The 1,125,190-nt window shown below is 44.1% G+C and overlaps 6 protein-coding genes and 1 long non-coding RNA gene across 16 annotated transcripts; 3 read left to right on the top strand and 4 right to left on the bottom strand.

Moving 5' to 3' along the window:
• Nucleotides 1-12,339: 12,339 nt before the first annotated feature.
• GSR (glutathione-disulfide reductase) lies at nucleotides 12,340-79,414 on the bottom strand. Of its 2 annotated transcripts, none has more exons than XM_033915648.1 (13): nucleotides 79,056-79,414; nucleotides 75,883-75,909; nucleotides 67,855-67,943; nucleotides 63,016-63,085; nucleotides 56,798-56,945; nucleotides 49,836-49,890; nucleotides 42,788-42,887; nucleotides 36,574-36,660; nucleotides 34,606-34,764; nucleotides 32,627-32,738; nucleotides 16,244-16,375; nucleotides 13,902-14,035; nucleotides 12,340-12,663 (listed from the first exon to the last, which is right to left on the bottom strand). In XM_033915648.1, exons 1-13 carry the CDS (start codon nucleotides 79,260-79,262, stop codon nucleotides 12,514-12,516), a joined length of 1,470 nt encoding a protein of 489 aa, XP_033771539.1. In that variant the 5' UTR covers nucleotides 79,263-79,414; the 3' UTR covers nucleotides 12,340-12,513. The 2 variants fall into 2 exon arrangements, with proteins under 2 accessions (XP_033771539.1, XP_033771545.1); XM_033915654.1 differs by lacking the exon at nucleotides 79,056-79,414 and adding an exon at nucleotides 78,312-78,330.
• Nucleotides 79,415-79,602: 188 nt separating this feature from the next.
• Nucleotides 79,603-219,103, top strand: GTF2E2 (general transcription factor IIE subunit 2). Of its 2 annotated transcripts, none has more exons than XM_033915672.1 (8): nucleotides 79,603-79,823; nucleotides 87,976-88,139; nucleotides 141,101-141,192; nucleotides 145,862-145,969; nucleotides 162,676-162,858; nucleotides 167,660-167,753; nucleotides 188,988-189,103; nucleotides 218,570-219,103. In XM_033915672.1, the coding sequence occupies exons 2-8, from the start codon at nucleotides 87,980-87,982 to the stop codon at nucleotides 218,687-218,689; spliced, it is 873 nt and encodes a 290-aa protein (XP_033771563.1). In that variant the 5' UTR covers nucleotides 79,603-79,823; nucleotides 87,976-87,979; the 3' UTR covers nucleotides 218,690-219,103. The 2 variants fall into 2 exon arrangements, with proteins under 2 accessions (XP_033771563.1, XP_033771556.1); XM_033915665.1 differs by having other exon boundaries at nucleotides 79,605-79,792.
• Nucleotides 98,657-99,070, bottom strand: SMIM18 (small integral membrane protein 18). Its single transcript, XM_033915682.1, has one exon. It carries the CDS (start codon nucleotides 99,068-99,070, stop codon nucleotides 98,780-98,782), a length of 291 nt encoding a protein of 96 aa, XP_033771573.1. The 3' UTR covers nucleotides 98,657-98,779.
• A 25,822-nt stretch (nucleotides 219,104-244,925) lies between the features above and the next one.
• RBPMS (RNA binding protein, mRNA processing factor) lies at nucleotides 244,926-817,812 on the bottom strand. Of its 7 annotated transcripts, none has more exons than XR_004536566.1 (10): nucleotides 816,988-817,811; nucleotides 644,861-644,908; nucleotides 575,633-575,710; nucleotides 533,373-533,411; nucleotides 520,647-520,709; nucleotides 417,256-417,406; nucleotides 312,406-312,475; nucleotides 281,387-281,491; nucleotides 260,186-260,336; nucleotides 244,926-248,127 (listed from the first exon to the last, which is right to left on the bottom strand). XR_004536566.1 is itself a non-coding variant. In XM_033915611.1 (9 exons), exons 1-8 carry the CDS (start codon nucleotides 817,033-817,035, stop codon nucleotides 312,413-312,415), a joined length of 618 nt encoding a protein of 205 aa, XP_033771502.1. In that variant the 5' UTR covers nucleotides 817,036-817,450; the 3' UTR covers nucleotides 244,926-248,127; nucleotides 312,406-312,412. The 7 variants fall into 7 exon arrangements, 4 of the variants coding, with proteins under 4 accessions (XP_033771502.1, XP_033771510.1, XP_033771517.1 ...); XR_004536564.1 differs by lacking the exon at nucleotides 260,186-260,336 and adding an exon at nucleotides 337,137-337,264 and having other exon boundaries at nucleotides 248,107-248,127; nucleotides 816,988-817,449; XR_004536565.1 differs by lacking the exon at nucleotides 260,186-260,336 and having other exon boundaries at nucleotides 816,988-817,483.
• A 135,693-nt stretch (nucleotides 817,813-953,505) lies between these two features.
• On the bottom strand, nucleotides 953,506-1,091,267 carry DCTN6 (dynactin subunit 6). 2 transcript variants are annotated; one of them, XM_033915590.1, is made up of 7 exons: nucleotides 1,091,129-1,091,251; nucleotides 1,083,061-1,083,125; nucleotides 1,080,703-1,080,808; nucleotides 1,078,488-1,078,576; nucleotides 1,073,233-1,073,280; nucleotides 1,044,159-1,044,301; nucleotides 953,506-954,799 (listed from the first exon to the last, which is right to left on the bottom strand). In XM_033915590.1, the coding sequence occupies exons 1-7, from the start codon at nucleotides 1,091,158-1,091,160 to the stop codon at nucleotides 954,698-954,700; spliced, it is 585 nt and encodes a 194-aa protein (XP_033771481.1). In that variant the 5' UTR covers nucleotides 1,091,161-1,091,251; the 3' UTR covers nucleotides 953,506-954,697. The 2 variants fall into 2 exon arrangements, with proteins under 2 accessions (XP_033771481.1, XP_033771473.1); XM_033915582.1 differs by lacking the exon at nucleotides 953,506-954,799 and adding an exon at nucleotides 1,002,670-1,003,817 and having other exon boundaries at nucleotides 1,091,129-1,091,267.
• On the top strand, nucleotides 1,002,549-1,035,402 carry LOC117346195. Its single transcript, XR_004536563.1, has 2 exons — nucleotides 1,002,549-1,002,676; nucleotides 1,035,179-1,035,402. It is a non-coding gene; the product is annotated as an uncharacterized LOC117346195 (long non-coding RNA).
• Nucleotides 1,091,268-1,111,622: 20,355 nt separating the features above from the next.
• MBOAT4 (membrane bound O-acyltransferase domain containing 4) lies at nucleotides 1,111,623-1,124,191 on the top strand. Its single transcript, XM_033960737.1, has 3 exons — nucleotides 1,111,623-1,111,741; nucleotides 1,120,712-1,120,936; nucleotides 1,123,180-1,124,191. Exons 1-3 carry the CDS (start codon nucleotides 1,111,623-1,111,625, stop codon nucleotides 1,124,189-1,124,191), a joined length of 1,356 nt encoding a protein of 451 aa, XP_033816628.1.
• The last annotated feature ends 999 nt before the right edge of the window (nucleotides 1,124,192-1,125,190 follow it).

Genomic DNA, 1,125,190 nt, shown 5'->3' with positions numbered 1-1,125,190 from the left:
CAGGATGCTGCCATGTTATAACACTATATGGAATAAGGCAAAAAAGTGACCTTAGATGTAGAGGATGGAGGGAATAAGATGTGTGTCCTTAAATCAAGGGTGGGCAACTCCGGTCCTCGAGGGCCAGAATCTAGTCGGGTTTTCAGGATTTCCCCAATGAATATGCATTGAAGCAGTGTATGCAAATAGATCTCATGCATATTCATTGTGGAAATCCTGAAAACCCGACTGGATTCTGGCTCTCGAGGACTGAAGTTGCCCACCCCTGCCTTAAATAGTGAAACAGATTTTTCTGAAATCAAGCCTTGCACATAATGCAAGGTAAGATAAAAATAAATGCAGATAATGTGTCTTAGAATAAATGGAAGTTAATGAATAATCCCAATGAAAGGTAGAAATAAGCTATGAGAGCTATATTATCAACTTTGTATGTAGCATGGCGGGGTAAGGCATAAAGCAAAAACAATGAAAAATTCAATGAAACCACAATGAACAGGTACAATGAAGACAAAAAAAAAACTGCAGAGGAAAATGTACAAGTCACAGGAACTTTATTAAAAATCAATAAAATGTTATCCAAAGGATGGCTTTCATGTGCATGGGTCTGTGTTTAGGAGAAACACTCCTTCCTCAGGGGTCCTAGTTAGCCTATGCTTTGAACCATGTGGATTACAATGACGTTAAGTAAAAACCCTTAAACACTCCTGGATAGCTGATGCTCAGTGTGAACACAGGTTGCGAAAGTAAAAGGGGTAAGGCATAAATCAACCATTGTCTTTATAACGCTGTACAGAAGGAATGGGACAGTAGTACTGGCTGCTCTAGAACAGTCTTTGGGCCACACCCAGCCAGTCAGATTCAGGATATCCAAAATGAATATTCATGAGAGCTTTGCATATAATGGAGACAGCTCATGCAAATTTCTTTCATGCATATTCATTGTGGATATCTTAAAAACTGGACTGGCTTGAGAATCACTGCTCTAGACCAGGGATAGGCAATTCTGGTCCTCAAGAGCCACAGCCAGGTCAGGTTTTCAGGATATCCACAATGAATATATATGAGATGGATTTGCATGCACTGCCTCCTTGAGCTACAAGTCTATCTCATGCATATTCATTGTGGATATCTGAAAACCTGACTGGAAAGAAGATATTCCAGAACTGAGTTGAGAAACACGGCCTAGAGCATAAGAGCTGCCATACTGGGTTACATCATTGGTCTATCAAGTGCAGTATGTATCCTGTTTCCAACAATTTCCAATCCAGGTCTCAAGTATCTGACAAGATCTCAAAGAGTAAAACATATTTTATGCTGCTTATCCTAGGAATAAGCAGTGGATTGCCCTACATTTATTTTAATAATGATTTATGGACTTCTTTTTAGGAAGTTATTCAAATTTTTTTAAACTAGGCTAAGCTAATGCCTTTCACCATATTATCTAGCAACGCATTCCAGAGTTTAATTAAATGTTGAATGAAGAAATATTTTCTCCTGTTTTAGTGTTTTAAATTTACTACTTAGTAACTTCATTACATGCCCCCTAGTATTTTTAGAAACAGTAAACAAGCTGTCTCTTCTAGCAGCTTCCTTTCCTCATAATAGTTGCCTCATTCCGTTCATCATTTTCATTGCCCTTCTCTGTACCTTTTCTAATTCTGCTCTTAACTTTTTTTGAGATGTGGGGACCAGAATTGCACACAGTATTTAAGGTGCCACTTCACTCATCCAGGTTTAATAGTATTAGGGCTGACCCTCCTGTGTAAATCCATAGAGAGAGAATGACTGGTGAGGAGTGTGGTGTTCATCAAGATTGGCCAGGACTGTAATAATTAACTTCCTTGTGTTTCTTGAGCCAAAGGAAGACATAATTATGCCTGTACACAAGATCTGGGGTGCAGATGATAATCTGTATACCCTGTTAATAAGAAGATGTGTTCCTTGAGGAGTCTGGAAAATTCACAGATTAGAAACAAAATTATGCAAATTAGATGCACGCTGTTAATGTTGAGCATTGGTCACTAAAGGGGTCGGCATTTCCTTGAGCATATCCACAAGAGCTGTGTGGTAGAAACAACTTGAGTGCCTGTCCAGGGAATAGTGGCCCCACCCTAAAAAGACCTCTGCTGGTCCTGAGCCTGGGTCCCCCAGCTCCCCTCATATTACCTTTTCTGTAGTTGTGGCAGGAACGATGTCTACTCCCTGCTGTCTCAGAGCCCATCTCTTAAAAATGGTATCCTGCCCCTGCCTGGGGCATACTGGGATACATTGGGGGGTAGGGGCTAAACAAAATACTGAATATACATGAATAGATTTGCATACAATGTGAATGCATGCAAATATCTCACATATCCATTGTGAATATCCTGCCAATCTGACTGGCTGAATGCGTCTCAAGGCCTGGGGTTAATTTGAACCCTTACTCTAATAATTAAATCCAATTTTTGAAAGTTTTGCTGTTTTTGTTATTTTGCAATATGAAGCAGGATATAAAGTAAGTTACTCATGTATAGGGTTATCAGATTTTGTCTGTAAAAAAAAAAATGTGTCGCCCTGCCCCAAGCCCTGTCACCCACACAAACTTCATCTCTTCTTCCCTGAGCTCAGGGCTGAGTCTGGAGGGCCTCTAAGCATCCATGGATGTAACGTGATGACATCACATCACATATGTGGCCCAAGCTCGGGGCTTTCCAAAATCCAGACAAACTGCCAGGTTTTGGAAATCCACCTGGGTTCTTGAACATCTGGTAACCCTACTCATGTAACTCTTTATTGGTTGAGAAAGATTTGATTACTGATCCTTTTTCTCAGCCCTAATCAGGCAGAAACGGAATTATATTACACACCAATTTAAAGACCCTTGCTTTTAAAACTTAGATGGGGAGAGGGTAACGCTGATTTCTCTGAATCTGCCTATGTGGCTCAAGTTCTGGTTCCAGGTAAGGGTTTTAACTGAAAGAGGTTTGCTAGTTAGTGTGACAAAAAGAGCCTAGCTCCTTTGTTCCTGTCCAGGACATACATTGCTTGAATTGAGCCTAAAAACCAACTGCCTCATATTCAAAGTGATTGTGATGCAGAATCCTGTGTGACTGAGGATCCAGACTGGGAAAGTAAAGGCATGGAAACTGAATCCATATCATCCCACTTGTTCTCTGACTAAATCCCCATTTGTGCATGGCTTTGCTGAGGGGAAAGTGTACCTTTGGAGGGAAAGATCCCTGGTGCCAGCATCACCACAAAGTGCAAGGGTTCATGTGACTGCTGTTAAATGTGCTTTATACAGCATATTGATGAATTCTTGGGCAAGACAGTGCCCGCGATGCCCCAAGGTCTCCTCTGCTTGGTCCTTTGTCCCTTTCTGTTTTTTTGCGGCAGGTACACAGCTGCTCTTATCCAGGGACACACTTTGCTTTCCTAGCTCTAACCAGGACTTTGGGCCTGGAACACGAGCCATGTAGAAACCTACACCCCCAGGGGTACTAGAGTAGGGTTACCAGATTTTCCATTTGGAAAAGCTGGACCTCTAGACCTACCCACAAGCCCATCCATCTCCCCATGAAATGTCTCAGTCCCACCCTAGCCCCACCTCCACTGCCTGCTCTCGGGCAGGAGGGCATTGCGCAGATGCAACGCAATGATGTCACATGCATGGATGCCCGACAGCGATTTCTCAGCTTTTCAAAACCCGGACAAAGTGCCAGGTTTTGAAAAGCCATCCAGACCCCTGGACATGTCCTCCAATGTCTGGGGAAATCCGGACTTCTGGTAACCCATGGCTCCCATCCACCCCTTCATGTGGAACATGGATAGTCCTTGGCCTGCCATCTAGTGCACAGAATGTGGACTTGGGATAATGTATGTTATGTGAGGTCCTATGCACTGAAATCTGTTTACATTGTATGATATACCATCCTCCTAGTTTATCATCTGAGGGTTTAGTAATCAAGTGTATGTTTTGAAAAATTAAATATTAGTCCACTTAGGTCACAAAAAAAAAAAATTTTAAGAGAATATGAAGGTATATATTTTTACCTATTTTAAATAACAAAGTAATTTAAGAAATATCCTTCAGCCCTATGCACTGCAATTACTTCATTTTGGGCAGAATTTTGATTGAAAAGGATCTGTGTTGTTTTTAATCCAGCGCAAATCTGAAATATCCTAGACTGAGGAGTCCATCTTGCCTGATTTTAAGCTAAATTGAGATGTTTTGAGGCAGATAGAGGCTTTTATTTTCAAATCAGTAAATCCAAGATGGCCACCGTGGCAACGATTTTAGCACCAAATATGGCCCATAGAAGCTACACTAGGACTCGTAAAGAGCAGTTTTGAGATTTCAGGGGTAGGGTTCCCTATCTCTCTCTCATTCCAGGACCCAAAAAATCACTTTTAAAGACACCTTCCCTGATCTTCTTTAATAGTCTTTTATTATAAGAGAATCCAAATTCATAAATATAATAGCAACATTAACTTTAATTCATGTTATAGCATTTAAATATCATGAAATTCATAAAACATCAATCATAAACTATAAACATTAATAGATATACAAGTATCAGCAGGAAAAATATAATAAATTATTCAAAATATCCATGCCTAAAATGGTGAATCAATGAAGAATATGTCAAAAATAAGTAAACTTTGAAGTCCAAGTGTTACCATCCCAATTCGTGAACGATTAGTCCATAAAGTGCAAGTGCTTCATAAAATGTTTCAAAATAACCAGTTCAAGATCCACATGGGCAAATCCAACTCCAAAAACAAGCAGCAGCAATTCCAATATAGATACATCTCCCCTGTCAGCCTTATATGTACTGTGCCATGCTTGTGCTGAGAGCTGCCTAGGTTGAAACTTCATCCACGGAAATGGAAGAGCTTCTACCTCAAATAAACCTGGAACCCAGACCACTTGCATCTTTTAACTTCCTATCTGACTCAGTGAGCAGCCGGAGACCTCAACCCATGCCAGAACTTACATATGCAGTAGAGAGGAGGAAACATACTCAGCTCTGATCCTAGAAGAAACCACCATGGAGCCACTTAGCCTGTGATTAAGCACACTGCGGACAGAACCTAGGGCAAGCTTTGCCCCCAAGAGAACAGTTCCTGAGCTCCCAAACTTAATGCAGGCTGGCCAGGTGCATGCATTGCAAAGCAGTCTGTCTAGGGCAGGGGTAGGCAATTCCAGTCCGCAAGAGCCGGAGCCAGGTCAGGTTTCAAGGATATCCACAATGAATATGTATGAGATGGATTTGCATGCACTGCCTCCTTGTAATGCAAATCTATCTCATGCATATTTATTGTGGATATCCTGAAAACTTGACCTGGCTCCGGCTCTCGAGGGCTGGAATTACCTACCCCTGGCCTAGGGTTACCAGATTTTGTCCTCAAAGAGGATGTGTGGCCCTGCCCCATTCTGGCCATAGCCCTGCCCTGTTACTCCACCAGCCCTGGACCCACACAAACCCCCTCTCTTTGGGGCCACATCTGGAGGGCATCTGCGCATGTGACATGATGATGTTATATGCATGAGTGTGACATCATCATGTATCCATTCATGTACAGATGCCCTCTGAACATGGCCCCAAGCTCAATGGTTTTTGGACAGTCCTCTAAAAAGAGATAGAGAATGGGCATCTCTCCTGCCAGATTTTCAACTAAAAGGCAGGGGGGGTCCTTCAGGCAGGAGGGCATCCTTCCTACTGAGCTGGAAAAATGGTACAGGATAAGGGTCCCAGGCTGGTATTTTTTGTTGTTTTTTTTACTGGGCATCAGGGCCTTTAACTGCAGTGTCTGCTGTCATATAGCCTTACTTTCCTGTCAGTGCCTGAACCAATCAGCGCTCAGGTACTGACAGGAAAGTAAGGCCTTGTATAGGAGCAATTATTTTTGTTTTATGGAAAGTTTAGTTTATAATATTTGGCAAGGGAAACAGGAAAACAAAAAGCAATAGTTCTATGTTGTAATAATATTGTCTATGTAGAAAAAATTTTTTTAAAAAATTATAATTAAATAACTACACTACACGGTAAGCCTTTCTGGGTCTAATGCAGGGTTTAATTTATAACATTTTATTGAAGGAAATAATGTAATACAAATAGATTTCATTTCAAATAGATTCACACTTATAATATTTAAATACATATTTCTATCATTCCTTCAAAATATATTTCCATATAACCCAAATCAACCCTACTACCTCCCCTCCCTTTTCCTCCTCCTATTCACATATTGAATTAATAAAACTATAATATAAATGAAATTTATCATTCCTTCAATATACATTTCAATATGACCTATTTCATCCTACCCTTACACCCCCCCCCCCAATTTCCCCCTCTTTTGAATGGAAGATGACACATATTACCAGGTATTACAGTTATAAATGTTTCCAAAGCTTCAATGTAAAATATTAACAATCATAGTTCATGCTCTAGAGAGTCTAGAGGAAAGATTTTGAATATATGAATCCCAAATTTTAAAAAAAAAAAACCCAAAATGTGTACGTCTTGGAAACTTACAAACATCCCTAACTTCAAATAAAATTAAACAATGAAATTGATTCCAATGCAGGGTTTAATTTTAATTTTTTTTTTTTTTTTGGGGGGGGGGGGGGCATCTGGACTACAGTTGCACCAGTTGTTTTCAAACTCCAGAGCAGCCCCTCTTTTCCAAATAGCCAGCAAGGAAGAGTGGCTATGCCTAGAGCAGAGCAGCCACTCTGATCCCTAATCCAGCCTCTCTCCTGGTATTCATCCTCATCTCATTTACTCTCTCTCCCACAGTTCCACTTTCTTTTATCTACAAATTAAGCCCTGGAATAATGGACTAAAGTGAGCTGTGTGACTTTTGTCTGAATATTTTATTTGTAACAAGATGTGTAGTATTCCTGTTTCACCAGTGGTTGTGACATTAGCATGTCACCAGTGGGATTAGGTCACAGAGATTAACACCCCCATATTCAACAGCATTTTCTATCAGAGTCCTGAAGGAAATGTCCTCAACACATTGCATTGGATGCTGCAATCTGGATTTACTGAAAGGTGCCATCCTGTTAGTGCACACTAATACACATTACCGATTGGTGCTGTGGGAAAGTACTAAGCGGGTCTGTCATATACTTATTCTGTGTGATTGATATGATGCTTGTGACTTTTCCTGTCAAATTTGGAGTTCTATTTCTATGCAGTTTTTAATTTATCTCTCTGAACTGCTTAGATCAAGTTTTCAAATTTATTAGGTTTTTTTTTATATACCGCATATCAAGATTATCTAAGTGTTTTTTAAAATCAGGTACTCAAGCATTTTCCCTATTTGTCCTGGTGGGCTCACAATCTATCTAACATACCTGGGGCTATGGAGGATTAAGTGACTTGCCCAGGGTCACAGGGAGCAGCATGGGATTTGAACCCACAACCCCAGGGTGCTGAGGCTGTAGCTCCAACCACTGCACCACACACTCCTGGTACAGGCAGTATAGAAAGTACAATAAATAATATTACTTATTTCATGTCCCATCTTATGCAATGGGACTTATCCATACCGTGCATGTCTATGTTATATGTGATAATCAGAGGGAAACAAGATTCTATATATGTGATATGGAAACTGCATAGTTGTATGCAGTATAGAAATTTTTAAATAAATAAATAGTATTCTAACACTAAGTAAATCTGGTCAAGAACTGGTTGAGTGTTGGGACAAAAACCTCTTCAGTTTTTCAGGGTCTTCAAACTGGTATAATTTATCTTTATGAGTAACCCTCATTAGAGGATAGTAAAGCCCATATTTTGCCTCTATATCCTTTAATTGTTGCCTCATTTGTAGAAATTGTTTGTGAAGATGCACAGTCTCACTTGCAAAGGCTGGGACAAACATACTATTTGAGTCTTTGTAAGACAGATTTTTTTTCTCTTTTGCCACCCTCAAAATTTCTAAAACGTGCTGGAAACGTAGCAGGCGAAAAATGATTGGTCTAGGTCTCACTTGGCCATGAGGTCTCCTTCCTGGGATCTTATGTGCCCTCTCTATTTCCAGAGGCACTTTTAAGTTTAGGGGGAGTAATTTTGGACTCACTTCATCCAGGAAAGACAACATTATTTCTTCTCGCCCAGTTTTCATATTCTGTCATCTGTTTTCCCATTTCTTTGATGACCTTATGATTATTTTTACATTGCTGTTGCTCCTGTTCCACTTTCTCCACTTTGGATTCCATCTGATTCATTCTTGTACAGACCAATTCCATTTTATGACTCAGATTTGCCACTTCCTCCTTTACTGCTACCACATCTTCCTTTACCTCCACCATCTGCTCTGTGACACCCTTCAATGCTAACCTAATGGTTCTCAGCTCCTCTGGAAGTTCAATCATATCTAGAGTGTCCAAAGGCAGGGAAATCTTGCTAGGAGTGGGTGGATCCTCTTTGCCTTTCCCCTTAGTCTCCAAGTTCCAGAATCTATTTGCCTTGAAATGGGAACAAAATACTTTGCAGGCCCTCTTAAAAGCTAAATACAGATATGATGAGATCTCTCAAATGGCTAGGAAAGAGTTGTTCTCTTAGGCTCTGTATTATAGAAACTCAAATAAAACGGGAAGAGTATTAGCTAATTATCTTAAAGCTAAAAAAGTAAAGTAAAAATTGTGGCTATCACAGATGAGAATGGGGAAACTCATTCTCAAATTGGAAATATCTTAGAACAATTTTTGAATTATAAAGCTTTATATTCTTCTGAGCTTTATTCAAATAAAGAACTTGAGGGTTTAGAGTTCTTGAAGTTAATTAAGGGGCCTAAAATTGCCAAGCATATGAAAGGAACTCTTGATGCGCCTATATCAATGAAAGAACTCCAAATAGCGCTGAAGTCCCTTACAGTTAGATCCGCTCCAGGTGGTGATGGATTCACTGTAGAGTTTTACAAATCATTTCAAATTACCCTATTACCTCATCTATTAAATTTATATCAGGCTCAACTGAATAAAGCTTGTATTACAGGTACTATGGCAGAATCTTTAACTATAGTTTTGCCAAAGCCAAATAAAGATCATACGTTGGTTTCAAATTACATCAAACACCACCAGACTGGAAGATCCAGCTTTCTCTATATCCTTGAATGCAGAGAAGGCCTTTGATCGTGTGGAATGGACCTTCATGTATCAAGCAATAGATTGGTTTGTTATTAGTGCTGGATTTATACAAATGATTCAAACCTTATATAGTTCCCCTTATGCAAGATTTAACATTAATAATTTTTCTGAACGTTTTTGTCTTAGAAGGGGAGATAGACATTTGCTTCTTGACATTGTTTTGGAACCCTTGTTATTGGCTCTTCAGCAGGTAGAAGAGATACAGGGTATTCCTTATGCAGGTCAGAAATACAAGGTCTCTGCTTATGCAGATGACATATTGCTTCATTTGAGGAATCCTGAAACCACCTTTCCGCATTTTCTGAATCTGATTGATAGATTTGGAAAATTCTCTGGTTACAAAATAAACTGGAGCACATCAGAGATTCTTCCACTAAATGTATATTGTACAAAAGGATTATTTGATACATTCCCTTTTCTTTGGAAGGAAGAGGGTATAAAATATTTAGGTATTTGGATAAAAATACCCTGGAAGAAGCTATGAAAGTAAATGAAAAATCCTTATTGCTGAAGGTCACAGAAATGTTTGAGCATTGGAACCCATTACATCTGTCTTGGTGGGGGAGAGTCCAAACAGTTAAGATGATGATTCTGCCTGTGGTTTGTTACCAAATGGGTATGGTACCGTTATTTTCTCAGGGGTCCTTTTATAAAAAATTAAATAGTATTCTGACAAAATTTATTTGGCTGGGGAAAGCAGCAAGAATTGCCTTGGTATCTCTACAAAAACCAATTGTATAGGGTGGGGTACATTTTCCCAACTTTTATAGGTACCATAAAGCCTATATTATGTGTCAGGGTATGTACTGATCCTCCCTGAGCTCATGGAAAATCTCCCAGACTAGTTATGGTTGGAATGGCAACTCACGTCTCCACTGCGATAAGGTCACTTTCTAAGTATCAAGTTTCCTAGATTGTATAAGGACAATAGAATTTTATTAGACACGTGGCAAACTTTAAAATTTATCAATAATTTAACAACTACTCCTATCCATAAATCCACATGTCGGTCCCTCTGGCTGAACTCCAAGATTCAAATTGACAGGTTTAAGGTCATCTGGTAACACTGGATGAAGGCAGGTATATGTACTTTGGATGATGTTATATCAGATGGTAAGCTACTTGACTTTTCACGATTACAACATAAATTTGGTTTTAATAAATCACAAAATTATAGATGGTTGCAGTTGAAGCAGGCCATTCAGGAGGGGCTCCCTGAATGGAAAAATTTAACTAAACAGCATAGTTTGCCGGTCTTATGTTTTCAGGTGGACCTCCTGGGACACCAGGCCGCTCAGTGGTATAAATTAATATTTGGATTTTTGAATAAGAAACCAAAGACTGCTCTGCGTGACATCTAGAGCAGTGATTCCCAACCCTGTCCTGGAGGAACACCAGGCCAATCGGGTTTTCAGGCTAGCCCTAATGAATATGCATGAGAGAGATTTGCATATGATGGAAGTGATAGGCATGCAAATTTGCTTCATGCATATTCATTAGGGCTAGCCTGAAAACCCAATTGGCCTGGTGTTCCTCCAGGACAGGGTTGGGAACCACTGATCTAGAGCATTGAGATAAAGAATCAAATTACTGCATCTCAATGGCCATGAATTTGGGCTTGGAGGATGAGATGTATGGCGTCACCATTTATGAGACAAACTTGGTTATTTTGTTACATAGAGCTATTTGGACCCCAGTTCGTTTACAGAAATTAGATAGCTCTAAGTCTAATACATGCTGGCACTGTCAGCTTGAAGCTGGGATATTAGATCATTTACTATTCTATTGTCCATTGATACTTAGTTTTTGGAAATCCAATTGGCATCAAGTGAATAATCTACTGGAAAATCCGGTGGCATTATCATATGACACTGTGTTATTTGGTATGTCCATAAGAGCCAAGAGTCAAATCTCTTATAATAATAATAAACTTTTGCTCATCATATGGGGTTGCCATACAGCAAATTATGAAAAATTGGGATCGGCTGAATTATAATTTTTGGCGGAATTCGTTATGCCAAATCTTTAAAATGGAACAGGTCATAGCAATACAGCAGGGGCATTTTAAGAAATTTAGGGATGTTTGGGAGCCATTAACAAAATATTGTACAGAATGAATATTATTTTCTCCCTTTGTTCATACACATCCAGGGGGGGAGGGAATATTTTATGATTTATTATGCTTAAGTACAATTGTTGGGATATTTGATGTGAGTTAAACTTTGATGGTATATTAAGTGATGTTAAAGTATAAAATGATTGTATCTTATGTTACACTTGTTGAAAGTTTAAAAAATGAATAAAGATTAAATTAAAAAAAGAAAAAAGAAAGCACTGGTTGAGTGGAAGGCGACAGAGGGTAGTGTCAATGGAGATCTATCTGAAGAAACAAATGTTACCAGTGGTGTACCTCAAGGTTCAGTTCTTGGGCCTGGTTTTTTTTGTTTTTGTTAGAAATATTGCTGAAGGGCTGGTGGGTAAGATTTGACTTTGTGGATACCAAACTCTGCTAATAGACAGCCCGTGATGGTATAAATAACATGAGGAAGGAGCTAGCGAAACTTGAAGAATGGTCTGAAATTTGGCAGCTAAGATTTAATGCAAGGTCGTGCATCTGGGCTGCAAAAAACAGAGGGAACAGTATAGTTTAGGGGGTGAAGAACTTTTGTACATGAACGAAGAGCGGGACTTGGGTGTGATTGTATGCGATGATCTTAAGGTGACCAAACAGGTTGAAAAGGCGACAGCAAAAGCTAGAAGGATGCTAGGGAGCATAGGGAGAGGTATGGCCAATGGGAAAAGGGAGATATAATATAGATGTTTAAATACCTACATGACAAATGTACATGAGGCAAATCTCTTTCATTTGAAAGAAAACTGATAGGCTCAGGAATAATCTACAGAAAGGGTGGTAGATGCATGGAATAGTCTCCCAGTAGAGTTGATGGAGACAAAGACTATGTCTGAATTTGAGAAAGTATGGGACAGGCCTGTGGGATCACTTGGGGAGAGGCGGAGACAGTGGATGCTGCAGATGGGCAGAATGAATGGGCCATTTGGCCTTTATCTGCCATCATGTTTCTAGTCCTATAATGAATTTTAGCCAAAATCGTGAGAACTATGTAGCATCTATCAACCCACACTAGCTCCTTTTTTCACAAAATAAGATAGTTAATTCAAAGCTACTAACAACCTTTTGGTATATATTTTATTTGGAAAAGATTGACAGAAAAAATATGTCTATAAAGTTTATTGACATAAGATTTTAAACCAAGTCATTTCTTTTCTGAAGCTATATACAAAAAAGCAACAGAAAGTAGAATGCCCATAGGAAGAAAACCGTCTTCTTGTGCTCTCCACTACAATCTTCAACGGAGTGTGACCAGCTCTTCTGCGGATGTGGGATGAATGGCAACAGTGTTATCAAAGTCAGCCTTGGTGGCACCCATTTTCACTGCCACAGCAAAACCCTGCAGCATCTCATCGCAGCCCAGGCCTTGCATGTGCAGCCCTACCACCTTACAAAACACAGAAAAAATTAAAGTAATGCCCTGTAAAATTACAGTAATGCAATGGGAGAGAAAACTAGCAGACAGCACAGGATGACAGACTGTGATTTAATTTAATTCAACACATTTATACTCCATTCTACCGAGCAGTTCTGAGCAGATTACAAACCTAAAATACAGCATCTTAAAAACCAAGTTGACAACCTTGCAATTTAGAGCCTGCTTTCATGGATGAGCTTGATAAGATACCGGTCTCCATATACCAGACAGTTTTTATAGCAGTATGAACAGGAATTACTGGACAGACCAGATAAGCCAGCTGTTCATTTTCTACCATTATATACATTAGTTAATTTGAACACTATACACTGGAAAAAGTATTTCAAGTAACAGAGAAATATAAACATTTTGCGATTCATTGTACAGCAATTTATTTGACAGTATAAGATGAAACCTACACCCCTGCTCTATAAAATAGAAATCATTCAAAATTGAAACTATATCAAGTTTTATTCAGAACTTTCTATCCCACTCATCATGTAGATCAGGGGTGGGCAACTCCAGTCTAAGGGCCGGAATCCACTCTGGTTTTCAGGATTTCCCCAATGAATATGCATGAGATATATTTGCATGCACTGCTTTGAATGTAAATTCATTGGGGAAAATACTGAAAACCCAACTGGATTCTGGCCCTCGAGGACTGGAGTTGCGCACCCCTGATGTAGACACATCTGAGTGCCTTATAGTTCATAATAGGGTAAGAAGAGAAAAGAATTAATTCCAAGGTTGGTAAAGGAGAATGAACTACAATTTCACAAAAAAAAAAAAAAAAAAAAAAGGGGGGGAAGGAAACACATGAGGGTAACCATATGTAGTTCTGTCTCGCACTGAGCAAGTAACAATCAAATGTAGCTTCCTCCATTTAAAAAACCCACAAAACCAACAACAACAACAAAAAAAAAACCACACACCTAAACAGGGGAAATAAGTAAAAGGCTGATTTGTAAAAGGTTTATCTGGTTAGCAGGACCTGCTAAGCAGCACTAACCAGATTGTGTCACTGAATATTTCCTCTTATTACTGCAGCTTCATCAAATGACATGTCTTCCACTTGCCACCAGAAGTCACCCTGGTTGTGGGAGACCATGTTTCTCTTCTTGCCACTCTGCCATTAGCCCACAAAAGTCAACTCCACCCCACATCCAAATTTCTGTGCTAATGTTTTTATCCTGAATTTCCTCGCATACCTTTTCCTCTATACCAGCACAGACTAGTTTCATGACGCACTTAGATTTCCTCTTAGTCACTGCATGGTACATCGGTGTGAAAGAGGTTGTGTAGGTCTTCACGTTTCCTTTTCCAAGCTGCTGCACTGCCTCCTCTTTCAAAACAGAAACGAGGGAAAAAATATTAAAAAGAGTAAGTGAGAACCTCTCTGCACATATTTCATTGTAGCTCCCATTTCAATCCAGCAGACCCAAAGCACTGTGCACACCTGCTCATCCTCGAAGTATGTTCATTTCTTAGCTGTTATGTAGACTACGTAGCTGGAAGATATTGAAACTGACAACTAGCCATGTGTGAAAAATTCTCAAATAGAGCCCCACATTTTCACTGGAAAAGCCTAAAAAAAAAAATGCTTGAAGTGTTCATAAAATCACAGTAGGTCCAGAGGTTAACCCTTGAACTCAGTGCACAAACCTCCATGGTTAAATACATCTGTCTGATCTAGAATCATATTACAGTCAGATCTTGCCAAGGAGGCTCATGCATAAGGTATATTAGATAGATTGTGAGCCTGCCGGCACTGATAGGAAAAAATGCTTGAGTACCTGAATAAAGCCATGTAAACCGTTCTGAGCTCCCTTGGAAGAATGGTATAGAAAATTGAATAAATAAATAAATAAATAAAATGTCTGGACATCAAAACACTATTTCCTTCTCTGGGGATCTTTTTTTTTTTTTTGGGGGGGGCAAGCAGTTTCCTCCTGCTCCTTTGGGCAACAGTTTAGTCTGGCCTCTAGCAGGCTATAGTGTTTATTCATATGAGCCAGGCTCTGCTCCAGGAGTACTGCAGATGGCAAATGTGCCCTGTGCTCCTGTCATGCCCCTGCCCTGTCTACTTCAATGATATCAGCTTGGTAAGCCAATGGAGAGGGCACAAATTTTGGCACTCTGGCTTTCCTTGCACCCTGTGTGGGTGAACCAGCTGCACATAGCTAGCTATGGCCCTGCTCTGCCCCACCTAAACCTCCCATCTAGCCCAGCCATCACTACAATAAGCCTTGAGTCTGACTATCAGGTGGCACCAGGGGATACTCCCTTATTCCCCCTTCCAGGAGTAGTGAAGGTTGCGAGTTTGAATCCTAAGAACAGCTGGGCTACACTAGACAGATCTCCCTTATCACTGTGCCCTGCCACGATGAAAAATGGATACTAAGCACTTTCCTATCAAATAGAAAAAGAACATGACAGGCATGAGCATCACACGTTCAAGCTTACTTAGCACAGCAACAAACAAAATAATTGAAAATTCAGAATCTGAGACCCGACACTCAGCTGATGGCTGTAACTGCCAGTTACTGTAGTTGCTAAGTCTTAACAATCAAATTCAATAGACAGTATAACTACTCAAGACCCTTGAAAAAAGGCCAACATAAGATCAAAAAGATCCCAACGTGCTCATAAATAGAGACGAAGACTATATATCTCAAGTGCCCAAAGCCGGTGACCAGAGCTAATCGTAGTTAACAGGCTTAAAAAAGGGCTATCATTGATAAACTTCTGATTTTCTCAATGAGCAGTATATATATATAAAGCTATTGCTTAATATACCATAGTGTAAATTAACTTATGCTGTGTAATACTTAGCTCGGGTCAAGTATATCGCCCGGCTATCCTCCCGACGGAAGATCTCCGTTTCGCTTTCGTCAACGTGTTGAGAGCTTCTTCAGGACAGCACTTTGTTTAACAGTTATTACTTTCTAATAGCCGCCGCACTATTATCGCCGCGGTCTTGTGCATTAAAAGTCACCAATAACTCAACCGGCAACCTGACTAATTTTAACGGCGTTCTACACCGGAAATGATGTAGAATGCCGTTAAAATTAGTCGGGTTGCCGGTTATCGGTGACTTTTAATGCACAAGACCGCGGCGATAATAGTGCGGCGGCTATTAGAAAGTAATAACTGTTTAACAAAATGCTGTCCTGAAGAAGCTCTCTACACGTTGACGAGAGTGAAATGGAGATCTTCCGTTGGGAGGATAGCTGGGCAATATACTTGACCCGAACTAAGTATTACACAGCATAAGTTAATTTACACTTGTTGTTATATGGAAAATGAATAAAAAACTTAAAACAAAAAGTGTCAATTGGAGACGCAGGGGTCAAACCCTGGTTTCCCTCATTCACAAGGAGGACCCACTAGACTACTCCTTCATTGGTAGTGTGGTTTCAGGAGGGTTGTTTTCTTCCTGGCAGTCTTCTTAAAATAGAGATTCTCCATGCACAAATGGTCAGTAAGCAGGGTCAGGGGATGATGGTCCATACTTCTGGAATTTTCTCATGACAGAACATAATTGTGTTACCTTCTGTAAGTCCCACAGTCCCAATCGGCGGGTGACTGAACACAGCCGTGGGTATGTTGCTGTAGTCCAGTTTGGAATCTGCCTTGCTTTCAAATAGTCTGTGGGCCAACCGTCTACCTGCAGCTATTGCCACTGAAAAGGAAGGATGAGGAAAGTCAAGCTAAGCAACAAGTTAAGCTTTTCACAAGTATACTGCTTTCTCTCAAACATGAAGTGCTTTAGTTTCACTCAGTTACAGAATCAGAGGGCTCGGGAGACTTAAGGGAGAAGTTATCAACATGAGATACCATTAAGTTATTTTACCATAGAAGCCAACCGAAACTGAATCAGCAGCTGAAATTTGCTGATTATTGAGAGCAAAGGAGGTGCCATTTTCAGCAAAACCAGAGTAGGTCCTCCCAAGCTGCCAGTACTACCCACCCCAGATCTTCCACCCCAACACACACAGAGATCAAGTCCCAACAGGCCAGGCACCCACCTTGCCCCTGCCTGTGGGAAGAGAGCAGGTGCCACCGAGCTGGCCACAATGATCATCCAAAGTCCCTCCCCTGGTGGTCTAGTGTTCTCTTTCCCTCCCTTCCCACCTCCCACCAGCCCATGCAGTCTCTTTCTTTCCCAACTCTTCCACACACCCACCCCCCAGCCTATGCAGCATTTCTATTTCTCTTCAGAGGGAAGGCTTCCAGGTCAAGAATTGCTGCCTGTGGCTGCTGGGTGGGTAGGCCAGGCCTGCTCCATGGCTATGTCCCTGTCTGGTCTCTATAAGGCACCCTGACAAGACCCACACTTTAGGGAAGGGGGGGGGGGGAAATTTGGTTTTAAGCCAAAAAAGCACTAGCAAACTCAGATTTTGGGCTGGTTTCGGTGCCAAAGCTGAAACCAAAATTCAGTCGGCCTCTATTTCACCATGAGTTCATGCTATTTTATCATAGGGTTCCATTTTATGCAATGAGACCTTGTGCTAAAATAACCTGTCTTAACGGTAGCCCATACTGATAATTTCTCCCCTAATAAAGATGTTCCTCATGCAGTGTGTACAGCACAAAGAGTGTTGTTCCAACTTATGTGAAAATGAACAGCTGAATTCATGCTTCTCAGTGGCTGACATGGCAATGATAAGCAGCTTCCGAGTTGAAGAAAGCTCCAGAATGGAGTATGCCAGTAATCCAAACACACTTCAGCCAGCACAGATTAATACATTGACACAGGAAAGGTCAACAGTCACCTGAAATCCATCAAACTACCTGAATTGGAGGAACTAGACAGGGAAAATGCCAGCAGCACTTCTGAGTTCAAAATCTCATCAGTGCTCTGACCAGACAACCTGTCTAATGACACTTCAACAAGTAGTGCCAGTAAATTATATTTCAGATAATGTATTCTTAGTTTGCTCACCTTTTCATTTAATTTAATTTCAAAGGATTCATTAGTGGTCTGAGGTTCTAATAAATAAATAATGCAAATGTTCAGGTCCTGAAGGCTGCTGTTGTCAACCTCCTACCCTAGTTTCTGATTTTCTTTAATTTATGCATTCCATCCCCTTCTGAAGCAGCAGTTTCTTTTATAATGGGAATTAGCTCATGAATGTTGGTTCTATAGGGACTCATGGAGAGAGAAAAACAGGAAGGGTAAAGGGTCTTGCATTTCTGTGATACAACCACTACTTTCTCTGCCCTAGTGAGCTTACAATCTAAGTGATTTGTACCTGGGGCAATAGAGGATTAAGTGACTTACCCAATATTACAAGGAACTGTAGAGAGTTGCGCGGGAACAGAAATCCCACCCATCTCCGCCCGTCCCCGCCAGGATCCTCTCCGTCCCCACCCATCCCCGCAAGGAATTACCTACATCCCCGCCCGTCCCCATAAAAAGCAGCAATTACTTCTGATAGGATCATCAATTCCACAGTTTCTTTTGTATTTGCGCTGCTGTTTTCCTTGTGGAATCTCTTTGGTGGGACCTTTTTTTTGTTTTCTGTTATAAACCCCCTCTTTTACTAAGGCTGACGTGTCCATTATATGGACGAACCCTGCTTCCAAAGCCTTCCATCCCCGTGGGAGTCCCGTTGGGAGTCCGTTCCCCTGTGGGAGTCCTGTGGATTAGGGGGGATTCCCACGGGACACCCACGGGACCCGCGTGATTCCCGCGATCCCCGTTCCCGTGCAGACCTTTACTGTAGAGGAAATTAAAACCAGTTTCCCAAGTTGACATGCATGAAGAAAGTCGTGTTTGGAGAGCTCCGTTAAAAAGACCTTGAAAGATTAAATAAATTGTATGAAAACGGAAGATATTTTAAAATTTCACTGGTCCTATGAATAATAAAGAAGAAAAAAGGATGGCAACTGGTAAACAGAATAAAAATGACTTCGCTATATCAGGAAGTAGCAAAAGGGCAAAACCGGAGCAGGAGAGCGGTTTAAAACTGACAGACACAGAAGTTATGAAAGAGTTAAAAGAAATTAAAGAAATGCTTTCTATTATTACTAAAAAAGTTACCGATTTAACAGAAGAGGTTTCAAATATAAATAAGAAGATGGATGTGCTTGAATTGAAATCTAACAACTTAGAAGAAAGAATGCTGACAGTTGAAGAGGAAATCTGTTATAGCCAAGCAGACAGGAAAAAAATTGAAATACTCATTAAAGACCTGGAAGATTTTTCGAATCGTGAACGAAGAAGTAACATCCGTCTGATTGGCTTGCCGGAAGGAGCAGAAATAGGAAATCCTGTCACCTTCATTGAAAAATTACTTCCCAAGCTACTTCCGTTGCAAACGAAATTTCCCATAGAAATAGAAAGAGCACATAGAGTGCCGTTAAAAAGAGCAGTAAACCAGCAAGGACCAAGACCTTTTATTTTTAAACTATTGCGACACCAGCAGGCCATAGAAATATTACAACTGGCCAAGAAAAATAAAGGTTTGAAGTATCAGGATGCTTTTATACATCTAGTGCCGGATTTCGCAAAAAATACAGCTGTTAAAAGAAAGAAGTTATTGGATTTAAGACCAAAGCTGAGAGAATTAGGAGCGAAGTTTGGATTGGTATACCCTGCTACTATGAAAGTGACTATTGGAAACAAAACTTTATCTTTCAATGATCCAGAGAAATTAGAAAAATTTATTCAAAACCAGGAAGTACCAATGTCTTCTTAAATTGTTTATCATATTTTAGTTCCTATATATAGATAAATGAATATAATTAAATAACTAATTTGATAAAAGGTATTATAAATTGATTTGGAAAAACGATATAGAATGTAATATATTCAATTCAAATATTCTACACTAACGATATTCAAAAATGGAATTCAAATGAAATCAAAATTCCAAAAAAAAAAAAAAAAAAAAACTTTTATTAAGGAAATAAGTGAATGTTTTAAACATGAACCAAGTTTATTAAAGGAAGATATGAATGTATTAAGGGAAAATATAATATAATATTAAAGAATGAATTTATAAGGAAAGATGTTTAGGAACATTCAATATTAATTAATAAATTTCAGATAAATGATTTTCACTTTTAGAAAAATAGAAAATATTTGAAAGATTACTTTATAATTTTAATTAATTTAATACAATATAAAGTAAAAATCTTCCTCCATGGGGGGATCCGCAGTGGGGGTGCATCTCGAACATATATAATACTAGATACAGAGGAGAGAATAAAGACTCAGATTCCCAGATGTCAAAGCGAGGGAACTGCATGTGATGGACAGGGCAGACACCGGAACTATAAAGAAAGACTTTTGTATAACCGTTGAACTTATGGACAGATCTTGTTGTTGCATCGTATTGATCATATATAGAGAAGAACTACATACATTGGGAAAAGAAGAAAAGAAGAGGAAATGAAAATTCAAAACGGAATAGAAAACTACAATCAAGAATAAAGGTGGACTGAGATATACTTGAAGGAAATGAGTTTATATTGAAATTATTCTCTCTTCTGGATTCAACTAACATAAAAGTAAAAGAAATATATATGTGAAATCGGAATGTACTTTTACGGTGGGTTCCTCCATAGGAGGGGGATTCTTTGATCATAAAATACTTAACTATATATCATTGAATTCCCATATTATTTAAAATAAAACAAATAAGGGATTATTTATTGATATATATTTATTACAAAAATAACAATTTAGATAAATTAACAATATAATATGCTTTGAGTATTATATATATATATATATATATATATATATATATATATATATATATATATGTGTAACATGGCTAAATTATATTATATTTCATTTAAATAACAAATGTCTTAATTTATAGAATACAATAAGAACAGGTCTTATGGAGTGCTTTATTATCGACTTAAGATGCGTGCTACCAAGTATACACAATTTTTAATTAAAAGGGAGGGTGGGGTGGGGGATGGGAATAGGGAGAGGGGAAAATTAATAATTAAATCTAGAATATTTAGAGAAAAGTGCAGATATCTGATCAAAATTTTATTATTAAGAAGATATTTAATTTTACTCAAATTACTAAATGACAATTAAAATTTTTTCCATTAACGTCAATGGTCTGAATCACCCAGTAAAAAGAAAAAAAATGTTAGGTTTCCTTCACAAGCAAAATGCGGATATTTATTTCATGCAAGAGACACATCTTACAGGGAATGAATCTAATAAACTAATTGGGGGATGGGTATCTAAATGTTTTTTTGCTCCTGCCTTAGGGAAAAAGGCAGGAGTAGCCATACTTATTAATAAGAAATGTACTGCTGATTTTAAACTTATAAAAATTGATCCATTAGGAAGATGGGTACATATCAAAATGATAATGGGAAATACAACCCTGGACTTATTTAATTTATATGCTCCTAATTCAAATCAAATGGAGTTTTTTTAAAAAATTCAACAGATATTACTACCATTGGCTACTTCAAATTTGATAGTAGCTGGAGATTTCAATGCTGTTATGGATCCTATTTTGGATAAGAAACCTAGTAAAATTATAAAATCATTAGGGCTAGAAAATTTGATACAATCTTGTGATTTGGTAGATATATGGCGTATTCTTCATTTTAATGATCAGGAATATTCTTTTTGTTCTCAGGTCCATAAATCATTTTCAAGAATTGATTATATATTTGTTTCTAGTAATTTAGCACAAAAAGTTATGAAAGCAGTTATTGATCCTATTATAATTTCTGATCATGCTGGTGTGTGGATTGATCTAAAAAATGATATAAAAACAAATTTTACATCAATTTGGAAATTTGATAATGCCTTACTTGCTGATGAAAATTTTGTAACAGACCTAAAAGTAAAGATGAAAGAGTTTTTTCAAATTAATAGCACAGACAATATGAATATTGAAATTATATGGGATGCTTGTAAAGCGACAATGAGAGGTAACATTATATCATATTCGGCTTTTATGAAAAAACAGCTTAAAAAACAATTTATGGAATTAGAGGAAGAAATTAAATCATTAGAAAAAAAATTAATTATTAAATGGGAAAATGTAGTATTACAAAAACTATTAAAAGTAAAAACTAAATATAATGAACTCTCTTCACAATTTGTTAGAAAAGAAATGTTCTGTCAGCAATTTAGATATTATGGAAACTCAAATAAAGCTGGAAAAATGCTAGCAAATTTTCTTAAAGCAAAAAAAAGAAAAACTAAAATTATTGCAATAAAAGATACAAAAGGCAATACACACACCAGCACTAAAGATATTGTAAAACAATTTCTTGATTTTTATAGGAGTCTATATACTTCAGATTCCGGAACTTGGAGGCGAGGAGGATGGCAGTTTGAGTGCAGAGCTCCTCTCCCTGGACAATCTGCCTGCTTTTAAATATCAGCAGCAGTGGGAGATCAATTGCTTTTACACCCAGCAGCAACGGGACCAACCCACCAAAAACCCACAGTCCCGATCCTGCAAAAATATGAGCTCCACCCTCCCTGCAGTTCGCTAGGAAAATCAACTGCTTTTACACCTAAGCAGCAGCAGGACCAGCCACCACTACCAAGAGCCCTTTGCCCCGATCCAGCCAGGCATGTGAGCTCCTCCCTCTGCAGTCCATTGGAGAGATCAATCTACCTGCTTTTAAATATCAGCAACAGTGGGAAATCAACTGCTTTTACACCTCAGCAGCAGCGGAACTATCCGCAACTACCAAGAGCCCACAGACCCGATCCAACCAAGAGTGTGAGCTCCACCTCCCTCTGCAGTCCACTAGGAAGATCAACTGTTTTTTACACCTAAGCAGCAACAGGACCAGCCACCACTACCGAGAGCCCTTTGCCCTGATCCTGCCAAACATGTAAGCTCTTCCCCCAGCATTCCGTTGGAAAAATCAATCTGCTTGCTTTTAAATATCATCAGAAGTAAGAGATCAACTGCTTTTACACCTAAGCAGCACCAAGTCCAGCCGCCACTATCGAGAGCCTTTGTCCCAATCCTGCCAGGCGTGTGTGCTCTTCACCATACAATTCGTTGGAGAGATCAATCTGCCTGCTTTTAAATATCAGCAGCATTGGGAGATCAACTGCTTTTACACCTAAACAGCACCAAGACCAGCCGCCACTATCGAGAGCTCCTCCCCTTATATCCCGTTTAAGAGATCAATCTACCTGCTTTAAATATCAGCAGCAGTAGAAAAACAACTGCTTTTACATACAAGCAGCAGCGAGACCTACCGCAACCACCAAGAGCCCACAGACCCGATCCTGCCAGGATTGTGAACTCCTCCCCCTGCAGTCCATTGGAGAGATCAATCTGCCTGCTTTTAAATATCAGCAGCAGTGGAGATCAACTGCTTTTACACCTAAGCAGCAACGAGACCAGCCACAACCACCGAGAGAACACAGACCCGATCCTACCAAGAGTGTGAACTCTTCCCCCCCTGCAATCCGCTATGAAGATCGACTGTCGGCTCCGGGCGGCTTTCCCGCAGAGGAGAGAATCCTGCATTCATCGTGGGCCTCATCTGGGGCAGCCTCCTTGGAGCGGCTGGGGCACGGGCAGTGTGTCTGGGAGGGAATGCATGGATGGGAGAACATCGCAGGGGAGGAGACATAGACATCCTGGGACTGTCGGCCAAGTCTCTTCCCTGAAGAAGCCCTTTTTCTGGAAACTAAAATCTTGTTAAAATGTTTATTTTATTTTTATTTTTCCTCTAACTCTACTTTTCACTTCTCTATTACCCTCCAGGTACTTTAGTTAGATTGTGAGCCTTCGGGACAGTAAGGGAATTTTTCAAGTACCTTTCCTATTTCTAATCTTAATGTATATTTTCTGTAAACCGCTTAGAACCTAACGGATGTAGCGGTATATAAGAAATAAATTACATTACATTCTTATGAAAATAAAGAACAAGATGGCTTAGAGTTTTTAAATTCATTTATTGGACCAAATATTCCAGAACATATAAAAGGAAGTTTAGAAGAACATATATCATTAAAAGAAATAGAACTAGCATTGAAAGCTCTTAGAGTTGGATCCGCTCCAGGTGGAGATGGATATACTGTTGAATTTTATAAAACATTTCAAAATATTATATTGCCTTATTTATTAAATTTATATCAATATCAGATACACAATGAAAATATATCAGGTACTATGGCAGATTCTGTAATTATTGTCTTACCAAAACCAAACAGGGATCCTACATTGGTTTCAAACTACAGGCCCATATCATTGTTGAATGTAGATGAAATATTGCTTGCTAAAGTATTAGCATTAAGATTGGCAAAAGCTCTTCCTTTTATTATAGATGTACACCAAACAGGATTCGTTGCTAAAAGACATTCCTCACATAATACCAGACTAGCACTTCATTCTTTAAACTTAGCGAAAACTATGAATGAACCAGCTTTCTTAATATCGTTAGATGCAGAGAAAGCATTTGATAGAGTGGAGTGGAAATTTATGTATCAAGCTTTAAAATGGTTTGGAATAGGTCCCTTTTTTATTAAAATGATTCAAACATTGTATAGCTCTCCTGGAGCAAGATTAAATATAAATAATAACATTTCAGAAAGATTTAACTTGTTACGGGGGGTTAGACAAGGTTGTCCTTTATCTCCCTTACTTTTTGATATTGTACTTGAACCCTTATTAATTGCAATAAATCAAACTAAGGGAATAAAGGGGATCACATTTTCAAATTGGGAATATAAATTATCTGCATATGCAGATGATATTCTTTTATATTTGAGGAAACCGGAAGATACCATTCCATGTTTATTAAATTTATTAAATAAATTTGGTAAATTTTCTGGATACAAAATAAATTGGGAAAAATCTGAAGTTCTTCCAATTAATGTCCATTGTACCAAAGGATTATTTGATTCATATTCATTCCAATGGAAAGAGGAAGGAATAAAATATTTAGGAATTGTTATCAAAAATACAATTGATGATACAGTAACAGAAAATGAAAAAATTTTATTAAAAAAAATAACAGAAATGTGCGAGCAATGGAATCCTTTACATCTTTCATGGTGGGGAAGAGTTCAAACAATAAAAATGATGATCTTACCTGTGGTTTGTTATCAAATGAGTATGATTCCGATATTTTTTCAGGGGTCATTTTATAAAAAATTAAATAGAATACTTACAAAATTTGTTTGGTTTGGGAAAAGACCAAGAATCGCTTTAGCAACATTACAAAAAACGATTAGAGAGGGAGGGGTAAATTTTCCAAATTTTTATAGGTATCATCAAGCCTATATTTTAAGACAGGGTATGTATTGGATCCTCCCAGACCTCATGGAGAATGTACCAGACTGGTTATATTTAGAATGGCAACTCCTGTTTCCATTATATCCGGAACATCTTATAAGTATAACAATGCCCAAGAGATATAAAGATCACAGAATTTTATTAGATACATGGAAAACATTAAGATTTATTAGTAATATTACAACAGATCCAATAACTAAATCGTTAAATCAATCCATTTGGGTAAACTCCAGGATCAAAATTGGTGGATTCAAAATAATATGGAAGCAATGGATAATTGCAGGTATACGGTCTTTAAATGATGTTATAGTAAATGGATCCATGCTTAGTTTTTCACAATTGCAACAGAAATTTGGATTGAACATAACACAATATTTTAAATGGATGCAATTGAAGCAGGCCATCCAGGAAGGGTTCCCTGAATGGAAGAATCTTAATACTCAATATAGTTTGCAAATCCTTTGCTTTCAGGCAGATTTTTTGGGACACCAAGCCGCAAAATGGTATAAATTATTATATGGATTTTTAAATAAAAAAAAAAGAACAGGACTTAGGGACATTTGGAGTATTGAGATAGGACAGACAATTTCTGCAACTCAATGGCAAAAATTTTGGTCCTGGAGAATACATACTACAATGTCAGCATCTATGAGTCAAACATGGTTGTTTTTATTACATAGAGTTTTATGGACCCCTACTCGGTTACAAAAAATAGATAGTTCTAAATCTAATAGATGCTGGCATTGTAAGGTAGAAATTGGGACATTAGATCATTTAATCTATTTTTGTCCCTGTATAAATGCCTTTTGGAAAACAATTTGGCCCCAAATTAATATATTATTAGAAAATCATGTTGGACTTACATATGACACAATTTTATTTGGAACAGCAATGAGAACACAGAGTCCAATATCAGCAAACAATAATAAACTTTTATTGATATTAACAGGGGTCGCCATACAACAAATTACTCAAAACTGGAAAGATCATACAAAATTAAATTTCACTTTTTGGTGGAATTCTATTTGCCATATATATAAGATGGAAAAAGCAATAGCGTTACAACATGGTTATATTAAAAAATTTAATAAAATCTGGGGACCATTGGCTCTTTTTTCTAAAGATCAGATATCATAGCACAAGGATAGAACATATAATAGGGGTTAGGGTGGGTACAATATTATAAGAACAGATGATTTATAATTTATTGCAAAAGGGGTCTTTATATATGTTTGTATTAAAATATATATTGAGGTGGCCGTGCGGAGAACGGGAGAGACGTACTTTCCCTGAGCTCCGCGGTTCCTCTCCTATCTGGCCTCCCTGCGCTAAACTCTGCATCCATATTTTAGCCCGGATACACCCTCGGAGCTGCTGCCGGCGTATGGACAAGTTTGTCCAAAAAGGCAGCACGGAGATGGCCTCGAAATCGGGGAAGAAGGAGCGAGGCACGCTGAAAACTGGGCCCACGAGCGAGGGAAAGATGGCGGGTGTGGCTGACGCGGCGGATTCTGTGAGCGAGGAGACGCTCACGCGGCTAACAGAGGCGGTGGTGGCTGCGCTGGGCACCCGCCTCGACAAGGTACATGATACCCTGGCAACTCTCACCACGACTGTGGCAGAGTTTAATGGAAGGGTACAGGAAGTGGAGCATCGTGTTAGCACTGCAGAGGACACCCTGGCATCGGTCCAGGAGGAGCTTAAACGCATGCAAAATAAAATGGTCCATTGTGAGGAAAAGTTGGATGACCTGGAGAATCGCTCCAGGCGGAATAACCTCCGTTTGGTGGGCATCCCAGAATCGGTGATTGATGTGGACTTACTGGCTACCTTGGAAAAATGGCTGGCGGCAGAACTGCTCGTGGCACATGGTATGGGCCCTTTGCGTATTGAGCGCGCACATCGTCTTGGCAGGAAGCAGGATGGAATGACCAGGCCGCGGGTGGTGATCATCAGGATCCTTAATTTCGCTCTGAAAGACCTACTGCTGAAAAACTATAGACACAAACAGGATCTTAGGTTTCAAAACCAGCGAATCTTATTGTTCCAGGACTATTCGGCTCCAGTAGCTTCCTTACGTAGGAGTTTCTCCACTGTCTGCAAGCTTCTATCGGAAAAAAAGATGAGATTCACGCTTCAGTTTCCAGCTAAGCTTCGGGTGCTGCATAATGGCCAACCTTTCCTGTTTGATACCTGTGAGGCAGCACGGGCGCAAGTATATCTTTGGTTTCCTGATCTGGCACCCAGCACTTGAAGAATGCTGACATCTCTTGGAGGTTGCCCTTCTGCTTGTGAGAGGGTCTCTGTGGCGGGTGGACTATCTGCGTGGTGAGACGCCTCGGACTGTTATTTCTGGTTCTTCTTATTGTGCTGGAGTAGGTCCCTCTTTGGGGGGCCTCTTCAGCCATAAGTGTTTCTTGATATTTTGTTCCATATTCAGTGCTCCGTTTGCTCTCCTGATGGGGGGTGACGGACCTGCTGCAAGTGGTTTTGTTCTTTGATAATATTTCTGCTGGGGGATGTGATAGCGGGCCCATGTTTATGTTTATGTTTCTGTATCTGTTCCCGACTACGCATAATATCCCTAGCATTTTTTGCTTAGATTGCTGTTATTGTTGTATTTACTGCTATTGTGGTTATTTTTCGCTATTATCTTCTTCCTACTTCTTCTTTTAGGAACGGGTGTGGGCTTGCTATGTGGGAGGTTGGGGAGGGGGGGACTTGGGTCTTTTGGGTCCCTTTCCTGGAGAGGTGGTATTTGAAGTATGGGGGGGTCAGGGTAGGGGGGGGGGGGGGCGGGGGGGGCGGTGCGGGGAGGGGGAGGGGGGAGGGGGGATCTGTATGGTGGTGGAATGGAAGTGAGAATTAGAGGGTTGGCTGAGTGGTTGCTGGAGGGTGGGCTGGGACTCCAGGCAACGGTTTACTCTACTCTTGTTCAGAAGATCTACATGATCACTGTGTGGGATGCCACTTAAACGGGGTATGCGCTGTGTGACATGGAATGTGTCGGGCATTAACTCCCCTATTAAGAGGACTAAGATTTTACAACACCTAGCACGACATCAGGCGGACATTGTGGGGCTGCAGGAGACCAAACTTAATGAAAAGGAGCATGGTAAACTGAAACGGTCCTGGGTTGGCCAGTGTTTTTCTGCTTCTTCTCCTAAGGCGAAGGCCGGGGTGGCCTTGCTGCTTCATAAATCGGTCCCCTTTGTACATTCACGAGTCACGTCTGATCCGGAGGGTCATTATATAATTGTTCAGGGTATGTTGGCTCAAAGTCCAATTATTTTGATATCAGTGTATGCTCCCAATACTGCTCAAAGGGCTTTTTATAAGAAGCTTTTGGGGGTTATAATGTCCTTACCACAGACACTGGGGGCTCCTTTGATACTTCTGGGAGATTTCAATTCAATTCTGGATCCTGTCATGGATTCTACTAGGGGGGAACTATGTTCGTCGGGGAGATCAGATAATGGGCTCCAAGCGTGGATGAATGCTTTAGATCTGGTTGATGTCTGGAGAACTCTACATCCGGATGAAAAAGATTTCACGCATACTTCTAGAGCACATGATTCCTCATCTAGAATTGATTTTATTTTTCTCTCCCGTTTCTCTTTTTCGGAGGTTCACAACTCCGAGATCGGTGCACTGGTCATTTCTGATCACACTCCGGTATGGATGGATGTGAACCTGGCGGGGGGCACGCGGGGTGGGGGGGGACGGTGGCGGTTTCCGGTGTCCTTGTACTCGGACCCTGATTTTAAAGTATACCTTGAGAAGCAGTGGCAGGAGTACGTAGAGTTTAATGGTGGGCATGTAGAGGAAGGGTGTCTATTCTGGGAGACGGCAAAAGCGGTGCTCCGAGGGGCTGTATTGGCCTATTGTGCTCGCCGAAAAAAACTAATGGCAGCCAAGATTTTGGCCCTTGAGCGTAGGGTTCGGGAGAGTAGGCATATGGCCCTTGCTTCCCCCACGGGGTCCAATAAGCGGGACTTTCAGATGGCTCAGTCAGCGCTCCATGCCCTTTTACATGAACGAGCTCAAAAATCTCTTTTTTACTACAAGTATAGATTGCACCGTTTTGGCAACAAGCCGGGAAGAATGTTGGCTCAGTTGACAAGGGCGCGGAGGGGATCCTCCTCCATCACCTCCCTTAAAGATTCAGGGGGGCGACTGGTCACGGATCAATCTCATTTGGAAAAGCTCTTTGTCTCCTTTTACAGTTCTCTCTACTCGGCGGAGGTGGTGGATAGGGATGCCTCGATTCAGGACTACCTAGACTCTCTCCCCTTACCTCGACTTTCGGAGACGGACAGCGAGACCTTGGCCTCCCCTATCACCCGGGAGGAGGTTTTGGGGGTAATTAAAACTCTCCCTCTTTGTAAATCCCCGGGTCCGGACGGTTATAGCGGAGAGTTCTATCGTCTTTTGCAGGGTTATGTGGCTGAGCCGCTGAGAAGGTATTTTCAGCAGTCTGTGGAGGGCGGACATTTTCCTGCTGGATCCAATCGGGCTTTGATTACGGTTCTGCCCAAACCGGGTAAGGACCCTCTTCTGGTGGAGTCGTATCGCCCTATATCGCTCATCAATGTAGACTTGAAGATATTAGCACGGATTTTGGCCACCCGATTGGCACCGTTGGTTCCTTCTTTGGTAGGGATAGATCAAGCGGGCTTTGTGAAGGGGCGACAGGCGGGCCATAATGTTCGTAAGCTCTTAATTGCTTTGGCCCATTGCGATTCTAGGAAGAAGCCGGCCCTGGCTATTAGTTTTGACTCCGAAAAGGCCTTTGATCGGGTGGAGTGGGCTTTTCTTTTCCCGTTGTTACATAGATATGGGGTGGATGGGTTCTTTATGGGGGCTATTCGTGCCTTGTACTCCAGTCCCGAGGCGGCCGTGCTGGTTAATGGGCGGACTTCTCCGGTTTTTCCCTTACGGCGGGGCACCAGGCAGGGTTGCCCCTTGTCCCCTCTGCTTTATATTTTATTTCTGGAACCTCTACTGTTGGGTATTCGTACTCATCCTTTGCTTATGGGTGTGGAGGTCGGGGGTTCTTCCCTGCGATGCATGGCCTTCGCGGATGATATCATGGTTCTTCTTGCGGATCCGGTCTCGCATCTTTCTCTCTTGTTGGACTTGTTTAGTAAATTTGGGGAGCTCTCGGGCCTTAAACTTAATGTATCTAAATCTGAAGCATTGCCTATCCACCTACGTATTTCCCATCTTTGGTCGGACTTCCCCTTGAAAGAGGCCTCCTTACAGGTGAAATATTTGGGTGTCCTCATACCCTTTTCTTTATCGCGCCTTTATGAGATAAATGTCAGGCCTATGTTACGGCGGTCCATTGAGAGCCTCCGCCTGTGGGGTGACCTCCCTGTCTCGTTGGCTGGTCGAATCTTTTTATATAATATGATGGTGGTACCAAGGTGGCTTTATCTGTTGCAGACATTACCAATCTGGCTACGCAGGGCGGACCTGGAGGAATTATATAGGGCCCTGAGGCTGTTTTTGTGGCGAGGGCGACGGCCTCGACTACCCTTGCGTGTCTTGATGCTACCAGAGGCGCAGGGGGGGTTTGGTCTGCTAGACCTACGAGCATACAATATGGCGTGTGGTATGAGATTAATTAGAGATTGGTGTTTGGAGAGCTCCTCCTTTTTGACTTATTCAGTGGAAAGGGATTTTCTGTCTCCGGTTTCGGGATTGTTTCTGTTGCACGCCCCCTCGGCCCAGTTGGATCTTTCTCAGCGGGGACATGTTGTCTGGGCATATATGAGACTCATTTGGAAAGTGCTTTGTAAACATCTAGGGATTAATTATGGGGCTTCTCCTATGTTGCCCTTAATGGGGAATCTTCATTTTAGCCCGGGCAATGATAACCGAATCTTTCGGCTTTGGCATGCCCGGGGACTGCGCAGGGTGGGGGACGTTCTTGACGATCATGGGGCCCCTCTTTCCTCTACAGGATTGGCGTCGCTGTATGGGCTAGACCGAGTGGATGCCTTTAGCTATATGCAACTTCGCCATTATGTGCTTAGTCTTGGGGGAACTGTGCGGCGTGCCTCGGTGGCGAAGAGCCTGGGGCAAAGCCTGGCCTTGTGGGAGGATCCAGCTCCGCGCCTGCGATACTATGTCACTGAGCTGCAGATGCCACTGTCGACTGAGCGGGCTGATCTACTGGCTGGGGCATGGAGTGCTGACTTGGGGTGCGCTATTCCATCACTTTTACTTTCTCATTGTTTTACTCTCTTGCGCACTCTCTCCTGTAATATGCTCCACAGGGAACAGGAGTATAAATTTCTTCAGAGAACGTTTATCTCTCCTCAGAGGGCTTATCGTGCAGGCTTCGCGGAGAGTGCGCGCTGCCCCAAATGCCTTGCGAGCCCGGCTACTCTGGGACACATGTTCTGGTATTGCCCTCTAATACAGGTTTTTTGGAGGCGAGTGTGGACTTCCCTGTCCTCACTGTCTCTCCTCCTGCCCGCGTGTACCCCGGATATTGCTCTTTTCTATGCTGGAGAGGCTCTCTCTGGATGTACTGGTGGGCAGAAGCTGTTGGTGTTCAAGTCACTGCTCTTGGCCAAGAAGGCCATTTTGGTATTCTGGCGGGCCCCCCAGGCACCCTCTTTCTCTCAGTGGCAAATGTCTCTTTACGAGTTAGCGCTTGTGGAGCGTAGGATGGTGGGGACGCGTGATGAGAGCAGGTGGAACAAATTTCAGGAAGTATGGGAGGGCTATTGGTTGTCCCTTTCACATAAGGAGCGGAGTATGCTGTTGAATAGCTGATCATCTGGGCTGTGCTGACACGAAATGGGGGACCGTATACTGCTCTCCTTTCATGGGGGGTGCCTAGTCTCTTGCAGCAGAGTCTTTCCTATTATATCTTGCTTCTTTTCTTTTATCTTTGTCTCTCTCTTTTTCTCCTTATATTTTTTCTTATATCTCCTTGGGAAGGTTTACACACCATACGGATTGGGGTGGGGAAGTGGGAGCTGGGGGGGCTGGGTGCGGAAGAAGGGTTGGATGGGGGGTTTAGCATAGGGGGATGGTGGGGGTTATTGAAAAACACTGTATTGGGCATTGTAGACTTCAATTTCTCAGCATGTGTGTGTACCTAAGTTGTACTTGCTTTTTGGTATTACGGACTTGTACTTGTTATGTATTGTACTACTTTGATTGCCTTTGCCCAATAAAGAAACATTATATATAAAAAAAAAAAAATATATATATATATTGATGGATATTCAAGTGTATATTGAAAATTATATGTATTATATATTTATCACTTGATGTAAGAAATTTAAAATGAATAAAGAACTTAAAAAAAATAAAATAAATAACTTTCCCGCTACTGCTCTGGAAGTAACCTCGATTTATCACTTCAGCAAAAATAGGAAACAAAGCAAGTACGTGACTTTTTTTAAGAAGAATTGTTTTTTAATTAAACTACTGAAGTTGTGAATAATGAAACTGGAATGTTTTCTGCTAATAAAAATGAAATTTGACAAAAAAAAACCAGTTTCCCAAGTTCTCAGCCCACTGCACTAACCATTAGGCTAAAGAGATAAAGAGTTCCTCTTCTTGCTACTGGCATGATTTTCCTACTATCAATGCAGCCTTACACCCAATATGATGCTGAAAAATTCAATGAGAAAACAACTTACCTGGTGTAAGCAGCGCTTTCCCACATACGTCCCCAACAGCATAGATGCCCTTTCGACTGGTGTTCTGGAACTCATCAACTACAATATGGCCTCCCTCATCAAGTTGAAGCCCCTGGGAGGGAGAGAGAGCAGGACTATATGAGCACTCAGGTCTTCCTGCAGGCCCCACACTGCAGAGAACCACACTAGTATCACATGCAGGCTTTATAGGGCGATGGAAAACTACATCAAAAATTAGCATGTTGACTCAATTACTTGCAAGTGAAGTGAGATTAATTTCAGGTAGTACAGCCCAGTACTAGCTATTCTGATTTTGGACAGGTGATAATGGCTCCAGGCTGGCTGACCTTATAGACCAGGTAAGGCTAGGGACTAGGGCATCAGTGATAAAGGGCACTTGTCTACTTTCAAATTCCTAAAAGGATACCAGACTGGGATTTGGGCACTCTATCGCCAGCACTGTGAGGCAGTGCCTCACCTGGTCCAGGAGGAGAGATTGGAGAGAGAGAGGAGCACACTGGATCACAGGTGGAGAGGGGAAAGTTGAGGGAGAGATACCAGAATGTGAGGATGGGGGAGGGGGCGCCAATGCAAAAGTTGGCTCAAGGCTTCAGTCTCTTCAATCACCTGGCTACTGGCACAGCTGCACTGAGAAGAATGAAAGTATAGAGGAAGGAGAATTATCTAGAAAGAGTACAGTCAAACCTCGATTTGCGAGTGTTTTGCAAGACGAGCAAAACACTCCTGCAAACTTGACTTGCAAACCGAGCGTTGACTCGATATGCGAGCCCCCACCCCAAGAACCGGCTTTGCCCCCACCCCACCTTGCGCGGCCAGGACACTGGCACACAGCACCAACCCAAAGGATGTGCCGGTGCTGAAAGAGCCAGTCGCACCTGCACTGATCTCTGCTGGGCTGCTGCGGGGCCTTAGGCCTTTTGGCTCCCACTCTCTCCGATATTCTCATGAGATTCTTGATTTCTCTCTCGGAGAGAGTGGGAGCCAGAAGGCCTTGAGCATGCGCAGATGCTCAAGGCCCCGAAGCAGCCTAGCAGAGATCAGTGGCAGGCTCTTTCGGCACTGGCACGTCCTGTGGGTTGGTGCTGCATGCTGGTGTCCTGTCCGCTCGAGGTAAGGTTTTGGGCTGCAGGGGGGTAGGGTGGTGAAGCTGGTTCCTGGGGGTGGGGTGGAAGTGCGCCAGTCTTTTTGGGATGTGGTGGGGTGGAAGCGTGCCAGAGACTTTGGGGAGGGTCTTTTTGGGATGTGATGGGGTGGGGTAGATGCGCGCCAGTGGCCTGGGGGGGGGGTCTTTTTGGGATGTGGAACGAATCATCCGAGTTTCCCTTACTTTGTATGGGGAAACTCGCTTTGATATATGAGCACTTTGGTTTTCGAGCATGCTTCCGGAACAAATTATGCTTGCAAACCAAGGTTCCACTGTATTTTGTTTTCTGCCTTTATTGTATTTAGTGTGGTATGGTTTGGATGGATAGGCCATATGGTCTTTATCTGCCTTCAATTTCTATTTTTCTACCAATGCTACTGAACTGTAAAGCCATTACTGCATTGATATTTACTGCTACTACTAATCATTTCTATAGTGCTACTAGACATAAGCAGTGCTTTACATCAAAACACATCAGCACATAGTCTCAGCATGATGTTGAAACTTTAGATGTTCTAAATTAAAGTAGTAAACACAGTCATTTGAATCCGTATCTGTCTTCAATCATGACACTCTTATGGAACCTAGCACAGGCTAAGTAAAGTGCCTGATGATAAAGAGGGTCAGCATGGAGTCGGTTTCCTCCTTCACTGAAGGAAAAAAAGATTCCAAAGGAAATCTAGTTGTTTATGTTAGTATTTTAATTTTCATTCCCTTGTGCCCCCCCAACCTCCTCCTGAGTGATCAACCAAGGGAACTTTATCACATAAGGAGTTAGGTGACATGCACCTGCAAAGGGTGACTCGGGACTCACCAGCCTGTCCAAGTGCAGCCCCTCTGTGTTGGGATCTCGTCCGATTGCCCAGAGCAGACAGTCCACATCCTGGATGGTAGAGAAGGTAGGTTTCCTACCAGGGGGTGAGCAGATCACAGAGAGTTCTAGACCTCCAGCAGATTTAGTAACGGACCTCACCTGGCAAGAACTACAGACCTCAGGTTACAGCTCCTAACACAGTTATTTGCATGCCAAACAGCGGTTCTCATCTCAATCCCTGGGAAACAACCGGTCAATTAGGTTTTCAGGATGCCCACAATGAATATGCATGAGAGAGATCTGCATTAGAGAATGATATGGGGACAAATTTTCCCTGTCCCCGCAGGATCTCTCTATATTCCTGTCTCCACAAACTCTGTCCCTGCCCAATTTCTGCAAGCTGTGTCCTCATCTGCACAAGCTTTGAACGCTTTAAAATCATAAGTGTTCAAGGCTTGTGCAATTAAGGCAGAGTTTCTAGATATCTTGAAAACCAGACTGGCTTGGTGTGTCCTGAGAATTGGGTTGAGGGCACCTACTCGAAACAAAAGTCACAACACTGGAAGGGTAGAAATAACACCTATAGGACAGGGCAGCGTCTGTGGCACATATTACAAAAAAATTTCTACAGCAACTTTATGTACGCTTGCATGCAGAATGCACCTATTGAGCAAGTCAAAATATTTTCTATCTGAGGAAGAAGGGTTACCCTTTGAAAGCTAATCATAAACTACATTAAGTTAGTCCAATAAAAAAAGGTATTTTTTCCTTTTATTTCTACATATTACGTTGAAGAGTGAACTATCACGACAATTATACCATTATTACAAAATTAAAACTGTTACCCAAACTTACTTCTGTGTTTCTTATATACAGAGTAGTGAGCTACAACAGCAGTGAAAACCTAAGTACTGCATTTGTCCAGCTACTTTATTGGCTTTCTTTAATTTTCTTTTACTGCAGAGAGAGAATGGAAGCTGAAGCCCAGGCTGTGCTCTTTCTGGAACTGACGGAGGAGATCATTTTATGATATCAGAAAGCTGTCCAATGAAATCAGCACTAGATAGTAGACATATGGCCCTGATTCTATAACTAGGCACCTACATTTGCATGCCATTTGCAGACACAAAGACAAAGAATACTGTTATTTTAGTGGGGATGTGTACACTTACCTGCAAAAGTGTCAGCAGGGAGCCTAAGCACTAATCTGTAGTGGCCCATGTAAGTAACATGAAAGAGGGTCTACATGGATGGATCATGGGAGGAGGTGGCTACCACTTACACATATAGCTTGCTGTCAGTTATGCAAACCCAAACCACACTATAAGCAGGTACATTACTCAAAACATAGGGGTCGTTATTCAAAGCAAGGAAAGGCTAGTCTGGGGGCAGAGTCAGGTTGAAGCTGGTAGTAATGAATGCACTGGCAATATTAAGTATCCTAGACTGCATAATACAGTCCTAACTATGTCCAGTTAGCTATGAGGGTATGGCACTGAACTAGAGAATGACACAGAGACAAATTTTCCCCCGTCACCGTGGGAACTAATTTTCCCATCCCCCACAAGTTCTTTTCCTGTCCCTGACCCAGTTCTGCAAGCTCTGTCATCTGCACAAGCCTCAAGCACTTTAGAATCATAAGTGTTCGAGGCTTGTGCGGTTAAGGCAGAGCTTACAGGAATGGGATAGGGACAGCCCAAAAAAAAAAACAACTTGTGGGGTGACGGGGAAAATGAGTTCCTGCAGGGATTGGGACAAATTTGTCCCCGTGTCATTCTCTACACTGAACACCAGCAGCACCTAAATCGCTTCCAGGCACTGCCCAAAGATCTGGATATTCAGTGCCAGTGTCCAAACAGGGCTCAGCACTCAATATCAGATCTAATTTAGGCCAAGGCAGTCAAAGAAACATATTTGGTCCCACGAGTTTGATGCCCGAGAATGATATCTGCAGATGGTGAACAATACCTGTGAATACGTCCTTACATCAATGCCAGAATTCATAAGCTCCTCGGTGCAATTTGTGCTGATCATAGAGTCAAAAGTCCTCAGAACCTGCTCAGAAAATAGAAAAGTCAATCTTGACAAAGAGGGAGAGTGTGTGTACACAGAAAGCTTTACATTTGTATTCACGGATTTGTTATTCCTGTTCCACCTTCTATATCTTAGGTTAGTTGAAATTTCTAGACTGCTCATATGGTAGTACAGGTCATATGAATTAATTTAAAGAAGTTTTGACAACAATCTGTTGTCCTGACGCTCTAGGAAACAACTCAAGATGCGCAGAACCAGAAAGTCTCCCTAGAAAACGTTATAAACCTGCAGTATAGGACAACTTCTTTGTCATGTGCTCCCAGATACTCTCAATGTTAGGACTAAATTTCTTCCATGTTTTTATGGCTTTTTTGTTCCAAATGTATAAGTACTTACTCTGACTGCAGAAGAAAACCCCCCCAAAACCTGGCAAATCAATCCGAAAAACTGGCATTAAATCCGCTTGCCTAATCCTTCTACACCAACTCAGTAAACTTGTTAAACTTCCCTGTTTACTTTGTGCACAGTAGAAAAACGAGTAATGACCCCCCTTAACATTCTTTCTAATACACTGGGTACCCATGTGAGCTGAACCCCTTTGTACATTCAGCTCACAGTATCTGTCTGCATTGGGCCCTAAGTAACTAACCCCTCCCCCACCCCTTTTACTAAGTCGCAGTAGAGGTTCCTACTGCGGACTGGAGCGCTAAATGCTCCGACGCTGTCCTGATGCTCAAAGAATTCTTATGAGTGTCGGAGCAGCACTGGAGCATTTAGCATTCCTGGCAGGGTAGAAACCTCTACCGCGGTTTAGTAAAAGAAACACCTAGCACCAGAAATCCTGGCCTATCCATACCTATTCTTCAGGCCCCTAAACTTTAGGTATCCAGTAGTGGAGAATTTTGTTGTGGACAAACATGGGTACCTAACTCCTTCAGGGAGCTGCCTATGGGGTTCTTTTACTAAGGTGCAGTAACAGATTTAGAGCATGCAGATTTAGTGTTGTGCAGTTTATAGGTATATAATGGGCTGCTTGGCATTTAGCGTGTGCTAAATCTATTAGCACATCTTAGTAAAAGGACCCTTATATTTTGTGAGCATCAGCTCTACACTGCTATATACTTTCAGCATAAAAAAATGCACATCATCAGTTTTGATAAACCCAGTTTTCAACCTCATCTTTCCTAAGACCAGGCCTCAGATGCTCACACCATGTTTAATTTTATTTGGTGGTACAGAAGTACATTCTGTGGTAATTATGCATAAGTTTTCACATGAAAATCACTATTTTAGAGCTTGCAAATTTTGAAACAACTTGTCATTAAAAATAAATTGAGTTCTCTAACTTGTGTGTTTGTTTCAGTTTTCCGGGTCTTGTTGAGTTTGGGTACATACTACTACTACTATTAATGATTTCTATAGCGCTACCAGACAAACGCAGCGCTGTACAGTCACAAAGACGACAGTGACTGCTCCAAAGAGCTTACAATTTAAACAGACAAGACAGACAAACAGGATGCCATAGATACAGTTAAGGGAAACGGTTAATCTGTTGGCTGGGTTGGAGGGCAGTGGGGAGTAGGGTTATGGATTGAAGGCTAAATAATAATTTAATCTTTTCCCCTCCCCAGTGGCTTTTTTAGTGCTTCAATGCACAATTTCCAGGTTTCCCACTTCTAGGAGGGAGACTTCTGGGCCAGGCCTGGTTTTGAATTCATTTTCAAAGGTATTTTGGTACTTGTAGTCTTTCATGCTACCTCTTCAAATTAGAACAGACACTTCAGCCATCACAGAAACATCATGGTAGATAAAGGCCAAATGGTCCATCCAGTCTGCCATTCCACAGCATCCACTATCTCTTCCTCTCCCTAAGAGATCCCATGTGCCTGTCCCACACTTTCTTGAATTAAGACACAGTCTATCTCCACCACTTCTACCGGGAGACAATTCCATGTACCTACCAGCCTTTCTGTAAAAAAGTATTTCCTTAGATTACTCCTGAGCCTATCACCTCTTGACATCATCCCATGCTGTGCCTTTCTTCAGAGTATAAGTTGCAAGTGCTTGTGTGACTGAATTTCCTCTCTTTCCTTCCTTGCACTTTTCTCTTTTCCATTTCATTGGCACTACATGCCTACTTTTCCTCCCTCATTTCCTTTTATAATAATAATATAATAATAAACTTTATTCTTATATACCAACCTACCACAAAGTTCTAGGCGGTTTACAGTAAAGAGAACTAAACAATCAGTGAAAATACTTAATTTATAGAAATATGCAAAAGGAACTATATCAGATAACAAATTTATCAAACAAATAAGTTTTTGTTAATTTTCTGAAAGAATATTAGAACTGTGCCGATGGAATGATCCTGGTCAACCAGGAGTTCATTTTACCTGCCTGAAACGCAAGTGTCTTATCAAGAAACCTCTCATAACAACAGGATTTGGTTGTCGGGTAAGAAAACAGATCTTTACATCAAGTTTGTCGAGCCGATCTATACCTTTCTACTTGAGGGATAAGGTAAGCTGGAGCCAGACTGAACAGTATTTTGAAACAGATGCAAGCAAATTTTCTCTTCTACCCCATCTTTTGAAGACAATTTGGGGTTGGGGGCTGATTCTATAAAAGGGTTTCCCAAATGTAGGTGGCGGTAGGCGTCCCACCACCGACTGGCAGAAAATCAGGACGCAGGTTTAAAAAAAAACAAAACAAAATACCTCCCTGAGGCAGGACGGATCTAGGGAGACGGATAGGGATGCCTAAGCTTGCCAAAGGCTGGGCGTGGTTTTGCCCAGAAGTGGCAAGTTTAAGTGATCTACATTTCAAAAGTTAAAAGTAGATGTGACCGGCTGAGCTGATCACGGCAAGGGAATACCTGATCAGCTGAGCAGGCAGGTCTCCCGGAAGCCACGGCTTTGGAGAGTCCTGGTGATTCAGCTGATCGGGAGGAAAATACCCCTGCCACAATCAGCTGAGCCTGCTGCAGCAGAGATCTCCTCCACACCTCCCATCGTGCATCAGCAGGAGGGATGCACATTTCTTCCTGCCATCAATAAAGGCCTGCCGATACAAAAGATACCTAGACAGAACACTTGCTTTCCAAGCAGGCCAAATGAACAACTGGCTGAGAAACTTAATAGCACACTCTTCATCCTATCTAAGTTTTAGAAAACTAGTAAAAACAAACTTGTTCAACCGATTTGTAACCTAAATGCTCCCATTGCCCTATCGCTTTACTCCATCTGATTTTTACCACAATCTCTCATTCCCGCTCTGTTCTCTGCCTACATGTATTGATGACTATCCAGTGCGTCTATTCTCGCTGATTGTTTGCAGCATGTTCCAGCCCTCTTATCCCTGTATCCGCTTCATGTACTTTAAAACCTTACTTTGTACCTGTCTTCAATGATTGTCCAGCTCCTCTTATTGTAAACCGCCTCAAACTACTATGGCTTTGGCGATATATAAGAATAAAATTATTATTATTATTATCAATCCCCCCATCAAGCTTTGAGTGGCAGGAAGGCTACCCTTACCTCCTGCTGCCAACCCCCCCCTCCAAATGAAGAGTTGCAGAAGGGATGCCCACTCCCTCCTGCCGCCGCCCCTCCCCCAAAACCTGACATCCCTATACCTTTTTGGGGTAAGGGAGTGTGCTAAATGTGGTGTATTTAGATTTTAGCAAAGCCTTTGACAGTGTTCCACACAGACGTCTAATAAATAAATTGAGTGCTCTCGGGATGGGCCCCAAAGTGATGGGCTGGGTCAGAAACTGGTTGAGTGGAGATGATAGAGGGTAGTGATCAATAGAGATCGCTCTGAGGAAAAGGACATTACCAGTGGTGTGCCTCAAGGTTCTGTTCTTGGGCATGTTCTTTTTAACATTTTTGTAAGTGATATTACTGAAGCGCTGTCAGGTAAGATTTTCCTCTTTGCAGATGATACCAAAATTTGCAATAAAGCAGACATCCCGGATGGTGTGAACAACATAAAGACAGACCTAGCGAAGCTTGAAGAATGGTCTGAAATTTGGCAGCTAAAATTTAATGCTAAGAAATGCAAGGTCATGCATTTGGGCTGCAAAAACCTGAAGGAACAGTTAATTTTAGGGGGGCAAAGAACTTATGTGCATGACAGAAAAGCAGGACTTGGGTGTGATTGTATGTAATGATCTTAAGGTGGCCAAACAGGTTAAAAAGGTGACAGCGAAAGCTAGAAAAATGCTAGGTGCATAGGAAGAGGTATGGTCAGTAGAAAAAAGGAGGTATTGATGCCCCTGTATAAGACTCTGGTGAGACCTCATTTAGAATATTGCATAAAATTCTGGAGACTGCACCTTCAAAAAGATATAAAAAGGATGGAGTTGGTACAGAGGAAGGCTACCAAAATGGTGTGGAGGAAAGGCGGGAGAGGGGAGATATGATAGAGACATTTAAATATCTACATGGCTTAAATGCACATGAGTCGAGTCTCTCTCATTTGAAAGGAAACTATGGAATGAGAGGCATAGAATGAAGTTAAGAGGCGATAGGCTCATGAGTAATCTAAGGAAATACTTTTTTACAGAAAGGGTGGGTAGATGCGTGGAAGTGTCTCTCGGAAGAGGTGGTGGACACAGAGACTGTGTCTGAATTCTAGAAAGCGGGGGATAGGCACATGGGATCTCTTAGAGAGAGGAAGAGATAATGGTTACTGCGGATGGGCAGACTGGATGGGCCATTTGGCCTTTTATCTGCCATCATGTTTCTATGGTTCTTAATGACTCTTCATTTCATCAGATCCTGTTATAAGTCTATCCTTCCTTCTCGGCTCCCTTTTATCTACAATATCTGTTCTCTTATTTTAGCATAGTCTCCCATCCTCTAGTCTCTTCTGATTCTCACCTTTGCTCCTTTCTTCTCTTCTACCCCAGTTTCTTCCTCCCCTCTTTCTGCCTTAACATTGGGTTTTCTTTAGCTCCATCCTTGTGATGTTACTGCCAGAGATGCCATAGAGTGAAGATGTGGCAATGCGAGTTTGTGGAGCCCCAGAGAAAGAAACTGTAGAGTCGGACTAAGGTCCCAGCAGACAGACATGATGGCTCAGGGCTACGATAGAATAAACACAAATCTGTGACTAAAGGAGAGACAGTGATCCAGAGCTTATGTAGAGAGGAAACCACAGCTTACAGCTAAAGCGGTACTTAGCAGCTGCCTAGGGCAATGAGCATACATTCAGTTTATCACGAGTCTGTGATAAGGGACAAATTCTGTCAAAATTTACTGTACCTTCAAAGTAAAATAGAGGCCTTGGTTGTATTCATTCTTTAAAAATCTTGGTTTTATATAGAAAAGTGTTTGGCTGAGATTCAAGACCAGTGCAGCACTAGTTAGGATAGTGTAGGTATGTCGCTTTTAAAAAACCTTTACTGTAAACCACCTCAATGTGGCTAGTGCTCTAGAGGCAGTGAAGTAGATTATATTTATTGCTATTACTAAAAATATTAGTGCAATGTCAGCATAGGTTTCTGGGTAATTTTATAAAAGGCTAGGAAAATTATAAGAAGTTGTATAGGTGATAAAAATGAAAACTTGAAACTTATGCATTCAGTACACAAACTGCACAAAGTATATGTGAATTTTCTGTTCGAAAATCATCCAACATGAAGTACCAGCATATGTTTACACTGGCTATACAATATGCTCAGATTTCCTAGTTTATATGTATGCTGTATAATGTATGTGTTTAAATACTAAGTGCTATCTGCCTCTCCTTGGAGAACACCTCCATTCAGTATGCTCAAGATTACATCCATACAGGATGTAGGTATGCAAAATGACATGCACATTGAAAAGGCAATTTTATAGTATAAAGATCTATTTCTCCATGTTAAACAGTATACTATCTGCAGACATGGTAAATATCTTGACATCATTTGTGTGGTGATGCTTCCTCTTACGGAGCTGATTTCAGTACATAAGAAGGTGACCCTCTTTGGTCCACCTCAACAGGCTGGCCTAAGGTTTTGGATGCACATTTAGAGATTTTAAGCTAACTAAGTTTTACATTTTGTAGCAGCTGAATGGAAGAAAGTATAGCACACTGCAAAAATCTGGTCTCAAAGAAAATCTGTACCTCTCCTTCTGGATCATTTACACTGCCATACCTTGTCCTTTCGGATCAGAAGCAATGTCTTGGATCCCAGTGCTGCAAGGATGCCTGCTAGCTCCACAGCAATATATCCGGCACCCACAATGACACTGTGCCTGAAGGAAACAGAAGGCCACAGTGTCAGACAAAACTCACGCTGTGACTAAAACAAGGATCTAGACTGTCATGGAGGGGTATGCTTAATGCTTCTGTACTTGGCTAGGTTCTTAGGACTAGATTCACTAAGGACACCGATCGTGTCCCGACCACTTTGCAACCCAAATTTCCTCCGACCTGATTCACTAACCTCGTGGCCAATCATCCTCCGATCAGAGCATGCAAATGAGGGGAAATGGCATGCAAAGTAGGAAGGACGCAATTCACTAAAGAAGGCACACCGACTGGGCTGGCCAATCCAAAAACAAGCGACTGGTGAGGACCAATCGCTTGAGCAAAAACCCTGCACTCTGCCCCGATTCTGCTAATCAAAGCCTTAACCCCGCTGGTGAACTTCAGGTGACCAGCCGAGCTTTGACATACGAGACAGCCCTCGATCAATCCGGTGGCCATGACTCACCGCCCTGCTCCCTGCAGTGCAAGCCTATAGTTTTAACCCATGGTTTAAAGTGGGTTAAAGCCATGGGCTCGCAAAGTAAAGTTAAAAAGTAGTAAAGTTAAATAGTAATAAGTTTCCAGCTCTGCCGGACATGGAGGGCCAGCACATATGCAGGCCATCTACAGGCAAAGAAGATCATCTGCGCATGCGTCGGGATCACTGGAGAGCGATCCTTGCGGTCAGTTGGTGGCGTGATTCCAATCAACCTCATTTGCATGAGGGCACATCGTGAATCAGCCTCCCCCTGCCACAGCTCGAATTGCTCAAGTATCTGATCTGTGGCCTAGTGAATCTAACCCTTAGACTCCAGTCCATGCATTCTGTGTTTCACCCCAATCTCCAGAGCAGCTGGTGCTTTGGATTCCAGCTCTAGAAAACCTAATTGACGCCCAGCAAAATTTCCATACAACATCTGGCAGGAATGTGGAAATTTTTTGGTGGGTATGTAAATGCTAGCTCAGAAACCCCCACTTGTTAAGTCTAGCTCAACAGAAAGTGACAAAGGAAATAAAAGCAGAGGGTGTGACCCACAAATTAGATCAGTGCTTCTTAATCTTTTTGCGACTGTGGCCACAGGCTTATCTAAGGGGACACAAGGGGAATATTGTTCTCCCAAATGAATTTCAAATGAATGGCACCTATACAGATTGGCCTTTCAGCCTTGCACTGGAACCTACTTCACACACATGGATTATGAACAAGTCCAAATGAGCGTGATACAACAATTGTAATGCGCTGTGATGAAACCTCAGTCCCAAGTGTTTCTCCATAGAACCCATAGGGACACCTGAGGAAGACAGTATTGTCAAAACCCAGACCGTGTTGGGTCCACATCTCCCAGAGGATTGGGTCTTTATTGTTTTTATATGGATTACGAAGTTGTAATTTTAATAAAAGTCTTCATCTTGGACATCAATTCTCCACAGAGATTTTGGGTTCTTCTGGATTTTTTCTTCTGTGGAATTGTCAGGGTCAATTCTTTGTATCAACTCTCCCTCCATTCCATTTCAGTAAGGTAGAGAGTCCCACGCGTGAGAATATGTTGCCTGCTTGTTCTAGAATAAAGCAGTTACTTATCATAACAGGTGTTATCTGAGGACAGCAGGCAGATATTCCCACATCCCACCCACCTCCCTAGTTGGCTTCTTAGCTTGCTTACAGAATTGAGGTACTGCGAGCTGGCATCAGGTGGGAAGGCACTCATGCATGTGCGGTGCGGGCAGTTGCAAAGTTTCTAAAAACTTAGTGGCAATACACTTTTACCACTGTCCATACCAGGCTCTGTGGATGATGTCACTCATATGTGAGAATATCTACCTGCTGTCCCAGAATAACACTTGTTATGATAAGTAACTGTGCTTTCTAGTGCAATGTGCCTAGTGGTTCTGAACGCTAGGGTTTTACATCTGAACTCACAAATTGCTTCCAGAAAACTTGAATCATCCTTTCAACTCCACCTCCTTCCCAGAGAGCTGCTTCTGCCCCCTCAAGTTTGTTTTTGGCAAGCAAGTTGCTCACAAGTGTGGAAGGACCTAGTGAAGCTTGAAGAATGGTCTAAAAATTGGCAGCTAAGATTTAATGCTAAGAAATGCAAGGTCAGGCATTTGAGCTGCAAAAAACCAAGGGAACAGTACAGTTTAGGAGATGAAGAACTTTTGTGCATGAAAGAGGAGCGGGATTTTGGTGCGATAGTATGTGATGATCTTAAGATCCAAACAGGTTGAAAAGGCAATGGTGAAAGCTAGAAGAATGTTAGAGTGGATAGGGCGAGGTATGGCCAATGGGAAAAAAGAGGTATTGATGCTGCTTTAAAAAAGACTCTGCAATTCTGGAGGCCATACCTTTAAAATGATATAAACAGGATAGAGTTGGTTCAGCGGAAGACTTCTAAAATGGTCGCTGGTCTTCATCACAAGGCATATAGGGACAGACAATGATCTCAATACCTATACTTTGAAGAAAAGGCGGAAGAGGAAAGATTATGATAGACATTTAAATACCTACATGGCATAAATGTGCATGAGGTGAGTCTCTTTCATTGAAAAGGAAGCTCTGGAATGGGAGGGTATAAAATAAAGTTAAGAAGAAGTGATAGACTCAGGAGTAACCTAAGGAAATACTTTTATACAGAAAGGGTGGTAGATCTGTGGAATAGTCTCCTGATAGAGATGGAGACAAAGACTGTCTGAATTCAAGAAAGCGCAGGACAGGCACGTGGGATCACTTAGGGAGAGCAGGAGATAGTGGATGTTGTAAATGGACAGCTAGATGAGCCATTTGGTCTTTATTTGCCGTCATGTTTCTATGTTAACTTCGAGGTACTGGAGGAGAGCTTGCTTGACATCCAGCAAATGCAATGCCCTGTCCTTTTTCTTTGACTCTGTAGGATGGAAGGCAGGCAGAAAGACTTTCCGATTAACGTGGAAGGCTGAGACAACTCTTGGTAAGAAGGACAGAACCATGTATAAGGAGAGCTCTGCTTCCATAATTTTGAGGAACGGCTCTCTGCAGGAAAGAGTTTGCAACTCAGAGGCTCATCTTGCCAAATGTAATCGCCACCCAAGAACATTGCCTTAACCATAAGATCCAGAAGGGAGAACCACTGAGACCTTGCAATGCCCTGGATCGGTAGCATAGACTGTTGCTACTCCTTGGGTTTTGGCCAGGTACTAGTGATCTGGATTGGCCACCATGAGAACAGGCTACTGGGCTTGATGGATCATTGGTCTGAACCAGTAAGGCTATTATTATGTTCTCATATGCTGTTAAGATTCCAGGAAGGGAAAGGGGAATGCACCAGAAAGTGCAACTGAAGAGCCCCTTTAATGAACCAGGAGATCTGGGTGAGAAGTCGGGAAGCCTCTGACCCTTTGCACTTGGAAACAGGAAAGGCCTGCTATCTGCACTTTCAGTGAGCCGACCAACAGACCCTTCTGAAGTCCTTCCTGCAAATGTCTAAGACTAACTAAATTGGAGCTCAGAAGGGCTCTACATCCTCCACAGCACTCAAGCACTGAAAGGACTTCTAGGCCTTAGCTGCTATAGTTGATGGCTTCTTATCCCCGAGCCATCCAACTTCTGTTGTCTGGTAAGGCCTCAGAACGATGGTTAGCAACACTTGCCATTAGATCATCCAGACCCTCGTCAAATACCATTTGCCCCTGAAAGGGGAGGCTGCTCAGCATGACTTTAGAAGCTGAATCTTCTGCCCACTGTCTGATCCACAGCATCCGCTAGGTAGAGACAACATAGGCTGATACCTTGCTCATAACTCTGATGATATCACAGAGATTGTTTTTAAATGTTTATTTTATTATATGTGGTGTTTTATGAACTGCCTTGATTTTTAGTACTCCCTCCCATCCTGGTGGTGCTGAGGCATAAATCCTAGAGCTGTTGGATTCCTTAAGGATTGATTCTACAAGCAACAATTGATGTTGAAATTGTGGCTTGTCAAATCCAGGACAGGATATTATCCTGTAGAGGGAATCAATCTTTCGAGGAGCTATAGTGACAGAAAAGGAGTCTCCCAATTTTTGAAAAAGTGCCTGCTTGAGAAGACAATGTAAGGGCAACTTAAGCAGCTCCTTAGGAGGTTCATCAAAATCCAAGGAATCAAGAAGTTTGGCTCTGGGTCCAGTGTTAGCCTCTAACTTGACAAGGAGAGCCTTTCCCAACTATTTAATATATCTAGTAAATGAAAATCCTTCAGGTGGAGACCTCCTTTTAGGAGGAGGAGACGGATCTGAAGGAATTCCATATAACAACTCAGGAGCAGATAAGTAGGCTCATATTCAGAGTCAGTGTGGCCATGAGAGAGATGTCATAAGCCCCAGGCAAGAATTGCCTTGATGTCTTTGGTACTGATCCGAGGAGGATGAGGAAGAGGAACGATGCGAAGATCTTTTATATCTGGAAGTACAGGATCGGTGTCACCGGGAATGATGATACTTCGATGAAAAGCGTCAATGTTTCGATGAAGACCATTGATGCCTTAAGAAGGAGGATCGATGCCTCGATGGAGAACATCGACATCTACTGGAAGAGTGCCAACAGGAAGCAGAGCAGCGTTGGTGTAGACATAGAATCAGTACCATGCAGTCTCTAAATGCTATGCTTAGACTGGGCCGGTGCCAAGGGAATTGATGTAAGGTGTTGAGTGCAATTTGAAGATGTCACCGAGCTCCCTGTGGAAAAACTCGAGTTGTTCCTTGAAGATTTGCACTGGTCAATAGCCAGTACCATTGGTGCAGCAGAATGTCGAGGGATGGGTGACCTTGAAGAGGATTCATGCCCTAAAGGAGAGACAGCTTGCACTGAAGGAGAATATTGGCATCTATGTTTGGCCTACATCGAGGGGCTCGATACTGTAAAGACCTGTGACGCTTGCTGGGAAGAGGATGGCTTCTTAACAGGCTTCTCGGAAGCTGGCATAACATCCAATGTCGATGCTGGTGCTGCTGGTACCAAAGGCTCAGAATGAACCGCAGTGTCCATAACTGAGCCAAAGATCTCTTATTGGATGCGGTGAGCCTTCAACGAGCATTTCTGCAGTGTGGAACAACACGTTCAGGTGTCTAGGACCAAAATACTGCAAACACCAACTATGAGGGTCAGTGATAGAGAGGGCGCTGACACCAACAGCACTTCTTAAAACTGCTCGAAGGTTTCAACATGGATGGAAAAATCTTGGTGGCAAGATTAAGCTCAATGGTGAGAGAAAGGAAAAAACCCACCGAGGAAGAAAAAACAAAACGGAAAAAGAGAACAATTTTTTTTTGACTGAAGTACAAGAAAACAAAGATATAAAAGGAAAAAGTGACAAAAGCCAAGAAAAAGGCAACAATCACACTGGACAGAGTCAAGAATAAAGCACTTCTTTGCTCTGTGAAAAATGAAGAACTGACATAAAGCAAGCAGGTGTTGGGTGGGAAGTCAGGTAGTTGCAATGTTTCCCAAAACTTAATGTGGCAACACACTTTTACCATTGTCTGTACCGGGCCCCTTGGATGACGTCACCCACATATGAGAATATTACTTAAGGGCCACCGCATGAGCGGACTGCTGGGTGCGATGGACCACTGGTCTCATCCAGCAGCGCCAATTCTTATGTTTTTATGCTGCCTGCTTGTCCTAGGATAAATTAAATATTACCTAAATTCATTACGTATGAAGCCATTTTAAATGTACAGATGGAATTCCACTTCTTAAACGTTTAAAAAAAAGTTTGATAAAAATCCACAGAGCGCCCCAAAATTTCTGAACTTTTGTGAGGCCTTAAACTATAGCTTATTTAGTTTATCGTTAAATCCAGCACTGAACCACAGCAACTTAACTGGTTATGCCAATATTCAGTGCTAACCGGTTAAGTGCTTAGCAGCTACACACAAGCCTGCTATTTGTGCAGCCTATTTGAGCAGTCTGTGGGCTTTCAAAATGTCAGGTTGACCACATTTATACCAAAGTACAGCCGCTAAGTTATCGGCTGACCACATCTTCCCTATTCTACTTGCCCTCCATTAGCTGCTGTGTACAGTGTTGCATACGTCTAGTAATGCTATAGAAATGATTAGTAGTAGTGATAGAGTTCTGTATAGGATTTAAGATATTTTTTAGCTTTTGAGGCTCTATATCTTAATGGACTTTTCTATTTAAAGACTGGTACAGCAGCCTTATGCACTAGCAAGTAGACTTAGGCCCAAATTCTGTAACCAGCGCCTAAAGTTAGTAACCTATTTCGGAGGCGCCCAACTAGATAGGCGCTTATCTAAATTGAATAATAAGCCCAATTAAGCTTTTTTAATCAGCCCTGATTGAAACATAGATGCCTATTAAGAAAGAGTGATTCTGCAACAAGGCGCCTCTAAAAATTTAGGCGGCCTTCAAAAAAATAGGTGCCTATGCATGTTAGGTGTGGGTGTGGCTACATGCTAGGCACCTTGTTGCAGAATTGCTGCTCTTAAGTGTGCTTAAGCGCTCAACTGGGCGCCTAACTTTTAGTTGTGCCTAGAGCTGGCCTATTTCTTGGGTGCCTCTAAATAGGTTCCACTCAGGGCGATTCATTAAACAGCACCCGATTTTACTAGAATCGTGCTGAACAGTGCCTAATTAGGCGCTTCTTATAGAATTTGCCCTTTAGATCTTCATAGCAGCGGGCACGATTACAGTGTGTGATTAAGCAAGTTTTTGTTATTCAAAGTCCACATCTTTGAAATTCATTATCAGTGGAAGTGCAACAAAAGACAGTTAAGGCATGGTTATGTTAAACAGGTTATGAGAATAGATTGAATAGTTGTTGAGGGGAGGTTATGAGGTGATTGATGAAATTGTGTATTGCTTTTATTGTACTTCACTTCAAGCTGTGTTGGTGAGGTCAGCTTATCAAATACCGGAAATAAACAACAGATTGACGGGGGGGGGGGGGGAGAGTATTTTGATTTGTAATTACTTTGGCAATTCTTCAAGCTCAAAAAATCCATCACTGGAGATTCCCAAACTGGAACCTGTATTGAAAAAAGAAATAGCACAAAAGATGTTTAAAAATTTAAAATTTGTCATCATCTCTCATCTAACATTCCCCAATTAAAGGTCACATGATAGGAACAAACAAGTTTGCTCATTCACTTTTGTTTGGAGAACGCAGAGATGCTGGCTCTGCTTATTTGTTGGTAGTGTACACATTCTAAATAACGGACTACAGCAGCGGTCTCAAACACGCGGCCCGCATGTGGCTCTCCAGGTTTTATTTGCGGCCCGCGGTCTGGAGACATCATTCTCTTCCTTTTGGAGCAGCAGCCGGCTCGTTCGCTCAAAGCTGTGGGTTGGCGGCTCCTTGCGCTATCCACTCCTGCATCGGAAGCCTCTCTGATGTCACAACATCAGAGAGGCTTAAGACGCAGGTGCGGATCTCGCAAGGAGCCGCCACCCGCGGCTTTGAACGAACGAGCCGCCAGACATGCTGATGCTCCAGTGGCGTACCAAGGGGGGGGTGGTCCACTGTTCTCTTCCCTGCAGGGCCGACCAACTCTGGTGTTCCGACGTCAATTCTGACGTCGAGAGGACATTCTGGCTAGCCAATTGCTGCCTGGCTGCCCAGAACGTCCTTTCCGACGTTAGAATTGACATCGGGCAGCGAGAGTTGGTCGGCCCCGTGCAGAAGAGAAGCAGGGAGATGGCCTGTTCCCAATAACGGCAGCAGCAGCAGCCTATTCTGCGGCGGCAGTGGCATGGGGAAGGGCAGGAAGGAAGAAAGAAAGAAGGTGGGGTGGGGACAGGGAGCCAGAAAAAAAAGCAAAAAATGGGGCAAGGAGGATGGAAGAAAGAAGGAGGGGGGACAGGGAAACAGAAACAAAGCAAAAAATGGGGCACGGAATCAGAGAAAGACAGACAGAGAAAGAAAGAAAAAGTTGGGGGAGGGAATGAGGTCTGGAGGAGAGGAAGCATACAGGAGGCTTAAAGAAGGGAAGAAGTATTGGATGCACAGTCAGAAGAATAAAGTGTAACCAGAGACTGATGAAATTACCAAAGGTAGGAAAATGATTTTATTTTCAATTTAGTGATTGAAATGTGCCAGTTTTGAGAAAGAAAAGATATTAAACTTTAAATGTGAGTGCTGCAGAAAAAATAGAGTACTTGGAGGGCCGCAGAAAAAATAGTTAATGTCTTATTAAAGAAATGACAATTTTGCATGAGGTAAAACTCTTTATAGTTTATATATCTTTCCTTTTAACTGTTAAAGGAAAGTTTTATAAACTATAAAGAGTTTTACCTCATGCAAAATTGTCATTTCTTTAATAAGGCATTAACTATTTTTTCTGCGGCCCTCCAAATCCAAAATGTGGCCCCGCAAAGGGTTTGAGTTTGAGACCACTGGACTACAGTATTACAATTTTAGGAAATTATGAATCCCTGAAGCAGGCATTTGCCAAAACATAGCCCATGTTAGGTTCATGTGAAGTGTGTTCCATGCAAGCTATCTATTAAACTTTTTGCCAGCCTGAATATCTTGTCATCTCTGCTTAGTTTTGGCTGGGAACAAACATACACAGAAATATGAAAAGACTTTCAAAAATAAGCATCAATTGTTTTTCCAGTTTACCCCTTTTCATCTGTTTACAGGGCTATTATTACCAGACTTACTGTACCAGTAGCCTTCTCCCTCCCCTGTTACTTTGTGTCTGTTCTATGTATGTTTGAATTCTGCCACTATTTTTGGACCCTTTGCTGGACATCTATTCCAGGTGTTTAGATGAAGCAGATAAAGACCAAGTGATCCATTTAGTCCTGTCCACAAAAAGTAGTATGTTAATTACTTCTGAGTTTTCCCCAGTTGTTCCCAACACTTTTCTCTATTTCCCCCTTCTGTCCTGGACAACCCCATTCATGACTCTGCAATAGAGACTGACATGGGGTGCAGAATTTGTCCCTGTGCCTAAGGGAAACCATCCCCGTGTCATTCTTTAAGGAGAGAGGGAAGAATCAGAGTATGATTGGGAATAGCCACTAACCCTCAAAAGCCTTGCATTGAAGGACTGAGGTTGAGATACACTAAAGAATGATACGGGATGGTTTCTCATGGTTATCCACGGGGATGAGGACAAATTCTGTACGGCGGGAGCTCACGGCAGCCATTTCCTATTGGCTATCTACACGGGGCAGGAGCATAGGAAGATCGCTCCTGCCCCGAAAGCCCACTAGACCACCAGGTAAGGCCGGGATGCCGGGGGGAAGGCAAAAATATGGGGGGTTTTCCCCCCTCCCCCCAAAAAAATCGTGATTATGTGAAATCGTGAGTGCGGAAACCGCGAATGGGGAGGGGGAAGTGTAACAAGGTAAGTACAGTTCTAAACATGTTTTTGATAGCATTTTAAAACAACTATAAAACAACCTACTCACTTTAGAGTCTGCCAGTGAAGAGGTAGTGTGGGAGCTCTGCTCAGTCCCTCTTCCTGATCAGCGGAGGACTCGGCATTTAATTTAAATAGAGTCGGGGTTGCGTGACGCTCGGCTCAGAATCCTTATACTGAACAGCTGAACCCAACCCACTTTGGAGTCAGTAAGTGAGTTTTTCATTGACACCTTTACCTCTCCTGATTACCCTCTTACTGCTGGGCTGGGCGTGTGAGCTTGCTCTGCCCCCTAGTCCCTTGACGGGAGCTCTGAAATTGCTTCAACTGAACGCTGCAAGGAGCCATCTTGTAACTGCTACTGCCCTGCCTTACTTCCGTCGAGACTGCCTGCCTGCTCCACTGTGAGAAAGTGTGGCCGCTGACTGCCAGGATAAAATCCAAAGACTTCTGTGGTATTTATGCTGCTGATACGCTCTGGATAAGCTGTTAGCTGTGTGAAGAAGAAGAAATCTGAGAGGCAGTTTGTGCGTTACGATCTGGGGCTGTTGACTAGTCTGAAGTCTGAATTGACTGCTTTGTTGGAGGTTTTCATCTGTTCTGGCATCCAGCCACCATTCCCTGCTCATTGACCCGAGTTTTGATCTACCTCCTCCCCACAGCCAGCCGGAAGAGGAGACTCTTTGCCTCAAGCCGCTGCAAGGAAAGCAGTCACCGCTCCCCACCCCTTCTTCCCAGAGCTCACAGCTCATTTCTCTTCCGCCCTTAGGGGCTCCTATTGTAGCATGCAGTCAACTTCTTCTTCAACACACAACTAAGTCAATACACCGTGCCCCCTCATACTCATACTCCCCGTGATGGCATACCACATACCCATCATCACTGGCCAGGGTCGATATGGAGACCTAAGAAGCTGCTACCACGCAAAGCCCAAGAAAATCAATACCCACAACCTCATAAAGGTCAAAACTGACACATATGCCCCCATTGCACAAAATGTCGCAGCAGCCCTAGTGAATGCTAGATCTGTAAACGACAAAAACCTCGTTCTCACAGATGCCATTACAGAGTACAACTGGGACCTACTAGTGATGGAAACAAGGCTCAAAGACAATGATGGAGCCACCTTGGGTGCGTTATGCCCTCAAGGCTACCAAGCACTGGCATGCTTCCGTCCCAACAAGAGAGGGGGAGGGGTGGCAGCGATCGCCAAATCCAAGTTAAACCCACGCCAAATACACTCCATAACACTACCAGACCTAGAATGCCTCGTTTTCTCAATAGGCCACGACAAAAAAATTACAATCATACCAGTCTACAGAGCACCCTCTTCTCCTATGTCTACGCTCGATGAACTGCTAACCATTATAAGCAACCTATCCGTAATCCATAAACAAATCGTAGTCCTAGGCGATCTCAACTTCGCGGACTACCCAGAAGTCACGGGCGCCCCACGAGATTTCATCAAAACACTGTCAGATCTGGGACTCACTCAACAAGTCACCTCTCCAACTCATTCCTCTGGAAACACACTGGACCTAATCTTTCTCCCAGACGGCCCACAAATTGACCAGAAAACATCCTTGCCGACAAACATCGTGGTCCCCTGTACCGATCACCATATAATCACGATCAGCCTGCACACCAGAGTTAAAGAGGCAGCAGACCGAACAAATTCCCAGGAAACAATTACGTTTGACCCAAAATCAGTACACCCAACCACATTTTCCCACGGCATCTCCAAACTACAACTAGGCACTAACTCCCTAGAAGAGAAGGCACTGACCTGGCACTCAGGCATTAAAGCACTCTATGAGAACCTAGCAAAAGTCAAGGTGATTAAATCTAACTCACGACCATTCTCTTCACTCTGGTTTACAGAAGACCTGAGAGTACAAAAAAGAAGAGTTAGAAAAGCAGAAAATACTTGGCGCAAAACTCTCAGTGACCAGGACAAATCCTCCTGGAAAAACTTGCTGCAAAACTACAAACTAGCCACACATGAAGCAAAGAAAGCTCATTTCACTGCTCTACTATCAAAGTACCCAAGCAGATCGAGGGCCATCTTCTCATTAACGAAAAACCTATTCTCCTTATCCCAAGGTCCAATGCATTCCCTGCAAATGAACCTAGACTGCGAATCCCTCTCCACCTTCTTCCATGACAAAATATCAAAGATACGTGCAAATCTGGACTCTGAGGCCAAAGCACTCCCATACATCCCAGAGACTGCCAAAGATGACAATCCACCTAAGATGGAAACCTTGAACAGTTTCAAACCGATCTCCCACAATGACCTCAAAACAATAATCAACTCTGTACGGCCCGCAACCTCGATCCTGGACCCATGTCCCTCCACTACACTGCTGAACACAAATGAGGTATTCCTGGAATCCATCCTACCCCTAATAAATGAATCCCTTATGACAGGTGTAGTTCCACGGAGCTGGAAATCAGCCATAGTAAAACCACTCCTGAAAAAAACAACCATGGACCCAGACAACCCAAGCAGCTTCAGACCTGTCTCAAACCTCCCATTCATCTCAAAAATATTGGAAAAGACTGTACTCACGCAATTGCAAGACTTCATGGAGACAAACGCCACCCTCTCCAACTTCCAATCGGGCTTCAGGAAACACCACAGCACAGAAACTGTGCTTTTGGACATCCTAGATGACTGCTGGAAAATCCTAGATGATGGAAATGATGCATTGCTGGTACTATTAGACCTCAGTGCCGCCTTCGACACCATAGACCACTCTCTCCTCTTGTCCAGGCTAAAGTCCATTGGAATCCGTGACAATGCACTTCAATGGTTCTCTTCATTCCTTAACGACAGATCACAGAGAGTCCTACTAGGAAAATCCTTATCTGAACCCAAACCACTCCACTATGGAGTGCCTCAGGGAGCTTTACTTTCACCTCTCCTCTTCAACATCTATGTCAAACCAGTACTGGACATAGCGGATAAACACCGCATCAGAATCCACTCCTTCGCTGACGATCTACAACTCTATCTTCCCCTAGGCCGTCACCAAGACACACAAATCAAATATCTCCAGTCTTGCTTAACTGAAATAAAGTCTTGGATGACCGTAAACAAATTACAGTTAAATGAATCCAAGACAGAACTTCTCTGGATCCACAAAGATTTATGCGTATACCCCCGTCCGTCCTTTACCTGGGCCACAAACACCCTTACACCCAAAGACAACGTCCACAGCCTAGGAGTAACTCTTGACTCTAATTTATCAATGACAGATCACATATCCAAACTAGTATCATCCTCCTTCTACTACCTCCGCCAGCTAAAAACCATACGTGCCTACTTCTCAGAATCTGAATTTGCCCAACTACTCTACGCTTTTGTTCTATCCCGCGTAGACTATTGTAACGCTCTACTAGTGGGCCTGCCTACCAAAACTCTCTCCCGCCTCCAAAGGGTGCAAAACGCTGCAATCCGACTTCTGAAAAACCTAGGCATCCGTGACCATGTTACCCCTGCATTAGCTTCCATGCACTGGCTGCCCATTCAAAAACGCTGCACCTTCAAGGCCCTGCTCCTCGCTTTCAAAACCTTCCATGAAACGATTCTGTACTACATGAAAACTAAACTACAAATCTACTTCCCAAAACGACCACTGAGGTCCCAAGGAGAAAAACGACTGACCATACCTTCTGGCCGTTCCCTCAAAACTGAAACTGCCCGCAAACGCTCCTACTCACATTTCATAACCAAACTTTGGCACACAATCCCTCCATCTGTCAGATCACTAGATGGACTCTGGAACTTCAGGAAGGCCTTGAAAACCTTCCTCTTTACTAACCCAGCGCCTTAAAGTCATTCACCCTGAAATGCCACCCAGTCAACTCACCTTTGTCACTTAATTTCACCAGATGCTACTTAGTACATATGTTTTATTGTCATGTCTATATTGTAATTTATGTAAACTGTCATCTATATTGTAATTTATGTAAACTGTCATCTATATTGTAATTTATGTAAAATGTCATCTCTGCTCTGTCTGGATTCTTATGGATGTACTTTGTAACCCGTTCTGGGCTCTTTTGGGAGGACGGGCTAAAAATCGAATAAATAAATAAATAAATATATAGGCAATTGGAACATCAGCGATTTTTTTTGAGTAACATTCAAGCCATTGCACACTGTACTTTATGGAAGGCAGGGAACAATAAAGTGCAATGATGGTTCCAAACCTATCGTGGTCTGAATTGCATTAGCAATGACCTGGTGGTGGCACTGAGCACTTTTATGATTATTTATTTTTATTTATTTATATTGGTAAAGCAGTTATTTGGTCATGAATTGAATATTTAACATAAGAAAATTGTATTTTGAATGAAAGTGGCACTATTGTTAGTTGAAATATTGAAATTAGAGTGCCTGTAAGTATAAATAGTTGTTCCCATAGGAGGTTTGTTTAAAGTTATCCAATGCAATGGCCAGTGAGCCCAGTCATTAACATTGAACTGAATTAAGGGAGCTCTTCAAAGGGTTGTAAGTTACGGAGTGAGAAGGAATGGGAAAAAGCAAAGAACTTACCAGGGATTGTGCTGTCAGCAGGGATGCAAGGGCGCCCTCCTGTGGCAATTAGGATGTGTGGGGCTGTATATTTTTGGCCATTCACTTCCAAAGTAGGTTCAGGATCAGATGTAAATACTGCTTGGCCACGGATTAGTTCTATATGAGCCTAGAACAAAGATAGAGAGCAATCAGCCTCTGGTCCTCAAAGTTATTTTTCAGGATACCTGCAGAGCAAACTTATATAATTCATATGCATATAGGGGCTTTGCTTTATGTTTACTTTCTGTACTTTGGTTTTCCTGAGAGCCTGACCCATTTGTGTTCCTTAAGGATGGAATCTGAAACTCTAAATATAAAAACCTTAGGGTGGCGATCAGCAACACCAGCCATAAGGTCATACAGACCTTTCCCAAAGAGAAGCTGACCCTTGAAAGGAAATCTGCTTAAAGTAGCCTTGGAAGCAACGTCCCCAGCACAAGGACGGATCCAAAAAGGCCGGTACACAGACACTGCATAAGCGGTAAGAACTCGAATGAGATCAAAAAGGGTGTCCACTGCATAATCCACACCATCCAGCACTACCTTGGGACAGACATCTACTTCCAAAGAGAGAACCTTGCTTAATCTTGTGTGACAGGCATGCACCACAAAGGAGGCTGCCGCCGCCTTGATGCCTTAAGAAGCCACTTCAAAAAGATGTTAATTTTTTAAAAATTGAATATCCATTCTGCGATCCTGTGAGATCTTAAACACTATTCCTCCATCACTAGGGAGGTCCATGCGCTGGGTATCCTGCGCCACAACGGAATTCACCTTAGGTTGCTCAAAACTGCTGAAAAGAATGAACCAGCAGATAAAGCTTAGACATAGCTTGAGAGACAGAAAGAGCAGCCTGGGCATCCTATTGTAAACAGACCAAGAAGCTGTAGATGGGATAGAAAAAAAAAAAAAAAATAGGTGACAGCACATTAGAACAGTCCACGACTAGACACCGACACATAGAAAGAGGAGATTCCAATTTTTTGCTCTTTCAGACTTGAAGAACTTCATACTGCCTGTCTGATGGACATCGATTGTAACCTCCACCCCCCACAGATCCTCTCCACGCGATCAGGGGCAGAAACGCAGCCTGTGCCCTGAAATCCAGAGGAGTTTTACTCAGGATGAATACAGCCTGCCCTGAAATACCTGACAAGGTCAGCAGGCAAGCAAGCAAGCGAGCTTCTAGGGGAAGGGACCCAGAGTCCAGAAAGGGTGGTACAAAGCAGGCAGGCTCTACAGATCTACCAAAGTTTCTCAGTGAAGCAGCAGTCGAGCTCCACAGGACTGCATCCTTTCCTCCGACAGAGGACCACCTGAAAGGAGTTTCAAGGCTTTCAAGCCACTGATAAGATGAACTTTAAGTGAAAAAAAATAAAAAGATGCAGAGCAAATCCAAAAGACTTCTGCACAGATTGCTTTCAGAAATTGAAAACTACTCCAACTCTCTCTCTGAGGTGGAAGGAGCATGTGCTCAGAAAAGTGTTTGGATTTCTGCAACTCCCAGATTGCAGGAAGGGACCGAACACCTAGTGTACTGAATCCAGAAATTTTGGCCGCAATTCTCCTTGCGCACACCAGCTCAACTATAAGATGATAATAAAATAGTTGACTTCTTGGTTTTGGAAGATGAGCTTGGACTACATTCTCGAGATTTATTTAAATATCATCAACTCGGAGACTATATATGTCAGAAATCCAGTACAGAGCCAATCTGAAAAGGGCGCTGCGTCTAGGGACAGGTAAAGATGGCATATCCTGTCTTTATCAAGCTCTAATGGACCAACATTTCCCTATCTAATGTTATACAGCCAAATGGGAGAAAGAGCTACATTAAGCCCATGATCTCCCATATTTTGTAATCTATTGAAAGTTTCTATCTCAAGTAGAATTATGGAGAATGGATTTAAAATTCTCTACAGATGGTCTCAAACTTGTGGCCTGGGGGGCCACATGTGGCCCGCCAGGTACTATTTTGAGGCCCTCGGTATATTTATCATAATCGCAAAAGTAAAATAAAACAGTTTCTTGATCATAGCCAAAAGGAAAGAGTTTTACCTCATGCAAAATTGTCATTTCTTTAATAAGACATTAAGGCCCTGATTCTGAAAAATGCGTCTAAAGTTATGCGCCATTTAGGTGTCTACGTTAGGCATTCTTTGTAGAATTGCACTCAGTGACATTCATTTATTTATATTTTTATCCCATCCTCCCAGTAGCTCAGAACGGTCTACAAGTGAACATACACAATGGAGTGTAATTAGACATATAAGATATACAATAGGTTTAAATGTTTGGACAAACAAGACTGTGCAGTAGTTTAAATACAGGGAGTATACAGCAAATTAAGAGTAGGGTTTAAGTATAAGTAGTTTAGTTTAAATACAAGTTATTTGAGTTTAGATACAATTTATCAGAGTACAGACTAAGAGAGGACTATACTGGAATTTAGGGAGAAGATAGGCAGGAGAGAGAAGAGAGAGGTGGGGCTAAGGGGGGGGGGTGTAGACTGAGGGTGACCTTTAGTTGAAGAGGATGGTCTTTACCATTTTACAGAACGTCAATAATGAGTTCTGTAGTTTGAGTTGAGGGGGGGGAGTTGGTTCCACTATTTAGACCTGGATTTCATTTGCCTACAATATAGGCATGATATGGACGCCCTAGGTCACTCAGTGACGCCCAAATTGAGTCATTGCCCAAACCACACCCATTCCATGCCCATGCCTATTGAGTTAGGTGTGAGTTTTAAACATGGGTGTCCATGAAATTGTGGCTTTGGACGCCTAAGTACCAATTATCGCTTATTAAGACCCTTAATTGGCTCATTAACTATTTAGATTGGATGCCTAAAGCATGCCTAACTTTAGGCATGACTTAGGTGCCCTTTATAGAATTGGGCCCTAACTATTTTTTTCTGAGGCCCTCCAAGTACCTACAAATCCAAAATGTGGCCCTGCAAAGGGTTTGAGTTGAGACCACTGTACCATACCATTCTGAAACTTCAAAGGACGTATAAAAAACACTGTCTACTGACTGATAGCATCAGTGTGTGTGTGTGTGTGGGGGGGGGGGGGGTTGAGGCACTTTTTATCATATATGGTGGGAATGTTCTAAACTCAATCTTATTGGAAAATGGTGCTTGGAATAATGCAAAAATGTATAAAGGCTCGTCTTTTGCATGTCAAACCACCAAACTTTCCCCACTGACTTATAAATTAGCCAAACGCATATTGGTTGCTGCAAAACTTTTAGTAGCACATTATTGGAGAAAAAAAAAAAAAGTAGATATGACAACTCTGGAAATATGACATAAAGCAGACTTTATTTGCTTAATGTCCAAACTGACAGCATAAAAAATGGACAACTACAACAATTTAAAAAATTTGGGACTCGTATCTTCAATGGAGATAAATCAAGATTTAGATTATGTTGACTTTGATGAGGTCCAAAATAAATGTTTAAGCTGTATGTATAAATATGGGGAGATAATTATATATATGAAGACCCTGTTTTTCCACAGTGCTATAGAGAGGGTGGTGGATGGGGGAGGGAATACGGAAAGCGGTAAAGAGCCTCCCCTTCAACTAAAATGACATCTGCGCTCTACCCCTTAAACTTCCCCGTCCTTCTCCCCTCCCCCCTCCATTCTGAACCTGTACTTAAATTACTGTATAGTCCTCTCTTAACCTGTACTTAAATTGCTATATAATCCCCGTACTTGAACTAATGTATAATCTTTGTACTGTCCAAATATACACCACTGTGAATGTTTGCTTGTAGGCCGTTCTGAGCTACTGGGAGAACGGGATATAAATCGAAATAAATAAATAAATACTTGAGTTAGCATAGTCATGTGAAAAAATTAGGACACCCCATAAAATATTCAGTTCTTTCTTAAGAAATGTTAACATATCGATGTCAAATCTTTTTTTTATTTATCTCTGGAAAAGAAAGTAATGTAATTGCTCGTAAACAACAATGATTTTCCTTGATTTACAAAAGATATTCACAAAAATGTGTATTCTAACTGAGGAATAAATTAGGACACCCTAATAACTAGTGATACCCCCTTTTGGCTGAAATAACTGCAGTGAGACGCTTCTTGTAGCTATCTACCAGTCTCTGACATCGGTATGAGGAAAGTTTGGCCAACTCCTCAATGCAGAATTCTCTCAGCTGTGAGATGTTTGAGGGGTTTCTTGCATGTACAGCTCGTTTCAAATCACCCCACAGCATCTCAGGGTTTTGACTCAGCCACTCCAGGACTCTCCATTTCTTACCCATGATGACATTTTAGGGTTTTTGGAGACTTCTTTTAGCATCTTGTGGTCTGCTCTGGGGGTCAACTTCCTTGGACAGCCAGACCTGGGCATGTTGGCAGTTGTTTGGAAAGTCCTCCACTTGTACACTATTTTCTGGACTATGGAATGGCTAATGTCAAATTATTTTGAGGTCTTTTTAAATCCCTTACCAGACTTATAAGCTGTTACAATCTTCTTTCTGAAGGCCTCAGACAGCTCTTTTGATCTCACCATGGTGTATACTCTCACCACAGCTGTCATGAGCACACCAAACTAAATGTCTGAGGTTTAAGTAGAACAAACTCCAAAAACAGAATTGCCAAAGAACCTTACAAAGAGACCCACAAAAGAGCAAAAAGGTCAAAGGTTCCCAAGAGTGGTAGTGAAACAGTGTCCCCAGCAAAGGTTAAATCAATAACCAACACAATAATGTGTATAAGGTAAATAACTATCAGAATTTTACAAGACTTAGGTACTCTCAGTGCGAAGGGACAGCGACGGGAGCGTAGCTCCAACGCTTCACGCATCAAGGTGGCGCCGGGAAGGCGTACACCTACACACCATCATAGGGTAACAGGGTGTGTGTTTTTAAATCAAAAATGACACTATCACCAACAAAAGTAGTGCAAAATAAACACAGGGCACTATTACAGCAACCAATCAGGGAACCCCCCAGCCAACTCCCAAAAAATGAAAAAGCAAAACTTAGCTTCAAAAGATTTTCATCCAATGTCCAAGGGAAGTGAGACAGGGCAGATGGAACGCCAGAAGACCAGGTTCAACCAGCCTGGTTTCGGGAACAAGTCCCTTCCTCAGGAACCCATAACTGAATAAATCAATCAATGGCAGTCCTCCAGGAGAGCAGGGAAGAAAGGAGGAGGAGAAAGGAGGAACCACTCAACCAGTTCCTGACCCAGCCTGCCACTTTGGGACCAATCCCAAGGGCACTCGGTTTATCAGATGTCTGTGTGGAACACTGTCAAAGTCTTTGCTAAAATCTAAATACACCATATCTAGCGCACATCCTCTATCCAATTCTCTGGTCACCCAGTTAAAGAAATTGATCAGTCATGTTGTGTCCAGTCCTGTAATCCACAGGATTCCAGAAACTTGACCATTCTATGTTTTAAAATCGGCCCTTCCTTACCCCCTCCCCCCAAGGTATCTATTATCTCCTCTTTCCTTGACACTTTTCAGCTATATGTCCAGTATCTCCGCTTTTCACTTATTTACTTTCACTGCTGCATTGCCCTGAAGCTCTAAATCATCTATGCATTTTGGCCTTCTGTGCTCCATTACCCCTTTTCTTACTGGGGGGGAGGGAAGGGAACAGGCCTGAGCTTCACAGATATTCAAAGCCCAGCACAAGCTGGGCTGACTCATCAGGTGGACTCACCTTTGGTATGTAATGAATTAAAGAGTTTTTAAAAATTGCAAATTCCACATTTTGGCTTTTCTCATTATTACATGAATGGCTTAATGCAGTTTTTGTATATTGCTGCATCTGTATAAATCAGCAGAGTGGGCTATCTAGATCACTTCAGGGAAGACAAGACTGTCATGAGGGTGCAGGGTAGAGTGATTTCAGCTTTAAAGTAAGGAAAGTGTGCAAGAAATAAGCCTGAACAAATTGCCCCCAGTTTTACTGAAATCTTTCCTTCCTTACCATCTGTGCATGTAACATTTAACACACCATTTGCCTAGGCTTCCATAACCACTACTGACTATCTGGCCCCCAGCCTCCAACTTGTTGCCTTAGTGAAGAAGCCAAATATCTGGCTAGGCACAGAAGAAGCAGAACTGATGAAGGGGCTTGGTGGGTCAAAAATGGCTAGTGGGATGTGTGTTTGATATTAATTTAATCCTTATTCAAGTTGTGTTCAGACGCTCACAAACCTTGTCTAGGTTATTCTGATAGATATCATTAAGCCGGCTCACATAAGCATCTCGTTTTTCTTTAATAGTCCTGCAAAACAATACAAAAAACAATTATTAAATAAAGTTTTTATTCATTAGTAGGTTCTATTATTTTTTTATGTTGAAATCTTTTTAAATCGAGAAACGTTGTAAAAAACCCCAAAAAAACCCCACACATCAAGAAAGCAAACAAATACGTCTCCATTAAATTCACATACTAAACTGAATATATCTCTAAATAGAGATCTTTGATTCTTACAGCTCTCTGTGATAACAGCAAATATGATTAAGTCCATCTTTTCTTAGCCCTCCGACCCCTACCCCCACTCATGCAAACATCACAATAACTATACAAATCCTACATCCAAAATTTTTTTTAATTTTATTTTTGTGCTTAACTTCATATTATATTCACCAAATAAACAAACAATGTGAATGGAAGAAATACAGAATTAGCATTCCACAGAAATAAACTACAAGAAGGACATCAAAATTCAAATCTTTTGCCCACAAATTTAGTGGAGAAGTCAAAAGGAAAATAAGATAGGAAAGTGCTACAACTATGATATATACATCCATAATTTTAAGTTATTAAAAACTAGGCAACGAGCCTTAGAAGGAATAGCCTGAATATATGGCTCCCATTTAAACCAACAGCTTAAATGTCAAACAGGAATCATTAATGTATGTAATGCATTTTTCCATTGCCAGAAAGAAGGCTCTTGATCTTGTGCCCAAGTTCTGCAAAATACATTTCTTACCAGCTATACTTGCTTCTTGTGAGAGATCTACAGTGTTCCATTTTTCCAAATAAAATACCCACCATAGAGGGTATTAAAGATTTACCCAAAATGTTTCTCTAATAAAAAGAACAAATTATATCAATTGTTTTTTTATATTACAGCAGGACTAAAGAGCGTGTAATAATGTATTGTCTTGCAAGCCACATTTGAGAATGTACACAGCCAGCATAAAAAGCTTGTTTTTGCATAAAACAGGCTCTAGTTCAGCGTTTCTCAACTAGAGTTGCACGGGGAAAGAAATCCCACCCATCCCCGAACTCATGTTTTGATATTTTGTTTCTGACATTTTTTCCAGCGTTTCAGTTCCTTTAAAGATGGAGCATTGCCAAGTCTGGTCAGCCCTGTCTGTTCGCTTTATTTTTTGAGGATTTGAAGAATATTGAAGATCCCTGCTGAAATTTGAACTATTTTGATAGCCCCTGAGGCAGATAAACAAAATAAGGTTCGTCGGACTGTCATTTGAAAATTTAGCCGCAAAATAAGTATTTTATACAGGCACGTTTGGCGTTTGTCACTGTGGTATACAGCACAATTCATTTTGCACATCTTTCACACAATTGTTGGGCTCATTGTGAACAGATAAGAGGGAACACTGAGCTGTGGGACATTTATATACAACAAAGCTCATTTGAAGTACTATTTCATATTGAGAGAATTATCATGATGTAACTGATGGATCAGCAGTTCAGAATTTTCTTGAGTACAGATTATGTTAACAACTATTTATTTATTATTTATATACCACTTCTATTATAGCCTAAGTGGTTTACATTCAGCTACTTAAGCATTTTCCCCTATCTGTCCCAGTGGGCTCACACTTTATCTATTAATGTACCTGGGGCAATGGGGGATTAAGTGATTCTCAGAGTCAAAAGGAACAGCATGGGATTTGAAACCATAACCTCAGGGTGCTGAGGCTGTAGTTCTAACCACTGTGACACACCCACCCCTATATTGCCTGGGAGCTAAATTTCCTTTGATTACTCCCAAGCCTATCACCTCTTAACTTCATCCTATGTCCTCTCATTCTGGAGATTCCTTTCAAATGAAAGACTCACCACATGTATTTATGCCATATAGGCATTTAAACATCTCTATCATATTTCCACTCTCCCGCCTTTCCTCCAAAGTATACATATTGAGATATTTTAAGTCTGTTCCTATATATCTTATGATAAAGACCACTGACCATTTTAGTAGCCTTCGTCTAAACCAACTCCACCCTATTTATATCCTGTTTGGCCACCTTAAGATCATCACATGCTATCACACCCAAGTCCCATTCCTCTTTTGTACACAAAAGTTCTTCACCCCCTAAACTGTAACATCCCCTCGGGTTTTTTGTAGCCCAAATGCATAATCTTGCATTTCTTAGCATAAAATCTTAGCTGTCAAATTTCAGACCATTCTACATGGCTTGGCTGTCCTATGCAAGCTGGGAGAAGCAGATTCTTCCTTCCCATTGATCGCCTGTATAGCTCTCATGAAAAGGCACAACAGCGAAAGATGGGATGTAGGAACCTGCAGAGACTCTAAATTCAACTCCCGCAAAGAAACCACAATGATTTCTGACAAGTCAGCCAGTTTGAACAGTCTGCACACCATGGATCTTCTCCCTGGTCCAGGTCTGCCACAGACTCCTGACTGGCAGCCCCTAACTGAGACCAAGTATCCTCCAAGGAAGATGAATCTTTAGAGAACAAAGGAATTGAATCCGATCTTCACTCGTCCCAGCCTTTTACGACTGGACCTCCAGTTCTTGTAGCACTACAGGATGTGGTAGAACCACAAACTCAAGGGTCAGACCCTTCTGAGCTAGCACCAGTCTGGTTTCCAATGACACAGATGCCCCTTTATATTTTTTGTATACTGCATACATCAAGGTCACAAAATCAGGGTCAAAGACCTCTGTAGGTTTACCTCACGTCCAGGTTTGAGGCGTCCACACAGAAGTGCTTCGTGGATGATGCTGAATTGCTAAAAGAAGGCTCTAGAAGGGCTTTGTGCCCCATTTCTTGAGCTTTCTTCAACTCTGAGCCCATGGAGGGACCAGAGGGGGCCAAGCCCATAGCTTACGGTAAAAGGACGCTCCTCAGGCACTCTTCCATCACAAATCTGGCAAAATATGGGGTTTAAACTGCCTGAATCCATCCTAAATTATTTTAAGCAAAATCTAGGCGTTTTGAGGCAAATAGAGGCTTTTAAAATTAAATCGGAAAATTCAAGATGATCACTGAGACAGCATTTTGGTGCTGAAAAACGGCCCATAAGAAATAAAGTAAAAATCAAAAAATGTTCAAAGTAGGGTTTTAAAGGTAGGGGAACCTTGGGACAAACCCAAAAACCTCAAAATGGCCAAATTTTGACCCACTATGATGTCTTCCATAGGCAGTAACAGATGTGCTCAGAATTGAATCGGTTCAGCAGATGGCCACCAGGATGGTCTCGGGGCTAAAGGGTCTCCCGTACGAAGAACGACTGAACAAATTGCAGCTCTACACTCTCGAAGAGCGTAGGGAAAGGGGAGACATGATTGAGACATTTAAATACATCACAGGACGGATCGAGGTGGAAGATGATGTCTTTCTTCTCAAGGGACCCTCGATCACAAGAGGACATCCGCTCAAACTCAGGGGAGGGAAGTTTCGTGGAGACGCCAGGAAGTACTTCTTCACAGAGAGAGTGATTGAGCATTGGAACAAGCTTCCAGTGCAGGTGGTCGAGGCACGCAGCATCCCAGACTTCAAGAACAAATGGGATACCTATGTGGGATCCCTACGAGGGTCATGCCAAGGGATAGGGTCACTAGGGTATGGACTTGAATGAGCAGGTCAGTAGAGTGACAGTACAATTACAATTATACTTTAGGGGGTCAGAAGACTTAAGAGGGTGGGTAAATGGTGTGGGCAGACTTGATGGGCTGTAGCCCTTATCTGCCGTCATCTTTCTATGTTTCTATGACCTGTCATGTGCTGTGCCTGCATCAGCTCTGTCCAGCAGGAGTGAGTTCAGCGGCTTGTCTCTTCAGGCTACAGAATCTTCAGGCTCAGAGAACCTGAAAACTCATCCCACATGCTCCAACACAACTCTTTGAGGGATGGGGGCAGATACAGCTGACAACTACCAAGCCTCCCAGCCAGTTATGGGGCCACATCAACCTGTGCTCAACCACCTGAAGTCTGCAGGGGTGAGCAGTGCTCCCAAGGGACCTACTTCCGAGTTACAATGTGTTAGGGTACCTGCCTGGCTGGCCTGCCCTATCAGAAGGCTGGCACTCCCAGCTACAGACCACAATGTCTGAATCCTCTCCCAGGCAGAGCAGCCTATCACTGAGAACCTCTGCAGCACAGGGAAGCCTCGAAAAGATTGGACTAAAATCAAAACTAATAAATCTAACATAGAGCAGATGAAAGACACCTTAACTCACTTTCTAAAGGTAAAACTGAGGAGAAGGGAGCGCTGCCCAGAAAGACAAGGAATATTATTTATAAGAAAAAAAACCAAACGATATTTGGGACTGACTCCTGAGATGCTCCATTAATTTCCTCTACCTTCTCCTCTACTATCTGTCACTCAAACAGTTTCTTTCTTCTATACTTCCTGGATTTTTCTGTTTCAGTGGCTGCTAAACTGACAGGGCTGGAACTAGGAATGGGCAAGTGGGGCAGCTGTCCAGACTGCAAAGTCCCAAGTGTCAACAGGCAAAAGCTGAAGATACAGGGAGGTGGTTAAGGACAGGAAAGGACGGCACTCTCTCTCTCAATTCTGATAAACTAAATATGGAAAATAGATTTATTAGCATAAACAGAATCCAAAATTCAATAGTGCTAATTTACACTGCTGAGCATTACATTGCTGTTCAGTCTCCCACTAACCCCTGCTTTCCTCTCCCGCTTTCCTTCCTTAGTTGTAAATGTTGAAATCTCTACGTCTTACTATATATATTACAAACTGGTCTGATTCAAAAGAATCAGGCAAAGAGAGAAGCTCATTTCCTGTAGCATTTTGAACTTACTTCCAGTGGAATTTTACATCAGAGGTGGGAAATCCATAATCAGCGTGATCGTGAAGGTACTCAGCATGCACTGCTGTGTTCCACATTATCTGTTTGAAAGGAGTAATGAGCTGTGAATACATGTTGCATGAACTCATTTTGCATAATAACACTGTTGGCTTATCAGCATTTTCTGTCTCTGTTTCTGGCACAAAAATTTGCCAGAGGGCTATTTTCACTGAATGCATACACAAATTGATACTAAATATTATAATTTTGTGGTTTTTTTTAAATGTGTTTTGAATCCTCAGTGTGAGGCAATAAGCTTTAGGAAGCACAACCCAAAAAGGAGGTAAAGCTCCAATGTTTTATGGAGGCCCAAAGTAGACTAATGCGAGATTATTTCTCACTATTTAGGCTGTACACCCACATAGGATTTCACTTTTGTGCATGTGCAAAAATTACAAGTGTGAAATGAGTGAGTCAAAAATAAATCAACAAAAATAGACAACTGCATTCATAAGAGAAGCTCCCCAGAAACTTCAGCCAAAATTTTGGGAAACTTAAATAATTGTCAAGAAAGAGCTGGACCATAGATGTCGAGGAAGATATTACTGATAATTCCTGGTGCCTTCTTTGCCGTAATATGTTTAAATCGTCTAGATCAGCCTCGACATGTCAGTCTTTATTTTTCCTACTCCATGGTGACAAAATTACCAGATCCAATAATCAAAGTGCTATTTAACATCTGGCGCTCCTTAACTTCTAACAATGATTCTTCCATACATCTTTCCTCCCCAGTAGTGGATGATATAGCAAATTTTTTAACGACAAAAGTTGCTACTATAAGAAACTCTTTTCCATCATTGGTTTCTTACGACTCTCTGGTGTTCAGCGACACCACTTCTACCCCAGTAGACAGATCCTGGACTACCTTCGAGTATGTATCTGAGGCTCAGGTTTCAAAACTGTCACAAATTAATATCTTGCACATGCATCTTGGATCCATTTCCCTCATACCTATATGAGAAAATTCCCACTCAGGCTATCTCATCGCTCACCAGACTTATAAATTCTGCCTTACTGTCAGGTCTATTTTCTGAAGAGATGGGCCACATTGCTCTGACCCCACTACTGAAAAAAAAGTTGACCAAGACCCTTCCTCATTGTCTAGCTACCGATCCATAGCAAACATTTCCCTCCTGACCAAAATGTTAGTGTCTATCATATCTGCTCAACTTTCATCATATTTAGAGATATTTTCCATTGTTACCTTGCCAGTATGGTTTCAGACCTAACTTCAGTACCAAATCTCTATTGGTCTGACTAATCTCAAAGGTTCAGCAACTACAGTCTTGTAATAAGTTTGCTATTCTATTACAATTTGACCTATCTGCGGCCTTTGACGTCGTTCACCATGACATTCTGATTTACCAATTTTCTGAGATAGGTATTGATTCTACTGTCTTAGACTGGTTCTCAAAATTCTTACGATCTCGCTAATACACTGTTAATATGGATGGCACCAGGTCATCACCCTGGAAACCGTTATGTGGAGACCCGCAGGAATCACCTCTGTCCCCTATTTTTTTCAATATTTATATGTCCACCTTGAAGCTTTTCCATCTCTCCCCCTTTGAAACACTGTATACATATGCAGATGACATCTTTGTCCTTCTCAAGATAGATTCGAATCTTACCATTAACCTCACCAAGAATATTATAGAATGCAAAACGAAACTTCAATCTTGGGCCTTTACTGTACAAATGAAGCTATGAGTCCAAAACAAAACTACTTTGGCTTGGCCCAAAGCTAGATCAGCTACTTCCGTTCATCCCATTACTTTCTGGATCTTAACTGCAGATTGAATTCAAGCAAAATTTGGGAGTCATTATAGACACAACACTTTCATTTACTGATCATCTTAACTCTCTAGTAAAAAAAAAAAAAAAAAAAAAAAAGATTTTTTTAGCCTTCATTTGTTAAGGAAAGTGAGATCCTGTTTCCACCAACATATTGCTGTCATTGTTCAATCAATCATTCTTTCAAGGCTGGACTACTGTAACTCGGTCTATTTAAGTCTGACCAAGAAAAGTCTTCAAAGACTTAAGCAGATCCAGAATACCGATCTTTGCAAAGAGCAAAATTTGACTATGGTTCGCCGCTCTAGCTACAACTCCACTGGCTCCCAGTAATTTTCAGAGTCTACTTTAAATGTGCCTGCCTAACTTTCAAGATCCTGCATGGCATTCTTCCCCCTTTATCTTGGAATGCTGCAAGATCTGACTGACATCACCAGATCTATCCAAAAGCTCAAACTATCTTTCCCCTCACTAAAATTTGTAACAGAGTAGACACCAAAGAGGGAGTGGAAAATATGAAAAAGGATCTGCAAAAGTTAGAGGAATGGTTTAATGCCTGGCAACTAAAATTCAATGCAAAGAAATGCAGAGTAATGCATTTGGGGATTAATAATAGGAAGGAACCTTATATGCTGGGAGGAGAGAAGCTGATATGCACGGACAGGGAGAGGGACCTTGGGGTGATAGTGTCTGAAGATCTAAAGGCGAAAAAACAGTGTGACAAGGAAGTGGCTGCTGCCAGGAGGATGCTGGGCTGTATAAAGAGAGGCGTAGTCAGTAGAAGGTGTTGATGCCCCTGTACAGGTCATTGGTAAGGTCCCACTTGGAATATTGTGTTCAGTTTTGGAGACCGTATTTGGCGAAGGACGTAAGAAGATTTGAGGCGGTCCAGAGGAGGGCAACAAAAATGATAGGAGGCTTGCGCCAGAAGATGTATGAGGAGAGACTGAAAGCCCTGAATATGTATACCCTAGAGGAAAGGAGAGACAGGGGAGATATGATTCAGACGTTCAAATACTTGAAGGGTATTAACGTAGAACAAAACCTTTTCCAGAGAAAGGAAAATGATAAAACCAGAGGACATAATTTGAGGTTGAGGGGTGGTAGATTCAGGGGCAATGTTAGGAAATTCTACTTTACGGAGAGGGTAGTGAATGCATGGAATGCGCTCCCGAGAGAGGTGGTGGAGAGTAAAACTGTGACTGAGTTCAAAGAAGCGTGGGATGAACACAGAGGATTTAGAATCAGAAAATAATATTAAATATTGAACTAAGGCCAGTACTGGGCAGACTTGCACGGTCTGAGTCCGTATATGGCCATTTGGTGGAGGATGGGCTGGGGAGGGCTTCAATGGCTGGGAGGGTGTAGATGGGCTGGAGTAAGTCTTAACAGAGATTTCGGCAGTTGGAACCCAAGCACAGTACCGGATAAAGCTTTGGATTCTTGCCCAGAAATAGCTAAGAAGAAAAAATTTAAAAATTTAAATTGAATCAGGTTGGGCAGACTGGATGGACCATTCGGGTCTTTATCTGCCGTCATCTACTATGTTACTATGTATGTTACTATGTTAAAAGGCATTACCTACATTGGAAATTTAAGGGAATCTCTTCACTTCAAAACTACAGAGCTCTGGAATAATTTCCCTGCCCAGCTGCGCAACCTGGGTTCTTTCCAACTATTCCAAAGACACCTGAAAACTTGGCTATTTTCAAAAATGTAAATTTCCACTTCCCTCTACCACCAACTCCCACTGTACTTCCCTTTTAATTTTTGTAAACCGTGTCGAGCTCTATATTTATAGAAAAGATGCAGTATATAAGCTTAAGTTTAGTTTAGCTTATGGACGCCTATCAAATCTTTATATACTGTATAGATAAAACTTTATCCCAAAACTGCTGGTCCTGTTCTCTTTCATCAGTAATGTTTTGACACATGCTTTATGATTGTCCCTTCTCCTATAAATACTGGTTAGAGGTTTGGAGTACAAATAGTAAAATCTTTTCATATTTCTGTGCCTTTATCTTATAAATATATTATTTTGAAGAGTGTGTGTTTCTCTGAATTTCTTTGACAACTGTAAATTGCTTGATACCTTGTTGGCAATTGCTCTAAAAATTGTGTGTACCTCATGGAAAGAACTTAAACAACTATCCCATGAGAAATGGTGGAACTTACTTGGTATGACCTATAGATATGAAGCTTATATAGCAAAGAAATCAGACTCTATGCATGTCTTTTTCACGTAAGTGGTCTTCATTCAAATTGTTTCTTGCTTTGTCACAGACTGTGACCTAAAATTGTAGCTAGAAGCTAAGGTCTATGTATTTCTTTTGCTTATTGATGACTGCTTTGTATTTACCTCCCCTCCTTATGTTTTCTTTTTCTCTTCTTGAATTTTGTTAATGTTAGCTGCTGTTGCTTATTTCAAAAATGCAAATAAACTAAAACTTTTATTTTTTTTTTAAAGAAAGAGCACTGATCTTTTAGTAAAGAGGCGCATCCTCAATTCCACCAGGAAGACCAGAGTTTAAAGTTGCAATTAAAGCTCCTTTGGTAAGTGAAATGATTCTGGTTCAACCCAGCTTGGTTTCAGGGAAATAAACCCCTTCTTCAGGAAACTTGAAAGACAAGTTGTGTTTGCTGGTCTAGTCTTACACACATTTATGCCAACATGTAGCCTAAGCGCTATTCTGCAAATACCTGCTTAACTTACACAGAGCGCAGAGACTTAGCCATAGGTGGGCCTGGATCCATCCAGCAGTGGCGCACCCTTGCTGCAGGATCCCCCAAGACCCACCAGCCTAAAATTTTTGCGAAGGAACCCTGAACTCTGTCTAGTGCAGCTTGGCAGTCAGTGACCTTTTAGCTAGCCGCCTGACGCTAGCATCAGGTGTGAAAACTAAGCGTGCATTGAGTTGCTGCTCACTAAAATGAGTTCAGAACCTTCACAGAGGTCTTTTGCTGGGAGTATTTAGGGATCCCTACCAGCTCAGGTATTTAATATTTAGGTTGAGTTGGGCTGGGGGGGGGGCTACAGAAAGGACATAGTATCCATCCATTTTGGAAGTAGGCCCATCCACTACCGGTGGAGCGGCATTTTAGAAAGGATGTTCAAATGCACACTGATTTCCTGATCTTTTATGGTGAATTCCCAGAATCCTTAACAAACTTAGTAGAACTACCACCAAACAATAAATACAACCTGATAAGCAACCACCTAAGACTAAGGGCTCCTTTTACAAAGATGTGCTAGCGTTTTTAGTGCATGCTAGCCGAAAAATTACTGCCTGCTTAAAAGGAGGCGGTAGTGGCTAGCATGCGCTAAAAATGCTAGCGCATCTTTGTAAAAGGAGCCCTAAGATTCCCTAGCCCCAGAAATATCAAATACAACACAATACACTCAATAACCTTTCCATACCAAGCAGCAAAATGGTGGAACTCCCAAGTCAACTAAGAACTTCCCACTGCTACAAACACTTCCGAAAAGACCTGAAAATCTATTCTATTCTCAAAATACCCAAAGCAAACAAATTGACATCTTTAGTATAGGATGAAAATACATCCCAAGAAAAGAAACACCACACTAATTAACTCACAGTATAATCACCTGGACTCCCCACATGCAACCCCATTATATACAATGAATGTAATGTAATACTTATAACTCCTGGATATGAACAGAACGCCTCATGAGGGAATATTAGCGATACACAAATACTAATGTAATGTTTAATTTTTCCTGAAGCTATAACAGGTTATTTCTTGCCAATTTGGCTTTCGGGGGGGAGGGGGAGGGGGTGGGGGGAGGACATCAAGTACTGGGTGATTCAGGGGGTGACCTCTCCCAATCTCTGTAGTGCAGCACTACTAATAGGAACACTTGTCTGAAACCCAGATGTCCTAGGGAGCAGGTGTCAATCCTGATATTGATCTGTTAGGAGAAACATTTATATTCCCCTTCTGAAATGGGAAGGGTTCACTTTTTTGGCTGGCCCAATTCCTGCCGAAAACACACCCAAACTGCTTCCATTTGCCATCTGCACATTCTTTGGTTTTAGACATGTACCGTATTTTTCGCTTCATAAGACACACTTTTTCCACCCCCAAAAAGAGGGTGGAAATAAGGGTGCATCTTAAGGAGTGAATATAACCCCCCCCCCATATCTTTTTGTCCCATCCCAGCGGTCCAGCACGCTTTCCACGCTCCTGCCTCAGTTCCCCTGCACTCTTCCGACAGCAGCATAGCGGTGCATGAAGCAGGTGCGAACTCTTTGCATGCCTGCTTGATCCCGCACTGCACTCTGAATGGCTGCCTGTCAATTCTCATGGGGTGCAGCGCGGGACCAAGCAGGCATGCAAAAAATCACACACCTGCCTCTTTCACCGCTTTGCTGCTGCCAGAAGAGAGCAGGGGAACCAAGGCAGGTGTGCGGAAAGCGTGCTAGTTTACTGGGATGGGAAAAAAAAGGTACCCGGGGGAAGGGGGGGCTGCCTTTGGGGCTGGCTGGCTGCCACTACATGTGCCTACCATTAGACGTGCCCACGACTAGACATACCCTGTACTCTGTCCTGGCCTACCAGTAGACCACCAGAAGGGGACAGGGTACACCATTTGGTTCAGAAATTTTTTTTTCTTGGGTTTTCCTCCTCTATAGGTGGGTGTGTCTTATGGTCAGGTGCGTCTTATGGAGCAAAAAATATGTTATATCATGGCTTTATAAAAATCGGCAGACATTTATCTAAAACGTAAATGACGCTTCTAAAATAAGCGCCTACTTTTGAAGGTGGCTTGCAGAGGGAAGGAGCAAGGGCAAGATAGAAGTGGCGCAGTGGTTAGAAACTTACTCAAACCCACCTGCTCATCATCTTCCACTGACTTCCCTTCACAACATGCACATTTCTTCTGCCACCCCCCTAAAGAAAGTTACCAAAACATAAATGACTTAACACTCCATGTAGGGCAGAGTGTGGTGCAGTGGTTAAAGCTACAGCCTCAGCACCCTGGGGTTGTGGGTTCAAACCCACGCTGCTCCTTGTGACCCTGGGCAAGTCACTTAATCCCCCCACTGCCCCGGGTACATTAGCTAGATTGTGAGCCTGCTAGAACAGAAAAATGCTTGAGTACCTGAATAAATTAATGTAAACTGTTCTGAGCTCTCCTGGGAGAACGGTATAGAAATTGAATAAAATAAATAAAATACTGTAAGTTACTTGGGTACCTGCTACATTTATGCTAGTCGGTACAGCTCTAGAATGTGTATTTTACTATGCTACAGCTTATGAATGTTGAAAAATATTTGGCTAAACATGAATAATGGGCACTGAGCTCTAACATAATAAATAATAAAAAGAAGCAAAGTGAAATTAGAGATCAAGTGTTTATTTCAGTAGCATTTAGCACAATAGAGCCCCGGATTATTCGCATTTGAATTTAAATCGCTATTGGAGGCCAAATTGAACTGAATATGAATATTTTGTACAGCCCTAACTCACACATAAACCAGCTCTATGGCTGTTGCGAGTGCAACACCTAAACATTCAGCACATATATAACCCGTTATGCTAGTAGTCTATAAAGGAAAGCAACCTGTGTAACCTCCAGGTGCCCCATTACAGAATTGTCCCCCTACAGTAGGTTGTGAATTGGGGAAACCAAGGTTTAGATATTACTGAGAATTCCTGCATGTCACGTCACTCTCTTGTTGCCTCAGAAACAAACTTGGACTTTAAGTTCTTCTAGAGAAGCAAAATACATGGGCATATATTTCACTGAGGCCTCAGATTTAGAAAGGCACAAGTACTTAAATTTAAAATCCATTCACATACAAATTTACTTCTTTGAATACATAGCCAACAGGTACTGCAGCCATAAAAATGTGGTTTAACATGATTTTTCATCTGCATTCTTCACACATCATTTTTATAGTGAGTGCAAAACATTAGTTTTTGCCAGGTTTTCCAAAACCTTGGATTTTCCAAATATTCACAATAAATATGCATGAACTCTCAACATTCACTGGTATCTCAGTACTTTCCCATTTCTCTCATACATATTCACTATGGATACCTCCAAAGCCTGACTGGCTTTGGGGTCTCCAGGACAGGTTTGGAAAGTCATGCTACACTGCCTTCACTCCTAAATCTAAATGTTTTAGCACTCAAATGTACCAGATGAAATGGAATTACCTTTTTCGGTACACAGCCAACATTCACCTGAAAAAGATAACAGACAAAATTAAGGAAAAAATCTAATCTTCAATAAAGAAAGCACAATGAAGATGAAATATGTTAGCATGGGAAAATATTTATCATCTTCTTAGAATAAAATCATAAAAGATTCATCCAAGTGCCCTACATTGTAAGGAACAGTGCCTGCCTTATATCACAAGAACAGTGCAGAATAACAGTGCTCCAATGCTCAAAGCTAATGGAATTCAAATTAAGGTCTCCTATGAAACCACATTAGGCTTTTTTTTATTGCCACGGTATTAGCTCTGACGCTCCTAGGAATTCTATCAGCATCGGAGCCTTTACCCCCCACAGCCAGCAATAAAAAAGCCTAACATAGCTCCCTAAAAGGGGGCCAAAATGCACATTGTACATTGTGCTAGCTGACTGCAAAGTAAATGGAACAAATGCACATTTCTTTTGCATGCTAATACCAGTCCTAACCAAACATGGTGGTCCATTCGCATCATTTCTCTCTACTGCTAAGGTAGAAAGAATGCACGCATGATTACTGAGCATGAGGATGGGAACTTATTTGTCTGCATGCCCTTTCATGATTAAATGCTTATCTTGCTTTTTTTATTTATTATTAATGTCCAATTTTCCACAGGTTCTGGAGGTCATGACTTTAAGTAGCCTTATTATAGTAACATTGTTTATTTGGGCTTGGGCGCTTCTGCTTTGCAATCCTTGCAAGTTGTGCAGAATTCAGTCGTTCATTTGCTGTATGGTTTAAAGAAAATGGAGCATATTACATAAAGTTGAAATGGCTGCCTATTGCGTTTTGCATCCGTTTTAAATTACTGATGCTGGTACATTACTTCTACTATTTATCATTTCTATAATGCTCTATATTATTTTGAGATCTAATCTGAAGCATTATCAGCCAGGCCATGTGCCATGCTCAGGAACCGCTGAGGGCTTGATGATCTCTCCGTATCATAGTTAGAGATTAAATAAAACACGAGTTTGCTCTTTTTCAGTAGCTGGCTCTTATGAGTGGAACAAATTACCTGTGGATTTAAAGAACTTATCTATGTTCAAGAAGCAACTTTGGCAGTATTTACTGCATGACACTTTTGCTCAGATTTGATAGGAAACTGTGTTGAACTATCATTTAGGGGTCCTTTTACAAAGGCACGGTAGCGGTTTAACGTGCGGAATACTGCACGTTAAACCGCTTGCCACGCTAGTACCCAACGCCTCCATTGACGAGGCATTAGGATTTTAGGCTGCCGCGGGGGTTAGCGCGTGATGAAATGTCTGACGCACTAACTCCCGTAGCACGCCTTGATAAAAGGAGCCCTTAATGTATGTTTGAAATGCTTGGTTTTAGTGAGGTATATTTTTATTATGTATGTTTAATTGTTCTCCGCTATAGATAAGGGTAGGCGACAAATAATAAATAACTATTATTAATTTAAAACAATACAAGTGGCACGCATGAAGTTTACAAACTGTATGCTGACATGAATTGTGGCAAGGTTCACATGCACCAAGCAAAAGGATCTTAATATGCTTTTACTTTTGTTTCACTTTCACACACCTTGTTTTTAATTGTAAAAGTTCAGCAATGGTCTTCTCCTGAACCCTAACTCTGGCCCAGACCTAGTATTAATTTTCAGCACCAGAAGCCATCAAATCCTCGTGTGTATTGTAGCGCTGTTTTCTGAGCATTGGTAAGGAATACCAAAAGACCTCATTATCATCTGTTCAACTAAATTTAAATATGTGTGCTAATCTTTGGTATGCATGTTTTCTGTACTACATGGTTAGGTTTTGAGCATCTCCCCCTACCAGTGTGTTTAAACTGGTGCAGGCAGGATCTTGAACATCTTAGACTCACTCTCATGTTACTCACTTAAGTTTCACAACTACAAAAGAGATTTCACATCCATGCATGTCAAAAGTGAAGTTGCATAAACCTGTTTTGCAGTAAGCATTAGTGGCAGCAGCACAAACAGAATGCTTGCTTCTCTCTTTTACATATACAGTATAGCCCCGTCATCACATATTTCACTTGCAGAAAGGCAAAGAGGTAATCCGTTTATTTAAAAGTGAATATCAATCTTACTTCAGAGCTCAGTGAGTGTCACAGGAATAACTCTTCTTTATCCTTTAAGCTACCCCTCCACAAAAAAATAACTGCAATAATACCTTTAAAAGATAAATATGTAGAAAAGTCATCTATAACTGTAGGGCATCCGGACCCTTGTCCCCAACTTGGGTGCGCTCTGTCCTCTTTCATGATGTACCAAATGCTTCCCAGACTATTCCAATGTGATTCAGCCTGCCCCAATGTACAGCTATCATAGAACATGAAAGGAAACAGGAAAGCTGGTTCTTGGCCAGCAAATATTTAAGACTAAACATTAAGAATTACATACCATATGTAATTGGATGTTTTACTTCTCTAGTTTGGAGACAGGCGTCTCCCAACCAGTGCAGGGAATTTGCCTAAGTGCATATGTTATTCAGATCAAAGGGCAATCACTGCTGAGAGAATATGTACATTAAAAAAAATATAAAAGATAACTTTCCTTTCTACCATTGAAACCAACTTTTTATAATGGAAAATATCTTTCCCTGAACAAAAATCAAGGAGTTTGTTCAATATTGGGGATCCTATGCTTTCTACAGTATTCATAACCGGAGGTAAAGAGCAAACCCCTTTACTACGCCCACGAGTTACACTGAGCTTTGCACTAGAAAATGACACGGGGACAAATTTTCCCCGTTCCCGCGGGAACTCAATTTTCCCGTCCTGTCCCAGTGAGTTCTTTTCCTGTCCCTTCCCCATTCCTGCAAGCTCCGTCCTCATCTGCACAAGCCCCAAACACTTCAAAATCATAAGTGTTCGAGGCTTGTGCGGTTAAGGCAGAACTTGCAGGGACAGCGACAAAATTCACGGGGACGGGGAAATTGAGTTCCCACGGGGACGGAGGAAATTTTGTCCCCGTGTCATTCTCTACTTCGCACCTCCGATCACTTTGAAAAGTTGCCTCTCCCGCCGCCAGTGTTGTTACAATAAGCCGCCCCCCCCCCCCCCCCCGCAAATAAAGAGCTACGGCGTAGCGCAGCCTTAGGGAGCCCCTACCTGCCTCCCCCACCCCCGGACACCCTGTACTCACACAGGTGCCTCCCAGCCTGCCGCTCTCCACCACCGCCGCTCTAGCCCCGAGTTCGGCTGCCCTACGGGCGCTAGCCAGCCCACCCGAGCCACCGCCGATCACCAGGTAATCCAGGGCGCGGGAGCTCATGGCGCTAATGACGCTGCGAGACGGGCGGCGGCTCAGGTAAACTCTAGGCAGGAGCCGCAGCAGTGCCAGCGCTGGCATAACACGGAAGCCAGTCCTTGTCGCCCCGCCCTCCGCGGGAGAGGGGGAGGGGCGGGTGTCTGTAAGCGCGTGCTGCTTAGTCACGGTGAGCTGTGCACAGACAAGACCGGTATAAGCTAGGATCAGGGAAGGTGCCCTTTGTTATTTATGCAAATAAAGAGTCCAGGCTTTACTTTATTGACGCGTCGAAAAAGACTTGCTTCTTTCGCCAATGAATGTTTTAAGCCTCATTCTGATGTTCCAATGGCTTCTCGCAGTGTGTTTGCGGGCCTCGTTCTGGTGCTCCAATAGCCTCTTTCGGTGTGTTCAAGTCTCGTTTTGGCGATCCAATAGCCTTTCTTAATGAGTTGCAAGCCTCACTCTGGAGTCTTCACCTATTTCTTTCTGTGCTTTTTCAGAGCTTTTGTGGCGATTGATTTTTTGTTTTGAACGTGATGATTACTGCCGGCCACCTCAAAAACGAAGCTTGGAGGCTGGACAACAACGTGTTAGAATAACTGTCTTTTCTGCACAAAGAAAACCAGCTCCAGGTAGTTGCTGGTTCCTGACGTTTTAAGAGAAGTAAAGACTTGATATTCTTCTTGGTATACAGTATTGGTTTATGTACGAGTTAAATTGTTTTTAGATTAAAAAGAAAAGCAGGACGTTGGAAAGTGTAAGATCGGGCTTTTTGCGAAATTCACACTACAAGAGTTGAAAGATTAGGACGGTGGTGCTCAGACTTGTCGTTTTCTGCAGAAGCTCGCATTGGTCTGTTTTGCAATACGAAGAGAGATTTGGCTGGGGAATGCAAGCATTAGCTTTTCTTCGCGTTTTTTAGTAACTAGGAAGCGGTTTTTCTTTTTAACAATGTCGCATTTTCAGGAGAATTCAAATTCTACTGCCTATTATTCAAGGCATTAAACGGCTCCTCCCCCTCCTGCCTAAACAGCCGCCTAAACCAGATCTTCACCTCAAGACACAGAAGAACTCCGAACCCTTTTGCCTTCCCCCCACTCAAAGGCACACAGCGCAAGAAAATGTTTGACAACCTTCTAGCAACACAAGCAGCAAAACTCAACCATACCATCTCCAACCTGCTGACGACAACGGACGACTACAAAACCTTCCGAAAAGAAATCAAAACCCTACTCTTCAAAAAATTCATCCAAAAATCTTAACCCTCATCACCATACCTCCAGATAATTCCCCCCTTAAAAAAACCCCCAAAACACCTACCAAGTAAACAGATCCCTGAAATGTATAGTAATCTTACCTACTCTAACTGTAATCTATTTATTTAAATCACTAGTTCTGCATTTTCAATTTACCTCCAACTCGGAAGTTCCCCTCGGAATCTATCCAGCTATCTCTCCTCTGTTATAAAAAAAAAAAATGTATCTTCACTGGAAAATGTCCAGTCAAATCTTTTGTAATCCGCCTTGAACTGCAAGGTATAGGCGGAATAGAAATCTGTAATGTAATGTAAAGAGAATGTATCCATCCAACACTGGTTGGGTTTCTGCGACTCTGCCTTTTGTGCTGTGCTTTTCTTTTGGAAGGCGGGAAGCAGGTTTGTCACCAGACTAGGCAATAACCTAGGGCAGTAGGTTTTTTTTTTTTTCTATGTGTTAATTTTTAAAATAGTCTATTTATGTGGATAAATGAATTTTAGACATTGCTCTCATTATTTACATAAGAACATAAGCAGTGCCTCTGCCGGTCAGACCATAGGTCCATCCTGCCCAGCAGTCCGCTCCCGCGGCGGCCCAAACAGGTCACGACCTGTCTGAATCACTAGAAGGGGCTCCCTTGCCACCTTGGTATCTCGTTTAAGTCCTGCCTTCCTATCGAAGTCCTAGCCCTCCAGTCTTGCACATGCACGACCTGGTTGGTTTATACTCATTACCTGGTTAACATTCTATACTTGTGTTACATCCCAGCTCCTCCCTCAGTATCCCACGATCCCTTTATCCGTCAGGAATCTGTCCAATCCCTGTTTGAATCCTTGGACCGTACTCTGCTTGATCACTTCCTCTGGTAGTGCATTCCAAGTGTCCACGACCCTCTGGGTGAAAAAAAACTTCCTTGCATTTGTCCTGAACCTATCTCCCTTCAGTTTCTCAGAATGCCCCCTTGTATTTGCTGTCCCCTTTAGTCTGAAGAATCTGTCCCTATCCACCCTCTCTATGCCCCTCATGATCTTGAAGGTCTCTATCATATCTCCCCTGAGCCTCCTTTTCTCCAGAGAGAAGAGCCCCAGCCTTTCCAGCCTCTCGGCGTATGAGCAGTGTTCCAGCCCTCTTACCATTCTCGTTGCTCTCCTTTGGACTCTCTCAAGTACCGCCATGTCCTTCTTGAGGTGTGGCGACCAATACTGAACGCAGTATTCCAGATGCGGACGCACCATCGCTCGATACAATGGCATGATGACTTCCCGTGTTCTGGTTGTTATGCCCTTCTTTATGATGCCCAGCATCCTGTTGGCTTTTTTCGAGGCTGCTGCGCACTGTGCAGATGGCTTCAGTGATGCATCCACCAACACACCCAAGTCTCTCTCGAGTCTGCTGTCTCCCAACAATACCCCCCCCCAATTTGTAGCTAAACAACGGGTTCTTTTTCCCTATATGCATGACCTTGCATTTGTCCACGTTGAAGCGCATTTGCCATTTGTTTGCCCAATCTTCCAGCTTGTCCAGGTCCCTTTGTAGGTCCTCACACTCCTCCCTGGTCCTAACTCTGCCGCACAGTTTGGTATCGTCTGCGAATTTTATAACCTCACACTTTGCCTCCTTTTCCAGGTCATTTATGAATATGTTAAAAAGCAACGGCCCCAGCACCGATCCCTGTGGCACACCGCTCGTGACTCCCCGCCAGTCAGAAAATTGACCCTTTACTCCAACCCTCTGCAGTCTACCCGACAACCAGTGCTTGATCCATCTGTGCACTGGTTGTCGGGTATTTTGAAGGAGGGAAGTTAATTGAGGAGGGACATAAGGATGAAGGTTCATCTATGTCATCCAGTAAATGATCTTGCTCTGGCCCTGGCTTTGTATGTTCAGAGTGGCTCTGCTCTTTGTCCATTCTGACAAGGGCTATGGAGTAGTTGTGCTGGTCTAAGATTTTTTTCACTTTCCTAATACTTGTGAGACACACTTTCTAGTAATTAGAAAATCCCAATATAATTTTTCTTTTTCATTACCTTCTCACTGCGATAAGGGAAGGCTGTCCTTATCTGTGTGGTCTGCAGTGCTGATGCTCAGACTGCTACAGAAGTCACACAAAGTTCCTGCCTCGCTTGGAAAAGCCACTGAGACAGCAAAGGAATAGGACTCAACATTGGAAAACTCAACAGATGTGAACCCCCTCCCCACTTACACACACACTTGCCTTAATTGGTTCAACTGCAAACCTAAACTCGCTGCTGAAAGGCTTATTAAACAAAAAACAACAGTAACCCTAGAACCCATAGTGCAGTGGCTCCTAACATTCCCCCCAAAACTCCAAGTCATTTGTCTTAGTAATAGTAATTTGGCTAATCATATGGCTTTGGATCAGAAGTAAAAGTTGAGGCTCTCTTAGTTTTTCAGTTCTTAGTACAAATTGTTTCACTTGGAGAAGTGAAATATCTATTGAGATTACTTGTTTAAATCTACAAGAAATGCAGAGCTGAGGCAGTGGCCTTGTGCTAGGTGAATTGCTTAAAAAAAATCTGACATTTTCTGAAAGTGGCAGAGGAAAAAAAAAGACTTCCCACTATAATCCTGGGTGAAATAGAAGAAACAACAGCAACATGGTCTAATGCCTGGCACCTAAAATTCAATGCAAAGAAATGCAGAGTAATGCATTTGGGGATTAATAATCAGAAGGAACCGTATATGCTGGGAGGTGAGAAGCTGATATGAACGGACGGGGAGAGGGACCTTGGGATGATAGTTTCCGAAGGTCTAAAGGTGAAAAAACAGTGTGACAAAGCGGTGGCTGCTGCCAGAAGGATGCTGGGCTGTATAAAGAGAGGCATATCCAGTAGAAGGAAGAAGGTGTTGATGCCCCTGTACAGGTCATTGGTGAGGCCCCACTTGGAGTATTGTGTTCAGTTTTGGCGAAGGACGTAAGAAGACTTGAAGCGGTCCAGAGGAGGGCAACGAAAATGATAGGAGGATTGCGCCAGAAGACGTATGAGGAGAGACTGGAAGCCCTGAATATGTATAACTTAGAGGAAAGGAGGGACAGGGGAGATATGATTCAGATGTTCAAATACTTGAAGGGTATTGACGTAGAACAAAATCTTTTCCAGAGAAAGTAAAATGGTAAAACCAGAGGACATAATTTGAGGTTGAGTGGTGGTAGATTAAAGAGCAATGTTAGGAAATTCTACTTTACGGAGAGGGTGGTGGATGCCTGGAATGGGCTCCCGAGAGGTGGTGGAGAGGAAAACACAAGAACATAAGAATTGCTGCTGTTGGGTCAGACTATCGTGCCCAGCAGTCCGCTCACGCAGCGGCCCTTGGTCAAAGACCAGCGCCCTAACTGAGACTAGCCCTACCTGCGTAAGTTCTGGTTCAGCAGCAACTTACCTAACTTTGTCTTGAATCCCTGAAAGGTGTTTTCCCCTACGACAGAGTTCGGAAGAGCGTTCCAGTTTTCTACCACTCTGAGTGAAGAAGAACTTCCTTATATTCGTACGGAATCTATCCCCTTTCAATTTTTAGAGTGCGCCCTCTTGTTCTCCCTACCTTGGAGAGGGTGAACAACCTGTCCTTATCTACTAAGTCTATTCCCTTCAGTACCTTGAATGTTTCAATCATGTCCCCTCTCAATCTCCTCTGCTCGAGGGAGAAGAAGCCCAGTTTCTCTAATCTTTTGCTGTATGGCAACTCCTCCAGCCTCTTAACCATCTTAGTCGTTCTTCTCTGGACCCTTTCGAGTAGTACCATGTCCTTCTTCATGTACGGCGACTAGTGCTGGACGCAGTACTCCAGGTGAGGGTGCACCATGGCCCGGTACAGCAGCATGATAACCTTCTCCAATCTGTTCGTGATCCCCTTCTTTATCATTCCTAGCATTCTGTTCGCCCTTTTTGCCGCTGCCGCACATTGTGTGGACGGCTTCATGGACTTGTAGATCATAACTCCCAAGTCTCTTTCCTGGGAGGTCTCTCCAAGTACCGCCCTGGACATCCTGTAGTCGTGCATGAGATTTTTGTTACCTATATGTATCACTTTACACTTATCCACGTTGAACCTCACCTGCCATGTTCATACCCATTCCTCGAGCCTGATTGTCATGTTACAGATCTTCATAATCCCCCTGTGTCTTCACTACTCTGAATAACTTTGTATTGTCTGCAAATTTAATCACCTCACTCGTTGTACCAATGTTTAGATCATTTATAAAGATGTTGAAGAGCACGGTTCCAAGCACCAAGCCCTGCGGCACCCCACTGGTGACGCTCTTCCAGTCCGAGTATTGTCCATTTACCCCCACTCTCTGTTTCCTATGATCCAGCCAGTTTTTAATCCACGTGAGTATTTCACCCTCGATTCCATGACTTGTAATTTTCCGAAGTAGTCGTTCATGCGGAACCTTGTCAAACGCCTTCTGAAAATCCAGATATACAATGTCGAGCGGATCGCCCTTGTCTATCTGTCTGTATACTCCCTTAAAGAAGTGCAGCAAGTTTGTCAAACACAGTCTGCCTTTGCTAAAACTGTGCTGACTTGTCCTCATCAGCCCGTGTCCATCAAGGTGATCAATGATGCGGTCTTTTATCAGCGATTCTACCATTTTTCCCGGTACCGAGGTCTGTACTTTCCCGGATCTCCCCTCGAATCTTTCTTGAAGATCGGCGTAACATTTGCCACCTTCCAGTCTTCTGGAATCTTTCCCAATTTGATCGACAGATTGGCTATTAGTTGAAGCAGTTCAGCTATGGTCCTTTTCAGTTCCTTGATGACCCTCGGATGGTTACCATCCGGTCCCGGGGATTTATCACTCAAGCTATCAATCTGCCTACACACCTCCTCTAGACTGACCGTAAATCCTGTCAGCTTTCTGTCTTCATTTCCAGCATATAGCCTGATGGGTTCCAGTATACTGTGTACCAGTAAATACAGACGCCAAAAATGTGTTCAGTTTGTCGGTGATTGCTTTGTCCTCCTTTAGCGCTCCCTTTATTCCATGGTCATCCAACGGTCCCAACGGTCGTTTTCCCCTTAATATATAAAAAAAACGGCTTGAAGTTCTTCGCCTCCTTGGCTATTTTTTCCTCGTAGTCTCTTTTGGCCCCTTTTACCGCCTTATGGCACCTGCGTTGATGTTTGTGCTTGTTCCAGTTTTCGTCCAGTTTTGACCTTTTCCATTCCTTAAACAAAGTTTTCTTGTCTCTTATCGCTTCCTTCACCTCTACAGTGAGCCATGCCGGTTCTTTGTTCTTTTTCCTCTTTGATCCATTGTTGATATGAGGCATATATAGATTTTGCGCCTCGGTGACTGTGTCCTTAAAAAGGGACCAAGCTTGCTCTAGCGTTTTTACAGTGCTTCCTCTTCTTAATATTCTTCCCTACCATGAGTCTCATCTCTTCGTGCCGTGGCTGTCGTTTTGGACTGATGTTTCTCCCCTGCGTCCAGATCGAAGTGGATCATATTGTGATCGCTGTTTCCCAGCGTCCCTTCTACTTCTACATCTTGTGCCGGTCCTTGTAGGCCATTTAGAATTAAGTCCAGAATTGCATTTCCTCTAGTGTTTTCCTTGACAAGTTGTTCCAGGAAGCAATCGCATACAGCATCCAAGAACTTGGTCTCTCTAATGTAGCCGGAAGTGCCTAGGTTCCAGTCTATTCCTGGATAGTTGAAGTCACCCATGATAACTGCGTTGCCTCCCTTGCAGTTGCGTTTATTCTCATCCGTCATTTCTCCGTCAATTTCTTCGGACTGCCCTGGGGGTTGGTAGTAGATGCCGATCTTCGATTCCAGGCATGGGGGAGCATTGAGTTCAAAGAAGGGTGGGATGAACACAGAGGATCTAGAATCAGAAAATAATATTAAGTATAGAACTAAGGCCAGTACGGGAAAGTTTGTCAGTGTTTTTTTATATCTTGTTTGTTTCTTGTAGGTCAGTTGAATTTATATTTTGTTCTGGCAGTTTCTTTATCCTTTGTATTATTCCTAGCATTCTATTTGCTTTCTTAGCAGTCGCTGCGCATTGTGCCGATGGCTTCATTGCCATTCCACTATTACTCCCAAGTCCCTTTCTTGGAAACTCTCACTCAATAATAGCCCTCCCATTGTGTAGCTGTACCTCAGGTTTCTGTTTCCTACTTGTAAGACTTTGCATTTCTCTACATTGAACTTCATCTGCCATCTCGTTGCCCACTCCCCTAGGTTTGTTTAGGTCCCTTTGTAAATCTTCGCAGTCCTCTTTAGTCCTAGTCCCATTGAATAGCTTGGTGTCATCTGCGAATTTTATTACTTCGCTCTTCGTCCCTTTTTCTAGATCATTTATAAATACATTGAATAGCAGTGGTCCAAGCACCGACCCCTACGGAACACCACTCGTGACTTTCCTCCAGTCCGAGTAGTGGTCTTTCACTCCTACCCTCTGCTTTCTGCCCACCAACCAATTCCTGATCCATCTGTGTACGTCTCCTTTCACCCCATGGTTCTTTAGTTTCCGAAGTAGGCGTTCATGGGGTACCTTGTCAAAGGCTTTTTGGAAGTCTAAGTATACAATGTCTATGGAGTCCCCTTTGTCCATCCGTTTGTTAATTCCTTTGAAGAAGTGCAATAGGTTCGTCAGGCACGATCTTCCCTTGCAGAAGCCATGTTGGCTTGTTTTCATAAGTTTATGCCTCTCTAGATGCTCCTTGATGCTATCTTTTATCAGCGCTTCCGCCATTTTCCCCGGAACCGAGGTCAGACTTACTGGTTTGTAGTTCCCCGGGTCACCTCTCGATCCCTTTTTAAAGATGGGCGTAACATTGGCTGGAATCTTTCTTTAATATTTCTTTAATATTTATTAAATACAGTGTGTTCAGAAAGTCGCTGTGCACCTATAAAAGAAAAACATTTTCCTCAGTTGAAAGAACCATAGTAAGTAAAAACTGATTTAAGCAACTGAACACTTTTCCAGTATTGCACTTCAACCGCTGTTTGACAGTGACATGCCACATAACAGCATCACACTTCCATGGCAACTTCGATACTGATGAGCAAATCTATGTAACATATCTTAAGTGCACAGAAACCTTCTGAACACACTGTATTATGTATCATGAAGAACTATGTTTTAGCTTGATAAAGGAGCAGATTGATTAATGTAGGTTGAATATTTGGAGTGTTGCTAAAAAGAAGATTGCCTTTTTTTTGTGGGCCTGACTGTGTTTAAATATTTTGGCATACACCGTTACTACAGCAACATCAGAGATATTCAGGACTGCAACACCTCAAATTATATCTTTTATAAAATTTGGTTTAAATTTATTTGACTCATTTTCTTGGGACTTGCCCATAAGCAATCAGTATCCACAACTCTTCCCAAAAGGGGCTGTGATCATTGAGGATTAAACCAAGAGCTTTCCACTTGGTAGTGCTCTCCAAATATCTATCTTATCTATCTAGTATTAATAGCACATATTACTGAGACGCATTCATTCAGGATTTTTCCTTTTTTTTTTTTTTAAGTGACTTGCTTAAATTGATTTTCTGTTCCATTTTGTTTCTTGGCTTTTAACAGAATTATGGATCCAGCCTTGCTGAGAGACCGTGAGCTGTTTAAGAAACGAGCGCTCTCTACACCAGCTGTGGAAAGGCGCCCTGCTCTGACCTCTTCTGAGTCTTCTAAAAAGAAAAAAGCTAAATTTGAACAGGGTGGAACATCTGGCTTGAAGCAGCCTTCAGGTCAGTGATGCTGTGCAGACACAGGCAGCAAGTCAGAGGCAAAGTAAAAAAAATCCCCAAAGAAGAAAGCTGGTACTTGATCAGACCCAAAAAATGTAAATACAGATCAGTTTGTGATCAGACCTAAACCTTAAGCCCTGATGTAGGTAATAATACCTCAGGAAATCAAGGGGTAGAAAAATGAGCATGATTGTTTAGGACTTGTAATTTTTGCATTAATTAATTGAGCTGTAGAATTCCATTATGTGATAGCAGATCAGTAATTCTTCCCTCCTCCTTCCATGTGATTAACTGGATAAAAAGTGGGGTTTGAGATCACCATTGCTTATTGCAGATTTGTCCCATTTTTAAATTCTTTCTATTAACTTCTCTAAACTATAAAAGGTTAGTTTCTTTTCTTTCAGGCATGTTCACATCAGATGATACCAATTAGTACTGAGGGACCGTCCATTCATCTATATGCATAGTTTTGGGTTGTTGTTTTTTTTTTTTTTGTACTTGCACAGCCAGATCTGTAGGTAGGATGAAGAAAGAAATTGGAAGATAGAAGCCATGTTGAACCTTATGCGAGCCTGAAAGAATTTAGTGGTGAGGTAGGAGGTCTCGGGCTTCTGTCAGGTGATAAGGAGGAAAGGCTGCAGCCATTTTTTTCTCTCCCGATCCTTCCTACCTGTAAACAACATTATGAGACCATCCTTTCTTTTCTGGTTTCTGCCTGAAAAGTAAACACTACTGAGAGATCCCATGCCTCTTTTCATTGCCCATAAAAGATCAGTACTGGGAGAGGATATCCCTCCCTTGTTTTCTGTCCAAAGATGAACTTTTTGGAGGAACGGCAAGGGATGGGTGGTTTCCCTAGCTAATACTGCTCTTTTACAAGCTGCAGGGACAAATTCAGCATTCCCCAGTAAAGTTTTTTTTTGCCTTTTAGCAGCAGAGGCCTGAAGAGAAGGGGGATGGCCTGGAGAACATTTCCTTTAGGATTTATAGATGAAAAAAAGGAAAGTGGCAATATGAGCAGTGAATTAAGATTTTTATTTTTCTGAAATTGTAGGAGAGGTAAATAATGTCAAAAATAAAATCTATTCATGTGGCTTTCAAGTGAAGCAAGTATTTCTGGCTTGACTAGAGGTATACAAGGTAATGGGTAAGAGAGTAAAAAGAGAGAAAAAAGCCATATAATAATGGGGAAGAAAAGGATGTTGGTGTGGGGGGGGGGAGGGCAGAGAGGGATGACGAGTGCTGATTTTGAAGTAGAAAGGTAGCCCAAAGGTAGAATAGTGGGCTTAAACCAGGGAAGTCAGGGATCAAATCCTACTTGTCTTTGTGATCTTGAACAAGTCACTTTAACGCCTCCCCCCAATGTTTTCTTCTAGTCTGCATTGCCACAGCTTGTACTGTCCCTTTGCCTTATCCCTGCCTCTGCTAGAGATAAGAAGTTTAGTCAGAATGGGGCAGGATACAATAGAGGTATCATTTGTAATTTTGGAGGCAAAAGCAAGTTGAAGACTAAGGAGGTGGGGTAGAAGAGGGCATGTGCATATTCAGCATCATGTTCCATCATGTTGGGGAAAATAAGTCTGTTATTCTTTGAGCCAGGGGGTCCTCAAACTACATGAGACTGTAGGACAAGAGGTAAGAGGAGATACATTTTTTGGGAGAGGTACTCCTCCCCTCTGCTCTGCAAAATCCTCAGCTTTTTCAGTGATTATGAAAGGTCCAGTGTAGCCCTCGGTCCCAAAAGGTTTATTGCCTCAGATAGAGTCATTTAAATGGTTCATAGTCAGTCACACACGAGACACCAGCGCGCCAACAATCGAGCGCTGACAATTTGGCGCAAGAAAGAAGCGCGCCACGGAAAAACTTAGTTTTAAAGAGCTCCGAAGCGAGGTGTGAGTGGGGACCCCCCCACACACACTTTACTGTATAGTGTTCGCGCTGCTGTTGGGGGTGGGGGTTAGGGGGTTGGAACCCTCCATTATAGAGAAAATTGAACTTTTTCTGATTTTTTTTTTTCTGGAAAAGTTCCGTTTTCTCTATAATGTGGAAGGGGTTGCACCCCCCCCCCCCAACAGCAGCACGAACACTATGCAGTAAAGTGGGGGGTTCCCCCCACACACCCCGTCAGAGCTCTTTAAAACTAAGTTTTCCCGCGGCGCGCTTCTTTCTTGTGCCGAATTGTCAGCGCTCGATTGTCGGCGCTCTGGTGCGCAATTATCCCGTCACCGTTTAAATACCTACATAAATGTAAATATAAATGTGCACGAGTCGAGTCTCTTTCATTTGACAGGAAGCTCTGCAATGAGAGGGCATAGGATGAAGTTAAGAGGTGATAGGCTCCGGAGTAATCTGAGGAAATACTTTTTTACAGAAAGGGTGGTAGATGCATGGAATAGTCTCCCAAAAGAGGTGGTGGAAACAGAGACTGTGTCTGAATTCAAAATGGCCTGGGATAAGCCCGTGGGATCTCTCGGAGAGAGAAAGAGATAATGGTTACTGTGGCAGACTAGGGCCATTTGGCCTTTATCTGCCGTCATGTTTCTACGTTTAACCTAGATTGTAGTGGTGCCTCGCACAACGAACGCTGCACACAACGAACTTCATGTCTTGATTCACACAACGAACTTCGTTTCACACAACGAACTTCACACAACGAACTTCGTTTCACACAACGAACTTCGTTTCACACAACGAACTTCACACAACGAACTTCGTTTCACACAACGAACTTCGTTTCACACAACGAAGTCGCCCGAGCTGCCGATGTATTGCATCCTTCCGCGCAGACACTGCAGGCAGTCGTTAGTCACTGCGCTTAACTGCCCTCTCTCACTGTATACAGTCGTCCTTTTAAGATAAACTCAATATTTTTTATATATCATGGCTTCTAAAAAAAGCAGGAAGGTGATTTCTGTTGAAATGAAACGGGAAATAATTAGAAGGAGTGAATGTGGGGTAAAACAGTGTGACCTGAATGTAACTCACCCTGAGCTACTACTACCGTAATTCACCTCTACCACCCTGCACATGCTCACCTGTACATGCAAAGTCATTCATTTGCACACATTAATTGCTGCTCTGACACTTGAGCATCCTTCAGTTACTCACACAGCCTGCTCACACATTCTTTGCATATATTCATTAACATGCTCACTCTACCCACCCCCTCATTCCTATGAAAGGTGCCTTGAGTTCACAGAGCAAAGCTACTCGATTTGCAAGCTAGGTTTTCAGGATATGTATAATGAATTTGCATGAGAGAGGTTTGCATACCAAGGAGGCGGTGCATGCAGATCTCTCGTATGCATATTCATTGTGGATATCCTGAAAACCTGGCCTGCCTTTGGACCTCGAGGACCAGAATTGAGTAAGAGTATATGGGTTTTATTTGTTTTTTTAAAAATTCAGTTTCTAATTGGTTGTAATCCCCAAAAGATCACTCGTATCTTCTTTATTTGCTGATTAACTTGCTGTTTTGTGGAAAACAACTTGTCATTTTAATATCCACAACAAAAGCAACCCGATGGTGGAATAACTCACAAGTGAAATTATAACCCCCCCCCCCCCCCAATATAAAACATAGAAAGCATTAAACTCCGATTGGAACGTGATATAATGAATTTAAACAAATATTTATTGAGTGGTGTCTTCAGTGTGAAGTGTATAACCTGGAAGAGCCACATGTTAGTACTTATAAGCACCTTTGCTTAAAAACCATGAACCCAAGAAACCTTTTACAAAGGTGCGCTAAACATTTTAGTGCGTGCTAACCATATGCTTAACGCTAACTGTACAAGGTTGCAAAAGTAAGAAACTTCTCAATCACACTTTAGCATTCTAGGCAGCTTCTTAAGACAAAGAATTTTGATCATTGTTGCTTACAGCTCATTCTTATACACATTTTAGAACACAGTTGAAGACTTATCTTTTTTCTAAATACTTGGGTTAACTAATCTATTCTATTTTCTAGATTATGGTAGATTCTGTTCACTGTTAATAACTTTTTGTACACCGCGTTGAACTTACGGTTACGCGGTTAATAAGCACATTGTTATGTTATGTCAACCTAGATTCCTAGATGTAAGATGGCTTTCAGGAAGAGACTGACATCCATGCACTGTTTTCCAGAAACGGAGAAACATAACAGTAGATGCAGCCACCCAGTAAGCCCAACTACACTCCATTCCACTTCATCAGAATCATTGGTCCTTATTCCATGCTTTTTTGAATTCTGATTCTGTTTGTGTGTCCTCCACATCCACTGGGTGGTTGTTTCATGCATATAACATCTTTTCTGGAAATAAATATTTCCTTAGACTACCTCAGAGTCTACTCCCTTTATCCATAATGGTAACGGGACAAAAGTGTGCGAGACAAACGCGTGCCAACATTTGAGAGCGGACAATTGAGTGCAAGACTTCAGCGCCGGTCTAAAAGCTTATTTTAAAGGGCTCTGATGGGGAGTGGGGGGGGGGGGAACCCTCCTACTTTACTTAATACTGTTTGCACTGCCGTGTGGGGGGTGTGACCCTCAACATTATACAGAAAACTTAACTTTTTACCTATTTTTTCGTGGAAAAGTTAGGTTTTCTGTATAATGGGGGGGTTACAACCCCTAAAACCACCCCCAACAGCAGCGCCAAAAGTATTAAGTAAAGTGGGGGGGTTCCCCCCTCCCCACACCCATCAGAGCCTTTTAAAATAAGCTTTTAGAGCGACACGCTGAAGTCTTGCGCTCAATTGTCCGCTCTCGAATGTCGGCGCAGGTTTGTCTCTCACGCTTATGACTGTGAACCACCTATAACGCATCATTTCTAAGCCTCCTTTCCATTGAAAGAGGCCTACTCCAGTGACTGTACAGCTATTCAGCCCCACCGCGCAGCTGGTGGGTTCGGGACCATCACCTTCTCCCTCCTGCACCACTCTCCCACTTTCTGACGCTGCTGCTGCTTTCCTGCAGCAACAGTTGCAAAGGCAAACTGAAAAAGAGCAGTTGTGGTACCTTCCCATATAGATCCACGGCTGCCAACCCACCCCTCTGAAATCACTTCTTCCAGGGCAAAGCCAGCAGCGACAGATATGTATGGGAAGGTCTCGCAGCTGGTCTGTTTGTTGCTGCTTCAGGAAAGCAGAAGCAGTGGTGGGGATGCTACAGGGCAGACGCCGGTGGATATGGGTGGGGAAGGGAGAGAGGGGAGCAGACGTTGGTGGTTGTGTGGTGGGGGTGGAGAGAGGGAAGCAGATGACGGTGGATGTGGGGTAGGGGGAGAGAGGGGAGCAGATGCTGAATGGGAAAAAAGGGCATGTGCTGAATGAAAGGGGTATAGAAAGAGGAAGAAGGGGGTAAAGAAAGAGAGAAGATGAGGAACAGGATAGAGTTTTTAAGGTCCTGGGGGAATAAGAGGAAGTGAAATAGGAGAGCAGGAGTGAGGGAAAGATGTGGCAAGCTATAGGTAGACAGTGAAAAGAGGGGAATTGAGCATTGGACGGTAAAAGAATTTAATCTAGATAGAGGCAGAAAATAAAGAAAGCTGAAAGGAAAAGGAGGAGAGAGAAACGACAAATGAACAAGAAATCCTGTCAGGAAAGTTAAGAGGAAACGAGGAAAGCAGATACCAGAGACTGGGACCAACAAAATTGAAATAAAGTAATGATAGAAAAATAATTTTATTTTCCATCTAAGATAAAGTAGTGTAGTATCTGTGTTAATAAATGTTTAACACCTTATTTTTTATTTTTATTTATTATCTTTTTCTTGGACTAATTTTAATACCTTTTTGACAGACTGTTCTGACCTGAGGAAGGAGTTTGGCCTTTGGAAGCTAATTGAAAAGTGTATTTAGTCCAATGAAATGGTATCATATTTTCAACTGTTTATTTTTTTTGTATTTATTTAGTTTGTTGGTTTATTTAGGCCCTCTTTTACTAAGCCGCAGTAGAGGTTTCTAAATGCTGCAATGCTGCCTATCTGTGGTTTGCTGAAAGAGCTTGATGTGTATTACAGATTTATATGCAGATAATGTACAGCTTTTTTCCTTCATTAAGGGTAGTTTGCGTGATGCTTTATTTAGGGCAGAGTCCTGCCTTTAGAAAATTCAGGATTGGATGTCTTCAAATGATTTAGCAATAAATCTAGCTAAGAAAGAAATTTTTGTCTTTAGTAGGGCACCTTTGTCAGACTTACCATTATCTCTTGCAGTTGATCAGATCTCTGTTCCTCTTTAACTCAGATTTGTCTGGGTATCATTCGCAATTCTCTTTCTGTGAAACTATTCTTTAAGTATTTGGGGGATGGGGGAGTGGAGTTAACAAGTTGCGATATCAGGTGACCTTTTACTGCACCTTCATTTACCATGGAAGTTATTAGTCTGCGGTATCTCTATATTGCAGGTTGCTGACTCCATGTTAAAGGATTAACATTGCCTGCAAGCCATCTTGCACACAGCTTTATCCATCAGGTCACAGTACAGACAGGCTTGGCACAGACTTTAAACAGTTGGCGATTTAAGGCCTTTCCTCAAATCAGAATGCCCCTCCCCCTAAAAGTGACCCCCAAATCTTCCCCCTCCAACCCATCATGAGCCACATCCTCTAAGCCCTGAACCCACACTCCCTCTAGTATGAAAGCTTGATTATGGACCAGTAAGCTATTAGTACAAGGAATTTAAGATTATTGTACTTTGATTTGTTTGACCTCCTTGTTTAGGAAATATCTAGAGGTTTTGACGTCTTCTTAGGCAGATGTTATGTGATCTAGTATATGTAAAGAAGTAGCCTAATGGTTAGTACAGTGAGCTAAGAACCCGGGGAATTGAGTTCAATTCCCATTTTGTCTTAATGTGATTTAGGCCAAGTCACTTAACTCTCTATTGTCTCAGGTACAAATACTTTACTAAGCTGCGGTAAAAAGTGGCCTTAGAGCACCCATGTGTGAGGTTTTTTCTCTGTGCACCAAGGCCATGTTTACTATAGCAGTAAAATGGCTGATTTTCCAGTTTTTGTATTAATGGTGATGCGCTTATAAACCTGTTTTTTAGCTAGTAAAGGCCCTAACCAGTTAGCACACAGTAATGTAGCTGTGCTGAGTGGTGCAGGAATACCCACTCTTCAGGCATGCCTTCTCCAACAAAAATTTTAGAATATTTTTTAGCATGCCTAATTTGCAACTTGCTGCAGATAAATCGTTTTAAGCTGGGGTAAACACACGCTAGCACTTTAATGCAGCTTCGTAAAAGGGCCTTGTAGATTGAGTCCACTAGGGACAGAGAAAGTACCTGCATATAATAAATGTAAATCACCTTTGATTTGTACATCAGAAAGCCAGTATATCAAATCCATGACCCTTGTATTTAGGGCTCCTTTTACTAAGCTGCGTTAGGGCTTTAACGCGCAGAATAGCGTGCGCTAGACGCTAATGCCATCATTGAGCTGGCATTAGTTCTAGCCATGTAGTACGGTGTTAGCGCACGCTAATCTGCTTCGTGCGCTAAAAATGCTAGCCCACCTTAGTAAAAGGAGCCCTTAGTTAGCAGGATTAGAGTAGGTAAGGGTGAAGAAGAGAGCTTGGACCATATTGCTTCAGTAGATTAGCAATGATTGCATTTCTTGAGTCTTCCCAGGAAAATATTACAACTTGTGCTATCTTGCTAGTTGCATCACATGCTGAGATAGAGAAGACTATTTTGAAAATACGGTACTCAGTAATTGCTCAGTTACATGGGAAGGCATTTCTAGAGTTAAAGTCTAGTGTGTTAGCTCTTAGAACCTTGTTTTACCTTCAGTTTCCGCGTAAATGTCTGGTCACCTATGAAAGGAAGCTGTTTTTCTGCATCTTTTCAGTTAGAGAATTTTGTGTTAGTGTTTCCTGATTTCCTGTTGTTAGTAGAGCTATGTATAAATGAGTCGTAAGAATTTTTTATTTTTTAAAAACATCTTATTTTGAGGTAATGCTTTTTAAACTCGTTGAGGGGCAAAATAAAAAAAAATGTCTAAGTCCCCTTTTGGCCTAAGTCCTTAAACGTTCAACCCAGAAGCAGGGAAAGTGTCCATAACCAAAACATACGTCCATGTTTTGATTATGGCCTTCCTCTGCCTAAACGCCCAATCTCCACTACGTCTAAAAGTACCCCCACACGACGTCTACACTTTTCAGCAATAATGAAACAAAAACATGCTTAAGCCAAAAACGTCCAACAGAAGGGCTTTTAGGTGGAGGAGCCAGTCCTTCGCCTAAAAGCTGGATTCTGTAACCGGTGTCTGTCAAAAACAACACCGGTTACAGAATCCTCCCCCCCCCCCAACAACGATCCAGGCAGGAGGGTGCCCAAGCCCTCCTGCCATGTCAAACCACGACCCGCCCCCTCCCGACGATATCGGGGCAAGAGGGAGTCCAAGCTCTCTTGCCCCGTTGAAGCCGCGACCCCCCCGATAACATCGGGGCAAGAGGGAGTCCAAGCCCTCTTGCCCCGTTGAAGCCGCAAACCCCCCCCCCCCGATAACATCGGGGCAAGAGGGAGCCCAAGCCCTCTTGCCCCAGGCACCCGTGACCCGCCCCCTCCCGACGATATCGGGGCAAGAGGGAGCCCAAGCCCTCCTGGCCCAGGCGACCCCCCCTACCCCCACCACAGTACGGGCAGGAGGGATCCCAGGCCCTCCTGTCCTCGACGTCCGCCCTCCCCCCCCCCCCCCCCGGCCTAACTTAGCTTAGGCGGGCATCCCTAGGCTCCCGGAGGCATCTTCAATATAGGCAGCCTGCCTGGATAGCATTTTTTTTAGAAAATGTGCTTCCTGATTGACTGATTAGATAGCTGTAGGACGCCTACAGCTGCCTACAATTGGGATGCACTTTGCAGAATCGGGGCCTAAGTGTAGCATGTGATGCACATAAATATCCAAAAGGAGGTGAAAAGACCTCAAAGAACCCCCGGAGTCCAGTCAATAGAAAGTTACTGGTTTGGAGTACTATCACTGGTCAAAACCTCCTGTTTGGATGATAATTATTTTTTAGAAAATTTTTTTCAAATTTATATTAATTTTTGATTTAAAATAAATAACATTTTTTCAGTCATCTCCCTTACACAGTCTCCCACATACATCAGGCAGTGTACCCTAGTCATTCTATACGTCAGACAGGGTTTATAAATTTCCCTTAAAATGGCGGTCCTGATGACGTCTGCATTTATTTGTCAGTTGATTGGTCAGCCATGATGTTGGTGTCTTGTTTAAATACAGACGCCATTTTGTAAATATCGGGAGAGCAAGCCCAGGGCGACTGCGTCAACAAGTAAGTTGTGTTCGCTGTTTCTTTTCATTTTTTAACATTTGAAATGGTGAAATGTATCATCTTTGATATCCTTAGGATTTGCTACGATGCACTACATTATTTTTCTTTCATTTTGCATATGATCGTGCAACCTTTCATTATCTGGCATTGGTATTGACCATTTTGCAGCACTTTCCCTGAAGAAGCCTATTAGCATGAAACGGTTTTGGCCTCCGTTGGGTTTGAAAGATAAGTGCTTATTAATTTGCTTTTACAGCATATCACATCCAGCTTTGTTAATGGATCATTTTTGTTTGGTTGCCAGCTCTGTCTCTTTATCAAAGATGGGAGAAAATATGTTATTGAAAAATATTTAAAATATTTAAATCAAAAATTATAAATTAATATAAATTTGAAAAAATTTTTCTAAAAAATAATTATCATCCAAACAGGAGGTTTTGACCAGTGATAGTACTCCAAACTGGTGTCTTTCTATTGATTGGATTCTGGGGGGGTTCTTTGAGGTCTTTTCTCCTCCTTTTGGACATTTATGTGCATCGCATGCCACACTTAGGCCCTGTTTTACCAAGGTGCTGTACTCTATGGACGCGTTAGTCTTTAGCGCTCGCTAATCAGTTAGCACACCTTAGTAAAACAGGGGGTTAGTGTTCTATATCGTATAATTACATCAAAAATATTGAAATATTTGCCAGCACAAAAAACATTAAGCTGTGGTACTGTAAACATTACTGTAGCATTACTTCTGTTTAATAAATGTGTTCCTTCTGGTACAATGTAAATTCAGCAGGAAGCACATAGGAGCAAAAATTGTTTAAACTAGTGTGCCTCTTAAATTATGTTCTAATGTTCTTGATTCCTTGAGCTTCCCTTTTTTTAAAAAAAGAAAATGGGGCAGAATCCACATGGCTTAAACATTTGGGGAGATTTTAGCTTTCTAAAGAAACATGCTTGGACTGATCCATTTCAGTCTCCTGGTCCATGATAGAGTGAAACAAGTGGCTTTAGTCCTGCACATACCCATGCTAGCACATAGTCCTATGTGCTAGCATGGGTATGTGCAGGACTAAAGCCACTTTAGCTGAGTAAGGAAATAGGTCTATTTTGAGACTCGGTGCAGAGAACACCACATCCCCCTATCCATAAAGCGAATAGAACAAAATCAGTTAGAAAGGTAGCAAATAGTCACCATTGATATAACCCCTAGTGAAAAAAAGGGCAGTACAGTATAATCCTTTTTTTGCCATTTTAGTCAGATCATCGCAAGCAAATTAATAACTTTTAAATGCTTAGGGGTCCATGTGCAAAGCTCATGTCCTCTGTCTTTTGGGCAAACTTTCTTGCCAAGGGCAGCAATTTACTATACCACTTCTGTGCCTTTTCTTTCCTTCATGGTGGAAAGCAGGGCCCTGACAGGGTTGGGTTGGTTCTCCATGTCTTTGACGTACAGGTCTTTAATGCAGCAGCAGCAGTTGAATGCTTCATAGAGGAAGGCCAGGAGCATGAGCGATACCACAGCTGTAATGAAGAGAAGTAGGATGACAAAGCAGGCTGTGCTCCAACCATCATGAAAGGGGTAGATCTTTTGTGCCTCAAAGCTCAGGTGTTCATACAGGGCCAATGTCTCATTCTTCCAGGAAAAGGAGGCCATGTTGTCAAATGTTCTCGCTGTCAACAAAGAAACTACAAGGAAAAAGAAAAAAAAAAAAGGCCTGAGGGGACACAAAGTTGAAAAAACAACAGCACTTTAAAGAGCATAAATGATGGATCTGGTTAGCACATAAAGTGGGCAGTTATAATGAGAAGGTCAGCACTTCTCCAAATGTGTTACAGCCTTTGCAAGTAGCCAGAAGGTTCTTCCGAAATGGCAAGTAATCTTACTGGGCTGTAAGCAGAGTAGGAAAGAAGCTATAGCTGGGCATATCTGTGCTGCTTGAACTGTATTGACAGCTGGAATGGGTGCTAGTGTCTGGTGAATCGCTTATTTAAATTCATTATTCATTGGAGAACCAAGACCTGCCCTGTGCTCTTCCAGATTAGTCTCCTGTACCATGGAGCTCTGTTCTTAAACTGTACAAATGGAGGTATTAATTTTAAATTCTATGGAAAGCTAGAACAGATGTTGGATCACTTCTTCAGCTTGTGTATGGATGTGTTTCCCACACAAGGGGATTTTTGTTACAGGGCTGCTTGAGCAGGATATGGAAGTAGCAACCTTTGTTAATGGATAGTGATGTCCATTCTAATAGGATAAATGTTCAAACATAAAGGTTATTATAAACATATCCATGTCATTTTTCTCAAATGTCAGTAATATTGGAAAAAAACCCCAAAAAATGTTGCATGCAATAAATAAAAGTATAAGTTTGTACTACAATCACTTGTGATGTAAAACAGTGATTCTCAAATTTCCTTTTCTACAGAGGACTCTGCTTACTGACACTTACCTATACAACCAGGGAGGACTGGAACTTGTCTGTTGATTTCCACCATTTTCTTATGTACAAGATCAGCTGAGTGACCATTCTGTCTACTATCCCTTTACTTTTTCCCTCCCTTTGCTACCCTTCTTGATCCCATTCTGATATATGAGCATGGCCCCTGCAGCTGCTGCTGTTTTTTGGTGAAAGGTGATACTTTATCAAGAGCAGAAGCCTTTCCTGATCAATTTAGAAACCACTCATGTAACACTATGGATTATTGTCTGACTTAAAAGAACAATAAGAAGAAATTTGGTTATATTAAAATGCAGAATACCATAAACACTTTAGTACATTTGTCTTAAAGGTGGTTTCCATTCCCCCCCCCCCCCCAATGTATATACCAGGAACCAATTGGCTATATGAAAACATTCTTTCCAGTATTGGCAGCATGTAATCTAATTTCTACTATGAAAAATATTGCTGGAGAGGCAAAACTTAGAAGTTATATAAATATATTTATTCTATTTTATAGTCGACCCCTTTTTAATATAGTGGATGCTGCGGATGGGCAGATGTTTCTATCTCCTACTCTCCCTAAGAGATTCTACGTGCCTGCAATAAAATTAGTTAACATAAATAAAGATTTGGTTACGTTCCTGGAAGAAAAAGTTCATAAATAGTTACTAACAGGTAAACTTGGGAAAAGCCACAGCTTATTCTTGGAAGTAAGTAGCATGGAATCTATTTATTTTGGGATCCTACCAGGTACTTATAGCATAGATTAACCACTGTTAGAAACCGAATACTGGACTAGAAGGATCTTTGGTCTAACCCTATATGACAGTTCTTACAGTCTTACTTTTTGTCCCTAGATCTTTCAGAAGTGTATTTCCATATTCCTATTAAAAATGTCTGAAGGATAGTTATCCTGGAGAGCACTTTCAAATTTGGGTGCTGCAATTTGGATTGGCAACAATGCACAAAAGCATCTCTGGGATGATGGTACCTTTTTATTAAGAGAAAGCTTCATGATTCATCTATATCTGGACAATTGGCTGATAAGAACCAGGTCAAAGGCCATATCCAGGATAATTTGACTCCTAGAAGACTTTGGCTGTTGGCTCTGGTTTCTTTCTGAATAAAAGAATTTATGCAAAGAGTAATTTTGATTTTCACTCAGTCATTAGACCAGTGTTCTTCAACCTTTTTACACCTATGGACCGGCGGAAATAAAATAATTATTTAGTGGACCGGCAAACTACTAAGACTGAAATTTTTTTAAAAAAACCATCGCCACCCCGTCCTCACGAGCTCGGTCCCACAAACCATCTGATCCCATCTGCACAAGCCTCAAATAGTTATAATTTTATATTGAACATATTTTATTAAAGTATAAAAAGAAACAATATTCTATACAATTGTCATTTTATAAATACAAATAATACAGGGCAAAGATCAACAAAACCCCTGTCTCCCCTCCCCTTCACATATATCCCCTCTACTATCAAGAAAACTGAATAAGCCAAATTATTACAGAATGCTACACAAATATCAAGTAACAGAATACCACAGTCACACATGACAGGAATGGTGTTAGGGGAGTGGAACTAGGGCAACTGCCCCTGGTCAGAGAGAGCCCTAAGCCAGCTGGAAGCTAAAGAAGCACTGCCTGGGCTTTGCACTCCTCAATTATGTCTAGCAAGATACATATTTCAAATCTGATATATTTGAATCACAAGATAGAAATAAAATTATTTTTTTCTACCTTTTGTCGTCTGGTTTCTGCTTTCATTGCCTTTTCACTCTCTTCCAGCCAGTGTCTGCCCTAAGAACATAAGAATTGCCACTGCTGGGTCAGACCAGAGGTCCATCATGACCAGCAGTCCGCTCACGCGGCAGCCCTCTGGTCTAAGACCAGCACCCTAACAGAGACTAGCCCTACCAGCGCACGTTCTTGTTCAGCAGGAACTTGTCTAACTTTGTCTTGAATCCTTGGAGGGTGTTTTCCCCTATAACAGCCTCTGGAAGAGCGTTCCAGCTTTCTACCACAGAACTTCCTTACGTTTGTACGGAATCTATCCCCTTTCAACTTTAGAGAGTGCCCTCTCGTTCTCCCTGCCTTGCAGAGGGTGAACAACCTGTCCTTAGCTACTAAGTCTATTCCCTTCAGTACCTTGAATGTTTCTATCATGTCCCCTCTCAATCTCCTCTGCTCAAGGGAGAAGAGGCCCAGTTTCTCTAATCTTTCGCTGTACGGCAACTCCTCCAGCCCCTTAATCATTTTAGTCGCTCTTCTCTGGACCCTTTCGAGTAGTACTGTGTCCTTCTTCATGTACGGTGACCAGTGCTGGACGCAGTACTCCAGGTGAGGGCGTACCATGGCCCGGTAGAGCAGCATGATAACCTTCTCTGTCTCTTCAGTCCAGCATCTGCCCCTTCCATTCACTGTCTGTCTTTCCCTACCATATCTCCTTCTGCCCCCCCCCTCCCAATTTGGTCTGGCATCCATCATCTTCCTTCTGTTCCCCTCATGGTCTGGCATCTCTATCCTTCCCTCCCCCCTGTGGTTTTTAGCATATCTCTCTTCTCATTTCCTCCATTCAGATCTGATATCATTCTCTGCTCTCTCTTCCCTTTTCTTCTCTGGTCTTCCTTCTCTATTTTCTGCCTCCATCTAAATTAAATTCTTTCTTACTATTTAGTCCCGTTTCCCTCTTTTCACTGTGTCTACACACAGCTTGTCACCCCTTTCCCTCACCCCTCCATTATCTTACTATTTTCTTCCCCCTTTATTTATCTCCTCCTTCCATCCAGTATGTGTTCTTTCCCCACTTCCATTCAGCATCTGCTCTCCCCTCTCAACTGACATCCATCTGCCTTCTGCTCTCTCTCCCTTCTTCTCACTTCCATCATCTGTCCCCTTCTCTCTCTCTCATCTCCTCCATTCCATCATCTGCCCCTTCTCTCTCTCCCCCCCCAACTTCAATCATCTGCCCCCCTTCCCCTCACCTTTGTGGGTCACTTTCTTTCCCCTGAGGATGGCTCATGTCAGAGGGGAAGCTTTGGCCAAGCAGAACCGCTTGCAAGGAACAGTGGAACTTAATTGATTGATGTCGATGTTGGGGCCCGTTGCCGTTTGAAGGAAAAAAAAAAAAAAGGTGGAAAAAAGGGACCTGCAAAGGCGAGAGGAAGGGAAACCTCCAGGACAGCTGCTCTTTGCCCTCCTTCAACGGCCCAAGAGTCCAGACCAACAGCGGCAGCTCTGTGTACTTTTAACTTCGGCACAGAGCTGCCCCTAATCAATAGTTTAGCGCGGTTTCATGAGGCAGCCTCGGGGCCTTTGCTAGACCGGCCCGCTTCGATGATGCGATGTGGGCCGGCCTACCAAAGGCTCCGAGGCTGCCTCATGAAACCGCGCTAAACTACTGCTTAGAGGCAGCTCTCTGCCGAAGTTAAAAGCATACAGAGCTGCCGCTGCTGGTCTGGAGGTGCGGAGACGAGGCAGGAGGCAAACGTGGTGGAAGGCAGGAGTCCCGGCACAGCGACTGCAACAGGAAGTTGCAAGTCAGCTAACGCCGGCCTTTCGTTGCGGCGGGGACCGAATCCTTCGCGGACCAGCAAGATTTTGTTTGCGGACCGGCGGTTGAAGAACTGTGCATTAGACTATTTGGAAGCTTACTTTGAAACCAAGGCAAGCTAAGAAAATATATCCAAGTCACTGTCTTGGATTCAGAGGTTTCCATCTGCGAGTTTTTAGTATTATCAAAATCAACTGCTAGGTTGATGATGGTCTCCTTGGAATAGATACTGTGGGTGAGAGTTTACATGAGCCCCTTTAAGTACTCTTCAGTGATTTGGTGTCCTTCCTGATCATGCTTTCTGTGCTGCTTTCAGAAAAGGAGAGCCTGACTTGGAGTTCTACATCTCTAGTGTTTTGAAGCAATTGGATTTTTAGACTCCAATTGCATTGAGGTCATATTTGAATAGAGTCTAGTGGGCTAGGGAGCTCTTTGCCAAAGATACGGTGGTTAGAGAATGAAGCCTTGTAGTATGTAAACAGACTGGAAACCCAAACCATCAGTTTAACTTTATTAATTTCCAACCCCTTTTGAAAAGGCTGATGGTCTGGGGGTGCTCTAAGAACATCACGGCCAACTGCTCCAAGGCCCGTGTGGAGGATCCATCTCTAATTTGTTTTGAATTCTCATCCTTGAAAGGGCTGATTTGCAAAAGAGTAGAGACCTCTTCGATAGTGATTTGTACCTTTCTAGCAGCATGTAAGGCCTTGAATTCATTGGCCTATGATAGGATTTTTGTGTGTCTTTTGGAAGATTCTTACAGATATCTGCCTGTTTAGCCAAGTGAGCAGACATACCAACTATTGACAACTTATACAAAATGAACTGGATAAAGATTAGCTCTTAATTAACCAAAGGTTCAGGATGCAACAATTTCCAGTTGTGTTAATTTGGATTTGTATAACTAGATGGCATCACACCTGAACATAATTTATTTTTCCTCAGGGTGCTAGACAAATTTATCCTTCATTTGAGGGATCTGATTCCCCTCTGGGATTTTAGTCTGTTTTTCAGTGTCCTTTAAAAGCTATGGAGCTCATAATCAAAACTTAAATATGTCTAAAAACTTGCCCAAGTCGGCACTTGGACGATCTATAAAACAGGTCGTCCAAGTGCCAATAATCAAAGCGGCTTAGACATAGCCAGGGACTTTTTAGGCCTCTGAATCCCGCTGTGCACCCAAAGCTGAAAGGGGCGTTTTTGGAGGAGTGGTTAGGGTGGGATTAGGCCGACCTAGACTTGGTTGTTCTGCAGGGATAATCGAAGGTTTGACGAGGCTGCCTAGACAGAACTTATGTGTTGTGACTTAGATGTTGTAAAGACACGTATAAATGACCAAAAGGTGCCCAAAGTGATCAGATAACCAGTGCAGTGACAAAGTAAAGACCATCACTCCCTGTGTTCACTAACCCTCGTCATACCCCCACGACGTTCAGAATAACAACGTGCATATCTGTCTCCGGAACATCAGCGCCTGACATAGGAAAGCCTAGTAGAGCTTCAAAGAGGTGGCTTAAGTAGTTTTGGGGGGTGGGTTGCTGAACTATAAAGAGGAGGACCCAGATACTGACATATAGGTGGCACCTGGAGCCATAGGGCTATTTGGGTTGTAGACAGGTAGGTATAATGAGTTTTGGGGGGCTCACCTTTTTTGTGAGGTTCACAGCACTCCCCTGTAAGATGCCCCACTGCTCTGTTGCCATATCTGGGTGGCCAGTCCACCACAATGCTGACTCCTCCCACATCCAAAAGGTCTTGTTCTGGGCGTTTGGGACTTAAACAAATTTTTGGTCGAGAATGTAGTATAAAGATAGATGTTGTGGCGGTCTGGATAATCAATCGCGTGGATGTCCAGATAAGATGATTTTTGGGTAAAAAAAATATTTTGGACATACTTTTTGAGAATGGACATTTTGCCGCTGCCAACTTTGGGTGTATGTATGATTGTTTATGTATTGTTTATGATATCCTTTTTTTTTCCTTTGTCTTATTGGATATTGTAAGTATTCAAAATTATAATAAAAAAAAAGAAGAAGGGGCAGACTAAGAAATTATTTCCTATTGAAACAGCTAGAAAAACAGGTCCAAAAACAATAGATTACTGGAAAAAAAAACCAAACCCCGAAACAAACCAAAACATGGCAAAACACTGCTAGACCAGAAAACCAAAAAGAAACCCAGATTACCCCACCCTTAATCCCCGCTGCCACTTCTCCGCCTTTCCCGAGCCAGCTGAGTCCTCCCTCCACCAATCACTCGAGGTTCAATCGTAAGCAACAGACCAACGAGTCACCCTCTGGATGATTCTTCCTGTCGCTTCGCCATGCCTCCCTCTCTCTCCCTATTGTCCGGCCGCGGCAGAGAGGGAAGTTTTCTGAGTTTTTTTATAGTAATAATAGAATGCTGAGGTTGCTGCGGGTAGCTCCGGGTGCAAAATGAAGAAGTGACCGATGAAGTGCAGTAGCAGAGGAAGGGAGCCAGGCTGCAAGATGGAAGGAGTAGAGCTCTAACAGGGCCAGGGAAAGGAGTTTCTGTGCTGCCCAGTTCGGGGGAATCCATTACTGAGGGGATCCCAGGTTCTGATTCTCCGGAGCTACTTCCTGGCTCCCCTCTGTCCTGTTACACTAAGGTGAATCTGTGCCCGCAATGCAGCGCTCCACCTGTGTGTGACTTAACTTGGATCAGAGGCTAAGGTAAAACCGGAGATCCACTATCAGCTCCAGGCCCTCCCCCCTCGTCCTCCCGATTCAGTGACCAACCCTCCTCCTGCCTTCAGGTATCCTAAAGCAGGAGCGGCAGTGGACTGCCAGCAAAAGGCAGCACTGCCACTCCTGAATGCAGGAGGAGGATTGGTCACTGAATTGGGAGGCCGAATTTTTTTTTTCCTTAAAAACGAATCGATTCAAATCGATTCACTCAAAGTGAATTGGTGAATCGATTCGAATCACAAATCAGGCAGCACTAGCGGCCACACCATAAATCGATACAAAAGGCATTTCTAACATTTCCTTCTTTGTTTTCCATTCCTTTCCTGATAATTCCTAACATTTGCTTTCTTAGCCACCGCCGCACACTGAGCTAATGATTTCAACGTATCCTTAAGTATTCAATGAATGAAAAAATATTTCCTCCTACAAGGTCTTTCCCATGTATCGTCATCATCTCAACCATGCATTGAGACTTCTGAACTCTGCCTACCTCTTGGATCCTGTGCTTGTAACAGGGAGGAGTTCTGAAAATGCTACCCTGAAGGATCTGGATTTCAGCTTTCTACATAAGAGCCTAACCCCCCTTTTATCAATCTGCGCTGTGAGGCAGCATGAGCTAAATGCCGAGCTGCCCATGGTAAATTTGGCTTCCAGAACATCCCTCTCACATTTTCCTAGGTCATTGTTTATGTTTATTAAAAACTTGATATACCGCTAATATAGCCAAAAAAGGATCCAAGCCGGGTTTACAATATATATAATTCAAAACAATTATAAAAAGAACTCCATTCGAAATAGAAAAGGAAAGAAAAAAAGTATTTTTTTTTCTAAATAATGATAATAATAATAACTTTATTTTTCTATACCGCCATAATCTTGCGACTTCTATATATAAACTTCTATAACAGTCATTTATCAATAATAAATTGAATTAATTAATAGAAACTAAAAAGTTTATTAATACAAGACAGCTGGTTGCTCCCTAGCACTAACTAAAATCCTATCTAGGTGATGTGTGAAGTCCACCATCTTCGCACTAGGCAGGCACATGGCCAGGCAATCCTCACGTCCTCCAGCCAACCAACTATCTACATGCCTAATAATTTCTTCTTCTCTGAGGTTTCAGTAAAAATCAGCTAGTAGGAATGATTTTGTAAACAAGTATTCTGCAATCTAGCAACTAAGTACTGTATTTTTTGCTCCATTAGACGCACTTTTTTCCCCCCCAAAAAAGTGGGTGGAAATAAGGGTGAGTCTAATGGAGTGAATACGTAAAGCATCCCCCACCCTGTTAACTTATTATAATGTTGTCATCCTCCCTTTCTTGCCGGCCCTCTTCCTTCCCCCCCCCCACATGTACCTTTTTTTTTTTTAAAACTTCTGGCGCCTCACTCACTGAGAGCAGCGCACAAAGGTTGCTGGCTGCCTGGTCCATGCCACTTCTGTCGAGAATAGTAGACACAGCTGCCTCCTCTTCTGTTCTCTGGCGGCATAGTGGCGCACCAGGCGGGAAGCGGCGCGGGACCAGGCAGGCAACCTGGTGCGCCGCTATGCCACCAGAGAACAGAAGAGGAGGCAGCCGCATCTGCTGTTCTTGGCAGAGGAGGCAGCCGTATCTGCCGTTCTCAGCAGAAGCGGCGGGGACCAGGCAGCCAGCAACCCTTGTGCGCCGCTCTCAGCGAGTGAGGCGCCAGAAGTTTTTAAAAAAAGGTACACAGGGAGGGGGAGGAGGAAAAGGGCTGGCGCCTGCCTGCTGCTTGCCACCTGCCTGGGGAGTGAGGAAGGAGAGGCCGGGGCCGGCCTGCTACCTGCCTGGGAGGGAGAGGCTGGGGAGAGGCTAGGGCTTGCCTGCCTGCCTGGGGGGAGGAGAGGCCTGCCTTCCTACCTACCCACCCTGTCCCTACCTGCCTGCTTGTCTCGGCTTGCCCTGTCCCGACTTACCACTAGACCACAAGAGGAGGGACAAGGTACAGAGCCTGGCAGGGAGAGGGAACAGGGTGCAGAGTTTGGCAAGGAGTGTGGGTTTGAGTGCAGAGCATGGCAGGGAGAATTTGGTTCAGAATGATTTTTTTCTTGTTTTTCTCAAAATTTAGGGTGCATCTTATGGTCAGGTGCTTCTTATAGAGTGCAAAATACGGTAATTCCATAAAATGACTGTAATATAAAAAAAAAATGTAGATGATGCATCAGACTAATTTTTTCTGTACTTATATTTTATATATGGCGAGTGTTATTGTATTGGATGCTATCTTATACGCCAATTTAAGGTTCTAAATCAGTTACAAGTTAATAAAGGAGATGAAAATGATAATGCAATAATCCATAAATTGTGTCAATATAGAATGACGACGACCATAAAACCAATCTAGTCTACAGAGTGCCATTCACAGTATCAAACTTCAGGCATCAGCATCTAAAAAATGCCCAGGAGACTGATTTTCTGTAAATCATCCAAAATTTATCCAACTACTTGTAATACATTTCATAATGTATGTTGGACCTCAGAGGCAACACTCAGATGACATAAAAGCTATTTGCGAAGAATTTATGCCACAATTTTCATGTGCATATTTTTGAAAGTTCAAAATTTTATTTTTCAACTTTATATATAAATGTGTTACATTCTAATTAGGCTTTAATCATATTTTTAAATACTCCTCTTTACTGCTGGTTTTGACGACTCCTGACATGAAATTTTTTCCCTGCCAGGTGTATCAAGGAATAGCCCTTAAAAATGCACTTTGACTGGCAGTAAAGAGGAGTATTTAAAAATGTGATTAAAGCTCTCTCTCTCTCTCTTCTGCCATCATATACCTACTTCCTCCCTCTCTCCCCCTCCTCTCCAAGGCCTAGTGGTGAATTGGGGCAGGAATGATTTCCAGTCACTCCTGCCTATCCCATGTTCACAGTCAAAATGGCTGCCACAATCGCCCAGCAGTAATCTCACAAGACTGCCATGGGAAGCCACAGCAGCTATATTGATTGTGGACAGCGGATGGGCAAGAGCAACTGAAGATCACTCCTGTCCCAACTCATCTCTGTAAGATAGATCTGGGGCGGAGGAAGAAAAGCCACAAGAAAGAAGAAAAAGGTGCAGTTTCAGCTGAAAATGCACTGGCATTTTTGAACAAAACCAAAAGAGCCAAATGCAATTTTCAGGCCGATTACAGCACTGAAATTTGGTCAGCCTCTACCCAGAAGTTATGCCAGTTCTGGCACCCACATAGCTTAGCAAGCAAAGATTGGTCAGCACACCCAACTGCTAGCTTTTCCCTGACTCTGCCCACAGACTCCTCTGGCACCAACTAGGCAGTGCCATGGCAATCGGAGCCAATATTCAGTGGCACTGCCCAGTTAAGTGCTTTGAATATTGGCAGCTAGGATGCTGAGCATGATTTAAGTGGGCAGGAACCTCTCCTGCCAGCTTAAACCATCCTGAATATCGACTCTGCAAGATTCTGCAAGAAAAATAATACATGATCCTTATAATTGGTATGCCAATCAGTTTAATATATTTTTTTTTACAAATAACTGCCTTTATGGGTGAATCTCTTCATAAAGGTGGTTAATAAATCTCAATAAATAAATTCTCATCAGACTTGTAGTAATTGGCAGAGGTTCAAATAAACAGATGTTTGCTGAACGTTTCCTTCATTATCTTCTATAGTATCTTTCAAATTTGTCAATTTTAATCTCATCTGGGAAAATATCTTGTGGCAGTCCCAGAAGCCTAATAAAATTACATGTAGGTTTAAACTTTACAAAGAGCTTGATTTATGCCTTGTGATATTATTATGACAATTAATGCCAATATGACTCTTCCCCCCTCCTTTACAAAGCCGCACTAGTGTTTCTAGTGCTGGTCGCTGCGGTAACAGCTCTGACGCTCATAGAATTCTAATGAGCATCGGAACTGTTACCGCGGTGGCCGGTGCTAAAAACGCTAACGTGGCTTTGTAAAGGAGGAGGTTAATTTGCTGATTACAACCATATTTTTCTGTTGCATCCACTCAGGAGTCTGTACGTATGGTAATCAATCTGTTCCCTTGAACTGGACGTGCAGAAGTGTGAATACTTAACAGTTTTGAGCACTTCCCACATGGAGGTAGAGTCCAGTATCCCCCTTCAGTTTTTCTTTTGCAAGCGAACTGTGCAGAGAAGTTCTGATCTGCTCTTTTTAGTTTAGTTTTTTTCTTTTTTGCCTTAAGTTCATATTTTGTGAGGCTTTGGTGCCCTGAAACCCCATTTTTGGGTACCTTCTGCCTGGGAAAGGATGCAGGCTCTGCTGAGTTGGACTGTAGCTCTGCAGGGCAAGCCTTTGGATGCACCTGGGGAGCTAGCCTGCTGTGTGTCTTCAGGGCTTGGAGACCATTCCCCTGGGATCCAGTTTATCACCAGTGGCTTCAGCGCAGGCTATGGGCACCCTGTGTAAGAATCCTCGGGTATCAGGGCGCCAACAAGGTTCCGTGGGGGTGGATGTCTCGATCAGGGTCAGTCCAACTGGCAGTCCGAAGATTTCTTGGCTTGGAGTTGGATTTGAAAGCATTTTAGACAGAAAGACCTTTCCTTCTCTCTAGCTGCACGGAAATAGTTGACAGGCAGGCACCTCCACAGAACTGTGAGTACCGCCCCATTATTTCTTATAGGAACATTGGGGTGAGTCTGAAAATCTTTAGTTTGAGGGTTTCTGAGGTTTGGGTTTAAATTCTGCCCTATTATCAGGCCTATTCTCCACTGAAATGGGACACATCGCATTGACCCCTTTACTGAAAAAAGCTGACCTAGACCCCTCCATACCATCCAACTACCGTCCAATAGCAAATATCCCTCTCCTCACCAAACTGCTCGAGTCTATCATATCTACCCAGCTCTCTTCCTACTTAGAAAGATTCTCCATCCTCTTACCTTACCAATATGGCTTCAGACCCAACTTCTGCACTGAATCCCTATTGGCCTCTCTAATCTCTAAGGTTCAGCAACTGCATTCTCGTAACAAGTTTGCTGTCCTTCTACAATTCGACCTCTCCGCAGCTTTTGATGTTGTCCACCACGACATTCTAATTTTCCAACTCTCCGAGATAGGCATTAGCTCCATAGTTCTTGATTGTAATGTAATGTAATTTATTTCTTATATACCGCTACATCCGTTAGGTTCTAAGCGGTTTACAGAAAATATACATTAAGATTAGAAATAAGAAAGGTACTTGAAAAATTCCCTTACTGTCCCGAAGGCTCACAATCTAACTAAAGTACCTGGAGGGTAATAGAGAAGTGAAAAGTAGAGTTAGAGGAAAAATAAAATAAAAAATTCTGGAGAAATTTAAATGATAGAAATAGAACAAAACAAAGACAAAAGGCAAAACAATAGATAAGATTAAAGATAAATCATAAGCTGGAAAGAAAAATAAAATAAAACTTTGTCTTCAATCCACGGTTTCAGCGTCAGTGATGAAGTAGAGCAATTAAGTTTAGGAGGAGCGATTGACGTTTCCAGAAAGGGCTTCTTCAGGGAAGAGACTTGGCAGACAGTCCCAGGATGCCTATGTCTCCTCCCCTGCGATGTTCTCCCATCCACGCATTCCCTCCCAGACACACTGCCCGTGCCCCAGCCGCTCCAAGGAGGCTGCCCCAGATGAGGCCCACGGTGAATGCAGGATTCTCTCCTCTGCGGGAAAGCCGCCCGGAGCCGACAGTCGATCTTCTTAGCGGATTGCATGGGGGGAAGAGTTCACACTCTTGGTAGGATCGGGTCTGTGTGCTCTCGGTGGTTGTGGCTGGTCTCGTTGCTGCTTAGGTGTAAAAGCAGTTGATCTCCACTGCTGCTGATATTTAAAAGCAGGCAGATTGATCTCTCCAATGGACTGCAGGGGGAGGAGTTCACACTCCTGGCAGGATCGGGTCTGTGGGCTCTTGGTGGTTGAGGTAGGTCTCGCTGCTGCTTGTATGTAAAAGCAGTTGTTTTTCTACTGCTGCTGATATTTAAAGCAGGTAGATTGATCTCTTAAACGGGATATAGGGGGAGGAGCTCACATGCCTGGTTGGATCGGGGCAAGGGCTCCTATTATAGGCTGCTTAGGTGTAAAAGCAGTTGATCTCCTACTTCTGATAATATTTAAAAGCAAGCATATTGATTTTTCCAACGGAATGCTGGGAGAAGAGCTTACTTGTTTGGCTGGATCAGGGCAAAGGGCTCTCGGTAGTGGTGGCTGGTCCTGTTGCTGCTTAGGTGTAAAAAACAGTTGATCTTCCTAGTGGACTGCAGGGGGAGGTGGAGCTCACACTCTTGGCTGGATCGGGTCTGTGTGCTCTTGGTAGTTGCGGATAGTTCCGCTGCTGCTGAGGTGTAAAAGCAGTTGATTTCCCACTGTTGCTGATATTTAAAAGCAGGTAGATTGATCTCTCCAATGGACTGCAGAGGGAGGAGCTCACATGCCTGGCTGGATCGGTCCTGCTGCTGCTTAGGTGTACAAGCAGTTGATTTTCCTAGCGAACTGCAGGGAGGGTGGAGCTCATATTTTTGCAGGACCGGCACTATGGGTTTTTGGTGGGTTGGTCCCGTTGCTGCTTAGGTGTAAAAGCAATTGATCTCCCACTGCTGCTGATATTTAAAAGCAGGCAGATTGTCCAGGGAGAGGAGCTCTGCACTCAAACTGCCATCCTCCTCGCCTCCAAGTTCCGGAATCTATTGGTTCTCCAAATTCTTGCGCTTCCGCTCTTACATGGTTAACATGAGCGGCACCTCATCCTCCCCCTGGACCCCGACTTGTGGTGTCCCACAAGGCTCACCCCTCTCCCCAATCCTCTTTAATATTTACATGTCCTCCCTGAAACTACTCCAACTATCCCCCCTTGAAACTCTTTACACTTACGCTGATGACATCCTCGTCCTCCTTGAGACCGACTCGAACCTCACTAACCTCTCCACGAACATATCCTCGTGCATAAAGAACCTCCAATCCTGGGCATTCACAATGCATATGAAACTAAACGAGTCCAAAACAAAACTCCTTTGGCTCGGCCCAAAATTAGACCATCTACCTTCCTCCATCCCATTGTCCTCCGGCCCCCCATTACAGCTCGAGTTCTCAAGCAAAGTTCTGGGTGTCACCTTAGACTCTTCTCTATCCTTCAACGAACATCTCCAATCCCTGGTGAAGAAATGCTTCTTCAGCCTTCACATGCTAAGGAAAGTCAGACCCTATTTTCACCAAAAACACTTCGCAGTCCTAGTACAATCCATCATCCTCTCCAGATTGGATTATTGCAATTCTATCTACCTCAGCCTAACCAAGAAAAGCCTCCACAGACTTCAGCGGATTCAGAACGCCGCAGCTAAGCTTGTTTTCGCGAAAAGCAAATTTGATCACGTCTCACCACTCCTGTCTAAGCTCCATTGGCTCCCAGTAATCCCCAGGATCCACTTCAAATGTGCGTGTCTGGCCTACAAGATCCTACATGGCATCCTTCCTGCCGTTATCCCTCTATCCTGGAACTCCCCAACCCCTACTTCCTCCAGATCCTCCCAAATTTTTAAACTATCCTTCCCTTCCATAAAAGGTATTTCCCATGTAGGCAAACTTGGGTCATCCCTCCCCTTTAGAATCACTGAGATCTGGAATAACCTCACCTCCCCTCTCCGAACCTCAAGCTCCCTCCAACTCTTCTGCAAACACCTAAAAACCTGGCTATTCTCAAAACTGTAACACTTCCCCCCTCTTAGGCCTCTCACCTTCCCCCTTTACACCTAACTCTTTAATCTCTCCACTGTAGTTCCTCTCTCATCTTTCTTCCTGTAAACCGTGCCGAGCTCTGCATTCGTGGAGATGGTGCGGTATATAAACCCAAGGTTTAGTTTAGTTTAGATTTCCCACCCCCAAAACCCCTTCTTCACTGATTTTGAATTTTCAGTTAAGTCTCCATGGGCCATTTGTGGCATGATTTTTCTGTTGGCAGCCATCTTGATCTTTTTTTTTCAAAAACTTCTAGCTGCCTCAAAACCACTCGATTTTAAATTGGCTGGGATAGACTCCTCAGGGTGTGAGAACATAAGAATTGACGCTGCTGGGTCAGACCAGTGGTCCATTGTGCCCAACAGTCAGCTCCCGCATCAGCCCTTAGGTCAAAGACCAGTGCCCAAACTAAGTCTAGCCTTACCTGTGTGCGTTCTGGTTTAACTTGTCTAACTTTGTCTTGAATCCCTGGAGGGTGTTTTCCCCTATGACAGCCTCCGGAAGAGCGTTCCAGTTTTCCACCACTCTGGGTAAAGAAGAACTTCCTTACGTTTAACCTTGGAAAGAGTGAACAACCTGTCTTTATCTACAAAGTCTATTCCCTTCATTATCTTGAATGTTTCGATCATGTCCCCTCTCAGTCTCCTTTTTTCAAGGGAGAAGAGGCCCAGTTTCTCTAATCTCTCACTGTGCGGTAACTCCTCCAGCCTCTTAAACATTTTAGTCGCTCTTCTCTGGACCCTTTCGAATAGTACTGTGTCCTTCTTCATGTACAGCGACCAGTGCTGGACGCAATATTCCAGGTGGGGGCGTACCATGGCCCAGTACAGCGGCTTGTAAAATTTGTGCCGGTTGTTTAGAGGAGGAGCATCCATGTACCACATGCTGCAACTCACGTAAGGGAGGGTCGGGAGCTTTGTGCTTCACCCCATCCATGTCCTCCAGGGATGGTAAACCGCTGTGGGTCTGAGAAATGGATAAAAAAATCATGTCCAGAGCACCTATCTCATGATGACGTGAAGTGGAGGTGTATGGAATTCTGTGGAACTCACAACACCCAACTGGAGGTTCTGCAGGCTTCCTTTGCTTCCCCTGCACAAGGCTTCTCTCTAGAATTTCTAAATCTGATGCAGAGAGCCATTCTGACAAGACCAGTTCAGTTAACGCAGCCTGCGGGTACGTCGACCCAAGGAGCGTACTCTCCTCCAGTGTCAGCATTTGGAGCCAGACTGGCCGGATTGGAGGTTATGTTCCATACCATTTTTGTTTCAGGACTCAGATTTCATACTGGATGACTCTTTCTCCCTGTTTGGGTCTGGCTGTCAAGAGGTCTCCCTGGTCCTGACAAGGGGGATGACCCTCAGATCCACAGCCTCTTCAAGTCAGCCTCTGTCCACCACTTTATTGATGATGCTATAAAGAATTGAGGCTGGAGGCTCCAACCTCCACTTCCCAATGTATGGTCATTGGTGGCTCTAGTTTCTCAGACCTCCTTTTTTTTCCTGCACATCCAGATATTTTTGAACTGGTTATGGAACAGTGGGAGACACCAGAGGAGTCCCTGAGGGTTGCCATGTCCAGGCATTATCCCATGGCACCGGAGTTCCAGCAGCTGTTTGGTGGTGGCTCAAGTCACCAAACCTATGTCTCTCCCAAGTGAGGGTGTTATGAAAAATGTTCAGGACTGCAAGATGGATATGATTTTGAAAAAGTAGTCCGAAGCTCTTGCTCAGGGGATCAAGGCTGCTGCTGCTTAGTTTGCTGCTCAGGCCTGACACACCAGACTATGACAGCAGCCCTCTGCGGAGAGGATGCTTGTCCCCAGCTTGTGCTGGAGGGGTGGATTACTTGGCAGATGCCTTATATGACCTTATCAAGGTCACAAACAGGTGTCTGCTTATGCTGTCTTGGCTCCAAAATGCTCTGGATCAAGTAATAGGTGGGCGACTCAACCTCCAAGGCAATCTTGAGCAGGTTGCTTTTTAAGAGACAAATGCTTTTTGATAAGGGTCATGATGACTTTATAGCCAGTATTGCAGATCGCTTACCTAAGTCTTTGCTGGAAAGTAGGCCATACTGACCTCCAAGCAGGAGTAGGAACAATTTTCATCCCTCCCACCATCCTTGGCAATATAACCAGGGGGGCCTCTATCCAGAGGTCCTTCCAGGGCTATCTAGTGATTCAGCAGTTCCAGAGCCAGCAGTCCTCAGAGGCTTATGTCAACTCTCCCTCCCAAAAACCCCAGGGATGCCAGGTTGGCGGCCATGCATCTGCATATTAGAGGGCAGCTATTGCTGTTTCAGGGGGAGTGGGAAAAAATTTCCTTGGACCAATGGGTGTTGGATATCATCTGAGTAGGTCACAAGATCAAGTTCTGTCGCCCTCCTCTGGATCTCTTGGTAGTCTCTCCAGCCAGCTGGAAAAGCAGGCCAAAGTTAGGGCCATGCTTCAAAGACTTCTGAACATTTGGGCCATAGAATTGTCCCCGATGTCTGCTCCAGCTTATGCAGATACTCCAGATACTTCATGGTGCCCAAGAAAGGCAGAGAGAACTGGAGGCCCATCTTGGGATCTTAAGGCGATTAATGTCTTTCTGAAGATCCCCCATTTCCACTTGGAAATGGCCCAGTCGATCATCGCAGCTGTGGCTCCTGGAGAATTTCTAGCCTCCCTGGACTTCAGAGGCATATCTGCATATTTCCATCTTTCTGGGCCACAGGAACAATTTGAGGTTTCACATACGTTAGCAGCATTTTCAGTTTACAGCCTTTCAGTTTGGATTGGCGACAGACTCCCCCCCCCCCCCCCATTTTCACCAAGGTTATGGCCGTAGTTGCGGCTCATCCTTGAAAGATGGGGATCTAGGTACATCCCTACCTGGCTGATCAGAGCTTTGTCCAAGCAGGAATGCAAGATGGCAGTACAGCGAGTTTTGGAATTGCTCCAGCATTTAGGCTGGACTGTCAGCTTCAAGAAGAGCCATTTGGAACTGAACCAGTCTCTGGAGTATTTGGGAGTTCTTTACGACACGGCTCGGGGCCGCTTTTTTCCAGAACCACGCAAATGGAAGCTGCGACAACAGAGGATCACCTGGGAGGGGGGGAGGAGTGGTAATTAGAGGAATGCTAGACTGCAGGGATGGAGACGATAAAAAAAAGGAAAGATGCCAGACCTCTAGGGAAGGGGGGGACAGAGATGGAAGATGGATAGTGAGCATGGAGAAAGAAGAAAACGTTAAATGGGCAGGAGACCCTGGCAAGTGAGTTATCAGAAGTCAAACAGAAACCAGACAACAAAATGTAGAAAAAATAATTTTATTTTCTGTTTTGTGATTACAATATGTCAGATTTGAAATGTGTATCCTGCTGAGCTGGTGTTAGATAGCGAGCCTGAGCTAGAACCTAACAGAGAGAGAAAAAGTCTTTTTTGTTTGTTTACACCACAGTGCCAGCGTGGGTAGGAGAGGGCAAGGGGGGTGGGGTGGGTAAAGAGGTTATAAAATAAACTCGTTAGAACGTTTGAAAAAAACACCCAATTGGGCAGGAAAATCAAATAAAAAAATTTTTCCCTGGATTGGGCAGCACTAGAGCAGAACAGAATTGTGTAACGTGTGAAGAATCATTCCCCATTCCCCTTCTTCTTTGTATTCTGTTCTAGTGGAGCTCGATTGCTTTTGAATGTAGCTGAAAGGGAATACTGGGTTCCACCTCTGTGTGGGAGGTGCTCAAAACTATAAGTATTCACACTTTTGCAAGTCCAGTTCACAGGAACAGATTGATCACAATACATACAGATTCCTGAGAGGATTAACAGAAAGAATTAATTGCCAGAGAATGTGGTGAAATCAGTTAGCTTAGTGGGGTTTTTAAAAGGTTTGGATAATTTCCTAAAAGAGAAGTCCAAAGGCCATTATTAAGATGGCTTGGGGAAATCCACTGCTTGTTCCTAGAATAAGTTGCATAAAATCTGTTTTACTACTTGGGGACCTGGGTTGACCACAGTTGGAAATAGGATACTGGGTCTGATGGATCTTTGGTCTGTCCCAGTATGGCAATTCTTATGTTCTTAATCAAAAGTTTCTTTGAAACTGTTCAGTATCAGTTTGCCTTTCAAGATGGGCTCTGCTGGTTAAATATTTCTTACCATAGATGCAGAGAAATATGAGTATATTTGTGGCCTTAGCATGTGATTTGGTTGTAATTTATAATTCATTTTAATTTTAATGAAATAGGTAAAGAAATTGCCATCATGCTTTATTTATGAGCAGATATTAGTCCCATCCTTAATTTTACAACTCCCCTTCCACTGCACTTGATAAACTTGAAATGTTTCACTGGCAAATAATGCTTGGGTTCCACTGTTTTTTCTAAGACTTTTACGGTTTTCTGTTAACATTCTAGCAGAATCCAGTCCATGTTTTCATGCAGAATTCTTTGGGTGGCAGTTAGGAATTAAAGACTGCACTTAATTTCTCAATATCTTATGTCTATGTGATTAAATTTCTCAAATGACTGCATTTACAAGAAAAGAATACTAAAGATTTCATGACTGATGATAAACTGTTTGAAGGATTTACTAAGCCTCCAGAGAACACTGATCCTTGCACAGGAGTTTAAATTTTTCAAATGTCTCTTCATAATAGCCTGGAGGGATAGGGTCCCCCCCCCCCTTTAAATGCTGTAAGTTCATCTCAGGATGGACAAAACTTTACTCAGCGCTGGGTTCCTTTTTTGGTATATGACTATGAAACAGAAACCATCCATCTGTGGGACTTAGTGAAGCCTAATCATAATTTTTATATACGTGTGGTGTCGGTGTTACTGACTGAAAATACAGGCTTCCTAGTGATCCTTAGGTTCTATGTATTGATCAATGAGCCCTTTAACTAATTAGGAATTTGAGTAACCATGAGTAGTAGCTAAGCTGATGTTGAAAAGGCGCTCTCTTTGGGGTTCAAGTGTAGCGTACTGAAGCGCTTGATCTAGTGGTGTTACCTGGTTATGTTGTCCTTACACCCTTCAGTGGTGGTCAAGATGGCAATGTACAGAACTTTGGGAGGATTCTGTCCAGCACTGACATCACACCTAAGGTGAGGGGGGGGGGGCGGCGGCGGTATTATTCAGTGATCCCAGCTCCCAGTACTATCCTGACATATAACTGCGGAACAGTGAAGGATAGTGGGAAGGGGAAGGAGTCTGTGCTTTTTAAAGAGTGGAAAAGTAAACACTTAAGGACCCTTTTACTAAAGTGTGTGAAAATCTTGGCTTAACATCTTGTCTGGTTTTAAGAAAGGTTTGGACAATTTCCTGGAGGAAAAGTTCATAGTCTGAGAGAGACATGGGGGAAAGCCACTGCTTGTCATGGATCGGTAGCATGGAATGTTGCTACTATTTGGGTTTTGCCATGTACTAGGGACCTGGATTGGCCACCATGAGGATGGGCTCCTGGGCCGATAGATCATTGGTCCGACCCAGTAAGGCTAGTCTTATGTTCTTATATAACATGCTTAACACGGAGTTTCCAGTGTGTTAAGCCCAGATTTAATAAGTAGTATGGCCCAGATTCTGCAAAATGCCGTCCCGATTTTAGGCAGCTGTAAGCGTCCTACATCTGTCTAATCAACCAATCGGGATGCACGTTTAAAAAAAAAAAATGCTCCCCAGGCAGGCCGCCTATATTGAAGGTGCCTCTGGGAGCCCGCAAGACGCCTAAGCTCACCTAAGGGCCTTAGGTGAACCTAGGCGGCCCTAGGCGTCTCCCTAGTAGAGGAAGAGATGCTTAAAATGTAGGCCAGCAAAATGCTGGCCTACATTGTAAGTAGACAAAGCCGCTATACTTATCGCGGCAAGGGATCTCTCTACCGCAATAAGTATAGCGGCCGTAGCTGCCTGTCCGATCACCGGCAGGAGGGTGCCGAACCCCTCTTGCCGGAACGCCGGCCCCCAAACTCGCAATCGCCGGCAGGAGGGTGCCCAACCCCTCCTGCCGGAACGCCGCCCCCCCAAACTCACAATTGCCAGCAGGAGGGTGCCCAACCCCCTCCTGCCGGAAAGCCGGACCCCCTCCGGACCCCCCATGCTATCGACCTCTCCCCCATGACTCCCCTAACCTCCCCCCCAACTAACCTTTAAATGTTGGTCAGCTGGATGGATCTTGCTGCCGTCCAGCCAACAGGACAGCCTCGTCTAAATGAGACGGGCCCGCACCTTCCCGGCCCATACCCGCTAAGTCTAAGGCCTTAGGCATAGCGGGTCCGCCCATCCCCACTAACCCTAAGGTGTGATTGGCCCAGGCTCGTAGGGATGGGCCGGGAAGGGGCGGGCCCGTCTCATTTAGACGAGGCGGTCCTGTCGGCTGGACAGCAACAAGATCCATCCAGCCGACCAACATTTAAAGGTTAGTTGGGGGGGAGGTTAGTTGGGGGGAAGGTTAGGGGAGTCATGGGGGAGGAGGTCGTTAGCATGGGGGGTCCGGAGAGGGTCCGGCTTTCCAGCAGGAGGGGTTGGGCACCCTGCCGGCGATTGGGAGTTTCGGGGGACGGTGTTCCGGCAGGAAGGGTTCGGCACCCTCCTGCCGGCGATCGGACAGGCAGCCGCTATACTTATTCCTTGCCGCGATAAGTGTAGCGGCTGCGTCTACTCTAACCCGCGTCTGTAACATGGACGCCGGTTACAGAATCGGGGTTAGTGTAGGCCCAATTGTGTACAGGACACCTCTCCCGGGCGTCCTATACAGAATCAGGGCCTATGTGTGCATATGTTTTGGGGGGTGGGAGGTTTCCTCTTTCTCTCGCAAGATAAAGATAAAATAATTCATTTTGCAGGTCTAGCACTCATTTTGCCGTTAACACGAGACTTACAAAAAAATTTACATGGAAGCACTTGCCACTTCTTATTTAGAAGGCACTAAGTACTCATGTTGCCTAATGCAAGCTGGATAATATTTCTGAGCTCATTCCCCTCCCGTGATGCACTTCCTCCCCAAAATATTTTAAAAAATTAACATACGATTAGCATGTGTAAACTGTCAAAATATTATAAACGCTTGCAGTAAGCCTTTTTTTTCACAACCTAAATGCATTTTATAGTTCAACACCCTTTAGTAATAGAGCTCCTTATTTTGACTTGGATCCTATAATCCAGCTATATGATTTGCTCATGAGCTTAGCACAGGACAATATTGGCCTAATTTTACAATAGAACACCTATGTAAGCAGCCTAAAAAAGGCACCTATCGTAAGCCTGATTATAAAGAAAGGATGCCCACTCTCTCCTACCGGCACCAATCCCAGAACACATGGTCCCCCCTAAATACCTTTATAAGCAAGGCCAGCCGGAGTGAAACCTATCTCCTCCCTCCAGCCGGCAGTCCCGCCTCTTCAGAATGGCAGGCCTTTCCCTTCCCGGTGTATCCTGGGATGTACCTGGGAGGGGCATAAGGTCCTGTTTGGCCCAGGCACCTAAGGCCCCTCCCACTGGAAGGGCTTTAGGCACCTGGGCCAACCAGAGTCTTAGGCTCTTAGGCCTCCTTCCCAGTGCATTCTGTGATGCACTGGGAGTGGCCAAAGACTCCAGTTGGCCAGATACCTAAAGCTACTCTTGTGGGCATGACCTTAGAGATCTGACCAATTGGAGCCTTAGGCCACTCCCAGTGCATCCCAGAATGCACTGGAAAAGAGGCCTCAGACTCTGATAGGCCCAGGTTCCTAAAGTCTCTCCTGTGGCAGGGGCCTTATGCACCTGGGCCAATCAGGGCCTTAGGTCCCTCCCTGGTGCATCCCAGGATGCACCAGGAAGGGAAAGGCCCGCCGTTCTGAAGAGGCGGGTCTGCCAGCCGGAGGGAGTAAACCCTCCATCCAGCCTTTGCTTATAATGGTCCAGGTGGGCATGTGTTCAGGGAGGGGTGCCAGCAGGAGGGAGTGGGTATCCTTTCTCCTGAAGTTGGGGGGTGCAGGCAGGAGGGACTGGGCATCCTTCATGCTTGGAAATGTTGTGGGGTTGCCAGCAGGAGGGAGTGGGCATCCCTCCTGCCAGAGATGTTGAGGCGGGGGTGCCGGAAGGAGGAAGTGGACATCCCTTCTGCTGGAGATGTTGGGGGGTTGCCGGCAGGAGGGAGTGGGTATCTTTTCTCCTGATATTTGGGGGTGCCGGCAGGAGAGAGTTGGCATCCTTCATGCTTGGGATGTTGGGGGGGGTTGCCGGCTGGCAGGAGGGAGTGGGCATCCCTCCTGCCAGCCAATTTACCGGGTGGGGGGAGGTTGGGGGTTCCCTGCTGCTCATATAATCACGGGAGGGAGATTCCGTTGCCCTGATCAGCTCAGCATCAATGCAATTCTTTAAACGGTTCCTGTGTCATAGACGCCAGTTAGAGAATCGGGGTGGCTAGGCGAGTTTAGTTGTCTGTCCTAATGGATAAATGTGATTCTGTATAGGATACTCGTGTACGATTCTCAAAAGCCGCTTAGGCGGCTGCTGAGACTGGGTGTTCTATACAGAATCGGGCCCTATATGTGTACTTAAAGGCACTGTCCTGATCAGTTATTACGATGTATGATTGTGTTGAGGGAGGTTGCCTGCTATAATTAAAGCTAAATGCTCCATTTTACATATATAAGAAGTCCATATATATTGCTCAATGAAAATACAAAAAGAGAATTAAAGGATATCTTTAAGGATTATAAGAGAATTAAAAAAGAGTAAATTGGATTTGTGACAGTTGGGAGCTGTGCTGGTGCCATTTTGAAATTATAGGCGTGCTTACTATTGGATGATCCAGCCAATCCTGAGAATGAACCTAGGGGTTTTATGATAATCATATTAAAGTTATCTTTTATAAACTAAGCACCTAGAACAGGGGTGTCAAAGTCCCTCCTCGCGGGCCGGAATCCAGTCGGGTTTTCTGGATTTCCCCAATGAATATGCATTGAAAGCAGTGCATGCAAATAGATCTCATGCAGATTCATTGGGGAAATCCTGAAAACCCGACTGGATTCTGGCCCTCGAGGACCGACTTTGACACCTGTGACCTAGAACTACATATGTGCATGTACTCATATAGGCCTGTAAGTTCAATATTTATAAATATATGCTACCTTGTCACTGGATATTATGGGCTTTACTATGGAATAATTTTTTAAAGTCCTTTTCCTTATGTAAAAGAGCCTTTTTTTTTTTTTTTTTACACCTTTATTTAAAAAGTACTGTATGTGCATACTAAATCTGATCACCTGGTATTGCTTTTCTGGGTAGCCAGGATATCTTTATTATTGCATCCCCAGCTCTGACATGAGGGATGTGATCTGGTTCTGTGAATCAAATTTGCCTCTCCACTGGTCCATTAGGCCAACCTTAGATACATTTTAAACCAGAAAACCAAGCAGGGATAACCTGAAAGTCATAGCTGCCTCTTATGCTAAAATGAAATCTTGGGATTAATTGTGGCTTGTATAGATGCCGTCTTTTTTTTTTTTCTCTCTCTTTGTTTGCTGCATTTGTTTATATGTCCCACTGTATCCATATAAAAGTGTGCTTGATTTTTTTTTTGAGCATCTGCTTCCTGGCAATAATTATGTACATTACCCATCTGCATAAATTTAATTTTACTGATTTGTACAGTGAGGGAAGGAGGCAAGAGCTGAAGAAGAGAACATGGTACTGTAGGACATGTTTATTTCAAAAAGAGGTAGGCAAAGATATCCACACTCGTACACCACTGTTGACTTTGCACTATTGTAATGATGCCACAATTGTTTAACAATTTATAAAATTTGATAAATATTAATGTTACACCAAATGTTACTGGAACGTCGTGAAGTACTGGACTTGTCAACTAAAGCTGGACGTTTATACACTCAGTGCTGGTACCCTTTTAGCTTGACTTTTACACCTTATGTTCAAAACCAACTTTGGGGTACTTAATTGATTTTTCTTTTTTCCCCTTTTGCTTTATCTTTCTTGCTTTGTTACCGCTGCTGCCAGGGTGGGTGGGAGGGGGGTTGGTTGGTTGGGTGGGTGGGGATTGGCTTTGTGTGCTATTTGAAAATTGTGACATGTTTTGTTCATTGCTATGTTTATACTTTAATAAAAAAGGATTTAAACATAAAATTTGATAAAAACAATTTGATCAGTTTCTAAGAGAGGAGAAAGAGGACCTTGGTTCCCAGTCAGTTTTGCTAGCAAAACAAAGGCCTCCACTGAGTGAAGTTAGTTTTAATCTTCTAAGTATAGTCGTATGCGTCTGTATATGGCCTTTTGGTTGAGGATGGGCTGGGGAGGGCTTCAATGGCTGGGAGAGTGTAAATGGGCTGGAGTGAGCTTTGACGGAGACTTCAGCAGTTGGAACCTAAGCAAAATCATTGGTATGTCACTGCAAGGCATGTGCCACAGCAGATGACTTGGGGAAGTCAGGTAAGATTGATGAATAGGCCTTTCACTGATGATGATGTAATTGTATATTGTCCAGATAATATTCAGCCCAAGGCAGTCAGCAGTTTTAAAACTACTGACAGCCATAGACCGAATTAGATCCAGATATTTAATGCCAAGTGTTCTGGTCATCTGTAGCCCTAGAAGTTATGTGGATGCTGGCTGACATTCATGCTGGAATCCACATATCCTAACTGTCCCATATTTGTCCAACTTTTTGTGCGGGCCGGTGTAAATATGGTCAGTGCCCACTAGTGCTGCCTGATTCAGGAAAAAAAATTTTGATTCGATTCAGCCCATTGAATTGGTTTTTCGATTTGATTCGATTTTCCTGCCCAATTGGGTGTTTTTTTCAAACATCCTGGTGGGTTTATTTTATACCTTCTTCACCCCCTTTGGGTTCTCCTAACCATACTGGCGCTGTGGTGTAAACAAAATTTAAAAAAAAAGGACTTTTCCTCTCTCTGTTAAATCCTAGCTCACGTTTGCAGTCTTAACACCAGCTCTGGCAGGATACATTTCAAATCTGACATATTGTAATCACAAATCAGAAAATAAAATTATTTTTTCTACCTTTTGTTGCCTGGTCAATATTCAAGTTTCAGGTTTCAAATTTTATTGGGATTTGTTATCTATGCAATATCATATATTTCAATGCGTATAACAATTGTTTTTAAAATAACAATTAACAAATTGGGGAGGACAAAACAAGATAATCTTGTCGGTCCCAGGCTCTGGTTGTCTTTTGATAACTTGCTTGCCAGGGTCTCCTTCTTTCTTCTTTTTCTGTGCTAACCATCCATCTGCCATTTCTGTCCTCCTCTTCAGTTTCCCTTCCCTCCCCCGGAGGTTTGGCATCTTTCCTTTTTTTCGTCTCCATCCACAGATCCACCTTTTCTCAACTACCCTTTCATCGAGCATCTCTTCCTCCTTCCCCACCACCCCAGGGTCTACCATCTCTCCCTTTCCTTTCCCAACTACCCTCCTATCCAGTATCTCTATCCACCCCCCACACCATCTCTTGTGTCCAACTTCTCTCCCTTTCTGTTCCTTCCCTCCCTAAATCCCATTATCCATCATCTCCTCTATTTTTAGACCCATTATATCTTCCCCCCCAAAGTCCGGCATATGCATGTCTCTTTGAACCCCCCCTTCCTTCCCTCCCTCCCTCCCTCTGTGTACTTCTACACCAGGGCGCCCCTCCTCTGAAGGTCTGTCCCCCCCTGAAGGCCTGTGCCACCATCCCTGAAGGCGTGTCCCCCATTGAAGGCCTGTCTCCCTCCCTTGAAGGCCCGCATCCCACCCCTGAAGACCTGCTTGCCTGTCCCTCCTGAAGGCCTGTTCCCCCCCTGAAGGCCTGTCCCACCCCCCTTGAAGGCCTTTCTCCCCCCCTTTGAAGGGTTGCCTGCCTGCCCCCCTGAAGGCCTGTCTCCCCCCCTTGAAGGCCTGTCCCCCCTGAAGGCCTGCCTGCCTGACCCCCCTGAAGGCTTGCCCCACCCCCACCCCACCCCACCCCAAAGGACTGCTCACCCCTCCCCTTCCCCCCCTCCCGGAAGGCCTGCATGTTCCCCCTGGCCTCCCACTGGTATCTGGCTTCCCCCTGGCCTCCCCGCACTGTTTACCTTTGAAGACCAGCCTGAAAACAAGATTGCAGTTATAGCGTCTTTCCAAACTGCTTCGGAGCTGTTTCCTCCGCAGCGGTCCCGCCCCTCTTCTGACATCAGAGGAGGGGCGGGACCGCTGCGGAGGAAACAGCTCCGACGCAGTTTGGAAAGACACTATAACCGCAATCTTGTTTGCAGGCTGGTCTTCAAAGGTAAGCAGTGCGGGGAGACCAGGGGGGGAATCCGGACGTCAGGGAAGAGAAACCGGACACCAGGAGGGAGGAAGCCGGACAGCAGCACTTCCCAACTGACCCTCCCCCCCTCACCCTCTAAAGCAGGTGCGGCAGCAGCTGGCCAGCAAGAGCAGCACTGCCGCTCCTGCTTTAGAGGGGGGAGGGTCAGCCGAATCGGGAAGCCAAGTTTTTGGGGGTTTTGAATCGATTTGAATCGAGCAGCACTAGTGCCCACATATCTGCCAGCTCTGCTGCAACTCTGCCCGAGGACTACCTGGACAGTTCTGTGACAGCCAGAGGGAGATATTTAGCCTCACTACCTAAGTTCCATTGACTTGTGTTCAAGTCCTATCGACTTGATGAACATCATCAAGTTTTTGCTTAAGAATACAGAAGCAGATTGCCAGTCTTTCTTTGATGTTGTTGCATCAAATACGATCCTTTGCCTCCAGCACTGCCCATCTGCTGCTGCCCAAATGGGTGGTACATCGGTAGTGTGAAATTATTTTACATTTTATTACTTAAATTTTTAGCATTGTAAACCGACCAGATACACATTGATGGTCGGTATATCAAACTATAAATAAACTTGGAAACTTATCTGAAACTCGTCCGTCTTAGGAGGCCCTGCTGGTAGTGAACCGACGACATAGCTTTCAACTTCACAGACACGCACAAACCCCAGTGACACGATAATCCCACGCACCATGTCTGGAGACTGCCTAATTATCTCCCCCTTTTACAAAACCGTAGCGTGGTTTTTTAGCGCTGGCCGCGGCAGTAACAGCTCAGACGCTCATAGAATTTCTATGAGCGTCAGAGCTGTTTCTGTCGTGGCTGGTGCAAAAAAATTGCACTACATTTTGTAAAAGGGGGTATGTGCTGCTAAATACCCCCCTACTCAACTGTATATTGGGGTTTATACAGGCTAGTCTGCCTGCCCCTTTAAATTCTACACCTTTGTTTTTAGTATACACATTACTTTGAGATTTTCTGTTAGACAAATAAGGAATTAAAATTTAATAAATATTGGAAATTCTAAAGGTTGTTCTTAACAAGAAAGGGGTCCTTTTGCTAAGCTGCACTAATGAATTAGTGTGCATTAAATGCCATGCAACCTATAGGTATATAATGGGCTGCACCTTAGTAAAAGAACACCAAAGTGACTTAGGGTCTCATTTTCAAAGCACTTAACATAGTTTCATAGTAAATGATGGCAGATAAAGACCCGAATGGTCCATCTAGTCTACCCAACCATACATGCTCCATAAATTAATCATTTAAATGGCCCTTTTTTTAAAGGTATTTCTGGGCCAGAAACCCAGAGCCCTGCCCAGTAGTGTGCTTAGGTTCTATCTACTGGAGTCAAAGCTCAGTTCAGCCCATCTTAACCATCCCAGCCCTCGAAGCCCTCCCCAGCCCGTCCTCAACTGAATGTCCATATCCGGGATACAGAGCATGCAAGTCTGTCCAGTATTGACCTTAGTTTCTTCAATATATACCCATTATTTTCTGATTAGAGATCATCTGTGTTTATCCCACGCTTGTTTGAACTCTGTCACCGTTTTCCTCTCCAAGCATCAATCACCCTCTCCGTAAAGAAGAATTTCCTAATATTACTCTTGAGTCTACCACCCCTCAACCTCAAATTATGCTTGATCATCTTAGATTTGTTCTAAGGTTTGTTTGGGAGGGGGATTTGCCACCTGTGTTTTTATTTCCTATTTTAATTCAAAATGTTGCCTAGAGAACATGGGGATTGTATTCTTTAATCCCAAAATATATCTGATTAAGGTGGTAATATGATATAACAGCAGTGCCTACATTTTAATGATATTCTGCATGTCTTATATTGATCATACAAAAAAGCAGGGTTTAGGAAACTGGACTTCTCAGTTGCAATAAGGATGCAATGGATAGAACACAGCTGGAATTACAAAGCCATTTTGTAATTCATTAAACCTTTTCTGTTTGAGTTACACTTTCAACTGGTTAATTTAAACCTGAAAGTTAGATTTCTGGAAAAGAAAAGTTGATTCTTTTTGCCAGTATTTGCAAGGATTATTCATTTTGTTGTGGAAGAATTCTGCACTGACATCCTACCCCATATTGCAAATTATTTTTGTTATATGAGTAGCTTTTGAAACAAAGCACAGATTTTTTTACCATGCCCTCTACCTAATTTAATGCTCATTATGCGTTCCAGAGAATAGGCCTTCTTGCCGAGTTCCCGAAAGGACATATGATGATGATGCAGAAACTGTCAAGGGAGGTGGAGGCAACCAGGCTAGCAAAGTATGAAATTCATTTTTTGGCAGTTAAAATTGAGCTGGGAGACTTCGGGGTCACTGCAACATAGGAGTGCAGATGGTAGTAACACAGATCTTGCAATATGGGACAGCCATCTGTGCCAAGCAGAGTAACAGCCTGCTCGGTCTCCGTTTTATCGAACAACAGATATATACCATAGCTACTCACTGCAGCTGCCTATGAACACCATCTGTGCCTAACAGTGAATGGCAAAGTAGAATATAGAAATGAAAACAAATGTGCAATCGTACCTCTTGCCGAAAGGATGCTGAAGGAGCGCAGGTCTGCTAGTGTGTTACAGCCCAACCTCTTGCACTGGAGAGGTAAGGTGGAGCTGTTTTGCCATTGGTTAGAGAATCAAGCAGCTGGCCGTCTCTCCCCTATATCCTTCGGCATCTGTAGCCTCCACCCATGGGAGGAAATCATTCAGCAATATGCATGCTATTGTCTGCATTGTGAGGAGATGCAAAAGCTAACCTCCCCCACCTGCCAGTGTCGGTACAGTGAGCTTAGGTAATAGAGTGGTTATTGTAGAAGGCCCTTGCTTTTGAAGGGTATGTTACATAGAAAGCGTGAACAGAAGTGTTGCATTTCTAGCTAGCTTCAGATTACCTAGGTACCAGGAGTCCAGTGCAGTAATTGTTCGTTTGGGAAGAGAAAAGATGTATGATACTGGCCTGCTACAGAATATTGACATTTTTGGACCTTTTCTATTTTGCAGAGTTACTCTAGACTACGTATGGTCTTTCAGATTAACTTTCCCCACCTCACTCTCCTTTTATTCATTGGGTCTGTCCAGCCCAGCATTATTGTCACTGTAGTTATAACGTGATATGGCTGTTCTCATAAAATTACCCCCTAAGGGCCCCTTTTACAGAGCTGCAGTGGCGATTCCCGCGTGGCAGGTCCTATGGGCTGCGTTACATTTGCCGCACCGGGATTCACTATCAAGACTTTATAAAAGGGTCCCTAAGTCACTATTTATAAAGCATTTTCAATTTGTAAAGCATGTTTTGCTCATGAAAAATGGATATTACCAAGTTGTGCAGCTGAATATACACATGCAGATACTCTATACTGCCTGGCCTACTATACTGGTGCCTTCCTCCAGGATGCCTAAACACGCCTAGACCTGCATAAGGCACACATGTACTCTTATTCAGATCTGAGGCCAATTCTATAACTGGGTGCCTCCATTTGGGTGCATGAACACAGCACGCGAAGCATCTATGTGTATAAATTCTGTGTTTGAATACTAGCAGAAATGCACATATGTTTAGGCATGCCCATAAATGGCTGTGCCGAAATGCAGCACTTAACCTACATACCTTGCATACAACTTAAAGAATACTGTGTGAGAGATGCACCTATATCCCGCCCATGCTATGCTGACGTGCACACACCCACCCTTCCATTTTTGTGCTAGGGCAATTATGCATGTACAGTATGCTATAGTGCAAATGGTGTGCACTGAATTTCTATCACTCATGTATTCAGTACGGGCCTGATTGTATAAATGGTTGCCACCACTCGGAGTGGTTATCAATCAACCACTAGGCGCCATTTATAGAATCTTGCCTAGGTGTGCTTAGGTATCATTTGGTGTCCTGGAGGTAGGCACCGGTATATTAGGCCTGGTTTTACTGGGCCTAATTTACCAGTGCCTAACTTGGACATTTAGTGAAGCCTAAGTCAACCATGGCTATTCTCTGCCCCTATCCACACCTACTTATCAGTTAGGCATCAAGCATCAGAAAACACTTTGCAGAATTTCACACCTAACTTTGAATCTGAATTTTAAATTATTCCGTTAATTTCAATGGTGCGGTCAATTACCATGCCATTTAAGCTAATTGATTTCATTTAGGCTGGGCACGGATTTTAGTTAAGTGTCAGGCAACTTCAATTACGGTGCCCAGTGCCACCTAACTAGGGCACCATTTATAGAATCTGGCCCTCTATGTGTATATATGTGCCAGTATTCTATAACAGATGTGCACATATGGTGCCTAGCTATAGGCACCCTGTTACATAATGAGAGGGTCCGACATAAGCATTACTTGGAACAGAGCTGCAATGCACATGCATGCTTTTATAAATTACGCATTACGGCCTGGATTCTGTATAGGATGCCTGTCTCGGGCGTCCTATACAAAATCGGGCCTGCACCCACCCAAAGTTAATCCGATTCTGTAACCGACGTCCATGTTGCAGATGCCGGTTACAGAATTGGGTTTAATATGCCCAACCCCCTCCCCGGACCCCCCCACGCACCCCCCCCCGAAGATCGCCTGCAGTAGGATGCCCAACTCCTCCTGCTGGACTCCCCAATGCACCCCCCCCCTAAGATCGCCATCAGGAAGGTAATCAACCCTTCATGCCGACAGAACCTGCTCCCCCCAACGATCGCCAGCAGGAAGGTGCTCAGCCCTTCCTGTCGACAGAACCTGACCCCCCCCTGACGATTGCGTATCCCCCAACGGCCCTCCCGAAGATCGTGACAGGAGGGTACCCAAACCCTTCTACCGAGCCCCCCAACGGCCCTCCCAAAGATCGTAGCAGGAGGGTACCTAACCCCTCCTGCCGGACCCCCCCAACAAACCCCCCCACCCCGGAACCCCCCCTTGGGCTTACCTGCAAGTTGGACTGGATGGCTCCTCGCACGTCCGGCCAGCAGGCCCGCCTCCGTCCAAATTAGCGGGCCCGCCCCTCCCCTGCCCAACCCACAGGATCCTAGGGCCTGATTGGCAAAAACGTATAAGGCCCCTCCTGTCCGGAACCCATATTGCCTTTAAAAAAAAGTGTGTGCATATATGTATGTATGTATATATATGTGTGTATCTAATATAATAAAACTCTAAGCACACATGTGCACTCTTATCTGCGTGCTTCTGTTTTCCCTGAGCTGTAGGTTCCTGCAGGTAGGAGTGTGCATACGCGCTTGGCTGTGGCCGGTTGACAGAGGCAGCAAACATGCGCAACTCCCCCCTCCCGCCCTCACTCACCCACCGCCAGAGAAACATCGCTATGGCTGCCCACATTGGACCACGAGGAGGTCATTGGGAGTGCTGGCGGCGGTCACGTGCACAGAATTGGCGCTCCAGACCTCCATCCAGGAAAAACAGCACTACCAGTAGAAGTTTATTTTTAAGATTAAAGGTGCTGCGGCGGCTCCTCTCACGAGCCGCACCTGTGTCGGAGAAGGCTTCCGACGCAGGCACCTTTAAACTTAAAAATAAACTTTTACCGGTAGTACCATTTTTCCTGCTGTGCCCTCTCTTTCAGTGAATGAAGCATTGCGGCAACAAATAGTTTTGATGAAGCAGCCAATCAGTGTGTCTAATCTGGAGGAGGGAGATCTCCTTGACCACAGTGAGTGCGATAGTAGGCCAGACCGGAAAGGAAGGGGGGGTTGGGGAAAATGCTGCTGCACAGGGACCTGGAGGGGAAGGTAAATACTGCTGCTGCTGATGCTCAGAGAAGTGGACAGGGAGGGAAATACTGCTGCTATTGCTGCACAGGGAAGTGGGGTCGGGGGAGGGAAATGCTGCTGCACAGGGAAATGGAGGGGGAGGGAATGCTGCTGCGGCTGCTGCACAGGGTAATTGGGGGGAGGGAAATGCTGTTACTGCTGCACAGGGAAGTTGGGTGGGGGAGGGAAATGCTGCTGCACAGGGAAATGGAGGGGGACGGAATGCTGCTGCTAGACAGGAAAGTGGGGTGGGGGGAAATGCTGCTGCACAGGGAAATGGAGGAGGAGGGAATGTTACATAGGGAGCAGGGAGAGAGACAGATAGATAGAAAGAAAGACAGACAGACAGCGGGAGGGAGGGAGACATAAAAAAAAGAAGAAAGACACAGGGGCAGGAAGAGGGACAGAAAGATAGACAGAGAAAGGGGGCCAGGGAGAGAGAAATATAGCAGGAGGTAGAGAGAAAGAAAGAAAGAAAGACAGACAGACATCTATTCTAGCACCCGTTAATGTAACGGGCTTAAAGACTAGTACTGTATATAAATGTGCAGTGGACTATGCAATGTGATTGTCTAATTTTATGCATGGTTAAATTGCACTATTAAACTGAAAGTGGGAACATGCCTAGCACATGTGCACGAAGGTTTTGGGATAAGCGCAGCTCTTGTGTGCAAGCCCAGACAAAAATGGAAGTGTCACCACACAGCGGTTGCCTGTACTTCTGCACTTAAATACATGTGCTTTTGTTTTCAGTTTTGTTTGGACACACACATGTTCGTTCCCTGCGTTCATTCTCTTGTGACCCTGGGCAAGTCGCTCAATCCTCCAGTGCCCACCGCTTTGAAAGCCAAAGCCACAAAAAGGTGGTATACAAGCCCTCATTCCCTAAAACTTACAATTTGTGGCCATCTGTATTGTGCACGTTAACACCCGTGTGTGAGCATTTGACACACAATAACATGCATGCACACCTGAGCGGCAGATAATACATAGGTGCAGCTTATGCAGATGCACTTTTATACAAAGGCAGGAAATCCATGGCTTACGGTTCTATACAGCTTATTTGTACAAAAATACAGTATTTAGGCCACTAAGTAGTTTAAGATTGGAAGGGCGCTAAAATAGAGGGGGATTCCTACCCTACTTCTGACTGAGCAGAAGTAAACTATTAGATTAAAAAAATTAAAGAACATGAAGCTGAAAAACTCAAGGGGGGGGTGTAATTTTATAACAGAGTACCTATAAAAATGTCCCATATTGTATATTAGCCAGGACCTCTGTAGTCAAAACGTTAAAATGAGTATGACGCAGCTTATATGTATGAAAAATACAGTGTGTTGAGAAAAGCTTTATCCCAGTGGTCTCAGGGCTGCATATGTTTCCCCCCAAAGTCCTCCATTGCGACTCTTTAAACAGTTGGCTAAAATGCTCTTCAAATCCTGTTGCTACTATTTGTATTTTTACCAGGTACTTGTGACCTGGATTGGCCACTGTGGAAACAGGATACTGGTCTAGATGGACAATTGGTCTGACCCAGTGTGGCTATTCTTATGTTCTTTTTTTGCCCACAATATCTTGCATACAGTCTCTTAAATGTGTTACTCAGGAGTTTCATTTATGGAATTGGTCAACGTTGACATTCCAAAATAGTGTTTTAGAAATATATTCTTAAAGTTTTGAATCAATATTAGTAATAATTTTTAATGTTTAATACCCAGTCTGAACAAGCAGGTCAAGGCAGTTTACAAAATTAGTAGTATGTGTAAGCTTGAAATCTTTTGTTTTCACACTGCGGTCCTTTACGTGAAAAATGTTGGACAGCAATGCTTTATCCTGATGCAGTAAGCAAATAGCATGCAAATTATTGCAGCGTTGTTTAGAGAGTAATGCTAACTGCACACAAAAACAAAGGTGAGCATGGCTGATGAAAGAGGGGGCTGATAAAGATGCTGGAGCCTTGGGCTAAAGTCATCTCAAGCTGTTGGATCGGTCTGCATGTGCCAGCCAAGTGGTTGGGCATGTCTGCTAGCTGATGCTGCAGTACTTTTAGGAGCTGGCAGCTGAGTACAGCTGCTTGGCTCCTTGTGCCTCTCTACTTTCAGTTTAACTTGATGGCACTGCAGTAGTGCAGGCTTTTCACTCAGCTTTTTGAGCCCATGTCCTGCACACAGCTTCTACGGAACAATTTATTTCCGACTGGCATTTTTATCCACGTATCTTTACCATAGGACTTCATAGGGACTCCTGAAGAAGATATTCTGTCGATAAACGAACCGTATTGGGTCTAGGGTCCAAAGCTTTTCAGCGGACTGCGTCCTAGAGGTTTTTATGTGGTTTGCCAAGTTTAAATATAATTTTAATATTAATAAAGTCCATCTCAGGAACATCATTTCTCCACATTGTTTCTTCTTGGATTTGTCTATGGAGATCATTGGGTCAATTCTCTTGTTTTCCTCCAGCAGTGGACCATTTCCAACTTGGACGTGGAGGTGGGGTTGGGGACCTGCTGAAAGTGTATCAGCAGAAATGATGGCCATTTTGGATACCACAAGTTTTTCTCTGCTGCAGCTTCTTTGCAGCAGAAAACTTCTCGGGCCCCTTTGGAGGGAGCGAGGGGAATACTCTTGCATCCCCTTCAGGCCCATTGGTAAGGGGAAGGGTTGATTATGGTCCGCCATTTTTACTTCAGAGCTTGACCCAATGTTCATATGTGCCCTGCAGTCATAGGCTGGGTCCCCTTTAGGTGGAGAGCTCCTTTATGAGGGCCAAGTGCTGCAAGGGGGAGGAGAATACATGGTGTTCAAACTCTCAGTTGAGTTGGAGATCACTTTAGAGAAGATGGGGGATCTTTAAGACTCTAGATTCCTCTTGAGTCTGATGCAAAGGTAGATTCTCGAGGAGGAGGAGGAAATGTCACACTTTAAATGGCTCTTCAGACAGGAAGAACTTTCCCATCTGATTCCACCTCGGAAGCCGTTAGCCTCATGAAGATCTCAGCGGCTGATCCATTTGAAGGTGACCTTTTTCTGGAGAGGCTGATGGGATTCCTGAAACACGTTTTGCACCACAAGGTGCTTTCTCGCATGATGCTGGTGAAGTGAGAAACCCCGAATGAGGCTTGGGTTTTGGATAGAAACATAGAATATGACGGCAGAAAAGGGCCATCGGCCCAACAACACTCAAGAACCCTCCCCCTTAAGCACTTCTTCGAAGTGAACCCACATGTTTATCCCATCTTTTCTTAAAATCGAGCACGTTGTTGGCCTCAACTACCTGAAATGGAAGATCATTCCAATGATCAACCACCCTTTCAGTGAAGAAATACCTCCTAATATCACCATGAAAATCTCCCACCCTTGATTTTTAACGGATGCCCTCTTGTTACCGTAGGTCCTGTAAGGAAAAAGATGTCTTCTTCCACCTCAATAAGGCCAGTAACATATTTGAACGTCTCTATCATGTCTCCCCTCTCTCTGCGTTCCTCGAGAGAGTATAGCTGCAACTTACCTAGACGTTCTTCATAGGAGAGATCCTTGAGCCCTGAGACCATCCTAGTGGCCATTCACTGAACCAACTCTATTCTCAGCTTATCCTTTTGATAATGTGGCCTCCAAAATTGAACACAATATTCCAGATGAGGTCTCACCATGGACCTGTACAACGGCATCACAACTTCAGGCTTTCGGCTGACAAAACTTCTTCGGATGCAACCCAGCATTTGTCTAGCTTTGGATGAAGCTTTCTCCACCTGATTGGCAGTCTTCATATCTTCACTAATGATTACTCCTAGGTCCCGTTCTGCCACAGTTCTTGTTAAGGTCTCACCATTTAGGGTGTAAGTTTTTTGCATGGGTTTCCACTGCCAAGCTGCATAATCTTACACTTTTTGGCATTAAAACTCAGTTGCCAAATTGCAGACCATTGTTCCAGTAAAAGTAGATCCTGTGTCATAGCGTCGGGCACGGTGCCTTTACCCACTACGTTGCACAGTTTAGCGTCATCAGCAAATAATGATGTTTTACCTTGAAGTCTCTGAGTCAGGTCCCGTACAAAGATATTAAATAGGATTGGACCCAAGACCAAGTCCTATGGCACTCCACTGATCACTTCTGACGTTTCGGAGGGAGTACCATTTACCACCACCCTTTGTAGTCTGCCGCTGAGCCAGTCTTTAACCCATGCAGTCAATGTTTCTCCTAGACCCAACGAACTCTTCTTGTTCAATAACCTACGGTGTGGGATACTATTAAAAGCCTTACTGAAGTCCAAATACACGATATCCAGGGACTCTCCCTTATCTAGCTTTTTCGTTACCCAGTCAAAGAAGCTGATTAGATTGGATTGGCAGGACCTTCCCTTTGTAAATCCATGCTGGTGGGGATCCCTCAGCCTCTCGTCGTTCAGAATCACATCTAATTTGTGTTTAATCAACGTTTCCATAAGTTTACACACTATTGATGTGAGACTTACCGGTCTGTAATTTGCAGTCTCCGATCTGCATCCCTTTTTGTGGAGCAGAATGACGTCAGCTGTTTTCAAGTCCAATGGGACTTTTCCCGTGCTTAGGGAAAAATTGAAGAGCGCAGCTAACGGCTCCGCCAGGACATCTCTTAGTTCCCTGAGCTCTTTGGGGTGCAGTTTATCTGGTCCCATGGCTTTGTTCACATTGAGCCTTGATAGCTCTTGGTAGACGCTACTGGCGGTAAATTAAAAATTCCGGAATGGGTCTTCTGAGCTCTCCCTTGTCTGCAGCTGTGGACCAGATCCCAGCTCCTCACAGGTTAAAAACTGAGCAGAAGTATTCATTGAGTAGTTCGGCTTTATCGTCCGATTCTACATAGTTACCGTCAGGTTTCCTTAGGCGCACTATCCCGTCTGTGTTCCTTTTTCTATTACTAACATACCTGAAAAAGGATTTATCCCCTTTTTTTAATATTCTTAATTAAATTTTCTTCCATCTGGTGTTTGGCATTTCTGACTGCTGTTTTAACAGTTCTAGATTTCACCAGATAGGCTTCTTTAGCTTCCAGTCGTTGTGATTGTTTGTAGGATGCAAATGCTCTTTTCTTCTGTTTTACGAGATTCGAAATCTCTACGGAGAACCACTGGGGTTTATTATTTCTCCGTCGTTTACTCACGGTTTTTATATAGAGGTTGGTTACTTCCTGTTGGGTCGATTTTAGAGCTGACCACAGTACTTCCACACTATCTGTCGTGTCCTGGTTTTGCAGTGCCTCATAGTCAAAATCTCTCATGCTCTTGAAGTTAGTGCCCTTAAAGTTAAGAACCTTTGTTGACATGTTTGACCTGGTGAATCCCTTCCTGAGGTGAAACCATACCATGTTGTGGTCACTGGAAGCCAGCGCATCACCTACCGAAACCTCTGTGACACTATCTCCATTGGTGAGTATCAGGTCCAGAATCACCCAATCCTTGGTGGCTCCAATACCATCTGTTTGAGTTGTGCTCCCTGCTGTTGCTGGTCGTAGCAGAAAGTTTGTTCCACTCTGCATCAGGCATATTGAAGTCCCCTAACAGCACAATGTCTCCACGCAGTGATGGACTCAATGTCTTCGATTAATTCTTTGTCTATGTTGTCCTGTTGTCTTGGAGGTCTGTATACAACACCAAGGTACAAGTATTTGTCATTTCCCCTGTTAAGGTTCACCCAGAGGGATTCCCCGGTATACTTGACATCTGTAATCCTGGTAACTTTGATGTCCTCCTTGATGTATAGTGCTACCCCTCCTCCGGTTTTGCCTTCTCTGTCTCGACGGAGCAAGTTATACCCTGGTATAGCCATATCCCATCCATGGGAATCCGAGAACCAGGTTTCAGATATTGCCACCATATCTAGGTTGGCATTCCTCATTTCCGTCTCCAATTCCAGAATTTTATTGCCTAAACTGCGGGCATTAACATACATAGCCCTCCATACTCCATGTTTGCCCGGTCTGCATGGAGATTTTCCCGTTTGAGTTAGTTTGCCCCCTACAGTGCAGTCTGCAACGTGAGTACTTACCTCAGATTAAAAAATGGAGTGGTTATTTACCTCACCAGGAAGGTTACTTACCACAGCAGGATGAGAATGGGTACCCTCCCCCAACCCACCTAGTTTAAAGCCCTTTGGAGCAGGTGAGCCAGCCGTCGTCCAAAGACATTCTTCCCTCTTCTGGTTAGGGATCAGATGGGCTCCCTGTAGTCCTTGAAGTGCCTCTCCGTGGTCCAGGAATCCGAAGTTCATCTCTGCACCATCCACTCAGCCACTCGTTGGTCCTCTGGATACGATCTTCCCTAGCTCTTCCCACACCTCTCACTGGAAGGATGGAAGAGAAGACCACCTTCACTCCCATCTGCTTCAGCTTCTCACCCAGAACTCCAAAGTCTTCAGGTATCTTCTCCAGGGTGTTTCTGGTGGTGTCATTCGTCCCAAAGTGGATGAGAATTCAAGGTTTCAAGGTTTATTAAATATTTGATAAATCGCTATATCTTTATACAAAGCGATGTACATTAAAATACAATTAATTAAGATAAAAACATACAATAAATATATAAACATTAGATATTGGACAAGACAAACAACAGTTGGGAGGAAAGGAAGGTCAAAGTTACATATCTTATAATAAGAAAGACATTTAAGGGTAAAACATTAAGGAGGTAGTATCGGGTAGTGGTCTTGGGGCCTGATCAGTCTACCTAAGCAGGTGGTCACATCCTGGCTCCTGGCAGACAACAAACCTCTCTAGATCCGATCTACATATTGGTCCCTCGGTGCCCTCGAGGAAATAGATAGGACATACCTAGAGTAAACCTCGGTACTTTTGGGTATTTTATAACAATATCTTTTTGCAAGGATGCCATTAGAGTTGGCGCTCAGTGTGTCTTATTGGTGCACCTAACTTGATGTGCAAAGTTGAAGAATTGCCCTGTTTGCTCCTCATATACCATTCAAGAGTTTGAGGAGGGGGTGGAGGTAGAGAATGAGAGAAGTTTTTGATGTTAGGTGAAAGGAGGCAAGACTGGAGCCAAGGCCAAAAGTAACTCGATCTCCTGTTACCAGAATTTGAGAGTTGTGCTTTCCATGTGCCTTGTTATAGTTAGGTAGTTGAATTGGTTTGTCTGCTATAGGAACACAAACATTAGAAATAGAATTAGAAACATAAAATTAATAATAAGCATTCCTTGGAAGTCCGTAAGTTTATTTATCTGAAATGTCTAGCTTTGTGTAGGTAGCCAGATGCATTTAAGCCATGATATTATTTACACAGATATAGTAGACTAGTTACTGGTAAGCATTAATCCCTGTTTGGCATGCCTTGATCATGTCCAGTGTACAAAATTAGTTTTGCCTAATCTGTCATGAGGAGAGCTATAATTTTGGCATGGGGAAAATCTGATTTGGTTTTTAAAAGGATTGTAGGAGTCCTGAGATGACGTGCACAATTTTTGGCAATTAATGTGCCATGACTGCAAAGCTTTAAAAAAAACAACACCCAATTGGGCAGGAAAATCAAATTGAAAAATCGATTCGAATCGAATCAGAATTTTTTTCCTGAATTGGGCAGCACTACTAGAGAGTTCTAGAACTACGCTACTACTTTATGCTAGTAATGTCATCAGAGGAATTCAGTGTCCTCTGCCTACATCTGCTGTTTAGGAATGGACTGATCTAGCAGGAATCATGGAAAGGAAATTAGCAGGTAATAATTTTTTCTTCTTGCACTAAACTTGGTGTAAACGCACACATGCGCTCGCAGAGCACAGTGTGAAGGTCTCTATAAACTGTAGCCTACAGAGTGTTGATAATTATAGCTGGGACTTTGTTCAATAATAATTCAGATTTTTAAAAAAATTTTTTTAAAGGTTTTATGTTTGTTGGTTTAAAACATGCTATATTGCTCTACCTGACATACAGGTCAAAGCAGATACAATAAAAAATTTTGAGAAAAGAATGTCATTATATAGATAAGACAGAATTAGTCATACCTTATGTAAGAAGAAGATAGAGAAGAGAAAATTTTAATTTAATCAGAATTCACACCCAATCTCTGGACCTAGCAATCAGTCACCAAAAGCCTGTTGAAAAAAGTATGATTTAAATCTGTCTTAAATTTGACAAGCAACTGTTTGGACTGCAAACCCAGGGGTAATTCATTCCATAACTTCAGAGCTAGAAAAAAGAATGCAGAATGTCCATTTGATTCAAATGAAACACAAGAAGGTGCATGGAGAATTAAATAATTCTTCAAACTCTTGTGAAACACACTGGAATCTTCATAACTTCATGACTGTATACCAAAATGAGAGAGTATTGCATAAGAAATTAAGATCACTAAACTATTTAAAAGTATAAAAATCACTTAAGAGAGTGTATTGGACCGATGATAGCTCACTTTGTAGTTATTAGTCTTGAAAAGTAAGTCGGGCTTATAACTGTGAGCGCTTGAGACCCCTATTACCTCTTGATATTACCTAAGTTGGGTTGGTGTAAGGATGGAGAATTAAACCATGATCATTAAGGTATCATAAGGTTAGAGAGGAGATATATAGGAAACATGTCATCGTATATTATAGTTTCTTTGATGTCACATTGGTGCTATCATACTTATTGTCAAAAGATAGTAATAGCAGTCATGTTCTCTACATGGTGTCCGGAGAAAAAACAGGACCCCCATCATTTTTCCAAATAACCCCAAAACAAATGTAGTGGTGTTAATTTTGTTTTTAATACTGTTATTGACAGGTGTTACTTCAAGATGCTATAAAAACTGGATGATCCCTGTTTTCAAAATGACAAAATTACGATGGTGTTTAGTGAAGAAGATAAAGTTGCAATTAAATTTTTCTGACATACTAAGGCATACGGCGCAAAGTGTTTGCTAAGGGAGTTTCCTAAAAGGTTGGATTAATATATTTTCAGAGTTCATATTAAATGTTTAAACAGTTTCAAAATGTTTTGAAACTATGTAAGGGGGTCCCTTTTTTTTCTGGACACACTGACTAAATCGCCCAATCAATCATAATGTAAAGCAGAACTAGTAATACTTGTTTAAGCTATGAGAATGTTCAAAAAAATGTTTCCTCCTAGATAATTTTTTAAAAGTTTGCAGCAAAATTCTTCCCCTCCTCCATCACAACCCAACTAGAAAGCAGCATGTTATTGTTTGGTTGCTTTTTATGATTTGTTTCTATTCACAGATGGCAGCAATGGAATATTTAACTTGAAAGCTCTTTCAGGAAGCACTGGGTATAGGTTCGGAGTCCTTGCTAAAATAGTTAACTACATGAAGGTAACTTCTGATTCCTCCTTGGACACTGATTTTCATGTATTTTGGCAGTTTGTCAGTTGTGGAAGGTATTGTGGCTATTCCACCAATGGAGTTATCCCTTGTTGGGGTTGCATCTTAAACTGCATACCTTAAGTCCCTCAGACTTCTGGAATAAATTGCTTGTCGTAGGCCAGTGTATTGCAAACTGTGTGCTGTTTGGCAGGTTCAAGGTATGCCGTGAGACGCCAGTGAGGAGGAAAGGTGCCGGCACTGGCTGACTGCTCACAGAACATGCCTCTTGTGGTGAGACTTAAATAATGTCTACACACTACCAAAGTGCATCTAAAAAAAAAAAAAATTATATATATATATATATATGTATGTATGTATATATGTGTGTGTGTATGTATATATATATATATATATATATATATATATATATATATATATATATATATATATATATAATTTTTTTTTTTTTTTAGATGCACTTTGGTAGTGTGTAGACATTATTTAAGTCTCACCACAAGAGGCATGTTCTGTGAGCAGTCAGCCAGTGCCGGCACCTTCCACACAGCACACAGTTTGCAATACACTGGCCTACGACAAGCAATTTATTCCAGGAAGTCTAAGGGACTTAAGGTATGCAGGCTGGACTCCTCATTGATCCCATTGTTATATTCTATTCATTTCCAATCATGCAAATTCTTCTTTATTTAATGTATAATTTAACTTTTTAAACTTTGGTTTCCAAATAATTTCTAAGCGTAATTGTAATTCACAAAAAGTACTTAGCTTTGCAGCACCACCCCTCCGAAATATCAAAAAACTTTCATCGGGGACTAAACTAAACTAAACCTTAAGTTTGTATACCGCATCATCTCCACAGAAGTAGAGCTCGACACGGTTTACAGGAGTTGGTATAGAAAGGAACTACAATGAAAAGTAGAAGGACTTAGAGAGAGAAGTTTAGAGGGACTTCGTATATCGATGAGTGAGGGGTCATTGCATTTTAGAGAAAAGCCAAATTTTCAAATGTTTTCAGAAGAGTTGGAGGGAGGTCAGGCTTCGAAGCGGGGTAGTAAAGCTGTTTCCAGAGTTCGGTGATCCTGAAGAAGAGGGAAGTCCCTAATTTTCCTGCATGGGATATGCCTTTTAATGAGGGGAAGGATAGTTTGAATTTTTGAGTGGATCTGGTGGTGTTGGGATTAGAGGAGTTCCAGGATAATGGAAAAAGGGGAGGCACGTCCTGTAGGCAGTCAGCCGTCGCCTCGCCTCCTTTCTGTACTTCTCTTTCTCTAGCACCCCCCCCCCCCCCCACACACACACACACTGGCGGTAATAGGAGGCTCAGGGCTGCGGCTGGAGGGCATCCGCGCCCGTCGACATGATAATGTCACATATGCACATGATGTCATTGCGTCGATGTCTACACATTTCTGGATACCCTCCAGCCACAGCCCTGCGTTTAGTGTGCCGCAGCTTCAAAAGCTTTAAGGCACACTGTTGTAGGCGCTTTTTTTTTTTTTTTTAATAAATATCAATAGTTTCCATATAGATGAAATCAAAATGACACCTACTGTGATGTAATCTTCTTCCGCACGACAGTAATCCCAATTTGTTCTCTTGCTGTCTGGTTCTCAGGATTAGTGGGAAAACGATTTAAAAAACCCAAGAAATCCAGGGTTAGTTCTCTGGCTCATTGTCTGCGTTCAGAGCTCTCATTTGCCCTAACCATTGGACCTTTTGTAGGAGTACTATGGATCTGATATCATCAAACTCAGAGGAAGAGAGAAGCCCCTGCCAACATGCAAATTTCCTACATGTGAATAGTCATACTGAATCAGACTGATGGTCCATCTATTCCAGTATCCTATTTCCAACAGTGGCCAATCCAGGTCACAAGTATCTGACAGAATCCCAAATCCCGTCAATGGTACGGGTATTCTTAGCACGCACACACACCCCAACCCCATTAGATTGTTGTCTAGGAACAGAGAAATCCCTATTATACCTAAATCTAACTCGTGTTGAATTACCCGTAAAATGGTGTAAGGTAAATATATTTAAAAAGAATCTCTGTTAAGCTGTTCTGCTTCATCCTGTTGGCAAAGCATTCCCTCCACCTGCTCCACCCATCTGCAACTTCCTATGAGTGGGAGCAGTTCTCTTAGCAGGAGAAGGGGTATTCCCCTCTCCTCATTTCTTGATCTTCAAGAGCAAAAGGAGTGTTTGCTGATTCATGCCACCAGTAAAAAATGAACTTGCCTGAGGCAAGAATAGTTTTTAGTCCTTGTAAGGTATTCCTGTGGATATATCTTACTGTTCTAGACTGCAGCTGTACACAAATTTTACTATAAGGATTGATGTGCGGTTTCTTTCCACCCCGTCACCAGTTCAGAAGTTTTGAGAGGAAAGTTTGCGCTGTTCCCTTGAATGGAGTTGTCTACCTATCATTTTGGACACTTCCTGAAGTACCAGAGATATTTGGCAATGGTGCAGTTTGTTTGACTACTCCTTGGTGCATTATAGTATGAGCCTTATTTGATCTGTCCATTCTCCCTACAAAGTAACACAATAAATGAAGGCAGAAAAGGACCCTAACGGTCCATCCAGTCTGCCCAACAAGGTGATCAGAACTTCGTCCACCACTCCGTGTAGGCCCAGGTCATGCATGTTTAAACACTAGTTGTGTAGTCCCTACCATGCCAACCATGATGAGGATGAAACATGGTGTATTGCTGACGGTATTCCACTTACCAGTCAAAATGCCTTCCTCTTCCTTCCAAGCTGTATAGTTCTCCCACTCGCAGTAAGTGACAACAAAATGATCAACACACTGGAGTTGTCAAACTTTCACCTACAAGTTTCAAGTTTCTTTATTTTTGATATACCGTTTATCATACAGGTATCTAAACGGTTTAAATAATATATCGTAAAAGTTAAAAGGATAAAAACTATCTAATCCAAAAAAAAAAAAAGGGGGGAAACATTTACCCATGAACGTACATGATACATTAGGAGAGGATGGGAAGGAGAGTAATAAATACATTGAGATGAAAGTAAAAAAGGGAAATGGGAGAAGGAAGTACAATTAGACTGGGGAGGTCGCTTCTAAAAAAGCGTTTTGGTTGCCTCTAGTGAATCCATATTGCCTCAGGTCTTGTAATCCAGTGAATTCCAGAACCTTTACTATAGTCTGTTTTAAAAGTGTTTCCATTAATTTACTTAACACAGAAATCAGACTTAATGGTCTGTAGTTCCCTACTTCTTCCTTTACTTCCACTTTTGTGGAGAGTGACCACAACCACTCTTCTCCAGGCCTCCGATACCACTATTCACTCTAGAGAAGCATTGAAAAGGTCAGCCAGTGGAGCTGGCTAAGTTCCCACAGTACCCTCAGATGTACTCCATCCAGCTCCCTGCTCTAAGAAAGCTTGTGATGAGCTCTAAGGATCACTGGATGAAAAGAAGAGCTATAGCTCAACCGAGCTCTATAATTGTGCATCAGGAATAAAACTGTGTGGACTTTCCAATACCTGTGACCTGGTTCCTTACACCAGACCTTGTTGAGCAGTGTGTGACGATGAGAACTTTACCTCAGCTGCCTAAGGATCAGGAATTGAACCACACATTTGATGTACAATTCTGTAAACCGCAAGCACTCATATTTATGCGCCCATTATTCTTTTAATTGTTTAGAATCATGACACACACACATACGTATCTACACTCATAAATATATAATGGCCAACATTCTGCCTAAGTGCTATCCTGCAAATACATTCCTAACTTTTATAATGCATGTTTACAAAGGTGGGAGTGTATCCAGAGGTGGGACATAAGTGAAGCCATAATTTACATATGTCCCTGATGCACTGAGGCACTCACACTTTCACTTGCACAAGCTCTATGACTGGCATAACTGCAGACACAAAAACCAAAACAAAACCAACAATACTAGAGATGGAAGAAATGTATCAACTGGGACTTTATTGCAAAAAACAAACACCTGACTCAACACGGCCAGTGTTTCGCACCTAAGTGCCTTCCTCAGGAGTCACACTGTTGCTAAATTATGTTATTTTGATAGATGGCACTTCATATAATGGTGTGACAAATCTCAAACAATGTAATATCAGTCTCTAACAGCCAAAAGTACAAGTGCTCACAAATCTAGCGCCTGCTGTAAAAAAAAAGCAACTGTGAACACCTGCATGTTGGGTTCTGCTAGAATTCTAAATAATGGAACCTGGGCGCCTTTATAGAATAGGCTCCTTCTGCGCAGGCTCAGGGTACTTAAATGGAGATGTGGAATTATAAAATTATCCCCTTTGGGTGTTTGGTATTGGGAAGGATGTAGAAACAAAAACACTGTAGAGACAACGATGTCCAAGATGCAGGTCTTTATTGAAAATACAGTCAAATAATCCACATGACGAGATGTCAAGGACCCAAAAAATGGGGACTAAGGACCCACAGTCAAATAATCCACATGGGTCCTTGACATCTCGTCATGTGGATTATTTGACTGTATTTTCAATAAAGACCTGCATCTTGGACATCGTTGTCTCCACAGTGTTTTTGTTTCTGTCTTGGTTGATCTTTGGGTCTGTGGAGTATTAAGAATCAATTTTTGTTTGCTGGCAATGATCTGATAGTCTGTAATGACTGTTTCTTTTTTTTACAGACACGGCATCAGCGAGGCGACACCCACCCTTTGTCTCTAGATGAAATATTGGATGAAACGCAACACCTAGATATTGCGCTTAAACAGAAACAATGGCTTATGAGTGAGGTAAAGGATGCAAACTAGAATCCACCCCTACTGAGCTCCAATAATATTTATTTTAAAAATGTATACACCGCAAACAACCTACACGGTTTACATACAAAACATACATAAAAAATTTGACAATACAAACATAATTGTTATAAATCCTAATCCTGCATAACTTTAGAACAGGCCTGCACAACTTAGGCCCTCGCCAGGCCAGGTTTCCAGGATTTTCCAAATGAATATGCATGAGATCAATATGCATACAATGAAAGCAGTGCAGGCAAATAGATCTCATGCAAATTCACTGGGGAAATCCCAAAAACCCGACTGGATTCGGCCCTCGAGGACCGGAATTGTGCAGGCCTGCTTTAAAATAATATCAGCACGCACAAATCCAAATCCTTAATTTATCCTAATGCTTCGTATCCTAATCTCAGCCACATCCTATTACATAAATGGGTGTCAGGTCAAAAGCGCGCCGGGACAAAGGCGCGCCCAGACAATTGAGCGCAGCGCGCACCGCCACGCTGCTCTAAATTACTGTTTTTAGTGCTCCGACGGGGGGGCATGGGGGGGGAACCCCCCACTTTACTTAATAGACATCGCGCCGCGTTGTGGGGGGTGTGGGGGTTGTAACCCCTCACATTTTACTGAAAACTTCACCTTTTCCCTGTTTTTAGGGAAAAAGTTCAGTTTACAGTAAAATGTGGAGGGTTACAACCCCCCAAGCCCCCCATAACGCCGGCGCGATGTCTATTAAGTAAACCCCCCAACAAAAGCCCCTGTCGGAGCACCTAAAAACTGTAATTTAGAGCGGTGCGGCGGCGCGCGCGCTTTTGTCTTTCGCGCCGTTGTCTATGAACCACATAAATGCGTTCACAAACAAACATGCCTTCAGTAGTTTCTTAAAGCCTTGGATGCACAGAATCGCAGGGCTCCAGTCAGTGTAAAACTTTTTTTTTTTTTCTTTTTAATTCTTTATTCATTTTCAAAATTACATTAAGTGTATATGTATATTCAATCACATTAACAATAAATATATCACTTATATTCCATCATTTGTATATGAAATAAATTCTTATCCCTCCCCCTTCCCATCCCTCCCTACCATAAATTCCATAATCATATAAATACATATTAATAAAATATCCCCCCTCCCTACCCAATTGAACTGATACATTTAAGGGAAACTTTTATGTGATGTGTTACCCCAGAGAAAGCATATACAAAGAACAGAGCATAAATTTAGAGCAAAATGTTTACAGTACTGATGGTGTTAAAGTTATGAGGGTTAAAGGTCACAAAATGAAAAGCACCTATTAAGGGTTCAAAGATCAAAATCTCTCTAAATTATACATTAAAACAGTAGTGGTAGTTGAATTTGTTATGTCCAGCCTCATATTTGTGATGTGTTTCTGTTTAGTTGAGGATTACATCATATAGAGTTGAGCTGAGTATTTATGCTTAAGCTGGATCTCATATTTTGATTCCATGCTTAAGCTGTAATTCTACCATCATATTTTGATGCCTATCCTTTTCCCTCCCACATGCGAGCTATTGAAAGTTTTAGCCTCTTCAGCTTAGGGTTTCTACTCCTAGGTATTTAATAAATTAAAAATGTAAGTGCTGCTTTTTTCAGCTAATTAGGAATGTTATCCCAGGACAAGCAGGCATGATATTCTCACATGTGGGTGATGTCATCTACGGAGCCCCGATGCGGAACTTTTGCGCACAGCGACTTAAACGGTGAAAAAAAAACCAAGAAAATCGCGGTGCTAGAAGGCAGTTGGGGCAGAGCCTGAAAAAACACGACTTCTAGGCTCAGCGGAAAATTTTGAACTGGAGACCACGAGGGGATGCACCCCCTAGTGGAGCAGGAAGGCACGCATGCGTGGAGCAGCAGAGCAAACTTAAATCTTCAATCAAGTTTGCTTGAAAATGCTTCCGCATCGGGGCTCCGTAGATGACGTCACCCACATGTGAGAATATATGCCTGCTGTCCCTGGATAACACCTGCTACGGTAAGTAACTGTGCTTTTTTGCACCATAGTTACTATTGATGGGTACCCTTTCCAGTAGAATTCAACATGTATACATGTTTTAACTAAGGACCCCTTTTACAAAGCCACAGTAGCGATTCCTACATGGCAAATGCACCAAACACATAGAAATTGAATGGGCTTTGGTTCATTTGCCATGTGGTAATCGCATTGTAAAAGGGGTCCTAAGTCTTTATTACAGAGAAGGCACAAAAATTGAATGGAGGATATGAGATGAGCCAGGGAAGGGTGAAAGAATTCTAGGGGAGTTGGTATTTTCCAGTAAAAGTAAGTAGTAGCTGAGAAGGTAAGGAATAAAAGGTTAGCTTTCATAAGCTACAAAGGATCGCAGAAAGAGGAAGACAGGCAAATATCTGGAACAGTTAAGAGAGGCTGGTCGAGTAGTCGGGAAAGCAAAGATACAAATGGAAGAAAAAATAGCCAATATGGTAAAACGGGGAGATAAGACATTTTTTTTAGATATACAGTGGTACCTTGGTTTACGAGTGCACCGGTTTGCGAGTGTTTTGCAAGACGAGCAAAGCATTCGCAAAATCGGCTCCTCGGAAACCGAGCGCGCTTCGATTTGCGAGCGCCCCCCCTGCGAACTGGCACCCCCCCGCCGCGACCTGAGGTCCCCTCAACCCACTCGAACCCTCTTCTTACTTTGCTGTAGCCTCCACAGTGGCACCGGCACCAGCATGTCCTGTGCGTGGTGCCGGTGCCTGAAGATCTGCTTCCTGTGCTGGGCCTTGAGCATGTGCGCATGCTCAAGGCCTGAGAGTTCACGTCGAACGTGAACTCTCACGTCGAACGTGAACTCTCAAGGCCCAGCACAGGAAGCAGATCTTCAGGCACCGGCACCACGCACAGGACATGCTGGTGCCGGTGCCGCTGCAGAGGCTACAGCAAAGTAAGAAGAGGGTTCGGGTGAGTTGGGGGGACCTCATGTCATGGCAGAGGGGGTGCCCGATGGTGGTGGGGGGGGTGCGGATCGCGGGGGGGGGAGGGTGCCGGTTCGCGGGGGGGCCTTCGGGGGGAGCAATGATGGTTCTCGTGGGGGGGGAGCAGCGCTGCTGGCCTCGGGGGGGGGGTACCTATCAAAGCGAATTTCCATTATTTCCTATGGGGAAACTCGCTTTGATAAACGAGCATTTTGGATTACGAGCATGCTCCTGGAACGGATTATGCTCGTAATCCAAGGTACCACTGTGGATTACGAGCATAATCTGTTCCAAGAGCATGCTCGTAATCCAAAATGCTCGTTTATCAAAGCGAGTTTCCCCATAGGAAATAATGGAAAGTCGCTTTGATAGGTTACCCCCCCCCCCCGAGGCCAGCAGCGCTGCTCCCCATCCACGAGAACCGGCATTGCTTCCCCCGAAGGCCCTACCCGCGAACCGGCACCCTCCCCCCCGCGATCCGCCCCCCTCGCCGCCATCGGGCCCCCCCCCCCCCCCGCCACGACCTGAGGTCCCCCCAACCCACCCGAACCCTCTTCTTACTTTGCTGTAGCCTCCGCAGTGGCACCGGCACCAGCATGCCCTGTGCGTGGTGCCGGTGCCTGAAGATCTGCTTCCTGTGCTGGGCCTTGAGCATGCGCACATGCTCAAGGCCCAGCACAGGAAGCAGATCTTCAGGCACCGGCACCACGCACAGGACATGCTGGTGCCGGTGCCGCTGCGGAGGCTACAGCAAAGTAAGAAGAGGGTTCGGGTAGGTTGGGGGGACCTCAGGTCGCAGCGGGGGCGTGCCTGATGGCGGCGGAGGGGGGTGCCAGACCGCAGGGAGGGGGAGCGCTCGCAAATCGAAGCGTGCTCGGTTTCCGAGGCACCGATTTTGCGAATGTTTTGCTCGTCTTGCAAAACACTCGCAAACCGGTGCACTCATAAACTGAGGTACCACTGTGTGAGTGATAGGAAGAAGTGCAAAAATGGCACTGTGAGACTCAAAAGTGAAGGGAAGAAATATGTACGAGCTGATAAAGAAAAGGCTGAATTGCTTAACAGATATTTCTGTTCTGTGTTCATGACTGAAGATCCGTAAGCGGGACCGCAGAAGACAAATGTGAATAGTAACAGGGTTTCCGCTGAAAGAAAAAACTTAGGTAGAAATAAATATAATACATTATTCCAGGACAAGCAGGCAGCATATTCTCAACATATGGGTGACGTCACCGACGGAGCCCCCTAGCAGACGTTTTCTCAAGCAAACTTGCTTGAAGACCTTCAAGCTTGCGATTGGCCCGTGCATGCGCGCGAGCATCTCCCGTCCGACCTAGGGCATGCGTCTCTTCAGCGTGGCCTCAGTTCTGTTTTCCGCGGAGCCAGAAGCACTGCTCCCTTGCTTCATGCAATCTCGTTGTCCCTCTTGCACCGCGGCTTATTTGGTTACTTTTAGTTAAGTCACTGTGCCCGCGTCTTTATTTTTCTTTTTTTCCGTTTGTATATTTTTGACCGGGTTCACTGGTCTTGTTCTGGCCGCCTGGCCTCGCAGGGCAGCGGCCGTCCTTTTTCTTATGTCCCGGCCTCATTCCGGGTTTAAAAACTGTAATCAGTGCATCTGGGTTATCTTCATCACCGACCCTTATCGTTGTATGGAGTGCCTGAGTGCGGAGCACTGCGCTGAGTTGTGTCCACGTTGTGCGACTTTGCAACCATGGGCTCTTAGTCAGAGGGTGGCCAAGATTCTCCAACTATTTGGCCCCATGGATCCTGCAGGACAGGCCTCGAGCTCGGCCTCTGCACCCTCGTTGGGTGCCTCGGCCTCGAAGTCCCCCTCGGCCTCAAAGGCTTCGGCCTCGGCTCCTCCTGCTACTCCGGTCTCGGGTAAGTCTCCTCTTTCCTCCTCAGGTGTGCCGGCAAAGAAGCCTGCCTCAGAGTCTCATGTCAGTGCCGCCTCATCAGCGTCTTCGAGACATCATTCTAAGTGTGCCTCCTCACGTAGGGAATACTCTTCCCCAAAGGAGCGCCCCCAAAGGAGCGCACTGCTGCACCTACGATCCAACAGCCTTTGGTCTCGGTGCCTATGTTCGAGGACATGCTTAAGGCTATACTTACCACGCAGCTTTCCTTGGTGGTGAGCCAACTAGTCCCGACCTCGACGCCTCTGACCTTGGTCTCGACCCAGCCTCGGTCTGACCAGCCTGAGTGTCCTTCTCTCGTGTTTTAAGGCCGTGCCCGCAAGACTCGGGTTCCCTTGAGCGATTCTTCATCCCCCGAGTCACCTGTGATTTTTCGAGGATCCAGGACAGGGGCCCGCTACTATGTCGAGGCTTGCCCATCCTAAAAAGCTCCGGTCTTCTCGGTTTCCGACCACAAAGCCTTCCAGGCATACCCTTGTCCTTGAGTTGGACTCTAGTTTGCGTTCCCCATCGAGGCAGATGCCAGCCTCTAAGGGGTCTTCTTCGAAACCGGTGGAGGAATTTTCCTTTGCCCCGTCTTCTCTGAGGCTCAGACTCCGGGGTCCTCCCCAGTCCAACTTGCACAGGGTCGTTCCTCGACGCCCCCCAGATACTTTAGTCGAGCCTCTTCGATCTCCCATTCATGGGACTCCGAGGCCCCGGCTTACTATTCGAGGGAAATTTCTCCCTCTTTCTCGGCTGCCCCCAGATCTCACTCGAGGTCTCCTCAGGGGGATGAGTCTTCTTCTTAAAACTCCTCCTTTACTCGTTTCATCTCTGACATGAGTAGGGCCTTGAACCTGGACTTCCAGTCTGAGTCCCATTATACCCAGGAATTCCTAGGGGGAAATGGGTGTTGATCATCAGCCCCGTGAGGCGGTGCTCTTGCCATTGCACCAGGTTCTCCGGCAAACATTTCTACGGAATCTGGAGACCCCCTATGCGGTCACGGCCATTCCCTCTAAGTTGGAATCTCGTTACCGGACGATCCTGGTTAAGGGTTTGAGAGTGCTCAGCTTTCTTACCAATCCTTGGTGGTTGAGTCTTCCTTGAAGAAGTCCAATCCCTCGAAGGTTTACGCTGCCATCCCTCTGGGCAGGGAGGGCCATACGATGGACCAATTTGGTCGCCGTCTTTATCAAAACTCAATGATGGCGAACCTCAACTATAACTTATATCTTCACGTCCTACCTCAGGTTCTGTGTGGACGCCCTCCGCTCGTTCCGGGAGGAGGTGCCGGATTCTCGGCATCAGGATTTTTGTCTCCTCGAGGAGACCCTCTCCCAGCTCTGCCTCTATATGTTTCAGGCAGCCTATGACGCCTTCGAGTTGTCCTCGAGGGTCACAGCATTTGCAATCGCCATGCGTCGCCTCGCTTGGCTCAGGATTGTGGACATGGATCCAAATCTCCAGGATCATCTTGCCAATCTCCCTTGCGTGGGTAATGAGCAATTTGATGATTCCATAGAGGCAGCCACCAAATGCCTCTCGGAACACGAATGGTCCTTTGCTTCTCTGGTGAGACTTAAGTCGAAGACCCCTCCGGCTCAACAATACAAAATTCCTCTCTGGAGGTATCCGCAGAAATCTACTCCTGCATTCTCTCGGCCTCTTTCGAAGCAGCCGCAACAGCAGCAGCAGCGACAAGCTAAGGCTCAGCCGCTGGCTCCGGCGAAGCCTGGGCTGTCTTTTGACAATTCCAGTCTGAGCTTCAGGCTCCCTTCCTCCTGGAGCCTTCCCCCTCCCCTTCGGGGGTTGTCTCCATCATTTCTATACCCATTGAGAAAGTCTTACCACCGACAGTTGGGTACTTTCCATCGTCCGGGAGGGGTACTCCCTTCACTTCAGTCACGTGCCCCCGGACCTTCCTCCAAGAAAGTTTCCTTCTGCCCGGTCTCAGCTGCCTCTCCTTCTGCAGGAAGCTCAGGCCCTTCTTCGCCTTTGGGCAGTCGAGGAGATTCCTCCGGACCAGTGGAATACCGGATTTTAATCCCGGTACTTTCTGGTACCCAAGAAGATGGGGGATCTATGTCCGATCCTGGACCTCCGTGCTCTGAACAAGTTTTTGGTCAGGGAACGGTTCAGAATGCTCACCCTTTCTACCTTGTACCCCCTCTTGGACGAGGGGGACTGGCTGTGCTCACTGGACCTCAAGGAGGCATACACGCACATTCCTATACACCCGGCCTCTCGCCGGTATCTCCACCTCCAATATCGTGTTCTTCCCTTCGGCCTGGCGGCCTCTCCGAGGGTTTTCATGAAGTGACTAGTTGTGGTAACTGCGGCCCTGCGTCTCCACTGCCTGCAGGTATTTCCCTACCTCGATGACTGGTTGATCAATGCGTCCTCGCGCCACGAAGTTCTGCGAGTGACGAATCAGACCATCTTGCTCCTTCAGAGTCTCGGCTTTGAGGTGAACTTCCCCAAGTCCCATCTCTGACCGTCCCAGTCTCTGGAATTCATCGGAGCGGTCCTGGACACGGTTCGTCTCCGTTCCTTCTTGCCTCGGCCTCGTCAGGCGGCCCTTGTTCATTTATGCTAGAGGGTGGCCATCTGTCTTCGGCCCCGGCTCGGCTCCTGATGGTCCTCCTAGGGCACATGGCCTCCACGGTTCACGTGACTCCTTTTGCCAGACTTCACCTCCATATTCCTCAATGGACTCTAGCGTCCCAATGGAACCAGGATCGGGACCCTGTCTCTCGACTCATTGTCGTGACTCCTTTGTTGAAGCAGTCTGTCCGTTGGTGGATGCTCTCTTCCAATCTTTCCAGAGGTTTTCTGTTTCATGCTTCTCCTCCGCAGAAGATCCTGATGACGGACTCGTCGGCCTATGCTTGGGGGTCTTCGTACTCAGGGTCTTTGGTCCAGTGCCGACCTCCCGTGTCACATCAATCTGTTGGAGCTTCGAGCAATTTTCCTCGCCCTGAAAGCTTTTTGTCACCTGCTTCGCAACCGAGTGGTGCTGGTCTGCACAGACAACCAGATCGCCAAGTATTATATCAACAAACAGGGGGGCACGGGGTTCCTGTCCCTGTGCCAGGAGGCACTGCGGCTCTGGAATTGGGCCATCCGCCGCAACATATTTCTTCGAGCGGTCTACATTCAGGGCCAGCACAATTGTCTGGTGGACAAGTTAAGTCATCTTCTGCAGCCTCACAAGTGGTCCATCCATTCCTTGACACTGCGTCAGGTGTTTGCTCGTTGGGGGACTCCGGATGTTGATCTGTTCGCGTCCCCTCTCAATCACAAGATTCTGCTCCAGGGTTTACACCCCTCTCAAGCTCAAGGCGGATGCTTTTCTGCTGGATTGGACGAACCTGTTTCTGTATGCGTTCCCTCCATTCCCTCTGATTCTGAAGATTCTCGTCGGGCTCAAGTCCATGCGTGCTACCATGATTCTGATAGCTCCTTGGTGGTCCCGACAGCCGTGGTTCTCCCTTATAATAATAATAATAATAATTTTATTTCTTATATACCGCTTTACCCTAAGTTCGAAGCGGTTTACAGTGAAAGTCGTGTCTAGAGAGAGTAGGATACAGGATATACAAAGTGAGCAGGCATTGGGTGATTACAATAGGTAATAACAAGAAAGCAGTTACAGGGTGTTTACAATAAGATACAGGGTAATGGATGTTTACAATCAGGTACAAGATAATAACATGAGAACAGTTACAGGATGTTTACAAAGAGATACAGGATAAAACAAAGTGAGCGGGGTATTGGGTGTTACAAAAGGTACAAGATATTTACCAGAGAGCAGTTACGGGATGATTACGATAGGATACAGGGTGTTAAAGTAAGTTCTAGGCTGGTACAGTATGAACAGTCACTAGAGATCAATGCTGTTTACAACTGGATAAGTGTAAAGTGCGTAAGAGAGGTGTACAGCATTAAGCATTAGGGGAAGGGAGAGGAAGGAGGAGGACTTTCGAGGAGTGTTAGGTGAGGAATTGGGAAGCTAGGTAAGTTGGTAGCATCCCGAAGATTGCTTTGAAGCTGATGCAGGCGAATTTGAAGAGTATTCTGGATTCAACTGGTAACCAGTGGAGTATTTGGAGATATGGCGAGATATGTTCCTATTTCTTGAGTCCGAAGATGAGACGGACGGTAGTGTTTTGGATTAATCTTAGCTTGTGGAGGGACTTTTTGTATGCTCCCAGAAATATGATGTTGCAGTAGTCCAGCGTACTCAGGATGGAGGCTTGTACTAGTAGACGAAAGGATGATTCGTCGAAGAATTTTTTGATGGTGCGGAGTTTCCAGAAGGTAGAGATGCATTTTTTGAACATTAGATCCGTGTGTTTTTCTAGTGTTAGGTGTCTGTCAAGGGTAACCCCGAGTATTTTAATAGATTGATCAATTTCGTAATCTTTACCATTCACGTGAATCTTGTTGTCCTTTATCTGCTCGTTGGGAGAGGCTAGGAAAAATTTGGTTTTTTCTGTGTTCAGTTTAAGTTTGTAGGCCTTCATCCAGAGTTCTATTTGGTTTAGGATATTGGATAGGTGAATGTTGAAATTCGGCGAAATATCGGATAGTGGCAGTACGATGGTGATATCGTCAGCGTAAATGTGGAAAGTGAGATTTAAGCTCTGTAATAGGTGACCCAATGAGATGAGGTAGATATTGAAGAGGGTCGGTGAGAGCGGGGAGCCTTGGGGGAGTCCGCAGTTGTTGTTCCAGTTGAAGGAGAGATTATCATCTTAGAGTACTTGGTAGGACCTGAGTTCTAGAAATCCTCGGAACCAGGTAAGGGTGTTTCCAGAGATGCCAATTGACTCCAAACAGTTCAGCATGATTGAGTGGTCGACTAGGTCAAAGGCGCTGCTTAGATCCAGTTGGAGGATCAAAGCGTTGGAGCCTTGACTGAGAAGGGAGTGTAGGAAGTTTAGAAGGGAGGCCATTATAGTTTCTGTGCTGAAGCCGGGTCTGAAACCAGATTGGTTGGTGTGCAGTAAGTTGAATTTGTCTAAGTAGTTGTTTAGATCAGCATTTACCAGGCCTTCCATTATTTTGGCAGCCAGAGGGATGTTTGCGACGGGTCTGTAGTTGGAGATGTTGTTGGTTGCTTCTTTTTTGTTCTTTTTTATAGGGATAATAATAATTTGTCCTAGGTCTTCCGGGAATTTCCCAACGGATAATTGTAGATTGATCCAGATTAGCAGATTGGTTTTGAAGTAGATGGGGGCAGCTTTCATCACGTTAGGGGGGCAGGGGTCTAATTTGCAATAAGATTTTGTATATTTATTATAGAACTTGATGAACGTTAACCAGTCAGTTTCCTTGAAGTTGGACCAGCTCATGTCGGCTTTAGAAGAGGAGTCAGGATCCTGTAGGATGGTGTAGTTCCAGTGGGAGTCATGTGAGTTTTGGAGGGCAAGTCTTGATTTAGATATTTTTGAGTTGAAGAAATCGGCCAGGTCGTGTGCTGTGATCATGGAATCTTCTACTGGGTTTGTGTAGGGGTGGGTGTCGAACAGGTCGTTGACAAGTTTGAATAGTTTGCTACTGTTTAAGGAGGTATTGCCTATAATGTTGGCGTAGAAGGTTTTTTTCTTTTTTGAGATGGTGTTTTTGTAGATAGCTAGCATTTGGCGCCAGGTGTCTCTGGATTCTGGTGTTCCTAACTTTGTCCACTTCCTTTCTAGTCTTCTTAATTCTCTCTTTATCCCAAGGAGCTCTGAGTCAAACCATCCCGATTGGTTTCTAGGTCTGAACCTTCTTTTTTTCAGTGGGGCCATTTTGTTCAGGATTTGGGTGCTGGTGGAGATCCAGGAGTTCATGAAGAGGTTGGGATCCTCGTCATGGTTGTGGATAATGTCATAGTTAGACCAGAATTCTACGGGGTTGAGTTTGCCTCTGCTTGTTTTAAATAGAGTGGGTTTGTGTTTAGCGTTTCTCGTTGATGATGTCTGTTGCCATTCTAACTCGAAGTTGCATATTTTGTGGTCAGACCAAAGTGAGTCTGACCAGGTTTCTGATATTAGTCGGATCGTAGGGTTTGTTGAGTGCGAATTGTTCAGTGAAACAATGTCCAGTTGATGGCCTTTTGTGTGGGTTGATATTGGGGGGGGCGTGAGGGAAGCTTAGGGATGTTAGAAAGGACCAGCATTCGGTGGGTTCAGGTAGATCTGGATTCTCTAAATGTAGGTTAAGGTCGCCGCATAAGAGGTTGTAAGGGCCCGAAAGTGAATTGGATAGAAGGAATTCCTGAAATTCTTCTTTGGCTGCTGACCATTTTTTGGGTGGAATATATGTCAGAATGATAGTAAGGGAGTCGACTAGCAGTTCTGATTGAAGCTTTAGAGAGAAGATTTCCAAGGTGGGGGAGGATTTGGAGCTGAGTATGGAGCCGTTTAAGTTGTCTTTGAGGATTACGGCCAGACCCCCACCCCTGCCTCTTTCTCTTGCTAAGAAGAGAATTTTGAAGTTAGGGGGGAGGCATTCTTGGATGATAATGTCTTCATCTGAGAGTAGCCAAGTCTCTGTTAGTAAGACGAAATCAGGGTTGGTGTCGGTGAGCCAGTCGTGGATTAATTGGGATTTGTTCCTCATAGATCTTATGTTCAGGTAGGAATAGCTTAGGGGGGTGGAAGGGGAGGGATGGGTGGGAGTTATGTTTTTTAGTACTCTGGTTTTTTTGGTATAGGGTCTGGAAGGTCTGTGGAAAGTAGTTAGGATTGGGATCTCTTGGATGTCGAAGGGGGCCTTGATAAGGGTGGGGGGGTTTGGGCTTGAAGGTGCGAGTGGAGAATGGGGTGGGGGAGGGGGGAAGAAGGGTGGGGAGGTTGCCTTGCATCTAGAGCTAAGTAAGTGTAAGATAATGAGTAGTAACCATATGCTGTGAAGAGGGGGTAACATGTTAATGCACTGATTAAAAGAGTAGCGTAAAAGTGGTAGTACTGAGAGAGGTACTGAGTCAGGAAATTATTTGCTGTAGAGACAGGTAAACAGTAAGGAATACAATATGCAGTAACCGAGTATCAGTGAGAAGCTGTGATATGAAGATATTACCTGACTTGGAGGTCGACAGGCGTTCAGGTGGTCTGGTCTTTGGGGCGCAGGCGTGTCGCGCAGGCGCTCCACTGTCCTCCGGCTGGATCGGGGGGGGGGGGGGGCGGAGCATGGCTCCCACGCTGGTCCTGATCTGGCTGGCTAGATGGTGGAAGGTGCAGGCGCTGGGCCTTTTCTGTGTGTGTCTGTCCTCCGGCTGGATCGGGGGGGGGGCGGAGCAGGGCTCCCACGCTGGTCCCGATCTGGCTGGCTAGATGGTGGAAGGTGCAGGCGCTGGGCCTTTTCTGTGTGTGTCTGTCCTCCGGCTGGATCGGGGGGGGCGGTTGCAACTCCTCTTCTTCTGCCTGTTTTACCTTCTCTGCTTACGCAGAGTCGAGGTTCTCTACTTCATCCCAACCTACAGTTTCTGCACTTGACGGCTTGGTTCCTTGAGACTTAATGCTCTCGTTCCAGTTCTCCCAGCCTGTGCTAGACGTCCTGGAGGCAATTCGGAAGAAGTCCACTCGCCAATGTTACCATCAGAAGGGGACTCGCTTTTCTTCTGGTGTGCTACTCAGCAGCAGGAGCCGCTATCTGCCTCCTTATCTGCTGTCCTGGATTATCTATTACACTTGTTTGGCGCTGGACTCAAGTCCTCTTCGGTTCGAGTCCACCTTAGTGCCATTGCTGTTTTTCATCAGCCGATTGACGGGAAGCCTATCTCTGTTCATCCTGTAGTTTCCCACTTCATGAAAGGCCTTTTCCACGTTCATCCGCCCCTTAAACCTCCTCCTGTGGTTTGGGATCTTAACGTGGTCCTTGCTCGCTTGATGAAATCCCTGTTCGAGCCGCTAGCGCGGGCTCACTTGAAGTATCTTACATGGAAGGTCGTATTTCTGATTGCTCTCACTTCTGCCCGTAGGGTTAGTGAGCTTAAAGCCTTGGTAGCAGACCCACCTTTCACTGTCTTCCATCATGATAAGGTGGTTCTGTGTACCCATTCTAAGTTCTTGCCTAAGGTTGTCTCTTGAGTTTCACATCAACCAATCCATAGTTCTTCCTGTGTTTTTTCCGAAGCCCCATTCTCACCCTGGAGAAGTGGCTCTGCATTCTCTTGATTGTAAGCGTGTGCTGGCCTTCTACTTGAAGCGCACCGCTCCTCAACGTTCTGCTCCCCAACTGTTCCTCTCTTTCAATCCAAATCGCTTGGGTTGCTCTGTTTCTAAGCGGACCATTTCTAACTGGTTGGCCGCTTGTATCTCTTTCTGTTATGCTCAGGCTGGTCTCTCCCTGCCGGGTCGAGTCACGGGCCACAAGGTCAGAGCGATGGCAGCGTCTGTTGCTTTCCTCCGCTCAACTCCGCTTGAGGAAATCTGTAAGGCTGCCACTTGATCCTCAGTTCATACGTTTACCTCGCACTACTGTCTGGATACTTTCTCCAGGCGTGATGGCCATTTTGGCCAGTCCATTTTGCAAAATCTTTTCCCCTAACTTGCCAACTCTTCCTCCATCCCATTCTGGTTAGCTTGGAGGTCTCTCACATGTTGAGAATATGCTGCCTGCTTGTCCTGGGATAAAGCACAGTTACTTACCGTAACAGGTGTTTATCCAGGGACAGCAGGCAGATATTCTCGCAACCCACCCACCTCCCTGTGGTTGGCTTCTTTGCTAGCTATCTGAACTGAGGCCACGCTGAGGAGATGCATGCCCTAGGTCGGGCGGGAGGGGCATGTGCGGGCCAATCGCAAGCTTGAAGGTCTTCAAGCAAGTTTGCTTGCGAAAATGTCCGCTAGGGGGCTCCGTCGTTGACGTCACCCACATGTTGAGAATATCTGCCTGCTGTCCCTGGATAACACCTGTTACGGTAAGTAACTGTGCTTTTCTGATGTAGCAAAAGCTTTAGTATGTAAAGCATAATCTTCATTTAAGTTTTATGTCCTTATAAGTAAAATTGTTTTCCTAATGTACTGGAGTTATGTGCATTTAAGAACAATTGGATGCATTTCAAATGCAAATGTGGGAAAGAAATTGGACCTAATGGGAAAGGGAGCAATGATAGAAACATTTGGCTGTCTAGCAGGCTTTAAGAAAGCTGAGAAGGTAGCATGGAGTAGTGGGCTATTAATGAGGGAAACCAGCATTAATTCCCACTGCCGCTAGTAATGACTGCGGCCAAGTCACTTAACCCTCTATTGCCTCAATTACAAACATAGATTGTAAGTGCTTAGAAGATGAGGGAATATCTAGCATACCTGAATGTCACTGACTCGAGTACCTTGGGCTACTACTGAAAAGGCATGAAATAAATACACATCAATAAATTAATAATACTTTTATTTCCATAAGCCAAGATCAGGAATGAGGAATTGAGATATGAAGTAGATAATGACACGGGGGAAAAATCTGTCCCTGTCACCGCCCCGTTCCCGGCCCACCATCCTCTGCACCGCCCCGTCACCGCCGTTCCCTTCACTGCCCCGTCACCTTCACCGCCATCCCTTTCACCGCCCCGTCACCGCCACTGCCATCCCATTCACCGCCCCGTCACCATCCCCCTGCATCCATATAAGCCTTAGTACTGTAATATTTAGCTTATTCCTTTCTTATAAATCAAAGTTCCTGCTACTGAACTAGAGAAAGAGATGTTCAGCTGGCAGGCTTTGTTTATAAATTTTTATCAACACAACTAATATACTACTTTATCCTAAAGCAAAAAATAAATAAATAAATAGAATTTTTTTTTCTACCTTTGTTGTCTGGTTTCTGCTTTCCACATCTTCTCATTCAATTCCTTCCATCCACTGTGTGTCTTCTCTCTGCGTCTTCCATTTGCTGTTACTGTGCCTCTCCCTTCACCCCCCCCCAATTGGTCTAGCACCCATCTTCTTCCCTCCGCTCCCCCATAGTCTGGCATCTGTCTTCTTCCCACTCTGTCTTCCACATTTCCCTTCAGGGTCTGTTCCTTTCCACCCTCCTTCAATGTCTGTCCTATTCCTTTCCACCTTTCCTATTCCTTTCCACCACCACCCTTCCCTCCCTCCTTTACCATCTGTTCCTTTCTACCACCCTTCAGCTCCTCTCACGTGGCCTATCTATCTACCTTCCTCCCTCTTATTTTCATGGCACGTTACAATGTAATTTGTGCAAGCCACTGGAGCCTGCAAGCTCGGTCCCTGTCCCATCCCCACAAATCATCTCGCTTCTGTGCTCCTATTTTCCCCATTTCTAATATCTCCCCTATGTATCAACCATTGCCCCCCCCCCCCTGTGTCCATATACCATCCCCATGGTATGTCCCCTTTATGTCTCTGTCCCTATGCCCCATGCACATAATTTCCCCTCTTTCTGTTACCTTCCTCTGTCCAGATTTCCCCTATCTTCCTCTTCCAAACCAGTGTGTCTCTTCTTTTCAACCCCATCTAGCTTTTTTCCCTCTTTCTTCCCCCCCCCTGCTTCTAGCATCTGGCTCACCTGCCTGTCCTTCCCTTTCTTTCCTGCTGTGGGTTTTTCTTTCCGTCTTCATCCCCTTGGCCCAGAATCCTTTTCCCTTTCACTCCCTCCTTCCAGTTTGAGCCTGGTTGGGCAGAAGCAATGCACTGTTCCTTCATCTCCAAGGTAATATGCTATATTAATATGGTATTGCACCTGGTAAGTTTGCAACCACCACTTCCTCTTCCCTCAACATGCAATGGAGGTAGACAGCTCATAATAGTGAAAGCGGTTTCTAGAACTGCACATCTAGATAACCAAAGTTCCAAATAAGCAGGTAGGGTAGATGGTGTTATTTAGTACAAAACATTCATTCTTCTTACACCTTAAGTACCAACCACTACTCCAACAAATAATGAACAATGGCAACTAGTGCATTACAGGCGATTGATGTGGCACATGTTGTTCTCAGCGTTAACCAAAAAACGATGCTCTCTAGTAGAAATGCATGTAACATATCTTACAGATGGATCGCGCGGTCCCCGCAGCCCCCACCCGCCTGCCCAATCGATCCTAGTGTTTAGCCAGCTCTCTCCCTTCTCCTCACCTTAGTTTGTAGGTTTTCTTTTTCGGCGACCTGCACGCTTTCCCAAAGAGCCGCGCAGGCGCGGCTGCTCAGTGTTCAATCTTCTGCTCTGCTGCAACTTCCTGTTTCCGGTTGCGTCAGAGCAGAAGATCGAAACTGAGCAGCAGTGGGTGCGCGGCTCTTTGATAGCGTGCGGGTCGCCGAAAAAGAAAACCTACAAACTAAGGTGAGGAGAAGGGAGAGAGCAGGCTAAACACTAGGATCGATTGGGCAGGCGGGTGTGGGCTGCGGGGACCGCGCGATCCTTCATGCCTCACTGCGGGGACAAGACCATTCGCCGCTCCACGGGGCGGTGAATGGCCTTGTCCCCTTCCCCGCAGCGACTGCTATTTTTCGTTCCCCGTTTCGGCGGGTTACCTGCGGCTAAACGTGGTGGCCGCGGGTAAACCGCCACCGTGTCATTCTCTAATATGAAGCTAGATGTAGACACACTCAATAACAAAAAAAAGTAAATTACCAAGATGATGATGGATGTTTTAAGAACTTATTTTTTGTTAACTGAGGTATAACTAACCCAAATTGTATCTAATTTAAAGCATGTTTATGACAGGATGCATGGGTTTGCATGAGAGAGTGGTGACCAGAGGTTAAGTAGGGGGTCATTAGGTGAGGCAACTGGGCAGATTGGGTGGGCCAAGTACTCCTTACTTGCTGAGAATTATGTTACTCTGATTTTAGAGGAACTTTTCAAACTAAATGAATGTTTTTGTTTCAGGCATTAGTAAACAACCCCAAAATTGAGATCGTAGACGGGAAGTATGCCTTCAAACCCAAATACAATCTGAAAGATAAAAAAGCTTTGCTGAGACTCTTGGACAAGCATGACCAGCGAGGACTGGGGGGGATCCTTTTGGAAGACATTGAGGAAGGATTACCCAATGCACAGAAAGCCATCAAGGTATCATCCTGGGATCTGGTCAAAATGTTATCCTCTGATGTCTGCAATTTTTTTCACAGTCTTTGTCATCTGATCATGAGAAATTTTTATTGTAAACCACTTAGATTTACTTTGGTTTTATACTTGCAGTATATCAAATAAATTGAACTTGAAATTTGAACAGCTATTCTAAGAGAGACACAATGAATCATCAGGATGAGAAGGAGAACGTGTGTGTGTGTGTTTATGCTGACTATGGCAGAACAGCCAGCGTAAACAACTTCTATATAATATTTTGCCATTATCAGGATGTTGACAAGACACACTGGGTTACTTAAATGACATCTTCAAACCCTGCACTGCTTCTTGTGACCCTGGGCAAGTCACTTAATCTTCCGCTGTCCCAGGTACATTATATAGACTGTGAGCCCACCGAGACAGATAGGGAAAATTCTTGAGTTACCTGATTGTAAATCACTTAATACACCTTGTCCAACCGGTATTTCAAATCCCAATCTCCCCTTTTTCAAAATAAAAAGTAAGATCGTGTTCGAGAGAGAAGAACAATAATGAATACAATATAATGTTAACTAGTGGAGCAGTTGTTATACGCAGCAGGTTGGGTTGGACCGAGAAAGATTCTTAAAGGAAATGTGCAGAGACAAGTGTCTGATCCTGCGACTATTTTCTGTAACAGTGATGTGTCTAAGGGGACCCCTGCTGTCTGCAAACTTGCTCTGTAAGTCGGCCAGTGAAAGAGCTGCTGCTTTCTGATCTGGAAACATTAATATAGACTAAAGAGCTTGCAAGGAAGGACCAATTAAGCTGGGTATCGAGGGTTTGTGCTTCAGAGTTAATTTCTGAAGAAATGAACCGTTCCAGTGTGTAGTGAGGAGACATTTCTATCCTGTGGGGTAGGGGAAGAAGGATTAACAGGATTCCAACATGTGCCTTTTAAAGGCAAAATATTTGCAACCAGAAGGAAATTATCTTAATCTCTATAGATACAATGATATACTCGGCAGCTTGTTGCTGATTATAGAGCAGTTGGGTTCAAGAGGCCATACAAGAGAGCTGAAAAGATGTGAGCTCATGTAATTCTGGGAGATATAGTCCTTGAGAGTCTTAAACTGGTAGGCAGTATGGAATATGTAGTGAAGAAGCCGCAGATGCTTAGAGCACAGGTAAATGTAATTCTGTTACGTCCCTTCTGGATTTCATACGCTAGGTGTTCAATCCCAACCCGCAGTCTGGGTATTGCAGGAATTCACATCTTTTCAGAACACATGGTGTACTCCCCCTAATGGTAAAATCAGTTTTCAATTTCTGCAAGCAGTCTAGGCAGAAGTCTTTTGCTGTTGCTCTGCTTCTGTTTCTTATTTTTTTGATTAAAGTAAATTGAAACTTAATTTCTCAATGGCTTCAATGCCTTGAGACCCTCCCCGGTGGTCCGCTGCCAGAGAAAAGGACGCAGTCCTGTGGAGCCAGACTGCAACTTCACAGCAATGATAGAAACATTTGGCTGTCTAGTAGGCTTTAAGAAAGCTGAGAAGGTAGCATGGAGTAGTGGGCTATTAATGAGGGAAACCAGCATTAATTCTCACTGCCACTAGTAATGACTGTGGCCAAGTCATGTAACCCTCCATTGCCCAATTACAAACATAGATTGTAAGGGCTTAGAAGATGAGGGAATATCTAGCATACCTGAATGTCACTAACTCACCTTGGGCTGCTACTGAAAAGGCATGAAATAAATACACATCAATAAATTAATAATACTTTTATTTCCATAAGCCAAGATCAGGAATGAGGAATTGAGATATGAAGCTAGATGTAGACACACTCAATTTCAAGAAGAGCCAGCTCACACCATCTCAATTTGACACATTCGATGGTCATGGTTTTTTTCCTGAACCGTGCAAACAGAAGCTCCAGAAACAGATCTTGGACCTCTTGGCGCTTCCAAAACCCATAGTCTGGCATTTCCTTCAGGTATTGGGGCCCATGGTGGCCTCCCTGTAGGTTGTGCCCTGGTCCAGGGCCCATATGTGGCCTCTGCAAGAGTACCTCCTGTCTTGTTGATCCCCTCAGTGTCATTCTTTTCAGATGTCCCTTCCCTGAATGGAGCCAGCACGCAGCAGCCTGCACTAGTGGCTTCAAGCAGATGGTTGAGAGAGGAGCATGTCTCTGAGTAACAGGATGGATTACTCTCATCACCAATAATAGTCTTTCCAGCTGGGAGGCTTATTGCAGAGATCGCTCCATCCAGGGTCAGTGGTCTCTCCATCAAAAGGATTGGTCGATCAACCGTCTTGAGCTTCGAGCCGTAAGGTTGGCATTGCGAGCTCTCCAAAACACCCTGGAAGGAAAAAGTGGTAAGAGTGTTTTCTGACAATGCCACGGTGGTGGTGTACGTGAATAGACAGGGAGGCACAAGAAGTGCTTACTTGAGTCGGGGGGCTTGGATGCTATTCTGATGGATAGAACTGCACCTTCTGGCTCTCTCTGTGGCACATGTGGCCAGAGTAAAAAATATGCAAGCAGACTTTCTTAGTTGCCAAGTCCTGAACCTGGGAGAGTAGTCTCTCTCGCAGAAGGCGTTTCATCCCATTGTGCGGTTTTGGGGCTGACCTGTGATGAACTTGATGGTTTCTGCCATGAACTCGAAAATCAAGCACTTCTTCAGTTGATGAACAGCCAGGAAGCTCAGGGCTAGACGTATTGGTTCAGTCCTGGCCAATTCAGGATCTCCCTTACGTCTTCCCACCTTGGCTCATGGTGTGTCGAGTCATCTGCAGGATATTTATGACTGCTGTTATATAAATCATATAGGATTTATACAGTACATAAATTGTTTAAATAAATAAGTAGCTACTCATCCATGCCTGGTGATCTTGATGGCCCCAGACTGGCCTCACTGTCCATGGTATGCGGATCTTGTCCGACCTTCATTGAGACAGGAAACTCAAACTCACTCTTCATCGCAACCTCCTCACTTAGGGTCAGGTTCCCATGGAGAACTCCCAGCACTTTGGTCTCATGTCATGGCTGTTGAGCATTTTGCTGGCCTACATTTCAGGTGTCTATCACAGCCCTAGGGAGATGCCTAGGGCCGCCTAAGCTCGGGTAGCCCCACATGCCACTCTAGGCTCGCAAAAATGCCTACAATGTAGGCGACCTTCCTTGGGATGTTGGGTTTTTTTTTTTTTTAAAACGTGTGTCCCGATTTGCTGGTTAGACAGCGGTAGGATGCCTATATTCGGGATGACATTTATATAGCATTTGCCCCTTAATCTCTCCATTGCCCAGGTACCACAGGATTGTGAGCCTGCCAAGGGAAAATATTTAAGAGTACCTGATTACTGTTCAATGTATTTTAGCTGCATTGGGTGAATCTCTTCATGAAAAGGTTTAAATAAACATAGCAACCACTATAAGAATTCACATCAGCCATTTTTGAGTAGTGAGACTGAATGGGGCAGGAGCATAGGAGGATCACTCTTGCCCTGGCTCACCACTAGAACAGCAGGGCTTAAGTTAGGCCTGTGTAGAGGGTTGTGTTGGGTCTGAGAGAGAGAAGACTCAAATATAAACTGAGACACCCATTTTTGGGCCAATTTTGGGGTCATTTTTGGCCCCCAAATCTATGTTTATATTCGAGTATATACAGTAATCGGATAAATTAATATCAAGAGGCTAAGGTTGCAGTATGTAGAGGCAGACTAGCCTATAACTACAACCAGGAACTGAGAAACTTATTGGGGTGGGGAGGGGTGTCAGAACAGCTGTAACAAGAGATTTGCATTGTTTATTTGACATTTATGATTTCAATTAAGTTGTGCAAGGGGCTGTATGGAAGTTCTGAAATTTGCTAGTTAGGAGCCAATGGTGAAGCATTCACCTGAAGTAGTAAATAAAGCATGTAAATAATACACTAGTATCTTGCCTTATTTGTAGAACAAAACATATACTCCTATCCCAGAGAGCTAACCTAGAGGGATCTTCTTTGATTAACTAGATCTCTTTCTCTATCATTTATCTGTCTTGTGTGTCATTTTACACTGTTGTGTATGAATTATCAGTTTGAATATGTAGAAATAGGAGTCTGAAAATAACTTGTAGAAGATATCCTTTTTAAAATATCTGTGAGTAGCTTTCTAAAACTCTTCTCTCTCCAACTATTCCGTAAGCATCTGAAAACTTGGCTCTTCTCCAAAATGTAACTTCTCCCCCTCTCTGGTATTCTAAGCCCTAACCTCTCTTTATACTTATTTCTATAATTCAATTGGAGTTCCGTTCTATCCCAACCTCTGTAAACCGTGCCGAGCTCCACATTGTGGAGATGATGCGGTATATAAACCCAAGATTTAATAATAATAATAATAATAACTTTATTCTTGTATACCGCAATACCATGGAAGTTCAATGCGGTTAACAATAGAAGAGACTGTGCATTTACAGCGATGATACATATTACAGTGTTGTTACATTTACAGAGATGTTACATAAATAGCAGTAATAAAAAGGCATATACTAAAGAAGAGACTGTACGTATACAGCGATGTTACATGTTAAAGCGGTGGTACATTTACAGTGATGTTAAATGTGAGGCAATGAAAAGGCAGGGCAATTAGATTTAGTTTAGTTTAGTTTAGTTCATCAGGTCACTTGTTTGACCCTTATTTCTGCATACACAAGAGAACTCGCACAGCAGTCACAATTTTTTATTCACCTTGGAAAAACAGTTTATTGTATGACCTGAGTATCTTGTTGCATTAGGACACAAATCGTTATAACAGTTTGGATCTCTTTTGTAACTTAGGCGCTAGGGGACCAGATAGTATTTGTTACCCGTCCAGACAAGAAGAAAATTCTTTTCTACAATGACAAGAGCTGCCAGTTTACTGTGGATGAAGGTGAGTGCTCTTGATTCTCTTGATCTTGTCCCTTGGTCTTATTTTAATATGCAAACAAAATAAAATGACTCATCCATACACTTTTCTTTAAAATTTAGGAAGGAAACCCAACAAAATAGTTAATTTTTGTTTCGGTAATAGTTGCCGTTTCTGAATTTATATTTGTATCAAGATAATAAAAAGATTCTCACAGGTTGCAAAGGGAGAATGTTTGCTATTAATCATGGCTAACATTAGATATGGACCTTGTTCTCTCTTGTATTATGGGAGGCTTTTTGTATGGAACAAGGGCTTAAGAGTATGATGATTTTTTTTTCTTTGTCAGAGGTTGCTTCTCAATGAAAATTACTCTTTTTGGTGAACCATTGGTGGACTGTATATTTGAAACAACCAAGAGTTTGAGGGGTGCCCGTGGTAAAGTCAATGGGGAGAGTGTGGTGCAGTGGTTAAAACTGCAGCCTCAGCACCCTGGGGTGTAGGTTCAAACCCGTGCTGCTCCTGGGCAAATCACTTAATCCCCCCCATTGCCCCAGGTACATTAGATAGATTGTTAGCCCACTGGGACAAACAGGGAAAAATACTGGGGTACCTGAATAAATTCATGTAAACCGTTCTGAGCTCCCCTGGGAGAACGTTATAGAAAATTAAATGAATGGTTAATGGTGCTAACTTGTATCAAAAGGCACCTGAAAGATAATTTTGGTAAACATTTCTTAAGGTAGGGTGCAAAAACCACAACAAAGGAGACAAAGACCAAATGGACTTAAGTTGAATCAATTTATTAGATGATAAAGAAAGACTCAACGTGATTTTTGATTCGGCCAAGGGCCTGCATCAGAAGTCTATGGCATAGAATAAATTGATGATCTTCCAAAATGATCTGCTCACTGTTGTGAAATGGCAAGGGTCGTGCAATTTCCAAAGACAAATAAGGCTCTGTAGGGCTGTTTATGTTACAAAACATTACTAGGAATGGCACTTGAAACACTTTGTTTTACCAGACAAAGTTCCTTTTACACGGAGAACTTCTCTTTTCTTATTTCCGACTCTGAAAGGATGTCAGTTTAAAAGATTCCTAGATAAAATTTTAATCTTTTCAGGCTGGTATTTGGAATAAAACTTTAAGGGCTCCTTTTACAAAGGCACGCTAGCGGTTTTAGTGTGTGCGCTAGATGCTACCGCCTCCTTTTAAGCAGGCGGTAATTTTTCGGCTAGCGTTCTAATTTTGTGCATATGCGCTAAAAACGCTAGCGCACCTTAGTAAAAGGAGCCCTAAGTGTCTTATTTTTAAATTCCTCTTAATATTGTACTCTAAGAAGATCTATGAAGACTTATTTGACAAATTTGTTTAATTGTTCGTACATGCTGATGTATTTTTGCTGCTTTTTGTGCAGTTTTTCTTGATGTTAACCGCTCTGAACTGCAAAGTATTGTGGGATATAAATAATTTACTATCATTTTATTATTATTTGCTAATTTGGCCGAAACATGAATTGTGTTGAGAATGCTGTATCATCTAATAAATTGATGCAACTTAAGTCTATCTGATATTTGTCTCCTTTACTGTGATTTTTGCCAAATTAAAATAATATGCACACAGACGGAGACACACACAACACTGAAACAGACAGACACACATACACTCATTCTTCTCTCAACCAAGAAGAGACGTACATGGCTATGGTTCAATCAATGATAGAAAACAATGTCAAAATACTGAATTTTGTTCCTGCAAATTGATACTTAACGAAATAATATAACCATCTTCAGCTACAGTGCAAAATAACACTCAGAATTTAAGAAATTGGTGGGTTGGGCCTGAGAACTTTTCAGCACCTCCTCGTGTATTTGTTTGTGTATGTATGTATGTATGTATATATGTATATATATGAATCCAAAACTAAAGGCAATTTTTAAATTATGCGATAACCGTAACAGAGCTAGCAAAATGCAACATATGTACTTGTACATTTCCTGTTTGATAGTCCAAGTACAGTGCAGCATTCAGCCTTTAGTCGTGTGGCAGCCACAAAGTCAGAAACATGGATGCTCCATTGCAAGATTATACCATCGAAGAACAACGTGCAGTGGTGCCCTCCTCCAAGAAAATCATGTTAACCTTCTTTTGGGACATGAAGGAGCTTATTCTGGCACACAGGCAAACAGTGAAAATTACTGTACATTGCTGCAAAATTAACTTAAACCTGCAATTCACAGCAAAAGAGCGTTGTCCAAAAGTCTTGCTGCACCATGACAATGCACGTTTTCATAAAGCAGCAGCAACAGAAGAGACAATGCAACAGCTTGGGTTTGAACTAGAGGTCTACATGGGAACGGGGATCGCGGGAATCCCGTGGGGTTCACCTCTAGCTATAGGGGGCTCCCACGGGGACCCCCCAAGGCCCATGGGACTCCCATGGGAATGGAACTGGGGTTCCTGATGCCTACCTAATGCTCCATCGATCCACTTTAAATTTAATGAAGAAACCAGTCCGGGTGTGGCGCCACAGTGAGAACAGCCATGCTGTGCAGTGAGCTTAGCACGTACACACACGTCGCACACTGGGAAGAAATGCTGCTGATTGGTCAGGAGGCGTCACATGCAAGGCTAGAGCGGAAAGACAGCCTGTATTAATTCAGTGAGCCGCCTATTCCCCCCAAAGGCCCCGACTGAGAGAGAGAGAGACCCAAGGAGGAGACAAAGCCTTCAGAGGAGGAGGAGGACCCCTGAGCCAAGGCCAAAGGCCCTGATTGAAAGAACCGAGGAGGAGACGAAGCCTTTAGAGACCCGAGCCGAGGAGGACTTTCACCCGAGCCAATACCCCCCCCCCCCAATGGCCCTGACTAAGAGAGGAGGAGATTGGAGTAAACTTTACACCGCTTTGTGATAGATCAGGTATGAGAAATAAAAGTCCTGGCACTTCAGAACACAAGGCTAGAGTTTAGGCAACTCCTCAACTTTCCATTAAATTTTATCAAAGGCACCCAAACCTGTTGCAGTTGAAATATTGATACATGTGCTGGTAATGGTTAATCTTTGTCCCTCAGTGATTCTTTTCAGCAGAGAACTAAGTCTTAAGGAATTTTGGTTTTTTTAACCTTGCAATGTAAGTACTATCTGCACATCTTTCTCATCCTAAATGTATAGACTCTGAGGGGTCTTAATTGAAAGAAACGTCTAGTCCTTTTTCGCAAGTCGTCCAAAGTCAGACACAGCTTAGGACACATTTTTGAAAAATACACCCGAAAATCGTCTAACTATACAGTCTGATCGTCCAAGCTGCTAAATCGTCCATCTTTATTCCACATTTTCGTCCAAATATTCGTCCAAGTCAAAAACGCCTAGAATAAGCCCTGTTGGACGTAGGAGGGGTCAGAAAAGTGATGGACTGGACATCCAGACATGGCACCTGAATAGTGGGGTACCTTACAGGGCACTGCGGTGAATTTCACAAAAAGGGTGACCCATAAACATCTCACTACAGCTCCCTTACAGGTCATGGTGCGCCCCCCAAAACATACTATATCCACATGTCTACAACCCCAATAACCCTTATGGCTGCAGGAGCCACTTATATGGCAGTACAAAAGGGTTTTGGGGTTTTTTGGGAAGTGCACATGTTTCATCATGAATGCAGTGATTACAGTGGCTTATGGGACTGGGTCCTCCTCTCCATGGGTCCCTAACCCACCCCCAAGACGACTTAAGCCGCCTCTGTGCAGCTCTACTAGGCTTTCCTATGACAGGCTGCCAGGTGCTGATGTTCTGGAGGCAGTTATTTAAAGTTGTGATTACGATTTTTATGGGGGTGGGGGGGGGGGTCGGTGATCACTGGGGTAGTGTGTGGGGGTCTGTGCAGTGTGTTTGCATGCTTATCTGGTCACTTTATATAGGTTTCTGTGACTTAGACCATGTTCCGTCTAGGCTGTGTTGTAAAACGTTCAGTTATACATTCAGTATGACTAAGTCTAGCTAGAGCCATCAACTCATACTTTGGGATTCTGGAGACCATGGAAGAGTCATTTGAAGGGAGTCTGTCTGTGGGGTCCACCAAGACATTAGTGTATCCTGGAGAGGACGCATGTGAGCCTTCATCCAAGGGACCACATCTATAGTGGCTGTCATGGAGCCTAGTACTTGGAGATAGTGCCACGCAGATGGAACTGGCTTGGCCATCATGTTTGTTATCTGAGTGCAAAGCTTCTCTCTGTGTGGAAAATAAACCCGGCCTTCTGCTGTGTTGAATAATACTCTTAGGTATTGGGATGAAACCAGTTGGCTCGTTCAAAAATTCACTATTCAACCCAGGTTTTGCTAGGTACTTAGGACCTGGGTTGGCCACTGTTGGAAACAGGATATTGGGCTTGATGTTCTTATGTTCTTATGATAAACTGAGGCCTTCTAGTACAGAATTTTTGTATACAACCTTTCCTTTCAAAATTTTCATGCCAGAAAATCATACAGATAGAATGGGAAATAGGTAATACTTGTCTAAATCTAATTTTATTGATAAATTCTTTTAAGATTTGCTTCAAAAAGGAACTATTTTCTCCACTTGATGGCACTGTAAAACTGCTTTTGGAGTTTTGTAGGGTACCTTGCCACTGTCTTAATTTTGACTTCATCTCCTGAATACCTGGCCATTTTAGACACTGCTGCTAAGTTTCTGAGGTAGATGAAAAGAAAAATTCAAATGGTAAACCCTTCAAGTTTAAGTGAAGTAAAGTTGCAGTGCTGAGGCCCAACCACTAGCCCACTAAAAATAATTATATTATTCTAAGCTTTGTTTGAGTAGAGAAATTGTTAGAGGATTCAACTTTACACATTTAACATAACATGAGGGAGAGAGTGGCCTAGAAGTTAGAGCTGCTGCCTCAGCACCCTGAGGTTGTGAGTTCAATCCCAGCCTGCTCCTTGTGATTCTAGGCAAGTCATTTAACCCTTTAATTGGCAGATGGTGAAAACAGCTGCTTTACGTAACTTGTTGTTGAACCGGAGCAACAGTGCCAAGCAACAGGCATTTGGAGATGCAGATCTCCCGTAAGAACTATGGAAACACATGTTGCTTCTGAGCAACAATGCCACTTAAAGAGTTAATAACAAAAGTAACATTATTTATTTATTTAGCTAATAAATAGAAACAAGACAAGAGGATAACTTAATACATATTTTGATTATTTTATTTATTTAAAATATTTATAATCCGCTTACAAGCCTAAGCGACTCCCAGTAGAACATGCATAATATCAGTAAAGAAAACACATTAATCGAACTGAACTGAACAAAACAAAACTATCAAGTACTAAAATCAAAAGAATCAACTTTCTTAATTTACTTTTCCTCTCTTCAGGGTCCTAGTCCACCATCCCACGTCTAATGTAAATTGCTAATATCAATTAAAGGCCTGGACAAAGAAATGTGTCAAGCAAATTCCTAAACTGTAAAACATTTTTACAGTCATATTACTCCAGATGTCTTGTTCCATAAAATTGGGCCTGCAACTGAAAAGTAGGGGCTCCTTTTACGAAGGTACGCTAAGCGTTTTACCACAAGCAACGGATTAGCGCCCGATATTCCACGCATTAAGGCCCTAGCGCGGCTTTGTAAAAGGAGCCCTAGGATTTTCTAGTGCTGACATATTTCACTTCATTCCTTCTTTGTATATCTAATAACATATAATTTTCCGATCTTAACATTCTACTTAGTCTATACATTGTCAAGTACTTGATCAGATAGTCAGGTAAAATGGCATAAATTCCTTGTTAAATTATTTTCAAGATTTTGAATTGTACTCGATAACAAATTGGTAACCAGTGCAGTTTCTTTAAGATTGGAGTAAGATGGGATTTTCCCATTAGAACCCGAGCTGCTGAGTTCTGTACAATCTGCAGTGCTTTCATATGGACAGATGGAAGCCCCAGATAAATATTATTGCAATAATCAAGCTTTGAAAGCACCATCATCTGTAGTACTTGTCTAAAATCCCAACCAGTCAGGAAATTCTTCAATTGTAATAGCTTTCTCATTGCAAAGTACGCAAACTGTAATACTCTCACTACTTGTGATATTAATGATAATTTTGCATCAAGGATTACACCTTGATCTCTTCTCTAACCGTAATAAAGTGTTCGTTCATTCAGAAGTACTTCATGGGGCCATAAATGCTCATGTCGTTCTCTTACAATCATCATTTATGTTTTCTCAACATTCCAATTAAATCCATTAGCTTTGAAGATGGTACATTCTCCAGGTCAGAAATGAGCAAAAGACGACACATTATCAGAATATATAAGTAAACACAAAAGTGCTGTAGTGACAGTCTTAGAGAAAAAGATATGGGTTAGGGTGGAGGTGAAAAACAAACAGGGATAGATGGGGTGGTCAGAGAGTGACAAAGCGCCAGTTTGGTGGCCATACAGCACGAATATGATTAACTAGCTTTGTATCTCCTGTCTCGGTGCTTCATCAGAACTTAGCTGCACCACCATAATTTAGAGCAGTAAACCCACTAGAAGGCATAAAGAAGTGGCACAATTGAAATAAAGTGTTTATCTATGCCACACACCATGTATCAGATTAAAAGTGCACTAGGTTACAATAAGCTTCAGTTGCCTCATCGTTCCTTGGTCGTGGAATCTGCACTCAGGCCAAAAGTTCTAGAGACTATGCCTCAAGTCCCCTGGGCAGAGAAGCTAGAGTTCTGGATTTGTTTGCCTGGAAGATGTATCATATCTCCATGTTCATATTCCACATTCAGTCATACCAGCTCTACACAAGCATATATTTGCAAGCATAGAGTGCAGTATGCTGGATTTGGCAGATACTCTTCCACTGGAGCAGGCCAAATCTCTTTGCCAGTTAGCCAGAAAGCTGAAGGTATGCAAGAAAATTCTGGCTCAGGGCACTTATAACACTTTGATACATAGTTTCCAAGATCTCTGCACAGACTCTCATGGCTGTGTGTCTCTGACTTAGAACCCGCTGTTCAGCAAAGGTTGGCAAATGCTACTTGCCGATATGATAACCTTTTTGGAGAGAAGGTGGACAAGATCGTAGACCTTATCAAAACACATACTATTCCCTTGACATTTTCTCCCTGTGAGCACCTTCTGCACCCTCCTCTCCCAGGAGGATTTTAGGTAAGTTAAAGTGAGTTTTCTACTACTTCTAAAGGTGTAGGTATGCTCCTTCTCGCCCTGCCCAACAGAACCAACTCCAGAACACTTATTTTAATCAAGAATGTGTGCAAAAAGCCCAGCTGGCACAATCATTTCTTGCTGTGACATGTGCGGACGCATTAGTTGTCCTCACCACTTGAGTTTGCATCGGCTCAACAGATGTTGAGGTTACTGGGTCACATGGCTTCCACAGTGCATGTCACTCCCTTGGCACAGTTACACATGAGAACAGCCTAGTAATGATAGCTTCCCAATGACCTCAGACCTTTGGGAACCTAGTAGATGTCAACAGGATAACACTAGACCTAGTACAGTCCCTTCTCTGGTGGACAATTCGATCCATTCTGACCGTGGGGATCTCATTCCAAATTCCTCAGCATCATAAAGTATTGACGATGGATGCATCCAACCTGGGATGAGGAGCTCATTTAAATGGGATTAGCACTCATGATTCATGGTCAACAGTGGGAAAAGATTTTCATATCAACTTCCTGGAGTTCCGAGCAATCTGGAATGCTCTAAAGGCTTTCAGAGATTGGCTACCCTACAAAATTATACAATTTGGACAGACAACCAGATTACAATATACTGCACCAATAAGCAAAAGGGAATGGGCTTGTACTCACTGTGTTAGGAGACAATCAGAATGTGGATCTGGGCCAGAATGGTCCTGAGAGCCACATACCTAGCAGTCAACAGACTGAGCAGAGTAAGGCAACCAATGAGTGGTTTCTCAATACGGGCATTGCTTGGAAGATCTTATGAGAGTGGGACACCCTGTTTGTGGATCTCTTTGCTACTCCATTCAGTCACAAAGTTCCTTGGTACTGCTCCAGGCTCAGATCATACAACAAACTAGTGTTGGATGCCTTTCACCTGCACTGGAGAACAGGTCTTCTATATGCGTCTCGTCTATATATCTTATAGGGAAGACTTTGCTGAAACCCAAGCAAGACCACGGAACCATGAATTTCATTGCACCATATTGGCCCATAAGGGGAGAGAAGTATGGAGAGATATTGAGGGACTGCAGGGAGAGTGCTCTTTTGTAGGTCAGGAAGAGGAGTTTTGATCTGTATTTGGAAATGGATGTGGGAATCCAGTGAAGACTTGAAGAGAGGGGTAATGTGAGTATGGCGGTTCTCATGGAATATAAGTCGTGCAGCAGAATTTTGCATGGATTGAAGGGGGAGGGGAGCCCTAAGATTTCTTATGAACTTTTCTTGGTAGCAGGAACCCAAGAGCAGTGAGAGCAGCTAGAGGGGTGTTGACGTGTGTCAGATGTCATAGACCTGTTTTTGGGATCCAGCTAACAGGTTTTGGTGGTGTGAGCAGATTAATTTATTTCAGCATGGATCTTGAATGGGTATTGGGTGCACTAAGACAGCCCTCTTCCTATCTAACCCCCCCCCAACCTTGTCCTTCTTTTTTTAAAAAATTTGTGTTGCAGCGACAGGGCTTCTGAATTAAATATTAACTCATCTGATGTAATTCATTCAGGAATTAAAAAAGGAAAAAAAATGGAGTGTGATAGTTACCCTGTGTATTTATTTATGGACAGTGAGCTGAAATTGCTTGATAGCATATATATAACCTCATAGCCCTTGGAATGAAAGGAGGTATAATCGTACCAGTCTCTGCCGTGATAAGACATTGCAGGCTGCTTCTAAGAGCACTGCTGAATGCCATGGATGACAGCTACTCTGATGTAAAGGATACGCAAGTTCCCTCTGCTCTTTTATATCAGAAGGGAGACTGCCTTCTTGAATTTCTGATTGAATTGGGGGTGCTTGTTCAAAAAATGACCTCATTGCAGGTAGTCATTTAGTCCATATTGAAGGTGCTTAATGTTGTGTAGGTATAGATGTTTGCGTTGTTTGAAGACTTTATAATGTTTCATAAGCAATGTTAATTTCTGCTTGCATTGTGTCAGATGTACTGGCTAGGTGTGCTGTAGTAATATTTATCTAGCAGTGAGTTAATGTTGTACTATATCTTCGGATCAAATGACTTACCATGGTTTTTAAGATGTTCTAGTTCAAGGGTTCTTAACCAGTGGTGCAAGAAGAGGACAGACAGGATGCGCAGAATGGTCTTGAAATCTGAGGCAATTTAGGAAACTTTCTAAACCAAGTGAAGGCAGTTATTCAGGACAGTTGGTAGTACAATTGTGTACTACTGTAATTTTAACAACTTTAAAACTGTTAGCAGCTAACAGCGATATGTGTAGCTGTCAGTAGTCACTAGTGGATACAAGGTTTAAGAAGGGGGGGGGAACCATCATCATCAACTTTGATATAACACAGACTCAGCAGAGACATCTAAACAGTTTATAAAAAATTTAAGGTTAAAAGAAAGGGGAAAGGCATACCTATAGGGCACTGTTCTTCAACCGCCAGAAAATCTTGCCTGTCCGTGAAGGATTCGGGTCCCTGCCACAATGAAAGGTGCCGACATCAGCTGACTTGCAACTTCCTGTTGCAGTCACTGTGCCGGGACCCTTGCCTTCCACCGCGTATGCCTCCTGCCTTTGTCTCCGCATCCCTAGACCAGCAGCGGCAGCTCTGTGTGCTTTTAACTTCAGCACAGAGCTGCCCCTAAGCAGTATTTTAGCCGCAGTTTCATGAGGTAGCCTCGGGGCCTTTGCTAGGCCGGCCCGCTTCGATGATGCGATGTGGGCCAGCCTAGCAAAGGCCCCGAGGCTGCCTCATGAAACTGCGGCTAAACTACTGCTTAGGGGCAGCTCTGTGCCAAAGTTAAAAGCACACAGAGCTGCCACTAGCCTAAAGACTCTTGGGCCACTGAAGGAGGGCAAAGAGCAGCTGTCCTGGAGGTCTCCCTTTCCCTGCAGATCCCTTTTTTCTACCTTTTTTTTTTTTTTTTCTTCAAACGGTGACGGGCCCCAGCACCGACGTCAAGTAAGTTCCACTGTTCCTTATAAGCGGTTCTGCTGGGCCAAAGCTTCCCCTCTGACATGAGCCACCCTCAGGGGAAAGAAAGTAACCCGCAAAGGTGAGGGGAAGGGGGACAGATGTTGGAAGTGAGAAGAGGAGAGAGAGAGAAGGGGACAGATGATGAAAGTGAGAAGGGAGAGAGAGCAGTAGGCAGATGGATGTCAGTTGAGAGGGGAGAGCAGATGCTGAATGGAAGTGGGGAAAGAACACATACTGGATGGAAGGTGGAGATAAATAAAGGAGGAAGAAAATAGAGTTAGTAAGATAATGGATGGGTGAGGGAAAGGGGTGACAAGCTTTGGGTAGGCACAGTGAAAAGAGGGAAACAGGACTAAATAGTAAGAAAGAATTTAATTTAGATGGAGGCATAAAATAGAGAAGGAAGACCAGAGAAGAAAAGGAAAGGGAATAGAGAGGAGAGAACGATATCAGATCTGAGTAGAGGAAACGAGAAGAGAGAGATGCTAAAAACCACAGGGGGGAGGGAAGGAGAGAGACGCCAGACCATGAGGGGAACAGAAGGAAGATGATGAATTCCAGACCAAATTGGGGGGAGGGGCAGGAGGAGAGATGGCAGGGAAAGACAAACAGTGGATGGAAGGGGCAGATGCTGGACTGAAGAGACAGAGGGCAGATGCTGGACTGAAGAAGGTGAAGCTGGACTGGGGGAGAGGGCAGTGAAGAAGGAGAGAGAGACTGGATCGGGGGAATGGGGAACACTGGATTCAGGAAGGTAGAGACGCAGATTGCAGGGAAAGAGGAAGGAATAGAGAGGGAGACATGCAAGCCTTTAGTGTGGGATGTGGGCAGAAAAGAATAGAGAGGTGATGCTCAGAGAAGAGATGCTAGTTATGCAGGGAGGATAAGGAAAGAGACACAGAGGGAGAAGGCAAGATGGAGTGGGAATGGGGACACAGAAAGCACAGTTACTTACCGTAACAGGTGTTATCCAGGGACAGCAGGCAGATATTCTTAACACATGGGTGACGTCACCGACGGAGCCCTCGGTAGGGACCTTTTTAACTAGAAGTTTCTAGTTGGCCGCACCGCGCGTGCGCGAGTGCCTTCCCGCCCGACGGAGGAGTGCGTGGTCCCCAGTTAGGATAAGCCAGCTAAGAAGCCAACCCGGGGAGGTGGGTGGGACGTAAGAATATCTGCCTGCTGTCCCTGGATAACACCTGTTACGGTAAGTAACTGTGCTTTATCCCAGGACAAGCAGGCAGCATATTCTTAACACATGGGTGACCTCCAAGCTAACAAAGAGGGAGGTGGGATGGTTGGCCATTAGGAAAATAAATTTTGTAACACAGATTGGCCGAAGTGTCCATCCCGTCTGGAGAACGCATCCAGACAGTAGTGAGTAGTGAACGTGTGAACTGAGGACCAAGTGGCCGCCTTGCAGATTTCCTCGATGGGCGTGGAACGGAGGAAAGCTACAGAAGCAGCCATAGCTCGGACTCTGTGGGCCGTGACAGTTCCTTCCAGTGAGAGACCGGCCCGAGCATAACAGAAGGCAATACAGGCAGCAAGCCAATTTGAAAGTGTCCGTTTGGAGACAGGACGACCCAAACGGTTGGGATCGAAAGATAAAAATAGCTGAGGGGATGTTTGGTGAGCTCTGGTACGATCAAGATAGTAAGCAAGGGCACGCTTACAATCCAGTGTGTGCAACGCCTGTTCCCCAGGATGCGAGTGAGGCTTAGGGAAGAAGACGGGTAGCACAATGGACTGGTTAAGGTGAAAAGCCGAGACCACCTTGGGAAGGAATTTAAGGTGGGTACGCAGCACAACCTTGTCATGGTGAAAAACCGTGAAAGGCGGGTCGGCAACTAGTGCATGCAGTTCGCTAACCCTCCTGGCAGAGGTGATGGCAATTAGGAAAAGCACCTTCCAGGTAAGAAGTCTGAACGAAGTTGTGGCAAGAGGCTCAAACGGAGGTTTCATGAGAGCTGAGAGAACCACATTCAGGTCCCAGACGACAGGAGGAGGCTTGAGAGGCGGTTTGATATTGAAGAGCCCTCTCATAAATCTGGAAACCAGAGGATGAGCCGTGAGGGGTTTTCCGAGAATAGGCTCATGAAACGCAGTGATGGCACTGAGGTGGACTCTGATGGAGGTGGTTTTGAGGCCAGCATTGGACAGTGAGAGCAAATATTCGAAGACAGTTTCCACCGCTAAGGAGGTGGGTTCTTGATGATGCCGGAGACACCACGAGGAGAATCTGGTCCACTTCTGATGGTAACATTGGAGAGTGGCCGGTTTCCTGGAGGCGTCCAAAATGAGGCGGACCGGTTGAGATAGATTCTCCGGAGAGGTCAGCCCGAGAGAAACCAAGCTGTCAGGTGGAGTGAAGACAGATTGGGATGCAGTAGAGACTGATGCTGCTGTGTAAGCAGAGTAGGAAACACAGGAAGAGGGATGGGCTCCCTGGAGCTGAGTTGAAGCAGGAGGGAGAACCAGTGTTGACGAGGCCACCGAGGGGCGATAAGAATCATGGTGGCGTTGTCCTTGCGGAGTTTGGACAAAGTCCGCAACATCAGAGGAAGTGGAGGGAAGGCATAGAGGAACCGATCCCTCCAGTCGAGCAGGAATGCATCCGGAGCCAGACGGTGAGGAGAAAAGAGTCTGGAACAGAATTGGGGCAGCTGATGGTTGTGAGGTGCTGCAAAGAGGTCCACCTGCGGAGTGCCCCATCGGGCAAAGATGGAGAGCAGAGTCGGAGGGTCCAACGTCCACTCGTGAGGTTGAAGGATGCGGCTGAGATTGTCGGCCAGAGAGTTCTGTTCGCCCTGGATATAGACCGCCCTGAGAAAGAGATTGCGGTCCGTGGCCCAGGTCCAGATGCGCAGAGCCTCCAAACAAAGGGGGCGAGATCCGGTGCCGCCTTGCTTGTTTATGTAGTACATGGCGACTTGATTGTCTGTGCACAGGAGGAGGACTTGAGGGCAGAGAAGATGTTGGAAAGCCTTTAGGGCGTAGAACATGGCTCTGAGTTCCAGGAAATTTATGTGATGACGACGCTCCTGTGGGGTCCAAAGTCCCTGGGTGCGTAGATCTCCCAGGTGAGCTCCCCATGCGTAGGGGGACGCATCGGTGGTGATGATCATAGAGTGAGGGGGCAGATGAAAGAGTAGACCCCTGGAAAGATTTGAGGAGTTCAACCACCATTGGAGAGATTGCTGAAGAGATGATGTCACAGAGATGGGATGAGAAAGAAGATCTGTAGTCTGTGACCATTGGTTGGCGAGAGTCCACTGAGGCGTACGAAGGTGGAGACGTGCCAGAGGAAGGACATGCACCGTCGAGGCCATGTGACCCAGGAGGACCATCATCTGTCGGGCAGGAATGGAGGGATACATGAGTACCTGACGGCAGAGATGGAGCAGGGTCTGCTTGCGATCGGAGGGGAGAAAGGCCCTCATCAGCGTGGTGTCCAGAACTGCTCCGATGAATTGAAGTCGCTGGGTGGGAAGTAGATGCGACTTGGGGTAGTTGATCTCGAACCCCAGGAGGTGGAGGAGAGAGATGGTGTGATGAGTAGCCTGTAGCACAAGTGGAGACGTAGGTGCTTTCACCAACCAATCGTCCAAGTAGGGGAACACCTGGAGGTTGTGAGACCTGAGGAAGGCCGCCACCACTATCAGGCATTTGGTGAAGACTCTGGGGGAGGAGGCGAGGCCAAACGGTAGCACTTTGTACTGATAGTGGTGGTGTAGCACCTGGAACCGCAGGTAGCGGCGAGAGTTCTGATGGATGGAGATGTGAGTGTAGGCCTCTTTGAGGTCCAGGGAACATAGCCAGTCGTGTTGAGAGAGAAGAGGGTAAAGTGTGGCAAGGGAGAGCATCCTGAACTTTTCCTTGACCAGACACTTGTTGAGGTCCCTGAGATCGAGAATGGGACGGAGGTCTCCCGTCTTTTTGGGTACGAGGAAGTAGCGGGAGTAGAATCCCTGACCCCTTTGATCTGGAGGTACTTCTTCGATGGCATTGAGAAGGAGGAGGGATTGAACCTCCCTCAGGAGGAGGGGGGTTTGAGAGGAGTGTGAAGCAGACTCTACGGGAAGGTTGTCCGGTGGAAGAGTCTGGAAGTTGAGAGAGTAGCCGTGGCGGATGATGTTGAGGACCCACTGGTCTGACGTGATGACTTCCCAACGGCTTGAGAAAATGGTGAGACGACCCCCTATAGGCTGTGGAAGAGGCAGCGAGGGTGGATGACTGGCTATGCCCTGGAGAGAAGAGTCAAAAGGGCTGAGATTGTTTAGCAGGCTGAGAAGGCTTGGAGGGTTGAGTGGCCTGGGATCGAGCCTGGGCATGGTGCTGCTGTTGACGGGGTCGCCGAGATTGTTGAGGAGGCGGATTGAGTGGTCTGGCTGAGAACCTCCGCTGGTAAGATGATTGAGGCCGATAGGGTCGAGCAGGCGGAGCCTTCTTTTTCGGCTTGATCAGGGTGTCCCACCTGGTCTCATGGGCCGAGAGTTTCTGGGTGGTGGAATCCAGGGACTCTCCAAAGAGTTCATCCCCGAGACAGGGGGCGTTGGCCAAACGATCCTGGTGGTTGATGTCCAGGTCGGAGACTCTGAGCCAGGCTAATCGACGCATGGCTACGGCCATGGCAGAGGCCCGAGAGGTGAGCTCGAAGGAGTCGTATATTGAGCGGACCATATATTTTCGCATCTGTAGAAGACCAGAGATGTGTTGTTGGAATAGCGGGACCTTGCGCTCAGGAAGGTACTTCTGGAGGGCAGACAGTTGTTGGACCAAATGTTTCAGATAGAAAGAAAAATGGAAGGAATAGTTGTTTGCCCTGTTGGCAAGCATGGCATTCTGGTAAAGCCTCTTGCCAAACTTGTCCATGGTCTTACCTTCTCTGCCAGGAGGGGTAGAGGCATAGACACTGGAGCCCTGAGTCTTTTTTAAAGTGGATTCCACCAGAAGGGACTCATGGGGCAATTGAGATTTGTCGAATCCAGGAATAGGAATGACACGGTAAAGGTTGTCCAGTTTACGGGGGGCTCCCGGTACCGTGAGGGGATTTTCCAAGTTTTTGTAGAACGTTTCCCGTAGGATGTCATGCACGGGAAGCTTGAGGAACTCCTTAGGAGGTTGCTCAAAGTCTAAAGCCTCTAGAAAGGCTTGAGACTTTTTTGAGTCAGATTCTAGAGGAAGGGACAGGGCAGCAGACATTTCTCTCAAAAATTTAGAAAAGGAGGACTGCTCTGGTTTAGAGGTGGCATCGGGTGCCGATGGTTCCTCATCAGATGAGGAGGGATCCTCCTCGGTACCGAGAGGAGTTTCCTCCCATAAGTCAGGGTCCCTGACCTCTGGTGCATGTCGAGACACCGGGGTGGAGGGCGCGGTATGGCGAGTCTTGGACAAAGACTTTCCAGAGCGCACCGAAACGGTACCAGGGGAGGACGACCGGCGTCTATCTCGGTCCCGAGAAGAGTGCCGTACCGCCTGGTGCCGAGGAGGATCCACTGTGGCCTGAGAATGAACCACTGGATCGCCATGAAGTTGTTGGGCCGAGAGGATCGGCATGGAGGTGTTCACCGGTACCGAAGGGGTGGACACCGGGGGCTCGGTACGGGGCTCGGGCCGGTCTGGAACCGGAAGGAGCGGTGCCAGGATAGTGGGCAACAGTTGTTCAAGTTGTTTCTTCAACTGCTCCTGGAGTTGAGCCTTTAAGATGGCCGAGATACGGTCATCTAGGGGTGGCATCGGAACCGCTTTCTTTTTCTTCGGTTCCTTAGATGCCGCTCCACGCCCCGGCGATGAGGAGGCCGATGACGAGGCACTCACCGAGATCGGGGCGGAGCGTTTGCGGGACCGGTGCGATGCCGGTAAGGACGGTGTCGCCACCGTAGCTGGAGGGCGCTCGAGGGAAGAGGAAGGCTTCTTAGCCGGCTTACCTGGCGCCAGCGACGCCGATGTGGGGTCGGTCGGTGTCGAGGTCGACGGTGCCGATTTTTGAGGTACCGCCGTTGAAGGTGAGGAGTCCATCGCCGACTCGGTGCCGAAGAGAAGAGTTTGTTGAATTCTTCGGTTTTTAAGAGTTCTCTTTTTAAGAGTGGCACAGCGGGTGCAGGAGTCCGCCCGATGCTCCGGACCCAGACACTGCAAACACCAATTGTGTGGGTCAGTTATGGAGATCGGGCGTGCACACCGCTGGCACTTCTTAAAACCGACCTGCGGGGGCATGAAGGGGAAGATAGCCTCCGCAAAATCGAAGCCCGAGGCCTGTATACTGGCAACAGGCCCCGCCGGGGCAAAACGAAAGAAAAAAGGGAAAAAGCAAAGTTTTTTTTTTTTGCAAATCAAAGAAAAAATAAACCCGAAGGTAAAGAGAGAAAAAATAAGGAAAAAAGCGCGAGCGGGAAGGCAAAAAAGTGGTTTCAACGGCCGTTGAAAAAACACACGCGTCTTCTTCGCTCCGCGGAAACGAAGAAACTGGGGACCACGCACTCCTCCGTCGGGCGGGAAGGCACTCGCGCACGCGCGGTGCGGCCAACTAGAAACTTCTAGTTAAAAAGGTCCGTACCGAGGGCTCCGTCGGTGACGTCACCCATGTGTTAAGAATATGCTGCCTGCTTGTCCTGGGATAAAGGCAATACTGATCACAGGGGTACAAAGCGACAAGGGCATAGAGGGTAGATGCTGGACAGGATAGATAGGGATGCAGAGGGAAATGGAAGGTGGATATGGAGAAAGAACATAAGAATAGTCTTACTGGTCCATGGTCTTCATTGGTCCATCTAGTCCAGTAGCCCATCCTCATGGTGGCCAATCCAGGTCACTAGTACCTGTCAAAAACCCAGAAAGTAGCAACATTCCATATTACCAATCCAATGCAAGTAGTGGCTTCCCCCATGTCTGTCTCATTAATGGACTATGGATTTTTCCTCCAGGAAATTGTCCAAACCTTTCTTAAAACTAGCAATGTTAACTGCTTTTACTACTTTTGGCAACACGTTCCAGAGCTTAACTGTTCTCTGAGTGAAAAAATATTTCCTCCTATTAGTTTTAAAAGTATTTCCCTTTAACTTTGAGTGTCCCCTAGTCTTTGTAATTTTTGACAGAGTAAAAATTGATCCACTTGTACCCGTTCTACACCACTCAGAATTTTGTAGACTTCAATCATATCTCCCCTCAGCTGTCTGTTTTTCAAGCTGAAGGGCCCTAACCTTTTTAGTCTTTCCTCATACGAGAGAGATTCCATCCCCTTTATCATCTTGGTCACTCTTTTTTTAACCTGTTCTAGTTTCGCTATATCCGTTATTGAGATAAGGCGATCAGAATTGAATGCAATACTCTAGGTGAGGTCACACTGAAGCACGAAAGAGGAGCAGGAATTGTGTGTGATTGTGATAATCTTAAGGAGGCCAAACATGTTGAAAAAGTGATGGCATAAGCTACAAGGATGCATTGGTATGTAGGGGAAGGAATGGTCAGTAGGAAAAAGGAGGTAAAGACGTCCCTGTGTAAGACTCTGAGATCTTTTTTTTAAATATATGCAATTCTGGAGACCACACCTTCAAAAAGAAATAAACAGGATGGAGTTGGTCTAGAACAGTGGTCTCGAACTCAAACACTTTGCAGGGCCACATTTTGGATTTGTAGATATTTGGAGGGCCTCAGAAAAAATAGTTAATGTCTTATTAAAAAAATGACAATTTTGCATGAGGTAAAAAACTCTTTATAGTTTATAAATCTTTCTTTTTGGCTAAGTCTTAATAATAATATTGTCATTTATAGCTAAAGTGACATATGATCAAGAAACTGTTTTATTTTACTTTTGTGATTATGATAAACATACCGAGGGCCTCAAAATAGTACCTGGCGGGCCGCGAGTTTGAGACCACTGGTCTAGAGGTTGACTGTTGAAATGGTCAAAGTTCTTTGTCATAAAGTGTATGAGGACAGACTTAAAGATCTCAGTAAGTATACTTTGGAGGAAAGAGAGGAGATATGATGGAGACTTTTAAATATATATGTGGCATAAATGCACATGAGGCTAGTCATTCAAATGAAAGAAAGCTCTGGAATTAGGGGACATAGGATGAAGGTAAAATGGGATAAGACTGAGAAGTAGCATCAGAAAATACATTTTCATGAATAGGGTGGTGAATTTGTGAAATGGAGGTGGTGGAGACAAAAACTGTATCTGAATTCAAGAAAGCTTGGGACATGTACATTGAACATAAGAACATAAGCAGTGCCTCCGCCGGGTCAGACCACAGGTCCATCCTGCCCAGCAGTCCGCTCCCGCGGCGGCCCAAACAGGTCACGACCTGTCTGTATCATCAGAAGGGGCTCCCTTGCCACCTTGGTTTCTCATTTAAGTCCTGTCTTCCTATCGAAGTCCTAACCCTCCGGTCTTGCACCTGCACGACCTGGTTTGGTTTCTATACTCATTACCTGGTTAGCTTTCTATACTTGTGTTACATCCCAGCTCCTCCCTCAGTATCCCATGATCCCTTTATCCTTCAGGAACCTGTCAATCCCTTGTTTGAATCCCTGTACCGTACTCTGCCTGATCACTTCCTCCGGTAGCGCATTCCAAGTGTCCACGACCCTTTGGGTGAAAAAAAACTTCCTTGCATTTGTTTTGAACCTATCTCCCCTCAGTTTCTCAGAATGCCCCCTCGTATTTGCTGTCCCCTTCAGTCTGAAGAATCTGTCCCTATCCACCCTCTCTATGCCCCTCATGATCTTGAAGGTCTCTATCATATCTCCCCTGAGCCTCCTTTTTTCCAGAGAGAAGAGCCCCAGCCTATCCAACCTCTCGGCGTATGGGCAGTGTTCCAGCCCTTTTACCATTTTCGTTGCTCTCCTTTGGACTCTCTCAAGTACCGCCATGTCCTTCTTGAGGTGCGGCGACCAATACTGAACGCAGTATTCCAGATGTGGACGCACCATTGCTCGATACAATGGCATGATGACTTCCCGTGTTCTGGTTGTTATGCCCTTCTTTATGATGCCAAGCATCCTGTTGGCTTTTTTCGAGGCTGCTGCGCACTGTGCAGATGGCTTCAGTGATGCATCCACCAGCACACCCAAGTCTCTCTCAAGTCTGCTGTCTCCCAACAATACCCCCCCCAATTTGTAGTTGAACAACGGGTTCTTTTTCCCTATATGCATGACCTTGCATTTGTCCACGTTAAAGCGCATTTGCCATTTGTTTGCCCAGTCTTCTAGCTTGTCCAGGTCTCTTTGTAGGTCCTCACACTCCTCCCTGGTCCTAACTCTGCCGCACAGTTTGGTATCGTCTGCAAATTTTATAACCTCGCACTTTGCCTCCTTTTCCAGGTCATTGATAAATATGTTAAAGAGTAACGGCCCCAGCACCGACCCCTGTGGTACACCGCTTGTGACTCCCCGCCAGTCAGAATATTGACCCTTTACTCCGACCCTCTGCAGTCTGCCCGACAACCAGTGCTTGATCCATCTGTGCACATCCCCTCCCACCCCGTGGTTCCACAGCTTCTTAAGCAGCCTTTCATGTGGCACCTTGTCGAAAGCCTTTTGAAAATCGAGGTAAATGATGTCTATGGGTTCCCCATTGTCCACCCGACTGCTTATTCCCTCAAAGAAGTACAGAAGGTTCGTTAGGCACGACCTTCCCTTACAGAATCCGTGCTGGCTTGTTCTCAATAGGTCATTCTTCTCGATGTGCTCGCAAATGCCATCCTTGATCATAGCTTCCACCATCTTCCCTATAATTGAAGTCAGGCTCACCGGCCTGTAGTTCCCGGGGTCACCCCTCGATCCCTTCTTGAAGATAGGTGTGACATTCGCCAATTTCCAGTCCTCTGGTACCTCACCAGTTTTCAAGGATAGGTTGCAAACATGCTGGATTGTGCCCGCTATTTCTTGTCTTAGTTCCTTCAGAACCCTTGGGTGGATCCCGTCCGGGCCCGGTGATTTGCCGCATTTTAGCCTGTCTATCTGTTTGAGCCTCCTTACTTACCTCTATGTGATCCAATTTTTCAGCCTGTTTCCCACTCATGAGCTCCTCTGAGTCCGGTATATTAGATGTTGGATCTATAATGGAAAGGAAAAGATAGTAGGTAGCATTAGATAAGCCATATGGTCTTTATCTGCCTTCATCTTTTTCTGTTTCTGACTTTTCAAATGCTTTTTGATCTGGTAGATCACAACTTATACCACTCAAGATCTCCAAGAATAACTGATGGTGTATGAAGTTGTTTAAGGGCTTTTTATCTGGAAAGATTCAGGGGTCCTTTTACCAAAGTATGCTAAATGCTAAGAGCCCATTTTATACCTATGGGCTTTTTAGCATTTAGCGTGTGCTAATCTTTAGCATAAGGACCCTTAGTAAAAGGACCCTTTAGGGAGTGAGGATGTCAGATATTCTATCCAAACCATGAGATGTAGTATGTGGAGTCCCACAAAGCTACTTAATATCACTAATGGTATTTAACTTCCTGATGTCTTCTTTGGAGCTAAGTTAAATGGAATTGGTGTCAAATCATTCATATATACAGGTGATATCATTTTATTAATACCATTCTCTTGGGATAGAAAGATAATAATGCCAACAGTATAGAATAGTTTCAGTTTTGGTAAAAAATCAAAACCCCAAAACTGGGCAACTTCAGTGCAGGGCTTCCACATTCAAATTCCTTATCTGTAGAGGCCAGTCAGACTCAATATGTGCCATGGAAGCAAAGGTAGGAAGTAGTTAATTGGCTGAAGCTGATTGGTTCCCTGTTGGCAAGTGAGGTGCACTGGTTATGTGCTTTGGACTGCTAAGGGACCATGAAGCTCCACAGCAGTGCTGTCTAGAGAGGAAGGAGAGGGGATGGTAGGATTTAAGAGGAAAAAAAAATAGAGGGCATTTGTTCTGGCCCTGCTGGTCCCTTGTGGGGCATTATAATATGTATTATAAAAGCTGCTACTGTTATGTATAAAAGCCATAATTTAGTTTTTATATTATTTTGAAAAGATAGTTTGAAGTCATGTGGCAGTACAGTATTACTCAGTGTTTATTGTTCACTCGTATTTACATTTCACTGCAAAATGACAGTGCATACCATCTTTGTAGATAGTGATTTGAGGCATGTGTGTGTTTGCCCTGCAGAGTTCCAAAAGCTTTGGAGGAGCATTCCTGTGGATTCCATGGATGAAGAGAAAATTGAGGATTATTTGAAGAGGCAGGGTATCTCCTCCATGCAGGAATCAGGACCAAAGAAAATTGTAAGAACTTTATTTTTCATTTTAAAGTCAATGTTGCTTTCAAAGGTACATTTCTGATTTTTAAAAAATTCCTGAGCCACCTAGCCCTTCACACTTACTACTTCCTTCTGGGTTTGCATTAGGTGTGGTACATCTCTTGTGCTTCCTATTGACATTAGGAGGTTTTTTGACTAAAACTGAATGGGGGTGAGATTTGTGAAAAAATATAAATTGCATAATAGTGGTGACACAATGTAATCTAAAAATACAGTCTCAACTATCTGACATAATGGGACCGATCTGTTGTTGAATAAGTGAAAAGTTGGATAATATAGAAAACAATGGTAATTCCTTAAAAACGCACAGAAAACATACTTTTATGCATAAAGGCCAGGCAAAGGGTATATTAATGACAATAAGGGATGCATAGAGGAGTATCGGCAACAAAGCATGGTTCCTTTGCAGAGAATTATGATCTCAGATCAAAAAATGGTTCCCTTGCTGCAAAAGCAGAGACCAGGTCCAAAAATTGCTGTACATACTTGAAAACATAGAAACATGATAGCAGATAAAGAAAGGCCAAATGACCCATCCAGCCTGCCCATCCACCCACTATCGCTTCGTTTCTCTAAGAGATCCCATGTGCCTGTCCCACACATTTTTGAATTCAGACACAGTGTTTGTCTCCACCACCTCTACCGGGAAACTATTCCACGCATCTACCAGCTTTTCTTTAAAAATGTATTTTCTTAGATTACTACTGAGCCTGTCACCTCTTAACTTTATGCCCTCTTGCTCTGAAGTTTCCTTTCAATCGAAGGAGACTCACCTCATGCTTATGTATGCCACATAGTTATCACCATGTAACAATTTTTTTGTTTGTTTGTTTCTGGGTAAAAAAATTATCTCTCAATGGTCTATGCCACAAAAGTACAGAAAATGGGTATCGCTCCTCTCAAACTTTGCTTTTGTGAAGAGAACTTTGATATTTTGAAATTTACCAAACTGAAAGCATGGTAGCATATTGTCACACGGCAAACAATTCATGGGGCAACCTTGCCTCATACCCCTACCTAAAGCAAACACTCCTGATACACCCCATTAACTAAAACAGTTGACCAGGGGTACTCGTATAACACCTGAACCATATCCAGAAAGGGGCCTCCTCCCATCCCATAACATTCCAAGAGCTGAAACAAATATTCCCAATGCATACAATCAAATGTCTTACACATATTCAGACTCACCAAAAGCCCACTCTGATGTTTCGTGGCCACATGTCCCAAAACAGCCATCACCCTCCACACATTCCAAACTGCCTGAGGAGCCTGAACAAACCCCACTTGGTCAGGGTGAATGATCCCAGGTAACAAGAGGAGCCAAACACTGAGCCAAAATCTTAGCCAATAGTTTTACCTCAAAGTTGATCACTCATCTAGGCCAGTAAAATTCCATTAGCAAGGGGTCCTTACCAGGTTTTGGCAATACAATAATAGTAGAAAAATTAGCATGTAACGGAAAGGACCCCCACTGTAGAACCTGGGCAAAATAGACCTCTAATGGTAATCAGATATGATTTTGCAACAATTTATAAAAATTCAGCTGAGAGGCCACCAAGTGAAAGCCTCAGAAGCATAGAATGAGGTGAAAAAAAGGGGAAGAGTAACATCTGCCACCCGAGCTATTAAGAATAGTGGCCAGAAAGCGCCCAAATAAAATTATCAAAAGGTCAACACAGTTCAGGACAAAGGGTCGGTCAAGAGAGTCTGAATAAAGTCCAGGGCCCCAGAGACCTCATCAAAAAACTTAGTCTGGCCAGCATAATCAATATGCAGCTTGGCAAGATACAACAGCGCAAACTTGAGCCACTTCTCCACCAATAGTTTACATGCTGAAGCGAAAGTTTTTCGTTGGGCCTGGACCAAGACAGAGTAGTCCTGAAAACACAAGATCTTTCTATTATTGTAAGTGAGCGACATCCGCGAGCGCAAGGCAGACAATATAGTCTGTTTATGCTCAAAGTTTAAAATCTTGAAAATAACAGGTCGGGGCCGCTGTCTGGGGTCCTACATGTTTGGCACACTTTATATGGAAAGGCCTAGTTTGCTCAGTTAACTGTAATTCTTTTGGGATTCAACAAACCCTGCAGTTCACTATAAGCCAGGGACTCCGGTATTCCAGTCAAGCGTAAATTGTTCCTGTGCGAGCTATTTTCTACTTTCTTTTCCAAGGCTGAAATTCTTGGGTGCTGGCCTGGTCCTGTGCTTGATCTTTCAGATCACTCGTGGCTGTTGTTAATCCATACATTCAAGCTTCATAGAGTCCAAGTGATCATAGGCCTCCTCCACTAATCTAAGATATGTTGTAGAGCACTGTTCTTCAACCGCCGGTCCGCAGAAAATTTCTGCCGGTCCGTGCAGAGCTGACGAGATTGATTAACTTCAATTTCCTGCCGGTCCACGCAGGGCCGACAAGATCGACGAGATATTTCAACTGGTCTGTGCTGGGCCGGAGAGATCATGGGGAGCCTCCGACAGTAGCTTTCTCCCCTCTCTGCAGCTCTTCTTACTTACCAGCGCAGCAATTCACGAAGGCAGCCTTTGGGCTTTTGCTGAGTCGCAGCTGCCTCTGATGATGCAACTTCCTCTTTCCTCAGAAGCGGCGCGACCCAACAAAGGACCCGAGGCTGCCTTCCTGAATCGCTGTGCTGGCAAGTAAGGAGAGCTGCTGGGAGGGGAGAAAGCCACTGTTGGAGGCTGGGAAGCTGCTGGGCAAAGAAAAAAAAGGAACAGCTGCTACTGGACCTGGAGAGGGAGAAAGAGAGATGCTGCTGGGAGGGGAGGAGGGAAAGGAGTCTGGGAAGCTGCTGGGCAAGGGGAAAAATGGGACAGCTGCTATTAGACCTGGAGGGAAGGATAAGGAGAGATGCTGCTGGGAGGGGAGGAGGGTAAGGAGTCTGGGAAGCTGCTAGGCAAAGGGAAAAATGGGACAGCTGCTATTAGACCTGGAGGGAAGGATAAGGAGAGATGCTGCTGGGAGGGGAGGAGGGAAAGGAGTCTGGGAAGCTGCTGGGCAAGGGAAAAAAAGGGACAGCTGCTACTGGACCTGGAGGGAAGGAGAAGGAGAGATGCTGCTGGGAGGGGAGGAAAAGAAGAGAGTTACTGCTGGATAGGAGGAGGAAGGAAGGGAGAAGGAAATAGCTGGCAGGGAGATTAGAGGAGGGGAAGGGGAGAGACAGGCATGAGAAAGTAGATGGGAAGGGGTCAGCAGAGAAATAAGCAGAAAGGGATAACGATGCTAGATCTGGTGTAGGAGAGATAAAAAGCTTTGTGCTGTCTGCTGGGAGCTGTTCTTTTCAGCACCACAATCCACTCAGGGTGAGTGAACAACTCCCAGCAGCACTTGCAGTTCTATGCAGATTAGCTCTTCACTCAAGCTCAATCAGCTCCACTGCTTGGGTTTCCTCCACTGGCCAGTGACAGGTACTCCACCCTGTCATAAAATGGGAAAAAAATGGCAGACAGTAAAAGGGGGGACAAGACATTTTTTAGATATATTAGTGATAGGAAGAAGTGCAAAAGTTGTATTGTGAGACTCAAAAGGTGAAGGGGAGGAATATGTAGAAGCTGATAAAGATAAGGCTGAATTGCTTAACAAATATTTCTGTTCCATATTCACAGCTGAAGTGCCAGGAATGGAACTGCAGAAAACAAAAACAAATAGGGCTGGAGGTGTGATAGACCAGTGTTTTTCAACTCGGTCCTGGTGTACCCCCTTGCCAGGTTTTCATAATATCCACATTGAATTTGCATAAACTTGATTTGCATACACTGCCTCCATTATATGCAAATTTCTTTCATGCATATTCATTGTGGATATCTTAGAAGACACAACTTCCACACCAGCAAATAACTGTCTATCCTTCCTCAATGCCTTATCCTTCCAGATCCTAAACCCACAAACCACCCATGAAAAAGGTCATCAACTAGACATTGCAGCATTCATGACTCACCAACCATCCAACCCAGCAATCCAAACTCCCAACGGAACATGGTCCCCATCCCTATGGTCAGACCACTACACATACAACTTCAACATCAACTGGACCAAGACCAAACCCACACCTCAATCCAAAAAATCCACATACACCGCACGCAAACATATCGAGCCAACCATTTTTTGGTCAAAAATAGACGAAACTATCCAAAACTGCGACCCAAAAGACTTCATCTCTCACTGGAAGAATGTGACCACCAACATCCTTGATGAACTGGCCCCTCTACAAACCAAAACCAGAACCAGCAGGAAATCAGACCAGTGGTTTGATAATGAATTGCTCCAACTCAAAAGACAGTGTAGAAGATTAGAAAGAAAATGGAGAAAAACTAACCGAGATCAAACAAAAACCGACTGGAAAAAAATCAACAAACAATACAAAAATCTACTAAAGGACAAGAGGAAAACCCACTACACTAATCTCATAGGCACGGAAACCCAAGATTCCAAAAAACTATTCCAAATCTTGAAAGATCTAACAGACACCAAACCCTACACAACCACCAATAACACCCCCCCTCCCTCAGCCATCCTCTTAGCAGAACACTTCAAGAACAAAATTACCAACACCAGAGCCACTCTCAACCTTACCCCACCCCATCAAATACAATCACAATCCACCCTTCAGAAAAAGAGTCAACTGCAGCAGACAGAACATGGTCACAGTTCCCCAACACACAATGGTCCCAACTCAATAAATTCTACAAAAAATACAGCCATGCCTCCTGTGACCTCAACCACTGCCCCTCATATCTCCTTACTACCTCCAGTGTAAAATTCAGCACCATACTTCTACAATGGATTCAATCCACGCTCACAGAAGGCATTTTCCCTGATGACCTCAGCGAAATCATCATCACCCCAATTCAAAAAGACCCAAAAGTACCACAAAACCACCCATCTAACTTTAGACCTATTGCCTCCATTCCGCTATTTGTCAAAATTATAGAAGGCCTAGTAGCCAAACTCCTCAACAACTACCTAGATGACCATAACCTACTCCACCCCATGCAATCAGGCTTCAGAACCAACTTAGAAACATAGAAAGATGACGGCAGAAAAGGGCCATAGCCCATCAAGTCTGCCCACTCTATTGACCCACCCCATTAAGTCTGAATGCTAATGACCTAGTTCCTTAACTCGACCCTCGTAGGGATCCCACGTGGATGTCCCATTTATTCTTAAAGTCGAGCACGCTGGTGGCCTTGACCACCTGCACCGGAAGTCTGTTCCAGTGATCTACCACCCTTTCTGTGAAGAAATACTTCCTGGTGTCACCACTAAATTTCCCTCCTCTGAGTTTGAGCGGGTACCCCCTTGTGACCGAGGGTCCCTTGAGAAAGAATATATCGTTTTCCACCTCGACACGACCCGTGACGTACTTAAATGTCTCAATCATGTCACCCCTTTCCCTGCGCTCCTCTAGGGTATAGAGCTGCAGTTTGCCCAGTCTTTCTTCGTATGAGAGACCCTTGAGCCCCAAGACCATCCTAGTGGCCATCCTCTGGACCGACTCAGCTCGAAGCACATCTTTCCGGTAATGTGGCCTCCAGAATTAATTGCACACAGTATTCCAGATGGGGTCTCACCATGGTTCTATAGAGTGGCATTATGACTTCAGGTTTACGGCTGACGAAGCTTCTATTGATACATCCCATCATTTGCCTTGCCTTTGATGAGGCCTTCTCTACTTGTTTGGCAGCCTTCATGTCTGCACTGATGATTACCCCCAAGTCCCGTTCCTCTGAGGTCCTAGCTAGCGTTTCTCCATTCAAGGAGTATGTTCTGCATGGATTTCCTCTGCCGAGATGCATGACCTTACATTTTTTAGCGTTGAAGCCTAGCTGCCATGTCGATGACCAGTTTTCTAACGTGATCAGATCTTGTGTCATACTATCCTGTAGGTTGCTTTCACTTACTATGTTACACAGTTTGGCATCATCGGCAAACAGTGCTACTTTACCCTGAAGCCCCCGGGTCAAGTCCCCTATGAATATGTTGAAAAGGGATGGTCCCAGGACTGAGCCCTGCGGCACTCCACTAGTCACCTCCGATGTCTCATAGAGGGTGCCGTTGACCACCACCCTCTGAAGTCTTCCACTCAGCCAATCACTGACTCATGCAGTTAGTTTCTCACCCAAACCCATTGATTTCATCTTGTTTAATAGTCTACGGTGTGGGACACTGTCGAAAGCTTTACTGAAATCCAAGTACACTATGTCCAGAGACTCTCCCAAGTCTAGCTTTCCTGTCACCCAATCGAAGAAGCTTATAAGATTGGATTGGCATGACCTACCTCTGGTGAATCCATGTTGACAGGGATCCCTTAGATTCCCTTCATCCATTATCGTGTCTAATTTACCTTTAAGTAGAGTTTCCATGAGTTTGCACACTATTGATGTGAGACTCACCGGTCTGTAATTCGCAGCCTCTGCTCTGCAACCCTTTTTGTGCAGAGGAACGACGTTAGCTGTTTTCCAGTCCAGGGGGACTCTCCCCGTACTTAGGGAGAGATTGAAGAGCATGCCTAACGGTTCCGCCAGAACATCGCACAGCTCCCTGAGCACTCTTGGGTGCAAATTGTCCGGTCCCATGGCTTTGTTCATCTTGAGTCTTGAAAGTTCTCTGTAAACATCAGCTGATGTGAACTCAAAATTCAGAAATGGGTCTTCCTTGCTTTCCTTTGCTTCCAGCCGTGGCCCGTGCCCTGGCGCCTCGCAGGTAAAGACTGAACAGAAGTAATCGTTCAGTAGTTTGGCTTTTTCAGAATCTGTTTCCACATAATTCCCGTCTGGAGTTCTAAGGCGTACTATCCCGTCTGCGTTCTTTTTCCTGTCGCTAATGTACCTGAAGAAGGATTTGTCCCCTTTTTTAATGTTCTTCGCTAGAGTTTCTTCCATTCGAAGTTTGGCCTCCCTGACTGCTGTTTTGACTGCTGCAAACTTTGTCCTGTATTCAATGTTTGCTTCTTTTTCCCCCGTGCGTTTGTACAAGAGAAACGCTCTTTTCTTATCCTTGACGAGGTACGAGACCTCATCAGTGAACCATTGGGGTTTCTTTTTTCTTTCTTGTTTAGTTACTGATTTTATGTAGCGGATAGTTGCCTCATGAAGGGTCGATTTCAAGGTTGACCAAATAACCTCTACATTCTCCGTTACTTCTTGAACCTGAAGCGTCTGATGGACGAAGTCTCCCATGCGTGTGAAGTCAGTGCCCCGGAAATTGAGTACCCTTGTTTTTGTTTGTGATCTAGGGAAGCCTTTCCTAAGGTTGAACCATACCATGTTATGGTCACTGGTGGCTAGCGGTTCTCCCACCAAGATCTCTGAGACGCTTTCCCCGTTCGTAAGTACCAGGTCCAGGATGGCCTGGGACCTAGTGGGCTCTAATACCAATTGTTTGAGTCGTACTCCCTTCATGGACGTTAATATCCTCCTGCTATCATAAGTAGTCGCTGAGAGTGTGTTCCAATCTACATCAAAACAAAAAAGTGCACAAAATATCGTGTCTATGAACAAAACTTAACTTGAGTTAGCCACCATTTTCTTCGCATAAAGTTCCTCAGAATGCCACACGATTTTAGCTGTCCTCATAGGAACCTTTGTATTATGCAATTTTTCATTCAATATATTATTTTATAGTTTTCTTTTTAAGTTATAAAGTGCTTGTGCTTAATACTATAATAGTAGCAAATGTAGCTTTTACTTAACTTTTTCTTAATAAACTGGGTCTGGCTCAATCCCCACCGACGCGTTTCATTATTTCATCAGGGTCGGGGAAGGAGAACGCTGTGAAGAGTAAAACATTGTATTAGCTTAAAGTTTAAGAACCCAGCAAATTTAAAAATTTAAAAACGCCACAAAGCTTACCAGAACAGTATACTATCTTAGCTGAATGCTAAATCCATGGTTTGTGAGCCGGAAGTGAGAACACACCGGCAGAATGGGAGCTAATAATCAAAACTCCTGGGTCATGTGACTCAAAACTGGCCAATACACAACACCCCCACCGCTCTTTAACTTGTATACCACAGATGTCAAATGACAAAGTCATATGCTCGCTGTAAGCTAATCACTAGTTAGATTTAAGCCATGGGGATACATAGTGTTAAGCTTAAACATCCATCGCAATTCCTTAATGTTTAAATTGTGTTCATAATTTCCTCCCTCCCACCCAACATGAACCGTATCAATAATACGCCATTTTAAATCAGTGATTTTATGTTTCATTAAGGACCAATGACGGACCAAAGGAGCAGTCTCAACTCCAGTGTTGACACGTGACTTATGTTCATTAAGTCGAATGTGCATAGGCCGGCTGGTACGACCTATATAGATTTTTGGGCAAGGACAAACGATCATGTAAATCACATGATCAGTTTTACAGTTAGTTCTCGTTTTAGCTGTATAAACCTGGCCAGTATAGGGATGAGACCAAGTTTCCCCTAACAATGCATACTCGCACCATTGACATTGGTCACATCTATAGTGACCATTGATTGCAGAGGGTTCATTTCGTTTATGTTTGTAATGACCAATAAGTTCCCCCAAATTTTTTGCTCTTTTAAACGCAAAAGTGGGCGGGCCATATTCATTCCCCATGATCAGTCTAATGATGTGCCAATGTTTAAGAACAATGTTTACGAACAATGAGCCAGACCCAGTTTATTAAGAAAAAGTTAAGTAAAAGCTACATTTGCTACTATTATAGTATTAAGCACAAGCACTTTATAACTTAAAAAGAAAACTATAAAATAATATATTGAATGAAAAATCGCATAATACAAAGGTTCCTATGAGGACAGCTACCATACGTTAAAATCGTGTGCCAATCTACATCAGGCATGTTAAAGTCTCCCAACAGAACAACGTCTCCCCGTAAGGTGATATTCTCAATGTCTTCAGCACAGAGACACTACTAGGCTCCCTTATGGACACTGTCAGACAACACCTTAGTACAGGGAAAAAAATGCTTCTCATACAACTGGACCTAACTGCTGCATTCGATTTAGTAGATCACAACATCCTTCTACAGATCATAGATGCAATAGGCATCTCAGATAAAGTATACTCTTGGTTTGAAGGCTTCCTAAAATCTAGAATCTACAGTGTAAAATCAAACAAAGAAAAATCAGAACCTTGGTCAAACCCCTGCGGCGTACCACAAGGATCTCCACTATCCCCTACCCTCTTCAACCTTTACACTGTTTCTCTAGGAACACATCTGGACAATCTAGGCATAACCACATATAGTTATGCAGATGACATCACCATCCTCATCCCATATGATCATTCTAAACCTACCATGACAGACACACTTCACCGAACACTTGAAACAGTCACAACCTGGATGAAAGATCACAAACTTAAACTCAACCCAGACAAAACCAAATTCATCCTTCTCGAAAATGACAAGGTCCAAACCACAACCAACTTAGAACTCAACACAACCAACTATCCCATCCAAACCACCATAAAACTACTTGGCATGACCATAGACAGATGCTGCACCATGCAACCGCAAATAAACAAAACAATCCAGAAATCCTTCGCAATCATGAGAAATCTGAGACTAGTCCGGAAATTCTTTGAAAGAACACAATTCCAACTTATAGTACAATCCCTAATACTAGGTCTACTGGCTACTGCAACATCCTCTTCCTTCCCTGCCCTGTTACTATGATTAAACAACTTCAAACAATCCAAAACACAGCATTGAGATTCATCTACTCATTGAGAAAACATGACCAAATCACAGAAGCCTACATCAACTCACATTGGCTTCCAATCCAAGAAAGAATCCAATTTAAATTCTACTGCATGTTATCTAAAACCCTAAACGGAGACAGCCCATCTTACTTGAACAACCGCCTCATCCAAGCACCCACTACCAGACACAGAAAAACGCACTCCCCATTCATACCTCCCCCAATCAAGGAAGTAAAACGATCAAAACTACACGACGGCCTCCTAGCCACTCAAGCCGCAAGACTGGATAACCAGATTTCCAACCTTCTGACGTCCACCCCAGACTACAAGACATTCAGAAAAGAAATAAAAACTATACTTTTCAAGAAATTCCTGAAGCAGCCATAACATCACATACTCTTAATAACTCTAAAACTGACAATTGATCTCCCTTTACTTCACTAGTAATAACAATAGAGCTTCCATTGTGACCCCCTTCTTAATTCTTTTGCAAACCGATTTATCCTTAACAACCTGTGAAATGTTTAAAAGATCTACTACTTACCTCTCTAGCTAATCAATAGTTCTCCCATTGTAACAACGTTTTTATTAATCTTTTGTAATCCGCCTTGAACCGCAAGGTAATGGCGGAATAGAAATCCCTAATGTAATGTAATATCTTGAAAACCTGACTGGCAAGGGGATACTCCAGGACCCAAGTTGAGAAACACTGTGGTAGACCCTGTTCAATTTTCAGAGGATTGTGTTCATGAGGAGCTCGCTAAACTAAAGGTGGATAAAGCGATGAGGTTGGATGGTTACGTTCAAGGGAACTTACAGAAGTTCTGGTGTCTCCGCTGGCCTTAAGTGCCATTCACCCAAGCTGACCTTTTCAATGCTTCTCTAGAAATCTGTTGAGGATCTGAACGTTGTTTCAATATCTCTTCTATCACTTGTAAAGCCCCCTTCTGTGGGATCCTTGAATATAAGGAGGTTACATCTAATATCAATAACCATAGATCTTATTTATTAACTAATTTATTTATTCATTCGATTTTCTATACTGTTCACCTAGGGAAGCTCAGAATAGTTTACATGTATTCATTCAGGTACTTAAGCATTTTTCCCTGTCTGTCCTGGCGGACTGACAATTTTTCTACTGTACCCGGGGCAGGTCTGACAAAGATGGCAAAACAAAGTTTGCAAAGCATGGTAAAAATGATATGACAAAACATGGTATGGTGAGACATAGCATGGCACGCATAGTTCAGCAAAACATGGCACGGTAAATATAGTATTACAAATCATGGCTAACATATTATGACATGACTAGCAAAAACGGTTAGGCAAGCATGCATGACAAAATATAGTATGGAAGACATGAAACGGCAAACACTGTGTAGCAAACATGGTAGCATGAGAAAACGTAGCAGAGCCAACATAGTATGGTAAATATGGTGTATAGTAAAGTATAGTTGGACAAGAATGGCAAACACTCAGTCTTGTACTAGCTATTGATATCTTTAAAGTACAAGAAGATTTGCACTATAAGTGATTAGTCTGACAAGACCATAGGGAAAGTACACATTCTTATCAATGCAGTCAATCGGAGTACCAAACATGCAGATGTTGAACAAGTGGCTGGTCATGCTTTCCTCAATCCATCCAGACCAAGGTGGGTTTCAGATTTATTTAACCATCAGTCACCTGGTTACAATTGAAGTGGAGAACACATGAGAATGCCAACAAAAAATAGGACTAGAACTGATGACTGATACTGAGTTGGTGTTCCTGAAGAACTACATCAACATCATGAAGCTATTGTCCTCTATAACTGATATTCTGCAAGTTGAAAATGACTGCTATTTTAGATATGTAATCCCCACGATAATAGACATTTAGTCAGTAAAACTTACAGGAACTTGGATAAGACAATGCAGCCCCTTAAATCACTGCTGTGACAAAAAAGTAGCTTTAAGGTTTTGTCCAATATTTGAAGAAGATGACTACCATATTACAGTGATGCTTGTTCTGAAGCTCAAGTTGAAATATCTACCAGAACAAAAAATGGTATGAGAAGATGCAGCCGTTCATTCGTGTTCTGGCTGCAACAGAAACTGAAGTCAGAAATAGCGGCATAGTTCCATTTTCATTTGAACATAAGTCAGTCAGCCTCCGAGGAAAATATGGCTGCTGGAGGTGAAGATCTCTTTGATTTTCTGTCTACTCCAAAGAAAAACCTTCCAGCAGCTGAATCCGGAACAAAGAAAGAGGTTGAGTGTTACCTGGAATGTTAGACACCTTCATCAAATAGCTCGCTCGCATTTCTAAAAGTGACAAAAGCTTTTTATCATGTTCAGTGCTGCACTTCCCAGCAGTGCAGTAGTAGAACGATTACTTAGTTGCTCGGGACAAATTTTAGTGCCATATCAATACTCTCTTACCGACGATAACTTTGAGAAGCTAGTTTTGCTGCAGTATAAACTAAAGTGACATATTAAGAAGTCTGAGACTTTAAACATAAAGCAGATTAATCATAAAATATTTAGCATTAGAATTTCAATGGGCGTTACTGCATCAGTGCACGTTAAACACTAAAGACGCCCATAGGGATATAATGGGCATCTTTAGTGTTTATCGCATGCTAACACTGTTGCTCGTTGATGAATTCTCTCCTTAGTGATTTGCTGAGAATTTATCAACTTGGTTTTAAACATTAAACACATTTGTTCATAAGTACAATGGTTGTACAATGGTTTTTAAAGCAGATTAAAATACAACTGACTTAGTAGTGCAAAGTAGTGTAGAATGATGCACTTAGGGTGTAGATATCCAAAGGAGTTGTATATGATAAACGTGGGAGGCTGATATGCATGGATCAGAAGAGGGGCCATGGAGTGATTAGTATTTGTTTCACCACCTTGAGATCCTGAAAGTGACAAGGCAGTGACCAAAGCAAAGAAGATACTAGGCTGCATAGAGAGAGACAAACAGAAGACAGGATGTTGGTGAAGCTTCACTTGGGGTATTGTGTTCAGTTTTGGAGTCCATATCTAACTAAGGACATAAAGAAACTTAAAGTGGTTCAGAAGAAGGTGAAAAAATGGTATGGGGTTTGTGCCAAAACATTTTTGTGAAGAGACTTAAAGGTATGTCTATATATACCCTGGAAGAAGAGGACACTTTTTTATTGTATGTAATAATTTTTATTAGTTTTATATAAACAATTTATACAAAGTACAACATTTCTCTATCAAAATTCAACAAACAACACTTTCATACTATGTCAAATTTATGAAACATCTTTTATCCCAGGACAAGCAGGCATGATATTCTCACATGTGGGTGACGTCATCTACGGAGCCCTGATGCGGACAGCTTTTTCAAGCAAACTTGATTGAAGATTTAAAGTTTGCTCTGCTGCTCCACGCATGCGTGCCTTCCTGCTCCACTAGAGGGCGCATCTCCCCCTTGTGGTCTCCAGTTCAAATTTTTCCACTGAGCCTAGAAGTCATTTTTTTCCAGGCTCTGCCCCAACTGCCTTCTAGCACCGCAATTTTTTTGTTTGCCTTCGATTAAGTCGCTGTGCGCAAAATTTTTCTTTTTCTTTCCTGTTCCTGCTTCGTTTCGCGACCCGGAGGCTTCCGGGCCGCCGTGGCCGCGTGGCTATTCGAGCCGCGGCCAGTTTCTTTTTCTATGTCCCGGCCCCAGACCGGCTTTAAAAAGTGCACCCGGTGCGAGCGGCTTCTTTCCATCACAGACCCGCATCACCAGTGCATCCTCTGCCTGGGGGCCACCCATCCAACCGACTCCTGCCCCCAGTGCGCTACTTTTCAGAACCGGGCCCTCCGTCAAAGAAAAGCCCACATGGCGGACCTTTTCACCGCCGACCAACCCACTACCTCGGCCTCGAGGTCAGCCCCGGCCTTGACCTCGGCCCCAAATGCCTCGGCATCACCTCGAGACTCAACCCCGAAGCCCTCGGGACAGCAAAAAGCCTCGGCCCCGGGTAAGTCTCCTCTTCCTTCTTCAGGTTCCGCACCAGCGAAGAAGCCAGCCTCGGGGACACCGGCGACGCATGGTGGAAGCCCCATGCTTTCAGCCCCGGCGAAGCCTGCCAAGCCTTCGGGCCGTGCCTCCACCACACGGGAATACTCTGACACGAGGTCGCCCCCGGTGGAGTGCACCGAGGCATCGGACATGCCCTCGATGCTGTCCGTGCCCGTTTTCCAGGACCTGCTCCGGGCGATGATCTCGTCGGAGCTGTCCGCTGCACTGGCCCATCTACAACTGGCCCCGACCTCGACTTCGCGTGCGCCGGACCAGCCTGAGCCTCGAGTCGAGCCTCCTCGGGGCAAAGTGCGCCAGCTTCGCCGCATTCCATCCTCCTCGGATTCCTCGCCGAGGCGCCCGAGACGCTCTCCCTCCACGGACCACCATGGGGCAAAGCGTCGCGCTAAGACAACCGAAACCTCGAAACGCCGTACCTCTAAGAAGGCCCGGAGTTCCCCCACATTACGAGGCCGTTCACCGACGCCCCGTACAGGACCGCTGAAGGTGACTGAGTTATCACTCTCCAACCCTCACATCCTCCTAACTTCCCCTCGGACCGGGGCTCCGAGCCGAGGTCCCAGGCTTTCGCCGAGGGAGTCCGGGTCGAGGTCACCGATTCGACATCGATCAGTACCCCGTACCCCGGCATCGTCTCCGAGGGGCTCCTCGAGACGACGTAGGTCCTCGACCCCGGAACATTGCCACAGTGTTTCCCCGGTCTCGGAGCGCGGGTCAGAGCATGAACCTCGATACTCGAGGGAAGCCTCCCCGTCCTTCTCCGCCCGACGGAGGTCTCGTTCACCGTCCCCACACGGGGCCCCGGGAACTTCTCGCCCCTCCTTCACTCGCTTTGTCCAGGACATGGGCCACGCTCTGGACTTAGACCTCCAGTCCGATTCAAGATACTCTAAAGAGTACCTGGCAGAACTAGATTTACCGTCACCGCCCAGAGAGTCCCTCCGCTTACCTCCCAATCCGGTACTCCAACAGGCTTTCTTCAGGAATCTGGAGACCCCCTATATGGTAACAGCTGTCCCCTCCAAAATGGAGTCCAAATACCGTACAGTACCATACCCCGGATTTGAGCAACCACAGCTCTCCCACCAGTCGCTGTTGGTAGAATCTTACCTGAAAAAGGCTCACCCCTCCCGGGTCTCAGCGGCGGTCCCCCCGGGTCGAGAGGGTCGGACCCTTGACAAGTTCGGCAGAAGACTGTACCAGAACTCTATGATGGCCTCTAGGGTACAAAGTTACACTTTCACCTTCACGTCCTACTTGAAACACCTCATTGGACTGTGGGGAGCCTTTGCGACCGACCTGCCGGCCTCACGCCAAAGAGCCTTTAACCTGCTCCTGGAGGTTTTCTCCAACCTACGCCTCCATCTATTCCACGCGGCCTATGATGGCTTCGAACTTTCCTCCAGAGTGGCAGCCTTCGCTATCGCCATGCGCCGCCTAGCCTGGTTACGCCTCGTCGACATGGACCCCAACTTACAGGACCGGTTGGCTAACCTCCCCTGCGTGGGCAAAGAACTTTTTGATGACACTATCGAGGCAGCTACGAAACGCCTTTCAGAGCATGAACGCTCGTTTGCCTCCCTCGTTCGGCAAAAGCCTAAACCGCCTACGTCTAGGCCGTTCAGGGCCCCTCCACGACGTTACCCTCAAAAATCCACCCCTGCCTTCTCACGGCCTCCACCCCGACGCCCGCAAGCTCACCATCGGGCTCCGCCAAAGTCCCAGCCACCTGCGACCACCAAACCATCCCCGTCCTTTTGATGGGACAAACGGTTGGGGGCTGGCCCCCTCCGCCACAGCCCCAGGCCTCCTTCCCATCGGGGGACGCCTCAGAGCCTTCTACCCGCGCTGGGAACAAGTCACGTCAGACGCATGGGTCCTTGGCGTGATCTCATCAGGATACTCTCTCAACTTTCGGAGAAACCCTCCAGACAATCCTCCAAGGGTGTGCCCCCCAACCGAACTCAGTTACCCCTCCTTCTCTCAGAAGCTCGAGAACTGCTTCGCCTACGGGCAGTGGAGGTGGTTCCCCCCAACCAACGGGGGAAAGGATTCTACTCCCGTTACTTCCTGGTACCGAAGAAGACGGGAGACCTGCGCCCAATTCTAGACTTGAGGCGACTCAACAAATTTCTGGTGCGGGAAAAGTTCCGGATGCTTTCCCTATCGATTCTCTACCCCCTCATCGACGAGGGCGATTGGCTCTGCTCCCTCAACCTGAAGGAAGCCTACACATGTTCCAGTGCACCCCGCTCACCGCAAGTTCCTGCGCTTTCAGGTGGGGGACCTGCACCTACAATACCGAGTCCTCCCCTTTGGCCTGGCGTCGTCACCCCGAGTCTTCACGAAGTGCCTCGTGGTGGTCGCAGCTGCCTTACGCTCACAGGGCCTCCAGGTATTCCCCTACCTGGACGACTGGCTGATCAAAGCCCCGTCCAGGGAGGGGGTTATCTCAGCGACCCGACAGATTATTATCTACCTTCAAGGTCTGGGGTTCGAGGTAAACTTCCTAAAATCCCAGCTGCGCCCCTCTCAGTCCTTACAGTTCATCGGGGCCGTGCTGGATACAGTTCGACTCCGCTCCTTCCTTCCCCCTCCATGTCAAGAGGCGTTAGTAAGCTTGAGTCGAAGGATTTCGCTGCTGACCTCGGTATCAGCTCGGCAGATGATGACTCTTCTGGGCCACATGGCCTCTACCGTCCACGTCATACCCTTCGCCCGCCTCCACCTGAGGATTCCTCAATGGACCCTGGCCTCCCAATGGCGTCTGGACCGGGACCCAATCGACCGTCCCGTGACAGTGACTCCTTCATTGCAACGATCGCTTCTCTGGTGGGCCGATTCTTCAAATCTATCCAAAGGTTTACTTTTTTTCGCCCCTCCACACAGCAAGGTACTCACCACGGATTCGTCGGAGTACGCTTGGGGAGCTCACCTGGATGGCCTACGCACTCAGGGGATGTGGTCAACAGAGGACCGCCGCTGCCACATCAACGTGCTGGAGCTTCGGGCCATCTATCTCGCCGCTGTAGCCTTTCAACATCTGCTCAACGACCGGGTAGTTCTCGTCCGAACCGACAACCAGGTAGCAATGTACTACGTAAACAAGCAAGGAGGGATGGGGTCTCGGGCCCTCTGTCAGGAAGCCCGGCGCCTCTGGAAGTGGGCAATCTCCAACAACATCTTCCTTCGAGCGGTATACATACAAGGAGAGCGGAACTGTCTGGCAGACAGACTCAGCCGCCTCCTCCAGCCACACGAGTGGTCGCTGCACGCTCAAACCTTACGACAGGTGTTCGAGAAGTGGGGGACGCCTCAGATAGATCTGTTCGCCTCCCCCCTCAACCACAAACTCCCTCAATTCTGCTCCCGGATGTACTCCCCGGACCACCTCGAGGCCGACGCCTTCCTCCTAGATTGGGAGGGAAGGTTTCTATACGCGTTTCCGCCTTTTCCTCTGATTCTGCGGACGCTGGTCCACCTCAAACCAGTGCGAGCCACTATGATCTTGATTGCTCCTCGGTGGCCACGCCAGCCTTGGTTTTCCCTTCTACTTCAACTCAGTACCAGAGATCCACTGCCTCTGCTTCTGTTTCCCTCTCTGCTATCACAGAGCCAGGGTTCACTGATGCATCCAAATCTTCAGTCTCTTCATCTGAATGCTTGGTTTCTCTCCCCCTGACTTCTCTCCCCGTGTCGCAATCAGTCAAGGAAATACTGGAAGCCTCGAGGAAGGCCTCGACTAGAACCTGCTATTCCCAAAAGTGGACCAGATTCTCGTCCTGGTGCTCCTCGCATGACCAGGACCCGGTGTCGGTCTCGGTCCCCTTGGTCCTGAAGTATTTGCTCCATCTTTCTCACTCCAGCCTGAAGACCAACTCCATTCGGGTACATCTTAGTGCGATTGCGGCCTTCCATCAACCCCTGGAAGGAAAAGCCCTTTCACTCCATCCCTTAGTTTCTCGTTTCATGAAAGGCCTTTTGAATGTCCACCCTCCTCTCAAACCTCCCCCAGTGGTTTGGGACCTTAATGTGGTGTTGGCTCAACTCATGAAACCCCCATTTGAGCCGTTAGACAAATGCCATCTAAAATTCCTCACTTGGAAGGTGATCTTCCTGCTCGCACTCACTTCCGCTCGGCAGGTTAGTGAGCTGCAGGCTCTGGTGGCGGACCCACCTTTCATTGTATTCCATCACGACAAGGTGGTCCTCCGCACTAACCCTAAATTCCTGCCTAAAGTGGTGTCTGATTTCCACCTCAACCAGTCCATCGTCTTGCCAGTATTTTTCCCCAAGTCCCACTCTCACCCCAGAGAGACGGCGCTACACACGCTTGACTGTAAGGGAGCGTTGGCCTTTTACCTCCAACGCACTCAGTCTCATCGGACAGTCCCACAATTGTTTTTGTCCTTCAACCCTAATCGGCTGGGTCGCCCAGTTTCCAAGCGTACCTTGTCCAACTGGTTGGCTGCTTGTATTTTTGGTCTCGCGCTGCATGGTCGAGTAACGGGACATAAAGTCCGAGCGATGGCAGCCTCCGTAGCCTTCCTCTGGTCCACACCCATTGAGGAAATCTGCAAGGGTGCCACGTGGTCTTCGGTTCATACTTTCACCTCCCACTACTGCCTGGATACATTGTCCAGGAGCGATGGCCGTTTTGGCCAATGGGTATAACGTAATCTATTTGCTTAAATTGCCAACTTCCCTCCATCCCTTTTTAGTTAGCTTGGAGGTTACCCACATGTGAGAATATCATGCCTGCTTGTCCTGGGATAAAGCACAGTTACTTACCGTAACAGGTGTTATCCAGGGACAGCAGGCATATATTCTCACAACTCGCCCGCCTCCCCGAGGTTGGCTTCTTTGCTGGTTAAGTGAACTGGAGACCACGAGGGGGAGATGCGCCCTCTAGTGGAGCAGGAAGGCATGCATGCGTGGAGCAGCAGAGCAAACTTTAAATCTTCAATCAAGTTTGCTTGAAAAAGCTGTCCGCATCGGGGCTCCGTAGATGACGTCACCCACATGTGAGAATATATGCCTGCTGTTCCTGGATAACACCTGTTACGGTAAGTAACTGTGCTTAACACCTCCCCAGCCTGTCCTGGATGTGTATGAAGAAAATTAAGTGATATATTAAAACAAAATAATAATATCAATCCATCTTAAATTTTAATGATGCCTGATAAAGGAATCCAACGGGGTCCAGATCTCCTTAAATAATTGGGATTCACCTTTTTGCTCTGCCAATATTCTTTCATTTCTATAATATAGACACAGTGTCTCCAACCAGAATGAGAAGTTTAGACGATCCCAATTCTTCCAGTTTCTTGTAATTAATTGTAACTCAACTCTAGTCATTACAAGAAGGAGCCTATCCTTATGATCGTCAAGTGGACTCTTGGGCATCAATGAGGTACCAAATAAAACAGTTCCATATGATAATGGAATAGGAGCTCCAAGAATTGAAATAATTTTGCTCCATATAGATTTCCAAAAAGCCTGAATCAGTGGGCAATGAAATGATAAATGATCCAATGTACCTGGATTAAGTTGACAGTGCCAGTACTTATTGGAGCGTTTATTATCTAACATTTGTAGCCTCACCAGGGTCCAGAATATTCTGTAGAGCAAAAAATACAAAGTTTGCCTCATCGCAGCTGAGGCTGTACATTTCACTCTACAATTCCATATTCTGGACCACTGGGTCACAGAAATATTATTCTATATTTCCATGCTCCAAATATCACAGAGACTTGTTTTAGATTTTTTTAGGTATATATTCAGATATTAGTTTATACCACTTCGAAGCCTGATGTCCCTGAAAGTCCACCTGAAAACACAAGAAGGGAAGACTTTGTTGGCTTGTAAGAGTGCGCCACTAAGGAATCCCATTTTGAATAGCTTGATTCAATTGCAGCCATTTAAAACATTGAATATTAGATAAATCGAAGGTTTGTTGCATCTGAAGCAAGGAAGCCAATTTATCTTGAAAAATTACATCATCTAAGGTTTGAATTCCGGCCTGCAACCACTGTTTCCATAAAATTTTTGAATTCCCCACCATAATTTAGCCACAAAGATTGACATTTTGTTTTATTAGTGGGGACTGGCAATAAAGGATCTAGACATCTCAATGTTTTCCAAGTTGAATGAAAAATCTTGTTATTTTTATAAATTCTTGGAAGTCCAATGCTTAATAAATTGACACAGACACTTGAATGCAAACAAATCTTTCTCAGAGATGGAAAAGCAATAGAACTAGAGTTCATCAATTCAGATTGCATGGTGGTAAAGTTAGGAGTAGCATCAGGAAATACTTTAACATGGAGAAGGTGGTAGTTGCCTGGAATATCCTCCAGGTGGAAGTAGGATTAAAAAAAAAGAAAGTGATGGAATTCAAGGATGTATGGAATTTAAACACAAAATCCCTATATAGAAAAAGGATGGAATTGAAGCAAAATTTAAATGACTTTCACACATCAGAGCATAGACGTGTATAACCTGTACAGTGTGGGGCAGGTGTACAACTCTGGCTTTCTTGGAGGACAGACTAGATGTTGCTATTTATTGTGTACTGTATTACCCCTTACCACTTCCTCTTAGATGTCGCCTTCTGAATATTTCACCCTCAAATCCTACGTCAAACATCTGTGCTGTGATGTTAAACAGCGAAACTCTAGACCAGGGGTGCCCAACACGTCGATCGTGATCGACCAGTAGCTCAGGAAGACAACGCGAGTCGATCGCGGAGCCCATCCTGGGCTCCGTGATAGACTCGTGTTGCCATCCTGATCTACCGGGCCGATCAGCCTTCCTCTCCAGTGTTCTCTCTAGGGCCTTTTAGCTGGGCGGTCCGCCCAGCTGTCATCTGCTGCTGCCGCCGCTGCTGAACATTAAAAAAAAACAAAAAAAAAACGGCTTGCAGATTTCAGCCCGTAGCCAACTTATGCTCCATGGCTCTAATGTGTGCGTGCAGGCTTCCCTTCTCTTCCCTCCGAAACCGGAAGTTATGTCCGGGGGGGGGGGGGGAAGGGAAGCAGGCACGCACATGTTGAGAGCCCTGAAGCAAGCGTTCACTACGGGCTAAGGCGGGAGACAGGTTAATGAAGCATTTCCTCTTCTTGCTGCTGGGTCCTGCCTACTTTCTGTTTCCGCGAAGGCAGGACCCGGCAGCATTTCCCCCAACAGCTCGATCGCGATGCTGGTCGGCCGAAGCAGGGAGAGGTTGGGGCGGCGTCGGCTTTCGGGCTTGTTATTGGTGGCGGTTTGGGTCCTGGTCCCCGATGGCAGTGGCTTGGGGGAGGGCAGGGAGAAAGAAAGAAAAAGGGCAGGCAGGGAGACAGAAGGAAAGAAGAGAAACAAAAAAAAAAGAAAGGGAGACAGAGAGAAAGAAAGGGCAGGGAGAGAGGAAGGAAAAGTTGGGGGAGGGAACGAGGTCTAGAGGAGAGGAAGCATACAGGCTAAAAGAAGGGAAGAAAGATTGGATGCACAGTCAGAAGAAGAAAGTGCAACCAGAGATTTATGAAATCACCAGACAAGGTAGGAAAAATGATTTTATTTTAAATTTAGTGATCAAAATGTGTCTGAATTTATATCTGCTGTCTATATTTTACACTAAGGTCCCCTTTTACTAAATCGCAATAGAGTTTTTTAGCACAGGGAGCCTATGAGCGTCGAGAGCAGTACTGGGCATTCAGCGCAGCTCCCTGCGCTCTAAAAACTGCTATCGTGGTTTAGTAAAAAGGGAGGGGGGTATATTTGTCTATTTTTGTATGGTTGTTACTGAGGTGATAGTGCATAGAGTCATCTGCTTCGACCTCTTTGAAAAACCCTGGAATAGGAATAATAATTAACATTTTCTATGCGTACAGTGTGCGTTGTGTTTTTTTTTAATTTTATTGTTGGTAGATCATTTTGACTTGGTCATTTTAAAAGTAGCTCGTAAGCCCAAAAAGTGTGGGCACCCCTGCTCTAGACTTTAGAAAATCTAGGATAAAAACTTACAATCGAACCATTCTCTTCCACTCCTTAGGCCACATCTGGTCAAATTCTGGTGCTTCATGCATAGCTTTATTCTGTGCTTGCAAGCCCACCGCCTACACCAATGGTCTCAAAATTGCGGCCCGCCAGGTACTATTTTGAGGCCCCCGGTATGTTTATCATAATTGTAAAATAAAATAGTTTCTTGATCACATGTCTCCTTAGCTATAAATGACAATATTATTATTAAGATTTAGCCAAAAGGAAAGATTTATAAACTATAAATAGTTTTTTACTTCATGCTAAATTGTCAGTTCTTTAATAAGACATTAACTATTTTTTTCTGAGGCCCTTCAAGTACCTACAAATCCAAAATGTGGCCCTGCAAAGGGTTTGAGTTTGAGACCACTGGCCTACACCTACTGGAACTCATCTCTGTGAGCTCATATTTCTGTTTAATTTTTGCAGAGGAAAACAACTTTAAGCTCATCCTTCTCCAAAAGATATTTTACTAACCTGAAACCTCCCTATTCCTGAATATCAGTAAATATCCTGAGCTCCAGCTCAAAATATGTACTGTTAAATACAAATTTAAAAAATTCAGGTATCCTTGTCAAATAATTATACTGATTATTGCTTACATTTTGCTTTAGAGGCTATTGTGTGATGTCTGTGCAGTTTTTCTCATGAAGCCTTTGGCAGTTTGCATGGATATGAGCCTGAGATATTATACATAGCTATTCCTTAGACTCTTCTTTATGAGAAACAAACATGTAGTTCAAGTAAGACATTTGTTACATGAACCAAGTTTTGGTATTACAGGGTTAGCTCAAATTATTTCAAGAACATTAGACATCTGTGAGAGTACACAGCACAGCTAATTGTTTCACCATCAAATACTTGCTGTAACGCCAAGCTCTCCAAGTTTAACACAAAATTCAATCACACATCTCTGGCATACTCTCACAGACACATTTTCCTTATCTGCCATGACAAAACATACGAAGTTCTTCTTCTCACTGTGACCCAACAATGAAAACTATGGCTGTCCAACTGCAGGTTCAGAAATGCTGATGTATGAGCTTCACAGGAACCAGCACAGTGCTGCCACATCTACTTCTTGGAGAGAAAACCAGAGGCCATCTCATTACTTTTCAATCGGCCATTGTTTATATAGATATGTATATATATTTATGTATGTGTGTGTGGTGGGAGTGTGCGGTGCAGTGGTTAGAGCTACAGTCTCAGTACCCTGAGATTGTGGATTCAAATCCCTCACTGCTCCTTGTGACCATGGGCAGGTCACTCAATCTCCCCATTGCCCCAGGTACATTAGATAAGAATATAAGAACATAAGAAATGCCTCCGCTGGGTCAGACCTGAGGTCCATCGCGCCCAGCAGTCCGCTCACGCGGCGGCCCATCAGGTCCAGGACCTGTGCAGTAATCTTTTATCTATACCCCTCTATCCCCTTTTCCAGCAGGAAATTGTCCAATCCTTTCTTAAACCCCAGTACCGTTCGCTGCCCTATAACGTCCTCTGGAAGCGCATTCCAGGTGTCCACCACACGTTGGGTAAAGAAGAACTTCCTAGCATTCGTTTTGAATCTGTCCCCTTTCAACTTTTCCGAATGCCCTCTTGTTTTTTTATGTTCTGAAAGTTTGAAGAATCTGTCCCTCTCTACTCTCTCTATGCCCTTCATGATCTTGTAAGTCTCTATCATATCCCCTCTAAGTCTTCTCTTCTCCAGGGAAAAGAGACCCAGTTTCTCCAATCTCTCAGCGTATGAAAGGCTTTCCATCCCCTTAATCAGTCGTGTCGCTCTCCTCTGAACTCTCTCGAGTAACACCATATCCTTCTTAAGGTATGGTGACCAATACTGGACGCAGTACTCAAGATGCGGACGCACCATTGCCCGGTACAGCGGCAGGATAACTTCTTTCGTTCTTGTTGTAATACCCTTCTTGATTATCCCCAGCATTTTATTCGCTCTCTTGGCAGCCGCTGCGCACTGTGCCGTCGGCTTCATTGTCATGTCCACCATTACCCCCAAGTCCCTTTCTTGGGTACTCTCATTCAATAACATCCCTCCCATCGTATAGCTGTGCCTCGGGTTTCTGATTCCCACATGCAATACTTTACATTTCTCAACATTGAACTTCATCTGCCATCTCTCTGCCCATTCTCCCAATTTGTCCAAGTCCCTTTGCAATTTTTCACAGTCCTCCTTTGTCCGAGCTCCACTAAATAGTTTGGTGTCGTCCGCAAATTTTATTATCTCATTCTTTGTTCCTGTTTCTAGATCATTTATGAATATATTAAATAGCAGCGGCCCGAGCACTGAGCCCTGCGGAACACCACTCGTGACCTTCCTCCAGTCTGAGTAGTGTCCCTTCACCCCTACCCTCTGTTTCCTACCCGCTAACCAGTTTCTGATCCATCTATGCACGTCTCCGTCCACCCCATGGTTCTTCAGTTTCCGGAGTAGACGTTCATGAGGCACCTTGTCAAAGGCTTTCTGGAAATCTAGGTATATGATGTCTATGGGGTCTCCTTTGTCCATCTGTTTGTTAATTCCCTCGAAGAAGTGCAATAAGTTGGTCAGACACGATCTCCCCCTGCAGAAACCATGTTGGCTGGTTATCAGAAGTTCGTGTTTTTCAAAATGTTCATCAATTTTTTCTTTTATTAGTGCTTCCACCATTTTCCCCGGAACAGAGGTCAGACTCACCGGTCTGTAGTTTCCCGGGTCTCCTCTTGATCCCTTTTTAAAGATGGGCGTAACGTTGGCTATCTTCCAATCCTCCGGAATCACACCTGTTTTCAGAGATAGGTTGCAAATTTGCTGTAGTAGTTCCGCTATTTCCTCCTTTAGTTCCTTCAGCACCCTTGGATGGATTCCATCCGGACCCGGGGATTTGTCAGTTTTTAGTTTTTCTATCTGTCTGCGCACATCATCAAGGCTCACTTCTATGGATGTTAACTTTTGTGCTTGATTTCCATTGAAGAATTGCTCAGGTTCCGGTATGTTGGTTGTGTCTTCGTTTGTGAATACAGATGAAAAGAACATGTTAAGTCTTTCTGCGACCTCTTTCTCTTCCTTCACCGCTCCCTTCCTGTCTCCGTCATCCAGTGGTCCCACCTCCTCCCTAGCCGGCTGTTTCCCTTTAACATATCTAAAGAACGGTTTGAAATTTCGTGCTTCCCTGGCTAGTCTCTCTTCATACTCTCTTTTGGCTTTTCGAACCACACGGTGACATTTTTTTTGATACTTCCTGTGCTCTCTCCAGTTTACCTCAGTTTTGTTCCTTTTCCATTTTCTGAATGAATTTTTCTTATTGCTTATCGCTTCCTTCACTATTTTAGTTATCCACACCGGGTCTTTTATTCGACTCTTGTTGCACCCTTTTCTGAATCTGGGGATATATAGATTTTGCGCCTCGCTCACCGTGTCCTTGAAAAGATAGAGCTTGAGCCCACCGGGAAATATGATAAAGTACTTGAATGTAAAACCACTTAGGATATAAGTGGTATATAAATAAATTAAAATAAATTTTATATATATAAATATATATATATACTAGTGTTTAGCCCGTTACGTTAACGGGTGCTAGAATAGATGTGTAGATGTGTAAACTTAACAGGCCACAAAACCAACTGAAAACTTAGCGTGTGAGCTTTAATATCCTTTGTACGGTTGATTTGCAGGCTTTAAACAGTTTTCTGAATTTTAAATATTTTTTTCTTATTTTTTTGTTGGATGCTGCAGGCCTCAAAAATTGTTTGCTTTCCCCTTTATCCAGCAGACCCCTATACCACTCACACACCCCAATCACTGTGGAGTGCAGTACCTGACTGCTGGCACTGTGGAGGCTATTCAGGCACACTGAGTGCTGGCACGGTTTTGGTTTTGGTTTTTTTTTATTAAATGATTTTTATTGATTGATAATGCAGGCAAGAATACAGCAAGAAAATATAAGTCGTAATACAAGGAGATACGAAGACAGTGCAAACAGTACCAACAATCCAGCTTGGACTTGTTGTTATTTTTTAGGCACACTGAGTGCTGGCACTCCAACCAAGCACACCCCTTCACCCAAAACAAAGCAAGATTGCTCCTTGGCCCCCTCCCCAGCACATCCCCTTCACCCAAACTAATGCAAAATCGGTCACTGCTCCCCCAGGACACCCTCTTCCCCCAAACCAAAGCTGTCTGTCTTTCCTTCTTTCTTTCTGTCTCTTTCCCTTCCCGCTGTCTTTCTTTCTGTCTCTCTCCTTGGCCATGTCTGTCTTTCTTTCTTTCTGCCTCTCTCCTTGGCCGCTGTCTGTCTGTCATTCTTTCTGTCTCTCTCTCTCCTTGGCCGCTTTTTGTCTGTCTTTCTTTCTGTCTCTTTCTCCTTGGCTACTTTCTGTCTGTCTGTCTGTCGATAGGCATTTTTGAAAGAAATAAACTTCTAATCACAAGCCAACATGGCTTCTACAAGGGGAGATCGTGCCTAACGAACTTACTACACTTCTTCGAAGGAATTAACAAACGGATGGACAAAGGGGACCCCATAGACATCGTATATTTAGATTTCCAAAAAGCCTTTGACAAGGTACCCCATGAATGCCTACTTCGGAAACTGAAGGAGTGGAAGGAGACGTACATAGATGGACCAGGAACTGATTGGAGGGTAGGAGTGAAGGGCCACTACTCGGACTGGAGGAAGGTCACGAGTGGTGTTCCGCAGAGGTCGGTGCTCGGACCACTACTATTCAATATATTTATAAATGACATAAAACAGGGACAAAGTGCGAAATAATAAAATTTGCAGACGACACCAAACTATTTAGTGGTGCTCGGACTAAAGAGGACTGCGAAGAACTACAAAGGGACCTGAACAAGCTAGGGGAGTGGGCGACGAGATGGCAGATGAAGTTCAATATAGAGAAATGTAAAGTATTACGTGTAGGAAGCAAAAACCCAAGATACAGCTATACGATGAAAGGGATGTTATTGAGTGAGAGTACCCAGGAAAGGAACATGGGGGTAATAGTGGATAAGACAATGAAGCCGTCAGCACAGTGCGCAGCGGCCGCTAAGAGAGCGAATAGAATGCTAGATATAATCAAGAAAGGTATTGCAAGTAGAACGAAAGAAGTTATCCTGCCATTGTATCGGGCGATGGTGCGTCCGCATCTGGAGTACTGCGTCCAGTATTGGTTGCCGTACCTTAAGAAGGATATGGCGATACTCGAGAGGGTTCAGAGGAGAGCGACACGTTTGATAAAGGGTATGGAAAACCTTTCATACACTGAGAGACTGGAGAAACTGGGGCTCTTTTCCCTGGAGAAGAGGAGACTTAGAGGGGATATGATAGAGACTTACAAGATCATGAAGGGCATAGAGAAAGTAGAGAGGGACAAGTTCTTCAAACTTTCGAAAACTACAAGAACAAGAGGGCATTCGGAAAAGTTGAAAGGGGATAGATTCAAAACGAATGCTAGGAAGGTTTTCTTCACCCAACGGGTGGTGGAAACCTGGAATGCGCTTCTAGAGGGCGTGATAGGACTGAGTACGGTACTAGGGTTCAAGAAGGGATTGGACAATTTTCAGAAGGAAAAGGGGATAGAGGGGTACAGATAGAGGACTACTACACAGGTCCTGGACCTGATGGGGCGCTGCGCGAATGGACTGCTGGGCATGATGGACCTCTGGTCTGACCCAGCAAAGGCACTTCTTATGTTATGTTCTTATGTTCTCTCTTGCTCCTTGGCTGCTGTCTGTCTTTCTTTCTCTCCTTGGCTGCTGTCTGTCTTTGTTTCTTGTGCACTGAGACACTTCAGCTCCAGCCCCCTTCTCCCACCTTCCTTGTAAAAATGAAGCAGCTCTGGCAGGGTCCGACGCAGGCTTCTTGTATTGACAGGGAAACCGCCGCACCCTCCTTAGTCAGCTGGAGGAAACCGCCACAGGCTCCACCGCTACACATGTCGCAAACCTCTACTGCACATGTGTGGCATGGAAGCAGGGATCACGGAGTTTGAAGTGCGCATGCGCGCTAAGGATTTTATTATGATAGATATCAATAATAATAAAAGGCTAAATGCGCATGCGCTTTTCAAAGATCGTGATTCCTGGTGGCGTGAGGTGTGCTTCTGTGTCAGCCTCACGGCGCCTGCACTAGCTGGAAGCACGTGACTGTTATGAAGGTGCCAGCGACTCCTCCCTCCCGCTGCTGCTCCTTCAAAGCGGCCTGCTGAGGTTCGCCAGCAGCTGTAGCGAACCTCGCAGGCTGCTCTCCACCTTCCCGACATGGTGCTGAAGAAGGAGTCAGGATTGTCGCTGCCACCACACACGCACATCTTCCTGCAGCTCCGCCCACCGCCATGAAGCAGGAGAACCTGCTCAACGATCTGGGCCGAGAGGTGAACGATGCAACCCCAGCTCGAGGAATGGAGGGAGGGTAAGAATGGGAGCGGGGTGGAAACGGAAGGGGGCCATGGGGCAGGCAGGCATTGCACAACAGGGGACCAGGGGGAGAGGGAAAGGGGGCTGCTTTGGGGGGAGGGGGCAGACAGCAATCATCAGGAGGAAACAGAGGAGGGCCACGGAGCACGCAGGCATAGCAAAACAGGCACAGGACAGGCAGGCATTGTGGGACAGGGGACCAGGGGGAGAGGGGGCTGCTTTGGGGGGAGGGGGCAGACCAATCATCAGGGGGGAACAGAAGGGGGCCAGGGAGCATGCAGGCATGGCACAACAGGCACAGGGCAGGCAGCCATTGCACAACAGGGGACCAGGGAGAGAGGGAAAGGGGGCTGCTGTGGGGGGAGGGGTGTGCTGGAGGCAGGCATCAATCATCGAGGGGGAAAAGAATAGGGCCACAGAGCACGCAGGCATGGCACAACAGGGGGAGAGGGAAAGGGGTGTGCTGGGGGCAGAAAACAATCATGCTTTGCTCTGGGAGGGGGGGAGACAGAAGGGGGCCACGGAGAGACAGGCAGGCATGGCGCAATAGAGAAATACAGGTAGGCAGGGGGCCAGGGAGAGACACAGACAGAATAAATGACAGACAGACAGCGTCCAAGGAGAGACAGATAAAGAAAAAAACCCAGACAGACATCTGCTCTAGCGCCCGTTAATGTAACGGGCTTAAAAACTAGTTATATGTATAATATGCATATCTGATGAGTTTTTGTAGTTTCCAAGAACTAGAAGTGCAGACTCCTAGTTAGTATAACTAAATTGTACAAATCAGCTCTGGTTTTTCAATCAAGCATATGTAACCATAACCTCCTGAGAAGTCATAGTGGAAAATCCTGAGAATCAGACCTTTGTGGTATTCCGACTAGCGAATGACTTGGGGACAAATTTTTCCCCGTCCCCGCAGGAGCTCATTTTCCCATCCCATCGAGTTCATTTCCTGTCCTCATCTGCACAGACCTAAAACACTTTAAAATCATAAGTGTTCGAGGCTTGTGCGGTTAAGGCAGAGCTCACAGGAATGGGACAGTGACAAAACTCATAGGGACGGGATGAGGAAATTGAGTTCCTGCGAGGACAAGAACAAATTTGTCCCTGTGTCATTCTCTAATTCAGACTGGAGCTGGCCAATCTCATGTGGTATGCTAGACTAGTGTGATTTTGTGATTGCTGCACAAACAGAGATTTTAGTCACTGGTTTGAAGATTTCTTGTCCTCTTATTTCAGGTTCCTGTCCAGAAGAGGAAGAAACCTGCCTCCCAAAAGAAGCGTAAATTTAAGACACTCAATGATCACTTGGCAGGAGTATTGAAGGATTACTCGGATGTGACTCCTGGCAAACAATGAGCTTTTTCTTGACTAAGGAGAAGAAGCCTTGTTTTATGCAGGAGTCTTTCCATTGGCTTTCTCAGGACTTGGCTGCACAATGACAGTGGCGGGTTCGCTTTCTCTGCAGCTGTAAAGATACTTTTCTTTACAGAATGGGTGAAGATTACCTGACTAAAATATTTTTGTTTCATTTAATTGGTTGTTTTACTGTGATACTGTGAGCTATGTAAGCCATTTTTCTCTCTCTAAAGTTAAAAAAAAAAGTCACCCCAGGTCAGTGTGTTCCTTTTGATTTGTTAGCATTTGTAAGTGTGCGGTATTCTCTCTTGTTTCTTTAAAGCAAATTTGCAGAAAAATTTGAACACAATATTTCATTTGTACATTTCCCCAAAAGATGCAAATTTATAATAAAATCATTATTAAAAAATCTTTTATTCCCTTTTCTCTCACATTAATTCTACCGCACCCCATTAGGAGACCTGGGTAACTACCTGTTTCCCTGAAAATAAGCCCTAGCATGATTTTTGGAGTAGGTCTTAATATAAGCTCTACCCCAGAAATAAGCCCTAGTTAGATCGCCCGTGAAGCCCCTCCCAAATGTCCCCGACTCCATCCCTGGATTCACTGGCAGCAGCATCAGCAATGTTTTTCCCCCGCCGCACAGCTGAACCCCGCTGACCCTACCACTCAACCCCTGCGCAGTATCTTTCCATCTCTTCCTCCCATCCAAACCCTGCTAACCCTCCCACATACCTCCCTCTAAACAGCAGTGTCGGCAGCACTTTAGACAGGCTGCTTCATGGTCCTCTGCCGCATCAGTAATGTGACACAGGGAAGGCCCCGGCAGGAGAAGGCCGTGAAGTAGCCTGTTTAGAGTGTTGCTGCTATTTAGAGGGAGGTATGTCAGTCTAGCGGTTTGAGGCTTGGGTTGTTTCTGCTGCAGTGGGGGATGGGAGGGAGGGATAGAAAGATGCTGCAGAGGGAAGGCACAGGGAGATGGGTGAGAGGAGAGGAAAGGTGCTGCACATGTGGGGGAGAGAAAGGAAAGAGAAAGAATTGAGGTGGAGGAGAGGAAGAGAAAGATGATCATTGTACATGAAAAAAATAAGACCTACCCAAAAATAAGACCTAGTGCCTTTTTTGGACCCCAAATTAATATGAGACACTGTCTTATTTTTGGGGAAACTCGGTAGTTCCTTTTAATGTCTATGTTGGAGGAGAGCCTTTTTCAAGACTTGAACACTTTAGTGCTGTTCTGCTCTGCTTTCTAAAGATACCTACCTCACCAGCGGCAAACGTCACCTCAACATTCCAGAATTTCATTTGAAGTATTGGGTTATTTAAATGCTTCCGTAGTTTGTGTATGCCTGCCTTAGAGTGCACTTTATTAGATTGAAAGTGATTTTTGCCAGATTATTTGGACACATATCAAAATTCAGGTTTTTCTTTCTAGGTTAAATTTGGGACATCTTCCTAAAACTAGCCATCTAATTTGGAAATTGGTCATTAGGATAGTCATATCTTTGTTCTTTGTGTTTTTTTAAGTTGACTTTCTTTAGCAACTTTCCAGACCAGCATTCATTAATCTTACAAGCGGGTATATATCTCATCATGACCAGCAGGTGAAGACTGAGACAAAACTTTGGAACTGTACATATCATGTGACCCCTCCTAATTACCCCAGTCTTCTCTCAGTTTCCAGCAGGTTTGGTGAGCTGTACCCAGCTCCCTTGATAGGGCTGTTGGAATTTGTTTAGGAATTTTTGTCCCTTTTTGTTGCCAGACTGAGCTTGGATGGACCCTGTTTGGGGTCCATCCGACCTCGGGGGTGTCAAACCCGGTGAGTCTCTTCCCCCCTTTCTTCCACCTCCCCAACTTTTTTCTAGAGGTGCCTCAATAGTAAGCCTTACCCCCTGGTAGTAAGGTATATTGTTTAGAGAGCCAGTGGAGTCTGTTCTGTGGAAAAAAAAAATCCTGAGGTAGTGCCAGTCTGAAGGGTTGCTTTCCCTTTAAATTTGCTGTATTTTACTGTATTTTTCAACTAACCGGCACTTTTCTTCTAGCTAGGTCGCGTATGGAGCAATGAGCACTTTACAAGGAAAAAAGTGCTCATTGTGCTCCAGACGTGAGGCACTCGCGGCTGGCCTGTGCAAGCGGTGTGTAGGCTGGTGCGGTGGTGGAGCTCCGTCAGCAAAAGCTGCAGGCATCCTACAGGCTACAGGCTACCTTCCACTAATGCCTCACGAGTCAGCAGGGAGCAGTGGGGAAACCCGGTCTTCCCCCACCTCCCACGGAGGGATTTCCTCAGCCGCCAATGATCTGGAAACGGGGACGAAGTGTGAAGTTAACAAATTTGCGGATGACACTAAACTCTGTAGAAGGGTTAGAAATGCGGAAGAGTGTGAGGACCTACAAAGGGACCTAAACAAACTGGAGGAGTGGGCGAATAAATGGCAGATGGACTTCAATGTAGGGAAATGCAAGGTCATGCATATAGGGAGAAAGAACCCGATGTTCAGCTACCAAATGGGGGGATTAGTATTAGAGGGAAGTAACCTTGAAAGAGATTTGGGTGTACTGGTGGACACAACAATGAAGTCAACAGCACAATGCGCAGCAGCCGCGAAGAAGGCAAACAGAATGTTGGGTATTATTAAGAAGGGTATTACGACCAGAACGAGAGAAGTCATCCTGCCGTTGTATCGGGCAATGGTGCGCCCGCACCTGGAGTACTGTGTTCAGTATTGGTCACCGCACCTTAAGAAGGATATGGCAATACTTGAGAGGGTCCAGAGGAGAGCGACATGAATGATTAAGGGCATGGAAAACCTTTCATACACTGAAAGATTGGAGAGACTGGGGCTCTTCTCCCTGGAAAAGTGGAGACTCAGAGGAGACATGATAGAGACCTACAAGATCATGAAGGGCATAGAGAGAGTAGAGAGAGATAGATTCTTCAAACTTTCAAAACATAAAAGAACAAGAGGGCATTTGGAAAAGTTGGAAGGAGACAGATTCAGAACGAATGCTAGGAAGTTTTTCTTTAACCAGCGTGTGGTGGACACCTGGAATGCGCTTCCAGAGGACGTAATAGGACAGAGTACGGTACTGGAGTTCAAGAAAGGATTGGACAATTTCCTGCTGGAAAAAGGGATAGAAGGGTATAGATAGAGGGCTACTGCACAGGTCCTGGACCTGTTGGGCCGCCGCGTGAGCAGACTGCTGGGCACGATGGACCTCGGGTCTGACCCAGTGGAGGCATTGCTTATGTTCTTATGATTCCCTTACCGCTGGTTTGGCTAGGAACTCCCTCTCAGCTGTTTCTTTATCAACTGATGCCAGCTTGCCTGCTTTAGGGGCTGGGACAGTTCAGGCTTCCCAGCTGCTACAGGCCCTGGAGAGTTTATTTTTGGTGGGAACTTTGCCATTTTTGCACAATAAACCCTCCATTTGCTCTGCCACCTTAGGTGACCTTCCCTCTGTCTTGATAAAACAGGGGCAAGTTTCTGCTGGGACCTCTACTCGGGCAGGCGGTCCCCCAGGCGCAGCTGGGGGGTTTTTCCCCTGATTTTATTTTTTTATGCAGAGCTTATTTTCAGGTGGCCAGGGGTTTTGCAGTTGACCTGGGGGTTTCGGGAGAGGTTGTGCCTCCCGCACCCTCTGTGGCTTTGCCCCCTTCTGCTACTTTCACGTACCCTCTTCCTCCTCCCTCGTCCAAGTGCCCGCGGGTGGGTTGAGATGAAGACTTGTGGGCTGTGTGGACCCTTGGGACCTCCAGGATCCTCTTGAGGGGATGGCCACTGGTAGCGGGGCCTCGTTTTTTCCGATTACCGGCGAGGAGGCGTCCGCTGTGCGTGCGCCTTTTTCACAGAGACGAGCTCCTCGGTTTTAAGTTTTGAGGAGAAGCCACCTGAGACCCTGCAGGTGGGGGACCCCCTTCGGGGGATCCACCCAGCGTCCCACTCTTTTCCTATGCATCAGGATATTCGGGATATTGTTCTGGAGCAGTGGAATATGCCGGAGGAGCTGTTTCGGTTTTCACGCTTCATGGCTCGTTTGTATCCTATCCCAGAGGTGGATAGGGCTACCTTGAAGTTGCCAGTGGTAGATGCAGTAGTTTCAGCTATTTCAAAGCAGCATACTGTGCCCGTAGAGGGTGGTTATGCCTTAAGTGATTCTGAGGAGCGTAAATTGAAGGCTCTTCTTAAACAGAATTTTAATGTCTCTGCCTTGGGGGTCCAGGCGGCTATATGTGGGGTGCTCGCCCTGTGTTTTGGTGGGCTGAGCGTATTCTTGACTGTGAGTCTGATGATTGGTCCTTGGTGGATCAAGAGGTCACGAAAATTGAAATGGCGGCCTTGTTCCTCTCCGACACCCTCTATGACTTGGTGCGGTCCTCTGCCAAGTCTATGGCTTTTGGGGTGGCTGCACATCATACCTTGTGGCTGTGCGCTTGGTCGACGGATACAGTATCCAAGACTAAACTCACAAAATTTCCCTTTCAGGGGTCTTTTTATTTCAAAAGGATTTAGATAAATTGGTTCAGACTTTGACACTCTAAGGTGCCCTGCCTGCCTGAGGACCGTGCCTGCCAGGCGGTTAGAGGAGGCACTGCTAGGGGCGTCTGCGGGATTTCCACAGGTTTCGTCCTGAGCGTATGGCTGCTACTTTCCCATCTTCTGGATTTTCCCAGGGGTGTTTCTTTCAGCACATGCAGTCCTTTCGGGGGAGTTCGTCGGGGGGCTGGGAATCTACCCGCCGCTTTCCTTGCAGCCCATCCTGCCCAATGACTCCTTGCTGGTGCCCCCTCTGGTTCCGGTGGATGCCCTGCAGCGCGAATTTTCTCACAAATGGTCAGAGATCACATCCGATCAATGGGTCTTTGAGGTGATTCGGGACTGCAATGCTCTAGAGTTTGCCCATTCCTTGCCAGATCATTTTCTAGCTTCTTGTCATGCTGAGTGGAAGAAGCAGGCTTTTAGCCAGACCCTTCAAAGATTGCTAGATCTTAGAGCTGTGGTTCTAGTGTCCCCTCAGGAGTCTGGCACCGGCAGATACTCGTTTTACTTTGTGGTGCCCAAGAAAGAGGGGACTTTACGGCCCATCGTAGATTTGAAGGGGCTCAACAGGGCTCTCAGAGTTCTGTCTTTTCGCATGGAGACACTGCGATTGGTGATTCTGGCAGTTCAGCCGGGGGAGTATCTAACCGCTCTTGACCTGTCAGGCCTACTTGCATATTCCAATCTGGACCTCCCATCAACGCTTCCTTCATTTTGCGATCTTGGGCCAGCACTTTCAGTTCTGTGCACTTCCTTTTGGTCTGGCTACGGCTCCCCGGACGTTCACCAAGGTTATGGTGGCATTCTGGTGCATCCTTACCTGGACGACTGGTTGATTCAAGTGAAATCCTTCCAGGAGAGTACTAGGGTCACGGCTCGAGTGATGGAGTTCCTGCATTCGGTTGGCCCCCTCGCAGCGCCTGGAGTGTAGAAAGATTTACGGTCCACTAATCAGTTACATAAACAAATACGTGCCTGTTAGTTTCTAGGGAAGACCATAATATCTCATCCAGGTTCAGCTTTCTTTGCCTATTTACACGACACAAGACCAGGGCTAATGAGAAATACTTTTATTATGAAAATAGAAAAATATAATTCACAAGCCAGCAGCAATATCTAATTATTGTTCACAAAATATCTGATTACATATATGAAACTCAGTACATAATTATCACAACACACTTGCTAGATAAATACGTAACTAATTCTTACACACACTAAACAATTCCTTATAATAGCAATTCCTGATTAGCAGCAATCTATTACAGTTATCACCAAGAGTAGCTTTACAAGCCTTATTCTATATCACAATAGGATACTTTATCTAACCCCAGCTGATAAGATAATAAGTTCCTTATCTTACCATCCAATTAGGCCTTGGCACAAAATCAGGTGAAATGGAAGATGTCTCCTCAGCTTAGCAATTATAGAAATCCTTCTGTTACAGGAACAAGTATTTGTCAGCCACTGGTGCAGCTATAATTTAGGTTGGCAGCAAAGGTTTCCTTGATGTGATGGAATTCAGATCTGTTTAAGGTCCGATTCACTCTCTCAGACAGAGAGTCACACGAGGTAACTGTTTAGGTCTTAATTATTATAAAAGAGGTGCGTGGAGAATACCTGTGATGAGATGCGAGTTCACCCACAACTTAACACAGACTAAATTATAATTAGCACCTTTTCACTTGGATCTCGTCAGATGACTTCTCCGGACCAATCCAGAAACAGAACTTAGATGAATAGCCTTTCTGTATAAAGTCCCATACAGGCTGGGAGACACAGGCGCCTTCAATAGATAAGCACAGCATAGGAGTATGCCTTCCCCAAGATTCACATGGGAAGATCACATAGGCATAACTGGATGTTCTTGACTAGAATACAGTTCTGGTACATACCCAGAATGCATCAGGCAGAAACAGCAAAGATGTTTTCTTCTTTCTCTTCTTGCTAGGTTCATGCTGGAATGATTTCTTGCAAATAATGGTTCAGGCTTGATGATGTCAGAGAGGCCTAACTTTCAGCTGCAAATAAGGAAACACCCCTACAGGAGTATCTTAGGGTGGTGTTCAACACCTCCTTGGGGAAGGTCTTCCTCCTAGAGGCCCGGGTAAGCAAATTACACTCTCAAATTCACCTGCTTATGACATCCCGGTGTCCTCGGCTGCAGGATTTCCTCCAAGTCTTGTGGTCAATGGCAGCTTCCCTTGACATGGTGTGGTGGGCTCGGGCCCACGTGCGTCCTCTCCAGTATGCTCTGCTTCTGAGGTGGTCACCCCAGAGCCTCAGTCTAGATCACCCTGTTCCTCTGCGGGGCTTGGCTCGCTCCAGTTTTCATTGGTGGCTCCAGTCCTCCCATCTTGTTCAAGGGACGAGTCTGGATCATCCACAGTGGACAGTATTTCTCACGGATGCCAATCTCCTCGGTTGGGGAGCTCAGTGTCTAGGTCACTCAACTCAGGGCACCTAGTCCACGGAGGAGGCGTTCTGATTGATCAATGTTCTGGAGATCAGAGCCATCCTTCTGGTGCTGTTAGCCTTGCACACCTTGACGGGCAAATCAGTCTAAGTTCTGTCCGACAATGCCACGGCGGTGGCCTATGTAAATCAGGTGGCACAGGAGGTAGCTCTGCTCATGCTGTGGGCAGAGTCGCATCTTCAGGACATCGCGGACTCCCACATAGCCGGAGGGGAGAATGTTCAAGCGGATTTCCTCAGTCGTCACATGTTAGATTCCGGAGAGTAGTGTCTAAGCCACATGGTCTTTCAGTTGATAGTGCAGTCTTCTTGGGGTCAGCCCCTAATGGACCAGATGGTCACAGGGGTCAACGCCAAACTCCCTGCTTTTTCAGTCGTCGCAGAGACGGTCAGATCAAGGGTCTGAATGCTCTGGTTCATCCATGGCCAAAGGGACTGTTGTATGTGTTCCCTTCATGGCCATTAGTGGGCAGAGTTCTTCTCCACATTGTTCGTCATGCGGGCCTGGTGGCTCCGGATTGGCCCAGACGGCCGTGGTATGTGGATCTGGTGTGGCATCTGGTGTCGGATCCTCTTCCTCTGCCTCTTTCGCCCAATCTTCTGATTCAGAGCCTCATTCCCATGTTTGATCCGAGTCCCTTTTGTCTTACGGCTTGGCTCTTGAAAGGGAATGCATAAGTAAGAAGAGGTATTCAGATAAAGTGATCTCCACTCTCTTGGAGTCCCGCAGACTTTCCACTTCTCGGGCTTATGTGCGAGTTTGGTGTATATTTGAGGAGCGGTGTACGGCGCAAGGAGTGGTCGCTTTTCACGTTTCCCTGCCTAACATCTTAGAGTTTTTGCAGGATGGCCTAGACAGAGGCCTGGCTTGGTCTTCTCTCCAGGTTCAGCTTGCGACCTTTTCAGCCTTTCGTGGGTTATTACAGGGTCAACGTCTGACTGCCATTCCCGATGTCATTTGCTTTTTGCGGGCGGTCAAGTTGCTCAAGCCTCCCGCGCGACTGTCCGTTCCCTCTTGGGATTTGAATCTGGTCCTGTCTGGACTTGTGTGCCCCCCGATTGAGCCTTTGGGTGCCTGCTCGTTAAAGGACCTTACTCTTGAGGCGGTCTTCTTGGTGGCTATAACTTCTGCGCCAGTCCCTCTCTCCTCACAGCCCGGTGTGTCTTTCCCTCTGGCGCCGCCAAGCCGAGGAATCTGCCGGCCTCAGCGATTCGGGAGTGCTATACGTAGCTCCTCCTCTTGCTTTTCACCTGCTGCGGTCTGTCTCTAATGACGCGCAATTTCCTGTTTCCACCCAGGTGGACGGAAGGCGGGAGGGGGAGCCACAAACAACACTGCTGAATTGCTGTCAAAGCCGGCAGACTTTCCGGCATGATGGTGACGTCGGACCAGTGCGGGAGGGAGGACGTGTTTTGGAGCTGCAGGCTCTTTCTATGGTGAATTTAGGAAACACCTAAAGACATACCTGTTCTTGAAATACCTAGGTAGCGAATCTGCACAATCTCTCCTATCACAATCTTCCACCTCAATCCCCCCATCACAACTGTTCCCTTAAACTGCTAGCCACTATTCTTCAACTATGTAAGTTCTACCCTATTTGTAGCACCTTTCTAATCATTGTAAACTGCATAGAACTTCACGGTCCTGCGGTATATAAACTGTTGTTATTATTATTTCTTGTAGGCCTCCCTTTCTCGAGTTTTCTAAGGAGTGGGTAGTGTTGAAGCCTGTTCCTTCCTTTCTGCCAAAGGTAGTTTCTCCTTTTCATGTCAATCAGTCTGTGGTCCTCCAAGTCCTGGATAGTCGGGCAGGTTCTTCTGAGCAGAAACAGTTGCGCAAATTGGATGTTGGTTGGGTCCTTCGCGCCTACTTTCAGAGGACCCAGGAAATCAGATCATCTTTTTGTCTTTCTAGCGGGACCTTGTAGGGGGGATGGTGCTTCCAAGGCTACCACCAAAGTTTTGTCTCAGTCTCCACCTGCTGGTCATGATGAGATATATTCCCGCTTGTAAGATTAACCTATGCTGGTCTGGAGAGGCTAAAAGAAAGTAAATTAGTAGGTGAGAACCTAATTTCTCCTTTTTTCCTGGAAGCCACTAGCTGTTTTTCAATTTTAAAATCCATTAAGCATTTGAGATTCTCTAGCTCAGTGTTCTTCAATGCAAGGCCTGGGAGCCAAAGGCAGTCCCTGGAGACCTCTGGAGCAGCCCTCATCAGCTCTCTTCTCTACCCATAGAAAGGGAGAATTGGATGGGAAAAGAACCCACATGCTTCAAGAAAAAGCATTTCTTAATAAACAAAGAGAATGTATTTGAAAATGTCCACTTCTTTGAGGATACTCCTATGGAAACTTTTGAAGGTGGGCCGGTAGGGATGGATGCCATTGACACTTGCTGGTTAGTAGTGTCATGGCCACACATTGGAAGATATTTGGTGGCTCTCCTTCAACTTACTTAGATCCAAAGTGGCAACAACAAAAATTAGTGAACACCACTGCTCTAGCCCATCACTGAACAAAGGAAAGAATGAATAATCCCAAGGAGCTGCATGATTAACTTAAATAATGTCGGTAGAATAGAATGTGATTGCTGAGTTTGTATGCAATGGAAGCAGTGAATGCAGATAGATCTCATATGTACATATTCATTGTGGAAATCCTGAAAAACAGGCTGGGTTGAGGACCCCTGGATTAGAATAATTTAAGGGGTAACTCATGGTCAGATTTACATATAAGCTAGACAAGCTACAGCTTAGAGCCTCACTCTTCACCAAACAAAATTAAATGCATTTGTAAACCCAAAATGTATTTACAACTTAATTGAAGAAGGGGAACTCTTAAATATTACAGCTTAGGCGGCCAAAACACACACAAATCTGGCCATAGGGGCAGTACAGTATAGGAATTAAGTTATTCTATGCACAAACCAAAAACGAGGTCTAGGGTAACCATATCTGTCATTTCAAGATAGCCAATAGATAAAATGACACGAAAAGCCATAATGTTGCAGAGTTGCATGGGGAAAAGGAAAGGAGATGATACTGAATTTATGTAAGTCTTGAAATCTTATATGCATTACTGCTCACAGTTCTAGAGACTTTACCTTCAGAAGGATATGAACTGGATGGAGTCAGTTTAGAAGGAGGCCACTAAAGTTATAATGGTTTTCATAATAAAGCACTTTGGAGCAGACTTAAAGATCTACATACGTGTACTCTGGATGAGAGGTGAAAAAGGGCAGATAATAGAAACATCTATAATAATAAAATGCTAAGCGCGCATGCGCACTCTTACCGCATGCTTCCCTGATCCCTGATCTGTCGGGCTGTGGCGGTAGGAGTGCACATGCGCGCCAGACAAGTCTCCCTGCTCTCCACCTCTCGCGGCTGCAAAAACGGCCCCACACTCGTGGCTTCAGGCTCACTTAACTCCTTGCCACCCCCCTTTCCCTTCCCGCAATCCGACCGGCTCACTTACTCCCTTGCCGCTCCCCCCTTCTCTTCCCACGATCCGATCGGCTCACTTACTCCCTTGCCGCCCCCCCTTCCCTTCCCGCGATCCGACCGGCTCAATTAGTCCCTTCCTGCCCCCCCTTTCCCTTCCCGCGGTCCCGACTCCAAACCTGCCGACTCCAGCAGCCTGCAGCACTGTACACACGCTGCTTCGGGGCCTTCTACTGCCCTCATTTACTCTGGCACATCCCTCATGACATCATAAGAGACGCAGCAGAGCAAATCAGGGCAGTAGAAGGCCCTGAAGCAGCGTGTGTACAGTGCTGCAGACACTGCTGGAGTTGCAGGTTTGTCGGGACCGTGGGAATGGAAGGGGGGGCGGAAAGGGACTAAGGGAGCCGGCCAGACCGCGGGAAGGGAAAGTGGGGTAGGGGAAACACTGCTGCTGCACAGGGAAGTAGTGTGGGGGAAGGGAAATGGAGGGGGAGGGAATGCTGGTTAATAATAGGAGATTCAGAAGAAAAAAAAACCCAACACATACAGCAGCCAAAGAGACAAACACCAAAACAAACACAGATAAAGAGACCAAAAGTAAGAAATACAGACAGCAGCCAAAGAGATAGACAGAAGATGACAGTCAAAAAACCACACAGAAGAACAGGGGTCTAAAGAGACAGATTTAAAGGAAAAAAAAAAAAACTTTGGACAAGGAGAGAGAGACAAACAGAAAAGAAAGACACACACAGAAGAACAGGGGGCTATAGAGACAGATTAAAAGAGACAGACACCAAAACAAAGACAGACAGACATACAGCGGCCAAGGAGACAGACAGCAAAAAAAAGACAGACAGACAGACAGACATACAGCGGCCAAGGAGAAAGAAAGAAAGACAGACGCACAAATCTATTCTAGCACCCGTTAATATAACGGGCTTAAAGACTAGTTTATGTATAAATGCACAAGAAGCAGACATCTCATGTGAATGGTCTTGGGATTGATGGCAAAAGGGGGCAGAAGCAACCTAAGGAAATATTTCTTTACAGATAGGGTAGCGGATATACAGGACAGCCTCCTGGTGAAGGTGGTGGAGATGAGGACAGTGTCTGAATTAAAGAAAGCATGGGAAAAGAAGGGATTATTAAACTGACAGATGATATGGATTGGTACAGACAGGAGCTTTCCGAATTTATGTTATTAAATTATTCACATTAATTCTCTTAATATTATATAGACACCAGGGTTTTGGGCGACTGATAGTTTGTAATAAACACAGCTTAAAAAGAAAAAAAGAAGTTGAAAATAACTTTTTGTATCATGAATTATAGATTTTTAGACTAGCCCAAAGCGTGTTTTAAAATGATGTGAGTGGGTAATGTCTGCTAGGCACGCTTGTGCATTTGGCAGTATTGAACCCTGGTGAACTCGGACAAAACTTTTTACACAAGTTCCCACTTGCTGATTTAACACTCTGCATGTAACACTCTAGAAATGCTTTGTATAAGGGGTTCAGTCAGCCTGGTACCCTATAAGTGTCTGGAGAATAGCGAGCAGGTCTCACCTTCTAGTTCTAAGTTATTTTGACCTCTCTCATTTGGAGTAAGGCTCTTACCATTAGCAGTCTTATCTACCACCATGTTTTCTGCTTCTCTATCAGAAGACTGGCAACAGGATCATGAATATGGTGGAGGTACACAAGGGCAAGACCTTGCATTTTCTAAGGTAACATTGCCATATGCATACTGTATGTTCTCTGTTTAAAAAGATCATTAAAAGAGAGAAAAATAGAAATAAATCCAAACAGACCCAGTTGGTAGGTTGAAATCCTATTGGTTTCAGATGCAGTCCTGCAGTAAGAGGCATCTTCTGGTTCTGGGTGTTGGTGGTTGCATATTTCTTTCATGGCAGATGTAACTTAACTTTACTGCTTTTAGCTCAATGCTTAAAAACAATAGTGCTGTTGATTTAAATTAGTTATTAGGTCTTGATATACCAACTACATTACTTATTGAACAGATCACATGTTTAAGTCTTTCAAACTATACAACAAATATAAGAGATTCCCCTGATCCACCTTTTACAATTGATTTTAATACATATTTAAGAACTGAACTGAAGAAAATCTTAATCTGAAGTAGTCATTCCATTTGATAAATAGTATAGGAAATCATAAATTATACTCTTTCAAATTTTCTGTAGTAGGAATAAAGAAACATAAGAATTGCTGCTGCTGGGTCAGACCAGGTCCATCATGCCCAGCAGTCCGCTCACGCGGGGGCCCTCTGGTCAAAGACCAGCGCCCTAACTGAGACTAGCCCTACCATCACATGTTCTTGTTCAGCAGGAACTTGTCTAACTTTGTTTTGAATCCCTGGAGGGTGTTTTCTCCTATGACAGACTCCAGAAGAGCATTCCAGTTTTCTACCACTCTGGGTGAAGAAAAAGTTCCTTACATTTGTATGGAATCTATCCTCTTTCAGCTTTAGAGAGTGCCCTCTCGTTCTCTGCCCCCCACCACCCCAGCAGTGGGGTGGTGGGGGGCAGAGGGCAGGTGCCTACAGATCTCCCCTCCCTAACTACGCCACTGGGTCCACATACATCAAATGTAGTTCACACATTGACTGTTGCTTGGTGGTATCCTGTCACAGGAGCACACTTTTAGGAGTGAGGAGATTTGTAGTTTATGGATGGGGTGGGGGCCATGGCACAGGACAAACATGCATGAGGTGGCCTGTTCTGCCTTGTAAATTAGGGTCCCAAGTATCTGTTATTGAGTGTTGGGTCTATGCCCTCATGGCCTACTTGTCCTTGGATAACTTTTCGGGGATAACAGCTGTACCCATAGACGTAAAGCATTGCATATTATCCTTTGCGGATTATACTACTAAAGTCTGCTGGGAACTCTTATTCCTTCTGTTAGACATTTTTTTTTATGATACCACCTGAAAATGCACTTTTTCTGTTAGTGCACCTGAACATTGGAACTCATTACCAGCGCATTTAAGAGAAGAGGAAAATATCGACCAATTTAAAACAAACGTTAAAAATTTCATGTTTAGGGACGCTTACACTTTATGATCATTTTGCGAGGAAAAAGGAAATCACAGACCTCTATCAACTAAATGTCTCCTAAGGCAGTGAGTGGTTTCCAACCCTGTCCTGGAGGACCACCATGCCAGTCAGGTTTTCAGGATAGCCCTAATGAATATGCATGAGAGATCTGCATTTAATGGAGGTGCCAGGCATGCAAATCTGCTCCATGCATATTTTATTAGGGCTATCCTAAAAACCCAACTGGCCTGGTGGTCCTCCAGGACAGGGTTGGGAACCACTGTCCTAAGGAAGAGCATAGTTCCCCTAACCCAGGGGTAGGTAATTCCGGTACTCGAGAGCCGGAGCCAGGTCAGGTTTTCAGGATATCCACAATGAATATGTATGAGATGCAAGTCTATCTTATGCAGGGGCAAGTCTAGCTTATGCAGGGATCTCAAAGTCCCTCCTTGAGGGCCGCAATCCAGTCAAGTTTTCAGGATTTCCCCAATGAATATGCATTGAAAGCAGCGCATGCACATAGATCTCATGCATATTCATTAGGGAAATCCTGAAAACCCGACTGGATTACGGTCCTCTAGGAGGGACTTCGAGACCCCTGATCTTATGCATATTCATTGTGGATATCCTGAAAACCTGACCTGGCTCCGGCTCTTGAGGACTGGAATTGCCTACCACTGCTCTAACCTATCGTGCTACCTTCTGTCTTTCTTGCCTATAACTGAGTGTAGTGCTACCTCTCGTCCCTTCTGTCTCGATTTATCTTGTATCTACCCAAAGTACTATTGGTATGTTATTGACAGTTTTAAGGCGGTATATCAAATTTTAATAAATTTGGAAACTTGGATTGGCCCTGACAACTGTAGCCACAAGGGTGCAAGACTTACACCCTTAATGGTGAGATTCTAGCGAGGACTGTAGCAGAACGTGACTTAGGTGTGATCATCAGTGAGGACATGAAGACTCCCAAGCAAGTGGAGAAAGCTTCATCTAAGGCTAGACAAATCATAGGTTGTATACGTAGGAGTTTCGTCAGCCGTAAGCCCAAAGTCATGCCTTTAGATCCATGGTGAGACCCCATCTGGAATACTGTGTACAATTCTGGAGGCCGCATTACCACAAAGATGTGCTGAGACTTGAGTCGGTCCTGCGAATGGCCACCCGGATGGTCTCGGGACTCAAGGATCTCCCGTATGAGGAACGGCTGAATAAATTGCAGCTGTACTCACTTGAGGAACGCAGAGAAAAGGGAGACATGATCGATACGTTCAAATATCTCACGGGCCGTATTGAGGTGGAAGAGGATATCTTCTTTTTCAAAGGCCCCACGGCAACAAGAGGGCATCCGTGGAAAATCAGGGGCAGGAAACTACACGGTGACACCAGGAAATACTTCTTCACCAAAAGGGTGGTTGATCGCTGGAATAATCTTCCGCTACAGGTAATTGAGACCAGCAGCGTGCCTGATTTTAAGACAAAATGGGATCGTCAGTGGGATCTCTTCACAGGGACAGGTAGGGGAGGGTTATTGGGGTGGGCAGACTTGATGGGGCGTGGCCCTTATCTGCCATCTGTTTCTATGTTTTTATTTCTGCTGTGGCACTGGGAACTCAACATCACAGAGCATACGTGAAATGTGCAAAGGCTTACATCCCATGGGTTATTCATGAATATTTCTGTAAAAACTTTTTTTTATACTGTTTACAAAACGGTTTACATCAGTAAAAACATACATAAAACAAGAGACAAATTAAAATCTTAAAATCTGCATAGTTAAACAATTTCTTCTCTTCAAATAACAGCTAATACATCTCAAGAATACAGTAACAGACATAGTTTCTTCTCTTCAAATACTGGCTAATAATTAACAGAAACAACTGAGTTTTTAATTGTTTCTTAACCCTTTCAGGACCAAGGGACATATTTGTCCCATAACTTTAAAATCCTATAAATTTTGATTGGGATAGTCTACAGTTCTAAATTTGATATGTACGGATTCCATATGATACTACCTTTATGTAAACAAACTGGTTCCGACATTCATTCATTAGCGTCGTTGCTAGATTGACGAGAAGATTCACTTGCCACACTGTCCATAAGCCAGAAGTGTGATTTTTTTAAATAAAAATAATATTTCACAAAAAAAATCAATTTTTTGGCATCTGCAAGCCTTTTTTACCATAAAAATGTCGTCAAAACCACAAAAATTGGCCTACGATCCTTATGGTCCTGAAAGGGTTAAACTGAAACTAGTTTACACACAGGCGCAATTGGCCCACCAGAGCATTCCACATGTTAACACCAGCAATACAGAACGTCATCGCTCTAGTATCTGCATAATTTCCCTGCAGTACTAGATTTAATAGCCTTTGATTTCAGATCATAAGGTTCTATTAGGCTTATAGACTGCCACCACTTGCCAAAAATACCATGGTGTTTGATGGTAAACAATCTGATGGACCACAGAAACAACTTTATGTTGTACCCGAAATAGAACTGGTAACCAATGTAATTGCTTCAAAACTAGCGTAATATGTACCGTCCTATCAACGCCCAATACTAGCCTAGCTGCAGCATTAGGTACCAATTGTAATACAAGCACTTGACAACTGTGATTACCAATATTAATTATTTAGTTATGCACAATATCTTTTTTTGGAGAGGAGATGGATCACAGGAGTGGGAGGAAGGAAGGAAGGAAAAAGAGAGGCCAACCTAGGGAAAGGAAGCCTTTGCAGGGAAAAGAAGACAGATGTCAGGAGGTGACTGATCTAAGGCCCTGAGAGGAAGGCAGCTCACCCATGCCCATGTTGAAAGGCAACAGCAAAGGTGCCCAGCATGTGCACAAGAGTGCCCTTCATCCTCTTGCTGTGCTTTTCTGTAGCCCTTGGCCTCCAATCTGGAGCTTCATGCAGCTATTGCCTCATCTCCTGCAGCACCTAGGGTTGCTGATTGAGCTGTGGCCCCAGATGCCAGAAGAGATGGTATATTGGCCACATGAGGGACAGAAGACGGAGCCTGCTGGAGACCCAGGACCTTTTCACTTTCTGAGATAAGTGCCATCTTCTTATCATCATGCTCTTCCTGGGGTGGCACAGAGGAAAAGCCAGGGATGGAGGGATGGTTGGGAGGAAAGGGATAAAGAAACCACAGTAACAGCTGTTGATGTACATATGCTATTTGCTTCTACTTTCGCCTCCATTTCCGTTGTCACCTCTTTTCCATAGGGTCTGACAGCTTGCTAGTCAACTGTGGAAATGAACCAGAATGGCAGTTAGATCTATGAGCCTTGAAGGAAACGCAATCAGAATGGCATCATTGGCTCATCATTTTAGGGTTGTTTTGGTGGCAGCAGCAGCCTAGCAGAGGGCTGTGTACATTTCAAAGACAGAAATGCAGACACTAAAGCTAAGACATACCACAATGGTGCTACACAACCATACAAATACTGCAGTGAACAAAAACACCACCAGAATATGCAGATAAAACCCATATTTTCTTTAATGGGTGTTAAGTTCTGAGGTTTATTGCTGGTGCGGTCTGCAAACTTTATTTTCCTCAATAACTGTTGCACCAGATAAAAAAGTTCATGCAACTTCATTTTCTCTTGACTTAAGTATTGTAAAGAGAACAATTGGGTTATTTATACGTGAATGAAAGACAATTGAGAGAAAGTCCTTTCATCGCTTTCAGGCTATTAGTAAAAGCAGCGGAAATGAAAGAAAGAGAACCTATGAAGAAAACATGTCTCGTCACCGCAGGGCATACAGGCAGATGGTAGCATGAGGCAAAGGAGTGCCAAGTCTTCTTTAGATGAGAGGTTAAGGAATACTAAAAGATGACTGGACAAAAGAATGGCAACGGCATCTAACTCCTTCCAGCCCTGTGACTTTGCCTTCAAGTTGCAGCTGCTGCTGTTTCAATTCCTTATGTGCTGTTGCTTGGAGCTGAGTAGCTGCCAGCCAAGAGGAGCCAGGCTGAGACAGGTTCAACGTGGTTAATTATTACCTAATAGAGCATTCCTTTAAACCAGCTGAATTCACCTCTTGACATTACCTTCCATCTTATATGGGTCACTAGTGTGATACCATTTACATGGCTGTTGATATTCAAAAACACTGCCTCCCCCCCCCCCCCTTTTTTTTTTTTTTTCCAAAACTAGCACAGTTTTTAGTGTCGGCATGTATTGTAAAGGTTAAGACAGCATAACATGGTTGCTGCTTCGCTAGAGTACAACAATTAAAATCCCTTTCAATGGGAGAAAAAGAGCAGTAGAATTAGGAACTTCGGTATTAGGTAGGCTAACTGAGATTAACCCTACCTGAGTATGTTCCGGTTCAGCAGGAACTTCTCTAACTTTGTCTTGAATCCCTATCTATGAGTCTAGGCAGCTTGCATAAAAACATTAATAAAATCAACAAAATGCTTACCAAGTTTCAAGTTCAAGTTTTATTATAGATTTGATTGATCGCTTATTCAAAATTCTAAGCGATGTACACATCAAAAAAATTACAAATTCCCTTAAGCTGGGGCAGGTTAGAAGTAACATTACAGCTGCAAATGTTCCTGCTTACATATCACCGAGGTAGGTGCTTCTGGCAAGAGTGATATATATGCATGTTAGGGATTCCAGGCCAGGGAAGATGGCAGCATGGATCCAGGCATTGCCCCCAGGCCATCTGGGTTCAGCACCAAAAGTGGAGATCCAGGGGCTTTTTACCCTTTCTTATCAGGCAGCCAAAGCTGAGAATGCACCATCATTTGAAGTTGACTAATTATGATGGTTTCAGGAAAGCTGTGAAAACTCTTCTGCAGTGGCATACCTAGCATATGTGACACCCGGGGCCCGTCATTTTTTGACATCCCCCCCATCTGTACGAAAAACATGATTTTTAGTAACAAGCCACATGTCACACACGAGTACCTAGGAAAAGGCAGCATCTTACATACTGCAGTGAGCAGTACAACATCAATAATTGACATCATTTATTGACATTCCGTAAAATGGTAAAGACCCTCCTCTTCAACTAAAGGTCTCCCTCAGTCTACACCCCCCCTTAAACCCCACCTCTCTCTTCTCTCCCCTATTTAACTTCTCCTAAATTTCAATATAGTCCTCTCTTAGTCTGTACTCTGATAAATTGTCTGTACTCTGAAAAATTGTTTGTACCCTGATAAATACTGCACAATCTTGTATGTCCAAGCATCTAAACCTATTGTACATCTTATTTGCCTAATTACTTCTACTGTGTATGTTTACTTGTAGACCGTTCTGAGTTACTGGGAGAACGGGATATAAATCTAAATAAATAAAACTAAACAAGCCAGACTAGTACAGATCAATCCTGCAGTCAATCCTAACAAAAAACCATGTCTTTCGAACACACAGAACACAGAAAACACCTTCGCCTAGTATGGAATATGCCATCACAAACTAACCCCTCCCCCTTTTACAAAACTGTAGTGTGAATTTTAGCCATGGTAGTAACAGCTCTGATGCTCATAGAATTCTGAGCATCAGAGATGCTACCACCACGGCTGGTGCTAAAAAACGCTCCACAGTTTTGTAAAAGGGGGGATAAAATAAAAATACATAGACAAAGGTTAAATTGAACCAGTAAGAAGCTGGACTCTGCATACAGTGCACCACAGAAACAGTGACACATATCTCCTAAAGCAATAAATACAAAATTTTTTTCTACCTTTGTCTTCTGTGGTTTCTGCTTTCCTCATCTTCTTGTAACTCTCTTCCTTCCATCCACTGTCTGCCATCTCTCTTCCCCTATATGGCATCTTCTCTCCTTCTATGCCCCTTCCAGAAACTGTATGCCTCCCCCTTCCATCTCTCCTTTCACCCCCATTGGTCTGGCATCTCTCTCCTCTCCTTCCCTCTCCCACACCTCTCTTCTACGATCCCTTTCCCTTTTTTCCCTCATTTTCCTTTTCAATTTATTTTCTGCATGTCTAGATTACGTTCTTACTACCCTCTCATCAATGTTCTTTTTTACTGTCTACTTAAAGCTTGCCACCTCTTTCCCTCACCCCTCCAGTGTTTCCCTAACTCAATCCTTTTCTCCCCATCATGTGCCCTCCTTTTATTTACCCCCTCCTTCTATCATGTACCCTTTCTCCAACCCTTCCATCTAGTACCTTCTCCTCTCTCTGTCCACTTCCATCCAGCGTCTGCTCCCCTCTTTCTCTCCTCCCATTTCCTTCCTACATTTGCTCCCTTATCTCTCCCATCTGCACTTCCATCCAGCATAGGCTCCCCACTACCATCAAATGTCTGCCCTTTCTCTCGCCATCCACCCCTCTTCAATCAGCATCTGCCCCCTTTCTCTCCCTCCAATATCCTTCCCCCTTATGTCTCTCCCCTTTCTCTGTACAATTCTATCAGCACCACCCTTCCATACCACCCTGCCCCCTTTCTTTCCCTCCACCACTCTTCCATTCCAGCAATCCTGCTTCTTTCTCTCCCTTCATGCAGCAAGGTCCCACGATGATTGTAGCTGCCGGCTGCTAGTCCATCCTACTCCGACGCACTTGCTCTGGAGCGGACTCAGCAGCCGCATTCTGGAAGGTCCCGCGAAGACTCGTCTGCTGACTCTGCCACAACTCCCTGTGTCTGCCGGGTCCACCCCCTCCGACGTAACTTACTTCTTCTGGAGCAAAGTCCCGCAATGACTGCGTCTGCCGGGCCCACCCCCTCCGACGTAAGTTACTTCTTCCGGAGCAGAGCTGGCAGACGAGTCAGCGCGGGACCTTCCTGCACCTCAGCACGGCTGCCGACTCTGCTGCAGCGAAAGTAAGTCAGAGGTAACGTGACCATTTATTTTTTTCATCAAAAGGGGACATCTATTAACTGTGTATCCTTTTTTTCATTTCTTTCTTTCTGCACTCAAGGCCCAACAATTGTCCCTTTCTATTCCCTCCCTCCTTCCTTCCCATGTCCTTTGTGCCCCCGTCCTGTATCCATAGTGTCCCCAGTGCCTCCTTCCCATGTCCATGGTGCCCCCAGTGCCCCCATCCTGTGTCTTTAGTGCCCCCAGTGCCTCCGTCCCGTGTCCAAGATGCCCCCAGTGCCCCCGTCCTGTGTTCTTAGTGCCCCCAGTGCCTCTTTATGTCCCACCCCCACTACCTTCCAGATTTTGGCAACCCCAAAGCCAGCCTGCCTGTCTACCTATCTCCCTCCCTCCCTGCCACGCTAAAGCCAGCCAGCTTGCCTGCTTACATCCTGCCTTCCCTGCCGCAAAAAAAAGCGCCTCTCCCCTTCCTTTCCCCGGCCTGCGCCGCTACAATCCTACCTCCCCCCGCCGACAAGAAGTCTTTCCCGAGGATGTTCCGGACCAGCTAATCACTGCCTGGCTGGCCTGGAACATCCTCTCCGTCAGAATTGACGTCGGAAAGACTTCTTGTCGGCGGGGGGAGGTAGGATCGTAGCGGTGCGGCCGGTGGAAAGGAAGGGCAGGAAGACCCGGACCTGGCCAGCTGTGCACCCCCAAGCCATGCAGGTGGAGCTGATTGGAAGTCAATCACTGGGAACAAGTATGCAAAGCTAGGAAATGTGTAGAAGTGACAAAGTCTTAAGTTTAATCATGAACCATGTTGATTTTGGTTATCTGAAGACTAATATAGAAAAATAGATGATTATCTGCTATATTGTAGTTTGGTTAAGTATGTCCTCAAGACTGAGATGAGAACCCCTGTAGGAGAACAGTCAGGATTTCAGGATATCAGCATGCATGCAAGTTTATCTGATGTACTTCCATTGTGGATATCTTGAAAATCACACTGGCTTGGTGTGTCCACATGGACTGGGTTGAGAACTCCCTGTTCCAATATGGTAATATCGCATGCCTGTCACCTTCATTACAGTATATGCAAATCTCCCTCATGCATATTCATTAGGAATATCTTAAAAACCTGACTGGCTGGTGGTTCTCCAGGACATATTTGAGCACTTTTGCAATAGCCTGTCCCAGTGGTTCTCAATCCAGTCCTGACATACCCAGCCAGTCAGGTTTTCAGGATACCCACAATGAATATGCATGAGAGAAATTTGCATATAATGGAGGTAGTCCATGCAAATTATCTCCAATCAAGTATCAGAACTATCACTGACTTATTCAACACATTTCATTTTCTTCTGGGACCTCATTGATGACACCCGCACCGATATTTCAGTTTTATATCGGCTGCGATTTATTCATCCTATCTTTACCGGCTCCCACAAACTTAATAGTTTGATTCTCACTTCAATCTTCAACAGTATTCAGCATTACTTAGTTAAGCTTTATAGTATAAATCACTAATTATAGTTTTAATAATAAAAACCACTTATCTCATTCTCTTCCAAGTATGAATCAATATCAGGCAGGGACTCAACGACCAAAATGACTCGTGTTTCGCTATCGCTGCATTAAGGGCTAACCTTCTCCTTAACAGTGCCGTTGTCACCTTTCAACTCAATTCTTAGTTCACTCAAAACTGAAATATTGGTGCGGGTGTCATCGCTGAGGCCCCGGAAGAAAATTTAAATGCAAAAATCAAATGGGTTGAATAGGGAAGTGATAGTTCTGCTATTTTGATTGAAGCTTACACTGCCTCTAAAATTTAATATAAGTGAGTGGCCTGTGGTTAGGTTTTCTGCAAATTTATCTCCTATGGTTATCCTGAAAACCTGACTGGCTGGATGTGTCCCAAGGATTTGAATTGAGAACCCTTGGCTTATCCTGAAAACATAACAAGTGTTACAGCAAGAAAAATAACAGAAAACACAAACTACAAAATGAACTGTAACAACCAGTTTATTTAAAAAATATTACACTAGAAAAGTACCTTTAAACATCTTTTAAAAGCTTAAGACAGTAATAGAACCTTTCAAAAACAGTATATTGCTAACAATAAAAGGAACAGACAAACAATGTCCTTGAATGTGAGTCTGAGATTTGATTAAAAAGTATTCTCTTATATTCTTCAGTGAACATAAGCCAAGGTTAGCATTTTTTCCTATAAGTGTGAAGGTTTCTTAGTTCTGGGGCTACAGCTGTCCCTACAGCCTCAGCACTGAAGAATTAACAGTTTCACGTGCACAGAGCCCAGTTGATCTAAGGCAGGGGTGCCCAATGTCGGTCCTCAAGGGCCGCAGTCCAGTCAGGTTTTCAGGATTTCCCTAATGAATATGCATTGAAAGCAGTGCATGCACATAGATCTCATGCATATTCATTGGGGAAATCCTGAAAACCTGACTGGACTGCGGCCCTCGAGGACAGACATTGGACACCCCTGATCTAAGGTTTGCCCCATACTATACCTACATAGAAAAAGAGATTATGTTCTTGCCTTGATAATATCTTTTCCAGGAGATAGGTGAGACATTCTAGACTGCATATTTCACGTGGCCATTGGAAGATAACCCACTTGTCTGGAATGTCTCGCCTATTGCACTGGAATACAGTGGCGTAGCAAGATTGGGAGGCACCTGTGATAGTGGTGCCCCCTGCTCCTTTCCCCCTCCCCCCACCGTGTGCGCTCCCCTTCCTTTCCACTGGTGACACCTGTCTAGCTTCCCCAGAACAAGTGGCGTTTCTAACTTGATGCCCGCAACAGTGTCGGCTCTCCCTCCGACATCACTTCCTAGTTGCGGTAACCAGAAATAACGTCGGAGGGAAGTGCCGAGGCCGGCGTGAACAGCAGGCTGGAGCTGCTGCTCACGTTTTCAGAGAGCTAGAGGTACGGTGGGGGTCGAGGGGAATGAAGATGCACATGTGACAGAGGGAGGGTGGGAGGAGCTGGGGTGGGTGGGCGGAAAGGAGGAAAAGTGCCAGCGCCCTAGCCAAGATGGTGCCCGGTGTGATCCACCCTTCACCCCTTACTACGCCACTGCTGGAATATCCTTTTGACATCTTTGTTGTCATAAGATAGGCACTCGTTTGCTCATAACTCTGAACAAAGTGAAAACATAACCTTCCAAGTTACAAGTCCTATGTAAGCAACCAGGGTCCTGGACTCCCCCAGCCCTCCATAATGCCTCATTCCACTACAATTATCACCATTTGCATCTACTTTGCTGGGATGCACTAGTTTTCACCAAATTATTTTCACCTCTTAAAAAACAGAGGGATCAATTTTCAGCAGTAGGGAGGAGCATACATGTTAAAGATTCACTGTGGGGGTAATTTTATAACAAATTATTTGCATGTAAACAGTCTCTAATAAAATGATCCCACGGTTACATATTGTAATGTAAAGTGTATATGGTGTATGTGGGTGAAGGCATATTTGGGGATGTTCTCCTGCCCGAGGGCGATTTGTTGGAAGCTTTTCAAAACCAGGATAAAGTGCCGGGTTTTGAAAAGCCGCCCAGAACCCCCAGACACGTCCTCAAAGGGAGAACATGTCTGAGGAAATCTGGACATCTGGTAACCCTACTTTAGGCAAAGGCCCGAGCAGGCCTGGTGTGAATAATTGAACCCAGATTGCTGAAAAGTGGGGGATTAATTGTAGAGTTCTATAATTTCTGTGTGCGACTATGAATCCTACCCAGACTCTGCCCACACATCGCTTTTAGGCAAAACAGCTCGTAGTCAAGAATATTGGCTTTTACTCATGCACGTGCAAGCATACACCAAACAACCAAAAACAAACTCAGTATATAACTATTAATAATATTTCATATGCTGTGATTTAAATGTGCTCAAGAGATGTAATTGAAGAGACGGTTTCAAAGACAGTTTACCCTCGTTGGCTTGTCTCAACTATTTCTCAGTCATTGCGCCGGAAAAACAAGCCCGAATCAAGAGCTTGCTTATATTCACAAAAATTGAGACGGCGCACTTGTCTTCATCACGTTTGGGTCCTGATGCGTTTTGCCAAGACTGCTTCAGATGACCCCTACTGCCAAAATCTTCAACGTGCATGTGGACTCATTTGACTAGCTTCTGAGAATGCCTCGGGACCCAAACGTGATAACGATAAGTGCAAAGTCCCAATTTTTGTGAATATAAGCAAGCTCTTGATTTGGGCTTGTTTTACCGGCGCAATGATTGAGAAATAGTTCAGAGAAGCCAACGAGGGTAAATGTCCCTGAAGTGGTCTCTTCAATTCCATCTCTGAGCACATTCAAATCACAGCATATGAAATATTATGTGCCGAGTTTGGTTTTGGTTGTTTGTGCATGCATACACTCATTCTTGGTGCCTTCTTTATAGAATTATTCCCAGTGAACATAGAACTCGCTTTGATTTTGGTTCCTGAGTTCCTGGCCCCAGTCTCTGCTATCACAAACGCTCCATGGTGGGAATATCTAAAGCTTCTTCTGCAAGTTTTAGAGGAGAAAGTGGACATTGACACGAAAGCGTATTATTTTCCTACAAGTTGCTTTCCTGGTGCAGTCTGGTGGAGAGGAGGCATATTTCATAAACGAAACCTGTACACAGGTAGGTGTAATCTGATAAAAAGGCACAAATGGTTAGGCACCTAGAAAGTGCATTAATGAGCAAAATACTGGCATATATACACACATGGGTGCATGTGTGTAAATCAAAGCATGCTAGCTATGCACTATTCTAAAACTTTTTCGCTAGAGGAGGACACGGGGACGTCAAGTTCTTCTCCTGTCCCATCCCTGCAAGCTCTGTCCTCATTTGCACAAGCCTCAAACACTTTAAAATCATAAGTGTCCAAGGGTTGTGCAGCTAAGGCAGAACTTACAGAACTGGGGCAGTGGCAAAACTCGTGGGGACAGGATGGGGAAATTGAGTGGTAAAATTTGCAGTTCGTGTGGTGTGATGCGAGACCTTACTGTGCGGTAGCTGCAAATTTCCTGCTGCAAGCAGTGGAGTTGGAACCAGTATTTTTTTAAAATGCAGGTCTTACATTAAAGTGCCAGTTAGTGTGCGGTGCCTGGTTGTGGTTAATTCAGGAGCGTAGGCCCATATTCTATAAACGGCACCTTAACTTACTAGCGCCTAAGTTAAGAGGGAAACCCCTTTTAAGAGTTCTCCAGATAGATTCGCTAGGACATCAGGCCGCCAGGTGGTATAAATTAATATCAGAGTTCTTGAATAAAAAAAACCCAAAAAATGGTCTTCGTGACATTTGGAGCATTGAGATAAAGCAGTATATTTCTGCATCTCGATGGCCACGAATTTGGACTGGGAGATTGAAATGTTCAGCATCAGCATCTATGAGACAGACATGGTTTTTTCTATTACATAGATCTTTTTGGACCCCTGTTAGGTTGCATAAGTTGGATAGTTCCAAGTCTAATAGATGTTGGCACTGTCATTTAGACATTTGGACACTGGATCATCTGTTGTTCTATTGTCCATTGATACTTAGCTTCTGGAGGTCAATATGGAGTAAAATTAATAACATTTTGGAATCATCAATTCCTTTAACTTATGAGACAGTCATTTGTGGTACAATATTGCATGTTAAACCCCCTTTAGATCAATATAGAGGTCGTCTTTTCCTTATAATGACTGGGATAGCCATCCAGATGATCACCCAAAATTGGAAGAAATGCGATTGTTTAAATTTTTCATTCTGGTGGGCAAGTCTTTGCTCTAGTTATAGATTTGAAAGAATAAAAGCTGAAAATGTAGGACATGGTAATATATTTAAATTAATATGGGGCTCATTGGCATCTTATGTTACCTCATTGTAATTGTTTGTTGACTGTGAATCAGTTTGTTCTTTACTATGGTACATATCCAGGGCAGGGGGGGAGAGGGATTCTTTATGTCATAAATTGATTTTTGAATATTCATAATGGAGATGGGTGTGAAGATATCATTATTCAGAATAGATAGGATATTTATGATAATATATGTTTGTGTTATACAGAGTGATAATTGTTTGGATGGATGGATGGGGGGGGGAAGGATGATTATGAACATGAGAAAGATGAATGTGCTTTTATAGTATTACTATGAGTTGCATTGGTTGTATTGCACTGTTGTAGTTTTGAAAATAATAAAGAATTAATAAAAACCCCAACAACAAAACAAAACGGCACCAGAATTGTGCCTCTGGAGGTCCTCTAACATCACTCTAGGCGTGGCTAATGGCTGAAGTGGTGTTACAAGCCGGTAGGTGTCTCTGTAGGCTCAATTCCCGTCAAAGGTAGGCGCCGGAAATGTAGGCTTACATTTCTGGTGCCTACTTTTGCCGGAGGATTGACACACGATCGGTAGTCGCTCTTAAGGCAGCTGCTGACAATGGCGCAGTTTAGAGAATCCAGGCCTCAGTGCCTCCTATTTAGGAGACAGTAATTGGTCCTGCATTATAACTGTGTGTTAGCTAATTATGGTACAGTAAGTGCAGCGCGCTACCTGGCTAATGTTTCCAACCCTATTCTTCACCCATGGCATGCCCTCTAACATGTGAATAACACATGGGCATGTGGTAACTATGAAATATTGCAAAGTAGAGAATGACACGAGGACAGATTTTTCCCTGTCCCCGCAGAAACTCATTTTCCTGTCCCGGCCCCATTCCTTAATCATTCCCTGCTCTGCCTTAATCACACAAGCCTCGAACGTGTATGATTTTAAAGTGTTTGAGGTTTCTGCAGATAAGGACAGCGCTTGCAGGAATGGGGCAACTCATGGGGATGGGACGGGAAAAATTTGTCCCCTTGCATTCTCTACTTCAAAGCTCCTTAATGCATGGTTTACCACACCCAGCTGCTTTAAGAGCTTAATATGCTTAAATAAAAGTCCACTAAATGTGATGGCGTATAGTTTGAAAGTAGATGTACATGTGAGTGGAGTCTGGGCAAAGCATGGGCAGAAGCACAATTACACACATAAGTTATAGAATACTGTAATTAATGCACATTTCTTACCACAAAAACAAGGCCCAATCCTTTGCACCCATTCTATGGTTGGTTTAACCGCTGATGCCTAATATACATGCATGTATATTCCTGGATCCAAAAGTATTTTATAAAAGAAAATAGGCTCCTTCTTTCCTTTCTAGAACAGCTGCCCTTTTCTAGAATTTTCCTCCCCAGAGTATGTGCTACCTTACATGGAGGAGGAGTGAATTTGTATTTAGGCATTTGTCTGCTACAAGGGGCCACTGTGGATGCCTATGCTGATTTTATAAAACGGCGCCATTTTAGACTTTTCACATAGATGCCCTGCTATAAAACTACCCCCATTAAGCCACAGAAGAACACTGTTTAACCTGTTCCATAGTGTTGCCATTTGATATGAGGAGCTTTTTGGTTTCAGTTTTCACACACTATATAGCACTATAGTCTTGTCTATGGCACTGTTATATGTAAGAAAAAAAAATGGCTGCTATATTTTAACTACTCTGGCAAATGTAAAACAGAACAGAAAAAAAATCTATACTTTTCATTGTAATTTCCTCTCTTGATAATAATACCCTCAAATCCTATTAGGATACACTCTGTACAATAATAGCTTTTTATTCCCACAAAGTTAAAACAACCCTTTGAGGTAAGGAATGCCAAATGTTCTTTTCAGATTTACCTGTGATTTGGTGTTCCTACAGAAAATATAAATATTGCAAAAAGAAGACAATCACAGGACACCTTAAACATGAGGCTGAATCCAACAAGTGATTACATACAAGACAGACTCTAAATGAGAGAAAACCATGCTCAGCAAGTCATGCAAGTCAGACATTCACCAGACAATTAGTTACAAAATGTTCTTCCTGAATGTTTCTGAGCAGCTCTTGGCAATCCCCCAACTCCCCAACCTCTTGGAACAGACCCTCACAAAGGACGTGACCCAACCTGGCAGGCATCTACTTCATGATCTGTGTAATGTCATACAGACAAGATAAACCGATCTCTTTCATTCCATATGAGGTTCCAAGCATGGCTGGTGAGGTTCATGGAAATGACTGTGGTGCTGCTGAAGGGATTTTAGGAACCTTAAAAGGTAGAAAACAGAAATAAAACCAACCAAAGGAAGAAAAATAAGGCGATATCCTTTTTTGACCAATTTTCTTCTTCAGGTGACAATATTCAACTTGAAGAAGGTGGTTCTGGCTTTCAAGAGCTTGCCAAACAATGCACAATAATTAGTCCAATAAGAAAGTATCACCCTATTTTCCTTTCATTTGTTTCTTTCAGTGGATTAACATGGTCACCACACTATTTTATCAAAGAACCTTAGAATAAATATGTTCAGTAAAACAGGATTGCTAGGTACCACATGAATTGAAGAAATTCACATGGGTGGTTCTAGTTTTCACTTTGGCACTCACTAAATCCAGCCAGCATCATTTACTCTGCAGAGAGATGTGATCCAGTCCCCAGTCTGAAAACACTATATTTAGCAAGTTCTCCTCTGACTGGGAATTTATGGTTAAGATAAAAGCTGCTTTCTGATTGGCTCTCCCTGACATCATTTGGCACAACTTGGAATTAAAACATAAAAAATCTGCAGATGTAAACTGTTTTTCCTTTTGTTTGTTTGTTTTTATCAGACACATATAGCACACACAGATAATACAGGATGACAGAACAGTCCATAAACATATAACACCTCATTTGGTTTTGTTTCAACAACTTATCAAGACATGCCTTGAACATGCAGCTTAGGAGAAAAATATATATATATATAAGTTCTTAAAATACAAAACTTCAAAGTCAAGCACAAAAAAGTGTAATCCAACAGTGTAAGATTGTCAAACTTACGTTTGCTATAAAAATACTTGCTCTTTTTTTTAAATTGTTTTGTTTGAAAATACTTTTCAAACTGTACAGCAACGTACAGCAGACCATGCTTTCAAAAAGAAACACACTCTACTTTTTACAATTATACAGTGTTTTAAAAAAACAAACTAAATCTCTTGTTTTTGTTGGTTTCTTCTAGGAGAACAGATGTGTGATAGAGGCTCTGTCAAAGTCTTGAAGGAAGTCCGGGGTCCTAGCCTGCAAGGAAAAGCATACAGTTTACATTTGCAAATTATTTTCAATGCAAAAAAAATATGATCATGTATCACCCCTTCTCTTCAAAGCTCATTGGCTCCCTGTTGAGCACAGAATCAATTATAAAATTATTTTTATTTATTTTTTAAAATTTCTTTATTCATTTTAAATCCATAAGTAAGTGCAAAATAAAATACAATCATATAATTCTATAAAAGCACTTAAATACAATTACAATTATAATCTATGACAAAAAGATCATCACCCCCCCATAATTATATCTAAGAACTACACTCAATTTGAAATTTAAAACTACATTCCAACCTGCCCTCCCACCCTGGACATGTATGACCAAAGGGCATAATCAGCAATCACTCTGCAAAATTTTGTCAATGGCTCCCAAATCTTCAGAAAATTATTTTATTGACGTTTAAAACCCGTTGAAGTAACCAACCTGAATTTATTAATAATCTAATCATACCTTACTGCCCCTCTAAAGTTCTTCGCTCTATATCTCAAAATCTCCTAACAATTCCTTCCTTAACACATCTGCCCCTTCACTTTGGAATTCTACCCCTAACCATCTTTGTACAGAAGTTTCTCTTCCCCATTTAATAAAAAAAAATTTTTGAACTAAAAAAAAAAAAAAAAAATTACCTAAAAACTTTTCTATTTCAAGATGCTTTTGACACCTAACTGCCCTTATTAGGGCTAAAATTTTGAATTTTAATTATCATCATTTTTTAAAAAAAATCCCCTTCCTATCGTACCTACTTTTTATGTTAACTTTACTTGATTATTGTAGTTCCTCCTTCTTTCCTCTTGTGCCCGTTCGTTTTTATGTTATGTAATATTTGTCTCGTAACCTATCTCAAGTTTTACCTATGTAAGTCTGTGTCTTTGGATCTTCATTAGCACTTATTTGTACACCACTTAGAAGTTTGATTGAGCAGTATTTCTTAATAAACTTGAAAACTTGATACAAGTCATTAAGGACTAAATTCAGCAAATAGCGTTCAAACTTGGGCTCAGAACACCCCCCACCCAAAAAAACCCCAAACCAACCAGCACATCGAGTGCTACTCAAAATGATGTTCCAAGTTGGGCACCGTTTATAGAATAATGCTCCACTTTTAGGTGCAAGGATTTTCACCAACTGAATCTTGGTGTAAATCCCTGCACTAAGGCAGACTTTTACAAAGCTGTGCAGTCGAACGGTGCATGCTAAATACCAAGCCTGGACTGGAATGGATGGCTTTGGCATTTAGAGTGTGCTGCTCAGCAGCGCAGCTTTGTAAAAGAATCCGTAAATTAGGCGAGGATCCCCCGAATTCTAGAATAACGTATGCTTCTTACGTGAATACCCCTAACCTGCCCATGGCCAGGTCCCCTTTTGAGTTGTGTGCAAAAAGGATTTGCATTCACATCTTTGTAGAACAGTGCTTAGTGAGATGTGCCATCCAAATAGTTACTAATTAACGCCAATAACTAGTAGCGCCCAATTATTGTTGCTAATAGGCTCATTGTATTTATTTATTTATTCATTCAATTTTCTATATTGTTCTCCCAGGGGAGCTCAGAACGGTTTACATGAATTTATTCAAGGACACAAGCATTTTCTGTCCTCTTTTTAGAGGAGTCTGGATGGTTTCCTGGACTGGAGGGAATTTGTTTGGGTTTTGGACTTTCTCTCTCCAGTTCAGCACCCACCCCAGAGTTAAATAGAGAATGACACCGGGACAAATTTATCCCCATCCCCGCAGGAACTCAATTTTTCCCGTCCTGTCCCCACAAGTTTTGTCACTGTCCCTCTCCTGCCCCATTCCTGTAAGCTCTGCCTTAACCGCACAAGCCTCGGACACTTATAATTTTTAAAGTGTTTGAGGCTTGTGCAGATGAGGACAGAGCTTGCAGAAATGGGGAAGGGACAGGAAAAGAACTTGCCGGAATGGGATGGGAAAATGAGTCCCCGCGGGGACAGAGAAATTTTGTCCCCATGTCATTCTCTATCAAGTATAGCTCTCTCTTTGGCCTGATCCCCACGTACCTCTTCTGGCGCTACAATTTCAAACGATGGGCAGCTGGAAGCATTAGTGACATGATCTTGCTGCTGTCAGCCTGCCCCGGAAGCCTTCGCTCTGTAGTGACTTCCTGTTCCTGTGTAGGCAGGATGCTGCAGAGCGATGGCTTCTGGGGCAGGCCAGCAGCAGCAGGATCTTGTTGCTAATGCTGCCAGATGTCAGCTGCCTGAAGTTTGAAATTGCAGCGCTGAGGTAGGTGGTAGAGGATGACACGGGGAAAATTTTTTTCATCATTCCCTCCCCGTCCCTGTGAACTCATCCCTGTCCCCGCAAACTCAGTCCCTGTTCCTGCCCTGTCCCCACACCGCAAGCTCAGTCCCCGTCCTGCAAACTGTCAGATCCCATGCACACAAGCCTTGAATAGTTATGATTTTATTCTGAACTTATTTTATTAAAGTATAAAAAGAGACAATATTCTGTACAATTGTCATTTTATAAACACAAATAATACAGAGCAAGGATCAACAAAACCCCTGTCTCCCCTCCCTTTCACAAATATCCCCTCCACTATTGTGAAAACTGAACAAAACAAATTACTACAGAATGTTACACAGAAAAATCAAGCTAACAGAATACTTCAATCACACATGGCAGGAATAGTGTTAGGGTAGAGCAACTAGGGTAACTTCCCCCTGGTCAGAGAGAGCCCTAAGCCAACTGGAAACTAAAGAAGCACAGCATGGGCTTTGCGGTCCCAAGTTATGTCTAATACCAGCTCTGATTCATCAAAACAAGCAGTGGCACCAGTTAAATAAACACTTCCACTAACTGGTTCTTTAATTGCACCTCCTTAAATAATTCGTTCTCAAATAATAATTAGTTCTTAGATAGTAAATTCTTAAATATTAAATTCTTATATAGTTATTTATCCCACCGAAGTTCCTCAGTATGCCACATTTAAACTCTTAGCAAAGAAGCCTATGTGGTGACTGTTCTCATCAGAACTTAAAAACCGGTGTTTATCAATTAATCTATATCTAATTATAATTTTGTAAATTTTATACGTTTTTTTTTTGTTTCATTTCATTTCCTTATTAAAGTGCCAGTGCTTTTCTTGAAAACAATCTTATAAATATATTCATAAGTTTATAAATTCTTATGAAAACTGAAACTTAGCTTTTGTTTCATTCCCCACCGACGCGTTTCATTTTTCTTCAGGGTCGGGGAAAGTACAGAAATGTTCAGGCTATCAGCATTTAACTTATGCCAACCAAAATCATACCGGAATTAGTAATTCGGAATCAGTAATTAGGAAATGAAATGAAATGAAACAAAAAAATGTATAAAATTTACAAAATTATAATTAGATATAGATTAATTGATAAACACCGGTTTTTAAGTTCTGATGAGGACAGTCACCACATAGGCTTCTTTGCTGAGAGTTTAAGTGTGGCATGCTGAGGAACTTCGGTGGGATAAATAACTATATAAGAATTTAATATTTAAGAATTTACTATCTAAGAACTAATTATTATTTGAGAACTAATTATTTAAGGAGGTGCAATTAAAGAACAGTTAGTGGAAGTAATACCAGCTCTAGCAGGATACATATGTCAAATCTGAAATATTCTAATCACAAAATATAAAATAAATAATTTTTTTTTCTACCTATTGTTGTCTGGTAATTTTATTCTTCCAATCACATTGATCTCAGGCTTTGGTTTTAGGTTCCTTCTGTCTTCATTGTGGCATGACTGGCTCCTGAAGGTAAAATAGGTGCAAGAGGAGCTGGGGAGGAGATGCCAAGTCTGACACAGGTGCAATTTTTTTACCACAGGAGCAAGACTTTTAACTGCTCCCATGGGCGGTAAAAGGTCTTGTCTCCATTCCCACGGAGCACTGAAAGGTCTTGTCCTCATTCCTGCGGTAAACCAGTTGCAAATTTCTCCATTCCTGTGGATTTACTGCGGTGACCACGGTTTACCGCGTTAAACGGTCCCCGTGTCATTCACTAGTAGGTGGGGACAGGGGAGACTCAGAGAGAAATACCTAACTCTGGAGTGGCCCAGGTGGAGAGCTGGAGATATAGAGAGGCTGTGCTGGAGGTGGGGGAGGTGTAGGGCCAAAGACTACTGAGAGGGAGGAGTGGGGCAGGGCACTGTTGATGGGGTGGGTTATGGGTGGGGTTATGTGTCCTCTTTTTTTTACTTAAATATGGTAACCCTATTCATTCCTCAATTAAACTGTGTGCGCAAACTGGACATGTGCCCAAATTTGCACACACAATTTTAAGCACTATTTATAGAATTCCCTGTAACTGATCAAATCTGGACGAGGTCTTAATGATTCTGATAAACTTTCCAAGTACAATGACTGCTCAGATAGGTGTTTTTTCCCCCTCTAGCTGACAACAGCAACAACAGAGACTTCTAAAATCTATATGTGCATGAGTTTGTAACAGAAATATTTTCTTTCCCTTTGTGAAACGGTCAAACCATTTTAAAGGCACATTTTGCAAAAAAGATGGCGTAGCTGCAGCTGAGAGTACATTACCTTGTAGGAGGGGATGTGTGTGCATGCATGATTGCTGCTCACAGGGCTGCCATTAGAGAATGACACGGTGACAAAATTCATCACCGTTCCCATCCCCGCGGATAACCGCGGGAAATAATCCCATGTCATTTTTTAGTGTCTATTTCAGCCTCAGTCCTTCTACCCCAGCATTCTTCAAAGTAAAGCTTGTGGGTCAGAGGTTGTGGCCATTCATACTCTGATTCTTCCCTCTCTCCTTAAAGAATGATATGAAGATGGTTTGCCGCGGTTATCCGCGGGGACGGGAACGATGATGAATTTTGTCACCGTGTCATTCTCTAGCTGCCATGAGGGTTATGTGAGCAGTACAACAGCACAATGCACAAAGATGGGTCCACAAACATATTTCCTCTAAGCTGAGTTGTTTCACTATCACAGTTTCAATAATGAGGGACAAACAAGTTCTGCAGGACTCCAAGAAATCTGCCCACCTTGTGGGCTAGATGCATTAAAGATAGCAACTCGATTGCTGTTGGCCGATTCTCCAGCAGCGATCGATGCACTATCAAGTTTGCATGTAAATGATTTGCATGGAGGTGCAAATCATTTGCACACAAACGCGACCATCAATCTCTCAGTGAGCAATTGACACATGCGCAGAGCCCTAACAGCAATAACAGGGCATCCCTCCTGCCAATTCCACTCCCCCCCTCCACGGCAGCGATGTGGCAGGAGGGATGCCCACTCCATCCTGCCACTGGAGGTCCCCGCCACCCAAAAAAAATGGCAGGAGAGATGCCCACTCGTAGGGACGCTCCCCTCCCCCTCTTTAAAAAGTTGGAAGCAGGAAGCCCACTGAAGGCACCTGTTTCGGCCGCCACTGCCAGTCCCAAATGTCATACCTTCCAAATGATGCATAGGGAGGGGCCAAAGGCCCTGATTGGTTCAGTCACCTAAGGCCCCTCCCAATGGGTGGGGCCTTGGTGTCTGAGTCAATCAGGCCTTAGGCACCTCCCTCTGTATCCAGGATACTGAGGGAGGAGCCTAAGGCCCTGATGGGCTTGGGAGGGACCTTAGGCGACTGAACTAATCAGGGCCTTTGGCCCTTCCCTGTGCATCATTTGGAAGGTGTGACATTTGGGATTGGCAGTGGCGGCCAAAGCAGGTGCCTCCTGCGGGCATCCTGCTTCCAATGTTGTAAAGAGGTACGTCGAAGGTTATTGGTGGGGGTGGTGTCTGGAGGGAGTGGGCATTACTCCTGCCATTTTTTTGCATTCAGGGAAACAGTAGCTCAGGGGTGTCACATTTGATGGGGTTCGTTGGGGAGGGGGCGAAGGACCTTTTTTTTCTTTTAATGGGACAGATATTTTGCGTGGTTAACACATGCAAAATATCTGTGCCATTGAAAAATAAAATCAGGCAGACCAGTCAGTAACACAGTTACCGATAGGTCTTTTTTAAAATCTTTATTAAATTTTCAAGGCTAATACAAAGTGCAGAAAATTATACATACATTAATAATCAGAATCAGAACTTACAGTCAATCAATAAGAATACAAAATTAATAAACCCCCCTCCCTTTCAGTACATTCAATCAAGATACTAAAGCTATTCTAGCAGTTTTACCCAGCCAAATAAATTTAGTGAGAATTCCATTCAATTTCTTATAAAAGAGTCTCTGAAAATAAACTGGCAACATACTCATTTGGTAGCAGACTACAGTAGGCAAAATCATCATCTTGACAGTTTGGACTCTCCCCCACCAAGAGAGATATAATGGGTTCCAATGCTCACATATTTCTTTGACTTTCAACAATAAAGATTTTTAATTTACTGTCATCGTGTCTTTCAATTTTTTTGAATCATAATACCTAAATATTTTATACCCTCTTCCTTCCAAAGGAATAGGAATGGATCAAATAGTTCTTTTGCACAATGCACATTTAACGGAAGAACCTCTGATTTGCTCCAATTTATTTTGTACCCAGAAAATTTACCAAATCTATCAATCAATTTCAGTAAATGCGGAATGGTAGATTCAGGATTCTTCAAATGAAGCAAGATATCATCTGCATAAGCAGATATCTTATATTCCCGACCTGCATAAGGAATCCCCTCTATTTCCCTTGCCTGCTGTATAGCCAACAACAAGGGTTCCAAAACAATATCAAAAAGTAAAGGAGATAAGGGACACCCTTTTCTATCTCTCCTCTTTAGACAGAAATGCTCCAAAAATGTATTATTAATATATAGTCTGGCTGAGGGGGAACCATACAAGGTATGAATCATTTGTATAAATCCAGATCCTATACCAAGCTAATCCATCGCTTGATACATGAAAGTCCATTCCACACTATCAAAGGCTTTCTCTGCATCCAAAGAGACAGAGAAAGCCAGATCATTCATTGTTTTTGATAAACTTAGCATATGAAATGCCAATCTAGTATTATTTGAAGAATGTCTTTGAGCAACAAAACCCGTATGGTACATACCGATCATATAAGGGAGAGCCTTGGCTACTCTTAAAGCCAATAATTTAGCCAAAAGTTTTACATCCACATTAATTAAAGAAATAGGCTTGTAGTTTGAAACCAACATGGGATCTTTATTTGGCTTTGGCAAAACAATGGTTATAGATTCCGCCATAGTACCTGAAATGTTAGTTGTGATTGATATAAATTTAGAAGATGAGGTAATAGTTTAATTTGAAATGACTTGAAAAACTTCACTGCAAATCTATCACTACCTGGAGCGGATCCAGCTCTAAGGGACTGCAACGCTGCCTGGAGTTCCTTAAGTGATATAGGTGCTTCAAGATTTCCTTTTATATGCTTGGGAATTTTTGGCCCATGAATTAATTTTAAAAATTCTAAACCCTCAATTTCTTTATCTGAATAAAGCTCAGAGGAATATAAAGCCTTATAATATTCCCAAAAATATTTTAAAATATTTCCAATTTGAGTATGAATTTTACTGTTTTCATCTTTAACGGCTGCAATCTTTACTTTTCTTAGCTTTAAGATAGTTGGCCAATAATTTTCCTGCTTTATTCGAGTTTCCATAATACAGAGCTTGCTGAGAAAACAAATCTTTCCTAGCCAATTGTGAGGAAATCTCATTATATTTATATTTAGCTTTCAACAGGGCCTGCAAAGTATTTTGTTCCCATTTTGAGGCCAATTGTGACTCTAAAGTCAAAATAATTTGTACCAAATTAGAAAATTCCAATTTTAGTTGTTTCCTAATGTGCGCCGAATATGAAATTATTTGCCCTCTCATTGTAGCTTTAAAAGCATCCAAAATAGTTTCCAAAGAGATTTCCTCTGAGGTATTGAGTTGAAAATACTCATCCACTTTTATTTGAATTTCCTCGAGAAAGTTTGAATCTGCAAGCAATGTATTATTAAATCTCCAAACAGGTCTATTAGAATCTTTTTCAGTAAACTGAAAATTTATCCATATTCCAGCATGATCCAACAAAGAATTGGATCTATGTTGGCCCTTGTTACCTGTTGAATTAACTGATCTGAAACATAAAAATAATCAATTCTTGAAAATGATTTATCAACGTGGAAGCAAAAAGAAAATTTGCGAGCATAAAAATGAAGAATCCGCCATATATCCTTCAATCCACATGAATTTACAAGATTATCTAGACCTAAGGATTTTAATTGTTTGCTGGGTTGTTTGTCAATTAATGAATCCGTGACAGCATTGAAGTCTACGGCCATCGTTAAATTATTTGTAGCCAGTGATAGAATTATTTGTTGGAGGTTTTTTTTAAGAAATCTGCCTGATTGGTGTTAGGAGCGTATACATTAAGAAGCATCAGGGTATCTTTACCTGAAGTCATATTAACATAGAGCTAACTACCCAATGGATCTGCTTTAAAATTATTGAAGTTAGCAGAGACAGTCTTTTTAATTAGGATTGCTACACCTTCCCTTTTCCCTATTGCTGGGGCAAAAACACATGCTTCCCTCCAATGGATCCCTCCAATTTTGCCAACTCTACAGCAGAAAGATAAGTTTCCTGAATATAATAAATATCAGCATGCTGACTTTTTAGGAAGTTAAGAACTTTTTTCCTCTTGATAGGGTGATTCAGTCCATTTACATTTAAAGAGTATAATTTTAAATCCATTTGCTTTCATGTATCAATACACTTCTCCCTTTGTATTCGCGGTGGATGCGGGCTGCCAATAGGTGTGAATATGGAAAAACCGCGAATAACTTTTTATATGTTATTCGCAGTTTTGGGAAAGTGCCATCATTTTTACTATTGAAACCGCAAATAACTTTTCAACTGTTATTTGCGATTTTTGAAATAAGCTGCCACTATTACTACTATTGAAATTCTCTCAAATTTTTATTACTGTATACAACAATACCTGTACAGTCATTTCCGATGCAAACAAAAAGTTCAATACAGTACTGAGAGTTAAATAAAGTTCAATAAAGTATTCTCAAATTTTTATTACTGTATACAACAATACCTGTACAGTCATATTTCCAGGGCAAACAAAAAGTTCAATACCATTCAGAAGGGGTTTCCTGATTGGTGAAATCTTTAAAAATCAGTATAGTTTAACGGTCCTATGCTTCCAGACAGATTTCCTAGGGCATCAGGCCGCCCAGTGATACAAATTAATATCTGAATTTTTGAATAAGAAACCAAAGATTGGTTTTCTTGACATTTGAAGCACTGAGATAAAGCAGCAGATCTCTGCGTCTCAATGGCCAAAAATTTGAACTTGGAGGATGAGATATACGGCGTCTGCATATATGAGACAAACATGGTTTTTCTTGTTACATAGATCTTTTTGGACCCCTGTTCGTTTACAGAAATTGGATAGTTCCAAGTCTAATAGATGCTGGCACTGTCATCTTGAGGTAGAACATTGGATCATCTACTGTTCTATTGCCCCATGATACTTAAATTTTGGAGATCCATTTGGGATCAAGTGAATGAAGTATTGGCAAATCCTGTGGCATTGACATATGATACCGTGTTAATTGGCACATTAATGAGGGCTAAAAGTCAAATATCTTTCCATAATAATAAACTTCTCTTTATTATGACAGGGGTTGCCATACAACTTAGTTTGAGAAACTGGAAAAACTGGGATTGGTTAAATTATACTTTCTGGTGGGAATGTTTATGCCTTACTTTAAAAATGGAACGTATGATGGCCATACAACAGGGACATTATAGGAAATTTATGGATGTTTGGGAGCCATTGACAAAATTCTGTAAGGAGTGATTTGTTGATTTTGCCCTTGGTTCATACACATCCAGGGTGGGTGGGTGGGAAGGGGGTAAGGAGATACTTTAATTTGAATGCAATTGCTGGACATGTAGAAAGCGGGGGATGATATATGTATTTGTTATAAAATATAATTTGATAGCATTTAAGTGCTGTTAAAGTGTATAATATGTTGCACTTATTTTTGGCTTTATAATGAATAAAGATATTTAACAAAAAAAAAAGTTCAATACTGAGAGTTCAATAAAGTATTGAAAGTTCAATACTGGGATACCTGTACTGTACTGTATACTATTGGTTGACTCATTTATGCCATTATGTCGAGCAACAGCGGAAGATGTCTTTAGTCTCTGAAGCATATCCCGTAATTCTACCTTTTCTTGTAAGGTTTTCACTTTTTTTCCCTTTTCGGAGCACTATTGGTACTACTTGAACTCTTGCACTTTGTAGCCATGGTGGGAGACCTGATCTGATCTGTTACTGAAGGAGAGGCAAGCAGCGATTTCTGGGCAGCCAAGCAAGCAGCAATTTCTGGGCAGCCAACCAGCGATTTCAGGGCAGGCAAGCAATCAGCAATTTCTGGGCAGCCAACCAGTGATTTCATGCATGCTGGGAAGAAGCCTTTCTCTCTAGGGATGCTGGGAAACAGCGTTTTTCTCAGTGCACACTGGGAAACATGGAAGCAGCGAATTTGTGGGAGAAAGCATTGAAGCAACAATTTTCAGAGTTACAGTACAGTAATGGTAAGTGATAAACTTTTTTTATCGGTACTGTACAGTAAAAGGAAAAAACTTTAGTGATGATGTTTTTTTGGGGGGGGCGGAGTCAGTGGCTGAAAAATCGCGAATAAGTGAAACTGCAGATATGAAAACTGCGAATACGGAGGGAGAAGTGTATCATCAAATAATAAAAAAAGAATATAAGTTCCCCAGAAATTATAACTAATAATTCCACACACATCCAGGAGCTTAACCTATAATCCCCTCCCTCCCTCCCCCAACCCATCCCTGTGAGTATCTCAATAACTTGGGTGCGTGCATCCGGGTTAGCAATTACTTTCCTCCCCTAGGCCCCTTAATAACTTCCCAGAAATTAATCTCCCCCATGTAATAATTAATATTAGATCAATATGATTTCCAATTCTATTAAACTAAACCTAATTTCAATTATATTATTAATTATGAAGTATGTCAATAAAGAATTTACAATATGAATCATTTAACCTCTATCATTTTAAGATAAAACAACTCATACCCATTCCATTTGTTTTTAAACATCTAAATAATATATTCAACTACTTTTGTGTAAATTATTGTTCAATTAATACATTAAATAACAAACCTATGTACTATGTACTGATTTTCTTTATAAATGAGGAAAAATAAGAACCTTAATACATATCAAAGCTAAATAAATAAAACTAATAAATCAGTTCAGACAAAAAAAAGTAAAGTGATAAACCATCTCAATAAACAATAGAAGTCCAACAGCCAAAATGAGAGTAAATTAGTAATAGACCCTATGAGAAACAATAATAATAATAGAAATACTGTCCCAATTTTAATATAATAAACAAAATAAGATACATTACCGGTTTTATAATGAATGCCAATTTGTACCAAACATCTCCCAATTCCCACTGTACCTAGTTGCCCTTTCATATCTTCCACTACCACTATTATTTTACATGTATCCTACAAGATCTTATGTCTTATATTTATTGATTCCCAACTACTACCTTATTGTTGGAAATACAATGAATATAAATTTCCACTGCTTAATATCAAGAGATATAAAATATTTTATTTAACTCATTAATATCATATATAATCACAGTTAAATCAGAACATCAATGAACTAACAACCTCAAACCTCACACATCCTGCCCCATTGCTTATCCTTGGCCAAAAATTCCAAAAAGTGAATTTACACACAGAACTACTCAGGCATCGTCAGATTTCATTCACCTATAGGCTAGTCTCACACCACCCTTCCAATCTAAAATTCACATATCATTATAGCTTCACTTCCAATTACCTATTCACACATTCAAACTTTCCATTCATCCAAACATAACTTCCCCCCCTTTTATTCCATCCCTCGCAGTAGCAGTCAATATCTTTGTACACATAAACAATTGATGTAAACCCCCCCCCCAAAAAAAAACCATAACTGTCCCTTCAAACAAAGTGCAACAGTCATCAAATAATCATGTTAAAAAGCCTTAAAAGTTCTGTAAAACCTGCTGCCAAAGTCTCCTGCCACACCAGTGGGCCACCGTCTTTGGAATCTTTGACAGGTTAGGGCGTAACATAGTGCAGGATGTTCGTTCCATTGTCAGCTGTTTTGCAGCCTTTGCGTATTCTTCCCTCCTGGTTCGAAGCTAAAGTGACCTGTAAGTAGTGAAAGTGCAAACACCACCAGTGTTAAACTACTGTGGGCTAAAAAATTGATCCAGATGCTGCAAAAATCTAATCTGGTTTGTCTTCCTGATGACATGATAATCCAAATCTGAGTGTTTGGAGAAGAAATAATTTCTTAAAATCTGAAAAAATAATCCAATGGAGCCCTTCAAGGAGGAGCAAAGCAATTACACCACCATCTGCTTCACAGCCAAGTTCCAGAATCCAGTTACCGACAGGTCTAAAGCAACTGGTTTTTACAATTGCTAAAACCCCATACAAAATAGCCAAGCGATGTTAGTGCATCAATCATTTGAATATTTTGCATGGGGTTTAGCTAATTTTCATGGCCATATTGGAAAATAGGCGATTGAGGGGAAAAACATGCTGTGGGCCATTTTGTGCATTGGGTCAGTAACAGCGATCGTTGCTAAAGGTGTGAAAACAGGTTTAGTGACGATTGCTGACTAGTGCATTCCCCCAGTATGATTGAAAATACAATATTAAAGCAACCCCCTCTACTGGCAGCAATGTAGTTGAAGGACTCTGCTCAGCTTAGACTAGGGAACAGTGTCCACAAAACCACTCCCCTTCCTTCCTTTGTCTCCCTGCTTGGTCTACAGTACAGTGAGCAAGGCGAGCACAATTTCAGCTTGGGAACTGGAAGGGGAAAGAGGACAGACATTGGGTGGGAGGGCAGTTAGAGGGCAGAAAAGGAGAAGCAGACATTTTTAGAGAAAGAGAGGGCAGACACTGTTGCATATTGCATGTATAGGTGACATTTCTTATAAGGAAGGGAGGTAGTGCCCAAAGAGAAGAGGGGGTGAAGTAGAAGAAAGGGAAAGATGTTGAACCAGGAAAGTGAGGGATGGGTTGAGGTAGAGAGAGGTGTGGCATATTTTAATCGCGTGATTAAAGTTTTGATTGTGTGATTAATCACGATTATAATGTTTAATCTTCCTGCAGCCCTAATCAAAATCTTTGTAGCATTAATTTAAGGAATTGCTACATAAGCTTTCAAAAAGAATTAGAGGTCAAGTCTACTGAATGTATGTAGGAATCATTTCCGGCAGCCATCTTTGACAGAATGAAAGCAGAGATTATCACATTAGTCCATCAAAAGCACATTTGGCCTCCTTCTGGAAACAGAGTAATACTCCTACTTGAGATGACCTTCTCCTTTCTCCTTAAGTTGGATCATATCTATTTGATGTCCAAACTTACTGCTCTTGTAGATTCTTTCGACTTGTGTGACTTCCCTATTGTAAATGGAGGGGAATGGACTGATGCAAATCAGGGGTATGTGTTGATGGAACTGTTTTGCTATCTTATATTCATTCCGTTTTGGTCTATGTCATGTCGACTGGGGAGGGGAGGGGAGGGGGACTGTTCTTATGATTGTTTTACATTTTGCTGTTAGCAATCTGCCTGTGTTAGTTCTTTTGATAAGAATAAAGATGGTTTAAAAACTTTTTTTTTAAAAAGCACATTTTGTTAAAGATATGATCTCAAACTAGTTGGACATTGGGTAATGACAATATTAAAGTATTCTTTATTTTAGAGTAGCAAATATTTTAAGAGGTAAATATATCTCAACTATGCAGTCCCTTCCTTAGGAAGGGCCCTGTTTGTGTGAAAGGCTATGCTTTGCAAGATCAGCTCCTGAAGTTATACTGCCAGAAAGAGAAAAAGAAACCCAGGTCTGCTCCAAATCTGCAGACTCATGTATTTCCTGAATCCCCAGCTGTTTGTTGCCTGCTGCTGAAGGAGATTCCGATTTAAGGGTACCAGACCTACAGTGTTGCAGATAAAGCAAGCTCCAGCAGCCTGTGCTGCCTGTTATCTCTAATTTCTCATCCTGTCTGAAAGCATGCAAAAAAAAAAAGCAATCTTGTCTGGTTCTGTAATTTTCTCTGATTTCCAAGGTTAGTAAATAAAAACTAAAACAGATATACATTTTTGACTGCTGTAGCTTTTGGAGGCCAAAACTGGTCTCAAACTTTAACTGGCCAGAAGCCGGCGCACCATAACTCGGGGCACCTGAATCTGTCAGCAATACAGATCTATTATGGCCATGCAGATACCATTCTGAGACTCTATAGGTGCTCTCAACTTCCCCCACAATAGCATGTGTGTCATATAAACTGTCCAATTTTCTGAAACATGTGAATACTGTTCCTGTAGCTCGTTATTGATCCTGTAGCACGTAGATTCACTATAGCATGTGTGTTATTGAAAACCATCTCAATTTTCTGTAGCTCATTATTGATCCTATAGCTTGTATGTTATTGATCCTGAAAACTACTGTGTACATATCTTTGTAACCTGTTCTAGGCTCCTGGGGAGGACAGGCTATAAAACTAACTAACTAAAAACATCCTTACTCAGGTTTTGGCCTTTGAAAAAAGTGGTTTGCTCTTGAAGCATTACAAATTATAGACAACCCAACGCAGCAGAAAAATATCTTAACATGAACATTTAATCAGAGGGGACAAAGAAGTCTCCAGAAGTAGCACTCATATTCAAAAGCTTAAAAGAACCTGAGTTACAGATCCAAAGAAAATATGATTTTTAAAAAACCCAGGAGGGTCTTGATTCTGTGGTTCTATTCCATAGAGTTGTTCCAGGGCTCTTGCAACACCAGCAGCGTGGTACAACGTTTCCTTAATGGTCCCTCAACTTGGCAGCTAAGCTTCAATGCTAAAAAATGTAAGGTCATGCACCTTGGCAGCAGAAATCCGTGCAGAACTTACACCCTAAATGGGGAGACCTTAGCTAGGACTACAGCAGAACGTGATCTAGGAGTGATCATAAGTGAAGATATGAAAACTGCCAATCAAGTGGAGAAGGCTTCTTCCAAGGCTAGACAAATGTTGGGTTGTATCCGCAGAAGTTTCGTCAGCTGGAAGCCTGAAGTCATAATGCCATTGTACAGATCCATGGTGAGACCTCATCTGGAATACTGTGCAATTCTGGAAACCACATTACCAAAAAGATGTGATGTGAGTAGAGTCGGTTCAACGAATGGCCACCAGGATAGTCTCGGGACTCAAGGATCTTCCATACGAGGAAAGGCTGAGTATATTGCAGCTATACTCACTTGAGGAACGTAGAGAGAGAGGAGACATGATTGAGACGTTTAAATATATCACGGGCCGTATCGAGGTGGAAGATGATATCTTCTTTCTTAAAGGACCCACGGCCACAAGAGGGCATCTGCTGAAAATCAGGGGTGGGAAATTTCATGGTGATACCAGGAAGTATTACTTCACCGAAAGGGTGGTTGATCATTGGAATGAACTTCCACTGCAGGTGATTGAGGCCAGCAGCGTGCCAGATTTTAAGAAAAAATGGGATAGGCATGTGGGATCTCTTGGGGGGTGAAGTTAGAGGGGTGGGTCATTAGAGCGGGCAGACTTGATGGGCTGAGGCCCTTTTCTGCCGTCATTTTCTATGTTAATCTTATTCTGGCTGTTGCCTGGTAGTCCGAGAATGTGCCAGCAGCTTATAAACGGCTTACTAAACTTTGATACATTTGCAGTATGGAATAACTTACAGATCAGATCTCTGGCTAAGCAGGAGCAAATAAGGAGACCTCTTCTTAGTTGTTGCACCTGATGATCATTACTTGTTTTCTTTCTCCCCTTTTTTACTTTTCACTGTTGCTTGGCCGGTAGGGGTTGTATTCTTCTTTTGGTTCTTGTTAAAGTATGGAGCTGGGTAGTATGTTGGAGATGGGGTTGTTTGTGTTCTTGGTGTTTATATAAAACCTTTGCAATGGAGGTTTAGCTTTGTTTTCTATTGTTGCTTATACTTTTGGAATTGTTTTGAACATGACCTATTGTATTGTTTGAGCTTTGTATTTTGACTGCTACCTCAAAAGACAAGTCCATAGGCCATCATTGAGATGGCTTGGGGAAATCCATTGCTTATTCCTAGGATAAGCAGCATAAAATATGTTTTACTACTTGGGACCTGGGTTGGCCACTGTTGGAAACAGGATGATGGGCTTGATGGACCTTCGGTCTGTCCCAGTATGGCAATTCTTATGGTACCTCTATAAATTAAAGAACAGAGGTCTTTCATCTTAGGCACTTTGAGATCCTTTTACTAAGCTGCACGCGTGTCGAACACAATAAAAAGTCTAACATCGGACATGCTAAATGCGTTCCTTGTTAGTTTTGGGATGTGTGAATATAATCCATGAGCGACTTATTTTTTGAGTGGGTGTATCAGGGTGGAGAGTGAGTTTTCCTGCACTGACACTACACACGCTACCTGGTTAGCGCAAGGATAACACAGGAGCCGATAGTGGCTTCTAAATAAGTGGCAGTAAAGGCCTGATTTTCTATGGTGCGCCTACATTGTAGGTGTGCAGGCATGCGGTTGTCAATCAACCGCTAGGCACATGTAGTAGAATAGCGCCTACAGTTTTGTATACCTACTAACTTTAAGAAGCCTTCTATTGCACTTATCATGTTTTATTTTTTAAATAATATATTACCAAACCACACTCTCTGTGAACAAATCACACTACACAACTGTTTTCTTTATAAAACAGCTCAATGGGGATGCCCCATTGGGCCAGAAAACCTGGACTGGAACACAGCTTTTTCTGTTTCAGTTCCTTTCAAAACCACATTGCCCCATTTTTTAAAAATTATCACACATTCTCTTGCTGTATTGCAAATTGTTACCACAGTCTCATGTTGCTCAACCACAATGGTAATAGTTTATGCTTTCTGATATCACTATCGGACTCCACAATCATATTGCTCAGTCGGCCCAACACAGGGCTGTGTTTCACTGGATCAGCGTCTTCAGGAGCCATGACTGCTTCAGGTTTTCACTGAGTTATTTCACCTCTTATCATAGTTCATTTTATCATGGAGGTTCAAAACCTCCATAACAACTCTCTCTTCCTCCAGCATTTCACGGGCCTACATTTTACACGCCTACCTCACGTGCACAGCGACGCCTAACCATGTGTAAGGCAACTTCCGGTGCAAACCACGCCTCTGCCTGCCTTATGCATGCTTAGGCATTACTATGCACTTTCGTATGTGTGAGGTAGGCGCATTAATACAGTGCACCTAATAAAACAAAACATGCTCTGCCATTGTATAGTTAGGTGGCTGCCTAACTTTAGCGCATGTTAAAGAGAATCAGGCCCTAAGTGCTCCTGTGGTAATTTTATTAATGGCTACACGCTAATGCTAACTTTAGCACATGCTGAGGTATACAAAAAACAGAAAATAGCCCTTTTCATGGTCGCAGTAAAAATGGCCTTACTGTGCAGGAAAGACCCATGCAAGGCCAATTCTTCTTGTACTTTCAGAACCCCTTTATTTCCCAAGCCACTGCTTGCCCTGGATCGGTAGCATGAAATGTTGCTACTATTTTGGTTTTTGTCAGGTACTAGTGACCAGCATTGGCCACTGTGAAGACGGGTTACTGGGCTAGATCAGGGGTGTCAAAGTCCCTCCTCAAGGGCCGCAATCCAGTCGGGTTTTCAGGATTTCCCCAATGAATATGCATTGAAAGCAGTGCATGCAAATAGATCTCATGCATATTCATTGGGGAAATCCTGAAAACTTGACTGGATTGGGGCCCTCGAGGAGGGACTTTGACACCCCTGGGCTAGATGGACACAGTAAAGTTATTCTTATGTTCTTAAGATAGCTGTTGAGAACATTTTGATGGAGTTTTGATCTTGCACATGAAAAGCAACACAAAGTGGAACACTGGAATTTTATCACAATGGTTTTATTGCTCAAAATAATCCAAAAAGAAGGGAAAACACCCCACGAACAAACTAGGTAAACCAAAGAAGGCGTGGGGAAGGGACTGAACACATCAACCTTAAAGAACAAATACAATTTTATTATAAGCAAAAATAACGTAAAATCATATCATATATGTAAAACCAAGCCTTATAAAAAGTCTAATGGCTCCTTTTACAAAGGTGAGCTAGTGGTTTTAGTGAGCGCTAGCCGAAAAATTACCGCCTGCTTAAAAGGAGGTGGTAGCGGCTAGCGTGCGGCGCATTAAAACCGCTAGCTCACCTTTGTAAAAGGAGCCCTTAGACTTTTTATAAGGTTTGGTTTTACATATATGATATGATTTTATGTTATTTTTGCTTATAATAAAATTGTATTTGTTCCTTAAGGTTGATGTGTTCAGTCCCTTCCCCACGCCTTCTTTGGTTTCCCTAGTTTGTTCCTCAAAATACTTAATAATCACAACAAATAAAAACTATTATAAACAAATACACATACATTTAAGGTATCAAGAGTCTGTGTCAAGGTGTTACAGTATTAACACCATATGTTCAATGCTCACAGAGTTAAAACAGGGCCCTACAAGTTTTAATACTTTGCCTTCCTCACTCAGGGGTCCAACGCTTGAACCATTTTCACCGGCACCTACTCTAGATGTAAACACTGCCACACTACTCAAAAACTTTAGGGTACAGTCCATTTTGTATCAACGTTACATTTATTGATGCTCAAAATCTCATTCAAAGTTCAAGCGTTGGATCCCTGAGGAAGGCAAAATATTCCCGAAACATGGCCCGTGTAGGGCCCTGTTTTAACTCTGTGAGCATTGTGTTATGGTGTTAATACTGTAACACCTTGACACAGACTCTTGGTACCTTAAATGTATGTATATTTGTTTTTAATAGTTTTTATTTGTTATGATTATAAGGTATTTTGAGGAACAACATTGCGATAAAATTCTTATAACTCTAGGAACTTGTGTTCCACTTTGTGTTGATTTTGATACTTCCGATTGTGGTATGGAACATTGGTTACCTCCTGTGGACTTTGCGTTTAATCTTGCACATGAAAACAATAATTATTAATAATGGGGATTTATTATTAATAATTATTAATAATGGGGAATCTACTGGAATAGTTTCTGCTCAGTGTGCACTGGAAGTGAGGGTGGACGAGGGGATATTCTGAGATGCAACAGTATTGTTTTTCTATAACAGTATAGTTTTTCTATTCATTGCCAAGTAAATTTATAGTAACATACTAGATGACGGCAGATAAACTCCCAAATGGTTCATCCAGTCTGCCCAACCTTACCCTCTCTCTTTAAATTACTGATTTAATTTAAATTTTCCTTCTTCTTAGCTCTTTCTGGGCTAGAACCCAAAGCTCTGTTAGTACTATGCTTAGGTTCCATCTACTGAAGTCTCCGTCAAAAAAGTCTGAAACCATCTGGTGAGGTGGAGCACTTTTCTAAAATTAGACTGACACGGAATCTAAAGTGGAACATATTCGATTGTCTTTAAAAAATTTGGGTCCATGTGAAGTCCCAGATTATAATATTTTTAATATGCAAGGAATTTTGGGAGATTTACATTGGGATGTGTATTCTAGAGTCTCAGAACAAGTTTTAAAGGTTTTGTTGCGATTATCACGTAAATCATATGTTTTAGATATTTGTCCTGCTGTTTTACTGCCATCAATGCCATCTGAGACTTTGGCTAACTTTGCTAATAAGGCGTTAACAGAAGGGGTATATCCTGTTCAACTTACTGATATTATACTTAAACTAATATCAAAAGCATCAAATGTTGATTTAAGTAAAGTTGAATTTTATCATCCAATGGCTGGTATTCCATGGCAGGCCAAACTGTTAGAATCTGTGATATATCAACAATTTTCTGATTATATATTTTCCAAAGGTTTACACACAAGCCAGCACAGTTTCTGCCACACCACAGAATGGAAACCTTATTGTTAATTTTGGTCTCTGAAATTAGTTTTGATATATGAACATTGCTGCTTCAATTTGATATATCTGCAGCGTTTGATTCGATAGATCCTACCGAGTAATCAGTAATGGAAACTACTCTAAACCATGGAAAAACCCTTCAGGCGTGCCTCAAGGTTCCCCCCTATCCCCCACACTTTTCAATATCTACATCGCCTCCTTAGGTCACCTACTACAAAAACTAAATTTAATATACTACATCTATGCGGACGACATATCCATCCTTATACCCTTAAACGACATCACAAAAGAAACTGTAGATAATCTCTCAAACACAATGACCGCAATCGATAAATGGACCACTAATTTCAAACTAAAACTAAACGCAGAGAAAACAAAAGTCTTTCTGGCTAGTCCCAATGACAAAATTACGAAAACATCGATAAAAATAAACAACCACGAATACCCAATTTCCAAAAACATAAAAATACTGGGTATCACTCTTGACACTCACCTAACTATGACTGACCACACAAACTCACTTGTGAAAAAATGCTTTTATACGCTATGGAAACTAAGAACCATAAAAAAATTCTTTGACCCTTCATCATTCAGGTTGCTGGTACAGGCACTGATCCTATCCCTTCTTGACTACTGCAACATCATCTACCTAGGCATCCCACAAAAAACAATAAAAAAACTAAGATTAATACAAAACACCGCCGTTCGCCTAATTTTCGGACTTAGAAAAAACGACCACATCAGCCCCTACTACAAAAAGCTGCACTGGCTTCCAATAGAAGCGCGAATTCTATTCAAATTCGCTTGCACCTGTTTCAAACAAGCCTGGGGACTAGCACCTTCATACCTACAAACTCACTTCACCCTACACAACCCCACAAGAACGACCAGAAACAAAAACATCTTTGCATACCCAAAGACCACAGGCTGCAGATACAAATCCTTCTTGGACAGAACCTTTAAGTTCCAAGCGAACAGACAGCAAACCTGGCTGAAAAACCACATAAACGAACCAAATATGACTTATAATACATTCCGCAAATCGATCAAAACCACCCTATTCGCTAAATTCATTGATTAAAACGGTCCCCTCCCCTACTAAGACCCCCCTCATGGATGTTCTAAATTTTTCAGACACTCATTACCCTTAGATCTCCAATTAATATGTAAGTTTACCATTTAGACTATTGTACGGCATCTAGACTCTTTGTTCGGTACTGTATTTAAACTTATTGTATAGTATTGTATTTAGACTTACTGTATTGTATTATATGTGGACTTATTGTATTGTATTAGCATTGTACTGTACTAAGACCTTTGTTATTCGCTGAATGTCCAGCCTTCTTACATTGTAAACCGCCTAGAAGTCGCCTGACTATGGCGGTATAGAAAAATAAAGTTATTATTATTATTATTATCACAATGTAATGTTGAATAGACTGAGAGCTGTAGGAATGGGTGGTAAGGTGTTGAGTTGGTTTTTTGATTTCTTGACTAAAAGGAGCGAATTCAAATTCTGATTTTTGGTTGGCAGATTGTGGGGTTCCATGGGGCCACCAATTTTGCCCTTACATTTTAACTTGTATATGAGCACTTTGGAGGAATGGCTGACTAGTTTTGGAATATGTGTCTTATGTGGATGATATTTTTATTTTGCATCCAGCTTTAGAAAATTTTGAGGAGGCTTTTAGATTTATTCAGCATTCAACAACATTAATTGATAATTGGACATCTATTACTTTTTTAAGACTGAATAAACAGAAGACCAAGTTGATTTGTTTTGACAATCCAGGTTTTATGGGTAAAATAGTAGTGTCTACTGGCGAGATACTTATAGTTGAGGAGAAATCTAAGGTTTTGGGTATTATACTGGATTGTGGTTTGACTTTTAAGAATCAACTATGTGCTATACGTTCTGTCTTCTCTACTAATAGTTTTCAAACAATATGTCAGAGCAATTATTTTACCCGTTAGATTATTGTAATTCATTGTACTGTGGTATTACACTAAAGTTAAAATATAGGTTGCAATTGCTTCAGAACACTGGGGTACTTCTGATATTATTTATTGTATTTATATACCACTTATAACCTAAGTGGTGTACATTCAGGAACTCAAGCATTTTTCCCTATCTGCCCTGGCAGGCTCACATTCTATCTACCTGGGGCAACAGGGGATTAAGTGGCTTGCCCAGGGTCACAAGAAGCAGCATGGGATTTAAACCCACAACCTCAGGGTGATGAGTCTGTAGCTCTAACCACTGTGTCACACACTCCCCCACAGTAATAGATGGGATTTGAACCCCTGATTATCAGGTGATCACCAATTAGGTTTTATCTCTGAGCCACCAGCAGCTCTATTCAAAGCTAAGGAATATGATTGGGTGACTCCATTTTTAAATCAAGTCGAGTATAAATTTTAAGTGGTTACATTGATATATAAAATGTTACCATATATAACCAGCCCAGCAAACTAACAACATGTACTCCAACAGTAAGTAAACTGGTTATAGGCGAGTACTAGGATGCTTGTGGGATGCTTACTCTAAAATTCTATGTAACCTTAGAGGAAGCTTTCCACAGGCATCCTAATATTCACCTATAACCAGTTTACTTACCACTGGAGCACATGCTGTTAGTTTGCTTGGCTGGTTAACAAGTCTGAACATTCCAGTCAATGGGGCCCTTTTTCCAAACTGTGGAAAAAGATGGCCTCACTGTGCCCTTATGCGGATCTTCCCGAGCGCTAAAGCCATTTTTACTGCAGTAGTAAAATGGCCAAAAATCCCATTTTCTGCATTAATGCTATTTTTCCCATTAGGTGTACTAATACCTACTGCCACCTATTTTATAGGTGATAATAGCTCATGTACTACTTGGCAATATAGCTATGGAAACCTACTGATGAAAAACATGCCTGCTCTCCACTTCCTGACCCGCCCCCAGTGCTAAAAAAAAAAAAAAAAAGACTATTTTTTAGCATGTGGGAAGCATGTGCAGAGAGCAAAATTGCCACAGGGCACCTAAGCACACCCCAAAGGAAGCACTTTTTCCAGAGGCAGGCATGCGCTGGTGCTTAACTCAGCAGTATATATTGTTGATATTTATCTGGGGGTCTTTCTCAAATCCCATCAGTGAAAATGTACGGTATGGTTTCAATAAAGAAGATGAATTTTACTGCTTTGATGGTATGATTAAATTCACATTATTATTTTTTTAATCTTCCCTTCAGTGCTCCTGTTTATTATCATTTATACACTGCTTCCCTAGTCTAACAAACTGCTTTGATCATTGTACAGAAAATATTGTAGCAAAAAACCAAACCAAACCAAACCCTTGTGTCAAATTACAGCTAACTGGCTTCTTAATATTGTTTCTGTGGAGAAAGAAGGCATTTAGGATAAGGGTTGTGTTGGAGGGGAATAAGTTGCCTGAGAAACTTAGTGGGTGGAGTGGGATTTGTGGTTTAGGAAAGCTGGAAAAGTGCAGCTGTTTTCTTCATGTTTATCAGTTATGTTAACTGGGGTTTTTAATGTTTTGTGATTATATGCCATCTTGATTGGCCTTTTCCGAAGTCAAGGAGAGAGTATATAAATGTTTATAAATAAATAAAGATGTGCACTAGATGTGGTGTATTTAGATTTTAGCAAAGCCTTTGACAGTGTTCCACACAAACGTCTAATAAATAAACTGAGTGCCCTTGGGATGGGTCCCAAAGTGACAGGCTAGGTCAGGAACTGGTTGAGTGGAAGGCGACAGAGGGTAGTGATCAATGGAGATCGCTCCGAGGAAAGGGATGTTACCAGTGGTGTGCCTCAAGGTTTTGTTCTTTTTAACATTTTTACAAATGATATTGCTAAAGTGTTGTTGGGTAAGATTTGCCTCTTTGCAGATGATACTAAAATCTGCAATAGAGTAGACACGCCGGATGGTGTGAATAACATGAAGAAAGGCCTGGCGAAGCTTGAAAAATGGTCTGAAATTTTGCAGCTAGAATTTAATGGTAAGAAATGCAAGGTCATACACATTTGGGCTGCAAAAACCCGAGGGAACGGTACAGATTAGGGAGTGAAGAGCTTATGTGCACGACAGAAGAGCGGGACTTGGGTGTGATTGTATGTGATGATCTTAAGGTGGTCAAACAGGTTGAAAAGGTGATGGCGAAAGGTGTGCGGATCGCTGGACTTGATGGACCAAAGGTCTGATCCGGAGATGGCAGTTCTTATGCTTCCTGTGCTCTTTCCAGTTTTCCTCGGTTTTGTCCTTTTTCCATTTCTGTAATGAATTCTTTTTAACTCCTATCGCTTTCTTTACTTCTTTAATTATTCACGCCGGGTCTTTTGTTCGGCTCTTTTTGCATCCTTTTCTAAATCTGGGGATATACAGATTTTGCGCCTTGCTCACCATGTCCTTGAATAAAGACCAGGCTTGCTCTACAGTCTGCGATTTTGTTGAGCTGTTCCTAAGTTTCTTCCTTACCATTACTCTCATCGCTTCGTAGTTTCCTTTCTTGAAGTTAAAAGTTGTCGCTGTGGTTCTCTTCCCCTTCGATATTCCTACTTCAACTTTGAACTTGATCATATTGTGATCGCTGTTTCCCAACGCCCCCACTACTTCCACTTCTTTTGCAGGTCCTCTTTGCCCATTGAGGATTAGATCCAAAGTGGCATTCCCTCTCATCGGTTCTCTGACAAGCTGCTCTATGAAGCAGTCCTGTATGGCCTCCAGGAATCTGGTCTCCCTAGCACATTTTGAGTTTCCAAGACTCCAGTCCATCTCGGGATAGTTGAAGTCTCCCATAACAATCGTGCTACCGCTTTTGCATTCTCGCTTCATCTCGGCTTTCATTTCGTCATCGTTTGTTTCGGTTTGCCCAGGTGGACGATAGTACAGGCCCATCTTTATCTCGGGCCCATTCCTTCCCGGTATTTTAACCCATAGTGATTCCAATTTGTTGGTCGTCACTGCTGTGTCCACTCTGGTCGAGTGTATGTTATCTTTTATGTATAAGGCTATTCCTCCTCCTTTCTGACCTGACCTGTCTTCACGATAGAGTTTGTACCCAGTTTGTACAGCAGTGCTATGTCCCATTTCCTTCACATCTCAGTGTTATTTCATCTCTGCTCCCCCTTAATGTCTTTAAAATGTTGTTTTGTCATTTGTGACTCTGCAGCCTTGGCCATAGGTGCCAGGTCATAGGTGCTTAAGCTATGATCTACTTTATAAATGTAACTCTGGTCTTACTCACAACTCTTTTGGGTACCAGCATGGTCTTTGGGTCAGGTACCCGTGACCAGGATATTCAAAAAGAAAAGTCTGATTTCAAGCTGAGCGCAGGCTGAGGCCAGGCTAAATCATGGTAGGCAGAAGGATAACTTTCCCTGGGGTCCAGTCGCTTCACATAGGGCTCCTTTTACTAAGCTGCGCTAGCGGTTTTAGCGCGCACGCTAGACACTAATGCCACCATTGAGCTGGCGTTAGTTTTTACGCATAGCGCAGGGGTTATTGCGTGCTAAAAACGCTAGCGCACATTAGTAAAAGGAGTCCATAGTCTTTTACTTAATAGAAATAAATCAAGCTGAGACTGTTAGAAAATTAATAACTTGAACTTTAATTTCAAGATCTGCATTGCATCGCAGTCCTGTCTTTATGCGGTAACCCATGGCTGGCTAAGTGCTGACTCCGAAAACCCAGAAATGGGGCCCGGATGTGTCCTGGCATTGTATTTCTGGGTTTAATGTTGGTGGCAGTCACTGCTAGCTTAATGTCAGGCCCTATGCTTTCAGCTACCGCTTTTAAAAATCACACTGGTTTCTTTTCTTTATGTTAACAAAAATGTTTTGTTATGCTTTCAGTTCCAACTCTGCAAAAATATCTACTTACTGTCGAACTGCTATCTTCAAGGACACATGTGGATGAGGAAGAATGTATGAAAACATAGAAAGAATGCAAAATGGGGACTCTCTGTGAAACAGTGTAGTTCACTTCAGGTTGAAGTTCTGCAGGCTTCAGTCAAGAGCATTTCGGTCTATGTTAGCATAGAGCTCCACTCTTATAGGCCAGAATGAATGACCATTCCTTGATTTTTCAATCCCCCATGTTTAAACTGTTAAGGTATATAAGCAGGACTAAGAGGACATTTTTCTTGTATGGATGGGCGACAAGCTACAGATGGATGAGTATGGCTTAATGATCAACACTCCAGGTTAAAAGTTGCTATGCAATGTAGTCAAGATGAGATATCCTTTCTGGATGTCAGAGTTACAGTGAATAACAGTAATTTACAAACTACAGTGTTTAGAAAGATTACTGATCGTAACACGTTCCTGCATTTTGGGAGTTTTCACCTGCCTCACCTTAAACATAGTCTTCCTATATTTCAATTTTTGAGGTAAAGGCAAGTATGTTCTACCAAGGAAGAATATAAATATCAACCTGTCTTAACAGCTGGAGGAAAGGGCTATGTGATTAAGAAGGCATATATGTAAGCTCTATATTTTTTAATTTTATTTATTTATTCCATTTTCTATACCAAGGGAACTCAGAACAGTTTACATTAATTTATTCAGGTACTCAAGCATTTTTCCCTGTCTGTCCCGGTGGTTATATCAACCGAGAGTTGATTTTTCCCACCAGCAGAGATGAACAAGATGATAAAAGATTATCTGTGTCCTTAATTATGATGCACAAGCACATCAAGTCGCCAGAATTGTCCGGCGACATTGGGACATGGGATCAACCATGTCATGTTTTGCCGGCCATTGTCTCCAGATGGCTTTTCGGAGAAAGACGAATCTGAAAGAACAACTATGTCCTGCGGTGTTGAGGAATTCACTGGCCAGTACTGGAAGGGGAGTAGGTGGCCACAGCGTCCCACTTTAAAGTCTGATCGGTCGTGCTACACCCTGAGGCAGCAGATTTGTGAAACGCTTGCCACCGTCAGTGTACCGATCAGCTGAAGATGTCGAATAATTTTTTCTACTATCTTTTTGTGTCTTCTACAGCTCAGCACAGAGTCTTTTCAATTTTGATGAAGGTTTTTTTGCCAATGAGGTGACCGCTCAACCACCTTTAACAAACCACTTTTTGTGGAGGTGGGATGGCCCTTTTCTGAGGCTTTTTCCTTCTATTTCAACTTGTTGTAGAGCCTGTGCTGTTCTGCTATCATATAACTTGACATCACGCATCAATTTAAGTGAAAGTGTTACTATTTATTTACCTGCAAGACTTGTGACATCATGCTTACTATCACAGAATTTGTGAATCCTCTTAACCAGAAAAGATACTTTTTGCATCATGCCACCAATTGTGACACTTTGGGAGTTACACGGCATCGGGAGATGCCCCTGGAGGTTGCCCCTGACGAAGGCTACGAAACAGGGCTCTGTAGGGCAATCAGCTGGAACCCCCGTATGAATGAAAAAAAGAGCAGTTTGCAGAATTGAGATAAGTTCCTGTTTTCCAGCAACTTTATTAAGGGTTTAAAACTGACAAGGCTAAATACTACAGCAGCCTCTCAAATGAATGTCATTTAGAAGCATTATTGAATTATTTATTTTCTCTAAATACGTTATATAGACACCAGGGTTTTGGGCTATGGCTAGCTTTTGCAACAAACACAGTTAAAAAGAAAATAGGAAAAAAAGTTTTTGGCATTATAAATTTTTAGATTAGCCCACACGGTGTTTAAAGTGATGTGAGTGGGTAACTTCTGCTGGGCATGCTCGTATATTTAGCGGTATTGAACCCTGATGAACTCGGATAATCTTTCTCACGAGTTCCTATCTACTGATTCAACACCTTGTAAGTAATGTCCTAACAATATCTCTTATAAGGAGTTTAGTTAGCCCAAAACCCTACAAGTGTTTAGAGAATACAGAGCAGGTCTCAATTTGTTGTTGATATATCCGTGCCAGAAGCTATATGTTGGCCAGACTAGTAGAATGTTAAAACTTAGGATCACTGAACACCATACTGCGTTGAAAAGAGGACTGTATCATGCACCCATGGTTCAACACTGTCTGCAATTTTCCCATTCGTTCACTGAGTTATGGTGTTTTGTTTTGGACCACATACCCCCGTCTACGAAGGGAGGTAACCGGAGCCTCATTTTACAGCAACTTTAGATTTTCACAATAAATAACAGTACAACTGTGTGAATTAAATAATGCTATTAAATGGTTCTATTTCTACTAATATATTTCTAACAGCTGATACCCCTTTAACAGTATCTGTTCCTTTAATGTTAGACGTTACTTCCCTACCGGTGAGTCTGCCACGCCTAATTCTCAGAATCGACGTCATGGAAGGGGCGGATATAATGAAGCGGCGTTAGGACTAGAATGCTGAAGCTGATCAAGGGACGCGCCAGCATAGCAGTATCTTTATTTGCGTTCTTTAATAGCTTTTTCTTTCAACAAAATTACAGCTGATGTTTGCGTGGTTTATTGTAGTACTTTTGCACTATTGCCCTGAAGAAGTGGTTAGTGTACCATGAAACGCAGGTCCGCGTAGGAGGGGAACATTTTTCAAAAGGTGCTTACCTGGTTGTATTACCCTTAATTCATCACACATTAGCGGTCCAGAGGTTTGTTTTTTTTTTTAAGCCCGTGATGTTTGAGAAGTTGAGTGGATTTCTTGGCTCTTTTTAACCTGAGGCGTTTTTCCTCCGTTAAAGAAACTCCCATGCAATGTGCAATGCCACTTGGGCGACTATAATTTAGTGGAGTTGTTTTTTTATAGATCACAAGTTTGTTCCTCCACTCCTATTGGTTTTTGGGATTCATTATTAAACTACACCCTCTAGGTGACAAGCAAGCCAGTTGGGTCCCCCAAACAAGAAATTGTTTTCGCCTATTGGCACACCCCGCTGCTTTCTGGGTCTCCCAGAATGAAAGAGGGTCCGAAGAAGTCCAAGATTGCAAGATACATTTGTGAGCCAGGACACACATCTTACAACAGAGCAATGGACCTCCCTTAGGCAGTCCCTAAAAAGTCCTAGGCATATTGAGCACTCTTTGTTCTACATTATCATGTGAAATAATTTAATATTAATAAGTTTCTTTTTGGACTTTTTGGTCAGGTCTTCCATTTCCTGCATCAAGGAAGTCACAGCCACTGTGTAATGTTGACATCTGGTGTTAGGATTTAACGCCCATGATTCCAATCCATGGCTAAGAACTAGCATTAGAGTTCAGCCTCTCTTAACCCAGTCCTCAGGGCACACCTAGTCCCATCGGGTTTTCAGGATATCCATAATGAATATTCATGAGTTAGATTTGCATACACTTGCATGCAAATCTATTTCATGCATATTCATTGTGGATATCCTGAAAACCCGATGGGCCTAGGTGTGCCTTGAAGACTGGTTTGGGAATGGCTACAATAATGTCTAGGCTAAGGATGTAGGGAGGGGATATAAAATACAGGGGGAAATCCCTCCTTATTGTAAACCATAGGTTCAAAGTTTTAGATCCCATCCTGAAAGGGCAGCAGCAATCTCCCCCTCCCCCACTACACATACAATCACTGTAGGAATTAATTGTGATGTGTTGACTTAAGTTTTAAACCTCAAATAGGGTATGCAGTTTAGTCTTGTTTTTACCATTTGCATATATGTTGGCAGTTAAAACCTATACTGACAATTGATAATTTGACACAGTTAATCCATGCTTTTATTACAAGTTGATTGGATTATTGCAATGTTATTATTTTTTTTATCTTGTATCAGCTAATTTGTAGCGTTTACAGCTTATTCATAAAACTTCAGCCTGACTTCTTACGGGAGCAAAGAAAACCGAACATGTTATCCCAGTTTTGTTTGAACTGCATTGGATACCTGTTGGTAAATGCGTGGAGGGGCATAATAAAAAAAACACGTCTAAGTCCCCTTTTGGTCTAGGCCCTAAATGCCGAAAGTAGAAGCAGGGAAAATGTCCATTCTCAAAAAAAACATCCAAAAGGAGGTTTTTTTTTTTATAATGTACTGCCTCTACGTTCAGCTGTTTAAATGCCCGGACCACCACAACGTCTACACTTACCACATATAATCAATGAAAAAAAAGCTTAAGTCCCAAACGCCCAACTCAAGAGCTTTTAGGCATAGGAGGAGCCAGTCCTTTGCCTAAAAGCTGGAACCTGTAACTGGTGTCTGCCAAAAAGAACACCGGTTACAGAATCCACCTCCCCCCCACCAGCAATGATCATGGCAGGAGAGATGGCTCATCTCCCCTGCCACTATCCACCTCCCCACACCCCCTCCCCCCCGACACGACCGGGCAGGAGGGAGCCCGAGCCCTCCTGCCCTGGCAAAACCCCCTACCCCCACCCACTCTAAGATATGGGCAGGAGGGATCCCAGGCCCACCTGGCCTCGTCACCCCCCCCCCCCCACGATCGCCTCCCCAAGCCCCCACTCAGGGGGTCCGTTGATGAATACTGTTTGGAAGTGGACACATTTGGACCCTGTGAAAACACCTCTTTTCTGCACCCTGCTTACACATTTTGTGGAAGAAAATCCTGCTGCTGCAGATAAGTTTTTGTTTTTTTCTTTGCTTTGAGTTTGGTGAAGTTTAATATTTTATAGCTATCAAGAGTTATTCTGCTATTTATATGACTAATATTTTTACTCAAGTAAGGAATAATTTTATGAAGTAAAGTTTTTCTAGACTGCATCTTCAAAATTATTTTTTGAAGCTGTTTCATCCGGGGAATTGAACTGTTTATTAAATCCACCGTGATACTGAGGTCTTTTCTCCACTTTTAAAACTAAATCTGTGGCACTTCCTTCCTCATTGTTAATGTGTTTCCTGAATGTACTATATTGTTGAAGATTTAAGGAGCATTCTATTTGATTGCTTTTTCATCTTTATGTGAATATTTAAACGTGACAGCTGGTGTTATTTTTAAAAGATAAACTGGATGTTCAGACTGCTATTCTGATTGCGAGTGGTGCTGAATTGTCAGATAGGGTGGCGAGTTCCACCACTATCGAGATAAATGGCCATATTCAGACTGCTATCTGGATAAAGCTAGGACAACTTGCTTTTTCTGGCCTAACTTTACCTAGATGGTTAAGTAGATAGTACCGTGAATATTGCCATTCTCCAGATAGTTTACTGCTCTACCCATGTACCACCCGGCCGTATCTATTAGCATCGAGGTGCTCTCTAAAGATATTTTGCGATTTTACCACATCCATAAATAGCACTGGCTAAGGAAATTATAATTCTATTATGGAGAAAGAAGGCTTTCAAGTTTGGTAAAGAGACTGCCAGAGGAACTAAAACTATTGTCTCAATCATATGATTTAGCAAGGCTTTAAAATGTTATTTGAGGCCTAAGATACTGTTTACATGTTGGGTTTGGGTACTGAACATAATACTGATTGCTTTAAAGTTTTCATAAATAAATAAATACATTATATAAATTATCCATATAATACTGGATGTTATCTAGATAATTTTCCCATAATACAATATTGATAAGAGGGGGGATGGGAGGGTTTATTTTATTCATCTTATAATATAAATAATTTATCAATATATCTTGTAGTATTATATGCAGTTGCCAAAGGAAGGGGAGGGGATGGGTTTATAATTGAGAAATAGTTGGTATACTTATTAAATATTATACACTGTTTCAAAATTATAGCAAAAGATTATATAACGATATGTTATATATATAGTATAGCAATGTATGAAGGAATATCGAGTGTGTACGTAATGAAATTGTATAAATTTAAGTGGTACACTTGTTGTTATATGAAAAATGAATAAAAAACTTAAAACAAAATAGATAATTTCTTTTCAGTATCTGGCTCTTATGTTTTCAGCATGATCAAAATAATCACATTAACTTTACACTTACACTAACTATATTCAGACTTTTCCTCCAAACAGTCTTTACAGATCTGTCTACCAAAGAGGCTCAAATTAGAAAATGACACAGGGACAAATTTTTTCCCGTTCTCACAGGAACTCAATTTCTCCATCCCATCCCTGTGAATTTTGTCGCTGTCCCTGCCTCATTCCTGTAAGTTCTGCCTTAACCGCACAAGCCTCGAACACTTTGTGCAAAGGAGGACAGAGCTTGCAGGAATGGGAAAGGGATTGTAAAAGAACTCTCCAGGACGGAAAAATGAGTTCCCGCGGGGATGGGGAAAAATTTGTCCCCGTGTCATTCTCTAGCTCAGATCTTGTTAGACTGAATCTAAGAGACTTAACACAAACCTCTTCTTTTACAAAACTGTGAAAGCAGTTTCTAGCGTGGGGAGACACACTGAATGGACTGTGCTTCGCCCGACGCTCAAAGGAACTCAATGAGCGTCGGGAGCAGCACGGTTCCCTGCACTAGAAACTGCTATCGCAATTTCATAAAAGGAGGCCAAAGTCATGTCAAAGTCCTCCAGGCCAACAAGAAAGTTTTGAGAACCTTCTACTGATTTACTAATTTACCGATCAGAAAATTATTTTTCTTTTTATTGAATATTACAAGGCTATTTCTCAATGATGTCAATAACAGGTGTGTATGAGGCCCCTTCTCCAGGCATGTGGTCTTTTTCTTCTCTCTTTTCCACTACCCTGGTCTCCTTCTCTCTTTTATTGGGTCCTTTCCCTATCCCTCTAACTCTCAGCTTGAATAATGATGTTATCCATCAACAACCTGGAAATGAATACTCAATAAAGATAACAATGTGAGGAAACACTGGACAGGACTCTCAAACCTTTTCTTTCAGAGCTGTTCATACTACCCTTGTGGCTGGAGTGCTAAATATAACTGTTTAACACTAGCTAGTTAAAGATTACAGCACTTGATAGTGTTGTGGACAGAGCATGGAGGACCCTGGACTTATCCAGAGAGCAGCAATATTCAGCTTGTGATCCAGATAAGATATCTAGCCAACACAGCAAAATGGCCGTCCCATGTCGTTCACCTAGCTTTTCTGGATTGCTGACTGAATATTGCTGCTATCTGGATAATGCTGCTGGTCACTGCTCTAACCAGATATTCAATGCCAGTCATTATCAGGATACTGGTACTGAATATTTGAATTTTTTAAACACCATGGCCAGTGTTTAAAAAAAAAAAAAAAAAAAAGCCAACCATGGTGGCTGAGCATCGAACTGGAAAAATCTAGCCTATTCAAAAGAGAGGGGTCAGACTGGTAAATGCTGTAAAAAAACAGACCAGCTCTTGACTCTTTTTCTGAGCATCGAACTGATCATCTTTTTCAGATTTTAATCTCCTGCTGGTTGCACTCCCACAGGAGATGAGCGTCAGGTTTCTAACTTACCAGCACACTGAAGTTCTGCAGAAGAGCCAAAGACACCAGTGGCCAACGATGAAAACACGTTAACACCCGCAAGACAGACTGTAGCCACCATCACACACCTGACACCTGGTATGTGGAAAAATATTGACAAAAAACATGAATAGTTCTTTAGCAGATAAGCAGATCCTACACGGACTTCATTTTTTTTTTTTGGGGGGGGAGGGGAGGAGGTGCTAATTGAAAAATCAGAAACTAAAAAATCAGTTGCTATTATTTCTGTCATTTGATTTCCCATGCTGCATCATACAAGGCATATTCACTATTATTTATTTATTTGGTTTTATAGCCTGTCCTCCTAGGAGGGCCCTTTTTCTTTCTCTCCTCACCCTCAGTAGGATGCATCCTAGGGTTGTATCAATAGAAGCGGCAAAATGTTTAATGGGTTGCGAATAATCATTTTGTAATTTTGTTAGTGCCATATGCCAATGTATCAACAAAATCAAGTTCCTTCAAAAGGTATTTGGAAGTATTATTCATTGTTATCATATTAACATTAGCTAGTGGCACATTATAAGTTTTTTTTTTTTTTTACTAACATGCATTAATGGATTTAGCACATACTAATTAGTGTGTGTTAAGTGCCAAGCAGCCCATAGATATACAGTGGGCCGTGTATTTAATGAGCGCTAAATCCATTAGCGCACCTTAGGACAAGTCCCCCCTATATTTTTTAACAGTTTTATAAAATTTTTTATAGCCTAATTTACTCCTGATTTTTTTTCAAACGTCCAACACTACTGCGATTGGCCTCTATTGGGGTTAAGCCTTCATTCACACTCCTTGGAGAGTTTCCAGCCATTGCAACCCCCCTTTTAGCCTGTCACCCGCCTATAATAATTACAGTACTTGGCTAAAAGGTTACACACCTTAACTCCCTTAAAAACTCTGTATGTGTGCATTCCAAGTCTGACCAGTAGCAGTTAACAAATCTGCAGCATCCCAAGCTGACAGGAGGAACAGAAAGTTAAGCAAACTTTGATTTCCCACATAAGATCCTACAACATTTATACTAGTCCTTTGAATAGAAGACAAATAGCATCCCCCCAAAATACAAACCAGTTTACCTGCTCACCTGTCACTGTCAAGGTCTACAGTGCAATAGATGCAGATAGGATATTTGAATATACAGATTTAAATAATATCATGGCGATAGAACAAAGGGTAAAGAGAGAGGTTAATGTGGAACAAATGGTGCCTAGGGTTCTAGGTCAGTACCTACCCAGACAGTTCCCATCCACCAATTGCCACCTATGCCAATTCTCCCCTAACTGGTTCCCACCCCCCATGATAGACAATTGCCCTCCATAACATTTACATGACCAAACATATGTATAATACACTTTACTTATAAGGAAAAGCAATATTACCATTAAACTAGACATATAGCCAATATTTAAAAAACAACTGCAAAATATTAAAGACAATTTCATAAAATTGTGCCAATCCAGACAAGGAGGAAGGTGATGCCAGCAGACACCCTTGTAGAAGACATGAAACAGTACTCGCCATTCATGTTTCTTTAAAATACCTCAAATTCTAACACACTATACACAATCCACTTCCAAAAATATCAACCAAGTTATAACCAAATTACCCACTAGATACACAGTTTAAGGTATTTCAGGCTACTGGTACATGAAAATGATGCAAACCTACCATTCTTCATAATTTTTCATCACTAAAAATACCTTTCTTTCTCTAAAATACCTTTCCTTCCCTCAATTCCATTTGGTTGGGCATCTCTCTCTCTTCTCCCTTCCCATTCCTTTTCTTCACTACCCTGGCTTTCTCCTTTACCCCTCTCTCCCCCCCAATCGGGTGTGATATTTCTCCCACCCTCCTCCTGTGGGATGAGCACTTCTCATTTGAAATTTTTGAGCTGCTAGCAGGATCAATCAGCTGAACACGCTGCCTTTGACAGCCCTGGAAGCTTTCCCCGGAAGCTGACTGATGCTGCCAGCAGTCCCCTGCCCCACCCTAAGTTACTGCTTCGAAAAGCCTGATATTCTCATACTGCTGCTCCAGTGTAAGAAGGATTTATAGCAATCACCAGAACACATCACAGGTAATATCGAGGGGGAACTGTCCAGGTGGAAACTAGGCATTAATGGCAATAGGCCACGGTGGTAATAGTCCAGGGTGGCAATTGGTGGGTGGGAACTGTCTAAGGGGATACCAGTGCACAGACATACTGAATAAGAAAGTTTGTTTGCATCCTTGAAATATACAGAGTGGACCCACATTGATTAAGTACATCAAGCTCACGATGAAGATCTGGTAGATTGTATTTCACCTGAATTATGAAGATAAACAATTTGTAATTCCTAATCGCAAGATAAAGTGAGGATGATTTTAGGGAGATTCCTTGTCACCACTTTTGTTTTGCCCGGCATTAAATCCACAGAATATTCTTATTAATGCACTGACTTACAAATTTAGCTTTAATGCAAGAGGTGCTACTACTCTCCAAATAACATCACATCTGTTACTGATAATAATTAGAAGTTTTTCAGTTCTGCAATCAATGAAAATAACAACACTGAATAGTAAAGAGTTTCCAAAAGACATCAGGGGACTTTTTGTTCAGATCAATATGCAAAAGGCTGCTTTCCTTCATGAAAAACTGGACAGGCATCTGAAAGTTTCACCCTTCAGCAGGAAATTCTTGAACAATAAAAAAGAAAGAACTTTGTTTCACTTTAGCAGAAAGCTGCTTCAGAGGACTTACTATCATAACTAGTTTTCTGAAAACAATATAGTGTATGGCATTAAATATATGTGGGTCAATCAGATCAGCCAATCAAAAGCATTTCAGCCAACAGCTGCCAATTGCAAGCTTCATATACAACCATATAGCACATTGTCATCATAATTATAATAATTCAAAAAAATACTCTCCAAACTAAAAAACAAGAACCCAGAGTTCAATCCCTGCAGTTCCAATATCTTCAAAGAAAATATCTACCTTTGTTCCAGCTAAAGAAGTGCCTTACCATAGTCTCCTCCACATGTCCAATTTGGCAAAGCAACAAGGCAATAACACATAAATCTCGAAAAAGAATGATGTACTGTAAATAATACAGAACTAAAGGGGCCTCCAATTTCTCTTTGTTTAAGCTGTACCAATTGCTTTTGATTAGATACTTTGAATGACCACCATATATTTAATGCTTTATACTATTTGGCTTTCAAAAAACTGGTTATTATAATGAGCTCCTGAAGCTGCATTCTTCTCCAGCGAAACAAAGATGTGTGCCAAGTTTTGGTGTTTTTTTTGTGTTTTTTTGTTTTATTTATTTATAACCTGCTTTTTTTTACAGAGTGATTCATAATATAACATACACAATACAAATGATACACATTTAAAACACAAACAAATAAGCGACCAGCGTCTTTACTTGTACAAAATCTCATTTCCCATATTTCATATTACAAACAGGTGTCACTTCAGTAACTTCTTAAAAGCACTAAGATTGCTGGTGTTAGATCGCAAACGTGAGCTAGGATTTAACAGAGAGAGGAAAAGTCTTTTTTGTTTGTTTATTTTGTCTACACCATAGCGCCAGTGTGGTTAGGAGAAGGCAAAGGGGGCGAAGAGGCTATAAAAGGGGTGAAGAGGCTATAAAATAAACCCACCAGGATGTTTGAAAAAAACACCCAATAGGGCAGGAAAATCGAATCGAATCTAATCAAAAAAACCAATTCAATAGGCTGAATCAAATCGAATCTAAATTTTTTTTTTCCTGAATCGGGTAGCACTAGTGCACAGCCGGTCGGGACCGGAAGCTCCCGCACTGCTGAAAACGGTACCTCAGCGCAGCTGCCGTATTTATTCCAGAGCAGAGTCGGCAGCCGCGCTGAAGTGCACGAAGGTCCTGCAATGACTACTTCTGCTGCCGCTGCTTCGGAAGAGGTAAGTGACGTCAGAGGGGGGTGGACCGGCAGCAGCAGTCATCGCGGAACATTGCCGCAACTCCCTGCGTCTGTCAGCCCAGCCCCCCTCCGACGTCACTTACCTCTTCCGGAGCAGAGGCATAGGTACTCGGATACATAGGTACCCGGTTCCACTCCTACAGGCCGATGCAAGAAAACATGCTTACTCGTGTGATATTCATTCTCAAACATTCAACTGGGGGGAACAAACAAGTCTGCACGATGAACAGAGCGCAGCTTTGTTAATAGAACATAAGACTGAATAGTACCCATGAGGCTTAGCAGGTGCCTGACCATTCACACACAGGTGTTCAGGTTTCTTCACAGCTTTTTCTTTAATAGCTTTTATTTTTCGCCAAAGCACATTATACAGAACAAAGTGTCCAGAAACTCAATAGACATAAGAACAACAGAACTGAAAGGCATCATGTATAGAGTAACCATTATGGTACAGAAGGCAACCAGCAACAGTAATTCCCCTCCCCCCAAGATCCCACATACATCAAATTTCACCTTCACTGTACAGTTTTCTTCCACTCTTCATAATATTCCCATTTCTTAATAAAGCTCCTCATCCTGTGATACTTCAAGGCCGTCAGCCTATACAGAGAGTACTACCGTATTTTCACGTAGATAACGCGCACCCATGTAAAACGTGCACACGGGTATAGCACGCGAAAAACACAAATTTATGTACAGAAATTTTTATACACCGCGCACACCCGTATACCGCGCATGCTGCCCGACTCTCCTTTCGCCTGCCCCGACTCTCCTCTGGCCACCCCGCCTCTCCTTTCGCCCGCCCCGACTCTCCTCTCCCCCTTGAAGTCCTGTCCCCACCCTGAAAGCCTGATGCCCCCCCGACTTCCGATTTACCCCCCCCACCCTGCAGGACCGCTCACACCCCCACCCCAAAGGACCGCTCGCACGCACCCCCACCCCGAAGGACCGCTCGCACGCACTCCCACCCGCACCCCCACCCTGAAGGACCGCTCACACCCCCACAGCCTCCCGACCCCCCCATCATGTAGAAGCTCCTACTGGTGTCCTGCTGCTTCCTCTTGGCGGTCCCGACTCCCCGACACGATCGGGGCAAGAGGGAGCTCAAGCCCTCTTGCCCCAGCCAACTGCGGCACCCCCGACACGATCGGGGCAAGAGGGAGCTCAAGCCCTCTTGCCCCCCCCCCCCCGACTCCCTGACACGATCGGGGCAAAAGGGAGCCCAAGCTCTCTTGCCCCGCCGACTCCCCAACTCCCCGACAATATCGGGCCAGGAGGGAGCCCAAGTCCTCCTGGCCCTGGCGACCCCCCCCCCCCGCTAGTTGTTCGGGCCAGGAGGGAGCCCAAACCCTCCTGGCCACGGCGACCCCCTACCCCCACCCCGCACTACATTACGGGCAGGAGGGATCCCAGGCCCTCCTGCCCTCGACGCAAACCCCCCTCCCCCCAACGACCGCCCACCCAAGAACCTCCGAACACCCCCCCCAGCCGACCCGCGACCACCCTGGCCGACCCCCATGACACCCCCACCCCCCTTCCCCGTACCTTTGTGTAGTTGGCCGGACAGACGGGAGCCAAACCCGCCTGTCCGGCAGGCAGCCAACGACGGAATGAGGCCGGATTGGCCCATCCGTCCCAAAGCTCCGCCTACTGGTGGGGCCTAAGGCGCCTGGGCCAATCAGAATAGGCCCTGGAGCCTTAGGTCCCTCCTGGGGGCGGGGCCTTGGGACGGATGGGCCAATCCGGCCTCATTGGGAGATTTCAACCTGCCGGATGCGAACTGGAATGTTCCGTCTGCGGAATCGGAAAGAAGTAGGGAGATTGTGGATGCCTTTCAAGAGGCTCTGCTCAGACAAATGGTGATGGAACCCACAAGGGAAAAAGCGATATTGGATCTGGTCCTCACAAATGGAGAGAGTATCTCTAATGTTCGAGTGGGTGCTCACCTGGGTAGTAGCGATCATCAAACGGTTTGGTTTGATATAACGGCTAAAGTGGAGAGCGGCCGCATGATACTTAAAGTCCTAGATTTCAAACGTACGGACTTTAATGCAATGGGAAAGTACCTGAAGAAAGAGCTGTTAGGATGGGAGGACATAAGAGAAGTGGAAAGACAGTGGTCTAAGCTGAAAGGAGCGATAAAAATGGCTACGGATCTTTATGTGAAGAAAATCAATAAAAACAAGAGAAAAAGGAAGCCGATATGGTTCTCCAACCTAGTGGCTGAGAAAATAAAGGCGAAAGAGTTGGCGTTCATGAAATATAAAAAAACCCAAGAAGAGGAGAGCAGAAAGGACTACAGGGTGAATCTGAAAGAAGCCAAGAGAGAGATACGTTTGGCGAAGGCACAGGCGGAAGAACAAATGGCTAAAAATGTAAAAAAGGGAGATAAAAATTTTTTCAGATATATTAGTGAAAGGAGGAAGATAAAAAATGGAATTGCTAGGCTAAAAGATGCTGGGAACAAATATGTGGAGAGTGATGAGGAGAAAGCAAATGTGCTAAACAAATACTTCTGTTCTGTGTTCACAGAAGAAAATTCTGGAGAAGGACCGAGATTGTCTGGCAAAGTTACATGAGAAAATGGAGTAGATTCTGCGCCGTTCACGGAGGAGGGTGTTTATGAGCAACTTGAAAAACTGAAGGTGGACAAAGCGATGGGACCAGACGGGATCCATCCCAGGATACTAAGGGAGCTCAGAGAGGTTCTGGCGAGTCCTATTAAAGACTTGTTCAACAAATCTCTGGAGACGGGAGTGATTCCTGGGGATTGGAGGAGAGCGGATGTGGTCCCTATTCATAAAAGTGGTCACAGGGATGAAGCAGGAAACTACAGGCCGGTGAGCCTCACTTCAGTTGTTGGAAAAACAATGGAAGTGTTGCTGAAAGAAAGGATAGTGTATTTCCTTGAATCTAATGGGTTCCAGGATCCGAGGCAACATGGCTTTACAAAAGGTAAATCGTGCCAAACGAACCTGATTGAATTTTTTGATTGGGTAACCAGAGAGCTGGATCGAGGACATATGCTAGATGTAATTTACTTGGATTTCAGCAAAGCCTTTGATACAGTTCCTCATAGGAGGCTGTTGAACAAACTTGAAGGGCTGAAGTTAGGACCCAAAGTGGTGAACTGGGTCAGAAACTGGCTGTCGGACAGACGCCAGAGGGTGGTGGTTAATGGAAGTCGCTCGAAGGAAGGAAAGGTGACTAGTGGAGTCCCTCAGGGTTCGGTGCTGGGGCCAATCCTGTTCAATATATATGTAAGTAACATTGCTGAAGGGTTAGAAGGAAAAGTGTGCCTTTTTGCAGATGATACCAAGATTTGTAACAGAGTAGACACCGAAGAGGGAGTGGAAAATATGAAAAAGGATCTGCAAAAGTTAGAGGAATGGTCTAATGCCTGGCAACTAAAATTCAATGCAAAGAAATGCAGAGTAATGCATTTGGGGATTAATAATAGGAAGGAACCGTATATGCTGGGAGGAGAGAAGCTGATATGCACGGACGGGGAGAGGGACCTTGGGGTGATAGTGTCCGAAGATATAAAGGCGAAAAAACAGTGTGACAAGGCAGTGGCTGCTGCCAGAAGGATTCTGGGCTGTATAAAGAGAGGCGTAGTCAGTAGAAGGAAGAAGGTGTTGATGCCCCTGTACAGGTCATTGGTGAGGCCCCACTTGGAGTATTGTGTTCAGTTTTGGAGACCGTATCTGGCGAAAGACGTAAGAAGACTTGAGGCGGTCCAGAGGAGGGTGACGAAAATGATAGGAGGCTTGCGCCAGAAGACGTATGAGGAGAGACTGGAAGCCCTGAATATGTATACCCTAGAGCACAGGTGTCAAAGTCGGTCCTCGAGGGCCAGAATCCAGTCGGGTTTTCAGGATTTCCCCAATGAATCTGCATGAGATCTATTTGCATGCACTGCTTTCAATGCATATTCATTGGGGAAATCCAGAAAACCCGACTGGATTCCGGCCCTCGAGGAGGGACTTTGACACCCCTGCCCTAGAGGAAAGGGGAGACAGGGGAGATATGATTCAGACGTTCAAATACTTAAAGGGTATTAACGTAGAACAAAATCTTTTCCAGAGAAAGGAAAATGGTAAAACCAGAGGACATAATTTGAGGTTGAGGGGTGGTAGATTCAGGGGCAATGTTAGGAAATTCTACTTTACGGAGAGGGTAGTGGATGCCTGGAATGTGCTCCCGAGAGAGGTGGTGGAGAGTAAAACTGTGACTGAGTTCAAAGAAGCGTGGGATGAACACAGAAGATTTAGAATCAGAAAATAATATTAAATATTGAACTAAGGCCAGTTACTGGGCAGACTTGCACGGTCTGTGTCTGGCCGTTTGGTAGAGGATGGGCAGGGGAGGGCTTCAATGGCTGGGAGGGTGTAGATGGGCTGGAGTAAGTCTTAACAGAGATTTCGGCAGGTGGAACCCAAGCATAGTACCGGGTAAAGCTTTGGATTCTTGCCCAGAAATAGCTAAGAAGAAAAAAAAAAAAAAATTTTTTAAATTGAATCAGGTTGGGCAGACTGGATGGACCATTCGGGTCTTTATCTGCCGTCATCTACTATGTTACTATGTTACATGGGTTTGCGTCGAGGGCAGGAGGGCCTGGGATCCCTCCTGCCCGTAATGTAGTGGGGGTAGGGGGTCGCTGTGGCCAGGAGAGTTTGGGCTCCCTCCTGGCCCGAACAACTAGCGAGGGGGGGGGGTCGCCAGGGCCAGGAGGACTTGGGCTCCCTCCTGGCCCGATATTGTTGGGGAGTTGGGGAGTCGGCGGGGCAAGAGGGCTTGGGCTCCCTTTTGCCCCGATCGTGTGGGGGAGTCGGGGGGGCAAGAGGGCTTGAGCTCCCTCTTGCCCCGATCGTGTCGGGGGTGCCACGGTTGGCTGGGGCAAGAGGGCTTGAGCTCCCTCTTGCCCCGATCGTGTCGGGGGTGCCGCGGTTGGCTGGGGCAAGAGGGCTTGAGCTCCCTCTTGCCCCGATCGTGTCGGGACCGCCAAGAGGAAGCAGCAGGACACCGGTAGGAGCTTCTACATGATGGGTGGGGGGGGGGCGGGAGGCTGTGGGGGTGCGAGCGGTCCTCCAGGGTGGGGGTGCGGGTGGGAGTGCGTGCGAGCGGTCCTTCGGGGTGGGGTGCTGGTAGTGCGAGCGGTCCTTCGGGGTGGGGGTGCGAGCGGTCCTGCGGGGGGGGGGGGTGTGAATCGGACGTCGGGGGAGGAACTATGTAAAAAAAATTTTGTACAACACGCTCACGCGTATAACGTGCAAGGGTATGCGCGGTACGTAAAAACCACGTATAACGCGCGTGTTATATGCGAGAAAATACGGTAGTCGTCCAGTTTAGTAAGCACTATTTTATTTTTAATTTTTTAATCTTCTTTCATTATTTCTATTTCTTTGATTTTTGATCTTGAAAATGTATTATATGTTGTTATTACATATTTTTTAGTTTATCAGGTACTTTAGTTAGATTGTGAGCCTTCGGGACAGATAGGGTAGTTTTTCTCAAGTACCTAATTTCATTTTAGTTTGACACTTTGTAAACCACTTAGGTCAGTAAAATGCAGGAGCAGTATATCAAATCTTAAATAAACATAAACACTAATTGCATTTCTGGAGCAGCAGACTGTTTCCAACTGGCTGCCAGCACCAGGCAAGCTGCCGTCAGGAACAGTTTAGTGAAGCAGACTTTCCCCTCCTCTCAAACATTGTCATAATGATGCAGAAAGACTAACCCAATGGAGGGCTCAAGAGTCCTCGGAATACTGAGATCCAGAACCCCCAAGCCATTCCATAATCCCACATATGCAAATAAGTTCCCGGGAGCCCGCATCCGCACTGCCTATCCCCCCCCTCCAGAGAGTTCTGCTAGGAGAATAAGGGTGTAGTACCAGTGTAATGATGCTTTGTACCCATTTTCTACCATCACAGTGACCACACCAAGCGAAGCAGCATGCTTCCAGGTCATATCCCATTCCTCTGGGGTTATATTTTAGCTCAAATCTGCTTCCCAAGCTAACATGTATTTCAGGGAACATTGGGCCTACTATTAAGACAAACAAAACAACACAGGTGACCAATTGGTGTTCAGTCTCTTATTATGATGGACTCGACAAGATCATGTTTCAGCAACAAGGACCTGCCTCAGGAATCTTGTTATAAATCAAATCGTACAAAATCCACAAAATTTTCAACTCATTCTATAGAAAACCTCTCCTTGGTGAACTAACATGTACTGAGTCCATCATAATAAAAGATACTGAACACTAATTGGTCACCTTTGTTGTTTTGTTTGCTGTTCACTGGTGTGAAGGCAGTTTCTCCTGTTTATTTCCAAGCTACTATTAAGGCAGACATATGTAGCAGAAATCATGCCCTTTTTTTTTTTTTTTTTACCTCCAGGCACTACAGCTGTTCAAATTCAGTTTTTCCCCCCCAGGAGCTCTCTCAGAACCCCAGCTTGCTCTTCGCTTGGAAATATGGAAACAAATCTCTAGGTTCCAAATAATATCTCTCCTGGAGGTCTCCAAAGGATAGCACCATCCACCCCTATATCTATAAATTGTCTCACACAGACCAACCCCCAATGTTCCCACCATTGAAAGATCCCCGCTCTATCCCCAGGGGCAAATTCAGGGTTAAATTGAAGTAGGGTATGCCAGGAGTGTCACCTTCCCCACAGTGCCAGATGATCCACTGAGCACCAGACCCGCAGCGCAGTCTTCACCGCTTCCAGACCCCCGTATACTTCCTGCCACCTGAGAGCCAGAGCAAATGGAGCAAGGGAATAGAGTCAGCTCTGCCTTGTTTGATATCTACCCAGGGTTTGCAGGTTTGAACCTGCCATTTCAGAAGTGCCCTCAGCTGGGCCACCTAATATTTCAAAAGGAACAGCACCACCAGGCCACCGTATTCTTTACGCAGGCACAACACTCTCCCACTAATCCTTGCAAAAAGTCGCTATTGTATGGCCCCAAGTACCTTTCTATCTACTCAAATCAGAAGTGTCTGGAAAAGGAATAGAAGTAATATCATCTTAACCAGCTCAATCCTACCAAGCCAGGAGAAGCAAAAATTTTCACAAGTATTCAATTCCTCTCGAATTCTCTGAAGTGTCGGCACATAATTTGAATTGTAAAGGCGAAGAGCAGGAGGGCATATATGAATTCCCATATAGTGTATAGCTCCTTTCACCCAAGGGGAAGAGGCCCTTTCTCAGTCAGGGGAAAGAGTGATATTTAACAACTCCGATTTGGAATGTTCGCTCGAAAGTTTACCATAATGCAATAATTCCTCCTCAATCGCTGCTAGAGATCTTTCAGGGTCAGTTAAGATGAACAGAATATCATCTGTGAATAGACTGATCTTATACTCCCCCCCAGGGATTTGAACACCTACTACATCGAGATTCTCCCATATCTGCTGGGCCAGCGGCTCCACAATCAGAGCAAAAAGGATCAGGGATGGAGATCACCCCTGCCTTGTCCCTGGGCCAGTTCGAATATATCAGAATATCTCCCATTGATTTTCACACAGTCTAACGGGGAATTATATAGCGTTCTGAGCCAATTTAGCATTCGAGGCTCCAAGCCAATACGTGCCAGAACCTGGAACAGAAATGGCCAAGAGACCTGATCAAATGTCTTTTCGGTATCAACCAAGAAAAATACCGCTTGCTGCTTCGACCTTACCGCCCACTCTCTCAAATTTACCACCCAACCCGCTATAAAACCAGATTGATCAAGATGTACCAGCTGGGGTACCCAACTTATCAGCCTTTCCACAAGAACCTGAGCAAGTATCTACCCCTAACAATGAAACTGGTTGATAGGAAGAACAGGACGTGGGGTCCTTCCCCATCTTATGCAATACCATAATCCCTGCGAGACGCATAAAGTATGGGAACTGGCTATCATTCTCCAAGGAATTAAACAGGGATAGGAGCAATGGGAGGATCAAGTCTTGGAAGGCTCTATACAATTTAACATAAAGCCATCTAATCCTGGCGATTTTCCCCAATGTCTTTGCCCAGAGAGCCCAACGCGCCTCAATTAGGGTAATGGGTCTATCCAGCCTTAGAGCATCCGGGGTTGCAATAAAGTTTAACTGTAGGGAGTCGAGGTAGGTTGTTATGTCAGCGTCCAAGGCCTCATCCTCAGTAGAGTATAGAATCCTGTAAAACTACACAAAGAAGTCCCGTATTTCATGCTCAGTGCGTACCTCCCCCTCCTCTAGAGGGTCGTTTAATACTAAACACATTGGTACAAGACCTCCTGAGTTTCAATCTATGGGTCACCATACGGGAACCTTTATTGCTGTATTCAAAATATTTCTGCCAAAGAAGCTGGGACTGAAACTTCACACGCTCAAGCTTATATGCCTGCAGGGCTCTATGGGCCTCTGGAAGATGATGCAAGATCTCACTCCTACGATTGATACTTATGAGTTCCCTCTAACTTGCAATAATATGGCGGAGATGCAGGACCTCTCATACATTCTTGTCTCTTATTGTGGGTCACCACTGAGATAAGATGACCCCCACACTAATGCTTTTAGCCCTTCCCAAACTTCCTCCTCGGAGGCCTCACCACCCACATTCAAACTGGATACAGTCATAAATAACAGTCTGAATCCTATGGAAAATTGCAGGATCGTCCAAGAGGCTATCATTTAGCCTCCAATACATACTACCCGTGCTTTGGAAGACTCCATCCAAATAAACCCACACTGGTGAGTGGTCAGACCAGGTCTGTGGCTCAATTCCAGCTTGGCCCACTATGTAGCAATTTTTTCTCTACCAAAACGTATTTGGGAGTATGAGCAGTGCACGGGTGAAAAATAAGTGTAATCTCGGTCCCTAGCGTGCAGCCATCTCCACCCATCCTCCAAATTAAAATCTCGGAAGAAGCGGCGCAGCTCAGCCCTATCCCTCCTACCATAGGTTACTTGACTGCCAGAATTGCCCATGGATGGAAAAAGTGTCATATTCAGGTCTCCCCCAATGATCAGCGAACCCTTTTTGTATTGCAGTATCTTAGATGTCATCTCATGGAAGAAGTCCCTGCTCTCATTCGGTGCATTAAGATTGACAAAGGTATAGGTGTGACCCTGGAGAACTCCCATCACAAACATAACATGTCCCTGAAGGTCCCAAAACACTTTCTTAACCTCTAGTGATAGGGTCCTGGCCAACAGAACGTCCACCCCTTTCTTTTTGGAAGCCTCAGAAGATGCCCAATATATTGAGGAGAATCTAGAGTCCTGCAAGTACCATTCATGGGCTCTGGGAAGATGGGATTCCTGTAGGAAGCATACCTTCACTTGGAGACGCACTAGCTCTCTGAACAAGGCTGTACGTTTGTGGGGGGAAATTCAACCCCCTACCATTATAGGAGACAACCTTGAAACCCGCCATCTTCCAAAGTGGAAAAATAAATCTCTATCCGTGAAAACTGTGATGGCTCCTCCCCTCCTAACCCCCTTCCTCCCCAACCCACACGTCCACCACCCTCCCACACTCAAACCCTCCAGTGGGATCAAAATGCAGTAGCACACACATGTACAAATATCCACCAGAATCTATCAGGGACGACACATACAATGGCCCCATTACCCCTCAAGCACTCAAGGCCACCCTTCAGGGTGGCAAATATCAACAAACAAACTCAATGCACCCCCTTGAAAACATGCTTCTTAACTCACCCAGAGTTCCCCGAAATGGAACAGCGCAGGAGAGCTCATACATACACACCACCAAATTCATTCACCAACAAATTTGGCACATCCCACCATGTGAGGAAGCATAGCCCCACCAAATTCCCACTCACACCCCTCAGTCTATAGTCTAGACTTGTAGAGCAATGAACTGTGGTCTCATCCAACTTGCGGGACAGATACCAAGGAAGACACAAACTGTGCGTAGGTAAATCTGAGTCCAGCATCTACACAAAGTGTTTCAAGATGAAGGGCCCACAACCAAAGTGACCTCTGTGCAAGTGATCCCTGCCTACGATCCACACGCTGCCATCTGAAGTTGGACAAGCGCTGTTGAATAGATTGCGGGGCTGTGCCACTGACAGAATCAGCAGGAACCTCAATCCCCTCTTTAGCAAGCAAGTCCCGGGCTTCTCCAACATTGGTGACTCGCTTAGGGACTCCATTCAAGGTGATCAGAAACCCAAATGGGAATTTCCACTGGCGTGCATCAATGCCTGGGTTAGCTCCCAAAACATTCTTCGTTTCTGCAATGTACTAGATGCAAGGTCCTGATAAATGTTCCACATGGTGCCCGTTCCATTGAAGTGATCCCAATTCCTGAGCCCTGTGAAGAAGTCGCTCTTTGAGCACAAAACTTTGAAGGCAGACAACAATATCATGGGGCCGCTCCGATGTCTTTGGCCCCAGAGCTCTATGCACTCTCTCAATGCCCAGGTCTAAGTTATTGTCCTGTAGATAATGAGGAGGGTTTGTCGGTGTCGATGCTTTATAAGGGTTTGGGAAAGGTGGAAGCATGTAAGGATGTGAGTGTTTATCGTAGAAGTTGGGAAAAGGACTTGCAAATGCCTTTACAGGAGTGGGATATTGTTGCGCAAATAGGGGGGGTTCCCGCCCTGACCCGTAGTGCACCCCTGCAGGAATGCTACTATCGGGTGGTTTTTAGGGCTTATCTTACGCCTCAGCAGTATTATTATTGTGGGGGTGCCAGGTCTCCGTTGTGTATTAAATGTGGGTTGGGAGACGGGACCTTTGGCCATATGTTCTGGGGGTGCTCGGTCATACAATCCTATTGGCGGGAGATTTTACAGTTTATGTGTACCAGGCTGGGGTTAGCATTGGAGGGCACGCCGGATCAGCTGGTGTTGGATTTGGCTGGGGCATATGGGTCGATGGGTGGATTGCGAAAATTGTTATGCCGGAAGCTAGCCTTGGTGGCTCGGAAGGGTATTTTGAAATTTTGGATTTCTCCTGAGCCTCCAGGGTTTTGGCTTTGGAGGGGGGATGTGCATCAATTGGCCTGTTGGGAAGCCAGAGATGCAAAGGGTTCTAGGAAGGGGGGGCAGAGATATTTGAGGCTCTGGGATCCCTATCATCAGCTCCTCCATCCCAGGGGACGCAGTCTGCTCTTGAATGAGTTGCGCTGTTCTTAGCTCTTTGGGTTTGTTGTTGAGGTTGGGTGGTATATATATATATTTTTTTTAATTTTATTTCTCCTCTACTGGAAGTGGATGTTAGTGGGGGGAGGAACCGGGGGGGGGGGGGGGGGGGAGGGGTTATTTTAGGCTCTAGGAGCCTTTGGGGGGGGGGCCGTGCAGTGCATGTGGCCCGGGGATTATCAGAGTCCAAATCCCCGTGCACTTTTGGTTGTGATCGCCTTGCGGGCCCTTCTTCCTCCTTTTTGTTCTTTGTGGATTGTTGTTGAGGGGGGAGGGCTGTTGGGGGGGGGGTTGGGGTTTGGGGGGATTGTTTTGGTTTCAGATTTATCATTGTGTATGGCGCTTTTTCATTGCCAATAAAAATTGTTTTGACACTAAGTTATTGTCCTGTAACAACCATCTGATTAAATTGGTCATCACATCCTTCGCATCTTTATATTCACTTGTATCCGGGTCTCCCCGAATCTGTTTCAATGGGCCATTTGAAGCTCCACAGTGTTGATGCAGGAACTGATTTCCTCAAGATCTTGCCACAGCTCCCTAATCGCATAAAATTTAGTCCTGTCTATAAACAGTAATCCATAGCTGGTTAAGTGCTAAATATTGGAAACCTGGAAATTTAATATAGTGCCCATTTTTTATTTTTTTCACAGTTAGAAGAGCTTTTTTGGGAAATAATGATCGATAAGTGTTAAAACTAGCATCTATATTTGAAGTTCCATTTTCTCCTTTTTGTGAATTCATTGTAAGCATTTAGAGACATTGATTTCCAATGCATTGTTTAAGTTGGATAATAGAATTTATTTAAAAAATTATATACTACATAAAAACTATGCGGTTTACAAAATTACATGCATACATATCAAAAATACTAAAATATGTTTCGACAGAACAAACACAATAAAACATTAACGTGTCTTTTTTTGGGTCTCTTTTTTGTGGATCTGCCAGGTACTTGTGACCTGAATTAGCTACTATTGGAAATAGGATACTGGGCTTAACGGACCTTTGGTCTGTCTCAATATGGCAATACTTATGTTCTTATGGACTCTTTTGGAATATTTTGACCTAATGGAGTCCACTGTATGGCAAGACTTACAAACTTATACATCTGACCATATGCTGAAAATGCTCTTTCTCTGTTGGAAGAAGATGATTCTTGGTCTTCCATTGAATGGACTTATATTTAGAATTTCTTTAAAAAGTCAATACATTTAGGGGAAAAATTCTATAAGAGGCACCTAATTTACCCCCTCCCCTTTTATGAAGCCGTGTTGGGGATTTTTATTGCCAGCCGTAGTAAAAGCTCCGACGCTCATAAAATTCCTATGAGTGTCTGAGCTTTTACTGCAGCGACTGGTGATAAGAAACCCTAATGTGGCTTCATAAAAGGAGAGGTTAATTAATAAATTAATACGTTCATAAGTGGAAAAAAATAAAATTTGGACGATAGGCACCTATCTTCTTAAGCGCAATTCTACAATAGAACTTAAGACACTGCTAGGCACAATTCTCTAAAGCAGTGGTCCCCAACCCTGTCCTGGAGGACCACCAGGCCAATTGGGTTTTCAGGATAGCCCTAATGAATATGCATGGAGCAGATTTGCATGCTTGTCACTTCCATTATATGCAAATCTCTCTCAAGCATATTCATTAGGGCTAGCCTGAAAACCCGATTGGCCTGGTGGTCCTCCAGGACAGGGTTGGGAACCACTGCTCTAAAGGACTTAGGTGCCTATAAAGTAGACTCTAAGTTACAAGCGCCTAAGTTTTAAGTTAGGAGCCACTAAGCGCAATTCTGGGGACCTAAGTGTGATTGAAAAGAGATAGGTGCTTAACTATAGGCTCCAATTACAGAATCCGGCTACAGTATGACACTTATTGAATACTGAAAGAAGGAACTGGTTCTTCATGGATTCCTAATTACAAAACAGCCTAAGTTGTTTTTGGTTGACAATATCTTTATTAAAATATGGAACAGCATTTTAAAAATGTGTTTTGGGTTTGAGGACAGAGAGGGCAGGTTAGGAGGGGGGGGGGGGTAGCTCTATACATTAAAGAGGACATCAAAACCACCAGGATCACAGATGTCAAGAAAAGGCAGAGAAAAATGCCTGTATCTAGGTGTGGTTTACAGACCCCCAAGACAACTGGAAGACATGGACGCAGAATTAATTGAAGACATAGAGAATATCACTCTACGAGGAGAAGCTGTACTGCTAGGGGACTTCAATATGCCTGATGCAGACTGGAACTCATTTTCAGCGACAACCAGCGGTAGCAGGAGGCTCTTAACCTCCATAAAGGGAGCACGTCTCAAACAAATGGTAACGGAGCCCACTAGGGCCCAGGCGATCCTCGACCTGGTACTCACCAACGGGCAAAGCGTTTCAGAGGTCTCAGTAGGAGATACGCTAGCCTCCAGCGACCACAATATAGTATGGTTCAACCTTAGAAAAGGCTTCCCTAGATCAAACACGAAAACAAAGGTACTCAATTTCCGGGGCACAGACTTCGCACGCATGGGAGATTTCGTCCATCAGACGCTGCAGGACCAAGCGGAGACCGATGATGTAGAAGCTAAGTGGTTAACACTGAAATCAACCATACATGAAGCAACTAGCCGCTTCATAAAATCAGTAAATATACGACAAAGAAACAGTAAACCCCAATGGTTCACCGCGGAGATCTCGCACCTCATTAAGGAGAAGAAAAAAGTGTTTCTCTCCTACAAGCGCATGGAGAAAAGAGAGGCAAAAGTAGAATATAGGACCAGGTCTACAGCGGTCAAAATGGCAGTTAGGGAGGCAAAACTTCGAGTGGAAGAAATTCTGGCAAAAAACATTAAAAAGGGGGACAAATCCTTCTTCAGGTATATTAGTGACAGAAAAAGGAACACAGGCGGGATAGTACGCCTTAGAAGACCGGACGGAAGTTACGTGGAAGCAGATTCCGATAAAGCCGAACTACTGAATGAATACTTCTGCTCAGTCTTCACCTGTGAGGCACCAGGACACGGTCCCCAGTTGAAGGCAACACAAAGCACAGAAGACCCGTTTCAGAATTTTGAGTTCACACCAGGTGAAGTTTACAGTGAACTGGCAAGACTCAAGGTGAACAAAGCCATGGGACCAGACGATTTGCACCCAAGAATGCTCAGAGAATTGAGCGATGTCCTGGCGAAACCGTTGGCTGAGCTATTCAATCTCTCCCTAAGTAAGGGGAAAGTTCCCCTGGACTGGAAATTAGCTAATGTCGTTCCTCTGCATAAAAAGGGTTGCAGGGCAGAGGCTGCGAATTATAGACCGGTGAGTCTCACATCAATAGTGTGCAAACTCATGGAAACACTAATTAAAAGCAAATTGGACACGATCTTGAATGAAGGGAATCTTCGGGATCCCAGTCAGCATGGATTCACCAAGGGTAGGTCCTTCCAATTCAATCTCATCAGCTTCTTTGACTGGGTAACAAGAAAGTTGGACTTGGGAGAGTCTTTGGACGTCGTGTACCTGGACTTCAGGAAAGCTTTTGACAGTGTCCCACACCACAGGCTGCTAAGCAAGATGGAATCGATGGGGTTAGGAGAGACACTAACTGCATGGGTCAATGATTGGCTGAGTGGCAGACTTCAGAGGGTGGTGGTTAATGGTACCCTCTCTAAAACATCGGAGGTGACCAGTGGAGTGCCGCAGGGCTCGGTCCTGGGTCCACTCCTTTTCAACATATTCATAGGGGATCTGACTCAAGGGCTTCAAGGTAAAATAACACTATTCGCCGATGACGCCAAACTATGTAATATAGTAAGTGAATGCAGTTTACAGAATTATATGGCGCAGGACCTGCTTACATTGGAAAGTTGGTCCTCAACCTGGCAGCTAGGCTTCAATGCTAAGAAATGTAAGGTCATGCACCTCGGAAGCGGAAATCCATGCAGGACGTACTTCTTGAACGGAGAAACTTTAACTAGGACTTCAGCAGAACGAGATTTAGGAGTAATCATCAGTGCAGACATGAAAACTGCCAATCAAATGGAGAAGGCTTCATCTAAGGCAAGGCAGATATTGGGTTGTATCAATAGAAGTTTCGTCAGCCGAAAGCCTGAAGTCATAATGCCGTTGTACAGGGCCATGATGAGACCTCATCTGGAGTACTGTGTGCAATTCTGGAGGCCACATTACAGTAAAGATGTGCGCAGAATTGAATCGGTTCAACGGACGGCCACCAGGATGATCTCGGGGCTCAAGGGTCTCTCGTACGAAGAGAGACTGAAAAAATTGCAGCTCTACACTCTTGAGGAACGTAGGAAGAGGGGAGACATGATCGAAACATTTAAGTACCTCACGGGACGTGTCGAAGTGGAAGATGATATTTTCTTTCTCAAGGGACCCTCGGCCACAAGAGGGCACCCGCTCAAACTCAGGGGCGGAAAATTTCATGGCGACACCAGAAAGTATTTCTTCACAGAGAGAGTGGTTGATCATTGGAACAAGCTTCCAGTGCAGGTGATCGAGGCAGACAGCGTGCCAGACTTTAAGAATAAATGGGATACCCATATGGGATCCCTACGAGGGTCAAGATAAGGAAATTGGGTCATTAGGGCATAGACAGGGGGTGGGTAAGCAGAGTGGGCAGACTTGATGGGCTGTAGCCCTTTTCTGCCGTCATCTTCTATGTTTCTATGTTTCTATGATGTTGCTTATTATTGAGGCCTCCCAAGAGAAGTATGAATGTTTGAAACAGAAGATACTAATTTGAAACATCTACAATAACCAGCTTCTTATGAGAAACCTCAGAGTAAACCTCAGAGTAAATGCAGAACATTTTCAGAGGGATTTATGATCACTTACAATTAGAAAGTTTCAACATGATGTAAGACATTTTTAAAATGGGACTGATTTATCTTTATAGAACAGAAAATCTTGAAGAGAAACTGAGACCAGGAGGGTCTTCTGAGACTGAATCAGAAAATTGCCAAGGACAGCTTCATTGTCTACCAGTACTCCCAAGTCTCTTTCCTGGGGGGTATCTCTGAGTACTGCACCGAACATTCTGTATTCGTGTATAAGATTTTTGTCACCTTTCACTTATCCACGTTAAACCTCATTTGCCATGTCGCAGCCCATTTCTCAAGCGTGTTTATGTCACATTGCAGGTTTTCGCAATCCTTCTGTGTCTTCACTACTCTGAATAACTTTCTATCGTCTGCAAATTTAATCACCTCGCTTGTCGTACCAATTTCCAGGTCATTTATAAATATGTTGAAGAGCATGGGTCCAAGCACTGAACCCTGCGGCACCCCACTCATGACGCTTTTCCAGTCCAAGTATTGTCCATTTACCCCCTACTCTCTGTTTCCTATCCGCCAAACAGTTTTTAATCCACGTATTTCACCCTCGATTCCATGGCTCGCAATTTTTCGAAGTAGTCGTTCATGCGGGACCTTGTTGAACGCCTTCTGAAAATCCAGATATACAATGTCGACCGAGTCACCCTTGTCTATTTGCCTGTTTATTCCCTCAAAGAAGTGCAGTAAGTTCATCAAGCAAGATCCTCCTTTGCTGAAGCCGTGCTGGCTGGTCCTCATCAGATTGTGTCCGTCAAGATGATCAATGATGCGGTCCTTTATCAGCGCCTCTACCATCTTTCCCGGTACCGAGGTCAGACTCACCAGTCTGTAGTTTCCCGGATCTCCCTTCGAACTTTTCTTGAAGATCGGTGTAACATTTGCTACTTTACAGTCTTCCTGAATCTTTCCTGATTTGGTCGACAGATTAGCTATTAGTTGGAGCAGTTCAGCTATAACCCCTTTCAGTTCCTTGATTACCCTCGGATGGATGCCGTCCGGTCCTGGGGATTTATCGCTTTTAAGCCTATCAATATGCCTACATATCTCTTCTAGACTGACCGTCAACCCTGTCAGTTTCTAATTTTCGTTTCCTGCGTATAGCCTGTCGGCTTCCAGTATGTTGTGTATATTCTCTTCGGTAAATACAGACGCAAAAAATGTGTTCAGTTTGTCGGCAATGGCTTTGTCATCCTTTAGTACTCCCTTTTTCCATGGTACCTTTATTCCATGGTACCTTAAGTTAGGCACCGGAAGGAACCCTACCAGCACCTCTAACTTAATTGGCAAAGCTGTTTAAAAACAAAAATGTAGGTGCCTTAGAACATCTAAGGTTGAAGTAGGCATGGCTAATGCTGGAACCAACCTCCGGTGTCCTTAATCACCTCAATAGACATGATTCACGTCAAACATAAGCACCGGAAATGTAGGCCTCAAAAACCTTGGTATAGATTTATGGTGCCTATGTTGAGGTAGCTGCAACCCTACAAATGGCGCCATTGTGTAATTGACACAGGCAGCCACCGATACCGGTGCCGTTTGTAGAATCCGGCCCTTTATATTTAATGGCTATCACTGAATGTATAAACCCGTTTAAATATCTGGTTGTCTGTTCTTATAATTTTTTTTTTTTTAATGCTGCAGTATTACAATGTTTTCAATAAAAATGTCTAAAGGAAAAATGCATATGTAATTGAATTTATGTCACATTAATACAGATATTATGATGAACTTTTTTTGTTATTGGGAGGCACTTTGCCTTGTCTGGAAAGAAAAGGGCAGACCAACAGACAGTCTCTTAAACCTCTAATGCACATGATTTGCTGTTCAGTTCATAAGCTGGCTCTCCTGCCCAGCCGGGAGGAACAGAAAACAAAGACCAAAGCTGAGGAATTTTCTGGACAGTGAAACAGTTCCCATAATTCCATGGGGCCCGTTCTGCTCAGTGTATTGCTCCTCTCATGATGATTTCTCATCCAAGGTGGGGCTTTGGTAACAAAATTTATTTGCCCCCCCCCAATGGTTTCTAATCCTTTCCTTATCAAAGCAAGGAGAACTGAGTGGGGGAGAGAACAGCAAAGAGACGTTTCAAGGAAAGCTTTATCCAAAAATGAAAGTTATGTGACATCAAAGGATTAAACCATAACCTTCTCTTCCCTAGGCCTTGGCTTGTCCTCAGTAAGCATGTATAGTTCTATTGGATGTGCTTATTATTAAACATGATTTATGGCACCATAATCTTTATTGCCAAGGCAGTTTCTATTAGTCTGTAATGAGGCAGCATTTTTAACATATTTGGGCATGAAATGTAGCTCGATGGTATGAAGCCCAACAATCATTCTCTTGTTCAATGAATTGGTGAAATGTGTCCTCTGCATTGTTTAATTTAGAAAACCAGCACTACAGATGTTCAGGGCTTTGGTAAATGGTTGGCTGGTCAGCCAATTCCTTCCTAAAGGAGATATAGATAGGGTTACCATATGGATCCAGAAAGAGGACATCTGGGTTTTGCTTTCACTGAAAGCAATGGCAGTAAAACCCAGATATCTCGATCCGTCCTCATTTTTCCTGAGCCATATGGTAATCCTAGATATAGAGCACTGGTCTTAAACTTTGGCTCCTTTTAGGTGCATATACTGTATGTTTGGAATGTTTCTCAGTGATCACTAGATGTAATCCTCTGCTCATCAGGAATAAGACTGCCAGTGAGAGATCAGTTTTACTCGGCTGGTACCTTCCTGGACATGCTCAAAAGTTTAACCAGTGAGAACTTGAATCCTGGCAAACTTTGGGCCTTTTTTTTTTGTTTGTATTTAACAAAGCAGACATTTATGAATACATAAAACTGCCAGTAGGATAATAGTACTCCATCCCTGGCAGTGTTCAAATCCTAGCTAAAGGCCCACTTTTTTGAAACTGCTTTCAACTCTTAACGCCCCCTCACTGCTGTCAGATACCTACGCCCACTATAACCTCCCCAAACCTGAAAAGTCCTGTCTAAATTAGATAGTAAGCGCTTCTGAGCACGGACTGTCTATTGTATGTTAAAATGTACAATGCTGCGTATGCCTTTCAGAGCTAAAGAAAAAATAAATAGTAGTAGTTGTAGGATCTGCCACACTGTACAGGAACCTCTGAGCTCCCGTGTAATCAACTGCGTGAAGTAGTGCTGCCTGATTCAGGAAAAAAAATTTGATTCAATTTGATTCAGCCTATTGAATTGATTTTTCGATTCAATTTGATTTTCCTGCCCAATTGGGTGTTTTTATCAAACATCCTGGTGGGTTTATTTTATAGTCTCTTCACCCCCTTTGCCTTCTCCTAACCACAGTGGTGCTGTGGTGTAAACAAAATAAACAAACAAAAAAGACTTTTCCTCTCTGTTAAATCCTAGCTCACGTTTGCAGTCTAACACCAGCTCTGGCAGGATAAACGTTTCAAATCTGACATATTGTAATCACAAAACAGAAAATAGTTATTTTTTTCTACCTTTTGTCAGGTCATTATTCAAATCTCGTTGGTCCCCGGTTCTAGTTATCTCCTTCTTTCTTCTCTCTCTGTGTTAACCATTTATCTTCTATCTCTGTCCTCCCCTTCCCTCCCCTCCCCTGGAGGTCTGGCATCTTTCCTTTTTTTCATCTCCATCCACAGATCCACCTTTTCTCAACTACCCTTTCATCCAGCATAACTTCCTCCTTTCCCACCATCTCAGGATCCACCATCTCTCCCTTTCTTTTCCCAACTACCCTCCTATCCAGTATCTCTATCCCCCCTCCACACCATCCCTTGTGTCCAACTTCTCTCTCTTTCTATTCCTTCCCTCCCTAAATCCCATTGTCCACCATCTCTCTCCCTCGCCTTTTTAGACCCATTATTTCTTCCCCCCCCCGGCATATGCACGTCTCTTTGACCCCCCCTTCCCTCCCTTCGTGTATTTTTACACCAGGGCCCCCCTCCCCTGAAGGTCTGTCCCCCCCTGAAGGCCTGCACCCCACCCCTGAAGGCCTGACCCACCACCCCTAAAGGCCTGTCACCCCTTTGAAGGCCTGCACCCCCCCAAATTCCTGTCCCCCCTGAAAGCCTGCACCCCACCCCTGAAGGCCTACCTGTCCCCCCTGAAGCCTGTACCAACCCCCCTGAAGGACTGCGCACCCCCCCCAAAAGGCCTGCATGTTCCCCTTAACCTCCCGCGCATCCATTTACCTAATATCAGCAGCCTGCAGAGAAGATCGCTGGTGCTAGCAATCTTTGCAAGCTGCCATAGGTCTTCGGAGCTGTTTCCTCTGCCGCGGCCCCGGAAACAGCTCCGAAGACCTATGGCAGCTTGCAAAGATCGTTAGCACCAGCGATCTTCTCTGCAGGCTTCTGATATTAGGTAAATGGATGCGCGGGAGGCCAGGGGGGAAGCCAGACAACAAGTGGGAGGCCAGAGGGGAATCCGGACATCAGCGGGAGGCCAGGGGGAAAGCCGGACACCAGCACTTCCTGACTGACCCTCCCCCTCTAAAGCAGGTGCGGCAGCGGCCGGCCAGCAAGAGGCAGCGCTGCCGCTACTGCTTTAGGGGGTCAGGGTCAGTTACTGAATCGGGAGGGCAATGTTTTTGTTGTTTTAAATCAATTTGAGTCGATTCACCCGAAGTGAATCAGTGAACCGATTCAAATCGTGAATCGGGCAGCAGTAGTGTGAAGACCCGTCCACAGTAACAGCTATGTAGTATGCACAACATCAGTTTTATTGCGGACGATAAAATTAAAGGCAACCCTAATGAAAGAAAAGATCTGTATACCATGCAGTAACATGGTTTATCAGTTAGTGGTCCTTTTACTTAGCTGTGATGAAAGGTGGCTTTACTGTATCTTTCTGTGGATTTTTACTATATGTTATAGCCATTTTTTTTTCCACAGCTGTAAAATGGCCAATGTTCTATTTTTTTGCATTAATGACCATGCACTAATATTGCTATTAGTGTGCAGCTATAAAAAAAAATTACCATGTGAATACTTAACACTACTTATTATAAACAGTAGAACCCCGCAAATTTGCGGTTCGCAGACTCAGTCATTCGTGGTATTTTCTGACTGCCTCTTCCGGTCAGAAAATACAGGGAATAACTGAATCCACAAATCAGCTTTCTGCACAGCCAATTCCTCTTCTTCTTCCCCTCAGTCAGCCAATTAGCCTTTTGCACAGCCAATTCCTCCTCCTCTTCCCCCGTCAGCCAATAAGCCTTCTGCACAGCCAATTCCTCCTCTCCTCCCTGTCAGCCAATGAGCCTTCTGTACAGCTGATTCCTCCTCCTCCTCCCTCCCCCCCGGTCAGCCAATCAGCCTTCTGCACAGGGATTCCTCCTCCTCTCCCCCTGGACCGCCAATCAGCCTTCTGTACAGCCGATTCCTCCTCCTTTCCCCCCGTCAGCCAATGAGCCTTCTGCACAGCCAATTTCTCCTCCTCCTCTACTCCCACCCCATCAGCCTTCTGCAAAACCAAACCACCTGCCAGCCTAAATATTGTTTTTTTAGCACTCGTCGTCGCCCCTGCAGCCCTCTCCTGCCTCCGATCCACTCCAAAACCGCATTTGCAGTTTTTCAAAATTTGCGGGTGCTCCTGGAACGGAACCCCTGCAAATTTCAGGGGAGTACTGTAGCTGGTAGAGGCTCATGCAATAATCCAGTGCTAACCAATTATTTTTTAATTTAATTCATTTTCTATCCCATTGTCCCCCAAAGAGCTCAGAATGAGTTACAAGTTAAACATACATAATATATAGTTAACAGGTTACAATTTGCCATAAATTACAGTGCAAGATTTTACAATGTAAGTTTTCCTTAGGTGACACATACTGGTACTGGTACCAATATACATTTCTTTGTAGTCCACGGGTCAAGGGCAGGGGGTTAGGTAAAGAGATATGTTTTTATTGCTAATGTGAATACACTAACTGGTTAGCACAGGAAACCGCTCTCTATCCCAACACACCCCTCCCCCCATAAAAAATTTTATTGCCTGGATTACTACATGCTAATTTGGCAGTTCCCACAGGATACTACTAGTAGTACTAATAATTATTTCTAGAGCGCTACTAGACGTACGCAGTGCTGTAGTCAAGAAGGAGGCAGTCCCTGCTCGAAAGAGCTTACAATCTAAACAGACAAGACAGACAAACAGGGTGGGGGATACAGTTAGGGGGAATGGTTAATCTGACGGCTAGGGTAGTGAGCAGTGGGGGAGTAGGGTTATGGATTGAAGGCTATATCAAAAAGGTGGGTTTTCGGTTTACTTTTAAACAAAGAAAGGGAAGAGGTATGACTGATTCACTTAGGTAGTTTATTCCAGGCATATGGGGCAGCTAAATGAAAGGTACGAAGTCTGGAATTAGCAATGGAGAAGGGTACAAATAAAAGCAGCTTATCTGAGGGACGGAGTTCTCAGGGAGGTGTATAAGGATAGATAAGAGGAGTTGAGGTATGAACACACTTATAGGCACCCCTTTTTAAGCTGCATTAGGTGCGCGTTAGTGCCGAATGCAGCTTAGTAAAGGGTTCCTTAGGCTCTAGAGAACACATCAGCAGCAAAAAGTATGTTAATTTCATGAAGGCGCAACTAAGAATCAAAGTACAAGTTCTAGCATTCATACAGATGATAGATTTAAGTCTGACTGCTACTGTCTGGGAAAAAAAAACTTCAATAAAATGTACCTCCCACATCTTCCCTCCACGGACTGGTTCTGCTATGTTGTCTCTAGTCCAGTGTTTCACAAACTCTGCGAAGATGCGGCACACTAAACTGGGGGCTGCGGCCCGAGGGCCTCCAGAAATGTGCGGATGACAATGCGATGACATCACGCCCATGTGCGAAGGCCCTCCAAATGGGGCCCTGAGCTGACAGTGGGTGTGTATATGTGTGGGGCGTGTTTGCTGGAAGAGAAGAGACATGGAGAGGAGAGGCGCTGGCTGACTGTCTACAGGACGTGCCTCTCGCCGTGAGAGCCACATCCTGCAGACAGTCAGCCGGCTTAGCTCCTCCTCCCCAGCGCCTTGCTGCACTCCCAGAATCTCGCCGCGGCATACAGTTTGCAATACACTGCTCTAATCTACTACACTACATTCAGATAAAACCTGAAGACTCACCTCTTTGACAATTAACTGTCTTCAATTCTACATAGCACCCCCTACTTCTAGGTCCCTCCTCTTTTTTTCTCCATGCCCTCTTCCCCCACTACTTTCCCCTTCCCCTTTGATCTGTCGCCTTCAGCCTGTATAGGTATGTGCGACTCACAAATGGAAGATTAGATTAGTTAACTTCTGGCTTGCTCTGCCTATTAGTGTTACAAAACCCCCACAATTATGACTAACCAGGGTTGTGATAAAGTCATGACAGACATTCACTTGCTGGAATATCTCTGCTACCTCTTTTCATGCACTGTCAAAATGGAGAAAACATCATATTTTGTTTTACTTCAACACCTTTTCGTTCCTACTCTCTCTCTCTGAATTATTACACCAGCAGCAGCATGCCATGGTCATGAAGTCCTGAACCCTTGCCTTTCACATCCCTTCCACATCTTGCAACGCTTCACTTATCTCCTTGCAAAAAAATTTCAGTTCGCACGTAATTTTCAGACTATTGTTTTAATAAAAATTTGTTAAATGCTTTAGAATTTTTTTTTTTTTTTAGCACAGCACATATTGATTTTATATGCACTAATCAAGTTCACGTGCTTCATATCAGTTTTGAGCAGCATTTTAGAAAGGCTTTCAAATTGGAAATTTAAGGTCAGGGCAGGACTTCTGGCATTTTAGAATAGCAACTGCCAACATAGTGGCATGTTAGTATGGTGCAGCAGCAGCGTCCATTTTAGATTAAAAAAAACATAACCCAACCCAAATATCCAAAATATGGATGGAGAAAAGCAGGCATATAGATGTCCATTTGACAGCAATGAATGTCTACATTCTGAAATAGCAACATAGATGTTCATCTTGGCCCAAATTATCCTAGAAACTAGTGTGACAGCTACTGTGTGGGTCATTTACATAACTGTTCCCTCTGAGGTGAGTGGGAGTCCTCTACGTACATTCTTGCCACTGAGGGGTGCTGTTTCACTTTCACATTTTCAGTAGTGAGAGGCAGGCAAGCTCTGTCCGACTCCCGGTAATTTGCTTATCCTTAATGATTGAAAACACAATATTGAAGCATCACCCCCCCCCCTCCCCCCACTGACATCAATACAGTGAGGGATGGAGGATTCCCTGTCAGCTTAGAGGAAACAGTGATTACCATCAGCTAGCTGTCAATCTGCTTAGAGTGCTGCTGCATTTCACTGGCCCCTCAGGAGGAGGCAGTAGATGCAATTTTGCTATTGGTAATCCATTAGCGTGGTTGCATAAATCTGCTCCCTCTGCCACCTGCCCCCACCAAGAGTTCCTGAACCCCCTCCCAATCCCCCAAGAAAACCCCACCACAATCATAAGAGCTGTGATCCTTCAAGAGCAGAACCTACCAGGGGTGTAGATTTATTTATTTATTTAAAATTATTTATAACCCGTCTATCCACAAATCTAAGTGGGGGAACAAAAATCACACTAAATAATACAAACAAAAACAAAACAGCAAAAGAGAAACATCATAAAAAAGAATTACCCTAACTCAAACTGTCACATGGCTCACACCAAAGAAGCACTCAAACACAGCTTTCACTCCCTTTCTAAAATGCCAGAGCATGGAAAGAGCGTTAGCTGTTCAAAAAGGTTATTTTAATAAGTTTAAGGATGTGTGGGGGGCCATTGATAAATTATTGTAAAGAATAGTTATCGTTTTTCCCTGATTTTAAATAAATGAAAGATTTGGGAGGGGGGGTTTGACTTAATATTCGATATGAAGAGTACGAATGATTTTATTATATTGTATGTAGCAACTGATATTAGTATGGTGGGTGGGAAGGGGATAAATTTTATTTTGGGAACATGTGTGGTATTGCAAGTTATGTATTAAGTTAATCTATTATTTTCTGTACACTTGATGTAAATATAAAATGAATAAAGAATATTAAAACAAATAAAATAAAATGCCAGAGCATGTTAGATTGGCGCAAAGACAGAGAGAGGTAAGGCATTCCACAGAGCCGGGCCCTGCACAGAGAACATGGACTTACGGTTTCCCATAAGTCTCACAACTGCTAATGAAGGAACTTCTAAACTTGAACTATCTGAAGACCGCAGCTCACGCGAAGGGCAATGCCACTGCAGAAGAGAGTGGACACTTGACGGACAATTATGCTGAAGCACCTTAAACATCACACAAAGAACCTTTAATTTGACCTGCATGCCAATTGGCAGACAATGAAGCTCTCGAAGTATCGGTGAAATGTGACTGAATTTCGATGCCATCTGGGAACACTACAACAAGACAACTGACCCCTCTGTTGCACCATGATCCAAGGTGGTTCATGCTTGATTTATCAAATGCTCAAATGGGTAATGATAACACCTGACCTTCTTAGCAAATACCACATATTGATAGCAAAAAACCATTTTGGTACTATGGTATTGCATAAACCTAATGGGGCCAATATTGAGACCGCGGGAGTTAGTTGGGCTGACTTGCATGGTCAGGGCTCAGCCTGGATATTCAATGCTGGATTTCTGGCGACTGGCATTGAATATCTGGACTATTTTTGGCACTAGAAATTTAGTCGACCAAGTCGATATTCAGTTAAGTTTACAGTGGACAAAGATAGGCCGGTTATTTTACGTGATCTGATTTGGCTGCCGAACTTAGCCAACTAGTGGTCTAAATTTTGCAGTTGGTCACTACATAACTGTCTATCCATTAGCCACTAAAGCGCTAACATTGAGCAGCTAACTTGTGCTGAATATTAGGGCCTAGCTGGCTATGAGCTGTTCCTGGCTGGCCAAATAGCACTGAATATTGGGCTGAATGACTTTTTACTTCAGCTTTTTTGGAAAGATTCCTTCTTGTAGAGAGGCATTCACCAATGCAATCAAGCTAGCAATAAGTGCATTCTTCACTCCTCAAATAAGCCAAAAGATGCAAAGTCTTTCTCACTTTCAAAAACACCACAAAGGACTCCCAGATACCCAGCAACATATGATTCCCACCTTCTATATCCCTAGTCCCCCATCAACGGTAACCCCTTCCTCCTCAATCTGATCCTACTTCAGAGCAGTTAAGATCCATTTCCTGACAGATCTGAATACATTTAGCCAAGGCATTGTATGAAGCAATTGAGGATCCTGTTTCCTGCTGGTCATCTATACCAGTGTTTTTCAACTCGGTCCTGGAGTACCCCCTTGACAGTCAGGTTTTCAGAATATCCACAATGAAAACGTAGAAACTTGATTTGCATACACTGCCTCCATTATATGCAAATTTCTTTCATGCATGTTCGTTGTGGATATATTCTGCAAACTTGACTGGCAAGGGGGTATTCCAGGACCGAGTTGAGAAACACTGATCTATACACAGACAACTACTTTACTACAATCAGGAACATTTTATTGAGCTCTGTTCTTATTAGTTTAGGTGGCTTTAGGTAAGAATATCTTCTTATCCTCCCTTAATCATTGTGTTGCAATCTTCTCAACACAAGTTCTTTGAGCTCCCTTCATTGCAGTGTTGGCACTCAGCAATGCTCTATAGTCTCCGTGTCTATTTGCTCATATTTTTGGATCAGCTTGGTGATGTATATGTTGGATCCCTGATTAAGGCATTTCTACATGCTGAAACACGGCCTGTGTATGGGCCTATTCTCATCTACTTGGGTACCAACTTGCAACACCATCTGCCAGCTGAATTGTCATACTACGTCTGTGGATTTTATTGTCTGCCACAATTTCAGATGTAAAAGTGGACTTATCTGTTCACAGACATTTACTTCTTTTTATAGACTGGCATCAACTTGGAACTTTTGGTCACTATTGCCAGCTGTATTTGCTTCTATCGGTTTTTTGCAGACAGCTGAAGCATATATTGAGAAGGCAACATTAATAACTTTCAGTGCTACAGAAATGATAGTTACTTACATAATATTCAGCAGAACTGACGGGACTTCCAGCCCGGAGAAGTAGCATCTGAGGGAGGGAGCCAGCGCACCTGGAAAGACAATGAACATACAGTTAGGACATGACCCATACTATACACAAAGGCTGATTCAACATACAACCCGTTCACACAATGATTTAAAAAACTGATCCTTAGGAGCTGGCTAGGGATGCAGCGATTAGGCAGGCGGTTCTCAATCCAGTTCTCAAGAGAAGAACAACCAAGACTGGTCTGATTTTCAGACTATGCAGAATGAATAATAATGAGATATTCCAAGATCCAAATACATAAATGTATTCCATGTCCATTCATTGTGGCTGCCTGAAAACTACATTTCCTGAACACTGGTTTCCAAGCACTGGGTTGAAACCCTCTACATTACAGAAAAGACCTCTTATGGTGGGTTGGGTGCCAACAGGTTTAGAGAACACTCTACAGGTCCAAAGAAAGGGTAGAACAGTGAAAGAACCTAATCAAAGAAATTCTAATATTATAGGAATCTTTACCTTATTCCTTCCAATTGCTGCTAGGAACTTTACAATGGATAATTCCTTTTGGAACGGGAGGAGGGATAAGTTCTGGTCTACCAGCCCTGTCAACTAGGCAAAGCAAATGGAGCTCTATGGCACAGTGTAAACTGGTGTCTGTTCAGCTCATGTTTTATAAAAGAGGGTATATTTCTTTAAACTCTTTTACATAGGTTAGCGGATGTCCTTGTACATGTTTGTATAAGATCAGACTCTCATCTCTAGCATCTCAAGCCCTTATTTTCAGTTTTTCTTCTCGCTGCTAGGAGGAAGAACAACATATGGCACAACCTGCAAAATGGTCTTACCCCTATATTAGTGACAATATTTGATAAATAATGAAGAAAACTGAGTAACACCTACACCATGCTTGTACTGTATAAACATTAGGAGTTCTGGCTCAGTATCAGCTTTGGGGAGTCTGGACATCAACCCCACTGCTTTTATTATCCTATGTCAGCTCCATGATATTTTGATCAAAGGCGGTATATAAAGTGTCGAAATAAATAAGCATAAAAATAAACCGAGTTAAAAAATTTTTTTTTAATTATTTATATTCCGCATATCCTACAAATCTATGTGGATTACAAATTATTCAGGTACTCAAGCATTTTTTCCTATCTGTCCTGGCAGGCTCACACTCTATCTAATGTACCTGGGGCACTGGGGGATGAAGTGACTTGCCCAGGGTCATAAGGAGCAGTACAGGATTTGAACCCACAACCCCAGGGTGCTGGGGCTGTACCTCTAACCACTGCACCACACATTCCCCATTATAAAAGACTGCTGTTCTACCCCAAACTAGAGGCTGCTGAATCTGTGCCTGATGTGCTGTTCCTATCTTTTGAGAGAAAAGTACTGTATTAAAAAAAATATATAACCCTTTTTAACCACAGTTCTTAGTAGAAATGCACCAGTCATTCACTGAGGGCTGTCTAAGGTAGGTGTCGACAACCTGCAGCTGCAGCTCTTCTTCCATGTGGCTGCGGCTCTCGAGGCCCCGACACTTTAATCTCCCTCTCAACCCCATGATGCCCTCCCGGGCCTACCGTGGTACCTGTGGGAGTCTTTCTGAAAGGAGCACGGCCTTCTTGCTCCTGCCTCCTTGCGGCTACCTTCTAAAACAGCTGCCGTGACTTCTTGCAGCTGCTCGTGGCATTTCCTGTAGTGCCGTGTGGGGTTGCATCAGCCATCTTAGAAGGCTGCACTCCTACCACAAAGACACCTGCTAGACCTCCTGATACCTCTGTAGGCTCGGAGGGGGGGGGGGGAATCGTGGTACTGGGAGGGAGATTAAACTATCAGAGCCTGGAGAGGGGAGAGAACCTTGGCTGTGGGTTGGGGGAGAGGGACAGGGGAGGGAGGAAGGGATGAGAGGTGCAGAGACCTGCAAGGGGTTGGAGGGGAGAGAAGCTATACCTTGTGGCTCTTTGTAAATCTTGGGTCAAACATTTTGGATAAATTGGCTCTTTGCTTTAAAAAGGTTGCCAACCCCTGGTTTTTCTTGATATTGCTGCCTCTGTAAATAAGCAGACTTTTTCAAGTCATTATAATAGTGTCAGTCTGACCTTTTTGGCAGAAGATATTGCTACCAATGAGACTGAACACCATTCATATTTATGCATGATTGTGCTTAATCTTGAAAAAGCTGAATTATGATTTCTGCACAAGAAACAAATAACCCCTGATGAAGCCATGACTTGGTGAAAACAGCCTTTTGGGGTATATGAAGATAAGTGCATTTTTCTGGCTCAGTTATTTGGATGAAAAATTAATGATTTTGCATAATAATTTATCAAATGACATGTTATGAAATAAAATGAGGTTTTTGTGGATCGGTGAATGAGAATTAGACCTATTAATATTGACGGATAAATAGTTGTTTTTGTCAGGGGTCTCTAAGGTCTTTTTCCTCCAGCAGCAGTCTCCCGAGAGTACAGCCAGAACTCGTGCAAGCCATTTTTATTCATGGCTCTGCACAGGGCAGGAGCATAGGAATATCACTCCTGTACCACTTCACCGCTAGACCACCAGGCTTTAAAAGTAAGATGTGGAGACATCCAGGAGGTGGGCCCTAAAGTTATTCATGAGGGGGGATGTGCCCTTAACCCCTGTGAATATGGAGGGGGAAGTGTTTATGCAAGATTCATAAAATGTCAGTGACCCAAAAAATTAACATCCAAGATAATCAAATGTCACAGAGGTAAAACAAAGTTATTAGGACATATCATAGACAGAACTATCCTTTGGCTTTAATATTTTCATATACATTCTGCCCTCTCCCACTTCACACCCCTCCCAGTCCCCACTGCCTGCACATTACCCTCATTATCTCATCCCTACCAATCCCCCCAGGCAGAGACTCCTAGTCTACATCTGTGATAACATCAATGTATAGCTCAAAAATTAAAATCTGAATTAAAATCAAAAGTAAAAGCAGAATTAACCCCCTCCTCAGTACCTGTGATGAGCATATAGAAGCAACAGCCCTAAATATGATAAAAACCTTAACCAGCAATTGTATCACCATTTATAAGATCAATCTGAAGTCATCTCCAGAGGTCAAAATAAGCTTGCTTAGACATATTATACTATACTATAATGTAATGTAGCTAATATTCCATCTATTTTCAAAAAGAGTACTCAGCGAATTACAGAAGAAATTCCTCTAAGAGGGAACAATTATACGACGTTGAGGGGCATTCAATAAAGCACAGTTACTTACCGTAACAGGTGTCATCTAGGGACAGCAGGCAGATATTCTCAACATGTGGGTGACGTCACCGACGGAGCCCCCCCTAGCGGACGTTTTCACAAGCAAATTTACTTGAAGACCTTCAAGCTTGCGATTGGCTCGCGCATGCATGCGTCTCCTCTGTGTGGCTTCAGTTCAGATAGCAAGCAAAGAAGCCAACCACGGGGAGGTGGGTGGGTTGTGAGAATACCTGTCTGCTGTCCCTGGATAACACCTGTTACGGTAAGTAACTGTGCTTTATCCCAGGACAAGCAGGCAGCATATTCTCAACATATGGGAGACATCAAAGCTAACCAGAATGGGATGGTGGGAGAGTTGGCAAACTAGGAGAACAGATGTTGCAACACGGACTAGCCAAAGTGGCCGTCACACCTGGAGAAAGCATCCAGACAGTAGTGAGAGGTGAACGTATGAACTTAGGACCAAGTGGCAGCCTTACAGATTTCGTCAATGGCCATCACTCGGACCTTGTGGCCTGTGACTCGACCCGGCAGGGAGAGACCAACGTGAGCGTAACAGAAAGAAATACAAGTGGCCAACCAGTTAGAAATAGTCCGCTTAGAGACAGAGTGACCCAAGCGATTAGGATCGAAAAAGAGGAACAGCTGGGGAGCCGAATGTGAGGAGCAGTGCGCTTCAAGTAGAAGGCCAGCGCACGCTTACAATCAAGAGAATGCAGAGCCACTTCTTCAGGGTGAGAATGGGGCTTCGGGAAAAACACAGGAGGAACAATGGATTGGTTGATGTGAAACTCAGGAACACTTAGGCAAGAACTTAGGATGGGTACGGAGAACCACCTTATCATGATGAAAGACAGTGAAAGGCAGATCGCTACCAAGGCTTGAAGCTCACTGACCTGATGGGCAGAAGTGAGAGCAATAAGAAACACAACCTTCCAAGTAAGATACTTCAAGTGAGCCCGTGCTAGCGGCTCGAACGGGGGTTTCATCAAACGAGTAAGGACCACGTTAAGATCCCAAACCACAGAAGGAGGTTTAAGGGGCGGATGAACGTGGAAAAGGCCTTTCATGAAGCGGGAAACCACAGGATGAACAGAGATAGGCTTCCCGTCAATCGGCTGATGAAAAGCAGTAATGGTACTAAGGTGGACTCGAACCGAAGAGGACTTGAGTCCAGCGCCAGACAAGTGTAACAGATAATCCAGGACAGCAGACAAGGAGGCAGAGATCAGCTCCAGCTGCGAGTAGCACACCAGGAAGAAAAGCGGGTCCACTTCTGAAGGTAACATTGGCGAGTGGACTCCTTATGAGACACCTCCAGGACGTCCAGCACAGGCTGGGAGAACTGGAACAAGGGCATTAAGTCTCGAAGAACCAAGCCATCAAGTGCAGAGACTGTAGGTTGGGATGAAGAAGAGAACTGTGACTCTGTGTAAGCAAAGAAGGAAAAACAGGGAGAAGAAGGGGCTCCCTGGAACTGAGTTGTAACAGAAGGGAGAACCACGGTTGTCGGGGCCACCGAGAAGCTATCAGAATCATGGTGGCACACGTGGACTTGAGCCTGACGAGAGTCTTCAGAATCAGAGGGAATGGAGGGAACGCATACAGAAATAGGTTCATCCAATCCAGTAGAAAAGCATCCGCCTCGAGCCTGAGAGGGGTGTAAACCCTGGAGCAGAAGCGGGGCAACTTGTGATTGAGGGGGGGGACGCAAACAGATCGACATCCGGGGTCCCCAACGAGCAAACACCTAATGCAGAGTCAAGGAATGGATGGACCATTCGTGAGGCTGCAGAAGACGACTCAACCTGTCCGCCAGACAATTGTGCTGGCCCTGTTTGTTGATATAATACATGGCGACCTGGTTGTCCGTGCGGATTAGCACCACTTGGTCGCGAAGCAGGTGACAAAAAGCCTTCTGGGTGAGGAAAATCGCTTGAACTTCCAGTAGATTGATGTGACAAAGGCGGTCGGCATGGGACCAAAGACCCTGAGTGCGAAGACCGTCCAGATGAGCCCCCCAAGCATAGGCCAACTAGTCCGTCGTGAAGACCTTTTGCGGAGGAGGAATACGGAGGTGAAGTCTGGCAAAAGGAGTCACGTGAACCATAAAGACCATGTGACCGAGGAGGACCATTAGGAGATGAGCCGGGGCCGAAGACAGATGGGCCACCCTCTGGCATAAACAAACAAGGGCCTCCTGCTGAGGCCGAGGCAAGAAGGAGCGCAGACGAACTGTGTCCAGGACCGCTCCGATGAACTCCAGAGACTGGGATGGAGAGAGGTGAGACTTGGGGAAGTTCACCTCGAAGCCGAGGCTCTGAAGGAGTGAGATGGTTTGATTCGTCGCTCGCAGAACTTCCTGGCGAAGAGGATGCTTTGGTCAACCAGTCGTCGAGGTAGGGAACAACCTGCAGGCTGCGGAGACACAGGGCCGCAGCTACCACAACCAGGCATTTTGTGAAAACCCTCGGAGAGGCCGCCAGGCCGAAGGGAAGAACACAATACTGGAGATGGAGATCCCCCATCCAGAATCTCAGAAACTGGCGCGAGGCCGGGTGTATAAGAATGTGCGTGTACGCCTCTTTGAGGTCCAGTGAACACAGCTAGTCCCCTTCATCCAAGAGGGGGTACAACATCGGAAGGGTGAGCATTCTGAACCGTTCCTTGACTAGAAACTTGTTCAGGGCACAGAGGTCCAGGATCGGACGCAAATCACCCGTCTTCAAGTTTCAAGTTTATTAGGATTTTATATACCGCCTATCAAGGTTATCTAAGCGGTTTTCACAATCAGGTACTCAAGCATTTTCCCTATCTGTCCCGGTGGGCTCACAATCTATCTAACGTACCTGGGGCTATGGAGGATTAAGTGACTTGCCCAGGGTCACAAGGAGCAGCGGCGGGGTTTGAACCCACAACCGCAGGGTGCTGAGGCTGTAGATCCAACCACTGCGCCACACACTCCACACACTTGTCTTCTTGGGCAACAGAAAATACTCTACACACCAACGATGGGGATCGGTGATGGAGATAACCCGGTTGTACTTAGTACAGTTTTTGAACCCAGAGCGAGGCCGGGGCATAAGCAAAAAGACGACTGCGGCCCCGTGAGGCCAAGCAGCCAGAGCAAGACCGGAGACCCGGTCAAAAATACACGAAAGAAAATAATAAAGAAGCGAGCACAGCAACTTAAACGAAAATAAAAAAGAAAGCTGTGGTGCAAGAGGGACGAGATCGCACATAGCAAGTGAGCAGTGCTTCTGGCTCCGTGGAAAATATTGAACTGAGGCCACGCTGATGAGACGCATGCCCTAGACCGGGCGGGAGGGGCACACGTGCATGCGCAGGTCAATCGCAAGCTTGAAGGTCTTCAAGCAAGTCTGCTTGTGAAAACGTCCGCTAGGGGGCTCCGTCGGTGACGTCACCCACATGTAGAGAATATGCTGCCTGCTTGTCCTGGGATAAAATATAATATGTCTGCCTTATTTATTTAAAACAGCTGTTTCAAAAAGGAGCTTATTTCTTTAATCTATTATGAACAAAAAAATTCACGTAACAAGATACTAGTTAATGTGAAAAAACCTAGATAAGGTGGAGAAAGCTTAAGAAACTGGGGGTGGGGGTAGGTGGGAGGATAGGCAAGTTAAGCTGAGAATGTCTAAAGACCTGAAAAGAAACAGGATTGTGCATGCATGAGAGCATGTGAATGTCTCCAGAAATTAAACTTCATCTTCTTACACTGTTGAGTTCTGTTTTCAACCCATTTATAATAATCTTACAATTATTTCTGTGTTCCAACACCATACGTATATTAATTTCAGTGTTTCCATGCTGGAAGTAAGAGAAGATTATTATGTCATCAATGCTGTAGGTAACACTGAAGACCTTACAATTTTTTAAACCGGAAGTTGCGTCAGAGGAGAAACTTCCGCCCACACACACACACGCTACTGCTTGCAGGCTCCAACAGCTTTGTGAAAGTTACTCAAAATGCGCCGCAAAGGTAAGGGGAAGATAGATTCGGGTAGGTAGGAAGGAGGGGGGGCGTGTGCGATTGGTGACCGTGCGTGTTCCTTCCCTTAACTGCGAGGACAAGGCCATTCACCGCTCCACAGAGCGGTGGATAGCCTTGTCCCTGTACCCGCAGTGAGCACTTTTCCTCCCCCTCACCGTTTCAGCAGCTACCCGCGGGTAACAGCCACTGTGTCATTCTTTATATTTACCATTACTCACAGTCTGTCTGTAACATATCGTTTATAACATACCACACTAGTCTCTCAGGGGCATCCCCACCTGGGCAAAGCGATCACCTTCCAGGCTGGAGACCAGCAGGGGCACCCCCAATGCTCCTCACAGCCAAGAGCGTCTTCAACTGGGCGCTGTAGGAAGGTGGCAGCCACCATTCTCAGGCCGCAGCAGGACCCAGGCTCGTGGCGTACTGACGTCACTCCCCAGCCACATGCTTCTCCTGGCTGGTTCTCCGCACGCCCTTTACCACCACAACCGAGCCTCGGCCCACGAGGGTTGGCCAGCATGCTGCTACTGCGCGCATGCCCCGAAGACGTTGGTAGACTCCATACAGTTTGGAAGGTACCGGGGGGGGGGGGGGAGGTTACATTTGCTCCGTAAGACGCACCCTTATTTCCACCCACTTTTTTTGGGGGAAAAAGTACACCTTATGGAGCGAAAAATACGGTAATTTAATGGAAGCAAGGCTGGTTTGTCCATCATTGGGTAAGGAATATATCCTTTTAGCCAGTATATTGGGGCTGGATGCTCTTCTTTCTTTCTTGAGAAATGAAGGAGTGGCAGAAACTGCCTCTCTCCAAGGCTGGCATGACCTGACAAAAGGAAGAAATTTGAACAGGTACAGATCTAAGAGAGAGCCTAGAGAGAGCAACCAATATTTATTTATTCCCGACTTGCTATACTGCTTCAACTGTCTGGCAGAACAAAGCAATTTACAAACTAAATAAAATCAAAAGAAATGAACTCCAAGTATGAGACCAAAAAGATACTTTCACACCAAACACAGTCAGCATCTTCAAAGGGACTGGAGACCAGCAAACGTCAGTCCAAAGGCCAGAATCAGGAGTTGAAAGCTTGTTGAAAAAGCCAGGCCTTAATAGCGATTTGGAAGTTTTAGTCGACTGTTCAGTGCGTAGTGTTACAGACATTGAATTCCATAGTGCATGGGCTGCAAAGAAAAATGCACTATGCTGCGTGCTCTCAAGCTTTGCAGAACAGCGCCCCAGCAACACTAGGCAATTGCCATTCAGTGATATTGACACGTGCTGGGGAGTATGGGATAGCCAGACTGGACAAGTAAGGTGGGGTGTCTTGGCAAAATGCTTTGAAAGCAAGTGGGAGGGTTTTAAATTACATATGATAAGCCAGTTATATTTTTTGAGCAGTGGGGTGACAATCTTTTCGTCACCAGTAGGAAAAGAAGCTGAATGGCTGTATTTATGTGATCTTTCAATTTTGCTCATCACTTACCTCATCTTACACATTCCTTCCCTCCTACTCCATACCGCCTCGTTTACTCAACTGTCTTCTACCCCTTCCCAAATCTAACTGATGTAACCTCGCTGTCCTTACAGCACCTTTAGTTGTACACCGTCTTGAACTGAAAAGGTATGACAGGATATAAATAAAGCTATTAATATTATTTTGTAGAGTCTGGAGTCTCTTAAATAAGGACTAAGTAGTGTTGGTACAGTAGATTGCAGCAATCTGTTTGTGATACAAGTAGGGATAATATCACTGAGTGGAATGAATCTGCATTGAAAAGACATCTAACTGTAAGAAGTTGTCATAAAAAGCCAGTTGTGCATTCAGAGGAAACATGAACAGTGAAAGTATGCTGAGAATCAATGATGAGCCATAGATAACGAAAACTAGGTGTTGGAATGTTGGATATTCCTAGTAAAGTAAGGGGTTCAGAAAGTGGAGACAGGTGACCTGTCCGTCAGCAGGTTACAATTTTATCACAATTGAGAACCAACTGATGATCTGCTAGCCACCCAGCTATGATATGTAGAAACTGCTGTAGACAAGAGAGGCTGGGGGAGTGTAAATTAGTATGATAAGGTAAAATAATGTCATGACCATAAATGTGAAATGAGATACTGTAGTTTTGAATTACAGTAGCAAGTGGGCAGATGAAGATATTAATATAATTTTTGGAGTACCCCTCAAAAGGCAGATAAGCCAACACAGTGCATCTCAGGGGCACTGGAACATCTTTTTGCTTGGAAGGGCTAAACCAATCAATCTACAGCCCCACCCATTTTCCAGTTGCTGATGCAGTGTTAGGTAAAAATATTGTCCAACACAACCCATGCGTTACAACCCCAATCCACCTATGGTGTCAAGATGCAACATATTATTGTTAAGGGTGCCCAAACCCACCTCAATTCCACCCGCAGCTCCTGAACCCAACTCTAGCATCTCCCCTTCCCTACCATTCCATATTCCCTCATCACCCCCTATTCCCCCCCCAACTCCATGACATCCAGAATTTCTCTCCCTTTCTACTCTTCCCCTTTGGTGTCTTGGTGTTCAGCATCTCTCTCAGTTCCTACCTCCTTCCCCCTTGCGATCTCCATCATTTTTCTCTTTCCTGGCTCCCCCTATATTTTCTTTCTTTCCCTCTTCCACTTCTTATCTCACTTCCACCTATGACAGTAACACAAGACACACTGTTGTAGGCCAGCACAAGGCCTTGAGCATCCTTGCATACTCAAGGCCTGCTGGCTCCCACCTCTCTGAACTTCCTGATGGGGGGAGGGATCCAGCAGGCCTTGATCATGCACAAATACACAAGTTCCTGCACCAGCACATCACACTGTATCCTGCATCGCTGCACTGGGAGAAGGAAGGTAAGAAGTAGAGGGAGGGAAGGAAAATTTGGGGGGTGCCAAGGCACCAGTGGCTCTCCCCATTTCGATAACTCTCAGAGGAGGTGTATAGAAAATGCCGACAGGGAAATGTTTTGAAAAAGATGTGTAGTCCTTTTAAAACATGAAGTACACGTTATTTTAATAACTCACACACAGCATTCTCTCTTGAAATCTGTGCCTGCTGCAGATATGCATGTAAGTGGTGGCTTTTCTAAAATCACTAGTCCTGGGTATATGCCCATTTTCATGTACAAACTACTGGTAGCTAATGATCAATTATGAAAAAAATTTCAATCAAGTCCAGACTTCTCCAAATAAATTCCTAGGTCCTGTAAAGCTTTCTCCTGAACTCCAAGAAGAAAATACTTAATTCTTTTAACCATTAACATGTTTGCATTTTCTTGTTTAAGAATTGATGTAGTTTATTTTCAGTAATTTCAACATTTGCTTTCCAGTTCCACTTACTCCTTTCTGTTCAGTACTCACTGATCCTTAAGAATAGAGCAATCCTATAAGACATCACAGAATAAGGAAGAAGAAGGCAAAAGAATACAGGAGAAAGAGCCAAATAGGAGAGAAGTTTCAGCTTTGATTGGGAAAAGGATAATGTGACCATTTATTTTTTTCATCAAAACGGGACATCTTTTAATTGTCGGTCCCGCCCCCAATCCTGCCCTACCCCCACCTCAATCCCGCCCCCCAATTTCTTCCATTCATTTCTCATGTACACATAATATCTTATTAATTCATAATGGTAACCATAAAATAAAAAAAAACCCAGAAAGCATACTATACGCAGAGAAAATGTTAATTATCATTTATATTTGGGGGGTTTCAAAGATGTCAAGGCAGATGACTTTAAAATATGCAATGTCACCTCAGTAACTATAGAAAAATAGACAAATATAGATGCAAAATATAGACAGCAGATCTAAATTCTCAAAACTGACACATTTTGATCACTAAATTTAAAATAAAATCATTTTTCTACCTTTGCTGTCTGGTGATTTCATGAGTCTCTGGTTGCGTTTCCTTCTGACTGTGCATCCTTTCTTTCTGCACTCAGGACCAACAATTGTCCCTTTCTATTCCCTCCCTCCTTCCTTCCTATGTCCTTAGTGCCCCTTCCTGTGTCCTTAGTGCCCCCAGTGCCTCCTTCCTATGTCCTTAGTGCTCCATCCCATGTCCTTAGTGCCCCCAGTGTCTCCTTCCTATGTCCTTAGTGCCCCCAGTGCCACTTCCCATGTCCTTAGTGCTCTTAGTGCCTCCTTCCCATGTCATTAGTGCTTCCTTCTTATGTCCTTAGTGCCCTTTCCTATATCCTTAGCGTCCTCAGTGCCTCCTTCCTATGGCCCCCTCACTGCCTTCCAGCCTTTGTCCCACCCCCTCCCCCGAAGCCAGCCTGCCTGCCTACCTCCCTCCCTGTCTGCCTCCCTCCAGCGCCCGATTAAACCCCGCCCCCCTGCCACTGCCTGCCAGCCTCCCTCAAGCGCCGAATCAAACTCCCGTTCCCCCGCCGCCGCTGCACCTTCTTCTTGCTGCCCAGAAGCCTTCTTCCCGACGCCAATTCTCACAACAGAGAGGAAGAAACAAAGTAAAATAGTAGAGTTAGAAACAAAGTAAAATAGTAGAGAGAGAGAGAGAGAAAGTGAATGCAGGTAGAAAATCACAATCCAAAACGTAACAAAATTATGAATAACGCAATAACAGCAAAAGGTCCTTGTTGGGGTAGGATTAATTTTGTGAAGTTGGTAGGTATGCTTAAAGTGACCATACGTACTGTTCTGAACAGGACTGTCCCTTTTTCAGATCCCCTGTCGCAACACCTGGACATGCCTTTCTTGCTGTTGTTGCGGTGGGCAGGAAGCAGCAGCGGGCAGCGGTGGCGGACCGGGTGGGGGAGAAGAATCAGTGGTAGGCTTTGGAGGGAGGGAGGCAGACAGACAGGCAGGCTGGCTGGCTTCAGTGCGGCAAGGAGGTAGGCTGGCTGGCTTCGGGGTTGGGACAAAGGCTAGAAGGCAGTGAGAAGGACATAGGAAGGAGAGAGGAAGGAAGGAAGGAGAGAAAGAGGCAGAGAAAAGGGGGGGGGGGGTTGTAAGCAGATTAGAAAGACTAGAGAGAGAAAGGCCTGGACCAAAGGGGAAAGACAGGAGGCAGATGCTGGACTATGGGAGGTGCAGACAGAGGGGGAGAGATCCTGAGGAAGAACAGAGAAATGCAAGATCATAATAGAGGAGGGAGACCTGGAACAAAGGAGAACTGACACTGGATATGGGAAGGGTAACAGAGGGCAAAGAGAGAGAGACCTGGACCCAAATAAGATGGGGCTGGATTGTGATTGAAATGTTGGAAAAGAAAGAAAGAATGCACAATTAGAAGGAAGTAAACTAAACTAAACTAAACCTTAGATTTGTATATCGCGCCATCTCCGCAAGCGCAGAGCTCGGCACGGTTTACAGAGTTAAGAGGAAAGAGAGGGACAGAATACTGGAGAATGGGAGGTGATTAGATTTTTGCAAAGAGCCAAGTTTTCAAGTGTTTGCGGAAGGATTGGAAGGAGCTTGAGTTTCTGAGTGGGGATGAGAGGTTGTTCCAGAGTTCTGTGGTTCTAAAGGGGAGAGATGTTCCAAGTTTTCCTGCGCGGGATATACCTTTTATAGAGGGGAATGATAGTTTCAGTTTTTGGGAGGGTCTGGTGGAGTGTGGTTTTGAGGAATTCCAAAAGAGTGGGATGACGAGAGGAAGGACGCCATGTAGGATCTTGAAGGCTAAGCAGGCACATTTAAAGAGGACTCTGGAGTATACTGGGAGCCAGTGAAGCTTGGAGAGGAGTGGGGAGACATGATCGAACTTGCCTTTTGCGAAAATAAGCTTAGCCTCGGCGTTCTGAATTAGCTGAAGTCTATGGAGGTTTTTCTTAGTTAGGCTTATATAGATGGAATTGCAGTATTCCAGTCTAGAGAGGATAGTAGATTGAACGAGGACGGTAAAGTGAGAATGATGAAAGCAGGATCTCACCTTCCTCAACATATGAAGGCAAAAGAAGCATTTTTTTATCAAAGAGTTGAGGTGATCATTGAAGGAGAGAGAGGAGTCTATGACGATGCCTAGGACTTTGCTTGAAAACTCAAGCAGAAGAGTGGGTCCAGAAGGTAATGGGATGGAGGTGGGTAAATGATCTAATGTTGGGCCGAGCCAAAGTAGTTTTGTTTTGGACTCATTCAGTTTCATTTGTACAGATTGGGCCCAGGATTGGAGATTCGTAATACAAGTGGATATGTTCTCAGCGAGGTTCGAGAGGTTCGAGTCGGTCTCGAGGAGGAGGAGGATGTCATCGGCGTAGGTGTAGAGAGTTTCTAGGGGGGATAGATGAAGGAGTTTCAGAGAGGACATGTAGATGTTGAAAAGGATAGGAGAGAGGGGGGAGCCTTGCGGGACTCTACATTTCGGTTTCCAGGGGGGAAGATGAAGTACCGTTTAGGTTAACGGTGTAGGAGCGAAGCGTAGGAATTTCGAGAACCAATCTAGGACTGTGGAGCTTATGCCTATTTCGGAGAGTTGGAAGATTAGGATATCGTGATGAACGACATTGAAAGCTGCGGAGAGGTCGAATTGTAGGAGAACAGCGAATTTGTTGCGAGAATGGAGTTGTTGCACCTTAGAGATTAGTGAGGCCAGAAGGGATTCGGTGCTGAAGTTGGGTCTGAAGCCAAATTGGTGGGGTAGGAGGATAGAGAATCTTTCTAGGTAGGATGAAAGTTGAGTGGATATGATGGATTCTAATAACTTGGTTAGGAGGGGGATATTAGCTATTGGGCGGTAGTTTGATGGTATGGAGGGGTCAAGGTCGGCCTTTTTCAATAGAGGGGCCAATGAAATATGTCCCATGTCGGAGGAGAAGAGGCCCGATGTAAGGGCTGAGTTTATAAGTTCGGTGAGGGAAGCGATGGCCTGTGTAGAGGTGTTCTCGAATAGGTAGGAGGGGAAAGGGTCCAAGGTGCACTTGCAAGTACAACCAGACACTCATGAACTCACCAGACAACAAAGGTAGGAAAAATGATTTTATTTTCAATTTAGTGATCAAAATGTGTCCGTTTTGAGAATTTATATCTGCTGTCTATATTTTGCACTATTTGCCTATTTTTCTATAGTTGTTGAGATGACACTGCATATTTTAAAATCATCTGCCTTGACATCTTTGAAAAAAAAACCAAACTCGTAAATGATAATTAACATTTTCTCTGCGTACAGGGTGCTTTGTATTTTTTTTTAAAAAGAATTTATGTTTACCATTATGAATTAATAAGATATTGTGTGTACATGAAAAATGAATAGAAGAAATTGGGGGCAGGATTGGGGGCGGGGCAAGGGTGGGATTGGGGTGGGGCTAGGGCAGGACTGACAATTAATAGATGTCCCCTTTTGATGAAAAAAATAAATGGTCACGTTAGGTATGCTCTATTGAATATCTAAAGTGCAGAGAGTCTATGGGCTCCTTTTATCAAGCCGCGCTAGCGGTTTAACGTGCGTAATAGCGCGCATTAAACCGCTGGCCGCGCTAGCCGCTATTGCCTCCTCTTGAGGCGTTAACCCCGCTAGCGCGGCTTGATAAAAGGAGCCCTATAAAACATGATTATTACCTAGATCTCATTGTACAGAAACACTGAGAGATACAGGTAGATACTAAAACCAATAGGAGAAAACTTTTTCACTCAGAGAATAGTTAAGCTCTGAAACATACTGCCAGAGGATGTGGTAAGAGCAGTTAATGTAGCTGGATTTAAAAAAAAGGTTTGAACACAACAACATAAAGAGTTTGCCGCCATGTTTCACTTTTTGCATGAATTCTTTCCCTTTTTCCCTTTTCCTTATTTTTCTGTTCTTGATCTTTGGATGTACTTGTGTTCTAATATGTATAATCACTACATTTGTATTATGCATCCCTTGATCTTGTTGTATGCCTTTTGCTTTTTCACAAAACCAATAAAAATCTTTTGAACTTAAAAAAAAAGAATTCCATTATCACTGGTTGGTCTCAAGAAAACACTTGGTTTTTTAAGCAAAAAATTTTCAATATACTGTAAAATGGGCAATACAAAATAAGAAATCTATCTATCTATCTATATAGATATAGCACTTATCTCAATGATTAATCATCCAATGGGTCCTGCCGTTTTCACTCGAGAATGAAGGGCTTCATCAGGAATTATATATAAGTGCAGCATTATACCACATTTTTTTATAAATTGCCACAATTTCATATGCTATATAAGCAATCCTTTAACAAAGAGATTTCCAGGTGCCTAAAAAAAATGGCGCCAGAATTGTGCCTCCAGAGGCGCCTAACGCCACTGTAGGTGTGGCTAACACCAGAAGTGGCATTAGACACCGGTAGGCACCTTTGTCGGTGTGATTCATGACAAAGGTAGGCGCCAGAAATGTAGGCCTTGAAAACGCTGGCCTACATTTCTGGCGCCTACCTTTGCCGGAGGAACTATTCTCTAAACAGCGTCATCACATGATTGACACACGACAAGCAGCCGCTTTTATGGGGGCTGCCAAAAGCGGCACTGTTTAGAGAATCCAGGACAATATGGACCTCTGGTCTGACCCAGCAGCGGCAATTCTTATGTTCTTATTTTGGCAAAGAAAACCCCTGGCATAACTACAGTGCACCTAAAGTTACAAGGCTTAGCGATGCCTAAACTTCCTTAAGCAGTGCTAAACGTGATTCTGTATAGTGTGCCTAACTTATATAGAATCATGCTTAGCGCCATACTAGTCAGTGCCAATTTTTAGGCAGCTATATAAAACCGGGCCTTGACTATCACTGACTGAATGTTCCCCAAAACCTTTTGTGAAATACTTATGTTTTTATCTCTGACAAACAGGTCAAAGTGATTTACAATAAAAAAAGGGTAGTTGGTGGCATTTATATAAGAGCCACTGTTTTACAAAGAAACAGATTGAAAACCCATGAGAAGCTCTGCTTCTGAAAGAGCTTTCACATGCACGAAGGGCGTTCAATAATTTATCTACCTGAGTCTGAACGAAAGTAGCAAGCATGTTGGAACAAGTCTGTGCATGTTGTGACGTGTTTCAAGGTTACTCATACACAGTTTGGTGATTGGGGATGCGACCTGGGTCTATCACAAAGATCCTGAGTTCAAAATGGAGTCAGTGAAGTAGAATCACAAGTCATCCTCCACCCTAAAAAAGGTCGAGACAGAATAAAATCTGCAGGCAAAATCATGGCAACTGTCTTCTGGGATGAAGGACTTTTGCTTCTGAAGTTCATGCCACACAAGACAAAAATAACTGGGAAGAGTTACTCCAACACAATGATCGATTTGCAGGAGTCAATCAAGGAGAAAAGACAAGGAAAACTCACAGTAGGTGTGCTACTTCTTCATGACAATGTGGCGGTGCACATGTCATGACAATCACAGGCTGTCATCTTAGGTTATTTCTTGTTCCGTGTTTTGAAGAGATCTCTCCATGGACAGCGGTTTCCAAGTGATGAAGATGTCAAGGAAGCTGTGACATCCTGGTTTGAAGGTCAAACAGAAGAATTCTTTGCAAAGGGATTAAAAGTCATTGCAAGAAAAGTGGATGAAGTGTAAGGAGAAGTGTAAGGAGCTATCAGGGGACTATATACTGAAAAATGAAACAAAAACTCTTTCCTACTGAGGTAGATAAATTATTGAACGCCCCTTGTATATGCAAGAGGAAGATTATTACAACTTTTGTGTGGAAGTGCTATTATTTACAAGTGGAAAACTAAAAATAAAGGAAATAAATACATTTTAGGGAACTGCATGGCCAAGGGGAGCCAGTTAAGGAGACAAGTCCCAAAATGGAAACATTTGAGATTTCTGAGGTGTCTTTTTCATGTCAGCTCAAAACAATTACAGTGGTACCTTGGATTACGAGCATAATCCGTTCCAGGAGCATGCTCGTAATCCAAAATGCTTATTTATCAAAGCGAGTTTCCCCATAGAAAATAATGGAAACTCGCTTTGATACGTTCCCACCCCCATCCCCCTCGATAACCAGCATTGCTCCCCCCCCAGCTTGCAAAGTCCCCCTCGCTCCAACCGGCACCCCCCCCACGCGAACCGGCCCCCCTGCCCTAACAACTTAAACTTAACCCCCCCTCCCCCGTCTAGCGCAGGCACAGATCGTGTGCCTAGAAGATCTTCCGGTTTCTGCCTGCCTGCCTTGAGCATGCATCTGCGCATGCTCAAGGACTTCTAATTCTCCCTCCGGACCTTCCCTTCTTCACTGGCGCTTGCCAGCACCAAAATTAAGTTTTCTTTGGGCCTCCTAGGCCCAAGCTGGGAAAAATACACTGCCACACAAACGTGAATGCACGCCGATGTCATCAACTCATATGCATGCCGACGTCATCAGCGCACTTCTTAGCCGCGAAACCACCACCAATGTGAACGGACGTAACCAGCACATGTGGCCGCTGCCGCGTCCGTGTGCTGGGCCAACTTCTGGCGCTTCTGGCACCACTTTAACCTGCCCCTTAACAATAAGCTTGTTGCGGCTGACAGGGAGCTCTGCCGCAACCCAAAATCCAGGCAGCCCGACATCATCGGCTGCCCCCTGGGCCCCAAACCAGCCGCAACCATGCTGGCTCTCTCTTCCCGCGGCTCAGGAGAACCGCAAATATGCACTTGATTTGGCAGAAACGCCGGATCAAAAGGTAAATCTTTTTTTCTTTGTTTTTTTTTTAACCTTGGTTACAATAAGTAGCGGCTTTTCTGAGATCACTATTTATGCTTGTGCAAATCTGCATTTTACACATGTAAATGGCACCTAACCCTTCTCAAATCACCTAAGTGTAACCACCTGTCTTCCCCCTCCCCTCCCCCACACAAACACACAAGTCTTGCTAATGGAACTAAATTCATGGGAATGTTATCAACTAGCAGGCAAAAAACAAAAGAAAAACTGCAGACAACATGTACAAGATGCAAGCTGTGTTTATTAAACCAAATATAAAATGCGGTAACTATTGTCACCCTTTTTATAAACCCTGGGTCCCAACACGGTCCGTGTTTCGGAGAACACGCCTTCTTCAGGGGTCCATTTGTTGTAAGGGTTAAAACAAACTGCAATATAAATTGGTAATAAGCAAAGCATGGTGTACAGTTGGATCATATTGATTGCTCAAATACAGGCGCTTTGCTTATTACCAATTTATATTGCGGTTTGGTTTACAACCAATGGACCCCTGAAGAAGGTGTGTTCCCCGAAACACGGACCGTGTCGGGACCCAGGGTTTATAAAAAGGGTGATAATAGTTACCACATTTTATATTTGGTTTAATACACACAGTCTGCATCTTGTACATATTGTCTGCAGTTTTTCTTTTGTTTTTTGCTTGCTGTCCTTTTATTGCAGACACTGTTGGATTTCCTTGTCGTTTGCCATCAACTAGCAGGCAACACACAAGAGAAAACTCTACCATAATCACCGGATCACCATGAAGGGCAAAGAAAGAGAAAGCACGTCTGGAGGCTCCTTTACGATGGTTGTTGCTATCATCTGAAAATCTATCCCTTTCTAAGATGAAGAACCTTTACAGTTATTAAACTGTGTTCTGAACCTCCTGATTTTCTGATGAAAAGGTCTAGATACAATATGTAATACAACAACCTTTTATAAGAGATGTTCCGGCTGGAAAGATCAGTCAACTCAAGTCTCTCAGAGACAGATGGTCTGAACATTTTATGCAATGAGACCTAATAATTGTGGTTAACACTTTTTAACGGTAGTCCACATTGGTAACGTCCCACTCAGTTCTGCTTTCTACCAGAACCATTCAGTTCTGTAAATCTGAGCCATGTGTTGCCTAAACTCCTTCACTACGAATGCTAGGAAGTTTTTCTTTACCCAGCGTGTGGTGGACATCTGGAATGCGCTTCCAGAGGACGTAATAGGACAGAGTTCAAGAAAGGATTGGACAATTTCCTGCTGGAAAAAGGGATAGAGGGGTATAGATAGAGGGCTACTGCACAGGTCCTGGACCTGTTGGGCCACCGCGTGAGCAGACTGCTGGGCACGATGGACCTCGGGTCTGACCCAGTGGAGGCATTGCTTATGTTCTTATGTTCTTAAGACAGAGAACAAGTGGAAGATTGGGTGCTGAGCAGCTTAAACTTCTTATTCTTTTTTCTTTTCTGGCATCTCATGACTCTCAGCTTTTTCACAGGTAGCACTGCCAATGAATCCATAGAGGACACTGAAGAAAGATTCCCACCCAGTGTGTTGTCTGCTTTATCCAGCAATGATCTTGGCTCTCACACAGACATTAGGTTTGCCAACATGACTCCCCTCACCAGAAAAATAGTGAAGATAACTATCCTATGCTTTCAAGACTCTTGTTTTACTATTATAAATAAACAGATGGATAAAAAATAGATTGTTGCTTGAAGCCCAAAATGGATAGGAAGTAAATCTTTAGAGGCTAAATTCAGAAAGACACATATCTACTGCACAGTTATACATGTCCTTTCAGAGTAAGCTCCCAGCTAGAGGCAGTGGAAAATCTGACTCATTGACATTTATTTGCTTCTGTCAACAGTCTAAGAAGAGCAGACCTGAGAATGAGTGATTCTGTGCGTGTCTGCAAAGCCAAAAAAACACAGCTCAGTCGTTCTTTGTGAGGGTGAGGAGCCAGCAGTGAGCCAAAGAGAACCCACAAGCAGACAACACGCAAGCGAAAACTCCTCCACAAAGGGCAAAGAGAGAGGGAAAGAGAGGGCACATCCAGAGACCCTACTGTAAGATGCTCCAGCTGGCAAGTCTTTCCGTGCCAGATGCACAAAACTCACCGTGTGTTTAATGATCGTTGCTAACTGGTTTAGCGTTGAAGTAGTTCAGTTATCGAGGTACATAACAGCAAATTGCAATCTTTTCCGTGGTTTGTAGCAGCCTTCGATAATCGTATGTAAATACATTACAACGAGCCTATCAGTATTAAAATGAGCACTCTGATCGATGCCCACATGATGAACAAAATGACGTGATTTTTAATGCTCCAAAATCAACAGATCTGGAGGTGCTGGTAGCGGTAAAAAAGTGGACAGCATTTTATTTTAAAGGGTATAAATGTTGTGAGTATGTTACACACGCATAATATCTGTCCCCTTAAAGATACCAAAAAAAAAAAAAGTTCTGTCAGGAACCTCCCATGACAGCCCACACTCCCCGAACTTAAAAAAAAAAAAAAAATCTGCAGGTGGGAAGTCCACTCCTTCCTGCTTTGGCCACCTGGACACCCCACCTTTAAATTAAAGAGCAGAGGGAGGGATGCCCACTCCCTTCTGCTGCTGGGGCCCCCGTGAACTTCTGACATCCCATCCAGAACCCCCAAACCCCCTAACTTTTCAATGACAATCCAGCAGGAGGGATGTCCACTCCCTCCTGTTGGCAGGCACACTTCTTCAAAACAGCAGGGATGTACTGGGAGGGGCCTAAGACTCTGATTGGTCCAGGTGCCTAAGGCCCCCCTCCCATAGGAGGGGCTTAAGGCTCTGGTTGAGGGGCCTTAAGTGCCTGGACCAATCAGAATCTTAGGCCACTCCCAGTGCATCCCTCCTGCTTCCAGGGCTCCTGCGAATCCTTCACAACCCCTTTCAACCAGTAGCTTTTGATGAAAATCCAGCAGGAAGGATGCCCGCTCCCTCCTGCCAGCAGGCTCGCCTCTTCTAAATGTCAGGCCTTCCCTTTCCCAGTGCATTGAAAGGTGTGTTGGGGGGGTTCGTTTGGGGATTCATGTGGGGGGGCTGTGGTGGTGGTGGCAGCAGCAAGAGGGAGTGGGCATATCTGCCTATCTTCAATTTAAAGGTGGGGAGAGTTTGTATTTGTGTGGGGGGGGAGGGCATGAGGGTGTGGGCTTCTCTCCTGCTGATTTTTTTTTAAGTTCAGGGGTATGGACCATCATTGGTAAGGGGGGAGCCTGACATGATTTTTTTTTTTTAAAGGCACAAATGTTATGCATGTATAACACACGTACAATTATGCCCATTAAAAAAAAAACCCCAACAAAAAACTAACTTTCCTGCCCCAAACAGCTGAGTGGCAGGAGGCTGTTTCAGGGCTTCCTCTGCCGCTTAGCTGTTCGGGGCTTCCTCTGCTGGCTCTGTACATGTGTCAGTCACTTTCTCCAATGACTGATTGGATGGAATTACGGCGGACTTCCAAGAAACTCATTTTCATGTGAAATTGTTTGAACATTAATTGCCATTTTCAAATTGGACTATTTATCAGCCCCACAGCGACCCACAGGATTTTAATGGTGATTTTAGAGCATCCGTGCCTCGGTGACAGCTGATCTGAGCATTTTCTTCAAGTGTAAGGAATGGCAGTACAATGCTGTCGGTATATTTACCTACAATAAACAGTGTTTGCGCAGCATTAGCGGTCGTAGGAAATTCTAAGAAACATGCAAGGGGCTCAGTTGAACTGTCCAGTCTCCCTCTATGTCTTTTTCTCATCCAATTTTCTAGAGACAAGAATCTTCTAGAGAGGATTAAAAATAAAAATACTTGTATATACAAAATCCAATATCTTTCATCCAGTGGTGTAGTGAGGGTAGGAGGCGCCTGGGGCACTGGTACCCCATTCTGCGCCAACCCCCCGCACCCTCCCCTCCCTGTGCCCTCCCTTCCCACTTCCGTACCTTTTGAAATCTTTGCCTCTGTGAGCAGTATCTCCAGCCTGCTGCTAGCGCTGACTCCACTTCTTGGCCCCATGACCCGGAAGTGATTTCAGAGGGAGCCAGGCTAGCGTGAACAGCAGGTGAAAGTAGTTGCTCGCCCTGGTGAAGATTTTAAAGAGGTACGGGAGTGGGGAAGCGAGCGTGGCATGAGGAGGGCATAAAGGTGCCGGTGTCCCCACCAAGACAGCGCCTGGGTCGTCCCCCCCCAATTACTATGCCACTGCTTTGAACAAACTCAAAATGTTCACTTCAGCTTGTTTTTGTTTGCAGTGCAGCCTTTTGCATTGTTATCACCTTGGTAATGGTGTCCTGGAAGGATTTCACAGGAAAGTTAGCAAGATGTGAGAAAAGGTGAGCTTTTACCACACCTTGGATTACCATGAGAGTCACCAACATGTAGTATCATAACATCGCAGATTGCTGACTACAGTGGTTGTCAGCCACTTCATAAGCAGTGTTATTTTAGCAGCCTGCAAGCATCAGGTTTCAAAGCTGCAGCTCAATGCTCCCAGGCTGCAGGTTAAAGGGCCATTCACAGCTCTGAAATCAACCCCATGAATACCTCCAAGCTCTGATCCTAACCTCAGCACAAGACCAACTGCTGATGATACTCCTTTCCCCACATATATGACCACAACCCCCAATCCTCAAGCTCTCCCTGGTCACCAACCCCCCTGCCCCATGAGCACCCTCCCCTCCCAGACCTCTCTGGTCTCTGTTGGTCCAATGGTTGCACAGGAGGAGAGATCCTCAGTCTCCCAGTCGTTCCTGCCCTCGATGGCACCCTCATTCAATTTGGCACCCCTATTTTAGTCCAGCTATTGCAGCAATAGTTTTAAGCAGGAGACTATGTATCACCTTCCAGAACCCTGCAATGGTGGATCCTGAAATCCAGCCACTTGATGTCACTGTTGTACAATAATGATGTCACCTTATAATTAGCCCTTGATCCAGGAACTGAACACTGGAATTGAGCCCTAGTCTCTTTGCATGGCAGGTGCCACTATGAAAGTCCATTTTCATGTTTTTCATCATAGGTATGGAAATTTCTAGCACTTCTAAAAGTATTATTGAGAGTTTTTCTGTCACCCTTGATTCAATTGAATGGTTTCAGATATTGACATATGAGACTTTATTCAGTGGATACTGGATTATAGAGCCAATTAGCACCATACTGTTCAAATAAGCTAGCATGCTAGGATGGCAAGTCTATAAATTGTCCCCAAGGTTTAAAGGTCCCCAGTGCCATACACTGGCACCAATTCTATAGCAACATCTTGGTATGCTGAATGATAGGCGCCAGCATTTATGCCAAGTCAATGGCAGTCATAATTGTTGGCACCTAAGTATGCCCTGAAGTGTGCTTAACTTATAGCATTCTATAAGTTATGTGTGTATCTCAGAGACATGCCCACAACCCAACCATACTCTGTCCATATTTAACCCCTGATGCATTCAGATGTTGCACTTGAATGATGACCAAGAGTCCTCCCATTCACCCACCCCCAGCAAACATTGTTTCTCTGGACTGGCAACCCAACTATGGATTCAATCAAACTGGGAGAAATTTTCATCTATAGGGTGGGCCACGGAAAAGTAGACCGCCTCTAATACCAGAAAGATGGTGTTCTCCCTGGAACAGTGAATAGTGATTGTGGAAGGTGCATAGATGTGAATGGGGACCACTTTCACCATCTGTTGTAACTTGTGGATAAGTGAATAAAAGCAATCCACTTGCTCATTATCTTGTCATACTATTGCCGGAGGTGAGTTACTTTTCCGTGGCCCACCCTGTAAAAGCAGAATATGTTTGATTCATGCTTGTGAATAGAAGGAGAACCAGATTAACAGCAAGATGATTTTCATAACTTTGTCTCTGGTACGGTTTTGTCTCTTCCTTGCGCTAAGAAATCAGTGACATCCACAATTTCCTAGAATTCAGACCTTGAATATTTACTCCTACATTCTGTAGGGATGTCATGTGACAGTAGTTTATCCTTTCACCTTTTTTTACACATTTGCTCTTTCCATGACGTCTACCAATACCTTAAAAGCAAAAAATGTTATATAACCTCTAAGCTTACTTGGCCATTCAGCTATTGAAGATTGCCTCTAGTTAATACTCCAGGACTATCTCAGGACCAGATTTCATACGAGTGGCTTCAAGCATGCTTCAAGAGCCCCTTCCTGGTCTTAATGTCATATCACACAATCTGCTCTCTTTAATGTTTTAGAGGATTCAATGGATACGATCCCACAGCAGCCAGGACTGCTTAGATTTGCATCCATGAAATCTGCAAGTTTGGCCCATGGTTCTTTGCTGTCTGGGTCTGTCAACAGAACTGGGGGCCACTAACAATGGAAATCCACTGAAGAATAAGTAAGGAATTTTTCCAGATTCCAGGCTTGTGTACAGCCTCTCTATGGTGATCACACATCTTTAACCAATAAGCAGAAGGGATTATGTATACCACATAATGCTGTAGGTCAGGATTTAAAATACAGTATAGTTTATGCTGTAAATTCCCTGAACATTGCATATATTATACCTTGACTGCTGCATAAATGAAGGTGAAGTCGTTAAGGAGAGTGTTTCCAGTGTATCAAGCAGTGTGTGCTTATTTCTATAAGGCTGTTCTTACAACTTCCGGAAAGATGTGTCAAGTTGGATTTAGGCGAGATCAGTAATCTCTTTGAGAGAAGAGAAGAGGGGTGGATCTGTTAGCCAGAGGGGCAGCTGTTAGTCGTATGGTGCGCACTGTGGAACCAGGATTGAAAAAGGGCTGGTGGGAGAGTGGGTCAAGATGTGGCTGATTGGTATGAATTACCTGGGCATGCAGTGAAGCAGGATAGGTGAAAGCAGGAGGTAGAGCAGGTGCTAACTCCGCTGGGTACAGTGGGTACGGCGCCCACACTTCAGGGTTACTGGGATAAAGTGCAGGCACTGTGAGCTCATCTGCAAGAAAAGAAGGAAAGAGTTATTGATTACAAAACAGAAAGAAAAAAAAAAAAGGGAAATCAAGAAGCAAGAACAACAGAGTACGTTTACATTCTTCTCAATGGTTATGTGCTTGGACCAAGCACAGAGTTGACGCCTCTATCAATGAAGATATTTTTCCTGTTGAAACAAATCATTACACCTGCTCTTCTCTCTCATCCTCAAGCTCTCTATTCTGTTTGAATCAACTGAGCGTGGGATCCTGTGCCATACGCTCTACTCTAAAACAAACTCAGTATCTAATTATATCTGTAGGCAACGGTTAAATGCCTGGGAAAAACAATAAAACACGTCTTAAAATCCCAAATTAATCTATTTATTTGTACTTGTTGCTATGGCTGCAAGGCAGCAAGGAACCCTCTATTTTTAGAAAAAGCCTGTTGGATTTTAGTAATGATTGGCTGGCAGGAGGGGCCAAAACAAACCAATCTCTGACCCTGGCCTGAGCTCTCTAGCTGCTGAAGCTGTGTCGATTCTGCTGCCTATGGGCTGGCATAAATGTTTTGTGGTATATAAAGGCAAAGAGGCCTGACGAAAGGTCCATTTCCACTGCAGAGACTCAAGATGCATGCACAGATGTATCATTCAAAGGCGCTGACATTTACACACCAAGTCATATCTACTCGTAAGATAAGCCATGTATCAGAAATCACCTTTCACTCCATTTTTAATCATCCATATTGCAAAAGGGATGATGTTTGCATTACGAATTATTTTTCTCCTACTTGTAACACCAGCATTATGATTTCGATATTTTCACAAGGCCACAGCTAACATTTGAAAATGCTAGCAGGTTCTTTAGTACTTTATGTTGGGGACACTCAGAGGTCATATTCAAAGCAATATAACCTGCCAGAAATGTTTCCTGGCTGTTAAATCACTTATTCGGGACTATTTGCCGATATTCAGTAGAACTTAACTAGTTCGTGCCGCTAGATATCAAGACAGACTGTTAAACTGAAAGCCGTCTACCTTGTGGAGTCAGCACTTATGCAGTTAAGTTCAGCAGCGGTTAAACTGGACCGCATAAAAGTCAGTTCTATCTTTACATGGTGTCACTTATATGATTCAGGGCAGAATATTTCATTTAACTGCATATGCGACAGCCAGTTGCATAAACCTGGGTATTCAATGCCGGTGCCTGGTCATAGTTTGGCACCGAGTATCCAGGAATAACACTGGCGGCAGCTAAAACAATGCTCACTGCCACTGGCTGAATACTGACGCTTCGGTGTTTATTTCTGTAAAGTGGTTAAGCTAAACATATGTACATAGTCACTGAAACTGGCAGATGAATCAGAAATGAAAACGTGGATTAAATTAACAATGCAGCCATTACCAATGATGTAAGCCATCTTCTGGAGGGTCATTCACACTGGGCATGAGGCACAAAGCAGACTTGAATTCAAGATATATCTGAAATGTTTCTAGAGCAACACAACAGAGATCGCTCTGCAGACTGCTCTTGATACCAGTGAAGTCAGCAACCGCCTGTGATCTCATGCCCTGTGACGGGTTCCACATGAATTAACATAAATATGTATATGCGGGACAGTCACATGACCTCCAGTGATGAAAAACAACATATCTTTAATAATGAATAAGGTTCATGATTGCTTTGAAGAACATCTGTCTATCATAATATTTTGAGCACACAAAACATCCAAGACAAGATATCATTACTTTCACTTAACTGGTCTCTAAAACAAACATTTTTTTTCTGTTATTTTGAGTGATCTTCATCATGTCAGGAAGCATCCTCACATGTACAGTACTGTATAACAGGGGCCCTTTTAGTAAAGTGCGCTGTTGGGGGGCCTTCTCAATATTTCCCTATAGCAAAACTCAACACAGAAAAAATTTCTGTACAGTAAAAGCAGTTACAGATAGGAGGGAAAGGAAACTACGAAGCAATGAGGGAATTGGTAAGGAAGAAACTTAGGAACACTTCCAAAACATGGCTAACGGTAAATCATGCCTGGTCCTTCTTCAGGGACATGGTGAGCGAGGCGCAAAATCTGTATATCCCCAGATTCAGGAAGGGGTGTAAAAAGAATCGAACAAAAGACCCGGCGTGGATAACCAAAACAGTGAAGGAAGCGATAGGCAATAAGAAAAAATCATTCAAGAAATGGAAAAAGGACAAAACTGAGGGGAGCTGGAAAGAGCACAAGAAGCATCAAAAAGAATGTCACCGTGAGGTTCGGAAAGCCAAAAGAGAGTATGAAGAGAGGCTAGCCAGGGAAGCAAGAAATTTCAAACCATTCTTCAGATATGTTAAAGGGAAGCAGCCGGCTAGAGAGGAAGTGGGACCGCTGGACGACGGAGACAGGAAGGGAGTGGTGAAGGAGGAGAAGGTAGTGGCAGAAAGACTTAACATGTTCTTCTCGTCTGTATTTACAAACGAAAACACGTCCAACATACCGGAACCTGAGCAATTCTTCAACGGAAGTCAGGCAGAAAAATTAACATCCATAGAAGTGAGCCTTGAGGACGTTCGTAGGCAGATAGAAAAACTAAAAACTGACAAATCCCCGGGTCCGGATGGCATACATCCAAGGGTTCTGAAAGAATTAAAGGAGGAGATAGCGGAACTACTGCAGCAAATTTGCAACTTATCCCTGAAAACAGGCGAGATCCCGGAAGATTGGAAGATAGCCAACGTTACGCCCATCTTTAAAAAGGGATCAAGAGGTGACCCGGGAAACTACAGGCCGGTGAGCCTGACTTCGGTTCCAGGGAAAATGGCAGAAGCACTGATAAAAGAAAACATCGATCAACATTTTGAAAAAAATGAACTTCTGATAACCAGCCAGCATGGTTTCTGCAAGGGAAGATCGTGCCTAACGAATTTATTGCACTTCTTCGAAGGGATCAACAAACGGATGGACAAAGGAGACCCCATAGACATCATATATCTAGATTTCCAAAAAGCCTTTGACAAGGTGCCCCATGAACGTCTACTCCGGAAACTGAAGAACCATGGGGTGGAAGGAGACGTACATAGATGGATCAGAACTGGTTGGAGGGTAGAAAACAAAGGGTAGGAGTGAAGGGTCACTACTCCGACTGGAGGAGGGTCACGAGTGGTGTCCCGCAGGGCTCGGTGCTCGGGCCGCTGCTATTTAATATCTTCATAAATGATCTAGAAAACAGGAACGAAGTGCGAGATAATAAAATTTGCGGACGACACCAAACTATTTAATGGAGCTCGGACTACAGAGGACTGCGAAAAGTTGCAAAGGGACTTGAACAAATTAGAAGAATGGGCGGCGAAATGGCAGATGAAGTTCAACATTGAAAAATGTAAAGTATTACATGTGGGGAGCAGAAACTCGAGGTACAACTATACAATGGGAGGGATGTTATTGAATAAGAGTACCCAGGAAAGGGACTTGGGGGTAATGGTGGACATGACAATGAAGCCGTCGGTACAGTGTGCAGCGGCCGCTAAGAGAGCGAATAGAATGCTTGGTATAATCAAAAAGGGTATTACAGCCAGAACGAAAGAAGTTATCCTGCCGTTGTATCGGGCGATGGTGCGCCCGCATTTGGAGTACTGCGTCCAATATTGGTCGCCGTATCTTAAGAAGGATATGGCATTAGTCGAGAGGGTTCAAAGGAGAGCAACACGTCTGATAATAGGTATGGAAAACCTGTCATATTCTGAGAGATTGGAGAAGCTGGGTCTCTTTTCCCTGGAGAAGAGGAGACTTAGAGGGATATGATAGAGACTTACAAGATCATGAAGGGCATAGAGAGAGTAGAGAGGGACAGATTCTTCGAACTTTCGAAAAATAAGAGAACAAGAGGGCATTTGGAAAAGTTGAAAGGGGACAGATTCAAAACAAATGCTAGGAAGTTCTTCTTTAACCCAACGTGTGGTGGACACCTGGAATGCGCTTCCAGAGGACGTTATAAGGCAGAGTACGGTACTGGGGTTCAAGAAAGGATTGGACAAATTTCTACTGGAAATGGGGATAGAGGGGTATAGATAGAAGATTACTGCACAGGTCCTGGACCTGTTGGGCCGCCGCGTGAGCGGACTGCTGGGCACGATGGACCTCGGGTCTGACCCAGCAGAGGCATTTCTTATGTTCTTATATGTTATGTTCTTATGAGGGCAGTAAGTGTATCCACGCTATTTAAGAGGCTGGAAGTGGACTGTGCTTGCTACAGCTGTGACAGTGTGCAGTAAATTGCTGTTTACTAACTGCAATGAATGATCCCATGTCTAGGGTGACATAGAAACATGATGGCACATAAAGGCCAAAAGGCCCATCCAGTCTGCCCATCTGTAGCAACCATTATCTCTTCCTCTCTCTAAGAGATCTCACTGTGCCTACCCCAGGCTTATTTGAAATTAAACAGTCACCAGTCGGGGCATCCCCAGAAGAAGGCAGGGCTGGAGCTGGCGCATAGGCCGACCACGGCCCCTTGTAACTTGCTGCCATCTCGGATGGTCTCCTTATGCCAGGGGTGTCCAATGTCGGTCCTCGAGGGCCGCAATCCAGTCGGGTTTTCAGGATTTCCCCAATGAATATGCATTGAAAGCAGTGCATGCACATAGATCTCATGCATATTCATTGGGGAAATCCTGAAAACCCGACTGGATTGCGGTCCTCGAGGACCGACATTGGACACCCCTGCCTTATGCCCACCAGCTGAGAAACTGGGGTCGTGCTGCCAGCCGAGGCAGTCAGGGTCCCAACTGGTGAAAAATGTGGCGGCTACCAGATAGTCAGTCCAGAAACCATGTCTAATTCCAACAAGTGCCTTTTTTCGCTTCAGTATAGCTTCTTCAGGGATAGAAACTCCTCCACCCTCCTGTGCATGCCGGCACAAGAATGACGTACTGCTTAAAAAGAAGCTCAAGATCCATTTCCGGGAGCACATCCGGGTCATGTTGTCACATTAGCTATCAATCATCCATAGAATGCTACCCATTATGCCCACTGATTCAACCCCTTAGGCCAAAGCGTGTCAAGAAAAAATATCCAGCGCTGTTCATGCTGGTACAATGTTCACTTTATATCACCTCTCCGCAAAGTTATATGGCTGTGTTCTAATACAAAACACACAAAATCATTAAAATTATGCTGCTCTCTGAGTGGTGTACGGGATGACATGCCCCTGGGTTATCCTACATTGGCCATACTTCCAGAAGATTGAAAATGAGGCAATTTGAACACCGGTCCAACATAACCCATAAAAAAGAAATTGATATTTTAACCTACCATTGTGTCAAAGAGCAGCATAATTTTAATGATTTTGGGTGTTTTGGTATTAGAACACATCCCTATAACTTTGCGGAGAGGTGATGTGAAGCGAACACTGTACCAGCATGAACGCTGGATATTTTTTCTTGACACACTTTGGCCTAAGGCCATAGTAAGATCTTTAAGTCTGTCCCCATAAGCCTTATGATGAAGACCAAGCAACATTTTAGTAGCCTTCCTCTGAACAGACTCCATCCTTTTTATATCTTTTTGAAGATGCAGAGTACAGAATTGTACACAATATTCTAAATGAGGTCTCACCAGAGTCTTATACAGGGGCACCAATACCTCCTTTTTCCTACTGGCCATACCTTTTCCTAAGCACCCTAGCATCCTTCTAGCTTTTGCCATCACCTTTTCAACCTGTTTGTCCACCTTAAGATCATCACCTACAATCACACCCAAGTTCCGCTATTCTGTCGTGCACATAAGTTCTTCACCCCCTAAAATGTACCGTTCCTTCGAGTTTTTGCAGCCCAAATGCATGACCTTGTATTTCTTAGCATTAAATTTTAGCTGTTAAATTTTAGACCAGTCTTTAAGCTTCGCTTGGTCTTTCTTCATGTTATTCACACCATTTAAGATGTCTACTCTACTGCAGATTTTGGTATCATCTGCAGAGGCAAATCTTATCTGACGGCCCTTCAGCAATATTGCTTCTAAAAATGTTAAAAAGAATAGGCCCAAGAAGAGAACCTCCGCTCTTAACATTAGGGCAGTCTATAGGTTTCACGATATTCGTGTACGCGGTGACTTTTAATTAATCCACCCAATACATCTTAGTAAACCAGTTGAAGTTTCTCATATAAATTTGAAATTAGAGAAAATAAAATCCTAGCTAGATGACAATAAATTATCATTAAACATTGAAAAATCAAAATTAATGATATTCCCTAATAAGGAAGGTTTAACTATTCAGGCGCCACTGGAACTCAACTCTCTGTCGATTAAAATTGTTACCTCTTTAAAGTTGTTAGGGGTCACTTTTGACAGTAAATTTACTTACCACCTTCACATTAGCACGGCAGTTCAATGTTGTTTCCATCGTTTAAGGCTGTTTAGGATTTTTTCCCCCCACTAAGAACATAATAATAGCTATATAGGGCACTGTCCCCTTTATGCTAGGCGGGAGTCCTCCAACTGCATTGCTGCGGCGATGCTTCAATATTGTATCTTCCATTACTAGGGGACAGGCAGGTCTTTGGAGTCCAGCAGGGCTTGCCTCTCTCTCACTATTGAAAATGTGATAGTGAAACAGCGTCCTCTACTGGTAGCACTATAGGTGGAGGATTATCCGCTCAGCTTAAGAGAAGAGATGCTGGGTAAGATTAATGGTTCCACTAACCCAGCATCCTGTTTCCACAAGTAGCTGGCAGAAACCTAAATCAGAAGTAGTAGCAGAAACCAAATACAGTAAAACCTTGGATTGCAAGTAACTTGGTTTGCAAGTGTTTTGCAAGACAAGCAAAACATTTTATTAAATTTTAACTGATATACAAGCAATGTCTTGCAATACAAGTAGATACATGGTACACACATCACAACTGAGCCAATGATTCTTCTCTCTCTGATATTGCAAGAGTGTAGTGACTGTTCTAAACAAGCAAAGTCTTACAATACGAGTACATACAGTTTACACGCATCACATCATCACAACTGAGCCGATGGTTCTTCTCTCGCTGAGTCTGCGGGAGTATAGTGACTTTTCTAAATGAGCGAGGTCTTGCAATATAAGTATGTATAGTATTCTGTATTAGTTTTTGGGTTGTGGAACGAATTGTCTGAGTTTCCATTATTTCCTATGGGGAAATTCGCTTTGATATACGAGTGCTTTGGATTACAAGCATGCTTTTGGAACGAATTATGCTTGCAAACTAAGGTTTAACTGTAGTAGCGCTATCAGAAGTCACACAAACTAACTTTGTTGAGAGAGGGGAATATCTCAAGGAATTGTTAACAGGATGGACACAAACAAGTTTCACAGCAAACTTTCATGCAAAAAGATAACTCATAGAAACATAGAATATGACGGCAGAAAAGGGCTATAGTCCATCAAGTCTGCCCACGCTTATAACCCACCCTCAGACTTTATCCTGCTAGAGATCCCACATGCATATCCCATTTCTTTTGACATCTAGCGCACGCTGCTGGCGTTAATCACCTGCAGTGGAAGTTCATTCCAGTGATCGACCACCCTTTCGGTGAAGAAATATTTCCTGGTGTCGCCATGAAATTGCCCGTCTGATTTTCAGCGGATGACCTCTTGTGGTCGAAGGTCCTTTAAGAAAGAAGATATCTTCCACCTCGATGCGGCCCGTGATATATTTACACGTCTCAATCATGTCCCCCCTCTCTCTACGTTCCTCGAGCGAGTATAGCTGCAATTTATTCAGTCTTTCCTCATATGTGAGGTTCTTGAGTCCCGAGACCATCCTGGTGGCCATTCGTTAAACTCTGGCACATTTATCCCTTTTCTCAGCGTTGAGCACGCGATTTAATTGATCAAGCCCTTAACTAGGAAAAACTGGGCGATAACTAATTACTGCAGTTAGTTGGCATCAATTACAATCTGTACATGCCAACCTGCTATGCATTATTCTATAAGGCTCTATAAGCGTCTAACTCTCTTAGCGTCTATCTGAAAAGGGGGGCATACCCAGGGGTATGTCGAGGTGGGGAGGGCATTTCAAAACATTGCATGCAGAATTACATAACTCGGCCAAAATATGCCTAAGTTGGATGCTGGCGTTTACATCTGCATTTAGCAGGCATATGGCATCCAAAAATTAGGCATCGGATCTGAGCCAAATGTTTTTGTATGAAGGGTGCACTTCCTGTAAAAAACAGCACTTAGGGCGCAAGTTTTTTGGCACCAAACATTTATTGACTTCCCATGCATGCGCAGACATCTCTGGTTGCGCAAACATCAGTTTTTGCAAAGTTTAAAATGAATGAGGTATTCTGTAAACTCCTGTATCAAAGCAGCTCATCCACGTTGGATTACAATAAATCTCTGTGGGCAGCAGTCTGCAAGCACAAGTTTACAACAATGAATGACAAATTTTGCAAAAAAAATAAAAAAATATCTTTGCAAGCTGGAACACATGAAAACCTAGAATTTCAGGATTTTCAACAAAACTCTACTGGTATTTCTTTATAAGTACACTAGTCTTATAGCCCGTTACATTAACGGGTGCTAGAATATATGTGTGTGTGTCTGTCTTTATTTCTTTCTCTTTCTCTCTCCTTAGCCGCTTTCTTTCTTTCTGTCTTTCTTTTTCTTTGGCTGTCCATCACCACCCCTTGCCTGCTCCCCCTGTCCATTCTCCCTTCCTTTACCTCCCCTGTGTCCACTACCACCCCTTCACTGCTCTCCTTATGCAGCAGCAGCCCTTCTCCCTTTGTTTTACTTCCCCCCTATCCAGCAGCACCTCTTTCCTTCTCCCCCTGTCCAACATTAGGCCTCCGTTCCTTTTTCTTCACCCCCCTCCTGTCCTTCAGCACCTCTTTCCTTCTCCCCCTGTCCAGCAGTAGGCGTCCCTTACTTTTTCTCCCCCCTCCTCCTTCTTATCCCTATGATATACTTACCTTGCTCTGCCCCTGATCAGAGGTTCCCGACAGCCGCCCAGTTGCACCCATTGGAAAAGTTCCCTCTGCCACATCCCGCACCCCTCCTTACGTGACTCCCGCTGTCTTTCTTCTGTCTGTCTCTGGCCCTGGCCCCCTTTGTCTGTCTGCCTTTCTGTGTATCTCCCTGCCCCCTGTGTCTTTCTTCTTTTCTTTCTGTCTCCCTTCCTCCCTCTGTCTGTCTGTCCAAAGCAGCATTCCCTCCCCCCACACCAGTTCCCTGTGCAGCAGCATTAGCGTTTCCTCTACCCCCCTTTCCCTTCCCGCGGTCCCGACTACAAAGCTGGTGATTCCAGCAGCGTGTGCAGCAGTCTTCAAATGCTGCTTCGGGTCCTTCTACTGCCCTGATTTACTCTGGCACATCTCTGGAGGAACGGAGATCGGCGGCTGGCTGCGGTCCCGGCTTGTGGAGGCGATCGGCGGCTGGTGACGTATAAGCACGCATGTGCACTCCTGCAGCCACAGACCTACTGATCATGGAACACGCAGATGGGAATGCACATGTGCGGCTAGCATTTTATTATATAGGATATTTATGAAATCCATTCCCAAAACGTAGTTAATGTCAGTTGAAATAAAAATATGCATATGCTACTTACAAAGCTCACATTTATAGAACATGAGCAAAATGGCTGGCAAAAGGGATGGGTGTAGGGACAGGCATGCACAGTGCTGGTAATATGCCTTTGGAAAACAATATTACATGCACATGTTTGGGCCCAAATGACAACAACGAGACAGGGTTATAAATTCTTTATTATTTGAGGGAAAGTGGAGGGGAGGGATCCCTCTTGCTGCCTAAACAAAAGAAATAACAGTAAAGTCATTCATGCCAAGACTCATCTACCCAAACTTAAGAGTTTATGACTCTCTGGGAATATGCATGCATTTTACAACCTAAACTCTGCTTATTTATGGCTAAGTATTAAAGTACAAACACAGAAAATCTCCGATTCATTAGTGAATTCTATATCAAACCCAAATGCAATATGCTCATTGCTCTTGCTAGCGCAACAGAGCCTCTCACCCCTCCTCAACCCCAATATTCAGCTGTTGCGGTATCATTTTGCTGCCTTCCACCAGTGTTATCCCTAGATATTGAATGCCGAGCCTTGTCTGGGCTTTGGCACTGAATACACTGCGCAACAAATTTTAACTTATTTTTCTGGGCAAGAAAAAAATTAGGATTACTTTATAAAATTTGACCTCCTGTGTATGAAAATAGCCTCTGTTTTCTCCTATCACGTATAGTTTTTTGAGAAAATTGCAAATATTTACAGCATGAGAAGTCATAATGTAGAGCTTTGCGCCGATTTAAGGGTTCCTATAAATACTATTTTCTAGAATTGTTTTGCTGTTGAAGTGCGTTATAAACGAGATTAGGAGCATCTCTAATTGATGTCCAGCAATAGTCAGCCAGCAGTGATGAATTCCATCTGCCCTGATATCGTTTTCCCACCCCCTCCCCATTGTAGCAATGTCCTGGTGAAACTTTTTCCCCCTGCTCATCACTAACACTACCAAGATTATCGGGGAAAACTGTTTTAATATTTCAGAGATTGTTATAACATTTCTCCCAGCATTAGAAAATATAGCAAAAATGTTAATTTTTGCATTATAATGCTCTTTTTGCCAAAAATCAGAGGGTTATACCAAAAAATGAAGGTCAGTTTTTGAATTCAGTGACCCCCCAAAATCACTATAGAACACCCACTACAATTCATTGCCCCCAAACCTCTGTTTGCACAGTGATATCTTTTTTTTTTTTTGAACTGGCTTAGTCACTATTCAGCCCTTGCCTGCATAGCCAAACGGCTTAAAGTTAGGGCTGCTATTTATGTGGCTGATTTAAGAGGTTTACCTATGCGATGAGGGGCTGGATATCATGCATTTACCTCAACTCTGCCCTGGAATGCCCAAAAGTTAGCCGCTTTTGAATTTGATGCTAACTAGCCATTTTCAGTGAAGACAACCGGTTTAGTGCCGCTGAACTGGATAGTCGTAAACAAGCAATTTAACAAGTTGGTGGCTGTTTCCAGACAGTTAAATTGTTTTGAATATTGACCAGCCATTTTTACTGGGATGGCTGGATTGGATATCTGGGTGTCAAGGAGACTGACTAAGCTCAGAAATGGAGTCAAGTCCAGGTTTCGCTTTCTAAGTAATCGACCACAGGAAAACGGTTACCACAAGCCAGTCAGATCTGAGAAAGCAGAGAGCTGCAAAATAAGAGAAGACTGGCAGAAGAAAGGGAGTCTGTGGGAGACTGCAGCAGAGGAGCTGGTATGCCAAAGGAGAGATAACTGTCTCTACATCTATTGGTGAAGGAGAAAAGGTAACAGACTCCTACATAGAAACATAGAAACATAGAAATTGACGGCAGATAAAGGGCCACGGGCCCATCCAGTCTGCCCACCCTGATGACCCTCCTTACCTTTGCCTAGTGAATAGAGCCCACGTGTCGATCCCATTTGGCCTTGAAATCAGGCACGCTGCTGGCCTCAATCACCTGCAGTGGAAGATTATTCCACTAGCTAGGTACATCTCTAGCTGCCCAATCAGAGAGTTACTGAATACAATATTCTACCTATGTGTTTTGTTTCAAATGCACTCATGGAAAGGAAAGCAGATAGATTCCCTAAGAACATCTCCATCTATAGCCCTGTGTTAGAGGCCTAAAGGCAATTTATTCAATGCCAGCAACAATCTTAAGGGAAGCTGCTATCCCCTCAAACAAAAGCACCAAAAGAAGTAATGGGAACCCTCAGAAGTGGAGAATAATTACTTTCAGGGATCTTCATGTTGCAAAATAAATATATGGTCAGATCTCAGCTCTGGCCCGATTCCTTCCTGCCTACTCTCCATCCTTTGAAAGCCTACGGCTGGTGCACATAGGAACCATCCTTGTAAGGCTGAATAACAGATGGAATTTCAGAGTCTTCCTGTTCAGTCATTGAATTATCAACAGATGCAATGAACAGTGGCGTTTAGAGGGTTGGGTTTTTTTTTGGGGGGGGAAGGGGGTTCTATATTTTAATGTATTGTTGTTTTTGACCTAGTTTTCCCTGGTTTGCAGCAAAACCTGGACTATTTTGCAGCAGAGAGAGAAGAGAAAGTCTGAGTGTTCCAAATGGGCTTAGGCCTCCCAGCAGTTACTGTCAGTCTCAGAAAACCTGTTTCCAGTCATTGCAGTCAGTGATGTAATAAAGGGGGGGGCGGTACCCCTCCTCCCCCGGCCACACACACGCATCTTCCCTTCCCCATACTTTTTAAATTTCGGCGCGAGCAGCTTTGGGGCTCTCTCTGATCGGGACCCGCGCCAACGTCAGAGAAAGCGCTGAAGCCAACAGTAAGCTGGTGGCTGCTCGCACGGAAGTTAAAAAGGTACAGGGAAGGGGCATGTGGCAGGGGAGGTGGGGAAGAGGGTGCCGCTTACCCTCGCTACGCCACCGATTGCAGAGGTGACTTTCAGTAGCAGACTATGAGGGTGAACATCTTAATGTCCACCTGGGGCTGGACCCCACCTAAAAAGAGGTTGCCTAGAAAGACCAAACACACATTTCCTAGCACATAAAATCCCTTCCACAATGTACTTACTGTAAGTTAAATTAAAGGCAGCAGAAACAGAAACAATTCTAGTCCCTGTCAGCCAAGAGTTTCCCAATAAGGTAACCTTTCACCTAAAAGGCCTCCTGATCTAAACAAATCCATTATCACCTCATTAAATATCCTTTTTTCACAAGGTAACTATATCAAATTGCACTTATTTTACTTTGGTATATATAACTTAAGCAAGCATGAGGGAAACAATTCCAGTTCGTGGAAAATAATATCCTTAGAAGGAATTAACTTTATAGCCTAAAGAGTCAATTTCCTGGCTTACAATTCAAAGACATTTAAAAACTCTTCTTGGTACATGATGTGTCATTAAAGGAGCACTTCAGATTAGCTCAGCAACCCTTCTCCAACACACTTCAGGTATTTTGAAGAGTTTTTGTGGACATATGGAGATAATTCTATAAAGGAGTGCATATTTTTAGCTCCAAGAAAGCACCAATTTGGAGCTTAGTCTATAAGAAAAATAAGTACCTACTTTTCTTTTTAGAATATCCCTTGGATTCTATAAATGGGAGTGATCCTGAGGTCATGTTTATATTTATTGAAAGCTTCTATACCGCTACTAATGACTGGGTGGTCAATTCAGAGCGGTCCACATAAGCTTTTATAACGGTGTTACGATACCTGAGCTTCAGAAATGGTGTAACAATACATGAGTAAGTGGTGTTACTATACTTGAGCTCTAATTTATGATCTCCAATGATGGTGTTATAATACATGAGCTTCGGTAATGGTGTTACAATACATGAGCTTCGGTAATGGTGTTACAATACATGAGCTACGATTGCTTTTCCATTATTTGTGTATTATTTATCATATACTTTACATTTGTGTGTTTTTCTTATGTTCAACCTGTATATTCATTTTATGTATATTCATTATACTCTTGTTGTGTTCTAAGTGCAAATAAAACAAGCAATTATTGACGTTAGTTGAAACTAATTTAGATTTGTGCATGGGTCTGTCTACACGCAATCCCATAAAGATCTGCGTCCAAATCCTCTCCCGTGCAACCCAAGGGGGAAGGGGGTGGCCGTCAGGGGCATTCACAAAAGATGCAAGCAATGGTACAGAATTTCAGGAATCCGCACCCAACTTGCATTACAGGATTTATACCAGGTTTCAGTTAGTTCCAGTGTAAGTCCTCACGATCAAAGTTGGGGGTGCGAATCCCTGCTAGGTGCTATTCTATACAAGGTGCCCCACTCAGTGTCTATTTTTTAATGCCATATACTGAGTCTGGCCCTATGAGTGCAAACGCTCCTGAGTCCTTACACCAGCTCTACAGCTGTATAAATGCCGATGCCTAGATCACACAAGAATACATGTGGCTTAGAGTATGTATTCTATAATCTATGCATGCAAGGGGGTACCTATATGGACAATTCTGCATAGTAATGCACTGCACACTATTTTGTGAGGTAGTGTGGAAGTGCCTTAGTGCGCACCTGCAAAAGGGCATACACATGGGTAGAGTATGAGCAGGTCATGGGTGTGTCGACCATCAACGTATGCATCTTACAGAAGGTGATCAGAAGTGTGGGTTCAGTGATGCTTTGGGGGGTCATTCTATGTCAAGTGGTCCAGAACTCCCCACTTGACCATCTGAGAAATTGCTGAAATTTTCTCAGGGCATGATCTCAACCAGATCCAGAGTTAGGGGCCCCATTATTTGGGCCACTTTTTTTGTATCTGCAGAAGATGTCACGTGTGGACCCTCCTTGGACCAGTTGACACGGAATTACTCTTTTACGCCGGTCTCTGGCTTGGGGTAAAAAGAGCATGCCTTCCTTTTGGGTGCACCAATGTGGGTTGGCACTAGTATTCTAAAATGGAATCAAAATGCCCTGATTCCATTCTAGAATTGGCACTCCCTGTAAATTCTGGCCCACATTTAAGGTGTCTGTACTAAAAATAGGCAAGCTTGAAGAGAGGCAGAGACTGGACAGAGCACAGATGCAAATCTATGGGTGTACATGCATAAAGTACATGCTTTCATTTGTGCCAGATTGTGCCTAATTTGACTGTCTCAATTCTCATCTCAATGTATTATCTAAAATGGGCCTTTCTGCGTTTTTGATTGGCCTAAGTTTCAACCTAAAACCTACTGAAATGTTATGGAAAGACCTGAAGTGAGCTGTTTATACCTAGAAACCTTCCAATGTCATAGACCTGAAAAAGTTCTCTATGTATGGAAGACTGGGTCAAAATTCTCCAAGAGCAATGTGAGAGACTGGATCAACAGTTCGTTGAAGTTATTGCTGCTCAAAGAAGCGCCACTGCCCACTGACTGAAGACTTCATGAACCCTGTCAAACAAGAGTAGCTATTGTTGAATATTTTTGTTATTGGGGTCAATTCTAATCTTGGTGCCTCTTTAGGTGCTTTGATGTCACATGCTGAATGCCAATTATTTTTTGGCATCTTGCCACTCACACCAGATGACTGTTGAGTGTTGGCATGCAACTTAGTGTTCTATAAGAAGTGCATATAAAAAGGAGACACCCCCATCCCACTCATGCTCCAACCACATATATGCCCCCTTGCAGTGATATGCTATACCATATATAGCTCCCTTATAGAACTGCGCTAAGGACACAAGTCTATAAATGGCACTGAGCAGAGGTGTGGCCTAGTAGTTAGAGCAGCTGCCTCAGCAACCTGAGGTTGTGAGTTTAATCCCAGCCTGCTCCTCGGGACTCTCTGGGTAAGTCACTTAATCCCTCCATTGCCCCAGGAACCACAGCAAGATTGTGAGCCCAATACTCAGTGTACTGTAAACTGCTTTTGGGTGAAAAAGCTTTAATGAAAAATTTATTTAAATTGGTTTGGGGTCCTCTGACATCTTATATTACTTCACTATAGTAGGTTTGTGATTATGAGTCAATTTTTGTTTATTTTAGTACACATCCAGGGAAGGGTGGGTGCTATTTTTGCTCTAATTTTGACTTTTGATTATTTTTTTTTGGGGGGGAGGATATTATTAATTTGAATAGGATAAGGTTATTGGGAAAATATATGTTTAGATGTTTTATTGATTAAGCATTGGATGGGTGGGAAGCAGGATAAAATGATTGGTTATGTACATTTGTAATTTGAATGTTCTTTTTGTTGATTTATTATATGTTATATATTTGTATCTTGCACTCTTGACGTTTGGAAAATCAATAAAGATTTAAAAAAGAAAAAAAAAAGCAGTTAATAAAAAAAACAAAACAAAAAAATCAGACCAGACACAATAATTTGTGCTAAGCAATATTCTACCTTGTGTAAACCTTTGTGCCTAAAGTAGGCAAGGAAGATTAATCTATAACATGCATAAATTGCAGGAATGCTCGTGATCTGTTCATGACCCTCCCGTGGCCAGGCCCCCTTTTTGGAACTGTGCATAAAATTTACACACGGATCCTGGCATCTAAAAATGCACGTAACATAGTAGATGACGGCAGATAAAGACCTGAATGGTCCATCCAGTCTGCCCAACTTGATTCAATTTAAATTTTTAATTTTTTTCTTCTTAGCCATTTCTGGGCAAGAATCCAAAGCTCTACCCGGTACTGTGCGTGGGTTCCTACTGCCGAAATCTCCGTTAAAAAAACGTGTAAATTGTAATTAGTGCAAATTAGCACCAATAATAATTAGCACCCAATTATTGGCACTAATTGGCTTGTTATTCAGTTACATTGTGTGTCGAAATTCAGCATGTGGCCAATCTTGTGTGTGCAGTTTACGCCATTTATAGAATTAGGCCATTAGTGTACTTCCGTACGTGCCAATTAAGGCGCCATTTACTTTCTCCTGAACGCATCCATTTATACTATTGTCCTTTATTTATTCTGTAAGGTTATCACACCCGAACTTTGCTTCTCCACCGGTTAGAGGTTGTAAATTTAAAAGCCATCACCAACATCTTCTCTCACATCAAGCAGCATTATGGGGTAAAGACCTGGACCAACTGCTCGTGCCTACTACTTATAGGGAATTCACGAAACGCCTAAAAACACACCTGTTCCTGAAGTACTTAGGAAACCAACCTATACAATCTTAGTCCTCAACAAATGATCTTTAAAACTGTTATTCACTAACTCTGAACTTTGTTTATTCCACTCGATCTGTAATATCTTTTAATCATTGTAAACCGCATAGAACTTGACGGTCCTGCGGTATATAAACTGTTATTATTATTATTATCTTGCTCTCTTATCAGGATTTAGATTAGGATCTAATCATGTTCTGAGTAGAATTTGTTCTAAACTATAGACCATTCTAGGAGGTTCAGAAATGTCTCTCAGCATTCTGTCCTCATGATCTCATACGACAGAACAAATCAAAAGCCAGCAGGGGAACTGTGAAATAATTTGCACTGAACCCATTAAAAATCAGTACACAGCACTGTTTGTTGATACGCCTGTCTTTTTTTGGGCATTGGTTTCTGCCTGATCAGTTGTTTGTTTATAAGGATTCTACAGACGTCTTGAAAGAGCCAACCTGACCACAAATTTTGCCCTTTCTTGGAAATGTTTAGATAGATTGGTTGTGAAGTGTCAGCCTAAAGCGAAAAATTAAGCCCACATACTTGCTAACTTAACACATTGTTAAATAATTTGTTAAAATAAACAAGTTATATATCCATATTTTATCTGAGTTACTTTTGCAAGTCAGATGGGTTATCCATCACCCTATTTCAACTCTAGAGCAGCACTGGATGTAGAAGTTCATATTAAGTCTATTTTTTTTTTTTCGCCTTTTCTTTTTTTCACACATCTAAGACTGCCCCTTGATACAGTATGTGATTGTGCACTAAAATCAACCGTTGGAGCTTTTGGCATGTTATTTGAAAAAAAAAATAATGAAGCTAAGGAGGAACAAAGAAGCTGAATAACTGAGAATCCCCAAACGGTCAAAGGATTAGAGCAGAGGTGTCAAAGTCCCTCCTCGAGGTCTGAAATCCAGTCGGGTTTCCAGGATTTCCCCAATGAATATGTATGAGATCTATTAGCATACAATGAAAGCGGTGCATGCAAATAGATCTCATGCATATTCATTGCGGGAAATCCTGAAAACCCGACTGGATTGCGGCCCTCGAGGAGGGATTTTGACACCTCTGGATTAGAGGAACAGCTTTCTCTGAAGCTGTCACATTACCCTGCTTGCCTGAGTGTATCAGTGCTCACCATTACCACCTGTAATAATACTGCTGCAACCACCAGTTCAGAACCAAACCTTAGAGGTGTGATGTGGCACTTTTTGATTTTTCCTTGAACAGAAACAGAATTCATTATACAGAGTGGAATTCTAGAGGCTTCCAGTGGTAACTCCCAGAGATCACAGAAAAATCCCTTGTCACCCAAAACATAGTGGGCCTGATAATTCAGCCAGTGGTGTTCAGCATTTTGCTGACCGTTGCCGGCATTATCCATAAAAATTTAATGCCAAGCCCTGTCCAAATTCTGGCATTGAATTTTCGGGTTTACAAAACCAGTGAAAACATAGATGGAGTGTGATATTTAGCATTAACTGGTTATGGTATGCTGCATAAAGACGGCTCTGACTTTATGCAGCCCTAGTTATGTGATTACCTCGGCTGGTTAAGTGCTGACTCTGTCCCTGGAATACTCCCAAAATGGCTGCTTCACGCTAAGGCATTAACAAGACATTTTCAGCGGCACAATCATGGTTAGCCCCAAACAAGGGAATTAACCAGCCAGGAGCCATTTCTGACTGATTAAATCACTTTGAATATTGACCCCAGAAGATGTTTTCAAAAGGTCTTATATGTCTACCAGCTGCCACTGACATTCAACTCCTCCTACATGTGATCCTAAAAACTATGCACTTACATTTACATGCCAACTGTGCACAGATTATGTCTGGGAAGAACGAAGGAATCAGGCGAAGAGGGGCGATGCTGGACATGATGAAAATAACTCTTTTTATATTTCAATCTGTTTTTATTGAAGGAACAAATTAAAACAATACAAAGAAAGGATACAAAGCTATAATGTGTGTAAATCCAAAAACAACAAGCAGAGCTCTAGTTCTTGTGGCCCCACTTCAGGAATTATGCAAAGAAACAGTTCCTTCAAACATTACATGAACAACCACTTATCTCCCCCCTCCCCCGAAGACCCTAAAGATGGAAGGTGACCTGCATAGCGGAAAAAAAGAATAATCAGTATATTAATGTAAATTATTCAAAATTAGACTTCTAGCTGTGTGTGGCATAGATTGGGAATAAGGTTCCCAAATCAATAGGAAAGTTTGTATGCATTTAGGAGTCAGGTGAGCCTCCCAAACCTCAAAAAGGAGCAAGTGATGGAGTTGATTTCTCAAATGCCAAAAGCCCGAAGGGAGATCTTGCACCCAAGACTGCATTATGCACTTATGACCCACCATACAGGCCTTCTGAAATAGAAATCTTTTCCCCATCCCAAAGACCCCACAACAAGCGGCCTTACCAAACAAAGCACCCATAGGTAAACCCAAGACCTGAGTACCCCACAAGGTGCCTAGATAGCAGAAGATATGATTCCAGAAAGGACTGTAATTTTAGGACAGTGCCAGAGGGCATGGGAAAATGTGTTAGTTCCCTGGGCACATTTGTTGCATGAGGAAGAGGCAATCAGGCCAGCATGAAAGGCTTGTACTAGAGTAAAGTACGCCCTATGTATGATTCTATAAGTACACTCTCTCCAGACAGAGCCTGATATAATTTTGAATAATCGTAGTATCGCCTGGCTAATATCTGTGTCCCATATAGGTACCCCCAGTTCTGCACTTCATTTGCGAATTAACCCAGTATAGAGAACATGTTGGTAAAATGTACCCATAGTAGCTTGTGTAGGCGAGATACGGACAATGGGCGGCACTCATCCTGTTCAAAAACTTGCTGCAACCTATCACTTACCCCTACAGATAGACCTGCCATTCTCAGGGCAGCCACATAAATGTGTCAATTGTATGTAGATGTTCAGATCCCCTAGCCCGGGGGTCGGCAACACTGCGGCTCCAGAGCCGCATGCGGCTCTTTTCCACCTTTGCTGCGGCTCCGGTAGTGTGTCACGCAGGCATGCAGTTACAAGGTCCGGCGTCGCGGCGGGAAATAGCCACGCTGAGCAGTGAGCTCAGCAGCATACACAGATGAAAGCCTTGCTTGCTGATTGGTCCGGCTGCCCCGTCCCGCCGTGCCGCCGGACCAAATCAGCAAGCAAGGCTTTCATCTGTGTACGTGCTGAGCTCACTCAGCATGGCTATTTCCCGCCGCGACGCCGGACTTGTAAGATGCACGCCTGAAAAAGAAATCATCCTGGCCGGGGTCGATGTCATGCTCCGGAGATCTACAGCCTTCCTATCTCCCTCTCCCTTCTACCTGCTTCCGGCCACATCCCCTGCTCCGCGGCTCTCTTCGGCAACTCAGCAGGCAGCTTCTGACGTCGGGCCTACCCTCTGCGAGTCCCGCTTGTTTCAACTTCCTTTTCCACAAAGGCGGGACTCGTAGAGGGGAAGGCCTCGATGTCGGCAGCTTGTCTTGATCACCGCTGCTGACGAGTTGCTGAAGAGAGCCGCGGAGCAGGGGGGTGTTGCAGGTTGCAGTAGAAGGGAGAGGGCCAGATGCAGGACTCGTGGGTGAGGGAGGAGAAGAGAGAGGGGAGGGAAACAAAAGGAAATATTTCATACTGGGCTGGGCCGGAGTGGAGGGAGGGTAGAAAGATTCTGGCTACAGGGTGCATTAACAAAGGAAAAGGGGGGAAAGCTGAAAATGGAGATAGTGACACAAAGAAGAGAAAGGGTAAGCAGGACCTACTGAATAAGGATAGAGAAACAGAGGGGACATGAGAGGAGGTGAAATAGAGACAGAAGTAATGCTGAAAAAGTGTGTGGGGGGGAGATAAAGACATTGAAAGGGCAAATGGTGAACATGGCGTAAAGATAAGGACAGAGACAAATGAAGATTCTGAAAAAGTGGTGAGATACGGATATAGGTGAGATGGACACAAAGAGGGTGATGCTGGAAAATAGGTGGAATGGTAATTCTGACAGACACAGAAGGGAAATGCTGGATCAAGGAGAGATGGGGCTCAGGCTGGATGGAATGAGGAGAAATGCCTTGTTGGCCCGGAACTTCCTCTCCTACGTCAGAATTGACGTCAGGGAGCGGAATGCTGGTCAGCGCAACACTTCTGCAGGGAAAGCTTGGGACGGCGGTGGCTTGGGGGCTGTTCCCCGATTGCGGTGGCAGCAAACCGAGTGGCTAGGGGGGAGGGCACGGAGACAGAAAGAAGGGGGAACAGGGAGACAGAAAGAAAAAGTTGGGGGAGAGAATGAGGTCTGGAGGAGAGGAAACATACAGGAGGCTGAAAGAAAGGAAGAAAGATTGGATGCACAGTCAGAAGAAGAAAGTGCAACCAGAGACTCATGAAATCACCAAATAGCAAAGGTAGGAAAAATGATTTTATTTTCAATTTAGTGATCCTGTATATAGCATTAAGATAAGAACAATATAGGCAGTGTTAGATTTGTTTTATAATGGTTTTGCGGCTCCAAGTTTTTTTTTCTTTTCGAAAACGGGTCCAAGTGGCTCTTTATGTCTTAAAGGTTGCAGACCCCTGCCCTAGCCCAATGGCTAAAGTGTTAAAAGAGCACTGGAAATGATCGAAAGGCTCCATTCTTGTCTAGAACCTATGCTATAGAATGAATACCCTGTGCTCCCCAACTACGAAAAATGACGGAAGTCAGGCCTGGCACAAAGTCGGAGTTCCCTTGTAGGAGACAATAAATCTGTTACTCTAGGATTATAATGCAGCGCCTTCAACAGATGACCCCGGGCCAACCTCAGAGGACTCAATATGGAACTAGCTCATGTCTGTACATGCAGATGGTGGCGAAGCGCGTGAAGCAAGTATATTAAGTTGAGGGAGTGAAATAATGCCTGTTCAAAAGACAGGGGGGGGGGGGTTAAAGCATTATCCTCAAGAACCAGTTCCGTGTCTGAGTAAACAAACCCAAGTAAGCGGAGATCTGGGAGTCCCATACCTCCTCTTCTTCTGGGGCCCAACAAACCAGCAAATTGCAGTTTCAGTTTCTTACCTGCTCAATATTTGGTAAGTTCTTTCTGCAAACAGCGCCAGTCTCTACTAGTTAGCCATAAGGTATAGAGCAACTTAGAACAACATCATATCAAAAAGTGTGATACCACCTCCCAGAGATAGAGGTAGAGACTACCATTTAGTCAATTGTTGTTTAGTGGAATGAAGTAATGAAGGTATATTAATTTGGCATAAATAGCGAGGATTTAAGGGTAAATTAATACTAAGGTATTTGAAATGGCCATCCATTCAGCGCAGAGGGAAGTCCAGGCCCCACTGTCGGGGCATCTCAGCATCCGTGCCTAGGGACCTCCAATTTATCCATATTAAGTTAAATCCTGAAAAGTCCCATATTCAACAAGGTGGGCAGGGACAATCTAGGTCTAGTAATATCGACCAACAGATTGTCTGCAAAAGCAACAATTTTAAAAGTATGAGCCCCGATGGTAACACCCAATATTTCCAGATTAGAAAGTATTTCTCTAATAAGAGGGTCCAAGGTGAGGACAAAAAAGAATGGCGACAGTGGGCAGCCCTGTCTGGTGCCACTGTGAAATTGCAAATAAATAAAATAAATCAGAATGAGCCCCATTGACATTCACACTCACCCCATGGGTTATGATAGAGAGTTTGAATGGCATTTCGAGAAAAGCCATCAGTACCATATTTATCCAAAACTCCAAACAAAAAGTCCCACCGGATTCTGTCAAAGGCTGTTTCTGATGATGGACCCATTCTAGGGATGATAATATCAGATGAATATTTTTAACTGCCTTTCTACCCCATATGAAGCCTAATTGAGGACGTGCTATCAAATTAGGCAATTTTTTGGGCCAATCGATCTCTTTTTAGATCTGTAATTCATCGAGTCACTAGGACTCGAGCACTAGTCGATGGCATCGAACACAACAGATTTCAGTTAGGCATCCCCGATTAGGGCACCTAGAGGCGCCTAACCTAGGCACTGTTTACTGAATCAGGACCAGAGTGCATAGACTGACCTAGAATAAATTGGAGTTTGACAACAGAAAGTGAGGAAAGGAAAGGTGAAGGAAGAATTAGGGTGAGACCATTGCTTCATAATCTTCATTGGCTCCCTGTGTATTTCAGAGTCCAGTTCAAATGTGCTTGTGTCATCTTTAAAATTCTTCATGCCATTTTCATTCCCCTAGTCCTTTTATCTTGGAATCTTTATAGATTCTCTTTTGCAAGGGGTGACCAACAACTCAAACTATCCTGTCCTTCTAGTAAAGGTATCAAAGGAGCTTTGGTCACTCTTTGTTTTTTAAGTTTCCTCAACTCTGGAATAACCTCCCACTCTTTTTAAGAAGTAATGTAATTTATTTATTTCTTATATCCGTTAGGTTCTAAGCGGTTACAGAAAATATACATTAAAATTATAAGTAAGGAAGGTACTTAGAAAATTCCCTCACTGTCCCGAAGGCTCACAATCTAACTAAAGTACCTAAAGAGAATAGAGAAGTGAGAAGTACCGATAGAGGAAAGAATAAGAAATAAACATTCTAACAAGATTGTATTGAATTGAGTATTTTAGAAGGCAAAGAGAGAGGATAGAGAGGTATAGATGCAGAAGATTAGTAAGATTAAAAATAATTAATAAACTGGAAAAAATAAAAAATAAAAAAAATAAACATCAGTCTACAGTTTCAGTTTCAATGATGAAGTGGATCAAGTAAGTTTTGGAGGAAAAGATGACGTTCTCCATAAAAAGGACTTCTTTATGTAAGAGGTTTGGTTGATAGTCCAGGTTGCTAAGACTCCTCGTCTGTGATGGTCTTCTTCATATAATCCTTATGACTCACTGCCCTTGCTTCAGCTGTTACTATGAACAGAAGTTCCATCTCCCTTTCTTTTTTTTCATAAGTATTTGAAAACTATCCTGTTCACTAAGCATTTTGGTAACTAACTCCTTTTCGATTTCCCTTCTCTTAGTCCTTTTTAGCCTAAACTAATTATTGTAAACCGAGACGAGCTTTCCTGGATTGAAGTCTCGGTATATAAAGCCAAGCATTAGAATAGAAAGTAGTAAAGGGAAGTAAGTGGCCAAGTTGATCAAGAGAGTATGATGGAGAAAAAGAAAAAGATCAAGAGAGAAGAAAATAACACGGAGAGAAAACTAATAGATCAGAGAGAAAAATGGAGAGATTGAGACAAGATACACAAAGAAGTACAAGAAATGAAGATGAACAGGTCAGAAGCTGAGGAAATATGTGTGTATGTTCTAGATGTATGCATTCACCCTATTTCAAATAATTTATCTAGACATAAAAATCCAAATCTGCTAAATGGATTAATTATTTTAAGCTTTTAGCACATAAAAGCTCTTTTGTGTGGCCAATTAAACAGTCTCATAATTGGACTCTTAGTTCCCAATTTCAGTCTTTTACACAGCCATGTGCTGACCTATTTAAGCTTTCTCAGAGATCACAACTTCAGTATCCAACTTAGGCCCTCAGTGAAAAAAGTGCTCATTGTTTGACTTTACAAACAAAGTACTATATTTTGAGGATTTATTTTTTCACTATACCCCTTACTTCGATGTCTCATCATTCAAATTCTGATACAATTCCTTATACTAAGCCAACTCGATTACTTACTCTCCCAGAAGTAATATGCGGCGATTGCAACTAGTTCAAAAATGCAGCGGTTAGACTACTTTGTGGACTGAAGAAGTCTGATCACGTGACAGCTTCCTATCGACTTTTAACACTGGCTGCCGATGGAGGCACGTGTCAAATTCAAGTTTGGTTGTTTTATGCTTCAAGGTACTTTATGGCTTAGCCCCTAAATACATAACAGACCTTTTCTCTTTCACAACCAACAGACAGACACAAGCGAAGCTCACACCCGAACTTTGTTTCTCCACCGGTTAGAGGTTGTAAATTTAAAAGTCATCACCAACATCTTTTTGCACATCAAGCAGCATTTTGGGGTAAAGACCTTGAACAACTGCTCGTGCCTACTACCTATGGGGAATTCAGGAAACGCCTAAAAACACATCTGTTCCTGAAATACTTGGGAAACCAACCTATACAATCTTAGTTCTCAACAAACGATCGCTAGAACTATCAATCACTAAGTGTACTTTGTTTATTCCATTCAATCTATAACATTTCTAATCATTGTAAACCGCATAGAACTTCACGGTCCTGCGGTATATAAACTGTTATTATTATTATTAAACAGTGGGAGAAAGCAATTTTTCTGTATCTTTGCTTATAGTTAATATTGGCATTCTGTCATGTCTTACTTTTTCTGAGACTATTAAACAAATACAACATTTTTTTATTGTGAAAGCTATTGTTTCATCTGGCTTTCAGCTGAAGGTGTTTTCGTCCCAGAACACTTTATAGAAGGAACCTTTGTTTTCTTAACTCCTACCCTGAAACTCCATTTGTGCCTATGCTCTACTATGTTAAAATAACATAACGAGCAGTAATCCAGATTACAGCAATGTCTTCAGGGAGACTATCTATTTCTAGGGTACTGCCTCATTATAAGAATTCTCGTTCATCTGCTGTGCTACTTTCAAAAATGAGCACTGAGGCAGCACCCTTTGCTAGTAGGGTTTTTAGAAATTCTACAATTTGCCATATTGGAGACCCACTGAAAGCAAATGTCTCATGAGTTCTCAAGAATATTCACTACCACTAGAATATTCACTACCACTACTGAAACACCACAACAGAATTTCAGTTAGGCATTCCCAACTAGCTAGATATGCCTCCAGGAGAGGGTCGAGAAGCACTGATCTAATTAGGGGCTCATTTTCAAAAAAGAAAAAACCTCCAAAATGTGGCATAAAGAGGCAAATTGACTTTTTTTTTTTTGCGCCAACTCCTTTCTATTTGCTATTTTTAAAACTTATTTTGCAGATAAAATTTCTATGGTGTTTGTCTGCAGGGAGTCTAAATCTCAAGGGGGCATGGTAGAGGCTAGCCTAGGACAGGCTTATGATTTGGACGCTTTTTTGCACTGATCAAACATTTTAGAAACATTGGACATTTGGGGCTAGACCTGTTTTAACAATGAACAAGTGTGAAAAAGGTACCCAAACTGATTAGATGACCACTGGAGATATGAAGGCATGACACATTACATTACTGATGTCTATTCCGCCTCGACAGACTTCTGGACTTTTCCAGAAGAGTTACAAGAAGAAAAACATTTCCAGAGGGAGTTACAAGAAGAAATGGTGTAGTATAGATTTAGGGAATGGGATACGGCAAGGATACCTCCCCCAGTGGTCACTGACCCCCCTCCCCCACCCTCCAAAGATGTGAATGAAACAGTACATACCCATCTCTATGACAGCTTCAGATATTACGGTCAGTACCACTAGAGCAGCAAGTAGGTTCCTCGAGTAGCCAAACATAAGAGATTGGGACTCAGGCCCATATCCCACACTAACTACTACACTTATGGTGGAATATGTGAACATTCCAAAACTCACCCTAATCTCACTATACCTATGTATAGGTGACACCTGCAGGCATAAGGGCTATTGGTGTGGTATACAGTTGGGTCCAGTAGGTTTTGGGTGAGTTTTGGAGGGCTCACCATACATTATAAGGGGCTTATGGTGAAATATGGGCCTTTTTATGTGAATTTCATTGCAGTGCCCCCTAAGATGCTCCACAGCTCTGCTGGGACGTCTGTGTGGCCAGCCTAGTAAAAATGTTGACCTCCTCCTACATCCCAATGGCTTGTTTTTTGCGTTTTATTCAAAAATGGTTAAAGAACAGACACACCGAGGACATACAGTCGACTCCACTTAAGTGAAAGGCCTCCGGACCAGACCGCCACATGCGCTTAAACGGAGTGTGTGCTTAATTGGAGTACCACTTTTTAGTCATGAAAAATCACAGTACGCTGTAGTCAAATGCAATAAAACTTTTATTCAGCAAAAAAAAAAAAACCCCCACATACGTAAAACAATTCTACATGGTTCAGTTTTAGAATCAGCACTGTTCCTTCTAATGTAATATACTTCAAACCTTCCTTTAAACCAACATTCTTACTGAAATAATCAGTCAATGTTTTCTGCACGCAGATTGCACGATTCAGGCTGTGTATCTGACTACTGATGCTGGTAAGAAACTGGCCATAGTCGTGACATCCATTTATCTCCAGATAACAACGCAGCGTGTATAGGGACTTCAGTGCGTCTGAGAAGGAAACAATCTCTGCAGATGTTTCATTAGTCGTGATGACCACAGCAGTATCTCCGTCCTCAGACTCTTGGTTGTCCTGCCTGTGTCCTTTATGACTGTACAGATATCCAGGGGCGTACCTAGCATATGTGACTACCTGGGGCCTATCATTTTTTGACACACCCCCCATCTGTATGAAAAAACATAATTTTTAGTAACAATCCATCATGCCCACACATGAGTACCTAGGAAAATGCAGCATCTTACATACTGCAGTGAGCAGTACAACATCAAAACCCCCATTGTAAAACTAAAACAAGCCAGACTAGTACAGATCAATCCTACACAGTCAATCCTAACAGAAAACCATGTCTTTTCAAACACACAGAACACAGAAAACACCTTCGCCTAATATGGAATATGTAATCACAAATTAACCCCTCCCCCTTTTACAAAATTGTAGTATGGTTTTTAGCCACGGTGGTAACAGCTCAGACGCTCACAGAATTCTGAGCATCAGAGCTGTTACCACCACGGCCAACGCTAAAAAAAACGCTCTACAGTTTTGTAAAAGGGGAGATAAAATAGAAATACGTAGACAAAGGTTAAATTGAAGCACCAAGAAGCTGGACTCTGCATACAATGCAACACCACAGAAACAGCGAAGCATCTCCCCTAAAGCAAAAAAAAAAGTTTCTTCTTTTTCTAGTTTCTGCTTTCCTTATCTTCTTGTCACTCTCTTCCTTTCATCCACCGTCTACCCTCTCTCTGTCCCTTCTATAGGCCATGTTCTCTCCTTCTATTCCCTTTCCAGAAACTTTATGCCACAAAATCCTTGAGTTGAGGGAAAACCTGTCTTTCTATGACTTTATCAATAAATTCAATATTTGAAACAGGATGATAGCTGGATGATATGGAGAGGTCCAAGCTGGCACAGTGCATGCTGCTTCAAAACCATTTGGCATGGGGGATCACAGATGCATGATGGCGGGACAGCAAGATGGATGGTCCAGATGGAAAGGCCAAAACTCTCCCACAGCTGTTGGATGAAGGAGGACAGTGAGATGGGTGGTCTGGATAAAGGGGACTCTTGCATCCTCTGGTAGAAGAGGAAAACAAAGGGAAGGGTGAAACAAAGTGCTGAGTTTGGATTGGGGAAGAAACATTGTGCTAGGATTGGAGAGGGGGGACTGAGTACACGGGAGTGAGTTTCTCCTATCTCTGCTAAATTTTCAACATATGTCAGCTGGTTTATGTTAGATTACTGTTTTATGTTTTCAGTGTTCTTTATGCTTCAACACTCTTTATATGATATACTGTCACCTAGTGGAAGTAGAAGAAAATTGCATCAGTAGTTCTAAAGAAATGGGTGGTTTGTGCTCTGATCAGAGAAGACTCTAAAGGGTTCATTTTCAAAACCCAAATTGTAGCCATCTTTCTAGGCTGGTCATCCATCCCCTGTTTGTCTAAATTCCAAGCAGGGGGGGGGGGTTTGAAGGAGTGCTTTGGATGGGCTTCGGATGTGGACATTTTGCAGGAATAATCGAACATTAAACAAAACTTCCAGGGAACCATGGAGTGTCCAGCCTGTGGCCCTGTGAAGTATTTTGTGCGGCCCCGGTTGAGGGCAATACAGTGTTTTCCTCTGCTGCCCCCGGGGTGTTTACCATCTTGCTGGCTCCCTCCTCTGTCTTGCTGCAGCGTTTGCGCTGGCCCCCCGAAACATTTTTTTCGGGCCAGGGAAGCCAAAAGGTTGGACACTCCTTATAGACGTTTGGGACTAGACCTGTTTTAAAAACAAGTGTCAAAAAGGTGCCCAAATTGACCAGGTGACCACTGGAGGTATTAAGGCATGAACCACCCCCCCTTTTACTCCCCTAGTGGTCATCGACTCTCTCCCACCACCCAAAAATGTGAAAGAAACAGTACATTCCAGCCTGTATTCCAGCTTCAGATGGTCACACAGATACAGCTCAGCTAGAGGGTACTTCAGTTAACATCACTGGAAACCCTATATATAACCGTCTCTATTTTTTTTGGAATAGAATGCATCTTGTGATATTTTTTTGGTATTTTCTTTTTTGGTTTGGAGTTGTGATTTGCAAAAGGTTATACATGCTTGTATATGATCTGAATGTTTGAAGACTGAGAATGTATATTGTCTCTAAACATAGATCTTTTTATATTGTATTGTTCATTTGGTGAACCAACGTTTTTCCTCAGCGTCTCACATAGAGGTCTGCTTTAAGGAAAGACAACTTAGATTATCTTTCTTGGGCTTGCTATGATCTTTATTGTTGAATAAAATGCTAAAATTTGGCATGGGAGAGAAGGGAGATGTGTTCTTCCTTAAATATAATCCACGTGATGAAATATATGATATGAGCGTCACATCAGAAGTATGTGTCCCGCTTTAATTGTAGTTTAGATGAAGGAGAAAATCGCTCTTTTTGCGCAGGCGCGGTGGTATCGAGGCAGTCCTTGTTGAAAAAATGGCTTCCAGGAAATGTAGGAACGTAAAATGAGACTTGAGCACGCTGGTTTCCAGAAATGATTTTTCACAGCGTGGCTATATAAAAGGGAAGTTAACTCTAAGCTATAACACTCCCGGCAGATCTAGCACCTTAGTTGTGAGGACGCTGATGAAAGGTTGGTAACTTAAATTAATGTTCGCTGGATTTCTACTCTTTTGGATAAATAGAATACTATTAATGAGTGATTTAAGTTGAGTCAGTGTCGTTTGACAGAGAACTCTAAGCATTCTTTATGAATGGTTCTTTAGAATTGATTATTAGAACTAAATAAACATAAATGTTTGGAGGACAATGATTCAGATTAATATAAGTTAAGGTGTTTCAATGAAATTCTGTAAAAGATATATGAAGGTTTTAGCTCACCATATAATTTAGATGATAATTGAATTGTTTTTAAGTTTTAAGCATTTTTCACCATTACACCTTAATCAAATCGCTTTAAGTTATATGTTTTTAGTAATTTAATAAATATAACACATTTGTATTTTTAAGGAGTGGGATACAAGATTGTTTTAGTGATTGTGAATAACGATTTCTATTTAAGGGATTTAATTGCACTGATTTAGCACTATGTGAGTTTTTTAATTAAAATGAGCTCCATATGGTTTATGAGATAATTATTGAAGGAATTTTGGGATTGATGGAACACTTTTAGTCATGTTTTTAAGAGGATGAGTTGATTATTGAGTAATTAAGATATGATTTAAGAATACATGAATTTAATTAGCTTTAAAAGCATGGTTAATTATAGGTAATGAGTTAATTATTGAGTAAGTTTAAAATGAATTAGATAATTAGCTTTAGATGATGTAAGTTTAAGATCCATGTATTTAATTAGCTTTTGAAAAATGATTAATTTTATATAGATAGTTTTAATTATATTAATGAGCTAATTATAGATAATGAGTTAGTTTCAAATGAACTATATTATTAACTTTAGAAAAAGTAGGTTAATGATTAAATGTATATAAGTATTATGAATTGAATTAGCTTTAGAAGTATGGTTAACAATATATTGATTGTTTTAAACATATTAATGAGTTATTTAAGATATTGATCATATTTATAAAAGAATGAATGATGAGTTTTTGGTATGTTTTTTATCATCACACTTAATTTATAGCTATAACATGTATTTTTTATGAATGTTTAATGTGTATGGATTCTTAGGAACATTTAGTAATAATACTTCTCCATTTTTAATTAGTATTATTTATGAATTATAATGTATGTGTGTTTGAATAGGGTTTTGGTTTATAAATTGAAAGACAGTGTACACAGTCTTATTAGAGTTGGATAATACCAATATTGGATAAATAGATTTGTATAAATTGTTTCCTTAAAAAATTAAGATATGTTGTATTTAAAATTCTTTTTGTGTTGTGCAGAGTGCCCACTTTTGAACCCTTGAAAAAGCCCTGTTTGGGCGAAATGGGTCCCGTCAGGGGCATGCTAGTATCTCTGCTGTATGGAAGAAAATAAATGAATGAAATATTCTACAAACTTGGTTTGTCTTACTTCTTATAAAATTGGAAGATGACTACATACCTGAAATGTTAACCTTACAACATATTGGAGGTGACTGCTCTCAGCTTTGAGACCGAGCCATTTATTTCCTCCTCTAAGTAGAGTGAGGTGAAGTTTTGGACCTGTCAAGATTTGATTTACCTCACTTTCATCTTCATATCTTTTGAGCGGTGCTTCAGAACCTCCAGTATTGAAGAAACTCATTGACTGTGTCCAGGGAGAAGTAATTTCCATTGGGTTTAGCACCCCCAATAATTTTTAAAAGTTGGCTCCTATGATGGTGATACCTCTAAAATCTACCCCAAACCTACTGTACTTACATAAAGATGATACCAGCAGGCATAAGGGCTATTGTGGTGTATAGGTGGGTACAGTAAGTTTTGAGGGCTTACCATACAATGATATAGCCTTCAATCCTTAACACGACTCCTCTGTCCTCCAACTGCCACTGAATATTAGCAGATACTACTACTACTACTACTTATCACTTATATAGAGCTGAAAAGAGTACGCAGCGCTGTACATTTTGACATTTATAGACGGTCCCTTCTCAGAAGAGCTAACAATCTAACTTGGACAGACAGACATGACATAGAGGGTAGGGGATGTAGAACCCAAGGAAAGAGGAGATAGGAGTCGAAAGCACAAAGAGGTGGGCCTCGCACAAACAATTTAACTAGCCAGGAGCAATTTCTGGCCATTTAAAATGCTTTGAATATTAACCCTTAGGCTTATTGTTAATTGTGCTTTACTTATTAGATGAAAGCTTTAAGCATGACACAATCAAAGAATGGAAGATGCTGACAATGTTTATGCTGAGCCTGGCAGAAAAGATTTGTGAATGATTAAGCAAGGTCTCATTCTGGTGTTTTCTATTGCTGGAATTTTCTCAGATTGAAGCGCTTTCTGTACTGACCCCTGACTCAGGCAACTATGACGAAACACAGCCTGTGTCGGATCAATTAATAAAGATTACACTTTTGTCCCATTCTGTGATGCCTTTGGTGCTTTTCTTCAATGAGGGTTAAAACTGCAGTAAAATCTGATGGGCCACTGTCGCAGCCTTATTGTAGCAATTTAAAAAAAAGGTGAGTCATTCTCCAAAAACCTTGCATGTAAATGAGGTTGGAAGAGAGTAGCGAAGATTCACTAAATTGCATGTGCCCATTGTTAGTGATAGCGATTGGTACATGCACAGAATAAATGCAAAAATTAGGAAAAAAATTCCCAAATTGAAGATCGGCAGGAGGATGCCCACTTCCTCCTGCCACCAAAGTCAAGCAACCCTCCTTCCATGGCAGCGGGAGAAATGCCCACTCCTTTCTGCCACCGAAGTGAAGCACCCCCCCCCCCTCCCCTATGGCAGGAGAGATGCCCACTCCCTCCCACCGCCAAACAACGATCCCCTGACACCCCCTGTGCCCTCGACAACCCCCGTTCCCTCCCATTACCTTATTTACGATGGCTGGCCAGAGGGATGCCTACTACCTCCGGCCAGTAGGCCTTCCTCTTCAAAATGGTGGGCCTTCCCCTCCCTGCTGCATCCTAAGGCCTTAAACAACCTGGGCCAATCAGAGTCTTAGGCCCCTCCCCAGCACATCCCAGGATGCATCGGAGAGGGGAAAGCCCGCCATTTTGAAGAGGCTCCTGTTGTTGTGGGGGAGGGGTGCTTGACTTCGGTGGCGGGAGGGAATGGTCATCTCTCCCACTGCGGGGTGGGAGTTTAGTAGTGTCAGCTGATTGCGTGATGTGGAAGGAGAGAGTGGACATCTCTCCTGCTGATCTTCAATGTGGGTGTTTTTAAAAATTATTTTAATTTGCATGGAGGGAGGATTCACAGTGTTGGGTGATTGTGCTACACGGCAGGAGAGAGTGGGCATCTCTCCTGCCAATCTTCAATTTGTTGGGGTTTTTTTTTAAATTATTATTTTAATTTGCATTGGGGGGGGGGGGGTCTGAGCTGTTAAGCCTTACTTTCCTGTCAGTGCCTGAGCCAATCAGTGCTCAGACACTGATTGGCTCAGACACTGATAAAAAAAATAAGGTAATGATGGCTAAGACCTGTCAGCAAATTTTGGTTGCAAATGTGGCACAATGAGCTCAGAAAATCACTCAGCGATTATAGAGAATCTCTTGGAGCATCATTTTAATATTAATGACATCTTTGTACTACATTTTCAGGGCAGTATCGGAGACTGCTAGAAAATGCGGAAAAGACCTTAGTAAGCCGCTGAAATACGTGCATGCTAATACGGCTGGAACCGATTTAGCAAGCACGTTAAAGGCAGATTTTAGTTTTGAGAATCTGGCCCTGAATGTTTGGCAGGCAGTGTGCTTGAATTCTCCCTCTTCATTATTTTCTCAATAGTGAGGGAGAGGCAAGTGCACTGCAAGTCTTCAAGGAACCTGTGAAGCAGTACCCCCTACTGGCAGCAATGCAGCTGGAGGACTCCCACTCAGATTAGAGCAGTGGTCTCAAACTCACAGCCCGGGGCCACATGTGGCCCGCCAAGTACTATTTTGAGGTCCTCGATATGTTGATCATAATCACAAAAGCAAAATAAAACAGTTTCTTGATCATATGTCTGTTTAGCTATAAATTACAAAATTATTATTAAGGCTTAGCCAAAAGGAAAGATTTATAAACTATAAAGAATTTTACCTCATGCAAAATTGTCATTTCTTTAATAAGACATTAACTCTTTTTTCTGTGGCCCTCCAAGTACCTACAAATCCAAAATGTGGCCTTGCAAATGGTTTGAGACCACTGGCTTAGAAGGAACGATGGTTGTGTCTAACTAGATATTTGCTCATATGATATTTTAATTGTGTATTATTTTATTGTATGCAGAATAAAAAATGATAGATAAATAGCCAGGAATCGTCCCGTCAAGTGCCTTAAAACCTGACAACGAAGTTTATACAATTCCAAATCGGATTGGTAACCAGTGCAAGGTATAACATGATCATTACATTAGTTTCCTTAATAGCCTGGCTGTGGTATCTTGTAACCACTGTAGTCATTGGAGCAACCACTGAGGTATCCCACAGTACAACCCATAACAATAATCAATTTTAGCTGTGACAAAAGCATGCACAAATACCACCATATCCTTAAAATGCAATATGTTTCTCATAATAGCTGGGATCTGTTACTCAGACAATAAAGACACAGCCAACAAAATCCCTAAACGCCCTATATTTGTTCCACCCAATAGCTGAGCTATCTAAATACCTACTAATCCAGAAAATTTCAGATTCAGTGGAGATCAACTTCAATTTATGAGTCAGTGGTCACCCAGCCATAGCTGGCAAACAAGCATTTTACATAGTTCATTGCTGCTATCCCTCTTCCCCCCACCAAATGTGTAACCAACTAAATGTCACACAGCAGATTGTCCAAAACTTTCCATCTCAGATACTAGTAGGCCAGTGGTCTCAAACTCAAACCCTTTGCAGGGCCACATTTTGGATTTGTAGGTACTTGGAGGGCCACAGAAAAAATAATTAATGACATTAAAAAAATGACAACTTTGCATGAGGTAAGTAACTACAAATCCAAAATGTGGATTATCTTTCCTTAATTGCTTCTGATAATTTCAGCTATACATAGCTAAAAGCAGTGCAACATGCAGAAAGTATCAAAGTATCAACTGCAAGAGACAAGATTTTGGACCAACTATTTTGAGGCCCTCAGTATTATAAAGAAAGTTTCTTTATGGAAAACTTGTGCCTTAAGTGTCCGGCGGTCGTGTCCACAACCACCTTCAGCTCTCACCTCCTCCAGCACCGGACACACGCACAAGCTGCACTGCCTTCAATGGTTACCTTACGTTCTGGAATGTTGCCTGCCTCAGGCAAGCGCTTTCCTGCTTTTGCACGCGATTGTGAGGTGGAGAGGACAATCGAGTAGAGACGCAGGAAAGCACTTGCGTGAGGTTACAGCAGTGAGGCGGGCAACATTCCAGAACGTGACCGCCGAACACTTAAGGCACAAGTTTTCCATAAAAAAAATCATTCTTTACAATACCGAGGGTCTCAAAATAGCACCTTGTGGGCCGCATGCGGCCCCTGGGCCACGAGTTTGAGACCACTGTAGTAGGCATATGTAGCCCTGGTTTCCCACCCCGCCACATGGCGCAGGGCTCTGACCAGCTCCTTAGGTCAGGGTGGGGTTGCCCGCCTGACACCAGGGCTCACAAAAAGAATGATTTTGCAATGTAATGTTGGTTACACACCTCCTTATGGACTTACAGTTCACACTTGAGCTTGGGCATAGGCCAGACAAATCCGGTAGGCCGGAGGATGGGCAACTCTGGGACTTCACTCACCCCACTTGGGGCTCTTCACTATTCATTCAGATAAAGACAACTCAGTCTGAAGTATGAGTGAACCAAACTGGAACTTTATTTAAAGTTAATTCAGGAACCGTCTTTAAACTATTTACCTCACTCCATAAAAGGCAGATATTCCAGTTCCAGCAAAGATTTTCCCCTATTACCCTCTTTTCACTTCGGAGTCCATTATTTACAACTTCTTCAGTAAAATGACAGACAATTTGGTTCTATCAATAGATTTCCCCCTGCCACTTTCAATTCCTTTTAGTCTCCACTATTTACACAGTCTTGTCAGTTCCCTCCTAAATTACGCCAAGAGTCTCCCTCAGTCTCAGGCTTTGGCAGGAGAAAGGAAAAACCAAAAGGCCAGGATTATAGTCCCCCCTTCTCTTTTATAACTTCCCCCCTTCCCTCCTGGGAAAAGTGATCTCCAGCTCCTCCCATAGGTTTTTCTAGCCACAGTCAAGATTCAGTGAGCATCTGAAAAATCCTCCTCTGCTTGTTTTTACACCAGACGCATTTTTCAGGTGGGTCACACACAGATAAAACACTGAATAAAAGGAGAGATGATAGGGACCCTTATAATAATCCACAAACTAAGGGCACCATCTCCACTTGTTCATCATTCCAAATGACTCGCTGCAACAAAGTATGACTGCATCCGTAATACTGCCTAACCCCAAATACTCACCTGGCTCAAATGATTCAGCAATGTCATATCTACAGTACTGAAGGTTGCAATAAAGTAAAAATATATTAAGGGCAAATTAAGATCTCTAAAAGTAGCTGTCCATAAGTCATTTGCCAATAAAACCAAAACAATCTCGTTGCCATAACATTTCCTGAACTACAACAGTAGAGAGCATAGGAGTCAGTTTTATGGATGCTGTGGGTGCTTGAATACCCACAATGTTGAAAAAAAACTCAGGGCCTGTTTTACAAAGCCGCGTGGCAATAGCCTCGAAGCCCATAGAGATTTAAAGGGCTTCAGGACTGTGCTGTGCGGCTTTGTAAAAAGGCCCTTAGAGCTAGATGCATTAAACCAGATTGGTAAGACCGTGAGCTAGGTGCACTAAAGTCAGCGATCATCGCTAAACTAGTTTTGACTGCTTTAGCGATGATTGCATTTGCCGTCCTGATGCACAAAACAGCTCACCACGTGTTTTACTCACGATTGCCTATTTTCCAATCAGGACATGCAAATTAGCTATTTAATATTAAAACCCCATGCAAACTACCCAAGCAATTGATGCACTAACATTGCTTGGCGATGCATAAATAAAATGATTAAAAAAAGCACCGGTCAAGACCAGTCGTTTACTTGTCTTACCAGCATTATTTTTTTATATGGGTACTGATGCTGTGCATTTGTTACAATGTGCATGTGTTACAATATCTGCCCCATTTTAAAAACAAAAAAAAAAAGAAAAGGAAAAAAGACCCTCTTCCAGCCGATGACAGACCTTCCCGACGTCTCCCACTCCCTCCTGCCTTGCCGACCTCCCCCATGCCCCGGCATGAGGGGACAAAATTGGCAAAGGAAGTCAGCATCCCTCCTGCTAATTTTCGCTGGCGTAGGGGGGGCGTCCTCAGTGCTGGTTTGTCGGGGACATGTCGGGGAGGGCCGTCATAGGCAGGGAAGGTTGCTTTTTTTTCTTTTCGGTCAGATATTGTGTATGTCTTAACACATGTACAGCATCTGTGCCCATTAAAAAAAAGTACCAGTAAGACAGGTAAGTGACTGATCTTGACCAGTTGCTTTTTTTGATATTTTTTTTGGGGGGGTGCATCGCCAAGCGATGTTATTGCATCAATCGCTTGGGTGGTTTGCTTGGGGCTAATTCACAATCTTTACTAGCAGAGCTAACATCACATTTTGGTACCTCTTAATCAAATGAGTAGATTGTGGGAGCAGAGCAGATCTAGATATAGAAAGCTGCCAAATTACTACTTCCAATTCACCATTTGCAACAGTTTCCAAAGACGACAAAAAATTCCTTCCATCCTTCCCATTTCCAGACGGTCAATTAGGGGGGGAATCTATCAATGTGGGCTGCAGTGTCTCGCAAACTTTCCCAGCACACTAAACTCGGGGCTGCGTCTGCAAATGTCTGGAGAGAAGACTGTATACAAATATTCTAGACGATTGCTGCGGCGTTTGAGGCCACTGGTACATGTGAAGTTGATACTGCACTAAAAAAAATTCTGAGATGAAATTCAAGTGTCAAATACCTGTCTTCCGAGTGCTTCTCTAATTTAGGGTCCAACTTATTAGCCAAAGTGATAGATGAAAAATTCAATGGTAAGAAGAAAACAAAAGAGTATGGCTCATAAATGCCTGCATTTTAATTATAGGAGATTAATGCTTCATACTGTTGACTTTTAAGTAAGATAAATAGTGCAAACTTGGCAGAGACTACCATAAACACCAACCCCTCCTCTACCCCCAATCTGCTCTCATTCCAAAGGACTGAGGTGGTTTTCATTCTTGGGAAGTGAGCAATAGGAATGGGCACCAAGCAGAACTGTACATTTGGTGGATATGGTACCATAGCCGCAACAGAAAAATGTGCTCTAGGGTCAAGGAGGGGACAGGCTGTGTTCTCTCCTTTATATAACAACCTTGTAAGATGGACTCAAAATTCCTTATCACGTAACTTACTTGCAAGCTATGCTTAATGCACTGTTCCCTCTAAACCTGTGGTCTCAAACTCAAACCCTTTGCAGGGCCACATTTTGGATTTTTAGGTACTTGGAAGGCCTCAGAAATAAATAGTTAATGTCTTATTAAAGAAATGACAATTTTGCATGAGGTAAAACTCTTTTTAGTTTATAAATCTTTCCTTTTAGCTAAGTCTTAATAATAATAATACGGTGCTCCCCCACAAATTCGCGGTTTGGCGGTCCCGGTCATTTGTGGTATTTTCCGACCGCGAACCGCTGACCAGGAAAGGACAGCTGAAGAGGCAGGAGAGGGCAGCCGGAGTGCCTACGAGTGAAGGAAATCACTTGCTGTATGCTCCGACCGCCTCTTCCTGTACTAGAGTCGACACGCAGCTCCTGATTGGTAAGGCCCGACTTTAGTACAGGAAGAGGTGGTCAGAGTATACAGCGAGTGATTTCCTTCACTTGCCGGCGCTCCAGATGCTCTCTCCAGTCTCCCCCACGAATATCAGGGGGAGTCCTGTATTGTAATTTATAGCTAAAGAGAGACATATGATCAAGAAACTGTTTTATTTTACTTTTGTGATTATGATAAACATATCGAGGGCCTCAAAATAGTACCTGGCGGGCCGCTGTGAGTTTGAGACCACTGCTCTAATCTGAATAGAAGTCCTCCACCTACAGTCCTGCCAGTAGGCGGTGCTGTTTTACTATCACATTTACAATAATAAAGGACAAGACAAGCTCTGCAGGACTTCTAGGAACTTGCCTGTCCCTAACAACTGAAAACACAATATTGAACCCCCACCGGCAACAATGCAGTTGGAGAAACAGCTTAGAGAAACTGTGGCTTAATGGTATGAAAACACACTAGAGCCTTGCCTATCCTCTATCTTGGGAAAAAAATTTCTGTAAAACAAGATATTGATAAGCAGGTTCAAAGAAATTAGAAAACCAACTTATTTGTTCTATTAGCCAGAATTTGTTTTAATTGTGATATTGCACACTCCTAGCTATAAAAATCATCAGCCTTAACCAACAGTGTTGCAGCTTTAAAGAGTGGTCCAGTAGTAATGCTGTACAACGCCATCTGAAAAGACCTGGTTTACTTCCCAGCTCAGGTCTTCCACTTCCTGGCTGGCCAGGGATGGTCCAGAGGCAAAACTTACTGCCTTCCACATGAGGAGCAGAAGGATGTCAGTTTGAATAAGTAATCGTGATTGCAGGCAGTGGCATAGTGAGGGGGGAGGCGGATGGACTGCCCCGGGCACCATTTTGGTGGGGGGCACTTGGACCTCTCTGCCTGCCACGCCATGCCGCCCTCCCTTCCCTGCCAGGCGGAACTGGGCGTAAAATCTGGTAACCCTGTACAAATAAATCTCGTGCATATTCATTAGCATTCATACTAGGAGAACACGAGAAAATGACTGCTTTGGGATTTTAACATTGGTGAGTTTGTGTATTGTAGTGGGCGTCCTCTCCTGAAAAAGCCAAAAACAGCGAAACTCGAGTCAGGGGGAGTTCCTGAGTTTGTGTGTTGCATGTTAAAAAAAAGGTGTTAATGTCCAGGTGGCAAGGCAAGTTGTGAAGCAGAAGAACCGCAATTCCCATTTTAAAGGTAAGTACATTGTGTACACTGTAAAAGTGTGACAAGGTATAGGTGGTTGTGACATTGATGTGGCTATGATGGTTCCGTGGTAATCCTTCGCCTACCCTGTGGCATTTTGGTTATCTGAGCACATCACATTTTTTAAAAAAAAAAAGCATTTTTTAAGATATTATTTTGAATGAGGAGTAGACTTGTGTTTTTTTGGTGGAATGTTTATACATTAGGGAAATCCTGAAAAATCTGATAGGGTTGCAGACCTTGAGGACCGACACTGTGCACCCCTGCCTTGAGGGAACAATATGAATCCCTGGCAATAGGCCCGCATGTCAGGCTATCAACTGCCCAGCTTTTCTTTTTATGTTGGCATGCTGTTGGCTCTGCTCTGACCCAATAGATCCTAGCTCAAGGCTGGTCAAGTCATCTTTTACCCTAGCACAGGGGTAGGCAATTCCGGTCCTCGAGAGCCGGAGCTAGGTCAGGTTTTCAGGATATCCACAATGAATATGTATGAGATGGATTTGCATGCACTGCCTCCTTGAGGTGCAAATCTATCTCATGCATATTTATTGTGGATATCCTGACAACCTGACCTGGCTACGGCTCTCGAGGACCGGAATTGCCTACCCCTGCCCTAGTACAACTCATTTCTGACTGAGCTAGATCAGTGTTTCTCAACTTGGTCCTGGAGTACCCCCTTGACAGTCAGGTTTTCAAGAGATCCACAATGAATATGCAGGAAAGAAATTTGCATATAATGGAGCCAGTGTATGCAAATCAAGTTTATGCAAATTCAATGTGGATATCCTGAAAACCAGACTGGCAAGGAACCGATTAAGAAACACTGAGCTAGATCATCAAAGGAGAAAGAGCAAAATTTCCAGGCCTTTTCTCTACTCCCAAGCCCATCCAGAAAGCAATGCAGCTTCACAGCCTCTGTAGGGCGAAGCAAAAGAATGTTTAACAACACAAACTATGAGAACGTGCGGTTACTGTGGATATCATACGATATTATTTTGATAACTGGAGAAGGCAAAGCAAAAAGTCAAAACTCTCTAGCTGAGATGCTAATTTTCAAAAATATCACCTTTCCAGTCTGTCAGATGTGGTTTTTAAACAGACAGGAATTTCATGTTCTAATTAGTCTGTTGTCAAAATTCCATTTCCTGCTCTTCTCCATAACAGATAGCTGACAAATGCAATCTTTGATTCATTTCCCTACATTCATAACTTCAATGCTAGCATTATAGGCCAGTGGTTTCCAACCCTGTCCTGGAGGACCACCAGGCCAATCGGGTTTTCAGGCTAGTCCTAATAAATATGCATGGAGCAGATTTGCATGCCTATCATGTCCATTATATGCAAATCTCTCTCATGCATATTCATTAGGGCTAGCTTGACAACCCGATCGGCCTGGTGGTCCTCCAGGACAGGGTTGGGAACCACTGTTATAGGCCATGTATAATAGTATTAATATTTCTAGGAACAGGTGGTTTCCATTATGTACTCAAAAGGTTCATTCTCCTGCCAGGATATAAATTTACCAGTCCTTTGACTAGACTGACATATAGTAGTTACACAGCTCATTAGGTTGGAAGCAATAATGAAACCAACAACTTCCATTGTCCTCTGATTGCCCAACAGTAACCATTATTTTAAAACATTTCAATTTTTATTAAGTTTCAACAGTAAAACAATACACAAACAAATCCAGTGGACAACCATAATAAAAATCGCCTGCCATCCATTTCAGTTAGCAAATGCAACATCAACAATATTATGACACTACAGTCTTCAGTAATATGTAGCTTAAATCCCATTCTAAAATCAAACTAATTCGACCCTCTCCCATCTCCAACACTCCCTGTTATTTTAAGAGAGAAAGCAGTAGAGGGAGGGATATCATGACTAAGGAGGAATTGTGCTGAGAGAGGAAGAGTGTTAGGTGATATATGTTGACTTGGCTTGGGTTATGTCTGGAATTCCTTTAAGGTTTTTCTTCAAAAGCATTCGAGGCTCGGCATTCACATTTATTGGTTCTAAGTTTTTCACTCAAATCTTGGTTGATGAATTGTTGGGAATTGGTGATGCATGCACTGAAATATTGCTGTATTGTGTTGGTCACAATTCTGCAGATTCACTGTGCAGCACACACAAGTTGTACAAAGCTTCTGTGAAAACTAAGGATGCCAAATTCAAAAGAGTAACCAGGGCCTGCTCCAAAGAAGCAATGACTCTTGATAAAGGCAAGTACCGGTACTGCCAAAACACAGGCCATGTCAGGTCTAGAGGTACATTGATAATAAAGTCTCGTCACTGAAGAAGACCTTGGTTTGGAGACATTTCTTCATCACAACTTTTTCTTGGATGTTGATTTTCGTTGAGAGGTATTTGTCTGGTTCCTTTTCCTGGAATTCATTTGAAGCAGGATGTCGGAAGTATACGTAATATATCTCTGTGCATTTAGACTGAAAGAGAGGGATGGGGCCTCTAAAATCATCCAATTTTATTTTACAGTCACAAAGAATATCAAATGTGGCATAAATAAAATTGCACATGGATGTTTTTCTCGCCAAACCCTCCCAATTCACTATTTTTGAAACCTGTTTTATAGATGGATTTCTATGGTGGTTGCCCACACTGCATCTAAATCTCAAGGGGGAAGGTTAGAGGTGTGGTTTGGACAGAACTAGGGTGGGCTCATGATTTGGATGTTTTCCTGAAATAATCAATCATTTTAGAAAATATCCAGGGCACAGTTTGGACATTTGGGACTAGACCTGTTTTAACAATGAATAGGTGTCAACAAGTTATCCAAATTATCACTGGAGGGATGTGGGCAGTGTAGTCAACCATAGAGATGGAGACTCAGGCCCACATCCTACTCTAACTATTAAACTTATGATGGAATATGTAAGCCTTCCAAAATCAACCCAAATCTCACTGTATATACATATAGGTGCTCCACTGCTCTCCTGGGATGTCTGTGTGGCCAGTCTATTAAAACTGCTGGCCCCTCCTACATCCCAATGGCTTGTTTTGTCTGTTTTTCTTTTCGACGGATTTTCTTGAAAATGGTTCAAAAAGACAGATGTACATCTAAGAAATGGCCATTTTTGAAACAAAAAGATAGATGCGTTTCCGTTTCGAAAATGGTCACGTTTACTACTGAATTTTTGTATGTCTTCCACAAAATGTCCAAACTCAGATTTGGACAACATATCGAGTATGCCCCTCTATCTCTCAGATAGCTCAGAACATTTTAAGCTATTTCGAGCAGGGACCGCCTTCTTTGTGACTCTGTGCAGCGTGAATACGTTTGGTAGCACTATAGAAATAATTAATAGCAGTAGTAGTAGACAAGTTACTTTCAGGAAAAGATTAGGATAGTAAGGAAGTCATTTACACATACTTTTGAAGACTGTTTTGAACTAGATTGTGTCAGTTATAGCAAATATGAAGGAATACCAGCTGATAAGATTTTGGAAGGACTTCTCTGTCACCTCACAATAAATATGTAACATGCTGAGGAGACTTTCAAAGAAAAATTGCTGTTTGGATATCTGTCCTGGTTTTCTATTATGGCTGACAGACTTTGTTAACATGTGCTTAGAAAAGGGTACATATCCAAAACTAATATCAACCATTGCCCTGACCCCTATACCTAAGGCATCGAGCTTGGTTTTGACTAAAACTGAAAACTTTAGACCAGTGGATGGAATACCTTGGCCTACCAAACTACACTTCTCCCTCCGTATTCGCTGTGACAGGGGATTAACAGACCCGCGAATACAGAAAAACCGTGAATAACTTTTTCATATGCTAGTCGCTGTTTTCTATTAAAAACCATCGTGAATGTGGTGAAACCGCGACTAACGTGGTGGGAGACTTGGCCTGTTCCTGAAGGAGTTGCAAAACAAGGTGAAGAAAGTGCTGGGAATCCGCGACTTTCTCTGTAAATGCTTAGAATCAGCATTTTCTCTATGCAAGCTGATGCAATTTGGGGGGGGGAGCTAGCAAACTAAAACCCGTGAATAATCGAAACCGCGAATGCTGAAACCACGAATACGGAGGGAGAAGTGTATTAGAATTCTGAGTTAACAAACAGCTATCTGACTTCTTAAGCCTGACAGATGGATTTCACATCTCACAACACGGATTCAGGAAGATGCATAGCACTGAATCTTTACTGCTAGAGTTAACCTCAAAAGCTAAATCTTACCTAAGTAAAGGCAAACAAACTGTCTTGCTGTAGTTTGATATTTCAGCTGCATTTAATGCAGTTGACTACTCACTATTACTACTAAAACTGAGTGAATTAGGCCTGCAAGGTGTGGTATTAAAATTGTTTTCTGAATTTATAGGCAATAGAACATATGAAGTAAGAAAGAGACATAAAAAGTCCCAATCTTGGAACACATCTTCTCTCCGTCTCCTTCCTTGTTTAACATATACTTAAGAGCCTTGGGTGATAAATTTTCTTCTCAAGTTTAGACATTCTCTTACGCAGATGATATCTTCCTCCTATGCCTAGCCAAAGAATCCTTCAATGATACCCTATATTACTCAGCGGGGATTATTGAGGATCTGTGTGTATAACATAGAAACATAGAAGATGACGGCAGAAAAGGGCCATAGCCCATCAAGTCTGCCCACTCTAATGACCCACCCCTTTGATTTTACCCCCCCCCCCCCTAGAGATACCACATGTGTATCCCATTTCCTTTTAAAATCTGGCACGCTGCTAGCCTCAATCACCTGAAGTGGAAGTTCATTCCAATGATCGACTACCCTTTCGGGGAAGAAAAACTTCCTGGTGTTGCCATGAAACTTCCCACCCCTGATTTTCAGCGGATGCCCTCTTGTGGCCAAGGGACCTTTAAGAAAGAAAATATCATCCTCCACCTCAATACGGCCCGTGATATATTTAAAGTCTCTATCATGTCTCCTCTCTCTCTACGTTCCTCGAGTGAATATAGCTGCAATTTATTCAGCCTTTCCTCATACAGGAGATCTTTGAGTCCCGAGACCATCCTGGTGGCCATTCGTTGAACCGACTCAACTCTCAGCACATCCTTTTGGTAATGTGGCCTCCAGAATTGTACACAATAATCCAGATGAGGCCTCACCATGGATCTGTACAACGGCATTATAACTTCGGGCTTCCGGCTGATAAAACTTCTACGGATACAACCCATCATTTGTCTTGCCTTTGATGAAGCCTTCTCCACTTGATTGGCAGTCTTCATGTCTTCGTTAATGATCACCCCCAAATCACGTTCCGCCTTGGTCCTAGCTAAGGTCTCACCATTTAGTGTGTAAGTTCTGCACGGATTCCTGCTGCCAAGGTGCATGACCTTACATTTTCTAGCATTGAAGCTTAGCTGCCAAGTCGAGGACCAGTGTCCCAATAGAAGTAGGTCCTGCGTCATACTGTCTGGCAAAGTGTTCTCACTTACTATATTGCATAGTTTGGCGTCATCGGCGAATAATGTGATTTTACCCTGAAGCCCCTGAGTCAGATCTCCTACAAATATTTTGAAGAGGATCGGGCCCAAGAACGAGCCCTGCGGCATGCCACTGTTTTTGAAGGGGCACTGTTCACCACCACTCTCTAAAGTCTACCGTTTAGCCATTCACTGACCCATGCAGTTAATGTTTCTCCCAGTCCCATTGATTTCATCTTGCTCAATAGTCTGCGGTGTGGGACGCTATCTAAAGCTTTACTAAAGTCCAAGTACACAATGTCTAGGGACTCCCCCCACATCCAGTTTCCTTGTTATCCAGTCAAAGAAACTAATTAGATTGGATTGGCAGGACCTGCCCTTGGTAAATCCATGTTGGCGGGGATCCTGTAGATTCTTCTCGTCCAGGATCGTATCTAATTTATGCTTAATTAGTGTTTCCATGAGTTTACTCACTATGGATGTGAGACTCACCGGTCTGTAATTCTCAGCCTCTGTCCTGCAGCCCTTTTTGTGGAGTGGGATTACATTGGCTGTTTTCCAGTCCAAGGGGACTCTTCCCGTACTCAAGGAAAGATTGAAGAGCACGGATAACGGCTCTGCCAGGACATCACACAGCTCTCTAAGCACCCTGGGGTTTAGATTGTCCGGTCCCATGGCTTTGTTCACTTTGAGTCTTGATAGTTCACAGTAGACGCTGCTGGGAGTAAACTCAAAATTCCAGAACGGGTCTTCTGATCTTTGCCTTGCTTGCAACTGTGGACCAGACCCCGGCGCCTCGCAGGTAAAGACTGAGCAGAAGTATTCGTTTAGTAGTTCGGCTTTATCGGAATCTGATTCTGCATAAGTCCCTCAAACTTAACAAATTGAAGACAAAGGTTTGGTGACTGCAATTCACTACCATGCACAGATCTGGCGTTGGCAACAGGAGAAAGAGTCTGAAAATTGAGAAAACATCAAAGATACTGGCTGTTATCTTGGATTCAAACCTAACCTTTGGGGACCAAATCAACTCCTTGATCAAAAAATTCTTCTTCAGGCTGCAACAGTTAAAAGCAGTAAGATTAGTCTTATCCTTGACCAGTTTTAGAATAACTATGCAAGGCTTTTCTATTTCCATATTTAGATTATTGTAACTCCTTATATTATGGTATTACTGAAAAGGAATATACGAGATTGCAATTGTTACAGAATATAGTGGCTAGAGTAAGCCCATTTGAAAAGGCCAGTCCGCTACTAGAAGAACTACATTGGATGCCAATGAAAAAAAGAGTTCTAGTTACAAGGTTTACAAGGCAATGAAGGCATGGTTTACAAATCAATAGAGAACTCTAATGGACTAGAATTGGATATCCAGGCCACACACTCTTTTCATAACTCAAGGACAACACAATGCTTCAAACTAGCCTTCCCTTCTCCCCAACAAGTTCAATGGAAAAAAGCTATTTGTGTCTACCTTCAAATTCCAGGGACCCAAAATCTAAAATAGCCTAACTTTAAGTTTGCGTCGGCTCCCCACTTACTACAATTTCTGGAAGATGTTAAAAGACATATCTCTTCCCTTTGTAATCTACTAGATGCCTACCCATTTCTGATCTGAGAAATCTTACTGGAACTCAAACCGACTGTCCTCTAATATTGTAAACAGCAATCCTAGTGGAAAATTGCAGGATATAAGAAATTGTATGGTGTGGTGGCATGGTAATGAGGTCATTTCTTAATGCTCAGAAAACAGCACACAAATCAAGGCCTCCTTACCGCTGAAAACACCAACTTGGAGCAGGCGTTCAGCTGTTTTAAGAGAAGATGTCCGATGACGTTTCTTTAAAATCTGCCAGTTTTTTTATTTATTTGGAAGCCGAAGCCCATGCAAACCCCCTAAGTGCTGGTAATGAAAGACAAAAGGTGCTTGTGTCAGAGCACACCTTGGCACTTGTTTTCTGAACTTAAAATATAAGCCTTTCAAGTGAAAAAAACAATTTTTTTTTAAAAGCTTATATTTTAAGTTGTAGAAGAATGGTGCTGTGTGCTTCACTTCCTGGTTCACCTGGGCATGCATGCAACAGCTGGGCTTACTGCAAAACTCTTCTGCCCATGTGCTAGGCACATTCCTTCCCCTTAAATTTCCAATGCTTAACACTAACTGCGTGCATATAATTTGCATAATATTAGTTTTAGGCATTGGGAAGTTTGGGAGGTTTTTCTATGCCGCTCTCACTTTATTTTCCAGAACCCACATTTGATTTTGAGCATCAGTCCATCAGTTATTAACCAATGGCAGATGCTATTTATAAGGGCAAGATACCACTTCCTGGAAGCATTATGAATTCTGGTGCTCTGCAAAGCAAGCTTTGAAAGTCTTTTTGTTTTTGTAAACGTATTGGCCCTGATATTTTTAGACTATGGAAGGCACCTCAGCTACCTTCCGGGGTCTGTGTTGATTCCGGATATTCAGTGCAGGGGCTGCATTCGGCCGCTAGCACTGAATATGAGTCAAAGTTCACTCTCGACCTTAGTCAGCATATTCAGCAGCTAGCCGGCTAGGCAAAATGGCGAATGATAGACTTGCTTTTTAGGCAGCTCTGTCTAGCCGCTAGCCTTAGCCAGCTAGCTGCTGAATACTGGCAGTGACCAGCTAGGTTGCACGGCCAATCTGGCGAGCCGGATATTCAGCGGGAGATAGCTGGCTAAGTGGTACTTAACTGCCAGGAGTCTTTCCCAGCCGGCTAAGTACTGCTGAATATCAGGGGGATTGTTCCTGCTGATTATAAGGGGAAATTGCTAACGTTTGCTAAGAGAATAAAATATACTATTTGCCAAATAACATCTGCTAATTGGCAAACACATGTATTTATATACCCATTAATTGAAAACTGTTTTGCACAACATGTGATAAATAATAATGAAATACAACATGAATAATGCAGCTTGTATTTACCTACAAGGGAGCAAGTTAAAGAGGCTGTTATGTGATATGGAACCTCAGACTTGCCAAGTCTCCTGCATTTAGCAAGAGATTCCTGCTTTCATAGGTCATCTCCCGTACTCCTGCGGGGGATCAAGGATGTTCCACTGAGCCAGGGGCCACCCTCTGCGTTCCTCAATCTTGACCTGCCCAAGTGTCCAATACCACTCTCTTTCCTCCTCCTATCCCCCGTGGGTCCAGCATCCCCCCCTCCCCTTTTAGCCCTCCCAGAGCTGTGGTGGCTGTCTGGAAGAAGCAGTGCAGCCAGCACCATGGCTTTTCTTCTGCTGCATCCACCTCCTGTGATATTACTTCCTAAAGGCATACTTGGCAGAGAAAAAGCCCTGGCGAGGCCAGCTACAAGCAGCCTGTAAATTTACAGTGCCTTAGGTGAGCCACGAGGGGAAAAGAGATGCTGGATCCATGGCAGAGAAAGGGAGAAAGAAGTACCGAGAGATATGGTGGATCTTCAAGGGGCTATGGGATGTGTTGAGAGAGAGGAGGAGAAAAGCTGGACCTGTAGTGACCGAGACCAGAAAGGGGGGTGGAAAACTCTCAATCAGGGGCATAGTTGCCATTGAGCAAGCCTGGCAAAATAACCAGGGCCATCTTCCATACAGCATTCCACCTCCATACAGCAGGGGCAGCTAGCCCAAGACTGAGCGGACTACATGTCCCAGACTGCACTGGGCTTTACAACTCAGTGCTATGCCACCTTAACAAGATAACCCTGCTGAGTCAGGAGACGGGGTTCAGCAGGGAAGTGTTTATCTGCCACAGAGGAAAATCACTGGGGAAAGGTCCCTAAGAGGGAGAAAAATACCTCTGAGGAAGGAAGGCGTCTCTGGGAGAGAGAAACTTCCCCTTTCCTAGCAGTAGGCTGAAGCAGCCTTGGAAAGATTTGAGATGTGTGCAATAACCTCCAGGGATAACTGGTCTCTAGTGAAACAGGGTAAGCCAAGCCCATAATTGTGGAAGTGACTTAAGGCTATGAAAACTAAGCAGTTGTTTGTGCCTTTCCTAAGTCTGTGAAGAAACAGACAAGTCTCTAGGAAAATAAAAGCTTTCTGGCTGTTGAAACCTTTGTACAGTGGTTGTTTGCGCTGTTTTGAATGTATGTGGGCAGGGCTACAGCTGAGTCTGGACTGGACTCTGCCACAGGGCCCTGCATCTGAATCCTCCCTTCCATGCATCCAGGTTTGAAATAAGCCAGTTTTGAAAATTTGTATCTGTAGTTTTTATATTTTGCACTGTACTGGAGGAAGTACATTTCTTTCTATTTCTCTGGTGGTGCACTGCACGCAGTCTGGAATCTTTAGGGTTTCGGCTTAATTTTTGTCTGCCTTAGTACTTTTAGTTTGTCACTTCTCCTGTATTTGGTTATCTGTGTCTGGCACGTGAGACCGAGGCTGGTGTTCTGGTAGAGATGATTAGTCAGTGTCATGGCTCTCATGAAGGAATTATAATGCTGGCTCTTCTTCAGCCCTTTTGGACCCAACGCAGTCCTGACAAAAAAAAAATTAGGGAAGACCACTTTGCTAAGGTCTCAGACTTCCAATTAAAGGGAGCAGTAACTTTTTCTTTATATTCATTGTGCTCCTTAAATTCTTCTTCAGCTGTGCTAGGATAACATGGGATTATACAGTAATGATCAAATGTGGTCTTACCCTCTGATATTTAGCGGTACTTAGCTGGTCGGGAATGGCTCCTGGTCAGCTAAGTAACACTTAGCTGGCTATACGCGGAGCAGGAGATAGCTGGCTCTCCCGCTGAACTTTTGACCCGGATATTCAATGATGGTGGCTGCCTCTCACAGTCTCATTATTGGGGCCATAGTTTTTAATGATGTTTCTGTCAGCAGCGACGAAGGCCAAACCCTTTGCTGGGTATTAGGCATTGCAATATAAATACAATTTAAAACTCCCACAAATGGAGCCCTGTGTAATTCTGACTGCGGAAGAAAACTAGCACAAGAAGAAATGGCAGGTAAAAAGCACTGCTCACCAATTTCTCCTGCTGACTGGAAGACGATGCATTAGGATGGGTAAAAATAATGATGCAGAGTTCTGGTTCTACCATAGGAAATGCACTTTCTTTCTGCCAGCAGCTGACTTACCAGGCAAAAAACTGCCTTGGGAGTCAACTGAATTACAGATCTGACAGGATCTTCTCAACATCTGGGCCTTAGGCGCATGCCTAGTTTGCCTAGGCCCTGATAAAAGCCTTGATAAATTGCCCTGGTCAGCAGGGCATCTCACGTGGGGATTTGACAACTCAGTGGATTTACCCTTAAAACATTTCTTATAACAATAATAAAACAGTACCAGAATAACATTAGACCTAATGATGTTCCCTCAGGCTTGAGTTTCTTTGAACTTGTCCTGCATCCTGGATTGATGGCAATGCTGTACAGCTACAATGAGTGCAGACAATAAGGTACTGTTTGCTCCTGACGCACAGAATGCCTTCTATTGTGCTGCAGAGTTTGACTGCCAGTTCCGGAAGGTAACCCTCATTCTGCCTCCAACGCTGTCTCCAATGGCTTTGCCAGATGTATTGTGATGGAGAAAGTGTAACTTATCAGCCTAAATGTAAAAAAAGAGACTTGCAGCAAGCGAGAGCAGAAAATTGTGATGGGAAAATGCAGGAAATGTTTGAGATCCCAAGTAACAAATCTTGATTTTATTGTTGCCGGCAAGTGGGATCTTGGCTTCTAAAAGCAGCCACTTTACCATGCCAAGTAATGGAAAGATAAGGGCTTGAGTCAATTCCAAACCTGTGCTGGTGACCCATAACCAGGTCAGGATGTCAGGATTAGAGAATGACACGGGACCGTTTACCACGGTAAACCGTGGTCAACGCAGTAAATCCGCAGGAATGGAGACATTTGCAACTGGTTTACCAAAGGAATGGGGACCAGACCTTCACTGCCCCGTGGAAGCGGTGAAAAGTCTTGCTCCTGTGGAAAAAAAAATTGCGCCTGTGTCAGACTCGGCATCTCCTCCCCAGCTCCTCTTGCACCTATTTTACCTTCAGGAGCCAGCCATACCACGAAGAAGACAGAAAGAACCCAAAACCAAAGCCTGAGACCAATGTGATTTGAAGAATAAGATTACCAGACAACAAAAAGTAGAAAAAATAAATTTATTTTATATTTTGTGATTAGAATATTTCAGGTTTGAAATATGTATCCTAGAGCTGGTATTAGACATAACTGGGGACCGCAAAGCCCAGGCTGTGCTTCTTTAGCTTCCAGCTGGCTTAGGGCTCTCTCTCTGACCAGGGGGCAGTTGCCCTAGTTCAGTGGTCGGCAAACCGCGGCTCTTTAGCCACTTGAGTGCGGCTCTGCTAGAGAATGACATGGTGATGACATTGTCTTCCGCAGTTAAGGGAGGGAACGCGCGGTCACCGATCGGGTATCTCCCTCCCCTTACCTTACCATGGCGATTTTCTTTTTTTGGTCTTCCAGATGCCCGAGCTGGCTTTCATCAAGTCGCGTGTGGTGCCGAAACTTCTCTGATGCAACCGGAAACAGGAAGTTGCATCAGAGGAGAAGTTTCAGCAGCCATACACAACTTGATAAAAGCCGGCTCGGGCAGCTGGAAGACAAAAAAAGAAAATCGCCATGAAGGTAAGGGGGAGGGAGGGAGGTGAGCTGCTGAAAGACATCTAGTAATCCTCGCAGGCTTGACTGCAGATTTCACCACTTTTCTATACCATCCGACTGTCCCTCCTAGTCCCATACATCTATTGTATTTCTACTTAGTGTTCAGAAAACCCTGCGGCTCCGGTATGCTTGTGGGGCGAGGGAGGGAGTGGAAAGAGGAAAGGTGGAGAACATTGGTCCCACCGCCAAACATGCAGATAAAACTGCGAACCCCTCCTTTCATATTGGACAATATTTCCTGCCCATCATACTGATTGGCTGCTTTTAAATGACATTTGCCATGTCTGGTTTTATTTAATGTTAGTAGCTAGTTTAAATCGATTCCTAAAAACATGATTCTTGAAAATAAATTTGGCTCTCAAAAGAAATCTTAATCGTTGTACTGCTGATCTTTGGTTCTTTTGACTAATGAGTTTAATGACCACTGCCCTAATTTCACTGCCCTAACACTATTCCTACCATGTGTGACTGAATTATTCTGTTAGCTTCATTTTTCTGTAGTAATTTGGTTTGTTCAGTTTTCACAATAGCGGAGGGAATATTTGTGAAAGGGAGGGGAGACAGGGGTTTTGTTGATCCTTGTTCTGTATTATTTGTGTTTATATAATGACAATTGTTCAGAATATTGTCCCTTTTTATACTTTAATAAAATAAGTTCAGTATAAAATCATAACTATTCGAGGCTTGTGTGGATGGGATCTGACAGTTTGCAGGACTGGGACGAGCTCACGGGGACGGAGCGGGAACAGTGCTAATTTTTTTTTCCCTGTGTCATTCTCTAGTCAGGATATCCACATGCATAGATCTCAATGTACCGGAGACTATGTAAATATTCATTGTATATATAGTACTGTATTCTTAAAACTTGACTGCCCGTGAGATCACCAGAAGAGATTTGGAAATCCTTGCACTAAACTGTCTTCCTATAGACATGAAGCAGGAGAAAAGCCTTAATGAATCAGACTACATACTACTTGTTGGTAGAACTCAACACCCAGTTACACCAAGTCAGCACAGTACACATGTCTTCTTGATCATAATGTTTAGGACTTTATAGTGCTTGTGGAAAACTGTAACTTGCAAAAGTCTTCACATGTGTGTACCTTTTCACATTCTGCTTTATCAAAATATAATTTGAAAAGCACTGAATTAAGGTATGTCTCAGTGCGCAAACAGGTGCGATCATAAAGATGAAGGATGATGGGCACAGCCCCCAAAAGAGTCCCTCCGCAGTACAAATGTGTGGACTGCGTGCATAGTATATTTGGGATGGATGGCTGTGTTGAATTGTTTGGGGATTCTGAATGCTTTTCTAATCTAAAATGGACATTGCTGCCTCCTCTTGAGCAGGCGGTAGTTTTCCGGTTAGCGCGGGGGTTAGCTTGTGATTAAAAGTCGCTAACGCGGCTTCGTAAAAGGAGCCCTAAACTTTTCACAATAGTTCTAGCAGTAGAAGATCCATCACAATACTAATAAAAAAAGGTCAAAAATGATTAAGAAAATAATTTCTCTTACAGAATTCTTTCAGACTGCTTTATTTGTATATCTGTGTTGTCTCTTTACACATTGCTGGTATGGAATGGGAGAAATGACGAGGTGTAATATCCAAATATTCTGTTCCTCTGGGAAAAATAATTAAAATAAACCAAGAGTGATATCATCAAACTATTGGGTGGCATTGTCCAAACGATAGGCTAATGCTAGACCCAAAAGCCCATATACTTAATTTGAATTAAATTGAATTAGCGACTTTGGATCTCAAGTGCCCGCAGTTATTAGCCGGTAGAACTAGTCTTGGCTCAAAACTATCTTGCGAGCTATCATCGGTCCGTAAGTCTCTTTTGCATTATTCAATTTAATGTGTATGGAAATTTTCTTTTTGTACCACTTCCTTTTTGTACCGTTTTTTTTATATATACCATTCATTATAATTCATCTTCTTAAGTCCATTTTTTATTCTTATTTCAACTTTATAATGTAACCATAATAATACTTAGCTCAGGTGTACGTTCTTTACCCGGCCCTCTGAACACAACGACGGAAGATCTCCGTTTCACTCTCATTTACAATAAGAGAGCTTCATCAGGACCAGAGTAATTAATATTCATTAACACTATCCGAATTTCAGGCCCCCATGAGGGATTTCAACTTTTCCAAAGAATCATCAAGTTTCAAGTTTATTATAAAATTTGATTAATCGCCTATTCCAAATTCTAAGCGATGTACAAATCGATAAAAATTATAGAATTAGGGGAAACAAAACATAACTAACAAAGGGACTAAATCTATTAAAACATAATAAAAACCAACTTATACAAACATAATAAAATGCAAGGAAAGACTAGAAAAGAAATACAAATCTGATTAATATGAAGAAAAACAATTAAGGTTAAGAATAATAGGAAAGGGAAGGAGAAAACTCTCAGAAAATATAAAAATAAAATGAGAGTCATAAGCAATTCAATTAGTCATTGAATGCATTTTTGAAAAGAAAACCCTTAAGTTTGCTCTTAAATAAATTGGAAGTGAATTCCATGTTTAAGGAGCTGTGATGGAGAAGATAGATTGCCGCCGTGTGTTAATAATTTTGAGAGAGGGAATGACCAGTAATCAAGGCGGCTTTCGTCACTTCCGGAATTAATTTACCAGAAGTGCCAATCTATTCTAAGGATCGTAAGCTACAAGTTCACAAGTCTTTTGAAGTGACCTTGTTATTCTCAACATATTTACAGGAATGTATTCTCTAATTTAAGCAGAAGATGCCACTACTCCACAGCAACAGGTATTAGGTTTTTAGCTTGCTTGCTGGTTCCCCCCCCCCCCCACACACCAATTACGTCAGCTTGCACAGAGAAATCGGCGATTCCAAGCGTTTACAGAGAAAAATTGCTGATTCCCGGCACTTTCTTCACCGTGTTTTGCCTCTCCTTCAGGAACAGGCCAGGTCTCCCACCACGTTATTTGCGGTTTCACCATATTCACGACAGTTTTTAATAGAAAACAGCGAATAACATATGAAAAAGTTATTTGCGGTTTTTCTGTATTCGCGGGTCTGTTAATCCCCTATCACAGCGAATACGGAGGGAGAAGTATAACTCGACACTGGTGCTCTTTACACTTATGTACCCACAGTATCATCAGTCATAGACCAAGCATTAACTCCGGGTGCCTAGATGGAGCAAAGGCACATTTCACCTCTTTCATCTCACACTCCTCTTATCGTTCTGTATTCTACACCCCCCTTCCCACACACACTTCTCATAGCCAAAAACATATATATCACACCATATCCAGAACCTCTCCCTCCAAAAAAACCATATAGCATTCTGTAAGTTGTGCGCATACGTGGGAGCCCCTCTTATGTTTCACCGTACCATTAAGAAGTATTTTGACAAAGCTTCCTTTCATTTGCTGGTGCAATCTTCAATCTTAAGTATTCTTGACTACTGTAATATTCTATATGTAGGGGTCTGTAAGAAAATTCTTAGAAAATTAAAGGCTCCTTTTATCCTTTTATCACACGCTAACCCCTGCAGCAAGCCTAAAAACTAACGCCTCGTCAATGGAGGCACTAGCGACTAGCGCGGCAGGCGGTTGAACGCGCGGTATTCCGTACGTTAACCGCCTACCGCACCTTGATAAAAGGAGCCCTAAGAGTAGCCTCATCTGTGGTTTAAAAAAATGGGAGCATACTACTCCTTTCTATCAAAAACTGCACTGGTTGCCAGTGGAATCTCGAGTTATGTTTAAGTTTTCATGCATCTGTTACAAAGTAGTTTTTGGTATGTCACCAGGTTACCTGCTCCCTCATTTTTCTTTGAGTCACTTTAACAAGAATACACGGAGAGTACATCTGTTTACATATCCTTCCATAAATCTTGACACTATAAGAGGTTCCTTGAGAGAACTTTTTCATTTCAGGCTGCCAAATTGAATATATGGCTCGGCAAAATGATGTTAGAAGCTTCCTCTTATTTAGATTTTAGAAAATTGCTGAAGACACAACTTTTCGATAGGCTGGTATCTTAATGCTCTCTGCTTTTTTAACATGTCTTTCTAACTCTATTCATTTTACTTATATATTTGTATTTTATCTTGATCTATTTATTAGAACTTCATGTACTGCTTTCCTGTTGTTAACCGCTTAGAACCTTCCCAGTATGGCGGCATATAGATAAATTATTATTATTATTACTCCTTACATTTAGACACTATGGAGCTCATATTCGAAAGAGAAAAACGTCCAAAAACCGGCCTAAGTCGGCACTTGGACGAACATTTCTCAAAAACGTCCAAGCGCCAATAATAAAACCGGGTTTTGAACGTATTTCTAAATGACCTAGGCCTTCATAGTGCCGCTCAATGTCCAAAGCTAAACGGGGCATTTCGGGAGGCGTGTCGAGGGCGGGAGTTGGGGGGGGGAACGTGGGCCGGCTCAGACTTAGTCGTACAGCATGTATAACCGAAAGTTTAACAACAGAGCCTAGACGGAACTTGGCCGTTGTGACTTAGACCATGTAAAACATGGTCTAAATCACAAAAACCCACCTAAACTCACCAGATAAGCACTGAAAACACATAAAATAGACTCCCTCACTCCCATAAAAATATTAATCACACCTTTAAAATTCAGCCTTCAGACCATCATCACCTGGCCGCCTGGCATAGGAAAGCCTAGTTGTCCAGCACAGAGGTAGCTTAAGTCATCTTGGGGGTGGGTTAGGGACCCATAGAGAGATGGACCCAAGCCCATAAGCTCCTGTAATCACTGCATTGATACTTAAACATGTGCAGTGCCCTATACACCCCAAAATCCTTTTGTACTGGCATATAAGTGACTCCTGCAGCCATAAGGGCTATTAGGGTGGTAGATAAGTGGGTCTAGGGGATTCTGGAGGTGGTTTGGGGGGCTCACCATGACCTATAAGGGAGCTGTAGTGAGGAGATGACATGGCACCCTTTTTGTGAAGTTCACAGCAATGCCCTGTAAGGTGGCATGTCTGGATGTGCAGTCCATCACTTTGCAGACCCCTCCCACGTCCAACAGGGCTTGTTCTAGGCGTTTTGGACTTGGACGGAAGGTTGGACAGAAATGTGGTATAAAGATAGACGATTTAGTGGCTTGGACGATCAGATCAGCAGGACGTATAATTAGACGATTTTCGAAAGTAAAAAAAAGTTGGACATATCTTTCGAAAATTGTCTTAGGCTCTTTTTAACTTTGGACAACTTGTGAGATGGACGTAAACGGACTTAGACGTCCCTTTCGATTATGCCCCTCTATGCCACTTAGACATAAAACTTAGAGGAAAGTGTTTAGTCATATTGCTGCTACTTAAAACGTGGGTCGATTCATAAGTTATGGCAACTATTTTTTTTTTCTCTCAAAAATATGCCAACACTGGAAATCTGATATATACATTTGAAAGTGTGTGACGTGTACTTTTTAATATTACCAACAAACAAAAAGTTTTTAATACAAATTCCACTCTCCAAAATAGCAAATTATGTCCAAAGTGGAATACAAAATTAGAACTATACAGCTAGTTCTTGAAGGAAGATAATTTCATCTGAATTAGTTACCTCATATTTCTAATATTGAATCATCACTTCTATTCAAAGACGAAGGAGAAAACACCTCAGACAGGTTTTTTTATTCCATATAAATCAGCTGAAACAGCTGTTCAGCGGAATAAAACCATAATATAATCATTGGTCTTCCTCCTCCTATATTTTTCTAATGTACAAATTATAGCAATCCCTAAAAACGCCTAAATTACTTTATTAAATATATTCAATGTATCCAAGCCACTTATGTTATTTCGCCTACACGCTTCTTCTGAGAATCAGTTCAAAAGTCCAGGCTGGAAACAGCACAGCCTGCTAAATACAGTCGTAAGTGCAAATAAAGAGGATTCCAGCTTAAAGGTCTCATAAAGCACCAGTACTCATACGACCGCTGCTGCCATATCGTTAAAAAATGGCGTCCATTCTAATTTTGTATTCCACTTTGGACATAATTTAGTTTTTAATATTACCACTAGATGAGTGCAGCGATCTGGAACTGATCACGCACCTGATACCAATCTCTTGGCGACAGCTGTGCGAAATGGAAATAACTAAAGTCGAACAACGCTCTTATGTCAAGATAGCAATTCTCTGTGACAAAAATGCATGGGAATGTCATGCAGAGCTACAAGAAGCACTGAGTGATCGTGCTATGCTGTAACCCTCTGTCGTAGGGTTAAGGCATAAGCAATCTGATTCCTAAAGTGAAGAAGCCATTGCGTGGAACCGCTTTGCTAACAAACAGGACATTTTAACTGAATTTCAACGAGAGGTGATACATATTAGCAAATCAAATGCAGCTGATCGTATTTACCACCTTCCCCATTGATGGAAATGAACTGTGGACGACCTGAGAGACTACTTCGAAAGATGCTAACAGTTAAACAGTTTGTACTTGTAGAATCAGAAAATAATATTAAATATTTGAACTAAGGCCAGTACTGGGCAGACTTGCACGGTCTGTATGTGGACGTTTGGAGGAAGATGGGCTGGAGAGGGCTTCAATGGCTGGCAGGGTGTAGATGGGCTGTAGTAGGTTTTGATGGAGATTTCAGCAGTTGGAACCCAAGCACAGTACTGGGTAGAGCTTTGGATTCTTGCCCAGAAATAGCTAAGAAGAAAAAATTAAAAAAAATTTAAATTTTTATCCAAATACCTAAGTATTTTATGCCCTTTTCCTTCCACACAAAGGGGAATGGATCAAATAATACTTTTTGACAATGTACATTCAGTGGTAGAACCTCTGATTTACTCCAATTTATTTTATATCCAGAAAATTTACCAAATCTATCAATCAAATCTAGTAAATGTGGAATGGTAGTTTCAGGATTCCTCAAATGAAGCAAAATGTCATCTGCATCTGCATGCAGGTTGGGCAGACTGGATGGACCATTCGGGTCTTTATCTGCCGTCATCTACTATGTAGAACATAGTAACATAGTAGATGACGGCAGATAAAGACCCGAATGGTCCATCCAGTCTGCCCAACCTGATTCAATTTAAAAATTTTTTTTTTCTTCTTAGCTATTTCTGGGCGAGAATCCAAAGCTTTACCCGGTACTGTGCTTGGGTTCCAACTGCCGAAATCTCTGTTAAGACTTACTCCAGCCCATCTACACCCTCCCAGCCATTGAAGCCCTCCCCTGCCCATCCTCCTCCAAACGGCCATACACAGACACAGACCGTACAAGTCTGCCCAGTAACTGGCCTAGTTCAATGTTACTTTGTTGTTCACGTTGTACACTGTATGCCATACAAAACGACGATTTCAAATGTCAAGTTTTTTGCTTCTCCCTTACCAGAGACTCCTGCACTCATCTTTTATCAGACGGCAAAATTAAGAAGTACATGTCACACTTTTCAAATGTATACATTAGATTTCCTGTGTTGGCGCATTTTCGAGGGGAAAAAAAATAGTTGCCACGACTTGTGAATCAACCCATGTATAATGTATAGTTGCTGGCATATGTGTCCTTAAAAACAAACGTTTGTTTTGGGTTGGAAATTAAACTTTTCCAGAGACTGGCAATTCTGGGATTTAAAATAAATAAGAAATTTATTTCAAAAATGTTTTGACTTCCTGCAGTATTTAGAAATACAAAAAGAGAAAGACCACCTCTGTGTAAGTTGCTGATGCTATAAAAATACATGGTTATCTCCTGAGCCACGGTGATGGGGCCAGCCTAGGTTTGTAGTTATAGTAACTCAAATCTCTTGTCATATAGTAATTCCTTACTATTTTATTCTCATATGATGCCTATAGATATGAAAGATGAAAACCATCAAGCCGTCTTGAGCTTTCTCTTTTAATTACGTTGGTAAATTTATAATCAAAACTTGTTCTTTATACTGAGAATGCTTCACAAATGCAATGAAAATGCCACCCTTGATTTTTGTGAAATGTGAGATTGAGTGACAAGTCTGAGGTTCAATAAAAGTATTGATTGTGTAAATAATGTTATTCCTGGGTGAAAGAAAGTACTTTGCTCTCAAGGAAATACAGTAAAACCTTGGTTTGTGAGCATAATTCGTTCCAGAAGCATGCTTGTAATCCAAAGCATTCGTATATCAAAGCAAATTTCCCCATAGGAAATAATGGAAACTCAAACGATTTGTTCCAGAACCCAAAAACTTTAATACAAAATACTATACGTATTTGAATTGCAAGACCTCGCTCATTTAGAACAGTCACTACACTCCCGCAGTGTCAGAGAGAGAAGAACCATCAGCTCAGTTGTGATGATGTGACACGTCTATACTGTATGTACTCGTATTGCAAGACTTTGCTCGTTTAGAACAGTCACTACACTCCCAGAGTGTCAAAGAGAGAAGAATCATCGGCTACCTACAGTTCAGGCTGGTTTCAGAAAAGGTCGAGGAACAAGAGACATTATTGCCAATGTTAGATGGATATTGGAGAAGAGCAAAGAATTCCAAAAGACTCTATACATTTGACTACAGCAAAGACCTTCATTGACTACAGCAAAGCCTTTCACTGTATGGATCATGATAAACTATGGAGAACTCTTGCACAAATGGGAATACCCAAACATATAACTCAACAACTACAGCAAAGCTTTTACCTGTGTGGATCATGATAAACTATGAATACCCATACTACAAAAAAATCAAGAAGCTGCAGTGAGAACAGAATATGGCATCAAGCATCAGGCATGGATGCATCTTGTCACCTTGCCTGTTCAACCATTACGGTTAAGCCATTTTCAGAAAAAGAACGTTGGAAGAAGAGAGCACTGGTTTCAAAGTTGATGGCCGAAAAATAAACAACCTGCACTACGCAGATGATACAACGCTCATCACCTACAAGAAGACGTGCTGTATCTAGTGAAAAAAGCCAAAGCCGAAAGTCATAACGTGATTAGAAATGAACATAAACAAGATGAAGATCATGAACACAGAAAATGATGAAGGTTTTGCGCTTAAAGGCAATTTAATTGAAGTTTGTAAAGGATTCCAATCTCCTGGGTTCTTTCATAAACAAAGAAGCAACTAGCAGAGAAGAAATACTCTGTAGAATAGCAATAGGTCTCTCTTCAATGAAGGCTCTTGACAAAGTATTCAAAGGCAAGGAAATAACACTCCAAATGAAGATCAGACTTGTTCACGCACTCATTTTCTCATTGGTCAATTACAGATGCAAAAGCTGGACACTACAGAAACAAGAGGGGATATGATAGAGACTTATAAGATCATGAAGGGCATAGAGAGAGTAGAGAGGGACAGATTCTTCAAACTTTTGAAAAATAGGAGAACAAGAGGGCATTTGGAAAAGTTGAAAGGGGACAGATTCAAAACGAATGCTAGGAAGTTCTTCTTTACCCAACGTGTGGTGGACACTTGGAATGCGCTTCCAGAGGGCGTAATAGGGCAGAGTACGGTACTGGGGTTCAAGAAAGGATTGGACAATTTCCTGCTGGAAAAAGGGATAGAGGGGTATAGATAGAGGATTACTGCACAGGTCCTGGACCTGTTGGGCCGCCGCGTGAGTGGGCTGCTGGGCACGATGGACCTCAGGTCTGAGCCAGTGGAGGCATTGCTTATGTTCTTATGTTCTTAAGACAGAAAGAAGATTGACTAATTTGAGCTTTGGTACTGGAGAAAGATTTTAGGTGTGCCGTGGACTACCAGAAGAACAAACTGATTCTGGAAGAGATCAAACCGGCTATGTCACTTGAAGCCAAAATGATGACGTCACGGACGTTTTATTTTGGTCATACCATCAGAAGAGAAAGATCATTGGAGGAGGACATCATGTTTGGGAAGATTGAAGGAACCAGGTTAAGAGGATGACCTGCAATCAGGTGACTGGACACGTTAAAACAACCATGGGGATGATGCTGGAGGACCAGCACAAAACCAATTTCTTTTTAGATCTGTAACTCATCAAGTTGCTAGGACTCTAACACAAGTCGATGGCACCTAACATGTACAATACATATATTATATATATTTATTACAGAAACCCACACATATATTTATGTGCCACACATATTCCTTTTCTATCTGCTTTTTAACCTTGAGCATTATCTGAAAGGAAGAGAATTTTTAGCTATTTATAACACAGAAGAACTTACACAACAGCAGATCTTAAAATACAATCCAGTGTATAGAATACATTTCTGGGATATCTCTTTTATGATTTACTGCTCCTTTGGGCATGTACAATCCTGTTAAGAAAAAAAATATCCTTTTGCTTCCCAGAAGATATAAAACTAAAGTCCATTCAACTAATACTAATTTATCTAAACACAATCAAGAACACAGACACATGCATTACAAGGTTTAAAAATTTATATCTTCAGATGATCCTTACAGAATGGTTTTTGGAACACACAGCAACTTTCAAAGGATATCAGCATACAAAAATTTCCTTTTAGCAACAGGTTTCAATGCCATAAATCCTTCTATGGTGAGGCTATAGATATTTAAAAGGGCTGGATTTACTGTTTATTTGTCTGTATCATCATCTCAAGCCACACCTTCCTTCAAACAGCAGATTTATCCCTTGCAGGGGAAAAGACATCCATGCTTCATCCTCGGTTCATAGACAACGGCGCGAAAGACAAAGGCGCGCCCAGACAATTGAGCGCAGGGCGGAGGCGCGCACCGCTCTAAATTACTGTTTTTAGGGCTCCGACGGGGGGGGGGGGGTGTGGGGGGGGGAACCCCCCAACTTTACTTAATAGACATTGCACCGGCGTTATGGGGGGCTTGGGGGGTTGTAACCCTCCACATTTTACTGTAAACTTAACTTTTTCCCTAAAAACAGGGAAAAAGTGAAGTTTTCAGTAAAATGTGGGGGGTTACAACCCCCAAACCCCCCACAACGCCCCCACAACACGGCGCGATGTCTATTAAGTAAAGTGGGGGGGTTTGCGCCTCCGCGCTGCGCTCAATTGTCTGGGCGCGCCTTTGTCCCGGTGCGCTTTTGACCTGACACCTTCATCCTCTCAGCATCACTCTACATACAATTGTCTGTTGTCATACTATGAACTATACAGTATACACAAGCGGATCATATCTTCCTTGCACATTCTCCTCCAGGCGTATGATCGATTGTGGTAGTGTAATTTGAAGCAAGCATTATACACCTTTTTTAACATGTATGTAGGACTAGCTGCTGTCCAAAAATTAGAGGGAGACATGCAATATGAGATTTTACCCACATGGAAAATATAAAAAAAAAAAGGAGAGGGAAGGGTAAAAATAACGCAATAAAACAGAACAGCTGAAAAATCAGACAGATTTCAATTGGCTTAAAAATACTGTTTCCTCCCCCTCCCAAATTAAAATTCACCCAGACTTTCAATGCTCTACTGCTTAATGGGTCAGGCCTCCAAGCACGATGTCAGTCCTAAGTCACAGGGTTTTCCATGGGTAGGGTTACCAGATGGCTCCAGAAATTGAGACATCTGGGTTTTATTTACTTCCATTGCTTTCAATTGTTTAGAGCAGTGTTTCTCAACTTCTTCAAGCCAAGTACCCCCAAAGCCTAACAAATACCAACCGAGTACCCCCGCCCAAGCTCTACCCCTGACCCCACCCCTATAATAATAGTACTAACTGTGACACAATTTCTTCTATCCAGTTTTCATATACACACAATATAATCTTATTAATACATAATGGTAACCACAAAATCCACAAAGCAAACTACGCAGCCTCTTTTTCCCTCAGCCCTTCCCTTGTGAGTCCCTTAGCCCCCACCTTGAGTTCAGCATCACTTCTTTTTCCCTCATCCCCTCCCCTGAATCCAGAACCAGTTTTTCTTTTTCACCTCAGTCCTTCTCCTGCGAGTCCACCGCCGTTTTCTTTTTTCCCCATAGCTTCCCCTCCTGAATCAAATATCAATTTCTCTTTTTCCACTAACAGAGCTGGCTCTATGAGGGTGCGTACATCGGATGGTGTTCAAAGTGTAGGCATAGCTCACAACTACACCAGTTATTTGGAAATTGTCCCCCCACCCCTCCCCTTTCTATGACTAGAATTACAACACGCAGAGTCGGCACTTTTCAGGCAATGGAAGGAGAAGGCCAAGCAATAATGATAAGTATCTCACTCTATTACTTGAATGTAACAATGTGGATAACTTTGTGTTAACTGGCAACTGAGTGGGTGGTTTTTTTTTTTTTAAGTTTTGGAGCCTCGCCATCATGCAGCAGTACCAGACTACAGAAATATCATCAAGAAGATTGCTTTTAAAATTCAGAATCGTGCACAGGAAGGAGCACAGGGTATTACAATACTAGGGACGTGCTTCAGTCACTTTCTGCTTGTCCTTGGGTCATCTGCCAGAGTTGCTCGCCACATTCTTGTCCTTCAGCAGTATTTTGTGAGGTGTGTTAATTGTGCACGTCACTTAAACTCTACCCAGACACCAGCTCGCAGCTGACCTAGAAGTCTTCTTTCAAGGCTTCTGGGTCAGCTGCGAGCCATGTGCAGGAACCAGCGGCTGCGGCTTTGCGAAGTGAAACTGGGAGGAGAAAGCCGGCCAGAGGAGGTAAGCACCCGCGAGAGGCGCCAATTTGGGATGCTGAACGGAGGGAAAAGATGACGAGGGGCGCATTGGAACACCGAAGGGAGGAGAAAGGTCGCATTTTGACAGGAAGGGAGGAAGACAGGGCACGCTGGCGCAGGAAGGGAGAAGCAGGACCCTGGTTCATAAGTACGAGTTTGACGGTAAGTTGGGCATTCTTAAATCAGGGACTGCCTGTAACATAGTAGATGATGGCAGATAAAGACCTGCACAGTACATCCAGTTTGCCCAACAAGAACTGATAGCATACAGTATGATGAGATCCTACATATTAGGGTTGAAAGCAATGGAAGTAAAACCCGGATGTCTCAATCCATCCTCCTTTTTCTGGAGCCATATGGGAACCCTACTACATATGCACACTTGATCTTGATTTGTCCTTACCATTTTTAGGGCAAAGACCATAGAAGTTGGTCCGGCACCAGCTTTGCTTCCCAATTGCTAGTGCTATCAAAGCACCACTAGGTTTGTTTGGTTTCATGCTTTTTCCATACAAGATTCCTTTATGTTTAGCCCATATCCCATATGTGTGCAAATGTTAAGAGCGTACTTTATACAGTATAATTACCATCTGAAAGGGCAATTTATAACCAGGTGCATACGATTTGGCACATGGAGAGCTCCTGGTAGAATTCTATTCTATAAAGGAATTTGGGAACCAATTTTCCTTTCTTGAACACTAATCAAACAAGATATACTATATATGTGCTTAAAGGTTAGGCTTGAGCAGCCCCTGATACTATGCTATTGTTTGTATTAATATTTGAATATCTTACTGATGTATTCTCTATGTCCAGCTTATACTTGCTGTATACTACTTTGGGTGAATTTCTTAATTACTAAATCCTAATAAATAAATAAGCAAATAAATATTGTGTATAGTGTGGTCTGAAGGAGTAGCCTAATGGTTCATGCGGTGAGATGAAAACAGGAGGAACTGAGACAAATTCCTTATGAGGAAAGGCTAAAGTGGCTAGGGCTCTTTAGTTTGGAGAAGAGACGGCTCATGGGGTGATATGATAGAAGTCTTTAAAATACTGAGTGTGTGAATCACTTGTTTACTTTATCCAAAAATACTAGGATTAGAGGGCATATGATGAAGCTCCTAGATACCGTGTTTCCCTGAAAATAAGACAGTGTCTTATATTAATTTTGGGCCCAAAAAACACCCGGTCTTATTTTCAGTGTAGGTCTTATTATTTTCATGTACAATGATTATCTCTCCCTTCCTCTCCTCCACACTAATTCTTCCTCTTTCCTTTCTTTCCTCCAAATGTACAGCATTTTTCCTCCCCTCTCACCCATCCCCTTGTGCCTTCCCTCTGCAGCATCTTTCTATGGATATTTTCCTAAAAGAGAAGTCCATAGGCCATTTTTGAGATGGCTTGGGGAAATCCACTGCTTATCCCTAGGGTAAGCAGCCTAAAATCTGTTTTATCACTTGGGATCTAGCTAGGTACTTGGGACCTGGGATGGCCACTGTTGGAAACAGAATACTGGTCTGTCCCAGTATGGCAATTTTTATGTTCTTCAGATATTAAATAAATAAAACATATATAAAGCATACTGGCCCCATACATTTCTGAAATGTTTCTACCCAATTTCTGAAGCCAAGGTCTGAGACACAGGAAGAAATAAGATATGTGCATGTACACAACCTACACAGTCATCCCAGGTTGGTTCATAGACAACCCCGCGAAAGACAAAGGCGTGCACCGACAACTGAGCGCAAGATGGAGGCGTGCGCCGAAGAAAATGACAGTTTTTAGGGGCTCCGAAGGGGGTTTTTGTTGGGGAGCCCCCCCAGTTTACTTAATAGAGAACACGCCGGCGTTGTGGGGGGTTTGGGGGGTTGTAACCCTCCACATTTTACTGTAAACTTAACTTTTTCCCTAAAAACAGGGAAAAATGAAGTTTTCAGTAAAATGTGGGGGGTTACAACCCCCCCAAACCCCCCCACAATGCCCCCACAACGCGGTACAATCTCTATTAAGTAAAGTGGGGGGTTCCCCCCCACGCCCCCCCATCGGAGCCCTAAAAACTGTAATTTTCTGTGGCGCGCGCCTTTGTCCTGGCGCGCTTTTGACCTGACACCTCCCAGGTTAAATGGCTTGGGAACATCTATCTCTGGGTGGCAAGAGAGTTCTTGACTTAGGCAACTGACTACTGCCACAGGACTGTGGCTCAGGTTCCCAGAAAGAAACACGTGCTTTCTGGTACTGTGTCAGAGCTGCATGCATTGCTTTAATTAATCACATTATTATCCATGGCAGACCTTAATTTGTTTGGAACATGCCTTTGATGCTAATTGCTTTCCAATCAAAGCTGTTCTTCAGAGCAAGGGCGTATAGAAATACCAAGACATGGTAAATGGGCACTGGTTACCAAACTGAAACACAAACCACACACCCAAAAACTCTCTCTCTCTCTCTCTCTGATTCTAATAGAACAAATCCCAGGGAACTTAGAATCAGGACAGGCTTGGAGTCTACACAAGCACAGCATTTCACACAAAGCACCTCAGATGAAAATGGAGTGTGTTGCTGCAGAATTATCTAATCCTTAATATGATACCTATATAGAAGGTGATTTTATAAATGGGCACTTAGGGCTCCTTTTCCAAAGGTGCGTTAGCGGGTTTAACGCACGCAAATTTTAATCACACGCTATCCCCCGCGCTGGCCGGAAAACTACCGCCTGCTCAAGAGGAGGTGGTAGCGGCTAGCGCGGCCGGCGGGTTTAGCGCGCGCTATTACGCGCATTAAACCGCTAACGCGCCTTCGTGAAAGGAGCCCTTAGTTTAGGAGGACAAAAAACACAACTTAGCAGCTATTTTATAAAGACACAGACGTTTGTGCGTCTTTATAAAATACTGGCACATGTGATAGAAATCATGCCTACATTGCAAGCGCGATCATTTAACCCTGCTCAAGAATAACTGAAAATGTTTATTGAACTACACATAAAAATTAACATAATTTTATAATCTATGCATAAACTGGCAAACTGCCCGTTCTCCACCTAAACCAGGCCAGTTTAAGGCACTGACTCAGGGCGCCAAGTCTCAAGGGCACTAAAAGCCTGCCTCACCTGCTCCCCGACAGCAGCCAAAACCTCCATCTATGGTTCTGGCAACCCCCGTCTCACGCAGGCCACCCCCCCCCCCCCCAGTCTACCATTAAATGCAGTTATCAACCTTCTGGCAACACAAGCAGCAAAAATCAACCATTCCATCTCCAATCTTATGACAATATCAGACAACTTCAAAACATTCCGAAAAGAAATCAAAACCCTGCTTTTCAAAAAATTCATCCAAATATCTTAACCCCTCCTCTTTTACCTCCAGAAGATTCACCTACCTTCAGATAACCTTCCCCCAAATTACCCACCTTAACACCTTCCAATTAAACAAATACCATAAATAGATTGTAACCTACCCTCTCTAACTGCATTCCATATGTATTTTTCATACAGTTCTTCACTGTCAGTTTAATTTCCATCCTATAAGTTCACATAGAATTTTTCTTTTTTCAACCATCTTTATTTTCTCTTCTTTATTAATTTCCAGGTACTTTAGTTAGATTGTGAGCCTTTGGGACAGTAAGGGCATTTTTTAAGTACCTTCTTACTTCTCATTTATAATCTTAATGCATATTTTCTTCAAACCGCTTAGAACCTAACGGATGTAGCGGTATATAAGAAATAAATTACATTACATTACATTATCTCTTCATTGGCAGTATATCACCCAACGCTACCTGCACCAGCTCTGACATCTTCCTACACCCCACCCCACTTTGACATAACTTCCTGTTTCTGTAGGGAAGTAGCAGAGAGAAGATGCTAGAGCTGGCGCCAGTAGCGTTAGGTGAAATGCTGCCGGCGCTCGAGAGGAGACAGCTGCATTTAAAGGCAGACTGAGGGGGCGGTGGCAAGAAAGAGAAGGGGAATGAACACCTATGGGGTGGGGAATGCCAAACCAAAAGCTGGTCCAGGGCTCCAAAATGAAAGTTGGCTCAGGGTGCCACAGTCCCTTGAGCCGGCCCCGACCCAAACCTTGGCCCTGAATACACCTACTAACATAACATACACCACCATGTCTGGGATTTTGAACAAGCCATTTAGACACATATGTCACCGCATACACATGAAAATGTCTTCAGAACATGACCCGCTCTGCCTGCTTGAAGCAAATAGCTCATCTAGCTCTCCAAGTATGTGAACCCACATGCATTTTAAGAAAAGTATCTATCATAGGCTATTCCACCCAAGGTTCCCAAAGTTCCAGAACCTGACTTGAGAGCTGAGGCAGGAAGATGAAGTGGTATATTTAAAATTACCAGAGTTTTGGTGGGTGGCTCTGAGACATAAGAACATAACAGTAGTCATCCTGGGTCAGACCAATGGTCCATCTAAACCAGTATCCTGTTTCCGCAGTGGCCAATCCAAGTCACATGTATCCAACAACCCAAATATAATAGCAATAGCATTCCACGTAGAGAATGACACGGTGACAAAATTCATCACCGTTCCCGTCCCCATGGATAACCGCAGGAAACCATCTTCATATCATTCTTTAAGGAGAGAGGGAAGAATCAGAGTATGAATGGCCACAACCACTGACCCTCAAGCTTTGCTATGAAGAATGCTGGTGTAGAAGGATTGAAGTTGAGATAGACACTACAGAATGACAGTCTCTGGTATCCAGAGCAGATATTGTGATGTCATAATGCCTCATTCCACCAGTGCCTAAGAGCCAATCACATCAGTGATGTCACAATGGCTTCATTATCCTTGGCTCACATAAGAATCAGAGTATGAATGGCCACAACCACTGACCCTCAAGCTTTGCTTTGAAGAATGCTGGTGTAGAAGGACCGAGGTTGAAATAGACACTAGAAAATGACATGGGATTATTTCCCGCGGTTATCCGCGGGGACGGGGACGGTGATGAATTTTGTCACCGTGTCATTCTCTAATTCCACACTACTGATCCCAGAGCAAGCAGTGGTTTCCCCCCATGTCTATCTCAACAGCAGACCTTTCCTCCAGGAACTTGTTCAAACCTTTTTTTAAACCCAGCTACAAGTTCCAGAGCTTAACTATCCGTTGAGTGAAGAAATATTTCCTCCTATTTGTTTTAAAGGTATTTCCATGCAAGTTTATCGAGTGTCCCCCTAGTCTTTTTAATTTTTGAAAGAGTAAAAAATCTTGTTCCCTGCAGCCCCGGAAAAAGCGAGCAATTAATTTTCAACATGGAGAGCTAAAGGGTGATACGGACAGAGCACTGGTCAGGGGGAATTTCCTCTCTTAGGAAAATTATTGTCCTATACTCCCTAAATATGCAATTTTCTAATACTTAAAAGCATATTATCTTAAAATATTTCAGTTCCAAAGCAAAGTCTCAGGACCATGGGGGCATACTCTACACAGAAAAGAATTAATTAAGCACTGGAACGATTCTAATAAGTCAATAACATCCAGCTGTTTCCCATCTGTAAACTCTGTGTTGAAAACAGATCCAGGATCTGAGATTTTGAACTGGCTTCTGTAATACTTTACACCGATTAGTTATTAATATTCTTAAACAATGCAACATTTTGTTGGCTCTAGTTTGATTTTCTGGCTTAGTGTCTCTCTTTTTCTTCTTTCTCTGTTCTTGTCTCAGTTTATTTTATGTTTTATTTTTTTGTCTCTCTGGTGATCTCCTTCCTTTTCCATTTCAAAACTTTCTCTTCTGTCTACTTCCTTCAACAATATATGATTTATAAGATTGGCCATTAACTGGTGTTGTAATCTTGACATTATGGGTTCTGGTATAAGTGTCACTTTCATGGTTTGTGGGGTGATGGGTATTTAGAGAGTTTGATCATCTATCAAGATGGGAGAGGTGGTCTGTGTCTTGTTTAGTTTCTGTTGGTTGTCACCTGTTTGTGGGGGGAGTATGATATTTTCCAAATAGATAGTTTTTTAGGCCTCTTATGAAGATTTTTGTAGGGGGGGGCGGGGTGATGTTTGGATTCCACAATTTTGCTGCCAGATATGGAAAGGTTATAGAGTGAATAGTTTAGTATTTGGTAGCATTTGGGAATCTTATTCTCATATGGTTGCAGATCAGGTTATATTTGTCATTGGGTTGATAGTTCTATTAAATTCAACATGTAGTCTGGTTTTGCCATGAAGAATTTAAAAATTTGAAGCCAAATTAATAGTTTGTTAGAAAATCATGTGTCATTATTGTATGATACAGTACTATTTGGAATGTCTATGAGGGCTAAGAGCCAAATATCTTCCAAAAATAATAAACTCTTACTTATTTTAACAGGAGTTGCCATACAACAAATAACATGCAATTGGAAAAATTGGAATAGATTAAATTACAATTTTTGGTGGAATTCAGTGTGCCATATTTATAAAATGGAAAGAACATTAGCTATTCAGAAAGGAAATTTTAATAACTTTCAAGATGTGTGGGGGCCATTAACAAATTATTGTAATGAATAAGTATTATTTTCCTTGATTTGTACAAATGAAAGAATGGGGTGGGGGAGGGGGGACTTTATTATATGTTATAAGTGTTGTGATGTTGACAGGAGGGGAAGGAAATGGATAATTCTATTTAATGTGAAGAGTTGTAGTTTTTCAAGTGATGTATTTAAGTCAAAATGGTTGATACTTTATGATGCACTTGGTGTAAGTTATAAAAATGAATAAAGAATTACAAAAAAAAAGATTAAATTCAACATGTAGTCTGGTGTTTCGCCATGAAGATTAAAAAGATCAGTGAACATAGTTTAAAAATACATAGAAACATGATGGCAGATAAAGGCCAAATGGCCCATCCAGTCTGCCCATCTGCAGCATCCATTATCTCCTCCTCTCCCTATTGGCTAAGGCTCTTTACTCCTGCATTGTGATGTCATAGAGCTTTATGGTTATAGATACATAGAAACATGATGGCAGATAAAGGCCAAATGGCCCATCCAGTCTGCCCATCTGCAGCATCCATTATCTCCTCCTCTCCCTAAGAGATCCCATGTGCCTGTCCCACACTTTCTTGAATGCAGACACAGTCTTTGGACTCCTTTTACAAAGGTGTGCTAGCGTTTTTAGCGCGCGCACGCTACCCGAAAACTACTGCCTTCTCAAGAGGAGGCGGTAGTGGCTAGCGTGCACGGCATTTTAGCGAGTGCTAAAACCGCTAGCACGCCTTTGTAAAAGGAGCCCTTTGTCTCCACCACCACTATTCCAAGCACCTACCACGTTTCTATAAAAATTAAAAAAAAAGTATTTCCTTAAAATACAGCAATGTTACTTACCGTAACAGTTGTTATCCAGGGACAGCAGGCAGCTATTCTCACTAGTGGGTGATGTCATCAGACAGAGCCCCGGTACGGACGTCTCACAAGCACGTGTTGCTTGTAGAAACTTAAAGTTTCTAGATGCCCGCACCGCGCATGCGCCGGTGCCTTCCTACCCGGAGATCCGGGCGTGTCTCCTCAGTTCAGGTAGCTAGCCTGAGAAGCCAACCCAGGGGAGGTGGGTGGGACGTGAGAATAGCTGCCTGCTGTCCCTGGATAACAACTGTTACGGTAAGTAACATTGCTTTATCCCAGGACAAGCAGGCAGGTATTCTCACTAGTGGGTGACCTCCAAGCTAACCTCAGTGGGATGGAGGGGGAGTTGGCGACTTAAGAGAATAAATTTTTCAATACTGTTTGGCCAAACTGTCCATCCCGTCTGGAGAGGGTATCCAGACAATAATGTGAGGTGAATGTGTGAACCGAGGACCAGGTGGCAGCCTTGCAAATTTCCTCGATTGGTGTTGATCTGAGGAATGCTACTGAGGCTGCCATTGCTCTGACCTTATGGGCTGTGACCTTACAAGGAAGTGATAATCCAGCCTGGGCATAGCAGGAAGAGATACAAGCCGCCATCCAATTGGAGATGGTGCGCTTTGATACGGGTCTTCCCAACTTGTTAGGGTCGAAGGAGACAAAAAGTTGAGGAGTGGTTCTGTGTGGCTTGGTGCGATCCAGGTAGAAAGCCAAGGCACGTTTGCAGTCTAGAGTGTGAAGGGCCGATTCTCCGTGGTGAGAATGAGGCTTAGGGAAGAATACTGGAAGTACAATGGATTGGTTGAGATGAAATTCGGAGACCACCTTAGGCAGGAATTTCGGGTGAGTGCGGAGGACCACCTTGTCATGGTGGAATACTGTGAAAGGTGGGTCCGCCATCAACGCCTGGAGTTCGCTGACTCTGCGAGCGGACGTAAGGGCTACAAGGAAAAGCACTTTCCAGGTGAGATACTTAAGAGGGGCCCTGTTGAGTGGTTCAAACGGGGGCTTCATGAGGTGGGAAAGGACTACATTGAGGTCCCAAACTACTGGGGGTGGTTTGAGAGGAGGGTTAACATGGAAGAGTCCTTTCATAAATCTGGCGACCACCGGATGGGCCGAGAGGGGTTTCCCTTGTAGGGGCTGGTGGAACGCCGCAATAGCGCTCAGGTGGACTCGTATGGAAGTGGACTTGAGCCCAGATTGAGATAGGTGTAGGAGATAGTCCAGCACGGAGGATAAGGAAGCTCGCTGAGGTTCCGTTGACTTAGAAACACACCATGAGGAGAATCTGGTCCATTTTTGGGAGTAGCATTGTCGAGTGGCGGGCTTCCTGGAAGCTTCCAAGACCTCCCTCACTTCTTGTGAGAATTGGTGAGGGGTTACGTTGAGAGGAACCAAGCTGTCAGGTGGAGAGCCTGCAGGTTGGGATGAAGTAGTGATCCTTGATGTTGAGTAAGCAGTGAAGGAAACACTGGAAGTGGTACTGGTTCCCTGCTGCTGAGTTGAAGTAGGAGGGAGAACCAAGGTTGTCTGGGCCACCGAGGAGCTATTAGAATCATGGTGGCCCGTTCGAGTTTCAGCTTGACCAGAGTCTTCTGGATCAGCGGGAATGGTGGGAACGCATATAGGAATAGTTTCCCCCAGTTCAGTAGAAAAGCATCTGCCTCGAGGCGATGAGGAGTGTAGATCCTGGAGCAAAACTGAGGCAGTTTGGCGTTGTGGGGAGCCGCAAAGAGGTCTATCTGGGGCGTCCCCCATTGCGTGAAAATTTGGTGAAGGGGGCTGGAATGGAGAGTCCATTCGTGCGGTTGTAGCAGACGGCTTAGTTTGTCTGCTAAGACATTGTTCTCCCCCTGGATGTATACTGCTCTGAGTAGGGTGTTGTGGCGCACCGCCCAGTCCCAGACTCGTAGAGCTTCCTGGCAAAGGAGGGCCGAGCCCGTACCTCCTTGCTTGTTGATATAATACATGGCGGCCTGATTGTCTGTGCGAATGAGGATTACCATGTCGTGGAGTAGGTGTTGGAAAGCTTGGAGCGCATTGAAGATGGCTCTGAGTTCCAGTAGATTGATTTGGTGTAGTCTTTCCGCACTGGTCCAGAATCCTTGGGTGCGGAGACCCTCCAGGTGGGCCCCCCATGCGTAGTTCGACGAATCGGTTGTGAGAACTTTCTGATGGGGGGGAGAGTGCATCAGCAAACCTCTGGATAGATTCGAAGAGGTCATCCACCAAAGTAGAGACTGCCGAAGAGCAGGTGTGACTAAGATGCGTTTGGATAGTGGATCGGACGATTGATTCCACTGTGATGCCAGGGTCCACTGGGGGATCCTGAGGTGGAGTCTGGCAAAGGGTGTCACATGTACTGTGGAGGCCATATGGCCCAGGAGCACCATCAGTTGTCTCGCCGGTAGGGTTTGGCGAGTAGACACCGATTGGCTGAGATGAAGAAGAGACTCCATGCGTTGCCGAGGCAGGAATGCTCGGAGTCGGGTGGTGTCCAGGACCGCTCCGATGAAGGGGAGGGACTGGGTGGGTCGTAGATGAGACTTGGAGAAGTTGATCTCGAAGCCCAAATTCTGGAGGAAGTAGGTTGTAGCCAAGGCCGCCGAAGTGACCTCTGGGGCTGACGGGGCCTTGATGAGCCAGTCGTCGAGGTATGGGAATACCTGTAGACCCCTGTCCCGGAGTGCCGCGGCCACTACCACCAGGCACTTTGTGAAGACTCTGGGGGACGAAGATAGGCCGAATGGTAGCACTCGATACTGTAGGTGCAGATTTCCCACCCGAAATCTGAGGAACTTTCGGGAGGCCGGGTGAATGGGGATGTGAGTGTAGGCCTCCTTGAGATCCAGGGAGCATAACCAGTCGTTCTGCTCGAGGAGGGGGTATAGAGAAGCCAAAGTCAACATGCGAAACTTCTCCTTGACCAGGGACTTGTTGAGGGCTCGAAGGTCTAAAATGGGTCGCAGGTCGCCCGTTTTCTTCGGGACGAGGAAGTACCGGGAGTAAAACCCTCGGTTCAATTGGTCTGACGGGACCGGCTCGACAGCCCGAAGCTGAAGTAAGGTTTGGACTTCCTGAAGAAGCAGGGCGGTCTGCGTCGAGCTTGAAGGATACTCTCTTGGAGGATGGTCCGGGGGGACCCGGTGGAATTGAAGAGAGTATCCTTCTCTTATGATGGTGAGGACCCATAGGTCCGTGGTTATGGCCTCCCATCGATGGTAAAAAAGATGGAGGCGGCCCCCTATGGGAGAGGCCGAGGTTATGCTCCCGGGGGGGGCGTCAAAAGGGCTGGGGAGCCTTAGGTACCGCCGGTGGCTGAGGTTTTTGCTGAGACTTCTGGGGAGGTTGTCTCTTCGCAGGCTGTCTCGCAGCAGGCGTTTGTCTGGGCATGTAACGCCGCTGGTAAATCAGGGGTGGCCTGGAAGGTCGAGACTGTTGAGGTTTGGGTTTGGGCCGCAGGATGGATTGAAAGGATTTTTCATGATCCGACAGCTTCTTGGTAACAGTTTCGATAGACTCATCGAACAGGTCAGCTCCAGCACACGGTACGTTGGCGAGTCTGTCCTGTAGGTTGGGATCCATATCGATAGTACGGAGCCATGCCAGGCGACGCATAGCTACCGCGCTTGCGGCGGCGCGTGCCGAGAGTTCGAATGCATCGAAGGAGGATTGCATCAGCTGGAGGCGTAATTGGGAGAGGGAGGCTACCACTTCCTCGAACTCGAATCGAGCTTGGTTGTCTATGAACGGAGTGAACTTGCGGAGCACCGGCAAGAAGAACTCCAGATAGGAAGAGAAAAAGAAGTTGTAGTTTAGCACCCGTGACGCCATCATGGAGTTTTGGTAGAATTTTCTACCAAATTTGTCCATCGTTCTCCCCTCTCGGCCCGGCGGTACAGAGGCGTAGACCTGGGAGGGATGAGAGCGTTTAAGGGAGGACTCGACCAGTAGGGATTGGTGGGAGAGTTGAGGGCCCTCGAACCCTTTATGGTGCACGATGCGGTATCGAGCATCGAGTTTGCTGGGGATCGCCGGTATGGAATATGGCGTTTCGAAGCACTGCATGAAGGTCTGGTCCAGTAATTTATGCAAGGGGAGCCGAAGCGACTCCGTTGGAGGGTTAGGTAAATGCATGGTGTCCAGATACTCTTTGGAGTATCGGGAGCCCGTGTCAAGGGTCACATCCAGGTCCTCCGCCATTTGTCGGAGGAATGATGAGAAGGACAATTGTTCCGCCAGCGTCGGTCTGTGGGACGGGCTGGAGGAGGAGGAAGCCTCCAGGTCCGTGGACATCGGGGAGTGACAAGGAGAATCGGGCGCCAGTGTCTCCTCGTACTCCGTGCCCCTCGGGGGGGACACCTCTGATGAGGAGTATCCCCTACGTTGCAGTTTTTTCTGCGGTGACACCTCCGAATGGCGTGAGGAGTGCCAGGATGAGTGTCTCGATCGGTGCCCGTCTCGGTGGCGGGACGGGGATCGGGATCGTCTGTGCATCGCATGGTCTCCCGAGGCCCCCAAGTGGATAGGGCTGGAAGCGGTGGATCGCAACTGGGTTTGCGATGCGGGTTCTTGCGATGCTACCCAAGTCTGGTAAGGAGTACGGAAGAACTCTTCCTGACTATGCCCAGGGCTTCGAGTATCGATCGGAGGTCTGGTCCCATGTTGGCGCGGAGGCGTAATGGGTTCTAATGGCGGCATATCGGTAATCGAGGTTTGCCGCGTGGGCATCGCCGCCCTCCCCCGTTCGTCCTCGTCGGTTGTCGAGGTCGAACGGTGTGGGGGAGGGGGAGGGGGCGGACCGCCCCTTTGGACCGGTACCGGGAGGTCACCCTGTATGGCAGCGATGAGCCCGGGTCCGATGGTCTGCATGAGCTCAACGAATTGAGCTTCCAGCGCGGACCGTAGCGAAGCCGATAAGGAGGGATCCGCACCGAAAGGGGGTCCTCCTGCACGGACATCGCGCTCCTTCGAGGCCGAGTGCTTCTGCTTAGTAGCTTTCGGCACTTTGATGACCATTGGTGGCACTGTGGAAGGAAGAGGTACCTGAACAGAGGAGACCGGGGCAGGCACCGACGTCGAGCTCGTGGATGGTGTCGGGGTGAGCGATGCCGGTTTCACCACACTCGATGCAGGAGTGGTCGATGCCGGTTTCGCCCGAACCGGGGAGGTATCAGATGAAGTGGAGGCTGAGGGATCCTTAGCTGCGTCCATCTTGAACATCGATTCCCACAATAGGCAACGCCGCTTGAAAGAGCGTGCCGTAAGGGTAGAGCAAGGCCCGCACGATTTCGGGATGTGGTCGGGGCCCAAACACTGCAAACAGCGCCGGTGAGGGTCCGTGAGTGAAATCGCGCGTTGGCACTTGCTGCACTTTTTAAACCCGGTGATTGGCCGGGACATAGGCCGGAAAATCTCCGCCGCTAGGTCGAAGCCAGTGGGCCTGAGCCACGTGGCCGGCCCGTTCGACCTGCCGGAGGAAATAATCTTCTTTTTTTTTTTTTTTTTGAAAAAGAAAAGTACTGTTAACTGTAATTAAAAGAAAACGAAAACGCGGACAAGGAAGGCAAATTTAACTGAATTCAGCTAGCGCATGAAGAAGTTGAACTTCTCAGCTCCGCGGAAAAGAAAGAACTGAGGAGACACGCCCGGATCTCCGGGTAGGAAGGCACCGGCGCATGCGCGGTGCGGGCATCTAGAAACTTTAAGTTTCTACAAGCAACACGTGCTTGTGAGACGTCCGTACCGGGGCTCTGTCTGATGACATCACCCACTAGTGAGAATACCTGCCTGCTTGTCCTGGGATAAACCTTGCTTTGAAGGACGGCCAGTCTAGTTTGAGGTATAGGGGTATCACTTTGACATATTTAGGGCTCCTTTTACGTAGGTACGCTAGCGGTTTTAGCGCACGCTTAGCACGTGCTCCATTGCTGCACGCGCTCCATGCTAACGCCTCCATAGAGCTGGCATTAGTATTTTCCGTGCAGCGTGGGGTTAGTGCATGCGGCACTGTAGCGTGCGATAATAACGCTAGCGCACCTTTATAAAAGGAGCCCTTAGTTGCTGAGAAAATCAGTCTCAATCACAATAACCACAGACAATGGTAAGAATGACCAAATGTGTTCATATAGAATATATAAATAATATTCAAAAGTGTGTTTATTGTGCTCATAGATATGCTTGTTGCAGGAGAATAACCATGAAGTCATAACAGACTAATGGCTCTGTGCAATATTTAAATCATAGCACAAAACGTCAGTGTCCCTAAACTCATGCACGTATGCGAAAAAGTGGTAAACCTCGGCCTCGACATAAGGGGGGGTCGACAAGGGATTTGTGAAAGGGATGTTCGTGTGGAAGAGTGGCAGAGTGGATGAATGGGAGTTTGAGGGAGATGTTCTTATAGTGGGAAGTATTTGGGGGTTATGAATGGATTAGGGTAATAACTCAAAATGAGCATGCGGGAGACCACTTTGGATGGACCATACTAGTCTCAGCTAAGTAGCTGTCCAGTGGTTTAGGTATAAGTTTGTTGGATAGTTATTGTTATGCATTTTTATGCCTGTAGTAATAGTCAATAGAGTGTAGATTGACATCTTTTGAGTCAGCAGACTATGGCTTTTGTATTGCTCGTTTGCATGTACAGACATCACACTTGTTATTTGTTCTTCTGTTCTCATGTGAAGCTTTCGATTAAAAAAAAAAAAATAAAAATATATATATATATATATATATATAAAAAGAACCAGGACTGTAAACTATATGGAGAGCGGTACTGAATATACAAATTGATTTAAGCACCAGTGCGTAAATTAATGCGGTTGCCACATGGGCACATAATCCAGCCCAATGTCATTATAAACACACATTATATAAACTTCTACAAAGTTAACTAAAGGATATTATACTTTGATATCATTCAAATAATTTTTGCATAAGTGGAACAATTCAACTTTCGATCTGTAGCAGTTTCAAATGTGCACACGTAACATTCAAACATTCTAGTACTGTATTGGTCCCAGAAAAAAAGGAAACAGTCTACTTATAGGCTACAATATCTTTTATTAGATCATGACCTTTTAACTTAGCCATTGTTGCACTTGAGCTTTCAGGGGGCTTATAGGTTCCCTCATCTGTTAATTTCAGCAGAGGGGGATGAATTTAAGCTCAGAGAAGCAGATTGGGTTTCAAAGCACTAACTTTTCAGAGTCTGATCAAGAAAAGCAATCAAAAGAAGTTAGTTGTATGTACTAAAAAAAAGTGGGAGAGGAAAGTAAAAACTGAGTCAACCAGGGTCTGAAGTGGATCTTCTGGCTTCCATCCCTTCTCCTTGCCCCTGCCCTACTCCCCACCTTTCTGATCGCCTCCTTACAGACTCAAAATTCATCCTTATTACTACCTTTCCTGTAGCTTCACTATTTAGAAATGGAGTTTCTCTCTTTTATCTTGCTCCTACATTTTAACTCATTTTTTTACATTTGTTTTTTATACTATCTAAATTGCTTTGAAAGATAACTCTCTAGGATGGGATTCACAAACCAATCAAATTCCCAACATATTTCACAGTGAAGAACTGGAGAACTGGCAAAAGACTCCTTGATCAAATTAATTGATAACACATCACAGCCCCAAATCAATAGAACAAGCCTCTCTTTAAGTTTGAGCTTTCAAAAGAATGACTTGGAATAAAGATAAATATAACACCTCTTTATTTATTTATTCAATTTTTTTGCCCGTCCTCCCAAAAGAGCCCAGAACGGGTTACAATGAATATATTGGTGCATTAAAATTATAGTTCCCTTACTGTCCCGAAGGCTCACAATCTAACTAAAGTACCAGGAAAAATAACAATTAGAAGAGTAATAAAGAAAGAAAATAGAGATAGAGGAGAAAAATAAGAAAATAAACATACTAATAAGATTACAATGATCTAAAGGAATTTGAAAGGTTAAAAAGAGGGGAGATAAGAATAGATGCAGAGGGAGAACCGTTGAAGCAATAGAATTCTGGGGAAATTTAAATGAAATTTGAATGATAAAATAAAACAAAATAAGTGGTAAAACAATAAGTGAGATTAAAAAATATATCATAAACTAAAAAGAAGTGAAAATAAAATCAAAACAGTCAAAACTGAAGTCCAGCTTGAACTGCCTCTTTCCTGCCACTGAACTCTAGGGGAGGAAGCTGGGCTGTGGAGAAGTACCACAGAATCAAAGAATTCAAAAATTCACAGCACATTACGATACCAGCAAAATTTACAATAGGAAAACAAAATAATGTAAATCATGGTACTTTATACATTTAACAATTTCCTAGACAGGCATGTTGTTATGAACTTGGAAACGTCAAGATAGACCAAAGGCAAAAGTCATTTTCCTTACCATACTTTGCAGTAAAACCATCACAAGCACAAACTAAAATAAAAAGAGTACTTACATTGCTCTCTCGTAATGAATTGAGGTATGGTGCTCAGCTGAGGGGCGCTAGGATTTGGGGTTCCCACAAGCTTGCTCTTGGCCATCTTCGTGTTTGCTTTAGCAAATTCTAATCGCAAGGTCTGTGGAATTTCAGGGTCAAATCGAATCCCCTGCAAGAAAAAAAAAAATGCAATTTCTAAGACTTAATATTGGGTGAGAAAATAGCAATCGCTCACATTGCGGTTTTCAACAATGTGGGTTAGTTGCATTGAACATTATATTGGTAAAAGTAAACTTTTTGGCCCTGATTTTATGAATGGTGCCCAACTCCTAGGCACCATTTATTGAATCGTATCTAGAGGTGCCTAAGCAGTTTTAAACAACGGTTGGCATTCAAACCTTAGGCGCATTCCCATTTAGGCCAGGGTTTTCTTGGCCTAAATGAGTGTGCTTAAGTTAGGCACTTACCAGCGCCCAAGTTAAACTACACCCAAAGTCCACCCTCTAATCACACCTATATACTGGTAGGCATCTCGATTTAGACACCTACCTTGAAGTGGTAGGTGCCTACTGGCTAATTAATTTTTTATATTGCCTTTTTTTTTTTTAATTTATTCATTTAAAAAAAAAAAAAACATATCACAAGATTACACTTGCTACAGAAACATGGAAGATATTAAATTTACAGAAGGAAAAAAGAGAATTGCAAAGGGACTTGAACAAACTAGGGGAATGGGCGACAAGATGGCAGATGAAGTTCAATGTTGAGAAATGTAAAGTATTACATGTGGGAAGCAGAAACCCGAGGTACAACTATACGATGGGAGGGATGTTATTGAATGAGAGTACCCAAGAAAGGGTCTTGGGGGTAATGGTGACATAACAATGAAGCCGACAGCACAGTGCGCAGCGGCCGCTAAGAGAGCGAATAGAATGCTAGGCATAATCAAGAAGGGTATTAGAACCAGAACGAAAGAAGTTATCCTGCCATTGTATCGGGCGATAGTGCGTCCGCATCTGGAGTACTGCGTCCAATACTGGTCGCCATACCTTAAGAAGGATATGGCATTACTTGAGAGGTTCCAGAGGAGAGCGACATCTGATAAAAGGGATGGAAAACCTTTCATACACTGAGAGATTGGAGAAACTGGGTCTTTTCCCTGGAGAAGAGGAGACTTAGAGGGGATATGATAGATACTTACAAGATCATGAAGGGCATAGAGAGAGTAGAGAGGGACAGATTCTTCAAACTTTCAAAGAATAAAAGAACAAGAGGGCATTCGGAAAAGTTGAAAGGGGATAGATTCAAAACAAATGCGAGGAAGTTCTTCTTTACCCAACGTGTGGTGGACACCTGGAATGTGCTACCAGAGGACGTAATAGGGCAGAGTACGGTACTGGGGTTTAAGAAAGGATTGAACAATTTCCTGCTGGAAAAGGGGATAGAGGGGAATAGATAGAGGATTACTGCACAGGTCCTGGACCTGTTGGGCCGCCGCGTGAGTGGGCTGCTGGGCACGATGGACCTCAGGTCTGACCCAGCGAAGGCATTGCTTATGTTCTTATGAGAAAACTATAAATTTTTTATCTCCTATACAGTCCACAAATGAGGGGAGTGAATTCAAATATAATAATAATAATAATCAATCATAATAATAACTTTATTTTTCTATACCGCCAAGAAATAATTTGTTACTTGATCAATAACTATTTCATAGCATTCATACTGTAGTTATATAAATGAATATTGTACAGTGCTTTCTTAAGTATTTTGTTGTATCACTGACCTGTTCAGTCCTCTTACTCTGTGAACCGCCTAGAACTCTTTGGGCGTTGGCGGTATAGAAAAATAAAGGGCTCCTTTTACAAAGCCACGCTAAACTGCAGGCCACGCTAGCCGCTATTGCCTCCCCTTGAGCAGGTGATAGATTTTCGACCAGCGCAGGGGTTAGCGCGTGATGAAAAGTCACGCGTGCTAAACCCGCTAGTAAAAGGAGCCCAAAGTATCAATTCATGAAAATAAGATTAGAACACTATGCATCCACACAATTCCAGCAATATATCCTTAATTGACCATTTTACACTTGACTTCTAACAATCTTCTTAAGATCAATAAAAGATCTCAACTGTTCAGGAATATAGAAAATATAACTCAAACCACCAGAATGTATCAAACATTTACATGGATAAAGCAACTTAAATGAAGCTCCCAAGTCCAAAACTTCTTGTTTAAGATTTTAAAAGGCCCTCCGAAATTCTTGTGACACTTTAGTAACATCTGGAAAAACCCAACTTTTCTGACCATAAAAGAGAGCCTTTGAGTTGTGAAAGTACATTTTCATAACATTATTCAGATCTTGTTCAAAGACAAAAGCAGCAACCAGAGTAACTCGCTGAAAACTTTCCGTCACCGATTGTTCCAAAATCTCAGATAAATTATTCAAATCTAATTTTTGATTTTTCAAGACCAACAGAAGATTGCATTGGAACACCACCACCCTAGATATTTCTCATAGGCATTTTCAAATAGAACACTGATCACAGGAGGAACCATATCTAAGGAAAAATGCAAAACTTCCAAGAAATATTTCTTAAGCATATCTTTTGACAAAATCCCAGGATCCATAGGGCTACTGGGCTTGCTGGACTATTGGTCTGACCCAGTAAAGTCATAAGTATAATCTTCAGTTAAAATTTTAAATCTGTTTTACCTTTTTACTCATTGAAACATTATCTTTTACAACAGTAGACCTAAATTCTTGTAAAGAAGAAATATCCGATTGTCTTTTCTTAATGGTGCTTCTAATTATAAGTGCCAATTAAGAAGATTAAGTTAAGCACCTAGATCAACTAGGCGTGATGATCTAGACCACTGTTCTTCAACTGATGGTCCGTGGACCAATGCCAATCTGCAGGAAATTTCTGCCGGTCGATGCAGGGCCGGCGAGATTGACGAGATATTTTCAGCTGGTCTGCGCTGGGCCGGAGAGATCATAGGGAGCCTCCGACAGTGGCTTTCTCCCCTCTCTCCAGCTCTCCTTACTTACCAGTGCAGCGATTCACGAAGGCAGCCTTGGGTCTTTTGCTGAGTCGCGGCTGTCTCTGATGATGCAACTTCCTCTTTCCTCAGAGGCAGCGCGACCCAACAAAGGACCCGAGGCTGCCTTCCTGAATTGCTGCGCTGACAAGTAAAGAGAGCTGCTGGGAGGGGAGAAAGCCACTATTGGAGGCTGGGAAGCTGCTGGGCAAGGAACAAAAGGGACAGCTGCTATTGGACCTGGAGGGGGAGAAGGAAAGATGCTGCTGGGAGGGGAGGAGGGAAAGGAGTCTGGGAAGCTGCTGGACAAGGGAAAACAAGGGACAGCTGCTATTGGACCTGGAGGGAAGGAGGAAAGATGCTGCTGGGAGGGGAGGAGGGAAAAGAGTCTGGGAAGCTTCTGGACAAGGGAAAAAAAGGGACAGCTGCTACTGGATTTGGAGGGAAGGAAAAGGAGAGATGCTGCTGGGAGGGGAGGAAGGGAAGAGAGTTACTGCTGGACAGGAGGAGGAGGGAAGGGAGAAGGAAAAAAGGAAGGAAATAGCTGGCAGGGAGATCAGAGGAGGGGAAGGGGAGAGACAGGCATGAGAGATTGATGATGGGAAGGGGTCAGCAGAGAAATAAGCAGAGAGGGACAACGATGCTAGATCTGGTGTAGGAGAGATAAAAATGAAGAGAGCAGTAAAGCTGGAATGAATCATGTAAAAAGGAGAGAGGGGGCACAGGCTGGATGGAAAGTGGAGAGGGGCATAGAAAGAAGACAGATACCATATGAAAGGGGGAGAGGGCAGACAGTGGATGGAAGGGGCAGATGCTGGATTGAAGAGACAGAGAGAGCAGACACTGGAAGGAAGACAGTGAAAAGAAGATGAAAGCAGAAACCAGAGACAACAAAAGGTAGAAAAAAATAATTTTATTTCTATTTTGTGATTAGAATATATCAGATTTGAAATATATATCTTGCTAGAGCTGGTGTTAGACATAACTGGGGACTACAAAGCCCAGGCAGTGCTTCTTTAGCTTCCAGCTGGCTTAGGGCGATCTCTGACCAGGGGGCAGTTGCCCTAATTGCACTCCCCTAACACTATTCCTGTCATGTGTGACTGCAATATTCTGTTAGCATGATATTTCTATGTAGCATTCTGTAATAACTTGGCTTATTCAGTTTTCTTGATAGTAGAGGGGATATATGTGAAGGGGAGGGGAGACAGGGATTTTGTTGATCCTTGCTCTGTATTATTTGTATTTTTAAAATGACAATTGTACAGAATACAATTATACTTTTTATACTTTAATAAAATACGTTCAATATAAAATCATAACTGAGGCTTGTGCGGATGGGATCAGATGATTTGTGGGGACCGAGCTCGCGGAGATGGGACGGAAATGGGACCCAAATAGGGGGTGGAAAAGGGGGTGCATCTTATGGACTGAATATACCCCCCCCTTTTTTAAGTGGCGGTGGTCTAGCGCAGTCTCCTGCTGGACAGCTGCCTCTTTGCAGAGCGATGCACAATGCAGGAGCGTGACCTTTGCACTTCCTGCCTGGTCCCACAAAAGAACATATGAATAAAAGCATCGCCTCTGCCGAGTCAGACCATGGGTCCACGGCTCCCACGGCGGCCCCCCCAGGTCAATGACCTGTAAGTGATCTTTTACCTAAAACATTTTATTCCCTAATCATTTAATATCCTGTATAGTAACTCTCTAACTATACCCTTCAATCCCCTTTTCCTTCAGGAAATCATCTAATCCCATTTTGAAACCCAAAATCGTACTCTGCCCTATCATCTCCTCTGGAAGCACATTCCAGGTGTCCACCACCCTCTGAGTGAAGAACTTCCTAGCATTTGTTCTGAATCTGTCTCCTTTCAATTTTTTTGAATGCCCTCTTGTTTTTGATGCCCCACTAGTCTGAAGAATCTGTCCCTCTCTACCTTCTCTATACCCTTCATGATCTTATAAGTTTCTATCATGCCCCCTCTCTGTCTCCGCTTTCCCAGGGAAAAGAGCCCCAGCTTCTCTAGCCTTTCAGCATGCCTTTTATCTTCCTTGTTGCTCTTCTCTGGACCCTCTCGAGTATTGCCATATTCTTCTTAAGGTATGGCGACCAGTACGCTGCTCTGTGATTGGCTTCAGTAAGTGGCTGCAGTCAATTACTGACTGCAGCCACAGAGTAGCGCGGGACCAGGCAGGAAGCGCAACGGTCGCACTCCTGCGTTGTGCGTCGCTCTGCAGAGAAAGGCAGCCATCCAGCAGAAAACCGTGCTGGACCACCGCTACTTAAAAAAGGTACGGGGGGGGGGGGCTTCGGGTGGCTTTGGGCTGTTTTTTCGGGCTGTTTTGGGTTTTGGGCTGTAGGTTGCTTCGGGCTATGGGCTTCCCAGCACTAGACCACCAGACGCACCTATGTGTAGAGTAGGAAAAACCAAGAAGAAAAAAAATTCTGAACCAAATTTTTTTCTTGGTTTTTCTTCCTCTGCAGGTGGGTGCGTCTTATGGTCCAGTGCATCTTATGGTCCAAAAAAATACGGTAATTCTGTCTCATATCCGAGAGTCTTCTGTACATAACATTTTAAAAATCACTTACATATCAATAGAAAGTCAAGAAAAATAATAGGGTAATATATACTAAAAAAGCAGCAGTAGGAACTTTCAGAGGATACAGCTCATGTTATCTAGTGAAAAGGATATGTTAGAAACAGCCAGAATAAATTCTGAGATCAGGCCAAGGAAACCCAATTGAGATTCCATTACAAATGAAGATACATAAATCTAAGTTGATCACTAGGGCATTTTTGGTGGCCAGCTCTGAATTTTATAATGTCATGCTGGGAACTATAGGAGCTTATAGAAACCATTAAAGGCCTGGTTGTTCCAGGACTGGGCTGAAAAGCAAGCCATTTGATTGGAGTGATTAGTTGGTTCAATGATATAGAGTGATTCTGAAGAAAGCAGGTAGATAGGGTGCCCACTGATGGATTAAGATACTAATTTTTAAGTCAGAGCCACTTTGGATCCAGAGAGCTGAAGGAGGGCCGCCACATATCTTTCCATGTATGTCAATGACATCCATCCCACCAGCCCAACTTCAAACTGTTTATTGGCCTGAAGACATTACCAAATGCATGTCCTTCAAGCATGTGGCTCTTCCTCTCATCCACCTCCTCCGTTTCTGTCAAGATCCTGGTTAGAAAGGCAGAAAAAAACCAGCTAGAATGATGAGGGCTGCCCCAAAAGTCTCCAAGGCTGCCACTGGCCCCCAGGCCTTGCATTGAAGAACGCTGGATTAAGATGTAAGGGCTATAAATTCTAAATTTGGACTCCGTGGTGGGCAGAATTTGGGAGAGCACACTACCCGGACCCTTGTCCATGCTCTCGTAACCTCACACTTAGATTACAGCAATCTATTTTTAACTGGCCTCCCGCAGTATCGCCTCTCCCCCTTGCAATGCACCTAACTGAAAATTGATAGCTGCTAAGGACTGTGTTCATTAGCACCTAATTGTTGGGCGCCTTTTATAGAATCGGGGCCTTTGCACTTAACTGTGGGTGCGAGCAATGGCGCTGGTGGAAAGGCTGGAGTCCAAACGGCTCACAATTTGGTTGGAGTCGGATGACAGCGGCAGCCTTGGGAGACCCTTGATAAAGCACTTTCTTGTGCGAAACATGTCGGGTCTGACTCCCGGGTTCAGCTGAGATAAGTATTGAACAGCTTTTCATACGTATTTATTACAAAGGAAGTATATTTATTAGCAGCACAAAATGAAAAACTATTTATTATTAAGGAAACATATTTATTAACAGCATAAAATGAAAAACTATTTATTATTAAGGAAACATATTTATTAACAGCATAAAATGAAAAACTAAATGAAGACAAAAGAAAACCAAATAGACAGCCAATGATGAAGTGCCACAACAAACTTCCCACAGTATAAAATTATTACAGTGGTGGAGAGGTGGGGCTGAGGCGTCTTTTTGAAATAATGTATTGACATTTCGCAAATCCAGTATTTATTGAGAGAGTTTATATGAACATCTGGATTTGAAGACTATTGCCATTTCATATTGAGCTTGGAGTCCAAACTGGTGGCACTCTTCTGTAACATTGCACCTAAACTGACCAGCCCTTGTCCATCTAATAGCCACGCCCCCTTTAGAGTTGTGTGTTATGAAATTTAGGTCTGCATTTGATAGAATAGGGCAGATCCTCATATAAAGGGGCTTTCTATGTCTGGTTATCATCAAAGTGCTCTACACATGCTTATTTTGTATCTGGGCCAATGAAGTGTTTAAGTGACTTGCCCAGAGTCACAAGGAGCTGTAGTGGGAATCAAACTCATGTTCCTCAGGGTGCTGAGGCAGCTGCTCTAACCACTAGGGCCACTCCTTCACTCCCAATTTATTTATTCATGCATTTATTTCCCAAAGCAGATCCAATGAAACTCTCATGACCAGTGGCGTTCCTCAAGGTCCCATCCTTTCACCCGTACAATTCAATATTTTTTTTTTACTGCCACTTTGTAAACTGCTTATACACCATGGTATTGTCTGTTGTCTCTAAGCTGATGACATTCATTTCTTGCTTAAGGATAATAGCAACATTGATGAGACAATTTTAGGACTGCAATCACACCTGGACCTGATAGAACATTGGTTACATGATAACTTCTTGAAGCTAAATGTTGCCAAAACCTATACACTTCTCCCTCCGTATTCGCTGTTATAGGGGATTAACAGAACCGCAAATACAGAAAAATCGCAAATAACTTTTTCATATGTTATTCACTGTTTTCTATTAAAAACCATCGTGAATAGGGTGAAACTGCGAATAACATGGTGAGAGGCCTGGCCTGTTCCTGAAGGAGAGGCAAAGCACGGTGAAGAAAGTGCTGGGAATCAGCGATTTTCTCTGTAAACGCTTGGAATCCGCAATTTCTCTATGCAAGCTGTCATTTGGGGGAGGAGCCAGCAAGCTAAAAACCGCGAATAATCAAAACCGCAAATGCTGAAACCGCGAATACGGAGGGAGAAGTGTATCATGTTTCTATCTGATCTCCCTTCTCCTGATATTCCAAAATTCCTTAGGATTGGCAATTTCAGTACTGCTATAGAGGATAAAATATGCAATCTTGGAGTCCTTCTAGATTCCAGCCTCTCCATGAAGGATGGGATCCAACTAAACTAAGGTGGGTGCTGATGCTGTTGGTGCTAACATTTAAAAAGATGAACCAACTTCTAAAATATATCCTGGGGAAAGCTGACAGGCACTCACTCAGGAGTTCATGGTTTGGAGTAAGATACTGACAGAATGCTGCAATCGGGATATCCTGAGAGACAGGTTGTGGTAAAGGATGAAGTATCCAAAGTGCATTTAAAGAAAGAACAGACTGAGATGAAAGTCAGATAGGAGCCAGTGCTCCATTGCGGTTTGGAAACTGGCTCAAAGACAAGAAACAGAGGGTAATGATCAGTATTCCAAATGGGAAAAGGTGAACTGTAGCATGCCCCAATAATCTGTGCTGAAACACGTGCTGTTTTAACATGTGCATAAATGATCTGGAGAAAGGAGCAGTGAGTGAGGTGATCAAATGCAGATTAATTCCTAAGGGCAACTGAGCAGCCCGTAGCTCTAGAAGGGGAACTAGTACAGGCAATCTTGCTGAAAATCCAAATACTGTATAGCCCTGGTGAGCTCTGTTTTGTGTTTTCAGTGTAATCTTCAAAACCCAAATATATTACTGGTCCTTCCTAGGTAAGTGCCTTTTTTCTTTTTCTTTCTGGGAAACCACACATAGGATTAATTAATTTACCCCCAAATCTTTCTTCTTTCTCAAGGTTTAAACCACAAAATTTCTTAACAAACGCCCGGTACTTTAAAATCGCCATTAAAATCCCGTGGATCGCTCTGGTGTTGGTAAATTATTTGATTTAAAAATGGCAATTAATGTTGAAACAATTTTGCCTGCAAATGATTTTCACAGAGGTCTGCCCTAATCCCATCCGATCAATCATAGGAAAAAGCGACCGACACATGTGCAGAATAGATCACTTGAAACAGGCGCAAATGTACACATGCGACAAGGAAAGCTCTGTAGGCACGTATAATCTTCAAGCTGAAGAGATGACTATGCTTTTGCTGCCCCCAAACTACTAATGTTTGTAGAGTCCTCAAGAGCCGTTTTCCAGTCGGGTTTTCAGGATTTCCCCAATGAATATGCATGAGATCTATTTGCATGCACTGCTTTCAATGCATATTCATTGGGGAAATCCTGAAAACCCGACTGGAATACGGCTCTCGAGGACCGGAGTTCCCTACCCCTGATCTAGTCTATTTCAGGGGTGTCAAAATCCCTCCTCGAGGGCTGCAATCCAGTCGGGTTTTCAGGATTTCCCCAATGAATATGCATGAGATCTATTTGCATGCACTGCTTTCAATGCATATTCATTGGGGAAATCCTGAAAACCCGACTGGAATACGGCTCTCGAGGACCGAAGTTCCCGACCCCTGCTTTTATGCAATAGTGCTTAAGGCCAACTTTTTTTATGGCACCCATTTTTGAGCTCCAGTTTTGGAATTTCCCCCAAATGAATTTATGAGCAAAATGCATTCTTACAGGGATCCTGATCAGTGCAAACAGCAATACCTACATTTTTATGCATTAATTGTTCTGCCTAGACTGTTTTTTTTCTTTTGCCAACTGTGCTTTATTTATATAAAAATATTTATATTCCGCCTCTCCAGTTCTAAGGGGATCACAAAATACTGTATAACTTAAATACAACACATACACACAATTAATGCCAAAGCAGACAAACCACAAAGTAAACTAGAGCAATAGAAAAGCAACCCACCTAACTGGTTACTTAGGTGCAACTTTGCTTCTCTCTTTCCCTCTTCTGCAGCCTGTTGTTCCCCCCACCCTTCTCCCAGCTTCATCGTTTTCCTCTCTTCCCTTCCAACCTCCCTCTCTCCCTCTCACCCATCCTTTCTATCCTCTCTTCATATAACAGAACCGACCCACATACTCCCGCTGTGATATGACAAATGTTTTATATAGTAGCAGAATAATAGTCTTTGTTTCTTGTGCCTAACTTTTGCTACTGGCTAAGGAGATTAAATCCATAGCCAACATATGAGCTACAACAGTGGGCCAAACTAAATCTCCATCAAGCCCAGTATCTTGTTTCAAACAGTGGCCAATCCAGGTCACAAGTACCTGGCAGGATCCCAAAACAGACAAATTCTATGTTACTTCACTGCAAGGATAAGCAGTGGCTTTCCAAGACTTCCTTGTTAATACAGTTTACAGACTTTTCCTCCAGGAACTTGCCAAACCCTTATTTAAACCCAGTTATGCTAACTCTTTAACCACATCCATTGACAGCAAATTCTAGAGCTCTATTGAGTGAAAAAATATTTTTCCCAATTTGCTTTAAAATATGCTACTATTGTAATAGCCTTTTAGTGGGAACCTCAAAGAAGCATCTGAGAGCCCTATAAGTTTCCAAGTTTATTTAGAATTTCTTATACCCCCTAATCAAACTTCTAGGCGGTGTACAATGAAAATACCATAAAATCAAATTAAGAATTAATAATGCTAAACAATACCAGGATATAACTTCATGACATGTCTCCTAGTCTGTTTCAGTGATGTAACCAGACCTCTCATGTGAATGGGTCCCCAGTTAAGATGGGAGGGTCTTCCAAATCCTCTCCCCTTTTGTCCGACACTTCTCTCCTGTCCCTCTGTCCCCAGATTTGATCCCTGCCTGCGGCCTAGCAACTCCCCCTTCCTAGTGTACCTCATCAAGTTTGTGGGTAGCAGCAACAAAACATATCTTCTGCCTGCCCTGGTCCTGCAAATTTAACTTTGCAGTATCCTGCTACAGATGAAACAAGAAGTGATCTCATTGAGGGTGAGACACATCAGAGGGAAGCCTAGATGGCCAGCACAGGCAATGGATGTACATCATTGTGGCTGCCTGTGAAGGTGGTGATGAGATATACTTGGGAGAGGGGTCTGTGGTTGGGAGGAGGCAAGGCCAGATCCAGAGATGTAAGAAAGGGAGGGAAGCAAGGTGGCCAACTGCTGAACTGTTTCGGGGAAGGGAGGGCAGACAGGGTGGGCCTGAGCTAAGAATGGGTACATTTTTGCCCATCCATAACTACGTCACTGGCCAATTACTTTTTGAACTGATTTGCATTTTCCGTTCCACTTACTCCACTTGCAAGGTAATTTCATAAACCATATTATAAATTTCATAAACCATATTAAAAATATTTAAAGACAACATTTCTAATTTGGTATATTTTGATGTTGAATCTTGACACTTTACTAAAACTCTCCTTCACATCATGCAAAGCTTTTAAGGAAGTAATAGGATCTTGTAAAATAAGAGTACAGTAGACCCCCGTGAATTCACGGTACTTTCTGACTGCCTCTTCGAGTCAGAAAATAGAGGGAATGACTGAGTCCACGAATCAGCCTTCTGCACAGCCGATTCCTCCTCCTTTCCCCCTCCTGGTCAGCCAATCAGCCTTCTGCACAGTCGATTCCTCCTCTTCTCCCCCCCCCCCCATCGTCAGCCAATCAGCCTTCTGCACATCCGATTCCTCCTCCTTTCCCCCCCAGTCAGACAATCCAATCAGTCTTCTGCATAGCTGATTCCTCCTCCTCTCCCCCGTCAGCCAATCAGCCTTCTGCATAGCTGATTCCTCCTCCTCCTCTCCCCCTCCCGGTCAGCCAATCAGCCTTCTGGACAGTCGATTCCTCCTCCTCTCCTCCCCCCGTCAGACAATCAGCCTTCTGCACAGCCGATTCATCCTTCTCTCCCCCGTCAGCCAATCAGCCTTCTGCATAGCTGATTCCTCCTCCTCTCCCCGTCAGCTTTCTGCACAGCCAAACCGCCTGTCAGCCTAAATATTGTTTTTTTTTAGCACCCACCGCCGCCCCTGCAGCCCTCTCCCGCCTCTGATCCGCTCCTAATCCGCATTCGCAGTTTTTTCAAAATTCGCAGGTGCTCCTGGAATGGAACCCCTGCAAATTTTGGGGGAGTACTGTATATCAACAGCAAAAAGGGTCAGCATATGTTCTCAGATTTTCTCCTAAAATGACTTTAATTCCATAGTGATTTCTAATTATCATGGCAAACATATCCATCACCAGAATAAACAAAGGTGGCGATCGGGGTATCTTGATCTAGTCCCTTTGCTCAGTGAAAATTCCCCAGAGAGAGCATCATTTATCGTGACTCTTGATCCAGAATTGCAATATAATCTATCTACTCGCTGCCTGAAATTTAACTGAATGTAGCTGAAAATATTTCTTATATCCTTTCTATTTTGAAAGAATGACAAGTTCCTGCCAGAACCAAGGGGAAGTTACTATGCTGCAGTAAACCAGTGCCGGCCAGTCAGGTTTTCAGGATCGCCCTGAGTATTCATGAGAGAGATTTGCATATAATGGAGGTAACAGGCAATACAATTCTGCCCACGCATATTCATTAGGGCGATACTGAAAACCTGACTTGCTGGTGGGTCCTCCAGGACAGGGCTGGGAACCACTGCACTAAACAGCTAAGGTAGGCTATAGCACACAGTAACTTTCAACGCAGACCCATGCTAATGGCTACTGCAGGGCTGCCCAAGTCCGGTCCTCGAGACCTACTGGCAGGCCAGGTTTTCAGGATATCCACAATGACTGTGCATGAGAGAGATTTCCTTGCACTGCCTTCTTGGTATGCAAATCTCTTTCTTATGCATATTCATTGTGGATATCCTGAAAACCTGGCCTGCCAGTAGCTCTCGAGGATCGGACTTGGACAGCCCTGGGCTACTGCATTCTCAAACTACCCCAACATGGTAAAAGCTCTGTGCTAGCGACTTAGGGCAAGTTATGGGTGGAGAGGGAACATGGCCACCATTGACAGCTACCCTCTGTTTCTATACAGGATGAGGCAAAAAAAAAACAAAACAAAAACAAAAACCCCCACCAAAACCCTACAGTTTTTTGCTGTTTTCTCAGCAATCACTTTAAATTTCAATGAGAAATTTTATGTACTTAGTCATCATACTTACGTATTACTATTAAACAACATTTATCTCAAGCTGTGTTGATGTTACTGACATTTTAGCATTACTGTCCAGTGATTTTTGCACATTGAAAATGTTTGAGCTAAACCGCAGTAAAATAACATCATTCAGACAATACAATTAGCAATGTATTTTGCAGTGACTGTGAATGTTCAAAGTGTCCACTCTAGCTTTAACACAGGCTTTTATTCGCTTTAGTAAATTCCTAACAGACTTGTTAATGAGTCCCGGAGGCAGGCTGTTCTGATTCAAAACACTCTTAAAGAAATTATCTGTAAGTCATCTTATTATAAATTTTTTTTTTTTTTTAATAATTCTTTATTGATTTTTAAACAAGATCAGTGTTATATAAATAAAAGAACAGTATATTATTGCATTCAGTCATAACATTAATATCTATAAAGATAACAGAACTATCATTCAATAATTACATTATTTTGCATATAGTAATAACATAAGAACCAAGTAAATAATATAACATGAAACCAAGTTACCTAAAACATTATTATCAATATTTCCTCCCAACCCCCCACCCTCCCTGGATGTGTAAAGATAAATAAACCAAGAAAAAAGTAAGACAAAATACAGTATTATATTTGTACAAATGTAGTCAATGGGCACCAAATTTTGTTGAATATTCCACTAAGTCCCCTACACTCCACATTAATTCTTTCATATTTGTATATAGTACACACATTCACCCACCAGAAAGTATAATTTATTCTATCATGATTCTTCCAATTACTTGTAATCAATTGAATGGCTATACCTGTAAGAATTAAAAATAGACGACTTTTATACTTATCTAAAGTGGGTTTAACATGTAAAATTGTTCCACAAATTATAGCCTCATATGTTAATGGAATATTTGAATCTAAAACTAGATTAATTTGTCCCTATATGGATTTCCAAAATATTAATGTAAATGGACAAAAATACAACAAATGATCCAGAGTCCCTTTCAGTGGTTTTCAAACCTGTCCTGGGGGACCCTCAGCCAGTCGTATTTTCAAGCTACCAGTATTAAAAGAGAAAAAATAATAATAACGGGGTACAACCTGTTAATAATATCACAGTAATTCTGGGGGACTCCCCAGCCAGTCGTATTTTTAAGATATCTCACATGAATATGCATGAGGCAGATTTACATGCCTGTCACCTTTATTATATGCAAATCTGCCTCATGCATATTCATTAGAGCAGGGGTGTCCAATGTCGGTCCTCGAGGGCCGCAGTCCAGCCGGGTTTTCAGGATTTCCCCAATGAATATGCATTGAAAGCAGTGCATGCAAATAGATCTCATGCAGATTCATTGGGGAAATCCTGAAAACCCGACTGGACTGCGGCCCTCGAGGACCGACATTGGACACCCCTGCATTAGAGATATCAAAAACCCAACTGGCTGGGGGTCCCCAAGAACCACTGTGACATCATTAACAGTTAGGTTGTACCCCGTTATTTTTAATTTTTTAAAAAATACTGGTAGCTTTGTAGGCAAACATTTTTTGAACGCATAAAAATCGCTGGGTGGTTACACTAAAAAGTCTGAAACTTCGCTATGTTTAAAGATAATTTCACCCCACTCAGCACATAAATGCATATAGTAACAACAAATAAAGCAGATTACAAACCCATCTTAAATTTTCTTCACCTTAACAAATTCAATACGACAATGTCATATTTTTCTCCTTAAGATTCCACTGTCACTCTGGTACTTCATACATTAAAATAAGTGTTTCAATAGTTTTTTGAACATAAAACATTCACTTGCTTCCTAATATAAAATGGAAGTTTATTCCACTCAGGTCTTGAACAGGAACCCCCCCCCCCCCCCCTGATCTGACTGTAGTCTTAGCTCTTTCCTTGTCAGTACTGCCAAATTGTTTTGGGCACCAGAGCGCAATTTTGGTAGCGAAGTATACATGGCAACACAATTCACAAGATATTCTGGTGTCAACCCTTTCAAACTCAGGTAAGTAAATAGCAGTAATTTATACTTAATCCTGAATTCCACCTTCAGCCAATAAAGCCTAAGGTAATACAGTAAAACCTTGGATTGCAAGTAACTTGGTTTGCAAGTGTTTTTGCAAGACGAGCAAAACATTTTATTAAATTTTAACTTGATAAACAAGCAATGTCTTGCAATACAAGTACAGATAGTATACACACACAATTGAGCCAACGGTTCTTCTCTCTCTGACGCTGCAGGAGTGTAGTGACTGTTCTAAACAAGCGAGGTCTTGCAATACAATCACATACAGTATTTTGTATTAAAGTTTTTGGGTTGTGGAACGAATCGTCTGAGTTTCCATTATTTCCCATGGGGAAACTTGCTTTGATATACGAGTGCTTTGGATTACAAGCATGCTTCTGGAACGAATTATGCTCGCAAACCAAGGTTTGACTGTATCTGGAAACATGCTCACATTTCTGCAATCCAAACAAGGCCCTAATAACTGAATTTTGGGCTACCTTCAAGGATTGCAGTGCTGATAAAGGCACTCCAAGAAGTACAAAATAAGCAACAATCGATAAGACGATGGTTTGGAGAATGTTCTTAATATCATTCCATGAAGATAATGATACAGCTTACTAAAAAGTCTTTAACTTGAAGTAAATTTTCTTAAATAATGCTACCACATGTTGCCTAAAAGACAACTGACAGTCAAGTACTATTCCCAAATACCGGAAGTCAGATAAAAGCTGTGCGTCATGACCTAGAACTGTAACCGATGACAAAAGATTCGTTTTCACAGTTCTGGACATATATATCACTGGTTTTTTTCGACATTTAACATTAATCTGTTTGCACACATCAAATTCTTTTATCTTTAACACAATCTCACTCATGTGCGACAATGTCTGTTTTCTGTTCGTTGGAAAGAAAAAAACTAGACTCTTCAGCAGTTACATAACAAAACCAAATACAAATTAAAGAGAACTGCAGACAGTGCTGAACCCTGAAGGACCCCCATTGTAACCTCCCTTTGGACAGACAACCCTCCATTCACAGTGTCACACCTTCCTTATCAATTAGAGATGGCAGAGAAAGATGCTGGAAAATGTGTATTTAACAATAGATGCTATTTTTAAGAACAAGATTCCAACCTCTAAAAGCCTCCTCTCTTGGCCACCTCTCTCTCTCTCTCTCTCTCTCCCTCTCTGAACTCTTGCTTATCTCCCTCTCTGTCTCCTCTCTTCGCCCTCACAGCACCTATTCAGAACCTGTCTTTTCTCTCATTCACAAGAGCACAGAAGCAGCCACATATTTATTTTATAGAGCAAAATATAGCTTATACACAGTAAGAAAATTTATATAAATTAGCAATATGTTCAGAAAACACCAAGAAACGGTTCATAGTCTAAAGCGCGTGAGGACAAAGGCGCGCCGACAACCTAGCGCAGACAACTGAGAGCAAGACTTCATCGCGCTGAAGAAAAAACGTATTTTAAAGGGCTCAGACGGGGGGTGTTGGTGGGGAACCCCCCACTTTACTTAATAGAGATCTCGCTGGCATTGTGTAGGTTTTGGGGGGTTGTAACCCCCCTCATTATATTGGAAACTTAACTTTTTCCCTGTCTTTTAGGGAAAAAGTTTTCAATATAATGTGGGGGGTTACACCCCCACACGGCAGCGTGAGGCAGCACGATCCCTATTAAGCAGAGTGGGGGGGTTCCCCCCAACACCCCCCATCAGAGCCCTTTAAAATACGGGTTTTCTTCGGCGCAATTAAGCCCTGCACTTAGTTGTCCGCGCTCGGTTGTCAGCGCGCCTTTGTCCTCGCGCGCTTTTGATCCGTCGCCCCAAGAAACTATACATAAATAAGTTAAGACCAGCCCCCTCCCCCCAACCTCCTGTATGTGTATAAAAGGATCTTGAACTGAAACCAAGTCCAAAAGGGTACATTTTGTTAAAAAAAAAAATTAACATATGTATCTAGCGGACCCCCATGTTTCTTTACATTTTTGAAACTCCCTAGATTTTTCTGACATATCTCTTTCAAACCTATAATACTGACATACAGTTTCCCACCAGAATGAAAAATTCAAACAATCCCAATGTTTCCAATTTCTCGTTATCATTTGTATTGCAATTCCAGTCATTTAATTAGTAACAGTTTATCTTTATCTGCTCTAAGCGTATTTTTAGACAAAGGAGTGTCGAAGATAACCGCTAAAGTCACTTCAACAATGAGCATAATTTTGCTCCAAAGAAACCTCATTAAAGGACAAAGAAACAAAAGATGATCTAAAGTACCTGCTACATAATAGAATATCTCTCTGTACTGTATATTAGTAACCAAGCATATTTTTCTTTTATGAATCTTTCTGCTAAGCATTGCATATCTATAATATTAAGCCTATTTCTACACAATATATTCTTTATGCAACCACTCTCGGCTGTCATTATCATCTTCCTGCTGAACCTCCTTTGAGGGCACTGAATCCAAGACCTCTGGCGGATTGTAGGGCCACAATCTTACATTTTGGGGACTTATCCGCTTAACCCCCTGCACAACCTTACAGAGACCACTATAACATTTCTGGGGGTCCATTTGGATAGAAATCTTTTTTTATATATTTATTGATTTTCAAATCAGACAACCAAGAATAACTTGTACAGAAAGCAAAATTAGTAATTCTACATAGAACAAGAAAATAATACAATAACATTGGAGTAATTTATAACTAATATGCTCAAGTCCTCAAATTACGGGATCCAAGGTTTTCCTTAGCGAGAACAAAAAGAAAAGAATTGGACATAATGTACATTCTTATGCATAGAAATGGTTATAGGGCTGATTGCAGGGATTAATCTATAATCTTAGGGTTTAAGATTTTTCTGCCTCCAAACGGGAAAGCGCCAAGAAAGAAGTCACAAAGAAAACATATTTGACTGTACGGTGATGCACTATATACTTACAAGGATGTCGCAAGTAAAAAGTAGCACCTAAAGATATAACACCTGGCTTCAACATAAGAAATTCATGGCGACGCTTTTGGGTCTCATGTGATAAATCAAGGAATATCTGTATTTTATAGCCCATAAATTCTTTCTGCCTATTTTTAAAGAATAATTTTAACAACCAAACTTTATCAATAGAAAGAGCTACTGATATAATCAAAGTACTTGGTTCTGCTGCCTCTTTATCAGATTTCTCCAATAACTCCGATATATTCAATAATCCTTGGTCCGAAGACCTTTTTAGAGATTGATTCTTGTTAGGTAGGTAATAAACTCGTGATAAAGGGGGCATCGAATCTTCCGAGACCCCCAAAACTTCAAGGAAATATCTCTTAAACATTTCCCTAGGTGGTACCAACGTTAACCTAGGGAAATTAATTAACCTTAAGTTATTGTATCTGGAATTGTTTTCCAGGTTTTCCATCTTTCTCCTAAGACTGATGTTATCTTTCATTAAAGTTTCCTGTAGTTGTCTAGATGATTTTATTTCCTGTTCAAGCTTCTGAACAGAAGAATTAGAAGCAGTCATTTCATCTTTCAATTCTTTAAGTTCAGTAGTGTGTTGAAGCAATTTCTCATCAATTAGCTGAAGTTTTGGGCTTATGGTCTTCACTAGGCCAGCCATAAGATCCCATAGTGAGTCCAGGGTTACCTCTGAAGGTTTTTCCAAAGAAATTAAGGAAATAGTAGTGTCATAGTGCTCACCATTCTGTTGAATTTCTTGTTGCTGTCTTACTCGCCTCTCATTAGTTGAATTCCTCCCAGATTCTTCAAAAGGGCTCATGTTAATATGAGCTCCTAACAGCCGTCTCTCCGATGGACTGCTTGCCTCCGGGGAAGGTAAAGACACAACTTCTGGGGTTTCCATGCCCCTTGGAGAGCTGCTTGTCTGAGGCTGCGGGGGCGGCGCCCTGATGTCGGGACTCAAAGTTGTTTCAAGTCCCTGAGGAGCTACTGCGGTCTCGCTCGTTCCGTTGATCCTCTGCGGACTTCTCTCCGACACTGAAAGTGCTCCTTGCATCCGTCTGAGAAGCTCTTCAATGTTGCCGACTGCAGGGGTACCGGTGTGCCGCAAGGCACCAGCAGCACTTCGACCCCTCCGTTTAGGCATCAGGTAGGTGGATAAGTATTCAGAAACAAGAATAATTGAAGAGACAGTCCTCCAAATGGTTCCTCAGTGCGTCTAGCCTGACGCCATCTTGCATCTCCTAGAAATCTTACCATGGGTCCTCAGACAGATGTCAGTACAAAAATGTCTTTGGGCCCTTTGGAACTGCAATCAATTAGGCCTTACTTTGAAGAACCAGAATTCCAACTGCTGGTGTAATCCTTGTGTCTTTCAGTTTTGAACTACTGTAATATACTTTGGCTTGCAGGAACTCATAAGCATCTTCATAAACTCAGTTTGATTCAATATAGCAGTGTGTTTGATTTTTAATTTGAAACAAACGGACCCTATAAACTGCATTAGCTTCCTGTTGAGGCACAGATCACCTTTAAGTTTAGCTCTCTTTGTTAAAAGGCACTTCATGGTCTGTTACCTGGTTATTTAGTGAACCCTTTTTATTTTTAACAATCCAGCTCGATCTTTGCGAATTTTAACATTTTTCTCATTTCCCCTGGTCAATGATTGTAATTATAAAAGATATCATAATTGAATGCTTTCTTATCAAGCGACAAGTAGGGAGCATGATATATACTACCTCTTAGTAACCTCAGTTTCATCTCTATATTTTAAAAGACTTCTTAAAATGTGTTTGTTTAAGACATTTTTGGGAATTTAATATTTATTTTGTTACAAATGTGTTGATTTTTATTTAGATCAGGGGTGTCCAACCTTTTGGCTTCCCTGGGCCACACTGGCCAAAAAAAATGTTTCTGGGGCCGCAAAAATGTGCAAATGCTACAGCAAGACAGAGGAGGGAGCCGGCAAGACATTAAACACCCAGGGGCAGCAGAGGAAAACACTGCATCGCCCTCAACCGGGACTGCACAAAATACTTCATGGGGCCGCATGCGGCCCTCGAGCCACAGGTTGGACACCCCTGATTTAGATGTTTGTAATTCATTGTATATGAACCATTTTTCTTGATTTGTTACCCGCTTAGAACTACGAGGTTAGAATGAGATAGAAATAAAGTTTTAAGTTATGTTGTTTTCTTACCTGTTTATATTTATTTATACACTTGCTTATATTCTAAGTGGTTTATATTGAATAGTAATCAGGTGATCTAGGCATTTTCCCTATCTGTCCTGGCAGGTTTACAATAAGAGAGTGACATGGGAATGGTTACCCTGGTAATACCACGGTAACATGGAGTACTTTGGATAATCCCCCGGGGATACTGCGTAAACGGTAGACCATTCCACATTAGTGCCACAGGACTGGGGGCTGTTATCGCAGAATTTCCACCACTGTTCCCTCTAAGCTGTGCAACTGTATGGCCACATACTTTTTAGCAGGAGGCCAAGCAGCCTTTCAGCCCCACCATGAAGCCAGTGGAGTCAGGACCAGCCCCTTCTCCCTCCTGCACCACTCTCCCACTGCTTTTCCAAAGTAGCAGCAAACTGAAATAGCATGTACATACCCGCAGCTGCCGACTTGCCCCCTCCAACGTCGGGGCCAAATGAGAAAAACAGGAAGACACAAACACTGGCAAATTAGATGAAAACATTACTAAAGCTGGCAGAGAGAGAAGAGACTTGATAAAGAAGCAAAAGCTATTAATAAAACTTCAAGAATATTAAGGACAAGAAACCTGAGAGGGAGTCATTAGAGGACCAGAAAGTAAAGGGCTAAATACTTAGGAAGGATATATAGCTGAAAATCTAAATGCTTCGGTCTTTAAGAAGACTTTGATGACGAGATATCACACGGAAACTATTCTTTGTGGGTGAATCTGTAAGAGGTGCTAGAGCACACTAAACAGTAGAAAATCACCAGACCTGATGATATTCACCCTAGAGTTTTATAGGAAAAAATATAAAACTGTGAACTCGCTTCTGGCACTCTGTAATTTATCAGGTACAAGCGGAATAGAAATCACTAATGTAATGTAATGTAATGTAATTTAAATCTGTCTATGTACCTAAAGACTGGAAGGTAGCCAATGTAATGCTGATTTTCAAGCAGAGCTCAAAGTAATACAAGTAACTAGAGGTCGGTGAGCCCGATGTAGGTCCTAGAAGACGTGGAAGATATTGTTGCATACAAAATTCTGGTCATATGGGCAAACAGAGAGGAACAACCAGCATGGATGTAGAGCAAAGTGGTAGTGCTTTATTAATGGCTGCACGTATCTAGAAATTATAAGTAGTAGTAGAGGGGGCATGAATTGTTGAAGATATGACTAAGCAGGTGGATAAAGATGAAGCAGTTGATATTAGAGAATGACATAGGGACAAAATTTTCCCTGTCCATGCGGGAACTCATTTTCCCATCACCTTGAGTTCTTTTCCTGTCCCATTCCTAAAAGCTCTGTCCTTATCTGCACAAGGCTTGTGCGGTTAAGGCAGAGCTTATAGGAATGGGACAAGGACAAAACTCATGGAGATGGGGCAGGAAAATTGAGTTCCTGCAGGGAGAAATTTGTCCCTATGTTATTCTCTAGTTGATATACAGACCCATTTTAGAAACACGACGGCAGTTAAAGGCCAAATAGAGCATCTAGATTGCCCAGCCACAGTAACCATTATCTCTTTCTCTCTCTTGAGAGATCCCACGTGCCTATCCCAGGCCATTTTGAATTCAGACACAGTCTCTGTTCCCATCTTCTCTTCCGGAAGACTATTCCATGCATCTACCACCCTTTCTGTAAAAAAGTATTTCCTCAGATTACTCCGGAGCCTGTCACCTCTTAACTTCATCCTATGCCCTCTCATTGAAGTTTCCTTTCAAATGAAAGAAACTCGACTCATGTACATTTATATTATGTCAGTATTTAAATGTCTCTATCATATCTCCCCTCTCCCACCTTTCCTCCACAGTTTAACTCCTCCAGAGTTAAAGATTGAGATCTTTAACTCTGTCTCCATACGCCTTATGATAAAGACCACACACCATTTTAATGGCCTTCCTCTGGACCAACTCCATCCTTTTTATATCTTTTTGAAAGTGTGGCCTCCAGAATTGGACAATATTCTAATGAGGTCTCACCAGAGTCTTATACAGAGGCATCAATACTTCCTTTTTCCTACTGGCCATACCTCTCCCTAGCATCCATCTAGCTTTCGCTGTCACCTTTTCAACCTGTTTGGCCACCTTAAGATCATCATATACAATCACACCCAAGTCCCACTCTTCCATAGTACACATAAGTTCTTCACCCCCTAAACTGTACCATTCCCTCTGGTTTTTGCAGCCCTTAGCATTAAATTTTAGCTGCAAATTTCAGATCGTTCTTTAAGTTTCACCAGGTCTTTCTTCATGTCATTCACACCATCTGGCATGTCTACTTTAGTGCAGATTTTTGTATCATCCGCAAAGAGGCAAATCTTTCCCGACAACCCTTCAGCAATATCGTTTATAAAAGAACAGGCCCAAGAACAGAACCTTGAGGCACACCACTGGTAACATCCCTTTCCTCAGAGTGATCTCCATTGATCACTACCCTCGCCTTCCACTCAACCAGTTCTTGACCCAGCCCGTCACTTTGGGACCCATCCCGATGGCACTCAGTTTATTTATTAGACGTCTGTGTGGAACACTGTCAAAGACTTTGCTAAAATCTAAATGCACCACATCTAGTGCACATTCTCTATCCAATTCTCTGGGCACCCAGAAAAGACATAGAAGTTAGAATGGAGACATCCAGGTCACGACGTCTCAAGTTTCCCTAGTATTTTAGAACAGAATCTGTTGAACTAGAGAATGTCCTAAAATACAGTTGCAATGGACATTTATACACAAAGTGCATGCAATACAAACATCCACTTTAGAAAAAAAAAAAAAAAAGCAATGAAAATTTCAGTGGGTTGAAAGCCAGCACATATAAGGTTATGTTTTAGAATAGCAACGTACAAGTACATGTTTATCTTAGTTTAAAAATATAAATGTGCATTTCCTAACGCTGTCACATAGACTGGCATCCCTTGCCAGTTTGGCTTTTAGAGGGGGAGGGGTAGAGATAAAAATCACTGGGAGACTAAGGGGGCAATCTCACCTAATCCCTTCAGTGGAGTGCTGTTCAATTGGAGCAGTTTGCCAGAACCTAAACTTACATGGTAGCATCAATCTGTTAGGACATCAGCATTTATTAAGCAGTAGCCTAATGGGTAGCTCAGTGGGCTGAGAACCAGGGAAACCGGGTCCATTTCCCACTGCTGCTCCTTGTGAACTTAAGAGTGTGAGCCCATTAGGGACAAAAAAAAATTGCCGAGAGGAAATACATGAACCTACTAACACATTTTTAATCAAATGTACTTCCTGCAACAACATGAAAAGCAATTGTTTAATTCAGGTGCCCACATACTATGCATGCATAAATATTTAGAATACTAGCACTTATGTATGCACATACCCATAAAAGTGCCAGCAGGGCTCTAAGTGCTATTTTGCAAATACCCACGTAACCTGCAGAATTGAAAAAGGTACAGAGAAGGGTAGTGAAAATGATAAAGGTGATGAGACGACTTCCCTATGAGGAGAGGCTAAAGTGACTAGGCCTCTTCAGCCTGGAGAAGTGACAGCTCAGGAAAGATACGATACAAGTCAATAAAATGGTGACAGGATAATCGCGCGCCAGACGCCAGCGCGCCAACAATCCAGCGCCGACAATTCGGCGGAAGACAGAAGCGTGCGGGGGAAAAAATAATTTTTAAAGAGCTCCGACTGGGAGGTTTGGGGTGGCAAACCCCCCACTTTATTGGTTAGTGTTCGCGCTGCCGTTGGGGGGGGAGGGGGTGAAACCCCCCATATTATAGAGAAAATGGAACTTTTCCTGAAAAAAATCAGAAAAAGTTCAGTTTTCGCTATAATGGAGGTTTCCAAGTCCCCAAACCCTCCCTCCAACAGCAGCGCGAACACTAACCAATAAAGTGTGGGGGGGGGGGTTGCCACCCCAAACCCCCCGTCGGAGCTCTTTAAAAATTATTTTTTTCCCCACACACTTCTGTCTTCCGCCGAATTGTCGGCGCTGGATTGTCAGCGCGCTGACGTCTTGCGCTCCACTGTCTATGAACTAATAAAACACTGAGTGGAGTAGATCGGGTAGATGCGAGCTGCTTGTTTACTCTTTCCCAAAAATACTAGGACTAGGGGGGGGCATGCAATCCAACTACCAAGTTGTAGACTGAAATCAAACTGGAGAAAATATTTCTACACTCAGGCCCTGATTCTCTAAAAGTGCGTCCCGATTTTAGGCAGCTGTAGACGTCCTACAGCTGTCTAATCAGCCAATCGGGATGCACGTTTTTAAAAAAAAAAAATGCTCCCCAGGCAGGCCTGAAGGCGCCTCCGGGAGCCTAGGGAGACCCGCAAGATACCTAAGCTCGTCTAAGGGCCTTAGGCGGGCCTTAGGCTGAACCTAGGCGGCCCTACGCGTCTCCCTAGTAGATGAGAAGCTTAAAAATGTAGGCCAGCAAAATGCTGGTATACATTGTAAGTAGACGCAGCCGCTATACTTATCGCGGCAAGGGATCTCTCTGCCGCTATAAGTATAGCGGGCCGTGGCCACTGACCGATCACTGGCAGGAGGGTGCCCAAACCCTCCTGCCCGAAGACGCACCCCCCTCCCCGACACTACCGACCGCCCCCCCCGCCCCCCGACATTACCGATCCCCCCCCGACAATATCGGTCGCTGGCAGGAGGGTTCCCAATCCCTCCTGCCCGAAGACGCACCCCCCCCCCGGCGCTAACAACCCCCACTCCACCAAACCTGTTCTTACAAATGGGTCTTGCACGTCGAGCAAGCAGGCACGCCTCGTCGAAATGAGGCGGGCCCGCCCCTTCCCGGCCCATCCCGCCGAAGCCTAAGGCCTGATTGGCCCAGGCTCTAGAAGCCTGGACCAATCAGGCCTTAGGCATAGCGGGTCCGCCCATCCCCACTTAATCTAAGGCCTGATTGGCCAATCAGACCTTAGACTTAGTAGGGATAGGCGGATCCGCTATTCCTAAGGCCTGATTGGTCCAGGCTTCTAGAGCCTGGGCCAATCAGGCCTTAGGCTTCGGCGGGATGGGCCGGGAAGGGGCGGGCCCGCTTCATTTCGACGAGGCGTGCCTGCTTGCTCGACGTGCAAGACCCATCTGTAAGAACAGGTTTGGTGGAGTGGGGGTTGTTAGCGCCGGGGGGGGGGGTGCGTCTTCGGGCAGGAGGAATTGGGCACCCTCCTGCCAGCGACCGATATTGTCGGGGGGGGGGGGGCGATCGGTAGTGTCGGGGGGGGGCGGGCGGTAGTGTCGGGGGGGGGGGTGCGTCTTCGGGCAGGAGGGTTTGGGCACCCTCCTGCCAGTGATCGGTCAGGGGGCCACGACCCGCTATACTTATAGCGGCAGAGAGATCCCTTGCCGCGATAAGTGTAGCGGGCCGTGTCTAATCTAACCCGATTCTCTAACCCGTGTCTGTAACATGGACGCCGGTTACAGAATCGGGGTTTAGTTTAGGCCGATTCTGAATAGGACGCCTCTCCCGGGCGTCCTATACAGAATCAGGGTCTAGGTGTCTTGCGGGCCTCGCCTTCAATATAGGCGGCCTGCCTGGGGAGCATTTTTTTAAAAAAAACGTGCATCCCGATTGGCTGATTAGACAGCTGTAGGACGCCTACAGCTGCCTAAAATCGGGACGCACTTTTAGAGAATCAGGGCCTCAATGTGTAATTCAATTCTCGAATTTGTTGCTAGAGAACATGGTGAAAGCAGTGGTTTTAAAAAGGTTTGGATAATTTATTTAAAGAAAAGTCTATAAGCTATTAAGATGGACTTGGGAAAATCCACTGCTTATTCCTAGGTTAGGCAGCATAAAATCTGTTTTACTCTTGGGAACTTGGTCAGGAATTTGTGACCTGGGTTGGCCACTGTTGGGACACAGGATACTACAGTATTTAGCATGCATTTTCAAGAGGGTGAATACAGGCAGCCATTGGCAGGACAAGGACGGGGCTCTCATTTATTCATGTACTTATTCATTTAAAGGATACTGTAAGGTATGTACATCCCTGCATCATTTAGATCAGGGGTGCCCACACTTTTTGGGCTTGCGAGCTACTTTTAAAATGACCAAGTCAAAATGATCTACCAACAATAAAATTTTAAAAAACAAAACACAAGGAGGGGGGTGGGGAACTAACTTTAACTTAATTTATTGTTGATTGCATTTTCTATGTGTATAAAGGGGGGGGAAGAGACATAAAATGAATAAAGATATTTAAAAACAAAACAAAAAACAGAGCACACTGTACGCAGAGAAAATGTTCATTTATATTCCGGGGGGTTTTCAAAGAGGTCAAGGCAGATGACTCTGCAATGTCACCTCAGTAACAACGATACAAAAATAGACAAATATATCCCCCTCCCTTTTTACTAAACCGCGATAGCAGTTTTTAGTGCAGGGAGCTCTTGACGCTGATAGGCTCCCTGAGCAAAATATAGACAGCAGTTATAAATTCTCAAAACGGACACATTTTGATCATTAAATTGAAAATAAAATCATTTTTCCTACCTTTGTTGCTTGGTGATTTCATGAGTTTCTGATTGCACTTTCTTCTTCTGTAAAGCCAATATTTCTTTCTTTCTGCCTTTCTTTCTATCTCCCCCTGCCCCCCCAAGCCATCGTGCCAATTTCTCCATTTCCCGATTCTTTCACTTACACACCCTCCCCCAAGCCACCACGTTGATTTCTCCCAGCTGCTTCCCCGAGCTAGGCCTGGTACATACAAGCGCCGGGCCCACAAGACTTCACCTCCGACGTCAATTCTAACACCGGGGAGGAAGTTCCAGGCCAGCCAGGCAGGCTGCTTTGAAGAGGAATGGCAGCGGATCGTGCCGGTGGGCCAGAAGATACCAGGAAGCCAGGATGGAGGGAGGGTAAGAACAGTCATGCAGAACAGAGGCAGGCATGGCACAACAGGGGGCAGGGGGCTGCTTTGGGGGGAGGGGTGTGCTGGGAGGCAGACAGCAATCATTCTTTGCTCTGTTAGGGGGGAACAGAAGGGGGCCACGGAGCAGACAGGCATGGCACAACAGGGGTCAGGAGAGGGAAAGGGGGGGTCGCCTTGGGGGGAGGGGTGTGCTGGGGGCAGACAGCAATCATGCTTTGCTCTGAGAGGGGGGGCACAGAAGGGGGCCAAGGAGAGACAGGCAGGCATGGCGCAATAGAGAAATACAGGCAGGCAGGGGGCCAGGGAGACAGACAGAAAGAAAGACAGACAGGGGGCCAGGGAGAGACACAGACAGAAAGAATGACAGACAGACAGTGTCCAAGGAGAGAGAGACAAAGAAAAAAATCTCCATACAGATAGACATCTACTCTAGCACCCGTTAATGTAATGGGCTTAAACACTAGTATATTAATAAAGTGGTAATGGAAAACAAAATGGAATACTGGTAAAATTCCAGAAGGAGTATGTCTAACACTGGGTGCACATACAGCTCCCCCACATATAGCAATTCGTGGTTTCCCTACTCGTGAATTTGGTTATTCGTGATTTTTTTGACCCCCTTGTTTTTTAATGCAGAAACGCTGCCCCGGACATCCCCCAGACCTTACCTGGTGATCTAGCGTTGACGCAGGGCAGGAGCGATCTTCCTAAGTTCCTGCCCCGTGCAGAGTTGTCTTCAAAATGACTGCCGTGAGTTCCCGTTGTAGTTGACTTTATTTATATTATTTATCCCGCATATCCTACACTTCTATGTGAATTACAAATTATTCAGGTACTCAAGCATTTTTCCTTATCTGTCCTGACGGGCTCACACTCTGTCTAATGTACCTGGGGCACTGGGGGATTAAGTGACTTGGCCAGGATCCTGAGACTACAATGGGAACTCACGGCCGCCATTTTGATGATGGCTCTGCACAGAGCAGGAGCGTAGGAAGATCGCCCCTGCCCTACGTCATCGCTAGACCACCAGGTAAAGTCGTGGAGGCAGGAGGGAGGTGGATCAGAGCCGGCTCTGCCTCTAACCCCCGCAAATATTAAGGGTCTGTTGTACAAGTAACAAGTATTTGCTGACTTAAGAGGTGGGAGGGGGAGCATTCCTGAGACATTGATTGCAATGCCTACAGTAAAGTGAACATTGTATCAGAGGTGTCAGCAGAACTAACCATAAGGACTATTGTTTAAAAAGATGGTCTAAGCATGTCACATGAGGGGCAAGCATGTGAAAGAATGGGAATAGTGCCCAAATATGGGCAACTGTAAATATGGTCAGAATCTGAAGAATAAGGGGTGGAGAGACAGGAAGTAGGTGTAAAGGATTTGAGAGGTTGTGAACTGTACTGCTCAATCCAATGAGCAGACAGGCAGGAGAGGCTAACTCAGGGGTGTACAACCGTTTGGCTTCCCTGGGCTGCATTGGCCGAAAAAAATGTTTCTGGGGCCACACAAATGCACAAACGCTGCAGCAAGACAGAGAAGGGAGCCAGCATGACGGTAAACACCCGGGGCAGCAGAGGAAAACACTGCATCGCCCTTGACCGGGGCCGCACAAAATACTTCACGGGGGTGCATGCGGCCCTTGGGCCGCAGGTTGGACACCCCTGGGCTAACTAAAGATTGTACTTACTATATATTCAATGAATGCCAGGTGTGTCCATCTTGCCAATTTTTTGGCCAATAAAGTAAATAAATTTTTATTGCATTACTTTACTCAAAGTCTCTCAAAGTCTTACTCATCTTGTGGGCAGCGCTTTTTCCACACACTGAATACAGATTATATCTGATAGTAGTAGAGTTAAGAGGTAACTAGATCCAGCTTAGTTGAAGTAATAGGGAATACTATTTTTAAGAATAGAATTTGAAATTATTTTGAAAATAATTTTTTTTAAACTTCTTTAAACTGAAGTTAAGAGTTTTAGATAATTATTTGGATAGTGCAATTAAAACTATTCTTGCGTTTCAAAGAGTGTTATTTAGATTTATTTTCATTGAAAAATATTGTAAGATCAGAACTGATTCTTTACTCAACTAACTCCTGGCCTGGTTCTTCTTGACACTCACCCCAAAGTCAAGATTTGGTTAGTGCTTTTCTCTGTACACATCTCACCTCTGGTTCATGCACTCAGCTTGAGGTAACTTGACCACCCACGATTACAAATTGTAGGTGAAGAAAAGCTGAGGTGTATAGTCTGCAGAGGGGGATGATTGCAAAAAGGTTCTGTGTTCAGCGAGCCTTACATAAAATAGGCTCCAAACGGTGAACGTCCTGACTTTACAGTCTTTCCCAACTTAGACAACGTACACAAAACCAGGCTTATAGATTTACATTTTTAACTTCTGGAGGAATTCTACATAAAAATAAAATATAAATTCTGCACAAATAGTATGGCGAATTTCAGTTTTGACTGGAAATGAAAATCAGTCGTCCTCTACAGAAGTATTATCAAGGCTATTTACAAAAAAAGATTAAAAACCAAATTGAGGGATCCTTTTATATGCTAAAGTTAAAATAGTCCTTAGTATACCCTTACGCAAGGCTATTTTTATTGCAGTGGTAAAAAAAACCATTTTTCTCATTGAAAGTTATCCACTAATGTTACTATTACCGTATTTTCACGCATATAACACGCGCGTTATACACGATTTTACAAACCGTGCATAACCTTGCGCGTTATACGCGTGAGCGCGTTTTACAACTTTTTTTTTTCAATCCGATCCGGCATCCCCCCTGCGAACCGGCATCCTCCCCCTCCCCCGCTTGCATCACCCCCCCTCCCCCGCGATCCTACATCCCCCAGCACCAAACATCTCTTACCCGATTGGGCACCGGCACCAGCACCAATGCGCAGGACGTGCCAGTGCCAGTGCCCGAAGATCCTCCCTCGTTGGTTTGGGCTGGGCTGGGCTGGGCGGTGCGGTGCAGGAGAGATCCTCCTTCTTCCTGCGCCGGGCTGGACTAGGCTTTGAGCATTTGCGCATGCTCAAAGCCTTCTGGTCTCGCTCTCTATCTCGGAGAGAGCGAGACCAGAAGGCTTTGAGTATGCGCAAATGCTCAAAGCCTAGTCCAGCCCGGCGCAGGAAGAAGGAGGATCTCTCCTGCACCGCACCGCCCAGCCCAGTCCAAACCAACGAGGGAGGATCTTCGGGCACTGGCACGTCCTGTGCATTGGTGCTGGTGCCGGTGCCCAATCGGGTAAGAGATGTTTGGTGCTGGGGGATGTAGGATCGCGGGGGAGGGGGGGTGACGCGAGCGGGGGGGGAGGATGCCGGTTCGCAGGGGGGATGCCGGATCGGATTGAAAAAAAAAAGTTGTAAAACGCGGGTAAGCAAGCGGGGGGGGGGGGAGGATGCCGGTTCGGAGTAGGCGGGAGGAGGTTTTAGCATGCGCGGTATACGCGTGTGCGCACTATATTAAATTTTTTTTACATAAATTTGTGTTTCCCGCGCGCTATACCCGTGTGCGCGTTTTACACGGGTGCGCGTTATCTACGTGAAAATACGGTAATATGTGGCCATTTTAAAAGTTTACCGTGGATGCACTTACTGAAACCTATTTTGTAGGCAGTAAGGGCTCCTGTGTTATACATATGGCACCTAGTTAGCATATGGCAATGTAGATGTGCTAACTGGTTAGTGAAGGAACACCCACTCTCCACCCCTGACACGCCCCCCAATAATTACCCCTGACACGCCCCCCAATAATTACAAAAATTATTTAGTGCATGCACAATCTTAAACTACAGCTTAACGCTGTAGTGCATCCTGCACTAGTTCATTATTTTTTTGCAGCAGTAGGCATACATTAGCACCTATCATGGCTTACTAAAAGGGTCCTTGTGTGCAGAAAGGAATGCCACATGTGATAAGATATAGAGTAGCAAGAGGGGCAGAACAGAAGAAAGCTAATTCACTAATGATAAAAGCATCCATGAAGGATAGACAAAACAGACAGGAATACAGTTCAGAAAGCAGGTCAGCAAAAAAAAAAAAACCCCAACAAAAAAAACCCAACCCAAAACAAAGAAATCCTTCTTGCCCCCAGTACACACACTCTCAAGAGCTCTCTCAGAACTCCCTTCTCCCCACAACCAAGCAAGCCAGTTCCTCCTATCCCTCTCCCTGTGGCCAGCATCGCTCCTGTGTTTCCCTCTCCCATGCTTCCTCCATGCCCAGCATCTCTTCTGTTTCCCTGTCTCTTTGTACATTCAGCATATCTCTTCTCTCTTCCCTTCCTCTTGTACTTCCCCACCCACTGTTTTTCCCTGTCACTTCTCACCCCCCCCCCCCCCGGGGCCAATATCTCTTCCCCATTCCCTGCAGACTGGCATCTCTCCCTCCCAATCACTCTCCCTCTTAATGCAGGTTTGACATCTCCCCTTTCCTTCCTTAACAGGTCTGGCATTTTTCCCTTGCCCCTTCCCCCCTAAATCTCTCCCTCTCCTCTCTTTACCATGGCATTTTTCCCTTTTCCCCATGGTTCTCCAAACTTACAATGAGTTGAGTCTGGCAGTTTCCTCTGCTATATTTCATCCATAGGAAACTGCATCAGAGAAGCTGGACATGGCTTTTCTGTAATGCTTCTGCTGCCAACAACCCAATGTAATTTTGGAGGACCAGAGACTGCAGGGAAAGACGCCAGACCTAAAGATATAGAGAGAGAGACAGAGAGATACTGCAGAGCAGGTTGCAGAGGAGAAGGGGAAGGAGCCAGGTGCCTATGTTTGGGAATAGGTGTAAAGGTGGCAGTCCCTAGCAGTGGGTGATACTGGACTTTTTCTCAGGCTCGCTCAAGGGTACTGATCATTATGCCCCTATAGTGCATAATTAACCTGTAGAGACTGTTGCTGGAGGATGTGGTCAAGGCAAATAACATAGTGGGATATGGTTTAAACAAGTTCCTGGAGGAAAAGTCCATAAAAATTATTAGCCAGGCAGACTTGGGATGGCCATTGCTCATCCCTTGGAATAAGCTATAAGATATAGATTTTCTTTCCTGGATGAGTAGGTAGCTGTGACCCAGACTGACCAACATCTTAGACAGGATGATGGTTCACAGTAGAGAGCTGCACGGGAACGGGGATGACGCGAAGCCTTCCCTCAGACGACGGGGGAAGACTTCCGGGTCAGCTACATGTGGCATGCTGCAGGCAGGAAAAGAAGACAAGCCTCTCGGAAGGGGAGGGGTTGAAGAGGGAGTGCATTTTTGGACACAGAAGGCATGAACTTGGGAGAAAGGAAGGGAGGGAAGAGACGCTGAGGTGGAGGAGGGAATAGAAAGGGAGAATTGGGTGTGAGTGTGTCAGTGAGAGGGAAAGAGAAGGATGTGTACACAAGGAATGGAAGAAAGAGGAGAATTTTTGGTCATAGGGAATGAGGTACAGATGAAAAGGAAGAGAAAGATGAGAGGGAGAAATGTGGTGGAAAGAGAACAGTGGGACAGATTGAAAGGGATGCAAGAGGGAGGAATGTTGGATATAGTTTTGAAGGGAATGGAGGGAGAGATGAGGCATGGAGCTGGAGAGGGGTGATAGAACAGGAGAAATGTCAGGCATGGGGCTGATGGGCAGGGGCGAAAGATAAAAAAGGGATAAATGCTGGACCATGATAGGAGGAACCAATGGACAGTAACCGAAGAATTTACAGAAGATGGAAAAGCGTGAAAAAAAAACTGGGACCAACTTGATGGAAAAATAAGTTTCCAGACATCAAAGGTAAAAAATGGAATTTATTAACTAAAATATATTAGCTTTGGGAAATGTATATAGCAGATGTCTTTGTATTGTGTTCAAAAGAAAAGGAAATGCATTTCTGGTTTTATTTCTACAGTGTTGAAGTAATTGCTGGCCCTTGCTGTGACTGGTGGGGATCCCCAAGCTCTGCCTGCAGAGGACCTCCTCTAGAGACGGCCAGAACTCCCCTCCACCAAGCGCAGCAGTCGCTGGCAGCATCCATGAGCCACTGAGGTGCCAGCATCTGCGACTCAGGGAAGCTACTGCTGCCTGCCAAGCTTGGCAAAAGGGACCCCCGGCCAACTGCAAAGGAAGTCCTCAGCTGACAGCTTGGGGGTTCTCATCAGCTGAGTATTTACATTTTAAATTTATATTAGAGGCTCTGGTAGAAACCCGTCTACAAAGTATGTGTTCTTCCCAATTAACATTTCCAAATTAATAAAGTGTCTTTGCTTATTTGTAAATGGGTCTCTACCAGAGCCTTTAATTCAGTAGCATAATTAAATGAAATAATTATTTCTGAAGTTTATAGGGGCAGGTTTGGACGGATTTGATTCCAACGGGGACAGGTGGGGATGGGTTTGATTCTTCCAGGGATGGGTGGGGACGGGTTTGATTTCTGTCCCCGCGCAACTCTCTAGTTCATAGGACCTTTAATCCCCATTACCCCAGGTACATTAGGTAGAGAGCCCATCGGGACAGACAGGGAAAAATGCTTAAGTACCTGAATGTAAACCACTTAGGGCCTCTTCTATCAAACTGCGCTAGCGGTTTGTAGCACGGTGAGCCGCACTGAATGGCCCGCGCTGCTCCCAACGCTCATAGATTTCCTATGAGCGTCGGGAGCAGCGCAGGCCATTCAGCGCGGCTCTCTGCGCTAAAAACCGCTAGTGCAGTTTGATAGAAGAGGGCCTTAGATTATAAGTGGTATATAAATAAAAAATTTAATTGGCCTAAACTCAGTTTGGCTTTTCTTATGTTATCCTCATAGCTAGGTTTAAGTGCTTCGATAAAATAAAAAAAACATATTTGGGGGGAGACCACACACACACATATATTACTTTTCCTCACAGAATGGCTTATGATATGCTGTACAGTACATGAAGAAAAGTCAAAACTGTATTTGCAGATCATTTTATACTGCTGTACACTTCTTTTTAACTAAAAGTTCTATATTTTTACCAGTCTGAGTGAGCGGTCCCTACCTCTCCTTGCTGTTTCTAAAAATAAGAAGTGCTTCCTAATATGGATTTATATGCTAGAATCTAATTCTATAAACCTTGCACATGAATTCTGTGTTATTGTTTCAACATGCTGGCAGGCAACCTCTCGGGCTACGTTAGCAGGCACGTGTACAATTTTAATAATTTAAGGGAATGCAAGATGCAATTAATGGCCCTCGGCCCTTCAGCAACAAAAGATGTCAGTCTTGCTGCAAATTAAAAAGCTCCAAGTCACCCTTAAAAGCTCAAAAGATGAAGTGACCTAATTTGCTTGGCAGTGGGATGCAAGGCTGAGAGCACAAGCCACATTCCTCTGACAACTTCAGAGAGCAGCACCATATTTGGTAGCTGGTATCCTGCTTTGCCTTTCTCTGTTATCCACAGGGATTAGCCAAGTCAGATAGATGTAATATATTAAAGGAACAAGAAAAATAATACAAAAAAAAAATGGAACTAAGGAAAAAGGGGCTTTTCTCTATATTTTGCAACAATGCTGGATAAGAACAGCTCACAGCAGGTGCCCTGATTTGTCAAAGGAGATTGCTGAAAGGCAACAACTTAGCATTGCAGACGAGCTATATTTTATTTATTTAAAACATTCATAGCCTGCATATCAAGCATCTATGAGGGTAATAGCAGCACATACAGAATTAAAACAAAGCATTATAATACACAATAAAAAAACAATAGACAGCCTATAACCCCAAACCTAAGCAATTCGTACCTAACAGCTTCCACTTTATATATTTCTCGTATTCGGAAAAGCTAGTCGTAAAAAATATGCCTTCAGTCTTTTCTGAAATACCAGAAGTCGGAAATTAGACGAATGGAATCTGGAAATGAATTCCATAACGTCGGTCCGGCTACTTGGAACATTCTAGATCGATTAACAACTTTAGTAACCAAGCGTAGCTGAGGGACAACCAAAAGGGCCCTAAATTGTGATCTTAAAGGCCAACATGGTACATAAGTCTGCAGCGAGGAGGACATTACCCTTGGCAACAAGTCATGAACAGATTTGAAAACCAAAGTCAATATTTTGAATTGTATTCTCCATATAACTGGCAACCAATGGAGTTCCACAAGCACTGGTGTGGCATGTGAATAGCGAGGCAGTCTGGCTATTATCCTAGCAGCAATATTCTGTGCCACTTGTAGAGCCCCTTAATGAATTTTTCGGCAAACCCCATGTGCCATGGGGGTAGGGGGCAAATTTCTAACAGGGAACCGGTGTCAAAATTTCATAAAGCTGCCCATTTTAGGCAGGGAACATAGGGATCCTACAGCAAAAAGTGGCTTTACCGCACCCCTACACAGGTTTTCTCATTCGCCAAGACCATTTTTATCACAACTGTAAAATGGTCCATTTTCTGGGTTTTTTTGTATTAATGTACTTTAAAAAAAAACAAAAAACTTACCATGTGAGCACTTACTACCACCCATTTTGAAGGAGGTTAAAGGCTCATTCGATAGACTGTGAGCCCACCGGGACAGACAGGGGAAAACACTAAAGTACCTGAATAAATTCATGTAAATCGTTCTGAGCTCCCCTGGGAGAACAGTAGAGAAAATTGAATAAATGAATAAATACATTTCTGACCTAAACAATTAGCATATGGTAATATAGATTTGCTGTTTAGGGCCAGAATACCCATGCTGTCCCCTGACATATCCCTCCCCCCAAATATAATTTAGCAATTAGTAACTGGCTAAGGATATAAAATAACTTGAAGCGGACCAGAGAAAAGCGATGAAAACGATATGGATCTTGTGTCAAAAGACATACAAGACTGGAAGTCCTGAATATATATATACTCTACAAGAGAGGAGGGACAGGGGGAATATGATACAGACGTTTAAATATACCTGAAAGGTATTGACATAGAAACAAATCCACACTTCTCCCTCCCTATTTGCGGGGGTAAGGGGAAGAGCCGGCCCGCGAACAGGGAAAAATCACGAATAACTTTTCGCTGGCTCTGACCCACCCCCGGACCTTACCCCTTATCCTGGTGGTCTAGCGGTGTCGCGGGGCAGGAGTGATCTTCCTACACTCCTGCCCCATGCAGAGCCGTGCCGTGAGTTCCCGGGGTCTCACGAGACTACAATAGGAACTCCCTGTTGTAGTCTCGTGAGACCACGGGAACTCAGTAGCACGGCTCTGCACGATCGCTCCTGCCCCGTGTCACCGCCAGACAACCAGGTAAGGTCCATGCTCCGATCGTCCCACCACCTCCGATAGCCTCCCTCTGCCTCTGATTGCCTCCCTCCAAGTCCCGGGGCCATTTTTGCTCAGGGGGTGGGCATGGGGAAAAACCCGCGGATAATCGAAACCGCGAATAGGGAGGGGGAAGTGTATTCCAGAGAAAGGAAAATGGTAAAACTAGAGGGCATAAATTGAGATTGCGGGGTGGCAGACTTACGAGTAATGTTAGGAAATTCTTTTTCACGGAGAGGGTGGTGGATGCCTGGAATGCCCTCCCGAGGGAGCTGATGGAAATTAAAACAATGACGGAACTTTAAAAAGTGTGGAGTGAACACAGAGGATCTCAAATTAGAACATGAATGGTATAAAACAAACTAAGGCCGGTACTGAGCAATCCTTCATGGTCTGTGTCCCATAAACAGTGATTTGGTTTAGGATGAGCTGGGAAGAGCTTTGATAAGATGGTTAGGATAGGCTGGAGTGGGGCTTCAATGGCAACTCTAGCAGTAGGAACCTACAGGCAGTACCAGATGGACTTCTATGGTCTATTGCCCAAAAATGTTAAAGAAAAGACAATTTAGCTATGAATGCATTGGGCAGACTGGATGGGTCATTCAGGTTCTTTATCTGCTGTCATTTACTATGTTACTATGTAAAAGACACCTGGGTACGTCCCAGTATTCCATTTTAAGCTGCGTTAGGCGCGCATTAGGGCATAACACAGCTTAGTTAAAGGGTTCCATATGTGCATAGGGGGTTCCTATGTGCATAGGGGGTCGATTGTCAGTGGGAGTTAATTGGGCAGAAGCAGCTCCTGTCCAGTTACCTTCCACTGACTGGATTCCAACAGGACCTTCAGCAGCACCTAAGCAGATTCTAACGTTCATTATCATATCAAAGGACCACAGCACTAGGTAGTTAGTGCCAGAGTCATCTGCGAGCAGAGCACAGGTAGCGCTGGAAGTTATTCAATACTCAGTATCAGTGACTGGAAGCCAGACAAGGAAAGAAGGACCCCATAAACGGCAGTCCTAACTTATCCAGATACCTATCTGGATATTGACTTTGTATATCAGCATCATGGAGAATATCCAGATATTCAATGCTGGTAGCTAGACATGACCTGGTAGCAAATAACCAGATCTAAGTCTGCCCGCAGCAGCCAGTGTTTAAAAAAAGTTGTTGGTTGATTATCATTATTTGTATATAAATTGTATTGCACTTTTTGTTGGCATTAAAAATTAAATAAAGTTAAAAAAAAAAGTTGACCACCAAGGGTCAAATATTGCCCAGTGGGTTTCATGATGATCTGCAATAATGCACAAACTCTCAGGAATAACTTCACACCTACTCCCAGGCCCATGTGTTTATAAGTATGTGTCAACTTGTTGGAAGACTTAATTTAATTTATATTTAAACCGCCAACCTGCCCAGGATGAAAGGACAGATGCTGAAATAGTATCAGAAATTAGGAAGGCTAACAATCTGGGTTAACATAATAATAATGGGCGATTTCAACTACCCCGATTATTGACTGAGTAAATATAACATCAGGGCATGCTAGAGAGAAAAACTTTGTTGATGAAATCAAGGACTGCTTTATGGAGCAGCTGGTTGAAGCTATGGGATGCAGGGCTCCACGTTAGGATTCACTGCCAAGGAAAAGGTATCTATGTATCATCGTTGAGAACATGTTGAAACCCTCAGTTCAATGTGCGGCAGTGGCTAAGAAAACAAACAGAATGTTAGGAATTATCAAGACAGGAATAGAAAACAAAGATGAAAATGTTATAATGCCCTTGCATTGTTCTATGGTATGGCCACACCTTGAATACCTTGTGCATTTCTGATTGCCGTATCTCAAAAAAGATATAGCGGAATTAGAAAAGGCACTGAGAAGGGTGAAGAAAATGATGAAAAGGGATGGGACGACTTCCCTATGAGGAAAGGCTAAAGTGGCTAGGGCTTTTCAGCTTGGAGAAGAGATGGCTCAGGGGTGATATGACAAGAGGTCTATAAAATATTGAGTGAAATGGAAAGGGTAGATCTGAATCGTTTATTTACTCTGTCCAAAAATATTAGGACTAGGGGGGCATGCGATGAAGCTACTAAGTTCTAAAACAAACTGGAGAAAATATTTCTTCACACAACATGTAAACAAACTCTGGAATCTGTTGCTGGAGAAAGTGGCAAATTCATTTAGTTTCGTAGGGTTTTAAAAAAAGGCTTGGATAATTTCCTAAAAGAGAAGTGGCCATTATTGAGATGACTTGGGGAAATCCACTGCTTATTTCTAGGATAAGTAGCATAAAATCTTTTTTACTACTTGGGATCTAGCTAGGTAATTGGGACCTGGGTTGGCCACTGTTGGAAACAGGATACTGAGCTTGATAGACCCCTGGTCTGTCCCAGTATGGCAATTTTTATGTTCCTATATGTTCTTAAACAGCCTGTGTGCACATACAACTGTATGAAATATGCAATAGCCATACCCAAGAAATATCAACTAGTAACTTCTCAGGTGCGGAGAAAGTCCAACCTACCTGAATAACCGCCTCATCCACAACACCGCAACCAGACATAGGAAAACTCACATCCCATTCTCATACCCCCCAATTAAGGAGGTCAAACGGAAAAAACTATATGATGGCCTCCTGGCCACTCAAGCAGCCAAACTAGACAACCAAATCGCCAATCTACTGACGGCATCCCTCGACTACAAGACTTTTAGAAAAGAAATAAAGACCATACTCTTCAAGAAAACTCTGAAAAAAGAAATAATACCGCAAGTCTCAAACTACCCCAAACAAATAACCTTACCCATTTCTCACTCTTTTTGAAAATGACCAATTTTATTTTTTTTTTTTTGTAAGTTCTTTTTGTAATACATCTTGGATAATTCTTTTGTAATCCGCCTTGAACTGCAAGGTAATGGCGGAATAGAAATCCCTAATGTAATGTGGTCTTAGCTCTGATTGCCTCCTGAAATTACTACTAACCATTTCTACAGCGCTACTAGACATACACAGTGTTGTACATCAAAACACAGAAGAGACAGTCCCTGCTCAAACTGAACAAATACAGGTTCCCCCCACCCCACCTGACTCCATTCCCTAGAAGGGTCTATTCTTAACCAGGCAGCAATAATACAAAACAGTGCAAATCAGAAAACATTCAAAGCATTTATGATGAGATATGCAAAAACAATTTCTTGCATTTGGGAGAGTTATGAGCCTCCCTTGCCTCTAAAACACTTAGCAAATGTAGTTGATTCCTTCAGGTCAAGTATTCAAGCGGTATTATTTGTGTCCATGACTGCAAAATGCATTTCCTTGCCAAAAGAGTAATTTTCCTGAAAGCAAGGTTCCCCCTTTATCATGACCTTGAAAGGATCCAGATCTGTGCAGTAATAGTTAATCAAGAAAGCTCTCAATGTGTTTCGCTAAGATAACAGTTAATTTAACTTAATTTAATACAATGCCCTATAGTCTGAAATTTTCAACCAAAGACCATACAGGTCTATCTAAATAACAATTTACAGTCATTTCTTCCAGAAATTTGTCCAAATATATTTTTTTTAATAATCTTTATTCATTTTAAAATAATTTCAATAAGTGAAGAACAATAAATAAAACATTTACACTATAGACATCACTTAAAATATTACACTATTCTTACAGACCAATAACCCTCCCACCCAAATTATTCTTTATCGTTCAAGAATCTATAGATCTATCATAATTCCATAATTCACTACATATTTTAAACATAAAATTACACATTTATCCACTTAGACATATTTTAAACTTATAAACCACCCTGCCCCCATCCATAATAATATTTGCACATATCCAGTCACCCAATTTTATAGTAGGCATTTTCTACAGCAGGGATATCCACAACGTTTTCAGGATATCCACAATGTTTATGGTAAGAGAGCCATGTATACACTGCCTCCTTGGCAAGTACCGTATTTTCACGCAGATAACGCGCACCCGTGTATAACGCGCACACGGGTATAGCGCGCAGAAACCACGATATTATGTATAAAAACTTTTGTATACCGCGCTCACGGGTATAACGCGCATGCTGCCCGACTGTCCTTTCGCCCGCCCCGACTCTCCTCTGGCCACCCCGACTCTCCTTTCGCCCTCCCCGACTCTCCGTGCGCTGTCCCGACTCTCCGTTTACCCGCCCTGCCCTGCCCTGCCCCCCCCCCCGGCAGGACCACTCGCACCCCCACCCCGAAGGACCGCCGACTCCCCGACAATATCGGGCCAGAAGGGAGCCCAAACCCTCCTGGCCACGGCGACCCCCTACCCCCACCCCGCACTACATTACGGGCAGGAGGGATCCCAGGCCCTCCTGCCCTCGACGCAAACCCCCCTCCCTCCAACGACCGCCACCCCCCCAAGAACCTCCGACCGCCCCCTCATAAATGCTTTTATTAGAAGCTTATGGCTTGCCCACTAAATATCCTCCCTTCTGGAAGACACAGCAGAGAGTCTAATAAGAGCCCACGAGATACAAAAGTTTTTCTACATAGTTCCCACCCCGCCCGACGCCCGATTCACCCCCCCCAGCAGGACCACTCGCACCCCCACCCCGAACGACCGCTCGCACACGCTCCCACCCGCACCCGCGATCGGAGCAAGAGGGAGCCCAAGCCCTCTTGCCCGGCCGACTCCCCGACAATATCGGGCCAGGAGGGAGCCCAAACCCTCCTGGCCACGGCGACCCCCTACCCCCACCCCGCACTACATTACGGGCAGGAGGGATCCCAGGCCCTCCTGCCCTCGACGCAAACCCCCCTCCCTCCAACGACCGCCCCCCCCAAGAACCTCCGACCGCCCCCCCCAGCCGACCCGCGACCCCCCTGGCCGACCCCCACGACACCCCCACCCCCCTTCCCCGTACCTTTGGTAGTTGGCCGGACAGACGGGAGCCAAACCCGCCTGTCCGGCAGGCAGCCAACGACGGAATGAGGCCGGATTGGCCCATCCGTCCCAAAGCTCCGCCTACTGGTGGGGCCTAAGGCGCGTGGGCCAATCAGAATAGGCCCTGGAGCCTTAGGTCCCACCTGGGGGCGCGGCCTGAGGCACATGGTCGGGTTGGGCCCATGTGCCTCAGGCCGCGCCCCCAGGTGGGACCTAAGGCTCCAGGGCCTATTCTGATTGGCCCACGCGCCTTAGGCCCCACCAGTAGGCGGAGTTTTGGGACGGATGGGCCAATCCGGCCTCATTCCGTCGTTGGCTGCCTGCCGGACAGGCGGGTTTGGCTCCCGTCTGTCCGGCCAACTACCAAAGGTACGGGGAAGGGGGGTGGGGGTGTCGTGGGGGTCGGCCAGGGGGGTCGCGGGTCGGCTGGGGGGGCGGTCGGAGGTTCTTGGGGGGGGCGGTCGTTGGAGGGAGGGGGGTTTGCGTCGAGGGCAGGAGGGCCTGGGATCCCTCCTGCCCGTAATGTAGTGCGGGGTGGGGGTAGGGGGTCGCCGTGGCCAGGAGGGTTTGGACTCCCTCCTGGCCCGATATTGTCGGGGAGTCGGCCGGGCAAGAGGGCTTGGGCTCCCTCTTGCTCCGATCGCGGGTGCGGGTGGGAGCGCGTGCGAGCGGTCGTTTGGGGTGGGGGTGCGAGCGGTCCTGCTGGGGGGGTGAATCGGGCGTCGGGCGGGGTGGGAACTATGTAGAAAAACTTTTGTATACCGCGCTCACGCGTATAACGCGCGAGGGGTATGCGCGGTAGGTAAAAACGCGTATAACGCGCGCGTTATATGCGTGAAAATACGGTAAATCTCTCTCATGTATATTCATTATGGATATCTTGAAAACCTGGCCTGCTTGTGGACCTTAAGGACCAGAAGTAAGTAGCCTTGTTCTATGCTTTGAATGCAGAGAATGCTTTATAAAATAACCCTTACAGCATACTCTTAAGATCTTTCCTGCATAAGGTTGGGGATTAGAACTGTCTTGCATTTGTCCCCCGGGTACATGACAGACATCAACAGGTCTGAAAGCTAGGATGGGAATCTGCCATTCTGATAGAACATGACATTAATAGTGTGGAAACAGTTATGACCCCTTCACAGGAACTATGGGCCAGCGCCTAAAGTTAAGTGCCCATTACAGAATCGTGCTTAACAGTGCCTAACTTAAAACTTAGGCACCTGTAATGTAGGCCAGGATTTTAAAGGCTTACATTATGGGTGCCTAAGTCCTTTAGAGAATTGCGCCTAGCAACATCTAAGTATTTCTCCACCCGTAAACACGACTATTTTGGTTTTATACACTGCTAAATGCCATGCAATAGGCGTCTATCTTTTGTAGAATCGCACCTAAGAAGATAGATCTCCCAATTTATTTATTTTTTTTCAATTATGAGTTTGTTAAAGCTCATTATTGAAGTGGGGAAGATTCCAAGATGGCGGCAGCTTACCCTCTGCGTCTCTGACTTCGATCTGCAGGAGCGTCTGAGCATTTTGTTTCAGCTGTCCCGAGTATGCCACATTCAAAGAGGAAGGGAGTAGTTCGAGCCGATCCCCCTGCGGCACAAACTTCCACTCCCTTACAGCGCTCCATGCTGGAGTTTGTCGGGGCAGGTTCCCCTCTCATCGGGGTAGAAGAGTCTGGCGGTTCCCCGGCTGGAAGAGAGGCTGGGGCTTCGGACTGGGAGGTATCTCTCTCCCCTCCGATGTCAGTTCCACCGCCACTCCCAGCGCCTAACGCGGCTGACCCGGATGTAACTCCCGACTTTATATTCTTGAGGGAGATCCCGGGAGCAGGAGCTGTAGCCGCGCGGAAACAGCTGGAGGCAGGAGAAACTATGGAGATTTCTCCTCAACTAAAGAAATCTGAGGCAGTGTCACTGGAGAGCATATGAGAGGCTCTCATGAAGATCAACACAACAGTTTCCAGCTCTTCTAAAGAAATTGCAGCACTCGTGAGTACTGTTAATACCTTGGGAGAGAAACTGCAGGGTACTATAGACCAATTTAATATGGAAGTATCCCAAGTTAAGACTAAGGTTACAAACTCTATCTTCAGAATTGGTCAAAGATAAAATAAATTTGAATAAGAAAATAGATCAATTGGAAAATTATAATAGAAGATTAAATGTGCAAATTCTCAACTTTCCTCATTCAATTGGAGTGTCACCTATGGAAATGCAAAGAAAATATCTTGTTGAAGTATTGAAATACTCAGTTGACTTAATTCCTCCGGTCAATCGTACTTATTATATTCCTATAAAAAAGTTAGGAGTCACTCCTCAAGGTCCAGCTGTGGAGCAACTAAATCTTACAGATATACTTGAATCATCGTCTACAGACTCCACAGAGCGAGCCACTTTACTGGTTTCTTTTGTGTTTGAGCAAGATGCTAATTCACTTCTGAGATTATACTTTCAAAATTCTCAATCACCTTTTCTTGGGAAAAGGGTTTGGATATACCCAGACGTCGCAAGACAAACACAAGAGAGACGTAAACTTTTCTTGACAATGAGAACTGAGACAGTGACGCTGGGGGCAACTTTTCTCTTAGCCTATCCATGTTTAGTCAAGTATCTTGCAGTTAAATGTCTTTTTTTTTTTTTTACCTGAACACTTGTGTGCATTTCTCGATATGAAGAAGCTGTCTACTGCTAGTGTTAATTACGTTGTACAGGGAACCTTACTGCTAAGCCTATTCTTTTATATCAAGTTATTATTATTGTAAGAATTATTGTTTCTCTTCACATTTTCCAGGAATTCTCCAAGGATTTTTGTGGTCTAAGAAAGTTTAATTTGTTTCTTTTGAGAATTGATTTAATTTATACTCGTACCTTTTACAACTGATTTTCTTGAACAAGGTTATCTTGTGATTATTTTGAAAATTCAATAAAGATTTTTTTAATATAATATTTCTTTATTGGGCAAAACCAGCATCACACAAGTACAAGAGAAAGAGCAAAAATATATACACAGAGCTGCTAAACAAGAGCACCCACCCGTCCATACGAAGCAAGCAGCAGACACAAACCCCACAAACAGAAAACAGCATATGGGAATAGATTGGTACATGCCCAATAGAGGATTTTACAATTACCCTCCACACCCCTCCCCCACCAACACCAGAAGCATAGAACAAAGTCAAAGGCAAAAAATCCAAACTTCCCAACCCACCCAACCCATCCCACCCCCAGACCAGTGTGGTACATAACAGCTAAGAAGAGAACCATAGAGAAAAAAAAAAAAAGATAAAGATTTTTAAAAAGCTCATTATTGAAGTCAGTTTGCTACTTAACCCCCCTCTTTTACAAAACCGTAGCGCGATTTTTAGTGCCAGCCACAACAGTAACAGCTCTGGTGCTCATAGGAATTCTATGAGCATCGGCAGTAAAAACCACAATACAATTTTGTAAAAGGGGGAGAAGTTAGGTGCCTAACTTTAAGCGCCTATTTATTTAGGTGCCTCTTATAGAATTTCCCCCCCTATAAACATACTTCTGATTTAAAAAAAAGGTAAAATACTAAAAAGCAAGGTTTGGTTTTAAACTCTTTTAAATAATTTATCAGTCACCTTTGTCTTTGATGGGGGACGCCATGTTCACACGTGTTAACTGCTGGAAACCCCATTTCACCCTCAGTCATTACTACTTATGTAACTCTAAATCCAATATACTAGAAAATTCCTTTTATATAAGCAGGCAAAAGCAAACTGGTATCCAAATATCATTAATCTATTACTCTATCTCACAGTGCCAGATACCTATCATTACCATACAATATGGTTTCCAGGTCCTGGATAGATGAAGCTAACTGGAGAATTGTCTCTAAGCTTGGTCCACAGGGGACCCGGCCTAGTGCCCCACATCTGGTAGTGCCTGAACAGGGACATAATAGTAGAGTGGACCATGAGGAATGAAAGCTGAGGTTACGTCAGCATAGAAGAGGCTGATTTGGTGGTGCTGACAAGAGACAAGGTTCACAGAGAACCATGACTGGGATATCATTATACTAGGCTACAGTCAATTCAGGAAGGGCAGGGTAGAAAGAAGAGGAGGATTAGGAGGAGAAGATAATATTAAAGCAACAGAATTGCAGGACTTATGGGGTAAAGAGGAGTCACTGTGGGTTTATTTGGAAAGAGGAAATGGAAAATCTAGTTACACTGGTGTGAAATCACAGGCCTAAGACATGGACAGAGATTTGATACTCAAACAATATAGCTATGAAAGGGGAAGTACTAACAACAGATAATTTTAAAATGCTGGCTGCTGATTGGGTCATCCCAGTAGCAAAGTTTTCTAGAAGAGATCCCGGATTCTCTACGGCAGTTGGTGTATGAACCCATGCGGGATGGGGCCATACTGGACTTGGTACATATGAAAGGGGGGAAATGCTTATGATAAGAACTGCCAAATTGGGCCAAACCAAGGACCCATTTAGCCCAGTTTAGTCCAAGTCACAATTTCCTGGAAGAGTCCCCCAAAAGTAGCAATATTCTGTGCTACTTAACCCCAGGGATAAGCAGTGGCTTTCCCCAGGGCTATCTTATAATGATTTATGGGCTTTTCCTCCAGAAATCTGTCCAAACATTTTTATAAACCCAGGTACTTTAACTACTTTTACCATTTGCTCCGACAATGAACTTCACAGCTTAACTATACATTGAGAGGAAAAAAATGCTTTTCTTCATGGACAAACAGGATGAATCTGCTATACAGTGGTGACATTGTCCAACATTGGCAATGATGAACTAGCCCTCTTAGATCCTGCAGAAATGCCATTGTTTGGTTTATTTTTCTGATTTGGCCCCATTTTTGAACTCAATCCGATTGATATTTAGCGCTATTTAACCAGCCAGGAACAGCTTCAGGGGTTTATATCTTGTAAACACAATGGAATGCTTAATCTCACCTTTCCAGGCATTTTCAGCAGCACAACATCTATTATGCATATAGGTATAAATTCTATATATGACATCTCAAAAGCTCTATTCTATAAAAAAAAAATGCTTAAAGTTAGACACAGTTCCAGGGCATGAGCACTATTCTATAAACCGTGCTTAAAGTTAGGCGCTGTTCTAAAAACCGTGTTTAAAGTTAGGCGCTGTTCTAAAAACCGTGTTTAAAGTTAGGAATGGTTCCAGCGTATAAGTTCTAAAAACCGTGTTTAAAGTTAGGAATGGTTCCAGTGTATAAGTTCTAAAAACTGTGCTTAAAGTTAGGCGCTGTTCTAAAAACCGTGTTTAAAGTTAGGAATGGTTCCAACGTATAAGTTCTAAAAACTGTGCTTAAAGTTAGGCGCTGTTCCAGGGCATGAGTAATATTCTATAAACTGTGCTTAAAGTTAGGAATGGTTCCAGCGTATAAGTTCTAAAAACCGTGTTTAAAGTTAGGAATGGTTCCAGCGTATAAGTTCTAAAAACTGTGCTTAAAGTTAGGCGCTGTTCTAAAAACCGTGTTTAAAGTTAGGAATGGTTCCAGCGTATAAGTTCTAAAAACTGTGCTTAAAGTTAGGCGCTGTTCCAGGGCATGAGTAATATTCTATAAACTGTGCTTAAAGTTAGGAATGGTTCCAGCGTATAAGTTCTAAAAACCGTGTTTAAAGTTAGGAATGGTTCCAGCGTATAAGTTCTAAAAACTGTGCTTAAAGTTAGGCGCTGTTCTAAAAACCGTGTTTAAAGTTAGGAATGGTTCCAGCGTATAAGTTCTAAAAACTGTGCTTAAAGTTAGGCGCTGTTCCAGGGCATGAGTAATATTCTATAAACTGTGCTTAAAGTTAGGAATGGTTCCAGCGTATAAGTTCTAAAAACTGTGCTTAAAGTTAGGCGCTGTTCCAGGGCATGAGCACTATTCTAAAAAACTGTGCCTAAAGTGCACCAATGAAAACGTAGTGCAAATGCTAATGCCTAAATTTAGGCACAGATGCCCTTATTCTATAACTACACAGTAACTTAAAGGACTGTCCCCAATTTGCCCATAACCCGCCAATTTCTGCACCCCATTTTTGACTTGCACACAACTTGTAATTCACTTTAATTAGTGTCAATAATTGCTTGTTGAAACACCAATTATTGGTGCTAATTAGATTGTTCAGTTAAATTGTGTGCACAAATTGGGTACATAACCAAATCTGTATATACAGTTTTCAAAATTTTTTTATAGAAATAGGCAATAATTCTGTAAGAAGCAGTTTAGTTTTATGCAGCAGGAATATATGTAAATAATAATAATAATTTTATTTCTTATATACCGCCAAAGCCATAGTAGTTCTAGGCGGTTTACAACGAAGAAGGGTTGGACAATCAGCGAAAATGGTACAATGTTAGAATCAGAGAAAATTAGGTGGCTGAGAAAAAATGGTACAACAGAGAGAAAGATGGGTACAATTATGGCAATGAAATGGTACAGGGAAGAAGGTCAAGACAATCTGCGTAAAGGACAAAGAGAGATAGAAGGGGCCAGGGTGAGCATAGGGTCTTAGGGTATGAATCGGGTGAAAAGATTAGTTTTTAGTAGCTTCCTGAAGTTTAAGTAGGATGAAGTGCGTGAGATGATGTGGGCCAGCCAGTTATTGTGATGACCTGCTTGGAAGGCAAGAGTTCTATTTAGATATCTTTTGTAACGGCAGGTCCTTAGGGTAGGGTAGCTAAACAGGTGGGTTCTACGTGTGAGTTTGGATGGGCTGTCTAGAATAAAATGGGGTACTAAGTAAAGGGGGGCTGAGCCAAGGATGGATTTGTAGCAGAAACAGGTGAATTTGAATAGCACTCTTGCTTCTAGGGGTAGCCAGTGAAGTTTGTGGTAGTAGGGAGTTATGTGTTCCCATTTTTTTAAGTCCGAAGATCAGTCGGATTGCTGTGTTTTGAATAATTCGCAATCTTTGTGTGGTAGTATTCTACTCATTTATGCACTTAAGCCGCTACAAAAGTCAATGAACCGTTTGCAGAAAGCCAACTAGTGGAAAAGTACATGCCACACTAGTGGGTGGGCACAGGGGCTAGTGTAAGCAAAGGTACACGCATAAGTTATAGAATGCCATCATTTGTGTACTATGTACTATGGGGCTTGTAATCAAACCTTAATGTACGCACATTCTTGGGCATTTGTGCTACTTCTATAAAATAAATCGAAATCCAAAAGGCACAATCAGAATATTTTTATCCTGAGATCTTCATAAAATGTATATATTATGCTCGGTTCCAAGCAAAACCCTTATTTTAGGTGATCTGGACTTATGGAACATTGGGATGTCTTCTATATATCCCTTCACAGTGCAGTAAGCTCAGTTATGGTTCTCTTGCTCCGTAAGATTCTTCTCATGATCCATGGTGACAGAGCTCAAATTAACGTCAGCCGAGTTATGGTGCTGAATGAAATCTTTCATTAGATGTGGAGCCAAACACTGTGATATGATCAGCTGGAAGGGCCGCACCTGGCTTCTTTCCTCTCCAAGCCTATCAAATTTCCATACACTTACAGTCATGCACTCAGACACACTGTGTTAAGAGGTGTGGCTCATCTGCTTTGTGTAGCGACAGTAACAAAACTTTGGCAGAGCCTCTGAAAACAACTGTAAAACCTTTCTCTGTGGAGACTAGATGGTGCAGAGCAGTTTATTTTTGACAGGCTTAACAAGGTTTCGCTAGTTGAATTTTGGCAGCGCCTTCTAATCTCTTTGTGTCATGATTTAAGTACAAGATACAGTATGAGCAATATTTGAAGTGAAACATCCAAACCAGTAACTAAAATGTCATTTCAAAGGAAGGTGTCAGTGATGTTGCTCTCTGTAGTATCTCTGGCGCACTGCTAATTCACCTCTTTCAGGATGCAATGAACCTTACCATTTACCCCATTAACAGTGTCTGATACGCAGTTAAATTGTGTGGTTGCCATGCTAGTCATCTTTTAAAGGTAATAAATAGAAATTTTAAAAAAGAAAAAAAATGATACCTTTTTATTAGACTAACAATATTTTTTGATTAGCTTTTGGAGGCAATAATTTCTTCTTCAGGTCAGAAATAAGAAAATGATGACAAGGGCTGATTTTCCTCTTTGGAAGGACGCTGACACCTAATCAAGCACCCCTACGGCTACCCCCGACAGAAACCTGCCTCAGGAGGGGAGGTCCTTCCTCCCCACATTTAAACAACTGATAGCCACGAACGTGTGCCTGAGGCTGTGTGGCTGAAGGTGCATGGCCTAAGGGGCAGGACATGCCTCTTTTTCACCCCTTCGGCACCACGAGGAGCGAGGAGCTGGAAGGAGATGATTATGGGGAAGAGGAAGGCCAAGATTACTTCAATAAGATCGCCATCTTCAACCCGGATCTTCAGAACCTCTAGTAGGTAAGATTTTGATTTATATTCCCAATCAGCCTCTCTCTCTCTTCGGGCGAACTTCCACCTCCACCTCAATTGCAGCTTTAAATTCCCCGGTGTAAGATGATTCTTTTCCAAAAGAAGGAATGGAATCAACTTCTCCCCCAGATAGATGTATTGGACTCAAAGACATTAATGGCAGGAAAACGACTTACACCACTATCTCCAGTATCAATGCCTCTAGTGTAGTGGTTCTTAACCTGGGTTCGACCGAACCCAGGGGTGCAGTGAGTCAGTCTCGCGGGTTCGGCGGAGGTCAAAACAGACCTCCAACTCATATAGCGCTTCGGTCATGTTCAATCATCTATCAGTTATTCAGTGATTTTGATCAAGACTGATCGTGTACTCGGTTTCTTGATCTATCAATCAACAGCAGAAGTCACACTGATTTGCAGTAAATTTCATTATTATGTTGTTATTATTTGAAATATAGGAGAACTTTTTTGTTTTCAAAATTGATATTATTTTTTCCCTCACTGTATAACCTATGTTTTGAATTTGTAAAAATCATATTTTATTTTTCCAATAAAGAAGGGTTCGGTGAACACGCATATGAAACTGGTGGGGTTCAGTACCTCCAACAAGGTTAAGAACCACTGCTCTAGTGTCTAGAGCAGGGGTCTCAAAGTCCCTCCTTGAGGGCCGCAATTCAGTCGGGTTTTCAGGATTTCCCCAATGAATATGCATGAGATCTATGTGCATGCACTGCTTTCAATGCATATTCATTGGGGAAATCCTGAAAACCCGACTGGATTGCGGCCCTCAAGGAGGGACTTTGAAATCCCTGGTCTAGAGTTAGTTCTGTTACTAGTGATAAAGTTATAACACTTCAGGATGTCTGGACAGTGGTGAATAGAATAGAGAACTCCCTACAGGGCACAGTTGTTAAGCTATGTCAAGTTTCAACTGAGATTACTAATAAAGTAACTGACCATGAAGCTCAATTAGCTTTAGTAGAAAAGAGAGTAGATAAATTGGATGCATCTGTCTTGGTAATGCAATCATGTTTAACTTCTAGTATGAAAGATAATACTCTTTTGCATTTACAAATGGAAAAAATGGAAAATGCCAGGAGATCAAAAAATCTTAGATTCTTAAATTTTCCTATATCTCACTTTATTTCACCTTTGGAATTGTTAAAAATGTATATGAAAGAAATTCTTCACTACAGTATAATCCCGTTATACCGGACTTGCTTATAATGGAACCTCATATATAGCGGACGAGGTCCGGTGGTCCCGGCCGAGTGCCATTATAAACATACAGAAAATCATCGTATATTGCGGACTCGGATATAACGGACAATTATTTTGGTCCCCAGAGCTGCTTTTAGCAGTAGTTTTATTTGGCTATAATGACATACAGGATCCGCCTACAAGGCAAGTAGCATGCCGGTGATATAGTATCAAAATGCAGCCCAGAAAAAAAATGACAGAGTATTTTTCTTTCCAGTACAGTGTTCTGATTTGCAATCATTTCGTGCCATACCAATAGTTTGCTGAGTTCTGGTACAGATGTTACTGATATGGTTGTGCAATGACTGTTGTTCATCGATTTAAGTTGTTTCAAGTTGCCCTAAATAGTTTTTAAAAAATGCAACTCTGGATGTAACAAACTTTTTTTCCAGGTCCCTTGAAGTCCGTTATAACGGGATTATACTGTATACGCAGGCTGAAGGATTTATACCTGATAACCTCTATTATATTCCAACAGGTACTAAGGCAATTGCTGAAGAAGGAGGTTTAGATCAAGTGGTATCTCCTGACAGTTTAAATTTATCCCAGTTCTTACAATCATCTAAAGATTATGGGGTCCTTTATAGAGAATGACACGGTGACAAAATTTATCACCGTTCCCGTCCCCGTGGATAGCCGCAGGAAACCATCTTCATGTCATTCTTTAAGGAGCGAGGGAAGATTCAGAATATGAATGGCCACAACCACTGACCCGCAAGCTTTGCTTTGAAGAATGCTGGTGTAGAAGGATTGAAGTTGAGATAGACACTACAGAATGACAGTCTCTGGTATCCAGAGCAGATATTGTGATGTCATAATGCCTCATTACACCAGTACCTAAGAGCCAATCACATCAGTGATGTCACAATGGCTTCATTATCCTTGGCTCACATAAGAATCAGAATATGAATGGCCACAACCACTGACCCTCAAGCTTTGCTTTGAAGAATGCTGGTTTAGAAGGACTGAGGCTGAAATAGACACTAAAAAATGACATGGGATTATTTCCCGCGGTTATCCACGGGGACGGGAATGGTGATGAATTTTGTCACCGTGTCATTCTCTAGTCCTTTTATCAAGCTGCGCTAGCGGGGTTAGCGCGTCGGACATTTCAATACGCGCTAACTCCTGCGGCCGGCTAAAAAACTAACGCCTGCCAATGTAGGTGTTAGCGGCTAACGCGGCAGGCGGTTTAACGTGCGGTATTACGCGCGTTAAACCCCTACCGCAGCTTGATAAAAGGACCCCTAAGAGAGCGCCATTACTGGTGACATTCAGAACCAAATTGGAAAAGCAAGCCATTTTGAAACTTTAGTTTGCAAATAAAACGGCACTATTTTGTGGCCAGCAATTGAATATATTTCCTGATGTCTCTAGGAAAAAACAATTTTTACAGCTTATGGCTCGTGTCTTAGCGGTGGGAGATTTATTTTTTTTGAAGTTTTCCTGTAAGCGTTTAGTGACATGAGAATACTAAATTTGTCTTTATTGATCCAGATCAATTGGAAAATTTTCTTCAAGATAAATCCCCTGTAAATTCTAATGAGAAAAATGGTGAGGTTGAGGGTCTGTGATGTAGCACAATACAATTAAGCCTGATTAGATGAATTGTATTTTCCTAATTTCATTATGTGATTTCTTTCTATTGGAAAATCAGTCCCAATAATGTGGACTGGAAGTTTTAAAATGACGAGTGATTACTTTATGTTTGAAATTCTTGTATTTCCTGTATTTGTTATAGGATATAATAAATGAATAAATTTATTTAAAAAAAAAAAAAATAGAAAATGTTGACAAATATCAGACTACATAAATGAAACTAAAAGCATTTCAATGGCAATCTTAGGGATAGGGGTTGGGGGTTGCGAAACAGGGACAGATGGATGGGCACTCACAGGGTGACAAAGCAGCATAATTTTATGATTTATAATGTGATAGGAGAGCCAGATCTTTGTTAAGTGCTGTCTGGTGGGTGTGAAAAGATTTTTATCATTTCCACTTCAAAGGTCTTAGTTCCTGGACTGTTTTAAATGTTCCTCTTAGAATAGATGCTCAATATAAGAGGCTTGGGGAGACTAAGCCTGCAAGCATGACCCAAACAGACTTCCCATGGAATACAGCACAGAAACTGGCCTCCGGGGAGTATAATGGATTGAAATACCATGGGAGTAAATCTCCCCCAAGAACTGTGAGTAAAGTCAAAAACCAGCAGCAGCACAGTACAGCATAGCACACAGCAACGGGCCTACCTGAAACCTAGGAGACATCGTGTGATAGGACTTTCTGTTCCCCCCCTCCCCTGATTTCTCATTTCAGGGTAAGCTGCTAGTATATCTCCCTTGATCATTGTCAGTGGCAGTCTGCTGCACTCCAGTGATTACAGTAGGCTGCCTCAGGGCTTTGGCCTTCCCCCCTGTGACATGTCCTGCCTCCTCCGATGCAACTTCCTGCTTCCACAAGGCAGGACACGTCACAGGGTAAAGGCCCAGGCTCCAAAGCAGCCTTCTGTATGTAACCCTGGTTCCACCTGCATACAGCCACTCCACAGACTCCAGCCAGCTCACTGGGTCAGGAACCCGCAACCAGGGCTCAGGAAAAGATAAGATGAATCACACAGCTCTTATGTCACAATCTCACAGTCTCTCTTAAGCTTAGACATAGGCTGAGGCCGGATAACTCCAGCAGGCTGAAATCCCAGGTCTCAGTCACAACACTCAGTCCATCCCCCACTGGTTTGCAAGAAGCCAAGGTGTAACTGGAACTCTTTATTTAACTTGACTGTAGAAGTCAAATACAGTTCCTTCAGTGTTGACAATCATCAGGTTCAAAACAAACATTTCACAACCACATTTCTTTTTATCTCAATTGGTTTATGTCAGTTAAGTTTCCGTCCATCCTCCCCCTCATAATCACATAGGGGGTCTCCTTCAGTATACAGGGCATTGGCAGGAGAACGAGGACAACCAAGTCCTGGTCTGGAGTCTCCCTGTGACTTCTCTTTTTTATTTTTTCCAAAGAATACAGTTTTCTCTCTTTTAATTCTTTACTCTGTCCTCTCCCAGGAACCAATAGGAGTCTCCCTCAGTACACTGGGCTTTGACGGGAGAATCAGGATCAACCAAAAGCCAGGAATTTGCTCTCTCTAATCTAAAATTTGGATTTGTATACCGGGTCATCACCTAAAAGTAGTTGAAACTCTCATTCCCTTTTATACCACACCCCCTCACACATGGACAAAGGCCTTCCAACTCTACCCACTACTCCTTTCTATTCACTCACTTAAAATCTCAGCGATTCCCTGAAAAATCCAACACTACTGACCTTGAGGCAGAGGCATTTTTCATGGTGGTCACTCTCTCCTCCTCCTTAAACAAAAAATGATTTCTCATACTCCTAAAACCATTTTTCCTCTGTCCTCAGAGGGCATCACCTTACCTTTCCCCTCCCCCACACATTCTATATGCAGGAGTCTGGGTAAATCTCACCGTTCACACACACACATAAGGTCTCACCCAACCCATTACTTTTATCATTTATGTCAGCATCATCTTTCATCATTACTTAATCCTAGCCTAGTACTTTACTCTATTCATCTATGGTTGTACATACCACCTAATCTTCATAAATCCACTTTTCTCTTTAGGCAATAAAATAGTTTCTGTTTTATGCCTAACCTCATCTTATCAGAATATCCAATTTCTCAGAATATCTTAACCTACAACTTGGATAATAGCTTAAGAAATGTATAACACAGATATTCCAACAATTAATTAGTTCAGCATATTTTAAGCAAGACTTCAGAGGTGTCACTCAAGACTCTGCTATCCTCTCATTGCCTCAAGCTTTACACACCAACTTCCTCATAAGTCATGCAAAAACCTTTTTCTAAATAATTTTTAAATATATATTTTAAATAAGTTTAAAGTGCAAATTCATCTCCCCAAACTCTTAATGTACCATTTTCAAAGAGTAGAGAGTGATACTTATCTGTCTTTAAATATGTTTAACCCCATCTTCTATTAAACTGCGTTAGCAGTTTGAAGCGCAGAGCCGCGCTGAATGGCCCGCGCTGCTCCCGATGCTCATAGAAACTCTATGAGCGTTGGGAGCAGCGCGGGTCATTCAGCACGGCTCTCTGCGCTAAAAACTGCTATCGCAGTTTCATAGAAGAGGGGGGTAAGAGTTTTAGGAGATGAATTTGCACTTTAAACTTATTTAAAATATATATTTAAAAATTTACTGATATGCCGGCCTAAATCAGGAAGCCTGGACTGAACTTTGTTTAGTTGAAAAACAAAACACAACAGCTGCGCCCATTAAAAAAAAAAAAAAGCAGCCCCTTCCAAACACCTGCCACGCACGCACCTTTCCCTCCCTCATATCTTAGGGCCAGATGCACAAAGTTCTGACACCACGGTAAAAAATACCGTGCTAATTAGCGATGCTTAGCAAAATAGCATGCAAATTATATGCATGCTATTCATGTGGAGAATCGTGGGTAAAAGGAGGAGGAACTGTGCCTGGCACTTGCTCCTCCTCCTGCCTGTCCTGTCAAAATAAAGCAGCCCCTGCTCTCCCTGCTTGCTGGTACAGCTGATCGGAGCAGGGGAATTCTCCATCATCTGAGCCAGCAGGACTCCCTAAAGTCACTTACTTCTAAAAAAAAAAAAATAATAATGCCGCTTGTTATCTCTCAAGGTAGTCTCTGCAGCCTAGGTCCTTCCACCCTCCCCACGCCTAGGCTCAAATTACATATATAGATTCAGTCACCCTCAACACCCTCCACCTGTATAATCTGTGTTGTGAACATTTTGAGAAAGAACAATTTTAAGTAAGGAAAGGTTTTTTTAAAAAATTTGATCTCTACCACAGGTTTGAACTCTGTGGAAAGAAAACTGGTGCTTTGTTAGATAGCAAAATCTTTAAACTAAAGGGAAAATACTTAGTTAAGGGATATTTTTCCTATTTCATGATTTTGATGTTAGAATTAGGACTCTTTAAAGACAAATTAAATGTGTAGAATGGGTGTTTGCTGTGTGGGTTCCAGGCAGCACTGAAGAAACTCTCTCCTTTAGGTAGTGCAGGGATCAATTTACAAAAACAGCTAGTGAGAGCATTTATTCGTGAATTGTGTTAATTTTGTTTTTGAACTAAACAAACTTCAGTCCAGGCTTGCTGATTTAGGCAGGCATATCAGTACATTTTTCTCACTCAGGGTAGAGAGTTTTTTTCCCTTTTAATTTGGATTAAGTCAGGTTTAGGGAGAAAAGTAAAAAGAATTAAAGACAGATGAACTAAGAAGATACCAAGAAAGTTGGAAGAGAGTACATTGAAGAAAAAAGGTTTGAGACTGCAAAAAGGACTTTTTTTTTTAGCCACCAGAATTTTTATCTGTGCTCTGACACAGACAAAGAAAATCATAAAACTTGCAAGTTGATAATAAGAGAAAAGATATAAAAGTTATTATTTTGAGTGAAATTTAATATTTTAACTAGTTAAATTACAGTAAATTAGTATGTAAAAACTGATCAGTAGGATTCACTTAGTCATTTTTAAATTATAACACTTATATTACTGTTTTTAAAAAAAGATTTATCCCACCCTTTACAAAACTGTAGTGCATTTTTTGCACCGGCCGCAGCAATAAACAGCTAAGACGCTCATAGGAGTTCTTTTTTAAAAAAAATTCTTTATTTATTGATTTTATAATTTTTGACAATCTCAGTCAAAACACAAAAAAAATAACATGTAAAACAAAATATCTCCTTAAATCATAATGTAAAGTTTACTTTATACAGTATAGTTAGTCCACAATCTAACGGAGACGGAGCTGAAATTCACTGAAATTAACCCTCAAATTAAATAACAAGGAAAATCAGAGGGAGGCTCGACTGCCATTGAACAATTCCTCTCTGAACGGATTTAAAAGAAGCAAAATATCCTGGGATGAAATAAATTTAGATAACTGCTGTAGCTCATATAAAACATATCTCAGAACAAAGGTCACCCCTAACTGTATCGCCTGTCTCAGAATAAGAAACTGTTTTCTTCTCTTCTGGGTCAGACGCGAAACATCTGGATACATTCTTATAATATATGACAAAAAGGGAACATCCATCCTTATATTTAAAGAACAAATTTAACATCCATTCCCTATCAGAATCAATTGCAAACTGTGCCAATAAAGTAGCCAAAACTTGGGTCTCAGTTTCCAACCTCTCCCCGAAATTAGACAAATCCAAACTATCAGCATAAAAATTCTGCTGGTTGGGATTTTGAGAGACTTAACTCTACTAAGTAAATATCATATTTTTTGCTCCATAAGACACACTTTTTCCACCCCCAAAAAGGGGGTCAAAATAAGGGTGCGTCTTATGGGCGAATATTCAAACCCCTCTAGTTACCTTTTTGTAAATTCCAAGGCCCTCCCTCACTGGACGCGGCTGTCTGCAGCACTGACAGCTGACGCGGCTGCCTCTGAGTCATCTTCCCTTGCGGCAGAGTGGCGCACAAGGCTGCCAGCCTGGTCTTTTGCCACTTCCCATGAGAGTTCTTGCAGGAAGCGGCGCAGGACCAAGCCGTAAGCCTTGTGCACCGCTCTGCCACTAGGGAAGAAGACTCCAAGGAAGCCACGTCAGATGTCAGTGTTCCAGGTAGTTGCGTCCAGTGAGGGAGAGCCTCGTAATTTAAAAACGGTAATGGTGGGGGAGGGGGGAGGGAGGCCGGGAACTGCCCTACCTAATTAAAAATAAGGAGGATGAGGTCGGGTCTGCCTGCCTGACCGGGGGGGCTACCTAGGAGGGGGTAGGCCTGGGAGAGGGGAAGCCTGCCTGCCTGGGGGGGCTATCTGGGAGGGGGTTAGGCTGGCCTGCCTGCCTGGGGGGGCTTCATGGGAGGGGGTAGGCCTGCCTGGGGGAGCTACCTGGGAGGGGGTAGGCCTGCCTGCCTGCCTGGGGGGCTACCTGGGAGGGGGGTAGGCCTGCCTGCCTGCGGGGGCTGGCTAGGAGGGGGAAGGCCTGCCTGCCTGTCCTTACCTGCCTGCCAGCCACTAGGCTAGCCTGTCCTGTCCCCTGTCCCGGCCTACCACTAGACCACCAGAGGGGGACAGGGGACAGAGCTTGGCAAGGAGTGGGGGTTGGGTGCCGAGCCTTGCAGGGAGAATTTGGTTCAGAATGTTTTTTTTCTTGTTTTCCTCCTCTAAATCTAGGTTGCATATTATGGTCAGGTGCGTCTTATGGAGCGAAAAATACCCACCTCTCTCTAAAATATATTACCGTAAGAGGACTCAGGTACTTTCAGAACTTCATTTAGATAATGCTTAAACATAACTATTGCAGGTGTGGAAAACAATTTTGGAAAATTAATAATCTGCAAATTGCATCTCCTAATGGAGTTTTCCACCATTTCTTGGTTGAAGTGAAGATTTGCACTATCTTTAACCCAAGATTTTATTCTGATATCATAATCATCTGATTTGTTTTCCAAGGCTGGAAATTTATTCTTCAAATCCAAACTTTCTGAAAGTACTACAGTGCAACGTTGGGAAAGTTGCTGTATCTGGTTTCTCAGAGAGATTTGAAGTCTAGAAATAGCCTCCCTCATTGACTCCATATTAAAGACTTCAGGTTTCCATAGGGGCAAAAACTCAGTTCTAGCACCCTCTGGTAAAGAAATAGTACTTGCGTTTGCAGAAGAAATATTCAAAACTGCTTTTATCTGCTCCTTTCTTCCATCCAGCTGCATTGCTGGCAAAGCACACTCCTCCTGCCTCCTCTCAGAGCCAGATCCCCTGCCAGACAGGCAAGAGGGCGTCCTGAACCATATTTGGCGTCGGCTGCTCCTCCCCTACTCCTGCTGTTCCTGACACCACAGGACGAGACAGAGGACTCCATTCCTCCACGCTAAACAGGCTGCTTTGTGGCTTTCTCCTGCTGGTGAGTCCCTCTGCCACATCACTGATGATGTCATCAGTGATGCAGCAGAGGGACTCACCAGCAGGAGAAAGCTGTGAAGCACTCTGCTTAGCGTGCTGCGGCTGCCAACGCTGTTGGAGGGAGGTTTGTTGCTCGGTCATCTCGCTGGGAGTTTCGGCAGGGTTCGCATGGGAGGGAGAGATAGGAGGGTCAGCTGGGCCCGAGCGATGATGCTGCCGCTGCCGAATCCAGGCTGTGATTTGTCCCCATTCACAGCTTCGGGACGCCCTCTCTGAAAACAGAACATTTCGGCGTTCTGAAGCTGTGAATGGGGACAACGGGACAGGGGATCTGAAAAAGGGATGGTCCCGTTCAAAATGTGACCTAAGGTCACCTTAGCAATACCTGTATTTCACTCCAGAGGGAATGTGCAGCTGAGGCTACGGCGGCCTGCTAGGATCGCTACAGCCGACCAGCGATCCTCTGCAGGCCGCGTGAACCTACAGATGATGTGGCGCTTGTACCAGCGGGCCAGCTTGAGGGGAAATTTGAAATTGTCTGGCGGGCCAAATTTCAGCACACCTCGGGCCAGAGTTTGACATGTCTGATCTAAGGCCTAGACTCACCTATCCGATCCTGAGTCTTCCCAGGCGACTGATTCACTATGCCTCCTCATGTAAATTAATGCGATAAGAGGCATGCCCCAGAGCGATCCTGCAGAGCTATCCTGATGCATGCACAGACCATCTTCTTTGCCTGTAGATGTTCTGTGCATGCACTTGCTCCCCGCACAAGCGAGGTCAAAACAAGGAAGGATGAAAGGGAGGCGGGGGGGGGGGGGGGGGCTTAATGGAACAGAACACGCTTCTGCCCGTAAAAGGCAGTGAAAGAGGATGGAGAAACTGAATTTTAAGGCGCTGATGGAAAAGTTCAAAGCTGCCAGCTCGGGAAAGGGGAGCAAGAGTCTCCAGCTCAAGCACCTTTCTCAAAACATACCAACCTTATGGCTCCGAGACCTAATTCAATTCAGGAGCTGCACGGACACAGAGCTGAAGGGGTGACGGGGGAGGGAGAGAGCATTAATCCCTGGCTTTAAGAAAAGAGGTCACTCCATATGGAACAGAACATGCTGCACCCAGGAACAGAACACGCTTTTAACTCGAGGGTAAAAACCAAGGGCTTGCACTGCAGGGAAGGGGGGCAGAGAGCAGTAGAGTTGGCAGAGAGGAGGAGATGTGTTTAAAATGTTTTATTTTGTTGGTTTAATTTTTTTGATACTGGGATTTCAGGGCGGCAGAGAGCAGGACAGTCGGCAAGGATGTGAGCGACTGGTCCTCAGCAGTCACTTCTTTTTGGATCGGCCAGCCCAATCGGTGTTCCTGTTTCAGTTTAGTGAATCGCTGCTTTCCTACTTTGCATGCCATTTCCCTTCATTTGCGGGTGCGGATCAGATTGGGCAGAAGGTTAGTGAATCAGGTCGGAGAAGGCTCGCAAACTTATCGGGACACGATGAAGCCCTCTCAAAGCCCACCCAGAACATGCCTCCAATACGCCCCCTTTAGTTCTGGTCACACAGTGGCTAGGACACCTCACAAGACATCCAGAAAGATGGTTTCAAAAATCGGCACTTAGGACATTTTGGCAAGAAAAATGTCCAAGTGCCTATTTATGCTGTTTTTTGGACACCTTAATATTTGGAAAATGCCCCCCCCAATAGTGGTCTAAGCATTGATAGTTTCAGGATTGTTCACCTCCCTTGCCCATGGGGCAAAGTGTCTCAAGCGCTTGTAATAGAGGCATGTATTAAAGGTGTGTCTTATACGCGCTTGTTGACAGCTGACAATTACACCTACCCTCCCTTCACCTCCATCCAACAGTGCTGGCATGCCTATATTGACACAGTGACATAGCGTTGCTGGTAGTTCTCCGCACCTCCTATCCACCCATGCCTCTTTCCGTGGACTATTCTGCACATGTGCCAATCGCTATATCCAGTGACTGATCTCAGGTAAATTTGGTGACCCTCTGCAAACCTCATTTACATGTGCAGTACTTTGAAAATGACTTGTCTTTTTTGAATCATTACATTTATGGCCACTACAGCTACCTGTTGGATTTTACCAGCAATATTATCACCACTAATAATAATTATTATTTCTATAGCGCCACCAGATGTACGCAGCACTGTACAGAGTCACAAAGAAGACAGTCGCTGCTCGAATGAGCTTATAATCTAAACATACAAGACAAACAATTAGGATGCCATGGATACAGTTTAGGATGCCATGGATATAGTTAAGGGGCATGGTTAATTGCTGGCTAGGTTGGTTAAATAACCAATATTTAACTACTGCTTTAAACGCATATCTTACTATCTCAAGCAATCTTTAGAACTGTTATACAGTTTTTGATAACTCCTTATTCAGAAAACTGTAATTCATTATATCTAGGTTTACCAGTGAACAAGATTAGACCTTTACAAACTGAACAGAATACTAAGGGGATATAGTTCTATTGAAATAAAAATTTCCAATCTGCACCTAAATTTATTCCTAAATAACGGATAGGCCCTTTTACCCATCTAAGGGAACTGTCCTTTGTAATTCCTGGACCCTTTACGCAGATGCGGATAAATTAATCATCTCTGTCTTAGATAAGTTAGCCTTAAAACCTGAAAGCTGCCATATTCAATCTTTAAAGCTGTGCTCGGGGACAACGGGACAGGCGATCATTTCCTGTCCCTACCTGTCGCGCAAAAAAAAAGCAAGCCTCCCTCCTTCCTTTCCCCCGGTCCCCTGCTCTTACCGCCCTGCTGCTGCTGCTAAAGCCGACAGGAAGTCTTCTTTCCGATGTCAATTCTGACAATCGCTTCCTGGCTGCCCAGAACGTCCTCTCCGACATCAGAATTGACGTCGGAAAGAAGACTTCCTGTTGGCTTTAGCAGCAGCAGCAAGGCGGTAAGAGCAGGGGAAGGGAAGGAAGGAGGCTTTTTTTTTTTTTGCACGGCAGGGAGGGAAGGAGGTAGGCAGGCAAGTAAGCAGGCTTTGGCCAGGGAGGGAGGGATAGAGGTAAACAGGCAGGCAGGCTGGCTTCGGGGGTAGGGGTGGGACAAAATGTGGAAGGCATAGGAAGGAGGCACTGGGGGCACTAAAGAGATAGGAAGGAGGCACTGGGGGCACTAAAGACAGGAAGGGCCACTAAGGACATGGGAAAGAGGCACTGGGGGCACTAAAGACAGGAAAGGGCAATAAGGACATGGGACGGAGGCACTGGGGCACTAAAGACAGGAAGGGGCATTAAGGACATGGGAAGGAGGCACTGGGGGCATGGGAAGGAAGCACTGGGGGCACTAAAGACAGGAAGGGGCACTAAGGACATGGGAAGGAGGCACTGGGGACACTAAAGACAGGAAGGGGCACTAAGGACATGGGAAGGAGGCACTGGGGGCACTAAAGACATGGGAAGGAAGCACTGGGGGCACTAAGGGCATGGGAATGAGGCACTGGGGGAACTAAGAACATGGGAAGGAGGCACTGGGGGCACTAAAGACATAGGAAGGGGCACTAAGGACTTGGGAAGGAGGCACTGGGGGCACTAAAGACATGGGAAGGAATTGACGTCGGAAAGAGCAGGGGAAAGGAAGGAGGGAGGCTTTTTTTTTTTTTTTTTGCACGGCAGGGAGGGAAGGAGGTAGGCAGGCAAGTAAGCTGGCTTTGGCCAGGGAGGGAGGGATAGAGGTAAACAGGCAGGCAGGCTGGCTTCGGGGGTGGGGGTGGGACAAAATGTGGAAGGCATAGGAAGGAAGCACTGGGGGCACTAAAGACATGGGAAGGAAGCACTGGGGGCACTAAAGACAGGAAGGGGCACTAAGGACATGGGAAGGAGGCACTGGGGGCACTAAAGACATGGTAAGGAGGCACCGGGGGCACTAAGGACATAGGAAGGAAAGAGGGAGGGAATAGAAAGGGACAATTCTTAGGCCTGAGTGCAGAAAGAAAGAAATGAAAGAAAGGACACAAAGACAGAAGGAAACGCAACCAGAGAATCATGAAATCACCAGACAGCAAAGGTAGGAAAAATGATTTTATTTTCAATTTAGTGATCAAAACATGTCAGTTTTGAGAATTTATATCTGCTGTCTATATTTTGCACTATATTTGTCTATTTTTCTATAGTTACTGAGGTGACCGAGCTCACAGAAATGGGGCGGAAATGGGGGTTTTTAATTTTAGTCCACAAAATAACTCTGCACTACAGGGCTCATAATCGAAACTTAAATACGCCTAAGAATCCGACCAAGTCGGCAGTTGGTCATCCTAAAAGATAGGTCGTCCATCTGCCGATAACTGAAATTACTTTTTAGACGTATCCAGGGACATTTTAGGCCGCTGAATCCTGCTGTGCGCACTGAACTGAAAGGGGCGTTTTTGGAGGAGTGGTTAGGGCAGGATGTGGGCCAACCTAGACTTAAGTTGTCCTGCAGGGATAATCGAATGTTAGACGAAACTTATTTATTGTGAATTAGATGATGTAGTGCCCAAAAGGTATCCAAAGTGACCAGATGACCTCTGGAAGGACAAAGTAAAGACCCACACACACACTTCCCTCCATGACCCTGTCGTACCCCCACAAAGTTCAGAATAAAAACGTACCTCTGGAACATCAGCATCTGGAATAGGAAAGCCTAGTATAGCTACACAGAGGTGGTTTAAGAAGTCTTGGGGTGGACTAGTGAGGCAGACCCAGGCCCATAAGTAACTCTAACCACAACATTAATGGTGGAAAATGTGAGCCCACCAAACCTCACCCCCCCCATAAAAATCCTTACTGTACTGCCATAGAAGTGCCACCTGCCAGGGGATTTCTAGGGGGTTTCCAGCAGGACAGACTGAGCATCCCTCCTCCTGGGGGATGTCTCGGGTGGGGGGGAGAAGTGGTGTCAGGAGGAATAGGACACTCCTACTGTGGACATTCTGGGGTGGGAGGACTTTGGGGGTTCCGGCAGGAGGGATTGGGCTTCCCTTCTACTAGTCATCTTCGCGTGGGGGAGGGGGGCGGGTTACTTGCTGTGGCCGTTAAACTGATCGCGGCAGGGAAATTCCCTTGCTGCGATCAGTTGAGCGGCAACCCAATTCTCTAACATGGATGCCGGTGAGAGAATTGTGGTGGTTAGGTAGGCTTAGACGTCTGTCTGTGAGGACACACGATTCTATATATGATGCCCCTGTGCGATTCACTAAAACCACTTAGGCGGCTTCTGAGACTGAGCGTCCGTTATGTCCATAAGTTTGAAAAGCTTTTAATTTTGGGAAGGACTTTTACATTAAGTGCTTGTTTTTATTGTGTTTTTCCTGAATGTTTTGTATTTGAGTTTTGATCTTTTGTACACCATTAAGGACTGCTTGGGATATGTGCAGTGTATAAATAAACAATTTGTATTTGTATGACATATTTGTTTGATAAATTAGAGGCATTTCCAGTGGCAATTGTTTGGGCTACTCTGACACAAGTTGGGCTACTTTTTGCCATGAGTTGGGCTGGAGATTTTTTTTTGCCATTTGGCTACACTACACTGCAGCATGCTGCGAGAACGGCAGAGAGCAGGAGGAAGTAAGAGGAAGCCTGTTTCAGCATGGGATGGACCGCGGCAGAGGAAAAGTGCAGTGGAGAGGTCGTGGGCTGCCTCTGAGAAACGCTCCAACGATTCTCTTCAGATGGTAATGACATCTAAAATTAGACCGGGAAGGCCAGGGGGACGCTGGATGAGGGAGGAAACAAGGGGGGAAGCATGACAGCCTTCGAGAGGGGGGCCTCCTAAGGCAATTGCCCTGTTTGCCCTAAAGGTCCTTCAAATTCAAGGAGGGGGGGAAGAAATAATGAGCCTGGAAACAGAGAGGGAGAGAGATGTGGACAATGGGATGGAGGGAGGGAAAAGAAAAGGGGTGGTGTAGAGGGAGGGGGTATAGAGTAACTGGATAGGAGGGTAGTTGGGAAGAGATAGGGAGAGATGGTGAACCCTGGGGTGGTGGGGAAGCATGAAGACTTTTCCTTTCAAAGATGCCTTTCAAGTGTAAATGTCCTTTTAAGGATTTAATTTTTTTTTAATCTTTTATGAGTCTGCTTGTATTGGACTTACTTATTTTTAACCCCATCCTTTTGTTTATACCTTTATATCTTACTTTTCTTTAATTATTGTAGTTCTCCCCTTTTTTCCACTCGTACCAGTTTGTCCAGTCGTGTATGTTAATGTTTTGTCTAATTGTGTATGTTTATTTTGTTAAAGTTATGTTAAATTGTATTATCTGTTTTTGCCCTATTTTAAAATGTATAATCATCTTGAAATAAATGATAAGGTGGTATATCAAATTTTAATAAACTTGAAACTTGATGTTGGATGAAAGAATAGTTGAGAAAATGAGAGATGGTGGGTCTGGGGTAGTGCTGCCCGATTCGAATCGGTTCACCAATTCACTTCGGGTGAATCGATTTGAATCAATTTACATTTTTTTAAAAAAACGGCTTCCCGATTCGGACCCTCTCCCCTCGCTCCCTAAAGCAGAAGCGGCAGCGCTGCTCTTGCTGGCTGGCTGGCGAGGGCGAGGAGGGAGGGTCAGTCGGGAAGTGCTGCAGTCCGGCTTCCCTCCTGGCCTCCCTGAAGGACTGCCCCCCACAAAAGATTGTCCCCCTCGAAGGACTCCCCCCCCCAAAGACTGTGCTCACCACCCCCCCCCCAGGGAAGGCCTCTGTGTTGCTCCTGGCCTACCCGAACCGTTTACCTTATTGCTGGAGCCTGCAGCCGAAGATCGCAGTTGCAGCGTCTTTGTGCTCTGAGCTGTTTCCTCTGCTGCGATCCCACCCTCCTCTGACGTCAAAGGCAGGATCGCTGTGGAGGAAACAGCTCAGAGCACAAAGACGCTGTAACCGCGATCTTCAGCTGCAGGCTCCAGCAATAAGATAAACGGTTCGGGGAGGTCAGGAGCAACACGGAGGCCTTCCCGTGAGGGCAGTCCTTCAGGGGGGGCAGTCTTTTGGGGAGGCAGTCCTTTGGGGGGGCAGACTTTTGGGGGGCAGACCTTCAGGGGTGGGACAGGCCTTGGGGGGGTTCAGGCCTTTAAGTGGGGGGGGACAGGCCTTCAAAGGGGGGATAGGCCAGGGATGGTGGCATAGGCCTTCAGGGGGACAGGCAGGCCTTCGGGGGGGGGGGGCAGTCCTTCAGGGGGTAAGACAGGCCTTTAAGGGGTGAACAGGCCTTTAAGGGGGGTGCAGACATTTAAAGGGGGTACAGGCCTTCAAAGAGGGGACAGGTCAGGGATGGTGGTATAGACCTTTAGGGGGAACAGGCAGGCCTTTAAAGGGGGGGGGGGACAAGCCTTCAGAAATAGGGGTACAGACCTTCAGGGGAGGGGGGGCCTGGTGTAGAAGTACACGGAGGGAGGGAAGGGGGTTCAAAGAGACGTGCATATGCCGGACTTGGGGGAGGGGGAAGAAATAATGGGTCTAAAAACAGAGGAGAGGGAGAGAGATGATGGACAAAGCAATGTTACTTACCGTAACAGTTGTTATCCAGGGACAGCAGGCAGCTATTCTCACTGAGTGACATGATCCAACGAGGCAGGCTTGATGAGACTCGGCGCCGCAGAGGTGATAGGCTGTGGAGTTGCGGATGATGTTGAAGACGAAGGTCCCTTCGAGGTCGATGGCTCCGTCGAGGACTCCATGAACAGCGATTCCCACAAGATGCAACGGCACTTGAAACCACTTGTGGTGAGTGTGGAGCAAGGCCGGCACGATTTCGGGAGATGTTCAGGCCCGAGACACTGAACACAGCGTCGATGAGGGTCCATTAGCGAAATCGCGCGCTGGCACTTGTCACACTTTTTAAAACAGGTGATAGGCCGGGACATAGGCCGAAAAAGCTCCGCCGCAAGATCAAAGCCGCGGGGCTGCAGCCACGTGGCCTGCCCGGTCGAACGGAACGATGAAATTTTTATTTTTTTTTAAACAATAAAACACGAAAGTCAGCGATTAGGATAAAATAAAACCAAAACCGCGGACTTAGAAGGCACAAGTGAAGAAAACTTCGCGCAGAGGGTTGAAGACGAACTTCTTGGCTCCGCGGAAAAGTAAGAACTGAGGAGACGCGCCCTGGTCTGGGTGGGAAGGCACTCGCGCATGCGCAGTGCAGGCGACTCGAAACTTCGAGTTTTTCTTCAAAGAAGCGTCCGCATCGGGGCTCCGTTGGATCACGTCACTCATTAGTGAGAATATCTGCCTGCTTGTCCTGGGATGGGATTTAGGGAGGGAAGGAACAGAAAGGGAGAGAAGTTTGACACAAGGGATGTTGTAGGGGGGGAGATAGAGATACTGGATAGGAGGGTAGTTGGGAAAGAAAAGGAGAGATGGTGGACCCTGGGGTTGTGGGGAAGGAGGGAGAGATGCTGGATGAAAGGGCAGTTTAAGAAAAGGTGGATCTGTGGAGGGAGACAAAAAAAAGGAAAGATGCCAGACCTCCGGGGGAGGGAAGGGAAACGGAAGGGGAGGACAGAGATGGCAGACGGATGGTTAGCATGCAGAAAGAAGAAAGAAGGAGACCCTGGCAAGCAAGTTATCAGAAGACATCCAGAGCCTGGGACCAACAAGATTTGAATAATGACCAGACAACAAAAGGTAGAAAAACTAATTTTATTTTCCATTTTGTGATTACAATATGTCAGATTTGAAATGTGTATCCTGCCAGAGCTGGTGTTAGACCGCAAACGTGGGCTAGGATTAGGAAAAGTGTTTTTTGTTTGTTTATTTTGTTTACACCACAACGCTAGTGTGGTTAGGAGAAGGCAGGAAAATCGAATCGAATCGATAAACCAATTCAGTAGGCTGAATCGAATCGAATCAAAATTTTTTTCCTGAATCAGGCAGCACTAGTCTGGGGATGGTGGGATCCATTGCTGCAGCTGCTCTTTCACTCTAGCCACCGGCAGCATTACTGAAGTAAACATGTTGCCTTCTGCTGCCTGGAAGCTTTCCCTTTGCTACTACTTCCTGTCCCAACTTAGGAGTGAAGCAGTAGCACAGGGAAAATTCCAGGCCGCCAAAGACAGCATGCTTACGTCACACTGCTGGCAGCCTGAAGAATGCAAGAGTAGCTTCTTTATCGGAACCCGTGGAGGGGAGGAATGCAGTGGGGTTGCTGGGGGATTGTTAGATATATGCCAGACTGCTGGGATGGAGAAGAAAACCAAGAAGGAAATGCTAGTCTTCCGGGAGAGGAAAAGAGAAGGGGAGGACAGAGATGTCAGACTGTGGTAGGGAGGAGGAAGAGGAGATACTAGACCAAAAGAAAGGAGAAAGAGAACAATAGAAATGTTGGACTACTGGAGGGAGAGGGAAGAATAGAGAGATGCCAGATCATTGAAGGGAAGCAGTAGAGAAAGGTAGCCAAGAGGGGGGAAGAGAAGGACAGGGAGATATGAGGCCACAAAAGAGGAGGAGGGAAGGAAGAGAGAGAGAGATGCTAGCCAGTGGGAAGGAGAGGAGAAAGATGTCAGGCCACTAGGGGGAGTGGGGTGGGGGGGAAAGAGAGAGAGAAAGGGAGCAGGTGGTGTGTGTGAAAAGGACATGGTTTTCTGTTAGCACTGACTATAGCAATAATTAGTAGTAGTAATAAGAACATAAGAACAGCCATACTGGGTCAGACCAATGGTCCATCCAGCCCATTATCCTATCTTCACAGAGACTAATACAAGTCACAAGTACCTGGCAAAACCCCAAATTGTAGCAGCATTCCATGCCATTGATCCAGGGCAAAAGCAGTGGCTTCCCCCATGTCTGTCTCAACAGCAGACTGTGGATTTTTCCTCTAGGAAATTGTTCAAACTTTTTTAAAATTAGCTAAATTAACTACTCTTACCACATTTTCTGGCAACATGTTCCAGAACTTAACTATTCTCTAAGTGGAAAAATATTTCCTCCTTTTGGTTTTAAAAGTATTACTCTGTAATGAGTGTCCCCTAGTCTTTGGTCTACCATAGAGAGGGGAGAAGCACTGAGAGAAGCACTGGAAAAGGAATGAGGAAGGAAGGAAAGAATAGTCACAGGCACTGAGAGCAGGAAAACATGGGTTGTGAGGGAAAAAGAGGCTGAGGAAACAGATATGGATGTATGTTATGATCTTAAGGAGGCCAAACAGGTTGAAAAGGTGACAGCAAAAGCTAGAAGGATGCTAGGTTGCATAGGGATAGGTATGGCCAGTAGGGAAAAGGAGGTATTGATGCCTCTGTATAATACTCTGGTGAGACCTCATTTAGAATATTGTGTACAATTCTGGAGGCCACACCTTCAAAAAGATATGAAAAGGATGGAGGAAGGCTACTAAAATGGTATGTGGTCTTTGTGATAAGGCGTATGGGGACAGACTTAAAGATCTCAATCTGTATACTTTGGAGGAAAGGCGGGAGAGGGGAGATATGATAAAGATGTTTAAATACCTTCGTAATGTAAGTGCACATGAGTCGAATCTCTTTAATTTGAAAGGAAACTCTGCAATGAGAGGGCACAGGATGAAGTAGAGAATGACACGGGGAAAACATTTGTCCCTGTCCCCGCAACCACCATCTCTGTCACTGCCCTGTCTCTGCGACCACTGACCCCACCCTGTCCCTGTGACTACTATCCCTGCAGCATCCATACAAGCCTCAGCACTGCAATATTTAGCTTATTCCTTCCTTATAAATCAAAGTTCTGGCTGCTGAACTAGAGAAAGAGATGTTCAGCTGGCAGGGCTTTGTTTGTAAATTTTTATCAACACAACTAATATACTACTTTATCCTAAAGCAAAAAAAAGAAAAGAAAAGAAATAGAAATAAAATTCTTTTTCTACCTTTGTTCTCTGGTTTCTGCTTTCCTCATCTTCTCATTCAATTCCTTCCATCCACTGTCTGTCTTTTCTCTGCATCCTCCATTTGCTCTGTTACTGTGCCTCTCCCTTCACCCCCCACCCATTAGTCTAGCACCCATCTTCTTCCTGCTGCTCCTCCCATAGTCTGGCATCTCTGTCTTCTTTCCTTCCAGCATCTTCTCCACACTCCCTCTTCCCCATTCCCTTCAGCGTCTTCTCCCCACTCTCCATCTTCCGCATTTCCCTTCAGCATCTTCTCCCCACTCTCTGTTCCCCATTTCCTTTCAGCGTCTGTTTCTCTCCACCCCCTTCAGCCTCTGATCCTTTCCACCACCACCATTCCCTCTTGCCAGCTCACTGCCCTTCAGCACCCTTCACGCGATCTGAGCATCTCCTGCCCTCCCCCCGTTTTTTAAGTTTACAGAGCAACTTGTTCAAGCCGCTGGAGTCTGACTGCAGTTGCGTGCGTCAGAGGAGAAGCTTCTGCCCACAAACGCATGCGATTGCAGGCAGATTCAGGCAGCTTGAGCAAGTTGTTCTGTAAACTTAAAACGTGCCGCAAAGGTAAGGGGGGAGGGAGATAGATAGATTTGGCCAGCAGGTAGGTAGAAAAGAGGGAGGGAGGGGGCCACGCACGATCGATGACCGCGCGTGTTCCCTCCCTTAACTGCAGGGACAAGGCCATTCAATGCTCCATGGGGCGGTGGATGGCCTTGTCCCCATACCTGCAGTGAGCACTTTCCCCCCACCCCCACCGTTTTAGCGGGTCACCCGCAACTAGCCGTGGGTAACAGCCACCGTGTCATGCTCTAGGATGAAGTTAAGAGATGATAGGCTCCAGAGTAATCTGAGGAAATACTTTTTTATGGAATGAGTGGTAGATTCGTGGAACAGTCTCCCAGAAGAAGTGGTAGAAAGAGAGACTGTGTCTGAATTCAAGAGGGCCTGGGATAGGCACGTGGGATCTCTCAGATAGAGAGAGAGATAATGGGTAGTCTAGATGGGCCATCTGGCCTTTAACTGCCGTCATGTTTCTATGTTTCAAGGTAATATTATGTTACTTAAACATTAAAATACTATGGGGGTCGATATTCAGACCACAGGGATTAGCCGACCTGACTCCCATGGTCAGTGCTGAGTCCAGGAATTCAGTGTGGGGCCATTTATGGTGACCAACACTGAATATCCTATTTATTTTTGACCATTATAAACTTAGTTGGCTAAGTCAAAATTCAGCGCTGGAAGGCTAACTTTATAGCAGCCAAAGATACACCAACTATTTATGTGGTCCAATTTGGTTGCTAAATCTAGCCAACTAGTGCTTTAAATTTCATGGATCGCCAGCTTTCTGCTAGCCACTAAAGGGGGGGGGGAAATCTGAAACTAGTGCCTAAGTTAATTGAAGAACATAGTTAAAAACAGCAAAAAATGGTGAGGTTGAAGTGCCTACTGGTGCCTAAATAACAGGTGCCGGAATCACACTTACATAGGCGCTTTAGACCACCAAACGCCAAAGTAGGCATGGCGTTAGGTGGCCTAAAGCAGTGGTTCCCAACCCTGTCCTGGAGGAACACCAGGCCAATTGGGTTTTCAGGCTAGCCCTAATGAACAGGACAGGGTTGGGAATCACTGGCCTAAAGCACCTACATAGGCACGATTCATACCAGAAATGTAGGCCTACATTTCTGGTGCCTATCTTTTCTGTAGGTACGATTCTGAAACCAGTGCTGATGCGTGACTGACATGCGATCGACGGCTGCTTTTAAGGTGGCCACCAATATTAGCGTTGGTTACAGAATCCGGCCCTATATGCTAATATTAAGCGGCTGAATATTAGCCAAGAGCTGTTGCTGGCCAGTTAAATAGTGCTGAATATCGGTTGGTATGTTACATTCATGACAGTAATTTTTGTAAAATATATCCCCCCAAACTCAGGATCAGGAATTATTCACCTCTCTCCCCCTCCTCCAGTGAAGTTTTTAGATGAGGACTAGGAGAGAGAGTAAATGCTGGGTGCCCATGATGAAAGAGTTTGGCTGGAGCCAGGGAGGAAGAGTGCTTGGGGGACGGCTGAGGAGGATGAAAGAGAAACTACTGGAGACTGGCTGGGGAATAAAGCTTTGGATTTAGCTCATGCTTTTTACTAGAACTGGAGTGAAAGGGTGAGAGTATGCTGTGACTGGCTAGGGACTGGGAGGGAGGGGAGTACTGGGAGACTGACTAGGGAAGGAAAGAACGTGACAGAATATGCTTCAGAAATGATAAATATTTTTTAACCATTAAATACTGTATTACATTTATGACAGTGTTTGTTATAGAATACACCTACCTGTCCTCTGGTTCAGAAGAGATTATTTCTTCCCCCACCCACCCCCTCCTCCCCACTTGCTGATGGGCATCCAAGTTGAGATATGTGGAAATATTGGCGCTACTCAGTTATGATTGGACAGCTCCTGTTATCTTTCCAAGTAACTTCTGAAAAGGCAGGAAGAACTCTCTTCAGAGCCACTTCTGATGCTCTTCTGAGACCAGCCTTTACAAGACAGACTATGAAAGCAGTACTGGGCTCTCCTGCCAATGTCTTCAGCAGTATTCTCAGCCTCAACTGAACGGATCAGAAAAACAGAAACTAACCTCAGGTGTCTCATGCTTAACAGTGCAGAGCCTGAACCAACGCACCAAGGCATTAACTTCAGTTACTCATCAACCATTTCATTTCATTGTGTCGGTTAGAAACATGGGCGGAGAAATGGCAGATGAAGTTCAATGTGGAGAAATGCAAGGTAATGCATTTAGGCAATAAGAATAAGGAATACGAGTATACAATGTCAGGTGCAACTCTGGGGAAGAGTGAACAAGAAAAGGACCTGGGTGTACTGATAGATAGGACCCTGAAGCCGTCGGCACAATGCGCGGCAGCGGCAAAGAAGGCAAATAGAATGTTGGGCATGATAAAGAAAGGAATCTCGAGTAGATCGGAGAAAGTTATAATGCCGCTTTATAGGGCAATGGTCAGACCACACTTGGAATACTGCGTCCAACATTGGTCTCCCTACCTAAAGAAGGATATAAAACTGCTGGAGAGGGTGCAGAGACGAGCAACAAAACTGGTGAAGGGTATGGAGAAACTGGAATACGAGGATAGACTTATAACACTAGGATTGTTCTCCCTAGAGAAAAGGAGACTGCGTGGGGATATGATCGAGACCTTCAAAATACTGAAAGGAATCGACAAAATAGAGCAGAGAAGATTATTTACATTGTCCAATTTGACACGGACTAGAGGACATGAAATGAAGCTAAGGGGGGACAGGTTCAGGACTAATGTCAGGAAGTTCTGCTTCACTCAGAGAGTGGTTGACGCCTGGAATGCCCTCCCAGAGGAGATTATTGCGGAATCGACCGTCCTAGGCTTCAAGAGCAAACTAGATGCATATCTCCTTAAGAGAGGCATATAAAGATATGATGGACTATAAATTACGCCAGGGTACACCTGGCAGGGCCTCCGCGTGCGCGGATCGCCGGACTTGATGGACCAAAGGTCTGATCCGGAGATGGCAGTTCTTATGTTCTTATGTTCTTATGTACAACCTAATCCCACCATAGACACTACAGACTCTCAAAAGATTCTTTGAAAGGAGCTGTTTATAGCATAATCAAATCTAGCATATCTCCTACAATTTATTTATTTTGCATAACAGCTCAGGGACAATTTTATTCATGTGCAGATATTTCACTGTTCCCAAAGGGTAGAATATAATGTTAGTGTAGAGCACTCATCTTATTACTTATACAAGTGTTTAAGCCCTTTATTTCTTTCTCTCTCTCTCTCCTTTTCCGCTGTCTTTCTGTCTCTCTCTCTCCTTGGCCGCTTTCTACACTCAGGCCCAACAATTCTCCCTTTCTATTCCCTCCCTCCCTCCTTCCTATGTCTTTAGTGCCCCCAGTGCCTCTTTCCCATGTCCTTAGTGCCCCTTCCCATGTCCTTAGTGCACCCAGTGCCTCCTTCCCATGTCCTTAGTGTCCCTTCCCGTGTCCTTAGTGCCCCCAGTGCCTCCTTCCCATGTTCTTAGTGCCCCTTCCCATGTCCCCCAGTGCCTCATCCCTATGTCCTGAGTGTCCCTTCCCATGTCCTTAGTGCTCCAGTCCCTCCTTCCTATGTCCTTAGTGCCCCTTCCCATGTCCTTAGTGCCCCAGTCCCTCCTTCCTATGTCCTTACTGCCCCTTCCCATGTCCTTAGTGCTCCCAGTGCTCCTTCCTATGCCCCCCTCACTGCCTTCCAGCCTTTGTCCCACCCCTTCCTCAAAGCTAGCTAGCCTACCTCCCTCCCTATCTGCCACACTAAAGCCAGCCTGCCTGGCTGCCTCCCTCCAGCGCCAAAACCGAAGCCTGCCCCCCCATACTAGCCCCCGCTGCTGCTACCTACCGTCTGGCCTACCGCTGCTTCAAACACACCCCTCAGTCCGCCCCCGCCCACTGAAACTAAACCAAAAGGAAAAGGGCCCGCCGCACACAAACCACCGCAGGCTCCAGCTGAACGCATCGAACACTGCCACGGAGCTACACATCACGGAGGCAGGAATCACGAAGTTGTAAGTGCGTATGCGTACTTAGGGTTTTATTATGATAGATTCTGTCCTCACAGCACCTAGTTTCTTTGGGGTTGATATTTGAGAGTGCAATTAGGGGTCATTGCTATCATTTTCAAACCCAGAGCTGGATGGGGTTGGAGAAGATGGGATCTCTTCCTTAGCTGGTCATGCTGGAGAAGCTGCTTGTTCCCTGCTCCAGTCTCCATTGTAGACAGGAAGAACATGAGCTGTCTATGCAGAGACCCCAGGAGCGCATCTCATTTTCACACTGAATTTCTGGAGAGTCTCATCATAGCTGTATGAAGTCAAACTTTGTAAAACTACTTTTAATTGCAATTTGTCTTTTACAGTAAGTTCTTACTTGTTCAGCCGCTCTGTTAATAAAAGTATGGATGTTAAGAAACGAGACCGACTCATTTTTGAACTGGAATGCTCTGCTTAGTTATCTGCCTACGGTTATTGTAGGGCAATGCAAGCAGCGAGGACAGAATAGCCTGATAAAATAAGCAGGTTGTGGGCTGAATGGGTGGGTCTGGTGGGGTTTACTTGCTGTTGTATACTTTTGTATTTTTCTGTGTGGTATTTCCTTTTTTCTGTATTGAAATTTAATAAAATATAATTTGAAAAATAAAAAAAAAGCAGATTGGACTGGCCTTACACTATAAAGAGAAAAAAATAAAGTAAATGTGTCCACTATTTTGGTGCTACTTCCAGATCCTTTAGGAGCAGTTGGTGCAAAGGCTTTTCCCCAGGGCTACTGTAATAGCACCTTACTGACTTTCTGTGGGAATTTGTCCAAACCATTTTTAAGCACAGTTACATTACTGCTTTTACCATAATCCTCTGGTAATGAGTTCCAAAACCTAATAGGTGTCAAGTAAAAAAAATATTTCCCCCCCCCCTATTTCTTCTAAATGTACTTTGAATCTTCATGGCATGTCTACTCCTTGGCCAGAAATTTTGAGAGGTTCCCGGGAGCACTTTGCTGTGGCTTTACAGCCCGATGCTTCTGGGATGTTAGAATGCTTACGAGGTTGATCACAGGCAACATTATTCATGTACTGGAGTCAGTAACCTGCAAAACTAATACGTATAGATAAGATAGATAGACAGATAGATTAAAGATAGATAGATAGATCGTATCGTCCAGGATGAGGCAGTCCAATTAATTTTTAATCTGAGTAAGTTTGATCACGTTGCCCCTTTTCTACGAGAACTTCATTGGTTGCCAGTGGAGGTCCGTGTAAACTTTAAATTCGGCTCCCTGTGCTTTAAGGCATTGTCTGGCCTCCAATTAACTTGTGCACTCGTTCGCATCTGTTGATTCGCAATGTCTTAGACATACACATGCTTTCTTTATTTTTCCATCTGTCAAAGGCTGCAAATTTTTTTTAAAAAATCACCACCTGTTGCCCTATCAGGCAGCATTTTGGGACAGGGATTAGCAATCTTTAATTGTAACTTCTAGCACCTACCAACATTTTAGGAGAAACCTAAAAACGTTATTTGTTCACTAGATTCCTGTGCAATTGAAATTTTCATTAAACTGTAATTCAATTCTCTTTTGTACACTGCATAGAACTTAACGGTATTGCGCTATAGAAGTAAGTTTTTGTTATGTTGTTACACAAAGTTGCTGACTCTCTTCATTAGTCAACGTGCCGTAAAAGCCTGACTTTCACTGCATCTTGATAACTTCCCCTCTAAAATTTCAAAAGGCACACTAACAACCAAATGTACAACCTTAATTTAATTTAAATATCAATAAAACTTTTAAAATTGTTTTATGTAGACAGAAATTGACTGCACATAGTTTATATAGCATTGCTGTACTCATTAGTTATCTATAATACTCAAACATTTACTATATTACTCCTTATATACCTCCCAGAGAACTCCGTTCCTCAGATGACTCACTCTTAACGTTAGCCTTCTCCTCCTCTGCCAATTCCAGACTTGGTTCCTTTCATCTAGCTGCCCCCTATGCCTGGAATAAATTACCCGAGTTTGTCCGTCAAGCCCCTTCCCTGGTCTGGTCGGGTTGGGCCCATGTGCCTCAGGCCCCGCCCCCAGGAGGGACCTAAGGCTCCCGGGCCTATTCTGATTGGCCCAGGCGCCTTAGGCCCCACCAGTAGGCGGAGCTTTGGGACGGATGGGCCAATCCGGCCTTATTCCGTCGTTGGCTGCCTGCCGGACAGGCGGGTTTGGCTCCCGTCTGTCCTGCCAACTACACAAAGGTACGGGGAAGGGGGGTGGGGGTGTCGTGGGGGTCGGCCAGGGGGGTTGCGGGTCGGCTGGGGGGGGCGGTCGGAGGTTCTTGGGGGGGGCGGTCGTTGGAGGGAGGGGGGTTTGCATCGAGGGCAGGAGGGCCTGGGATCCCTCCTGCCCGTAATGTAGTGCGGGGTGGGGGTAGGGGGTCGCCGTGGCCAGGAGGGTTTGGGCTCCGTCCTGGCCCGATATTGTCGGGGAGTTGGGGAGTCGGCGGGGCAAGAGGGCTTGGGCTCCCTTTTGCCCCGATCGTGTCGGGGAGTCGGGGGGGGCACGAGGGCTTGAGCTCCCTCTTGCCCCGATCGTGTCGGGGAGTCGACGGGGCAAGAGAGCTTGACGTCAAAGAAAGGGCGGGACCGCCGGAAGAAGCAGCGCAGGCGCAGGGCTCACAGAAGGGCCGGGACCGCCAAGAGGAAGCAGCAGGACTCCGGTAGGAGCTTCTACATGATGGGGGGGGGGGTCGGGAGGCTGTGGGGATGCGAGCGGTCCTTCAGGGTGGGGGTGCGGGTGGGAGTGTGTGCGAGTGGTCCTTCGGGGTGGGGGTGCGGGTGCGTGCGAGTGGTCCTTCGGGGTGGGGGTGCGAGCGGTCCTGCGGGGGGGGGTGAATTGGACGTCGGGGGGGCATCAGGCTTTCAGTGTGGGGACAGGACTTCAAGGGGGAGAGGAGAGTCGGGGCGGGCGAAAGGAGAGTCGGGGTCTCCAGAGGAGAGTCGGGGCGGGCGAAAGGAGAGTCGGGCAGCGACGGGAGAGTCGGGCAGCATGCGCGGTATACGGGTGTGCGCGGTATACAAATTTTTTTTAACATATATTTCGGTTTCCCGCGCGCTATACCCGTGTACGCGTTTTACACGGGTGCGCGTTATCTACGTGAAAATACGGTAGTTGTTGTTTTAAGGAGTGTGGTTAGTGCGTAGTGGTTAGATCTACAGCCCCATCACCCTGAGGTTATGGGTTCAAACCCATGGGCAAGTCACCTAATTCCCCCATTTCCAGGTACATTAAAGATAGTGAGCCCACCGGAAGAGCGCTGTGTACCAAACATGGAAGAGACAATCCCTGCTCAAAAGAGCTTAATAATCTAGTTACGAGAGACAAACTGGACAAAAAGGTGCATCTATACACAGTGCTCAAGTGGGATGAGGATGAAAGAGGGAGATGACAGATATAGATGTTTAGAAGGTGGGTTGGAGATAGAAATTGAAAGCAGCATCAAAGAAGTGGGCAACCCACCTCATTCTCTCTGAACTTGGGCGCTCCCTTTGCCTAGTGGAACTCACCAGAAGAACACTATTTGATTTTGGCCACCTCTCTACTATGTATGGTGGTGCCCCACCCTTCCTATCTGTGAGTTCTGCCTTTGCAGACTGAGAACTGGGCTGATTTAATAATAATAACTTTATTTTTATATACCGCCATACCATAAACAGTTCTAAGCAGTTTACAAGGGAAGAGACTGAATACAGACAGCGACATTACAGAGAACTTTCGAATTTACATTGGCATGTTAAGTTTAGTCAGGTTTATTTGGAAGTGTATTGGAAGTGCATTTACCTTCAAAATACATTAACTACATGGCTACCTGATGTGCCAAAAACACAATTCCACAAAGAAACAGTACATTGCCCAGTGAAGTCTTCCTGGTGACATCAGCAACAGGTCCTCAACCACGCTTACAGTTAAAGAAGTGAGAAGTAAAAGAAGCCTGTATATGTCCTGTGATCTCCCCCCCCCCCCCCCCCTCTCACTTAGACGACCATCTAGAATGCTACATGCAGTTATGGCTCCAGAAAAAGGAGGATGGACTGAGACATCCAGGTTTTACTTCCACTGCTTTCAATGGAAGTAAAACCCGGATGTCTCAATCCATTCTTTTTTTGGAGCCATATGGTAACCATATAGTACTTAACGCATTATGATAACTGAAACAGTGAATAGGAAGGTATGCACTCTTTACTGTGAAATATGTCATTTGGTAAGAGGTTTGATTATTATGGGTAAGTTGTTTTGTTAATTGTGGTGTAAGTATGTTTATTTGTTTTATTATGTATGTATATTTTGTAACCCACCTTGGATAAAAGCGGGCTAGAAATGATAATAATAATAATAATAATAATAAACTAACCCTTCACATGCTCTCAATAAATTTGTGAGGTGGCAGTGGCCATTGCTCGCTCTAAGCTGAGCAAATGTCCTAGTACTGCCAGAAGAGGGTGGTGTAGTGCAGTAGTGCTGCCTGATTTGCCAATTCGAATAGATTCACCGATTCACTTTGGTGAATCAATTTGTTTCCCCCCAAAAATTGGACTTGCTGATTCAGTTAACAGCTCTCTCCCCTCCACCCCACCCCCCTGAGGCCTGACATACGTTCAAGGCCTCCTAAAGCAGCAGCAGCAGCGGCGGTGGATGGCTAGCAGATGCAGGCTCTGAACAGGCTTGTTCACGGCCTGCCCCGTCAGAGCTTCCCTCTGCTGCATCATCAATGACATGGCAGAGGGAAGCCCTGGTGGGGCAGGCCGCAAACAAGATCCTATGTCTGCTAGCCATCCCCTGCTGCTGCTTTAGGAGGCCCTGGAGGTATGTCAGGCCTCACCGGGGGGAGGGCTGATCACTGAGGGGGGGGGGGGGTCAGGAAGTGCTACACAGGGAGATAGGAGGGAGAATCGATTTGAATCAAATAGATTCAAAATTTTTCCCCTGAATCGGACAGCACTATTCTACAGGACTCTAGGGATCCTGCCTGACCCTAGTGATGGAAAATATAATATTAAAGCATCACCTCCACCCCCCCAAAAAAAAAACAACCCAACCCAACAACCTGGTAGAAAAGCTGTTGGAGGCTTCCTGCCTGGTTCAAAGTAATTTATCAAATGGCACATCAGAAAGAAAGGCAAATTTAAAGTCTTTTAGGCAACAATATGAATACAGCATAGGTAAAAAGTTTGAGCCATTTTCTATAGCACCCTTTTGGGAGGCTGCTAAAATGGATCATTCCTATTGTAAATACAGGATCCCAGAGAATGTTCTGGAAGCTAGCTGTTATGGAGATAGTCTTCAGAAAGAGGGGAAACAGTTTTCTATTTCTTTTCCCTGGAAAAGATCTACAGGAAAGACACAGGGAGTGTCCAGCTATGATGTGCCCCAAGAAAAGCTCACAGACCAAAGGAAGGAGTTGTTGAGGTCTCTAATTGATTTCTGGAGAAGACAGAAGAAAGGAAAAATGTTTTAGAGAACACTGCAAGAATTCTCTACCTTTTGGAGGACACCTCTTACCTTAAACTTAAGATGTCTATTACTGCTACAACAAAGTCCTGAGAGATTGTAAAAGGGTGTGAGTGGGAATGGGGTGCCAGGAAGGAATCTGGAAACCAGTCAGTTGCCCGCTGAAAGTGTTTTGAGGAAAAGGAGCTCACATCCCGATTTGTTCAATCACTGTGGTCTAGGGCTACCCCAGCATTACTTCAGAAGGACAAAGAGGAAGAGTATGTGCCCATCCAACATTGTCAAAGAGGGAGAAAGGAGATTTTGACTTTGCCTCTAAAGGCACCCCTCCCTTTCTATTTTAAGTTGTGTTACTTACCCATTATAGTTTGTTTAAAACTTTATATACCATCTTTCACAGCAAAGGACAACAATTTAAGGGCCCCGTTTACAAAACCGCGGTAGTGATTCTCCCTTGGCAAATGTGCCAAAATCTATAGGGAAGGAGTGGTCTAGTGGTTAGAACTACTGCCTCAAGAGTCAGTACCCTGAGGTTGTGAGTTCAATTTAAACCTGCTGGGCAAGTCACTTAATCCCTACATTGCTACAAATACTATAATAAGATTGTGAGCCTGCCAGGACAGATAAGGAAAATACTTAAGAGAACCAGATTACTATTCAACGTATTGTAAACCACTTTGGGTGAATATCTTCATGAAAGGTGGTTAATAAATCCAAATAAAAAAATAAAAGGAATTGAATGGGCTTCGGTGCATTTGTCACAGAAGAATCGCTAATGTGGCTCTGTAAAAGAGGCCCTAAGACAGAAAAGCCTAGTGGCTTGCTATGTCTTGGTTCCTATTTATCAGTAGTGCCACAGTTTACATTCTAGTAACAAAAAAAAACCTTCCCCTTCATGATAGATGATAGTCCCAAGGCTTTACGACACATGCATGTCACTCCGCTATTCTGATCTTTAAAGTCCAGTTGAAAGAAAATTTCATAAACTTGGGGACATGTGCTGATTGACAAACTATCGTGCAGAATAATATAAAAACCATAACATAAAACTTTATTTATATACCACAAAATGCCTTTCAAATTCGATGCGGTCACAAAAATATAAGTGCAAGAAGAAGAAGAGAATTTTAACAATGGTAATAAGAACATAAGAACATAAGTAGTGCCTCTGCTGGGTCAGACCACAGGTCCATCACGCCCAGCATTCCGCTCCCGCGGCGGCCCAACAGGTCATGACCTGTCTGAATCACCCCTTGGTTTCTCATCGAAGTCCTATCTTCCCATCAAATTCTTGACCCTTTGTCCCTGTACCCCTTTCAGTACCCTACGATCCCTTTGTCCCTCAGGAATCTGTCCAATCCCTGTTTGAATCCCTGTACTGTATTCTGCCTGATCACTTCCTCCGGGAGTGCATTCCATGTGTCCACGACCCTTTGGGTAAAGAAAAACTTCCTTGCATTTGTCTTGAACCTATCCCCCTTCAGTTTCTCCGAGTGCCCCCTCGTACCCGTTGTCCCTCTCAGTCTGAAGAACCTGTCCCTATCCACCCTCTCTATGCCTCTCAGGATCTTGAAGGTCTCTATCATATCTCCCCTGAGCCTCCTCTTTTCCAGAGAGAAGAGACCCAGCTTATCCAGCCTCTCGGCGTATGGGCAGTTTTCTAGCCCTCTTACCAGCTTCGTTGCTCTTCTTTGGACTCTCTCAAGCACCGCCATGTCCTTCTTGAGGTGCGGCGACCAATACTGAACGCAGTATTCCAGATGCGGGCGCACCATCGCCCGATATAGTGGCATGATGACTTCCCGCGTCCTGGTTGTGATACCCTTCTTTATGATGCCCAGCATCCTGTTGGCTTTTTTTCGCCGCTGCTGCACACTGTGCGGATGGCTTCATTGATGCATCCACTAGCACACCCAAGTCTCTCTCAAGTCCGCTGTCTCCCAGCAGTGCCCCCCCCATTTTGTAGTTGAACAACGGGTTCTTATTTCCTATATGCATGACCTTGCATTTCTCCACGTTAAAGCGCATTTGCCATTTGTTTGCCCAGTCTTCCAGTTTGTCCAGGTCCCTTTGTAGGTCCTCACACTCCTCCCTGGTCCTAACTCTTCCGCAGAGTTTGGTATCGTCCGCAAATTTTATAACCTCGCATTTTGCCTCTGTTTCCAGGTCATTGATAAATATGTTGAAGAGTAGCGGCCCCAGCACCGATCCCTGTGGCACACCGCTCGTGACTCCCCGCCAGTCTGAATATTGGCCCTTCACTCCGACCCTCTGCAGTCTACCTGACAGCCAGTGCTTGATCCATCTGTGTACATCTCCGCCCACCCCGTGGTTCCACAGCTTCTTAAGCAGCCTTTCATGTGGCACCTTATCAAAAGCCTTTTGAAAATCGAGGTAAATGATGTCCATGGGTTCCCCTTTGTCCACCTGACTGCTTATTCCCTCAAAGAAGTACAGTAGGTTCGTAAGGCATGACCTTCCCTTACAGAATCCGTGCTGGCTTGTTCGCAGTAAGTCATTTTTCTCGATGTGTTTGCAAATGTTGTCCTTGATCATCGCTTCCACCATCTTCCCTATAACTGAAGTCAGGCTCACCGGCCTGTAGTTCCCGGGGTCACCCCTCGATCCCTTCTTAAAGATAGGTGTGACATTTGCCAGTTTCCAGTCCTCTGGCACCTCTCCTGTTCTCAGGGATAGGTTGCAAACATGCTGCATTGTGCCTGCTATTTCCTGTCTTAGTTCCTTTAGAACCCTTGGGTGGATACCGTCCGGTCCCGGTGATTTGCCGCTTTTTAGCCTGTCTATCTGTTTGAGGACATCCTCCAGACTTACCTCTATATGCTCCAATCTTTCGGCCTGTTCCCCCCTCATGAGCTCCTTTGAGTCCGGTATATTGGATGTGTCTTCGCACGTGAAGACCGACGAGAAGAACATGTTCAACCTCTCAGCTACCTCTTTATCCTCCTTAATCACTCCTTTCCTATCCCCATCATCCAACGGCCCCACCTCCTCTCTCGCTGGTTGCTTCCCTTTTACGTAACTGAAGAATGATTTGAAGTTTTTCGCCTCCCTGGCCAGCCCCTCCTCGTATTCCCTTTTTGCCTTTCTTACCTCTCGGTGACATTCCTTTTGGCAATTCCTGTAATAAGTAAAAACAATTTGTATGAAGTAGAAGGCACTTAGGTAAATTGGGATTACAATATAGCTAAAGTGCTTAAGAAGTAGTAGTACAAACTATATATTAAAAGAAAGAAAGATAAAATAAAATAAAAATACCAACAGGTAGAAAAGCAAAATACCTGGGAGGTATAATAGAGAAACACAAATTCAACATAAATTAGTATAATGTAATATGCTCAAAATAAGATACAACAACAGTCAAAAGGGAAAAGGGAAAAATTAAAAGCTTACCGTAATTCAGTCAATGAAGAGTGATAATCATTCGATCTTAGAAGACGGGAGGACAGGCCGGCCACAGAAGATCTCCCAATGTCAGGCCCCATAGACTGATGAGAGGAAGTAGAGTCAAGACTGCCGGTGGCGGCAAAGGAACAGCTGCAGGGTGAAACAGTCAACCACTCCCAATGGAGCTGATTCACTGGGGTCTTTGGTTTTTCTTTGCCTTGGTTTCAGTTCTTTTACATCGGTCTCCGAGCAGAAGGTGAAACCAGCGGCGAGCAAACAACGCCACTCTCAGGCAGAGGCCAAAGAGCCGGAGCAGGCCACCACACAGCAGGAGAGTAGTGCCGAAAGGACTCTCCGAATGCTGCAGGGCCCTCCAACCGAGTCTCCTCTGTTGGCACATCCTCCACAATACTCCGCCCTCAACCCGGTAAGTATCGGAGGATTAATGAGAGAAATCGCCCGGCAGAAAGGAAGTAGAATGTCCACTGCCATTTGGAACGTTAGGCCATTGAACCAACAGTCAGATACAGGGGAAAAATTAAATTATTGTTAAGGCAAAAATGTTTGAATTGAGTTATAAACAAAAGGAAAAATTTTAAAGATTGGAAAATTAATGAATAATGTTGAAGAAAAATGGAAATAAATTCAAAATTAAAGAAATAAGGGAGAGAGGCACCACCACCAAAGATCTATCCCGGCGCCATCTTGAATGTCAAAAGAGTTAAGGCATCAGGTCAAAAACTGTTGCTACCTATTGCTTCTTGGGCTCTAGAGCAGGATGTTCTCAACCGAGTCCCTGAGACACACTGAGACACACCTAGCCAGTCAGGGTGGGTAAGCAGAGTGGGCAGACTTGATGGGCTGTAGCCCTTTTCTGCTGTCATCTTCTATGTTTCTATGAGATAGATTTGCATATCCTACCTCCACTGTATGCTGCATCCAGCACTGGTCGCCGTACATGAATAAGGACACGGTACTACTCAAAATGGTCTAGAGAAGAGCGAATAAAATGGTTAAGGGGCTGGAGGAGTTGCCGTACAGTGAGAGATTAGAGAAACTGGGCCTCTTCTCCCTTGAAAAGAGGAGACTAAGAGGGGACATGATAATGAAGGGAATAGACTTAGTAGATAAGGACAGGTTGATCACACTCTCCAAGGTAGAGAGAACGAGAGGGCACTCTCTAGTAACATAGTAACATAGTAGATGATGGCAGATAAAGACCCGAATGGTCCATCCAGTCTGCCCAACCTGATTCAATTTAAATTTTTTAAATTTTTTCTTCTTAGCTTTTTCTGGGCAAGGATCCAAAGCTCTACCCGGTACTGTGCTTGGGTTCCAACTGCCGAAATCTCCGTTAAATCCTACTCCAGCCCATCTAAACCCTCCCAGCCATTGAAGCCCTCTCCAACCCATCCTCCCCCAAATGGCCATATACCGGCACAGACCGTGCAAGTCTGCCCAGTACTGGCCTTAGTTCAATATTTAATATTATTTTCTGATTCTAGATCCCACGCTTCTTTGAACTCAGTCACCGTTTTCCTCTCCACCACCTCTCTCGGGAGCGCATTCCAGGCATCTACCACCCTCTCCGTAAAGTAGAATTTCCTAACATTGCTCTTGAATCTACTACCCCTCAACCTCAAATTATGTCCTCTGGTTTTACCATTTTCCTTTCTCTGGAAAAGATTTTGTTCTACGTTAATACCCTTCAAGTATTTGAACGTCTGAATCATATCTCCCCTCTCCCTCCTTTCCTCTAGGATATACATATTCAGGGCTTCCAGTCTCTCCTCATATGTCTTCTGGTGCAAGCCACCTATCATTTTCGTCGCCCTCCTCTGGACCGCTTCAAGTCTTCTTACGTCCTTCGCCAGATACTCCAAGTGGGGCCTCACCACCCCTTTTAACCTCTAAAGTTAAAAGGGGATATATTCCGTATAAACATAAGGAAGCTCTTCTTCACCCAAAGAGTGGTGGAAAACTGGAACACTCTTCCTGAGGCTGTTATAGGGGAAAACACCCTCCAGGGATTTAAGACAAAGTTAGACAAGTTCCTGCTGAACCGAACGCAGGTAAGGCTGGTCTCGGTTAGGGCACTGGTCTTTGACCTAGGGGCCGCCGCGTGAGCGGATTGCTGGGCACGATGGACCACTGGTCTGACCCAGCAGCGGCAGTTCTTATGTTCTTATTTATCTCATGCATATTCATTGTGGATATCCTGAAAAACCCGATTGGCTCGGTGTGTCTCAGGGACTGGGTTGAGAACCCCTGTTCTCGCATAGTATCTTATCTGTCCGCAGTCCTGGCTCCCACACTGAAGTTTTTTTTTTATTGTAACCCCCACTTGACAATGGTAAGGTCACTGCAATACGGTTTCTAGTTCATGTTCCTTTTTAAAAGGGACAGAACATTGGAGAGGATGAATGTAATGTGTGGTGTCTGATGTTGGTATGAGATGCTACCATAAGAACTTTTCTATGTAAGGGTATATAGAGGAACCCCATCCAAACAAATGGGGTGAGAGCAGAGACAGGAGGAAGGAGGGTGCTAAGTAACATATTCACAATTAGTCTAGCTGATTGATGCCAAATGTCTTGACCAATACTCCCTCTAAGGACTGGCTGGGTGCGTGGACATTTTTATTTGTGTGTGCGAGCAAAGTTTTTTTCATGTGAGCAACAAGTTCTAAAAACCAACTATTTTCCAGATTTGCAAGTATTTTTATGAGCAACACTCCTAGAATGTATGAGAGACTGCTCACGCACTCCGCTTAGAAGGAACATAGGTCGTGATGTTCCAAAATTATGTGCTTCTGAATCATGACATTTGTAGCTGGAAAGAAGTAAGCTTGAAGAGACATGCTAATGGGTTTGAGGGGGGGGTGTCTGATGCACAGAAAAGGTTCCTGTTGCCAGGCCTGCACAAAATGATTTCTGTAGTTAGAAGTATAAACATGTTGCAGTCAGTGAAACCCAAAACTTTGATTTTTTTTTGTGAGCGTGCGGCAATAATAGGATCACAATGGCAAATAAAATAAGTTTGAAATCATCAGAACGCATTCCTGGGCTCTGGAGACAGGCTGATTTGAATATGTTTGCACTTTTCATGTCCCATTAATTCTGTGCCTTGTTCTGGACAGTTTGTACTGATGTACTTTATAGTCAGTGCTTTGTCACTTGTCTGTGCTACAAAAAATATATAATCTTTGCACAGAAACTGTTGGGATGCAATAGACAGATTAGAAGAGCAATTCTATAACTTGTGACACCTATACTCAAACACCACTTATACACGTCAGACACACCAAAATTGGCAGTTAGGTGCATAAAAACATGCTAAGTACTTGTAACAGACCACCTGGAGAAAGGCTGGCCTGTATTTTTAGGAGGGTCATGACGCAGAAACCACAGTGGCATAAGAACACAATGCTTTTTATTTCTGTACAGTTTGCCTCACACTTAATTCATACAAGAAGTTTGGCTTACCTTAGTCAAATGCTGTATCTAGCTCAGACCTCTCCTTTCTCCTTGGACCTCCCTCTAACTAAGTCAAGCCTGGGCAGAAATACAGGCAATCCCCGGATTAAGAACAGGTTCTGTTTTTTAAACCGTTGTTAAGCTGAATTTGTATGTATCTCGGATCCTAGTATTCTTCCCACCTTCTCCACCTCCTTGGGGCTCCTCTTCCAACCCTTTCCATCCATCCCACTATTCCCTCTCCACCACCACATCCAATATTACTCCCTCTCATCTCTCTCTTCCCCCATGCATCTCTATCTCACTCCTCTCCCACCACCATGTCCAATAATTCTCTCTCCCTCCCTATGCCCAACAATTCTCTTTCTTCATCTCCCCATAAGCACCATCTCACTTTCCCTCTCTCACCCAGTTCTCCCTTTCTATTCCCTCCCTCACCGCAACATCTTTCCCTCACTCCCTCCATTCTTTCATCCTATGGCTCATGCTCCCCTACCTCCTGTCCTCCATTCTATGTCCCAAGTTCATGCCCCCTCCATCCTGCCTTGCATCATTTGTCCAAAATTTGTGCTCCCTCCTGAGTCCCAATGCGCCCCTCTCTCTCCCTCCATTCTATGCCTCAAATATGAGCCTTCCTCCAGCAGGTGTTTACCTTCTGGCCAGCTCCCTCCTCCTTCCTGCTGCAGTTGTTTCTCTGCAAAGCCGTGGGTGGTGGCTCCTATGAGTGTACCGCAGCTGAACTGGAAGCCTTCCCTCTGACATTGGAGGAAGCTCTGCTGTCCAGTGGCATAACAGCAGTTCCAAAGAGGGAAAATCCCTCACTCTGCTACAGCACTATTCTAAAAGGATGCAATGGGGTAGTAGGTGGAGCAAAGGCAGACTATGGGCGTGTCACCAAATTCCACACATAGGAGCCGATATTCAGACTGCGGAAGTAAAACCACGACAAAACCAGAAATTCAATGCTGGCGCCATTCTGGCAAATTGCACTGAATTTCCAGTTTTTTGAAGGGCCGGCTAAGTCCTAACAGCCAAAGATAGACCTGCTTTTTAGGCGACTATCTGACCACTGAACTTAGCCAGTGAGCCGCTGAATATTGGCGATGACCAGCTAATGTTACCAGCCAATCTGCCAAACAGGATAGTCAAGAACTGCATAAATCGTGAGTGGCAATTTGTTTTGTGCAGGCGACATCACTTGCAAACTCATGATGCATATGTTAAAGACTAGAGATTTCCAGTAACATATTGGGCTTCTACAGTGGGGTCTGCTAAGAAAAGAGGGATGGGGATTTTATTTGCTAAGGGGGTGGTGGGATATGCAGGGGCATTTTTTTGTTGGGTGTGGGCACTATAGAAGATCAATGCTATACTTGGGTTAATATGTATACCCCCAATAATAACCGGGGGGGGGGGGGGGGTCTGATCCCTCACTTATTTTACAGCTACAGGAGAGGGAGCTTATCTCAGGAGGAGATTTGAGGATGACTCCTCATTTGGACAATACTGGTTCAAGGGGGATCTGCTGGCTCTAGAGATAGGAGAGTCTTGCACTCCTTTGTGGAGATGCTAAATGTAGTGGATACTTGGCACTTGTTGCATCCCAAGGGGCGGGATTATACAATTTTTTTAAGTGTCCACAGTTCATATCTGTGTATTGACCACATTTTTGTGGATAAGACTCTCCAGTCAACCACACTGGAATCTGGAGTTTCTCTTAAAGTTGAAAAAACAACCAATGTATTAGGGGTTATATTAGATCCTCCCCCCTCCTTGACTCAGAGGAGACATGATAGAGACCTACAAGATCATGAAGGGCATAGAGAGAGTGGAGAGAGACAGATTCTTCAAACTTTCAAAACATAAAAGAACAAGAGGGCATTCGGAAAAATTGGAAGGGGATAGATTCAAAACAAATGCTAGGAAGTTTTTCTTTACTCAGCGGGTGGTGGAGACTTGGAATGCGCTTCCAGAGGATGTAATAGGGCAGAGTACGGTACTGGGGTTTAAGAAAGGATTGGACAATTTCCTGTTGGAAAAGGGGATAGAGGGTGTCAGCCTAGAGGCCTCTGGGAGATTATATCAATCTGACCCTGGCATGGGAAGGCAGATAGACCCTTAGTGCAGGGAAACTGTTTTAAGTAGCCCTGATTGATATATTTTAAGTTTCAAGTAGCCCTGCTTGAATCATGGCTAGCTAAAAGGTGTTAATGTCTGATTAAGAGGGTGCTTAGGACAATGGTGCACAGATCAAGCCAGAGACTTAATCCCATCACCATGCTTACAGGTATCTCACCCTCCTTAGCAATTAAATTAACCATTGTTTCAAACAGTTTACAAATTCTAAACAGAAAGATACTGGGGCATACAGGTTTCTATATTGAGCCAAGGTATAAAAGCCTGCTCTCTGCAACACACAGCTCTCTCTCTTTTTCTATGGAGCTATCAGGAGAGGGGTCTTGGCCCTCTCTCTCTCTTTCTATCTTGCCTCTGACCTCTGTAAGGCAGTGAGACTGCTTGCTCTCTGCTTAAGTGTAATGCTCTCTGCTTAATTGTAATGCTTATAAATATTACTTTTCTGTAAGACTATTTCTATAATATATTCTTTATATAATCACCCCTGGCTGTGCTTCTTATTTGATTCTATCCCTAATGAAACTTCTGTAAAGGAACTGAACCTGGGACCTGGCGTTTGTCAGTACGCCTTTCACTTAACCCCTACCACCTAATATTGTGGGGGCCACTTTCAAACTGACATTTTGGGGGCTCTGTCTCGGTCCTTCCTGATGAATTCATTTGGGTAAGTAGAATTTAAGGTTTTTTTTAATGCACTGTGCAATAGGATTATGTATAGACAGAGTGATATAGAAATCAAAAGTCCTTGGAAAACCCTTAGATTGATTGTACGTTAGACTGGATGACACACTGTTGAAAAGTTCCAGTAATATTGTGGGGTTTTATACTTGGTGAGATTTTATTTCAATTTTTGATTGATAGACAGAGTGAGATAGAAATCAAAAGTCCTTTTGGAACCCTTAAATTGTTTTAGACTGGATGACACAATTGTGAAAAGTTTCAGTAATATTTTGGGTTTTATATTTGGTGAGATTTTACTATCAAAAGTCTTTGTAGTTTACCTGTGCCAGTTTGCATTGTATGATTTGCTATTATATGCTTGCTAGGGTGTTGCATGTAAGAATATTTGAGCTGCTCTGAAGAAAAGCAGGGTTCAAAGTGAAAACAGTCACTCAATTAAGACACGCCACATCTGTACTAACTTTTACTTTTTTTACCTTGTGCTTTTAATTCTATTTCTTGTCAGTCTCTGCCCTGGTGAAAGGCCCAGTGCACACTGGACTGGAACTGGCAGTTGACACCTCTGCTCTTCTATATTTTATCCTGCTAAACTTCTGCCTGTAAATTTCAGGTAGTAACCAGTGTGGGCAAGTGTGGGCATAAGTGTATTATTTATGCCAATGACTCTTGCCTAACACGCTTTACCTCGCTTTTCTACCTATTAACTAAAGTCTCCCTCCTTCATAAGTGGGAGCATTTCAATCTCAAAGGCTACACACAGACAGGGACATTTAGAAGCCCATTCTCTCTCATGAAATATATGAGCAAGGCCCACGAACCAAGGCAGACTTCTGCAGCCTCAAATATGAACCCTTTTGATTTTCAAGAACTCTCAGATATTGTACACAAATATTTTGACAAGAAAGGGGGTCCATATGAGGGTAATTTTCCAGAAAACACATGGCACGATATTCAGAAACAAATGGTTTCTCATTCTCAGGAGTATAGAAAGAAAACAGATAAACGCAAATGCCTTTTCATTCAGGGCTTATGTAGAGGACTTATTAGCCTAAGACAAGATAATACTGACTTGAACACTCAGTGCCATCAGCTGTCCAAAGACTTTGATGAGGCACAAATTAATATATCCATGCTAAGAACCCAAATTGTTCAGGCCACAAATTCCTTTTTAACTGTAAATGAACAATTAGAAGAGGCCAAGGCAGAATTAAAGTATTTAAAGTCAAAATGTGCCTTACAGATTCTGCCGTCTGCACCTGTGCCACCATCACCATATAATCCATGTAGTCAGTTTATAGAGAAACAGAAAACCATTTTTGTAGCAGGTCAGAGAAAGGGTAAACTAGCTACAGATGTAGAACAGGAAGAAGAACCGACAAACGAAAGTGAGGAAAATTCATTACCAGGCCAGAGCAATACCAATAGTACCCCTATAAGTGACACAGCTCCAGTAACTGTAGTGCTGCAGGGACATATGAAAGATAGTGACATTGAAAGAATAGTGGAGAAAGTGGGCCCTATGCCTTTTAACATAAATGAATGGTGCAAATGGGCTACTGACATACTGATTCACTGGGGTCTAGGGAAATACAAAAGGAACAATGCAGATTTTGATAAGCTTATGCACCTAGCCCTGGGTCCACATTATTATAAATTTGGATCTCTTGTTCATCCATACCAATTTGTAAAGATGGGCATCGAACAACTATTTCGCTGCACCTCTTTGCAAGTACTTAGAACTCTTTCACCCCTGCCAAGTGATACACCAGAGCAGTTTGCATATAGAGTGTGGGTAATCAACGCGGTACTTAACGAACATGAACATTGGCCCATTTCCTCAGATTATGGCCAGAGAGAACATAAAGAATTCCTATTAGAATTATTATCTCCCGAGATTACTAAACACCTTCTGTTGTTCTCGGAGGACCCTAAAACTACGCCTTTTGACACTTTACTGCTCAGGATTGGGTCTGTGTGGAAGACCCAGCCAGCTCAAATTATTTCAGTCTCAGAAGCTAGAAGGTGGCGTGCTGAGGGAGCACCCCAATACAAGAACACACCACACACAGGACATAGAGGGCATGTCAGAGGTAGTTACAGAAATGCCTCCACTTACATTCCTTTCCATGAGCTCAGAGCACAGACAGAAGCATTAGAAAAAGAGAAAATGAAATGGGAACAGGATCGTCACACAATGCAGATAGAATTGGACAGGGTAAAAAGTGATTTGACAGCCAGGAAAAACAGTGTTAGTCCATAGGGATGTCCTGACTCTGTATCCGAATGCCAAGGTGACTCAGGCCTTCACAGCCCAGCCAGACTCCTTTCACTTACCTGTGGACTCACTTTTGGAGACGCAGGATAAGGGAAAGAAGTCAGACTCAGAATTCAGCTTGAGGTATGTTGCACCTTTGATTTTGGACACTTCCGATAGCCCCAATGTTAATACTACCATAGAAGGTCAGGATAAATTAACTTTGATTGATACAAGGGCTAGAATCAGTTTCACAGATAGAGCGCCTCCTACTGGAGATCAGAAAAATATGGAAATTTTTGAGATTCAGGGTCTAAATGACAAAGCTTCAAAGTGTGTGTCTATCCCACTAAAGGAACAAATGAAAGACATTGTAGAAACTACTGCCAGCACGAGTGAGAATACAGGCAAAGAAATAGTTGAGGTGGCTGTTCTTGCATTGGGTACAGGAATTCTAAATGCTTCTAAACCTTTGGTTCATGAGGTTATTCCTGTGCAATTAGCCACACAGTGTAGCATGCTAATGCAGAAGCATGATCGTAGTATAACTCACTCAGAGGTTGCAGCTGTTTCACTTTGGGCACAAAACTGTGGGAAAAGGTACACAGAAATTTTGTTTGAGGGCAAAGATCCTGAACCACAAACACAGCAACCAGTACTTCCTCCAGCAACAGAACTGGTGCCTAAGATGGAGGAGAGAGGTCTGAGTGGACCTATCTCTTTAGCATGTGGCTCTCCAGCTTGGTCACTTGCTAAATCAGAGGGCTCTGTTAGGCTAACTATACACTCTCAGGCCCTAACTAAGACTTCAAAGCCCGTAGTACCAGTGGCAGCCTCTCACTCTGAAATGACTGTGACATTTAACCCTAAATGTGCATTTTTCTCTGTCCTAGACATGACTAATGATTTTCGGAATTTGCCCCTTGCCTCTGAATGCCAGGACACAACAGTGCAGACAAAAGAAGACAAATCTAGCCTGCACCTGACTTCTGCACCGCAGTGCCCACTCCTCCGAGTGCAGTGGGACCCAGGTGGCAGACATGTGGTCCAGGTCGGCCTGAATGGAACATGGACAAAGTTTGCTCTAAGTGACCTTGAGGTTGCTGCTAATTTAAAATGTTTTTTCTTTTTCCTAGCAGCAGTTCGGATATAGCCATCCCAGACCAATTTTGGCACAAAGATATTTCTAGTGTTTTCCAAGGTTCCTCTTTATCACTGCAGAGATAAAGATGTTCCAAAGAAGATATTAGCTTTATGCCTTTTCTGAATATGAGATGGCATTATTTGTACTACTCAGGTGTTCATCTTTGCTGTGTTTTTCTATAACAATGTGTTTATTTGCAGAGTTAAATTCAGCCCTGAACACTTGACAGATGGAAGAATAATGCCGACGCCTCAAAATTTGTGTTTTATGTTGTCTGTGCTATGTGGTCTGTCTTTTTGTCTATTTGTTTTAGTTTAGGGGGTACCCCAGGATACATAACATTGGCCATTTCTAGAGCTCTTTTCCCCAATTTTTTTTAACTAGCCCAATTGCGCAATGTTCTTTTTTTCCCTATAATTTGCATATGCTAAATGTAGCTTAGTTAGGGGTTATATTTTTAAGAAAAGGTTTTATTCTATATCTATACCATGTTTATTCTATGCTCCTCATTAGATTCAGTACACATTTCTGACATAATTTTTTTTATATATACATTCAGTACAGAATTATGGTTTCTCTGAATTGCCATAAGTTATATGCAGCACACAAAAACATATATTTTTGGAATGTCTGATTAAGAACCTTAAGTACCTGATTATTGTCTGTCTTTTGCCATAACTATAACAAGTAAATGCATTAATATTGTTACATGTTGCCACATTCAGTACAGGCAACTAGTCTCTCTCTCTCTCTCTCTCTCTATGCATTCAGTACAGGCAACCTGGTTTCTCTCTCTCTACATTCAGTACAGGCAACATGTTTTCTCTTCCATTTTCTATCTCTTATTTGGATCACACTGGAGTACAGCTGCTGAATGATATCGGGACTCTTTTCAAATCCCTCCCTGTATGCACAGACATCATTTCATCTCAAGGGCGAACACCACCAGTTTCCAGTGACTTGACTGATCCTGTGCAAACATCAGATCCTGTGCAAACATCCTTTCATTTCAAGTGTGAACCTCATCAGTTTAAAGAGACTGCCGGTTCCTGCTGGACTAATTCATCTTCATGCACCCTGACTGCAAAGACTTTTCCACACATGCTGTACACAATGTTTCCTGTTCATCGGATATAGCAACCTTCCTAAGAACGCTTTGCTGTACAATTCCTCCTATTTAACCTATTCTATGGACATTCCAGACTTTACTTCATATGCTGTGTATCCACTACCTCTTGGTATGGGGAATGAGACATTTCAAAAGCTGCTGATCTTTACTGAACTCCATACTTACACTGAACAACTTCAGAAAACCTCCAAAAAAGTGAATCATACTATCACTTTTTAAAATGGACAGATTGCACATAATTTAATACAAGACGCTCATGTCTCAGTTTGGGAACTTTTCTTTGGGTATTCGCCCACTGCAAACCACGTATTTAATGTTTTAATTCACCCTATCATTATCTTAATTATTGTACAAATTTTGTTATGTATTATTATGATTTTTCTTTGCTGTAAAGTGAAACACATGTACATTTCTTTACAACGCTTATCATACAAGCTTCCCTCTAACTTTTAAGGCAGTTATATTTCCAGTATCTTTTCTGACACTTGCTAATTTGGTTCTAATTTGGTTTTAATTTGGCATGGCCTATTGCATTACCATTACCAGGGTCAGATATAATATTATCCCATATCCCATACTTAGATACTCTCTCTTATGACATCTTGGTACCTTTATACCTGAACCTCCTGAAAAAGCTTCATCCATTATGCAACGTTCACTCGCTCAACGACGGGTAAGATATAGGCATACTGGGATCCCCGCCCAGATTATGGCCTATACGACCTAAGACAGAGGTTTGAACTCGTAATGGGAACTGTTTACAACCTATCTTCATAGCTTGGAGATTCTGCAAGACAGGGGACGTACTGTTGGAGGTAAGCGAGGGTACCACAAGCTTGCCCTCATTTCAAAGAATAAAAATAAAAATAAAAAAATTATGGGAGATGTCAGCCTAGAGGCCTCTGGGAGATTATATCAATCTGACCCTGGCATGGGAAGGCAGATAGACCCTTAGTGCAGGGAAACTGTTTTAAGTAGCCCTGATTGATATATTTTAAGTTTCAAGTAGCCCTGCTTGAATCATGGCTAGCTAAAAGGTGTTAATGTCTGATTAAGAGGGTGCTTAGGACAATGGTGCACAGATCAAGCCAGAGACTTAATCCCATCACCATGCTTACAGGTATCTCACCCTCCTTAGCAATTAAATTAACCATTGTTTCAAACAGTTTACAAATTCTAAACAGAAAGATACTGGGGCATACAGGTTTCTATATTGAGCCAAGGTATAAAAGCCTGCTCTCTGCAACACACAGCTCTCTCTCTTTTTCTATGGAGCTATCAGGAGAGGGTCTTGGCCCTCTCTCTCTCTTTCTATCTTGCCTCTGACCTCTATAAGGCAGTGAGACTGCTTGCTCTCTGCTTAAGTGTAATGCTCTCTGCTTAATTGTAATGCTTATAAATATTACTTTTCTGTAAGACTATTTCTATAATATATTCTTTATATAATCACCCCTGGCTGTGCTTCTTATTTGATTCTATCCCTAATGAAACTTCTGTGAAGGAACTGAACCTGGGACCTGGCGTTTGTCAGTACGCCTTTCACTTAACCCCTACCACCTAATATTGTGGGGGCCACTTTCAAACTGACAGAGGGGTATAGATAGAGGATTATTATGCAGGTCCTGGACCTGTTGGGCCGCCGCGTGAGCGGACTGCTGGGCACAATGGACCTCAGGTCTGACCCGGCAGAGGCATTGCTTATGTATGTATCTTATGTATGTAAATTGCAAATTTATGGAAGAAAACCATGTATGTAATGAGACAATTGATTAGTAAAATCTTATTTTTTTGAACATCACTTTGCATTGGTAGCACAAATGTTAATATCACAACTCAACTATTGTAATTCTTTGTATTCGAACTTAAACTCAAATCTGGGACTGGCTTTCTGCCGTCCTAGAGCACAGAGGATTGCACTGCAGGGACTTTCCCTGCTCTTCCTCTCTTCTGGGTGTCTCTTCTCCTTCTCTTTCTTGCTTTTTATGTGTTTGGGTTAGGCAGTGTCCACCCCAGCTATATACCGTTCTATGTGAGATCTATGTGGGTGGCGGTGAATGGTTTAGGACACATTAGTTGGGAGAGCAGAGTGTGCATTGGTATGATGGCAGAGTGGTTATTCATTTGGTTCTCCTATTTTCTTTTTTGGGATACTAGTGGGACTGTGGAAGTTTAAACTGTTGGGACTGCCGGTGAGGAGGCTTGGGTCTCCTGTTGTCTCTATGGAGGGTGTATTAGTATCCTGGAAGTGGCGCCATTTATGGTGCAGGGTTTCTCAGGGGGGATGGGAGGGAAGTGGGGGGGTGGTGGTGCTGTGAGTCTTTTTGTTGGTAGATTGGGTAAGGGAAGGGGAGGGGGTTTGGGGTGGGGTTTTCCCATGAGCATAGGGATAGGCAACCCAAGTGGCAGGAATGGGTCTGGGGAGTGCTGGCTGGGACGCCCTCTGGCCGTAACAATGGTGCTATTATTTTTTTCCGGTTTTCATGAGGGAGTTCCACCTTAGTTGGTGATGAACTTTAAATTAACATCATGAATGTAGGAGGTATATACTCTCTGATTAAACGTTCTAAGATCCTACAGTTGTTGAACCGCACTCAGACCACCATAGCTTTTCTGCAGGAAACCAGATTAACATCAGCGGAATACGCCAAGTTACGTACATGGTGGATGGGCTGTCACTTTGAGGCTCCTGTTGTTCATAAAAAGGGGGATGTAGCTTTCTTGATATGGAAAGGTGTGCAGCTGGAGACCGTAACCGGCAGCCTCAAGGCAATGGGTCTTGAGCCACTGGTACAAGAAAACCTCTTGTGAGCCGCTGCGGGCAGCACAAGGAAAAATAATAAAGCGTTTAGATTAAGGACAACACCGCACCAGGTAAGTTTTTCTCCAAAATAAACTTGCACTTTATTCCTCAAAGTAAAAATAAACGGAAAGCTTGTCAGGATGATTCAGCTTATAAACTCAATGTTCCTACGGCGAACTGAATAAGTCACTAGTCTCTGTGGGTGTATCACAATAAAAATAGTCCCAAAACATTCAACAGGAATCTTCCCCAACAGAGTAGAGTTCACATTAGTTCACAGTCCAAAAGCATGTGTAACAAAAGAAAGAAAAAACTCCAAAACTCAAAACAAACAAACTTCAGGATTGCACCAATTCAGCACAAGTCAGTGCAACTGCACCGGCTTCTTCAGCAACGGCGTGCTGGGCAGACAGTGTGCTCCGTGTGGTATTATTCTGCCAAAACTGACCCTCTATCCCACCACATGAATACGGGGTAAACCCCACTGTCTGGTTCTGAGAAACAGTTCACTTTCCCCCCACCAGGGAAAACAACAAACTTCCAAAAAGGGAAAAAAAAACCCCAGTATCAAAAATACAGTTCAAAAGAAAACTTCTTTATTCTTCAGCTGGTTTAGAAATATCCAGCACTTGCAAGCAATTAGAAAAAACAAACTTTCAGTACTCACTACTACAGAGTCAGTCACTTGGCTTTCATACAGCATACCTCCATAGGTTGGGCTTCACTAGGCAAATCAGCATTTGTCTCAGGGTTTACTTCCAGCTCCATGTCATGTGGTTCTTCCAGCAAACCAAGAGGCATGTCTTCACCAGCCTCTATCAACTCCATGGACTCTGGAATTGGGCTGACATTCAGAGCTCTGAGTGCTGTGGCCTGTCCTGCCTCAGTTCCTGCTGCTTCTGATTCTCAAATAGCTTGGCTCTCAGGGATAGCAGTCTGAAGCCCCACCCCAAACCCTCAGGTGGAGATGATTTCCGGTGAATCACCCTAGGCTTCAGTTGGGGATGGGAATCTTGCACTCCTGCTCTCCCGCTCCCTCTACAGGACAAAGAAGGAAAGTCATGAATTGACTGAAATTGAGCTTTAAAAGGGGAAATTTGAGTGGAGCCTGAACTAGACTTGTGCATTGCTCTAGGGACACTCCTAGCAGGCATAGTATGCATACCACAAGACTCACCGGGTGATGCGGGACCGTAATGGACGCTATGTCATAGCTTCTGTTACTATTAATGGTAAGCATTTACTTCTTTGTAATGTTTACGCACCCAATAACCCTAGCAACTGATTAATTATGCAATTACAAAATCAGCTTCTGGCCTTTGGGGAGGTGCCCATGATCGTGGGAGGGGATTTCAATGAGGTTCTAGACCCCGGCTGGACCATTCCTCTGGGGTGAGAAGAGAGACATCTAAATCCATTACGGGCCCTGCTCTGCTTTCCACCAACTTAAACCTGGTGGATGTATGGTGAGTGCTGCACTCATTAGAACGGGACTATTCCCACCTCTCCTGGGCGCATGGCACTCTTTTCCGCATTGACCTCCTTTTGATCTCTTGTCCTCTGCTCCCGGAGGTGAGAGGGGTGGAAATGGTACCCACTGAGATTTCGGACCATGCTTGGGTGCAGTTATGTTGGTGTGGGGGGATTCGGGGGGGCGGAGTAGTTGGAGATTTACTTGCTATTTATATAGAGATGCCTGATTTCAGGAGTATCTGCTTCAGAAATGGAAAGATTATCAACATCATAATCAAGTACATCGAGATGATCCTATCCTCTACTGGGAGGCGGCAAAGGCGGTGTTAAGGGGAGATATCTTAGCTTATGCAGCTCATCAAAAGCGTATGAGGCTCCATGATATCTTACAGTTAGAATGGAGGGTGACTAGTTTGTGGCAGCGGTTTGGAGCTTCAGAAGCATTGCACCATAAGGGGCAATTGCTGGCGGCGCAACATGAGTTAAATGAGCTTTTACATCAGGGGGCTACAAGCCTCGGCTTATAAATTTCAATTATACCGGTTTGCCAATAAAAGCAGCCGCCTCCTGGCTTGGATGACCAATCCTAGGGCAGAACAGATGGGTATTACCATATTACAGGATTCTCACGGGGTATTGCACCATAAACCTAAGGATATTTGTGAAATCAAGGGTCAGTTTTTGGGGTCCCTGTTTGCTTCTCCTGATTCTGATGGCTTGGATGGTGCAGTTTATCTGGACAGTTTGGACTAGCCAAGATTGAATGATCAGGAACTTAGTTCCTTGGAGCTGCCTATTTCTTCTGATGAAGTTGAATGGGGTATTCAGAGTGGCCCTTTGGGGAAGGCACCTGGCCACGAAGGACTGCGGGCTGAGTTTTATAAACTGCTTTCTTATGAGGATTTGCTTGTTAGAGGGATTCCAGCTTTGGGGGCACACTATGCTTATCAACAAATTTGGCATTATGTGGGGTCCCTCCCGGTGGATTCTCCGTCTTGGGAATTTGGGGTCCGATTTGAGGAATTTCTGGAGGCCTCCGTGGAGACCAGAATATTGGTTCCTATTTCCATAAGGGCTTGCTTCAGTTACAAACTCCTGGGAATTTTTCTGGTCTACTACAGCATTGGCAGAGGGATCTCAATTGGAAATTAACACTACCAGTACTGATGAGAGCACTTAAGGGTATACCGGGGGTGGTGAGAAGTGCAGAATTACAAGAGTATCATTACCGTACTATAATGAGGGCTTATGTCCCCCAAAGCCAGGCTTATCATATGGGGAGTATAGATGCACAGCTTTGGAAATTAATACTACCAGTACTGGCCAAGGCACTTAAGGGTGTACCAGGGATGGTGGGAAGTGCTGAATTACAAGAGTGTCATTATCGTACTCTATTTTCTGCCTCTGTCTAAATTAAATTCATTCTTACTATTCAGCCCTCAGTTTCCCTCTTTTCTCTGTGTCCACTCACAGCTTTCCACCCCTTTCCTTCACCCCTCCACTATCTCACTAACTATCTTATTCCCCCCCCCATCCAGCATGTGGGAAAGCAGCAGCAATGGTGAGGAAGTGAGGGCTGGGCACAAGTTCTCCCCACTTCCATCATCTGCCCTGCTCCCTTCTATCTCCCTTCTCCCCATTTCCATCTGCCCTGCCCCTTTCTTCCCACATCCATCATCTGCCCTGCTATGCCTTGCCCCCTTCTCGCTCTCCCTCCACCCCAGGCCCATCACACCAATCACTCTGATTTATTTTTTCTCAAACGGTGGCGGGCCCCCCCCAATCGACGGACTGATCGGCAACGGACCCCCCCTCGACAGAAAGTAAGATAAGCAAGGAACGCAGGTAAGAAAGGCAACAGCAACTGTAGTTTTGCAAGCAGTGCTGCTTGCCCAAAGCTTCCCCTCTGATGCACCTAGGCAGAAACAGGAAGCTGCATCAGAGGGAAGCTTTGGGCAAGCAGCACCGCTTGCAAAATTGCAGATGCTGTTGCCTTTCTTACGCACGTTCCTTGCTTATCTTACTTTCCGTCAATGTGGGGGGACCGTTGCCGAACGGTCCGTCGATGGGGGGGCCACGTTGCCGATCAATGCTGGGGGGGGGGCCCATCGCCGTTAAAAAAAAAACAACAAACATTGTCCATTGTTGAGACCCTCCTTCATTGGGCCCCCCTGACCATTTTGGGTCCTAGGCACGTGCCTACTGGGCTTATCCTTTAATCCGGCCCTGATGAGTAGGGTTATATACACATGTACATCAACTTTTTAACGTGTGTAAATGTTCCCCAACTCTTCTAAAACAATGTGGTATACCACAGTTTGCATGCAGAGCCATAGGCTGGCAACTGGCATGTAATTGCAAAGTAAAAAGGTGAATCTTCACCCTGAAACTAAGTTAAGAACATAAGAATAGCCATACTGGGTCAGACCAATAGTCCATCTAGCCCAATGTCCTGTTTCTAACAGTGGCAAATCTAGGTCACATGAACCCAGAGTAGTAGCAACTTTCCATGCTACTGATCCCAGGACAAATTGTGGCTTCCCCAATGCCTGTCTCAATAGCAGACTATGGACTTTTTGTCCAGGAACTTGCCCAACCCTTTTTCAAACCCAGATATACTAACTGCTGTTACTACATCCTCTGGCAACAAGTTCCAGAGATTAACTGAGTGAAAAAACATTTCCTCCTACTTGTTTTAAAAGTATTTCCATGTAATTTCACTGTGTCCCCTAGTCTTTATACTTTGAACTTTTACTTTTTGAAAGAGTAAAAAACTGATTCAGATGATAATTTTTCTAATTAATAACTTTTGCAAAATCCTAATGGGAGGTTTATCTGGCTTGTTCCAATGTCTGTCAAAACAATGAAAAAATGAAACTCAAAAATGAAAAAAAGAAACAGAGCTTCATATGTCCATGCAAAAATATCCCCCTTGTATATCAAACCCATGAACCTACATGCTTCACCAACAGGCTGTCCCATATTATCAGAAATCTCATAAAATTTTGTGGCTATTATATATCATATATGCATAAATTTTAATTAATTAGCATTGTTTTGCATAATAAAATAGCTTGTCACCCTGTTTTTTATCAGAATATTTCTATTTTTTTTGCTCTTTGTAAAATTTGATAGCTGGGTAATTCAAGCATCTATGTAGGGGAACGAGAGGAAGATGAAGTGGGGAGAAAGTAGGAGGTTCAGATACAGGGAGGCTAGATGAAAAGAGAAAGGGATTGGGGATGATGGAGGGGAGAGGAGAGGAGTTCTAAAATCTTAGGAGAGAAATCCAAAGAGAGAAGAGGTGTCCAACCCTACTCCTCTCTCTATCGTCTCACCCTCTAGACCAGTGGTCTCGCAAACTTTTTCGAGCCAGGGCACACTAAACCTAGTGTCCCCAGCTCGAGATACCCGGAAGCACGATGACATCAGTGCATGCGCAAAGGCCCTTCAAACGAGCCTTGCGCCGAGAGAAGGGCCTGCGCTGGAGAGAAGGGCCGGCAGAGAGAAGAGGTGCCGGCGTTGGGAGATTGCTTACAGGACGTGCCTCTTCGCGAAGGGCACATCCTGTAGACAGTCAGCTGGCGCCGGCATCTCTCCTCTTCCCCCAGTGTACCCATGGCACACCTGAAATCTCAGGAGGCACACTGGTGTGCTGTGGCACACAGTTTGCGATACACTGCTCTAGACCTTATCCCTTTCTCTCCTCCACCTTCCAGTTTTCCTTCAGTCACACATCTCATTAGTTCTCCAGGCTCTCTATCTCTGATTCTCTCCATTTACACAATACCTCTTCATCACAGTCTCTAATCACATTCTTTATCCCTCATAGGCCTGCTCCCAGCCATGTAAGAAATGGTTGCTATTGACCAAGGTACTTCCCTAAGATAAGGGACAAAGACTTTTCTGTTCCTTTATTACTCTGTGTGAGCAGACAAGACTCCTTGAAGGGGCAGAATACTATGATCTAATTGTCTAGCCACAATAGCATGTGATGAGAACACTGATCCACAAAGTTTAATTTGTAGATAAAAAGGAGGTAGAACTGGGGAGACTGCCGGAAGGCCAAGGGCAAGAATAGCAGGAGGAGAGCTGGATTGCGAAGCAGAGTGATTTGATCTCTGTTCTTCTCCAGGTTCAACCCCTTCTCTCCTTTTCCCTGCAGACTGCCTGGAGGGAGGGATGGGCTGGAGCAGAACACCCTTGCCCCTCTAGGTTCTGAAAAGAAGTGGTAGAACTGGATTCCAGGCCATTTCCCCCAGAAATCAAGCCCTGCTAACACAGTTAAGTTACTAATTTTCTCCCATCAAATGCATCATTAAGGGACTAAAGGTTTTCTACTCAGGGGACTATGGAACCTTTTCCAAACTAGTTAGACAAGGCGAAGATACCTGCCTTTCCCACTCCCCACCAACCGGCCAAGAAGATACCCCATTACAGCCAGATAATGAATATTGATCGTGCACAGATTCAAGACACCGACACACATTAAAGGTCTTCATTCTAAACCATTTCTACTTCTGCAATTCTGGCTTACTTTGTGGACTGAAGAAGTTTGATCACGTGACACCTTCCTACCGACTTCTGCACTGGCTGCCGATGGAGGCACGTGTGATATTCAAGTTTGGTTGTTTTTGCTTCAAGGTACTTTACGGCTTAGCCCCTAAATATATAACAGACCTTTTTTCCTTCACAACCAACAGATTCAGGAGAACCTCACATCCGAACTTTGTTTCTCCACTGGTTAGAGGTTGTAAATTTAAAAGTCATCACCAACATCTTCTCTCACATCAAGCAGCATTATGGGGTAAAGACCTGGAACAACTGCTCGTGCCCACAACTTATAGGGAATTCAGGAAACGCCTAAAAACACCTGTTCCTGAAGTACTTAGGAAACCAACCTATACAATCTTAGTCCTCAACAAATGATCTTTAGAACTGTTATTCACTAACTCTGAACTTTGTTTATTCCACTCGATTTGTTATATCTTTTAATCATTGTAAACCGCATAGAACTTCACGGTCCTGCGGTATATAAACTGTTATCATTATTATTTCTGTTCTCCTATGGAACTAGGTACTTACATTCAATGAATTCTTAGCAGCTTCTGCTTCTGAGCGGCTGTCAAAACTGACAAATCCTACAGGCTGAAGAAGAAAAAGTCTAATTTAGACAATGAAGAAAACCAGTGCCTGCATTCTCCTAAACAGTATCTGAGAAATGAATGCCCTCGTAACTTCATTTAAAGCATCACCCTTCCTACCCTGCACTCTGCACATAAACCTAAGGAAAAACACTGATGAGCTAGTAGTCATGCTGAAACAAATTAAGCATTTTTTTAAAAAATTGTTATTTAGAAACCTATATCTATGCTGTTTATAAGAAAGCACTTGTTATTGACTGAGCAACATGTGAATGTGAACTTCCATAGAAGCAAATGCAGAAACTGCAGACCAGGACTACTACTGATCCACAGAAGACCTGAAGACATTAATCCAAGGGCTCCATAAAGTTGAGTAAGTTAAGTGCTCAAATTTTCGACTAGTCAGATAATTTGGAGGCACAAGTTATAGAATAGTGCCAGTTATGTGCCTAAGTTAACTGTTAATTTAGGTGCCAATTTTCTTTAAGTACAAATAATAGCCTTTCAGTCGAGTTAATTCAGTTACCGATTTGTAGTTACACGTGTACCAGCACATAGCGCCTAAATGCAGTAGTGCTTATGAACAAAGGGCGTATGAATATGGGTGGATTACGGGTGTGTCTTGCAGTTGCGCCTCTAGCTTACAGAATGCTATGGCTTCCATACCCAACTGCCAACTTTAGGAGCAAACCAGCCTTTGACATGGCGTTAGGTCAGGGGTGTTCAATATCAGGCCTTGAGGCCTGCAACCTAATCAGATTTTCAGGATTTCCACAATGAATATGTATGAGATCTATTTACATACAATGGAAACAGTGCATGCCAAAGAATCTCATGGATATTGGGAAAATCCTGAAAATCTGACTGGGTTGCGGACTTCAAAGACCGACACTGAGCATCCTGGTGTAAGTGATCATGTCTACAGTTAATCATATAGAATCAATCAACTCCCTAAAAAGACTTTTTAATACCACTTCAAATTTTCTTTGGGGATCTCAGCGATGTCACCCAGAAGCAAACTAAATTTTCTCATTCGCCGGGGATTTATACATCTCTTTACCGATCCCGCTTTCATATGCACTCTCTAAAAGTCTTTAAAGAGCTTACGACTCAAAAGCAGAATTCAAATACTTAATATTGTTTGACTTATATTTAACTTGTAACGGTAGACTGTCCCCGATTCGACAAAGCTAAGTACCTAGTGTAAGTACCTGATTTATTTGGATTTGCATGTCTGAAATTAGGCATGTGCATACCCCACTTTACGATCTGTTCTATAACGGTAATTCTACGCACAGTTGCTGTTATAAAGTTGGCACTTACGCCTTGATTCTATAAATGAAGAAAAAAATTAAGCGCCTAGATCGGCGCGCCTAGCTGATCTAGGCACCTAATTTTCTTAATTAGCTTAATTAGCGCAGATAATTGAAAGGGCCATTAAAAACAAAAAAATAATTTAAAAACAATTAATTAGCTGGTAGGCATCTAACTCGGTAGGCGCCTATCACTTTGAGGTAGGCGTCTACACCGAGGCACCTACCAGAAAGCAGGCATAGTTAAGGGTGGATTTAGGGCAGATTTTGGACATGGTTTGACATAGGCATTGGCAAGCACCTATCTTAGGCACACTTATTTAGGCCATGAAAACCCTCGGGATTCAACGCCACTTAGCAGATGATAGACAACCACAATAAACGGCGCCTAGGAGTTAGGCACCGTTTATAGAATCAGACCCTTAGTGCCCATATTTTCACACCTAATTCTCTGTGCTCATTCTTAAATCTACCCCGAGAGGGCAATTCTTTAAAGGAGTGCCTATCTGGAGTTCACTCTGTAAAAGAAAGTAGGCCGTACTCTCCTTTTTAGAATACTAGTGTAACAGGTAAAATAGATAAATACAATTTAGGTGCAATCGCTTACACTAGTCATTCAGCTGCTGTAAATGCTTAAGCCTAAACTGCTGTCTTCACCTCGTCTAATTCCCAAGTCGAGTGCTGTTTATAGTATGGCGTGTAGTGCCAGGGTCCACACCCAATTTTGGGAACGAGGACTTGTGCCAACTGTAACCTGGTGTAAGACCTCGGGCCCAAATCACTGTGTGAATCTTTAGTGAACGCCCCTGACCCACTCATGGCCACACTCCCTTTTTAGATCGATGGTGAAAAATTTACGCGCATATCTTACAGAATAGCTCCTAGCTATTCTGTTGCCAACTGGTGCCACTTTGTTAGTGGCACTAATTGGCTTATCACTCACTCAGTGTACACAAATTGGGCACATGCAATTTTGAGTACAATTTATCGAATCAGAGGGGAAAATGCATGTAAATTATGGTATTATAGTAAATTGTAACAGGTAACTAACTGTGTGCTCTGTCCAGACTCTGTCCATGTGTATATCCACCTTCAAACTACACACTACCCATTGAATTTAGGCACCATTTAACAGAACAGTGTTTAGATGGCACATCTTACATGCACGTGTGTTAATATGCACACAGACACATATTTAAACCGATATTCTGATCATTTACATGCATTCTTGTTGCCTAAATTTTGGCACCTTAAAGAATTACACCTTGAGGGCTAGATGGAACAAAGTGCACGTTCATTAACATGAGCTAAAGCCACTAATTTGCATTATAGTAAATAACTCCCATTGCATACAAGGAGCCGTATGTTAATGGAAAATTAGGTTCTTATATGGATCATCTTCTTTCTGTTAATACACATAGGAGTCTGTACTCTAGGTGAATATCATCTGGTCACAAACTGTTGCAGAAGTATGTCAGTCAAATATTTCAGTTCCTCCCCCATCACCAGTGGCGTATACTGCCCTCTTCAGTTTATACCAAAGCAATCAAATTAATCTCTACTATAACATAAGAAAGCAGGAGGAGGGGCATTTCTGTTTTGTTACTCATAAAAAAGAATAGTTAGCATCCTGCTGTATACAACAAACACTTATGGAGCTCAGGCGCTCAACAAACTTCTAGCTATATTAGTCATATATGATTACATGTATTGCTAACAGACAGTTCTCGACTATAGGTTTATCAGAGGCAGAAAGCAGGCCGTACAGACTTCTATGTGTATAAGAACATAAGAACTGCCACTGCTGGGTCAGACCAGTGGTCCATTGTACCCAGCAGTCTGCTCCTGTAGTGGTCCTTAGGTCAAAAACCAGTGCCCTAATTGAGTCTAGCCTTACCTGCGTACGTTATGGTTCAGCAGAACTTGTCTAACTTTGTCTTGAATCCTTGAAGGGTGTTTACCCCTATAACAGCCTCCGGAAGAGCGTTCTAGATTTCTACCAATCTCTGGGTGAAGAAGAACTTCCTTATATTTGTACGGAATCTATCCCCTTTTAACTTTAGAGAGTGCCCTCTCGTTCTCTCTACCTTGGAGAGGATGAACAACCTGTTTTTATCTATTAAGTCTATTCCCTTCATTATCTTGAATATTTCAATCATGTCCCCTCTCAGTCTCCTCTTTTCAAGCGAGAAGAGACCCAGTTTCTCTAATCTCTCACTGTACGGCAACTCCTCCAGCCCCTTAACCATTTTAGTCGCTCTTCTCTGGACCCTTTCGAGTAGAACAATGTCCTTCTTCATGTATGGTGACCAGTGCTGGATGCAGTATTCCAGGTGGAGTGTGCCATGGCCCGGTACAGTGGTATGATAACCTTCTCCGATCTGTTTGTGATCCCCTTCTTAATCATTCCTAGCATTTTGTTTGCCCTTTTTCCCGCCGCCACACATTACGCGGACGGCTTCATTGACTTGTCTACCAGTGCTCCCAAGTCTCTTTCCTGGGGGATCTCTCCGACTACTGCATCCTGTATTCGTCTATAAGATTTTTGTTGCTGACATGCATCACCTTACACTTAGCCACGTTAAACCTCATTTGCCATGTTGTGGCCCATTCCTCGAGCATGTTTATGTCACATTGCAGGTTTCTGCAATCCTTCTGTGTCTTCACTACTCTGAATAACTTTGTATTGTCTGCAAATTTAATCACCTCGCTCGTCGTACCAATTTCTAGGTCGTTTATAAATATGTTGAAGAGCACGGGCCCAAGAAACAAACTCAAGATGGCAGCCACCAGTGAATTTGTGCCAAAAACAGCCAGTGGGAGTTCCCCTGAAGTTTAAACAACTCAGGGGAAGAGGTTTAGAGGTGGGGGACCCTAACTCTGACCCCAGAACCCAATAAAAATCAAATTTTTTATAACCCCCCTAGATTTTCCCCATGGGGAATAAAGGGTGCCTGCTTTGTCAGCTTTCCTGCAGCCTGACTGATGGGCGATTTTCTGCCTCAAATCCTTTCCAGAATGGAACTGGAGATCTTAGGGCTGCCAGTTGGACTGGACCCATCTGAGACCTTGACCCGACTGAGACCTCAATCCCAAAGATCCTCACGCTACGACAGGGGTGTGAAAAATGCAGCAAGTTCCCTAGGGACACACACAGGGACCTCACTGCATGCGATCAAGTCTCTGATAAATAAGAAAACGAGCTAGCATCCAGGGGAACGGTCCCCGATCTTCCAAACTGCGCCAAGCAGGCTAGCTCAACAAATGCACATGGGGTTGCCCTGTGAGCAGCAGACCCCCCCATGCGGGATCTGCATCCTCTCCCAGGTAGAGCTAGCCCAAATTGGGAACCTATAGACACCAAAGCCTCTCAAACTGGATTAAAAAAAATACCCGACGATAATAAAAAAACAAAGCAGATCAGAACACACCTTCTCAGTTCGCTTGCAAAAGGAAAAACTGAAGAGGGCACTATACTCCACTGGTGAAGGAGGAGAAACTGAAAGATAGAAACATAGAAGATGACGGAAGAAAAGGGCTACAGCCCATCAAGTCTGCCCACTCTGCTTACCCACCCCCTGTCTATGCCATAATGACCCAATTTCCTTATCTTGACCCTCGTAGGGATCCCACATGGGTATCCCATTTATTCTTAAAGTCTGGCACGCTGTCTGCCTCGATCACCTGCACTGGAAGCTTGTTCCAATGATCAACCACTCTCTCTGTGAAGAAATACTTTCTGGTGTCGCCATGAAATTTTCCACCCCTGAGTTTGAGGGGGTGCCCTCTTGTGGCCGAGGGTCCCTTGAGAAAGAAAATATCATCTTCCACTTCGACACGTCCCGTGAGGTACTTAAATGTTTCGATCATGTCTCCCCTCTCCCTACGTTCCTCAAGAGTGTAGAGCTGCAATTTGTTCAGTCTCTCTTCGTACGAGAGACCCCTGAGCCCCGAGATCATCCTGGTGGCCGTCCGTTGAACCGATTCAATTCTGCGCACATCTTTACTGTAATGTGGCCTCCAGAATTGCACACAGTACTCCAGATGAGGTCTCACCATGGCCCTGTACAATGGCATTATGACTTCAGGCTTTCGGCTGACGAAACTTCTATTGATACAACCCAATATCTGCCTTGCCTTAGATAAAGCCTTCTCCACTTGATTGACCAACTTCCTTCAGAAACAGTTTGAGACCAGAGAATATTCACCAAGAGTACAGACTCCTATGTTTATGTAACAGAATGTATGTTAGTGAGCTATTATGGCAATGAATGGTTAGAAAATCTAGGCCTGAAGACCCTACATGTGGGTCAAACTTAATACAATGCTGATAATTTCTATCCACCTGATACGCAGCATTATTTAAAAGGCCAGGAACAGCTCCTGGCCAGTTAAATAGCACTTAGCCAGCTTGGAGCTAATATTCAGTGTGAGTTGGCCACTAAATTTTTTTTTTTTTTTAAATTTAATTATTTATATACCACTTATATCCTAAGTGGTTTACATTCAGGTACTCTTATATTTCCCTATCTGTCCCAGCGAGTTCAAGCTCTATCTAGTGTACCTGGGGCAATGAGGACATTAAGAGACTTGCCCAGTGTCACAAGGAACAGTGAGGGATTTGAACCCACACCCTCAGGGTGCTAAGGCTCTAACCACTGCACCACACACTCCACACATATTAGCGCTTAGCAGCTAGCCTGGTCACCAACTATGATGCACATCAAAGAAAGTTTATCACCAATATTCACTGACTCACCAGTTAAGTTGAGTGGCCAGATAGATCCACATAAATATCAGGTCTATCTTTGGCCACAATAACTTAAGACAATTAGCCGGTGAATATCAGCTTAATTGGCTATGTTAAAAGCAGCTAAAGATAGACCAGAAATTTAATGCCAGTTGCCAGAAACGGCTGGCTATCTCCTGTGGTCTGAATATTGGGCCTCTATTAAGTTTTCGCTAGATCTAAGTGATTCAGTGGTGTTCAAGCAGGGGTTATTAGCTTCTATATGGGCAATCCAAAAATACTTTTCAAGTTCTGAGCAAGTTAACACTTAAAAGACCAAATGCTCCAAATTTCCCTAATTTCCCAGTTCTTGTATGAATTATTGCAGTGGTTCTTAAACTTGTCTTGGGGGAACCCCCAGCTAGTGGGGTTTTCGAGATATCCCTAATGAATATGTATGAGGCAGATCTGCATATAGTAGAGGAGAAGCATGCAAATCTGCCTCATACATATTCATTAGGGATATCTCAAAAACTTGACTGGCTAGGGTTCCACCAGGACAGGTTTAAGAACCAATGATTTATTGGCTTTATTTTGAATAGATAAAACAGAAATTCACTGTATACTAGAAGTGAAAATTATTGTTCTTGTCATACTCGGTCTTAAACAGTCCAATCAATATCTAATCCTACAGTGCTATAAGAGCCTTTTTTAGCCAATTTTCTGAAGTAAAGGAAGATATATGATAATGCTCAGTCTGTTGTCTGCGCGTCTCTAGCAACCTTTTTGTTTCATGTTCTATCTGCATAAAATATCTCAGGGCACTGGGCATGAACACACCCATAGGGATGGACTTAATGTATTTCAAGTCTGCACATTCATCAACACCACAAAGTTGTCTGAAACATCCCAGAAAGCAGACTAGGGTAAAAGGTTTTTGGAAATCCCCATTTCAGCTGCCTATCAGGATATCTGCTCTGGTCATTTAAGTCTGATCACTCACATACCAAGTATGTGTCAAGCAGGAGTGTCACTGATCTGCCTTGCTTGCTGGGAACTGATAAATATCACCTTTACAGCTTGTTTTACAAGCCATTGCCTATAAACTGAAGCAGTAATAGTTCCACAAGCATTAATATGTTTCCATTATTTAGAGAAGTGCTTCCCAACCCCATCTCCATGAATAGTTATGAGCTAAATTTGCATGCACAGCCTCTATTGTATGCAGATATCCCTCATGAATATTCACTGTGGGTGTCCTGATTGGCTGGGCTAAGTTGAGACTAGTGCTGCCCGATTCAGGGAAAAAAATTTAGATTCAATTCGATTCAGCCTATTGAATCGATTTTTCGATTTGATTCGATTTTCCTGCCCAATTGGATGTTTTTTAAAAACATCCTGGTGGGTTTATTTTATAGCCTCTTCACCCCCTTTGCCCTCTCTTAACCACACTGGCGCTGTGGTGTAAACAAAATAAACAAACAAAAAAAGACTTTTCCTCTCTCTGTTAAATCCTAACTCACGTTCGTGATCTAACACCAGCTCTGGCAGGATACACGTTTCAAATTGTTGTAATCACAAAACAGAAAATAAAATTCGTTTTTCTACCTTTTGTTGTCTGGTCATTATTCAAATCTTGTTGGTCCCAGGATCTGGTTGTCTTCTCATAACTTGCTTGCCAGGATCTCCTTCTTTCTTCTTTTTCTGTGCTAACCATCAATCTTCCATCTCTGTCCTCCCCTTCCGTTTTCCTTCCCTCTCCCAGAGGTCTGGCATCTTTCCTTTTTTTCGTCTCCATCCACAAATCCACCTTCTCTGAACTACCCTTTCAACCAGCATCGCTCCCTCCTTGCCCACCACCCCAGGATCCACCATCTCTCCTTTTCTGTTCCTTTCATCCCTAAATCCCATTGTCCACCATCTCTCTCCCTCTCCTCTGTTTTAGACCCATTATTTCTTCCCCCCAAAGTCCGGCATATGCACGTCTCTTTGAACCCCTTTCCCTCCCTCCCTCCCTCCCTCCCTCCATTCGTGTACTTCTACACCAGGCCCCCTTCCCTGAACGTCTGCACCCCTCTGTAGGCCTACACTCCACCCCTGAAGGCCTGAATGTCACTCCCTGAAGGCCTACACCCCACCCTTGAAGACCAGCCTGTCCCCCCTGAAGGCCTGCACCCCCCCCTTGGAAGGCATGTACCACCGCTCCTGAAGGCCTACACCCCACCCCTGAAAGCCTGCATGTCCCCCCCCTGAAGGCCTACACCCCACCCCTGAAGACCAGTCTGCACCCCCCCTGGAAGGCTGCATCCCCCCCAAAGGCAGGTACCACCCCACCCCCCCCAGAAGGCCTGCATCCCCTCCTGAAGGCCTACACCCCACCCCTGAAAGCCTGCATGTGTCCCCCCTGAAGACCTCACCCCACCCCTGAAGACCAGTCTGCACCCTCCCTGGAAGGCTGCATCCCCCCCGAAGGCCTGCACTCCCCCTGAAGGCCTGCCTGTCCCTTCTGAAGGCCTGCACCCCCCCCCCACGAAGGACTACACCCCCCTCCCCCCAGAAGGCCTGCACCAACCCCCATGAAGGACTACACCCCCTCCCCCCGGAAGGCCTGCACACCCCCCCCCCCATGAAGGACTACAACCCCCTTCCCCCCCGGAAGGCCTGTGTGTTTAATTTATCTAAATTCAGCAGCCTGCCCTGCAGAAGAAGATTGCTGGCTCTTGCGATCTTTGTAAGCTGCCATAGGTTGTCCGAGTTGTCTTCTCTCTGCTGCGGTCCTGCCCCTTCTCCTGGCAGAAGAGAGCCTGAAGTTCCAAAACTCCACGGGCTGAGGTAATAGCCACCAGGAAGATGGCCTTGATCGCAAGATCCATAAAGAACACCAAAGGCTCATACAGCGGATGAGCTAAAGAGCGGGGAACCAGAGTAAGATTCTAAGTGGGACAGGATAGGAACTTTCCTGCAGAAGCTCCAGGACACGAGAATTTGAAGGAAAACACCAGTCCACCACAAAATGTCATACAAGGCATCAGACATATAATCCACTCCCAAGAATATAAATTCCAAGTTACTAAGCACCACAATGGGCTAGATTCATAAAGCCTACCTTTACTGGGCCGATCCGTTTACGAGTCTTCTTGGGCGATTGATTCAGCAAGCCTCCTTATGCAAATTAATGCAATCAGAGGCACACCCCACAGTCACTGAATGTACTGCTGCAGAGCAATCGGGATGCATGCGCGGACCATTTTATTCTCCTGTAGATGATCCTGCGCATGCGTTGGCTCTCAGTACAAGAGGGGGAGGGAGAAGGGGGGATCGAGGAGGCTAGAGCCAAGGCTGTCAGTATAGGATGTGAAGGTTTCCGGGACAGGGGGCTCTCGGTTCCCAGGTCAGAGGACCGACCTTCAGCGTGGAAAGTATACTCCAGCAATTGAGATCAGCCAGGGCTGAGAAGTGCAGCTCCGCTTTTAACGAGTTAAAACCGTGGGTTAAAAACACGGGCTTGCAGAAAGCAGGGTGGCATGGCAGAATAGGGCAGAAAGGGAAGGGGAGAAGAGAGCAGGGTAGCATGGCGGAATAGAGGAGAGAGGCAGAGAGCTGGGCGCTTTTTTGATAGTTTCAGGGCTGTAGGGCTGGGATTTCAGGCAGAGAGCAGGACAGTCGGAAAGGAGGTGAGCGACTGGTCCCCAGCAGTCGCTTCTTTTGATCGGCCAGCCCAGTCAGTGTTCCTGAAGTATTTTGGGTGAATCGCTTCCTTCCTACATTTGCATGCCATTCCCCCTCATTTGCATGCGTAGATCAGATTGGGCAGGAATCGGATCGGGAGTAAGGTTAGTGAATGGGGGGCGGGGTCGCAAAGTGATCGCAAACCAATCGGTACACGATCAGTTTGCTTAGTGAATCTAGCCCTACGTCATGATCAGGGTGCAGCTTGGAATGGCATGCCTGAGCCATGAAGAAGAAGCCAATGCTGCCTAAACACCAGTGACTGTCAAATCAAACAGACGCTTAAGGACAAAATCCACAGAGGAGAAAAGTACGCTTGGTGATCTTCATCACTGAAGAATACACTTTTGGGGAAGCAAAGTACTTCTTAAAGGCATCCTCCAGGGAATAAAGCCGCTCCACGGCGCGAGCACAGCGCAAGGGACCCTCAGGAGTCTCTTCAATGTCCGTATGAATCCAAACTAGATCAGGAACATAAGAATAGCCTTACTGGGTCAGACCAATGGTCCATCAAGCCCAGTAGACCTTTCCCACGGTGGCCAATCCAGGTCACTAGTACCTGATCAAAACCCAAGGAGTAGCAATATTCCATGCTACCGATCCAGGGCAAGCAGTGGCTTCCCCCATGTCTTTCTCAATAACAGACTATGGACTTTTTCTCCAGGAATTTGTCCAAACCTTTCTTAAAACCAGCTACGCTATCCGCTCTTACCACATCCTCTGGCAACACGTTCCAAAGCTTAACTCTTCTCTGAGTGAAAAGAGAGGGATTGTGGCCTCTGGTCACTCATGAGGGAACATTCTGCAATGACAGGCAGCTCAGAAAGCAGCTTTAATGCCAGTAGAGGTTCAGAGATCAAATCCACAATAAGCCTATACCCCACCCCTGCCAATTGCTTGAAAAATCTGCGCACAGGAGGATCCTTCCCCAAATCAAGGGCTCTGCAATGATCAGGATCCTGGAGAACCGCCAGATCTGCAACTACGGTGCTCCCCTGTGAAAGCAGAGGTATGGAATGTGAATCTGGCACAACCGCAAGAACTATATGCATACCTGCCGGCACTCCCTAGGGGAGGCAAGAGAAAAGACCCTGGACCACAGTCGCAGGTGTCCCTGTGCCTGGCACGGAGGCCAGCAGAAGGGAGACAGGCAGAGACTGTTTTTTTTTTTTTTAATTATTCCTGACAAAGCATATCCAAGCCAAACAACTGTGGAGACTGATGTTACAGATGTAGCCTTTTATTTGATAAAGAGAGTCAATAAACCATCCACAACTTGAGGAAACCCAACACATGTTTCGACCTACGAGTCTTCCTCAGGGATCCAAGTGTGGTTTCTTCAAAAATATGTAGATATAAAACCATAAGAAAAAACCATTATCAACAAAATCAGGGGAAAATCCATCCTCCAGGCGGGAGCAAACGCCTGTGCTCCGGTTGGGGACTATTTGGATGATTTACCAGGTTTATCACCTGACACACGCTTATGTTTCACCATAGCATCATCTGTGTACTCCCCAGGGCCCCCTGCCCCCTGCCTCCACCCCACCCCCAACGACATCATTTTCACAGGAATCAGGACAGAAAGCACAAGAAAACCATCTACGGAGGTTAAAGACACCTAATCCGGGCGTGTTTCTCATCCCGCACGGGCTGTGCATCCGACAGCCATCTACCACACATGAGGCATGAATCCATAACATCATGCCTGGGTAGGTCATCTATGAAGCTTGCAAGTATAAAAAATAACTATAAAATCAAATCTGGAAAAATCCAAGATGGCCACTGAAGGCCTATTTTGACTAAAAAATAGCCTGGGAAAACTACAGAGAATCCTCAAAAATAGCAATTTTAGGATTTTAGAATTGTGGGTAGGGCATGCAGGGAAACCACCTAAAACTCTCTTTTTATAGACTCCCCAAAATTTCTAATTCAAGCTGTTAGCTTAGTACTCACAGAAACACTGCAGATGGAGCTAAAACAGCCCACAGTGAGATGCCATGCCTCAACTTGCTGGAAAGCTGAACTTTGAATCTTCTGACTGTTCCATCGGCCTGACTTCCACTCCTGGTCACCTCAGCCACCCTTGGACACACCGATCAGCACGCCTGGTGGAGGAACGCAGTCTGGCTCTGATCCCGGGCATGCTTCCATAGAACCACACAGCCTGCGCTCGACCCACTAGCGGACGAACCTGGGGTGAGCTAGCTCCCAAGGTTCCTGAGCCCCATTCTGATGTGCAGGCTGTCCAGAAGGCTTACTGACAAGAAGGGAACCCTCCAGAAACAGACTTTTTCCAAAGGTCTACAATCTCCCGTAATCGGAGCTGTCCCCATAGGGAACCTCCGCAGCACGAGGGCAAAAACTGCAAACGCAAATACTGAAATTACATGAAATAAAACACAAGCAGAAAAGACAAGCTCCTACTGCCTAGCTTTGTAGGAAGAAAGACTGATGTTTACAGAATCAGTGACAGTGATGTGGTATGAGGGGGAGGAGTTTAAGTCTCTAAAATTTGAGGCTTCCTACAAAGTCCTGGCAGGTAGACAGAAATAACCCACTGGTCCCAGAATAACGTGGGATTGTACAAGAAGCTGCTTTAGGTGAGGGATCAATGTAACACGCACTGAGCTTACTGGTGTGTCATTTCAATTTTATTGAATGTTTGTATTTTTATCTTGCTGTGAACCGCTTTGAACCTTTTTTGGCATAGCGGTATACAAAAAATAAATTATTATTATTAAAAATTACACTTTTTTGCTGTAAATGTACAGTCTCTTCATCTGTTAACCGTATAGAACTTCCATGGTAATGCGGTATACAAGAATAAAGTTGTTGTTATTATTATTATTATTATATCCTGCTATATTTCTGGAGTGCTAAAACCAGCTCTTACCTGTTTTGATGTGAGCTTGATCAGGGAACCCTCATAACCCTGAAAGCAATAAAATAAAGCTTTTAGCAAAAACATTATTGAACTCAAAAAGTAACCAAACTACAAATTGTAATCTCAGACACAGATATTCACAGGAAATATGCTTCTAACATTGAGAGTTAAATTCATAAATTGGTTTCTTTGAAAATTTTAGAGTGCCTAAATTTGTATTCAAAATTTCACTAAGCCCCTAAATTTAGGAGCACAAAAAGTAGGTGGTAACAGGGGAGGATTTAGGGCAGGGAAAGAATCTGGGAGCTCAGCACTGACTTTCAACAGGCTTAAATTTGTAAGCATAACTTTTAAGCTCCTAAATTAAGATGAATTTTCAGCTGAAAGGCTTCTAAATTTGCCTGAAAATAGGCACAAATTTAGAAGCTTAACTCAACATGTGATCTCTAGCCCTCCAACCTTCCCCTAGCACAGTGTATCGCAAACTGTGTGCCGCAGCACACTAGTGTGTCGCGAGATGTCAGGGAGGAGGAGAGGCGCCAGCCGACCGCCTACAGGACATGCCTCTCACAGAAAAGAGGCACATCCTGTAGGCCAGGGGTAGGGAACTCCGGTCCTCGAGAGCCGTATTCCAGTCGGGTTTTCAGGATTTCCTCAATGAATATGTATGAGATCTATTTGCACGCACTGCTTTCAATGCATATTCATTGGGGAAATCCTGAAAACCCGACTGGAATACGGCTCTCGAGGACCGGAGTTCCCTACCCCTGCTGTAGGCAGTCAGCTGGCACCAGTGCTTCTCCTTCTCTCCGCGCATCTTCCCTTCCAGCACTGGCAACTTAGGGCCCGTCTGGAGGGCCTTCCCGCATGCGTTAATGTGATGATGTCACGCATGCGCATGATATCATCATGCCAACATCCACGCACTTCCGGATGCCTTGAGCTGCAGCCACCACGTTTAGTGTGCAGTAGCTTGACAAAGTTTGCAAGACACTGCCTAGCAAAATGAAGCCAGCACTTCATGTATCAAGTAATTCCATGATATGTACCATGCTGACCTTGACTTTTTCTCACAAGATCCACTGGTAGCATATGATTAACACACAGTAGAAAGGGTCTTAAGGGAAGTATGAAGCATCTTGCTCTTACTACAAACCAGGGAATGAGACAGAGAATGGCAGCAAGATTTTCAAGTTTTTTGAGCCCGAAACAAGACCATGGTGAAAGTCATGGACTGCAGTGTTGGGAGCAAGCAAGAAGTGAAATCAGAATGAGAAGGAAGAAATATTGCAGTGCTATACATGTTAAGACTCATGACTAAAAAGTTCTTCCTGTGTAGAAACATTTTTTTTGCATAAAATACTCTACTCCATTCATAAGGCCCTCTAATCTTTATAAAGGTATTTTGAGTACACATGTACAGAATATAAGCATTACCTCTGCCGGGTCAGACCAGGGGTCCATTGTGCCCAGCAGTCCGCTCCCGCGCCGGCCCACCAGGTCAATGACCTGTAAGTGATCTTTTACCTAAACCTTTTATTCCCTAATCATTTAATATCATGTATAGTAATCCTCTATCTATACCCTTCAATCCCCTTCTCCTTCAGGAAATTATCCAATCCCTTTTTGAAACCCAATATCGTATTCTGTCCTATCACCTCTTCTGGAAGCGCATTCCAGGTGTCTACCACTCTCTGAGTGAAGAAGAACTTCCTAGCATTTGTTCTTAATCTGTCTCCTTTCAATTTTTCTGAATGCCCTCTTGTTTTTGTTGTCCCCCGCTAGTCTGAAGAATCTGTCCCTCTCCACCTTCTCTATGCCTTTCATGATTTTATAAGTCTCTATCATATCCCCTCTAAGTCTCCGCTTTTCCAGGGAAAAGAGCTCCAGCTTCTCTAGCCTTTCAGCATATGAAAGATTTTCCATGCCTTTTATCATCCTTGTTGCTCTTCTCTGGACCCTCTCAAATATCACCATATCCTTCTTAAGGTACGACGACCAGTATTGGACGCAGTACTCCAGATGCAGGTGCACCATCGCCCGATACAGTGGCAGGATAACTTCCTTCGTTCTGATCGTGATACCTTTTTTTTTTTTATATAATGCCCAACATTCTGTTCGCTTTCTTTGAGGCCGCTGCACATTGTGCTGCCGGTTTCATTGTTATATCCACCAATACCCCCAAGTCCTTTTCTAGGTTGCCTTCCCCCAATACCATCCGTCCCATCGTATAGCTATGCATCGAATTCCCTTTCCCTATGTGCAAGACTTTACATTTCTCTACATTGAAGCTCATCTGTCATTTTTTTGCCCACTCACTCAGTTTGTTCAGGTCTCTTTGTAGTTCTTTACATTCCTCAACAGTTCTAACCCTACTGGAGAGTTTTGTGTCGTTCACGAATTTTATAACTTCGCACTTCGTCCCTGTTTCCAGGTCATTAATGAATATATTGAACAGCAGTGGTCCCAGTACTGACCCCTGTGGGACACCACTCGTGATCCCTTTCAAGTCAGAGTAGTGTCCCTTTACTCCTACCCTTTGTTTCCTGTCCGCCAGCCAATTTTTGATCCATCTGTGCATGTCCCCTTCCACCCCATGGTTCCACAGTATCTTGTCTGGGCAGTTGTATCCTTACGCATACAGACACTCATAACATTGACAGACTCTTGCGTACACGACGTACATGTCATCTTTTCCAGTATTTACTTACAAAGGGAATTTTTACAAATAAAGTAAAATTCTGGAATCTCTCATGGCACACCCAAAATTTATTTGGGGAAGTTTGAGAGACACTGTTGTATTGTAAATACATGCACTCATCCATAGGCACAATGGCTCAACTGTGGGAGGATAATAGAGTACAGGACTTTTCAGTCTTGGCAGATGAATATGGATTACAATTTCAAGATCTATTTAAATATCACAAACTTAGATACTTTATACAAAGAAAGCTAGCGAAGAGCTAATTTTTGCCTGAGACTAACTTGGAAAAAGCTTTATGCTTGAGGACCAAAAGAGGTGGAATATCATGTCTCTACCAAGCTCTATTGGAGCGACATTTTCCTATCCAATATAGCATGAATATGTGGGAGAAGGACTTGCGTCAAACCTATGATCCTATATCTTGGCGGAAAATATTCCACAATTTATTGAAGATATCTATTTCTAGCAGAATAATGGAAAATGGATTTTAAATCCTTTATAGATGGTACTATACCCCTGTGAAGCTTCAAAAAATATGTTTAAAACAACCCCTCCAATCCCCCGAATTGTTGGCATCGGTATAGAGGTCATGGCACCTTTTACCACATGTGGAGGGAATGCCCTACAGTTCAATCATATTGAAAAATGGTGTTGGAAACAATACAGTGTTTTGTAAATTTGGTACAGCTAAGACTCATCTACATTTCAACACTCACTCACAAATTAGTCACACATATATTGGTTGTTGCAAAACTTATTGTCACAATATTGGAAAAGAGCCGATATACTGACTATGGAGGCAATATTATATCAAGTGAACTTTCTATGCTTGATGTCCAAAATGACTGCACAAAAAAATAGACAATTACAAAAATTTAGAAAAATTTGGCAATTTTATATATACACTGGAGACAATTTAAAGTTTAAATTATGTTAATATTTGAAGAGGTCTGAGGGGGCACATTTTATTATATACAAACCATTCTGAGGAGAGAAAGCTATATCATAAGGGGAGAGGGAATTCAGCAATATATCAGGTTATACCAAAATAGTTCAATTTGTACAATGATAAGATGTTTCTCTGGCAAGTAGTACAAGCAGTGTTAAACTATGGATTGTGTTCTCAGTTACACCTGATTGTACTATGGTTGTAATAATAATTTCAATAAGTAAAATTTAAAAAAAAATCTCCTGGAGTGGATGTATATCCTGGAGAGTTCTATAAAATGTTAACTCCACAGATTTGTGGACCACTCTTGGCCTATTTCAATACTGCAGTGCAATAGAGACGCTTTTCTCATTTTTCCAATGAAGCTCTTAAAGTTTTACTTCAAAAACTGGAGAAATCAGGCAGTGAACCAGATTCCTTTCATCCTATTTCGTTTCTGAATGTAGATTTCAAACTGCTTGTGCGAATCCTTGCAGATAGGGTGTCGGCACACTTGGCTGAGGTTATCCACTAAGACCAAGTGGGATATGTGAAGAGGCGCCAGTCTGTCATTAATGTTCAGAAAGCTTTGCTGGCTTTGGCTTATAGTCGGCATCACCAGATTCCTCTGTTATTGGCCAGCCTCGATGTTTCCAAGGCTTTCGATTGAGTTGGCTGGACATTTATGTTCCACACTATTTCACATAAAGGCTTTAGAGTGATGGTTTCTTGAAGCTATACATACACTATATTCCCAACCTACAGCTTTTTTACTAATTAATAGGAGGAAGTCAGATTCCTTTCCAATTGCACGAGGTACACGAAGTGCCCCTTGTCTCCTCTCTTATTTCTTCTTATGTTGGAACCTTTGTTATGTAGTCTAAGAGTGGAGGGGGAGGTTAAGGGCCTTTCCTTAGGAGGCTCTACTTTAAAAACGTTAGTGTTTGCAGAAGACCTCTTGCTTTTGCAACTTGGACAATGGATCTTGGACAGACTATTAATGTAGAGTGGTTTTTTGTTGGATGAAAAGACATTGCAGCTCATACAATATAAAATCATAAGGAGGCTATGTTCTCACAGAAGGGCGTGCCTGCTAAGGTTTAACTTCTACAGATCACTGTTTACGCTGTGGTTACCATGCCTCAACTCTGGGGCATCTACCATAGTCTTCTTGTATTGGACCCAGGTCCTTGGTTTTATAGAAAAGATATGGTCAGTAAAACCAATTGTCTCTTAAATTGTTATATGGTGTTTACCACTGGCCATGCCTTCCACGAAAGGGTTTAACATAGTAAATGACAGCAGATAAACATAACAATTTTTTTTTTAATATACCGCATAAGTCTTATAGTTCAAAGCGGTTTATAGGATTTAAAAAAAACAAGGCAACAGAAATATTGCAAATAATAACATCAAGTAAGACAAATTAAAACTTATAGCAATGGAAAAGTAAGGATGGAAAGGAATGGGAGAGTTTACTCGATAATGAGGAAAAAGAAGTTATTAAATTAGGATGATTAATTTGAGAAGAGGAATGTTTTTTTAAGAGTTTTCTAAAATTTATTTATTTAATTCGTTTTCTATCCCGTTGTCCCCAAAGAGCGCAGAGCGGGTTACAGGTTAAACATACATAATATCAGTACAAGATTACAATGCAAGTTTTCATCCTAGTTGGCACATACATATTAGGTGTAGTTATCCTTATGTGACACAGACTGGTTCGGTTACCAATATACAATTCTTTGCAGTCCATGGATCAAGGACAGGGGGGTCAGATGAAGAAGTGTGTTTTTATTGCTTTTCTCAAGTTGAGGAGACCTTCAAGAGATCTGATCTGCGATGCAGTCTGCCCAACTTTCATGCTCATTATGCATTCATGTATAAAATTGTCTTTTCTTTAACATTTTTGGGCAATAGACCATAGAAGTCTGCCCGGTACTGTCATTAGGTTCCCACTGCTGGAGTTGCCATTGAAACCCACTCCAGCCTATCCTAACCATCCTGTCAATGGAGCTTCTATCAAAGCCCTCCCCAGCCCATCTTAAACCAAATCACCATATATGGGACACAGACATGCAGGATTGCCCAGTACCAGCCTTAGTTTTGTTTTATACCATTCATTTTCTACTTAGAGATCCTCTGTGTTCATCCCATGCTTTTTTGAATTCCATCACTGTTTTCATCTCTACCACCTCCCCGGGAGGGCATTCCAGGCATCCACCACCCTGTCCGTGAAAAAGAATTTCCTAACAGTACTACTAAGTCTGCCACCCCGCAACCTCATGCCCTCTAGTTTTACTATTTTCCTTTTTCTGTAAAAGATTTGTTTCTATATTAATATATTTCAAGTATTTAAATGTCTGTATCATATCTCCCCTGTCCCTCCTCTCCTCAAGAGTATACATATTCAAGTCTTCCATTCTCTTCTTGTACGTCTTTTGGCACAAGCCCCACACCATTTTCGTTGCATTTCTCTGGACCGCTTCAAGTCTTTTTACATCCTTAGCCAGATAGGCCTCCTAAACTGAACACAGTATTCCAGCTGGGGCATCACAACGACCGGTACAGGGGCATCAACACTTCCTTTCTTCTGCTGGTTGTGTCTCTTACTATACAGTCCAGCATCCTTCTGGCTACAGCCACAATTTTGTTGCACTGTTTCAATGCCTTCAGATCCTCAGACACTAACACCCCAAGGTCCCTCTCCCCATCCATACTTAACAGCCTCTCACTTTTCAGCACATTCAGTTCCCTCAGATATCTACTCCCCAACTGCATCACTCTGCACTTCTTCGCACTGAATTTTAGTTGCCAAACATTTGACCACTCTTCTATCTTTTGCAGATCTTTTTTCAAGTTTTCCACTCCCTCCAGGGTGTCCACTCTATTACAAATCTTGGTATCATCCACAAAAAGGCAAACTTTTCCTTCTAACCCTTCAGCAATGTCACTCACTAATATATAATGAAAAAAATCAGACCCAACCCCGATTCCTGTGGCACTCAATTACTCACCTTTCCTTCCTCCAAGCAAATTCCATTAACCACCACCCACTAGCTTCTGTCCATCAAACCAATTTCTAATTAAAGAATGACATAGTGGTTGTTACCCGCGGCTAGCCGCAGGTAACCCGCCAAAACGGTAACAAAAAAGTCACCGCGAGTACGGGGACAAGGCCATTCACTGCCCCATGGTGCGGCGAATGGTCTTATCTCCGCGCGGTAAATGAGCGTGCGGTCCAGCAGCCCCCTCTCTCCCACCATCCGTCTGACCGTGCATCTCCCTCCCTCCCTTTCCCTTACCTTCTCTTCATGGCGATTTCTATACGGCTATCCATTGTATTGCAGCCGGAGCCTTGAAGTCGCGTCACGTGTGGCTGCTGGAAAAGTCTCCTCTGATGCAACTTCCAGTTTCCAGCAGCCAACGCAACACGACTTCAAGGCTCGGGCTGCAATACAATGGATAGCCTTATACATATCACCACAAAGAGAAGGTAACGGGAAGAGAGGGAGGGATATGCATGGCTGGCTGGTGGGAGGGAGCTGCTGAACTGTGTGAAGGGTGCTGGTGGTGGGGGGATGGAGAGGAGAAGACGCTGAAGCAGCCTGAAGGGAACTGGGGAAGAGAGAGTGGGCAGAAGACGCTGGAAAGGAAATGGGGAAGACAAGAGTGGGCAGAAGACGCTGGAAGGGTAATGGGGAAGACAAGAGTGGGCAGAAGACGCTGGAAGGGAAATGGGGAAGACAAGAGTGAGCAGAAGACGCTGGAAGGGAAATGGGGAAGACAAGAATGGGCAGAAGACAGAGATGCCAGACTATGGGGGGAGTGGAGGGAAGAAGATGGGTGCCAGACCAAATGGGAGGGGTTGAAGGGAGAGGCACAGGAATTGAATGAGAAGATGAGGAAAGCAGAAACCAGACAATAAAGGTAGAAAAAAAATTTCTATTTATTTACTTTTTTTTTTTTTTTTGCTTTTGAGTATAGTAATATATTAGTTGTGCTGATAAAAAATTTATAAACAAAGCTCTGCCAGATGAACATCTCTTTCTCTCCTTCAGCAGCTAGAACTTTGATTTATAAGGAAGGAATAAGGTAAATATTGCAGTACTGAGGCTTGTATGGATGCTGCAGGGACGGGGCGGTGAAGGGGACGGCGGGGACGGGGCAGTGAAGGGGATGGTGGTCCGGGGCAGTGACGGGGACATAATATTTCCCCGTGTCATTCTCTATTTCTAACCCTTTTATCAATGGTTTGTGCTGGCATTGCTGAGGATGATCCTATTCCAATGCCTTTCATCTGAACCTCCTTCACTTCAATTGTGGTAGGTGCAAATGATTAATATTTTATCCCTGGAATGCCACAAGATTTCCGATATGACCTCTCCCCCGGGAGTTGCATTTCAATCTAGTTGGGAACTATTTTGGAACACATTTACCTCAAGGGCTAGAAGTCATTTGTTAAACGGGTAATTCGGTAGTCCCTCTGGTATGGGTGTGGGTGGGAGGGTGGTACATTTGGTGTATACAATGTAATAGATAAATAGAATGAATCACTAATACGGACTAGAGACAGAATATCCTCAGTATTTTGTAATTTATCTATTGGTTTTCTGTATTATCTGTTCAATAAAAATGATTGAAACATAAACGACTGGAATCATCTTTTGCTCCATGCCTCTTCATCCAGACCTATAGTTAAGAATGCTTTTATTGGTTTAAGTTAGGCACCAGCTTTGGACACTGACCGGCTGATTGACTGTTGATTCCCTTTCCTTATGTGTTTCTTTTTTCTGCTTTATAAATTGTAGCTTTTTATTCTTGTATATGTTGTATTTGTTGGTTATTACTGTATTTCCTTACTGATTACGAATTTTATTTTTGCTTCACGTTTTATATTTCCCCTTTTTAACTTTGTGTACTGCTGAGCTAACCGTGTGGGGTTTGAACAATATATTTAGTTGTATAAATAAATAAGTAACAGCCACTTCATTCCCCAACTCTCGAACCAACTCCCCCCTCAACTCAGACTACAGAACTCACTAATAACATTCCGGAAAATGGTAAAGACCCTCCTCTTCAACTAAAGGTCACCCTCAGTCTACACCCAACCCCCTTAAACCCCACCTCTACCCTTCTTTCTCCATTCTAATCTTCTACCTAAATTTCTGTATAGTCCACTCTCAGACTATACTCAAATAACTTGTATCTAAACTAAACTACTTATATTTAACTTACTGTTCTTAATTTGCTGTATAGTCCCTATATCTAAACTGCTGCACAGTCTCGTATGTCCAAGTATTTAAATCTACTGTATAATCTTGTATGTCCAATTCACTCCATTGTGAATGTTTACTTGTAAACCGTTCTGAGCTACTGGGAGGACGGGATAAAAATCTAAATAAATAAACAGAATTTTCTGCCTCATCCTTTCTAAACACTGTTGCTACTGTGAATCATCTGGAGAAAAGACCCTATGTTCTCCTTGGTCCAACTTTACCTGCCCTCCGAGACAAAACAGTAAAATCAAACGCACTCTTCACACTATGATGTCTGAAACGTGTTTTAGGTGCTTGTTGCTTTATATAAATCCAATAAAGTCAAATCATAATGGAAGCTGTAAACAATGCCCTTCTTCCTCAATCAGATGATGTATGAAATTTAACATAGCTATTTGTGAATGGATACTCTTGCTTTTATTTGCAGTGTAACTGTACTGCGGAGAACCAACTTTTGATCCGAACTGCTTTGGGAGATGCCCCTGAGGTTGCCCCTGATGAAGGACACGAAACGGGGCTCTGTAGGGCAATCAGCTGGCACCCCGCATGATATAACAAACAGCGGTTTGCAGATAAGTTCCTGTTTTCCAGCCATTTCATTAAGGGTTTAAAATTCACCAGGCTTTATATTTCTCAGGAGCTTTTTCACCAATGTCATTTAAAAGCATTGTTGAATTGTTGATTTATTTATTTCAATCCTATTTAAATTTAATTCTCCACACTATATAGACTCCAGGGTTTTGGGCAATTGATAACAATTTTTGCATAGTCTAAAGAGAAAAAGAAAAAAAGCGGTTAAAAAAAACCAAAATCTTTTGTACAATGAATTACAGATTTTTAGATTAGCCCACAGAGTGTTTTAAAATGATGTGAGTGGGTAATGTCTGCCAAGCACGTTGGTGCATTTGGTGGTGTTGAACCCTGGTGAACTCGGATAAAACTTTCCACACGAGTTCCCACTTACTGATATAAACCTCTGTTTACAACTTCCAAACAAACATTTGGTATAAGGGGCTCAGTTAGCCCAAAACCCTTCAGGTGTCTGGAGAATAGAGAGCAGATCTGGGTTTTGGAGTTTCAATTCATTTTAACCCCTCCCATTTAGAGTAAGGCTCTTATTTCTAGTATTGTCTATATTTGTGTACAGTAAAGAAGAAAAATGCATGGTAAGCCTTAATCTGAGTCATTTCAGTTTTTATCTGAACTTAAAAAGCTAAAACTGAATCAATAAAAAGATCCAAGACCGATCGTTGATATTACAAAAAACAAAAGGTGTGTCTAACTGAGATCAAGCTATTGATGCACTGGCAACTTTAAAACATTCCTCAGTGGTGAACAGGCCATCAAATGGTATTTCTTTTGGCTTATGTGATCTTTCTTATCTGTGACAAAGCAGCATCTGCCTGAGGCAGCAAATATTATTGTTAGAACATTTCCAGTGCATTTTTTCTTAATTCTAATAGTCTGTGAAAATATACTATGGGGTTCATAATCAAAAAAAAACCAAAAACGTCTAAAAAGTGTCCTAAATGGCTACTTGGACGATCAAAAAGCCCGATTTTCTTAGTACCCATAACCAAAGCTGGTTTTTAGACATATCTAAAACCAGCTTAGGCCTTTCCCCTGACTCTAAACGCACAGAGAGAAAAGAGGCGTGTTTAGAGGGGAAAGGGCGGGAGGTGGGCCGACCTAGACCTAGGCGTGCAGCAGGTATAACCAAAACCGTAGGCAGGTTGCCTAGTCAGCACTTATACCTTTTTGACTTAGACGAAGTCGAACCAGGTCTAAGTGCCGAAAAAGGTGCCGCTGAGCTGATGGCCGCTAGCAACTTACCCACCAGAACCATTGCGGCAGAAGGAGATGATGGCATCACGGTAGGGGAGATGAGCCATCTCTCCTGCCGCGATACATCACCCCCCTCCCCACACACACACAACATTGGGGCAAGAGGGAGCCCAAGCCCTCCTTCCCCACGGCACCGCGGCACCCCTGACGATATCGGGGCAAGAGGGAGCCCAAGCCCTCTTGCCCCGGCGATCATGACCCCCCCCCCCCCCCGCCGAGTACGATCGGGCCAGGAGTGAGCCCAAGCCCTCCTGGCCCCGGCGACACCCCCCCCCCCGACTCGATATGGCCAGGAGGGAGCCCAAGCCCTCCTGAACCCGGCGACCCCCTACCCCCCACCCCACTACAATACGGGCAGGAGGGCCACACAACCCACCTCCCCCCAACGACCGCCCCCCCGAACCCCTGATCGGCCCCCCCCTGCCGACCCGCAACCCCCCTTGGCTGACCCAACAACCCCCCACCCCCACCCCCACCTTCCCCGTACCTTCAACTTTGGCCGGACAGACGGGTGCCATGCCCGCCCGTCTGGCAGGCCAGCTGGGTCCAGAATAGGGCCGGATTGGCCCAGGTGGCAGAAACCCCGCCCAGAGGAGGAGCCTATGGCTCCCGGGCCTATTCTGATTGGCCCAGGTGCCTCAGGCCCCACCTGTGGGCGGGGTTTCTGCTGCCTGGGCCAATCCAGCCCCATTCTGACCCAAGGGATCCCTCCTGCCCATATTGTAGTGGGGAGTGGGGGTGAGGGGTCGCCGGGGCAAGGAGGGCTTGGGCTCCCTCCTGGCCATATCGAGTCGGGGGTGTCGCCGGGGCCAGGAGGGCTTGGGTTCCCTCCTGGCCATATTGAGTCGGGGGGGGGGGTCGCCGGGGCCAGGAGGGCTTGGGCTCCCTCCTGGCCATATCGAGTCGGGGGGGGGGGTTGCCAGGGCCAAGAGGGCTTGGGCTCCCTCCTGGCCCGATCGCACTCAGCAGGGGGGGGGAGGAAAGGGCACGATCGCTGGAGTAACAGGGCTTGGGCTCCCTCCTGCCTTGATGTCGTCGGGAAGGTCGGGGGTGCCGCAGGGCAAGAGGGCTTGGGCTCCCTCTTGCCCCGATGTCTTCGGGGGGTGCCGTGGGTGCCCGGGTCAGGGGGGCTTGGGTTCCCTCCTGCCCCGATGTTGTGTGTGTGTGTGGGGGGGGGGGGGGGGTTGGTGTGGACTCTGTAACCGGTGTTGTTTTTGACAGACACCGGTTACAAAATCCAGCTTTTAGGCGAAGGACTGGCTCCTCCTTCGCCTAAAAGCCCTTGTGTTGGACGTTTTGGACTTTTGCGTTTTTTTTGGTTCATTATGGGGTATAAGTGTAGACGTCATGGGGGTGTACTTGTAGACATAGTGGTTGGCTGGGCGTTTAAACAGCTGAAGGTAGAGGCAGGCCATAATCAAAACAAGGATGTTTGTTTTGGTTATGGACACTTTCCCTGCTTCTGCTTTCAACGTTTAAGGCCTTAGACCAAAAAGGGACTTAGACGGTTTTTTTGATTATGCCCCTCCACGTTAAGATGATCACTTTCTAAGGGAAAGTATCTCAACATGGGTTATGTTTAAATGATTTTTATTATTCCAGCAGTAAGAAGCAAATACAAACAGTAGTACCATTCAGGAAATAACATTTTCAACAATATAATCAGTTCCCCTCCCATCCCCCCCTCTCCTCCCCTCCCCAAGAATCCATGGCCAGTCCAACAGCTGAGAGTGGGAATAAAATCTTAAAGATTCAAAAGTCTACTGCGAGCACGCGGTGTGAGGTCCCGCCAGAAGTGCTCCCACACCTGACAAAACTTGCAACCCGGGCCAAGAGTCTAGTCTCCCACCATGCGTCTCTCCATAACGCCCTCGGTTGCGGAAGCCATCGCCTTCCCCAGAGCTATGTGGTATATAGGCCAAGATGTCTCCAAAACTGTTGGATTGCGGGGCAGGCCCAAAACATGTGACTCAAAGATGCGTGAGCCTGATTGCATTTCGGGCAAGAATGCGACGCAGTAATCCCCATCCGGGCTGCACGTTCCGGTGGAATGTAAAGTCTAAGAACAATTTTCAATTGCATTTCCCAGTGAGTAATATTGGGTGACACCTTCTGAATGTTCTTCAGGACCCGTTGTAACTGTTGAGCAGTCAACTGGCAATGCAAGTCCTCAGCCCACGCTTTCGCTAATATATCCAGATTCGTACTTGGTTGGCAATCCAGGATCCCCACAATATGAAATCGTAGAGGAATCCTCTGTTGGGCTGAAAGGCTGAAGTGTTCCGAAAGCGCCTCCCTGCAGACTTCAGTAAGGGCAACCACTGGGAGGGACTGAACATAGTGACGGATCTGGTAATAGGCGAAGAGATCATTAGCCTGTAGGTCAAAAGTTCGTTGCAGCTCGGCAAATGTGGCCAGGCTCCCCTCCTCTGAAAACAGGTGAAAAAGATATTGTAGACCTTGTGCTTGCCACCTAAGAAAGGTGGCATTTTGCATGCCTGGCTGGAAAGCTCCATTGCCCTGTATATGCAAATATAAAGACACCCTAGAAGACAATTTGGCTGTTTTACAGACCCATCTCCATGTCCTTCTGGCCAGCGTAAAAATGGGGTAGTGAGACACCAAAGGACGCATCCTCGGATCCGCCACATGTAGAAAATAGTTCACATGGAATGGAGCCAGCAAAGATAACTCCAGTGGTGTAGCAGAAAAATCAGATGTTCCTCTAAACCAATCATTAATATGTCTCATCTGACAAGCCATAGCATACCAACGTACATTTAATAAACCATAGCCCCTCCTATCCCTGGGCAGACACATCCGTAGCAAGGGCATACGTGGTCGCTTACCACCCCATTGAAAACGCTGTAGCTCTTTCGTTAAACGAATGTTATGGGCATGGGACAGCAGCAGAGGTAAAACCTGAAAGCGATATAACCATTTGGGAAAGAGCACCATATTAAAAAGGGCTACCCGGCCCGCCACCGATAAGGGAAAAGTGGACCAATTCTTTAGATGTTATGAGGTGTCTTGGAGCAATGGGGTGATATTGCTGGTGTACAGGGTCATAAGGTCTCGGGTGATCTGTACCCCCAAATAGCGAATTGAAGTCTGAGCCCACGTAAATGGGAAGTGACCGCTCCATGTCTGTTGTAGTGTCATGGGGCTAGCTAGGGCCATAGATTTCTGGCAGTTCAACGTAAATCCCGAATAAAATTTGATTTCGTCAAGCGCTTGCAATAAATATCGAACAGAGTGAGCGGGGTCAGTTAGCAAAAATAATAGGTCATCTGCAAAGGCCAACACTTTGAGTGAATGAGTCCCGAAGTCCACACCCACTATGTCGGGGTCCTGAGACACTGTGCGAAGAAAGGGTTCGAGGTACAATAGAAATAAGAGGGGTGACAGGGGACAGCCCTGTCGAGTTACCCTCTCAATAGGTATTGGGTCAGTAATAATGTCATTGACAAGTAGTCTTGCTGTTGGAGTGGAATATAAAGTGAGTAATGCCGAGGCGAACCAGCCAGATATCCCCATACAATTTAACACTTCAAAGAGGTACGTCCAATTGACCTGGTTGAACGCCTATGCCGCATCCAAACTGAGTAGAAGCATAGGAGTGTGATGGAATTGCGTGTGCGCTAAGGCTATCAATGCTTTACGTACGTTATGTACTGCTTGTCTACCCTGTACAAAGCCGACTTGTGTGGATGCAATCATATCGGGGAGAAGGGTCGCTAATCTATCAGTTAAGATTTTGGACAGAATTTTGATGTCTACATTCAGCAAAGAAATTGGGCGATAGGACTCAGGAGCAGAACTGTCTTTGCCAGGCTTCAATATCAACGTGATTAAAGCCTCATTCGCTTCTCCAGGGAAATGTTCATCCTGGATTACCTGGGAGTAATAGTCCCTTAAAAAAGGACTAAGCTGCCCTGAGAGCAGTTTATAAAATTCTGCCGTAAAGCCATCCGGCCCTGGAGCCGAAAAATTTTGTTGATTGTGGATAGCTTTATGTAGTTCTTTAGGGGTGATGGGTGCATTAAGAAACCTAACATCCGAGTCAGAGAGTGGCTGTAAACCGAAATCCGTGAAATAGTCCTTAATAAGGGGTTCAGCTCCCGAGTCCCGGCGCCCACATATCTTCCCGAAGTGGGACTGAAAAATTTGTGCAATGTGTTCAGTAGTGTGTTGAAATTGGCCCGTACTATCCCTCAATCCCAAAACATAACGGTGACCCCGCACCTGGGAAGTCAAGCGGGCTAATAACTTCCCTGCCCGATTTCCATAGCGATGGTAGCAAAATTTTTGATACAAGAGCATTTTCACCGTGCGCTCATGTATATAGGAGTTGAGGGTCGTTTCCATGGAAGCTAAGTGTTCCCTAGCGTGGCGGGTCGGGAACAGGGTATACTGACGCTTAGCGCTTGCTAGTTCTTTTTCCAAACGCAGTATTCCCCGGGACAAACGGCGATTACGTGCTATTACATAAGCTATACAATCTCCTCTGAGCACAACCTTAGCCGTGCTCCAAAACAGTGTCGGATCATTGCTATGCTGACCATTAAAGTCTATGAATTCACCCCATTTAGTCGTTAGGTATGTTTTGAAATGGTCATCAGAAAATAGATAACTAGGGAAGCGCCAACGTACGAGTCCACGTAAACCAAAGCCCACATTCACATCTAGCCAGATCATCGCGTGATCTGAAATCACCGCTGGGCCTATTACCACTGCATCCACATTCAGAAATGCTCTGCGCTTGGTAAGGATGTAATCTATCCTAGATTGTGTGTTATGTGCTCTGGAGCGGTGTGTGTAATCCCGTTCAGTGGTATGGAGAATTCAGTGGCGCAAAGATAGGGCAGGCCTCTGGTATGAGATATACTCGCACCAGGTCCCGGCTGAGAACGATCACAAGTCGGTTCAAACACCTGATTGAAATTCCCTGCAATGTATACCGGATCAGTAACCCGCCCAAGAAGCTTGGCAGTTAGACCCTCAAAGAAGGAATGGTCATAGGTATTAGGTGCATATACATTCATCAAGTAAAAGGAATATGTGCCTACGGACAACTGCAGCAAGAGGTAGCGGCCCTGTGGGTCCGAGGCTACTACTTTCGCAGTGTAAGGCAATGTCTTACTAATCAGTATTGCCACCCCTGCCCGCTTATGAGTTGAAGATGCTGCATGAACTGCGGCTACCCAGGACCTCCTCAATTTCTGATGTTCCAAGTTTGTAAGTCGGGTTTCTTGCAGACAGGCTATGTCGACCTTATGTCGTTTGAGCTGTGTTAAAATTTTTGTTCGTTTTATGGGAGAGGTAATGCCCGAAACATTCCAGGATACTATTCTCAAAGTGTTAGCTAGCAGGTATAAAAGGGGCTAGTACAAACATATAAAATGCTAAGTGCGGAAAAAATCCACCCCGGGTTCCCAGCCATACCCAGGGCAGCCACATGACGCTCAGAACCTGCCCGAGCAGCACCAGTACCATGGTAAATGTCAGGTGTAGGAGTCCCGCAGCAGGGTCTGATCCCACCCTTCCCAATAATCGAAAGAATACCAGCAGCAACCACGTAGGCCAAGGACTCCTCCCCCTGGAACCCCAACCCCCCCTCCCTTCCTAACCTTCTCCCCAATTGCATGGTTGTGGTCACAGCCTCAGGTTCGCCCTAGGCGGTCCCAAAGGTGTGAAAGATCACAAAACAATGCCACTCCGGGCCCCGAGTTCCCATACAGTAAATACAATAGTCATAAGAGCAGTCTGCAGAGCAAATGAACGTTAGGATGAGCTCAAATATACAGTATATCAATTTCTGAACTAGAACAGGAAAAAACATAAAATTGTAAACAAACTTAAACCAGAATAGCAAATAACAGCCAGATTATCTGAGATCCAGGCTTCCCCCAAACCAGGAGATCCCGGTGCATCCACAATGTCACAGGCACACAGGAGCATGTGACAAACAAGGAAGCACACCATGTGCTCTTTCATGTAAGGTCCGACTGGGGCAACACCTGAGTGTTCACATAAAGGGCCGCCTCAGCCGCGGCCTCAAATACCTGTCAGCGTCCTTGATGGTAAATTTTCAGTGGCTGGATATAAAAAGAGAAAGCGTATTTTTTTTTCAACCAAAGAGGAGCAAAGTGGGTAGAATTGCTTCCTGCGCTCCGTTAGGGCCACAGAGTAGTCCTGGAAAATGCTCACCTCAGACTCCCGAATGCTAAAGTCTCCCGAAGTTGTTTATATTTGCGCAAGATTTCCACTTTATGGTTATAGTTTAAAAGTTTGGCTATTACCATGCAAGGCCTCGCCTCTCTTGCTTGTTCTCGGTCTAGCCGGTGTGCTCTCTCCAGTCGAATAGGCCCCAGGCCCTCCTTCAAGGGAAAGGAACTTGTCAGCCAGGCCTCCAGCACTTGCAGGAGCTTAGGACCGGGTACTGTTTCCGGAATCCCCAAAAAACGTAAGTTAGATCTTCTGGATCTATTTTCAAGATCATCCAGTCTTTCTGCTTGTTTTTGAGTCAGAGCCTGCAATTCCTGTAACGTGGTGCCATGTGCCTGCTGTGTATCCTCGACGCTGGAAACCCGAGTCTCCAGTGCTGTGGTGCGGCTAGTAGTCTCCATAAGTAGATTTTCAAGCTTTTGGAGCTGTTCAGAAAGTTTTTCTATGCTGTGCTGCATTGCCACTGTTACTGCTTGAGTAAGGGCCGTCAGTGCCTCCGGCGCTATTTGCTGAATCACGGCTGTGGAGGTGACCGGCGCCATTTTGTCAGCGCCGTGCTGCGGGCGGTCCCGATCCTTTTTTTGAGTGCGGGTGGACATCGGCAACGCAGGAGAGGACAGAAATCTGTCCATATATTGTGCATAGCAAGCGCTGCAAAGCGCTGTCTCCCGGCTCACCTCCAAAGACTAGTAACAGGGCGCTTCAGGACTCGGGGCCCGGGAGCTCATGCAGCCTGCTTCTGCCTTGGCTCAGTGCATCACATGATCTCTCAACATGGTTAAACTAATCCAATAATCATATAAAAATTTTGTTATTTATACCAGAGGGGGGGATAAAAAGCACTAAACAAGAGGATTAACTTCCTCCGTTTGTCATATGTAGTTAACTCATAGTACCACCAACATAAGAGTTGTCATACTGGGACAAATCGAGGTCTTTCCAGCTCAGCATCTTGTCTCCAACAATGGCCAATCCAGGACACAAGTGCCTGACAAGATCCCAAAGAGTAAGGAAAAATTATTTTCTTACTTGTTAATTTTCTTTCCTTTAGATACAGCAGATGAATCCAGAGACTAGTGGGATAGCACACATCTACCAGGAGGTGGAGACAGAGAAACTGATTAACAGGTGTTCCTATTGGCTGGCATGCCTCCTGTATCTTAAGTATTGCTCCTTGCTCAAGCATTTGGAACTAGTAATATGCTTAGCATGTAAAAAAAAACTCCTTTTCCATAACCAAGTTCAAAGGTAATAATACAGAATACAACTACCAACTATAACAAAAGTTATGAAACTTACAAAAGATAAACCGACATACAATATCCAGAAAGGGCGGGGCCCTGGATTCATCTGCTGCGTCTAAAGGAAAGAAAACAAGAAGAACATAATTTTTCCTTCCTTAGCAACAGCAACAGATGAATCCAGAGACTAGTGGGATGTAGCAAAGCAATCCTCAATCTGGGTGGGAAGCGAACACCGCCTCCGCAAAGACTGAAGCACCAAAAGCAGTCTCCATACGAGCTGCCACATGCAGTCGGTAATGTGTAGAAAGGTATTCTTAGAAGACCAAATAGCCTCACAACAAACCTCTTGTAAGGAGAAACCTCTGGACTCTTTCCAGGAAGTAGCCATCGCTCTGATAGAATGAGCATGTAGTTCCTCCGGCAACCGCTTCCATGGCATCCAGTAAGCAGAAAAGTCCCTTTGACTCAACAAGTGATAGAAGCTTTGGACACTACCCTAGCTTTGTTAGCCTCTCAAATAAGACCAAGAGGTGATCTGAACGTTGAAAGTCGTTAGTAACCTGTAGATAGTGTAGACAAATTCTACGTGTATCCAGGAAACATAGTGAAGAGAAGCGTGCCTCCCCCAGTCCTGCTCCTGGAAAGCAGGAAGGAAAAGAGACTGTTTGATTATGAAAGGCTGATATCACCTTAGGAAGAAACAATGGTACTGTCTGAACTGACACCCCAAAATCCATAATACAGAAAAAAAAGGATCTCAAGTACAAATTCTGCAAGGTAGAAAACCCGCCGGGCTGAAGCCATGGAAACAAAAAATACCGTTTTAAACTTCACATCCTTTAGAATCTGATTAGATAAAAGTTCAAACGGGGCCTTAAAGAAACTCCCAAGAACTTTGATAAGACTCTAGTCTGGACAGGATTTTTAAACATGTTGATGAAAATGCTGTACTCCTTTGAGTAAGCAAACTAGAGAAAACTAATAAGCAAGCGAATAGAGAGACACCTGGCCCCTGTAACCATCAATGATTGTCAATTGAATCTTAATTTAATTATTCGCTAAGCCCTTGGCTAGCCTTCATTCAAAAGGAAAGAATAACCCTTACACCTTATCCATGATGATATATTTTTTTTAATATCTAGGGCGTAAGACCAAAATGGGACAAAGTTACATGATTATCAACCCCTGAGTAAGCAAATCCAGAGATATTGGGAACCACAACGGCTCGCCCACTGACAAAGCCTTTAGATGCGTATAGCATAGACGGAGTAGAAAATTCAGAGCTACCAGAATCACCATACCGTAAAAAGGGAGCCATGAGATGAAACACACAGCTAATCATCTTCTAAGGGGCAACACTTATAGAAGATGACGCAAAGGCCAGTAAAGAGCCCCTCTGACTCTCACTCCGTGCAGCTGCAGAAGAACCGAGAAAACTTTGTATTTCGAGACAAAAGTATGAGTTCTAGTAGATCTCACCTCTACATAATGAGCTGGAACACCTAAACAGAATATATGTTACTAGTTGTTTAGCCCGTTACATTAACGGGTGCTAGCAGCCCTTCTCCCTTACTTTTACCTCCTCCCTGTCCAGCAGCACCCCCACCCATTCCCTGCTCCCCTTATATAGCAGTAGCCCTTCTCCTTTTATCTCCCCTTGTTCAGCATCACCCCATTTCCAGCTCCCCATATCCAGCAGTAGCTCTTCTCCTTTGCAGGAGCCCTTCTCCCTTCCTTTTACCTCCCCCCCCCATCTAGCAGCACCTCTTCCCTGCTTCTCCTATCCAGCAGTAGGCCTCCCTTCCTGTTACCTCCCCCCCTGTCCAGAATCACCTCTTCCCTGCTCCTCCTGTACTGCAGCACCCCCTTACCTGCTCCCCCTGTCCAGTCCGGTGATCTCCAGCCATCAGGCTGGCTCCTGCAGGGAGTCTAGTTCCTGTCCGGTCCCCGCCAGGCGTGCGAGCCTGCTCCGCCCCCTCCCAACCTGCCGGGAGTATTTGAATTAGACCCAACGGTTCCTGTTGAGGGAAGCACTTTTCACCGGACTCAGCGGTGAACTCCAGCCATCGGGCCAACATCTGCCTTGTTTTTTGTTTTTTTTTAGTTGAAAGACGCGGCGGTGGCTCCTCTCATGATCCCCGCCTGCATCCCTTCCCGCGGGCCCGACTACACATGGCGATTCAAGCAGCGTGTCAGCACTCTTCACACGCTGCTTCGGGCCCTTCTACTGCCCTGATTTGCTCCAGACGTGCCAGAGTAAATCAGGGCAGTAGAAGGGCCCAAAGCAGCGTGTGAAGAGTGCTGACACGCTGCTTAAATCGCCAGTCGGGCCCGCGGTAAGGGAAGAGGGGGGGCGGCAAATGAGTCGGGTCCCGGACAGCGGAAAGTTGCTGGGCTCCTCGGTGTGGCCGCAATCCCTCTCCTCCCAGACCCTCTCCTCCCCGGAGGAACGGAGATCGATTTGCCGCCATTTTGAAGATCGTTCTGCCCTGCTCCTTGCCTTAGTATATTTTTAAGTTGAAAGACACGGTGGCGGCGGCTCCTCTCAAGATCCCCGACTGCATTGGACTTCCGACGTAGGTGGGGATCCTGAGAGGAGCCGCTGCCTGGTCTTTCAACTTAAAAATATAGTAAGGCAAGGAGCAGGGCAGAGCGAAGAACATTGATTCCCATAAGATCATCCGCCTCGGGGGAGACAAACGTCGCGTCCGACATCAGCTTCGGGGGAGGAGAGAGGACTTCAGGCAAGGAGCAGGGCGGATCAAAAAAACAGCACGGGACGACAGCCGCCGTGTCCGACATCCGTTTCGGGGGAGGAGAGAGAGTGCTTCGGGCGCATGCCACTCCTATCTGAGATGCTGTACATCTCACGGAAAACGGACCCACGCGATGGAACTGCGCATGTGCGGCCTAACGTTTTATTATATTAGATAGCTGACCCAGGGCAGAAGAGACCTGACAGAGGTTTTTTTCTCTAATATTTTAAAGTTAAAAGTTTTGTTGTTGTCCAGCAAAGATAATGCTGTAGAAGTGCAGGGTGCAGGCATTCTCATAGAATGTTAGTGCATGATGGTGATTGGCTGGAATAAGCCAGGAAATTGGTTGAGTGTGGCAGTTAGGAAAAAAAAAACAACTGAAGATCTTGAAGAGAAGAGAGTTTGTGAATGAGTGCTCTGTGAGAGAAAGACATAGTTAGAGAAAGAGTAGTGAAAATAAAGTTATATAAGAGAGTGAGGTTTAGGTTCATTAGACAGCGAAATATTTAATTTTATTTTATGTAGCTAGGCATGCAATATTAGGTTCCTGTGCTTAGGCAGGCATATTCCATAGCTGCACACACTGATAGGGAGATAGTTTCTCTCCTTTTTATTTATTTTAGCATAAGTTTAGGAAGAACAAGTGAAAATATACAAGCAAGAAGGAGGAACGGAAATTAAAGCTGTAAGAAAAGCTAAGTACACGAAGATTAACCTTTTCCTATCGTGTGTCCCGGATGATGGGACATTCCAAAAATGTCGTTGCCATCGTATGTCCCATGGCATGGGACATACAGTACACCTTCTACCTATCATTTGTCCCATCTATTTATTACCAAGTAGTTCGGAGTCCGAGTTGGATAATGATTTGGACTTTGATGCAGAAAATGTAGCGGGCAGTAGCGATAATTACGACTGGAACCAGCGTAACGTAAAATTTATTATGATAGGAAAAGGTTAAAGAGAGACTTTTTACACAGACAGTACCTGTAAAAACCCCCATACTAATTATTTGTGAATATACTTATAATACTGGATCCAGTTAGTTGGGTAAAAAGGAGACAAATATACACAGATTTAACTTGTTGAAATTCTTTAATTGGTTTTAAAGGGTTTTAAAATATTTTATTTGAGCAAAGTGTAATTAAAGAATCTTTTGCAATTTAAAAAGAAAAAAAAACATTTGTACTATTTGTAATATTGAGTCTGATTCTCAATTAATTTCAAATTTCACTCTAATCAGGTTCTTCTTGACATATAACTCAGTCAAGATTTGATTGGTGCATTTCTCTATTCAGACCTCATTTGTATACTGTACATCTAGCCTGAGGTAACTTGGCTATACAACTCCATTAAAGATAAAGTAAGGCTGGTGTTACAGAATTACAGACTGAGGCTGGTTACACTAATCCCATACTCTCGATCTGGGTGCCTGAAGAAGAAAGCGAAGTTGAGACTAATGTGCCGTTTTCATTGGCTGTGGCAGTGAAATTGGTGAGCTTAGAGAATTAAGTGGCGAGGGTCAGAAGTGGCTGTAAAACACTTTCTGCCAAATTGGGAGGCTGTTTAGCACCTGCCATGAGAAAGTGGTGGTCTTAAAATCTTGTGAGACAATCTGTGCAACATAGAGGCTCTGTCACTGTAGAAATACAGACATGTCCGCACGAAAAAAAAGAAATGCCACCAGACTCCCAAACTGTGCCACAATAGTCACCTGCAACACCAAATCTATTCCTAGTACCGCTAGGAAAAATTTCTATAGCACTACCAAACATCTGCAGTAAGAAAGAAATAGCAAATAAAGCATATTTTCATCAAACAGATACCCCAAGAGATATCCTTATCTAAACCCAGGCATTCTCCTGCCGCTAAAGTTCCTCAGCGGCAATTTGTCTCCTGCTGGCCCAGTCCAGAGGCCAACCGAAACTGGGCAGGCGAGCCCTGAACTGAAGCACCCTCCAAAGCACCCAGAGGCAAACTAGGATGGGCTCCATGGAATTTAAAAAACACAAGAGCCCGACTGCAGCGGCGCTACCAAAGCCTGCCCTATCTTCTCTGGCACATCTGACCCCAACAAGTAGTGGTTGCAGCATGCAGCAAGTAATCCATCCCCTGTAAAAAAGGGCTTGCATGCCGCAGCACTGTTATATTTAACAGAAAAGCCGTGCGCACCTCCTGCGGCCAGGAAAATCCCAGTTCCTCCAGCAGCATGCTACTTGTAGCCGCAGAGGTCCATGCAATCCTAGCCAACAACCGCGCACTGGCACGAGTAAAGAAGAGCTGAGCCACGCTGCAACTGAACGGAAAGAAAACAGCATTGTCAGCCGGGAAGTGAAACTTATCCTCTGGAGCATCTGTTCAGACAGCCGCACACAGGCTCAATGGTGTTCTACGCTTCCTATAGTGCAAACCCCTTTTCACTACCGCTGCCGCCTTGCCAACAATTGAATGTGCTCAGCTCCCACAAACCTCTGACAAAAATTAACTAACTCGCGAAAGAGCCTCAACTGGCATACACAATAAAAAAGTGAAAACGTAAACACCTCTCATCTGACTGACAGACACAAACCAGCAGAAATAAAGTTAGAAAACTAAACCGAACTCACCAAAACTGACAGGAAAGCTGTCTAAACTAGCAAAATAATAAACCAAGTAAAACTAAAATTCCTCTCACTCAACAGGAAAGTTGTTAAGACTGGCAGTTGTAGATTGTAGACTGTCAGAGAAGACTGTCAGAGTAGACTGTCCAGCTACAGCAACTTTATTCTCTCTCTCTCTTTTTTTTTTATTAAGTGGGAAATAAGAAAAAAATTGAGAGAATTACCAAGACCCCTCAATCCATCGGAGGGGAGAGGGGAGCAGGGACCTGGGGGGGGCCCAAATCCGGCACCGTTCAGCCGGATACCCCTGTCTCACTGAAGAGAAATCTCAACAGGAGAAAATTAATTGTCCAGTCACAGCCAAAATTCAGGAGCTAATTGAATAGTGACCGTCTGCCAGCTGGAGATAGAGCATACTGAAGATATAGGAGACGTCCAGCCAATAGGACCACCTGTTAATCAGTTTCTCTATCTCCTCCTGCTGGTAGATGTGTGCTATCCCACTAGTCTCTGGATTCATCTGTTACTGTTGCTAAGGAAAACTGATTTTATGCTTCTTACTAAGAAATAAGCAGTAGATTACCCCAAGTTCATCTTAATAATGGCTTATGGACTTTTATTTTAGGAAATTATCCAAATCTTTTTAAATCTCTGCTAAGCTGTTTACTTCACTCACACTGCCACTGTGAAAAACAGTGAGGAAGCACCAAATTCTGCCAGGAAAAGGGGGGGGGGGGAAATTGCATGGGGATGGTAAGAGAGATTGTGGATTGTAGATCACAGGGCAAGGAGGAATGAAAGGTGCCATATCTCCAGGGAAAGAAAGAGGAAGATAGAGATGTCAGACCATGGGAGGGAGAAAGAAGTGCCAGACAAAGGGATGCAAGGGAAGGAGGGGTGAGACGTACAGGAAGGGTAATAGAGTAGATACTGAACTGCAGATATGGAGAGGAAAGGGAAAAAAGATGCCAGTCCTCCAGGGGAAGAAAGGGGAAAGAACAGAGATTCTAGACCATAGGAGAGGGGAGGAAATGAGAGATACCAGACCACAGAAAGGGAGGAAGGGAAGGCCTTTATGATACACTGGGTGTAATATTGGGGGGGAGGTATGTTTGAATAGCTAATTTGTATTCTTTTTCCTTCTTACATAGAAACAAAAACATAGCAACATGATAATAATAATAACAACTTTATTTTTGTATACCGCTATACCACAAACAGTTCAAAGCAGTTTACAGGGAAAGAGACTGTACATATACAGCGAAGATATTGTATTGTCAAGTACAATTGTCAAGTGTATTGGTAATCAGTTTTCAATTACAAGGAGGGACAGGGACAGGAAAAGGAGGAGAGATGGTTAGCCAAATGGCCCATCCAGTATGCCCATCCGCAGTAACCATTATCTCTTTCTCTCTCTGAGAGATAGCACAGTTACTTACCGTAACAGGTGTTATCCAGGGACAGCAGGCAGATATTCTTAACACATGGGTGACGTCACCGACGGAGCCCTCGGTACGGACCTTTTTAACTAGAAGTTTCTAGTTGGCCGCACCGCGCGTGCGCGAGTGCCTTCCCGCCCGACGGAGGAGTGCGTGGTCCCCAGTTAGTATAAGCCAGCTAAGAAGCCAACCCGGGGAGGTGGGTGGGACGTAAGAATATCTGCCTGCTGTCCCTGGATAACACCTGTTACGGTAAGTAACTGTGCTTTATCCCAGGACAAGCAGGCAGCATATTCTTAACACATGGGTGACCTCCAAGCTAACAAAGAGGGAGGTGGGATGGTTGGCCATTAGGAAAATAAATTTTGTAACACAGATTGGCCGAAGTGTCCATCCCGTCTGGAGAATGCATCCAGACAGTAGTGAGTAGTGAATGTGTGAACTGAGGACCAAGTGGCCGCCTTGCAGATTTCCTCGAAGGGCGTGGAGCGGAGGAAAGCTACAGAAGCAGCCATAGCTCGGACCCTGTGGGCTGTGACAGTTCCTTCCAGTGAGAGACCGGCCCGAGCGTAGCAGAAAGCGATACAGGCAGCAAGCCAATTGGAAAGTGTCCGTTTGGAGACAGGACGACCCAAACGGTTGGGATCGAAAGACAAAAATAGCTGAGGGGATGTTCGGTGAGCCCTGGTACGATCAAGATAGTAAGCAAGGGCACGCTTACAATCCAGCGTGTGCAACGCCTGTTCCCCAGGATGCGAGTGAGGCTTAGGGAAGAAGACGGGCAGCACAATGGACTGGTTAAGGTGAAAAGCCGAGACCACCTTGGGAAGGAATTTAGGGTGGGTACGCAGAACAACCTTGTCATGGTGAAAAACAGTGAAAGGTGGGTCGGCAACCAGTGCATGCAGTTCGCTAACCCTCCTGGCAGAGGTGATGGCAATTAGGAAAAGCACCTTCCAGGTAAGAAGCCTGAGCGAAGTTGTGGCAAGAGGCTCAAACGGAGGTTTCATGAGGGCTGAGAGAACCACATTCAGGTCCCAGACGACAGGAGGAGGTTTGAGAGGCGGTTTGATATTGAAGAGCCCTCTCATAAATCTGGAAACCAGAGGATGAGCCGTGAGGGGTTTTCCGAGAATAGGCTCATGAAACGCAGTGATGGCACTGAGGTGGACTCTGATGGAGGTAGTTTTGAGGCCAGCATTGGACAGTGAGAGCAAATATTCCAAGACAGTTTCCACCGCTAAGGAGGTGGGTTCCTGATGATGCCGGAGACACCACGAGGAGAATCTGGTCCACTTCTGATGGTAACATTGGAGAGTGGCCGGTTTCCTGGAGGCGTCCAAAATGAGGCGGACCAGTTGAGATAGATTCTCCGGAGAGGTCAGCCCGAGAGAAACCAAGCTGTCAGGTGGAGCGAAGACAGATTGGGATGCAGTAGAGACTGATGCTGCTGCGTAAGTAGAGTAGGAAACACAGGAAGTAGAATGGGTTCCCTGGAGCTGAGTTGGAGCAGGAGTGAGAACCAGTGTTGGCGAGGCCACCGAGGTGCGATAAGAATCATGGTGGCGTGATCCTTGCGGAGTTTGGACAAGGTCCGCAACATCAGAGGAAGTGGAGGGAAGGCATACAGGAACCGATCCCTCCAATCGAGCAGGAATGCATCCGGAGCCAGTCGGTGAGGAGAGAAGAGTCTGGAACAGAATTGGGGCAGCTGATGATTGTGAGGTGCTGCAAAGAGGTCCACCTGCGGAGTGCCCCATCGAGCAAAGATGGATAGCAGAGTCGGAGGGTCCAACGTCCACTCGTGAGGTTGAAGGATGCGGCTGAGATTGTCGGCCAGAGAGTTCTGTTCGCCCTGGATATAGACCGCCCTGAGAAAGAGATTGCGGTCCGTGGCCCAGGTCCAGATGCGCAGAGCCTCCAAACAAAGGGGACGAGATCCGGTGCCGCCTTGCTTGTTTATGTAGTACATGGCGACTTGATTGTCTGTGCACAGGAGGAGGACTTGAGGGCAGAGAAGATGTTGGAAAGCCTTGAGGGCGTAGAACATGGCTCTGAGTTCCAGGAAATTGATGTGATGACGACGCTCCTGTGGGGTCCAAAGTCCCTGGGTGCGTAGATCTCCCAGGTGAGCTCCCCACGCGTAGGGGGACGCATCTGTGGTGATGATCATAGAGTGGGGGGGCAGATGAAAAAGTAGACCCCTGGAAAGATTTGAGGAGTTCAACCACCATTGGAGAGATTGCTGAAGAGATGATGTCACAGAGATGGGATGAGAAAGAAGATCCGTAGTCTGTGACCATTGGTTGGCGAGAGTCCACTGAGGCGTACGAAGGTGGAGACGTGCCAGAGGAAGGACATGCACCGTCGAGGCCATGTGACCCAGGAGGACCATCATCTGTCGGGCAGGAATGGAGGGATGCATGAGCACCTGACGGCAGAGATGGAGGAGGGTCCGCTGGCGATCGGAGGGGAGAAAAGCCCTCATGAGCGTGGTGTCCAGAACTGCTCCAATGAATTGAAGTCGCTGGGTGGGAAGCAGATGCGACTTGGGGTAGTTGATCTCGAACCCCAGGAGGTGGAGGAGAGAGATGGTGTGATGAGTAGCTTGTAGCGCGAGTTGAGAAGAAGGTGCTTTCACCAACCAATCGTCCAAGTAGGGGAACACCTGGAGGTTGTGAGACCTGAGGAAGGCCGCTACCACTATAAGGCACTTGGTGAAGACCCTGGGTGAGGAGGCGAGGCCGAACGGTAGCACCTTGTACTGATAGTGGTGGTGCAGTACCTGGAACCGCAGGTAGCGGCGAGAACTCTGATTGATGGAGATGTGAGTGTAGGCCTCTTTGAGGTCCAGGGAACATAGCCAGTCGTGTTGAGAGAGAAGAGGGTAAAGCGTGGCAAGGGAGAGCATTCTGAACTTCTCCTTGACCAGACACTTGTTGAGGTCCCTGAGATCGAGAATGGGACGGAGGTCTCCCGTCTTCTTGGGTACCAGGAAGTAGCGGGAGTAGAATCCCTGACCCCTTTGATCTGGAGGTACTTCTTCGATGGCATTGAGAAGGAGGAGGGATTGAACCTCCCTCAGGAGGAGGGGGGTTTGAGATGAGTGTGAAGCAGACTCTACGGGAAGGTTGTCTGGTGGAAGAGTCTGGAAGTTGAGAGAGTAGCCGTGGCGGATGATGTTGAGGACCCACTGGTCCGACGTGATGACTTCCCAACGGCTGGAGAAAATGGTGAGACGACCCCCGATAGGCTGTGGAAGAGGCAGCGAGGGAGGATGACTGGCTATGCCCTGGAGAGAAGAGTCAAAAGGGCTGAGACTGTTTAGCAGGCTGAGGCGGCTTAGAGGGTTGAGTGGCCTGAGATCGAGCCTGGGCATGGTGCTGCTGTTGACGAGGTCGCCGAGATTGTTGGGGGGGCGGATTGAGTGGCCTGGCTGAGAACCTCCGCTGGTAAGATGATTGAGGCCGATAGGGTCGAGCAGGCGGAGCCTTCTTTTTTGGCTTGATCAAGGTGTCCCACCTGGTCTCATGGGCCGAGAGTTTCTGGGTGGTGGAATCCAGGGACTCTCCAAAGAGTTCATCCCCGAGACAGGGGGCGTTGGCCAAACGATCCTGGTGGTTGATGTCCAGGTCGGAGACTCTGAGCCAGGCTAGTCGACGCATGGCTACGGCCATGGCAGAGGCCCGAGAGGTGAGCTCGAAGGAGTCGTATATTGAGCGGACCATGTATTTTCGCATCTGGAGAAGACCAGAGATGTGTTGTTGGAAGAGCGGGACCTTGCGCTCAGGAAGGTACTTCTGAAGGGTAGACAGTTGTTGGACCAAATGTTTTAGGTAGAAAGAAAAATGGAAGGAATAGTTGTTTGCCCTGTTGGCCAGCATGGCATTTTGGTAAAGCCTCTTGCCAAATTTGTCCATGGTCTTACCTTCTCTGCCAGGAGGGGTAGAGGCATAGACACTGGATCCCTGAGTTTTTTTCAAAGTGGATTCCACTAAAAGGGACTCATGGGGCAATTGAGATTTGTCAAATCCAGGTATAGGGATGACCCGGTAAAGGTTGTCCAGCTTACGGGGGGCTCCCGGTACCGTGAGGGGAGTTTCCAAGTTCTTGTAGAACGTTTCCCGTAGGATGTCATGTACGGGAAGCTTGAGGAACTCCTTAGGAGGTTGCTCAAAGTCTAAAGCCTCTAAAAAGGCTTGAGACTTTTTCGAGTCAGATTCTAGTGGAAGGGACAGGGCAGCAGACATTTCTCTCAGAAATTTAGTGAATGAGGACTGCTCTGGTTTAGAGGTGGCATCGGGTGCCGATGGTTCCTCATCAGATGAGGAGGGATCCTCCTCGGTACCGAGGGGAGTCTCCTCCCACAAATCAGGGTCTCTGACCTCTGGTGCATGTCGAGACACCGGGGTGGAGGGCGCGGTGTGGCGAGTCTTGGACAAAGACTTACCAGAGCGCACTGAAACGGTACCAGGGGAGGACGATCGGCGTCGTTCTCGGTCCCGAGAAGAGTGCCGTACCGCCTGGTGCCGAGGAGGATCCACAGTGGTCTGAGAATGAACCACCGGATCGGCGTGAAGTTGTTGAGCCGAAAGGATCGGCATAGAAGTGTTTGCCGGTACCGAAGGAGTGGACACCGGGGGCTCGGTGCGGGGCTCGGGCCGGTCTGGTACCGGAAGGAGCGGTGCCAGGATAGAGGGTAACAGTTGTTCAAGTTGTTTCTTCAACTGTTCCTGAAGCTGAGCTTGTAGAATGACCGAGATACGGTCATCTAGGGGTGGCATCGGAACCGCTTTCTTTTTCTTCGGTTCCTTGGATGCCGCTCCACGCCCCGGCGATGAGGAGGCCGATGACGAGGCACTCACCGATATCGGGGCGGAGCGTTTGCGGGACCGGTGCGATGCCGGTAGGGACGGTGTCGCCACCGTAGCTGGAGGGCGCTCGAGGGAAGAGGAAGGCTTCTTAGCCGGCTTACCTGGCGCCAGCGGCGCCGATGCGGGGTCGGTCGGTGTCGAGGTCGACGGTGCCGATTTTTGAGGTACCGCCGTTGAAGGTGAGGAGTCCATCGCCGACTCGGTGCCGAAGAGAAGAGTTTGTTGGATTCTTCGGTTTTTAAGTGTTCGTTTTTGCAGAGTGGCACAGCGGGTGCAGGAGTCCGCCCGATGCTCCGGACCCAGACACTGCAAACACCAATTGTGTGGGTCAGATACGGAGATCGGGCGTGCACACCGCTGGCACTTCTTAAAACCGACCTGCGGGGGCATGAAGGGGAAGATAGCCTCCGCAAAATCGAAGTCCGAGGCCTGTATAATGGCAACAGGCCCCGCCGGGGCAAAAACGAAAGGAAAAGGAAAAAATGAAAGTTTTTTTTTTTTTTTTTTTTTGCAAATCAAAGAAAAAATAAACCCGAAGGTAAAGAGAGAAAAAATTAGGAAAAAAAAACGCGAGCGGGAAGGCGAAAAAGTGATTTCAACGGCCGTTGAAAAAATACACGCGTCTTCTTCGCTCCGCGGAAACGAAGAAACTGGGGACCACGCACTCCTCCGTCGGGCGGGAAGGCACTCGCGCACGCGCGGTGCGGCCAACTAGAAACTTCTAGTTAAAAAGGTCCGTACCGAGGGCTCCGTCGGTGACGTCACCCATGTGTTAAGAATATGCTGCCTGCTTGTCCTGGGATAACCCATGTTCCTATCCCACAAAAGATAGATTGTGAGCCCACCAGGACAGATAAGAACATAAGAGTAGCCTTACTGGATCAGGCTAATGGTCCATCTAGCCCAGTATTCTGTCTTCACGGAGGCCAATCCAAGTCACAAGTACATGACAAAATCCCAAATAGTAGCAGCATTCTATGCCACCGATCCAGGCCAAGCAGTGACTTCTTCCATGTCTGTCTCAACAGCAGTTTATGGACTTTTCCTCCAGGAACTTGACCAGACCCTTTTTAAAACCAGCTACATTAACCGCTCTTACCACATCCTCTGGCAACACATTCCAGAGCTTACCTATTCTCTGAGTGAAAAAATATATCCTCCTATTAGTTTTAAAAGTATTAATCTGTAACTCATCGAGTGGCCCCTTGATTTTTTTTTTCCTGTGGTATGAAATAGCAATATTTTTTTGATTATTAGTTTTTCAATGAACCTCACTCCTAAGCTAGGATACCTTAGTCTCTAAAATACACTACTAATACTCACCGTGGTACTTGTACCATGTCACAGAAAGCATCCTTCTGCAGTCTAAAGGATGTAATATATATAGGAAATTACTTCTAATCAAACCTCAATCCCATCAATAAGATGGGAAATATTTCTGTATCTTTCTGCCACATTTTCTTAGTCTCAGACTGCATTTTTTGGGCATTTGAGTATCTTTTCCCAGAAAATTTCAAAAGAATAATGGTACTGACATGTCTATTAATGCCACTGTTGTATTTTCCTCCTTTTACTAGCATGTCTAGTTTTCTTACACCAAGCTTCTTATCAGATGATCATATCTGCATTTTCCATAATTCTTGATTCCAGTGGTTGAGGCGTGGTGCCTTCTGTAAGGCTCTCTATATATAATCTGTTTCTTCGGAACTTGAGCTCTCTCCAAGTTTTCCGCAAACATCTGAAAACCTGGCTTTTCTCAAAAAATGCAAGCCTCTCCCCAACTTAGGAATCAAGAAAACTCTTATATCTTGGCACCCCAAGTCCTCTAATATTCTTCACACCTCTACCTCTAACCCTCTGTTGTAGTTCCTTCCTATTTCTTCTACTGTAAACCGCGCTGAGCTCTACGAACGTTGAGATGATGCGGTATACAAACCTAAGGATTAGATTAGATTAGATTATGTGACCCATTCCTTCACCAGCTCAAGTAATATACTGCCTCAGTATACAATGATTTTTATAAATTATCTTCTTTCACATGGAATAGTTTTCTTGTTTTTACATGTAGTTTTTCAAAATCATTACGAGGCTAGTCTACAATTCCAAAGCCATATAAAGAGCACAGGAATTCCAAAATGCTTAATGACTTGTTATTTTTTTCCGTGCTGTTAAAGCGCTGCTTAGTATAACTTTTAATCTCTTCTCATATTCTTTGCTAATCGTCACTCTCAATGATTTGTGCTGGACTGCAGCTCCTTCCTCTACTCCTAGATATTTATATACACCCTTCCTGTTCAGGTTCCTTTATATCATAATCATTAGCCAGAGTGGTGTGTTTAGTTTGCTCGATTTTCCTCTAAGGAAGGTTGCCTTAGCACATTTATTCAGGCCAAATGTCATCCTGGTGTCACTGGAAAAGCTCTTAACAGGGAGTTGTTCCAGACACCGTAATTCTATATAGGGTGCTCAAAACTGCATACACAAATTTGGGCACACACCCAACCTAAGAACATAAGAATTGCCATCTCCGGATCAGACCCTGGGTCCAACAAGCCCGGTGATCCACACTCTTGGAGGCCCCACCAGGTGTACCCTGGCCTAGTTTTAGTCCCCATATCACCGTATGCTTTTCAAGGGAGATGTGCATCCAATTTACCCTTAAATCCTAGAACAGTGGATTCTGCAATTACTTCCTCTGGGAGAGCATTCCAGGTGTTCACCACTCGCTGCGTGAAACAGAACTTCCTGATATTCATCCTGGACCTGTCCCCCCTCAGCTTCAGACTGTGTCCTCTTGTCCGTGTCACACTGGACATTGTAAATAGCTGCTTTCCCCGCTCTATTATGTTGAATCCTTTCAGTATTTTGAAAGTCTCGATCATATCCCCTCGCAGTCTCTTCTTCACAAGGGAGAACAACCCCATTCTCCTAAGTCGTTCCTCGTAGTCCAGGTTCTCCATACCTTTCACTAGTTTCGTTGCTCATCTCTGCACCATCTCTAGCAGTTTTATATCCTTCTTTAAGTATAGAGACCAATGCTGGACGCAGTATTCCAGGTGTGGTCTGACCATGGCTCTGTAGAGCGGTATTATAACTTTCTCTGATATACTTGTAAGTCCCTTCTTTATCACGCCTAGCATTCTATTTGCTTTCTTCGCCGCCGCTGCACATTGCGCCGACGGCTTCAGGGTCCTATCTATCAGTACACCCAGGTCCTTTTCCTGTTCGGTCTTTCCCAGAGTTACACCTGACATGCTATACTTGAGTTCTTTATTTTTCCTGCCTAAATGCATCACTTTGCATTTTTCCACATTAAACTTCATCTGCCATTTATCTGCCCACCTCTCCCACCCAATTAACAAAAGAGCTAATTAGTGCCAATAACTGAGTGCTAATCATTTATTGGTGCTAACTGGCATGAATAATTTATATGTGCATCTTAAGGTGCATAAATTTTACAGATAGGCCTCCTTTTACTAAGCTATGCTAGTGGTTTTAGCACAAGCACTAGGCTAGGCTAGGCTAGACACTAACGCCTCCATTGAGCTGGCGTTAGTTTTTCCGAGTAGCACAAGGGCTAATGCGCGCAAAAAAAATGCTACCGCAGCTTAGTATAAGAAGCCCATAGATCAGAAAAGGGGACGCCACCATGGCTGGATCAGAGGTGTTCTTGGAATTTGCACCCAGCATTACAGAATAAGAGAGATCAATGCCTTTTTTTACATAAATATTCGAGAATAAACCGAGATGTTTTTTCCCCAAAAGACAGGAAACTGTTAACTCAAGTATATCCGGGCCCGGGTTCATCAATCCTTTTGGATATAAACTGTTTTATGATTATATTTTTATATATATTGTTTATGACTTTTCATTAAAGACTTACATAAGAACATAAGCAATGCCTCCGTTGGGTCAGACCTGAGGTCCATCGTGCCCAGCAGTCCACTCACACGGCGGCCCAACAGGTCCAGGACCTGTGCAGTAATCCTCTATCTATACCCCTCTATCCCTTTTTCCAGCAGGAAATTGTTCAATCCTTTCTTAAACCCCAGTACCGTACTCTGCCCTATTACGTCCTCTGGAAGCGCATTCCAGGTGTCCACCACACGTTGGGTAAAGAAAAACTACCTAGCATTCGTTTTGAATCTGTCCCCTTTCAACTTTTCCGAATGCCCTCTTGTTCTTTTATTCTTTGAAAGTTTGAAGAATTTGTCCCTCTCTACTCTCTCTATGCCCTTCATGATCTTGTAAGTCTCTATCATATCCCCTCTAAATCTCCTCTTCTCCAGGGAAAAGAGACCCAGCTTCTCCAATCTCTCAGCATATGAAAGGTTTTCTATACCTTTTATCAGTTTTTTCCATAAATGTAAGTTGGGCTGATAGGTTACACTAGTGTTCTATAATGGAATCTGGGTTCTCAGATGCCATTATAGGAAGGGCTCTCTCTGCACAACTACAAAACACCCTAATGGAGGCATCCACTTATTGAATTGCCTCCTAAGTGTCTAAAACAGTGGTTCCCAACCTTGTCCTGGAGGACCACCAGGCCAGTCGGGTTTTCAGGATAGCCCTAATGAATATGCATGGAGCAGATTTGCATATAATGGAGGTGCAAGGCATGCAAATCTGCTCCATGCATATTCATTAGGGCTATCCTGAAAACCCGACTGGCCTGGTGGTCCTCCAGGACAGGGTTGGGAACCACTGGTCTAAAGGACATGTCCATTGACAATTAGGCATCTCCACCTCCTGCTTCCTGGAGTGATAGAATGAAACAGGCTTTATTTGGGATCTGATGGGCATTTCTATGTGGCCACTGCTGGAAACAAGATGCCGAGCTTGACAGACCATTCATCTGACCTATCTTTATGCTTCTTACTTGATCCGATTTGATTGATTTACTTTACATAGGCCAGTGGAGGGGCATAATCAAAACATATGTCTAAATCCGATTTGGACGTAGGATGCTAGTCGCCCAAAGTCGGAAGCAGCAAAATGTCCGTCCTCGAAAAATGCATCTAAAACTTTATTTTTACCCCGAAAATCATCTATCTGTATGTCTAGTTAGGGCCACCGCGTGAGCGGACTGCTGGGCACGATGGACCACTAATCTGACCCAGCAGCAGCAATTTTTATGTTCTTATCCAGAGAGTGGTAGAAATCTGGAACGCTCTTCCAGAGGCTGTTATAGGGGAAAGCACCCTTCAGGGATTCAAGACAAGGTTGGATAAGTTCCTACTGGAACAGAACATACGCAAGTAAGGCTAGACTCAAATAGGGCACTGGTCTTTGACCTAAGGGCCGCTGCGTGAGCAGACTGCTAGGCACGATGGACCACTGGTCTGACCCAGCAGCGGCAAATCTTATGATCGTCCAGACCACCACTATGTCTATTTTTATAACACATTCTCAATCAAAAATTCGTCCAATCCCAAAAGCCGAGAAAAAGACCTTTTGGACATGGGAAAGGCTAGCATTGTGATGGACTGGCCACCCAGACATAGCAACAGAGCAGAGGGGCACCTTACAGGGCACTGCTGTGAACTTCACAAAAAGTGTGCCACATAAACATTTCACCAGAACTCCCTTAGGTTACGGTGAGCCCCCTAAAACACCCCCAGAACCCCTATACTCACCTGTCTACAACCACAATAGCCCTTATGGCTGAGGGTGACACCTATATGGCAGTAGAACAGGGTTTGGGGGGGTTTTGGTGGGCTCACATTTTCCACCACGAATGTAGTGGTTAGGCGTATGGGCCTGGGTCCTCCTCTCTATGGTTCATTAGCACATCCCCAGATTACTTAAGCCACCTCTGTGCAGCTCTACTAGGCTTTCCTATGCCAGGTGCTGATGTTCCGGAGACAGGTATGTTTAAATCATTTTTATTAAACACCACAAATAGTAATAAACAACACAACAAGAATCAGATTTACAGGCATAAACCAACCCCAATCCCCCCTCCCCCCACCCACCCCCCCAACTCCCACCCACCCCGGGCAGCAGCAACGGCAACCAACTCAGAGTAAAAAGTCAAAAAGTAGAAAACAAATAGTAAACAAACTAAGGATCCCAAATTTTCTTCTGAACATAAGGAGTGAAAGTAAAACTAAAAGACTGCCAACATTGACAGAACAAGCGTCCCGCTTTAGAAGACAGGTCCACAATATCTTTGCGTTCCAGTAACATTTGATGTAACATTAATGCTCTCCACTGGGAAATAGTAGGAGGTTGAGATGAAAGCTATTGTAACAGGATACATTTCCGGCCCAGCAACACAGTTTTCCGAAGAAAGGCCGCACAGCCCGGCCGAGGCGGATGAAAACGAATCTGTAAGGTGAAAAGAAAACTTGGATGTAGACTCCAGGAACAACGCCAAAGCTGCGCCACAGAGGACACCAACTGAATCCAGAAAGAGGACACAAGCGGACAAGTCCAAAACATATGTCCAAAAGATGCCATAGGGTGTGCACATTTGCCACAACAATGTCCCAAACTAATCCCCATCACATGGGCTCTCTTAGGAGTATAGAAAGCACGTAATAGAAATTTATAATTTCTCTCCCTCTCGACAGATGACAATGTGGAAGCTGTCCCCAGACGAATACCCTTACGAAGCATGTCATCGGAAATGGGTAGCTGAAGGTCATCCGACCACTTCTGAGGCAGAGCAACATAATCCAGTTCACCAGAGAGTTCTTGCAAATACTTATGATAGCATTTTAGAGGTATGGGCTCCTGAGCCGTGAGGCAGAGAGCTTCCTGCAACTTGTCCTGAATGTCCTCCAGCACGACTACCGGAGTCAAGGCCTGCAAATAATGTTGTAATTGTCGATAAGCGAACCAATCCGTAGGGAGGAGATGGAACGTTTTCTGAAGGTCAGCAAAGGAGACAGGAAGACCAGCACGCGTCACCACCTGGGACACATACTGAAGGCCGGTACCGGACCAGCGCTGGAACAATGCAGAATCCAAGCCAGGTAAAAAATCGCCATTGCCCACAATAGGGAGGTAAGGTGTTCTGGAGAAAGAGATCTTCAATATCCTACACAGCTTCCTTCAAGCCATGCACATTGCAGGCAAGAATGGGTTAGACTGCAACAGTGGTAAATCAGGTACGTGGAGAGCATGAAGGAGATAACTAAAATGGTAGGGCTGAAATTGAAAACACTCAATAGCAGGCAAGGAAAAACAAGTAGTGTTACAGAACCAATCATGAATATGACGTAATTGACAAGCAAGATTAAACCTAGAGACACACAAAAGACCCAGCCCCCCTTGAGTGGTTGGAAGCATTAGCTTAGATAATGATATTCTAGCCCGTTTACCCTGCCACAAATATGCTGAAAGATGAGATCTGTGTTGTGATAAGTGTCGTGTTGTCAACATAATGGGGAGCATTTGCAATATGTAAAGCCATTGCGGAAGTATCATCATGTTATAAAGAGCAATGCGTCCAGAGAGAGAGAGAGGGTACGTTCGCCAATTATGTAACGTGGTAGCAGTACGACGGAGTAAGGGCAAAACATTAGCGTTATAAAGCCCGTTCAGATCTTGTGGAATAACCATCCCTAAATAAACCAAGGAAGAAGGAGCCCTTTGCAGGGGAAATCCCCCACTCCAAGTTCGTTGCACCTCAGAAAAGGTAGGGAGAGCCAGAGACTTTTGCTTATTGAGGACCAAGCCCGAATAAAGATTGAATTCGTCCAAGAGTTCCAATGCCCGAAACAACGAGCGTTGAGGATTGCCCAAAGTAAGCAAAAGATCATCTGCAAATGCCAACACCCGCAACTGTGAAGAACCCTCAGGCAATCCCGTGATCTCATCATCTCTCTGTAGCGTGCGTAGTAGAGGGTCCAAATATAAAAGAAAAAGAAGAGGGGACAGCGGGCATCCCTGTCGCGTCCCCCGGCCGATGGAAAAGGAGGGAGAGCGCACGCCATTGACTAACACTGAAGCGGTAGGTCTCGAATATAGCGCCTGCAGAGACGCAAAATAACTGTCTGGTACCCCCATGTACTGCAAAACCTGAAACAAGTAATGCCAATGAACCTTATCAAAAGCTTTCGCTGCATCAAGCCCGACCAGCAGGCCAGGCAGCCGCTCCTGTTGGGCACGAGAAAATGCAAGAAGAACCCGTCGGACATTTAATACCGAGTGGCGAGACCGAACAAAACCCACCTGTTCAGGAACAATAATAGAAGGCAACAAGGGGGCCAACCTATCGGCCAAAATACGAGCAAAAATTTTAATATCAACATTCAGCAACGATATCAGTCGGTAGGATTCTAAATCAGTGGGCGGTTTAGATGGTTTTGGGATCAAGGTAATCAGGGCTCCGGAGACAGGTATATATGTTTTTATTCTGAACTTTGTGGGGTGCAACAGAGTCAGTGAACATGGGGGGAGTGTGATTGGGTCTTTACTTTGTCTCTGCAGTGGTTATCTGGTCATTTTAGGGCACTTATACCTGTCTTTACATCATCTAACTCACAATGTATAAATTTCATCTAGCAGGCTCATCAAATATTCAATTATCCCTGCAGGATGACTAAGTCTAGGCCGGCCCACATCCCGCCCTAACCACTCCTCCAAAAACGCCCCTCTCAGCTTTGGGCACAAAACGGGATTCAAAGGCCTAAAATGTCCCTGGATACATCCAAAAAGCCGTTTCAATTATCGACATTTGGATGACCTGTCTTTTAGACCATCCAAGTGTCAACTTTGGGCAGGTTTTTAGACATATTTGTTTCGATTATGAGCCCCATATTCTATAAAAGGCACCTTACTGGCGCCTAAGTGCAAAACAACGTTTAAAAGAGCTTTTAAAAGAAATGTCAAGGCACCAGAATCACACTTATGGAGGCACTCATGACGCCTAACACCGCTGTAGGGGTGGCTAATGTTGGAAATGGCATTAGGCATCATAAAGCACCTTCATAGGTGCGATTCACGTCAAAGGTAGACGCTGGAAATGCAGGCTTTGAAAACCCTGGCCTAAATTTCTGGCATCTACCTTTCCCAAACGCATGATTCTCTAAGCAGCGCTGTTGCATGATTGACATGTGATCGACAGCGCCGATAATGGCGCCGTTTAGAGAATCAGGGACATAGTCCCCTTTCACCATAAGTTAACAGAGCAGTTTACAGTAGCCATAAAAATTCATTTTATTTATTTGCATTACAAATGATACACCGTGTTTTCTGTGTCTTTCTGAAGGAAAAGTAGTTATCGATACCTCTCAGTTCTCCTGGCAGGCTATTCCACACCCAATAGTCTACATTACTGTATATGGAAAGGCATAATAAGCATGCTTCACATATCCTTACAATCAGTAAGGCTCTGTGGTGAGATAGGGAAGGAAATGGAATGGGGACTTGTATACTGCCTTTTTGTGTCTTTTGCATTCGAAGCTGACATTCAAAGTGGTGGGCACTGGAGAATAAGGCGACTTGCCCAGGGTCACAGGGAGCAGCTGATTTTTCATAAATATATGTGCATACATATAGAATTACAGGTCAGTATGTTTTGCATGTACATAATGAGGATTTTACGGATTCATGGACAGTACCAGACATACTGTACATTTAGATTAACTTGCATAGTCCAACTGCCTAAACAGAATTAAACACACTTTGAAATGTATATAGGAAACAGACCAATGGCAGTAGTGATTTTTAGCCAATGTCCCAGCTTTTTTTTTTTTTAAATCTACCTTTCTCCTAACCTTCACCTTTCCTATCCTCCCAAGAAAATTACATTTCTCCTTTAAATCTACTTCCCCACTGATATTTAAATGTCCTAAAGAAATGCCTTTAGTTGCGGAGAGAAGATACTCAGCCTTTCCTGCTGGAAACATGAAGTGGATGAACGAGCTTCTGACCCATTCGGATCTAAAGAGTGCCAATGACTGAAACGAGAGCCAAGTGAAATTGTCACTCTTGAGACCCGAATGGGTCAGAAGCTCTAACTCAGAGGCTTTTTTCCCTTTTGAGAACAGTACCTAAGATCAACAATTTAAATAAGTTTCTAGAGTAAAGACTGCTTAGTGATAACACAAATAATTAGAGTGGGTTTATTAACTATATAATCCCAGGTGCTAATGTTGCCATTAGCAAACGGCCATTTATTTATTTTTTTTTTTAATAACTACTGTAGTCCTCACCGCCACCTTACCATGACTCCCATGTTATCCATGCCCTAATTAGTCAGGCCCCAATTCTATGAAAGATGCCTGATATTAGGCACCTAGACCAGTGTGTCTAGGCCAGTGTCTCTCAAACTTTCTCGAGCCGGGGCACAGTAAAGGTAGTGGCCATGACTTGTGGCACCCAGAAGTGTGTGGACGTCGCCGTGATGACATCATACATATGTGTGACATCATCACATTGACATCCGCACATGTGCAGAGGCCCTCCAGATGGGCTCTGAGACGCCAGTAGGGGGGTGCCAGCAGGGAAGAGAGCCGGAGAGGCACTGGCGCCAGCTGATTGCTTACAGCAGCATTTCTCAACTACTTCAAGCTAAGCACCCCCTAAGTCTAACAAATACCAACTGAGTACCCCAACCACAGACCTCCCTAGACCCACCCAAGCTCTGCCCCAGATCCCATCCCGTTTACTAATTGTAATGCAATTTTTTCCATTCATTTTTCATATACACAGCAGATATAAATTCTCAAAACTGACACATTTCAATCACTATAATGAAAATAATACAATCATTTTACCTACCGGCGGATCCTCTGCAGGCTGCTATAATTAGCTTTAAAGGTGAGACCGGGAGGCCATGGGGGAAAGCCGGAGGAGACTAGAGAGTAGGGGGATACATGCAGGCCTTCGGCGAATCAGGCAGCGTTGGTGCTGTACTACGTAGGAAAGTCAGCTGGCAGGCGCCTCCCTTCCTCCTCAGTGTGCCGCAGCACACTTGGAATCTCAGGAGGCACATTAGTATGCCTCGGCACACAGTTTGAGATAGAGTGGTCTAGTCAATCTAGACACCTACTATTTAATAAGCTTAATCGGCACCGACTATTGGCCTTCAACACTTTATAATTAAATTAAAATGAATTGGGTGGCGCCTATTGCTTCCAGATACGCGCATAGCCCAAGGTGCCTACCAGAAAGTGGGTGTGGTTAAGGGCAGATTGTGGGCGGATCGTGGGTATGTTTTGCGTGAACTTAGGCACAGGTATTTAGACCAAGAAAACCCTGGCACTTAGGCATGATCTATAAATGGCACCTAACTGAAGATTAACAGGTGCTATGGGCCACGTCCCTCAGCACCCATGTCTTAGCTGCCGTGTATAAAATCAGGGCCTTAGCACGCAGTAGACGTGCTAACAAATTAGCACAGGAAAGCCCACTCACTGCCTCTGACAAGAATATGCAAAAGAATATTTACTTTATTAACTTATTTATTAGGAGTTATTTACCGCCTCTTTGAAGGAATTTATTCAATGGGGCTACAGCAAGAATAAGACAAACACAATTATAACAGTAAAAATATTCAATCAACAATGTGCTACATTACAACGTTAACACAATATGCAATAAAACATTTAATAGAGAGTATAGGGTGTAAGCAGAGATTGAATATATAGATAGATAAGACAGTTAGAAAATATGTAGTGCGTGGTTAGTGCTTGCAAATGCACAAAATAATGTATGATGTTTTAGTGCGTCCTGAGTTAGTCCATTTTTTTTGCTGTGTTGCTTTTTAATTTCTATGCTTACTGATTATGAAATAGAAATGAAAGGTGCGTGAACAGAGAGCAGCCATGGTTAAAACCTTGACAGATTGACATTGGTGACCCGTCAAATGCGACCATGACAATTGCACCCCGACAACTCAGACAAATGCGCTCCCCGATCACAATCCACAGCAGATACTATTTTATCTTTTGGAGGGTTACAAAGTAACCCTCTTTATTGAGGGGGGACCCCCCCCACTACACTTAAAAGATTCACTTGGTATTCAGTGTTAGGGTAAGGTTTAGATTATGATTATGGGAACCCTTTACATATGTGGATATCTGGAAGACCCTGATTTGCTCAGTCTCCTCAGGCACCTCAAGCCCCTCCCAAGGGTTGGAGCCTGAGGAGTCTGAGCAAATCAGGACCTTCCAGATATCCACTTATGGCAGATTCAGATTGGTGTGCGTAATTGACAGGACGCAGTTGTCTGCGTGGATTTGTCGGTACGCCATTGACATTACTGCTCATATATGCACAGTTAAGTGGATTTGACTCCTTTCAGTTCATTTTCAAATTCTAGTTTCAGACTTATAAAACTCACTGAAATTTCTACCCCATTTTCAAAAATGGCATTGTGGGTCTGTAATTATCTTATAAACTCAAAATTAAGCACAGTACCTTGAATGGCCTGAACAACAGGTACAGCTCCCGAGGCTTGATATCCAGAGGCAACCCACTGACAAACAATGTCCTCACCTAGAAAAGCAACAGAGACAGTGAGACCATAAACAGCCATTTACAAACATATTAGTATGTAGCACAAATGGATATACAGGTCCTGCACCGTAACATAAATTTTCCTAATTTGAAGTTTTTCATTAGTTAAAATAGCCCCTATTCTATGCACTAATGATATGCATTTTCATTTTGACAATGTTTCCTGTTAGAATGAACTTACTATTTCATTTAACGCGCGCAACATTAAGTAATGTCATATCAACATGTTATTTCCTGAAGCATCAGCTAAAATGAAACGAGAGTCAACAAAAGTTCTACCCTCCCCCCACCATGTGCCCCTTTCTATATTCCAGAAATATAAAGCTTAGATTTCCAGGTACAATAATATCCTACTATATAAACTGTTGAAGTGTCCTGAGAGCCCCTTCCCTAGAGCAGCATTTACACACATCCCACCAGTGATCTAAGGATGTACAGTTTCTATTAAAATGCATACAAATCTCTACATTTTCAAGCTACCAGGGCTGTGGAGTCGGAGACAAGAGTTCTGGAATCAGAACTGGAGTAGGAAGCAATTTGGGGAAGCATTGGAGTCGGACACTGACTCCAGATAAAAAAAACCAACAAAAAAACATTACAATGTATGGTAAATTTAACATTTTAGATGTATATGTGTCATAATCTAAGAAAAGGGACCAAGTCTTAGAAATTGAGTTATTCAGCTAAGTAATCAAGATGCTGATTTGAATGCAACAAACCACATGTTTCTATCATTGCATTTGCCAGATATACCGTTTCAATTAAAAAATATTTAGTTATAAATAGAACCCAACTGACATTGTTGCCACGTTTCTCAAGTAAGCGTGCACTAATACTTGTCTTATCTTGCAACACGCATATTACTACTACTAATCATTTCTATAGCACTTCTAGACATAGCAATGTACAACAAAACACAGAAGACAGTCCCTGCTCAAAAGAGCTTACAATTTAGTCATGACAAACTAGACAAGAAGGTGCATCAATACACTGTGCTCAGGTAGGGAAATTACAGAGGGAATGACAAGACAGATATCGGTGCTTAGAAGTTGGGCTGGAGTTTGGAATTTAAAGCTTCTTTAAAGAATTGGGCATTGAGTCTGGATTTGAATGCTGCCAGAGACAGAGCATGACATATTGAGTCAGGCAGTTTGTTCCAGGCATATGGTGCAGCAAGGTAGAAGGGAAGGAGTCTGGAGTTGGCTGTAGAGGACAAAGATATAGATAAGAGAGACTTAATTCTGAGAAGCTGTGGAGCAAATACGCTTGTAGGTCAGTGAGAGGAGTTTGAACTGTATGCAGAAATGTATAGTGAGTCAATGAAGTGACTTCAGGAGAGGGGTAATGTAGGTAGAGCAACATCAATGGAATATGAGACGTGCAGTAGAGTTCTGAACAGAATGAAAGGGAGAGAGATGGTTTAGTAGAAGGCCAGTGAGAAGCAGGTTGCGGTAGTCTAAGTGAGAGGTAAGGAAGGTATGGATGAGGGCCTTGCGGTATGCTCAGAAAGGAAGGGCCTTTTTAGCTATGAAGTTACAGAAAAATACTTTTAAAATCAATAGGTGGAAATATTTTCTTCACTCAGAGAATAGTTAAGTTCTGGAACACATTGCCAGAGGTTGTGGTAAGCGTTGTGGTAAGCGTAGCTGGTTTTAAGAAAGGTTTGAACAAATTCCTGGAGGAGAAAGACATTGGGGAAGCGACTGCTTGCCCTGGATCGATAGCATGGAATATTGCTCCTCTTTGGGTTTTGGCCAGATACTAGTGATCTGGATTGGCTACCGTGAGAATGGGCTACTAGGCTTGATGGACCATTGGTCTGACCCAGTAAGGCTATTCTTATATTGATAAAGAAATGACAGGTTTTGGCAGTCTGTTGGATATGTGAAGAGGAGAGAAATGAGTCAAAGATTATCCCAAGGTTGAGAGCCGACAAGACATGAAGGATTAGGGTGTTGTTTATAAAAATAGAGAATGGGGGAAGAGGAGAGACAAATGTAGTTGGAAAGATAAGGAGCTCAGTCTTGGACATGGATTTAAAATTGTATTTACCAGTACTTTAGATTCAGAACAAAATATCTTTTACTAAAAATTAGCGTAAGTTATTTGCCACTGGAGCCATTTTACTCCTATGGATCCTGCTACAAATAATATGCACAAATTTTTAGTAAAATACCCCCCTTAAAGCCTAATATTCAGAGCTTGATCTGGAGTAAAGTCGAAAGTTTGGAGTACCAACTTCACAGCCATGGTTCCTACTATAGATGTCAATTATGGTGGCTATTTTAAGCATCTTCTATAGCAGTGTCTCTCAAGCTGTGTGCCAAGGCATATTGGTGTGCCCCAAAGAGATTCCAGAATTTAACTTTATTTTTTAAAATTCCCTTCATAAGTGTACACTAGACTAGATGACATGTATGTCAAATGAAAAAGTCTGATGAGTGTCTGTGTGTGTAAAGGGGAAGCGACCAGCGAGAGAGGAGGTGGGGCCGTTGGACGATGGGGATAGGAAGGGAGTGATTAAGGAGGATAAAGAGGTAGCTGAGAGGTTGAACACGTTCTTCTCGTCGGTTTTCACAAGCGAAGACACATCTAATATACCGGACTCAGAGGAGCTCATGAGTGGGGAACAGGCCGAAAAATTGGAGCACATAGAGGTAAGTAAGGAGGATGTCCTCAAACAGATAGACAGGTTAAAATGCGGTAAATCACCAGGCCCGGACGGAATCCACCCAAGGGTTCTGAAGGAACTAAGACAAGAAATAGCGGGCACAATCCAGCATGTTTGCAACCTATCCTTGAAAACTGGTGAGGTACCAGAGGACTGGAAATTGGCGAATGTCACACCTATCTTCAAGAAGGGATCGAGGGGTGACCCCGGGAACTACAGGCCGGTGAGCCTGACTTCAATTATAGGGAAGATGGTGGAAGCTATGATCAAGGACGGCATTTGCGAGCACATTGAGAGGAATGGCCTACTGAGAACAAGCCAGCACGGTTCTGTAAGGGAAGGTCGTGCCTAACGAACCTTCTGTACTTCTTTGAGGGAATAAGCAGTCGGGTGGACAATGGGGAACCCATAGACATCATTTACCTCGATTTTCAAAAGGCTTTCGACAAGGTGCCACATGAAAGGCTGCTTAGGAAGCTGTGGAACCACGGGGTGGGAGGGGATGTGCACAGATGGATCAAGCACTGGTTGTCGGGTAGACTGCAGAGGGTCAGAGTGAAGGGCCAATATTCTGACTGGCGGGGAGTCACAAGCGGTGTGCCACAGGGATCGGTGCTGGGGCCGTTACTCTTCAACATATTTATCAATGACCTGGAAAAGGAGGCAAAGTGCGAGGTTATAAAATTTGCAGACGATACCAAACTGTGCGGCAGAGTTAGGTCCAGGGAGGAGTGTGAGGACCTGCAAAGGGACCTGGACAAGCTGGAAGACTGGGCAAACAAATGGCAAATGCGCTTTAACGTGGAAAAATGCAAGGTCATACATATAGGGAAAAAGAACCCGTTGTTCAACTACAAATTGGGGGGGGGCATTGTTGGGAGACAGCAGACTTGAGAGAGACTTGGGTGTGCTGGTGGATGCATCACTGAAGCCATCTGCACAGTGCGCAGCAGCCTCGAAAAAAGCCAACAGGATGCTGGGCATCATAAAGAGGGGCAACAACCAGGACACTGGAAGTCATCATGCCATTGTATCGAGCGATGGTGCGTCCACATCTGGAATACTGCGTTCAGTATTGGTCGCCGCACCTCAAGAAGGACATGGCGGTACTTGAGAGAGTCCAAAGGAGAGCAACGAAACTGGTAAAAGGGCTGGAACACTGCCCATACGCCGAGAGGTTGGATAGGCTGGGGCTCTTCTCTCTGGAAAAAAGGAGGCTCAGGGGAGATATGATAGAGACCTTCAAGATCATGAGGGGCATAGAGAGGGTGGATAGGGACAGATTCTTCAGACTGAAGGGGACAACAAGTACGAGGGGGCATTCGGAGAAACTGAAGGGAGATAGGTTCAAAACAAATGCAAGGAAGTTTGTTTTCACCCAAAGGGTCGTGGACACTTGGAATGCGCTACCGGAGGAAGTGATCAGGCAGAGTACGGTACAGGGATTCAAACAGGGATTGGACGGATTCCTGAGGGATAAAGGGATCGTGGGATACTGAGGGAGGAGCTGGGATGTAACACAAGTATAGAAAGCTAACCAGGTAATAAGTATAGAAACCCAACCAGGTCGTGCATGTGCAAGACCGGAGGGTTAGGACTTCGATGGGAAGATAGGACTTCAATGACAAACCAAGGTGGCAAGGGAGCCCCTTCTGGTGATTCAGACAGGTCGTGACCTGTTTGGGCCGCCGCGGGAGCGGACTGCCGGGCAGGATGGACCTATGGTCTGACCCGGCGGAGGCACTGCTTATGTTCTTAATTTCCTGGACATACATCATTCTTTGACGTGATTGGTCCTTGAAAACTAACAGCAAGTAATTTTAGGTTTGGTTTTTTTAAGCAGTAGTTATCCTAACTTGAGCAACAAAGCAATCAAGGCTTTATTACCATTTGGATTTTCTTATCTTTGCGAACTTGGATTTTCAGCTCTGACAGAAACTAAGGGCTCCTTTTATGAAGCCACGCTAGCGGTTTAACACGCATAATGGCGTGTATTAAACCGCCGGCTGCGCTAGCCGCTAGCCGCCTCCTTTTGAGCAGGCGGTAGTTTTTAGGCCAGTGCGGGGGTTAGCGCGTGATGAAAAGTCACGCGCGTTAACCCCGCTAGCGCGGCTTGATAAAAGGAGACCTAAATTGAAAAAAAGAGAACAACTATAGATGGTGAATGGAGGATGATGAACTGCGTGTTTGCTTGTCAAGTATCGAGCTGCTTTTTGAGTTAATTTGCACTCAAAAACAAGCACATCCGTTGCATTGATTAGCAATTCTATTCTATCTACTTTAGTTTCACCCTTATTAAAGAACTTAAAATAAATAGCTCTCAAATTTAATTTTTTGTTGCAATTTTATAATTTCAATTTTAATGTGCCACGAAAAACATTTGCTCTATTTAGTGTGCCGGAGCTAAAAAAGTTTGAGAGACACTGTTCTATAGAGGAGTAGATGCCTTCTTTTCTTTATTGAATATTAGTGCAAATGGTTGAAAATACACATATATTAAGGCACACACATATATCCCAGCCCTATAGCCTAGATGACAGCATAAACCCACATAAATGACAGCATTCTATAATTAACATGTCTACTCAGTGGCGAAGCGAAAGTGAGAGGCGCCCATCCACCGCTCCTTCCCTGATCCCACCTGCCGTGTGCGCCCCCTTCTCTATCCTTCCCCCATGCCTCTAGTTGAAATTGTTGCTCACGGCAGCCAACAACGTGCACCTCATAATCCCATCGGCTCTCCCTCCAACGTCACTTCCTATATACGCGGCACCCAAAAGTGACATCAACAGGAGAGGCGATGGGGTTGTGAGGAATACGATGTCGACCACCATGAACAACAACTTCAACTAGAAGTATGGGGGAAGAGAAGGGGGGCAAACGCATGAAGGGAGGAAAGGGAAGAGGCGGAGAGGATGAGGGTTCTGGTGCCCACACCAATATGGAGCCTAGGGAAGATCGCCCACTGTGAGTACTCGTGCCCTCCAGCCATACTCTGTCAATGCACATACCCATCTGCAAAGTACGCACCATCAAATCATGGTGCACACTTTTCTACTAGCCAGTGGCTTATAACAGGCCACTTACATGTGCTGTGATTAGAAAACATAGCACAAAAAGAGAGGAAAGCTCTTCTTCTCTCAACATGCTTTTATGAAATCACACCACAAAAAAAAGAATTTCTCAACAGTTAATATTTTAAACACAATGGTGGCATATGAATGAAATAGAATAAAGTCTCTCTTTCTGTCACACAAAAAAAACAATGTACTAAATATAATAAAATAGATGAAGGAGGAAAAAAGACCTCAGATACCCCTTCAAATAGAAAATATTTGAAAATCATTCATGTGGGACTGGTGTCGAACATTGGTCAAAAAAACCTCCTGAATTTGTAAAAATAGAAATATAAACATACAATGATGAATTAACATTGGAGCAGCAAAGCTTTTGACAGTGTTTCACACAGGCTTTTAATAAATAAACTAAGTACCCTCGGGATGGGCCTCAAAGTGACGGGCTGGGTCAGGAACTTGTTGAGTGGAAGGCGGCAGAGAGTAGTGGTCAATGGAGGTCGCTCTGAGGAAAGGGATGTTAAAAGTGGTACCTCAAGGTTCTGTTCTTGGGCCTGTTATGTTTAACATTTTTGTAAGTGATATTGCTGAAGGGTTTTCTGGTAAGATTTGCCTCTTTGCAGATGATACCAAAATCTGCAATAGAGTAGAAACCCCTGATGGTGTGAATAATACGAGGAATAATGGTCTGAAATTTGGCGCTAAGATTTAATGCTAAGAAATGCAAGGTCATGGATTGGGGCTGCAAAAACCCGAGGGAATGGTACAGTTAAGGAGGTGAAGAACTTTTGTGCACGAAAGAAGAGCAGGACTTGGGTGTGATAGTATCTGATGATGTTAAGGTGGCCAAACAGATTGAAAAGGCAACGGTGAAAGCTAGAAGGAAGCTAGGGTATATGGGAAGAGATATGGCCTGTAGGAAAAAGGACGTATTGATCGGCAGACATTATGGAGATTAAAGTCAGATTTATTCAAAGTTCTCCCAGGAACCGTGCCCAACGTGTTTCGCCAAATGCTGCATCAGGAGCATGTAGCTGTGATAACAAAATCAGATATATGTACAAATTTAATCAGAATAGTAAGAAAAGTTAAAATTACCTACATAACAATTAACAAACATGGAATTAAACACATCTAAACATACCCAAACTTATAAACAGATGGTTTACCTAGCTGGGATAATGAACAGCTTCCACCAGCAATTGCAACCAGCTGGTGTAAGAACAGTTAACTCCAACACTACAAAACCAAAAAATAAATAAAAGTAAAGGGATGCACCATTTAAAACTAGCAAATAAAACTAAGTTTAAAAAAAAAAGTGTTCTAAGTAAAAACAAAAAACTTCTGCAGGAGTAGACACAGATAAAAACTGCATTGAAGCTGCATAAGTAAAAATAGATTGTAGATGTCTTCCAAATCCACAATAAGAAACTCTAAAATAAGGTTTACTACAGTATCCTGGAAAACAGGCAAGCTTGTGCACATAACAAAGCTTATATGGAGGAGTCATGAATAATAAAGATATTTTTTAAAATAATAAAACTCAATAAAGTGGAGTATTCCTAAAAAAATAATTAGACTCCAAATGGAAGAAAAAATGTACAAAAAGTAAAAACTACCACTAATAAACACAATGGTAAAATCCACATGTTAAAAAAAAAAAAAAAAAGAATCACACATCTGAAGACCATTCAAATTCTTAAGATAAAAATAATTTTAAAAAGTCTTGAGATGTTCAGGAATCAATAACTACCTAAAATCATTGAACAATATATCTTAAAATGTTGGGGGAAAAAAGCTTAAAAACGTGGTGGCATACATAGAACTTGATGACATGTGTTCCAGTGATGTGTGTTCCAATGACATCACTGGTGTGTTCCAATCTAAAAATCTAAAAACATCCTTCAAATCACTGCGGGAATGATACAGGTTAGGGGGTGAAAAAGTTTGGTATTAATGCCCCTATATAAGACTCTGGTGAGACCTCATTTAGAATATTGTGAACAATTCTGGAGACCGCACCTTCAAAATTGTGTGTTGCACAGTGGTTAGATCTACAGCCTAAGCACCCTGAGGTTGTAGGTTCAAATCCCATGCTGGTCCTTGTGACCCTGGGCAAGTCACTTAATCCAATATACTTTCTCCACTGAACAAATAAATATGCATGGAATCTTCCAGTATAAGAAGTCTGTTTGTACCCCCTGTTGGCTATTAACTCAATATTTCAAAATTGTCATTTCCTATGAAAAATCCCCTTTTCCATACAGATTAATTGATGAGGGCTTTCAATTTTAAGGAGCTCTTGTGGTCTGCTGATACGGAACAACAGAGGATGCAGAGAGTGAAAGGAAGTCACAATAGATGTGGAACCTGTTTAACTTGCAATTACATACTGCAACTTGAAAAAATTTTTATTCATTTGTTGACCGTGGAGAAATTCTTTTTAGAATTTCAGACAACATGTGTATGTTGCCCAGTCCCTGCCCTAAGTTGTGGGTAGGGCAGACGACACATCGATTCCGGACCCATTTTGGAGAATATAGAAGCAGCATTAACTGCAACCGTGCAGAGGAACCTCTTGTTCATCATTGTAATGAACTAAATCATACCCTTTCCTCTTTGAAGTGTTGTGTCGTGGATCACGTTCCTGAGCACATATTTGACAGAAGCAGAGTGTTATTCCGACGTGAGCAGGAATGGATCTTCCGATTGGGGTCAGAGAAACCCTAGGGATTAAATTCAAGGATAGACTGACATTTATTTCTGTAATATGAATCGAAGTGAGTTATGGAACTTTGGACTATGAATGGGCAGGCTCAAGGGATAGATAACTTTAGTTACTCACCAACATTGTTAGCAATGTGTATATTAAAACAAAATAAAGAATAAAATAACAAAAAAATAATAAAATATTGGGATAAATGGATAAATAAAAATAACAAAACATATGATAAAACGATCATACAAAAAAAAATAAATTATATTAGAAAACATGATTAGTATGAGTGATGTATTAAGAGTTGAGCCTGCTCTATGGAGAAGTTTGAATTCACTAAAGTTTAGTGATGACTCGAGTGTGAATGAGGCAAGGGTGACAGTGTGACGTCAGATGCTCTTAGCAACATAGTCTGACCTGGGGGTGGCCACTTTTTCAGACGCCATTGAGCACGGAATTTGAGTGCCGCTGTAAGTAGTTTTCTGTATTGTTTCTTTTTGTATAAGGAGTAGGGTTTAGGTTTTGACCTAGGTATGTATTTCCGCTCTATTGCTTTTCAGTTTAGCCGTAAATGCCCTGACACAACTACAGCGAAACGCCGGCGTGCAGTTCACTGTTGATCGGGAAAGCCGAAAGAGTGGAAAGCCACGAAGATAAGTCTTGGCTTTTTCGATTTAAACACTAGGAAGCTTGGATGAACATTCTTACAAGCACACATCCACCCGCAGTTTAGAAACATAGAAACATAGAAATAGACGGCAGATAAGGGCCACAGCCCATCTAGTCTGCCCACCCTAATGACCCTCCCCTACCTTTCTCTGTGAATAGATCCCACGTGTCTATCCCATTTGGCCTTAAAATCAGGCACGCTGCTGGCCTCAAACACCTGTAGTGGAAGACTGTTCCAGCGATCAACCACTCTTTCAGTGAAAAAGAATTTCCTGGTGTCACCTCGTAGTTTCCCGCCCCTGATTTTCCACGGATGCCCTCTTGTTGTCGTGGGACCCTTGAAAAAGAAGATATCTTCCTCCGCCTCGATGCGGCCCGTAAGATACTTGAACGTCTCGATCATGTCTCCCCTCTCTCTGCGCTCCTCAAGCGAGTATAGCTGTAATTTGTCAAGCCGTTCTTCATATGGAAGATCCTTGAGACCTGAGACCATCCGGGTGGCCATTCTCTGCACCGACTCCAGTCTCAGCACATCCTTGCGATAATGTGGCCTCCAAAATTGCACACAGTATTCCAGGTGGGGCCTCACCATGGATCTATACAATGGCATAATGACTTCCTCCTTACGGCTGACGAAACCCCTTCGTATGCAACCCATTATTTGTCTTGCCTTGGATGAAGCCTGCTCCACTTGATTGGCAGACTTCATGTCCTCACTGACGATCACCCCCAAGTCTCGTTCTACTACCGTTTTTGCTAGGATCTCGCCATTAAGGGTATAAGACTTGCATGGATTTTGGCTGCCCAGGTGCATAATTTTGCATTTTTTGGCATTGAAGTTGAGTTGCCATGTCCTAGACCAGCGCTCCAGCAGGAGTAGGTCGTGCATCATGTTGTCGGGTATTGAATCTTTGTCTGTTGTGCATTTGCCCACTACATTACTTAGTTTGGCGTCATCGGCGAATAATGTTATTTTACCTCGAAGCCCTTCTGCCAAGTCCCTTATAAAGATGTTGAATAGGATTGGGCCCAAGACTGAGCCCTGTGGCACTCCACTGATCACCTCCGTCATTTCGGAGGGGGTGCCATTCACCACCACCCTTTGAAGCCTACCTCCAAGCCAGTTCCCAACCCATTGCGTCAATGTGTCACCTAATCCTATAGAACTCATCTTGCCCAGCAACCTGCGGTGTGGTACGCTATCGAATGCTTTGCTAAAGTCCAGGTACACGATGTCCAGGGACTCCCCAATATCCAGCTTCTCTGTCACCCAATCAAAGAAGCTGATCAGGTTGGATTGGCATGATCTCCCCTTAGTAAATCCATGTTGTCGGGGATCCCGTAGATTCTTTTCATCCAGGATTTTATCCAATTGGTGTTTGATTAGAGTTTCCATTAGTTTGCTCACTATCGATGTTAGACTCACTGGTCTGTAGTTTTCTGTCTCCATCTTTGAGCCTTTCTTGTGGAGTGGAATGACGTTAGCCGTCCTCCAGTCCAACGGGACGCTGCCTGCCTGTGCTGTGTATAATACATTAGCAGGAAGCGATTCCATGATCGCACCCTGAGATATTCCATACATGATAAAGTTTGTACCTTCTGTTTAGCTTTTAAATTTATTAATTAAGTATTGAAAAAAAAAAATTTCAGATTAAAAACAAGCAATGGGAGGGACGGATGGAGGAGGAGGTTTTTTATGCCTATGGGGTAGCTCTTTGTAAACCTGTTTGCAAGTAAGAAAACCAGCAACGGGAGTGTCTGAGGCTTTTTCCTCCTCCTTTTGAAAGCCCTCATCAATTAATCTGTATGGAAAGGGGATTTTTCATAAGAAATAACAATTTTGAAATATTGAGTTAAGACAACAGGGGGTCCAAACAGACTTCTTGTACTAGAAGAATCCATGCTTATTTATTTGTTCAGGGGAGAAAGTATATTGAATTATTTTGGAACTCTTGTAAGTTTGTGAGATAGGAGTGTTTCACCAAGTCACTTAATCCCCCATTGCCCCAGGTAAGTTAAATAGTGTGAGCCCACCGGGACAGATAGGGAAAAATGCTTAACTCTCTGAATGTAAACCACTTAGGCTATAAGTGGTATATAAATACTAAAAAATAAATAATAAATAAATATGAACAGGATGGAATCGGTCCAGACTATTAAAATGGTTGGTGGTCTACATCATAAGACATATGGGGACAGACTTAAAGATTTCAATATGTATTGTATACTTTGGAGGAAAGGCGGAAGAAGGGAGACATGCTAGAGATGGTTAAATACCTATATGGCATAAATAGGCATGAGGCTAGTCTTTTTCAGTTGAAAGAAAGCTCCAGAGTGAGAGGGCATGGGATGAAGTTAAGAGGTGATAGGTTGAGGAATAATCTAAGAAATTACTTTTTTTATAAAAAGGGTAGTAGATGCGTGGAATAATTTCCCAGTAGAGGTAGTGGAGCCAAAGACTGTGTCTGAATTTAAGAAAACTTGGGACAGATATGTGGGATTTCTTAGGGAGAGGAGGAGACAGTGGATGGGCAGAATGGATGGGCCATTTGACCTTTATCTGCCACTGTGTTTCTATGAAAGCTACACTTAGGGCTCTTTTTACTATGGTGCGCTAGTGTTTTTAGCGCACGCAGGATAGTACCGCGTGCTCCGCGGCTAGAACTAACGCCAGCTCAATGCAGGCATTAGCGACTAGTGTGCGCTATTCCCTGCGTTAATGCCCTAACGCAGCTTCGTAAAAGGAGCCCTTACTCGTCTTATCCATCAGTAATAATTGATGGATAAGATGAGAAGTGATGCTTTCCTGTTCCAACATTAAACATTGTTGCATGTTTATATTTTTGCAAATTCTGGAGTCTTTTTGACCAATAATCGACATCAACCCCACATGAATGATGTAATATTTGATATTTAAACAACATATTTCTGTTTGAAGGGGTATCTGAGGTCTTTTTTCCGCCTACATTTATTATATTTATGTATGACAAAAAGAGAGCCTTTATTTTGGTTTTATTCATACACTAGTCTTTAAGCCCGTTACATTAACGGGTGCTAGAATAGATGTGTCTGTCTGTCTGTGTCTGTCTGTGTTTCTTTATCTCTCTCTCCTTGGCCGCTGTCTGTATCCTTCTGTCTCCCCCTCCCCCCCAAATGTCTCTCCATGGCCCTCTTCTGTCTTCCCCCCCAGAGCAAAGCTGTCTGTCCCCAGCACACCTCCCCCCAAAGCAGCCACCTTTCCCTATCTCTCCCTCTCCATGGCCCCTTCTGTCTCCCCCAGCACACCCCTCCCCCCAAAGCAGCCCCCTTTCCCTCTCCCTGTCTCTCCATGGCCCCTTCTGTCTTCCTCCCCAGAGCAAAGCTGTTTGCCCCAAGCACACCCCTCCGCCCAAAGCAGCCCCCTTTCCCTCTCCCGCTGACTCTCTCTCTGGCCCCCTTTCTGTCTGCCTTTCTGTCCCTCTCCTTTCCCCTGTGTCTTTCTTTCTGTCTCTCTCCCTCCCGCTGTCTGTCTGTCATTTTTCCCCATTTCCCTGTGCAGCAGCATTTCCATCCCACTTCCCTATGCAGAAGCAACAGCATTTCCCTCCTATCCCCCCCTTTCCTGTGCAGAAGCAGTAGCAGCATTTTCCCCCACCCCCCTTTCCCTTCTCTTCCCTGCTCCGTTCGGCCCCTCCCCCTTCTTTTACTGCCGTTGTCCTGCTCGATCTGGCCTGCTCCTGACCCTCCCACCGCCGACAAACCTCGGGGCTCCAGCCACGTAGGCAGCACTTTAAACACGCTGCTTCGCGTCCTTCTACTGCCGATTTCCTCTGCCGCGTCTGTCTCCGATGATGTCATCAGAGATGCGGCAGAGGAAATCGGCAGAAGGGCACAAAGCAGCGTGTTTATAGTGCTGCCTACACCGCTGGAGCCGGGAGGTTTGTGGAGGGTCAACGGCCGGAGTGGGGCTGCTGTCCACCACTTGGTTGCTGCCACTGGTGCTGCCTACGCCGCTGGAGCCGGGAGATTTGGAGAGAGCACAGTCACGCACACGCACCTCCAGCCCCTGCAAGCGCTGTGAGGTGTCAATTAGAATGTTGCCACAGAAGCACACCTCAAGGCGCCAGGACTCACAAATTTTTGAGAGTGCATGTGCGCTCTAGCGTTTTATTATTATTGATTTACTTGATTCCAACCTTCACTTGCCACTTTACTATTTATTGATTGTTTTATATATGAAAGACACTTTGATATTTAAAAGGTTCATGGGGAGACTGAAGGTGATGTTTGTGAGTATAATCCTGTATGGCGCTCTCTGCGCTCATGCGCTGAGGTTACACCCAAGTGAATTCCTTTAGAGCTTTTTTTCTCTCAGGAAGTTCCCAGGACTGATTAGTCTCCCTGTGTTAGCCATTCTACAAATTTAATTCTTCTCAATTATTTTTGAATAGACTGAGTGCTGGTGCATAGTTGGAATACAAGGAACTGAAGCAGGTCTATGTGTATGTTCTTATGTTCTTACTTTATTCATATGCTGCCATTGTGTTGGAAAATAGTAACTTTTTCTTCTATTTTTGTGTGTGGTATGAATAGAATACCACCATTTCATGTCCTCCTGCCACCTAAAACTAGGCAACTCCTTATATAATTATGGTTTTTATATTGAGAAATCACACAATTGGAAACAAGCTCCAAAGGGAGAAGACACCAGGGTTTATGAGGAAATTAAATCCCTACAAGTAGATACCTGTAATCATGACTATCTTATGGTTGCCTGTGGTCTATAGGAGAGGAAATGGATGTTGGTTCTTCACCCAACAATGAATAGCGCTTCAGTCAGTACTTGAGAAGTAAGTTCTTGAGATGGTTAGCAATTGAAGATGTTCAGCCTGTCCATTAAATCCCTGTCCAGTGAGGGTGGCTAATTTTCAAAAGACTCACAATCTGCCTTTCTCATATACTGTGAGGGTACATTTCTGCCTATCCTAAACCCAAGCAATAGTTTTGTCTTTAGAATAGCTCTGCTGATGAGCCAGAATGAGGCACTCTAGTGCTTAAGCAGTAGCTTCTCTGCCATCCTTCCATCATGAAAACATGTGACACTACTGCTTTAGCCTAGGCCAGGGGTCGGCAACCTGTGGCTATCCCTCCCACCCCAATGATTCCGCCAACCAAAGTACCTGGTAGCCCAGCAGGGTCTATATGGCAGAAGCTCAGCCCTCTCACGACTGCCTCCTCACGACTGCCTTCTAAAATGGCTGCCGTGACCTTTTGCGGCAGCTCACGGTACTATGGGAAATGACATGAGCAGCCATGAAAGGTCACAGCAGCAATTTTAGAAGGCAACCGTGTGGAGACAGGAGCAAGAGGGCCGCGCTTCTGCCACAAAGACCCCACTGGACCACCAGATACCTAGGTAGGCCTGGGGGGGTCATGGTGTAGGGAGGGAGATTATAGGGTCAGGGGCCTGGGAGGGAAGAGAACCTTAGCTATGGGTTGGGGCGGAGGGAGGGATGAGAGGTGCAGAGACCTGCAAGGGGTTGGAGGGAAGAAAAGGGAGAGAAGCCAGATCTTGGGGAGGGGAGAGAGAGTGAGAGACCTGGAATATCTCAAACTCCCACTGTGGCTCTTTGTAAATCTTGGGTCAAATTTTTAGGATAAATTGGCTCTTTGCTTTAAAAATGTTGCTGACCCCTGGTCTAGGCCAAGACAAAAAAGATTTACAACCAAAGGGATAAGAAAATGTGTTACCAAGCCAAGAGCTGAGCATGACTAAGCAAGCCAAAGTTCAAATGCACATTTTTACTTCTGTTTAGCAACTCTATTTTGACAGGGTAATTTTTTTTTCTTTTTTGAGAGGTCAAGCCTTTGAGAGAGCTAAGAATCTGGAAGGGGCCTGGGAAGGATCTCTTCTGGCTCCCCCCACCAATCTTCCTTTAAATGGCTCTGCTATGATGCCACGTATTAAGTACGTAGGGTTTGGCTGTGATTTATTTTATCTCCATTAACCTCAGCTGAGGAAACTATGATTGGAAAGCCAGCACATTCTGAATTCTTGTGATTACAAATCCTGCCCAAGTTCAGAGAAAGGAGCAACAATCAACCCTGAATTGACATGATAAACCCATCTGTGGTAGATGTTCATTGGGCTGAAACTGATGAAGATATTCATAGCGATTTAAAAAGTCAGGAAAGGCTATTTAAATCCCTCAGTTGGAGCTAAGCGGGAATACCAAGTTTTCCAAGTTTATAAAAAATTTACTATTCTACGCCTTCAAAGCGGCTTACATCTAAAATCCATATACTGTATAATAAAACAAAATTCAAATTCACAAAAATGAAGGGAAAAGGACATGAACTACAACTTATGATAGAAAGAGTAGAGGTAAGCATATTACAATTTTTCCTGTTTTGCATGATGCCAGCAGCACCACCTAATACCTTAATAAATATGCATCTGAAAAAAAAAAGATATATTTTCAGATCTGTTTTAAATCTAACAATAGATGTTGCTAGTCAAAGCGATAATGGTAAAGAGTTTGAATCATTAACAGAGAAGATAACGTCTCTAACATGTTCGTGTACTATATCCCAAACTATAAGGAGTCGTTTATTCGCTGATCTTAAAATTCTTACTGATATGTACAGGCTTAACAAGCGTACAAGATAAGGTGGCTCTTCTGTAGTTAATACATATTCAGTGGCATTTAACCAGCAGTGTCGTTGAACATTTGCACTAAAAGGTCATAAGAACATAATAGCCTTACTTAGTTAGACTAATGGTCCATCAAGCGCAGTAGCCCGTTCTCACAGTGGCCAATCCAGGTCTCTAGTACCTGGTCAAAACCCAAAGAATAGCAACATTGCATGTTACCGACCCAGGACAAGCAGTGGCTTCCACCATGTCTTAATAACAATGGACTTTTCCTCCAGAAATTTGTCCAAACCTTTCTTAAAACCAGCTACGCTATCCGCTTTTATCTGATAGACCTGTTTTGTTGTTTTTCTGTACATTATCCACACAGTACCAACGCTTTTTCATTTTCCCACCAGTTAAGGGCTGCAGGTACAAAAGACACCATAATAGAACTCTCTTTTTACAGATTGAACTATGGGATAAGGATTTTAAATGGGTAGGAGGGGGTCTCTGTTACTTTGTGGGAGGGTTTACCTCAAAATAAGGGAGCAAGCTCACAGACAATGTTTCTTCCTTGTTTGTTGCTTTTGTGGATGGAACATTGTTGAGTTTCAACCCTTTCTCTTATGAGGCCGGGGCTCCAATCTGTTTCCTCTGCTGGTACTTTTTCTGTTCCTTTTTAGTTCTGCCTTGGGATTTGAATTGCTTACTGCTTTATTGCTCTACATTGTACCTAGATATTGTTTGGCTGATTATGCTCTGTTTGTTTGTTTGCTTCACAATAAAGATGTTTCAAAAAAAAAAAAAAAAAGAATTATCCCTGCAAATGGCCAGTCATTACAAACAGAAAAATTCTCTGCTAAAGGATCATTGTAATATTTGAGAATCAGAACAATAAAGAGCTTATTCAAGTGGCCTACGGCTCTTAAGCTGGTCTCACGAGATAGCGAGACTGACAGCGACTCGTGAAGGGTAGGGGAAGGAGCAGAGTCCACAGTGCGTGCGGTGTCAAATTCCTTGTGAGAGGTGGTTGGTGCTGGACGGTGGCAAGGTTCAGAGCAAGGTGAGTTACAGTTGAACCAGAGTAGAACAATGTCTCTTATTCCTCCCAAGCAACCACATATTAGAGTTGGAAGACCAAGTTTATATACATGGCTTTTACATCTCTTCCTCCTTGTCGTTTTAATGCAGTAGAAGATAGAAAGATAGAAGCATGCGGCAGATAAAAGGCCAAATGGCCCATCTAGTCTGCCCATCTGTAGTAATCTTTATCTCTTTCTCTCTCTGAGAGATCCCACATGACTATCTCAGGCCCTCTTGAATTCAGACACAGTCTCTGTTTCCACGCATCTACCAAAGATGTCATTAAAGCTAATATTCAAGATCCTTTGCATATAATTAAAATAATATATGAAAATAAACATCTTGGTTCTCTTTACATGACTCCAGCAGGCAGCTGCAAAGATCAAAAATATTCATCAGCCTCGCGAGAGGCGGTTGGTGCTGGACGGCGGTGAGGTTCAGAGCAAGGTGAGGTACAGTTGAACCAGAATACACTTTTTCCTCCATATTTTTTTTTTTTTTTTTATCAATAAATGTTTATTAAAAGATTTTGGGTATAAAAATTATACACACCAGAAATTGCATAGCAGAGACAACAGAGTTGCAAACAAGCATACAAAACCACAACAAGAGATCTATAAGTCTCATAATGCTCCCCCACCAATACAATCATCAAAAAGTGCTCCCAACCATACCAACAATCCCCCATTATAAAGCAGTAACCCAAACTCCACTATGTCCCCCCCACCACCCAGCACTACCTCTAGCAAAGAGGGACTCCCTGTTGGTTCTGCAGGATAGTCCCCCCATCCACAATCCCCCCCCCCAGAAAGAAGCTTAAAACAAAGATTCGATTTTTTCAAGGATTCGTGTCCAAGTCCGTGTGTAAGTATAATAGTAACCATGACGCTTTGCAATAGACAGTTCCATGTGATAAATAAATTGAAGCTTTAAAGTCCAATCCAATTGAGTAGGTGCCAGTTCCTGCTTCCAATGAGCAGCAATCAAGCACTTGGCTGCCGCCAAACCCCAGCGTCAAAGTTTGGTTTGCCAGGAATATAAACACACATTATAAAGGCCCAACAAACATCCCTGTGGAGAAAAGGGCAATAAAATTTGTAACAATTGTGATAAACATCCCACGACCTTCCTCCAGTAAGGCTGTAGGATAGGGCAGTCCCACCAAATATGCAAAAAAGTCCCCGAAGCCAAACCACATCTCCAACACAATACCGAAGCACCAGGGAACATTCGATGTAGTCGCTCCGGCGTGTAGTACCACCGAACGACCACTTTATAGGCATTTTCCTTAATAAGTGCACAAGAGGATGCCTTGCCCACTTCTGTAGTGATCAGCGCCCACTCCTCAACCGAGAAGGTACAACCCAGATCCACCTCCCAAGCCCGTTGGTAGAGAGCCGGAAAAGAAAAGGAGCCCCGAATATACTGGTAAAGAACAGAAACCGGTTTAGGAAGGTTCCTAAGAGTGACCCACAAGTGAGCCAAGGGATCGAGAGACTGAATAGGCTCCCGATCCCACTTCTGAGAGTGAAGAAAATGACGTATCTGAGAATAGGCCAGAAAATCTCCTTTGGGCAAGGCAGCGCTAATTCTGAAGGTTTCAAAAGACACCAGGACCCCCTTCTGAAGCACATCCCTAAAGGTGTGTAGTCCCAACTGCGCCCAGCGCACAAAAACAGAACTCTCCCCACCGGCCGGGAACATGGGCTCCTCCCGCATCGCACCAAGCACCGATGGGACCACCCCAGCCCCCCAACGCTTTCGAGTGACACACCACACTTTCACGAGATGGTCCAAAAACGGATTCCCCGGAACCGCCACCGTCCGGACTCCCATGGACGAGGACCAAAGTCAATGTTTCAAGCAGGGACGTCCCACAAAATGCTGCTCTATGCGTACCGCCAATTTGAAGTCAGCGATTTCCCAATCCAATAGAAGCCGCAGCTGAGCAGCCCGGAATACCAAAACAAATTCGGCACCGCCCGCCCCCCTTTGTCCCTGGCCGCCCACAACACAGCTCTGGAAATACGAGGGGATCTCCCCTGCCAAATAAACCGAAAAAACAAAGTATGCAACTGTTTCAACACCAATTTGGGAACAGAAATCGGTAACGTTTGAAAAAGAAAAAGCAAGCGGGGTAGAATATTCATTTTTAAAACTGCAATGCGACCCCACCACGACAACCAAAACCCATTCCAGCGTTGAATATCAGTCCGGATTTGGTGAATAATCCGAGCATAATTAGCTGTATACAATTGGGATAAGTCAACCGGTAAACGAATCCCCAAATAGCGGATAACCCCAGGAGCCCAGCGAAAAGGAAACCGGGCAGCTAATCTACGTTGATCCTCTGCCCCCAAATTTACACTCAACAATTCAGATTTATCCATATTCACCGTAAACCCCGAAACCCTCCCATAGTCCAACAAAAGATCCACTAAAATAGGTAACGAGTCCTCCGGTTCTCGGACATACAATAACACATCATCGGCAAACAGTGCTAAACGATGTTCCATATCCCCAATCATCACACCTAATAAATCTCCATGTTCCCTAATACGAATGGCCAGAGGTTCCATAGAGAGAGCAAACAACAGAGGAGACAAAGGGCAACCCTGTCGAGTGCCTCTCCCTATGGAAAAAAACTCGCTATAAACCCCATTTGCACGCACTGTGGCTCTGGGGGCCGCATAAAAGGCTTGCACCCAGGCCAAAAAAAAAGCTCCCAACCCCATCCGAGTCATCACTTCCCACAAGAACTCCCAGTCCACCTGATCGAAAGCCTTCTCTGCATCGATTGCCAAAAAGGCAATCTTAGCAGAGGACCTCTGTGCCGCCCACATGAGATGTAACGTCCGTCTAATATTATCACCGACCTGCCGCCTTTGAACAAAACCCGATTGATCCAAGTGCACCAGAGAGGGCAGTACCCGTCCCAAGCGAAGCGCTAAGACCTTCGCTAAAATTTTTGCATCCGTATTCAATAATGATATCGGTCGATATGACCCACACCCAGTAGGATCCCTACCCGGTTTAAGCAGGACCGTGATCACGGCCTCTCCCATAGTAGAGGGCAACGGTGAACCACCCCGTATCCCATTCGCAACTCGAACCAACAGCGGAGCGAGAATCTCCCGAAAAAGTTTATAAAACCGATTAGTATACCCATCCAGGCCAGGCGATTTACCCAACTTCAAATTAGCAATGACTCCCAGGACTTCTCCCAATTCAATAGGTTCATTAAGCAGATCTCTATCCACGTCCGAAAGCCGAGGAAGCCGCAACTCCGAGAGATATCCCTCCAGAGCCATGGCATCTCGCCCCCCGGATTTCTGATACAAATCAGAATAAAATTTAAGGAAAACCGCGCTAATAGCCGAATCCGAACGATGTACCGTACCCCGCGAATCCCTTATCTCTGTAATAGCTGCTCTCGCCTGCTTCAGCTTAATAAGCCGAGCCAAACGAGAACCCGGGGTATTATTATACTCATAAACCGTTTGACTCAAACGCTCTCTCAAAAACTCATATTCCCCCATCTGCAATAAAGAAAGTTCCGCCCGTACCTTAAGAAGATGTTCAAACACCAAGGGGTCCTGGTGTCTCTGATGCTGCCTCCCCAACCGCTCTAACTGTTCATGTAATGCCAATGAACGTTGTGCCCGTAGACGCTTACGACGAGCCCCCCACTTAATGAAAATACCCCTCACCACCACCTTCAGGGCATCCCACAGAGTCGCATCGCTAACCGTATTATTATCATTAACCTGAAGGTACTGGTCTACCGCCACACTCACCTCCCGAACCACCACAGGATCTTTCAATAAAGACTCATTGAGTCTCCAGAAGCGCCGTCCCTCCCCAGCCCAGTAACCCGTACAAGCCACCCATACTGGCGCATGATCGGAAATTTGAATAACTCCTATTTCAGCTTTTCGAATCCCCCCCCCACGAATTACGATGGGTCCATAGCCCGTCTATACGTGCATACGATTTATGTGCATGGGAGTAATGAGTATAGGAACGCTGTGTGGGATGAGACAACCTCCAGCAGTCCACCAAGCCCAGAGAAGAGAACAAAGACAGTAAAGCCCGTCTAGCAGCCCTAGACGGAGAGCGAGTCCCACTTACAGAATGATCCAAAACAACATCTGGTGTAACATTAAAGTCCCTCCCAAGGTACACAGACCCCTTCACCAGACCAACCAGATCGGCTTTAAGAGACCCAAAATAGCTGGCCTGATTTGCATTGGGGCCATACAGATTGATAAGAGTGATGGTACGACCCTGTAACGTAGCCACAAGGGCTAAACATCTCCCTGTACCATCACGATAAACTTGATTAACCACCAGCCCCAAACCCTTGCGCACTAATATAGCCAAGCCCCCCACCTTCTTCCCTGGGGTCGACCCCTGGTGAGTCCAAATCTGATCATAAAGGGGGGAACGTAAGACTGCCACATCTCGAGGCCTCAAATGTGTTTCCTGAAGTAAACAAACATCCCATTGCAGTCGAGCCAGTTCTTTACATACAATACTACGCTTACCCGGACTATTAAGCCCATTAACATTCCACGAACCTACAGTAAAAAGCTTCTCCTCCCCCCTCCCCCCCCCCCACCCTAACCCCCCCAGACCCCACTCCCCACCCCCCTCCCCGATGCTGCCTCAAACCCTTAGTTCCAGGATTCGCCAGCGCGAAGAAAGTGCAAACCTCCCCTACAGGCAATCATCACCCCTCCACAAAGTCCAAGAAACTCCCAAAGAGTACCTCCACACACTGTCACCATGTGCCACTCCACACCCCCCCCCCCTGTATTCAACTCCCAGTCCTTCCCCCCACTCACCCAACCCCCAGCAGGCCAAACATAACACACATCACAGTCCAAACCCAAACAGCCAGGTAACTAAACCACCCAACAACCACACTTTGAAATATTACATGCTAAATTGGCAGTATTACTTGCAACATATTAAACAGCACAAGGCAATCAGAAATCTCCAGTCCAATAAAGCAGAGGGCTAACTATAGCCTCCAGCTCCACCAGAAAGTTCCAAGAAGTCCACTCCGAACCAGCCAAGGCAAAGCCTCGCATCAAGGCTAACCAGAAAAAGGAGAAACCGGTGTGTTCAGGACTGGGGCCTCGCAGATTTCTTGCCAGAGCGCAGTACAGTGCTCCAAGGCTCACTCTGTGCAGATGTAGAAGCCACCGCCGGAGGTTTTTGCCTCTCCTTCAGGAACAGGACAGGTCTCCCACTATGTTATTCACCATATTCACAATGGTTTTTAATTTAAAAAAAAAACCAGCAAATAACATATGAAAAAGTTATTTACGGTTTTTCTGTATTCACGGGTCTGTTACTCCCCTATCACAGCGAATATGGAGGGAGAAGTGTAGAACAATGTCTCTTATTCCTCCCAAGCAACCATGTATTAGAGAGTTGGAACAAGTTTATATACATGGCTTTCATCTCTTCCTCCTTGTCGTTTTAATGCAGTAGAAGATAGAAAGATAAAAGCATGATGGCAGATAAAAGCCAAATGGCCCATCTAGTCTGCCCATCCGTAGTAACCTTTAACTCTTTCTCTCTCTGAGAGATCCCACATGACTATCTCAGGCCCTCTTGAATTCAGACAGTCTCTGTATCCACGCATCTACCAAAGATGTCATTAAAGCTAATATTCAAGATCCTTTCGTGAAAATAAACATCTTGGCTCTCTTTACATGACTCCAGCAGGCAGCTGCAAAAATCAAAAATATTTATCAGCCTCACAAGAGGCGGTTGGTGCTTCGCGGTGGCGAGGTTCAGAGTAAGGTGTGTGACAAACCTACTGCAATACCAAGGTTTATCACAGAAACCCCGGTGCAGAAGGGCAGACCAGGTCAGAGCCCATGACAGTAATTTAGCTGACTACCCTATGAGCAGTGAAGATGAGACTGAGACAGAACAGGAAAGGTTTGCCTTGCCTGAGGCAGTGCCAAAGCAAAGCAGGAAATTACCGAGTTCCTGTAAAGCAAAAACCAGAAAGAAAGTTTTCCCTCAGAGAAACGTCACAGGCTAAGGAAGGAAAGCCTTTCCCTCTTCAGAAGCCAAGGGGGTGTGGTTTTCCTCAGCTTAAAGCAATGGTCTCAAACTCACGGCCCTCCAGGTACTATTTTGGGGCCCTCAGTATGTTTATCGTAATCACAAAAGTAAAATAAAGCAGTTTCTTGATCATATGTCTCATTTCTTTAATAAGACATTAACTATTCTTTATGAGGCCCTCCAAGTACCTACAAATCCAAAATGTGGCCCTGCAAAGGGTTTGAGTTTCAGACTACTGGCTTAAAAGGGAGGTGAGAGAGAAGAGAGACCGGAAGTGGCTCAGAGTGGGACTGGACTGCACACAGCCAGCTGAGGTACACAGCACTGATTGGGAGATGACTGAGGAGCAAGCAGAGGGTAACTTGACTCCAGATTTTCTTATCTCTGAGGCCAGTGAGGCTATGGTCTTTGAAGAGGTGCTGTAGCAGCTGAAGCTTGGCCAGAGAAAATGGAAGTGGCTTGACACAAACGTGAGTTTGCTGGATACTTTCTTTGCTGCTTTTACCTGGTATGCAGACTGTGGGTGCTGCAATAGAAGGCATTTTTGGACAGTAAAGTTTTCTGCATTTTTTTTTCTGTGCCTTAAAACTAAGGAACTGTATCTTTCACTGAGTAGAACAGTGCTTAAACTAAGACAAACGCTGGGCAGGAAACAGCCTCTTTTGTGTTTATGAATCATTGCTAATAGAGCTCCGTGTGCAAACACCAGCTGCTAGCTCTTGCTATAGCAGCCCATTGATTGCACAGTGCCTGCATTTCTCTCAAACGTGGTGAAAATATCTGTTAGTGAATGCTGGTATATTTTCACTGCTAACTACCATCCGGGTTTGGGACTAAGTCTGTCCTTAAGAACCATTATTGTTTTCTGATATCTGAATGCCATAAAGCTATCTCTGGGCTGGAATAAGAACCTCTTTCCTCAGAAGTATAAGTTTGCTGTCTCTCTCATAATTTACTGTGCTTGCAGTCATCAGTGTTAACCTGGGAAGCACTGCAGCCAAGCTCCTCTTAAAGTTCAGAAAAGAGGATTGCTGTCTTTTGACCAATGTAAATGTTAAAAACCATTAACTAAAGGAGCAGGGATGAAAACTTTCAAACATTCCCAGAATGAGGCTCTGGTGAAGAGGACTGTGCTTAATTCACCTACCAAGCCCGGAGCAAACTGATTTTGGATTTACAATACAAATCTTTTCTGTTGATTATATTTTGTTTTTGCTTTTATGAAAACCTATGATGAGCTTATATTTGTATTGCATTACCAAGCTCATGATCTATGATTTTGAGGCTATTGGCCAAATAAAGTTTACATTTTTTTTCTTATGGCCATTCTGAATAAGTGGTGTTCATTGGAAGAGCAGTTTTAGGCTGTTGCCTAGGGATAAATATCCTGAGAGGCTCCCCTAGTTCCAGGGGGACCACGCCAGATTTAAGCAGCTTGTCACTACCTGACTGCACGTCACACTCTTTGGGGGCACAGGTGTGATATAAGTGGTATCAGAGTGGGATTTGGATGTCTTTCTCAGGTGGAAAAGGAGATTGTAAGTCAAAAAAATTGGGGGGGGGGGGACTTTTACTTTGTATGTTCCTGGAGGAAAAGTTTTTTTCTCTCCAAACCTATTTCTACTGGAATGGACTTATCCATTGGATACTATTAGGAACTGATAACTGCATGATGCAGTTTTTCTGAATCTGGCACGGAGCAGCTTAGTCAACTGCGGAGGATTCCAGTCGAGCGACCGAGGGGAGCAATTCAGGAGATGAACCAGGACTCGGAGAGTGTCAGGAGTTCCTGAGGAACCAGACGGGGGACCTGGTGGTCCTAAAAAAAGGGCGGTGCACCCTATAAGGAGCAAGCAGGCGCAGACTCACCAGCATCGCAGTAAGAGCACTAGACACAGGGTCTGGTGAGGGTGGTGCTGGGAGGCCATTTTGGTAGTGTGATATTGGATCGTGTATTTTGCATTTTTTACAGGTTTGAGATGGAGACTTCAGCATTGGCGGTGGTGGCTGGAGAGTGTCAGTGTCAGAATGAAGAACTCAATAAAGTCTTGGAAACCAATCAAGAACTTTGGCAAGCTAGCCAAGAGGCAGCAGAGAGTCATCATAAGGACTTTGTTAGAGTCATGGAGGCACAAACAGAAATGAAGGGACAACTGTTTCAAGCTACAACAGGAGGAAGGACAGCCACTCCAGTACTGGAGGTTGTGTCGGCTTAGCCTACGGTATGGCAAAACTCTTTAAACATGTTAAACTTGAGTAAAATTACACCAAAAGATGCTTCGGATGATTTTTTGAGCTCTTTTGAGAGGATTGCCACAGCAGCAGGTTGGCCAGTAGAGCAATGGGTGTCCGGCTGTTATCTTGTCTGGCAGGAGAGTCCCTAGCAGCTTTTCAAACTTTAGCCCTGGGACAGGCCAATAATTACTCAGCCATTAAAGCACACATTTTAGATTTCCTAGGGTACACTAGGGAACACTATAGACCAGGATTGTCTAAATCTAAAATGCAGGCTAAGTTGTGGGCCGGATTTTTTATTAAGATACTTGCCCCTCCTTTACTAATGCACAATGAGGGCCCCAGCGCCGGTAGAAGCTCTGATGCTCACAGGGCTTCTGTGAACGTCAGATCAATCGCCAGTGCCAAAACCCACGCTGCGCACCAGCAAAGGAGGGGGTTTAGTCTTAGTAGAAGTATAGGGATGCAACCTCTCCAACCCCACGCCGGCTACAAAATAAATAAAAAAAGATTTTTCCTCTCTTTTAGGTCCTAGTTCACGCTTGCTATCAACACCAGCTCTGGCAGGATACATATTTCAAATCTGACATATTGTAATCACAAAATAGAAAATAAAATTATTTTTTCTACCTTTTGTTGTCTGGTCATTTTGCTTTTGGTCCCAGTTTCTCTTTCTGATTTTGTCTATCTTCTAATTCTCTTTTCAGTGTCTGCTGTCCATTTTTTTCTCCTCTTCTCTCTTGCTCCAGTACCTGTCTCCAACATATTGATTTTTCCCTTTCAACTTTTCTCCTCTTTTCTGCTTCTGTCCACTCAAATCTCGCCCTCTTTCTCATCCTTCTCCTTTTTAACTTTTCAGCTACCTATCAATTTTCAATCTTCTCTTATTCTGTAGCTCTCCCATTTCCCTTCTCATTCCTTTCCCAACCTATTTCCTTCTTTCTCTCCTCCTCTCTCCTCTTGGTACAACATTTTGCTCCCTCTCATTTCTGTTGTTCTTCTTCCTGCCCCCCTTGATGCTGAACAATGAGATGGAAGGAAAAAAAAGAGAGAGATGCTGCATCTCTCTCTCCCTTCCACCCCAAGGCCTAACATTTCTTCATCCCCTTCCATCTTTAGATTCAACTTCCCTCCCTTTCTCTTCCCAACTGCCCCCCATCCCATCACTCCCCCTGTCTGTCTGCCTGCCTCCCTCCCCCCGGGTCCACCATTTCTCCCTTTCTCTTCCCAACGGTTCTCCCTTCAAGTAACTTTTTCCCTCTTTCTCCACACTACCCCAGGTCCAACCTCTCCCTTCATCTCACTCTCTTCACAGCCCGTCGTGCCTTATCCTCTGGCGCCGGTCCGATGTTGCTGCCGGTCCGGGGGAATGTGCAACTTCCTGTTTCTGCCCAGGTGGACCGCAGCAGACGGAGGGCAGGAGGGGGAGCCACAAACAGCACTGCTGAGTAGCTGCTGAGGCCGGTGGACTTTCTGGCATACCGGCGCGAAGGGGAGGTCACGCTGGGCTCAAAGGGGAAGACCTGAAATGTTGCTATGGGCCACATAAAAAGGCCAGGTGTGCTGGATTCGCCCCGCAGGCCTTGTGTTTGACACATCTGCTATAGACAGTCTTTCTGTAGTATGCAGTTGCAGGATAAGGAATGGCCCAAAATACTCCTACAACATCTCATGAAGGTAGTGGAGAGGTGGTTATAGCCTGTATTAGCAGACCCTGGAGCCCTATTCACAGAGATTGTGCGTGAACAATTTCTGGAAGCTATGCCCGCTAACATAAAAAGCTGGGTACACAGGCAGGGATGCCAAGATCTTAATCAGTCCTTGTCGGTTGTAGAGGCATATTTAGATGCCCAAAGCCCTGTTGAGATAGGTAGGCCAGCAGGTAGAACCCACCCACCCCTACACACACACCGGGGGGACACATTACCTAGTGGGAGTAAGTTCTTTAGAGCCCAAGGCAACAGCCATAAAAAGTTATCATCTACCCCATTCAGTGTTTTAAGTGTGGGGGAAAAGGACATCAGCAGCAGGATTGCAGGCAGAAAAGAGACTTCACCATAACTTGTGGGGTGAAGAGAAATCCCCAGGGGGATTATTTTCAGAAAGTATGGATTGGTGATAGAGCAGTGACTGCCTTGATAGACACAAGAGAACATAGTGCTATGGCCAGTGACCTTTGACAGGTTATTAAGGAAGGTAACCTAAAGGGCACAAGCCTCAGGGAGGAGGAAATGGGATGTGTTAACGGGAATAGGAAGATACCCTGTTCATAAAGTATATGTAAAGATTGAAGAAGTGGCTATTACATTACAAGTGGCCCTAGTTCATAGCCTACCTTACTCTCTGATATTAGGACAGAATTGGCTAAGGACTTGGGTTAGGAGAGGCCCGGGCAGCTGTGTCTAACAACAAAGGTAAAGATGGAGAGCCAGTTGGAGTTAGCCAGGTATTAGGGGCATGGACCAAAAGGAAGCAGAATTACCCTAGGGATTCTGGAAATGGAAGAGTATGGCAGAAGAAAAATTCACATAGAGGCTGGCAGCCTACGGTATGATGGGTACTGTTATCAGATAAAGTCAAGGTCCCTACTACAGCCTATAAACGAGCAGCTGGTTATGACCTATATGCTGCTCAACAAATGTTGTTACCCGCTCAGGGGAGAGCATTAGTGTGTAGCGACATACATTTCACCACCCCCAGGGTACTTGGCAGTGAGTAAGTCTATAGAGGTAGAAGCTGGGGTTATTGATCCCGATTATTGGGGTAATGCTGGGCTGGTTAATCATGGGACAGCCCTCTATTGGGTCCAACAATTGGACTGCATAGCTTAGATGATATGTGAGCGTATTTGGCCAGCAAAGTTGGAACGGTGGATACACTTACCAGGAACAGGCTAGGCAGTTAAAGGTTTTGGCTCATCTGACAGGGCAATGCTCAAAGGTCAAGGAAACCAAGAACAGCTATCTGAAGAAGGTCGACAAGGAGCTATGATAGAACAGAATGGGGGTCAGGAACAAAAGACACAGATAGGTACTCCAGGATTAAAACCCCTACCAGAACCTCAAGTGACAGGGAGCTCACAAACAGAGGTAGAACTTAAACAAGAATTTGAAGGAATTGAGGGAACAATTGGAAACCCTTAGAGCTGATAAGGAAGTTTTCAGCAAAGAAGGGAAACAAGAAATTTTGAACCAGGCCCAGCAGACCATGGAATCCTTCAGTAAGGCTCTGACAGAGGTTATCTAGTCAGCTGGCTTAAGTAGGTAAACAGGTGGCTGACAACCAACATCAGCAAAAAGAACTGGGAAAAATTATAGAAACCCTATCAGGGAAAGGGAAGGAGAAAACAATAAATGGGGTAAATAAAAGCAAACATTAAATACCCAAATAGAACAACAGAAGTCATAACTTAATAAAATAGAGAGTACACTCAAAGAAATCCAAACCCACGTGGGGAAGGTTAAACAGAAAAGTTTGGCGGAGATAGCTGAGGTTGTAGCGGCCTTAGCCCAGAGGGTGAAAAATGTAGAGGATAGAGTTCAAGGAGAGGTAGTGAGCTATGTAGATGCTACCCAATACCCGGTTTTATATTGGCCTGAGAATTTTCAGGACCCTCCTCCTAGTACACAGGGCCATGAGAAGAAAGGTAAAAGTAGCAAGTGCCATTAACATTTTGTCACGTATTCCTGAAAACATGGGGGGTGCCACAACCATAAAAGGTAGTTAGCTTTTAAGTGTGGGGGAATATGACAAACCTACTGCAATACCAAGGTTTATCACAGATATATATAAAATATCACACAAACCCCAGTGCAGAAGGGCAGACCAGGTCAGAGCCCATGAAAACCTATGATGTATTACCAAGCTCATGATAATGACTATGATTTTGAGGCCATTGGCCAAATAAAGTTTATATTTTTTTCTTACGGCCATTCTAAGTGGTGTCCTTTGGAAAAGCAGTTCTAGGCTATTGCCTAGTGAAAAATATCCTGAGAGGCTTCCCTAGTTCCAGGGGGACCATGCTAGATTTAAGCAGTGTCACTACCTGACTGCCCGTCACACTCTTTGGGGGCACAGGTGTGACAGTTGAGGTACAATTGAACCAGAGTAGAACAATGTCTCTTATTCCTCCTAAGCAACCATGCATTAGAGTTGGAAAAACAAGTTTCTATACATGGTTTTCATCTCTTCCTCCTTGTCGTTTTAATGCGGTAGAAGATGTCATTAAAGCTAATATTCAAGATCCTTTGCATATAATTAAAATAATACGTGAAAATAAACATCTTGGCTCTCTTTATATGACTCCAGCTGTGTTATGCCCCCATGTTATGTGGGCATTTTTGCTCAGTTAATGTTTGTTTAAATGTGTAGTAGTTAGGGTGCTCTGTGGACTCAACTATCCGGAGAGCTTTGCTTCCAGTAGTCTATGCTGTTTCTACAGAGCATGAGGCCGCCTCCTTCTTCAGTCTGAGGAGAGCAGTGGCAATATTTGCTAAGCACATGCTAGAACAGTGGTCTGAAACTCGTGGCCAGCCAGGTACTATTTTGAGGTCCTCTGTATGTTTATCATAATCACAAAAGTAAAATAAACCAGTTTCTTGGTCATATGTCTCTTTAGCTATAAACATCAATATTATTATTAAAACTTAGCCAAAAGGAAAGATTTATAAACCATAAAGAGGTTTACTTCATGCAAAATTGTCTTTCTTTAATAAGACATTAACTATTTTTTTCTGAGGCCCTCCAAGTACCTACAAATCCAAAATTTGGCCCTGCAAAGGGTTTGAGTTTGAGACCACTGTGCTAGAGTGAAAGCCTGAGAGTGGTGTTCTCCCACCAGGTATTTCACCCCTTTAATTCTGACAATCAAATACAGCTTAAATTACTTCTAAGTCTGGAGAACAGTGTCATCTCCACAGTGTGGACACTCCTAGCATAAACGTGATATGTTAGTGGAGCGAGAAGAAATGTACAACAACTGTAAGTTGTTTGCTTTGTTATTAAAGAACTGTTAAATTGATTCAGAGTCTGACTGGTGACATCAAAGATTAAAGAATTAGGGGTTGGCTGAACAGGAAACTTACAGTACAAAAATCTGAGGACTATGCAGAGAGCTGTATGTGTATAGTAGAAGTTAGACAGCAACAGTGAAAAAACCTGTAATACTCTTGGCCTGGTGGCTGGGAAGCAAAAATCCTGCTAAACTATTGGCCTAGTGGCTGGGAGTAAAAAAGAACCTTAGAGTCTCTTGTCTTGGTGGCTGGGAGAGCAAAAAAGACCTGTTGGACTTTGACTTGGTAACCAAGAGTGAAAGGGCTGCTTGGAGAGTTGCTGCTTATATTTCAACTGCATTTAAAACTGCCTTATAAATGTGGATAAAGTTATAAATCAAACTAAAAGAATCATAGCTGAAGGCTGTAAATATTTCATAAGGCAGAAGAGGGCTGCCCACACCTCAGTGAAAAGTAACAATTTGTAGCAATTGGTTGTCTTAGAAACGGCCTATGTTAATCAGGATAGGGTTGCCCACGCCTTAGTGAAAAGTATCAATTGGTTGTCATAGATACTGCATAGGCTCAAAAAAGAAAAAAAAACCCACACCTTACAGAACTGTTTGTAAAACAAAAATGTTTATTAATCCCAGCAACTTCATGGCAGAAGAAACAGCAGAAAGCAGCATGGCACAAAAACACCTTGACAGGGAAGAAGGCACAGAAATAAGAGTGCATACATACCTTAACTGAAAGGGCTCAAGAGAATTATGAGTCAGAGATAAAGAAATACCACAGGTCATTAGATAGTTTATAGGCCAAAGTTATACGGCACATAAAAGAAAGCCCCAATCAGTCAAATAGAAGCGGCCTATCAGACATATGAAGGCACAGCAGCACAGTTCAATGCATACCTGGATAGGAAGCACACTCATGATAATATGGCCCAGTTGACCAAAGGGCCAGAGACCAGGTATTGCAGGCCATAGTAGAGGATGCTTTTAAAAGGGCAGAGCAGCCTACAGGGGCCCCAGATAAAAACATTGAATCCTGATACTAAGGCAGGTCTAAATACTCCACAAAGAGCTCCAGAACCAGTAGAACATCTAGAACATACAAAACAGGCCACTCAAGCCATTTCAGCAGATCATCTGCAGTCTCCATGTCTATCAGACTAAGAATAGAAGCAGAAGCAGCAAAAACAAAGGCCCTCTATAGCCAGAAAGAAGCAGACCTAAAGGGAGAGGCTTAATATAGAAATAGAACAAAAGAAGGAAGAGGCAGATGCCGCTGCAGGTAGAGCCAAGGAGGAGGCAGAAGCCACGGCAAGTAGAGCCAAGGCAGGAGATAGATATCGCCTTGGAGGTGCTACAGCAACAAAAGGAAGTGGCTGCCATAGAGGTGCAGCTGAAGGTGTTGGAGGGGGCTACAGGGGTTGACGGCAGGGAGAGTCAGTTGAGCTATATAAAACGGGAAGATCACACACAGCATATGTTAGAGCAGGGGTGCCCACACTTTTTGGGCTTGCGAGCTACTTTTAAAATGACCAAGTCAAAATGATCTACCAACAATAAAATTTAAAAAAAACACAACGCACACTGTACGCATAGAAAATGTTAATTACCATTCCTATTCCAGGGTTTTTCAAAGAGGTCAAAGCAGATGACTCTATGCACTATCACCTCAGTAACAACCATACAAAAAATAGACAAATATACCCCCCTCCCTTTTTACTAAACCACAATAGCAGTTTTTAGAGCGCAGGGAGCTGCGCTGAATGCCCAGCGCTGCTCTCGACGCTCATAGGCTCCCTGCGCTAAAAAACTCTATTGCGGTTTAGTAAAAGGGGACCTTAGTGTAAAATATAGACAGCAGATATAAATTGAGACACATTTCGATCACTAAATTTAAAATAAAATCATTTTTCCTACCTTGTCTGGTGATTTCATGAGTCTCTGGTTGCACTTTCTTCTTCTGACTGTGCATCCAGTCTTTCTTCCCTTCTTTCAGCCTGTATGCTTCCTCTCCTCCACACCTCATTCCCTCCCCCAACTTTTCCTTCCTCTCCCCTGCCCTTTCTTTCTCTCTGCCTCCCTTTCCTTTTTTTCTGTTTCTCTTCTTTCCTTCTGTCTCCCTGCCTGCCCTTTTTCTTTCTTTCTTTCTCCCTGCCCTCCCACAAGACACTGCCACTGCCATCGGGGACCAGGACCAAACCGCCACCAATAACAGGCCCGAAAGCCGACGCCAATAACACGCCCAAAAGCCGCCGCCGCCCCAACCTCTCCCTGCTTCGGCCGACCAGCATCGCGAGGAACTGTTGGGGGAAATGCTGCCGGGTCCTGCCTTCGCGGAAACAGAAAGTAGGCAGGACCCGGCAGCAAGAAGAGGAAATGCTTCACTAACATGTCTCCCGCCTTAGCCCGTAGCGAACGCTTGCTTCAGGGCTCTCAACATGTGCGTGTCGGCTTCCCTTCTCTCCCCCCCCCCCCCGGACATAACTTCCGGTTTCGGAGGGAAGAGAAGGGAAGCCGGCACACACACGTTAAAGCCACGGAGCATAAGTTCGCTACGGGCTGAAATCTCCAAGCCGGTTTTTTGGGTATTTTTTTAAAATGTTCAGCAGCGGCAGATGACAGCTGGGTGGACCACCCAGCTAAAAGGCCCTAGGGAGAATACTGGAGAGGAAGGCTGATCGGCCCGTAGATCAGGACGGCAACACGAGTGCGATCGACTCGAGTTGCCTTCCTGAGCTACTGGTCGATCGCGATCGACGCGTTGGGCACCCCTGTGTTAGAGTATGGGAAGGCCCATGCCTCAGAGCAAGAAAGCAAACAATCACAGTCTGACTCAGAGGAGTAACTGGATGAAGGGAAAATACATTCCTCAGCAGCTGAGCAGAGTCAAGATCGCCTGAGAGAAGTAAGCTGAAGGCGGAGCGCGCCATGGAGACAAAACGCCATTACAGTGGTCCATACGCAAGCACGCACACGGATGCACTGCCACTGGCTCTCGCTCCAGAAAGGCTCCCCAAGAAGACTGCTTCATCTCTAGCGAAGATTCTGACGCCAGAGAGGAACATGGCTCCAGTGAAGACAGAACAGCCACATTTCCCTCAGTATACTGTGATTAAGGAAGAGGCACCTGACACACCGTACTCCGTACCTTTTTACAGGCTAACAGCAACAAGTAGTCAGTAAAGCACAGTTACTTACCGTAACAGGTGTTATCCAGGGACAGCAGGCAGATATTCTTAACGTATGGGTGACGTCACCGACGGAGCCCCGGTACGGACCTTTTTAACTAGAAAGTTCTAGTTGGCCGCACCGCGCATGCGCGGGTGCCTTCCCGCCCGACGGAGGAGTGCGTGGTCTCCAGTTAAGATAAGCCAGCTAAGAAGCCAACCCGGGGAGGTGGGTGGGTCGTAAGAATATCTGCCTGCTGTCCCTGGATAACACCTGTTACGGTAAGTAACTGTGCTTTATCCCAGGACAAGCAGGCAGCATATTCTTAACGTATGGGTGACCTCCAAGCTAACAGAGAGGGAGGGGGGATGGTTGGCCATTAGGAAAATAAATTTTGTAACACAGATTGGCCGAAGTGTCCATCCCGTCTGGAGAAGGTATCCAGACAGTAGTGAGTAGTGAACGTGTGAACTGAAGACCAAGTGGCCGCCTTGCAGATTTCCTCAATAGGCGTGGAACGGAGGAAAGCCACAGAAGCAGCCATAGCTCTGACCCTGTGGGCCGTGACAGCTCCTTCCAGTGACAGGCCGGCCCGAGCATAACAGAACGCAATACAGGCAGCAAGCCAATTGGACAGCGTTCGTTTAGAGACAGGACGACCCAGACGGTTGGGATCGAAGGTCAGAAAAAGTTGAGGAGAGGATCGGTGAGCCCTGGTACGGTCAAGGTAGTATGCAAGGGCACGTTTACAATCCAGCGTGTGTAACGCCTGTTCCCCAGGATGAGAATGGGGTTTTGGAAAGAAGACAGGCAAAACAATAGATTGGTTGAGGTGAAAAGCCGAAACCACCTTGGGAAGGAATTTAGGATGGGTACGCAGAACCACCTTGTCATGGTGAAAAACAGTGAACGGTGGATCGGCGACCAGCGCATGCAGCTCACTGACCCTCCTGGCAGAGGTGATGGCAATGAGGAAAAGCACCTTCCATGTGAGAAGTTTGAGCGAAGTAGTAGCAAGAGGCTCAAAAGGAGGTTTCATGAGGGCTGACAAAACCACATTGAGGTCCCAGACGACAGGAGGAGGCTGTAGAGGTGGTTTGATGTTGAAGAGGCCTCTCATGAAGCGGGAAACCAGAGGGTGAGCCGTGAGAGGTTTTCCGAGGATAGGCTCATGAAACGCAGTGATGGCACTGAGGTGGACTCTGATTGAGGTAGACTTGAGACCAGCCTCGGACAGAGAGAGCAGATAGTCCAGAATGGTCTCTACCGCCAATGAGGTGGGATTGTGATGATGCAGGAGGCACCAAGAGGAAAACCGGGTCCACTTCTGATGGTAACATTGGAGCGTGGAGGGTTTCCTGGAGGCATCCAGAATGCGACGGACAGGCTGAGACAGGGTATCTGGAGAGGTCAGCCCGAGAGAAACCAAGCAGTCAGGTGGAGGGAAGACAGATTGGGGTGCAGTAGAGACTGATGCTGCTGTGTAAGCAGAGTAGGAAACACAGGAAGAGGAATGAGCTCCCTGGAGCTGAGCTGGAGCAGGAGGGAGAACCAGTGCTGTCGGGGCCACCGGGGGGCGATGAGAATCATGGTGGCCCTGTCCTTGCGGAGCTTGAACAAGGTCCGCGACATCAGAGGGAGTGGAGGAAAGGCATAGAGGAACCGATCCGTCCAGTCGAGTAGGAATGCATCTGGGGTCAGACGATGCGGGGAGAAGAGTCTGGAGCAGAACTGGGGCAGCTGATGGTTGTGAGGAGCTGCAAATAGGTCCACTTGCGGGGTGCCCCAGCGAGCAAAAATGGAGTGGAGAGTAGGAGGGTCCAGGGTCCACTCGTGAGGTTGCAGGATGCGGCTGAGCTGGTCGGCCAGGGAGTTCTGTTCGCCCTGGATATAGACAGCCCTGAGGGACAGATTGTGGGCTATGGCCCAGGTCCAGATTCGGAGGGCCTCCTGACAAAGGGGACGAGATCCGGTGCCGCCTTGCTTGTTGATGTAGTACATGGCGACTTGGTTGTCCGTGCACAGGAGAAGAACCTGAGGGTAGAGGAGATGCTGGAAAGCCTTGAGAGCATAAAACATGGCTCTGAGCTCCAGGAAGTTGATGTGATGTTGACGCTCCTGAGGGGTCCAAAGTCCCTGGGTGCGGAGATCGCCCAAGTGGGCCCCCCAGGCATAGGGGGAAGCATCCATGGTTATGACCATGGAATGAGGAGGCGGATGGAAGAGAAGTCCCCTGGAGAGATTTGAGGAGTTCAACCACCATTGAAGAGATTGCTGAAGAGACGATGTCACAGAGATGGGATGAGAAAGAAGATTCGTGGTCTGTGACCATTGGTTGGCAAGGGTCCATTGAGGTATCCTGAGGTGGAGTCGTGCCAGAGGAGTTACATGGACTGTTGAGGCCATGTGGCCTAGAAGGACCATCATCTGGCGAGCAGGGATGGATGGATGAAGGAGCACCTGCCGGCAAAGGTGAAGTAGCGTCCGGTGCCGGTCGGCAGGAAGGAACGCCCTCATCTGATTGGTATCGAGAACTGCTCCGATGAACTGCAGGCGCTGCGTAGGAAGCAGATGTGACTTGGGATAATTGATCTCGAACCCCAAGAGATGGAGGAAAGAGATGGTTTGATGAGTGGCTTGCAGCACAAGCGGAGATGTAGGTGCTTTCACCAACCAATCGTCCAAGTATGGGAACACTTGTAGGTTGTGGGACCTGAGAAAAGCCGCTACCACAATCAGGCACTTGGTGAACACCCTGGGTGATGATGCGAGACCAAAGGGCAGCACCTTGTACTGATAGTGGTGATTTTGTATCTGGAATCGGAGGTAGCGACGCGAAGCCTGATGGATTGGGATGTGAGTGTAGGCCTCCTTGAGGTCCAGGGAACATAGCCAGTCGTGTTGAGATAGAAGAGGATAAAGCGTGGCCAGGGAGAGCATTCTGAACTTTTCTTTGACCAAACACTTGTTGAGGTTCCTGAGGTCCAAGATGGGCCGAAGATCTCCCGTTTTCTTGGGTACCAGGAAGTATCGGGAGTAAAATCCCTGACCTCTTTGGTCTGGAGGAACTTCTTCGATGGCATTGAGGAGGAGGAGGGATTGGACCTCCCTGAGGAGGAGAGGAGTTTGGGAGGAGTGAGAAGCAGACTCTACGGGAGGATGATCTATGGGAAGAGTCTGGAACCTTAGTGAGTATCCGTGGCGGATGATGTTGAGAACCCACAGGTCTGATGTGATGGCCTCCCAGCGTTGGAGAAAGATGGTGAGGCGGCCTCCGATAGGTTGAGGAAGAGGCATCGAAGGGTGGAGACTGGCTATGCCCTGGAGAAAGGAGTCAAAAGGGCTGAGGAGGTTTAGTCTGAGGGAGAGGCTTGGTCGCCTGGTGAGACTGAGAGCGAGCCTGAGTGTGCTGTTGTTGGCGAGGACGGCGAGATTGCTGCTGAGGAGGATTCAGCGGCCTGGCAGAGAATCGACGTTGATAAGAGGACTGAGGCCTGTATGGTCGTGCCGGTGGAGTTTTCTTTTTGGGTTTAATGAGGGTGTCCCATCTGGTCTCATGGGCCGAAAGTTTTTGTGTTGTGGTATCAAGAGACTCCCCAAAAAGTTCGTCACCAAGACAGGGCGCGTTGGCGAGACGGTCCTGGTGGTTTACATCAAGGTCAGATACCCTCAGCCAGGCTAGGCGTCGCATGGCCACAGCCAGTGCGGAGGCTCGTGAAGTAAGCTCGAAGGAGTCGTAAATCGAGCGCACCATGAACTTTCTGAGCTGAAGGAGGTTGGAAATCTGCTGTTGGAAGAGTGGGACCTTACGCTCAGGTATATATTTTTCTAAAGCAGAAAGTTGTTGGACCAGGTGTTTCATATAAAATGAAAAATGAAAGGTGTAATTGTTGGCTCTGTTAGCCAGCATGGCATTCTGGTACAGGCGCTTTCCAAATTTGTCCATTGTCTTTCCCTCTCTGCCAGGAGGGGTGGAGGCATAAACGCTGGAGCCTTGAGATTTTTTGAGAGTGGACTCTACAAGGAGGCTCTCATGGGGCAATTGGGGTTTGTCAAATCCCGGAATAGGGATGACCCGGTATAAGCTGTCCAGTTTTTTAGGGGCACCTGGAACAGTCAATGGAGTTTCCAAATTTTTATAAAATGTTTCCCGGAGGATATCATGTACAGGAAGTTTAAGAAACTCCTTGGGAGGTTGGTCGAAGTCCAAAGCTTCTAAAAAGGCCTGGGACTTCTTAGAGTCGGACTCAAGGGGGATGGAGAGAGCCGCTGACATCTCCCAAAGGAACTTCGTGAAGGAGGATTGCTCAGGCTTAGAAGTGGTTTCAGCCATGGAGGGTTCCTCATCTGTAGAAGAGGCATCCTCCTCGGTACCGAGTGGGGATTGTTCCCATAGGTCTGGGTCCCTGATAGCCGGTTCAGTATGGCGGGTTTTAGAAAGGGACTTGCCAGATCGCATGGATACGGTGCCGGGGGATGAAGACCGGCGTCGATCTCTGTCCCTGGAGGAATGGTGCCGATCCCGATCCCGAGACGACCGGCGTCGATCTGGGGCCTGGGAAGGGTCCTCTGCCGAGCAAGTCTGAAGTGCAGGCTGAGCAGATAAGACCGGCATGGATGTGTTCAACGGTACCGAGGGGGTGGATACCGGTGGAGCGGTGCGAAGCTCGGGCTGGACCGGTACCGGAAGGAGCGGTGCCAGTAAGGTTGGAAGGAGCTGTTGGAGTTGCTTCTGTAGCTGCTCCTGAAGCTTGTCCTGGAGGATGGCCGAGATTCGGTCCTCCAATGGGGGCACCGGTACCGCTTTAGATTTCTTCGGTACCATAGGTGCTGCTCGACGCTCCGGCGATGAGGAGGCCGATGACGAGGCACTCACCGTGATCGGAGCGGAGCGTTTACGGGAGCGGCGGGACGTCGGAAGAACCGGGGTCACCGCTGTAGCTGGAGGTCGCTCAAGGGAAGTGGAAGGCTTCTTAGCCGGCTTACCTGGCGCTATCGACCCCGAAGGAGGATCAGGCGGTGTCGATGTGGTCGGTGCCGATTTAGGCGGTGCCGTCGACGTCGGGGCCTGATCCATGGTAGAACCGGTACCGAAAAGAATATTTTGTTGTATTTGCCGGTTCTTAAGAGTGCGTTTCTTGAGAGTAGCACAGCGGGTGCAGGTGTCAGCCCGATGCTCTGGACCCAAACACTGAAGGCACCAGTTGTGTGGGTCAGTTAAAGAGATCGGGCGTGCACACCGCTGGCACTTCTTGAAGCCCGGTTGAGGGGGCATGAAGGGAAACACGGCCTCCGCGAAATCAAACCCGGAGGCTTGGATGATTACAACAGGCCCCGCTGGGGCCGGCTGCAAAAATAAGGAAAAAGACACGAAAAGAATTTTTTTTTTTTTTTTTTTTAGAAGAATGAAGTCGAAAGACAAAAATAGAACCAAAATTGGATCAAAAATCGCGAGCGGGAAGGCAAATTGAGAGTTTTCAACGGCCGTTGAAAAGCACATGCGTCTTCTTCGCTCCGCGGAAACGAAGAAACTGGAGACCACGCACTCCTCCGTCGGGCGGGAAGGCACCCGCGCATGCGCGGTGCGGCCAACTAGAACTTTCTAGTTAAAAAGGTCCGTACCGGGGCTCCGTCGGTGACGTCACCCATACGTTAAGAATATGCTGCCTGCTTGTCCTGGGATAACAGCTTCCCACCGCCAACACTATAGGGATCTCAGAAAAAGAAGACCTAGCAACATATATGGCACGCAAGAAAATAGTAAACATGGGACTCACCCAAATTAATGATAGCCCAGAAAGGTACCGAGGGTGGAAGGCTGATTTCCAAGATGCTATATCAGTCATAAAGCCAAGTCCAAGACAAGAGATTAATTTAATGATCAGATGGCTGGGGCCTGAATCATCCAAAAAGATGCATTAAAGATGCATTCCAACATGATGATGTTCGGGACCTGAAGGAGATGTGAGAGAGGCTCGAACAGCAGTACAGCAACCCAGAAGCCATCCAGCAGGCATTAATGAGGAGAATAGAGAACTTCCCAAGACTTACCAGCAAAGATCATGACAAGCTGCTAGACTTGGGAGACCTCCTACAAGAACTGGAAGCACTTAAGACTGATCCGAGTCTTCCAGGCCTGAGCTACCTGCGCACATCCTGTGGCATAAAGAAGATCACATCAAAGCTGCTATATGATGTCAAAGAAAAATGGTCAGCTGTAGGTATGAAGTATAAGGAGGAGAATCAAGGGAAGTTCTCCCCATTCACAGTCTTCACAGACTTCATTAGTGGCAGAGAAGAAATGATCCCAGTTTCCGAGATGCTACGCCTGTTCAGGTGAAGACAAGCTACCTCCAGATTGAGAAGCCAGTAAAGAGGTATGGCAACTTTGCTAGAAAGTCTAGCAGCATTCAAGACAGATGTGTTACCTGCAACAGCTCAACCAACAGACCGTCCTCCTACAGTAGAAACAATAGAGGGCCCAGAAAGACAATGTCCAATACATAGAAAATCACATCCTCTTCTGAAATGTCGAGGATTCAAGGAGAAAACCTTGAGAGAGTGAAAAGAGCTGTTGAGGAAATATCGAATCTTCTATAAGTGTTGCTCCTCAACCAAACACATGGCTAAAAACTGTAAAGCAGCCATTAAGTGCACAATATGTGATAGTGACAAACATGTTAGTGCCTTACATCCTGGCAGGAGTAGACCGACTTCTCCAAGGATCCCTGCCCCAGAATCAGGCCATGGTGGGGAAGAGAGGACAGAACAAACATTATTGCAGAATATCATTGTAAGCTGCACAGAGGTATGCAGAGAAGGCCTCAATGACAGGTCATGCACCAAGATATATGTAGCAAAAGTATACCGTAAAGAGCAACCAGATAAGGCAGTGAAAATTTACGTTGTCATTGATGAACAAAGTAATCAGTCCTTGGCAAGGACAGAATACTTTGATATGTTCAACATCCAGAGAAACCACTACCCCTACCACCTTAGAACCTGTTCAGGGAAGAGCAGAAAGACGGAGAGAAAAGCAAGTGGTTACACCATAGAAGCAATGGATGGCAGCATCAAATGAGATTTACTAACTCTAATTCAGTGCAACCAAATACCAGACATCAGGGAAGAAATCCCTACACCTGAAGTTGTACAGCAGTACTCTCATCTGCAACCAATAGCAGAACACCTGCAGCCAGTAGATCCAAAAGTCAAGATCCTGCTCTTACTAGGAAGATACATAGATACACTTATACACTTATAGTCCAGTCTCACATATATAGTGCCAGAGGGATATCAGATTACCCTCTGAGCAACAAGCTCCAAAGGGTTACTTCCTCATTTTACCTGTAGGCACATCTATTGCTATTCGCTGTTATATTTCTTTTCTTTACTTATTCTACTTTCATTTTATAAATATTATACTTTTTTCTTCAATAAATTATTGTGTAAATAGTTCAATTGACTTAACTTTCAGCCATTTCTGGAAATCCCCTCAGCCAACGCGTTTCGCTCTCTTTTTCAAGGCAGAGGGGAGGCTGAAAATTAGAAACAAACACAGTACTGTCATTAAAGATTAAAAATTAAACCCATACGGTTCCCACTCTCAATTAACAAACCGCAGGGACAGCACTCACCTATTTACTATCATCTCTCAAATACAGCCATCGGCTCTCAAAAAGATGGCCACAGCGTTCTCACCCTGGACTATATCCCACTTTACAACATTTATGCAGAACGTGCTGGACAATGACAATGCAGAACCAGCTCCACCATTGAAAGAGAATGAGGAGTGCTGGTATTTACCTATCTGGCATATACCATCCACAAAAGCCAGGCCAGATCAGGATTGTATTTGACTCCAGTGCTCAATACCAAGGAGTCTCCCTCAACAATGTGCTGCTTTCTGGGCCTGATATGATCAATAGCTTAATAGGAGTCCTGATTCGCTTCAGAAAGGAACCTATCGATATAACAGCAGATATCCGGCAAATGTTCTACTGTATTTTAGTGCATCCAGACTAAAGAAATTATTTCAGATTCCTGTGGTATCACAATCATGACCTCGGTCAGGAGGTTGTAGAGTATAGAATGAAAGTGTATGTCTTTGGTAATAGTCAATCACCTGCAGTAGCAACATATGGGCTTAGAAGGACAGCCCAAGAGGGAAAAAAAAAGAGTATGGCTTGAAATCCTTGCCCACAGCCAGAGAGGCAATTGATCTGCTAAAAAGAGCACAAACAATGTTAGCAGAAGCTAACCTTAAACTTCCCAAAATCGGTTCTAACAGTCCAGAAGTAATGGCAGCATTTCCTCCAGAGGATCATGCCAAAGACCTAAAAGATCTAGATCTTAGAGTAAACAGCCCTCCACTTCATTGAGACTTAGAGACATTTTTACATCTCAAGAGTCTACACGAGAAGGGCCATATACACGTAGAGGTGTTCTATCTACAGTTAATAGTCTGTACAATCCACTGGGGTTTGTGGCTCCAGTAACCGTCCAAGGGAGATCGCTGTTAAGGAAGCTCTCTCAAAGCACCAATGAGTGGGATGCTCCACTGCCACAAAATATGAGCCAAGAGTGGGAAAGATGGAAGGATTCTTTAAAGATTCTTGAACAATTGCAAATGCCACGCACTTACATTTCTGCAGTGCTCAATATTACCTATTACAAAGAAATCTGCATCTACTCAAGACGCTTCTGAAAAGGCCATTGCATAGCAGAAATAATTTTTAAAGAATTGGACATTCAAGTGAACGCAGTTAAGTTCTACACTGACAGTAAAGTTGTCCTGGGATATATATACAACACCACCAGGAGATTTCATGTGTATGTCAGCAACAAAGTTGAGCATATAAGGAAGTCAACTAGACTGGAGCAGTGGCACTATGTATCAACTAGTAAGAACCCTGCAGACTGTGCCACCAGAGCCATAACAGCATCAAAGCTAATGGAAACAACTTGGCTGACAGGACCAGAATTTCCCCTAGAATCTGGTCACATACTTCCATCCAAAGAAAATGCATTTGAGCTCATAGATCCCGACTCCGACACTGAAATTCGGCCAGAAATGACCGTTCTTGCTACAAAGGTGCTCATTGCTTTTTTTGCTTCTCAAGTTGGTCAGCGCTTTGGAGAGCCATAGCTCGCTTGAACCACATTGCAACTTCATTCCAGTGACCAGCTGATGCAAGACCAGATAATTATCAGCCAAGTGTCATCAGAAAAGCAGAGCTTCAACTCACCAAGAGCAACTTGGCTCCACCTGGGAACCTAGGAACTGCCAAAACCATCACCTGACAAGTGATCTTCCAGCATCGGGAAGGAGCCCGAGACAAGGACGTCATGGACCGTTGTCCATCTCAGACACTGAACGACTTTCTCTCTTTGTGTTGTGTTCGTCTGTGTTGTAAGTCTCTTGTTACAGCTCCTGCAAGATGACCAGAGAGAGATCTTCTACATTGGAGAAGACAAGTCATCAAGTCAAGCTTCAATGATTAACGGAGAGATAACTGTCTGGTATTGTTAAGTAAAAGTAATAGTGGTATCTAGTGATACCAGATGGGGAGTGTTATAACCCCATGTTATATGGGCATTTGCTCAGTTAATGTTTGTTTAAATGTGTAGTAGTTATGGGTACTCTGTGGACTCAACTATCCAGTAGTCTGGGCTGCTTAGACAGAGTATGAACCCGCCTCCTTCTGTCTGAGGATAGCAGTGGCCATATTTGCTAAGCACATGCTAGAGTGAGAGCCTGAGAGTGATCTTCTCCCACCAGGTTTTTCACCCCTTTAATACTGACAATCAAAAACAACTTAGATTACTTCTAAGTCTGGAGAACAGTGTCATCTCCACAGTGTGGGTACTCCTAGCATAGATGTGATATGTTAGTGGAGTGAGAAGGAACTACATTGAACTATCATCTGACTGTAAGTTGTTTGCTTTGTTATTAAAGAACTGTTCAACTGATTCAGAGTCTGACTGGTGACATCAAAGATTAAAGAATTAGGGGTTGGCTGAACAGGAAACTCTTACAGTGGCCAGTAACTTAGAGAAGTCCTTGCTTCAGTACAAAAACCTGAGGACTATACAGACAGCTGTATCTGTATAGTAGAAGTTAGACAGCAACAAGCTGCAAAGATCAAAAATATTCATCAGCCTCGTGAGAGACGGTTGGTGTTGGACGGCAGCGAGGTTCAGAGCAAGGTGAGGTACAGTTGAACCACAGTAGAACAATGTCTCTTATTCCTCCCAAGCAACTACATATTAGAATTGAAAGAACAAGTTTCTATACATGGCTTTCATCTCTTCTTCCTTGTCGTTTTAATGCAGTAGAAGATGTCATTAAAGCTAATATTCAAGATCCTTTGCTTATAATTAAAATAAAACGTGAAAATATACATCTTGGCTCTCTTTACATGACTCCAGCAGTTCCCAAGGCATCAACTGAATATGACTCGTTTAACCTAAAAATTGTAAATCATGAAAACCAACAAAAATGACTACCGTACCACGCTATCAGTCAGCGAGGAATCACCCATACATGTGACGGGGAATTTGAATTTGTGAAGCTTAACCGCTGGGAACAGGAATATCTATGCTACAAAGCACTTAAATAGATACCAACATTTGCCAAATTTCAAAAATAGAAGGCATTTACTGTATTCTTGTACGTGTCAAGAAAATCAGTGAATGCCGAAAAGTTTTGCAGGAGAACTTATTCATTGTTAATAAGGTAAATATACTTACTGTATACGTAATAGTATATTTCTGAAATTAATATATATTTGGTAACTGGTAAGATGTATGTATTTATTAACAGATTTTAGATTCATCAGTTTATTAAATGCAATAAGAACAGTCAGCCTATAATACAATAAAGACAGAATAACCCTGTCATAAAAAGCAAACAAAAAACCTAACAATAAACAATAAAGAAAATCTCAGGAATTAAAGTGTAATGTTATTATACTGAGGACTCACTTTTAGCACCTAATGTGAGCATGCTTGTGCTAACAGTCAGCACAGCAGCTTGATACAATCCCCCAGATTCTATTAGGATGCTGAATAAATGTGAGCCAATATTTGCGCAGATTGAAGACGTGCAACTTGCAATAAACCGATGTTAACAATTATTGCAGTTAATTAGCAGTAGTTGGAATTTGCACATTCATCTTCCTGTATGCTACTGTATGACACTGAACACACAAATCCATTAGCGTGCAACTCAGAAAAGGGCATGGCCTGGGGGCAGGGCAAGGGCATTCTACAGGCACACAGAAGCCAAGAGTTTCAGCTGGCATAAGTACTGGTACCCAACTCCCTATGGGAATTGGTTCTAAGCACTATTCTATCAACTTGGATAGCGCTCTGCACTGATTTTTTCCAATCCAAATTTCAGTGCTGTTTATAGAATTTACGCCAATCCACACTAATCATACAAAGTTGCAATGCCTGTGTAGGGATGGCGCCCTATACTTAACATACAGTACAGAAACACAGCCAGTGACACCATCCCAATATTAAGTGAACACGCCCTGTCTGCAATATAGTTCATGCGTAGTAAGGTGGTAATTCTATATAGAGGGCACCAACTTTTAGGCAGCCAAGTCCATGCTAGAATACTGGCATAATATGTACCTACTAGTGTTTAAGCCCGTTACATTAATGGGTGCTAGAATACATGTGTAAACTTTTAGCAAAATGGGGCACTGAAGCCTTTCTTTCTTTGCTTCCTGCTCTCCCCCTGTCTAGCAGTAGCCCATCTCCCTTCCTTTTACCTCCCTCCTGTCCAGCAGTACCCCTTCCCTGCTCCCCCTGTCCAGCAGTAGCCCTTCTCCCTTCCTTTTACCTCCCCCCTGTCCAGTAGTACCCCTTCTCCCTTCCCTGCTCTCCATGTCCAGCATCCACTAGCCCGGGCAGCCTCGGGGCTTTTGCTAGGCCAGCCCACCTCACATTATCAAAGTGGGCTGGCCTAGCAAAGGCTCCGCAACTGTTTGATGAAACCGCGGCTGCTGCCACTGCTGGTCTGGGGGTGAGAAGAAGAGGCATCCCAACAGCGTAGGCAGAAGGCAGGAAGTCAGCCGGTGTCAGAGATCGGGGTAGAAGGCAGGAAATCAGCTGAGGCAGGCACGGGTGATCAGCGGCAGGCGAATTATTGTACTGTGCATGCGTGGCACGGTAGCACAAAACACGAACGCACGGAGATTAAAGTGTGCATGCCTAATTTGATGACACATATATTAGAGATGGGCAATGCATAGGCGCAGCACACATTTATCCCACTATAATCTAGGTGTAATTTTTTTCAATCCATGTGCAAGAACTTATACCAGCTCTATGGTTGATGTAAGTGGTTGCATATGAAATATATTAAAGTATGTTACATGCTAGGCTGATATATTCTACGAAGCCTGACATTTAAGTTCATGAACTCATCCTAGAAAAAGTGCTGAATATCATTATGGTCACCTTCGAAGTACTCCTCTTGGGAAGCTATGCACCGAGTTCAGCGCCTAGTCCACCCTTCAAAGCAATTTTGGAACTTTTTCTGGAATGGCCATCAGAGCTGTTGTCATATTACTCTTGATGTCCTGAATGTCATCAAAATGCCTTCCTTTCAATATTTCCTTTATCTTCAGGTAAAGAAAATGTCATTGGGGGCCAGATCAGGTTAGTAGGGAGGGTGTTCCAATTCAGTTATTTGTTTACTGGCTAAAAACTCCCTCACAGATGGTGCCATGTGAGCTGGTGCATTATCATGATGCAAGGGCTATGAGGAACCATTTTTGCACACACCTTTCTTATGCCAAGATTTTCCTGTTTCTCTATCGATGTTTACTTGGTCTGCTATGCTTCTCACAGTCACAGTCAACCAACAATTCTGACACACAATCAGGGCTGTGGAGTCGGTAGATAAATCCTTCGACTCCGACTCCTCAGTTTCTGGTACCCACGACTCAAGACTCCAGATACCCAAAATTGTCTCCAACTCCTCGACTCCACAGCCCTGCACATAATTCAACAAATTTTTGCAATGTTTTCATCAGTTCTGCTTGTTAAGGGCTGCCTTGACCTCTCTTCATCAGCAACATTTTCTCTCCCTCAGAAAAACGTTTAATCCATATGTACACTACCATTTTCTTCATGGCATTATCCCCATAAACTTGGACTAACATGTCCCTGATTTCACTTCCACTCTTGTCAAGTTTAACAAGACATTTAATGTTTGTTCACTGCTCTAATTCAAGCTCCGACATTCTCACAATGGCACATAAAAACATGCAACAAAAATAATGAACGCCACTCAGCAAGACACCGCCTTCAACACGTCGATACGAACACAGCTATGAGACACTGATATATCAAGGTTATAAAACCATACCAAGCTGTTAGTACAATGCTGCCAACATAAACGCATGATGGCAAGTTCATGAACTTAATTGTCAGACTTTATATAATAGAAAGTAGACGCCTACTTTGCTTTATAGAAGAGGCTCTAAATAGGGGCATTCTTGGTGCCTAAAAATAGGCACTCTTTATAGAAAAGCCCGCCACATTTCCTATCTCTGTGTTAATTGCATTGCCCCCCCCCCTAGTTAACACAGACATTTTGCAGTTAGGATCTGGGCTGGGGTGTTGGAATCAGTAAAAATGTACCAATTCAGACCCCAGCTTCAAAATAAATAAATAAAAAATATTATATTGTAAATTGATCATTTCATACTTATATTCATTTGATACATCTCTTTGTTTTGGATTAAAACCATATATCTATTTAATTTTCTTTGTCCTGGATTAAAAGTACTGGTAAATGATAAATTATATTTATCAGCACTTTCAAAGCAGTCAGAATCAGACAGCAGAAAAATAGAGGAGTCAAGAGTCAAAGGTTTGGTGTACCGACGCCACAGACCTAATTAATAGGATGCATTAATCTTGTGCATTAATGCTTGGTAAATGCAATATTTTAACACAGCTTCATAAAAAGAGGCTCTTAACTTCAAGTGCCCATGTCACCAGATTAGAAAATTCGTTGATTCCTACATTTCTGAACCTACCATATAAAAAGGAGGCAACAATGATGTGATTGACCGTAATATAAAGTAAAAGCAAGCAAACAAGCCTGAGCCTGCCTGTAGGCAAAATTAATTGTAACCGTCCCCCAAAATCCCCAGAATATTTATCGCAAAGTTATCTCTTAAAATGGTAAGCAAACCATTCAAAAAGATTAGGAAACAAGCACTGCATTCAAACTAAAAGCATCCACCAAACCACTTTTTGTAACCAGGAAATACAGAGATTGGTTACTGTTGGAATTTCAAACTTGCTTTGCACTAAAGATAACCTTCAGGTGACCCACAAGCTATATATCCAGCTAATGAAAGCTATCTCGGTCTGTCTATACAAGACAGACCTTGTGCAGTTCTTATGTCAACAGCTGAGCTAATGCCTGGCTTGGATCAATTTGTTCATGAACTTTTAAAGAAAAGCACAAAAAAAAGATGAAATTTAAAAAAATCTGCACACAATGGCAGTATCTGTTCCCATTCTATGAAACAGGCTGTCTTGAAAGAAGTGACAAGACTGAATCCTTAGACTCCAGACACAAGAACGCGGAGCATAATTTTCTAGTCTGGTCTTGCAGTATGGTCATAGAGAATGAAAACTCTACCTCATAGCCTTTTTAACTTAAACAGACTCAAAAAAGTTTCATTCCTTACATTTCACTCCATTAACATCACCTATAAAAACCTACTTCATTTCTTCTCTGGACTTCTCTCCACTGGACTTGTTGACCTAGCTCAAAGTCTGATATTTGTTTCTGGTTCTGTATTTTCTCTGTACATCTGTCTTGATGAGGTTGCTTTGATTATTCCAAGGAACAGAGACAGTCTACAGTATAATCCCGTTATACTGGACTCGCTTATAACGGAACCTCACATATAGCAGACGAGGTCCGCTGGTCCCGGCCGAGCATCATTATAAACATACAGAAAATCATCGGATATAGCGGACTCGCATACAACAGACAACTATTTTGGTCCCCAGAGCTGCTTTTAGCTGTAGTTTTATTCAGCTATAATGAACATGTAGGCTCTGCCTACAAGGCACATGGCATACTGGTGATATAGTATCAAAATGCAGCCCAGAAAAAAAATGACAAGAGTATTTTTCTTTCCAGTACAGTGTTCTGGTTTGCAATCATTTCGTGCCATACCAATATTTTGCTGAGTTTTGTTATTAATGTTGCTGATATGCTTGTGCAGTGACTTGTTCATCGATTTAAGTTGTTTCAAGTTGCCCTAAATAAAGTTTTTTAAAAATGCAACTCTGGATATAACGGACTGTTTTTCCAGATCCCTTGATGTCCATTATAACAGGATTATAATGTATTATGTTTTTTGTACACCCCTACGCATGCCTGGTTTTTGCTATCCAAATACATGATAATAACATATGCTTGGCAGAACACCCTCTCAGACAGGTAATTCTCATTTTATGGCATTTTTCTATTTTGTTTCTGTTTGTTTAATCTGCCCGTAAAGCAGATTTCTATCAAGAAACATGATTTCAAAAAAAAAGACTGAATAAAGTACTGAAGGCCTCCAAGAATGGGTAAACAGCAAACCCTTAAAGACGGACCCAATACAAGCCTTGTTTTATCAAAGCAACTATATCAAGGGTCAACCTTTATAATATTGAAAGGTGACCACTTGCTCGTGTTACAAAGGCCTCATTTAAGGCTATTGATAGTATTTCACCCAAGGTGTATTATAAAGGCTGGCCCTTGACGCAAACACTACGCTGAAACACAGCCCATTTCAGGTCCCTCATTAAAAGATTACTGTTTACCCATTCTTGGAGGCCCATGGTGCTTTTTTCTGATTTGTCTTTTTGTACCGTGGACTCCCTCTATTTTGCAGCTTCAAAAAAAAAAACTATCATGGTTTAGAGAGACTGTGAAACAGATCACTTTTTTTTTTTAACTGTTCACAAGCACCAGCAAGCTGTTCACACTCTTGATAGTCCCTGTAATATTAACTCTTTTATTCTGAAAGATTTCTGCCAAATTAGAACATAAGAACATACTGTTAAGAGATGACATACTGGGACAGACCAAAGGTTCATCAAGCCCAGTATCCTGTTTCCAACAGGGGCCAGCCCAGATCCCAAGTACCTGGCAGAAATCCTAAGAGTAGCAACATTCCAGAGCTCAGATTGTGATGTCATAATGCCTCATTCCACCAATGCCTAAGAGCCAAACTCATAAGTAAGGTCACAATGGGTTGATTGTCCTATACTTGGCTCACATAAGAATTGTCATACTGAGACAGACTTAAGGTCCATCAAGCCCAGTATCCTGTTTTCAACAGTGGTCAACCCAGGTCACAAGTGCCTAACAAGATCCCAAAGAGTAAAATAAAACTGCCCCTGCTCACGTAATGCCCCTGGAAATCCCTATGTGCAGTTGATGTACAAGTAAACATGCCCTTTCTAAGAGGTGTACTTCTATGCGATCTTACACTCATACAATTATTTTAACTGTTGAATTTGTAATGTATTACCCTCACAGTTGAACAATTTTCCCACACGTAGAACTATCTGAAGCACAAAACAAACCCTGGATAGAAAAGAGAAATACATAAACAGGACCCTCAACAGGCACTTTATCCTGTAGAGTCAGAGAGCATGTTTTTGTGCCGGCTTGATCACTTCAGGAAGATACAGTACTCCGCCGATATTTGCGGGGGTTCTGTTCCAGGAAATCCGGCGAATCTTGAAAAACTGCGAATACGGTTTTTCATGGGAAAGACTGGAGAGGACAGTGGGAGAGGCAGGAGAGAGCAGCCGGAGCGCCAGCAAGTGAAGGAAATCACTCGCTGTATGCTCCGACCGTCTCTTCCTGTACTAAAGTCAGGCCTTACCAATCAGAAGCTGCGTGTCAAAGCTGCTCCTGACTGGTGAGGCCCAACTTTAGTACAGGAAGAGGCAATTGGAGCCATACAGTGAGTGATTTCCTTCACTCGCCGGCGCTCCAGTTGCCCTCTCCAGCTATCTTCTCAGCGGTTTGCGGTTGGAAAATACTGCGAATGACCGGGACCACAAACCACCGACCGCGAATTCGCGGTGGAGCACTGTATTCCTTAATCTCAAAATGAGCACACAGCAGCAGACTGACCAAGAGCATGCTATAGCCAAAGTTGATCTCTCTTATAAAATAGTTTTACTGAGATTAGCTACTTTGCCTGATTTAATGCACAGAGAAAAACCTAGGCTGTTTGCATGTATTGCCAAGTTTCAGCTTGGAAAAGAGATGGCTAAGGGGAGATATGACTGAACTCTACAAAATCTTGAGTGGAGTAGAACGGGTACAAGTGGATCGATTTTTTACAGTCAAAAATTACAAAGACTAGGCGGACACTGGAAGTTACAGAAAAATATTTTTAAAACCAATAGGAGGGAATATTTTTTCATAGAGAGAATATAGGCTGTGGAACGCATTGCCATAGGTTGTGGTAAGTGCATATAGAATAGCTGATTTTATGAAAGGTTTGGACATTTCCTGTAGGAAAAGAAAGACGTGGGGAAAGCCACTGCTTGCCCTGGATTGGTAGCATGGAATATTGCTACTCCTTGAGTTTTGGCCAGGTATTAGTGACTGGAATGGCTACCGTGAGAACAGGCTACTGGGCTTGATGAACCATTGGTCTGACCCAGTAAGGCTATTCTTATGTTCTTATGTCCAAGTTTATTAAAGGCTTGATATATCGTACATCAAGTGTCTGTGCAGTTTACAATTAAAAAGGGTAAAAATAATTAACACACAAATTTAACAATAAACATCACATCCTATATAATAAAACCTTACCCCCGCATGCGCTGTTAAAACAGCACGATCCCTGCCGCCGTGATTTTTGTTTCATGGCCGTATTCTATTTGGGGCGCGTGCAGCCGCTTGCTGCACACGCCCCAGTTTCCGATATCTTCAAGCTTCCAGCGCATGCAGGCATGTCAACAGCGGTGGCGAAGGGGGTTGTTGTGCAATGCAGACGGGGATCGGAAAGGGTATGGGAGCCGGTCAGAAACAAACATGCTGCTGCACAGAGAAGTGGGGTACGGGGGAGGGAAGGGAAATGCTGCTGCTGCAAAGGGAAATGGAGGGGGAGGGAATGCTGCAGTGGCACAGGGAAGTGGGGTGGGGGGAGGGAAATGCTTCTACTGCACAGGAAAATGGAGGGGGAGGGAATGTAGAAATGCTGCTACTGCTGCATAGGGAAGTGGGGGGGGGAGTAGGGAAATGCTGCTGCTGCACAGGGAAGGGTGGGAAGGAAATGCTGCTGCTGCATAAGGAAGTGGGGTGGGGGAGGGCATGGAAATGCTGCTGCTGCTCCACAGGGAAATGGAGGGGGGGAATGTAGGAATGCTGCTGCTTCACAGGGAAGTGGGGGAAGGAGGGAAATGCTGCTGCTGCACAGGGAAGGCTGGGAGGGAAATGCTGCTGCTACAGAGGGAAATGGGGGTGGGGAAGAGGGAAAGGGTGCTAGGGAGCAAACTTGCTTTGCTTTGGGGGAAGGGGCGTGCTGGGGGGCAGGGAGCAATCTTGGTTAGCTTTGGAGGGGAGACAGAAGGGGGCCACGGAGAGAGACAGAAAGACAGGCAGGCAGTGAACGAGAACAAAAGACAGTGGGAAGGGAGAGAGACAGAAAGACAGACAAAGGGGGCCAGGGAGAGAGACAGACAGAAAGAAAGCCAGACAGCGGGAGGGAGAGAGACAGAAAAAAAGGAAGAAAGAGACAGGGGACGGTAGAGAGAGATAGAAAGAAAGACAGACAGACATTTATTCTAGCATCCGTTAATGTAACGGGCTTAAACACTAGTAATAATAATAATTTGGTAGGATAAAAACGGAAAGAGAAGAACTCCATTTTCATGATAGGAAAGAAAACAATAACAAAGGAAACAACATAAGGGAAAAGAGAAGGGTTAAAAAATAAATTAAAATTATTGAAAAATAAACTACTAGCATATCGTATGCATCCTTAAATAAAAAGTTTTTAAACAGGAGATTACATGGCGAAGATATGAAGGTAAAGCATTCCATAACGTAGGAGCTGTTACTGAAAAGATAGATCTAAGGGTAGTATCGTAAGTTATTTGACAAACTGACAGTACTGTGAAGGGTACTGCTATCCAAGTTAAATTGACTGAATGGAAAAATAATTCTGCACTTACAGTGGAATGTGGTGTGTTCAGTTCATACATATGAAGAGGTGGCTGCTGTAAGAAGAGGGATTTATGTAGGTTTAAAAGGATATGGGCATCTTTGCATCAGATTTGCAAATCTGATGTGTGTAAATGTTATGATTCCCAGCTCTTGTTAGTGTGTCATGGGAGGTAAGGGGGGGAATTATACATTCTATTGTACTCTCTGGATTTATTATTGGATTTATTCTCTTTTGTGAAAAGTGAATAGTTAAAACTAAAAAAGTTCAACTTCTGAGCATATAAGATCAAGAACATAGTGTTGAAGCACTGGCACCTTTTGTCTGAGGTTTATGCAGAGACTCTTAAAAGTTCTACTCCCATAAGGATTGGACATGAACTTGTAATTACTCCCTCCAGATTCTGGAACAAGGGGCTTGTTTTTCTGCCCTGTGACTGACAGTAGTGGGAGGAGACATCTCTTAGAGCAGTGGTCTGAAACTCTCGCCAGGTACTATTTAGAGGCCCTTGGTATGTTTATCATAATCACAAAAATAAAATAAAACAGTTTCTTGATCATATGTCTCTTTAGCTATAAATTACATTATTATTATTAAGACTTAGCCAAAAGGAAAGATTTATAAACTATAAAGAGTTTTATTCCTGCAAAATTGTCAGTTCTTTAATAAGACATTAACTATTCTTTCTAAGGCCCTCCAAGTACCTACAAATTCAAAATGTTGCCCTGCAAAGGGTTTGAGCTTGAGACCACTGCCTTAGAGGTAATAGGTGCTGCTGTAAAATCCTAGCCCATGTCAATTCCTTTGTCTTTGGCTCCTGCTTCCCTGACCTAAGCCCTTTTATACTAAGGGAAGAGGGTTTTTAATTAGCCTGGCCAGTGTACCCGAAGAGTGATGGAGTGGGAAGCAGTACCACAACCAGGGCTGTGAATTTGTCGGCCTGCATGCAATCGGGCACGGATCGGACACGGAATCAGGGGTTAGTGAATCTAGCCTTAAATTTGGTAACTAGTCCACTACCACATCCTACCAAGGAGATAAGAAGTACTGAAAGATCAAGCCTGAGAAACATCAGGGGATTAGAGAACAGACCCTGAAGATCTACGAGAATAAAAATGCACAGTAGCAAAATCCCAGGGAAGTACACTTCAGATAAGGACACTGAGGGAAATTCTATAAGATCACACCTAGAGGTATACGCCACTTAAGCACATCAAAGGTGACATTAATTAACAGGCATCTATGTTCTCTAAGCCAGTAGTTCTCAAACCTGTCCTTGGGACCACCAGCCAGTTAGGTTTTCAGGATATCCCTAATGAATATGCATGCGAGAGATTTGAATGCCTACTACTTCCTTTATAAGCAATCTCTCTCATGCACATTCAGTAGGGATATCCTGAAAACCCCACTGGCTGGTGGTTCCCAGGACAGGTTGGAGAACCACTGCATTAAGTGCTATTCTATAATGTATTTTTATTTATTTATTTAAAAAAAAAAAATTATATTCTACTCTATCATAAACTTCTAGATAGTGTCATAGCGCCTAACTGAAACTCTAGAAAAAGACCTGCTCTCTTATTCTTCAAGCACCACAAGGGTTATGGGCCTACCAAGCTCGTTGTAATGAATAAAACCCAACTGTAGAGGGTGTCAATCAGTAGGTGGGAACTCGCTGAGAACAACTTTTAAAGCGAGTTCACCTGGGTTCAATACCACCCCTAGCACAAGAGTGCCCGGCAGACGTTACCTACTTACATCACATTACACACCCTATGGGCCAACCTCCTATAAAAACTACAATTTAATATGCTAAAGTTTTTTTTCTTTTTATCTTTACTTTATAACTATGTTATTACAAAACACCTAGCTAGCAGCCCAAATACTCTAGTGTCTTAAATAAATAAATATGAAGAATTTAAGATCAAAAATTGGAATTTGACATCATTAGAGAAGTCCCTGTATAAATCAATCTTGTCAGTTTTACCATTAGTCAAAAGATACTCAAAATTCAGGAACTTATCTTAATCTGCTGACCGCTGTGGCTTTTACAGGGTTAAACAAATTCCAGGAGCTAATGTAATAATTACTAGTGTTAGAACAAATAATAAGAAAAAATCTCCACAAGTCTAAATATTCAGTAAATAAATATATAAAAACTAAAAAACACACTAAAGTGCATTGAGTGCTATCACTAATTAATCTAGTATCATAAAATGTTCAGTCACCAACCAAACAGTGTCATAAAAAATGCCAGCTTTGGTTGTAAAGAGGGACCATCATCGCACATGACATAATAAATTTATTGTTCGTACCATTGCCATGCTTCTGCCTCCAAAATTGATTCTGCTATAACCAGATAAGTAACGACAATCAAAAATTTTATATAACATGACATATTAATAAATTTATTTTTTGTATTTCTTTTGGAGGGCAGTAAGAGGGACTCTCAAGTGCAATGATGGTCCCCCTTTACAACCAACGCTGGCATTTTTTATGACACTGTTTGGTTGGTGACTGAGCACTTTATGATACTAAATTAATTAGTGATAGCACTCAGTGCACTTTAGTGTGTGTTTAGTTTTTATATATTTATTAGCTTTTACAGGGTGCCAGCTGATCACCCTACAGAACCCCGTTTCGTAGCCTTCGTCAGGGGCAACCTCAGGGGCATCTCCCGGTACAGTGCGAGTCCAAATGCTGGTTCTCCGTGGTGCAGTACGCTACAAATGATAGCGCCTTACTGAGCCATTAAGTGGTCAAGGCCTCCCCACTTGACTACCTCAGAAGTTGATGAAATTTTTATTGGAAGTACAATAGGATATGCAATGAATATGTGCAAAGTTTTAAGAGCAGAATCTCAACTTCTTCCAAAGTTAGGGACCTCATTATTGAGGCCACTTTTTTCCCATTCCATGGAGGATAGTGAAAAGGTTGTGGAAAGGATAGTTGCTCAACCACGCTAAAAGTCATACTGTATTTCTAGTATAAAGTTTTTTTGCTGAATCCAAATATACCCCTCAGATAATTGGTGCATGACTTGGTGTATCACTGGGGGACCACCAAGTTGCTGAAAAATTGGCATGGAATGCACATGCAAATATTTGACACAACAAAGCTCCTGAACAGGAAGCACTACAGGCCTCAGATTTTAGGAACTGGAAGAGATTACGGCCACTCACTGCCCCATAAACTTTTAGGCACACTGTGCTTTTCTTTTACGAGATGAATCTTTCAGATTGTTGAAAAAAAATTAATGCAAATTTTACTTATATTTAGGGGTCCTTTTATCAAGCTGCGGTAGGGGTTTAACACGCGTAATACCGCGCGTTAAACCGCCTGCCGTGCTAGCCGCTAACGTCTGCATTGAGCAGGCATTAAGTTTTTAGCTGGCCGCGGGGATTAGTACGTGATGAAATGTCCGAAGCGCTAACCCTGCTAGCGCGGCTTGATAAAAGGACCCCTTAATGTCATATCGCAACTATACATCCTCTAATCTCTTTCTTGCATCATTTGAAAGAGCAATTTTGGGGGTATAACACTCACTGAGCCACATTTATGACCCTCTATTCCTAACAGCTTACAATAGGCCTGAAAATACACCAAGGTTTCAACCTGCGTTTAATGTTAAAATATGTAGATGTAAACAGGAACTGGCATGGCTTACCATACAGGTGAAGGAAGCCATAAAAGAAAAGAAGGACTCTTTCAAAAAATGGAAATGCATAAAGACAACCGAAGCCTGGAACAAACATAAAGATGATCAGAAGAAATGTCACAAGGCGGTGAGGAATGCAAAACAGGAATATGAGGAAAAAATAGCCCAGGAGGCCAAAAACTTCAAGCCCTTCTTTAGATACGTGAAAGGGAAAAAACCTGCAAAAGAGGCAGTGGGACCCTTGGACGACCAGGGAAGAAAAGGGTACATCAAGGAAGATAAACAAATCGCAGACAAACTAAATTCCTTCTTTGCGTCCGTCTTTACGAAGGAGGACACCTCAACAATACCTGAAGCGGAGAAAGTGTTTGCAGGAGAAATAGAAGACAGCCTCACCACAGTTGAAGTGGACTTAGACCAGATATACTATCAGATCGACAAACTTAAAAGCGACAAATCCCCTGGACCGGATGGGATTCATCCGAGAGTCTTAAAGGAATTGAAGGTTGAAATCGGAGAGTTATTGCAAAAACTTGCAAACCTGACAATCAGAACTGGACAGATACCGGACGACTGGAGGATAGCGAACGTCACCCCAATTTTCAAAAAAGGATCGAGAGGGGAACCGGGCAACTATAGACCTGTGAGTCTTACGTCTGTCCCTGGCAAGATGGTTGAAGCACTGATCAAGGATAGCATAGTCCGGCACTTGGACGCATATGACTTAATGAAACCCAGTCAACATGGATTCAGGAAAGGGAAATCATGTTTGACTAATTTACTCCAATTTTTTGAGACCGTGAACGAGCAAATCGATAGTGGGAAGCCGGTGGACATAATATATTTGGACTTCCAGAAAGCGTTTGACAAAGTTCCACACGAAAGACTTCTCAGGAAACTACATAGCCATGGCATAGAGGGGGATATACAAAGATGGATAGGCAAATGGCTGGAAAACCGAAAGCAGAGAGTGGGCATAAATGGGAAGTTCTCCGACTGGGAGAAAGTGACTAGTGGTGTGCCCCAGGGCTCGGTACTTGGGCCGATCCTTTTTAATATTTATATCAATGACCTAGAGGAAGGAACATCCAGTGAGATCATCAAGTTTGCAGACGATACAAAACTATGCCGGGCAATCAGATCGCAGGATGATAGCGAGAAACTCCAGAGCGACTTGTGTCAGTTAGAAACATGGGCGGAGAAATGGCAGATGAAATTCAATGTGGAGAAATGCAAGGTAATGCATTTAGGCAATAAAAATAAGGAATACGAGTATACAATGTCAGGTGCAACTCTGGGGAAGAGTGAACAAGAAAAGGACCTGGGTGTGCTGATAGACAGAACCCTGAAGCCGTCGGCACAATGCGCGGCAGCGGCAAAGAAGGCAAATAGAATGTTGGGCATGATAAAGAAAGGAATCTCGAGTAGATCGGAGAAAGTTATAATGCCGCTTTATAGGGCAATGGTCAGACCACACTTGGAATACTGCGTCCAACATTGGTCTCCCTACCTAAAGAAGGATATAAAACTGCTGGAGAGGGTGCAGAGACGAGCAACAAAACTGGTGAAGGGTATGGAGAAACTGGAATACGAGGACAGACTTATAACACTAGGATTGTTCTCCCTTGAGAAAAGGAGACTGCGTGGGGATATGATCGAGACCTTCAAAATACTGAAAGGAATCGACAAAATAGAGCAGAGAAGATTATTTACATTGTCCAATTTGACACGGACTAGAGGACATGTAATGAAGCTAAGGGGGGACAGGTTCAGGACTAATGTCAGGAAGTTCTGCTTCACTCAGAGAGTGGTTGACACCTGGAATGCTCTCCCAGAGGAGATTATTGCGGAATCTACCGTCCTAGGCTTCAAGAGCAAACTAGATGCATATCTCCTTAAGAGAGGCATATAAGGATATGGTGGAATATAAATTACGCCAGGTGTACACCTGGCAGGGCCTCCGCGTGTGCGGATCGCCAGACTTGATGGACCGAAGGTCTGATCCGGAGAAGGCAGTTCTTATGTTCTTATGTTCTTATGTAATGAAACTTTGAACTGGAAATTAGTGGCTTTTTAATAACTGTAAATTTTTTTTATTAGGATTGTACCTGCAGATTTTAGGCTGCAGAATGTGACGAACATCAAAGCTGTGGGAAAAAAATTGCAAAGTTCCACTCTACTGTCCCTATAGCACACTAAATTTTCAAAAATGAAAGTTGCCCTTCCAAACTTTTATAGCCTTTACCTGTTATATATAACATTACTTTTGGTACCAATGCCCATCTCTATCTCTTCTTCCTCATCCATTTCTCCTATCCATTCATCATTTTATTTACCGTGTTTCCCCGAAAATAAGACAGGGTCTTTATATTAATTTGTGCTCCAAAAAACTTACTAGGGCTTATTTTCAGGGAATGTCTTTTTTTTTTCATGTACAACATTCATCTCTCTTTTCCTCTCCCCCACCCCAATTCTTCCTCTTTCCTTTCTCTCCCCTCCCATGTGCAGCAGCTCAGAGGCCTCCAAAAAGAGCAGCAGTGCTCTAAATGGGTCTTCTCTCTGCAGCGTCTTTCTATCCCTCCCTCCCATCCCTCTCTGCAGCAGAACCCCATCGACCCTCCCACCGTGAGCCTGACATACCTCCAACTCCGAAACTTCCAAAACAGCAGCGGCAGCAGGGCCTTCTCTCTGCCACATCACTGATGATGTCGGTGTGGTTCCGCTGCACAGAGGGATGGGAGGGAAGGACAGAAAGACACTGAAGAAGGAAGGCCCATTCAGAGCACTGATGTTCTTTTTGGAGGCGTTGGAGCTGCTGCACAAGGGGATGGGTGAGAGGTGAGGAAAGATGCTGCACATGGGGGGGAATGAAAGAGGAAGAATTGGGGTGGAGGAGAGGAAGGGAGAGAGATGATTGAGGACGGAGTCTGGGAGGCTTTAGGGGTCGATCTTAACTAGAGATTATTAGATTAGGACCGTCTTTAAAAATCACGCTAGGCCTTATTTTCAGGGAAACACAGAAATAGAAAGGATCCTTAATGCCTTACTACTCTATAGTATTATGCTATTGTCAAAGCCTGCTAAATCTAAAATCAAAATAACTTCCAATTCATCTTTATTTAATTTGCAGGTTTTAACCACTTGGTACATTATACAATAAAAATACAAGAATATAATGCAAAACAAAATAAAACCAACCAACCAAACATGCAGTCATACATTCCAACATATTGGATTGGTACTTCACAAGAATATATAAAATCAGCCATCAACACCACAATGGTCACACAGCAGTTCACCTAAATGCTGAATCCAATCATCTTGTTTCACTGGCTTTTTTGAAAGCAGACAGATCCTTCAATAAAACTTTATTTCTAGTAGGAGTGAATTCCATAATGTTGGGCCTCTACAAGACAAGGCTCGCTATTCTCACCCATAATGAAATTTCTAGTGGATGGTGCTGAGAGAAGTAGAGTTCGCCGAGGTTCATATACCTCAAACTGACATGTGAAGTCATTTGAACTGATCATTAAAGCAAGAAATACCAAGTTTTTAAACATCAATTTCTGAGGAATAAATAACAATGAAGTAATTTCAGCAGTGGGATAATACAAATCAGCCTGTCTTAACGTTTTCCTATCATGTGTCCCGGCTGATGGGACATTCCAAAAATGTTGTTGCCATCGTATGTGCTATGGCATGGGACATACAGTACACGACAGGAACACAAAATATTTGAATTTACAGACTTATGACTTATTTACATTAGGTTTACAATAGCTGTAAATGATAACGGTGAATAATACAAAACTTTGCTAAAATAATTACGATTGGAACCAGCGTAACGTAAATTTATTACGATAGGAAAAGGTTAAGCCAGACGACAATCAAGTTGCATCACTTTGGACTTACTGTAGCCTATTTAGGTGTTTCTCACAAAATTAATGATATAAAATATTGCAATATATATGGTACCTGCAACATCAAAAAGGTGTGAACTAGTATAGTCATATCCTCTCTATCCAAAAATACAAGAAAGTACACACAATGTACAGCTGTTTATAATGAATTTTCTCAGTAGGTTATAAATGAATTAACTGAATATATCAAACATTTCATTACATTACTAATCTAGGGGGTCCTTTTACTACACTGTGGTAAACACTAATGTATGCCTACCACAGCTTAAAACACCTTACTGCTCAGGCATCCTGCAGTAATTTTGGCATCAGTGCATACTTTCCATGCAGTAAAAAATAGATTTTAATTTTTAGCACAAGGGGAAGGGTACAAGAGGGATAAATACTGCTCCAAAGTAGGTGGGCAGGATGCAGGATGGCAGGAGATATACCGGTAATAGGAGAAAGCCTGTACTGGGGAAGGGGATAAAGGAGGTAAGGAAGAGAGAAAGAAGAAGCTGGATATGGGGAGAGATAAGATGCTAGGCATGGAGGGAGCATAGGAACAGGGACACAAGGGGGACAGTACTGGAGAGGAGAATAGGGACACAGAAGAGAGATGCTGGATGAAAGGGTAGATGAGAAAAGGAAAGATGGTGGATCTGTGGATGGTGGGGTCCATCGCTGTAGCTGCGGGGGGATGGAAATGAAAAAAAGGAAAGATGCCAGACCTCCGGAGGAGGAAAGGGAAACAGAAGGTGAGGACAGAGATGGAAGATGGATGGTTAGCACGGAGAAAGAAGAATGAAGGAGAGCTTGATCAGAAGACAACCAGACCAACATGGGACCAACATGATCTGAAAAATGACCAGACAACAAAAGTTAGGAAAATAATTTTATTTTCTGTTTTGTGATTACAATATGTCAGATTTGAAATGTGTCTCCTTCCAGAGCTGGTGTTGGACCGCAAACATAAGCTAGGATTTAATAGAGAGAGGAAAAGTATTTTTTGTTTGTTTACACCACAGGACCAGTGTGGGTAGGAGAGGGCAAAGGGGTGAAGAGGCTATAAAATAAACCCATCCGGATGTTTGGAAAAAAACACCCAATTGGGCAGGAAAATCGAATCGAAAAATCGATTCAATAGGCTGAAAGGAATCCATTTTTTTTCCCTAAATCGGGCAGCACTAGTCGGAACTAATTGATTCTGCATGCTAACCAATTAGTGCATGGTTAGCACATGAGCCCTTAGGGCCGTGGAGGGGCATCATCAAAAAAAACGTCTAAGTCCTCTTTTGGCCTAAGTCCTTAAACGTTCAACCCAGAAGCAGGGAAAGTGTCCATAACCAAAACAAACGTCCTTGTTTTGATTATGGCCTTCCTCTGCCTAAACGCCCAATCAACACTACGTCTAAAAGTACACCCACACCATATCTACACTTTTCAGCCATAATGAAAGAAAAAAACGCCTAAGCCACAAACGTCCAACAGAAGGGCTTTTAGGCGAAGGAGGAGCCAGTCCTTCGCCTAAAAGCTGGATTCTGTAACCGGTGTCTGTCAAAAACAACACCGGTTACAGAATCCCCCCCCCACAACCATCCAGGCAGGAGGGTGCCCAAGCCCTCCTGCCATGTCAAACACGACCCCCCCTCCCGACAACATCGGGGCAAGAGGGAGCTCAAGCCCTCTTGCCCTGGCCAACTGCGGCACCCCCGACGATATCGGGACAAGAGGAAGCCCAAGCCCTCTTGCCCCGCCGATTAACATCGGGCCAGGAGAGAGCCCAAGCTCTCCTGGCCCCAGCGACCCCCCCCCCCCCCCGCGACCGGTTTGGGCCCCCCCCCCGCCGCTACTTGATTGGGCCAGGAGGGAGCCTAAACCCTCCTGGCCCTGGCGACCCCCCCCCCCCCCCCCCCGCCGCTACTCGATTGGGCCAGGAGGGAGCCCAAACCCTCCTGGCCCTGGCGAACCCCCCCCCCCACCGCTACTCGATTGGGCCAGGAGGGAGCCCAAGCCCTCCTGGCCCCGGTGACCCCCTACCCCACCCCCCACTACATTACAGGCAGGAGGGATCCCAGGCCCTCCTGCCCTCGACGAACCCCCTCCCCCAACGTCTGCCCCCACAGAACCCCCGATCGGCCCCCCCCAGCCAACCCGCAACCCCGCGACCCCCACCCCCACCCCCCTTCCCCATACCTTTTTAATGTTGGCTGGACAGACGGGTGCCAAACCCGTCCGTCTGGCAGGCAGCCCACAGCAGAATGGGGCCGGATTGGCCCAGCCGTCCCAAAGCTCGCCTACAGGTGGGGCCTAAGGTGCCTGGGCCAATCAGAATAGGCCCAGGAGCCTTAGGCCCCTCCTGTGGGCGGGGCCTTAGGCACATGGCCCAGGTTGGGCATTATAGTACAGTATTTATTAAAATATATGACTGGGTCTTCAAAGATAATAGAATGGGTGAAAGCATTAGGGAGTCGGTAAGTATGAAGCCCAATTTTACACAAGTGATCTATTTAGTATTGAATTTATTGCATTATCTTTTTCGTCTTCCTTCTCTTTATATAAGTAATTATTTCTTTCATAGGTACTATAGTAAAATTGTGAGCCCGTTAAGACAGAGAGGGAAATTCAAAGTACCTGATTAGATTTTGGCCATTACTTAAGTCAATTTAAGTGTTTTGTAAATTGCTTCAAATCCTTTGAGAGATTTAGCGGTACATAAGACACCCAGCATTAAATTAAATATAGGAAATGGTACATTCCGGTTTGGATGCTAAATTTGCTGAAAATTTGCAAAAGGTTCACTGAAAATGCCTCTAAGACTGAATGAAAAGATGTACAAAAATGCTGACCACTGTGGGCTGAATAAAAAGCCCTGAGATTCAGTGCCAGTATCAACTGAAAATCTAGGCTTTGTGCCAGCCTCTGGGCCTGTCCTGAATGTCTGCAGGTAGGTGTGATATTCAGTCAGCTACCCAGTTAGCTAATCAGGTAGGCATGCTAAATATCAGGTTAGGGTCAGAGCTTCCCCCCACCAATGCTGCCCAGACCCCACCGCCCCAAAGAGCAGACCCTCCTAAAGATCAGACTACTACTATGTACATACTATTATTATTATTATTATTATTATTAATTATTATTATCTCTAGAGCGCTATCAGACGTACACAGAGCTTTACATAGTTGCGAAGGAAGTAGTCCCTTTTCGAATGAAGACTCCTCCTGGACCCCCACTAACATTCCCTACTCCTGAAGCCCCTCCCCTCCACCACCCATCTGTAGCACCCTCCCAAGTCTACCTGAAGCTCCCTGGTGGTTTAGGGAGATCATTGGGGCAGGCGCAAACCCCAGTCACTCATGCCGTCTGTATCTTTAACATGGTGGCTGCAATCTCTTACAGTAGTTTCACAATACTACAGTAGTTCCTGCCACAACGACCCACCCCCTCAGACCACCAAGGAGCTTCAAGTAGACCTGGGTGGAGAGATCTACAGGCAAGTGGGTGCTGAGCTCTTCAGGTGGATTGGGGGAAGGGGTTCTTCTCTTCAGGGGAAGATAAGGAGGAGGAATGCCAGCGGGCAGAACGTTAGGAGGCAAAAATTCAGCCCCAAGCTGCAACCCAGAAGTTATCACGGATAAGATACCAGACAAAGATAGGATTGGTTTTTATCTAATCTAATCCATCTATAAAGATTCTAGGCAATTTACATTTAGACAAGAGTCCACATAGAATGGGGAATTTACAGAAGAAGCTGTTAAAGCATTATACAAAATAAGAGGGGCAAGGCAGAGAGGGGCTAGTATTGGAGTTAATGGAGGCAGGGTTACAAAAGTCAGAGACTGGATAACTCCTGGGTAAACTAATGGCTCATTCTGTACCAAGATAGTTGCTTCAGACAAATGTTTTCAGTTTTCTTCTAAAGATCAGGTAGCAATGAATTTGCCAGTGTCCAGATAAGTGCAGATTCTGCCCCTACAATACCCGGCTAGGGTAGTTGCAATCAGTGGTGATATTAAGCAACAATACCCAGTTAAGTGTCATTGAATATCAACAGGTAGCCCTCCACAAACAATTTCACCGGGTCCATCAACACATTCTGGGGGCGCATCCATTTTACAAAGGACAATGTTCAAAAATAAAAGCAGCTTCACTTAAGGTTCTGAATGTGTAGAAATTGAGAAATGTGAGAAGGGAATTCTTTGTAATATTTTTTTCTAATACGGTGGAACCTTGATTTACGAGCATAATTTGTTCCAGAAGCATGCTCGTAAACCAAATTGCTCATATATCAAAGCGGGTTTCCCCATAGGAAGTAAGGGAAACTCGCTTTGATTCGTTCCACCTCTTCCTCTCCCCTCCCCCGAGGCTACCAGCGCTGCTCCATCACCCCCTCACCCACGGCATCGCACCCCCCGCCCGCGAAAGCCCCCCCACGAGAATCACATCACACCCCCGTGCTGGAAGTGGCATCCGCCCTTCCGCCCATCCAAACAAGCTCCTTACCCCATCTGCTGCGTGCCGGTGCCATTTAAGGAAAGATGCCGCCTCTTGCCTAGGCTGGGCCTTGAGCATCCGCGCATGCTCAAGGCCTTCTGGCTCTCGTTCTCTCCGAGATCTTGGAGATCTCGGATGCGGTTCTCGCGGGGGGGGGGGGCGTTCGCGGGCGGGGGGTGCGATGCCGGTTCGAGCAATGGGATGCTCGTTTAGCGGGACAGTACTTGTTTTGCGAGTTAAGGTTTGCGGGAGTGTTTTGCTTGTCTTGCAAAACTGTACTTTTTTTAATACTCTGGTGTCAATTGTTGCAGATGCATGCAAGAACAGTATGTATACTTGATATGTTCATGAAAAATGACTAATAAATAAATAAATTAAAAAAAACAAAACAACAACAGTATGTGAGAGGAAGGAACAGTATGTGAGAGGAAGGAGAGGGGGAAAAAACTGACAGGTTGCCTGAGAAACAAGCGAGAGGGAGATAAGACATTTTCTTTGCAGCTGTTGAAAACACGCTGTCTCAGAAACTACAGAACAGACTCTGCTAGAATAGACAGTAGCTAACTGAAGGACATGAGCATGTAGATAAACCATATATGGGAAAAAGTAAATAAGGTTAGAGTTGTCGGAAGGTGGAGAAGAGCAGGAATAGTGAGAGAAGTAAACAGAGGCAGGGGAAAAGGAAGTACAGTAGGTAAGAATTGATAGGTTGTCTAAGGACCGGACCTACCTCTACCCTGACCAATGGGAATGTAGATAGGAGGGACCAGAATGAAAGAATAAACTATATAATATAAAGCTGCAGTCAGCTTTGTGTGCCTGCTCTGTGTGCATGACACCCTTTCTTGCAAGAGAGTAAAATAAAACTATTTGCTGTTTCTCATCGGAGTCCATCCGGGGAGAGATTGTTGCTTCTCACAAAACTATTATTTAAAAAAAACAATATTACTGAACATATGCTGAATACACACACACACGCATATTATATATATATATATATATATATATATATATATATATATATATATATATATATATATATATATATATATATATATATAAGCATGGATTAAGGAGGCAAAGCCAACAAGAATGTAGCCAGGAGAAACCTTGCCTCACCAATCTGCTACATTTTTGAAGGGGTAAATAAGCATGTGGTTAAAGGTGAGCCAGATGATATAGACAAATACCTCATGAGAGACTCCTAAGGAAATTACAGGGTCACGGATTTGATATACCACCTTTCTGTGTGTTACAACCAAAGCATTTGGGAAAGGATGACGTGCTCTATGGTGAATTGAGAACTGGTTAAAAGATATGTGAGGGAGTCTATAGGAAGCTACTAAACTCCTCCCCCTTAAAGTCACTCCTTCATAGTGATGGATCCACTTAAAACTTAATAGTCCTGCCCAGAGGGTAAATGACACTTGAAGAGAGGATTGAAGGGAGGAGCCAGGAGAGCATAGTCCAGAAAGATAATAGCTCAAGGCAGTGAAATGCAACAGTTAGATAACCCAAATGGAAGTGGTACACGGGCTTCATATACTTGTGCCTGTCCTCAGGGAAATGTGGAATTCTCTGCTATTCTGCTATACCTCAACAGCCAACTTCTGGTGAGTTTTTGCTGGGGTTGGATGAGTTTTTAGTTGCACAAGTGATGGTGGATCAACTCAGTCATTTGGCACAGAGTAAGTCAGTCAGTGTGGGGCAGGGAGCAGCGTTTGCATGATAAAAAAAATGTTGGTTGGGCATGACCCGTGACCTACCCTGTTCTGCTTGCAAGTGGGTTTCAGCTTGGAAGAGGAGCAAAGAGAATGACAAGGGTCTGGTGTAGAGGAAGAGAAAGAAAAAAGAGATATAGAGAGAACTGGGGAAGGAGGCACAGAGATAGAAATAGAGAACGAGAGCTGGGGGTTTGCAGAAAATTTAAGGTAAAGAGGAAATGAGATGAGGAAGGAGTTGATCTTGGGGAAGAAATAAGTATAGAACAAGTTAGGAGACTGATTTGTAGAGGAGGAGGGTGTTTATGAGCAACTTGAAAAACTGAAGGTGGACAAAGCGATGGGACCAGACGGGATCCATCCCAGGATACTAAGGGAACTCAGAGAGGTTCTGGCGAGTCCTATTAAAGACTTGTTCAACAAATCTCTGGAGACGGGAGTGATTCCTGGGGATTGGAGGAGAGCGGATGTGGTCCCTATTCATAAAAGTGGTCACAGGGATGAAGCAGGAAACTACAGGCCGGTGAGCCTCACTTCAGTTGTTGGAAAAATAATGGAAGTGTTGCTGAAAGAAAGGATAGTGTATTTCCTTGAATCTAATGGGTTACAGGATCCGAGGCAACATGGCTTTACAAAAGGTAAATCGTGCCAAACGAACCTGATTGAATTTTTTGATTGGGTGACCAGAGAGCTGGATCAAGGACATATGCTAGATGTAATTTACTTGGATTTCAGCAAAGCCTTTGATACAGTTCCTCATAGGAGGCTGTTGAACAAACTTGAAGGGCTGAAGTTAGGACCCAAAGTGGTGAACTGGGTCAGAAACTGGCTATCGGACAGACGCCAGAGGGTGGTGGTTAATGGAAGTCGCTCGAAGGAAGGAAAGGTGACTAGTGGAGTCCCTCAGGGTTCGGTGCTGGGGCCAATCCTGTTCAATATGTATGTAAGTGACATTGCTGAAGGGCTAGAAGGAAAAGTGTGCCTTTTTGCAGATGATACCAAGATTTGTAACAGAGTAGACACCGAAGAGGGAGTGGAAAATATGAAAAAGGATCTGCAAAAGTTAGAGGAATGGTCTAATGCCTGGCAACTAAAATTCAATGCAAAGAAATGCAGAGTAATGCATTTGGGGATTAATAATAGGAAGGAACCGTATATGCTGGGAGGAGAGAAGCTGATATGCACGGACGGAGAGAGGGACCTTGGGGTGATAGTGTCCGAAGATCTAAAGGCGAAAAAACAGTGTGATAAGGCAGTGGCTGCTGCCAGAAGGATTCTGGGCTGTATAAAGAGAGGCGTAGTCAGTAGAAGGAAGAAGGTGTTGATGCCCCTGTACAGGTCATTGGTGAGGCCCCACTTGGAGTATTGTGTTCAGTTTTGGAGACCGTATCTGGCGAAAGACATAAGAAGACTTGAGGCGGTCCAGAGGAGGGCGACGAAAATGATAGGAGGCTTGCGCCAGAAGACGTATGAGGAGAGACTGGAAGACCTGAATATGTATACCCTAGAGGAAAGGAGAGACAGGGGAGATATGATTCAGACGTTCAAATACTTAAAGGGTATTAACGTAGAACAAAATCTTTTCCAGAGAAAGGAAAATGGTAAAACCAGAGGACATAATTTGAGGTTGAGGGGTGGTAGATTCAGGGGCAATGTTAGGAAATTCTACTTTACGGAGAGGGTGGTGGATGCCTGGAATGCGCTCCCGAGAGAGGTGGTGGAGAGTAAAACTGTGACTGAGTTCAAAGAAGCGTGGGATGAACACAGAGGATTTAGAATCAGAAAATAATATTAAATATTGAACTAGGCCAGTTACTGGGCAGACTTGCACGGTCTGTGTCGGTGTATGGCCGTTTGGTGGAGGATGGGCTGGGGAGGGCTTCAATGGCTGGGAGGGTGTAGATGGGCTGGAGTGGGTCTTGACGGAGATTTTGGCAGTTGGAACTCAGGCACAGTACCGGGTAGAGCTTTGGATTCTCGCCCAGAAATAGCTAAGCAGGAAAAAAAAAAAAAAAAAAATTTAAATTGAATCAGGTTGGGCAGACTGGATGGACCATTCGGGTCTTTATCTGCCGTCATCTACTATGTTACTATGTATGTTAGGAGAAGAAAAGGGAAAGACCAAGTCTGGAGACTGGTTCGAGTCAAAGCAGATAGATTGATTGGGAAAGCTGAGACTTGGAATGGTCCCATGGCTTATAATTCTGCAGAACATAAGAGCTGCCCTACTGGGTCAGACCAATGGTCCATCATGCCCAGTAGCCAATATAACAAAAAAGGGAAAAATGTCACACAAAATCAAGACGGCAACAAAAGAACAGAGACGACCAAAGTACCCAAGCTGTCAAGATTTTAATTAACAACACATATATGTAGCATTCTTCAAACGAACCCGACATTGGCTGGGTTTCAGCAACTGTCTGCAACAGGGGTTCAAAACTATACTTACATAAATAAATAAACAAATACAGCTATAATTGACATAAAATAACAATAATCTATCTGAGAATGATTAAAAACAATATGGTCAACAGAACCACTATGCAAATTCAAGAAAATTAAAAGACTAAACTCAAAACATTAAATGTGTTTTAAAATTAGTGTGTTTTTTTAAGGTTCCCATGTTTTGTCTTATTATTTCGTAAAGGCCATGTTAAACTCCCAAAGTCTCAACAAATATTCTGCAAATCCCAATTAAAGGGTGACATTTTAAATTCTATGTGCAACTGGGGGAAACCATATCTTTTTTTAAATTATTCTTTCTTAATTTTCAAAAAACCATATCTAATAAATATTGAAAGCATACGTACCTCCTTTGAATATGCTACTGTGTACAATCCTTGAGCCACAAAATTTACCTGAATGAAAGATAGGACTTATGATGAAATGAAAAAACTAGACTATAGTGTCTCTAGGCTAAAGAAAGACCTAACAAAAAAAAAAGAAACAAACATGAAGAATGGCAGGAAAATGCTGTACACGGTGAAAGACTGAATGATGCAATTAAGCAGCTGGCATGCCTGTAAAAAGTGATTCTGACTTCCAAGAGAAAGCCTAGACCCTAAGCTGCAAACACAGTAAAGCGCTAAAGGCAAAAATATTTTTTAAAATATATAATGTGCCGTGGCTGCAGAATTTACCGATAAAACATACACATTAGAAATAAGTGACATCCATGGAAGAGAACATTGAAAAAAAACATACATCTCTGCCCAGTACCCTGTTTCCAACAGTGGCCAGCTTTGTCACAAGTACCTGGCAGGATCCCAAAAGACAGCCAAATTCCATGCTACTACTACATGCAATGCTACAGATGGCAGATCAAGCATCAGGGCCTGCTGGCTCCCACCCTGCCCCCAGCCCCCAATTTACTGTTTCAGGAGGGCGGAAGGTGGCAGGCTTTGGGCAAGCGCAGATGCTCAAGGTCTTGCACTGGCTAGCCCTGATGCCTATTCTGCCAATGGTAGTGCTGCCACAATGAGGGAGGGGGAAGGAAGGAATAAAAGATCCCTAATCTTGCATAAAATTCAATGATGGACCACAACAAGCCATAGATTGCCCATCCTAAAGGGCAAGTATGGCACTTAACCAGATAGATGCCAACTCTATCCTCAGACCACTCACATGACAGCCATTTTGTGTTTGACCAGGTGATATGCAACAGCACTGCTGAATAGCCGGCTGAATGCTATCTTAACTGGGTAGGATCTTCTCATACCCAGTTAAAATATAGTGTTTTGAATATTATGTGCTAAGATACCTTATCTGGCAGGGATCCCCAAGCCCCACCAGCTGAAGATATGTAGGGCCTATCACCCCCACTCAGAAAAGCATGGCAGTCAGTAGCGGCACTTTCAGACACCGATGCCTCCTCCCTGCTTTTTGGTTTTAATCCATCCTCTTTAAGGAAGCTAGTAAAAATAGTGAGTCCTGTATGCTTGCAGTTAACAGAAGAAATGGGTATGAAGTCCTCACCAACAATGAGCTAATTTTTTAACCCTCCTCAGACCTTGCTGTAGAACTCCAGTGTTTAAAAAAAAAAAGAAACCCCTGTGCTCAGCCTTTTTGGTCTTCTGCCCACTTCTCTGCATTTACACTGAATAGCTAATATCGTAATTATTTTATTTTATTTATATTTTCTATACCGTTCTCCCGCGGGAGCTCAGAACGGTTTACATTAATTTAATCAGGTACTCAAGCATTTTTCCCTGTCTGTCCCGGTGGGCTCACAATCTCTCTAATGTACCCGGGGCAATGGGGGGATTAAGTGACTTGCCCAGGGTCACAAGGAGCAGCGTGGGTTTGAACCCACAGCCTCAGGGTGCTGAGGCTGTAGCTTTAACCACTGCAACACTAGTATTTACTAGGGCTGCAAATTAATCCTAAGTAACTCTGCAACTAATGCATTATTAAACGCAATTAAGAAAATTAATCATGTTGCATTTCCCATCTCCTCCAAACTTCTCTTCACCTTTTTTCCACTCCCAACCCCCATCCTTGGTGTGATTCAACATCTCCCTCACAGTCTACCTTAAAGATGGTCTTCTGTTGCTTTATGGCAATGGCAGCATTGCACATTTGCTGCCTGGAGCCTGGTCTGAAGCTCTCCCCTTGACAGGTCCTACCCATACAGAAACAGACGTGATGTCAGAGGAGGTGGACAGGCCAGAAAGAGAAGGAAAGGCCAGGAAAAAAGCTTTGGAGCAGCCTGCAGGCAAGACATATGCAACACTGCCATTGCCAGGGAGTCAGGGACCAAGAGAAGACCACTTTTAAGGTAAACCAGCGGGGGAAGGGCACAGGCAACAAACTACAGGTAGAGAGGGTAGTGACCCATGAGAAGTGGTGGAGGGGCCACCAATAGAATCTATGACTGAGGTGGTGATCTGAGGATGGGAGGGAGGGAATGAGATTATTGTTTATTGTACATTAATATCCCTCTTAATGCAAGAGTTCAAAGCGCCTTTACAAATTTAATATAATAGGCACATTAAACTATCTTCTCAGTCCCAGATGGGCTCACAGTCACAATCCAAACTAAGGGTGTCTAGAAAACAACATTTGTATAATACGGATAAAAGAGAGGAGTCCTTTATGGAAAGGAAGGGGATGGGATTTGATATATCACCTTTCAGTAGCTACAGTACATATTACTGTTTATAGAGGTACATATTTTGTATCTGAGACAATGAAAGTTTAACCCCTCTTTTTACAAAGTCACGTTAGGCTTTTTTTTTATTATTATTTTCAGCCACAGCGAACATCAGAGCTAATATCGTTGCAGCCGGCGATAAAAAAAGTCTAACGTGGCTTCGTAAAAGGGGAAGTAAGTGACTTGCCCAGAGTCACAAGGAACAGCAGTGGGAAATAAATATATATTTTTTTAAACCCTCTAGTATTTCTAGTATTTACATGAGCAGTGCACTGTAAGCACAAATCTTTGCCCACAGCTAGTTTGTGTGCAAAACTTGTTTCTACTTAGAGCACCACGATAGTGAGCTAAGCTGTATGCAAAGCCTAGCACACTTCCTCTTTATTAAGCCACGGTAGAGATTTCTACCACAGCCTGGAGCACTAAATGCTCCAATGCTGCTCCATCACTCATAGAATTCTGCTGCTTAGTAAAAGACGGCCTACATTAGCCCTAGCTATGAAAAACCTGAAGTGACTCAACTCCTTCACACCCAGTTTTTCCAAAGGTCTATAAAACCAGGACTCATAACTAAACAAGTGTTAGAGCAGAGGTGTCCAACCAGGTACGTTAGATAGATTGTGAGCCCACCGGGACAGAGAGGGAAAATGCTTGAGTACCTGATTGTAAAAACCGCTTAGATAACCTTGATAGGCGGTATATAAAATCCTAATAAACTTTAAAACTTATAATAAACTTTTGGCTTCCCTGGGCCGCATTGGCCAAAAAAAATGTTTCTGGGGCCGCACAAATGCGCAAACACTGCAGCAAGACAGAGGAGAGAGCTGGCAAGACGGTAAACACCCAGGGGCAGCAGAGGAAAACACTGCATCGCCCTTGACCGGGACCTCACAAAATACTTCATGGGGCCACATGCGGCCCTTGGGCCGCAGATTGGACACCCCTGTGTTAGAGCTTTTACTGCAGCGGCTGGTGATAAAACACCCTAACGAGGCTTGATAAAAGGGGGCCTAAATTAAACATTAAAAAAATATATACAGAATTAAGGCAGTACCTTGTCCAGGTAAGAAAAAAATATAATTCCCCTTCTTACCTGTTTCTAATTTCAAGTTTCAAGTTTTATTATTATTTGATGAATTGCCTATACAAAACATTCTAAGCGATGAACAATTTTAAAAAACAACTTTTTAGAAAACAAGCAATTTTAAAAACAACATTTTAGAGGACAAACACTATTAAGACACAAGTAAAAAGTTAAAATACTTATAACGCATTATAAATTTCTTTATACATGTGGCTTAGTGACGAACATGATATAGATGGAAAGGAGAATAAAGTTACAATTTTCTCAGGCAGAAAGACATAAAAGAGGAAAGAACACGGGGAAGGGGGGAAAAAAAATTGAGAGTCTGCATTTGCTTAATAGTTTAATTAATAAAAGCATCATTAAATAAAAAAGTTTTTTAAAGTTTTTTAAAAGAGATAAGATCTTTTTCTTTTCTGATGTAAAGTGGCAAAGCGTTCCAGGTTTGTGGAGCTATAACAGAAAACATTTCATTTCTCCTTGTACCCACAATTTTTAAGGAAGGAACAGTTAATAGGTCTTGTGATGATGAACGAAGAGAACGAGGGGCATAATAAGGAATGATCATTCTAGACATGAATTGAGGTTCATTGAAAGATAGTACTTTAAATACCAAGAATAATATCTTAAAGGTGATTCGGTGGCTAATAGGTAGCCAATGAGACTTGATCAATAGCGGTGTAACGTGGTCATATAGCACAGTTACTTACCGTAACAGGTGTTATCCATGGACAGCAGGCATATATTCTCACATGTGGGTGACGTCATCTACGGAGCCCCGATGCGGAAGCATTTTCAAGCAAACTTGATTGAAGATTTAAGTTTGCTCTGCTGCTCCACGCATGCGTGCCTTCCTGCTCCACTAGGGGGCGCATCCCCTCGTGGTCTCCAGTTCACTTAACTAGCAAAGAAGCCAACCTCGGGGAGGTGGGCGGGTTGTGAGAATATATGCCTGCTGTCCCTGGATAACACCTGTTACGGTAAGTAACTGTGCTTTATCCCAGGACAAGCAGGCATGATATTCTCACATGTGGGTGACCTCCAAGCTAACTGAAAAGGGATGGAGGGAAGTTGGCAATTTAAGCAAATAGATTTCGCAAAACCGATTTGCCAAACCGGCCATCGCTCCTGGACAGTGAGTCCAGACAGTAATGGGAGGTGAAAGTATGAATCGAAGACCACGTGGCAGCCTTGCAGATTTCCTCAATAGGTGTGGACCTGAGGAACATTACGGAGGCTGCCATCGCTCGGACCTTGTGTCCCGTTACTCGACCATGCAGTGCGAGACCAGCCTGAGCGTAGCAGAAGGAGATGCAATCGGCCAACCAGTTGGACAAGGTGCGCTTGGAGACTGGGTAACCTAACCGGTTTGGGTCGAAGGACAAAAACAATTGTGGGAATTTCCGGTGTGGTTGAGTGCGTTGGAGGTAGAAGGCCAACGCTCTCTTACAGTCAAGAGTGTGGAGCGCCACCTCTCCGGGATGAGAGTGGGGCTTGGGAAAAAACACAGGTAAGACAATGGACTGATTGAGATGAAAATCAGACACTACTTTAGGCAAGAACTTTGGATGAGTGCGGAGTACCACCTTGTCGTGATGGAATACCGTGAAGGGTGGGTCCGCCACTAGAGCTTGTAGCTCACTAACCCGCCGAGCGGAAGTGAGCGCAAGCAGGAAAATCACCTTCCAAGTGAGGAATTTTGGATGGCATTTGTCTAGGGGCTCAAATGGAGGTTTCATTAGTTGAGCCAGAACCACGTTAAGGTCCCAAACCACCGGAGGAGGTTTGAGAGGAGGGTGGACATTCAGAAGACCCTTCATGAAGCGAGAGACTAGGGGGTGGAGGGAGAGGGCTTTCCCTTCCAGGGGCTGATGGAAGGCTGCAATCGCACTGAGGTGTACTCGAATGGAGTTGGTCTTTAGGCCGGAGTGAGATAATTGAAGTAAATAGTCAAGGACCAGGGGGACGGGGACCGACACCAGGTCCTGGCTGTGAGAGGAGCACCAGGCTGAGAATCTGGTCCACTTTTGGGAGTAGCAGGTTCTTGTTGAGGTCTTTCTAGAGGCCTCCAATATCTCTTTGACTGATTGAGACACCGGGAGAGAAGTCAGGGGGAAAGAAACCAAGCATTCAGATGAAGAGATTGAAGATTGGGATGTAACAGCGAACCCTGACCCTGTGATAGTAGAGAGGGAAACCGAGGCAGAGGCAGTGGATCTCTGACACTGAGTTGAAGTAGAAGGGAAAACCAAGGCTGGCGTGGCCAGCGAGGAGCAATCAGGATCAGGGTGGCTTGTACTGTTTTCAGGTGGACAAGCGTCCGCAGGATCAGAGGAAACGGCGGGAACGCGTACAGGAACCTTCCCTCCCAGTCGAGGAGGAAGGCGTCGGCCTCGAGCCGGTCCGGGGAGTACATCCGGGAGCAGAAGAGAGGCAGTTTGTGATTGTGGGGGGATGCGAACAGATCTATTTGAGGTGTCCCCCACTGTTTGAACACCTGTCGTAGGGTTTGAGAGTGCAGTGACCACTCGTGTGGCTGGAGGAGGCGGCTGAGTTTGTCCGCCAGACAGTTTTGTTCTCCTTGTATGTACACCGCTCGAAGGAAGGTGTTGTTGGAGATTGCCCATTTCCAGAGGCGCAGGGCTTCCCGACAGAGGGACCAAGACCCTGTTCCTCCTTGTTTGTTTACATAGTACATTGCTACCTGGTTGTTGGTTCGGATGAGGACCACCCGGTCGTGGAGCAGATGTTGAAAGGCTACAGCTGCGAGATAAATGGCCCGGAGCTCTAGCACGTTGATGTGACAGCGGCGGTCTTCCGCTGACCACATCCCTTGCGTGCGTAGGCCGTCCAGATGGGCTCCCCAAGCGTACTCTGACGAGTCCGTGGTGAGTACCTTGCTGTGATGAGGGGCGAGGAAGAGTAAACCTTTGGAAAGATTTGAAGAGTCGGCCCACCAGCGGAGCGATCTTTGCAAGGAAGGAGTCACTGTCACGGGACAGTCGATCGGGTCCCGGTCTTGACGCCATTGAGAGGCCAGGGTCCATTGAGGGATTCTCAGATGGAGGCGGGCAAAGGGTGTGACATGGACAGTGGAGGCCATGTGGCCTAGAAGAGTCATCATCTGTCGAGCTGATACCGAGGTCAGCAGAGAGATCCTTCGACTCAGACTTACTAACGCCTCTAGGCGCGGAGGGGGGAGGAAGGAACGGAGGCGAACCGTATCCAGCGTGGCCCCGATGAACTGTAGGGACTGCGAGGGGCGTAGTTGGGATTTTGGGAAGTTTATTTCGAACCCCAGACTTTGTAGGTAGGTAATAGTCTGTTGGGTCGCTGCGATAACCCCTTCCCTGGACGGGGCTTTGATCAGCCAGTCGTCCAGGTAGGGGAATACCTGGAGGCCCTGGGAGCGTAAGGTTGCTGCGACCACCACGAGGCACTTGGTGAAGACCCGAGGTGATGATGCTAGGCCGAAGGGGAGGACTCGGTATTGTAGGTGCCAGTCCCCTACCTGAAAACGCAAGAACTTGCGGTGAGCGGGGTGTACTGGGACATGTGTGTACGCCTCCTTCAGATCGAGGGAGCAGAGCCAGTCGCCCTCGTCGATCAGGGGGTAGAGGGTCGGTAGGGAAAGCATCCAAAATTTTTCCCGTACTAGAAATTTGTTGAGGCGTCTCAAGTCTAGTATTGGGTGTAGGTCTCCCATTTTTTTTGGTACCAGGAAGTAACGGGAGTAGAAGCCCTTCCCCCGTTGGTCGGGGGGAACCTCCTCCACTGCCCTGAGGCAAAGCAGTTCTCGAGCCTCGGAGAGGAGTAGGGGTAGCTGCGTCCGGTTGGGAGGGCAATTCCTTGGGGGGTTGTCTGGAGGAATGGCCCGAAAGTTGAGAGAGTATCCTGATGAGATCACGCCAAGGACCCATGCGTCCGACGCGACTTGTTCCCAGCGAGGGTAAAAGGCTTTGAGGCGACCCCCAATGGGAAGGAGGCCTGGGACTATGGCGGAGGGGGCCCGCCTCCTTCCTCGGATCCCGTCAAAAGGACGGGGATGGTTTGGAAGTCGCAGGCGGTTGGGACTTGGGCATGGCCCGGTGGTGGGCTTGCGGACGCCTGGGTGGAGGCCGCGAGAAGGGAGGGGTGGATTTTTGTGGGTAGCGGCATGGAGGGGCCCTGAACGGCCTGGGCGCAGGCGGTTTAGGTTTTTGCCGGACGAGGGAGGCAAACGAGCGTTCGTGTTCGGAGAGGCGTTTTGTGGCCGCCTCGATCGTGTCATCGAACAGTTCTTTTCCCACGCAGGGTAGGTTAGCCAACCGGTCCTGTAAGTTGGGGTCCATGTCGACCAGGCGCAGCCAAGCTAGTCGGCGCATGGCGATAGCAAAGGCTGCCTCTCTGGAGGAGAGTTCGAAGCCATCGTAGGCCGCGTGGAATAGATGGAGGCACAGGTTGGAAAGGGACTCTAAAAGCATGCCAAACGCTCCTTGGCGGGAGGCCGGTAGGTCAGTCTCAAAGGCTCTCAATAGTCCAATGAGGTGTTTGAGGTAGGATGTGAAGGTGAAAGTGTAGCTTTGCACCCTAGAGGCCATCATGGCATTCTGATATAGTCTCCTGCCGAACTTGTCTAGGGTTTGGCCTTTTCGGCCTGGGGGGACCGCGGCTGAGACCCGGGATGGGTGGGCCTTTTTCAAGGAGGATTCTACTAGCAGCGACTGGTGGGAGAGCTGTGGTTGTTCGAATCCCGGGTAGGGTACTGTGCGGTACTTGGCCTCCATTTTGGAGGGTACGGCTGTGACCATGTAGGGAGTCTCCAGGTTCCTGAAGAAGGCCTGTTGGAGTACCGGGTTAGGCGGTAAGCGGAGGGATTCTCTGGGCAGTGATGGCATATCCAGCTCCGCTAGGTATTCCTTAGAGCAGGGGTGCCCACACTTTTTGGGCTTGCGAGCTACTTTTAAAATGACCAAGGCAAAATGATCTACCAACAATAAAATTTAAAAAAAACAACAAAGCACACTGTACGCTGAGAAAATGTTAATTATCATTCCTATTCCGGGTTATTTTCAAAGAGGTCAAGGCAGATGACTCTATGCACTGTCACCTCAGTAACAACCATACAAAAATAGACAAATATACCCCCTTCCCTTTTTACTAAACCACAATAGCAGTTTTTAGCGCAGGGAGCTGCGCTGAATGCCCAGCGCTGCTCTGGATGCTCATTGGCTCCCTGCGCTAAAATCCGCTATTGTGGTTTATTAAAAGGGGGGTCCATAGTGCAAAATATAGACAGCAGATATAAATTCAGACACATTTTGATCACTAAATTTAAAATAAAATCATTTTTCCTACCTTGTTGTCTGGTGATTTCATGAGTCTCTGGTTGCACTTTCTTCTTCTGACTGTGCATCCAATATTTCTTCCTTTCTTTCAGCCTATATGCTTGCTCTCCTCCAGACCTCATTCCCTCCCTAAACTTTTTCTTGCTCTCCCCTGCCCTTTCTTTCTCTCTCTCTTCATGCCTCCTTTCCTTCCTACTCAACCCCATGGCCTGGCATCTCTCTCCTTCCCTTCTATCTCTTCCTCCCCTGCCATGCTCTGGCATCTCCTCTCCTTCCTTTCTCTCTGGTCTGGCATCTGTCTTCTTAATTTCCCATCCCTCCCCTCATGCCCTGGCATCTTTTTCCTCTCCTTCTCTTCTATCTCTCCCTCCCCCTTCCATTATCTGGCATTTTCTCTCCTTCCTTGCCCCTGGTCTAGCATCTGTCTCCTTCCCTTCTCTCTCCTTCCACGATCTGGTTTCTCTTTTCCTTCCCTTTTCTTGGAAGCCCGTGGCATTTACTGTGCGTCTGCTGCCGCCTCCATGTTTGGTAGACAGGCTGGAGGTAAAGGGCGGCATCACCCCACAGTTATAATGTCCGATTTGGACCTCTCAGACTTGCCGGCTAGTGGCCAAGCAATATAGATGCATTATAATATTTTTTGTTTTATTTTTAATCCCTACTTGCCCTGCCTTCTGGAGAAGCCCCAGTGAAGAAACGGAGCAGCCACTTGCCTTCTCTGGCTCTGGGGATGCTGGAGCGGGAGGTGACAGAAAAATATGTGAGGAAAACGGCACTCACCCATTTATATTCGGCGTTGCTCTCCTCGGGGGCGAACACGAACGGAAACGTTCCACGGGGGAGGGAAGGCGACGCTCAGAGCATGGCTGCCAGTTCCTGCTCCTTCAGCAGTCCAAATACTTGCCGCTGTGGCTGTGCGGGACGTGTCTGCGGCTGCAGCCAGCTACCAGAGTGTCACGCCCCAAGGCCGGAGTTTGCACGCGTTGTTAGAGGAACTGAACCCAGGCAGGGGGGGGGGCGGGCTCTAACACTGCGCACGCCGGCTTCCCTTCTGAAACAGGAATGACATAACTTCCTGTTTCGAAGAAGGGAAGCCAGCACACGCAGTGTTAAAGCCCCGTAGCCTGAGTTCAATTTGCTTGTAGGCAAGAGGGCAGTGAGTGAGTGGAAGGGAGGGAAGCTGTCTTTTCACCAGGCAATCGGCGAGAGGAAGGCTGATTGGCCGGTAGATTTTGAAGGCAACGCGAGTCTATCACGGAGCCTGGGATGGGCTCTGTGATCGACTCACGTTGCCTTCCTGAGCTACCGATCGATCGCGATCGACGTATTGGGCACCCCTGCCTTAGAGTATCTGGAGTCGGACTGGAGGTCTAAGTCCAAAGCGTGCCCATGTCCTGGACAAAGCGAGTGAAGGATGGGCGAGATGTTCCCGAGGCCCCGTGCGGGGTCAGTGAACGAGACCTCCGTCGGGTGGAGAAGGATGGGGAGGCTTCCCTCGAGTATCGAGGTTCCTGCTCCGATCCACGCTCCGAGACCGGGGAAGTACTGTGAAAGTGTTCCGGTGTCGTTGGAGCCCCTCGGAGATGATGTCGGGGTTCGAGGTACCGATCGATGTCGAATTAGTGACCTCGACCCGGACTCCCTCGGTGACAACCTGCAACCTCGGGTCGGAGTCCCGGTCCGAGGGGGAGTTCGGAGGATGCGCGGGTTGGAGAGTGATAACTCAGCCACCCTTAGCGGTCCCGTACGAGGTGTAGGTGAACGGCCTCGTAGAGTGGGGGAACCCCGGGCCTTCTTGGAGGTACGGCGGTTCGAGGTGTCTGTCGTTTTAGCACTACGTTTTGCACTGCGGCGGTCTGTGGAGGGGGAGCGCCTCGGGTGCCTCGGTGAGGAGTCCGAGGAGGATGGAATGCGGCGAAGCTTGCGCGCTTTTCTTCGAGGTGACTCGACGCGAGGCTCAGGCTGGTCTGGCACATGCGGGGTCGAGGTCGAGGCCGGTTGCAAATGGGCCATTGCAGCGGACAGCTCCGACGAGATCATCGCTCGGAGTAGGTCCTGGAAAACGGGCATGGACAGCATCGAGGGCAAGTCCACTGCCTCGGTGCACTCCACCGGGGGGACCTCGTATCAGAGTATTCCCGTGTGGTGGAGGCACGGCCCGAAGGCTTAGAGGGCTTCGCCGGGGCTGTAATCATGGGACTTCCGCCATGCGTCGCCGGCGTCCCCGAGGCTGGTTTCTTTGCTGGTACAGAACCTGAAGAGGGAAGAGGGGACTTACCCGGAGCCGAGGTCTTCTGTTGTCCCGAGGACTTCGGGTTCGAGTCTCGAGGCGATGCCGAGGTATTCGGGGCCAAGGTCAAGGCCGGGGCCGACCTCGAGGCCGAGGTAGAGGGTTGGTCTGGGGCGAAAAGGTCCGCCATGCGGGCTTTCCTTCGCCGGAGGGCCCGGTTCTGGAAAGTAGCGCACTGGGGGCAGGAGTCGGTTGGATGAGCGGCCCCCAGGCAGAGGATGCACTGGCGATGCGGGTCTGTGATGGAAAGAAGCCGCTCGCACCGGGAGCACTTTTTAAAGCCGGTCAAAGGCCGGGACATAGAATCGAAACTGGCCGCGGCTCGAATAGTCACGCGGCCACGGGGACCCGGAAGCCTCCGGGTCGGTGAAATACGAAGCAGGAACAGTTGAAACAAGAAAAAAACTCGCGCACAGCGACTAAATCGAGAAAAACAAGAAAAAATTGCGGTGCTAGAAGGCAGTTGGGGCAGAGCCTGAAAAAACACGACTTGTAGGCTCAGCGGAAAATTTTGAACTGGAGACCACGAGGGGATGCGCCCCCTAGTGGAGCAGGAAGGCACGCATGCGTGGAGCAGCAGAGCATACTTAAATCTTCAATCAAGTTTGCTTGAAAATGCTTCCGCATCGGGGCTCCGTAGATGACGTCACCCACATGTGAGAATATCATGCCTGCTTGTCCTGGGATAATTTTTTGTTTTGCGTAAGAGCAGGAAAGCCACCCATTTTCACACTCCTGTTTCTAGCAGAATCATACAGTAAAAGCATCATAGCTGTTCTTTCCTTTAGCTCCATTTTAATCCATTTCTATTTTTCTTGCCAGTCACTAGAGATGACCACAGTACACTTCAAGGAAATATCACTGGATTATACAGAATGCAAAATCTCAGTATGGCAGCTATAATCTGACATCCGTGACAGTGAGAGATCAGCATTATCTATTATATAATTACCAATGTGCAAAAAGCATCATTCATTTAAATGACTAAACTATTAAGAAAAATGCATGGAGAAGAACTTATCCCATTTTCTCATGTCTTGGATTTAGAAAACCAAAGCCAGTGGTAAGAATGCAGCCACAAGTATCGCTCTGAAGAAAAACAGATGTCGCAGCTTTTTGCTCTGTCACTTGTTAAGACATCATAACCGGCTGGTTATGTCCCCCCTTTCCCTGGAGAAACTGGTCACATGATAAATCATGCCATCATGACAAACAGCAAAACGATATTGAGTGACTTGTGTTTTAGCTTTTTTGCCATAAAAGTAGAAAATATATAAATACAGCCAGGATGTAAAACTGAGTTACACCAAAATGTTCATCCCTGGAAACTGGAACTTCAGAAAGTTCATGCCAGTTAGTCTTAAATGCAGAATGTAAACAAACAAGAAGGATAGTTGCTTAACATGAGGACAATATGCATTATTACTGTATATATTGGCTTAAGGCAGAAGTTGCTATTATGTCAGTGATTGGGGAAGAGGCAGGAATTAAAAAGCAGCATGAAAATGTATGCCTCAGAAACTCTGTTTTTGTTTTTAGGGGGGAGGGGCAGAATAGAGGGAAGTAAAGGTAAGAATGGAAACAGAGCCCAATAGATCGGTGAGAACAAAGAAACATTATTTTGGAGCAAATTTAGGCCTTTTAACTAAAGCTTATATTTAATGCCTATGCCTTGCCCCCACAAACAAAACTAACAAGCTATGGACCCCTTTTACAAAGCTGCAGTAGCAATTCCTGGCACAGCAAATGCGACGCAACCCATAGGAATTGAATGCGATGTGTTTGCTGATTGGGAATTGCTACCAGCAGCTTTGTAAAAGAAGCCCTATGTCTGTGTTTTTGAGCAACAGATTATAATTGAATACAGAAAAAGTTATTACTGATTTTTTTAAAAAAAAGCAAAAAAGCATCATTTTACATTTTTTGCAGAATTTCCTCATCACAAGCCCTGGGACCATCCCAAGTTCAACCCTATCTACCAATCTTCCCTACTTTGTCTTGAACCCCCTCCCCAGGCTTGCACTCTCCCTCCTTCTCCTCCCAGGAACAAACCAAACCCTTTCCCATTTCTCTTCCCCTAAATATTGTGCTCCACCCCTGCCCTCGCAGCATCTCCTCCTTCTTCCCAACAATCTGTGCTTCATCCTCCCCAACCCCAGCTCTCTGCTCCTCCCCAGGCTCAAATCCATCCTTTTCCAGTTCTGTTACTCTCCCCTCCCTCCATAAAGTCTTCAAGTTTTCTCTCCCTACAACCAACTCCAGCTCCCTCTTTCTCCTAGCCCCACCCTCTGCTCCCCTCCCCTCCTCTCAGGCTCCTCCTTCATTGTTCTCTTCTGCATTCCCATTGGTTGAGCTGATCCTACTCTCTCCTGCCCCCACCATAGCCACCTCCTTTTGGCCTGAGCAGGCTGATGCTGTTGCTATTCCCGTCTGGTCTCCACATAGAATTCTGCAAGGCAAATACAGAATCCTGCACAGGAGGGAAAACTGTGTTTTGTGCAAATTCTGAGCTGCACAGAATTCTCTTGGGAGTGAAATGAGGGAGAATGGGAAGAGGCACAGGAAATGTCTCAGCAGGAAATAAAGTAAGAGGGATCAAGTAACACAGCTATGAAAATACATCTGTCAAAATGAGGGAAGCATTATGAGATTCAAAAACATGATTTTACACTGAGCTCTTGCTATCGATAAGAGGCATGCCATTAGAATATAATTAGTGTGAGGTTAAGATGAGATTACATAGTAACATAGTAAATTACAGAAGATAAAGACCTGTGTGGTCCATCCAGTCTGCCCATCCACCACATTCATTCTCAAGGCAATGTTGAAGAAACAAACCAGTTAATTATTTGTTTTACTTGATAAATTCCAGTATAAGATGTCTTCCCCTCCCCCAAGATAGATAAGCCCTGTACTCAGACGATTTGAATGTGGTATAAAATATGCATAATTGCTCCTGATCCTTTATGCCGCATATGAGACGCAGACCGTAGAAGCCTATCTGGCATCGCCATCAAAGCTAACTCCAACCCCTCCTGATCCGCCTTGCTACACACAGAACACAGACCATAGACGTCCGCCGAACATTGCTTTCACTTCCCCACTGCTGGGCTTCCATTTAAGCACCATTCCGGCGCATTATAAATGAAGTTATCATTTTTGATTTGTCGCGTTTTGTGTCGATACTACCCTCTTTCTATTTTGGGATCTTTTGTGTCTATCCCACACATTTTTTTTTAACTCGGTCACTGTTTTTGCCTCCACCACCTCCGTAGGGAGGGCATTGCAGGCATCCAGCACCCTCTCCGTGAAAAAGTATTTCCTGACGTTACACCTAGGTCTACCACAAGTTTCAAGTTTATTTAAAATTTCTTATACCGCCAAATCAGCCTTCTAAGCGGTGTACAAATTCATAAAAACATAAAACATACTTTAGCTAAAATACAAGTTTAAGCTGACATTGCGTCGCCAAACTGTACCAATAACTATCGAAGACTTAAAAACAAAGACAAACAGGAACAAAACTACAATAGTCGAAGTAAAAAAGAATAGGAGGAGCTGCTATAAATAATGTTGAACTCAATTGCCCTTAATAGGTCAGTTAGGTCTCGAAGGCATCAAGAAAGAGAAATGTATTTAGCTTCGTCTTAAAATTATTAAGGATTGATTCTTCACATAAGTAATTTGGGATACTATTCCAAAGAGAGGAGGCAGTGACAGAGAAGATAGTAGGCCACTCTGCAACCTCAAATTATGTCCTCTAGTTTTACCTCTTCTCTGTCTCTGAAATAGATTTGTTTGTAGATTAATACCCTTCAAGTATTCAAAAGTCCGTATCATATCTCCTCTATTCCTTCTTTCCTCCAGGGTATACATATTCAGGTATTTAAGCCTCTTCTCATGTTTCTTGACGCTAGCTACCTTTATAGTGAGGAGAGAGGCATTTGGTCATTCAGAACAGGATTGCAAACTAAGCGGTATTGTCTGGGCAGAGGAGAGGATTTTGATTTTCCTGATAGTTCAATGTGAATTGCATTTAGAGCCAGATTAAGGCACAGGCAAACAAGGCAGGCGCTTAAGCTCAAACGTTTATGGGGGCCCATTTAGATGGGCTCAGAACTCAGACAGATAGGACTGCAGATTCAGTGGATTATTTCCAGGCTTCTAGAGTTCTTTAAAGTTACTGTCTCAAACTCAGAAGTACGCTAAAAGATAGACAATGAAACCAGTGTGTATCCTGAAGGTTAGGAGTGTTGAGAAGAGGGAAGAAGAATGGGTGGTCTGCTGCAGGCTGAGAAAAACGCTGGCAGAAAAGAATAGCCGTACTGGATCAGAGCAATGGTCCATCTAGCCCAGTATCCCATCTTTGAGGTGGCCAATCCAGGTAACAAATACCTGGCTAAAAGCCAAATAATAGCAACATACCAATTCAGGGCAAGCAGTGGCTTCCCTCATATCAGTTTCAATAGCAGATTATGGACTTTTCCTCCAGTAACTTGTCCAAACCTTTTTTTAAACCAGCTATGTTAACCGCTCTTACCACATCCTCTAGCAACAACTTTTCGTAGGCAGAGTTGATTGGGGAGGGCGGAATGGCTGAATGATTGAGAGATAGGGGGAAAGAGAGATGTATCCATGTCTGGAAAATGATGGCAGAAATTTCATGCTATCCAGTTCCAGGCTGTAGATTTTGGAAAAATCCTGGATTTTTCATCATCCCCATCCTGGGGCATTATGAGACTTTTAGTGCCTGGTCCAGCCAATTAAATTCAGTGCTGCAAATCCCACGCTGCTTTGGGATATAAGTTCAAAACCGGACTGGCCAAAAGGTTTCCAGCAAGGAAATGGGCAACTTGGCACCTTATGACAGAGTGTATTTATGAACATGTGTGTGTGAAGAGCAAGGGTGAACGTCTGTGGGAATGTTTCGGTGTCTCTGATGGGGACAGCCTCCTAAGTTGAATTGCAGCTGAAGTGGAGAAGTGCAATGGCACAAATGTACCTGTGTGCATTCTAAGAGGGGAGGGGGTTATTAACATGGGCTACTGAAATTCCCTGTTCAGGGGTCTCCCCCTTTACTTCCTTAAACAGCTCCAGCTAGTTTAGTCTACCACTATTCACTTACTTCACAGATCTAAGCCGTTCAACCAAAGGTGGTGGATCAACCAAAGGTGGTGGACACCTGGAATGCACTTCCAGAGGGTGTGATAGGACAGAGTACGGTTTTGGGGTTCAAGAAGGGATTAGATAATTTCCTGAAGGAAAAGGGGATAGAAGGATATAGATAGAGGATTACTATACAGGTCCTGGACCTGATGGGCCGCCGCGTGAGCAGACTGCTGGGCGTGAGGGACCTCTGGTCTGACCCAGCGAGGCACTGCTTGTGTTCTTATGTTCATCTCTCTGCAACTTAAACACTGGTTTCCTCTGTCCTCACATATACAAGTTAAGCTCCTGACCCGTCTTCAAGGGATACTTTCCTTTTGCACCCAACTACCTATCTGATGTGCTCATTTGCAATACCCCTCCGCCATATCTTCTTGTAAGCCGGTTCCTGTCTGAGAGACTCACTTTTAAACATAGCCGAGGGTTTCTCTCTGCAGGCAGGAAACAGATGTGCATTTAAAATAAACCTCCACCAAAAAAATAACAAGTGAAAACAAATAAATATTAAAAGAACAGTTTATTTGTTATCAATACTTGTCCCAAAATAGGTTATTTGTTATCAATACTTGTCCCAAAATTTTCTTCACTGATTTCCACAGACTTCTTCCACAGCAAAACAGATGAGTATCCAGTCTTTTTATTTCTCTGTTGGTATCTGTTGGGTACCTTTCTTCCTTTTCTGGCCCAGAACAGCTTCTTCCACGATACCTACTCCCTAGCTAAAAACAACAAAGGAAGTAAAACCCTATATCCCTATTTGGTGAAAAAAAAAAAACCAATAAACACTGTGACCACTAGCTACCCAAATAAATCAAAGAATAATTGAAATTTCCCTAAAACTAATCTCATCCATTTTTTTTAAACCAAGGTTTAATTAAAATTTAATAAAATTTCTTTACTGGATCTATAAATATCAGCCCTGCCAGCACAAGTGTTCAATTCTATTTGGAATTTTAAGCTTAAGGGTTTAAAACAAGTTTGGTTAAGTATACAGGCTTCAAAATCACTGAAACTCACTTAAATCAGCATAACACAAATCCTTTATAATAAAACTTTGCTGATATCTCCAATAAAATTTATTTTACTACAAATAAATTTACTCCACTAACAAAAACTCCAAATCACCACACTCGAGCTAGCCTAAAGTAAATACCTCCACTCCAATATCAATTTCCTAAACCAAATCAATTATTAAAATGAAAATTTATCTTTACAAACAAATTTAACAGAGACGTCAATTAACCGATACCTGTCTCTGCCAACAAACCAACCCAACTCTCAACTGCTCTCCTTGGCAGTATTAGAACTCTCACCAACACTGCTGACTTCTACATGATGTCATCACACCTGTTGCAGAAATCCAAAGTCTGAAATTCCAAGAACTACAAATGCAAAAACCCAAATATTAAAATAAAATAAAACCAAATGAACAATACCTGAAGATGTCTTCAAACTCCTCTGAAACTTTTATTTTCTTTATTATTTAACCCTTAGTTACATTCTGTTCTGCTAATACTTGTCAACTTGTACTCCCACCTCCATCAATCAACTCACCTAGAAGACACTTATTGTGTGTGTCTGCTGTCAGCTACTCTTTTCATTCCCAACTTAACTCCATCTAGAACCCTCCTACTCAAAATTCAAGGCTACACTTAAAGCATATCGTTTTACCAAGGCCTTTCCTAAAGCTTAAACTCATGTGTACAGGTTTCTATCTCCTTTTTGTCACCACTTTCGTGTTGTAACTCCTTTTTTCCTTCCCATTTTTCATTTTATTGTAAACTGCAATGGCCCATGCAAAATATAAAACCTGTGTAAATAAATAAAGGAGGATGGGATCTGATATACAGACAATCAAAGTGGTTTACATATTATAAATGGGTACTTATTTTGTACCTGGGGCAATGGAGGATTGGGTAAGTGACTTGCTCAGAGTTGCAAAGAGCTACAGTGGAAAATGTAATCCCTGAATATTTATACCTTAGAGCAGGGATCTCAAAGTCCCGCCTTGAGGGCTGCAATCCAGTCGGGTTTTCAGGATTTCCCCAATGAATATGCATGAGATCTATGTGCATGCACTGCTTTCAATGCATATTCATTGGGGAAATCCTAAACTAAACTAAACCTTAGGTTTGTATACCGCAAGTGTAGAGCTCGGCACGGTTTACAGAATTAGGATAGAAAGGAACTCCAGAAAAAGAAGGGTAATAGGAAAGGAACTAAGAGGGTAGAGAGGGGTCAAGGTACCAGAGATCGGGAGGTGTTAGATTTTTGAAAAGAGCCAAGTTTTCAGGTGTTTGCGGAAGAGTTGGAGGGAGTTTGAATTTCTGAGCGGAGAGGTGAGGTTGTTCCAGAGTTCTGTGATTCTAAAGGGGAGAGATGTTCCTAGTTTTCCTGCGCGGAATATACCTTTTGTAGAAGGGAATGATAGTTTCAGTTTTTGGGAGGATCTGGAGGAGTTAGGGTTTGAGGAGTTCCAAAGGAGTGGAATAACGGGAGGAAGGATGCCGTGTAGGATCTTGAGCGCTAAGCAGGCACATTTAAAGAGGATTCTGGAATGTACTGGAAGCCAGCGAAGCTTGGACAGAAGTGGAGAGACGTGGTCGAACTTGCCTCTTGCGAAAATGATCTTAGCCGCGGCATTCTGAATTAGCTGAAGTCTATAGAGGTTTTTCTTAGTTAGGCTTATAAAGATGGAGTTGCAATAATCCAGTCTAGAGAGGATGGTGGATTGAACAGGGACGGCGAAGTGAGAATGATGAAAGCAGGATCTCACTTTCCTCAGCATATGAAGGTTAAAGAAGCATTTTTTTTTATCAAGGAGTTGAGGTGGTCATTGAAGGTAATAGGAGGCTCAGGGCCATGGCTGGAGGACCTCCATGTATTTCTGGATGCCCTCCCAGCCACAGCACCGAGATTAGTCTGCCAGCAGTTTAAAAAGTCTGCGACATATTGGCATACACTAATGTGACATGATATCAACTCTTTTTTTTTTTTTAGTGCTTTCCCAGTGAGACAATGCTAATCAAACCGCAATATAAAATTCGAGTACAGAACTCTTATGTTGTGAAAAGTTCTTTGTGCTGCTTAAAATAGCGGCTAGATTAGTATTTGCTGAAAGATGTTGGGTAAATAGTTTCTCAATTCGTGGCTTCCGTGAAAACTCCAAACAAGTTCGAATGCATCCAACAATGGGTTCTACTGAGCTCGGTTTTGGGGGCTTTCCAGTTGTTGCTGAGAACCAATTTTTGTTAAACACACCGTCGGTTACACCTGTTCTTCCCGCTTTAAACCTTTTTTACCCACTCATAAACTTTTCATTGATTCATGGTACTAGGTCCATACTGAGTCAATATCCGATGGTGAATTTCCAAAGGTTTCACCCCTCTGTCCAAAGAGAGCACACTTCTGCACGTTGTTCTTTGATGGTGCAATCTTGCAATGGAGCGTCCATGTTTCTAACCTCGTGACTAAAGGCCAAGCGCTGCACTGTGCATGGACAAACTCCAACAATGTACGAGTGCATATGTTGCATTTCACGAGCTCTGTTCATCGTGTAATTTAACAATTGCCTTTAATTTCTGACAAGTAGCCAGTTAGAAAAGAAAGAGAAATCTCAGCTAGTGTTAATTTGTTTGTATTGCCTGTATGCCTTCAGTTTTGTTGTTTTTTTTAGCTTTCCAAGAAACAATAATCAGAAAATCCACCAAAGGATGAAACAAAAGTAAGAAACAGAAAGCTATATTTCTCAGTCCCCGTCATGAGGAGAGAAAAGGCAGAAATTTAAAATTCTCAGCCAGACCAGCAACAATAACAATGCAAGGCATTCCATTCCCCAACCAAACCAAAACCACAAAGAAATAACACAAAATTAACAATAAAGGGAACTCAAACAGCTCCAGATACATCTCCTCCCAACTTATGCAACAGGACATTTTCCAAAGGTGATGATCGTTATGCACATATTTAACTTCCTGATAAACTACTATATAGAGGGAAAACAAAAAAAGAAAATTTACTCCCGAAAAGCCACAATATAAGGTTTTGGCTGCAGTAGCTCCCATGAGCACAAATACCTCACTTTCTAACGCACTTACTCTCACTTACACACAGAAGAAAACCAGAACCGGTTTCCCTTCTTCTTAGCCAATCCAGTCTGTTCAACTGTCACAACAAGCCTGTGCAGCCAATCAGAAGCATTCTTGCATCAGCATAGACTCAACACATTCTAATTACAGTTTAGAATCTGTTTTAACATCTAAAGCATTCAGCTTTAAAACAAAATCACTGAATTTAACCAAAAGCATTCCCATAAACAATGTTCTGTGAAAACATTTCAACATTAAACTTCCTATCAGCATGTGTCATCTTGAAGGAATAGTAACATTCCAATCAATACCTTTACTAATAGCACTGCAATAGGAAACTATTAACAGCACCTCTGCTAGCCACCCAGAACATCTCTAAATATGGGTTTAATATTTTACAGCACAACATTGGCATAAATACTCCAGAGTATCTGATACAACACATGCAAATGCATTTTTCCCTAGCCCCAGCACTAACTAAACTCTGGGCTTTTTAATGCATTTCATAACCCTCAGGTTACATGATCATGAAAGTATGCCGTCAATGGCTTCCCCGCCAGCCCAGAGGCACAAGCAAGCACCTCTGTAAGCTCTTGGGCTACTGATGCCTTGGATGCCGCCATACCCGGGGGATCTGAATGACTAAAGTCATTAGTGACCTGAAGATAGCACAGTAGAATTCTCCGCACATCAAGAAGTCGCGAGGAAGGAAACTTCGATCCATATTCCTCCTCCCAAAAGGAAGAGAGACAGATTGGAGAAAATGAAAAGCTGAAACCACATCCGCTCCAGGTGGAGATGGTTTTACAGTAGAGTTCTACAAATCATTCCAAATTACCCTATTACCATATTTGTTAAATTTATATCAGACTCAACTAACTAAAGGTTGTATTATGGGTACCATGGCGGAATCATTAACTATAGTCTTGCCAAAGCCAAATAAAGATCCCACACAGGCCTATTTCTTTAATTAATGTAGATGGAAAACTTTTAGCTAAAACTTTGGCTATATGTTTGGCTAAAGCTCTCCCTTTTATTATCGGAATGCACCAAACAGGATTCGTTGCTCAAAGACATTCTTCTAACAACACTAGGCTTGCCTTGCATATGTTGAATTTATCAAAAGCCTTAAATGATCCGGCTTTTCCTGTATCCCTCGATGCAGAGAAGGCCTTTGATCGTGTTGAATGGACCTTCATGTATCAAGCGTTAGAATGGTTTGGTATTGGTTCAGGATTTATACAAATGGTTCAAACATTGTATAGCTCCCCTGTTGCTAAATTGTATATTAATAATAATTTTTCAGACGATTTTAGGTTGCAGAGGAGGGTTAGACAAGGCTGTCCCTTATCTCCTCGGCTTTTTGATATTGTATTGGAACCCTTGTTAATAGCCATTCAGCAAGTGAAAGAGATTCAGGGTATTCCTCATAGAGATCGGGAATATAAGGTCTCGGCTTACGCAGATGATATATTGCTCTATTTGAGAAATCCTGAGTGATTGAGAAATTTGGAAAATTTTCAGGTTACAAGATAAATTGGAGTAAATGAGAAATTCTTCCACTCAATGTCCATTGTACAAAAGGTTTGTTTGATTCATTTCCCTTTCTTTGGAGGGAGGATGGAATAAAGTATTTAGGCATTTGGATTAAAAATATGATGGAAGAAACAATGAAAATAAATGAAAAATCGTTATTACAGAAAGTTACAGAAATGTGTGAGCAATGGAATTCTTTACATCTTTCATGGTGGGGGAGAGACCAAACTATCAAGATGATGATTTTACCTGTGGTTTGTTATCAGATGGGTATGTTGCCGGTTTATTTTCAAGGGTCCTTTTATAAAAAAATTAAATAGCACTCTTATAAAATGTATTTGGCTGGGTAAAACTCCTAGAGTGGCCTTGGCATCTTACAAAGGCCAATTTCAGAGGGAGGGGTAAATTTTCCCAATTTTTATAGGTATCATCAAGCCTATATTCTGCGCCAGGGTATGTATTGGGTCCTCCCAGAGTTCATGGAAAAACTCCCAGATTGGTTGTGGCTAGAATGGCAACTCATGTCTCCATTACGCCTTTGCCATGTGCTCAGTATCAAAATGCCTAGTTACAGTAAAGATAACAGAATATTAGCTGATACATGGAAAACATTGCGTTATGCAAGTAATTTAACAACTATTCCAATTCACAAATCTACAAATCAATCTATATGGCTGAACTCCAAGATTCAAATTAGCGGAGAAAATCTCACCTGGAAGCATTGGATGATAGCAGGAATACGTTTATTAGATGATGTTATCTCTAATGGTAAAATGCTTGAATTTTCACAGTTGCAACATAAATATGGCCTTAATAAATCTGAAAGTTTTAGATGTTGCAACTGAAGCAGGCCATTCAGGCAGGATTCCCTGACTGGAAAAACCTTAATAATCAATATAGTATGGAGTTCTTATGCTTTCGGGCGGACTTCTTGGGTCACCAGGCCGCCCAGTGGTATAAATTGCTGACTGGATTTATTAAAAAGAAACCAAACACTGGTCTGAGAGACATTTGGAGCATTGAGATTAAGCATCAAATTACTGAATCTCAATGGCCACGAATTTGGTCTTGGAGGATGAGATGTACAGTGTCGGTATCTATGAAACAAACTTGGTTTTTTCTGTTACATATAGCGTTATGGACCCCTGTTCGGTTACAAAAATTGGATAGCTCTATGTCTAATAAATGTTGGCACTGTCATCTAGAAGCAGGGACTTTAGATAATTTATTATTCTATTGCCCATTTATTATGAATTTCTGGAAATCAATTTGGGACCAAATTAATTGTTTATTAGATAACCCAGTGGCATTATCAAATGATACTGTGCTAGTTGGTATGGCAATGAGAGCAAAAAGTCAGATTTCTACAAACAATAATAAATTATTATTCATAATGACTGGTGTTGCCATTCAACAAATTACGTATAATTGGAAAGATTGGAGTAGATTAAATTATAATTTCTGGTGGAATATTTATGTCATGTTTATAAAATGGAGAGATTTATTGCAATACAGCGGGGATGTTTCAGGAAATTTCAACATGTGTGGGAGCCATTAACAAAATATTGTACTGTTTAGATGAAATTGTTTCCCTTAAATTTACAAGTTCAATAGTGAGGGGGGAGGGGGGGTTATTTTACTATTACATATTCTATAAGATATTTGATTATATGGTAGGAAAGGGTGGGAAGGGGGCGTGATAAGAGTTTATGTTTTGTACCAATGATGATTATTAAGTGATGTATTTATTGTTAATTTGTTTGAACATATGTCACACTTATTGTAAGTTTGAAAATGAATAAAGAATTTTTTAAAAAAAGATCATTTATTACTCTATTGTCCATTTATTATGAATTTTTAGAAATCAATTTGGAACCAAATTAATTGTTTATTAGACAACCCAGTGGTATTATCATATGATACTGTGCTGTTTGGTATGGCAATGAGAGCAAAAAGTCAGATTAATACAAACAATAACAAATGATTACTTATAATGACTGGGGTTGCCATTCAACAAATTATGTATAATTGGAAAAATTGGAGTAGATTAAATTATAATTTTTGGTGGAATTCCTTATGTCATATTTATAAAATGGAGAGATTTATTGCAATACAACGGGGATGTTTCAGGAAATTTCAAGATGTGTGGGAGCCATTAACAAAGTATTGTACTAATTAGATGACATTTTTTCCCTTAAATTTACAAGTTCAATTGTGAGAGGGGGAGGGGGTAATTTTATTGTTACTTATTGTATAAGGTATTGATTATATAATAGGAAAGGGTAGGAAGGGAGGGAGATAAGAGCATATCATTTATACCATTGATGATTATTAAGTGATATATTTATTGTTAATTTGTTTGGACATATTGTCACACTTATTGTAAGTTTGAAAATGAATAAAGAATTTAAAAAAAAAGAAAGAAAAGCTGAAACCACCTTAGGAGGAAATAATAATTTAATAATAATAATAATTGATTTTCTTGTATACCACCCCACCAGCAGTTCTAGGCGGTTCACAACAGAGAAACTGAGACATTTCAGTTAAAAAATACAATATCAAAAACACACAACTACTATAAGTACAACATCACTTTGCATGGAGACACAGTGTTAGGGGGACTTCAATATGCCTGATGCAGATTGGAACAAACTTTCCGCTACGACCAGTGGCAGCAGAAGGCTATTAACCTCCATAAAGGGAGCACGACTCAAACAAATGGTATTATAGCCCACTAGGGATCAGGCGATACTGGACCTGATACTCACCAACGGAGAAAGTGTCAGAGGTTTTGGTAGGCGATACGTTGGCCTCCAGTGACCACAACATGGTATGGTTCAACCTCAGGAAAAGTTTCACTAGATCAAACACATCAACAAAGGTCCTCAACTTTAAGGGCACTAACTTCAAAAGCATGGGAGATTTTGTCCATTGGGCGCTGCAAAACCAAGTCGAAACAGATAATGTACAGGTAATGTGGTCAACTCAGAAATCAACCCTACACGAAGCAACCAACCGCTATATAAAAACAGTAAGTAAATGGCGAAGAAACAATAAACCTAAGTGGTTCTCTGCGGAGATCTCAGACCTCATAAAAAAGAAGAAAAGAGCATTTATCTCCTGCAAACAATCAGGAAAACGGGAGACTAAGGAAGACTATCTGGCCAAGTCTAAGGCTATCAAAACAGCAATCAAAGAGGCCAAACTCCGAATGGAAGAGAATCTAGCAAAGAACATTAAGAAGGGCGATAAATCCTTCTTCAGGTATATTAGTGACAGAAAAAGAAACACAGATGGGATAGTACGCCTTAGGAAACCAGACGGGAATTATGTACAATCGGACTCCGATAAAGCCGATCTATTAAATAAATACTTCTGCTCAGTCTTCACCTGCGAGGTGCCGGGATCTGGCCCACAGTTGCAGACAAGTGTAAGCTCAGAAGATCCGTTTTGAAATTTCGAGTTTATGCCCAGCAGTGTCTACTATGAGCTATCAAGACTCAAAGTGAACAAAGCCATGGGAACAGACAAACTACACCCCAGGGTGCTTAGGGAGTTGAGTGACATCCTGGCGGAACCGTTATCCGCGCTCTTCAATCTTTCCCTGAGTACAGGAAGAGTCCCGTTGGACTGGAAAACGGCTAACGTCATTCCACTCCACAAAAAGGGATGCAGGACGGAGGCTGCGCATTACAGACCGGTGAGTCTCACATCGATAATGAGTAAACTCATGGAAACGCTAATCAAATACAAATTGGATACAATCCTGAATGAGGAGAATCTAAGAGATCCCCACCAACATGATTTACAAAGGGAAGATCCTGCCAATCCAATCTAATCAGCTTCTTTGACTGGGTAACAAGAAAGCTGGATATGGGAGAGTCCCTGGACGTCGTGTACTTGGACTTCAGTAACGCATTTGATAGCGTCCCATACCGCAGGTTATTGAGCAAGATGAGTTCGATGGGATTAGGTGAAACATTAACTGCATGGGTTAAGGACTGGCTTGGAGGTATACTTCAGAGGGTGGTGGTGAACGGTACTCTCTCCGAAACGTCGGAGGTGATTAGTGGAGTGCTGCATGGCTCGGTCTTGGGCCCCATCCTATTTAACATTTTCGTTGAGGGGCTGAGTTGAGGCGCCTAGAGCCTGAGCCAATCAGGCCTTAGATTAAGTGGGGATGGGCGGACCCGCTATGCCTAAGGCCTGATTGGTCCAGGCTTCTAGAGCCTGGGCCAATCAGGCCTTAGGCTTCGGCGGGATGGGCCGGGAAGGGACGGGCCCGCCTCATTTCGACGAGGCGTGCCTGCAGGCTGGACGGGCAATACCCGTCTGGCCAAAAGAAAAGGTTAGTTTGGTGGGGTGGAGGTTTGGGGGCTGTTAGCACGGGGGGGAGGGTGCATCTTCGGGCAGGAGGGATTGGGCACCCTACTGCCAGCGATCGGTAGTGTCGGGGGGGGGCGGTCGGTAGTGTCGGGGGGGGGGCGGTCGGTAGTGTCAGGGGGCATCTTCTGGCAGGAGGGTTTGGGCACCCTCCTGCCGGCAATCGGACAGGCGGCCGCGGCCCACTATACTTATAGCGGCAGAGAGATCCCTTGCCGCAATAAGTATAGCGGCCGCGTCTACTTACAATGTAGACCAGCATTTTGTTAGCCTACATTGTAAGCGTCTCTTCCTCTACTAGGGAGACGCTTAGGGCCGCCTAGGTTCGCCTAAGGCCCGCCTAAGGCCCTTAGGCGAGCTTAGGCGTCTTGCGGGCCTCCCTAGGCTCCCGGAGGCGCCTTCAATATAGGCGGCCTTCCTGGGGAGCATTTTTTTTTAAAACGTGCATCTCGATTGGCTGATTAGACAGCTGTAGGACGCCTACAGCTGCCTAAAATCGGGACGCACTTTGTAGAATCAGGGCCTTAATGCTCACACTTACACCAGCTCAATGGCTGACGGAAGCTAGGTGAGTATTTGCAGAATAGCATTTAGATAGCATGATGGCATATACTGTAAGAGGAAAGAAGAAGTCGCATCATTGAAATGGGCCGGCCTAGCAAAGGCCCCGATGCTGTTGATGAAAACCACATCTAAATTAATCCTCGCGGCAGCTCTGTGGCCAAGTTAAAAGCACACAGCTTCCGTTGCTGTTCCAGGGTGCAGAGAAGACGTGGAAGGCAGGAGTCCAGGGAGATACGCGGCGAGAGGCAAGTCAGCTGGCCGGCGCTTCTCTTCCTCCTCTGTGAACCGCAGCACACTTGGAATCTCACAAGGCACACCGTTTGCGATACACTGCTATACCCCATACTATGCCATACCATAAACTGTTCCAGACAAACTACCGGACATGTGGGCGTACTCAGGTGTGGCGCACCAAATCTACACTTAAGATAAAATCAATTTCTGGAGGACATTTAAATTTTTTTTTTTTTTTTAAATATTACAGTATTTCTTTGATTTTTTTTTTGTTGGTTGTTTGAGTTCCAGTTAACCTAGAATCTACTGTATAGATTTACTCTGTTAGCAGCAATATTCATTCACTAAGGCCCGGATTCTCTAAACAGTGCCAGTATTTTAAGCGCTGGTAGGTACCCAAGTCAGAAAAAAATATACTGTTTAAAGTACATTTTTAACTGAGTTTCAAGGCGGCCATTGGCGCCTAAAAAATTGGCAGCAGAATCACGCCTCCATAGGCACTTTAGACCACCCAATGCCAATATGGGTGTGGCTAATGCAAACGTGGCATTAGGTGGCCTAAAGCGCCTAAAACACCTGAAAAACCCTGACCTACATTTCCAGTGGCTACCTTTGGTGGAGGTGCGATTCTGGAACTAGCACCGTCATGTGATTGACAGGCGATTGGCAGCAGCTTTTAAGGCGGCTGCCGACAACAGCGCCAGTTAAGAGAATCCAGGTCTAAAAAGATACGTCATCTGTTTAGGTTTCAATATGTTTCATTTAAAGAAAACATTTCTATAAGAAGCAAATGTATGTATCTGCAATAACAAGACAAAATGTACAGAATAGCACATTTGCAAACATTCAAAAAGAAAGCAGAGATTAGGCATTTTCCATCCTCTCCTATGTTATCTGTTCAATGTATAAGCCTGCCAAAAACCAGATAGTGGTCACTGCCTATACGTATATTCAGCGGCACTGAATTAACTCATATGTGTAAATTTATATACTGGGGCGACACAGCTTTAAAATGGTGGTCACACCAGCTGAAAAACAGGCCCTCTAAAGATGTTAATAAATGTGGTCATTGCCAGCAGAATATGCACTTCCTTAAATCCCACTGAGCCTTGTCGTTTACCTTAGAACAGCCAGTACAATCCTGCTTGTGTTTATGTGTTGTGTTGTTTGGTACACCAGGGCTAGTTCATGAATTCCTAAATTTCCTATGTTGCAACTCTTCACATTATATAGATCATATCTTGTAAAGCCACATATCCTTTCTGTTGTCCTACAAACTATTCTCTCATTTCAAAGCCCTAAATGGCTAAGCCGTGTCCGATTACTTTTATAGACAAAAGTTTAATACAACAGCTGTCAGGCTCCTAACACAAAACAGAACCTGCCAGGCCTTGCACTGGTGAGGCAACAGTGTGGCATGAAACCATTCCTCACTTCTGATCTGGAATTAACTTTGAGGAACTGAGAACATGCAACATATCGACACTGTCTCAGCAAAGCTCATCAGCCAAAAAAAACAAAGCACGCTGGGGCACTGCCCAACAAACATTACTTTCATTCCTCACAATGAGCAGGGACAAAAGAAAAGTTAACCCCCCCCACCCCAACATATTTCAAAACGTGCATCTTTTCCTCAGGGAACTGAATGTACTTCCTGCTATATGTCTATGTTAAGTATATTAGCCAAAGAGTAATAAATCCACATGCAGTCAATTAGCCAATTCTGAAAATATCCAGCTTTATTTTTTGGGGGGGAGGGAGGGAGGGAGGGAAGAGGGGCAGGGGTTGACAAATCTCATTGGCTCACATTTATTTTCCAAAATCTTTCTGTCACAAATTATTTCAAAACTTAATACTATTACTTTTGGAAACTGTATAAATAGTTTAATAATCCTGGTATAACTTTTATAAATACTAATTTTTACACAGGGACAGAAAGACACACGAGGATAATTCTCTACAGATCGTTTAAAGCAGCAGTTCCCAAACTGGGGTCACAAAATTCTTTTTTGGAGGTCACAAGTTGGCACAGCAAAAACACCCCCTCCCAAATACAGCTGGCATCGAGAGGTTAATTTTTACACAACAAACCCTCACAAACTTTCCATGGGCTTCTTCTTGATCTGCTTTGCATACAGCCCTCGTTTGCTTTGTCATGTGACTGGAGTTGCAAAACACACAGTGGTGACCTCCAGCATTAATTTCTGTGACCCCTCCAATGTATGCCCCTTACCTGGGCATTTCTCAGTGGTCTAGTACTTAAACATAAGAAATGCCTTCACCGAATCAATCCCCACCGACGCGTTTCATTATTTCATCAGGGTCGGGGAAGGAGAACGCAGAACAGTATATTGTCTTAGCGAAATGCTAAATCCATGGTTAGTGAGCCGGAAGTCATGGAGCTAAACCATGGATTTAGCATTTCGCTAAGACAATATACTGTTCTGCGTTCTCCTTCCCCGACCCTGATGAAATAATGAAACGCGTCGGTGGGGATTGAGCCAGACCCAGTCTTTATAAAAAAAAGCTAAGTAATAGCTACACTTGCTACTATTATATTATATTATTAAGCACAAGCACTTTATAACTTTATAACTTATGAAAAGAAAAAGAAAAGAAAATAATATATTGAATGAGAAAATCGCATACTATAAAGGTTCCTATGAGGACAGCTACCATACGTTAAAATCGTGTGGCATTCTGAGGAACTTATGCGGAACTGCTTTAACACCTCTTTTAAAGCTTATCATTTTGGTGGCTAGTTTAAGTTTTGTTTATTGATACGATAATTTGTGCACATTTTTTGTATTTGAGTTTCACCGAATCAGACCTTTGGTCCATCCAGTCCGGTGACCAGCACACGCGGAGGCCAATCTACTTATAGCAGCATGAGATAAGGCAGGAGAAACAGTGATACCAAGTTACCCAGTTCCAGGCTGGAAATTTTGTGATAGTCCTAGATTTCTGACCATCCCATTCCAGTGCATTATGGAACTTGCTGAATATGATTTCAATGGGCAGGATCAGATACTACTCATCTCATACTGCTTTGGGACGTCAGTTCAAAACCAGAACTGGGTAACTTGCAATTTCTGAAGAAAAAGTTTGCCTTTTCTGTCTTTTTTTGCCACCTCACAGCAGCATCTGAAGAGGGGGGAATAGAAAATAACTGATTTATCTTGGTGAAGGAGATACATCAAGGAGACACTGGGGAAAGGGGAGGGGAAGTGATGGCTCCTTCCCCCTCCACAAATGTTATTTCAGGCTTAGATATAAATTCCTGTGTGAAGCAGGTTGCTAGTCTTTCTCACCTGCTCTCAGAGGGCAGTCCTTCGGTACCACAGACTTGAGCTACAAAGTGAAAGGTAGCATTTTTAGAGAGAAAAGAACATAAGAACATAAGAATTGCCGCTGCTGGGTCAGATCAGAGGTCCATTGTGCCCAGGAGTCCGCTCCCGCGGTGGCCCCCAGGTCAAAGACCAGTGCACTAACCGAGACTAGCCCTACCTGCATACGTTCTAGTTCCACAGGAACTTGACTAACTTTGTCTTGAATCCCTGGAGGGTGTTTTCCCTTATGACAGCTTCAGGAAGAGCATTCCAGTTTTAAACCACTCCCTGGGTGAAAAAGAACTTCCTTACATTTGTACGGAATCTATCCCCTTTCAACTTTAGAGAGTGCCCTCTCGTTCTCCCTGCCTTGGAGAGGGTGAACAACCTGTCTTTATCTACTAAGTCTATCTTGAAGGTTTCAATCATGTCCCCTTCTCAGTCTCCTCTTTTCAAGGGAGAAGAGGCCCAGTTTCTCTAATCTCTCACTGTACGGCAACTCCTCCAGCCCCTTAACCATTTTAGTCGCTCTTCTCTGTACCCTTTCGAGTAGTACCGTGTCCTTCTTCAATTAGGGCGACCAGTGCTGGATGCAGTATTCCAGGTGAGGGCGTACCATGGCCCGGTACAACGGCATGATAACCTTTTCCGATCTGTTCATGATCCCCTTCTTAATCATTCCAAGCATTCTGTTTGCTCTTTTCGCTGCTGCTGCGCATTGCGCAGACGGCTTCATCGACTTGTCAACTAGTACTCCCAAGTCTCTTTCCTGGGGTTCAGAAAGGAAGGGTGATTAGTAGGAGAAGGATTTAAGGGGACAATGGATGATGCTGAATGGTAGGGAGAACAAAATGATGTAGTGAGCCTAGGGAGAAAGAGAAAGAATGAGTGTCAGCCAGTGGTTGGATTCAGAGCATGGATATATCTAACAGGTAAGTGGGGGGTGAGAGAACAGAATGAACATTTTTGAAAGAGGGATGATGAATCTGCAAATCTGAGCCTGAAGAAGTGGGAAAGAGAAGGAATTATACTGGAACAGGTCAGAATGAGAAATACGAGGGGGGGGAGGAGAATGAGTGATTGAGCTTGGAATTGAGTGTAAAATAGCTGAATCTGGGTTTTGGTTGGAAATTAAGGGCAGGAGAGGGGTAACAAAGATGAGAGGAGACAGAATAGAGGGAAAAGAAAGAAAGGGCAAGGGAGCAAAGGAGGGTGTGAGCAGACAAAAGGAAAGAGAGGAAGTAAAAAGGGGAAGGAGAAAAAGGGGCGACTTACCTACCCTCTCAAACATACCTCCTCACTCACTCCCCATGCAGTCACACACATATACACATCAATGTGGGTGCTCAGATTATAGAGCTGCCCATGACAGGGATGAGGGGGGAAAGATTAGTTCAAGTGGGGCAGCAGCTAAACAAAGGAGGAAGGCTGAGAGGCAGTGGCCAGGGTGCCCAGGGTGGGGCAGTCTGCCCTGCTCCAAGTGCAAACCATAAGAGGGCATTCCAGTTTTGTAGCCGGGGTTCCCCATGCTGCAGGGCTCGATGTACAAGTTGGATTTGGCGGATCCTCTAGATCTGCCATGCTGCAGCTTAAAATCTTTGATTGTCGCTAGTGTCAAAGAGCTAAACACTACTACTACTATGGTCTTAGGACCTCTTCTCTTTTCTCTCTACACCTCTTCCCTCGGTGCCCTGATCTCCTCCCCATGGCTTCCCGTATCACCTATATGCTGATGACGCCTAGATCTACCTCTCTACACCTGAAATTTCACCTAAAGTCCAAGAAAAAGTCTCTGCTTGTTTGGCTGACATTGCTGCCTGGATGTCCTGCCGTCATCTGAAACTAAATATGTACAAGACTGAGTTGCTCCTCTTTCCTCCTAAATCCTCTGCTCCTCCTCCTCCTTTCTCCATTTCTGTAAATAACACTGTCATTGTTCCAGTCTCCTCTGCTCGCAACCTTGGAGTCATCTTCGATTCTGACCTTTCATTTTCTACATATATCCAACATGCTGCTAAGACCTGTCGCTTCTATCTCTTCAATATCACCAAAATTTGACCCTTCCTCTCTGAGCACACTACCTGGACCTTTGTCCAAGCTCTCGTAACCTCATGCTTAGATTACTGCAATCTACTCCTAACTGGTATCCCTCAGTGTCTCTTCTCCCCCTTTCAATCTGGGCAAAACTCTAGTGCACGACTCATCTTCCACCAAACTCGCTACGCTCATGTTACCCCTCTCCTTAAGTCATTTCACTGGCTCCCTATCTGCCATCGTATACAGTTCAAGATCTTATTGCTGACCTACAAGCGTGTTCATTCTGCTGCCCCTCAAAATCTCTCCTCGCTTCTCTCTCCTTATACACCTCCCAGAGAACTCCGTTCCTCAGATAAGTCACTCTTAACGTTACCCTTCTTTTCCACTGCCAATTCCAGACTTTGTTCCTTTCATCTAGCTGCCCCCTATGCCTGTCAAGTTGTCCGTCAAGCCCCTTCCCTTGTTTAAAAGCAGACTGAAAACCCAGCTTTTTGATATAGCTTTCAATCCTTAACTCTATTCCTCTGCCCTCCAACCCAGCCAGCTGATTAACTGTTCCCCTTAACTGTATCCATGGCATCCTGTTTCTCTGTCTTGCCTGTTTAGATTGTAAGCTCTTTCGAGCAGGGACTGTTTTCGTACTTTGTGACTCTGTACAGTGCTGCGTGTGTCTGGTAGCACTATAGAAATAATTAATAGTAGTAGTAGTACTACTAAATTATTTCTAGAGCACTACCAAATGCATGCAGCAGTGTACGGAGTCACAAATGAGATAGTTCCTGCTCGAATGAGCTTATAATCTTAACAACCTGCCTTTGGCAACCTGGAAGCTTTCCATCTGCTTCAGCATCCTGCCTTTGTACAAGTGGTATATTAAGTAAATTAAATCCAATCCAATCCTCTGTGAGAACAGGAAGCTGAAGCAGATGGAAAACTTCCAGGGCCACCAAAGGCAGCATGTTTAGCTCACTGATGTTGCTGGTGGCTGAAGACTGTAAATTGCACTGCCTGCAGGGAGGAGAGGGAAGAGAGAGAGACATACATTCAACTGGGGGAGGGAGTTGAAGAAAGGATAGGGAAGAGAAGAGAAGTGAAATGAAATGAAATGAAGGAAGATGAGACAGTAGGATGTCAAGACCATGGGGGAAGAGGGGGAAATGCCAGACCATGGGTGGGAAGGGAAGGGAAAGAGGAGAGAGATCCCCTGGTGGGGGGGGTGGGGGTATGTGGATCTTATAAATGAAGTTTTCACCTCTGAAAGCTAACTGAAAAATGTATTAGTCCAATAAATTGGTATTATCTTATTTTCCATTTTTGTTTTATATCTGTTAATTTGTAAAATGATGATTGGTATTTACCAGGGTTTTTTTTTCCCAAAATTTACATCGAATATCTTTACATTTATATTTTGCACAATATTATCATTGCTTCTGTGGTGTTGCATGGTATGCAAAGTCTGGCTTCTTGGCAGTTCAGTTTAGCTTTTGTCTATATATTTCTACTTTCAATTTGTGATTATTGGTTCCATACTGGGCGAGGGTGTATCTTATGTTCTGTGTGTATGAAAAAGACATGGTTTTCAGTACAGATTGAACCAACTGTGCAGGTTCAATCTGTACTGATCTGGCTTGTTTAGTTTTACAATGAGTGTATTGATGGCTCTGTGAGGTAGTGTTCACTGCAGTGTTTAAGATGCGGCTTTTTCCTAGGTTCACCCTTGTGTGTGAGTCAATCAATATTTCAAATGGGGGGGAGTGTTAAAAAGTGATCAGCCCCAGGTGTCAGCAGGGTGAGTGGGAGGTGCTTATAGAGAGCAACCAGGGAGAGAGCAGTAGCTGCAGAGAACAGAGGAAAACACTAGAGAAAAAAAACATTTAATTTCATACTACTGAAAAACGGATTTGATTCATGGCAACAACAAAGTGCTGCCCAGCACTGTGTGGGATGTGGAATTTTCACAGCAGCCACAAACCTGTGTGCGCACACGATAAGTTTCCTTTGTTCATTTAAATAATATTAGTATAATTACAATTTTGTAATGTGATAAATTACTTGCATATATATTTCATCTATTATATGAAAAGTGTTTGACTCGGCTCAGAATAGTGTTTGACTCGGCTCAGAAATGAAATAATCTATCTGTCCCTTTTTTTTTTTACTAGATTGGATGTTTGGTTGGGACATCTCTTGATCTTTTTATGTCTGCAAGTTTCTAGTCTAACAGTAAAATCAACATGAGAGAAGAGTGGAAGGAAGGCATGTGCATATATACTTATTCAAAGGCCCCATTTTGACTGGCATTGGTGGTCTTCCTTAACCTACAGACTTATAAGATCATGAGGGGCATAGAAAGAGTAGAGAGGGACAGATTCTTCAAACTTTCAAAAAATATAAGAACAAGAGGGCATTCGGAAAAGTTGAAAGGGGACAGATTCAATACAAATGCCAGGAAGTTCTTCTTTACCCAACGTGTGGTGGACACTTGGAATGCGCTTCCAGAGGACGTTATAGGGCAGAATACAGTACTGGGATTTAAGAGAGGATTGGATATTTTCCTGCTGGAAAAGGGAATAGAAGGGTATAAATAGAGGATTACTGCTCAGGTCCTGGACCTGTTGGGCCGCCGCGTGAGCGGACTGCTGGGCAAGATGGACCTCAGGTCTCACCCAGCAGAGGCATTGCTTATGTTCTTATGTTCAAGCAACTACTTTTGCATAAAATTGGGGTTCAGTATTCAGCTGGCAGTGATCAGCATTTTGCTGACTGCTGCTGGCGCTGAACCTAGAAAGTCAATGCAGGGTTATGTCCGGGTACTGCCATTGAATTTCCATGTTTGTGGAGCCAGATAACACATAGCACAATAACCCATAGCACTTAACTGGCTATAGGGTTACAGCATAAACTCCCCCTTTTACAAAGCCACACTAGCGGCTGTCGCTGAGTTAACTGCCCTGAAGCCCATAGGGATTTAAAGGACTTTGGGGGCTTTTGCCATGCAGCTTTGTAAAGGAGAGAGGGGGGCGGAGTAAGATAGACTTACATAAAGGTCAGTCCTATTTATGCAGTTAACCTAGTTGGTTAAGGTCCTAGTAGCACAACAAAGAAAAAGAAGACCCAATGATCCACAGTGAAAACAATCCACCGATAAAAACAAAAAACTGTGGATACAGATGTTCTGGAATTGATTTATTGTACGCTGTCATATAAAACCATAAAAATACAATGATAAAAAGTACAATGATAAAAATCCAAACGGACCCTACACGATCCGTGTTTCGGCGAACATGCCTTCCTAAGGGGTCCAATGGTTTGCAAACGCACATATAAAGAATTGGACTGAAAACAGTCTATAATCGAACATGGTAGACAAGCTAAAGTAGCATTAAAAACGCTTGTCTACGGTGTTCTTTGCTCATATGGTTAAAGATCATAGACTGTTTTCAGTCCAATTCCTTATATGTGCATTTGCAAACCATTAGACCCCTGAGGAAGGTGTGTTCACCGAAACACGGACTGTGTAGGGCCCTTTTGGATTTTTATCATTGTATTTTTATGATTTTATATGACAGCGTACAATAAATCAATTCCAGAACATCTGTATCCACAGTTTTTGGTTTTTAAGATCCTAGTAGCAGCACTTAACTGGCCAAATGGGGGCTCCTTCTCCAGAATGCCCCAAAATAGCTGTTTTTGTTAGGCACTAACCATTTGCACACTCTTCGTGGAGTTGCAGCAACAGTGGGTGAGCGGCGGACCAGGGAGGAGGAATCGGCGCAGCAGGGAGGAAGGCAGGCAGGCTTCAGTGCGGGAGGGAGGAAGGACAAAGGTTGGAAGGCAGTGAGGGGGAGGGGGCATGAACTTGCAACATAGGAAGGAAGGAGGGAGGGAGGGATTAGAAAGAGACAATTGTTGGGCCTGAGGAAGTAAAGAAAGAACGAAAGAAAGAACAAACGATCTAGTGCAACCAGAAATCACCAGACAACAAAAGTAGGATTTCAGTTTAGTGATCAAAATCTGTCTGCTGCAGTATATTTCTAGGGGGCTGGGTTCAGAGGCACAATTTTGTTCAGAATATTTTTTTCTTGGTTTTTCCTCCTCTAAATCTAGGGTGCGTCTTATGGTCAGGTGAGTCTTATGGAGCAAAAATACAGTAAGTGTCGCTGAAAATGAGCGGTTAGCCCTGAACAGGCAAGTTAGCTGTCCAGGAGCCATTTCCTGCTGGTTAAATCACATTGAGTATCGACCCCTTAATTTTTTCCACACATGGAAGTGTGGCCCAGTGGTTAGAGCAGCTGACTCAACACCCTGAGGTTGTGAGTTTGATTCCCACTGCAGCTCTTTGCAACTCTGGGCAAGTTACTTAACACTTCATTGCCCCTGGTACAAAATAAATACCTGAATAAAATGTGTAAACTATTTGGATTGTGTAAACCACACAGAGCAAGCAGATCAAAGACAATTGGTAGGAAACCATATAATTCTGTGGGGTGAGTACTGTCAGGGCAGATTCACTAAACATGGTCACTAAAACCATGTGAGTCGCTGTTGGCCGATCGATGTTTCAACAAGTTTCCAAGCAAATGATTTGCACAGAGGTTCGCCATAATCCTGACTGACCAGTCACTCAGAGCAACTTGGACACATGTGCAGAACCGGTTTGGGGAAGCCAGAACAGCCGAATGGCAGGGGAAGCCCCAAAGCAGCCTCCTGTCACTCAGCTGTTGGGGCTTTACTTAATGGCCCCATAAAAAAAGAAGAAAAAAGCCCCCTCCCCTGCTGACACTGCGATTGGCAGGAGGGATGCCCACTCCCTCCTTCCACTGGCCCCCCAGCCCTTCTGAACCCCAACACTCCTCCCGAACTGACCCCCCCATTGAAGATTGGCAGGAGGGATGCCCATTCCCTCCTGCTGCCGGCCCCAGTCTGGTCGAACCTCCCGAACCCACACCCGCCCCCAAATAAGGATCAGTAGGAGTGATGCCCAGTCTCTCCTGCCGCAGAAACCCTAAGGCCCTAATTGGCTCAAATGCCTAAGGCCACTCCGCCATTTTACTATGGCGGGCCTGAAGAGCAGAAGGGACTCAACATCCTTCCTGCTGTCAACTCATTTCAAGTTACGGGGGAGCGGAGGCATCCGGTGGCAGGAGAATGGGCATCCCTCCTGCCTCTTTTAGTACCAGGGTTGGGGGGGACCTGGGCGGGGGGGGGGGAGAAGCCACAGCAGGAGGTAGTGGGCATTCCCTTTTGCCTTTTTTGGTATCAGGGTCGTTGGGGATGCAGGGGAGCCGGCACTGCAGGCCATATATATTTTTTTTTTAATGGGCACATGTGCCCATGGAAAATAAAAATAGAAAAAAATACAGGCAGACCTGTCGGCTTTTCTGATCCAATTCTACCAGTCAGATGGCTGGTTTTAATATTAATGCCCTCATTTGTATGGCAGAATTGAAGAATGAGCAATCATACGGAAAACCACGCGGTGAGCCGATTTGTACATCGGGTCAGCAAATACGATCAGTCGCTGAACTGGTCAAACCGGTTTAGCAACGATTGGAGACTTTTGTGCATCTAGCCCAGAATTTCTGTCTGAAACCTCCTGAGTCAGAAGCATCCATTCCATTGTCTGCCATCTGAACAGACAGCCTATGATGACATTAGAGACAGAAGCACTGTTAATCAGAGCGAACAGAGCGCAGATGTGGAAAAGGGGTTTTTTCTTTCTGTTTCAACCCCACAGATTCCTCCTATTCCTTTGATAATGAGTTATATTGGAACCTGGGCAGGTGGCAACCTGGCACCTTCATATGCAACCACTTAAGTAGCTCTCCCCTCATTTACAGTTTCTGTGAGGGCATACTGGCAAAAATTAATTCTGTCCTAAAGGAATGTGTTAGAAATCACCCTCCCTCTAAAACTGAATTTGCACCAAGGCATTCTTTTTTTGGTGGAGACTGGAAGTGGGAGTTTCTTCCAAGGTTCAGAATGAGGCACTTTTGAGCTTAGCAGCTTTCTTGTGTTTTTGTTGTTGTTGCTGTGAAAGAATTTTAAATATTTGATTTAAGAAAAAATATATCACAAAGGTGTCCTAAATTAGGCCTTGGAAAGACAAATAACTAGAAACATCACTTTAATAATAGTTCTTGTTTTCCTTCAGGGTTGAAGTAGGGGTCAGCCAGCTTTTAAACTGTAAAGTTATACTGCATTGTTAGGAGAGTGCAGGGAGGTGAGCTGGATAGGGATTGGCAGGGGATAAGGTGCGAGTGGCTGGGAGTGATCTTTAAAAGGTCCTCTTATCTTTAACCAAAAGGAAACCTCTCTCTCTGTTCAGCATTCCTTGACCTTTGCCCCTCTCAGGATCAAACTTCCAAAGAGCTCAGACTCCAAAAACATTTTCTAATGCTTTTATGTACCCATTTCAGTGTATTCTGTGCATTAAAAAAGGTAATTGAGGTGAACGCAAAGGCACACTGAGGGGCCGATGCAGAAAACAAACATGGGGGTTAGCCACGGGGTTACCATGGGTTGAACGCATGGAGCGATGCAGAGAAGACTTGTGCCTAGGGGTGACGGGACAAAAGCACATGAGACAAAACGCGCGCCGACATTTGAGAGCGGACAATTGAGCACACGACTTCAGTGCGCCGCTCTAAAAGCTTATTTTAAAGGGCTCCCACTTTACTTAATACTGTTCGCGCTGCCGTGTTGGAGGGTTGTGGGGGGTGTATCCCCCCCACATTCTACAGAAAACTTAACTTTTTACCTATTTTTTCGGGGAAAAGTTAAGTTTTCTCTATAATGGGGGGGTTACAACCCCCCCCAAAACGACACCCAACGGCAGCACCCTTTAAAATAAGCTTTTAGAGCGGCACGCTGAAGTCTTGCGCTCGATTGTCCGCTCTCAAATGTTGGCGCGCGTTTCTCTCATGCGCTTATGACTGTGAACCGTGCCCAGGTATTAACTCATATAGAAGACACAGTGGAAGATTTAGTAGAGAGGTTCTCATCAATCTTTCAGATTTAACTGCCAGTTTTGTCTTGTTTTGTAAGAAGGAGGAAGCCCCTGTAGGGCTTAAAGGAAAGTAACTAAATGTGTGTCAGAAGAGAACTCAAAGTAAAAACGGACATCAGGACTTGGTTGTTCTATGCTTATATACAAATAATTTTTATGCTCTTATTTAGGCGCAGAACAAGTGCTGATGTCAGTTGACATTTTTGATTTTTGTTTGGACATGCGCACAAAAAACCGCATTTACCACGATACCTTGTGAGCATGCGTCCAGCACCCCACCCCCCCACACACACACACATATTTGCAGCAGGTTTTGCCATGCCATAAAGTTTGCATGCACTTTGTTTCATAAGAACAGCCGCTGCTGGGTCAGAGCAGTGGTCCTTCGCGCCCAGCAGTCCGCTCCCGCAGCAGCCCCCGGGTCAAAGACAGGCCCATCCAATCCAGTAGAAAAGCATCCGCCTCGAGTCTGAGAGGGGTGTAAACCCTGGAGCACAAGCGGGGCAACTTGTGATTGAGGGGGGACGCGAACAGATCGACATCCGGAGTCCCCCAACGAGCAAACACCTGACACAGAGTCACGGAATGGATGGACCACTCGTAAGGCTGCAGAAGATGACTCAACCTGTCCGCCAGACAATTGTGCTGGCCCTGAATGTAGAACGCATGAAGGAACATGTTGTGGCGGATGGCCCATTCCCAGAACCGTATCGCCTCTCGGCACAGGGATAGGGACCCCATGCCCCCCTGTTTGTTGATATAATACATGGCGACCTGGTTGTCCGTGCGGATCAGCACTACCCGGTCGCGAAGCAGGTGACAAATAGCTTTCAGGGCGAGGAAAATCGCCCAAAGCTCCAGCAGATTGATGTGACAAAGGCGATCGGCACTGGACCAAAGACCCTGAGTGCAAAGACTGTCCAGATGAGCCCCCCAAGCATAGGCCGACGAGTCCATCATGAGGACCTTTTGCGGAGGAGGAGCATGAAACAGAAAACCTCCTCCTCAGCTCTGAACGTGCACACGCACCGCACACGCTCCCTACGTGCGCACGCATCAAACGCGCATGCTCCGCACTCTCCAACATTTCTCTGCCGGCTATGGACGCACAAAGCCACGAAGATTGAAGTGCGCATGCACACTAAGGGTATTATTATATAGGATACAATTCTACTGCATACTGTTTAAAACTATAAACGGAGACAGCCCAACCTAACTGAACAACCGACTCATCCAAACTACCTCAACCAGACATAGGAAAACTCACACCCCATTCACCCACCCGCCAATCAAAGAAGTTAAACGGAAAAAAATTTATGACAGCCTCCTAGCCACTGAAGCAGCAAAACTAGTCTACATTGACAAATTCTTGTTGATCTTACCACATTCAAAGACAGAATTTCAAGTTTCATCTGATCTCAGAGCACAAAGTTCTCTCCGGCTGAAACAGCAAATTCAAAACAACAGGATCTTTTATCATGCTTGCAATAGAAGTCATGTGCTCGGACATCCACCTGAGGCTCTACTACGAGCCTGTCTGCATTGGCCCCTAAGAGTCTTGGACTACAGCAGCTCTGAGCATCATTGCTTGGTTTGCATCTCCCAAGATTATTATATAACTGCACATGAAATTTACCTGTCACTTAAGGGATCCTTTTACTAAAGCTTAGAATGCATTAAACACTAAGAAGTCCATTTTATATCTATGAACTTCTTAGCATTTAGCACACACTTTTTCTGTTAGTTCATAAGACTTGTCTCTTAATTTAATAATAAACTTTTATTCTGCTTTTTCGATTCAACAGAATGTACAAAACAGATTACAGCAATGTTATGCAAAATAGCACAGTTACTTACCGTAACAGGTTTTATCCAGGGACAGCAGGCAGATATTCTCTACATGTGGGTAACGTCACCGACGGAGTCCCCTAGCGGACGTTTTCGCAAGCAGAAATGCTTGAAGACCTTCAAACTTGCGTACGCGCGAGCCCCTCCTGCCTGGTCTAGGCCATGCGTCTCCTCAGCATGGCCTCAGTTCAGATAGCAAGCAAAGAAACCTACCACGGAGAGGTGGGTGGGTTGCGAGAATATCTGCCTGCTGTCCCTGGGTAACACCTGTTATGGTAAGTAACTGTGCTTTATCCCAGGACAAGCAGGCAGCATATTCTCTACATGTGGGTGACCTCCAAGCTGATCAGAAAGGGATGGAGGGAGAGTTGGCAATTTAGGAGAATAGATTTTGCAAAACTGACTGGCCAAAGTGGTCATCACGCCTAGAGAAAGCATCTAGGCAGTAGTGAGAGGTGAAAGTGTGAACCGAGGACCAAGTGGCAGCTGTACAGATTTCCTCAATGGGAGTTGAGTGGAGGAAAGCAACAGACGCCGCCATTGCTCGGACCTTGTGGCCTGTGACTCGACCCAGCAGGGAGAGGCCAGCCTGAGCGTAACAGAAAGAGATACAAGCGGCCAACCAGTTAGAAATGGTCCGCTTAGAAACAGAGCGACCCAAGCGATTAGGTTCGAAAGAAAGAAACAGCTGGGGAGCAGAACGATGAGGAGCTGTGCACTTCAAGTAGAAGGCCAGTGCAAGCTTACAATCAAGAGAATGCAGAGCTGCCTCTCCAGGGAGAGAATGGGGCTTCGGGAAAATACAGGAAGAACAATGGATTGGTTGATGTGAAACTCAGAAACAACCTTAGGCAAGAATTTAGGATGGGTATGGAGAACTACCGTATCATGATGGAAGACAGTGAAAGGCGGGTCTGCTACCAAGGCCTGAAGCTCACTGACCCGACGGGCAGAAGTGAGAGCAATAAGAAACACAACCTTTCAAGTAAGAAACTTCAAATGAGCCCGCGCTAGCGGCTCGAACGGAGACTTCATAAAACGAGCAAGGACCACGTTAAGATCCCAAACCACAGAAGGTGGTTTAAGGGGCAGATGAACGTGGAAAAGGCCTTTCATGAAGCGGGAAACCACAGGATGAACAGAGATAGGCTTCCCGTCAATCGGCTGATGAAAAGCAGTAATGGCACTAAGGTGGACTCGAACCGAAGAGGACTTGAGTTCAGCGCCAGACAAGTGCAACAGATAATCCAAGACAGCAGATAGGGAGGCAGAGACCAGATCGGGTAGCACACCAGGAAGAAAAGCGGGTCCACTTCTGATGGTAACATTGGCGAGTGGACTCCTTCCGAGACGCTTCCAGGACGTCCAGCACAGGCTGGGAGAACTGGAACGAGGGCATTAAGTCTCGAGGAACCAAGCAGTCAAGTACAGAGACGGGAGGTTGGGATGAAGCAGTGAACCCTGACTGCGTAAACAGAGAAGGAAAAACAGGCAGAAGAAGAGGCTCCATGGAGCTGAGTTGCAACAGAAAGGAGAACCACAGCTGTTGGGGTCACCAAGGAGCTATCGGAATCATGGTGGCGTGCGTGGACTTGAGCCTGACGAGAGTCTTCAGAATCAGAGGAAATGGAGGGAATGCATACAGAAACAGGTCCGTCCAATCCAGTAGAAAAGCATCCGCCTCGAGTCTGAGAGGGGTGTAAACCCTGGAGCAGAAGCAGGGCAACTTGTGATTGAGGGGGGACGCGAACAGATCGACATCCAGAGTCCCCCAACGAGCAAACACCTGACACAGAGTCACGGAATGGATGGACCACTCGTAAGGCTGCAGAAGACGACTCAACCTGTCCGCCAGACAATTGTGCTGGCCCTGAATGTAGATCACATGAAGGAACATGTTGTGGCGGATGGCCCATTCTCAGAACCGTATCGCCTCTCGGCACAGGGATAGGGACCCCATGCCCCCCTGTTTGTTGATATAATACATGGCGACCTGGTTGTCTGTGCGGATCAGCACTACCCGGTCGCAAAGCAAGTGACAAATAGCCTTTAGGGCGAAGAAAATCGCCCGAAGCTCCAGCAGATTGATGTGACAAAGGCGGTCGGCACTGGACCAAAGGCCCTGAGTGCGAAGACTGTCCAGATGAGCCCCCCAAGCATAGGCCGACGAGTCTGTCATGAGGACCTTTTGCGGAGGAGGAGCATGAAACAGAAAACCTCTGGAAACATTGGAAGAGAGCATCCACCAACGGAGAGACTTCTTCAACAAAGGAATCACGACAATGCGTCGAGAGGGAGGATCCCGATCCTGGTTCCATTGGGACGCTAGAGTCCACTGAGGAATACGGAGGTGAAGTCTGGCAAAAGGAGTTACGTGAACCGTAGTGGCCATGTGACTAAGGAGGACCATCAGGAGCCGAGCCGGGGCCGAGGACAGATGGGCCACCCTCCGGCACAAACGAATAAGGGCCTCCTGCCGAGGCCAAGGCAAGAAGGAGCGGAAACGAACCTTGTCTAGGACCGCTCCGATGAACTCTAGAGACTGGGACAAACAGAGGCGAGACTTGGGGAAGTTCACCTCGAAGCCGAGACTCTGAAGGAGCAAGATGGTATGATTCGTCGCTCGCAGAACTTCTTGGCGAGAGGACGCTATGATCAACCAGTCGTCGAGGTAGGGAAACACCTACAGGCTGTAGAGACGCAGGGCTGCAGCTACCAGAACCAGGCATTTCGTGAAAACCCTCGGAGAGGCCGCCAGGCCGAAGGGAAGCACAGGATACTGGAGATGGAGAACCCCTTCCGGAATCTTAGATACCGGCGAGAGGTCGGGTGTATTGGAATGTGCGTGTACGCCTCTTTGAGGTCCAGTGAGCACAGCCAATCCCCCTCATCCAAGAGGGGGTACAGAGTAGGGAGGGTGAGCATTCTGAACTGTTCCCTGACCAGAAACTTGTTCAGAGCACGGAGGTCCAGGATCGGACGCAGATTCCCCGTCTTCTTGGGCACCAGAAAGTACCGGGAATAAAATCCGGTGTTCCACTGGTCCGGAGGAACCTCCTCGTCCGCCCAGAGGCGAAGAAGAGCCCGAACTTCTTGTAGAAGGAGGGGCAGCTGAGACTGGCCCGAAGGAAACTCTTTTGGAGGGAGGTCTGGGGATACGAAACTGAAGTGAAGGGAGTACCCTTCCCAGATGATTGAAAGCACCCAACTGTCGGAGGTAAGGCTTTCCCACCGTGTGTAGAAATGATGGAGACACCCCCCGATAGGGAGGTGAAAAGTCTCCAGAAGGGAGCCCAGAGGCTCAAACCGGAATTGTCAAAAAGATGGCCCAGGCTTCGCCGGAGCCGGCGGCTGGACCTTAGCCTGTTGCTGCTGCTGCTGCTGCGGCCACTTCGAATGAGGCCGAGAGAACGCAGGAGTAGTTTTCTGTGGAAACCTCCAGAGAGGGATCTTGTACTGCTGGGCCGGAGTGGTCTTCGGCCTAAGGCGCACCAGAGAGGCGAAGGACCGTTCGTGCTCCGAGAGGCGCTTAGTGGCCGCCTCAATGGAATCATCAAATAGCTCATTACCCATGCAAGGGAGATTGTTAGACGATCCTGAAGATTCGGATCCATATCAACAATTCTGAGCCAAGCGAGGCAACGCATGGCGATCGCAAAAGCCGTGACTCTCGAGGACAACTCGAAGGCGTCATAGGCCGCCTGGAACATATAGAGCCAGAGCTAGGAGAGAGTCTCCTCAAGGAGACAAAACTCCTGATGACGAGAATGTGGCACGTCTGCCCGGAACGAGTGAAGGGCTTCCACACAGAAACGGAGATAGGACGTAAAGATAAAGTTAGAGTTAAGGACACGGTTCGCCAGCATCGAGTTTTGATAAAGACGGCAACCAAACTTGTCCATCGTACGGCTCTCCCACCCCGGCGGGATGGCAGCGTACACCTTCGAGGGGTTGGATTTCTTCAAAGAAGACTCAACCACCAGGGATTGGTGAGAAAGCCGAGAACCCTCAAAACCCTTAACTGGAATTGTCCGGTAGCGGGACTCCAACTTGGAGGGAATAGCTGGGACCGCATAAGTGGTCTCTAGGTTCCGCAGGAAAGTTTGCCGGAGAACCTGGTGCAAAAGCAAGCGGAGCGCTTCATGGGGGGGGGAGGGGAGAGGGATGAGCAACCCCCATCTCTGCCAGGAATTCCTGGGTATAACGGGACTCCGACTGGAGGTCCAGGATCAAAACCTTGCCCATGTCAGCAATGAAACGAGTGAAGGAAGAGTTTCGAGAAGTAGACTCATCCTCAAGAGGGGAACCCAAACGAGATCTCGGGGCAGCAGAGAAAGAAGGAGAAATCTCCCTCGAGTAGCACGCCAGAGCCTCGGAGTCCTGAGAATGTGAAATCAAGGAGACTCAGCTAAAGCGCTTCGGAGTCTTCGAGGAATGACCCCGCACAAGATGGGTCGGAGAGGACCCCGGGGTCCGAGGAACCCTCATGCGGAGCCCCAGAGAAGACGGGGCAAAGGGAAAATTCTTCTGCTGGCTTCGAAGAAGATCCTTGGGAGGCAGCCCGGTGCCTCGAGGGAGAATGCACGGTAGAGTCCAGCTCAAGGACAAGGGTGTGCTTGGAGGGTTTTGCGGTCGAAGACCTGCCTCGAAGAGGCGGGGAAGACTGCAGCCTTTTAGGAGGAGCGAATCTCGATAAAGTAGCCAGGGAAAAACGGGACCCCATCATGGGACCCCGGAAAGTCACAGGCCCCGAATCCAGGGACGAAGAATAGCTCGAGGGAATCCTGCGAGTCTTACGTGTGCGACCCCGAAGCTCGAGCGAAGTACGCTCAGGCTGGTCAGAAGCGTGGGTCGAGACCGAGGTCATATGCGTCGAGGCCGGGACCAGTTGGCTCACCACCAAGGAAAGCTGCGAGGTAAGGATTGCCTTAAGCATATCCTCGAACATTGGCACCGAGACCAAGGGAGGTTGGGTCTGGGGTGCAACAGTGCACTCCTTCGGGGGCGATCTCGAGGAACAGTATTCCCTACGTGAGGAGGCATGCTTAGAATGAGGTCTCGAACAGGCCGACGAAGCGGCACTCGCATGAGACTCCGAGGTAGGCTTCTTTGCCGGCATACCTGAGGAGGCAAGAGGAGACTTACCCGAGGCCGGGGTAGTGGGAGGAACCGAGGCCAGGGTCTTCGAGGTCGAGGGGGACTTCGAGGCCGAGGTCCCCAATGCCGAGGCCGAGCTCGAGGCCTGTCCCGCTGGATCCAAAGGGCCAAATAGTTGAAGAATCTTGGGCACTCTCTGACGAAGGGCACGCGTTTGCAAAGTTGCACAACGCGGACATGACTCAGCGCGGTGCTCCACACCCAGGCACTCTATATACCAACAATGGGGATTGGTGATGAAGATAACCCGGTTGCACTTAGTACAGTTTTTGAACCCGGAACGAGGCCGGGACATAAGCAAAAGGATGGCTGCAGCCCTGCGAGGCCAAGCAGCCAGAGCAAGACCGGAGGCCCGATCGAAAATACACGAAAGAAAGCCGCGGTGCAAGAGGGACAACGAGATCGTGCGTAGCAAGGGAGCAGTGCTTCTGGCTCCATGAAAAACATTGAACTGAGGCCACGTTGAGGAGACACATGCCCTAGACCGTGCGGGAGGGGCATGCGCGGGCCAATCGCAAGCTTGAAGGTCTTCAGCAAGTCTGCTTGCGAAAACATCCGCTAGAGGGCTCCGTCGGTGACGGCACCCATATGTAGAGAATATGCTGCCTGCTTGTCCTGGAATAAAACCATTATTTAAATATACATAATACATATGTATACATAATACATATCATATAATACCATATAGAAATATAGAAACATGATGGCAGATAAAAGCCAAATGGCCCATCCGGCCTGCTCATCTGCAGTAACCCTTATCTCGTTCTCTCTTAGAGATAACTACGTGCCTATCCCAGGCCCTTTTGAATTCAGACACAATCTCTGTCTCCACCAACTCGTTCGGGAGTCTGTTCCATGCATCTACCACCCCTTCTATAAAAAAAATATTTCCTTAGATTACTCCTGAGCCTACCACCTCTTAACGTCATCCTATGCCCTCTCATTCCAGAGCTTCCTTTCAAATGAAAGAGACTCAACTAATGCACATTTACATCATGTAGGTATTTAAACTTCTCTATCATATCTCCCCTCTCCTGCCTTTCCTCCAAAGTATACAGATTGAGATATTTAAGTCTGTCCCCATATGCCTTATGATGAAGACCATGCACCATTGTAGTAGCCTTCCTCTGGACCAATTCCATCCTTTTTATATCTTTTTGAAGGTGCGGCCTCCAGAATTGTACACATAGAATTCCTACGAGCATTATGGGGCAAAGACCTGGAAAAACTAATTACGCACGCAAATAACTATGGTGAATCTAGGAAACACCTAAAAACATACTTGTTCTTGAAGTACCTAGGTAGCTGATCTGCACAATCTCTCCCATCACAATCTCCCATCTCAATCTCTCCCATAACAACTGATCCCTTAAACTGTTAGCCACTAATCTCCAACTATGTAAGTTCTACTCAATTTGTAGCATCTTTCTAATCATTGTAAACCGCACAGAACTTCACGGTCCTGCGATATATAAACTGTTATTATTATTTTTACTATTACCGCTATGACCAGCACTAAAAACCGCACTATGGTTTTTGTAAAAGGGGATGGTAGATTGTATATTTTCAGACTTAAGGGTTTTTTTTGGTGATTTACACCTGCTCCTCAGGATGTCTGGTTTTAGAAAAGTGCTAGTTTTGTGTCAACACTCCAAAGGAGCGATATGGGGGGGGTTGTCTCCTTAATCCCCTAGTGTTTCTTTCCCCCCTAAAAAAAAAAAAGTGATAACAGCAAATGATATTGGACTCTGCTGATAGTGTTAAAAACATAGGGACCCTTTTAACAAAGTGCGGTAAAATCTGTGCTTAACATGTTTTAACATGGGACTTTCCCCACACACTAAGCCCAGATTTAACCTAGCACTTATGAGAAAAGGTTTCAAGAATTTTTAATTGGAATTTGTGCTCTAATGTCACTATTGTGCAGCAACTGCTTAGGGTCAATGTGAGAACACCTACCATCTCTTATCTAGGTGCTCCCACGTTAACTCTGGTTTTTTTCCAATTAGCACGCATGAATCGTAAAGCACTAGCTGGATGACGCAGAACTGCCTACTACACACTCCCTCTGAAAAATAAAAAATCTGTAAGGCGAGGCTTACCTTGCAAAAACAGGCAAAATACCACAAAATCCTTTAATGTGTCTCATCAGTAGCTTGGTCTTGTGTGCAAACTGCGTATTAACCCTTTCAGGACCATAAGGATCGTAGGCCAATTTTTGTGGTTTTGACGACATTTTTATGGTAAAAAGGGCTTGCAGATGCCAAAAAATTGATTTTTTTTTGTGAAATATCATTATTTTTATTTAAAAAATCACACTTCTGGCTTATGGACAGTGTGGCAAGTGAATCTTCTCGTCAATCTGGCAACGACGCTAATGAATGAATGTCGGAACCAGTTTGTTTACATAAAGGCAGTATCATATGGAATCCGTACATATCAAATTTAGAACTGTAGACTATCCCAATCAAAATTTATATGATTTTAAAGTTATGGGACAAATATGTCTCTTGGTCCTGAAAGGGTTAAGGGCTTGACGCCCTTTAGTAAGAAAGTCCCATAGACGTATGCATATGTTTCTAAAACTCAGCACATACACATTTATGTCACCACGTTGAACCCATTAATATTTAACGCATCTGTTAATCCAAAAATGTTACTGCTGTATGTAACATGTGCATAAATACCGATGTATTTTTTGAACAGGCTGTACCCTGGCAGATACTGTTCTAAAAACAACAATCAAACACTGTGGAACAAGGGATCTGATTGAAGACCAATTTATTAAATGAACAATGTAAATAATTGCAAAAATAGTTCTAAAAAGTATGGTGTAGTCCAAATAGGCCAAATCAAACAATATGAGCAGTCACAAATGAAAATAGCATAGTCCAATGGGGACCCAACATGGTCTGTGTTTCAGCACTATGGACCAAATTCTATAAAAAACAGCGTCCCAACAGTAGGCAGCGGTAGGCAACCTACCACTGTCTAACTAGCCAATCAGGATGCTTGTTTAAAACAACAACAACAACAAAAAAAAACCCACATCCCAAGGCACGCCACCTACACCGTAGGCGTCTGTCACAGTTGAGGAAGATGCGTAGAAATACTTAAGCTCGCCCAAGGCTGGGCATGGGCATAGTTTTGCCCAGAAGGGGCCTTGGGCAAGCTTAAGCAGTCATCAAAAAGCTAGTCTACATTTTAAATAGGCACGGCCACCATGCTGATTATGGTGAAGAAATCTCATTGCTGCGATTAGCTGAGTGGCCTCGGCAGAAACTCATCCCCTGTGAAGTCGACTGGCAAGAGGGATGCCCATTCCCTCCCACCGTACCCCTGAACCCCCCTACACTGTCCGCAGAAGGAGGGATGCCCACTCCCTCTTGCTGCCAACCCCGTCGATCCACCAAACCCCGGACACTCCCAAACACCCACCTGACATTCTCCAAAATTTCCCAACATCCACCTGACACCTCTGGGTACTCATTCAGCATTTCCCAACACCTCCCCTACATTCCCCAACACTCCCTGGACACTCATCCATTGGAGGGGCTTTTGATATCTGGCCAATAAAAATCTTAGGCCACTCCCAGTGCATCCCAGAATGCACTGAGGAGGCCTAAGACTCCAGTTGGCCTAGGCATCTAAGGCCCCTCCTATAGGAGGGGCCTTAGGCGCCTGAGCCAATCAGAGCCATAGGCCTCTCCCCGGAGTGTCAGGGGTTTCAGAGATCTACAGGGCCAGTGGTAGGAGGGAGTGGGCATCTCTCCTGCTGGGGGACTTCGAAGGGGGATTCGGGGATGGCGGAGGGAGGGATTGGGCATCCCTCCTGCCATGGACAGTGACGAGTGAAGGTTCCCTGACATAGCCACTCGTGGCAGGGGGATTCCCTTGCCATGATCAGCTGATGGGAAGGGTTCAAGTGCGACATGGGTGCCGGTTAGAAAATCAGGCCAGTTAGGCAGGGGTTGGGTATCTGTCCCTTAGAGTAGACGCAATTCTGTATAGAACACCAGTGCGTGATTCTTAGCCGCTTCTTAGGCGGCTGCAGAAACAGGCGTCCTATACAGAATTTCCTCTTATATGCCTTCCTCAGGGATCCTTGTAAAATAAAAATACAAAATGTACACATACATAAGAGTCTAAATATGCACAATATACAGTTTATATACCAGAAAATATAGCATGTACAGTGTAACTTGCATAAGATAGGCGAGAGTGACCAAGACAAAATAATGGTATTGAAAGAGGAAACGAAACTGTATGGCAATACTGTGATGGTGTGTGATGTTTGGAAAGAAAAGCAAATTCATGAGAGAAGAGACAAGGAAACTAGGTGCTACTTTTTTGCTAGCCTATCCATGCAAATGTGTCATTAAGTTTAATGTAATGTAATGTAATTTATTTCTTATATACCGATACATCCGTTAGGTTCTAAGCGGTTTGAAGAAAATATACATTAAGATTATAAATGAGAAGTAAGAAGGTACTTAAAAAATTCCCTTACTGTTCCGAAGGCTCACAATCTAACTAAAGTACCTGGAAATTAATAAAGAAGAGAAAATAAAGATGGTTGAAAAAAGAAAAATTCTATGTGAACTTATAGGATGGAAATTAAACTGACAGTGAAGAACTGTATGAAAAATACATATTAAGGGCCTGAAATATGTGTATTTTACACCAGATCATCTACGTTCCTTTTTAGATCTCAAAGGTTTATCTAGTGGAGGGAATGTAGCTTAAAGGAAATGCTGGGTTCTAGCGTTTAAGTCTTTACTTTTATTTTTTTGTTGTATCATTGTAATATTACTCCTATAATATCTTTGTTTTCTTTTCCTCCTTCTAATTGAGGTCTAAGGAAGAGTTAAGTTTCATATATATTTATTTTAAAGACTGTAATGTTTAATGATGTTTTTCTTTTGGAACATGATTCTGTATTTCTAAATCAAGTAGTTATACTTGTAAAGTATGTTAAATTCAATAAAAATAAAGTTAAAAAAAAAAAAAAGGAAAGAAAAGCAAACAATGTATGTGAAAATACACAATCAAGCATAAATGAAGTAGCATACTGGTGTGAAGATACTTTTCTAAAACACTAGTAGAACTTTGGACGTTCTGACCTGAATATCTTTAAAGGCTGTTTTTGCACCGATGACCATTTGCTGGCACATTATTTGAGGTTCTTTTGCATTGTGGGTAAGATCACTACTGTTCCTATTAAATATTTGAGACATATAAAATGCCCAAATTGTTGGTGGATTCCTGATATATGCGCCTTTGCGCTGAAACACGATTCGTGTCGAAAACTTCAAAACAACTGAATGACATCTATTTAAATAAAGGACTTTATTCACACCTCATTGGGTACTGTTTTGGTTATTTAAACTGTTTGAACTGTTTGGTTATTTAAACTGTTTGAACAACTCAATTCCATTTCTATGTTCATTTCTAAAATGCTGTTCCACATATGTAAGGGGAGGTGCCTAAAATGTAATTACTAGATTTTAACAAACCTGGATGTTCAAGAAAAAGCAGTTAAGGAGCTAAGCAAAATCATTTTTCCTTTTGAAATTCAGAGGTGATGTCAAATGCTGCTCCCTCAAAACCTGGTACAGTTAGTTGGCACTTAGGGCCTGATTCTCTACATGCCACTGCTCACGTGTCGAACGCACATCGATGCTCTATGGAAAATCGCATCTAGTTTTCTCACAGATGCCTTAAATGTAGGTTAGCATTTTAGAGGCCTACATTTAAGGCATCTGTCTTGCGCCTTCGGAGACATGCAGGGACACTTACCGATGTTCAAGGCCACTTCTGGGGGAAACCACGCCCATGCCATGCCTTGAGCATCTGTAAGTGTCTCTACACGTCTCTGTAGGTGAACAACATATGCCTACTATGTTGGCATCCTTCCCCCTCCTTTTATTTTTTTTCTTTTTTAAAAACGTGCATCCTGATTAATTGAGACGGTGGTAGGACACCTATCACTGCCTACCATTGAGACGCGTGTTTGTCAAATCAGGTCTTTAATGCCTGCCTTATAGCAGGTATAAATACCGACATCCAGATTTTTAAAATAAATGGGAAATGCATACAATACTTTTCTGGCCTGTCCAAAATATGCCCATAACATGTGCTCTTCTGAAATTGTGCAAACTGTGGATCTACACATCGGATTAAATTATATATACTGTATATATGGTGCCGAAATAAGACGCTCTTAATGTCATGCATAGTTTATCAAGTAGCACATATGCCCAGGAACCACAATTAAATTTAGGCGTGGCCATTTGCACTAAAGAAAACCACCTTGTGCTGAACCCTGCCAAATCTGATGCTAGTGGGTCACTGGGTATTTATCCTCTCCAAAACTGGTTTCTTTCCTACAAAATCTTAGACATAATCTTTGATTTGCAGCTCACTTTCAGCCCATATATCTTTAATATGGACTGTTCATGTTTTCTCTTTCTTCATTACATCTGCACCCTATGCTGCTATCTTGATGGGTCATCTTCTACTACTTTATTATATTCTCTGTTTCTTCATGCCTTGATTATTACACTATTTTTTCACATTCTCACAAGGTTTTCTTTAAGAGGCTTCAGGCAGTTCAAAATACTTACTCATGAACACAGGTTTGACCATGTTTCTCCTCTTTTGGCAAAGCATCACTAGCTACCCATTCCATTTCATATCTAATTTTAAGATTTTTACCCTAGTTCACAAAAGTTCTTTATACTGGTACCTCCTCGTATTTGTCTGCCACTATTTCCCCCTATACCCTATCCAAATCTCTTTGATCCACTTTTGAATATCAAATTTCCTTACCCTTGGTTCAGTGCTCCTGTCTGGAGACAACTTGCCATACTGCCTTCTGTTGCATGGCTCCTTCATTTATTCACTATGGCCTTCTCATTAGGGGTTTTTCCCCCCTTCTTTGTTCTTTCCCTGTCAAGATTGTTTTATTGTACATTGCTTTGCTTTTTAACTGAAAGCTGGTTTACCAAAAGCTAACTAAATTAAATTTAGGTACAGGAGTACCTAGCATATGGACACCCGGGGCCCATCATTTTTTGACAACCCCCTCCCCCCATCTATATGAAAAATATGGTTTTTAGTAACAATCCACAAGAGTGCACCTAGGAAAAGGCAGCATCTTAAACACTGCAGTGAGCACTAGAACACCAACACATACATTGTAAAACTAAACAAGCCAGATCCCGCACAGTCAATTGATCCTGCAGTCAATGCCACCTGAAAACTATGTCCTTTTCACACATACAGAACAGAGATATACCCTCGCCCAATATGGAATAATCACAAACTAAAAATAGAAATATGTAGACAAAAGTTAAACTGAACCGCCAAGAAACCAGACTCTGCATACAATGCAACACCACAAAAACAGTAACACATGTCCTCTAATACTGTGCAAAATATAAAGACAGTAGATGTAAATTTGAAAAAACTGATACATAACAATCACCACTTTACAAATTAACAAATAAAAATAAAACAAATAATGAGAAATAAGAAAATACCATTTTATTGGACTAATCCATTTTTCAATTAGCTTTCAGAGGCCAAATCTTTCTTCAAAACAGTACAGCATACTGCTGTTATAGTATCCTGTCCTGACCTGAAAAAGGGGTTTATTCCAAAAAATTGCCTTATTTCCATTTACTATTTATAAAGTTTTATCAATACGGTTACAATACTACTTGATTCTAAGTAAAGCAACAACAACAAAAAAATTATTTCTACCTTTTGTCGTTTCTGTTTTAATCATCTTCTCTTTGCTGTCTTCTTTCTATACAGCGTTTGTCCTCTCTCTCTTCCATGCAACATCTTCCCTCTCTCTCTACCCCTTCCATCTACTGCCCACACTCTCTCTCTTCCATATGGCATCTTCCCTCTTTCTATGTCCCTTCAAGAAACTGTATATTCAGGGTCCCTTCTTTCCTTTGCACATGATTCATTTCATATTCACCCCCTCTCCATTTTTCTGTCTCCATCCCCTCCCCTATGCTTTGGCATCTCTCTCTTTCTCTTCTCCTTTCCTTCCTTCCTTCCCACTCCACACCATGGTCTGGTATCTCTATCTCCTTCCCTCCCCCATGCCTTGGCATCTCTTCCTCCCCCTCCATGGTCTGGTATCTCCTTTCCTTTTTTCCTTTCCCTCCCTCCCATGGACTTGGCATCTCTGGTTCCTCTCCCATTACATTACATTACATTAGTGACTTCTATTCCGCTCGTACCTTGCAGTTCTAGGCAGATTACAAAGAAGCTAACTGGACATTTCCAGGAACATTACAGTTTAGGAATTAGGATTACAGAGAAACTAACTGTACATTTCCCTTGTCTTCCTTCTCCCTCCTTCCCTCTCTCTCCCCAATTGGGTGCTGCAGCAGCATCATTTCTCTCCCCCCTTCCCTGTGCAGCAGCAGCATTTCTCCCCCCTTCCCTGTGCAGCAGCAGCATTTCTTCCCCCTTGCCCGTGCAGCATTTCTACCCCCTTCCCTGTGCTGCAGCAGCAGCATTTCTCCCCCTTTGCTTGTGCAGCAGCAGCATGTCTCACCCTCCTTGCCTGTGCAGCATTTCTACCCTCCCCCCCTTCCCAGTGCAGCAGCATTTCTACGCCCCCCCTTCCTTGTGCAGCAGCAACATTTCTACCCTCCCCCCTTTCCCTGTGCAGCAACATTTCTCTTCCCTGCCCAGCATTTCTGGCCAGTTCCCCCTGCTCAAAGCCGCAGGCGTCTACACCTCACACGATCTGCGGCTGCGTTGGAAGCCTTCTCTCTGACATCGTGACATCATAGGAACGCTTCCAACGCAGCCGCGGATCGCATGAGGAGCCGACACCCTTGGCTTTCAGCAGGGGAGCCGGCCAGAAGCTGAAGAACCGCCGGAGTGAGCACCCGTGGACACCCCTGTTTACTGCCGCTGCTGCTGGTTAAGGAAAGGAGCAATGGCAGAATAGGGAGGGTGCACTAGAGAATGACACGGGGACCGTTTACCTTAGCAAACCATGGGTCACTGCAGTAAATCTACAGGAATGGAGACATTTGTAACGGTTTACCACAGGAATGGGGACAAGACCTTTTACCGCCCCGTGGGAACGGTGAAAAGTCTGTGGTAAAAAAAATTGCACCCGTGTCAGACTTGTCATCTTCTCCCCAGCTCCTCTTGCATCTATTTTACCTTCAGGAGCCAGCCATGTCACGATGAAGACAGAAGGAGCCTAAAATCAAAGCCTGAGACCAATATGATTTGAAGAATAAAATTACCAGACAACAAAAAAATAAAAAATAATTTATTTTAAATTTTGTGATTAGAATATTTCAGATTTGAAATATGTATCCTGCTAGAGCTGGTATTACACATAACTAGGGACTGCAAAGTCCAGGCTGTGCTTCTTTAGTTTCCAGCTGGCTTAGGGCTCTCTCTCTGACCAGGGGGCAATTGCCCTAATTGCACTCCCCTAACATTATTCTTGCCATGTATGACTAAAGTATTCTATTAGCTTGATTTTTCTATGTAGCATTCTGTAGTAGTTTGGTTTGTTCAGTTCTCACAATAGTGAAGGGGATATTTGTGAAAGGGAGGGGAGATGGGTTTTGTTGAACCTTGCTCTGTTTTATTTGTGCTTATAAAATGACAATTGTCAGAGGAGAAGCTTCCGCCCACACACACACACGACTGCAGGGCAGCACAGGCAGGCTTCGCCGGCATCAGTTTCTTTTCTGAAGCGCCACGAAGGTAAGGGGGAGGGAGATAGATTGGGCCAGAGGTAGGGAAAGAAGGGACCGCGCGCCTTCCCTCCCTTAAGTTTCTTTATGCTGCAAAGGTAAGGAGGAGGGAGGGAGGGAGATTCTTGGGCCCCTGAAGGGTGGTGAGGTGGCAACAGGGAAGGGTGGATGCTGCGGGGACGGGGGGGGGGCTGTGTAGGGGATGGTGGGGACAGGGCGGTGAAGGGGACAGCGGGTTTGGGGACGGGGGGTGAAGGGAACGACGGGGACGGGGTGGTGAAGGGGACGGTGGTCCGGTGACGGGGCAATGACGGGGACAGATTTTTTCCCCGTGTCATTCTCTACTGTGTACCCCCTTATGGCATGCACCCAAGGCGGACCGCCCCCCCCCCCCTTGGTACGCCACTGCAGGTGCCCATGTTCTATACTTGCACGCGTAACTTAAAGTAACACCCTTGATCCACCCATTTCCACGCTCCTTTTTTGACTCACACATAAAATTTAGGCATGGATCCTGCACCTAAATTTACATGCATAATATATAATTGATTTTAATTAGCATCACTAATTGCTTTAAGCCAATTATTGGCACTAATTAGCCTGTCAATTCAATTAAATTGTGCATGCAATTTGGGTATGTGACCAAACTTGCAAGTGCAGTTTTTAGTGCTTGTTCTAGAATTTGGGGGATTATGTAAAAAATTTCAGCTTTCTAAATTATTTGCATGCATAAGTCATTCACACACATAAACTCCACTATTTACAAGGGCAAAAGCCATAAAAGGCTTCTGAAACAACTTCCTTATTAAGTAACTTCAGTCCTTATTCCCTTCTATAATAAGCAGCTCCCCCTTGCAAAAAAAATTGTTTTCCTTTTGCAAGGAACAGTAGGGATGGGCACCCCAAAAATTTTCATGTTCATTTTGTTTTCATTGTGAAACGAATGTTGTTATGACTGCGCTCTATCCCCTGGATTCTATATATGGCAACTAATGTTAGGTGTTACTTCCGTGTCATATTTTCAGCGCAGAAAAGCATTCTAATGGATGAAAGGTGCTGAAAGGGGGCAGAAATGGCAGATCTATGCAAAAACACACGCCCACTTACCTACGGTAAGTGTCTCCATGTCCAGAGAAGAGCGACTAAATTGATAAAGGGTATGGAAAACTTCTCATATGCTGACAGGCTGAAAAAGCTGGGGCTATTCTCCCTGGAAAAGCGGAGACTTAGAGGAGACATGATAGAAACCTTCAAAATCCTGAAGGGCATAGAAAAGGTAGACAGGGACAGATTCTTCACACTGTGAGGAACCACAAGTACAAGGGGGCACTCGGAGAAATTAAAAGGGGGCAAGTTTAGAACAAACGCTAGGAAGTTCTTTTTCACCCAGAGGGTGGTGGACACATGGAACACGCTTCCGGAGGCTGTGATAGGCCAGAGCACGTTACAGGGCTTCAAAGAGGGTTTGGATAGGTTCCTAGAGGATAAGGGGATTGAGGGGTACAGATAGGAGTTGAGGTAGGTTATAGGAATAGTCAAGGCCCATTGCACAGGTGATGGGCCTGGAGGGCTGCCGCGGGAGCGGACCGCTGGGTGGGATGGACCTCTGATCTGACCCAGCGGAGGCAAATTCTTATGTTCTTATGTTCATGTGAATCTGCAAAAATAGCGTAAAAATGGAAGGGACATTGGCAGGTCAGAAGCATTCTCTAAAGACGGTCATGGGTGTTCCAAAAATTTAGGTTTCCTGTTAAAGAGTACACCCGGTCCATGCTCAACTTAAATCGCAGGCATTTAGGCCTGGTTTTCAATTGGCAGAAATGACTGTGCCTAAATGTTACTCGTGAGAACGGGCAATATGCATGAGTCTATAAACTGCGCCTAACTCCAGAAATGGTTTATAGATTCACTAGTGTTTAAGCCTGTTACATTAACGGGTGCTAGAATAGATATGTATCTGTCTTTCTTTCTGTTTCTCTCTCTCTCTTTGGCCCCTGTCTGTCTGTCTTTCTTTCTTTCTGTATCTCTCCTTGAGCACTGTCTGTGTGTCTTTCTGTCTCTTTCTCTCTCGCTGGCCGCTGTCTGTGTGTCTTTCTGTCTCTCTCTCTCCTTGGCCGCTGTCTGTGTGTCTTTCTGTCTCTCTCTCTCCTTGGCCGCTGTCTGTGTGTCTTTCTGTCTCTCTCTCTCCTTGGCCGCTGTCTGTGTCTTTCTGTCTCTTTCTCTCCTTGGCTGCTGTCTGTCTTTCTGTCTCTTTCTCTCTCTCTCGGCCGCTTTCTTTCTTTCTGTCTCTTTCTCTCTCTCTATCGTTGGCCACTGTCTGTGTCTGTCTGTCTTTCTATCTCCTTTCCTCCCTCCTGTTCCCTGCCTGCGCCCCGCCCCCTTCCTTTGGCCGTCCCACCCCCTCTGCAGCAGCGCCACCAGCCTCCAGCGCCATGGCAGCAAATAAACAAATCTTCATCCTCGACCCGCCCAACAAACTCAAATTCTGAGGTAAGGGGTGTTGGTTCGCTGCAACGGTGCTCTTACCCAGAGGTGAGAGTGGAGGCAGAGAAGGCGGCCGTGCAACCAGGGAGCAGCAGTGGTTGTGGCCTTTCCTCCCCTAGCTCCGTAGCTCGGTCACCGCCGCCTCCTTCTCTCCCCCGTGTTAGCTCCGAACGTGCACACTGCCCAACACACCGCATATCGAACACGGCCACAAAGTTAGAAACCAAGGCGGCAGGGATCACAAAATTGTAAGTGCGCATGCGCGCTCAAGCTTTTATTATAGAGGATGCTACGTGCCAACAAAGATGGCACTGGGGAATTGATGTTCCTGTTGTAAAAGTTTATTGGTGCACAAAATCCAAAAAGGTAAAAACTAGTAAGTTAAAAGACTATAGTCCAGCAGATAATGTGGAATCAATAGCAGACAGTTTGCAAATTTACCCCATAGTGTCTGTTTTTGTTAAAGAGAACTCAGTATTTGCACATCCTGCGCACTCTTTCTTGCGACAGCACATACGCACAACGGTTCGTGCACGTGCATCCCTATGGAAAGAGTGTGCACTATGGGCAAATACTACATCCTCTTCAAATGGGCGAGAAAGTGAGATCATGCAAGCGGTCCTATGAGTGATCTTTGGTATTCTGGTTCTGCCTTTGTTTCAGCAAATTTCTTTGCAGCCCGAGTTTCCACTAATGTCTTCCTGTTCAGCTGACAGTAGAAATTCAACATGCATGTTCATAGTCTTTGATGGATTTACTCACAATTCCTGTAGTACAATCTCAGTGGAATTTTCAACCCCCCCCCCTTCCCTAAATAATCCCTACATTCTTCACAAACTGTAGAAGTATACCAGGGTAAGCAGCATTTACTCTGGCTGTTCAAACTGACCCATTTAAGAAACAGTTAAACCCACACAGATAAAATCTCAAAGCCTAGTAAACTAGAATGTCTCCATGGTTTTCAGTTTCTGCAGGATTGTACCAGGATTAAAGCTATTAGCTTTTGCTGTAAGTAAACTACCCCTACATAAATCTATGAGCTTTGCTGTAGAACCATCAAGGTTACATTTTTTTAAGCAAAAAAATAAATAATAAATAAATAAATAAATAAATCATGCTTAAAGTTTTCAAGAACAATTGTTAAAATGTTGCAGATTTCTGCAAGCAAGCAGGTGCTCAGAGACTGTCCTATATGCAGCTCCCGAAAATTTCCACATAAATTACTAACTCCTCTTGAAGTCTAGGGGCTGATGCATTCACCTACAAGCCAGTGTATAGGACTGGGTTGGTAACAGATGGAATTTTAGATATGTTACCAGTCTATTAAAACATGTGGACTGGGGACAAATTTTATGGTGCAGTTAGAGCAGTGGTCTCAAACTCAAACCCTTTGTGGGGCCACATTTTGGATTTGTAGGTACTTGGAGGGCCGCAGAAAAAATAATTAATGTCTTATTAAAGAAATGACAATTTTGCATGAGGTAAAACTCTTTATAGTTTATAAAACTTTCCTTTAACAGTTAAAAGGAAAGATATATAAACTATAAAGAGTTTTACCTCATGCAAAATTGTCATTTCTTTAATAAGACATTAACTATTTTTTCTGCGGCCCTCCAAGTACTCTATTTTTTCTACAGCCCTCACATTTAAAGTTTAATATTTTTTCTTTCTCAAAACTGGCACATTTCAATCACTATATTGAAAATAAAATCATTTTCCCTACCTTTGTTGTCTGGTGACTTTATTTTTCTGTGCTTTCAACTATGTTTCCAGGGCCTTCTTGTCCTTTGACTGTTTGTCTCTCCGTCTTCATCCATCTTTGGCATTAACTTAATGTTCAATTTTTCTGCTTTCTTTTCAAAATCTACATTTCCAAGTCTTACCTTCCCTTCCTATCTCTCTCTTCTTGCATCCTATTTCCATGGTCTGACATCTCTTTCCTTCCTTTCTCTCCCTCCCTCCTTCTTTCCTTTCCCCTGATCTGGCATCTGTCTCCTTCCCTTCCCCCATGCCCTGGCATCTCTCCCTCCCCCTCCATGGTCTGATATCTCCTTTCCTTCCATCCCTCCTATGAACTTGGCTTCTTCTCTTGTTCCTCTCAGCAACAGAAGCAGCATTTCCCTTCCTCCTTTCCTGTGCAGGAGAGGCATTTCTCTTCCCCTTTCCCTTCCTCTCCCTTTCCCTGTACAGCAGCAGCAGCATTTCCCTATGGTCCCCCTTTCCTATGTAGCAGAAGCATTTCTCTTTCCCCTTCCCTTCCGTTCTCTTCCTTGTGGAGCAGCAGCGTGTCTGGCTGGCTCGTTCCGTTCAAAGCCACGGGTGGCGGCTCCTTGCGAGATCCGCACCTGCGTCTGAAGCCTCTCTGATGTTGTGACGTCAGAGAGGCTTCCGATGCAGGAGTGGACAGCGTGAGGAGCCACCAACCCGCAGCTTTGAACGGAACGAGCCGGCCAGACATGCTGCTGCTCCAAAAGGAAGGGAAAGGGGAAGAGAAATCCTGTTGATCGCGTCCAGACCGCGGGCCGCAAATAAAACTTGGAGAGCCACATGTGGTCCGCGTGTTTGAGACCGCTGAGTTAGAGCTACAGCCTCAGCACTGTGAGGTTGTGGGTTCAAATTCCACGCTGCTCCTTGTGACCCTGGGCAAGTCACTTAATCCCCATTGTCCCCAGATATATTAGGTAGAGCATGAGCCCACCAGGACAGATAGGGGGAAAATGCTTGAGTACCTGAATGTAGGCTATAAACTATCTATCTATATAAATAAATAAATAAATTTTGTTTCAAAGAAGCAGCTTACCATATATACTCAAATATAAACTGAGATTCTGGGGCCAAAAAATGGCCCCAAAATGGAGGTCCTGGTTTATATTCATGTCAGCATTTACCCCCCCCCCCAACCTATTTGCAGGCCTCTGCTGGGCCTGCCATGAGACCTGGTGGCCCAGCGGTGAATTGTGGCAAAAGCGACCTTCCTTCAGTCTTGCCCGTGCAGAACCGCTAGCTAATTCAAGTTTCAATTTATTTGCTATACCACAAATACAATCACAGTTAGTCTAAGCGGTTTACAATTGGCTACTGCGAGTTCTTGTGGGACTGCAAGAACTCACAGCAGCCAACCAGCTAGCAGCTCTGCATGGGCAGGAGCAAAGGAAGGTCATTCCTGCTGCAATTCACCACTGGACCACCAGGGATACTTAAGGTACGCGGGAAAGGCAGGAGGGAGATAAAAATAATTAGAATCAGCTGGGACAGGAGACAGGAGGGATCCCTCCTGTCCTGGCCACCACTGGGCCATCAGGTCTCACAGCAGGCCTAGTGGAGGACTGCAAGGCATTGGGGGGGGAAGGGTACAGACCCTGGCAGGGAGGGAGGAGGGCTGGGTGCAGAGACTGGCAGGGCAGGGCAGGGGAGGAAGTGAGAGGGCTGGATGCAGAGCAGCAAGGGATGGGGAACAGGGTGCAGAGTCTTGCAGGGCAGGGCAATGCACTTGATTATCAAACACCCCCCTTCCCCTCCCTGGTTTATATTCGAGCCAACCTTTTTTCCTCCTTTTTGGGGTGGGGTGCTACCTCAGTTTATATTTGGGTCGGTTCATATTCAAGTATATATGGTAACTATGGGCCTCTTTTATCAAGCTGAATAGTGCAGGCCAGCGTGGTAAATGCACCGAAGCCCATAGAAAAAAAACTACCTATGATCAGGCGGCATCATTTTTGCACAGGTACCTGCTGAGGAATGAGCAAATGGCCAAATACACTATCAGGGATTTATTTTTGGATGGAGTTTTGTGTGGGGGAGAGGGGGTTTAGGGCCTATCTGGGGCCCAGGGATAGGGGATCGGGAACGGAGGGTTCACTAGACTACCAGGGATTTTTGACAAGGGATTGAGGGGATTGAGATGAACAGGAGAGAGGCAGTGGGCCATTTTTTAAATGTCTCCCTTCCTGTCAGTGCATGAGTGACAGAAAGGGAGACATTTTCTGCTTTCAGGAGAGGACTAGGAGAATGAACCTGCAGGATACCAGTAGTTAACATGATGATAGAAAAAAAGCATCTACACAGAGTACAGAGGTGTTAAATTAAATGTGTAGCTTAAAGAGAATGGGCTAGTTTACGTATGCAATATTATATGCAAGTACAGTACTTTCTCTGTCCCTAATGTCAAGGTATTAAAATGCTAAGATTTTAAAAGTCAATCGCGTTCACCCTGAACAGAATGCCAAAGAGAGGAGGGAAAGAGTGGAAAGGAAGTTATCCATTCCAGATTTCAGTAAGAGTGGGAGTCACAGAGCAGAGAAAGGAGAAATGTTTTCTAAAAAGGAATCTCCAGCAGTTTAAGGCATCCACAGTAGGCTCTCCCTACTGCAAATTATAGCGGGACAGGGATGCTGGACATGGCAACTATATTTCTCTTATCTTTTTTAAATCAATAAATGTTTATTGAAAAGTTTTGGAAATATACAAACCATACCATGAATATCATGGACAACAGAACATACAGCCATCAGTCATAGAGCACAGCAATAAATCTACAAATCACAGAAGTACCCCCAACTATACAATCAAGCCCCTGATACCCAGCAGCAACCAGAACTCCACAAATCCCTCCCCCCCACCCCCAAGCTCCACCTCCAGCAAAGAGGGCCTCCAGTTGGTTCTTCAGGAGAGCCCCCTCAGTCCTCAACCCCCCCCCCCCCACAGAAATAAGCTCAAGACAAAGATATAATTTTATCAAGGATTCGTGTCCAAGTCCGGGTATAAGTATAATAATAGCCATGACGCTTTGCTATAGACAGTTCCATATTACAAATAAACTGAAGTTTAACAGTCCAGTCCAATTGGGTGGGCACCTGCCCCTGCTTCCAATGAGCAGCTATCAAGCATTTAGCCGCCGCCAGGCCCCAACGTCGGATCTTCTTTTTAGCATTGTATTTCTTTTCTTATTTTATTTGAAACATTATTTATTATAAGCTGCTACGACAGTATACCAAATACCAGTATATCAAATAAACTGCAAACTGTGATCAACGTCCTCAGAAACCCCAAGAAAAAGCTAAGAGCACCTTAAGGCCCAAAGGGGCTGATTCTGTAAAAGGACACCGGTCTCAGTGGCCGCCTTAGAAGTGGCTGAGAATCGTGTGCCGGAATCCTAAACAGAATCGCAGCTGTCTTTAAAAAACAGATGTCTTACCACCCCCCCCCCCTCAATTCTATAACTGGCGCCCATGTCACTGGTGCTGGTTATAGAACAGCGCCTCAAATGTTTAAACGCAGCTGGCTGATCTGATCGTGGCAAGGGAATCCCCAGTCAGCTGAGCCAGCAGGACTTAATTGTTTTAATTGGTGATAAATGGCACCGTTAACTGACCGCATCATTTAAAACCAATTAAAATCTAATTTTTAAAATATAGGTGCTTACAAGCACCTACAAATGACACTGTCCAACTCCCGTCCATAGAGGCGCCTACCAATGGCTACATCTGAAGTAGGCGCCACTATGGACGCGATTCTCATCGAAAGTAGGCACCAGAAATGTGGGGCCTGTGATTCTCTAAATGGCGCTGTTGATTGGCACCACTTTTCTAAGTGGCTGCCGCTAACGCCGCTGTATAGAGAATTCAGCCCTTACTGTTTAGTGTTTGACTGTGAAGCAAACTTAAACTTTGATTTATAAATTCTCACCTACTCAATTTTTTCCCCCAGTATTTAAACCCTGTGGTTGGTGTTGCTTTTTTTTTTTTTTTTTTTAATTCTTTATTCATTTTGAAAACTTAAAAACAAGTGTACAGGAATATATCATTAGTAACAACAATAACACTTGTAATTCTCATATAATTCTAAAAACATAAAAATTATATCCCGACCCACCCACCTTCTTTCAAATATTATAATCAATTATATCATAAATATAATATAAACATATAATTTAGTGAAATTTCCAGAAAAACTCCCCTCACCCCCTCATTTTATATAGTAGATTAATGATTGCAAGAAGAATGAAATAAATGAAATAAAGTTGGATAGTAATTAACAAGTTTTTTAAGTATAGGAAGTAGATTACAACAGTAAAGATTAATTAATTTGGTTGGGAGGTTGGGACAAAGTCGGTGATGTTATGAGGAGTAGGAGAAGATTGGTTTTCTTTCTCTTTAAAAAACCCCATTTTGGGGAAATTTACTCCATAATCTGAGGCTTGTCTCTCTATATAAAAAATTAACAAAATAATTAATCAGGACATAGTCTACTGTCCTTTTTGGTCACATATAACTACCTCAGAAGTCAATGGAATTGTAGATTAAAATATGAGATTAATCTGTCCCCATACAGACTTCCAAAAGTGAAGTATCAAAGGACAATAGAACAACAGATGATCCAGTGTCCCAATGTCTAGATGACAGTGCCAGCATCTATTAGATTTAGAACTGTCTAACTTTTGTAACCTAACAGGGGTCCAAAAAGATCTATATAACAGGAAAAAAAAACCATGTTTGTCTCATAGATGCTGACGCTGTACATCTTATCCTCCAAGTCCAAATACTTGGCCATCGAGATAGTACTAATTGTAACACCATTTTTTCATTCATTTTTCATACACACACACACACACACACACACACACACAATATAATCATATTAACAATACATAATGGTTAACCACAAAATTAAAATACACAAAGCACACTGTATGCTTCTCAACATTCATTCCTACCAGAAAACAGATAACCCCATGCAAATGCAGGACCAAAAACTACTAATATTTACAAACAAACCCTAAGATGCAAGACTCTGCAATAGAGAGTTACATGGGGACAGAAATCCCACCCATCCCCGCCCGTCCCTGCCAGGAACCTTTCCGTCCCCACTCGTCCCCATCAGGATCCTCTCCGTCCCCACCCGTCCCCACAAGGAATTACCTCCGTCCCCGCCCGTCCCCATAAAAAGCAACAATTACTTCTGACAGGATCATCAATTCCACAGTTTCTTTTGCTGTTTTCCTTGTGGAATCTCTTTGGTGGAACCCTTTTTTAGTTTTCTGTTCAGATAATTAACTTATAAACCCCTCTTTTACTAAGGCTGACGTGTCCATTATATTATATGGACGAACCCTGCTTCCAAAGCCTTCCATCCCTGTGGGAGTCCCGTTGGCTAGTGGGGGGTCCCCGTGGGAGTCCCGTGAGCCAAAGGGGGTCCCCGTGAGAGTCCCGTGGGTTAGGGGGGATTCCCGCGGGAACCCCGCAGGACCTATGGAATTTCCACGATCCCCGTTCCCGTGCAGACCTCTACTCTGCAAGCAGTACAACCCCAGAGGAAAAGAAACAAATGCATTTCTTCCTGAACAGACAGCAGATTCAAATCAATCACTAAATTAAAAAATAAACTCATTCCCCCTACTGTTGTTGTCTCCCTCTCTCCATGCTGTGCCTTGCCTTCTGGCTTGCCCCCCGGTGTTATCTTCGGGCCGGCTCCCTCTTCCTCAGTGCTGCAGTGAACAAAGCCGTGGGCAGCGGCCCACGCCTCATCTAGAAGCCTTTCCTCTGACGTTGCGACGTCAGAAAGAAGGCTTCCAGTTCAGGCGCAGGATGCGCATAGGAGCCTCTGCCCACGGCTTTGTGCACTGCACCACCGAGGAAGATGGAGCCGGCCAGAAGACAACACCGCATCGATCGCACCATGGATCAGCGGCTGAAGAGCACTGTCTGGGGCCCGATGCACGTGCCAGCCCTGTGGACCGGCAGGAAATTTCTGCGGATTGGTGGTTGAAGAACACTGGCCTACATCACTTCAGTGTTCACCTAGGATTCACTGCTTTACCCTAAAGCACACTAACTCTACACCTGGGCTTTGAACTGGCCCCTCGACCTGAAGTGCTTTTAAATCCAAGAAATAATTACACCTGTACCTACTCTACAATATTTGATAATTTGCTACAACTCTGAACACAGAACTTTTCGACCAAGATCTGTCATGGCTGCCTCATTCTTCCCTCTGGATGAAAACTGTGCTGCTCTGTTTTAAACTTTGCTTTATTTTAGTGCTTGAAGTTCCAAGATAACCTGGGAGTCCAATCTGAACCCAAAGAATAAACATTTCCTCCATTTAAACCTTGGCTTTGTCTTCATGTTTACACGTGCAGGAGTTGTTTATGTTTCATAGAGCGGAGCTTATTCTGGACTGTTATCTCAAATACCTCAAGCTTATCATACATCTTCCCTTCTGCAAACAACAGCTGGCTGCACTCTATCCATAAAAATCCCCTCCCCCCAAAAAATATCCCTTTGGGAATGAGTTCTGTTGTTCTGAAACCTAAATATTTAAGAATATACATTACAAAATCCCTATTCAATTTGATCCTCATATATCAGTGGTCTCAAACGCAAACCCTTTGCAGGGCCACATTTTGGATTTGTAGGCACTTGGAGGGCCTCAGAAAAAATAGTTAATGTCTTATTAAAGAAATGGCAATTTTGCATTAAGTAAAACTCTTTGTAGTTTATAAATCTTTCCTTTTTGGCTAAGTCTTAATAATAATATTGTAATTTATAGCTAAAGAGACATATGATCAAGAAACTGTTTTATTTTACTTTTGTGATTATGATAAACATACCGAGGGCCTCAAAATAGTACCTGGCGGGCTGCATGTGGCCCCTGGGCCACGAGTTTGAGACCACTGTCATATATCAATTCAAAATGCAATTTAGAGAGTTTGAAGAGTCTTCAGCTATCCTTGGTGGTGGTGGAGGGAATCAATCTGAACAAAATGGTCTGTAGATCTTCTCTAAAGAAATCTACTCTTTAGCTGAAGAGAAGTAGAGGGGCCCAGGTCTACCCTACCCAAAGCTTGAATACTGGACATTCCAATAGAGCTGATAGGACCGAAAAGTTAAAGCAGCCATATCTAAACAGATCTACAGCGATACCCTGAGACTGGGAGGGAGAAAGGACAAGAGTCTGGGGTTTTAAGGAAAACCGGAAATGAGGCTGATGGGGGTTGAAGGATGCTGGGAAAACAGACTGAATGAGGGATTATTTGGTGAGAAAGAAAACTAGAGGAGATGAACCCCTCCCCTCCCACTTGAAAAACACTGCATTTCAAATTCAAGTAAACTGTCGTCTCAGATGTATGATGTTATTTATTTATTTTGCCTTTTCATAGTAACACAGAAAGTGACAGACAATAAAGTCTACCCAGTCTGCCCAGCTGCACTTCTCTTCTGCCCACCTTCTTCAAAACCTGTCCCTGCGGAACTTTCTCAGTCTCCAGTCATCTCCCTCCCTTGCCCAGGCTTAATTCATTTTCATCATCCATTTTCACTATTAGCTCCTCTACTATAAAGCTCTTTAATCTTCCATCACCTTCTCAGAAAAAAAAAGTGTTTCTTTACATTTTCTACAGAAAAATGATACCTTCCACCTGCCAAATCTTTTCAATGTTATATTCTGATGGACTTGCTTAAAAGGGTGCACAGCCTCATTTTAAAAGTTCAGTATACATGCCCTGCTCTAGCTATATGGTCTTATATGGCACTAAAATGCCGCTTCATAAGAGCATGCAAATGCAGCTCTGTGGACTTAAATCCTAACAGCCTAGAGCTCAACACAGTGGCATAGCCATGGGTGGGCCCAGGTAGGCCGAGGCCCATTCATTTGGGGCTCAGGCCCACCCAGCAGCAGTACACATCATCAGTGTAGCTGATGGGGATCCCCAAGCTCCAAAGAGAACCCTTAGGCTTTCTGAACGCTGTGGCTCTCAGCGACAGTGCTCTCAGCCACCAATGCTGGCACTCCCCGTGCATGCTCATTTCTTGTTGTTCATGTGCAAGAACTGAGCATGTGTGGCCAGGATTCTGGGATCAGCATCTAGAAGAGTGACTGCCACAGTATTTTGAAGGCCCAGGAATTCTGCTGAGAATGCCTTCAGCTGGTGGGCTTTGGAGAACCCTAGAGCTGCTAAGGGGGACAATATCCTATGTGAGAGATTTAGGGCCCACCTCGATCTGCCTATAACTCCGCCTACAATGCCACCTAGCCCCGCCTACAGAGGCACCAGCTTCCGGTGGCAGCAGGAGTGGCCTTCCTAAAATGTCTCCTGCTGCCGCTGGAAGGGGAGGCCACTCAGCAGGAGATCCCAGCTCCTCAGCGGGAGCAGAGGAGATGGCACTCAAAATCAGGAGGCTTGGCAGATCAGGAACATTTGGTAGGGTGGGAGGGAGCAGAGAGGAAATGCATATGCCCACCCATTCTACCCCTAGGCCCACCCAGAAATTGTCTTCTGACTTTGCTACTGGTTCAGCTCAACACAGCATTTATTTTTAGCACAGCCTGAAAAATAGAGTCCTCCCCATTCCCTCTTTATTAAATAACAGGGGCATGGACCAAGGTGATAGCTCAGTTGCACATGCTGAGCACTGCCTTATGGAAAACCTGAATTCAGTTTCCAAAATGGGCTTGGACAGGGGATGCAGCTGCAACAGAGGCAGCTTTCACAGCCCATGGAGGGAAGGTGAAGAAGGAAGTCTTAGTCATTACTCAACAGCAACACCTAGTGGGCAGATTCACACAGATACTAAGAGTGAACCAAGATATTGCAGATGGTGTACCCAGGGTAAAAATCTTCAAAGATTTCAGCATAGTATATATAGCTTTTCAAATTATAAAAGAGGAATAAAATATTTGATTTTCTTTGGAACCTCTGAAAGGATACAGAGTGAAGGCAAGGTGGGTATGTTTTCTGGGTTGAAAAGTACCCTCCATTCAGAGGCTAAAAATATGCACATAGGTTTCAGGGAAAATGAGATGCGGGGAAAAGAGATTAGGCAGGGACCGGCATTAGACTAGGCCACTTGGCTTTTCTTCTAGACTTGCCTCTCATGGAAGAAATGACCAGGATCAGTTTGCTGATATTGAGGCTCTAATGATTGAGAGAAGGCGCTCCAACAGTGTGAAAGAAGACTTTAAGCGAGTTTAATACACTCCTATGGGCCGATGCTCAGAACTCCCATGCTATAAGGAATAGAGCCCAACTTATACGGAAGAACAGCGCCAAAACTCAGCTCCCCAATGTTCAATGCTAATGGTATGCAAATGGTATGTACCGAATGTAAGGAGGAATAAAGGCCTAGATTCACTAAGACCACCAATCATACCCAATCCTTGGGCGATCCGAGGCAGGCCGACCAATTCACTATGGGTCCATATTCAAATGGAGGCGATCGGAGAAACGCCCCCCACCGACCGCACGGATCGCTGCTGAGCGATCCCGATGCATGCGCAGACCATGGTCTGCGCATGCTCTCCGCAAAAGGAAGCGCTGGAAACTTTTTTTTTTTAACTCTACTTATTTTTACTTGCCGTCCAAAGGGCATATCCTTCTCCCAGATAAACTCAGCTGTTGCAATGACACTTCTAAGCTGTGTTTTCCTCTAGAACCCAGCTGACATGATCCAGATATACCAAGTCTCACTGATTAGAAATGTGTTGCACTCATTTGAAGTCTCTCTCACTCTCTTTGAACCCCCTTCTCTCGCTCATTAGCAGACCAATGCTCAAAACCTAATGCCGGTGCTAGAGGCAATTAGCTCTGAACTAGCACCGGCTTTAATCTCCACAGAATGTTCAGAGGGCTTTAGCGCGGGGAAAAACGTGTGTGCCAAAGATTAACACAAACAGTATTTAAATGTAGCCAAATGGTTGTTAATGAAGTCATTTCCTGTTCCCTCCCAATGCTCAGAGAACAGTGCACAAAACCTAATGCCAGCTTGAAGCTGGTGTTGGGGTGTTTGAAGAGAAGTTTTCCTATGATTCTTTCTTTAAAATCTGCTGGTTTTTATTTCCCTTGGAAGCAGAAGAAAGCCCGTGTAAGCCTCTAAGCACTGGTAGTGAGAGACAAATGTGTGCAAGTCAGAGCAAACCTGAAACTGGAACCTGTTTTCTGATTTTTAAACATAAGTTTTTCAGGCAAAAAAATTCAAAAGGCTTATATTTAAAGGTATAGAGGAAAAGTGCCAATGTGTGCTTCACTTCTGGGTTTGTCTGAGCATGTGCACAAGCGCCGCGCTTCCTGTAAAACTCTTGTGTGCATGTGCTAGACACTTTGGGCCAGATTCACTAAACCCACTGATCAAGTCCCAATCACTTAGCGACCCCCGACCTGATTCACTAACCTTTCTCCCGATCCAATTCCGATCCGCGCATGCAAACGAGGGGAAGGGCATCCAAAAGTAGGAAGGCGGCGATTCACTAAATAAATTAAGGAACCACCGACTGGGCTGGCTGATCAAAAAAGAAACGACTGCTGAGGACCAGTCGCTCACGTCCTTCCCTGCTCTCAACAGCACTCGTCCCCCTCTGCCGCCCCGACTCCCGTGGTCTCTGCTGCCCCGTCCTAACTCCCAGGGTCTTTGCCGCCCTGCCTGCCTCTCTGCCACTCGTCTCCCTCTGCCGCCCGCAACTCCCGTGGTTTTAACCCGTGGGTTTAAAGCAGGGCTGCAGTACGGCATGTTCTGTTAAGTTCCAGAACAAGCCGCAGTGCCGCCCCGCTTAAACCTGCGGGTTAAAAGTTTCAAGTTTATTGATTTTTACGGGTATCTAGCCGGTTTACAATAAAAGATAAAATAGAAGTAAAATTATGCTTATAAATAGTAAAATTAATAAAAGAGCAAAGGGGAAGTGAACATTAAGGACATTTGACAATGACAAACATGAAAGTGAGGTTGACAAGGGGAAGGAGGGGGAAAGTTACATTATTAGTGGTGAAGAAATTATGCTTTTCTTTCAGCCTTTTTCCACTGTGCTGGTATAGGCAGTAGTAGCCTCCTCTGCGCTCCCTGAGCTGGTTGATTTGCTGCTTGTTTGTGGCGCTCGCTTTCCTTTTGTTAGCAGAAAGAGAAGGCCGGCCCGGACTGAGGAAGCTGTGTGCCAGGAAGGGTTTTTAAACCTTGATCCGTTTTCTCTCCCCTCTCCCTCAGGGGTGTCAAAGTCCCTCCTCGAGGGCCGGAATCCAGTCGGGTTTTCTGGATTTCCCCAATGAATATGCATTGAAAGCAGTGCATGCAAATAGATCTCATGCAGATTCATTGGGGAAATCCTGAAAACCCGACTGGATTCTGGCCCTCGAGGACCGACTTTGACACCTGTGCGGGCCTAGCTGGTGAACTTTCCTTCCCTCCCCATCCCCATCTAGGGGGGAGGGGGGGGAGAATCCTGCATAATTTTGCATGAAGGTTCATGACACTAGATCACAGCCTTGGCTTTTACACCAGGATGAAAGCATAATGGAGGCCGAATGTGGCAGGCCAGAAACATAAAATCAAATCAAACTTGCATGTGTTTCTCTTCTCACTCTTCTTAGAAATGTTTGCCTTAAGTGTGTGTAAAGAGACAAGAACAGCCAGAGAAAAAAAAAAAATCACAGCCCACATTACTGAAAGCTGAAGAAAAGGATAAAGTTCCTGGAATGCAACACTCAACATCCCACTGGGGCTATTCACATTCAACTGTTATCATATATGTCACTCCCAATGTGGTGTTTGTACCTTGAAATAAGACTCTCGGGAGGGGCCAGTTTCTTTTTATTTAAGAGGCTTAGGGATGAAGGTGCTATTTTCTAGATTCAGAGGGTTTGGTCTCCATCAGATAAAATCAATAATTAAAAGAAACCAAATATGCAACTACAGCAAGATAGTTCCCCCATCTTTCTCCTCACTGTGCAGGCCTGACAAGGAAGACAGATAAGTGAAAGCTTTTAATTGGATTAATGTAGGAAGGGTGCGCACTGGGATGATTCAAGAGACTTGGCAGAAGGTTTGAGTTTTTCACCACAAGGTCATCCATTCAGGAAGTGGTGAAATGAGCTGGTGCTTCAGTCAGGGCCAGATTTAGGCATAAGGTATTATAAGGGATCTCACGCTTCACTAAAAAAAAAATTGAATGTATTTGTAAATAATGCAAGTACAGAGCTTTTTACACTGTACATTCCCCTAATGCCAAAACCTGGCTACGCTTCTGGGGATAGTGTGTAACTCAAAAGGGGGGGAGGGGGGATGGAAAGGGCATAGACACATCGGGAGAATTCCAAGAAATCAGGCACAATGTTATACAAGACCTGGATTAGCATGTCTATGTGTGGCATGACTAATAAAGTGAAAAGTGACAGGATTTAGAGAAGAAAGCGCAATGAGAGTCATTCACCTGCTCTGAAAGTTTGCCGAGTGTTTTAAACTTGGTAAAAGATGCTTCCTGCCTAATTTCTAGGAGAAGGGAGTTCTAGAGTTTGGGGCCTACATAGCTGAAAGCTGCTTCCCGAGAGATATTCAGTGGTAGCGAAGAAGGGGGGAAAAAAAGGAGTACCTATTGTGGTGAGCACAAGGGACAAATATGGGAGTACGGGGTTAAGAAATTAGCAATACAGGCCAAGACTGAGGGCTGGCAGCCTTTACAAACTAACGTTAGGTGTTATATTTTATATGAGCAAAAATCAGCAGCCAAAAGTAACATAGTAAATGGCAGCAGATAAAGATCTGAATGGTCCATCCAGTCTGCCCTGTAAATCATATGTATTACAATTTCACGATTGTCGTTTTCCCTTGTTATTTCTGGGCCATAGACCTTAGAAGTCTACCCGGTACTGTCCTTAGTTCCAACTATTTGAATTGCCATTGATGCTCACTCCAGCCTATCCAAACCATCTCCTTTGCGGGATTCAGACCGTGAAAGTTAGCCCTTTCATATTCCAATTAGTGATCCTCTGTGTTCATCCCACGCTTTTTTGAATTCCATCACAGTTTTCCTCTCCACCACCTCCTCAGGAAGGCATTCCAAGCATTCACCACCCTCTCTGTTAAAAATAATTTCCTAACACAACTCATAAGTCTACCACCCCTCAACCTCAATGTATGTCCTCTAGTTTCATCAATTTCCCTTCTCTGGGAAAGATCCGGTCCTATATTAATACCTTTCAAATATTTAAATGCTTTGTTTTCAAAAAGTACTTCCTCGTTGCACTTACATCATCTCTTTAGGTTTGCATAAGTGTGAGTGCCTAAATGTTAAACTGTCTATACCAGCTTACATTAGCATTCTATAATGGAAATGAGGCACCTAGATTCCTCTATAACAGTGTTTTTCAACCTTTGTACACCTGTGGACCGGCAGAAAAAAAAGAATTATTTTGTGGATCAGCAAACTACTAGGACTAAAATTTAAAAAACCCGTTTCCGCCCCATCTCCGCGAGCTCGGTCACCTCAGTAACTATAGAAAAATAGACAAATGTAGTGCAAAATATAGGCAGCAGATATAAATTCTCAAAACTGACATGTTTTGATCACTAAATTGAAAATAAAATCATTTTTCCTACTTTTGCTGTCTGGTGATTTCATGAGTCTCTGGTTGCGTTTCCTTCTGTCTGTGTGTCCTTTCTTTCATTTCTTTCTTTCTGCACTCAGGCCCAAGAATTGTCCCTTTCTATTCCCTCCCTCTTTCCTTCCTATGTTCTTAGTGCCCTTTCCTGTCTTTAGTGCCCCCAGTGCCTCCTTCCCATGTCCTTAGTGCCCCTTCCTGTCTTTAGTGCCCCCAGTGCCTCCTTCCCGTGTTCTTAGTGCCCCTTCCTGTCTTTAGTGCCCCCAGTGCCTCCTTCCCATGTCCTTAGTGCCCCTTCCTGTCTTTAGTGCCCCCAGTGCCTCCTTCCCATGTCCTTAGTGCCCCTTCCTGTCTTTAGTGCCCCCAGTGCCTCCTTCCCATGTCCTTAGTGCCCCTTCCTGTCTTTAGTGCCCCAGTGCCTCCTTCCCATGTCCTTAGTGCCCTTTCCTGTCTTTAGTGCCCCCAGTGCCTCCTTCCTATCTCTTTAGTGCCCCCCAGTGCCTCCTTCCTATGTCCCTCTCACTGCCTTCCACACTTTGTCCCACCCCCACCCCCGAAGTCAGCCTACCTGCCTGTCTACCTCTCTCCCTCCCTGGCCAAAGCCAGCCTGCTTGCCCGCCTACCTCCTTCCCTCCCTGCCGCATGCAAAAAAAAAAAAAAAAAAGAAGCCTCCCTCCTTCCTTTCCCCTGCTCTTACCGCCCTGCTGCTAAAGCCAACAGGAAGTCTTCTTTCCGACATCAATTCTGACTTCGAAGAGGACGTTCTGGGCCAGCCAGGTAGTGATTGGCTGGCCCAGAACATCCTCTCCGACGTCAGAATTGACGTCGGAAAGAAGACTTCCTGTCAGCTTTAGCAGCAGCAGCAGGGCGATAAGAGCAGGGGACCAGGGGAAAGGAAGAAGGGAGGCTTTTTTTTTTTTTGCGCGACAGGTAGGGACAGGAAATGATCGCCTGTCCCGCTGTCCCCGAGCACAGCTTCGGGACGCTGCCCTGAAGCTGTGTGTGGGGACAACGGGACAGGAGGGCTGAAAAAGGTCACCTTAATCTTGCCGGCCCTGCGCGGACTGGCAGATTTTCTGTGGACCGGCACCGGTCCGCGGACTGGCGGTTGAAGAACAGTGCTCTATAAAATTGGCTTCTCCGCACATCCTCTGTATGTATAAACAGAGGTGCTCAGTGATAGAATTGCATTCAAAATGCAGAAGAAGTTACAATACCAGCAAATGTGCATGTTTCCTACAATTATTTGAAGGAGTAGATTACGATCTAATATTACTATAGATTTGATAGATCCCTATTCTCCAATTATTATTTCACCTGCTCTGACCCATGCCCAAGGTCAATGCAGAAAATGAGGCATATCAAATCAATTTTCTTTTAGGTGGTGTGCCACAAGAGATCCCACTAAAATAGATGTCATTTATGTTGTATATGCAAGAGTCTGTTAATATTATGAGAGTCTATGTGCATAGACATTCTTTCACGTGATTGGTCCTTGAAACCTAACGGCAAGTAATTTTAGTTCTATTTCAGTGATCTGAACTCGAAGCCCAGGGACCACATGCGGCCTGCCAGGTACTATTTTGAGGCCCTCGGTATGTTTATCATAATCACAAAAGTAAAATAAAACAGTTTCTTGATCATATATCTCTTTAGCTATAAATTACTATATTATTATTAAGACTTAGCCAAAAAGAAATTTTTATAAACTATAAAGAGTTTTACCCCATGGAAAATTGTAATTTCTTTAATAACAAAAGTAGAAAAAAAACTTGATGGCTACCTATCAATTAAATACAATATATAGAATGATTGGTTTATTTTGGTGATTCTATATATTGCATCTAATATAATAAAATGGCATGCGCACTTCCTATGCGTGCGTCCGTTTTCCGTGAGCTGCAGCTAGGAAGTACGCATGCGCGGCTTACGGTCTGAAGCCGGGACCGCAGCCAGCAGCCGATCTATGTTCCTCCAGCGGGCGAGCAAGCGAGCGGGCGCGGGCGGGTGTCTCGGAGGAGAGGGATCGCCGCCGCCGCCACCGCTCAGCACTCCCACCGAGGAGCCCAGCAACTTTCCGCACCGGTTCTTACAATGACCCGAGTCCTTTGCCGCCCCCCCTTCCCTTCCCGCGGGCCCGACTACCTACCCGGCGATTCCAGTAGCGTGTGCAGCAGTCTTCACACGCTGCTTCGGGGCCTTCTACTGCCCTGATTTGCTCTGCCGCGTCTCTGATGATAACATCAGGGACGTGCCAGACTAAATCAGGCCAGTAGAAGGACCCGAAGCAGTGTGTGTAGAGTGCTGCACACGCTGCTTGAATCGCCGGGTAGGTAGTCGGGCCCGCGGGAAGGGAAGGGGGGTTAGAGGAAACGCTAATGCTGATGTACAGGGAACTGATATGGGGGGGTGGGAAATGGAGGGGGAGGGAATGCTGCTTTGGACAGACAGACAGAGGGAGGAAGGGAAACAGAAAGAAAAGAAGAAAGACACAGGGGCAGGTGCACAGGGAACTGGTGTGGGGGGAGGGAAATAGAGGGGGAAGGAATGCTGCTTCAGACAGACAGACAGAGGGAGGAAGGGAGATAGAAAGAAAAGAAGAAAGACACGGGGGCAGGGAGATACACAGAAAGACAAAGGGGACTAGGGACAGAGACAGACAGAAAGAAAGACAGCGGGAGTCGTGTCAGGAGGGGTGTGGGATGCGGCAGAGGGAACTTTTCCAATGGGTGCAACAGGGCGGCTGTCGGGAACCTCTGATCAGGGGCAGAGCAAGGTAAGTGTATCATAGGGATAAGAAGAAGGGGGGAGAAAAAGGAAGGGTCGCCTACTGCTGGACAGGGGGAGAAGGAAAGAGGTGCTGCTGGACAGGGGGGAGGTAAAACAAGGGAGAAGGGCTGCAGCAGCATAAGGAGAGCAGTGAAGGGGTGGTGGTGGACACAGGGGAGGTAAAAGGAAGGGAGAATGGACAGGGGAGCAGGCAAGGGGTGGTGATGGACAGCCAAGGAAAAAGAAAGACAGAAAGAAAGAAAGAAAGAAAGCGGCTAAGGAGAGAGAGATAAAGAAATAAAGACAGACACACAGCACCCGTTAATGTACTGCTGGACAGGGGGAGGTAAACGGAAGAGAAAAGGGCTACTGCTGGACAGGGGGAGCAGGAAAGGGGTGCTGCTGGACAGAGGTAAGGTAAAAGGAAGGGAGAAGGGCTACTGCTGGACAGGGGGAGCAGGAAAGGGGTGCTGCTGGACAGAGGTAAGGTAAAAGGAAGGGAGAAGGGCTACTGCTGGATAGGGGGGAGAGACAGAAAGAAAAGACAGAAAGAAAGGGGGACAGGGAGAAAGAAAGAAAGAAAGACACATACAGAAAGAGAGAAAGAAATGCCTAAGTCTACACATCTATTCTAGCACCCGTTAATGTAATGGGCTAAAAAACTAGTTTCTTTAATAAGATATTAATTATTTTTTCTGAGGGCCTCCAAGTACCTACAAATCCAAAATGTGGCCCTGCAAAGGGTTTGAGTTTGAGACCACTGTTCTATTTTTTATGCAGTAGTTATCCTAATTTGAGCAACGAAGCAATCAAGGCTTTGTTACTGTTTGGATCTTCTTATCTTTGCAAACTTGGATTTTCAGTTCTGACAGAAATTGAAAAAAAAAAAAAGGATGGTGGATGATGGAATGCGTGTTTGCTTGTCAAATCAAGCATATCCATCGCATTGATTGTGCATGTAAGATTAGAGAATTAGGGGGTTTATGCAGAAGGCCCTAACCCAGTGTCTCTCAAACCTTTTTACCTCTGGCACACTAAATGGAGCAAATGTTTTTCGTGACACATTATAATTGAAATGATAAAATTGCAAAATCAACAAAAAATTAAATTTGAGTTATTTAAAGTTCTTTAAGCTATGTATGGGTAATTGTAACAATGGTGAAAATAAAGTAGAATAGAATTGCTATTTTTGCACTTTCCCCTGGATTCTCCTGCAGAGAACCTTTTCTCAGATTTTCGGAGACTGGGATATTACTGCGTACAGTTCCCTCTTTCTTGCAGAAAGTAGTCTCCAGTTTTCACGTCAACCAGGAAGTACGGTTGCCGGCTTTCACACCCTCGGGGTCCAAGAAGAATGACAAACTGGGGGATGCACTACAGTAAGCAGCTTTAGCGATTATCGCTGTTACTAACTCGATGCACAAAATGGCCCACCAAAGGTTTTTCCTCTCGATCGCCCATTTTCCGATCCGGCCATGCAAATTGATGCACTAACATCGCTTGGCTATTTTGCATGGGGTTTTAGCAATCGTAAAAACTGATTGCTCTAGATCTGTCGTAACTGTGTTACTGACAGGTCTATCTTTTTTTTTTTTTCCAATGGCACAGATATTTTGGGTGTGTTACAAACACAAAATATCTGTCCCAGAAAAAAGTCCTCCCACCACTGCCAACGGCCCTCCCCAACAATCCCCGACAAACGCAGTCCCTCCGAGCCACTGTTTCACCCCCCCAGAACCCAAAACAAATGGCAGGAGGGATGCCCACTCCCTCCAGCCAACGGACACCCCCATCCCACCTCAAACCTTCCCAAAAATGGCAGGAGGGATGCCCATGTGCAGTGTGTGGGGATGCTGCTTGCACCATCTATTGCGAGAGTGCTGCTGGTGGTTGAGGACCAAAGGAGAAGCAAGTGCAGTTCAGACAAGTAAGGGGGACATGATGTTTAGCAACCCTTTGGGGTTCGATAATAATTGACTTAGTACTACTAGAAACAGAGCTTTGTGTTACATTGCAGCTGAAGTGGTTTTCCTATTTATATTACATACAGGTACTTTCTCTGTTGTTAGTGGACTTTCAATCCAAGTTTTATATCTGGGGCAACGGAGGGTTAAGTGTCTTGCTCAAAGTCACAAGGAGCCATAATGGAAATCAAACTTAGTTCTACTGTGGTTTAAGTGCCTTTTGTGTTAGGGGCATGGCATGGGTGGATAATTTGACAAGAAATTCCACAGATTGTTTATTGAGTTGGATATGGTGGTGGAGAGGGAATAGAGGAACAGATTAAAGGGGATGCAAGGTGGGGGAATATTGGACATAGTGATGGAAAGAGAGTTGTAGAATGGTGTTGGATAGGGGTAATAGGAATGGGCATGGGGCCTGTGGGCAGTGGTGAAAAATGCTGCACATGATCCGGGGGATGAGATAGGGAGAAATAATGGACTGGGAGGACGGCCAGAAAGAAGAAAGGGAGGGGAGATGTTTGCTTTATGGGAGTGAAACATAACTGGTTTTGATATATAGTTTAATTTTGTGGTTACCATTCTGTATTGTTAATAAGGTTATACAGTATTGTTTGTATATTAAAAATAAATTGAAGAAATTTAAAACTGGTTGTTTTTAAAAACTAAATAGAAGAAATGTCATTAAAATTAGTACTTTTATTGTTGGGGTGGAGTCAGGGGTGGCGTTTGGGCGGGTCTGGGGCAGAGCTTGGGTGGGGTACTTGGTTGGTATTTGTTAGATTTATGGGTACATGGCTTGAAAAGGGTAAGAAACACTGTTCTAAATGACGGGCCTTCCCCACCCCGGTATATCATGTGATGCACGGGGAGGGGTCAAAGGCCCTGATTAGATGTCTGAACCAAGGATCCAAGATACTGAGGGAGGAGCCTAAAGCCCTGCTTGACTTGACCAATCATGGCCTTAGGCTCCTCCATCAGTATCCTGGATACGGGAAGGGGAGTGTCTAAGGCCTGACTGACTCAGACTCCAAAGGTCCCACCCTTTGGGAGGGGCCTTAGACGTCTGAACCAATCAGGGCATTTGGCCCCTCCTAGTGCATCACATGATGCACCAGGGAGGGGAAGGCCCATCATTTAGATGGGCGGGCCAGAAGCAGAAGTCTGAGAGCAGGCTTCCTGCTTCCAACATTTTAATAAAGTAAGGGGAAGGTTCGGAGGGGAGGCGGGCATCCCTGACATTTTTTGGGGGGTGGGGGAGGACTGTGCTGGGGGGGGTGCCTGGCACAGGGGTCTGTTTGGTTTTTTATAATGGGGCAAATTGTGCATGTGTAAGGCATGCACATCTGTGCCATAAAAACAAAAAGAGAAGCTCTAACAGCAGTGACAGGAGGCTGTTTTCTCTGTCACTGCTGTTAGCGTTCTGGGTATGTGTAAATCACTCACTGAGCGATTGATCAGTCGCATTTGCGTGCAAACTTGATAGTGCATCGATTGCTGCTGGAGATTCAGCCAGAGAATCGGCCAACAGCGATCAAGTCGCTATCTTTAGTTCATCTAGCCCAGACATGGGAAAACGACGGCCCGCGGACCATATCCAGCCCAGCCATATCCAGCCCGCCGACTGTCTGGCCCTTCTTCACAACTGGTGTGTGGAAGGAGCGTGAGCATTGTCGCTGCCGCACCCTCCATTTCCACTTTGTGACAGGCACAAGCTGCAGTGCTTTAGGGGCGCGCTCTTCTCCTGCAATCGTCCCGGCTCAGGGGGTCAAGGTGACTGTTGTGTGGAAGGAGCACAAGCGTCACCGCCGACCTCCGTTTGGCGCAGTTCAGCGGGTGGTGCGGTTGTGCGTCGCAAATGGCACTAGAAGATGGGGGTGGTGTATGTACGAAGGACAATTATAGAGACCACCCCCGGCAAAAGAAAATATGTGATAGTAGTAAAGGCTGCAACATAAGCAATATCAGCAACTCATTTCTTAGTATTGCAAAGGAAAGTAAAACGACACAAAAATCCATACGAAAAAGGAGATTATCGCTGAAAAATAGCTGAAAAGCGATGACCACAAATGCTCGCAGTCTAAGCAACAAAGTTCATGATCTGCAAGCCCTGATGTTAGAGGCAGATCTAGATATTGTTGCTATCATAGAGACATGGTTCAGTGAATCACATGGATGGGATGCAAACATACCGGGATATAATCTTTTTAGGAAGGACAGAGATGGTCATAAAGGTGGAGGAGTAGCTCTCTATGTAAAGATCAATATCCAAGCGACTGAAATGCAAGGGACCTGGGGAGAGGAAGAAGCAATATGGATTGCTCTGAAAAGAGAAGATGGAACTTCTATCTACGTGGGTGTAGTCTACAGACCTCCAACTCAATCGCAGCAAATTGATAAGGATCTGATTGTGGATATCCAAAAGTTTGGAAGGAAAGAGGAGGTTCTGCTGTTGGGAGATTTCAACCTGCCGGATGCGGACTGGAATGTTCCGTCTGCGGAATTGGAAAGAAGTAGGGAGATTGTGGATGCCTTTCAAGAGGCTCTGCTCAGACAAATGGTGACGGAACCCACAAGGGAAAAAGCGATATTGGATCTGGTCCTCACAAATGGAGAGAGTATCTCTAATGTTCGAGTGGGTGCTCACCTGGGAAGTAGCGATCATCAAACGGTTTGGTTTGATATAACGGCTAAAGTGGAGAGCGGCCGCACGATACTTAAAGTCCTAGATTTCAAACGTACGGACTTTAATGCAATGGGAAAGTACCTGAAGAAAGAGCTGTTAGGATGGGAGAACATAAGAGAAGTGGAAAGACAGTGGTCTAAGCTGAAAGGAGCGATAAAAATGGCTACGGACCTTTATGTGAAGAAAATCAATAAAAACAAGAGAAAAAGGAAGCCGATATGGTTCTCCAACCTAGTGGCTGAGAAAATAAAGGCGAAAGAGTTGGCGTTCATGAAATATAAAAAAACCCAAGAAGAGAAGAGCAGAAAGGACTAAAGGGTGAAACTGAAAGAAGCCAAGAGAGAGATACGTTTGGCAAAGGCACAGGCGGAAGAACAAATGGCTAAAAATGTAAAAAAGGGAGATAAAATTTTTTTCTGATATATTAGTGAAAGGAGGAAGATAAAAAATGGAATTGCTAGGCTAAAAGATGCTGGGAACAAATATGTGGAGAGTGATGAGGAGAAAGCAAATGTGCTAAACAAATACTTCTGTTCTGTGTTCACAGAAGAAAATCCTGGAGAAGGACCGAGATTGTCTGGCAAAGTTACACGAGAAAATGGAGTAGATTCTGCGCCGTTCACGGAGGAGGGTGTTTATGAGCAACTTGAAAAACTGAAGGTGGACAAAGCGATGGGACCAGACGGGATCCATTCCAGGATACTAAGGGAGCTCAGAGAGATTCTGGCGAGTCCTATTAAAGACTTGTTCAACAAATCTCTGGAGACGGAAGTGATTCCTGGGGATTGGAGGAGAGCGGATGTGGTCCCTATTCATAAAAGTGGTCACAGGGATGAAGCAGGAAACTACAGGCCGGTGAGCCTCACTTCAGTTGTTGGAAAAATAATGGAAGTGTTGCTGAAGGAAAGGATAGTGTACTTCCTTGAATCGGGGTTACAGGATCCGAGGCAACATGGCTTTACAAAAGGTAAATCGTGCCAAACGAACCTGATTGAATTTTTTGATTGGGTGACCAGAGAGCTGGATCAAGGACATATGCTAGATGTAATTTACTTGGATTTCAGCAAAGCCTTTGATACAGTTCCTCATAGGAGGCTGTTGAACAAACTTGAAGGGCTGAAGTTAGGACCCAAAGTGGTGAACTGGGTCAGAAACTGGCTGTCGGACAAACGCCAGAGGGTGGTGGTTAATGGAAGTCGCTCAAAGGAAGGAAAGGTGACTAGTGGAGTCCCTCAGGGTTCGGTGCTGGGGCCAATCCTGTTCAATATGTATGTGAGTGACATTGCTGAAGGGTTAGAAGGAAAAGTGTGCCTTTTTGCAGATGATACCAAGATTTGTAACAGAGTAGACACCGAAGAGGGAGTGGAAAATATGACAAAGGATCTGCAAAAGTTAGAGGAATGGTCTAATGCCTGGCAACTAAAATTCAATGCAAAGAAATGCAGAGTAATGCATTTGGGGATTAATAATAGGAAGGAACCGTATATGCTGGGAGGAGAGAAGCTGATATGCACGGACGGGGAGAGGGACCTTGGGGTGATAGTGTCTGAAGATCTAAAGGCAAAAAAACAGTGTGACAAGGCAGTGGCTGTTGCCAGAAGGATGCTGGGCTGTATAAAGAGAGGCGTAGTCAGTAGAAGGAAGAAGGTGTTGATGCCCCTGTACAGGTCATTGGTGAGGCCCCATTTGGAGTATTGTGTTCAGTTTTGGAGACCGTATCTGGCGAAAGACGTAAGAAGACTTGAGGCGGTCCAGAGGAGGGCGACGAAAATGATAGGAGGCTTGCGCCAGAAGACGTATGAGGAGAGACTGGAAGCCCTGAATATGTATACCCTAGAGGAAAGGAGAGTCAGGGGAGATATGATTCAGACGTTCAAATACTTGAAGGGTATTAACGTAGAACAAAATCTTTTCCAGAGAAAGGAAAATGGTAAAACCAGAGGACATAATTTGAGGTTGAGGGGTGGTAGATTCAGGGGCAATGTTAGGAAATTCTACTTTACGGAGAGGGTAGTGGATGCCTGGAATGCGCTCCCGAGAGAGGTGGTGGAGAGTAAAACTGTGACTGAGTTCAAAGAAGCGTGGGATGAACACAGAAGATTTAGAATCAGAAAATAATATTAAATATTGAACTAGGCCAGTTACTGGGCAGACTTGCACGGTCTGTGTCTGTGTATGGCCGTTTGGTGCTTACTTTGATAATCTTCTTTCCAGTACAAAAGAACATCAGTCCTGAAGCCCGCCTGTCAGATGTTCATTAGCTTGCTCGCTGTCTTAGACATATCACTATTTCCGAATATCTTGTTTTGTTCCTCTGTCTGGCAAGATCAAGTATAGGAAGCAGGAGCTGAGCTATAAGGGTTGTGGGGGAAGCAGGATCTTTGGAAAAAAATCTGTGGAACTAGTGAGTTTTCTGGGGATGGGGATTGTTGAAAAGGATTAGGGCCTAGAATCTCAAAACTTTAATGCCATCGCTAAACTGTTTTCCGATGGTTATGGAATACTGTCAAGTTACACGCATGAGAGCAGTTAGGCACGAGAACTTACACTAGCCATTGAGCTAACAAATACCAATGCACATTAAAAAAAATCACGCCCACAATCCACCCATAAATGAAAACCCCACCCATAATCCACCCCATACCCATGCCTACTTTCTGGTAGACACCTTGGAGTAGACGCCTACCATCTAATTAATTGCAACTTTCAATTAACAGTGCCGATTAAAGCTTTTAAAAGGTTAGGCACCTACATCGGGTAGCCACGTCAGTCTAAGCACCTAGTTTTAGACATCTTTTATAGAATCTGGGCCCAGAGGTCAGATAGTGGTGTAAGGTCAAAGTGTTTTATACAAAGATGAAGCATCATATCCACACTTTGATGCACCTCTCTGAAATCCTGCTAGCACTTTACAAGAACTCCTAAAATGCTGTTTCAGACTGCAGGGACAATCAATGCTTCTTTATGTTCATACTTCTCTTTGAAGTGAGTTTCAATAAACTTTGCTCTCAAAGTTAGTACATCGTTTCAAACTAAATGTTTATTTGAGTGTTTTTCTGAGCCATCTGAATGCTCCTCACAGAAACACAATTGGTTTCATTCCCTTATGAGCTCTCTCACATCAAAGGAATTGATTTATTGGGATTTATTAACTGCCATTATGAAGAGATTCACCCAAGTTGGTGATAAGAGCTTGACATAAACAACTTACAATTTTATTAACCGCATAACGATAGGAAAATGATCAAACAGAATTATAAATACAACCATTCAGGGAAACTCAGAGATGGAAAACTAAAACCTAGAAATAGGAGTAACATGATATGGTTAGTATCTGTAAAACAATCGTATAAGAAAATGATAAATTATTACAAAATACAAATACATCAAAACGAGCGGCATGAAAAGCATAGTCATATATCGTCAATATGATATTCATGTTGTCAGCACAATACAAACATGCAAGCATTAAAACAATCAAATAACAGATATGATGCTAAGTGAGAACTTCAACTGTGCATTTCTCCCTTACAAACATATACTATGGAAATTAAGTGGGTATTTGCAGAATAATAGACCACATATATAATAATTATACATAGAATAATATAGACCACATATAAAATAATGGTTAGACCACATATATCAAAAACTCCTAGGACCAATACAAATTACAGCCTTAAACTACAATTAGAATCATCAGTAGCAACTCTTTTCACATTGGCAGGGTATCGCAAACTGTATGCCATGGCGAGATTCCAGGTGTGCCGCGAAATGCCAGTGAGAAGAGGTGCTGGCTGACTGCTTACAGGACATGCTTCTCACGGCAAGAGACACATCCTATAGACCAGTGTCTTACAAACTTTTTCGAGCCAGGGCACACTAAATCTAGTGTCCCCAGCTCGAGACACCCAGAAGTATGCTGGCATTGGCATGATGATGTCACGCACATGCATGATGTCAGCACGCTGATGTCAGTGCTTGCGCAAAGGCCTTGTGCCGAGAGAAGGACCTGCGCTGGAGAGAAGGGCCGGCAGAGAGAAGAGGTGCCGGCGTCAGGATATTGCTTACAGGACGTGCCTCTCTTCACGAGAAGAACGTTCTGTAGGCAGTCAGCTGGCGCCGGCATCTCTCCTCTTCCCCAGTGTACCGCAGCACACCTGAAATCTCAGGAGGCACACAGTTTGCGATACACTGCTATAGGTAGTCAAACAGCGTCTCTCCTCCTCGCCGGCACCTCTCCTCCTCCAGCACCCCTACCAGCATAGTAATTGCAGGCTCGGGGCCTCCACACTTGCACAGACATCGATGCAATGACGTCACACATGTGCACTTCCAGATGACCTACAGCCACGGCCATGAGTTTGGTATGTCACAGCTTTAAAAAGTCTGCAGGACACCGACCAGGTACTCAGCCTATGACTTCCCCATTCTCATCATCGGTTCAAACACAACTGTGGTTGTGCTTAACGACCGTTCTCTTATTTAAAAAGCCATCTGTCCTTACTCTTCTCTTTTTTGCTTCTTTCTATCTTATATGCATAAAAATTCTTCTAATTCTTGAAACTCAATAAGTTTGAAAATCACACAATTCGGTTTCATTTTCTTCCTAAAAGCTGTCAAAACATATCATAGCACTTATGTCAAAGTTCTGGATCAAATGACGATCTGAACCATGTTTCAACATCTGCATCAGGGAGTGGTCCTAAGTAGAATGATCATTTATACTAACGTACAATATTCTTGATGATCAAATAAATTTATCAACATTTAAATCAAAATCTCAGCAATGATGATTTAAGTAATGTTTTAGGGCCCCTTTTACAACGCCATGGTAGTGATTTCCATGCAGCAAATGCAATGCAGCTCATTCAGTTCCTAGGGGGCTGCATCGCATTTGCTGCGCCAATACTCACTACTGTGGCTTTGTAAAAGGGGGCCCTCAATTAGTTCTGATAATTATGGGGCTCATTTGCAAAAGAGAAAAATGTCCAAAAGTGGCATAGAGGGGCAGATGAACCTTTTTCTTACCAAACTCTTCCAATTTGCTCTTTTCGAGACAGATAGCTATGCTTTTGATCAGTCGTTCATCTAAATTGTAAGGGGGCACGTTAGATGCGTGGTGTGGGCAGGACTATGGCAGGCTTATGACTTGGACGTTTTTCTGCCATAATCAAACATTTAAGAATATGTCCAGGGCACAAGTTATGTGTCTGGGACTAATTAATAACAAATAAAAGCCAAAATGTTGCCCAAACTGACCAGATAACCCCAGGAGGAATGCAAGCATGACTCTCACGCATACTCCCCTCCCAAGTGGTACAGCGCTGCATATGTCTAGTAGCGCTACAGAAATGATTAATAATAGTAGTAGTAGTGAAAGATAGATCTTGGTTGAAATGTGATAATAATATAAGATCATAGGGCTCCGTTCTATAAATAGACATCAACAAGCACTCAAAGTTGGGCATCATTTATAGAATAGCGATTAGAGCCAGGATCCATACCCTAGGGCAGGGGTCAGCAACCTGCGACTTGCAAGCTTCATGCGGCTGCGGCTCTCCAGGCCCCCAACCCTTTAATCTCCCTCCCAACCCCATGATTGCATTCGCCCCAGGCCTACCGAGGTACCTGGTGGTCGATGGTCTTTGTGGCAGGAGTGCGGTCCTCTCGCTCCTGCCTCCTTGCAGCTACTTTCTAAAATAGCTGCTGTGATGTCTCAAAACTGGTCGCTGAATTTGCTGCAGCAGCAGCCATTTTAGAAGGCAGTTGCGAGGAGGGCCACATTCCTGCCACAAAGACTCCCCGCTGGACCACCAGGTACCTCAGTAGGCCGGTGGGGGGGATCATGGGGTTGGGAGGGAGACTAACAGGTCAGAACCTGGAGAGGGGAGAGAACCTTGGCTACATGTTGGGGCAGGGGAGGGAGGGATTAGAGATGCAGAGACTTGCAAGGGGTTGGAGGGGGAGAGAAGCTGCACCTTGCGGCTCTTTGTAAATCTTGGGTCAAACATTTTGGATAAATTGGCTCTTTGCTGTAAAAAGGTTGCCAACCCCTGCCCTAGAGGCATAGCCAGAAGTCCATTTTATTGGGGTTTCCAAAAAAAAAAAAAAAAATGGACTGTAGGGGTCCCCATATTCTCCTCCTTCATGCAGCCAAAATATTACCTTAGATGATGAGGATGCCAAATTCCACTAGCTGAAGATGACATTTGCCTGGGCATTGCCTACAGCAGCAGTTAATTCACTTGGGTTCACTTCGGCCATTAATGCTGGCTCTCCTGCGTATGATCACCACCTGCAAGAGAGCCAACATTAGCAGCCAAAGTGCGCCTGCTGTATTAAGTGCCGCCGCAGGTACGATTCAGGTAGAAGACTTCAGCTGGCAGCTTGACGTCCCCGCCAGCCATGAAAACAGAGGGGTCTGAACCAAAGGTGAGGGGGCCCAGGTCTCCGAGGCTCCCCCCCCCCCCATAGCTATGCCACTGCCATACCCAATTTTGGGCGTAAGGATTTATACCAAATGAACCCTGCGATGAAGCCCCGCAACAATTAGATGCAATTCTTCCAAGTTTTATAACACTGGACGCAAATCGAAGAAATGCCCTGACCCACCTATGCTCCTCCCATGCCCACGCCCCCCTTTTAGCATCCACAAAGCAAAATTTACATGCACATATTTATAGAATAGCAATTATAAGATGCTTGTATAAATTCTAATTATTGCAAATCAGAGCCAATAATTGATTGTTAGTGCTCAAGTATCGGCACTAATTTTCTCATGAAGCAATTCAACTGCAATTTTTGTTTCAACGTATCTTATCTCAAAATACCTATGCCTGCTAACCAGTTCTTCTACCGTTCACTGCAGATATGTTAATACCTATTCGTGACTCTATGATTTATTTTCTTAGATTCTGTAAAGCATGTGTTCTTAGTCACATTCTCCATAAGTTGTAAATTACCGATTCTATAGCTTTGTGTTTTGATCTTGTAGCATGTTATTGACTCTGTAATGTACTTATCTCTGTTCCTGAAAACTTTGTGTATGTATCCTTGTGCATGCCCCGCTGCTAACCCGGTTGGTGATGGTTGTCGCGAGAACGGGTTTCTTCAGCTGCCGAGCGGCACCGAGCAGGAGCGCGCTTTGGTGCTCCTGATCGGCGCCGAGTGGCTTCCTGACTGGCTCCCGTGAATTCTCGCAAATCGCGAGAATTCACGGGAGCCAGTCAGGAAGCCAATCGGCGCTGAGCAGGAGCGCCAAAAGCACGCTCCTGCTTGGTGCCGCTCAGCGGCTAAAGAAACCCGATCTCACGGAAGCCACCACTGACCAGGTTAGCAGCGGGGCAGGAGTGCGGAAAGCTCGCTCCTGCCCGCTGCACCTCTGGACCACCAGGGATTCCAGAGGCAGAGGAGGTAGGACAGATAAACAGGGCAGGGAGAGGAGACAGGGTGGAAAGCCTGGAAGGGATAGGGGCTTTGAGCAGTGCCTGGCAGGGGGGGGGGCTGAGTGCAGTCAAAGCCTGATAGGGGAGGGAGCAATGTACAGGTACATAAGTATTTTTTTTTTCTTTAAAAACTATTTTATAAAAAGGGGGGGGGGTGTCTTATACGCCAGTGCGTCCTATACTCTGGCAAATACGGTATATGTGCTCTGAAACCGATGTACATACTTTTAACTACTGGGTAGAAGACAATTTCCAGCTCAAAAAATGTACCCAAAATTGCTCTGCATTGTCTGTATTCTTTCAGAGGTTCTAAAGAAAAGCCCGTATCAGTTAATGCTGCCTTGATTCATTTGCAAAGCAATACTACACTTTACGTATTCTTTACGTATACCCTGGATGTATCATCTGAAAAATCTTTGGGATGGTTTACCCTCGACATCTGTGAGTGATCTGTGACTGGCAAATAGGACAGGACTTTCACAATACAACCAAGAATAACTGGGTTATTGGGCAGAGTTGTAATGGAATGATTCTGGGAGATGACTTTTTAATAAGTTTTATTAATCAGATTTTATCTTGCATTCTGCGTCTTCTGAGAAATGCCTTGATGAATCTTTCCCTGCATGTCAACCTGTAGATTTCACCTTCATTATGTTCAAAGTAAGCATTGAAACAGTTCAAACTGCTATATAATGCTAGTTTTGAATCTCCTCAGCATAACATTTTTAAGAAGAGGAAAGGAAAGATAACTGTACATATATGACAATGCATGCTGTGGAGATTCCACAATGAATTATTTCTTGACAGAATGAACAGTGAAGGAATGCAAGTACAAGCCAGGTCTAACTGAGCACAACTGCTATGTTTTGAGATGTGCAATTGCATATCCCTCCTTGAACCATACTTGCATACCAGAGCCATACAGCAAGTCATTATCTAACATTTCCACAAGTCAGCTAGAAATGAATCTCACCCAAGCTTCCAATGCATTGGAAGCCGAGTGTATTATAAGAACATAAGAACTGCCATACTGAGACAGACCAAAGGTCCATCAAGCCCTGTATCCTGTTTCCAACAGTGGCCAACCCAGGTCCCAAGTACCTAGCTAGATCCCAAGTGATAAAAAAAATTTTTAGGCTACTTATCTTAGGAATAAGCAGTGGATTTCCCCAAACCATCTCAATAACAGCCTAGGGACTTCTCTTTTAGGAATTTATCCAAACCTTTTTTAAACTCTGCTAAGCTAACTGATTTCAACACATGCTCCAGCAACGAATTCCAGAGTTTAATTGCATGTTGTGTGAAGAAATATTTTCTCTGGTTTGTTTTCAATCTACTACAAAGTAGCTTCATTGCATGTCCCCTAGTCATAGTATTTTTGGAAAGAGTGAACAAGCGTTTCACATCTACTCTTCCCACTCCACTCATCATTTTATAGACGTCTAACATATCACCCCTGAGCTGTCTTTTCTCCCAGCTGAAGAGCCCTAGCCGCTTTAGCCTTTCCTCATAAGAAGTCATCCCAAACCTTTTATCATTTTTGTCACCCTTCTCTGTAGTTTGAGGGAGTCATTTTATAAAGCTATTCCTGCATGTAAAATCTGTTTTACATGCAGAAAATTGCTTTAATACAGTTGTACAGCTACACACACATGGAAAACATAGGAGCATATAAAGAGTGTGCCTACTTTTACATAATCTGCACGTGCATGCTCCCAGGAAGGAAGAAGAAGGTGTTTGGATGGTGCAAAAGCAAAGCCGCAGCGTATGTGCATACTTGATAAAATGCACAAGTACACACATTAGCACACTTGTTAAGAGATGATTCTGGAAGTTCACAGCTGTTTTTTTTGGACTTCTAAATACAGAGGCCCTGTTATAAATAGCATAGGTACCATAGCTGGGTACTATGGCTACCAGGGCAACACCCCCCCCCAATGGTCTTTCCAACACTGCCAGACATCAGAGCTGAAATCTCGGGAAAATTAAGGAAGAAAGACTGTGCGTCAACCACTTCTATTTCTTCATTTTTGATCTTTATGTAGACTTTCTCTATCCCTACCGCCAACAGAAAGTATCTGGATATAATAATATGTAAAGTACCTGTACTTTGATTGTACCACAGAAAGGTGGAATATCAAATTTCTTTATCAGGTGTTATTTGGAATCTTTGGTGGGTTATCCACTCCCCTCGTCGGTGGAAGGGATTATTTTTTTGGCTGCCGGTCATTTGGGAGGACTTTCTGCAGGCGACAGTTTGCTTATTCGTAAGGGTTATATTGTGGGGAAGAAATGTATTCTTAATCATTGGCTTCAGGACTTTCCACCCACCATCTGGTATTGGCGCAATAAATTTCATCTTTTAGTGGTCTGGGAGTCCATGACCTCTCGGTTTTCTAGATCTCGGAGTAAGCTTTTTCTGTCCATTTGGGCCTCCTATTTGGACACTTTGCCCCCCCTATGATAAAAAGCCAGGTGGTCAATCGATTGCAGAAGCCAGTAGTTCCCGTATTGCCAGTGGGTTGAGGGAGGGGTTTCGGGGGTTGGGGGGTCTTGGGTTGGGGTGGGTGGGCGGGTTGCTTTTGGGATTTGATCTGGAGGGGTCCAGGCTATCAGAACACAGGCCTGGACTCTCACTGTTTTCTAGGGTCTCTTGTTGGTTGTTTGATATTTGTTTTGTATTGGAAAAAATGTGATTCCTATGTCTTGCGTGTCCTTTTCTTCTCTTGTGAATAAACAGTTTATACAAAAAATTTCTTTAAAGAAAAACACAACTATTCTACCCTTTCTTACTCATTGCTCATATAATTTGCAAATGAACATTCATTGTTCGTTTGTTTTATTGCATATAGTCTGGGGAAAGAGGGAGAGGATTTTTTTGAGGGGGGTTTGAGGAACAAGTAAGTGGTTTATATATATATTTCTCTACAAATTAGAGGCTCCTGTTTTGACCTATATATTTGAGAAGAAATTTGTTTTACATTGATTTGAGCGCCTAACAATTTTAACAGCTACTGGTGCAGTTTTATAAATGGTGCCTAGAAGTTGACTGACACCCATAGAATCAGGGCCACAGGGAACAGTGTCACCAAGTATGCTTTCCAACTGATAAAACCGAAACTGGCTATCAGGGGCAGAGTAACCAAGAAATTAGGTCCACATAAATAGCAGTCCCATTTTTATCCAGTTTAATTTGCTTGGTTAAGAGTCCCTGTCCCCAACATGGAATATCTGGGCATAATTTTGAGTCAGACCACCACTGGCAGAACATTTCCCCCTAATTTTGTACAAACCTGACGCATACTGTCACCAAATGCTTCATCCCAATCCAGGCATTGCTAGCCTCTTGCTAATCCATTACACCAGTGTTTTTCAACCTTTTTTGGGCAAAGGCACACTTGTTTCATGAAAAAAATCACGAGGCACACCACCATTAGAAAATATTAAAAAATTTAACTCTGTGCCTATATTGACTATATATAAAGTAATTCTCTTGAATAGGAATCAAATAAACACAAAGAAAGCATTTTATAATTACTTTATTATGAAATATTAAGTAAACAGAATAGTGAAAAATTATAAAATACTTTATTCAGTGCGAAACCTGGGCCTGTTTGGCTGAACACAAAGCTGATATTCTGGCTGGAATCGAAGAAAGACACACACGTAGCTCTTCGTCAACAGCTCTCAGTCTCTCTCTGTATTTGGTTTTTATAGCATACAAAAATAGACAAATATACCCTCCATCCTTTTTATTAAACCACAATAGCAGTTTTTAGCGCAGGGAGCTGCGCTGAATGCCCAGCGCTGCTCTTGACGCTCATAGGCTCCCTGCGCTAAAAACCACTATTGCGGTTTAGTAAAAGGTGACCATATTGTAAAATATAGACAGCAGATATAAATTCAGAACTGTGCATAGTAAGTGAAGGGAAGTTTTCATCTCTGGGAATTTACCCAGTTAACTATTAAGTTATTTGGGCAAATTCCTTTGAAAACTGTGGTAATACTGCCTCCACTTTGCTAAATTTAAAATAAAATCATTTTTCCTACCTTGTCTGGTGATTTCTGGTTGCACTTTCTTCTTCTGACTGTGCATCCAATCTTTCTTCCCTTCTATCAGCCTGTATGCTTTCTCTCCTCCACACCTCATTCCCTCCCCCAACTTTTTCTTCCTCTCTCCCTGACCTTTCTTTCTTTTTTTCTGTTTCTCTTCTTTCCTTCTGTTTCCCTGCCTGCCCCCTTTCTTTCTTTCTCCCTGCCGTTCCCCAAGCCACTGCCACTGCAGCTGCCATCGGGGAACAGGACCCACCAATGGATAACAGGCCCCAAAGCCGACGCCGACGCATGCTCTCCCTGACGTCAATTCTGCAATCGGAGAGGAAGTTCCGCCCATCCAGGCAGCGACTGGCTGGCCTGAACTTCCTCTCCGACTGCAGAATTGACGTCGGGGAGAAGAAGACTTATCGGCTCGATAGATTAGATCGCCAAGACAAAGTGAGTCCTGGGTGATCGACTCACTTTGCCTTGGCGAGCTACTGGCGCCCCTGCCTCGGGCCCCCTGTCAGCTCCGGGCCCCTGAATGCAGGACTGGTAGTACTGCCCTGATGGCGGCCCTGCGGCACACCAGGCAACATCTCGCGGCACACTAGTGTGCCGCGGAACAGCGGTTGAAAAACACTGCATTACACTACAGGCTAAATCAGACATCAACACAGTCACAGATTTCAATAAAATACATATTTAAAAACCTCACTTTCTGTCCTGCCTCTTCCTGTCTTCCAAAATCATCTATTTTTCATATTCTTCTCCTGACCTTTCCTCATCTTTTAACCAGCAATTTCTCATTTGTCTTTTGTCTTCTATATTTTGTGTTTCATTCATGTTATCTATTTATTTTTTTTTTAAGATATATTGAATTTAAAAAATTGTATAGCCCACTATTTTAGGAACAACATATGAAAAAAAAGATACAAGTTCAATTTAAGTAAAATCTACATACACGCCAAACATCAGACACCAATACTTCTGAACAGACACCAGGGCCTGTCAAAATACTCTTCCTCCTATATTTTATTGCTCTCTCTGGCAAAATCCCAGGCCTTTAATTTATGGCAGAATTACATATATTCTGTGCTTTCCTTCAGCTCCAAAGGAAGAGACCTGCAGCGAGTGAAAATGACCTTGTCTTAAGTTTTAACTGCCAGAACATTTTCGTTAATAGACAACCAGGGAAGCCAGGGTTCAAATGCCCTGTAGTCTTTTGAAGTCATTTAACCCTCCACTGCCTCAAGCAGACATTTAGGGGTGGATATTCAAAACAATTTAAACATCCGGGAGAGGTTCTTGGCCATTTAAATTGCTTATGTGGGGTTATCTGGAGATATTCATCGATGTACACTACTGCGTTAGTGTGCGCTAAACACTAAAGTCACCCATAGGAATATAATGAACATCTTTAGCGCTTAGCGAGCGTTACAGCCCGTTGATCAAGTCCCCCCTTAATCATTAGTTTGTTTGTTTCTCACCCGCCCTTATCCAATGCGAGTTACACATTAACATACGGAATAAAAGATTTACATTTATCATACAAAAACACTTTAGACACACACTATGGCAAATTACATATTTACATATCAAATCAATTTACATATAACATACACGACGCATCAACGACGAAAACCCACACATACATCAAAATATAAAATTCCACAAGATGCCTCAATAACAGACATCAAAAACCCAAATAAAACAAACCAGACCATCGAACACCTCTGTGACCAGCACTCAGCACTCAACTGTTGCAAAATATCTCCACTAGCTGGCCATCCCCTAACCAGCTAGGTTAGGGGCAGGCCAAGGGCAGAGTGGCAATTTAGGTGATATTCAGTCCCATTATCCAGCTAAGTAACCAAGAAAAGTTAGAAGAGCAAAACAGCTGTCCCAAGCCTTATGCGGCCAGTTAACCAGGCCCTTGTCAGAATATCAGCAGGGCAGAATGATAGTGATCTGGGCCCCCAGGCATTAAGGATTATAAGACCCTAACCACCTATCAAATCTAATTAAACTAAATGGAAGCTAGGGGAGAGTGGACCCTCTACTGCTGTGGCGTCTTAATTGATGATAAACTTACCTATCATGACCATGTTAGCAATATTGTTAAATCATGTTTTTATAAATTGCGCTTAATTCGCTCACTTGCCAAATTCCCAGAGTCTAAATCTATTAATATTTTAATTAATTCTTTAATAATATCCAAAATAGATTATTGTAACTCTCTCCTTCTTAATATTACTCAAAAAGAAAAAAGAAGGCTGCAATTAATCCAAAATACTGCCGTGAAACTGATCTACAATGCGAAAAAATATGATCATGTTACCCCCCTGTTGATTAAATCCCATTGGCTTCCGGTAAGCCACCGCATTACTTTTAAATTACTGTTTTTAGTTTTTAAAGCCTTGAGTTTCAATGAACCACAATTTATTAACAGGTGGTTAATCCCATACAGCACTACACGATCTCTCCGCTCGACTTCTCACAATCTTCTTTCTGTTCCCTCAATGAAAGTTAGAGGAATTAGACGGCACGACATGTTTTCAGTCATGGCCCCTCAATCGTGGAATCTTTTACCCCAATATAATTAAAAGATTTAACCTTATTTAAAAAAAACCTTAAAAACATTTCTTTTTAAAGATGCATACGATTCCTAGCATACTAATTAACGATTTTTACTTAAGTAGCTAAAATTACCCCCTCCTTTTTTGTTCATTCCTTTTATGTTTTTCTTTCTCTCCTATCTAAACATTGTAACTTTCTCCCCACTTACCCACACAATTCTTGTAAGTTTTAACCCATAACAAAAGTTATTTTGTATGTTAACACCAATATTTTATCTGTATATTTTATTATGTTGTACATCGCTTAGCAATTTAAATAGGCGATTCATTAAGAACAAATAAACTTGAAACACTGCCCTGTTGTCCCAATGATCAGTCCACTCCTGACATCAGCTGGTGTCTAGTTAACTTCAGGGTTACATAGAAACGTGATGGTCCATCTAGTCTGCCCATCCGGAGTAACCATATCTCTTTCTCTCTCTAAGACAGGGGTGCCCACACTTTTTGGGCTTGCGAGCTACTTTTAAAATGACCAAGTCAAAATGATCTACCAACAATAAAAATGCTAAACATATATATATTTATTTATATATATATATATATATATATATATATATATATATATACACACACACACCGAGTGTACTTTGTATTTATGTTCAAATATTTTTTTATTATACAGCCCCCCTCCCCCGAAGGCCTGACCCCCCCTGAAGGTCTGCACATTCCCCCTCAAAGGTTGACTCCCCCCCTGAAGGACTGCACTCTCCCCCCCACCCCCCGAAGGCCTACCCTCCCCACATCCATTTACCTAATTCCAGCAGGGAGCAGTCTGCAGAGAGGATTGCTGGTACTTTAGCGATCCTTGCAGGTTGCCAAAGGCCTCAGGAGCTGTCTTCCCTCTGCCCCAAGCCTGTCTCTGACTTAGAGGAAGGGCAGGACCACGGCAGAGGGAAGACAGCTCCTGAGGCCTATGGCAACCTGTAAGAATTGCTAAAGTACCACCTGCCACCGGCCGTCTCCCATTCGTCCCCTTTGGAGATCCCCACAGGAATAAGGAAGTTAAATTAATAGAATACTTAGGCACAGAAAAACAAAGAAATACTTCCAAGAACTGCCCCATAAGAACTGCCTGTCACAATGCTCATTAGTGGAACTGAATAAAAGACAAGTACAATGGATTTAGAAGGGGGACGATCCGCCCGGGTGCACGGCTTGGAGGGGTGCACAGTCGGCCAGGTCCGGGTCATCCTGCCTTTCTTTTCCCCCGGTCCGCGCTCGGGGCTTGCGCCTGCCTGGTCCCGCGCCGACGCTCGAATGGTGCTGTCAACTCCCGCGAGTCTCGCGATAACCAACAGCACCATTTGGGCGGCGGGTGCGAGCCCCGTGCGCAGACCGGTGGAAAGGAAGGGCAGGAGGACCCGGATGGCTGTGCATCCCTCCAAGCCGTGCACCCGGGGCGGGGGCGGACCGCCCCACCTCGGTACGCCACTGATTGGGAGGCCGATTTTGGGGTTTTTAAAATTGTATATCGGGCAGCATTAGACCTCGCTCTTACCTCAATCATTACAGGCGCTTCTATTTCTTGTGATGCGCTGAGCTCCGTCCCCCACCGACCTTCACCCCGCCCTTCCAGCACTCTGATTGGCCAGCGTTCTTTAAGAGGCGGGCCAGTCAGGAGGGGAAAAAAAGAGAAGGGAAGAAGGGAACCTGCTGTGCGATCGACTGGGGTCGCCTGAGCGATCGACGCGTTGGGCACCCCTGCTCTAAGAGATCCCAAGTGCCTATCATGCTTGGATATTCAATGTCAGGAGCCTCACATTTATCATATATCACTTATATCCTAAACAGTTTACATTGAATAGTAATCAGGTACTTGAAAACTTTTCCCTCTCTGTCCTGGCAGGCTCAAATATAACTGTTGTACCCGGGGCAATGGAGGATTAAGTGACTTGTCCAGGGTCACAAGGAGCGGCACTGTGATCAAACCCACAAACTCAAGATGCCGAGGCAGCAGCTCTAACCATTAAGCCGCTCCTCCACTCCCAGGATTGAATATCCGGGTTATTTCAGCTTGTGGCTGGAAGCAGCTTGCTAGTCACTTATCATCACATACTGAACATCACCCCTTTAGATTATGAGCACTCTGAGAACAGATAAATGCCTACTATACCAGATTGTACATAACTCACCTTGCGTTACTACTGAAAAGCTGTGAGCTAAATTCAAGCACCTGTAAATATGAGGCCTAAGCAAAGTTTGACTGATAAAGTCAGCTAGGCTTATTATATTCTTTCAAATTGTCTGTGAAATACAATGGTCCTTGACCATGAAGGGCCTAAATTACATATTAGAGAATGACACGGTGACAAAATTCATCACCGTTCCCGTCCCCGCGGATAACCGCGGGAAATAATCCCATGTCATTTTTTAGTGTCTATTTCAGCCTCAGTCCTTCTACCCCAGCATTCTTCAAAGCAAAGCTTGAGGGTCAGTGGCTGAGCCCATTCATACTCTGATTCTTATGTGAGCCAAGGATAATGAAGCCATTGTGACATCACTGATGTGATTGGCTCTTAGGCACTGGTGGAATGAGGCATTATGACATCACAATATCTGCTCTGGATATCAGAGACTGTCATTCTGTAGTGTCTATCTTAACTTCAATCCTTCTACACCAGCATTCTTCAGAGCAAAGCTTGCGGGTCAGTGGTTCTGCCCAATTATACTCTGATTCTTTCCTCTCTCCTTAAAGAATGACATGAAGATGGTTTCCTGCAGTTATCCACGGGAACGGTGATGAATTTTGTCACCGTGTCATTCTCTATTACATATGCACTTTCAAATACTGACGTCTTTTCAGATTTTAGACAAAACACTCAAAACAAAAACCCTGTAAGGCTGATACTGTAGAACGGAGTCTATAGAACAATTTTGTTTTGCAACACTCAGCTTCCTGTCTGGCACCAGTTCTTGTACTGGAAATGATACATGTTAACTAATTACTGAGAGTATTTCTCACTGTTAGGTATAGCTTGTCCAACCTGTGGCCTATGTGCTATTTCTGGCCTTCGGAAGTTTGGTAATTCATGTGGTACTTATAGCAAGATTAAGATTCCTGCTTTCTCTCCATGACTCAGGTCTCCGTAAGTTTGAGACGAGCAGTGCCATAAGTTTGGTTTGGTCTCATGGTTTAAAGTCTCGTAAGACTTGAAACCATGAGACCAACCTGAACTTCCGGCACCAGACCTCCAGACAACCAAATCATGCTGGGAAAGCAGGAAGCCCATTCTTTGTCTGCAACTGAAGGCAGGTGAGGGGAAAGACACTGGGTAAAGCTGGGGAGGGGAGGAGGGGTAACATGAGAGAGAGCAAGTAGACTGGATGAAGGCTGCAGGTAGGGAGAGAGAGAAGAGGAGTGGGAGAGAAACAGAGAGAGGAGAGAAAGAAAGAAAGAGAGAGAGAGAGAGAGACTGGGTGAGAAGGGACAACACACTTATATTTTGCCACTATTTTATGAAACAAATGGACAACCCTACCCTAAAGTGACAATATGAAGCAATCCGTATATTCTAAATGGCGCCAGTTTTTTAGGCACCCAAACTCAATAAAAAAAAGTTAAAACAATGTTTTTAACAGTTTTAAGGCACCTATTGGCACTTTAAAAATCAGCACTAATGATAGTGCATGCAACACTGGAGAGACGCATGGTGGGAGACTTGACTCTTGGCCCGGGTCGCAAATTTTGTCAGGTGTGGGAGCACTTCTGGCAGGACCTCACACCGCGTGCTCGCAGTAGACTTTTGAATCTTTAAGATTTTATTCCCACTCTCAGCTGTTGGACTGGCCATGGATTCTTGGGGAGGGAAGGGGAGGGGAGGGGAGGGGGGGATGGGAAGGGAACTGATTATATTGTTGAAAATGTTATTTCCTGAATGGTATTACTGTTTGTATTTGCTTCTTACGGCTGGAATAATAAAAATCATTTAAACATAAAAATCGGCACCAGAATCACACCTACATAGGTGCTTTAGGCCGCCTAGCACCACTGTGGGCATAGCTAACACCGGAAGTGGTGTTAGGCGGCCTAAAGCTCCTATGGAGGCGAGAGTCACATCATAGGTAGGCACCAGAAATGTAGGCCAGAAAAACCCTGGCCTATATTTCCGGCGCCTACCTTTACCAGAGGTGCGATTCTGTACCCGTCACCGGCACACGATTGATATGCAAACAGCAGCCACTTTTAAGGTGCCCACTGACAACAGCGCCAGTTATTGAATCCGGGCCTTGGGTCAGTGAGGGCACTGGTGCTCCTGTGCTCAGGAACTCCTCGCCAAATCGTCCCAAGCCCCAGCTTACCACTAATCCAAGGCTTTTTCTGCAGCTCAAAGCACTTAGGAATCAACTGCTTTCCTTTTTATTTCCGAGAAGTGTAACCAGAAAAGTTGCTGGGATTAAAAGATGTTTTACCGGGTGCGTGGACGTCGGTACACACACACTTTTGACAATGAGAGCCGGGATTAAGCTCAGACTGCTACACTCTGCTCTGTTACTTCCAAACATTGTCTTGTCTGCATGACTAAGTCAGCTGGACCACGATCAAGATAATAAAAAGGTCCCTATATAGAAATAGCTTCCAAGCCAGCCTGGTAGCAAATGCTGCTGCACTGCCATGCCATTCATTCCATGTGCTGGGACTTCCGCTCCCTGGGTCAGCTGGTGCTGGGAATGCTGTAGATTCCATGGAAAAATAGCACAACCCGAATAAGGGGTAGAGACAATTTTAGTGAATGGTAGAGTGTGTTTTTTTGATTTATATATATTTTTTCACACTCAGCACTGTTGGGTGCACTTTCATCACTTAAATTAGTACGGAGAGAGCCCGGGGATATTTCACAGTTAACACTCTTCTGGGTGTAAGCTAGTGACAGCCACTTCTGGGGTGGCTGTGTGACTGAGGGCTCTTCCGAGCACACAAAACTCATTATTAGGTTGTTCTTAGAGTAGATTTACCATTCTCATTCTTGTCTCTCCCCCGTATCCAGTTCCATTTCTTGGGGTTTGGGAGGTTTTGCTTTTTTTGTGCTTTATTTGTAGATTCCATGGAGACAGCATTTGCAGTTCCCGGGGATGATGAGGAGAAAAGGTCTTGGTCATTCTTTAAGGATGGCTGGATTCGAAGAGCTCTGGAAGGAGCCCTAGTGCACAGTCGTAGCCCGGGGCCTTCTCTGCAATAATTAGTACTACAGAAGGAGGCAAGATATATACTAGGGGCTACCGAGGGCATCCTAAGCCACAAAAAACACCTTGTGCAACATGCCACCTAATCTCACTGTTCTCACTGCACCGAGCTCACCACAGGGGACACAGTGGATGGGGTGCCCCCCCCCCCTTTCTCTTGCACTCTGTGCGGCCACACGACTCGCACAACCCAGGGGGCCCGTGTGAGACTTGAACCCAGTTTCCCAAGCTGCAAACCAGAGAAACTGGTTTTGCTCCTTGTGAACTTAGGCAATTCATTTCACCTTTCATTGCCTCAAGTACAAACTTAAGATTGTGAGCCTTCCGGGGATAGGAAAACCCCCTATTGTATGTAATTTCAAGCCGCTAAATTGAATGTATGGCTTGGAAAAATTATGTTAGAGGTCTCTTCCTATGTTGACTTTAGAAAATTATTAAAGACTCAACTCTTTGATAGGCTGGTATCTTAATGCATTCTGCTTCATTTTTTCAATCAAGTTCCTTATATTCAACTTGATGTATTTTATCTGTTCTATGTATTACTTCTTTCCCTGCCATGCCAGTATTTTCTGCATTATATTGTAAATGCTTTCTGTCTATCTGTTTTTAAGTCCATTATTCTAATTTGTATTTTATCTGTATCCCCTCACCTTGTTGTGAACCGCCTAGAACTTTTTCAGTATGGCGGTATATAAGAATAAAATTATTATTATTATTAATGTGCCTTAAGATCACACCACACATATAAGCTAAATCCAAATACAGTGGAACCTTGGTATACGAGCATAATTTGTTCCAGAAGTATGATCGTAAACCAAATTACTCGTATATCAAAGCGAGTTACCCATAGGAAGTAAGGGAAACTCGCTTTGATCAGTTCCACCTCCTCCCCCCCTTGAGGCCACCGATGCTGCTCCATACCCCCCCTTCCGCGATCTGGCATCCCCCCCCCCTGCGAACCGGCATCCTCCCCCCCGCTCACGTCGCCCCCCCCTCCCCCGCGATTCTACTTCCCCTCCCCGAGCATTGAAACGAAATCCCTTACCCCGATTGGGCACCGGCACCAGCACCAACACATAGGACATGCCGGTGCCGGTGCCCGAAGATCCTCCCTCTTCTGGGCTGGGCAGTGCGTCGGAGATCCTCCCTCTTGCCTGTGCTGGGCTGGACTGGGCCTTGAGCATTTGCGCATGCTCAAGGCCTTCTGGTCTCGCTCTCTCCGAGATTCTCGGAGGGGGGGGATGCCAGATCGCGGGGGATGGCGCTCGTAAATCGAGTCAAACTCGGTTTACAAGGCACCGATTTTGCGAATGTTTTGCTCGTCTTGCAAAACACTCGCAAACCGGTGCACTCGTAAACCGAGGTTTGACTGTATACAAATATCCTTCTATAATTGTGAATGAAGAATTATAGAGCTAGATCACAGCCCCTGGTTCTGATTCAGCTAAAATAAAAAAAGGAGCAAGAGGTCATTTCCAAGTTGAGAAACAAAATCACTCCATGTAACATGGGATATTTATATCAGTCCCAACAGAATCACACTGATTGAAAACAGTGCTATGGTTTGGATCCAGACCCTAGTGAGCATTTGAAGACACAATGCTTTACTACATACTACGAAAAGTAAACCACCAATAATTCAACAAGTCAGACTGTTTCCTAATAGAGCACCGCTTTCAACAAACTCAATTGTCTGCAGACTTTCCACAAAATATCACAGCAGAGCCGAGTTTTGCAAACCAACTTAGAAAAATCATCTGGCAACTTTATTTTCTAACAGGCAAACGGACAGCAGCAAAATACTCTATAGGCTCAGCCAGTTGCTGTTAATGGTCATACTGTCTGTAGTTTGAAGCGTCCCAGGTCTCCATCCCATTTCCTTCCTGTGCTAATAGGACAATACTGAAGGAAAGAGGAAGCAGAGGCTGAGCTGCTTTAATCTAAGGATGGCCCTGGCCCTAGCGAGTGGCTTGCCAAGTGTGCAGATCTGGCTGTCACAGGCCAGCCTGTTTAAAACAAGAGAACTTTCACCTGCTTTTCTATACAATTATTCCACAGTGATGCTACAGCATATATGATCACCCACCATGGCTCAAAAGCAGACTAATAAAGAATTATTCAGTTTTTCGGATGAGAGGAGAACAGAATTATTGAACAGACCAACCCTGTATGAACATACTTCAACATCGATGGGATTTCCAACATGGCTGGAACTGGAGAATCAATAGAAGAAACTAATTAGGGCTGAGCTCCATCAACTTCCATGATACAAAAGGGGCTACCAATTCAGAAAGGTCCCACCTTGTTTGCCTATGACCTTCAATTCAAAGATAAGTGGTGTGCAATATTGAATAAGTGCAGTATGGACTTAATGTTACTTATCATTGAACAGATAACCATACTAGAGCAGGAATCGAAGTGTCATATTGAGGAATTAAAGATAAATCTCACCCCCCAAATTATAATTTGACTTATGAGGAATGGAGGGCACTTCAAGAGCTGAAAGGGAACTGTGATTTGATCATCACCCGTGCCGACAAAGGTGGGGCCACTGTAATTTTATCTAAAAAGGAATATTTGCGAGAGGTATACGCAGCACTGTATATTTAACATTCAATAAATGGTCCCTGCTCAAAAGAGCTTACAATCTAATTTGGATAGACAGGACATTTCAAGATTAGGGAGTTTCTGGCTCCCTCCTAGTGTTGCCCGATTCAGGAAAAATATTTCGATTCAGCCTATTGAATTGGTTTTTCGATTTGATTTTCCTGCCCAATTGGATGTTTTTTTCAAACATCCTGGTGGATTTATTTTATAGCTTCTTCACCCCCTTTGGCGTCTCCTAACCACACTGGCGCTGTGGTGTAAGCAAACTAAAGAAACAAAAAGGACTTTTCCTCTCTCTGTTAAATCCTAGCTCACGTTTGCGTTCTAACACCAGCTCTGGCAGGATACACTTTTCAAATCTGAAATATTGTAATCACAAAACAGAAAATTATTTTTTCTACCTTTTGTTGTCTGGTCAATATTCAAATCTTGTTGGTCCCAGGCTCTGGTTGTCTTCTGATAACTTCTTCTTTCTCCATGCTAACCATCCAGCTGCCATCTCTGTCCTCCCCTTCCATTTACCTTCTCTCCCCCGGAGATCTGGCATCTTTCCTTTTTTTTGTCTCCATCCACAGATTCACCTTTTATCAACTACCCTTTCATCTAGCATCTCTCCCTCCTTCCTCACCACCCCAGGGTCCACCATCTCTCCCTTTCTCTTCCCACCTACCCTCCTATCCAGTATCTCTATCCCCCCTCCACACCATCTCTTGTGTCCAACTTCTCTCCCTTTCTGTTCCTTCCCTCCCTAAATACCATTGTCCATCATCTCTATCCCTCTCCTCTATTTTTAGACCCATTATTTCTTCCCCCCCAAAGTCCGGCATATGCATGTCTCTTTGAACCCCCCTTCCCTCCCTCCGTGTACTTCTACACCAGGGCCCCCCTTCCCTGAAGGTCTGTCCCCCCTGAAGGCCTGCCTGTCCCCCTTGAACACCTGCATCCCACCCCTGAAGGCCTGCCTGCCTGTCCCCCCCTGAAGGCCTGCCTACCTCCCACCCCGAAGGACTGCTCACCCCCCCTCCCACTGGAAGGCCTGCATGTTCCCCCTGGCCTCCCACTGGTGTCCGGCTTCCCCCCTGGCCTCCCCGCACCGTTTACCTTATAGGAGCAGCCTGCAGACAAGATCGTGGTGCTAGCAATCTTTGTAAACTGCTTCGGAGCTGTTTCCTCCGCCACGGTCCCGCCCCCTCATCTGACATCAGAGGCAGGATCGCGATGGAAGAAACAGCTCAGAAGCAGTTTGCAAAGATCGCTAGCACCGCAATCTTGTCTTCAGGCTGCTCCTCAAAGGTAAACAGTGCAGGGAGGCCAGGGGGGGAAGCCGGATGCCGGGTGGGGGGAACCGGACAGCAGCACTTTCTGACTGAACCTCCCCCCTCGCCCTCTAAAGCAGGTGCGGCAGCGGCCAGCCAGCAAGAGTAGCGCTGCCGCTCCTGCTTTAGGGGGCGAGGGGGAGAGTCAGCCGAATCGGGAAGCCAATTTTTTTTTTGTTTTAAATCGATTCGAATCGATTCACCCGAAGTGAATCGGTGAACCGATTTGAATCGTGAATTGGGCAGCACTACTCCCCCTCCCCCTTCCCATATCCCCACCTTCCACTACTACCACAAATAAAATAACTTTAAATGACTTAGTCACACACAAAACAAAGACAGACCTTTACCAATACGGAACAAGGGAACACAAATAGAAATTGAACTGGGAATCCCAAGAAACTCAGCAAGTATTACAATACAGGAGAAATATAGATATGCACTTCTTTTTGTACTGAAAACACAGGGGTCCCGGAACTTAAAGAAATCTCTGTGAATCTGGACGATGTACTACACCAAATCGACAAGTTAAAAAGTGATAAATCACCTGGACCAGATGGTATACATCCAGTGTACTAAAGGAACTCAAACATGAAATTGCTGACCTGCTGTTAGTGATCTGTAACCTGTCACTAAAATCTGTAGTACCTGAAGATTGGAGGGTGGCCAATGTTATGATGATTTTTAAAAAGGGTTCCAGAGGAGATTCAGGAAATTTCAGACCGGTAAGCCTCACTTCAGTATCGGGCAAAATGGTGGAATCTATTATAAAATATAACATTGTGGAACACATAAGACAAACATGATTTAATGAGACAGAGCCAGCATGGGTTCAGCCGAGGGAGATCTTGCCTCACCAATTTGCTTGACTTCTTTGATGGTGTGAATATACAAGTGGATAAAGGTGAATCAGTTGATATAGTGTATCTAGATTTTCAGAACAAAGTTCCTCATGAGAGGCTCCTGAGTAAATTAATGAGTCATGGGATAGGAGGCAAAGTTCAGTTGTGGATTAAGAATTGGTTATCGGATAGAAAACAGAAGGTAGAGTTAAATGGTCATTTTTCTCAACGGAGAAGAGTAAACAGTGGAGTGCCGCATGGATCGGTGCTATTTAACTTATTTATAAACAATCTGGAAATTGAGACGACAAGTGAGGTAATTAAATTTGCAGATGACACTAAACTGTTCAAAGTTGTTAAAATGCATGCGGACTGTGAAACACTGCAGGCATAGGAAATTGGAAGACTGGGCATCCAAGTGGCAGTTGAAATTTAATGTGGACAAATGCAAAGTGATGCATATTGGGAAGAATAACCCAAATCACAGTTATCGGATGCTAGGGTTCACCTTGGGGGGTTAGCGCCCAAGAAAGGGATCTGGGTGTCATTGTAGACAATACGATGAAACTTTCCTTCCAATGTGTGGCGGCGGCCACAAAAGCAAACAACATGCCAGGAATTATTTTAAAAGGGATGGTTAACAAGACTAAAGATATTACAATGCATCTGTATCTCTCCATGGTGCAACCTCACTTGGCATATTGCGTTCAATTCTGTTCTTATCTCAAGAAAGATATAGCGGCACTAGAAAAGGTTCAAAGAAGAGCAGCCAAGATGATAAAGGGGATGGAACTACTGTCGTATGAGGAAAGACTAAAAAAGTTAGGGCTCTTCAGCTTGGAAAAGAGACAGCCGAGGGGAGATATGATTTAAATCTTTTCACTCGGAGAAAAGTTAAGCTCTGGAACGCGTTGCCAGAGGATGTGGTAAGAGCGGATAGCGTAGCTGGTTTTAAGAAAGAAGGTTTGGACAAGTTCCTGGAGGAAAAAACCATAGTCTGTTATTGAGAAAGACAAGGGGGAAGCCACTGCTTGCCCTATATCGGTAGCATGGAATATTGCTACATCTTAGGTTTTGGCCAGGTACTAGTAACCTGAAATAGCCACCATGAGAACGGGCTACTGGGCTTGATGGACCATTGGTCTGACCCAGTAAGGCTATTCTTATGTTCTTAAGTATAACTTACAACTTATAGAGAATGTGACTAAGAACACATGCTTTGCAGAATCTAAGAAAATAAATCAGAGTCACGAATGGGTATTAGCATATCTGCAGTGAACAGTAGAAGAACTGGTTATGTCTGTAAATATGATGCATTTGTTTTTCTACGTCACATCTGTACAATTTAGGAGTTGAAGCATGTTCAGTGTCAGACAACTAACTTCTAATAGAAGCCTAGCTAATGTGCTATCTATTTATTTATTTATTTATTTATTTATTGGCTCAGTATACCACCCTTCGTCAAAATCATCAGGGCAGTTTATAGTCACCAGAAATATCATATGGGCATGAAGCCAATAATGCAAGACAAGCATTTGGACACCCTAAAGACAGAAGGAACAGTAGCAAGAAGCACAACAATATCAACCTCTATCTATGTGAATACACTGGGCTGTCAGTATACAAATGAGAATAGAACTGTTGTAACAGATGATTAGACTTATTGGAAGGCTTAGGTAAAGAGCCAAGCCCTATCCAAAATCAATGGAAGAAACAGCAAACACTAAATAAACCTCCACTATTATAAATGCATGGCTGTTAGACCATGTGAAGGTGCAAAACTCCTGCAGTCTTGAAGCATCAATTTTCAAAACACCGATCACCAGCATACATTCTTGGAAGAATGTTTGTTTGGTTTTTTTGGGGGGGAGCTAAATGCTTTATAGTCTTTCCTTTATAAATTTTGCAGAAATATCATGTCATATATTGAGTCACTATTTTTTAAATTTAGAGTCAAAATTTGTATTTAATTGCATAGAAGGGTTTTTTTTTTCTCAGCTGGTGACATGAATATCCCATGTGTTACTGCTCCAGCAACACTGGCAGGGAGTCTAGGGCTTTTTCCTTCCATTTTTGAAATTGAGCATATTCCTTATAGTGGAGGCTTAAGGATCCTTGCCCTAACAGATGCCTTAAATTTTTTAAAGAAATATTTGGTTTAAAGGTCTACTGGTAGGGAGTTCGAAGACTGCTGGAGCATAGCAGCTAAGGGCCACACTGTGGGAGGTAAACAATCTGAATTTGGCAGGGAATTGGATCACGAGATCTATATTAGATGATGTAAGTGAACAGAAAGGCTGGGTGGGGGTTAGGCAAGACAGCCAAATGAACAGGAGTATTTATATAGTAAGCACAGTAGGTAAGAAGTAATAATTATAGTAAATTCAACTTTGACTAGCTAACCAACATTGTTCCTGTAAACTCAGGGTGACAAGGATGAATTTTTTTGCATCATAAAAGAGTTTTAAAGTTGTAATCTGAACAAGGAGTGAACCTTTAAACTGATTTGGAGGAATGACAACCAAAAGAGAATTACAACAATTTAAACGCTTTAGAACTCATGCAAACAAAAGTATCTTTAAGTCCTTAACATTTAGAAATGGCTTTCAATGACCTACTTTTCCAGATTGCAAAAGGAGTGCCAGGTCTTTACTGCAGTGGTCTGAGGCTAGGAGACATGCTCCTTCCAGGATTCTGTATCATGGGTTCTAAGCCCAGCTTTCAGGTGCCAGCTAAACAACTCCTTTCCCTTAGGAAGTTCCATGTTATCTCTATCCCCAGGTGTCCTGGCGTGTAGAGGAACTAACCTCGGAATCAAACCAAGACCTCTCAGCGCAGCAGCATATTATATAACTCTGAACCAATGGGTGGGCCCTTCTCTTTTCCACTAAGTGGGGAAAACTATGGACAAATAAGGACGTCGCATCTACCAGAATGCTATGATGTCCTCTAAAGTCCTCAATGATCACTGGCAGGAGGGAGCCCAAGCTCTCCTGTCAACAGAAACCCCCCCGAACCCCGCGATCATTGGCAGGAGGGAGCCCAAGCCCTCCTGCTGGAAAGCATGAACACCCCCCCCCCCAAACGCGATGCCTGGCAGGAGAGAGCCTAAGCCCTCCTGCCGGAAGGAAAGCATTCCCCCTAAGCCCTCCTTGCCAGAAGACAAGCACCCCCTCCTCTAACCTCAGAAGATGGCTGGACGGACGGGTCCTCCCTCCGGCAGGCAGGCCCACCTTCCTCCTATGGGGTGTTCGGGGGATGGGGGACATTGCTTGCCTTCCGGTAGGAGGGCTTGGGCTTCCTCCTGCTGGGCATCGCATTGGGAAGGGAGCACTTTGTGTCTGGCAGGAGAGATTGGGCATCTCTCTTGCTGGGGAGGTTAGAAGGAATCGCGGCAGGAAAGATGCTGTTACCGGTGCAGGTTGTCTGGGCTGCATTCGGAACTTATACCTATTTTGACGGTCTAGATCCATCTGGCAACCTGTCAAACTTTTGGTTATGGCTGCCAGACGACTAAGTCTAGGTCAGCCCACCTCCCACTCTATCAACTCCTCCAAAAATACCCATTCACTCTAGGTCAGCGGTCTAAAACACACGGCCCACGGGCCGCATGTGGCTCTCCAGGTTTAAATTGTGGTCCGCGGTCTAGAGGCCATCATTCTCTTCCTTTTGGAGCAGCAGCCAGCTCGTTCGCTCAAAGCCGCGGGTTGGCGGCTCCTTGCACTATGCACTCCTGCATCGGAAGCCTCTCTGATGTCACAACATCAGAGAGGCTTCAGACGCAGGCGCGGATCTCACAAGGAGCCGCCACCCGCGGCTTTGAACGAACGAGCCGGCCAGACACACTGCTGCTCCAGTGGCATACCAAGAGGGGGGCGGTCCACTGTTCTCTTCCTGTAGGTCAATTCTGACGTCGAGAGGACATTCTGGCTAGCCAATCACTGCCTGGCTGCCCGGAACGTCCTTTCCGACGTTAGAATTGACATCGGGCAGCGAGAGTTGGTCGGCCTGTGCAGAAGAGAAGCAGGGAGATGGCCTGTTCCCAATAACGGCAGCAGCAGCAGCAGCCTATTCCGCGGCGGCGGTGGCATGGGGAGGGCAGGAAGGAAGGAACAAAGAAAGAAAGAAGGTGGGGTGGGGACAGGGAGCCAGAAAAAAAAGCAAAAAATGGAGCATGGAGGAAGAAAGAAAGAAGGAGGGGGGACAGGGAACCAGAAACAAAGCAAAAAATGGGACACAGAATCAAAGAAAGACAGACATAGAGAAAAAAAGAAAAAGTTGGGGGAGGGAATGAGGTCTGGAGGAGAGGAAGCATACAGGAGGCTGAAAGAAGAGAAGAAATATTGGATGCATAGTCAGAGACTGATGAAATTACCAAACAAAGGTAGGAAAATGATTTTATTTTCAATTTAGTGATTGAAATGTGCCAGTTTTGAGAAAGAAAAGATATTGAACTTTAAATGTGAGTGCTGCAGAAAAAAATAGAGTACTTGGAGGGCCTCAGAAAAAAGGCCTGCCTGCCTCCCATTCCCCTTCCATTGAACCCCCCAATGCCAGCCTGCCTGCCTCCCATCCCCCTGAGCAGCATGTTTCCATGGAAACCACCCCATCCCCCTGATGCCAGCCTGCCTCCAATTGAAACCCCCCACCCCCTCCGTTGCCTGCATCCCCCTTCCATTGAACTCCCCCCCAATGCCAGTCTGCCTGCCTGCCCACAGCATGTTTCCATGAAACCCCCCACCCCCCTCCGATGCCAGCATCCCTGCCTGCCTCCCATCCCCCTGAGCAGCATGTTTCCATGGAAACCAATCCCCCGATGCCATCCTGCCTGCCTGCCTTCCATTGAACCTCCCACCCCCTTCCAATGCCAGACTGCCTCCCATCCCCCTTCCACTGAAACCCCGCACCCCCCAATGCCAGTCTGCCTCCCATCCCCCTGAGCAGCATGTTTTTAACCCAACCCCGCGCCGACCCTAGGCACACCACTAACACGCCGCAACTCCCCCCTCCCCCTTCCCCTCCAAACTTAGGCACACCACTAACATGCCGCGATTCCCCCCCCTGCCGACCCTACCCGGCACAACAGAAACCCCTGTTGACCCTCCAAGCCGACCCTCCCACCGCTAGACGGCTGACAAACCTGCAAGCTCCAACAGCGTCCCAGGCGTCATCAGGGACGCGGCAGAAGAAATTAGGCCAGTAGAAGACCCGAAGCACTTTGAAGAGGAACGACAGCGAGAGGGCGGAGTCGCTGGCGCAGGCGCCGTGAGGACTGACACAGAAGCACACCTCACGCCACCAGGACTCACAATCGTTCAACAGCGCATGCGTGCTCTAGGGTTTTATTATTATAGATATATATACATATATACACACACTAGTCTTTTAGCCCGTTACATTAATGGGTGCTAGAATATATGTCTATCTGTCTTTCTTTCTGTTCTCTCTCCCTCCCGCATTCTCTCTTTCTTTCTGTCTGTCTCTCTCTCTGGCCCCCTTTGTCTGTCTGTCTTTCTGTCTCTCTCCCTGCGGCTTTCTTCCTGCCATTCTGTCTCCCTCCCGCTGTCTATCTTTCTCCCTCCCTCCCGCTGTCTGTCTGTCTTTCTTTCCTATGCAGCAGCAGCATTTCTCTCCCCCTTCATTTCCCTGTGCAGCAGCTTTTCCCCCAACCCTGTGCAGCAGCATTTCTCTCCCCCCATTTCCCTGTGCAGCAGCAGCAGCATTCCCTCCCCCTCCATTTCCCTCCAGTTCCCTGTGCAGCAGCAACAGCATTGCTTTTCCCCATTTCCTGTGCAGCAGCCGCAGCGGCATTCCCTCCCCCTCCACTTCTCTGTGCAGCAGCAGCAGCAGCATTTCCCTCCCACCACCCCACTTCCCTGTGCAACAGCAGCAGCAGTATTTCCCTCCCCCTCCCCCCCACTACCCTGTGCAAAAGCTGAAGCAGCATTCCCTCTCCCTCCATTTCCCTGTGCAGCAGCATTTCCCTCCCCCCACCCCACTTCCCTGTGCAGCAGCAGTATTTCCCTCCCTTTCCACTTCTTTGTGCAGCAGCAGCATTTTCCCCTACTCCCCCTTCCCTTCCTGCAGTCTGGCCTGCTCCCTTAGTCCCTTGCCGCCCCCCCTTCCCTTCCCGCGGTCTGGCCGGCTCCCTTAGTCTCTTGCCAGAGTTTATTTTTAAGTTTAAAGGTGCCACGGCGGCTCCTCTCACAATCACCGCCTGCATTGAAAGCCTTCTCTGATGCAGGTGCGGCTCGTGAGAGGAGCTGCCGCCGCAGCTTTTAAACTTAAATATAAACTTCGGCCGGACATAAAGTGTAAGGGAGCCGACAAGACCGCACATCATCTAGGGGTCTACGAGAGAGGGACAGTTGTATGCGCACTCCTGCTGGCCTACAGATCATGGATCACGCAGGTAAGTGTGCGCATGCACGCTTAGCATTTTATTATTGTAGATTTTTTTTTTTTAATTTATCTTTTTTTAATTCTCTATCTGGACGTCCAGGTCATTGGGACGCCCAGACTGCCAGGACGTCTATCTTTATACAATATTTTCAACCAAAATGTCATCCATGTCCCAAACAAGCCTATTTGGACATGGGAGGGGCCACCCAGACATGGCAACAAGGCAGTGGAGCACTGCTGTGAACTTCACATAAAGCACAGTTACTTACCGTAACAGGTGTTATCCAGGGACAGCAGGCATATATTCTCACATGTGGGTGACGTCATCTACGGAGCCCCGATGCGGAAGCATTTTCAAGCAAACTTGATTGAAGATTTAAGTTTGCTCTGCTGCTCCACGCATGCGTGCCTTCCTGCTCCACTAGGGGGTGCATCCCCTCGTGGTCTCCAGTTCACTTAACTAGCCAAGAAGCCAACCTCGGGGAGGTGGGCGGGTTGTGAGAATATATGCCTGCTGTCCCTGGATAACACCTGTTACGGTAAGTAACTGTGCTTTATCCCAGGACAAGCAGGCATGATATTCTCACATGTGGGTGACCTCCAAGCTTACTGAAGAGGGATGGAGGGAAGTTGGCAATTTAAGCAAATAGATTTCGCAATACCGATTGGCCGAACCGGCCATCGCTTCTGGACAGGGAGTCCAGACAGTAGTGGGAGGTGAAGGTATGAACCGAAGACCACGTGGCAGCCTTGCAGATTTCCTCAATAGGTGTGGACCTGAGGAACGCTACGGAGGCTGCCATCGCTCGGACTTTGTGTCCCGTTACTCGACTATGCAGCGCGAGACCAGTCCTGAGCGTAGCAAAAGGAGATGCAAGTCAGGCCAACCAGTTGGACAAGGTGCGTTTGGAAACTGGGTGGCCTAACCGGTTTGGGTCGAAGGACAGAAACAGTTGTGGGACTTTCCGGTGTGGCTGAGTGCGTTGGAGGTAAAAGGCCAACGCTCTTTTGCAGTCAAGAGTGTGGAGCGCCACTTCTCCGGGGTGAGAGTGGGGCTTGGGAAAAAACACGGGTAAGACGATGGACTGATTGAGATGGAAATCAGACACTACTTTAGGTAGGAACTTAGGATGGGTGCGGAGTACCACCTTGTCGTGATGGAACACCGTGAAGGGTGGGTCCGCTACCAGAGCTTGTAGCTCACTAACCCGCCGTGCGGACGTGAGCGCGAGTAAGAAAATTACCTTCCAAGTGAGGAATTTTGGATGGCATTTGTCTAGTGGCTCAAATGGGGGTTTCATTAATTGAGCCAGAACCACGTTTAGGTCCCAAACCACCGGGGGAGGTTTGAGAGGGGGGTGGACGTTCAGCAGACCCTTCATGAAGCGAGTGACTAAGGGATGGAGCGAGAGGGCTTTCCCTTCCAGGGGCTGATGAAAGGCCGCAATCGCACTGAGGTGTACTCGAATGGAGTTGGTCTTTAGGCCGGAATGAGATAGTTGAAGTAGATAGTCAAGGACCAGGGGGACGGGGACCGACACCGGGTCCTGGCTGTGGGAGGAGCACCAGGTTGAGAATCTGGTCCACTTTTGGGAGTAGCAGGTTCTCGTCGAGGTTTTTCTAGAGGCCTCCAATATCTCCTTGACTGGTTGAGACACGGGGAGAGCAGTCAGGGGGAGAGAAACCAAGCATTCAGATGAAGAGATTGAAGATTGGGATGTAACAATGAACCCTGACCCTGTGACAGTAGAGAGGGAAACAGAGGCAGAGGCAGTGGATCTCTGACACTGAGTTGGAGTAGAAGGGAAAACCACGGCTGGCGAGGCCAGCGAGGGGCAATCAGGATCAGGGTGGCTTGTACTGTTTTCAGGTGGACAAGCGTCCGCAGTATCAGAGGAAACGGTGGAAACGCGTACAGGAACCTTCCCTCCCAGTCGAGGAGGAAGGCGTCGGCCTCGAGCCGGTCCGGAGAGTATATCCGGGAGCAGAAGAGAGGCAGCTTGTGGTTGTGAGGGGACGCGAACAGGTCTATTTGAGGTGTCCCCCACCGTTCGAACACCCCTCGTAGGGTCTGAGAGTGTAGTGACCACTCGTGTGGCTGGAGGAGGCGGCTGAGTCTGTCCGCCAGGCAGTTTTGTTCTCCTTGTATGTACACCGCTTGGAGGAAGGTGTTGTTGGAGATTGCCCATTTCCAGAGGCGCAGGGCTTCCCGACAAAGGGGCCAAGACCCTGTCCCCCCTTGTTTGTTTACGTAGTACATCGCTACCTGGTTGTCGGTTCGGATGAGAACCACTCGGTCGTGGAGCAGATGTTGGAAGGCTACAGCTGCGAGATAGATGGCCCGAAGTTCTAGCACGTTGATGTGGCAGCGACGGTCTTGTGCTGACCACATTCCTTGGTTGCGTAGGCCGTCCAGATGGGCTCCCCAAGCGTACTCCGACGAGTCCATGTTGAGTACCTTGCTGTGGGGTGGGGTGAGGAAGAGCAAACCTTTGGAAAGATTTGAAGAGTCGGCCCACCAGCGGAGCGATCGTTGCAATGAAGGAGTCACTGTCACGTGGCGTTCGATCGGGTCCCGGTCTTGACGCCATTGAGACGCTAGGGTCCATTGAGGGATTCTCAGATGGAGGCAGGCGAAGGGTGTGACATGGACGGTGGAGGCCATGTGGCCCAGGAGGGTCATCATCTGTCGAGCTGATACCGAGGTCAGCAGGGAGATCCTTCGGCTCAGACTTACTAACGCCTCCAGGCATGGAGGGGGGAGGAAGGAACGGAGGCGAACCGTGTCCAGCGTGGCCCCGATGAACTGTAGGGACTGCGAGGGGCGTAGTTGAGATTTTGGGAAGTTTATTTCGAACCCCAGACTTTGTAGGTAGGTAATAGTCTGTTGGGTCGCTGAGATAACCCCTTCCCTGGACTGGGGCTTTGATTAGCCAGTCGTCCAGGTAGGGGAATACCTGGAGGCCCTGGGAACGTAAGGTTGCTGCTACCACCACGAGGCACTTGGTGAAGACCCGAGGTGATGATGCTAGTCCGAAGGGGAGGACTCGGTATTGTAGGTGCCAGTCCCCTACCTGGAAACGCAAGAACTTGCGGTGAGCGGGGTGCACTGGGACATGTGTGTATGCTTCCTTGAGATCGAGGGAGCAGAGCCAGTCGCCCTCGTCGATCAAGGGGGTAGAGTGTCGGTAGTGAGAGCATCCGAAAATTTTTCCCGTACCAGGAATTTGTTGAGGCGTCTCAAGTCTAGTATTGGGCGTAGGTCTCCCGTTTTTTTCGGTACCAGGAAGTAACGGGAGTAGAAGCCCTTCCCCCGTTGGTCGGGGGGAACCTTCTCCACTGCTCTCAGGCGAAGCAGATCTCGAGCTTCGGAGAGGAGTAGAGGATAGCTGAGTCCGGTTGGGAGGGCAATTCCTTGGGGGGATTGTCCGGGGGAATGGCCCGAAAGTTGAGAGAGTACCCTGATGAGATCACGCCAAGGACCCATGCGTCCGACGTGAGCTTGTTCCCAGCGAGGGTAAAAGGCTTTGAGTCGACCCCCGATGGGAAGGAGGCCTGGGACTATGGCGGAGGGGGCCCGGCCCCTTCCGCGTGTCCCGTCAAAAGGACGGGGATGGTTTGGTGGTCGCAGGTGGTTGGGACTTGGTCATGGCCCTGTGGTGGGCTTGCGGACGCCTGGGTGGGGGCCGCGAGAAGACAGGGGTGGACTTTTGTGGGTAGCGGCGCGGAGGGGCCCTATATGGCCTGGACGCTGGCGGTTTGGGCTTTTGCCGGACAAGGGAGGCAAACGAGCGTTCATGTTCGGAGAGGCGTTTTGTAGCCGCCTCGATAGTGTCATCGAACAATTCCTTTCCCACACAGGGGAGGTTAGCCAAACGGTCCTGTAAGTTGGGATCCATGTCGACCAGGCGCAGCCAAGCTAGTCGGCGCATGGCGATAGCGAAGACTGCTTCTCTGGAGGAGAGTTCGAAGCCATCGTAGGCCGCGTGGAATAGATGAAGGCGCAGGTTGGAGAGGGACTCTACAAGCTGGCCGAACGTTCCTTGCCGGGAGGCCGGTAGGTCAGTCTCAAAGGCTCTCAATAGTCCAATGAGGTGTTTGAGGTATGATGTGAAGGTGAAAGTGTAGCTTTGCACCCTAGAGGCCATCATTGCGTTTTGGTATAGTCTCCTGCCGAACTTGTCCAGGGTTCGGCCTTCTCGGCCTGGGGGGACCGCTGCTGAGACCCGGGACGGGTGAGCCTTTTTCAAGGAGGATTCTACTAGCAGCGACTGGTGGGAGAGCTGTGGTTGTTCGAATCCCGGGTAGGGTACTGTGCGGTACTTGGCCTCCATTTTGGAGGGTACGGCTGTGACCATGTAGGGAGTCTCCAGGTTCCTGAAGAAGGCCTGTTGGAGTACCGGGTTAGGCGGTAAGCGGAGGGATTCTCTGGGCAGTGATGGCATATCCAGCTCCGCTAGGTATTCCTTAGAATATCTGGAGTCGGACTGGAGGTCTAAGTCCAATGCGTGGCCCATGTCTTGGACAAAGCGAGTGAAGGATGGGCGAGATGTTCCCGGCGCCCCGTGCGGGGTCGGGGAACGAGACCTTCGTCGGGTGGAGAAGGATAGGGGAGGCTTCCCTCGAGTATCGGGGTTCATGCTCTGATCCATGCTCCGAGGCTGGGGAAGCACTGTGAGAGTGTTCCGGGGTTGTCGATCTTCGGCGTCTCGAGGAGCCCCTCGGAGACGATGCCGGAGTTAGGGGTACCGATCGATGTCGGATTGGTGACCTTGATCCGGACTCCCTCGGAGAATACGTCCGAGGGGGAGTTCGGAGGATGCGCAGGTTGGAGAGTGATAACTCAGCCACCCTTAGTGGTCCCGTACGAGGTGTGGGAGAACGGCCTCGTAGGGTTGGTGAACCTCGGGCCCTCCTTGGAGGTACGGCGGTTCGAGGTTTCTGTCGTTTCTAGCCCGACGTTTTGCCCCTCGGCGGTCTGCGGAGGGGGAACGTCTCGGGCGTCCTCGGCGAGGAGTCCGAGGAGGATGGGATGCGGCGAGGATTGCGCACCTTTCCTCGAGGTTGTTCGGTGCGAGGCTCAGGCTGGTCTGGCACATTCGAGGTCGAGGCCGATTGAAACTGGGCCATTGCAGCGGACAGCTCCGACGTGATCATCGCTCGGAGTAGGTCCTGGAAGACGGGCACGGACAGCATCGAAGGCATGTCCACTGCCTCGGTGCACTCCACTGGGGGCGACCTCGTATTAGAGTATTCCCGTGTGGTGGAGGCACGGCCCGAAGGCTTGGAGGGCTTAGGCGGGGCTGTAAGCATGGGGCTTCCGCCATGCGTCGACGTTGTCCCCGAGGCTGGCTTCTTCGCTGTTACAGAACTGAAGAGGGAAGAGGGGACTTACCCGGGGCCGAGGCTTTCTGTTGTCCCGAGGACTTCGGGGTCGAGTCTCTAGGTGATGCCGAGGTATCCGGGGCCGAGGTCAAGGCCGGGGCCGACCTCGAGGCCGAGGTGGAGGGTTGGTCCGGGGTGAAGAGGATCCGCCATGCGGGCTTTTCTTCGGCGGAGGGCCCGGTTTCTGGAAATTAGCGCACTGGGGGCAGGAGTCGGTTGGATGAGTCCGCCCCCAGACAGAGGATGCACCGGCGATGCGGATCTGTGAGAGAAAGAAGCCGCTCGCACCGGGTGCACTTTTTAAAGCCGGTCAAAGGCCGGGACATTAAATCGAAAGTAGCCACGGCTCGATTAGCCACGCGGCCACGGGGACCCGGAAGCCTCCGGGTCGTTCGAAAACGAAGCAGGAATCAAATAATAAGAGTAAAGAATTCGCGCACAGCGACTTAATCGTGAAAAAACAAGAAAAAATCGCGGTGCTAGAAGGCAGTTTGGGGCAGAGCCTGAAAAACACGTCTTCTAGGCTCGCGGAAAATTTTGAACTGGAGACCACGAGGGGATGCACCCCCTAGTGGAGCAGGAAGGCACGCATGCGTGGAGCAGCAGAGCAAACTTAAATCTTCAATCAAGTTTGCTTGAAAATGCTTCCGCATCGGGGCTCCGTAAATGACGTCACCCACATGTGAGAATATCATGCCTGCTTGTCCTGGGATAAAAGGGTGCCAGATAAACATCTCACCAGAATTCCCCCCAAAACCCACTATACCCACCTGTCTACAACCCCAATAGCACTTAAGACTGCAGGTGGCACCTATATGGCGTAGAGTAGGTGAGCTCACATTTTCCACCATGAATGTAGTGGTTAGAGTGGCTTATGAGACTTGCTACTCCTCTCTATGGTTCACTAGTCCACCCACCAGGCTACTTAAGACACCTGTGTGCAGTTCTACTAGGCTTTCCTATACCAGGTACTAATGATCCGGAGAATACGTTTGTATTCTGATCTTTGTGGGTGTGAGGGGGTCCGTGAGCACTGGGAGAATGTGGGATGTCTTACCCTGCTGCATGCAGTGATCATCTGGTGAATTTGGGCACCTTTGTGGCACTTTAGACCCTTCTAAAACAGGTCTAGTTCCAAACATATAAGTTCTGTCCAGGATGCCTTGCAAAATGTTTGATTATCACAGCAAGATGTTCATGTCTAACCCACCTTTGAGACTGCCCAAAGCCCGCCCATAAAGCAATGTTACTTACCGTAACAGTTGTTATCCAGGGACAGCAGGCAGCTATTCTCACTAGTGGGTGATGTCATCAGACAGAGCCCCGGTACGGACGTCTCACAAGCACGTGTTGCTTGTAGAAACTTAAAGTTTCTAGATGCCCGCACCGCGCATGCGCCGGTGCCTTCCTACCCGGAGATCCGGGCGTGTCTCCTCAGTTCAGGTAGCTAGCCTGAGAAGCCAACCCAGGGGAGGTGGGTGGGACGTGAGAATAGCTGCCTGCTGTCCCTGGATAACAACTGTTACGGTAAGTAACATTGCTTTATCCCAGGACAAGCAGGCAGGTATTCTCACTAGTGGGTGACCTCCAAGCTAACCTCAGTGGGATGGAGGGGGAGTTGGCGACTTAAGAGAATAAATTTTTCAATACTGTTTGGCCAAACTGTCCATCCCGTCTGGAGAGGGTATCCAGACAATAATGTGAGGTGAATGTGTGAACCGAGGACCAGGTGGCAGCCTTGCAAATTTCCTCGATTGGTGTTGATCTGAGGAATGCTACTGAGGCTGCCATTGCTCTGACCTTATGGGCTGTGACCTTACAAGGAAGTGATAATCCAGCCTGGGCATAGCAGAAAGAGATACAAGCCGCCATCCAATTAGAGATGGTGCGCTTTGATACGGGTCTTCCCAACTTGTTAGGGATCGAAGGAGACAAAAAGTTGAGGGGTGGTTCTGTGTGGCTTGGTGCGATCCAGGTAGAAAGCCAAGGCACGTTTACAGTCTAGAGTGTGAAGGGCCGATTCTCCGTGGTGAGAATGAGGCTTAGGGAAGAATACTGGAAGTACAATGGATTGGTTGAGATGAAATTCGGAGACCACCTTAGGCAGGAATTTCGGGTGAGTGCGGAGGACCACCTTGTCATGGTGGAATACTGTGAATGGTGGGTCCTGCCATCAATGCCTGGAGTTCGCTGACTCTGCGAGCGGACGTAAGGGCTACGAAGGAAAAGCACTTTCCAGGTGAGATACTTCAGAGGGGCCCTGTTGAGTGGTTCAAACGGGGGCTTCATGAGATGGGAAAGGACTACATTGAGGTCCCAAACTACTGGGGGTGGTTTGAGAGGAGGGTTAACATGGAAGAGTCCTTTCATAAATCTGGCGACCACCGGATGGGCCGAGAGGGGTTTCCCTTGTAGAGGCTGGTGGAACGCCGCAATAGCGCTCAGGTGGACTCGTATGGATGTGGACTTGAGCCCAGATTGAGATAGGTGCTAGGAGATAGTCCAGCACGGAGGATAAGGAAGCTCGCTGAGGTTCCTTTGACTTAGAAACGCACCATGAGGAGAATCTGGTCCATTTCTGGGAGTAGCATTGTCGAGTGGCGGGCTTCCTGGAAGCTTCCAAGACCTCCCTCACTTCTTGTGAGAATTGGTGAGGGGTTACGTTGAGAGGAACCAAGCTGTCAGGTGAAGAGACTGGAGGTTGGGATGAAGTAGTGATCCATGCTGTTGAGTAAGTAGTGAAGGAAACACTGGAAGTGGTACTGGTTCCCTGCTGCTGAGTTGAAGTAGGAGGGAGAACCAAGGTTGTCTGGGCCACCGAGGAGCTATTAGAATCATGGTTGCCCGTTCGAGTTTCAGCTTGACCAGAGTCTTCTGGATCAGCGGGAATGGTGGGAACGCATACAGAAATCGTTTCCCCCAGTTCAGTAGAAAAGCATCTGCCTCGAGGCGGTGAGGAGTGTAGATCCTGGAGCAAAACTGAGGCAGTTTGGCGTTGTGGGGAGCCGCAAAGAGGTCTATCTGAGGCGTCCCCCATTGCGTGAAGATTTGGTGAAGGGGGCTGGAATGGAGAGTCCATTCGTGCGGTTGTAGCAGGCGGCTTAGTTTGTCTGCTAGGACGTTGTTCTCCCCCTGGATGTATACTGCTCTGAGTAGGGTGTTGTGGCGCACCGCCCAGTCCCAGACTCGTAGAGCTTCCTGGCAAAGGAGGGCCGAGCCCGTGCCTCCTTGCTTGTTGATATAATACATGGCGGCCTGATTGTCTGTGCGAATGAGGATTACCATGTCGTGGAGTAGGTGTTGGAAAGCTTGGAGCGCATTGAAGATGGCTCTGAGTTCCAGTAGATTGATTTGGTGTAGTCTCTCCGCATTGGTCCAGAATCCTTGGGTGCGGAGACCCTCCAGGTGGGCCCCCCATGCGTAATTCGACGAATCGGTCGTGAGAACTTTCTGATGGGGGGGAGAGTGCATCAGTAAACCTCTGGATAGATTCGAAGAGGTCATCCACCAAAGTAGAGACTGCCGAAGAGCAGGTGTGACTAAGATGCGTTTGGATAGTGGATCGATGTCTGATTCCACTGTGATGCCAGGGTCCACTGGGGGATCCTGAGGTGGAGTCTGGCAAAGGGTGTCACATGTACTGTGGAGGCCATATGGCCCAGGAGCACCATCAGTTGTCTCGCCGGTAGGGTTTGGCGAGTAGACACCGACTGGCAGAGATGAAGGAGGGACTCCATGCGTTGCCGAGGGTAGGAATGCTCGGAGTCGGGTGGTGTCCAGGACCGCTCCGATGAAGGGGAGGGACTGGGTGGGTTGTAGAGTGAGACTTGGAGAAGTTGATCTCGAAGCCCTAAATTCTGGAGGAAGTAGGTTGTAGCCAAGGCCGCCGAAGTGACCTCTGGGGCTGACGGGGCCTTTATGAGCCAGTCGTCGAGGTATGGGAATACCTGTAGACCCCTGTCCCGGAGTGCTGCGGCCACTACCACCAGGCACTTTGTGAAGACTCTGGGGGACGAAGATAGGCCGAATGGTAGCACTCGATACTGTAGGTGCAGATTTCCCACCCGAAATCTGAGGAACTTTCGGGAGGCCGGGTGAATGGGGATGTGAGTGTAGGCCTCCTTGAGATCCAGGGAGCATAACCAGTCGTTCTGCTCGAGGAGGGGGTATAGAGAAGCCAGAGTCAACATGCGGAAACTTCTCTTTGACCAGGAACTTGTTGAGGGCCCGAAGGTCTAAAATGGGTCGCAGGTCGCCCGTTTTCTTCGGGACGAGGAAGTACCGGGAGTAGAACCCTCGGTTCAATTGGTCTGAAGGGACCGGCTCGACAGCCCGAAGCTGGAGTAAGGTTTGGACTTCCTGAAGAAGAAGGGCGGTCTGCGTCGAGCTTGAAGGATACTCTCTTGGAGGGTGGTCCGGGGGGGCCCGGTGGAATTGAAGAGAGTATCCTTCTCTTATGATGGTGAGGACCCATAGGTCCGTAGTTATGGCCTCCCATCGATGGTAGAAGAGATGGAGGCGGCCCCCTATGGGAGAGGCCGAGGTTACGCTCCCGGGAGGGGGCGTCAAAAGGGCTGGGGAGCCTTAGGTACGGCCGGTGGCTGAGGTTTTTGCTGAGACTTCTGGGGAGGTTGTCTCTTCGCAGGCTGTCTCGCAGCAGGCGTTTGTCTGGGCATGTAACGCCGCTGGTAAATCAGGGGTGGCCTGGAAGGTCGAGGACTGTTGAGGTTTGGGTTTGGGCCGCTAGGATGGATTGAAAGGATTTTTCATGATCCGACAGCTTCTTGGTAACAGTCTCGATAGACTCATCGAACAGGTCAGCTCCAGCGCATGGTACGTTGGCGAGTCTGTCCTGTAGGTTGGGATCCATATCGATAGTACGGAGCCATGCCAGGCGACGCATAGCTACCGCGCTTGCGGCGGCGCGTGCCGAGAGTTCGAATGCATCGAAGGAGGATTGCATCAGCTGGAGGCGTAATTGGGAGAGGGAGGCTACCACTTCCTCGAACTCGAATCGAGCTTGGTTGTCTATGAACGGAGTGAACTTGCGGAGCACCGGCAAGAAGAACTCCAGATAGGAAGAGAAAAAGAAGTTGTAGTTTAGCACCCGTGACGCCATCATGGAGTTTTGGTAGAATTTTCTACCAAATTTGTCCATCGTTCTCCCCTCTCGGCCCGGCGGTACAGAGGCGTAGACCTGGGAGGGGTGAGAGCGTTTTAGGGAGGACTCGACCAGCAGGGATTGGTGGGAGAGTTGAGGGCCCTCGAACCCTTTATGGTGCACGATGCGGTATCGAGCATCGAGTTTGCTGGGGATCGCCGGTATGGAATACGGCGTTTCGAAGCACTGCATGAAGGTCTGGTCCAGTAATTTATGCAAGGGGGAGCCGAAGCGACTCCGTTGGAGGGTTAGGTAAGTGCATGGTGTCCAGATACTCTTTGGAGTATCGGGAGCCCGTGTCAAGGGTCACATCCAGATCATCCGCCATTTGTCGGAGGAATGATGAGAAAGGACAATTGTTCCGCCAGCGTCGGTCTGTGAGACGGGCTGGCGGAGGAGGAGGCCTCCAGGTCCGTGGACATCGGGGAGTGACAAGGAGAATCGGGCACCGGTGTTCTCCTCGTACTCCGGGCCCCTCGGAGGGGACGCCTCTGATGAGGAGTATCCCCTACGTTGCAGTTTTTTCTGCGGTGACACCTCCGAATGGCGTGAGGAGTGCCAGGATGAGTGTCTCGATCGGTGCCCGTCTCGGTGGCGGGACGGGGATCGGGATCGTCTGTGCATCGCATGGTCTCCCGAGGCCCCCAAGTGGATAGGGCTGGAAGCAGTGGATCGCCACTGGGTCTGCGATGCGGGTTCCTGCGATGCTACCCAAGTCTGGTAAGGAGTACGGAGGAACTCTTCCTGACTATGCCCAGGGCTTCGAGTATCGATCGGAGGTCTGGTCCCATGTTGGCGCGGAGGCGTAATGGGTTCTAATGGCGGCATGTCGGTAAGCGAGGCTTGCCGCGTGGGTATCGCCGCCCTCCCCCGTTCGTCCTCGTCGGTTGTCGAGGTCGAACGGTGTGGAGGAGGGGGAGGGGGCGGACCGCCCCTTTGGACCGGTACCGGGAGGTCACCCTGTATGGCAGCGATGAGCCCGGGTCCGATGGTCTGCATGAGCTCAACGAATTGAGCTTCCAGCACGGACCGTAGCGAAGCCGATAGGGAGGGATCCGCACCGAAAGGGGGTCCTCCTGCACGGACATCGCGCTCCTTCGAGGTCGAGTGCTTCTGCTTAGTAGCTTTCGGCACTTTGATGACCATTGGTGGCACTGTGGAAGGAAGAGGTACCTGAACCGAGGAGACCGGGGCAGGCACCGACGTCGAGCTCGTGGATGGTGTCGGGGCGAGCGATGCCGGTTTCGCCGCACGCTCGATGCAGGAGGGAGTCGATGCCGGTTTTCGCCCGAACCGGGGAGGTATCGGATGAAGTGGAGGCTGAGGGATCCTTAGCTGCGTCCATCTTGAACATCGATTCCCACAATAGGCAACGCCGCTTGAATGAGCGTGCCGTAAGGGTAGAGCAAGGCCCTGCACGATTTCGGAATGTGGTCAGGGCCCAAACACTGCAAACAGCGCCAGTGAGGGTCCGTGAGTGAAATCGCGCGTTGGCACTTGCTGCACTTTTTAAACCCGGTGATTGGCCGGGACATAGGCCGGAAAATCTCCTGCCGCGAGGTCGAAGCCAGTGGGCCTGAGCCACGTGGCCGGCCCTGTTCGACCCGCCGGAGGAAATAATCTTCTCTTTTTTTTTTTTTTTTTTACGAAAAGAAAAGAACTGTTAACTGTAATTAAAAGAAAGCGAAAACGCGGACAAGGAAGGCAAATTTAACTGAATTCAGCTAGCGCATGATGAAGTTGAACTTCTCAGCTCCGCGGAAAAGAAAGAACTGAGGAGACACGCCCGGATCTCCGGGTAGGAAGGCACCGGCGCATGCGCGGTGCGGGCATCTAGAAACTTTAAGTTTCTACAAGCAACACGTGCTTGTGAGACGTCCGTACCGGGGCTCTGTCTGATGACATCACCCACTAGTGAGAATACCTGCCTGCTTGTCCTGGGATAACAAGCTTTTACCATGCCCATACTGGAACACCTTGCTAGACCTACAGAAAGATGGTTTTAATTACTGGCATTTGGATACCCTGGCAATTAGGACGCTTTTTGGACATCTATGTCTTTTTATATTGGGTTTCAAAGGTTATAAAATGTATGCACTGGCATGGTCATATACATGTATTTATTGTACCTGTTCTTGAGCAGGTATTAAGAGTATTGGGTTTATTATAGCTGTGCTATCTAATGCAGTAACACAGTAAATGATGGCAGAAAAGGATCCTCATAGTCCCTCCAGTCTGCCCAACAAGATGGCCAGAACTTAGGCGCAGGCATTTAAGCCTGGTTTTAGCTGACCTAAATGGACGTGCCTAAAAGTTGACACATTGGTGCTTAGCATGATTCTATAAAAGGTACATGCACCTTGTAGAATTGCGCTAAGCGTCATTTTAGTTGGTGCCGATTGATTTGGTGCTATATAGAGTCAGACGTTCAATATCTAATATTCAATCATGATGCATAAGTAGCATAGGAAAATCGGCAGGGTCTACTTACATGCTCCCACAGCTACTCGTCATAGTTCTAAAGGCAGGACTGTATTCTCTTCCAGCCAGGCATGAAAGTCATTTAGCTTTAAAAATAGCAAAGTTTCATTAATTGGGAATGTCACTTTTTCAGGCCTAATGGCTGTAGCTGTCTGGATGCCTGTGTGATGTCAAACAGCAGTGAAAGGAGTTCACCCTAGTACATTCCAAATTTATGACTTCAGCCACAAGTAATTTGCCTGATTGCTGAAATACTGTACTGAAGGTCTAGAACAGACGTCCAATTTTGGGGGGGGAAAAAATTAACAACACAAAAATTAATTTGTGTAATGTTTCCTGCAGCTACATTTCATGACTTTGAGAGAGAAGTTACCAAGCTTTTCCCTTGTTTAAAACCAGTTCTATTTGCAGAAAGTGTGTGCCTGTTTTTATATGGTTTGTGAGATGTAGTCTGAGTGGCATGGAGGCTAAGTTGAGATGCATACAGGTAGGGCCTGATTCTATAGTCTGCTTAAAGTTAGGCGCTAATATCGGTGCCAATTCTATAAAACCTACGTACTCTAACTCTGCTGGTCGATGAAGCTGTCCGCCCGGTGGCGAAAAGGGCGAGCAGAATGCTTGGAATGATTAAGAAGGAGATCACGAACAGATCGGAGCTTATCATGCCGCTGTACCGGGCCATGGTGTGACCCCCCACCTGGAATACTGCATCCAGCACTGGTCGCCGTACTTGAAGAAGGACACAGTACTACTCGAAAGGGTCCAGAGAAAAGCGACTAAAATGGTTAAGGGGCTGGAGGAGTTGTTGTACAGCAAGAGATTAAAGAAACTATGCCTCTTCTCCCTTGAAAAGAGAAGACTGAGAGGGGACATGATTGAAGAGATTAGAGAAACTAGGCCTCTTCTCCCTTGAAAAGAGAAGACTGAGAGGGGACATGATTGAAGAGATTAGAGAAACTAGGCCTCTTCTCCCTTGAAAAGAGAAGACTGAGAGGGGACATGATTGAAACGTTTAAGATAATGAAGGGAACAGACTTAGTAGATAAAGACAGGTTGTTCATCCTCTCCAAGGTAGGGAGAACGAGAGGGCACTCTCTAAAGTTAAAAGGGGATAGATTCCGTACAAATGTAAGGAAGTTATTCTTCTTCACCCAGAGAGTGGTGGAAAAATGGAATGCTCTTCCAGAGGCTGTTATAGGGGAAAACACTCTCCAGGGATTCAAGACAAAGTTAGACAAGTTCCTGCTAGACCAGAACATATGTAGGTAAGGTTAGACTCAGTTAGGGCTCTGGTCCTTTACCTAAGAGCTGCCGCGGGAACGATGGACCACTGGTCTGAACCAGCAGCGGCGATTCTTATGTTCTTATGAGAGCTCAGGCCAGCGTGGGCAACAGGCTGGAGATGCTGTTCACACCGGCAAAGTTCAAGAGGTATGGGGAAGAAAAGGGGTGTAGGTGCATGGGGGAGGGGAGTATGGAAAGAGAGCAGGAGGTGCCACTGCCTCGGGTGCCTCCTACCCTCACTATGTCACTATTAATTATTTCTAGAGCGCTACCAAACATATGCAGCACTGTACAGAGTGTGGTTGCAATTAAAGTGGTTTGTGCCTAATATGCAAGTACTTATTTTATACCTGGGGCAATGGAGGACTAAGGGACAGTGTTGCAAGGAGCTACGGTAGGAAATGAACCCAGTTCCTCACATTTCCAAGCCACTGCACTAACCATTAGGCTACTCCTGCATTTGTGTTCCTTCAGCTTGTTTGGATCCAAAAAGGCCTCAACTTAAACATTATTAAAGACCACTGTACTAGGAGGTCATAAGAGCCCAGGCCTCCTATTATTGTCAGTATGAAGCCATTTGCCAACTCATCTTAGAAGAGGAAGGAAGTTTAATATGAAAATATTGCTTTGTTTGATGTGGGATATGTTTTGTTTTTGGTTCATTATCTGCTGATCTTATGCTCACATGCGATATATCCATATTTCAATAGAGATTTAAATACAAATTACACATGTAGAATACACCCATATATCAGGACAGATACACTGCAAGTCATGCTAGGGCCCCAAAATTACAATAAAATAATTATTTTACCTCCTGGGAGCATCAGGGCGCAAAGACCCCCCCTCCCCCACTAATGCCCCCTGGCCAGCAGAGCAGAGTCAGCCCATAGCTTGAGGCTCCCCTGAATCAATCCCCACTCACCCCCACCTCAAGATAGTCCTTATTCTCTCCAAAGCTACCTTGACATCAATGGTGGTCCTGGCGCTTCTGCCCAATCCAGCACTAGGCGCAAAATGGCATCAGTAGTGGGGGCTTAAGATCGGGGGAGGGGGGGCAATGAGTTCGGTGAAAGAAGAATCCCGATTTGCTGGCTCAAGAGCATTGGTACACAGCTTTGCAGCCCGATCCTCCTGGGCCGAGATGGCTTGCAAGCAGTATTAATCTCTTAACCCAAGATTCAGCAATCTGTGTGTCTGGGATTCCACAGGTTGCTGACTCTGGCAGTAAATCAAAGTGTGATAAAAGGTGTTCTTTTCTCGCACTTTCATCAATTTCCCACTTAATACATTATTGGACTAAATTTAAAAAGTATCATCTCTTTTTTCTTTTTGTTCTGCTTTATTTCTATTTGTTACCTTTAAAGGGTACCAAACCATTTTAACCATGCTTAAGGATACAGTGCAAGTCTATTTCACAGAGGTAGAACAGAGTGCCTTTAATAACTTTTTGTATGAATTTATTCCTTCAAAAATACATCAAAATATAGAAATTGATGTGCAAAGACAATGATTTATTCTATGAAGAAAAAACTTTTTATTTTTGCTCTAAGAACAATTTTGACATGTGTGAGTTGTTTTCTTGTTAGAATACTTTGACTTGGTCAATGATGGCTGTTCTTTCTTTGATTAATATTACCCTAGGGCAGAGGTGTCAAACTCAATCACATTGGAGTGTAACAACATAAGGGGCTGAAACAGACTTAAGTCATGAGCCCAAATTTTTTATTAAGATACTCAGGTGTCCTTTCATTAAAGGTACGCTAACCGATTTAGCGCACGCTAAAAATTAGCACACACTAAATTCGCACCTTAATAAAAGGACCCCTTAGTCTTAGGACTCCTTTTACTAAGGTGCGCTAGCGTTTTTAATGCACGCAGGAAATTACTGCGCACTATACCGCGTGCTACGCTTCTAGAACTAACGCCAGCTCAATGCTGGCATTAAGGTCTAGCGTGCACTATTCTGCGCGTTAAAGGCCTAGCGCACCTTAGTAAAAGGAGCCCCTAGTGGAAGTATAGGGTTACAACCTCTCCAACCCTACGCTGGCTCTGCGATGTAAACAAAATAAAATTTTTAAAAAAGACTTTTCCTCTCTTTTTTACATCAGCTCTGGCAGGATACACGTTTCAAATCTGACATATTGTAATCACAAAACAGAAAATAAAATTTATGTTATCTATCTTTTGCTGTCTGGTCATTAGTTTCAAGTTCAAGTTTATTTATGGCTTGATATACCGACCATCACATGTATCTGGACAGTTTACAATATTTAAAAAAATGGAAAAATCTAATATAGAAATTTGGTTAAAATAAAATAAAGAGGGGCTAAAACTGGACTAAGACAAAAATTAGACTTATTAGAAACGAAAGGAACTGGGGAATATGGAAGTTTTAACTTCAATATATAAATAAAAATAAAAGGAAGGATAGAGGGATAGGAAGTAACAGAAGGGAGATGGAGATGTCACTTCTTAAAAGCATTTGTTTTCCCCCTTTAATATCCCAGGCTCTGGTTGTCTTCTGATAACTCTTTTGCCAGGGTCTCCTGCTCATTTGTCGTTTTCTTCTTTCTCTGTGCTAACCATCTATCATCCATCTCTCTCCTCCCCTTCCGTCTCCTTTCCCTCCCCCGGAGGTCTGGTATCTTTCCTTTTTTCGTCTCCATTCCCGCAGCTGCAGTGATGGACCCCACCATCCCTAGATCCACCATCTCTCCTTTTCTCAACTACCCTTTCATCCAGCATATCTCCCTCCTTCCCCACCAACCCAGGGTCCACCATCTCTCCCTTTCTCTTCCTAACTACCCTCCTATCCAGTATCTCTATCCCCCTCCACACCATCCCTTGTGTCCAACTTCTCTCCCTTTCTGTTCCTTCCTCCCTCCATTATCCACCATCTCTCTCCCTCTCCTCTGTTTTTAGACCCATTATTTCTTCCCCTCCCCCCACCCTCAGTCCGGCATATGCACGTCTCTTTGGACCCCTCCTTCCCTCCCTCTGTTTACTTCTACATCAGAGCCCCCCCCCCCAAGGCCTGCATATTTTCCCCTTTCTTTTTAGCATCCTCCGGCTTTCCGGTCTCACTTCCAAAGCAGCCTGCAGAGGATCGCCGGTCAGCTGCAGCGAACCTAGCAGACTGCCATTGGCCTCCGCAGAACATTTCCTCTGCCGCGATCCTGCCCCTCCTCTGACGTACAGGACTGCTGCAGAGGGAACATACTGCGGAGGTCGGTGGTGGAAGTCCACAGCAGCCTATTAAGTTCGCTACAGTCGACTGGCGATCTTCTGCAGGCTGTTTTGAAGGCGAGACCAGGAAGCCGTGAGAGAGATGGTGGACAATGGGATGGAGGGAGGGAAGGAACAGAGGGCATATATTTGTGGGCCAAATCTAATTACCCTGCAGGTCAAATTTGGCCCACGGGCCCGAGTTTGACACCCCTGCCCTAGAGAAAGGCATGCTTTCTATATGATGCTGTTGACTTTTGTAAGCTATTCCAAAATTTGTCTTTATCAGGTTTCTAAGCAATCTGTGCACAGCTTAGGTGGAGGTATGTAGGCCTGCTTTTCACTGGCTTAAATGGGTGTGCCTAAATGTTAGCATAAAGGCAATTAAGCATGATTCTATAAACATAATATAACATCATGCTTCTTAACCGCGTATCCATAAGTTCTATGTGGTTTACAAAAGATTATAAACTAAGAACAATATAAGGATGGCAAAAAAAAAAAAAAAAAAAATTACTTAACCAAGTATTTTGAGAAGAGATGAGTTTTCAGTTGAGTTCTGAAATGTTTATAAGAACAGGCTCCAAGCAGTAACAATCGAAATTCTCTATCATGTGAGGCCGCTTGGAATGCTAAAGTATGGTCAAGAAATTTCTTGCTTTTATAGCCCTGTACTGGCAAAAAAGTAAACAGGGCATGAGATTTTCTACTATATTTAGATGATGTTAGAGAGAATCTATTAACCATGTAAGATGGAGCGATACCATACATAACCTTATAGCAGAAGCAACCCAATTTAAACAAAACGCAATAAAATTGAGTCACATGATCAAACTTTTTAAGACCATAGATCATTCTAACCACTGTATTCTGAATCAGTACGAGTCTAACCATGTCCTTCTTGGGAATTGTTAAATATACAATATTTCAGTAATCCAAAAGCCTAACTTCAGAGGCGTCTTATAGAATCACACTAAGTGCTATTCTTTTCAGTGCCGATATTTTAGGCCTCATATATAGAATATGGCCCCAAGTGCTTCCATGTAGAGAATGACACGGGGCAAATTTGTCCCCATACTGTCCCCGCAAGTTTTGTTGCTGTCCCTGTCCCATTCCTCCAAGTTCTGCCTTAACAGCACAAGCCTCGAACACTTATGATTTTAAAGTGTTTGAAGCTTGTGCAGATGAGGACAGAACTTGAAGGAATGGGGCAGGGTTACTGAAAAAGAACTCTCCGGAATGAGAAAGCAATGTTACTTACCGTAACAGTTGTTATCCAGGGACAGCAGGCAGCTATTCTCACTAGTGGGTGATGTCATCAGACAGAGCCCCGGTACGGACGTCTCACAAGCACGTGTTGCTTGTAGAAACTTAAAGTTTGGACTTCCGGTGACGTCACGATCCAAGATGGAGGGTTAGGGACTTTGCTCTGACTCTCCTCTCTACAGAGCAAAACTTTCCCGTTGCGGGACGCTGCAATCGGTGCGCCCGAGGAAGGACGAGTGTGGGGGAAGCCTGGGGCTCTTGCGGGATGCCGACAAAAAAAACGAGTGGAGCCCGGCAGAGCGACGGAGCGCGGCGGTGAGCAGGGAGGCCTCCGCCACGTGCGCGGGACCTCGGGTATGTCCGCGCGCGAGTCGGGAGACAGCGCGTCGGAAGAGGAGTCTGAGCGCGGTGCTTCCCCGAGGCTACGGCGAGCTGGGTCGGCGGCGGCTGTGACAAAAGCCGACCTGAAACTGTGGGCCACTGAAATTAAAGAGGAGGTGGCGGCTGTAAAAGGTAAAATCAAAGAGGCCGTAAAGGAGATAAGGCAGGACTTTGCAGACTTGCTGGGCAGAGTGGAGGACAATGAAAGACGCTTGGGGGAGCAAGAAGAGACGGTTCAGGGACTCACAACTCAGGTGAAGGCAGTCCAAAAAGATCTTCTAGACTGCTGTGCCCAAGTGGAGGACCTGGAAAATAGGTCCCGAAGGAATAATGTCCGGATCCGGGGAGTCCCAGAAACAGCTGAGTATGGGGACGCGGCGGATGTGGTGCAGGAGCTCAGCCGGTTCCTGCTGGCGGATGGTGGGGCCCCTGACAACACTACTGGGGGCCTGAGAGTGGATAGGGCGCACCGAACCCTGGGTCCGAAGAATGGGGATTACCCGAGAGATATTATTGCTTGTATCCACCACTTCCCCGATAAGGATCGTCTGGTGAAGAAAGCTAGAGACTTGGGTGTTATCTCATGGAAGAATTTGAAAGTGGAGATATTTCAAGATCTCTCGAGTATAACTTTGCAGAAGAGGAGGGAGTTTCGCCCGTTGCTGGAGGTGTTGAAGCAGAATAACTTGAGATATAGATGGCTGTTCCCGTTTGGTCTACTGGTTACTTTCAATGGAGTGCATAAGCGGGTGACGACCGTGGCGGAGCTGCAGGCGCTGCTTCTGAAGGAGGGCCTGGTGAAAATGGGAGATGCGGTTTTGAGCAAAGTGGCGGCGCAGAAGTTGGAGCGGTATCAGTGGAAAGCGGTGCCCCAGAGACGGAGAGGAAGGCAGAGCGGTCGACAAGAGGGAGGAGCAGACGAGCAGAGGGCAGCTGCGGCCCCGATCACCTGAGCGGCTGGCTGAGGGCGGTGGCGCTTACCTGTTCATGGGTCCTGGACTGTGATGTTGATCTAGTGGTGACTTTGGGAGTGTGACTGGTGATGGTCTGGGGAGTGCTTGGGGGGGGACATGGTGAGTATGAGGTGTGGATGTGGGGACGGGAGGTATCACGAAGGTGACATGGGGGGGAGGTGAAGTCACTTGAAGTCTTGGAGGGAGGGGGGAGAATGGGAGAGCGGGTTTGGTGGGGAGGGGGGAGGGGAGAGTTGGGGAGGAGGGGGAGGAGGGAGGGAGGGTGGGACTGGGAGGGGGGGGAATGGGTTACGAAGAGAGAAGGTGGGGGGAGAGGCAGGGGTGTTGGGTGTGCTGTCTTTAGTGGGGGATGGGGGGGGATAATATGCTTAGATTGGGCAGTTTGAATGTTAAGGGGCTTAACATGCCACGTAAACGGCAATTGTTGTTGAAAGAAATTAAGCGCCTACGCTTTGATATCTGTTTTGTTCAAGAAACTCATTTTGTAAAAGCTGGGGAAAAGCTGGTACAGTTTCGGGAATATCCAGTGAGGGTGTGGGCCTCCAATAGGGTGGAGCGGAAAAAGGCGGGGGTGGGGATTTTGTTCTCCCATAAGTTGCGGGTGGTCCCAGACAAGGAATGGAGGGATGAGGGTGGGAGGTGGCTTATCTGGACTGGTACTATTGATGGAACTCGGGTAACATTGGTTAATTTATATGCACCTAATTCTCAACAGGGTCATTTTTTTGACCTCCTCCTGTCTAAAATCCTGGCGGTTAAGGTGGGGCCTGTGGTGGTGGGGGGGGACTTTAATTTGGTTCTTAATCCAGAGTGGGATTCCACGGGCAAGGGGGGTGATAGACTTAAGAAGGATAGAAAATGTCTGAAGAGATTTCTGGAAGTCCTTAATGTGGAGGATGGGTGGCGGGTCCAACATTGGATGGGTCGGGATTACACGTTCTACTCCCCTGTACATGAGGTATACACTCGCATTGATCTGGTATGTGTGGATAAAGGGTGGGGGGGTAGAGTGATAGATACCAAGATTGATACCATTGGATGGTCAGACCATGCCCCGCTATGGGTGGATCTGAAATGGGGAGGACCTCGGGGGGGAGATACGTATTGGAGATTGAACGATGCCCTGCTGGGAGATCCGAAAATAGTGCAAAAGTTGGAAACGGGGATATATGATTTCTTAGAGTTTAACAATGTGGATCAGTTCTCCCCTATGACGATCTGGGAAAGTCTAAAAGGGGTATTAAGGGGGGAATTGATTTCTATAGCTGCTTATAAGAAAAAATCCCGGCAGCAGGAGGAATTGCAGCTCCGGGAGACGCTCCGCACTCTGGTGGATCAACATAAGAGGGGACAGGGGGACCCGCAGTTGAGGCTTCGGCTTCAGGAAACCCGGATGGCCCTTGGGAAGCTGGAAGATGAGGTGATTAAGTTTAATCTTGAGAAAGTGAAGCTTAAATATTTTGAATCGGGAAATCGGGCTAGCAAACTTTTGGCTCAAAGGGTCAAACTGAAGCAGTCTAGGAGTAATATTTTGGCTATTAAGGAGCGCGATGGTACGGTAATTACTGATGAGGTAGGCATTCAGCGGCGGTTTCGGGAGTTTTACCAGGAGCTTTATACCCCGGAGCTTAAGGGCTCGGAGGTGGAGAGCCAAGCATATTTGAGGGATTTGGGACTGCCTACCCTAGCTAGCTCGGATGCACTGGGGCTGGAGGGGGATATCACGGTGGAGGAGGTGTTACATGTTATTAGACATTTGAAGCCGGGAAAGTCCCCCGGACTAGACGGGTTTACAGGGCTGTTCTATAAGAAACTTTCTCCACTGGTTGCACCCCTGCTAACTAGATTATTTAATTCTCTGAAAGAGGGAGAGCGTTTGCCTTTCTATATGCCCTTGGCAGGGATTACGATACTTCCTAAGCCAGGGAAAGATATGTCCTTGTGTGGCAGCTATAGACCTATCTCTCTATTAGGGATAGATACCAAAATCCTGGCCCGTATTCTGGCAGATAGGATGGCGACTCATATGCCGGACCTGATCCACCCGGATCAGGTGGGGTTCATTGGGGGGCGTCAGGCGGCTGATGGTATTAGGCGGGTGTTGAACTTGGTGTGGGAGGCTCGTAGATCAGGATCTCCGTGGGTGGCGGTGGCGGTGGATGCCGAAAAGGCGTTCGACAGGGTGGATTGGACGTTTATGGAGGCGGTTCTACGCCAGATGGGCTTCGGGTCGCGTTTTATTTCTTGGATTCTCACGTTATACCACAACCCGATGGCTTGTGTCAAAGTTAATGGGGTCTACTCCAAGCCCTTTGAATTGCATCGAGGGACGAGGCAGGGGTGCCCGCTTTCTCCTCTGTTGTTTGCTTTGGTGATCGAGCCTTTAGCTCAAAGTATCCGTCTGTCTAGGCTTGTGAAGGGGGTGCGGGTGCAGGGGGAGGAACATAAACTGTCCCTTTTCGCGGATGATATTTTGGCCATAGTGGAGGGGTCGGAGAGGTCGCTTTTGGCTTTGCGGGATTTGATGCGAGACTATGGGCGGATTTCAGGCTTTAAAGCTAATCTGTCTAAGACGGAGATCTTGAATATTTCGGTACCAGTGGCGGAGGCCCTGGACATGCAAAAGGGGGTACCCTTCCGTTGGGTGACGGGCCCTATTAAATACCTGGGGATATGGTTGGGGGTGGAGTGGGATACCCTGTTCCGCCTCAATTATCTCCCTTTGGGAGAGATCGTGAGACGGGATCTGGATAGATGGGACCCTCTGTACCTTTCCTGGATGGGCAGAATGGAGGTGGTACGTATGATGGTCCTGCCCAGATTCCTTTACCTATTTCAAGTGCTTCCAGTTGAAATCCCTAGGGCCTATTTTATTCGTTGGCATAGGATGCTTTTGCATTTTATATGGAGGGGCAGGCGTCCTCGGGTGGCGAGATATGCCATGTTCAAATTTAAGGAGGAGGGGGGATTGGGATTACCCAATTTGGAACTGTACTATAGGGCGGCGCAGCTTAGGGCGGTTGTGGATTGGCATGCGAACCCAGCTAAATTGTGGGTTCAGGTGGAACTGGGCCTATTGGGGGACCCTAGGGGCATACCGGCTCTGTCTTACCTACCGTGGGTGGGCTTGCGGGAGATGGATATTGCTTCTATCTCTAATCCTTTTATACGATGGACGCTTCGGATCTGGAAGGGGGCTTATAGAAAACTGGTGGGTAAGATGCGGGGACTCCATCTTTTGCCTATTCGGTATGCGGAGGATTTTGCTCCGGGTAGGGAGGGTGGAGTCTTTTGTAGATGGGAGCGAGGGGGGCTGAGATGGTTTGGACAGCTGTTGGAGGGGGAGCATATTCGGGGGTTTCCTGAGGTCCAGGCCTCTTTCCATTTGGAGCAGCGAGATATATTCCCCTATTTACAGGTGAAGGATTATATTATGCGATTTAAAGCGGGGGACCCTACCGCATATAAGCGCTCGAGGTTTGAGTTAATGTTGGGGGACCCTGTGCGTAGGGGCTGCATTTCTCAATTGTATCGATTACTGCTGGCTGACCCGGACCGGAAGACTTCATATATGCGGGCTTGGGAGGTAGATTTGGGGATTACCTACACGACTGAGGAATGGGAACAAATAGCACTGCGCATACATCATGTGGCGGTGGCTCCACAACTGGTTGAAAATGCTCTTAAGCTCCTTGTGAGATGGTATGTTACTCCGGTGGTGCTTGCAAAGATGAATGCCTCATGTACAGGGGAATGTTGGAGAGGGTGTGGTCTGAGGGGTACATTCTTTCATATGTGGTGGGAGTGTCCACTTATTGTGGACTATTGGACTCAGGTGTTCCGATATGTGGGGTGTCTCTTGCAATGTCAATTACCGTTTGGAGCGGGGGCGGCGTTGCTGGGGGTACTCCCTGGGATAGTGGAGGCCACGCAGGACAGGTTGGCTAGACTGGCTTTTACAGCTGCTAGACTTGTACTGGCATCTCTTTGGAAGAGCCACACGGTTCCTACGGTGGCGATGATGCGAGTGAAATTGGGATGGGTATGTGAGAAATTTAGGCTTTCTGCTTTACTCACACGCCAGAGGCAACAATTTGAGGACCTATGGGGGAGGTTCATAGAGATGGAGGGAAACTCTGAGTAAGATGTATTGCATTCTTAGATGGTGCTTTTATGAAAAGGGACATTCATTGCTTCATTTTAATCTTAGGATTATGTCCTGTTACTTCTTCCTTTCTGTTATTTCATGTGTGTGGGGGGGGTATAGAAGATACCGGGGAATGAGCAATTCAGAGGGTGGTGGGGAGGGGCGGGGGGGGAGGGGAGGGGTGGGATGGGAAGGGGACATGCTGTGTGGGGGGGGGGGTATATTACTGTACACACTGTATTTCTGATTGTGTGGTTGTGCCATCATGGTACATGTTGTACTTGTCTCGCAGTGGTTAAATAAAGAATTACACAAAAAAAAAGAAACTTAAAGTTTCTAGATGCCCGCACCGCGCATGCGCCGGTGCCTTCCTACCCGGAGATCCGGGCGTGTCTCCTCAGTTCAGGTAGCTAGCCTGAGAAGCCAACCCAGGGGAGGTGGGTGGGACGTGAGAATAGCTGCCTGCTGTCCCTGGATAACAACTGTTACGGTAAGTAACATTGCTTTATCCCAGGACAAGCAGGCAGGTATTCTCACTAGTGGGTGACCTCCAAGCTAACCTCAGTGGGATGGAGGGGGAGTTGGCGACTTAAGAGAATAAATTTTTCAATACTGTTTGGCCAAACTGTCCATCCCGTCTGGAGAGGGTATCCAGACAATAATGTGAGGTGAATGTGTGAACCGAGGACCAGGTGGCAGCCTTGCAAATTTCCTCGATTGGTGTTGATCTGAGGAATGCTACTGAGGCTGCCATTGCTCTGACCTTATGGGCTGTGACCTTACAAGGAAGTGATAATCCAGCCTGGGCATAGCAGAAAGAGATACAAGCCGCCATCCAATTAGAGATGGTGCGCTTTGATACGGGTCTTCCCAACTTGTTAGGATCGAAGGAGACAAAAAGTTGAGGAGTGGTTCTGTGTGGCTTGGTGCGATCCAGGTAGAAAGCCAAGGCACGTTTACAGTCTAGAGTGTGAAGGGCCGATTCTCCGTGGTGAGAATGAGGCTTAGGGAAGAATACTGGAAGTACAATGGATTGGTTGAGATGAAATTCGGAGACCACCTTAGGCAGGAATTTCGGGTGAGTGCGGAGGACCACCTTGTCATGATGGAATACTGTGAATGGTGGATCCGCCATCAATGCCTGGAGTTCGCTGACTCTGCGAGCGGACGTAAGGGCTACAAGGAAAAGCACTTTCCAGGTGAGATACTTAAGAGGGGCCCTGTTGAGTGGTTCAAACGGGGGCTTCATGAGACGGGAAAGGACTACATTGAGGTCCCAAACTACTGGGGGTGGTTTGAGAGGAGGGTTAACATGGAAGAGTCCTTTCATAAATCTGGCGACCACCGGATGGGCCGAGAGGGGTTTCCCTTGTAGGGGCTGGTGGAACGCCGCAATAGCGCTCAGGTGGACTCGTATGGATGTGGACTTGAGCCCAGATTGAGATAGGTGTAGGAGATAGTCCAGCACGGAGGATAAGGAAGCTCGCTGAGGTTCCTTTGACTTAGAAACACACCATGAGGAGAATCTGGTCCATTTCTGGGAGTAGCATTGTCGAGTGGCGGGCTTCCTGGAAGCTTCCAAGACCTCCCTCACTTCTTGTGAGAATTGGTGAGGGGTTACGTTGAGAGGAACCAAGCTGTCAGGTGGAGAGACTGCAGGTTGGGATGAAGTAGTGATCCTTGATGTTGAGTAAGTAGTGAAGGAAACACTGGAAGTGGTACTGGTTCCCTGCTGCTGAGTTGAAGTAGGAGGGAGAACCAAGGTTGTCTGGGCCACCGAGGAGCTATTAGAATCATGGTGGCCCGTTCGAGTTTCAGCTTGACCAGGGTCTTCTGGATCAGCGGGAATGGTGGGAACGCATATAGAAATCGTTTCCCCCAGTTCAGTAGAAAAGCATCTGCCTCGAGGCGATGAGGAGTGTAGATCCTGGAGCAAAACTGAGGCAGTTTGGAGTTGTGGGGAGCCGCAAAGAGGTCTATCTGAGGAGTCCCCCATTGCGTGAAGATTTGGTGAAGGGGTCTGGAATGGAGAGTCCATTCGTGCGGTTGTAGCAGACGGCTTAGTTTGTCTGCTAAGACGTTGTTCTCCCCTTGGATGTATACTGCTCTGAGTAGGGCGTTGTGGCGCACCGCCCAGTCCCAGACTCGTAGAGCTTCCTGGCAAAGGAGGGCCGAGCCCGTGCCTCCTTGCTTGTTGATATAATACATGGCGGCCTGATTGTCTGTGCGAATGAGGATTACCATGTCGTGGAGTAGGTGTTGGAAGGCTTGGAGCGCATTGAAGATGGCTCTGAGTTCCAGTAGATTGATTTGGTGTAGTCTTTCCGCACTGGTCCAGAATCCTTGGGTGCGGAGACCCTCCAGGTGGGCCCCCCATGCATAATTCGACGAATCGGTTGTGAGAACTTTCTGATGGGGGGGAGAGTGCATCAGCAAACCTCTGGATAGATTCGAAGAGGTCATCCACCAAAGTAGAGACTGCCGAAGAGCAGGTGTGACTAAGATGCGTTTGGATAGTGGATCGGACGTCTGATTCCACTGTGATGCCAGGGTCCACTGGGGGATCCTGAGGTGGAGTCTGGCAAAGGGTGTCACATGTACTGTGGAGGCCATATGGCCCAGGAGCACCATCAGTTGTCTCGCCGGTAGGGTTTGGCGAGTAGACACCGACTGGCAGAGATGAAGAAGAGACTCCATGCGTTGCAGAGGCAGGAATGCTCGGAGTCGGGTGGTGTCCAGGACCGCTCCGATGAAGGGGAGGGACTGGGTGGGTTGTAGATGAGACTTGGAGAAGTTGATCTCGAAGCCCAAATTCTGGAGGAAGTAGGTTGTAGCCAAGGCCGCCGAAGTGACCTCTGGGGCTGACGGGGCCTTGATGAGCCAGTCGTCGAGGTATGGGAACACCTGTAGACCCCTGTCCCGGAGTGCTGCGGCCACTACCACCAGGCACTTTGTGAAGACTCTGGGGGACGAAGATAGGCCGAATGGTAGCACTCGATACTGTAGGTGCAGATTTCCCACCCGAAATCTGAGGAACTTTCGGGAGGCCGGGTGAATGGGGATGTGAGTGTAGGCCTCCTTGAGATCCAGGGAGCATAACCAGTCGTTCTGCTCGAGGAGGGGGTATAGAGAAGCCAAAGTCAACATGCGAAACTTCTCTTTGACCAGGAACTTGTTGAGGGCCCGAAGGTCTAAAATGGGTCGCAGGTCGCCCGTTTTCTTCGGGACGAGGAAGTACCGGGAGTAAAACCCTCGGTTCAATTGGTCTGACGGGACCGGCTCGACAGCCCGAAGCTGAAGTAAGGTTTGGACTTCCTGAAGAAGAAGGGCGGTCTGCGTCGAGCTTGAAGGATACTCTCTTGGAGGATGGTCCGGGGGGACCCGGTGGAATTGAAGAGAGTATCCTTCTCTTATGATGGTGAGGACCCATAGGTCCGTGGTTATGGCCTCCCATCGATGGTAAAAAAGATGGAGGCGGCCCCCTATGGGAGAGGCCGAGGTTATGCTCCCGGGAGGGGCGTCAAAAGGGCTGGGGAGCCTTAGGTACAGCCGGTGGCTGAGGTTTTTGCTGAGACTTCTGGGGAGGTTGTCTCTTCGCAGGCTGTCTCGCAGCGGGCGTTTGTCTGGGCATGTAACGCCGCTGGTAAATCAGGGGTGGCCTGGAAGGTCGAGACTGTTGAGGTTTGGGTTTGGGCCGCAGGATGGATTGGAAGGATTTTTCATGATCCGACAGCTTCTTGGTAACAGTTTCGATAGACTCATCGAACAGGTCAGCTCCAGCACATGGTACGTTGGCGAGTCTGTCCTGTAGGTTGGGATCCATATCGATTGTACGGAGCCATGCCAGGCGACGCATAGCTACCGCGCTTGCGGCGGCGCGTGCCGAGAGTTCGAATGCATCGAAGGAGGATTGCATCAGCTGGAGGCGTAATTGGGAGAGGGAGGCTACCACTTCCTCGAACTCGAATCGAGCTTGGTTGTCTATGAACGGAGTGAACTTGCGGAGCACCGGCAAGAAGAACTCCAGATAGGAAGAGAAAAAGAAATTGTAGTTTAGCACCCGTGACGCCATCATGGAGTTTTGGTAGAATTTTCTACCAAATTTGTCCATCGTTCTCCCCTCTCGGCCCGGCGGTACAGAGGCGTAGACCTGGGAGGGATGAGAGCGTTTAAGGGAGGACTCGACCAGTAGGGATTGGTGGGAGAGTTGAGGGCCCTCGAACCCTTTATGGTGCACGATGCAGTATCGAGCATCGAGTTTGCTGGGGATCGCCGGTATGGAATACGGTGTTTCGAAGCACTGCATGAAGGTCTGGTCCAGTAATTTATGCAAGGGGAGCCGAAGCGACTCCGTTGGAGGGTTAGGTAAATGCATGGTGTCCAGATACTCTTTGGAGTATCGGGAGCCCGTGTCAAGGGTCACATCCAGATCATCCGCCATTTGTCGGAGGAATGATGAGAAGGACAATTGTTCCGCCAGCGTCGGTCTGTGGGACGGGCTGGAGGAGGAGGAGGCCTCCAGGTCCGTGGACATCGGGGAGTGACAAGGAGAATCGGGCACCGGTGTCTCCTCGTACTCCGGGCCCCCCGGAGGGGACACCTCTGATGAGGAGTATCCCCTACGTTGCAGTTTTTTCTGCGGTGACACCTCCGAATGGCGTGAGGAGTGCCAGGATGAGTGTCTCGATCGGTGCCCGTCTCGGTGGCGGGACGGGGATCGGGATCGTCTGTGCATCGCATGGTCTCCCGAGGCCCCCAAGTGGATAGGGCTGGAAGCGGTGGATCGCAACTGGGTTTGCGATGCGGGTTCTTGCGATGCTACCCAAGTCTGGTAAGGAGTGCGGAAGAACTCTTCCTGACTATGCCCAGGGCTTCGAGTATCGATCGGAGGTCTGGTCCCATGTTGGCGCGGAGGCGTAATGGGTTCTAATGGCGGCATATCGGTAAGCGAGGCTTGCCGCGTGGGCATCGCCGCCCTCCCCCGTTCGTCCTCGTCGGTTGTCGAGGTCGAACGGTGTGGGGGGAGGGGGAGGGGGCGGACCGCCCCTTTGGACCGGTACCGGGAGGTCACCCTGTATGGCAGCGATGAGCCCGGGTCCGATGGTCTGCATGAGCTCAACGAATTGAGCTTCCAGCACGGACCGTAGCGAAGCCGATAAGGAGGGATCCGCACCGAAAGGGGGTCCTCCTGCACGGACATCGCGCTCCTTCGAGGCCGAGTGCTTCTGCTTAGTAGCTTTCGGCACTTTGATGACCATTGGTGGCACTGTGGAAGGAAGAGGTACCTGAACCGAGGAGACCGGGGCAGGCACCGACGTCGAGCTCGTGGATGGTGTCGGGGTGAGCGATGCCGGTTTCACCACACTCGATGCAGGAGGGGTCGATGCCGGTTTCGCCCGAACCGGGGAGGTATCAGATGAAGTGGAGGCTGAGGGATCCTTAGCTGCGTCCATCTTGAACATCGATTCCCACAATAGGCAACGCCGCTTGAATGAGCGTGCCGTAAGGGTAGAGCAAGGCCTGCACGATTTCGGGATGTGGTCAGGGCCCAAACACTGCAAACAGCGCCAGTGAGGGTCCGTGAGTGAAATCGCGCGTTGGCACTTGCTGCACTTTTTAAACCCGGTGATTGGCCGGGACATAGGCCGGAAAATCTCCGCCGCGAGGTCGAAGCCAGTGGGCCTGAGCCACGTGGCCGGCCCGTTCGACCCGCCGGAGGAAATAATCTTCTTTTTTTTTTTTTTTTTTTTTTTTACTGAAAAAGAAAAGAACTGTTAACTGTAATTAAAAGAAAGCGAAAACGCGGACAAGGAAGGCAAATTTAACTGAATTCAGCTAGCGCATGATGAAGTTGAACTTCTCAGCTCCGCGGAAAAGAAAGAACTGAGCTGAGGAGACACGCCCGGATCTCCGGGTAGGAAGGCACCGGCGCATGCGCGGTGCGGGCATCTAGAAACTTTAAGTTTCTACAAGCAACACGTGCTTGTGAGACGTCCGTACCGGGGCTCTGTCTGATGACATCACCCACTAGTGAGAATACCTGCCTGCTTGTCCTGGGATAAAATGAGTTACCACCGGGGATGGGGAAATATTTGTCCCCGTGTCAGTCTCTACCAGGGCTGTGGAGTTGGAGTCGGAGTCGAGGAGTCGGAGTAAATTTCGGGTACCTGGAGTCGGAGTCGGAGTCAGAAGTACAAAAAACTGAGGAGTCGGAGTCGGAACATTTATCTACCGACTCCATTTTTGAACTTGGCATACCAATCACGAGCGATTCTTTCAGCTATAGCACCCACTATATACACAGCACAAATGTTGCAAGCAGCTTCTGCGGCCTTAGAACCTTGATTAAAAGCAAAAAGAAGGTGGTGTCAAAAATGCTCATTTCTCTCAACTTGACATTCCATTTTAACGATCTGAAAATTAACCAGTGCTGTGAAGTCGGAGTCGAGGAGTCGGAGGAAATTTTGGGTACCTGGAGTCGGAGTCGGAGTCTGAAGTACAAAAAACTGAGGACTCTGAGTCGGAACATTTATCTACCGACTCCACAGCCCTGGTCTCTACTTCCATGTTAACTCTCTGTTAACCAATTAGCATGTGCTAATGTGAACACATAGTGGTACCTTGGTTTACGAGCATAATTCGTTCCAGAAGCATGCTCGTAAGCCAAAGCACTCATATATCAAAGCTAAGTTCCCCATAGGCCATAATGCTAACTCAGAAGATTCATTCTACAACCAAAGTTTGCTATGGTGGCCCAGGGGTGGGTTCCTGCCTGTGGGTGCCGCAGCCCCTTCAGCGGGGTGGCTTCCTTCCCTCAGTGTCCCCGTGCGGCTGCCCTCCCGCTTCGGCCGTTGCCTCTGCCGTCCGCCAGCACCTCCCGATTCAAGCCGGCCGCCATCCTGCAGAAGCATGCGCAGGACCTCTCAATTCCCAAGTCAAGCCGGCCACCACCCCGACAACGCGCACGTGACGTACAAGCACACAGGACGTTGTCATGTGAGCTTGTACGTGGCAGGTACCCACCCCTGGGCCACCATAGCTGAAAGCTCGTTTAGCGTGTCAACACTCATTTTGCGAGTTAAGGTTTGCAGGAGTGTTTTGCTCATCTTGCAAAACACTCGCAAACCGAGGTTTGACTGTAGTTGGTTAATGCTTCCATGCCCATGGCTCCTTCCTGAAAAAAATGCCACAGAAAAATAATGTACAACATAAGAATAGCTTTACTGGGTCAGACTAATGGTCCATCTACTCCAGTAGCCCATCCTCACAGTGGCCAATACAAGTCACTAGTGCTAGCAAAAACCTAAATATAGTAGTAGCAATATTCCATGCTACCGATCCAGAGCAAGCAACGGCTTCCCCCATGTCTGTCTCAATAAAAGGAATATGAACTTTTCCTCCATGAAATTATCTAAACCTTTCTTAAAACCAGCTACTTTAACCGCTCTTACCACAACCTCTAACAATGCGTTCCCGAGCTTAATTATTCTCTAAGTGAAAAAATATTTCCTCCTAAGTATTTCCCTGTAACTTCATCGAGTGTCCCCTAGTCTTTGTAAATCTTGATGCAGTTAAAAAAATAAAAAATAAAAATCGATCCACTTGTACCTGTTCTACATCACTAAGGATTTTGTAGACTTTGATCATATCTCCCCTCAGCCGTCTCTTTTCCAAGCTGAAGAGCCCTAACCGTTTTAGTCTTTCCTCATACAAGAGGAGTTCCATTCCCCTTGGTCGCTCTTCTTTGAATCTATTCCAGTGCCGTCATATCTTTCACAAGACAAAGCGACCAGAACTGAACAAAATACTCCAGGTGAGGTCACATCATGGAGTGATACAGAGGCATTATAGCATTCTTAGTCTTGTCAACCATTCCTTTTTTAATAATTTCTAGCATCTTGTTTGTTTTTTTTGGCCACCGCCACACATTGGGCAGAAAGTTTCAGCATATTGTTTACAATGACACCCAAGGTGAACCTTAGCTCTGGTAACTATGATTTGGGTTATTCTTCATAATGTGCATCACTTTGCATTTGTCCACATTAAATTTCATCTGCTATTTGGATGCCCAGTCTTCCAATTTCCTAAGGTCTGCCTGCAATTTTTCACAATCTCTTTTGTTTTGACATCTTTTAACTGTTCATTGTCATCAGCAAATTTAATCACCTCACTTGTCATTCCAATTTCAAGATCATTTATAATATACATTTTATGCATAAGTTAAATAGCACCAGTCCTAGTGCTTGTCAATGAATATTGAACGATTAGCTATAATATTTCAATACAAAATTATTGCATACAAAATCCCTTAGGTTAATAACTATGGCTAGTTTAGTGAGAGTACTACAGGCCGTCATGCAGAGGATCTAGGTTCAGTCCCTGGAATAGGCTCCTCGGTTATAGGAAATTTTACCCCTCCCCCCAACACACACAATTCATCCCTGGAATGTTCACCCTCAAGATGTTTTACCTCTGGGTATTTTTTGTTCCCACACTTTTCACCCCCAGGATGGACTCCAGCCATAAAAACTGATGATGGATTTTGAACAAGCCACAATCCAAGCGTTTGATAAATTCCCCCACATCGAGAAGAGAGGTTGCTTCTTCCACCTATCACAGTCAGTTTGTTGGAAAGTTCGAAAGCTAATCATAAACTACATTAAGTTAGTTCAATAAAAAAAGGTATTTTTTTTTTCTTTATGTTTTTAATTCTACAGTATACGTTATCTCGGAAAGTTCAGAATGAGGGATTAAAGGTGCAAAACCAATGCAACCATGAATTTGCCTGTTGAATTCACCAGAGAATGTTGTGCGATCAAATCATTCAAAGAGCTGCTGGAAAATCTTGACTTTCCTCAAGAAGCACTACCCATTGCAAATTACTTCAAAGACACCTATACTGGCCGAATGAATCGCAGAGGATGTCAAGCACCGCTATTTCCAGTTCAACTTTGGAACGTTTATCAACAAATACAAACAATAACACCGAAGGACGGCACTGCAACTTTCAAGAAATGTGTGATATCATTTTGCCAAACATTTACCGGTTCACCAGTTGCCTGAAACATCAGGACTCCACAATTTCAAAATCACTCAAATCATAGCTGGAAATTCCGCCATGCCAGGAACAAGAAATATGCTGCAGTTTCAACAAGGATCAAATACATTGTACAAGATTTGAACAACTGAAATTTGGTTGACTCTCTCGGAGGTATTGTTTACAATTTCGAAGTCTAGTTGTGGTTCATTGTGATTTTTGTGCTTGTTTTGATTTTTTTATTTGATCGTTCTGTTTTTATTATGCATATATTTTTGACTTGTGATTTTTTATTTGTGATATTTTTGGACCTTTTTTGTTAATGAAAATTAAGATTTCATTCTGTGGCTTTAATAAACTGGGTCAAAATTTACTGGGTGTGAAAATTTGGGCGGGGGGGGAGGATGGAAAGTTCCCAGGGGCGAAAAAGTGGACAGGAGAAATATCCTGGGAGTGAAAAAAGTATGGGGACAAAAAGTACCCAGAGGTGAATGTGAAGGAGCAAAACATCTTGGGGGTGAAAGGGCAAACATTCTGGGGGCGAAATGTGGGGACAGAACTTCCAGATGCCCTATTCCTCAGGCCAGTCGGGGTTGCTTGGAAGGTAGCATGAATAGCTAAGTCATTGCACAACAGTAGCATCTAGTGGCCACTTAGGGCTCCTTTTACTAAGGTGCTCTAAGCGTTTTAGCACGCGCTAACCATGCAATGGATGCATTAGTGGTTAGTGCGCGCTAAAACAAATAGCACACCTTAGTAAAACAGTGGATTAGTATCCACATTAGCCAGAGGGAGCTTAAGAATGAAAGGAAAACACACTGCATTGTAAGCCAAAAGAAACAGAAGAAAACTGCAAAAATAGAAGCACACTACTTCAGTGGTTTCAAACTCGAGGCTCGGGGGCCACATGCCAGGTACTATTTTGAGTCCCTCAGTATGTTATCATTGTTGTGGAATGTTGCTCGTCTCATTGCTGTAACCTCACACAAGTGCTTTCCAGCGTTTGTATGCGATTGTGAGGTGGAGTGGAGAGGACAATGTACGTGTGTACGTAACCTCGTGAATTCTCGCGAAATTCGGCACCTCCTGGCTGCGACCGCTTGATGTAAGATGGCAGTTGTGTCCAGTGCTGAAGGAGGCGAGAGCTGAAGGAGGTTGCGGACGCGACCACCGGACACTTAAGGCACAAGTTTTCCAAGCACAAGTCAGATATTGATTCTTCCCCCTACAAAAAAGCCTAGAGGACTACACCAAAATCTTGTCTCTTGCAGTTGATACTTTAGATTAGAATCTAAATCACAATTTTGCATGAGGTAAAACTCGTTATAGTGTATAAATATTTCCTTAATCGATTTTTTTTTTTTTTTTTAATGATAACATTTATTTTGTTTTCTATCCTGTTCAGAATGAGTTACAGGTTAACATACAATAATATACAGTTAACATGTTATAATTTGCCATAGTTACAGTACAAGTTTTTATCCTAATGACACATACTAATGACACCAACGAGACTGGAAGTCCCAAATGAAAACAGCAGAGACAGAACAAAAAACCAACAAAAAAGAAATTAAAAAGAAAAATCAACAAAGGCAAAATAAAACAAAAACAAAAGCAGGATAAGGGAGACAGCACAGAAGATGACCTAACTGGCCGCCATCTTGTTGGAATATTCATTTCTATCTCTATCTCTGTCTTTATATTTTTATCTTTACTTTTCATAAATTGTTTCTTCAGGTACTTTAGTTAGATTGTGAACCTTTGGGACAGTTAGGGAATTTCCAAGTACTTATCTTCTTTATTTTTATTTATTGTATCTTTTAATGCATCATTTTGGTAAACCGCTTAGAAACCTCACGGTTATTAGCGGTATATAAGAATTAAATTAAATTAAAAATTAAAAATAAACTATCTAAACTTCACTTTCTGCATGTTGCACTGCTTTCAGCTGTATTTAGCTGAAATTATCAGAAGCAATTAAGCAAAGATTTATAAACTATAACGAGTTTTACCTCATGCAAAGTTGTCATTTCTTTAATAAGAAATAAACTATTATTTCTGTGGCTCTCCACATACCTACAAATCCAAAATGTGGCCCTGCAAAGTATTCAGAGTAGTGAAGACGCAGGGGGAATGCGAAGATCTACAACGTGACATAATCAGGCTCGAGGAATGGGCATCGACATGGCAGATGAGGTTCAACGTGGATAAGTATAAAGTGATGCATGTCGGTAACAAAAATCTCATGTACGAATACAGGATGTCCGGGGCAGTACTTGGAGAGACCTCCCAGGAAAGGGACTTGGGAGTTCTGATCGACAAGTCGATGAAGCCATCCACGCAATGTGCGGCGGCAGCAAAAAGGGCAAACAGAATGCTAGGAATGATAAAGAAGGGGATCACGAACAGATCAGAGAAGGTTATCATGCCGCTGTACCGGGCCATGGTGCGCCCTCACCTGGAGTACTGCGTTCAGCACTGGTTGCTGTACATAAAGAAGGACAGGGTACTACTCGAAAGGGTCCAGAGAAGAGCGACTAAGATGGTTAAGGGGTTGGAGGAGCTGCCGTACAGCGAAAGATTAGAGAAACTTGGTCTCTTCTCCCTCAAACAGAGGAGACTGAGAGGGGACATGATCGAAACATTCAAAATACTGAAGGGAATAGACTTAATAGAGAAGAACAGGTTGTTCACCCTCTCCAAGGTAGGGAGAACGAGAGGGCACTCTCTAAAGCTGAAAGGGGATACAAACGTAAGGAAGCTCTTCTTCACCCAGAGAGTGGTAGAAAGCTGGAACGCTCTTCCGGAGGCTGTTATAGGGGAAACACCCTCCAGGGATTCAAGACAAAGTTAGACAAGTTCCTGCTGAACAAGAACGGGCACTGGTAGGGCAAGTCTTAGTTAGGGTACTGGTCTTTGACCTAGGGGCCGCCGCGTGAACAGACTGCTGGGCACGATGGACCACTTGTCTGATCCAGCAGCGGCAGTTCTTATGTTCTTGAGTTTGAGACCGCTGCACTACTTCATCCCAGTGTTTGCAAGAATGCAGATTCTTTTTATTATTATTTTACTGAATACGCATTCCTTTTATAACAACATTGATGTATATATTTCAAGTCTTGGCCGGGTATCTCTTCTCTGGCAGATATAATGCAAACACATTAAAAAAAAAAAAAAAGCTAAGAGGCCCAGGAAGCAAGGGAACATCTTTTTATTCGGAGGGCCAAACAAACCAATCTCTGGTCCCTGCTCCCCCTTCCTCATTTAGTACTGATTCTGTAAGGGGCAAAAGATTTGTAGGGCCCTGGTCCCTGTGACCCATCCCATTCTACTGCCTATGCCAGCAGGGGTTAAATACATTTTGTTGACAGGTGCATACAGTTCCATGAGATTGTACACAACCAAAATTCATCCACAGCCAGGGCCTCTCCCCGAGTGCAAACAATCTCAGAAAAAGCATTCTCTTAATCAATGTGACAGAAGGTGCATCACCTTCTCTCCTATGCTGTTAGACCCTCTCACATCGCACATCCAGTTCTGTGTTCTGGAGCACAATCAACAAGGATGAAAGGGCTGAGAAAATCAAAGATTTTAGACAAGAACAAATCAATTCATTATAGATTCAAATGAGACACAGAAAGAAACTACGCCCATGGGGAGCTGAGTTTTCCTATCGATCTCCCTAGCATGGCTCTCAAACCTGTAACACATTTTTCTTCAGCATGTATTTAATTTCTTCTATAAATATAAATGTCTGGGGATAAATTCTCCTGTAGTTTACAACAGAAGTGTAGTTTAAAAAGTAGCAATACTCATTTTTCCCTCTATAGACCCATCTGGTCTCATAGTGCTGGCTATTACATAATACAAGCCAAGGTTTGCTTTTCTCAAGTTACTATATAATAAAGGCTGAAATTTGAGCACCATTTATTACAGCTACAGATTAATGGTCAGTAGTGTCAATCATAAAGGCAGGAGAGAGGAATATGATTGGTGTTTAAATATCTCCATGGCGTTAATTTACAGGAGGCGAGTCTTTTCCAAATGAAGGAAAAGTCTGGCATGAGAGGGCATAGGATGAAGTTAAGAGGTAATAGGCTCAATATAAGGAAATACCTTTTGATAGAAAAGGGTGGTTGAGACAAAGACTGTGTCAAGAAAGTGTGGGATAGGCATGTGGGATCTCTTAAGAAGAGGAGGTAGTGGATGGGCCATTTGGCCTTTATCTGCCACCATGTTTCTATGTATCTATAACCATAAAGCTCTATGACATCACAATGCAGGAGTAAAGAGCCTTAGCCAATAGGGAGAGGAGGAGATAGTGGATGCTGCAGATGGGCAGACTGGATGGGCCATTTGGCCTTTATCTGCCACCATGTTTCTATGACAAATAGCAAAAACTAGATATTTTCTTTAAAACAGTAGTATTTTACACAGACAAGCATTTTTAAAAAGAGCAGGCTGTTAAACAGAGGTTTAAAACAGCACATCCTTTTGTTTTCTCTAGGAGTCCAGACCTTCAGTAATGGAGAAAATCAGATGAGGAAATGGAAGGAAACAGGAAAGGAGGTTCACACTGGTGACAGTCAGTGGCCCAGAAATATATCATTATACAGCTTATAGTGCACTAGCAAAGTCTATATACGCTTTCCCTCAGATTCCATATATGGCGCCTAGAACTGTGTGCTCAAATTTGGGCAGGTACCCAAAAAGGGCATGCAATTTAATTAACAAACCCTGAACTATCAATAATTGGTTGCCAACAACTAACTATTGAAGTTAATTGGCATTCAGTAAAAATTGTACGTCTGGCTGCACACGATTCTATAATGCATAGTGCCTAAGTCTTCTAGGGCATAACTTAAAAAAAAAGTTATGGCCATGGGTGTGTCAGGGGTCTTTCGAAGACTTGCATAAGTAATTATACAGTAAGGGCCTGATTGTATATATAGTATCAATAATTGGCGCCGACTAGAATGGTGCTTAGCTCAATGCTGCAAGGTGCGTGTTGCACAACTTTTAAGCGTACTCTATTACAGTGGTTCCCAACCCTGTCCTGGAGGAACACCAGGCCAATTGGGTTTTCAGGCTAGCCCTAATGAATATGCATGAAGCAAATTTGCATGCCTATCACTTCCATCATATGCAAATCTCTCTCATGCATATTCATTAGGGCTAGCCTGAAAACCCGATTGGCCTGGTGTTCCTCCAGGACAGGGTTGGGAATCACTGCTCTATTAGGTCAGCTAAAACCAGGCCTAAATGCCTGCACCCAAGTTGTGCATGGCTTGTGCGTATTCTAGAACAATGCGCATAACTTTTAGGAATGTCCACAAACGCCCCCCCCCCAACCAAGCCCCCTTTATAAATTCACACACTGCAACTGGCAAGTAATTTTTATAGAATCGTGATTTCCAAATTGTGCATGTAACGTTTAATTAGTGACAATTATTGGTGCCAATAAGGTCAATTAAGTTGTGTATGCAACTTAAGGCATCATATACAGAATTTTTTTTTTTGGGGGGGGGGGGAAGAGAGGGTAAGGCTTCATCGTGCCTAACTTACGCACCAGCATTTACATCAGATTTCAGCAGGCATAAATCTGGTGCCAAGCGTGATTCTATATAATGCGCGCTTTGCCCTTTACAGAATTGCACTTAGCACTGATTTCTGGTCCAAATTTTGAGCGCCATTTATAGAATTCCCTCCTTTCTGGATATGGAGCACTCGAACCCTGGAAGGCGGGAAGACATCTGCACTAAGTGAACATAAGAACTGCCGCTTCTGGGTCAGACCAGTGGTCCATCATGCCCAGTAATCCACTCATGCAGTGGTCCCCAGGTCAAAGACCAATGCTCTAAAACGAGTCCAGCCTCACTTGTGTATATCCCAGTTTAGCAGGAACTTGTCCAGCTTAGTCTTGAAACTCTGGAGGGTGTTTTCCACTACAACAGACTCCGGAAGAGCGTTCCAGCTCTCCACCACTCTCTGGGTGAAGAAGAACTTCCTTACGTTTGTACGGAATCTATCCCCTTTCAACTTTAGAGAGTGCCTTCTCGTTCTCCCTACCTTGGAGAGGGTGAACAGTCTGTCTTTCTCTACTAAGTCTATTCCCTTCAGTATTTTGAATGTTTCTATCCTGTCTCCTCTTTTCATGGGAGAAGAGGCCCAGCCAGCCTGAGGTATAATAAATGCCACTGCCATGCCCAGAGAAAATGGCAGAGGATGAGGTCACTTGCCCAAGATTGTTAAGGAATATAAGTGAGATTTGAATTGTGGTTTCACTGGTTCTCAGCCCACTGCTGTAACTGCACAGCTACTCTTGAACTCTTGTAGCGGAGCCGGTATGAATGAGTGGATGGGAGGGCAAAGGCAACAGAGGTTAGGGGATGGGGAAAGGCAGGAGGAGATAAAAGGGTCTGCAGTGTATAAGTCAGGGGATTTAAGGGACTATGGGATGTAATTGGGGGTGGAGATGTGGGGAAGGAGAGAGTAAAGGGAAGTCAAAAAGATGTGACGTGTGGGTGGAAGAGATCAGTGTCCAGAGGAGAAGGAAGAGTCGATTGTCCTCCCTTTCCAGATCCTGCATGCCTCCGTCTAATCTTGGATACAATTTCCCCTCCCCTTTCTCTCCTTCTCGCCTCTTTGTCCCTCCTCCATTTCTCACCATTCCTACCCTCTTACCGTGGCATCTGTTCTCTTTCCACTGTTCTCTTTCTCTCCTTTTCCAGTCCAGGAAATGACTTTATAAAAAAAATCTAAAAACATACTATACATAATTTAATATTCGCATATATGTAACATTTATGAAAATGCATTCCAGATCTGCCACAGAATCTTTAAAAATACACCAAAGAAGCCTGGGGGAAGGCTTTCTCTAGTTTAGAATAAAATCTAATTATATTTTAAGTATAAACTGTGTTAAAATACAGACCATCCTAAAGAGTTCGCAGACTTTTTCTCAGAAGTATTTATCATCTGCAGACCCTTTAACGCTAGTATAGAGTAACTTGTCTTGCTGTCAGTACATTCTCTAGTACAGAACATCCATAAGTCTGTGGTGGTGCTTGATTTAACATTCCTGCTAAAGGTAACAGAATTAAACAAAACACAGAAAAGAAAATAAGATGATACCTTTTACTGAACTAACTTAATATATTTTTGGATTGGCTTTCAAAGGCAACTCCTTCAGAAATGAGCAAATGTTAACAAATATCAGAATACATAAGTGAAACAAAAAAGCATTCCAATGGCAGTTTCACAGGAAGAGGGAACATAAATAATGTGACCATACATCCCGTTTTGAACGGGACTGTCCCGTTTTTAGATCCCCTGTCCCGTTGTCCCCACGCACAGCTTCGGGACGGCGAAATGTCCAGTTTTCAGAGACAGCATCCCGAAGCTGTGCGTGGGGACAACGGGACAGGCGATCGCAAAGAATGGGCTCTCTCCCTGCTTCCCCGCTCGCCGCCGCCGCTACTACAGAAAAGGAAGGTCCAGGTGCTGGCCCACAAGCCTTCTCCCCGACGTCAATTCTGACGTCGGAGAGGAAGTTCAGGGCCAGCCAATCGCTGGCCTGGACCAAAGGGGAAAGACAGGAGACAGATGCTGGACTATGAGAGGTGTAGTCAGAAGAGACAGAGGGGGGAGAGACCCTGAGGAAGAACAGAGATGGAAGATCATAACAGAGGAGGGAGAGAGAGGGAGACCTGGAACAAAGGTGGTGGTAGGTACAAAGGAGAACTAACACTGGATCTGGGAAGAGTAACAGAGGGAAAAGAGAGAGAAACCCCAAAGGGGATGGGGCTGGATTGTGAAACAAATATTGGAAAACACAGACAGACAAAGACAGACAAAAATATTGGACGCACAGTTAGAAGGAAATGCAACCTGAGACTCATGAAATCACCAGATAACAAAAGGTAGGAAAAATGATTTTATTTTCAATTTAGTAATCAAAATGTGTCAGTTTTGAAAATTTATATCTGTCTATATTTTGCACTATATTTGTCTATTTTTCTATAGTTACTAAGGTGTCATTGCATATTTTAAAGTCATCAGCCTTGACATCTTTGAAAAAACCCCAAAACTCGTAAATGATAATTAACATTTTCTCTGCGTAACAGTGTGCTTTGTATTGTATTTTTTAAATTTTGTTTTCCATTATGAATTAATAAGATATTGTGTGTACATGAAAAATGAATGGAAGAAATTGGGGCGGGGCTAGGGCAGGATTGGGGATGGGACTGAAAATTAATAGCTGTCTGTTTTGATGAAAAAAAAAATAAATGGTCACGTTAAACTTAACCTAACATAAGAATGGCCATACTGGGACAGACCAAAGGTTTATCAAGCCCAATATCCTGTTTCTAACAGTGGCCAACCCAGGTGCCTGGTACCTAGCTGGTTCATAGACAACTCGGCGAAAGACAAAGGCGCGTGCCAACAACTGAGCGCAAGACGGAGGCGTGCACCGAAGAAAATTACAGTTTTTAGGGGCTCCGACGGGGGGTTTTGTTAGGGAACCCCCCCCAGTTTACTGAATAGAGATCGCACCGGCGTGTGGGGGGGGTTTGGGGGGGTTGTAACCCTCCACATTTTACTGTAAACTTAACTTTTTCCCTAAAAACAGGGAAAAAGTGAAGTTTTCAGTAAAATGTGGGGGGTTACAACCCCCCACAACGCGGCGCAATCTCTATTAAGTAAAGTGGGGGGTTCCCCCCCACGCCCCTCCTTCAGAGCCGTAAAAAGAGTAATTTTCTGCAGCGCGCACATCCGCACTGCGCTCAATTGTCTGCGCGCGCCTTTGTCCCTAGCTAGATCCCAAGTGATAAAACAGATTTTATGCTGCTTATTCTAAGGAAGAAGCAGTGGATTTCTCCTAGCCATCTCAATAATGGACTTCACTTTTAGGAAATCATCCAAGCCTTTTTTAAACCCCACTAAGCTAACTGATTTTACCACATTCTCTGGCAACACATTCCAGAGTTTAACTACACGTTGTATAAAGAAATCTTTTCTCTAATTTGTTTTAAATCTACCACTTAGTAGCTTCTCTAATTTGTTTTAAATCTACCACTTAGTAGCTTCATCGCATGCCCCCTAGTCCTAGTATTTTTGGAAAGAGTGAACAAGTGTTTCACATTTACCCTTTCCACTCCACTCAGTAATTTATAGACCTCTACCACATCACCCCCGAGCCATCTCATCTCCAAACTGAAGAGCCCTAGCCGCTTTAGCCTTTCCTCATAGGAAGTCATCCCAAACCTTTTATCATTTTCATTGCCCTTAACTGTACTTTTTCTAATTCCACTATATCTTTTTTTAGATACGGCGACCAGAACTGCATATACAGTATTCAAGTTGTGGCCATACCATAGAGCAGGAGTAGGGAACTCCGGTCCTCAAGAGCCGTATTCCAGTCGGGTTTTCAGGATTTCCCCAGTGCATGAGATCTATTTGCATGCACTGCTTTCAATGCATATTCATTGGGGAAATCCTGAAAACCCGACTGGAATACGGCTCTCGAGGACCGGAGTTCCCTACCCCTACCATAGAGCAATACAAAGACATCATAACATTTTCATCTTTGTTTTCCATTCTTTTCCTGATAATGTACAGCGGTGGCTAAGAAAGCAAATAGAATGTTAGGAATTGAGCTAAGGGTTTCAACGTATCCTCAACATTGACACCTAGATCCTTTTCTTGGGCAGCGACTCCTAACATAGAACCCAGCATCACATAGGTATAGTTCAGGTTCCTCTTTCCCACGTGCACCACTTTGTACTTCCTCACATTTAGTCATCTGCCATTTTGATTTCCAGTCTCACAAGGTCCTCTTGCAATTTTTCACAATCCTCTTGCGATTTTAACAACTTTGAACAACTTCATGGCTTCAGCAAATTTAATAATCTCCGACAGTCATAGAGTTCCAATGAGTTTTGGAACAGCGCTAAAAACCTCTTGTATTGTTTTGTAAAAGAGGGGGTTTATCATTTCCTTTCATGTCCCTTCATAATTGATATTTGGTCATTTATTAGCAGGAATGTGGTGTGGTTGCCATGTCAGACCACTTTTAAAGTTAATAAACAGAATTAAAACAGAGAAAAGAAAATAAGATGATACTTTTTATTGGATCAGCTTAATACATGAAATATGAATATTTCCATCAAGGCAGGAGAACAAAGACATCTGGGTTTCCTGTCCAATTATAAACCATAAAATGATACTGCTTTGTTACCCTCTTGTCAACCATCCATCTTTCCATCTCTCTCATGTATATTCATTAGGGATATCATGAAAACCCGACTGGCCTGGTGCTTCTCCAGGACAGGGTTGGGAACCACTGCTCTAGATCATTGATAAATATGTTAAAGCAGTGGTTCCAGAACAGACCCACTATTTACCCTTCTCCACTGAGCATATTGACCATTTAAACCCACTCACCGTTTTCTGTATTTCAACCAGTTTTTAATCCATAATAGGATATTACCTCCTATCCCATGATGGGAGGGTAAGGTGAGCAACAGGGAGGGCTGGGGGCGAGACATGGAAAGATGGATGGTTGATAAGAGGGTAACAAAGCAGTATCATTTTATGGTTTATAATTGGACAGGAAACCCAGATGCCTCTGTTGTCCTGCCTTGATGGAAATATTCATATTTCATGTATTAAGCTGATCCAATAAAAAGTATCATCTTATTTTCTTTCCTCCGTTTTTAGCGCTGTTCCGAAGCTCATAGGAACTCTATGACTGTCAGAGCAGCACAGAGCATTCAGCGCGCCAGCTGATGCTACAGATTACAGAATGGCACGGTGACTAAATTCATCACCGTCCCCGCGGATAACCGTGGGAAACCATCTTCATGTCATTCTTTACAGAGAGAGGGAAGAATCAGAGTATGAATGGCCACAACCACTGACCCTCAAGCTTTGCTTTGAAGAATGCTGGTGTAGAAGGATTGAAGTTGAGATAGACACTACAGAATGACAGTCTCTGGTATCCAGAGCAGATATTGTGATGTCATAATGCCTTATTCCACCAGTGCCTAAGAGCCAATCACATCAGTGATGTCACAATGGCTTCATTATCCTTGGCTCACATAAGAATCAGAGTATGAATGGCCACAACCACTGACCCTCAAGCTTTGCTTTGAAGAATGCTGGTGTAGAAGGACCGAGGTTGAAATAGACACTAGAAAATGACATGGGATTATTTCCCGCGATTATCCGCGGGGACGGGGACGGTGATGAATTTTGTCACCGTGTCAATCTCTACTACAGATCTCTTGCGTGGTTTTGTAAAAAGGGGGGTACATAAGTTCAACTGCTTTAATACTGTACTTAAACTTACCTTATTTATTAACACCCCCATCGTATATATAACAGAAAGACACTGTTCCCAGGGTTTTTAAAGTGCTCACAAGGGATCAAGTCAGGGTTAGTATAAATTTGTTTACTTGAATATGGGTTTAGTTCATGCCTTTTCAGTAATACTTAAAAGGGAAGTGAATTTAAAACAAAATCTAACATTTTTCAACCCAGTTCAATTATGTTTTCCAATTATTCGTATATGTTACAGCCTTGGCATGCAGCATCACAAAGGCTACCATTCCAAGGATTTAATTGCACTCAGGAGATTCAACCAATTATGTAACTTCAATCTGTATTTCTTACTGCACCGCCATGCAAGCTTCCAAAAATACAAAATGGAGGTACAGCCTACTGCCCAGAACACTAGGTGGATTTACAGAGAAACCAGAGTTTAAATATTACTACAGTTCTCTGTGATCTTGAGTAAGTCCTTTAACCTTCTGTCTTGGTACACACTTACGATTGTAAGCCCTGTGAAGGCAGGGAAGTACCTAAACGTAACTTGCCTTGAGGTACTAGAGAAAAGTTGTGTGCTAAATCCAACAAAATAGATTGATTTTGCACTTGGAATTAAATATTTGTTCATGTCCTAGAATAAAGCAATTTGTTCCGTTTCTTTCCTACTTGTCATTTCTATTTATCGTTGATTTACTGGTCCATTCCTGCTATGTTGGCTCAAGCCTGGTTTTCAGTGCTTTGCAGTGGGAGTGTGTAACTCTGCTGAGGCAGCACACCTGTAAGCAGATAAATTACACAGCACCATCTCAATTGCCCAACCTAAATAGGACCAGCCCATTGTCAGATAACATGGAACACATTGAAATTGCACAGAACATGTGGACAGGCAGTCCCTAAGAACGAGTTACATTTTTAAAGCTGTTCTTAAGTCAGATTTGTAAGTGAAGCAGAACTTGGCAGATTTTAAGATTCTTGCTGCTTCCAGCTGACAAAAGGGCCAACCGTCAGTGTTCCCTCTAAGGTACGGCATGTACAACCACACTGTTCTTAATGTGGCCACGCATCATTCCTGAATCTGCTGCAGGAGAAGTGAAGGAGTCTATGCCACTGAAACTGCTGCTCAGTGAAATCAAATGAAGCCATAACCTCGTTCTTAATTATGAGTGATACTTAAGTCAGGCGTCTGTAACTCAGGAACTACCTGTATTTCAAGTGCTGCAGTGAAAGCTGGGTCTCGGTAGCAAAAAAAAAATAAAAAGCATGTTGGATAATTGAAAAGTCGGATAACACAAACACATTGAAATTACACAGAAAATGTGTATTTCAAGTATTTAAGAACATAAGAATAGCCTTACTGCGGATCCAAGATGGCTGCCGACAGATCTAGCTGAGCAACACGCAACGGATAGCTCATTCTGATCAACATTTCCTCAGCAACTTACCGCTAGAATTAACGATGCCAAAACAGAGAGGGAAGAGCTCAGCTGGGGCCTCGCAGAGCTCGGGAATATCCGGCATTGGCAAAATTGAGGAGCTTCTGCGGCGTATACAGGTCGGCCTTTAGCTTTCAGAGACCTCCCCGCTGGAAACACCCTGGGTAAGTGAGACGGAGGCAGGGTCCCAGGGGTTTGACACCACATTGAGTCCCAATGTAAGGGTGCCGCCCACACGCCCACGGAGCACCATCTCACTGCGGATGGAAGAGCTTCCGGTAGTAGGAGCTCATACTAGCCTGGAGGCTGGCAAGAGCAGAGAGGGGAGCCCAGGTATGCCGACTGAGAGCCCAGGTATGCCGTCTGAGGCGAAGACATCAATTGGGGGTCAGACAAATCCAGGACGATGTTCAGCGAGGAGAAATAACAGCTGGTGAGGAGTCTAAATCTTTGTTTCATTTGTCTCGAATGGAACATAAGAATTGCCGCTGCTGGGTCAGACCAGTGGTCCATCGTGCCCGACAGTCCGCTCACGCAGTGGCCCTTAGGTCAAAGACCAGTGCCCTAAATGACACCAAAACCCCAAGAGGTAATCTGGGACCTTGTGGCAATCTGCCAAATGCAATAAATCCTCATTTCCACCGAGTTGAAGAAACAATTACAGCCCAGGCAATAGACATTAAGAATCTAGAATCTGAAGTACTCGAGTCTAAAAACTCTATTGATAGAATTAAACAAGAGATGACTATGTCTAAAAGGCTCCAAGAAACATTGGCTAAGGATAATATAAACCTCAGGAAAAAGCTTGAATCTTTAGAGAACTTTTCTCGAAGTAACAACTTAAGGCTGGTGAATTTCCCTATGATTGCTACTGCAACTCTTAGAGAAATGTTAAAAAGATATTTGTTAGATGTCTTGGAGGTTTCGGAGGAGGTGATACCTCCTTTTACACAAGTCTATTATCTTCCTAATAGGTTGCAGAAACAGCAGCAAGAAAATGTTCAGGATTTAAATGTTTCTGATAGAGAGATGGTTATACCAGCAACTCTGTTTATAACGGTGGCCCTTGCGCCGGATAAAATTTGGTTGTTAAAAATCTTCTTTAAAAATAAGCAGGAGGAATTTTTAGGTTTAAAAATTCAAATGTATCCTGATTTGTCCAGGGACACCCAGAGGCGTAAGAGAGAATTTTTTTGTTAAAGCCAGGAGTGTTAGCTCTAGGGGCGACCTTTTACTTGCATCACCCTTATAAATGTATTGTACATTATTCCTCGCAAAAATATGTTTTCTTCGAATCCTTCCAACTGTCTACCTTCTTATCGCTAACACAACTGGGAAAAAGGAAAAAATAAGATCTGAGCCCTAAGTTAAATTAGAATTGGGGCATACCTGAGTTCAACTAGATAAGTTTGGTTTTTCTTCTTTTATGTTACTTTTTTTCTCACCTTATAAATCTTGGATCCCAAATATAGAGGACTTGAGCTGAATTTAAGCATATAAAACTCTTTGATTTAAATGATATTTCCTTGATATTCTGTTATGCTGAAATCATAAATAAATATTTTTTTAAAAAAAAGAATAGCCTTACTGGGTCAGACCAATGGTCCTTCTAGCTCAGTATCTCATCATCCCAAGTCACAAATACCTGTTAAAGCAGGGTCTCGGTAGCAAAGACAGAGGGCTAAATTCATGAACCTGCCCGATTGGGACTGACCCATGCCCTAACCGGGCAGTTCCAATGGATTCCTCAAAGCCTAATGTGCAGATGGGGGCGTTCGGAGGAACGCCCCCATCTGCCGGCACGGATCGCTGATGTACGATCCCGACGCATGCGCACAGATGGTCTGCGCATGTGTCTAGACCCGTCTGAGCCGCAAATTTTTTTACCTTTTTTTTTTTTTTAATTAAACTTTTTAGCCCAGCGAGCCCGTGATTTTAACCCGCTTAAAACCGCGGGTTAAAACCATGGGCTCACAGTGTGAGGACGGGCAGGAGAGATTTGGGGCAGCAGGCAGGAGAAAACAGGTGCGAGCAGGGTGGCGATTCGGGGCTAACAGGCAGGAGATATTGGGGCATAGCAGGGCGGCAATTCAGGGCTAACAGGCAGGAGAGATTGGGACAGAGCAGGGTGGCGATTCGGGGCTAACAGGCAGGAGATATTGGGGCATAGCAGGGCGGCGATTCAGGGCTAACAGGCAGGAGAGATTGGGACAGAGCAGGGTGGCGATTCGGGGCTAACAGGCAGGAGATATTGGGGCATAGTAGGGCGGCGATTCAGGGCTAACAGGCAGGAGAGATTGGGACAGAGCAGGGTGGCGATTCAGGGCAGCGCAGGCAGGAGAGATCCAGGGAAGAGCATCGGGGCTGCAGAGAACAGGGCAGAGAGCAGGGCTTTGGCGCTGGAGAGTCGGAAAGACATTTTCGACTGGTCCCCAGCAGTCACTTCTTGGGCTGATCGACCAGCCCAGTCGGTTTTAAAAATTTGGTTGGTGAATTGCATCCCTGTCTAATTTGCAAGCGTTTCTCCTCATTTGCATGCACGGATTCGAAGCGGATCATAGGAGAGGTTAGTGAATAGTGAAGGCGGGAAATCTGGTCGCAAAGGAGTCGCAAACCGATCAATTTGCTTTGTGAATCTAGCCCAAAGACAGGCAGGTGCTGCCCTTTCACTAAAATGGAACAAGGAAAGTGGGAAAAAAGCCACAATTACATCATTAGGAGTCTGTTAGATACACGGATTATCGTTCCCATTTCCCCAACTTGGCAAATGCTCTATGCTCCTTAAACATGTAACTTAGTTCAGAGTAGATGGTATATAGAGAATGACCCGGTGACAAATTTGCCCCCATCCCTGTGGAATCTCAATATCCCTGTTCCGTCTCTGCGAGTTCTTCTGCCCATTCCTGTAAACTCTGCCTTAATTGCACAAACATCAAACACTTATGATTTTAAAGTGCTTGAGGCTTGTGCAGATGACGACAGAACTTGCAGGAATGGGGCAAATTTGTCCATTAAGATCCTCTCTCCCCCAGCTTTATAGGAAGCACCCTATCTCTCTATTCTCCTATGCTTTGTAATGTGTTTTTTAGGAGCTGCACGGGTCTTGCAGCAAGACTGCAGGTTCTGACACATTTCATTGCAAAGATATAAAGATTATCAAAAGTTGTTGAACTAAAATGAATTTTTTTTTTTTGCACCATACAGTCCACATCGGCGGGATGGATCTGCATGGTGTGAAAGCTGGCGGTTATTTCACAATCTTTGAATAACATAACATAACTTTATTCTTCTATACCGCCATGATCAGACGATTTGTAGGCGGTTCACACTGAAGATAATAATAATAATAACTTTATTCTTATATACCGCCATACCCAGCGAGTTCTAGGCGGTTTACATCACTTAGTTAGATTGTGAGCCTTCGGGACAGTAAGGGAATTTTCCAAGTACCTTTCTTATTTCTAATCTTAATGTATATTTTCTGTAAACTGCTTAGAACCTAACGGATGTAGCGGTATATAAGAAATAAATTACATTACATTACATTACATTAGCAAATGACCTGCATTGACAAGCAGATTTACAACATGTCACAAGCAGATTTACAATGAATAACAACAATTTACAACAGTCTGCAAAGAAGGGTAGATTTACAACGATTTATCAGAAATTGCAGTTTTGATCGAGCTAGACAAAGGATGTAGAGAGTAGGAAAAAAGGGAAGGTCTAGTGAAGGAGGAGAGGAGCAGGGGTGGGCGAGGTGTTATGTGGGGTGAGGGGATAATTAAGGGTCGTGTTTGCTGAATAGGTAGGTTTTGAGTAGTTTTCTGAAGGCAAGGTAAGTGGGGGCCTCGAGTATCATTTGGGCTAGCCATGGGTTCAGCTTGGCTGCTTGGAAGGCGAAAGTTTTATCGAGGAATCTTTTGAGATGACAGTGTTTTAGCGAAGGGAAGGCGAACAGTTGAATTCTATGTGATTTCTTGTGGTTGCAATAAAGGTTAAAGTGGGTGTTGATGTAGCTTGGAGAGGCACCGTTTACCGATTTGTAGCAGAAGCATGCGAATTTAAAAAGAACTCTAGATTCAAATGGCAGCCAGAGAGCTGGACAATCAGTGAATTACAAAATGCAAATAATAAAAGTGCAACATATTACTCAAGAATAGACAGAATAATATATGTTGCACTTTTATTATTTGCATTTTGTAATTCGCTGATTGGCTTTAATATAAAGGTATCACAGCCTAGAGGAGCATCCAGTTCATTCATACCATATCTTTCCGCCAAGAATTACATAGGCTTCAGATATAAAGTCCCATGGCCTCACCGGTTGAGCCCCAACCATTTCCTAGGTTCAATGCTTTGGAGCATGACCTAGTTATACCCATCTGGCATACCAGTGGAATACCCCCTTCCAACAAACTATGGGGATAATATACAGCCCATGGCACTCAAGTAGAGAATGACATCGGAACAAAGTTTGTCCCCATCCCCACAGGCTCCATTTCCGTCTACGCCCTGTCTCTGCGAGCTCTGTCCCCGTCCCCACTCCATCCAGGTGGACTCTGTCCTCATCTGCATAAGCCTCAAACATTTATGATTTTTTTATTTAAATCTTAGAAGTATAAAAAAGGGACAATATTCTGTACAACTGTTTGTAAATCACAAACAGAGACTTCCATTTCAATCCGGTTTTGGTACAACCTTCCCAAAGATTCCTTTGCCTGTGTTTTTACTTCATCTAGGAAGATAATTGGATTGTTAATGACAAGGGAACACAATTTTTTCCCCCCATCTCCATCCTGTTTCTGCAGGCTCTGTCCCTGTCCTCACTCTGGGGGCACCTGTTCCCATGTCATTTTCTACGCGACAGTAAAGTGACTAACAAGCTGCTTCCAGCCTCAGGCTGACCCAACCCCCAATATACAATGCTGGGGCAATATCCAGGTATGTCCACTGACCCAGAAGTTAATCAAACACCTTCAGATGTCCAAACTAGTAATCGATTAACTTGGCACATATTCCTATCCTAGGTTAAAGTACTTACTTAGCCAGTTGGCAGACTGAATTTACAGTCTGCCGTCCTAGACCACTGAAATCAACAGATAAATTCATTTTGAATGTTCCTTCTTTTTTAAAAGATGGTTTGATATCTAGGATTTTTTTTTTTAATGCAGAGGGTACACATCTGTTGGTTTGTCTGTTAAATAATGTGTTTATCGTCTCATCTTTCCTATTCAAATCTTTTCTCTTCCTACATTTTGTAAACCGCTTTGATGTCTAAGTGAAGGGCGGTACATAAGCTTTTAATAAACAAACTCCCAAAAGACTTACAAAATGGACATTCCTTACAGGTCTTTGATTAACGTGTTATGATTTTAGTGATAACTGTTATTGGAGAATGGTGGGGAAGAACATATTTTAGCCATATATTTTATGTTACATAGTATGTTGAATTTATGAAATGCCTGTTATGGACCAACTAAAATTTAGATAGAGAGGTATATAAACTGTACAATAAATATATATCTCCGCTAACTCCAGCCTACCCCTTAACTTAGATGGTAAGGGGATGACCAGTTAGCGGTGAAATTCAGCAGCACCACCTGGATTCTGTAGAATATTGATGGTTGTCTAACTCAGTGGAGTTTAACCAGGCAGGAGCCTCTCCTGCTTGGTTAACCCTTTTCAATATCAAATCACTTCGTCTAAGTCAAACTGCTTTTATCTGAGCACTATTCAAGAGTTTAAAAAAAAAAAAAAAAAAGCAAAACATGAGGCATGCAATGAAACAGGATCCACTGGTATTCCGTAACTTATGCTTTATTCCAAATAAAGGTAGAAGCGAATCAATTTTCACCCTTTCAAAAAGTGCAAAAACCAGGGGACACAATTAAATTACATGAGAATACCTTTAAAACAAACAGGAGGACATTTTTTTTTTTTTAACTCAAAGAATAGTTACACTCTGGAACCCCGTTGCCAGAGGCTATAGTTACAACAGTTAGCATGGCTAGGTGTAAGAAAAGTTTGGACAAGTTCCTGGAGGTTTAGTCCATAGCATGGATTTGGGGGGAACCGCTGCTTTGCCCTGGATTGATAGCATGGAATGTTGCTACTATTTGGATTTCTGCCAGGTATTAGTAACCTGGATTGGCCACTGTTGGAAATGGGAAACTGGGCTAGATGGTCTGACCCAGTATGGCTGTCTTTATGTTCTTATGACATGGCTGTGTTTTGGCTGGTTAGCCTATTCAGGAGTCAATAAAACCCAGTAAACATATATTAATAAATGAGCATGCATATATATAAAATGAATTAATAAAACAAGTGCATAAACAAATTGTTCCATAAAAATAGCACAAAAACTTTTAGGATAGATATCCAGTGGCACTTGTATCATACAACCCTCATGTTTAAAATAATGAAAAGTATATATGGCATACCTTCAACACTTTGCATAAACAATGAGAAGATAATAATAATAATGACTTTATTTTTCTATACCGCCATAGTCAAACTGACTTCTAGGCGGTTCACATAGAAAGAAGGCTGGACAATCAGCGAATTACAAAATGCAAGAAGAATGAAGTTACATCGTGAATTGGGGAAGAATACATGAGAGAAGAAAGATGTTACATAATACAATGGGGTTATAAGGGGGAGAAAAAAAAAAATACCTGAGAGAGGTGATCTGATTAAGCAAGGAATTTGCCAAATAGAACGGTTTTAATTGATTTTCGGAATGTGTTGTAGGTCTATCTGGCTTTATGTGCTGTATGGCAATGGTGCGCCCGCACCTGGAGTACTGTGTCCAGTACTGGTCGCCGTACCTCAAGAAGGACATGGCGGTACTCGAGGGAGTCCAGAGAAGAGCGATTAAACTGATAAGAAGTATGGAAAATTTTGCATACACTGACAGGTTAAAAGTGCTGGGGCTGTTCTCCCTGGAAAAGAGGAGACTTAGAGGGGACATGATAGAAACCTTCAAAATCCTAAAGGGCACAGAGAAAGTGAATAAGGACAGATTCTTCAAACTGTGGGGACCCACAACCACTAGGGGTCACTCGGAGAAATTGAAAGGGGACAGGTTTAGAACAAATGCTAGGAAGTTCTTTTTTACCCAGAGGGTGGTGGACACATGGAACGCACTTCCAGAGGATGTGATAGGCCAGAGCACTATACAGGGGTTCAAGGAAGGTTTGGATAGGTTCCTGGAGGATAAGGGGATTGAGGGGTACAGATAGAACTAGAGGTAGGTTATAGAAGTGGTCAGAAACCACTTCACAGGTCATAGACCTGATGGGCCGCCGCGGGAGCGGACCGCTGGGCGAGATGGACCTCTGGTCTGACCCAGTGGAGGCAACTTCTTATGTTCTTATGTACCACATATATACGAACTGGTGGATTCATTGTGAAGGATCCCTAGCTAGCTGACATACCTGGGTCACGGTGTATATGAAAAACTCCATCTTAGATCAGTGGGTAGTAAAACTAAAAACAGCAACCTGTGACTCCATTTTACTGCTCTGAGAAATCACGTATGCATGCAGGCCTGTTCTATGTATCTGTCTTAGTGCCTGGTACAGCCAGGAGGCAAAGGAATGTAGATGTTAGCTAGCCATTGATGTATAGATTATAGGATGGATTTATGGTTTTGTTTTTCTCTCTGCTGTTACCTTTTGGTCAGAGCTGGTTAGAACTGGTTTGAACTGGTTAGGACACTATATAACTTTGGTGTCCGAGATCCTCAGGGTCTTCTGTTTATGCAGCCAGTTCTGCCCAGAAGTCCAGCATATATGCTTGTTTAATAAAAGCCTTTTTAAATCTCTTCAGTCTCTGGCTCAAGTCTCTGCACTACTAAAGGAGGGCCTTATCCTAAAAGGTACCTTCATTTGGCGCAGCCGAACAGGGACTTGATCTACAGACTTGAGCCTGTTTGGCACGATCGTCTCCCTCGGAGGATTTCAAACCTTGCCTCCTACGAGACCCGTAATAGCCGGCATTAACCTGGTGGTTGACCAGGAACGGTTTTCTCGTCGAAGACAACGGATTGCACCTCGAGAAGGAACGAATCGGTGGAGATTTCTGGCTCCTGGTTTTGTTGTGCCGGTACCGGACCTGTCTTGGTAAGTGAGAAGTTGATTCCTTCTCTATCCTGTCTCTATCTCTTCTGTCTAGTAACTTCTTAATCAGTTGTGAAGCACAGAGAGGTATATAGGATTCTGGTTTCTGGAAATTGGAACTTTTGTTGGGTGCATATATAGATTGTATAATATGGGTCAGAACACCATCGAGCCCCTTCAGATCATGCTTAAATATTTTACAACTGCCTTTTCTGGCGATTATGGCGACCCTAAGATTTTTTATTGTTTTCTTCATCCTTATTTTTATTGTTGTCAAAGGCTTAGTATTTGGAATATAATCAACTTTTTGTCATACTTGTCAAATTAATAAAACAAAAGCTCTGGGGACACCTGACAAGACACAGAGAACGAGAAATTGGTGATGTTGAGAAATTACCCGGGGAGATGGAAATAGCATTTAGGTTGGAAACCTGGGAAAGGTTGGTAAAGCAAGCCAGCATGATTGTTTTGCCGAAAGTTGCAGACAGGATAGTGTAAGTTGCTTAACAGGGTAAAATGCGTGTGGATCTAGCCAGAATTAAGAATGTGAGTTCGCACTGATGAACGAGAATAAGGACTGTGATTTTAGATATATGTTGCGTGCAGTGGATTTGTTACAGACAGTGAGTAATTTAAAGAAAGTTGAGCCAGATAGTTTACGTGTTCTCGCAGTTGTCAAAGTGGTGTCTGCTGGTAATAAAAAAAGAAAAAAAAAAGCAACCGTTTGTCAGACATGTGGGATTTGTGTTTGGCACATCCCTGCCTTTGTATCCCAGTGTTGGGGGATTTAAAGTACAAGACTAACAATGATAGAGGTTAAGTATCCATATTTTTCTGAAAATTGAAATATTTGCTAAACATGGGCTTGATAATTCAAGTTCAAGTTTCAAGTTTTATTATTATTTGATGAATCGCCTATACAAACATTCTAAGCGCTGAACAATTAAAAAAAAAAAAACACATTTTAGAGGACAAACAATTTTAAGACACAAGTACAAAGTTAAATAACAAAGTTTTTAAGAGTTTTATAAAAGAGATAAGATCTTTTTCTTTTCTGATGTAAAGTGGCAGTGCATTCCACGTTTGTGGCGCTGTAACAGAAAACATGTCATTTCTTCTTGTACCCATAATTTTTAAGGAAGGGACAGTTAATAAGTCTTGTGATGATGATCGTAGAGAACGAGGGGCATAATAAGGAATGATCATTCTAGACATGAATTGAGGCTCATTGAAAGCTAGAACTTTAAAAACCAAGAATAATATCTTAAAAGTAATTCGGTGGCTAATAGGTAGCCAATGGGACTTAATCAATAGCGGTGTAATGTGGTCAACTTTTTTATTTTTTTTTTTTTTTCCCTTTATTACATTACATTACATTACATTAGGGATTTCTATTCCGCCATTACCTTGCGGTTCAAGGCGGATTACAAAAGGTTAATTAAAAAAAGTAGAGTTACAATGATTAGCTAGAGAGGTAAGTTGTAGATCTTATAAACATTTAACGTGTTGTTGTGGGTGAGGTGGTTTGTAAAAGAATTAAAAGGTGGTCGTAGTGGAGGTTCTTTTGTTATTATTAGTGCGGTAATGGGTAGGTCTAATGTCAGTTTTAGAGTTGCTAAGAGGTCGTGATGTTATTGCTGCTTCAGGAATTTCTTGAAAAGTATGGTTTTTATTTCCTTTCTGAACGTCCTATAGTCTGGGGTGGTCATCAGAAGGTTGGAGATCTGGTTGTCCAGTCTTGCGGCTCGAGTGGCTAGGAGGCCGTCGTGTAGTTTTGTTCTTTTGACTTCCTTGATTGGGGGGGGGTATGAATGGGGAGTGCGTTTTTCTGTGTCTGGTACTAGGTGCTTGGATGAGGCGATTGTTCAAGTATGATGGGCTGTCTCCGTGTAGGGTTTTAAATAATATGCAGTAGAATTTGAATTGGATTCTTTCTTGGATTTATGAATGAGTTTTATTGATAACGGATGGATTGAGATTACTTCTTTTGTGCTAACAGTCTCCCTTGCTTTCCCGTATTGTGTCTTTATCCTGGTGTTCTTTATGAATTCTTTCTTCCCATGCATGTTTGTATAAAGTGTTATTATCAATCTGATTCTAAATACAATTGGAAACAGAAATACCTTTAAAATAAACTTGGTAGCTCAAACTCCAGAGGAAGGGGGTAGTTATTATGTAAGGACAGTGCAGAGTAAAGTAGCTACATCTAGTCTGCAGCAGTGCCCACTCCTCAGAGTGTAGCGGGACCCAGGTGGCAGACAAGGGTTCCAGGTCTGCCTGCAGGGAACATGGCTAAGTGACCTCAGGGGTGGTGTCACGTTAAAATGTCTCTTCTTTTCCTTCGCAGTCATACATACAGAGCTGTTCTGGACCTGTTACAATGAGTCTTTTTCTACCCAGAGAAGGAGGACAATGTTCTGCTTTCAGTAACCTTGAAATGACCTTGCACTTAACATTTAACATGTTTCTTTTTTTCCCCTTTGAATTGACATTGCCATACTTCAGAATACCTCTATATTTAACATTGTACACTGTACCTAGTAAGTTTTGCTTATTTTTCAAGATTGAAGCTCACCCTAGCAGTTGCGTCCCTGTCTGCCTTATGAATGTAATTGGCAGGGCACCAAGCCAGAGTGATCACATTCTTACGTTTTCTCTTTCGGATGTTCCAGTAACCATTAATAGATGCCTTTTATGATTATGTGATTATTATGCCATGTGTTATAACGCACTTTACTTTGCCACTGTGTGCACACAATTATGATTCGTGCTATGATGGACGTTTGTTTTTGTATAACTGTGCATTTCTCTGCAGATCTAAGTTCAGCTCTGAATCCTTGCCAGCTGGAAGAAAAGTTTCACGCCTTTTCTGTTTTCTATGTTTGTTTATGCCCTGTAATCTTTGTGTTGTCTATCTGTTTGGTTTGTGGGGTACCCCGGGGAAACCAACTATACCATTGGCCATTTTTGGAGATTTTTCTCTCCCTTTTTGCATTTTTGTTTTTTTTCCTATCTAAATTGCCTTTCTAGCTGTTCACGCCCACGCTGTCCTCTGGCGCCAGCGTTCCTTCCTCACCTCCTCTGGATCCCCTATCCAACACCACCAACTCATCCTGGACCTTTTGGATGCTATCCTGCTACCCTCCAAAGTTTCTATCATGCACTGCCGGGCCCACTGTCGCCTCCGTGATTTCATCAGCCGCGGTAATGCCGCTTGCCTCACTTTTTTGCTTTTTCATTTTGATACCCCTGGGGCTGATATCTCCTTTTCCCGATTCCTACTCAAGAGTGACTAGTGCATTTATAATAATTATAAAAAGAAACCCTGTCCAAAATCACTACTTTTTTCAAGTTCACTGCCACAGCGAATGCTACAACTGGAATTTGCTAAAAGCCCATCACAAGCAGCCTTCAAGCTGGTCCAAAAGAAACGGTTTTAAAGTTGTTATTGTTATCCAAACCAGACAGAAAATGCACATTCATTGCACTTTTTCCCCAATGGAACCTAAAGTCTGCACGTCGGAGGGAGGAAATAAAAAATACTACTCTTGAGAAATACGATCTTGGAAGACAAAGTGTTTACAGCAGAGCAAAGGAGTTTGTTTATTTTCTGCCAACATAAATATTGACCTAAAATATATACAATGACTTCATGTTATAAAGTGAGAAACAGCAGAAGAGCTTAATATTTATCCTGCTGGTATACAATATAAAACACAGCTAGGGCTGGTGGGACAGAGTTATTAGGTGTTCTAGGCAAACCTTCAGCCTTATATCTCCCATTAATTAACTCTTAAGATCCTTGGCTCCTACCTCCAACAATCAAGATCATGAACACCTCAACACCTCCCCTCCCAGAAGCTGCCAGAACCTATTGTTTTGATTTGGCTCCGGAAACTGCTGCCCTAGGTAATCGCCTAGTCCTGAATACAACACTTAACACAAAAAAAGACAAATCTGGAAAAAAAAAACCCTCTCAATTCCAAACAGAAAGAAAAGTATGATTGACCGGACACGGAGTGGTTTGTTTGTTATCCCAGACAATAAAGTGTTCTACATCCTGAGATACTTTCCCCTTACCAGACAATCTATCTTATTTGGTCTGTGAAAATCAGTTCAGGCCTGTTTCACCACAAAAAGGAGTCAGCTGGAAAACTCCAATCTGTTTAACTAACAATAATGTTTCATTAGGAGAGCATTTCCATTGATCACAAATCATTTTCGCTGGGTCTTTTACCAAACCGCGAAAGGAACTTCTTACTGCGGACCGGCGAAGTCAATGTTCCCACGTTCCTAGGAATTGAATGAGCTTCTAGCACAGGGACCTCAAAGTCCCTCCTCGAGAGCCGAAATCCAGTACGGGGTTTCAGGATTTCCCCAATGAATATGCATGAGATCTATGTGCATGCACTGCATATTCATTGGGGAAATCCTGAAACCCCGACTGGATGGTGGCCCTCAAGGAGGGACTTTGAGATCCCTGTTCTAGCATTTACCTCTCCAGCCCGCGGTAAGAAGAGTTCCTAAAAAGAGCTGCACATCAACACAAATTTGTGTAAGGGCTTAAAGTCACTGTTGCAGTTCTGATGTCACTAACTTGAGCTCCACTGTACTAGAAACGTCAAGGGCCTGCTTTGCTAGCTTTCACCCCATCCCGACCCAGCAAAATACTCGACCAGAGAAGCCTCTGGTTTCTCTCAATTGCACAGGAATGTGCTCTATAAAGTTATCTATTAATCTAGGACACTAGAAAGCAATTAATCACAGCAGACTGCTTCCCCCCCCCCTTTTTTTTTTGTTTTTGTTGCTTTAAGAAAAATATTACACAGCAAAGGTAAAATGATTAGGAATCCGAAAATGAGAAATTAGTACAACCCAACCCCCCCCACCCCAATTATTGTGGCGGTCATGCGAGCCAACCCAGCTAACAGTTTCGGGATTTTTTGGGGTAGTTACCATTTTCAACCTGAAGCCGCTTAGGAACACAGATTAAAAAACAAACAAGATAACGTGCCTCCACAGATACGGGAACCCAGGGATCAGCCAGCCCCCAATTCCTGGGCAGAGAGCTAGCACGTGTAATCCGGGTTGTCGAAAGATTATGCAACTGTTAACCAAAAAAACCAGAAAGAAAACCGTGGCAAGCCTCCCAAACCTACTGCGTTTGTATTTTAAATAACTGTCTGTGTAGCAACATTCCCTTAGCCTTATCTACTAAATCAGGGGTAGGGAACTCCGGGTCTCAAGAGCCGCATTCCAGTCGGGTTTTCAGGATTTCCCCAATGAATATGCATGAGATCTATGTGCATGCACCGCTTTCAATGCATATTCATTGGGAAAATCCTGAAAACCCGACTAGAATACGGTTCTCGAGGACCAGAGTTCCCTCCCCCTGTACTAAATGATGGCATCCACCCCGCTAGTTTTTAGCCTGTATAAATTATTCTTGGTGTTTTGGGGGAGGGGGGGGGAAAGAGTTGGTTAAGGGCGACCAAATAGACCAGGAGTGTCAAAGTCCCTCCTCGAGGGCCGCAATCCAGTCCGGGTTTCAGGATTTCCCCAATGAATTTGCACGAGATCTATTAGCATACAATGAAAGCAGTGCACTCAAATAGATCTCGTGCACATTCATTGAGGGAAATCCTGAAAACCCGACTGGATTGCAGCCCTCCAGGAGGGATTTTGACACCCCCCCCCCCCGAAATAGACTAGATCAGGGATAGGGAACTCCGGTCCTCAAGAGCCGTACTCCGGTCGGGTTTTCAGGATTTCCCCAATGAATATGCATTGAAAGCAGTGCAGGCAAATAGATCTCATGCATATTCATTGGGGAAATCCTGAAAACCCGACTGGCATACGGCTCTCCAGGACCGGAGTTCCCTACCCCCTGGACTAGATGAAAATGGAGCTGCGGGGAACGTCGCGCGACTCGTCTCCGCGGAAACCAGGCGCTCGCGCGCGCGCGCGGCATGCGCTCCTCGCACACCTTAAGAAAGGTAGGCAACGCCTGCGCGCGACCCACCTCTTCCTCTTGCAGGTTGGCTTCGGCTGGGGTATTCTCTTTCTCCATGCCGTCCACGCGCCTCTCTCGCCTGTCACTTTCCGTGTCCGCGCGGACGTTCCCCCCCCGACTGGCTCCTTTTCGGAGAGGAGGCAAAAGTCAGGCAAGGGCCACTTCGCCGAGACGCTCAGGCGGCAGCGAAGTCCTGGGGTGGGAGGGGGGAGGAATCAGGAGGGAGAGAGCCCTAACATTTGGGCAGAGGGGGAGGGGAGGGAAAGCGAGTCCGAGTCCAGGGCTTGACTCCTGGGCACTGGGGGGAAGACCGGCTGGGTTCTTTTGCAGCTCAGCGGACTAGAGGGAGGAGCGGGAGGCAGCTCCAGGCGTCCGGTGGGTGGGAGCAGCCCATCTCCTGCTGCACTGCCCAGAAAGAGAACGAAACCCTGAACTATACCAGTTAGAGAGGGAGGGAGGGGGGGGGAGATCCTTACGTAAAATAATTATAGAAATGCAATGCGACCCCTTCCCACCCGCCCCAAATCTGAGCATTTCCAGAAAAGGTCAGGAGGTGTGCGCCACAGAGAGAGAGCGCGCGCGAGGGGGGGGGGGTTTGCGCTGCTGCCCACGAGCCCTGACTGCAGAGGTCGGGGACCGTTGTCAAATTACCTGCTTCACCTCCTTCGGGTCTCAAAAGGCAGGAAATGACAAAGGTGCTCGGAAGCAGCCGCTTAAAAGTGGAAAAAGTGTCTCCTAGTCCTCCTCCCCCCCCCTCCCTCCGTTTGCTCTGGATGTGGAGGGAAGATGCTGAGCGCTGCGGTACATAGGGAACGTTTAGCCGAATAAAAGAGGGGCGATCGGGCAAACTTCTGCCCCCTCTCGGAGGAGGGGTGATTGATAGGAAGGGGAGTAGGGTCTGGTCTAGGAAAAGGAAAGCGCTTAGGGGCGTCGGCGCCAGCGTTTCAAAATGACCCCGGGGGGGGGGGGGGCAAATGCAATACAAATTAACCCTTAAATGAAAGAGTTCAGGTTCCCCGCTCTATTGTATAGCAAGTATTGAGTAAACAGAAACAAATATTGGGGGTTCTATTCTAGGTGATGAGGGAAACTGGCTCTAGGTTTGAATTTAAGCACTCAAACCGCCCCCCCCTTCCCCACTTAGATATTATTTAATGCATTAGATATCATTTAGTGGTCTCAAACTCAAACCCTTTGCAAGCCACATTTTGGATTTGAAGGTACTTGGAGGGCCTCAGAAAAAAATAGTTAATGTCTTATTAAAGAAATGACAATTTTGTATGAAGTAAAACTCTTTATAGTTTATAAATCTTTCCAAGTCTTGATAATAATATTGTAATTTATAGCTAAAGAGACATGAACAAGGGCCTCAAAATAGTACCTGGCGGGGCCGCAGGTGGCCCCCGGGCCACAAGTTTGAGACCACTGATTTAACGTAAAAGGTGTGCTTGGACTCTTTCTGGTACCGCGTTTTTTTAATCTCACTGAGAACAGAAAAGTTCGTTAGCCTTTCAGATCATAGAGGGCAAAAGAAATTTATGTTCAATACACTTTCTTTGGAATACAATATAAATGGTGTAGTAGCAAGTTTAGTCTACTTTTTTAAGGCGATAAATAGAAATAAAACTAAAGGAGTAAAGGTACCACCTTTAAATTTTGATAACTTTATGTAGCATGTCTAATTCTTTGTAACATATTTAACTCTATATAAAATTATATGTAACAATACAGTACGTTGCCTGTAACCCGCCTAAAACTCTAATAAGGATGCAGTGAATGATAAGATTGCACATAGCATACCATAACAAGGGTGTCTCCTCCCCCTACTTTCTTCTATCACGTTTTCCCATTCTTTCTTCTCCCCCAGCCTCTCCTTCCTTATCTTTCTAACCAAACCTATCTCTTCCCTTCTCCTTTAGGGCTCTTCAGCTTGGAAAAGAGACAGCTGAGGGGAGATATGATTTAAGACTACAAATTCTGAGTGGTGTAGAAAGGATAAAAGTGAGTGATGTTTCAAGTTTTTATTTTTTATTTGATATAACGCCTCTCGGTACGTCTAGGCGGGTTACAATAAGATTTAAAATAAGTATATATATATATATATATATATATATATATATAAAGGGGTAAAAACACCAGCACAAATAAATAAAGACAATGACTAGATACAGAAGGGCGGATAGAGAAAAATACAATTAAAAAAAAAAAAGCCGCATGAATGGAAGGGGTAAAACAAATGTTGCTAGTATGCTGATGATGGTTAAATCCAGACAGTATAGGCATCCTCAAACATAAATAAGAACATAAGAATAGCCTTACTGGATCAGACCAATGGTCCATCAAGTCCAGTAACCCGTTCTCACAGTGGCGAATCCAGGTCACTAGTACTTGGCCAAAACCCAAGGTGTAGCAATATTCCATGCTACCAACATAGGGCAAGCAGTGGCTTCCCCATGTCTTTCTCAATAACAGACTATGGACTTCTCCTCCAGGAATTTGTCTAAACCTTTCTTAAAACTAGCTACGCTATCTGCTCTTACCACATCCTCTGGCAACGCGTTCCAGAGCATAACTATTCTCTGAGTGAAAAAAAAAATGTCCTCCTCCAATTGGTTTTAAAAGTATTTCCCTGTATCTTCATCGAGTGTCCCCTAGTCTTTGTCATTTTTGACGGAATGTTTTAAGATTTGATTTAAATTTTAGTAAAGAGGTTTCTTGCCTAATATGGCTAGGGAGAGCATTCCATAATGTAGGTGCAGTTGCAGAAAAAATGGTTTTACATGTAGTGTCGTAAACGATATGACGAAACATTAGAAAGACTAGAGGGCACTTGATGAAGTTCCTTTAAAACAAATAGGGAGAAAATTTTTTCATTCAAACAATATTTATTTTATTTATTGGGATTTATTAACCATTTTTATTAAGTTAAGCTCTGGAACTTGTTGCTGGAGGATGTGGTAACAGCGGTTAGCGTAGCTGGGTATAAAAAAGTTTTTTCAGGGTTTCTGCAGCTAGCATCATGCTTGTTGCAGGTTTCCAGGTTTCGCTGGTCTTGTCGGGTAGAAACCAATGTTTCAGCCATCATGCTGTGGCTTTCTTCAGTGTATGCTGTAAGGACTGCAGTTTGTCTTTGTAAATAATGGGTTCTCTGGCCTGACTGGGAACAAGGTGCGCCTGCATCTGGAGTACTGTGTCCAGTACTGGTCGCCGTACCTCAAGAAGGACATGGCAGTACTTGAGGGAGTCCAGAGAAGAGCGACTAAACTGATAAGGGGTATGGAAAACTTCTCATATACTGACAGACTGAAAAAGCTGAGGCTATTCTCCCTGGAAAAGCAGAGACTTAGAGGAGACGTGATAGAAACCTTCAAAATCCTGAAGGGCATAGAAAAGATAGACAGGGACAGATTCTTCACACTGTGGGGAACCACAAGTACAAGGGGGCACTCGGAGAAATTAAAAGGGGGCAGGTTTAGAACAAACGCTAGGAAGTTCTTTTTCACCCAGAGGGTGGTGGACACATGGAACACGCTTCCGGAGGCCGTGATAGGCCAGAGCACCGTACAGGGCTTCAAAGCAGGTTTGGATAGGTTCCTAGAGGATAAGGGGATTGAGGGGTACAGGTAGGAGTTGAGGTAGGTTATAGGAATAGTCAGGGACCATTGCACAGGTGATGGGCCTGGAGGGCCGCTGCGGGAGCGGACCGCTGGGCGGGATGGACCACTGGTCTGACCCAGCGGAGGCAAATTCTTATGTTCTTAATCCGTTGGTCGCCAATTTGAATTTTGGTGGGAAAGTCAGTTGGTCACAAATTTGAATTTTGATGCCAGCTGCAGAAACCCCGAGAGAACATACTCATATAACCTAGCTTCATGGGGAGAATATCTTTAAACCCACCAGAGACTTATCTATTCTATGAGAAAAAAAAAAAAGAGATCAACTAACTTTCCCCACAAAAATTCAAATTGGTGACCAGAAGACTGCTCTGTTCCCAATTAGGTCAGTAAATCCACTATTTACAAAGACATACTATCTCACAGCATATACTGCAGAAAGCTACAGCATGATGACTGAAACGTTAATTTCTCCCTGCAATAAGCAGGATGCAAGCTGCGGAAACCCTGAGAGAACATATAACCCAGTTTCATAGGGAGAATATCTTTAAACTCAGCAGAGACTTTTCCATTTTTTTGGGGGGGGGGGGTGTAAAAGAGAGACCAACTGATTTTCTGACCAAAATTCAAATCTGTGACCAACTGATTTACCCACCAAAATTCAAATTGGTGAGCAACAGACTGCCCTGTTCCCAATCAGGTCAGTGGAACCACTATTTACAAAGACAAATTGCAGACCTCACAGCATACCCTGAAGAAAGCCACAGCATGATGGCTGAAATGTCAGTTTCTACTTGACAAGATACAGTGAGACCTGAAAACCTGCAATAAGTGGGGTTTATAAAAGTTCCTGGAGAAAAAGTCCATAGTCTGCTTTTGAGACAGGCATAGGGGAAGGCACTCCTTGCCCTGGGATCAGTAACATGGAATTTTGCTATTATTTGGGTTTCTTCCAGGTACTGTAACCTGGATTGGCCATTGTTTGAAACAGGATACTGGGCTAGATGGACCATTGGTCTGATCCAGTATGGCTATTCTTATGTTCTTTCTTCACATATATCCAACAGGAACATAGTTAGACACCCAATTTTGGGTGGGCATGAGAACTCCATCCCCTGCCCACCATCTCCCCCCAGGTGATCTGGAATCTCTTAGCTTTGCTCCCCTATCCCCTGTACATTTTATGTTTAAATCTTTTTATTATTATTATTATTAAACAGATTCAATCGTAATAAAAACAAAAGCGCAATACAAATTTTTACAATAGAATCTATCCACCATGGAGGATGGAACTCTTATATCCTCCACGGCTACTACCGGACACCAACCCCCCCCCCCCTTCACCAAAGTCAGAACCTCTCCTGAACGCACCCAGACCCCCCCCCCCTTCCTCCCCAAACTAAAACAAGGCCCCTGTACCTTTTAGATTCTTCAGTGCTGGGCCAGCAGTAAACAGTGACTTATATAAGAACATAAAATTTGCCATTCTTCTAACTTTTGTAGAGTCTTCTTCATGTCTTCCTCTCCCTCCAGGGTGTACACTCTCTAACTAATCTTGGTATCATCCGCAAAAAGACTAACCTTACCTTCTAACCCTTCAGCAATGTCACTCACAAACATATTGAACAGAATTGGTCCCAGCACTGATCCTTGAGGCACTCTACTACTCACCTTTCCCTCCTCTGAACGAATTCCATTCACCACCACCCTCTGGCGTCTGTCCCTCAAACCAGTTTCTAATCCAGTTCACCACTTCGGGCCCTAACTTCATCACATGGAGTTTATTCAAGAGCCTCCTATGAGGAACCGTGTCGAAGGCTTTGCTGAAATCTAAGTAAATCACATCTAGCGCATGTCCTTGATACAATTCTCTGGTCACCCAGTTAAAGAATTCAATAGATTCACATCTACATGTTCTACTCCCCTCGCTGTTTTAAAGACCTTTATCTTATCTCCCCTGAGCCATCTCTTCTCCATGCTGAAGCGCCCAAGATACTTTAGCCTTTCTTCATAGGGAAGTTGCCCCATCCTTTTTATCATTTTTGTTGCAATGTCACCTTTCTCTCATATTGGCTTCTTGCGCCAGCCCTTAGTCTTTCCTGGTCCCAGTTCTATATGACATACACCGGTTGCCTATTTGTAAACATGGAATTCAAATTGCTCTGCCTGATGTTTAAACTTGAATATTTGTCAAATAAATCGTCAAAATATCTACCAGCTAGACCAGTGGTCTCAAACTCAAACCCTTTGCAAGGCCACATTTTGGATTTGTTGGTACTTGGAGGGCCGCAGAAAAAAATAGTTAATGTCTTATTAAAGAAATGACAATTTTGCATGAGGTAAAACTCTTTATAGTTTATAAATCTTTCCTTTTGGCTAAGTCTTAATAATAATATTGTCATTTATAGCTAAAGAGATATGATCAAGAAAACTGTTATTTTACTTTTGTGATTATGATAAACATACCAAGGGCCTCAAAATAGTACCTGGCGGGCTGCATGTGGCCCCGGGCCGCGAGTTTGTGACCACTGAGCTAGACCTTTGCATTCTTCGCAAAGGGAACTATTTGAACTTCCAGGTTTCAAATGAATTAAATTGTCATCTACAAAAAGTAGGACTTTTCTCTTATGCCGGTCCAGTTCTTTGGAATTCATTATTAAGTAGCTTTCATGGCAATTGCTCTTATTTAACTTTTTGTAAAATGATTAAATTATATCTTTTTTTCAGCAGTATTTTACTTAATTGCTATTTTGAGGGCTGCTTGATTATGATCTAAGCTGTAGACTAATTTTTATTTGTTAGACTAAGATCTTTTGGTTTTGTATTTGTCTTTATTGATGTACCGTATTTTTTGTTCTCTAGGACGCACCCCCCTATAAAGGAAGAAAAACCAAGAAAAAACAAATTTGGTTCAGAATTTTTTTTCTTGGTTTTTCCTCCTCTATACCTAGGTGCATCTGGTGGTCTGGTGCTGTGAAACCCGAAGCGGCCTGCAACCCCCCCCCCTCCGGGCAGTGATCTAGCGCAGTCTGCTCTGCTTTCTCCTTGTAGAGCGGTGCACAACATAGGAATGTGACCTTTGCACTTCCTGCCTAGTCATGCGCTGCTTCATGATTGGCTGCCTTCAGTTCACTGTATTCACTCCATAAGACACACCCACTTTTTGGAGGTGGAAAAAGTACATCTTATGGAGCTAAAAATACGGTAAAATTTTTTCCATGTAACTTGTTTATATTGTAAACCGCTTAATACCTGGTTGTCAATAGCAGTATATCCAGTTAATAAAGTCAATCCAATCATATGAACTATTGTGGAAGATCATACCTGCATTACTTGAAATCACAGTACAAATAAAAATAATTCACAAAGTAGCTGCCCTCCCCTTCCCCAGACTACCTTACAATCCCTGGTGGTCTAGTGATGGAGGGGAAGATTCTCAAAACTTAAACGTACCTTTAATGTGCTCACTAAATCTGTTCCAAGTGGATTAGTGTTACGTATTTTAGCAGCGAATTATCAAAACGGCTTACTGTGGTAATTTCTGAGTTTCCTAGCAGTCTCCGATTCTGCCATGCAAATGTAGTACAATGAGGTCATTAATGTTAAAATGAGCACTCCAAGCAATTATCTATCTTCATTGAGTGACTCCCTAACCTCGTTGTGCTACATTTACGGCCAAAATATGCTGACAAGTCTGAGCTGTCGCAGCCTTACTTTCTGATTAGTGCCTGAGTGCTGATTGGCTCAGGCACTGACAGGAAAGTAAGGTTTGACAGCTCAGATTCCCCCCCTCCCCCCCTGAAAATATTTTAAAAACCCAAAAACTTGGCAAGAAAGATGCCCACTCTCTCCTGCTGTGTTCACACAATCTCCAGACACCCACACCTGGCAGCAGGAGGGATGCCCACTCCCGCCGCCATTGCACAACCTCCTGACACCCACCCCTGCAGTGGGAGAGATGTCTACTTCCTCCCGCCGCACCACACAATCCCTTGACACTACTACCCCTCCACTGTCACCCAACCCCCCAACAACTCCCCCTGCCATGTCACATAATCTCCCGACACTACTACCTCCCCCCCCACAATGGGAGGGATCCTACTCTCTCCCGCCATTGCCCAACCCCCTGCCAACTCCCTCCATGCCCCCAACAACCCCCCTCCCCTCCCTACCTTAAACACAAAGTCCGTCCGGAGGAACACCTACCCCTTCCAGCTGGCAGGCCTGCTTCTTACCAAATGGCGGGCCTGCCCCTTCCGGGAGCATCCTGGGATGTGTCGTGGAGGGGCCTAAGGCTCCGATTGACCCAGGCGCTTAAGATGGCCAGAGCTCAGGGCTTTCCAAAATCCAGCAAAGTACTGGTTCTTGGAAAGTTCATCCGGCAACCCGGACAGTCCTCTAAAAAGAGGACATGTCCGGGTTTTTCCAGATGTCTGGTAACCCTAGGCGAAGGGGACTTTCTTTCTCTTGAACCCCCATCCCAATATGGCCCATTTTCAAACTCAATACCTGTTTTCCCCATTCTTAACCCATCAGATTTGGTCCTGTTTCATTAAATTTTCAGACAGTCAGATGTTTCCAAACCCTTCCGTATAATTTATTTCCAGTATTCTATTTGATTAGGAAGAATAAAAATATGCTCCAAGCCAATCACAGTACTCCTCCCTCTTTGGACAATCTTGCTATTCCAAAAAACCTATATAACTCAGCTTGATATCATGTGGTCAAGGAGTGGACTTCTTTTTGCTATTATTTATTATTTTTGGGACTTCCATATAACATAGATTAATTTATAATACGGTGAAATATCTTGGACCCCAACATCAGCATTATATGGGGTCTATGGTGCATACTATTTAGAACATTGAGGTCCTTACAAGACCAGAGAATGGCTCCTCCTCCAATTGCTAGTGCTCGGTTGGCATTGACACTCACCAGTGCTTTTGTGTGGACTGCTCCCACTTTATGGAATTGACTGTCTAAAAATATTCTAATAGTTGGTATTAAAAAAATATATATATTTTTTTTATAAATCTTTTTTTTTTTAAGTTCAGTCATCTTTATTGAATTTTCCAAACATACAAAAAGTCATTGACCAAGTACAAGTACAGAAACATAACACAAGGCATTTAAATGTGGTCAAGAGCTTACAAAGAAAGAACAAAGAAATCAGAATAAGTCCTGTAGACAAACAACCTTGTCAATCATGTGTAATATAGTTTAGCAGAGTGTTAGCACAAGTGACAGAGTATCTTAAGCTACATTTACATAATACAAGTAAACATAGTAGATCCATGACACAGCTCAAGTACTATGAATAATTATTTATGCATTTAATGATGTGATGGAACAATCTAGCTTACTGGAAACTGCTGATAGGCGGGATGGACCCAAATTAGCTAGTAGTGGTGCCCACATTTTGTTGAGCCTTTTGATTGCATTTTTGCATTCAGCTGCTATTCTTTCATATCATGCATATAAGCAAACTGTGTTTTACCATTCATTGTATGAAACATTGGAAAAATCCTTCCATTTTACAAGGATTATGCGAATAGCAATTATTATGAGTAATTGTGCCAGCTGAGACAGCTCCAATAAGACAGCTTCATACTTCAAGGAGGATTTGGTTATTGCCCGTGACATGATTTCTGGTATTTGGCTATACCTGAGAAGATGTATGACAATCGGCCTAGGGTAGTGAGAGTTGGTAAGCATGTGAGATGGTACCCTGTGAGCTCTGTCAATTTCGAGCTCCTTGGCAAATTTTAAATCCAATATTTTTGGTATAAAGTTTTCCATGAATTTTATCATGTCTGATCCTTCGTGCCCCTCCGGTACACCTAAAATCCTTAGATTGTTGCAATGAGATCTCATGTTGGCCTCCTCTAAATCTCTTTCAAGTTGTGTAATCTTCTTTACTTGAGATTGCAGGGCTTTGATGTTTTCTTGATGTGTGGCTTGCTTTGCTTCCATGGTCTCCAAATGAGATTGGAATTGTGTGAGGTCTTCCTTCATGTTGGCTACATCATTTTTAATTTCTACCGTGTCTTTTCTCATCTCGGTTAGGAGTGAAGCGCAGGGCCTTGAGTTCAGCCATGATGCTCTGGGTATTTTCTTTGTCTCTGGAGACATCTGTGGATTTATTCAGCAAAGGTGGCTCTGGCTTGTGTCTTTTTCCTATTTTTGCGGTGGCCATAGTATTCAGAGTACTACAGGGCTTGATTTGCAGCAAAAATATTTAGAGTTAATGAAATATTGATATTTTTTTTTCAGTGAGACCGCTGGAGCTCTGCAGCTATGCTGCCATTCCTTATGCTGCTCGCTGGCGCCACATATTTTTAAAATCTTAATTGCCATTCAATTTACAGGATGAGGTAGAGTGAAAGATCTATTAGTGTGCCTGTGGGTGCAGAGTAAGAAGAAATGATAGATTTGTTAATTTTTAAAAAAATAATTATTAGTAGTTTTATTTCTCTGAATGTACTTGGATTAGGTCCGTCCTATCTGAAAATTTTAGTGTTGTTTTCTTGACAGAACTATTGTTTTATTACAAACCACCTAAATCTGCATAGGCTTGACAGTAAATCAAATTTTAATAAATTGTAAATGTGAAAATTGTAATTTTAAGCTATGCTATCACTGATTGTTCACATTATTTACTTGTATATAAGAATGGTTCAACTCTTGGCATTTTCTTGTTATCTCCCTAACCCAGATGAAGGAAAAAGGAAAAAGGAAAATTAATGGAAAAAGGGTAGTTCAAGGAAAAATAAATCTGCTACCATATGGCCAATGGAAAAACCTCTGCCTTGAACGCTCATACACAGAACTTCTAATTGAGGCATATTTCTTCTATCTCAATGTTTTCATTTCCTACAATTTTGTTATAAAAGGAAATAATTTAATTGAGCAGTTTACTGCCAAAGCATGATGGCTGAAGATGTTAATAAATCCAGAGCTGAGTTTGTCAATCTCATGCTGACTATAGTTCATATCATAACACATGAAATTTCAGCTTGCATGGCTCCTCCCCAATCCTGCCCTGTAAAATATACCATTTCCAACCTGCAGCTGTAATCCTGTTTTACGAGTCTTTCGTTAACCAGGTTTTTCCCTTCTCCCGCATCTAACAACTGTTCTGGTTTATAATTTTCCTGCACAGAAAATCCTCAGTGCAATGGCTCCTCACACACTGCTGATTTGCGCAATCAGAGTACAGAGCTTTCCAGCAATGTCATGATGACACAGTTGTGCTGTTTGTTTGTTTATATGTTGCATGTTTTATGCTTTAATTATAAACTCAAGGTACATACATCAAATAAAAGATGAGACTATGTGTTCTGGAAAAAATTCTCAGCACTTAGGAGTTCTAATGACCTCATAGATTTCAAGGTCAGGACAGAGCTACATCAATCAATATAAGAGGCTAAATAGAGTTTACTACATTTTAAAAGTTTATGTGAAGAAAGGATTGAAGTTGCACAGGGTCTCTTGCAGTTTATAACCTTTGTCAATTTGGGGACAAATAAATCTAATTCTTGGGTCATCTATCCCCTTATCCTATGAGGCAATATGTGGTACATTACTTCATGTTAATCCTACTTTAGACAAGTATAAAAGTCACCTTTTCCTGATCATGACAGGAATAGGTGTTCAACTGATCACACATAATTGGAAGAACTATGACAGGATTAATTATACTTTTTGGTGGGTAAATGTGTGTACCACGTATAAGTATGAAAGAATGATGGCTGAACGTTTGGGGACTAGTAAGTTCTTTAATGATGTATGGAGTCCATTGACTACTTTTGTTGCATTACAGTAAGGGTCATGTTTCTTCCCTTTTCATTAGATTTCTTTACACATCTAGGGATGGTGGGTGGGGAGGAGAGAAATGTACGTTGAGGAGTTAAAATATTTAATTATAATATTGAAATCACATCATATGTATTATTGTATTAATAATTAAGATGAGAATGGGAATAAATGATTGTTTAATGTAATTGTATAGTTATTAGTGTGTTCCATACAGTATTTATGATTTACCAATTGTATTGCATCATCAAAGTTTGAAAATCAATAAAGATTAAAAAAAAAATTATCAAGACCAAAATGTATTGATTTTTACCTACAAACTCTGGGAAAATGTAGAATTTATTTGATCAAATATATAGTTATATTTTATTTTGTATGTAAGTAACCTAGTCCTTTTTATCACAAATGTGCAAAGGTCCATTTCACAGTGATAAGAAAGAAACACTCTTTGTTTCCCAGATTTTTTGTTACAGTAGAGCATGTATGACCCAGTGAAGCATGTAGTAATACTAGAGGTTAAGAAGAAAGTGCTCTCAGCTACCTAGTGTAGCGTGAAACCTTCACTGAGTTGGCAGACGATGAAAGAAGTTGATAAAGTTCAGGCATACCCAGGATGAATTCACTTTTCTAACATTCCAAAGGCAAAGCAGCATTCCAGCATGGTGAGAAGTGAATGGTAGTGCTGCTCAGTTTGCTGATTTTAATCGATTCACCAATGGTGAATCGATTCAAATTGGCAAATCCAGAACACAAGAAGGAGAAAGGGAAGGAGAGAGATGTTGGGACTACTGGAGAGAAAGGGAAGGAGAGAGACATGTCAGACAAGGGAAGGAGAAGAGAGAGGTAGGTGAGAGGGGGAAGAAAAGGACTGATAGATGCCAGACCACAAAGGGGGAGGTGGGGAGAGTGAAGCCAGACTATGGGAAGGAGAGGAGAAAGATGTCGGACCACCAGAGGGGGAGAGAGAGGGAGGAGATGGTGCCCAGGGATGGGAAGGTGGGGGAAGGGAAAATAGATGGAAAAATGCTGTTTAAGAAAAGATGGGAATAGGGGAGAAGAAGGAGGAAATAGTACTATACATGGGGAGGGAAAGGGTAGAGAGAAGGAGGAGATAGTGGATAGATGGAAAGGGAAGACCTGAAACAGTAGATATATTTGAGAAGGAAGCAGAAAAATTGAAGAATGTTGAATATTAAAAGTTAATGCCAAAGATGGATGTAGACTAAGTCAAAAAGATTAAGGGTAAAGGTTAAAAAAATACCTCAATTGAAAAAATAGAAAAGTAGGAAGTGAAAAGCTTTGTATATATAATCACAGAACACTACCCTAAATGGTGCATTAATGGTGATTTGATAATGATATACATATGTAAAGATCTGCTCAGAGACATTGAGGGGCTTTTACAGAAGGGAAAGACCCTCCTTGTACCTCCTCACTACCCAATCATTGCAGAATCTTTCATACTTTGAAGCATAAATAGTGCCAAATTCATACCAAATCAATATAAATAAATCAAAAAATGTCAAAATTGCTTAACTTAAAGCTTTAAGTTAAGCAATTAGAAAATTTTTTGATTTATTTATATTGATTTGGCATAAATTTGGCACTATTTATGCTTCAAAGTATGAAAGATTCAGCAATGATTGGGTGGTGAGGAGGTACAAGGGGGGGCGGTCGTTCCCTTCTGTAAAAGCCCCTCCATGTCTCTGAGCTGATCTTTACATATGTATATCATTATCAAGTCACCATTAATGCACCATTTAGGGCAGTGTTTTTCAACCTTTTTACACCTATGGACCAGCAGAAATAAAAGAATTATTCTGTGGACCGGCGGTTGAAGAACAATGGGCTAAGTCGTGGGCCAGATCCCACCCATCTCTACCCAATCTCCACCCCAGATCCCGCGCCCATAATAGTACTAATTGTAGCACTATTTTTTACATTCATTTTTCACATATGCACAATATGATCTTATTAACAACACATAATGGTTAACCACAAAATTAAACTACACAAAGCACACTGACAGCAGATGTAAATTCTCAAAATTGACATAATTCAATCACTAAATCAAAAATAAAATTATTCCCCCCTACCTTTGTTGTCTCCCTCCCTCCATGCTATGCCTTACCTTCTGGCCTGCTCCCGCCTGGCCATTTTATGCTGCCCCCTGTATTATCTTCAGGCCAGCTCCCTTTTCCTTACTGATGCAGTGCACAGAGCTGCAGGCAGCAGCTCCTTGCACGTCCCATGCCTCATCTGGAAGCCTTCCCTCTGACGTTGCGATGTCAGAGAGAAGTCTTCCGGTTCAGGCGCAGGATGTGCGTAGGAGCCACTGCACATGGCTTTGTGCACTGAATCAGTGAGGAAGAGGGAACTGGCTGAAAGATAACACCGCATCGTTGGCACCATGGACCGGCGGTTGAAGAACACTGTTTTGTGCCTGATGCACTTGCTGGCCCTGTGGACCGGCAGGAAATTTCTATGGATCGGCACCGGTCCATGGACCGGTGGTTGAAAAACACTGATTTAGGGTAGTGTTCTGTGATTATATAAAGATGGATGTAGGGCAGAAAGTGAAGGAGAGAAATGCAGCAAATGGATAGGAAGGCCCTGGAAACAGATTTAAGAGCACACACAGAAGGAAGTGCAGCCAGAGACTAGGAAAAGATGATTAGAAAAATAAAATCACCATACAATAAAGGTAGGAAAAATTGTTTTATTTTCAATTTAGTGATTGAAATATGTCAGTTTTGAGAATATATATCTGCTGTCTATATTTTGCAAAATTCAGGAAGAATGCGTATTTCTCTGATGGTGTACTGCATGCAGAGTCTGGCATCTTAGGGTTTCATTTGTGTATATTAGGACTTAGTTTGTGTTCCTGTATTTACAAAGGGTTTCTCTGTGTTCTGCATGTATAATCAAGACCAGGTGATCTGGTAGGAATGAATGTCAAGAAGCATTATTGGTGTCATGGCCCAAAGTAGAAACATATTTGTTGTCTCTCCTTTAGCCCTTTTGAACCCAAAATGTCTGTCGCTTAAAAATTAGCAAAGACCACAGGGAGGATAAGAGTGTTATCCATTGAAATAGAGAATGTAGGAAAAGGAGAGGCAGGTTTAGGAGGAAAAATAAGAAGTTCCGTCTTGGCCTTATTTAATTTTAGATGGCGGTGAGACATCCATGCATCAATGTCAGACAGGCAGGCTGAGACTTGGGCTTGGATTGCAGTAGAAATTTGGTGGTGGATTTTGGGTAGATTTGCGAGTTGTCAGCATAGAGATAGTACCAGAAGACGTGGGAGAAGATTAGAGCTCCAAGGGAAGAAATGTAGATGGAGAAAAGAAGAGGTCCCAAGACAGAGCCCTGAGGTATGCCAACCGATAGTAAAATAGCAGTGAAGGACCCTCCAGAGCACACACTAAAAGTGCCACGGGAAAGGTAGGAAGAAAACCATGAGATAACAGAATCCTGAAATCCAAGTGAGGTCAGCACATCAACCGCCGCAGATAAATCAAGGAGGATGAGGATAGAGTAGTGGCCTTTGGATTTAGCCAGGAGCAGGTAATTGGAGACTCTAGCAAGGGCAGTTTCTGTAGAATGGAGAAAGCAAACACCCGGTTGAAGGGGTTCAAAAATAGCTTGAGATGAAAGAAAATCAAAACAATAGTGGTGAACAGCACATTCAAGTAGCTTGGATAAGAAGGGGAGGAGGAATACTGGGCAATAATTGGATTGGCAGTTAGGGTCCAGTGAGGGTTTTTGAGGAGCGGCGTAACTACAGCATGTTTGAAGTGTCAAGATTCAGTTGCAGTAGAGAGGGATAGGTTGAGGATTTGGCAGATAGCAGGGTTGATAATAGGAGAGATGGTGATTAGTAGATGGGAGGGGATGGGATCAGAGGAATAGATGGCAAGTTTGGAGGAGGAGAAAAAATGTGCAGTTCCTTGTCTGATTTCAGAGAAGGAAGAAAAGACAGTATGGGTCAGTGGAGCGGATGGGAGGATGGAGAGGTAGAGGCGATTCAGTTGAGAACTCAATGTTAATCTTGTTAACCTTAAAAAAGAAACCAACAAGGAAAGACAAGGGGATGTCTTAAACAACCAAAATTGATCTTTATTCAAAACAATAAATTCCAACAAGGATCCTAGTTTTGGCATTTAGAAGACGCCTTCGTCAGGAGACACTTAAGAAGGCGTCTTCTAAATGCCGAAACTAGTATCCTTGTTGGGACTTATTGTTTTGAATAAGGAATTTACTGTTTTAAATAAAGATCCATTTTGGTTGTTTAAGACATCCCCCTTGTCTTTCCTTGTTGTTTTTGCCTACATCCCAAGACAAGGGGCTCTTCTGTTTTGCCTGTTTAATCTTGTTAACCTTGTCATGGAAGTACTCAGTCATGGTTTGGGAGAAAATGAAGGAGGAGTTGGTGAGGGTACTTTGAGTAGAGAGTTAAGCGTGACAAAGAGACGGCGAGGGTTGGATCCCAGAGAATCAGTCAAATGAGGGTAATAATCTTGTTTTGCAAGTGAAAGGGTGGACTGGAAGAAGGTTAGTAGGAATTTTAAGTTAAAGTCAACATGAGTGCAAGATTTTAGCCAGTAGCACAGGAACATAAGTAGCGGATCTTAGAGGTCAGTCAGGGCTGGGGTTTGGTGTGTCTTACGGGATGTGAAATGGGATGAGCAAGTGTATCAAGGGCAGAGAAGAGGATAATATTATAAGAAAAGACTGCTTAATTGACAGATCTGTATAGCATAGTGTGGACCCCCTAGAGGTGGAGAGGTGCAATTACTATTAAATAGAAATACAGTATAATCTCAGTTATCCAGCACCCATGGGGATTGGTGGATGTCAGATAACTGTAGTTTCTGTTTGAGAGTTAATGTAAAATATAGTTTTGTCTCCCTTCCCACCTCACTCTATCATCCCCCCCACTCCCACTTGTAGGTCCAGTATCTTATTCTCTTCTTGGATACTTTCTTTCCCCTCTTCTCTTCTACTTTCTTTCCCCCTCCTTCCCATACCCGAAGCAGCAGAGCCGATCCTGACAACCTCCTCCCTCCCTCTGTTCTTGAAGCAGCAGAGCTGGTTCTGGCAATCCCCCTCCCTTCCTCCTCCCTCTCTCACCCAATGATGTAGCGGCAGCCGGTGAGCGGGGGAAGTGCTGGTAAACAGGCAGCTTCTGGCCAGCCCCAGCAGGGCCTTTCCTCTGCCGTGTCTGAAGTGATGCAGCACAGGAAAGGCCCTGCTGGAGCTGGCCAGAAGCTGCTTGTTTACCGAAACTTCCTCTTGCCAGTTGCTGCTACATTGTCAGGTGAGTGAGGACGGTGTTGTCAGGACTGGCTCTGCTGCTTTGGAAATAGAGGGAGGGAGGAGGTTCTCAGGACCGGCTCTACTGCTTTGGGAATGGAGGGAGGGAGGGAATTGTCAGGACTGGCTCTGCTGCTTCGGGGGTGGAGGGAGGAGGTTGTCAGGACTGACTCTGCTGCTTTGGAAATGGAAGGAGGGAGGAGGATGTCAAGACAAGTTCTACTACTTTGGGAACAGAGGGAGGGAGATTGGTGGCTGCTGCTGATGCCTCTGGGGCTGGAGGGAGAGAAGGTTATTGGGTCAGGAGCAGAAGAAAAACAATGAAGGTAACTGATGGTGTTTCACTTAGAGCGGTGCATATCGAAGGCAGTGAAAGAGGAGCATTACTGGTTGCCGTTCATTTGCTTCAATCATTCAGTGTATACATAAGGAAAAACAGAATTAACAATTGAAGTCTGAGTACCCATCACAAATATCACTCAGACTCCCGAGGCAGGCCCATTTGAGGCCGAAACACGATCGTGTCAAGTCTTTATATTCAATAAACGAGATTGAACACCAATCAGTCACCTTCATTGTTTTCCTTCTGCTTTCACGTCCTGTGAAGGTAATATCTCCTGCATTTTCTGCGTATTAGGTCAGGAGCAAACAACAAGCCAAAACTGCAGATATGTACAACGATGTAGGCAAAATTTATTGTGACAACCAAACTATATATTAAAACCTTTTTACCAAACAGGGGACCCAACATGGTCCTTGTTTCGGACAACCTTCATCAGGGGTCCATGGTAGAAAAAGGAAAAAAACATGTCACAACAAACTGATGTTATGTAACGCCGAGAGTCAAATTGAAAAGTAAAAATCGCGTTGGGTCCCCTGTTTGGTAAAAAGGTTTTAATATATAGTTTGGTTGTCACAATAAATTTTGCCTACATCGTTGTACATATCTGCAGTTTTGGCTTGTTTTTTTCACTGCAGACAAGGTTGGACTCCCCTCTTTTTGTTTCTATTAGGTCAGGAGCACCACTTTGGAAGCTGTCGTAGGAGTGCGGGAGAAAATTTTTTTTGCTGACATTTTTGGGGTTGAGAGTGCCGGTTAATGGAATGCCAGTTAGCTGAGACTCTCTACTGTAAGATGAAAATGTCACGGTAACTAGTGGGGGCTCACAAATAACTCCACACAAGGGAGTTCAACAATAAAATCAAGGGATTCAACAATAAAAGAATTACACATCTCCCTCTGTATTTGCGGTTTCAGCATTCACGGTTTTGATTATTCACGGTTTTTAGCTTGCTGGCTCCTCCCCCCAAATTGCATCATCTTGCATAGAGAAATCGCCGATTCCAAGCGTTTACAGAAAAAAATTGCTGATTCCCAGCACTTTCTTCACCGTGTTTTGCCTCTCCTTCAGGAACATGCCAGGTCTCCCACCATGTTATTTGCGGTTTCACTATATCCACAATAGTTTTTAATAGAAAAACAGCGAATAACATATGAAAAAGTTATTTGCGTTTTTTCTGTATTTATAGTTCTGTTAATCCCTTATAGTGAATACAGAGGGAGAAGTGTATAACGTTTATTAAATAGAAATAGATGAAGAGCGCTAGGTAAGCTCTTCAGGTAGGTACCAATTGGTATGGCTAGATGGTATTTAGCAGGTGGTAAATTTTACAAAGGTAACAGGATGTTAAAGTTACCACTTAAAGTTGATAGAAGTTCATGTTAACTGCTATAAAATCAAAACCATTTTATTCCCAAAATCAATTATTTCTTCATTCCCCTCAGTAATTCAACTACTGCAGCTCAATTCTGCGATTAACAACCTTTAAAGAACATAATATCAGATGAGTATAGAACTATTTTTCCTCACTTATATGATTTCAATTCTCTCCACTAAGATTTTGGTTCTTTGTTCTCAAATTCTTCTGTGTTTTTCCTTCCAGGTATCAACAGATTCACTTTTACTACAATAAACATTTACCAAAAACTTAAAAACAGATACTCGGATCTGGGGTGCATTTTATTGAAATAAATATGGCCAGTTACAACCCATTTGTGTGCACACAGTGTTACCAGTCTAGGAAAGTATCTGGAAACATTGTAGCTGTCTCATGTTGGGTACCATGATCCTTTGGGGTCCATGTCACTAACTCGGGAACTCCGGAATACCTAGTGACCTAAGTTAAACAAATCAATAAAGCAAAACCCTAGCTCACGGTCCTCAGTCAGTGGAGAGGCTTTCTGGAAAAAAAATATTATTATTTTTGTGGAAAATTAGTATTTTATTGTCCATTTTCTTTTTTTTTTCTTTAATTAACTTTCTTTCACCTTCCCAGCACGAATACCTGGACTACTCTGGTCTTCCTGTCAAGAAAATGATTGATTGAGAAATATCCTCCAAGACTGTCTGAATCCTTCCATCCTGATTCTGCCCAAGCAGAGAATAACCTTAAACAGTCATGCTAATTTGATTGAATTATTACATATTTTCCATGTAAGGGAAGGGGGGATGGAACTTGTATACAACCTTTTTGTGGTTACACATGTTGTTCTGTGTTTGGAAGAACCCTTTTATTTTATTAATAGCCTTATTTGGTCAAATCAAAGGTCCATCAAGCTTAGTAGCCCATTCTCAAGGTGGCCAATCCAGGTCACTAGTACCTGGCCAATACCCAAGGAGTAGCAATATTCCATGCTACCGATCCAGGGCAAGCAGTGGCTTCCCCATATCTTTCTGAATAACAGACTATGGACCTTCCTCCAGGAAAGAAAATATGCAAAGGGGGTTTCCTAACAGTGACTTATGTGCTCCTTTCAGTTTGTCTCCTCCCACCCTTCCTGCACTAACTACAATTACTAATTACCACTAAACCCAGAGGCAGGCTTTAAATCAAATTCCTCAAGGGTAGGCGTTCACATAAAGTTTCCTGGAGGCAGGCTCCTAAATAAAAATTCTCAGGAGAATGGATTGTGGTTGCTTTAGGGCTCACCTGGGCTTTCTCTCTCTATCTCTCAGGGGTCCCACATGCAGCTCTCTTCTCCCCTTTCAGCTGGACTTTCTCTGTCTGTCCTGGAGTGCAGGGTCTCAGAAGCTCTCTCTCCTGTGGATCTGTTCTCCAGCCCCAGCAGCTTTCTCTCTCTTTCCCCTCTGCGGACCTCTTCTTCAGCCCCCTTAGGGCTTGCCTGCAGCTTTCTTCCAGTGGCTCCTGCTTGGGCTTGACTTCTCTGCTACTGGGCTCATTCTTTTTCCCAGCCAGGCTCTTTCACTTCAGCCCCCGACTCCCTTCAGCTCCCACAAAGCCTCAACTTTGCCTCTCAGGCTGCCACTTCTTTTGGCCGGCTCAACTCTTCAAGCAACAGTTCTCACCTTCTCTCATGTGCCTGGGTTTGCCTTCACAACCGCTTACTGCTCTCCTTGTTCTTGCAGCATGGCATAAGAACATAATAGCCTTACTGGGTCAGACCAGTGGTCCATCAAGTTCAGTAACCCATTCTCACGGTGGCCAATCAAGGTCAATAGTAACTGGCCAAAACCCAAGGTGTAGCAATATTCCATGCTACTGATACAGGGCAAGCAGTGGCTTCCCCCATGTCTTTCTCAATAACAGACTATGGACTTTTCCTAGAGGAACTTGTCCAAACCGTTCTTAAAACCAGCTACGCTATCCGCTCTTACCACATCCTCTGGTAACATGTTCCAGAGCTTAACTATTTTCTGAGTGAAAAAAAATTTCCTCCTATTGGTTTTCAGAGTATTTTCCTGTAACTTCGAGTATCCCCTAGTCTTTGTAATTTTTGACGGAGTGAAAAATTGATCCACTTGTATCCATTCTACTCAGGATTTTGTAGACTTCAATCATATCTCCCCTCAGACATCTCTTTTCCAAGCTGAAAAGTCCTAACCATTTTAATCTTTCCTCATACGAGAGCAGTTCCATCCCCTTTACCATCTTGGCCGCTCTTCTTTTCTAGCGCCACTATATCTTTCTTGAGATAAGGAGAGCAGAATTGAACGCAATACTCCAAATAAGGTCACACCATGGAGTGATACAGGGGCATTACGACATTCTTAGTTTTGTTAACCATCCCTTTTTTAATAATTCCCAGCATCCTGTTTGCTTTTTTGGCCACTGCTTAACATTGAGTAGAAGGTTTCATCATATTGTCTACACTGATACCCAGATCCTTTTCTTGGGCGCTAACCCCCAAGCATCCGGTAACTGTGATTCAGGTTATTCTTCCTAATGTGCATCACTTTGCATATGTCCACATTAAATTTCATCTGCCACTTGGATGCCCAGTCTTCCAGTTTCCTAAGGTTCCCTTGCAATTTTTCACAATCCGCATACGTTTTAACGACTTTGAACAGTTTAGTGTCATCTGCAAATTTAATCACCTCACTTGTTCCAATTTCCAGATCATTTATAAATAAGTTAAATAGCATTGGTCCCAGTACAGACCCCTGCAGCACTCCACTGTTTACTCTCCTCCATTGAGAAAAATGACCATTTAACCTTACCCTCTATTTTCTATCCGATAACCAATTCCTAATCCACAAATGAACTTCGCCACTTATCCCATGACACTTTAATTTTTTCAGGAGCCTCTCGTGAGGAACTTTATCAAATGTTTTCTGAAAATCTAGATACACTATCAACCGGCTCACCTTTAGCCACATGTTCATTCACACCTTCAAAGAAGTCAAGCAAATTTGGCTTCTCTCTCTTCCAGTTTCCTGGTGTTACCTCTTCTTCCCAGGTTCCTTTGGGGCTCCCTTGGTCCCAGTTGGTGCAAGGTCAGTGCCAGGCAGGAGCTCTCGCTTTCTTCCTCTTTTGATTTGCTCAAATTTCACGCTGGTCCTCTGGATTGGCTGCCCCTCTATGGGAATTTTGATTGACCTTCTTGCTCTGGCCTGCTTCCTCTGGTCATTCATATCTCCTGATCGGTGAGCTCTTTCTGCAAAGCCTGCCTCCTTGTTTTGCCTGCTGGTCCTGGCCTCTCATTATGCCCTCCCTCCTGGCAGGCTGCCTCCTCCTCCTGCCTTTATGATTGGCTCTCTTCCAAACTGGCTCTCCTCTCCTTTTTCTCCGGCCTGCAACATGGCCTCTCTGCATGTCTGTCATGGCACTGGAAGAGTGCTGCGGCTCTCGGGCTGCTCTCTCCCTCCTCTGTCCAGTCAGGGTACTGGAGTGCGCTACAGCTCTGCCCCTCCTGCCTCTCAGCTTTGCCGCACATATGCCTTTACTTTCCTCACCGCAACCCGGAGTGGAGCCATTACTCATGGCAGTGGCACTTCCAGGTTTGCTGAGGAATCACTGGCTGCTCTCATTTTCAGCACTGGCCCTCCAGCAGCCAGCACCTTGAGCTCCAAAGTTGGCAACTTTTCGTACCCCATTTCGGGGTTCCTGATGGCAGCGATTTCCCCCGGAGGGAGGGGGTGCTGGTAAAGTAACTTCCCTATTTACAGTAGTGTTTGAGAGAAGGGGGAGAAAATGTCAGAGAAGCGCAGGGGTCAATAGCCTGAAAATTCCTGAATGTAATTGTTAGGATCGGTCATATCTGCCTTGGGTGAATCTCTTCAGAAAGGTGATTGACTGTCCTAATGTGTACTTATTAGGCATTTCATAAGTATTATGCTGACATAATATTATATCTCTGTTGTTTGAATCTCAGTGCTGTTAAAGTTGTACATTTTGTTACTGTTTTATGTTAGTCCTGTTATTAGGGTTCAGTTTGTTGCTCTCAAATTTATCGTATTTTTTGTTCCATAAGACGCACTTTTTTCCCCCAAAAAAAGTGGATGGAAAAAAGGGTGCATCCTATGGAGCGAATACCCAACCCCGCCATTACCTTATTTTGACTGCCGCCCACTGCCGATGCGCCTGGTCTCTCAATGCTGCCGTAAGAAGAGGAAGGGAAAGGCCAGGCGGGTGCAGCGATTGCACGCTGCCGGCTCAGAAGCTTCACCCCCGACGACAATTCTGAATGTAGTGCTGTTCATGATATTAATTGTATGTAAAATTTATTGCACTTTGTACTCGAATTGAAAATCAATAAAGAATTAAAAAAAAAAAAAAAAAGAATTCTGACGTCGGCCTGAAGACCAGACGTTCAGTCCAACATCAGAATTGATGTCGGGGGTAAGGGTTCTGGGCCGGCAGTGTGCAGTCTGCTGAGCCTGGAGTCCACCCCCCCCTCACCACTGCTACTTCATTGACATATTCTCACCGCAGCAGCAGCGGGAGGTAATTAAATTGAGCGGGCGGGCGGGCAAGCTTGGAGGGGGCGGAAGAGGACAAAGGCTGGAAGGCAGTGAGGGAAACATAGGAAGGAGAGAGGAAGGGATAATTGTTGGGCTGAGGAAGGAAAGAAAGAAATCACCAGACAACCAAAGGTAGGAAAAATGATTTTATTTTCAATTTAGTGATCAAAATGTGTCAATTTTGAAAATTTATATCTGCTGTCTATATTTTGCACTATATTTGTCTATAGTTGTTACTGAGATGACATTGCATATTTTAAAAAGTCATCTGTCTTGACATCTGTGCCCTGTCCCTGCCTTCCACTAGACCACCAGAGGGGGGAATAGGGTACAAAGCCTGGCAGGGAGGGGGGACAGGGTGCAGAGCCTGGCAAAGATAATTTGATTCAGAATGTGTGTTTTCTTGTTTTCCTCTTCTAAATTTAGGGTGCGTCCTTTGGTCAGGTACATCTTAAGGAGCGAAAAATACGGTACCTCATTTATTGCATTTATATTTGGTTATTTTACTATTTTTATGCTGTTAATAAAAATGTAAGTTTTATGTTAAACTGTGCATGCTTTATACTGCCTTGGGTGAATCTCTTCACAAAGGTGGTTAATAAATCTCAATAAATAAAAATGATGATGATGAAAACAAAACTGTAGACCTCCACTTCCTCTTCTCCCCACAAATACAAAGCAGCAGCAGTCCCCACAGGGCTCATAGACCCCAGCACCAGTCTAACAGGAAGCCCAAACAGGAGGTGGGAGCAGGGCTTGGGGATGTTCACTGACTCATAGGCTCCATGCTGACTACCATTAGTAAAGGTCACCAGTAGGTCTAGAGCAGTGGTCTCAAACTCACGGCCCAGAGTCCACATGCAGCCCGCAGGTACTATTTTGAGGCCCTCGGTATGTTTATATAATCACAAAAGTAAAATAAAACAGTTTCTTGATCATATGTCTCTTTAGTTATAAATTACAATATTATTATTAAGACTTAGCTAAAAGGAAAGATTTATAAACTATAAAGAGTTTTACCTCATGTAAAATAGTCATTTCTTTAATAAGACATTAACTATTTTTTCCGGAGGCCCTCCAAGTACCTACAAATCCAAAATGTGGCCCTGCAAAGGGTTTGAGTTTGAGATCACTGTGCTAGAGGGAGGGAGAGTAGTCCTCTCTTTGTGACTCTATCCTCTGATGATGGGACCCCCGTTAGAGGTCCCAACCTATAGTTTGGGAACCACTAATTCAAAGGGTCCAAGCTCATTGCAGTTGTTAAGCTAGATGAGAGAGATCAACAGAGCTCTGTGGCTGTATATGTATGTCAAAAGACAGTTAATTTGTCCTCAGAAGCATTTCACAGAGCCAAGTCATGTTCCTGTTAAGGCAGATAAGAGATCACAGCACTCTCTGGCTTGCAGTAAATCAAAGGATACTCAATTAGTCCTGGGCAGCAATTACCAGTTAAGTGTTTGTTATGCAAACTTTGCCTGTAAGAGCTGGTCTTATTATGTCTGCATAAGCTGTGGCTTCCTGGAAGACTAAAATTCTCTAGAGGGATTGGGGGGGATAGTTGGTCAATCAGTCCTGCAGCCTGCTTTCTTTGCTCAGTCCAGTGGTACTGTATTACTTTGGCCTTCTTTAAAACCTGAAAACTTTGGGGTCAAAGCAGTAAGCACACTTTAGAGCAGTGGTCTCCAATGCGCCGCCTCTGAAGTCCTCCATTGTGGCTCTCAAAACAGTTGGCTGAAATGCTCTTCAAATTCTATAAATGCGTTAAATTTCAGTCTTGCCCACTTGATATAGTAACTGCAAACAATCTCGTAAGTGTGCTACCCAGGTGTATCATTTATGAAATTTACACATACACACATACATATATATATATATACTAGTCTTTAAGCCCGTTACATTAACGGGTGCTAGAGCAGATGTCTGACTGTCTGTCTGGGTTTTTTTCTTTGTCTCTCTCTTCTTGGACGCTGTCTGTCTGTCATTCATTCTGTCTGTGTCTCTCCCTGGCCCACTGCCTACCTGTATTTCTCTGTTGCGCCATGCCTGCCTGTCTCTCCGTGGCCCCCTTCTGTCTCCCCCCCTTCCCAGAGCAAAGCATTATTGTTTTCTGCCCCACAGCACACCCCTCCCCCCAGCAGCCCCCTTTCCCTCTCCCCCTGTTGTGCCATGCCTGTGTGCTCCGTGGCCCTCTTCTGTTCCCCCCTGATGATTGCTGTCTGCCCCCCGCACACCCCTCCTTCCCCAGCAGCCCCCTTTACCTCTCCCCCTGTTGTGCCATGCCTGCGTGCTCGTGGCCCTCTTCTGTTCCCCCCTGATGATTGCTGTCTGCCCCCCGCACATCCCTCCCCCCCCAGCAGCCCCCTTTCCCTCTCCCCCTGTTGTGCCATGCCTGCGTGCTCCGTGACCCTCTTCTGTTCCATGATGATTGCTGTCTGCCCCCCGCACACCCCTCCCCCCACAGCAGCCCCCTTTCCCTCTCCCCCTGTTGTGCCATGCCTGCGTGCTCTGTGGCCCCCTTCTGTTCCCCCCTGATGATTGCTGTCTGCCCCCTCCCCCAAAGCAGCCCCCTTTCCCTCTCCCCCTGGTCCCCTGTTGTGCAATGCCTGCCTGCCCTGTGGCCCCCTTCCGTTTCCACCTCCCCTCCCATTCTTACCATCCCTCCAACTGGAGCTGGTGTCAGTCTAGGACAGGGGCTGCATTGTTCACCTTTCGGCCCAGATCGTCAAGCAGGTTCTCCTGCTTAATGGCGGTGGGTGGGGCTGCAGGAAGACTGCAAGTGTGGAAGCAGCGGCAACCCCGGCTCCTTCTTCAGCACCATGTCAGGAAGGTGGAGAGTGGCCTGCAAGGTTCGCTACAGTGGCTGGCGAACCTCAGCAGGCCGCTTTGAAGAGGAGCAGCAGTGGGAGGGAGGAGTCGCTGGCGTGTTCTGCACACTGACGTGCCTCCAGCAATCGCGTCAGAGGGAACATGCTACCATATGGAGAGCGGCCTGCGAGGTTTGCTACAGCCGGCCGCGAACCTAAGCAGGTCACTTTGAACAGGAGCGGCAGCAGCGGCAGGAACCATGGATGGATGGAGGGAGGGTAAGAATGGGAGGGGAAGCGAAAAAAGAAGGGATGTGGAGCAGGCAGGAAAGGGGGCTGTTTTGGTGGGAGGGTTGTGCTGGGGGCAGACAGCAATCATGGAGGGGAAGAATAGAAGAGGGCCACAGAGCAGGCAGGCATTGCACAACAGGGGGAAAGGGGGCTGCTTTGGGGGGAGAGTTGTGCTGGGGGCAGACAGCAATCATGGGGGAGAACAGAAGGGGGCCACGGAGCAGGCAGGCATGGCACAACCGGGGGAGAGGGGAGGGGTGTGCTGGGGCAGACAGCAATCGGGGGGGGGGGGGGGGAACAGAAGGGGGGCCACAAAGCAGGCAGGCATTGCACAACAGGGGGAGAGGGAAAGGGGGCTGCTTTGGCAAGCAGGGAGGCCAGGGAGAGACACAGACACAAAGATTGACAGACAGCGTCCAGGGAGAGAGAGAGAGACAAATAAAAAAACAAAACAAAACCCAGATATAAAGACATCTACTCTATCACCCGTTAGTGTAACGGGCTTAAACACTAGTGTATGTCTTAAGAAATGTTCACATATTAATGTCAAATCTTTTTTTTATTTATCTCTGGAAAGAAAGTGATGTAATTGCAGGTAAACAACAAAACTTTTCCTTGATTTACTCATGAAACAAAAGATATCCACAAAAATGTGTATTCTAACCTTGCATGTAAGGCTTATGTTCTAAGACGTCCAGAAAGTCGGTTTCAAAAAATCATCACTTAAATTTATTATAAATATTTAAATATAACGCAGATCTCCTTATCGGCCTTCCTAACCCAAAAATGCATGCACAAAAAAATCATGCCAAAATCAGGGCTTTACTTTAATTAAATGCGCATTTCCCATGCATGTGTGATCGCGTTTGTGACATGAATCGTGTCAAAATTTTACAGGGATACCTCCAGCTCTTCCAGTCTAACTAGCACTTTTTTTTTTTTTTTTTAAATTGGTGGCTCAGAGGTTTAAAATAGCTCTGGGACTCTCCTGGAGCTTCAGACTAATTCCCCTCTAACACGCAAGCACGTGTGACATCACAGCAGCATTCCAGCATTGGCCCAGGCCTCTACACAGCCTGAGCCTTTCTCTCTTGCTGTTACTGTTTTACTCTCTCTTTGGGGTTGCCTGGAACACCACCATTGGCACTCAAGTTTCAAGTTTATTTAGGAATTTTATAAACCGCCCAATCGGTCTTCTAGGCGGTAAACATTACATTAAAAACATGTATGGGGTAACTATACATCCGTTAAAACAATAATCATTGTTAAAAACATTTAAAAACAATACAAAACAGGAACAAAAAAAAGGGAAAGAAGGGTAGAACTACAATTTATCAAGTAAAAGAGAGAACATATAGGGAAAGAACAATAAGGGAGGGAATAACTATGTAACCCTAAAAAAGGCATTTAGGTCTCAAAAGCATCTAGAAAAAGAAATGTTTTTAAATTTGTCTTAAAATGGTGAAGAGTTGATTCTTCACATAAGTGGACTGGAATATTATTCCAAAGAGATGGAGCGCTGACAGAGAAAATGGTGGACCTCATTGTGTTGATAATCTTCAAAGATGGAAGAGATAACAGATTTTTAGAAGAAGATCTGAGAATCTTAGAGGAACTATAGGGAATAAGAAGGTTAAGGTTAGTAAAATAATTTTATATGTGATTTTGTGTTCAACCGGCAGCCAATGAGCTTTATAAAAGAGGGGAGTAACATGGTCTAACTTCTTAGCTTTAAATATGATCTTAACTGCAGTGTTCTGTATAATTTGGAGTCTTCTTATTTCTTTTTTAGTTATGCCCTTAAAGAGCGCATTACAATAATCATTACAGGAAATAACAAGCGAGTGGATCAAGATATTCAATGAAGTAAGCTCTAACACTTTAGATGTGGATCTAATCATGCGTAGCCGGTAAAAATAGCGCTGAACAATTGTACTGATATGAAGATGATAATTGAGTTTACTGTCTAAAGTGATTCTTCATAATTTTAAAGAAGACACGACTTGAAGAGATTGAGTTTGAAATGTAATGGGAGTTAAAAGAGAAAGTCTTTCTTTGTTGGGAAAAATCATTAATTTGGACTTTTTGATGTTCAAAGATAGCATATGTAAGTCCAACCAAGAGTTGAATTTTTTCCAATTTTTTGTTTATAAGATTTATTTCAGTTGAGTTGCTTAAGTCTGTTGGATGAATTAATTGCACACCATCTGCATAGGCAAACATTGTAAAGCCAATGGATTGTCCTAATGTTAAAAGGGGTTCAAGGAAAATATTAAAAAGTAAGAGTGATAAAATCAAACCCTGTGGGATACTCAAGCCTTGTATTCAAGAACACTGGTATAAGATAGGACTGACTTTTATGCGGTCCTATTTATGCAGTTACCATGGCTGTTTAAATGCTGAATATTAGCACTTAATTGGCCCAACTGCTGATTCTACTCCCAGAATGCCCCAAAAATATGGTCACTAGGTGGGAAATTCTACAAACAGCAAATAACTTTAAATTTAAAGCGCTTAGCAGCACCTAAACAAAAGGTGCTGGTATTGCGCCTCTGGAGATGTCTACAGGCGCCTAACACCATTATGGGTGTGACTAAAGCTGGAAGTGGTGTTAAGACGCCATAAAGCAACTATTTAGGCACGACTCATGACAAAGATAGCCACCGGAAATGTAGGCTTGGAAAACGCTGGCCTACATTTCTGGCACCTATCGTACCCGGAGGCGCGATTCTCTATACGGCGCCATCGTGTGATTGACATGCGATCGGGATATCGGCACCGAATAGAGAATCCGGCCTTACGTGGGCATTTTCAGCAGCACACTCCAGTTAAGTTAGGGTTACCCGGTGTCCGGATTTCCCCAGACATGTCCTCCTTTTCGAGAACACGTCCAGGGGTCTGGATGGCTTTTCAAAACCCGGCACTTTGTTCAGGTTATGAAAAGCTTCCCATCAAAATCGTGTCTGGAAGGAGCACATGCCGGCTGGGGGCGGGGCACAGGCAAGACAGGGCGGGGCACAGGCAGAACTGGGCGGGGCCATGGGTCTGTATTTTCTTTCAGGAAACATCGGGTAACTCTAAGTTAAGTGCCATTTAGTATGCCCAGTTAGCCCCAAACAAACAATTTAACTGTCCAGGAGACATTTCTGCCCAGTTAAATCACTTCGAATGTTAACCTCTTAGGAAATAAGTGAGAGTTTAGAAGTAAAACAAGCAGGAGTCTGTGACAGTGACTGCAAATAGACTTTAGAGTTGTTTGGCTTCAAGTTAATGCCCTACTTTTCAAGGTACCAGCATAGGCACATGTTACCCTATAGGGAAGCATGAAACAAGCTTAGAGCACTGCCACCAAAATCTACCAAAGGAAATAAGGCAGTTACAGATTTGCATGATACAATAAAGACTTTTTCTACTGTTAAGTTTTCCTTCTCTCTTTTTGAAAAGAAGGGGACTCGATAGTAACATAGTAGATGACGGCAGATAAAGACCCGAATGGTCCATCCAGTCTGCCCAATCTGATTCAATTTAAATTATTATTATTATTTTTTTTTTTTTCTTCTTAGCTATTTCTGGGCGAGAATCCAAAGCTTTACCCGGTACTGTGCTTGGGTTCCAACTGCCGAAATCTCTGTTAAGACTTACTCCAGCCCATCTACACCCTCCCAGCCATTGAAGCCCTCCCCTGCCCATCCTCCTCCAAATGGCCATGCACAGACACAGACCGTACAAGTCTGCCCAGTAACTGGCCTAGTTCAATCTTTAATATTATTTTCTGATTCTAAATCTTCTGTGTTCATCCCACGCTTCTTTGAACTCAGTCACAGTTTTACTCTCCACCACCTCTCTCGGGAGCGCATTCCAGGCATCCACCACCCTCTCCGTAAAGTAGAATTTCCTAACATTGCCCCTGAATCTACCACCCCTCAACCTCTGGTTTTACCATTTTCCTTTCTCTGGAAAAGATTTTGTTCTACGTTAATACCCTTTAAGTATTTGAACGTCTGAATCATATCTCCCCTGTCTCTCCTTTCCTCTAGGGTATACATATTCAGGGCTTCCAGTCTCTCCTCATACGTCTTCTGGCGCAAGCCTCCTATCATTTTCGTCGCCCTCCTCTGGACCGCCTCAAGTCTTCTTACGTCTTTCGCCAGATACGGTCTCCAAAACTGAACACAATACTCCAAGTGGGGCCTCACCAATGACCTGTACAGGGGCATCAACACCTTCTTCCTTCTACTGACTACGCCTCTCTTTATACAGCCCAGAATCCTTCTGGCAGCAGCCACTGCCTTGTCACACTGTTTTTTCGCCTTTAGATCTTTGGACACTATCACCCCAAGGTCCCTCTCCCCGTCCGTGCATATCAGCTTCTCTCCTCCCAGCATATACGGTTCCTTCCTATTATTAATCCCCAAATGCATTACTCTGCATTTCTTTGCATTGAATTTTAGTTGCCAGGCATTAGACCATTCCTCTAACTTTTGCAGATCCTTTTTCATATTTTCCACTCCCTCTTCGGTGTCTACTCTGTTACAAATCTTGGTATCATCTGCAAAAAGGCACACTTTTCCTTCTAACCCTTCAGCAATGTCACTTACATACATATTGAACAGGATTGGCCCCAGCACCGAACCCTGAGGGACTCCACTAGTCACCTTTCCTTCCTTCGAGCGACTTCCATTAACCACCACCCTCTGGCGTCTGTCCGACAGCCAGTTTCTGACCCAGTTCACCACTTTGGGTCCTAACTTCAGCCCTTCAAGTTTGTTCAACAGCCTCTTATGAGGAACTGTATCAAAGGCTTTGCTGAAATCCAAGTAAATTACATCTAGCATATGTCCTCGATCCAGCTCTCTAGTCACCCAATCAAAAAATTCAATCAGGTTCGTTTGGCACGATTTACCTTTTGTAAAGCCATGTTGCCTCGGATCCTGTAACCCATTAGATTCAAGGAAATACACTATCCTTTCTTTCAGCAACACTTCCATTATTTTTCCAACAACTGAAGTGAGGCTCACCGGCCTGTAGTTTCCTGCTTCATCCCTGTGACCACTTTTATGAATAGGGACCACATCCGCTCTCCTCCAATCCCCAGGAATCACTCCTGTCTCCAGAGATTTGTTGAACAAGTCTTTAATAGGACTCGCCAGAACCTCTCTGAGCTCCCTTAGTATCCTGGGATGGATCCCGTCTGGTCCCATCGCTTTGTCCACCTTCAGTTTTTCAAGTTGCTCATAAACACCCTCCTCCGTGAACGGCGCAGAATCTACTCCATTTTCTCGTGTAACTTTGCCAGACAATCTCGGTCCTTCTCCAGGATTTTCTTCTGTGAACACAGAACAGAAGTATTTGTTTAGCACATTTGCTTTCTCCTCATCACTCTCCACATATTTGTTCCCAGCATCTTTCAGCCTAGCAATTCCATTTTTTATCTTCCTCCTTTCACTAATATATCTGAAAAAATTTTTATCTCCCTTTTTTACATTTTTAGCCATTTGTTCTTCCGCCTGTGCCTTCGCCAAACGTATCTCTCTCTTGGCTTCTTTCAGTTTCACCCTGTAGTCCTTTCTGCTCTCCTCTTCTTGGGTTTTTTTATATTTCATGAACGCCAACTCTTTCGCCTTTATTTTCTCAGCCACTAGGTTGGAGAACCATATCGGCTTCCTTTTTCTCTTGTTTTTATTGATTTTCTTCACATAAAGGTCCGTAGCCATTTTTATCGCTCCTTTCAGCTTAGACCACTGTCTTTCCACTTCTCTTTTGTCCTCCCATCCTAAAAGCTCTTTCTTCAGGTACTTTCCCATTGCATTAAAGTCCGTACGTTTGAAATCTAGGACTTTAAGTATCGTGCGGCCGCTCTCCACTTTAGCCGTTATATCAAACCAAACCGTTTGATGATCGCTACTACCCAGGTACCTATTACATCTAAAAAATAAATTGCAATGAAGTTAAAATTAAACACACAAGAGAAGAAAGAACATAAGAGATTTGAATGACAATGAGTTGCTTTAATATGGTACATTTGTAATTGTGCCAAACTTCTATCCTATAAAGGTCAGAAAGTATATATGTTTGCACAGGAGGGCTCTTTTGAGGGTAATTAGCAAATTAAAAAAGGAAATGCTTGAAATTCCAAAGGCAAAGTATTGAATTAATTAAATGAGAGAGAGAGAGAGAGCATAAATTAACACAGTTTGATTCATTAGGGCAGACACTTCCTCTTACAGAGTGAGTCAACTGCGCAGCGTTATTCTAAGACTGTGCATCTGATTTTTGGGGGCTCTAATTCCTCAATCTCAACATGTGCAGTATATGATGTTGAGGAGATATCTGAGTTGATAAAAGCCATGCCATGCTTAGTTGACTTCCAGTCGGCAGAAGCATGCTCTCATGACAGTTATTGTTAAGAGTGCCTGAGAATGTGCCAATGAATAAAGGTACAAGGAGGATGTCGGCAAGTTTCTGCACATACCTTCCCCATCTTGGCAATCGATTCTTCATTAGAGGATCCTGGGAACTACTTTCAGCCAAGGAAATATGGAATTTCTTCCTGTGGCAGATTTTAAGGCTTAGAGTGTATTTTTTGGAGTCAGGACTTAAGTTTGTTTTTTTTTGTTTTTTTTCAGGCAAAATACATATAGTAGGAATATACCTCCTTTTGGGACACCCTGATACTCTGTGGTCAGAGCCTATCATATAATGGAATCTGTGCACCCTGATTCCATTACAGAATGCTAGTGTAACCTGTGGTGTAGTGAGGGAAGATGGTACATGGAGCGGAAAAAAACAGCATCGCTACCCCATGTGCTCTTCCCTACTGCCTTGACATGGGATTACTATATGGCTCCAGAAAAAGGAGGATGGATTGAAACATCTGGGTTTTACTTTAATTGAAAGCAATGGAAGTAAAACCTGGATGTCTCACTCCATCCTCCTTTTTCTGGAGCCATATGATAACCCTTCCCTGAAATAACTGTGCCCTCTGCTCTTTCCTGCTACCCCCACATTGCTGTACCAGGCCCTACATACCTCTTCATATCTTCGCTGGCAGCAAGCAGGCTGAAATACCCACTGCTTACACTGCTTGAGCCTTCCATCTGATGTCACTTCCTGGTCCCGTTAACAGAAAGTGTTGTTAGTGAGGGACGAGGCCAGCACAAGCAGCATGTAGGAAAGGCTGCTCGCTGCCAGTGAAGATTTGAAGAGGTAGTGTTGGGGGTAGCAGGTGCTCTTCAGAGACCTGTCCCATCCCATCCAGGGAAGGGGAAAGAGGAGAGGTGCCAGCATAGGTGCCATAACAGGAGGGGGGGAAGGGCACAGGAGCTGTGGCCTCCCCCAAAATTACCACTTACTTTTATCCCTGGTGGTCCAGAGGTGCAGTGGGCAGGAGCGAGCTTTCCGCAATCCTGCCCCACTGCTAACCCGGCCGGTCACAGCTGGCTTCTTCTGCCGCTGAGCGGCAATGAGCAGGAGCGTGCTTTGGTGCTCCTATTCGGTGCTCAACGGCTTCTTTGACTGGCTCCTGTGAATTCTTGTGATTCGTGAGAATTTGCGGGAGTCAGTAAAAGAAACTGCTGAGTGCCGAGCAGGAGCGCCAAAGCATGCTCCCACTCATTATTGCTCAGCAGCAGAAGAAACCAGCCACGACCGCCGGGTTAGCAGCAGGGCAGTAGCATGGAAAGCTCACTCCTGCCCACTGCACCTCTGGACCACCAAGCCAGAGGAGGTAGGAGGACGGGGCTGGGTGCAGAGTCGGGGTGGGGGTGGGGGGGTTCTGGTAAAGTAACTTCCCTATTTACAGTAGTGTTTGAGAGAAGGGGGAGATAATGTCAGAGAAGCGCAGGGGTCAATAGCCTGAAAATTCCTGAATGTAATTGTTAGGATCGGTCATATCTGCCTTGGGTGAATCTCTTCAGAAAGGTGATTGACTGTCCTAATGTGTACTTATTAGGCATTTCATAAGTATTATGCTGACATAATATTATATCTCTGTTGTTTGAATCTCAGTGCTGTTAAAGTTGTACATTTTGTTACTGTTTCATGTTAGTCCTATTATTAGGGTTCAGTTTGTTGCTCTCAAATTTATCGTATTTTTTGTTCCATAAGACGCACTTTTTTTCCCCAAAAAAAGTGGATGGAAAAAAGGGTGCATCCTATGGAGCGAATACCCAACCCCGCCATTACCTTATTTTGACTGCCGCCCACTGCCGATGTGCCTGGTCTCTCAATGCTGCCATAAGAAGAGGAAGGGAAAGGCCAGGCGGGTGCAGCGATTGCACGCTGCCGGCTCAGAAGCTTTACCCCTGTTTCGTATCCTTCGTCAGGGGCAACTTCAGGGGCATCTCCCAAAGCAGTACGGATCAAAAGCTGATTCTCCGCGGGGCACCGTACTGCTTTGGAAGATGCCCCTGAAGTTGCCCCTGACGAAGGATACGAAACGGGGCTCTGTAAGGCAATCGGTTGGCACCCCGCATGAAAAAAAACAAAACAGCGGTTTGCAGATAAGTTCCTGTATTTCAGCCATTTTATTAAGGGTTTAAAATTCACCAGGCTTTATACTTCTCAGGAGCTTTTCACCAATATCATTTAAAAGCGCTGTTGAATTGTTGATTTATTTATTTCAATCCTATTTAAATTTAATTCTCCACACTATATAGACACCAGGGTTTTGGGCGATTGATAACAATTCTTGCATTAATTTATAACTTAAAGAAAAAAAGCAGTTTTTAAAAAAACTTTTGCACTATGAATTACAGATTTTTAGATTAGCCCACAGAGTGTTTTAAAATGATGTGAGTGGGTAATGTCTGCCAAGCACGTTGGTGCATTTGGTGGTGTTGAACCCTGGTGAACTCGGATAAAACTTTCCACACGAGTTCCCACTTACTGATATAACACTCTGTTTGTAACATCCAAACCCTTGGAATAAGGGGTTCAGCTAGCCAGAAACCCTTCAGGTGTCTGGAGAATAGAGAGCTGGTTTGCTTTTTGTAGTTTTTAAACGCCTCGAGGGTAGGAGTACTAGACGTCCTGATTTCCCCAGACATGTCCTCCATGTGCTGGGATTTGAACCCATGACCTCTGGAAGATGAGCACAGGGCTTTTACCCAGTGAGCCACAGCTGCTTCCTTTCAGTTGTGGGGGTTCCTACCATGAGAGCTTAGTGATCCCAGTAATGTGAAGGTGAAAATACCTGAGAAGATCATATGTAGCTTAGCATAAGAACATAAGAAATGCCTTCACCGAATCAGACCTTTGGTCCATCTAGTCCGGTGACCCGCACACACGGAGGCCAATCCAAGTGTTCCCTGTTTAAGACCTAGGTGTTCTCTGATGAAGACCTTATTTTCCCGTATCCCTCAATGTGATTTGCAAGGAGGTGTGCATCCAACTTGCACTTGAATCCCATAATGGAGGTTTCCGTCACTACCTCCTCTGGGAGAGCATTCCAAGCGTCCACCACTTGCTGTGTAAAACAGAACTTTCTGAGATTTGTCCTGGGCCTGTCGCCCCTCAATTTCAGTCTATGACCTCTCGTCCAAGTCACATTTGACAACGTCAATAATGATGCTTCTTGCTCTATTTTGTCGAAACTTTTTAGTATTTTAAAAGTCTCTATCATGTCCCCTCTCAGTCTTCTCTTCTCAAGGGTGAACAAGCTTAGTTTTCTGAGGCGTTCTTTGTAGCTCAAATTTCCCATACCTTTTACTAGCTTTGTGGCTCGCCTCTGCACCCTCTCCAGCAGGGTTATATCCTTCTTTAGGTAAGGAGACCAGTGTTGGACACAGTACTCCAGGTGTGGTCTGACCATTGCTCTGTAAAGCGGCATTATGACGTCCGCCGATCTACTCATAATACCCTTCTTTATCATGCCCAACATCCTGTTCGCTTTCTTTGCCGCCGCTGCACATTGTGCCGATGGCTTCAGGGTCCTGTCTATCAGTACCCCCAGGTCCCTTTCTTGTTCGCTCTTGCCTAACATTTTATAATCATATTCCTTGTTTTTCGTACCCAGATGCATCACTTTGCATTTGTCTATATTAAACTTCATCCCTAAGCTATCATATCAGATGTGAGGAAGATTACTACTACTGGAAGCTGCTGTGGGTCAATAGGTAAAAGCCCTGTTCCCATCTTCCAGAGGTCATAGGTTCAAATTCCAACACATATTTTAGTTGTGGCACTCTACCTTGCAGGTGCACCTTAATGATCTCACAATGAGGTCAGCACTGTACAGCTGCACACGTCCATTTGCAATGAAGTAGAAGCCATGCTAAGGTCTGTTTTTGAGTTGTTGTTTTTTTTCAGTTTGTAAGCTGTTGCAAATGAAGTTATTTATGCAATCTATATATTTTTTCATGTGCGTTCTTTGCTTTACAAAGAATGAGCTGATTGAAACACTGTTTAGTCAGAAAAAAGGGTAATTTTTTTAGCAAGAAACATAAAGCTGTGTTATTAATGTAGTGCGCTTCAGTTAATGGATCTTTTCCTCTAATTAACAAATAGCATTGTGCTGTTTGTCCACAAAAATAGAAGGTTTTGCATGCAATATATCTGTTTTGATGTGCCCTGTTAATGTGGTGCCTTATTAAATGTATTTTGAGCTTAATAAAGCAAAAATAAAAACCCAGAGAGCTATTTAGCAGATTGCATTAAGGACGTCCAAACCGTGCCTAAGTTCTGTCCATAGAACTCAGGTCTATTTGAAGCCCAAACTATGCTGAAATGTAGACCTGGTTTTCATTCGCCTACAATGTAGGCATGAAATGGACTTCCTAGGTCACTTAGCGTTAGGCAAATGAATCGAAGGACAACCATATTGAAGCTTTGCCCAGACCACACCCATTCCACACCCACGCCTATTCTGTTAGGCATGAGTTTTCCCAATGGGCGTCCATGAAATTGTGGAGGCACCTTCTATGTGACATCCAAATCCATGTGCCAATTATCGCTCGTTAAGACCCTTAAATGGCTCATTTGGACTCTTAAGTCTCGCTCAGCATTGCAAGGAGGTGTGCATCCAACTTGCACTTGAATCCCCTTTAGGGGCCCTTTGCAATCCCTAAGCTGATCCTCCCATGACCCTCCCTCCCCCCCAAAAAAAGTTTCCGATATAAAATAAGTTCACAGAGTTTCAATACATACATTCACACAATATCTAAGCCACCTCAGCTTTATCTGTATATCCAAATATTTTTGATTCAGAAATAATTAAACTTCTCAATAGTTACCTCACAGTCTCACAACTTCCTCACACAGAGCCTAATAGTATATCGGCAATACTGACTGGAAACATCCTGCACCACAGAACTTCTTAGAATTTTAAGACAAGAAGAGATCGCTCTTAAGGTTTTAGACCTTCAGTTCTCAAAACAACATTTAGCTTTCAAAAATAGTTTATGCAGGTCTCAGCAGATTAGTTATCAGAAAAGGCTGCAGGAATGCACTGCAGCTGTAAAACAGCTGAATACTAAATTAAATGCAAAACATTTGCTTTAAACACCAATAATATTAGACAACTAGTGTTTAAGCCCGTTACATTAACGGGTGCTAGAATAGATGTGTAGAATTTCTTTCTTTCTGTCTCTTTCCCTCCCGCTGTCTTTCTTTCTTTCTCTCTCTCCCTGCCCCCTCTATCTTTCTTTCTCTCTCTCCCTGCCCCCTTTCTTTCTGTCTGTCTCTCTCCCTGCCCGGTCTATCTTTTTCTTTCTTTCTGTCTCCCTGTCTGTCTGTAAGTCTTTCTTTCTTTCTTCAGTGGCAGCGCTGTAAACAGGCTGTTTGTGGCCAACCCCAACAGGGCCTTTCCTCTACCGCATCTGAAGTGATACGGCAGAGGAAAGACTCTGCCAGGACTTGCTGCGAACAGCCTGTTTACAGCGCTGTCACTGCTGCTATGGGTAAGGAATGGGGAGTTAGCAGATCAGGGCTTCTGCCACTGCCCTGAGACACTTCCCTGCTCGGCGGTTCCTCCCTGTTCGGCAGTTCCACTGCGCTGTGACGCTTCCCTGCTCAGCGGTTCCTGCTGCTACTGCGTTGAGATGCTTCCCTTGCTCAGCAGTTCCTCCCTGCTCAACGGTTCTATTCTACTGCGCATATGGAGGCATGGAGTTTCAAATGAGCAGCTAGGGTTTTATTAGCACCGCAAACGTGCTGAAAACCGCCACACGTGCCGCTACTACCATGTCTCTGCCACGGAGCTACGGATCATGGAGGCAGGGATCATGAAGGTAGGAGTGCACATGTGCGCTTAGGGTTTTATTATTATTGATCTGAGTTCAATCAGTGGTCTTACACAGTGAAAGGATTAAAATTATCTATTTACCTATACTTAATACTTATTTGTAGCAGCAAGAGTCACAAAAATCCAGCTTAAATTCTGAAATACACTTTAAAAATTCCTATAAATTTTCCTTTGAAATATAACTCCAAATTTAATTTAGAAATCTCAATAAATCATGAGAACCAGCAGGTATCAGATAAGTTCTTGACCCACAACTCACACACACTCAGCTGTATCCTCCTTCACTGTCTTCTCATTATACACCTCAGCTCAACAGCCCACAAGCAGGTTGAATTTGCAGCATTTCTCATTAAATCAAACATTTACTGGAAATATTATTTTAAGATTCCAGCAGTTTGTCCGGGTTTTGGAAGTCCCTGAGCTCGGGCCTGCGTCTGGAAGCACTCTGCACATGTGTGGACATCGTGATGACATCATATGTGCACATGCGCATGATATCATTGCATCAATGTCCACACATATGTAGAGGCACTCCAAACCTCGAGGAAGGGGAAAGGAGGTTTAGCTGGGGGCAGAATGGGGCAGGGCCAGGTGTCCTCTTTTTTTTTTTTTTTTATTCCTTCTGTGCATATTTGGTTTCTTGAGGTTTTTTTTCTTGTAACCTGCCTTAATGGCTTTTCCTGTTTCTGGCACTTTAAGAACTGACACAAAGTAATTGAGCTGTGGCTAAAATGATGTGAAACAGTCAGAGGCCTATATCTAACCTATCTTTCTGCTGTATTTATTTTAGAGTTGGGGCGGGGCAAGGTCAGGGTTTGTTTCCTTTTTTTTTTTTTTAACTTCATAAATATGGTAACCCTATCCAAGAGCTGTCTTGGTCTTTCAGTAAGCTGAGCTTCTAGAAATTCCCTGCCCCCCCCCCCCCCACCATTGAACAGGAAGCCGGGCAGTTTCATAGGAGCCAGCAAACTTGTTCCAATAACAACTTCTCCCTTTTCCAGGTGCAGACTATTCAAACCCCAACTGTCATAAAACCTACAGTCCCAATGCCTAGGACTGGAAACAGAAAATAATCATTTTAAGCCACTGTTACTGATTTAAACTTCTTTATCACACTATTACCCTTTAATATAGGCAGCCCTATAAGTTAGGGACTGCAAACCCATCTAATTGATACCTACATCACTGAAAACGTTTATACCACACTAGCAGTCATGGTGAACACAAGCACCTTGTGCCTCTTACCTAGTGCATAATGTTCATCCATGGCTACACAATGATAAAATTAGGAAATTAGTTAGAAATAAATTAAAAAGAGAAATTGCAGGGTCACAAGTTTGCATGAGGTGTAGACAGTATGTATTTCAAGAGACCATTTTGGAGTCTGTTGCAGGGGTGTGTGGTCAAGGTGACTAACATATCGGAATTCAAAAGAGGTTGGGACAAATTCCTGGAGATAAGTTCATAGCAAAAATTAATAGTGTGGCAGATGGAGAGAGCTATTGCTCATGTCTGAAAATGAGTTGTGAGAAACTGATGTATATTTTGGGATCTGTCAGGTACTTGTGACCTGGACCTGCCACTGTCAGAGACAGGATGCTGGGCTTGATGGATCTTGGTGTGACTCAGCGAGGCCTGCATTATGTTCTTATATTCTGTGCCTATGGAAAATTACTTTATTGAATTAGGCTCTTGGTTCGTTACATCTACAGTTGATTTATGTCTGCTCTTTGTTGTTTTAAACCCATTGGAATGCAATTTGGTAGAAAGCCCCCTTCAGTACAGCTCTGGATTGGGATCTATAAGCAATGACCTCATTGCATTGTTTTGATGTGGAAGTGGGGGAGTCAAGTACAAAAGTTTTATTTTATTTCTATGTCCTTTGAAGATCAACAAAATCAGCTTGCACTGTTTTTTTCGTCGGTAACTCCTAGAAAATTAATACATTTACCATCTGCCAGAGTTTATTCTGAGTTTTATTTTTAGACATATGTTTTCAAAATCCCCCTGAAATGATTTTCTCTTGCACTTTCAGGTGTTAGCTCTAACCTACAGTACCTGTTGTTGACTTTTCTGCAGTTAGTTATAACTATCTACTCACTCTGCACCTAATACAGTTTAGTGTTTTATATTTTAATCAATGGAACATGCAATTTGCCTTCAGTTTTAGTCACCCGTCTTTTTATTCCAATTACTTTGTATTACTCATCTTGCCCCAGGTGTATATCTCAACTGCACTTGCCCCCTTGGCTGCCTATTAAAATGTTTTATTGTACTGTATGGAATAAACATGTGGATAAAAGTGAGCCAGTTGTTGTAGTGTATCTAGATTTTCAGAAAGTTTTTGATAAAGTTCCTCACGGGAGGCTCCTTAGAAAATTAGAGTCAAGGGATAGATGGCAAAGTTCAGTTCTGGATAAGGAACTGGTTATCAGATAGAAAACATAGGGTAGGGTTAAATGGTAATTTTTCTCACTGGAGGAGAATAAACAGTGGAGTGCTGCAGGGGTCTGTACTGGGACCAATGCTATTTAATTTAGTTATAAATGATCTGGAAATTGGAACGACGAGTGAGGTGATTAAATTTGCAGATGACACTAAACTGTTCAAAGTTGTTAAAACTCATGTGAATTGTGAAAAATTACAGGCAGACCTTAGGATATTGGAAGACTGGGCAGTCAAGTGGGAGATTAAATTTAATATAGACAAATGCAAAGTGATGCACATTAGGAAGAATAACCCTAATCATAGTTATTGGATGCTAGGGTCCACCTTGGTAGTTAGCACCCAAGAAAAGGATCTGGGAGTCATCGTAGACAATATGATAAAACCTTCTGCCCAATGTGCAGTGGCAGCCCAAAAAGCAAACAGGATGCTAGCAATTATTTTAAAATGGATGGTTAACAAAACTAAGAATGTTATAATGCCCCTGTATCACTCCATGGTGCAACCTCATCTGGAGTATTGCTTCAATTCTGGTCTCCTTATCTCAAGAAAGATATAGTGGCGCTAGAAAAGGTTCAAAGAAGAGCGACCAAGATGATAAAGGGGATGGAACTCCTCTCATATGAGGAAAGACTAAAACGGTTACAGCTCTTCAGCTTGGAAAAGAAATGGGTGAGGGGAGATATGATTGAAGTCTACAAAATCCTGAGTGGCATAACTAAAAAAGAAATAAGAAGACTCCAAATTATACAAAACACTGCAGTTAAGATCATATTTAACGCTAAGAAGTTGGACCATGTTACTCCCCTCCTTTATAAAGCTCATTGGCTGCCGGTTGAAATCACATATAAAATTATTTTACTAACCTTAACCTTCTTATTCCCTATAGTTCCTCTAAGATTCTCAGATCTTCTTCTAAAAATCTTATCTGTTCCATCTTTGAAGATTATCAACACAATGAGGTCCACCATTTTCTCTGTCAGCGCTCCATCTCTTTGGAATAATATTCCGGTCCACTTATGTGAAGAATCAACTCTTCACCATTTTAAGACAAATTTAAAAACATTTCTTTTCTTGATGCTTTTGAGACCTAAATGGCCTTTTTAGGGCTACATAGTTTTATTCCCTCCCTTATTGTTCTTTCCCTATATGTTCTCTCTTTTACTTGATAAATTGTAGTTCTACCCTTCTTTCCCTTTTTTTGGTTCCTGTTTGTTATGCATTGTTTTTAAATGTTTTTAACAATGATTATTGTTTTAACTGATGTATAGTTACCCCATACATGTTTTTAATGTAATGTTCACCGCCTAGAAGACCGATTGGGCGGTTTATACAATTCTTTAAAAAACTTGAAACAGAGCTTAGCTATTCTCTGAGTGAAAAAAAATTTCCTCCTATTGGTTTTAAAAGTATTTCTCTATAACTTAATCAAGTGTCTCCTAGTCTTTGTAATTTTTGATGGAATGTAAGGGTCCAAAAACCCTGATTGGCTCAGGCGCCTAAGGCCCCTTCCATAAGCTCTTGAGCCAATCAAGGCCAGAGGCTCCTGCCCGGTACATACTAGGATACACTGGGAGGTGCCTAAGGCCTTGATTGGCTCAGGTACCTTAGGTCTCGCCCATTACATCCCAGAATGTACAGGGAAGGGAAAGGCCCACCATTTTGGAGAACTGGGCCTGATGCAGGAGACTGGGTATCCTTCCTGCTCTCTTCTTCAAAATAAGGGACAGGTTGGGTGGTGTGAGGAGAACCAAGTGGCAGAGGCAGGAGGGAGTGGGCATCCCTCCTACCAAGAATCTTTGCGGGGAGTATGTGTCTAGGTGCCTGCAATCTTTGGGGGGGGGAGTTTCCGTGTGGCATGATCCACATGGGGGCATTTGGGAGGGCCGTCATTGGTGAGGGGGGCAACAGACTTTTTATATGGGGCCAAATATTGTGTGTGAGTAACACATGCACAACATCTGTGCCAATTAAAAAAAAAAAAAAGGCTTCCTGCCCCAAATAGTTGATTAGCAGGAGGCTGCTTCAGGGCTTCCCTGCATCTCAGCTGTTTGGGCTTCCCCTATGGGCTCTGTGTATGTGTTACAGTCTGTTTTCCAACGACTGGCGGGGTGGGATTACGGCAGACCTCCGCAAAAGTAATTTCATGCAGTGTCATTGGAAAATTGATCACTGTTTTAAAATCAGACAAAAAATTCAGCCCACAGCAGCCCACATAGTCATAACTAGGGTTACCAAAAGTCCGGATTTACCCAGACATGTCCTCTTTTTAGAGGACTGTCCAGGTGTACAGATGGCTTTTCAAAACCTGGCACTTTATCCGGGTTTTGAAAAGTTGTTAAGATCAGGGCCGAGTCTGGAGTGCATCTGCGAATGCATGGATGTGATGCGGTAATGTCACATGCATGTGCGCATGCATGCAATGTCATTGTGTTCCATCTGCACATGCACAGATGCACTCCAAACTTGGCCCGAAGAGACAAGGTTTGCCTGGGACTAGGGCCTAGGGGTGGAACAGGATAGGCCTGGAACATAAGAATTGCCGTTGCCGGGTCAGACCAGTGGTAGTCTGCTCCTGTGGTGGCCCTTAGATCAAAGACCAGTGCCCTAACTGAGACTAGCCTGCGTACGTTCTGGTTCAGCAGGAACTTGTCTAAGTTTGTCTTGAATTCCTGGAGGGTGTATTCCCCTATAACAGCCTCCGGAAGAGCGTTCCAGTTTTCTACCACTCTCTGGGTGAAGAAGAACTTCCTTATGTTTGTATGGAATTTATCCCCTTTTAACTTTAGAGAGTGCCCTCTCATTCTCTCTACCTTGGTGAACAACCTGTCTTTATCTACTAAATCTATTCCCTTCATTATCTTGAATGGAATGGGGTGGGGACATGTGTCCTCTTTTTCCAGATACAAAATCTGGTAACTCTATTCTTAATGACCATTTTAGTGCATCCAAGCCTAAGTCTCCCTTTATTGGTAGTCCTGCCAAGCAAGAAGCCAGTGGGGGAGTCAGAAGCTAGAGAGAGATGTCTTGAAGGGAAGCAGCAACTGAAATGGAGGAAGGAGGGCTGAAGAATCAATATTGGGAGGGGATGGGAGAGGGTTGGAGAGAACATGGAGTAGAGTAGTGCTGGATGGGAGAGGAGATAAAGAAAAGCAGGAGATGAGGTTGGAAGGAAAGAGAAAAGGAAGAGATAAGCACTGACAGGAGAGGGGGCTTGAAAGGAGAGAGAGAGGCAACCATGGAAGAGGGTTGGAAGGAGGAAGGGAGAGAAGCACTAAAAGGGTACAGAGAATGGGAAAAGGGACCAAGGAAATGGGTGAAAGGTGGCGGACATTGGATGCGGTGTGGGTGGAGCTGTCGGTGGAGTATGGGAGAGGTCATGTGTCCTCTTTTTCTGTCTTCACAAATATGGTAACTGTATCCTTGTCACAGACACTACAAAGATGGGATGGAACTGCAGGACCCGCTGGGGAGAAAGCTCCTCATACGATTCACCCCAGAGCTTCTGAATTATTCCAAGTTCCACCTGGGAATGAGCTGGCGTCTCTGATAGGGAAACTCCCTAAGATGGAAGGAAAAATAGTTTGGAGACCTCACCAGAGCCGGCCCAAGCAGTTGGTTAATGGTTCTCATGAAGAGATGGAAGTTCCCTGAAGGTGTTTGGGGAGGGATACTTTGGAAACCTGCTTTGTACATAGACACTCTGGGCCACATGCACAAAGCTCCAGACAAATACTGTGGTGGAAGCAATTTTTTTCTTTATTAGCAATGTAGCACAGTAGCATACAAATTATATGCATGCTAATCGTGAAGAGAATCAGCGGCAATGAGGGAGAGGAACTGTGCCTGGTGCTTGCTCAGAAGAGCAATCGCTAAGAATAGCTCCTCCCTCCTGTCAGGCTAGTTGCTCTCCCTGCCCTGCTGAGTCGCAGGGCTCCCTGAAGCTGCTTCGGGGAGTCCTGTGTCAGCGGGGCAGAGAGAGGAGCTTTTTTTTTTAAAAAAAATGAGCACAGCTGTGTTGGAATTTGGGACTATTGAAGTATTGAAACATTGAACAGTAAGTTTTTGCAGGAAGAAAAGGAAAACTCTTCCAGATAATAATGGGAGTTTTTTTTAAGAACTATGAATCATATCGGAGGTCTTTTTCCTCCCAGTATTGACTTTTTCTTCCTGTGTGGGGTTTTCTGTAATGTTATAAACTAGGCAGGGTATGATGTCTAGCCTATTGGTGCATGCATTTCTCCATGATTGCCAAGACGAAGAGTTTCTATGTTATCATAGAACAGTGCTGTATGTTTCTGTATCCAGGATGTGTGCAGGGCAACTCTAATTTTTAGAGCTGCATACAGTGTGTGGCAGTTAGTTTACAGGGGAGGGGGTGATAATTATTAAAACAATTGGAAGATTTTTAACTTGTGACCTGTGGGGAAAAAAGTGATCTGCACCTGGGTTACCAAGGGAACAGTAGAACTACCTGGCACCTCTGAAAAACTGTCAAGGACTCTAGCCTTTGGGGTTCCTGTAGTTTTCCAGAAGCCAAGTCAAGTCTGGAGGATGATCTTAGGCAATGTGACCTCACTCCAGAAGAGATTTAAGACCAGATTCTTGGTGGGGTTCTTTTGTATTTTGGTCAGAACACATCAAATGACCAGTGCAAGAGCTGATTTGGAAGTTACGGTTTCCTGTGGTTAAATCCCACCAACTGGACCTGTGGAGTGGAAACTGTAAAGTCATCTTTTGTATAGAAATATGATGGCAGATAAAGGTCACATGGCCCATCCAGTCTGCCCATCCACTCTCTCTTAATCTCCCTAAGAGATCCCAAGTGCCTGTCCCATGCTTTCTTGAATTCAGGCACAGTCTTTCTCTCTATTACCTCTACCGGGAGACTATTCCATGCATCTACCACCCTTTATGTAATAATATATTTCCTTCCTGATCCTATCACCTCTTAACTTCATCCTATGCCCTCTCATTCTGGAGCTTCCTTTCAATTGGCTGGCCTGGAACTTCCTCTCCAACGTCAGAATTGACATCGGGTGGGGAAGGTTGGTCGGCCTGGCGCTTTAGCGTCTTCTTTACGGGGTCAGGAAGCAGGTAGAACATAAAGGCAATGTGTGTCTATCATGGAGCCCGGGATGGGCTCTGCGATCGACTCGTGTTGCCTTTGCGATCTACTGTTCGATCATGATCAACCTTTTTGATCACGATCGACCAGTAGATCACAAAGGCAACACAAGTCGATCGCGTTGCTTTTGTGATCTTTTTCTCCCTACTACTTCCCCAAGCCAGGCCTGGCGTGTACAAGCACCGGACTCACAGGACTTCACTTCCGATGTCAATTTTGACGTCAGAGAGGAAGTTCTGGGCCAGCCAATCGCTGCCTGGCTGGCCTGGAACTTCCTCCCTGACGTTAGAATTGACGTTGGAGGTGAAGTCTTGTGGGCACGGCGCTTGTACGCGCCAGGCCTAGCTCAGGGAAGCAGGGAGAAATCGGTGTAGTGGTTTGGGGGTGGGGGGAGGGAAAGAATCGGGGAAGTGGAGAAATCGGCACAATGGCTTGGGGGGGCAGGGGGAGAGAGAAAGAAAGGCAGAAAAAAGAGGGGGGGGCAGGGGGAGAGAGAAAGAAAGGCAGAAAGAAAGAAAATTGGCTTTACAGAAGAAGGAAGTGCAACCAGAGACTCATGAAATCACCAGACAAAAAGGTAGGAAAAGATTTTATTTTCAATTTAATGATCAAAATATGTCCGTTTTGAGAATTTATATCTGCTGTCTATATTTTGCACTATGGCCCCCTCTTACTAAAACTGCAATAGCGTTTTTTAGCGCAGGGTGACATTGCATATTTTAAAGTCATCTGCCTTGACCTCTGATAAAACCCCCAAATACAAATGATAATTAACATTTTCTCTGTGTACAGTGTGCTTTGTGTTTTTTTAAATTTTATTGTTGGTAGATCATTTTGACTTGGTCATTTTAAAAGTAGCTCGCAAGTCAAAAAAGTGTGGGCACCCCTGATTTATACTATTTAATAGATTCTACATGTTCCAATATATGCTGACATTGCCAATTAGAAATCGGAACGTTAGATCATCTTTTATTTCAGTGTCCTTTAATTTTTGGGTTCTGGAAGTCCATATGGAGCAAAATAATTTATATTCTTGAAGTTCCTATTCCATTATCGTATGGAATTATTTTGTTCGGTACTTCAATTATGAATAAGAGCCCGCTTAGTACTTCCAAGGTTAAACTTCTTCATCTTATGACAGGAGTGGCTTTACAAATGATTACTAGGAATTGGAAGCAATGGGATCGGTTAAATATGCCGTTTTGGTGGGAGACTCTATGCTTGTATTATTGATATGAAAAAATGCATGCAGAAAAAGTGAATGAATTCCAAAATTCATAGGAATCTGCGGATCCATTAGATTAATTTGTTAAACAGCTTTAGAGATATTCTTGAACCTGCTAAATTAAATTAAAGGTCTCCTATATACAAATCCAGAGAGGGGGGAGGGGGGTTGTTTATTTTGTGTTTCGTGTATAGTACACAAGTGCTTTTAAGGAATGTTATTTTATTGCACTTTCTGTAAGATGTTTTATACAAAATCAATAAACCAGTTTTAAAAATGAAAACTCAAATGAATGAGATTCACCTTGTGCATTTATGCCACGTTAGGGTTACCATCTTTTTGATGGGGAAAAAAGAGGGCATGTGGGCCCGTCCCATTCTGCCCAAGCCACACTACCACACAAACCTCATCTCCACTTCTTATTTTGAAGCTTGAGTTAGTCAGTACATTTTTACTTACCCTGACTCCGACTTCACCTAAAATTGCTTCTGATTACAACTACCGTAGCCCTGCTAGCATATATATGCAAATGTGTACACTTAGGGGATCCCAGTGCTGTCCTGGGAAGGAGTGGAGGGAGATGTTGCCATACAGGACCGCCGAATTACCAGAATAGTTCCCTAGGGGTTAATTCTATATATGGTGCCCCAAAAAATCAGCACAGAAGAAAGAGTTTCAAGTTTATTACAATTTTACAACTCTTACAATCTAAAATACACTGATGTGCATATATTAGATACAATAAAATCATAATTAAAACGTAACAGACGGACACGACATGAAGGACAGGGGGAGGAACTACATAATATAAAAGAAAGAAAGGAGGGGGGAATATTAGGGAATTTCCATTTGACAAGATACCCTCAGCACTGTACATTGAGAGGAAAATTAAAAGAAATGTTTTCAGGTCCGCCTTGAACTTGTCGATGGAGGGTAGGAAATGTAAATTTAGAGCTAATTTGTAAGCTGCGCTTAAAATTAGGCACGGTTTATCGAACAGTGCTTATGTCCGGGAACTGCAAGTAAATTTACGAATGGCCATTTGCACTGAGGAAACCGTCTGTGGTACAAATGCTTGGGCCTAAATTTTAGTGCAGAGGCCTATATTCTATAATTAATACCTCCAGTCTACCCATTTCCGCTTCCCCTTTTTTGCTTTGCACTTAAAATATAGCCACAGATCCAGTGGCTAAATTTACATGTATAGCATGTCATTGATTTTAATTAGCACCAATTGCTGGTTAAGAAGCCAATTATTGGTTTTGACAGCCTGTTATTCGATTAAATTGAGTGTGAAATTTTTAGCACTTTTTATACAATTTGGGGGTAAATAACCACAATTTAGAAATGTGCAGATAAAAGTAGAAATGAGAACCCAAAGATACGAGTCTGCATGCAATGCAATGTCAGAGAAACAGAAATATTGTGGGGCGCAAAATCCAGGACAAATGGCCCTGCCCTGTTCCGGCTCTGCCCCGCCCTGGCCCTGCCCAGTTCTGCCTGCGGCTCTGCACCATTCTGCCCCAGCCCCTCCCAGTTCAACCTCTTGCCCCACCCTGTTCTGCCCTCAGCCCTGCCCCACAAACCTCCTTTCTTCTTTCCCAGCAAGCTCTGGCTGCGTCTGGAGAGGCAGGAGCATGCGCAGATGTGGGTTATGTCATCCGCACAAGCTCAGAGGTCCGGCCAGGCACCTGAACAGTCCTCTAAAAAGAGGACATGTCTGGGTTTTTCCTGAACTAACTAAAATACAAAGGTCATCGGAGATGTACATCTCAACAGTTAGCATCTTCTTAAGACCCATCTTCATGAGTGTCCAGTTACTATCCATTTGTTGTGCTTCCTGAAGGAAGTAACGTTCATCGGTCCAAAGAGCTGTATGCTGCTCAGGGTTGAAGCAGGCATGAGAACTGCCCTTGGCGCTGGCGCCCTCTCCTCACTTCTGCTCGCCCGTCCGCTGCCATGTCTCCACTCATGGCGAGTAGAGTGGCCGCATGCCTTCTCACATCCACAAAACTAATGCACATCACCACTGCAGCCTGTCAGGGGAGCTCCACCACAAAGTTGAAAGACGTTAAGGCTGACAGCATCTCTAAGATCCCTGGCAAAGGCAGCAATCCACACAAGCCACCACAGCGCGATCCCACCATGTTCCCTCTCCGGCTTCCCGCTCCCTCCACCAGAAACAGGAAGCCGCATCGGGGGGAGGGTGGGGGGGCTGGCTGGCCACCGGCAAACTGTGTGTGGGCCAATGCCGGTCGCCTTGGGGACAAGTTTGACGGCAGGAGAACAAGGCTCCCAAAACCACCACCAAACTGCCTGCGCAGCTGAGACAGGCAATGAGAAACCCCACATATGTCCAAGAATAAGTTAGCATCTTCTAAGCTGAAAATACATTTTTCTTCTGCCTTTGTTGGAAGGACATTTTGGGATCAGTTTTCATCGGTGTTCAGTGAATGTATAATTTAACCATATGTTGATTCTCGGCCTTGATATGGAAATAATCGGACCAAAAATTTGGAGGGAAGAACTACAACTTGGTATAGGAAAGAGAACAAAGAACGAATGAAACATAAGGATATTATTTATGATCAGTGCTTGCCTGCCTTCGGGTGGAAGTGTTGGATGGACTCCGAAATCAAATTAATTAAAGGCATCCCTGAATAAGTAGCTTTTTAATTTTGATTTGAACTTTTTCTTCATAATATGATACCAGCTCCTTAAAGTTCCAGCCCTGAATAGGGCCTTGGCATGTGTATAGAGCAACACTCATCTCTGCGGGCTCTTGCGCTTACCTTAAAGTCACCCTGTCACATATGTTTTGGGACTGTCCCCTGGTGCGAACTTTCTGGTCTGCTGTCTTCTCTAAGTTTTGGCTGTATTTGGCAAACCAGATGGCACTGTAATAGTTATAGTCTGTTTTAGCTTTTTGACCTTCAACATCCTATAGCCGGAGTTCTTAAGGGTTTTCTTCGACGGGCGACTCTCTCGGGCCTGAAGGTCCTTCTTTTTCTTTGGGTAGGTCCCCTGAGTCCTACTTATGGCCACTGGCGCTCGCATATGCTACACCTCCTGACTATGGAATCCATGAATCTGTCTGACTGGGATACTAAACAGGGACGAGTGTTGCTTACTATTTGGCAGCTCTTTTTGGATACCTTAACCCCACATGCACGCAGCCATGTCTTGGTTGCCCCTCATGTGAGTTTTGTTATCTTTTTCCCTCGCATTCCTGGGATGGGAGGGGAAAGGGCTGAGTGCAGGGCTGGATAGTTACTTAAATTGTTGACCTCTGTGACAGTCTTTGCTGTTTGTTTTGTTGTATATGACAGTTTTGCTTCTATGCTGCATTATTGTACTTGATTGTATTTTCCTGAAAATTTAATAAATATGAATGTAAAAAAAAAAAAAAAGTTTCAGCCCTGAGCAGATCAGAACTCCCCCCCCCCCCCATCACCTCATTGGCCAGATGGCAAAACCTTTGTACATGAGCAAACTTGTTTCATACACAAGCGAGCCATTCAGGCTACATGCATCTCCGAAAGATCTCCCAGCATATGCAGTACAAATAAGTTTTAAAAACAGGACTTTTTGTTTTGTTTTTTTGGCAGTAATGACTGGGGCCCTCTTTCCCTTGTTAATCATTAAAATAAGGGTAGAGAGAACAATTTAATGAAGACCCAGCAAGGAATGCCATTACAACACACCTCATGTTTCGCCTTGTGCAACTTCCCAGGCAGTGCTGGAAAAGCCAAATAAAGCACAGTGTTACCTGGAATGTTTTAATGCTATAACGATTATAGAGATATTTTTACATTTAATTGTTCTTTAATATCCTTGTGATGGCTACTAGAATATTTCCTTATAGAGGAACAGTTGATAGGGGCAGAGAAGAACAGAGTAATGGTGAGTCTTTTTTTTTTTTTTTTTTAAATCTCCAGCTGTTAACTTTTTTAGATATTTTAGTGAACAGTGGCAAGACACAGGCTGAGATGATGTGCAAGATTGCAGGGGGATCCACACATGCTATGTCAAAATTGCTGGAGGAGTGCAGAGGGGAAGTTCCTGTTGCAGAGGTGAGAGCCATCTGGTAGCGGAGCCTGTTTCCCTTCTATCATCAAGCTGGGCACTGACGGGCTGGGCAGCGGCAGCAGCAGTTGGTGCAGTGTGTGGAGAGGCTGTTGAAACAAAATATTCTCTCTTGGACCTCCACGTGTCCTGTTTGAGATGAAGCTTCTGTTGCAGGACAGGTGGAAGTCCAAGAGAGAAGATCAGAAGATGCGTTTCGGCGTCCCGTTAAAAGTTTGATCGGATTGTTTTACACACTCTGTTTTACAGACTCGTGAAACGCTGGCCACCGTCGGTGTACCGATCAACAGAAGATAAGTTAGAAACATAGAAAGATGACGGCAGAAAAGGGCTACAGCCCATCAAGTCTGCCCACTCTACTGACCCACCCCATTAAGTCTGAGTGCTAATGACCTAGTTCCTTAACTCGACCCTCTTAGGGATCCCACGTAGATGTCCCATTTCTTCTTAAAGTCGAGCACGCTGGTGGCCTTGATCACCTGCACCGGAAGTTTGTTCCAGTGATCTACCACCCTTTCTGTGAAGAAATACTTCCTGGTTTCACCACTAAATTTCCCTCCTCTGAGTTTGAGCGGGTGCCCCCTTGTGACCGAGGGTCCCTTGGGAAAGAATATGTCGTTTTCCACCTCGACACGACCTGTGACGTACTTAAATGTCTCAATCATGTCACCCCTTTCCCTGCGCTCCTCTAGAGTATAGAGCTGCAATTTGCCCAGTCTTTCTTCGTATGAGAGATCCTTGAGTCCAGAGACCATCCTAGTGGCCATCCGCTGGACCGACTCAGCTCGAAGCACATCTTTACGGTAATGTGGCCTCCAGAATTGCACACAGTATTCCAGGTGAGGTCTCACCATGGTTCTGTAATGTGGCATTATGACTTTCCTCTATCACCGTGCACAGACAGCCCTGCTTAAGGTTTTTATACTTTGGGAGTGTAATGGAGGTTTTTTGCCAGTGAGGTTATCATCCAACCACCTTGGACCACCATTGTGGTGGTGGGAGGGCTTCAGTCTGAGGCTTTTTCCTCCATTTTTTGAAACACATCCTATTTAAACCAAAGCAGCACTGTTTATGTTGTATATGACATTTTTTGTATTTTTCTTGTGAAAGTGTTTTTTGGAACTTTAATATGATCTGTAACATATAATGCTACTCCCCTTCCATTTCTTCCTGTTATGTCTTTCCTGAACAGATTATAACCCAGTATAACTACATCCCAGTATGGGTCTCCGTGAACCATGTCTCTGTGATCACCATTATATCCAACTCATCTTATACCATCACAGCTTCTAGATCCAGAATCTTGTTTCCCATACTTTGAGCATTAGTATATTCTGCTTTCCAGATATTGCCCCCTTTTCCCTTCAGTGTAGAGGTATTCAGTGATTTATTTACCTGAGGGCTTATATTTAAACAGGGGCTTTGATCACCCTGCTCCATCATTTTTAGTTTAAAGCCATCTTTAGTAGATTAGCCAGCCTGCTGCCAAAGACACTTCTTTGATAGATGCATACCATTCCTGTTCAGCAGCCCTTGGAAAATCATCTCATGGTCCAGTAAGCCAAAATGCTCTTGACGACACCATCCACGTGGCCACACATTCATCTCCAGTATGCGTGCTTCTCTGCCCTGGCCTTTACCCTCGAAAGGGAGGATGGATGAGAATACCACCTAGGGCTGCATACTAGTGCTGCCTGATTTCTGATTCGAATCAATTCACTTTTTTTTTTTTTAAATCGGTCTTGCCGATTCAGTGGCCAACCCTCCTCCCTGTTGCTTCAGGTCTCTTAAAGCAGGAGCGGTAGCACTGCCTCTTGCTGGCCGTCCAATGCTGCTGCCGCTCCTACTTTAGGGGGTGAGGTGGGAGGGTCAGTCAGGAAGTGCTGCAGTGCTTAGGCATTGAAAATCCCAAGAAACTCAGAGATTCTGTCTCCACTTGGAGCTCTTTATTACAATACAACAGTGTATCTCAAACTGTGTGTCGAGGCACACTAGTGTGCCTCCTGAGATTTCAGGTGTGCTGCGGTATTCTGGGGAGGAGGAGAGGCGCTGGCACCAGCTGACTGCCTACAGGACATGCCTCTCGTGGCAAGAGGCACGTCTTGTAGGCAATCAGTGGGCGCCAGAACCTATCTTTCTCTCTGGCCCTCTTCTTTTCTGGCACCCCCCACTGGCATCTCAGGGCCTGCATGGAGGGTCTTCACACACATGCGGACATCGACATGATGATGTCACGCATGTCCGCGTACGTCCAGGTGCCTCGAGCCACAGCCACTACCTTTAGTGTGCCGTGACTTGAGAAACTTTGCTGGACACTGCAATACAGGGAGATACAAAGAAAATTTAAAGATTTATAGAGAATCTATCACATTACTCTTTGCAGCATCCTCCGGCTTTCCTCCTGGCCTTCCGCTCTTACATTCAGATGATTACCACAGCCTTCAGAGAGGATCGCTGGTGCTGTAGCGATCCATGCAGGCTGCCGTCATCCTCAGCAGCACGTTCTCTCTGCCGTGATCCTGCCCCTGATGTCAGAGGAGGGGTGGGACATGCTGTGGAGGCCAATGGCAGCCTGCAAGGATCGCTACAGCACCGACGATCCTCTCTGCAGGCTGCTGTAATTAGCTGAAACTAAGACTGGGAGGCCAGGTGAAGTTGGAGGATGCTGTATAGAAGGGGGGAACATACAGGCCTTTGGGGGGGGCTGGTGTAGAAGTACACGGAGGGAGGGAGGGAAGGGGGGTTCAAAGAGAGGTGCATATATTGGATTGGGGGAGGGTGGGAAAGAATGGGTCTAAAAACAGAGGAGAGGGAGAGAGATGGTGGACAATGGGATTTAGGGAGGGAAGGAACAGAAAAGGAGAGAAGGGCACAAGGGATGGTGTGGAGGGGGGATAGAGATACTGGATATGAGGGTAGTTGTGAAGAGAAAGGGAGAGTTGGTGGACCCTGAAGTGGTGGGGAAAGAGGGAGATATGCTGAATGAAAGGGTAGTTGAGAAAAGGAGAGATGGTGGATCTGGGAATGGTGGGGTCCATTGCTGCAGATGCGAGGATGGAGATGAAAAAAAGGAAAGATGCCAAATCTCTGGGAGAGGGAAGAAAAATGGAAGGGGAGAACAGAGATGGAAGATGGATGGTTAGCACAGAGAAAGAAGGAAATGACAAATGGGCAGAAGACCCTGGCAAGCGAGTTATCAGAAGACAACCAGAGACTGGGACCAACATGATTTGAATAATGACCAGACAACAAAAGGTAGAAAAAATAATTGTATTTTCTGTTTTGTGATTACAATACATTTTAAATGTGTATCCTGCCAGAGCTGGTGGTTAGACCGTGAACATGAGCTAGGATTTAAAAGAGAGAGGAAAAGTCTTTTTTGTTTATTTATACCACAGTGCCAGTGTGGGTAGAAGAGGGCAAAGGGGGTGAAGAGGCTATAAAATAAACCCACCAGGATGTTTGAAAAAACAACACTCAATTGGGCAGGAAAATTGAATCAAACTGAAAAATCGATTCAATAGGCTGAATCGAATTGAATCAAAAAATTTTTCCCTGAATCGGGCAGCACTACTGCATACCGGTTCTTCAATTCAAGGATGGGTGGAGTCAAAGTGCCAACCTTGCAGGGTTCTGTAATCTGAATCCAGCTGTCCTCCCTCAGCATAGAGAATGACACAGGGAAAAATCTGTCCTCGTCACTGCCCCGTCCCCAGCCCCAGGAAAGGGCTGTTATCAGTGGTGTGCCTCAAAGTTCTGTTCTTGGGCCTGTTCTTTTTAACATTTTTATAAATTATTTTGCTGAAGGATTTTTGGGTAAGATTTGCTTCTTTGTGGATGATACCAAAATCTGCAATAGAGTAGACAAGCTGGATGGTGTGAATAACATGAAGAAAAACCTGGCAAAGCTTGAAGAATGGTCTGAAATTTGGCAGCTATAATTTAATGCTAAGAAATGCAAGGTCATGCATTTGGGCTGCAATATCCCGAGAGAACGGTACAGTTTAGAGGGTGAGAACTTATGTGCACAACCGAAGAGTGGTACTTGGGTGATTATATGTGATGATCTTAAGGTGGCCAAACAGGTTGCAAGGCCAGTGGGAAAAAGGAGATGTTGATGCCCCTGTATAAGACTTTGGTGAGACCTCATTTAGAATATTGTGTACAGTTCTGGAGGCCGCACCTTCAAAAGGATATATAAAGGATGGAGTTGTCCAGAGGAAGGCTACTAAAATGGTATGTGGTCTTCATCATAAGGCGTATGGGGATAGAGTTAAAGATCTCAATCTGTATACTTTGGAGGAAAGGCGGGAGAGGGGAGATATGATAGAGACGTTTAAATACCTATGTAATGGAAATGCGTATGAGTCGAGTCTCTTTCATTTTAAAGAAAACTGCAATGAGAGGGCATAGGATGAAGTTAAGAGGTGATATGCTCCGGACTAATCTAAGGAAATACTGTTTTTTACAGAAAGGATGATAGATGCATGGAACAGTCTCCCAGAAGAGGTGGTGGAGATAGAGACTGTGTCTGAATTCAAAAGGGCCTGGGATAGACACGTGGGATCTCTCGGAGAGAGAAAGAGATAATGGTTACTGCGGATGAGCAGACTAGATGGGCCATTTGGCCTTTATCTGCCATCATGTTCCTATGTTTCTAAATCAAAAAGCTCTGCCTTGGGATGGGCAGTAGGGAATTAACACCTAATCTGATTTTATGCCCTGAAATACTGATTTAGACCAGTAGCGTACTAAGGGGGGCGGTCCGCCCCGGATGCCAGCCCTGAGGGGGTGCTCCCGACCTTGCCGTTCAGTCCCCCCCACCCCCGAAGGACCGCTCGCCCCCCTGGCCTCCCTGCACCACCTATGAAGCAGCCCGCAGCGGGATCGCAATGTCAGCGATCCCTGAGCTGCTTTGGCGCTGCTTCCTGCACCGCGGTCCTGCCCCTCCTCTGACGTCAGAGAAGGGGCGGGACCGCGGTGGAGGAAGCAGCGCAGGGATCGCTGACATCGCGATCCCGCTGCGGGCTGCTTCATAGGTGGTGCAGGGAGGCCAGGGAGGCGAGTGGTCCTTCGGGGTGGGCGGACAGGCAGGCAGGCCTTCAAGGAGGAGGGGGTGACAGACAGGCAGACAGGCCTTCAAGAATGGGGGACAGGCAGGCCTTCAAAGGGGAGACAGGCAGGCAGGCCTTCAAAGGGGGGACAGGCCTTCAAGGGGGGAGGCAGGCAGGCAGGCTTTCAAGGGAGGGACAGGCCTTCAAGGGGGGGGACAGGCAGGCAGGCTTTCAAGGGAGGGACAGGCCTTCAAGGGGGGGGACAGGCAGGCCTTCAAGGGGGGACAGGCCTTCGGGGGGTGCAGGCCTTCAAGGGGCGGATAGGCCTTCAAGGGGATCAGGCAGGCAGGCAGGCCTTCAAGGGGGGGGACAGGCAGGCAAGCAGGCCTTCAAGGGGGGGTGCAGGCCTTCAAGGGGGGTGCAGGCTTTCGGGGGGGAGTGCAGGCCTTCAGGGAGGGGGGCCCTGGTGTAGAAATACACGGAGGGAATGGGGGGGTTCAGGAGACGCGCATATGCCAGACTTTGGGTGGGAAGAAATACTGGGTCTGAAAATAGAGAAGAGGGAGAGAGATGATGGACCATGGTTTTTAGAGAGGGAAGGAACAGAAAGGGAGAGAAGTTGGACACAAGGGATGGTGTGGAGGGGGGGATAGAGATACTGGATAGGAGGGTAGTTGGGAAAAGAAAGGGAGAGATGGTAGACCCTGGGGTGTTGGGGAAGGAGGGAGAGATGCTGGATGAAAGGGTAGTTAAGAAAAGATGGATCTGTGGAGGGAGATGAAAAAAGGATAGATGCCAGACCTCCTGGGGAGGGAAGGGAAACGGGGAGGACAGAGATAGCAGATGGATGGTTAGCATGCAGAAAGAAGGAAGAAGGAGACCCTGGCAAGCAAGTTATCAGAAGACAACCAGAGCCTTGGACCAACAAGATTTGAAAAATAACTAGACAACAAAAGGTAGAAAAACTAATTTTATTTTCTGTTTTGTGATTACAATATGTCAGATTTGAAATGTGTATCCTGCCAGAGCTGGTGTTAGACCACAAATGTGAGCTAGGATTTAACAGAGAGGAAAAGTCCTTTTTGTTTCTTTATTTTATTTACACCACAGCACCAGCTATAAAATAAACCCACCAGGATGTTTGAAAAAACAACAACAAACAAACACCCAATTGGGCAGGAAAGTTGAATCGAAAAACCAATTCAATAGGCTGAATCGAATCGAAAATTTTTTTTTTCTTGAATCGGGCAGCACTAGTTTGCGCTACTGTCTTAGACTTTAGGACCTGGGATTGGAGAGAGATGGCATCCTCAGTACTTTATAATGCAAGTGAAACGAGGATTTGGTCAGACTTTTGAAGGGTCTGCAGAAGAAAAATATTGTATAGGCCGGGGACATGAGACAGCAGGAAACGGGAACTTTTCTTCCTTCTATTTTTGTGAATGGCAAGGCTGAGGATGTCAGAGAGTTCAGTTAAAATATGTACTTTATAAGAAAATATAATAATGTGTTTTATAAAGTTTATAAGCATTGTTGGCCTACCCGGTGAGGTGTTCCTAATGGTGGTGGTGGTGGTGGCGGCAGCAGCGTGTCAATGTGTTGAGAGGAAGAGGTGGTCTGGGAAATTCTGCTGAGCAAACTCCGGGCCCATTTCCACCCCCCAGTTAGTCCACTCCACTCAACTGGTTCACACACTGAATGGGTCTTTGGGTGTTGTGCCTGGGTAGTTGTTTTGGGATCTCTTCCAGTGGTTTGTCAGTATCTCCTTGTGGTCCAAGGAAGGAAACTTTGTTAACCTTAGCATTGACCTTCAGAATATGTTTGTAACAGCGCTGCTTGTGTGGCATTAGGCTATGTAGTGATCGAAAGAAAAAACCAGACCTTTGCACATTTTTGCACTATATGGTGGATGTATGAGGAGATTCACATTTCCTGCACAGCTAAGTCCTTGTGAAGTTACCTTGTTCTTTCTGTATTTGACATCTAGCAAAGTCTCTGTTTGGAAGGAAAGATCTAAGCTTAAAAATGAAGTGGCCAGAAATTATGATAAAAGCAGATAGCACTGCTGATTTTAAGAAAGGTTTGGACAAATTCCTGGAGGAAAAGTCCATAGTCTGTTATTAAGACATGGGGGAAGTGTCTGCTTGCCCTGGATCGGTGGCATGGAATGTTGCTACTATTTGGATTTTGACCAGGTACTAGTGACCTGGATTGGTTACCATGAGAATGGGCTACTGGGCATGATGGACCATTGGTCTGACTCAGTTAGGCTATTCTTATGTTATGTTCTCATCTGTAGGGGCCTTTGTTTTCACTTCTTATTTTAATGTATTTTTTTTCTGGGAACTTATCAGTGTTTTTTAGAATGGGAACAAAACTGGAAGAGGATTAATATGTGTGGAATGGGGGGGTTTACTAATTTCTTCAGCTAAATAATTAAATCCACTTCAACTAGACATAGGAGAACTCACGTACCATTCACACACCCTCCAACCAAAGTCGTCAAAAGAAAAAAAACTGTTCGACAACCTCCTAACACTCGACCCCCAACTCTACAAACTATTGACCTCGACCACAAACTACAAAACCTTCAAAAAAGAAATAAAAACCCTTCTATTCAAAAAACACATAAAACCGAACTAACACAATCAGAACTGTCCCAAGCATCACCTGCAACTACTCCATATGTACTTCTGATGTCATGACAATTCAGACATAATTTATGTTATGTTTGGATTAATGGTTACATATATGAGGTTCAATAAAAGAAAATTTTCAGTGCCTGTTTCTATCATGACCATTTATTTTTCATGGTTATTACAAAAAATATTTTTTTACATGGGGGGGTGTCAAAAAATGATGGGCCCCGGGTGCCACATACCCTAGGTACGCCACTGCCCCCTCTAGACTAAAACACTTTTTCGTATGAAACCCTAACAGAGACTCTAAAAGCTACACTATTACCTGACTGATTTTGCTGAGCTAAAAAGAGAACTACAGTGAAACCCAAGTTTACCTTTCCCAAGTTTGAATGCAGGCAGGCAAGATATTCTAATATATGTTTCTTCTCCTTAGCATAGCAGATTCTCCCTCAGTACTTCTTCAGGTGTGGGGAAAGGGTGAGTTTCATGATCTGGTGAGAGGGTTTGGGGGGTTAGGTGTTTTTGGTTTGTGGAGATTGTCCTTATTAAGATCAGCTGGGGAAATGTGGAGGGTAATTTAAGAGTACTCATAATATAAGAGTAATTTGAACATTGCACACAAAAGCCACTGATAACTTCATTGCTAAGATGATTTAAAAAGCCAAGTGAATTTTTAGGCCAGTGTACCGAGAAGTGCTCTGTTGCCATTTATAACTTCTCAGTTTTCACTAATTAATATGTGTTCATTTTGGACCAGAAATTAATGGAAATACTACAAAGGCTCCAGATCCTCTTATACATAAGTCTGAAGAATGAGAACCCACGGACTTTTGTTTGAGCTGTAAACTCCCTCCCTTTGGCACGGTTGTGAAAGGTGATATGTGAGAGCTGAGAGGCTCTGGCAGTGCACTGCTAAGAATCAAGTTTATGAATAGGAGAACAGAAGGTAAGGGCCAGGAATGAGTGAAAAAAGCAGAGTGGGGAAACTTCAGACACATTCCACCTCCAAAGGGCTACCCAAAAATGCAGCCCATTGTGGAGATGAGATTAAGCAATGCCAAATAACTCCCGCAAGGTTTTGACTGGGCTTGTCAGGTGGAAGTAGGAGGTGGACCAACATGTTCCTGGAGTTCCATAATTAGTTTTTGTATTTTAATGAAAATTCATGCCAAACCAGAATGGAATAATTTGTGTCATAATCCAAGGAAAGGGACCAAGTCCTAGAAATTTAAGGGTCCTTTCATTAAACGCTAACACGTCCATAGACTATAATGGACGCGTTACATTTTAAACGGCTGGCACGCCCTAGTAAAAGGACCCCTTAGTTATTCAGCTGGCTAAGTAATCAAGAAGATGCTGATTCAAATGCAACATAAGAATAGCCTTACTGGGTCAGACCAATGGTCAATCAAGCCCAGTAGTCCGTTCTCATGGTGGCCAATCCAGGTCACTAGTACCTGGCCAAAACCCAAGGAGTAGCAATAATCCATACTACCAATCCAGGGCAAGCAGTGACTTCCCCTCTGTCTTTGTCAAGAACAGACTATGGACTTTTACTCCAGGAACTTGTCCAAACCTTTCTTAAAACTAGCTACGCTATCCGCTCTTACCACAAACCACATCTTTCCATCATTTCATTTGCCAGAGATACACCGATTCAATTAACAGTTTGTTGTATTTGATAAATGGAACTCAATGGACAGCGTTGCCTCATGTCTCAGGTTAGTGTGCATTAAGACTTGGGGCTAGATTCAGTTACCTCACCGATCCTATCCAATCCATAGGCGATCTATGGCAGGCTGACTGATCCACAATGCATCCTCATGCAAATGGGGGTGATCGGAGGCACGCCCCGCACCAACCCCAGAGAGATCCTGGATAGCGATCCTGACGCATGCGCAGACCATCTTCTTTACCTTTAGATAGTCTGCGCATGCTCTCCGCGCAGTGGGGAACAGAACTCCTGTTTTCTTTTGCAGTAAATATCATTTTGCCATTTAAAGAGCAATTTACAAGAGACAATAAAATGAAATAACTTTTTCCATGAGCCTGTGGTTTTAAACAGCGGGAAAGCGGGGCTGCACTGTGGCGTGTTCTGGAACAGAATATGCCATAGTGCAGCCCTGCTTTAAACCCTGTGGGTTAAAACCACAGTCTTGCACTGCGGGGAAGGGCGGCAGAGAGCAGGAGAGTCGGGGCGGCAAGAGCAGGGCGGTTTTTACTTTTTCAGGGTTGGGATTTCAAGAGCAGAACAGTCAGCAAGGATGTGAGTGACTGGTCCTCAGCAGTCGATTGTTTTTGGATCGGCCAGCCCAATCGGTGTTCCTTCTTGAGTTTAGTGAATCACTGCCTTCCTGCTTTGCATGCCATCTTCCCTCAATTGCATGCGTGGATCGGATCAGGTGCAGATTAGATTGGGAGGAAGGTTAGTGAATCAGATCGGGGTCGCAAACTGCTCGGGACACAATCGGTGGGCTCAATGAATCTAGCCCTTGGTACCTTTTCTTAGATTGTGATACATTTGGAGATTGGATGAAGAAGTGAGGTTGTTATACCCTGTTTCCCCGATGGTAAGACACTGTCTTATTTTTTTTGGAAGGCCAAAATATGCTCTAGGGCTTATTTTCGGGGGGGATGCCTTATTTACCCATGAAGAAGACTACAGTACACAGTTATTGTTGAAAAAAAACAGAATTTTATTACGTTCGCGATAGGTACGTTCGCAATGCGTTCGTTGGAGGAAGAAAACGGTCGGCTGAAGAATCGGTCGGCTGAAAAATCGTACCGTGTATGGCCAGCTTTATCCATCATACCATATATTGTACCATTTAATGTCCCCAATGTTCTCCATCAGGGAAACACAGTAAAGAGATTATTCTATAGTGCAGCATCAGAGGGGACTTGACAATGTGAAACCATTGTTTATATACCGTATGCATTTTAAACAGGCTTTATATACAGTAAGTGGTATTGCTCACAGCAAAAGAAACCTGTCTGCGTGTCTCACTTTTGGATGTTCTGGCCGTGAACAAACTCCTGCAGTCTCCGTTAGGGAGGGATGAGGGAAGCTGCCAGTGTTTCCTTGCGCGGAGTCACGTGCGCGCGCTGCAGTCCTGTCACTTCCTCCTCTTCACTTCATGACGAGGCGCGGCACGCAGCCATGGAGGCAAATACGGTAGACGGAGGGACCACACGGAGTCACCCACCGTACCACCCGATTCGGGTAAGCGCAGGTATCGGTGGGTGGCTTATTTGCGGGGGGGGGGGGTGCCTTATTTTACATTTTTTTCTAAAAAGGGGGGGGCTGTCTTATTTGATGGCCCTGCCTTATCATCGGGGAAACAGGGTATCAGTCTATTTGAAAGTATTGAAATAAAGGTTAATTAAAAAAAATAACAGAAAACTCCCAAAAGAATTTAAGGTGATTCCTTTGTATTGAACTAGTTTAATATATTTTTGACTAGGTTTGGGGAGTTAAACCCCCCTTCCTCAGGTCAGGATCATGGAGGAAAGGGGTTTTAGTGCCCGAAAGCTAGTCAAAAAATGTAAATCATCCTATATGATTTTCTTGTTTCTCTTTATTAAACATTTTGGGTTATAGTCAGAACTAGCAGCCAGTGTTTTACCACTTTAAAAAAATTTGTATATTCAGCTAATAGTCTATAATGACAGTTCTTTGTGAAGAACTGCCTTTCTACAATTTGCACCTAGTGCCCTGTATCCTGGCGCCGAACTTTAGGCTCCGTTTATTGAATCTATCCCAAGATGTGCATCTTTGAGGGGATATAAACCATTAGCAACATATTTCATTCAGCATTTTGAACCAGCCTAAGAAAAGTATTTTCAGCACTAGTCATTAATATTGAAAGTTCAGTGGAACGCTGAGCCCCGTGTGATTAAGCAGCCAGTTTCCTGATGGTGAGTGAGCGTTTCCTACATTTTCCTTTCAGTGGATTTCAATGAAGCAACCCCCCCCCCCCACCCCCTCCGATTCTGTAGAAGGTAATAGTTCAAGGATTACTTTACATGTCCCTTTTAACAATGCCAGAGCAGAAATACACAAAGAACATAATTCATAATTGCATAATACCAAATAAGGATAATTCCTCGATACATATGCTCTGTGTTCCAAGTGACGTGCTGTGTTTCTGCTTTATCAAACATACAGATGAGAGATGACACTGTTCTCCTCACACAATATTCAGGTGCTTTCTGTCTTTGATATCATTCTTTGAAATGTAGGGGGTTATTGTGACCAAGTTTCACCGTTTGTTTTTAACTTTTTTTCCCCTGTGTTTTAAAGGGAGGCATACGTAAAGATTTTTATGTTTAATTCATTTGATGTGGGGAGGAGGAAGAGTGAGAAAAGATTCTGGAGAATGGAGGGTGAGGGTCTGGAGAAAAGCTCTGTCCTTGATGTTAGAACATGATTGCCAGTCTGTTCCAGATTATCTGTGATCTGTCATGAGGAATAAGCTTCAAAAATATTAAAAGCACTTACATGCATCAAAGTTCTCAGTGAGAACTTGCAGTGTTATTATTTTTTATTGTTACTTGCATTATGAAAAGGTTAGTTTGTGTGTGCACACTGGGAACTGGGGGCTGTTATAGAGAGTAATAGTTTTATTTTAGGTTCAAACAATTTTTATTGATGCAAACAACAACAAAGACAATGTCCGGGCACCCCACGGGTGCACAGTACAAATAATGATGCATCATATACAATAAATAACAAGAAGGTACAGAAGAAAAGTAACAACTACCAAACTCTCCCCCCCCATCCTACTCTACATAGGGCGAGCGAGAATAAAGCGGCTGAAAGCACTCCGAGGCCCTGGACTCTTATGAGCCCCGAAGATGCCACACCACCCCTTCCCCCCACCTATACCTAATGATCCCAACCGTAACTAAGTGCCCGAACCCCTCACCTCCCCTTCCCAATCTTCCCCCGCCCCTCCCCCCAATGGTACTTTCCGCCCCACCCCACCTATACTCACCAGTACTTTCCCAGCCCAACTAACTGAGCGCCCATATTAGGACACCCATCTTAAGATCACACTGCGGCCCTTTGGATGCAAGGCTTGCAGGTACGGCTCCCAGATATTCAAGAACAACAGCTTTCTCTTCCTTGCCCCTTCGGCAGCTCGTGCCTTCCAGATGGCCAACTGATGCAACTGGTTCCGCCAATGCCAAAACTCCGGAGAGTCAGGGACCGTCCAGCACTGAAGAATACATTTCCTGGCCAGTAAACTCATCTTCCTGCACAGAGCCCGATGCCCCCTAGGCAAATGGCCAAAAGCCTCTGGCAAATCCAAGACAAAGTGAGCCGGGTTACCGTGCAAGGCTCTCCCAATTAACCCTGACATGTAGGAGATTATACGCCTCCAGAAACACTGGATAATGGGGCAGGACCAAAAGGCATGTCCCAATGTGTGTCCCCCCCATCCCACATTTATGACACAGTGGTGTAGGGAGACCCCCCACTATAATACAACTGTGTACGTGTGTAATAAGCGCATAAGGATACCCTATAATATGTTTCTCTCAACCAAGTACACGGGGTCACCCCAGGCGTCACCCTCAAGGTACGGGCTACATCCCAATGTCCCAAATTAAGCTGCAATTCTCCCTCCCATTTACCCCGTATGTTCTGGTAGTCCTTAGCTGGTTGTAACTTGCAAACTAGCATAAATGCCAGACACCGAGAGGGACACCCCCCCTCCTCCCGAGCAAACAACTCCCACAGCCAGGCACCCAAATGCAAGTGCAATTATGCTCTGTTGAGGGAACCCACATAGTGCTCCACTTGATGACACGTGAACTGCGCTCCCCAGGTCTCCCCCACCTTAGCTAGCAATACTGCACAGGTCAACAGCTCCCCATCAGTCCCCAAAATATGTTACAGACTTGAGACTCCTCTCGCTTCCCAGGACAGGTAATCTCTGGATTCCCCACCCGGAGGAAAGGCTGGATTACCCCGCAGTGGCAAGAGATCAGTGACCGTCAGCTCCCCCGCCAGGCCGCTTGCAATGTGCTAAATAATACACTGGGTCGGATAGAAGAGGGCAATGCCCTCCTGGGACTATGTAATAACGCAAACACGTCATATGGAGCAAAAAACGCACGTTCCATTTGAAGAGGGGTATAGTTCCTGGTCTTAATCACCCAATCTCCCAAATGGCGAAGCAAACACACATAATTATAGACCTGCACATCCGGTAATCCTAACCCCCATAAGCTAACTCCCAAACAACTGAAAAAACTGCACTTTTGATTTCTTGGCCGCCCAACAAAGGAGTTTAATTATTTCTGAATAAAAAATACTTGGATATATAGATAAAACTGAGGTTGCTCAGATATTGTTTGAATGTGCGTGTTGAAACTCTGTGAGCTGATTTCATATCAGAAGCATTTGGGAGGGATTTCCTGTGAGGGTCAGCTTAGGGATAAAATAATTATCTGTTCTTTTGCATGTTTAGTTAGAAATGCATGACCTTAGCATAAGAAGACACTGACTTTAGCCTGCATTCATCTAGGGAGGCTAATGTTTTGCTTCCTTTCATTTGTGTACAGATAGGTTAGTAGCAACTATCTGGATCTTCAGAGGAACTGCTGGTTGAAACAGATGACAGGATAACAACTCAGCAGTACCCAATGCAAGAAAGTGGCAATACTGGTGAAAACAGGGTTTTAAAAAATATTTTTGTGTGCACACAGATATACACTTTGGGACTGAGAAACACATAGTAACATAGTAACATAGTAGATGACGGCAGATAAAGACCCGAATGGTCCATCCAGTCTGCCCAACCTGATTCAATTTAAATTTTTTTTTTTCTGCTTAGCTATTTCTGGGCAAGAATCCAAAGCTTTACCCGGTACTGTGCTTGGGTTCCAACTGCCAAAATCTCTGTTAAGACTTACTCCAGCCCATCTACACCCTCCCAGCCATTGAAGCCCTCCCCTGCCCATCCTCCTCCAAATGGCCATACACAGACACAGACCGTACAAGTCTGCCCAGTAACTGGCCTAGTTTCTGGTTTTAAAAGAGTCACCTAGTCAAACACTTACCTGTGATTTTGGATATCCTAGAACAAAGTTGGTATTGAACTGAAAGGCATGACATGTTTGAGGTTAGAATATTATCACTAATTATAATGGTGTAATCGATGTAAACTTGATCACAGGTGAATGGTATATTAGCTTTGTTATTCATTTATATTTAAATTTATTTTATCTTGTTTAAACAACATCTGATAACAACAATTGTTATTGTAACAATTGTCAATTGCTACTGGGGTTTTTTTTAGTTGCAACAAATAAATACAAATATTTAAATGTTTAACTTATGTGATGGTGTGAACTGAAGGGAAAACCTATTGAAACATCTGACTGTGATTATAACATCTTATACATTTAGGCCCCCTTTTACTAAACCGCACTGGCGTTTTTTAGCGCTGGGAGCCATGCTGAATGCCCCACGCTGGTCCCAATGCTCATTGGAACTCTATGAGCATCGGGAGCAGCGTGGGGCATTCAGAAGGCACTCTGAGCTAAAAAACGCTAACGCGGTTTAATAAAAGGAAGCCTTAATTATAATAATTAAATTGTTATGTAATTGCATCACATTACCACTAGGGGCTTTTTACACAGTGCAACTGCTGCACTTGTGATGGAAGGAGTGAGCCCTCCAAAACCCACCTAAAACCTACTGTAAATCATATAGGTGACACCTGCAGGCATAAGGGTTATTATCCCAGGACAAGCAGGCAGGTATTCTCACTAGTGGGTGATGTCATCATACAGAGCCCGGTACGGACGTCTCACAAGCACGTGTTGCTTGTAGAAACTTAAAGTTTCCAGATGCCCGCACCGCGCATGCGCCGGTGCCTTCCCGCCCGGAGAGCCGGGCGTGTCTCCTCAGTTCTTTTCTTTCCGCGGAGCTGAGAAGTTCAACTTCATCATGCGCTAGCTGAATTCAGTTAAATTTGCCTTCCTTGTCCGCGTTTTTCGCTTTCTTTTGATTACAATTAACAGTACATTTCTTTTTCAGTTTAAAAAAAAAAAAAAAAAAAGATTATTTCCTCCGGCGGGTCGAACGGGCCGGCCACGTGGCTCAGGCCTACTGGCTTCGACCTCGCGGCGGAGATTTTCCGGCCTATGTCCCGGCCAATCACCGGGTTTAAAAAGTGCAGCAAGTGCCAATGCGCGATTTCACTCACGGACCCGCACCGACGCTGTTTGCAGTGTCTTGGTCCTGACCACATCCCGAAATCGTGCAGGCCTTGCTCTACCCTTACGGCACGCTCATTCAAACGGCGTTGCCTATTGTGGGAATCGATGTTCAAGATGGACGCAGCTAAGGATCCTTCGGCTTCCACTTCATCTGATACCTCCCCGGTCCGTGCGAAACCGGCATCGACCCCTCCTGCATCGAGTGTGGTGAAACCGGCATCGTTCATCCCGACACCATCCACGAGCTCGACGTCGGTGCCTGCCCCGGTCTCCTCGGTTCAGGTACCTCTTCCTTCCACAGTACCACCAGTGGTCATCAAAGTGCCTAAAGCTACCAAGCATAAGCACTCGACCTCGAAGGAACGCGATGACCGTGCAGGAGGACCCCCTTTCGGTGCGGATCCCTCTTTATCGGCTTCGCTGCGGTCCATGCTGGAAGCTCAATTCGTTGAGCTCATGCAGACCATCGGACCCGGGCTCATCGCTGCCATACAGGGTGACCTCCCGGTACCGGTCCAAAGGGGCGGTCCGCCCCCTCCCCCTCCCCCACGCCGTTCGACCTCGAAAACCGACGAGAACGAACGGGGGAGGGCGGCGATGCCCATGCGGCAAGCCTCGCCTAGCGATATGCCGCCATTAGAGCCCATTATGCCTCCGCGCCAACATGGGACCAGACCTTCGATCGATAATCAAAGCCCTGGGCATAGTCAGGAAGAGTTCTTCCGCACTCCTTACCAGACTTGGGTAGCATCGCAAGAATCCGCATCGCAACCCCAGTTGCGATCCACCGCTTCCAGCCCTATCCATCACTTGGGGGCCTCGGGAGACCATGCGATGCACAGACGATCTCGATCCCCGTCCCGCCACCGAGACGGACATCGATCCAGACACTCATCGTGGCACTCCGCACGCCATTCGGAGGTGTCACCGCAGAAAAAACTGCAACGTATGGGATACTCCTCATCAGAGGTATCCCCTCCGGAGGGAACGGAGTACGAGGAAACACCCGTACCCGATTCTCCTTGCCATTCCCCGATGTCCATGGACCCGGAGGCCTCTTCCTCCTCCAGCCCGTCTCACAAACCGACGCTGGCGGATCAATTGTCTTTCTCATCATTCCTCCGACAAATGGCGGATGATCTGGATGTGACTCTTGACACGGGCTCCCGATACTCCAAAGAGTATCTGGACACCATGCATTTACCTAACCCTCCAACGGAGTCGCTTCGGCTCCCTCTGCATAAATTGCTGGATCAGACCTTCATGCAGTGTTTCGAAACACCGTACTCCATACCGGCGATTCCCAGCAAACTCGATGCTCGATACCGCATCGTGCACCATAAAGGGTTCGAGGGCCCTCAACTCTCTCACCAATCCCTACTGGTCGAGTCCTCTCTTAAACGCTCTCATCCCTCTCAGGTCTACGCCTCTGTACCGCCGGGCCGAGAGGGGAGAACGATGGACAAATTTGGTAGAAAATTCTATCAAAACTCCATGATGGCGTCACGGGTGCTGAACTACAATTTCTTTTTCTCTTCCTATCTGGAGTTCTTCTTGCCGGTGCTCCGCAAGTTCACTCCTTTCATAGACACCCAAGCTCGATTCGAGTTCGAGGAAGTGGTAGCCTCCCTCTCCCAACTACGCCTCCAGCTGATGCAATCCTCCTTCGATGCATTCGAACTCTCGGCACGTGCTGCCGCAAGCGCGGTAGCCATGCGTCGCCTGGCATGGCTCCGTACAATTGATATGGATCCCAACCTCCAGGACAGACTCGCCAACGTACCATGTGCGGGAGCTGATCTGTTCGATGAGTCTATCGAAACTGTTACCAAGAAGCTGTCGGATCACGAAAAATCTTTTCAATCCATCCTGCGGCCCAAACCCAAACCTCAACAGTCTCGACCTTCCAGGCCACCCCTGATTTACCAGCGGCGTTACATGCCTAGACAAACGCCCGCTGCGAGGCAACCTGCGAAGAGACAACCTCCCCAGAAGTCTCAGCAAAAACCCCAGCCACCGGCTGCACCTAAGGCTACCCAGCCCTTTTGACTCCCTTCCTGGGAGCATAACCGACACCGTTCTTCACCCCTCAGCCTCTCCCATAGGGGGCCGCCTCCATCTTTTTTACCACCGATGGGAGGCCATAACCACGGACCTATGGGTCCTCACCATCATAAGAGATGGATACTCTCTCCAGTTCCATCGGGCCCCCCCGGACCATCCTCCAAGAGAGTATCCTTCAAGCTCGACACAGACCGCCCTTCTTCTTCAGGAAGTTCAAACCTTGCTTCAGCTTCGGGCCGTCGAGCCGGTCCCGTCAGACCAATTGAACCGAGGATTTTACTCCCGGTACTTCCTCGTCCCGAAGAAAACGGGCGACCTGCGACCCATTTTAGACCTTCGGGCCCTCAACAAATTTCTGGTCAAAGAGAAGTTCCGTATGCTGACTCTGGCCTCTCTCTACCCCCTCCTCGAGCAGAACGACTGGTTATGCTCCCTGGATCTCAAGGAGGCCTACACTCACATCCCCATTCACCCGGCCTCCCGAAAGTTCCTCAGATTTCGGGTGGGAAATCTGCATCTACAATACCGAGTGCTACCATTCGGCCTCTCCTCGTCCCCCAGAGTCTTCACAAAGTGCCTGGTGGTAGTGGCCGCGGCACTCCGGGACAGGGGTCTACAGGTGTTCCCATACCTCGACGACTGGCTCATCAAGGCCCCGTCAGCCCCAGAGGTCACTTCGGCGGCCTTGACTACAATCTACTTCCTCCAGAATTTGGGCTTCGAGATCAACTTTTCCAAGTCTCATCTACAACCCACCCAGTCCCTCCCCTTCATCGGGGCAGTCCTGGACACCATTCAACTCCGAGCATTCCTGCCTCTTCAACGCATGGAGGCTCTTCTTCATCTCTGCCAGTCGGTGTCTACTCGCCAAACCCTATCGGCGAGACAACTGATGGTGCTCCTGGGCCACATGGCCTCCACAGTACATGTGACACCCTTTGCCAGACTCCATCTCAGAATCCCCCAGTGGACCCTGGCATCACAGTGGAATCAGACGTCCGATCCACTAACCAAACGCATCATAGTCACACCTGCTCTTCGGCAGTCTCTACTTTGGTGGATGACCTCTTCGAATCTATCCAGAGGTTTGCTGTTGCACTCTCCCCCCCATCAGAAAGTTCTCACAACCGATTCGTCGAACTATGCATGGGGGGCCCACCTGGATGGTCTCCGCACCCAAGGACTCTGGACCAGTGCGGACAGACTACATCAAATCAATCTACTGGAGCTCAGAGCCATCTTCAACGCTCTCAAAGCTTTCCAACACCTACTTCACGACATGGTGATCCTCATTCGCACAGACAATCAGGCCGCCATGTATTACATCAACAAGCAAGGAGGCACGGGCTCGGCCCTCCTTTGCCAGGAAGCTCTACGAGTCTGGGACTGGGCGGTGCACCACAACGCCCTCCTCAGAGCTGTCTACATTCAGGGGAAGAACAACGTCTTAGCAGACAACCTAAGTCGTCTTCTACAACCTCACGAATGGACTCTCCATTCCAGCCCCCTTCACCAAATCTTCACACAGTGGGGGACGCCTCAGATAGACCTCTTTGCGGCTCCCCACAACTCGAAACTGCCTCAGTTTTGCTCCAGGATCTACACTCCTCACCACCTCGAGGCAGATGCTTTTCTACTAGACTGGGGGAAACGATTTCTATATGCGTTCCCACCATTCCCGCTGATCCAGAAGACTCTGGTCAAGCTGAAACTCGAACAGGCCACCATGATTCTAATAGCTCCTCGGTGGCCCAGACAACCTTGGTTCTCCCTTCTGCTTCAACTCAGCAGCAGGGAACCAGTACCACTTCCAGTGTTTCCTTCACTACTTACTCAACATCAAGGATCACTACTTCATCCCAACCTGCAGTCTCTCCACCTGACAGCTTGGTTCCTCTCAACGTAACCCCTCACCAATTCTCACAAGGAGTGAGGGAGGTCTTGGAGGCTTCCAGGAAGCCCGCCACTCGACAATGCTACTCCCAGAAATAGACTAGATTCTCCTCATGGTGTGTTTCTAAAGCAAAGGAACCTCAGCGAGCTTCCTTATCCTCCGTGCTGGACTACCTCCTACACCTATCTCAATCTGGGCTCAAGTCTACATCCATACGAGTCCACCTGAGCGCTATTGCGGCTTTCCACCAGCCTCTACAAGAGAAACCCCTCTCGACCCACCCGGTGGTCGCCAGATTTATGAAAGGACTCTTTCATGTTAACCCTCCTCTCAAACCACCCCCGGTAGTTTGGGATCTCAATGTAGTCCTTTCCCATCTCATGAAGCCCCCGTTTGAACCACTCAACAGGGCCCCTCTTAAGTACCTCACCTGGAAAGTGCTTTTTCTTGTAGCCCTTACGTCTGCTCGCAGGGTCAGCGAACTCCAGGCATTGATGGCGGATCCACCATTCACAGTATTCCATCACGACAAGGTGGTCCTCCGCACTCATCCGAAATTCCTGCCTAAAGTGGTCTCCAAATTTCATCTCAACCAATCCATTGTACTTCCAGTATTCTTCCCTAAGCCCCATTCTCACCATGGAGAATCGGCCCTTCACACTCTAGACTGTAAACGTGCTTTGGCTTTCTACCTGGATCGTACCAAGCCACACAGAACCACCCCCCAACTTTTTGTCTCCTTCGATCCTAATAAGTTGGGAAGACCCGTATCAAAGCGCACCATCTCTAATTGGATGGCGGCTTGTATCTCTTTCTGCTATGCCCAGGCTGGATTATCACTTCCTTGTAAGGTCACAGCCCATAAGGTCAGAGCAATGGCAGCCTCAGTAGCATTCCTCAGATCAACACCAATCGAGGAGATTTGTAAGGCTGCCACCTAGTCCTCGGTTCACACTTTCACCTCACATTATTGTCTGGATACCTTCTCCAGACGGGATGGACAGTTTGGCCAAACAGTGTTGAAAAATTTATTCTCTTAAGTCGCCAACTCCCCCTCCATCCCACTGAGGTTAGCTTGGAGGTCACCCACTAGTGAGAATACCTGCCTGCTTGTCCTGGGATAAAGCAATGTTACTTACCGTAACAGTTGTTATCCAGGGACAGCAGGCAGCTATTCTCACGTCCCACCCACCTCCCCTGGGTTGGCTTCTCAGGCTAGCTACCTGAACTGAGGAGACACGCCCGGCTCTCCGGGCGGGAAGGCACCGGCGCATGCGCGGTGCGGGCATCTGGAAACTTTAAGTTTCTACAAGCAACACGTGCTTGTGAGACGTCCGTACCGGGCTCTGTCTGATGACATCACCCACTAGTGAGAATAGCTGCCTGCTGTCCCTGGATAACAACTGTTACGGTAAGTAACATTGCTTTGTTGTAGTGTACAGTAGGTATTCTGTGAGTTTTGGAAGGCTCACCATACAATAAAATGGGGTTATGGTGAGGAGTGTACCTGGGACCTTTTATGTGCAGTTCACAGCAGTGCCCCCTGAGGTGCCCCATTACTCTGCTGGGATGTCTGTGTGGCCAGTTGACTAAAAATGCTGGCTCCTTCTACTGCTCAATGGCTTGTTTTGTGTGGGGTTTATTTGGACTTTTTTTTTTTTTTTTTTAAATGGTTCAAAAAATAGATGCACATCTGAAAAATGGCCATATTTTTACAAAACAAGATAGATGTTTTGCGGTTTTGAAAATGGTCACATGCGCTACTGGATTTTTGTGCATCTTCCACAAAATGTCCAAACTCAGATTATTATTTGAAATTACCTGGTCGGGGCTGATGGTCCTGATCAGGTGGCTTGGAGCCAAATTGGACCTGGTGTGGTCCTGGGTAGGGTTAGAATGTTCACAGATTGATGCAGGGCTGGTCTGGGTGTATCAAGGCTAAGTTGGGACCCATATCAGGTCTAGAGGGCTTCTGGGGGCCGCCATCATCTGAGTTGTGGCAGGCTGCTGCACCAGCTGTGAAAATGAAAAGATATTCCAAGTGCATGGTTCTTTGAGTGACCAATTTTCCCGTATTTCCCAGGAACTCCTGTATTAGAGAGCTAACGAGCTGGATCCTCCCTGCTCTCATATTGACCTATTTCTCCCATACAATGGATATGAGGACTCTGGCAGAAGGAAAGTTGGTGAAATTGACTACCAATTCAGCCGGCTGAAGTTTGCCTCACCTGCCTCAATATGCAGACAAAAATGTCTGCAGTTACATTGTAGTTCTAGCAGTCCTCTCTTCCTGCTGCTGGTCTTGAGGGTAATGCGTAGCACAGCTTTCCTCCCCTTCCTGCTGATGGTTCTGCAGGTATACTGTAGCACTAAGGTAGGAGCCTGCAGCCTTGGGAGGTGCAGTTTAGAGCCTGGTTGGTGTTTGTACAGCGCTCGCCTGCTCTCCTTACTGCTGGTCCTGCAGGTTCTTGGCAATGCAGCCAGCCTGTTCTCTCCTTCCCCTCTGTGGCTCTCACAGATGTCAGGAATGCACACCTCAGGGCCTCGGCAGCGGCTCCAGCTGCTGAGCATGTGACAGAGTGGTGAAAGGAGGGTACAAGAGCCACCAGCAAGCGGATGGAGATATGGAGCAGGAGGTGTTGGCACCACATGCTGCCACCTCTCCACTCACCCTGCCAGGCAGCCAAGGAGCTGTCCCAACCTGGGGGTTTCAGGGGAAAGGAAATTATCAGTGGAAGACCAGTCCTGGGAAGGAGAATCTCTCTGGAGGTGAGCCTTTATTACTGCTGTGACCTATATATTATATACAATGTAAATTAATTTTGTTTAATATTATCCATTCCAAGAACATTTGCTGGAGTGACACCATGCTGCTAAAATGCGCAAAATTTATCGCTGCTAAAAATGCACAAAATGTGTTGCTACTAAATCTCCCTTAAATTAGTGGCTGACAGTTGGTCACCCTAATGGTTCTGATTGGTTGATGGGGCCAAGGCAGGAGTCGTAACATCATTAGAGTCACTGATACCCTGGTAATAGCTTGGGTGGCAGGGAGAAGAGCTGAAGATCTCTGTTAGAGCCAGAGAGTCTCTGCTGAGGGAGATTAAAAACCAGAAATTGATCACACATATACTGTACCTCCCCAGTACCACTCAAAGTAATACCAATTGGATAACTACGTAACACGGACATTACTCTTCCAAATTATTATTATTATGTTATATATCTGTAAAATGTTATTGATATGTTTTGCTTTTGACCATTGGTTGTATTTGTTTATATAATACAATAAAAATATAAATTTTTTAAAAAAATTGTGTTTGAAAATCTGGGAAATGAAACAGTTGTGCTTGACAGAGCTGAGTGACTGAGGAAATGTGGTGATTTTTGAATGAATAGAGTTTCAGATGTGCTACTTGGGAGAGCTGCTAAAATTGCTTGAATATTATCTTGTGCTGTCGGAAAGTATGCAGGATTTTCTGTGAAAAATTGCCGTAGTGAAGTTTTGGCTGAGAACCATTGTGAAATGAAAAGCCTGTTCCAGAAGGGCTGGGAACTGTATGCTAGGCTCAAGAGCTGAGGAAGCAAGCCTATAGAAAAGGGGTGTCAAATGTCAGTCCTCGAGGGCCACAATCCAGTTGGGTTTTCAGGATTTCTTCAATGAATATGCATGAGATCTATTTACATGCATTGTATGCTAATAGATCTCATGCATATTCATTGCGGAACTGAAGACTGACATTTGACACCCCTACTATAGAAGGTTTAAGCCTTTAAAGAGGAGAGAAAGTAAGAGGTTCTCTCCTTTACCGTGAGAGAAATCAAAGGATATCTATGTGATTGGACTCCTGTGTTGATAACTGCTCCTCTCTAGTGTAGGGAACAGTTTTTAGCTTAGGAAAATCATAGAAAGGGATGCTCAGTTATACTGTATTATTTTTTTGTTTAGCTAGCAGGTCCATAACAGCCTCCAGTGTTAAAAAAAATGCCAATGGCCTTACTTTTTTTATTTTTTTTTTATAATTCTTTATTCATTATCAAAAATTACATTAAGTGTTAAATATTTTCATTCACAGTAACAATAAATACATCACTTATAAACAATCATTGGTATATTACATATATTCTTATCCCTATCCCTCGCCCATCCCCCCAACCATATACTCCATTATTGTATGATATATGTAATAATAAAATACCCCCCTCCCTACCTCATAAACTAATAAACATAAGGGAAATAATTTTACTTAATCCTGACAATATTTTGTTAATGGTTTCCATACATCCTGAAATTTTTTAAAATATCCCTTTTGTAACGCAGTAAATCTTTCCATTTTATAGATATGGCATAAAGAATTCCACCAAAAGTTATAATTTAATCTCCTCCAGTCTTTCCAATTATAGGTGATTTGTTGAATGGCAACCCCTGTCATTATTAGTAATAATTTATTGTTATTCGCAGAAATCTGACTTTTTGCTCTCATATCCATACCAAATATCACAGTATCATAGGACAATGCCACTGAGTTCTCTAATAAATTATTAATTTGGTCCCAAATTGATTTCCAAAAATTCATAATATATGGGCAATGAAACAAAGTTCCTGCTTCTAAATGACAATGCCAGCATCTGTTAGACAAAGAACTATCTAATTTTTGCAACCTAACAGGGGTCCATAACGCTCTATGTAACAGAAAAAAACAAGTTTGTCTCATAGATGCAGACACCGTACATTTCATCCTCCAATGTTTATAATCTTTTGTAAACCGCATAGAACTTTTTGGTAACGTGGTCTATAAGTATAATGTTATGTTTTATCTCTCTAGCCATTTTTCTTCTGCATGCAGATTGGTGCCTTACTTTTTACTAAGCTGCGGTAGAGGTTTGTACTGTGGCCCGGAGAGCTAAATGTTCTGATGCTGCTCCGACACTCATAGACTTCCTATGAGTGTCGGAGCAGCGTCAGAGTAGTGTTGGAGTATTTAGCGCTCCAGGCCGCGATAGAAACCTCTACCCCAGTTTAGTAAAAGAGGGTCAAAATGAGGAAGAAAGGGAGATAGGGTTTTTATCCTTTTTGTTGGTCTAGTCAGGCTAGCAGCATTCTCCTGTTCAAGGAATGGAGGAGGCTACATCGCTGGAACTGGGCTCTAACTCAAGCCCAAAGTCTGGGTTCAAGCAAGGAAAAACTATGGCTGAGTGGTTCCACACTTCACCACACCTACTACAAGTGGAACTCTGTAATAGTAAAATGGAGATTCTTACTTATCCACATTAAAATTGTAAACACCTCTTTTACTAAGCCAAGGTAGAGGTTTCTACTGCGGCCTGGAGCGCTAAATGCTCCGATGCTCATAGGATTCTATGAGGGGGAGGGAGGTAACTTAGGTAGAACACAACAGGAAGTTCTGAAATATTTGTGGGAAACCTAAAAAACAAAAATAACAAAGAGTCAGCTCATAGGGGGAAAGAAGTAGATTAGTAAAAGAAAAAGTATAAAAGGGAAATAAGGAAGAAATCAAATACTTATCTGACACTGGAGAGTTGTCCCGGACTATATTATATACTGATTGAGCTATTTTGTATAACTTTGTCTGCAAGAATTCAATCCTGTATTTGAAAAACATTTAAAATTATAAAATAGTTCTGCTGTATTATATTTAGATACAAAACAGCTGATTAAAATAAACAGTTACATGTATTGCTAATAGTTAAGATTTCATTCAGCGACAATTGATCCATAAGACTCTTGTGTTCATAGACTCAAATACATTTAAATTTTGGTATACTAAAACAATTTACTATTAAAACATAAGTCTTTTGTTTGTAATCCTTTAGGTCCTCTTTTACTAAGGTGCACTAAGCGTTTTAGCACATGCTAAATCAATGCGTGTGCTAACCGCTAACACGTCCATAGGATAACATGCACGCGTTAGTATTTAGCGTGTGATTAACACACGCTAATATTTATCGCGTGCTAAAAAGCATAGCGCACTTTGGTAAAAGAGGAGGTTAGTTTAATAATTGCTCCACTTAATTTAGAATTGTATGGATGAGGATAGCGGCTTGTATTCTCCCATCCAAAACGGTACCTAGTTTGAAATAAGGGTTGGATTACAAACAAATTATCTGGTATTGTAGAAATGGAGTTGACACCACTGGAGATAATTACATTAGTACAGCCACTAGAGGTCTCTGCCATCCATTTAAGACAGAACCTTAGAAGTCAATCTGTACATATTAGTGGCTCCCATACCTGTCCTGTAGCAGTGAAGACAGTACATGCAAATCTTTCTGGTAAAATATTCATTGTGGGTGTCCAGAAAACCCTGGGGAGCCCCTAGAACAGGTCTGGGAATCACTGCTACATATATTTTTATAATAAAACATGAAAACCTTTTATTAGCATCTCTCTCCCATCAATTAAAAAAAAAAATAAACAAACCAAAACAAAATAATAAAACTCTTATGTTGTATCTCGGTGCTCTGCCTGCCTGAGGTTCTTATGAAGTTCTCTCCTTTACTGAGGTTTATATAATGGTGATTTAGAGTAGAGAATGACACGGTGAAAAAATTCATCACCGTTCCCGTCCCCGCGGATAACCACGGGAAACCATCTTCATGTTATTCTTTAAGGAGAGAGGGAAGAATCAGAGTATGAATGGCCACAACCACTGACCCTCAAGCTTTGCTTTGAAGAATGCTGGTGTAGAAGGACTGAGGTTGAAATAGACACTAGAAAATGACATGAGATTATTTCCCACAGTTATCCGCAGGGACGGGAACGGTGATGAATTTTGTCACCCTGTCATTCTCTAATTTAGAGCTGAATAGGAGAAGCTTTCTAAAACCTTCAATGTTCATTACTCCTCAGAAATTAAATGGGGACTAAAACAATTTGATTTGTTTTAACTATCAACTGTATTCTCTGAAAGTGCATTTTTCTGGCACTGCTGCAGTGCCCCCCTCACTCACAGCCTTAGCCTGCTTGTATTTATGAAAGATTGTGACAATGGAAAGAATGACTAAGGAAGCAAACTATTTCATTAAAACACTGCTCATATCATATCAGTCGAAAGCTACGGGATACAGAACATGCTGTATCTCTTCTCTGTTCCTGAGGTGAGGGGTGGGGGGTGTCAGAGAGCCAAAATAACATAGCATTAATTTTTTTGCTACTCTTTTCCAAAGTACATTCAAAGCGAGGTACAACAGATCTTAAAACATAAAAAATATAATCAAACCAGATTAATCTAAATTTGTTAATACTTCTAAAATAAAAACCAGAGTTGTTCATTAAGGTTAATAGTATATCATAATGAGAGAGAATTGTAACCCTCATTCTGTGGCTGGAGGGTTTTAGCCATAAGTGCCAGCTCTGTGGGTGCCCAAGCACCCCCAATATTTTTGGGATCTCATGTGACTGCAGATGCATCACTATTACTACTACTACTACTAGTATAATGGCATATCAAGGGGGGGAGGGGTGATCTGCCTCAGGTGCAGCTCATCGGGGGGTGCACCAGTCCAGAATCCAGTCTCTCCATACTGTAGCCTGCAAGTTTTGGGCCATCGGCAGCATTAATGAGCTGAACATGCTGCCTTTGGCACCCCAGAAACTTTCCCTCTGCAGCAACATCCTGCCTCTACACTGGCAGGAAGCTGAAGTAGAGGGAAAGCATCCGGGGCCACCAGAGGCAGTATGTTCAACTCATTAACGCTGTTGGCGGCCCAAAGCTTACAAGCAGCAGAGAGAGGAATGAGAAATGTCACACCCGGTTGGAGAGAGGAAGAGATAAAAGAGAAAGCCACCAAATAGGAAGGGAGGGAGGAAGAAAGGATCATCAGGGAAGGGAGAGAAGAGAAAAATGCCATACTATGGGGAAGGGAGGACAGAGATGCCAGATCATGGGGTAGAAGTGGGGGCTGGGACAGAAAAGGGAAGGGTGAGGAGAAGAGATGTCAAACTATGAGGAGGGAGAGAAGGGAAGCAGAGGAAAAAGATAGCAGAGTATGCGGTTGAGAAGGAAATAAAGCAGAGGAGAGAGATGTTGGAGCATGGAGAGGGGAGGAAGATGGGAGGGAAAGACTGAAGGAGACAGATGCCAGGCAATGGGGTAGGGGCAGGGAAGAAAAGAAAAGGAAAGAGAAGAGTGAGAAGAAAGAGATGCCAGACCACGGGGAAAGGGGAGAGATGGAAAGGAGAGAGATGCCAGTGTATTGGGGGGGGGGGGAAAGATATGGAAGGGAAGGAGACAGAGATGCAACCATTGGGAAAAGGGGAGGGAAAGAGATGGATATACCAGACCATAGGGTGGGGTGGTAGAGAGAGATGGAAAGGAAGATTGAGATACCAGACCTATGGGGAAGAAAGGAGATGAGAGAGATGCCAAATCAATGAGGAGGGAGGAAGAAGAGAGGGCGAGATGGAAGGAAAGGAGACAGAGATGCCACACCGTGGGGTGGGGTGAGGAAGGAAGGAAGGAAAGGAGCAGAGATACATGCTAGAGTATGGTAGGAGGAGGGAGACAGGGAAAGGAGAAAGAAAAATGGAGAAAGGGGTGAAGTTGGAATGAATCATGTAGCAAGGAGAGAGGGGGCACTGGCTGGATGGAAGGGGGAGAGGGCAGACAGTGGGACAGTGAGGGTCCAAGTGCAGATTTTAGATGCTGTATGCTACACTATATAGGCTGTTTTCTAGCCTGAAATGCTGCCACATGCTGTGTGGGGACGTCAAATGATGATTATACCTAACTTCCATTTCTGGAAACATGAATCGAAAAAAAACGACTTTCATCTAATTAAAACTCATTTGCCAAACTCATTCTAGTGGATATTTGTGTCATAAAGTCACAATGGGCCTAGTTTATTGCAAAGTTTTGCTTCTGTTTTACCCATGGGAAATGTCCTCGGCCAATCTAACCTAAACTGTATCTAAAGTGTATCTATTGTAACAGTGGCCTATTCATAATCAGACAGCTCAATCACTCTACCTTTTCCATTTGAGCTTGAAAAGGTAATCTGTGCAGCAATGTGGGAGATTGGCTGATGCAGCATTGTTTTCAGCACTGATTTCCTTTCAAGGAACAGAGAGATCTGTGTATAAAGGTTGACTGGGTTATGGGAGATCAAGAAGATGCCAGGTCCCATAGACTGATATGCCAGTTTTGAGTAAAAGTCTAATCTATCTCAAATTATTCCTCTATTCATCAGAGCTATACATATAGCACTACTGAATATACAAGGATAATTTCTATATATAATTATATGTATAAGTTGAGGCTTCCATATATAAGCTACATGTCTAAGTGCTGATAATCGTGCTATATGTATCAGCTCTATGAATGGCTCAGCTCTGTGAGTACCAAAGCACCCCCAATATTTTGGGGATCTCACGTGATCACAGACGCACCACTGCTATTACTACTACTATAGTGACATACCAAGGAGAGGAGGGGGTGGTCCATCCCAGGTACAGCTCATTGGTGGTGCTCCAGTCCAGAGACTGGTCTCTCCATGCTGCAGCCTGCATGCTTCGGGCCGTTGGTAGCGTTAATGAGCTGAACATGATGCCTTCAGCACCCCAGAAGCTTTCCCTCTGCAGCAACGACCTGCCTCTGCAGTGAAAGGAAGCTGAAGCAGAAGGAAAGCTTCCAGGGCCGCCAGAGCCAGCATGTTCAGCTCATTAATGCTGCCAGCGGCCCGAAGCTTACAAGCAGCAGAGAAAGAAGAACAAGAAATGTCGCACCCGGTTAGAGAGAGGGAGAGATAAAGGAGAAAGCCATCATATTGGAAGTGAGGAAGGAAGAAAGAAAGAAGGATGACCAGGGAAGGGGGAGGAGAGAGAAATGCCAAACTATGGAGAAGGGAGGAAAGGGAAGCAGAGAAGAGGAGAGAGATGGAAGGGAATGAGACAAAGATAGCAAACCATGGGATGGAGGCTGGGACAGAAAAGGGAAGGGTGAGGAAAAAGAGATGCTAGATCACAGGGAGGGAAGGAAGGGAAGGGAAGCAGAGAAGAGAGATGCCAGAGCATGGAGAAGGGAGGAAGAAGAGAGAGAGAGATGAAAGGAGACAGGGATGCCAGACAATGGGGTAGGGGCAGGGAAGAATAGAAAAGGGAAGAGAAGGGTTAGGAGAGAGAGATGCCAGACCATGGGGAGATGGGAGGGATGGAAAGGAAAGAGATGCCCGTGTATGGGGGTGGAAGGAGATATGGAAGGGAAGGAGACAGAGATGCAACCATGGGTGAAAGGGGAGAGAAAGAGACAGAGATGCCAGATTATAGGGTGGAGTATAGTGGGGTAAGGAAGGAAAGGAGAGGAAAGGAAAGGAAAGACATGCCAGAGTATGGAGGAGGGGGAGACAGAGAAAGGAGAGAGAAAAATAGAGGGTTGAAACTGGAATGAATCATGTAAAAAGGAGAAAGGGTGCTCAGGCTGGATGGAAGGGGGAAAGGGTAGACAGTTTATGGAACGGACAAAGAAAGAGAGCAAATGCCATATGGAAGGGGAGAGAGGGCAGACAGTGGATGGAAGGGGCAGTGAAAGAGGGCAGATGCTGGATAGAAGGATGAGAGTGAAGAGAAAATGAGGTTAAAGTGGTATTGTAGCTGTGTTGATAAACATTTATAAACAGAAAATGGAAATAAGTCAATCTTTTTATTAGACTAATTTTAATATATTTTTGATTAACTTTCGGAGACCAAAACTTCTTTCCTCAAGTCAAGACAGGATACCATAACTGCAGGATTGAACTGTATTGACCTGAAGAAGGTGGTTTTGAAATTTAAAAACTAAGGGCTCCTTTTACGAAGGCACGTTAGGGCCTTAACGCACGGAATTGCGCACGCTAAATTGCCGCATGCGCTAGCCGCTACTGCCTCCTTTTGGGCAAGCGGTAGATTTTTGGCTAGCACGCGCTATAGTGCGCGCTAATCCAGTGCGTGAGCTAAAACCGCAAGCGCACCTTCATAAAAGGAACCCTAAATGAAAAATGTACCAGTCCAATAAAATGGTATCTTATTTTCCATCTTTTTCTTCTTCCGCTCAGGACGGTGCTCTGATGAGCCAATCATCCAAGTATGGACGCACTTGCCAACCTGCTCTGTGGCGATGAGTGGCCACTACTACCATAACTTGGTGAAAGTTTGGGGAGCCATTGCCAGCCCAAAAGGAAGCACTGAGAATTGATAATGATTCTCTAATACATGGAATCTCAAGAACTTGGGACAGATTCTTCAGACTGAAGGGGACAGCAAATACGAGGGGGCATTCGGAGAAACTGAAGGGAGATAGGTTCAAAACAAACGCAAGGAAGTTTTTTTTCACCCAAAGGGTCATGGACACTTGGAATGCGCTACCGGAGGAAGTGATCAGGCAGAGTACGGTACAGGGATTCAAACAGGGATTGGACGGATTCCTGAAGGATAAAGGGATCATGGGATACTGAGGGAGGAGCTGGGATGTAACACAAGTATAGAAAGCTAACCAGGTAATGAGTATAGAAACCAAACCAGGTCGTGCATGTGCAAGACCGGAGGGTTAGGACTTCGATGGGAAGATAGGACTTCAATGAGAAACCAAGGTGGCAAGGGAGCCCCTTCTGGTGATTCAGACAGGTCGTGACCTGTTTGGGCCGCCGCGGGAGCGGACTGCTGGGCGGGATGGACTTGTGGTCTGACCCGGCGGAGGCACTGCTTATGTTCTTATGTTCTTATGTTAACTTTATGAAATGTGAAGGTAAGCTTCCATCAAATCCAGTGTGACCCAAAATTCTCCTGGCTCTACTGCTTTGATGACAGTCCAAACGGTCTCCATTTGAAACCGAGAAACTCTCAGAGCTGCATTGATGTGTTTGAGATCCAGGATGGGTCTCCACTCCTCTGAGCCTTTCTTGGGCATGGCAAAGCATATAAAGGAGCTGCCAGAACCCAAGTCTTCTGGAGGGACTAGTTCTTTGTTTTAAATATCTAGCAACCTTTCGGTTTTTGCAGACAGTTTTTTGCGCCCTCTGAAGTTTGTTTTTTTTTTCATTCATATGGGATTCAGCAGATTTTATTACCAATGTTACGAGGAGTCGGTGAAGTGTCTGATATTACCCTCATGGCCACTTTAGATGTAAAATCTCTGTATACCATGATCCCCCCAGGATGAAGCTTTAAGGGTGATTAGTGATGAAGTATCAGGGGTGGCTCTATGTGCCACCATGGCCCAATCGAATACGAACCTCTACATGAAGGCCTTCGAAGAGAAATGGATACAGACAAATGATTTTTCCATTTACATTAGCCCCTTCTTCTATTAAACTGCGCTAGCAGTTTTTTTAGCACAGAAAGCCGCGCTGAATGGCTCGCGCTGCTCCCGATGCTCATTTTTTACTTTGGGCCAGATTAGACCATCAACTAGAAAAATGTTTAATTTGGCTCAACAGCAGGCACCCTAACATTCAGTTTAGTATGACAAAGGACACCCAAGATATATTGTTTTTGGACCTAAGGATTATAAAGATGGATTCCTTTTTTGAGACCTTGGTTTTCCAAAAACCCACTGATAAAAATACATTGTTGCACTATACCAGATGTCATCCATGAGTGGTAAAGAATAATCTTCCTTTTTCTCAATTTTTAAGGTACAGAAGAAATTGTACCATGCAAAAAGATTATAGATTATAAGATTATATTATAAGTAAAATATGTTACTGGACCAAGGCTATTTTTGAACCCTGTTTTTTTTTAACTTTTTTTTTTTTTTTACTTGGTCTTTAAGTCCCATTTTTTTCAAAAACCTTTTTTTCATATATATGAGCAGTGGAGATAAAAAGATTTTTTTTTTTTCATGACACCTCATGTCCTATTATTATTGCAAAGCAGCTAACTCCGAAATGTATCTGTATGAGCACTAGCCATAACGACTGAAGACTGAGACATGATCAATTGACTGTATATTGGAAATAGATTGTTAGAATTTCAAAGGTTTTCATCCATGAGACTATTTCCATAGGCTGCTACTTTTGCTTGTAATCACTGTATACGTCAACAATGACGTGGAAAGCGTTAAATCCCAGCTGACCGACACCGCGGCCATCTTTGCCAATTAATAGGGGGTGAGTCAGATGCGCCGACAGTAAGTTTTCAGTAGGAGCAGCATTGTTTGACTGTTCTAAGTTTTGTAGTCTCCAAGCTGTGCGAGTGAATTTTTTTAAATCTTTTACTGAAGGAGTAAGTTCCAAGCCCTGAAGCAGCCTTGGCGCAATGCCAGCGAGCTCCTGTCGGCAGGGGACCGGTACACGGCAGAGACAACAAACAACAACCTTTAAAAGAAAACACGTTTAGAAGTTTCAACGAATTAATCCCACCTGAGCCAGATAAGTCATTGTTTCTTAAATTATTTACAGTAAGCAGTGTTCAGTACCAGTTGGACAATTATTTGAAACAGTGACCTGAAAGTACAATGGAGAAACAAAGTAATTTAAACATATATTTTTTTTTCTGGTCTTTCAAGCACTAAAATATCTAATGACTTAGGCTAGGGTGGAGGTTTTACACTGATGAGGTGATTTTCCCTTTTTTGTGTGCTTCTTGAGTTGAATATCAGTAGTACATGGGGAACTGAGGCTTTTTCCTCCTTTATTGTAATCAATAAAGATCTTAAATCAGATTAACAGAAGTGTTCATACAGTGAGAACCATGGCTCTGTGGATTTTTTCATTTTCTTTAATATAATATTCAGAAGAGAGGTAAAATATAGGGGTTCTAATATTTCTCTCTCATTCCTGTTTAGACAAATGGTGAGCCCCACTATTTACCCTTCTCCATTGAGAATCTTGACCATTTAAACCTGCTCTTTGTTTTCTGTCTTTCAACCAGTTCTTAATCCATAACAGGACATTGTCGCCTATCCCCTGACTTTCTAATTTCCTCAGAAGTCTTTCATGTCAAATGCCTTTTGAAAATCCAAATATACCAGTGGTCTCAAACCTGTGGCCCGGGGGCCACATGCGGCCTGCCAGGTACTATTTTGAGGCCCTCGGTATGTTTATCATAATCACAAAAGTAAAATAAAACAGTTTCTTGATCATATGTCTCTTTAGCTATAAATTACAATATTTTTATTAAGACTTAGCCAAAAGGAAAGATTTATAAACTATAAAGAATTTTACCTCATGCAATATTGTCATTTCTTTAATAAGACATTAACTATTTTTTTCTGAGGCCCTCCAAATACCTACAAATCCAAAATGTGGCCCTGCAAAGAATTTGAGTTTGAGACCACTGAAATACACAATATCAACTGTCTCAGAGCATAAGATGGGTGGGTCTTGAGGGTGAGGGGAGAAGGGGAATCGAGTACAAGATAGACAAAGGTGATGAGAAGGGGTCCTGAGAAGAAAAGAGAATGGGGATTAGGGGTGGGGAGGAGAACAAGCAGGTGACCATTACTTGATAGTTGAATAGGAAAGTGGGAGTAGAGTAAGGAATTATGGAGGGGATAAATTGAGTAGGGATATTGAAGGAATAATGAGGACTTGGTAATTGATAGATATGAGTGAGGAGGCGGTGTTGATGGATTGTTGGAATGAATGAGGGTATAAAATGGAGGAGGGATAAGCAAAAGAGATAAAGTTGGTGGAAAGGTTGAGAAATGGAATGAATGACCTGGAAAACTGGAGAGAGACTAATAGGCTTGAAAAGGGATGGGATTACTGGGGAGGGCTATGAGAGGAAGGGGCTGGATCTCTGAAGGGGTATTTTCATAGGGTGGGTTAGGGTTGTTATGATTTAGTAAATTTCCTATATAGGTTTTAAATGTCTTTTTGCAAGTTTTTGTATTACTTTGCAAAGTGTCTGGCCCTATTTGAAAGCAATCTCTTGGCACCCCAATATGAAGACGCATTTCATAGCGCTTGACAAAACCCCTTTTCAACTGCAACTCAGCCCACAAAAAGAACCGCTTCTATGAAGCGACACCCTCTCCTGGTATATTTTCTCCTCCCCTCATACCTTCATTAACTTTTATTTTTTTACAATGTAATTATAAACTTTCCTCCCCCTCTTTCCCCCAAGCTCATGTACGTCATCGTCCTCATCTACTTCATGTTTTACCTTTTTTTTTTTTCTTGTATCCCATTTTATATTCATGTTTTTAGCTTTGTAAACTGGCCAGATACACAATGATGGTTGGTAAATTAAAATGTAAATAAACTTGGAAACTACAGACACAAAAACCCTTCTGATTTAAACATGGTGTCTATCAGTGTAAGGAATGTGTGCTGTTCCTGAGGTGATGATTTCGATCTGAATATTGTTTGTATGGTGAATTGTAAGAGGGGTAGTAACTGAAAGTGCAAGGTTTAGATTGAGATTCTGGGCGACCTGTAGCCTGTAATTGAATTTTATACAGCCTAGAAGACTACGAGAAATATACACACAAAATGGCCCTTGTAAACATTGTTAGCTAGTGTTTTTTTGTGATTTTAAATACTATTGCTACTACCACTATTAATTATTCCTATAGTGCTAGCAGACGTATGCAGCGCTGTACAGAGTCACAAAGAAGGAAGTCCCCGCTCAAAAGAGCTTGCAAACTAAACACTGTACAGTGACATAGCTACTTTAGTTGTTTGTTTCTATCATCCTTAGTTAAATACTTATTTGTTTACATATCGCAGAAGATCTGTGGAGCTCTTTGCATTTCTAGCTCTGACATCACTTAGGGCTAGATTCACTAAGCAAACCGATTGTGTACCGATCGGTTTGCGACCCCTTTATGACCCCGACCTGATTCACTAACCTTCTGGCCGCACCCGATCCAATCCATGCATGCAAATGAGGGAAATGGCATGCAAATCTAGCAAGGCAGCGATTCACATTTTTCAGGCACACCGAATGGGCTGGCCGATCCGAAACCAAGCGACTGGTGAGGACCAGTTGCTCACGTCCCTGCCAACTCTCTTGCTCCATGCTGCCCTGAAATCCAAACTGATATGACAGGAAACCTCTACAATACAGCTCTTGCGCAGCTGCCAGTAGAATTTGCTGCAAATGGAAAATGAAAGAGCTTTAAAAAAAAAAAACCCTCTTCCTCGAGGTTCGCCCTGCTCTCTGCCCTACTCTCTGCCGCCCCAACTCTGGTCTCTGCTGCCCCAACTCTGCTCTCTACTGCCCTGATGATCTCTGCCGCCTGAGTGCTAAACCAGCAGTGGCACAAAAAAGATTTTCAAATCCTCTGGTGCAGACTGGACGTGTCCACCAAAGAAGGCTCTGGGAAAAGAAAGAAATGCAGTATTGAACGGTTGTTTATTTTTCTTTTTTTCCACTCTGGCCGCGGAAGACCTCGCCTCCTCCTGCCCAGACTCTCCTGTTCTCTGCCGCCTTTCCCCGCAGTGCAAGCCCGTGGTTTTGAAGCAGGTCTGCACTGTGGGAAAGGGCGGCAGCGAGCAGGAGAGTCGGGGCAAGAGGAGGTGAGGTCTTCCGCGGCCAGGCAGCGGCTCCAGCTTCAAACACAAACGTTTCCAAGGTGATGCATAGCAATCCCGCATTGTGAAGGGGCCTCTCAGGGAAAAGTTTAAAAAAAAACAAACAACAAACCACAACAGCCCCAGCTCAGACGGGCATGCACAGACCATCAACAGATAGTCTGCGCATGTGCTTGGATCACACAACAGCGATCCGTGCAGGCAGATGGGGGCATTCCTCCAACAGCCTCCATCTGCATATTTGTCTTTCCTGAATTTGTTGGACCTGCCCGGATCAGGCCCGATCGGGCAGGTTAGTGAATCTGGGCCTTAATGTTGCTACTGGTTGCCATTTTTACTCGTATCTGCTCGTTTGTGGCCTGCTAGGAATAGTACTGACATTCATGGGTCTGTCTCTGTATAAAGTTGCCCACCCCTGTTCTATCCAATCCTGTACAGAATCCAGTTTTCACTCCTACACAGAAGAATTTGTTGAATAATGATATCAATTATAACCGTGGTTTTACCTGGTAACTGAAACTAGCTGGAGGGGGAGGGATCTTTATTATAAAAGAGCCTGGTTTCTTCTATTGATAATTTAAAAATGTGGATGGGAGGAGGTGTATGTGATGCAGTGGGAATGATATGTGGAAATGTCACTTTAGCATGCCCTCTCCATAACTAGCTTGTTCCGCTGTTACATTAGATAGAGTTTGAGTCCACCGGGACAGATAGGAAAATATGATAAAGTACCTGAATATAAGTGGTATATAAATAATAAAATATATACTACCCCAAATATTTCAGTCTAGAGATGCCACTGATTGGAAATGGCTCAAAATGAAAATTTGATATATGAATTGTCCATTTTTTATTAAAGAACAACCAGCATTATTTGTTATGCCTCCTGCAGCCTTGCCCTGGTGTAACAGGGCTGGAAAATATGCCTTATGTAATTCAGTATTGTCTTAGCACCTTACTACTATAGTAATTTCCTGCCAGGACGTGAGATAAGCATTATGGGTAATGTAGTATGAGAGATGTTACATTACCCTGCTTGCCTGTATAAGCTGTGTTTCTATTGGTCTTTATTCTGCAATACCTCTCCTCTCTCAGCTAAGCTTGATTCTTTTGACTCACCTCTCACTTCCTGGTCATTTCTGACCTCTGCCTTATAAGGTAATTCAGTGTATCTCAAACTGTGTGACAAGGCACCCTAGTGTGCCTCCTGAGATTCCAAGTGTGTCACGGCACATTGAGGAGGAAGAGAGCTGACTTCCTACATGGTATAGCGTCAGCGCTGTCCAATTCGCTGAAGGCCTGCATGTATCCCCCTTCTCTATAGCGTCCTCTGGCTTCCCGGTCTCACCTTTAAAGTTAATTACAGCAGCCTTCAGAGGATCGCCGGTAGGTAAAATGATTTTATTTTCAATATAGTGATTGAAATATGTCAGTTTTGAGAATTTATATCTTCTGTGTATATTGTGTGTTTATGAAAAATGAATGGAAAAAATTGCATTACAATTAGTAAAGGGGATGGGATCTGGGGCAGAGCTTGGGTGGCCTAGGGAGGTCTGTGGTTGGGGTACTCAGTTGATATTTGTTAGACTTAGGGGTGCTTAGCTTGAAGTAGTTGAGAAACACTGCTGTAGGCAATCAGTTGGCGCTAGTGCCTCTCCTCTCTGGCCCTATTCCCTGATGACACCCCCTACTGGTGTCTCAGGGCCCATCTGGAGGGCCTCTTCACATGCGCGGATGTCGATGTGATGATGTCATGCATATGTATGATGTCATCATGGCGACATCCTTGTACTTCTGGGTGCCTCAAGCCGTGGCCACTACCTTTAGTGTGCCCTGACTCGAGAAAGTTTGAGAGACACTGAGGTAATTCAAGGTGCATCCTTTCTTTGGCCACCTAGGGCTAATCTCAGCTTTGACTGGCCTCTCTCTTCCCCCCCCCCCTTTACCTGGGTGGGTTCCCAGCAAACCTTAAGAACAAAAAAATAGCTTTACTGGGTCAGACCAATGGTCCATCAAGCCCAGTAGCCCGTTTTCACAGTGGCCAATCCAGGTCACTAGTACCTGGCCAAAACCCAAGGAGTAGCAATATTCCATGTTACCAATCCAGGGCAAGCAGTGGCTTCTCTCATGTCTTTCTCAATAACAGACTATGGACTTTTCCTCCAAGAATTTGTCCAAACCTTTCTTAAAACCAGCTACGGTATCCGCTCTTATCACAACCTCTGGCAATGCGTTCCAGAGCGTAACTATTCTCTGAGTTCTCTTTCAGTCATGCTGTAGCTCTGCTGAAAAACACTCTTGGCCACATGCTCCCTGGCCACATGGTTCGGCCGCATGGCTGCCCAGACCTCACTGCTGTCCTTCTGTGGTTAGAGGACCATTAATTTTCATCCTTAGCCCTCTGACCTCATGCAAGAATCATTCTATCTTCTCTGGAACCTGGATCCTTCATTATCTGCCTCACCCCCTCCCTCCTGCTCTCCAAGCCTGACTACCACTGCATCATACTGGAACAAGGAAGCTGTAACCAGAGGGGATCTGTCCTTTTTTTTTTTTCTGAGAAATGTGTCTACTGTGTGTACTTGTGTTATATTTACTCAATAAAGCATAATCTCAAAAATGATGAGAATTATCTGCATGTGTATTAGCATGGGGGGTTTGAACTTCTACTAAAGTGGAATCTAACATCTGGGATTTGGTTATACAAGAGCAGCAAATTATTCATATTTATTTAGGGGGGAATTCTTTATTTATTTATTCAATTTTTCCCAAGGGAGCTCAAAACGGTTTTACATGAAGCCATCTGCACAATGTGCTACGGTGGCGAAAAGGGCAAACAGAATGCCAGGAATGATCAAGAAGGGGATCACTAACAGATCCGAGGAGTTTATCATGCCGCTGTACCGGGCCATGGTACGCCCTCACCTGGAGTACTGCATCCAGCATTGGTCGCCGTACATGAATAAGGATATGGTACTATTCAAAAGGGTCCAGAGAAGGGCGACTAAAATGGTTAAGGGGCTTGAAGAGTTGCCGTACAGTGAGAGATTAGAGAAACTGGGCCTCTTCTCCCTCGAACAGAGGAGATTGAGAGGGGACATGATCGAAACATTCAAGGTACTGAAGGGGATAGACTTAGTAGATAAGGACAGGTTGTTCATCCTCTCCAAGGTATGGAGAATGAGAGGTCACTCTATAAAGTTGAAAGGGGATAGATTCCATACAAATGTAAGGAAGTTCTTTGTCACCCAGAGAGTGGTGGAAAGCTGGAATGCTCTTCCGGAGTCTGTTATAGGGGAAGACACCCTCCAGGATTTCAAGACAAAGTTGGACAAATTCATGCTAAACTGGTGAGACTGGACTCATTTGGAGCACTGGTCTTGACCTTGGGGCCGCCGCGTGAGCGGACTGCTGGGCAGGATGGACCATTGGTCTGACCCAGCAGCGGCAATTCTTATGTTCTTTTTCAGGTACTCAAGCATTTTTCCCTGTCTATCCTGGTGGGCTCACAATCTATCTAATGTACCTGGGGCAATGGGGGGGATTAGGTGACTTGCCAAGGGTTTGAACACACAACCTCTGGGTGCTGAGGCTGTAGCTTTAACCACTGCACCACACTCTCCCCATTTAGGCACCAGTAGGTACCCTGTTGATGCCTAAGTTAATTAACAAATGCCATTTAAAATGGCAAAAAATGCACTGTTAAAGTGCCTACCAGTGCCTAAATAATACATGCCGGAACTGCACTTATGTAGGTGCTTTAGGTCACTGAATGCCACTATGGGCGTGGCTAATACAGGAAGTGGCGTTAGGCAGCCTAAAGCACCTATGTAGGGGTAATTCACACATAGCGAGGGTGAGAGGATCCTGGGGCAGTGACATTCCTCCCTCGCTGTCTTCTCCACCCTCCCCACTCCTAGACGCTCCTTCCCCCCACCCACCACTGTGCACATGCCACTTCCCTTCTCTTGTACCTCTGTAACGTTCCTGGCATGAGCAGCAACCCCCAACCTGCTGTCATGCCTGCGTGGGCTCTCCCTCTGACGTCACTTCCTAGGTCCAGGAAGTGACATCATAAGAAGAGCTGACACAGGTGCGACAGCAGGTTGGGGGTTGCTGCTCGCTGCTATGAACGTTAGAGAGGTACAGGGAGGAAGGGTGCCACACCCCAATCAAGATGGCACCCGGAATGGACCACATCCCCCCCTTACTACACCACTGGATTCACAACAAAGGTGCCAGAAATGTAGGCCCGGAAACCCTGGCCTAAATTTCTGGCACCTATCTTTTGCAGAGGCGCAATTTTCTATAGGGTGCCATCACATGATTGACGCTCGATCAGCAGCCACTTTAGGCGACTGCCAATATTAGCGCCCCATAGAGAATCTGGACGTTAGTAGCAAAAGCCTTTCTCTTTTATTTCCATGCTTCCCAGTGAGTGTGAGACACTGCTCCTTTAAACATGGCCTAACAGAAAACAACATGAATTGACTTTCTGTTCTTGCATCCCTCCTATAAAACCTCTTCTCATTAAATTTGAGATCCATTCCAAGCCTAAAAAAACAGGATTTTAAAATGAACAAAGCAGATATCAAGGTGTCTTTGGAATCTGTAGGCATTTAACCTGAACTCGTTAAAATAAGATCTTTGTTTAACAGTACTACACTCACCTAGGACCAAACATCCCTTTAGGGCCTGGCCACCAAAATGTTTGTCTGTGTGGTCTCTATGGCAGTCACTCCTAACAAATGTGTGGGAAGAAAGAGGTGAAGATGTGCAATTTAGAAACTGACTTTGCAAGGGAACAAAACATACTGACCTGTTTAATCCTATCTAGTGACACTGTACAATTACTTTTTAACCGTTCACTTTAATACATGTCCAGACTAAAAAGAGTCAAAAAGGCATTTTGTAATTCTATAAGAGAAGGGCTAGTTTAGGCATGAACAATGACCACAAATATCGGTATTAAAGTCATTCTCTCCCAAATTCTATATATGGCATCCAATTTAATAGTATCAATAATTGGGCACTAACAATCAAAGAAGTCAAATGGAAAAAGCTATATGATGGCCTCCTAGCCACACAAGCAGCAAAACTGGACAACCAAATCTCCAATATACTACTTCTTTTGTAATCGGCGCAATATCTCTAATATAATGTAATGTAACAATCAATTGGTGCTTATTTGCATCATAGAAACTTGATGGCAGATAAATGGCCCATCCAGTCTGCCCATCCGCAGCATCCACTATCCCCTCCTCTCCCTAAGAAATCCCATGTGCCTGTCCCACGCTTTCTTGAATGCATCCACCACCTCTTCTGGGAGACTGTTCCACACGGTTCATAGTCAGTGGCGTGCAAGACACCAGCGCGCTGACAATTCAACGCAAGAAAGAAGTACGCTGCTGAAAGCCGCCAAAAAACTTATTTTTAAAGAGCTCCGACGGGGGTGTGTGTGGGGGAACCCCCCCACTTTAATGCATAGTGTTCGTGCTGCCGTTGGGAGGGGGTGTGTGGGAGGTGCAACCCCCCACATTGTAGAGAAAACGGAACTTTTTCCGATTTTTTTTAGGAAAAGTTCTATTTTCTCTATAATGTGGGGGTTGCACCTCCCACACCCTCCCAACAGCAGCGTGAACACTATGCATTACACCCCCCCGGTCGGAGCTCTTTATAAATAATGTTTTTTGGCGGCTTTCGGCGGCGCGCTTCTTTCTTGCACTGAATTGTCAGTGCTGGATTGGCGGCGCGCTGGTGTTTGGCGCGCGATTATCCCGTCACCGTTCCACACATCTACCACCCTTCCTGTAAAAAAGTATTTCCTTAGATTACTCCTGAGCCTATCACCTCTTAACTTCATCCTGTGCCCTCTCATTCCAGAGCTTCCTTTCAAATGAAAGAGACTTGCCTCATGTCACTAAGGTATTTAAATATCTCTATCATATTTTCCCTCTCCCACCTTTCCTCCAAAGTTTACATATTGAGATCTTTAAGTCTGTCTCTGTATGCCTTATGCCAGTGTTTTTCAACCTTTTTTGGGCAAAGGCACACTTGTTTCATGAAAAAAATCACGAGGCACACCACCATTAGAAAATGTTAAAAAATTTAACTCTGTGCCTATATTGACTATATATAAAGTAATTCTCTTGAATAGGAATCAAATAAACACAAATAAAGTATTTTATAATTACTTTATTATGAAATATTAAGTAAACAGAATAGTGAAAAATTATAAAATACTTTATTCAGTGCGAAACCTGGGCCTGTTTGGCTGAACACAAAGGATATTCTGGCTGGAATCAAAGAAAGACACACACGTAGCTCTTCGTCAACAGCTCTCAGTCTCTCTCTGTATTTGGTTTTTATAGCATACAAAAATAGACAAATATACCCTCCATCCTTTTTATTAAACCACAATAGCAGTTTTTAGCGCAGGGAGCTGCGCTGAATGCCCAGCGCTGCTCTTGACGCTCATAGGCTCCCTGCGCTAAAAAACACTATTGCGGTTTAGTAAAAGGTGACCATATTGTAAAATATAGACAGCAGATATAAATTCAGAACTGTGCATAGTAAGTGAAGGGAAGTTTTCATCTCTGGGAATTTACCCAGTTAACTATTAAGTTATTTGGGCAAATTCCTTTGAAAACTGTGGTAATACTGCCTCCACTTTGCTAAATTTAAAATAAAATCATTTTTCCTACCTTGTCTGGTGATTTCTGGTTGCACTTTCTTCTTCTGACTGTGCATCCAATCTTTCTTCCCTTCTATCAGCCTGTATGCTTTCTCTCCTCCACACCTCATTCCCTCCCCCAACTTTTTCTTCCTCTCTCCCTGACCTTTCTTTCTTTTTTTCTGTTTCTCTTCTTTCCTTCTGTTTCCCTGCCTGCCCCCTTTCTTTCTTTCTCCCTGCCGTTCCCCAAGCCACTGCCACTGCCGCTGCCATCGGGGAACAGGACCCACCAATGGATAACAGGCCCCAAAGCCGATGCCGACGCATGCTCTCCCTGATGTCAATTCTGCAATCGGAGAGGAAGTTCCGCCCAGCCAGGCAGCGATTGGCTGGCCCGAACTTCCTCTCCGACTGCAGAATTGACGTCGGGGAGAAGAAGACTTATCGGCTCGATAGATTAGATCGCCAAGACAAAGTGAGTCCTGGGTGATCGACTCACTTTGCCTTGGCGAGCTACTGGCGCCCCTGCCTCGGGCCCCCTGTCAGCTCCGGGCCCCTGAATGCAGGACTGATAGTACTGCCCTGATGGCGGCCCTGCGGCACACCAGGCAACATCTCGCGGCACACTAGTGTGCCGCGGAACAGTGGTTGAAAAACACTGCCTTATGCTGAAGACCATGGACCCATGTTAGTAGCCTTCCTCTGGACTGACTCCATCCTGTTTATATCTTTTTGAAAGTGCGATCTCCAGAATTGCACACAGTATTCCAAATGAGGTCTCACCAGAGTCTTATGCAGGGACATGAATACCTCCTTTATCCTATTGGCCATACCTCTCCCTATGCACCCTAGCATCCTTCTAACTTTCTCCCTCGCCTTTTCAACCTGTTTGGCCAGCTTAAGATCATCACATACAATCACACCCAAGTCCCGCTCTTCTTATATGTACAAAAGTTCTTCACTCTCTACCAGGGCTGCCCAAGTCCGGTCCTCGAGATCTACTGGCAGGCCAGGTTTTCAGGATATCCACAATGAATATGCATGAGAGAGATTTGCATACCAAGAAGGCAGTGCAGGCAAATCTGTCTCATGCATATTCATTGTGGATATCCTGAAAACCAGGCCTGCCAGTAGATCTCAAGGACCGGACTTGGGCAGCCCTGCTCTAAACTGTACTGTTCCCTCTGGGTTTTTGGAGCTTAAATGAATGACCTTGCAACTCTTAGCATTTATCTTAGCTGCTAAATTCCGGACCATTCCTCAAGCTTTGCTGTGTCCTTCCTCATGTTATTCACACCATCAGGAGTGTCTACCCTACTGCAGATTTTGCTATCATCCATAAAGAGGCAAATTTTACCAGACAGCCCTTCAGCAATATTGCTTACAAAAATATTAAAAAGAACAGGTCGAAGAACCAGTTTAGATTTACCTCCGCATCTTGCTAGGCACCATTCTATCAAGATGTGCAAATAAATTTTTCAGCGCGCACTTGAAAAAGAGGCACATCCATGGGAAAGTCAGGGGTGTTCACTAAAGATGTGCACACCGTCCCCAACCCCCAGGAAACCGGGCCATTCTTTAGTATCTATCTCAACCTCAGTCCTTCCCCATCAGCATTCTTCAATGCAAGACTTGAGGGTCACTGGCCATTTGTATTCTGATTTTTCCTTCTCTCCTTAAAGAATGACATGGGGATGGTGGCCAGCGGTTATTTGCGGGGACGGCGATGGTGACATTCTTTTACCGTGTCATTCTCTACACGGTATTATAGAATTTGGGGGATGCCTTAATTTATGTGCAAAGATTGGCACCAGGATCATGGTACTAAGTGCTTTTATATAAACAGCATCCAACTCAGAACGCTGTTTATGGAATCGTGCTGAGAACTTTTTTTTTTTTTTGGGCATCCACATTTGGGCACCATTTATGTAATCTGGTCCTACACATCTAAGTGGTAACACACATGTGTACATGAGCTCATAAAATACGGACCAGCATAAAAGTGTGTATCATGACTTGACGGTGTGTTTCTTTGCTAGTAGAAGTGCAAATGGGCAGAGTTTGGGCACAGTGTGGGCAATGCGAGCAAGTATATACTGGAGAGTGGGATATTAAGAACATAAGAACATAAGCATCGCCTCTGCTGAGTCAGACCACAGGTCCATCGCACCCAGCAGTCCGCTCCCGCGGCGGCCCTCCAGGTCAGTGACATGTAAGTGATCCCTTATTTAAGACATTTTGTCCTGTGTAGTACCCCTCTAACTATACCCTTCAATCCCCTTTTCCTTCAGGAACTTGTCCAACCCTTTTTTGAAACCCCAAATTGTACTCTGCTCTACCACCTCCTCTGGAAGCGCATTCCAGGTATCCACCAACCTCTGCATGAAGAAGAACTTCCTAGCATTCATTCTGAATCTCTCTCCCTTCAATTTTCTTGAGTGCCCTCTTGTTCTTGTTTCCCCCACCAGTCTGAAGAGTCTGTCCCTCTCTACCTTCTCTCTACCCTTTATGACCTTGTAAGTTTCTATCATGTCCCCTCTAAGTCTCCGTTTTTCCAGGGAAAAGAGCCCCAGTTTCTCCAGCCTCTCAGCATATGGAAGGTTTTCCAAGCCCCTTATTTTTGTTGCTCTTCTCTGGACTCTCTCGAGTGTTGCCATATCCTTCTTAAGGTACGGTGACCAGTAATGAATGCAGTATTCCAGATGCGGGCAAACCATTGCCCAATATAGCGGCAGATTAACTGCTTTGGTTCTGGTAGTGATTCCTTTTTTGATAATGCCCAACATTCTGTTCGCCTTCTTGGAGGCTGCTGTGCATTGTGCCCCCGGCTTCATTGATTGGTCCACCAAAACCCCCAAGTCCCTTTCTAGGTTGCTTTTCCCCAATACCATTCCCCCCAGTTTGTAGTTGTACATCGTGTTTCCTTTCCCTATGTGCAAGACTTTGCATTTCTCTGCATTGAAGCACATTTGCCATTTATTTGCCCATTCACTCAGTTTGTTCAGGTCCCTTTGTAGTTCTTTATGTTATATGAAATATGGATGTAATCATATCAGCTAGAGCAGTATTTATTGCCCTTTTTTCTTTGGTGGCATACTTGTGAGTTTGTTAAATCCTTGCAGTACATAGAAATATAAACATAGACACATGATGGCAGATAAAGGCCAAATGGCCCATCCAGTCTGGCCATCCACAGTAACTATTATCTCTTCCTCCCTCTAAGATAGGGGTGTCAAACTCAAATACACAGTGGGTCATAATTAAAAACTTGGACAAAGTTGCAGGCCAACCTTGATATTTATTTAAAAATGTTTACAATTGAGGAAGTTTTTTCTTCTCATCAGATATAATGATGAACCTTTTCATTCGGAAACAAACTTAAGTTTTGCTTAAACATTGAACTTTATGCCAATTTTATAAGTTTGAACATATGAATTTGTTACAATTGGGACATTATAACTAATTCAAAGAAATTTGGGATCCATTAACAAAATTATGTTTGACTTGATCATTAGTATTACCCTTTGATTTCTGTTTGAGTGCTTGCTATACACATCCAGGAAGGGTGGGTGGAAGGGAGTGCTTTTTATTGTACTAATTGTTTTGTTAACCTGTTGCACTTTGTGTTGGCTTTTAAAATGAATAAAGAATTAAAAAAAAAAAAAAAGAATCTAGAACAAGCAAAGCTTAATACCATAAACACATGTGAAATCTTGAAAGATAATAAAAGCAAACTTTTTAATAAAAAAATAATAAGATAAACCAAATAATAATTGTACAACTCCAAAAGGAAACTGCAGACAATATGTTTAAAAACCAATATATTTTAAAAAACAATATGTTTAAAAAACAGTGACAAAAGGTACAACTAGCCCATGCTTGATATGAAATAGCTGAGCCAAACTTAAAACAGAAAAACTACAAAGGGATTAAAACCAAAAAGGAACGAAATAAAATATCATGTGAATTAGCAACATATGTTTGAAAAAGTGTAAAAATATAATCATAATAAAAACCATTACGTGAAGCAGAAAAATACAAATAGGAATACGGAAAAACACTAGCACTGGAAAAGAATGAGTACCAGAAAACAAATCACCAAAATTAGAACGAGATCAAAAGACTATATACAACAAGAGATTAAAAAGAAGAAAAAATGATGAAAAAATCAATACTTACCAAAAAAGCAATTGAAGAAGAGTCCAGTGATATTGCGACTCAGTGTGAGATCATGAAGAGAGTGGGAGAATGCCATGGGAACTTGTAAAAACGTCAAACGTGATGACGTGCCTAATGGGGACGTGAGCCAATTGTGTCAAAAAACTGTTTACCAGCGGGCCAGCTCTAGTAGACATTTGGTATTTTCTCTTGGACCAAATATAATTAAACTGCGGGCCAGATTTGGTCTGCGGGCCTGAGTTTGACACCCCTGCTCTAAGAGAACCCACGTGCCTATCCCAGGCTTTCTTGAATTCAGACACAGTCTCTGTCTCCACCACCTCTTCTGGAAGTGAAAATGGGAAACTGACAGGGTTAACGGTCAGTCTAGAAGAGGTATGCAGGCAGATTGATAGGCTTAAGAGCGATAAATCCCTGGGACTGGATGGCATCCATCTGAGGGTCATCAAGGAACTAAAAGGGACCATAGCTGAACTGCTTCAACCAATAGCCAAGCTGTTGATCAAAATGGGAAAGATCCCGGAGGACTGGAAGGTGGCAAATGTTATGCCGATCTTCAAAAAAGGTTCGAGGGGAGACCTGGGAAACTACAGATCAGTGAGTCTGACCTCGGTACCGGGAAATTCAGAAAATTGCGAACCATGGAATCAAGGGTGAAATACTCACGTGGATTAAAAACTGGCTAGAGCATATGAAACAGAGAGTGGGGGTAAATGGACAATACTCGGACTGGAAGAGCGTCACCAGTGGGGTGCCGCAGGGCTCGGTGCTTGGACCCGTGCTCCTCAACATCTTTATAAATGATCTGGACATAGGTATGATGAGCGAGGTGATTAAATTTGCGGACGATACAAAGTTATTCAGAGTAGTGAAGACACAGGGGGATTGCGAAGATCGGCAACGCGACATAATCAGGCTTGAGGAATGGGCATAGACATGGCAGATGAGATTCAACGTGGACAAGTGTAAAGTGATGCATGTCAGTAACAAAAATCTCATGCACGAATACAGGATGTCTGGGGCAGTACTTGGAGAAACCTCCCAGGAAAGAGACTTGGGAGTTCTGATCGACAAGTTGATGAAGCCGTTTGTGCAATGTGCGGCGGCGGTGAAAAGGGCAAATAAAATGCTAGGAATGATAAAGAAGGCGATCACGAACAGATTGGAGAAGGTTATCATGCCGCTGTACTGGGCCATGGTGCGCCCTCACCTGGAGTACTGCGTACAGCACTGGTCACCGTACATGAAGAAGGACACGGTACTACTCGAAAGGGTCCAGAGTAGAGCGACGAAGATGGTTAAGGGGTTGGAAGAGCTGTCGTATAGCGAAAGATTAGAGAAACTGGGCCTCTTCTCCCTCGAACAGAGGAGTTTGAGAGGGGACATGATCGAAACATTCAAGGTACTAAAGGGGATAGACTTAGTAGATAAGGACAGGTTGTTCACCCTCTCCAAGGTTAAGAGAACAAGAGGGCACCCTCTAAAGTTGAAAGGGGATAGATTCTGTACAAACGTAAGAAAGCGGCAACTCTTATGTTCTTATGAGACATGAAACCAAATGCGTCATGATAATCAGCCCCAGAACCTCCCACCAACAGGAACGGAAGTAATACATTTTTTTTAAACTTGTGTGTGTGTGCCTTAAACCTCTGCCTTCAATCAGATGCTTAAACATATGGGCATAGGAGCCAACTTTTCAAAATTATTGGCAGTGCTAAACCCAATGGAAATGACCTCTCCCTGGACACAGTCAAAGAGTTTGTTCAATATTGGGGATGCTCAAGCACCTACATTGCTGGCTCCTATGTATATGGCACTAACAGCTCTTGTGGAATTGCAGAAACCCTCAAGTTTAAACTACTACTACTATTTATTATTCCTATAGTGCTACCAGATACACACACACGCAAGAGACAGTCCCTGCTTGAAGAGCTTACAATCTAATTATGACACAAACAGGACAAAAAAGGGTGAATCTGTATACACTGCTCAGGTAGAGAATTACAAAGGTAACGATGAGATGGATAGAGTAGGGGGACTATAGAGGGAATGACAAACAAATATAGGTGCTTTACAAGTGGGTTGGATATAGGACTTAAAAGCAGCTTCAAAAAAGTGGGCTTTCAGCATTGATTTGAATTTTGCCAGAGACGGAGCCTGATGTACTGAGTCAAGCAAGTCGTTCCAGGCATACAGCACAGCAAGGTAGAAGGGACGGAGAAGAAGGGTACACACAAGAGAGACTTACCTGATGAAAGGAGTTCCCGGGGTGAAGTATAGGGAGAGATCAGAGGAGTTGCAGAGTGAATACACTTGTAGGCTAATAAGAGAAATGTAAACATCAAATTGAAGCCAGCAGAGGGAGCACACAGAGAAGAAAATATAAGGTTGTTTTATTTCTGGTGGGTAAATTGGGGATACTTGCTTTCTAGAGTATTTTGCTTTAGTAGTTTCCCTATGCTAAAGAAAAATAACATCAAAACAGCCTACAATGCACCACGCACTTACACATGTGAAAGACCAGTTACCTCTGCTCCAAGCCCCTGGTGTATATGAAATCCCATGCAATTGTGGCCAATCTTACATTGGTGAGACTGGACACACTATAGAGGAAAGGCTGAAAGAGCACAAGAGATAACATGCTACGCAACACAGAAAAATCAGCTGTAGCCCTCCATGGCAGGGAAACTGGTCATACAATTAGATTTAGATTTGAAAACACAAAAGTCCTGGAGAAAGAAGACCGTTGGTGGCCAAGAAGAATCAAAGAGGCAATAGAAATTGCAAGACACCCCAATAATTTCAATGCAGATAAAGGGATCTCCATAAACAAAGCATGGCAACCTCTCATCCAAAAGAAACTTAATGCAAAAAGGACTGGGGCCAAGGACAAACGCCTTCTTCCTCCATCTCAAAATTCCCAGCCTCTTTCTGACAGAATTTAAAAGTGGGACCTCAGACCCTCTCTCCAGACATTAAAAACTGGGTCTTGAACACTCCCGCCAATATTCAACATTCAAACCTGGATTTCCGACTAACCTACCCGCCAAAAATTCAAATTCAAACTTGGACCTCCAACAAACTTTCGTGCCAAAATTCAAATTCATGACCAACAGATTTCCCTGTCCTCAATCAGGTCAGCCCTACAAACTTTCCCGCACAGACTGTCCTGTTCTCAATCAGGTCTATGAACCCATTATATATATAAAGATACACTGCAGACCTCACAGCATACCCTGAAGAAAGCCACAGCATGATGGCTGAAACATTGGTTCTTTCTACACAGATGCAGCAAGACCCGGAAACCTGCTACAATCAAATCCATCAAATGTTTATGGCTTCAAAAAAATATAAAGTCCCAGGAGGCATGCCATAAAGATAAATAGTAGTACATTTAAAACAAATAGGAGAAAATATTTTATTACTTATGGTGAAACATTTATATTGATTTTAGAAAACAACAGACCAAAAATACATATCAAAATAGTAAGTTTCAAGTTTCAAGTTTATTAGCATTTTATGAATCGCCTATCGAAATATCTAGGCGATGTACACTCTAAAAGCCACAGATAGTGGTTTCACACATAATTTTGACAGGTTAGACATAATACAGACAATTTAAAACAATAAAAAAATTTTTTAGGGAACGACCAGTACAATACATTTGAGGTTAAGGAATAACATGAGTAGGCAGGAAAGAAGGGGAAAGTTACATCATTTTTATCTATTGAAATTTACATAAAAGGGAAAACACAGTGCTGAGCAAGGGGATTTGGAAGGTGTAATATTTGTAGTAAAATGTATAAAAAATTATGTGTGTTATATCATGTGTACACAACTGATGTCACCAATCCACATCTTATATGACAAATAAACCCTACATCCCAAACTAACCAAACTAACTAACCCTATCCATACCCACATCCCCAAAATATTTTATTACTTAACGCATGGTTAAGTTCTGAATCTCATTTGTGGAGAATGCGGGAAAAGCAATTTAAAATGTCTGGACAAATTCCTGGAGGAAAAGTCCTCAAACAGTTGTTAAAGTAGATCTGAAAAAAGCATTGAGATAAGTTAAAGAATGACATGGGGACAAATGTGTCCCTGTCCTCGTGGGATCTCAATATCCCCACCCCGTCCCTACAAATTCTGTCCCTGTTCCTTTCCCATTCCTGCAAGCTCTGGCTTAACTGCACAAGCCTCAAACACATGAGTTTTAAGCGTTTGAGGCATGTGCAGATGAAGACAGAGCTTGAGGAGACAGGAGAGGGATAGAGAAATCTTCGGGGACGGGGACAAATTTGTCCCCGTGCCATTGTCTAGAGTTTTAATTTTATTTATTTAAAAATTTTCTATGTCCTAAGCAGTTTATAATCTTCACGTACACAAAACCAGGATAAAAACAACATCATACATCTTACAAAGAGTAAAACGACATTCAAAACTCAAGACGCCTCAAGTAAGGGATATATCTTATGATTTAAAATACTGCTTTAGCAAATAAATGTGTTTTCAAAGATTTTTTTGAAGGACTTCAGATCTTTATATTGCCTCAAGGAGCCACTCAAAACATTTCATAAATGGGGCCCAGCCACAGAGATCGCTGCCATCCATGTTTTCTTATAGTATACCACATGTGGATGCTCAAGTAATAGCTTCATAGTTGATTGTGAGTGCAATGAACGAGTTGGTAAATACTTCTTTAAAGCTTGCATTAAATACCATGGTGCTTCGCCATGTATTGCATGATATATTACTGTCAAAACCTTATATTCAATACAAAACATGACAGGTAACCAAAGCAGCTGTTTCAACAATGGAGAAATAATGCATTGCAAAATTCCAATTTCGCAAAAACAAGCCTTTAAATTACTATTTGAAAGTCTAATACAGAAAACATTGGCTTAACTCTTGAAAGTATTCTGCCAGGGACTCGCCACTGTTAGCAACAGCATATCGGCCCAGATAGATCTTTGTTTGACCCAGTATGACAAGTCTAATGTTTTAATTAAATATCTGCAAATGCTGTTTGCTTTTCTTTTGAGAACTGGTGGAAAATTTGCAGGTACAGGTATTCATGGACTTTGCATCTACTTGCAGACATTTGAAAATTGCCCCATAAAAGCCTTCCAATTGGAGCCTTTGGGGAGCTGAAGCCACAAATACATTTCATCTTGCCTTTCATTTATATATATATATATTTTTTTAAATCTTTATTGAATTTCCAAATATTGGCAGTGCATTACAGATAATATAACATTAAAAGTTTGAATAAAATGCACCTTAATGTACAAATAAAAAAGAAAATAACCATTTCCCCCCTCTTTCAATAGGTGACAGGTTTAGAGACTAGGACACACTGGCTACATAGTGATAGGTACTGGGGGGTTCTCACCTTTGCAGGGTGTCGCGTATTCTGGCCCAAGCCCTCATGGCGACGTTGCGGGGTGGTCACCTGCCATTGTGGCCAAAGACCCGTGCCTCATACTGGAGACAGAGCTCCACTAGAGACTCTGTCTCCGCTAGGGAGTAGTTGGGCTCCCTTCGCTCCACCATCACACCCGCACGCACTCACAGAAGCTCTCACACACACACTCACACACCCTCTCCCACACTCACCCTGGTGGCCACACACTCTTCCTGGCATGCCCTTCCTCACTACACTATCTCTCACTCCCACAATCACTCACACTGTCTCTCCTGTCCGTCTCCCTTACAATCTCTCTCACTTGCTCTCACACACACACTCACAGAAATACTCTCCAATCACTCGATCCCACTCAGTAATCAATATTAACTACCCTAACCTCCACCAAACTCCAAACACTCTCCTGACTCCTCACTAAACTCCTACTACACCCACAAGGGTCGTACTTCCACGTGGTGGTTTATATATGGGCATGCAGGACGTTGTTGGGGACAGTGTGACATCAGTGGGACATGTGCCAGGACAACTAATAGATAAAGAGCGCTAAACGACTAGCAAGTTGTCTAACGGAACGCGGAGATAAATAGTTGTACGTCCTGTTTGGATGAGTGACATTTTGGTAGGTAAAGTTGGATGCTTCGGTATAGCGCATGTGGGCGTGTTTATGTTGGATGTGTTACGTGCCGATAATCGACCGGCATGGACATCTTTCGATTATCGACACATTTCCCTGGACGTCTTGCGCCGCCGACGCCTAGTGATTTTATACGACTTGTTGATTATGCCCCTCCATGCGTTTTAGCGCGTGCAAAATCTACACGCGCGCTGAACGCTAACGCACTCATTATAAGTCTATGGACGTGTTAGTGTTTAGCGTGGACTAAAATGGCTAACGCGCCTTTGTAAAAGAGGGGGGGTTAATCTCTTTACACCTTTCTATTAGGAATCCAATGTAGGGTTTAGCATGCATTCCCCTATCTGACTACAATCTAAATTCACATACAAAGCAATGAAAGGTAACATAGCTTGCCAATAGCCACGAGGAGTAGGAGCAGAATTTGAACCCTAGTCTTTCTGGTATCTAGTTTTCTGCTCTAACCAATGCACTATCCCTATGCTTATATGTTGCCTTTTGCAATCTAAGGGCTCCTTTTATCAAGGTGCGGTAGGGGGGTTTAACGCGTTAGTTTTTTGGCTTGCCGCGGGGGTTAGTGCGTGATGAAATGTCTGATGCGCTAACCCCCCGTAGCGCGCATTGATAAAAGGAGCCCTAAGTTTACAAGCAACACAAGCAGCAAAAATCAACCATTCCATCTCCAATCTTATGACAATATCAGACAACTTCAAAACATTCAGAAAAGAAATCAAAACCCTGCTTTTCAAAAAATTCATCCAAATATCTTAACCCCTCCTCTTTTACCTCCAGAAGATTCACCTACCTTCAGATAACCTTCCCCCAAATTACCCACCTTAACACCTTCCAATTAAACAAATACCATAAATAGATTGTAACCTACCCTCTCTAACTGAATTCCATATGTATTTTTCATACAGTTCTTCACTGTCAGTTTAATTTCCATCCTATAAGTTCACATAGAATTTTTCTTTTTTCAACCATCTTTATTTTCTCTTCTTTATTAATTTCCAGGTACTTTAGTTAGATTGTGAGCCTTCGGGACAGTAAGGGAATTTTTAAGTACCTTCTTACTTCTCATTTATAATCTTAATGTATATTTTCTTCAAACCGCTTAGAACCTAACGGATGTAGCGGTATATAAGAAATAAATTACATTACATTACATTACATTACAAGGACTGACTGCACGCAGATGTCACCTTAGCTTATCCTATTTTAAACTCTTCATGTGTGGGTGATTTATTTGTAATGAAAGCAAAACTTTTTTCAGAACTTCAGCCAGCTGTGCTCTAGTGTAAAAATAAATCCATGCCTGACATCTAAGAAATTCAAACAAAATTAATTTCTGGATCAACTGCTATTAAACAACCTCATGTCATCCAGGAACATCTGCCAGCAGTTCTGATATTCAGGGTGATCAAAATATTCAAATCCTATTTACAGTAATAAGAGCCATTGTCACCTTTCCTCTCTCCCAGGGCGCTCTTTTCAACGCACTTGGGAACCCTTTTGGACCACTATGACTCCCCTGGCTCGTAGTGCTTGCTTAACTGCTGATACCTAAAACCTTATTTTGTTCCTTTTCTGTATACTTGTGTATTTTGGCTCATTCATGGTGTTGTACGTGGAAGGAGGACAGGGGATGGGGGGCAGGGGGGCTGGTTTGGGGGCTTGGATGGACGGGTATGGTGTTGTAGGTTCTTTGTTATAATTTGAGCTTGTCTTCCCTGTATTTGATGCATCTTGTTGTCTTCCTGTTGAGCTCAATAAAATATATTTGATTATAAGAGCCATTGTCTATCTCTCTGTATTGTCTTAAAAGGTTTCCTATTGGTCAACAGCAAGTGAGAAATGTAGTCAGCAAGATTACTTTTCTACTCTTCGGTTGGGCAAACTAGATGGTCCCCTAAAGTGCCAAGATTCTTGAATTGCGGATTCTCCCATTTTTTGTTTAAGATTCTTGGGATGGCAAAAACCTGTAAACCTGAGAATTAGCTGCTCACTTTTAAGACACAGCGTCATATGCATTTTTAAAAACTTGTTAAATATGTCAGCCCACACATATGAAAAATACTCATAGTATCATTTCCGGGCTGCAGGTGCAGGTTCTTCTTTCTACCAGTGACTAAGTATGTTTGCTGTTTGCTGGCTCTTGATCCACAAATGTAGGCCCTTCCCCTGCATGTGCACAGACAGAATGGCGTATATGAAGGCGGGTGAGGAGGAATGGAAAATTTCCTCTTACAGAGAATGTGAGTGAGGACATAGTGAAAGCCGGCAAAGGGATGGAGCCTGCAGCCTTCTTGTGACCCAGGGGTCTGCAACCTTTAAGACATAAAGAGCCACTTGGACCCGTTTTCGAAAAGAAAAAAAACTTGGAGCCGCAAAACCATTATAAAACAAATCTAACACTGCATATATTGTTTCTTATCTTAATGCTATATACAGGATCATGCAGTTAGCTGTCAATCTGAAGAAAAAAAGGACTTTTTCACTTAACAATGTAAAATATATTTTTGCACATTAATAGCTAATTAAAATATTTAATTTAGCTGGTTAATGGGATTTTTGCTCCTGAACCTCAGTGCACAGTGTCTGCACATCAGGGCTGTAAGACGTCACCTTCATTTTCACACAGGCTTGCAAGCTGTCATCTGTGAGGCGTGATCGATGTTTGTTTTTAATATAGTTCATGTTGGAGAAGACCTGCTCACATACATATGTGGAGCCGAAGATCGACAGCACTTCAAATGCATACTTTTTCATGTTTATATAAGTGTTGGGGATGGCATTCCATGTTTCGAATACAAGTTTGTCCAGTTTGGGAAGGTTTTCAATATCAGTCCATTTATGATTCTGAGCCATAATGGCCTTCTGATGGGCAACATCCTCAAGAGTAGCGGTCAAGCATTTGAACTTGGACACCCATAGATCTTTGTCGGCTATATCGGCCAATTCCATCTCAAGATCAGGTTGACTTACACCTGTAAATGCAGTCATATTCAATAAGGATGGATCTATCTCCAGGGGAGTGACAGGGAAGGATAATGTGGTTTTTTCCTCTCTGAACTCACAGAATCGTTTCCCAAATGAACTTTGCAGTGCGGTGATTGCAGACTTGAAATATTCCAAACTGATTGTATCATGACTTTGTTTGAACTCTCTCAAAGAGGGAAAGTGAGACAGTGTGCCTCTCTGTAAATCTTTGATAAACACTGTCAACTTGCGCTCGAATGCCAAAACCTCCTCCAGCATATGCAGGGCTGTACCTCCTTTCCCCTGAAGGGTTGTATTTAGCGTGTTTAGATGTGCTGTCATGTCTACCATAAAATGTAATTTTTCCAGCCACTCTGGCTGTTCCAGCTCAGCAAAGGTGAGCTCTTTGCTGTCCAGGAAGGTTTTTACTTCTTCCAAACATGTGACAAAGCGTTTTAGCACCTCGCCTCTGGAAAGCCACCGGACCTTGTTGTGGAGCAGGAGGTCAGAATATTTGCTTTCAACCTCATCCAATAACAAACGGAACTGGCGGTGGTTTAAACCCTTTGCCATTATCTTATTTACAATCTGAATGACCACATCCATCACTTTTGTGCATTCCGGCGGAAATGTTTGAGCACACAATGCCTCTTGGTGCAGGATGCAATGAAATGACAGCAGCCTTCTACCCAACGTCTTCTGCAGTAGAGCCACAAAGCCCTTCTGTGCTCCTCTCATGCTCGGTGCCCCATCAGTAGCTACTGAGACCAGGTGGTTAGTGTTTATTTTTTTAGCAGTTAAAAAGTCCAGGACAGCCTTACAGATATCCTCACCCCTTGTTTGGTCTTTTAGTGGTATCAGTTCAATCAGTTCTTCCTGTGGCCCAAAAGAGTTCACATATCGGCAGAACAGCGCTATTTGTTCAATATCACCAATATCTTTGGACTCATCACAGGCAATGGAGTATGCCATAACTGAATTAATGTCTTGAATTTGCTGTTTGCTAATGTTTTCTGCCATTTTTAGGGTTCTGTCTTTGACAGTCTTCGCAGAGAGTGGCATGTTTTTGATTTTCTGCACAATTTCATTTTTGTTTTTAACGTCCATGTATAGATGTTCCGAAATATTAATGAATGCTTCTTTTATATACTCTCCATCGGTGAAGGGCTTCCCGTGCTTGACTATTTCCTGAGCGGCCACAAAACTAGCATATGTTGTGGTATTTGCAGACTTCACCCACTTCTTGAAATTATTTTTGCTCATATTAACCTTCCTGATAAGTTCTGCAACAGCTTTTCGTCTCTCATCTCCATCTGTATATTTTTCAGCAAAGGCTATGTGTTTATTCTGGAAATGTCTTGCAACATTGGACTTTTTGTGGTTTGCTAATTTCTCACCACATATTAAGCATACTGGTAAACCAGTCTCGTCAGTAGAGAATGCAAATGATTCTGTCCACGTATCATTAAACACTCTGTTTTCTTCAGAAATTTTTCTTTTCTTGCCTTTATCCATGGATGGCCTACTAGGGGGGTTGAAAACAGCAACGTAAGTAGAAATCACAGGGCCCCATACCAAAATTTGCTATGCCCACTTCCCCTTCCTTTACCTGCAACCTTTGTGAAAATTGTTCGGCGTTTCTGCCGCAATACCACTGTACTGCTAAAAATCACAGATCACCACCATTACTGGGCCAATAAGCCCCCCATATAATGTGCCAGTAGCCACAGGCCCCCCTATAATATGCCAGTAGCCAATAGGAGCCCCCACAATATGCTAGTAGCCATAGCTCCCCCCTACATTGTGCTAGGAGTCATAGTCCCCCCTATAATGTGCCAGAGTCCAGGCCCCCCATATAATTAGCCATTGGTGTTAAAGAAAAGAAAAGAGGAAAAAAAAAGGGTGACTTACCTCCTGAGAGCGAATCACGCGCCTTCCTTCAGCCCGGTCTTTCTCTTTACGGCAGGCCCGGCAGCGCAGCGGCAGTCTGGCGGCCTCTCTGATAGGCTGCCGGCCAGCGGCAGCACACACGTCATCCTCCGCGGCGAGCAGCCTGACAGGTAAGGCAGCGCCTCCCATTCTTCAGGAGCGTGCCGCAGCCACTGAAAGACTCCGGCCCGCGTGACACACTACCGGAGCCGCGGCAAAGGTGAAAAAGAGCCGCATGCGGCTCTGGAGCCGCAGGTTGCCAACCCCCGTTGTGACCCCTACATATGGTGGTGCCCTCCTGCTCACACTCTGCTGTGAGTTTCTCTGCTCCACTGCTAGGATCCATCTTTGATCTCCCTCGTATTTAACGCTTTTCTCACTCTCCGCTCAGGCATTCCCCCTTTAGAGCCTTCACGCATATACTTTTGCCCCCTTCTCAACAACATAATTATAACATGCCTCACTTCCTCTCCCCCCTCTGGCAGTGCAGAGTACAGAGAGCTGCTGCACGCCTTCCTCTTCCAATCCATTTGGTAGATGGCAGGGAAACTTCTAACAGTACAGCTTTCTTTATACCATGCTTCAGATGTTCGATTTCTTAAACTGCTACTCAACTCTGGAAGAGAAGACTCGGTAGGCAATTCATCTGATGGTTTGCTTTGTGTCACAATTTGCAGGTATTGCTGAAATATGATAGTATTGTATATTTATTTCTTTATTTAATTTTATGTTATATAGCATATGTTTGGTTTTATATTTATGTATGTACAGCTAGGTTAATAGGCAGAATATAAACTAATACTGTATACTAAACCAGTGGTTCCCAAACTTGGTCCTGAAGGCACCCTAGCCAGTGAGGTTTTCAGAATATTCATCACCAAAAATTGTCAGGATTTCAGTATAATATTCAGCTTGGAGAAAAGACAACAAAGGGGGAAACATGATTGACATTTATAAAATCATAAGTGGAGGAACTGAAAGAAATGTCGGTGAATCTGGAAGATGTACTGAGCCAAATCGACAAGTTAAAAAGTGATAAATCGCCAGGACCGGATGGTATACATCCCAGGGTACTAAAAGAACTCAAACATGAAATTGCTGACCTGCTGTTAGTGATCTGTAACCTGCCACTAAAATTGTCTGTAGCACCTGAAGATTGGAGGGTGGCCAATGTTACGCTGATTTTTAAAATGGGCTCCAGGGGAGATCCAGGAATTTACAGACCCGTAAGCCTCACTTCAGTGCCAGGCAAAATGGTGGAAATGATTCTAAAAAATAAAATTGTGGAACACATAGACAAACATATTTAATGAGACAGAATCAGCATGGGTTCAGCCAAGGGAGATCTTGCCTCACAAATTTGCTTGATTTCTTTGAAGGTGTGAATAAACATGTGGATAAAGTTGAGCCGGTTATAGTGTATCTAGATTTTCAGGAAGCTTTTGATAAAGTTCCTTATGAGAGGCTCCTGAGATAATTAAAGTGTCATGGGATAGGTGGCAAAATTCAGTTGTGGATTAGGAATTGGTTTTCGGATAGAAAACAGAGGGTAGGGTTAAATGGTCATTTTTCTCAATGGAGGAGAGTAAACAGTGGAGTGCCACAGAGGTCTCTACTAGGATCGGTGCTATTTAACTTATTTATAAATGATCTGGAAACTGGAATGACGAGTGAGGTGATTAAATTTGCAGATGACACTAAACTGTCAAAGTTGTTAAAACGCATGCGGATTGTGAAAAATTGCAGTCAGACCTTAGAAAATTGGAAGACTGGGCATCCAAATGGCAGATGAAATTGAATGTGGACAAATGCAAAGTGATGCACATTGGGAAGAATAACCTGAATCACAGTTACCAGATGCTAGCACCCAAGTAAAGGATCTGGGAATCATTGTAGACAATACGATGAAACCTCCCACCCAATGTGTGGCGGCGGCCAAAAAAGCAATCAGGATGCTGGGAATTATTACAAAAGGGATGGTTAACAAGCCTAAGAATGTCATAATGCCCCTGTATCACTCCATGGTGCGACCTCATCTGGAGTATTGCATTCAATTCTGGTCACCTTATCTCAAGAAAGATATAATGGCACTAGAAAAGGTTCAAATAAGAGCGACCAAAATGGTAAAGGGGATTGAACGCCTCTCGTATGAGGAAAGACTAAAACGGTTATTACTCTTCAATTTGGAAAAGAGATGGCTGAGGGGAGATATGATTGAAGACTACAAAATCCTGAGTGGAGTAGAATGGGTATAAATGGATTGATTTTTCACTCCATCAAAAATTACAAAGACTAGGGGACACTCGATGAAGTTACAGGGAAATACTTTTAAAACCAATAAGAGGAAATTTTTTTCACTCAGAGAATAGTTAAGCTCTGGAACGTGTTGCCAGAGGATGTGGTAAGAGCAGATTGTGTGGCTGATTTTAAGAAAGGTTTAAACAAGTTCTTAGAGGAAAAGTCCATAATCTGTTTTGAGAAAGACACGAGGAAGCCACTGCTTGCCCTGTATTGGTAGCATGGAATATTGCTACACCTTGGGTTTTGGCCAGGTACTAGTGACCTGAATTGTCCACCGTGAGAACGGGCTACTGGGCTTGATGGACCATTGGTCTGACCCAGTAAGGCTAGTCTTATGTTCTTATGGGGTGGAATAGTAGGGAACAGTTCTTTACCTTTCAAATTTTAAAATAAAAGAGCATTCCATGATGCTTATGATTATCATATCAAAAACAAATCATAGTGGGTTTTTTTGGTCCAGATAATTCATAATTAATCTGTGGAATTTGTTGCCAGAGGATGTGATCAAGGCAATTAACAATGGGGTTTAAGAAAGGTTTAGACAAATTCCTGGAGCAAATATGTTTACGTTTATTAAAATTTGATATACTGCCATAGCATACAACTGTTCACAGCAGTTTACAATAAAAAATACATCATATAAATAGAAAAGAACACCATTAGTCTAAGAACAGACCTTTCTAAATTCAGAAATACGTTATAATACAATTTTATATTGCTGTGTCTCCAGGCCAATCCCTGAATATCGCCCGGAAAAGATCAGTAAATATGAATTTCTTGTCCGAATGCTAAATTAAACAAATACATTTTCAGATTATTTTTTTTAAGCATTTAAATTCAATTCCAAACGAATGTGACTTGGTAGCTTATTCCATAAACTTGGCGCTAAATAGAAAAACAAACCTTTTGATTGGATGAATGCCCACTTTGTTCTTCTAACTGATGGTAGGTATTACCAGCCTATTATCCTGTAATGATCTCAGCGTTCTCAGTGGAGAGTACGGGATAGTAAGAGAATTTAAATAACTTGGTCGCTGCAAATGCAGCGACTTGTGTGCCAAAATCAAAGTTTTGAATTTAATTCTGTATGGTACTGGCAACTAATGATAAGAAAGAAATAATGGCGTTACATGATCATATTTACTTTTATGACCCAAAAGTTTTAAAGCCATGTTAAATAACCTTTGAAGTCGCCTAATATTAAACTTTGACAATCCAGCATACCCATCTACAATACATAACACTCAAACATGTACACAGACCCCTGTGCACATAGATAATTCTGCTAGACAGTGAAGGAGCTGAAAGAGAGAAGACGAAGAGGAGGGAATGATGGTAAAACGACAAAATCAAAGATTCATCAATTTCCTTGAATGGTCAAGTCTTCCCGATTACAGATTCAATAAAAATTCTGGGAGTAACCCTGGACCGCTCTCTCATCCTTGAAGCTCACACTGACTTACTGGTCAGAAAAGGCTTCTCAACATTGTGGAAATGAAGAACTATCAGAAAGTACTTCGATGCTGTCTCATTCCGCTTACTGGTGCAATCCTCCATTCTAAGCTCACTCGACTACTGTAACATCATCTACCTGGGGTCCTTCAAAAAAATCACTCAAACTCTGAATCATCCAAAACTCAGCAATCAGATTGATTTTTGGGTTAAAAAACTGGGAACACCTAACTCCCTACCAGTGGCGTACCTAGGGTATGTGGCACCCGGGGCCCATCATTTTTTGACCCCCCCCACCCACCCTCCATGTAAAAAATATTTTTTTGTCATAGCCATGAAATGGTATAAATGGTCAGAATAGAAACAGGGAGTGAAAATATTCTTTTATTGAACCTCATATATGTAACCATTATTCCAAACATAACATAACATAAATTATGTCTGAATTGTCATGACATCAGAAGTACGTATGGAGTAGTTGCAGGTGATGCTTGGGACAGTTCTGATTGTGTTAGTTCGGTTTTATGTGTTTTTTGAATAGAAGGGTTTTTATTTCTTTTTTGAAGGTTTTGTAGTCTATGGTCGAGGTCAATAGGTTGTAGAGTTGGGGGTCGAGTGTTAGGAGGTTGTCGAACAGTTTTTTTCTTTTGACGTTTTTGGATGGAGGGTGTGTGAATGGTGTGCAAGTTCTCCTATGTCTGGTTGAGGTGGATTTAATTATTTAGCTGAAGAAATTAGTTACCCCCCCCATTCCACACACATTAATTCTCTTCCATTTTTGTTCCCATTATAAAAAACACTGATAAGTTCCCAGAAAAAAAATACATTAAAATAAGAAGTGAAACCAAAGGCCCCTACAGATGAGAACATAACATAAGAATAGCCTAACTGGGTCAGACCAATGGTCCATCATGCCCAGTAGCCCATTCTCATGGTAGCCAATCCAGGTCACTAGTACCTGGTCAAAACCCAAAGACTAGCAACATTCCATGCTACCGATCCAGGGCAAGCAGACACTTCCCCATGTCTTAATAACAGACTATGGACTTTTCCTCCAGGAATTTGTCCAAATCTTTCTTAAAACCAGCTAAGCTATCTGCTTTTACCATAACTTCTGGCCACTTCATTTTTAAGCTTAGATCTTTCCTTCCAAACAGAGACCTTGCTAGATGTCAAATACAACACAAGGGAACTTCACACAGACTTAGCTGTGCAGGAAATGTGAATCTCCTCATACACTCTTCCTCTCAACACATTGACACACTGCCACCACCACCACTACTAGGAACACCTCACTGGGTAGGCCAGCAATGCTTATAAACTTTATAAAACACATTATTATATTTTTTTTATAAAGCACATATTTTAACTGAACGCTCTGACATCCTCAGCCTTTCCATTCACAAAAATAGAAGGAAGAAAAGTTCCCATTTCCTGCTGTCTCATGTCCCCGGCCTATACAATATTTTTCTTCTGCAGACCCTTCAAAAGTCTGACCAAATCCTCATTTCACTTGCATTATAAAGTACTGAGGATGCCATCTCTCCCCAATCCCAGGTCCTAAAGTCTGAGACAGTAGCGCAAACTGCCCGATTCAGGAAGAAAAATTTCGATTCAGCCTATTTAATTGGTTTTTCGATTCGATTTTTCTGCCCAGTTGGGTGATTTTTTTCTCCTAACCACACTGGCGCTGTGGTGTAAATAAAATAAAGAAACAAAAAGGACTTTTCCTCTCTCTGTTAAATCCTAGCTCACGTTTGCGGTCTAATACCAGCTCTGGCAGGATACACATTTCAAATCTGACATATTGTGATCACAAAACAGAAAATAAAATTAATTTTTCTACCTTTTGTTGTCTGGTTATTTTTCAAATCTTGTTGGTCCCAGGCTCTGGTTGTCTTCTGATAATTTGCTTGCCAGGGTCTCCTTCTTTCTTCATGCTAACCATCCATCTGTCATCTCTGTCCTCCCTTTCCATTTCCCTTCCCTCCCCAGGAAGTCTGGTATCTTTCCTTTTTTTCATCTCCCTCCACAGATCCACCTTTTCTTAACTACCCTTTCATCCGGCATCTCTCCCTCCTTCCCCACCACCCCAGGGCCCACCATCTCTCCCTTTCTTTTCCCAATTACCCTCCTATCCAGTATCTCTATCCCTCCTCCAAACCATCCCTTGTGTCCAATTTCTCTCCCTTTCTGTTCCTTCCCTCCCTAAATCCCATGGTCCATCATCTCTCTCCCTCTCCTCTATTTTCAGACCCATTATTTCTTCCCCCCCCAAAGTCTGGCATATGCACATCTCTTTGAACACCCCCTTCCCTCTGTGTACTTCTACACCAGGGTCCCCCCCAAAGGCCTGTCCCCCCCTTTGAAGGCCTGCACCCCCCCTTGAAGGCCTGCACCCCCCCGAAGACCTGCACCCCCTTGAAGGCCTGTCCCCCCTTCAAGGCCTGTCCCACCCCCTTGTAGGCCTGTCCCCCCTTGAAGGCCTGCCTGCCTGTCCCCCCCGAAAGCCTGTCTCCCCCCATGATGGCATGTCCCCCCCCCTTTAAGGCCTGCACCCCCCTTGAAGACCTGCACCTCCCGAAGGCTGCACCCCCCCAGAAGGCCTGCACCTCCCCGAAGGCTGCACCCCCCCAGAAGGCCTGCACCCCCTCCGAAGGCCTGCACCACTTGAAGGCCTGTCCCCCCCTTGAAGGCCTGTCCACCCCCTGTCCCCCCCCTTGAAGGCCTGCCTGCCTGTCCCCCCTGAAAGCCTGTCTCCCCCCATGAAGGCTTGTCCCCCCCCCCCTTTAAGGCCTGCATATCCCCTTGAAGGCCTGCCTGCCCGCCCCACCCCGAAGGACCGCTCGCCCCCCCTCCCACCCCCCATCCAGACGTCCGGTTCTTCCCCTCTGGCCTCCCCGCACCATTTAGAGTAGAAGCAGGCTGCAGCAAGATCGCGATGTCAGCGATCTTGAGCTGCTTGTGCTGTCCTCCGCTGCGGACCCGCCCCCCTCCTCTGACGTCAGTGGAGGGGGGTGGGACCGCGGCGGAGGACAGCATGAAGCAGCGCAAGATTGCTGACATTGCGATCTTGCTGCAGTTTGCTTCGGTACTCTTAATGGTGCGGGGAGGCCAGAGAGGAAGAACCAGATGTCGGGGGAGAGGGGGAAACGGACGCCGGAGCACCCCCTCAGGGCTCGCACCTGGGCGGACTGCCCCTCCCGCTCCCCCCTTGGTACACCACTGCTCCCTACTACCAAAAACTCCACTGGCTACCCCTCGAAGCGAGAGTAGTGTTCAAATTTGCCTGTCTCTGTTTCAAATCCATTCTTGGTTCGCCCCCATGTACTTGGTTCCCCACTTCAACCTTGAACGTCCATCCAGACCCACACGCAGAGTCCATCTATTCAACCACCCAATACTAAAGGCCTGCCGTTACAAAAGATACCTGAACAGAACACTTGTCTTCCAAGCAGGCCAACTGAACGATTGGTTGGGTTACATTATCACGCATTTCTCTTCCTACCTAAGTTTCAGAAAACTTATAAAAATAAACTTGTTTAACCAATTCATAACCAAGTCCTCTTAAGCCTTACCTCTCCATCTCTAACCGAATTGTTCCCAGGATCTCTCATGCCTCACTTTTCCATCATGCTCTCCTGTATTTTGATGATCTTATATTGTACCTATATTCGCTGATTGTCCAGCTCTTCTTTGTTGTAAACCGCCTCAAACTACCACGGCTTTGACGGTATATAAGAATAAAATTATTATTATTAAAAGGGAGACATTTATTTGAACTGTTGAATCCTATTCCTGATGCCATTCTTCAAATATATTGTAAGGAAATCTCACAAGTATCCTTTTTGGCTTCCCTGAAAATCAGACCTGCTGATTAGCACCCAAGGATTGCAGTTTCCCCCTTTACTCTTGCATTGCATCTAAATCGACTTTAAATATGTTTTCAAACCCCAGGTGAGAGGCCTTTTTCTTACAGAATCCTCGATTCGTTCATTCATTGGATTGCCCTCTAATTTTTCCAGTTCTCTGCTATCCTGCTTCAAGAATGGAAGGAAGTGTGGCATAAACATAATGAACATGTTGGACAGGGCTTACATTATTTCTTCCTCTTCACAAGATTCTTTGTTTAATGCATGCAGGCACATACCAGCCTTTGAGATGGCACACTATCAAATGCCTTTGCAACATTCAAATTAATTTCCTATGTCTACATTTTTTGTTTTTTTCCTCAAAGAAAACCATTAAGCTTGGTTTCACAAGACATAATTAACCAAAGACCGCTGGTTATAGCTTGTGCATCTAGGCAACCAATATTCTGTTTGTTTATAGGGCAGTGATAGTGAAACTCTGACATGAGTGCTTAAAATTGATCAGTTCTGCTTACACTGAAGTAGGGTTACCAAACATCCAGATTTACCCGGACATATCCTCTTTTTAGAGGGCATGTCTAGGTGTCCAGAAGGCTTTTCGAAACCCGGCACTTTGTCCGGGTTTTCAAAAGCTTCTTCTTTGGGACCGTGTTTTCTTCTTTCTCCATGCTCACCATCCATCTTCCATCTCTGTACCTTCCCTTCCATTGCCATATCCAACATTTCTGCTTCTTTCCCACTATCTATCTATCTGTCTCTCTCTCTCTCTCAATCTCTCTCTTTCTTTCTTTCTTTCTCTGCCTTGTGCCCTGGGTCAAAATGCAGCATCTTCACCTTCCTCTCCTCCATTATCATGTGCAACATTTCTTTCTCTCTCCTCATGCACCATCTCTCCCTGCCCTCCACCCTATGTTCAACATTTCTCCTCTCTTCTTCATGCATGTCTCCCTCCCCTTCACAATATGCAGGATTTCTCCCTCTCACCCCTTTCTATCTTTTTTGTTGCATCTCACTTCCTCTCCTCCAACCCATGTCCAACAATTCTTCCTCTCTTCCTCCATGTGCAGTGGCTTTCCATCCCTCCAAAACAGCGCAGACACGAAAATTGGCCTTTATTATCGTCCCCCAGGACAGGCGGAGGAAACTGACTCAGAAATGATAGAGGAAATCAAACAAGAAAGCAAAACGGGCAATATAATAATATTGGGAGACTTCAATTTCCCGAGGATAGACTGGAAACTAGGAACCTCCAACTGCGGCAAGGAGGCCAAGTTCTTGGAGGTGCTAGGGGATTGCTTCCTGGAACAATTGGTAAAGGAGCCGACAAGAGACAACGCCACCCTGGACTTGGTACTAAATGGCCTCACGGGACCGACAAAAGAAGTAGAAGTTACGGTACCGCTGGGGACGAGCGATCACAATGTGATCAACTTTAAGCTTGACATCGGGAATAGAAAACGTGCCAAAACCTTAACCAAAACCTTTAATTTTAAAAAGGGCAAATACGATCGCATGAGAGCCATGGTGAAACAACGACTCAAGAAAAAGGTGGACAAACTTGAAACGGTAGACCAGGCATGGTCCCTACTGAAAAATACTATCTCAGAAGCACAAAATCTCCACATTCCAAGGATCTCCAAAGAGGGGAGAACAAAAGGTAAGGGAGAACCGGCATGGCTTACCAGACAGGTGAGGGTAGCCATAAAAGAAAAGAAGGACTCTTTCAAAAAATGGAAACACATGAAAACAACCGAAGCATGGAAAATACATAAAGATGATCAAAAGAAATGTCACAAGGCGGTGAGGGATGCCAAAAAGGACTATGAGGAAAAAATAGCGCAAGAAGCCAAAAACTTCAAACCCTTCTTTAGATACGTGAAAGGGAAAAAACCCGCAAAAGAGGCGGTGGGACCCCTGGACGACCAGGGAAGGAAAGGGTACATCAAGGAAGATAAACAAATTGCTGACAAACTAAATTCCTTCTTTGCGTCCGTCTTTACGGAGGAGGATACCGCTAAAATACCAGAAGCAGTGAAAGTGTTTAGTGGAGTAATAGAAGACAGCCTCACCACAGTTGAAGTGGAGTTGGACCAGATATACTACCAGATCGACAAACTTAAAAGTGACAAATCCCCTGGACCGGATGGAATTCACCCGAGAGTTTTAAAGGAATTGAAGGTTGAAATCGGAGAGCTACTGCAGAAACTTGCCAATCTGACAATCAGAACTGGACAGATACCAGAAGACTGGAAGATAGCGAATGTCACGCCAATTTTCAAAAAAGGATCGAGAGGGGAACCGGGCAACTACAGACCTGTGAGTCTTACGTCTGTCCCTGGAAAGATGGTTGAAGCACTGATCAAGGATAGCATAGTCCGGCACCTAGATACACACGACTTGATGAAACCCAGTCAACATGGGTTCAGGAAAGGGAAATCATGTTTGACGAATTTACTTCAATTTTTCGAGACCGTGAACAAGCAAATTGATAGTGGAATGCCGGTGGACATAATATATTTGGACTTCCAGAAAGCATTCGACAAAGTTCCACATGAAAGGCTTCTCAGGAAACTACAAAGCCATGGAATAGAGGGAGATATACAAAGGTGGATAGGCAAATGGTTGGAAAACAGAAAGCAGAGAGTGGGCATAAATGGAAAGTTCTCAGACTGGGAGAAAGTGACTAGTGGTGTGCCCCAGGGCTCCGTGCTTGGGCCGATCCTATTTAATATTTATATCAATGACCTGGAAGACGGAATATCCAGTGAGATCATTAAGTTTGCAGACGACACAAAACTATGCCGGGCAATCAGATCGCAGGAGGATAGCGAGGAACTCCAGAGCGACTTGTATCAGTTAGAGAAATGGGCAGATCAATGGCAGATGAAGTTCAACGTGGAGAAATGCAAAGTAATGCATTTAGGTAGTAAGAATAAGGAATACGAGTATAGAATGTCAGGCGCAACTCTGGGTAAGAGCGAACAAGAAAAGGACCTGGGTGTACTGATAGATAGGACCCTGAAGCCGTCGGCACAATGCGCGGCAGCGGCAAAGAAAGCAAACAGAATGTTAGGCATGATAAAGAAAGGAATCACGAGTAGATCGGAGAAAGTCATAATACCGCTTTATAGAGCAATGGTCAGACCACACTTGGAATACTGTGTCCAACATTGGTCTCCCAACCTAAAGAAGGATATAAAACTGTTAGAGAGGGTGCAGAGACGAGCAACGAAGTTAATAAGAGGTATGGAGAACTTGGAATATGAGGAACGACTCAAGAAACTAGGACTGTTCTCCCTTGAGAAGAGAAGGCTGCGAGGGGACATGATCGAGACGTTCAAAATGCTGAAAGGCATCGATAAAATAGAGCAGGAAAATAAATTATTTACATTGTCCAACACGACACGGACAAGAGGACATGGTTTGAAGCTAAGGGGGGACAAGTCCAGGACAAATGTCAGGAAGTTCTGTTTTACGCAGCGAGTGGTAGACGCCTGGAATGCTCTCCCAAAGGAGGTTATCAAGGAATCCACTGTGCTGGGATTCAAAGGCAAATTAGATGCACATCTCCTTATGAGAGGCATAGAGGGATATGGGTGACTAAAACTACATCAGGTGTATACCTGACTGGGCCTCCGCGTGTGCGGATCGCCGGACTTGATGGACCATGGGTCTGATCCGGAGATGGCAGTTCTTATGTTCTTATGTTATGTTCTATCCCCTTGTGTAGCAGTTTTCCATCCCTTCCTCCCATCCCCTGTGCAGCAATGCCTGACTGACCCCCCTCCCCCCCTGAGATCTGCTTCACTGCCTTCCCTGCCGGGGCCTTCCCTCTGCTGCTGTGTCACTGATTACATCATCAGTGATGCGGCGGCACAGGCAGTGAAGCAGCCTGTTCAGTGCTGCTGCCGCCGCTGTTTGGAATTGAAGTATGCCGGCCTCGCGGTGGGAGGGTTGGCGGGGTTCTGCTGTGCGGGATGGGAGTGAGAGATGGAAAGATGCTGCACAGGGGGATGGGTTGGCGGGGTCATTTGGGTTCTGCTGCATGTGGGGATGGGAGGAAGAGATGGAAAGATACTGCACAGGGTGATGGGGTGGCGGGGTCATTGGTGTTCCGCTGCATGTGGGGGATGGGAGGGAGGGATGGACAGGTGCTGCCCAGGGGGATGGGTTGGTAATCGGGGTTCTGCAAGCTCAGGGCTCCCACTGATTCTGCATTATGGTAAGTTATATAATTTCTATCACGATATTATAAGTTAATAAGAAATGTAATGTAAATTGTGTATAAAACTGCTCTACGAACTTTTTATTTATTTATTCAATTTTCTATACCGTTCTCCCAGGGAAGCTCGTAATGGTTTACATGCATTTATTCAGGTACTCAAGCAGTTTTCCCTCTCTGTCCCAGTGGGCTCACAATCTATCTAAAGTACCTGCCCCAAATTCTACCCCCCCCCCACCTCCTTAAAGGGTCCGTGGAAAAATTTGCTTCTATAAAAGTGGTCTTGGTGTCAAAAGGTTTGGGGACCATTAATTCAGAGGACTTGGGAGTTTTGTGTTATTATGCATGGTTGGTCCTTATCTGAAGATATACACAGTAGCCTCTAAAACTATTGCCTCAGAAGTTACTTAAGAGCAGTGAGGTGCTCACGCAAGGATAGAATGACCAGGTTACCCATTCTAGAAGGGAGACTTTCTGGCCAGTCCTGGTTTTAAAATTACATCCCAATGCAGCGTAGTATTTGTAGTCTGTGATTCTATCCATTTAAATCGGTGCTGCAGGTCCCATAATACACCAGGATGAGGTAGGCAGAAATCCAGGACTGGTCAAAAAGTCTCCCTTCTGGAATGGGTAAACTGGTCACCCTACCAAGGGACCTATAGGAGGGTGAGATTCAGAAGTATATCAAGTATTTTAACTATCTGTGCTTCTGATTTTTCCTTTTATGAACTGTAAATACTTATTTGTGATTACCCACATGTCAAACTTTGCCTTTTAATCTTATAATTCCCTCCAGTTTAGGCCTTGAGCTCTGTCTTCTACTATCTACTAGGACTGTTTATTTTACCTTTTGGTGCAGTGGTTTGCTTGTTGTTGGGTTTTTCATTTTTTCTTTTTTTTGGGGGGGGGGATGGGTGGGGGGAGGGTTCCTTTATCTCTATTTAAAGCATCAGTCACTCCTACAAATATATTTTGTGTAGGATCTCTGAAGCTATCTCATGGGCAGATTGCCCTATAGGACATTCAGACATGCCCAGGTTGGCCAAGTGCTGTCAGGAATCAGGACTTGGGAGTAGAGAGTTGCGCGGGGACAGAAATCCCACCCATACCCGTCAGGATCCTCTCCGTCGCCACACATCCCCGCAAGGAATTACCTCCATTCCCTCCCGTTTCCATAAAAAGCAGCAATTACTTCTGACATGATCATTAATTCCACAGTTTCTTTTGTGTTTGCGCTGCTGTTTTCCTTGTGAAATCTCTTAGGTGGAACCCTTTTTTTGTTTTCTGTTCAGGTAATTAACTTATAAACCCCCTCTTTTATTAAGACTGACATGTCCATTATATTATATGGATGAACCCTGCTTCCAAAGCCTTCCATCCCCGTGGGAGTCCCGTTGGCTAGAGGGAGTCCCCGTGGGAGTCCCGTGAGCCAGAGGGGGGTCCCCATGAGAGTCCCGTGAGCTAGGGGTGATTCCCGCGGGACCCCCGCGATCCCCGTTCCCATGCAGACCTCTACTTGGGAGCACATAAATGCTGCTTATTTTTATTACAATTCAAAAATTATTAATAGGATGTATTCTTTCTCCAAGCAACACAAAAAGAAATAACTCAGAAGAAAAACATTAGGGTGAAATCAACAATTTCATCCTATTGAAGCAAATGTAACATCTTCCTTAGACCACAAAAATATAGAGAGGGGAGTTTTGCAGCAAGAAAGAAAATGAAGAAGACTATTTAAACATCATATTATGAGTATATAGGAAAGGTGGGGAAGGAACGGATTGGGTGGGGGTGGAGAAGAGGGTGTGGCAGGGGCTCCTGTCACCCTCACTATGCCACTGGGTAGTAAATCTTTCTTCTGCATATTCATTAGGGATATCCTGAAAATCTGACAAGCTGCTGGTTATCTCCCAGAACAAATTGAGAACTAGTGCTGTAGACTAGCCTGCAGGGATCCTTGTAGCCACTGGTCACAGTGAGGCAATAGCAGGGAATGAAGGGGAGATAGATGGGCTGGTATTAAAAAAATAAATAAAAAAAATTCTCCTAGACCAGTACAATCTGCCCCTAGACTACTCTCACCCCTAATGAAAGGCTAGCTATATACATTTTAAGGAAGAAACATTTGAATGTACTTTAGTGTTCTTTCAAATTGGCGTAACCAACTGTGGTTTAGGAATAAGGGAACAATAACGCCGGGAAAGCAAAGCCACTGAAAAAGAAGTATCCAGATCAAAGTGAAGAACACAGTAGCTCCCTTTCCTATGCTGCACATTTTTTGGAGGAAACCTCTGTGAGAAACTACCTCTTGCATGGCACTGTGCAGCCTTCGAATGAAGATAGTTCAGGATGAGTCAGGCTTGTTCTTGGGATCAGAGGCCTAAAAAAGGAATGGTATGCTCACATTTATTTGAGAGATATGGTAATAGTAGACAAGCTTCATGTAATCTATAAAGCCAAATTTAAGTGAAATGACTTATTTTGCCTGATATGATAAATGTTGGCTGTGCTTGAAACAAACCAAAAATCCCACTCTGGTCATAGTTGGAATGATAAGATCTTAGTCGGTGTGAGGGCCAGGAGTATTGACTGTCACATTCTGTTTCTTTTGCAGTTAAGTAAAGAGGGTTTAATAGGCTTAGAACTTCGAGAGCTATTTTAGATGAGACGTTTTTATCTTTTTTTTCAAATTATGAACAAATTAAAACTGACCTCATTTTTAGGCATTATCTTTCCTGTTGCTAATGACTAAAGAATGTTTTTAGTATAACTCATCTGAAGAAGAGATGGGGCTGCACTAACCTCACACAGCACAGTATGTGCCACTGGAGTTGTTTTAAGGGCTGTGGTTTTTTTTTATTGTATAGCCATCATAGGTGTCATAACGGGGAGGTCAGAGCGGCCATGGCTTTCCCAAAAACTGACAGTCGACAGTTGGTGCCAGCCCTTCCACCTGTTTCCCGATGTTGTACTTTATATCTTCGGGGCAGCCGCTGTGCAGCCTCAACGAGCAGGCTTACCCTGGAACCCTTCATTCTACTTCCGGGGCAGGCCTGCTTGTTGACACTGCACGGCGGTTACCCTGAAACCAAACAAAGCCTTTGGCCCCCTCCCTGTGCTTTCCTGTGGAGGGGAAAGCCCGTCACATAGGACTGGCGATCTAAAGTAAGAGCCTCAGAGTGGTTTTCCTGCTTCCAATTTTTTTTTTTTTTTTTTTTTATTTATAAAATTTAAACATTTATTATCAAGCATAATCTTGTACAGAAAGTGAGATCAAGAAAACATAATATTATTTACTCTCCAACCTGAAAGTAATTCAAAATAATAAATAAAAGAAGATATTCATCATAACTTAATCACACACTAGTCCTCAAATTAGGATCCAAGGTTAATAATAAGAGTAGAAATTAAATTAAAGAGAAAAACATTTTAACAAGAAAGATCGCTTAAACTGCTACTGGGAAGTGAGCTAATTATTATCACAATGGTACTGATGGTTCTACAAATTCAAGATGTTTCGCAGAAAGGAAAGCAGTCAAGTGAGCTGGTTCTACAAATACATATTTCAAAGAACGGTATCTTATGACACATTTACAAGGGTACCTAAGAAAAAATAAACCCCCTATATTAGTCACTCCTGATTTTAACATTAAGAATTCCCTTCTTCTCTTCTGAGTCTCTCTCGAGACATCAGGAAATATCTGGATGTGGAAACCCAGAAAGTCCTTGGCCCTATTTTTAAAGAAAAGTTTAAGAATCCAATCCTTGTCTGGGGCCAAAGCCACAGTCAATAAGAGAGTGGCTGGAGTAGCCAATTCTCTATCTGATTGCTCTAACAAAGTGGAAACGTCCAAGGGTTCTTTCTGTGGTATTCCTTCATCTTCTTTCTTTTGAGGATCCTGATTTCTTATAGGTAAATAGTAAACCTTTGTAAGAGGTGGTAAAGCATTTTCAGGTATTTTAAGGATTTCCAGAAAGTACCGCTTTATCATATCTCGTGGAGAAATTGATAATACTTTAGGAAAATTAATTAAACGCAAATTGTTAATCCGAATATTGTTATCTAAAGCTTCCAATTTTCTCTTCATAATCGTGTTATCTTTAACAAATAAATCTTGATTACTCTTAATTGTTTTTAAATTCTTCTTTTCTTCTTGGATATCTAATTTCAGTGATACAGTCTCTTCCTTTAAAGTTTTTATCTCTTCTTTCTGGATTTGTATTTCTTTATCCAAATTTTTTACCTGTAAGTTAAGGGCATTTCCAAAATTGGATACTAAATCCCAAAGAGAGTCTAGAGTGACTTCAGAAGGTCTAACAGGAGAAACAAAAATTTCTTGTGTCATTAATGAATGTTCACTTGGTTGTTTTACCTCTCTGGAGCCTTGATCCCCTTTAACTAGAGTTGTTCCTGCCGCCGGTTTTTCTGAACGGAGTAATTCACTTTCAGTTTCAGCTGTCTTCAGTAGCAAGCCCTCCGACGTACTGGCCTCTCGAGAGGAAAACACTTCCTCCTCCGGTGTGCTCTCCTCTCGCGGTGAGCTTGCTCCCAGCGGCAACGGCTGTAGGGGCAGTGACCTCACGTCGGGGCTCAGTGAAACTTCCAGCCCAAGGGAGTTCGCCGCGGCACTACTCTCTGCCGGCGCTCCCAGCGGGCGATTCCCCGACGAAACCTGCTCATTCAAAAGACGCCTAAAAATGGCATCCACTGCGGGCAAAGGGGTCTCCGAGCGTCGGGAGGCTCCACCAACGCTTCTTCCCCTTCTCTTAGGCATTTCTCCAAAGGTAAGCGAGACACTCCTAAGCGTCCTCTCAGCAGCTGCAAGCGGCAACCATCTTGGATCCTGCTTCCAATTTTTAAAAAAGGTACGAAGGAGGTTCGGGAGGAGGTTCGAGGGGGTGGGCATCCCTCCTGCCATTTTGGGGGGATTTGGAGGGATGGTGGCTTAGAGGTACCTGGCACATGGGGGCCATGGAACGGGGGTGTTCTGCTTAGCTCGGCTAGGGCTATTCAGCTTGGAGAAGAGATGGCTCAGGGATAATATGATAGAGATCAATAAAATACTGAGTGGAGTGGAAAGGGTAGATGTGAATCGCTTGTTTATTCTTTACAAAAATACTAGGACTAGGGGGGCATACAATAAAGCTGCTAAGTAGTAATTTTAAACAAACCAGAGAAAATATTTCTTCACACAACATGCAATTAAACTCTGGAATTCGTTGCTGGAGAATGTGGTGAAATTAGTTAGCTTAGTGGGGTTTAAAAAAGATTTGGATAAATTCCTAAAAGGGAAGTCCGTTGGCCATTATTGAGGTGGCTTGGGAAAATCCACTGCTTATTCCTAGGATAAACAGCATAAAATTTGTTTTATTACTTAGGATCTAGCTAGGTACTTGGGATCTGGGTTGGCCACTGTTGGAAACAGGATACTGGGCTTGATGGACCTTCGGTCTGTCCCAATATGGCGCTTATGTTCTTAAAGTTGCATGCCCAACTTTGGGCATGCTTCTGAGATGTGGGTGCAAATAAATTGGAGGAGCTCTGAATCATCAATAATGGGGTGCCAAACACTAATTATTGATGTTAACGACCGCTCATTAAAATTTGCACACATATCTGGATGCGTGCTGCAGTAAGGCAATTGTACCTAGCTCCCATGGCATGTTTCTCAAAAGGGAGCATGGCCATGGGTGCATCAGGGCATTCTGAAAAATTACAAGCAGAATTGCAGAATACAGTACTGCCTCTGCATGCCAGCATTTACATCATGTTTCAGTAGGCCTAAGTCTGGCACCTAAAAGTTAAGTGTGGGATCCATGCTAAATGCTATGCTCTTGACATAGTGGCATTTAGGGCTGAAATTTTTCATCGCCATTTATTGAATGAACTTAGTGAACTATGATTCCCAAGTTCTGCAGTTTAGTAAATCCCAAAGGAATTTTCATGGTGTTGCCTGGTCAGGATAATCGCATTCTCCCAGCTGCAACAACTTTGACAGCAGGCCTCCATTCTGGGCCAAAATCTCTGGTGGCCTGTAGGGATAAAGGATAAGCCCTAGGCTCTGTGCTGATAAGCCATGTCAAATATCTCGGACTCCTTGCGATTGATCCTCGAATCTTACTTCCTTAATGTAACCCTTCCCTCTTTGAACTCCCAATTCCCACTCTCTTAACCTTTAATCTTAGGTTACCTAACCAGATAAAGTAAGAATTATAACAAAAAGAGGAAAAAGTTAACATAAAATATAAAATTACCCTAAATAAAAAAAATACAAGGAATAAGAGTTTTGTTGATTTATTGTTATAACTCTAACAAAAGTATATATTTAAATAACTTTAGAATAAGATTCCAAATAAAGTTTTCCTCAAAGAATTTAGTCCTTTCAAATAATTCTATCCTCACAGAGTTCAGATGTAAATTTTTCTCAAGGGGTTCCGTTGTTTTATTTACACAGCCGTTGGGTACCAGTGCTTCTTCTTTCCTCTATGGAGATTCAGCTCTAATCAACAGCGTACCTACTTCCTAACTAAAAAAAATCAAAGGAAGCAAAACCCTATCACCCTGAAAATTATATTGGTTTCTTTATTTTTTTGACTAGATGGATAATTGAAATTCCCTAAACTTTTTTCCACCCATGATGCATCTTAAACTATTCTCAAGCAACCCCAAACCAACCTGTCTTCCAAACTGATCACTCCCCAACTGCTCTCCCTCTCTCTGGCAGTTTTTGAATCCTGACCAGCACTGCTACTTCCACATGAGATCATCAGACCTGATGCAGACATCAGCATTCTAGAATTCTTACTGTCAGTCAGGCAAATACAGCATTAATTTTGCTGGCTAACAACAAAAAAAAATTTTCACTTTAAAATATTAGAGAAAAAAACTTCTATCGGGTCTTCTGCCCTGGGTAAACTATAACATATTTCAAATTTATTTTGTAACCTATGGTTACATTACACCGTGAGTCCTCAAGGGGTAGGAACAATCCCCACTTGCTCTGACCTGCCAGCAGTGCATCTCAAAATAGTGCACTCTCGCAGCTCTATTTTACCTAAGGTTACCATATGGCTCCAGAAAAAAGGGGACGGATTGAGACATCCGGGTTTTACTTCCATTGAAAGCAACCAAGATGTCTCAATCTGTTCTCCTTACTTCCATTGCTTTCAATGGAAGTAAAACCCGGATGTCTCAATCCGTCCCCTTTTTTCTGGAGCCATATGGTAACACTAACTTTACCCTATGTTTCTTAATTTTTGGGCAGGAAGCAGGGCTACTTGTTAGGGAAGAGTGGGGTTTAATCACCGTACATTCATGTACTAGGGGAGGTGAGATGGGTTAGGAAGCCCAGGGAATTATCTTTTACCCTCCCCACCCCCCCAATTCCAAGTGATTTTCAAAGATACTCCTTTAACTAATGGCCCTGGGAGAGACACTAGTTTGGTCATGCATGCTTCCAAGGAAATTAACGATATCACACAAGGTGTAACTAACTTTTCTGGAGCACTGCGGCTGCAAATATTTTGCGCCAACCCTGCCACAGTAATGAGCAGCTGTGCATACACGCTATGGAACGTGCTACTTTTTACTTACATTGGGCTGAGTAAACTGCAAACTCATCAAATAATTCGTGGTATCAGCAAACACTGCATTTTATTGTCTGATAACATACGTTCATGAGATTTTGCAGTTTAATAACTAGGCCTCTTTCTGAGTAACAGACTTGCAGCAGACACCTCTCAGCCCAAAGCATATACAACGGCTATAGAAAACGTTAAGTATAAATTGCAGTACTGTACTACTTAAAGGATTTCAAAAGCAAAAGGGCGCCATCTTATGATGGTCCTGCAAAGTTGTTACGTTTAGTTTCTATGCTTATCATCATGATTTTTCACCATTAAATTGTTGCATATGGTGACTCCTTGGCTGTATGGGATTTACCGTCTTATTATGCTCAATTCAACCCCTTCTTGTAACATAATCTGCTGAATCAGAAATATGATTTTTCTTTTAAGATTTGAAATGAATAAGCCTACATCATCCTACTTTATTAGATCCTTCCAAGTACTTGTGACCTCAACCAACCTTTGTTAGAAGCAAGATACTGGGCGTGATGGACATTTGTTCTGAGCCAATGTGGCAACTCTTATTTTCTTATCCCAGCTCCCTGTTCAAACCAGCAATCTTTATGCTATTGGCTGCAGATTTTTGCAGGTGATTCATAATCTGAAGTTGGATTAGGCACTGAAAAGAGAAATGCAAAAAACGGGAGAAAAGAGCCAGCAAGAAGCACAGCAGGGAGCTGTGGTTTTACAAGTAGCTCATTTTGAGTGTCGGGGGGTGGGGGTTGGCTTCTATATGGAAAAGGCTTGAAATCCACTGAAAACCAATGTTCTGAATTTCAAAAGGAATTGTCTGGAGAGTGACAGCTGATATGCGGATGATTATCCTACCTGATATTATGCAGAGATTTTCAGCAGTACCATATGGATAGTGTTGTTGAAAATCCTTACAAACTGCCTCAGTATTGTCTGGATTAATAACTTCAGGGTCGCGGCCAGGATATTAATAACAAACAAAAAACGTCCAACCATAGTTTCTAAATTTTGACTTAGAAGACATTTTACGTTAACATTGCAGAAATTTCATTCAAACAGAGAGAAAGTCTTTCTCTACACACCCCCTTTATGTACTTACTGCGCTTGAAGATACAGTGCAAGACTTAAGGACCAAGACTGGAGAGGAAGGGAGTTATTTGGATCCCATCTTTTGCACAAGTTATAATGTAAATCATTAGTTATGACTCACCTCACTGTTGCCAGTTTTTAAGACATATTAAAAACAGACAGACCAGATGGAAGACTCGTATTTCCTGTGAAAACCACAAACTACAGCATCTGCTTCACCTATTACTCTTGTCAGCTGGGGCTCTCCGGAAATAAAATACTTGAATATAATCTTTTACATTTTTCAGTAGCTACATTGCCAGTGAACATTTCTCTTTTGATGATAAACATTAAAGAGGATCTAAGAAACTCACAGCCCTTCCAAATATGCTAGCTGGGAAGAACAAGCATTGTTCTGCCCTCACTCTCTGTGTTGCGGTGAAGTCATGGTCTATAATTAAATATAAATGTCAATGCCAGTCATCAAGAAATTCACTATTTAATGCCCCAAAGTTTTACTACACAGTAATTGAATACACAAGAGTTTATTATACAAAGAGAGAATTAAGGGTAGCTGCCGTCTCGACTTTCCATTTTGGTGGGCCAGTTTATGTTTAGGTCAGTGGTTCCCAACCCTGTCCTGGAGGACCCCCAGGCCAGTTGGGTTTTCAGGATAGCCCTAATGAATATGCATGGAGCGGATTTGCATGCCTGGCACCTCCAGTATATGCAGATCTCTCTCATGCATATTCATTAGGGCTATCCTTAAAACCTGACTGGCCTGGGGGTCCTCCAGGACAGGGTTGGGAACCACTGGTTTAGGTTACAAATACGAAAAGATGAATGCTGATATGTTAGGGCAGGGGTAGGGAACTCCGGTCCTCGAGAGCCGTATTCCAGTCGGGTTTTCTGGATTTTCCCAATAAATATTCTTTGAAAGCAGTGCATGCAAATAGATCTCATGCATATTCAGTGAGGAAATCCTGAAAACCCGACTGGAATACGGCTCTCGAGGACCGGAGTTCCCTACCCCTGTGTTAGGGCATAGCAAATTATTTAAATTGGTTTGGGGCCCGTTGACATCCTTTGTTACTTCAACATAGTTGTCTTTGTTTATTTAAATTTTTTGTTTATTTTTATACATATCCAGGATGGGATGGATATCTTTCTGGTTCATTTCTTGATTAAATTTAAGTACTTATTTTGTTATTAATGTCTGTATAATTCATGGCACTTTGCATTAGCTTTGAAAATGAATAAAGATTAAAAAAAAAAGGGTAGCTACACAGAGTCTGAGTTCATACAATGGTTTTACGTCTCTTTCTTTCTGGATACACAGTTGAAATTCACTGGAAAAAGGTGATGTGCTCTTGAGTCCAAGGTTGATATTGCTGCAGTGTTAGTTCAGAGCGCTTCGTGTGCAACTGAGAAGTGCTGCATGGAGAAAGCCAAGTTACTCACCTGGAGCAGATGTTTTCTAAGGACAACAGGACATTCTCACATATGGGTGATGCACTGACAGAGCGGCATGGAGATGCTCCCCACCATTTTTTTTCTTCTACTTCCAGAAACTTTTAGCAGCGTTCACAGTGCACATGCTTGCCTTCATGCCAGCTGTCCTTGTGTCGGACCAAGGGACTCTAATATAACAACTCCTAAGGGAGATGGTGGATATGTGTCAAAATGTGCCCTGTTGTTGACGAGTAACTTCGCTTTCTCCGAGGACAACAGGACATCATTATTACATTACATTAGGGATTTCTATTCCGCCTTTACCTTACGGTTCAAGGCGGATTACAAAAGAGTTAAAGAGGGTGGGTTACAAAAAGATATCTGGCCCTAAAATAAAGAGTAGAGCAGGTTGTTTTGGGGGGGGGGGAGGTCGGTGAGTTAGTGGGAGGAAAGAAGGAAACTTGTGATGTTAAGTCTTTTATCATATGTGGGAATCTCTAGCTATGGTTTATTAATCTTTATATTCTGCCTTTTACAAGTAGTAGCAAAGAGGATTACAAACAATAAATTGGGAAAGTAGAAAGGAACTACAAAGTGTGCATAGGAAATCAATAAAAGAGAGACAGAAACCAAGAGATAAAAAAAAACCCTACCAGCCTGTCCGAAACAAAATTAGGGAGGGGGTTAAAGAATATGGCCTGCAATAAGCAAGGCTGAAGGTTAGTTGTTTGTTGGTTTTGTTTTTTTTTGGGGGGGGCAGCCTGTAAAAGAAACAAAATGGGTGCTGGGGGAAGCAGTTGGATTCTAGAACCCAAATAAATGCTAAAGGACTGATTGACCAAATTAGCTGCTGAAGTCAGTAATGAGTTGTGAATATGTGCACAGATGACTCTGTCATAACATTACAAATCTCCTCAATAGATGCTGATCTCACATGGGCTACTAATGCAGCCTTGGCTCTGACACCCTGTTAGGGCCTAGATTTCACTGATTCTACAGGCTGAAGTGACTGTCACCAAAACACCACCTTCCAGGTCAGGTACCTCATATGGCAAGCATTGAGTAGCTAAACGGAGTTTTCATCAGCTGGGTAAGGCAATATTGAGATCCCCTGACACTGTGGAGTGCTAGACTGGGGGCTTTAGAAACAGCAAACCCCTCATGAAATTAACAATTGAAGGCTGTAGATGATGGGATGCACCATTTGCACTAGGTGAACCCTTACTGAGTTGGTTTTGAAGCCAGACTCGGAAAGGTATAGAAAGTATTCAAACAGTTTTTATGTAGGACAGGAGAAAGGATCTAGGCAGGGTAACCACCTTCTCTTATAATTGTGTGACCTCTTAGTGGAAGTTTTTCTGGAAGCAAGTAAGAACTGAGAGATGCTCTCATGCAGTTGGAGAATCTCATAACATCCAAGCCATGAAGGCTAAGGACTGAAGAATGGGATGAGTGATAAGAATTGGAAAGCATTCCAGTCTCCACAGGTCTCTGGAAGCTAATGCCAGAAGTATTGATAGAAACCACATCTGTCCCATCAATAAAGGGCAATAAGGATCATGGTTCCCTGGGTCTTGCTGGAGTTTCAGGAGAGTTTTACCTATGAAAGGTACAGGAGAACATTCAGACAAACGTCCCTTCCCTGAATGAAGGAGAAAGGTATCCAAGGCCAGTCTGTTATATTATCCCAGTTGGGAGCGGTACTAAGTGCAAGTGGAGATTTATTGAGGGGTGCCCTACTCTCAAAGATCTATTGGGCTATAGTCATGCTTAAGAGACCACATGTATAATTGCATTATCCTGCTCATTCTGTCAGACATTTACTCCTCACTACTCGGTGGTGATTCTAAGAAGCCGATGCTGGATGAACTTCTATGGTCTGGGTCCTGTATATGGCAAGAAGGATCGGAATAGACTGGAGTTAGCTTGAACGATGACTCCAGTAGTGGGGCTGATTCTGGGCAGACTTCTATGGCCTGTGTCCCACGTGCAGCAATATGGATCAGGAGCAAGAATGCACATTTTTACCCTTCATATAGTCAGAGAACAGGTCTTGCCTATCTCAGATGAGGGGGAAAACAACTTATAGTGGAACTTAGCAAGTAAAATGAATAATTACTGGATTGTTGGTTTAACGTTACCTCAAAAATGAATGTGACTTTTGGGCAGACTGGATGAACCACACAGGCCATCATTTACTGTGTTACTATGTTACTTCCTGACTGCTTCCTGACACAGGAGGTATGATCCTGTGCCTCTGCTTGTTGACATAATACATTTCAACCTAATTGTCTATTTGAATAAGGATAATTTAATGTTTTAACCAATCTCTGAACGCCCGTAGTTCTAGGTTGGTATGATGCTAAGCTTCCTGGGTGGGACCATCATCCCTGGGTGTGCAGGCCATCTACATGAGCTCCCCAGCCCAGGCTGGATGCATCTGTCATCAATGTCTGGGGAGGTGGAGAAATTTGGAATGGTAATCACACGGTCAAATGACTTCAAATTATCCACCAAGACAGAGATTTATCGAGAGAAGAAGTGACAGTGATGGCATTCACTAGTTTCCCAGTGGCTTGGGACCACTGAGAAGCTAAAGTCAAATGAGCTAGTCTCAAATGTAGGTGTGCCATGGGTATGACGTGCACAGTTGAGGCCAAGTGGTTTGTGGTAACATGAGTGAGGGCAGGCTGGGGAGCCAGGTAAGGACAAGCTACACATACACACACATATACACAGAGCAAATTATAGTGGAAACAAATACATGTAATATTTATTAAATGTGTCCAGTGAGGGATTCTATTCACAGGAAGGGAAGAAAAAAATATTGAAAGCTAGTTCTGTAAACATAACAGTGTCCTTGGATGGCCTCTTCTTACAGGGCCATAACATACATGAATGTTTCTCAGCTCAGCAGCAACTCTTACTGGTCTCTGGCCTGGTCCCTAGGTCCACTGTTACCAATACAGTCTCTAGCAGGTACAAAAGGCTACCTGTGGGCAGCCAGGCAAAAACACAAACTCCTCAAGGTTCCAAGCCGAACTTGGCCAACCTGAACATAGTGCTTGCAGTTTTTCAGCTTCGGGGTGGAGTCATCTACAGTGGGCATCACAGCTTCCCTCTGGACCTCATTAATCTAGCTCTGGCCTGGCTTTTTATACCTCCTGGACCATGTTTTCCTGGCTCCACTCCTCTCATGTCACTTCCCCCTTGAATGGTTTTAAGGTGGTCCTGACACTGTGAGAGAGTGTTCTTAAGGGGAAGTGGCAGCAAACAATAAACATCCCCCCTTTGCCTAACAATTTCAATGAGCTGAAACCTGCTGGCTCTGACAAACTTGTAGCACTATGGAGACAATGTCTCTGTGCACTATTCCAGAAGAACAGCTTGAGCCTGAACCATGGCTAGCAGGGCTCCAATGAATTCCAGTTGTAAACAGGAAGGATGTTAGACGGAGTAGTTTATGAAGAACTGTAGTAGCTCCAGCACCTACATACGAGTTCTTGTAGTTCTTTGCATTGATTCTTGAGTTCCTTTTTTTGAGATGACCATAAATGTCTTGAACTGACATCCTTTACTACCGTATATACTGGAATATAAGTCGATCTGAATATAAGTCAAGAACCCATTTCCCCCCCCCAAAAAAGGAGGAAAAATGCTTGACTTGAATATAAATCAGGCGGCTTAATATTCAAGTACCCTGCCCTGCTAGGCACTGCACACAGCTCCCTTCATTCCCTCCTTCCAAGGCTCACCACCCGTGCCTCCTCTCTGCCCTATCCATCGTACCTCCTCTGCCGCTGGAATCCCTAGTGGTCCAGAGGTGTAGTGGGCAAGAGCGAGCTTTCCGCGTTCCTGCCCCGCTGCTAACCTGGTCGGTTAGTTGCTGCTACAAGTTCCTGCTTCAGCCGCTGAGTGGTACCAAGTAGGAGAATGCTTTGGCGCTGCTGCTCGATGTAAAGCAGCTTTCTGAATGGCTCCAGTGAATTCTTGCCGCTCAGCACATTTGTGAGCATTACTGGGGAAGGATTTTCAGTAAATGTTTACCTTCTTTGCAGGTCATACTAAAATCTGCAACTGGATATATACCCTGGAAAAGTGTTTATATGAGGAAGGATGCTGCAAAGCTTGATTGATTAGTTTGACAACTATTATTTTTGGCATTAAATCTAGGTCATGCACTTGGGCTGTACAGTACACGGGTAAGGTTCTTTTGTGTACAAAAGAACAATGGAATCGTGGGGATCATATTTCATGTGCAGTAATGTGTGTAATTCTTGAGACTGCAACTACCTCGACTTCAGAAAATTACTCAAAACTCACCTATTCCGAGACTAAGACCCTTAATGCCCCTTTCCAATCCTCTTCTCCCCCTTCTGATCCTCGCCCCTCCCCCGTTCTCCCTCTTCCCACTACTTCTCTCCTTGCTGTTCGCAGCTCTATGATCAATTTGATATGTAATCACTTGTAAATACTCTCTCCTTGCTGTCTGCTACTCTATGATCAATTTGATATGTAACCACTTGTAATCTCTGTTTAACTACTCTGATCAATTTGATATGTAACCACTTGTAATCTCTGTTTAACTAATGTGAACCGCCTAGAACTCTTCGGGGTATGGCGGTATACAAAAATAAAGCTATTATTTATTTTATTTTTTTATTAACTTTCAAAAGATAATAAACTCAAAGGAACTTGTACAAAGGGCATTTACTAAAGTGATCAATGTTTGCCATAAAGCATATAGGGATAGATTTAAATATGTGTACCCCGGAAGAAAGATGGGATAGCCTTCAATTCATAACCCTAATGCCCACTGCCTACCACCCCAGCCAGCAGATTAAAAATCCCCTCCAATTGTATCCTCCACCCTGACAGGGACAGCAAACGATTGTAGAATTGTGTATGGGCAGACTGTATGCTTTTTATCTGCCATCACTATTTCTATTTCTGTATTTCCTACAGTTCAGAAGGGAACCCAAATATATTACATAACCCTGAAGACTTAGGCTTGTTTTACTAAGGCGTGCTAATCGATTTAGCGCGCTAAATGCTAATTTGATTAGTGCACGCTAATCGGTTAGCGCACCTTAGTCAGAGTCTAATAGCAAGAATAAATAGGAGTCAAGAAAAGTAGACCGCTTGCTTTCTTTATAGGAATAGATTTATTGCGCATTTGTTAGTACATGCTTTCTTTACATTTGTAAAACATGCAAACAACCAGTTATGGCATAAAAGCACAAAAAAGCCCCAGGGCTAATAGAGCCACTGCTTTACATAAAAGCATGTTAGAAAAAAATTAGCAATAAAATAATCCGAGTTATTTTTCTTGCCTCAGTTTTGTGTTCTGCCAAGTTCTTGCTGTGGCCACTTGTAATACCAGATGTTTCCACATTATTGTGATAAACCAACAGCACTCCCACACAGTAATTTCCTCAATATAACAGCTCTTAGACCTGTTCCATCCTCTATACAGAATTTTTAATTTTTTTCCTCAATAGCAAAAGCTATTGGCATAACAATGGCCATTAAAAATAAAACCCAACTTCCAAAACCCAAAACTCCCTAAGTCAGACCTCAAGAAATATAGTACAAGTGAATAGATGCTGAATTATTCTCTGAGTCTAGACCTTATAGGTGATTTGTTCACAACAGGGTTTAGTATAGTGGAAAATTCACTATGTGGAAACTTGAATTGCCCCATTCTGTGCTGCATTTGTTTTGACAATTAACTGGAAACAGATTTTTCAGTCCTGTCAATCTGATAATTTTCATGAGCAAAATACCAATAGCAAAACTAAAAATGTAAACACAGAAAAAAAAAAATTCAGTAGAGGTTTCTACTGAGAAAAAGCCTAACAATGTAGGGCTATGAATTTCTTCAAAGTTACATGACCTCTTTAAAAAAAAAAAAAATTATACTGCTATTCTAAGGTAGACGATGGTGATAGAATTCTCAGTCTCAGCATATTTATAGCCAATGTTAATCTGCTTGAAAAAACAAGCACTATATAATGGAAACATTCACATCTCTAATGAGCTTGCACAGTGGCAGGAGGCAACACCCAAATTCTCTTCACCTTAAAACAGCGCTAGAAGTACATTTCCATCAAAAGCATAAATTGAATTATCATTTGCTCCATAGCAGAACAGAAAATGATTGACAATGAGACCTAATAATTTTATAAATGAATAACACGGGCATGGAAGGGGTGAAAAAGTTACTCACATATGCACACTGCTTTGTGTGAAAATAAAGGGAACCCCCCTCCCCCAATGCAACCGATGCTAGGCTAGCTGAGAGAAGTGAGGTCCCATTTAACCACTTGCAACAGGCCTCAGCTCTTCATCAAGATGGCAGAATTTCCTTTTGTGGTTTTCTTCAGATGATGGTAATTTGGCAGAATTTTCATCAGGAAATCAAGCTGCAGTGTCTGTGGCTGCCAGAAACAACATGGCGTTAGAAAATTAGTGGCAAAGGGCAAGTGATAGAGCCTAGGTAGGTTTGCATAGTACTAATATAGATTTCACTTGTGGTTCAGAACCAAGCAACTCAGTTTAGCATGTTTAGGGAGAAAAAAAATGGACTATTTAGGGCTCCTTTTACGAAGACGTGTTAGCGGCTTTACCGCATGCACCTTTTTAGCGCGCGCGCTAACCTCTGTGCTAGCCGAAAAACTACCGCCTACTCAAGAGGTGGCGGTAGCAGCTAGCAAATTAGCGTGCGTTAAACCGCTAACGCGGCTTCATAAAAGGAGCCCTTAGTAGACTGCTAATTAGGAAAAAAAGATGAAGTATTAGTCCTGTTGAACACTAGGAAATAAAAATTAATTAGCAAAATAAATATCGTCCACAAATCTACCAAGTGCATGGTTATTTTTATAATCACAGTCTTCATAGCAATTTTCAAAGCCTTAAAATAAAATTATCTGCATACAATACACTTGAGGCTCCTTTTACAAAGGCATGTTAGGGCCTTAACGCGCGGAATAGCGCACGCTAGCCACTACTGCCTCCTCTTGAGCAGCGGTAGTTTTTCAGCTAGCGTGCGCTAAAAACGCTAGCGCACCTTCGTAAAAGGAGCCCTTGGATTTGTTTGTGTAGGTAATTTTTTGATGTTAATACGTATAGCTGCAATTCCTACGCTAACCCTGCCCCAAGATCACCTCCCTTACCTGTGGGAAAGAGCACAGTTGTTGTGGAACTACGTAACATTCTTTCACCTGCACAGGGGGTAGGCAATTTTTAAACAAATTATTTTAATGTAGGTAAAGCACTGCTTACCCGTAAGAAATCATTTGAAAATGACCCTTCCCAAGGTGTTTTATTTATTGAACTCCCTTAACACATTGCTTTCCTTTAGCTTTTGGGAGCTACATTAGATTTGAATTTTCAATTTAAATTATTTGCCTTTTCCAAATCATACAGATTCAGGCTCACGTTTCCCCTGCCCAAGTGGACTTGCGGCCTGGTTATACTTGAGCCAATGGAGGGCGAAATGACTTGCCCAAGTTCACAAAGAGTAGCAGTGGGAGAAGTGCGATCTGAATCACAACTTTCCTGCTTCATGAAATACATACAATTGGAAGGATTGGAGGAGATTGAATTACACCTTTTGGTGGAATTCTTTATGTCACATTTATAAAATGGAAAGATTCATTGCATTGCAAAGAGGATATTTTAAGAAGTTTCAGAATGTGTGGAAACCATTGACAAGATATTGTACAGAGTAACTGGATACCGTTTCCCTTAAATATATCAGTTTAAAAGGGTAGGGTGGGGATTGTGGTATTGATGTGTATTTATATGATTATTAGTTATGTGGTAGGGAGGGATGGGAGGGGGTGGGGTAAGAAGTTATGTAATTAACCAAAGATAGAATGTAAGTGAAATTTGCATTGATTATCTGATTGAATATGTACTTACACTTTATGTAATTTTGAAAATGAATAAAAATTTGGGAAAAAAAACCCAAAAAACTTTCCTGCTTCATAACCTGCCTTTCTATCCCCTAAGCCAGGGGTAGGCAATTTCGGTCCTCGAGAGCCGGAGCCAGGTCAGGTTTTCAAGATATCCACAATGAATATGTATGAGATAGATTTGCATGCACTGCTTCCTTGATATGCAAATCTATCTCATGCATATTTATTGTGGATATCCAGAAAATCTGACCTGGCTCCGGTTCTCGAGGACCGGAATTGCCTATCACTGCCCTAAGCTATTCCTTCTCCTATACTCCCATCATCAGGTCTGAAAAACAGAATGAGGAAAAGACAATGGGCTAGATTCATTAAGCAAATGTGACCCCGAACCTCAAGGCCGATCCGATTCCGATCCGCGCATGCAAATGAGGGTAAGCGACATACAAAGCAGGAAGGACACGATTCACTAAACTTTTTCAGCAACACTGACTGGGCTGGCCAATCCAAAAGAAGCGACTGGTGGGGACCAGTTGCTCACGACCTTTCCTGCTCTCTACCAACTTCTCCTGCTTTTCTGCCCCGATTCTCCTGTTCAGCCACGACTCACCTGCACTGCTCAGCTGTGATTTTCCTGCCTTCATGCCGCCCTGCTCAGCTTTCATGCTGCCCCTATACTCTCCTGCTCTCTGCCCCCCTTCCCTGCAGCGCGAGCCCGTGATTTTAACCCGCTTTAAAAAAAAATACAGACAGCAAACACATGCGCAGACCATCTACAGGAAAAGCAGATGGTCTGCGCATGAGACAGGATCGCTCACTAGCGATCCGTGTGGTTGGTGTGTGTGTGTGGGGGGGGGGGGTCCCCAAATTGCCTCCATTTGCATGCTGAGCCTTGATGAATTGGTCAGCCTGCCACGGGTTGGCCACGGAGAGGCAGGTTAATGAATCTAGCCCAATGTCAGAAGATACAAATGAGAAAGGGGAAGCTTGTAAGAAACAAGCAGGTTTTGTCTGGGAAATGCTATTTTGCAAATGATTACATTACATTACATTTGTGATTTCTATTCCGCCTGTGCCTTGCGGTTCTAAGCGGATTACAGTTAAAAGAGATCAGGACATTACCGAGAGAATTACATTACAACGAATTAAGTAAATTACATGTTGTGGTATAGAAATACAAGTATAAGATATCTGGATTTATCGATAGAATAACTTGACAGGGTTCAAGTAGTTACAAGGTTCAGTGGGGAAAACAATATAGGCAACTGAAGAAAGATACCTAACTTTGAAGGAATCAGTTAAGTGGATACCTAAGGGAGATGCTTTTTTAGGAGAAGGTTAAATGGATACCTAAGGGAGATGCTTATTTAGGAGTTTGGATATTTTTCGTAAATGAGGTTCAAGGGGATGACTAGTGTGTTATTTGCTGGGGAGAGTGCATGTGCGATTGGGGAGGGGAATATTAAGTAAGGACGTGTTTTTTGAAAAGAAATGTTTTGATTTCTTTCCGAAACACTTTGATGTCTGTTGTTTTGATCATCAGTTTGGTGATGGTGGGGTCAATTTTCGCTGCCTGAGTTGCTAGAAGGCTGTCGTAAAGTTTCTTACGTCGGGTACCATTATGAGAGGGGGAAGGTGAAAAGATTCTGAGTTCTTCTTGATCTGGGTAGTCGGTAGCGGCAAAGACGGTTGTTCAGGTAATTGGGGGCCATACCATGGGTTACTTTGAAAAGTAAGCAGTAGAGTTTGAATTGAGTTCTTGCTTTTATCGGAAGCCAGTGAGAGTCTACATAGGCGGGTGTGACGTGGACGAATTTGCTGAGCGAGTAGATGACTCTGATAGCTGTGTTCTGAATGGTCTGTAGTTGTTTTATCATAGTATTTGGGCAAGGTAGGTAGAGGCTGTTGCAGTAATCTAAGGAGCTGAGTATGAGGGATTGTACAATGATCTTGAAGTGTTCTTTGGAAAAGAATTTTCTTATTTTTCTTAGGTTTCGCATGGTGAAGAATGCTTTTTTTATGGTTTTGTGTATTTGTGTTTGCATTGTGCAGCCTCTGTCTAGATGTGTTCCCAGAATTTTGAGAGTATTCTGTATTGGATATTTGATTGTGTTTACATCTAGTTCTGTTAGGGATGGTTTTTGTTCCTTCTCTAGTAGTAGGAATTTGGTTTTCTCCGCATTCAGTTTTAACTTGTGGTTCGTCATCCATTTTTCTACAGTTTCTAATGTTGTTTTCAGGCGTCCGTTGGAGGTGGGGTCTTGGATGTCGAAGGGGAGGAGGATGGTTATATCATCCGCGTAGCTGAAGGATGTAATGTTTAGGGCGTCTAGGGCCGTGCCTAGGGATGCTATGAAGAGGTTGAAAAGTATGGGCGATAGAGGGGATCCTTGTGGAACTCTGCAGGGGTTTGACCATGAGTCGGATAGAAGAAGTGATGGATAAATGATCCATCACTTAAATGGGTACACCACAGTGCATTATCATATCAAGTTCATCCTACATACTACATTTACAAGGGTGCTCTCTTTGGAGAGCACAAAACCAGAAGTCTACACTGTTCGAGCATTTTTGTATGTTTCTGTTTAATTTCAAGTAACACTTGAACTGTCATTCTAAAATATTAACATACTCAGTGCAGAAAGTGTTTATAGTTTTTGTTTCTATTATATACAATGGTCCTTCTTCATAACCAACAACCACCAGCTGGCAATCTGGCAAGTCAAAAGTAGAGAGATGTTTTTCAAAGTCCAGCGGAGGCTCTGTGCTACTAGCAGGGTTGGCCTCTTTTCCTCTCCAGCAGGAAGCTAATGCTGTATGCAGTTTGAAGTCCCTCCTGGGATCCACAGTTTACAAAACTAAAATCCCTCAAAAACAATTGAGTGACAAATATGTGTAAAGGCAGCCAGCCAGCAGCTTCCTTCCTTCATCACTCTTTCAAATCCCTACATCCCGTTTCTCATCCTCCCATCCTGTCTTTTAACAGTGTCCCTCTCTCAACCTACCCACCTTGTACTAAAAGTCTACCCTTATTTATTTATTCCTAGGCGGCTTTACAATAACAACATACATAAAAATAGGACAAATTAGATTTGCACAAACATAAAAAATTACAAATCAATCAATGTAAACAGTTGGTTCACAGCTCTCCATAATAAATCCAAAAATCAAAATTGGTCAGAAACATCATTCATCATTGGAATGCTTCTATAAAAAGTGTGGTCTTGAGCATTTTCTTAAACTTCAAAATATCAGACAGATCATAGGTGTCAGAACAGGGGGGGGGAGACCAAAGGGGCCATAGCCTCCCCAAAAATTGGCACTGCCCCAGCCCCCCTTCCATCTCTCCCCATTGGCTCTTCACCAGCGGAATCGGGCCGAGTGGCCGTCCCAACCCCTTTCAGGCTCTTCACATGCGGGAGTCAAAGAAGCTGCTGAGCGGCAGAAGAAACCTGATCCCGCGGGTGAAAAGCCTGACAGGGGTTGGGAGGGAAGGGGGCTGGGGCAGTGCTCGTTGCCGCTCATTCTGATTCTGCAGGTGAAGAGCCGACAGGGGAGGGAGGGATGGAAGGGGGCTGGGTGAAGAGCCTGACCGGGGAAGGAATGAAGGAAGGAGGGAGGGGTCTAGGTGTAGTGCCTGACAGGGGGCAGGAGGATAGGGAAGGAGGAAGGTGGGCTAGTTGCAGTGCCTGATGGGGGTGGGGAGGACAGGGGGCTAGGTGCAGAGCCTGACAGGGGAGGGAAGGAAGGGTTGCAGAGCCTGACCAGGGAGGGAGGGGGGCTAGGTGTGGTGCCTGACAGGAGGAAGACAGGGGGCTGGGTGCAGAGCCTGACAGGGATAGGCTGGGTGCAGGGACTTGGGAAGGCAGGGAGGACAGATGATCAGGGGGTTGGGAAGACAGATACTGCACATACTGGGAGGGGGTTGATAAGGACAAATACAGGGGCTGGGGGGATAGGAAAGGAGGAAAAGAGAGAAGTTGCACAGGTGGAGTAGTAGGAAAGGAGAGAAAGAAATTCTGCCAGTGGGGGTGGGGAAAAGAACAAAGAATTGTTGGACATAGTTGTGTGGCATGACAGGGAAAGAGAGACGATATATATGGGCAAAGGAAGAAAGAGAGATAATTGTTAGACATGATACTGATGGAGAGGAGGGAGGGAGGAGAGATGACCCAAAGAAGGGAGATGTCAGACCACTGAATGGGAAGGAGAGAGAGATGCCAGACCACAGAATGGAAGGGAAGGAGGGGAGAGAGAGATATCAGACCACAGAAAGGAGAGGAGAGAGATGCCAGACCATGGGAAAGGAGAGAAATTCTAGGCTATGGGAAGGAGAGGAGAAAGATACCAGACCATATGAGGGGGGAAAGGGGGAAGGGGAAGACAGATGTCTGACCATGGGAGAGGGATGAGATGGTGCATAGGAATGGAGGGGAAAGGGAGACAGAGGGAGGAGATGGTACACAGCAATGGTTGCGGCAGGGAACAGATAAGAAGAAATACTTCTTATGGGAGTGGGGGAGAAGAAAGAGGGAAGGAGATGGTACACATGGATAGATGGGAATGGAAGACATGGAAAAGTAGATAGATTTTGAGAAGAAATCAGAAAAATGGAGGAAAGCTGAATGTTAAAACTTAATGTTATAGATGGATGTATGGCAAAAAGAGAAGGAGAGAAAAACAGCAAATGGATAAGGTGGCTTTGGATACACAGTTAAGAGCACAGACAGAAGGAAGTGCAGCCAGAGACTGGAAAAAATAGTTTGAAAACCAAAATCACCAGAAAACAAAGATAGAGGGAAATGAATTTGTTTTCAATTTAGTATTGAATTGTGCCAATTTTGGGACTTTATATCTGCTGTCTATATTTTACACTGTTAAGGAAGAAATGCATTTGTTTCTATTTCTCTGGGGTTGTACTGCATGCAGTCTTGAATCTTAGGGTTTCGTTTATATATATTAGTACTTTTAGATTGTAGTCCTGTATTTGCACAGGGGTTTATCTGTGTTCTGGTAGGAATGAATGTTGAGAAGCATACATACAGTGTGCTTTGTGTAGTTTAATTTTGTGGTTAACCGTTATGTATTGTTAATAAGATTATATTGTGTGTATGTATGAAAAATTAATGGAAAAATGGAAATCACAATTAAGTACTATTATGGGGGGTATTGGGGCAGAGATTGGGTGGGGTCTGGGGCGGAGCTTGTGCCCCCCCCCTAACAAAGAAACGTTCCGCTGCCTATGGAACAGAACTCTTTGAGGCCCAGTTAATTTGTTCCATGGAAATAGCAGAGGCTCTCTTATTCTCATAATGCACTTTTGAGAAGTCCATCAACGATAATCGTATCACACCCTTAGACCGCAGAGTTCTAAGCAGGTGATAGATTGCCATGGTTTGGGATAAATACCAAGGAATCCCATGATAAATGACTTTAAAAATAATACATAAGCATACAGGTAACCAGTGGAGTTTCTCCTCATTCATAGGAATCTCAACATTTTGAAAACAATCCAAATGGTACAAGCCAATGTTACTGCCATATGATTTTTGTACTATGGTAATGGGTGGATTAGACCAGTGGTTCCCAACCCTGTCCTGGAGGAAAACCAGCCAGTTGGGTTTTTGGGATAGCCCTAATGAATATGCATGAGAACGATTTGTATATAATGGAGGTGACAGACATGAAAATCTGCCCCATGCATATTCATCAGTGCTATCCTGAAAACCTGACTGTATGGTGGTTCCCCAGGATAGGGTTGGGAACCACTGAATTAGACTATTGCAATGCATTGTATTGGGGGGGGGGGTGAAAACTAAGATCAAAGCATTACAAGTATTGATGAATTCTACTGCAAGAACGATAATAGGCATAGTATGAGCCATTCTTGAAGCACCTGTTTTGAAGCAGCTGCACTGGCTTCCTATACAGCAAAGGGTACATTATAAAATACTATCAATAATTCAGCTATATGATAAAGCACCTAGATGGTTTCAAGAGTTGTTGGAGATATACTGTCCAAGAAAGACATCTCTTATGCTATTCCTGTAAACATTTATGTAATTTCTGAAAACTTTTATGTTATTCGCCTTGAACCGCAAGGTATTGGCGGAATAGAAATCACTAATGTAATTTAATGTAATATAATTAAGATCTGAAATACTATGAGATTATCTACTGAAAAGGAGAGGATGCAAGAGTCAGGGATTCAATGTTCTCTGTTGCAGGTGTAAACTTGTGGAACAAATTGCCAGGACAGTTGAGATTGTGTATATCGAGAAATATTTTTAATAAGTCTTTAAAAACTCATTTGTTGCTGCATTTATGTGAAAAGGCTTTGCAGGACTGTTAGCTTTATAGGAGCAGTGCTATTGGTAAAGATCAGCGGAACTGTTGTTTTTATGGTGTCATTACATGGATAACCATACCTTAGGCAGCAATGTGGATAATAGCTTTTTTAATAGATGTAAGATTTATTGTTTTAAAATAACTATGTATGTTGATGGTAAACTGCTTAGAGGTATATAATTTTTTAAAAATAAATAAGAAATAAATTTTCTCATCCAGCTAGCCTCCAACCCTGAGCTACTCAGCCATTCCCAGCCCCCTAATACTCAACTAGACAGATACTCCCTCACAAACCAGCCTATATTGCCCACTTACCCCCAGAACCCTTATCTTCTCATCCTACCCCATGGTCCACTAAAGGCTGCTGCTTCTGCCAACCCAATAGCCACCTGCTTTGCTGAATATGTGGTGCAGAACTTCCTTGGTCTCAGGATCTCAAGTCTCTTCAGATTAGCATGCAAGTTCTTGCACAAGATGGTTCAAAGTTTTTGCTTTATTAAGCTCAAAATACATTTAATAAGGCACCACATAAACAGGGCACATCAAAACCTCCTATTTTTGTGGACAAACAGCAATGTTATTTGCTAATTAGAGGAAAACATCCATTAACTGAAGCAGAGCATATGAAAAAATACACAGCTTTAGGTTTCTTGCTAAAAAGCTACCCTTTTTTTCTGACTAAACAGTGCTCCAATCAGCTCATTACTGAAAGCAAGGAAAGTACATTAAAAAAATAGATTGCATACATAATTTCATTTACAAAGGTCATCCTAAACATCTAAAAGGAAGTATTACTGTAGGGGTTTTATTTCATAAAAAATATGCCTATTTTAATTCTATTGTATAAAGGTCATAAAAAAACACAGAAAAAACAGATACAGACCTTAGCATGGTTTCTTCTTTATTGCAAATGGAGGTGTGCAGCTGCACAATGCTGACCTCATTGTGAGATCACCAAGGTGCACCTGCAAGGTAGAATGCCACAATAAAAATATGCGCTGGGATTTGAACCTATGACCTCTGGAAGATGAACACAGGGCTTTTACCCATTGAGCCACAGCAGCTTCCACTAATGTCTTTCTTCTTATCATCTGATATAGCATAGGAATCTGCTAAGCTATGATCTTCTCAGGTATTTTCACCTTCACATGGCTAGGATCACTAAGCTCTCATGGTAGGAACCCCCATTACTGACAGAAGTGGCTGTGGCTCAATGGGTAAAAGCCCTAGCCTCCTGAAATTTTGATAATTAAACTCAATGAATCACCACCACCCTTCCACCACAGGGACAATAACACTTATAGTTTTAGTTTATGTTGCTGTCAAGATCTATTGTTTGCTTAGATTGCAACTGCTGTTTGTTGCAATCCTGATTTGATGTAAAATATGAAGCTGTCGCAAAAAGAAATAACAGACTTAAAAAACTTCAGCAAATGAGTCCATCAATACAAGTACTGTCATTAGAGCTTTTTGGCTGTTGTATTAATTACATAAAATGATCTACATTATGGGTGTATCCTCTCAGACAAACTAATGTTTAGTTGTATTTATTATATCAAGAAGGGCCTATTAAAAGGACATACAGAGGGGAATTCCATCGTCCCAAGTCAGGAAATGTAGAATTCTCACACTTTATTACAAGAGGATATACAAACATAAATCCTCTTTTTAGAAAGCTCGACGTGGGGAAAAACATATTTCTCCTTCCCAGCTTTCTAAAATTGCTACTCTTCAATCCCAGAATCCATGCACTTCTTCCTATCATAGGTCACCCCAATGACTACCTCCCCATCCTTCATTGACATCTACAGCCCCCTCCCCCGCCAGGCAACACCAACCATATCTCCCCCCTGCCCCCCCCGGAGGCTTTCATATGTGGGTAGTAGCCCAACACATGAAGATTTTCCTGAGATCTTCCCTCTACCCTCTGGGTCATGAAAAATAGATGCTGGGCTATAAGGCCAATTACCCCCTTCCCCCCCAAAGCAGTCCCTAGTGAGTAGTGGAGTGGATGCAGTGCTCTCCCATTCCTGCCTTGTGCATGTCTGGGTCAAATACAGCCACTTAGGTTTCTAGCGGTACTACTTTGGTAAGACCACTAGGAGATCAGACTTCCATATAGCAATATTATCACTAGCAGTATCAGCAGACATATTGGACTCAGGCAGCCATGAGGTAAGGGTGGGTGGACATCACTCCCATCCCACTACTAACTAGAGATCCCAGTAAGCTCAGGGACTATGTTGGGGGGGGAGGGGGGGTGGATTGTGGCATATAATCTATTTTTTTGAGAGCCTTCGTCCTGTGTATAGTCATCTTGCCTACCACTTCTCCCTGCCCTCTTCATGCCCCCTTGCCATTTAGATGTAGTGAGCTTCTAAATGGCTCCTGTTTTGAAATGGCATTTAAATCTCTGGGCCATGCTGGATTTATTTTATTAAGTATCTATATACCGCCTGTCAAGGTTATCTAAGCGGTTTACAATCAGGTACTCAAGCATTTCCCCCATCTGTCCTGGTGGGCTCACTATCTATCTAACATATCTGGGGTAATGGAGGATTGCGTGACTTGCCCAGGGTCACAAGGAGCACCGTAGGGGTTGAACCCACAATCTCAGGGTGCTGAGGCTGTAGTTCTAACTAAATTAAACTAAACCTTAAGTTTATATACCGCATCATATCCACGGATGTGGAGCTCGGCACGGTTTACAAGAACTTAAAATATAGGAAGAGAAGGAAAAAAAAGGTTTACATGAACTTATATATAGAAGAGAAGAGTAAAGGGGGATAGAATTACATTTTAGTGAAAAGCCAGGTTTTCAGCTGCTTGCGGAATAAATGGAGGGAGCCCAGGTTCCGCAGCAGGGTAGTAAGATCGTTTCAAAGACCTGTGATTCTAAAGAGAAGGGATTTTTACAGTTTTCCTGCATAGCGAATACTGTGTAGAGAGGGGAAGGATAGTTTATACCTTTGGGGGGTCTGGTAGAGTCAGGACTCGAGGAGTTATAAGATAGTGGGATTAAGGGAGGAAGGATACCGTGAATAATCTTAAAAGCCAGGCAGGAGCATTTGAAATGGATTCTGGAAATCACTGGGAGCCAGTGAAGTTTGGCTAGGAGTGGGGAGACATGGTCAGACTTGCGTTTTGCAAAGCTCAACTTGGCTGCAGTATTCTGGATTAGCTGGAGTCTTTGAAGACTTTTTTTTGATAGGCTTAAGTAGATGGCATTGCAGTAGACTAGTTTGGAGAGGATGATGGATTGGACAAGGATGGCGAAATGTTGTTGGCGAAAATAGGATCTTACTTTCCTCAGCATGTGTAGGCTGAAAAAGCATGATTTAGCCAAGGAGTTGAGGTGGTCATTGAGGGAGAGAGAAGAATCGATAATGATGCCAAGGACCTTGCTTGAGAACTCAAGCTGCAGTGCAGTGCAAAGAGGTCACTCCCATTTGGACGTTTGGATGCTTCTAAAATAATTGTCAAATGTCATAAAATGTGGGAGTTCATAAGAACATAAGAATAGCCTTACTGAGTATTATCCCCTCTGCTCCCACCCCCTCCCCCCCCAAAAAAAATAACAAAAATCTTCTTTTGGAAACACATCAGGCCTCTTTAAAAGAGAATTTGTTATCAGCGGTGTCTGATTACTATGTCTAAATACTGTTTGAAATGTGTTTTGGGTGTCAAGATATCAATTTCCTATAACTAACATCTGTAACAAAGGGGATTAATATGATGGGGCACTATATTTTATTGGCAATTAGACCAGCTGTCCTGGGAGTAAGAAGGGAGCCTTGCCTCTTTTAGGCAATATCCAGATCCTCAAAAACTCATTAAAAACCATGCTACATTTTTTGCAAGGCTTTGCTCTTGTAAACTTAGATGGTCAATAGTTCACTTTGAAGCTAATGTATAAATCCATCTGTCAGTGCCTTGCTTTTGGCACACCAATCTAAGCAGCGACTATGCACATTTGTAAACTATTCCATTTACAAGTTTAGCCATCAGATAGTGCTACCTTCTGTATGTCTATAATGAATCACTGTACAATTTAAACAAGAGGCTCTCTACAAATCTCTAATAAAAAAACACATGGAAGGTTTTCAAGGGAAAAAAATTGTCCACTGATAAAATACATACATAAATAGTACAATAAATTATCTCAAAGACTGCAAATTGTTTTTTTTTTCCTGTGTGCTTTCATCTATAAGGCCTTTTTCTCTACTCCTTCCTTTTCATTAATTTTGTCACATCCTCTCCCATGAAAAAGGAAAAATGCAGTAATGACCCTCTGTGGACCACAGTCACTGCTAGTGTTACTGTTTCTGATTATACGAGCCTTGTCTGCTTTATAATACTGCCCATCCTTTTGCTCCCCCAGACCACTGAAGGGCACATTCCTTGCCTTGATCTGAGTAACAAGATATCTAGAGCTAGTAATCACACCTAGATTTCTCAGCAGAATATACTACCAACCAACAATTTAAGCTGGTTAGAATGAAGTTCTCAATTATAGCTTTTGAGAAAGAAGGCTGTGAAATAGATCACAGAATTATTGGTAGAACAATAAAACTTGGTCTTATGCCCTAAGCCAGGGGTTGGCAATTCCGGTCCTCGAGAGCCAGAGCCAGGTCAGGTTTTCAGGATATCCACAATGAATATGTATGAGATGGATTTGTATGCATTACATTACATTACATTAAGGATTTCTATTCCGCCATTACCTTGCAGTTCAAGGCAGATTACAAAAGAATTATCCAAGATGTATTACAACAAGAACTTAAAAAAAAAAAATAAAAAATTGGTCATTTTCAAAAAGAGTAAGAAATGGGTAAGGTTATTTGTTTGGGGTAGTTGGCTTTAGTGAGAGGTGGAGTTTGAGACTTGCGGTATTATTTCTTTTTTCAGAGTTTTCTTGAAGAGTATGGTCTTTATTTCTTTTCTAAAAGTCTTGTAGTAAAGGGATGCCGTCAGTAGATTGGCGATTTGGTTGTCTAGTTTGGCTGCTTGAGTGGCCAGGAGGCCATCTTATAGTTTTTTCCGTTTGACCTCCTTAATTGGGGGGTATGAGAATGGGGTGTGAGTTTTCCTATGTCTGGTTGCGGTGTTGTGGATGAGGCGGTTATTCAGGTAGTTTGGACTGTCTCCGTATAAAGTCTTAAATAGTAGGCAGTAGAATTTAAATTGTATTCTTGCTGGGATCGGAAGCCAGTGCGATTGGAGATATGCTTCTGTAATGTGATCATGTTTCTTTAATGAGTAGATGAGTCTTAGTGCTGTGTTTTGGATAGTTTGCAGTTGTTTTGTTATGGTTGTAAGGCATGGGAGGTAGAGGATATTACAGTAGTCATGCATTGCCTCCTTGAGATGCAAGTCTATCTCATGCATAGCTATTGTGGATATCCCGAAAACCTGACCTGGCTCCGGCTCTCGAGGACTGGAATTGCCTACCCCTGCCCTAAGCAGACATGTTCCCTTGGTTCTTCCTAGATCTACAGGTCTTTAAGTGTCAAAGACATAAACTGGAAAGGAAATACCACATAACCTGCCAAGACAGGGTCAATTGTAGGAAACACAAGGTGATGTACTGTCAAGCCTTAACAATAGTCAACCCCCCCCCCCAGTATTTCTTGCAAATTCAACCAAACAGTGATTCAAAATAGAAAATGGTATGCTGCAGCCCTCTCAGCCTTTCCAGCCACAAATGATCTGTAATGATTTTGCCGCATACTTTGCCACCAAATTAAGATCTTCATCCGAGGGGAGTCCTGCTCTGACTTGGAGGATATTGTTGAGGGGCTTATTGCTGGTCCCGGTCTCCTGCAGCAGCGGTTTGTGTTTTTCCTATACCAACGCCGACAGGCATCTACAGAGACGGACCCCCTGACGTCATCGGGTCCGTCTCCTACAGTTTAAAAAGAAGCCGCTGCCGCGGTTGCATTGGGAGTCCTGCTCTAACCTGGAGGATATTGCTGAGGGGCTTATTGCTGGTCCCGGTCTCCTGCAGCAGCGGTTTGTGTTTTTCCTATACCAACGCTGACAGGCTTCTACAGAGATGGACCCCCTGATGTCATCGGGTCCATCTCCTACAGTTTAAAAAGAAGCCACTGCTGCGGTTGCGGCTGTAGCCGCGTGGCAGCAGGGAGTGGCCGAAGGCCCCTTGGGAGCCACGAGGAGTCCGGGAGCTGGAATTGGCTGGTAACATTATTTATATTTCTTATAATTTCTTATATGATTGTTTGAATATGGGGAAAGAAAAATTAAACCAAAAAGTTCAACACTAGTGGTATCTGGTCCCATGGACAGACATTTAACATTATTATCTGATAATCCACTTGTGGCACCATTAAATGCTGATTCCTCCTTGTCAGGAGCTTCAATAAGTCCCCTCGAACGGACTCCTCCCCTTCACCCGGTATCCAGTGATAGTAGGAATATAAACCCTACTATATCCGATGGACAAGTGGTTTCATCTACCCATACAAGTAAACTAGTTTATGTGGAAATACCTAAACTATTGATTTTTTCTGGTGGAGTGGAGGAAAATCCACGAACAGAGGAAACACAGAATATTACTTTAAAGGATTTATGGTTAGGAATAACTAGAGTGGAAGGGTTTCTCAGGACAACGATGAAACAAATGGGTGATTTTTCTCAGTTAGTTTCTTCCAAATTAGAAAATGTGGATTCTAATTTAGGATGTTTGAATAAACGATTGAATATTGTTGAAACTCAATGTAATAATTTACAAGCTGTCTCGGTATCAGCTGTTAAAGATTCTACTGTGATACATTCCAAAATTGAATCTATGGAGAATATGAATAGAGTGAAAAATCTTCGCTTGGTCAATTTTCCAGTAACTCATTTATTGTCACCTGAAATTTTATTAAGGAAGTTTTTTAAAGAAGTACTGGGAATGGCCAATGCGGAGAATTTTCCAATAAATAATTATTATTATATTCCTCCAAAAAAAGTTGAATCTGCCCAGGAGGTGGACCATCTGACCACACCAGAGGTAAATTTGACTGAATTTTTGGAAGATACACAGGATGTGATTCAGAGTCGGTCCACCCTGGTAATAACATGCATGAGTGAGATGGACAAGATGTTGATAATAAAACTTTACTTCAAAAACAGGTTAATGAAATTTTGTGGGGATTTGGTTAGGATTTTTCCGGATGTATCTAGGACCACTCAATTGAGGAGGAAAGAATTTCTGAAATTGAAGGATAGAGTTTTGGCCCTGGATGTATCCTTTTACCTGAAATTTCCCTGTAAATATTTGGTTAAGTTACAAGATATTGAGTACGCTTTTTTGGATCCTATACAATTACAACAATTTTTAGTTGCAAGAGAACAGAAATGAGATTTGTTTCATCTAGCTGAGAATATGAGGAGAATTAATTCAATTAATATCCCATGTTAAGGAATGATTCAAGGTTCCCTAGTGCGAATCGAGAATTATTGTCCTTAATTTTCTTGAATTTATTTGATGAGAAATAGTGACATGTGCTCCCCATTAATGTGGGTTTAAAAGGAATTATGTATGTATGGTTTGATTATGTATTGTTTTATGTGATTTTTTCCTTTTTTCCTTTGGAATTATTGGATATTGTAAAGTATTCAAAATTATAAATAAAAAAAAATAAAAAAAAGATCTTCATCCAACTGTAACCATATGCAGTTTCACTAAGTCTTCCACCAGGTAATGAGAAGAACACACCCTCGTTGCCTCATGCTGAGCCGTCCGAGAGACAATCAATCAGGAGGCTCTTGAAAAATAAATCTTGAAAGGTCTTCAATTGACTCCTCAACCCTTGCTCAGCCAAGATAGTACAATGAGCAAGCAGAGACCTCGCTGAAGGGCCAGTAAAATTATCAACTCCTCTCTTGTGGAAGGAAAGCTGCCAACATCACTAAAAAGGGCTGTGATGTGGCCCCCTAATAAAAACATCTCTCCTGACCAGGACAAAGGGGATGGAACTCCTCTCTTATGAGGAAAGACTAAAAAGGTTAGGGCTCTTCAGTTTGGAAAAGAGATGGAATGGGCAACCCCCCTCCCCCCATAAACTGCCTGAATCCAAGTAAAATAGATTTTACAGGTTCCCAATACAAGTGTACAACTATCTGATTTCCGGACTGTGGAACAAGGTATTGTTGTACCTGAATTGCTATTAGGCAGACAATTTACTGAAATCAGGTAGATCTGGTTTAGTGACTGCGACTAGCTTTTCATCATCAGCATAAAATATAAAATTGTGCGTCCATCAACTGAAGCAGCTCATCTAGAGGCTTGAGGTAGATGCTACATAAAATAGATGACAATATGGATCCCTGTGGCACCCCTCAGTTCAATGCCCAAAGTCATAATGTGCTTTGCTGAACGGAAATGATTTTTGTCTGTCTGAAAGACAGAATTTGAATCATGCAGATACTGTGCCACTGATGCCTGTTTCTACCAACCATGAAAGCCTGACATAGTCCACTGTGTCGAAGGCCATATGATAAGGTATTGTTGTGACAAAATTGGACTTCTGTAACGTCGCAGCAAGAATTATTACGGGAATGAGCACATCAGTCCAGTATTGAAACGATTGCACTGGTTGTCCATTGAAATGAAGATTGAGTATAAGGTCTTGATGCTTGTGCACCAGGTGATCTACAAGGTAGCTCCCTGGTATCTGAAGATAATAGGAAACAGCATAAGGAATGGCAAATCAAATGCAAAGCGCTGATAAGAAAGGCAAAGAGACCTTGAAAAAAAGATTGTAATGGAAGTAAAAACACATAGGCCTGGATTTTGTAACTGGCACCGCTGATCGTGTGTCAATCTCATGATAGCGCCACATACAGAATCACGCCTCTGGCAAAAGTAGGTGCCTGAAATGTAGGCCAGGGTTTCCCTGGCCTATATTTACGACACCTATGATGTGAATTGTGCCTTTGTAGGCACTTTAGATTGCCTAATGCCACTTCCAGCATTAGCTATGCCCACAGTGGCGTTAGGAGGCCTAAAGTGCCTATGGAGACGTGAGCCCGGCACTGATTTTTTAGGCGCCTTGAAACAGTAAAAAAAACAGTGTTATTTTTTTACTGAGTTTGGGCACCTACCAGTGCCAAAAAAAAGGTGCCATTTCGAGAATCCAGGCCATAGTAAAAACTTTTTTAGGCATATTAGAAGCAAGAAGCTGGCAAAAAAATCTGTTGGACTGCTAGATGACTAAGAGGTAAAAAGGCATTCAAGGAAGACAATGCTATAGCAGACAGATTAAATGAATTCTTTGCTTCAATCTTTATTGAGGAAGATTTAGGAGAGAGAGTGCCAGAAATGAAACAAACCTCTGTAAAACTGGAAAATGTAATGAGACAATTTGACAAACTGAAGAGCATCAAATCGCCTGGACGGATAGTCCCAGAGTACTGATAAAACTTAAAAATGTACTTGCAGAGCTATTGCTAGTAATTTATTTTTTAAATCCAGCATGGTACTGGAAGACTGGAGGGTGACCAATGTAATACCAATTTTTAAAAAGGGCTCCAGAGGCAATTTGGAAAATTATAAACCAGCGAGTCTGACGTCAGTGCCGGGCAAAATGGTGGGGGCTATTATAAAGAGCAAATTACAGAGCATATACTTAAGCATGGATTAACGAGACAAAGACAACATGGATTCAGTCAAGGGAAATCTTGCCTCAACATTCTACATTTCTTCAAAGGGATGAATAAACATGTGGATAAAAGTGAGCCGGTTGATATTGTGTATCTGGATTTTCAGAAGACATTTGACATGTACTTCATCAAAGACTCCAGAGGAAATTAAGTCATGGGATAGGAGGCAATGTCCTATTATGGATTAAGAACTGGTTAAAAGATAAAAAACAGAATAGGGTTAAATTGTCAATACTCTCAATGGAGAAGGGTAGATAGTGGAATTCTACAACACTTCAAGGATATATTTTTAAAACTCACTTTATTTTTGGATTGTCAACAATAGGGGCTCCTTTTACAAAGGTGCGTTAGGGCCTTAACGCACGGAATAGCGTGCACTAGACCTTAATGCCAGCATTGAGCTTGGAGACGCGAACTCAGTGATTTGTATTTATTTGTATTTATTGGAGATAAGTGATTTGTATTTATTTCACAGGCAGCTGTCTTAGCCCGTGGCGAGCTCATGCTTCGGGGCTCTAAGGTGTGCGTGCCGGCTTCCCTTCGAAACTGGAAGTTACGGGGGGTGGGAGGGGGGAAAGAGACGGGAAGCCGGCATGCACACCTTAGAGCCCAGAAGCATGAGTTCGCTACGGGCTAAGGCAGCTCTGTATTGCCAATGTGCAAGCACATCGTGATACTGTTCAGTTCTGGTTGCCAAATTTTAAAAAGATGTAGCAGAACTAGAAAAGATAATGAGAATGCCAAATCAAAATAAGGGGGATGGGTATGGCTTCCTTATGAAGTTAAACATGTTAGCATTTGTCAGCTAGGAGACAAAAAGGAGAGGATATGAAAATTTATACAATCAAGAGTAGTCTGGAAAAGGTAAATATAGAACATTTATTTACTTTGTCAAACAGCACTAAGCCTAGGGGACACTCCAAGAAATCAACTGGAAGCACATTAAAAACAAGGCTGAGAATGTATTTTTTCACTTAATGCACAATTAAGCTGTGGCGTATGCTGCCAGAGGATACGATCAAAGCATCTAGCATAGTCAGGTCAAAAAGTAATTGGACAAGTTCCTAAAAGAAAAATCCATAAAACAATTACTGAACAGGTCCCTCTGCTCTCAGGATTAAATACGCCTCAAAATGCCCCCTAGTCATGCCCTTCAACTCCAAACGACAATCCTATTCCCACTTCATACCAACTCACTGGAATCAACTGCCCCCCTGCGGATCAAGTCCCTTGAAGGACTACTCAATTTTAGGAAAGCAATAAAAAAACATACCTCTTCACTTAACTCCCTCGCCACAGCCGGTGGATTACAAAGAAATGTATATTGGTACTAGATCCTCAGTATGATTCAAGATAAAGTTAGATAAGTTCCTGCTGTACCAGAAAGTACGCAGGTAAAGCTAGTCTCAGTTAGGGCACTGGTCTTTGACCTAAGGGCCGCCACGTGAGCGGACTGCTGGGCACGATGAACCACTGGTCTGACCTAGCAGCGGCAATTCTTATGTTCTTATGAAAAACCTTGCACTGTTAAACTATGACAAATTGTACCTGCAAACTCCAGGGATAAATAATGGCTCCCAAGTCTGTCAGGCTAGTGTTTATTTATTTAATTCATTTTCTGTGCCATTTTCCTGAAAGAGCTCAGAATGGGTTATAGGTTAACATACATAATATACAGTTAACAGGTTACAATTTGTCATAGTTACAGTACAAGTTATTATCTTAACTTATATATTGGTATTAGATTTCCAGTATGTGTCAAGTTAGGATAAAAACTGCCTAGGAGCTGGAGCTCCAACCAGTCCTTCAGTGGAATGTGATTTCTGGACAAGACTATGCGGTTCAAGAATAGGCCTTTGTTCAATATTAAATATTGAACTAAGGCCAGTACTGGGCAGACTTGCACGGTCTGTGTCTGTATATGGTCATTTGGTGGAGGATGGGCTGGGGAGGGCTTCAGTGGCTGGGAGGGTGTAGATGGGCTGGAGTAGGTTTTAACGGAGATTTCGGCAGTTGGAACCCAAGCACAGTACCGGGTAGAGCTTTGGATTCTTGCCCAGAAATAGCTAAGAAAAAAAATTTAAATTGAATCAGGTTGGGCAGACTGGATGGACCATTCGGGTCTTTATCTGCTGTCATCTACTATGTTACTATGTTACATAAAAAGCTTTGGCACTGACCAGATCCAATCAATGGCTCAGTTCAGAACTGCACTTAAAATGTAGTTTCCTTCTGCTTCTCTGAATATTGGTTCCAATTCACAACTTTTCCTTTCTTTTTCTATTACCCCTCCACCTCCTAACTAGCCACTGCAGGCTGGTCAGAGGCGACATAGCAAGGCTCCATCTGGAGCCCTGTATATACAACTACTACTATTTATCATTTCTATAGTGCTGAAAGGCATACACAGCGCTGTACATTTAACATGCAATGGACAGTCCCTGTTTAGAAGAGCTTACAATCTAATTTGGACAGATAGGACATATAGGAAGGATGTAGAATTTCTTGCAGAGAGAATGATAGGATGGATAAATTCTCAAGTTTTATTAGGATTTTATATACCGCCTATCAAGGTTATCTAAGCAGTTTTACAATCAGGTACTCATGTAAACTGTTCTGAGTTCCCTTGGGAGAATGGTATAGAAAATTGAATTAATTAATTAATTGACGATGCACAATTGAATGCGTCATTAGGTCACTTATAATGCACAGTACAAGGAACTGTAATAATGATACCGTTAATTAATGTTTTTTTTTGTGTTTGTCTTGTTGAAACATGTTTAGCATTTCTGAAATATGTATGTAATTTTGTAAACCGCATAGTTTTTATACGGTATATAAATTTTTAAATAAATAAATGTAGAGTTTCTTGCAGAGAGAATGATAAGGATGGGTGTAGGTATCATATGGTGAGTGGGAGTTAGGAGTTGAAAGCCGCCTAAAAAAATGGGCTTTTAGCGTGGGATCTGAATACTGCTAGAGATGGCCACTATCTGTTACCACTAACCAATGGCAGAGTCTGCTTTCTCTCAGTGGCTTTGAATATTTCCTCTCTCCAGAGATTGTTTGGGTTGAAGATGTAGGAATCAAGCTCAACTCCTCTACATGGTAGCTCACAACACTGTCACCCAGAAGAACAGAGAGTTTTTTAAAAACCATTTTGGACTACATTTATCAAAACCTTTCCCCCATAAAGAAGACAAAAACCCCTGTCTAACCAGGCTGATGCTTCAGAATGTTGTCTTGTGATACTGCCTAATCTCAAAGCTTCATTTGTTTTACACATTTAGACCCCTTTAGCAGGTAAAGCTGAGAAACAAAACTAATTTGTAAAACATCTTTCCTATCACAAAGATGGTGTATTCAGATTCAGAGAGCGAGGGAAAATAAGTGCTGCTATTTTGGCAGATTGTCAACATGAAACAGCACCAAGGGTGTGCCTTAAATGTACCCTTATAGCTATTTGTCCACCACTGGAGGTCCTGGAGTAAAAAATCATACAGTAAACCTAATATTACTCTCCAGTAAACTTTGCTGGAGATATCACCTACACAATGCAACCCACTTGCTAAGATGCTGAAAGAAGTGGATAAACGGGCCTCCGAAGCCAAGTGGCAAAACGTTGTGCAAACTCTAGATTTACAACCTCAAGACTAGATTTACAACCTCAAGACTGTACAACCTAATGGGCTTAATAATTGAATGGGTTTATTTTTATTATCATATTTTTCGCTCATAAGACGCACCTAACCATAAGACGCACCCTAGATTTAGAGGAGGGAAAAATAAACCAACATTCTGAACCAAATTCTCCCTGCCAGGCTATGCACGCTGTCCTCCCTCCCTGCCAGGCTCTGTACTCTGTCCCTCTCTTTGGTGGTAGGCCAGGACAGGGCACAGAGCAGGCAGGCCTAGTGGCTGGCAGGCAGGCAGGCTCCATACCCCCCATGTACCCACCCAGTATCTTAAATCATCCCCCACGTACTCCCAGTACCTTTTTTAATCATCCCCCCTGTACCTTTAATCATACCCCCTTGGTACCTTTTTAAATTCCTCCCTCTTTAGATGGCTCTCATCTTTCCCAGCCAGCGGCGCACAGGCCAGAAGCGCAGAGATCAGGAACAAGCCCTCCGCGCTCCCACCTGGGCCCGTGCCGATCTCCGAATGGCTGCAGTCAGTTCTCAAGAGTGGCGCCACTGGCCAGGAAATTCGCTGGACCAGGTACAATGGCAGAGAGCGGGCAGGTGGGTTTTAAAGATGCAGCAGTGGCGGGGGTTTTTAAAAAAAATATGTGGCGGCGGGGGAGTGGAGTTAACAAATATGCGGCAGCAGGGGGTGTGTGGGTGTGGGTTAAAATATGTAGCAGCGGCAGCTGGCTTAACAAATTTGTATCTTCGCTTCATAAGACGCACTTACATTTCCACCCCCTTTTTGGGGGTGGAAAAAGTGCGTCTTATGGAGTGAAAAATACGGTAACTTCTATTTTTTGACTGTATGCAATGAGGGTAATGTTTCCCTTTTGAGAATTTTTTCTCTTTACTCTTTCTCCTGTCTGATTTAGAGGGTGTCCTGGGAAATGTAGGCACTCCAGATGTCAGGAGGAGTAAGTTTGCTGGGTCCGATCACGTGACAGTTCTCACCTGATTGGTTCCCTGCCTAGTCTTTAAATTTATGCTGGGGCGCCATTTTTGCTCTAACCCGAGAGAGCAGCAGCATCCAGAACACTTCAGGTATCCTTTATTACCTTTATTTCAGAGATTTTTTGCACTGCATATGTGCAATTTCTGCATATTTTCTTTTGTATTGTTTGTACAAATTGTTTTGTAATTTGTATTGTATTGCTTGTAATTTGTATTGTTTATTTTTTCTGTGTGCAGAGCCCTGAAGAAATGAGTTTTCTCATGAAACGCCAGCTGTCATCAGAATAGAGTCGGGAGGATTCCCGTGATTGATTCAATCTGCACAGAGACAGAAAGAAGTTGAGAGACTTGACACAAGCACCACTCATCTAAAGATAAGACAAGTTTGCTTTATTGATTTTTTTTGCTACACATGTTGATATTTACCAGTTTTGCAACAGTCAGTGCTTTAATATAAAAAAAAAAAATAAGGTAAAATTAAGAACTGCCAGTGCTCTAGAGAAATTAGGAGCACTGAGGCTAATCATAGAAGTTTGGGAGGAAGCTGTAGCTCAGTTTAAGCTCCCCTCCATAGCTTGGTGCAACATTTTGCCCCGTGGCTTTTGAGGCCCATTTATCCAGTTCTTTAAGCACCTTAACAAGTGGATTGCATTGTGGAGGTAATATCCCCAGCAAAGTTTACTGGAAAGTAATATTAGGTTCCCTTGGCAAGGAAAGCAGGAGAGAGCAGCACAGAGGGAGAAATTAGAAGGCAAAAGGAAAGGGAGGCAATTCAGAGCTTGAGAAGGGGAGAGAAGGAAAGAGAAGAGGCGGGAGACTAGGGAAATCGGCAAGAGTTAGCTCCACCCACCCCTGACATCAGACATCGAAGCTCCTCCTTAAAAGGGAAGGGACCAACGACTGGAGCATATTGAAGCTTAGCAAGGCAAGTAGAAGAGAGCAGCACAGAGGGAGAAATTATAAGGCAAAAGGAAAGGGAGGCAATTCAGAGCTTGAGAAGGGGAGAGAAGGAAAGAGAAGAGGCGGGAGACTAGGGAAATCGGCAGAGTTAGCTCCACCCACCCCTGACATCAGACATCGAAGCTCCTCCTTAAAAGGGAAGGGACCAACGACTGGAGCATATTGAAGCTTAGCAAGGCAAGTAGAAGAGAGCAGCACAGAGGGAGAAATTAGAAGGCAAAAGGAAAGGGAGGCAATTCAGAGCTTGAGAAGGGGAGAGAAGGAAAGAGAAGAGGCGGGAGACTAGGGAAATCGGCAAGAGTTAGCTCCACCCACCCCTGACATCAGACATCGAAGCTCCTCCTTAAAAGGGAAGGGACCAACGACTGGAGCATATTGAAGCTTAGCAAGGCAAGTAGAAGAGAGCAGCACAGAGGGAGAAATTAGAAGGCAAAAGGAAAGGGAGGCAATTCAGAGCTTGAGAAGGGGAGAGAAGGAAAGAGAAGAGGCGGGAGACTAGGGAAATCGGCGAGAGTTAGCTCCGCCCACTTCTGACCTCAGACATCGAAGCTCCCCCTTAAAATGGGAGGGGTCAATGGCGCTCAGCCGTTCGGCGCGCGTCAAAGGCGCTCGCCTTAGCGAGAGTGCCTTTGCGAAGGGCCTTGAGAAGGGACGAGCCACTTTAAAGGAGTGTAAGAAGGGGACCACAGCAGGCGCACAGGACAAAGCAGGTACAACACACAACCAGGCATACACAGAGGGTACAGAGAACACACAACCACACGCCACTAAAGGAGAGCAGAAAGAGGACACAGCGGACACCAGCACTAACCAACATAGAACACGACAACATTAGTCAACACTGGTCAAACTACTAATAGGGAAGCAGCTAATAGGGAAATAGCAAGTAGCAAGCACAGAAGAGAACTCACACACACAAGCTCGCCTTTGTGAAGGAGCCTTAAGAAAGAGCCGGGAAACTCGGTCGCCCAGCAGAGCGACTTAGAACAAAAGCTACAAGTCCTAGTTTTAGCTAGCTACACAGCAGGGCACACATTCTCACATACTACACGACTAGAGGGGAAACAAGCACTCACAGGAACCAACACAGCAACACCAGCAGACTCACAACAAGCAGGAAGACAGCAGACAGAAAGTCAGAAATCATCCAGTCGACAGAGACAGAAGGTTTACAACAAATCACTCAGACAACTCAGAAGGGAAGCAAGAAATGGAAGCCCAAGGAAGTCAGAAGATGAGCTTTCCAGTCTTCTGTACCGGCTGCAATATGTATGACTACCTCCCTTCGGTGACTCGGGCATACGTTTGCAGTCGGTGCATGGAGCTGGATAGCTTGAAATGGCAAGTCCGGCTACTAGAGGAGACAGTGATGGAACTAAAAGAACTTCTCACCTTTGAAGATAGAATCCGCGAACAGGAGAAGTTTCTAGTGGAGTTCAGTGCAAACAAAGAGGTCAAGGAGCTAGAAAGATTCATCGAGGAAGCTCACCATCAACATGTGGAGATCCCAGGGCTGGAATGATGAAAACAAATGGGACACAGTACTACAGGGATACAAACTATACAGAAGAAATAGAGTAGGGCAGAAAGGTGGAAGTATTGCCCTATATGTTCAGGATGGAGTAGAAACTGTTACAGAGGCTTCGACAGAAAGGACAGAGAAGCTGGAGTCCCTCTGGATTAAGATTCCTAGACACAATGGTGCAGACACAAAAATTGGCCTTTACTATCGATCCCCAGGACAGACGGAGGAGACAGACTCAGAAATGATAGAGGAAATTAAACAAGAACGTAAGACAGGTAATGTAATAATCATGGGAGACTTCAATTTCCTAGGGATACACTGGAACCTGGGAACCTTGAACTGTGGCAAGGAGGCCAAATTTCTGGAAGCGCTAGGGGACTGCTTCCTGGAACAAATGGTGGGAGAGCCGATGAGAGGAAACGCCACCTTGGACTTGATCCTAAATGGCATTATGGGACTGACAAAAGAAGTAGACGTCACGGTCCCGCTGGGGACGAGCGATCACAACATGATCAACTTTAAACTTGACATCAGGAAAGGGAAACGTACCAAAACCTTAAACCACGACCTTAAACTTTAAAAAGGGAAGATACGATAGCATGAGAGCCATGGTGAAACAACGGCTCAAGAAAAATATGTACAAAGTTAAAACGGTAGATCAGGCATGGTCCCTACTGAAAAATACTATCACGGAAGCACAAAATCTCTACATTCCGCGGATTTCCAAAGAAAGGAAAACTAAAAGCAAAGGAGAGGTGAAGGAAGCCATAAAAGAAAAGAAGCACTCCTTTAAAAAATGGAAATGCACGAAAACAACCGAAGCTTGGAACAAACACAAAGATGATCAGAAGAAATGTCACAAGGCGGTGAGGGATGCCAAAAAGGACTATGAGGAGAAAATAGCGCAAGAGGCCAAAAATTTCAAGCCCTTCTTTAGATACGTAAAAGGAAAAAAACCTGCAAAAGAGGTGGTGGGACTGCTGGATGACCAGGGAAGAAAAGGGTACATCAAGGAAGACAAACAAATTACAGACAGACTAAATTCCTTCTTTGCGTCTGTCTTTATGAAGGAGGACACCGCAACAATACCAGAAGCTGTGAAAGTGTTCAAAGGAGTAATAAAGGACAGCCTCACCACAGTAGAAATGGATTTGGACCAGATATACTACCAGATCGACAATCTTAAAAGCGACAAATCCCCTGGACCTGATGGAATTCACCCGAGAGTCTTAAAAGAACTGAAGGTTGAAATCGGAGAGCTTTTGCAAACACTTGCCAACCTGTCAATTAGAACTGGACAGATACCGGACGATTGGAAGATAGAGAACGTCACGCCAATTTTCAAAAAAGGATCAAGAAGAGAACTGGGCAACTACAGACCTGTGAGTCTTACGTCTGTCCCTGTAAAGATGGTTGAAGCACTGATTAAAGATAGCATAGTCCGGCACTTGGAATTTTTTGAGACCGTGAACAAACAAATTGATAGTGGAGAACCGGTGGACATAATATATTTGGACTTCCAGAAAGCGTTCAACAAGGTTCCACATGAAAGACTTCTCAGGAAACTACAAAGCCATGAAATAGAGGGAGATATACTAAGATGGATAGGCAAATGGCTGGAGAACAGAAAGCAGAGAGTGGGCATAAATGGGAAGTTCTCAGACTGGGAGAAAGTGACTAGCGGTGTGCCCAAGGGCTCGGTACTTGGGCCCATCTTATTTAATATTTTCATCAATGATCTAGAAGAAGGAACAGCCAGTGAGATCCATCAAGTTTGCAGACGACACAAAGCTATGCTGGGCAATCAGATCGCAGAAGGATAGCGAGGCACTCCAGAGTGACTTGTGTCAATTAGAGAAATGGGCGGAGAAATGGCAGATGAAGTTTAATGTGGAAAAGTGCAAAGTAATGCATTTAGGCAGAAAGAACAAGGAACACGAGTATAGAATGTCAGGTGCAACTCTGGGTAAGAGCGAACAAGAAAAGGACCTGGGTGTACTGATAGATAGGACCCTGAAACCGTCAGCACAATGTGCGGCAGCGGCAAAGAAAGCAAATAGAATGTTAGGCATGATAAAGAAAGGAATCACGAGTAGATCAGAGAAAGTTATAATGCTGCTTTAAAGGGCAATGGTCAGACCACACTTGGAATACTGTGTCCAACATTGCTCTCCCAACCTAAAGAATGATATAAAACTGCTGGAGAGGGTGCAGAGACGAGCAACGAAGCTAATAAAAGGTATGGAGAACTTGGAATACGAGGAATGACTTAAGAGACTGGGATTGTTCTCCCTTGAGAAAAGGAGACTGCGAGGGGATATGATCGAGACTTTCAAAATACTGAAAGGAATCGACAAAATAGAGCAGGAAAAAAAATTATTTACAATGTCCAATGTGACACGGACAAGAGGACATGGACTGAAGCTAAGGGGGGATAAGTCCAGGACAAATATCAGGAAGTTCTGCTTCATGCAACGAGTGGTGGACACCTGGAATGCTCTCCCAGAGGAGGATATTGCGGAATCCACCGTTCTAGGATTTAAAAGCAAACTAGATGCACATCTCCTTATGAGTGACTAAAATTACACCAGGTGTACACCTGGCTGGGCCTCCGCGTGTGCGGATCGCCGGACTTGATGGACTGAAGGTCTGAGCTGGAGATGGCAGTTCTTATATTCTTGGTATAGTGAGGGCATCTGGTGAGGGGAGCTTGGCAGAGACCATTGGGAAGAAAAGAGGGGAAAAGGACAAAACAAAAAAAAAAATTTCATACTTGGGCTTACTATAGTCACCAATTTAACATTAAGGTGTACACTAGGGGTGTCCAACCTGTGGCCCGAGGGTATGAAGTATTTTGTGCGGCCCAGTCGAGGACGATGCAGTGTTTTCCTCTGCTGCCCCCGGGTGTTTACCGTCTTGCTGGCTCCCTCCTCTGTCTTGCTGCAGCGTTTGCATGGCCCCAGAAACATTTTTTTTCGGCCAATGCGGCCCACGGAAGCCAAAAGTTTGGACACCCCTGGTGTACACTTATACACCTAGCTCCATATGGGTGCTTTTAGTATGCTAAAGACTCAACAAAATGTCCTATTTCATTAGACACCAAAGCAACCCTAGGGCTCTAAGGCTAAATGCAGTACAGTAGCCTCACTTTAGGTCCCAACAAGAAAGGCAGAATTAGAGGGCTTCTGGCACAAGGAACTACAGGAGCAAAAGACAAATGTGGTTACACAGGACTGAAGAAATCGTTTGGAAACTCTCAAGAGAAACATCCAAGGGCTTAGGCAGCATTTATTTGTATTAAAAAAATGTTCTATTCGTATAACTCACTGTTATTTGCATAAAGCAGGTTTTCAGTTGCAAACTACAATATAAGAATATTACTACTGAACTGGCATGTAAACACAAAATCTGGGGCATTTTAGGGATGTGGCCTATAACTATGTTCAGATCAGATTTCGGTCCTCTAAAGGTGGTAAACTGATAACATATGTTTGCATAAGCCTAGGCCTGCTATTTATCTGTTTAAGGGAATGGACCTATCAAAATTTACACAGAATGTTTTCCTCTTAGCATTTACAGCTCCAGCCTTTCATCCGGTTCCAGCATTTCTTATAGGGACAATGTTTATCTTTATTGCCAGCAGATGAGACAGGCCCAGCTCCAGAGGCAGCAGACATGAAGGTACCAGCAAGAAGAGGTCTAAAAGGTCCACATTATTTTGAACTCTCTGATGAGCAAGTTTTCACCAGATTTAAATAAGCAAACCATTTTGGATCTGTATCAACAGTTCAAAGATGTGGAGAGGAATACAACACAGAAGTCACACTTTGCCTGTAAAAACAGTTACCACAGTCTCAACCATCTTTGCCACTAAACTGCTCATCCCTTTGCCCATAAATAGAGCAATTTATACTAACTGTTCTCAGCAGACCTAACGTTTCATTTCCTTAATCAGGAGAGGGGAAAAATAAGCTATATGAGACTACTTTGTCATATCATCTTTCCCTTTGATCCTGCGTAGCGGAAAAAGAAACAGGATTGCATATGAATATGCTGGTAGTCTGTTAACACATATAGGTGTCTAACTTATTTAATTAGTCTTAATCAGCACCATTAATTGAAAATCACAATTAAATAGTGATTAAAAAATTATTAATTAGATCGTTGGCCCCTAATTTGGTAGATGCCTACAATTGCCACGTAGATGTCTAAAACTAAGGCACCTACCAGAAAGTAGGCATGGTTAGGGACAGATCTTGGATCTGTTTTTACATCTAGGCGCCTAAATTGGACTTAGGTATCGATATTTAGGCCAAGAAAACCCTGGCAAAAATAAGAGAGTGCCTAAAGTTTTGATACCTACTGGCACCAAGTCCAATATAGGTGCCACTAGGCGTGATTCTATAAATCTATTTCCTTAGAGAACCAGGGATTATAAATATGTGTGGGCATAAAGGTTTAATCCACACAACATATGCTGAAAACGTTACGGAGAGCTTATTAACTTGGGAGAACTTAGCAACTTGTGACAATCTTCTATTAAGGACTTTGAGAGTTTATTTCGGGTCTCCTGAAGCAGATTTCAAAACGGGGCCACGTTGGGACTAGAGAGTTGCGCGGGGACAGAAATCCCACCCGTCCCCGCCAAAGTCCCACCCGTCCCCACCCTTCCCCGCGAGGAATCCCCTATGTCCCCGCTCGCCCCTATAAACTTCAGAAATAGTTATTTTAGTTAATTATGCTACTGAATTAAAGGCAGTCCATTTAAAAATAAGCAAAAAGACTTTATTAATTTGGAAATATTAATTGGGAAGAATACATATTTTGTAAACGGGTTTCTAACAGAGCCTCTAATGTTTATAAATTTTTATCAACACAACTAATATACTACTTTATCTTGAAGCAAAAAAAAAAAAAAAATATATATATATTTTTTTCCTACCTTTGTTGCCTGGTTTCTGCTTTCCTCATGTTCTCATTCAATTCCTTCCATCCACTGTCTCTCTTCTCTCGCCTTCCATTTGCTCTGTTACTGTGCCTCTCCCTTTCTCCCCTCTTCCAAATTGGTCTAGCACCCATCTTCTTCCCTCCGCTCCCCCCATAGTCTGGCATCTCTGTCTTCTTCCCTGCCAGCGTCTTCTCCCCACTCTCTCTTCCCCATTTCCTTTCAGCATCCTTCTCCCCCTCATCTTCCCCATGTCCTGTCAGCATCCTTCTCCCCCCCTCTGTCTTCCCCATGTCCTGTCAGCATCCTTCTCCCCCCACTCTGTCTTCCCCATGTCCTGTCAGCATCCTTCTCCACCCCTTTGTCTTCCCCATGTGCTTTCAGCGTCCTTCTCCCCCTCCCGTCTTCCCCATGTGCTTTCAGCGTCCTTCTCCCCCCTCCCGTCTACCCCATATCCTTTCAGCGTCCTTCTCCACCCCTTTGTCTTCCCCAGTGCTTTCAGCGTCCTTCTTCCCCCTCAGTTTTACCCATTTCCCTTAAGCGTCTTTTCTTCTCCACTCCACCTTTCCTCCCTTTCTCCCTCCCTGCCCCTTACCTTTGTGGCGCTTCCCCACCCGACCGACAACAGAACAGGCCCGGTCCGACAAACCTCCCTGCCCTGTAGCCGCAAATCTAAATTACCTTCTTACAGCAGCAGGAGTATTGAAGCTGCTGTAAGAAGGCAATTTAGATTCGCGGCTACAGGGCAGGGAGGTTTGTCGGCCGGGCCTGTTGTCGGTCAGTCGGGGGAAGCGCCAAAAGGGTAAGGGGACCTGACCGGCTGTGCACACTCCCCTCCATGGCTGCACCCGGGGCAGACCGCCCCCCCCCCCTTCGGTACACCACTGCCTTTTCCTTACCTGCCCTGCCGCACACAGCCGACCGGAAGTCTTCCCGATGTCAGCGCTGATGTCGGAGGAAGGGAGGGCTTTGCTTAAGCCCTCCCTTCGACGTCAGCGCTGACACCGGGGAAGACTTCGGATTGGCTATGTGTGCTGCAGCAGGGCAGGCAGGAAATGGAAGAGGAGCCTCGCAGCAGGGCAGGTAGGAAAATTAGATGAGGCTCGTATTGAACCCCACAGGATCCCCGAGAGCACGAGGGGCGTCCCCACGGGATCCCCGCGACCCTAGGGGGCGTCCCCACGGGATCCCCGTGACCCTAGGGGGCGTCCCCACGGGATACCCATGATCCGAAGGGGGAACCCGTGGGATCCCCACGGGATTCCCGTCGTCCCCGTTCCCGTGCAGCTCTCTAGTTGGGACCCCACAGACAGCAGTTATAAGCTAAGTGAACTGTTTGTTACAATTAAATAATCCAGCGATTTCTTTGTCTTCCTGCACACTATGAACTTAAATGCATTTAAAAGAATTTGAACATATGAAGCAAAGCAATGGTTTTTGTTTGACTTTTTGAATCATTGAAGAAGCATAAGATAAAAATTTTTTTCCACCAAGTCTCAGAGAGTAATTTGCCACATATGAGGTTGCGATGACTGGAAGGTGAACTCTCTTCCCGCTAAGGAGGCTTTTCAGCCTTCCTTTTGGAGTTTCATATCTCTGAGTGCATTATATATTAACCAATCACTCTCACGAGTCAGTTTTTTCATTGAAGTCAGACTTTTTTGATATATATCCAGTGATTCTATAAATGGCACGTCAAAACAGTGTGATAAGGCTGTAGCCAGGATGCTAGGCAGTATAGAAAGAGGAATAACCAGCAGAAGGAAGGTGTCGTTGCCCCTGTATAGGTCTTTGATGAGGTCACACTTGGAGTACTGTGTTTAGGGTTGGAGGCCATATCTGGCAAAAGATATAAAAAGACTTGAAGTGGTCCAGAGGAAGGCATCAAAAATAGTAAGGGGTTTGAGCCATAAGAAGTATGAGAAGAGACTGGAAGGCCTAAATATCTTTACTCTGGAGAAGAGGGACAGGGGAGAAATGAAACAGATGTTTAAATACTTGAAAGGTATTAATATAGAACCAAATCTTTTCCAGAGAAGGGAAAATGGTAAAACTAGAGGGAATAAATTGAGGTTGTGGGGAGGAAGATTTAGGAATAATGTTGGGCAATTATTTTTCACAGAGAGGGTGGTGGATGCCTGGAATGCCCTCCTGAAGGAAGTGGTGAAGAGGAAAACAGGGACGGAATTCAAAAAGGGATATACACAAGAGGATCTCTAATTAGAAAATGAATGGTATAAAGAACTAAGGCTGGTACTGGGCAGACTTGCACAGTCTGTGACCCATATATGGTGATTCAGCATAGGATGGACTGGGGAGGGCATCAGTGGAAACTCCAGTAACTTGAAACATGAGGACATTATTGGCCAGACTTTACGGTAGGTATCCTGCAAATAACAGGATGGGTTGGATAGGCTGGAGTGAGTTTGGACAGCAACTCCAGCAGTCGGAACCTAGGACAGTACTAGGTGGATTTTAAGGTCTATGGCCCAGAAATATCAAAGATAAAAAGACAAGTTAATTTAATCATGAATTTATAATGTGTATAACTAATAGGCAGACTAGATGGACCGTTCAGGTTTTTATCTTCCATCATTTATTATGTTACTATGTAACTCAAGATTTACAACCACTATCTGCTGCGTTGCTCAGCACCTATGTTTTAGGTACCGTTTATAGAATTGAGGCCATAGAGCAGTGTCTCTCAAATTGTGTGCCATGGCACAGTGGTGTGCCCCGAAGAAATTCAAGGTGTGTCACAAGAGGTTCCAGACTTTTGCTTTATTTTAAAAAAATTCCCTTCATAAGTATACACTAGAATAGATGACATATACGTCGTGTAGGCAAGTGTCTGTCAATGTTATGAGCGGTCTGTGTGCGTAAGGATACAACTGCCCAGACAAGCATCATCTTTGACGTGATTGGTCCTTGAAAACTAATGGCATGTAATTTTAGTTTTATTTTTTATGCAGTAGTTATCCTAACTTGAGCAACAAAGTAATCAAGGCTTTGTTAACGTTTTGGATCTTCTTATCTTTGCGAACTTGAATTCTCAGCTCTGACAGAAATTGAGAAAAAGAGAATGACTGCAGATGATGAATGATGAAATGCGTGTTTGCTTGTTGACTATCAAGTCACGTTTTGAGTTAATTTGCACTAAAAAACAAGCGGCACATCCGTCGCATTGATTAGAAATTCTACCTACTTTAGTGTCATCATTGTTACAATTACCCACACATAGTTTAAAGAACTTTAAATAAATTAACTCTCAAATTAATTTCAATTATAATGTGCCACAAAAAACATTTGTGCCATTTAGTGTGCCAAAGCTAAAAAGGTTTGACACACACTGCCATAGTGTTCTTTTTGCACATTCAAAATCTACTTCAGGAGAGGTGCCACTCTGTAGCACAGTAAAGGGTTTGCTTGCCTTTACTGTATTCTACATAATACAGCTACATGAAAAGGAAGTGAAGATGCTTACTTGTAAATGATGATTCTCCATAGACAGCAAGGAAATACAGTCACACTAATGGTACCTAAGTGAAGCTCAGTTCCTAGCCCCGGTAAAACCTTTGACTGCATTCCTGAGCATACACAAAGGTTTCCACTTTCACACCACTTCCTCCTCCTCCTCAGTCCAAATAAAAGTTAAAATCTTTAGCGAAGGAGGAAAGAGGGTGGGAAAGTTTGGATGCATTCCCTATTGTCTACAGAAAACCTTTATTACAGGTAAGCAACTAAGCTTTCTCCATAGTCAAAGCAGGGGAAAATCCAGGCAGACTGACTACCAAGTAGAGGGTTGCCCTAAAGCAATGATCTCAAACTCAAACCCTTTGCAGGGACACATTTTGGATTTGTAGGTACTTGGAGGGCCACATAAAAAAAATAGTTAATGTCCTATTAAAGAAATGACAATTCTGCATGAGGTAAAACTCTTTATAGTTTATAAATCTCCCCCCCCAAAGGCCTGCATGTTCCCCCCTTCTTTGCAGTGTCCTCCAGCTTCCCTCCTGGCATCCCGGTCTTAGTTTCAGCTAAATACTGCAGCCTGCAGAGAGGATTGTCAGTGCTGTAGCGTTCCTTGCAGGCTGCCATCGGCCTCCACAGCATGTTCCCTCTGACGCAGTCCTGCCCCTCCTCTGACGTCAGGGGCAGGATCGTGGCAGAGAGAACATGTTGCTGAGGACAACGGCAGCCTGCAAGGATCGCTACAGCATGGGAAATCCTCTCTGCAGGTTGTGGTAATTATCTGAAGATAAGAGCAGGAGGCCAGGATGGAAGCCAAAGGATGCTGCAAAGAGCGGGCAGCACTAGTACAGACTGTGGGCCGCAAAATAGTACTTGGCGGGCCGCAAGTTTGAGACCACTGCCCTAAAGAGAGATGATGTAGCTATAGCAAGTATTTGGGGGGGTCTGGTGTTGAAGGAAAAATAACATAACATATAAATGTATTTATATACCACAAAAATGCTCAGTTCAATGTGGTTAACAAAGTCAAAAGAACAGCACAAGCAGTGAAAAATAAAATCGACTTTACAAAAATCTTTAAAACAAATCTTTAAAACTTTAAAAAAATAATTTTCTAAAATTTTGATAGAAGTTGAGTTTACTATCAAATTACTAAAATTCTTATCCCAAATACCTGCCTGAAAAGATAAGTCTATGAAAATATATTTTATATTTACAACCTTTTATGAACTGCAAAGAGCTTAATCAGATATTCAGAAGTTAAAAAATGCTTAAAACTACACTTTTTATAGAAGCATTTTAATAACAGATGTTTTTGCTTAATGCTGGTTTTAGGATGAATGCATTGTGAGGACCTGTTTACATGGAATGACCTGTAATTGAAATGTTTGTATAAACTTTGTTTGTTCCATTCTGTGCAGAATTGCCGCGCGCGCTAGATGCTGGTGTTAGTTCTTGGCGCATAGCGTGCGCAAAAAACGCTAGCGTTGCTTAGTAAATGAAGCCCTAAGTTCCCCTAAGATTGCTAGTTATATGTTATGGTAATGTTTATTTTTTATTATTATTTTGTAATGCTGTAATTGGTAGGTTACCCTCCAAGGATTTCCTAGATTATTTCTTAAGTGCTAATTACTTTTTTAGCCTTCTATTTGGTTCAAGGCCAGGGGTGGGTAGGAATTAAACACTAAAGAAGGACTTTCCTTAACTGCTCTCTCTGCCCTAATCTGATCTTATGCTCTGAAATGCAACATAAAATACTAATCTGAACTAAAACGCTTTTTTTTTTTATAAATACAGTACTCTTAACAGAGACTGTAAAGGCTATACTATTGCCTAAACTGACTTTGCTGTAAAAGCAGAGTACTGAACTAAAAAGTAAAAGAGAAGGACAATGAAATAACTTACTGAAGTCCAAGTTTTACCTTTTCCCAAGCTTGAATGCTAGCAGGTAAGATATTAAGAACATAAGAATTGCCATACTGGGACAGACCAAAGGTTCATCAAGCCTAGTATCCTGTTTCCAACTTCAATAGAGTTTTTCTTCCCCTTAGCAGATCTTTACTCAGCACCTCTTCAGTACAAGGAACAGTTGAGGTCTGGAGCCCAGACGCACTAAAGCCAGCGATCATCACCTGGTTTTCTGCACGATCGCTCATTCCCCAAGTCAACCATGCAAATAAGCTCATTAATACAGAAATGCAATGTAAACCAGTAGAGCAATTAATGCTCTAACATGGCTTCCTGATGCACTAAAAAAAGTGATCGCTTTTAGCGAGCCAAAAAAAGCGACTGATCAAGATCAGCCACTTACCTAACCTTTTTTTAAATGGGCATACATTTATGCCCGCTGATGACAGACCTCCCCACCAAACTGTACCCCTAACCAACCTCCCCCCAGCATCAGCAAAAATGGCAGGAGAAAGGCCCACTTCCTTCTGCCATGCCAACCTTACCTGCCCCACACAAGAAAAAAATGGCAGAAGGGATCCCTACTCCCTCCTGTTATTGCGACCCTCCCCCCCAAAACAAGGGCAGAAGATGAACAGATCTATACAGAGGAGAGCAGAACAAATGAATATGCCAGGCACAACCTCATGGATGAGGGACCATTTGTAAGAGTAGTACTCAGATCAGTTTGTTTGTTTTTTAGTTGAGGTTGCCTGGAAGACAAGTGGCTTGCAGAAAGTTTTCCAAAGAGAGCTCCCTTGTTAGTTAATGTAAATCATAGTCACCTGATTATTGGTACAACTGAAGCAGACCTGTCCCATGATCCATTGTCTGAAGGATGTAGAAAATGATCTAAAATTCAAGTTGACTGATATGAGAGAGCTTTCTCCTGCTCCATTCATAAGCACAAGGAATGAGATAAATCTAAAATCCTCCCCTTGAGTACTTAGATGCAGGAGATGAGTTTCTCAGTCTGAGGTTTATGCATCCGAAGAGAGAATGAAGTGGTGCTGAAGTTAGGGGACACTCAATGAAGTTACAGGGAAATACTTTTTTATTTTTTCACTCAGAGAATAGTTAAGCTCTGGAGCGTGTTGCCAGAGGATGTGGTAAGAGCGGATAGCGTAGCTGGTTTTAAGAAAAATTTGGACAAGTTCCTGGAGGCACATAAGAACATAAGCCGTGCCTCTGCTGGATCAGACCAGAGGTCCATCATGCCCAGCAGTCCGCTCATGCGGCGGCCCATCAGGTCCAGAACCTGTATAGTAACCCTCTATCTATACCCTTCTATCTCCTTTTCCTTCAGAAAATTGTCCAATCCCTTCTTGAACTCCAATACCGTACCCTGTCCATAGTCTGTTATTGAGAAAGACATGCGGGAAGCCCCTGCTTGCCTTGTGTTTTGGCCAGGTCCTAGTGACCTGGATTGACCACCGTGAGAACGGGTTAATGGGCTTGATGGACCATTGGTCTGATCCAGTAAGGCTATTCTTATGTTCTTACACAAATTCTGGAGTTTGGAGTGCACCTGCCATCAACAATGAGTGTGTCTTAAGGATGAGGTTACAGAAATTTTTGATAGTGGCTGACAGCATTGATTTCACAAGAATTTTAACTATTACTGGAGATGTTTTATACATAACATCACAACAAAGGATTACATGGCCCTTGGCTGAGAAGTGACCCAGAAGTCTGAGGATGAATCACATCAGGCAGTTGTCACACACACAGTGGATAGTCAGTAATACAGCATACCAATTGTGCTTATCCTTTTTTTAAAATCTTTTAATTTTTATTAAATTTAACATACTTTACAAGTATAAACTACTTGATAAAGAAATACAGAATCATGTTTCAACAAAAATATTTAAAATAAATATTATTCTGAAACTTAACTCTTCCTTAGACTTCAATTAGGAGGAGGAAAAAACCCACAGAAATTATAGGGAGTAATGTTGCAGTAATACAATAAAAGGTAAAGACTTAAACGCTACAACCCAGCATTATTCCTTTAAGCTACACTCCCTCCACTAGATAAACCCTTGAGATCTAAAAAGGAACGTAGATGGTCTGGTGTAAAGAACACATATTTTAAACCCATAAACTTAACACATTTGCATGGGTAAGCTAGCAAAAAAGTAGCACCTAGCTTCCTTGTCTCTTCTCTCATGCCCAAAAACATTTTTCGTCTTTCCTGGTTATTCTAGTTACATCGTGATATAACCATAAACGTTGACCACAAAAATGTTCCAGACTTTTTAAAGAATAGCCTCATAACAGCATTAAGATCTTGTTCAAAGATAAAGTTAACAATTAAAGTTCCTCTTTCTTTAACATCCATGGATGAATCCTCTAATATTGCTGTAAGATTTTGCAAGTCTTTATCAGAGACCAAATTCTCATCCCTAGGTATATCAGAATTTCTTTTTGAAACAGGTAAAAAGTATACTTTATTTAAGGGAGGGATCTGATCTTGTGGAAAATTCAAACAATCTACAAGGATTTTTTGAAAATCTCAGTAGGTAATATTGACGGTATCCTAGGGCAATTTAGCATTCTCAAGTTCAATCTTCTATTAAAGTTCTCTATCATTTCTATTTTACGGGCTGTAGAATTTTGTTCTTTAATAATAATAGTAGTAATTGAGTTTTTCAAGGAGGCTGACTAAGTTTGTATTTTATCCATGCATTCTTGCTTGACTTTTACCAAACTATCTGAAAAGTTTTCCATTTTCTTGACCATTACCTCAATATTTGAGGCTGTTTTCTCCACCTTCACATCCACTTTCTTGATAGCCTCAAGGAGTGTCTCTAGTGTCACTGCTGGTATGCTTGCTGGTCCTCCTTCTGCTTCAGCGATCTTTCTACCCAGCGTTCCAGCTGGGGCAGTAGCTCCTCCCAATGCTTGCTCCGGGGTCTCCTGCTCCTCTCCCTTGTGGTCAGGCTCAACACTCTACGCCTCTGCTGGACATGGAGGCGCAGAGAGAAGCGGTGGAGACAGCGATGTTAACAGGTCCTGAGACTCGAGTGCTCCCTCACGCAAGTCCAACGCAGAACTCTCCCGCCATGGGGATATCTGGGTGTCGGTTGGGCTCAGCTGCTGTAGAAACCGCAGAATCGTCTGCTGTGCCGGAGACGATGTAAACAGCGGTAACTGTCCCGCTCTCATATTCCCCTTCCTCTTTGTATGAGGCATTTCGGTAAAGTAAGTATCAGCTTTCCAATAGTTATAAAATTTGAAGAAAAACGCTAAGCCTTCCGAGCTCAGCTAAATAGCATCCGCCATCTTGGATTCCTCCTCTCTCTTTTGCGTATCCTTTTATCTAGGAGGAATGCTTTGAATTCCTGAGCAGTCAAGCAAGCACTTATGAAGTTTTGGGTAGGGGTTAACAGACTTTTCCATGCGGATTAGGAATCCCAGAATTTGAAGTACCCACATTGTGGTCTGCTCATTGAGTAGCCTCCAGAAATTGTGCTTCTATTAGCCAGTAATTGAAGTAAGGGAACCTCTTCTTCTGAAGATGAGTCACCACCATCATCAAGCACTTTGTGAATACTCTATGTGATGAGAAACTGAAGAGTAGGACTTAATATTGGTAATATTAATACAGGATAGTGAATTGGAGAATTTCTAGTGATGAGGATGGAGAGGTATGTGGGTAAAGGTGTCCTTTAGATCCACAGAAACTAATCAATTGTTCTGGTAAGTGAATGTCAGGATAGACAGGGAATTCAAGACATGAAGACACCTTGGATTGCTTGTAGTTGAAGGAAGGACTGTAGTTGTTCTACTAGGAGAGATGCTGAAACACGTCTTCACGTAGTCAGTGGTGTTTTATTTGGTGAAAGAAGTATAAAGTTTATTCAGTATTCTTAATTCACTATCCTCAGAACCCATCTGCTTGCCATTAGGATTTACCTAACCCTCCACTAGAAGACAGTCTTGTGGGGACTGCTGTTTCCTCTCACTAGTAACATCAGAGACCGTGTAGGTCTGGATTAGTAGATGCTGCTGGGCCAACACAGATATGACTTATACTTCTTTTGAGAGTAGAATTTCTGAACGTACTGTGGATTGTACTGTATTGCCCTCACCAATCTGCTACATTTCTTTGAAGGGGTGAATAAACATGTGGATAAAGGTGAGCTGGTAGATTCCGCGTATCTGAATTTTTAAACAGTGTTTGACAAGTACCTTCTGAACAACTCCTAAGAAAATTAGAAAGTCATGGGATAGGAGACAGTGTCCTTGTGTGTATTAAGAACTGGTTAAAAAGTAGAAGACAGATTAAATGGTCAGTATTCTCAAAGGAGAAGTAATGTTCCCCAGAGGTCTGTGCTGGGATTGCTGCTTTTTAACAAACGAGGGCAAATAAAAAAGTGAAGGCAAAATAAATTTAATGGCTTTAATAGAAATAACTGTGAGCAACCGAACATATCACTTTTTCACATAGTCCCCAAGGAAGACGACACATTTGTTGTATCGTTCAACTAGCTTTTGAATTTCTGCACAGAAGTTTTTCGGCTGCTCCCGAAGCCAAGTGAGCACTGCTCCCTTTACTTCGTTTGCTCTCTGGGTTGCAGTGATGCACCCATGTCTAATCGTCGGTGACAATTCTCTCCAGAACACTCGGATCTTCTTCATACTGTCTCAGGAACTGGGTCGCAACCGCCATACACTGCTGCTTGTGGCGATCAGTAAGCTGTTTAGGACCCCACTATGAACAGACTTTCTTGTATCCAAGTCATCATGCATTATGGTAAATGCAGATCCATAGCCGACATCCAAATTTGCAGCCACTATGAGACACTGTTACCCAGCAAACTTCATGCACACAAGAGAACATTGACAGGCCTTGATTAGAGATAAGAACATAAGAATAGCCTTACTGGATCAGACCAATGGTCCATTAAGCCCAGTAGCCTGTTCTCACGGTGGCCAATCCAGGTCACTAGTACCTGGACAAAATCCAAGGTGTAGCAATATTACATGCTACCAATACAGGACAAGCAGTGGCTTCCCCCATATCTTTCTCAATAACAGACTATGGACTTTTCCTCCAGGAACTTGTCCAAACCTTTCTTAAAACCAGCTACGCTATTCGCTCTTACCACATCATCTGGCAACGCATTCCAGAGCTTAACTATTTTCTGAGTGAAAAAAATGTAGTAAAATCAGTTAGCTTAGTGGGGTTGAAAAAAAGTTTGGATAATTTCCTAAAAGAATTCACAGGCCATTATTGAGATGGCTTGGGGAAATCCACCACTTATTCCTTGGATAAGCAGGCTGTCTAATCTACTGAAGAGGACTTTAAACTATAAGTGATGGGGCAGGGTGATCAAAGTCCCCAGGTAAGTAAATCACTGAATACCTCTACATGGATGGGAAAAGGGAACAATGTCTGGAAAGCAGTATATACTAGTGCTTGAAGTATGGTACCCTTTCTAAAACGTCGGAGGTGACCAGCGGTGTGCCGCAGGGCTCAGTCTTGGGCTCAATCCTTTTCAACATATTCAACATATCCCTGCAGTCAGGGAGGCTAAATTCCACATGGAAGAGTCTCTAGCAAAGAACATCTAGAAGGGAGATAAATCATTCTTCAGGTACATCAGTGACAGAAGAAAAAACTCGGGAGGGATAGTACGTCTTAGGAAACCAGACGGAGAATATGTGGAAAAAGACTCGGAAAAGGCACAACTATTAAATGAATATTTCTGCTCAGTCTTCACCCGAGAAGCGCCGGGGCAAGGCCCTCAGCTACAGACCCATTTAGTAATTTCAAGTTTACACCCAGCAGTGTCTACGATGAACTGTCAAGGCTCAAGGTTAACAAGGCTATGGGGCCTGACAACCTACACCCCAGGGTGCTCAGGGAGTTGAGTGATGTCTTGGCGGAACCGCTGTCCGTGCTCTTCAACCTCTCCCTTAGTACAGGCAGCGTCCCATTGGACTGGAGGACGGCTAACGCCATTCCACTTCACAAGAAAGGCTCAAAAATTGAGGCAGCAAACTATAGACCGGTGAGTCTCACATCAGTATTGAGCAAACTAATGGAAACCTTAATCAAACACCAATTAGACACAATCCTTGATGAGGAGAACCTGCGGGATCCCCGTCAACATGGATTTACTAAGGGGAGATCCTGCCAATCCAACCTGATCAGTTTCTTTGACTGGGTGACGAGGAAGCTAGATGTTGGGGAGTCCCTGAACATCGTGTACCTGGACTTTAGCAAAGCATTCGATAGTGTACCACACCGCAGGTTGCTAAGTAAAATGAGTTCTATAGGATTGGGCGACACATTGACAAAATGGGTTGGGAACTGGCTTGGAGGTAGGCTTCAAAGGGTAATGGTAAACGGCACCCCCCTCTGAAATGACGGAGGTGATCAGTGGAGTGCCCCAAGGCTCGGTCTTGGGCCCGATCCTGTTCAATATCTTCATAAGTGACTTGACAGAAGGGCTCCGAGGTAAAATAACATTATTCGCCGATGACGCCAAGCTAAGCAATGTAGTGGGCAAAAGCACAACGGACAAAAACTCAATGCCCGACAACATGATGCACGATCTACTCCTACTGGAGCGCTGGTCTAGGACCTGGCAACTCAGTTTCAATGCCAAAAAATGCAAAGTTATGCACTTGGGTAGCCAAAATCCATGCAGGACTTATACCCTTATTGGTGAGATCCTAACAAGAACGGTAGCAGAGCGAGACTTAGGGGTGATCGTCAGTGAGGACATGAAGGCTGCCAATCAAGTGGAGAAAGCTTCATCTAAGGCAAGACAAATCATGGGTTGCATACGCAGGGGTTTCGTCAGCCGTAAGCCGGAGGTCATTATGCCATTGTATAGATCCATGGTGAGGCCCCACCTGGAGTACTGTGTGCAATTTTGGAGGCCGCATTATCGCAAGGACGTGCTGAGGATGGAGTCGGTCCAGAGAATGGCCACTCGGATGGTCTCGGGACTCAAGGATCTCCCGTATGAGGAACGGTTGGAAAAGTTGCAGCTGTACTCGCTCGAGGAGCGCAGAGAGAGGAGAGACATGATCGAGACGTTCAAATATCTCACGGGCCGCGTCAAGACAGAGGAAGATATCTTCTTTTTCAAGGGTCCCACGGCAACAAGAGGGCATCCGTGGAAAATCAGAGGCGGGAAACTGCGAGGTGACACCAGGAAGTTCTTTTTTACTGAAAGGGTAGTTGATCACTGGAATAGTCTTCCACTTCAGGTGATTGAGGCCAGCTGCGTGCCTGATTTTAAGGCCAAATGGGATCGACACGTGGGATCTATTCACAAGGTAAAGGTAGGGGAGGGTCATTAGGGTGGGCAGACTGGATGGGCCGTGGCCCTTATCTGCCGTCTATTTCTATGTTTCTATGTCTATGTTTCTATAGGAGACCTGACTCAAGGGCTTCAAGGAAAAATAACGTTATTCGCCGACGATGCCAAACTCTGTAACATTGTAAGCAACAGCAAATTGTCCGATAGTATGGTGTAGGACCTGCTTTTATTGGAACATTGGTCCTCGATCTGGCAGCTAAACTTCAACGCTAAAAAAGGAAAGGTCATGCACCTTGGCAACAATAATCTATGCAGAACGTACACATTAAATGGAGAAACCCTGGCTAGGACTGCAGCAGAACGCGATTTAGGGGTGATCATTAGTGAAGACATGAAAACTGCCAATCAAGTGGCGAAGGCTTCATCCAAGGCTAGGCAAATGCTGGGTTGTATCCGCAGGAGCTTTGTAAGTCAGAAGCCCGACGTCCTAATGCCACTGTACAGAACCATGGTGAGGCCTCACCTGGAGTACTGTGTGCAATTCTGGAGACCACATTACCGTAAAGATGTACTGAGAGTTGAGTCGGTTCAGCGAATGGCCACCAGGATGGTTTCTGGACTCAAGGCTGAACAAATTGCGACTATACTCTCTCGAAGAACGTAGGGAGAGGGGAGACATGATTGAGACATTTAAGTATATCACTGGTCGTATCGAGGTGGAAGATGATATGTTCTCTCTTAGGGGACCCTCGACTACAAGAGGGCATCCGCTAAAAATCGGGAAGTTTCATGGCGACACCAGGAAGTATTTCTTCACCGAAAGAGTGGTTGACAATTGGAATGAGCTTCCAGTACAGGTGATCGAGGCCAGCAGCGTGTCAGATTTTAAAAACAGATCGGATGCCCAGGTCGGATCTCTAAGAGGGTAGAGTTAAAGGGATATCTCAAAAGGTAGTTAGGAGGGAGGGTCAATAGAGTGGGCAGACTCGAAGGGCCTTGGTCCTTTTCTGCCGTCACTTTTCTATGTTTCTAAGATTCTGGATCTAGAAGCTGTGATGAAAGATGAGTTGGATGTAGTAGGATCACGGAGAACCATGACTGGGATGTAGTTATACCTGGCTATAATCTGTTCAGGAAAGACAGGGTAGGAAGAAAAAGAGGGGGGAGTAGCGTTATATGTTAAAGATCATATTAAAGTCACACAATTGCAGGATCTGTAGGGTAAGGAAGAGGCACTGTGGATCAATTTGAAAAGAGGGAATGGTGAATATATTTACATTGGTGCGATATACAGGCTTCCTTCACAGATGGAAGAAGTGGACAGAGATTTAATAGTAGACATTCAGAATATATCTAAAAAAGGGGAAGTTTTACTAATAGGTGATTTTAACATGCCAGATGTTGACTGGAGTATCCCTACTGTGGGGTCTTCTAGAAGTAGGGAGATCCTGCATTCTCTACAAGAACTGTTCCAGCAGTTAGTAATGGAACCCACACAGGATGGGGTCATACTGGACTTACTGTAGTGCTTACAAATGGGGAAAGTGTTTCTGATGTTACAGTGGGGGATCATCTGGCATCCAGTGATCACTGCATGGTGCAGTTTAATATTAAGATGGGTATAGAGAGGGCTCATTCAAAAGCAAAAGTTCTAGACTTTAAAAAAAACTATGGGGGGATTAGGTCAAGGGGGATTAGGTCATGGAATTGTCTGGAAGGAGTGGAAATGCAGTGGGAAAAACTGAAAGGAGTAATTGAAAGAGTAACAAACCTCTTTGTGAGGCAAGTAAGTAAAAGTAAGAGGAAAAGAAGGCAGCTTTGGTTCTCAAAAGTAGTAGCTGAGAAAGAATAAGAAGTTAGCTTTCATAAACTACAAAAATTACAGAAAGACAGGCAAAAATATCTGGAAAAGTTAAGAGAGGCTAGTCATGTAGTTAGGAAAGCAAAGATGCAAATGGAAGAAAAATAGCTGACACGGTAACGGTAAAATGGGGAGACAAAATATTTATTAGATATATTAGTGATAGGAAGAAGTGGAAAAGCGGCATTGTGAGACTCAAAGGTGAAGCGGAGAAACATGTAGAAGCTGATAAAGAAAAGGCTGAATAGCTTAACATATATTTGTGTTCTGTGTTCACGGAAACGGGAAGACAAACATAAACAGGGATGGAGGAGTGTTAGACCATGATTGATTTTCAGAGGGTTGTGTACGTGAGGAGCTAGCTAAAATAAAGGTACACAAAGTGATGGGGCCGGATGGTGTACATCTGAAGGAACTTAGGGACATTCTGGTGGTTCCGCTGACTGACCTTTTCAAGGGGTTTCTAGAGTTGGGAGTGGTATCGAACTGGAGAAGGGCGGATGTGGTCCCTCTCCACAAAAGTGGAACTAAAGAAGAAGTAGGGAATTACAGACCAGTAAGTCTGACTTATGTGGTAAGCAAATTAATGGAAACACCTTTAAAACAGAGAATGGTCAAGTTTCTGGCATCCTGTGGATTACAGGAGCGGAGACAACATGGATTTACTAGAGGTAGGTCTTGTCAGATAAATATAATCAATTTATTTGACTGGGTGACCAAATAATTGGATAGAGGGAGTGCACTAGATGTGGTGCATTTAGATTTTAGCAAAGCCTTTGACAGTGTTCCACACAAACATCTAATAAATAAATTGAGTGCCCTTGGGATGGGTCCCAAAGTGACAGGCTGGGTCAATAACTGATTGAGTGGAAGACAACAGAGGGTAGTGATCAATGGAGATCGCTCTGAGGAAAGGGATGTTACCAGTGGTGTGCCTCAAGGTTCTTGGGTCTGTTCTTTTTAACATTTTTATAAATGATATTGCTGATGGGCTGTCGGGTAAGATTTGCCTTTGCTGTTGATACCAAAATCTGCAATAGAGTAGACACCCAGGATGGTGTGAACAACATGAAGAAAGACCTGGCCAAGCTTGAAGAATGGTCTGAAATCTGATCGCTAAAATGCTAAGAAATGCAATGTCATGAGTTTGGGCTGCAAAAACTGAGGGAACAGTACAGTTTAAGGGGTGAAGAACATGTGCACGACAGAAGAGTGGAACTTGGGTGTGATTATATGTGATAATATTAAGGTGGCCAAACAGGTTGAAAAGGTGACGGCGAAAGCTAGAAGGATGCTAGGGTGCATAGGGAAAGGTATGACCAGTAGGAAAAAGGAGGTATTGATGCTCATGTATAAGACTTTGCCGAGACCTCATTTTGAATATGGTGTACAATTCTGGAGGCCGCACCTTCAAAAAGATATAAAAAGGATGGAGTTGGTCCAGAGGAAAGCTACTAACATGGTGCTTGGTCTTCGTCATAAGGCGTATGGGAACAGAACTAAATATCTCATTCTGTATACTTTGGAGAAAAGGCGGCCGAGGGGAGATATGATAGAGACATTTAAATACCTAAGTGATGTAAATGCACATGAGCCCAGTCTCTTTCATTTGAAAGGAAGCTCTGGAATGAGGGCATAGGATGAAGTTAAGAGATGATAGGCTCAGGAGTAATCTAAAGAAATATTTTTTTACAGAAGGGGTGGTAGATGCATGGAACAGTCTCCTGGAAGAGGTGGTGGAGACAGAGACTGTGTCTGAATTCAAAAAAGCCTGGGATAGGCATGTGGGATCTCTTAGAGGGAGGAAGAGATAATGGTTACTGTGGATGGGCAGACTGGATGTGCCATTTGGCCTTTATCTGCCATCATGTTTCTATGTTACTTGGGATCTAGCTAGGTACTTGGGACCTTGGTTGGTCACTGTTGGAAACAGGATACTGGAGTTGATGGACCTTTGGTCTGTCCCAGTATGGTAATTCTTATGCTCTTATCTTTGGATCCTTGCCAGAAGGGCACAGGATGAAGAGTGGCCTCCACAAATACCAACTGGTGATAAAACTGGGTCACTATGGTCTAGAGCAGGCTATATTTAAGATCTAGAAATTGGAGTCTGCCAGTCCAGAGACTTACCCCCTCTTCTTTTAAAAACTATACTAGCAGTTTTTTGCGCAGAGAGCCGCGCTGAATGGCCTGCACTGCTCCCGATGCTCATAGGAACTCTATGAGCATCAGGTGCAGCGTGGACCATTCAGTGCGGCTCCCAGCACTAGAAAACTGCTAGTGCAGTGTAATAAGAGGCCCTTAGTTTTGCCAAATTTTTAACTGTTGTTCTTGGAATATAGACCTACTATTTTAAGGACTATTGTAAATTTTTGAATGGAGATGAAGCCATGTTTGATACTAGTGATGTTTAACACTGAGTAAAAGAGTGCGCAATAATTTCAACAGGAACTGTGGATAGGAGTTAATATATTGTAGTCCAGAGATGAGTGCTGATGGACATCCTAGGGGATATTGGCACTCCATCCATGAGTCAACCAGACAGTGGATCAATTCTTCTGACTCGGAGAAAATGTTTTCTGTGTCTTGACACAAGGCAGGTTGTGCCTCCTCACAATTTGTCTTTTTTTAAAATTTATGAGAACAGTTGCACAGAAAACATAGTAAAGAATGGAAGATAAAGACCAGCATGGTTCATCCAGTCTGCCTAGCAATGTGGCCAGCGTTGCATCCCTTTGTTGTTAGGGTTATACCAGCTGCTCTGTGATGTTACCCCTTCCCCCCTTTTTATACTTTAATTCCATCCTCCTAACAGTTACACCTGTATGAGAAGGAGTAAAACAGAGTGAGTGCAGGAAACCCATGCTTGCTCACGCGAGGCCTTCAAAATATTTTTCTGTGGTAGAAGAGATCCAGCTGGTAGCCGTCTGGAGTGAGTCAGTCTAAGATATTAACTCTAACTCCAAGACACATTTACAACCCACCAGCTGCTGACAATGTGTCTTAAAGAAACAGATTCATCCAACAAAGTGTTAAGTGAAAAAGTGATCATTTATTTACAGTGGAAGGAAAGGTAAATAGTGACAAGACAGTGCAAGTGATAAGAGATTAACAATGCTTTTTTCCCCTATTCTCATTCCCACCCTCAAACCACCCCCGTTTCCCTACTCGTGCACTTCTTCTTAAGGGTGTATATTTTGAGGCTGTGCCAACCTCAAAGGACTCATTGACCTCCTGACTGTTGACAGAGAGGCCAGACAAAGGATGGGACACACTGCCAGCATCTGGCCTAGGAGGCAGAGGAGCAGGCAGAAGGGTGCAGCAGCTCTGCATATGTGCAGCAGCAGCAGCAATAGGAGCCAACTGCTTAGTCAGTAGCTGCAGAGAAGCTGCCATCTGAGCCTGATGCTGGGCCTGTAGCTCCTGCACAGCCCTCAAGCCCCTCACTTCCTCTACCAACTGTCCGGTATAAGCAAGCAGTTGATGGTAAATCCTCTGGGAAATTTCTTCTTGTGGTGTTTTCTCTGGTTCCAAGACAGGGACAGACGATGACAAAGAAGGCACTAGATCTTCGTCCCAGATTTCATTGTCATCAGCTGGAGGAGATTTTACTCTTGCAAAGAATGGCTCATCTGTGTTTTCCTTCTTCTTCGGCACAGTGAGTGGCTGTACCTGCTCCAGCACTTCTTTTTGCTGCTGACAAGAAGGCCCGGCCTGCTCTTCCTCCTCTTGCACATCATCCCCTGAAGGTAGGTAAAAGTCCAAACACACACAGTGAGTTCATCTGCCATGGTGTTAAACGCCTTGATGGTTTAGCTCATTTTTTTTTTTTTTTAATCATTAGGTGTATGAGGAAAGAAGGGGGAAAAAAAAGAGGATCCAAACTACTAGTTGGTGTTACTTGCTAAAGGAGAGATTTAGTGGATAGGTAAAAATATTACTAGTCAAAGGCAGCCAGTGCTATATGGCCGAGTCAAATGTCCTCACAGAATATATAATCTCAGTCCAAAAAACCTAATGATGCTATACAAATGCACAATGTGACCTGCTGTATTAAGTGTTAGCCTTACAAGCATGGAGAAAAGATATCATATGTTAAGTAAGAAAAATACAAAATAACTTCTTTCTACTGCAGACAACTTTGTCATATTTGTTTAGTTGTCACTATCTCTCTCTCATGATACCACATCCACTTTTTACTGGAAATGACCAATGACTTGGCAAGTCAGAGGCTGCTCAGTTCACTGCAATAGCCTGGGAGAATACATGACTACAGAAAAGTACATACAGCATCTTCCCAGTGAAGACTTTGCAGGAGAAAAGAGAGAAGAGTTGGGATCAATAAGGGCTACATTATTTTCATGAGGAGAAAGGAAGGCCAAATATATATGCCTTTAGGACACGATTAAACTTGCAGGAACAGGTTGACCCACTTGTACAAGCCATGATTAATTGGCTATGAGCTCCCAAAGTGAAAAATGAAGCCTTAGCAACAAAGAACATCACAACATTACTTTCATGTGTGGCAGACCTTGCGCTGTCAAGCCCCAAGACCTCGGTCACAGCCATTTCGTCGAAGGATTGAAGCACACGTAGCTCCAGGGTATTCAGGGCTAACCTCTCGGAGGCAGGAAGCTTGAGATTGGCTGCCTGCTTGCGTTTTGTCTCCCTCCTTAACATTCTCCACTTTTTCTTCAGGTCTTCCATTTCCCTGTTGTTCTGATGGACAACGTTCACAAGCCTGACAATGGCTTGCCAGGCCCTCTGTTTCTCACTGGCAGTACTTGAGCCAAACAGACTGCTTTGCTGTCCCAGAATTAGGCAGATGGTCATCTCTGTCTCAGCTGGACTAAAATTAGGTTTCCTCTGGTGTGTATTCCTCATAGGCATCTTGAAAGAGCAGGGAAAGAAGCTAGGATTTAGGTGGGTTAGCTCTTCAATGTGGACAGCTTTAAGGCAAAGCTAATGAGAAAAATCACTGGTTAAAATGCACACTGTTAATATGTCTAAAATTAACTCATTCAAAACCTCAGCATAAGAGGGAAGTGTTTAACTGGTTCTTATACATACAAATGTCTTAACTCTCTTTAACAAAGCAGTTTACAATATATGTATGCCTACACTAAAAGCACTACACCTACTTTAAAAATGTTAAGAACTCCATTTCCAAAATAGAAAATCCTAAAAATCATTCATTCAAGAATCTATCATAATGATCTGAATAGGTCAATCTCCATTCATCACAGCTTCATGGTGGATGTATTTTCCATTAACGGCTAATATATCTTTTTATCATCCCTTGATTCAATATTGAAAGCATAATTAAAAAAAGGTCTTCAATGGTATTTTAAATTTGGTAAAGTTTGCCTCTCTTTGTAAATACAGAGGCTTATATTCAAAGGCTCTTTTCTACATATATATTAATACAGATAACATGATATTTTTATAAAGATAAAGGCAGACCCTCCAAAAGCAAGTTGGTTTTTTCCCCCTCCACACAGCCAGGTGAACAATTAAGCTAGGAAAAATAGGTCGGCATTGATAAACTTAATCTGTACCACTTGTTGGATATGACTAAATTCTTTCAGGTGTGGGTGTTTGGTAAGCAAATGCTTGAAGATTAGCTGTAGGAAAAACTTAGCCAGGTAGAATGAACAGATGTCATCACAGGCAAATCCAGATTCTTATCAGTTAGGAGAAAGAGATCAGGGAGTGAAAAAAACCCAAGTGGAATTTACTCAGAGAATAGAAAGGTAAGTAGTGAAGCGCGTCAGGGATTTGTACTGGGGCCAATGCCATTCAACATATTTGTGAGCAACATTGCTGCATGGTTAAGGAAAAGTTTGCCTCTTTTGCAAATGACATCAAGATTTGCAATAGAGTGGACAGCCTAGAGCAGGGGTGCCCACACTTTTTTGGCTTGCAACTACTTTTAAAATGACCAAGTCAAAATGATCTACCAACAATAAAATTTAAAAAACAAAGCACACTGTATGCAGAGAAAATGTTAATTATAATTTATATTCAGGGTTTTTTCAAAGAGGTCAAGGCAGATGACTTTAAAATATGCAATGTCACCTCAGTAACAACTATACAAACATAGACAAATATACCCCCTCCCCTTTTACTAAACCGCAATAGCGGTTTTTAGCGCAGAGAGCTGTGCTGAATGCCCTGCGCTTCTCTCAAAGCTCATAGGCTCCCTGATCTAAAAACCACTATTGCGGTTTAGTAAAAGGGGCCATAGTGCAAAATAAAGAAAGCAGATATAAATTCTCAAAACGGACACATTTTGATCACTAAATTGAAAATAAAATCATTTTTCCTACCTTTGTTGTCTGGTGATTTCATGAGTCTCTGGTTACACTTCCTTCTGACTGTGCATCCAATATTTCTTCCCTTCTTTCTGCCTCCTGCCTCCTGCATGCTTCCTCTTCCCAAGATCTCATTCCATTCCCAACCATCTCTCTCTGTCTCTCCATGAGTTCAACTTTTTCTTCCTCTCTCCCTGCCTGCCCCCTACCACACTTCCTTCCCTCCTCAAACTTTTTATTCCTCTCTCCCTGCCCCCTCCCCTTTTTCTTCTCTCTCTCACCCTGGCCTCCTCACCTTTCTTTCTCTCCCTGCCCCTTCTTTCTTTCTGTCTCCCTGCCCCCTTTCTTTCTCTCCGTCTCCCTGCCCCCTTTCTTTCTCTTCATGCCCCCCTTTTCTTTCTCTCTCCATGCCCCCCTTTCTTTCTCTCTCCCTGCATCCCCTTTCTTTCTGTCTTTCTTTCTTTTTCTCTCCCTGCCCCCCAAGCCACCGCCGCCGATTTCTCCTTGCTTTTCTGCCGTCGCAAAAGCCAAGCCCGTGCAGCCACTGCACTAGCTCCGGGCCCACAATCCTCCCCCCCAACGTGAATTCTAAAGTCGGAGAGGAAGTTCTGGGCCAGCAGGAACTTCCTCTCCGACGTAAGAATCTACGTCGGGGGGGGGGGGGGGGAGAGGGGCACTTGTGGGCCCGGTGCTAGTGCAGTGGCTGCACGGGCCTTGCTTTTGCGGCGTCGGGAAAGCAGGGAGAACATAAAGGCAACATGAGTCTATCGCTCGCATTGCCCTTGCAATCTACTGGTCAATCGCGATCGACCTTTTGGGCACCCCTGCCCTAGAGGGAGCTGGCAACATGAGAAGGATCTATAAAAATTATAAATTTGGTCCAATGTTTAGCAATTAAAACTTAATGAGAAATGCAAAGTTATGCACTTGGGGGTGTAAAAATGTTAAAGAGCAGTATGTGCTAAGGGCAAGAGACTGACGCACAGATCAGGATGATGGTGTCTGATAAACTTAAGGTGGCAAAACAATGTGACAAGGCAACCAGCAGAAAAAAAAGAGATGTTAATGCCTCTGTATGAGTCATTAGTGATGCCCCACTTGGAGTACTGCAACATTTTGAAGGCCATATCTCTTCAAGGACATAAAAAGACCTGACGTGGTTCAGAGGAAGGTGACAAAAGATGTATGAGAAGAGACTAGAAGACTTGAATATATATACGCTAGAGGAAAGGAGAGAGGGAAGTGATATGATAGACATTTAAGTACTTGAAAGTTATTAATATACAAACAAACCTCTTCCAGAGATGTATGGGGAGTAAAACCAGAGGACATGAGCTGAGGTTGCAGGGAGGTAAACTTAAGAGTAATGTCAGGAAATACTTTTTCCACAGAGAGGATAGTGGATGCCTAGAAGGCCCTTTCAGGAGAGGTGGTGGAGTCAAAAACAGTGAGGTAATTAAAAAAAACCTGGGATAAATGCAGGGGATTTCTAAATGGAAAGAAGATGGAAACACAACATGGCTCTTGAAGTGTGAGCAACAGTAGTGGGAACTGAGGCTAATGCTAAACAGACTTCTATGGTCCATATCCTGAAAATTGCAAGAGATATGTGAAAATTCGGCAACTCCAGTATTGTATATCACTTCATCATCACATGCAGTGAGTGAGTGTGCCATAAACTCAAGGGGGATGGGATGTTAAATATTATTAGCAATACTTTGGTTATAACATATTATCCTAGCATGCCAGCTGATTCCATATACACTGGCTAGGAACCTAAGATCAGTCAATAAACTACTCATAAATGTTCCATCCTATAGGGAAATAATTCACAAAATATGTTAGGGATGCACTCTTTGGAGCTAATGGTCCAAAGTTGTGGAATTTATTCCCACTATCATTACTTTCCCTGACCTCCATCGACAAGTTCAAGGCAGACCTGAAAACATTTCTTTTTATGGTTGCATACTAAATTTCCCTCTCAATGTACAATGCTGAGGGTATCATATAAAATGGAAATTCCCTAATGTTTCCCCCTCTCCTCTCTTTCTATTATATTATGTAGTTCTTCCCTGTCCTTCATGTCGTGTCTGTCCGTTATGCTTTAATTATGATAAAGGGGATGGAACTCCTCTCGTATGAGGAAAGACTAAAATGGTTAGGGCTCTTCAGCTTGGAAAAGAGACAGCTAAAGGGAGATATGATTGAAGTCTACAAAATCAAGAGTGGAGTAGATCGGGTACAAGTGGATTGATTTTTCACTCCGTCAAAAATTACAAAGACTAGAGGACACTCGATGAAGTTACAGGGAAATACTTTTATGTTTAAATATATTTATTGAAAGTCAAAACAGTGTAAATAACCAAACAAGCCACAACAATTTTCTTCAATTTACATATCATATAACCCCCCCCTTCAACTGAACAGTCGAGGAGCACACACACAAAAAAAAAACCCCAACCCAACAACAAAACATATAAGTTCAATAGTCGACTTCGGGCAAATGGAGTGAGGTCCATCCAAAAATAAGAACATAAGAACATAAGCAATGCCTCTGCTGGGTCAGACCTGAGGTCCATCATGCCCAGCAGTCCGCTCACGTGGCGGCCCAACAGGTCCAGGACCTGTGCAGAAATCCTCTATTTATACCCTTCTATCCTCTTTTCCAGCAGGAAACTGTCCAATCCTTTCTTAAATCCCAGTACCGTACTCTGCCCTATTACATTCTCTAGAAGCGCATTCCAGGTGTCCACCACACGTTGGGTAAAGAAGAACTTCCTAGCATTTGTTTTGAATCTGTCCCCTTTCAACTTTTCCAGATGCCCTCTTGTTCTTTTATTTTTTGAAAGTGTGAAGAATCTGTCCCTCTCTACTCTCTCTATGCCCTTCATGATCTTATAAGTCTCTATCATATCCCCTCTAAGTCTCCTCTTCTCCAGGGAAAAGAGACCCAGTTTCTCCAATCTCTCAGCAATGTTCCCATATTGAACAAAAGCGACGTCCCACAACAGAATCAATATCAGCAAATTGTCTTCTTTCCAAGGAAGTATGGACTATCATCAGCGATCTCCAGTGACCATAAGTCGGCGGTTCACCAGATAGCCAATTGGACAAAATAGCTTTCTTTCCCATCAACATTGTTCTTGCCACAAAGGCAGACATTCCTTTAAATTTAAGTGAAGCTATATTATTTATTTATTTTGATTTCTATCTTGTCCTCCCAGTAGCTCAGAACAGGTTACAAGCCAACATTCACAATGGAAAACATTTCGGACAGTACAAGACTATACAGCAACTTAAGTAGATTTGGACAGTTCATAGACTATACAGCAACTTAAGTACAGGAGAGTGCAGAAAGGAGGGGGACTATAAGGGGGGTCAAGGGGTAGTTTGCAGTTAGAATTTCAGTCGAAGAGGAGGGTCTTTACTGCTTTCCGGAAGGTCATCAGAGAGTTACGTAGTCTGATTTGTGGGGGGAGTTGGTTCCAGAGATGGGGGATGAAGTGGCTGTAGGAGTGTTTGCGGGTGGTTTCTGACAGGAGAGACCTTCCTGGGGGGGATACATAGGCGTTTCTCCATTACAGAGTGGAGGAGGTGGGTGGGGGTGTAGAGGGTTAGCTTGGATCCTAAGTATGCTGGGGTGGTGGTGTAGATTTTTTTATGTGCTATCACTAGGGCCTTGAAAGCACAGCGTTGGTTGATCGGGAGCCAGTGCTCTGTGCGGAGGGCTGGGGAGATAGGGTCATGGTGGTTGAGGTTGTGTAGGAGGTGGATTGCTGCGTTTATAAAAGCCAAATAACACTCTAGGAGTTGGAGTCCATCACCTGCCCCTAAAGAAGAAACATATTGTCCCAATCGGTTCCAGAACAAAGTAATATGGGGACAGGACCAAAACATGTGCCCCAAGGATGCACAAACTTGAGAGCACTTAGGACAGCCATGGGACTGGGTAATACCCATCCGGTATGCTCGCATGGGTGATATGTAAAGTCGTAAGATGATCTTAAGTTGAAATTCCCAATGATTAATGTTTGCTGAGTTAATTTTTCTACACTTGTTGTAGTTGATTTGCTGACAGCGTACAATGGAGATCCTCCGCCCAAGAAGCAGCCAAAATCTCAAAATTGGTGCCTGGCTGACAGTCCAGCAGGCCCACCTTTGTTGTTGAGCTGAGAGACTGAACATTTCCAATAGAGCTTCATGACACTGTTGAGATATTTCGGCTGCCGGTAATGACTAACATAGTGATGTAATTGATAGTAGGCAAAAATGTCCATGCCTAGTAGACCAAATGTTTGTTGTAAAGATGTAAAAGAGGCAAAATGACCTGAATCTGTAAACAGTTGAAAAATATAATGTAATCCTTTGTGTGCCCACCTCTGAAAGGGCGAGCTCTGAATCCCTGGTAAAAAAAGCACAGTTACTTACCGTAACAGGTGTTATCCAGGGACAGCAGGCATATATTCTCACATGTGGGTGACGTCATCTACGGAGCCCCAGCGCGGACAGCTTTTCAAGCAAACTTGCTAGAAGTTTCAAGTTTGCACACTGCACCACGCATGTGCTAGCCTTCTTGCCACTAGAGGGCGCATCCCCACCTCGTGGTCCTCAGTTCCATAACATAGCAAAGAAAGCCATCCCCGGGGAGGTGGGCGGGTTGTGAGAATATATGCCTGCTGTCCCTGGATAACACCTGTTACGGTAAGTAACTGTGCTTTATCCCAGGACAAGCAGGCATGATATTCTCACATGTGGGTGACCTCCAAGCCAACCAAAAAAGGGCAGGTGGGAGGATGGCAAATTATGAAAACAGGTTACGTAACACCGACTGGCCAAACCGGCCGTCGCTTCTGGACAAAGTATCCAGACAGTAGTGAGAGGTGAACGTATGAACCGAAGACCAAGTGGCAGCCTTACAAATGTCCTCCATAGGTGTAGATCGGAGGAAAGCCACAGAAGCTGCCATCGCCCGGACTTTATGACCCGTAACGCGACCCGCAAGCGGGAGACCAGCCTGAGCGTAGCAAAAAGAAATGCAAGCAGCTAACCAGTTGGACAAGGTGCGCTTCGAAACCGGGTGTCCCAAACGATTAGGATCAAAGGACAAAAATAATTGAGGAACCTTCCGATAAGACTTGGAGCGTTGGAGATAAAAGGCCAACGCCCTCTTACAATCAAGGGTATGAAGCGCCGCCTCACCAGGATGAGAATGGGGCTTCGGAAAAAACACCGGAAGGACAATAGACTGATTGAGGTGGAAATCAGACACAACTTTAGGTAAAAATTTGGGATGGGTGCGGAGAACCACCTTATCATGATGAAAGACCGTGAAAGGAGGATCCGCAACCAAGGACTGTAACTCACTGATTCGACGAGCAGATGTGATAGCAATCAAAAAGACTACTTTCCAAGTAAGAAACTTAAGATGCGACTTGTCGATGGGTTCAAAGGGAGGCTTCATAAGCTGAGCCAAGACCACATTAAGATCCCACACCACCGGAGGAGGTTTCAGAGGAGGATGGATATTCACTAGCCCCTTCATGAAACGTGTCACCAGAGGATGAAGAGAGAGAGAACGACCCTCAAGATGCCGATGGAATGCTGCAATGGCACTGAGATGCACCCGAATGGAAGTCGTTTTCAGGCCAGACTCAGACAAATGCAAAAGATATTCCAGAAGCGAAGCCACAGGCACCGAATCTGGTTGCAGACTATTCAAAGAACACCAGGAAGAAAACCTGGTCCATTTCTGAGTATAGCAAAGCCGAGTCGAGACCTTACGCGAGGCCTCCAAAACGTCCCTCACGGCCCGAGACACCGGAACCGAAGTCAGAGGGAGAGAAACCAAGCAGTCAGATGTAAAGACTGAAGATTGGGATGCAACAGCGAACCCCGACTCTGAGACAGCAGAGAGGGAAACACCGGTAGAAGTAGAGGTTCCCTGGTACTGAGTTGAAGAAGTAGGGAGAACCAGGGCTGCCTTGGCCACCGAGGTGCAATGAGGATCATGGAGGCTCCGGCCGATCTGAGATGAACCAGCGTTCTCAAAATCAGAGGGAACGGTGGAAACGCATAAAGGAACCTCCCCTCCCATTCGAGGAGGAAGGCATCCGCTTCGAGACGATCCGGAGAGTAGATCCGAGAGCAATAGAGGGGTAACTTGCGAGTCTCCGGAGAGGCAAACAGATCCACTTGAGGAGTTCCCCAGCGGTCGAAAACCTCGCGAAGTACTCGGGAGTTCAGAGACCATTCGTGCGGCTGGAGAAGACGACTGAGTTTGTCTGCAAGCTGGTTCTGCTCTCCCTGAATGTAGACCGCCCGCAGAAAGATATTCTGGGAAATTGCCCAGTCCCAAAGACGGAGAGCCTCCTGGCATAGAGGCCAAGAGCCCGTACCCCCCTGCTTGTTGACATAGTACATCGCTACCTGATTGTCCGTCCGCACGAGTACTACCTGGTCGTGCAGCAGGTGGACAAAAGCTCGCGCCGCCAGAAAAATGGCGCGAAGCTCCAGCACATTGATGTGGCACCGACGGTCCTCGGCCGACCACAGAGCCTGCGTCCTCAGACCGTCCAGGTGCGCTCCCCACGCGTACTCGGAAGAGTCCGTCGTCAAGACCTTGGTGTGAGGAGGAACGCGAAACAGCAAACCCCCTGACAAATTGGAAGAGTCGGTCCACCAACGGAGCGATCGACGTAAACAAGGAGTTACTGATATCCGGGAAGACACCGGATCGCGATCCTGGCGCCACTGCGACGACAGAGTCCATTGCGCGATTCTCAGGTATAAGCGAGCGAACGGCGTGACGTGAACCGTCGACGCCATGTGACCCAGCAAAACCATCATGTGCTGGGCCGACACCTGCGACTGCCCTCGACAATGCCGACTCCACCGAAGCAGAGTCTCCCGCCGGGGCGGGGGGAGAAAAGCGCGAAGGCGAACCGTGTCCAGCACGGCTCCAATGAACTGGAGAGACTGCGCCGGACGCAATTGAGATTTGGGGAAGTTCACTTCGAACCCCAGGCCCTGTAAAAGACTGATAGTCTGTCGGGTCGCTAAGATAACCCCCTCCCTGGACGGGGCTTTGATCAGCCAATCGTCCAGATAGGGAAAGACCTGTAGACCCCGCGAGCGCAGGGCCGCCGCCACCACCACCATACACTTGGTGAATACCCGAGGGGAGGATGCCAGCCCGAAGGGAAGAACCCGATACTGCAGGTGCAAATCCCCGACCTGGAACCGCAAAAACCTGCGGCAAGCGGGATGCACCGGAACATGGGTGTAAGCTTCCTTCAAGTCCAGGGAGCACATCCAATCCCCCTCCTCCAAAAGAGGATAGAGAACCGGGAGCGATAACATACGGAACTTCTCTCGGACCAGGAACTTGTTGAGCTTCCGGAGGTCCAAAATGGGGCGTAAGTCCCCGGTCTTTTTTGGGACCAAAAAGTAACGGGAGTAAAATCCCAGGCCCATCTGATCGCGAGGCACCACCTCGACCGCCCTGAGGCTCAACAAGGCCCTGGCCTCCTCCAGGAGAAGGGGCAGCTGGTTCCGATTGGGAGGGCAAGCCCCGGGGGGCAAGTCCGGAGGCGGACAGGAGAAGTTCAACGAATAGCCGTCTGAGATTATCCCGAGCACCCAGGCGTCCGACGTGATCACCGACCAGGCCCCGGCAAAGGCCGTCAGCCGACCCCCGATGGGGAGGGGGTGGCTCGATATTGCGGTGGGGGCCCGCCCCCAACCGCCTATCCCGTCAAAAGGACGGCGCGGCCTTGGCGGCCCCCTGCGCGGCAGGTTTAGAGGGGCCGCCTCTACTCTGCTGGGGCTGTCTTCGAGGGGGCGGTCTGGAGAAGGCCGGTGTGGACTTCTGAGGGTATCTCCTCGGAGGCTGCCTGAAGGGGCGCTGAGCAGGCGCCTTAGGCTTCGGCTTCACCAGAGAGGCCAAAGAGCGTTCCTGTTTGGAAAGTCGCTCCGTCGCCGCATCCAAAGTGTCATCAAACAATTCCACGCCAACGCAAGGCAAATTAGCCAGGCGTTCCTGCAAATTGGCCTCCATTTCGAGGGTACGGAGCCACGCCAGCCGGCGCATGGCCACTGCACAGGCTGAGACCCTCGAGGCGAGTTCAAATGCATCATAAATCGCGTGGAATAAATAGAGGCGCAGCTGGGTCAGGTTGGAACTAAAGGTGGCGAACCGGTCCCTATGCGACTCAGGCATCACCTCCCGAAAGGAGGGGAGGTCCTTCACCATCGTACGGAGGAAGGAAGAGTACGAGAAGGCGTAGTTCAGGACCCTGGTCGCCATCAGAGAGTTCGCATAGAGACGGCGCCCAAATTTGTCAAGGGTCCGGCCCTCCCTACTAGGCGGGACCGTCGCCGAGACCCGGGAAGGCTGAGATTTTTTGACTGCCGATTCCACCAGAAGCGAAGTGTGGGAAAGTTGGCCCTTCTCAAACCCTTTGATGGGAAGGGTGCGATACTTAGACTCCATTTTGGCGGGGACCACAGCGACCGTCAATGGAGCCTCAAGATTCCTCAGAAAGGTCTGACAGAGGACCTTGTTAATTGGAAGGCGCGGCGACTCCCTGGGGGGGGCAGGGAGATCCTGCTCCTCCAAAAACTCCTTGGTGTAAGTGGACCCTTCCGACAAGTCAACACCCAAAGCCGCAGCCATATCCTGCACAAACCTCGTAAAGGACGAGGGTTTAGCAGGAGGAGAGGGAGACCGAGACTTCCCGGCAGAGCCGAAGGGAGAGGCCTGGTTGGAGTATCTGGGCTCCCTACCCGACCCCGACCCCAAAGAGACACAGTCCTGCGACCTCGACGGAGTCGGAGACCGGGTGCGCCTGGAGGAACCCCTCGGGGATCCCCCCGGGGTCCGAGGCACCGAGGTCCGCCCCTTCGGCCCGGGCGAGGAAGCCCGAGAGCTCTCCCTGGCCGGAGACCGGAACAAAATGGGGTTATCAACCCGCAAATCCCGAACTTGCAAGGCCCCGCCCCTGGCCGGTGACGAGCGACCACGCCGCCGAGGCGAGGTCCGAGACCTCTTAGCCTTCCTCGGCTTGCGCCTCGCTCGAGACCTGCCCGAGGGAGACGAACCCCTCGAGGACCCCGAGGACGAGGACGAAAGTCTTCGTACTCGGCGCCCCTTGTCCTTCGGCCGCACACTACGCTCCGGCGGATCTCGCGAAGCCGGGTCCGAGGGAGCCACCGAGGTCGAGGCCGTGGGCGCCTCGGGAGCCAAGGCCCCGGTACCCGAGACCGAGGTCGCCAACTGCGGGGCCACCGGGGCCGAAGCCTCCGAGGCCGAAGCTGCCGAGGCCGAAGCCTGGTGCAGCTGGTCAATGGCCCCGGTGAGCTCCGAGGCGATCAACGCCCGGAGCAATTCCTGGAACACGGGGATTGACATCCCCTGCGGCAAGACCTGCCGCTGCTCCTCAGAGGGCGACCTCGGTCTCGAGTATTCCCTCGGGGCAGCGGACGATGGCAACTTGGGCTTCACTGAGGCGGACCCACCCGCCGACGAGCCCGAGGATGGCTTCTTAGATGGAGCTGAGGAGGGAAGCGGAGACTTACCCGAGGCCTTGGAAGAGGGCAGCTGCTTCGAAGGCACCGAGGCCCGAGGCGACGCCGACGGTCCCGAAGCTGAGGCCGAGGCCGATGTCGAGGCCGAGGTCAAGGCCGGGGCCGAAGCCGAGGCCGAACTCGAGGCCTTCCCCGGCGGGGACTCCACAGAGAAAAGTTCCGCCATGCGGGCCTTTCGGCGTTTAAGTGCCCGCTTCTGAAAGGTGGCACACTTATCGCAGGATGCCGTCGGGTGTTGGGGCCCCAAACACCGCAAACAGCACCTGTGCGGGTCAGTAATAGAAAGGAGTCTTTCACAGCGCCCGCACTTTTTAAAGCCCGTTACGGGCCGGGACATGGGCCCACAAGCGAGCCGGGAACAAGCGAGGTTCCTCGGCCACGGCTACCGGGAGCCCCCGGTAGTAACGAATACGAAGTTTTTTTTTTTTTGAAAAAGAAAGAAACAAAGCAAAAAGAGACGAAAAAACGCAGCGACCGTGCGAAAAACCCCACACAGCCGCGGCGACAGAAGGCAAATTTAGCACAATTTCTCCACAGGGCTTCTGGCTCCGCGGATGAAAAAGAACTGAGGACCACGAGGTGGGGATGCGCCCTCTAGTGGCAAGAAGGCTAGCACATGCGTGGTGCAGTGTGCAAACTTGAAACTTCTAGCAAGTTTGCTTGAAAAGCTGTCCGCGCTGGGGCTCCGTAGATGACGTCACCCACATGTGAGAATATCATGCCTGCTTGTCCTGGGATAATTACAGTTACCCTGAATCGGGAGATATAGCAGATGACAAATTAAGGCATCTGCATATCCATGTCCACCTTGCAGGGGCAAAGATAGGATATGCAGCCACCATGAGGGTGGAGGGTCGGGGCTGAGACATGTAATAAAAAGCTAATATGATAAGGAGAAACCATTGATAAGTCAAACCCCGAATCTGAAAAATATGAAGTCCCTCTATACCAGTCATTAATGCGTCTCATCTGGCACACTATTGCATACCAGCAAATATTACACAGGCGACCTCGGGCCGCGTGGGAGCCCTGCTCCGCCCCCCGAAACCACAGCGACACTACTGCCTCTTCAAAAGCAGCTCCTCTGCCACCGGGAGCTGCTTCTCTACACAGGCGACCTCGGGCCGCGTGAGAGCCCTGCTCCGCCCCCCGAAACCACAGCGACACTACTGCCTCTTCAAAAGCAGCTCCTCTGCCACCGGGAGCTGCTTCTCTACACAGGCGACCTCGGGCCGCGTGGGAGCCCTGCTCCGCCCCCCGAAAAACACAGCGACACCACTATCTACTCAAAAGCAGCTCCTCTGCCACCGGGAGCTGCTTCAGCCACACTAAAGACCTCGGGCCGCGTGGGAGCCCTGCTCCGCCCCCCGAAACCACAGCGACACTACTACCTCTTCAAAAGCAGCTCCTCTGCCACCGGGAGCTGCTTCTCTACACAGGCGACCTCGGGCCGCGTGGGAGCCCTGCTCCGCCCCCCGAGGCCTCCTGCGGCCCTATTTTTGGTTTGTTACTTTCCTCAGGACAGCTCCATTGATTCCGGAGCTGCCCCAACACAACTTGACCCTCCGGCTGCAGGGAAAAAGCTTCGGGACGCGTGGGAGTCCAGCTCCGCCTCCCGAAACCCCCTGCAACCCGGGCTCTCCAGTGCTTCTCCTCAGGGCAGTCCCATCGATACTGGGAGCTGCCCCAACGTGAGATCGTCCTTCAGTTGCAGATAGAACCTCGGGCCGCGTGGGAGCCCAGCTTCGCCACCCGAGGGCCGCTGCTTCTCATCTCATCTTTATTCCCGCCAAGTTTTTCTTCTCATAACTTTGAGCTCCACCCTGACTTAGACAACTATCCCTACTCAAACCTGTCCAAGACTTCTCCCTTCTCTTTTCACTGTCCAAATTTGCCAAGGTTCACCAGACCCTATCCATTTGTTTTTGTTCTGCTACTTAATTGAATCTACCTACTGTTTCAGTCTGCTAAAGATCCCCAGACTTTATTGACTCTACCTCAGCTTCAGTCTGCTAAGGTCCCCAGACTTTCTTTTTCAGCTACTCATCCCTGCTAAGGATCTCCAGATTCATCTCAACTGTCTTGTCCTTGCATATTTACCAAGATTCCCCAGATTCTATTCAACTGTTTTAGTCCTGCCCAATCGCCCTGCTCTCCCCCACTCCAAACCTCCGCTTTTTCTTACCTCCCCCCCTAAAGATCCTCAAAACCCCCACCATGAAGCCTCACCTATGGATCCTTTTTCTCCTCATCTGCTCATCCTCCAATATCTCCTTCTGCCTGCACCCCCCCCCCCCAACTTACTGAACTCCATCGCTGTCAGCCCTATCTACCCTGGTACTAAAATCCCCACACTTTTGCGCACCAGAAGTAACCCCTCCAAAAAACCCCCCCCGAAGTATCAATCGCGCCTCCTTAAAGCCCATACCCCCTGCCAACCTTCCCAACCATACCTCAGACTCTCTCACCCCAGTCCCATCTCTATACTGTAACGCCAGATCCGCATGCAACAAAACCCAAATTCTGAAGGATCTTCTTGAAGATCTCAACCCCGGTTTCTTATTCATCACTGAAACTTGGATCGCAAAAGATGATATATTCTCTCAAAACGAACTCTGTCCTCACGGATACCAAGGCCTCTTCTCCCCTAGAATTAACCGAAAAGGAGGTGGCCTGGCTCTCCTCCATAAATCATTCTTCGACGTCCAGCTCCTTGAAAAGGGTTGCCATGCTTCCCTAGAATACATGCTCGCCTCTGTCAATGACGAGCTCCACCCGCACCCACTAGGCATCCTGCTTTTATACCGCCCACCTTCATCCCCCTGGAACAAATCCTCCGACCTCGTCCTCGAATCCATTACAAACGCCTTCCTCAAATTCCAAAGATTACTAATCATTGGGGACATTAATCTTCACATAAATGATACCACCAACAAGGATGCTATTGATCTCAACAACTTCCTCACCTCTTTAGGCTTCCCCCCCCTGGCTCCCTCCCCAACCCATGAAAAGGGGCATGCGTTAGACATCATCAGCTTCATTGACCTCACCGAACACAAAACTTTAATCAGCGACACTCGCTGGGACCCTGTCCCTTGGTCCGACCACTTCCTAGGGGCTTTCTGCCTCCCCATTTTCATGTCCCACCTCGAACCCCCTTCCCGTTCCCCCAATACTATCACCTTCCGAAAGAAAATTGCGAGCGACCTGTTCTGGGCCAAACTTCTTAACCTACTCACCACTACCCCCAACCCTTCAAGCCCTGAATCCAACTGGCACAATTGGATCACCCTCTCTGAGACCACCTACCACTCCCTCGCTCCCCTATCCACAAAAACTGTCTCCTACTCCCGCAAGGCCCCCTGGTACCTTCCCTACCACAGACAACTAAAGCAGCAATGTCGATCACTGGAACGAAAATGGAAAAAATCCAATTCCCCCACGGACAGACAATCCTGGAGGGCCTCCATTAGGTTCTATAACACCGAATTAAAAAAATCAATGAAGAACTACTACGGCAACAAAATCTCATGCTCCAACAACCAAAGCAACACTCTGTTCAACATCTGGCGTTCCATATCCTCCAAACACGATTCCTCCCCACTCCCCTCTTCTCCATCCGCGAACGATCTAGCAAAATTTTTCAATGAGAAAGTGTCTACCTTACGAAGCTCCTTCCCCCCCACACCCGATTACAACTCTCTGATGCCCACTACCTCCAACCCCAATTTAACCGAGGTGAACCATATCCCAGCCGACAGATCCTGGACCGCCTTCGAGCCTGTGTCCGACTCTCAGGTCTCTAAGCTCTGCCTCAAGTTAAAAGCCTGCAACTGCTCCTTGGATCCTTTCCCTTCCTACCTATATGAGAACATTCCAGCACAGGCCATCTCATCTCTCACCAAAATCTTAAACTCCGCCCTGCTCTCAGGCCTGTTTTCTACAGAAATGGGACACATTTCCCTGTCCCCACTTCTGAAAAAAGCTGATCTCGACCCCTCCATCCCTTCCAGCTATCGCCCAATAGCTAATATCCCTCTCCTGACCAAAATGCTGGAATCCATCATAGCCACCCAACTCTCATCCTATCTCGAGAGATTCTCCATTCTCCTACCCTACCAACATGGATTTAGACCCAACTATAGCACTGAATCCCTTCTAGCCTCTTTAATCTCAAAGGTCCAACAACTTCACTCCTGCAACAAATTTGCTGTCCTTCTCCAATTTGACCTCTCCGCAGCTTTCGACATTGTCCACCATGACATACTAATCCTCCAACTTTCTGAAATTGGCATAAATTCCACGGTCTTAGATTGGTTCTCAAAATTCTTACGGTCCCGTTCCTACCTCGTTAACATGAAGGGTTCCTCATCCTCCCCTTGGAAACCGATCTGCGGAGTCCCGCAGGGTTCACCTTTATCCCCGATTCTTTTCAATGTCTATATGTCCTCCCTGAAACTCCTCCAACTTTCCACCTCGGAGACACTTTACACCTACGCCGACGACATCCTCGTCCTTATTGAGACCGACTCTAACCTCACCAACCTCTCGGTTAACATCTCATCCTGTATAACAAGTCTACAATCCTGGGCCCTCACTGTTCAAATGAAACTAAATGAGGCCAAAACAAAACTACTTTGGCTCGGCCCGAAACTGGATCAGCTACCCTCCCACATCCCACTTTCCTCTGGCACCAATCTGCAGCTTGAGCACTCTAGCAAAGTTCTGGGAATCATCATTGACTCTACACTGTCCTTTAACGACCACATCAACTCCCTAGTAAAAAAATGCTTTTTCAATCTCCATATGCTAAGAAAAGTTAGATCCTGCTTCCACCAACAACATTTCGCCGTCCTTGTCCAATCCATCATTCTATCCCGACTCGATTACTGCAACTCCATCTTTCTAAGCCTAACAAAGAAACATCTTCTCAGACTTCAGCGGATTCAGAACACCGCAGCTAAATTAATCTTCGCAAAAGGCAAATTTGACCACGTCTCCCCGCTTCTGTCTAAGCTTCACTGGCTCCCAGTCTTCCTCAGGGTTCGCTACAAATGCGCTTGTCTTACCTTCAAATCTCTTCACGGCATCCTTCCTCCCCTCTTCCCACTATCTTGGCTCTCGAGCACTCACTCCACCAGATCCACTCAGAAATTCAAACTATCCTTCCCTTCTCTAATTGGCATCTCCCATACAGGAAAACATGGTACATCCCTCCTCTTCAGGATCACTGAGCTGTGGAACAGCTTTACGGCCCATCTTCGGAGTTCGACCTCCCTCCAACATTTCAGAAAACATCTGAAAACCTGGCTTTTCAATAAAATGTAACCACTCCCTCCCTCTCCATTATTCTATGTACCTCCTCCGTCCTTGTTCACCTTACCTCTCCCTCCTTCCATTGTAGTTCCTCCTCTTTATTTTTAATCCCTGTAAACCGTGTCGAGCTCCACTTCCGTGGAGATGACGCGGTATATAAACTTAAGGTTTAGTTTAGTTTAGTTTATTAAATAAACCATAACCTCCCCGCTCCCTAGGCAGACATACCCTAATAAAAGTCATACGTGGCCGCTTGCCTCCCCATACATATTGCTGTAACCCTCTCGTTAGTTGGACATAATGGGAATGTGACAGTAAAATTGGTAAAACCTGAAATCTGAATAACCATATTTTGGAAAAAGCACCATATTATACAGAGCCACCAGACCCACCACTGACAAAGGAAAAGTGGACCAAATTTTGAGGATCTGCAATAAAGAGTCAACATTGCAGGCATAAAGGGTGGTAAGATCTTGTGGTATCCAAACTCCAAAATACTTAATTGATGCCTGGGCCCATGTAAATGGAAAATCCCCCACCCAATTATCCTGCAACGTCAACGGTACAGCTAAGGCCTTAGTTTTCTGGCAGTTCAAGGAAAATCCCTAATAGAACCTAAATTTCTCAAGAGAAATTGTATCAGGAGATTGATAGAGTGTAAGGGGTGAGTAAGTGTGAACAGTAAATCATCAGCAAATGCCAATGTCTTAATGGTGTGAGTAGAAAAAGTAACACTGGAAACATCAGGATCTTTTAAAATTGTTCTCAAAACCGGCTCTAAATAAAGAAGAAATAATAGTGGGGATAGGGGACATCCCTGTTGTGTTCCCCACCCAATTGAAAATGGTTCCGTGATAGTATCATTGACTAATAAACGGGCCACCGGAGACGTATACAGAGTCTGCAACGCCCTAGCATACCAGCCATCCACCCCCATATAATCCAACACACCAAATAAATATAGAAAACATAGAAAAATCACGGCAGAAAAGGGCCATAGCCCATCAAGTCTGCCCACTCTAATGACCCACCCCCTTCGACTTTACCCCCCTAGAGATCCCACATGCGTGTCCCATTTACTTTTAAAATCTGGCACGCTGCTGGCCTCAATCACCTGCAGTGGAAGTTCATTACAATGATCAACCACCCTTTCGGTGAAGAAATATTTCCTGCTGTCGCCATGAAATATGTCCAATCAACTTGATCAAAAGCTCAGGCCATATCTAAACTAACCAACAGCATAGGTATGTCTTGATGTTGTGTGTGTGCCATCGCCATTATCACCTTGCGGACATTCTGCACAGACTGCCTGCCCCTCACAAAGCCCACCTGTTCCGGGCCAATTAATCTGGGAAGGAGATGAGAAAGTCAATCTGCTAAAATGTTAGCTAAAATTTTTATATCTACGTTAAGTAGTGAAATCGGATGGTAAGACTCAGGAGAAGATACCTCCTTCCTCTCAATAACAGGGTGATCAAAGCCTCATTAGCCCCTAGCGGAAATTGCCCCCCATCAACAACATGAGTATAATAATCCCGTAAAGGGTAACTGATATATGGTGATATTAACTTATGAAACTTGGCCGTAAAGCCATTGGGGCCAGTGCTGAATAATTACACTGTAATTGAATCACCTTCTTCAATTCTCGTATAGTAATGGGAGCATTCAAAGAATCTTGTTCTAAATCTGTCAACTGGGGTAAACCAGAATCTGCCAAATAGTTGCCAATCAAAGAGCTAGAGCCCGAGTCCTGAGCGGCATAAAAATCCTGAAAATAATCCCAAAAGATTTTAGCTATCTGTTGAGTTTTATGTTGGAGCATCCCCGACCCATCAGTGACACTCAAAATGAATCTCTATCCTATCGCCCTTTTGGTCAAATTAGCTAACAAAGTCCCAGATCGATTACCATAACTGTGATATTTAAACTTCTGATAGAACAACATTTTAGTAGTGTGTTCATGTATGTGCGAGTTAAGAGATGTCTCAGTGGAAATCAGTGTTTCCTTAGTAGTAGGGGACGGGTAATGAGTATAATGATGTTTGGCTATTGCCAATTCGCGCTCCAAATGAAGTAAACCCCTAGACAACAGACGATTTCACACTATAGCATGGGCGATATAGTCATCCCGGAGTACCACTTTGGCCGTACTCCAAAACAATTCCGATTCTTGTAAATGTTGTTCATTGAAATCCAAATAGTCTTCCCATTTCTTCTGCAGATAATCCTTAAAATGATCATCGGTTGCCAAGTAACTAGGGAAGCGCCAACGCACCAGACCTCGTAAACCAAAGCCCACATTCATATCTACCCAAACCAGCGAATGATCTGAAATAGCTGAGGAGCCTATAGCTGCCGAATCAATATTAAGGAAAGTGTTTTTCATGGTAAGAATATAGTCTATTCTGGAAAGCGTTCCATGTGCTCAGGAACGATGAGCAGGAAAATACTTTTAAAACCAATAGGAGGAAATATTTTTTCACTCAGAGAATAGTTAAGCTCTGGAATGCGCTGCCAGAGGATGTGGTAAGAGCGGATAGCGCAACTGGTTTTAAGAAAGGTTTGGACAAGTTCCTGGAGGAAAAGTCCATAGTCTGTTATTGAGAAAGACATGGGGGAAGCCACTGCTTGACCTGGATCGGTAGCATGGAATATTGCTACTCCATGGGTTTTGATCAGGTACTAGTGACCTGGATTGGCCACCGTGAAAACGGGCTATTGTGCTTGATGGACCATTGGTCTGATCCAGTAAGGCTATTCTTATGTTCTTATGATTTTATTGTATCTAATGTATGCACATTATTGTATTTTAGATTGTAAAGCTGCCCTGATAGTTTTCCCAAGGTGCAAGATAGTAAAATTTTAATAAACTTGGAAACTTGGTAACCAGTATTTAAGCATAACTATAACCTGCACAGAGTAGTGGGTATGGCTCAATGGACTGTGCAGGTCTTTATCTGCCATCACTTACTGTGTGTTTAGTTTTATGTACTGTTTTATGATTCATTATAAAAAAAAAAACAACTTTGGACATCTTTGTTAGACAGGAAAGCAGTATATAAGCATTCTTAACACCACAATGGACTTGCTTTACATGTGGGAAATCTTGGGTATAGGCAGACACTATAGATGTGCAAATTGGCCATACTGCAGAATTTACTTAGTGGCTGGAACTAAGTCAGAGTTTTTTTTAATGCTCTGTTAACAAGTCATGTACACAGAAGCTATGGACTTTGTGAGGGAGAGCGCATTTTTCCTATGTGGACAAGAAATACTTGTATGGGCGTTAGGACAGTGTTTAGGTGCTCTGTAAAGCTCTGTGTGACATGGGTCCAGGTAAATAGAAGAGCCAAAAATATAAGCTTTGATTCTGCATGCTATGGTGTTGTGAAGTTTGGCTGTAGATTAATGAATACAACCACATTGTATATTTGCTGGGCAGTTAGAGAGTGACAATGGAACATGTACAAATGTATACACTGCATTTCCTCCTTTGAGACGGTGTCAGACTGTGTATGGTTTGCAGAAAAATATCCAATTATAGGTCGCCAACATTTCATAGACAGAACAATGGAAAACTTTCAGATACCTATTATAATATATTATATAGCAATATTGGATAGCCAGTCCACTAACTTGGAACTTGAGGACGATACTGGCCAGACTTTACAGTAGATATCATGCAAACAACGGGATGGTTGGATGAGCTTAGATGTCAACTTCAGCCGTTGGAACCTAGGACAATACCAGGTGGGCCCGAGTCTATGGCCCAGAAATATCAAAGAAGAGACAAGTTAATTTAATCATGTATTTCTAATGAGAATAACTAATGGGCAGACTGGATGGACCATTTCAGTCTTTATCTTCCGTCACTATGTTACATGGAATAGAATTTTTGCTGAAAAAAAATTTATTTCTGGGTATCAGATATCATAAACAGGTCTCCTTATAGAGTTGGGTGACAGAGTTTGGTATTTGCATGCTATGAAGTCTGCTTCGCCACTTTCCTATCTTACACTGTTTATAAAATGTTCTCCTGCCAACACCCTAAGCTCTTGGCCTGCAGCCTGTGTCCCACAGCCTTGATTGACATATCTAAGACCCTGGTTCCTTCCCTGACAGATACAAATCACCATTCCAAGTCTCACTCACTAAGCAGGGGTGTCCAGGTCATGCATTCTATCTTCCATGTTTGCCATTTGGGAGAATGTTATGGAGGCAAGGCATCCATGTAAAAACAGAAACAAAATAACCTGAGAGAATCAGGTATCCATTCTTTTGAAGTGCCTTGACAATGTGTTTTTCCACACCTGTACGAATATTGTCACCACTTCCTTGAATCTGTACAACTACTCCCAACTGCTTTATAAATCATGATTACCTTCTCCAAGGAACACTATTTCTGTAGTTTTTAATAATGGCAATGCAAGCAGGCTTCTTGTCTCTACCCTCATAAGGAAAGATGTAAGGAAATATATAGAAATGCAAATAATACCCTGTTGTTTAGACAAAATACAAAACACGTGGGATAAATGGAAATGTGATTCTTTATTTACCATTACAATAACAACAAAAAAAAGGTCTAAATGTATATAAACAAATTAAAAACACAACTAGTGACTGGAGGCAGAACTATGGGTTCCCTATTGCCACATGGCATCTGTAAGGGCCCGAAGCTCTGCCCAACAAATTTTTCATGGTGACTCACCTAGACCTGAGATTCATAGTGGCTACAAAGAGGTTGACAATCTGACCCCAGGACCAACGGGAGCTGATGGAAACATGGCAGGGCTTGAAGCGGTGAGGCTGGTGGTGTCACCAGACCAGGCATGTGAAGTGTGACTGACAGGGCAGTTATGACAGGTAGGCTTTTTCCTCCTCTTTTGGCTGTTTTACGGGTGTGGCCAGGACATAGGACTGGCCACCTGTATTAAGAGAGAAAAAAAAACCCCTTTAAGACATGAAAGAACATGAACTTCAGGAAAAACTGAGAGCACCTTAGTATTGTACAGCTGCACACAATCAGGTAGTGAAATATACTCCAAAAGGCTACTAGATCTGAATCAGGTGATGAGAAAAACCCAGGATAATAATGTAGTTATTAGAATCATGTAGGCGCCTATGGTACATTTCAGCTGTTTGTACAAAGCCAAAAGCAGTGTTAAGAATTGCACAAAACTTTCAAAGATCAAATATTTGAGAGGAGGAGTACAGAGATAGCCAAGGGTTTAGTAAGAAAAGTGCCTTGTGAAAATCTTCACACCCTTGTACCCTTTTCACAATCAGTAGCCTAAAAAAATATAATTCAAAACACATTAAAATAGGAGTTTGTTTCACAGATCTACACACCATAGTCTACACTTTCAATGTGAAAACAATTCTAGAAATATTTGAAAAGAAATTAAGACTAGTAATGTCAAAAAAATGACTGCATATGTCTTCACACCCTTTGTCTTAAAACTTGAGGAAGCCCCTTTTGCAACAATAACAGGCATGAGCATTTAGAATGGTAGAGTTTCCCCCCCCCCATTTTCTTAACAGAACCTCTTACTCTGTCAATCTAGCTGGAGATTATCTATGGACTGCAGTCTTGCCACCGATTTCCTATTGAATTCAGGTTGGAGATTTGACTAGGCCATTCAAAAAGACTCAAGTTTCTCCTATTGTAGATCAGCCCAGGTTTACGACAGACTGGAAGAGGATGTCTATGATAGACTCTTAGGGAGAGGAGGAGATATTGAATGCTGTGGATGGGCAGACTGAATAGGCCATTTGACCTTTATCTGCCATTATGTTTCTATGGGATGGGTTTTCATCCAGGATCTGTCTGTACTTTGCACCATTTCTCTTCCCTTCAAATTTTACATACCTCCCTGTCCCTTCTAGATAATGCTGCTGCCTCCATACTTTACTATGGATGGTGTCAGCAGGATGGCTTGTGCTTTTTTACTAATCCCTTCTTAACACTTGTGAAACACACTTAAATCATCCAAAAAATAGGCTGAAACATCTGGCTCAAACATCAGCCTATTTTGTGCTTTTTTATGCCAGATATAATTCTATTAGTGGAAAGGAAGACTGTAAAACTAACAAATAAAACTACTGTACTCCTAAAGCTGCCACTTAGACTTCAATAATTCAATATAATGCAGAAAAATCATTCATTATGTTCCTGATCAGTTTAAAAAAAAACAAAAAACACTACATATTCTGAATGTCTTCAAGTAAATACAAAATGAAGAATATTAAGTGTGGACACAAGTTGGTCTCTTTGAAAACAATGCTGCAAGTGGAAGATCCTATGCCGCACAGATTTGTAGATTACAAACTATCCACAATACAGCTATTTGTATTCTTTCTAATGCCTCTCGTTTTGATCAGCTTACTCCTTTATATCTCCAGCATCATTGTCTTCCAATTTCTTTTCATATTCAATTTAAAATTCTTATTTTAACTTTTAAATCAATTCACTGTAATAGTCCAGCTTCTCTCTTCTCTCATTAGTTCTTATTGTCCATCAAAGCTTTTGCATTCTTTGAATAATCAGTCTTCAAATTCCTTCTGTTTATGCAGTTATTATGAACTAGTGTTAAGCCCGTTACATAAACGGGTGCTAGAGTAGATCCCATCCTATGTCCTTAGTGCCCAGTACCTCCTTCCTATGTCCTTAGAGCCCCCAGTGCCTCCTTCCTATGTCCTTAGTGTCCCTTCCTATGTCCTTAGTACCCCTTCCTATGTCCTTAGTGGCCCCAGTGCCTCCTTCCTAAGTCTTTAGTGCCCTCGGTGCCTCCTATGTCTTTAGTGCCCCCAGTGCCTCCTTCCTATGTCCTTAGTGTCCCTTCCTATGTCCTTAGTACCCCTTCCTATGTCCTTAGTGGCCCCAGTGCCTCCTTCCTAAGTCTTTAGTGCCCCTTCCTAAGTCTTTAGTTCCCTCGGTGCCTCCTATGTCTTTAGTGCCCCCAGTGCCTCCTTCCTATGTCCTTAGTGTCCCATCCTATGTCCTTAGTGCCCCCAGTGCCTCCTTCCTATGTCCCCCTCACTGATTTCCAGACTTTGTCTCATCACCATCCTCCGAAGCCAGCCTGCCTGTCTCCCTCCCACCCCCCTGTGCAGTATAACCCTTGAGCAGCATGTTTCCATCTCCCCCCTCGCCACTACTGTCGCCGTGCAGCCGACCCCACTGACTCTCCCACCGCGAGACGACCGACAAACCTCTCGGCTCCAGCAGCGTCCGCAGCATTCTAAACACGCTGCTTCGCGGCCTTCTACTGCCCTGATTTCCTTGCGAAGCAGCGTGTTTAGAGTGTTGCGGACGCTGCTGGAGCCGGGAGGTTTGTGGTGGTCTTGCGGTGGGAGGGTCAACGGGGGTTTGGTGCGCCGGGGGGGGGGGCGATGATGATGAACTGCCTTACACGAAAACAGAACCCTAAGCATGCATGCACACTCCTACTTCCGTGTTCCGTAGATCCCTGGCAGGTAGAAGTGCGTATGCATGCTTAGGGTTTTATTATTATAGATTAACTAGAGAGCTTTTTTCTTGTATTTCACCATCTTTTTGGAATTCTCTTCCAAATACAGTGTGCCTTGAAATCTATTTATTTGAAATTTATTACTCTGAAAACATTTCTTTTAAGAAAGCTTTTTCTAATCAATTAGATCAGTGTTCTTCAACCTTTTTACACCTATGGACCGGCAGAAATAAAAGAATTATTTTGTGGACCGGCATCGGTCCGCAGACCAGCGGTTGAAAAACACTGGGCTAAGTCGTGGGCCAGACCCTGCCCATCTCTACCCAATCTCCACCCCAGACCCTGCCCCCATAGTCCTAATTGTAACACTATTTTTTCCATTCATTTTTCATATATACACACACAATATAATCTTATCAACAATGCATCTATCGTACTGTGGACCGGCAGGAAATTTCTGAGAACCGGCACCGGTCCATGGACCGGTGGTTGAAGAACTCCGAATTAGACGACTCTGGTGTCGTGAGGGTTTACTAGTGAGGCAGCTCGCATAATGCTATATGTCCTCTTTTTTCATTCTGTGCTGTCCCTTGCGGGTTTTTTTTTTTTTTGTTTGGGATATGGCATTCCTTTCTATTTTAATTGTAATTTTATAAACCACTCTGTTGAGGAGAGTGTGGCGCAGTGGTTGGATCTACAGCCTCAGCACCCTGGGGTTGTGGGTTCAAACCCCGCACTGCTCCCTGTGACCCTGGGCAAGTCACTCAGTCCTCCATAGCCCCAGGTACGTTAGATAAATTGTGAGCCCACCGGGACAGATAGGGAAAATGCTTGAGTACCTGATTGTAAAAACCGCTTAGATAACCTTGATAGGCAGTATATAAAATCCTCATAAACTTGAAACTTATTGCCTAAGGAAGGGCAGTATATTAAATACAATTAAACCATAAAGAGCATATTTTATAATGGCATCTGAGCACCCAAGATTCTGTTACAGAATATTAGTGTTAACTCAGCATTGGTGTGCTTGCAGTAATTGCAATCATAACTTGTGTTATGCCCTGACCATGTACCATCTTCATGAATCCCCCTTGTACTTACAGACCCATATCTGCACCCTTATCATAGGGTGTTTAGTCATTTTGCTGCCAATTAAATATCTAAATGTATGTTTACCTGCAAAAGGTATTCTGCAAATTTACAGGTTTGACTGGTACATAAATGGATAAACAGGACAATTTTTGGATACTGAGCTAATTTGGATTTATTACAACAAAGGTTGTGAGAACTTAAGTAATTAAGACCCAGATTCACTAAAGATACATAGTAACATAGTAGATGACGGCAAATAAAGACTCAAATGGTCCATCCAGTCTGCCCAACCTGATTCAATTTGATTTTTGTTTTTCTTCTTAACTACTGTACTTCTGGGCAAGAATCCAAAGCTCTACCCGGTACTGTGCTTGGGTTCCAACTACTGAAGTCTCTGTCAAAGCTCACTCCAGCCCATCTACACCCTCCCAGCCCATCCTCCACCAAAAGGCCATTTATAGACACAGACCATGCAAGTCTGCCCAGTACTGGCCTTAGTTCAATATTTAATATTATTTTCTGATTCTAGATCCTCTAGATGTGTATGCAAATACTGAGTGCCAATTAACATCAATAATTGGGTGTTAGCACTTAATTATTGATAACATTGACTTTGTTAAGCAATTACTTTGTGCAATCTTCTCAGGCACATTCATAAATTTGGGTTCCATATATAGAATTTGCAATAGAATGCCTCAGTGTAGGTGCCCTCGTAGTCTGCTCAGTACTGGCCTTAGTTCTTCAATATTTACTATTATTTTCTGATTCTAGATCCTCTGTGTTCATCCCACGCTTTTTTGAACTCTGTCACCATTTTCCTCTACACCACCTCTCTCGGAAGCGCATTCCAAGCATCCATCACCCTCTCCTTAAAGCAGAATTTCTTTACATTGCTTTTGAGCAGGGGTCCCCAAAGTCCCTCCTTGAGGGCCGAATCCAGTAGGGTTTTCAGGATTTCCCCAATGAATATGCATTGAAAGCAGTGCATGCACATAGATCTCATGCATATTCATTGGGGAAATCCTGAAAACCCTCAAGGAGGGACTTTGGGGACCCCTGCTTTTGAGTCTACCACCCCTCAACCTCAAATTATGTCCTCTGGTTTTACCATTTTCCTTACTCTGGGAAAGATTTTGTTTTACATTAATACCTTTCAAGTATTTCAATGTCTGAATCATATCTCCCCTGTCCCTCCTTTCCTCTAGGGCAGGGGTGGGCAACTCCAGTCCTCGAGGGCCAAAATCCAGTCGGGTTTTTAGGATTTCCCCAATGAATATGTATGAGATCTATTTGCATGCACTGCTTTCAATGCAAATTCATTGGGGAAATCCTGAAAACCTGATTGGATTCTGAACCTCGAGGACCAGAGTTGCCAACCCCTGCTCTAGGGTATACATATTCAGGGCTTCTAGTCTCTCTTCATACGTCTTTTGGCGCAAACCTCCTACCATTTTCGTCACCCTCCCCTGGATCGCTTCACGTTTTATGTCCTTCGCCAGTTACGGTCTCCAAAACTGAACACGATACTCCGAGTGGGGCCTCACCAATGACCTGTACAGGGGCATCAACACCTTCTTTCTTCTACTGGCTACGTCTCTCTTTATACATCCCAGCATCTTTCTGGCAGCAGCCACCGCCTACTGTTGACCGATTTTAAACAGCGATTGATTCACTATCAAGTTTGCATGCAAATCATTTGCATGCAAACTCCCCGGCTCAATCGCTCAGTGAGCGATTCAGTCGGTGCAGAGCCCTGACAGTAGTGACAGGAGAAGCAGCCTCCTGTCACTGCTGACAGGGCTTCTGTCAGGAGACTTTTTTTTTTCATGGCACAGATATTTTGCATGTGCAAAATATCTGCCCAATAAAAAAAATATGAAAAGAAGCCTCCCGATAGCATACCTCCCCTTTCCCAACCCATGTGATGCATGGGGAGGGCCTAAGGCCATGATTGGCTCAGGTGCCTCGGGCTCCTCTCTAGGGAGGGGCCTGAGCCAATCAGGGACTTCCTTATGGAGGAGCCTAAGGAAGTCCCTAATTGGCTTCTTCTACAGGGTCTAATATAAAAATTTTAATAAACATAAGTACATAAGAGTTGCCATTTCCAGATCAGACCCTGGGTCCATCAAGTCCGGTGATTCGCACACGCGGAGGCCCCGCCAGGTGTGCCCTGGCATAGATTAAGTCCCCATGTCACTGTATGCTTCCCAAGGGAGATGTGTACCTAATATACCCTTACCCGTGTCACTCTATGCCACTCCTAAGGAGATGTGCATCTAGTTTACCCTTAAATCCTAGAACGGTGGATTCTGCAGAGGCAATATCTTCAGAGCAAGATCTACACGGGTGCACAGTTAATCGATTTCTCTGTTAGATCTTCCCTATTATACAAAATCCTCTTTGGATAAATGGATGCTCCTTTCAGTTTCTCTTCAAGGTAGAGTCCACTTGTTTAACATGATACTCTTTCCCAAAAGGCTTTATTCTATGCAGTTGTTGCTGATTTAGCTTTTGAAGAAAGACGTGGTCTTTTTATATAAACTCCTCTCTAAATTTTGTTGTGGAGGGCAGAAGCCAAAAACAGCTTTTTCAAATTTAATTGGTTTTTGGAAACATAGTGGTAAGGGGATTCTTGATTTTTTTTTAAGTATAAACAAGCCTGCCTTCTCTGCTATCTGGGAGATTGAACTCTCGACTAATAAATTTACACTTGGACATCTTATGAGCGGGCATTTTATTCACCTTGGAACTTTTACTCAGATAGTTTTGCCTATTTTTTGTGTCGAGGTGTTGTGTTGGGGTCCTTGCAGGCTGTCTTGTCAGATATGGGTGTGCCTCATGGGTGGCTCAGCCATGGTCTTGGATCAACTCTCTATTCAGGGAAATCTACAGTGCCCTCCTAGTAGAGATAAAGCTAGCTTTCATAGATGGGCTGAGCGGGGAAGACTTTGTTGAGTCATATGCTAGGTGTTAGGGGATGACTGGCAGCCTGGGAGAATTTTGCTGCACATGAATGTGGTAGAGACTAAAGATCTTTTTGCTTATAGACAATTACATCATTGTGTTTCCTTGTTGGCAGTGGGGGCTTTGGAATTCCCTATGGGGGCTTCTGTGAAAGAATATTTTTAAAAGTTCCCAGAGGAGGAGATATCTGTATCTTTTTCATTTATAAAGAGGTGAACAATTTATCTAAGAATCGTTCACAGGATGCATTACAGGTAAAATCGAGTGGAGATTTGGGCTTGCCAGTGGAGTCTCCAGACATCCATCACCTCCTCCGGAGGATACCCATCATTTCTGTTAGTGTAAAGCTCAGAGAATGCCAATTTCATACACTGCGTTGCGCATATTTCACTCAAGAGCGAGTTTTCAAATCTGTTAGGGTAGATTCTCCGATAAGTCAGAAATGCTGATCTGGCACTAATTCTTTTAATCATGCCCTAGAGTAAAGCATTTTTGGAAATCCTTAGTGTGTTATCTAGAGATGTTGCTTAGCCAAACCAATTCCCTTCTCCTCAGCTGGGTTTATTTTGGATTTTTATGAAGCTTTCCGGTTACATAATTGATATCACTGTCTTTTGTTTAGGAAAGTGGGAGTGTTGGGAAGAAAAGTTATTTTGGGAGTATGGCTTGGAGAGGAAACTCCCTCTTATTGGAATTGGCGGAATAGCTTGTATGCCCTCATGTTGCTGGAGCAGACATAGACAGGCTCAATGGTCCTCTAAGGGAGCACAGTTTTTTTAATGAATATGGAATAACTATATTCAATCTCTCACTCATAAGGCCAAAACCTTAGTGCTTAATTTTTTAGGTAGACTCCATTCATGAGCTCGGAGGGAGTTCATGGTGGACTCTTTGGAATGCATGGTGAGGGTGTGGGATATGATTTTGTGGTGAATTTTATTTTTCTTTTAGGGTTGAATCTTTGGACTTTTACCAGAGGTGGATAAGAACTCACCTCTCAGTTTTTTTAGCTTATCGTTTGTAATGGCTCTGTTAATGTTTCTGAAGTTTCACTATGATGAAACTTTTCCAATATATTTTTGCTGTACTCTTGTTCTTAAGGGGGGAATTTGGTTGGAGATGTTTATTTCTTTTTTTAAAAAAATTCTTTATTCATTTTCAAACGTACAATAAGTGTATCAATATGTCAAGATAAATTAATCATATATATATCACTTAATAATCATCAAGATAACAAATAATATGCTATTATCACCCATCCTTCCCACCCCTTCCTATAATATAATCACATATATTGTACAACATATAATAATAAAATAATCCCTCTCCCCCCTCATAATTGTAACTTAAGGGAAAAAATGTCATCCAATCAGAACAATAATTTGTTAATGGCTCCCACACATCTTGAAATTTCCTAAAACATCCTTGCTGTATTGCAATAAATCTTTCCATTTTATACATGTGACATAGGGAATTCCACCAAAAATTATAATTTAATCTACTCCAGTTCTTCCAGTTATAAGTAATTTGTTGAATGGCAACCCCAGTCATTATAAGTAATAATTTGTTATTGTTTGAAGAAATCTGACTTTTTGCTCTCATTGCCATACCAAACAGCACAGTATCATATGATAATGCCACTGGGTTTTCTAATAAACAATTAATTTGGTCCCAAATTGATTTCCAAAAAGTCATAACAAATGGACAGTAGAATAACAAATGATCTAAAGTCCCTGCTTCAAGATGACAGTGCCAACATCTATTAGACAGAGCTATCCAATTTTTGTAACCGAACAGGGGTTCATAATGCTCTATGTCACAGAAAAAAACATGTTTGCCTCATAGATGCTGACATTGTACATCTCATCCTCCAAGTCCAAATTTGTGTCCATTTAGACACAGAAATTTGATGTTTGATCTCTATGCTCCAAATGTCTCTCATACCAGTGTTTGGTTTCTTTTTAATAAGTCCAGTTAATAATTTATACCACTGGCAGCCTGGTGACCCAAGAAGTCCGCCTGAAAGCATAAGAACTCCATACTATTTTGATCACTAAGATTTTTCCATTCAGGGAAGCTATATCAGCTATGTTGCCTTCTGGCCTCGTGGTTGGGGGGTGGTTTGGGGTTTGGAGGGGGGGCTTTGGACAATCATGTTAATAATGAATATGATTTTGATTAGTTATATTTTTTGGTTTTTCTTTTTAGATATTCTTAATGGTTAATATTATAATAATGTATCAGCTGAAAAGCTTGGAAGAAAGGAAAGTGTTAATTATTGTTATTATAATAATGTATAAGAATGTTTTGAAATAAGATTTTAAAGTTTTTTTGTATTTTGAAATACTTTAATAAAGAAAAAAAAAAAAAGACAATACCTTCTATTACTGAGTGTGGAAAGTGTGTATACACAGAGGGAACAGATTAGACATTATGGGGGCAATTCTATATTATAGGCACCAATATTTACATGTATGTTGTACATGCAAAATATTTAGAATGCTAGCATATATGTGCATACTGTATGCGCACACTTATGCTTGTATATGTCAGCATGCTGCCTGAGTGCTATACTGCAAACATCCACTTAACTTACATAGCGTGCAAGGGTGACAAACAGGGATGTTGCATATGTGGAATGTGGACAGGGCTCCTACTTATATGTATAACTTATAGAACACTAAAATTACACAGGCAGCTGCCACACTTAGGTGCCTGAACTTACACTGGCTTGATGGCAAGTATAACTGTCCGCACCCAAATGTTAAAGGTGTATCTAACTGGTTAGGTTAGTATTCTATAAAGCAGTGGTTCCCAACCCTGTCCTGGAGGCCCACCAGGCCAATCGGGTTTTCAGGCTAGTCCTAACGAATATGCATGGAGCAGATTTACATGCCTGTCACTTCCATTATATGCAAATCTCTTTCAAGCTTATTCATTAGGGCTAGCCTGAAAACCCGATTGGCCTGGTGGGCCTCCAGGACAGGGTTGGGGACCATTGCTATAAAGGACAATAGATATCTACTTTCTTTTATAAAATAGGCTCCTAAAGGGAAGGCCTGTTACAGAATTGCCCATCATGTGACAAAAATGGTGAGGGGTTCAATTAAGGTGGTACTGAAAAGAAATAATATTAGAATCCCTGTAATAAGAACATAAGAATTGCCGCTGCTGGGTCAGACCAGTGGTCCATCGTGCCCAGCAATCCGCTCACGCGGCAGCCCTCTGGTCAAATACATCAAGTAGTATTTACTAATAGGCACAAAGTAATAGTCTGATTCTTACCTTGCTCTTCCTTCAGCTCTTGCTTCTGAAGCTGTCAACGTATGGCCCTGAATTTGATCTTCAGGGCCTCCAGTTAGTAGATACTAGTCCTTCCTGTAAGAAACAGAAAATATATATGAGCCATTTAATGGAGTCACACACTTTATGGCATTCCCAGCCCCCTCCAGAACATACTTCCCAATGAGCCTACTCCCAGACAATCCTCCCTGTGACTTTTTCTCCTCAGATTCCCCCATACTTTCTCAGCTGTTATCTACTGCAACAATCTCAGCTGGCACCCAAGTTCTGAAGGAAGGAGCCAGGCCATTTGAGTAGCACCAGCTCTACTCCTTCTCATCTGAACCTCCTGCTGGGCATTCTGGAGAGATCAGCTGCCCTAAGTCACCATGGATCTGAGACTCAGTGCACACTGGCAGGTGCTGCTGCAGCTCTGGCTCCTTCTCTCACCTACAGTGTTGAGAAAAAAGGTTTGTGAACCTCAAGTATGATAGAAAGTTCTTACCACAATGCTCTTGTTAAACTGAAATGTGTCTTTTCTTGTGTGATAAAAATAAAAGGCATATAAATCAAACAATTTTGTTTGAGACTCAATAATATTCAATAATATGCAAAGCAGAATCAAAGTGGAAACATTCACCTGGGCAGTCCGCATTTAAACAGATAAATTGTCCATTTGTAATTGAAATTTCAGTGGCATCACTGAAAATCCATATAATCTGAAATAGATAGCAGATATAACTTTAATAGATAAGTTATCTGTGTGGTGTAATTTAGATGGACAAGTTATCAATTAAGTAACTGAATATTGTCACTTGAATGATTTTTTTTTGGCCAGCCCTAAAATGTCCCCTATCAACGTTTATTTTTAAAATTGATAACTTTGGCTATTCAGTGATTTACTTATTCAAGGAATTAGGATTTAAAAAAGCACTTGTATATTTGGTGCCATCAGGATCTGCTAAGTGCTATTAAATGCTGAATAGAATAGAACTAATTCAGTGTGCGAACCAGTAATGGAACCCCTATTCTGCTTAATACAATTATTGATGAGAGTTATTCTTGTTAATTTCATTTCCTTGAATCCTGCTAGACTAGTACAAACCAGTGAGTAATGTCCCCTGACCAGCAGACGGAGGCAAAGAAAAACTAGCATAGTGGTAGAGCAGTCCTGGAACTTGTTAATATTCTATTGACAAAGCAGAGCTGAGACAAATGAACAGCAACATAGGTTAGTTATATGGATCCACACTGAGATCTGAACTTGATAGTGCTGCCTAGAATTATGAGACAAATATGGATCAACTTAATTTTTTACAATTATAAAAAACTTAGAGGGGCATAATCGAAAGGGACGTCTAAGTCCGATTACGTTCATCTCGCAAGTCGTCTAAAGTTAAAAAGAGCCTAAAAGATACATTTTCGAAAGAGACGTCCAACTTTTTTTCACTTTCGAAAATCGTCTAATTATACGTCCTGCCGATCTGATCGTCCAAGCCGCTAAAACGTCAATCTTTCTACCACATTTCCGTCCAACTTTCCATCCACGTCCAAAACGCCTAGAACAAGCCCTGTTGGACGTAGGAGGGATCTGCAAAGTGATGGATTGAAAACCCAGACATGCCACCTAAATAGTGGGGTACCTTACAGGGCACTGTTGTGAACTTCACAAAAAGGGTGCCATGGCATCTCCTCACTACAGCTCCCTTATAAGTCATGGTGAGCCCCCCAAACCACCTCCAGAATCCCCTAGACCCACTTATCTACCACCTCAATAGCCCTTATGGCTGTAGAAGCCACTTATATGCCAGTAAAAAAGGGTTTTGGGGGTGTATAGGGCAGTGCACATGTTTAAGTATCAATGCAGTGATTACAGGGGCTTATAGGCATGGGTACTCTTCTCTATGGGTTCCTAACCCACCCCAACACGACTAAAGCTACCTCTGAGCTGGACGACTAGGCTTTCCTATGCCAGGCGGCCAGGTGATGATGGTCTGGAGGCTGTGAATAAAATTTTTATGGGGTGGGGGAGGGGGGGATTGGTGATCACTGGAGTAGTGTGTGAGGGGTCTGTGTTATGTGTTTGCAGTGCTTATCTGGTGAGTTTAGGTGGGTTTTTGTGACTTAGACCATGTTTTACATGGTCTAAGTCACAACATCCAAGTTCTGTCTAGACTCTGTTATAAAACTTTCGGTTATAATTGCTGTACGACTAAGTCTAAGCTGGTTTAGCATCGCCTGTGAGTATACCCGACCTCGGGGTTGGACTCGTTTGTTCCCGTTATCACTATTATCATTAACAGCAACGGGGACAGGTTTTTAACCTAGTCAACATTTGTCTTGGTTCTTCCCATCCCCCCCAACCTTTATCGTTGAAGCTATGGCAACCAATTTTGGACTGGCGGGGTGGGGGTAGGGACTGTGACTTCCTACCACTTAGACCTGCTGTCCTGGCCTACCACTAGAACACCAGAGGGGGTACCGGGTGCGGGGTTGGGTAGGGCAGGGTGCGGAGCCTGGCAGGGAGAGGGGCTGGCTGTATAGCCTGGTAGGGCAGGGAGGGAAGGGGCTGGGTGCAGAGCCTGATATAAGTATACAATTTGGTTCAGAATGTTTTTTTTTCTTGTTTTCCTACTCTAAATTTAGGGTGTGTCTTATGGTCAGGTGCGCCCTATGGAGCGAAAAATAAGGTACTTTTTATATAAAATACCCTTTCTCCATACCTGTATCTGTGTATCAGTGGCTTGTGACGATATTCATAGTAGGAGCATACTTATTATAACAGCCACCTGGACTTTCAAGAAGCCTATAGCCAAGCCTTTCTTAAGCCTCTTCCTATTAAAGGGATTGAATATGAGATGAGATATCAAAGCCCTAAGTGGTAAATATGCCCTTTCCACACACTATGACTCAAAACCTTCCAAGACTATGGAGGAAGATCTTTTACAGGCCTGAAGTAATGTTGTAATGACCTTGTCCACATAATCTTTCCACCTGAAATATGAACTTTCAAGAGCAAAACATAAGGCAAAAAGTAAGACAGATTGTCCATTGGATCCATGCTCTACAGCAATAGACCCTTCTTCTGAGAGAGATGCAAGCCTTCTCTCACCTTAAGGCATATGAGGTATGTGTAACATGGTCTTCTGGACCTGTCTAGCACAACAAGGATGGCCAGTTCAGTATAAGAAACTATTCTTTGCAACACTTGACCTAGAAGATGCCAAGGAAAAAACACATATATATAGAGCATCACTGATGCAGGGCAAACCTAAAGGAGGGGGGTCTAAAGCCTCTGTCGCCCATCTTACACTCACTCAATCTTATGGCCATCAAAGCCATGACAGGATTACCTCATTGAAACACATTTGGTTGCTTCAGGTTTTCCTTTTCTTCTGGAATCACAGAGTAGAGTTTAGCCATAGTCCTAGCAACCAAGAGATGAGCTTAGGGAGCATTCTACCCTTCTGAAATCATAGCCTGAATCACATGGTGAGTCAGAAAAGGTTTAGTGAGTGAAATCTTGTCTCTTGCACCAAAGACTTGCCAATACTGAGTGCTGCTAATGCTTGCATTATAGTATCTAATAGTTATTCCCTCTAAAGAGCCTGACTAACAGAGCCAACACCACCCACAGGAGTAGTTCTTCCTATGAGATTCAGGATCAAAGCCTTTTGGTCAACTACACTGGAGGCCCTCTCCAGCTTAGAGCCCCCACAACAGAGTGCCAACTGTGACTCCTGGTCCCTCAGGGGATTCAGGAGTATTTTTTGGCCAGTGCATGTTCATTCAATCTCCCAGTCCAAGGAAACACAACCTGAGCTGGATGAAAAGTCTGAGCTAGTCTCAGAAAACACACTTTGTGGAGCAGGAGTAGGAACTCGGAGGAAAAAGAATTCCTCAGACCCAAGGATGCCTATCTAACAAGCCCTCCAACACAGCCAAATAATTATCTGTCAACTGGGGCCAGGAAGGGGGGGGAGGTGGTGGAAAGAGAGGCTTGAGTGTTGAGAGATGAAGCAGCTAACAGGGCCATTGCTACCATATATTCTGATCTTGCCATGTGGCTCTACTATATATGAAGTTTTTGCAGCCTCCACTGCCAGGACAGGCTGCCTTCTCCGATTCCTTAGGGTACCCCTCTGCTGACATGGAAAGTCATTCTATCACCACTGTTTCCTGCTACTGCAGGAATTGTATTCCCTGGAACTGCACCAGTAGCTATTAAAGGAAGCACCCTCTTACAAGCCTATATCACTTTGGCTTAATTTATGGATTATTCCTGGTCTTGCTGCACTCACTTCAATGGCTTCGCTACTGCTGCAAAAAAAAATCAGCATGCTCTCAACTGACTCACAGTCTCTTGCCTTCACCACTCCTGGTATGACTGCAGGTAGGGTTACCAGACTTACGGAATTCCTTGGACATGTCTGGGGGTCTGGATGGCTTTTCAAAACCCAGCACTTTATCTGGGTCTTGAAAAGCCTCCTTAAATCGTGTCATGCGATGTCATCGCGTGACATCCATGCATGCGCAGACTTCCTCCCTGCCTGACGTGATTTGCAGACAAGAGCAGCGAGTGGACAAGAGCAGGCAGCGGTGGGTGGGGCTAGGGCAGGACTGAGGTCGGGGATGGGCAGAACTGGGGGGGGGGCGGGTCTAGGGGGGTCCAGATTGTCCAATTGGAAAATCTGGCAACCCTAACTGCAGGCCTACTGCTGCCTTGAAACCTGGAAATGCTACTGTCTAAATCCCACCTGAGCACTGCTGCCCCTGGAACTCCTGCAGGATCTCTTTTTTGAGTGGTTTTGTTTTATTTGCTTTGTTATAGTGGTAGTGGAGGGCTGGGGTGGGGGAAAGAAGTCATAAGAGAGAGACAGGCTGACAGTCACTCTCCTTACATCCTTCTAGAGAAGCTGGGGGCTGGGTGTCCTGAACTCCCCTAGGTGTCCCTTAAGCCTGCTGTCTGCCCCAACAAGCCCCTAGATTATTTCCCCCTCATGTTCTAGCTCAACTAAGATACTAATTCTCCAACTGGGCTCATGAACAACCTCTACCAGTCCAGTTCAGAGCCAGCTGCACAGAATGTCTGCCAACAACTGATGGAGACAGACAATACAGGTGAGTGGCTGCTGGAGCAGGGCTCATAAGTTGTTCTCTGCCTCAATTTGCTAGCTGAAAGGCATAACCCATTGGTTATAGACTGGTCTGGGGATAAGGAACATTTAGTTAAATTTATTGCTACTAAAGAAGATTATTGTCAGTTACTAAATGAAGTGTTTAGATACCTACACAAGGATACTTATATTGAAAAACTAATCAAAGTATTATTTACTGTCTAAGTTATTTTACTCAATGGGATTATTTCTAAGGCTTACATTAAGGATTTCATCATGTTTTGAATATAAAAGTATGTTAAAATATACACCATCCTAGGGGTTTCATAGCACTGTATCTTTTGGGTTAACACTAACCCCATGTAAGAAGGCTGTAAGGACAAGCCGTTGTCCCTAGCAAGTCATTCACTCTTAAGACCAGCTGATGCCACGGGGATTAGTGCCCAAAGGCTGTAAAGTCCTACACTACTCCCTTACTATTCCTATAACCCAAGATGCGAGGAGATACCCCACAAAGAATAAGAAGCTTACCTTGCTATGGTCCACTGGATCTTATGCCAGGCTGCTTGAAGATCAAGATATTCCTTCCCCTCTTGTCCTGGGAAAAGAACAGACTTCCTCTGCAGAATAAACCTGGTGAGGAGATTGACTCCCTACTGGCTGAAGTTTCCTCTCTCTTGTGGACTGCCAATAAATTCTATGGGGCCGATATTCAAAAAGGTTTAATTGGGCAGGAGTCTTGCTGAGCTGGCTAGCTGCTGATATTCAGCAGCACTTACACTTATTCAGATAGTGCCACGGGATATCTCCACTAAATGGCCATCCCATAACTGGCTAGGTTAAAGGTGGTTCAGGGACAGACCTTGGGAACAGCCAGACATTCAATGCTGGAAGCTGCACATGCCCTGGCACTGAATATGCAGGGTTAGGTCAGCCTGTGACTGGAAGCAGCTTACAAACTGGTGCTCTAACCTTAGATACACATTCAAGATTATACAGATAAAACTGATTTATCTTTGCATAAGCTAAGCTACATGGTAACTCTGAAAATATTGTGCCAGATTTATGTGCCATATTACCTGCATATATTCAAACACAGCTAGAACGATCGCTGCAAAAATCAAACGTCTGCATATCTGTTATCCACATAAATGGACATTCATTGTGGATGAACATACATTTGTACATACACACATTTTTATCTGCGTGCTTGCAAATATTCAAGTTTATGTGAATAAGTAGTCCCACTTTTCAATATTTTGAGGTTTTTTCCTACTGCTAAAGTTACATGGATATTGTGCCACTCAGTGACTTACTGAATATTGATCTTGTTTTATTTAGAAGCTAGTCCTCCATATAATATACCTTTATTTTTATCACAGTTTTTTAAAATTTGATTTTGCATTGCTCTTTGCTTATTTGGGGTTTTCTCACATTTTTCATTTTTTTTTTCTAGTTTCTCCTGCCATATGCATTCAGTCCACTTTCTTCACGTATAACTTCTAGTTGTGGTTCCAAGCTCTTCTGTGCGACTACCTTGGGCAGTGGTTCCAGCTCCTTCACAAGTCCTCACAATATGGGCTTCCACATGCCATGGTTCTAGCTTCTCATACAGCCTAACAATTGCTCCACAGATCAAAGCTCGAGCTTCTCTTGAGCTATAGCAACACTAGGTGTCATATACCAAATTTTCAGTGGCCTTGATACTCAGGGCTCCTTTTACTAAGATGCACTAGCATTTTTAGCGTGCACTAAAGATTAGCGCACGCTAACCACGCGTTAAATGAAAAATACTAATGCAAGCTCTATGGAGGCGTTAGCGTTTAGCATGCGCAGCATTGTAGCGCGCGTTAAAACTGCTAGCACACCTTAGTAAAAGGAGCCCTCAGTGTTCTTCTCATCTCTGTCGATATATACATACACACACACACACACACACTAGATACCTACGCTAGAGTAGATGTCTGTCTGTCTGGGTTTTTTTTGTCTCTCTCTCTCTTCTTGGATGCTGTCTATCTGTCATTCTTTATGTCTGTGTCTCTCTCTGGCCCCCTGTCTGTCTGTCTCCCTGCCTGCTTGTATTTTTTTGTTGCGCCGTGCTTGCCTGTCTCTCCGTGGCCCCCTTCCTATGTCCATAGTGTCCCATCCTATGTCCTTAGTGCCCTCAATGCCTCTTATGTCCTTAGTGCCCTCAGTGCCTACTTCCTATGTCCTTATTGCCCCTTCCTATGTCCTTAGTGCCTCCTTCCCATGTCCTTAGTGCCCTCAGTGCCTCCTTTCCATGTCCTTATTGCCCAGTGCCTCCTTCTCATGTCCTTATTGCCCAGTGCCTCCGTCCTGTGTCCTTATTGCCCCCAGGGCCTCCGTCCCGGTCCTTAGTGCCCCATTGTCGCCATCCTGTGTCCTTAGTGCCCCATTGTCTCCATCCTGTGTCCTTAGTGCCCCCAGTGCCTCTGTTCTGTGTCCTTAGTGTCCTCAATGCCTTCTTCCTTTGTCCCCCTCACTGCCTTCCACTTTGTCCCACCCCCACCCACCGTAGCCAGGCTGCCGGCCTCCCTCCCATCCCCCTGTGCAGTATAACCCTTGAGCAGCATGTTTCCATCTCCCTCCCGCCACTACCGCTGCCGACCCCACTGACCCTCCCACTGAGAGACGACCGACAAACCTCCTGGCTCCAGAAGTGTCCGCAGCACTCTAAACACGCTGCTTCGCGGCCTTCTACTGCCCTGATTTCCTCTGCCACATCTCTGTCTCTGATGATGTCATCAGGGACGTGGCAGAGGAAATCAGGGCAGTAGAAGGCCGCGAAGCAATGTGTTTAGAGTGCTGCGGATGCTGCTGGAGCCGGGAGGTTTGTGGTCGTCTCGTGGTGGGAGGGTTGTGTGGGAGGGTCAACGGGGGTTTGGGTGCGCTGGGGGGGGAGGCCACGACGACGAACTGCCTTACACAAAAACAGAACCCTAAGCGGGAATGCGCACTCCTACCTGCCAGGGACCTACTGATCATGGAACACACAAGTAGGAGTGCGCATGCGCGCTTAGGGTTTTATTATATATAGTTATATATGTATTTTAACATTTATATTCCGCTTAAGACCTAAGCTGATCACAACTTTAATATATTAAGGCACATTGAACTTCCCTCTCTATCCTAAATAGGCTCACAATCTAAACTAGAGTGCCTAATAAAGAATGAATATGAAATGTATACAGTGATATAAACAATATCAAAGAGAAAGACAGAAGAAGAAAAAGTATAAAATAAATAGAAAGGCAAAAAATTGAAAACCTGTCAAAATATTCAAATAAAATAAAAATAAATTCCAGACTGCATGTTGCATGGCTGCAAACTGTCCAGGAAGTGTGGCACAATAGTATGAATTCAGTTGCCACCCTTTGCGCCTCCTTATATAGTTCTAGTATCCCCTTACTGCAGCAATGTTCTATCTGCTCCCAGTTGACCCAGCAGAGGCGGTCGTAGTCCTCCAGGAAAATGTATATAAAGGTGAGATTTCCCTACCCGTTTCTTTTTTTAAATTACTATTTTTGTCTCCATCTGGTGGAGAAAGGAAGACAAAGAGTGTGGGCTATCTGAGGTACAATGTCCTTGCAAGGCTTAGGAAAGCAGAAGACCGAGAAGAAAATGTGTGTGTGGAGAGGGACCTTTTTCAGTGCAATGCAGTGGCTCTCAAATCTAGCCACTGAGAAACTTTCCACATGTCTGGTTTTTAAGGCAACTAAACTATGCACATTAACCCCATTATTGTATCAAAATACTTAATGATATTCTGAAAAACTAAACCTGTTATGGGGAAGGGGAGAGTGTTCCTCATTTTCAGGTGTTGGTATTGCCAATTTATTACTGTAGCACTTATTCCCAAATTGGTACTCGAAACATATTTAGCCAGCCTAGTGTTTTGGTTTTTTTTTTTTTTGGATATCCACAATATACATTAGAGATCTTCATACATAATCTTTCTCATACCAATTTGCTGTGAATATATCAAAACTTCGACAGGCTGGGAGTGCTTCAAGTACTGGATTACTCATGATTTATATTAAATTAATATATGAAAACTGAGGGTGTGCTCACCTGTGGACGCTCTGTCTGAACCCTGCGCAGGCACTCAGCTCCATATATAACTGTGTTCTCGGGGATCACCTCACAAGTGTTTATGCTGCAACAGGACCCAATGATACAGCCACTGGTAAGAATAACATTTCTACCTACAAATGCTGTTAAACAAAACAAAATCAAACATAAAGATGTGCCAGGTTGTTTTTACTGATGCATGGCAATTAACGGTTAACCCTCTAGTAGGCATACTTTTATTGTTGCACACCTTATAAAGGTACAGGGCTGTGCTGCACAGTTCTGAGTGCCTGCAAGTTTCCAAAGAGGAAATGCTGTTTCAGTCCAGGAAACTGGGCCATACAAAATTACAGCAACTTTCTCACGGTCACACAAAAAGTCACCAGTATAGGACAGACAAATGTGTCCCAGGATTTCTATAAACTTACACTTCAAATCAGGGTGACCATTAGCCCAATTTTTCAGTTTTACACCTCAGGCTAGTGTGACTTTGGTTCTTTAGTTCTAACATTACATTTGCAGGGATATTAAGCATATATGTCAACAACACTTGGATTTACAAAAAGTAGCATCACAGGATTTTTACCCCTGTTTTTATTATCAGGCTCCTTGTGAAAGAATGAGGGCGATGTGTCCAGTCTCCCTGTGAAAAGTACTGGAAAGAGGAAAATAGTATCATTTGTGGTACAAAACGTGAGCGCCTGTTTCTTAAGGAGTGATAGCTAGAATTTCTAGTTATGAAGCTCTAGGCCAGGGGTAGGCAATTCCTGTCCTCCAGAGCCGCAGGCAGATCAAGTTTTCAGGATATACACAATCAATATTTATGAGATGGATTTGCATACACTGCCTCCTTGAGATGCAAATCTATGTCATGCATATTTATTGTGGATATCCTGAAAACTTGACCTGGCTCTGGCTCTCGAGGACCGGAACTGCCTACCCCTGCTCTAGGGTAAAGAGGGTATAAAATGTTGAGCCCAATGTATGCGATACAATTAAAAATGTAGCTTTCTCCATCCCATAAAATGTTCCAGTAAAGGAGGTACAGCACCCGTGATAGAGCACATGTTCCATAAAATCAATTTTATACCTGTGGTTTCAATTTCCCTTCAAAAATCTCTTTTATCAACAGGATGTGGGACTATTTAAGATGTAATCTCTTCTGGCCAGCTGCAGAAAACAGGAGACTGCAGCTGTGTGGACTTAAGAGATTATATGGGAACTACAACATGCCCTATTTCCAGTAAAGCATCTGTGCATACCTGTACACAAGGGCCTGGATCTTAATCCATTCTTCAAATTATTTTGTAATTTATTTATTTTCCAAAAGAGGTTTACCTAGTACTTGCTTTAAAATAATGAAAATAACAACATCCTGTAAAAAAACGAATTGGCCATGGAAATGGGGGAACCATGCCAAGGCTTGGCTTCTGTCACTGAAACCCATAAGCCAGGCTGACTATGCTGTACGACCAGGGCAGGAATAATTCTTCGAGGGCCCCTAGGCACACAAGTACACTGGGCCCCCCTGGCCCTGCCCCGCCCCTAACCTGCCCATGCCCCGCCCCATTTATCTGTTTTCTTCTTTCTTTATTTCCACTTGTATTTCTTTTTTTAAAAAAATTCAAAACAAGATTAGCATACCAGTGCACAGTTTTTCTTCTATGCAACCCCCAAACATCTCTGAACAAATCCCTTCCTTCCCTTCCCACCTACTTACCCAGGAATTTAACTCTGAACCCTTTCCATGCATATATGAAAGTGTTCAAATATTTGTAAAGCAGTAATACTATCCGAAATATAAGTCTATATTAATAACCAAGTTTACAATGCCTCTCAACTGCCTCACTCTACATCAACCAACTGTAACCCATATGTGTATGTATAAACAACCAAATCTGTAACTCCTCTAGTACATTCCACTCCATGTATGTTAACTTGCAATGAAACAACAAGGCAAGCAGTCCACCAAAGAATCCAACGTGAAACAAAAGAAGATTGGCAGAAAATAAGGAGATTCAAATCAAGTTAATTCAAGGTGCTCCCAAGAACCATGCCTGATGCATTTCGCCAAACAAGGCTAGTCAACGCTAACAAAAAAACATGTCTTTCATACAAACAGGTCACAGAAAACACCTTCACCTAGTGTGGAATATGTAATCACAAACTAACCTCTCCCCCCTTTTACAAAACTGTAGTATGGTTTTTAGCCACAGCCCGTGCTAAAAAAATGCTTTACAGTTTTGTAAAAGGGGGGATAAAATAGACAATGGTTAAATAAAACCACCAAGAAGCTGGACTCTGCATACAATGCAACACCACCGAAACAGCGATGCATGTCCCCTAAAGCAAAAAAAATAAATAAAAAAAAATAGAAAATTTTTTTTCTACCTTTGTCTTGTCTGGTTTCTGCTCTCCTCATCTTCTTGTCAATATCTTCCTTTCATCTTTTGTCCTTCTGTGCCACTTCCAGAAACTGTATGCCTCCCCCTTCCATCTTTCCCTTCACCCTCATTGGTCTGGCATCCATCTTCTTCCATTCCCTCCTCCAATGGTCTGGCATCTCTGCTCTCTTCTTTCCTTCCCTCTCCCACACTCCCATAGTCTAGCATTTCACTCTCTCCTCCTCCTTCCCCCCACTTCCATCAGCATCAGCCCCCTTTCTTTCCCTCCAACCCAATTCCATCCAGTATCCTTCCCTTTTCCTGCACACAATTCCATCAGCATCTGCCCCCTTTCTCTCCCTCCACCACCCTTCCATATCACGCTGCCCCACCATCCTTCCCACCACTCTTCCATACCATCCTGCCCCCTTTTTCTTCCTCCACCACCTTTCCATACCATCCTTCTCACAACCCTTCCATACCACCCTGCCCCCTTTCTCTTCCTCCACCACCCTTCCATACCATCCTTCTCACAACCCTTCCATACCACCCTGCCCCCTTTCTCTTCCACCACCACCCTTCCATGCTCCTTTCTCCCTCTCCAAACATTGCTGCTGGCTCTGCCCTCCAAGCTTCTTTGCCCGAAAGCAGCATTATAACAGCTGATGGCAACGCCCCCCCCCCCGCAGCAACAGCAACCCCCTCCCGCAGCAACGATGGGCCCCCACGCAACAGCAATGCCCCCACCCCCCAGCAGCAACTGCAATACAGCCGGATCTGTTACTGGAAGGTCCCTCGATGACTGCATCTGCAGGTCCATCTCCCTCCGACGTCACTTACTTGCTCTGGAAGAAGTGACGTCGGAGGGGGATGGACCGGCAGAAGCAGTCATCGCGGGACCTTCCAGTAACAGATCTAGCTGTATTGCGGTTGCTGCAGGAGGGGGGCCCGTTGCTGTTGCTGCCAGGAGGGGGGGCCATTGCCGTTGCTGCCGGGATGGGGGCCTGTTGCCGGCAAGGTGAGTCGTTCTCTTTCAGCGGGCCCCCCTCATCGTTTCGGGCCCTAGGCACGTGCCTAGCGTGCCTATTGATTAATCCGGCCCTGTGTACGACCCATCCATTTATTCTGGAGCTCAGTCTTGTTGAGCCAGGAAAGACTGGGAGAGTTAACAGCAAAACTAGACAGGCTCATGGATGTGATCAACAGTGGTCTTGGCTACTACAGCTCTTCAACTCATGAGTCCTAATTTTTTAGTTAAAGATAACACCACATAAAAGGTATTTTAAATGTAGACAGCACATAATTGTCCTAGGTTACGAGGGCACCTACACTGAGGCATTCTATTGCAAATTCTATATATGGAACCCAAATTTATGAATGTGCCTGAGAAGATTGCACAAAGTAATTGCTTAACAAAGTCAATGTTATCAATAATTAAGTGCTAACAATCAATTATTGATGTTTAAGTTTAAGTTTATTAGGATTTTATATACCGCCTATCAAGGTTTTCTAAGCGGTTTTTACAATCAGGTACTCAAGCATTTTCCCTCTCTGTCCCGGTGGGCTCACAATCTATCTAATGTACTTGGGGCTATGGAGGATTAAGTGACTTGCCCAGGGTCACAAGGAGCAGTGCGGGGTTTGAACCCACAACCCCAGGGTGCTGAGGCTGTAGCTTCAACCACTGCGCCACACACTCAATATTTGCATGCACATCTAGAGGATCTAGAATAAGAAAATAATATTAAATATTGAACTAAGGCCAGTACTGGGCAGACTTGCACATTCTGTGTCTGTAAATGGCCATTTGGGGGAGGATGGGCTGGAGAGTGCTTCAATGGCTGGGATGGTGTAGATGGGCTGGAGTAGGTTTTGACGGAGATTTCGGCAGTTGGAACCCAAGCACAGTACCGGGTAGAGCTTTGGATTCTTGCCCAGAAATAGCTAAGAAGAAAAAATTTTAAAAAAATTTAAATTGAATCAGGTTGGGCAGACTGGATGGACCATTTGAGTCTTTATCTGCCATCATCTACTATGTTACTATATATCTAGTTGCATGCTACTCTATAAAAATGTAGCCGGGGTAGACTGCATGCTCCAGGGAGCTAGGAGTATTGGTGCATGAATCTCCCCAGACCATGATTTGTGGAGTTATGATTGATATCAGTCCCTAGGCTTAGGGCTGGCAGTCAGAAAAGATGGCTGGTATATGAAATCTGATCTGAATGAAGGGTAAACAAAGTTCAGAAGGCTGTTGGAAACCCAGCCTTTGGGCTCCAGCAACTTCTGGAAATGTGCAGTTAATGAGTGCTGGATGCACTAAAGTCAACGATAGTCGTTAAACCTGTTTTCACAGCTTTAGTGACGATCGTTTTTACCAACCCTATGCACAAAATGGCTCAACGCATGTTTTTTCCCCTCGATCGCCCATTTTCCAATTCGGCCTTGCAAATTAGCTAAAACCCCATGCAATGTAGCCAAGCAATTGATGCACTAACATCGCTTGGCTATGCAAAAAAAAAAAAAACACCCCAAACAACAGGGTTTTAGCTATTGGAAAAAACCCGACAGGTCTGCCTGTTTTTTTTCAATGGCAAAAAATATCTGTCCCATCAATAAAAAAAGAAAAAAAGTCCCCCACCAATAATATCGGCCCTCCTCAATGACCCCCAAATGCAGCACCGGGAATCACCCCTGAGAGAAAATTGATAGGAGGGTTGCCCACTCCCCTCCTGCCATGCTGTCCCCACCACCCCCAAGAGAGAAAATTGGCAGGAGGGATGCTAATGGAGCCCTTCTCCCGAAACATCCCCTACCCTCCTGGAAAAAAAAAAAAAAAGACAGGAGGGATGCCCACTCCCTCCTACCACCGGATGCTCCCTCAAAACTTTCCCCCCCAATACCTTTGCTAGATATTGAGAGCTGGAGGGAAGCACGTACCTCCAGCTCCAAGTCCTCCAAGCTCCTCCTCTCCTCCTCCTTAGGTGTCTGAGCCAATCAAAATCTTAGGCTCCTCCCTCTATATCCCATAGGATGCATGGGGAGGGGACTAAGGTCCTGATTTGCTCAGACGTCAGACCTTAGCCCCCTCTCTGTGCATCACATGGGATACGGAGGGAGGAACCTAAGGTCCTGATTGGCTCAGATGTCTAAGGCCCCCAATCAGGACCTTAGGCTCCTCCATGTGCTCCACCTCCATGCAAATCATTTGCATGCAAACTTGGTAGCGCATTGATCACTGTTCTACAATCGGCCAACTGAATTTAGTGCATCTAGCTCTGAGACCCAAGCAGTGCTTGTATCTCTCTGAATGGTGGATTCAAAGAAACAAATGAGTGACATCATTAGAGGGGCTCTTGAGCTCTTGCTTTGGGCGTGAAAATTATCTTTGAGCAGATCTCCACCAACAGATCATGATCCAGCCAAAACGGAGGATCTTTTGTTAGGAGATTTTTTCTTTTAAAAGGAGTCAGGAGAAAGAATGTACATAGTGCCTGCTTCTGTATTGTTTAAATGTGCCTCTTGTTCCCATTGGAAGAAGTAAAAAAGTTACAAGTTTGTGTTTCATAACTACTGGACTGGTCTGTTTTATTTCAAAGAGGGAGACTGTGTGGAGAAGGCTTGTAAGAGTCTGTCCTACTATAAGGAAAAAAATACTGTGTGTAGCCCCTTCCCAGTAGCCAGGTAAAAAGGGGGTTTACAAGAAGTGTTCCAAACTCCTATAGAGTATATCTCAAAAGAGGGAATGGCCATGGGAGGAACATAGGCATGTCAGGGGCGTTCCCAATAAAAAAAATGTGTGTGTAGTTATAGAATACTGGGTCAGTGCGCTTAAATTGGGCACCAGCATTTTCACTAGGTTGCAGCAGGTATAAGCATAATACTCAAAGTTGGGTGCGAGATCTACCTGTTAATCTAGACTTAAGGTTTTTCTTGTGCTTTTGAATTCCTTGTCTAATTAATTTTTTTTTTTCTTTTTAATGGTTTTTATCAATGGAATGTTGAATTATTAAAAGCAAAACTGATCACTAGCTATCTGTAGGCAAATTACCTGAAGGGATGGATTGTGTATGCAATATATTCAGAGAACAAAGTTTCAAATAAACATCCTCCAACATCAAATCAACACCCCCCCCAAAAAAAAAAAACAACAAACAAATAAAAAACTTTTCATTGTTTTCTATGAGAAACTGTTAGAACTACTACTATTACTACTATTATTTTTAGAGCGCTACCAGACCTAAGCAGCATTGTACATAGTCACAAAATGACAGTCCTTGCTCGAATGAGCTCACAATTTAATCAATCAAGACAGAAACAGGATGCTATGATAGGTGTGTTAGTTAATGAGAGGCAAGAGTTAAAGATGATTCTAAAGTTGCGAGCAGAGGAGACAGAAACAATAACAGAATTACAGAGAATGGAGGGAGAGGAGGGTTTAGGAGCACCTCAGTCTAGGACATGTTTAGTTTCAGGTGGCCTGGCAGCAGTGTCAGACAAACAGGTGGAGACTATTGCTTAGATTTTTGGTGAAATCTCGGGTGTGCTGATGATCTGGGAATCATCAGCAGATAGGCAATACTGGAAACCATGAGAGGAAATTAGGGCACCAAGGGAAGAAGTGTAGAGGGAGAAAAGAAGAGGTCCTACGACAGGATCCTGGGGTACACCAACCTCTAGTGTGATAGCAGCCAAGGAGGGTCCACCAGCACATACACTAAAGGTGCGATAGGAAAGGTAGGAGGAAAGCAGGAAAGGACAGATTTGTGGAATCCAAGTGAAGACAGTATATCAAGGAGTATGCAGTGATTAACTATCAAAAGCAGCAGACAGGTCAAGGATGAAGATTGAGTAAAGGCACTTGGATCTGGCTAGGAGTAGTCACTGTAGACTCTGGTAAGGGCAGTCTCAGTGGAGTGTAGGGGGCGAAAGCCAGACTGAAGAGGATCAAGAAACATTCAAGATGAAAAGAAGTCAAGGCAGTGATGGAGGACAACACACTTAAGTAGCTTGGATAGGAATGGAAGAAGGGACACAGGGTAAAAGTTGGAAGAGTAGGTGAGGTCCAGTGAGGGTTTCTACGCAGTGGTTTAACCACTGCATGTTTGAAGGTCCTGGGAACAGTTGCAGTGGAAATACATAGGTGAGGATGATCGATAGAAGGGCTATAATAGTATGTGCAAAGATGTCAAATAGAGGGGTGGGAATGGGGTTGGAGGGGCATGTAGTGGGCTTGGCTGAGGACAGAAATTGTGTGGTTTCTTCCTCCATGATTTCAGAAAGGAAGAAAAGTCAGCAGGAGTTGAAGGAGGCTGGAACTGAGTGAGGGGAGGTAGGTTCGGAGGGAGAGAATGTGTGGTTTCCTCCTAGGTTGCCTAGGCGAAGGAAGAAGGGGTGGGAGCTGGAAGGTCAGGAGAAGGAAGGATGTGATTTTGTAGCAAATTCAAGGGCAATATTGTGAACCTAATCAGGGAAGTATTCAGCCATAGTCTGGGGAGAGAGGGAAAGATGTCAGAGGAGGGGGAGTTTTGAAGGGGGAGTTCAACATGGCAAAGTGACAACAGGAGCTGGAAGAAAGAAAATTAGTTAACTGGGTGTATTAGTTTTTCTTAGTCAACGTAAGAGCAGAATTGAAGGTCAGCATAAGTTTAAAGTGTAGAAAGTCAGCATGGGTACAAGATTGAAGCCAAAGGCGAGTGGGTTCAGAAACGTAAGTAGTGGATACTGGGAGCGAGAAAGCCTCAGAGGGGAGCAAGGGTGTCCAGAGCAGAGGAGAGAATAGAGTTGCATGATGAGACAGCCTCATCAACAGACTTAGATAACATAGTGGACGTGAGAAGAGGTGAAACAGTGATGAAGAGTGTGGAAGGATCGAGGGCTTGAAGATTTCAAAACCTGTTGGTGATGACTGGGCATGACAGAGAGGGAGGAAGAGTAAGTGTGAAGGTTATCAGGTGGGAATGGTCAGAGATGGGGAGCAGTGAAGTGAAAAAGTTAGAGAGGGAACAGCTAGAGAAGATGACAAGTTCGAGGCAGTGGCCATGCTGGTGAGTAGGGGCACATCAAAGCGAAGGGGAAGTATGATAATAATGATGAAGATGGGACATGCTCATAGAAAAAGGAGATGAATGAACAGAAGGGAGAAGTTGTTTGATCTTGAGACTGAAAGTAGATGACAGGATGGCTGGTGTGAGGATAGGTAAGGGAGACGGATAGTGTGAACTTGTGGGGTGGAGTGGAAGGGAATTGAGGAGAGTGAGTATGAAAAACAGAAAATGAATTGGAGCCATAAGGAGAGGGATAGAGAAAGGAAACAAGCATACAAAGGAAGTATGGTAGGGAGGTGCCCTCAGGAGGAGCACGAAGGAGCACACTAAGCAGCATGTGCTCCTTGTTTGCGCTCCTTTGTGGCGTGCTAGTGGCTCATGCCGCCCTGAGGGGCCTTTGCTTAAGTAGGGATCAAGGCTTGCGAGCTCCACTTGAATGATTGATTGGCAGTTAGTGGACAGAGCTATAGCCAGCCAAAAAGCACTATACAGAGGCAGCAAGGAGCAGAGCTACAAGCAGCAAGGGGTGGGAGCAGCAGAGGTTGACCTGGATGAAAAGAAAAGGACAGCATATATTTATTGAGTGCATGCTAGTGAGTAGGGCTGTACTCAAGAGGATAGAGCAGATAGGAACAGATGAGTTTACATGTGCTAACCAGAAGCAGGAGGAAAGAGGATGGTATCCAGGACAGAGGCAGAATTTTAAAAGGGTTCTGCCCTGAAGGGGATTTTACCTTCTCATCCTTCCAACATTTTGCATACAATACAGATAAAGATGAGGAAACAATTTCTCAGGTGATGGGGACAGATGACAGCAGAAGGTGCCTTCAATACCCCTTTCCATATACTTCCAAAGTACTGTATACAGTACACACATTTCACATCTTCCCATACACACCACTCTGTTACAGGCATATCCAAACAACACCCATGTACACTGCAAACAAGAGTCCAGCACGCAGACACTGCAACAGCGGAGAATGTACTAAGAACTCGAATGAGATCATAAAGGGCACCCAGCACCTAATCCACACCATCACAAGCGGAGGACAGGCATGCACCTCCACAGAGGACACATTGCACAGGCTGAAATGACAGGCATATGCCATATAGGAAGTGGCACTGCCACTCAGCTACCTGAGGATGCCGCTAGAAAATAATGTTTTGTGTAACATTAACTTCTACCCTGTGATCTTGCGAGTCCTTAAACCTCACTCCGTCATCACTAGGGAGGGCTGCGATCTGGATAACCTGTGCCATGGCGGATTCTACCTCAGGCTGTTCAAACCTGCTGAAAATCAAGATCCAGGTGATAAAGCACAGACATCGCTTTAGAATGTCAAAAAGAGCTTTCCGGGGTATCACATTGTTCTGAAACCAGACCAAGGAGCTGTAGACTAAATGGAAACAAGGGCACAGGAGAATAGTCCAGGACCGAAGCCTGAGAAATGAAAGGTGGTGAATCCAAATGCAGCTCTTTCAGAACATCATCAGTAAAGAGGTGAACAGAAGCCTATTTAAAAATCTGCAAAGAAGGATACTCAGGGCGGCCAAGGAGACCAGTAAAGACAGTGGCAGGAGACAGAAGAATCATAACTAAACTAAACTAAACCTTAAGTTTATATACTGCATCCTCTCCACGGAATTGGAGCTCGGCATGGTTTACAAGAACTTAAAATATAAGAAGAGAAAGGAAAAGGCAACTACTGCAATCGAGGTCTGGCACAGCCAGACAAGAGTGCTCCCAAATAGGAAGCTTCACCACAGGCGTAACAGAACGAAAAAGTCCCAATGTACTCACTGCTGCGTCAAATGAGTGGGATTTGAGGAATACACCTTTCAGAGAAATCAAATAAAATCCAGTAAAAAGGCCTACTCCGCAACCATGGCAGGGCTCTGAGGTGGTATATGAGCTGCGCTAAAAAAGTCTCCAGATTTGAAACACAAGCGTTTTGTGCCAGACTCCAGGACAGCCTTTGGGCGAGATTTTCTGCTGAAGGCATGGACCCAGGCCAGATCCCCAGCCCAAGATTACTCGGAGGAGGTGAAGTCCAAAGCTCCTGTCCCCTTCCCCAGTGTGCTATGGCACACAGTACACAATTGCTGATCCAGCACAATCAATGAGGACTCATGAGGATACCCAGCTCACAACGTCAAATCCAGAGCACGCAGACCGGCCCCCTCAGAAGGAACGAAGAGTGGTAGTCATCGGTGACTCCATGCTAAGGGGCACCGAGGGACCAATTTGCAGGCCTAATTTGCAGTCAAGAGAGGTCTGCTGTCTCCCTGGAGCCAGGATCCAGGATATTACCACTAGCCTAGACAAAATTCTAAAACCTAATGATCATTTTCCCATGTTTCTCATCCATGTAGGCACAAACGACACTGCTAGGAATGCCACAGAGAACATCCCCAGAGATTTTGGAGCGCTGGGAAAGAAGTTGAAGCAGATAGGAGCACAGGTGGTCTTTTCATCAATTCTTCCAGTAAGAAACAAAGGCAGAGCTAGAGAAGAGCGTATTCAATGGACTAACGAATGGCTCCGAGAATGGTGCATAGAAATGAACTTTGGATTCCTAAACCACGGCGAGACGCTCCAGGGACTACAAGGACCAGACGGACTCCACCTAACCAGAAGAGGTAAAAACGTATTTGGACATCGATTGGCCCGCCTACTCCATAGGGCTTTAAACTAGGTAAGTTGGGGGAGGGTACATACTTATATCCTAGAGCAGTAAGAAACCACCCTGAGGAGGCAAGTCGCACTCACACTACCAAGTCTAAGGTAAGTACCAATGATATCCACAATAATTCAGGGAGAAATATCACTGATAATTTAGGAGCCACACTAGCTCGTAAAGGAATCTCTTCACAGATATGGAGGGCTATGTATGTTAATGCACACAGCTTGGGCAATAAAATTCTAGCATTAGAGACTGAGATAACAAACGCTGATCTTGACGTGATAGCGATATCCGAAACATGGTTCACGGAATCGCATGGGTGGGATATGGTTATACCAGGGTACAACCTACTTCGTTGCGACCGAGAGGGTAAATTGGGAGGAGGAGTAGCGCTATACACTAAGGAAAGCATCAAAACCACCAGAATCACAGATGTTAGATACACCGGGGAATCCCTCTGGGTGAACCTGGCTAGAGGGAATGAAAAATGCCTATACCTTGGGGTGTTATATAGACCTCCCAGGCAACAGGAGGACAAAGACACGGAATTAATCGAGGACATAGAGAACATCACACTGCGCGGGGACACAGTAATGCTAGGAGACTTCAACATGCCAGATGCAGATTGGAACACACTCTCCGCGACTACGGGTAGCAGCAAAAGAATATTAACCTCCATAAAGGGTGCACGTCTCAAGCAATTGGTATTGGAGCCCACCAGGGACCAGGCGTTACTAGACCTAGTTCTCACCAACGGAGATAGCGTCACGGAAGTCTCAGTAGGAGACACACTGGCCTCCAGCGACCATATTATGGTATGGCTCAACCTCAAGAAAGGTTTCCCTAAGACAAACACAGCAACAAGGGTTCTCAACTTTAGAGGCACAGACTTCAACCGCATGGGAGATTTTGTCCATCAGGAGCTACATAAACAAGCAATATCTGACAATGTGGAGGATATGTGGTCGTCTCTGAAGTCCATCCTACACGAAGCAACAGACCGATACATAAAGACAGTAAGTAAACGCAGGAGAAACAAAAGACCCCAATGGTTCAGTAAAGAAATTTCAGACCTAGTTAAACAGAAAAAAGACGCATTTATCACCTACAAACATTTAGGCAGAGATGGGGCGAAAGAGGACTATCTAGACAGATCTAAAGCTGTCAAAACAGCAGTCAGAGAAGCCAAACTCCGAATGGAGGAAGAGCTAGCACGGAAAATTAAGAAAGGGGATAAATCTTTCTTCAGCTATATTAGTGACAGGAAAAGAAACAAAGATGGGATAGTACGCCTGAAGCAATCTGACGGTAACTTTGCGGAATCAGATTCTGAGAAGGCAGAACTACTAAACAAATATTTCTGTTCAGTGTTCACCCGCGAAGCGCCGGGAGCTGGTCCACAGCTGCAGACGGGAGATAACCAGAAAGACCCGTTTCAAGATTTTGAATTTACGCCCAGTAGCGTCTATGACGAACTATCAAGACTCAAGGTAAACAAAGCCATGGGACCGGATAACCTACACCCCAGAATGCTCAGGGAGTTAAGGGAAGTCCTGGCAGAACCATTATCTGTTCTTTTCAATCTTTCCCTAAGCACAGGAAGGGTCCCCTTGGACTGGAAAACCGCCAACGTAATCCCACTCCACAAAAAGGGCTGCAGGACAGAGACAGCAAACTACAGACCAGTGAGTCTCACGTCTATAGTGTGTAAACTCATGGAAACACTGATCAAACAGAATCTTGACACAATCCTAGACGAAGAAAAACTGCGTGATCCACACCAACACGGGTTCACCCAGGGCAGATCCTGCCAATCTAATCTGATTAGCTTTTTTTGACTGGGTTACTAGACAACTGGACGCCGGAGAGTCACTGGACGTGGTATATTTGGACTTCAGTAAAGCATTTGATAGCATCCCTCATCGAAGATTACTGAACAAGCTGAAATCGATAGGATTAGGAGACACTCTAACTACATGGGTTGGGGATTGGCTGAGCAGTAGACTTCAGAAGGTGGTGGTGAACGGTACCCCATCCGAAGCATCGGACGTGATCAGTGGAGTGCCGCAGGGCTCGGTCCTGGGCCCGATTCTATTTAACTTATTCATAAGAGATATGACGCAAGGACTTAGAGGAAGGGTATCACTGTTCGCCGACGACGCCAAACTTTGCAACATAGTAGGCAAAAGCTTATTACCTGATAATATGACACACGACCTACTGTTGCTGGAACAATGGTCAACTACTTGGCAGCTAGGCTTCAATGCTAAAAAATGCAAGATAATGCATCTGGGTAAGAGAAACCCGCGTAGAACTTATGTACTAAATGGTGAGACCTTGGTTAGGACCACGGCGGAACGCGACCTAGGGGTGATCATTAGTGAGGACATGAAGGTTGCCAATCAAGTGGAGAAGGCTTCCTCCAGGGCAAGACAAATGATGGGGTGTATCCGCAGAGGTTTCGTCAGCAGGAGACCTGAAGTTATGATGCCGTTGTACAGAGCCATGGTGAGGCCTCACTTGGAGTACTGTGTTCAGTTTTGGAGACCACACTACCGAAAGGACGTGCTGAGGATCGAGTCGGTTCAGCGAACGGCCACCAGGATGTTCTTGGGGCTCAAGGATCTCACGTATGAAGAAAGATTAAAAAAATTGCGGCTGTACTCACTTGAGGAAAGAAGAGAACGGGGAGATATGATTGAAACATATAAGTACATCACGGGACACATCGACCACCAGAGGGCATCCGCTGAAAATCAGGGGAGGGAAGTTTCATGGCGACTCCAGGAAGTACTTCTTCACCGAAAGAGTAGTGGATCATTGGAACAGACTCCCACTCCAGGTGATAAAGGCCAGCAGCGTGACGGATTTTAAGAGAAAATGGGATACTCACGTGGGATCTTTAAGGGAGTAAATTCAGGGGAGGGGATACTTGGAATGGGCAGACTTGGTGGGCTATAGCCCTTTTCTGCTGCTTTTTTCTATGTTTCAATATCCACATTCAACAGATTAGGGGCTGGGGAGTCCATCCCAAATGATTTTGTGTCAAATTGAGGGGATTTTGTGGCAGAAATAAAAGTTATTAAAAAAGATCGATTTTAAAATCCAAGATAGCCGCTGTCACGAATTTGCGCCAAAATGGCAAAAATAAAACAAAAACTGAAAATAAAAAATAGTGATTTGGGGTCTGGGGAGGTGGGGGACTTGAACCCTACCCTCTGAAAAATGATTTTACAAGCCTCCTCCAAAGTTCCCATAGGAGATAGTGGAGGTTTACTCAACAGTGTGTAGTGCCAGACTGTCAGTAGCTTTAAACACCATTTGAATGGAGGAAAAGTTTTTTTTGCCTCAGACACAGCTCCAAATGGATCCAGACTTGAAATCTTTGGACTGTCAGCCGGCCAGAGACTGACTACGACTTCCGCCCCCACGGATCCTTTCCACGCAGTCGAGGGTGGGAAAGACAGCCTGCACCTTGAAACCCAGGTGGGTTTCACTCCAATGCCAGCACCTAAAACCCATGACAAGGTCACCGGCAAGCAGACTCTCAGGGGAAGTTGTGGATTTCTGCAACTCCCAGATTGCGGGTTGGGATTGAACACCTAACATATGGAATCCAGAAGGGATGTAACAGAATATGGCATTGTGGTGATTGAAAAGCGCTTGGATCTGAACTCTAAAAAAGCTATAGAACAAGAAGAGGCTGCGATCACTTGGGAAATTCCTTTTCCAACCAATAAAAAGCTTTGTGCAAAAAAACTGGACATAACGATAAAGGAGAAAAACAAGAATGGCATTGAATAATAGCAGTGTCAGTACCAAGTGTCAAACCTGATTGATTTCTTTAACTGGGTGACCAAACTGTTGGTTATGGGAGGGGCACTACATGTGGTATACTTGGACTGATAACACAGGCCAACAGCAACAAAAAAATTATTGGTGCCTTGGGTTTTTGACATGTTCCTGGGGTTTGGGGGGCACTGATTCAGAAAATTGCATTGGATAGACTGCATCAGTTTTAGTTTCTTAGATATAGTTAAGAACATCAGAAGTTGCCTCCGCTGGGGCAGACCAGAGGTCCATCCTGCCCAGCAGTCCGCTCCCGCGGCGGCCCATCAGGCCCACTGCCTGAACAGTGGTCTCTGACTAATTTTGTAATTTACCTCTAATCCTGTCCTATAACCTTACCTCTACTCCTATCTGTACCCCTCAATCCCTTTGTCCTCCAGGTACCTGTCCAGACCTTCTTTGAAGCCCTGTAGCGTACTTCTGCCTATCACATCCTCCGGCAGCGCGTTCCATGTATCCACCACCCTCTGGGTGAAAAAGAACTTCCTGGCGTTATGGGATAGAAGTTATGCCTTTGAGATAGTAGAGCCAAACATGAATATTGGGCAAAAAAATATTTGCCTCTGAAAGAATATATGGTGGTTGGAGGACAAAATGTAATCAATGAACCTTTGGCAGCATGAGACAGAATCATACTGCCACCACTACAAACAAAGGTAGGCCTGATGAAACAATTCGCAAAGACTTTGAATAAAGATGGTTTGTGCACTGAATACATAGCACATACATTACTTGAACTTATCATGGAAAAACTGAAGGCAGGAATTTTCGATGGTCCACAGATCAGACAACTTATAAATGACCCATATTTCATAGCATCAGTGAATGAAATTGAATCAAGCACCTGGTCTTCATTTGTTCTTATTGTGAAAAACTTTCTTGGCAACAAAAAGGCAGACAACTATACAGTTAGTAGAGGATATGCTCTTTCATTTCAATAGGCTTGACTGCAAGATGAGTGTTAAAAGTCCATTATCTGCACAAGGCTCTTAGATTGCTTTCCAGAGAACCTCGGTGACTTAAGCAAAGAGCAAGGTGAAAGATTTTACCAAAACATAAAAACAATGGAAGCCAGATACCAAGGAAGATGGGATGCACACATGATGGTAGACTACTGTTGGAATCTTAGAATTATTGTCCTGGCAGATTCCACTCTCGGAAGTCTTACAAGCTTCTTGTGTGTCGAATGACTGAAAGTTTGTATCATAAACTTGTGCTTTTGGTATGAAATAAGTAGATTTTCATATTGCACACTTTTCTTTTAATTTTTAATATGTTTCCTTCATGCTTAAAAGATAATAAACACTTTGTTAAAATATCCTGATTTTTTAATGGGCAAGTCAGGAGCGCAGCGGTCAGACCCAAGCTTTACAAGCTCCTGCTTGGGCCTGCGTTGCTTTCAGAATGGCTTGCGGCAGTTCTCACGAGAACTGCTGGCAGCTAAACAGAAAGCGACGCGGGGCCAGGCGGGAACACAGAAAGCTCGCACCTGACCTCCGAGCTCCTGATTCGCGTGCCTGCTGCAGGAAAATAATGTAGAGCCGGGGAGGGAGGGAAGAATTAAAAAAGGTACGGGTTTTTAATTTTTTTAAAAAAGGTACAAAGAGGGGCAATTGATTAAAAAGGAACAAGGGGGGCTATGATTAAAGGTACAAGGGGGGGTATGATTAAAAGGTACAAGGGGGGTATGATTAAAGGTACAGGGGGGATGATTAAAAAGGTACTGGAGGTTGACAAGGACAGATTTTTCAATTTGAAAGAAACCACAAGAACAAGGGGTCACTCGATGAAATTGAAGGGGGACAGGTTTAGAACAAACGCAAGGAAATTCTTTTTCACACAGAGGGTGGTGGACACATGGAACACCCTTCCGGAGGCCGTGATAGGAAATAGCACAGTACAGGGTTTCAAGGAAGACCTGGATAGGTTCCTGGAGGACAATGGGATTGAGGGGTACAGATAAGAGCAGTGGAAGGTTTAGAGATAAGTGTAGAGGTAGGTATAAAATTAGTCAGGGACCGCTGCTCAGGCAATATGCCTGATGGGCCGCCGCGTGAGCGGACCGCTGGGCGGGATGGACCTCTGGTCTGCCCCGGCGGAGGCAACTACTTATGTACTTATATGGGGGGATGATTAAAGGTACTGGGGGGGATACATGGGGGTATGGGGCCTGCCTGCCTGCTCTGTGCCCTGTCCCTGCCCGCTCTGTGCCCTGTCCCGGCCTACCACTAGACCACCAGGGGGGGGGGGGTGGACAGGGTACAGAACCTGGCAGGGAGGGGGGGACAGGGTGCCGAGCCTGGCAAGGAGTGTGGAGTTGGGTGCAGAGCCTGGCAGGGAGAATTTGTTCAGAATGTTCTTTTTCTTGTTTTCCTCCTCTAAATATAGGGTGCGTCTCATGGAGGGAGAAATACGGTAAACAGGATGGAGTTGGTCCAGAGGATGACTACAAAATTGGTCAGACTTATATATAGACCTCAATATGTATAATCTGGAAGAAAGGAAGGAGAAAGGAGATCTGAGAGAGACATTTAAATATCTTCCTGGCATTAATGTACAAGAGGTGAGCCTTTTTCAAATAAAGGAAAACTCCAAAATGAGAGGGCATAAGATGAAGCTAAAACGTTATAGGCTCAGAAGCAATCTAAGGAAATATATATATATATATTTTTTTACAGAAAGGGCGGTGGATGCATTGAATAGCCTCCCATTGCAGGTGGAAGAGACAAAAGACCATCTTTGAATTCAAGAAAGCATGGAACATGCACATGAGAACTTTTAGGGAGAGGAGGATAATAGATGCTGCATATTGGACGGGCCGTTTGACCTTTATCTGCCATCATGTTCCTAAATGATTATTCTTTACATCATGTAGCGAGAGAGAAGATCCGTACATACCAAGCAATGCAGTCAAAGACCATGAAACATGGTAGAAGGATACATATAATATTTCTCACTGTATTGGGTAAAAAGAGAAAATCCACTCTGCAACAAATCCAAGGAATCCAGAGAAGGAGCAGAGTGAGCCTGGTCTTCAAGAGGAACCACACTTTAATAGCAACCAAAAAAGTACCTTCAGAGAAAGCACAGTTACTTACCGTAACAGGTGTTATCCAGGGACAGCAGGCAGATATTCTTAACTGATGGGTGACAGCACCGACGGAGCCCCGGTACGGACAATTTTAGAGTGATTGCACTCTAAGAACTGAGGAGGGTGGGACGTAAGAATATCTGCCTGCTGTCCCTGGATAACACATGTTACGGTAAGTAACTGTGCTTTATCCCAGGACAAGCAGGCAGCATATTCTTAACTGATGGGTGACCTCCAAGCTAACAAAAAGAGGGATGGAGGGAAGGTTGGCCATTAGGAAAATAAATTCTGTAAAACAGATTGGCCGAAGTGTCCATCCCGTCTGGAGAATGCATCCAGACAATAATGAGATGTGAATGTATGAACTGAGGACCAAGTAGCAGCTTTGCAGATTTCCTCAATAGGAGTCGATCTGAGGAAAGCTACAGACGCTGCCATAGCTCGAATCTTATGGGCCGCGACGGAACCTTCCAGGGGCAGTCCGGCCTGAGCATAACAGAACGAGATGCAAGCAGCAAGCCAATTGGATAATGTACATTTAGAAACAGGATGTCCCAACTTATTTGGATCAAAGGACAGAAAAAGTTGGGGAGATGATCTGTAAGGTTTAGTGCGCTCTAGATAGTAAGCCAAAGCACGCTTACAGTCCAAAGTATGCAAAGTCTGTTCTCCAGGATGAGAATGAGGTTTCGGAAAGAATACAGGCAGGACAATGGATTGGTTAAGATGAAAGTCAGATACAACCTTAGGGAGAAACTTTGGATGTGTACGGAGAACCACCTTGTAATGGTGAAAGACTGTGAAAGGTGGATCTGCAACTAGTGCATACAACTCACTGACCCTCCTGGTAGAGGTGAGAGCAATAAGGAAGACCACTTTCCAAGTGAGAAATTTGAAATGAGCTGTGGCCAAAGGTTCAAAAGGAGGCTTCATTAAGGTGGAGAGAACCACATTAAGATCCCAGATCACAGGAGGGGGTTTGAGAGGTGGTTTCAGATTGAAAAGTCCCCGCATGAATCTGAAAACCAAAGGATGAGCAGTAAGAGGTTTTCCATGAATTGGCTCATGAAAAGCAGTAATGGCACTGAGGTGGACTCTGATGGAAGTAGACTTGAGACCAGAGTTAGACAAAGAAAGGAGATAATCCAACACTAATTCTACTGCTAGCGAAGTGAGATTATGATGATGCAGAAGGCACCAGGAAGAAAACCGGGTCCACTTCTGTTGATAGCATTGAAGAGTGGCCGGCTTCCTGGAAGCATCAAGAATAGAACGAACAGGCTGAGAAAGAAGTGAAAGATCCGAAGTCAGCCCGAGAGAAACCAAGCTGTCAGGTGTAGAGACTGCAGGTTGGGATGTAGAAGGGACTGTTGATGCTGAATAAGCAGAGAAGGAAACAGTGGAAGAAGTATGGGCTCCCTGGAACTGAGTTGAAGCAGAAGGGAGAACCAATGTTGTCTGGGCCACCATGGAGCGATGAGAATCATGGTGGCTTGTTCCCTCTTGAGCTTGAACAAGGTCCGTAACATGAGAGGCAGAGGAGGAAATGCATAAAGGAATAGATTGGTCCAATCTAAAAGAAACGCATCTGCTGCCAGACAGTGAGGGGAGTAGAGTCTGGAGCAAAATTGGGGCAGCTGATGATTGTGAGGCGCTGCAAACAGGTCCACCTGAGGAGTGCCCCATTGAGCGAAAATGGAGAGGAGAGTCGGGGGATCAAGAGTCCATTCGTGTGGTTGGAGAATCCTGCTGAGATTGTCTGCCAAGGAATTCTGTTCTCCCTGAATGTAGACAGCTTTCAGGAATAATTGGCGAGCTGTCGCCCAAGACCAAATCTTTTGGGCCTCCTGACACAACAGGCGAGAGAGCCTGTCCCACCTTGTTTGTTGATGTAATACATTGCAACTTGATTGTCTGTGCAAATGAGTAGAACTTGAGGAAAGAGGAGATGCTGAAAAGCATAAAACATCGCTCTGAGTTCCAGGAAATTGATGTGATGTTTCTTTTCCTGAACCATCCAAAGACCTTGAGTTTGGAATTCGTTCATGTGAGTTCCCCAAGCATAAGGGGATGCGTCTATGGTGATGACTAGTTGATGAGGAGGCAGATGGAATAGAAGACCCCTGGAGAGATTTGAAGATGTCAACCACCATTGCAGAGGCTGTCGAAGAGACGATGTCACAGATATATGTCGCGAACAAGGATCCGTCGCTTGGGACCATTGGGTAGCTAGGGTCCATTGAGGGACATGAAGGTGAAGACGTGCGAAGGGGGTGACATGAACTGTCGAGGCCATGTGACCCAAGAGAATCATCATTTGCTTCACAGAAATGGAAAGTTGCGGAAGCACCTGCTGACAGAGATGAAGAAGGGTGTGAAGGCAGTTGGGCGGAAGAAACACCCTCATGAGAACAGTGTCCAGAATCGCTCCAATGAACTGAAGTCGTTGAGTGGGGATGAGATGCGACTTGGGCAGATTTATCTCGAAACCCAGAAGTTGTAGAAATAGAATGGTCTGGTGGGTGGCAAGAAACATTGCTTGAGAGGAAGGAGCCTTGATTAACCAGTCGTCTAGGTAAGGAAAGACTTGAAGGTGGTGGGAGCGGAGAAAAGCGGCCACCACAATGAGACTTTTTGTGAATACTCTTGGAGAAGAGGCAAGACCGAAGGGTAACACCTTGTACTGGTAATGACAGCGATTGATCATGAAGCGGAGATATTGTCTGGAGGCTAGATTGACGGGGATGTGAGTGTAGGTCTCCTTGAGATCGAGGGAGCATAGCCAGTCGCCCTGAGTGAGAAGAGGATAAAGAGTGGCCAGAGAAAGCATTTTGAACTTTTCTTTGACCAAACATTTGTTGAGATCTCGGAGATCTAGTATGGGTTTGAGGTCTCCGGTTTTTTTGGGAACCAGAAAATAGCGGGAGTAGAATCCCTGCCCCTTCTGATCTAGAGGAACTTCCTCTATGGCATTCAGAAGAAGAAGGGATTGGACCTCCTGAAGGATTAGGGAGGACTGAGGAGTGTTCAAAGCAGACTCTTTTGGAGGACTTTGGATGGGAAGAGTCTGAAAGTTGAGAGAATAGCCGTGGCGAATGATGTTGAGAACCCACTGGTCTGAAGTGATGATCTCCCAACGTCTGATGAAAAGAGTAAGACGTCCTCCTTTGGGTTGAGGCAGAAGGGTTGATGGCAGAAGACTGGCTAGGCCCTGGAGAATGGAGTCAAAAGGGTTGAGAGGATTTTGGTTGTGCAGGAGGCTTTACTGATTGTTGCTGCTGTGCACGAGGTTGTTGGCGCTGTTGTTGACGTGGGCGCCTAGGCTGCTGAGGAGCAGAAGGTAAGGGTCTAGCTGAATAGTGGCTCTGGAAGGCAGATTTTTGCCGAAATGGCCAGACAGGCGGAGGCTTCTTCTTGTTTTTAAGAAGAGTGTCCCAGCGAGTCTCATGTGCTGACAATTTTTGTGTGGTGGAATCGAGAGAATCACCAAATAATTCATCTCCAAGGCACGGAGCATTGGCGAAGCGATCCTGATGGTTAATATCAAGCTCAGAGACCCTCAGCCAAGCCAGACAGTGCATGGCAACAGCCATCGCCGTAGCTCTCGAGGTGAGTTCAAAAGTGTCATATATTGAACGAACCATGAATTTTCTGAGCTGCAAGAGACTGGAAGAACAATCAAGTTTAAGTTTCAAGTTTAATATTTTTCTTGATTGATCGCTTAATCAAATTCTAAGCGATGAACATATTAAAATATAGTCAAATAGAGACTAAACATTACAAACTTTAAATAATAACATTGGGTAGATAACTAATACATTATACATTATACTCATTACATAAGGTAAGATAAGGGTTTGAAATACAATTAATAAAGAAAAGCAAAACAAAGGAAAAATACAATAGGGAAATAAATAACCACAGAGCATAATACAATAAAATAAAATCGCTGGTTTAAGAACTGTTTAATTAAATATTAAAAGCATCTTTAAAAAGAAATGTTTTTAAATTACTTTTAAATTTTCCCAGGTCCTGCTCGTTCCGTAAATAAATTGGGAGAGCGTTCCAAGTTTGAGGAGCAGTTACAGAAAAAATAAACTGACGTCTAGTATTAATAACCTTAAGTGATGGAATGGTCAATAAATTTTGCTCACTAGACCTCAAGGTTCTGCTTGGATGGTATGGCGAAAAGCAGAAAGTTTTCGGTTAGGTAAGTATTTTTCGAAGGAAGCCAGTTGCTGAATGAGGTGTTTCAAATAAAATGAGAAACGAAAGGCATAATTACCGGATCTATTGGCAAGCATGGCGTTCTGGTATAATCGCTTACCAAATTTATCTATGGCCTTCCCCTCTCTGCCAGGAGGGACCGAGGCATAGACACTAGCGCCCGCAGACTTTTTGAGAGTAGACTCAACTAATAAAGATTCATGCGGGAGTTGGGGTTTGTCAAATCCTGGAATTGGGATAACTTTGTATAAAGAATCCAATTTGTGAGGGGCTCCAGGGATAGTCAAGGGAGTTTTGAGATTTTTATAGAAGGTCTCCCTCAAAATATCATGGAGGGGTAATTTAAGAAATTCCTTTGGAGGCTGATCGAAGTCCAAAGCCTCCAGGAATGCCTTAGATTTCTTGGATTCAGCCTCCAAAGGAATGGAAAGAGAGTCGCACATCTCCTTTAGAAAGGATGTAAAGGAGGAATAGTCCGGTTTAGAGGAAGGATCTTGTAGAGAGGGATCCTCCTCGCCCGAAGAAACCTCATCCTCAGAAAGTAAGGGCTCTTCAGAGTCATCCCAGAGATCAGGATCTCTTACCTGGGAACCTCGACCCCGAGAGTCCGGTGTCGAGGGGTCAATATGTCGGGTCTTACGTGCCGATTTCCCAAACCGCAAGGAAGCGGTACCGGGAGAAGTTAAAGACTGCTGATGTCGGGACTGAGCGGACATAAGCAATGGTTCAGAAGTCTGGGCAGCCCTATGAAGACCTCTCGGTTCCGGGGAAAGTACCAGCATGGAAGACGAGGAGGCCGAATGGACCGGTACTGACAGAGTGGAAGCCGACAATAGGGGCTGTTCCATGGTCGGTACCACCGGACCGGGACTGGAAGGTTCGGTGCCAACAGAGCAGGAAGGAGTTGCTGCAACTGCTCTTTAAGTTGGACTTGAAGGACAGCCGCAATGCGGTCATCCAAAGAAGGCACCGGTATCGCTTTCTTTTTCTGCGGTACCTGCAGTACCGCTCGACGCCCAGAGGATGAGGATGCTGAGGAGGATGCACTCACCTCTATAGGGGCGGAGCGTTTACGGGGGCGCCTCGAGGTCGGCAGGACTGGACTCTCTGCCACAGCGACCGGAGGACGCTCCAGGGAGGAAGGCTTCTTAGCCGGCTTACCTGTAGGGTGCGACGCCGGAGCGGTGTCACGCGGTGTCGATGAAGTGGGCGCCGGCTAAGAAGGTGTCGACGCCAGTGCCGATGGATCAGTCATCGCGGCACCGAAAAGGATTTTTTGTTGAAGCTGCCTGTTTTTAAAGTGCGCTTCTTTAAAGTAGCACAACGGGTGCAGGTGGAAGCCTTGTGATGCGGACCTAAGCACTGCAAACACCAATTGTGTGGGTCGGTCAAGGAGATGGGCCTCGCACACCGCTGGCACTTCTTGAACCCAGGCTGAGGGGGCATGAAGGTGAACATGGCCTCCACTAAATCGAAAGCGGAGGGCTCGATGATTACAACAGGCCCCGCCGGGGCGAACCCGAAAAAACGAAAGTTTTGTTATGTTTTTTTTTTTTTAAAGAAAAAAGAAGTAGAAATAAAAGGAAAAATATTCCAAAGGAAAAAACGCGAGCGGGAAGGCAAGCACAGGAATTTCAATGGCCGTTGAAAAACGCACGTCTTCTTAGCTCCGCGGAAACTAAGAAACTGGGGACCGCGTGCCTCCGTCGGGCGGGAAGGCACTCGCGCACGCGCAGTGCAGCCTAGCTAGAACTTTCTAAGTTCTTAGAGTGCAATCGCTCTAAAATTGTCCGTACCGGGGCTCCGTCACCCATCAGTTAAGAATATGCTGCCTGCTTGTCCTGGGATAATAATCTAAACACTTTCACTTTTGGAGTGAAGAGCTTTTGGCACTTCATTGTAAGATGCGATACAATATACAAGGGCATTGACTAACACGACTAATTTCACGGCACTGTCAGGCACCTTTGGACTCCTGAAGCAGGAATATTGCTGAAACCCATGTTTGTTTCGATGAATCTCTGAATGTACTTTTTTTAGCTGGTATTAAAGTGTGGTTCCTTTGAAGACTCTGCTTCTTCATTGTATTGTGTTCCACAGGTTTCATTAAAAGCAATTTCCAATCACACCTTAATAGGTTGTTTACGAGTATACTACATCATATGAGCTTCAGAAAAAAACAAACAAAACCTTTTTGGCATAATGGTGAGCATTAGCAGTAAATCAGAAATTGAAATCTTACTCTACATACCCTAGCTTAGGAGAGAGGTTCATGACTACCATGGTATGCAAAGAACAACTAATTTGGGGACATTGCCCCCAAGAATAACCCACAATCCATAGTCCAGGATATACATACAGCATGCTAAAAAATGGACAATGACTGGCACAAATCAGGCATTTATAGAGGTTTGTCCATTCTTCCCTCCTCCACCCAGCAAAGGTATCTGGGCACATCACCACAAAAAAAAAGTCTAAGTACTGCTACTTAAATGCTCTTGCTAATGCAGCAGTATTTCATATTACAAATGGCCTATACACAAACATGAGACGCAAGAAACTATACGACAGCCTTTTGGCGACACAGGCAGCGAAGATTGACCCTACCATCTCCAATCTACTGATCAAATCAACAGTCATTAAAGTATTCCGAAAAGAAATCAAAACTCATCTTTTCAAAAAACACTTCCCATCATCCTAACCTCACTATAGCACTAGAATATACTCTCATGAATACCACCTCCACCACCACAGCAACTCCTTCAACATAGTATAACTCACTACTGTATCCCGAATGTATTATTATTATTCATCACAGTAACCTATTATATACCTACTCTTTGCTTTGTAATTCTCCAGGAAATGTTCAGACTTTCAATGTAACTTGCTATACACATGACTCTTTGTATTGTATTGATAACCCTCCTAGAAAAGTCCAGACTTCTAATTTGTATACTTACTCCTTGCTTTGTACTTCTCCTGGAAATGTCCAGACTATCAATTGTAACTTGCTATATACATGATTTTTAGTATTGTAACGCTCCTGGAAATGTCCAGACTACTATTTTGTAATCCGCTTAGAACCGCAAGGTACAAGCGGAATAGAAATCACTAATGTAATGTAATGTAATAATTTATAAAACAATATACTAAGAACAGTAGTTTCTATCTCCTGTTTTTCTCTCTAGGTTCTGAGCTCACCAACTGTAACTTATTACGAGAATGGAATTCCCCGTATATCCTAAGTCTGGGATGACAGGATAAACTAAGCTATATGCATTTCCTGCCCTCACTTCCTTCTTCTAATGGCTTTAGATAAATAGAAGAAAGGATTAGCTTACTGGGCTTTAGGCACAAAAACCTCTTCTCCTAGCCAACATTATGTTATCCTGAGCACATCACAGAAGCTCCCTCTGCTCAGACTCTAGAGCAGTGATCTTCACTATTTTTGAAGCAGGGGACGCACTGGCAAAATATTTCATCAATGAGAGCCATGATCTGTGTTGGCTAAAGCAGATAAGTGCCCAGAGCCCCTGGTGTCTAGGCACACTCAGAGCAATGTAGGCAAATTAAATGAAGTTTGATTCTTTGGCTCCCTCTCTCAGACCATCTTGCCTAACTCACATTTCCCTTAAAATGTTCTCTCTCTAAAACACACTCTCCCCAAACCTAATCTCCATCAATCTCAACTCTCATTTAGCCCCCCCCCCGATCTCTTCAAGATGGTCTCCCTCCCCCAATTTTATATCCCAATCTTTTCCTAGTGTCTTGCCACAGCCACTGCCTCTGGGAAAGCTGTTTTATTTGCTTCCCGTATCATATGGCTCTCAGTGAGCAAGATCCATGTGGTGTCCAACCCTCTTCACTGTACGTACAGTCTCAAAAGAATGGCATTGGAATTTCTATACAGTACTCCCCCAATATTCGCAGGGGTTCCATTCCAGGAACCCCCGCGAATGTTGAAAAACCACAAATACATTTTTTAGCAGGGGAGAGAGGAGAGGGCAGCCAGAAAGGCAGGAGAGGGCAGCGGGAGCACTGGCGAGTGAAGGAAATCACTCGCGATATACTCCGACCACCTCTTCCTGTACTAGAGTCGGGCCTCACCAATAAGGAGCTGCATGTCAAAGCAGCTCATGATTGGTGAGGTCCGACTTTAGTACAGGAAGAGGCGGTTGGAGCAAACTGTGAGTGATTTCTTTTACTCGCCGGCACTTCAGCTGCCCTCTCCTGCCCGGTCATTCGTGGTCAGAAAATACTGCGAATGACCGGAACCGCGAATTTGCGGGGGAGCACTGTACTGTAGATTTTGAAATCACTTGATGGCCACACAAATCTGTCTCACTCATAATGTTCCTATCCAAACCTGTCTGTTGGATGCCAATCAGACCTTAAGGGTATGAAGAATAATTGCTAGGATACTTTGAGCTCCATTAATGTTTCTGTTTGGCATGATTGTTCATTGTTTAATAACAAGTTTGTTATAACTTCAGAGCAGAACAGACTTGTTCTTAGTGGAGTTTCCCCTTACCCCTCCTTCACATATATTTCTTGAAGGGGCTATCGCCTGCTTTGGAACAAATTGAAGGGGTAGCAGAGGTCTCTGGTGAAGTAGGAGGGATTCAAAAACTGGAGTGAATTCCTTCTGCATGGCTTGTGGGCACTGGGATATTACCCGTCTTTCCAGAATGACACACCTATTGCACTAGAAAGTATTTTCTTACCAATGTTTCTGCTGAAAGACAATGAGTAACTGGAAAACTGAGAAATCTAAGATAATATTTTCCACCATATCAATCTTACAATGAAGAAATAAACTCTCCTTTATAGTAGAAATACTTGTACATTGTAAAGAGGTAATCTTGTTTTAAACAGTAGTAACAAACATATCATTATCTTTACGATCAACTTGTTTAAATTTAGTCATCGTCTCTGAAGTGAAAGAGCAAACTTGAGGGGCCACATTAATCAATAGTGACTCAATTCTCATAAGAACAGTCCAAATATCAGCCAAAGTCACGTCTTTATGAGTAACGGGGGTTCCGAGTGCCAAATCTGTAGGAAATATTACTTCTTTTGGAAATATTCCCCCCAATTCTTAAAATGTGCTAAGGGCTAGATTCACTAAGCAAACCGATTGTGTACTGATCGGTTTGCGAGCGCTTTACGACCAGATTTCCCTCCTGCACTATTCACTAATGCCTGTAGCGATCCGATCCCGATCGTCCCATGCAAATTAGTAAAACCCCATGCAAAATAGCCAAGCGATTGATTCACTAACTATCGACAAACCCGACTGCTGCAGGAAGTCCCTGATTGGCTGAGTTGCCCCGGCCCCTACAAAGGGAGGAGCCTGAGGCGTGCCTCAGCCAATCAGTGCCTTAGGCCTCTCCCTGTGCATCACATGATGCACAGGGGTGGGGCCTAAGGCCGCTATTGGGGCGGCGGTTGGCCAGAGAGCAGGAGCAGGAGGACTTTCCTCCTGCTCCTGAAGATTCTGAGTGGTGTAGGAGCAGGAGGAGGGTCCGGGCACCCCTCCTGCTCCCAACAATTAAAAAGTACTGGGGTGGGTGGGCCGGGCCTGACTGGGGTACAGGGGTGGGCTGGGAGGGCTAGAAGCAGGAGGGACTGAGCACCTCTCCTGCTCCTAACTTTGGTGTCGGGCCTGCCGGGAGGGGGTGGGCCGTGCCAGGAAAGGGGAGTGCCGTGCTGTTTCTTCCTTTTTTTTGTGTGTTTTTAACGCTGATATCAGGAGGGAGTTGGCCTCCCTCCTGCTTTTTTCTCTGGGGGGGGCGCGGCAGAGCAGAGCAGGCAGGAGAGATCGGGGCCTGGGGGGGTGTCGGGCAGATCTCTCTTGCCTGCTCCCAAATTCTCCTGCTCTCTGCACGGGCTGGCACTGCAGGGAACAGCGGCAGAGAGCAGGAGAGCCCGGGAGCAGGCAAGAGAGATCTGGGTTGGGCTGAGCCCCAACAGAAGTGACAGGAGGCAGCTTCTCCTGCCACTACTGTCAGGGTGTGCACATGAGCGGGGATCACTCTGGCCGTTAACGATCGTCCCCATTTGCATGCAGGCATAGTTTGGAAGTTTAGTGAATCCTGCCCTAAATCAGTGCTGAATTGGTACTTAACACCTCTTAATTAGCACTAAGTGATAGGTATGATTCTATAATAGGTGCTTAGTACAAAGTGTATAGTTAAAAATGCTTTTGAGTTAGGAGCCATTAGGCACCTTACTTAGGTGCAGACATTTAGGTCAAGAAAACCCTGGCATAAATCGGGCACACTTCAATGTTAGAATGCTTAGTGCCATCTAAGCATGTTTAGGCAGCGCTAAGCGTGATTGTTGGTGTCGATTTTTTTAGTTGACATATATAAAATCAGGCCCATTATTTCACCACTAAACCTTATCGTATAAAAGGTAAAACTGTTGCCTTGGGTTGCGGGGTGGGGGTGGGGGGTTTCACTTGAGGGAGCTAAAATAAACCGCCTCTGGAGATGATGCTTCTTATGATACTCCTAATTACCCTTCTGGGATAATGTGTATGTCCACAGAACCCTTAACAACCGCTGTAGATGTACCCAAAACTTTTTTTTTATTCCCCATTATAAGCTCTTGAATAGTACAAGGTAATAAGGCTTCTAATTTGCTCCATATATAATGAATATTTTTTTTTTTATTGCAATAAAAAAGAAAAAAAAAAAAAGAACAGCTGTGTTTGGGTATTTACACAACACATTCTAGTTGGGCACTTTGAAAAATCAGTGTGCACTGTTCTCTTTTGATAGCACTTACCTTTTGATTCAATAACATTGTTGTCGCCTATTTTCATTGCTTCGGAAGCTGTAGCTTGCAGTTAAAGGAAATATATTCAAACTATCAGGGTTTCCTTTTTTTATAACAATTCAAAACTTATAAAGCACTTGGAAATATGGGATACTCCATGATCTGAGCACAAGTTCTCTGGATATTACAAACTAAGACAGATTCAAATATATTTACATAGAATATAAACTGATCCAAATATAAACTGAAGGCGCAGATATTCAAAGCTCTGCACTGGATCAGAATACAGCACTGACAGCGGCAGGAGGTTTTTAGTACTAATGGTAAGCACTAGTGCTGACCGATTCAGGAAAAAAATTTGATTCGATTCAGCCTATTGAATCGATTTTTCAATTCGATTTTCCTGCCCAATTGGGTGTTTTTTTCAAACATCCTGGTGGGTTTATTTTATAGCCTCTTCACCACCTTTGCCTTCTCCTAACCACACTGGTGCTGTGGTGTAAACAAAATAAACAAACAAAAAAGACTTTTCCTCTCTCTGTTAAATCCTAGCTCACGTTTGCGGTCTAACACCAGCTCTGGCAGGATACAAGTTTCAAATCTGACATATTGTAATCACAAAACAGAAAATAAAATTTTTTTTCTACCTTTTGTTATCTGGTCATTTTTCAAATCTTGTTGGTCCCAGGCTCTGGATGACTTCTTTTAACTTGCTTGCCAGGGTCTCCTTCTTTCTTCTTTCCCTGTGCTAACCATCCATCTTCTATCTCTGTCCTCCCCTTCTGTTTCCCTTCCCTCCCCCGGAGGTCTGGCATTTTTCCTTTTTTTCGTCTCCACAGATCCACCTTTTCTGAACTATCCTTTCATCCAGCATATCTCCCTCCTTTCCCACCATCCCAAGGTCCACCCTTTCTTTTTCCAACTACCCTCCTATCCAGTATCTCTATCCCCCCTCCACACCATCCCTTGTGTCCAACTTCTCTCCCTTTCTGTTCCTTCCCTCCCTAAAACCCACTGTCCATCATCTCTCTCCCTCTCCTCTGTTTTTAGACCCCATTATTTCCTTCCCCCCCAAAGTCTCTTTGAACCCCCCCTTCCCTACCTCCCTCTGTGTACTTCTACATCAGGGCCCTCTTCCCCTGAAGCCCTGCACCCCACCCTGAAGGCTTGCACCACCCCAAAGGCCTGCATCCCACCCCCGAAGGCTTGCCTGTGCCCCCTGAAGGCCTCTACCACTCTCCCCGAAGGCCTGTACCACCACTACCCCCTGAAGGCCTGCACCCCTGAAGGCCTGACCCCCCCCCCACGAAGGACTGCACACCCTCTTTCCCCCCCCGGAAGGCCTGCGTGTTCCCCCTGGCCTCCTGCGCCCGATTTACCTACTAGCAGCAGTCTGCAGAGATCGCTGGGACTAGTGATCTCTGCAAGCTGATATAGGTCTTCGGAGCTGGAGGCATTTTGATAGATGGGCAGACAAGGAATATCCTCTGCGGTGGCCAGACAATGTACCCCCAACAAGCAGCCTGCGTACAGTACTGCTTGTTGAGAAACACCGTTCTAAGGAATCCAACAATGCTTGCTATAATAAGCATATTAGAGACTCTAGTGTTATTTCTGTACTGATTTAGTGTTGTTTTTCAATAAACAGACTTTATATAAAATGTCTTTTATCAATGTATCATTACACAGTGTGAAAACATAAAAGCTATAGCTATATCATCAAGAAATTTGCTCCATTAAGGAAAAATAGCAGATTTTAAGAAAAATGGAGCTTTATGTAATCAGTGGCTTTGAGGGAAAAATTGTTAACTGATCAGGCATCAAATTCATGGGGAAAAACTTCAATTTGCACAGTTTTTCCAACTTTAGGGTCTTTTTTGGACAACCTTAGCGAGGATAAGGAGGCGTTGTCGGAATTCAACAGGAAATAGGGAACTTGTTGATGATTGTTGTTTAGCCTGTTTTTGTTAGGAGACTGAATTATTTTTTTAATCCAAGTTTCCAAGTTTATTAAAATTTGATAAACCGCTTATATATTGTCTCAGCGTTGTGCATAATTAAACAGGCTAAAATATAAAAATTACTCAGGATATTACAATGACAGGGACATACAAATATGGTCGAGGAGAGGCAGAAGAAGAAATCTAGGGGTCCTTTTATCAAGCTGTGGTAGGGGGTTTAACGCGCGTAATACTGTGCGTTAAACCGCCTGCTGCGCCAGCCACTAACGTCTGCATTGAGCAGGTGCAGAGATCGCTAGTTTTTTAGCCGGCCGCGGGGGTTAGTGCGTAATGAAATGTCCGACGCGCTAACCCCGCTAGCGCAGCTTGATAAAAGGACCCCATAGTATTTGATAGAAAAGAAAGACAAGGGGGGGTGTTACGAGTCCTGTCTGGTAGGAAATGCTTATGGCGATATTAACAATCAAAAGGCATCTTTAAACAGAAATGCTTTCAAGTTTGATTTAAATTTAGAGAGAAGAATCTTTATGGAGATGGGATGGTATATTGTTCTATAGCGTTGGTGCAGTAACAGAGAAAATTAATTTTCTGATGGTATCATAAACTATGTGACGGGTTGAAGAGAATAGTGTTAATGAGGAGTTCCATTGAATACGGTGGTTCTAACAATGGTTGCTCCCCATCCATACTACCTTTCGATGGGCAGGGAAGGGGTGATAGATAATTAACCTATAAAAAAGATGACAAATGTTGTAACTATTATTATTTCTCCACTATTGTATTGAAGTGTCATTAAAAAAATTGTTAAAATTTAAATGTCAGGTGCTATTCATTTACTATTCACTAGAAGGCACAGTAAGACAAAGTAAAAGATGCCTGATTAGAAGTGGACCAAGCCCACTATTCAAAAGGTTGTCCCTGTTCCCTGCTTCCCAGGCTTCTAGTGAAACAAAGTAGGTTTCCAGTCATTAATAATCAGAGACTCCAGTGCAAAACTGGCATGACATAGAAGTAGATAAAGGCTTTAGAAAAAAAAAAATAACTAGAAATCCAAATGGCTGCCAAAGCAGCAATCTTGGCGCCAAAAAATGCCTGGAGGAAAAATATTAAAAGACAAAAACATCCAAAAATGGTTTCTAGAGGCATAGGATCCTATTCCTGACTCTAGAAACCTGTAAAATCACAGTATTCAGACCCCCTCCCCCCAATTTTCCCCATAGGCTTCAATAGCCTTATTCACTCTGTCATGTGGTAGCTGCCTGCTTCAGCTCTGAACTATAGCTGGAAAATTGGAGAAGACCTTTGCCTCAAACTTTCTCCACAAAAAGATGTCTTTGGGCTGCCAGTTGGACCGATATCAGACTAAGCCTCAACTCCTCACGCCGCAACAGAGAGTCATGCAGCCGGCCCATGATTAGGTCCCGGTGAACCAGAACGGAGCCAAACAGCCTACACTCAAGCTCCTGATGAAATCAGGGATGCGAGCAAGCTACGGAGGGAATGGACCCCGAACTTCAAAAATATTAAAGAAGGCTAGCTAGACAGGTATTCACAAGGGTTGATCCTGCTAGCAGCAGACCTCTGCCCTGTAAGTCTTTGTCCTTTCTCAAGCGGAGATCCCAAGCTAGAGGGAACTCCAGGCACCAAGCCTTAAACTTCAGATATGAATTTAAAAATCTGAAAATAATAAAGACCGCATAGCAGAGCAGAAAGATACCTTCTCAATTTGCTTGAGAGAAGTAAAAACTGTGGGGGCAGGAGTGAGCCCACTGGGAAGGAGGCGGAGTTGAAAGATACGCAACATCCCTCTGCAAACAACTTGTGGGCTCAGATAGATAACCCTAGCATTCAGGATGATTAGACAAATTCTAGAAGCCAAATTCTGTAATTCTGCATGCAATTTTTCAGAATGTCCCCGACATATCCCCTTTTCAGATACACGCTATGAGAGTTAAATGCCAAGCCTTATAGAATGGTGTGCAGCCAGTTGTGCAACTAACTGCGATGCCAATTAACTGCAATAATTGGTTATCATCGCCCAACTATATTGCTCGTTAAGAGCTTGTTAATCAATTGTTGTGTGCACAACTTTGGGCACCATATATAGAATTTGGAGGATAGTGTTTGGTTGCAGATAAATAAGAAAAATGACTCAATAAATTCTCTCAACTAACTCTTTTACAGTGCCTCAGACCTGGCAGTGAATTGTTTTAAAATTCCCGTTTTCTTCTTTGCATTGGGGAGGAATACCTAGTGGCCTCATTACCTTGCTTTTTAATATACTGTGCGTCCATGTTTACTGCGCAAGTTAATTTCTGCACTGAATCCTTTGTACTCTGTGTGCCCAGTATTGCACATGTACACATCATGGTAACCCATTGGCCCTTCCAGTGGTGACACCAGCAGGCTGAGAACTGGTGAATCCAAAGTTCAAATTGTGCCAAAACTCCTTTTGGTTTCTGACACATTACTTCACGTGCAAACTTACAAGACAAAACATCTACTATATTGGAATATACCTTACCTAGAGCTACCAATTAAAATGTGTGAATTAATCTAGATAAAACAAAATACACATGCTAAGGGTTATCTTATAAGAGTGCATCTAGGTTAATAGGACCGGAATACAACTTTTCTAAAAAGATATATAGAGGCTTATTTTCAAAGCACTTGGACACGCAAAGTACCATAAATTTCTATGGTATTTTGTATGTCCAAGTGCTTTGAAAATGAGCCCCACCAACAACTGTGGGACAGTATTCAAAGGATTTATGCACCCGAGTGTTATGCTCAAACTGTCTTATTTAAAATTTACTAAGGCTGAGCACGCAACCTTTTACTCAACATTTCACTAAACTCCTAAATTTAGGAGCATAAGAAGTGAGTGGCAACAGGAGCAGATTTAGTGTTTAGAAAAAAAATAGGAACTTAGCACTGATTTTCAGTATTAGATTCATAAATTTAGGCAAAAGAATGGCAGGCCTAAATTTATAAGCATAACTTTTGAGATCCTAAATTAGGAAGAGATTTTGGCTGAAAATAGGGTGCAAATTTAGAAGGCTAACTTAAGAGCATAAATTTAAGAATTCAGCTTTTTTTAAAAAAAATATCAAACCCTACGTGTCTTTACAAAATACCAGCTTAAGTACTGCAGAAATTGTAGACATCACATCTGTTTAAGAGCAGGTGTAAATGTACCGGCCTAAATTGTGCCTCTGCCCCAACCTACCAAACTAGTATTGGCCAGCCTGTACAGCCCGATTTGCAACAGAGCATCTTGAGCAAATTAATCTTAAAGGATACAACAGCCAACTTCAAACACGTTGTTGGTGCCAATGACCATTGGTTTGGGATCTGGCTTTTCTGCATCTGGCATGATATTTTCTGGGTAGCTGCAAGAACATCAACAAGAATCACAACTTTTAGAAATTAAAGGCATAAAAATGTATCCACTGGAACTTTACTGACAAACCATAAAATAACCTAGATTCAAACTGAAGGGAGTACTCCATTCTTTTTTTTTTTTTGTAATCATTTTTATTAACAAGTCAACAAGAGAAACAGACAGCTTGCATAATACAAGTAAGCACACAATAGAAATCTAAAGAATCTTACATCGATCTTCAGCAAGAAAATTAATACAGCAAGAAGATACAAGACCAGGCAAGAACAAAAACAGCCCGTGTCCCCCAGTGACTTCATTTTTTTGCAAGTGGGAAAAACACGGTCTGTAGGGGGGGTGTGATTGTGGGGTGTGAATGGAGTGTGCCTGTTTGGGTGGTTGGCTTGGGTGGCATGGTGTGTCTGTTTTTCCAAGTACTCCATTCTTGAGCCTGCATCTCCCTGGCTCAGATGGAGGGAAAAAATGCTCAAGGAACAGGAAGCAGTAACTCACACACAACAAGAATACCTAAGGCCTGGTTCAAGGATGCATACATGCTGGGCTCTGTAAGGAATCAGGATCCAAAACTGCTAGCTACAGCATTTTGCCATGATGAATCAGGTAAAGATGAGTTAAGAATTGGGAGACATTGGTTCATGGAGCTATTTTAACTATAGGAAAGCAAAGGAGTAAAAGGAAGCATGCAGCTCAGACAGCCTCTCCCCTCCCACCAGCAAAGTCAATACTCTTTTAAGGATATTATGGAGTAACTAGCTCTTTAAGCCCGTTACATTAACGGGTGCTAGAGACGCTTCCTCCCTTTCCCTTGCACGCTCTCCCTCGTGATCAGGACGGGGTTGAGGGGGCTGCCGTCCGGGGCCGGCGGAGAGGAGCTAGGCGACTGGAGGAGTAGCAGCAGTCGCTGCCGATCGCAGCCTCTGTCCTACCTGGATTTCCTTTTTTATCAGCATTGGGAAGGTGGAGAGCGGCCTGCGAGGTTCGCTACAGCGGCTGGCGAACCTCAGCAGGCCGCTTTGAAGAGCAGCGGCAGCGGGAGGGAGCAGTCTCTGGAACACGCGAATCCAGCTAGCGCAGGCGCCGTGACACAGAAGCACACCTCACACCACCAGGAATCACGATTTTTGAAAAGCGCATGTGCGCTTAGCCTTTTATTATTATGGATAGACTAATAGTTAGTTCAGTGGGCTGAGAACCTGGGAACTGGGTCAATTCCCACTATAGCTTCTTGTGACCCTGGGCGAGTTGCTTAACCCTCATTGTCCAGGAACAAAACTTAGATGGTAAGCCCATTAGGGACAGAGCAAGTACCTGCATCGAGAATTGACATCAGCCAATCACTGAGCGGCGCAGGACCAGGCAGGAAGCGCAAAAGTCGCACTCCTTCATCTGCTCTGCTACCAAAGCCAGCCGTCCAGCAGGAAAGTGTGCTGGACCACCGCAACTTAAAAAAGGTACTGGGGGGGAAGGTGTATTCACTCCGTAAGATGCACCCACTTTGCCCCCCCCCCTTTTTGGGGGTGGAAAAAGTACATCTTATGGAGTGAAAAATATGGTAAATTCTATTTTTTTTCCTTCCCATAGAATTCTGACTTTAAAAAAAAAACCAGAAAACACTATCATTCTCCACAGAGCCATCAGCATCCCAACACAGTACCACTGAAGTAGGAAGGCAGGTTTTGGAGGTCAGGAAAATTGCCTGTTAAAGAGTTCAAAAGCCCAGGTAAGAGTCAAAATGATCTGATTTTGTGGCACTCAGAGTGGAGGTGGTTCTCATTAACAGATGAGAAATCCTGCATGGGCTTTGTCACGCGAGACCCCCGGGAGATGAATTCACTGAGGTTGCAGAACCCAAGACAAAAAGACAAAAAGTACATGGCACAGGCTTATAAAGTGTCTAGCTAGGGAATTAAGCTTTTGCTGGCACATGGAGCCCCTTCCATATAGGTGGTTCATATCCCACTGCAATTCCTTGTGATCCTTATTCTAGAGAGTAGTAAGATCTCCAATAGGTGGGGAGAAACACAGGAGTGAAAAATCTGCTTTTCTAAACAGCCCTACTTTTTATTAACACCAAACAAAACCAGAACACACAGAGAAATGTTGTTATGTACTGACCCGTTAATAATAAGTGCCTGCTCTTCTATTAGGTTTCCCTCACCAATCACAATGGGCCCCGCCTCTGCAATGATCCGAGCTTTCGGGTGCACCACTGTCCTAGGTCCTGTACAAACAGAACAAGCACATCACGGTAAATACATACACAGTGTAACAGACAGCTCTCCTTGCTGGAGGAATTTTAGGCATTCAAGAACAGGCTCTACAATATCATATCTCAAATAGGATTCCCCATATTCTAGCTTCCTCCTCTACACAACAACTAGGTTCATCTAAGGTTTAATTTTTTTTTAAATCTATGGATTTCAACGGATGCAAAAGCTTTCAGCAGGGATCAAGCAACACATGGTGGGGCATCTCTCCCAGCCTCACCAATGACATGGTGCCTACTTGTCTAATGGGTCCAAGCATCACACAGCATGGACAAGTTCTCACCACAGATCATTTGCCCAACTGTTAGACAGGAGGTCTAGGTCAGGTATAAAACCCTGAAAAGTGCTGGCTTACAGAGCCTCAAGTGAAAAGTTCCAGGATAAGTAGGTGATATATAGCTGGAAAAAGGAAAACTCTCTTGAGAGAGATTAGTGAATACTTGTAATTGCAAATATCAAACAAACAACAAAAAAACTGAACTGCAGCACACACAGAGAGAGGTCAAGTGGAAGAACAGCAAATATGGACAACCAGACAGGTCAATAGGTTATTTGAAGACAGTCTTCTGTAACTTACAACGCTGACAGAGCCCTCTTAGGCTATAATACTTCAAGGACCAATACAAAAATGCAATGAGCTCTGACCACCACCTGCTGAGTCCCTTTTCCTGGATCTTTTCAAAAGGTATCATAATTTACCACAGCTTAGTAAAAAGGCTCCTTAGTAAGCACCAGCATGTGCTTATGACAGCGTAAAAGAGATTACTGTGGTAAATTCCAAAATGTGCATACTATCCCACACGCTCAAAAATATTTAAAGGTTTTTTTTCCTGAGGGGGCATGACAACACGAATCAGCACAGCGCCTACAAAATGAATGGCAGTAAGTACTTACATGCTGGTGCATGACCATTAATTGGAAAAATGGAAAATCAACCATTTTGCAGCTGCAGAAAAAATGGCCTTAGCATGCGGCTAAAAAACCCACATTAATGGTGCACTAAGGTCACTTTTTATAGCATTTTTGTAAAAGGACCCCTAAGACTGTAATCTTCTCCATAACCGCTGCTAGAACATGTGTACAAGGAGTTTCATATCTCTATTAGCCTAGGGACATTCTGTCAGGAGACTCCATCATCTACTGGATTTGGATCTCACAGAACAGATCAACAAGAGTTTCATTAACATGATGTCCCAAAAATTCAGATAGATAGTTCTCTGTTTTGCTACACCATTTCTTCCTTTGTAAACCTATGTCAGAAAAGAGTAGGATTCATAAAGAGAATATGAGTTATAATCAAGGGATGCACCCTCAAAATTCCAGATTTAAACTCAAATATCATGACAAAAAAAAAATTAAATAGTCTACTCCCCAATTAATGAATGCTATTCGAATATCTCACTGTTGTGCTAAAGGCAGAGTGGGATGCTGTGAACGGGTCCGTCCTCTGTTTGCTTTTCTGATACCTGATTCTGACTCTGCTAATCCAAGGAACAAACACAACTGTCCACATGGTTCCTCCTCCTCCTCCAAACATGTTTACCAGTATTCTGCCCCTCTGCCCCCTAAGGGTGACCTTTGAGTCGTCTCTAAAAAGAAAACTCAAAGACCAGTCTCTCCTCCTGGGGCTTATCAGCAGTGGAGTCCTATTTCCTGTCCCACCATACACTCAGGGTGAAGAATCAGTTTATTTGTGAAGACTGACCACAACCACCCAACAGTCTTGTTGAGGCCTAGATCCACTTCCCTCCCAGGCCTCCTTTTTGGACTCCCAAAAGGGCCTTTTCCCCTTCTGGCCAGTCTTCTGCTTTAGTTCTCTGCTCTAAGCAAATTAGATTTTCATTTCATTTGCCGAGTCATATTCCATCTTTCCCAATGGGAATTCTGTCATTAGGGCCTTGAGGGACAGCCTACTCCTGCCACCTCCCACGTAGCCTTCTCTGACAAACTATTGCCTCCTACAGCAGCATCCTCGTTATTCACCTTGTTTATGAAGTGGTTTCAGACCCCAGTTGTTCTTCTGTAAGGTTTTTCCTTGGGGAATTTCTCCCAGGGCTTCCCTCCTTTCCATGATGGGATATAAACCCCGACATAGATAAATATGGAGCCTGCTAGTTATATTTTTACTATACTGTATTGTGAATGGAAGAAGACTCGGATGAAGGGAGACGCCTTCACTCCCAGAGCATTGCATGCTGTGACTCACCTATGGTCACATCTCCTTTGATTTCACTTTCCACGCAGACAACGGCTCCAGGGGCAATCTTCAGGCTGTACAGAAAAGAAAAAGAAAGGCAAGGTAGGTCAGCAGAAAACTCAGGCAACAGTGTGGGTTTGAACTCTTTTCCTACAGAGTTGCCTCCAAGATTTAGCAAAGCCCTTCTGTACCTTCCTCACATTTTAAAGTATGAAGATTACTCTAGCTCAACAGCTCACAGTTTATTATAAATACTACTACTACTAATCATTTCTATAGTGCTACTAGACATGTACATCAAAACATAGAAGACAGTCCCTGCTTAAAAGAACTTATAGTCTAGTCAAGACAGACAACTGGACAGGGAGCATCAATTCACAGTGCTCAGAAGGGGGAATTACAGAGGGAATAAGACAAAAAAGATATTGGTGCTTAACAGGTAAGGGGGATTACAGAGGGAATGATAAAAGCAAGAAGCTGATGTTCATCACGAACAGTTCAGTGTGCATCACACAGGATTTATTATATCACACAGCAATGTAGCTGTCTACACAATCAACACTATCCACAAAAGCTTGAAAAGGTACAGGCCCAACACTGGTACTGTTTCAACTTACCCGTCTTCCTCAGGGGTCCTAGGATGGAGGTTAAACTAAGATAAAATATGGATGGTGGTAGATTTGGAGATAAAACTTTGGAAGAGCGTTTTAGGCAAAACTAAGCTGCTCTGACAATACGCAGGATAATGATAAGACAGATATTGGTGCTTAGAAGGTGGGCTGGAGTTTGAAATTGAAAACAGCTTCAAAGAAGTGGCTTTGAGTCTGGATTTGAATACTGCCAGAGACGGAGCTTGACGTACCAAATTGGGCAGTTTGTTCCAGGCATACAGTGCAGGAAAGTAGAAGGGAGGGAGTCTGGAGTTGGCTGTAGAGGAGAAAGGTACAGATAAGAGTTATCCGATAAGCGGATTGCCGGGGTGGAGTGTGGGGAGAGATGAGAGATACTGAGGCGCTGCAGTGAAAATACACTTGTAGGTCAGCAAGAGGACTTTGAACTGTATGTGGAAATGGATAGGGAGCCAATGAAGTGACTCGAGGAGAGGGGTAATGTGGGTAAAGCAACATTGGTGGAATGAGACGTGCAGTAGATTGAAGGGAAGAGAGGTGTTTTAGCAGAATGCCAGTGAGACGCAGGTTGCAGTAGTCGAGATGAAAGGTGATAAGGGTATGGATGAGGGTCTTGGCAATGCACTCAGAAAGGAAGGGTCTGGTTTTAGCGATACTGTAGAGAAAGAAACAACAGGTTTTGGCAGTCTGTTGGATATGGGAAGAGAAGAAGAGAGACAAGTCAAAGATTATTGCAAGCCAACAAGACAGGGAGGATGAGGGTGTTATTCACAGAAATAGAGAACGGGGGAAGAGGAGAGACAAGTTTAGGTAGAATGATAAGGAGCTCAGTCTTGGCTATGTTTAATTTTAGATTGCAGCGAGACATCCAGGTAGCAAGGTCCAGGACTGAATGTTTGTCAAGATTTCAGGAGTAGAGAGAAAGATCTGGGAGACATTAGCATAGAGGTGATACTAAGAGCCATGGAATCTTACATCACCAAGTGAAGAAGTATAGATGGAAAAAAGAAGTGGTCCTAGAACAAAGCCCTGAAGTACATCGACCGATAGCGGGATGGCAGTGGAGGAGAAGGATCCACCAGAGCATACGATAAAAGGTGTGATGGAAAAGACAGGAAGAAACCATGCAAATAAGAGAGTCTTGAGAACCAAGTGAGGACAGCTTATCGATGAGTAGGTGGTAATTTATGGTGTGAAAAGCTATGGATAGATCAAGAAGGATGAGGACAGAGTAGGAGGCCTTTGGATTTGTCGAGGAGCAGGTCATTGGAAACTTTCATAAGGGCAGTTTCTGTAGAATAAAGAGGGCAAAAGCTCAATTGAAGCAGGTCAAGGATAACTTGAGATGAAAGAAAATCAAGACAACGGCAGTGAAAAGCATGTTCAAGGAGCTTAGATAAGAAGGGGAGGAGGGAGAGAGGACGATAGTTGGAAGGGCAGGTAGGGTCTAGCGAGGGTTTTTTGAAGAGTAATTTCAGGAAAGAAAATACGGTGGCAAGGGACGAGTGGGGGTTGGCAGAGCGGGCTGGGGAGACAGTGACGGAGTGGTTGAAGGTGGGGGGACGACGACCTTGAGTAAGGAGTTCAGTGTGGCAAAGAGGTGGCAAGGGTTGGAGCCAAGAGAGTCAGTCAAGCGGGTGTAGTAATCTTGTTTGACAAGTGAGAGAGTGGATTAGAAGGAGGTCAGGAGGAATGTGAAATGAATGAAGTCAGCATGAGTACGGGATTTGAGCCAGAACTGTTCAGCAGACTTGGCACTTGGAAATGCGCGTTGATCGATGTTACAGTGAATGGGGGCATGTTTACGATTTGATCATTTGCATGGACAAGCTTTACTGAATCAATCGGCTAGAATAACTCGGAAACGGATAGGATACGAATAGGATCAATTTGTGGACTTTAGTGAATCTAGCCCTTAGTAACTAGTTGTATAAAGGCCAGGAGAGAGATTTTACCGGGATTGGGATGAAGAGTAAATCATCATCAGAATAAGCTTCTAATCTGATTTGTCTTGATTTAATTTGGATACCATGGATTTGAGAGCATTGTTGAATGGAAGATAGAAGCGGTTCAAAGGCTATATTAAACAATAGTGGGGAGAGAGGACACCTTGACGAGTGCCTCTTTGTAAAGCTGCACTAGAAGATTTTAGCGCAGGCTGGCACAGTAAGTGCTCTGATGTTTATATGAATCCTATGACTGTCAAAGCATTTACCGCATTGGCCGGGGCTAAAAATCTCTAGCACAGCTTGATAAAAGGGGGGTAAGGGGGTAAGATGCTAGATGAAGGTTGCTAGTACATGGTTTGTAGCCATTTAATAAAAGTGTTCTGCAAAATTATACCATTTCAAAACCCGTAGTGCCCATTCGACTGTGTCGAATGCTTTTTCTGCGTGTAAGACTAATCGCACTACAGGCTCTGGGATGTCTTTAGCTAGAGCATTTATATTGTGAAATAATCTCAGATTGTCTCCAATATATGTGTTTTTCGTGAAGTCTACTTGATCCTTGGAAAAAATTATACTAATTCTTATTCTGAAGTAAGAATTTTTGCTATAATTTTGTAGTCTAAGTTAAATAAGGACATGATCGAAACATTCAAGATAATGAAGGGAATAGACTTAGTAGATAAAGACAGGTTGTTCACCCTCTCCAAGGTAGAGAGAACAAGAGGGCACTCTCTAAAGTTAAAAGGGGATAGATTCCGTACAAATGAAAGTAAGTTCTTCACCCAGAGAGTGGTGGAAAACTGGAATGCTTTTCTGGAGGCTGTTATAGGGGAAAACACCCTCCAGGGATTCAAGATGAAGTTAGACAAGTTCCTGCTGAACCAGAACGTACGAAGGTAAGGCTAGACTCAGTTAGGGCACTGGTCTTTGACTAAGGGCTGCCACGTGAGTGGACTGCTGGGCACAACGGACCACTGGTCTGACCCAGCAGCGGCAATTCTGATGTTCTTATATACTGTAGATCTGTAATTTTTAATAGCATTGGGTTCTGGTTTTGGAAAAACTATAATGGTGGCTTCGGTGAAACTACGTTGTTGTTCAAGATAATGTTTATAAAAATCTTTATACACCACTTGGAGGAGTGTGTGGCGCAGTGGTTGGATCTACAGCCTCAGCACCCTGGGGTTGTGGGTTCAAACCCCGCGCTGCTCCTTGTGACCCTGGGCAAGTCACTCAATCTTCCATAGCTCCAGGTACGTTAGATAGACTGTGAGCCCACTGGGACAGAGAGGGAAAATGCTTGAGTACCTGATTGTAAAAACCGCTTAGATAACCTTGATAGGCGGTATATAAAAAAAATCCTAATAATAATAATAAACTTAACTAGCCCAAAAAGGATCAAAGCGGTTAACAATACAATTTAATCAAAGTTATGGAAAGAACTCCATTTAAATAGTAAAGATTAAAAAAAGAAAAAAAAAAATACATTTCTAATACATAATATTTAATATAACAATCTACAATGATAAAATAAAAGTGTAATTAATTAAGGGGTCATTTTACTAATGCGTGCTAGCAATTTTAGCGCACGCTAAACGCTAACGCACCCATTATATTCTATGGATGCGTTAGCGTTTAGCGCGCCTTAGTAAAAGAATCCCTAAATTAGGGGTCCTTTTGTTAAGGTGCGCTAACCAATTTAGTGCGTGTTAAATCAGTTAGCACACCTTAAAAAAAAAAGGACCCCCTTAAAGCAGATTGAAGTCCCAAATTCAAATCCCGGCAATGTAAGATGGCTAACTGAAAATAATGTGCCTTTAAATCAGGGGTCTCAAAGTCCCTCCATGAGGGCTGCAATCCAGTCGGGTTTTCAGGATTTCCCCAATGAATATGCATGAGATCTATGTGCAGGTGCTGCTTTCAATGCATATTCATTGGGGAAATCCTGAAAACCCGACTGGATTGCGGCCCTCAAGGAGGGACTTTGAGAACCCTGCTTTAAATGTATTTTAAAATTTAGGAAAGATTCTTGCTCTCTCAATTCTATTGGTAATGTTGTAGTAGTTTAGTAAATGCAGGAAAAGGAAGATACATTTTTTAAAATTTTCACTAGTAAGACTGGTAGGTCTTGGGGCTTTATTATTTGCAAGGTTTGCAATTGCTGTGAGAATTTCATTTGTTGAAATTGTAGAATCTAATTCTTGTTTAATTTTTTGAGCTAGGGTTAGATGCGTTATATTTTCTAAGAATGAAGTCATATCTTGTTCTGAGCTATTAAATTCTGACTAAAATAATTTGTAATAAAATTTGTTCAAACTGAGTTAAAAATAAGTACAGAATTAGTTATGATTTGGTCACTAGAATTTTGTATGGATAAAACATGTTTTTTTTTTCTTTTTAGTTTTTAAGTATCTGGCTAATGATTTACTCATTTTTATTATCACTTGAATAATAGCCTGATGCTTGGATGAATAAATCTTATTTGGCATTATAAGAAATGATCTGAGTTGTAGTCATATTTTAAGTTTTAAAATTTCATAATATAATTATGGTTTGGATTATGTTGTAATTCTAATTTCTTAATATTTTGTTCAAGACAATTTTCTTTTTTAGCTACCTGTTTTTACTTCCAAGCAGAAAGATTTAAAATGTCTCCTTGAAGGGCAGCTTTATATGCTTTCCAGATAGTAGAAGGATAGATATTAGGGTCTTTTGTATTAATTTTAAAGAATTTGAAAGTGAATTCAGAAATTTTTGCTGTAATCTCAGTATCAGTTAAGATAAAATTATTTAATTTCCAAGAGGCAGAAATAATTATAGTATCGAAGGTTTGTTTATGAAATGAAATGGAGGCATGGTCAGGTATAATGATTGGATGGATTATGGAATTTAATAATGTGGGAGTTAATGTAGAAGATATGAGGAAGTTATCTAGTCTAGCATAAGTATTATGAGGAGGTGAAAATAGGAGTACTGTATTCCTCCGATATTCGCGGGGGTTCCGTTCCAGGAAACCCCACGAATGTCAAAAAACTATGAATTTGGTGTTTAGGCAGGGGAGGCAGAAAAGGGCAGCTGGAGCGCCGACGAGGAAAGGAAATCACTCGCTTTATGCTCCGACCACCTCTTCCTGCACTAAAGTCGGGCCTCACCAATCAGGAGCTGCGTGGATCTCTGGCAAGACTTCATTTAGTTGAGCTCTATCAGTCTATTTGGAAAAGTGACAAATAAATACAAAATCCAAAACCTATAAAGTTGAGAGTCAGGCTTACTAAAACACCACATCAAGAAAAACAGACATCTGTATATTCTATAACAAAGAGGAAAAGGACATCTCACAGCTGGCTGAAAAGTTCTGACAGCTGAAAATTTCTATACAGAAACATTTCTCATCCATTGGAAACTTTGTAAACATTACATGGCAGTACAGAAAAAGCACTGGGATCACAACAATAAGAGGCTTACAGAGAAGGACATCGCTGCGATTACCTGGGACATCCCTATTTTAACTCAAAAATATGGATGCGAGGAAACCAGACATATTGGTAAAAGAGAACCCGCCCCCCCACCCCACCCTCAACTAAAACAACATTGATCAGAGAGGCTTCACGGTCGAGTGATTATGCTATGAATTGTATATATACAGGGTGGGACAAAAGTAGGTACTGTATTTTTTTGCTCCATAAGACGCACTTTCTCCACCCCCAAAAAGGGGGTGGAAATGTAAGTGCGTCTTATGAAGCGAAGATACAAATTAAGCCAGCTGCCGCCGCAACTTTTAAACCTCCCTCTGCTGCTGCAGCAAATTTTTAAACCCCCCTGCCGCTGTCGTGCAAATCATTTGCATGCAAAAAAGATAGTGAATCAATCAGAATCAGCCAACAGTGATTGAATTGCTATCTTTAGTGATTCTGAGCCTATGTTTTGTAATGCAAGAGAAAGCCAATGTCTTTGTTAAGCCTTGCCTGGTGGGTTTCAAAATGTTTTATCATTTTGATCTCAAAGGTCTTTTCCTTTCAATATTCTCACCATAAAATCATTGATACAGTGTTCTGGTTTTCTGAAATGTGTCCCACAGAGGTGAAAATTTTGACGGGAGAATACAGCTATTGTTGGATGCCTTAGTGCTGGCCCTGAAGCAGTGGATAAGATTGGAATCCGCGAAACGCTGGCCGCGTCGGCATTTTGAGAGACAAACACTGTTCAAGATAAGTGATTTTTTTGTCAATCTTTTCAAATATGCTGGATAAGTGCATATTAACAAATGAATGAAAGTATAAATAACAAAATTATTAATGTGGTGACACTAGTGTAAATTTTACGTGGAGATAAGAACTTTGATAATTTATATAAAAAAAGAAATAAAAAGAAAAAAAAGTTAAAGATGAGTTATAACACCGGGTCCTTTGGCCAATGATTGGACAAGGAGAAAAAAACCTACGCTGATCACCTTAGTTTGTGATAGTACATCTGTGCGTAGGCTCCAATTCTGAGGCCTTTGGAAATATACCTGTAAAAGTGGTTGTAAGGTATTAGATGCACTTCTCTGCATTAGTGGTGCGTTATATATTTTGGATTCCAGAAAAAGGAGGTCAGATTGAGACATTTGGGTTTTACTTCCATTGCTTTCAATAGAAGTAAAACCCAGATGTTTCAATCTGTCCTCCTTTTTCTGGAGTCATATGATAGCCCTACTCCAGCCCTTAGTCAATAAAGAATTTTCTCTACGGACACAGGAAATCCGGATGGAGGCTTTTTTTCTGAGTAAGAGCAACAAGTGAGGTAGAGATTACTGCAACTCGCTACTCTGGGGGTCTTCTGCTCGGCCATCTTTATTTTATTCAATCCATCCAGAATTCAGCTATACAACTCAAATTCTGTAAGAGCCCCTATAGTCACCTTACCCTCCTAAAGTCACTTCATTGGGCTTCCCATCCATTTCCAAATACAATTCAAACTCCTCTCACTGACCTATAAATGCATTCACTCGGCTGCCCCCTCATTATCTCTTGCATGCATGGCACAAACTGCCCAAATCCCTATGGTGGGCTCAGTTTCTGTTAGTGTTCAAGTGCAGGTTAAAAGCCCACCTCTTGGAGAGTGCTTTCAGCTCCAAACTCCTCTCACTTAGGTTCTGCATCCCCAACGCTATATGTCATGCCTGTCTGTTCAGGTTAGATTGTAAGCTCTTAAGGGCAGGGAACGTCTATTAATGTCAAAATGTACAGCATTACGTTTGCCTTTCAGCGCTATAGAAGCAATAAATAGTAGTAGTAGAATAGAAATTCTCCAGATACCCCTGAGCGGAGCAAAACAGCAAAAACATCCGCATTGAAAATTTCTCAGGGCCGCAGCGGGTCCAAGCTTAGCAAGCAGTGATCAGACACTCTCGCGATACACAGCCACACCCGGGACGCGGGGAACGCGCCAGAAGCCAATTCCAACCAGGATCTCCCTCCCCCGCATTTACAGACCCCCCCTCCCCCCCCCCCCCGGCACCTCTTCAGATGCTGTTTGTTCAGTTCCGCCATGCCGCCGGCTGCTAACGCTCGGAGATCACTTAACACGCCTGGCAGGCAGAATGGGGGCGGTGACGACAGCGCAGACAGGCTAAGCGCTCGGTAATCCATTGGATAGGCCTGCGACAGTGCTAGGGGGGGGGGGGGGAGGTGAGCTATGGTCACGTGATCAGACGTTTTATGGTCCCTGAGACGGCGGAAGAAAGTACGATTCAACCCATTAAGATTCGGGGAAGAAGGACTGCAGGGCTCGCATGCAATAATAAGTTTGTCAAATGCAGAGCTGCCGAGTTACCTAGTTTCCAAGAGGAGGAAGGGAAACTTCTAGAGTACCAGGCTTCTGTTGATTTTTTGGGTGTAGTTGGGGGATGCAGCTCAAGTGACTTTTAAAAAAAAATATCCTCCTTCCTATTAGTGCACTTTAAGAGGCCATTTAAAAAAAAAAAAAAAAATCTGCCTCGACCAATCAAAAAATTACGTGGTAGACTAGTGGAGCCACTTTTCATTCTTCTTCATTGCCCCCCAACATCAAAATAAAATCACTAGTAGTCTAGCACCCCCCCCTCAACCTCGTAGCCTAGCAATCTCCCAACCTGTGTGATTTTATATTCCAATATAACTATCCAAATTATTGTGAAACACACTAAAATCTTTAAGACTTGGCTGAAGTACAAGTCACGACTACCCACAACAGGTAATATAGAGGTACCAGGGATCTCAAGCGCTCACAGCTAAAAGGCTAATAACTACAAAGTGAGCTATCATTGGTCCCATACACTCTAAGTTTTTATATATATATATTTTTATGTGATTTAGTGATTTCTTATGCAATATTCTTTCATTATAAGAGTTGGTATAGAAATGATTTTATATTCCGCCAAACCCCCCAAAGTGGCGCTCAAGGCAGGTTACAACAGCATAAGCCTGTTGTACAAAGCTGCACGGCAATAGCCCCAAAGTCCTTTAAGGGCTCCTGTTATCAAGGTGCGGTAGGGGTTTAACGTGCGTTAAACTGCCTGCCGCGCTAGTTGCTAACGCCGCCAATGACGTGGCGATAGTATTTTGGCTTGCCGCAGGGGTTAGTGCGTGATGAAATGTCTGACGCACTAACCCCGTAGTGCACCTTGATAAAAGGAGCCCTAAATCTCTGGGCTTTGGGACCGTTACCGCGCAAAAGCTGCTAGTGCGGCTTTGTAAAACAGGCCATAAGTGGTTTACAAAATACAATCATAAATATGACATGGTAACTACACAGTCAAACAGTATTTTTCCAAAGTTCTCTTACAACATCATTACTCAGTTAATGAATGCCTCCATAAACAAGGTTGTTTTGAGTATCTTCTTGAATTTGTGCATATCCCCTGAGATTCTCCTGTTATCGAGATTACAGATGTTTTTGTACTTTTATAATGAACAGTGAGGAATTAATATTTACGTAATCTATAAAAAGTTCTACAACGCGCATGCACAATTTTAGTTGCATACCCAATTTGCATGAATAACAAGGTAATCAGTGCCAATAATTGGCTTCTTTACAAACAATTGTTGGTGCTAATTAAAATCAATTACATGGTATGTGCATACATTTAGGTGCAGGATCCGTATCTAAATTTTACACGTGAGCCAAGAAAGAGGGCATGGAATTGGGCAGGTCAGGGGCATTACTTTCAGTTACGCATCAGGGACATTACTTTCGATTGTGCATCCGCCCTCTAAAGTTAGGGGCATTTGCAGCACGCATTTCTTGGTGCAAATGGCCACACCTAAATTTAGCCGTGGTTCCCAGGTATAAGTGCTAGTCTATAAACCACACCTAACTTAACCCCCCCTTTTATAAAACTGTGGTGTGGTTTTTAGCACTAGTCATGGCGATAACAGCTCCGACACTCATAGACTTCCTATGAGCATTGGAGCTGTTACTGCTGCGGCTGGTCCTACACTATGTTTTTGTAAAATAAATGGGGGGGGAGGGGTGTTAAGTGTGATTTATAGAATAATGCTTTTTCAGTGCTGATATTTTGGGCATCATATACAGAATTTAGTCCTTTATGCGTTTTTTTTTCCCACTAAATTCAGCTAGCAAGCACCCCCTAAATTTTATAGGGGTTAGGATACCACAAATTCAGCATACGCATTCTATTGTTTGCCTGCGCTAATGTGTTGACAGACTCTTTTAACATGCATGGCAGGGCCCTTACTTGCATAAAATAATATTTTCACTGTGCACACAAGGGCCTTAATGTGAACATTAAAATGTATTGCCTGGGCTAACAAAGCTCCTTCCAATTACAGATTTTGTCCTTTTCTCTTGCTGTAGAAAGACTGGGTTATAGTGTAATCTCGGGGGTTCAGTGCATATCCATTGCCATCTTCTATGAAGAAAAAAACATAAACATATTTGCATATACATGTAGATTTAAAACATAATACTGCAGGAATCCATGAATCACCATACATTTGTTGCTTTTGTTGGCGATGACAGAGCAATTCAATATAAAGTCATCACGCGCTGATTATGTACCTTCACGTGTATAGAATTAAATGTTTTCTTGTTGCTAAAAACGAGCTCCGAGATTGTAGGTGTTTGCAGAGAAATGCGTTCCATGTACACTACCAAGGGCATTAGGAAGCCCTGCCAGCTAAAAAATCCAAACGTTGCGATATTAATTGTTGCTTGGCTTCCCTAGAATTTAATTGTCCTTGCTATCACAGTCCGCACTTGTTTGCATATCCTAGGAAAAGTAGCTTGGTTAATTACACCACAGTGGATTGTAATGTGCTGGTCTACCTTGTGTCATCATTTAAATCGTCAGATAGCTGGAGATGATGGCTGTTAGAGCCATAATTTTCAGTTCTTTTTTTTTTTTTTTTTTATAATTCTTTATTCATTTTCACAAATTACATTAAGTGTTAATATTTTCATTCACAGTAACAATAAATACATCACTTATAAACAATCATTGGTATATTACATATATTCTTATCCCTATCCCTCGCCCATCCCCCCAACCATATAATCCATTATTGTATGATATATGTAAGAATAAAATACCCCCCTCCCTACCTCATAAACTAATAAACACAAGGGAAATAATTTTACTTAATCCTGACAATATTTTGTTAATGGTTTCCATACATCCTGAAATTTCTTAAAATATCCCTTTTGTAACGCAGTAAATCTTTCCATTTTATAGATATGGCATAAAGAATTCCACCAAAAGTTATAATTTAATCTCCTCCAGTCTTTCCAATTATTTTCATAATTTTCAGTTCTGTAATCTGTACTATAACATAAGAACATAAGAATTGCCACTGCTGGGTCAGACCAGTGGTCCATCATGCCCAGCAGTCCACTCACGCGGCAGCCCTTAGGTCAAAGTCCCAACTGAGACTAGCCTTACTTGCATATTTCCTTGTTCATTATGAACTTGTCTAACTTTGTCTTGAATCCCTGGAGGGTGTTTTCCCCTATGACAGACTCCGGAAGAGCGTTCCAGTTTTCTACCACTCTCTGGGTGAAGAAGAACTTCCTTACGTTCGTACGGAATCTATCCCCTTTCAATTTTAGAGAGTAAATGATGGCAGATAAAGCCATCAGAGAGGTGGGCCGCCACAAGGAAAAGGCATTTTGGGGCCAGGCTGAAGGCAGCCAGTGTTCAGTGCTGCATCTGTCAGTGATCCATTCACTGCAATATCTCCAATTTGTACATCTCCCCAAATTGTACATCTACTGGAATAACCCAATCTTCCTTGCTATATCCCATTCTCAAAACTGTAATTCTCCTTCTTCTTGTAATATCTCCTGGAAATGTCCAGATGTCTCTTTTATAATCCGCCCAGAACTGCAAGGTAATGTAATATTGGGAAGACTTTGAGGGAGTGGGGGAATTAGAGAGATGACAGACTTGTGCTTGGGTAGAATGTGATAGAGAGATGCTGGACATAGGGGGGAGCAGAGGGAAGAAAGAAAGATCTGTAGGGAAGGGAAGAGGGGCAGAGATACTGGATCTGGGGTGGATGGAAGCAGAGGGGAGAGGGAGAGACTGGACTAGGGGGAGTGATGCTGAACCAGTGGAGGGAGGGAGAACATTATTGGGGGGGGAGGGATAAGGTTTGGGAATGCAGGAGTAAAGGAAGAGAAATGGGAGAAGATGGACATGGGGAGAAACAGGGATGTAGAGAAGAGGTGCTGGGCATTGAAGGGACATAGGAATGGGAACACAATGCAGGACAGTGGGGACTGGAAATTTACAGACTAGGGTGGATAAGGTTGCCAATCACATGAACAACTTGCTCTCTATCCTCCAGTCAGCTGCAATGCAATTTGTCCAAAATAAATAGGTTGAGTTGGTATATGGCTGTCGTGCATGACAAGAGTAGATACTGATTGCATTTCCTGGTCTACATGCCATCGCTCATGGATGTTCATAATGCAGTGCCACCCATGCCACACTTCTGGCTCACCTCTTTCCTGGATATTCTCCTATCCACCTTGATGGAGGATCAAAGTCCACAGAGCACTGTTTCTAAAATGGTGCTTTCAATGTAGATGAAATATTAACATGATTTGTTGGCATGTCTATATCCATATCACAGATAGGATTTCTAAAATAAGCACCATAATGACTTATATGACCACATGTTGTGAGGCCCATATTTCAAAACATTGATCCAAGATGCAGCTCCTGCTATCCAGATAAATGCCACTGGACAGGAAATCAACAGCACTACTACCCACATAATGCCAGGGTTGTCCAGGGGGCAGAGGCAAATTATCTGAAAGGGGAAGTTTTCAGAGCTTCTTTCTAGATAACTATCTGGATAACTTAGCACTGCTACAGAGTAATATCTGGAGAAGCTGTCTGGATGGCAACTCGTTATTGCTCCTGCCATATGAACATAAGTGTTGCTATACTGGGACAGACTGAAGGACCATCAAGCTCAGAATCCTTTTTCCAATAGTGGCCAAACCAGGTCACAAATAACACAAGATCTCAAAGAGTTAAACAGATTTTATGCTGCTTATCCTAGAAATAAGCAATTGATTTTCCCAAGTCCATCTTAGCCAAACTTTTTTTTAACTCTGTTAAGCTAACTGCTTTTGCAACATTCTCTATCAATGAATTGTTGAGTGAAGAAATATTTTCTCCAGTTTGTTTTAAATCTACTACTTAGTAGTTTCATTGTATGCCTCCTAGTCCTAGTATTTTTGGAAAGAGTAAACAAGCAATTCACATCTACCCGTTCTAGTCCACTCAGTATTTTATAGATCTCTATCATATCTCTTCTCAGCCATTTCTGCTCTAAACTGAAGAGCCCTAGCTGTCCCATGCTCTTTATCATTTTGTTGACCTCTATCTTTTCTTTCTTTCTTTTTTAATAATTTTTTTTGGAAGAACAGCCAGCACCATAATAAAGAAACTTAGTAGGAATGAACAAATAACAAAACTTCTGCTGTCTGGATAGTGCCAGGAGGTCACTGCTCTATCCAGATATTTAGTGAGAGTTACTATTCAGATACTACCACTGAATATCTGGATTTTTTTCTTTGGTTCAATGTGGACCCAATGGGGTATGTGGGAGGAATATACTGTATATTCCCCTCCCCTCCCTTATTGAGCGCACATTGAGTGTAAGGGCTCCTTTTACGAAGCCGCGTTAGCGGTTTAACGCGTATAATAGCGCATGCTACACTGCCAGCTGCGCTAGACGCTAACGCCAGCATTGAGCTGGCATTAGTTCTAGCCATGTAGCGCGGGTTTAGCATGCGCGGAAAAGCTGCGTGCGCTAAAATTGCTAACATGGCTTCGTAAAAGGACCCCTAAATTTGCAGATAATACTAAATTACTCTTTAAAGTTGTTAAAACATATGCGGACTATGAAAAATTGCAGAAAGACCTTAGGAAATTGGAAGAATGGTCATCCAAATAGCAAATTTAATGTGGACAAATGCAAAGTGATGCACACTGGGAAGAATAATCCAAATCACAATTACAGGATGCTAGGGTGTACCTTAGGAGTCAGCACCCAAGAAAAAGATCTAGGTTTCATTGTGTAGACAATATGATGAAGCCATCCACCCAATGTGTGGCGGTGGCCAAAAAAGCAAACAGGATGCTATGAATTATTAGGAAAGGGATGATAAATAAGGTCAAGAATATTATAATACCTCTATATCACTCCATGGTGCGACCCCACCTTGAGTATTGAATTCAGTTCTGGTTGCTGTATCTCAAAAAAGATATAGTGGAATTAAAAAAAAGGTTCAGAGAAGAGAGGCCAAAATGATAAAGGGGATGGTACTCATCTCATCTGAGGAAAGGCTAAAGAGATTAGGGCTCTTCAGTGATGAATGGGGAGTGGTCTAAGGCCCTGACTGGCTCGGGTACCTTGGGCTCCTCCCTTGGGAGGGGCCTGAGGTGTCTGAGCCAATCAGGGATTTCCTTAGGGCAGGGCCTAAGAAAGTCCCTGATTGACCAAACAAGGGAGGAGCCCGAGGTGCCTGAGCCAATCGGGGCCTTAGGCCCCTCCCTTTGTATCACATGATGTACCGGGGCGAGGCCTAAGGACAGTATTGCGTTGCGGCCCCCCGGAGGAGCAGAAGCAGGAGAACTTTGTGGTTCCTCCTGCTCACAAAGATTGACTGCGCTGGAGGCATAGGAGTAGGAGGAACTAAGCATCCCTCCTGCTCCCAACAGGTACAGGGAGGGGGAGAACAGGTACAGGGAGGGGGTGTCCATTGGCAGGAGGGAGTCGCCATTCCTCCTACCATTTGTTTTTTTTTGGGGGGAGTGGGAATCCCTCCTGCCATTCTGTTTAAAGCAGCGATGATGGTCACCGGTGGGCTGTGGCAGCGGTGGGCATTTTGGTTCGGGAAGGGAGGGAGGGGGAACTTTATTGGGGGGGATTTAAAAAAAAAATTTTTTAATCGGGCATTTATTTTGCATGTGTAATACACGCAAAATATCTGCCCAGTTAAAAAAAAAGAAAAAAACTCGGCAGAAGCCCTGACAGGAGTTTGCTTCTCTTGTCACTACTGTCAGGGCTCTGCCCCGACTCATTCGCTCAGTGAGTGATTGAGTCGGGAGTTTGCATGCAAATGATTTGCACCTCCGTGCAAATCATTTGCATGCAAAAAAAGATAGTAAATCATCGCTGTTTTAAAACGGCCAGGAATCGACCACCAGCGATTGAATCTCTATCTTTAGTGAATCTGGGCCTAGGTAGCTAAAGGGGAGGAGGGACCCGGCTTCCGGGTTTGACACCCTTGAGACAAGGAAGATCCCCAAGGGCCTCCGCCTCAGTCCAGCAGTAAGCCACTAGCCAAAGATCCACACTGAGATGGAAATAAAACAACCTCCAAAACAAAAGCAAAGAATAATCTCCAATTTTAAATGAGACCCTTTCTTTATTTGCCTTTTTTTCTTTTGGCCTAACTCCCAGGACTGCACAGACTTACCAAACCTGTCATCTGTTTGAACAGTAAATTAGAGAATGACACAGTGACAAAATTCATCACCGTTCCCGTCCCCGCGGATAGCCGCGGTAAACCATCTCCATGTCATTCTTTAAGGAGAGAGGGAAGAATCAGAGTATGAATGGCCACAACCACCGACCCTCTAGCTTTGCTTTGAAGAATGCTGATGTAGAAGGATTGAAGTTGAGATAGACACTACAGAATGACAGTCTCTGGTATCCAGAGCAGATATTGTGATGTCATAATGCCTCATTCCACCAGTGCCTAAGAGCCAATCACATCAGTGATGTCACAATGGCTTCATTATCCTTGGCTCACATAAGAATCAGAATATGAATGGCCACAACCACTGACCCTCAAGCTTTGCTTTGAAGAATGCTGGTTTAGAAGGACTGAGGCTGAAATAGACACTAAAAAATGACATGGGATTATTTCCCGCGGTTATCCGCGGGGACGGGAACGGTGATGAATTTTGTCACCGTGTCATTCTCTAAGCAGTATCTTCTAAACTTTTCCAAGTTTTGACACATTAAACTCAGGGCCGTGGCTGGTGGTTTCTACACATGTGTAGACGTCGGTGTGATAACATCACGCGCATGTGTAACGCCATCACGTCGATGTCCACGCATGCACGGAGGCATTCCAGACGAGGCCCTGAGCTTGTGAACTCTGAAATGACTACGCCAGTGGGAAAGTGCGGAAAGCAGGAGAGGCACCAGCACTGGCTGACATGCCTAAGTGATGTGTCTTTTGCGGCACACCCGGAATCTCGCCGCAGCACAGTTGGCAATACACTGTGCTAGACTGAGAGCTCGAGGGGGACTGCACAGCCCACTTAATTGTAAAATAGAAGTCAGTGGTTCTCAGTAGAGAATGACACGGTGACAAAATTCATCACCGTTCCCGTCCCCGCGGATAACCGCGGGAAATAATCCTATGTCATTTTTTAGTGTCTACTTCAGCCTCAATCCTTCTACACCAGCATTCTTCAAAGCAAAGCTTGAGGGTTAGTGGTTGTGGCCATTCATATTCTGATTCTTCCCTCTCTCCTTAAAGAATGACATGAAGATGGTTTCCCACGGTTATCTGTGGGGACGGGAACGGTGATGAATTTTGTCACCATGTCATTCTCTAGTTCTCAGTCTCCATCTGCTGATCGACGTACATAACACATTTGTCTGTGCCAGTCAGGAGGGACACAATAGAATAGAAATTGAGGCCATGTTAGAGTTGCGCTAAAATGAGGCCTCAGCGCAGCTTCGTAAAAGGACTCCTTAATGAAGTTCTTAAAAGAGTCTCATGTTAAGAGTGGCGGAGTGGCCTAGTGATTACAGTAGCTGCCTCAGATCATGAGTTCAATTCCCGCTGCAGCTCCTTGTGACCCTGGGCAAGTCACTTAACACTTCACTGCCCCAGGTACAAAATAAGTACATGTCTAATGTACTGTATGTAATATATGGAAACTGCTTTGGTTGTATAAATCACACAGAAAAAGTGGTATATCAAGTCCCATCCCCTTTATTTCAATTGGAGATATTTCTGTTGGAAAAGGAAACTAGTGCGAGTAGCATGTAGGTCTTAAATAAATTAGGGCCCATACTATATAACGGATGTATTTGTTCTCTTGGTATATTCTGTATCTCAGTGGCACCCCACTCAGTCAGGTTTTCAGGATATCCACAATGAATATTCATGAGAGGGATTTGCATGCACTGCCTCCACTGAATGCAAATCTCTCTCATGAATATTCACTGCGGATATCCTGAAATCCTGAATGCTTCCAAGACCAGGTTAGGAACCACTTGCTTTATTTGTAATTGATAATCTCACTTTGTTCCTGGTGATGTGGGCCATTTTTGTTTCTTTCTCTTTGTATACTTTGCAATAGAAATAAAAATGATATATAATAAATACAATAAGCAAATACAATGAAATAAAATTGTAGGGATAAAGTGTTATATAATGTAACAATAGGAACAAGCAAAATATATTTCTACTTGGAGTTCAGCCTTCATATTTCTATGTAGTAGAGAGTAGGTTGTAATGGCAGGTAAATGGCTTAATCAAGGCCCTGGTATAGTAATGCAGAAAGTTCAAAGATGAGGGTCACCTAGAACAGGGAGCTAGAACCCAGGTAAGCTGTGACTCTAATGAGCTTACAGCAGCAGAAATACTTTTTGTCCTGAAAATGTTTTAGTGTAAGTGACCACCAGAGGTCGCTCCTGCTCTGTTATCATTTTTTCAAGGCATTATTAAATATGAATAAGCATAGCTGATTAAGCTAAATTGAGCAAACTTCAGGTGTTCAGACAGAGCTGCTGCATGCATGTCCCATCTCAAGTCATAATTTTACTCATCTGAGAGCAGTTTTAAGACTCGTCTGAGATTAGGCTTGAGGTTTTGCACCAAGTTTTGACTGGTGCAAATGGGCGTGCCTAAAGTTAGGCCCTGATTCCCAGGCATATGTGCTATTTTGACTTTTAGTGATGTTTATAGCATAGTGCTCAGCGGGGGGGAAGGGGGGAGGAGGGGAGTTGACACCTATATATAAATTCAGTCCCTAATTTGTTAAATTCAGGACTGAATTTTATATATAGGTGCCAAGCCCCTCCCCCGCTGAGTGCTATTCTATAAACAGCGCTTAAAGAGATAATAGCACGTACGCTCAGGAATCATGCCTAACTTTAGGTGCGTCCATTTGCACCGGTAAAACCTAGTGCAAAACCTCAAACCTAACGTAAGGTGCGTAACCCCCTTAATCCATAATTATGCATGGAATTTACAGGAACGCACCTAACCTGCCCATGACCATCCCATTTCTGCACCTTTTTTTTGACTCGTGAGTAAAATATAGGCGCGGATCCCGAGCCTAAATGTACGTACATATCTTTTAATTAAAACTAATTAGTGCAAATGATTGCCAATAAGATTCCAATTATTGGTATTCAATGGTTCGTTATTCAATTAAATTATGCATGCAAATTGGACATATGGTCAAAGTTATGCTTTCAATTTATAGCAGTTTTTATAATAGCATTTGGGGGTAAATAGAATCTTCACTCCTATCTTGGCATTTATGGAGAAATTCTATAGAATAGGTGCATGTTTAGGGTGCATAATCTCTCAGTGTCTCTGTTACAGTGCTAGCATTTCTGCCCTGCTATAACAGTGAAAACCTCCTTAACACAATAATTTTGGCCATAATGGATTTCCTGGCATGACCATAAGAATTAGGACAAAAAGGAAGAGCCAACAAAACTGCAGTCTAAAATGATAAACCAAGGACAAAGAAAAGGACTGCAGACAGGTGTACAAGATGTAGGCAAAATTTATTATAAACTAATAAACAAATTGTTGCGTCCAAATAAGCCACTTATAGTAATATGGGACCTGACACGGTTTCGATCAACACTGTCTTCCTCAGGGGTCCCATAGAGCAGTGATTCCCAACCCTGTCCTGGAGGAACACCAGGCCAATCGGGTTTTCAGGCTAGCCCTAATGAATATGCATGAGAGAGATTTGCATATGATGGAAGTGATAGGCATGCAAATTTGCTTCATGCATATTCATTAGGGCTAGCCTGAAAACCCGATTGGCCTGGTGTTCCTCCAGGACAGGGTTGGGAACCACTGCCATAGAGCACAATAACACATACTGCTCACATACCACACCATATACAGATCAGGCATTTTTGTTGCGTTTATGTGTTACCACCTTTATATGGGACCCCTGAGGAAAACAGTGTTGATCGAAACACGGACTGTGTCGGGTCCCATATTACTATAAGTGGTTTTTTTGTACGCAACAATTTGTTTATTAGTTTATAATAAATTTTGCCTGCATCTTGTACACCTGTCTGCAGTCCTTTCTTTGTCCTATGACCATAAGAATTGCCCTACTGGGACAGACTGAAGTTTCATCAAGCCCAGTATCCTGTTTCCAACAGTGGCCAACCCAGGTCCCAAGTACCTAGATAGATCTCAAGTAGTAAAACAGATTTTATGCTGCTTATCCTAGGAATAAGCAGTGGATTTTCCCAAGCCATCTCAATAATGGCCTATGGACTTCTCTTTTGGGAATTTATCCAAATCTTTTTTAGACCCTGCGAAGCCAACTGATTTCACCACACTCTCTGGCAACAAATTTGAGTCTAATTATATGTTGTGTGAAGAAATATTTTTGTTTTAAGAACATAAAAATAGCCTTACTGGGTCAGACCAATGGTCCATCAAGCCCAGTAGCCCATTCTCACGGTGGCCAATCCAGGTCATTAGTACCTGGCCAAAACCCAAGTTGTAGCAATATTCCATGCTACCAATACAGGGCAAGCAGTGGCTTCCCCCATGTCTTTCTCAATAACAGACTATGGACTTTTCCTCCAGGAACTTGTCCAAACCTTTCTTAAAACCAGTTACACTATCCGCTCTTACTACATCCTCTGGCAATGCTTTACAGAGCTTAACTATTCTCTGAGTGAAAAAAAAATTTCCTCCAATTGGTTTTTAAAGTATGTCCCTGTAACTTTATCGAATGTCCCCTAGTCTTTGTAATTTATGATGGAGTAAAAAAAAATCGATCCACTTGTACCTGTTCTATTCCACTTAGGATTTTGTAGACTTCAATCATATTTCCCCTCAGCCGTCTCTTTTCCAAACTGAAGAGCCCTAACCGTTTTAGTCTTTCCTCATACAAGAGGAGTTCCATCCCCTTTTCCATCTTGGTCGCTCTTCTTTGAACCTTTTCTATCGCCACTATATCTTTCTTGAGATAAGGTGACCAGAATTGAACGCAATACTCCAGATGAGGTTGCACCATGGAGTGATACAGGGGCATTATAACATTCTTCATCTTGTTAACCATCCCTTTTTTAATAATTCCTAGCATCCTATTTGCTTTTTTGGCCACTGCCACACATTGGGTAGAAGATTTAATCGTATTATCTACGATGACACCCAGATCCTTTTCTTGGATGCTAATCCCCAAGGTGGACCCTAGCAGCTGGTAACTGCTATTCAGGTTATTATTCCCAGTGTGGATCACTTTGCATTTGTCCACCTTAAGGTTCATCTGCCATTTGGACGCCTAGTCTTCCAATCTCCTAAGGTCTGCCTGCAATTTTTCATAATCTGCATGCATTTTAACAACTTTGAACAGTTTAGTGCCATCTGCAAATTTAATTATCTCACTCGTCGTTCCAATTTCCAGATCATTTATAAATAAGTTAAATAGCACCAGTCCCAGTACAGACCCCTGTGACAATCCACTGTTTACTCTCTTCCATTGACAAAAATGACCATTTAACTCTACCCTCTATTTTCGATAACCAATTCCTAATCCACAACTGAACTTTGCCACCTATCCCATGACTCTTTAATTTTCTCAGGAGCCTCTCGTGAGGAACTTTATCAAAAGCTTTCTGAAAATCTAGATATACTATATCAACTGGCTCACCTTTATTGCATGCCTCCTAGTCCCAGTATTTTTGGAAACAGTAAACATTCGATTCACATCTACCCGCTCCAGTTCACTCATTATTTTATATCATCCCTGAGCCGTCTCTTCAAGATGAATAGCCCTAGCCGCTTTAAGCCTTTCCTCATAGAGAAGTCATCCCATCCCTTTTCTCAAAGGTAGAAGACTAGTCAAGAGCAATAATAGGACTGACCACAACCTCCAGTAACAAAGCACGAGAAGTAAAAGCGGTACAGTTCCAACAATCAAGACCAACACTTCCACATTTTCAAATTTCTTCCCAGCCTATACTCAACCTCCCTAACCCAACCCCAGAAGGCCCACTCTGCACATCCCTAGAATTACAAAACAGCGAGTCATTGACCACAGACCAGAATTAAAGTTCAGAATTCTGCTTCATGCAACGTGCGGCATGGAGTCCCAGAAAGGTTCCCAAGTCTATTGGAACCATTGACCTTTAGAGGAGTATAAGGGATTGAATACCTTGCCGCTCCAGCTTCAAGATAATTAATATTAACTTTTAACAGAGAAGTTTGAAACAAATATTTTGCATATGTCTTGTATAGTATAATTTCTTTTTTTCCACTCCTTGTTCTTATTATAGAATTACTCTTCACCCGCATAGCTGAGCGATTTAGTTTAGGACACTTTTTTTTCTCTGCTTTGATTGTATAAACCACACAGAAAAAGTGGTATATCAAGTCCCATCCCCTTTATCTCAATTGGAGGTATTTCTGTTGGAAAAGGAAACTGGTGCGAGTAGCATGTTGGTCTTAGATAAATAATTAGGGCCCATATTATATAACAGATGTATTTGTCCTGTTGGTATATTCTTTATTTCAGTAGTTCCAAAACATGGTCCTGGTGGCACCCCACTCAGTCAGGTTTTCAGGATATCCACAATGAATATTTGCACGCACTGCCTCCACTGTATGCATATCTCTCATGAATATTCACTTATCAGTATGGATCGGTATTTGCTTATCTGCCCTGGATCGGTAGCATGGAATATTCCTGCTCTTTGGGTTTTGGCCAGGTACTAGTGACTTAGATTGGCCACTGTGATAACAGGCTACTGGAATTGATGGACCATTGGTCTGACCCAGTAAGGCTATTCTTATGTTCTTAGATGTAGTTGTACCACTGTATGTGCAAACAGACGAAATAATCTCACGCTCCCTGGTGCTATCTGAATACGTAGTGCCAGAGTGATCAGATGGAATTTTTGATGGCACTGTTCATGTGAAGGCAATTGTATAACAGGGTGCCACACTTACACACCACATAAGCATGCAAATGTTTAGAATACTGTCACTTTGGGCTAGATTTTGTATATGGCACCCAAAAACACCATGCTTAGCATTATTCTATAAATCTGACCCAAAGTTGGGCCTGATTTATAGAATTTGCATATAGCGGTCAGCCCCACAACAAAAATTTAGGCGTGACTATTTACACCAAAGAAAACATGGTGTAAATGCCCGTGCCTAAATTCTGGGCAGGTTCGGCTTATTCTATAACAGTGCATGTAATTTATAGGAACACCCATGATCCGTCCATGTCCCTCCCATGGCTACGTCCCCTTTTCAGAATTAGAATTTATGTGCACCATTTTATAGAATACTAGTGTTTAAGCCCATTACATTAACGGGTGCTAGAATAGATGTGTCTGTCTGTCTTTCTTTCTGTCTCTCTGTCTCCTTAGCCGCTGTCTGTTTCTCTTTCTTTCTTTCTCGCTCCTTGGCCGCTGGCTGACTGTCTGTCTCTCTGGCCCCCCTGTCTGTTTGTCATTCTTTCTGTCTGTGTCTCTTCCTGGCCCCTTGTCTGTCTGTCTCGCTCCCTAGCCCCCTGCCTATCTCTCTCTGCCCCCCCCCCCCCCGCTGCAAATGGAACACGGCACGGAAGCACAAATCACAGTGGCAGGGATCACGCCGTTTCAACTGCACATGCGCGGGTAAGGATTTTATTATAGAGGATGCTTAGAAAGTGGTGCGTGTAGGTTTAAGCAGGTTAGAAATCTTTTAAATAAATAAATAAATAGTGCCAATAATTGCTTGTTAATGGCCAATTTTAGGGTTCATCGATTCATTAAACAATTATTTATTTATTTATTACACTTATAGCCCGCATATCAGACATCTATACGAATAACAACAATTAAGTTGCACGTGTAATTAGCCGCATGGCCAAATTTGCACATGCAACTTTAGTCACCATATACAGGGCCGGTGTTAGGGGAGGGCAAACAGGGCATCTGCCCTAGGCCCCACAGTTCAAAGGGGTCCCATGGCCTGCCACCTTTATCCCAGCACAGACTAACATATGTGGCCTGCAGCTTTTCTCTCCTTCCCACTTGCGGCAATTCACTAGTGTTCCTAACCTATCTCAATTGCCCCTGGGCCTCAATCTTCCCTGTGATGCTCCTGCTTACCCAGAACAGAAAGTTGCCTCTGAGGAGGCAACTTCCTGTTCTAAATAGGCAGGATGCTTCATGGGGAAGATTGAGGCCCTTAGACTAATGTGCCTGCTGGTAGTGGATGAGGCACATTAGCAACACTAGACCGTGGGGAGCCTGTGGGAAGGAGAGACGCTGGAACCATAGGGAGGGGGAGAAATACTTGACCTGCAGGGGAGAGGGAAAGGGAACTAATTGCTGCTCTCTTGAATGGGAGGGACAGGCATGAAGAGGAAAGATGCTGGAACCAACTTGTAGTGGGGAGGAAAGTGACTTACTGACTCACTAGCAGAAGAAAGGGGGATAGATGGTGAATGGAAGAGAGAGGACACACCCTGGAGACCTTTGAAGGAGATATACAGAACTGGGAGGAGGGAGAGGGATGAGAGAGGGAGAGATCCTGGCTCTGGGGAAGGAAGAGAGAGGAGAGGGACGGGAGAGAGTGAAAAGATACTAGGAATGGAGGGAGAAGCGATAGGGACACAGTGGGCCAACACTGATGGGGTGTGGGGGGAATAGGGACACAATGCTGATCACAGGAGGGGACAGGGACAAAGAGGGAAATGGAGAGGGTAAGACAAAGATACAGAGGGAAAACTGATGACTATAATGGCTGGATCAGGACACTTTGAGGGCACATACTGAAACTGGAGAAAGGAAAGGGACAGAGACACAGAAGGGACACATAAGGATGTAGGAGGCGGCCGATCAGAGTTGCTGCCACAGGAAATGATTTTCATAGACATGAAGATTAGGGGAACAGGAGAGAATGTCAGGCAGTGCTGGGGGAAGGGGAAGAGATGCAGGTTATTGGGGGGCCCCTGGAGCTATTTTAAACTAGTTGTGGGAAGAGAGGGTGAGAGTGAGGGGAAAATGCTGCACCAGTCCAGAGGTGATGAGAGGGAGGAAGAAATGATGGGTCCAGAAACTTGGTGGTGGTGCGGGGGGGGGGGGGGGAGGGAGGGGGAATAAAATGATGGATAATGGGAGGGAGGAAAGGAGAGATAATTGGATACAGGAGTAAAAAAACTAATAGAAACGATTAGTATATCAGATTCCATATCAGAGACAGGTGTAGTAAATAAACAAAAAAAAAAACAAAAAAAGCTTGAATGGATACCAGCCACTGGAAAGAGAATTAGCAAAAGACACAGAAAGGCAGAAGAGGAAATTAAAATGTCCATACAACAAAGGTAGATAAAAGGTATTTAAGTGGAATTTGTTAGGTCTCTTTGTATTGTGCTCAGTTGCAAAACCAGACGGCTGATTGGGGGGGGGGGGGGGAAGGACGGAGCCCAAAGTGGGCGGGCACCACATTTTCTCCATTCACGTTGCTCAAATGCAAAATATAAATAACTGATCTGGCAAGGATTCCCAGGCCTCACCAGCTGAAGTCCTCTTACTCCAGTTCCGCAGCCACATCTCTCCAAACCCTGCAGCCAATGGCAACTCAGGGACACTGCAACTGACTGCAGAACTTGGAGACTTCTGGCTGCCAGACTGGAGAAGGAGGAGGGTGAGAAGGTGGTCTTCAGCTGGCAGGGCTTCAGGATCCCCACCAGCCATAGTAAAGGAAGTGGCTAATTTTGGTGGGGGCCTGGATCCAGGATCCCCTACGCTTGTGCCGCAGTATAAAAAGAAAGGCACTTCGGGTTTTGTTTCTCTAGAGTTGCATTACTTGCTGTGTTTAATTTATTGGGGTTCTCAGTTCATTTCTGGTCTTCATATTTCTGGCAGGAAGGAAGGATCCCTGGCAGCGGCTTCAGGGAATAAGCAAGCAGGCAATATCCTCGGTATTGACCAGTGCTGCCTACCCCCAACAAGCAACAAAAAAATCACTCTAAATAATGCTTATAAGGATGCTGTGCAGATGGTATAATTAGGTCTACAAAAATTTTTATGCTCAGAATCATGGAGGGGGTAACTGGGGAACACCCCAGAACCTGCCACCTCACCGCCCAATCATCGCATGTAAAAAGTAGACAGCATATTATATCATGTCTTTGAAGGTGTAAACTAAAACACAGCCCGATAGGGCTTCAAATTTTTAAAGGTGTACGTCTGGTTATTTTAGAAAAACTCAGCAAACTTATCTTTTAGTTTGCAGGTTCCGACGTGCACGCTTCGTTCCTGCCTCAGGGAACCAACGATAGTAGGTGGAAAACACTCATGCGGTGGTCTCAAAGATTCTCCTCAACCACCGCATGAGTGTTTTCCACCTACTATCGTTGGTTCCCTGAGGCAGGAACGAAACGTGCACGTCGGAACCTGCAAGCTAAAAGATAAGTTTGCTGAGTTTTTCTAAAATAATCAGACGTACACCTTTAAAAATTTGAAGCCCTATCGGGCTGTGTTTTAGTTTACACCTTCAAAGACATGATATAATATGCTGTCTACTTTTTACATGCGATGATTGGGCGGTGAGATGGCAGGTTCTGGGGTGTTTCCCAGTTACCCCCTCCATGATTCTGAGCATAAAAATTTTTGTAGACCTAATTATACCATCTGCACAGCATCCTTATAAGCATTATTTAGAGTGATTTTTTTGTTGCAATACATCTTCCTTTATCACTCATTTTGTTGAATTGCTTCAAGCCTACCCCTTTTCTTATACCCCCAACAAGCGGCTCATGTAACCTCAAGGGTACACGTACCACGTATTGAGAGGACTGTCCGGGCTCCCGGATGGGCTTTCCAAAACTTGTCATTTGTCTGGGTTTTGTAAAGCCCCGATGAGCTCTGGCTGCATCTGGAGGGGCTCTGAGCATGTGCCGTGTGCAGATGAGGTCACATCTTAACATGCTCCAGGCCCTTCAGCCTCAGCTGGAGCTCATCTGGAAGGAGAGAGGAGGCTTTGTGGGGGGCAAGGCGGGGTTGGAGGCTGAACGGGGCTGGGCTGGAAGTGGAATGGGGCGGGGTCATGTGTCCAGGGTTTCCTGGAGAAAAATGTGGTAACCCTAGTTTGAAGATATGAAAAAGAAATCCCTAAAGAGTATATACCACAGAAAAAATACTATAATATCAGAGCAATGTACTTAAATTGCAAAATCTAACTTATTATACTGTTTACTGACAGCACGTTTGCACTTGCACCTGCACTTTGTGATATGGAGGTTGGATTAGAACTCTAATCTGTTTGGGATGTTGGTTTTTTTATTTTTTTTTCCTTTCTGGATGGCCCACAATCATCTTGCTTGCTCTATTCCTCGTGGACACTGTTCCAGGAAGACTTCGAACTCTCAAGCTAAGTGATTTATGAACTTTTGAACACAGCTATATTTATATATCATTGGATGATTTTTTGTGTGGCCTTTTCCAGCCTGTTATATGTTACATGTTGTTATATCTTGTTTGGTTTGTTTGTAGTGTTTGTATGGTGTTCTGTATATGCTATTGTGTGAAAATTTTGTGATATTTTTGCAAATTTTAAATTAATAAATATGTACAATATTTCTAATTTTGCAATTTGAGTACATTGCTCTGATATTATAGTATTTTTCTGTGGTATATACTCTTTAGGGATTTCTTTTTCTTATCTTTGAGATTTACTTTTGAATCCCGTTGTTTATTGGTTGTAGCTCTCTGTTTTATTTTTTGTCTAACCCTAGTTTGAACCCACAACCTCAGGGTGCTGAGGCTATAGCACTAACCACTACGCCCCATCACCATTCTGTCTGATACTGATCAGTGGCGCTTCTGGCTTATAAACCTCAATCAAATCTTGCAAATAGGCCATGGCTGACACAAATAGGCACTGAAAATTTTGAACCAAAGCTTTATATTGTATCTGAAAATCTACCACAGCCGGTGAAGCTGTTTTGACTTAGGGGAAATATGATCATAATGACTACCCCCCCTCCCCAATCAACCTGGATGTGCGTTTTGAACTATTTATATTGCCTTCAATTAGTTGGATTTCTGTTGGTCTTGCTCATCCCTCTGGTTCATCCTATGTGATAACCTACCTCTCTCTTTTCCTCCACGATAATCTCCATAAAGGGTTCATAGTCAGTCGCGCGCAAGACACCAGCACGCCACGGGAAAACTTAGTTTTAAAGAGCTCTGAAGCGGGGTGTGAGTAGGGAAACCCCCCCCCCCCCCACTTTACTGCATAGTGCTCGTGCTGCTGTTGGGTTGGGGGGTTGGAACCCTCCATTATAGAGAAAACGGAACTTTTTCCAATTTTTTTTCAGGAAAAGTTCCGTTTTCTCTATAATATGGGGGGTTCCCCCCTCACACCTCCCCCAATAACAGCGTGAACAGTATGCAGTAAAGTGTGTGTGTGGGGGGGGGGGTTCCCCCCCCGTCGGAGCTCTTTAAAACTAAGTTTTCCCGTGGCGTGCTTGTGTCTTGCGCCAAACTGTCAGCGCTCGATTGTCGGCGCGCTGGTATCTGGCATGCGATTGTCCCGTCACCCCATAAAGCCACCTTCAATAGAGTTTCATTGTCCTCTTACAAAAAAATAACAGGCATCTGCAAGTATATATTTTATACATCTAGGGAGTGGTTTATCCTACTGCAAAGTATTTCACGCTACATTCCTCACAGGATATTACACATTCCTGCCGTTGGTAATAATTAAAATATTTTCTGCTAGAGCTTCAGGAAATCCTGAGCCCCTTATCCAGGGATTAACATCCCTTTTTCTTTTATTTAAATGACGGTATACAGTGGAAAATGTACCATATCTTATCTCTGCATTCTTGTCTTCTTTTGAATTGAACTATGTGGGATTTCTGATGACTCGAGCAGAACAACCATTACCGTTTTTGCTGCACATGCAAGTGAGGAATGCAATTAGGGGTGCAGAAAAGACTATTAAGAAAGCAAACAGAAGGCTGTCCTGTTTAGTTTTCTTTGCCATGAATTAAACTCCCGACACAGGTAACTTGGTGACCATGGCCTTCAGCATCTACACGTTTTATTTATGTATCTTATCATGCAGGCCACAGCCCCTCCATCGTTGCCCCTCAATCCATTATAAAACGGGACGAGACAGTCAGTGTAAAGAAGTTGTTACGAGGGTCGTTGCTATATTTTGCTCCTGCTTGGCCAGTTCTAGGGCATTGATGGATTGGTTGGCTCTGCTCTGTCTTCATCCTGTGGCTGTGTACCAGATCCTTGCTTTTCCATTTGCTGTTTTGTTTACTTACCTTTGCTTCCTCGGATATTTATCTGTGAACGCCAGGTATGCGTTAGCATTTTTATTTTCAATTTGACATTCGGACCACCTAGTATATCATCTTCTCTTGTTTTTATCCCACCTCTTTCATACAGCATCTCAAACTCATATTTCATTTTAAGCCATTTCGTCTGTGTCATATATCATCTTATTTCAGTCATGCACCATCTCATTCTGTATAAGTCAGTGCAAAACAGGATTTATCAGATTTACAGAAGGAGGGGGGGGGAGGGATTGGGACTTGTATACCCCCTTTATGTAATTTTACAACCACACATACAGCATTTTCCCTATCTCTCCCAATGGGCTCACAATGTATTAAAGGTACCTGGAGCAGTGTAGGATTAAATGATTTGGCCAGGGTCACAGGGAGCAGTGCAGGGTTTGAACCCACAACCTCACTAGAGAATGACTAGAGAAGAGGGGAAAAGGGGAAAAGGTTACAAAACATTGTAAAGGAAGGTTACATTGTTGCAAGAGAGGAGTCATTTACAATACGTTGTGGAGGTCCATTGCATTGTAAAGGTAAGAGAACAGAGTCATTGAGCTAAAAGGAATTTATCAATCTTTTCCTGAAGGAGAAGTAATTCAGTTCTGTTCTTATGGATTTTGGAAGGGCTTTCCAGGTTCTTGTAGCGATCTATGTGAAAAGGGTGTTGAATATTCACTTGTATTTCACTCCCTTGGAAGAGGAGATGATCAGCTGGTGGGTGTTGTTTATCCTGGTTGAGGTGAAGAACAGGTGGGTTATCTGCTCCGGTGAGTTGGTATTTAGTGCATGGTGTACAATGCAGGAAAGTTTAAACAAGATTCGGTCATTTACAGGCAGCCTGTGACGCATGCGGTAGTATGCAGAGACGCGGTCTTACTTTTTAAGCCGAAAATCAGCCTGATTGCAGTGTTCTGGATCAATTGGAGTTTGTACATTTGGGAGGAGGTTCTGCCCGCGTAGCGAGAGTTGCAATAGTCAAGTTGTGCTAGGATAAAACTGAATTGTGATTAAATCTGTATTAGATTGTAAGCCGCCCTGAAGATTCCTCCTAAGTTGGGATAGAAAATCAAGTTTATTATGATTTTATATACCGCCTATCAAGGTTATCTAAGCAGTTTTTACAATCAGGTACTCAAGCATTTTCCCTATCTGTCCCGGTGGGCTCACTTGGAAATTTCAGGTTATTTGGGAGCCATTAACAAGATACTGTAAAGATTGAAATTACTGCATAGAATAAATATTAATTTTTTTTCCTTTTGTTCCTACACGTCCAGGGTGAGGGGGAATATTTTATGATTTCTTTCACTTATGAATAATTGTTGGATATAAGGGAGGGGGATAATTGACGCGAGTTAGAATTTGATATTAAATGATGTTAAAGTATAAAATGTATGTATTTTATGTTACACTTATTGTGAGTTTTAAAAATGAATAAAGATTTTAAAAAAAACCCAAAAAACTTGGAAACTTAGGGCTCCTTTTACGAAGCCGCGTTAGCGATTTAACGTGCGAAATAGTGCGCACTAAACTGCTGGCCGTGCTAGCTGCTACCGCCTCCTCTTGAGCAGGCGGTAGTTTTTTGGCTAGCATGGGGGTTAGCGCATGATAAAAAGTTGCGTGTGATAAAGCCGCTAACGCGGCTTCGTAAAAGGAGCCCTTGGACTAGCCTCTGAACCAGAATTGTAACGCGGTTGCTATAGAAGTAGGGTTTGATTAGTCTTAGTTGCTTTAAGCTGTAGAAAGTCCCCCCCCTCCCCGCCCAGAGGTTGGATATTTGGGGTTCGTAGGAAAGTGTGGAGTTAAGCAGGATTCAAAGCACCTTGGAGGACTTCTCAACATTTAGGGCTCCTTTTACGAAGCCGCATTAGTGGCTCTATCGCACGTGACTTTTTATCACGCGCTAACCCCTGCGCTAGCCGAAAAACTACCGCCTGTTCAAGAGGAGGCGGTAGCGGATAGCGACGGCTGGCAGTTTAGCGCGCGCTATTATGCGCATTAAACCGCTAACGCGGCTTCGTAAAAGGAGCTCTTAGTGTTGCATCAGAAGGCAAGGTTAGGACCACGGGTGCTGAATGTGTGGTAGTGTGGAACCCCAAAAAACTTGGTTTTGGTGGTGTTTAGTTTTAGTTTATTGGAGAGTGCCCAAGGTAGATTTTTTTTCAGTGTCTTTGGAAACCTTATTGGAGGACTCCCTAGCGTTGTCATAAAGTGGGATTAGGAGGATTATTTTGTCTGCTTAGGATAGTAGACATTCGCCCAATGGTGAAGATGAGGATGTCCATGGTGCTCATAAAAATGTTGAAGAGCACCGGTGAGAGTGGGGACCCATGAGGTATTCCACAGGCTTTCCAACTTCTCCCTCCGAATCCGCAGCTTCAGTATCTGTGGATTTGGTTATTTGCAATTTTTTTTGTTTTTTACAAAAAAACTATTTTCATTTTTTGGCTATTTTTAAGCCGTCCAAGCCTCCCCGGAACCTAACTGGTGGTCTAGCGGTGGTCTCGAGACTACAACAGGAACTCACGGCAGCCATTTTGATGACGGCTCTGCACGGGGCAGGAGCATTGGAAGATCGCTCCTGTCCCGCTTCACCGCTAGACCACCAGGTAAGGTTCCGGGGACGCAGGAGGGAGGCGAGGGTGGGTCAGAGCCGGCCGAGAAGTTATTCATGATTTTTCACACTTTGCGGTTCGGCTCTGCACCTAACCCCCACGAATACCGAGGGAGAAGTATACAGTATTCTCTGTTTGTCAGTAACTTATTGAACCAGTTGAGGACAGTTCCAGTCATACCTAGTGCATTGAGTTTACTCGGTAGGAGTTTATGATTGACACAGTGAAACACAGCTGATATGTCAAATTGTAGGAGAATTGATTGGTGTCCCTTGCTGAGCATTTTATTTATGTATTTATTCAATTTTCTATACCGTTCTCCCAAGGGAGCTCAGAACGGTTTACATGAATTTATTCAGGTACTTAAGCATTTTTCCCTGTCTGTCCCAGTGGGCTTACAATCTATCTAATGTACCTGGGGCAATGGGGGGGATTAAGTGACTTGCCCAGGGTCACAAGGAGCAGTGTGGGTTTAAACCCACAACCTCAGGGTGCTGAGGCTGTAGCTTTAACCACTCCCCACTGCCACACACTCCCCGCTGTTTGATTTTGGTAGTTAGTGTGAGTAGTAGTAATTCTGTGCTGTGTTTGGGCCTGAAACCATACTGAGAGGGATGTAGGCAGAATAATTTGTCTAGGTAGGCTCCAAACAGGGAACTGCAGAGCCTGTAGAGACTCCTGGGGTAAGGACCTTATATAATGATCTAGCTGTCTATAAGCAAACATTGCTGGCCAAGAGGCCCCCTCCCCACCGAAGAAACCCAATGGACACAACGTTCTCTCCTCCATGAGAACATGATAAAGCAGCGTAAAACCATGCCGAGCCCAATGTTGAAAAACTGCTGACTCAATTCCAGGACGAAAGGCTATATTACCCTGGAGTGACAAGAGACTACTACATTGGGGGGGTCAAATCCCCCCTAATGAGCAAGATCCTTCCAATAGACCCTAGCTGTGTGAAAAATTCCAGAAGAGCGAATATGACCAGGAAGCGCTCGCGAACTGGACTGAAGCACATAAAAAAGATGCAAAGGATCACAGTAGGCTCGTTCCATCTCCAAAGAAGAAAAGTGGTCAGTATTATTATACCAATCCTCCACATGACAAAGAAGGCATGCCAAGTTATATAATTGGAGGTCCGGAATCCCCACTCCTCCCCGTCTCCAGTTTCCAATTAACTGTGAAAATCGCATCCTAGCTCTCTTCCCAACCCAACAAAAACGGGCCACCATCCGATGTAACAACTGAAGATCCTTCGATGTCACCTGAAGTGGAAGAGTTTGTAAACAGTACAACCACTTGGGGACAATGACCATTGCATACAGGCTAATGTGACCCATAAGAGACAGAGGAAGCATAGACCATTGGCCAAGATTGGCCTTTGTGAGTTGAAATAAAGGAAGTATATTAAGATGATACAGCTGTGAAGGGTCAGGACCCAAAACAATGCCCAGGTATTAAAATAAGCCGTGCGCTTTCCGTAGGGGACAGTGAAAGTGGGAAATAAAAACATATTTAATAGGGATTGAAAATGAGTAGGTTAGCGCATAAACAAATGAAAACAAAAAATGATGCATCAAAGCATAAAATTCTTAACGATAAAAAATTAAAAACATTTAAAAACAGTACAAGCTAAATACAATACATAAATAGATGAAGATAAAACAACTCATAGGCACATAAATATCATTAAATATATAACGTTTCTTTAAAATATGAACATATGCCATGTGTTATAAGTACATATGAACCTGATTTGAGCGCTTCATTCATACACTCTAAACATTTAAGTTTAAGGGAACAGATGTACCTTATTACTTATTTGCACGGTGTAGTTGAAAGCAAATAGGAAGCCTCATAAGAGTTCTAATCAAATATAAAAATGACATCATATTAGATAGGGCTAGTTTGAACTATGGTAAATGATATATAAAGACAATGGATACACTTATACTGCAATAAAGAGAAAGAAGTAATTAACTATCAATGACTCAAACAAAAAAAATATATAATACGTGAATAAATAACCCTAAAAAGATAACATATAAAGCGGAGTCTCGGCGTTTCCCGCATGTCGACAGAATGCACAAAAGTTGAATGTATAACAGAGTGGATAACACGACAGTGTAACGGCACCGTTACATAAAATAAAATCATATACGAAAACCTACCTTGTGAAGATTCCTTTTGGAACTCTCTACACAATCAAAGATGAGAATTTTATATCATCCTCTCTCCACATTCTCATTCTCTGTCCGCACATGAATGAACTAAACAGGACCGCTGTCTGTGAGCCGTTTTTGTACTGAAGTATGCATGTTCTGCAGTCTTACGTAATAAACTTACTAGTCTCTTCTTATAACTTCATATACCAGTACTTATTCTCATTTACTCATTGTAAATGTTGCTCCCTGGTTGCATCTCTGTTTTTGCTGGTACCATATTTACAATATAATGTATTTATATCTGTAATTGTAAAATTCTTAATAAAACAATTTGAAACAAAAAAATTACTTATGTAAAAAAGTAATTGCGTTCTAATATTTTTTGAGTAAAAAGCATAAGCAGTGGAACGCTTTATTTTTTTTTTTTTTGTTTTTTGAGGGGGGGTGTCTAAAAGCTCCACCCTAGACTCACCAAAACTCCACCTCAGACCTAACCTCCATAATAATAATACTAATTTTAATGCCATTTCTTCCATTCATTATTCATATACATACAATCTAATCTTATAATCTGTCTTTCCCTCCTTCTAACCCCCCTCCAGTATGGCCCTTCTTATGTTCTTATCTTTTTAAATTAACCTTTATTTCCAAGCATTATTTTACTGAAAGAGGCTGAAGTGCTACTTTGGCTAAATTACTGACCTTAGTTAATCCCTAAATCTTGAGGCATGTTTCTCCCTTTCCCATTCAGAAATCCTACCCTAACCATAAACATACTCATTATAGCAGTTCAGCACTTCACTGGGGATCTGAGATGAACGAGAGGGGAGGCTTTCACTATGTTTTCCACTTAATAGCTCTTTGAGACTCTGGCCTCCCATATGCCCTTAATTGGCATTTCACACCATTGTAAACCTTGCTGATTTAGAATGTTTTGCTCAGATCATCTGGTACACAGAAGCTCATTCCAACTAGAGAGTGACATGGGGGACAAAGATTTGTCTCCATCCCCTCACCATCCCCACAATGAAGTGCATTTTTCTTCCCTGTCCCCTCACCGTCCCCGCATTTTCCATCCCTGTCCACTCACCATCCCTGCAGTCTTAATTTTCTTCCCCGTATCTTCCTGCTCAATGCAGAAAGATTATTTTATACAATTTCCCCCCCTTTTACAAAAGTGCGGAAGAGGTTTTTAGCACTGGCCGGTGCGCTGAATGCTCTGCCCTGCTTCAATGCTCATAGAGTTCCTATGAGCAATGGAGCATTCAATGCTGGCCGGCACTAAAAACCTCTTCTGCACTTTTGTAAAAGGTTTATGAGCCTAAGGGCTCCTTTTATGTAATGTAATGTAATGTAATGTAATTTATTTCTTATATACCGCTACATCCGTTAGGTTCTAAGCGGTTTACAGAAAATATACATTAAGATTAGAAATAAGAAAGGTACTTGAAAAATTCCCTTACTGTCCCGAAGGCTCACAATCTAACTAAAGTACCTGGAGGGTAATAGAGAAGTGAAAAGTAGAGTTAGAGGAAAAATAAAAATAAAATAAACATTTTAACAAGACAGCATTGATCTAAATACTTTGGAAGGTAGAAGAGAGGAGAGAAAGGAATAGAAGCAGAAGGGGGAGCCGTTGAACAGTAGAATTCTGGAGAAATTTAAACGATAGAAATAGAACAAAACAAAGACAAAAGGCAAAACAATAGATATGATTAAAGATAAATCATAAGCTGGAAAGAAAAATAAAATAAAACTTTGTCTTCAATCCACGGTTTCAGCGTCAGTGATGAAGTGGAGCAAGTAAGTTTAGGAGGAGCGATATATATATATATATCATGCCATAGTAAGGCTGCACCTTGATTATGGGCTACAATTCTGGTTAAACTATAAAAATACAGGAGTATAACTATCTAAATTGCCAATAGTACTTATCAAGCCGCGCTAGCGGTTTAACGCACGTAATAGCGCGTGCCGCTACCGTCTCCTCTTGAGCAGGCGGTAGTTTTTAGCCAGCGATGGGGTTAGCGCGTGATGACAAGTCACGCGCGTTAACCCTGCTAGCGCGGCTTGATAAAAGGAGCCCTAAGGCATTTCAAATAAACATTTCAAGCCAGACCCTCACCAAATATAGAACAAGGGGGTCACAAATTAGAAACAAAAATAAGTAGACAAAAATTGAACTGGGAACTCCAAAAAGTTAAACTCAGTAAGTAACACTAGAGAAAACCAGAAATGCGTTTCCTTTTCTGTTCATCACAATACAAAGACATCTGCTATACACATTTCCCAAAGATGACGCACAGTATTTCAGTCAATAAATTCCAAATAAAGTGCTTTTTTTTTAACCTTCGAAATTGGAGATTTCTTTTTCCATCAAGTCAGTTCCAGTTTCTCTTTTTTCTGCTTTCCTATCTTCTGCATTCCTTCCTCTCCTCCACCCCATGTGGAATTAGCATGCACTAAATGCTAAGAAGCCCATAGATATAAAACAAGCTTTTGAGCATGCATCAATTCCATTAGTGCACTCTAAGCTTTAGTAAAAATGCCCTTAAGACATGACACCTTTGAAAATGTGGATTTCTTGTATTTTGTCCTGTATAGGAAATTATACATTTCTGTTTCTCTTTCTTTGATGTTCTGCTGCTCTGAGTTTGGTTTGTCGTACTTTTCTGTATAGTTGCTTCTGATCTTTAGCTAATTTTTACTGTGTGATGATCTCTTTTCCTTGTCTAAGCACATACAGATTCTGTGTAGGAATTTGTAGCAATCTGGCTTGTCCTTTTTTTTTTTTCCAGCTGAAGATATTCCAGCGTTCTAGAATATTTACATTGTTGACTTTTTTATAGGGTTTTATAAGGTTAGTGTAGTTTGAGTTCATGGACCTGGTGCTGTTATGGTATGGTAAACCTCTAAATAGCTATTTGGAAATTCAGAGTAATCAGATTGTATTTTGATGACAAATCATTCAGATTATTAGTTCAGTCCTTCGTCCTGAGTACTCTGGACTACTGCAATATTGTTCATCTAGCTAGTAACACCAAAAATCTGGCTTGACTGATTATTAAACTGAAAAATGTAGACCATATAACTCCCTATTATACTGGCTCCCTATGGAGGCTAGAGTGCAGTTTAAGTTTGGCTGCTTCTGTTATAAATATCTGGTATGGCTCCAGCCTATGTACATAAGAACATAAGCCGTGCGTGCCTCTGCTGGGTCAGACCTGAGGTCCATCATGCCCAGCATTCCACTCACGCGGCGGCCCATCAGGTCCAGGACCTGTATACTAGTCCTCTATCTATACCCTTCTATCCCCTTTTCCTTCAGAAAATTGTCCAATCCCTTCTTGAACTCCAATACCGTGCCCTGTCCTATCACTCCCTCTGGAAGCGCATCCCAGGTATCCACCACTCGTTGGGTGAAGAAGAACTTCCTAGTATTGGTTATAAGAACATATGTAGTTGATCAATTCATTTTTTTCTCATCATTGAAGTTCTAGTCGAATAGCTACATTTTTTGATTTTCCATCGCCCAAAGGTTGTATCATAATTGATTACTGTAATTTCAAGCATCCACTTGGGATGACGATTTTCATCAGTAATTTTTTATATCTACAGTACATCATATCAAAACTTCAGGAAATTGTTAAAGACCTACTTATTTAGGAAATGTTTGAAAGACTGAATTTGTATTCTACTCTGTGTTTGCAGTAGTTTTTTTTACTTTGTTAAACCGCATAAATCTGAAGGGTAATGCGGTAAAGAAATGTTATAGTAGATGGAGTGTTTGTTGTTATCATTGATATGACACCAGTTGGAATGGAATGTTTTTCTATCTTGGTTGTAAAGTGAACCATTCCGCTTCTGCTCTGTACCCATTGTTGAGCGTTTATTGGTTCATTTGAGAATGTCCCATCTGAATGAATAATTATACTCTATATGATTTAAATAAAATTGACTAAATTTAGAGTTGGAACTGAGGGTGGAGCTTGACCTCTTCCCCTCAAAATGACATTCTGCTGCCCCTACATAATCTGATCCAGGACCCTGAAATTTATGCTTCACATTGTAGTGATGCAAGAACACAGGGTCCGGTGGCGGTGGTCAGGATTGTAGACTCTTGGCTACCATTGAAGAATTATGAAATAGCTTTATTGTACAGTGTTCTATGATGTCACGTGCTGTATAGAACTATTTTGCTCTTCAGATACCTTTTTCTTCTCCTGGGAGGACTGGCGCTGGCGTTTGTTGCCATGGGACCCTACTCCGTGCTCATTCTCATCCCTGCCTTGTGTTCAGTGGTCCTGTTCCACTCTGTCAGCCCTGAGTCCGTGTACCGCTGGGCTTTCCTTCTCCAGATGACCTGGCAGACTCTTTGCCACCTCTGGCTGCACTATAAGGAATATTACCTGCAAGAGGCTGCAAGTATCAGGTAAAGAAATAGAACAAGAAATTGTTATCTCTACTTATTGCCATAAAAAACTCTCTATGATTTATGGTTTATTTATGTATATTCCGCCCTTACCCAAGGCGGGTTACAAAATTACACACATACTTGTCAACTACAGATAAACAGTACAGCATAAATTACAAACAATAAAATTAAATAGGTGACCAGCACCCCACTTTCATCCTAGACTCGAAAATCATACTCCTATTAATAAAGCATAAAATCCAGGGATAGATATTTTCATTCCACCAGATTCTATATAGGTCACCCAAAGTTGGTCATCCAGATTTGGACACAGAGCTCAGATGCGTGCATAAACTATTTAGTCAATTGTATGCTAATAATCAATTATTGACATTAATTAGAATGATTTGGCACTAATTTGGATTTACAATACTCTCCCGATATTTGCAGGGGGTTCCATTCCAGGAACCCCCGTGAATTTTGAAAAACCGCGAATACAGTTTTTCGCCTATCAAAAGACAGGAGAGGCAGGAGAGGGCAGCTGGAGCGCCGGCGAGTGAAGAAAATCACTCGCGGTATGCTCCGACTGCCTCTTCCTGTTACTAAAGTCAGGCTACACCAATCAGGAGCTGCTTTGACACGCAGCTCCTGATTGGTGTAGCCCGACTTTAGTGCAGGAAGAGGCGGTCGGAGAATACAGCGAATTAGTGAGTCTGCGAACCATGAATTCGCGGGGGAACACTGTACATGAATATCTGCCTATGGGCTATTATATAATGCTGCATGACCAAAGGCCCTGATTCAATTAATGATGCCTAGCTTGTAGGCGCTTTTGAACATACCTGTCAATCATCTGCTAGGCACCATTTATAGAATCACACCTAGCGGTGCTTAAACAGTCTTAGATGCTGGTAGGCATTAAAACTTTAAGCACCGCTTTGAATATGTAACTACAAAAAAGAGGTTTACAAGTGCAATTCCCTTTCCCTCTACCTCCATCTCCTTCAAGCTGGCACTCCCTCCTGCTTCTCTTAGCTTTTTTTTAAATCTCCCCCCCTATACTTTCTCTGGAGGGTTGAACAGCTAATTTCTTTTCACTTGCTACCAAATTTCCTTATCTTGATCCCTACGAGGGTCAAGATAAGGAAATTGGGTCATTAGGGCATAGACAGGGGGTGGGTAAGCAGAGTGGGCAGACTTGATGGGCTGTAGCCCTTTTCTGCCGTCATCTTGGTTTCTCATTGAAGATAGGACTTCAATGAGAAACCAAGGTGGCAAGGGAGCCCCTTCTGGTGATTCAGACAGGTCGTGACCTGTTTGGGCCGCCGCGGGAGCGGACTGCCGGGCAGGATGGACCTATGGTCTGACCCGGCGGAGGCACTGCTTATGTTCTTATCTTCTATGTTTCTATGTTTACTGACAGTGTTTGTGATCTGGGGCACATCATTTTACCCTTCCTTGCCTAAGATAGTAGTCCCTTGTACTCAAATTTGGAAAAGTTGAGTAGTAGAGCCAAGTCCTTTGAAGTGCAGTCTCCGGAATTGCACACAGTATTCTAAATGAGGCCTCACCAGAGACTTTTACAAAGGAATTGTCACTGCTGGCTATTCTTTTCTCTTGGCTGTGCCGGTGATGACCTGCTCAACCTCACGGAATGAGTAAATTATTTGCCATTTGTGACTGAGACATCAGTCAAAAATGTTTCCGTTTCCACCTTTGCCATTTTGTGAAGAATAAAATGTGATTGCTAATGCTCTTATTCGGTGACATAGTAAGGGAGGTTGGTGTCTGGAATTGCGCGCTCGGTGCCCTCCCCCTTCACCGCTGCTTGAAAGCCCCACCCCCATGTAACTCTTGAAATGTTTGCCAGCGCAAGCAGAATCTTCCAGACATTAGAAGGGAGCCGAGGTTAGCGTGAGCAGCAAGTAAAAGATGCTCACGCTGGTGAACATTTAACCCTTTAATTGGCAGTTGGTGAAAATGGCTGCTTTACATAACTTGATGTTGATCAAGAGCAACAATGCCCAGTAAAGGGTTAAAGAGGTGCATGTGTGTGTGTATGGGGGGGGGGGAGGGAGAGGAGGAGAGGTGCCAGTGCCTCCTGCGAAGATGGCACCTGGGATGGTACACCCCTCCCCCTTACTGCGCCACTGCTCTTATTCACCTATCAAAACTAAATACTGACTCCAGATTGGGTGTTTGATGTTGGATGGAAGAGGGGAAGCCATCATTAAAATATCGTATGGTTCTTCACTTTCTAGGCTGTGCTTTGCTATTTCATCTCTCATGCTGCTGACCCAGAGGGTAACATCACTGGCACTGGACATTCATGAAGGAAAAGTGAAAGGCAGCATGGCTGCGAACTCTCAGCACCAGTTCTCCTGGCGACAGCCGTCGAACACAGCACTGCCATTCTTCACATACTTGTTCTTCTTTCCTGCCCTGTTGGGGGGTCCCCTCTGCTCCTTTACAAGATTTCAAACCAAGATCAGGCAACCTGGCACACATCGCACACTAGCACCCCTCTGGCTAGCAGGACAGAGCTGCCTTTTTGCTACAGCATTGCACGTTTTCAAAGCATTTGTCAAGGGCCGCCTGAGCATTGGGGCTGATATTACTAGCTGCATCGGATTTGACTGTGTTCGCACAATGTGGGCCACCACACAGCTCTTTAAGCTGGTGTATTACTCTCAGTGGCTGCTGGATGGATCGCTTTTCATGGCAGCAGGCTTCGGGTTGGAAGACAGGCAAGAAAACGAGGGTTTCCTCCAAGACCTCTCTGGTGCAGATCTTTGGACCCTGGAAACAACGAACAGAATGTCCTTATTCACCAGGACCTGGAACAGAAGCACCTCACAATGGCTGAGGCGACTTGTCTTCCAGCACAGCCGGCGCCATCCTCTAATAAAGACCTTTGCTTTCTCAGCTTGGTGGCACGGGCTTCATCCCGGCCAGCTCTTTGGTTTCTTGTGCTGGGCCCTCATGGTGGAGGCGGATTACCGGATTCATCCGTATTGCAGATCTCTGGTGAAGTCTCGCCGCTGCTGGTGGATCTGCAGGGTTTTAAGCTGGGCTCAAACGCAGCTGCTCGTTGCATACATCATGACTGCCATAGAAATGAGGACTCTGACCTCCCTCTGGAGGCTGTGTGTGTCTTATAACAGTTTGTTTCCTCTCCTGTACTGTGTATGTCTTTTGTTTGTAGCAAAAACAAAGAGCAAGGGGGTAAACGCAACCCATGCCTGCCCCGGTGCCACTTCTCCACGAATGTAACTCGTAATCTACAATGTACAGGTTATAAATTTTCATTATGTGCCCTTTTTAGCGGGTGGATGCTTGTCCAGGTATACACTTCTATATCTGCCTACTCAACTGTTTATCCTACATCCTCCGATGAGTCAGCAATTGCATGTTGAACTCTTTGTCTTACATAATAACTGAGTCATCGAAATTCAAGTTTACGGGCTCTTTTTTTCTAAGGCGCGCTAGCATTTTTAGCGCACGCTTAGCGTGCGCTACAATGCCACATGCACTAGACGCTAATGCCTCCATAGAGCTTGCGTTAGTATTTTTCGTCTAGCGAGTGGTTAGTGTGTGCTAATCTTGAGCGTGTGCTAAAAAACGCTAGCGCACCTTATTAAAAGGAGCCCTAAGTTTCAAGTTTATTAAAATTTGTTTGATCGCTTTACATAACATTCTAAGCGATTTACAATAAAAATTGGGAAATAAATAATGAAATAAAAACCAGAGAAAAGGCATGGGTACAAATCACAAACTGGAACAAGAGGAAAAGGATAAACTACATTTTAAAAGAAAAGAAAAGGAACAGATAAGGGAAACGCAAATGGGGAGGAGGGAACGTATTAAAAGGAAGGAGAGGATAAGTGAATCGATGTTATAACTTAGGGTTCGAATGCATCTTTAAAAAGAAAGCACTTTAGAGATCCCTTGAACTTATCTAATCTTTTTTTCTCTCTTAAAAAGGCAGGGAGCGAGTTCCATGTAGTAGGTGCTGTGACGGAGAATGATGTATTTCGGCGTGTGTTAATTACTTTCAATGAAGGGACTGTCAATAAATTTTGAGACCTGGAGCATAGTACACGCGATGAAGTGTGGGGTATGAGAAGTTTATCAATGAAACTTGGAGCATTTGTCATTTGGGATTTAAATGTTAGTGCTATTTTATATGTAATTCTATGTGAAATCGGTAACCAGTGGGCCTTTTGCAGAAGAGGGGCGACGTGGTCGAATTTTCTGGAATTGGTAATGATC

Source organism: Geotrypetes seraphini, chromosome 1 (genome assembly GCF_902459505.1).
Source record: "Geotrypetes seraphini chromosome 1, aGeoSer1.1, whole genome shotgun sequence".
NCBI lineage: Eukaryota > Metazoa > Chordata > Amphibia > Gymnophiona > Dermophiidae > Geotrypetes > Geotrypetes seraphini.
Note: the sequence above shows the minus strand (reverse complement) of the source record. Positions and strands in the feature narration are given on the sequence as shown.

Excerpts from the sequence above, each read along its gene's own strand:
- GSR (XM_033915648.1), bottom strand. The coding sequence starts at position 79,262 with ATGCCAGCGCTGGCACTGCTGCGGCTCCTGCCTAGAGTTTACCTGAGC. Across the intron at positions 32,739-34,605 it reads GGCTGCACTTGGACAGGCTG|GGGCTTCAACTTGATGAGGG; the intron begins GTGAGTCCCGAG and ends TCTCCCTCCCAG. Across the intron at positions 16,376-32,626 it reads GAAAGCGCTGCTTACACCAG|TGGCAATAGCTGCAGGTAGA; the intron begins GTAAGTTGTTTT and ends CTTCCTTTTCAG.
- RBPMS (XM_033915611.1), bottom strand. The coding sequence starts at position 817,035 with ATGGAGAAAGAGAATACCCCAGCCGAAGCCAACCTGCAAGAGGAAGAG. Across the intron at positions 644,909-816,987 it reads CCAACCTGCAAGAGGAAGAG|GTAAATTTTGTGGCTCAAGG; the intron begins GTGGGTCGCGCG and ends TCTTTCATTCAG. Across the intron at positions 575,711-644,860 it reads CAGTAGCATATTCAAAGGAG|GTGAGGACATTGTTTGTCAG; the intron begins GTACGTATGCTT and ends TTGCTTTTCTAG.
- MBOAT4 (XM_033960737.1), top strand. The coding sequence starts at position 1,111,623 with ATGGATTGGTTGGCTCTGCTCTGTCTTCATCCTGTGGCTGTGTACCAG. Across the intron at positions 1,111,742-1,120,711 it reads TATTTATCTGTGAACGCCAG|ATACCTTTTTCTTCTCCTGG; the intron begins GTATGCGTTAGC and ends TTTGCTCTTCAG. Across the intron at positions 1,120,937-1,123,179 it reads CAAGAGGCTGCAAGTATCAG|GCTGTGCTTTGCTATTTCAT; the intron begins GTAAAGAAATAG and ends TTCACTTTCTAG.
- DCTN6 (XM_033915582.1), bottom strand. The coding sequence starts at position 1,091,259 with ATGGATTACCGAGCGCTTAGCCTGTCTGCGCTGTCGTCACCGCCCCCA. Across the intron at positions 1,080,809-1,083,060 it reads CAAAGGAGATGTGACCATAG|GACCTAGGACAGTGGTGCAC; the intron begins GTGAGTCACAGC and ends CTGTTTGTACAG. Across the intron at positions 1,044,302-1,073,232 it reads CAATGTTATTGAATCAAAAG|CATTTGTAGGTAGAAATGTT; the intron begins GTAAGTGCTATC and ends TTTGTTTAACAG.
- SMIM18 (XM_033915682.1), bottom strand. The coding sequence starts at position 99,070 with ATGGCCTCCTTTTCCTGGAAGAATGAGACATTGGCCCTGTATGAACAC.
- GTF2E2 (XM_033915672.1), top strand. The coding sequence starts at position 87,980 with ATGGATCCAGCCTTGCTGAGAGACCGTGAGCTGTTTAAGAAACGAGCG. Across the intron at positions 162,859-167,659 it reads ATGCACAGAAAGCCATCAAG|GCGCTAGGGGACCAGATAGT; the intron begins GTATCATCCTGG and ends TTTGTAACTTAG. Across the intron at positions 189,104-218,569 it reads AATCAGGACCAAAGAAAATT|GTTCCTGTCCAGAAGAGGAA; the intron begins GTAAGAACTTTA and ends CTCTTATTTCAG.